Source organism: Nothobranchius furzeri, chromosome 7, assembly GCF_043380555.1.
Source record: "Nothobranchius furzeri strain GRZ-AD chromosome 7, NfurGRZ-RIMD1, whole genome shotgun sequence".
Classification (NCBI taxonomy): Eukaryota; Metazoa; Chordata; class Actinopteri; order Cyprinodontiformes; family Nothobranchiidae; genus Nothobranchius; species Nothobranchius furzeri.
Genome location: NC_091747.1, coordinates 55,112,437 through 55,927,436, shown reverse-complemented (window position 1 = coordinate 55,927,436; position 815,000 = coordinate 55,112,437). Strand labels below are relative to the sequence as shown.

At 41.4% G+C, this 815,000-nt stretch overlaps 9 protein-coding genes and 4 long non-coding RNA genes across 27 annotated transcripts in view; 4 read left to right on the top strand and 9 right to left on the bottom strand.

Annotated features, from left to right (window-relative positions):
* Positions 1-7,460: 7,460 nt before the first annotated feature.
* Positions 7,461-16,779, bottom strand: LOC139070679 (uncharacterized). Its single transcript, XR_011521164.1, has 2 exons — positions 13,039-16,779; positions 7,461-12,973 (listed from the first exon to the last, which is right to left on the bottom strand). It is a non-coding gene; the product is annotated as an uncharacterized lncRNA (long non-coding RNA).
* A 36,766-nt stretch (positions 16,780-53,545) lies between these two features.
* LOC139070623 (uncharacterized) lies at positions 53,546-57,904 on the bottom strand. The gene is made up of 3 exons (XR_011521107.1): positions 57,849-57,904; positions 57,709-57,771; positions 53,546-55,491 (listed from the first exon to the last, which is right to left on the bottom strand). It is a non-coding gene; the product is annotated as an uncharacterized lncRNA (long non-coding RNA).
* Positions 57,905-138,357: 80,453 nt separating this feature from the next.
* Positions 138,358-666,617, top strand: cntnap2a (contactin associated protein 2a). 4 transcript variants are annotated; one of them, XM_070553226.1, is made up of 27 exons: positions 138,358-139,015; positions 320,773-320,883; positions 350,894-351,087; positions 383,548-383,695; positions 395,743-395,795; positions 395,980-396,130; positions 396,328-396,512; positions 401,255-401,398; positions 404,306-404,567; positions 424,938-425,087; positions 445,691-445,853; positions 453,517-453,623; positions 457,800-457,919; positions 458,797-458,912; positions 461,052-461,136; positions 557,477-557,633; positions 572,941-573,068; positions 587,316-587,486; positions 604,956-605,174; positions 607,061-607,090; positions 609,636-609,872; positions 614,966-615,199; positions 619,808-619,941; positions 635,991-636,084; positions 660,513-660,797; positions 661,044-661,115; positions 663,793-666,617. In XM_070553226.1, exons 1-27 carry the CDS (start codon positions 138,919-138,921, stop codon positions 663,990-663,992), a joined length of 4,047 nt encoding a protein of 1,348 aa, XP_070409327.1. In that variant the 5' UTR covers positions 138,358-138,918; the 3' UTR covers positions 663,993-666,617. The 4 variants fall into 4 exon arrangements, with proteins under 4 accessions (XP_070409327.1, XP_070409326.1, XP_070409329.1 ...); XM_070553225.1 differs by having other exon boundaries at positions 404,303-404,567; XM_070553228.1 differs by lacking the exon at positions 607,061-607,090.
* Positions 666,618-680,776: 14,159 nt separating this feature from the next.
* On the bottom strand, positions 680,777-682,641 carry ptgdsb.1 (prostaglandin D2 synthase b, tandem duplicate 1). The gene is made up of 6 exons (XM_015955369.3): positions 682,481-682,641; positions 682,231-682,370; positions 682,077-682,156; positions 681,847-681,960; positions 681,157-681,258; positions 680,777-681,077 (listed from the first exon to the last, which is right to left on the bottom strand). The coding sequence occupies exons 1-6, from the start codon at positions 682,565-682,567 to the stop codon at positions 681,040-681,042; spliced, it is 561 nt and encodes a 186-aa protein (XP_015810855.1). The 5' UTR covers positions 682,568-682,641; the 3' UTR covers positions 680,777-681,039.
* A 710-nt stretch (positions 682,642-683,351) lies between these two features.
* Positions 683,352-687,576, bottom strand: c8g (complement component 8, gamma polypeptide). Its single transcript, XM_015955368.3, has 7 exons — positions 687,220-687,576; positions 686,243-686,388; positions 686,017-686,087; positions 685,416-685,523; positions 685,237-685,341; positions 685,116-685,151; positions 683,352-683,477 (listed from the first exon to the last, which is right to left on the bottom strand). Exons 1-7 carry the CDS (start codon positions 687,394-687,396, stop codon positions 683,458-683,460), a joined length of 663 nt encoding a protein of 220 aa, XP_015810854.3. The 5' UTR covers positions 687,397-687,576; the 3' UTR covers positions 683,352-683,457.
* A 4,023-nt stretch (positions 687,577-691,599) lies between these two features.
* On the bottom strand, positions 691,600-695,732 carry msrb2 (methionine sulfoxide reductase B2). Its single transcript, XM_015955367.3, has 5 exons — positions 695,328-695,732; positions 694,932-695,029; positions 694,609-694,685; positions 694,362-694,509; positions 691,600-692,022 (listed from the first exon to the last, which is right to left on the bottom strand). Exons 1-5 carry the CDS (start codon positions 695,428-695,430, stop codon positions 691,891-691,893), a joined length of 558 nt encoding a protein of 185 aa, XP_015810853.1. The 5' UTR covers positions 695,431-695,732; the 3' UTR covers positions 691,600-691,890.
* Positions 695,733-696,754: 1,022 nt separating this feature from the next.
* On the top strand, positions 696,755-697,673 carry LOC107382978 (uncharacterized). Its single transcript, XR_011521013.1, has 3 exons — positions 696,755-697,111; positions 697,199-697,310; positions 697,383-697,673. It is a non-coding gene; the product is annotated as an uncharacterized lncRNA (long non-coding RNA).
* Positions 697,674-700,870: 3,197 nt separating this feature from the next.
* Positions 700,871-709,531, bottom strand: armc3 (armadillo repeat containing 3). Of its 3 annotated transcripts, none has more exons than XM_015955354.3 (17): positions 709,391-709,531; positions 709,151-709,204; positions 708,896-709,013; positions 708,568-708,693; positions 708,326-708,394; positions 708,046-708,221; positions 707,741-707,935; positions 707,407-707,590; positions 707,171-707,323; positions 706,980-707,088; positions 704,867-705,116; positions 704,496-704,632; positions 704,158-704,326; positions 703,908-704,002; positions 702,915-703,082; positions 702,607-702,769; positions 700,871-701,482 (listed from the first exon to the last, which is right to left on the bottom strand). In XM_015955354.3, exons 2-17 carry the CDS (start codon positions 709,196-709,198, stop codon positions 701,279-701,281), a joined length of 2,364 nt encoding a protein of 787 aa, XP_015810840.3. In that variant the 5' UTR covers positions 709,199-709,204; positions 709,391-709,531; the 3' UTR covers positions 700,871-701,278. The 3 variants fall into 3 exon arrangements, with proteins under 3 accessions (XP_015810840.3, XP_015810841.3, XP_015810842.3); XM_015955355.3 differs by having other exon boundaries at positions 707,407-707,518; XM_015955356.3 differs by lacking the exon at positions 707,741-707,935 and having other exon boundaries at positions 707,407-707,518.
* On the top strand, positions 709,526-747,074 carry pip4k2aa (phosphatidylinositol-5-phosphate 4-kinase, type II, alpha a). 6 transcript variants are annotated; one of them, XM_054751933.2, is made up of 11 exons: positions 709,526-709,546; positions 730,943-731,040; positions 731,132-731,228; positions 731,587-731,739; positions 733,155-733,301; positions 733,512-733,550; positions 738,438-738,554; positions 741,995-742,108; positions 742,182-742,422; positions 742,573-742,676; positions 744,764-747,074. In XM_054751933.2, exons 2-11 carry the CDS (start codon positions 730,976-730,978, stop codon positions 744,842-744,844), a joined length of 1,158 nt encoding a protein of 385 aa, XP_054607908.1. In that variant the 5' UTR covers positions 709,526-709,546; positions 730,943-730,975; the 3' UTR covers positions 744,845-747,074. The 6 variants fall into 6 exon arrangements, with proteins under 6 accessions (XP_054607908.1, XP_054607907.1, XP_054607905.1 ...); XM_054751932.2 differs by lacking the exon at positions 709,526-709,546 and adding an exon at positions 709,719-711,130 and having other exon boundaries at positions 738,441-738,545; XM_054751930.2 differs by lacking the exon at positions 709,526-709,546 and adding an exon at positions 709,719-711,130 and having other exon boundaries at positions 738,441-738,554.
* A 1,344-nt stretch (positions 747,075-748,418) lies between these two features.
* Positions 748,419-757,216, bottom strand: spag6 (sperm associated antigen 6). The gene is given in 15 exon segments (XM_070553441.1): positions 748,419-748,507; positions 748,559-748,644; positions 748,646-748,680; positions 748,745-748,861; positions 748,935-748,951; positions 748,954-749,125; positions 749,193-749,280; positions 749,282-749,311; positions 749,313-749,323; positions 749,401-749,574; positions 750,727-750,780; positions 752,401-752,520; positions 752,811-752,898; positions 756,153-756,209; positions 757,146-757,216. Coding segments are annotated over 15 exon segments (1,209 nt in total).
* Positions 757,217-769,537: 12,321 nt separating this feature from the next.
* bmi1a (bmi1 polycomb ring finger oncogene 1a) lies at positions 769,538-779,809 on the bottom strand. The gene is made up of 19 exons (XM_070553440.1): positions 779,540-779,809; positions 778,896-779,007; positions 778,193-778,256; positions 778,091-778,125; positions 777,409-777,469; positions 777,286-777,342; positions 777,161-777,214; positions 776,862-776,917; positions 775,614-775,690; positions 775,368-775,556; positions 772,827-772,961; positions 772,614-772,710; positions 772,420-772,475; positions 772,051-772,098; positions 771,856-771,964; positions 771,514-771,553; positions 771,205-771,303; positions 770,977-771,057; positions 769,538-770,343 (listed from the first exon to the last, which is right to left on the bottom strand). Exons 1-19 carry the CDS (start codon positions 779,676-779,678, stop codon positions 769,984-769,986), a joined length of 1,869 nt encoding a protein of 622 aa, XP_070409541.1. The 5' UTR covers positions 779,679-779,809; the 3' UTR covers positions 769,538-769,983.
* Positions 779,810-794,368: 14,559 nt separating this feature from the next.
* Positions 794,369-796,740, top strand: LOC129167084 (uncharacterized). 2 transcript variants are annotated; one of them, XR_008565917.2, is made up of 3 exons: positions 794,369-794,586; positions 796,006-796,132; positions 796,630-796,740. It is a non-coding gene; the product is annotated as an uncharacterized lncRNA (long non-coding RNA). The 2 variants fall into 2 exon arrangements; XR_011521163.1 differs by having other exon boundaries at positions 794,369-796,132.
* An 8,742-nt stretch (positions 796,741-805,482) lies between these two features.
* The window catches only part of mllt10 (MLLT10 histone lysine methyltransferase DOT1L cofactor), a 55,765-nt gene continuing 46,247 nt past the window's right edge, over positions 805,483-815,000 (bottom strand). For 2 of the 4 annotated variants that reach the window (XM_015955347.3, XM_015955350.3), the window contains 10 exons: positions 814,890-815,000; positions 812,400-812,517; positions 809,831-809,906; positions 808,735-808,922; positions 807,832-807,978; positions 807,675-807,733; positions 807,307-807,581; positions 807,162-807,182; positions 806,056-806,146; positions 805,483-805,968 (listed from right to left, as the gene is read on the bottom strand). The exon at positions 814,890-815,000 is cut by the window's right edge and continues 50 nt beyond it. In XM_015955347.3, coding sequence (XP_015810833.3) covers positions 805,702-805,968; positions 806,056-806,146; positions 807,162-807,182; positions 807,307-807,581; positions 807,675-807,733; positions 807,832-807,978; positions 808,735-808,922; positions 809,831-809,906; positions 812,400-812,517; positions 814,890-815,000 — 1,353 coding nt within the window. In that variant the 3' untranslated portion in view covers positions 805,483-805,701. The remainder of the gene's footprint in view (positions 805,969-806,055; positions 806,147-807,161; positions 807,183-807,306; positions 807,582-807,674; positions 807,734-807,831; positions 807,979-808,734; positions 808,923-809,830; positions 809,907-812,399; positions 812,518-814,889) is intronic. The other 2 variants (XM_015955348.3, XM_015955349.3) reach the window with 2 other exon arrangements.

Sequence of the window (815,000 nt, the reverse complement as noted above, 5' to 3'; positions counted from 1 at the left end):
AAGCAGCAACATAACTAATATTCTAAAGGGAAGGAAAACTACAAACACCAGTGGGAAAAAACACACTCAAGACTAATAAAATGAAAACCTGAAACTACAAAGACTGCGGAGGGGTGACTGGGGAAGACTGAAGGAACACAGGACCTGGGAGAGATGATCTGGAGGGCTGTAGATCTGGGAACACATGAGGAAGACGTAGACAATGACACAAGAGGGCGCTAGGATACACAACAGAGAGCCTAGAGACGAATGGAGAACACTAGGAGACACAAGAGGGGAGACGCAGATGCAGACCATGACACCGGAATTTAATAGCCCTGCCATAGATCATCAGGAGCTTTGCCATACTGATGATATGCAGATTTTATTTCACTCCAGAACTTTTAAATGAGATCTTTTCATGTTATCATGCATCTTATCATGCAAGGATGAAATTTTATAAAGAACCAAATATTTCAGCTTTTTGTTAACAGTTATGACTTTTTACTTTAACAAAATTGCAAAGAGCAAAACCAATTAGATTAGTCATTCCACAAAGGTTGACAACCAACCGGTTGTCCTTAAAGAGCAAGTCACCCCCAAATAAACTTTTTTTAAGATAAACTATATAAATGCATGCCTAATCGTGCTGCAGACAAGTGTAGTCAATAGTTTAGCACTTTAGAGCATTTAGTAAAATTTTTAATTTTCTGCCTAAAACTGTCAGTGTTGTGCCGTTGTCAGGTAAAAACTCTGCACTGCATTTGAATTTAAATCTGCCATCTCGATTGGCTAAGAGGTACCTTAGAACGGTACCATATGATGTCACAATGTCATTGTGAGCCTGTGTATGTTTGTATTTGTTAGCAACTCCGCCCTCTCGATCTGAACAGCATTTGTTGCATTTTTCAAACAGGAAGTGGGAGCAGAGTAATACTCTGGTAGGGGGTGACTTGCTCTTTAATATGTACATTTAAAATGTAGTACATGTGATGGAATGGATCAGTGGTAATTTCATTGAGATATTTTCTTTTTCTTTGGTGACTAATTATTGTGGACTAAATTAAATGAAATTTTACATAATATACATCTATAAAGACTAAATTATGATGAATTTTGATCAACATTTTTGTTGATGAATATAAAACGAAAACCGACAGAAACAAAACTCCAATAAAAAACCGAGAACGATGGGAGGAACGGAAAAAAGAACCAATCAAACGTTCTCCGCATCTGCTTGGTGTTTCACACAAATGCCATTTTGTGGTTTCCTTGGAGAAGAAAAAAAGCTGTTTTAGCCCAGATTGCTACCTGAGATGAAAGCAGCATAATGTATTTCACCTGGCTTCTTTAAAGATGCAATTATTTTAAAAAGGGCAGCTAAAATGTAACAATCTTTGCAGAAGGATGTGAATTGCAAGACCAAATTAAACAAAAAACTAACTGCATAAAAAAAAGATAAAAAACCTCATACCTGGAAAAAGATTTAAAGGAAAAAGAACAAGTCACCCCCTACCAGAGTCTAACTCCACTACCAGTTCATCAATAAATGCTGTTTCCTGGCAGACCGAGAGGGCGGAGCTGCTAACAAATACACACACACACAGGCTCACGACAGCACTGTGACATCATAATGTACCAGTTTACATCATAGCATACCTCTTAGCCAATAGCGGTGGCTGATTTAAATTCAAATATAGTGCAGAGTTTTTACCTGACAACGGCACAACACTGCCAGTTTTAGGCAGAATATTTAAATTTTAACCAAGATGCACTGAAGTGCCAAATTACTGACAACACGTGTCTGCAGCACGATTAGACACTTGTTTATTTAGTTTATCAGCAAAAAAAAAAGTTTATTTGGGGGTGACTTGCTCTTTAAGAAGTGAATCTTTCCTTTCTTCTTCATTTCCAGCCTTCCCCTCTACGCAGAGTAATGCGATAATATAAAATCAAGATCTCTTGCTTTTCAATTATCTCTTTGTTCACCATGGTGGCCATTTCAGCTCCCTACTTTGTGTGGAAAATAACCTACATTCCTCAGAGCCTCTGAGTCAGGAGGCCAGCTCCTCACTTGCAGGAAAAAGCGAGGCAGAGAAGGGTCACAAATACTGGAGTTAGCCGCTTTAGCCGAGATGCCAATGCCCTGTAATTTTTCTCTCAAATTACTTCCTGCTTGCAGATATTGCAGGCAGAAATGATCGCTCGTGGGCACTTGGATTTTATTTTCTTGTCAAGGTCACACGCTGGTGAAGTGTTTGTCCCAAGTTCAATTTAATATTCCTTATCAGTGGATACGTGTCACGTCGTTCCTCCTCCCAGCACACGGCACAGAACCTGTTATTGTTGGAGATAATGAGACCCAAAAAGCCACACATTGGCTGACATGCAAATATTAACTCTCTCCCTCTCATGCACTTCTCTGCCTCTATAATATTCTCTATCATTAACTCCATTCCATCCTGTCTCTCTCCTACATGCTCTTTTATCCACCCTAATGTGCTTCTTCTTTGTCTCTCTTTCATTCCCTTTCATCTGCCTTAACCTTATGTTCCAGCTGCCTTTTTACTCCCTTCTGTATGTCTATTTCTTTTAGCTTAACTTCACTTAATTCAGCCCGTCTGCTCTTCTTTCTCATGCTCTGGGGGCTTGTACTCATGCAACATTTCATTTCATTTGTTGATTTCTTTTGTGATGGATTCAGAGTACAGCAAGCCAGTAACCGATGCCTGCTGCGAACTTTGCCGCCCCCAGACGGGGTCAGCTCGTTTGGTGTGACTAAAGTGTTGATGACCTTGCAGGAGGTGGGAGCATCAGAATTGGAGACTAAATGGGCCTTTTCTATCTGCCAACGATGATGACCCATCTTTAGGAATAAGAAACAATAAAAACATGCTTCTTCCCTTTTCATGTTTGGGGTGAAGTGGGACGTCTTGCAGTGCAAGTGTTTCCTTTTTTTGCAGGAAAATTCATTTTCCTTTTCTAAAAAAAGCATCATAGATTAAGCATTTTGCATTAAGTTACAATTAGGCTCCATTACTGCCAGCTTCGTTTGCAATTGCCAGATTAGGCAGAGATGCCCAAACAGCCTCTCCCCAATAAACTCCACCTGCAGGACAACCAGGGCGTTCCCTGGAAATATAATCCTTAAGCAGGGATAGTCAGCTCCCTTCTCCGAGGGTCGGTATCTGCTTTAACACACCTGAGTTTAACTCATTAACTGCCAATGACGACAAAAGTTGTCATTTTAAATCCAACCGTTCACAGCCATTTGATTTATTTTTTTTACTGTGTGGGTGTCGGAAAGAGCCCCCGCACTGTGAGAACATCCCAGCTCTAAAGCCGATCTTCATCCACATACGTCACAGGTCTCGTGATCAGGAAGCAGAAAATCCATGTGTTAGGAGATTGTTTTGGGCCACTGCTGTAAAAAAAGTGAGGGGCGAACCGGAAAAGCTTCTGCCAATCACAATTCAACAACGGACTATGAAAGAACGGATAAAGCTTGAAACGTGCCGATTCTTCCTGATGTAAGAGGTGAGTCTACTCTATGTTTTTTTAGTTTTCGCGTTGACATCATCCTAGCATGCAACGTTCTGTGATTCTTAAAAAAACTTTGAAAATGCTGAAAAACGCTGGCAGCAAAGGGTTTTTCTGATCATGAAACAGCTGGAAGTGAATGAGTTAATCAGCAGGCAATTAACTGGTTGCTTCTGCAACTCTTCCTCTGTCCGGTTGTTTTGATCATCAGTAAAAATTTGAATATATCCACAATAAATATCCACTTATCTCATAGCAAGTAGACCACTGTCCCCTTTACTCTAATCTTTTCATGTAGGCTCGTATCTACATCTGGTACCGGCATCAGCCATGGAGGATATAGCTTGGTTTATGCTTGACGAATTCACTTTCCGCGCGGTGATGCGGCTCGCGGTGATGCGGCTCGCGGCTGGAACGCGCTTCACAACTCGCAGTGTTTATGGTTCGTGCGGCTCGTCTCTGCGGTGAGCCAATATTCTCCCAAACTGTAGGGGGCAGCATGGAGCTCTACGGCAAGCATCAAACACTACACCATAGTAGAAGTAGAAATTACTGTTTACAACATGGTATTTCAGCATTTTTAACAGCGTTCTCATCTTTTCCGACAGTGCCAGCCATTTCTCTCCAAGAATTATTAACAACATGTTGATCACGGTGATCTCTGAGAGCTGAATCATACAAATGTCTGTATTTACCAACCTCTGCCGTACTAGTTCTTGCCGGTCCGCCATGTTTTTCCACGTCCGTCCGTCGGCGTGGTTAGACATTTTCCGAGGTGCGCGTTGCGGAAATTCTGGGCCGTGCGGAGGCGCGGAGGAGGGGCGTGGTTGTTAAAATGACGCAAAATGACGCAACTTTTCCGCGCGGACGCGTCAAGCATAAACCAACCTTATGGCAGATGAAGAACAGATGGACCAAGCACCAAGTTACCCACTCCAGCCATCTCAGCGTTGTCCAACACATTCACACCAAATTATTCTATTTTGCCTTTCAACCGATACCATGTTGGAATAAAAACATTTCTAGTAGGATGATCTTCTTTGCTCCCTTCCAAATAGACAAAATATGGCAATGACATCTGCAGTCTCCTTAGCTCTAAAGGCATTTCATCTGTTTCAACTTGGAGTGCACACATCAGGGAGGATCTCATTGCACCTAACTGGCAGGGAGTTGATGGTTGGCTTGGGTATATACAGCAGGTGAAACAGGTGAGTAGTATGAGCTTGATTACTGGGAGCAGGTGTGGCAGATGAGTCTAAGGAGAGCAGGCTGTGGTTGTCATGGTGATGAGGGTGGACCGGGCTGGAATATGACACATGGAATGAAGATTAACCGTTGAATCGACCGGTAGAATGCTGCATTAAATGTAATTTTACACCTGCCACCAGTTTTTAATTAAACTAAAAATAGTATTATTTGATTTATATTTGCAGTTGCAGATAGTTTTTTTAATTACCCTATCCAAATGGTCTAAATTTTCATTTTGTTGTGGTTGAAAATAATACTTACAGACTGAAGAGGATCAAGTGTAAATGTTTAATTCAGATTAATCAAAATTAGCTATGAATCAATAATTTCTTAGCACAGAATAATAATAATAATAAGTGGTTGGTTATGTGTGTTCCAAGTGCCAGGCCTTTAATATTTTTTAAGTGCATTATACTGGGAATGTGGTTGTTTAGCTACAGTTCTATACGCTCCCTCTTAAATTGCACCTGGCAAAATGAAACTATATAAAAGTCATTTCTGATGAGGTCAACCCATAAAGTTTTAAAGGTCTGGCTTGTTTGCTACACCACATGTTATTAATCACTCATGCCCTTCATTTTACCCATCTGTCCTAAGAGTCTTTCACCCCCTTGATGGCAACATTAGCAGATGCTACAGGGTTTAAAACATACATAGGGGTCTGTGGTAGAAGCTACTCAGCTAAAAAAAATATATATATATATTTCTACCAGTGCATTACTCAAATCTTCTTGGCATTGTGTGGTTCAAAGACATTCTCCGTTATCTAAGGAAAAAAAAGCTGGATGAGATGGAACTGACCTGCCAGAAAATGGCTGGAAGGGCTCATAAGGGAGTCGCTGTGGGCCCTGCCAAGCGCTGTGAGGGAAGCTGCAGATGGTGCTGGGTGATGCCACAAGGGAGAATGTTTCTGCACCCCCTGTGGTGCAAATAAACTGGGGCTTTGCACAAGGGAATGGGCAAACTTTCACAAGTTATTTTGGACACTTGCAAGGGAAATAGCTTTTGCACACAGCATGTGTCGAGGTCAGGACTGCATCTGATGTTGATTAGATGTTTGCACAAAAGCCTGCAAGAACTTCCTGTGGAAACATTGTGACAGACAGCACAACTACAGATCAAGTTGTTAAAAAATTTTTTTTCCACAGCTGAACAATACGGTGAATATTTGTCAGTGTGTCAAATGCTTCTGCTTTGGAGGTCAAGAAACTTGCTGATGGCACCGAATGTGCAAAAGAAAGGATCGGTAAAGTGCTGCACTATTGTGTGAGGTAACTCAATCGCTTACAGTTTTTCCATGTTGGAACAAGAACAGCACTCAGAGTGATTTACTGGGGAGAATAAAAAAATGTGTGGGCATCATCAAGAGCATGTGGAGTTAAATTTTCCGTTTTGAAGGCACACAGACCATCGAGGTAATCGTCGATAAGGACGTGAGGTTAACTCCAGGGCATCTCTGAAAGAAATGGCTCCATAATATGAGTGGAAGAGAAATTTTTGCTTCTTTGGAAATTATCTTGCTGCAAGGGGTGATGCATTTTGAGCAGGGAAATACATAAAAAAGAAAGCATCCAACTCTTCTCATTTAATTGACAATGAATCCCGTGTGCCCTTGATGACAATGTGGATTTATGGTGTTGCTATGAAACAGCTGTTTTTAGTCTGCAATATGTGTGGGCTTGATGCATCAACTGTCGGAAAAACAATGGATTTCTATTTGAGTTGGTGAGGTCAGTCCAAATCTATTTAAAATGTGTGGTGTTGGTCTCTCTTCCGTTAGACCAAGCACGGGTACGGAGTAGATGGAGTTAAACACCTTTTAAGTTGACAGAACGAGGAGACAAATGATCAGAAGTCCATTCACTGTTTCGCCGCTCATGAGGGGGAGAGTCTCTGCAGCAAGTCCCGCGACCTGCTCTTGCCAGATGCTTCGGACAGACTCTCGCCGTTCTGCTGAAAACGGCTGATTTTTATTGAAGATTACAGGAATGTTACATACGTAGTTTGCCATACACACACGTAATTCTGCCATCTGCACCTGCAGACGCACGTCAGCTAATAGCCTTGTTAATGAAAGACCAATTCATCCCAAGGACATGCAACCTTGAGATGATCAGGACACATCCTGCAACATCCTTTGCTAACAAAGACAGTTGTTCTTGTATTGAGGAACTGAAGGAAGGAACGCTTTCACTCCCTTATGCAGCTGTTCAGCTTGAGCAGAAAAGGCACAGAGAGGTCTTTGATATTATAACAAGATTCCATGAAAAGGCATATAATAATGTATTTATGATAATATATAAGGGGCAAAAGTGAGAGATACATATTTAATCATATAAAAGAGCTTATAATAATATATGAAAGAGCTTATATGAGAGATATATATTTTCAATCCCCCTTTTGAACTCTTTTAAGAGTTCAATAAAGATATAAGAAATCAAAACAATAACACCAAATTCCATCAAAAAGAATCCAATAAGCAAAGTTTTTTTTTTTTTTTTTTTTTAAATACCAATACAAACAACCAATCAGATTACATTTACTCATCTTTCTAGCAGTAAACTAATACAAAAAACATGATCATACTTTCAACTGAACATGTTACAACATGTATGGATCGCATGCAACTCCATATGAGGGCGAAAAACCCTAATTATCATATGTTTATAGGGAAAATTCCCCCATGTCCCCCCATTTGTCATATCTCAATTTTGGGGCGAACACCTGTTGGCATAGAGTGTGCATGCCTAGGACATCAATGATCAACAAAAAATAAAACAAAACAAACAAAAAAATCATAAAAATGAACTGGTGAAGGGATGGTTACATAAATCACTGAACATTCTCACACTCTAACAACATCTTCTTCATCATGAGAGTCATCACTATCATCAGAGAGTTCCCCTCCCAAATAGATGTTAGGATTGGCTAGTAACAAGGGCATCTGGATAATTGGGTCAGCAGGTGGAGGGTGTAAAATATTACCCTTGTAAAATAAATGAGGGTGTTAAATACAACCCTTGTAGAATGTTCATAGGGTGGTTACTTCTTCCCCCTGTTGAGGACCCTTCACTGGCTCCAGGCAGCTGCAGGGGGTGATGATGTCATGATTCTCGTCCTGCAGGATGTGGTGGCAGCTTGGCATGCTACTGTAGTCAGCTACTTCTCTTCCTGGTTTTTTGGATCCTTTCTCTGGTTAGGCAGATGTCAGCTGCTTCTCTTCCAGGTTAGGCTCCTCCCGTCCAGCCGGACAGCGTGTGACGTCCTCTCCGTGATCCTGTATGGCTCGGTCCACCTCGGTTCCGTCCACTTCCTTTTGGTGACTTTTAGCAGGACCCAGACGCCTGGCACCGAAGACGAAGCCTCTTCGTGTGTGTAGTTTTGGTCCAATGAAGGCTTTCTCGACTTGTGCAGTCCAATTGAGCTTTGGCAGATAGTTGGTAGGAAGATTCACACTCCGGCCGGACCAGAAGTTCCCCGGACCGATCGCCTAGGGATTAGAGGTTATGCACAAAAATGTCCTAGCTCTTACTGACCCTAGCCTCTGATACCTTCAACATCAGACACATACAGTTACGAACAGCAAGCGCAATTAAAGGTACAGTGACATCACGACATGGACACACAGACACACAAACACATACACATGCACATACACAGAGAGAGAGGGAGAGAGTAAGAATGTGTGTGGGAGAAAGAAATGAGTGGGATCCACTTCGCCACCAGCATCTCCACCTGTGTCACAGAGAAAAATTACAAAGAAATTAAAACACAAAGCAAACAACAATAATTCAATGAGTATAAATGATCAAACTAAAATATACAACCATGCATGGGTTTTATAACAGTTCCGGCAACACTGGAGAGGAAGCCTTGTATAATGAATTCTTAAGATGTCCTTCATCAATTAGAGGTTATAGCCAAATTGTTTCAGGATCCTGAATTTGAATTTGAATTGGTTAATTTACTCAGAATAGTCCAATGTCTTTGTTGATGTTTCTCAAGGCTCGGCCATGCCCATATAGATAAATAAACAAACAAACAAGACAAACGCAGTCAAACACACGGTCCATACACGTCTCTGTGCCCTCACACACCAAGCAAATGTCAGACTGAAGCGAAAGTGTGAAATACTTAACCTAACGCTAAATCAGTGGAAAGAAAAAATAAGACCTAAGGCGTGTAATCAAATTAATCCAACAAAACTTCCCATAACTGCCGTTCTAAACTCATGTTGCGGTGTGATCTCTCCAATTAAAAATTAGGACAACCACTTTTACTATCAATTCAACCAAATAGTTTCAGGTTGTCCCTTACCTAAACTACCTGTCTTTCTTACCTTCTTTCTTTCTTTCTTTCTTTCTTTTTTAGGAACACTACTCGCACCAGAAATCCTAAGAATTAATTCACTACTTAAGGTTAATTCATAAATAACGAAACTGCAGTTACAGGTTTGTTTGTGCATAGTATTGGTAATCAGCAGTTTTTTTTTCCTTATCTCCTCATCTAGAAGTGTTTCTGTGCTACTCCTCCATCTATAACACAAGTTAGTATCATCCTTAAAGCATCTGAAATTAAGCTGCATTGCTAAATCAATAACGTGATTTGTGCTAAGAGATACTCCCCTATCCTCTTCCTTTTTCCAGTGGCGCTGAATGACAGATTTTAGATCAATTTAACGTTTTATCACTATTACGTTTCATTTAATTAATTTTGCTTTTTCTATCTTATTTTTGTCTATTTATTTATTTATGTTATTTACTTATTTATCATGCCATCCTGTGATGATAATCTTAAAGACTTTTTAGCCAATTGTCGTCAAAAAGGCCAATTAAAAATATTATGTTAAAGATTTCACAAGATAAAAATGTGAACATAATTTTTATCGAATGAGGGGTACAATTATTCAATATTTTTGTGACATTATTTTCTACGTTAGAACTTACAGCTGATAGAAAAATATAGGATCAGCTAGGTTTGGCTAGATCTGTTGGGAAACTCAACGGAGCTGAAACAACACTGTTGTCTCGGATGAGATGTTCCATGAATTATTTAGTCAGCTGAATGCCAAATTATTCATTTAATGTTTATTTTTATGCAATGAATGGAATGGGATGGAACGTTACTATAAACTGTCCGGAAATTTGCGCATGTTTGCTCGAAGGAGAAAACTGTTGAAGCCTAAAGCGTTCTCCTAGACTTATAAATAGACACCGTTTCCTTAACTAATGAAGATAAGTGATGACGCCGATGAATGACTTTTTGAAAAGAAAATAAGGCTTTACTGCATGTCCGCTGCAGCTGAGAATCCTAAGACAATAAAGATTATATTGACGTCCAATGGTGAGTTGGGCTGAAATCCAGGTTACTAATCCTATTATTTATTTATTTATTGATATTATTATTATCTTTTTTTAGGCTAACTTTCTCAGTTAACTATGTTCTACAGTAGTTTAGTAAATTTTCCACAGTTCTGACATTTCATCAATTCAACTGGTTGTTGCCAAAAAGCCTTGTTCATTACCTGACTGCAGCAAGCACTCTTTTACTGGGTGTAACCATAGGAAACAGTCTCTTTTGAGCCTCTCTTTGTAAGTCCAGGATGACCACCGTCATTGATTAAAGTTCACATGTTAGCACACATGCTCCCCCTTTTGTACTTTGTTTCATCAGCAGCAGGGCAAATAAGTTTCTGCCTCTTTGTCCATCTTGTAGTGCTCCCCGTCTTGATGTTATGAGTCACAGTTTTTGGTGAGGGCTTCCAGGTTCTCTTTGTATAGAAGTCAGAGCCAAACATTCTTTGCAGCTGGTTGTGACAGGCCCACCCAGTAAAGTTCATGCCTCCACAATGCACAGCAAACGTTTTCCTTAAATATGTTGATTGAGTTGAAAGGACAGAACTTTCTCTTTTACAAATCAAAATCAACGAAGGTTTCTAATATTTAGTCAACTTTATTGACTCAAAGGTAAATCTAGACTATTTCCTATGCACAATTTTTCTGACTCGTCAAATCGGTTCTACACAGGTTTTAAACTTTAGGCACAATCTATCCCAAATGCAAGATCCCTCCTTTCATTTTTTATTTATCTATTTTATTTTGGGAAAATAACTACCAGTTTTTAACTCAAAACAGCCTAGTACAGTTTCTAGCCAGGTTACAGGAAATAATACTTAGTTTATCTATTTTTTCATTATTCAGCATCTCAAAATCCAGCCATTAACGTTAATGGTTCTTAAAGTTGAGGTAAGACAATTATTGGATTTTGTTTTATAGCAAGATTTAACAAATATTTTATTTCCTGACTGATTATTTGTTAATTTTATGGTTTTCATAAAGATGATCCTGAGAGGTTCAGAGCTGCTTTTCGCAGCACCCTGTGCTATTTTTAGACCACGGGACTCTTGTGTGTAAAAGTGGGTGGAGTCAGGTCCCCAGGCTGAAACTCCAGTCATTCTCACTAAATCTGTCCGAGAGGAAGGATCTCCTGAATACCCTAACCAGAAGCCTTAAGGTACGTCCAAAACACCGAAAAATATCCTTTCTAAAGTCACAAATTGCTTAAAACTGCATGTTACACAGGAAAACTGTGAGAGCGAGGGAGTCCAGCTGACTCCACGGCCCATAATCAGACAAAATACTTCCTTTATAACCACAACCATACAACTTTTGGATTTTAAAGGATTTTCTTGTCCTCACACTAACGATAAATTCTTTTTCTATTGTTTCCACAGTCTCTCGAACTAAATAACCGTCTAGTAAAAACATGGAACGCACCCTGTTTCTCAAGCAGCTGCTCCCTCTATTAAAAACTGAATCATTCAGAAGATCCAGCGAAAGCAGCTCATGCAAGAAGACACACATTCACTCATTCACAAGGCACAGAGACATTCTTTGTTTGTCACAGTCTCTTTTTATTATTATTATTTTTTTAAGGTAAGTCAGTTCGTCACTTATTTATTCTCTCTCTCTATATATATAATATTTTAAGCACAGAATTTATTTAACACTGCACTGGTTATTTTCAGAATTTAATGCTTACTATGCTTTTAAGCAGGCCTTATGTAACATTAGAGCAAATCCAATTGCAATTTTTTGAGAGCGCTCTGAGGAATAGTTTATATATTTATTTTCTGCAGATCTGTTTTGATTTTACTGTTTAGCAGCTATATGACTATATTTCTAAAATAAAGCTGTCATTTACATCCTTACTTGCGTTTCTTGGTGGTTTTTTCCCTTTTTTCATCTCCAGGTCACTTAACCCCCAGATCGGGGTCACTCACATGCTGCCCCACACACCAATGATTATCACGCTTCTACACTACATATGTATATATGTATACACATATACATACATACACACATACATATGCATATGTTACTTTAAAAACCTTTTATTTATTAACTTATGGTGTTCTGTTCAAAGACTGATCAGAACAGGGTTGCAGAATTTGAATTTTGCGTAGCTCCAAACATTAATTTTTAGCACTGCAGTGTAATTTACATATACGAGTTGCAACTTTTTAAAGCTCTTATTTAGCTTATTTATTTATTTTCTGGTACCGCATCAGGCCTTCACACACACACCCAGCGCTGTACACTCACACACACACACACACGGAGCTCCCAAAACTCTGCTCTGCATTCTGCACTCTCCTAGTGCTGCACTTTCAATCCAGAGCCGTAAGCAGCCTCTTGCTGCGCCTCACACACACAGGCTGAACTCAGCTTACACACACAGTGAAGCTTGTCTACAGCTGTGCCTTTTTTCTCTCGATTCTGCAGCCTTCACTTCCCAAATCTTTCTCCAGTTACCTCTACTGTTAACATCTACCCCTTTTTTCTTCATCGCCTCTTCCGCTGACTTTCTCAATAAAACCTTATTTCTCGTGGCTTCAACTGGGCTGCTTGTCATATTTAAACATTGCTCATTTTATGCAAAAACAGCCAAAAGCACGCAGAAATAGCCAAAAGCACTGCTCTCTTCACACAGAAGCAGTCAAAACATTTATCATCTTATGCAAAAACAGTTACCTCAGAACATTTTTCTCATCTCATGCAAAAGGTCCTTGACCTTAAAAATCCAGGGAGCTCTCTTTTAGCCTCCCCTTCCCTTAACACAAAAAACCAGGTCCTTGACCTTAAAATCCAGGGAGCTCTCTTTTAGCCTCCCCTTCCCTTAACACAAAAAAAACCAGGTCCTTGACCTTAAAATCCAGGGAGCTCTCTTTTAGCCTCCCCTTCCCTTAACACAAAAAACCAGGTCCTTGACCTGTGGACTTTTAGGGTTCCCACACCTATGGATCCAGCCAAGCTTTATATAACCTTGTTATATATTCTATCCGCTCGTCAGCAAATAGTGTGGTCAGCCACGACCTGGAAATGGAACTTTAGGGCTACTCTATTAGCCCTGGGTCACCATCCCTTCATCTGTACTATTTCCTTTTCTCATTTACTCATTAAACCATTAGAAAAATCCTCATTTCATTTCACCATTAAACCATTACAAAAAATCTCTTATTCTTTCTGCACTTGTCTCCACTTTCTTCTCCAACTATTATTTTAGGACCTCAGCTACTATGATTCTGGACACAAAGGCTTTGGATAAATCCAATGAGCAGATTTTAGATAATAGGCTCTGCTCACCTTGTTTTCCACCGCGGTGTTCTGTGCCAAGATCGTTCACTGGGTCGGTTGGTCAAATTGTCCTCCAAAAACTCCTTTTTCTTCAAAAAGAAAAAATCCTGTTCGTGACGCCAAATTTGTTGGTCTCTCTTCCGTTAGACCAAGCACGGGTACGGAGTAGATGGAGTTAAACACCTTTTAAGTTGACAGAACGAGGAGACAAATGATCAGAAGTCCATTCACTGTTTCGCCGCTCATGAGGGGGAGAGTCTCTGCAGCAAGTCCCGCGACCTGCTCTTGCCAGATGCTTCGGACAGACTCTCGCCGTTCTGCTGAAAACGGCTGATTTTTATTGAAGATTACAGGAATGTTACATACGTAGTTTGCCATACACACACGTAATTCTGCCATCTGCACCTGCAGACGCACGTCAGCTAATAGCCTTGTTAATGAAAGACCAATTCATCCCAAGGACATGCAACCTTGAGATGATCAGGACACATCCTGCAACATCCTTTGCTAACAAAGACAGTTGTTCTTGTATTGAGGAACTGAAGGAAGGAACGCTTTCACTCCCTTATGCAGCTGTTCAGCTTGAGCAGAAAAGGCACAGAGAGGTCTTTGATATTATAACAAGATTCCATGAAAAGGCATATAATAATGTATTTATGATAATATATAAGGGGCAAAAGTGAGAGATACATATTTAATCATATAAAAGAGCTTATAATAATATATGAAAGAGCTTATATGAGAGATATATATTTTCAGTGGGAAACTAGTTAAATCAATACATTTACAGGTGTGCCTGGTAGGATTGAATGCTTTGCAAGCCGTGCCAGGGGCAAAAAGAGCCCTGAATTGCTTGGATCAGCACGGAGGAGTCTGCTGCCACTGAAAGTGGCACAACAAGGCAGGAATTGGAGTCTTATTTCCTGATATGTATGTTTATGTATTTGGACATCTTGCCTCAGATTGGCTAAGAGCAACACATCTATCTCTGACTTGCAATGTGGATGTTTTATGTCCACAAATAACACAAGCCTGGGGGAGGTTCTGTGTGGTGGTGTCACTAATGCTAACGGTTAGCTTTTACTAGTCCGGACATTCTCTGTTGTTTCCTGGACACTAAAACACCGACAGCCTTCCCGTCGTGAGACAAGATGGGTGATTCCATGAATCACATGACATGACAGTGTGACGTAGGTCTGTCACGCTTTTCAAATCATAGATTTTCACCGTCTGTTTTCCATCAAAGCTAATGCAGAAGTGTTGGAGACAATTTTCATGTTCAGCCTGCAAGAAACACCCAGAGTGACTGATTCAAATCAGGAAAAAAAATATTAAAAAACATTTTTTCAGTCAACCACTACTATAATTTCAGCAGAATTTGTTTAGAAAAAATAAAAATATACCTAAAAATACCACAATCAAGCCTGTTTCGAGGATGCATGACAATACAGTGTCCCATCATCTTTGAAACGCAGTAGCTCTATCAGCTGATCACATTTTAAAAATATATTCCACGTTATATTGTGGCATCATCCAAATCCATTAGTGCAGGTTCTTTATGAAGGTCTCCTCACATCTCACTCATAGTTGCTCTTTTGTGTCATTTTTCTGTTGTTTTTCTCCTTTTCCCTACCTGCTGCATTCCTCTGGAACAGCATTGATCATTCCCTCCCTGGTCTGCCGTCTCGGGTTTCTCTGTTGTCTAAACTCACAGCCCAAAAGAAACTCTGACAATCAATCACTTTAATAAATGAACTTACTTTTCTCTGCTGCTAATCTTGTGGAAGATTTCTTTTCCTCTTTTTTAAAAAACATGTTTTTTATCATTTTGCCACACATCTACAATCAGCCAAGTTTGAATTTGGATGAAATGAAGAATCCACCTGAGCATGTGGCAGCTGATAAAGAAACTGTTTAATCCCCCCACATACATGTGTGACGTGAGGAAGTATGGGTTTTCTGTGCCAAAGGTCGTATTTGCCCGGCTGGGTCAGAGCTGGGTCACACAGCACCTTTCACCCACAGATTAAGACCTTTGCCGCCAGCAAGTCTGAAGGACTCCACAACATCCAACACCTGCATCTCCAGAGGAAGGACTTCTCACACAATTTAGTCATAATAAAAGAGTCTTACGCTTTCTTTGTTTATTAATGCTAAATAATCATTTTATCACTTTGCTCATTATAAATGTATTTTAATCAAATGAATGAGTATTATGCTTTGGGTAATCATAATGAACTATAATGAATCAGTATACTTAATTAAATAATGTTTTTGAAGATGTTTAGCGATGACCTTCACATTCGCTCACACAGGTCCCACTTCACAGTAACTCCAAACACATTTGCTCTGACGCACAACAAGTTTGCTTTGGGAAGAGAAGTGGTTTCAGTAAGTTAGTGAGAACGAGATTGAGAGGAAAGAGAGAAGAAGTGTGGAACGAACACCACGGGGAAAGGAGCCCTGCCGGCTTCCTATTCTCTCCCCCCCACCCCCCACACTCTATTTCTGTCAAGCCAGACAGAATAGCTGAAATGCAACCAGCTTACGCAGACTCGTCCAGAGTCTTTGATTTCTGAGTTAATTTAAACTTGAGAAAGCGCATCTGCCGAATGCTTCAGCAATGTGTACCGAGGTCAACTCTGGACTGGACCGTCGCACACCTTTGTCTCCTCTGCCAGCCAAGGTGTGACCTGGATGAACATCCTCCGAGGTCTGGGTCTGAAAGAGGGTCCTAAGTACGGTGAGGCAGAAACCAATCGATAGCGTTCGTTTGCTGGTTTTCTAATAAGAACTAAAGTTTAACTCAAAACATCATTTTTCACTCATATTCACCTTTTCTCTCCCTGAAGCAATCTCAGACACCTGCATGCACGCATTCATAATTCCATTATTCTCAAATCTTAGCACATCCAACACAAGGTCTATTTGTGCAAGCTTAAAATATCAACTGTTAAAGATTGTCCAACAAGGTTGCCACTGTTGATTGTTTCCTATGATTGTCATTTCAAATCGTTAGTTTAAATGGAAGAATTAAAACTCTTAAATTTCAAACTTGTCTTTTCATTGAACTGAAACACAGACAACCGGATATGATCGTCAGTTTATCGTTGAAAACAATCTTTGAGTCGTCTTATCTCTATAAATTTGGTAATTAATTTTGTTAAAATTAATATTCCAGATTATTATGTAGAATGGTTCATCGTTCATAAAAGAGCCATAAACCATTACGCTACATATGCGCACACACACACACACACACACACACACACACACACACACACACACACACACACACACACACACACACACACACACACACACACACACACACACACACACACACACACACACACACATACATACATACATACATACATATATATATATATATATATATATATACATATATACACACACATATATACACACACACACACACACATATATAGACACACACACACACACACACACACATATATATATGTGTATATATACACACATATATACACACACACACACACACACATATATATATATATATACACATATATACACATACACATATATTTTATATAAATATATATATATATATATATATATATTTATATATATATATAAATATATATATATATATATATATTTATATAATATATATATATATATATATATATATATATATATATATATTTATATATATATTATATATATATATATATATATATATATATATATATATATATATATATATATATATATATATATATAAGGAGAAAAAATAATTATGAACAAGTTCGTTTTTGGAGCAGTGAACTTAGTTCATAATTAAAAAAATTGAACTAAGTTCACTGTTCCAAAAACGAACTAGTTCAAAGTTCAGTTCATACTTTTTAATACGAACTAGTTTGTTTCTTAGTTCATAATTTAAAAAAAATTGAACTAAGAAACAAACTAGTTTGTATTAAAATGTATGAACTGAACTTTGAACTAGTTCTTTTTTTTAACGATCTTTCCCAACACTGTACCCAGCAACCACAACCAGCTCATCATCAACCTCATCCAAACCACCTGTCTCGCATGAACTCATCAGCTCCACTTCAACACTCTCTAAACCACCAGGACCAACACCAAGCCAGTGCTCAGCCTTCAAAATAGGATATAGTGTCTTTGTTTAGATGAAATTATTATTATTATTTTCTTTTCACTTTTTTATTCAATTACATTTAATTTTATTATTTTTTGTGTGGTTTGCACACTGCATACTATTGGAAGAGTGTGAACAGTAGTAGTGACTGTTCACATGCAATCAGAAGGGTGGCGGTAATGCGCTAAGTAGCTTGCATCAGCCGTTAAACGCTCAAAGAAGAAAAAGAAGAAAAAGAAAAAAAAAGAAGAAAAAGGAAAATAGAAAAAAAGAAAAAAAGAAAAAAAAAGAAAAAAAGAAGAGAAAAAGAAAGAAGAAGAAGAAGAAGAAGAAGAAGAAGCAGCAGCAGCAGCAGTAGCCAGTGCTCACGCAAGTAACTTCTCCAGCACTCCAACCTCTGCCTGTACCATAGATCCTGACCTCGTTTCTGGTCCTCGACCAACCCACGTGCCTGCTCCCTGCCTTGATTGTTTTCTCTGCCTCTGACCACCTGGATTCTCGACCTCAGCCCATTCTCTGGATTCGGCCTCCCGCCTGTCCCTTGTAGCATTCACGGATCTCTCTGGTTTTGACCCACGCTTCCTCCTGACCCTGCCTCGGCCTCGCCCACCTCTGGTAATGCCTAGTTGTGGTTTCCTTTTACTAAAGACATCAATAAGTGCCTTACTGTGTCATAGTGTCCTCACGGGTCCTCAAGTTCTGTTCACAACAGATCTACAAGAAGCCAACACAAGATCTGTACTTTCTGAACAAAATGTTGACTGTCAGTGTGACACGTTCTCTGTCACCTGAAATCAGATTGTGGGTTAAAGAGAGAAATCCATCTTCGGCTCGGAATGCTGCGGATTTGGTGGAGCTCTACTTGGCTGCACGTCGTGGACCAAAGACCTTTAGATTTAGCCCAGAACAGAAGCTCAATCCTTCACAGGGGTGGGAATCCCAGCAGAAATCTTAACTGACCATCGGGCACTTAAATGATTAGAGGCAATGAAAGACACGAACAGCCGTATTACAAGATGGTTCTTGTCCCTTCAACCACACCAGTTCAAGATCTTCAACATTCCAGGGAAGGAGAATGTGATGGCTGACTTTCTGTCTCGCTGGGGGCACAATGAGTCATCTGAAGGGGAGGGAAGTGTGAGGGATTAATCCCCTCATTAACAGTCATGTCTTCTGCTTCTGTTTAATCCTAAATTTTTTGGGTGTATTTTTACGTCAAATTAAGCTTGGTAATCTAGAAATTACTTTAACTTAAAGTTGATTTAGGCCCTGTCCACACGTAGCCGGGGATCTGCCAAAACGTAGATATTTTTCTACGTTTTGGCCTGTCATCCACACGAAAACGGAGTTTTTTCACACGAAAACGGATCTTTTTAAAAACTCCGGCCAAAGTGAAGATCTGTGTTTTCTCCGTTTTGGGTGTCTGCGTGTGGACAGACAAAACCGGAGTTTTAAGGTCCGCAACGTCACTTTCCGCGACAAAACATGCTGACATCACGTGTGCGACCTGTGTTTACATTAGCCGGCATCATGGACGCCTTCAGAGCTGCGCTCTGTCACTACCCGATCCATCGATTGTCCAAGCGCTTTCTGCTTGTTGGTTTTTGCAAGCGGAATTACTGCTTCTTGCGGAAGACCACAGACGAAGGACGAGGTTAAGAACGGGGGAAGTACTGCCACCTACAGGTCTGGCATGTCCATAACAACGTATTTATCCGGGTACGTGTGGACAGAGTTTTTTTTTTAAACGCGGTGGTGTGGATGCAAGTTTTTGGAGGGGCGGATATTCGTTTTTAAAAAAAAACCCGGCTACGTGTGGACTAGGCCTCAGTGGTGATCATCACTCCTTTCCTTCTGAGGTCAATTGTTTGTGTTGCCATGGAAGCGTGCCCATAGGCAGACCTGATCATTTCCTGGTGTGTTTAATCAGCTCTACCGAGGGAGAAACCAACTGACTGAAGAGAGAGGGAGGGGACAGGGTGCTAACCTGTATTTGTTAAGTGTAGTTGTTGTTTTGAGTTAAGTTAGGATGTAAATATGTAAATAGATTGTAATTTGTAGCTGAATGTTGTCCCTGCCCACTTCTTACTGGTTGGTCCTTAGGTAGCTTTAAAAGTCAGATTGGTTTGTCTCTAGAGGAGGTTGGTTGTTTGTAAAGGGGAATCCATGCCCCACTGTCATGGGATGTTTGCAACCAAAAAAGATAAAGTCAGAGCTCTGCAAAATCCTAGACTCTTCTTCTGGTGGCAACAGCTGGTAACATCCTGAGTAAATGACAAGGCAGAGGTTCTGTCTGAACCCAAAACCTTACAGTCAGAGCAAAGCGTCCCGACCGCAATCATGCCAATGAAATTCTCTCTCAATATCACAAGCCTGTTTTCACACCGTGAGTCCGAGGTAACAGCTCAGGTGTCAGTATCAGTGTAACTCTGACAGTGTCAAAAACTGGAAAGCAGAGAAGAAAAGCCGACAAAACCAAAAGAACAGCCTTTTAACATCTGTTCAAGAACCACTTATTTATGTAAAAATGATCAAGTAGCAGTGAGATGATTGTCACAGGCTTGTCTGCAGGAGTGAAATAAATCAGACCTGATGTGATAAAACAAATGCATTTTTGATCCGATTAGCTAAAATTCATTTTGCACTTTTTTGCTTGTTGTGGTTCAGACTTTTAAAAATCAATTTGGATTTAAGCTGGGAATGTGAAGCAGGCAGCCCGAAAAGGAAAAAACATGAAACAAAGTGAAAACCTTTATTTATTTTTTTGTTAAACAGCCACTTTGGTGTCTGTACAGCACAATAATTAAAGGTCAATGCGTCTGAGAGCCCATCAGTGGCAACAAACTTTAAAACAGATTCTGTTTTTCCAGTTCCGGTGCTCTTATTTTAATTTACTTTTATTCAGTTTCTGGCTTTTGTAGTTAAAATTTCATTATTTTACTGTTTTACAGTTTGAGAACGTCTTTCTGAGCTCATTTTACTTGTGTGCATTTAAAAATAACTTCTAGGGTCACATTGCTTATCAGAACTTCAATTATCACTACACAGTGGATCAGTTACAAGAAAAAAGCAACTCTTGCACAATCTTGCATTAAAAATAAACAATTTCTCATGGCTCCTCCTTGAACCGTCACCTTATCGTGGTGAAGGAGTTTGAGTGCCCTAATGATCCTAGGAGCTATGTTGTCTGGGGCACTTAGTGCCCCTGGTAGGGTCTCCCATGACAAATTGGTCTTAGGTGAAGGGTGAGACAAAGAACGGTTTAGAGGATCTTTCATGGTTACCTGGGGTCCCACCCTGGAGCCAGGCCTGGGGTTGGGGCCCATGTGCGAGTGCCTGGTGGCCGGGCTTTCGTCCATGGGGCCCGGCCGGGCCCAGCCCGAACCGGATACATGGGCTCATCCAACTGTGGACCCACCACCCGCAGGAGGAACATGAAGGGTCCGGTGCAGTGTGGCTGCCCCCGCGACCCAGACCCAGATAAGCGGAGGAAGACGAAGACACATTTTTCATGGATTATTAAACTGATGGGAGACACATCGCATTGACAAAACAATTTAAATTGATCAGAATTAAATGTGGGTTAAGCTGCTGAAAAGATGTTTTCTTCACTTCTGCACCCAAAGAAAATCAGAAGATTGCATCAAATGTTAACTTCAACCCCTCGTCCAAAACAAGCACAGTACAACGGGAGACAGTGGGAAGGAAAACTCCCTTTAAACTGGAAGAAACTTCCAACTCCACCAGAATCAAGATAGTCAGCATTTCCTGACGGGTTTTAGAGGACGGGGTGTTTATGAAGTACAGAAGAGATGCAGGGTGAATTTTTTACAGCTTGTGCATAACTGTTAAAGTTTTTGGTCCAAAACTCAGGCTTATCACGTCTTTTGGTTATCACGTCATCTACACAATGTATCATGGAATTCTGTCACCCCGCAGCAACAAAGAGAAAATGTAATGTAATAACTTTTTAACCTGAAATATGTCTCCATTCCCATGGCTTAAATCTTCAACAGGGTTACATTCACATACTTTAGTTTCCGATTCAGCAAATTGTAATTTGCAGGCTTTTTAGCTCAGCTTGGGAGGAAGTTCTGATTATGTGGGTTTAGTCCTGGACACCTACATTCTTCCTCTTGTTGAAGAACAGTTTAATTGACCTAAAATAGTGAGATGCTTCGTAAGACATTAGTCATTGAAAGGGAGGCTCCAGAAACAGACGAAGAACATGTAATGTTAATTTATTCTCTCAGTACTCCATTGCTAAGATGTTAAAGCTCTCATTCACTTGATATTTCAATACATTTGCTGAGGTTATTATGAATGAATGCGTTGTGAGTCGTTCTCTCTGGCAAAAAGAAAAGAAAAAAGTGCTGGCGCTCGTGTTTCAGGAAGTAAAAAGTTAGCCGGAGGGGGGGGGGGGGGGGGGGGGGGAAACAGCAGGATATGCAGTCTTACTCATTAAAATTCATGATATTCAGACATCTCATCGCTGATTGGATGAAAGCAACACAACTCTTCCACTGCATTCGTTCACTCTGCAGTTTATGTTCTTTCAAATAACACAAGCCTGAAGAAGTTCTGCCATGTTGTGGAATGGCTAATGCTAACAATTAGCCTTTCCCGGTCATGAACCAAGACGGGTGAGTCCGTGAATGTTCATTTAGAGTGTAACAAAAAAATTATGGCAGTATATCGCATTTTTTTCCTGCAATTTTATATTGATATTCAAAAGCACTGTATCGCATTTTTGAAATAATTGACATGCAAACATTTATGTATTTTCTTTTCTTGTGGTGCGATTGAAACACCAACCATTATTTGACAGCAATGTGCAATGGGTTTTGTTTCAGTCACTGAAATGTAAATCCCTCTGTTATGGTTCACATTGTTAAACATGTTACGAGTCCGTTTGGACTGTTTAACTGAATTTTCCTACAATAATTTGTCTAAAAAGATTGCTAATATCGTCTGGCTGAATGTATCGCAATATGTTGTGATATATCGTACCGTCTCCCCGTATCGTGATACGTATCGTTTTGCCAGAATTTCGCCAACACACACCCCTAGTGACAAGTAATAAAAGGTTTCTCAGTGAACCAGCTCTCTAAATTATTAATGACTCAAATACGATTACGCTTCAGATGTCAGAATATTTTGATTGGTCCCTTAGAAAACACACTACTCTATATGTTTCTGCGTCTCGCTCTCTCTCTCTTTCTCTCACACACATACACCAACACATTCTAACCCTTCATAACATCTTATTCCATTTATGTTTATGTTTATGTTTATGTATTTAGCAGACACTTTTGTTCTTCTTTTCCCCTACTTCACACTGGAAGCATCAGCGTTGCAGAACAGTTTACTCGTGACTTTAGCTGCAGTCCAGTGCCCCCACGTGCTCCTTGTCCATTTAAAATTAATGTACATAATTAAACAACAAGTTAAAATAAACTTTGATTCATTAAGCAGCAACAATAAAGGTCCCTTGTTAATGGCACTCCCAATATTTCACTTTTCCTTACTTAAGTTGGTCACAGTAAATTAACTCAAATGAGTTACAACAATATTTTTCAGGCAAAGCAGGATCACAATACTTAAAGGTATGTAGTATGAAACCAATTATGGAAGCATTATTGTAAGATTACAACATTTTCTTATCCTATCTTGAGATAACAAAGCTTGTTTCCAACAAGAAATTATTTCAAAATACAACCAACAAACATAGCAGACAGGCTGGTAACCGATTCATGCTGAAACTGTTGTCCATTTTGCTCGTCATTCCCATATCAAGGAAGCAACTTCCTTATTTCTGGAGCATTGAATCTTCCATTTCTGAGATACTGATATAAAACCAGCATGATCATACTAAATGAAATAGTTAACACACTACATCATGACAACAACAAAAAATTGACCAGGTTCAGTCATTTCCAGCTTCAGTTTAAAAGCCATTTATAGGAAATAAGTAGAAATTATTAAATTGAGAAAGTAAGTGTTAGGGCAGGCTAGAATTGGACACATCAAAACTAACACTTTATTGCATCTTAAGTGCAAAAGTGTAGTTTTTTATTTTAAGTATTTTATTAAAAATACATCTAGTAGATGTTTGACTTGCGAGACTGAAAGCACAGGTGCATCAAAGTGTTTGACGTTCCTGCAGATGTGTAAAAATGATAACAGAATTGGATAATGGAATGAAGCCTTTGCTATTCCTACACCTCCCTACAGCAGATGATCTCACTCGTACCAGGTACACATGAAGCTGGGTAAAAATGGATATTCTGCCACACTCATCTAGAAAAACTTGGATCCACACCATCTTATTTTCAACAAAAACACCCTGTGCATTGTGAAGCACATTCAAAGGCATGCCAAGCCTGTAGGTGGCAGTAGCTCCCCAAATCTATGGCATCTTTGCTGAAAACCATTAGTGGAATAATTCGGTGGTGGACAATAACGGTCCTTAAAATTGTCCCTCATCTGTGGTCTTCTAATTGGAGCGCTTGTAAAACACGTAAGCGACATCTCACGTGATGTCAGAGAGTCTTTGTCGCCAAACCTAAAACCCTGATTATTTGCGTCCACATTCAAATGCTGACAACGGAGAATCGGCAAATCTCCACTGTGGTCAGAGTTTTTGAAATAATCTATTGAACGATGCTGGGAGTAAATAAGCTGTTAGGTCGAACGGATTAAATGAGCTACATAGGAAATTGCATTACTGCAGTTGACTTTTATTTTGAAATTTAATGGATGTTTTACATTGAAACCATGTGTGATTTTGTGTCGCAAAAATAGAACCGAATCCCGTCTTTAGCGGCGTGGCGCTGCTTGCCGCTTCTGGGGCACACCTGAACATTTCCGTGCCGTGGCTGGATTGAATCACCCCCACAGACATGGATTCTATTTGAATCAGCAACATTCCACAACGCTGACCTCTACTTCACAAAGGAAGCATCAGAATCCATTTTAGTGTATAGGGGTGATCCAGAAGCGGCTCGCCACGCTGCTAAAGAAAGGACTGCGTTCTGTTTTTGTCACGTGCCACTTCTGGAACACAACAGTTTCTGCAGTTAACATAGGGCTAGACAGGAACGCACACACGCTTTCCGTGTAAAACCCCTGGTGATATCTATGCACATTACATCAATACAAGTGACCTAATGGCTTATTTACTACCAGCATCATTCCAGAAGTGCAACTGTGTGTTTTTCATGACTTTAATCCTTACATGACATCAAACTGCGATTTCTGTGAATCCCTTCTCTTTGGTTTAACGGCGGAAGACATGAACTCAAGGGATTTTGTGATCTTGCGAGCCCAACAAGGAGCACGTGGGGACACTGGACTGCAGCTAAAGTCACGAGTAAACTGTTCTGCTGCCGTTCTGCAACGCCGATGCTTCTGTTGCAAGCCCGAGCAACCAGTCAAGGCTTAGAAACAGTGGTCAGGGACAAGGGTCACACAAGGGTCAAGAGGACAGGAGTTCAGGACTTGCTGGTGAGGACAGAACTAGGCAAAGGGTCAAAAGACAAGCTGTCTTCTCTAGATCCACCCATGGACACACCCCTGGGCCCGCCCCTAACTCCACCTCTGGCGGGAAAAGAAGGAATGGCATGGAGTGAGGAGAGGTCCAGCTGGACCCAGGAGCTCTCAGGAATGCTGAAAGAAGATCTACAATTTGCTACCAATATGAAGATTTATGACCTGTGCTCTCATTCCAGGAGTGCAGCATGTAACTTTTGTGCCCTCATGTGAATACTGCATGTAGTGAAATGATACTAAATGTCTTATGTAGAGCTAAAAAAAGTGTATCTGGTAGATGACCCCTTGACCTAAACTGTCAGGAGAGAATGACTTGTGACTCTTGCATTGTTTAGAGCAGTCTCAGAAATGATATAAAAGGATGCAGCTCAGATCGAGCGAGGTTCTTCGAGAGAGGGCTTCAGGCTTCGTTCTTGGGGAGATTCTGAGAAGACGAGAGCTGGTGTAAACTGACTCTCATTTAATCATTTTGAACTAATTCCTCCGTGGGGGATAGTAGTTGTTTTTTACTTTACCCATTTTTGTATTTTGATTTTGTAATAAACCTTTTTTGAAAAAGAAACATAATCCTGATTCTTTCAGGTTTTCTCTAAAGCTTCACGTTTGGAGCCCTGGCCATAATTGCACAGAGGTAAGCATGTCGAAGATCGGTCTCTGAATTATCAGGACTTACTTTACAGTTTATAACAGAATAATATAAAGAAACCTTAAGATAAGGGAAGTTTTAACTTCTCTCCCCTTGCGAGTAACGAGTTGTCTTAAGGGTGATAAAAGCAAAATATTCGAGGTTATTTTGGCTCTGATTGCAGGTTGAAAAAGTCTCTAATCAGCTGGAAGGTTGGATTAATAAATAAATTGATAAACTTATGTTAGCCTGATCAACTAGCATAAATCATTTTATAGTTACCAACCTCCCACATAAGCTGTTAGGGGCGCAATTAATTCCGGGTAGCCCAAACAATTGCTGAGAGGCTTGGCTTGCCTCCAGACTTCTCTCTAGTATCTTAACCAAAAGGTAACGAGTTTAAAAGAAGTGTAGCACTCTGAGGCTGGCTATTCGTGCAAGTCATTTCACCTTTAAAATAAAAGACAAGATTCTAATTAGATAGTCCAAACCCGGGTCTGGTACGATTATACTCGTCGATACACCCCCGAACCCTGATGGATGCACCGTCTCATAAGTTCTAACGGAACTGGGTTTTAAAGGAACCGGTAAATGAGACGGGCACGCGACATGGCGCCCAACGTGGGGCTAATCGGCGAAGGTTTAAATATTAGATACCGGACTATTCGACGTAGAACTATGTCTTTTAGGCTGATAAAAGCTTACGCACAATGGACCTGATAAGCTTATAACCTTGGAGCGAAAACCGCACCAATTTCTCGAAAAGGAAGGAAATTTGGGAGAACGGACGATTAACTCAAAGAGGTATAAAGAAATCACGGCTTTCCGACGTAAGAAAAGCCAAGGATAAAAGCTAGGCAAAAAATAAAAAGGAATAAAGAGTAAGAATAAAGAATAAGACGTGAAAACGAATAAAAATAAAATAAATAATAAAAAAGAGAAACTTTCAACCAGCCATGGCAGATAGATCTTTAACGGTAAAACCGGAAAATGTTCTCCTTAATGTGAGATTTGTCACCGGAGAAATAGCGACATTTCAAGGTGAACCACAAAGCGTTTTGGCAGTATCCTGTAACCGGAGCTTTCAGAACGAGGCCGGAACGGCTCAAGCCGCAGCGGAGCGCTGTCCGAATGCTGAAACTCAAGTAAAGAATAATCATGTATTTCCGTTAGTGGGTGATTTGGTGATTCTAGCAGAACAACAAAATGATCCTGTTTTTAATCAGATAGCGTGGTGTTGTTGGGAAAATCCAGCGAAACTCCCCACGGGCGAGCAGTATGAGATCCTTCTGGGATTGCTTGAGCAAATACCAATTGGACCGGAACCTTTAGTTCTCACTCCATTTGGAGTCGGGCAGTACCGATGTGATCAGGGAGCGATGTACTCTGCTATGGCGGAGTTCGTGGTTCAACAGACTAATAGTAGAACAATTTACTTCTTATCTAGAAGCAAAAATGAGGCAATTCAAATGAGACAGGCGTTATGTAACCGACTGGGGATCACGGAGCTCCAAGCGGAAATGTACCGGAGACGAGCTGCAGTTGAAATGTCGGACTCCTGGGATGAAGCCCAATCGGTTCCGACCGCGCCCCCTTTGTATCCAGCGCTCCGCGGGGAATTCCCTGTGAGCCCCGGTTCCGAGAGCGGATTTCCTCCACCCCCACCGAACCCGCCTGACGCGGTTCGGCCGGCGCAGTGGAACCCGTTTCTACATGTACAAACCCCTTCTCAGGTGCCCATGAGAGGAGCGGAGAGACCGCCCACTGAACAGCATGTTGCTGCGTGGGACAAAGACGAGACTCAGAGACGGTCAGGGGCTGAAAGGACTCCAAACCCAATTCCTTTTCCCCCGTTAGAACCGCATAGTCCCGCGGCTCCTCCGAATCATGTTATGATAGGTCAAGAACCGGTGATAATTTTATCAGGCGAGAAAATAGATGCGGAGATCCGAGAAGAAGATGTGTTGATCTTTCTGAAAGATCCACAAAGTTCTGCCAGTACTACGTCCTCATTAAGTTCTCTGAGGAGACTTTTTAGGGGCAGAAAGCAGAAGTTCTTTGATTCCGCTGGTAGATCGTAATTACGAAGCTGGAGAAATTACTACTCTCTTAGACAAGCAATTAGGGAATCTGGAAGGTCGTGTCAGCGCTATTTCCATAATTAACGTAGACCCTCATAATCCCGACATCTCTTTTCACCAAGCTTGGGAGCGGGTGGTGTCAGAAGCCTTGGATTTAGGAGCGCGACGGCTAGTGTTTAAGCTTAATAACAAACCCCAGGTGTGTCGAATAACTGAAGCATATGGTGCAGGTTTGGTGATTTATTCCGAAGCCTCTAGCAGGCTAGGAGACATCCCGGTCGTAATTTTAGTGGATAAGTCAGCCTTGCCGCGAGTAGAGAAGAAAGTCAAACATTGGTTTGAGGCCAGAGACAGAAGCAGCGAGAGTGAGGCTGAATCGGAGGAAGAACAGGGTTCCCAACTGGTGGTGCGTGGCACACCCAAAGGGACGCTCAGGTCAGAATGCGAATCCCATCAAAAATGCAGCACTCGGATCCCTGGAGGCAAAACACCTGAAAAAGTGAGTTGGTTATCCCCAGTTACAGCCCATGAGCAAGGTGAGAACAGAGAAAATGTAGAGCAACAACCCCAGAGAGCAGAAAAAGGAGATGAGACAAATCCTATGGTTTATGGCATTAGAGGACTAAATAAGAAAAGCCGTCCAGTACAGATGAAATATTATGACCCTCAGGCACCTCCTAACATAGGCCCAGTTAGACCGGTTCCAGAACCAGGACGAGGCCAGTTTGCAATTAATACAGAGGGAGACCAGAATTATGCAGGAGAAGAAGCAGAAAATCCTTTTCCAGACTGGTACCCTGTAGATGGCTTCACGACTTCAGCAATTCAAGCAGCGAAAAGTAGGGAAGAAGTCATGTTGCAACCAGGATGGGGGCAACCTTTTAAGCATGCTTATTTAGGCCAAGGATATGATTTTTATCGAGGTGGATGTATGGCTAGAGATTCGGCAGTGAAAACTCACTGCTACTCGCCGTGCAGCCCCTCCCAACCTTTGGATGTAAACCGAAGCACTCCGCAGGGAGGACAGCTTAATCCAATGCCTAAAGAGAGAATCCTAGAACAGGAATATTCCCCATATTGGCAGACTGCTCAGGAACAGTCAAGAGTAAGCTTAGGACATTTTGATCATACCATTCTGCCACAAAGAGCATCGGGTGAGACAGACGCTGGGTATGTACAGCGGCTTCAGGATCGAGGTATGACGATTGAACAACTTTCAAGTCCAGAAATTTCTCAGGTTATAGCATTAAAGAACGATCTGCGGTTAACCCCAGGAGCCTCGTTGATGTCCCTGGCGGAGAGTTCTCCCAGAGGGATCGGTGAGGATTCTGGGGAACGACGGAGGAAAGCTTTAAGCTCTGAAATCAGTACAGGAAAAGTTACATTAGCTGGGTGTTTGGGAACGATCGCAGGGCTTTCCCAAGTACAGCAGGAAAAACTTTTAGCTGATCTGCCCGGGGGATTAGTGATGGCTGCGATGTGGCCTAATCTCTCTCCTGCAGAAAAAATCAGACAAGCGCAGGCGTGGGATCGCACAAGGGAATTTAAGCAGTCAAAAAACGAATTAGGACGGCAGGCCGGAAACAGATTGAAAGGTCAGATACCATCCCCTCTGCCCCCTCCACACCAACAGCAAGGGAGCCAATCAGTGAGTTCTCAACCGAGGCAACTCCCACCCAGAACAGAACCGAATCAGAACCAGAGAACCAGGGGCCAAATGGACCCAAATGCAAGGCCGTTTTTCATGGGACCCCCCGGCTGCCCTGTGGCTCGACCCAGGAGAGCGAATCCGGAGGAGTGGGCCCGGATGACCAGAGAACAGAAGGAGAAATTGATCCAATCAATCAAAGATTGGGACGCGAAATACCACAATCAGAGAAGACCGCCACCACAAAAGTAGAAATAATTGAGGCGCTCTCATCTCATACGCATTGGGATGGGGAGTGGCTTAAAGTAAAATACGAAAATACAAAATATATTTTAGATACCGGGGCATTAATATCAGTAAAGCGTGAAAATAATCCGATGGAACAAATAGGATACAAGAATGTGATACTCGCAGACGGCTCTGTACGTAACATGGCAGTTCATAAAGATGAACAGGGAATTCTTTACATAAAAGGTGCAGAAAACTTAATTAGTTTAAAGGATTTAGTTAAAATAACGAAAGACCCAGCGCTGCATGTGAGTTTTTTAGGTGAATTAGATATGGATAGTCTCATTAAAGAGCAACTGGAGAAGACTAGTTTGGACCCGCACAAACTCAGAGAAATAATCCAGAAAGGTAATTGGGCTACACACAAAAATGACTGTGGCAGAGTAAAAGAACAATGCATTATTAAAGGAGCGATGCCTGCCAGGGAAAAGCAGTATCCGATCAGAGAAGGAAGAGATGAGATCAGGTGTACTATCGCTGAGCTTAAAGAAAAAGGGATAATCGAAGAGAAAGATACATTATCCACCTGTCTTCCCATTCAAGCTGTTCCTAAACCTGATGGCACCTACAGACTGGTACACAATTTAAAAGGTTTAAATAGAGTGACTCCGCACGACGTGCGTAAAACTTTTGACCCATACATGCAGCTCCGAACCATGCCTATTAAAAAATATAAAACATGCATCGATTTGGCTAACGGTTTTTGGTCTGTACCTTTAGCGCAAGAAAGTCGAGCTAAAACTGGATTTACATTTGAAGGAAAGCATTTTCAATGGTGCGTTCTACCTATGGGATGGGTAAATGCGGCGAATAAATTTCAAAGTGTCGTACAGTCATATCTGGAAGGTTTACCTGTCGTTCAATATATTGATGACATATTTTTCACGCATGATTGTGAAAGCGAACACCTGAAAACTTTGGACGAGGTGGTGACCAGACTGACATATGCAGGATTCAAACTCAACTTGAAGAAAAGCCAGCTAGGACGCACAAAAGTCACGTTCCTAGGTTTTGAGGTGTCAGATTCAGTGTCGGTACCTTTCACCTATTTGCAAAACATAACACCCCCGCATGACTTACTGACACTGGAAGGTGTAATCGGACAGCTTCAGTACATTTCCAGCAACGTCCGTGATTTTCGAAACATCATTGATCCCATAATGTCACTTAAAAAAGGTCTCAGAACCAAAGTGGGTCAGAAACTGGTGACGCACAACCGCAAACTGAGCTCACAGGAGCGTGAGACTTACCAAGCAGTGATGGTTAAAATAGGTGCTAATCTAGTGAATCTTTCAAATAGAGAGCATCATGAACCGTTAGCTGTAAGAGTGATTGTAGGACAGGATTTCACAGAGTGTTTATTTCAGAACTATGACAGCAAGAGTCTGATAACATGTAAAGGCTATAAACTCGCACCAACAGAAACCCGTTACACGCCCAGCGAAAAGGTGCTGACCACCCTGATGAAACATAAAGATATGATGTTCGCTCTGGCCGGATCGCAAAAAATCATAATTCAATCTACTGATTATATGATTAAAGAACTTCGGAAAGATCTCCTCCCACAGGCGAGGGCCGTTTTACCCAGATGGGCAAAGTGGGAGATGTTATTGGCAAACCCGCAGATTCACGTGGAAGGAGAAACAAAACTTAAGCCTGACAGGAAAGAGGTTGTTAAAGCCATAAAACCAGAGGCAGTTTACTACACTGATGGATCTAAGAAAACAGCAGATGCAGACTTCTGTAAGTGGGGGTTTGTGAGACTGCTAAAGGACAGAAAATATCAACAAGCTGGACAGACTGTCGGATCCGCTCAAACTGCAGAATTGACGGCCGTTGTCATGGCGCTTGCTGACGCGTGTAAGCTGAAGCTCAAATCAGTAAGATTGGTCACAGACTCTAAATACGTTAAAGACGGGCTGGATGATCATTTAGCATTTTGGGAAGCTAAAGATTTCCAGAAAACTGATGGAGAAAGATTGGAACACGCTGACTTGTGGACTTTAGTATCGTGTTATAAGAAAAAATTACAGATTCAGGTGAAACATGTAAATAGCCATACAAATGGAAGAAGCGAAGATGAGATCGGAAACGCAGAAGTGGATGAATTAGTACAAGCTCGCGCTTTGTTTCTACCCACAGCGTTTTTACAGAACAGGAGCGCTGCAGCTGATGAAGAGCTGGTGACATTTGCGCATAAAAATTACGGACACGTAGGAGTATTACGGTTGCGTGAGATTTTCAAAAAAGAAAAGATTTCTGTACCAAAGCTGAAAGAACTGACAGCACGAGTAAAAGCGACGTGTGAGTCGTGTAAAGTAAAAGGAGGGGCTCAACCCGTGATTTATGACCATTTGCCCATCATGTGTGATGTGCCGGGGGTGCATTTCAGCACGGATGTTGGTGAATGTGCCTCTAGAGGAGTGAACGGACATAAGTTCTTTTTGGTAATCAAAGATAATGGACCAGGTGATCAGAGCAAGATAATACCGCTGAAACGTGTCACAGGAAATACGGTCAGCATGGCCTTATCTCTACACCTGCCCCTCACGTGTGAGTCACTCCGTTCGGATGGAGGACCTGAATTTAAGAATGACAAAGTTTCTTGTCTGCTTGAATCAAGAGGGATAAGACACATTTTTTCTATCCCATACGAGTCCCACACTAACGGAATAGCAGAAAGAGCAGTTAGGACGATAAAAAATCACATCCTGACTAACCTGAGCTCCCGATGGGATACACCGGAGGGAGTTTCAGAACTAAATGTGATCCTTAATATGACGAAACTGAAAAGAACTGAGAAAAAAACTAACCCGGAACACGTCTCTGTGTTACAGAAAGGTGAAAGAATTTGGGTCAAAAGAGGACCGGTTCGAAAAGGAGATTGCATTAAGCATAACGTAAGTGGTCCCTTCATAATAAAAGACGTAACTGGGAACGTGGTTTTAACTGACACTGGTTTGCGCGTTCACCCTCATCAAGTTATAAAATAACTCTGAAAAATAAAAGTAATTAATTGAAAATAAATAAATAAATAAATAAATAAATAATTTTTTTTTTTTTTTTTTTAAATTAATTACTTGATTAAAGGTCATGGCTGGGCCAAAATCTAGTGAAGAAATGACTTGTAAGATCCCAGGTGCTACGGGCCTCATTTTTGCTAACGAAGGGGAATTGTGTTAAAGATTGTAAAGTGGCTATGTTTCCGGGCTTCATAGAATCTGCAAATGCGTATCGTTACGCGCAATGGGGAGGCTTGAAGCCGGGCACATGCGTGATATGCAAATCTCTGTGCACCCTAATTAAATGGTCGGGGCTCCGGGAGCAGAAGCCCACTCACCTGGAGAGAGGAACAGACTTGCATACAGGTGCGGTGGAGCTGTCTGCTCCCATTAAAATATGTTTTTGCGGAACCTGCTTGAGGAATAATCCAGGCATCATCTCCTGGCAGGTCTGTGAATGCACCCACAGAGGTGAAATCAAAGATGGGTGCTGTTTCACGAAGAATGGTGTTTTGACTACCTGCTTACCGACAAGCCAGCCAAGTATGTTTTTTGTAGGAGAGCTGCTCAGGAATCCTAGCCTGGTGAAGCCGGTTAGAGATTTATGGGTGGAGGCTTATCCATTTGTGTTCAAGCTCAAGACCAGAGAAAAAGGACTGGAAGAGCTTCAGGCTCGGTTCAAATTTGAGTCTATTAAGAGCTTGATATTAGGACAACAATTTGGTACGCTGGCTGATGCATGGGAAACAGGTACACAGATTGGGGTAACTCAAGAGTATAAAGACGACAGATGGGGAACTTATCTGTCAGGGACTCTGGACTGGCATACAGGATTGTCTGTTCAGGAGCCCCCAGGGATGCGTAAGCGTGTTACATCATACCTGGTTGAGCTGAAGAGTCTTGGACCAGGGGCGGAGCGTAAGTTCATGCCTTATCAGTTAACTTTGATAGAGGTAATAGACCTGTCGGGTCGCGTTTGCAGCTCGGCTGTTAACATAGTGACCACCCGGAGAGGAGAGGCATATTGGCCTAAGATTTATGGGACTGCTCACACTAGAATGTCTCGTAGAAGGCTGGTCTCCAATCTGACTCTAACTAACTAGAGCAGGGCGCTTTCATTTCCTGCTGATTTTTATGCTTCTGTCTTACAGATGTTATCTACGCAGAAGCATAAGAGGGAAAGCAGCAGAAAACGAAAAGTGGTCAGGTATGCAACTCCGGCGGGAGTTGACCCCAAAGTTAAAAAGAGAAATGTAAATATTCCGAAAGGAAAGGATTGGATAATAAAATGGATTAAATGGGCCTTTTTTATCCTTTTCGAATTTAGCCTCATAGGATTAAGTATAGCGATTGCATATGGGGTACATGTATATCTCCGAACGTATCATGTGTCCTCGGTGACATACAACATAACTCACGGAGGACCACAACAATTAATAGGGAATTGGAATGTATCCAAAATTAAGCTGTTATGGCCCAAAGAAGATTTTACTGAGAATATAACCACCTGCATGATAGCAACACAGATTGGATTCAAGATTTGTAGTGTAACAGGGAACAAAACTGGCTGCCTGCGCTTGCCCTGTGGAGAAAATGGATTTGACCGGATCATGGCTACACCCTCCGTGACATCATTTTCTGCAGCAGAGCAGGAGGAGAAGAATGACACGGAGTGTGGTGAGACCGGCCCATGGGCGGAGTATATGGCAGTCTTAATGGATCAGACAGGATCCACAGAGCTTGATCGATCTTGTCAGATAATATTGAGGAAAAAGAAAATCTTAAATCAAACTTCAGGTGAAGTAGAGTTGTGGGTTTACAAATATTGCCTTAGAAATAATTTAGAATGGGGACACAACTTCACCACTTTCAAAGTGATAAAGATAGAAAGATGGTGGCCTCGTAGAATCGAATTTGGGTGTTTTCAGACCAAAGACAGTAGTTTAAGTTCCTGGCAAACAGGAAATATTACGGTATATGGTATTATGGTATAATAATCGGTATGATTTTGGCCTGTAAAAACAACAAGTGGCAGTTGACAGGAAGAAAGCTGTTAGGAGAAAGGAGAAAGGACCTGGTAGATCCAGATAAGATGGGAAGAGAGGTGTCAAGGTAGAGGGAGTATTAGCCCCCCTTCTTGTTGCTCCTGTTTAAGTGCAGGCCTCTCTGCACCGCGTGTCACTTGCTCCTTAACTGTCAGTCTGTAACTTGAAGTGAACCAATGGCTCATCAAACTCACCCTGAATCTGAGCTGATTGACGCTCTGAATCTGGAGGTATGTCAGGATTTTGTAACTATTTTATCCAGTTTGTCTTTAGGATGTTGTAGACATTTCATAACTGGTGTACACTTGTTGTGAGGATTATTGTTGTAAAACTATGCCTGCAGATAGGAATTGTAGTGTGGTTCTTCCTGCAGCTTCTGATGATTTATTTTCTCCTATAATTAAGAAGTGTTTATGCAGTAATGCAGTTACTTATTGCTTCATGGAATGAGTTATATATCTCATGTGGAACATATTTTATGTTCCTTCCAGATGGACTCGATTCGGCAGAATATCATAGAGGGATTAATCCCCTCCGCAGGTCCATCAACTGTTTTCTCTCTGAATGGCGCATACTATTTGTGCACTGTGAATCGCGGGAGGGATGGATTGCCTCAGACTAAGACAATCGGGCTCCAGTGTGAACATGCTACGATGAATAAACGCTGCGTGTCTTGCAGGTTTATTCAGTACATCCAGACCAAGTGGAAAAGGGATTCAAGCGGGAGACTGATCAGGAAGACGACATACTAATGTTGTGCTCCCCGGGAGTAGATGCCCTGCTTGAGCAGGCCCACGACGAGGAGCTGACAACGGCGCCCTCATCTGACGTGGCTGAAGAGGTTGTATCAGTAATGACGGCAGCTTCGACATGCGTCCCGTGTCCTGATGTGATACGTGAAATCCCTATGGCCTGTCTAAGTAGTGAGCCAGCAGGCATTCCTTCCCCTGTCCGAATTGCACCTGGGAGAGAAATGAGATGGAGGATTAAATCCCAGAAGGGGTGTTACTTTGTTTGTCAAGGCAAGATTATAGATTGCTTTCAGTTTATGAATATTTTGTCTGTAAAGACTGGATGGTTCGGCCCAGAAGTCTGTGACTCTTTTGGGACCGCACCTTTGTTGGATACGAAAAATCATGTTTTGGTTTTCAGCGCCAGCTTCCCACCTCAAATGATGGGATCGCTTCCGCGTGGAGAGGCTCCGGTGATGGATTTATCTTTATTCTTTCTGGGCGAAGATCCCACAGATGGGAGAAAGCAGTTTAAAGGTTATGTAACAACCCGCAAAGGGACCTTGTGCTTACCCGTAGCTGATGATGGCATTATGATGAGAATGAGGGTTGATGTGGAGGCCACAGTTAGGTGTCTGAGTGTTCAGCCGTTCCTGAGTGAGATGGATGCTAGATTTATGAAGGCTTGCATAGCTGCTCTATCTTTTTATGGTCCTTTGCCTCAGTTCGTCCTCATGGGGGATGTTGCAAGCCCGAGCAACCAGTCAAGGCTTAGAAACAGTGGTCAGGGACAAGGGTCACACAAGGGTCAAGAGGACAGGAGTTCAGGACTTGCTGGTGAGGACAGAACTAGGCAAAGGGTCAAAAGACAAGCTGTCTTCTCTAGATCCACCCATGGACACACCCCTGGGCCCGCCCCTAACTCCACCTCTGGCGGGAAAAGAAGGAATGGCATGGAGTGAGGAGAGGTCCAGCTGGACCCAGGAGCTCTCAGGAATGCTGAAAGAAGATCTACAATTTGCTACCAATATGAAGATTTATGACCTGTGCTCTCATTCCAGGAGTGCAGCATGTAACTTTTGTGCCCTCATGTGAATACTGCATGTAGTGAAATGATACTAAATGTCTTATGTAGAGCTAAAAAAAGTGTATCTGGTAGATGACCCCTTGACCTAAACTGTCAGGAGAGAATGACTTGTGACTCTTGCATTGTTTAGAGCAGTCTCAGAAATGATATAAAAGGATGCAGCTCAGATCGAGCGAGGTTCTTCGAGAGAGGGCTTCAGGCTTCGTTCTTGGGGAGATTCTGAGAAGACGAGAGCTGGTGTAAACTGACTCTCATTTAATCATTTTGAACTAATTCCTCCGTGGGGGATAGTAGTTGTTTTTTACTTTACCCATTTTTGTATTTTGATTTTGTAATAAACCTTTTTTGAAAAAGAAACATAATCCTGATTCTTTCAGGTTTTCTCTAAAGCTTCACGTTTGGAGCCCTGGCCATAATTGCACAGAGGTAAGCATGTCGAAGATCGGTCTCTGAATTATCAGGACTTACTTTACAGTTTATAACAGAATAATATAAAGAAACCTTAAGATAAGGGAAGTTTTAACTTCTCTCCCCTTGCGAGTAACGAGTTGTCTTAAGGGTGATAAAAGCAAAATATTCGAGGTTATTTTGGCTCTGATTGCAGGTTGAAAAAGTCTCTAATCAGCTGGAAGGTTGGATTAATAAATAAATTGATAAACTTATGTTAGCCTGATCAACTAGCATAAATCATTTTATAGTTACCAACCTCCCACATAAGCTGTTAGGGGCGCAATTAATTCCGGGTAGCCCAAACAATTGCTGAGAGGCTTGGCTTGCCTCCAGACTTCTCTCTAGTATCTTAACCAAAAGGTAACGAGTTTAAAAGAAGTGTAGCACTCTGAGGCTGGCTATTCGTGCAAGTCATTTCACCTTTAAAATAAAAGACAAGATTCTAATTAGATAGTCCAAACCCGGGTCTGGTACGATTATACTCGTCGATACACCCCCGAACCCTGATGGATGCACCGTCTCATAAGTTCTAACGGAACTGGGTTTTAAAGGAACCGGTAAATGAGACGGGCACGCGACACTTCCAGTGTGAAGTAGGGGGAAAAGAAGAACAAATTATCTTCTACTTTCTGGTGACTTTACAGTCTCACAGGGTACAGCTTTTATTCCATAGCACTGCAAACAGCAACGTTCCCACCGTTTTTCTTTCAGTTAGAAACAGAATTATGCAATAGTTTCCCGCTGTTGTCATAAAAATTGCTTCGTCTTTGATATCTGCCCTCATACTCACACCTCATGGACCAAAACCTCAGATTTCCACATAATCTGATTACCTTATCTTTAACCATCTGTTTTATTTTATTTTGTAGGATGAAACGTGTATAAAAAAACTAAAATATAAAAGTCATGATTAACACACTTCATTATTTGTTTATTGCTTATTGACTGTTTTTTTGCTGTGTCATCAATAAAGAGGAAATACATGTAAGATGAGTCTGCAGTTGCATAATGAGACGACCATTTAAGCAGCTCTGGTTCATCGTAGCTGTAAGTATTCTCCCTGTGTCCTTAATTCATTGTGACCTCAAGCGATAAATTGAACCTTTTAAGGCCTACAATGTTTGGGTTTGGGTCAAATGGAGACATAAATCTTCTTTATTTTTCCCACTCAAACAGTTAGACATCGGTGTTTACTTTTGGCATATAAAGGTAATGCGATACTTATGGATTTTTTGTTAGCTGAACTGAACTCTGTATTTGGTAATCGATTTTTCGCTGGCATTATGTTCTGTGCCCTTGTTAGTATAATATTGCACCCTCATTTCTCTCTCTCTCTCTCTCCCTCTGCACTTAAATGAGAGTAATTTTACAATAACCTTCACCTGAAATGCTGTTGTGTCGCTTTTTATATACACAGAAGAAATAAACCAATCTGCTTGAAGATTTTCCTGATGATTTGTTGTGTTTTATGGGCTTTAGAAGAATCAGTGAATCCATTAACCTTTTCTTTCAGTTTTTTTTAATAAATAACAGAAATGCAACTAAAACTTTGTTGCATTAAAGTTACTCATCTCTACATGTTCTAGAAGAGAATTTATCCTAAAGGAAACAAGACAACCTCAGGTAAAATCATACTTACATTTCAAAGAGTGCATCAGATGCTGTTTTGCTGTCTGTGATGTGATTTGTTAGAAGGAAAACTGTGAAAGAAAATGTCTGCAGCTGAAACTAAAAGCCATCGAGTAGACTGGCGTGTGGCTTTGCAGCAGAGAAGTTCTGTTTTGGGGCATTAGTCTTGTTTTTGAAATGCTGCCCACTGCAGCAGCATGAATAACTGTCAAGAGAAAGATGAAAACCTGCTGCAAATGTAATAAAAACAGGTTTGGGGTTTGTTTTTTTATTGCAATAATTACTTTTTATTGAGTCACATTATAAAATTAAATTGATTAAATCAAGTAACTGAAGGCTGATGATAAAGTACGAAACATAAGTCGTGGCACAAATTGTTTTTTACCTTGTAGAAATAATGTCCTGGGGCCTCATTTATCAAGCTTGCTTACGCACAAAACGGGGAAACTGCATAAGCAACTTTCCACACAAACTTTGGGATTTATGAAAGAAAACTTAGTTGAAAAATGTGGGCAACTTTAAGTTGACTAAAGACCTGGCTTACACACATTTTGGACATGGAGAGCACTTGCAGTGCTGCTGCTGAGAAGGATAAAATTATTCAATTCAATTTTATTTATATAGCACCAAATCACGACAAGAGTCGTCTCAAGGCACTTCACATAATAAACATTCCAATTCAGGTCAATTATGAAATCCTGCAGCATTATCACTTGTACCGCTTTGTTTTCACACAGAAAAAGACCCCCACACGCGTAGAATCCTTACTAAAACCGTACTTAAGCTCAGCAAAAAAAATGTACTCACTCCAAGTAGGTTTGTGATCTATTAAACATGGAGTACGCACAGCTGCACGCAATCTCCGCTTCATGAAATGGGAGACTAACGAGAATGTTTCTCAGCTGCTTTTTAGCCACGTCCCGCCCTCACCACGCCCACTTACTGCCATAAATAGTCAAATACTCATCAATAGGCAAAGTGCCTTGTGGATCTCATGCATATGCATAAGCCGGCTGTTGCAGCATTTCGATCACGACTGCAGATCAAGGAAGTGCTATTTCACAAGCAGAAATTGAGGTACCTGTGGGTGAGGTGGAGACATGAAAGGAAGTGCTTTTGCAAAACAAATAAGAGAAAATTCACAGAGTGGCACAGCGTTGCTGAAGCCATCAATGCTGAGTTCTTCGGAAAGTTCTGTGGCGGATATAAAAAAATGGTCCAATCAAGATTCGATCCCCAGACTCCCAGGTGAAAGTCACGCACGCTCACGAGTCACTCAAATGGCGATCTCCTTTGTCCAAGTAGCCAGGGTGCATGATCAATCGGGTCACAGTGACAGGACACACACACAGTCACAGACGCATGACATTCTGTCTCAATCCGTCCCCCTGCTGATATTCTGCATATTCTCCGTATTCTGCGCTTCAGGCTGTGTGTGTGTGTGTGTGTGTGTGTGTGTGTGTGTGTGTGTGTGTGTGTGTGTGTGTGTGTGTGTGTGTGTGTGAGTGTGCGTGTGGGGGCTCTTGTTCTGTGTACGTATGAAGCGGTACAACTGATAATGCTGCAGGATTTCATAATTGTGTCCTCAGCAGCAGCACGGCAGGTGCTCTCCATGTCCAACATGTGCGTAAGCCAGGTCCTTAGTCAACTTAAAATTGCACACATTTTTCCACTAAGTTTTGTTTCATAAATCCCAAAGTTTGAGTGGAAAGTTGCTTACGCAGTTTTCCAACCCCGTTTTGTGCGTAAGCAAGCTTGATAAATGAGGCCCCTGGTCCTTAGCCCAACAAACAGAGAACTTGGATTGGCCAGACACATAATTGTTCTGGCCAGTGGTAGACCTGCTGGAACTGCAACGGAGGGCAGCTAGACTGATTTCTAGGCTACTGGACCACATCTTAAGGCTTACATCTGTTGTTTTATTCAGAAAACACGATAAGAAATCTTTAAACTGCCAAGGTTTTCAAATCTATGCAAATTGTAAATATTCTTCATGACAAACTTTCAACATTTCAACGTAACAAAGTGATTATTTTAGAAATGCCAATCCCTGAGACAGACATTTCCTGACAAGCATCAGAAGCGTTGATGCCCATGATGAAGGCAGCTAACCTGCCAGCCGACACAGTTAATCAGAAATCTGTTTACCATGAAATGTGAGAAAACAACCCACACATCTGCTTTTGCAGACGAGGTTAGTATCAGTTTGGCTCAATGTGAACTTTATGGCCACAATGTCAACAGACACCGAGTCAGAGAACGTCAGACCGTAATAACAATGATAATTTAACAGCACGAGCTGCCATTTCAGGGAAAGTCATGAAACCAAGGTGACAAACCAAAATATATTTTATATGTGCCCAGAGTAAAACTAGGCAATACTTAAATAGATTAATGAGGACATATTGTCTAATTTAAGTGATATAGAGCAATGGATGTTTAAGATTATAGCTTCTAATGTTGTGTATTCCCCTAAAACAAAGTTTGTAGGATTTTTTAAAGCTGAAATTGCCTCATTTGTTACAATTTTCACCTCATTGTGTTGCAAATATTTAACAGGAAGGCTCAAAGGTAAAAGTTTCAGTCAGCATTGAAATCAAACACATCCTTATATTCTAATGTTCATATTCCATTTTTATGTACCACTATATTAAGTTATATTGACTTTACCAGCAGAACACCTACCTTGAAACTAAAACCGGACTCTAATGAGCTCATTGTTAGTAAGTAAGTAAGTAAAGTTTATTTATATAGCGCCTTTCACAGATATAAATCACAAAGCGCTGTACAACATGAGTAAAATCAGGGCAAATACCTCAAAACAATAAAAACATCATAAAAACAATAGCAGTGACAACGATAGTAACCAAAATCAGGAGTAAAAACAAAGTCAAGGTGTGAACAAGAACAAAGCCATCTTTTAGAATATTTAGCGGGGGAAAGCCTGGATGAAAAGGTGAGTTTTAAGATGTTTTTTGAAGACCTCTACAGATTTCAAGAGACAGAGATTTGAAGGCAGACTGTTCCAAAGTCTGGGGGCAATAGACTGAAAGGCCCTGTCCCCTTTGGTTTTTAGTCTGGTTCGAGGAACAGCCAGGAGGTTTTCAGATGTGGATCTAAGGTTCCGAGAGGTGGTGTGTGGGGACAAAAGCTCATATAAATAGCTTGGAGCCTGATTGTTAAGAGCTCTATAGGTCAGCATTAAAACTTTAAACTGTATTCTACTGTATATTCTACCGGGAGCCAGTGGAGGGACTGTAAAACTGGAGTGATGTGAGCTCATCTGCTGGATTTGGTTAGGAGTCTGGCTGCTGCATTTTGGATGGCTTGAAGGCGTGAGAGGGAGGTTTTGCTGAGACCAGTAAAAAGAGCGTTACAATAGTCTAAGCATGATGACACAAAGGCATGGATGATTTTTTCCATATCTGCTGTAGAAACCAGTTTACAGACTTTTGAAATGTTTCTCAGTTGAAAGAAACAAGAGCGGGAGATGGTTTTGACGTGTGAGTCTAATGTGATCCGCAACAGCCTTCAGCTAGCTGACAGTTTCCTTTTGTTCTACAAGAAGGAAGGATAAGAGAGACTCACGTTTAAGAGGCGTTTCCAGGCTTGACTGTCTTTGTCGGGAAAATAAATAAAAGATAAAAAAATCCTTTGAGCTCTTCGACCAGCACGACTCAGTCAATGAGAAAACAATTTCTATATTTGGTAGAATTGGTCAATTCAGCTGGATACACAATAATTTGGTTTGGAAGCATGAAATAGTGTTGATAGACACACTTAGACTTGGTTTAAGAAAGAATACACACAAGCAGTTTAGAAAGGGAATCAAGCACGTCTTGGTGACGACAGACGGGGAGAGATCCTTGTGGGATTTTAGGAGACAGGTGAGGATACCTCTGTGCCTTTTGCAGTTTTATTTTTTAAGACTGAAGTAGAGGACCTAACATTCAGGCCAAAAGCAATGAGTTTTGAGAACAAAACATAGTTATGCCATGTGCCGCTCCCAGGGACCTGTCTTGGTTGAAGCATTGAGTGGTTGCTTTGCTCGCAGTGAGAGATGAGTTCCGTGACAAATGGAGAGTTTATCAGTACAAGGAAAGTATCGATCCAGTGGGGAGGTCTAAAAATGTGTTTTTGACCTTCGAAGACCTGGAAACAAAAAGTCAAAAACTTTACACAACTTCACTCTCCTGAAGGAAGTCGACCAGTGTAGGAGGTTGCTACTAGCTGCCAGCAAAGAGCAACATAGATTTTTTTTTAAGATGAAACATTTTGGCCATCACTTAGACTTCCTTAGCTTTTCTGTCAGTACACGTGACTTACAGCTGCTGGTTTAATGGATTCTAGATAGTTGAGGTGAAACCGTAGCAAAAAAAAAAAAAGGCAAAAACAACTCAATAAAAACATCCTTCCATCTGTTGTCCTCTGCTTATCAGATGTTGGATCTCGAGGGTAGCTGCCTAAGCAGAGAGGCCAAGACTTTCCTCCCTCCAGTCACTGGGGCCAGCTCTCAGAGGGGAATCCTAAGGCAAACCCATGCCAGCTAAAGAACATGGTCCCTCTATCGCGTCCTGTGTCTTCCTTTAGGCCTCTTCGGGTTGGACGTGCCCAACCGGAAGAGGCCTCTGATTTAAGAGGAGCTATGTGGTCTTCTACCTGGCTGTGGATTTGGAGAAGGCATTAGATCGCATCCCTTGCGAGGCCCTTTGGAGGGTGCTTCAGGACTATGGGGTACCAAGCTCTCTTATACGGACTGTTGGGTCCCTGTATGACCGGTGCCAGAGCTTGGTCCGCGTTTCTGGCAGTAAGTCGGGTTCGTTTCCAGTGAGAGTCGGGCTCCACCGAGGCTGCCCTTTGACACCGAATCTGTTCATAGCTTTTATGGACAGGATTTTTAGGTGCAGCCACGGTGTTGAGGGGATCCATTGTGGTGCTGCATCTGCAGTGATGCCGATCTGTCATAGTGAAGAGAGAGCTGGGCCGGAAGGCAAATCTCTCGATGTGCCGGTCGATCTACATTCTTAGCCTCACCTATGGTCACGAGATTTGGACAGTGACCGAAAGAATAAGATTGTAGATAAAAGAAGCCAAAATGAGTTTTCTCCGCAGGGTGTCTGGTCTCTGCCTAAGAGATAGGATGAGAAGCTCATTCATCCGGGAGGGGCTCAGAGCAGATCTGCTGCTCCTCCACATTGAGAGGAGCCAGCTGAGATGGCTCAGGCATCTTAGGATGCCTCCTGGATGCCTCACTGGAGAGGTTTTCCAGGTACGTCCAACCGAGAGGATACCTAAAGGAAGACTCGGGACATGCTGGAGGGACTATGTCCTCGGCTGGCCAGGAAACGTCTTAGGATTCCCCAGGAGGAGCTGACTAAAGTCGCTGGAGAGAGGGAAGTCTGGGCCAACCCCGGATAAGAAAATGGATGGATAGTTTACTTATTTTACAATTTTCTGATGGCTAACAGTGTGCAGAAAGAAAATTACATCAAAAAGTTCAACTCCACAAGTTCAGCTAAAGTGAACGCCAACTCTACATATGAGAGTAAATCACTATTCTCCCTCTGCAGTTGAATCGTTTGCATGCTGCAGATATTAACTCCCTACAGATTTACACACAAAATCTTTTTTTTTTCTTCTTCCCATGGCTTTATAATTTATTTGGGGTTTGGCATTGCTGCAGGGCTCTAAACTTGATTTGCAACTTCAACATTGATCAAGAGGGAAATAAGTGGAAGATCGTTAGACAACTGGAGAAGATGAAAAAGAAAAGCAGAGAATGGTTCCTCTCCTCAGACTCAACATATAGAGAAAACTGAATCAATATGCAGGAATAAAAGGAGAAATATACAATTTCCAAGTGTAATTTTCAGAGTTGCGAGCTTGAAGCATTGCTACTGCATTTATCACTCTACCACTGGGTAGGTGCAAAGATGAGCAATCAGCTAAAAATAGTTTTTATTGACAGCAGATATTGAGGACTTTCTCACCACAGCTTCACGAGTTTTTTTCCACACACAGAGAAAAAGAATTTAACATTTCTGAAAACTAGCACCATCACACATGTGTGGCATATTGAGAGGACTCGAAAGATAACAGGTGCCATATTTGCATTTATCAGCTTTGAAATAACGAAAATAAAGATGGAAAGCAAAGAAAAAAGGGAGGAAAACAGAAATGAGAAGAGTTGATGATACTCAGCAGAGCGTGCGCGCGTGTGTGTGTGTGTGTGTGTGTGTGTGTGTGTGTGTGTGTGTGTGTGTGTGTGTGTGATTCCATGGATAATGATATTGGTTGGTGGTGGAAAGACTCCTTCGGAGCACACAGTTTCCTCACCCTGGAAACAAATTATGTCACAGGAAAACCTCTAATGCCAATCTTAATGAGATATCCTATCCTGCCAAATACCTTCGATATGAACTCATACCCTTCACCGCAGAGGAAGAAATCAGGGGGATATTTGTCTCTTAAGAAGTAATAATGCTGCCTGCAGGGGGGAAAAATGAAACTTCAAAGGCTACAATGACATGGAACCTGTACAAAAATATCACATGTTGAAAGTTATAAAATAGAAATACATATGGATGGATGGATGGATGGATGGATGGATGGATGGATGAATGGATGAATGGATGGATGGATGGATGGATGGATGGATGGATGGATGGATGGATGGATGGAGGGATGGATGGATGGATGGATAAGGTGTAAAGGACCTTGATTTTGGTAGCACTAATAGTTTTGTCTTCTGGTTTCTCGAATTTTCATCTAAACTATGTCATGGATTCTCTACGACTGGTAGAGGCAATCCTGGTTCTCGAGTGCTGTATCCAGGATGTTTTTGTTGTTTCCTTGGTCCAACACACCTGATTATAATCAAAAGGGGATTAAAAGGGATCAACAGAGCTTTAAAACCTGGTGAACAGGTAATTAAACCACTAACTTAGGTTTGCTGAAGCAGGGAAGCAACTGAAAAGTGCCCGATAGCAGCACTCTAGGACCATGATTGCCTACCCCTGCTCTACCAGCTGCACGCTGGAGTGTGAAATGCGAGTGAATGAATAATGGATTCTCAGGAACCCACTTCATAAGGTCTATTTGAATCAAATCTATTATGATGATGAAGTTTATTATTATTATCAATCTAAGAAGTTAGCCAAACATCTTCTCTTGACTCAATACGGGGAAGGCTGTTGTTGGTTTAGCGTCCAGGAAACAGCAATGAAGGTGTTGGCTAGCAAAAGCTAACATCAGCATTAGCAACTTCACCACACAGCAGAACTTCTTCTGGCTTGTGGTATATGTAGGGATTAAACATCAACATTGCAAACAGTCAATGATAGAGTAACGTTGCTGTTATGCAATCCGAGACAATCTGGGGGGGTCCAAGAATCCAACTTTCATACAAATGTTTAGAATGTCTGGTAACTAGACTTTAAAAAAATAACATATCATACTAGTAGTTATTAGTAAAAAAAAATAGTAGAAACTATGAATGGATAAAAACTGCCTGATGGAAAAAGAGTGGGGGGCATGTGCCTCCCTTGTCCCTCCTAAAATTACATCCATGGTTAGCTACAGTTCTAACAAGTAAACTCAATGGTTTGTTTGACTTTTGTTTCCAAGATTGCAATGCGAATTCATCTTAGCTGACCTGTTTGCAGTGGCTGTACTCTAGTAGATTCACATAAAAGCAATGGACTAGTTTTTTATTCCAACTGGATCCCTCCCTTCCTAAAGGACAATGGCCTATTCTAGGTGTAAGATGTGCATGAAGGGGTTATTTGACTTCAAAGCTGCATTTCAAGTATTGGAAAGGTGAAAGCTGAGACCTGTTTTAATTCATGGTGGTTTTAATCTTTTGACAAAGATGCAGTTTTTTTTACTCATCACTGAAACTATCGAACTTTGAACCTCACAGTCCTCATAAGAGTTCTCCTTATCCTTGAGATTTAAGTGAGCCTACTATCCCACGGGTTGAGGAGAACCTTCCCCAGCACTCATGTACATGTCTGAATTATCTGTCGTTATCAAAACAACTTGAAAGCCATAGGAAAGCTGACCTGACATTCTTTAATTTCCCAGCTGTCAAGACAAACTTAAGTACCCTGCAGGAACCATCATACGAGCACCTTGTGACATTCACCACTCCCCTGCGCAAACAAACTGGATTCAGTGTTTGAATCATCTGTTGAGCAGCTCATTAAGCTTTACAGAAGCTTGCTAATCACCTGTTCAGTAGCGGTTTTAGGCACGGGCAGACAGGGCAGTTGCCCGGGGCGGCATTTTTTCATGACACAAAAGGGGCGCACAAGCGCGGAGTAAAAAAAAAGAAAAAGGAAATCTGCGCCGCACCGAGGTTTTCTATTATCTGTCATATGACAGTGTCTGGATTGGAAACAGCAAGTTGGCGCCCCCTGCAGCTGCAGGCGCTCCTGCTGACTGAGAACGTTCACGTGCACCGTGTGTCTATGAAGAACAGGAAGGGGAGGGGTGCGGCGGGGGAATTCACCTCTGCGTCTTTCCCAAATGAAATGAGCGTGCAGGGGCTGAATCAACTGTATTAACATGGCTAAAGTCAATCACATCTTAACGTTCTTCCATATTTCATTCATAATATCATAAACACAGGCCTATCATTCTTTCAGGTTTCTCTGAATTGTGTGAAATGGCCGAATAAAAAAAGGAAAAACAAAACGATTTTGTGGTCACCCCCCATCAAGGCCAAATTGTTTAGTCCCGACTAAAGGAAACTTACTGAGTCAGGAGCCAAACAGAAGAGATGAACATAAAAAGGCTAAAACCACCAGGTGCCCCATTCAGGGGGAAAAAAAAGAGGAGAAAGATAAAGGTATGTAAGCTCTCATGATGCATGTTTTCAATTTTTTGAACCAGTTAACTGGGATTTTAACGGTTAAATTCGGTCAACTAATTGCTAACAGACCTAATAGGGCTGAAATATTGAAACGAATATTCAAATGGTTCGAAAAAAGTCCTTGAATCGTTTTTTACTGATTCAAACTAGGATTTGTTAAATGCTCCCTGCAGCCCGTGGCCTGCCTGAACAACAACAAACACATGTTGATCATGTTCACATAATAATAAATGAAACCACTCTACAAGCAGAAGAACACTCCCCAGTCACCACTAACTATCCTGTTTGTTTATTGCAGATGGCTGCACTGATTATTTTTTACATGATTTGTTCTGTAAAAGTTGGCATTTTTGGTAGTCAGTTTAAATTACAATTTCAGAGGCAATTCTAAAATATTATGAATCATGATAAAGATCTATTGGAGATCTACCCCAACTTTTGGACTGCTCTGCCAGTCACTGTGGCTCCAGCTGAGAGGAGCTTTTCAAAACTTGATCAAGTCATACCTGAGGTCACCTATGTTTCAGGGGCGGCTCACTAACCTGGCTCTGATTAGTATCAATCACTCAGTAGGGAAGCAGATTTCATGTGATGACATTATTGATGACGTTGCATCAAGGTTAGGTTTTAATTTTAGTTTGTGTTTTCTGTTCTAAGTGCAATGCTGTAGTGATTATCTTTAGTTTGTTATGTGTGAAATATTTTTGCTATTTAGAATATTTATTATCTATTATGCTCATATATTCTTAATATTTAGTTATTGTTTGTTTTTGTATATTTAATTCTATATATTTTGATACAGTATATAATGTATAGTGCTGTACATTCTGACAACTTCATAGTAATTAATGTAAATATGTGCAACTTAGAAAAATGAATGTTCAATAGTCGTTCTGATAAAACATGCCTTTTGTAGAAAACATGCGTGTGTTCATGCAGGTGGGGTGGTGTGGTGGTGGTGGTGGGGGGGGGCGGTTGGGGGGGGGGGGGGGGGCGCTCAAAGGGGGCCTCGCCCGGGGAGTAATTCAATGTAGAACCGCCACTGCACCTGTTGATTCAAATCAGGTGTTTTGAAACGGAATCAAGCAGGTTAGTGGATCGAGGACCAGAATTTCCCTAAACATCTAAAATACCAGAGTCAGACGGAAAGACAAACTTTTAAAATTGATGGCCAGTTGTGCTGCTGGGATGAAAAATGTTGGGTTGCTGTAAATGTATTTTTCTGAAGATAATTTGATGTTGATTGCTTTGACTTTGCGTGGTTATTTGAGTGGCATTTAGGTTGTTTAAGTGATTTAATTTGGCAAAGGTTTAAGATTGTGTTTCAAGCTGTGTGGTTTGATTGGTCGATTGTTCTTTTGCTGAGATGTTTGCTGTGTTGACAAAATGGCAATTATTTTTGACTTGTATGAATTTTTACATTATAGTGTCTTGGGAAAACATGGGACTTTACTTTGATTAATGGACATAGGGTCAGGGATGGGTTCTGAATTCGGTACTTTTTAAAGGTACCGACCGAATTCCATAGTACCGACCGAGCACCGATTCATGTCATTTCAAAAGGTGCCTCGTTTCAGTACCCGTCCTTCATAACGAGAACTTGTCAAGACAGCTGCGCATTCACAAGAGCGTTTTGTCGTCGGTCGCTGTGAGCCAGTTGTAAACAGAGCAGCATGTTAGAAAGAACGCACGCTAAAGCTTGGGTCCACTTCACTAAATGTGATGGGTAACTGGGTGATGATGAAACCAGCGACAACAATCTAAGTGAGACATCCTCATCTTAATCTGCTCCGGTACGTAAATAAAATGTTTAAGATAACGTTAGCTTGATATGTTAGCTTCCGTTGCGCTAATGGTGCGTTCGCTTTCTCCTTGGAACTCCAAATTTCCGACTAGAAGAACATGAACACGCTCTAAAGTTTGGCTTCACTTTACTAAATGCGACGGGTGAATGGGTGAAGATGAAACCAGTGACAACGATCTAAGTGTGAGGCATCATCGTTTTAATCTGCTCCAGCAGTTAAATAAACTGTTTAAGATAACGTTAGCTTGATATGTTAGCTTCCATTGCCACCGTTGTTATCAGCTAATGGTGCGTTCGCTTTCTCCTCGGAAATTCTAACTTCCCAGTAGGAAAAATCAAATGAAAAAATACGGCAAAAGGAATGAAGATACGCAGTAAATTTAGTTCACAGTAAAGATGTTTGCTTCAGTTTAATTATCAGCTTATAAAACTACACGGACGATGTTAAAATACAAACAGTTGAATGTTATTTATCGTGATATTTATCGAATCTTGTTATATATTAAGAAAAATATATATTTAATTATAAAAGAGAATTAAAGTAATAAACACTCAAAAGTATCGAAAATTGGTACCGTTAAGTACCGGTATCGATTCCCAGGTACCGGGAATTAGTACCGAATCGATTCAAATGTCAAAGGTACCCATCCCTACATACAGTACTTAAAATCACATGGCAAACTTTTCTAGTTTGGTTAAAAGTTCTTACCTTCATAAACTGACTGCATGACTATAAGGGTATCAAAACATTCTTACGTCTCAAAAATCAAATGCTAGAAGCAATGACTACATTGCTTAATAAGTGGAAACCAGTTTAAATGACTTTGGGGGATGGGAAATATCGACACCATCACACCACCTGTAACTATTGCTCATTGATGTTATTTAAGTAACAAATAGATTTTAACTTTAAACTAGAGCTTTAATCTCAGTGATTGTTGAATGAGAAACTTGACCATTTTCATATTCCACTCTGCTGCCCTCTGCTGAACAAAATACCACCCTTTACCTGCTTTATGGCTGTTAGCTGTAATGCTAGTGGTTAGCATTTTCAGTTTGCCCATTGTCAATAAACACAAGAAGAAGAAGAAGAAAGAAAAGTATTTTTTTGCTGGCATCATGGTGAATCCTTAAAGTAAAAGTAAGAGAGTAATGCATTTTGAAGCGAAGCAAAGAGCTAAAACTAGCATGGCTTACACTAGCTTGAGGGACCTAAAGGAGGCTTCAAAATCACGGACTGATGGCTTCGTTGCTACTGGGCTTGTTAGTAATATATTTTGTCCAACAGTGGGGATCTTTTTACTTTGTGGTTTATTTTAGGATTAGTTGGCTCATGTTAGTTGCTAGCGTTAGCTACAGCAGGCTGCTGCAGGGTTGTTTACAACAATTGTTATTCCACTTTCAACCAGAAGGGCGCAGGGGCGAGAAACTGCTCTGTGGTACTTTAATAGAGATGTTTTTATGTTGTTGTTCTTCCACGCCTATAGGGGGCAATATCTTAAACTGTTTGCATGTTGAGCCTAGTAGTAAACAAAATACATTTAACAAGAAGTATGTTTTGTGTTGAGTGAAACACAAGCATGGAGTGTTTTCCTGATCCAAAATCCCTTTTTAATGACAAAAGGATTTCACGCTTTTTGCATTAAATCCTGTATAAATGTAACACATGCTTGTCTTTCAGAGGACGAGATGCAAGAGAGTGTGTAGCTAGGACACAGGTTCACAATTCAGAAGTTTTTTGTTGAACCTGCATTATTTCTTTTTAAATGTCTAACTGTGTTAGCCCATGGTCCCAAGTTAATTGTTGCATGAAACATGTTGGAGCGTATTCTCAATATTTTCAAAACTACGAGGGAGCAGCTCTGTTATACTTAGTTACAAAGAACTTTTATGTAGCTTTTGATCGATTGTGCGTCTGGCAGCTCAGGTACACAAGTGACACTAAACTGGCACAACTAGTCCTTGAGTTTGCCCCTGCTGGTTCATTGCCATCTTTCATTGCTGTTACATTTCCAAGAAGAGCTAATGTAGTGCTGCTTTCAAAAGCTCTACATGGTAAGATGCATTAGAACAACTCTAGTCATCCCAAAGCTAAATGCTTGTACCAAAACCTTTGGATGATTGACTGGTAGGGTAGGTAGAACAGTAGGGTTGCATTTTCCTTTGAAATATCTGAGCTCATTAACACTTTAATGTCGTGGTTGTTGAAGTAAATCTATGAAGAGTTCACGGTAGGCTGTGTCACTCAGGTAAGCGCCTGTCAGCACACATTGTCCTATTTTGTTAATGAGCCGTTTTTAATTATAGCTCCACTGTTCGGCTTTATCCTGTGAGCAGTGGAGTAATCTAGATTTCCCCAAGAGACTGCATTGTGTATCTGGCAAGATTCACACACCATTTCATACAGGAGTCAAAGGTGAAGGCTGGTGTAATGCCTTTAAAGTTCAGATTTAAGTGAACTCCTTTACAGAATGAGAAAGATCTGACACGTGAAAGAAAACCTTTATCTGGGTTTTCCTGATTATTCTGTTACAGAGTAGAACACCACTTTGCTGGTGTTATCTTAGTCTACAGGATCTACAGGTGCTGGCCAGTAAATTAGAATATCATCAAAAGGTTGAAAATATTTCAGTAATTCCATTCAAAACGTGAAACTTGTACATTATATTCATGCAATGCACACAGACCAATGTATTTCCGATGTTTATTACGTTTAATTTTGATATTTATAGGTGACAACCAATGAAAACATCAAATCTGGTATCTCAGAAAATTAGAATATTCTAAAGGCCAATGAAAAAATGTTTGTTTCTCTAATGTTGGCCAACTGAAAAGAATGAACATGAAAAGAATGTGCATGTATAGCACTCAATACTTAGTCGGGGCTCCTTTTGCCTCAATAACTGCAGTAATGCGGCGTGGCATGGACTCGATCAGTCTGTGGCACTGCTCAGGTGTTATGAGAGCCCAGGTTGCTCTGATAGTCGTCTTCAGCTCCTCTGCATTGTTGGGTCTAGCGTATTGCATCCTCCGCTTCACAATACCCCATAGATTTTCTATGGGGTTAAGGTCAGGCGAGTTTGCTGGCCAATCAAGGACAGGGATACCATGGTCCTTGAACCAGGTGCTGGTGGTTTTGGCACTGTGTGCAGGTGCCAAGTCCTGTTGAAAGGTGAAGTCTGCATCCCCATAAAGTTGGTCAGCAGCAGGAAGCATGAAGTGCTCTAAAACTTCCTGGTAGACGGCTGCATTGACCCTGGACCTCAGGAAACAGAGTGGGCCAACACCGGCAGATGACATGGCACCCCACACCATCACTGACGGTGGAAACTTTACACTGGACCTCATGCAACGTGGATTCTGTGCTTCTCCGCTCTTCCTCCAGACTCTGGGTCCTTGATTTCCAAAGGAAATGCAGAACTTGCTTTCATCAGAAAACATAACTTTGGACCACTCAGCATCAGTCCAGTCCTTTTTGTCCTTGGCCCAGGCGAGACGCTTCTTGCGCTGTTTCTTGTTCAAGAGTGGCTTGACACACGGAATGCGACACCTGAATCCCATGTCTTTCATGAGTCTCCTCGTGGTGGTTCTTGAAGCGCTGACTCCAGCTGCAGTCCACTCTTTGTGGATCTCCCCCACATTTTTGAATGGGTTTGTCGTCACAATTCTCTGCAGGGTGCGGTTATCCCTAGAGCTTGTACACTTTTTTCTACCACATTTTTTCCGTCCCTTCGCCTGTCTGTTAATGTGCTTGGACACAGAGCTCTGCGAACAGCCAGCTTCTTTAGCAATCACCTTTTGTGTCTTGCCCTCCTTGTGCAAGGTGTCAATGATTGTCTTTTGGACAGCTGTTAAGTCAGAAGTCTTCCCCATGATTGTGGTGCCTTCAAAACAAGACTGAGGGACCTTTTAAAGGCCTTTGCAGGTGTTTTGAGTAAATCAGCTGATTAGAGTGGCAGCAGGTGTCTTCTATATTCAGCCTTTTCAGAATATTCTAATTTTTTGAGATACCAAATTTGGAGTTTTCATTAGTTGTCACTTATGAATATCAAATTTAAATGTAATGAACATTGGAAATACATTGGTCTGTGTGCATTGCATGAATATAATGTACAAGTTTCACGTTTTGAATGGAATTACTGAAATATTTTCAACCTTTTGATGATATTCTAATTTACTGGCCAGCACCTGTAGATATGACTAGCATCATATGAACATTTGCAAACCAAAATGCTTGTGCTCAGTGTGCACCCCGTGGCTGGAGAGGGAATCAGCAGACTGGTAATTAAAATTGACTCCGCTGTGAAAACACAATTTTAAAATAACTCCTTGACATGAAAAAACGTCTATTTTAAACCTTAATTGGGTTTGTGTGATGGCATTTCCCACTTGTTTTTTCCAAATCATGATTGTAACTCATTTAAATGGTAAATGGCCTATATTTGATATAGCGCCTTCCTGAGTCCTGGAACCCCCCAAGGTGCTTTACAACACAACCAGTCATTCACCCATTCACAACCACATTCACACACTGATGGTGATGAGCTACGATGCAGCCACAGCTGCCCTGGGGCGCACTGACAGAGGCGAGGCTGCCGAGCACAGGCGCCACCGGCCCCTCCGACCACCACCAGCAGGCAACGTGGGTTAAGTGTCTTGCCCAAGGACACAACGACAGCGACAGATTGAGCGGGGCTCGAACCTGCAACCTTCCGATTACGGGGCGAGCACTTAACTCCTGTGCCACCATCGCCCACAATTTAAAGGCATCATTTGGTCAGAATAGGTGGACATTATTGATCCCACAATGGGAGAATGTTACTTGTTACAGCAGCACAGGCACTTAAGAGACTAAAAGTAAAATAATAACAAAGGTACATGCATATACACATAGGCAGTAATCTTCTACCACAACTATGAATAAAAAAAGGTAAAACTTGGGTTCCAGAACCATGCAGCTTACTGTAAGGACACAGACCTGGTTCTGGTTTTTAGGTCCTTACGTGGACAAGCACCATCACTCATTGGTCATCTTCTCAGTCCTTAACTCAACTTTCTTTGTAAATCACGCCTTACAGGCAAAAAGATGCCACCAAGGCGCTACACTGACCAAGTCAAAAACATAAAACATTAAGTCCAGAAAATAAAAACATTATATCACAAGATACAGATAAAAATACAGTGAGTACACAGATTGCTATAAGTAAGACAATAAAACCAGTTAGAAAGGTTAAAAGACAGATCATAAAAGTAGGTTTTTAGCCTTGCTTTAAAAACCGCAACAGAGGTGGAGGCCCTAATGCTGAGAGGAAGCTTGTTCCAAAGCTTAGGACCTGCCACAGCAAAGGCCCTATCACCACGTGTCTTTAGGCGCGTTCTTGGGACCGAGAGGAGCATGAGGTTCTCCGAGCGGAGTGACCGTGCAGGGGTGTACGGTTGAAGCAGTGACACCAAGTAAGGAGGGGCCAAACCATTTAACGTTTTAAAAACCAGTAAAAGTATTTTAAAATGAATCCTTACATCAACGGGCAGCCAAGGAAGCGCAGCCAGGACAGGAGTAATGTGGTCATACTTGCGCCTGCCCTCTAAAAATCTGGCAGCAGCATTCTGCACCATTTGCAACCTGGCTGTTGAGCCCTTGCTCACACCGAATAAAACAGAGTTGCAGTAGTCCAATTGCACCGTAATAAAAGCATGGACTACCGTCTCAAGATCATGACGTGACAAAAATGGTTTGATCGTTGCCAACTGACGAAGGTGGAAAAAGGAGATCACTCCATTGTGCTTACACCACTAGCAGGTCCCTGAGGTCCAGTGACCAAAGCCTACTGATTGTGCAGCGCACCAGGTTAAAGACCAACGCTGGCAGATCATTTGCTGCTGTGGCTCCCAGACTCTGGACCTCTCTCCGCCTGAGTCTGAGGTCAGTGGACTCAGTGGACTCCTTTAAAAAGCTGCTGAAAACTTTAGTGATACTAAATCCAGGAATTGAGTGAGGAGTTTGGGGGTAGAAAGAATGTTGCCTGAGACAACTTCCTACCAGACCAGTAGGAAGATGAAGGAGAGGTCTTCAGGCCCCTGGTCAATCGTTCGTTCGCCATCCTTAAACCCTTAAAGGGTCCCCTGGTCTGCATTAAACAAACAGGATAAGTAAGACATCTTACTGCGAATAAGCTGTCCTTTTCCCCTTGGTTTCTTGTTTACACAATTAATTCTTATAAATACATGGTGTTAAACTAAATGTGCATAAACTGTACATTCAATACAAACCCATAATATTTTATAATATCAGTAAAGCTTTATCCAAACAAATGTACTGCTATATAAATACTACATAGCTTGAACAAAGTTAGTATCCCTCAATAATAGCAAACAATAAGTTAGCTTTGAGTTCATTTGTGGTATTTAAAAACAAGATCATGCTCAACTGTTTTAAACAGCATTCATCATATACATGGTATTGCATTTGCTACCAGCATGTTAACCACTATAATAATAATAATACATTTTATTTAAAAGCGCCTTTCAGGACACCCAAGGTCACTTGACAGAAAATACTTCATAAAATACAATAAAACAATAATAAAACCCAAACAAGAAAAAACAAAGAGAGAAACAGTTCAATAAAATCAGAGGTTGTAGGCAGATTTAAACATGTGTGTTTTGAGTTTTGTTTTGAAAAGGGTAAAACTGTCGATGTTCCTGATGTCTGGGGGAAGTGAGTTCCAGAGACGAGGAGCAGAGCGGCTGAAAGCTCTGCTCCCCATGGTGGCGAGACGGGCAGAATGAACCGCAAGATGGATGGAAGAAGAAGATCTGAGAGAACGGGAGGGGGTGTGAATACTTATAAGGTCTGAGATATATGGAGGAGAGAGGTTGTGGATAGCTTTGAAGGTATGGAGGAGAATTTTGAAGATGGACCTGAATTTCACTGGGAGCCAGTGAAGCTGTTGGAGAACCGGGGTGATGTGGTGAAAGGAAGGGGTTCTGGTGATAATACGGGCTGCTGAATTCTGAACCAGTTGCAGTTTATGAAGGAGTTTGTTGGGGAGACCATAAAGAAGTGAATTGCAATAGTCGAGACGGGAGGTGACGAGGCTGTGGACGAGAATGGCGGCAGTGTGAGGGGTCAGTGAGGGGCGAAGACGGTTTATGGAACGTAGATGGAAGTATGCTGACCGAATTATGTTATTAATGTGAGCTTGAAAAGAAAGTGAGCTGTCAAGAATGACACCCAGACTCTTGACGTGAGGGTAGGGGGAGACTATGGCGCTGTCAATAGTTAAACAAAAGCTGTCAGAATTTGAGATGGTGGATTTAGTGCCAACTAGAAGAAGTTCAGTTTTATTGCTGTTGAGTATGAGGAAATTAGAGGTGAACCATGATTTGATTTCAGAGAGGCAGAGTGTAAGGGAGGATGGTGGGAGAGTTGAGTTGGGCTTACTGGAAATGTAGAGCTAGGTGTCATCCGCAAAGCAGTGAAACTGGATATTGAATTTGCGGAAGATTTTGCCGATAGGGAGGAGATATACTATGAAGAGGAGGGGCCCCAGGACAGAGCCCTGGGGCACACCTGACTTGACTGGGGAGGGTTCTGAGGAAAAGGATTTTAACTGGATGAACTGAGTGCGGCCAGTAAGGTAAGATTGAAACCAGCGGAGGGGGTGTGAGTGATGCCTAAGGAAGAGAGTCTATTGAGGAGGATGGGATGAGAAATGGTGTCAAAGGCCGCACTCAGATCGAGGAGAATGAGAATAGAGATTAAACCAGAATCAGCAGCAATGAGTAGGTCGTTAGTGATCTTGATGAGAGCTGTTTCTGTGCTGTGGTGGGGACGGAAGCCAGACTGAAACTTTTCATAAAGGTTATTGCAGGTGAGATGGGAATGGAGCTGAGATGCAACAGTTTTCTCTAGGACTTTGGAAATGAAGGGAAGATGGGAAATGGGAAGGAGATTATTGAAATCATTGGGATCTGAACCAGGTTTTTTTTAGAATAGGGCTGACTGAAGAGGATTTGAATAGGGAGGGGACCGTACCAGAGGATAGTGAGGAATGAATAATGGCTGTTATAAAAGGGAGCAGGGAGGAAAGGCAGGATTTAACTAAAACTGTTGGAATAGGGTCTAGTTGAAAGGTGTAAGGTTTGGATTTGGTGATGTAATCTAATAGTTCTGAGGGATGGGGAAGTTTAAAGGAGGAGAACTGAATGGAGGGTTCAAATAAATCAGGAGAGGGAGGGGAGGAATGAGGTAAAGAGAGATGGATTCTATTGACCTTATTAAAAAACTGAAGGAGAGAGACTAACATGCTAGTTGCTAATATGACACAAACAAACACACTCACCAATTCCAGTTTCTGTATGGTGTAAGATGGCCCTGCAAGGCTCCAGCTCACAGATGTCGGTGTCTGAGTCAAGTAATATCTTGGTGAGTGTCAAACAAATGCATTTAAGATAAGAAAAGCTTTGGGTTTTATGTACTGACCTGCAACAGCTCTGTCACTTGGCTTTTCCCCCACATGTCTGCAGGGAGGAAGCCAGTGCTGGCTTTTGATCATGTGATCAACATCACATGACTTAGGCATGGTGCATTTAAAAGACAGAAGACTGTAGGAATTTACCAAAACCTGGTAAAACACTGGGCCACATATGGAACACACACTGAGTATTGCATTGATGTTATTGTGTACCAGGATATGCCAGTAGAACTTAAACTGAGGAGTTATAGACTTTTACTGCAGAGGGGATGAATGGCCTACGGTAATGTTCTGTTTTACATCTGGGATGTCTCAGTCTGCTTCTGAAGGAGCTGTCCATGGTCTTCACAGTGGAATGCAGTGGATTGGAGTTTTTTTTTTTTTTTTTGTAAGATGGTGGTCATCTTCCCCAATATACTCCTGTTACTCATCTCCTCAACTGAATCCAGTGGGCAACCCAGAACCAAGCTAGCTTTGTTAACCATCTTGTTCAGTCTCTTCCTGTCTTGGTCAGCGCTGCCTGCACTGCAACAGACCACAGCAGAGTGGATAACACATCCAACCAGAATTATAAAAGGATTTTAGCAAATGGGAATTAACTCCGAAGGACCTCAGCCTCCTCAGGAGGTGGAGGTGGCTGTGGCCTTTCTTCTACATAGCCTATGTGTTGTTGGACCAGTTCAGTTTACTATTGCACACCCAGATAATTAAAGTTATCCACCACCTCAATGTCTGATCCCTGGATGTTTAGCGGTGAGTGAGGGGGAGTGTTTCCCTGGAAGTCAATCACCATTTCCTTTGTTTTATTGGTGTTGAAGTGAAAGTGGTTACGCTCACACAAGGTAAGAAAGTCCATGATAACTGACCTGGGGCCTCATTTATCAAGCTTGCTTACGCACAAAACGGGGAAACTGCATAAGCAATTTTCCACACAAACTTTGAGATTTATGAAAGAAAACTCAGTGGAAAAATGTGCGCAACTTTAAGTTGACTAAGGACCTGGCTTACGCACATTTTGGACATGGAGAGCACCTGCAGTGCTGCTGCTGAGAAGGATACAATTATGAATTCTAGCAGCAATATCAGTTGTACTGCTTTGTGCGCACACAGGACAAGCCACCCCGCAGTCGGGCATGCATGCGCGCGCGCACACACGTGTACACACACACACACACACACACACACACACACACACACACACACACACACACACACACACACACACACACACACAGAGCCTGAAGCGCAGAATACGAAATGCAGAATTTCAGCAGGGGGACAGATTGAGTCAGAATGTCATGCGTCTGTGACAGTGTGTGTGTGTCCTGTCACCGTGACCCGATTGATCATGCACCCTGGCTATTTTGGCAAGGGAGATCTCCGTTTGGCTGACTGGTTAGCGCGTGTGACTTTCATCCGGGAGTCTGGGGATTGAATCCTGATCGGACCGTTTTTTATATCTGCCACAGATCTCTCTGAAGAATTCACAACATTGACGGCTTCAGCAATGCTGTGCCACTCTGTGGATTTTCTCTTATTTGCTTTGCAAAAGCACTTCCTTTCATTTCTTCACCTCACCCACAGGTACCTCAATTCCTGCTTCTGTGAAATTGCGCTTCCTTGATCTGCCTTGATCTACGGTCACCATCGTCATTGGCGGAGCACTGCAACAGCCGGCTTATGTATATGCATGAGACCTACAAGGCACTTTGCATTGACTATTTATGGCAGTAAGTGGGCGTGGTGAGGGCGGGATGTGACTAAAAAGCAGCTGAGAAATATTCTCGTTAGTCTCCGATTTATGAATCGAAGATTGCGTGCAGCTGTGCGTACCCCATGTTTGATAGATCACAAACCTACTTGGCGTAAGTACATTTTTTTTGCTGAGCTTAAGTACGGTTTTAGTAAGGATTCTACGCAATGGTTGATAAATGAGACCTCTGAACTCCAAGTCATTCCCCCAGACACACAGTTGACAATGGCTGAGTCATCAGAGAACTCCTGGAGGTGACAGCTGCTAGTGTAGATGAAGTCCAAGATGTAGAAGGTGAAAAGAAAGGGTGAGAACACCGTACCCTGTGGAGCTCCAGTATTGCACACAACCACCTCAGTTGTACAGTTGTGCAGCCACACGCACTGTGGCCTTTTGGGGAGGTAGTTGATGGTCTACGCAGTCAGATGTTTATCCTCTCCTGCACTCCTCATCTTCTGCTGCAGTAGACATGGCTGGATGGTGTTGAAGGCACTTGAGAAGTCAAAGAACATAATTCTCTCAGTGATTTTTTTGTATCTCTAGGTGTGTCACAGCCCGGTGCTGCAGGTAGATGAGCGTGTCCTCCACACCTATGTTTGGTTTATATACAAATTGCAGTGGGTCTATTTCCCACCACTGAACGTAGATGTGCGATGATGAGTCTCACCATAGTCTTCATCAGATGGGAGGCTATTAGTGATAAGTGACAGTGTGACCTACTGTCACAATCTCCTCCTGCCTCCCTGACTGTGTCACTCCCCTGCCCTTAATTAGTTTTCATTGTTCTCACCTGCCCCTTGTTAATCCGCCCATGTGTTCCTGATTGTTTCCCTGAGTATTTATACCTCCCGTCTTGTTTGAGTCTTTGTCGGATCATTGTTTGTTGTCAGCGTTGTTTTTTTTCTGTTGTTCCCGCTCTCCCATTAAAACTACTTTTATTTCATCCGTGCCTGCATTCCTGCCTCCTGATCTGCTCCACCACACATGGTCCGCCGCCGTCCACACCCGCAACGTGACACCTACATCTCGAAGACTTTTCTGAACTCAGTGTTTTTGGTCAGTTTTCTATCAGAAGCTAATGCAGGAAATAGGAGTAGAAAACTATTTTCATGTTCAGCCTGCATGTTAAACTCAGAGTGACTGGTCTTTTTCAAAAATAATAAGTAAAAACTGGTTTCTCTGTAAACCTAATCTTTAATAAGAGTGTTAAATAATTTTTTGATATATCAAAGACATTTTATGTGTCTTACTTGTGAGACTTGTGCGGTTTTATGGCCTTTAAATATGATACAATTTGACTTCAAGCCAAAAACAATAACTTGTTTTGACTAAATCTGAGGGGCGAGGCAGGTGTTTTCCTAACCGTTTATTAGCAAACCTAATGTAGGGGTTAAGCTTAGCTCTACAACCACATGCACACATTAAAGTGCACGCACAAAGCTCCCGTGGAAGGGCGGGTTGAACAGAGTGAAATTAGACAAAGGTTGGCTACTTTTAAAATCCCATCTGAGAGCCAGTCGAGCAGTCATGACATCAAATTAGCATTTACAGCGAGGAGCAATTACCAGGAGAAAAGCTAACTGCGCTCAGCGTTCTGCATCCGCACCTGCCTTTAAAACCTGAAAAGCAATCTTTTTCTGTCACACACAAAAAACCTGATGCACACACACACACACACACACACACACACACACACACACACCTTAACGTTTGTTCCATCCTTCTTTTGAGTCCTCCTTTCTCCCGATCAGATTCATGCATTTCTTTTTATTTATTATCACTTTCATTACATGCATGCTCAACATCTTGCTGTGACATCGGTTTTATGAGCTGGAAAGCACAGAGGGTAAAAAAAAAAGAGCAGGTAGAGGGAGGTGAAATGAGAGGAGTTAGAGTGAATGAGTGACAAATGAATAGATGTGAGAAAGAAATTCATTTAATGCATTAAACGCCACTAAGTCGAGGCTGCTCACACAACGTCTTTTTTTATTCCCTTACGCATGCGGGACAAAATGAGGTCACCCTCCCATAGACGCTAAGCCTCTGGAATTGTGCTTCATGCCCCTCGTTGCCTTTGTCTGTCCTCTGCTGAGACAGCACGCAGCTCTCCATGAAGGGATAGAGGAGTATTAAAAGTATTAAGAAAGAGCCAAGTGGGAAGTGATAAGAAATGAAAGTTTACATGAAGTTACTGTATGTTTGAGGAATTATTCGTGTAAAAGTGAGTGGATGAACATCTAAAACATAAGACGTTTATTTCTGGAACATCGTTTATTACTCTGAATGAAAATATATATATTTACGATGGTGTATTAGGGTCATTCAGGAAAAAAAGTGGAAGTGTTGAGACTAAATTAAAAAAAAAGTTTTGCTTCCAGAATGAAGTTGAAATTATTCCAACAATAAAAGTGCGGAAAGAGGGTATTGTAAAAATATTTTTTTAGATACCTTGTGAATGCTTAAATGTGTGGAACACTGAAAAACAATTTTTAATTTTTATTTATGATTATAATCAGTCACTCTATGGTCTCCTGCACCTATCTCCTGCATCAGCTTCTGATAGAAAAGACGATGAAACTCTAGGATTAGAAAATCCTCATAGATTTACTTCATGACTCACAACAGAGAAGGCTGTTGGTTTAGTTTTCAGTCAGCGAAGGCTCGGCTAGTAGAAGCTAACCATTAGCATTAGCAACTCAACCAGAAGCTCCTCCAGGCTTGTGTTATTTGTGGAGATGGAACATCCACGTTGCAAGTCAGTGGTAGAGTCACACTGCTCACATCCAATCCGAGGCAAGATTTCGGTCACTGCAAATGTATTGATTAAATAAGTGCTCCACATCGTTAAAGCTCCCATTCATTCATACGTTAGCTTTAAGGAATGCCTTGTGAGTTTTGTCAGTAGAATAAAAGCTCTGGTGCTCCGGTTTCAGGAAGTAGTAGTTAGCCGGAGGAGTGGGGGTGGAAAACGACAAGATTTGGAGTCTTTCTCATTACTATTCATGATATTCTGTTATCTTGCCTCTCATTGGCTAACAACAATGTGACTCCACTGACTTCATTTGGTCTGCAAACTTGGTATTAAATATCCACAAATAACACAAGCCTTAAGGAGTTCCGCCAGGTGGTGGAGTTGGTAATGCTAACAGTTAGCTTTTACGAGTGGGGACGTGCTCTGCTGTCTCCTGGATGCTAAATCAACAAAAGTCTTCCAAGATGGGTGAGTCCATAAATATTAATTTACAGTGTGACATAGATCTGTTCTTATTTAGTTTTTTATAACTATTAGTTAGCTTGCACTAGCCAAGACGTTCTCAGCTCTCTCTTGGACGCTAAGTCAACAACAGCCTAGCCCATCGTGAGCCAGGATGGGTGAGCTCATGAATGCTAATTGACCATGTGACATAAAGCTGTGTGGCTAATGTGGGATATAAAGATAAAAGACTATTTTTCATGTTCAGCCTGCATATGAAACTTGAAGTGACTGATTACATTAACAAATAAGAAATGGTTTATCGGTGAACTTACTCTTTAAAGTTGAGCCCAAACTAACAGTTTTGTTTTTTATTTGATTCTTTAATATTTCCGTCACAGGGAAAAAATGCTGGACGAAGAATCAAACTCATGATGCCAACTGCTGTTTATTTTATTGTTCTTTCTTGACACCAGAAGGATACTTTTGCAGCTGTTTCAACAATAATGAGCTCCTAATGTTTTCTTTTTTGTCGGGGCCAGATAACATGACTGGATCAGATCCTCCACAGACTCCTCCTATTAGCAACACACTTGATCTTATTGTGTTTACAAGGGCAAAATCTGATGCGTTTAGGTAATTTACATGCTGTTCACACCTTGAACCTTTGCATATGCATGAGCGTATTTCATGGTGTCAGCTCTCAATGAGCGCTCCCAGGCAAAGTTATGACTCGCCTTAATGAATGGCAATTGGTACATTTCAAATTTGAAGAAAATCACCAGTTTCCAGTGGAGTGCTCTGTAGGGTTCCTAGTGAACTTTTGACAGGAGAGATCCTCCTTGTTGTGAGGAGATTATTATGGTCTACCCTTAGAAAATAAATAAAAAATGCCTTCAGGTTTGAAGTACTTTTGTGTAGAAATGTTTAAACCATCACATCATCTAAAGTCTTCTTTCATTCACATCTAATAAAGCTAAGAAATTATTTTCATATACGTTCACACATTTTTTATATATATATGATCTCTTCACACCTGAAAGTGACATGCTTGTAACTTTTACACCTTTGCTTCATTGATATTCAGAAATTCATGAATATGCAAATTAGCCCCACATCACCTTTCTGCCACTTCCCAGCAGCAGATCGTCCCTCTGCATATACAAGCATGCCTGATCACAAATCTTCTTTCTGTAAGGCAGTGAAGGCACGACCTGCTCAACTCAGTGTCTGATTGGCTGACAGTCTTACCTTAACCTAACCAATCTCACTCATCACCCAGAACGCCGGCTCTTTTTTATTATTACTTTTTCAGCTCCGTGATATCGCTCACATGACTTCCTGTCAGCAGTTTTTACTGTGTGTGTGTGTGTGTGTGTGTGTGTGTGTGTGTGTGTGTGTGTGTGTGTGTGTGTGTGTGATATTCGTATCGTGAGGAGAGGTTTTGGACAGTTGTTGAAATATTTATATTGGTACAGGAAGTTGATGTAACCTTTATGTTCCCTTCCTTCTGTCTCCGCTCTCACATGGAAACAAAGCAACAAGTTGCAGCTTTTAGCTACAGCAAGCAACTTTGCAAACAGTTGATGGTGTTTTTGCACTATGGTTAGAAAAGAATGCTGCAGTTTTGTGTTTTGGGTGGCTCTGGGGCATTTTTCTTGAACTTATTTGCTTCCTTAATAAAAACAGGGCCCTGTAGCGACCATTCATCACCGTCAACAATGAGAATCAGCAAGTAGCTCAACATTGATGATTTTTTAATCAACAATGGGGGAAATGTTATTTCACATTAAAATGAATTAAAGTTTGAATTTGGTGCCAAGAGAATTATAGAAATGCAATCAAATGACTTTCTGCAAAGTAAAGTGTTGCAAAGTTCTACTGGGCAATGGTTATTTTTACCCTTTCTACAGAGGCATACAAAAGGATCTTCCAAATTATTACTGACTTCATCTTAATCAAAATGAGAGAAATTTTAACGGTATTGACCAAGATGATGATTATTGGAATTATCTCCATGTTTATAAATGCCACTTCACAGAAGTTCAGCCTTACATTTGTTTTTCATTGAAAAATACCCTGCAGAGGCAATCATCATCAGCGTTTATTCATGCTTTCATTATTGGACATCAAGCAGATGCTGATATTTGAGATAATTGACAGTTATAGCAAACGCTCTTGACCCCGTTAAAGCTGCAATGGCAAAATTAGAAAACAAAATGGCTTAAATGTATTTTTTATGCCTCTTAATTCATTCACCGCCATTGACGACTAAAGCCGTCATTTGCATTTTTTTACTGTATGGGCGTCAGAATGAGCCCCGCACCGAGAGAACAAACATCCCAACTCTAAAGCTGATCTTCATCCGCGTACGTCACACATCACGTGATCAGGAAGCAGAAAATCCATGTGTTAGGAGATCCTTTTGGGCCGCTTCTGTAAAAAAAAAGGTGAGGCGCGAACCGGAAAAGCTTCTGCTGATCACAATTAAACAACGGATTATGAAAGAATGGATAACGCTCAAAACGGGCGGATTCTTCCTGATGTAAGAGGTGAGTCTCCACTTTGTTTTGTTTGTTTTGGCGTCGACATCATCCTAGCGCGCAACGTTCTTTGACTCTTAAAAAATCTGTAAAAACGCTGGCAGAGAAGGGCCTGAAGGACCTTGATCCCTGATGGTGTTTGCTTCCAAAACCTAGCTAGTTTTGCAGATTAACTATAACAGCTTAAAAATGTATTTTTGTATGAGGATTCCATCACTTTAGAGTTTACTAAACTTTTGAAATTCAAGAAGTAGTTTACTAGTATTTATTTTTAAATATTCTCCCTCTAAAGTAGAGATCTGCCTTAAAAACCTCCTTTTCCTGCTAGCAGCTCATAATCTTGACAGCGTCAGTAATAACACTCCCCTGACCCCAGCCTGCCGCCCCTGCCCACCCAGATGTCACCACCGGTGACCTTTAAAACTCGCCATATGCCACATTGCAATTCAGGAGATTTACAACGTATGTCAAATCCAGTCTTGTCTCAACAGGGATTCAGTTCTACTCCTTGTCCAAAGCTCCAGTCATTTCCTATCTTCTTTCTCTGTCATCTCATCTTCCTGTGCTGTGCAGCTCGCCCATTATATCACAATCCACCCCTTCTTAAATTCCTCCAAGTCACCTCAGTGATGACAACAATAGAAAGGATCTGACAGGAACTGTATACCGTGCTTCAACCTTATATTCTAGCTTTGCTCTCTGTACTTAATAGGTGCTAAGCATTCTCTTCCCTGTGGCGACTTGGCTATCACTGCGCTGTTTCGGCTTCTCCGTCTCCTGGGACCTTGGTGGAGAAATGATCTTCCTGTCAGCAGCGAGGCAGCAGAATCACACCTTATCATTGAATGATTAATGAAAACTTAGGGCTACACCTCACCTCAGTGCACATTTAGCCTTATTTATCTTTTTTTGTTTCAATTTTAACATGATCCTGAACCCCGTTGTCGGCTCAGCATCCTGTTGACCGTTTAACTACCTTATTAGAACATCAGCAAATGAACAGAGCAACAGGACCAGCACTGTAAGTAAGGTAGAAGAGTAACACTCTGTTCATTAGAGGTAAACTAAACTCTTGCTCACAACTAACCTGGCCATGTTCAAGACCCTAACCCTAACCATAGCTGAGATTGGTGAGGAAATGAGAAAAAAACGTATTACAAGTGGTTATAGAAGCCGGTCTCCATTATTCACCAACTACTAGTTTACCCGTTTAATTATAGATTCACGAGGATAAATTCAACAAAGTTTATCTCTCACTAAATATGATATTTACCAAGAAATCACAGTGTGTGTGTGTGTGTGTGTGTGTGTGTGTGTGTGTGTGTGTGTGTGTGTGTGTGTGTGTGTGTGTGTGTGTGTCCATAGAGTCGTGGCAGATGGCTGCTTATACTGAGCCAGGATCCTCTGGAGGTTTCTTCCTGTTAAAAGGGAGTTTTCCTCTCCACTGTCGCTACATGCTTGCTTAGTATGAGGATTGCTGTAAAGCCACTGACACTAGTCAGTGACTTGATGCAATTTGCTGGGTTCCTTATAAAGGAAACTTTTTTTCTGATTGGCTTAATGAACTGACCTGTATTGGAATGTTTATTATGTGAAGTGCGACGACTCTTGTCATGATTTGGCGCTATACAGATAAACTTGAATTTAATTAATTTGAAGTTTGGTGAACTCCCATTTTACAAGAGACATGATCACAAAACTGATTATTTTATAACTGTTTTCTAGAGTGCCTTGTGTAGCAAGTATACTGAATGAGAGAAAAAGACATTTACATACATTTGCCAGTTTAGTTACTATACATGTAAATGTCAAAGGGTTAAAGGTCCTGAAGGTTTAAGAAAGTCTAAAGTCACATGACAGATTTTCTTCGCGGCATTTCTTGATATTGCTTATCTCCTTTATACAGGCCTGAGGGCATCTTATTTCCCATACGATTAGGTTAAGATGCCTGGAGACAGTCTCCGGTCTAACATACAGCATTTGTTTGTCTCCGTGAGAGTGGGTGCTCATGCCACTGGCGAGTTTAACAAAAGTCATTCACATACATCCAAGTTCCTTCCATTCACAGGAGGTGATGGTGTAAAACGCTGACTCTGCCCTCTCACCGAAATTGAATTTGAGATATAATACATTCCTGTTTTAATGCGAGCAGTGAATCACGTGCGAGCAACCAACAGGAACTCACATTGTCCTCTTTGTTCTCTTGCTGTGTTTTCCTGGGTAAGTGGGTGGGCTTCTGAATGGATTGAGAGGTTAAATGTGATTTTGTACACAAACATGTGTACACACTTGAATATTGAGCCTACACCATAGTTACCTCATTTCTTTTCTATAGTTTTAAGTCTTAAAACACACAGAAACAACGTCTTGCCTCTGTTGGATTTTGTCATAAATAAAAAAGAACATTCACCTCCAAGTGTGTGAAACTAAAACATTTCAGAAAAAAAACTTTTCAGTCAATTGAATTATTTTAATTATTGCTTTAGTGTTTTAATTCAATTTATAGTTCAATTTGTCTGCTGCAGTCTTAGCAAAAATAACCATAAAAAGCTATTCTTATTTATACTTAAAAAAATCATACTTATTTATCAGGAGTTACGTCTATGCCATGAATATGATTCATTTAAGTGGGTGAGGTTTTAACTGAGGGGGTGGAGAGGCAGTAGGTGGCCAGTCATTTTCCAGGAGGGACATTGGCCACCTCTGATCCTCCGTTAGGGATACCACTGAACCGATTTTAGGCTGTTTTTTTTTTCCGGCAAGCTTGAGTTAGTAATAGATCTGAAATTTGTGTTGAATGAGGTGAGAAAAGACAATTTTATTTATTACTATAATAGTGTTGTATAAATGCATAATAAAATAAATCAGATTTTTTTAGCTGCTATAATTAAAGTAGCCATTAAATAGGTCATAGTTGAAATTATTAGTAGGACATATCTCAGTTTCTGAAAGGTTAAAAAAAACTGTGAATGATTTTTTTTCTGATTTCCTTTTGAATCTTTTAAAGTAAAAAATGACCAGTGGGAACAGACATAAAAGCCTGCAAAGTCTGGATACTTTATTCACTTTGAAATAGTGTTTTGTTTACTAACTACAATAGACCTAAATATGATATATAATATAATATAATATAATATAATATAATATAATATAATATAATATAATATAATATAATGTAATGCAATATATTATAAAATATAATCATCTCGTATTTACACAAAATTTTAAAAAATACATAGTATTTTAAAATCCTATTTAAATGAAGCAATGCCTTGATCAACAATTCTATTATTGTACCGTTTCCTTGAGGAAAAAATAAGGAAAAATAAAAAAAGGAAACATAAATGCAAGTGATCAGAGAGCTACTTGAATGACCAGTCAGAGAATTCTCTAATCGACGGCCATTTTAATGTCCATTCAACATGCGCTATCAGCCGATGGAGGAAAAATAAAATCTAATTTGTGCTAACACACACACACACACACACACACACACACACACACACACACACACACACACACACACACACACGCTTGGAGGTACAATGCTCCTGCAGTATTTAAGGAATGAATACCAGCTTGGTATTAACGGTTAAGCAGTGGCTTCTCCAGCACCTTGTCTCCTGTGTAATCAGTCAAAATGACAACAGAGTTCAGAAATTTGTGCCAACCGTTTATCATAATTGCACTGAAAGAAAGGGGATGATATTAGAAAATAAATCAATAAGATACCTTTACACAAGTAGGGCTTTTCCACTTTAGAGTAATTTCTAATTATTTTAAAACAATATTAACCCCTTCAATCATAAATAAATAAATAAATAAATAAATAAATAACCAGACACACCCTACCAGAGCACCACAGCAGTTTGTTAAATGGTAAATGATATAGTGTGTTCTTGGGTTCTACAAACCCCTCACGGCACTTTACATAACAAATATTCAATCAAACACACACCCAATCACACACTGGTGATGAACTGCAATGGAGAAAGGTGCCATCAGTCCCTTTGACCATCACCAGCAGGCAGTTCTTGCCCAAAAACACAATGACTGCAGCAGATGGAGCTCAAAACTGCAACCCTCTGGTTACCAGGGGCACTTAATTCCTCTGCCACCTCAATTAAGTCAAAACACACATTTTTGTTGTGTTTAGTTTAAGTAGGCCTACCTGGCAACATTTGTTGCTAGGTCATATAAGCCCACATGCTATTGCCTCAATCTTAGACTCTCATTCACGTTTTTTCACTGGTGGTCTTTAGTATAGATGAATGCCTTGTGAGTCGTCAACGTCTTCCTCCGCTTATCCGGGTCCGGGTCGCGGGGGCAGCATCCCAAGTAGGGAGCTCCAGACCGTCCTCTCCCCGGCCACCTCCACCAGCTCCTCCGGCAGGACCCCAAGGCGTTCCCGGACCAGATTGGAGATGTAACCTCTCCAACGTATCCTGGTTCGACCCGGGGGCCTCCTGCCGGCAGGGCATGCCCGAAACACCTCCCCAGGGAGGCGTCCAGGAGGCATCCTGACCAGATGCCCAAACCACCTCAGCTGGCTCCTTTCGATCCGGAGGAGCAGCGGTTCTACTTCGAGTCCCTCCCGAATGTCCGAGCTCCTCACCCTATCTCTAAGGTTGAGCCCGGCCACCCTACGGAGGAAACTCATTTCGGCCGCTTGTATCCGCGATCTTGTTCTTTCGGTCATTACCCAAAGCTCATGACCATAGGTGAGGATTGGGATGTAGATCCACCAGTAAATTGAGAGCCTGGCTTTCTGGCTCAGCTCCCTCTTCACCACAACAGATCGGCTCAGCGTCCGTATCACTGCAGACGCCGAACCAATCCGCCTGTCGATCTCCCGATCCCTCCTACCCTCACTCGTGAACAAGACCCCGAGATACTTAAACTCCTCCACTTGAGGTAGGACCTCTCTCCCGACCCGGCGTTGGCAAGCCACCCTTTTCCGGTCGAGAACCATGGTCTCAGATTTGGAGGTGCTGATCCTCCTCCCAGCCACTTCACACTCAGCCTCGAACCTACCCAGCAAGAGCTGAAGGTCAGAGCTGGATGAAGCTAGGAGGACCACATCATCCGCAAAAAGCAGAGACGAGATTCTCCTGCCACCAAACTCGACACACTCCACACCACGGCTGCGCCTAGAAATTCTGTCCATAAAGGTAATGAACAGAACCGGTGACAAAGGGCAGCCCTGGCGGAGTCCAACCCTCACTGGGAACAGGTCCGACTTACTACCGGCTATGCGGACCAAACTCACGCTCCTCTGGTAAAGGGACTGAATGGCCCTTAACAGAAAGCCACCCACCCCATACTCCTACCTGGTGAGTCATTCTCTGTAAAAAAAAAAAATAAAAAATAATAATAATAAAAATAAAATCAAAAAATAAAAAGCTCTGGCACTCCTGTTTCAGGGAGTGGAAGTTAACTGAAGCAGTGGGGGCAGAAAATGGCAGGATTTGGAGTCTTACTGATGATATGCTGACATCACGCGTCTAACAGCAACGTAACTCTTCTGCTGCCTCCATTCATTTTGCAATTTGATGTTTTGTCTCCACTAATAACACAAGCCTGAAGGAGTTCTACCATGGCTAGCAGTTAGCTTATACTAGCTGAGATGTAATCTGCTTTCTTCAGGACACTTAATCATCAACAGATTCCCCCGTCATGAGCCAAGAGGAGTGAATCCATGAATGCCATTTAGGGGTTTTTCTGACCCGTGCATTTTCCTTTCTATCTCCTTCCTGCAGCTAATACAGGAAATAGGGGTAGAAGACTTTATTTTTTCTCAATCAGTCTGTGATCAATTGCATTTTAAAAAGCAGTCCTACCTGGAATCCATTCTCAATATGAACACAGCCACATAGACAAAGAGATGCAGGAAAAGTAAGTTGATTGGTTCATGAGGCAGAGAGTGAGTAAAGGTTCCTGCACAAAAGCATTTACAGTAACTTCTGTTTGTGTGTTTTTATGCTAAAAGGAGAACAATTTTACTTTTTTTTCCGTCTTCTGCGGCAGCCATAGATCCAGATGGCAGCTTGACTGATGGACGTTGTGCAAATTCTCAAGTCTCCGTTCTGTTCATCTGCATAGAGATGAGCCCACAGCACATGTAGGATACGAACTGTGTTTATGTACAGACTTCAGCTCCTGCCTGTTAAAATAAACACGACGATGGTGAAACCTCCGCAAATGTCAGCATATGCCGACAATCATTTGCTGCTGCTTTCATATTTAAATCCGCTCCTTTGTAATTTCCATCAGCATCATTTTCACAAATATAACCTCATGTTTTAAGTAACTCGTTTCCATGCATGCGTTGCATACTAGGGTAGATGACTGTAAACAACTGACTGGGAAACAAAACATTGGTGCCATCTTTGATAACTAGTTTCCACTTCCTACCAGACCCGGCGCCAGAGGACTTCACCTGGAGGGTCAGTGGGTTTTTCTGGGGTGGGGGGTGGGGGGGGGGGGGGCAGTAAACCGTGTTTTTATCAACCCCTTTGCATGTTTACAATCTGTCTGGTGGACGTTACATACATATACTTCCGGGTCAAATCGGCCGTTTACGTCACCAACTTGTTCTACATTACTAACTGAAAAGCTAAGATTCTTCATTGTTTAATTCCGATTATGTATGCCAATTAAAGATGCAATCAAAACTTAAGACAAAGTAACCAATTTTACTGAACCTCTTAGAAAAATACTTGCAACTCACCGTTCCTAGCTGCGCCTGCGCACCACAGAGTCACCATCTCAAAACAATCCTTACGTCCAGTTAATGTCCACCAATAAAGTACTTAGTCCACAAGTCTTCTTCCAAATCCTGCCCTGCAGCTTGATACCTTAGTAAATTCTTCTTTTTTGCACGTATTTCTCATAATGTTTACATCACAAATACTAGTTAGCATGAGGTTAGCATGCTACCTCTTGGCTGCGTGCTTCTTCTTCTTGGTAAACAATGACTTGGTGCGTTACCGCTACCAGCTGGTAAGAAGTGTAAACTAGGTCTTCTAAACAAAATTTAGAAAATCTAGAGTGTTTTCTTTCTAAAATGAGAACAGACAACCCTGTATTTAAGATGGTTCAAAAACAGTTTCAACTTTAAAATGCGTTTGAAAACATTTGAACCTTGACGCCGGGCCTGCTTCCTACCACTATCTCATAGCCTGGCAAGCTATTCCTATTCATGCAAAAATATATTTTCTAGCCCGCAATCAGCAGACACCCCTGAGGAGGCACGGAGGAGGAACAGAAGCGCTTGTAGCTGCAACTTCTGGCTGCACTTGCCTTTTTGATGATGCGTCATCCCTCTTTGTGCTAGCATTGTTTTTCTGTTTGCTAAACCAAGTTCTGATGTCCATTTTAGCAAGCTACTGTACCAAAGCGTCTTCTTCTACTGCAGCTAAAACTGTTGATTAGTAACCTAGAGCGCCCTCTGTTGATCGTCTTGAGCCAATACATTTGCATGAGGTGTTGTAATCAATCTGTCCTGGACAGGCCAGATCGGCAAATGGGCGGGCCGGGCCCGCCCAGGCCCTGCCTTGACGCCGGGCCTGCTTCCTACCACTATCTCATAGCCTGGCAAGCTATTCCTATTCATGCAAAAATATATTTTCTAGCCCGCAACCCATAGACAGATCTCAGTCGTGGGGGCAGAATCTATAGTTGTCTTTCAATTTCAATTTCTCTGCATGCAATTGGACAGTGCTACAACCACTCAGAGCCACGAACAACGTGACATTTTCTATGTCAGTCGGCGGGCAAGTCCACTGTCGGCTGTTCCCGAGCCACCATCTTTGTTCTTGTTTTGATATGCCACAGGTCTTCAGTTATCATAAAAAACAAACAAAATACAATAAAACACCTGCCCAAGTCTCTCTCTATAAGTGCTGTTAGTGGCCTACACTTAGGCGAGCCGATGGCAGGCCTGCAGAGGAAGCTTTTTTTGCTGCTGTTACGGTTTGTCTAGATTTCTAGGAAGACTCTCTTGTGTGTTTCCCCTAAAAACTAGGCCCTGGTGTCACGCTGGGCAGGAGGAGGTAGGACCCAAAACGTAGACGCCCAGAATGACTCGAGGCAAGAGCAGTTAAAAAAAGCTAAAATCCTTTTATTGAGGTGGCAACAAAAATAACTTACATGCAGGAAATCAAATCCAGAAAAGTGAAAGCCAAATAAATAAACAAATAAATAAATAAATAAAATAAGGCTCAATAATGAGCACAAAGACGGAACAAAACAACGCTGACTCACAACAATGGACTGACAAACACTGAGGGACAAGACAGGGTTTTTAAACACAGAGGGAGGTGATCAGAGAAACAGGTGACAGGTGTGAGTGAGACCTGGAGGGAAGGCAGGTGCATTCAATAAACTAAATGGGGAAAGAACTAAGCAGAACCTGGAGAACTGGAGGAGGCTGGGGACAGAGGGACACAGAACATGACACCTGGTTTATTTTTACTCAAAAACTGGTGAATAATGAGTTAAATGGTCTCATACCTCCATGTGACTAAGCGGGTGTATTTCATAATGAGAGAAACTCAAGAAGCATAAATCACCATTAGTCGTTCATCAGCGGAACACAGAGTTCCTTTTATTATTATTATAGACAATCATTTTCTACTTTTTCTGAAAACATTTTTTTTTATCTCGTCCCTCCTGTAATTCCTCGGCTCTGCTTTCCAGTGACTGTTCTCGTAAAAAATGTCACAGTTATCAGCAAAATCTACCCAACCTCCGTGTTTTCCTTCCTGGAAACGTACGAGAGGATTCACCGGCTTGGCCTTGCTGCTGTTGCAGGTAAAAGGTTGTCGGCCACATCTCAGACTCATCTGAGTGCACCTTCTGATGGGGTCGGTGTCTTTCACAGTAATGCTTTAGTTCTTTTGAAGCAGGGGCCCTTTGGAAAGGTTGTGGAAAATTTATTTCTTTAGCTTGTTGAATGGCCTCATTGAGATGTACAGATCAGCTCAGATAAGATGGATACGCTAATGGCTTGTCAGAAAGGCAAAGACAACAATATATTGCTGTCACCTTAAAATAATCTAATTTGAAACATTTCAAATGTTAGTTAAAAAAGGGATTCGTAAATTCAGTACTCAAAGGTCAGATTTCCTGATCAAGTCAAAGGTCAGGAACAGTTTGTGAAAAAACTGAATTAGTTTGCTTTCAACGTATAATCTGAAGACGAGGCACTGTTTGAATGCAACAGCTGGATTGTGAACCTAATCCGCTCAAGTATAGCAATCACACAGTCTAGAGTAAAACAGAAAAAGTCTGCCATCAATGAGCTGCCTAAACCCTCCGTGGTGCTGAGTAGAGACAACCACTGAACAAGGGGTGGTTTATGATGTTGGTCATCTGCTTCCAGGATGAACAGGCCCAGAAAAATGAACTCTGCCTATTGCTGCTTTTAATAAAGTGCATTTTGTTGTATCTACTTAATAAACTTGATTTTGGAAAGATTGGTAATGTGCTTGAGCAATTGTAATGTAATACAGTTAATTTCTGTTTCTACACAAAACCATTGAGCTATGTCAACATAACATTGTTGAATAAATTCAAAGAGTTTTGTCCCTCTGCTGATACCGTATTGCCCAACGTGATGAGCTGCCTGCCCAAACAAAGGCCAACGCGTATGTTCACTGGTCGTGTCCGAGTTGAGCTGCGCCTCGCCTGGAAAACAGACAAGAGCAGATGGAAGCAGCAGGGGGAGTGGCTGAAGCCAACATTTGAGTCGGACACAATTTCCTGCATGTGTAGCTCGGGGGTGACTATGGATGAAGACATCGCGTTAGCGTTCACTTGTTTAATTTTCAATTTTAATTCTGGTGCCTGTTAGCAGCTGAAACACATCCTCACGTGCTTGTGGTTATCATATACTGTATATGGAGATATGACTGTAATAATAAGTAAAGGTTATCAGCTGTAGGTTTAGTGTGCTCATAGGAAACGTGACAAAAGAACACAAAACACATTTCTCTTTATGGCCTACATTGCTGTCATCATCAACGTAACATGATTTACAGAATACATGTGACCAACTAACATTTCATGTTTTACCACCGGATGTTTGGATCAAAATATGAACCAATCAGATCTTAGATCAGGTGAAAGCCAGGCGTTTCCCGTCATCCTCTAGGTTTAGCAGCCGGTGGAGAGCAACTGCAGCGCCTTGCTCCAAAATCTGCGGCCGCCTTGATCTCACGAGGTTATCGTTGCCTACGTATGCATGACGTCAGAGCAAGTCGGCGTCAAGTCGGACACAAGTCTAACCGGCATGCACTGCTCGCCGATCACCGCTGCTCTAATCTGCGCAGAACTGGCTTATCTCGAAGACAGCCACTATCTGTGGGCAAGGTGCATTGTGGGTAGCCTGTTGATTATTTCTGTTTCGGTGAGTTTTCATGTGTTTATTTGGGGATTTACTACTAGGGTTGGGTTTTGTTGGATGTTGTAGTTAGTTGTTGGGTGTTATTTTTGGTTGGTGTTAATTTAGCGCCGTGAGTAAGGGTTCCATTCCGAGTAATGGGACCGTAGTGCCATTCAGCTGTTTCATAAAGTAGTCAGTGACTTCCTCAGGTGAGATGCTGCGCTACAGCTGAAATTCCAGCACCACACCTACACCCCCCATCCCCCACCCCCACCCCCAGGGGAAACATTGTAATCTCTGGTCTCAGTGTCCTTGCTCTTGCTGGGTGCTAGTTGTTAGCATTCTGCTCCACCCATTGCATTGGCATAGCAGTTGCCACAATATGTAATAGTATTGAGTAGAAGTACTTAACCTTTTTAAGTAATTTTAAAGCAACAAAGTCATGTACCAGCTAAGTAACAATGTTACAGAGAAATTACCTAACCATATCGTGTAGTTCTAAAGCAAAGAAGTAGCAGCTAAGTCAAGGGCGTCAGTTTGTTTTCAGAATTGCTGGGGACAATAACCATACACTTGAGTGGGGTTTAAAAATTGCTGGGGACAATAAAATAGGCTAGCACAGGGGTCGGCAACCGCGGCTCTGGAGTCGCATGCGGCTCTTCCATCCATCTGATGCGGCTCTCTGTGCTTGTAAAATAATGAATGGATATTTAAATAAAATGCTTTATATTTTACTGCATTAATCTTACATATGTATGCCAATTCTAAATGTAAAGATTGTCTGCGTAAACCTGAACAGGTCCAACCCGGTCTTACTGTGAGACCAGGTTGACGCGTCACGCTTGTGCGTAATCATAGGCGCTTCTGAGCTGCTTTCTGACCTTCCCCACCTACAAAGTTTAATTACAACAATCAAACGTGACAGAGCCTGGATTTGTATTCTGAACAGTCTAAACATGTTTTAAAAAGAAACGTATGACAAAAGTGGCACCTGCTCAGTAAAACCATCAACAGGGTGAAAAATACCAAAAATTGAAGGCAGAGACGGGCTACAACTTCTGGATCCACTTTATATAAATCGTTTTATTGATTATCATCTAATGAAAGATAACTTTGATGTACACGAGCGATCAGGCGCGTTGCAAGCTTTTCAAAAGTGTGGGGGATGTTGTCTGTGCCTAAAATAAGTTCATGTTATTCATCTTGTTAGTGTAATTTCCATAATAGCGGAGCAGGTGCGAATTTTAGACGCGCCACGCATGTCTCCGTTTTAAACATGTTTAAACTGTTCAGAATACAAATCCAGGCTCTGTCCCGTTAGATTGGTGTAACTAAAGTTTGTACTGAATGAAACTTTACATTAAAAAATGTTGAAGAGAAAAGGATCCGATTAAATCGTTTCCCCCTCATTTACAGTCATGGAGTACAGTGCAGTGCGCACGGCTCTGGGGTTAATCTAGTTTAGTTGTAACATTAATGTGTTACTGGACACGCTGGTCTGGTTGGTTAGACCAGTGTTTGAAGTGGAAAACACACACACACACACACACGCACACGCACACGCACGCACACGCACACGCACACGCACACGCACACACACGCACGCACACGCACACGCACACGCACACGCACACGCACACGCACACGCACACACACACACACACACACACACACACACACACACACACACACACACACACACCAATTAAAATAATGCTGATAGCAGGACTAGAAGCCAGGTGATGGTTTATGTATTTAAATGATGATCAGGCTGCTGTAAAATGTAATCTCCATCCACATCCAGACAGAATTATCCACTGTTCTTTCCCTATTTGCTCTGCTCTTGTCTGGGCTGACGTAGCTGACGGTGCGCGCAGAGTGCCTAACTAGCGGCTGATGCACATTTTACGCATTTGGAGAGGTGGGCTGGATGCTTTGCTTTTACTGGAAGATGGTCCACTTAACGCACGGGTGTAGACTACATATTAATGACAAATGAATGAAAATTAAATTGTGAGTTTTTACTTCATATTTTAGAAATAAAAATGACGGGGGAACACATTTATGACGTCTTTTTAAACAAAATTTTCTAGCGCGACCTGCCTGCTTCACTTAAGTCGCTGCTTATTAAGGTCCGTCCAAAATTACCGTGACCCACCCAAAAATGAAAACCTGGCGCCGTGCCTGTTATAAACCTCTGCAAAGTGTTGTTCTTCACTTTATCAAACTCAGACTTTGTACAGCTAATGTCAAGATGTAAAATTATGAATTCAGTCGAGCTCTTCCGTCCCTCCCTCTCCTGGAAACCCGACATCGGCTGTCGGGAGGTGAAGAAGGAGATGAAGCAAACAGAGTGAGTGCGACGTAAAGAAACCAGACTGGTGTGGAGGTGAGCAAAACAGCTTGAAAAGTGTGGGTGTTGAATCCCCCACGGGTGCGACGCCCATGCGAGCGACCGGTACCTGGCTGCTGTCACCTGTTGTGAGCAGCTCTCTGCTGTCTGAGGGTTGGCCCCGCCCACAACGCTGTGGCCGCTGTGGCTCCCAGTGTTTTCATTACTGTGGGAAATGGGTAATAATGGCTCTTTGATGGGAACAGGTTGTCGACCCCTGGTATAAGATCTGAGCTGGTAAAACAAAAATCCTCATCAGCAGACTTTTTTGAAAGTGGGGGGGACACAGCTGCCAATCACAAATTTTGCCGGGGACATGTCCCCGGCGTCCCCGGTTAATATGACGCCTATGAGCTAAGTAATGCAAGTAAGTTACATTTAGCCAAAACACTCATGTAAATCTAACTCAACAGTATTTTGTCCATACTAAGTAACCAAGTTTCTTACCAGTTACTTAAAGCACTTGTGTGGAACCACTTGACATAACATTTTTAAGTAAATCTGAGGTTTATTTTCTTTGAGGTGTAAAAGTAGGCTTTGAATTTGTGCAGCCTTGTTGCTTGGCTACGACGATCTCAACCTTAAAATGCCTACTTGCAAGGATGCTGCCTTTGGATTGGGACACAGCTGAGGTCTCTTAGCATTTCCATTCTTCACTCCAAAAGTCACTGAGCAAATGTCACACGCGAGATCAAACTGGACTGTGGCAAAAAGTACATTCTTTAATCTTTAAAAATTATTTTTAAATTTTAATTTAATCATAAACCAGGATAATAATCTATTATTATTGTGCAAGACAAACACATGCGGAGGAAAGTGGAAACAGTTCTAAACTAATGTTTGTTTAAACGGCTGACAATTTTCACATTAAAGTCATTTTAAAACAGCAGCAGTCCACTTTGAGTTTGGTTTTGCTGTTACTAGAAAGGCATTCTTATTAGTAATATTATTGTCATTAACAATAATAATAATAATAATAATAATAATAATAATATCGTTATTAATAATTTTTTGTTGTTATTTATTGTTATGTTTTATTATTATCAACCAGGAAAAACTTCTCCAAGGGAGTTCTAACCGAGGAGCAGTAAAGTTCAACACATAGTTGCAGCATAAATGCCAACATCAAAACAACAAAGATAATATAAAAAAAACAATTACAAATAATTGAGGCAATTACTGATGTTTTCAACGTGGTTTAAATCAGTCAGTCTACACTCTGTCTGCAGCTTTAAACAAAAGGAGCTGCAGACAGAGAGCAACAGCTGATCTTAAGCAGTTGGAGTCTGTGTGATTAAAGTGGGAATGTAAGGAGACGGTAATCTAAGCATAGCCTCGTAAATAAAAACATACCAACCTCCCTGCCTTCTAGTGGCCAATGGCGGATTCAGTCCAAATTCATCTCTGTTACTCCTATTGGAAGCCATTCAACAAGCACACCTTGCTCAGTCAAAATTTAAATCATCAGTGACTCTTTTTAAATTGAATAGCTTGTGATTGTAAATGTAATAAACAGAGGCGGTTTTACCATTAGGCATAAGTAGGCGGCCGCCTGGGGCCCCCTTGTGTTGGGGCCCCCCCTAGCCCTGACCGCCGGCACCCCTCTGTTAATGCCACAATATTCTTATTACCAACCTGTCGCCGCAGACGGGATTGGACATGCACACTTCTCATTACAATAATTCCTGAACCATTCAACATATCATTGAAATTCCAAAAGTGCTGAAAAGATTAAAAATGGGGCTTTCGTGCTTATACAATGCATTACGGTAGCCACCGGGATTCCCTGTCTTGAGCGCAACGAATCACAACACAGATTCAGAGACGTGCTGAGTTTGTCATCCAAAATGCTCCGTTTTATAACTTTTGAATGGCTTTCTAACGATCTATAGCATGAAGCAATCAGAGTTAGGGAAAATATCGCTGCGAGGGGAAATCCTGCTGTACAGCTTGATTGAAACAGAGCGCAGCGCCGCGGTGAAAGCGGATAATGGAACGGGGAAGCTAATTAGCATAAAATGCCAGCATGAAATTATGAAAATGCCTCAAAGAAAATCAACATGATCCATTAGGTGTCCCAGAAGGCTTATATCTGAAGACAGTGACTACGAAGAAGGACAGATCTCCAGTGAACCAGGATATGAACGTTTGTTCAGACTTTATATTTAATTTTTTTATTTGAACAACCCTCAACTATTTGCTAATTGTAAGATTCAGCTAGCCTAGTGAACTAGACCAAATTCTTGCTTTGCAAAGAATGGTCTAGGCATGCTCCATTGGAACCTCAGCAGCTCCTACCAGGACTCTGGCTAGCCAATCACAGCTCTCTAGAGGGGTTTCAAACACACAAAGAGCTGTGATTGGTCCATAATGGTGGGCCAGTCATAGTGCTCTATCTGCTTAGTGAACAAATCACAGAGCTTTATCCGCTTTGTGGGCCAATCAGGGCACTCTATATGCCTGGTGGGTGGGATGATGCAACAGAGTGAAACAAGAGTATGTCACATTCATTGTCCAGTGGAATGCGGAGATCATTTGAAAGACAACGGTAGAACCCGCCCCACAACCAAGAGCCGTCAATGGAGCATGGCCAGACTAAATAATACATTTATTTAGTCTGGCTTGCCAGGCTAAGATTCAGCTTCATTCCAGCATTATTTATCTTTTTACAATAAATAATTATTTTTGTTAAAACAAAAGTTTTTGGTATAGCAGTGCACGGTGTGCAAGAGAAGCACCCCATGGCAGTGTGAGGTGCGCTCTGCCTGCAGCTGGAAAGAAACTGCTTCAAGGTCTACCACATCAAATAAAAACGTCTGAAAGTTTAGAAAAAATAATGGTCTTAAAAACTGTTAAAAAAGATACAAAGGTTCAAACTTTTTCAAGAATAGATGCATTACAGTTCAAAGTTTAAATTGTTCATCCCAAATTGTTTGTCCAGTAATTTAGAAGTTCCTGTTCAGTAATAAATGTAAAAAATTCAAATTCGTTTTTTGCTTTTTTCACTTTTAAGCTGATTTTTTTAAAGGCTGTAATAGAAATAAATTCTAAATACAAACCATACACTGAAAGCTGAGGTTGTTCTGAAAAAAGGAGAAGAGTTACACACATGTTGTACTTTTTATTACAATTTTACAGCCATAAGATTTAAAAAATACCAGGCAGCCCTGTTATAATTATGGTCATAAGAGGGTTACTAAGACGGCGATGCACAAACTGGAAGTGACTGGTAGTCATTCCAATCCAGTTGGTGGCAGTAATGCACCAAATTGTTGTTTGCCAAGTGCCATAAGACCACAAATAATAATAAGAAGAGAGGCGGGAGCGTTCGTAACAAACCCGAAGCGATAGTCAAAACATGATGCATGAAATGAAGTTATCCTAGTGCTGGGGTCGGCAACCTGTTCCCATCAAAGAGCCATTATTACCCGTTTTCCACAGTAAAGAAAACACTGGGAGCCACAGCAGCCAGGGCGTTGTGGGCGGGGCCTACCCTCAGACAGCAGAGAGCTGCTTTAACCAATCACAACAGGTGACAGCAGCCAGTATCGGTCGCTCGTGTACGTCAAAGTTATCTTTCATAAGACGATAATCAATAAAATGCTTTATATAAAATGGATCCAGAAGTTGTAGCCCGTCTCTGCCTACAATATTTTGATATTTTTCACCCTGTTGGTGGTTTTACTGAGCAGGTGCCACTTTTGTCATATGTTTCTTTTTAAAACATGTTTAGACTGTTCAGAATACAAATCCAGGCTCTGTCACGTTTAATTGTAGTAATTAAACTTTGTAGGTGGGGAAGGTCAGAAAAGGATCCGATCAATTTGTTTTTCCCTCATTTACAGCGACGGAGATAACGGCGCAGTGCGCCTGGCTCTGGTGTTAATCAAGTTAAATTATACCTCCTTGCAACAATTTTCACAAGAAAACAGAACAGTTAAAAGCAGGGCTTGTGTTGACCGGACAGTTCCCGTATTTGACTATTTATTTTGACGGAGAAAGAATAGAAAGAATTACCCCGACGCATGCAGACGAACTGACATTTTATTCGTTACGCACATCGCAGATGTAGTTAAATCACTCGAGAAAAGATTCCCATCTGAACATCTGAGCTGGACACTCCTCAGCGCAGCTCACTGTCAGCGCGTACGTATAGTGCACAGCGAGCTGAAGATGTGGAGAGGGGCTTGGAGCGCCTTGCAGAACCAGAGCGCATGCAGGAAGATTCCTCCGACTGAAGCAAGAGTTTTCCAAACCCGGTCCCTCAGAGAGACTTGTCACTTAGAAAATGTTCCCTGATTATGAAACTTTTGGCTGAATAGCTCTTGTTCCTGTCTCCAATGTGGCGACACATCCAGGAGCCGTCTGAGGAGAATCCCAGAATCTCACATCCTCGTCAGCTCAGAAAGCGCCTATGATTACGCACAAGCGTGACCCGTCAACCCGGTCTCACAGTAAGACCGGGTTGGAACTGTTCAGGTTTACGCAGACAATCTTTACATTTAGAATTGGCATACAGATGTAAAATTAATGCAGTAAAATATGAAGCATTTTATTTAAATATCCATTCATTATTTTACAAGCACAGAGAGCCGCATCAGATGGATGGAAGAGCTGCATGCGGCTCCACAGCCGAGGGTTGCCGACCCCCGTCCTAGTGGCTCCAATAAGAGAAAGAAGCAGCTTGCTTCATAAAAGCTTTTATTTTCACTTCTGAAAGTGACGTCGTTTTTCGATGTAAACATCAAAAGGAAGCAGAAAGGAAAAACAATGGAAAATGTTTCAAGGGAGGAAAACATAGACCAAAATGGTAAATATAAAAAAAATAACTAAGGCTAAAGTACAGGAGCACCGACAGGAAAAAGAAATCAGAGCAAATATTGAAAGCGCTCAAAGAGAGGGAAATACAGGAAAAAAGAGGAGGACTAATAAAAAGGGAAAATAACTCATGTCAGAAGAGGGGAGAGTTTCGCAAATCCAGTTAAAGGTAAGATTGTCAAAAATTTAGTGTAAGGGGCCCCATGTCTGTGTTCGCCTTGGGCCCCCAAATCGCTAAATCTGCCCCTGGTAATAAAAGTCAAGCAACACATGCTATTTTGTAAACATATTAGTTAGCACGTAGCTTCTGGATTGAACCAGAAGGAACAGAAAATAACAAATTTACCTTGCAAAGATGAGATGATTAAATGTCCGTATTTAAAGAGCAAGTAATGTCTAAATTAACTTTTTTTGCTGATGAACTGTACAAATGAGTGTCTAATAGTGTTTTAAATGTGTGTATTCATTATTTTAGCATTTTGGTGCATTTTCTTTAAAAATTAAAATTTCTGCCTACATATCACAGTATAGCACCACCTTCAGCTTAAAACATAGTTTGAATCATTTTGAATACACTTTAGCCAATGGCTAAAGAGAAAGATACTACGTAAACCAGTAGAGTACTACGTAGCAGCTCTGTGTCAAAGTTATAAAAGCATCGAGAGTCTCGGCCACGCCTTGTGGCGAGTTGGGAGTTGGATATGCAAGCGAGTGTACGGTTAGCGGTAGTTCAGCATTAGCATATCCTAATCTTTAGCATAGCTTTTAGTGTTATACATACTTATTTAGTGTTAGCTTGGCTGTTTGATATTGTAGTTTAGTTAGTGTTTAGTTGTTAGTGTTATTAGGAAAGTAGTTCGGGTTTAGTGTTCCATGTCGTGTTAGTATGGTAAGAAGGTGTAGTGTAGGGTGTTCGGTGGCTCTGTGGGGTTGCACTCCTTTCCGCTGGACTTAGAAATTAGGCGCCAGTGATTGCGAGCAATCGGTGTACTGGAAAACAGTCAGCTCCCGCCTGGTGCTGTAGTTTGCAACCAGCATTTTGCCCACGATTCCTTCGCCAACATGATTGAGTTTGAACGGGGTTATTCTGCACGTCTCCGTTTGAAGAGGGAGGCCGTGCCCACTGTGGCTCTTCCATGATTTAGATGCAGCCCACCGACTCTGCTCCCCCACCATGGCGGGTTCACTTCATTTAGCTAATATCAGTCTGCACTGCCTTCGGGCTGATTTGTCAAGTTCACAAAATGTGGAACGGGATGTAAGGTTAGAATCAGCGGCGAATCGGAACAAATCTCGAAGCCCTGGCCGACAAAACGGTCCACATGACTATTACTGTCAGACTCGGAGAAAATTCGGGTTGTTTTTGTGTCAGTCGGTAATTCTGCAACAGTGGCTCTAACTAACGCAGCACTAGTTGACAGACAGCATTACAGCGTGACCCGGTTCTGTGAGGAATTCTGTTCAGGAGGTCACATTTCAGGCTCTCTTCACATCATATGCGACTGACTTTTACGTTTTAATAACGATCACACACTAGGAATGTTATAAAGTGCCTGTATAGGACAGTTTCTTTTGTATATTATCTATGACTTTATAAACTCAACAACAATGTGCTTCTATTTGTTTTCAGGCTAAATCTACCCAAGACATTAGCTGTCAGACTGATTTAGTAGTCTGCAAGAATGCACTTGTCCAGGCTGACGTGAAGCCTTACCGGCGTAGCAAAGGTGAATTATTTTTAATAATCTTCTATGTAAACATTTTATCATCACCTTCTAGTTTTAATTTGTTTTACAGATTATTGTTACATGTGATTTTATGCTCTTTTAAACATTTATAAATGTGCCGTTTCTTTGTTTTTTACATAGCCACCCAGTTTAGTGTTCCCAGCCTCAGCGTGTCTTGTGACACAGGGACCATGACGGAAATTCATCTTCCAGAAAGTCCCAGAGCAGCGTCCACACCCCTGAAAAGACCAAGATGTGAGGTGTCTGCTGTTTATTCCAGCTTCCACCTCAGTGACAGTGCAAGCTCAGTGAACTGTTCAAGGTAAAAAAAATGATAACATTTCAGAATTTTTAAGATATTAACAATTAAATAAGTATGTGATTACATCATGAAGGAGGCTACTGATTCTGGCCCTGTGACACTTGGTGGTGACGTGTGAGCTGATTCACCTGGTAAATAACTTTTACATTAAATATTTTGTTCTTTGCTATCAAAAGTAAATTAACTAATAACCTGCATTATTGCAGGACACTCAGCAAAATATGGACTCTACACCATGAGGCAGGCACACGTTAATACTCTATAAGAGCACATAAGGTGAGCAACGCCACATATTACTGTACACTGTCCTGGATTTGTTTTCTTTCTGCATCTCATCATTAGCCTGGCTGATCACCTGATAACTCTGTCATCTGGTTATGACAGCATGAGGATGTCCTCACACACCTGTAACCTATCAGCTCATCTGGCAGAATAGAGAGAGAAGAGACAACACCACATCTCCTGATCCTGGAAAACCATCAGCAATCCTTCGATGACTGAGAATCTCCATCAGCTGTCTCCTGTCTGCCTACAATTATTATAATAAATATTGTGTTTGACAAGTTTTTTGTGCTGCCAAATATCTCATTTAGATTCCAGTTTTTATATTTTAATGAATATTTATAAATTACAATAATTGAATTATCACATTGTTGCATGTTTAACTAGCTCTATTGTGATGAATTAAACTAGCACCTCACTGTTAAAAGCTCATTTTAATTTCAAGCATGTTTAAGTATTTATGGACATGAACAAAAACAGGAAATATATAAATTGAGATTTGTTTAATTAATATAACAAATAAGGGGGAAAGAGTCATTGAAAGGCACATTCTTCTGGAAGCTCCTGATCCTGACGACACCAGCAGAGGAGACCACCTGCAGACACCAGAGGATCACCTACGACCAAGAGAGCAGCTGGTATCAGTAAATAAATAATGAAATCAGGACAGTTTTAGTGGGCTGAACACATTACAGAATAATTTTCTCATGGGGTATTTTCATAACTTTCTGCAGCAGACTGTAACTTGAGCCCAGGGCTCCTGGAGAGCTGCTATCCAGCACGTTTCAGTGGTTTTCCTGCTTTAACAGGTTAGATTAGCTGTTAAGCAGCTCAGCTATTTGTTCCTGATTAAAACCAGGTGTGTTGAAGCAGATAAATCTCTAAAACATGCTGAATACTAGCTCTCTAGGGCCGTGGAGCCAAACCCTGCAGCTAATCTAATGCTATGGCTAACGGCTACTTACCATTCAGAGCTGGTTCTGTTGGGTCGGTTCCGGTAGTTTCAGGCAACTCACAAGCTCAAAACAATAAGGCTCAGGTCCGCTTGTCTCCTCCAAATAGACTTGGTTCCTTTCTTCTTGAGTGTCTGGGTAAGGAGGGGGAGAAACGTCCTCCACTTCTAAAGACTGCTCAGAGTGAAGGGAGCTAGCATCATCTCATTACCCATCGTCTTTGTCACTGCCGCGGCTCTGCCCCCTCGGTCCGCCAGGCAACGCCTACTAATGTTGCAGTTTTTAAAATTGATACGCGGGTGGAGAAGGACTCTGAGGCACACTTGACCCGCTCTTTAACTTCTTAGAACTGTAAAAGACTGAGATCCTTCACCAGCAAATCCCAAATTACTGCTGCAAAGAATATTTCATGTCTTGCTAAAGATCACTGCCACAAAATAAAGTTTGTATAAAACGCATTCCTGCTGATTACATGAGATGTGCCCAAACTCCTGTTTCCTAACATTAATAACAGTAGAGTTACTTGATATGCAAGACCTAAGTAACACTGATCCTTTCTGTCCATCAGATGTGAAAGCATGGCAAAACGGCCGTGAAACGTGCAACGTGACACTTAGCTGCCATTATGGTGGTAAAGTGTAACGTTTTGAATGCGTCTCAGAAGCGAAGGGATACTATCGTTACGTCTTGAGTGTATTTTTTTTTTACACACTACGCTTCAAAAACAAGCCAATCCCTGCACTTTGGGCCAGACAGAAAGTCAAAGAAGAAAGCACTGTAAAACTTTTAGAAGCTTTCAAAATAAAAGTCACGTGTAGATAACTGTACGTCGCATCCTTTGAAACTATTGTAACCAACATAAACAGGACAGAAATTAGACCACAGACTTTTTTGGGTACATGCAACAGTCGTTCTCCTTGCTTAATATTATGTGGACTTCTGAAATCACGCGTGGAGTTGTAATTCTCCCGTGATTTGGTGACTTTGCAGGACTGGCGGCGTGGAATGCTTTTGGTCCCATTGTGGGTAAAACGCCACTATTACGTTACACGCTGCTTTCACGTCCGATGGATTGAAGGGCTTATTGTCCTAAATGTTAAAGGTGTTATCTTCTAAAACACTTTAAAAAAGCACCAGCAGCCAAGGTCTGGAACTTTTCCTTTAATGAAAAATATTCATCTTATTCATTTAGTGTCTGGTGTCATTATACATGTTTAGAAGGTAAAATTAGATTTATGTTGTGACTTATTTGTGAGATCAATACCCAGCTAAAATATTTTAATACAGTTAATTTAGTTAAAGTTTTTTTATAATTATTTTTTACTTAAACTCATAATTCAACTTGTAAAACATAAACCTATACAAGACGTTCACTCAAGCTTCTGTAGACGTGTCATTGAACAGCAAAGAACGATACAAAGAGGACTTTGAAAGAGCAGTATTAGAATAAACTGGTCTGATCTCAAGTGAGAACATTTTTACTGTCCTTCTGTACATTTCCAGGGTGGATGGAGGTGTTAGGAAATCAAGTGTGTGCTAAGTCTGATCCTGTCATTGCAGCTGACAGCTGAAGGGGACTCTGAGAGAGGCTTTATGTCAGCTGTGGATCTGTTGTCTCAGGGAATTTTCCCCTAAAAGCTCTATAGGAAAGAAGGAGAAAGCTGAAGCCTGCAGTCTGATCGAAAATCTCCTTAATGCAGGCAGAAAAAAAGAACATCAATTGTTGTTTGATTTTACTTTAAGGTGTCTGGATTATGACAACAAAAGACGGCGAGCACCTGCTGCATATGAGATGGGAACGAAAGGAAAGACAAATTCAGCTCCAAATACATATGGCAGTGTTTGTCCTCGTTCCTTTGGTGCTTGCTTGATGGTGTCCTTGCTCCATATATCTGCAAACTTGACGGATCAGGTCCAGTTTGTTTATCACTTGTTCATGAAATGTTTGATGGTGTTTGTGCATATCGAGCCTCACTGGTGGGAGGTGTTGGAGGCTGGATGACAGATTGTCCAGACGATTGCTTTTAACAAGCTGTGGGGAAAGTAGGACAAAAATACTAATGTCTCGCCTCAGCGATCCATTCCACCTCAATGCCTATTATTTTCGGCTCTCTATAACCTATAAGTGGAGGTTCTGTCCCCTCGTATCTCACACAGTCCGATAGTTGGTTACCTCCACACACAGTGGCGTGGCAGAGCTGCGGGTTAGATAAGCAGCAGGCTGGATAAAGATGGAAACTGTCTGTTAGCTGATTTAATTTCTGTTCAAATGTGGAAGAAATGCAGTCTCTTCAGACATTACATTGACATTTTATTGTATTTGATTTTAATTTAACTTACAATACACCAGCAGACGTTTCTATGGTACAAATTCTTAATTCTGCTTAATTTCATCTTCAAAAATTCAACTGAATTTCATTGTAAAAATTTCATAAGCAAAAACCCTCTGGTGACGCATGCCAAAGCAATCGTCACTGGATCACGTTGACGCCTCATTGTTGTCATGTCATCAGAGAAGCGTGATTTGATATCATTACTTGTGACAATAACTTAGGCTTGTGTCCCCAGGAGGTCGCCTCAGTATCTGCTGAGTTTCTGATGCTGAATGTTGAGAGACAGCAGATTCACCAAGTTCCAAGTCAAGTTCCACTCCGTGATTACTGAGAACACCCCCCACCACCCTACCCCCAAAACCAAGCTACCAAAGCCTGGGTCAGCTCCAAAAGGGAGAGACACGCATGCATGGACGGAGATGTTAGCTCTCATACTTCTCCGTCTCCTGGGGAGTGTTGCAAAGCCATTCCCCACCAGGACAACAGAGGGCGAAGCACTGTTCTGAAGTATTCTGTCACGTATCGGTCCAAGATAGTGTGTTTATATTGTGTTTTTTGTATTTCAGAGACTTTTTAACACAACCAAATTTGTCTCTCATCCTCCTCCATCTTTTCATGCGCTCACCACCTCTAAACCCACGTTTCCTGTCATTTCCATCCACAAATAAAATACTTGCTGCGTATCTTTCACTCCTCCAGTCACCGGAGAATTAAACTTTTATGTTTTTTAGAGTGTTTTCGCGAGGTATTCTGCAAGCTTCTCCGTGTCTGCTGCTAGTTATCCTCGACTCTCTTTATGTTTTTGAGGACGCAATGGTGGCGGTGTAGACGACAGCAGTGCCCTGACCAATCACAAGCTTGCGTTCTCCGTCTTGATGGACGGATGATTAAAAAAGAGAGCTCGACTCTGTCCGTCCTTGCGGGGCTCTCCAACAGGCCCGCAAGGACGGATAATGGCGTTGCGTGTCTCGGCACTGACGCAGACGCAGAAGCATGACTCAGGCTTAACACACACACACACACGCACACGCACACACACACACACACACACACACACACACACTACTCACTTGCAGAAAAGATGGCTGCAATGGTATAAGATTACCGGCATAGCGCTCGCTCCTGGTGGCAGAGTTGAGTGGGAGGCTCAAGTGGCTCACCATTATGATCTCCTGGGCCTCTGGCACGGTTGTTCGTTTATGAAAACTTCTGAAGATAAGATCCAACCATTTCTGCTGATTAAACACGTCTTGAGGAAGACTGGACAGGGGTCTTGTTTTCCCTTTCAGACAAAAATACATTTTTGAGTACTAGGCGTTTTTTAAAGATGACATTCCTTGCTAGCTACAGAGACTGGTCATTAGTGTTTACAGTCCAGAGGAGGAGGGATCCAGACTGGAGACTCCCTGGATGGGAAGAAGCCAGATTTATTATTGTAACAACAATCCATGCTGGCTTTGCAGAAGCATCACAGCTGATGCAGGAAAATGAATACAAATGAATTGTCGCTACCTTTTTCTCAAAAACTTGCATCTAATTTATTGTCTGCAAAAACCTACTGATTCACAAAGTTAATGAGAAAGAAGCAGAAAAGTGGGGAGAAGAAATAAACTCTTTCCTGAAATAGGTGGATTGTGGGGAAAGCTGAAAACGTATTTTTTCAGATTTGTTCTACCTGGAAAGACAAGGAAATTAGATATTGACTGCTGAATAATCATTTCAACAAAAACATGCCAGCTTGGAACAAGCTGCCTTAAACCTGAACTAATGCACATGCAGAAAAGCGTAAATGCTTATAAGAAAACCTTAGAGGTGCGTGTTTTTCCCTGACATCTATAGAAGAACCATTTCATTAAAGAATATGCTAACTTTAGATCTGAAAACAACAAACGTCATGCTAATTTTTAGCAGATTAGGGTGGTGTGCAAAGATAGCATTAGATATAAAATCAGATAAAAGCTGCTCTTTTGAAAGCAAAGACTTATTTTCAACTTAATTATTTAGTGATTTACATTCCTCTGAGCTTTTCACTCTCTAAATGCCCTTTAATATTGAAAAGACTAAATATGATCACACAGTACAAGCTGTGTCGGGGCTTCAGCAAAGACACAAGTAGAGCCTTTTCGCACTAGCGGTAAAAAGAAATAAAAATAAAACAACTAAACATCCTTTATCAGGATGCCAATAAAAAGTGAAACCCACAGAGGAACTCATTGGAGTATTATTAAAAACCATAAATTGACCCGTAATTATCCTGCTCTTTGCAGAGCTCTTGACAATCTGCACATAGAAGTTGCTCATTGTGGAGGCAATCAGAGAAAAGATGTTCTGGGTGCCAAAACTGACAAAAATTCAATTTGTTGTTGCTGGAAGATTTACGGTAAAAAGTGAGGAGAGAGACAGCACGTCGATGCAAAATGTATTCATTTTAATGGAGGATTTATAGATAGTACAGCAGGTCAAGTGTTATCGCTTAAACCCTCCAGCTCTAGCAATTTGTCCAAATCTGTGGAGGTGAACTATTGACTTGTTGGGCTGATAATTAAATGAAATTGTTGATCAGGTAGAGGCTGAAACTGAAAAAGCTAAAAATAAATTGGAAACATGAAAAAATTAAGTATGAGGTGACCTGCATCTGTACCACCAAGAGGTGTTTGAGCGAAGTCAGGCTCCTACTTAAATTAGTTTAGGGATGTTGGCTCCTTTTGCAGTTCAGTGAGGTGCTAGCTTAATTTTCTGAATGCAACTTAGCTGTGAACAAATTGGACAAAACGTTTGTTTTACTGTTTGAAGAGAACATCTTATGACTATTTTCTTTATTATAACAGTTCTATGTTCTCCATAGCAGTAAAGTTTTTTGCACTAAATGGTTGCTGGTGGTCAAGGACGTAATTTTCACTTAAGAAGTGTGTGGGGGGGGGGCACGGGGGGGGTATCTTTACAGTATGTTCTAATGGGAAACAGGCTTCAACACAAACTGTTGTTTTCCACTTGGTCCTAGAGCTCAACCAGTGTCAATTTAATATAGCGTAATATTGTTTTTGGATGGTAAAAAGTGCAGGGGTCAAAACTTGACTTTGGAAAAAGTGGGGGGGACATGTCCCCCCCCCCCCCCCCAAATTACGTCCATGCTGGTGGTGGTCGGACGGAATGGTGGCACCGGTGTTCAGCAGTCGTGTTTCTGTCAGTTGTGGCTACATTGTATCTCATCATCACCAGTGTCTGAATGTGTGTGTGAATGGGATGACGCGCCATGGGGCTGTACAAATACAGGCCATTTACCATTGAAATCCCTCTCACAGAAAGTGATTTCAGCCGTCTTAGTCTTGACATTTTCAGTACCTTTGAAAATGAGCTGTTTCAGTGTTCTGTCACTTTAAGAAAACTGGAGCTGGCCACGCCCACCCATTACCTGCTCAGGCTGAGATGCTGAAATTGATGACTGACTAAAAACTGTTTCAGTCTAGGTCACACCTTCCTGCATCTACAGTAATTGAGAAAAACATTCTAACACAATAGAAATTAACAACATCATCAACTCATTGGGGGTAAGGAGGAGGGGTATTCATAGGTAGTTTCAGTTTGTTAAGCAACAATTGGCAGCTACAGTTTAGCAGCTAAACTCTCCAATATTCCAGTCAGAATTGACAAAGCACCTCGGCTGAGAAGCGAAACATCTTAAAGAAGCCAAAAAAGTCCAGCTGCCTTCATTTGAAAACTTTGGATTACTATGACCTGGATGACTGAGAACCTTCACCAGCATATTCTAATTTAGAAGTTTGTGACATCACAAACAGGGACTTTTTGAAACTGATCATTTTAGGCACAAAATTCCTGAAAACCACAAAATTCCTGAAAACCAAACTCTGACAGAAAATAGATGGATGGGTTTTTTCTTGTTAGGAGTGTTTATAGAGAAAGTAGAAACCCACAAAGTAGCATAAAATGAGGAAAAAGGTGAGTTTTGCATAATATTTCCACAATTACTTTTTTTTGCAGATTTCCCTCGTTTCCTACACTTTTCTTGTCAGCTCCTCCCAAAACCCTTTTATACATTTCTTTCTAGTCAGAAAGTGAGGGAAAGTTGCAGATTGTGACTGCATGAATATTTTGGATGGAAATTTGCTGCACAAACTTTTTAAACATGTTTAAACTTTTAGAAACACAGGAGCAAAGATCTCAGACTCAAGCCAAGAAAGTGACAACCCTTGTGAACATGTCAAGATGGCCCCCTAAAGTGTTGTCAAAAATTTCTGTCCAACACTGACTGCCCAGTTACCCTCATTTTACGTTCTCCCATGTCCCATATCACACACACACACACACACACACACACACACACACACACACACACACACACACACACACACACACACACACACACACACACACACACACACACACACACACACACACACACACACACTCCCTTGAATCTAGACATGCACTGATCTGCATATCAACACCAGAAAAAAAATGTGTGTGTGTGTGTGTGTGTGTGTGTGTGTGCTTGCTGTGTGTGCGTGTGTGTATGTGTGTGTGTGTGTGTGTGTGTGTGTGTGTGTGTGTGTGTGTGTGTGTGTGTGTGTGTGTGTGCGCACACATGGGATAAGATCAAAAGCACATGTGCCAAGACATGATAATCCTTCATTAACAAAACCGTAATCGTTCATGCTGGATTAAAATACTAGCAGTTTCCAAAAGTTGGAGCCCCATGATAGTTCCAGAGGCAGAACTGTTATTTATATGGATTAAATTTTTAAAACAAAATGTCAGAGCTGCAAACGTCGCTAAGATGATCACCAACTTCAAAGTTTGCTCCAAAAGATTTGATTACTTCATGAATGTGACATCACTAGTCACTCTGAGTTTCACATGCATGAAGACTGTATAAATAGTCTTCTACCCCTATTTCCTGAATTAGTCGCCGACAGGTAAAACACTCCGGTCAGGAAAACCCGCACAGATCTAGTCACAGTAAATTAGCATTCATGGATTCAGCCATCTTGGCTAAAGACAGGGGAGGCTCTTGTTGGTTTAGGAGACAGCAAAGCTTGTCTTGGCTAGTAGAAGCTAACAATTAGCATTAGCAACTTCACAACATGGCAGAATTGTGTTTTTTGTAGAGATAAAACATCAACGTTGTTGCAGAGTAAATGGAGGCACTAGATGAGTTAGCCAATTAAGGGCAAGTTGTCCAATATAATAAAAAAGACTCCAAATCCATTTTCTGCTAACCTCTCAGGCTAACTTCTACTTCCTGTAACAAGAGCATCAGAGGTTTCTTTCCCACAGAGAACTCACAAGGCATTCATTTCTACTAGAGCCCACATCAGATGTATTGAAATAACGAGCAAATGAGAACTTTAAAGAAGTCATGCCAACACACTTATTTGATTTGTAGTGGATCAAACAACTAATTGGATTTTTTTTTCTTCAAAATAATAGTAAAAATCCCATTAGTTGAAATTTTTTCCACATTTGACCCATCCCCTGGGGGGGGGGGGGGGGGGGCAGTGAGCTACAGACACAGCTGTGCATTAACTCTCCAATCAAACTGTTTAATGCTGAGTGTCGAGGGGGATGCATTTGGCATGACCCAACCGTGGCTGGACACTTGTACTAAAAGGCCACTGAGCCGGCGTGATTAGAACAGTATAGATTGGTCAGCCACTTATTTCACAATTTAAAAGCTAAACATGAAAATGTCTTTTTTTAATCTCCTAACAGAGTTTGCATTGACATGTCCAGAGTTATTACAAATAAATGTAATTATGATTGCTTTAAGGTCCTCTCTGCCTTCATCCTTGTCTGATTGCAAAAGAACAACTACTGAAGCACTCTGGGTCTTAATCTGCTTTCAGCCCACCTCGTTATCGAGGAAATGTCTTTCATGTAGCCTTAAAGGAACGTTTGTGAAACAGGTGGGTTTAACTGGAAAAAAGATGATTTCCTTTGCAGTCCTACATTTGGAATGATCTTTGAACAATCATTTGTTTTCATGAACAACTGCTTTAGAACCAAGGTCAAGTCATTCACTTCATTCTTTTCTGAAGTTTAAGACTGCATTTGCATCATACTTGATACCGTTTTTGCATATTCAGTATTATTCACAACATGAATTAGAACAAAAATCTAAGGTATGAATGTCACAGCTAATGTTTGAATTTGATTAAGAAAAAGTTTTTGAGGAAGTTGTTCATCCTCGTGCGTAGCCTGTGGCCATTACTAAATGAAACTAGTGGTTGGTGACAGTCCAGAGTGAAATGGAATAATCAGCAATTAATCATGAATACATTTGATTTAATTTTGCTTTATTTGAATTCTGGAACGATTTGGAATAATATTGGATGAGCGTTTCTTAAGTGCACATTTATTAAGGCGCCTAATTTTACTGTTTAAAATGCAAGAAACAAAATGCAAATTACGTGCAAACTTTGGCTTCATCAAAGGCAGTGAGGGATGAGCTGGATGTGTAATGTCTGCCCATCAACGCTGCACAACAGGTATAAAGTTATATCAATGCAGAGAGTAAAGTTATAATTGATCACTTATTTCCTGAGTTTTAGTTTTTACGTGTCGGGGCAGTCAGACATTTGCCAGAGGGGCTGCACAAAAATCCACAACACATTGATGAGTGATACAGCAGAGTTTACTAGTCAGCTCTCTAGTAATGAGTCTGTGAATAAATAGACGTTACACCTGAATACGACAGGGAATTCATAGAGAATAAAACTTTTAACAGTTGCTTCATCCCTTCAGAATACTGTTTTCTGCTCCCTTCTCAGTATTGCAAATACGCCTACATCCAAAATCCTGTTTTACTCCCTCACTGGCCAATTTATTAGATAAGCCTTTCTAGCAAAGTGTTTTTTTTTTACCATTGTTGCCTTCAGAATTGCCTTATTTCTTTCTATTATAGATTGAACAAAGTGTTGGAAACCAGGTGGTGCCAAAGTCCTCTAGGCCTGTGCAGACCAGCTAGGTGGAGTAAAGCTCTCTTCTTCAGCTGTAGCCTTATCCAAGAGAAGATCCTGGTAGCTAAAAAATCAAATCCATTTGTCTTTAACCACAGCAGACCTATTAGCTAAACATCGCCCATCACAAAATTCTTCAAGTGGTCTAATTATGAATAATCGGAACACTCAAAGCATCAATGTTGCTGAGCGAACGGAGGCAGTGGAAGAGTTGCATTGCTGTTAGCCAATCGGAGATGAGACACCCGAATATCATGGATGATAAGGAATAAGAGTCAAAATCCAGCTGTTTTCTGCCCCCCTCTCCTCCAGCTAACTTCTAGGTAGGCATTAATTTAAACTAGAGACCACAGCAAATTCATTGAAATAATGAGCGAATTAGTGTTTTATGGAAAGTCATTCTGTGTTTGCAGTCTAGATGTTACGTATCTTCTATAACTCTGTGGATAGAGCAGATTAAGCTAATAAAGGAGGCTGGGGCTGTTCTGCGGACAGCTCTGGAGCCTCTAGAGCCTCTAGAGCTGTCTGTCTGAATGAGGATGCTGCATAAAATAAAGGAGTGAATTACTTTTACCTAATAGCTGCCCACATCACAGCTGAGCTTCAGTTGGCAGGTTTTGGAGTCTTGTTTCCTGATATTTGGACATCTCGCCTTGGATTGGTTAACAACAGCATGACTCTACCACTGACTTGCAATGTGGACGTTTTACCTCCATAAATAACACAAGCCTGGAGGAGTTCCACTGTATGGGGAGGTTGCTAACAGTTAGCTTCTACTAGGTGAGACATTCTCTGCTGGTTAGTGGACGTTAAAACAACAACAGCCTTCCCCATTGTGAGTCCAGATGGGTGAGTCCATGAACGCTAATTCACAATGTGACATAGATCTGTCAGGCTTTTCATGTCCTAGAGTTTCACCGTCTGTTTTCCATCAGAAGCTAATGCAGGAGATAGATGTATGACACCATCGTCATGTTCAGCCTGCATGAAAAACTCAAAGTGACTGCTTTTAATTAGAAAAAGCATTCACCACACCACTGAGAATCATAAAGGAAAAGAGTTTGTCTTCATTCGGTTGCCTCTTCAGATCTTCTGCATGGCAGGTCACTAGACAAGAAGACCCTTACGGCCAAAAACAACGACTCTGTAGACATGCCAGGTATGTGAATGGATCTTGCAGGAAGAATCCCCAATTTGATGGGAATATGTGGGGAAAAAAAATAAATGAAAAAAATAATAATAAAAAATAAATAAACGGATATAAACCAGACCTGATGCTCTAGATCAGGGGTGCCCAATCCTGGTCCTGGAGGGCTGGCATCCAGCAGGTTTTGTGGTTTCTCTGCTCCAACACACTTGATTCAGTGGTTGAATCACCTGTGCAGCAGTCAATCAGGCTCTGAAGAAGCCTGTTAATCACCTGCTGATTGAATTCAGGTGTGTTGAAGAAGGGTTAAAACTGAAACCTGCTGGATACCGGCCCTCCAGGACCAGGATTGGGCACCCCTGCTCTAGATGTTCTTCTGTGCTCATGACCACCACTTACTGATGCAAGGACATGAATCACGAAATAAAATCCTTGCAACACTAATAACTACATAACCCTGCAAGCAGCAGTTTTATTTATCGGGTGATGACATCTGGATGATGTTAGTAGCAAAACATGCATTAAGTACATCAAAGTCAAAGTCAAGTCAAAGTCGTTTTATTGCCAATTCTACCACATGTGCAAGACATACAGAGAAATGAAATTGAGTTTCAGTACACACAATTCAGAGATCAGACATACATGGGCAAGACACATGACAAGAATTGGTGACTGGGGTCATTCGCAACAAGAGTCGCGTTACCTTAATAGATGAAAAGGGAATTACATGAGGATAAGTTGGGGGAGGGGGAAAAAAGGCATACCAGAGTTACTCCCGACAGGGCGTAGCTGTACTATGCAAAAAAACACCTCAAACATATAAGCACGAACATCAACATTCACAACATGAGACTCCGATAGGGAGGCGGGGGTGGGGGTGGGGGGTGGGGCACTGGGATCCTGTTTTCCCAGGGCCAGCAGCCATTTGTAGCGCTCAGCCAGCTGTGTCTGCAGGAGGGAGGGAGAAGCACAGGGCACATTGAGTTCCCGCAGATTAATGGCCTTGCTATGCAGAAGTCCACAATCTGAAGGCGGGGTGGGGTGGTGTGGGGGTGGGTGGTGGGGGTGGGGGTGGTGGGGGTGGGGGGGTGGGGGTGGGGGGTGGAGGGTAGGACGGGTTTCCACAGCATCTGTCTGCATTCCTTCCTTCGTGGGGGTTGTTGTTGGCAGTCCAAGGCTGCCTTGGCGTCAGATCAGGATAATAAGACTATGTTTGTGTCAGGCAAAGATAATTTTCCCCTCTGCCTTCAGTCTGTAACTGGTCATTCCAGTCCTTCAGTGAAGCCAATTCGGGTTATTAAACATCTCCACACCGTCCAGTGACCCTCTCCGAGATGACATCCAATTTGCGCACTAACACCAGTAACGCAGCTAAGACATTATCCAGCTTACGATTCACCTCGAGTAACGTCCCAGTCTGTGAGGTCTCCACCCGGACGGTGCTGTCCAAGGGTGCGGGTCGCCCTCCAATCGCTCCCATCTTCCCCATTTTCCGGAAAACCAGATATCCTCCCACTCCAATCAGAAGAAATCCAGTGATCATCAGGCCAAATATCCACATATCTTCGACGTCCTCAATGGACAGCTGAGAGAGACATACGACCTTCCACTCTTTCCAGGAATCGAGCATATATCCCGCTGCGTGTGTCCCATGAGGGCAAGTGGGAGCCCCCTCCTCTGTTCTCATCGTAGAAAAAATCTTATCAATCGTGTTGAATGACCAATTAATTAAATCCATTTCTGAAAAATAGGGATTTCCAGAAGAAATGCAGAGAAGCGCTCTGTAGGCAGACAGGACAAAAGAGCCTTGGGAAAAAAAGATAAGGGATCAAAGCAGAAGCGTCTGTGCTCTGTGAGTGCCAGGAGAAGAAGTAAAAAGATTTAAAATGCAACACCCCAGACCGTACATAGCAGAAGTATGAGTACAATAGTCCTGACTTCTAATTACGCTGCTTCCATGCAATGAATTGCAAAAATCAGCATCATCAGCTATTGAAGAGTTTATCCATGTGGATCAGCATTAGCACAAGCTGCACAATAAACCAGACAGCACCAAACAATCGGGCTTTTCCCTTACAGAACATGAACCAATGCAGATAAATTAGACAAAATTCAATGAACTTTAACAAGCTATTGAATGGTTGTCAATGTTATGCAACTGTGGTATGAATAAAAAAGGCAAAAGAACCAAGAACATCAGTGACTATTATTGGAAGTTGCAGTCTCAGGTGTCTCTTAGAACCTTTAGACTCCCCCGTAAAAAACGAATGAATTTGTCCAGCCCTCCTTTTTATATGAATTGAAATACAAAAGCAGTGTCATGCTTTTACTACAACGTGTAGACTTGATTCAACAGTCACGTTGCAGAAAGCTCAGTGGGGGCTCGTGTACAACAAGCTGAAGTTCTCATTAAATCAAAATGTGTCCCCGTGTTGCAGGAGAGCACTGCAAACCTAATTCTACAGAGAGTGTTTCTTTGGTGTCTATTAGCAGAAGAGGGGAAGCAATAATGAAAAAATGATGCTGTGTGTGTGTGTGTGGGGGGGGGGGGGGGGGGGAACAAAAGAATGCAAGTGAATATCACAAAAAAAGGCATTAGAGTGGAGAATGACAACAGATTATAGGAATGTGAGGATGATAAAAGAGGTGGGGGGATGACTTACTGACAGCTGATGCTTCCTCCTTGCTCAGCAGCCAAAAGTTTTCCTGCTCAAACTCTGATTCTGAGTTGATGAGGTCTTTGTGGCTTTATGCATGTAGAGGATTATTATTCACACCCTTCACTGGAAGTGAAAAAAGGCCAATAATGTTTTTGTGTGAGTTTGTTTGTTTCTGTTAGCAGAATATCTACAAGTCATTGGATGAATCTAAATAAAACTCTCAAAGTTATCATTTGATTCACTTTTGCAGTCGACACAATCGAATAAATTGTTCTAAATCTAACGACAAAATACATAACTCCATCTATTTTAGAAGATCTTAAAGTTCTACGCATGAATGGTTTCAGATGACATACATTACAGGCTGCTCAACTTTTCCTTTTATTGGCTAGAGAGTCCCAGAAATCTGTTTCCTTTTGTATCAGTGGCAGATTTTCACACAGACAATTCTCAGTTGAGCAACACAAATTCATACCTGTCATGATTTCACCTGCCCTTGATTCTCCTTTTCTTCCAAACTGCCATTAAACTGTGTGGAACCATAACAAGTTGAGACAAGCTGCTGAGGCTTAACTCATTAAGAGGAGCTTGATTTTGCAATTTGCCAAAAGGTTGGTGACAGCTGGAGGTGTGACAATCCCCCCCCCCCCCCCCCCCCCACACACACACACACCACCACCACATTTAGGTTTTCTTACTATCCCAAAGTCAAATTGGCGATTTTTGCTAACTATATAACAAATATTTATATCTATTTACATACACATTTAGCAAATATGCAGCACATTTAAAAATCATACAAAGATTTTCATTCATTTATGTTGTTGGTATTATAGCAGTTGTTATTTAAGGAGACATAGTTTGACTTTCTAAAACAGATACAGTAGTCCCATGGGCAATAAAAACATTTTGCACTAAATCCCTCCCAAATAAAGCGATTTCAGCTGTTTTATTTTTGACATTTTGCTTGCCTTACAGAGTGAGCCGTTGCAGGGCTGTGCCACTTTAAAAAAACAAGGTGGACCTGGCCACACCCACTCATCCCCACACTCAGGCTGCTATAAGCTGAGAAGCTCCAATATCTGGGAGGGTTTCAGAGGAGAGAAGCTGCACCTCCAGCAGCAACTCTCTCTTGCACATAAGAAGAGGTTCTACATAAATTTCCCAGTTGTGATGTCACAATCAGGAACTTTTTGAAACCTCTTGTTTCAGGCACATAATTCTTAAAACCAAATATTGACATAGAATGGATGAAAGGGTTTTTTCAAGTTTGGAGTGTTTAGAGAGGCTGTACAGACCAACATGGCAGTGAAAATGGATGTAAAAGGTGAGCATAATGCCCTCTTTAAATGCCTTTTCTGATTCACTTGTTTCCTCATGATCAGATTAAATCTATCGTTCTCACTGATGTATGCCTTCCTCCCTTTTGGAAAGTACAGAAAGAAAGAACATGACTCAGTGGCTTTTGTTAGAGCCTTTAGAAGAACTGAGCCGTTATAAATAACAGCATAGCTATGAAAAGAAGGCTTCAGTGAGAAGCAAATTTCTCTAAAATGTGACATTTTGCATTATAGAAACACAATTAAATCTTTTGAAAATGTTTCCAACTTATTTAGTGTGCATGATTTATGCATCAGCCATGTGCAGAAAGGTGAAACCAAAATGTTTTGTACAGGCAGACCATAATTAATGAAAACCATTTAGAGACCAGCAAAGTCTTGGGATCAAAGTTGATAACGCTCTTTTCAACCAACAAGGCCATGCATTTTGCAAAAATACTCTACCTGCCCATTTCAGAAGCAGTATGTACTCAGCAGCTCTCAGGAGAGGAGAGAAAATGGCACTTCCTGCTCTTTAAATAAGGGTTATATAATATTTTGGGTTCTGATGAGAATATGTACATCCACAACAGCGTCAGCTTGTCTGTGCTCTGCTTTCACACCTCTGTTAGCACAGATAACATGGAATAGAGATATATCTCATTTTAATTTGGCCCTGCACTGACCCAGTTGAGTCAATGATTAATTTATAATTACCTGGGAACAGGTCAGACCACCGGTATCAGCAAACTGAAGTGGGGCAGAGTCATCGCAGGGAGGTCGTTAATGGAAACTTATAAATATTTAAGTAAACTCCACATGTTCTCAAGCATGTAATGTAAAACTCTGCCACACGTTTCATTCATTCACAATTTCATACCTGGTGCCATTGCCCATCCAGTTTCACACATGACGGCACCATGGTGGAGAAAAAAAAAGAAACTTCCTTGTGAAACATTTTGCTTTCACACTTTGTTTGTCGGAGCAGATGTGCACGAGTCTTGAAAGAAGTCCCCCATAGCTGCGAGGTTTAAATGAAAAACAGATGCTTCCACTTGGAGACTGAATTAGGAAAATGTAAGATGTCAAACACAATGACAATGGGAAGCACATGTGTGTTTGTGCGCACACACACACACATGCACGCACGCACACACACACACACACACATTCCACTGTTGAGGCTTTTTTGGTTTTACTGTAAAGAACGTGTAATTGAATCCTTCTCGTAACTGTGCGGTTAAGCTATAAAATCCGCTTGGAATCATCCTTTTATACCATGAGTCTGAAACCCGAGGAGAAGTTAATTTGGATGAATGCCGCAGGTGGAAGGAAAGGTTTCAAGAGCAAATCAAGGTGAAAGCAAAGTTCATCTTAACGTCTTTCTCTTTTATCACTTTTCTTTTCAGGAGTAAAAGTTGTGCTCCCTCCATCTGCCCTTTAAATCAAATATTTATTTTCTATTGATGGATTTATTTGAATAAATAATAAACTAACAATTTTCCTTCCAAACAGAAAGGACAAATGCCAACAGTAGAACTCAATCAATGAGTTTGTCTCACCTGATTTTTATTTTCTCGAGACTTGAATTTAAGACCCCAAATTTAACCTAACAAAGACGCGAAGTTGTTTTTTTTTCTTTTTTTTTTCTCAAAATTTGAAAAATGAAAAAGAAAAGATTGAATCACAAAATGAGTCAAACCCCAAAATTGGATACTGAATAGAGTAGGAAAAAAAAAGTCAAACCTAATTATAAAATAGAGTTGGAAACTAAATGTGGAAGGCCTTTAGGCTAAACTAAGTATAAATATAACAAATAATAACCCAGAAGGGAGAATTCATCAAAATAGGGCTATTGAATGAGGCTATTTTACACGGCAGCATTCTTCTTAAGCAAACTAAAGGAACTTGAACAAATGGAATATTATAATGAAACTAACTAATAATTGAAGCTTTGGGGCTACTAAACAAACACACTGAGATCTACGCTATTTAATTAAACAAAACGAAGCTGGAAACTAGTTTAAACAGATGAACACATTCCCTACCAAGTTCCTAAGAACAAGCAACGTCATAATTTAATTGTGCCACAGAGTCATCTGGGGACAACAGCTCATATCTTGAGCCCTCTGAGTAACTGGCAGCCTTGTTGTTCAAAAGTGGTGATCACCACTCTACCTGTCATTAGAGGAATGCAGAGCAGCTGCACTGGCCGCATCCAGGAGGGAGGTTGGGTGGTGCTGTCTATGGTGCTGATTCAGGCGGAAACAGAAATGGGCGCTGTTCATGCTGTGGAGCAGAAAGGGTAAAGGGCAGCAAAAACAAGAGCTACCCTTTGTGCTGAACAGAACGGGTAATGTGCTGCAGAAACTGGCACTGTCCATGCTGCTGAGCAGAAACAACAAGTGCGGCAAAAGCGGGTGCGGCCCGTAGTGCAGAACAGAAAGGGTAACCCCAAAATTCCACTACCTCCGCTCCACCCCCGCCTTCCGCAGCCGCTCGCTTCCGAACACAATTTTTACTGGTACCCACTCTACAACGGCTCTGCTCCAGTGCGGAGACCTGAGGTGCGCAAACAGGCATGTGCGGGATTTTCGAGATCTCGCGATACAGTCCGAGCAATAGGGCCTGCACGGCTTTATTTTTTTTAAAGTCGACAGTCAAGTAATGAAAGTCGAGTCGACTTCGACTAGTCGTTGATGACGTCATACGCCGGAAGCGGCGGCCGGGGGGGGGGGGGGGGTTGTCGGTCGGTAGGTTCGCTGGAGTTTTTGACAATTAAAATTGCGCCCACATTTTCTAAGTTAACACATCTCTTTTAACAACGGTACTTTCTGCTTCCTACTTCAGCCCTCTCCCCCCTCCCCCTGCGCAGCAGCCGCAAACTCACTGATGTGCCTGCAGCCTTTCCTGCTGCTCTAAACATTAAAATAATTATTTCATTTTCTGTTCCTCACTTCTGATTACCTTCAGTGGTGTCTGTTTGTTGCAACCACCAGGTACAAAAACTAACTTGTTTTTATTTGACTATTTTTCTGTCCTGTCTCATCTCCTCTCAATCCTAAAGAAAAACTGCTACCTGGGTTCATATATATTCACCTCATGAGTTACCTTTGAACTGCAGTTCTAAAAGATCTACCGACCGCAAAAACAGCGGAGTGCCGCTGCTCGCCGGCCGACTACAACGGGACCGTTTTTGCTGCGGAGTTCATGCCGGAGCGGAGCGGAGTGGAGATAGTGGAATCTTGGGGGTGCGTCACCGGAGGATAACAGCTGATGCGCTTCACTCCGCAGCAGCGAAACGCATCAGGCACAAATAACAGACAGAAAACATGAAATGAAATGAGCCGACATGAACGATCGCGTGTTTAATTTGTTTTTGAGGTGGTGACACCTGATTTGGCGGTGCTCAGGACGCAATGTCTGGAGCGCACGTCAATTATCAGAGCATTGCATGTGCAAACTGGTTAAGATTAGGATGGGGGTGAGAGGAAGGTTAAATTGCAAGAGGGTAAAGGTCACAGTTTGGTTAAATGTCCGTTTTACCGCCGGTGTCAGTACCGCACAGCGCGTCGCCTCCGCCTCGATCCAGACGCGCAGGGGCTCAACACCTGCTGTCTTTTCCGAGGACTGCATCTTGTCAGTCATTATCACGTGACAGCGACTAGTTGATGACAGGCATAAAAAGTCACTACAGAGCCGTGAAGTCGACTAGTCGACTATTTCGTACAACCCCTACCGAGCAATAAACGCGGAAGTTAAATCCAAACACCCGTTGTGTGGGAGAAGCATCGAAAAGAACTGTTTAATCTGCCCATCATTTGTGTTGAGAGATCAGCAGTGTTTGGATCAACAAAGTGTGACTACTTTGATAGTGAAAACTGTATTTATGGCTTACTTTTGTGCATTTAAATTTCAGCCGCCATTGATAGTTGTTAAAAGTTGTTAAACCTGTGCATATGAAACAAAAAACGCTTTTTGTTTATCGATTTGTTGTGAAATAACGGAAGTTGTGCTTGCTCCCTTTCCTGTTTGGCGGTTGCGATTTCTGTCCATTGACTGCGTAGGTGCTCCGGCGTTCGGCAAAAATAGAATCGATCCTATTTTTGCCGGATGGCGGAATGCGCCGCACGGCCGCAATAGTGGAACAGCTCTGATTGACTACAATGGGACCGATTTTGCTGCGGAGTTCGTGCCGGAGCGGAGCGGAGGAAGTGGAATTTTGGGGTTAAGTGCAGAAAAACAGGTGCTGTCCGTGGTGCTGAACAGAAAAGCCAAGTGCTGCAGAAATGGGTGCTGTCTATGGTGCTGAACAGAAAGGGTAAAGTGCTTTGAAATTCAGAAAAAAGTCATATTTAGAGAAAAATGAAAGTCGTCTGATAAAAATGTATATATTTGTATATAGCAACCATAGTTATGTGTCTACTCAATATGAAGATTAGCCTGGAAAGCCATCCTATATATGTAAATATTTTGTCTGGTCATGACTCAGTCATAGGGGCAAAATCTATGGTTGTCTTTAAACCATCTCTGCACACAACTGGACAGTACCAGGATCAATCACAGCAATGTGCCACCCAAATTATGTTAATATACTTTTGCTGAGTCCCATCAGCAAAACAAACACATTATTTTCCAAATTAAAGAACTTAAGTACCTTTGTCTGCTCGAAGACAATCCCAAGTCTAAATATTTCTAAGTTGATGCTGAAGTCATTTTAAATGAGCACCTTTCCTAAGCCAATGCCATCTGTGTTGTTTTGCTCCATTATTTGCTGTTATTGGCCCAACCAACACTCAGCCACACCAGTGGAAGACCTGATGAGGCTACAATGGAGTGTGGCTAAATCAACAAAGTATTTTGCTACTGCTTCTGTTTGTCTACATTTCTAGGCTTTATAAAGATGGTGTTACGTCCCCGACAGGAGGTGTTAAAATGTGAAGGAGGGGGCAACATAAGAAATGCGACAGTGGAGTTAAAATGGATTTAATTGTTGTAAAAGGTTCTAAAAACAAGAGCAAACAGATGGAGAGCATTATTAAAATAATGCCAAACAAACGAAATCAAGACCAAAAGGTTAACATTTAAAGGGCAAATTTTCAACATTAAAACACCTGGTTAAAACTTTATTAAAAGTTTTACCAAAACAGAAGGAGCTTTAAAAAACACAAGTTGATAACAAAACCAACACACTACGAAAACACTGAGTGTTTTGAAATCCCAAAGTCAGTAAACTACGATGTTAACCTTAAAACAGAGTCAACCAAGACGACAAACAAAGATCCATGTGGATCACTCAGAGTTAAAACTATTAAAGTTAAAACTCATCAAAACGAAGGGGTTAAAACCAAAATGAGGCCTGGAGGACAGCAGAACCCCTGCACTGCTGCCTCCCAGACTGCTAAAGGCACAGCCTTTTTATCCCAGGTGTGGGGTTATCAACAGGATTCAGCGCAGCTGTGCTCCTCAGCAGCCTGGAAGAGAGGATGAGGAGGAGGGGCGGCGTCAGGCTTGATCACCAGGACTGAGTGATCTTGGCTCATGCATCCCACTGGCCAGGCTGGCAGCCGTAACAGATGGCTTTAGATATCCTTTCAACCAGCAATCATGTACTTTTTTGGGGTTAAAATGAAGATGTAAGGAGGTACTGTGACTTGTTCCTTCTGCAAAAAAAGCCATGTTGCTCTATGGTGTAGAAAAACATTTTACATAATACGTTTGAAACAGAGCGGGCATTAGAAGTTAATAAAGGCCCAGATACAAGAAAGGATAAATCTTAGCAAACACAACTCACAGAAACAAGCTTTGCCACCAATATGAAACCCATCCCTATCGTTTTTCCTCATTTTCTCATCACCTATTTCACATTTCTTTACTCTCTTCCAGTCTTCATCTCTAAAATGCATACAGCTTTATTTTCCTCCTGTATCTTCCATTGGCTGCCTTAATGATCTGGCAGCAGATCAAGTTGCTTAAGAGAAAAGTAGTCTACCTGTCTGTATGTGCATCAGTGTCTCTTTGCTGTTGTGTGTTAGAATGCCCAGCGGTGATTGCATCTTCGACTCGGATTGCCCACAACGTGTGCTTTCTTCTGATAGAGCTCCAGTCACCTGTAACAGCTGAAATGATATTTACTAATGGAGGTGTTTTGGGACAGGCAAGGCTCAGAGAGAAACACAACTATCGGACCAGAGATGAAGCCACACACCAAAGTGTGAAGTGCCACCAAAGAGCGGTGTGTGCGTGCGTGTGCGTGTGCGTGTGTGTGTGTGTGTGTGTGTGTGTGTGTGTGTGTGTGTGTGTGTGTGTGTGTGTGTGCGTGTGCGTGTGCGTGTGCGTGTGTGTGTGTGTGTGTGTGTGTGTGTGTGTGTGTGTGTGTGTGTGTGTGTGTGTGTGTGTGTGTGTTAGTGTGTGTGTGTGTCTGCTCTGTCTTCTCGATCCCCAGTGAGTCGTGGAGGATGACTGCTTATACTGAGCCGGGATCCTCTGGAGGTTTCCTCCTGTTAAAAGGGAGTTTTCCTCTCCACTGTCGCTTTATGCTTGCTTAGTATGAGGATTGCTGTATAGTCACTGACACTAGTCAGTGACTTGATGCAATTTGCTGGGTTCCTTATATAGGAAAAATTATTTCTGATTGGCTTAATTAACTGTCCTGAATTGGAATGTTTATTAAGTGAAGTGCCTTGAGACGACTCTTGTCGTGATTTGGCGCTATATAAATAAACTTGAATTGAATTGAACTGAACTTCATCCCATTTCCCCAATTTCAAAGCTTTGCTGCTTTTTTTGTGAAGATTTACATTTTGCTGAACGTATGTTGATTATTTTTTCACTTTGCAATGCTAAAAATCCATTGAGCTGGAAGGTTAATAATTTAACCAGAAAACATTTAAGGTCAGCTGAATGTGTGCAGCAGTTAAACTGAGTACATTGCTCTGAGAAACACAGGTTAAAAACAACATGTTTAAATTTGGATGGCTTCTTCCTGTAATAATTCCTCGCCCCGATCACTAATGCTACTTTCAGCTGAGAAATGAGTGTATTTCTTCTCATGGGAGATAATGGCAGCTTACAGACTCATCAGTTCAGCATAGTTGCTCTGAAAAGCATCACCACCTGCTATTAAATTGCTAGCATGTGACATCTGCAAACACATCTGGACTCACAAAGTGATGTGGTATCAGCAAAGCGTCACATGACATTCACCACCGCTGCTGACTCCAACCAAGTTAATGTGCTCTGAAATGAGAAGTCAACAACCTGAAAATCCAACATCGTGCACAGCAACTAAAGAAAACAGAATCTGAATAGGATGATTTTTTTTTACACGTTTTTAAACAGAAAAAGTGGGGAAAAATGAAAATCAGATGACTGATGTGTGGTTATCGGAAAATAGCTTTTGATGTAATTTTTAAATATTTGAAGGAGTGGTTGACTTGATTGATTTGCAGAGGTCTCTAGTAGGAATAACTGCTTTTTAAGTCGTACTATGGGGAGGAAATTTACCGCGGCACTATTTCTAGGAATTAGTAGTGACCCACAGCAACAACTGAGCTGTCACAGCAGGCTTTGGAGTATTTAGACTTACCTTTGAGGGTCAGTCAGTTTTAGTCAATTAAACCCTTTGTTTTTAGTTTTAGTAAATATTGAACAGAGTATTAGTCTTTAACTTTACAGGTTACACGTGTGATCAGCTACTGGAGTGAGTTTCACACCAACATCATTTGTTTTAGGGCTAAAGAAGACAGGACGCAATTTTAGCTTCCCCAGATTTTTCCAGTAGAACAATTACAGAGTGACATAATATTAATTTTTTTTTACTTTATTGATAATCACTATACTGTTATAATTAATGTATTAATGCAGATCAGTTAAATTTCATTATAGAAAATAAAGAAATAATAAAAAACATTCTTGTTTAATTAGGTTGTTATTTGAGTTATCAGACCTCCAACTTAGTGTTATTAAATGTATATTCTGGCAAAGTCCACCTACTTGAATGCAATAATAGTGTTGAGTTTTCACAGGCCTACAGAACTGATATAAATAACCCCGTTCTGCTCTCGAGCATCAGCAGTGATGCTCATGAACATTTAAATGGGTTTATGCTGTTGGCTTGAAAAGCAGGAATGTGACCTGTTATTAGAAACCAGGCATCAGAGACAATAACGTTGTCTTTAATAAATTCAGATAAAACCTGTTAAAAAGCCGTCCTTTCTTTCATTTATCTTCCCAAAATCGTGAGAAAAATGGGCGTGACTAAATAATTTAGTCATTGGCCGTGTTCGAGATGAGCCAGTTCTGCGCAGATTAGACCAGTGGTGATCGGCGAGCGGTGCATGCCGGTTAGATTCGTGTCCGACTTGACGCCGACTTGCTCTGACGTCATGCATACGTAGGCAACGATAACCTTGTGAGATCAAGGCGGCCGCAGATTTTGGAGCAAGGCACTGCAGTTGCTCTCCCTCGGCTGCAAAACCTAGGGGATGACGGGAAACGCCTGGCTCTCACCTGATCTAAGATCTGATTGGTTCACATTTTGATCCAAACATCCGGTGGTAGAACATGAAATGTTAGTTGGTCACATGTCTTCTGTAAATCATGTTATGTTGATGATGACAGCAATGTAGGCCATAAAGAGAAATGTGTTTTGTGTTCTTTTGTCACGTTTCCTATGAACACACTAAACCTACAGCTGATAACCTTTACTTATTATTACAGTCATATCTCCATATACAGTATATGATATCCACAAGCACGTGAGGATGTATTTCAGCTGCTAACAGGCACCTGAATTAAAACTGAAAATGAAACAAGTGTGAACGCTAACGCGATATCTTCATCCATCGTCACCCCCGAGCTACACATGCAGGAAATTGTGTCCGACTTAAACGCCGGCTTTCAGCCAATCCCCCTGCTGCTTCCGTCTGCTCTCGTCTGTTTTCCAGGCGAGGCGCAGCTCAACTCGAACACGGCCATTGTCATCATCGACTAAAACAATCCTGGGGCGACGGCTCAGTTAGCATCCAAGAGAGAGTGGAGCGTGTCTCTGCTAGTACAAGCTAACTGTTAGCATGAGCGACTCCACAACATGGCAGCACTCATTCAAGTTTATTTGTGGAAATAAAACATAAAATTTTCAGTGCAAAGAGAGTCACTGGTAAAGTCACACAGCTGTTAGCTAATCATACGCAAGATGCCAGAATATCAGGAAATAAGACTCAGATTCCTGCCATTTTCTGCTCACCTCTGCTACGGCTCACTTCTACTTCCTGAAATAGGACCACCAGAGCTTGCTCTCCCATAGGGATCAACTCTAATTACAGCATATGTAAGTGATTTCCATCTGTTTCTAGGTTGCACATGTTTACTCACAAAGTTCTGCTGACAAATACGGAACAAAACAGGACATTCCAAATATGCACTAGATGGGAAAAATAATAATTAAACATTCATGAGTTCTGGAAGTAAAGCAAAACATTTAACTGGCTATGATTGCATGGGTACATATAGGCCCAAGTTCCTCTGCAGCACACCCTTTCAGTGGAAGATGACTTTGAAATATTTTGTTTTCCCAGCTACTTTATTAATGCCCAGCTTTAGTCAGTTCAAATTCTCCATATCTCAGACCGGCGTGCCCTCTCACCTCCAGAGTAAATTAAACAGCTCTGTCTTTCTTCAGCCATGGTCACTTTTCGATTATCCTCACTCTCGGTGCTGAAATGAGTCACCGAGCTCCCCAACTGGAATTACTGGAGACAAGACATTACCATCATTGCTGGAAATATTACATTGTCATCGATTTAATGATAAAATGGCACATTGGCAAGGTGTTAGTGGGGGGTGCGAACGGTGATAATGATATTGAAAGGTGTGGTTTGAGGTGAGCTGGAGTTCAGGGTGCAAACGATAAGGGTGTCAGGTGTATTAATAACTGTAAATGTATGAATGTTATAGGTAGACTTTTATATCAGAATGTATGCATATTTAAAAATGTGAGATGGCTTGTTAAATGTTACTGTAATGAAGACTCGGGCACCTTTTCCATTTTTATGCAACTGAGTTATGTCACTGTTATCACGTCTAATAGTTACATCTACAGTTTCTGAATGGTTCTAGTTTAAATTCAAGCCAATAATATAACTATGTGTTTGAGAAGTAAAACTTTTTATAACTCATAGCTGCAGAACAGAATCAGGATATTTTTCTACTTAAAAACAAAACAAAAAAAAACATCTGCAATGTCCATCACCTTATTGCTATATTTTGACAGGTTCCCAGCTGTGGTAGGATGCATCAAGGCTATGGCTATGTTGTTTTTTTAAGCATAAACCTGCCTTCAATAATGACAAAAGGACTACAATTTTCAATTATTCATGCTGTATATGTCAATGTGGGTCAATGCATGAAGCACTGAGAACGATCCTCTAAGTCCTGGATGCATTATGTATTTGGTGGAATATTTTAGGGGGTGTGAAGAAGAGGTTTTGGCAGGAGGCAACATGAAGAGAGGGTGTGTGTGAATGAGTGTGCTTTTTCTGGTGGATGTTACAAGAAATAGTGACAGAAGGAGAGATGGATTGTGGACTCAATGTGTGCAGCGGCACAAGGGCAACAAGGATAGCTGTCCGCTTTAGAGGGAGCCTTCAGCCGGTCAGTTGTCATGGATTAGGGAGGCATGGTCTCCATTCAGCCGGTACTGAGCACAAGAACCCCTGAACAAAATGTGCACGTTCACACACAGACTTGCTTTCTCAGACTCCTACTATTTCAGAGAGAAGACAAAATGAAGAAAGGAAAAGTTATGAGTCCTTTTTTTAAATCTTTTATTTCATTCACAATGTATAAAATAAACACAAACATACATTAACATTTTGGGAACAAAAACATTTGAATGAAAATGAGCAGATAGAAGAAAAATCTTATGATTTCTGCCCCTTTTTACGAAATAAAATTATCCGCCAAACAAACACAGTACTTTTGAACTTGGCAGGGGAAAAGACGAAGGACTGCTGGAATGACAGGGGAGAGAAGGTAGTTCAATGAAGCCTGAGGTGCACATGCAGACTAGCGTTTACCTTTTAGGGAAAAGAGTACGGTTTTAAGGTAATCAGTGTATTCATAAAAGTAATAAAGGTAGAAAGACTGTTTGGTCAAAAACTGGGTTAAAGCTTTAGTCGCCTTTTTCTTTTTGAAAGAATTGCACAAATCTTTTCAATTCAAATAGTTCCCCTGACAACGAATAATATCAATGTTCGTGGAGAAATGAAGGGGCTTATGCTGCGTGAAACTCTAACATTTATCTATTGTTCTCTATGAAGTTAAAGTAATGCGGGACTTTATTTTGTTCATCTCAAAGCCCCAAGAAAAGGCAAACACTCACTCATGAGAGGTTTTACAAACTAGGATCAAGAAACTTGTGTGTGTGTGTGTGTGTGCGTGCATGTGTGCGTGTGTGTGTTTTTGTTTTGAGTTTCCCTCTGCAGGTGGGCGTGTCTGGAGGTGGCCAAGCTGCAGACTCATGTGGCAGGGGTGAGGTGGTGCTCACTCCTCACCCCTGCCACATCGACCCACGGGATAAACCATCAACCCTGCTCAATGGTCAACTTTCCTTGCGGGGTCACAACCACTAGGACAGTGGGAGGGTTATGTGGGTATGAGAAGTTTTTCATGTGTGTATAAAAGGTTTTTCATGTGTGTATGACACGTTTTTCATGTGTGTATGAGAGGTTTAACGTGTGTGTATGAGAGGTTTAAGGTGTGTGTATGAGAGGTTTTTAAGTGTGTATAAAAGGTTTTTCATGTGTGTATGAGAGGTTTAACGTGTGTGTATGAGAGGTTTACGGTGTGTGTATGAGAGGTTTTTAAGTGTGTAAGAGAAGTTTTTTTTATCTGTGTATGAGTGTTTTTTCTGTGTTTGAGTGAAAGGTTTTAATGTGTATTTGAGAGGTGATTTGTTCAGATGTGTGCATCCGTTTTTTGTATATAAATGAAAGTTTCTTTTGTCGTGATCTTGGTGTGAGTGTGCTCTGCTTGCATGGTTTTATGAATGTGATAGTGTTAACTGTGTAATAAACCCTTTTGTCAGAGTGTGCCATGTGTCTGTCACGAAATTACTGCTCAACACAACAGCTTTGACATGCAAAGGTCATTTAGAATATTGTCCCTGGTGACCCCTCATAAGTGTGAGCAAAATCAACATAAAATAACAAACGGAGGACAATAAATTGGACGCTGACACTGAAACAACATGGAAAACTCTCCAAGGGGTTGGAGGCAATCTGGTCCAAGTAAATAATTGGGTCATAGTCTCCTACATAAAACATAATTCCTAATGCGTTCCTGTGCGTCTTTCTTTTTGTCAGATGTTGATTTTCATTGATTCACACCCTACCTTAAGTTCTAAGTTAAAATATTCATTTTTCTTTTGTGTCAAGATTTTTGCTCCAGAAAAACAACATAGAAACACCTGGTTTCCCTTTTGTACACTTAAATAATAATAAAAATAAAACATTTAACGTTGCTCCATCCAAAGTTATGGTTTAGCCCCTTCCTTCATCTGTTGCTGACCTGACGGAGAGAAGTTCCTTTCAGTGAACCTTAGCACGGGTGACTGAGGGCTATCCTCAATCACATCTGATAGCAGTCAGCCGACTAATTCCATTTTGATTAGCCATCTCTTGGTGTCTCCGCCACACCTGCTCGGACACGCATCACCACGCCAGCCCCTCGTTAGGGGGAGAACATTCCATCATTAACGAGAGGCCCAATAACCACAGTGACCCGGCAACGCATTCCCAAAACATTCCATCACTCAGTAGAGCACGTGGATAAGACCATTCTATGGTGCGCACATTAATTACAAGAAGATGGGATTGGTTGAGTTCGGGGTCGTGTAGGCTCTCGAGATGATAAAGGATATGGCTAATGTGATCAGTCATTAGCATTTAGCAGATAGCAACTTTGATGAAACACGTTTTATTAGAATCCCACAGCAAGAGAAAGTGAAGTGAGTTGAATGAGGTCACTTTTATATGCAAAGTCATGTTAGACGAAATGAATTAGGGGAGATAATGGGCGGGAGAAAGTGAAAAGGGAAGGTGAAATCAAAAGCAAAGAAAACCTGAAAAAAAAAAACTTGTGGAAGGAGGGGAAGTTAATGAACAGATTCTCATTATTCCATTATGTGAGCGTACTGTGTCATTCTTCAGTGGTCCCTGGATCAAGCAGTTGTCATTCTTTTAATTGCACGGAAAATCACAATTGGTGTTTTCAGTTTCTTGGGCTCTACATGGAGACAAAGGCACATCATGTCCTGAAATTTCTTTTCCTGAAATCAAAAAGCCCACTTTTTGAGGCAGAATATGAAGTGACTCAGTGTCACGGCTGCCAGCCTGGGGAGTGAAAAGCAGGAGCAAAGATCACCCAGGTGTAGTGATCAGCCCTCCTCCTCCTCTCTTCCAGGCTGCTGAGGAGCACAGCTGAGCTGAATCCTCCTGATGAGCCACACCTAGGATAAAAAGGCTGTGCCTTCAGCAGTCTGGGAGACAGCAGTGCAGGGGTTCTGCTGTTCTCCATTCTTCGTTTTGTTTTAACCCGTTCGTTCGTTCGTTCGTTCGTTCGTTCGTTCGTTCGTTCGTTCGTTCGTTCGTTCGTTCGTTCGATCGATCGATCGTTCGTTCGTTCGATCGATCGATCGATCGATCAATCGATCCTTCGTTTTGATGAGTTTAACTTTTATAGTTGAAACTCTTGAGTGATCCTGTGGGATCTTGTGTTCGTTTGTTTTAAAGGTTAACTTCTTTTGTGGAATATGATTGACTTCAGTTTTAAACACCTTCGTTTCGGTTGAACTTTTAACTAAGTTTTAACCAGGTGTTTTAATAGTTGATCATTCGTCTTTAAACGTTAACCTGTTTGAGTTTGTGTGTGTTGCATTATCTTTATAATGCTCGTCGTCTGTTTTGCTCGTTTTTAGAACCTTTTGATCACAATAAAACCCTTTTAATATCCACTGTCCAGTTTTTATGTTATCCCCATCCTTCACATTTTACCATCTCATATCAGGGACGTAATACTCAGGCCTAGTCCACACGTAGCTGGGTTTTTAAAAAAAAAAACGAATATCTGCCCCTCCAACAACTTGCATCCACACCACCTCATTTAAAAAAAATAACTCTGTCCACACGTACCCGGATAAATACGTTGTTAATGACATGCCAGACCTGTAGGCGGCAGTACTTCCCCCGTTCTTAACCTCGTCCTTCGTCTGTGGTCTTCCGCAAGGAGCAGTAATTCCGCTTGCAAAAACAAACAAGCAGAAAGCGCTTGGACAATTGATAAAGCGAGCGCAGCTCTGAGGGCATCCATGCTGTCGGCTAGTGTAAACACAGGTCGCACACGTGATGTCAGCGTGTTTTTGTCGCGGAAAGTGACGTTGCGGACCTTAAAACTCCGGTTTTGTCTGTCCACACGCAGACACCCAAAATGGAGAAAACGCAGATCTTCACTTTGACCGGAGTTTTTAAAAACATCCGTTTTCGTGTGAAAAAACTCAGTTTTCGTGTGGATGACAGGCCAAAACGTAGAAAAATATCTACGTTTTGGCAGATCCCCGGCTACGTGTGGACAGGGCCTCAGTCTGATCTGCCACTATAAAGAAAACACAATCAAATATAGTCAGAAAACATGAATAAAACTGCTTCAATTTTATTCTAAGTTATGCAAATAGCATCCCATTGTCTTCCAGTTCTCATTGTTTTAACTTGTCTAATTAATAATGGCAGATTCAAAGCATTTCAGCCCAAACTTATATCCCGTGGCTTTGTTCCTGTCAGACGAGTGTGCAGTCTAATCTGGTTTTGTTGTGTATTTCGACTACGTTGGTGTGCTGGATAAGCTCATCTCTGTGCACGTACCTGTCCAAGCATTCCCTGCACCTGACTAATGGGAGGTTAAAAGCAGCTTGTGTGCTTCCAGAAAAGCCTCTCTCCTCAGTAAAACATCTTGTAACCAAAGATTAAAGAGGAATGCTGTCTTGCAAATCCATCATCATCCATGTTTTTTTTCTATTTCTTCCACAAAATCAAGACTATAAAAACATTTTGATCAGAGGTCAGAGTTTAAACATTCTGCTGATATATCACAACTCTGTGGCCTAGTGGGATGAGTCTCCGCCCTGGGACTGGGAGATAGGGGCTTAAATTGCTGTCGGGTCATACCAAAGCCTTCGAGAAAAACGGGACCCTATGCCTCCTTACCTGACACTCAGCATTAAGGGGTTGGATTGGGGAGTTAAACCACCAAATGGTTCCCGAGCGCAGCTGTGTCTGCAGCTCCCCCAGGAGATGGGTCAAATATGGAGAATAAATTTCACACAATCCAGTGTTTAACCCTTATACATATATATTAGGGCCCGACCGATATGCTTTTTTTGGGACCGATACCGATATAAAACTTTTAACAAAAGCAGATAGTCGATATAATGGCCGATAAATCTCATTCACAATAAAAAGAAGTAAAAATTTTCTTAAGCTTAAACCCTTCATTCTCTGCCTTTTTGATGCAAACTTATTTCTCTATTACACACCAAAGAACTGTCTCAGTAACTCACTAGGGTTTCCAAGTAATGCAAATAAGATTTATTTAGCAGATCTCAAAAACAACAGAACACACAGCATAAATCTAACATTCAAGTTTTTCCTTGTAAACTGTGGTTTCCACAAATACATTTTTACTTAAAGGAATATTCCACCACTCAGTAAAATTGTGTCTTGTTAAGATTCCCCAGAGTTAGACAAGTCAGAAAAAGCATGTCATATTGTATGTGGGTCAAATATCTTAATAGAGAAAAAACCATGACAATCCCTGCAGTGGCGCCTCCAAGTGGTAACACAAGGGGGTCAATGTCACCCCTGGGGAAATTACTGGCCAACCCACAAGTTAACTAAACTGTTATAAAAGTCAAAAACAATTAACTTTGAAACAATAACTAGATTATTTTTCTGAAATGTTTGTGCTTCTCGAGATTTGAGATAAATGTGTTAGATGCAATATTTTTTTCATTTAATGACAAATATTAAAGGAGTTTGCAAACACGGTTAAACCCAAGAACCAGTTTAGTGTGTCACCCCAAACTTTTCATCAACTCCATCTGGGCCCCCCCTACGGATTTTTTTCTGGGAGCGCCCCTGCACCCCTGTTTAAGATAAACGTATCAATTACGCGACCGATTTTAGAAAAGCCAAGCAAATGCACACAGGTTTGACAATATTGTCATTAATTACTTTTGATCTGCTTAATACAACATTTTGATGAAAACAATTTCTTCTAGTTAACACACAGGTAAATAACTACTTTGGGTTGATACAGTGATTACATTACAATAACAGGGACACAAATTAGTCTCATTAGATGGAAACCTTCTATTGCATCTCTGGCTTAAAAAATGTAAATGTCTCCAAATGTTTCATTACATAATTACATCTGAGGAGCAGATTTCACCACACAGGATTTATTCAGGGTGTGAAACAAACTAATTTTAGTTCTTCAGAGAGCAACACATATTGAGACTGTGACTGAGGGGGTGCAGGAGAGGTCCCTTGAATGAATTGATGTGTATCCTGATGACATATGGTACCAATCTCCATCACCGTGCTCTGACTCTTGCCTCCTTTCTAAATCTCCCTGCCTCTAACTAATTCTTTCAGGCTCATTTAGTTAATGAAGGCCATGAAATGTTTCAGGAACCAATTATGCTGTGGCATTATTAAAAGACCACCCTCGCTTGTAAACGCAGATTGCAGCTGATTCTCGTCCCTCAGAAATAAAGAACAACTTGTCTGATTTGAGCAGCTGCTGAAAAACGTTCAGAGTGACCCAAGAAAAATGTGACATCAGCACTCCTTCCTCTTTTTAACTGTTCTCTTGTGGATCCATGTTTCCTTTTATTATTATCTCACTTTAATAACGTCTTAGAAAACCGTGATTGACCTTGGCTGGGTTGAGTTTTCCTCTAGACAAGACGAGTCTGGATTATAATAGAATTCCTGGGTGTAGATACAATGCCCTACAGGGGCTGCAGGCTGGAACTCGTGATTAGTTAATTTAAGATTTAAGCAGAAACGAGAGTTGATTCTTAATCTAATACAGTGTTTCTCTTTTTGTGGGGTGCGTCCCACCCCGGGGGGAAGAGATTTGACCTGCCCCTTAATTAAGTGAATTTTTGGCTAGAAGCGGGTTTGGCCCTTAAATCCGTAATTTCAAAGATTCCATTGAAGGTGTTGGATGTGTTCTGTAGAGGTAAAAAAAACTTTGCACAGAAGTTTCCCTTCCACCACAGCCCAACAGTTCTGCACTGGGCTGAGATCCGGAGGCAGTGGAGGCCGTCAGACTCCTGTGAGTTTATGGCCATGTTCCAGAAACCAACTAGACATGATCTGAGCTTTGTGACCTGGTGCATTATCCTGCTGGTAGTGACATCAGAAGATGGGTCCGCTGTGGTCATAAACAATTGGAGATGGTGAGCAACAATAATGAAGTAGTCTCTGTTGTTTAAACCAAGTTCAACTGGTACTAAAGGATTTAAAACGTGCCATCCTGCAGATGTGTGGGATTATACCAACAAACAATAGAATAGAAAGAAGCCAAAATCCAAAGATTAGCCGTGTTTTCCAGTTTAGGAGTTCCAGGAAATACGATGGCTCGGCACTCTTAGCTGTTGTGTCTCCATACTTCAGGACTTTGCTAAGATGTCAGCATATGACCACTGCTTTGGGAGTGAGTGATGTCACTGATCAGTTTAGAAATAACAGCTTAAAAGCAACATCAGTATTACTTATTTCATTTCCCTTCCATTCCACTTTACCAGCAACTCCTCCAGTTTTACAAATGCTGGTAGTATATTTTATCATTGTTTTTCCCGTGTCCTGTCTGGCTGTGAAGCAAACAGAATTAATGTCTGAATGCTGGTGACAAGCCTTACAGATTTACTCTCAGGTGGAGCACCATAGCTTCTGCTTTTATGTCACGCCTGATACTTAAAACTTTTATTGTTTTTGGATGCTTTTTAATTCTGACCAGACACGGAGTCAGAGGTGAAAGAGAAAGGAAGAGACAAAAGGAAGAGGGGGTCCACAAAAATAAACCATCAATGATGAACAAGGGTCTGCTCCTAGACCTGCAGTAAAGGGACACACAACAATACAACAGGAGCAAGATATCACAGCATCAACCTGATGAGGAAATATAAAATCAATATTGTTTTACTGAACAATCACATGGTAATAAATCACAGTGCATTTAGTGCCAACCACAGCCTTAAGACGTGTGTTGAACGTGCCCAAGTCCATACTTATGAGTGCACCATGTGAGCACCTGTGTGTGTACATGCGCTTGTATATGTAAGGTTTCTCTATAGAAGCGTCCAATAGAGAGTGTGAGGGGCCACAGATCTGCCCCCAAAGATGTGTAGGAGATGGAGGGAGCTCCAAGCCCCAGAGATCCAGGAGCTGCCTCCAGAGCGCAGGGACCCCAGGGTAACAAGATAAGCCCCAGCCCCCTGCTGGTAGTTTTGACGACATGCCAATGTCCTTTCCTTTAGAGTTAAAAACAATAGTGTACTCCGTTGTTTCCTCAAATGGTCCGGAAAGTGTTTATTGAGCCAGCCTGATGAAATGGAGACAGATGTCGTGAAGGTCCAGTAAAATTACCTGGAAGTTGTGAAAGTGGAAAAAGGCCTAAGAACTCTGCAGTGTCCCTCGAAAGCCTAGAGAAAATACTGAATACTTGTAAAGGAAGGTTCAAGTGAAACTAAGAATAAACAAAATGATAATAGTCATATGAAGTCTGTTTCTCCTTGATCAGAATTGTACAAACTCTTCATTTTAACCTCAACACTGGAAATCCTTGTCTTCCTGCTCTTTTCAGTCAATCCCAGCACCTTGTTGGGTGCTTGAAGTTTTCTGCTTGCCTTTCTGTCTTTTCTTACATTTCCACCAACTCACTCTGCTGTGGTTACATAGAAACCAATCAAATGTAAAGCTATCTCTTTAATGAACACGTACTTTGACAAGTATTGTGCTGACATTTTCCTACGTTGGATCGGAAACAGGGTCAAACCATCTTGTTTTCTGTCTGCTACTCCGTGAGCATCTTGGCTCACACTTGCTGCACAAAGGCAGATGATGAAGCCAGGGATGACTAAGGGAATTCACTCCTCTAATCAACAAACTCCATGAGTTACACGGATTTGTTTAACACGCATAGTGATTTGTATCGTCGTGTTGTGATATTTATGAAGGGAGAAGAGCGACGGCAGATTCACACAAGTGCAGATGTTGATTCTCCTACTTTGAGTGCTATTTTGAGGATATGCAAATAATCCCGGGAACGATTGACACTGAAGGTCGTTAATTAACATAAGTCAATTCCTCTGTGCTTCTTTGGGGAGAGAAATACAGCATCATTCTGTCTTCTCTCGCAGCTGAGTGCAAATGAAAGGAAGGCTCATGCAATATACAACAAGGTTCAGAGTAGCAAGGAAACAATGTTTTTGTGTTGGAAATGCATAGATGTTAGGCATCTGGAGAGACTGGCTGCGTGGTGACTGTTGGATCACAACCTTGGTTTATGAATAATGCTTTGATTTTATTTTTATAAACAGACAGCTGATTGATTTTTTTTAAATATGAAAAGCCAACGTTGTGTTCTACAGAGGAGTGGCAGGTACATTGTGAACGCCGTGTCCTCCACAGGCGAAGTGTGCACTAATGTTAGAACCAAATCTAAAAAAAATCTCCACACACTCTCTGGAGAACAGTTACTGACAGTGTTCCCCATATTCCTGTACCCGTTCCAAGTGCAGAACTCCGGTTTGGAGGCTGCGGCTGTGATCAACATGCTGTCAGAGGAACTCTCGGGTGCTGTGTGTGTGTGTGTGTGTGTGTGTGTGTGTGTGTGTGTGTGTGTGTGTGTGTGTGTGTGTGTTTGTGTGTGTGTGTGTGTGTGTGTGTGTGTGTGTGTGTGTGGCAGACATTCATTAGAGGTGTACACTTGGAGGTTAGAATTAAAGCTCGCTGATGTGACCGGTGGAACTGTAAAGTACGATGACAGGGTCTCTTCTGAACAAAAGCCAGACCAGTTCCCAAAAGGTATTTGTTTATTCGTCTAGCTCTTTATTTTGATACATTCACTACCAGCCTCTGATTGTCACGAACTCCTCCAGCTGACTGCATTCCATTCATTCCTGCCACCAACGTGGCGACTGACGTCATCACGCCGACACTACTGAAGGAAGTGCCGGCGTTTCATTCATTGCTCAGTCATCGTTCTCACCAGACTTTGTATCGAGTCTCCAGGCTTATCAGCCCTCTAAACCCTCAAGCTAAACCCACAGGAAATAACCACGCCGGTTATCTCCGTCTCTCCGCGTCTGGGCAACAGAACTCTCAGTCACGCTTCAGATCTGCCAACGAACCTGACACTGATGAAGACGTTTGTTGGTGGTAGCTTGGAAATGCTTTTGGTTGTGGCAACACTTTACAATAAGTGTTCCTTTATTAATGTTACTTTGTGCAGTATTAATCATCAATTAACTATTTAATAAAATAGAAATAACTGCTTAATCATGTAATACATTACTTTGCAGACACCCCCTGGACCTTTGTCCTAACTTTAAAGGAGTAGAACACTTGTTTATCCAATACATTTGCAGGAATGAATGCCTTGTAAATCGTTCGGGGGGGGGGGGGACGATGACAATATACCGGTGCACCCTTTTTTTGACCCAAAAGTTTCCCACATCACAGTTGAGCTTCAGGCAGCAGGTGTTAGGGTATAATTTCCTGATATTTGGTCATCTTGCCTTGGATTTGATAACAGCAGCACGACTCTACCACTGACTTGCAACGTGGACGTTTTATCTCCACAAATGACACAATCCTGGAGGAGCTTCTGTTGTGTGGTGAAGTTGCTAATGCTAACAGTTAGCTTAAATTAGCCGAGACATCCGCTGCTGATTCCTGGACATTAAAAAAACAACCGCTTTTCCTGCTGCGGCTCAAGATGAGTAAGTCCATGAATGTTCAGTGACAGTGTGACGTAAACCTGTCAGACTTTTCAAATCCTAGATCTTCACTGTCTACTTTCTATCAGAAGCTAATGCAGGAGATAGTCGAGCCTGAAAAACTCAGCGTGACTGATTATAATCAGAAAATATTTTTTGAGTGCTCCAGCCTTCCAATCTTTTGTTCTAAGTGTCCATCGGCTGTGCAGCACCAATGTGTGAGTGTGTGAAACGCAGGGGCTAAATTCTCCATTTAACATTGTTTTTTTCTGTCAACCACACCTTTAAATACACTTAATAGTTAACAATATTGTGAACATGGATAAAGGGACCCTCTGTTTTTTAATACTTAATAATGTAACGTTTAATGAAGGGACCCTTACCGTAAAGCATTACAAACATTTTTCATCACTCATTCACACCGAGTGCAGAATGCAGTCGGGAATCTTTAGCCGCTTTTACAAAACAACGCCGTCAATTTGCCGCAACACTGAAGCGGCATATGGGAGCCTTAAGTCGTTTATGAGTGTTCAGACCGTGGAGGAAATGTTGCGCAATCGTGTCATTTTCACAAAAGATTACACAATGGCGGCATAAAGGGGGCAAGGGGGCGGTCTCTGCACTATCGCGGACTTCCGTTTATCTTGGACATAACTTGCATTTTATTAAGATTAACAAGCCGCTCCTAAAGGTGTCTGTCCTCCACAGTCCCCGTGCAGTCTCTGGTGATCTGACCTCCAGCTCTAACGGATTAAAGCTCCAGCAGCACTGCATTGCTCCAGATTATCATCTCAGCTGATTCTGTTTACAAAAGCGAAATTTAGGGCTTGTTTTACTTTGATTTTCAATATAGTTGCTGGCCGGAGCTCGGCAGTGACTCCCCACGTGGTCGTGACACCACCTTCTGTTTGCCGTTTGTAAGACTGAAAATGACTGCGATATTACTTCCAAGTGAAGTGGAACCAATGCCGCAAAATTTGCAGATCGCCATGCCGGCGTGGCACATCCATAAGACACACTGTTGTGGGCAAATTATGCAGATTTTCTGGCATCAAGTCCAATCGGAGCATCCACACAGGCTGCGATGCGTTGCATGTCTGCATGTGGAGCTCCCCAAAGCCTCTTTACGCTATCTATTTTTTCCAGTTGTCATGAATTTCATGAAACCGCATGAGCCAGACAGGAAGTGAGACATCTGTTTGTTTTTTTGTTTTCCTGAATTAAACTGGCAACGCTTCTGTGTTAATATTAATGACGGTATCAGTTCACAAGCTTTTATTCACCAGCTCCTAGCCATTTTCGTACTTTTTACTACAAGAACCTGCAAGAACAGTTCCAGGGACTTTCCACACAAGATCCACAGTTGGTGTGAATGGTAGTCCATCCTTAAGCTCTGCACTGCTTCAGGTCCAAAAGGCATGTAGTCCAGAGTATCCTCGCTGAACGTTCCCAATGCAGAGCTTCAGAAATGTTCCACTTGACGTCTTTTTTCCAGAAGCAGCATGAAGTTGTCATGAAGTTAAAGTAATTACATGATCCAGACGGGAAGTGAGATACTTTTTTTTAAATTTATTAATAATGACAGTATATCAGTTCAGTGCATGATAATTCCCGATATTTTTACAGGTATATTTTAAATACATGTTGCCAAATGTCTAAGGATTACTGGCACCAAAGAGTGTTGGGCAAGTTACTTCAAAACTGTAATGCATTATTTATTACTTGTTACCCTCATTTTAATGTAATTGATTACATTACAATATTACTGATTTTAAAATGTAAGGCATTGCACTACTTTTGCACTACTTTCAGTTACTTTCACCAAAACAACTTCAATAGGAATTAGGTCATGTGATGCTCAGTGAACTCAAGACACATCCAGAGGAAGGCGATGTGGTGTCTGAGCTAGGATTGCTGTTAAAAACAGTCAGATATAATAACAGTTCTTTATTAAATAAAAGCAACAACAATCTGTACTCTCAGCATGCTGCCATCTTAGATTAACTGAGCAGGATGTGAGGTGTTGGGGGCTCCAAGCCTATATTTGCCTTGGTCCCCAAATGCCTTGATACGGCCCTGGATGTGGGACTGACTTCTGGGGTGATCTGATTCTATCACATGTATAAATATTAAATGCTTATATATTATTGCTTTTCACTGGTAAAAATGTGCATTGGGGATAAATCTACCTACTTTTTTTTCTTTTCAAGCACTTTGTTTTGTTTTCTTGGTTTTATTTGAATAATTTCCGGCCCTTTCTCTCTCTAACCTTCCTGCATGCTGCATGTTTTCTCCGTCTTCCAGATAAACTGTTTCCTAGATTTCCTACTTTCTAACTAATCAGCCAAAGGGATCTACCGAACGCAAAAAAATAAAAAAAAAACTTAATATGAGCTGTGCTCCAACAGCAATGAGTTTAAATCACCGGGCGAGGGCACAGATTATGAACTCAGCTGAGGCAAAGCACGTCAGAAAAGTACAGAGAATATGGGCTGATATGAACGATCGCAAGTTAATTATTTTGTTTTGGTGGAGCGATTTTGTGAATATAACAGCGGCCGCGCGCAGGACGCATGCATTTGGAGTATTTGAGCCGTTACCGCTGCGTCTTCTCTGCTCATAGAATGCCCGCAAAGCGGAGTCCATAAATTACGTAATATATGTAGATACCAGATCTTTATTTTGGGCTTTCCGCAATTTTAATTTTTAGGAAACCCACATCTTGATTCTGGGTTTAAAAATGCGTTGTAATTACCACGTTACTGACAATTGTAGCGAGTAAATATTACCATTTTATTTCCCTGTAATGCCTTACATTACCACATTACAGCAAAAAGCAATGCAGTACAGTAATTAATTACTTTTGTACCACGTTACTCCCAACACTGGCACCAAATATTGGGAGATGAAATGCCGTTGGTGTCAATGGCAGACTGTCCAGAAGCTGTACATAACTGGGCGGCATTCTGTCCTTCCAAATTCAAATGGCTAGATTAAAAGAAGTAGACACCAATAATAGTCTACCTTATCCTGCCTATATCCATGGCTCCAAAAGACAGCGTCAACAGTGTTTATTGATTATGTGACATGAGACTGGATGAAACTGGAATTTTCTATGAACAAACTGAACTCTGAGATTCAATCCAATACTACAAACGCAGTCTGGATGGGACTTCCCAGAACAGGTGGACTCTGACTCAAAAGGCTAAAACCACCAGGGGCTTCTTGGAACTGAAGTTAGTGTCCTGATCAGACTGTGGTACTTTTTAGTTGACAAAGATTAAACTAAAATAAAAAAAAGCTCACTCTAGCAAAATGAAAAAATCCTGAATTTCAGTAAACGGTTGGTTTCATTTAACAGCTGTAAAGTTAAGAAAGCATTAAGAAAGAGACCAAGTAACCTTTTAAAGAATGCCAATGGCACATTCATGTAAAAGGTTTCAACAAAAATATTTTTAAATGAGAAATGGTGGATTTATAAGAGATTCAGACCAATCTTGAAAATGATTTAATGTGTGATCTAAAAGTCTGAGATTATCCAGAGATTATCTGTAGAGTGTTATTAAAACCATTCAGAGAATCTTGACACACACACACACACACACACACACACACACACACACACACACACACACACACACACACACACACACACACACACACACACACAATTCAATCAGGTATCCTGCAAAATTGGAACTGCAAATGTGACAGGAATCAAGCATGCTTTGAAATGTCAGATAAAAGTAGATTACTGTCAAGTATTTCCAGACCTTAGCATATTTCCTATTTCTTGTTGCTTCTTTCCCGTGCACGTATGAAAAGCAGGCACAAAGGAGTCATATACAGGAAACGCAAACAGGAAAACAAACAAATAAATAAAACTTTATCGCCTTGTTGTTTAATTTTATAGTCAAACCTGCGAGGAGTAACAAATTAGGCTTGATGCATGTTTTAATATAATTAAATAGCATTTCTAGACATGTTTGAACAAAACAAATAATTTATTCACCCTACATGAATTTCTGGGGTTCAAATCCTGCAGAAATGCATTTTTCCGAGATAAAAACTGGCGCTAGAATCACCATATTAGAGTAACTTTTCCAGGAGGTGCTGTTTAACTGGAGAAGCGCAGGTGTGTCTAATCACATTAATTACAGCTGAGTTCAGGTGTAGCAGTTAGAGTCTGGTACTGTCGATGCTGACTCACCGGCGTTGCTTATTGGAAAGCTAAGTGGAAGAGAGCCAGGCTTAATGTTATTAGTTACACCTGTGCTTCCTGTCGCGCGTCGGGTCAAATCGCTCTCTCTCTCTGGGAATCTTTGGTGCCAAGAGATGTTTGTTGGAAATGATCCGGAGGCACCGAACAGTACAGCCAAACAGAAACGGTGCATTTGTGTCATTGTAGGATTTAAAAATGATTCAGCTCTGGGAAAAGCAAGTTAAGTCTACGTATTTCTCCGTAGAAACGTTTACATGCCTCGTTCATTTCTCATGATTTTAATAACAATTGGATTGAAATGATTTTGTCTTGGAGGTGAGAAGCTCCTGCAGCGGATAAAACTGAGACAAGGACAAGTTTTTGATATCCTTTCAGATTCAGTATAGTGAATATAATATACAGAGCATTTATGTATAAAACATGGACTCTAGAAATACTCCATGGGCTTTTGATTACATATTTATATTATTTTATGATCAATCCAGTTAGATAACAGGAATTTTATTATTTCAGAAAATTTTATATTAGTATTTAAATAGATAATGCTTGATAATTATGGTCATTAAGGAATTATGGCTCAGTCCCAGTGAAGTGAAACTGAAACGCAGGAGCTCCATTCAAGTCCTGCAATAATCAGAACATGATCATTATTCAGAAAAATACCCCCCCCCCCCACCCTCCCCTTGCTTTTGTTTGTTCCCAGGCTTTTCCTCTGACGTCTTCTCTTTTCCACCGCTTATTTTTCAGTTCTTTCCCCCAATGTTCTCGTCACGCCATTTTAGTCTTTATTTGAGACTAATTAGATTGCTTGTCTGTAAAAAACAATAAATAAATAAATAAATAAAAATAAAAAGTGAGGCATGAATAACAAGGAACAAACATGATCAGTGCAAACTTGTCACTTAAAAGGAAATCCAGTAAGTAACCAATTGAAGTAAGAAAAAGACATTTTTTAAATACATAAGCAACGAGTTACAGAAAAATGTTTTTAAAAGACATAAATAAACGAATGTTTATAATGGATATAATAAAAAACATTTATTCAATCAAAATAAATGAGGACCTTTTATGCTAAATTCACCTTTTGCATCCTTTTGTGCTGCCATGTGCTGCCTCTATAAAAACTCTAAATCGGGGGGGGGGGGGGGGTCTGTTTTCGGTAAGTGTTTTGTTTTAAAATAAGCTGTTTCATAATTTGTGATGTCACAAACAGGGAAATTGGCACAGAACCACCTATCATGGAAGAGCGGCTGCTAGAGGAGCAGCCGCTCTTTTGTGAGCCCCTTTCGAATATTGGGGCTTCTCAGCTTATATCAGCGGGAGTGAGGAGTGTGCACGACCAGGTCCTGATTGTTTCCTAAAGAGCACTGAAATGGCTCATTCTGGAAGGTACTGAAAATAATAAAACAGCTAAAACAGGTTTATGTGAAAGGGAATTAGTGCAAAGAACCTCATTCACATGTTTGATATAGACAGTAGAATGAAAAAATAACTTTTGAATAAAAATCCCCTTTAAATAATTAGCTCATTTCTGATTTGGCTGAAGTCTCAGTCAGTATGAATTCATGGTTCATTCCACTTAATTACTTTGTTTTATTTGCTTGTTCTGCCTAAAACTGACAGTTTTAGGCAGAATATTTAAATTTTACTAAGATGCACTAAAGTGCCAAATTATCTACTGCATGTGTCTACAGCACACTTATGTATATAGTTTATCAGCAAAAAAAGTTGATTAGGGGTGACTTGAGCTTTAAAATATGTTTTTTTGCAGTGAAAGCTATTTAAAGAGCAAATCACTCTCAAATCAACTTTTTTTTGTTGATAAACTATAAATGAGTGTCTCATCGCTCTGTAGACACGTTCAGTCAATAATTTGGCACTTTAGTTAATCTTAGTTAAAATTTAAATAATCTGCCTAAAACTGTCAGCGATGCACCCTCGTCAGGCGAAAACTCCGCACTGCATTTGAATTTAAATCTGCCATCGCTATTGGCTAAGAGGTTTACTATGATGTTAGATGGTACATTATGATGTCACAATATCGTGAGTGTGTGTATTTGTTAGTGGCTCCGCTCTCTTAGTCTGCCAGGCAACAGCATTTGTTGCATTTTCAAACAGGAAGTGGGAGTTGAGTCAGAATCTGGCAGGGGGTGACTTGCTCTTTAAATATTTCATGTGAAATCCTATTCTCTGGGCTAAAGCGGGTGGAGCAGCATGGAAGTCACATGACTTTACATTATGGTGCCTATATGTGATCTAAAACTGGACACGGTGTTTAAAACGTATTATTCTGGATGGTCACGGAGGCCAAACGTGGAGCTTCACTGAAACCAACCCAGTCAAAGAACATTACACTTTACAGCACATCCCACTTTCCATTGTTTTTTATTGGTTTCATTCTTTGCTTTCAAATGACTAAAATAAGTCTTGTGCACCAAATAAAGTCGTTACTTTCTATGACTGTCACAGTAACTTAGTAATAGGAGTTTGTGATTAAATTCTAGTGAAGGGATTCTTGTTTTTACTTATTTTTACAACTCCCCCCCCACCCCCACCACCCCCACCCCGCAACACTCCCAGTGGCAGTAATTGTGTGAGCAAGGCTGCAACAAATGTTCTCTTCAACTTGCGCCAGCTTTTGCCAATTCTGGACTCTTCCTACACGTTTAGTACGTTTTCTTGCTCCGACACACCTGACTCAAACGCACGGGTCAGCGCTGAACCAAGCGCTGCTGATGTTTTATAATTGCCCATTTAATAGAATCAGGAGAGTTTAGAGCGTGGACATGTGCAAAGGCAAGAGAAAGGGCTGAGGATCAGGATTTTAAAAAATGCTGCTTCAGACATTTGACGTTATTTGTTCGGGCTTTTCTTTTTTTTTTCTCTCTCTCTTTTTTTCTGGGCCACCGCTGCTCTGATTCACTGAACCCAGTATAGGAGGAGAGCACAGATGCATGTCATCATGTGTTGTTTTCCACAATATAAATAACATTTTTTAACCCTCTGATTCATGAATTATGAAATCTTCAACTATGATTTTTTTAAACAATTTTTTTCATTCGTCTTTAGGTGTGAATGAAACAAATTTCAACAAATATTTTTTGTAAAATTTTATAATTTACAAATAATTTATTACATGTCCACCTCAGTGGACAGCGTGCATTCTGAGCATGAAATATGTTGGCTTGGCTTACTGAAGTCCAAATGGAGCGGCTCAAATGCAATAAAGTCTTCAACAGCTGTGCTTAATAGCAAAAATAAATAATTAACAATTTTGAGTACCTGTCCACTGTAGTGACCATTATGCATCAAAGGGTTAAAAATATCTTCATTGCACATAAGATAAATCACACTAAATGAAATTGCCTCTAACTTTTGCTTTTTCAGTCGCACCATGAGCATAAAAGTTTGACTTTACAAAACGTGGTATCTGAGGAGATTCATCAATGCCGTCATCAACCTTTTTGTTCAAAATTGACAGTCTGGCCCATCAGTCATCAGTGCCTTTTTACAAGCAGAACGACGGCTGTAAATTACAATGCATGACATACAGACAAACCCATTTAGAGTCCTTCTGGGAAAAGCACACTCACACAGCAAATAGCAGGATGAAGTGGGTGGATGTTGTAATCAGCTGACAGCAAAGGGAAAAAGTGGAGGATTGGAAACAAACACCGGTCACACTGCTGAAAAAGAGAATCAAGTGAAAAGAAATGTCATTCTTAACAGAACACCTGGGCTTGATTGGTTCAGGTAGCTGGGTCAATCATTTGTCAGATTTGAAAAATTTCCATCATTTTTGATGCATAACTTAAAAAATTGCCTCCATTAGAGGTCGACTGATAGTGATTTTTCAATTGCCAACACTGATATGTAGGAGACATGGTCAGCCGGTGTCCGATATGTATTGCCAATTGTTATAGGCTGATTTTCATGACCGACATCTAGATTTTTTTCCACCTGATTTTCATGATAAAATGTCACTCATAACATCAGTTGATGGACTAAATTTCAGAAGCTGAATCTGTTTTTGAACTCTGAAATTAATCATCTAATCTGCGACTGCATGGATTGAACACTGTTGAAGAGAGGGGCCGAGCTGTCAGCTGACTGCTACCTGGTGGTGAGTTGGCTGTGATGGTGGGAGAGGAAACCAGTAGAACTGCCAGGCTTAAACCTATTGTGAGGGTCCGCTGGGAACGTCTGGAAGAGTCTCCTGTCAGAAGGAGCTTCAATTTCCACCTTTGACAAAACCTCAGACACTTCCCGGGTAAAGCTGGGGACAACGAGCCCAGGTGGGCCATGATCCATGCCTCCATTGTCAAGGCGGCCAACCAGAGCTGCAGCCGCAGGGTCGTCGGCGCCTGTTGCGTATTCAAAAGTGTATTTGGGGTTTCTGAAGAGGAGCGTCTGTCAGATAGTTGAAACTCGGATTCAGGATGAGTAAGGTGGTTTTTGACCTGGCCTTGGAACACTGGAGCATCTCTATACCCTTTGGGTGGTCCTGGAGGATGTGTGGAAGTTTGTCCAACCAATCTACATGTGGACGGTGTTTGACTGCATCCCTCTGGGGAACCTGTGAAAGGTACTTAAGGAGTATGGGGTACCTGGCCCTCTGATCTGGGCTGTTGGGTCCCTGTATGACCGGTGTCAGACCTTTGTCCACAATTGTCAGCAGTAAGTCGAGCTCGTTGTAATACAAATGCATTACAGTTGTTTATGCAAACAGTCTAGCGATCCATGCTTTCGTTCTTTTTTAAACACAGAAACAGTTTTGTTTACCTGTTTGTAGCTACGGTTTCGCCGACAGCTGCTGGCTTCTTCAGGCTGACGCTGATGGTGGTGCGTCACTTCCTTCTCCGTTTATCTGCGGGCAGCAGAGGACGTTGTCGCCCTCTACTGCCCGCTCTCCCCTCTCCGACGATGCAGTCCCATGTGTGGTCCAGCGTGTAAACTCCGTCGTCCCTGTTCATGGTCCCACATCCACGTCTCCTTATCTCTATTGCTTCCTTGATCCATCTTTTGTATTTTTGTTGTTCAGTGGTTATGATCCGTGTGCTGTCCCAGTCCATTATATGGTTTTCTCTTAAGCAATGATCTGTTACGGCTGACTTTTTTATTGTACTTTCTGCTTCTTCTTTTGCTGCTCTTGTGTGTTTACGATTTGCCTCTTTCTCGCACTCCTTTCTGTGTTCTATTGTCCGTGTATTGAGTTGGCGTCCGGTTTCTCCTATGTATGTTTTATTGCATATTTTGCATGGGATTTCGTAGATGACTCCACATTTTTGTCCAGCTGATATTTTGTCTTTTGGGTGTACTAATCTGTTTCTAACTGTTGTGTATGGCTTTGTTGGTGTGTTTATGTTGTGTTTTTTCATTGTTGCTCTTATTTTTTCCGTTATGCCTCTGATGTATGGTAGGGTTATCACTGGTTTTGGTTCTTGTCTTTCTGGGTTTCTGGTTCTTTTTTTGGGTTGTTCTTTGCTTTCTGTTTTTGTTTGTTGTTTACTGCATCGTCGGAGAGGGGAGAGCGGGCAGTAGAGGGCGACAACGTCCTCTGCTGCCCGCAGATAAACGGAGAAGGAAGTGACGCGCCACCATCAGCGTCAGCCTGAAGAAGCCGGCAGCTGTCGGCGAAACCGTAGCTACAAACAGGTAAACAAAACTGTTTCTGTGTTTAAAAAAGAACGAAAGCATGGATTTACAAAGACACAGCAAGAACACACCTAAGAAGTCTAGCGATCTTTACATTGCTGTCACTTTAGCACTACACGGTGGTGGCTGTGGCTTGGGGTGGAATGGAGGACCACCAACTTGACGGTTGCTGGTTTAATCCCTCATTCCCTTACCACATATCTTCTTTTATTAAACAAAAGGAGGAAAAAGATATTTATGAGGAAGAAAACTATATTATTAGTGCCAGAAGCGCTCCAGGCTGCACAAATATTTAACTAGCTTTGCTGCTAGCTGCTGCAAATAACCAGACGGTGATATAAACAACCATGCAATGAAAGATCCCCATGTAAATATTTATTTAATGGCAAGAACCTGGAATGTTGGGTTGTGGTGAATGATAGCAGGCAGGCAGGCATAATCAAAGAAAATTTACTACGGAAATAATCTAAAAAATAAAATAAAATATAAGTTAGGGGTCCAGGAAAGGAAACAAATGCAAAGATAAGACTTATCTTATATTTTTCTAATGTTCAAAACACATAATCAAATATTTTCTAAAATCAAAGCCACAAAACGCTCATGTGGTGTCATGAATCAGACCCGTATCTGATGTTCAGCAGTCAAGTTTCCTTTCATCAGACTTTTACATCATTGGTGCGTGAAAGACTGCATCAATCTCCACGGGAAGAGGCAGGAAACAAATGTAAGCGAAAGGCAAAAATAAGCTTCCTTTTGCCACTTAATCAAATTTTGATGACAAAGAAAAATAACCACAGTGGCAATGAGTGACAAAGAATAAACTCATTTATTTTAATTTATCTTAACTCGTTTACTTACTCAAGAATGTTGCACATTGATGAGCATTTAAAATTAAAATCCTAGAGGCTGATTTCCTTTGCTGGTTTCTCTGGCAGATGGTACAATCCACATGCCCTAAGAAAGAAGCAAATTAAACAATAAACTCTATTTAGATAAAAATTTAACACAAAAAGCTTTCCAAACAGGAAAAGTTTCACATTGCACATCAATGTCAAAAAAAGCGAGTATAAATTATTATTGACTGAGTTGTACCAGCCATACTACACATGCAACCATCTTAATCACATGATTTTATGTTTAAACGTTTTCAAGTGAATTTGAAAAGTAATAAAGTTTCCACAATAGAAGCTGCTGGTAATCTGAAGGAGTCAGAGGAATGAAGCTAAGAATAAAACCAGACTTTTTTTTTTTTACAAAAACATTAGAACTAGAAGCTATTGGCTCTTTTATTTGGTCTTAAAAGTTAGATCACAATGCCTACAGAAACCCACTTTAAACATACACACTACATAAAACTCATCTTTTACATCTTTTTGTGCTGCAGTGTGAGTCTCTGTTGTCTCTATGAACACTCCAAACATGAAAAAAAAAACACAACAAAACAAAACTGTCCTGTTTCCTGTCAGTGTTTGGCTTTAGGAATTAAGTTTTTAACCAAGCCTCATTGCAAGACAGAGACGCTTTACTCCAAGCCCCACCCAAATAGCAGTCTGGGTGGCCAGATCCAGCTTATAATGGTACCTATATCAGTTGAATATCAAAGTAACGCTAGACAGTTTCCTGTTCCTCTGCCCTTGAAGGTGGAATTACAACTTTGGTAAACAGCCCTGTGGCAGCCTGCTGTAGTTAGCGCTAACAACCTAACACTAACATTAGCCAACTAGTAAAAAACTCCATACAGTTGGACAAAAATTATTATTACTTACAAGTCCAGTAGCAACAAAGCCAGGTCACCATCAGTCTGTGATTTTGTAGCCTCCTTTAGGCTGTTCCCATGTTCACTCTGGTTTTAGCTCCTTGCTTTACCTTCAAAGACATTACTCTCTTCCTTTTACCTCTAGGCTCCGCCATGATGACAACATGAAAGTAAACTTCTTTTTCTTCTTCTGCTTTTTATTGACAGTGGGCAAACTGAGAAGTGAACTGCATGCTTTTATATCAGCTAATAAAGTAAAAAGCTAATGGTGATACAGTAGATAAAGAGCTTCTGCTAGTGTTCCTACCAGAACCAGAAAAATGTTAAGTGCAGTTTCCAGTCAGCAGAGGGCAGCAGAGTGCTGTCCAATGTGAAGTTGGTAAAGTTTTTACCTAAAGAATTACTGAAACAACTTTGAAATTAATAGCTTTAAGTGTTAAAAACTATTTGGAGTAGTTGAAATCACGTTTTTTTTTAATTTAAACTAGATCTTTAACATTTGTTTCAGTGTTCGTTGAGTTAGAAACTTGACCCGTTTCATATCTGACACCAATCTACAAACCTCTGTGGACCAGAATCCACACCTAACAGTTTTGTGGAGTTGGTAGGTGCTCTATAGGGGGAGCTCTTTTCCTGCTTTTAGCCGTAGTAAGAAGAAGTTTGCGTTTTCTGTTGGCATCGTAGCAGAACCTGGAAGTAAATGTAAGAGAATAATGCTTTTGGAGGAGAAACAAAGAGCTAAAACTGGAGTGAACACCAGTGCAGCCTGCGCTAGTTTGAAGGAGCTAAAGGAGGCTACAAAATCATAGACTGATGTTGACCTAGCTTTGTTGCTGCTGGACTTGTAAGTAATAATAGTTTGTCCAACAGTGTGGGTCTTTTTACTTCATAGTTTATTTTAGTATTAGTTGGGTCACGTTAGTGTTAGCTACAGCAGGCTGCAGCAGGGTTGTTGTAATTCCACTTTTAACCAGTAGGACGGAGGAGCAGTAAACTGCTCTGTGTTACTTTGATTCATCCAATCTATAAAAGAACAATTTCTACTAGAATGACTCACCGTTTTGCATAAAACTTCTTTTTTAATTTATTTTTTCTCCCTTCCCCTTGAGGCATTTATATGTTTATGTTTTGTATCTCCCTTTGCGACCTATAAAATAAAACTGGCAGATTTTGACAAAGACTCAAACTAAACAGCTTCAGGGAATGCACATAAAACTGCAAAACTCTGTTGCTTGCTGCTAACACAGATTCCTCTCTGAGCATTTTATACTTGATCTGTCTATATGTGTCCCTGTGATGGACTGGCCACCTGTCCAGGGTGCCCCCCCCCCCCCCCCCCCCCCCCCATCTGTTGACCGCTGGAGATAGAAACCAGCTCCCGCAGCCCTAGTGGGGATGAAACGATTTAGAGAATGGATGGATGGATTTTAAACGTGTCGTCGCTCAAGATGGTTGAGATGGGCTTAACCAATAACACACAGGCAAGTGTGTTTCTCCATTTATGCTAGAAATCACAGGTGCAGCCAGACCATTTCCTGGTACTGGTGCAGAAATGTGAAGATAGATTTGGCCTTGAGGTGCTAAAAGTCATGGCCTAATGCCTCCTTTTGACGATTGTTAATAGAGTTGCTGTTCATATTGCTAAACCCTTTTATTACTAACATAAATCCAGCTGTAGCTGTTTTTATTGGGGCAACAGATTCATCTTTAAAGTCTTTTAAACGTCACAACTCAGCTAACCATTTTAGTTTAATTTATTAGAAGCTAAAATACAGAATAATGCATGTTGCAACAGATATATTTGATTTAATGTGTTTTTATTTTGTGAAATAAGAACAATCTAAAGTTTTGACCTATGAATCAGCAGAGTATTTTTTCACGATGTTCTATTTGCTGTCATCGTTTTTCTTTGCAGTGATAATGATCCCACATTGTGTTCTGGGCAAAGAGAAAAAAAACAGACAATGAGATGTGGCTATCAGTGACTCAATCTGAAGATTACTACTAAATTTTCTTCTTTTACTCATGTTGCAAAAATGGCAGCGTCACAAACGAGCCACGATTACTTTGGTGGAACTGAACAGATTAGTTGTGTGCAGCGGTGGTTTCCAGATTCTTTTGATTGATGTGCCCCCAGAGCCTCATCAGATGAGCTGAAGCACTTTTTTTGCCAGCAGCACCAAATGTTCCAGATAGATGCATGAGCAATTTTTCTTTCATCTGGTGGAATTATTAGTGCTAAATTGCTTTGGTTACGTTTGCATTTTGACACTGGCAAATATATCATATTGAGGTTTTTTCAGTTGTCACTTAATGCCTTTTTTTCTTAATATCCCCCTCAAACAGGGCAAACTAAATGTTTTCTCATCAGAATATTTCAGGTTTTAACTTTTCTAATTGTTTGAAAGGTGATGAGATAAAGCGAGAGAATGGGTGGAGAGAGAGAGAAAGACTTTAGAGCAGAAATGAGAATATGATGCAAGTGAATCTGAGATGTTGTAGTTTGTATGAATCATCATTATAAAGACGATTCATACAAACTACAACAATTTAAGACCAAAATGAAATCATGTAAAAACAAATAGGCCTTCTTTCCCATATTTCTATAATTAACACACAATTTTCTTTGTAGTGAAACAAAATGAAAGCTCCTGAGATCCTCCTCAACCACCTGGCTAAGAACCAGTTCCGGCACTGGTACTGAGGGTTTTTGTGTGTTCCATCCATGGATAAGATGTTTGTACTAAACTGATCAAAGGTGTGTTTTAGTGTTTTACAGCCAATAAAAAGCTAAATATTAAATTCAAATGTTGGGGGTGGGGGGTGGGGGGTTGGCGACTAATTATATTTGCAAGAAAATGCCAGAAGTAGGCTGTTTAGGGGAAAAAAGAGCTCAAACATTTTGCTCCTACACAAGCTGGTTTAGCTTTATTTATTTATTTATTATTGTTGTTTTTTTTTTACATTTTTGGAACCGATTACATTGGATTCAAAAATTAGACATTTTGTTAAATACTAAATTCAGTTTCATGTTTATTTCTGCAGCAGGAATTCAAAGAACATCCTTTAATCGTCTACAATAAATACACCTTTTATTGTGCTTTTAATTATAGTTTATTATTACAATTTATCCAATCCAATCAATTTTATTCATAAAGCACCTTAAACATTATGGAGGAATATGAAAAACTAGAATATTTTGCAAACGTTTATTTATGTCAGTTTTTTTTTACTTAAAACGTGAAACTGAAACTAATACAAGACATACTCATTCAATGAAAATCCAGATATTTCAGGCTTTTATATGTTAAATTTGTGATGAATATGTTTTACAGGGTATGAAACCCCCAAATTCAAAATCTCAAACAATTTGAGTATTTGTGAAAAGGTTCAGTCTTCTAGACTCCAAGTTTCACACTTCAGCTAATGCTGTCACAATGGCGGGCCAAGAGGAGGTTAGGACCCAAAGATGAAGAAAACCAGATGACGCTTAGGGAGCAATAACGTAAAAATCCTTTTATTTAATAAGTCCAAAAAGGCAGGGAGCCAAAACACAAAAATCAGAGTCCCAAAATTCAAAACCTAGAATCCAAAAATGAAGATCCAAATCACGTTGGGGTTGGGGGCAGGGGTGGGGGTGGGGGCGAGACAAAGGTGACAACAGACAATGATCCAACAACAGACAGAGATGCAGACAGGGTTATATACACTGGGGCATGATGGGAGGCAGATAGGCTGCAGGTGTGTGGGGAGAGAAACCAAGTGAAAGCAATTAACTAATCAGGGAGGAAACTAACATGACCTAAGAGTAAAAAACCTAAAGACAAGAAGAGCCAGCAAAATTAACTAATATTCTAAGGGGCAGGAAAACTACAAAAACCGGTGGGAAAACACACTGAAGAGACTAATAAAATGAAAAGCTGAACCTATAAAAAACTGCAGAGGGGTGACTGGAGGAGACTGAAGGAACACAGGACCTGGGAGGGAATATCTGGAGGACTGCAGACCAGGGGACACATGAGGAACACAAAGAGACACCTAAGGGGATCCTTAGAGGGGGATGGAGCACACAAGGAGACACATGAGGGAGATGCAGACGCAGACCATGACAAATGCATCCAGAAAATCTGCAGAGGGTTCCTGAGCCTTTAGATGGTCTTTCAGTCTACGGTAAGTTACTGAAATAATTGAACTTTTGCAAGATATTATATTCAGTTGCAGTTTCATCTGTATGTGTGACAGCATTTGCACTACTTAAAATACTTAACAGAGAACAAAACGCGTGAAACTGCCTTAATCATGGGTAAAAGCAGCAACACGGTAAGATTAAAAACTTAAAACAACTAAAATCAACAATCATACAGCATAAATCAGGAAAGAAACAGGATGAGAAAACACCTAAAACAGTCATTTATTAAATAGGTAAAAATAACACAATAATGAGCTAAAATAATAAATAAATAAATAAATAAATAAATAAACATCTCACATGGTGTTAAAGCCGAGATGATGAGAGCGTTTTCAGTGCTGATATAATTACAAGAACATTTTAGAAGCTGCTACAGCAAAAGCAAAACTGTCTGGTAAATGTATTCTCAACACTTCCATCTTCATAAAAGTTAAAAGATTTTAAGACCAAATCTACTTTTTCACGGAACAAAAGTAGTGAGAAAGAGGCTGGAAGATCCCAGGTAAACTGTGGCGTCATACTATGATTACCTTTAAGTTTTCATGAGTCAATTTTTCAGTTCTGAATCTTTTCTCGATCCATCCACTTTAAAACGTTTAAAACGTGTTCAAGTTCAAGAAGCAGGTTCCAAACTCAAAACTAAAGTACTGGAGAGTTTTGAATACATTATTTCAACATATTTTTAGTGTACTTTTTTTGTTGGGAGACTTTGCTGCGAGGGGGACAAGATAAGGTATAACACCACCTCCACAAGGGGGGTTGGGGGGTGGGGGTGGGGGTGGGGGGGGGGGGGGGGGGGGGGGGGCTCTGTGTGGCTGCGAGAAACGAGGAGACGTGCAGAGGGAGCAGGATAAGTTCAGCACCACGGACAGCGCATCGGAGCGCACGACAAGAGGGAGATCAATTCAGCGGCTCGGAGAGGCGCACCGTCACCGTCATGACTCCGTAGACTACCGGAACCACATACACCGACACACATGCACACGCACGCGCACGCATCCTCCAGTGGCAACTGCAAACTTGGTTCGTGGGTTCTGTTGTCGCCAATTAAGAAGCTGCAGAAGGGATGGGGTTTATTTCCGTTTTGAAGCATCGGCCAGCCTGTTTGGCGACGTGATCCTTACATCATCGAGAGAGAGAGAGAGAGAGCGAGAAAGAGAGAGAGAGAGAGCGAAATAGGGGGGAGAGGAGGAGCGGCAGAGTGAGAGTACTTGCACCAGGCTCCTCTCTGTCAGTCCTCAACAGCAAAGCGACGCTGACGGATCTTCTCTGGCGTTTTCGCCCCCCTCCTCCTCCAGCTCCGTAGTCCCTCTCCCTCGGTCTCCTGCACCCCCCCTCCCTTCACACACACTCACACGCACACACACACACGCAGCAGCCGTAAAGATGCGCCGTCCTGCACAGAGACCGACGTTGTTTTTGTCCATCGTATTTTGGATTTTCTGCCACGTCAGCGGGACGCGCGGAGCTCTGCCAACATCCCGTAAGTTGTTCCTATTCATCCTTAAAAGATGAGACACGCAGGCACGGGCGTGTTTCTGGTGCCAGGTGGCACAGAGGAGAGGTGGCTGGAAGCCTCTGAGTTAGATCTGCACGTGTTGGCTCGCCAGAACGTGAGATCCGGGGGTATTTTGGATGTTTTTTGTGGATGAGCTGGAGAACTCATTCACGTATCAGAGAGAGATCTGTTTGTTTTTTGCACAAAGTCAAATTTTGCTGAGAAACAAGTTCTCTGGAACAGTTTTCCAAGTTGGGAATATTTAGATGAACGTCACGATCTGGAAGTTTTAGCTCTGCACGATAAAGAGAAAAACGACGTGAAACTATCAAAAACAAGTCCTGATTATTTCCTCTTTATGTGTAATCAGCTGTTGCTTTTGCTGCCTAATTGCTTTATCATAACAGGTATTGATAACGTCCCTCGTGACAATATCGATCTCTGGTTCTGCTTTACTTGGATTATCCGCGCTCGGTACGGTGGTGCTGCTGACAGAGACGTAGCTGAAGGGTGCAGTGTGACCGATCCCCCGTGATCGGTAGTTCTTCCCTGGTGCAGGATGGATGTGTTCGGGTCGAGCGCCATTAATCATTCCATCTGACAGGCGACAACAGGGGAAGACGCCGCCGCGAGCGGGGTTCTGTGATTAGAGACAAAAACAAGAATACCCCCAAAAAATAATAATTTAAAGAGTGTTTACAACTGCCTTGTTTTCATATTCTCTTTAAATTAATGAAAAAGCCAGCCCATAAAAGGTGGAAAAGCAACTTTACTTAAGTTATTGTGGAAATGTGTGATAAATAAATAAAATGGCATCATGTATTGATATCATGTTTAGTTTGTAACTTAAGTGAAGGAATTAAAGGATTGTGTCTGACTGAGAGTGATGGAGTATCTAACAGCACGCCTCAGTGACTCTAAGTGAAACGTACCAGAGAAGAGACAGTGACATTTTGCCCAGTGGTCTGGGGCATGGATTAAAAAACGAGAAAAAGAGAAAACATTTCCAATCTAACTGGGACAGACATATTCCCACTGAGAAAGTCAAGGGGCTGGTTGACCTACTGGCTATGCAGAGTCCTTAGGAGCACCATGAAAGGTCAAAGAAAAGAGAAAAGTAAAATAAAATAACTTTTCTTCTTTGTGATTGCATGTATTAGTTCCTTTTATGCTAATTATTGGGGACTTTTTTGTGCAAAAGTTTAATCTAGAGCATTAGTCAGCTTTATGCTAAGTCTGTTAAGTCAGGTCATTTTCATTTATTCTGCAACACTTACAGCTGAGGGACACGGACTTTCAAATTTAACTGAAGAAGGGCTGAGTTGTTCAAAGAGGAGGGTCACAGAGTTGAAATACCTGGGTTGAAAAGATGTACAATGGGAGGATTTGAGGAAAGAAAAAAGTAGGGTGCAAACATTTAATGTCATTGTACGGCAAGTTATCAGAGAGTCTCGCTGGTTTTCACTGCCCTTTGAGTTGCTTTGGATCATAGAAGCCTTGTCAGTTTGGAGCATAAACAGGGATGGCGAAGGTTTAACGACAAGGTGTGAAGAGATCATGTTGAAAAAGACATTCTTGTTAGGAACCACACTGACAAAAGTGCCACACAGAACTTTTCTCACACCAAAGAAAAGAGGGGTTAAATTATGCTTTAGAAGTTGCAGTAGAGCATGCCGAGTGTTGCATGCAGGAAAATGTCAGATTTAAATTGTTATGAAGCTAAATTTGTCCCATTTACTATGAAGGATGACTTAAAGAGATGTGTATTGCATATAAATATGTGGATAGCACCCCCAAAATCTCTAGCTCTGTAGGTGTTCACTCTTGTTTTGAGCTTTGAGTGCTGCCAGGTGTTTGACAGTCAGGTGTAATGCTGATACCTGATTAGCAACCGATTAGCACCTGTCTATGCAGTAGAAGAACCAGCAGCACCCTGCTGTTTGACCTTCAGCGACTCCTGGTTGAGGAGTGGAGAAGGGTGACCAATAAGAAGGAGGAGCCTATTGGATCTTCTACATGCTACTGAGGGTCTGACAAATCAATAGTGTAAAACTCCTATCTAATCCAAATTTATAGCAGTTTTTACACAAGTCTGTCGACCAAAGTGCTGAACAGTTAAAAACATCCATCCATCAATCCGTCCATCAGTTTTCAGTCACTTATCCGGGGTCGGTCGTGGGAGTAGTAGTTTAAGCAGGGGGGCTCAGTCTTCCCTCTCCCCAGCCCCTCGGGTCAGCTCCACCGGAGGAATCGTTAGACGTTCAGCTAAGAGACATAGTCCCTCCAGCATGTCCTGGGTCTTCCTTTAGATCCCCTCCCGGTTGGAAGAACCTGAAAACCTCACCAGTGAGGCGTCCAGGAGACAACCTAGCCAGATGCCTGAGTCACCTCAACTGGCTCGTCTCTATGTGAAGGAGCAGCAGATCTACTCCGAGCCCCTCCCTGATGACCGAGCTTCTCACCCTATCTCTAAGGGAGAGCCCAGACACCCAGGGGAGAAAACTCATTTCAGCTGTTTGTATCTGTGATCTTGTTCTTTCAGTTACTAACCAAAGCTGGTGATTATATGTGAGGGTAGGAACGTAGGCCGACCAGTAAATCGAGAGCTGAGCCAGAAGGCGAAGCCCTCTCTTCACCACGACAGACCGGAAACAACACCCACATCACTGCAGATGAACACAAACAAAAAAACAAACAAAACCAAGCATAGATGAAAAATTAAAAAGTGTACAAAAAATAACATTCATACAATGAATCAATGTGAGGGTTTTTTCCTCATTACCATGGAAAACTGTAATCATATCCACCAAGCAACTGAAAATATCACTAAATAAAAGGAGGCAGTGCATTTTTTTGAGCGGCTACTCACAAATTTAGCTTTGTTGATCACTCCACAGATGCATTTTTTATTTTTTATTTTTTTTTACAAATGATCATTTGCTGTAAAGGTGACAAATATGGCTGTCTAACAATATAAAATACTGGAGACATATTTGTACTGGTGTCTTTAGAGGAAATAAATAAGTGACTGAAGTGATGTTTAATCATTTTTCACTAAAAAAAATGCTACTTGCAAATGTGTCGCATCAATATGTGAGGCAGTCATGTTAAAAATGCATACATGTGATTAAAAGCTAGAACATTCTAGTCTTAACACTGACCTCAGCTACAGCTAACATTAGCCTGAGCTACTGCTAACACTAACCAGAGCTACAGCCAACACTAACCTGAGCTACAGCTAACATTAGCCTGAGCTACTGCTAACACTAACCTGAACTACTGCTAACACTAACCTGAGCTACTGCTAACGCTAACCTGAGCTACTGCTAACACTAACCTGAGCTAATGCTAACACTAACCAGAGCTACTGCTAACAGTAACCTGAGCTACAGCTAACATTAGCCTGAGCTACTGCTAACACTAACCAGAGCTACAGCCAACACTAACCAGAGCTACAGCTAACATTAGCCTGAGCTACTGCTAACACTAACCTGAACTACTGCTAACACTAACCAGAGTTACAGCTAACACTAACCAGAGCTACAGCTAATACTAACCTGAGCTACTGCTAACACTAACCTGAGCTACTGCTAACACTAACCAGAGCTGCTGCTAACACTAACCTGAGCTACAGCTAACATTAGCCTGCGCTAATGCTAACACTAACCTGAGCTACTGCTAACACTAACCTGCGCTACTGCTAATACTAACCTGAGCTACAGCTAACTTTAACCTGAGCTACTGCTAACACTAACCTGAGCTACTGCTAACACTAACCTGAGCTACAGTTAACTTTAACCTGTACTAGAGCTAACATTAGCCTGAGCTAATGCTAACACTTACCTGCGCTACAGCTAACATTAACCTGTGCCACGGCTAACATTAGCCTGAGCTACTGCTAATGCTAACCTGAGCTACAGCTAACATTAGCCCGAGCTACTGCTAACACTAACCTGAGCTACAGCTAACATTATCCTGAGCTACTACTAATTCTAGCATGAGCTACTGCTAACACTGAGCTACAGCTAACATTAACCTGAGCTACTGGTAACACTAACTTGAGCTACAGCTAACATTTGCCTGAGCTACTACTAATTCTAGCGTGAGCTTCTGCTAACACTAGCTCGAGCTACCACTAAAACTAGCCTAAGTTACTGCCAACGCTTTTGTTGTACAAGAAGAAACAACAAAGAAGGATGTTAGAGCACCACTCACATTTCAGGATGTACAGGGAACATCCAGACGATATGAACACCAGACAGATCCATAACATGTGGGCCAACAAAGTTTTTTATGCCATACACAGTACAATACAATTTGCACACACCTTCTCAATCAATGTGTTTTCTTTATTTCATGACCATTTACATTGGTAGATTCTCACGAAGGCATCAAAACTATGAATGAACACTTGTAGAGTTTTTTACTTAACCAAAATAAATAAATAAATAAATAAATAAATAAAGTGAAGTAACTGAATACATGTTTTATATTCTATATTCTTCAAAATAGCCACCCTTTGCTCTGATTACTGCTTTACACACTCTTGGCATTCTCTTGATGAGCTTCAAGAGGTAGTCACCTGGAATGGTTGTCTAGCGGTCTTGAGGAGTACCCAGAGGTGTTTAGGACTTGTTGGCGCCTTTGTAAATGGTCATGGTCATGAAAATAAAGAAAACATGCTGAATGAGAAGGTGTGTCCAAACTGTTGGCCTGTACTGTAGATGCTCAGAACATCTCGAAACCCTTTCTAGGATACCTTTGCCTTAAAAAGTTCTTTGTCTTGTCAGATTGAGAAGCTACACAAACATATTAAAATCATTATTTTCTTGAGATTAGTTAGCTCTGAACATCCTTGCTCAGATTTGCAGTGAAGCGTCTCAGAACCGGGTTTAAAAACGGATCCGTTGCACCTCCCAGCTGGTGTAGACTCTAAGTCAATCCTGCCCTGGTGTGTGAAAAGTAAAGGATGTGCCTCCGAGTCAGTGTGTCAGTGACACTGCGAATGAGTAAATGGAGCGCCCCTTGTGTAATTTGGAATGAGATTAGCCTGTCCTCATCTCATTAAGCCTGCCAGGCCATTTGACATAAACATCAGTCTGGGTTCACCTTCAGGACCATGAGTTAGGGTCTCGGGTTCCTGGATTAAAACATTCGATCTTATATACAAAATTATCTGTAAAACATTTCTTTACCTGCTAAATTGACTTGCTTCCTTTCATCAAATAGTAATCCTCTTCAAATCCTTATCAGCGTTTTGTTTAGTAGATGTGTTTCTTACTGCTGACAAATCAATCAATTCAATTCAAACTCAAAAATACTTTATTAATCCCAGAGGGAAATTAGAGTTTCAGTGCACACAATTCTGAGATCAGACATACGGTACATACACACATGACAAGAATTGGTGACTGTGTTCATTCGCAACCCGAGTCACGCTACAGTAATAGATCAAGAGGGTTTATATGAGGATAAAGTCAGGGGGAGGGGAAAAAAAGGCACTTAAGAGTTACCCTCCACAGAGAGGGCAGCTTTGCTATGCAACAAAACGCCTCAGACAAATATGCACACAGAATTCAGACATTACACAACATAAGTGTCCACTAGGTGGGGAGGTAGGGTTGGGACTCTCCTCACATCAGTGCGTGCAGCCACATGGGGGCAGCGCTCATCACCTTCGTTTGGACAGGGGAGAGAGATAATGGGTTAGAGAGCACATTGACTCCTAGATATGGTTCCACGGCCTTCACCGGTCGCAGTCCCGCCCAGGCTGGGGTAGGGAGAAAGAGTTTCCATAGCGACGGCAGCGTTCGACATTTCTTCTGAGGGGGGAGTTTTCATTTCAGCCTCACAGGCTCCAAGGGCACCAGATTCAGATAAAAATTGTTTTGGGGACAGACAGAGATAATTTCCTCTCTGCCTTAGTGTTCTGTTGGTCTTCAACCCCTCTAGATCCAATAATGGCGTAATTAATCTATCCCAATCCGTGCTGAGCCGTCAACTCGCTCCTTGATGTATCCACCTTTTGTGCCAGAACCTGAATCTCAGCCAAAGTTCCAAGCTTACGACTCATCTCGACAATTATATGAGTTTGTGCGTTCACAAAACGATGCATCCCATCCCTGAGCTCCAGGATTGAGCCAATATTCCTCGAAAGCTCGTTAATTTTCCGCTCATGCCAAACAGCAGGAATCCCGACACCAAAACCACGAATATCCAAACATCTTCAGAATCCTCTACAGGCAGTTGAGAAAGGCATATCAGGTTCCACTTTTTCCAGGAGTCCATGATATGCCCAGCTGGCTCTGTCCCAGAGGGGCATCCGGGAGCCCCTTCTCCTATTTTCATCGTAGTAAATTTTTTGTCAGTCGCGTTGAGACCAACTGACCAGATCCATTTTTAATTATTTCCAGTTTTCAGAAAAAATGCAGAAAGCGCCGTGCACCCAAAGACAGACAAAGAGCCTTGGGGATAAGATAGGGAGGGAGAGGAGAAAAAAGCGTCTGTACTCTCTAAGAGCCGGAAGAAAAATCACTGTCATCATAACAGCACTGCCCTTTGAAGAAGATGCAAATCAAGTTTGTAAATGAGTAAAAATCCAACACATTAACAGGTAAACCTGTTACAGATCATGTGTCTGGTCTGGTGCATGCGTGCGTGTTGCTGAAAGGCCTCTCATTAGGGGGGTGATAATGATAGGATTACAGCAGGAGGAAGCAGACTGGTTTGGCTCAGATTAGTGCCTCGGTGTGTTGCTAAGTTTGGCTGTGTGTGCATGTGTGTTAGCATGTGTGTGTGTGTGCATGTTGGGTATGTGTGTAAGTCTCAATGGTTATCTAGAGCAGTGGTACTCAACCTTTTTTCACTGATGTACCCCCGTGAAATATTTTTTTCAGCCAAGTACCTCTAATCAGCGCAAAAACATTTTTGGTTGTATAAAACAAGACCTTAAATAGGTGCCTTCAGTGACTGATTTATTAAACTTTGAAACTGATAAACAAGTACAAAATTCAACCATTTGGGAAAAAAACTATTTTGAATATTTTAAATGTTAATATTCAATAACTAAATGTATTGGAAATATTTTTCATCACTAAAATGTGATTCTAATTAATTAATTGAAAACAGTCACCATAAAACTATTTAAAACCATAAGATTACCCATTGAAAAATCCATAAATGTGCAAAACACTGCACATTTTTTGTAGTATCTCTTGAACTATTTGGAAAAAATATATATATAACTAGAAATATTTAAAAATATATATATATCAAATACAGAAAAGAAATTATTAAGCTAATTATAATTAAAGATTTGTGCTCATAAAAAGCATATCAACATAAAGTGTTCTCTTTTGGGATCATAGTATATCTGTTCTCTAAAAGAAATCATCAACATAATTTTAAATAACAATTGCTGAAAACAAATGTAAATCTCAAAATATATTTTTAAAAATCAAAAAGAAGACTGAAATCTTAACATTACTGCACTGATCGGAGTGTTTTTACAGACCTTTTAGTGAGACACTTGGGCTTGTGCTTCACTGAGGATCTTTTTCATCCTTGGTGGCAGGGAGGCAACTGCTGTGATCAAGCTCTTTTTTAGACACAGTCTGCTTCTCTGATGTACCCCCTGGAGTTTCTTTACGTACCCCCAGGGGTACGCGTACCCCCATTTGAGAAAGGCTGATCTAGAGAAGTGAATCAGAGCTACAGAACAAGCTTTTAATTGCACTGCCGTATTTCTCCTCCTTACCTATCCAAACGGCTCTTCCTGCTTTACAAACATCTGTTGCCCCTTCACACTTTATTTCCAATGGGGGGCGGGCAGTTTTTACCTAGCTTTTGATTTTTGGATCTGTTTTTCCTCATCCTTTCATTTCAGCATAAAAAACCTGCACTTGGCATCATTTTGCTAACCTTAACCACCTCAGTGATTCATTTATGTCACACACACACACACACACACACACACGCACACACACACACACACACACACACACACACACACACACACACACACACACACACACACACTCCTCACACTCCTCACCCCCTGCTTGTTTTTATCCCTGTGTGTTTCCTGTTCATTTCCATCTTTCCTTTTCTTTTCTATTCATAATTTCTTCTCTGCTCAGTCTCTCATCCCACAGTCCATCCCTGACTCTCCTTGCTCCTGATTGCAAACATGCACAATCTCTTTCTTTCTTTCTTTCTTTCTTTCTTTCTTTCTTTCTTTCTTTCTTTCTTTCTTTCTTTCTTTCTTTCTTTTTTGGGTGGGGGAAAATGGTGCTAGTAGGTGTTTAATGTGATGCCTGTTCACAGAAACTTTCAAAACAACAACTGTGTACATTTTATTCATCAGCTGACATGGACTGCACCCAAACCAACACACCCAAATGGTATTCTCTTTCCATGCCATGAAATGATCAGATATCTTGTCTGTAATCATCTCATACATATTTTATGCCTTTAATACTGCAGGCCTTCCTACTGAGACAGAACAGCCCATCCTAGGCATGACTCAAATGTTCGATGATCCCAGATTTCCTAGATCTATGGAGAGAAGTTCACTTCAGTCTGACTGCAGTAATCTGTGTACTGGTGGAATGATTTTTACCACAGTTTTTCACAGCTGCAACATTATTTCTGTTTTCCTTTGTAATCCTCACACTGCTGGGCCTTGCCAGGCCTGTCCACCAGATGCATGAGCAGCGCACAACGTGATAGAAGCGTTTTACCTGCAAGCTCCCTTCCCAACAGGTGCATTTCAGATGCAAAACAGCAGTGAAAGCACTCCATTAAACTGGTCCTGGGCAGTCATGAAACAGAGAAGAGCAAGACCACGCATGATTTCGGCAGTTCACGCGATAACAAGCAAAGAGAAAAACGACAGCCTATATCTAGACGGGTCTATGGTTGATTTTGTCTTCAGTTTACCTTGGCCTATGAAGTTACACAGGTAATGACGTGTTTTTCTACAAGTTAAGCAGCTGGTTACTGGGCCTTTCCACTGGATATGTAAGCATCACATAATGTCTGTAATGCAGCCACTGTTGTTGTGGATGCATTTCCGCCAGCTGCAAAGCATCGCGTCTTGGAGTCAATCCCCTAAATTAACATTTCAAGTTTATTTGTCATGTGCTACACTTCCAGAACATGTCACTTTGCAAATTTTTCATTTTTAAAAATGATTTTCTTGAGCCAGTATGTGTTAAAATGACCCTCCGTGGTCAGAATACCACATTTGCAACTTCAGAGTGCCGGTCCGGTCTGTTGCACTTAGAAAAAAAAAGGAGGTGACATGCTTTGCAACGCAGTCTGCTTCCAGCATGTTTCCTGCATCTTTTAGATCAGAAACACAGCTGATTTGTTTGATTTAGTGATGAACCGCTCCTGTAGACACTAATGAAGACTGGAAGATAGTTCAGCTGCTAAAGGTGTTAAAAACACGACCGCACAGCAAGGAGATAAGCTTCCTTTTTGGTTCTACTTAATGAACGCTAAAAGCAAGCAAAACTGCCGAGTGTCCCTTTAAAGGTAAAGCGGAGGATGTTTCTGAATTTCAGGAAACAACCACCCTCTGTTCAAAAAAATGCACATGAGAAAGAACACCCAGTTATCCTCGTTACAAGTAGCTGCCGGCCTTGCGGCCAACTTCTTCTAGCAGTAATCTGAAATTAATTTCTCCAAATAGTACGCTGAACTTTAGCTCACCTGTCCAGCAGAAAACCGTCTGTTAGGAGCCCATTCTTTGCTTTGTGCACTCGCAGGAAGTGAAAACTACCCAGCAATGCACGAAAACGGCCTTGCACGAATGATTCACCAGAATGATTGATAGTTAAGCGGTTCAGACGATCCACCTGGAAGAAAAATATTTTTTGCTATACCTTTTAAGATCAGGCCAGACAGGAAATCAAACACTGTATAAAACTTTCAAAGTAAATGTCATGAGCAGATTTCCAGTTGTTTAACTAGTAAAAAAAATATTCCAACACCTGTGAAACACTCCCAGTGTCTGTTACTTTACGTAGCGTTTACTCATCCTGGGGAAATGGAGTAGAGTGGATTCAAATCACTCCCTCCTGGAGAATGTGCTCTTATTTCCCTGCTTGGAACACTCTCTCATCTGAGACCTCTGTACTTGACAGGCATCTTCAGACAACACTTTTAAGGAGTCCTTTTTTTTTGTTTCTCTGCCTACTTACGTCTTGATCTCTGGAGGAAAAAGTATGTATTGATCTTCTGATGGCCCGGTCCTTTTTAGCCTGCCTGGTTGTGTTTTGAATCAAATTGATGGAGTTTCTGCTTGGAGTATCAGACGGCTATTATACATCGTCCTTAGAAACGAGAAATAATACGACTCCTCAGTAAAAGGGTCCACCTTTGTTCAGAGCGACAACGTGACGTCTTTGATTTAACGTGTCTGTTTTCAAATAATAAGTGTTTTATTGTGGTAACACGTTTAGTTAAATACATGTGATTAATGACTCCAAGTGTAATTTTCAGTGGAAGACATACTTTGAGAAAGACTAAACTTCTGGATGAAGTTGTCAAACTGTCAAAATTACAAAAGAGTTTAATTTTGTTCCTGTATGGTAAAAAAATCCTATATGGTAAAAAAATATAGGATTTTTAATTCAAGCTGATAAAACTTAAAATAAATTCTTGGAAATGTCAAATCACCAGCAAAGTACACACACACACACACACACACACACACACACACACACACACACACACACACACACACACACACACACACACACACACACACACACACACACACACACAGTCCCATTGACTTCCATTATGTCAAAGCTCAAGATATTTTTGAAAGGTGAGGTTCACTGAAAGTTTTGTACCTGTTATGTTTGAAATAAGATCAGACACGCTGAGTTTTGCATGCAGGCTGAAGCTGAAAACAGTCTTACTCCATTAGCCACCAAAGAAAATAAACAGGGAAACACTGAAGTCAGTAAAAGCTGCACAGTTCTACATCACACTGTAAATTAGCATTCATGGGCTCACCAATTTTGGCTCACGACGGAGAAAGCCTGTTGCTGATTTAGCACCCAGGAGAGAGCAGAGCACATCTTGGCTAGTAGAAGCTTGTCGTTAGCATTAGTGACTCTACATAATGTCTGAACTCCTTCAGGCGTGTTATTTGTGGAAATAGAACTTCAACGTTGCAGAAAGAACAGAGGCAGTGGAAGAGTCGTGTTGCTGTTAGTCAATGAGAGGTGAGATGTTCAAATATCATGAATAATACTTATTAGGCTATTTTCTACCCTGCTCTCATCTAGCTAACTTCTACTTCCTGAAAGAGGAGCGCCTGAGCTTTTTTCCACAAAGAAACAGACAGACTGAACAACAGACTGAACAACAGGTACAACAGACTGAAGCTATTTGCTTTAATAATAATGTTTTAGACCCTCAACCTGTATTTTTCTTTTATTTTTCTCTATTTTACAAACGATCGATTTCACAATAACAGAAAGCAGGTAGTCCTGAAAATTACCAAAACACTTCATTTCAGCTTCACACTTGGAGTTATTTTCCTCAAAGAAAGTGAAATTCCTTCCTGGAAGTGGACCCTGCAGCGGGACTATCAATGTTTCTCCCTGGGAGACAGGCCACATTGATGCAAATGTACACTGACAAGTCATACAACATAATTCCCTTAACAATGTCAGTAGCAAAACACTAAACTCTCCTACACACACACACACACACACACACACACACACACACACACACACACACACACACACACCTTTCTCTTTTTCCCTCTCATGTTGCCCTACTCAGTGTCACGTCTGCAAGCACAGGTCTTTTCCACAGCTTTGACAGTTGCTGGCTCGAGATTCGTTAGTTGAAATATAAATTATGGTAGTAGGGAGGTTAGTGTGTTAACTCCATAATTCACCATCTGAAACTACAGGCACATTCGTGTGTGTGTGTGTGTGTGTGTGTGTGTGTGTGTGTGTGTGTGTGTGTGTGTGTGTGTCTGCAAATGGCAGAGGCAAGGAAGTCATTCTGGTGGAATGTGTTTTCATTAGAACTCAGAAGAACCTGTTCACCTCAACGGACGAGTGTCTCTGGGCTCGAGAGGGAGCTGGAAGAGAAGAGGGTGTTGGTGGTGGAAATCAGAAGTGAAAAGGATGAAGTTTGTCAAGAAAACCAGCGAGTATTTACTCTGACAACCTGTCATATTATAGTTATTATAATCTGTAGCTTCACCAAGGTGTAGTTGTGGCATTAAGCTTTTGTCTGCCAAAGTGAATCTTTTTGGGGTAAATAGATCTACTGACAAAAGTTAAAACACACAAATCAGGAAATAAACAGTATTCAGCTCCAAAACCTGGAGCTGGGCTTTATGTAAAGAGGTGGCTCCAACTTTCAGGAGTTGAACTTTTGCAACAGATTTGAATTTGGAAATTCACTCAAAGTCTTTTAAATAAACTTTTCAATCAGTAAAAAGCAGTTTTAATTGGAATGTGACTTTTCATCCTTTGGAACCAGAATCTACACACATGTTTCAGTTCTAAAACATGCTCTAAAAAAGCATCAGTTTTCATTTTGGTTTTAGTATGCAATGCTTCCTCTTGGTTGGGAATCTTTGTGTCAAGAGGAGAAATGTAACGCTCCTAGTAAAAATCTGCAGTGGTTTCTATAGTAAAAAGTACTGCTTTGTGATTCGCTCTCTTTGGAAAAAAAACTCTGGCGCTCCTGTTTAATGAAGTAGAAGGAGCGGCGTGCAGAAAACGGCAGGATTTGAAGTCTTCACTTCTGATTGGCTAACAGCCACACAACTCTTCCACTGCCTCCGTTTGCTCTTTACCTTTATGTTAATCTCTACAAATAACACAAGCCTGAAGGAATTCTGCCATGTTGTGGAGTTGCTAATGCTAATGTTAGCTTCTACTAGCCAAGACGTGCTCTGCTCTCTCCTGGACACTAAATCAACAACAGCCTTCCCTGTCATTAGCCAAGATGGGTGAGCTAATGCTAATGCTAATATACAGTGTGGCGTAGATCTGTGAAGCTTTTTCTGACCTGAGCCAATGCAGGAAATAGGGCTAGAAAATAATTTTCTTGTTTAGCCTGTATGGGAAACTCAGAGTGACAATCATGTTTAAAAAATAACAAGTAAATAATTTTTGTATTCATGTCTGTTGAGCTTTAAAAAATATATATTTCCAATAAAGTTATCAGCTGAGGCAGTATAGCTGCGAGTAAACCTGCAAGGCTTGTTTTCAGAACTTGGACATGAGTTCTGATTGCTTTACAGCCGGACAGGACAAGGGAGAAAAAAACTCACAAGTGAAAAACGGTGAACCGGCTCTTTAAGGATCTTGATATCTTTATCCTGAGGAACAGTTTAATGCCAGTCTGTGAAAGAGCTGAGATGACTTTTAATTTTTTTTTTCCAATTGCAAAAACATCTGATCATGACTAAATAAATAAGATCCTGGATAGCAGAGGCAGAAATAAGTTTTTTTATTAGGGGTAGCTGGGCTCAATTAGCATCTACTCTGAAGAGCTGAAAGTGAAGTCGCTGCTCCTCCTCATCAAATGCTACATAAGGTGGTTAGAAAATAGGATCAGAATTCCTCCTGATCACCTTCCTGGAAAGGTTTTCCAAGCACGTCCCAGTGGGAGGAGATCCCAGCGCAGACCCAGAACTCACTAAAGGGATTATTTATTTTCTCTGGTCTGAGAATGAGACTCTCAAAGGGGAGGCTGGGGAGTGCCTTCAGGGAGAGGTATGTCTGGGTTTCCCTCCCAGATCTGCTGCTTCAGCTCACCTTGTTGCAGTAAAATCAACTCTTGTCGCAATCTGAATGCATTTATTTTAAATTCATTGAAAAAATAAAACTTAGATGCCTTTATTAAGCTGCTGCTAATCCCAGAGCTCCCAGAATTCACACAAACCACACAGAGCTGAATCAGTGAATTCACAAAGTCACATTGCAGAATCAGCTGGGCGAAAACAGCCATGTTGTTAAGAGAGCTGATTGCTCTTTACAAACTGATTGGGTTTATTTGAAGATCCTCTGGTTTGATGCTCAGTGTTTACTTCAAACACAAACTCACTTTTCTCCAGCCAAGGTCATCCTGCCAATTACCTCTCACCATGTGAAAATCATAATTCCTCTAATTATTGTTTTGACCTTGGGGCTAATTTAGTTTTAGACTGTGAAAGTGAGAGCAAATATTTCTGTTTGCTGATTGCCCTAAAAAAAATCAAGTCATAAACTAATAATAAACCAGGTCAGTTCATTAAGCCAGTCAGTAAAAAGTTTCCTACCTAAGGAACCCAGCAAATTGCATCGAGTCACTGACTAGTGTCAGTCTTTACAGCGGTCCTCAGCAAGCACGTAGCGACAGTGGAGAGGAAAACTCCCTTTTAACAGGAAAAAACCTCCAGAGGATCCTGGCTCAGTATAAGCAGCCATCCACCACGACTCACTGGGGATCGAGAAGACAGAGCAGACACACGCACACACCCACGTGTCTACACACACACAAAACACATACATACCAAGTACTGTTTCCATGGCTTCATTGTGGTTTCTTAGTAGATATTCTGTTTAGTAAGACATACATTATATTCTTTAACTGAGTGAATCTATAACTAATTCAACAGCTGAACTAGTAGTAGCACATTCCAAAGTAACTCATTACAGGCTAATTTTCTACAGGTATCTAAATATTCATACATAAATCCTGAAAGGGAAAAACTCTGGATTACTGATTCTACCTTCTCATAAGTTGTTTGTCCGTCTTGCCGGGCTTTTCTACTGGCAGCGCAAGCGCCGCGTAACACCCATGAGATACAGTACACAGCAATTATTTGCTGTTATAGTTAGTAGGTGCGTTACATTTTGGATGCCTCCCAGAAGCGTGGGGACACATTGCACATGCTTTGAGTGAATTTGTTCAACTCTATGATTCCAAAACGCTCAGCAGTTCAGATCAGGCCAGACAGGAAGTCAAACACAACAGTAGTGTAAAACATCACAAACTTTCTAAATAAATGTCACATGCAGATTTCCGGTTGCTTAACTATAATTAAAAACAACACATGATATCTTGTGAAACATCCAGAGCCAAGACAAAAAGAACAGAATCCACAGACCTATTTGGATGGATGCAGCTTGTCATTGCGGGAACTACCGAAACCACGCACGGCGTTGCAATTCTCGCATGATTCTGTGATTTTGCAGGATCAGCTGCGTTGAATGCCTTCGCTGTTGCTTCATGTCTAAAACACTCCCGGTGGGACGCGAGCTCGTGGGTGAAACCCGTCCATAACATTACGCATCATTTACGCATCAAATTCAACTTTGGTCTTCAACAATAATTTGCATTGAGTGTGCCATCAGCTGAGACTCAAAGTCATCTCTTCCATTTAGTTTAATCTCTATGCAGCATCATTGACTCTGATGGACACGCGCCTGATGGGTAATGAATCTAGGGATTACTTTTGAAAAATCCACAGCACAACATCTGTTCAGCTGCTGGACTAGTGCTTGCAGGAGTGCATACTGCACAGCAGACAGCATCTGATTTCTGTTTTCCTCGAGTCTTCTTTTGTTCCCTCATGTCATACAGAGTGCACAGTTAGTAAAACGGTCAGAACGTGTTGGCGAGAGGGTTTCATGTGTGCATCTGCTTCGGACTTGGCCTAAGTCAAATATGCAGCCAGCAGCTCATGTGGAAAAAGGGCATTCTGCTCCAGCTAAGACAAATGTTGTTATTACTCTCAGCCTTTGCATTCAATTTGTTTTTAAGCCGCCCGAATACCCCGTTTACAGGCCTAGATTAAGTGAATTAATCTTGGGGCTACTTCCAATGAGGAAACCTCCCTTTTTTTTCTGCAGACTCAAAGGAAAAGCTCCGGCACAGAATGGGAATGCAGCCAGCTGGGGCAGGTGGGAAACGGAACGTGTTCCTGTGAGGGAAGAGAAATAGAAGGAAGTTGTGTGTGCACTCCTAGTTTATGTGTTTCAGTGTAATCAGTAGAGTAGAAAGTTAGAATCAACTATGCTGTACTTTCCTCTCACCGAGCAGTCATCTGAGCACGTCCAAACAGCTTACTCAGGGTGCTGCCGCTGCCGTGCACTGACTAAACGTAGCAGAGCAGGCTGGTGCGCCTGCAGCAAGAGAGCAAGACTTCACCCCAGCAGTGCTGTTCTGGCGACGCTTTGTCCAGAAAGTCGGTGACCGGGTTTGCAAAGCAGCTAAATTCAGTGCTCAGCTAGCAACAGACAGGGGAACAAACATGTTAGAGATTTCCGTTGACCCTGCTGTCTCAGTCTACCATTTTATATAAGATAAAATACATTTGTGGAATATTTGAAGCCTGCTCCAGGTTTGTGTTTCTGTGCTAACCTTTGTGTAGAAGCTGATTTTTGTGCAATCTGAGATCATTTCTGTGCAGTCATGATGGAGCGGAGAGAATTGAGGGTACAAGCGAGCCTGGTCCATTAGTTCTGGTCCAAGGCCCTGTTACTCAGAGCTGAAATTAGACTCACAAGGGTGACTACCTCCTTTCACACAGTCTTCTGGAGGTTTATGTGTGCAGCTTTTATTCTGGTGGTGTTTATTCTGGTGGTTATACATGTGGTGCTCACAATTATGAAAGTAAAAATGTAAGTGGAGATGTCAGACATTTTAATAAAGTATTTTTGGGAAAAAAATGAATAGATAACAAAATTAAACCAAGTGAATCAGTAGGCTGCATCATTGTGAGCTGATAGTGTGTGCATACTTCCTCAAGTCCAATAATCATACAGAAAAGAGCCCTGAGAGGCGTTCACAATGTTAGATTTAGAGAACACACTAATCCGTTATTTATATATTCAAAAATACTAAAATTTAAAGATTTGCTTCAACTATATATATATACAGCGACATTCATGATTAAAGTGCATAGGAAATTATTACCAAACAAACTATTAATGCTATTTATAAAACCAGATAACGCACATAATTTCAGATACAAACTTAACTTTAGGCATACATAATTTAGAACAACAAAGTCATTTTCTATTTCTGTTACGGGTGTAAAAGTTTGGAATGAGCTAAGTGGGGATCTAAAGCAAAGTTCCTCACTGCATAAGTTTAAAGAGAAGTATAAAAAAATTATACTAATTAATTACATGGAGGAGGAGGAAAAGTTGTAAGGGTGTTTCATTTGATTTGATTGTAATTGACTATTGTTGGTGAACTGGGAGCTGTTAATATTGGGGGTGGGGGTGAAACATAAAAAAATGTAAATTTTGTTTGTGTGATTGAGGATAAAACATGTTATAAGAAAATGGCTGACACTCAGTGTAGGGAAAATATATTTTTTTGTTTGTTTTATCTTTCTTGAAATTTTATTTGGGGGAGATGAAATAAGCTACCAGAGCTTCTTTCCCTTCCTGTTGAACATGTTCTACATATATGTGTATATATATATATATATATATATATATATATATATATATATATATATATATATATATATATATATATATATATATATATATATATATATGTATATATATATATATATATATATATGTATGTATATATATATATATATATATATATATATATATATATATATGTATGTATGTATGTATGTATGTATATATATATATGTATATATATATGTATGTATATATTTATATATACATATGTATATATATATATATATATATATATATATATATATATATATATATATATATATATATATATATATGTATGGGTTTCTTTTTGAATAATTTTTGAATACTTTAATGTGTCTATTGATTTACATGTTCAATAAAGAAATGAGAATAATAGTAATAATAATAATAAATACTTTCTAAGTGGTGATTAAAGTTCTGTTTTTCCACCTTTTACTATCCAGTACACATTTTTTCACTTATCTATGGGCAGGAGTACCAGGCCAGCATACTTAAATACAAACCCAGGCATTCATTACCGCAGAGATTTTCTCCAGCTCCTACAGGGAGATCCTATGTGTTCCCATACCAGAGAGGATATATAACCCCTCCGGTGAGTTCTAGGTCGGCCCCAGGGTGTCCTCCCAGCAGCACAAGCCAAAATAAATTTCAAAAGGGAGACAAGCAGTTGGCATCCTAATCAGATGCCCGAATCACCTCAGCTGTCTCGTTTCAATGCGAAACCTGTTTTCTCCCTTGAACTAGTCTTGCACAGTCACAGGTAGCCTCTGGTGTGCTTTGTTGCCGGCGGTAGACAGGACAACAGAACTGCTGATGAAATCAACTCACCAGCTAAGAAATAACAGCTGGAATAACTGGAGCTATCGACTAGAATAGATGCTTCATCACAAAAAAATCATTACATTTTTGATCATCTCGTGTTTTAGAATAGAAAATCTAACAATCTGGATTAATTGAACTGGAATACTATAATTATTTTGTCAGAGCAAGCCATTGATTCACTCTTCAGGAATAAATCTTGTTAATTCTGACCTTAAGCAAACAGGAAAGATGCCTCATTAATATTTGCAAGGTGAGTTTATTAATATGAATCTTCATTGAAAACCAAATTAATGATGTGAACAGTGAACTCACGGGTCAATCCATCCGCAGCTCAGTTGATTAATCTGGAATTTTCCTAATTCTCTCAATGAAGAGTTAAACATTGAATGTTTATCAAACATCAGAGAGCTTTAAGAAGTGCTAGCAGACTTATTTAGGAGTTTGTTTTAACGTTGTTGATTAACAAACGATCATCCCGTCTCCTGGCATCTCTCTACGTTGTACAGAGATGAAATACAGTAATGTATGTTGGCCAGCGTGCAGGGGATTAAAGCGTGGTTGATCACAGATCAGTTTAATCTGTGACCGTGGCGAGCAGAGTTGCTGACTTTGTAAATGGCACACAAACCGGCGTGCTTAAAAAGCAGACACCCAGACAGGAAACACCAAATCTGATTTATAGATTTATCCGCTCGGCCAGCAGCACCCTTCTGTGTTTATACATTTCAACAGGAGGAGTGAATCAAACGTTGGGGCATTTTTATTCACTGTAAACCCTAAAGTTCTAAATGATCAAATATATTGAGTAGATAAAACTCATAATTTAAAAAACTGTTTTTAGAACTCAAATGTGTTGAGCTTGTTCAACATTTTTCTTGTTTTAAGTACATAGAACTCAAACGTTTTAATTAATCTGAACTATTTCTTTTTTTAAGTAAACATAACTTAATTTTAATGAGTAATATTAACCAAAGAAAGATCGATTTATTATGTTATGTTTCTATATTATTCCATTCATCTTTACGTCAACCCTAAAGTGTGTCTGATGAACAGACTTTTATATTATTTTAAATATTTGTGGATTTACAAGAAAAACAACCACAAACTAGCAATTGTGTTGGATTTCAGGAACAATAAACAACTGGTGGGCGTGGTGCATTGTGGGTAGTCATATTTTCAGTTATTTTGCTCTATTTTGGGGTGTTTATGCATGTTTATTGTGGATGATTGTTGTTCTCAGTTATTATTTCGTTCAGTGTTGCAGATGTGATGTTACTTTTTGTATCATGTTGGCACCATAAGTGAGGAGGTTGGTCAAAGTAATGCTGTACGGCTGTGCTGTCCCATTGTTATTAATACTGTGGTTGTTCACACCAGATACTCTTGACTTGACTTTGAGTGTTCCACTTTTATTGGCTGTTAGCATCTAGGGGTGTGTGATTCATGATCTGGTGTTAATTACTGCCTTGACCAGCCTGCCACATTGTCACTTTTAAGTAAATTCAGCTTATTTGGGTTAGGGTTTAATAGGTCCATTTAGAGTTCGTATAAGTTATATTATTAAGTTAGTAAAAACATGTAATAAATTTCAATCAAAATGAAATATGCAAGTTTAGTGAAATAAAGCTTTGTAAGTTGCTTACGTGCTAAGTTATAGGTTGGATGTAGTTAAATGCTTTGATTTTATTCAGGTCATATTTTTTAAATTATGGTTAACTTATAGTTTTTAGATAAGTTAACTTAAAAATTATTAGGTAATCAGTTTCCTCATGAATTTTGAGTTCAGTGAACTTATTCGAGGTTACAGTGTACAGTTGAACTTTTGAGTTGATTGGATGAGCAATTTTAATTTAATAAACTTCAAATGTATGAGTAAAATTTATTAAGAAATTTTATTTATGAAAACTTAAAATTTTCAGTATCAAAACTCAAAAGAATTGAGGCAATTGATTGCCTCAAAATTTTTGAGTTCTGGGAACTTATTCGGGTTTACAGTGTACTAGTGGATGTTTCTGGGCAGTCTCAAAGTGGATAAATGTGTGCAGAATGTTGGATTTCATCTCCAGTGAATGTGCAGGCATGCACTTTTAGAGACTGTTAAAATGTGCGTGCATTGTGCAGCAGCGTTGTTTTCACTCAGGAGGGTTGGTCTGTTACTACACTGATTAACAGTGAGAGCAGAGCCAATGTGCGTTCTTCGAGGCAAACGGTGCAAAATGCCTTTAAAGCTCAGCGTGAGGTTTCAGTTTTTGGCAAAATATATATAGGTCATAATAATTTTTGCACAGACGAATTGGTCATTTGCCCTTTATCAGTCTATACTTAATGCACCTCTGGTACCTTTTTGTCATTTTGTAAATGAATGTTTATGATTATTAAAATCACCTCTACTTTTAGTGCTGGATGGATTTTAAGATAAAACAAAGCAGGTTATTTCCTTCAGGGCTTCCCTCGACTACCAACGCACATGTTGTGCTCGATGATTTTTTACAGTTTCCCATGAAATATTAGTTAAGTTTGGGAGTTACTAGCAGTTTGTTTTTCAGTCTTGTTTGTTAGGTTTCCTTTCCTGGTTTACATGTATAAGGGAGAGCATTTTCTCTTGTCCTGCTTTTTGTCACGATCTGCCCCTGCCTGCCTGACTGTGTTCCTTTCCTGCCATGATTGCCCTTATTGTTCTCACCTGTCCCTCGTTTACCTGCCCATGTTTCCCTAATTAGCCCTCTGTATTTAAACCACCTGTTTTGCCCCTGTCCTTTGTCAGTTCATTGTTGCTGTTTGTTGGTGTTCCTGTTCATCCCATCCTGCCATTAAACCATTTTACTTTTACTGAAGCCTGCATTTTTCCTCCTGCTCAGCTCAACCACACATGGTCCATCATCTCCACCTCCTACACCGTGACACTTTTCCTAAAATTCGTAAATTTAGTCTATAGGTATAACTTTAAAATCCTTCATTTTTCTTTAATTTTTCCTTTTTAATTTTTAGACATTGACCTTATTCAAAAGGGGGCTTGACCGGGATGCAAAAATTGGTTTTCTTACAAACCAAATCAAATGCGTGGACCTGCGCTATGCCGACAACCCCCTATACTTTATTTAACAAACAATGGAAAAGGATGGAGGAAAAGAGAACAAGGGCACTAGGAGTGTTGTGTGTAGTCAGCAGACTGAGTCAGCTACCTAATGGGCAGACAGAACACAGACTCTCCCTGAATGGGATCCAAAACCATTAGCAACTCGCACACTTCAAAGACTGGCAATGTGTGATCCTGTGAAACCATCCTCATGTGCCCTGGGTGTATGCTGCTGCTTTTGTCTGTGTGCGTGTTAATTTGTGCATTAGTTTAGGGAATGATGTCCTCTCATTGATCATCTTGCATTTTTGATTCAAATTATATTTTGTGTTTAGAATGTAGAACCTTCTGTTTCTCCATAGTTAAATGCTGAAACTGAACAGTAGTTTTTAAAAGGCTAAAGCTATCTATACATGATGATGGGTTTTTGTTAATCCAAACATCCTCAACTGCCCAACTAGAAAAAAGAAAAGAAAACATGGGTCAACACCTCCTCGTTTTCAGCAACAAATTACATTGCGTAAAGAGCACATTCATAGGCATGCCAGGCCTGTAGGTGGCGGTAGTTCCCCTAAAGTCATCCTGTGCTTGTGGTCTTCTACATAGACCATTACAGGTCGTACATGTGATGTCAGAGCATATTTGTCTTAGGCAGTTACCTTGTGAAACCTGAAAGCCTGCTTATTTATGTCTACCAGCAAATGACAATAGAGAATTTGCACGTCTCCATTGGTCAGAGTTTCTGAATGAATCATTTTTGGTTCCGTAAATCTTCACTTTTGTGTGGATGACAGACCAAACCGTAGAAAACATTGTTGTTTTGTAGGACATGTGTGTACAGTGTCTTAGATTGAACTGGACGTGCACTGGTTGCTTGGTTGAGAACATAGACTCACTCCCATTAAGAAAAGATGTGCTAGCTTGTCTTCTGTGTGGATATTCTCTGCTGCCTTGCAATTAGCAAAACATCTAAATGCTTCAAAACAATGTCAAAGTAAGGGAAATTGGCTACTAACGGAAAAAAAAAGGCTGGCAGCTCAGTAGAACCAGAAAGAAGGTAAAGGTGTGTGTCGAACTACTCAGTTACCACCACAGTGTGCTCACCCTCTAGATTACACGTGTCAGACACAAGGCCCGTGGGCCAGACGTGGCCCGCGAGAGATTCAAGTGTCTTAAAATAAGTCTATGCTGCTTCAAAGTGCGCATTGACTATAAACTACATTTCCCATAATGCATGGTGATTGTGTTCCCAGTGCAGTGACTCGCCACTAGGTCACAGCGTATCCACTTCCATGTTTAATTAATGCAACAAGTGAAAATAACTGCCCACATATCATCCCAAATGTCCAGAAAGACAAAGATTGACAGAAGGAAGGGTGTTTCAACAAAGATGGAACATGTTGATGCTTCAAGGAGAAGAACCGATATGTCTTTACAGTCATTAGCGTCCATGCTACTGGCATCAGCGTCTGCAGCGTTACCTCCTCTGCCTCGGACAAACTGAAAACACTCCTCTTACTCAGCGCCGAGTTAACTCAGCAATTAGCCAACTTTGAAGCCCAGAAATGGATTTTAACAGCTCGTAATGTTTGCTGCTGTCATAGAATGGGCACCGACCAACTTCTAGACCGATGATTTAACTCCAGTTTAGCGACACGCTCAGGTCACTTTGACTCTGTGGCTGCTGCAGCTTTTATCCCTGACACAACTGTGTGATCCACATGCTCTCCATGTCCAGCAGCATAAACCTGTGTGAGCAGCTGTTTCTCACAGATGAACTCCTTCCTCAGCTCAGAGCTCAACCCCACAGATGCAGGTCTGGCTGGAACAGGTGAGCATCATAGGAAATCAGAGTGGAGAAAACCGGGATTTAATTATTTTGCTTTTATTAGCCTTTTCTGCTAAAAGCATGAAAGTTAATGGGTGAGATATTACATTTTCATTGAAGAGAATTACCATTTTTATTTATATTGTTGGCCTATGAAAAAAGATTTCACCTACTTTAAAACAGGACAGATTACAGATAGAATAGAATAAAAATAAAAATAGAAAATCCATTAATTGTCCCTCAGTGGGGAAAGCTTGGTGTCACAGCAGCAATAACATTCATTACAGGAGCAACAAAGGAGAGTAAAAAACAATGAATAAACAAGAAAACATGAAATAGAAACACCTAAAAGATTCAAAAGATAAAATAAGAAGAAATGCTGAACATGCAGATTTTAAGGAATTAAACATTTAAACAAAATTAGGACATAAGTAATGAATATCACTTATGTGTGCTTTATTTAAAATCGACTTGTGCGTGTATAATTTGGTTATTTCACATTCAGTGTTGCTGCAAAAATAAGTTTGAAGAAGAAGAAGAAGAAGAGAATATCATTTCTGTAGCGCCTCTCAAGATAAAAATCACGAGGCGCTTCACAAAAACAAAAAATATAAAAAAAGAATTTAGAAAATTATTAGAAATACATTTAAAATGAGCAAAAAATAGACAATTGTGATTAAAAAATGTTAAGAAAGAGAGAGAGAGTGAATAGGAAAGAAGGAAATCAGTGGATCCTGAGGAAGGTGGAATAGGTGGGGAGAGCAGAATAAAGAGAGGGTGGTGAAGAAGGTCATACAAAAGCCAGCTTGAACAAGTGAGTCTTCAGCTGCTTTTTAAAGGAGAACACTGAGTCCACTGATCTCAGGCTCAGGGGGAGAGAGTTCCAGAGTCTGGGGGCCACAGCAGCAAATCATCTGTCACCTTTGACCTTTAGCCTGGTGCTGCACAACCAGTAGGCTTTGATCACTGGACCTCAGGGACCTGCTGGGGGTGTAGGTATTAAGAAGATCACCAATGTAAGATGGTGCTTGTCCATGTAAGGCCCTATAGACCAGAACCAGGATCTTGAAATGAACCCTGAAGTTTTCTGGCAGCCAGTGAAGCTGGAGGACAAGCGGGGCGATGCGGGTGTGTTTATTTCCAAATGAAAAAGTTCAACTGTTCATATCTGCAGATAAAGGAAAATGTGCACATTTGCCATCACTTTTTAAAAAGTATTGAGTTTGGCCCGCGACTTCGTCCCAGTTTTTCATTTTGGCTCAGTGTGAATTTGAGTTTGACCCCCCTGCTCTAGAGTGTACATGACACATTTATGGCTGGTGATCGCCACACGTTGCTTTTGGCCGAGTCCAGAAAAATCAGCTGAGAAGAAAAGCTCTTAAACACAGAATGTGATGCTCCTGCATGCGCCCTGAGGTCTGCTGACTGTTGCTCTGCATACCCACCATCAAATACAAATCACAGGGAGACTGGGCATGTGTGTTTGCCGGCCCCAAACTCAGGAATGCTGTTTTATTTACTGTATTTGAAGTCTGCGCTTATTGTACAGCACGTCAGTCAGCTCTCATGCAGTGTTTTAATGAGCTTTAGAAATAAACCAGTATGGTGCGGTATGATGACATCCAGAAACTCTAGAAAACGAGTCAATCACATCACTCATTATTCATGTTCTGAGTGTAATCTTCAAACACGTTGGTATGCAAATCTTCTACACATTAAACTATAAAGTTTCTTTTGAGCACCAGAAATGTTTATTTCATTTTTGTGCACAGAGACTGATTGTATTTTTAATTTTTTTTATCTGTCTTCAGTGTCCCCTTAGGGGCATCATACTGTGACAATAATGTATTATAACAGAAGACAAGAGCAGGACTATAAAATGCTAATTATTTTCTGCCTTTTACTGTTAGGAAAAACATATTTATCTTATTTAAACTCAGGGGGCATAATTAGATTGGTTTTAAATTATTACAGCGAAGCTGCGTCCCTACAAAAAGTCTCATTTTGGTTTCTAAAGAGCAACTCCGTTCAAGAACAAGTCACTTTCATCATGTTTTCAGCTGTTTTTGGTTTTGATACCTAACTATTATGCAGCTTAATGAAAAGTGCTACTAAGCAACCAACTCAAAGCAAATAGCTGGGATCAATTTTTGCTGAAAATGTTTGAGCTACTAGTTTTAAAGCAGCGTAAGAGCTGAGGTGCTCAACAAGAGCACTTCTAGATAACCCCAAACGAGCTGACGAGTTCAAGCTGTTCTACAGTTTCAAAGTTGAAAATGAAATGTTAGAAAATTATTTGCAAAACACATCCTTGGGAGTTTAGTGGTCACAGGAAGAGAGGACTTCTGGTGTTACTCCTCTACCGAGAACTTCCTGAGTGCTGATGGAGCATTTCCCCCTCCCTGAGCCAGATATTACGTGGACCTTTTTCCACTCCTTGAGAGCTGTGAACAAGGTTTATTTAATTGTAAATATCGATCTTGGGGAGTGGCATGCGCTAGCAAAACAGCTGCCCCCTGCAGATGGGAAAAATAGATCCAGTGAACATCTGATTGCCAATATTTTCTGCGTGATGAGACGTTGTTGCATTCAGAACGAAGAGCGCATGGAAAAATCTATGTGCAAACGTGTTTGATGCTTTAGCAGATAAAAGGAAGCGGCCGCAGCTTCTAATATTTCCCTTTGTGTTCTAATGTTCCACCTATCTTCTTTTCCACTTCCTTTCATTGACGTTCCTCATTGTGCTGGTTTGAACTCTGTACATTAAACATCAGGAACCCAGCCAGTGTGCCCGTGTCAACGTTGAAATGTGATTTTTATTGCATCGTTGTCATTACTCGTACCTGTGTAACCACTGATTTATTACCAGGGCTCATTATTAAGATAATAACCTCAGTCACGGTGAGTTGTTCCCTTTTAAATTCTTTCCAAATTAATTTTCCTTTTTGTAAGCAACCCACTCACCACTGCACAATGCAACCTTTCTAGTCTGCTTCCTCACCTGGGGCTAAATCCTTCTTTTCTGTTTTCCTTCAATTTACTTTAATGTAATTGGTTTTGAAAACACTCTTTGTTATCAAATTTGATGTGTTTTTGGTCTAAATGTTGTGAAAATAACTCTCACTCTTGGTAGACAGCTTACTGAATAGCCCCAGTTTAAAAAAAAAAGAAATTTTCTGTCCTGCAGGACTGATGAGCTAACGGCTAGTCTGCATTTAGACGAGCCCTGTGGACCGTTGCCATTAAAAGTCTCAACACTCAAAAATGTCATAGTTATGCAATAATATCTCATGAAACTGCAGTGTCCTAGTTTTTGTGTTTTTCTTATTTTGAATGTCTTGGTGTGTTTGGTTTGTTTTTGGGGGTGGGGTAGAAAGGTTTCTGTTGGAATTGACAAGTACAACCATGCTCTGCATCTGGAGATGCTTAAGCATGCATACACAGGCCATTTTTAAACATGAATAAAAAAAGTAGACTTCTTAAATTAAAGTTTAACTGTCAATTGATTTAAAGAAATATGACAAATACTAACTGAACCAATAGACAATAAGAAAACATACATAAAAATCTCTATTTGTAGAGGACATATTATGACTTTTTTCTTAAATTGTATTAATTCAATTGTCAATACCAAAAGTGTTCATGGAGTTTCTAGCACTAAAACCCCCTCAAAGTTATTTCAGTAGTTTAATTTTTAATTGACATTTTAGTACCTTCCAGAATGAGCCAAATCAGGGCTCTGTCACTGCTGGAGCTTGGCCACACCCACCCCTTTCCCACTCAGGTTAATGTAAGCCAAGAAGCTTCAATATCTCGGAGGTGCTTGGATTAGAGCTGCTGCTCCTTCAGCAGCAACTCTCGCCTCTGTCAGTGCGCCCAAGAGCAGCTGTGGCTACATTGTAGCCCATCACCACCAGTGTGTGAATGTGTGTGCGAATGGATGAATGATACGCTGTAGTGTAAAGCGCTTTGAGGTCCTTAGTCTGAGAGGCGCTATACAAGTGTGGGTCATTTATCATTTATCACTCTCTCTTGCACACAAGAAGTCGTTCTTTCTATGGAGCTAGAATTCAGACTATAATACATGTAACTTGTGTTTTGTAACTTGTAGCATGTTTTTACTTTCGGAACATTTGTTATGTAGCATGTAACTTTAGTTTTGTAACATAAATTCAGTGAACAAGTTAGAAATAACAACTCTCAAGACACACAACGCAGTGTCTCTGTTACAAAACTCAAGTCTACATGTAACAAAACATATAGTCCTAATTCTAGCTTCCTTGGCTTAGAACCAATGACAAGCTTGGTCTGACCAGCCGATCACGTGTCCCGGATACCCGTCTAATTATGGCAAAAGGGCAGAGTTTTGTTGTACTGCTTTTGTGTACAACAGTGTACTGTTATACACTCTTTACCAGTAGGTGGCGGTCATTTTTTGAGAAATTAATTGCATGTTATAAAACTAAAGGTACATTTTACAAAAAAAAAAAGTTGCATGCTACAAAACAAAAGTTACATTTACAAAACATGGTACAAGATATGTGTGTATAAATTCTACCTCCACACTTTTCTAATCTCCCCGTTTGTGATGTCAAACAGGGATTTGTTTTATTAACAGCTTGTTTCAGGTATGAAATTCCTGAACCCAAACACTGAAAGAAAACAGATGAACTATGTATATATATATATATATATATATATATATATATATATATATATATATATATATATATATATATATATATATATATATGTGTGTGTGTGTGTGTGTGTGTGTGTGTGTGTGTTTTGTTGTTGTTTTTTTTACGTTTGTAGTGCTTATCGAGACAGTAGAGACTCACATGGCGGCACAAAAGGTGAGTTTTTCTCTTCCTGGTAAAAAACGTAGCAACATTTAATGTGTTTTATGCATCAACTTCTGTTTAAGAGGAAAACAAAAGGTGCAGAAATGTGAGAAACAAGGGCGTAGGAACCGGGAGGGACGGGTGGGATGTGTCCCCTCCAATATTGGGCAAACGTGCATTTGCCCCCCCCCCCCCCAATAACATGGAGAAGAAAAAGATTGATTTTGAAATATTTGACTCGCGAGCTTTTATTTTGAAAGACACCGCGGACTTCTCTCCGACACAGCCCCTCCCCTCAGGTAGTTAGACGGCTGAGTGAAGCAGGACAGGAGTCCGAGCCGGGGCAGACACAGGTGTCGACAGACGGCAGCAGCTCAGCGAGTTCTTCTCATGGGCAAAAAAAGAAAGAAAGGAATTGTGAGTTGGTAATAATTTACTCCAAGAGTATAATTGTATTTCTGGTCAAACGCTAAAATGGCTGACTAACGTAAACATCTTGCTAGTAGCATTAAACATTAAACAACACTAGTAGTCAACAAAAAATGGCGAATTTTACAGTAACAGACAAAAACCATTTGACACAAAATAAATAAAAAAGTTGAATCTCCACATAAAAATGGAGTTTGTAAGTGTGTGATTGTTGCTTGTTTGTGACATTCATCACATTTCATTTTTAAACCTTATTCGTGTCACTTTTTTCATATAAGAGACCAGAGGAAGCTCAGCAGGAAATGATGAAGGTGAGACAGGCAGCTCCAGACCTGCTGAGGGTGAGACAGGCAGCTCCAGACCTGCTGAGGGTGAGACAGGCAGCGCCAGACCTGCTGAGGGTGAGACAGGCAGCTCCAGACCTGCTGAGGGTGAGACAGGCAGCGCCAGACCTGCTGAGGGTGAGACAGGCAGCGCCAGACCTGCTGAGGGTGAGACAGGGAGCACCAGACATGCTGAGGTGCAGGTAGGTGCTACAATGAAGTATGAGATTTTAGATGGTTGATGATGAGAGGAAGATTCGAGCATGATAACAAGTGAACACGACTAAATAATACTATAACAACCATGATCTTAATGTTGCACTAGTCCTCCAACAGTATTTTTACTCCTTATTCATGTCCACTGTTTTTATATTAGAGATCAGATGAAGTTCAGCAGGAACCTGCTGAGGGTGAGACAGTGAGAGCCAGACCTGCTGAGGGTGAGACAGTGAGAGCCAGACCTGCTGAGGGTGAGACAGGGAGAGCCAGACCTGCTGAGGGTGAGACAGGGAGAGCCAGACCTGCTGAGGTGCAGGTAGGTGCTACAGTGAAGAATGAAATGTTTTTAGTGGCTGATGAGAGGAAGATTTGAATGTAATAATAAGTGAACACAGTTAAATATATGTAATTCCATAACAAGTAGGGCTGGGCAGTATGGTTTAAGAATAAAATAAATGCTTCCTTAGAAATATTAGAAAAATAAGTGTTAAACTCTGCTTTCTGGTGCATTTAGACTGCAATTTTGGTCACTGTTTTTCTTTTGTCTATCTGAAAATTAACGTAGTTCCAGCTGTTGTGAGTGAATTATCAGGGTATCCGGGGGTCCTTAAAAAGTCTTAAAAAGTCTTAAATTTGCTTTTCCAAATTTAAGGCCTTAAAAATCCTTAAAAATGACAAATAATCCTTAAATACAGTTTCCAAAGGTCTTCAATTACCAAAGACCCAATAAACAAGATTATTTTATTTCAATTTTCATGAATTTCTAGTTAGTGTTCAGCATTTTTTGTGTATGATATTGGCATAAGCGGAACCGTACTCATTCAGTTGGTTGTGAAAGGGGGCTTTTTTTAGATGAGCACATTAGCTGGTTAAGCTAGTGGGAGATTGCGCCATGGGGACGTGCAACTTTTATGGTAACTGGATGGCTAATCCCACATTCGCAATAGCTGGAAATTATAGTTTCAATTTAATTTTTAAAAGTAGCTTAAATTTGGTCAAATTGGCCTTAAAAAAGGTCTTAAAAAGTCTTAAATTTGGCTCCCTTAAACCTGCAGATACCTTGATTATTTCTTTTTTCATTCTGTCAGAAACAAACAGATTTTTCTGATTGATGGTCAGCATTGTTGGCTGATGTAGTTTAAAATATTCTGATGAGTCAGATCAATTCAGACTGAATGTTCACAGCTTTAGTCTTGTATTAAATCTGTTTACACATCTCTACCCATATGAATAAGATAATATATCCTACATTCATATTATTAAATAAAATAAAACAGTACTGACACATAAACAGCTTTTTTATAATTAAAACGTCCACGTTGGCCGGTAATCACCTCGATCTGGCTAATGGGGAGCCTAAGTCTGCTCCCCTTCTGGCTGGCTCATGGCTCCCCGATCAAAAAAAAAACACAGAATGTTAGTGAACTGTAACTATAAAAGTTATTTTCTTGTCTTTCTGAGCTTTGCCTTACGCCCAGAGTCACATCTGTCAGGCTTTTCTAATCCTAGAGTTTCACCGTCTGTCAGATTTTCTATCAGAAGCTAATGCAGGAGATAGCGGTAGGAGACTATGTTCATGTTCAGCCTGCATGAAACACTCAGTGACACGTTAGAATCAGAAATAATCATTAAATGTATTTTTTTCAGTGAGGTTGACCCATATATTGACCTACAATAGATTTGTTAGATTTCCAAAATGTGTCCCCCCCAATATTAAACTCGTTCCTACGCCCTTGGTGAGAAACATTTAGGTTATTTGCCTGTGATACTGAATCTCAGCAGTGAGCATATGTTGTGCAGCAAGTGCCCATTTTTGACACTCATCCCTTTTCCATATTTTCCTTTTCCATAATCCATCTTTGATTTTTATCTGGTTTGCCTGGCTTGCTGCTATCTTGTCTCTTTGTACATCGTTTAAATCAATTTTAATCATTTCTGTCTTCATACAGTCACTGTTATCAGAGTTGTAAACCAAAAATCTTGTCAAAAACTTCAAAGTGTGTCTGAAGCTCTGAGCGCACAAAGGCCTGTGTAAACATATCACTGGTGCTTGATGTTGCTTTTGTCGGGTTTCTTTCTTCCGTCGGTGCTGGCCAGCACCGAAACACCGGCAGACTTACTAACTCTCTGTTTGATTTCACTTTTTTAAGTGACAGCCTCACTTTAAAGCTAACCACAGATATTTCTTGCATCTTTCTGTCTTGTATGTTTTTGTTCTTGAATTTTTGTGTTAATTTATTTATTTATTGGAAGTGCTGTGTTTAAACCTATGTGAACTGCTGCTGTAGCGCTCAGACTGCCAGACCAAGGCTGATGGATGGAAAGATACTTGTGTGTGTGTGTGTGTGTGTGTGTGTGTGTGGAGGGGGTGATAGGGAGAAACCAGTGCAGGGTGAGCCCTGATTGAAGCGTGGAGTAACATTAGGCCAAACCTTTCTTTTCTCCGGCTCTGTCTCCTTCGTTTTTCTTGGCATTCTGTCACTCACTGGATGCCTCTTCTGTCTCATCACTTAGATGCTGTCTCTGCGTCTTTCTCTCCATTCCTCTCACTCCAACGTTGCCTCTCTTTTGAGCTCACGGCAGTCTGTGCTCAAACAAATGCACATTTACTATTTTACATTGTAGCTCTCTGGTCGTGGTGGTAATCATAAAGAAGTGACGCGCATTTGAGATCTGTGCCTTGTGCTTTTGTAACCAGGCGTGTAAGATGTGCAATGTTGCAGATCTTGAGTTTGGACTTTTATTTGTTTTTTTATTTGTTTTTGAAGAAAGAAAATGAAAGCAAATGCAATTACTGCTTGTAGCTTCAGTGGTTTGTGTCTGATCTGAATGTTCATCCTGTTATTTACAAGCCATTTCTTTTTAGCTGTCATTTCCCTACTGAATGTAACCGAGACAAGTATATTTTTATCCCCATTTGAACACTGTTATTTCTCTTTAGCTCCGTTGCACCGACAATAGCTGACATCTTTTTAGATTGCAAGAAAATGGAAAAAAAAGTATCTATTTCTTTCCACACGTACTGGAATTGTGTTGTTTTTGTCAGTTCTCTTTTGTTTCATTTCATTTTGCAACAACGTGTTAAGAAATTATTAATATTTGTGCTACTGAGTTCTCAGTTAGAGGTTAATTTAAATGTTCTAACAAGGCAACATGCATTCATGAACATAATTGTGAATCATTTTTCTGAGTACAAAATATCCTTTCTGTATCTCTTTTGGGCCTTTGTTGAGCAGAATTAAGCAAATGCCACCTGAGATTGGCTCAGTGATGTTTATTTATTTATTTATTTATTTTGTTAGATGCTTTTAAGAGAATTGCTGGGGTATTCTTAACATTTTTCTTTTTTCTGTATGCGTGTATTTTTATGAAATGACCATATATGGACGCAGATTCTTGAGAATGACACGTTGAGAAATCAAAGGACACTGGCATATTAGGGTTACTTAGGATAAAAAGGTAGATAGTGATGTATGTACTAAAGAAATTCACTTTAAAAAAGGTTTGGAACACTGAAAAAACTTTTTTTTGTGATTTTATCTGATTATAATTGGTCACTCTGAGTTTTTCATGCAGGCTGAACATGAAAATTTTCCCACACCTTTCTCCTGCATTAGCTTTTGATCGAAAATAGAAAAATGTATTGATTTTCAACATTTTACTTTAATGCAGAAAATGTTATTTTAAATTTTTTGCATTTAAAATAATAGGTTTTAGCGTTCTTTTTTTGTTTTGTTTTTGGTAGCGATTAGCATTTTCAGTTCACCGATCATCAATAAAAATCACAAGGAGAAGAGAAAGCTGCCATTTGCTTGTTATTTTGTCATCATGGCAGAGCCAGAAAGTAAAAGTAAGAGAGTAATGTCTTTGGAGGTGAAGCAAAGAGCTAAAACCAGAGCGAACAGCCTAAGCTAGTTTGAGGGAGCTAAAGTAGGCTACAAAATCACGGACTGACAGTGACCTGGGTTTGTTGCTACTGGACTTGTAAGTAGTAATATTTTTTTGTCCAACTGTGTATATTTTTACTTTGTATTTTTTTTTAGAATTAGTTGCCCATTTTAGCATTAGCTCGTTGTTAGCGCTAGCTACAGCAGGATTGTTTATGGCAATTGTAATTCAACTTTCAACTAGTAGGGCGGAGGAGAGGGAAGCTGCTCACTGTTACCTGACAATGGAATTAAAAACCCAACAATTTAGTTTTTTTTTCCAAAACACAAAAGTACAAATTCTTTGTTTTACATGGTTCATACTATCACACCTCGAAGTAGATGAGAATCCATTTATGGCAGAAGGAGTCTGAAGTTTTAAACTTTAACAATAAGTTTGTTTCCTTTTCATGTGTTTGTCTATTTCTAAACTAACCCCACCCTCATTCTCTCCTATTCTGGAGAAAAGCATGTAATTTATTCATCCTGAAGAAAAAACCGTGCTTGTTTTCTGGGCGTTTTGGATCACTATCCATCTGTAGAGCTGGAGTCAACATGACTGAATTTGGTTAATCTGAGCAGACGTCAGAATTCCGCTGGCTCCTTCATTGTGCTGTCACATCATCAGTAGTGACAGCAAGTCACCGGAGGCCAGGAATAATTTAAATTTGACACATTACGAGACATCTTAACCTTTATTCTTGACTGTTTTCTTCCTGTTGAGCAGGAGCAGCTTTTTATACTTTAGTCTTTGTAAACACCAATGTCTCAGAGCTGGTTTGAATTTTCAAGATGTGTTTTTTGCTAAGTTTAGTTCATCTTCTTCTTCTTCTTTAGCTTTAGTTGTGTAAATGATGTGCATCTTGTGCAGAAGTATTTATTTTACCACAGTTTCTGCAGCCTGAGGATGACTTGTGTCACCTGCATTTAAGGCCCTTTGACTGAATGTTCTGGGATGCAGCTTTCAAATTCAAATGTCACACTTGGAATTGACTCCAAACCTTCCACATGTTTATTTAATGAAACAATAATGGAGGAATAGTCTTAAAGTACTCAGTGCATGAATTTTCATTTAAGCCCTAAGCCAGTTCTTCAAGTAAAGATGTTGTGTGTGTGTGTGTGTGTGTGTGTGTGTGTGTGAATCCATCCAATGGTTTCCCTCTAAAAAAAACATTAAAGTATTTACAAATGCTACATGTTATTCACACAGGAAAAGCATATTTTCAGAGTGTAGACGCTTTGAAGTAATCACTTTTGAAAACCAATTCCAGAGTGGAAAAATCTTGAAAATGTACAGCTTATTTAAAGCAACACTACATTTTCCATGTCTCCCTCCTACTGGTTGAAAGCAGAATTACAACTGTCATAAACAACTCTCCCACAGCTTGCTGTAGCTAGCACTAAGAATGAGCTAACTCTACCACAAGCTAAATGACACCAAATAAGCCACAAAGTAAAAACATTCACACTGTTGTTACTTCTAAGTCCAGTAGCAACAAAGCCAGGTCACCATCAGTCTGTGATTTTGTAGCCTCCGTTAGCTCCCTAACACTAGTGTAGGTCGTTGCACTGATGTTCACTCTGGTTTTAGCTCTTTGCTTCACCTCCAGAGTCTCTCTTACTTTTACTTCCAGGCCCCAACATGATTCCAACAAAAAATTTGACTTTTTCTTCTTTTTGTACTTTGTATTGATGGTTGACGAACTGAAAAAGCTAGCTGCTAGCCTTTATATTAGCTACCGGCACAGTAACAGCTAATGTAGCGCGGCAGGTTGAGAGCTCCCATTAGTGTTCCTATCCAAACCAACAAAATGTCAAGTGCCCTTTCTGGTCAGTATAGGGATACAGGGTGCTGTCCATTGTGAAGTTGATCGAGTTTTAGGCTCAAGAATCACTGAAACCAGTTTAAAAACAACAGCTTAAAGTGTTAAAAACTCTTTAATGTTTTAAGCAGCCAAAATGCAAACTTTTTAAATGGTGATGTCACAACTCGACCCGTAACCTAATCTTAACGTGTCAGAGACATCCTTGTCATCCTTTTCTTGTTGTGTTGAGCCAATGAGCATGTTTAATGCAAATCGACTAAATTGTTCCTGTTTTATGTATTTTTGTTTCTTTGTTACAACATGATAAACACACTTGGCATAACTACTACTGTGTTTTAGTATTTTTGGGTGTTATAATGTAGACATGTACAGAAATGACAACTAAAAGTAGAACATGTCTCGAGTGGAGGAGATCAAGTCTATTGGTGTCGTGTTTGTGAGCGGTGAACCCACTAATTGGGGCTTTGACTGGCATGTTGAAGCAAGTCCTGCTGGGTGGAGACTCCATAACCAACCCAGGACTTGTTGGAAGGATTGTGTATCTTTTCTGGCCTGGGAACATTTCACAATCCTCCAGGAGGAGCTGATCTGGGTTGGGGAGAGGGATGTCTAGAATTGCCTCCACGACCCAACGTTGGATTATTAATGGATGGATGTATGGATTGGCTTTGAATTTGTTTTTCCTGTACATTTTGATAAAAATCAGGAATTAAAAATAAAAAAGAACCAACATCTATGAAAAGAGATGAAAAAAAAAATCAAAATGCTCATTTTTCCATCAACAAATCACTACTGATAATTGGACCTTCCAACAATTTCCCAAATCCCAACAGCCAGAATCATCTGTGACAGATTGAAATACATTTCTACAAACCATCCTCGTCTTTCAGACTTCCCCTGAGCTCATTACAGTATATGGATCACACTGTGCCCCAGAAATTGTGAATCCCTTAAAGAGCATCAGAACATCCATCTGACTTAAGACAGTGATTGTAGTCTGCAGAGATGTGCCTCTTTTTCATGGCAGAGACATGCCTGCTGCTGCAGTTTGTTCTTCGAAGGTATTTGGACGTCAGTCACACTCACACAAAAATAGTCTAAATGAAGGTTTGGGTAAACTCAAGACACCTAATGGTGTATCGGGCCTGTATCTTCTTGCATGAACCATGTGCACATCTCTGTGCCTAATGTGGAGTAGGGAGTCCATATCTTACTGTAGTCTCTCCCAAGCTAAATGGATTGCTGTTGTTAACACTTCTCTGGTGTTGTCACAAGGCTCGTGTAACAGGGGGTCAGACACAGAGAGCAACACTTTTACTCCTGCTTTTTTTTTCTCTGACTCCCTCTCTTGCTTTCTACAACCATTTTAATATGATCTTTGAGTTACAGTTGTTATTTTGATCTTTTTGTCCCTGTTCTTTAAATCCGTTCATTTCAGGAGCTCTCAGACCATTACATGTATAAATACACTATCTGCTCATGTTCTTAGATGCAAAACAGTGCAGGTGGATTTCTGTTTGATGCAGTAAACAGAGTCCCCAGCATGACCCAGTGAACGAGAGGATTAAGCCCATCATCTGTATGCTGTTTGGATTTAAGGATGCACACACACACACACACACACACACACACACACACACACACACACACACACACACACACACACACACACACACACACACACACACACACACAGCCAGCTGTCATCCTCTCTCTACGCAGATTTAGTAGCCACAAAGATGAAAGTAGATGCACAAGGTCAGGCTTCAGCTCTCACTTTTCATAAACTATCATTTGATTTGGCGCGTAAACAAATATTGGTTTGAAAATGTGAATGGGGTCAAAGCAACATAATTGTGCTCAGTGTGGAAGTTTATAAAATTCAATTATTTGGAATTTTAAACTACAACCGTTGCCCAAAACGTTTTTTGTGTGATCTATGTTTGTTCATTGCTCTTTCATGAGTGATATGTCATCATTGTGTTTTGCCCTCATTCTGCAGACTTTTTGCAACACCACAATGCTTCCAATATTTAGCCTACACAGGGGTAAAAGTGGATATAACATAAAATGGGACAAAATGAGGTGTTTTGTGATGATGAGCTCAAAATTCAATTGAGAGGATTTTATGTCACAAGGTGAGGTTGTTGTTGGAGGTGCAGGTGCTGACTCCAGGATATAAGCAGGTAAACTCCAACATATTTCAACTAACAACCAAAAATACTCAGAGTAACACAGAAGAAAATGAAAAAGAGGAGGACCTAAACTGCAGGAACTTCTACTTTGAAGGAAGAAATTACAAAAGAGGGACTGGTAGGGTGACTACTCGTGAAAAACAGGTGTGCCTAATCACTCACAGCGGAGCTGAGAGAAAAAACAAAAACAAATGAACCAGAGGGACACATTTCACCTGCACAACCCTGGTGACAGTTATAATGAGTATTACTCAAATTAATTATTATTTGGAAACATGAAAGTGACAACTGAAGAACTTATCGGAATGGAAACATTATATGTGAAAGAAATGCTATTCATAAGATTGACCTTGCTAACGAAAATAACACATATAAATTATATAAAAGCTTTCATAGAACTTGTGAAATACTAAAAAATGCATCTTTTTTAAATGTGTGGTTTAGATTAGCTCTCAAGTACAAACTGTGCTCTTTTCTAAATGACAATTTCTTGTTTTCATACTCATCAACTAGTGTCGCAATGAGCAAATTTAATAAAAGTATCCTGTTCATAACATGAAACACAACTGGGTCACTCGTATTATGCTGTGTACTTTAGAAAAGTGTTAATATGGTATTAAAACCGTCATGTGTGAATCAGGACACGAGTGTCTGATTATGAAACATCTGTGCCACCAAGGCTTCAGCAAGTCCTTTCTTTGAATGATGATCAGGCACTTGTGTATTTCGTGTCACAGTGAAACACCTGATGTGACATCACAGGGTGGGCTGGCACACCCGCAGAGTTCTGTCACAAACTGGTGGCAAAAAACAGGAAGAAAATAGATAGTGGAAAATGAAGCATTTTACCTCGACTTGCAGCTGGAAACTGGAAATAAATCATATAGCATGAATATTTTAAGGGAAGCGTGTTTGTGGAAGGCAGTAGCTGTTTGGATTGAAGCTTCAGTGAAAACTAAAAATATCAAAATAATGAAGGACAGGATTGATGCAAGTGCAAATGCAATTAAAATGTACGAGTATAAATAACATATCATCAAAGTAAGGAAAACTGCAACCTTTTCCTTTAATGTGTTACGGCTGCCAGCCTGGCCAGTGGGATGCATGAGCCAACATCACCCAGCCCTGGTGATCAAGCCTGACACCGCCCCTCCTCCTCCTCCTCTCTTCCAGGCTGCTGAGGATCACAGCTGAGCTGAATTCTGCTGATGACCCGCACCTGGGATAAAAAGGCTGTGCCTTCAGCAGTCTGGGAGGCAGCAGTGCAGGGGTTCTGCTGTCCTCCAGGCCTCCGGTTGGTTGCAATCCCTTTGCTTGAGATGAGTTAACTTTAAGGTTTCAACGCTGAGTTAAGAGCTTTTAAAAGGGTCAAGCTCTTGATGATCCAGAGGGATCTTTTGATGTTGTTGGTATAAAGGTTAACTTGGTTTGATGCAATTTTATTGACTCCGGTTTTAAACACCTTCTGTGTTGGTAAAACTTTTTACAATAAGTTAACCAGGTGTTTTAAGTCAGTAGATTGTTCTAGACTTTTATCAATTATCAACTTGTGGATTTTAAAAACACCTGTTAAGCCGGGTGTACACTGTGCGGCTTTTTCACTTTTTTGAGCCGATTTTCCAGTCGTGCGAGAATCCACGACATCGGGGCGAGTTTTGCGCCGAGCGGTCGTGTAGTGTACAGGGGGTTACGAGAGGCGATTAACACCACGTGACCAGCCGCCGATCAGCAGTCGTGAGGTCGCAGGGACTTCTGGTGTGTTTAATATTTTGCTCGTCCCTCGTGAGGGTATCGCACTGTTGAAGCGGCGCTGCGAGCAGCTACGATTCAAAAACGTATCAGAACCGCTCACGGCGCATGCGCGCGCAATCCTGCATCAACGCCGGTCGCTCGCTATTTCCCTAATAACACACGCTGTTCGTTTTTGTTTCTACACGTTTTTTTTACTCACAAAGATTGTCAAGAAAGCTTGTTTGTCGTGTTCATGTCAAATTAAACTGATCACAAAACACAGATTCACTTTCTTTATTTCGTTTTCCTCATCCAACCCCCATAAATCCCTGTGTGTCCTCCTGCAGCACTCCCGAAGGACAACAGGCAAGACAAAAAAGTCTGACGTGTTGAGTAAAAACTGCTATTTTTAGCATATTTTTAGGGCCGACGTGTTGCTACCAGACGTACAGTGAGAGCAGTCGGGTCTCATGCGAGAACTGGGTCGTACAGTGTGAGCACCTGACTCGTGAGATCTGCTCTGCGAGGAAGTCGTACAGTTTGAGCTGAAGCTGAACGCTGCGAGTGAAAAATTCGCACAGTGTACGCCCGGCTTTAGGTGGAACTTTTAATAAGTTTTAACCAGGTGTTTTTGTAGTTGGTAATTGGTGTAATGTTGAACTTTGAGTTTCTTTTTTTTTGTTTTGCATTATCTTTATAATGCTTGCCATCTGATTGCTCTTGTTTTTAGAACCTTTAACAACAATTAAAACCACGTAACTCCACTGTTGCATTTCTAAAATTACCCCCTCCTTCACTTTTTAACATCTCCTGTCGGAGACTTAACAAACTCAAAATGGGTTACATTGAAAGAGCAATTACCAACATTAAAAACACCTGGTAAAAACTTATTGTAAAAGTTTTACCAACACAGAAGGTGTTTAAAACCGGAGTCAATAAAATTGCATCAAACCAAGTTAACCTTTATACCAACAACATCAAAAGACGAGGTCCCATTTGTTACGTCCCCAACAGGAGATGTTAAAATGTGAAGGAGGGGGTAACATAAGAAATGCGACAGTGGAGCTAAAATGGTTTTAATTGTTAGTTCTAAAAACAAGAGCAAACAGATGGTGAGCATTATAAAGACAATGCTAAACAAAACAAAAAAACTCAAAGTTCAACATTACACCAATTATCAACTATAAAAACACCTGGTTAAAACTTATTGTAAAAGTTTTACCAACACAGAAAGTGTTTAAAACTGGAGTCAATAAAATTGCATCAAACCAAGTTAACCTTTATACCAACAACATCAAAAGATCCCTCTGGATTATTAAAGAGCTTCACCCTTTTAAAAGTTCATAACTCAGAGTTAAGACCTTAAAAGTTAACTCATCTCAAACAAAGGGGTTGAAACCAAACCCCTACACCGCTGCCTCCCAGACTTCTTCATCTTCTTCATGTCTGTTTAAATGGCGGGTGGCAACCAACTTAAGGTGCATTACCGCCACCTACTGTGCAGGAGTGTGAGTCAGAGCGAGGAGAAAAAAAACTAAATTCTATTAAATACCTTAATTTTCCTAAGAAACTCTAGCACCAGTTTATGAATGGATTTATGACCATTCAACAACGTTCTCAAATCCCAAACACTATATCCTTTAGTCTTCAACCTATCTACAAATTCACCCCTAATTACAGTATACTTACTACAAAGACACAAAACATGTTCTACCGTTTCCTGTTCGTTCCCACAATCACAAAAACCTGTTGGATGTTTACCCAGCATATGCAAAGTGCTGTTTAATCCCGAATGTCCCAATCTCAATCTCATTATTATTGTTTGTTCCCTGCTATTTAACTCCTTAATCGTCATTTTACCTACTACTTTCTGTATATTAAATGTCTCCCCTTTTTATCCCTTTCCCACATGTCCTGCCATTCATTCATAACTCTATCCTTAATCAGTGACTTCACTTCGTTACTGCTAAAAGGGATCGGTTTCACTGCTTCTAACTTTACTGCTTGCTTAGCGTAATAATCTGCTAATTCATTGCCTTCTATCCCTCTGTGCGCCAGTACCCACATAAATCTTGTGTCAATCCCTAAGGCACACAACCTAAAAAGGCATTCAAATATTTCTAGAAAAATATCAACTCTATTTTCATTTGTTCTCGAATTAAGTGCCAACAAAACTGATAAAGAATTCGTACATATTATACAATTTCTAAATCTATTTTGCTCAATCCAATCCAAACTAAAATAAATTGCCAGCATTTCAACCGTAAAAACTGACATACCACCTGGAGTCCTAATTTTCTCCCCTTTACCTACCACCGGAATATAGAAAGAACAACCCGTCCTCCCACTCACAGAGTCCTTCGATCCATCTGTAAAGATTGGTATACAATTTCTATGAACACTATCTAACCTATCCTTCAAAATACTACTCCCAGACTTCTTCTTCTTCTTCTGTCGTTTAATGGCGGGTGGCAACCAACTTTCAGGTGCATTTCCGCCACCTACTGAATGGGAGTGTGAGTCGAATTGGGGAGTATCCTACTTAAAAAAAAAATAAAATAAAATAAATAAATAAATAAAATAACCTAAATTCTATCAAGTAATCCACTGTCCCTCAAAAATTCTATGACTAACTTATACACCACTAGTCCCCCATTTAACAGAATAGTCAACTCAAATTCCTTATATCCTTTAACTTTTAATTTTTCAACCAACAATTTCCTATTACCCACATATTTCCTACAAGCACATAATACATGTTCTACTGTTTCTCCTCCCAGACTGCTGAAGGCACAGCCTTTTTATCCCAGGTGTGGGTAATCAGCAGAATTCAGCTCAGCTGTGATCCTCAGCAGCCTGGAAGAGAGGAGGAGGAGGAGGGGCGGTGTCAGGCTTGATCACCAGGGCTGGGTGATGTTGGCTCATGCATCCCACTGGCCAGTCTGGCAGCTGTAACACCATGTCTTCTTGTTGTCTTTTTGTGGTAAATCTGTTTCAGTTAATGTTTTATTTTGATATGAAGCACCATTGGCCTTCTTGCCTTGGAAATGCAATTTAAATTTAAGTTTATTTCCAATAAACTTCAAATAACATTTTTTCTGTGTAAAAAAATTTAAGAAAACTCCTGAAATTATGTTATGGGTTTTGTTTTATGTGTGCCATCCCATGCTTCTAAGTGGCCCTCATCTGTATGCACCACATTTCCTGTTTAGTTACTTTGTAGCCTAGACTTGAACACCATGCATCTCTGAATTGAATCGACTTCAATGAACTTTTAGGACTTTCAGAGGCCAATTTAACCAACCTGCAAAAATCTGTGATTGCTTGGCGGTTCAGACTAAACACCAGTGGGGGTGTCCAGATCTTAGGACTCAGGAACTGTCTTGATCAACAAACAAAGACTCAAGTGGCTCAAATCAATAACGACCATCTCTGAGGGGCACTGTAGAATGGAAAACATGCAGATTCATTAATAACCTTGAGTTTGCACTTATCAACAACAAATGTGTTTTATTTCTTGCTGTTAAAACACTATATATATATATATGTATATATATATATGTATATATATATATGATAGATAGATAGATAGATAGATAGATAGATAGATAGATAGATAGATAGATAGATAGATAGATAGATATAGAGAGAGATATCTAGAGAGAGAGAGCAAGATCTATATATATATATATGTGTGTGTGTGTGTGTGTGTGTGTGTATATATTATATATATATATATATATATATATATATATAAAGTTAGATATAGATAGATAGATCTATAGATATATAGATATTGATCGATCGATAGATAGAATCTTTATATGTTCCACATGCCTCTGACCAATCAGCTGTGAAACATGGGGGGGGGGGGGGGGCTTTGACCAATCACAAGGAGGCCCATGGAGTCTTACCACTGCTTGCCTAGTCAAACTTAACCTTACAGCTATGTTCATGTTTGACCCAGTAATGTTAACATTTACTAATAAAATCTTACTTTACAAATCTTCAAGAATTACTGCCTATAATGTATTGCTTTAACAGGTGTAATGCATCCACCTTATTAATTTAGAGTCTTGAATCAGTAAGTTAAACTAATTCAAATATTCAAATTCAGTTATCCAAAGAGGCTTATTACATCTCAGACTCATCCATGTGTGTCCAGAGGTTTTATTCTTAATCCTGAGTCTATACTAATGGGGGTGTGAGAAAAGCAATTCAGGTTGAAAATACCTGCTTCTGTCAAGAAGATTAAAATAGAGACAGCAATGAATTCACTCGTTGCAAAGTTCCTACATTCGCATTGCAGCGTGAACATAGAAGTCATGAATCTTAATGCTTAATTTTACAGAGCGAGATTAAATGGATACTTAGCGACTTTTTCTTACTTAACATTGTTGTCTTGAGCCAGTATGTGCTCAAATGACCCTTTACAGAGATAATAAAAGGCCATCCAGCCCCTATCGACCCCCTGTGGCCAGAATATTCCATTTGCAACTTCAGACTGGCGGGCCGCTCTGGTTGAGCTGACATACCTGGTGCTGCAGTCTGATGCAAGCACGCTTCCTGCATGTTTTAGATTTTGAACACAGCTGATTTGGTTAATTTAATGATGAATCACTTCTGTAGACGCTAATGAAGGCTGGGAGACATTTGTTAAAAAGACACACAGCGAGGAGAGAGTTCAGCTGCCGGTTCTGCTGCTGCATAGTGTACTGGGAATGGACTTCTGAACACTTCTCCATCTTTCAAAATTACTTCGTCTTCGTCTTCGTCTTCCTCCGCTTATCCGGGTCCGGGTCGCGGGGGCAGCATCCCAATTAGGGAGCTCCAGGCCGTCCTCTCCCCGGCCTTGTCCACCAGCTCCTCCGGCAGGACCCCAAGGCGTTCCCGGACCAGATTGGAGATGTAACCTCTCCAACGTGTCCTGGGTCGACCCGGGGGCCTTCTGCCGGCAGGACATGCCCGAAACACCTCCCCGGGGAGGCGTCCAGGAGGCATCCTGACCAGATGCCCAAAATTACCAACTTAAAAAATATAAATAAAACTTTGGAAAGAGAACACTGACTAATGGTCATATAAGCAGTGTGCCAAAAATATACATATATTTTTGTTTGTCTTCTATTGAGAAGTTGGGAATAAACAGAGATGCAAGAAATCAATATAATGTTTTTTTCCTGTCCACATGTGAAGCAATTATAATTGATGTCTGAGATAAGCGGCATAAGTGAAGATGGGCATTTGCTCCCTAGCATAGTCAATGTTAGCCTGATAATGTGAATATTCAAAAATTAGAAAGAAATTAATTAATTTCTGCAGCCAAGTTTCTGTAAGGTAAAAAAATATAGTGAATCAAGGGAATAAATAACAGACCTAGACAACAATTATCTAATTTCACAATGTTACCGAACATATTGTTTAAATGCTTTAAAAAAGGCATAAAAGTGGCAGAGGAATCAAGTGCTTGCCCCAAAAGTGGAGGGTTGCTGGTTCAAGGCCCTCCTCTTCTGCTAATGGTGTCCAGCAGCTTCACCTCTGTCAGTGCGCCCTAGGGCAGTTGTAGCTACATCGAAGCTCATCACCACCAGTGTGTGAATGGCTGGTGGTGTTGTAAAACACCTTGGGAGGTGGTAGAACCCCAGGAGGTGCTATATAAATACATGACATTTACCATTTAACCATTAAAAAAAATTTTACATTGTAACACATTTTGAATTTAATTGGTTCCTACGATGGTTTTGCCATATCGAACATTGAGCTCTGGAAAGTGAAAACATGCAGGTTGGAACAACAGTAAGACAACATTAAGGTGTGCAAGAATATTTAATCACATTTTCCTCTTAGATAGTTGCAAAAATATTATGACATCCTCATAGAATATTCAGTGATGTAAATGAAGTATAAATTATTGAAATTATATGAAGAAAAATGTTACCTGTTGGGTATTTTTGGACTTTTTGGAACATTGCTCATGTTTGCAGATTTAGTTTGACAGTAAGAGCCGAGTCTTTTCCCTGTTATCTTCACAATCACTGAGTAGAAGCCACATCTTCCAAGATTGTCCGTCCTGCTGTGTTGAGCTTTAAAAAAATACTATGAAAATGTTGGACAGCACATCAATCAACCAATCAATCAATCAATCAATCAATCATCAATCAATCAATACTTTATTAATCCCAGAGGGAAATTAGAGTTTCAGTACAAACAATTCAGAGATCAGACATACATGGGCGAGACACATGACAAGAATTGGTGACTGTGGTCATTTGCAACCCTGAGTCGCGCTACCTTAATAGAGACAAGAGGGTTACATGAGGAATTGGTTCAGGTGGAGGGAAAAAAAGGCACTTCAGAGTTACTCTCCAGCAGGAGGGCAGAAGAAGAAGAAGAAAATATCATTTCTATAGCACCTCTCAAGATAAAAATCACGAGGCGCTTCTGCAAAAAAAAAAAAAAAAAAAAAAAAACACCTCAACAGAAATGCAACAGACTGGCACCCTGGAGGGCTAAGCCCAACCAGCCATTCCTCCCCATCCCCGCATATTTCTCTCCTCCTGCTCCTTCACATCATCACACAAACATGCACATAGGACCTTGGGGGGTGGACAAGTCAGGGAGTGCGGGTATGGACCCCATTTCCGCATTCCTGTGGCAACCTGCCTCCCAATTTTATTTGCACCTTAGACACTTCCACCAACCACATTCCACACAAACACACACTTAGGGGCTTGGGGTGAGCACATTCAACGGCACTTGGTAGGGAGATTTCTCAGCCTCCTCCCGAGTGCTGGTGCCTACTTCCAATTTTAAACTGCACTTAGACACCGAGGACTGTGGGTGCAAGTGGGGTGGTGCGGTAGCATCAGCTGGCATAGGCCAGACAATGCCCGCACTGCCCGCTCACCACAGCCATGGAATACACCTCATTAACACACAACACTATATTGGAGCAGGTGGAGGGAGACTAGGGGTCTTAGCACACCTCTGTTGTTGCTTGGCTTCCCGGGGCTGGAGGCTAGGAGGGAGGTCTGGCCATCCGGTTGGGATCTGGGGTGGTGGGTTGCTGTGCTCAGCGTTGGGCGGGGGAGCCTGCTCATCTGCACCCCAGCAGAAAGGGTCAAACTCTGGTAACCAGTGATGGTTGTACCCCATGTGCAGCAGTACCGGGATCAGAGTGAATAGGTTGTGTATGGGGAGCATGAGTGGGTGTCCGGCGTGCATTTTTGTAAGTCTTTGGTTGTATGTGCATGTGTGAGCATGAGGGAGGGAGTGTGTGACTGTGTTTGTGTATGACTGTATATGTCAGGTGGGGCCTTTGACTCCTCCCCTCTCCTGGGACTTCTTTTTATGATATAGATCTTTGTCTCCCCTCCCCCTGCCACACCTGGTGTGGGGTGTGGTGCCTTGGTCTACCTGAGTGTTCGTGGCTCCCGGGTCAGGGGGTTTAAGATTTTTGGCTTCTGCCTGATCAATCCCGGTGGCGGCCTGGTGGGGTCTGGATCCCTGGGCTCTGCTGGGTCCCCGGCAGGGGTGGTCGCCCCTGGGTCCCGGGTCGCTGGGTCCCGGGCTCGGACGGCTAGGGGGTGGGAGGCTGCGGGCGGGCCTGTGTGCTTGCCGCTGATATCTCCCAGGACTCTGTCAGCTGCTGGTTGTGGCCCCCCCGGGGCGATCCTCTGTGCTTCTCGAGGGGGGCGGGGGCCTTTCTGGTTGCAGTCTCCTTGGGGTTCCTGTGTTCTGGGGCAGCGCCTGGATCTCTGGGACTTGGAGCTCCCTCCGTCTCCTACACATCTGTTTCCCCCAGTGAGAGCAGCCTTCTACGGCGCTCATCGTCTGTACAGTCACAGGTGGGAGGGAGATCTTGGGATTATCAAAGAGTACATTGACTCCTGCAGATTGATGGGGGTAGTAGGTCGGGTTTTCACAGCATCTGTCTGCATTCCTTCTTGGGGTTTTATTTGCTCGCCACTCAAGGCTACCAGGGCGTCAGATTCAGATAACAAGAATTTGTTTGGGTCAGGCTGAGATAATTTTCCTCTCTGCCTTCAGTCTTTAAACTGATCATTCCCGTCCTTCAGTGAAGCCAATTTTGGGTTTTTAAACCTGTCCATACCGTCCGGTGACTCCCTCTGAGATGACATCCATTTTGCGCACTAATACCGGTATCGCAGCTAAAACATTGTCCAGCTTACGATTCACCTCGAGTAACGTCCCAGTCTGAGAAGTCTCCACACGGACGGTGCTTTCCGTGGGTGCGTGTCGGCCTCCAATCGCTCCCGTCTTCCTAAATTTCCAGAAAACCAGATATCCTCCCACTCCAATCAGGAGAAATCCAGTGATCATCTGGCCGAATATCCACACGTATTCGATATCCTCAATGGACAGCTGGCTGAGGCATATGATCATCCACTCCTTCCAGGAATCCAAAATATGCCCCACCGGATGTGTCCCATGTGGACATGTGGGAGCCCCCTGCTCCGTTCTCATTGTTGAAAAAATCTTGTCGATCACATTGAATGACCAGTTTATCGAATCCATGGTTAGTAAAAATAGATTTTTTCAGAAGAAATGCAGAGAAGTGCTCTGTGGGCAGACAGGACAAAGAGCCTTGGGAAAAAAAAAGATAAGGGAGCGAAAAGAGAAGCCTCTGGACTCCTCGAGTGTCTTGAAGAGAAAAGCCAATCAACAATTACTAAATGTATGTGCAACCCATCCCAAACAGATAAAGTTGCTCTGATGCGACATTAATTTTAGTGTTTCTTTTAATTAGCTGGAGATCTAAATAGGTTGGACATATAAACAAACAGTTTTATTTTTAACTAGCTGAATGCAAACTGCTGTGAATTTAGGAAACATTAAAATCAATAGTACGTGTATGGACTCCATGAACCAGCATTGACTTGTGTGGTTTTCCTGATATATAGTTTGCTCCAGCCATCTAAAACAACTTGTCTCAGTTGTGTGGACTTAGGCTGAATAAATGACTTCTGGCTCTGCTCTAATCCCCCACTGAGTGGACTGTGGAGATCAGGACTATGTTCAGACACAGATTGTTGCAGCTGTTTTCATTTGAGGAAATTCTTTGTCTGTCTGCTGTAATTTTAGTTTCAGACAGACATATCCTTGATGGTGAAAACTATATATATATATATATATATATATATATATATAGAGAGAGAGAGAGAGAGAGAGAGAGAGAGAGAGAGAGAGAGAGAGAGAGAGAGAGAGAGAGAGAGAGAGAGAGAGAGAGAGAGAGAGAGAGAATGTGAGAGAGATAGATCAGCTGTTTCCTGATCAGTAAAGCCCCACGCTGCCAGTGTTTTTCATCATTTTTACAGATTTTTTCAAGAGTCACAGAACGTTGCGCGCTAGGATGATAACGCCCAAACTACCAAAACAATGAGCAGACTCACCTCTTATATCAGGAAGAATCTGCACGTTTCGAGCGTCATCCGTTCTTTCATAATCCATTGTCCACTTGTGATCATCAGAAGCTATTCCACTTTGCGCCTCACTTATTTATTTTTTACAGCAGCGGCTTAAAAGGATCTCCTAACACATGGATTTTCTGCTTCCTGATAACATGATGTGTGATGTACGCGGATGAAGATCGACTTTAGAGCTGGGATGTTTGTTCACACGGTTCTCACGGTGCAGGGCCTTGTTCCGACGCCCACACTGTAAAAAAAAAAATGCAAATAACGACTTTTGTCGTCAATGGCATTTGAGTTAATATGACTAATATACTAAAAAGTTGCCTCCTCACTAGGGTGACCATATTTCCAATTGCAAACAAGAGGACAGGGGATCTGTGCCTATGACGTCACACTATGGCAACACCACACAAACCACGTTGGGACCCATTTTTTTGTAAGAACTAAATTAATAACAGATTCTGCCAATAAAAGGGCTCTAAAACAATTTATATGTAAATATTTTGCATATTTATTGCAAAATCTCATTTTTCTGCTTTAGTGTTGCAACAAGGTTTTATTAATAAGAAATTATTATACCTTTTGTTTTACTACAGCATCGGTAAGCTTCCTGTGCACAGATTATTAAGGATGCTTGTTTCTGCTGTGAGATTAGACGATAGGATCAATGAAAAAATAAGTTGTCACACACTCCATGGAAACTTCCATATAATCCACAAATAGTGGCTTTCAAATGGATTTGTTACTTTTTGCAAGTTTAGAAAAGCAGCAGATGAGACAGCATGTCTGATCATTTAGTTCTTCATCTGATAACATGTCAGTGATGTCTGAGGAGCTTTTATAAACACTGTATAACTAACACTCCTGGAGAGGGTAGGAATTACACAGAGGCTTCTGGGGAGCCCAGTTATGGGGTGGGGTTCTGTTTTGCCTTGGTCCCCAAAATGCCGAAACGGCCCTGGGTGTGTGACTGTGTTTTGAATGTGATCTGAATTGTATGAGATGTATAATTATTACATGTGTGTAACTTGTTGTTTTATGCAGGTAAAAATGTGTGGTGGAGATAAATCTACCTACATTTTACTTTTCAGCACTTTGTTTTGTTTTCTTGTTTTTATTTAACTATTTCCTGTCCCATCTGTCTCTCATCTTCCTGCATCTCCTCTAAACTCTCCAGAAAAACTGCTGCCTGGATTCTTACTTTTTCACCTCATCAGTTACTTTTGAGCAGATCAAAGGGATCTCCTGACCGCAAAGCGGAGTGCGCGTTTCGATGCTGCATCAGTGAGGTGAAATCACCGCAGCACAGGTGATGAGCTCCGCAGTAGCAGAGCACTTCAGGCACAAATAAGACAGAAAGTAGAGAACATGTGCGGACATAAAGTTAAAGTCCCATTAGTTGTCACACACACAGGCGTGTGTGTGCGAAATTTATTCTCCGCATTTGACCCATCCCCTGGGGGAGCGGTGAGCTGCAGACACAGCTGTGCTCGGGAACTATTTGGTGGTTTAACCCCCCAATCTAACCCCTTAATGCTGAGTGTCAAGCAGGGAGGCATTGGGTCCCATTTTTTCAAAGTCTTTGGTATGACCCGACCAGGAATCAAACCCCTGATCTCCCAGTCTCAGGGCGGACACTCTACCACTAGGCCACTGAGAAAGGTCATGTGTTAATTATAGTTTTTTGGTTGCGCCACTTTCAGAATTGACCGTGCGCTGGACGCAGCTGCCTGGAGCGCTGCGCACCAACGATCATCGCTCTGCCGCTCTCTGTGCTCTCTGCTCAAAAGAACCCCCGGTACGCTGAGAGTCCATGAATGATGTAATATATGTAGAAACCTTTTTTCTGGTTCTCCCTGGATGTGTAGGATATCCAGCTCCCCCATAATTCGATCCCTGCTCCTTGATGAAAAACTGGACATTTTCATCAATACAAGAACCCCCCCGGACGCCCCGGACAGAGAGTGAAAAGTGGACATGTCCGGGGAAAAGAGGACGTATGGCCACCCTACTCTTCACACAAATTTCAAGTCGTTTACTTCCTAAATACGCAACTGCATGAGTGATGCACGTTCCTGTGAGGGATGGCAGGATAGTTCTTTCCTTTTAAACACCGGTAGAGCTGTGTATGTGGTAATGAAAAAGCAACACCATGGCTCCAGAAGACTGCAAAACCAAAAATTTGCAACCACAATCATTCAGCTTGATTAATACAGCTATCTTGTCCGAGTTGCTACAGAGAACTCAAGTTATTAGGCAGTGTTTTTTTTAAGGGGGCAGACTAATGAATGGAGACTTAGGCAAGGCCTTAAGGGAAATCCAAAAGAGAAATAAGTTAGTTTATTAGGTGGCACATGAGATTTGTAGTGTTGAATGTAGTCTTTTTCAAACTGCAGACATGTTTACTTTCATGAGGCCAGGGCTGCCCACTTCTCCATTATTCAAGACGTAAAGCGAGGGGGGTTTGTGTTGCTTCCCTGCATTGTCCATTATCAATGAATATTAATACAGTGGAACTTCTTAAACTTCAAATGAAGTCCCATGCTGTAGTTCTTTTTTAAAACACAGAGCAGTTTTGTTTACCTGTTTTCCACTACAGCATGGAATTAGAGATACGACACAGCAAGAACACACCTAAGATGTTAAAATGAAGTCATTGTGATCTGCCCCAACGCCCAATCACATGGTCTGATCGTTGCACGACTATCACATCAGAGCGTGGGGTGAATATTTTACTGTTTATGTTCATGTTTATTTATTTAGCAGACACTTTTATCCAAAGCGACTAACCATTTGTCGCTTACTGTAATTGTTCCGTTCATCCACTCTGAACATGTCATACTCAGGCCTAGTCCACACATAGCCGGGTTTTTTTTTGAAAACGAATATCCGACCCTCCAAAAACTTGCATCCACACCACCGCGTTTTAAAAAAGAAACTCTGTCCACACGTACCCGGATAAATACGTTGTTAAGGACATGCCAGACCTGTAGGCGGCAGTACTTCCCCCGTTCTTAACCTCGTCCTTCGTCTGTGGTCTTCCGCGAGGAGCAGCAATTCCGCTTGCAAAAACAAACAAGCAAAAAGCGCTTGGACAATTGATGGATCGGGTAGTGACAGAGCGCAGCTCTGAAGGCTTCCATGATGCCGGCTAGTGTAAACACAGGTCGCACACGTGATGTCAGCATTTTTTGTCGCGGAAAGTGACGTTGCGGACCTTAAAACTCCGGTTTTGTCTGTCCACACGCAGACACCCAAAATGGAGAAAACGCAGATCTTCACTTTGGCCGGAGTTTTTAAAAAGATCCGTTTTCGTGTGAAAAAACTCCGTTTTCGTGTGGATGACAGGCCAAAACGTAGAAAAATATCTACGTTTTGGCAGATCCCCGGCTACGTGTGGACAGGGCCTCAGTCTCAGTACACAACTCTTGCTATTCTGTAATTTCATTCTGCTTTTCTACTTTACATACATCTGTTTCACCCACCTAGGTATTACAGCATCATACTCTCTCTCACTCCCTCTCTCTCTCTCTGATGAAGCCACAAGACCTGAGTCAGCGTTCCTTTCCCTCTGAGTGTACGTCTTCTGCTCTTATGCTGGTGCATGTCATGCAGCTGGATTGCTTACTGTAAGGCAATCTTACTGGTCAATAAGCAGCCCTGACTAATCATTTTTAAAGTGGTGTTTAACAGGAATGCCCCCATTTTTTTCTTCATTCATGCGTTGCCGTTATTGGTGACTATGCTTTTCTTGTTGTCTCTAGTCTTCATGTCCTCAGAGGCAGATTTTTCTCCTTATATTTCATTTAGACATGCACACAGACGAGTAATCTTTTTCAGCTTGTCCCATTGAGCACACAGATGCCACTGTTGCTGTTCAAGAGCACTTTGTAATTACTAGCCGCTTTTTTCAGTTAATGAATCTGAATACTGATCAGTGAAAGCAGCCCTTAAACACACTTGCAACACATTTTCGATTTTTCTGAGTAGTTAAAGAGAAATCTGTTCACAAAAATTATATTCAAACCTTTTACATACTGATGAAACAATGTAGATAAGCTTAACGCTAATCTCACTGAGGAAGCGGATTGAAATGTAGAGAATAGTGTGTTGCTTTAGATATGCTTTTGGGCTTTCTAATCACTTTTTTAGGTTTAGAGTCATTTTTATTCACCCTGCTTAAACCAATTTAGGTCTTTTTTTAAATGACACATTTGTTTGCATGTTTGATTTAAATGCACATAAAGGTTCTGGTAAAAAATAAATCTGAAATTTAAAGAGCAAGTCACCCCCTACAAGAAACTTACTTCACTCCCACTTCATGTTTGAAAAATCCAACAAATGCTGTTGCTTGGCAGACCGAGAGGGCGGAGCCGCTAACAAATACACACACAGGCTCACAACAGCATTGTGACATCATAATGTACCAGATGACATCATAGTATACCTCTTAGCCAATAGCGGTGGCAGATTTAAATTCAAATACAGTGCAGAATTTTTCCCTGACGACGGCGCAACACTGACAGTTTTAGGCAGAATATTTGAATTTTAACCAAGATGCACTGAACTGCCAAATTATTGACGACACGTGTCTGTAGCATGATTAGACACTCCCTTATATAGTTTATCAGCAAAAACAATGTGATTTGGGGGTGATTTGCTCTTCAAAAAATACCTTCATAAAATAAAAGTGCAAGTTCTCCTTGTTCCACCGCACATCTTTTATCTTTTTCTTTATGTGTGCAGACTAAACAAGCTGAGAGTTTTTATAACCTGTACAGATTATTATTATTATTTCGAAGTGCCTACCCACCCAAATAGGCTGCAATGAGTCTGCTCTTACATATCTGATGTGCACAAATCCTGCATAAAAATGAAGACCACAGGCAATTTGATTGAGATTTAATCACCATTCTAATAAAATCAAGAGCAGATGATTTAATACAGAGATGACAAGAGGCTGCGGACGTGCTTGTGTGCACAACGTGCTGCTATTTACCCTCCAAATAAATGATTCATTTGGTTGGTAACAAATGTTGAAATAACCTTTTTGACTTGTGTCCAGCGTGGAGACGCAGAGCAGAGTTCAAATGTCAACTGTCTGGCGCGAATGGCTCGAATCTCAGAGAGTAGGGAGCAAAAAGCCAAAAGGCTTTTGCATGAGAGATTTATTTTTTCTTTCTGAAAACTGTTTGAATTTTAAAAAGTGGTCGAATATGAAGAGGGGGAAAAAAAGAGATGTGCTATATCAGGAAAAGGGAAGCTGTGCTTTTTGTCTCTTTGAAATGATCACTCCTCTGTGATTAGTTCTTATTTTATTTATTTTGTATGTAATTACGCGTACGTGTTGTTGCCTTTTTATCTTTTCCCATTAACAGAATTGCCTTCAAACCTCAGTCTAAATGTCAGGCCACAGATTTAAAACGAAGTGAAAACACAATTAAAATAATGGGATGGACACTTTAACAAAAAGCAAATGTTCTCCTGCTTTCTTTGGTTTGTTGTAGCCCACAGTAACACGTTCAACTTCCCACACAGATCAGACCTTTAACCCCATTTTTTAACGTTTGCCAGTTGTCTGATTCTGTTGCTGCGAGGCGAGCTCTGGAATCAACTTCAGAATGATTGGAGCATTACATTTTAGTAAATAGTATTTAACATTATCTGGATTCCTTAGCTCAATTAGGAGCAGTCCAGTTATGCATTTAAAAAGTCCAAACTTAGTTGGACTTAGGCAATCATTTGGTTTGCTCTCAATGCATGTAAACCCTGGTTGCTTTACCATCCTGTTGCTCTTTTGTAGCTCCTTAAGGAATGGTCAGCAGCCTGCACTCAGGTTACAGAGAACACCTTGTTGTTGGAAAGCTGTCACTACTTTGTTGTCTTATACCATGAGAGCTGTCTATCAGACAGTTGTGCTTGTGGGTGATTATGTTTTAGGATTGAAAGAGCAGTTGGGTTTCTTTAAAGCTGACAGCACTGTAAGTGCAACAAATTCTTTCAAAGGTAGAAGTTTCTCCTCTATGTAACATAATAAAGGTTTGGCAATGAGATCTTGGCATCCATTTTACAGAGTTTTTATGTTAACATGGTAATATTTCTTGTGATCAGCTCAAGAAACTCACATCATACCACACCACACCATACCATACCGTACCATACCATACCATGCCGTACCGTACCATACCGTGCCGTACCATACCATACCGTGCCACACCATACCACACCACACCACGCCACACCATACCATACCTCACCACACCACATCATACCATACCATACCATACCATGCCACACCATACCATACCATACTACAACATACCATATCATACCATACCACGCCACACCATACCATACCATACTACAACATACCATACCATACCATGCCACACCATACCATACCATACCCCACCACACCACACCATACCATACCATGCCACACCATACCATACCATACCTCACCACACCACACCATACCATGCCACACCATACCATACCTCACCACACCACACCATACCATACCATACCATACCTCACCACACCACACCATACCATACCTCACCACACCACACCACACCACACCATACCATACCTCACCACACCACACCATACCATACCATACCATGCCACACCATAACACACCATGCCATACCATGCCATACCATACTATACCATACTACACCATACCATACCATACCATGCCACACCATACCATACCATACCTCACCATACCACACCATACCATACCATACCATACCTCACCACACCACACCATACCATACCATACCATACCATACCATACCATGCCACACCATAACACACCATACCATACCATACCATACCATACCATACCATACCATACCATACTATACCATACTACACTATACCATATCATATCATACCACACCACACCATATCATATCATACCATGCCACACCATAACACACCATACCATACCATACTATACCATACTACACTATACCATATCATATCATACCACACCACACCATACCATACCATACCATACCTCACCATACCACACCATACCATACCATACCATACCATACCATACTATACCATACTACACTATACCATATCATACCACACCACACCATACCATATCATACCATGCCACACCATACCATACCATACCATACCATACCATACCATACCATACCATACCATACCATACCTCACCATACCACACCATACCATACCATACCATACCATACCATACCATACCATACCATACCATACCATGCCACACCATAACACACCATACCATACCATACCATACCATACCATACTATACCATACTATACTATACTATACTACACCATACCATATCATACTTATTTGTAAAACACATTTAACCTCAGCGTGTCAGCTGAACAAAGCCCTCGTTAATCAGTGCGTAAAACGAAGATTCAAAAAGTAAAACTCCTAAAACCTGAGCATAAAAACAAGGCAGCATAACAAGGGAATAAAACACCCAAGACAAACCAAACAATTAAAAATAGAGTCTAGACACAAAATAGAAATGCAAGCAAAACACCCAATTGGAGAATTTCCCCTGCTGAAAGCCAAGTTGAAGAGATGTGACCCCCAACATTTTCTATTTTGTACCAAGTAAAATATTTAATCAGCCTTTTTGCTTTGTAATGCTTCAAACAGTTTCAGATACGATTTTGAATCGTATTATCAGTTGTGATTAGAGTGACAGGAATTATTTTTTTCTATTCAAAAAGCTACTACTACCAGTTTGAACTCTGAAGAAATCCAGTGAATTGAAAACATCAGCAGCTAGTTATTAGCTGTGATGGTGGAGCGTGTGCTTTGTGGGAGGTAGAGGGTGAGGAATAGACCAGAGCTTTGTTTACAGGTTTAGTGGAAGATCAGTTTGAAGATTGGGAATGAAAGACAGTACCGAAAAGGAGATGGGAAGGAATAGAAGGATTTAGAGCAAGCTCGGGGTTATGGAAGGCTGTGATAAAAGTTCATGTGGGAAAAGAAGCAACTGTAGGCTGGTTGACAGAGTGAAAAACATGTGAGACCTGTATTTACAAGAGGATAGTGGAGGGCATCTTTGAAGAGACAGAGACAGGTAAAGATGCCCAGAGCCACTGAAGTCTGCTCTTTTAATCCAGAGAGTGCTTTTACCTTTGGTCCTAAGTGATTTTCCTCTTTGTGCTTGTGTGTGTGTGTGTGTGTGTGTGTGTGTGTGTGTGTGTTTGTGTGTGTGTGTGTGTGTGTGTGTGTGTGTGTGTGTGTGTGTGTGTGTGTGTGTGTGTGTGTACGTTCTGAGTCGGGGCTATACGATTTTATGATACAAGAGTGTGGCTGACACGATTAGATGAACTTTGTATTTTCAGACACACGTTTGTTCTACATGTTTCCATTCCTTTCTAAATCATCCTCACAAATGATTATATGTTCTGTAGTAAATGGATAAGTCTTATATATTTCATACACAGCCTTTTTAAAGGCCTACTATGCAACTTTTTTTTTTCTTGAGCCGGTATGTGCTAAGATTACCCTGTACAGGGTTAATGTAATGTCAGTCAGACCCCCCACTGCCCTCTGTGGCTTGAATACCACACTTGCAACTTTGGAGTGCCGGCCTGGTCCCAGTTGGTGTTCCTAAAGTGGAGCTGACATGCCTGGAGCTGCAGTCTGCTTCCAGCACGTTTCCTGCATGTTTTAGATTGTGACTTAGTGATGAACCGATCCTGTAGAAACTAACGAAGGCCGAGGAGACATTTCAGCAGTTAGACTAAGGTGTTAAAAAGAGGAACACACAGCAAGGAGATAAGTTTCACTTTTGGTTTCACTAACAGAACACTAGGGGGTGCTAAAAGCAAGCCAAAGCTGCCTAGTTTCCCTTTAAATCCCATCAGCATCATACGTCAATGCTTTGTATGCCTTAAATATGTTTCTTCCATTATTTTCTGCTTTCAATTTCTTTGTGTCTTCATCACACTCTGGCAGTGGTTCACAAGCATTATTGTCTTCTGATCTGCAAAATGACCATGTCAAACACCCACAACCTCAAATTTTACTGGCTAAATTATTCAGGCTTTCCCGGAAAGTCAAATAAACAAAACTCTGGGATTTTCACCCCAGCTTTTGCATTTGTTGATAAAATAAACTTCTGTTAGGATTTGTTTCTCAGTTTCTTTTGGTTTCTTGTAAAACATCACAAGAGTAATGTTTCTTGGCTCACAGTAGGGTCCTGACCCCAACTTTGCGAACCACTTCTGCAGTATATCAGCAGCATGTTACAACCGAAATCCTACAACATGTGTCAACGATCACATCCCGGCAGCACCTCTGGACTAGACCGATATTGGCTTTTCTATTGCCAACACCGATATGTACTGCCAATTTTTATGGGCCAATTGTCATTTCCGCCTGATCTTCATGCTAAAATGTCACTAATAACATTGGTTGATGCACACAATTTTAAAAGCTCAATGAGTTTTTGATCTCTGAATTTAATCTACTGTTTCTGCACAACTCAGTGTTAAAGTCATACACCTCAATAAAGTTAATTTAGGGTATTTATTAGGCAGATGTTATTAGTAAATGTAAACAAAACATTTCAATTCAATTCTGCAACAGCACCGGGCTGCCCAAGGATGTGCCTGACTTTAAATCATCTTTACTAAGGAAAAATATCGGCCCGATATATCAGCCGACCAATACAGTATATCGGTCTACTCCTTCTCTGGATCACATCAGAATGAGACTATGAATAAAAAGATCTCATCACTCTAGTGAAGAGGATATATACTTGGTAGGGATCCAGCAAGGCCAGACCTACATCAAGTCTCAACAATCAATCCATGCTCCACCCCTGACATTGATTCTGTGTTACCATCACCATACACCGCCATTTCTTAGTCGTTCCGTGCAAGCTCAAAACAAATGTCATATTTTCACTCAACGATATGGATCACATGTATGTCACAATCAACATTATATGTTGGTACAATATAATTGTCGGCTGCATTTAGATGGTGCATTTAACAAAAACCCTGATAACGGCATCTTATGTTTAGTTTAGTTTAGACGATTACTAAAGTCTTTACCTCGGCATTGTCAGATATCTAGAGAAATCACATTTTTGTGACAAGCGCCTGCTTTCATGCTCATTAATCAAGTCAAAGGAAGGCTGTTGTAATCAGACAGGTGAAAGGTGGTCAGCAGCTTTTATCATCAGATTAAAGCAGCTGAGACATTCGATACGCTGCCATGCAATCTGAATAAATAGATCACTTGAACATCTTGCTCTTTTCTAGCACGGAGCAAAGTGGGGTCATGAGACGACAATACCTTCAATACAGACATTTCTCATTGAAACAATAGGTGAAAAGGTCTTGGCTACTGCCTCAGAAGTGATGAAAGGCTAATAAAAATGTAGATTTTTGCTTTTTCTGTGTTTACCTGTATCTGTATCAAAATTTTAGACTCAATTTAAAAAGAAATCTTTGCAATTGACAGTGCTTTTGCTATTTGGAAGCATGGAGTATTAGCAACAAAGGAAAATTGGATTTTACTCTTATACACCTGTTTTTGTCTCCCATTGCTTTAAAAATGTGATCATTTTCAAACAAAGCCATTTGGGCTTCTAAATAAATTCACCAGCAGTTGCTTAGCCATCGTAAAGAAGCAGGTAAATTACTAAATTATTATTCTTGGCGTTTTTGTTACAACAAACCGTTGGGTTGACAGCCAATTGCGGGACATGCTTGAATGATCTGGCTGAATGCATTAATCCTACCTGTTACAGTCAGTGCCAGAGCAGGAGTGTAAATCCGTTTAGGTAGAACAGTGAGAACACGTGGGGAATTTTTTTACTTAAACGGCAAGGAATCAATGAAACAGAGAAGATTAAAATACATTTTTCGTTTTAAGGCTGAATGAATGCATGAGACCCCACCCACCCATCCCTGTTCCCATCTCTAGTTGGCATCACTACATTCTATAATTTACCACATTTTAGTTGCCTTATTTATCTTCTGTTTGTCTATTTATTATTTCCTGAAGACCATAATTTATTGGAGCCAGGGATAACGTCAGTAAACAGCAACCGTGGCTCTCCCTCTTTGTCCTGATTGGGTTTGGGGCGCTGGGAGTTCAGCATCATTCACAAATCAGAGCGCAGCCGTACACAAGAGACAGAACCCCCTTTCAAGGCAATTAAATTTTAATGTCTGGGAATTTTTACAAATTGAAGAACAAGTGAAGCCAAAGTAAACAGCAGCACAAGAAGGGAATAGAATTAGGTTGAGCCGGCTCATAACAATAAAAAAGTACACCTATAGGTGATGTTTTGCTCTTTTGAAGCTGCGCTAAAACGTGCCGCAACGTCAAGAGGCTACAACACAAACATCTGGGATTTGGACAATAGGATGTTCTGGAGGTGTTATTTGCTAAATTGAATGATTTGTGTTTCTGGTTTGTTGGTTTGGTGATTTTCTGTCATACTCTCTGTTTTATTTGTATGTCTGTTTAGTTTTTGTCATGTTTCTGAGGAGCTGGTGTATATCTGTCACGCAACCTCCCTCTCAGCCGTCAACCTCCTCTAGGGAGGCACCGCAGAGCTGCCCAGACTCCATTACCCAACATCTGCAGCGCCAGGCTTCCGGTTCACGTCACCCGCCAAATCTATTTAAGGAAGTGCCGCACAACGCCGACTCACTCAGTCATCGTTCGAACCGAACCTAACCTAGAGTCCAAACCAGATTGTCTCAGATCACGAAGCCTGTTCAGATCAGACCAGCCAGATCTAAGAATCCTGCCTGTTCTTAGAGGCCAGCCTCAGACCAGGAGTCGCCATGTTCAGCTGTGTCACCATACAGCTGCGCACCCGGCTCCCAGATTAAACAGCGTGTCCGTTCAACCTGGCGTCAGTCACTCCGTGCTTGGGTTAAAAGCTACGCCACATCCAAACTCTCGCCCAGCTCGAGTCACCCCGTTACAATATCTCAGTGGTAATCTAATGCAGATCCTAAATTATCTCTACTCGGGCCCAGGCGGGACATTCAGCTGTCCTGTACGGAGGTGCTAGGATGTAACAGCAAGGTCAAAATACTTTTTGAAAGCAAAGATGTCAAAAAGGAAATGATGTTAGCTGGTATGAAGAAGAGGAGAAATAAAAACATTATTTACCTGAAAGTTTGCTTTATTGGTATTTTTAAACTCTCATTCTAGGTTTTCAATACATTTGCTGTGGTCTCTCATACAAATCAATGCCTTTTGAGTCGTTTTCTGTGGAAAAAAAAGCTCTGGTGCACCTGTTTCAGGAAGTTAGCCAAAGGAGTGGGGCAGGATTATTAGTCCTACTCATTAATATTCATGATATTCAGCCATCTCACCTCAGATTGACTAACAGCAATGCAACTCTTCCACTGCCTTGATGTTTCAAATGCTAACAGTTAACTTCTGCTGAAAGCAATGCAGCTTCCTCTGTCACGTGCCAAGATGAGTGAGTCCATTAATGCAGATTTCCAGTGTGACGTTGATCTGTGTTGCTTTTTCTGACTTGAGCGTATCCCCGTCGAATTTTTTCCTGCGGCTAACGGCGAAAATCGGGTTAGAAGACAGACAGTTTTTATGTTCAGTTTGCTTGTGCCACTCATGGCTGATTTTATTTCACAAATAACAATTAAAAACAGTTTGTTAGTGAACTTGGTTTTTATAACTTTACAGATTTAGGCTCTAATGAACAAATGCCTCAAAGGTGGAGCAAAAACTTGTGGGATTATTTAGATTCGTTTACTGATTTTCACCATGTTGCATTCATTTAACTCATTCGCTGCCAGCCATTTCCTGATCGGTAAAGCCCTTCGCTGCCAGCATTTCTCTCCGTTTTTACTGTTTTTGTAAGAGTCACAGAGCGTTGCGTGCTAGGATGATGTCGACACCAAAACAACCAAAACAAAGCGGAGACTCGCCTCTTACCTCAGGAAGAATCCGTGTGTTTGGAGCGTTATCCGTTCTTTCATAATCCGTTGTTGAATTGTGATCGGCAGAAGCTTTTCCGGTTTGCGCCTCACTTTTTTTACAGCAGCGGCCCAAAATGATCTAACACGTGGATTTTCTGCTTCCTGATCACGTGACGTGTGACGAACGCGGATGAAGATCAGCTTTAGAGCGGAGATGTTTTTTCTCGCGGTGCGGGGGCTCGTTCCGATGCCCACACAGTAAAAACATGCAAATGGCGACTTTAATCGTCATTGGCAGTGAATGAGTTAATACACAGTTATTGTAGTTATTTCAAGTTAATAGTTGAGTTGTTGAGAATGATGTTTTAATTAGGCTTTTATGCATGCATTAATTATTCGGCCAGCATTCCTAATTAGCAATATATTGTCACTGGCATACACCTTTGAAATATCAGATGTTTTTCTTTTTTTCTTTTTGCTTTTTTATTATGTTTGTAATAAAATGTCCTTCACAGCTAATGAACCCACATTTCCTCCCTTATGTCTATCATCACCCATCTGTCAGACGTGCAACTTAAAACTGCTTCATTCTTCTAAAGCAGGGTTTCTCAACCTTTTTCAGCTAAACGCCCCCCAAGTCATGCTGAAATCCCTTACTGCCCACCAATGTCCCATGCAGAGAAATGGAAAGTTTTTTGATACAAAAATCATAATAAAAAAAAAAACAATTCAGCCTTGAGCTTGAAATAGTTTCATACAAATACGTCATTAAAAAAAGTATCATAAAAAGTATTTTTAGCTATTAGCAACGAGATATCTTAGGAAGCTATAATCCTCGGTCCAGTAAATTCGAGCTTCGAGCAAACATACTGCTAATGCTATCTCTCTTAGAATGTCTCTCCTTAATTACCTGAGAATAGTTCAGTTCCTTTGAAGCTTTGTCTGGATGCATTTTGGACAAGTACTCCTTAAGCCAGGAGGGTTTCATTGCTTCGTTTCAAAAAAACTTGTTCACAAAGCAGGCACATGGGGAGTTGTGGATTCGTGGGTGAAGGAATAAATCCATACCGAAGGTAGTCCACATTGTACTGTCAATACTTCTTTTTATTCTGAGCCATTGTCTGTTATGAATGTCCTGTATCGCTATCGTCCACCATTAGTATCTCAGCGCCCCCTTCAGTGGCAAAAAACTTTCACCGCCCCCTTATATAGTCTGAACGCCCACTAGGGGGCGATACAGCCCCCGTTGAGAAACCCTGCTTTAAAGTAGAATGCTTTAGAATCTAAAGCATTCTACTTTTTCCTACTTGTTTGGTTTTATCCTGGATTCTCTAAACGGTAGCCACAGAGAGAGAACTGCCTACATGCAATGTTTAAATTTTCATTGAAATGTGGCTGTGACTGTATGTCAGTCAGAAACGCCAACATGCTTAGAGGTTATTTTCAGTCACTGACCATTTGAGTTAACGTTTGCAAATATAGCTGTAGGGAATTGTCCCCTGCTGTTGTAATGAGGATATTCCATCTAAAGGAAAGTGGGAAAAAAAATGCTTGCAGCAGACACAGAAGCACATTAAACACGTGAAAACCAGACTTCAGTGATGAAGGCATGAGCAGATTAGCACGTGTCCTTTTGCTTCAACTCAAATTTCTTTATTGTGAAGCATGCAAATTATGATTGGGATCACTGGGAAATGAAGGACCTTTGCCTAAATGTCACTAATTAGATTCAGTTAACAACATAAAGATGGGCCACATATTGAAATGATGCATTTCTATAAACACTGAATTGATTTGAAATGGCCTTTCAGCACCAAAAGCTATTCGGACTGTTGATACCTAAAATGTGAAGAGGAAGGTGGAATAAAAAGCAGCTCTCATTAAGACGCACAAAGCTATTAGTTAAATATTTTAAGTGCTAATAACCACTGCAAATTATTTTTAGACCTGTCTAAATGTCACTCACTTATTCCAGCTTCAACGGAATCAAATTGAAAGCATCTGGCAGAATGGAGTATCGCATACATGGATCTACGTGCACAAAACATGCCCCCATCCATTGTCATAGCCCACTTAATTCTGTCTTGATCATCAGGAGTTGATGCTTGTATTTCGCAGTTATTGTATTAGAGGCCAGAGCATCTTTGATTATTTGTCCATCACCGCATCACGTTGAGGTTGGTGTATGGTTGACGCGTCCGTGAGGTCCGCACGGCGAAATTGCGTCATTTTAACAACCACGCCCCTCCACCGCGTCTCCGCACGGCCCAAAATTTCCGCAACGCGCACCTAGGAAAATTTCTAACCACGCGGACAGTCGGACGCGGAAAAACATGGCGGACCGGCAAGAACTAGTATGGTAGAGGTTCGTAAATACAGACATTTGTATGATTCAGCTCTCAGAGATCACCGTGATCAACATGTTGTTAATAATTCTTGGAGAGAAATAACTCGCACTGTCGGAAAAGACGAGAACGCTGTTAAAAATGCTGAAAGGCCATGTTGTGAGCAGTCATTTTTACTTCTACTATGGTGTAGCGTTGGATGCATGCCGTAGAGCTCCATGCTGCCCCCTACAGTTTGGGAGAATATTGGCTCACCGAAGAGACAAGCCGCATGAACCATAAACGCTGTAAGTTGTGAAGCGCGTTCCATCCGCGAGCCGCATCACCAAGTGGAAAGTAAATGCGTCAAGCATAAACCAAACTTTAGGCGGGTTTCCACTGTCAGAACTTCAGGGTAAATTCTCGGAGGGGGACCTTGACCAGGAGGTACGATGTCCCGGTCCTCTCCGTTGTTGTGTCTACATTCAAATTCAGTTCTTTCAGGACTTTACACAGTCGTCAGAGAATCGCGAGTGACATCACTGATCAGCGCCTGAAAAGCATCCACACTTACATTATTAACACCAAAAGTGTTATTCTATCTAAATATGGCAAAATGTAATCCAGTCGTAGAACGAGAGCAGCTGTGTGATGTAAAATGTGGTGTTCAATGACCAGAAGAAGCTCCATTTTTACGGTATTCTGTGAATGAACTCATTGTGGGGGAATTCCGCCGTGTTTTGCGGTGTCCAGGAATTTAGTAATGGTAATTTTGTTGAATGTTTTCTTTTGCTTCCATTCTGCTTTAGAGGTAATTATTCCAGTTTTACTAATAGTTGCAACCGTTTACCAATGGTTGCCGGTTGTTTTGGACTACGTCTGCTGATGTAATTTCCTACTGGGTTACAACCAATCAGCGTGACTTAACTAAAAGTTCCGCTCAACTCCACCGGGCCATTTTGAGTACCTACCCCTGACCAGGTACTCAGAAAGTTCCTGAAAATGGCCCAGAAAAAAGGCCGTTTGACAGGCCCGGTCTAGTGGAGACACGGCCATGCCGTGAAGTTCTTGAAAATTTACCCTGAAGTTTACACGCTCTACTTTCAGAACTTGTCAAACTCCTTAATCCAGATCAAATCAGCCAATTGCAATTTGTTGAGATTCAGATCAAGAGTGAAACAAATAAGATCACAGATACAAGCATCTTGAATCATCTTCTTTTGTTCAGTACTTCAGAGGTAAGGTCAGTAGCTCATCTATGGGGAGTTTGGGAGCTCCTTTGCATCAAAAGGAGTCAGCTGAGGTGGTTCAGACGCCTGGTTAGGTTTTCGCCTATCTCTATGAAAACTGGTAGGCGGTGTGAATTTGACTGATAATGCAGTCTTGTAGTATAATACTAAATAGAGGCTATGGCTGTGGAAGACCCCACAGGAAAAAAAAAACAGTTCTGGCCGTTGCCTGCAGCAAAGCTAAAAAACAAACCATCTCTGAAAGGCATTGCTGATCTCATCTGCTTCAACATTCTCTGTTTCCAGTTATTATCTGCTCTTTAGGTTTGAATTCATTCTAAGCTTCATGATGAGGTCGTTGTCTCAGTGGGCATTGAGCTCTGTGTCCATGTACGGTTACTTTAGTCAGGTTTGTGTATATTGCTTCCATCGGCCTCACAGAAGATTTATGTGTACGTAGTGTTGTTGTCAAACTCTCAACTTGTGCTTCGAATTTCAATCGACTTTGACCTGACAGCCTTTGGCATTGCACAGATTTTCTCTGGACTGCAAGTAGCCAAGGGAACTAAATAATTACAGCCCGTGCATGTGTGTGCATGTGTGTGAAAACTGAGTGTGTCCTTAGAAATGTAGAGAAAATTTGAAAAATATCACCGAATAAGTGTGATTTGTGTCCATTTCATACCATAGACTTAACATAAGAATCTCTCTCTCTCTCTCTCTCTCTCTCTCTCTCTCTCTCTCTCTCTCTCTTCTCTCTCTCTCTCTCTCTCTCTCTCTCTCTCTCTCTCTCTCTCTCTCTCTCTCTCGTGTGTGTGTGTGTGTGGTCATCTGTCTGTGCCCAGAAGTTGTCAGCAGTGGTCTACAGAGGCATGTGACAGCATTACCCCTAGGGTTTTGTCCTGGCTGCCCCATTAGGCTGCCCAGATTCACAATTGCATGGTGCCATGCCAAAAACACAAATCCTCTCACCAGCCAATCAGACCCAACTAGTGATTAATGGTCCAAAATAACTTTGGCTTTACTGACTTTGTGTCAATGTGTTAAAGCTCATGGATCCAAACATTGCAGGATATCTGTCTGTATTTACTGGATAAAATAATGTAAAATACTTTAACATTGTCAGATCATGCAGGTTTTCTTTTCGGTTGTTGATGACTTCAAGCAAATCATTTTGATCGTAGACTTTCTTTGGAAATGTAAAGCCTGAAGTGAGTGCATTATTCTGTTTGCTCAGCAATTATTGAATATAAGTGTATAATGTGGCAAAATTGGAAAATAAAGATTTGATCATATAAGTGCATTGTTGTAATAAAGAAAAAATATCTGTTTCAACTTTTGGTTTAATTCTGTTTGTTCACAACAACAAATATTTCAGGGTTTTACATAGATCCAATTACATATCACAGTTTTGAACAAGTGTTTAAATCTAATTTTCAGCCGAGATGGAAAGCAGGTTGCATCAGATTTCCTCTGTGATTCAGCTCTCCATCCCGAGCATGTACAGTGCAGACGTGGAACTCCTTTAACAGCTGATCCAGAATCAGGCTGGATGGCCATCTGCCTTGGCCAGTGGCGGGTTGAGAGGATAGGAAAGAGAAACGAACATAAAAAACACTCAGCAAGGCATTTTAGAAAACTATTGCATAAACAATTGCATTAACATCATAATCAAGAGCAGACTGAGAAAAGATGATCTCTTCAGAAGTCTCTAACACTGGTATGTCTTTTAAATTATTAAATCTTTTTTGGGAGTTTACAAAGAGTTACTGAAGGTAAATATTACTCCATTTAGGGTTGACTCGAAAATATCTGGAGAATCTTTGAAGAAGGTGGTCCAAGACGCATCACTTTAAAGGACCACTAAAAAGTTTCCCCGCTTCTCCGTCCTGCTGGTTCAAAGTAGAGCTACAGCTGAAGTAAAAAACCCTGTCGCAGCCTGTTGTAGCTAGCGCTAACAATGAGCTAACACTAACACCAGCCACCTAATGCTAACCAAGCCATGAAGACAGAAATTATTATTTCATACAAGTCGAGTCACAGCATAGCCAGGTCACTATCGGTCAAGAATTTCAGCTGAACAGGTGTAGGCCACATCGATGTTCACTCTGTTCTGAGCTCTTTGTTCCACCTCCAAAGTCATCACTTTCATTTCCAGGTTCTGCCATGAACGTTCTTCATTTCTTCTTCTTGTACTTTTTATTGATGGTCAGCAAAATGAAAAGGCTAACTGCTAGCCTTTACATTAGCTAAAGGCAAAGTCAATGGCTAACAGCCGTAAAGCAGGTAGAGAGCTCCCCCTATTGAACCTACCCATTCCACAAAGCTGTTAAGTGCAGTTTCTGGTCGGCAGTGAGCTGTACAATCAGAACTTGGTCCATGTTCTACCTCAAGAATCATTTAAACCAGTTTAAAAGCAATAGCTTAAAGTGTCAAACTCATTGGTGTTGCTTTAAAAACAAGGAAAAGCCTGAAACTTACGTTAGGACATCAACATCAGTCCAAAGTTCCTGTTGGAGACCACCAGAGAAACTTAAAGGCTTCCTGAGAAAATCAAATCCACAATACATTACCTTTTGTTTTAATTAAGCTACAGAAGCTTTTTCTATTAATCATTCCAGGGTGATGTGCATTTTCACTCTCCTATAACTCTTTCTTTATGAACCATACCGTATCCCAGTTTATTACTTTCCCCGAAAGGCTCTCCTTTATTATACTGTCAGTTATGGGATGTATTTAAGATAATATTATAGCATTATGAAGCATTCTCTTCTTATAAATGCAGAGGAAATCTTTTTTTACTTTTACTGAACACACTGTTGCACATTGACCTCAACTTTTGTGTCACATCCAGAGCTGTTGCTTGGGAACAAGGCTGCTGAGTGAATGACTGACAAGTAGACTAATATAAAACTACAACTCTGTACAAGATCATTTTATTCGAAATGAGCATAGATGTGTATACGCTAGCTTTATTAGACTGCTTATACATACATTGAACAATGTGACAGGAAAACTAAATATTACATTTTGTACTAGCCTATACCCCATAAACACTTATATCCTGAAAAAAAAAACAGGAACAGTTTTTGCAATACGCCAACCTGAATAATAAACACGAGCGAGTCTTCTCTACCAAATGTGTTCCAGTGCTAAACTGGAGCCAGAGCTTACTAGCATCTCTTTTTGTTTCCTCCGCCAAAAGCATTAGCATTAGTACCAAAACAATTGCACAGTGCTTTATCAGCAACAACTCTTTGCTGGGCCTCCAGAAAGAACACTTTTTGTCAAGAATTGGTGACCAGCAAACATCGTTTTATTCTAAATCCCTGAGTTAGTTTCACTTTAGTTGTGTTTTAATCACCAATTACAGTTAAAGGGGTTAGAGTGTTGCTCAGATCAATCAGTCAGTGTTTCCAGCTGAATTAGTAAACGGAGGTTAGACATAAACAGTTCCAGCTTATAATAACTGCAGCTAGTGTTTTTAAAGCTTGGTCACGTGTAGCTGCTATTTGCAACAATGTTTACCAAATATGGATCAGAGATCTAGCCACGGCCCATTTGCAGCGGTGGAATCTAAAGGTTACTTTTGAACACTTTCTACACGCAATTGCGCAGTGCTAGGACCAATCAGAGCAACGAAGAAAATGACAAAATCATAGGAACAGGAATCCATCCACGGGGCAGTCCGCCATACACCATTGAAGAAGTAGAAGAAGACCACATCTAAATCATCCAAAGTTGATGCCATTCCTAAATCGCCGCCATCACTGTTATTTTTCTCTGTTGCAGTAAATTCATTGTCAAATTCACTGTAAAAAAAAAAGCTCTGCTCTAATGGTGCCAAGTATAAAAAGCTGTGATTGGCCCAGGCTCCTAGCCTGGCAAGACATCCTATATATGTATACATATAGTCCAGCCACAACCCATGGACATAGCCTGGCCATGGGGCGGAGCCTACGGTTGTCTTGTGAACCATCTCCATATGCAATTGGACAGTGCTAGAACCAATTAGAGCAACAAACAACGGAAATCAGCCAACGGGGCTGTCCACCATGCAGCGTTGAAAAAGTACCTCTACCTGCTCGTGTCTCAAAGAAAAGTCCAAGTCTAAGTCGTCCAAAGTTGGTGCCAAAGCTGATTCAAGTGAGTGCTGTTCAGGAGTCAACGCCATATTTGTAGTTCTTATCAGTCACAGCTCGGGTGCTAAGCCCACCCAACCTCTCCCTACAGAGCACTGTGATTGGCCAAGCTTAAACTTAGCCGAGGCAATGGTGGACCTGCTGAGGCTACATTGGAGCTTGGCTAGACCAACCCACAGAGCAAAATCCTCTGATACTGCTACGGTTTATCTAGATTTCTAGGCTATCAGACCAATCATTTAACAGCAAACAGAGTTTGTAAATTTGGCTGACAGTATTGAGACGTTTACTAGCCTAGAATCGTCATTCTAGCCGGTTGAGTGAACGCTGGCGCGTCTCGCTGCCGCTGCTCGCTGGCAAACAAACTTTTTGTATTTTTTTTTCTTCTTTTTCACCCTGGTCACATCCCTGTGTCGGTGAAAACTCATTTTCACCTACCTGCTCAGCTTGCGTTCTGGTTGCACATCACCACCTCCCTGCTCCACTCCATAATGTGGTCCAGCAGGATTTCTGTGTGCCTCGCACTGGCCTGGATCATCCTGTCGCTCATTCTTCTGTCCGTGGATGGCCTTCTCCAGTACTCGGCGGCGGAGCTCTTCAACCTCCGCTTTCGCTACTCCGGATCTCCACCACCAGCTCTGTGCCTCTTCCCCGACATCACCTTCCAGCCTCGCCGTCGGTATATCCATCGGGGGTCCCGGCGGAACCTCCATCTCGACGGCTCCAAAGGAATACCCTCCTTCTGGTCCACGACTAGCCGGCGGCTACCCAGGAATTCCTGCCGAGCTGCCGACTCCAGCGTGTTAGCCCGGCTGGCTAGTCGGACTAATGCTCCTGTCGCCAGGGACTTCCGCACTGCTAATTTTGGTCTTCTCAACATTCGCTCCCTCTCTGGTAAAGGACATCTCCTCCAAGATACCATCAGTGACCATAAGCTAGACTTTCTTTGTCTGAACGAAACATGGCAACAACCCAGCGATTTCTCACAACTCAATGACTGTACTCCTCCCGGATTTGTTTACCTCTCCAAACCCCGTGGGTCGGGCCGCGGCGGTGGTCTCGCGATACTGTATCGCGAGACTTGGAAGGTCCTTCCCGTAAACCTTCCTCCTCTCACCACTCTGGAATGCCTCGCCTGTCAACTCTCCGGCCCGACCCCCACAATAATTGTCACTGTTTATCGTCCCCCCAAGTTCAGCCCTGAGTTTTTAAATGAACTCTCTGCTCTTTTATCCCATCTGTCCGCCCTTTCCCCAAATGTAATTTTACTTGGTGATTTTAATATTCATATGGACAATATGGCCCTCCCCCTCAGCAAAGACTTCTCCTCATCTTTGGACAGCCTCAGTTTTCATCAAAATGCCAATTTTCCCACTCACATTAAAGGTCACACCCTGGATTTAATCTGCTGCTCCGGCCTGACCCCCTCCAACTGTACAGCTGACCCGCTCCCTTTCACGGACCACTTCCTCATCTCCTTTTCTGTTCCCCTCCGTCTCTCCATCATCAAGTCACCACGTATCATTTCTTTTCGTAATATTAAGGACATTGATCTAGCCTCCCTGTCCTCCAGTTTTGCCACCTTGACCCCTAATTTGTCCTCTACTCCCGATGATCTTGTCATTCAGTACAATAACGGTCTGGTTTCTATCCTTAATTCATTTGCTCCCATCAAATCCCGCTCTGTATATTTTACTCGGTCTGCTCCATGGTTCACCCCTGCCCTTCGCTCCTTGAAAGCTACCAACCGGAGGCTTGAAAGACTCTACAAGAAAACCGGTCTCACCATCCATAAAGACTTATATTCTGCTCAGATTTCTCTCTACAAGGACTCCATCTCCCATGCCAAATCTCAGTATTACTCCGGTCTCATCTCGTCCAACTCCAGCAACACTAAAACATTATTTTCCATCATGAACAGCATTTTTCAGCCTCCCGACTCCTTACCCATCCATCTTTACTCTTCAGAAACCTGTAACTCTCTCCTTCAGTTTTTTAATGAGAAGGTCAATAGAATCCATCTCTCTTTACCTCATTCCTCCCCTCCCTCTCCTGATTTATTTGAACCCACCATTCCGTTCTCCTCCTTTGAACTTCCCCATCCCTCAGAAATATTAGATTACATCACCAAATCCAAACCTTCCACCTGTCAACTGGACCCTATTCCAACTGTTTTAGTTAAATCCTGCCTTTCTTCTCTGCTCCCTTTTATAACAGCCATTATTCATTCCTCACTATCCTCTGGTACGGTCCCATCCCTATTCAAATCCGCTTCAGTCAGCCCTATTCTAAAAAAACCTGGTTTAGATCCCAATGATTTCAATAACCTCCGTCCCATTTCCCATCTTCCCTTCATTTCCAAAGTCCTTGAGAAAACTGTTGCATCTCAGCTCCATTCACATCTCACCCGCAATAACCTTTATGAACAGTTTCAGTCTGGCTTCCGTCCCCACCACAGCACAGAAACAGCTCTCATCAAGATCACTAACGACCTACTCATTGCTGCTGATTCTGGTTTAATCTCTATTCTTATTCTCCTCGATCTGAGTGCGGCCTTTGACACCATTTCTCATCCCATCCTCCTTAATAGACTCTATTCCTTAGGCATCACTCACACCCCCCTCCGCTGGTTTCAATCTTACCTTACTGGCCGCACTCAGTTCATCCAGTTAAAATCCTTTACCTCAGAACCCTCCCCAGTCAAGTCAGGTGTGCCCCAGGGCTCTGTCCTGGGGCCCCTCCTCTTCATAGTATATCTCCTCCCTATCGGCAAAATCTTCCGCAAATTCAATATCCAGTTTCACTGCTTTGCAGATGACACCCAGCTCTACATTTCCAGTAAGCCCAACTCAACTCTCCCACCATCCTCCCTTACACTCTGCCTCTCTGAAATCAAATCATGGTTCACCTCTAATTTCCTCAAACTCAACGGCAATAAAACTGAACTTCTTCTAGTTGGCACTAACTCCACCCTCTCAACATCTGACAGCTTTTCTTTAACTATTGACAGTGCCACAGTCTCCCCCTCACCTCATGTCAAGAGTCTGGGTGTCATTCTCGACAGCTCCCTTTCTTTTCAGGCTCACATTAATAACTTAATTCGGTCAGCATACTTCCATCTACGTTCCATAAACCGTCTTCGTCCCTCACTGACCCCTCACACTGCCGCCATTCTCGTCCACAGCCTCGTCACCTCCCGTCTCGACTATTGCAATTCACTTCTTTATGGTCTCCCCAACAAACTCCTTCATAAACTGCAACTGGTCCAGAATTCAGCAGCCCGTATTATCACCAGAACCCCTTCCTTTCACCACATCACGCCGGTTCTCCAGCAGCTCCACTGGCTCCCAGTTAAATTCAGGCCCATCTTCAAAATTCTCCTCCATACCTTCAAAGCAATCCACAACCTCTCTCCTCCATATATCTCAGACCTTATAAGTATTCACACCCCGTCCCGTTCACTCAGATCTTCTTCTTCCATCCATCTTGCGGTTCCTTCTGCCCGTCTCGCTACCATGGGGAGCAGAGCTTTCAGCCGCTCTGCTCCTCGACTCTGGAACTCACTTCCCCCAGACATCAGGAACATCGACAGTTTTACCCTTTTCCAATCAAAACTCAAAACACATATGTTTAAATCTGCCTACAACCTCTGATTTTATTGAAATGTTTCTCTCTGTTTTTTCTTCTTTGGGTTTTATTATTGTTTTATTGTATTTTATTACGTGTTTTGTGTAAAGTGACCTTGGGTGTCCTGAAAGGCGCTTTGAAATAAAATGTATTATTATTATTATTATTTATACATTTTCTTTGCATGTCGATCTAGGAATGCTCCGTTGGAACCTCCACAAGCCTGGCCAGGATTGCGGCTGACCAATCACAGCACGTTTATTTAGGAAAACAATGTATTGTTTATTTCTTTATGTTTTATGTTTATGTAGTGCTTCCACAATGAAGTGGCAGACTGCCCCGTTGACTGACATCCATAGCAGTCCAATCACAGTGCTATTTTGACATGGGCTTTTATTTGAGTTAAGAACAGATAGAGATACCGTACCATACCATACAATAGTTTATTTTTATAGCACGTTTAAAACGCAGCATGGGAGCTGCCCAAAGTGCTGCACAGGCTAAACCAAAACACAACCAATCCAAGCAACTAAAACAGAAGATAAAAATACCGATCAAAAGCAGATAAAACATGAGGATTACTAAGAACACAATAAAACACTAAAACGAGTCACTGTCTAAAAGCCACATCGTAGAAGTGGGTCTTTAAATGAGATTTAAAAACCGCCGGTGATGGAGCCTGCCGAACTATAATGGGTAACAAGTTCCACAGCTTTGGGGCAGCATGTTCAAATGCTGGTTCACCCTGTGATTTGTATCGCATCTGGGGCGTGCACAGCAGCAGGAGGTCAGCCGATATTTACGTTTCTGATGGAATATGGCAAACTGCCTATTTCACTGACATCTTTAGTGGTGACTCCGTGCATGTTTATTTCCTAAACTCAGAATCCAACACAAGGAAGATCAAATGTGTGCTGAAAGAGAGCCTCACCTGTGGTTCTGAGTTAGCTCTCTGGCTGTGGAAGACTAATCCAGTTCATAAGTTTTTTTAAGAGTCAGTTAAGATCTTGCTCATGCATTAGATCCTCACAATCCATTAAAATGATTCAATGATTACACGTTTTACACGTGGACAAACACATGTACAAGGTGCCCTCTCACAGATCTCCCTGGTATCAGATCCTCTACTGAGGCTGAAGTGTAAACGGTCCTGACGTGTGCCAAAGGCTGAGGAATACAAGGAACCGTGATGTCAGAATCAAATGTGTGAAAAATGAAACCTGAAGAATTTGAATAAAGTGCCAGCTCAGTTTGGAGTATACAGTGAAAATGTTCTGTCACATGTCTGGAGGCTACAGAGCATTTGAAACATTTAACTGTCTCCTTCAGAGCTTTCTCACTTATTACCACTAAGTGTCATGTTTCAGAACGATATTCTTCACTTTGCTGACAAAAAAAATCTATATCAGCTTACAAAGTTCATTTTGAAGCAGAAAAAACATAAACACAGTGGTTGCTTTGTTTTTACATTATTCAGTGTTCTCCTGTCACTTGTTTTGCTGCTTGAAGTGCTCAGTTTTCTCTGTGAGTTTGATCTTTCCATCTGTTACCTTAAATCTCAACAGTGTGCACGTCTGCAGAATAAATGTAATATCCGTTCAGCATGATGCCAAGATAGCTCCCTTCATGTTTTTACCACCTTTAATGTAAAAAGACTCCTCATTTAACCGGGCATAAACAATATTACATTCATTTTCCTGCCTCTGTGTGCAGCTTTTCGGTATTTACAGTATAATAAAGAAGATCCTTTTGGGGAAAGTAATAAACTGGGATATGGTATGATTAATAAAAAAAAAGATTTGTAAAGGTTCAAACTGATCTAGCGTTTAATAATTTGTTCCCTTTTCTGTCTCTATATAAAATAAAATACAGCATGCAATTAAAAACCTCAGAACCCTTTGAAACTTCAGTCTTGTAATATCTAAAAACTAAATGACAAAGAACACAAAGTCAGAGGTCAGATGGCACAGCTACTATAATAGTTCTGTGTTGATTTATTACTCATGTTTTCATCCCGTCTCTGGCAAATTCAGACATCATTCCTGGCATATTTGAAAAAGCAGAAATGTAGATTTCTTTCTTTTTTCTGATGATGTTCCACTTTTACAACGTCCCGTCCAGCTTGGCAGCCGGTCAAGGCGGTGACTCATTTAGCTGTTACCCTAACCATCGACTCCGTGCATTTTTTTTTTGTTTATTCTTGCATCCCACCCCATTGCTCCTCTCACTGGCTCATGCATTCTGTCTCATCGTCAGTGCAAAAGTGACCATTTGTTTTAACACTTTTTCTGCGACTGAATGTGAAAGTCCAACTGTGTTCCAGCATGTGAGTCACTGCTCATACATCTGAGAACAAAATGGAACAAAGATCTCCCACAGATAAAACAAATAACAGATAAAAAACAAATTTGTATATTAAAATATATTGATGGAGGGCTAGATCGATAGGCAGACTGGTGCTGCATCTGCAGCGATGCAGGTGTTGTACCGATCTGTCCTGCTCTCGATTTACTGGTCGATTTACAATCCTACCCTCACATATGGTCACGAGCTTTGGGTAGTGGCCAAAAGAAGGAGATTGTGGATACAAGCATCAGAAATTAGTTTTCTCTGCAGGGTGGCTGGGCTCTCCCTTAGAGGTAGGATGAGAAACTCGGTCATCTGGGAGGGGCTCGGAGTAGACCTGCTGCTCCTGCACATCGAGAGGAGCCAGTTGATGTGGCTCGGACATCTGGTCAGGATGCCTCATGGTGAGGTTTTCTGGGTGCATCCAACAGGGAGGAGCCTTAACCCTCCCACTGTCTTTATGGGTGACCCCGCGAGGAAAGTTGATCATTGAGCATGATTGTTGGTTTATTCTTTGAGGTCCACATGGCAGGGGTGAGGTGGTGCTCACTCCTCACCCCTGGCACTTGGACCCAAAGGATAAACGATCAACCCTGCTCAATGGTCAACTTTCCTCGTGGGGTCACACCCATTAGGACAATGGGAGGGTTAAAGGAAGACCCAGAGGGATTATGTCTCTCAGCTGACCAGGGAACACATCTTGGCCTACCATCCCCCTGCCACATTTGGTGTGGAGTTTGGTGCCTTGGTTTGCCTGAGTGTTCATGGCTCCCTGGTCAGGGGGTTTAAGATTTTTGGAGTCTGCCTGATCGATCCCAGTGGCTGTCTGGTGGGATATGAGTCCCTGGGCTCGATTGGGTCCCCGGCGGGGCCGGTTGCCCCTGGGTTCCGGCGCGCTGGGTTCCAGGCTCGACCGGCTAGGGGGTGGGAGGCTGCGGGCGGGCCTGTGGGCTTGCCGCTGATATCTCCCAGGACTCTGACGGCTGCTGGTTGTGACCCCCCGGGGCAATCCTCTGCGCCTCTCGAGGGGGGCGGGGGCCTTTTCTGGTTACGGTCTCCCTGGGGTTCCTGTGCTCTGGGGCAGCTCCTGGATCTCTGGGACTTGGAGCTCCCTCCATCTCCTACACATTTTTGGGGGGCAGATCTATGGCCCCTCACACTCTCTATTAGACGCTCTTAGAGAAACCTTACACATACAAGCGTGTGTACACACACAGGTGCTCACATGGTGCTCTCATAAGTATGGACTTGGGCATTTTCAACACATGTCTTAAGGCTGTGGTTGGCAATAAATGCATTGTGAGTTATTATCGTGATTGTTCAGTAAAACAATGTTGATTTAATATTTCCTCATCAGGTTGATGCAGTGATAGTTTGCTCCTGTTGTATTGCTGTGTGTCCCCCCTTATTTTTGTTTGTTTTTCTCTTTCTGCCAGTCTAGAAGCAGATTCTTGTTTCTCTTTCACCTCTGTCTCCATGTCTGGTTGGAATTACAAAGCATTCAAAAAACAATAGCAATAAAGTTTAAGTATCAGGCGTGACATTAAAAGCAGCAGCTTTGATGCTCCACCTGAGAATAAATCTGTAAGGCTTGTCACCAGCATTCCGACATTAACTCCGTTTGCTTCACCACCAGACAGGGCACGGGGAAAAAAAGTAATAAAAAATTAAATAAATAAAAATACAAAGAAAAAAACACATTAGCAAATGTGTTTTCTTCTGTTGTCTAAAATCAAATTAGAAAAGGAAGTTTAGATGTTTCTTTTTTTTTTCTGTGACCTTGCTTAAGAGCATTTTACTGAGTGGAGTAGTGCTTGAATGTTGAACAAATACAAATTTTGTTTTCCCAGTTAAAACCACTCCCACGACACAATTCTCAGGTGGAAAACCAAATCATCTGGCTTCAAGGAACACAAACAAAAGAGGAGAAGAGTCTAAAAAAGTGTAAATCTGACCCAACAACAACATAAACAATCTCTGCACCACTACATGAGAACATGAGAAATCTAGGCTCATCATGACCTTTTTTCTGTTTCCTTAGAGTCCAGTGTTAATGTTTGCCAGCAAATAGAATCCATTTCTTCTTCTAACAGCTTCTCTGAGGGTTTTAGGGCAAATAAGTTGTTTAGACAAAAAAATATCTCTTTGTGACTGAATTTGAATTCCGAACCGGATACATGGGCTCATCCAACTGCGTACCCACCACCCGCAGTAGGAACATGAAGGGTCCGGCGCAGTGTGGATAGGGTGGCAGACCGAGGCGGGAGCCTTGGCGGTCCGATCCCCGGACAAGGAAACTGGTTTTTGGGACATGGAACGTCACCTCGCTGGCGGGGAAGAAGCAGGAGCTTGTGGCAGAGGTTGAGCGGTACCGGCTAGATATAGTCGGATTCACTTCGACACACAGCATTGGCTCTGGAACCCAAGTCCTTGAGAGGGGTTGGACACTCTCCTTTGCTGGAGTTGCTCCGGGTGAGAGGTGGAGGGCTGGGGTTGGCTTTTTGTTAGCCCCAAGACTCTGCCTGGAGAGCCTGGGGTTTACCTCGGGAGACGAGAGGGTAGCTTCCCTGCGCCTTTGGGTCGGGGAATGGGTCCTGACTGTTGTTTGTGCTTATGCGCCAAATATCAGTTTAGAGTACCCACCCTTTTTGGAGTCCCTGGGACGAGTGCTAGATAGTGCTCCATCAGGGGACTCCATTGTCCTGCTGGGGGACTTCAATGCTCACGTGGGCAATGACAGCGTGACCTGGAGGGGTGTGATTGGGAAGAACGGCCCGCCTGATCTGAACTCAAGTGGTGTTTCGTTATTTGACTTCTGTGCAAGCTGCAGTTTGGCCATAATGAACTCCATGTTCGAACATAAGGATGCCCATCGGTACACTTGGTACCAGGGCAGCCTAGGTCGCAGGTCGATGATAGACTGTAGTCATATCATCTGACCTACGGCCGTATGTTTTGGACACCCGAGTGAAGAGAGGAGCGGAGCTGTCAACTGATCACCACCTGGTGGTGAGTTGGATCAGATGGCAGGGGAAGATGCTGCGTAGACCTGGCAGACCCAAACGCATAGTGATGGTCTGCTGGGAATGCCTGGCAGAAGAACCTGTCAAGACGGTCTTCAACTCCCACCTCCGGCAGAGCTTTGACCCCATCCCGAGAGCAGTGGGGGACATTGACTCCGAGTGGGCCTTGTTCCACTCTGCGATTGTTGAGGCGGCTGTTACTAGCTGTGGTTGCAAGGTGGCCGATGCCAGTCGTGGTGGCAACCCCCGCATCCGCTGGTGGTCACCAGAGGTTCGGGGAGCCGTCAGGCTGAAGAAGGAGGCCTGCAGGGCATGGCTGGTCTGTGGGTCCCCGGAGGCAGCAGACAGGTACCAGAAAGCCAAGCGGGGTGCAGCAGTGGCAGTTGCCGAGGCAAAATGTCGGGCTTGGGAGGAGTTTGGTGAGGCCATGGAGAAAGACTATCGATCAGTGCCAAAGAGGTTCTGGCAAATTGTTCGGCGCCTCAGGAGAGGAAGGTAGCAACTCGCTCACACTGTTTACAGTGGGGACGGGGAGCTGCTGACATCAACTGGGGCTATAGTCGGACGGTGGAAGGAATACTTTGAGGAGCTCCTCAATCCCACCAATGCGCATTTCGAGGAGGAACCAGAGCCGGGAGACCTGGGGATGGACTGTCCAATCTCGGGGGCAGAAATTGCTGAGGTACTCAAACAACTACACATCGGCGGAGCCCCGGGGGCGGATGAGATTTGTCCTGGGTATCTCAAGGCTATGGATGTTGTAGGGCTGTCGTGGTTGACACGTCTCTGCAACATTGCATGGTCATCGGGGGCAGTTCCTGTAGAGTGGCAGACCGGGGTGGTGGTCCCCATCTTTAAGAAGGGTGACATGAGGGTGTGTTCCAACTATAGGGGGATCACACTCCTCAGCCTCCCTGGAAAGGTCTACTCCAAGGTACTGGAGAGGAGGGTCCGATCGATAGTCGAATCTCAGATTGAGGAGGAGCAATATGGTTTTCGTCCTGGCTGTGGAACTGTGGACCAGCTCTATACCCTGGCAAGGGTGATGGAGGGGGCATGGGAGTTTGCCCAACCAATCCACATGTGTTTTGTGGATTTGGAGAAGGGTTATGACCATGTCCCCAGGGGCACCTTGTGGGGGACGCTTCAAGAGTATGGGGTGGGTGGCTTTCTGTTAAGGTGCATTCAGTCCCTTTACCAGAGGAGCGTGAGTTTGGTCCGCATAGCCGGTAGTAAGTCGGACCTGTTCCCGGTGAGGGTTGGACTCCACCAGGGCTGCTCTTTGTCACCGGTTCAGTTCATAACCTTTATGGAAGGAATTTCTAGGTGTAGCCGTGGTGTGGAGTGTGTCGAGTTTGGTGGCAGGAGAACCTCGCCTCTGCGTTTTGCGGACAATGTGGTCTTCCAAGCTTCATCCAGCTCTGACCTTCAGCTCTTGCTCTGTAGGTTCGCGGCAGAGTGTGAAGCGGCTGGGATAAGGATCAGCACCTCCAAATCTGAGACCATGGTTCTCGACCGGAAAAGGGTGGCTTGCCAACTCCGGGTCAGGGGAGAGGTGCTACCTCAAGTGGAGGAGTTTAAGTATCTGGGGGTCTTGTTCACGAGTGAGGGTAGGAGGGATCGGGAGATCGACAGGCGGATTGGCTTAGCGTCTGCAGTGATGCGGACGCTGAGCCGATCTGTCGTGGTGACGAAGGAGCTGAGCCAGAAAGCCAGGCTCTCAATTTACTGGTCGATCTACGTCCCAATCCTCACCTATGGTCATGAGCTTTGGGTAATGACCGAAAGAACGAGATTGCAGATACAAGCAGCCAAATTGAGTTTCCTCCGTAGGGTGGCCGTTCTCAGCCTTAGAGATAGGTTGAGGAGCTCGGACATTCGGGAGGGACTCGGAGTAGAACCGCTGCTCCTCTGGATTGAAAGGAGTCAGTTGAGGTGGTTTGGGCATCTGGTCAGGATGCCTCCTGGACGCTTCCCTGGGGAGGTGTTTCGGGCATGTCCTGTCGGCAGGAGGCCCCCCGGTCGACCCAGGGCACGTTGGAGATGTTAATCTCCAATCTGGCCCGGGAACGCCTTGAGGTCCTGCCAGAGGAGCTGGTGGAGGTGGCCGGGGAGAAGACGGTCTGGAGCTCACATGTTGGGATGCTGCCCCCGCGACCTGGACCCGGATAAGCGGAGGAAGACGACAAATTTGATTTTACAAGTTTTTATGTGACTAATTAAATTCTCTCATTTCTTATTAATGGTTCACCATTAAAGTTAACACCATGTTAATGTTACAGCTTATTATGCACTGAAGGAATGTGTCTTTTCACAGACGGTATCTTATTATTTACCATATATTACATTTTATTGTCCTAAAAGTATCTGAATTGAATAAATAAGGAAAAGTTTGTAAAGAGTAAATACAAACAAACTTGTATGGTGTTTCTAGGGGTGGGGACACAGGTGTTTTGGCCCCTGCTGAAATCTGTTGGGCCCTCTGTAGTGCCCCTGTCCTGTCACTGACCTGAGCTTTGTGCGATCATCACGGTTGATGTAGGGCTGGCCAATATGGCCTTGAATCATTCTCACAATATATTGAGGAGTTAACCTTTATTACTATAGATGGACAATAACTACATGATAGAGAGAGAGAGAGAGAGAGAGAGAGAGAGAGAGAGAGAGAGAGAGAGAGAGAGAGAGAGAGAGAGAGAGAGAGAGAGAGAGAGAGAGAGAGAGAGAGAGAGAGAGAGAGAGAGAGAGAGAGAGAGAGAGAGAGAGAGAGAGAGAGAGAGAGAGAGAGAGAGAGAGAGAGAGAGAGAGAGAGAGAGAGAGAGAGAGAGAGACCCCACCCCCATTAAAGGTGAACTGAGGCAGGACGCGACTATTTGTATGGTGGTAATTGATGTGTGATACTCAGTGGGAAACACTTTTTTAATTCCTCCATGTTAATGAACAATAAATCACACACACACACACACACACACACACACACACACACACACACACACACACACACACACACACACACACAGACATGCAAACAGACCTTATAGAAGACATAAATCAAAGACTAAGGGCCCTGCCATTGCCTTCCTTACTGCAGTGACATTATCACACCACCTTTTCCTCCCCCTGTTTCCCTTTCTTTGAGTTTCCTTCAATCATAGTCATTCCCTCTTTACTTTCAGCCCTATCCGGGTGCATATCTCTTTGCTCCACCCTTTTTTGGTTCAAATCAGCGTTGAGCGGAATTACAATATGCCATGTTGCTCAGTGCCCCCCCCCCCCCCCCCCCCCCACCCCGTCTGGCTTTCTCTCTTCCTCTCAATCCCGTTCAAGCCTTCACTGAACAACAGATGGTCAACTCATCACACTCACTGAAAAAGGGATGGAGAGATTGAGAGAATGCCGATGGAGGGAGGAGAGATAGAAAGTGGAGCAACCAAAAGAGTGTGTTAGTGAGAGCAAGCAAAAGGTATGCCAGCTTTTTAATGTCCGTGTGAATCAGAAAACTCACAATGCAATCAATTCCCTTACGTGGTGAGTGATTAGATCGTGAACGCACACACACACACACACACACACACACACTGCGGGCACACAGATATGTGTCTGAATCTCAGTGCACAGATTGTGTTCTTATCCCACCTGATGGCAGTGGGTCGGTTTATTATTTTAAGCATCATTTCCACGTGAATAACTAGCGAGATCCAGGAGCAGTGAGATGCAGGGACAGGAGGATGGGAAGTTGAGAGAAACATCAAGAAACAGAGTCGAAAGTTGAGGAAGAGGTGTGGTGGTGGGATGAGATGGAGGTGACACGAGGTGAATTACAGCAGCACCCATGGGGGAAACCAGGCCAAGCTTCTGTCGCTCTTGATTTTGTTGCTTAGCACGATTTCTGACTCCACACCTTCTCACCTCCTCCCTCCATTTCCCTTTAAATTGGCATTCATGGTCTATTGTGGTTACTACACGATTGAGCCACTACACCGGTGCAGGGATGAGAGGGGAGGAATGAGGGAATCTGGAGGGAGGAAAATCATTTGAGCAGGAGAGGAGTGGTTACCATCCTCGCGCTGAAGCATGACATCAGCAAGGCTTTAGTCCCAGATCTCATAGTTTAATTTCAGCAGCTTGAAGTGAAACAACAAGCAGTAATAAGATAATTATTAATTTCAAAAGGTTTGGAGATATGTTCGAGAAGGGAGGAGTAGATTTAGTCAAGGCTGCCAAGATTAGAGCTCCGGTAAATTAGAAGCTAAGCATAATGCTCATGGGCGACTGCGCTGCCGTCCACCCCCCTGGCACCTCTGCCAGGCTATCGCTTCTAGCTGTGCACCTCATTATAAAAGAGGTATTACTTTGAATGAAAAGAAAGCACAAATGGACCTGAAGTCATAACCTCAGCAAGAACTCTAACTCTGACTCAGCCGTGGGAAGGGCCAGAAGAAAGATGGCTTAATAGTGAAAAATATTATACTTTTAATTTATTCGAGGTAGGATAAAGGTTCTGAAGTGTAAAGCAACTCAACAAATTGTGAAATCTTTGTCTTGTTTAGAAGGGTTTGTGAGTGGTTTCATTGTCTTTGGACAGAGGGCAGTTTGGATTTTCTTCCATTGTGCATCTAAGACGATCTTTGGGGTCATTTTCTCAGATCTGCAACAAGTGATTCTGAAATGAGATGCTGAGACAAGAGAAAACAATATTCACCAAAACAAATTAAACCCCAAATATGTATTTAATTTATTTTTTTGTTTGCTGAGTAGGGTTACGTGGAGTATTAATGAGCAACTGAGCCTCTTGGTCGATTTGTAGTGGTTCCTTGCAGGTGACATCATCATATACCAACACATTCTCACTCCCAGCGAGTCAAAAACAAACGCTTGGTCAGCCACCCTCCGCTTCAGACCCCTGACGCCAAAAGTGCCCTTTTTCGTTACTTATGTGCGAAAAGGGGTTTTTCCCTTATTTGACTGCAGATCCCAATGCAGCGTTACACTGATGCGATGGGATGTCCGCAGCCAGGGCACCAAACAAGCTCATTGTACCTCACCTTAACCTTATCTTCTTATTTAACCTTCCCCTCACCCCTATCCTAACCTTAACCATCTTGCTAGCGAACACGTTAGTGATGTGTCGGTCACTCTAAGAGCCGGCTCTATGAAGTGAACGGCGGGAGCCGCCTCGTCATTGGTCGAGTTTGGACTGAGCCATCGCGAGGGGGAGGTTTCAACTACCACGGTGGAGGTTAAAAGTAGAGGGTATGTGTAACCTCCCCCTCGCCAGATGGTATGTTCTAACGTTCCCCTTGGGCGGCAAATACGAAATTCACAGTCAGAATGCACGGGAAACAGATGCTTGATCACAGTGAGAGTAACATTTTAGGTAGCAAGAGGGTTAAGGTTAGGATGAGGGTGAGGGGAAGGTTATAAATAGTGAAACGTGGTTTAGGAGCGGTTAAATGAGCTGGTTCGGTGCCACATCAGCAGATATCTCATCACGTCAGTTTTATGCTGCATTGGGATCTGCAGTTACAAAAGGGAAAAAACCCTTTTCGCACATAAGTAACGAAAAAGGGCACTTTTGGCGTCTGGGGTCTGACGTGGATGGCGGCTGACCAAGCGTTTTTTTTTGACGCGCTGGGAGTGAGAATGTGTTGCATTTACACATTTCATGAAGATTAAAGGATCTTTCCACTAAACATTTAAAGACCAATTTCACTTCTTTTTTCAACACATCTGCTGTGGTCTCTATTGTAAATGAATGCCTTGTGAGTCGATCTCTTTGGAGGGTAAGAAAATAAATAACCCCAGCGCTCCTACTTCAGGAACTAGAAGTGAGCCAGAGGAGAGGCGAGCAGAACACGGCAGGTGTTGGAGTCTTATTTCCTGATATTCAGACTCCTCGCCTCTGACTGGCTAACAGCAACGCGACTCTACTGCTAACTCAATGCAGGAAATAGGGCTAGAGGACTATTTTCACACTTAGCCTGCATGAGTGACTGATCATGTTTCATAAATAAGAAGAAAAGAAAATTTCCTTTTACAGTACTCTAATTACCAAGTACTTACATGGTAATTACATAGTAAATTAGAGTGTATTATTGGTGTAATTAAAGTGTGTAATTGTAATAAAGTGTAATTATTGTGTAAAGCAATATTTACTGGGAATGATTAAAAAAGAAAACTAGATTTGAACCTCAGTTACATGGTAATAACTGTTAAAGAACTCAGAAACAATAATACAGTTTAACTTACTAGGTAATTACCATGTACTTAATTAGTAATTATGGGACTGTGAAAGGAAGCAGTACCAACGAACTGGTTTTAAGCATTGCACAGCATCCACAAAGCATAGCACACAGCAATTAGTCGTCATTAGTATCAATGGGTGTTTTACATTTTGGACATAGGGAAGCATCCACCCACCACATGCAGGCGTCTAGTACATATTTTTACACGCTTTACTTCCAGAATGCGTCAAGCTCAGCAGTTCAGATCAGGCCAGACAGGAAGTTAACACAAAAGCAATTTAAAACATCTGGAAACTTTCAAAATAAAAGACACTTGCATCCAAAATGGAAGGAAAATGTGTCCAGTGGAAAGGCTGGAAAATAAATGATATATTTATTCATTATGACTGACTAGTTTGAACAAGCATACTAACATATTTATTTCATAATAACAGCCATGTGTTCATAAAGCATCCTTCAGAGCTTTATGATTCTGTTTAATCTTGATTTAGTTCAATTGTGAGAACTTCTTGTCAAAAGGCTCAAAAAACATAAAAATATTTAATTTTACAACGACAGCCCTACTGATGCTGAACCCGTACGTACGTTTCAGCGTTGGTTTTGTTGAAACACGATTTCAAAAGAAAACCGTGACGAATCATTCAACAGAACTGTTACTGACAATCGATTACATGAAATTACAATACTGCTAATGATGCATTAGAAATCATTGCTGGCTGCCTCTATTCAGGATCTATACTAATTAAACAAGATTAGTTATTGACAGAGCTCTGCTGTTGATGTGTTACAAAAAGCAGTTAAAGCAGGAGAGGACACCTCACATGTGTGTGTGACATCACGCTGTACATGTGGGTGTCTGCTTCCCTCCTGTCCTTTAAAAGTCTCTTTTTTAAAAATCAATCCTTCATGATTGACAGTTTGAAGTGAAAAAGGCCAGTTTTAATTTGCTGCATGGATACCCTGCTAAGCTCTCTTGGGGCCTCTTTGCTTACCACCTCCACTGCTAAAGCAACACCATCTGTAGCACATAAACGCAGACATATGCACTCTTACTGTACACACCCTCTAAGCACAGTTTGTTTCACACTTGAATTCAGACTCACTGACACATTTGTGCTTGCAAATGAGCATGTAAATGTGTGATTTCTTTTTTTTTTTTTCTTTTGAAAAACCCAGAGGTGGAGAAATTCCAGTGGTGCCGTGACAAGTACAGTGTTGCTTTTTAACCCTCTGGAGGCAGGCGTTGCAACGTTAAAACCTACCTACCTGGTTACTCCACATACGTATTTCATGAGCATTTTTTAACCCAGAAGTACCCCTGAAGGATTTAGTTGTTCGTCCTTTGATCAAAACTTATTTGGAGCCTGAGAGGGTTAAACACCTTTAATCACTTTGGAAGAATTTGCTCCACTTGGGAGCAGTGATGGGAATAACGCCGTTTAAAACAACGGTGTTACTTACGGTGTTCTTTTTTTGGGTATCGGAATAATCTAATTAATTACTTTTCCCACGGTTGAAACGCCGTTACCGTTACTGGGGATGGAAGGCTGTGCGTTACTATGTGCTTGTCGAACGTTGAGCAACCGTGTGAGGCTTTCTGACCGCCACACTTCAGCTGCAGCCAGGGAGAGAGAGAGGTGTCGGTAACGCACTTACAAACACAATGATGATTGGCCGGGTGGGCGGAGACCCTCACTGTCTCAGTCGCTGCCTGCTGTAGACACAACAGAGCAGTGATGGGAATAACGCAGTTTAAAATAACCGCGTTACTAAAACATATTTCTTTCAGTAACGAGCAAACTAATTAATTATACGGCCCGTGAAGAACGAGGAAGACGTGATGAATATCTTCGGCTGCAGGTGTGAATCTTAAACTATGCCCTTTTTAGCGTGACAGCGGGACGTCCTGAAAGTCCGCTCACCTGTTCACCGCTCAGACGTCCTGCTATTCTACCTTCCTAGATCATCCAGCTGTAACCCGTTTCTGATCATGTCTTTAGTCCCGCTGTAACGCTGATGCATCAGTCATGGAGCTCAGGTGTTATTAGAGCTACCTGTGTGTGTTTACCACCCAGCTTCAGCTCTTGTGTGTTTGGGTCTGACCCAAGTTAGTAAATGTAAGTAGTGATGTGTCAGTCGCGAACGAATCGGCTCTAAGAGCCGGCTCTTTGAAGTGAACGACGGGAGCCGGCTCGTCATTGGGAGCCGTCCCCTCCCCTCCCCCCTCTCCTCTTGCTTTGGTGAAAGCTACAGGCGATTGGTCAACATGTGTAACTGCGTGTCCAGACTGTCCACACACAGAGCCGTAGGGGCGGGGAAGAGGGACGATCAGACTCAGACACACAGCAGAGCACATGCGGGTGGAGGGAGACGAGAGGGAATGAGGAGGAGGAAAAAGGCGAGCGCGAGAGAGGAAAGTGCGACGAAGACGTTGAGAAAATGAGCGCCAGCAGTCAGAAAGTGGAGATTTCTTAAAGTGTTCAGTTATTAAATCCATAGAAATGATAACTATTTGATATATTGCAGTTTTCTTTTACATTAGTAAAACATTTTACTTATAGTTTTGCATCATTTTGGTTATAAATGGACTCTATGCAACAGAAAATCTGAGGAGCCACTTGGGAGCCTTGGTGACCTGAGCCAAAAGAACCAGCTCTCTAAAAAGAGCCAGAATTCCCATCACTAAATGTAAGTCCTCCATCAGGCTTGTGCCTCTTCTAGTGTCATTTTAAAGGATTTTATTTATTTATCTAACCGTTACTAGATTACCAGCAACAGAAATGCTACTAAAAACACACAATTATGTGAAGCTGGAAAAATTAGAATACTGTGCAAATTACATTCATTTCTGTAATTTAACTAAACTGAGAGACCATTCAAAGGCTCAGTAACCTTTACAGGTGTTTCTATTTGCAATTTTAAATTTTAGCTGATTGGGGTCTTGTTGAATATCACACAGTGACATTTTAATAGTCTAGATAAGTGTAATGTTCCTGTTAGTAGTTCCTCCAGTTAAGTGCTTATTTATTTAAATTATTCAGGTTTATTAAAAACATTTGGACATACATTTTATTATGTTCCAGTCATTAGTCATTTATATTTCACTATTTTAGTAATTTATTGTAAATTAAGTATGTTTAATTAAGAGGGGAACCCATTTTTCTTGCATCTTTTAATGAAAAAAGTAACTAAGTAGTTATTTTTCTTGGTAATTAGTTACTTTCATACTCTCGTAACTGGCTAAGCAAATGAGTTACTTTTTTGACAAAGTAATTAGTACCTATAACTAATTACTTTTTTAAAGTGATGTTCCCAACACTGCTTGGGAGTGAGCAAACTAAGACAAAAAGGCAATGAGGAATAATTGTTGGCTAAATAGGAAAAATTAACAACTGAAACTATCTTAGGAATAATAACAATTTACATAGGGCACAGTTCAGCTGAAAATAGACACAGATTGTCTTAAGAAACAGAAAGAATACTTGGATTCAGCCTTTAATGCGGGGCATGTGAAAGGCAGTGAGTGGCATCCGAGAGGAAAACTTTGAATGGAGTAAAAAGTTCAACCAGAACCAGGAAGAGAAGTTGTCCTACACCTGCTTTACCCTTTGAACAGCAGTTTCACCATTTGAGAGAGCACATTTTTGTCCCGTTGTCTCATTAAAGCACAAACTGAACCTAAAGTGGAACAAACAAATATAACTAACAAAAAATAATAATTGAAAGAAACTCCTGAATGAAAGTTCAATAGTATTACCTTACTTTATTCTTACATTTAAAATTATGTTGATGCTTTTTGTTAATACTATAACTAAGTGAAATACAACGGATGGATGGATGGACTATAACTTTAATTTAATGGTGCAATATGTGAGAATGAAGTAAGAATGACATCCTGTGGTCAGATTTGATTACTGCAGTCCATTTTAATGAGCAAAAGGTGAGTTTCTCACTGCCGCTGCGTGAGTTTCGTGGCTGTTACCAGTCACAGATCAGCACCAGAAGACTCTAGATGATAAGAAAGAAAATATGTAAGAAAACAATCTTTTTATATAGCGCCTCTCAAGTTAAAATTCACGAGGTGCTTCACAAGGAAAAAAAATGTAAAAAAAATTCTAACAAATGTTTAAAAATCACAATACTTGGAAAAATAAACAACTGTGATTAAAAATGTGAGGAAAAGGAAAGAAAATAAATAAGAAAGAGGTAATTGAAGGATTCTGGGAAAGGCAGAATTGGTAGAAAGAGCAAAATAAGGAGAGGGTGGTGACAAAGGTCACACTAAAACCAGCTTGAACAGGTGAGTTTTCAGCTGCTTTTTAAAGGAGACCACTGAGTCCGCTGACCTCAGGCTCAGGGAGAGTGAGGTCCAGAGTCTGGGGGCCACAGCAGCAAATGATCTGCCACCTTTGGTCTTTAGCCTGGTGCTGCACAGCGAAGACAAGTCATATGCAGTAAGTTGATAAGTAGAAAAATGCTCGGTCATATCCGGTGTTACAGTTAAAGGCTGATTTATACTTCTCTGTCAGCCTGAGTGTGGAATCAAGCACACACATCTGCAGAGATATTTCCTCTTCAGACTTCTCTCACCTAGGGAGTGTTGCAAAGCAATTCCAGGACAACAGAGTATCCTGCCACCATTATGGTCATGTATCCGGTCAGACGACCAATCCCAATACTCGCACTGTGCCTTACTGTCTGTGAAGAGCACTTGGAGGTAGTGTGCAGAGAGGCTTCGAGTGTCGCGGTGCTACTTTTTAAAAGAAAAAAACTTTATTAACAACTTTCGAACAAACAAACAAACAACTGTTTCAAATATATTGTTGCTTTGTCTAAAACATTCAGAGCATCAACTAATCATCCTAAAATTAACTGCATTCCTTTGAAAATACATATTTTCAGAAAAGGTACTTCAGCCTTTTCTCCTGCAGCAATTGTTTGTGGGTAACACTCTTCACCCAAGTCTTGGGTGAAGTGCAGGTCAAGGCTACAAAGGGGGCGTGGTCAACTTCTGCACTTGAGAAGTGGGACAGCATATTTAGTCAATAGCAAGTTCAGGAAATTGTTGAACTCTTTGTAGTACGGGGAAAAATACTGGACTGTGCGACTGGTGTGGTGTCGAGGAGAATGTTGAGCATGTTTTTATTAGTTGCGAGAGATTAGCGGTTCTGAGGACGTTGGGCAGTAGGGATATCAGCTTTGAAAGTCCTGTTAGTCAGTTGGGTCAAGTTGTTGGGAGACATACATTATTTTCTGTTTTTGGGAGTTATTGAACTGTGGAAAGGATATGAGACTTTTTATGTGTGAAATCTGAGTCAAGAGGAGGCAGTAGTGAAACCTTGGTGGATGCAAGATGTCGTAAAATGCCACCAAAGAAGAAGAGGAAGTAAATTGTTTAACAGGAAGTAGCTTGTGTAGTCTTAAAAACATGCGAATGAGATGTTTGTTTTAAAACAGTTTTCTTTGGAGAAACTGCTAGTGAGTGTCACTAAGTGAATCACACGTATAAGTGGTGAGTAACTAATCCAAGCATGTTTGTTGAGCCTTTTTTATTCAACAGTATGCTATTTAGCTGCTGCTGCTCTACGAAGCTCGAGCTAATAAGATACCTAGCATTGCTTAGGGTGTTATGTGTTGAATGGATGCGTTTGATTAACTGCTACATTATTTGTGCTCATTACATACCATCTAAAATGTTTATAGATATTTCTCTTTTTTTCATTTCCAACTAATTGCCAACAAGTAAATGTCTGACGCAGAAAAATAACACTAACTAAACAAAATCCTGACTTTGATCAAATGCATTCAGTTTATCAGAGCAGATGGGAACAGATCCTGTGTTATTCGTTCATTTTAAAACAACTTCATTTTAATTAGGAGTGTTGCCAATCCTAGAAACTGATCAGTTTCTAGTTCATCTCAACGGTAAAACATCTTCTATTGTTTTTGATGCAACCACCACCATAAATGATGCCTCCAATTTGAGCAGGTGCAGTTCCACTTTAGTCTTGTAAAGATCTAATTCTCGCGTAGGACCTTTTATAATTCATCAAGTAGAGCTCCTTTGCTGTTGACTAACGGCTCATTCAGCTGCTCACTTATTCCCCTCTGTGATACTTTTCTCTCATAATTACATTTCACGCACACCCTCTCTCTGCATCCTCATTGATACGACGTCCTCTCATTGCCTTCTCCCCATTTTCCTTCCCGTCTCAAAGGGACTCCAGGTGGCACCGTAGCATTTGAAAACAGTGCAACATCAGAACTACGGTGGTTGCAATGGCTCCCAGTTACTAAGTGGCACTGCAATAATACAGATGCATTGCAATGGTCAACATCATAGACGTTTTTATGGTGGGCTGGTTTGCGCTTAGAATTCGTGAGACGATGATGCAACAGAATGCCAAAGCAGCTGAAGATATTTTAATTATTAAAAGAATTAGAAGACCACAGAGAAGACTAATAAACTCTGCAAGAACTCTGCTGGGTCACGAAGAGAAAACCGTCTTAATCCCGGACCACAGTGTGGGAGAACACTAGAGAGGTGAGGCACTGCACGACATCTCGCTGTAGCAGGACATGCTAATGTCACAAACGCACCCCTGAAAAGCGTACGTCACAAACAGTCGACAGCTAACCAAAACAACAATGCTGAGAAGAGAGGAAAGCGCTGCCGTTAACACTTCTGTTATAAGGCTTTGAACCGAACTCCAAAAAGGATTGGTCCGCATGTTCCTACATGTAGCTTCCACTGTTGCTAATGTTGCTAATGTTCCTCTCATCATTAGTTGTTCGCAGGGCTTAAAAGCACTGTACGAAGACTGTTGGAGGTGGACTTTGCTCATGAAAGCACTCAATAAGCTGTCGCAGATTTGCAAACTACCCTCACGTTGACCTTTTTATTTCTGTATTTCTGCTCACGATGGCTGAAAAACTCCGTGTGGCCCGGGCTGTATTTCGAGCGTTGTTACACCATGAGTTGTGTACATTGTTTACATTCCGTCACTATCGGTTCTGTGTCGAAGGGCGGTAAAACGTTCGACATAAGCCAAGAGAAAAAAAACCTGGAGATGGATGGATATGTTTTTTTCTGGCTGCTTCACAAACATTTCTCTTCACTACAAGCTCCTAGCATATGTTCCCTTACTTTAATTATGTGTGTGTGCACCTCTGTGCAAAGAGTGATGATTGCAAGAGTATAAAAGAAAACATCTGAAGTCTGGAAGAAAATGAGAGAACAAGTGGCACAAACACACACACACACACACACACACACACACACACACACACACACACACACACACACACACACACACACACACACACACACACACACACACAGTGCACATCCACAAAGCTCTTTGAGACCAGGAGAGGCAAAGTGAATGGGGTAATTGCAGGCAGCTCTTAATTGGTTTAGGGAAGAGAACAGATGTGAGGACAGAAACTCAGGGTTGGAGAAATGCACACCAAAGATGAAAGGGAGAGAAATTAAGACGTAAAAAGATGAAGAGATACAGATGGATGGACTGGATCAAGACAGAAAGAAAGGCCTAGAGATTGAGAGATGATGGAGATAAAGGAGTTAGGAGGGTTATGAGTCCTCAGAGGGTAATCCCAGATGGCTGCTGAAGACTGTCGCATTGAAAGTGGGACAACCCGACTCGGTTTTGTACTTTTACTCTCCACTTCCCCGTAAACGTCCTTGTTTCCACCATTCCAGACTTCTTGTTTTGGTTTGTCACTTCCTCTCTGATGCTCTCTATTAGTTGTCCCCCTTGTAGTGATCTCACACACAGAGTTGCAGGTGTGTATGCTGTTTCTAACAGCGCTGCTGCTTCATTACCACAAAGCACAGGGGAGTCTTTGTATCCATTTGCAGAGGGCTTGCATCATGCCCCGGTTCCTCTAACCTACAGTCTGCAGCACCACATTCACAGCCGGAGGAAGGTCTTGATGAGCATTCCCTGGACTTAAACAACCTTAGGCTTTGGGAGGAATACTGTGTGTAATTGGTACAGTTAAAGCTGAGAAATTTACTGAAGTTATAATTATAATTTCCACATTATTATTTCCTTACTGGGGTGTTAACCCACGTGCGTTCTGGTCAAAAAGTGACTATTTTAGAAGTTTTAATTCATGTGATTCATATGAATTTGTTCACCCAAAGATTATGAATAAAAAAATAAATGAACTAAATCATCCTAATTATATTTTGGTTACATTTTTTTCACTTTTTGCATACCTGTTGTATCTCTGATCAAAAATGGCCAAACATTAATTCAATTCAATTCAGTTTATTTATAAAGCGTCAAATCACGACAAGAGTCGTCTCAAGGCACTTCACACAGTAAACATTCCAACACAGTCAGTTCATTAAGCTAATCAGTAAAATGTTTCCTACATAAGGAACCCAGCAGGTTGCATCGAGTCACTGTACTGCTTTGGTAAAGTTAAAGTAGCCATAGCTGAAATAGTTGAAAGGTTGTCCTGGCATTTCTCACCTGAGAAGGTCATCGTCGTTGTCTTCCTCCGCTTATCTGGGTCCGGGTTGCGTGAGCAGCATCCCAACTAGGGAGCTCCAGACCGTCCTCTCTCCGGCCACCTCCACCAGCTCCTCCGGCAGGACCCCAAGGCGTTCCCGGACCAGATAGGAGATGTAACCTCTCCAACGTGTCCTGGGTCGACCCGGGGGCCTCCTGCCGGCAGGACATGCCCGAAACACCTCCCCAGGGAGGCGTCCAGGAGGCATCCTGACCAGATGCCCAAACCACCTCAGCTGACTCCTTTCGATCTGGAGGAGCAGCAGTTCTACTCCGAGTCCCTCCCGAATGTCCGAGCTCCTCACCCTATAAGGCAAAGCCCGGCCACCCTACGGAGGAAAGTCATTTCGGCCCCTTGTATCCGCGATCTCGTTCTTTCGGTCATTACCCAAAGCTCATGACCATAGGTGAGGATTGGGACGTAGATCGACCGGTAAATCGAGAGCCTGGCTTTCTGGCTCAGCTCCCTCTTCACCACGACAGATCGGCTCAGCGTCCGCATCACTGCAGACGCTGAGCCGATCCTTCTGTCGATCTCCCGATCCCTCCTACCCTCACTCGTGAACAAGACCCTGAGATACTTAAAACTCCTCCACTTGAGGTAGGACCTCTGTCCTGACCCGGCGTTGGCAAGCCACCCTTTTCCGGTCAAGAAGGTAATACCCAGAATGTTTTGGGCCGGTTCCGACCACCCATGCTGCAGACAACTGCGGACCAGATCACGGACCAAAAACCAACCGTTCTAATTTGCTGAAGCAGAATCATTTTGAGTAGTTACAGCAAAATATCACTTTTCTTGTGTTTTCTCCTAAAAACAAACATTTTACTTTTCTGTTACAAGTTCAGCAGACTGGAAACATATTAAGCTGATGAGATTTCCTTTGGTTTCCTTTATAAAAGTCAGCTTTGTTGTTCTTTTTTTGACAGGAACACCATGTGGTCAAATACAAAATTCAACTCTTATCAGCGTTTTTTAAGACATTTCATTAAAACGTCCCCCTCTCCTGATTTAGAAACCTCTTTTTGCTATGAAAACATTTCAATACACTTTCTCATGTGGAAGCTCACATTAAGAGTGGAATGAGAAAAGCTTGTTGCTAAGGCATGAAGGCAAACAAAGGAGACGAGTTCAAGAGAACGTTATCTGATAAAGTGGAGCATAAAGCCTCGCAAAACTTGTGTGCCCTTTACAGGATTTTAAGTTAACTTCCATACCCATTGTATCAAGCAAAATGTACTAATCTGTTCAGATTTTCCCAAGAGCACAGAGGTCAAGATGAGAGAAACATCTAAGCTTAGCAGAGGGCTGAAATCAGGGCTGGAAAGCGTATCTGTGATGTACAACCTCAATCTAGAGAGAGTTCAGTACATCTAAGCAGAGAGGCCAAGGGAATATCAAAGTCTTTTGAAGTGTTAGTCGCTGCTGTAATTTTCCAGCAATTCAAACCATTAGGCCCTTTCGCTCTCATATCCGACTTGATAAAGGACTCCGACCCTCCTTCTCCAAATACAGCATAATACTTTCATCCAAACTATCCCTGCGTTACCACTGTTGTTGCACTAATGAAGGTAGCTTCAGTCAAGACGTGGGCTATTAAACTGACTGAATGGCACTGACTGTAAGCCCTGAGCTGGAAAAACAAAGAAACATAAATAGATTCACACTTTTTGTTGAAGAGCGAGTTCCTACTGACTAACTTTTCCAGCTGGGTTCTCAAACGTTCTAATCTTCATCCAATGTCTGGATTACTTCCAGTCATGTCTAGATCGGCAGGTTGGTTGGTTTAAAAGTTGGACTTTTGGTAAATAACAACAATGAATTAAAGACAAGTAAGCTTGTTCCAGCAGTCAAACTTTGAAATAACTGCCATACATAATTTAAACATGCCCTCATTGCCCAGAAACTCCCCAACTTCTCCTCAGTGCTCAGACACAAGTAAAGCAGCATTTACAGAGTATTTATGAACTATCTATGATTTATTCAGAAAGCCATAAAAGTGAAGTCTTACTATTGTACTGTGATATAATGTAGGCAATATGTCAATTTCATTTTTATTAATTTATTTTTTTTAGCTGAGCCTCCTCATTCCATATACCCCATGTAATCTGGATTAAGCGCCGTTCAGCATTAGCCAATAGTGTACCAAAAAGAAAAACATTATTTGAAGTCATGAAGAACAAAAGATGTTTGGACCTGCAAAATGGCAACTGGTGTTGAGCACCGTCTCGTTTCCACTGGCAATGTGAGTTTAAGGTTCTGGTGGTTGCAGATCCAGGGAAGATACCCAAGGGGTGGGGTGAATATTTGGTGGCCATGTTTGCTTTCAAATCCTAGCTTATTTGCAATTTTGACTTCAACAAATCGATCAATTGACCAACTATCAAATATTCTACACTGATATGAAAAGAAATGTTAGTTGGAAATCGTTTTTCGGGCATGTATAATGTGGAAGTTGTTCAGTAACAAAAAAAATATACTTTGGAATTTAATTCTGCAGTGTGAGTGTGGCTGACTTTAAAGTGACAATTTATACTTTTTACTAGTAATCTCTGGAAATATCCATCAAAATGTCATTGAAAATTAAATAAAAGGACACTTGGCAGTTTTGCTTGCTTTTAGCACCCCCTAGTGTCCGTTATTATTCTCTATGGTCAAACCGAAAGCAAAACCTATGTCCTCGCTGTATGTTCCTCTTTTTAACACCTTAATCAAAGTCCCAACAGAGCGACCCACCTGGTTGAAGTTGTGAATATGGTATTGTGGCCACAGAGGTTGGTAAGGGTCTGAGTGACATTTCATTAACCCTGTAAAAGGACATATTAGCACATACTGGCTCAAGCCAATCGTTTAAAATATGAAAAGTTGCAAAGTATGGCTTTAAATTATGCCCAGTTGTTGAAAAATATCGACAGCTTCGTAAAATCTAACCATAAAAATCAGGTCTAAGTCTCTTGGCGATGCCATATCATACCCAATGTTTTCTTCTACGGGAGCCCATGAGGACAAACATATTGTAAATGATTTGTAACAAGTGGTTACAAAACCTTTCGCCATATACAAACGTTGTTTTCCACATTTACCTCTTCACTTGTTGCCAGTGATGAAAGAGTCTGATGTGTTTGTCATGTTGCTAGAGGTTAAACGATCTGGCGAAGTACTCGTTCGAAAATTGCGCTACCAGGGATTTTTCACCGTAATGGCCATCCGTTGATGACGTCTTACTTGAACGCAAAAATACTGCTTGCTTGCAATGTTATAGATATATACTGCCCCCTATTGCCAGGAAAATAAACACACCGTCACTTTAAATGACTTTTACTAAAGAATTTTTTTGGCCAATGCTGGTATATATATATATATATAAAATGTCAAAAATCGCCTGACTGATATGTCGACCTACTTCTAATTACTGGGAGGCTGCGGGCGGGCCTGTGGGCTTGCCGCTGATATCTCCAGGGACTCTGCCGGCTGCTGGTTGTGGCCCCCCGGGGCGATCCTCTGTGCCTCTCGAGGGGGGCGGGGGCCTTTCTGGTTGCAGTCTCCTTGGGGTTCCTGCATTCCGGGACAACGCCTGGATCTCTGGGACTTGGAGCTCCCCCCGTCTCCTGCGCATCTTTGGGGGGCGGATCTGTGGTCCCTCACACTCTCTGTTGGATGCTCCTATAGAGAAACCTTAAATAAACAAGCGCGTGTACACACACAGGTGCTCACATGGTGCTCTCAAAAGTATGGGCTTGGGCACGTTCAACACATGTCTTAAGACTATGGGGGGCACTTAATGCATTGTGATTTATTATCGTGATTCTTCAGTTAAGCAATGTTGATTATATATATATATATAGTTTTTTTTTGTTTTTTTTTCATCAAGTTGACGCAGTGATAGGTAGATCTTGTTGTATTGTTGTTGTGTCCCTTTTTTTGTGTCCTTTTGTTTTTTTTTGTCTTTTTCTGCAGGTCTAGAAGCAGACTCTTGTTCATTGTTTATTTTTGTGGAACCCCCCCCCCCCCCCCCCCCTCCTCTCTCTCCACCTTTTCTCTTCCTTTCTCTTTCACCTCTGTCTCCGTGTCTGGTCGGAATTACAAAGCATTCAACAACAATAACAATAAAGTTTTAAGTATCAGGCGTGACATTAAAAGCAGACGCTTTGATGCTCCACCTGAGAATAAATCTGTAAGGCTTGTCACCAGCATTCAGACATCAATTCTGCTTGCTTCACAGCCAGACAGGGCACGGGAAAAAAAAAAATACTGCTTGCTTGCAATGTTATAGATATATACTGCCCCCTATTGCCAGGAAAATAAACACACCGTCACTTTAAATGAGTTTTACTAAAGAGTTTTTTTGGCCAATGCTTGTATATATATAAAATGTCAAAAATCGCCTGACTGATATGTCGACCTACTTCTAATTACTACTAATAATAATGTTCGGCAAAGAAAAAAAATCAGTTTTTCCTCAAATGCAAAGTTTTCATGAAAATTTTCAGTCCTTTTGTTTACTTTTAAACGTGTGCTTTTTGTGTCATTAAAAGTAGCAGTAGGAGGCTTTGAACAAGTTTTCTTTTAATTAAACTGAGCCTTGTGTAAAAACTGTAAAAGACTCATTAGGGCAACTATTTGAAAACTCCACTTTTGCAATCATTCTAAAAGCTACTGATGGTGTTTGGATTTTCTCTGAAGGAATGTTTGATGAAGATACCAATTAGTATTTCTTTACACAAACATTCACTGGGAAGCAGAAATGATACAAATACAGGTCAAATTCAAGTTCCACAGCATCTCACGGACTTCGTCTGATGGAAAGGCAATTAAGTTCTTTGATCATTTCACTGCTGTGCTGTGAAAGAAGACTGATGGCTTCTTTTCTTTGACATCAGCTGTGGCAGATCCAAGAGCGTATTTGTCAGTGAGAGACTGCAATAATGACTGTCTGCACCTCTAAGATCTGCCATACAAACTCTTCCATCAGATTGATTTTGTTCTGAAAGAAAAATGGAGGTCACTTGATAGTTTACTGGTTTGTTATGTTTGTCAAGAGATTTGGTCATGCATTGCATGGAAAGTCAATCTCGAAGTGCGTCTAGGGTGAATGAAATTCCACCGCTGGACTCCTCGTGCATTCGTACGCTTCCATTGATGAGTGGAGTTTCTGTAAATGGGATGGGTGGAGTCAAAAGGCAGGAAGAGTTCCTCTCACACTAACTTTGTTGTAACTGTAACTGAACTCAAACGTGACTTATCTGTAAGCCGTCTTCTTTCCCCCTGACCTCATTTGTATTTCTCTTTCCATCTGCCTTTTCTCTCTGTTTGTCTCCTCTGCCTTTTGTTTCTGACGAACTCTGTGGGTGTGCATGCATTACGTGTAATCCTGCTGAGCAACAATAGTTATAAGGGGGAAAAAAGACAGAAATGATGTGTTTATTGTTCTTTATCGTACACTTTGAAATATTTGCAACCATACAGTTGAGGTCAAAGGTTTTCAGGGTGACAGAATAGCTGGCATTTTAAAAAAAAAAAAACGTGTCACTTCAGTGTTTTTTTTTTCATCTGTTTTTTAGATGCTTTTGTGGTTGCTGCAACATTAAAGCTGCAATGGCAAGTCTGCAAAACAAGTCATCACTCCTGTTGGCTATTATTCCCAGGCCACGACCCCCTAATATGGGTAATCACATTGCCACGGAAAACAACAGATTACCAGTCATCATTTGTTACGTCCAAACGTCTTTTGTTGTCTGAAGTTTCAAATGGTGGTTTTCTTTTAGGGACTCTGGTCGTTTGTCCTAAAGTTAAAGTGGTAGCAGCCGGCTGTTTCTCCTTCTCTGATATTATTGAGCGGAGTCCTTCTCACACCAGTGGTGCTCTGTTGCTAAGTACTGATGAGATAGTCAACCGGATGGCCCAATCGTTGGTTTAGGGCCGAGCCGTGTTATTGGTGGAGGTTTTTAGACAAGGAGCACCACTTTTTTATTGTTGTTTGTAAACTCCACAATATACTTGTAGTTATAGTATGTTAGAAAGTTAAGAGGCATGAAATAAATGTTTTAAGCTAGCTTGTTTAGCAGATTTGACATTGCAGCTTTAATGTAAAAGCATTAGGTGTACTAAAAATGCTTATCTTAACGAGAATATTTTTAGGAGCCAATGTTTTATACATGCTTTTATGTAAAAAGTGAATATTTGCATTTCTGTTTCTTAAGCTAGACCAATATTGGTTATTCTATTGCAGATACCAATGCTGATATGTAGGAGACATGGTGAGCCAATGGCCGATATGTGCTGCAGATTTTTGGGACGATTTTTATGACTGATATCTCAACGTTTTCCACCTTATTTTCATGCTAAAAAATCACCAATACAATCAGTTGATGCACAAAATTTCTGAAGCTGAATCTGCTTTTGAACTCTGAATTAAACTAACTGTTGAATCTTAACGTTGGACGCTGCTCAGTTAATTTAGAGTATGCACATGTTATGAGTAAATGTAAAAATACATTGACATTAAATTCTGCAAAAGCACCAGGCTGCCCTAGGATGTGCCTGACTTTAAATCAGCTTAAGGGCAAATACTGGTTGATGGCATTGTATAAAAATGGGTAAATATCCAAAAGAGTTCAAATGGAAGCCAGCATATCGGCAAATATCGGTCCGATATATCAGCCAACCTAAATGTTGTTCTACCCTTATTATGTAACTCTGCAGTTCACCCTGACACACTATTAATCCGTATATAGGTCAAATCTAGAATGATAGTCCTCCATTCCCAATCATTAACTGGAACTTTTGGATTTGTTGAAGAATTTTTGTTTGTCTACTCAACCCTGGATGATTGATTGAATTCTCATTGGGATTGAAATCTGAATACTTCTTTGATGACAGCCCCATAGTGTTTGCGTTTAGTTTCCCAAGCCACTTGCATCTGACTTAATCCTTATGCTATGGTACTTCATCATGCTGGAAAACGCTCACCCGGACCTTCTCGGATGGTTGCGAGACACTTTTCTTGGAGGATGTTTATGTGTCAGCTGTCTTTGATGTTTTTGATGAAGGGAAGTGACTTATTTACTGTTCTACTTGACACCAGGTCTTTCTCCAAAGAACATATTTGCTTACACATGCTAGCTGCCAATTCTCAGCAAACTCTGCACAGCTAGTGCACCAATCCTATACCTTCAACTTTGGAAGAAACCCAGCTGGACTTTCTTGAGTTCTATGAACTGCTAGTGTACATTTGTTCACAAATCCAGTGTAAATGGGTTTCGTGGGATTTATTTCATTTTCACAGCAGTCACAAACTTTCTGGAGTGTATGCAAACTACCATGGAGGCTGAAAACTTTATAATAATTCATATTTGTGTGTAAGAATACAAACAACATGGAGTGTGAAATTCAGCTAAGCAAGAAAACTTGAAGAAGCTGAATGAGTGTAATCAAATGATGATGGACAAGGAAGGGATGAGGGCAGCCAAGTCCGAAGAAGGGAGCAGAGTGAACGAATCATCACCTCAAATTGATGTCATATCTACTTTGGCTGAAGAAACGCTGACAGCTGCGTGATGGACGCGGAACGCCGTTTACTGATAAGCTGAATATGATGAATATTAAAGAGGCTCCTAGTGTCTCGTCGTGCTCTTCCATTTGCTTATGTTGTTGTTCTCCTTCTCTGATGATACGCTCAATTAGCACTCAATTACCTACTTGGATTCCAGCGGGAGAGCAAAGTCTTGCAGCAGGACACTGGATCCATTCATTCACATTTTATGGGCAAGAAGCCATGCAAAATACAGCGTGGTTCATTTACCCACAGAGACACCCAGTGTTCGTTGCAACGGTGCATTTAAACTTTTTGAAATGATGAAGAAATAAGAGTCAATCTTTCTCATCAGGATGATGGGAAGATGCTAGTTAAAGATTTAAATTCTACCAGGTGTTTTGTTAAGAGAATTGACAGGACTGCCATGATGTATTTGTGCAAAGCAAAGCCAGTTAGCTAAAGAGACAAATGTGTTAGTCAGCAAGTAAGGACATGTATTTACGGTGGGGTGGGAAGGTTTGAGCAGCTTTGTTAATCATAATGACTTTCCTTTATAATTGTTGGTTATTATTAAAAAAAGTTGTTAAATATAGAGACACACACAGTGATGTGTGAGAAGTGAAATTAAGTTTATAGCATTTACAGTTTTATTTTTCATTTAAGCTGTAGTTTACAGACTTTAATAAACACTAAATACAAACCAGACACTGAAAGCTGAGGTTGTTCTGAAAAAAAGGAGCAGAGTTGTAAACATTTTGCACATTTATTACAATTTTAAAGCCATAAAACAAAAAAAGAACTGTTATATTTATGGTCATAAGAAGGTTAACCGTGATACATTTTCTGCCTCCCACAAAGAGATGGTAAAAGTGAATGTGAGCATAAATATATATGTTTTATTACTTTATTATGTATATTTTATTATTGACTATTACTCCAAAGTGTTCAAATGAAGGCAACTGGACTTCTTTGGTTTCTTCAGAACATTTCACTTCTCCTCTGAGGATCTTTGTTAATTCTAACTGGAATATGGGAGAGTCAAGCTTTTAAGCTGTAGCTGTCTGTTGTTATTTAACGAGCAGAAACTACTCTGAGTACCCCGCCTCTCCATCTCCTGATGAGTCGTTAGCCCCTTTTGTGAGGGAGTCGTTGTGTTGATTAGATGCAGAAAGGTGTGACCTAGACTGAAGCTGCTTAGGAATGAGATTCAAATCTGCATTAAAGGTACTGGAAAGGTGAAACCTAAGCCCCTCCCCTATTTAAAGTGGATTTTTTCACATTTGACATAGATAGCTTCTTTTACTCCTCTCCCCATCTATCTTCTCTGACCAGAATGTGTACTTTGTCATCTTCAATGGCATGTCCCTTGTCCTTCAGGTGTAAGTGGACTGCAGAGTGTTGACCTGAAGATGTGGCTCTCCTGTTTTCTAATTGTTGTTTAGTTTCCCCAATGTAAAGATCTGGACAGTCCTCACTACACTGGACTGCATAAACAACGCCACTGAGCTTCTGTTTGGGTGTATTGTCTTCTGGATGGTAAATGGTAAATGGCCTGTGTTTGATATAGCGCCTTCTAGAGTCCTGGAACCCCCCAAGGCGCTTTACAACACAATCAGTCATTCACCCATTCACACACACATTCACACACTGGTGGGGATGAGCTACAATGTAGCCACAGCTGCCCTGGGGTACACTGACAGAGGCAAGGCTGCCGAGCACAGGCGCCACCGGTCCCTCCGACCACCACCAGCAGGCAACGTGGGTTAAGTGTCTTGCCCAAGGACACAACGACAGCGACTGACTGAGCGGGGCTCGAACCTGCAACCTTCCAATTACGGGGCGAGCACTTAACTCATGTGCCGCTGTCCCGTTTACTGGGATGTTGTGTTTGGAGAAGATTCTTCTAAGTTTCTCTGAGCCTCCTGCCACGTATGGGATGATGGTGCCTTTGAACAAATGATGTTGTTGTGAGGTTGGTAGCAGAGCTCTTATGTTTAGTGGTAAGTTGAGTGAGATAATGGAATGGGATCAAGAATTTTCTACAGACAGGAAAAAGATCTCAGCTAACATAGCTGTAGATCACACTGGATAACTGTGGTTGCATTTATTTTACTACCTCTCTCTAGAGCTGTCTTTAGTAAGCACAAAGCCAGTTTGGTTATACACCTGTGCAATGACATTAAATTATCTTGAATCTTGATTCCTGTTAAATGTTCTTCCTGAATGAGTGACATTTTAAGGCTAAAATAACAAAACGAAAAATACAGACAGAAGGTCAACTTCTTCTATTTTAATGCATTGCATCACCACCTGGTATCAGAACAGGACTCAGTATTGGAAGATAATCAATAATCTAACAACTTGGACTCAGATCAGGGGCAAAAATGTGGTTTTGACATCTCTAGATATGTCAGCTTTAAAAACTAAAACAGTTGTTTATTAACTAACATTAACACTAACATTAATGACACTAACTGATATATTTTTATTATGTTGTTTGAACCCAAGGGTCTCATTATCAAATCAATCAATCAGATCAAATCAAAGATACTTTCATAATCCCAGAGGGAACTTAGAGTTTCAGTACACACAATTCAGAGATCAGACATACATACATACATACATACATACATACATACATACATACATACATTATCTGAATTTTCTAACTTGTTGGATTGTGAATCTGTTTAAAAGTTTTGCTCTATAAGTGCCCCTTTTTTTACTTTGAGCACCCGCCCCATCAAATGTCTCTGCACGGCCCTGGTATGTCTTAATATATCATATATTTAACTGACATTTTTCATCATAACTGATTCATAAAGAAAATAATGGAGATTAACAAGGCTGCCCAAAATGTAGAGCTACAAAAAACCTTGAAAGAGCTGATAATTGATTTTCATTATTTCATGCTCTTCATTGTAATGTATAAAAGGTAAGTTTCTTTTTTTGTTACAAAGTGACCTGTAGTAGAAACTCTGGAGAACAGAAATCTGTAAGAGTTCAAAACAGCTCTGTTAAGCAGAGCCCAAATAGATACTGGCCTAAACTTGCTTGTGTCTGGAGAACAAACATGACTGGAGTCTGGATGCAATGAGAACACACAATCAATTGTTTATTGGTATAGGTGAAGCTTAAATAGGAGAGCACATGGCATGGTCACATGACAAACACACCTGTGAGGAATGAACAATATTTGGGAGCACCATCATCAGTCACTGAGGCCTAGTCCACACGTAGCCGGGGTTTTTTTAAACGAATATCCGCCCCTCCAAAAACTTGCATCCACACCACCTTGTTTAAAAAAAAACTGTCCACACGTACTCGGATAAATACGTTGTTAAGGACATGCCAGACCTGTAGGTGGCAGTACTTCCCCCGTTCTTAACCTCGTCCTTTGTCTGTGGTCTTCCGCAAGGAGCAGTAATTCCGCTTGCAAAAACAAACAAGCAAAAAGCGCTTGGACAATTGATAAAGCGAGCGCAGCTCTGAGGGCATCCATGCTGTCGGCTAGTGTAAACACAGGTCGCACACGTGATGTCAGCATTTTTTCGTCGCGGAAAGTGACGTTGCGGACCTTAAAACTCCGGTTTTGTCCGTCCACATGCAGACACCCAAAACGGAGAAAACGCAGATCTTCACTTTGGCCGGAGTTTTTAAAAAGATCAGTTTTCATGTGAAAAAACTCAGTTTTCGTGTGGATGACAGGCCACAACGTAGAAAAATATCTACGTTTTGGCAGATCCCCGGCTACTTGTGGACAGGGCCTGAATCTGGTAACAAGCTCTACATGAGCAGTGATTCAAGAAGGTTAAGATAAAAGTGAAGGGTGCAAATCAAAGGAAGCGGTCCTTGCTGTGTAATATGAATGATGGCCCACAGTCTTGACACGTATTTATAAGGGGCAGATGGACGCAGCTGAGGCAGAGCAAATGTCAATTCTTAATCGATAACTCTGTTTAACACGCAATTGGAGATCAATGAGAGGGAGACGCCACACAGTCTGATGCATGCTCTCTGCTCTTGGTGCTCAATTCAAAGTTATTGTTCTGTTTTTCTCTTTAGTGCAGTTTTGCTGACACTTTGTGTTCCATTTTACATAAAGTCTCCAGTAATGACTTGCAATGTTTTTAAAAGCCTTTTTTTCCATTTTCAGTTTGATCTCTATCATAAAGCAGTAGAATAAATCTTTATTGTCACCAAAGGGGTTGCTGGTTTACAAGCAGTAGCTGACAGTGAGTCATGAGTCCTCTTTATTGGTATTGACACAATACATCAATAAAAATATGTAAGAAAAGCATGGCATGTTTGAAGATTTATTACATGCAAAGCAGTGGTGGCACAGGCTGGTTAAGCAGCAACATAGATTAGCAACCCTGTCAGAATGTGTTTTGCCACTTATAAATGCACGAATACACAAAGAGCGCTAAGTAAAAAGGCATTTTGTATGTGTGAGTGTGCATGTGTCTTATGCTGAGATGTTTAAGCACAGATTTTCTGTGGAGGGTGCTTATGTAGTGTGTCGGAGATAGCGGGAAAAGCAAAACACCGGCCTTAATATTGCTTCAAAATAGTATCATTAGCATAATTTTAATGGCAGCAATACCAGAAGCTTTACACAAGCAGCTGCAAAGAAAATCTTATTTTTTATAAGCAAAGATGTGAATAAAAACATTGGATGCTGTAGAACTGTTATAGAGAAAAACAGAAGTAAATAAAGGTGTAGCATACACATTACCTGCTGGTTTTCATGCCAGGGTTTTATGGTGAATACAATGATAGCGTTACACTCTTTTTTTAATTATGCATAGAAAACTAAAAGATCTTGTACAATTTGTAAGCACTCACAATTTGTGCTCAGTGACTCCCAGCTTCCACAAAATCACATTTTGGCTTTATTTTTGTAAAAGTTAGTGGGTTATAGCAATTCTTGTATTTTCAAGGGTCAGTTGGTTGTGGCAGCCGTCTCAAATTGAGTTGATTCCAAAAGCAATTTGGTTGCAGATCCACTGTTTATTTCCTGGTAGTTTATTTATCATCTATTCTGTGGTTTTATGAGAAACCTGACTAGACAGACGAATGACATTAAGACAGACACGGGCAAAAACATTGGTGCACACCTGTGGTTTCCATGCGATAACTGGTGAGACAACAGAAAGAGAAGCTACACTTGATCCTGTTTACGCAAAAGTTAGCATTGACACTGCAAAACATTAGAAATGTAGCCGTGAATACCGTGGACGGCACACCATTATTCAAACCAGGGTTAGGTTGTACACCACTAAGGTGGTGTTGGTCATCCTAGCAGACACAGCATGTCCAAGAGCTGCTTGCAAATCAAAAGAAGAGCAAAGTGTTGCACATTTTTAAAGTAATGCTACCAACATGTTTAGCTGTACTACTCAGTTCCACAGATGGATTACAAGTTGAATCTCACTGTAAAGCATTCTTACATCAGAGGCATAATCAACCAAACACGAATGGCCTTAATTTCCGTGCTTCTGAAAAACACTCCGCCAGTTTTTAGAAAGGCTTTTGATTAATTTTACCTCAAGACAAGAGCTCTACATAAATGCTAATTACCTAATCCAAACAGTTCAAATGAAGGCAGCTGATCTTCTTTGGTTTCTTGAAGACGCTTCACTTCTCATCCGAGGATATTTGTGAAGTCTGACTGGAGTATGAGAGAGCTGCCCTTATGAACTGTAGCTGTCTCTTTCTTTCTTAACAAGCTGAAACTACTTATGAACACCCCTCCTCCCTACCGATCGAAGAGCCATTGATGTCGTTGGGCCCTATTGTGTTACAATGGTTGTTTTGATTAGATGCAGGAGGGTGTGACCTAGACTGAAACTGAATTGGAATTAGGTTTAGAACGGAAATCTAGGTGCTGGAAAGCTGAAACATTTCCTGTTTGACAAAGATAGCTTCCTTTACTCCTCTCTCAACCATCTATCTTTATCCAGAACATGTCCTTCAGGTGTAAGTGGACTGAGATGAGATGTAAGGGTGGCTTTCCTGTGTGGTGCCATGCACCTGTTGTTTAGTTTCCCAAAGCTCCTTGGATGAGAAGCGAAACATCTTCAAGAAACCAAAAGCCCCATTCCCACCTGTACCGGGTCGGCCCGGGCCGGGTAGCATAGGTTGTTTACATATCTGGGTGGCCTGGAATTTTCCCGGGCCAACCAAGGCTCATTCTCGGCCCTCTTCCCGAGGGGTACTGCTTCAGGCCGACCAGGGCCAACACGCCCACTGCTGACAGCAAATTCACACCTTCCATTAGAGCAAGCCTCTGATTGGTGGGTAGAATCAGCCCATTCACACCTTCCATTAGAGCAAGCCTCTGATTGGTGGGTAGAATCAGCCCACATGGGCTTAAGGCAAGGATGTGTGGAATCAACCGGGCCAGGCTGGGGCCGACTGGGGCTACCCGGCCCGGGCCGACCCGGTACAGGTGGGAATGGGGCTAAAGAAGTCCAGTTGCCTTCAATTGAACCCCTTTGGATGGGCGACTGAGAACCATCACCAGCTGATTGTTAATTATCTAGTTTACCTGTCTGTCTTTTTCACCCTGAGGTTTCATCTCAGCTGTAAGTGACTGAACTCAAGTCTCGCACTGACAACGACACACAGATAACTTCCCTGTGACCTCATCATTTCCACACTCTCCTGGTTACAAAGCAGAAAGCATTCTTAAATCAGAATGTAAAAACATGTTTAAGCGTATTATACAGACAGCAGGGCAATGGCATGCACACACATGCATGCAGAAGAAAACACTTGTCCCTTACAAAAGGGTCAAAGTGCTTTGATGTTGAGTGTGGAAAAATCTTGACACCATGCCATGTGCTTCAATCACTGAGCCTCAGCAAATCGGCCTGTCAGCCTTGTGGGACATTCCTTTTGACAAATTATTTAAATAGCATCAAGTGCCTTTTCCGAAGCCCACTCAGAGGATAAGTTGATTTTGCAGATAGAGGCAGATTTATCACAGACAATGAAACGCCCTTGTTTTGCCACTTGGCGAGGCTTAATCTGAAGGCTTACATGCGAATGCAAGTCAAACTCAGGAGAAGAAAAGTACAAACACAAACGGCGTGTTTATTCAGTGAGCGATGTTTCAGTGAGAGGAAGTGGCAGGGCAGACTGACTTTTACTCATCGCCGACTCATAAATCAGAAACGCATGTTTATTCATATATCATTCAAGACAAATGAAAGTGCGTGCAGTTCTGTTTGCACGTCTTCATGGCAGTGCGCTCCACATCCAGTATCTGAGTTTTCCCACACATCCTCCAACTCTAGCACAGAATAGAAGGTTGCATGATTGCTTGGTTTTATTTAGGGATGAGCGAGTACACCACTATCTGTATCTGTATCTGTACTCGGAGTGGGCGTGGCCTAACCCGGAAGTGGGTGTAGTTTAACCGGAAGTGGGTGTGGTTTACATCAATACGTTATTTTAAGTCTGATCAGAAGTTGCTATGTGTGTTGTTTATTTGAAAACTATTTACAGAGCAGCCTCAGAGTTGAGATTAAATGTTTTTGATCACAATAGTAAAGAAGCTATTACAGAACAAGTTTTCAATAAAATCAGAACATTAATATTTAAGTGCATGAATTAAGAGAGAGAGATCTTTTCTATAGCGCCTCTCAAGATAAAAATCACGGGGTGCTTCACAAAAACAAAACATGTAAAATAGAAAAAAGAATTTAGAAAATGATTAAAATATATTTAAAATGAGCAAAAAATAGACAACTGTGATTAAAAATGTAAAGAAAGAGAGAGAGTGAATAGGAAAGAGGGAGTGGATCCTCCTCAGGAAGAGGAGAGAGAGGGGAAAAAGAACCCCGACTGGAGCGGAAGCAGTGACTGACGCAGCAGGAGCCGTTTTCAGCTCTGTCTTGTCAAATGCACAGCGTACGTTACGAAAAAAATAACTTTAAAGTAACTTTAAAAAGAAGCAAACTGAAGAAAACATAGGGAGTACTGAAGAAACGTGAACAGTGAAACAAGCACAGAGAGATCCGTTACTGTCTGTGTGTGTGCGTGGATGGACCGGACATGGACTGAGCAGAGCTCCCGGCTGCAGAGTTTTGTATGTAGGGAGGGGCGGGCTATCTATTTGACTGGCCAATCACCGAGCGTAAAGACAGTCAGTTACCCAATGAGGATTTTCCTTCAGCACGATTACAGATATTTACCAGTTTTACTCGTTCCATGCTCGTAATCGTCAAAAATGCTTTATCCGTACGAGTATCCGGCTCATCCCTAGTTTTACTCACATTCCCAGATGAAGTGGCTGTGCTCATCCTCTGCTGCTGAACGTTCCCAACATCATGAAGACATGATGAACCCCCGACACACTCATGCCGCTCATGTTATGGTTCCTCCACCAATCTACCCAGCTGTCATCAGCCCAGTCTGGATACAAACAGGGAATACTATTAATCGTCCTATCTGAATAGCGTTTGTACGCACGAACTAGGAATGAAACTTGTTTTAATGATTATTGTAGAACTGTAAGAGTAGGTCTACCAATTCAAAGTTAATACACCAATAAAACAGTTTGGTGATGATGCGATTTAAAGGATTTTGAAATGCCTAAAGGTGCAAAGACCCAAAGGCGCAGCGGTGTAGCACACGAGTGATTTAGAAGTTTCCAGAGAGGCCAAATTTGTACAGTTGAGGGAAAATATTCCTTAGGCCAGTTTTTCCAAATGCACAAGATAAGGAAATAAATGTAATGCAACTACTAGGATCTAACAGGTCGTCTGTATTTGCTTCTTAAAGTTGCAGTGCCAAATTTGGAAAATAGATTAGCTGAAAATGTTTTTTTCATGCCTCTGAACAACGCTCTAACATAGTAAGGCTAAATGAGATTTAAAGAAAAACAGTAATAATGAAGAGGTTCTCTTGCGCTTGTCTAAACACCTCTACCAATAAATAACACATTTCAGACCAAAAGCAACCGTTTGACCATCCGGATGTCGATCTGACCAAACTATGGGTCCTCCATTCACTGGTGTATTTAGCAACAGATCACCACTGGTGTGAGAGGTTCTCCACTCATTAATACCAGAGAAGGAGAAACAGCCGGCTGCTACTACTTCAGTTGTAGGAAAAGCTACCAGAGTCCCAAAAAGAAAAACACCAGTTGAAGTCGAAGACAACAAAACACGTTTGGACATAGAAAATGGAGACGGGTGTTCAGCACGTCTTCGGTTTCAGCAGAAGGGACTCAAGGAAGAAACCCAAAGGGAGGGATGAGTGTTCTGTGATTGTGTTAGCGTTAGCTTGTTTGCAGAGTTGTTATAACAGCTTTAAACTAGCTATCGCTAAGTCGGTTAACTAAAACTTTCTTCTAACTGTCCATGCATACCAGCTTTAAAACTAATTAAAGTAAAATGGTGAATTCTACTACTAGGCAGTTGTTAGCACTGTTGCCTCGCAGCAAGAAGGTTGCAGGTTCAAAACCTGGCTGCGGCCTTTCTGCGTGGAGTTGCATGTTCTCCCAATGAGTGCATGGGTTTCCCCCACAGATCACAACACGCTCTATTGGTTAACAATTTTATCTCGCTTTGGATTAAAGCGTCTGCTAAAAAAATAAACATAAAATATTAGTGGTATTTGGTACAACCGAGGAATGTCGCTGCTTTAATTTCAGTTTGTGTGGATACATTTCACACATTTTACCAGTTTTGAAAAACTGATAATGAGGCAAACCATTGCACAAATATCCTTTCAGTTTCATGGTTGGTGTTGATCCAGAGGCAATAAACAGAAGAAGACCAACAATGGAATAAACCTGCTTGGTGTAAAGTCTCATGTCACTCTGCCTTTTGGCTCGCATTTGACTGTGGCGATCGGACCTTCCATTTGCAATCATTTTATTCCTGTCACTAAACTTGGATGCTGCCATGGGAACACATTTACACAAAGACACCAGTATTATTGTACTTCCAGCATTTTTTATTTGCACGTTGCCATCTGTGTGGATGCTCACGAAGGAAACTCCAGCATTTGGTGCTGGACGGAGTCTTTAAATGATCAAAGTTCCTTTGATCAGACCATTTCCACAGATCAACCGTTTGCACTCATGAATGCATGCTGTGGGCCCAAATCACACACGGGCATGCGCTAAAAAAAGCTCCAACATTTTTCCGTTCAACTGTTGCTCTTACAGTCACACACACACACACTCACATCGGCTCACAGCTGTGCGTACAGCTTCTGACACATTTGATTTGACATTTCTTTTAACTGTTCTTGACGTAGCCTCTTTCCTATGTGGGCTCTGTATCCTCAGAAGTGAGAAACAACTTTCCCTTTTTTACACACTCCCATCTTGGGTGCCTCACTCCCTCCCTCATTACTCACTCCCCCACTAGACTGCCTGAGGTCCTTTTCATGCTACAATAGAGTGTGTGCATGTGAATGTGCGAATCTGTACATGCATGCAAGAAGAGCCACATTCACAGACACGTGTCTTACCGCCACTCGTAATCATCTGTTTTTGCTGCTCGAGGAAAATCTCCCTTTGTGTTTTCTCATGAGCTCCCATGAAGCTTACTTTTACCAAGCTAGTTATTGTTGCTAATAACCCATACTAGTGTGGACTTTGCATATAATAATGTAAGCATGCATGCAAGTGTGTCTAGGCATTTGCATTTTATCCAAAAATTGTAGATTTCATATTTAAAGATGGGCACACAAGAGGGAACGTTGATTCAAAGACTAGAAAGAGATTTGTGGAGAGACACTAAGTTGCGTTTCCACTGCAGGCATGGACGTAATTTTGGGGGGGGGGGGCAGGGGGCACATGTCCCCCCCACATTTTCCAAAGTCAAGTTTTGACCCCTGCACTTTTTACCATCCATAAACAATATTACGCTATATTAAATTGACACTGGTTGAGCTCTAGCACCAAGTGGAAAACAACCGTTTGTGTTGAAGCCTGTTTCCCATTAGAACATACTGTAAAGATACCCCCCCCCACTTCTAAAGTAAAAATTACATCCATGACTGCAGGAGATTTGAGAAATTTCTTGGAGAAGGGAAGGTGGCAGGGAAAATACTCTGGCCTTGTCCTTAGACATTGTGTCTGTATACAAAATCGTCTTTGCTTTGACATCTGCAGACCACAACCGTTTCAGCAGTGAGTGATGTCACCGATCAGCCCCAAAAGGTGTCCACGGATATTAGTACCATTACGTTTTGTGCTGTTAAATTTCGTAATAATTTAATCCATTTGGGGAGCAACTGATGTAAAAATTGGTGTTAAAGGAACCAGAAAAAGCTAAGTTTTTATAGGTGTTCTGTAGGGGACCACGAAGCAGCAAGACACGATGATGGGGGCATTTTTTGAAATTGGGAACGTAGAAGCAGCTATTATACAGTTGCGTGAAAGCTGCTTCTTTTTTTTTTTACTTCTGATTTCACTTCAACATCGACTCTTCAGATTTTACAAACACTGGTTGTTAGGGTTCGGGATAGCTTTTCCCAGTCGTAACCAACCAACATGAGTTATCTCAAGTCCCGCCCAGCGACTCTTCCAGGCCATTTCTGAGTTTCTACCCCAGTTCAGGTGCTCGGTTGATCCCAAAAATGGCCAGGAAAGTGATCCTTTCAGGCCATCCTGGTTAAAAGAAGACACGACGCATGCTCTGAACGTTTGGCAAAATTGACCGTAAGTTCTGACAGTAGAAACATGCTTACAGTTGGCGAGCAAAGTCGTCAGCGCTTCTAGAATTACCAAAAATTATAAGATGTTAACTTGAATCTGGATAAAAACCTTTTCTAAAAAAAAAACCACACATAGATTTTAAGTTCTAGTTAATTGCATTTAAACATTTTTGTATTTTTGACTTTTTAAATGGTAGATTTTGACAGAATAAATACTAATAAAAGTGAAAAATTCAAGTGCATTTGAACTGAGACAAGATATTGACTTTTTGAAGAACCCCCTATGCCTGGACTTCAGACGCTCTCTCTGGAAGTACAACTGGCTGATCCACGTGGCAGGAGTCCACAGGGCAGAGTCAGTTCACGCCAGACAGACTTCAGTTCTCAGCTTGTCTGAAAATACCTCATAATGCAGCCAGACCAAGCAGAGATGGATCCGCTGTCAATCCGGGATAAAGTGATGTCTTTTTCATGAGATAAAATGTAAACAATAGCTTTTGTGCAATACGTGACATTTTATAGAATTTAGTAAGAAAATCTGAATCTAGTTTATTTTAACGTGTGTATCTTAACTTTTTATCAGCTGATTTGTAATCTGAGTCAATATCAGCTAGGGTGTAAATCACTGTTAGCTTTTAAGCTTTGGGGGTCTTTTTTTACCCTATTTTTATCGAGGCCGAGGAAATTTTCTTTTTTAAACAAAAGAATTAAAGTACATGATGACCTGTGAACTGAGATGGAGACAACACAGAGAAAACAGACTGAGAAGTGACCCCGTCGTGACGTTTATAATTTCCATTCTTCCTTTTAAACCACCTCTCATGGTGTCTGCACTAAGCTGACAGGGATCAGGTGTAACTGGAGACTGGGAGACTGGCTTTCTCTCCATGGATAACACAAACTGATAAAATAATTCTGTGCTGTTTCTTTGTATTCAAGTTTACCATGACCAATTTCACTCATTTGCAGTGTTCTCTTATCAGCTGCGATGAAATGTGGTACAAAAAAGCTCTAGTGCTCTAAGCTCTAGCGCTCCTGTTTCAGGTAGTAGAAGTTAGCCGGAGGAGGTGGGACCAGAAAACTGAAGGATTTGGAGTCTTACGCATTATTATTCATGAAATTCAAGCATCTCACTTTTGATTGGCTAACAGCAATGCAACTCTACCACTGACTCTGTTCACTTTGCAACTTTGATGTTTTATCTCCACAAATAACACAAGCCTGAAGGAGTTGTTGTGGAGATGCTAATGCTAATTGTTAGCTTATACTAGCCGATACACGCTCTGCTCTCTCCTGGATGCCAAATCAACAACAGCCTTCCCTGGTTGCTAATTTTCAGCGTGATGGAGATCTGTGTGGCGTTTTCTGAGTGTTTCCTTGTTCAATTTATATTGATGGCTAATGCAGTAAATAAGTGTAGGAGACTATTTAGTCATGATCGTATTTCATAAAATAACAAGTAAAGAAATGTTTCTGGGTGAACATACGCTTTTGAAAACAGAAAATCTGTTTTGCAAATAATTTTTTTAATCTCAAATCCTCTCCATCTCTATTTTGTTGTCTGTTTATTTGTTTGTTACACGTCACCACTTTCTAACAGTTGTTTAAAATCTATGAGGCAACCGTCTTCAGGTTAAAGCCCCCCCCCCCCCCCCCCCCCCAACCATTCTGTATTACCACCATGACCATCTCTGAGGCACGTAGGAAAGTCAAGAGACATTTTCTTTTTATGTCAGTGAGTGCTTCTGGCCCTAGTTTGTCTTATTAATGCAGCAGAGGGGTCCCTATTAATGCTAAGACGTTATTGATTCTACCAGACCCTCTGGCTGCAGATGAATAGCTCTCACTTATTATCACAGCTCTAAAATGGGTCCTTACATATCTGTGACATTTCCACCACGGACGGCTGTAATTTCCAGAGCGACTCAACCCATCCCTCTCTCTTTTATTTTCACCCTCTTATCTTTTTTTTCATGTGTTCACGCTTCTTCCTACTTCCACCCTTGCCCTTTTCTGAGGTTCTGCTCTTAGCTACTTCCTGTTATCAGTCTCCCCTGGACCTTTCCTTCTGTCTTTTGATTTGTTATCTTTTGCCACTTTTTGCCTTTTTCTTGCATGTCATCTCCTTCCAGCCCGTTTTGAACATTTATGTATCTCTAATTAGCTTTTTTTCGGTTTAATGTTTGCTTCCCTCTCCATGCAGTCTTCCGTCTTTCGCTCATCTGCGGTTTTATCGGTAGCTTCTCTCAAACATGACCCCCGCCTCTCATTTTGGTCTGTTTTATTTATCTCTTTCAGTTTCTCCATCATCAGTCTTTCCCAGGCTCAATGTCTGTGTATTTCCCTCAGCAGCTCTTCTTTGTTTAGCACCCAGCAGACAAGGCCGCTGACAAAGGTGAGCGAGAGCATATTTAAAATGTCACCACCAAAGTGACAAAAGGTCATATGGAAAGTAAGAGACTCCCAGCACAATTTGGTCTGACTGCTAAACAGGCATTCCCGTGTTTTTGTGTGTGTGTGTGTGTGTGTTTTGTACGTAAAAGGGAGTTTATATCTTTGCATTTGTGTCTGTATCCATCAAAGAGTGTGCAAGGTTTCTGTGCTTTTATTTGACAGTGAGAATGTTATTGAGGGCTCTACGAGTGGATTACAACATGTTTGCATTTTTGCATGCAGTCAAACATTAGTCGCCTTTGTTGTCATGTTTACGCTCCTGGCATCATTAAACCTGAACACCGCCATAGGTGAGGCCTCAAGCTTCTGTCAGTCTGAATGTATGTCTGGAATAAACTTTGGCTCACTGCTACAGTAAGAACTTTGTGTTGCTAGATTGAGTCCCAAGGGCTTATAATGCATTGAGCATTAACCCTCTCAGGCTCAAAATAAGTTTTGATAAAAAGACGAACAAATAAGTCCTTCAAGGGTACTTCTGAGTTAAAAAATACTCATGAAATATGTATGTGGAGTAGCCAGGTGGGTAGATTTTAACTGTTGCAAATCTGCAACGCTTGCCTCCAGAGGGTTAAGATTCTTCCAAAACCTTACTTTCTGATTGGTCAAACACTGCGTTCAAAGTATTTAAAATTTCGAATTTATGTTCCGACCGGTCATGTCCTCCTGACCGGACCAGAGTGCTATTTAAACCACACAAGTTAGGATTATCTGATAAGAACCGGCTCTGGCCCCTGTTCCGGCCCTTGTGCTGAGGCTTTTATGGTAATTTTTTGGATCCTTAAGATTGGTGGAAGGGCCAAGGCTGATCAAAATTCACCATGATTGTCCTGAATTGTGAACGGGGCTCTAGAAATCCAAATAAAAACTCTAACTAAATGAGTGCTGCCACGTAGTGGCTGGTGGCAGTTAGGATCTTAGGTCCAACCTACTCTATTTGGAAGAATATACATATTTTATTAAATGAATAAAAAACTACACCTTTGAAATATGCATTCATCCATTTTCAGTCGGTTATCCGGGGTCGGGTCACAGGGGCAGCAGCCTAAGCAGAGAGGCCCAGATTTCCCTCTCCCCAGCAACTTGGGCCTGTTCCTCCGGGGGAATCCCAAGGTGTTCCCTGGTCAGCTGAGAGACATAGTTTCTCCAGCATGTTCTGGGTCTTCCTTTAGGTTTCCTCCCAGTTGGAAGTACCTGGAAAACCTCACCAGGGAGGCATCCTGACCAGATGCCCGAGCCACGTCAACTGGTTCCTTTCGACGTGGAGGAGCAGCAGATCTACTCTGAGCCCCTCCCGGATGACCAAGTGTCTCAACCTTTCTCTAAGTAAGAGCTCAGCCACTCTGCCGAGAAAACTCATTTTGGCTGCTTGCATCTGGGTTCTTGTTCTTTCGGTCACTACCCAAAGCTCGTGACCATAGGTGAGGGTAGGAACGTAGATCGACCAGTAAATCCTTCACCTTCCGGCTCAGCTCTCTCTTAACCACTACATACCAGTACAATACCCGCATCACTGCAGACGCAGCACCAATCCACCTATCGATCTCGCCCTCCATCTTTCCCACACTCGTCAACACGACCCTGAGACACTTGAATTCCTCCACTTGGGGCAGGACCTCATTCCTGACCTTGAGAAAGCATTCTACTCTTCTCCGATTCAAGACCATGGTCTCGGATTTAGAGGACATATATATATATATATATATATATATATATATATATATATATATATATATATATATATATATATACACACACATATCCCTGGGCTGTCACCTTACCATGGTGGAGGGGTTTGAGTGTCAATGATCCTAGGAGCAAGGTTGTCTGAGGCTTTATGCCTCTGGTAGGGTCACCCATGGCAAACAGGTCCTAGGTGAGAGAGCAGACAAAGAGCAGCCCAAAGATCTCTTATGATGAATTATATAAATAGAAACTGTGTTCCCTCGCCTGGGTGTGGGTCACCGGGGCCCCCTCTGAAGCCAGGCCTGGAGGTGGGGCACATTGGCGAGTGCCTGGTGGCCGGGCTTTCAACCGTGGCGCCCGGCCGGGCACAGCCCGAAGAGGAAATGTGGGTCTCCCTTCCCATGGGCTCACTACTCGTGGGAGGGGCCAAAGGGGTCAGGTGCAGTGTGTGACCGGTGGTAGTCGAGGGTGGGGACCTTGGCGGTTTGATCCTCAGCTACAGAAGCTGGCTCTTGGCACATGGAATGTCACTTCTCTGGTGGGGAAGGAGCCTGAGTTGGTGTGTGAGGTTGAGAGGTTCCGACTAGATAAAGTCGGACTCACCTCAACACACGTCTCTGACTCTGGAACCAGTTTCCTTGAGAGGGGGGTGGACTTTCTGCCACTCTGGAGTTGCTCCCACTGAGAGGCGCCGAGCAGGGGTGGGCATACTAGTTGCCCCCCATCTTGGTGCCTGTACGTTGGGGTATACCCCAGTGAATGAGAAGGTAGCCTCCCTCCGCCTATGTGTGGGGGGACGGGTTCTGACTGTGGTCTGTGCTTATGCACCAAACTACAGTTCAGACTACCCACCCTTTTTGGAGACCTTGGAGGGGGTGCTGGAGAGCGCTCCTTCCGGTGACTCCATCGTTCTGCTGGGGGACTTTAACGCTCACGTGGGCAACGACAGTGAGACCTGGAGAGGTGTGGTTGGGAGGAACAGCCCCCCCCCCCCCCCCCCCGATCTGAATTCAAGTGGTGTTTTGTTATTGGACTTCTGTGCCAGTCATGGATTGTCCATAATGAACACCATGTTCAGACATAAAGGTGTCCATATGTGCTCTTGGCACCAGGATACCTTAGGCCGCAGCTCGATGATGGACTTTGTTGTTGTTTCAACTGGCCTGCGGCCGCATGTCTTTGACACTCGGGTGAAAAGAGGTGCAGAGCTGTCAACTGACCACTACCTGGTGGTGAGTTGGCTCAGATGGTGGGGAGGATGCCGGTCAGACCAGGCAGATCCAAACGTATCGCGAGGGTTGGCTGGGAGCATCTGGCAGAGTTTTCAGTCAGAAGGCGCTTCAATTCCCACCTCCGACAGAACTTCCAAAATGTTCCAGGGAGGCGGGGGACATTGAGTCTGAATGGACCCCGTTCCATGCCTCCATTGTTGAGGCGGCCGACCGGAGCTGTGGTCGCAGGATCGTCGGTGCCTGTTGCGGTGGCAATCCCCGAACCCACTGGTGGACACTGGTGGTTAGGGATGCTGTCAAGCTGAAAAAAGAGTCCTATCAGGTCTTTTTTGTTGTGTGGGACTCCAGAGGCAGCTGGCAGGTACCGGCATTCCAAGCAGAACATGTGGCTCGGGTGGTTGCCGAGGGAAAATCTCGGGCATGGGTGGAGTCCGGAGAGACCATGGAGCAAGACTTCATGAAGCACAGTCATAGGCACGCCAAACCTGTAGGTGGCAGTAGTTACCCACATCTTTGGCATCTTTGCCAAAGAACATTCCTTGGATGTGGAATAACTAGATGGCGAACATTAACCATGCTTAATGGCATCTTGCTTCTGTGGTGTTCAGAGAACTTTCTTTGCAGGAAGTGATGTAGGGAAACCTAAAACCCCAGTTATTTACATCTATAAGAAAATGTCGTTAACACGCACATCCCCACTCTATTTAGAGTCTTTTAAAAAACTGTTTTTGATGCCGTGTGAAAGTATTAATCCCCCCCCCACAAAAACAGACGGGCTGTCGCTCTGTAATAGTGATAGTTTTGCTCTGAACAAAGAGCTGTTTTCTTGTGCTCACGTGTGGATTTAGCTGCCACAGGTAACCAAAACATTAAGATGTTGCTTTATAAAATTACCCACACTAAAAGAGGTGTCAATTCGTTGCTATTAGTGCCGACTTTCCCTTTCACCTGCAGTAAGAGACACTAATGAGTTGTGCTTGTTGTGTCAGCAAGTGCAGACAAATCAAATCAGAAGAAGAAGCACACGCTTGGCATTTTGTTTAGAGCGGCTTTCGTTTGAGAAGATTTCATTTACGTGTTCAAATTTGCAGAAGATTTCAATGTCACACTTCAAGCTCAGAGCAGATTAATCAAGCCTCGCCATCTTTATCTCCACCCAGCCTGAACATCAAATCATGCTGAAGTCACTGTTCCTCAGCAGGCAAAGATCTCTAAAAACATACAAATATACATCAAAACCTTGAAATAACCCCCACACCACCACTGAGCAGAATACTTGGACCTTTTTTTGTGTTTTAATGTTTTATTGTAAGGCTCCAGTGCCATAAATTTAAATGCCACACTAAAATCACAGTTTTCTAACACCATTATGCAGCTTATATAAATTTTTGCTGCCTTTTTCAGAATGAGCTGAGTGTGAAGTAAGCTCTTTTCTTGGACTCGGCTCTGAGCTTTTTGTTGTTGTCCCCTTCTGTCGTCTCTGCTGTCCCATGCTGTTGTAGCTTCTGCTTTCTCAGTAGTTGGCAGAGCTAGACCATCACTATGATAGATCACCACTATTACCACATGTTCTCCATTACTGGAGAACAGCAGGACTAGAGAACACATACACACAGATACCTGGGAGCTCTATGTGGCAGGACACCACAGCGACTTCCAATCGTCCAGTAAAACCACAAACCTTCACCAACGTCAGTTTACACTCAACTTTAACCTGATAAAGGTTTTCTTAATGTTCTGCTCATTTAGATTGGATCTATGATCTCCTTAGGGACTCTTGATCTTGACAAGTTCAATAATTTTCATAAAACAGCCTGAGAAACACTTTCAATGAACTCATAGCCAAGAAAATCTAATTATTTTCCTCAGTTAGAAACACCGGATCACAGATGTGTTGTCATTGTGCAAGATTATGCATGCATGAACAGACTTCAATAAAATTATTCATACGCAAAAACAAAAGTGTAAAACTTTACACAACCATGAGACAGTGTTAGTGTGTTCTGTCAGGAGACTATTTCCACGTTGCGATCGGCTGCATTTGTTTGTGGAGTTTTATGTTACTTTGAACGGCCAGCTCCAAAAGCTTGTTCTCAAAGGAAAGAGGATGACTGCAACAAAGGAAACAAAAACAGAAAGTGATGACAGGAAACCCCAAAGCCTCTGGTCGATACCCTCTACTCCAGTAAATCTAGTTTTAGCCACAGAGTCTTTCATGTGATTCCTATTTTACCAAAATAAATCTGGCTTCCAATCTGCTGTGTTTGGCTACTGTCAACAATAATGCCTTCCTTTTCTTGCATGTGATTGCCACCTTTAAAGGTGAAAGACAGATTTAGTTTTCATGTGATGCAATATTTATTTATTTATATTTTTTTGCCTTAGTTTCTCCTGTAATTTCTCACATTTCCTGTAAAAATCATAAATTGACATAGGAAGTTTTTGCTGTTGTTGTCCTTGTTTTGACAGGAAACTGCCTTTTACATTTTGAACATCCTAAGTGCAAAGATTTTCAGCTGAATTTTTCCAGAATACATAGCACAGGATTAGGGCTTCCCATCATGAGAAACAATCATTAGTGTCCGCTTGAACACAGCTGAAACCAAGACTATTTAAAACATTTATTCATTTAATAAATAAACACTAGCCTGGCAAGCCATCCTATATGTTTATGTTTATTTATTTGTCAGACGCTTTTATCCAAAGCAACTTACAATTTATAACCTATAGGGCACGTTGTGATCTGTGGGGGAAACCAGAGTACCCAGAGGAAACCTACGCATGCAGGGGGAGAACACGCAACTCCACGCAGAAAGGCCGCAGCTGAGTTTTGAACCTGCAACCTTCGTGCTGCGAGGCAACAGTGCTAACCACTGCGCCACCATATATGTTCGTATATATATATATATATATATATATATATATATATATATATATATATATATATATATATATACGAACATATATATATGATAGTGTTGCCACAGTTACCTTGAAATAGTAATCTGATTACTGACTACTGATTATTCCTTCCCAAAGTAACTTAGTTACTTTACAGATTCATTCATTTAAAAGTAATTAAGTTAGATTACACTTTACTTTATTAGTTACTTTCAGCATCTTCCAAAATCCCTTTCCACTGCCTTAACACATAAAAACTACAACAGGTTTTGCCAACACTCACTTTACTGCAAATGCTTTTTAACAGTAATGTCGACAACGTATCTTCTTACATTTTAACCCTTTGATGAATGAATTATGAACTCTTCAACCATGATTTTTTAAATAATTTTTTTAATTCGTCTTTAAGTGTGAATGAAATAAATTTCAACAAATATTTTTTGTAAAATTTTATGATTTACAAATAATTTATTACATGTCTACCTCAGTGGACAGCGTGCACTCTGAGCTTGAAATTGTTGGCTTGGCTTACTGAAGTCCAAATGGAGGGGCTCAAATGCAATAAAGTCTTCAACAGCTGTGCTTAATAGCAAAAACAAATAAATAACAATTTTGAGTACCTGTCCACTGTAGTCACCATTATGCATCAAAGGGTTAAGTTGAACTTAAACCTATTGCCTGACATAATGCATGTTTATATAAAAATAAAATAAAAACAGTCTTTCTTGACCTCACTTAAAATAAATAGTATTCATCAAAAATAAAACACACAGAGCCAGCACAGAGTGTACAACGAACCGTAAGATTTTCATCTTTAGCCGATACAAACTCAAAATACTTTATTATTATTTTTCCAGCTAGAAAACGCACCTCTCTCTCCTCCCACCATTGTTGATCATGCTGTAGTACAGGGGTCGGCAACCTTTTCCCATCAAAGAGCCATTATTACCCGTTTCCCACAGTAAACACTGGGAGCTGCAGCAGCCGCGGCGTTGTGGGCGGGGCCTACCCTAAGACAGCCGAGAGCTGCTTTAACCGACCACAACAGGTGATAGCAACCAATACCATTCACTCATGTACCTTAAAGTTATCTTTCAACAGAAGATAATAAATAACACAGTTTGTATAAAACTGACCCAGAACTTGTAGCCCGTCTGTGTTGACAGTACTTAGATATTTTTCACCCTGTTAGTGGTTTTAATGTTGAGCAGGTGACGCTTTTTGACGCGTCACACACGTCTCCTCTTTAAAACATTTTTAAACTGTTCAGAATACAAATCCAGGCTCTGTCTCGTTGGATTGTTGTAATTAAACTTTGTGCTGAAATAAACTTTACATGAAACATTGTTGAAAAGGTAAGAAAACGATCCGATCTATTTGTTTTTGCCTCATTTACAGAGATGGAGATAACAGCGTAGTGCGCGGCTGTGGTGTTAATCAAGTTTAATGTTCCTGTTTACAACAATCTTCACAAGAAGGCAAAACTGTTAAATGACAGGGTTCACGATGACTGGATATTTCCAGTGATTATTTGATCGTTTATTTTGACGGAGAAACCTCAAGGCTGCAGATGTGCTGATATTTTTATCGTTCCGCACATGGCGGAGGTAGCTACATCAATCAAGAAAAGATTCCTATCAGAAATCTGAGCTGGACACTGAGCTCCGTGCAGCTCGCTGTCAGCGCACGCGTAAGATGCTAACAACAAGCTGAAGATGTGTAGATCGGGGGCTTGGAGCACGTTGCAGAACCAGAGCCATGCGGGAAGGCTCCTCTCACTGAAGCGAGTGTTTTCCAAACCCTGTCTCTCAGAGAGACTTGTCACTTAAAAAATGTTCCCTGATTATGAAACTTTGGCTGAATAGCTCTTGTTCCCGCCTCCAACGTGGCGACGCATCCATGAGCCTGTCTGAGGAAAAGTCCAGAGTCTCATATCCTCCTCTTCAGCTCAGAAAGCTCCTATAGACATCTGATTACGCACAAGCAGGTGACCTGTCAACCGTTGGACTTGTTCAGTTTTACGCAGACTATTTTCACATTCAGAATTGGCATACAGATAAAAATGAATGCAGTAAAATAAAATATATTTTAATGAAATATTCATGAATTATTTTACAAGCAGAGAGCCGCATCATCAGATAGATGACAGAGCCGCATGCCACTCCAGAGTGCATTATGGGTAGCCAAGGGTAGTCTTTATTGTGCGTTTTGTTGGGATTTTATTGCAGGGTTGTGTTTGATGTTTTTAGTCGTTTATTCAGTAATGTGACTGTGCTTTTGTTGGTTTTAATTTTGCACCACGAGTGAGAGTTATATTCCAACAAATGGCATCGCGGTGCCGTTCCATTGTTTAGTGAAGCGGTGCAATGCTTCCCATATGCAAGGAAAGAGCGCGTTGATTGGTCAAATACGTTATGCAAAGCTGATCTTGGCTCCTCCTCTGCCATGTTTCATTTCTTTAACTCAGGACTTTCCTAAGCAGAACAAATTCAGAGTAAGGGATAAAGTAATGCAGAATGTCTTGGACAAGTAACTTTATTTGATTATTATTATGGAAATTGATTACTAGTATGGAAATAGTAACGCGTTAGATTAGTCGCTACCAAGAAATGATGTTATTTTAGAGTAACGTGTTACTGGCATCAGTGTTGACTACACAAACCCGTTCAGGCCTGAGGACCTTTTGCCCTCTGATACTGTGTGTCTAGATTTCTAAGCTAGGGGAGCACATCAGGGTGGCTGTGTCATGGCTGAATACATGTCATGGTCCCCTGAACATAAAAAGTGAAAAGGAGTCATTAAAATCATCCTCAGGGTTCACATTACCAAAGTTTACCATTTAATGTATATTTCTTTAAAAAGTGTTTTCTGTTTATGTAAAGCCCAGATCACATTGTAGATGAGAATTTATAGGATGGCCTCGACTCATAGACAGAGCTCAGTCAGGAGTGGAATCTACTGTTTTCTTTCAGACTATTTCTGCATGTGACTAATTCATCGCCACAGAAATCAGTCAATGAGGCAGTCCGACACTCGTTGTTGAAGAAGTAGATGACGAAGCACCTCTATCTGCTCATGTCCAAAAGGGAAGCCCAAGTCGTCCAAGTCAGATCATCCAAAGTAGATGCGATAGCTGTTTTAAGGCACACTTGGCAGTTTTGCTTGCTTTTAGCACCCCCCTAGTCTCCGTTATTAATTCACTGTGGTCAAACCAAAAGCAAAACCTATCTCCGTGGTGTTTGTTGGTCTTGTTAACACCTTAATTTAACAGCTGAAATGTCTCACAGCCTTCATTCATTCCTACATGAGTGATTCATCACTAAGTTAAACAAATCAGCTACGTTTATGATCTAAAACGTGCTGGAAACAGACTGCTGTGGTAGGTATGCAAGCTACATCTTTTCTAATTCCCAACAGAGCGGCCTGCCAGTCTAAAGTTGCAAATGCGATTTTCTGGCACAGAGGGCGGTGGGCGGCTGAGTGACATCTCATTAACCTTGTAAAGGGTCATTTTAGCACATACTGGCTCAAGAAAAGTATTAAAAAAAAAGAGCACTGTTTCTGAGCCGCCGCCCTCTTTGTTGTTTTACTCCATCTCAACTCTGCCATAATGATGCTAAGCCCACTAAGCTAACCTGTGCCCTCATGGAGGGGGCCATCGGCTTGAACACTGTTGCTAAACGCTTAATTATTCTCCCTCTCCTGTTAATAACATTTTACTTTCTTTGACATTGAATGTGCTACTACTAGTTTACCTGTTTAATTATAGATCCACTAGGATAAATACAATAAAATGTACGTCTCGCCAAATAGAATAATTACTAAGAAACCACAATGTAGCCATAGAAAAGTTACCTGGTATATATGCCGTGTGTGTGTGGGGTGTGTGTGTGTGTGTGTGTGTGTGTGTGTGTGTGTGTCTGCTCTGTCTTCTCGATCCCCAGTGAGTCGTGGAGGATGGCTGCTTATACTGAGCCAGGATCCTCTGGAGGTTTCTTCCTGTTAAAAGGGAGTTTTCCTCTCCACTGTCACTAAATGCTTGCTTAGTATGAGGATTGCTGTAAAGTCACTGACACAAGCCAGTGACTTGATGCAATTTGCTGGGTTCCTTTTATAGGAAACATTTTTTCTGATTGGCGTAATGAACTGACCTGTATTAGAATGCTTACTGCGTGAAGTGCCTTGAGACAACTCTTGTCGTGAGTTGGTGCTATATACATAAACTTGCATTGAATTGAATTGAACTAAGCGTCTCTCCACAAACATTCTGTGATTGGCTTGGCTGGGGCTACAACAGTGCTTGGCTAGACCAACCTGAACCTGCAGAGCAAATATGTTGCTGCTGCTACAGTTCGTCTAGACTTTTAGGCTAGAATCAATGACTGCCATAAAAACGCCCAACATCAGACTTCCGTTCAGAAAAACTGTCAGGAATCACGAGTGTTATTACAGTTGGTGCAACTTCAAACCGGTATCAAATCTAAACGATATGTAGCTTCAGAAGTAAAATAAATAAAAATGTGAAACTCAAATCATCAGAAGATTTAGATACTGTTGATCTAAACTAACCAAACCCAGATGGAGAGCTGGGCAAAGCTTTTAAACCAAACATTGATAAAAGTCAATAAGAGACAGAAAGCTGTGGGTGTTTCCTGTAAAACTGCTCCAGAGCATGCCCGAGGGTTGGAGTATACTAAAAGGGATTGTACTAAACCATTCATGTTGCTGGGGGAGTGGGGGGTGGCAGACATTTTGATTAAAAAAACATAAGCTGAAGCGTCTGAAACCCACCATAAATGCATCTGCAGCCACCGTCTTCTACAGTCAAATACAAATACAATGTGAGTCGCTTTTGTTCCTTTTAGCTCTGTGGAGAGATAAAAAGACAAAAGGGGACGAGGTGGAAAAAGCTGAGTGTTTGATTTCAGTAAAGAGTGACTGCTGCAACAAGAGGAAGAGTGTGTGGAGTCAGCATGTACTGCAAAGGAAAAGAAAAAAGGTGTGTGTTCGTGCTGAGTGTCAGAGGGTTCGTTTCTGCTGAACAACTGTGTAACTGTTGATTCATGACGGAGGAAGAAGATGTGAGCAACTTTTAACAGGTGGAGATGTTAAACTTTATTAAATCTGTAACGAGGCGCTGTAAGTGAGGGCTATTTGAGGACAGATGCTACATTATGCTAGCCTTTAAATCGAGACAAGCTGTAGCAAAGATTCAGGTTGATCTAGACCAGGGTTTCTCAACCTTTTTCAGCTAAACGCCAACACCCCCCCCCCCCCCCCCATCATGCTGAAACCCCTCACTGCCCACCAATGTCCCATGCAGAGAAACGGAAAGTTTTTTTTATACAAAAATCGTAAAAAAAAACAATTCTGCCTTGAGTTTGAAACATTTTCATACAAAAATGTCATAAAAAAAGTATCATATTGAAGTGTTTTTAGCTATTAGCAACAATATATTGTAGGAAGCTAATAATCATCGGTCCAGTAAATTCGAGCTTCGAGCAAACATACTGCTAATGCTACCTCTCTTAGTGCCTCTCTTTATTTACCTGAAAACAGTTCGGTTCATTTGAAGCTTTGTCTGAATGCATTTTGGACAAGTACTCCTTAAGCTGGGAGGGTTTCATTGCTTCGTTTGAAAAAACGTGTTCACAAAGCAGGCACATGGGGAGTTGTGGATTCGTGGGTGAAGGAATAAATCCATACCGAAGGTAGTCCACATTGTACTGTCAATACTTCTTTTTATTCTGAGCCATTGTCTGTTATGAATGTCCTGTATCGCTAGCGCCCACCATTAGCATCTCAGCGCCCCCTTCAGTGGCAAAAAACTTTAACCGCCCCCTTATATAGTCTGAATGCCCACTGGGGGGCGCTACAGACCCCGTTGAGAAACCCTGATCTAGACACCCAGCAGGTCTACCATCGGTTCGGCTAAGATAAGATAAGATAAGATAAGATAAGATAAGATGACCTTTATTAGTCCCACAAGTGGGAAATTTGTTTCGTTCACAGCCAAGTAAAAGCAAAGTAAAAGTAAAAGTTATGCAGCAGAGGGAGAAGAACACTAAAATACAATAAGATCGATCGCAATGAGATAAAATAAACTCAATACAATATAAAGCCTGATTTATACTTCTCCGTCAGCTCTGCAAGGGAGAGACACACACGTGTTGACATTAGTCTATTTACTATTGTGTTTACAATGTTTTAATGTATTTCAGGGACTTTTAACCATGTCCCTCATTCTCCTCCACCTCTGTATGCAATCGGCACCTCTAAACCCACGTTTCTCATCATTTCTGTCAACACTTGCAATGTTTCTTTGTACTTCTTCAGGCACGGGTGAATAAACGTTCATATGTTTAGACTTTTTCCGCAAGGCCTTCTTCAACCTGCCGCAAAATTCCTTTTGATCTTTTGAGGGAGGAGTGGTGCTGTTGACAAACTTAAAGGAAGCACCGTCTCCGTCACTTTCGACGGATAGTTAAAACGCTGGGCATGTCTCCATCAGCCTCTGTGAGCCCATCCGAGAGCCCTTGCGCCGACGCATAATGGTGTTGCGTGTAAAAGTTAGGCTGGGCCAATCACACATTTATTACGATGATGGAAGAACTGAGATGGAGCAAAACAAAAAAATAAATAAAATGGCGTCTGCTCCGTAACAGCATTCATTTGAAACTGCATTAAGATTAACTTTGGACAATTAGAAATACTTCTTCGGTTACTACTTTGACACGTCGTACTGCCCCGTTGACTGATTTCCGTTGCTTTGACCACTACAATTTGTTTGCTGCTCTGATTGATCCTAGCATTGTCCAATTGCATTCAGAGATGGTTGAAAGACGATCGTAAATTCCGCCCCTACGAGGTCTGTCTATGGGTCGTGGCCAGGCTATATATTTACACAGATTTGATGGCTTGTCAGGCTACTATTTTGCAGAACCAAGTTGCTAATTATGTCCCGTTGCGGTTAGAATCTGGTTTTGTGCGCAGTGCAGTCAAACTGTTACAGACATGTCTGTATTTCTACCTCTGTTAGGACACGTTACTGATAAGACACGCCCTGTTAAACTTCATTCTAAATGACTGTGCTTTCTGAATTTTTAAGAAATTAAATTTTGAATTTCCATATTCAAGTAATGTCAACTGGTTCCACTTAGCCTAGTTGGTTGAACGTATAAAGATATAAACATTTACTGTGAACATAACATGTTCAGTTCAAATGTGTCATTTTGTAGTGTACAGATATCCCATTTCAGCAGTCATCATCCTTGTCTTCCTCCGCTTATCCGGGTCCGGGTCGCGGGGGCAGCATCCCAACTAGGGAGCTCCAGACGTCCTCTCCCCGGCCTTGTCCACCAGCTCCTCCGGCAGGACCCCAAGGCGTTCCCGGACCAGATTGGAGATGTAACCTCTCCAACGTGTCCTGGGTCGACCCGGGGGCCTCCTGCCGGCAGGACATGCCCGAAACACCTCCCCAGGGAGGCGTCCAGGAGGCATCCTGACCAGATGCCCAAACCACCTCAACTGACTCCTTTCGATCCAGAGGAGCAGCGGTTCTACTCCGAGTCCCTCCCGAATGTCCGAGTTCAGCAGTGTCTAAGAAAAGCAGATAAAGACTGACCCTATCCGTCAGATTGATCATCAAAACTCAAACAAAATGTTAAAAAACACAAAAAAGATCCAATAGCTGTTTTGAAACGTCTGCTGCTTTGACACAGTGCCCTCTCAATTTTGAGACTCACCGGCCATTTGAACTAACAACTATTCCTGAATGCTGTACACTCATGCCTAATACCACTCTCTCCTCATCTGGATTCTGCACCACACTCATTCACTCTCCCACACACACACACACACATGTGCACACACTCAAAAATGCACAGAAACCCACACACAACCCTCGCACACACACACATACAGTCCCTCAAAGGGAGAGGGTCTTGCTTTCAGTCAACACTGGCTGTGCTCGCAAGTGCAGAGTCAACTGTTTTATCCACACTGCCAACGGGAACAGCTTTGCATCTTCTTCTGTCACACTGGCACAACAAGAGAAATTCACTAAAAAATACAAAGCCAGAGGGATGGAGGAGAGGGGGAGAAAGCACAGAAGCAGCAGCATAAGGCACAAAACAAAAAGAAAAAGATGTGGAGTTGGTAAAAGGAGAACTGTAGCTGGAACTGCACCTGACATTTCACGCTGTACTGTCTAATATCTTCTACTTCCTTCTGCCTTTTAATAACCCAGTTTCTTTGATGCACCATGAGGAGCGATGGGGACACAGAGATTAAGGGAGAAAATTGGAGGAATAAACCAAAAAGGAGTTCATGCCTTAAATCTCATGCTGCATGGTGGCACAGTGGTTAGCACTGTTGCCTCGCAGCATGAAGGTCGCAGGTGCGAAACTCGGCTGTGGCCTTTCTGCGTGGAGTTGCATGTTCTCCCCATGCATGCGTGGGTTTCCTCCGGGTTCTCCGGTTTCCCCCCACAGATCACAACATGCCCTATAGGTTATAAATTGTAAGTCGCTTTGGATAAAAACGTCTGCCAAATAAATAAACATAAACTTAAATCAACTGTTTTTATCTTTAGTAATAGTGTTTAGTCACTAATTTACATGTAACCAGTTGAAAATAGCAACTTTAACAGCTTCACTTTATCCATTCAGTTCCTGAACCCGCAGCTTCACTTTATAGTCAAACTAAAAATGTTTCTGAAGAATGTCCTGACCTAAGATAGGCACCAGCCCACCATGACCCTGCATGGATGAGCAGGTATAGAAAATGGATGGGTGGATGTCCTGATCCAGTCTCGTTGAACCAGGATCTTAATTGCAGTAACATCCATTCGTTGAAATAAAATGGGTATGGCGACACTTAGCAGTCAATTTCTGCTGTCAACCTCTGACTTAGGGTTTACATCAGCGGTGTCAGAGAGATCTGTTAGATTCACTTCATCCGTGTTTAAACTGCAACTGAATAATCTGTACAGCATGAAAAATAAGTCTTCCTTAACAGTTAACAAAATTTTTAATGTTGTTTGAAATCCCATTTATAAGTATTGTTCCCCATCTTTCTTTAATTTGTCTTTCTGACTACCAAAGCATGTCTAACAAAGAGTTAGTTTCACAGCTTAAAATTTCAACCACATTTATAAACGCTGTTCTTTATCTTCCTCCAACTTGGGTTTTAGATTACCAAAGCATGTCAGAGCATCACAAAGAGGTAGTTTTACAACTTAAAGAGCAAGTAACGCCTAAATTAACTTTTTTTTGCCGATGACCTGTATGGATGAGAGTCTAATGTTGCCGTACACACGTGTAATGATTTGTGTGGCTGTTTCGTGCAACGTACTCTAAATGTAATATTTCAGCCCAAAACCATAATTCTATCTCCATCTTCAGGTTAAAACTCTGCTCCACATTTATGTAGAACCAGCTGTGGCTGATGGATGAGCTGAAAAACGTGACGTTGTCAGCAAAGTACTACGTGGTTGCACCACACTGGTCTCCAGGTGAGGCAGCCGCACCTCCACCTGGCTCAGCCACTCACCTGCCGATATGACACGCTGGCTCTCTGAGCCGCTCGCCTCCTTGAAAAAAATGCCCTCCTCCCCTTTTCATCTAATGATCGTGTTTAACGGGCAGCGCAGTGGTTAGAGCTGTTGCCTTGCAGCGAGAAGGTCCTGGGTTCGATTCCCGGCCTGGGATCTTTCTGCATGGAGTTTGCATGTTCTCCCTGTGCATGCGTGGGTTCTCTCCGGGTGCTCCGGCTTCCTCCCACAGTCCAAAAACATGACTGTTAGGTTGATTGGTCTGTCTAAATTGTCCTTAGGTGGGTGTGTGTGTGTGTGTGTGTGTGTGTGTGTGTGTGTGTGTGTGTGTGTGTGTGTGTGTGTGGTTGTTTGTCCTGTGTGTCTCTGTGTTGCCCTGCGATGGACTGGCTCTCTGTCCAGGGTGTACCCCACTAACTTGCCCGTTGACCGGTGGCGCCAGTGCTTTGCAGCCTCGCCTCTGTCAGTGCACCCCAGGGCAGCTGTGGCTACATTGTAGTTCATCCCCACCAGTGTGTGAATGTGTGTGTGAATGGGTGAATGACTCATTGTGTTGTAAAGCACCTTGGGGGGTTCCAGGACTCTAGAAGGTGCTATATAAAATACAGGCCATTTAAATGCCTCACTATTTCTTTCACAATAAATATGGAGAGCAAAACAACCATATAAAGGTTTGTGAAAATATAGGCAGTAACTCATGAAGGCACTAATCTGATTTGTAACTGGTCCCACTCAAAAAGGCCAGAAATTCTGTAGAAGGAATCATTTTCCAAACTGAAGTTGTTCAAATATTCAATCAATCAATCAATCAATCAATCAATCAATCAATCAATCAATCAATCAATCAATCAATCAATCAATCACTGTTTCAAATATTACAGGTCCATAACCCAGAAACGTATGTTTCTCCAGATAATTATGTTTGTAACCAGCCTAAAAATATTCCCCTTTTGTTTTGAGTCTTAGGGATGAAAACTGATCTTACATTGGGACTCATTTGTGCCTGTTATCAAACCAGCAGGAAAAAGTAATAATGTAATATTTTTCTATTTAAAACAGATAAGTCAGGGATGTTAACTGCCCATAGAAAGTTGCATGTTTCGGGCTGCGTCACCGGAAGTGTTTGTTAGTGATAACAAACATATGTTTATGCAACACCATTTAAGGTAAACGTGTGTGGGTGAAAATGTATACGAACATTTACTTTGATCTTTATTCCTTTTTTTTTGTTTGTTGTTATTTGTGAGGATTTTTTGTCTCCGTGTACGCCCATACGTTAGTTCACATGCAGGAGCTGATGCATGCTGCAGTAATAGAAACTGTCCTGCAGCACAGACTGCTGTGTGCAGCCGGAAAGCTGTCATAAACAATCTGCTCCGGTGTCAGTTAAACAAGAAGCGTGGGAGAATTTGGTTCTCGGCAGGCTACAACCAACCCCACTCACACTCTAAATAGACAAACCCATCTGCCTAATGCACTGATATCAAAATGAGCAATGGATATCACATATGACACTGGAATACTTAGGAAACAGCAGGTTGGCGGCGACTTGAATGGCAGCAGCTGGGGACTCTGGGAGTCTTTGACATGATTTCAAACTGAAGTCAGCAAAATGTTTCACTTTGAAAACTGATTTCCCTTCTGGAAATTAGGTATTTATTTATTTATTTATTTATTTATTTATTTTTGTAGATTTGAATGATTTCACACATACATGTCATGGGGTTGATGTAATATGTGGAGGAAATGGAGGAAATGACTTCAGCTTAAATATGTTTTTGGCTTGTTTTATTTCCGCTTTGAACACATTTAGAACACGAACATGTTGCATCATTGCGATAAAAAAAGTATTTCCATAACTGAAAGTCTTAAAGCTCATTGTATGATTAAAGAAACGGTTGAACCTGCAGGGTAACTGCCAACAGACTATAGAAATGTGTAAAACTGAAGAAAAGGGAAGTTAGGCTTGCAAACACTGATCCACAGGAACAACGCTTGAAACTGATTACTGGGAAATGAGCTGTGATGCTGCAGCAACTGTGTACACAACTACTTTTTCCATGCATAATTAAATGCATTTTCTAAGTCAGACATCAGATTTACCTTGATGATCAGATGTCATTAAACATTTAGATGCATAGCTGAAGAAAATTGACTACGAACAACTTTCCATCCTGCCCTAGACGCTCGACTGTGTATGCTTTAATTAGATCTGAGAGCCGACCTTCCCTCTCGGATTTTTCCTCATCACTGATGATAAGATCTGAATCTTAAGCCTCGCTATATTACTTTATCATGCAATCTGCAGGCCCATGCATGAAAACAGCCAAAGTACCCAAAGTTGTAGCATAAGGTTTTAGGAATTTCCCACATTTTTATTGTCACAAAGTTTTCCGCCTCAGATGTTTTATTAACATTATGAACAATGATGAAATTTCAATTAACTTCCTGTTTGCTTTGAAAATGAATTAAATCTACTAAAACCAATTTCTACTGCATTTCACATGGAATGACCTGCTGACACTGTTTCAATGTGGGTGAAATTGTAGATAAAGAATTTTTGCTTGGCACTTTCAAGATGCATTGATGCCACCAAAGGGCATTACAGACATGCATAAAAAGAAAGTACATAAAATAATAAATACACAATAAAACAATAAAAAATAGCAACTATGTGAATCATTTTGCTGAGTAAACAGCCAACTGGCTGTTTTGCCGCCATGAAAGATTAGAGCACGTCTCAGCTAGAAGCTAACCATTAGCATTAGCAACTCCACAACAGGTCCGAACTCCTTCAAGTTTGTGATATTTGTGGAAATAAAACGTCACCGTTGTATTTTTCACCCAAGAAAGAAGAGTGAATGATGGCAGCGGAAGAGTCGCATTGCTGTTAGCCAAAATCAGAGATGAGATGTTCACATGTCATGAATATTAATGAGTAAGACTAAATCCTCATATGGCTAACTTCTACTTCCTAAAACAGGAAGTCAAGAGCTTTTTAAATGTAGGAAATATTTGTAATCATACTTCAGTAAACAATATGAAGGATATTGTATAAAAATACAACAGCAGCAGAAATTGTGAAAAACCTTTTTTATTTATTTATTTTTCTAAGTATTTGGTCAAGACTATACATGAGGGTTATGACATTATTGACAGAATTATAGCCATATGTGTCACATTTATTGAAAACATCATTTATAGCATTTGGGTCATGTTGAAGCTGTAAATAGTGTTTATTACTTCAGTGTGTCCACTAAGAACTCTTCCTGTTTAATATCAGCAAGCAGTTCCTCACTTAATTTTTCCATTAATCAACAGAGTCTCGCTCCAGTAGAACATGTAATAGCTTGATTTACAGCAAAAGTGGTAGCAGCTTAAAAATAAAAGCTTCAAAATTGAGTAAAATGGGTTCGATGTCAAGGCTCGACAATTGCAACAGTTACATTTGCCTTAAAAACTTGTGACATGGGAGTCATAAAAATCAGGTTTCTTACCCTCTTTGTAAATTGTTCAGTTTGTAAATTTTTCAGTTTTTTTCCCCACAATTGAAAAAAAGGCTGTCAATTTATTCCCATTTAAAATCAGTTATAGTAACCTGTGCTGATTTATTTTTAGATATCAAGTCTAAAAGTCGCAGCTGCTTTTTCTGTTGGTTATTGCTTTGGACGTACCAGTGCTTTGGCATCTCTTCTAATTAGACGTCTATTAAATGAAGTCCCTAAGTGAGGAAACTGTTTGGGTGCAACTGAGTGGATCTGTACTATCATGCTCTGTTCCCTTAAAGCTAAGGGATGTTCAAATGTCACCCTGTGAATTGACATTGATTTTGTATCTTGTAAGCAACAAGCTAACAAAGCGCATTTGCTTTCACTCAGCAGACTTTTGTTCATTATCATTACACAGCTTGACGTCTGCTAATCTGCCTTTTTCTCCTAATCTGATGTTCAAAAGTTGAAAGGGATTAGAACGCTTGTAAACACTTCTAATATCATTTTCCCTCCACAATACCCCTGAGGAAATCCTCTACAGAAGACTTGGGTGGTCCAAATATGGTCATTTATTGTACACATCATTGTAAAGTGTGAAAAAACGCACATGTTTAATAAATTACCAAATTTGTTTGATCAAGTCTTAAAGAGACTATAAGGAAGTTGGACAGCCAAAACGTGTATAGAAATAATAAATGTCTTCTTCATACATTCTCCTGTAATGCCCTGGTCCTGTAGAATGAGCCCTGGCATTTTTCCTGTGATTGCCTGTTTTTCTGTAAAATCACAGAAAAAAAGAGATGCTCGGGTCAAGCAGGCTGCTTCATGTGCATTCACACTCAGGCATAGCCCGTAGCATTTGCTATCCGTAGCTTTAGCAGCAGAGAGTGAGGTAGTGTGACTTTGTCGCTGTTCCTAATGCCTAGTGACAAACCTAGTTACATTTCTGAGGACCCTTAGCTACTTTCTGTAGAACTTTCTTCTAAATATTTCCTGCAAATTAGCAACAAAATAGCTATTTTCACTCCAAACCGTTCTTTGGATTGACATTGTTTCAGCTGTCCTCAAGGATATAAATGTTACAGATACCATGAATGTCACTGGTGCTTTAGCTCACCTAGTAAGGCGCTATATAAATAAACTTTACTTAATTACTTACTTACTAGTAGGGCTGCAACAACGAATCGATAAATTCGATGAAAATCGATTACTAAAAGCGTTGGCAACGAATTGCGTCATCGATTCGTTGTGTCGCACAACTCTTCCAAAAGCGCCCCCCCCCTTCCCGCCCGCCGTTGCGCGCAGACAGATCAGCGCGAGGGAGAGCCGGCAGTTGTTTGGAAGAGGAACATGGCAGAAGCAGCGAGAGTCAAAAAAGTAAAAGCTTTTTAAGTTTGGGAGCATTTTCAGTTAAATCAGGTGAAGACATTCGTTACCTGCAACGTTTAGGTCAGACTTAGCATTGCACGGGATGATGCAGCGTCTTAAACGCAAGCATGTCGGGATCATCAGCGAGGAAGGAGAGAACTCTGTGTCCGGGTAAATTAAAAACTTTTCAAAAGTGATTCATCCAAGTCCCGGATTATTACACAGGCTAGACATGCCCTAAACTCGTAAAAAAAGAGTCTAAAGTCGTGAGCGCGACGCTTATTAGATGAGCGGGGGGACTCGCGCTGCTGCGAACCGGTTCCGCCCAAGGCCGGATTAACTGGGCAATTGCCCAGGGCCCACAAACTCTAAAGGGCCCAGGGCACGAGCAAATTACTGTATCTATAATTTCCCGCTTTATGAGGACTATGGTGACCGTACGTTCCGTTTTCCCCGGACGTGTCCACTTTTCACTCTGTCCGGCGCGTCCGGACTGCGGGTTCTTGTATTGATGAAAATGTCCGGCTTTTCATCCAGGAGCAGGGATCGAATTATGGGGGAGCTGGATATCCTACACATCCAGGGGAACCGGAAAAAAGTTTTCTATATTATGTAGCGTTATGGATTTATGCTCTTTTATGAAAGAGAAACCATGCTACGTATTAATTCGGAATATTAATTTTAATAAATCAATAACAAAATTTTATATTGTTCAGAAGACTCAAAGGTTGTTTTCATCCATAAACTGCCGATATTATCTGAGTGTCTGTGTTTCAGTTCAATGAGGAAACAAGTTTGAAGGATTAAAAGTTTTAATTCTTCAAATTAAACTAATGATTTTGAAAATTGACAAACAGGAAATAACAATCACATTGGCAACTTTGTGGGACAATCTTTTAACAGTTTATATGCTGTTCTTGCTCAAATAGACCTTCTGGTGAATTTATGAAGATTGAGAATGTTGTGACATGAATGCGTGTGTGAGTCTGATTTTGCTTCAGGAAGAAACAGGTGTCTGAGTGAAGTGATGGTTTGGATAAACTTAGGTCTTATCAGAGAACTGCATCAAACGCTAAAACCGTGCTCTGTCTCACCGAACTCTTGTGGACCCTCTTTCGGATCCGGGCCGTGGAGGATGTTGTGGTTCATCCAGATGACACCGGCGGCTGACAGGAGACGTAGGTGTCGAACGGAACCGGTCCAGAGTTGCCCTCGGTACACGTGGATGGTAGAGCGTTTTATCGATGCGCTTTCTTAAGTTAATTCACTCAGAAATCAAAAGACTCGGTAATGAGTCTTCGTTAGAAGTCGCGATTCAGCTATTCTGCCTGGCTTGGCAGAAACAGCGTGAAAGGGGGGAAGAACGAGCCAACAGGCTCTGCCCCCCCTTTGGTTTTCAGGTCTGTTCTCTCCCGTTGTCCAACACGAACTGAATCATAAAACTGAAAACTTACCAAAAACCTCTCTTCTCAAAGCAAAACATGTGCGTCATCAAATGTGTCTGGAGTTTACTGTGGGCAGATGTGTGTGGGTGTGTGTGAATGTTTGTGTGCTTGAGTGTGAAGGTCAGTACCACACATTCAACATTATCTACTTAAGTGTGGATTCATTAATCCATTATAATTACCCCAAAGCATACTAGTCATTCATTTGATTAAACACATTTATAATGAGCAAAATGATAATGGTTATTTTAACATTAAAATCACGAAAAAGAAGTTTAAACTTTATGTTTTGACTTGGTCTGGGTACAACTCATGTAAACACATCTTCTGGTAGACTGCAGGTGGCAGATGTTATGGTTTCCTCCCAGACTCGCTGGCGTTCAGGTCTTAATCTGTGGGTGAAAGTTCTCAGCGACCCAGCTATGACCCAGCTGCGTCCAACACCACCATTGTGACAGAAAACCCATATTTCCTCACGTTACAATTATATCATTTTTGGACTCTTTTGAGCAGAGAGCGGCACAGCGCATTGTTGCGCAGCGATCCAGGCAGCTGCTTCCAGCGCACGGTCCATTCTCAAAGTGGCGCAACCAAAAAACTATAATTAGCACACGATCATTCATGTAGTCTGCACATGTTCTCTATTTTCTGTCTTATTTGTGCCTGCAGCGCTCTGCTACTGCGGAGCTCATCACCTGTGCTGTGGTGATGTCACCTCACGCAGCATCGAAAACGCGCTCTGCGCTTTGCGGTCAGGAGATCCCTTTGATCTGCTCAGAAGTAACTGATGAGGTGAACAAGTAAGAATCCAGGCAACAGTTTTTCTGGAGAATTAAGAGGAGATGCGGGAAGATGAGAGACAGACAGGACAGGAAAATAGTTCAATAAAAACAACAAAACAAAAAGTGTTGAAAAGTAAAATGTAGGTAGATTTATCTATACTACACGTTTTTACCTATAAAACAATAAGTTACACACATGTAATATTTATAAATTTGATACTATTCAGGTCACCTTCAACACTCAGTCACACACCCAGGGCCGTTTCAAGACATTTTGGGGGCCAAGGCAAAAGGCAGTAAAGGCTGTTTACTACTGCCTACTGTGCTCTGGTGTCCTTACGGTCCTCTGCCGAGTTCCCGACACGTTGAGCCCCTTTTCCCACTTCCATGATTACGGCTGTAAGCATCGCCTCTGATTCGTGAACATGCACCTCCATACACAACAGAGCCAACACACATTGTTTTGTAAGACTTACTTGTCCATAAGAAATGTGGCCAACTCTCCATCACTCTACATACGTCTGAGCATGCATGTTCTGAGATTGACATCTGTAAATTAAGAGAAGTCTCATACTATTGACTAATGCTGCTCCACTGCAGTCAAATTATCCATCCATCCATTGCCTGAACCCGCTTTGTCCACTTAGGGTTGCAGGGGGTCTAGTGCCTATTTCCAGCGGTCAATGGGCAATCAGGCAGGGTACACCCTGGACAGAGAGCCAGTCCATCCAGTCAAATTATATGTCTTATGATTAATATTTTCTAGGACTGCTGAATTAATTCTATTGCTTGATGTGTTTTAAAGCAAAACACACAAAGGCTTGTTCTAATATGAATCCAGGACACGTCGTGAAGATCCTTCCTGCTTCCTTCTCAGCAGGCTGATGGTCCTAAAACTCTCATCACAGGACATATTCTATGGCAGATGTTTATTACAAGGATGTGATCTGCATATTTTAGCACAGACACACAAAGATTCACATTAAAGGCTCAAGGAGAAACACAAACAGCAGATCAAAAGAACACTATTCCAAAGAAGATCATTTCTTGTCATGATCTTTCAAGCCAGTTGACATTCCCACTTCTGCAAGTCTGCATGTGGAGATTTATGACAATGGGGTGCTTACCTTTATGAAGAGTTGGGAAAGGAGATGGTCAGATTTAGAAAATGTAATTTACATTGAAAGAATGGAGAAAGCATGAAGCTGTCAGTTGCAAGGGCGTAGGAACCGGGGGGACGGGTGGGATGTGTCCCCTCGAATATTGGACAAACGCGCATTTGTCCCCCCCCCCCCAATAACATGGAGAAGAAAAAGATTGATTTTGAAATATTTGACTCGCGAGCTTTTATTTTGAAAGACACCACGGACTTCTCTCCGACACAGCCCCTCCCCTCAGGGAGACAGGCCGGCTGAGTGAAGCAGGAGTCGGAGCCGGGGCAGACACAGGTGTCGGAGACAGACGGCAGCAGCTCAGCGAGTTCTTCTCATGGGCAAAAAAATAAAGAAAGAAATTGTGAGTTGGTAATAATTTACTCCAAGAGTATAATTGTATTTCTGGTCAAACGCTAAAATGGCTGACTAGCGTAAACATCTTGCTAGTAGCATTAAACATTAAACAGCACTACTAGTCAACAAAAAATGGCGAATTTGACAGTAACAGACAAAAACCATTTGACACGAAATAAATAAAAAAGTAGAATCTCCACATAAAAATGGAGTTTGTAAGTGTGATTGTTGCTTGTTTGTTACGTTCTCATCACATTTCATTTTTAAACCTTATTCTCATGTCACTTTTTTCATATAAGAGACCAGAGGAAGTTCAGCAGGAAATGATGAAGAAGGTGAGACAGGCAGCTCCAGACCTGCTGAGGGTGAGACAGGGAGCACCAGACCTGCTGAGGGTGAGACAGGCAGCGCCAGACCTGCTGAGGGTGAGACAGGGAGAGCCAGACCTGCTGAGGTGCAGGTAGGTGCTACAGTGGAGTGAGATTTTAGATGGTTGATGATGAGAGGAAGATTCGAGCATGATAACAAGTGAACACGACTAAATAATACTATAACAACCATGATTTTAATGTTGCACTAGTCCTCCAACAGTATTTTTACTCCTTATTCATGTCCACTGTTTTTATATTAGAGATCAGATGAAGTTCAGCAGTAACCAGTTGAGGGTGAGACAGGGAGAGCCAGACCTGCTGAGGGTGAGACAGTGAGAGCCAGACCTGCTGAGGGTGAGACAGGGAGAGCCAGACCTGCTGAGGTGCAGGTAGGTGCTACAGTGAAGAATGAGATGGTTTTAGGTTGCTGATGAGAGGAAGATTTGAATGTAATAATAAGTGAACACAGTTAAATATATGTAATCCCATTACAAGTAGGGCTGGGCAGTACGGTTTAAGAATAAATTACATTCTGTACACGCTTCCTTAGATATATTAGAAAAATACGTGTTAAACTCTGCATTCTGGTGCATTTAGACTACAATTTTGGCCACTGTTTTTTCTGTTGTCCGTCTGAATAATAACGTAGTTCCAGCTGTTGTTGTGAGTGTCAGAAGCAAACAGATTTTTCTGATTGTTGGTCAGCATTGTTAGCTGATGTAGTTTAAAATCTTCTGATGAGAGTCAGATCAATTCAGACTGAATGTTCACAGCTTTAGTCTTGTATTAAATCTGTTTACACATCTCTACCCATATGAATAAGATAATATATCCTACATTCATATTATTAAATAAAATAAAACAGTACTGACACATAAACAGCTTTTTTATAATTAAAACATCCACGTTGGCCGGTAATCACCTCGATCTGGCTAATGGGGAGCCTAAGTCTGCTCCCCTTCTGGCTGGCTCATGGCTCCCCGATCAAAAAAAAAAACAACCAGAATGTTAGTGAACTGGGCTATAAAAGTTATTTTCTTGTCTTTCTGAGCTTTGCCTTACGCCCTGAGTCACATGTCAGGCTTTTCTAATCCTAGAGTTTCACCGTCTGTCAGATTTTCTATCAGAAGCTAATGCAGGAGATAGCGGTAGGAGACTATGTTCATGTTCAGCCTGCATGAAACACTCAGTGACACGTTAGAATCAGAAATAATCATTAAATGTATTTTTTTCAGTGAAGTTGACCTATATATTGACCTACAACAGATTTGTTAGATTTCCAAAATGTGTTCCCCCCCAATATTAAACTCGTTCCTACGCCCTTGGTCAGATGAACAAATTCTGATTTAGATGTGAGAGGACGCATGCTGCATTTCTTTTGGTTTTGGCATTCTGACATCGACCTTTTATGATTTATGACAGGAGCACAACAAAATATAATAGTAAAGAAATAATGTTATATAGGATGAAAATCCTCATGTGTCTTTGCAATCGTTCACTAGCCTCTAAACATTTTGTCCCATTCTTACCATGTGCTGATATTGCAGCTTCCATTGATCAGGTCTGGTTAGACAAAACTGTGAGTAGCAAAGAGTGGCTGCTGTACAGGCTTTACATGTTCATCAGGAAAAATAAACGTTGGAAATAAATAATGTTGAAGCTATTACTTTGTTTTTAACATTTTTGAATGAAAGGTCTAAGGCCACTTCAAGTAAGAACAGTAGGTAAAATTAATTCCTATAGCACTTATCAGAGAATTTTAAAAAATCACATGAATTCAATTCAATTCAAACTATTTCAGACAAGGGATATGTCCATAACAAGAATAAAATAAAAATAAAAGCATTCTAATTACAAACCATATAGGCAGTTGTTCCAATGTTTAAAAAGGACTGAGGAGTACCTCGTGTCACTGTAAGTTAAAGATGACAGCGCTCTACCAACAGCGTTAGCTGACAAACTCAGTCGGCAGATGAATTTATACATGAAGAGCCTCAGAAGCGCATGAAAAGTAGGGATGTTACTCACAACAAACATATGACTTGCAGAGGTCCATCTAGGGAGCTTCATGAGGAATCAGAATCAGAATCAGAAAACTTTATTGGTCCCCATGGGGCAATTAATTTGTAGCTTACCACACAGAATAACTCGCTCATAAAAACAACCAAGCAAACAATCCATTTATACAATCACACAATGTGTGTCACTAACAACCTGCCGAACACATCCTAAATGAAGGGTAGAGGATGAGCAGCAGCCCTCCAAAAATGGCACATGCTTAAGCTAAAAGCATCCTGATAAGCCACTTGCAGCTTCTTCATTACTACCTTACTATAGTTGCACCACAAGTGGGATGTATAGAAAGGAGTACAAAAGGAACGAAAGAGGGACACTTTAACAGGATCTGAGCACATGCCAAAGTTACGTGCCAGAGTGTTAGCCTGCATGTACAACTTACCGCATTGCCTCTTAATATCCTCGTCATCACAGAGGTCACTTCTTAAAATGTGCCCCAAATATTTTACTTTGCTTACCACTTCGAGGACCTGATTTGTTAAGTTAAAAGATGGAAAATTAAGCTTCAGGTCCCCTTTAGTAGCAGCAATCATAACACACTCTTTTTAGGGTTAAACAGGATGTCAAACATCAAAATTAAAACACGATTAAGAGACAAAAACAAGAATAATTTCAAACAAATGCATAACTATTAGAAAATACAAAATTCAAATAAAAAACCCAAAAGATTAAAACTATTTTAAATAACTGCTTGTTAAAAAAATACATTTTTTTTTCTGAGATTGTCATGCAGGCTAACCAAGGGAAAAGTCTCCTACGCCCAGGGGCGGATTTAGGACTGAAGAAGATCCGGCGCTTAACACACGCGCGCATGTGCACACACACACACACGTGACACCCACTAGACAACATCATATATATTACAAATCACAAATATTTTCAAATAAGACTCACAAACCTGAGTCAACACCAGTCTCATCAAAACTGGGGTTCTGTCGCTGTACTTTTGGTCTAAAAAAACGCCCTCATGTCCACAAAACAGATCGGTAGATTCTGACACAATTTGGTTTATACAGACACTAAAACTTGTGTTTGAAAAGCACAATCTGATCAAGGGTGTCAAAAACTGCAGAAGACAAACATAAGAACTACAGTAAAAGTGATGTAAAAGAAGGGTCAATTTTCAGCAGTTAGGACTTGTAGCTGACACAAACCTACCATAGACATCTCCAAAGGAAAACAACAGGTCAAGAGGAATTTCCTGTAGGTTTTGTAAAATGCATGAACCATCTATCTCACTGCCTACTTACTGATATGTGGGCATTTGCTGTTTGACAAATCTATCCATCCATCCATCTTCTGAAGCCGCTTTGTCCACGCAGGGTCGCGGGGTGGGGGTGGGGGGGCTGGTGCCCATCTCCAGCAGTCAATGGGAAATTAGGCGGGGTACACCCTGGACAGAGAGCCAGTCCATCGCAGGGCAACACAGAGACACACAGGACAAACAACCACACACACACACTCACACCTAAGGACAATTTAGACAGACCAATCAACCTAACAGTCATGTTTTTGGACTGTGGGAGGAAGCCGGAGCACCCGGAGAGAACCCACGCATGCGCAGGGAGAACATGCAAACTCCATGCAGAAAGATCCCAGGCCGGGAAGCAAACCCAGGACCTTCTCGCTGCAAGGCAACAGCTCTAACCACCGCGCCACTGCGCAGCCGTTAGACAAATCTGTCACTTAAATAGAAGAGTAGTTACTGTTTTCCTTGTGGTATAAAAATACCACACGGAATACTGAAAGAATCAAATGGAGTGTTGTGTCCCATAAAACTGGCAATATTTGATCTCAAGTGTTTTCCACAGCTAGATCAAACGTAATGCCTAAATCTAAATTAAACTTTGCATTGACTGACTTTTAACAACATGTAATAACAGAGCTTTTGTCCACAATACTAAGACCTCAGGTATTTATTGGACTTTTTTGATGTCTTCAAGGAACTCCTTGCACTTTTCTGCTGGTAATTTCTGTCATTTTTCAGATTTTCAGAGTTGACCAGTTAACTTAAAAAAATAACTTCAGTGTTAGAAAGATTGTTCAGACACAGTATCTACATATTAAACATTGTTAAAAAGCCGACTGGAATGTGGTTTCTTCCTGTTTTTCCCAATCATTTTTTTCTGTTCCGCACAAAGTTGAGCAGAGATTGCTGCTCTGGCGAAGTGCCGGATTTGACACATCGCCAAATGAGCTGTGTACTGGTTACTATTTATGAGCTACAGATGTGCTCCGGGATTAATCCATCTCATTTTCAAGAGTTTTAATGTATAGTCGGTCTGCTGTGCTTTGCCAAACATCCTCTTCTCTCCTTTCCCTCTTCTTCTCTCATACTTGGTGTTGTTTTTTTTCTACCACCACTCAGCAATAACTGTTGCTGCAATCTGACCCAGCCTTTCCCTCTGCACTACCACTGCAGCACTATCAATCACACACACACACACACACACACACACACACACACACACACACACACACACACACACACACACACACACACACACACACACACACACACACACACACACTCACACACACACACACACACACACTGAGCTATTCAGAGTGAAGACAAGGATGGCTCTGTAATAGACAGAAGATGTGACTGTCAATAAAGCTCACTCTTGTGCGTACTGGTGCAGATTACTCTTTAGAATTAAAATACTTAGAAACATCTAATGTGGAATAAAATATTTTCAGATTAAGATTATTCAATATTTAAGCTGTTGCTATAGATCTATAGCCTAGAAATCTAGACAATCCACAACAGTTGCAAAAGATTTTGCTCTGCAGGTCGGTCCAGCCACGCTTCATTGCAGCCTGAACAGGCCTAACATTGGCTCCACTACGTTTAGATTTAAGTTAACCAGCTCAGTGACCTGAGACTGGGAGATTGTGGGTTCAAATCAACATTCAGGTCATACCAAATACTTTAAAAATGAGACCCAATGCCTCCCCTTGACACTTAGCATTAAAAGTTTGATGGGGGAGGGGAGAGGGGGGTCAAATATTTCCCGAGTGCGACTGTGTCTGCAGCTCACTTTCACCCCAGGGTATGGGTCAAATGCAGAGAACAAATTTCATCACACACCAGTGTGTGTTTAGGCCAGGCCAATCACAGTGCTCTTTGTTTGTAGAGAGACGTTGGGTGGGGTTAGCACCATTCCAGCAGTGATTTATTTCAGTTTTACGAGGACGGCAGAGCTGGGACAATGAAAAACAACAACAATGGCAATGGCTCAGGAATGGTGGTTGTTTAAAATGAATTTGGCATCAATATTTCAGATTTGGGCTTTTCTTTAGCCCCTTTTACAAGACACCGTGTCAGCAAATCAAAGTAATATTACCTTAATGGTGCGTCTTATAAACGTGCCATGCTGGCATGGCGATGCACAAATTTAGCAGAATTCATTCTTCCTCACTTGGTAGAAATTGTGCCGCAACGCCGGACTTGTGAATGCATTTATTGCCTTGGTACAACAGAGGGAGGTGTCATGATCACATGGGGGGTTACTGCCGAGCTCCTGCCAGCAACTACATTGAAAATGGAAGCTAACACAAGTTGTAAGTTTTGCTTTTGAAAACAAAACCAGCTGACATTATAAACTAGAGTGATGCAGATCTCCAGGAGCTTCTCTCAGTTAGTGCAGGAGGTCAGATCACCAGAGACTTCACGGGGACTGTGGAGGACAGACACCTGTAGGAGTCGTCGTCGTCGTCTTCCTCCGCTTATCCGGGTCTGGGTCGCGGGGGCAGCATCCCATCTAGGAAGCTCTAGACCGTCCTCACCCCGGCCACCTCCACCAGCTCCTCCGGCAGGACCCCAAGGCGTTCCCGGACCAGATTGGAGATGTAACCTCTCCAACGTGTCCTGTGTCGACCTGGGAGCCCCCGAGATTGGACAGTCCAGATCTCCCGACTCTGGTTCCTCCTCGGAATGCACGTAGGTGGGATTGAGGAGCTCCTCAAAGTATTCATTTCACCGTCCGACTATAGCCCGAGTTGACGTCAGCAGCTCCCCGTCCCCACTGTAAACAGTGTGAGCGAGTTGCTACCTTCCTCTCCTGAGGCGCCGGACAGTTTGCCAGAACCTCTTTGGAGCCAATCGATAGTCTTTCTCCATGGCCTCACCAAACTCCTCCCAGGCCCGAGATTTTGCCTCGGCAACTGCCACTCCTGCACCCCGCTTGGCTATCCGGTACCTGTCTGCTGCCTCCGGAGACCCACAGACCAGCCACGCCCTGTAGGCCTCCTTCTTCAGCCTGATGGCTCCCCGAACCTCTGGTGTCCACCAGCGGGTACGGGGGTTGCCACCACGACTGGCACCGGCCACCTTGCGACCACAGCTAGCAACAGCCGCCTCAACAATCGCAGAGTGGAACAAGGCCCACTCGGCGTCAATGTCCCCCACTGCTCTCGGGTCGCGGTCAAAGCTCTGCCGGAGGTGGGAGTTGAAGACCGTCTTGACAGGTTCTTCTGCCAGGCGTTCCCAGCAGACCCTCCCTATGCGTTTGGGTCTGACAGGTCTACACGGCATCTTCCTCTGCCATCTGATCCAACTCACCACCAGGTGGTGATCAGTTGACAGCTCCGCTCCTCTCTTCACTCGGGTGTCCAAAACATACGGCCGCAGGTCAGATGACACTACTACAAAGTCTATTATCGACCTGCGACCTAGGCTGCCCTGGTACCAAGTGTACCGATGGGCATCCTTATGTTCGAACATGGTGTTCGTTATGGCCAAACTGCGGCTTGCACAGAAGTCCAATAACAAAACACCACTCGAGTTCAGATCAGGCGGGCCGTTCCTCTCAATCACACCCCTCCAGGTCATGCTGTCATTGTCCACGTGAGCATTAAAGTCCCCCCAGCAAGACAATGGAGTCCCCTGATGGAGCACTATCTAGCACTCGTCCCAGGGACTCCAAAAAGGATGGCTACTCTGAACTGATATTTGGCCCATAAGCACAAACAACAGTCAGGACCCGTTCCCCGACCTGTAGGAGCGACTTGTTAAAAGACGTAATGAGTGTGGCTTTGATCACAGTAAAGCAAGTTATGTCCAAGGTAAACAGAAATCATTGGCAGCGCAGAGACCGCCCCATACCTCTGTTATACCACCATCATGTCATCTTTTGTAAAACGGACACGATGACATTACAGCCAAAGTCTGACCACTTATAAATGATCTAAGAGTCCCCGATATCGCTTCAGCATTGCAACTAATTGATGGCAGTGTTGTGTAAAAATGGCTTTTGCGACATGAGCAGATAGAGGTACTTCTTCCTCTATTTCTTTGATGGTGCATGCTAGACCTCCCTGTGGACTGATCTCTGTTGTGTAGTGTTTGGTAAATTGAGTGCTTTCAGAGATCAATATATATATATACAGGTGCTGGCCAGTAAATTAGAATATCATCAAAAGGTTGAAAATATTTCAGTAATTCCATTCAAAACGTGAAACTTGTACATTATATTCATGCAATGCACACAGACCAATGTATTTCCGATGTTTATTACGTTTAATTTTGATATTTATAGGTGACAACCAATGAAAACATCAAATCTGGTATCTCAGAAAATTAGAATATTCTAAAGGCCAATGAAAAAATGTTTGTTTCTCTAATGTTGGCCAACTGAAAAGAATGAACATGAAAAGAATGTGCATGTATAGCACTCAATACTTAGTCGGGGCTCCTTTTGCCTCAATAACTGCAGTAATGCGGCGTGGCATGGACTCGATCAGTCTGTGGCACTGCTCAGGTGTTATGAGAGCCCAGGTTGCTCTGATAGTCGTCTTCAGCTCCTCTGCATTGTTGGGTCTAGCGTATTGCATCCTCCGCTTCACAATACCCCATAGATTTTCTATGGGGTTAAGGTCAGGCGAGTTTGCTGGCCAATCAAGGACAGGGATACCATGGTCCTTGAACCAGGTGCTGGTGGTTTTGGCACTGTGTGCAGGTGCCAAGTCCTGTTGAAAGGTGAAGTCTGCATCCCCATAAAGTTGGTCAGCAGCAGGAAGCATGAAGTGCTCTAAAACTTCCTGGTAGACGGCTGCATTGACCCTGGACCTCAGGAAACAGAGTGGGCCAACACCGGCAGATGACATGGCACCCCACACCATCACTGACGGTGGAAACTTTACACTGGACCTCATGCAACGTGGATTCTGTGCTTCTCCGCTCTTCCTCCAGACTCTGGGTCCTTGATTTCCAAAGGAAATGCAGAACTTGCTTTCATCAGAAAACATAACTTTGGACCACTCAGCATCAGTCCAGTCCTTTTTGTCCTTGGCCCAGGCGAGACGCTTCTTGCGCTGTTTCATGTTCAAGAGTGGCTTGACACACGGAATGCGACACCTGAATCCCATGTCTTTCATGAGTCTCCTCGTGGTGGTTCTTGAAGCGCTGACTCCAGCTGCAGTCCACTCTTTGTGGATCTCCCCCACATTTTTGAATGGGTTTGTCGTCACAATTCTCTGCAGGGTGCGGTTATCCCTAGAGCTTGTACACTTTTTTCTACCACATTTTTTCCGTCCCTTCGCCTGTCTGTTAATGTGCTTGGACACAGAGCTCTGCGAACAGCCAGCTTCTTTAGCAATCACCTTTTGTGTCTTGCCCTCCTTGTGCAAGGTGTCAATGATTGTCTTTTGGACAGCTGTTAAGTCAGAAGTCTTCCCCATGATTGTGGTGCCTTCAAAACAAGACTGAGGTACCTTTTAAAGGCCTTTGCAGGTGTTTTGAGTAAATCAGCTGATTAGAGTGGCAGCAGGTGTCTTCTATATTCAGCCTTTTCAGAATATTCTAATTTTTTGAGATACCAAATTTGGAGTTTTCATTAGTTGTCACTTATGAATATCAAATTTAAATGTAATGAACATTGGAAATACATTGGTCTGTGTGCATTGCATGAATATAATGTACAAGTTTCACGTTTTGAATGGAATTACTGAAATATTTTCAACCTTTTGATGATATTCTAATTTACTGGCCAGCACCTGTATATATATATATATATATATATATATATATATATATATATATATATATATATATATATATATATATATATATATATATATGTAAGGTTATGAAGTTCGGAATTTTCAGCTCCACACAGCTGCCCCTGTACACAGTAACACCCGTGTAACCTCTGCTTATGACCAATAAGCTGTGATACTCTGTCTAATTATAGAATATCAACCCTGCTTGGTCTTCACTGTGTTTACCAGAAGACTCTAGGGTTCTTGCTTTATCAAGGGATTGTACACACTTTTTTTATTCAGAAAACACGACAAGTTAACTAATTATTTACTGTGATGGATGGAACTAAATATGATGTATGAAACCTATGTGTGAATGCAGTGTTATTCAGAACTTCTGGAACTAGGAGAGCTGAGTTCTGGATGTAAAAGAATATGGTTTGTGTTAAGCTATGAAGTTGATTATTATCAAAAGCACATCAGACGCTATCTGTGTGTCTACTTCACCCATTATCGGAGACCCTCTTGGTGGATCCAAAGGTCAGAGAAGTCGGCTGACCTCTGGCACCGAAGGGCTGTAGAATACCGTGGCACCGACTCTTCAGTCCAGAGATGTATCGGGTCACAACAGATCGATGGAAACACGCGTCTGGGACTCTTTGAGTCGGATCAATACCAGCTCGTTCTGCAGCAACTGTTTGCTGTATCAGCTTCACAGGTGCAAAAAGGTTTTGGCAACGTGTCAAAAGTTTTGACGGTTAAAGAGGGTTTTGCTTCAGATGGCCGGTCTGAAGCTTTCTCTAGAACTGAGGAATCACCAGAGTCATCTGGTTTTAATGTTCTCATGTTATGATTTGTGTAGCCAACCAGAGGTTGACAAGTTTGAGGAACATTACCAAGAATCTCAGAAACACGCCTTCCTTGATACTGGACGCTATGATCTGGGGAAAAGGAATTTATTTGTCATGAGTTTAACTTAACTTTACTTCAGGGTTTCCCTTACATAGGCGTAGCCGTGGCGGCCCGCCACGGCTACAAGATCCCAAGTTTTATTTATTTATTTATTTTGCGCTGTTTCTCGAAGAAGCAGCAGGAACTACTATGTTGTCGCTTGTGATCACAGCCGGCGGGCAGCAAGAAGAAAGGAGCAGGCAGGGCAAGGTGAAGTTACAGCATAAGTTGCTGAGTTTAAAATTAGAAAGGTAGCAGTGGATATAATGCTTTTTGGTTTACATGTTTCAATAGCATTAAGATAAACGAGTGTTGACGATCTTGACAGGGTTTCCTCCAGTGCTTATTAGGCCAGATTTTCCTCCCCCCGCCAGGCTAATCATCACTTATTCATGTAAAATTTACTTATTTTTTCATGTCTGACTTTAACTGCATCTAATACTGTATTACGGCGTGAGTGCAACAGCGACAACTTAAAATCGATGCGTGAGCAGCGTGAGAGGTCGGTGTTTTCATCTGAACCCTTAAAACCTCCAGCAGGCTACGCTGCACTATTGACGTGTTAGCGTGCAACGCTAACAACTTAGCGACGTGACATGTCTCGGAGAAAACGTAAAAACACGTTGGACGCTTCTTCTGAAGCAGGAAAATAACGCTTCTTCTTAAGCAGAGCACGATGTCGCCTCGGCTCGTTCACGGCCGAGCCGGTACCGGACTGGGCTCGGGCTCGATAACTGACCCACCACAGCCACTGGGTCGTTGGAGCTGCCCCGTGACTGCCTGATGGAAAACCAACAGGTTTTATCAGACTGGGGACCCCCTGTATTTTACCGCTCCCTCCTGCAGTCTTCCCCTATTAACATTTAAAATGATTCTGTAAATTCCGTGTATCAATAGAAAAAATATCTGCCTCTGCCAGCTGCAGTAAATGTAGTTTTCAAATAATAAATAAGAGGTGCATTCATCTGTGTATCTCCTTCGATCCGCATTAGTGATATTCTCAGCACCAGAACAGTGAAGCAAAGAAAGATTCCTGAGATTGTTAGTAATTTTATTCATTAGGTGCATCTGACCTGTGCTATTTTTCTCTGAACTGAGATCAAATCAGTGCTTCTAAAGGTTGTCTCCAATCTGCACTGGAAAATTTTACTTTATTTAGAGATGTGTCATAATTTCTCCCCAAGCCCCCCCCCCCCCCCCCCCCCCCCCCCCGCCACAGCTGGAAAAATTCCTAGGGGAAACACTGTACTTTGTTCTTGTGTGAGTGCAAATGGTTATGACCTTGTCATATAAACATGCTGAAACATATTTCAATCACTGTAATCATAACATAATCAAACTTCAATCATTGAGCACAGACTAATGAAACATTTCACTATATTATAATTATTATAAGTAGCAATAAACAAACATTTCTTTAATGATTATCTAGCTTTTAAGTAGTAAAAGTTCATATTTGATTTAGGAAATAATTATTTGATTTAGCAACTAATCCGGGCTGCGAGTGTTCCTTACATGGAGGCATGAAGAATCCTGAAAGATTGGACCTTGAGGAGAGAACATTATTGATGACATTTTGTTATGTGTTCAGAGCTGCATGCTCTGAGTTCCAGCTGGTGGGATGAAGGCAGACTGATTTAAAGGGGACCCATGCAGTCTCGTGTCTCCTTTTTGACCAGATGTTGAATGGCCAAACTGTACCTAAAAACTGACCATTGCTGGATGTTAAAGTTACTATGAATATGTTGCATATTTTGTAGCTCTGATTGGTTCTAGCATTGTTCACTTGCATGCAGAAACGGTTTGAAAGGCAACAGTAAATTCTATGGGGTGTGACCAGAGTATATATTCACATATATAGGATCTACTACGTGTGTCTGCAGCATTTCCCGTTTTAGGAAGTATGGGTGCATAAACTTACCTGTTTGTGTGAAATATTTGGGTTTTCAGACGGGAAAACACAACTTTATTTTGTCGCCAGTTGCTCTAATGGTGGATATTTCAAAACACTAAGACTTGGAGTCAATAAACATGCCTTCTTTCTTTCTTTCATGCTCAAACTCAAATGTAATTTCATACCATTAAAGAAATAAATTGTAGTATTTTTAAGATTTCATGCAGCGGGTATTCAGATATTGATGGCATTGAAGTTAATCCCCACAAAGAGGCATTCATTACATCTGTGCATGTGCAATGAGTATTGCTTCAGAACATGGTTTGTTTAAAATAAATGGCTCGGATGTTGAGCCCAAATGGCTTAACAGAGGCTTTCATTTCATGCTTTTTCCATGTGAAAAATTCCAGGGAGATATTGCCATTTCTGGCGCAGTGGGCCTAATTTCACATAAAAAGAAAATTATCTCAGGACAATATTGTTGGCTAATGAGACACCGTGATGCAAATTAAGAAATGTCTCCATGTATTGAGGGGAGAATGTAGAAAAGCCAAAGTAGCAGCAATTGCAGTACGTCATTACAATATAGGGTTGTGTCTTTAATTATAATAAAACCAAATAATTTTCTCCTTAAAATCAAGCTGCTTCTTCCATTGTTATGTTCTTTTTCCTGATTGAAAAATTGCATCATTAATGATCAATCTTAGAAGTAATTATTTTGGATCACTTCGCTCGGTAAAGCTTGAAAAAAAAGGGGGGTTTCTCTCAGTACTTAAGAGAGTGTGTACATCTCGTTCTGTGGACATGTGTGTTTTTTATAATCTCATCTAGTGTATTACAATCTTTTATAATGGATAAATCACATAGATAACGGATAATGTTTGAACATTATTGTGGTTCTGCATTAAACTGGGATCAATCTGTGACCTGATCATGGAAAATACAATAAGCTCATCAAGTGAAACTAACAAAATCAATAGAGAGATTTATTTTGTTGGTTTGTTATTGGTACAAACAAATTGTAGCATGCACTTACTGCCAAGTCAGAGTGAAGTGTGAAATTTTGGCAGGAATTTGCTTTGGAAGTGGGTCAATTTGAACATTTTTAGCTCATCAATATGGTTCAAATGGATCCGGATCCAAAGTGGATTAGTAACAAATCTCCAGTCACCATAATTTCAATGCAGCTACTGTTTTCCAGAAAAAAAACCTTTAAATCACTACCAGTTTTCATTTGAGCACAAATTTTAAATAAACTTCTGCCAGACTTGATCCTCGGATGCATCAGAAGGGCAGCATCTTGCTGTTGGAGATATTTACCTTCATAACAAACTAGAACTCTTTAAAAAACAAGTCATGCTAAATTGACAGAGGTGTTGAGGTTTAAAAAATATTATTCATATGTGCTGCTTCAACCTTTTTTAGATACCAGGTGAGGTTCACTGAGAAACATAGGATATGTATTTTTTGTTACCATCGGCCACTCTGAGTTTCACATCTCTGTGTCCTGCATTATGCACAGATAAAGAAAATAGACAGGGAAACGCTCAGGTCAGAGAAAGCCAGTCAGATCCATGTCACACTGTAAATTTAGATTCATGGACTCACCCATCTTGGCTTGTGACTGGAGAAAGCTGTGTAGGTTTTTGCAGCCAGGAGAGAGCAGAGCACTTCTCGGCTAGTAGAAGCTAACTGTTAGCATTGGCAACTCCACGACATGGCAGAACTCCTTCAGGCTTGTGTTATTTTGGAGATAAAACATCAACGTTGCAGAGCAAATGAAGGCAGCAGAAGAGTCGTGTTGCTATTAGCCAATCAAAGGCAAGACATCCGCGTATCATGATAATTAAAATCCATCTGTTTTCTGTCAACTGCTGGACCAGCACACCAGTACCAAAACACAACATATACCAGTAATGCTGAGAATCAACTCTGCTGGTTTTTCCAGCAGGGCACTTCTTCGGCTTTCTTCTACTTCCTGAAACAGGAGCGCCAGAGCTTGTTTTCCACAAAGAATGACTCTCAAGGCATTTATTCCTACCATAGACCATATAATCTATTGAAACTGGGAGTGTAGACCTATTTTGGAGCTCTTTCTTCAAATTGAAGCTATGCAGGTACCCATACACAATAGAAAAGATAAACACTGATAACTTTTGCTCAAAAACAGGTTTAAAATGTCTGAAAATATCTCTGTTGCTCCTAAAAACAGCTAGTTTCTTTTTAGAACTCTCTGATGAATTATCAGACTTTGGTTTAATCATTACAATATAAAACAGAGGTTTGTGCTGTGTTGAAATCGTTACTGAAATTGTAAGCCTCTAATCTCACTCGTCGTCTGCCAAGCTGGTCAAACAAAAAATCAGTCAGTTCCAGTCAAGCAATCAACGCATAACGGACTACAAGGCAATTTAATCAAAATTTAACTGATTCTTTGAACTAAAAATGAAGATTTAAATGGCCGTATGTGGATTTTCCATTGTGATGATATTTGCTCAATATTTTAGGACCGGAAGGACGCAATCTGGTACAATGTCAAACCACTCACATGTCATCAGGGTAAACAACAGCTTCTGCGGTGACCTCCTGTCATGTGGAAAATGACTTGCTCCGTTTCTACCTCATGAGAAATATTCATGATTTCTCACACCTCCGCATTCACACTGTGTGCATTTTTTTAGTCAGGCTCTCCTGTTGAAACTTTATGACGAGAACACGGACTAAGAATAGACAAACAGCTGAATTATTTTGCTTAGGTGTCGTTGAGTGTTTTGATTTCTATAATTGTTATATGTTAGTGGAGCCAAGCTTATAGGTTGTCTTAATGTTATTTTTTCCTATTCTCCCATATCTTTTATTTATTTTCCAGGTTCTGTTATAATTTGAAGTTGTATTTTATGTTTATGTTTGGAATTGACCAGGCATTTTTCTAATCCTCTCCATTAGCTGCAAATACTAAAATCTAAGTAAAGCAAATATGACAGTTTGTTGTTATTCCTAAGCCAGGGATCGTGGGTTCAAACGCCATCCGTGGTGCCAAATTGTGATGAAAAATTTTCACCGAACCGATGAGGCACACATTAAAAGATAGAAATTTCCGTCTTTTGTGTTATTTAGACATAAAACACGTTGGGACTTACTCTATGAAGAGAATGAGCCAAGAACAAAAGCATACATACATCTTTATAGTCCAGCAGGACACACACACACACACACACACACACACACACACACACACACACACACACACACACACACACACACACACACACACACACACACACACACACACGTTTACCAAACAAAAGGAAGAACCTCTCACAATCCTGCCTAACCTATCCTTAAGCCTGATTATACTTCTCCGTCTGCGTCGGTGCAGAGACGTGCAACGCCATTATGCATCGGTGCAAGGGCTCTCCGATGGGCCTACAGAGGGTGACGGAGAAATGCCCAAATTTTTAAACATCTGTCGAAAGTGACAGAGACCGCAAGCTTGTGATTGGTCAGGATGCTGTTTCCTGTATATTCGTCACCAGCGTTGCTGTATCTCCGTTAAAAAGTAAGCAGATGTTTAGTGGCAGACCTAGAAGAGATTGAAAAACACATCGCGGAAAAGGTTCGAAAACATTAACATTTATTCACCAGTGAGTGAAGGAGTCCAAAATACGAACAAATGGGAGGAAACGATGGGGAAATGTGGGTTTAGAGGTGGCGACCGCACGGTGGCCGTGTTATAAAGTCTCTGACATATATAAACACATTAGTAAAAACACTATCGGGGACCGGGTACTTGAGTTTTATGGTGGCAGGATACCACAGAGCAGTGCCACGCCCTCTGTTGTCCTGGCGGGGAATTGCTTTGCAACCTTCTGCTGCCCGAACAGAAGTTAGAATGTGAAAACCTTTCCGACGTGTGCGTCTCTCCGTTGCGGAGCTCATGGAGAAGTATAAACCAGACTTTAGCTTCCCTTCTTTCCAGATACAACAGGGCAATATACACACGGCTGTATGAAAAAACCTTGGGTGGGAATTTCCATCTGCACATGAAGCGGTCCGCATTAAGAAAAATAATAAGCCATGATATGAAAACACTATATGACACTAAACTATACTAACACATAATTTAAAACCTAAGTCAACATATTTAACTTTTTTTGCAGAAGTTTTCCATAATCATCATTTTGTATTATTTCATCAAAAATCCTGGCTCCTGTAAGTGCTGCCAGGTGTTACCAACATGCACAACAATGCAAAATCACCATTGGCATGTCCCAGCTACTGCAGGGGGCTCAGCAACTCTCGGGTTTCCATTAGCTTGGCAGCCCATTGCACACACACACACATAAGAGCAAACGTGTTGTCACACACTGGCACACTCTCATCCCCCTGATTCCCATTAACCTGTGGAAGCTCCTTCTAGGCTGGAGGAGAGAACCCTAATTTGTCAACCTGCCACGGGTCTTTGAGCTGAAGGTCATTAGGAACTGGAGTTCACCTATAATTACTGCTGGACCACTCCCTCAGCATGGGTGAGCATGCATATTCTCGAAGCGTGTGCATTAATCTGAATGTAGGGCATGAACTTTATCTAAGTCTGTATTTTAGAAAACTTGGATAACGACACGCTGCAAAGAGATGCTAGCCAATAAATAAAATCTGTTCTCCATTCTCGCATCGTTTTCATCGCTCCTCAGAAGTTAGTTTATTTCGTGTTATAAAACGTTGTTTGGTGTAAGTCTTTAAATGTACACCTTTTTCACTGAGTGGAGAAAGTATGAAATGTCTTTCCTATTGCAGCTCAGGGTAAGTTGTCAACATTCAGGTGTAGTCTCATAATAGATGCTTGGAAAAAGTGGCATATTGTTGTAATTTACTCAAAAACGAATTTCCCAAACAGCCCAGACTCGTGAAAAGGCATATTAACAAAATACCAAGCTATAATAAACTGAATGACCCTACTGCACACTTTGTGTGCACAATATTAGTGATACTGAGCATGAGTTTTGTGAATGAGGCATTTCCTAAAATGCAGTAATTATTGAATAAACCCACTAATATTTTTGTGAAATCGTATGCCACCTTACAATGATGACTGTATTTAACTGTCATAAGCTCTGCAAAAGTGCAAAAGTTGTGGAAATTGTTGTTCACAGTGACTTTAAAAACAAAACCTGTTGATTCAGCTCAAAAACTGTTCTGCTAATTAATTACAGTACCCAACACAAGCCTGGGAAGGGTTAGGGTTGTGGAGTGTAAAATGCCCTACCTTTGTTTATGTTGCAGTAAAAGAGAAAAGGATCGAAAAGGAAAAAATACAATGTGTATAGAAAAGATAACTAGTCATCCTTATTATCCTGATGGACTTGTAGATCTTTTTACTAATATAACAAAGTGTTTTCCAGCTTATAACGCTTACAATTATGTCCATTTCCATATATTTCCTGTTTTATATTGTATTTATTCCACTAATGGGACAGTTTTACCTCCATTTGATTCGAGCACATCTTGGGAATTATGATTTATTGACTTATAGATAATTAAAACTATGACCCTTCTACATAACTGTGCCCCTTTTTCCTTTTCTACCATCTCCACTGTTAAAACTATTAAGACTAAGTTTTGTGTGGTACTGTATGGTACTTTGAGCATATACTCCAAAGAGCTCTACATCAGCAATCATTTCATTTTTTTATCTATTAGGGGTAATGGTGGTTATAATAGAGTGTAAGGCTGTAATAAGGTAGAGAAATACTCCATGTAATAAAAGCATGATATTGTTTGAATTTTATGGAAATGCTTGCCTATTCTCAACAGTCAATGAGTTTATTAGTTTTGTTTAGTTTTCTGGTTCTGTGCATGTTTCAGTGAGATATGGGAATTATGTGACTTTAGAGGTTGATCTTAGGTGTGTTCTTGCTGTGCGTTATTTCTAATTCCATGTTGTCGTTCTATTTTAAAACACAGAAACGGTTTTGTTACCTGTAATTGACGCTACAGTTTCGCCGATGGCTGCCGGCTTCTTCAGGCTGACGCTGATGGTGGCGCGTCACTTCCTTCTCCGTTTATCAGCGTCAGCCTGAAGAAGCCGGCAGCCATCGGCGAAACTGTAGCGTCAATTACAGGTAACAAAACCGTTTCTGTGTTTTAAAATAGAACGACAACATGGATTTAGAGGTTGATGTTCCAGTTGAAGAGCTCATAGAATAGCAGAAGTGTAGAGAAAATTCAGCAGTCACTAAATCTTTTGTTCTGCAGGTTGCTGGTGAAGGTTGTCAGTCATCCACGTCATGGTAATCCAAAAGGGTTCAAATGAAGGCAGCTGGACTTCTTTGGATTCATGAAGACGTTTTGCTTCTCATCCAAGGAGCTTTATCATTTCTGACTGGAATTTGGGAGAGTTAAACCTATAAGCTGTATCTGCCTGTTGTTATTTAATGAGCAGAAACTACTCTGGCTACCCCTTCTTTCTACCCCCTGATGAGTCATTAGCGTCTATACATAGGGAGTCGTGCATGCAGGAATGCAAACATGCTGCTTTACCAATCCAGTCTCATTGTGCACGTGTTTTCATGAATTTGTACAAATGAGATGAATTTTCCCATCAAAATTAGATTTTGTTAGTTTGCATTTGTGCAGAACTAATTTTGATTATGTATTTCTTAGGAGGTAGCCAAAGTTAACCATCATTTCTTAATACAAACATTTGATCAGATAACTTTAACTTTTTGTTGGGAATATTTGTGACAAAACACAGTTAGTGTCAAATTGTTTTGGTTGCATCAGTGAAATTTACCTAATATGTTTCTATTAAATGACAAATTAGGCACAATTTCAAAAATCAATGATCTTCTGGAAGAACGTTTCCTTTCAACATATTAAAGGATTCAAAATAAATGGAAAGTTGGTGAAAGCTGCAGCTTCCCTAAACGTTTTGCTCCTTCAACTCAAGGATACTTTATTGATGATGGAGGTATCTCAATCTGAAATCACAGTTTGAAACATGGTATCTTTATCATTGGGCCAGCATGGGCTCAACGTTTAGAATTGATCTGTGGCTTCAAAACTTTTAAAACACACGTGAGTCCGTCCACAAACAGGTACAAGTATAAATTCTCCTCCAATGTTTGTTTTGATAAAAATAAAATTCTGTTTTTGGCACCAAACTTGAACTTTCTGTTGTTAAAGGGTAAATGACTTTATAAAATACTTTTCTCACCTTATTTTTCCTTGTTAAGTATATAGCACTAAATTAAACAGTTTTTTAACAACTTTGTGTTTTACATTTGTTCAATTAGAAGCTGTGCCCGCGACAAATTACCTGAGCAGAGCTGTAGCTAATTAACACGGGTTCTTCGAAAAGGTTGCCCGAGGCCAAAACTGTTTTATGGGCAAACGTTTGGTCAAAGATTGTTTGTTGGAGAAAGTCCAGAATGGCTGGGAAGGTTTATTTTTTTTCCCAGAGCTGTGAAACTTTGTTGCTGTTGGAGTCACATCAGTTAAACAAACCTAACATCAGTCGCTGTTGCTTTCTCCCACAGGGGATCCTATTTAATGAGTAGAGTTCATGGTGTGCCAAAGTAAAAGTACTTAATTTGTTATTTCTACATTTCTCATGCACTTTCTTCTCCAAATATATCAAATAATAGTATTAAATACTTGTTTTTTTAAATACTTTGTTGAGCACCTTTAGCGTCAATCTCCCCAATAACCCAAAACATTATTCAATTTATTTGTCTGGTGTTATGATTTTACTCTAAGGTGATGGTTGAAGGCAGACCTTCAATAACCTAACCTTCAGCACATCCTACATTTTTTTCAATGAGAAGAATCTATGGCCAATAATAACTTTTGCTTTTTAACCTCATGTTGTTGCTGCACTGCAGGTAGTACTGGAGTGTTACACTAGGGGGCACAGTAGATAACTCAGAACAGATAGAGTCCCGAGTTAATGGGTAAAACCAAAACTAACATGGCACCATTAGAAGAGATCAGTAACTGGTTAATTTTGAGATCATAAGTGAACAAAAACCTGCAGCAGTGTCATAGACGGTAGGAAAGTCTTCTGAACCAGAGACGGAGTGACCATGGCGAGTGTGTCTTGCTCGTTTTGTCAAATCCGCCCACTGGCTACTCGTATATTGCAGCAGGCAAACACTCATTAATTTTGGGGGGAGTGCACAAACAATGCACCAGATGAACACAAGTAAAGTGAGGCAGCCATTTTAAACGTGTATGCATCGTTAAACCGCAGATAAATTTCCAGGCCTATGTCTGAAAATGGTGCCAAATGGCCTTTAAACTAATCTGTAATGATTTGATGAATCCTGGTGATGTCATTTTGGAATATGCCTGTGCGGTTAGGGTTGGAAAGCAATCTAACAATGTACAACCTTGGTAATTCTGTGCATTTAGGTAGTCAGCTGTGTACAATTCTGTGACCCTAACGCGTTCTTTTTTTAAGATGCAATGGCAAATCTGGAAAACAAGCTAACGTTTAAACTCAACGGTCACAGAACTCTCACCTCTCCCGTTGGCTATCATCCCTAGGCTACTTCCCCTGATATCAGAACGTGCATTGCCACTGTAAACGAGAAAGCACAAGTTGCAGTTTACAAATGTCTTTTGTTTTCAATGACTACTAAAGGTGATTTTCTTTTTGGAACTCTGGTAGTTTGTCCTAAAGTTGAAGTGGTAGCAGCCGGCTGTTTCTCCTTCTCTAATAAATTTGAGCGGAGAACCTCACACACCAATTTTTCATAGAGGCTGCACATGAAAACAGTCTCCTACACCTATCGACTTCTTTATCTTCTGATAGAAAATAGATGGTGAAATGCCAGGATTTAAAAATCCTCACACTGTGATGTCACTGTGAATTCACATTCATGACCTTGCCCATATTGACTCGTGCCTGCTCACAGGAAGGCTTTAAAGGTTTTTGCAGCGAGGAGAGAGAGAGAGGTGACTTTGTAACATCGCTGAATGCGTTCTGTTAGCCAAACAGAAGCGAGGTGTGTGCATATCTTCAACAATGAGCAATCCTTTCTGCATTAGAAAACATCTGCATCTCAGAAAAGAAGCGTCCTACATTTTCTTTAATGACTCATTGATTTACACTGACACATCTTCCAGTGAGGAAGCAGAGTCTGGGGACTTTGGGTTGGCCTCTCAGATCTTTGGTGCTGAGGTCACTGAGGTGGTTAAAAAGCTTCTCTGTGGCAAGGCTCCAGCGGCGGATGAGATCCGCCCGGAGTTCCTTAAGGCTCTGGATGTTGTGGGGCTGTGTTGGCTGACACGGCTCTACAATATCGCGTGGACATCGGGGGCAGTCCCACTGGACTGGCAGACCGGGGTGGTGGTCCCCTTATTTAAAAAGGGGGACCGCAGAGTGTGTTCCAACTACAGGGGGATCACACTCCTGAGCCTTCTTGGTAAGGTCTATTCAGGGGTTCTGGAGAGGAGGGTCCATCGGATTGTTGAACCTCAGACTCAGGAGGAGCAATGTGGTTTTCGTCCGGGCCGTGGAACACTGGACCAGCTCTATACCCTTAGGGGGATCCTGAAGAGTGCGTGAGAATTTGCCCAACCAGTCTACATGTGTTTTGTGGATTTGGAGAAGGCGTTTGACCGCGTCCCTCGGGGGGCCCTGAGGGGGGTACTCCGGAAGTATGGAGTACCAGGCCCTCTGATACGGGCTGTTAGGTCCCTGTATGACCGGTGTCAGAGCTTGGTCTGTATTGCCTGCAGTAAGTCTGGCTCATTCCCAGTGAGAGTTGGACTCCGCCAAGGCTGCCCTTTGTCACAGATTCTGTTCATAACCTTTATGGACAGGATTTCTAGGTGCAGCCAAGGTGTGGCGGGCATCTGTTTTGATGGCCTGAGGATCAGGCCTCTGCTTTTTGCAGATGATGTGGTCCTGTTGGCTTCATCAGAAAGTGATCTTCAGCGTACGCTGGAGCGGTTCACAGTCGAGTGTGAAGCAGCTGGGATGAGAATCAGCTCCTCTAAATCTGAGACCATGGTCTTGATTCGGAAAAAGGTAGAATGCCTTCTCTGGGTCAGGGATGAGGTCCTGCCCCAAGTGGAGGAGTTTAAGTATTTTGGGGTCTTGTTCACGAGTGAGGGAAAACTGGAGCGTGAGATCGATAGGTGGATTGGTGCTGCATCTGCAGTGATGCGGGCGTTGTAACGTTCTGTCGTGGTGAAGAGAGAGCTGAGTCAGAAGGCGAAGCTCTCGATTTACCGGTCGATCTACATTCCTACCCTCACCTATGGTCATGAGCTTTGGGTAGTGACAGAAAGTACGAGATCGCGGATACAAGCGGCCGAAATGAGTTTTCGCCGAAGAGTGGCTGGGCTCTCCCTTAGAGATAAGGTGAGAAGCTCGGCCATTCGGGAGGGGCTTGGAGTAGACCCGCTAATCCTCCATTTCGACAGGAGCCAGTTGAGGTGGCTCGGGCATCTGGTCAGGATGCCTCCTGGACGCCTCCCTGGTGAGGTTTTCTGGGCACGTCCAACCGGGAGGAGACCTAAAGGTAGACCCAGGACACGTTGGAGGGACTATGTCTCTCACCTGGCCAGGGAATGCCTTGAGATTCCCCCAGAGGAGCTGGCCCAAGTGGCTGGGGAGAGGGAAGTCTGGGCCTCTCGCCTTAGGCTACTGCCCCTGTGACCCAACTCCAGATAAGCGGATGAAAATGGATGGATGGATGATTTACACTAGAGATCACTGCAAATGTATTGGGAAAAAATGAGTAAACCACACCTTTAATTTCCACAAAATATGTATAGCTATACTATGTTGGAACGTTAAGAGACATGAAAAGTTTTGTAGATCTTCTATTGTATCTTTTAGTTCTGGGTTTACATCAAAGAGTAAATAAACAAAAAAATATTGTAAATATACACGTACATTTGTAGTTGTAAAGTTTATTGCTTGTATACTAATCCTGTTTGCATTATTCATTTTTTTACTCCTCTTGTAACTCATTAACAGTTTGAAATGGATCAGAACAAACATAAATCAGAAGTGTTCCTAGAAGCCGCCAGCTCATACCAGACTAATTAGTTTTCACACCAAGGCTGGGCTGTCTGCATATTTTATGCATGTTGCCACTCATCAGCTTTTTTCTCTAGGGCACATTAGACATAATGGACACCAACATGGGGCTCTCCTTTTAATGAAGTTAACTGGATTTAAAGATTTTTTTGCAAACAGGTGCATGTCACGAATGTCATTTTCATCTGTCACATTAGTACTTTTGTTTCTTTCTTTCTTTCTCGCCCACTTGACGTGTGCCTCATCTTTTACTGCCAGTCAGAACATATTGTTTCTCAGCATGCTAGGGTTTAGGGCTGACAAAGGGGTGGAGGGCAGTGAAGGGTGCGATATTATGGGCTGCACTTGCCAGCTTGGCAGCAAATCATCTTTATGAGCACGCAGAAGGGCAGTGAGAGGCTCCCTGTTTTTTTTCCCCCCTCTGCAACGTCTGTAGAGGAAACGAGTGAGGCTCGTCCAAAGTGCACCAGCAAGCCAGTAATTCACTGATTGCTCTGATTCAGTTCCACACTGCAGGCATCCACACAAAGCCTTCATTTTTGTCTTATTCTGTACTTCAAAGTACTTTTCCTGACTTTACTGGCTTCAACAGAAATGTGAAGCTGACATGATGGGAACCATATGTACTGCTCTGGTATAGAGCAGTGATTCCCAACTCCCTTCCCCGAGGGCCAGTATTCAGCATGTTGTGGAAGAAGAAGAAAATATCATTTCTATAGCGCCTCTCAAGATAAAAGTCACGAGGCGCTTCACAAAAACAAAAAGAATTTAGAAAATGGTTAAAAATATATTTAAATGAGCAAAACATAGACAATTGTGATTAAAAAAAAGTTAAGAAAGAGAGAGAGTGTAGTTGCTTCCCTAATCCAACACTTGATTCACCTGTTCAGCAGCTCATCAAGCTCTGCAGATGCCTGTTAATCACATGCTGATTAAAATCAGGTGTGTTGCAGCAGGGAAATGGTGAAACATGCTGGATACTGGCCCTCCGGGAAGGGAATTAGGGATTGGTGTAGAGAGTGGCTGGCAATACTTTACTGCAGAAAAATGGAGCATGATTCACCAACTGACCAAGATACACACACACACACACACACACACACACACACACACACACACACACACACACACACACACACACACACACACACACACACACACAAAACCAAATACAAATATTTGTGGTTTGTTGAATGTGATTGTCTTACTTCCATATTTATTATGTACAAGGGAACAATTTCACACATGGGATATCTTGATGCCTATTCAAAATGAAATGGGGGAAGTGTGTGTGTGCGTGCATACGTGCATGAGTGTGTGTGCGTGCGTGCGTGTGTGTGTGTGTGTGTGTTCTGCAGACTGAAATTCCTTGAATAGATAACAGTATTTTACTATTCCTATATGAGAGTTGAGTTTAATTATTGAATATTTCTGATCGCAGTCATAAGTGTAAATTCATAACTTTTATATAAATTACTGACTTTCAATAAATGTAATTTTTTTAACTTTTTCTGTTGAAGAAGGCGTAGCTTTTTCAACCAAACTGTCATCATGGTTTCACTTTGAATTAATTTAATCAAGACCTGCCGTTAATTGGAATCCAGTAGAATAACCGAGAGAAGATACTGATATTGATCATGCATCTATTTTAGTTTCTGTCAGTGATGGAGATGGAGCTGGTACGAGAGGCCCCCACTTAACGTCTAAGCCCTTCGGCTTTCTTCAGTGATGTCTTGTTAAGTTTTCGTCGAAAGAAAATGACATAGTTGTTATTGCCTCACTCTGTTATGTTCATAATAGGGTGCTGTCCATTTTTAGAAATAATGCATAATGATAAATGATCAGACGTTTACACTGTTTTATGTATACTTTTATGTTTCTTGTGCCCCTGATTGTAAATGTCGCTCAGCTCTTAGACCGTCTCTGTGCTACGCCCACCTGCAGGAACACATTCACAATGTTTTGCAGGTAGGATGCATCATAGCGGGACAGAGGGTCATGCTTCATGCTGCTTTGAACAGATCAGCCCTGGCTGAAATATCTCAAGTCAGACAAGTGTAACTGATCTGACCAGGGGTGTATTCCTCAGTGTACGTTTTGGGAAAACTCCGAAACGAGGTTATCTCTAGGTTGTCTCTTTCAGGAAGTGTGGTAAATTAACCTGCACTCTGTCAAGCTGACAGATTAATCAGATTTACCTTGACAAGGTGCAGATATCACTCCCTTTCATAATCCTTAAGAAAAACCTTCAAAAGGAGAGAAAATGATTTGTTTCTTTGTGCTGTCTTTTTTTCTTAAAGTGCTGTTAGGGTGATGCAACAGCCTTTTGCAGGTATAATGCTGCTTTGACCTTTTACAGTCAGTAATGCAGACCTATACTCGTTATCAGTTATACAGAAACAGCACAGTGTGAAGGAAAGGTAATAAAACAATAAACTGACTCATGCAGACATTCTTCTTCAGCATCTATTAAGGAAAATCCAGGCTGCATAAACAACAAAGCAGACTAATTTAAATAAAACAACAGTTTTCTTGCTGTTTACGTCATTTGTTTTATTTTTGTTTGTATTTAACACTTTAGTCCATGTATTTTGTTTGTTATTCAGAGTTGGCATATAAAAGTATCAGAATTTCGTCATTAGCTTAAACTGAAAGTAATTTTTAAGACGTTTCCTACTGGCTGAAAGCAGAATTACAGCTGTCGTGAACTGCCCTGCCTCAGGCTTTTCAGAAGTCATCACAAAGTGTATTTTGCATATTTTTATGAATGTATGAAAATTGGCCATTCAGAAACAGAAAAAAATAGGACTTTGCTACTTTTTCACATGGTTTGTACTCCTTGTGCTTTTCATTGAGGGTCATGCGAACTGAAAAAGCTCACTGCTAGCTTATATATGAGCTACAGCACAGTAAAGCTGTCAGTAGGTAGAGACCTCTCACTGGTGCCTGCCAGAACCACCAAAGCTGTTTAGTGCAGGTTCTGGTCAGCAGAGGGCAGCAGAGTAGTGATGTGTCGGTCACGAACGACTCGGCTCTAAGAGCCGGCTCTTTGAAGTGAACGACTGGTAGCCGGCTCGTCATTGGGAGCCGTCCCCTCCCCTCCCCCCTCCCCTCTTGCTTTGGTGAAAGCTACAGGCGATTGGTCAACATGTGTAACTGTGTGTCCAGACACACGGAGCAGTAGGGGCGGGGAAGAGGGAGGATTAGACTCAGACACACAGCAGAGCACATGCAGGTGGACGGAGACGAGAGGGAATGAGGAGGAGGAAAAAGGCGAGCGAGAGAGAGGAGAGTGCGACGAAGACGTTGAGAAAATGAGCGCCAGCAGTCGGAAAGTGGGGATTTCTTAAAGTGTTCAGTTATTAAATCCATAGAAATGATAAATATTTGATATATTGCATTTTTCTTTTACATTAGTAAATTATTTACATATAGTTTAGCATTATTTTGGTTATAAATGGACTCTATACAACAGAAAATCTGAGGAGCCACTTGGGAGCCGAAAGAGCCGGCTCGTTTTGGTGACCTGAGCCAAAAGAACCGACTCTCTAAAAAGAGCCGTAATTCCCATCACTACAGCAGAGTGCTGTCCCGTGTGAAGCTGCACAAGTTTCTGGCTCACGAATCACTGAAACGAGTTTGAAAGCAATAGCTGAACGTGTTAAATCCCTCTAGTGCTACTTTATTCAAACATACTCAGAAATGACTCACCTAATTAGATCAAAAACCTTTTTTAATTTCAGGGCTCTTGAAATGGATAAATTCAAATGTGTTTTCAAATGAAGGCAGAATATTCCATAGAACATGGGAAATTACTCAAACACTAAACATCTTAGGCTGGGGAGCAGTTATGAACACATTTAGAGACATTTACTATATTAACAGCCTTCTATTGATGTTTACTATGGCCTTGAGCCTAAACTCATGCATCTTTGTGTCCATGATAAATATCAGGCCAGTCGTTGTGTAGGTATTGACTCCTCACTGGTCAACTAATCAGCCCAAGGCCAAAGGAGTGAAGGAAAAAGCTTTAGTAAATATGTTCCTCTGTCCTAAATTTATGTACTCTTGAAATAAAATAAATAAATAAACAACCTGAAACATTGTTGGATTGCCACAACCCGGTGGTGAGCAAGGTTTTCCACATCCTAGATGAAGTAACATCTCCAGACCCATGGTTGTTTTTGATGCGTTGAGAACATCGCAATTATAAAAAACAACAAATGTCAGATTTGGAAACCCTTAACAGCACTCGACAGAGTAGAAAGTATTCACTACGCTTGAGACAGAGACACAAACCAGTTCACAAGAAAGTCATAATGTAGGGCACAAAGAAGACTCCTGGAACAGGAGAGGTCATCTAGGAAACTCAGTCATTCAGACGTGAGTTTCCCAGCTCCAAGGGAACCTCTGAGATCGGTCCAAAGGGAAGTAGAAAATAATTAGAATTTGCATGTTTTGCTCTTAAGGAGTGAAAAATGAACACGTGAAACTTTCTAGAGCTTATACAAATTTTAAGAGATTTTTTTAATGTGGTTAATTAATACAATAGGACCCCCTGCAACCAGTCAACGTCGCATGGACATGCAGATCATGTCTGGGTCTGTCGGTCCACACCACATCTGTAGGATGTCTAATCTAGGTCTTTGCACAGGGGACTGTTTCCACAATTGGAACTTCTGGGTCATTTTACCTGACCTTCAAGTCACGCTTGTCCTCGTCAGGCTAGCGAGAAAAGACCGTTTTCCGAACCATTCCATGAACCAGTGCAGTACCTGAACTGGGTACTAAGCAAAGGCCCAGTAGCATATTGGTTATAAATCAGTAGGAAATGACGTGGGCAGACATTGCCAAACAACCCCCATTTGTTAAGTGGAATGGAAGGAAAGAAAAACAAGAGGTGTTAACACTTAAGACGACTGTTCCTACTACGCCCCCACCCCCCCCCACCCCCCCCCCCCCCCACACACACACAACTATGTCACCACTTAGTGATCTTACAGAGCGCCGTTAAAAACACTTCTTCAGGTCATCAAACATCACTTTTTATGTTGCACATCTTTTTTTTAATGGTTCAGGCTAGGCTGAGTCATTAATAACGAGCTTATGTTATTTAAATGAAATAAATGTTCAGGGAAACAAATGCACATTTACACACCAGATGCAACCAATAAACCAATGTCATGGTTTCCAAGATTCCTACCAGTGAAAGTCGGCTGAACGTCACTAACTCTACCACCTGCTATCCCTTCCTAACTACATCAGAAACACCAGAGGAGTGCTGCATGGGGAGCATCCTGCCACCAAAGACCTCCCATATACTAGCTTGAGGATCCATGGATTACCCCTGACACACAGAATCAGTCATTGTGAGCACCCCTTTAATTACGCACATACATAATTGATGAACTTAAACAGAAAATCCACGAGGGTAGATGTTCTTTCTAACTGAATGTTAAAACACGGAAATGTTCACAAATACTAAAACCAAACAGAGAAATTAAGTTAAAACAAAACCTATAAATGTCGAAACTTGTTAAAAGTCATTCTTAAAAATTTAGGCATCTTTAGGTTTTAAAATATGTTGTTGATTAATTAAAAAAGAGGATTAGGGCCGCTGAAAAGAATAAAACAAAAGAAAAATAATTCTGGCAAGTTCTGAGATTAAAATCAGAATTCATTTTCTTTTCGGTGGCCCTGATCCTCTTTCTTAATGCATACATTCAGAATTTGCTGTTGTGTTTGATTTGAACTGACCCCTTCTCTCCACTGGATGTGAAAGTGTCGTGATACGGATGCGAAACTTTCCGCGCAGCAATCAGCCAGCATTTTAGTGGACGACTTCCTTTCCACCAAAGTGTAACATTTTGGATGCGTTCCAGAAGCAAAAGGACATTATCACTGCCTTCCGAGTCTTTCTCACATGCTACACTTCCAAATCACACTAAACTCCAGAGATTGGGCCAGACAGGAAGTCAAACGCTAAAGCAGTGTAAAACATCCAGAAACTTTCAAAAGACGTCACGTGCGGGTAAATAGCGTGCACTGGGGCAGCAGTAGCTCAGGTGGTAGAGCGGGTTGCCTCATGTTTGGAGGGTCATGGGTTCAATTCCAGCTCCAGCCAGGGGTACTCTGCTGTTGTGTCCTTAGGCAAGACACTTCACCCAACTTGCCTGTGTTGGTGGTGGTCAGAGGGGCCGACGGCGCCAAATGGCAGCCTCGCCTCTGTCAGACCGCTCCAGGGCGGCTGTGGCTACTAAGTAGCTTCACGTCCCTAGCAGTGTGTGAATGTGAGAGTGCGTGAAAGCATCTTTGAGCGTCCTAAACAAGCGCTGTATAAGTTCGATGTATTATCGATTCATTATTAAATGTCGGCCGTTTCCTGTTACAACCCCCATAGCTGATGTAAACAGAACAGAAAATAAACCACAGACCATTTTGAATGTGTCTTTCTCTTTGCTTGTTATTGTGTGTGCTTCTGAAATCACGCGTGTTGTTAAAATTCTCGCGTGATTTAGTGACTTTGCGTGACCAGCAACAGATTGCTTTCACTCCCGTTTCACGTGTGAAACGCTCGCGGGTAAAACCCCACCATTATGTTACGTGCCACTTTCACGTCTGGTGGAGAAGGAAGAGGTAAGATTCAGGATGTTGCTGTTCATAAAATAACGGTCCTTATCCAGCATCACACAGGTAAAAAATAGGCTTTTTGAAAGTTATGCAAAGCTAACGCACACATATTCAGTGGAAGTTCTCAGATTGTGTGGGGTATAAGTTTGTCAACAGCCATAAATAGTCTGCAATTTTATACAATATTCATAAAATATGGCCAGCAGTCATCAGCTCTTTACATCAGTTTTTTTTTTGCCTTTTCTGTATTTTCTTTGAATGGATGGTCAACTCTTTTTTTTAATCTTGAACCTTCTTGCTGGATTTTCTCACCCAAAACCTCTTTTTAGGTTACTTTAAAAGCCTAGTTGGATGCAGAATGGAAATGTGAGACATACTGGTGTGTGAGTCTTGATGTGGGGTTTATTCATCCAAAACATTTCTTGATGCCCTTGGCCTCCTCTCACACTTGCTCAGGGCACTAAACCAGTTGACAAAAATCTTTAAGAAGGAAAAACTTAATAGATAAAGGAAGTAACACATTAGAGAGAGCAGGATAGATAGAACATAGTAAATTACAATGAGAGAGTAGTTTAAACTGATAATGAACTTTTTGGCTTTAAGGATTAAGATGTTTTTTTAAAAGAAGCCTTTATTTTCATGGATTGGCCATTTTGACCCATAAAACCCCGATGCATTTCAGCATAAAAGCCTACCTTGGGGAGCACATTTCAACGAACCTTGGGTCCTTTTTTCCTGAGGTATTCAACCAATAGGAATGCTCACCCTTTAATGAAATCATCCATCACCAAGATTCGACCTCTCAAAAAATGGGACAACAAGATAGGACATCCTTTCTAGCTTAAAGTGGTGGTAAAGACATAGCATAAGAACCTCGCAATGAAAAAAATCACATAAAATAACTTGAATACTTGGAAAAACCCACTCATGCATGAAGAGAACATGCAAAATCAAAAAGGCTTTATTTAAACCCGCAACCTTGTTGCTGCCAGGCAAAAGTGCTACCAACTGCAGCCCTAATTGTGTGGTTATACAGTAATTTCCAGAATTGAAATTACACCACAGGAGCGATGGATGTCAGAAATGCACCATCTAGGGTTTATGTTGCTGTTTTTGGTTCAGACTTAAGTTGCTGGCAGTGGTATAAACAACCATCTGTGATGCAAATGAGAAAGGTCCTTTTTATGCCATAGAACATCTGTTAATTTGTGTTCTATACAGTCCCTCTCTGTGAAGCCCACCAGGGAGCTGCTGTCGGGCCATTCCAGGTGCACGACACAAGGTGTGAATGTAGCTGCCTGCTAATAAGCAAATGACTACTTAACTGGCTTGCCTGAGAAAAATTACCTAAAAAAACACATTTTTTGTTTTGTTGTTTTCCAACACGGATGCAAAATGGCCTCATTTTTTGAAACCGATCAGCTGAAAAGCTGCTAATTTCTAAACATTGAAAACATTGAGCTTTTAGCCACATCATATCTTAATGTCCAAAATAAATCACATAAAAATGTTATACCTTTAATCGCACTGATAAATCATTTGGGTCAGAAAAAGACACACAGATCTACGCCACACTGAATTAGCATTAATGCACTCACCCATCTGGGCTCACAGCGGGGAAGGCTGCTGATTTTGTGTCCAGGAGAGAGCAGAGCAGAATTTGGCTAGTAGAAGCTAACCAATAGCATTAGCATCTCTGGCTTGTGTTATTTGTAGAGGTAAAACATCAACGTAGCAGGGTGAATGGAGGCAGTGGAAGAGTCATGCTGCTGTTAGCCAATTAGAGGCAAGATATCTGAATTTCATGAATAATGATGAATGAGTCCAAATTCTGCACTTTTCTGCTTCCAGCTAACTTTCTCCAGCTATCCTCTACTTCCTGAAATGAGGAGCAGAACATTTTTCCCCCCAACATGGACGACGACTCACAAGAAATTAATTTATTCAAGAAAGTTAATCAAATGTATTTAAATAACGAGTTAATGAGAGCTTTAAGAAACATCTACTGGGAAGCCACAGTCAACTTAAAAAAGGACATCAACATCTGGAATAGATCTGACCAAAGATGGGACTCGAGTCTAAAGTGGGAGTTGAGCAACACTACACAGGGCAGCAACAGCTCAGGAGGTAGAGCAAGTTGTCCAGTAATCGGGGGTCGTAGGTTGGATCCCGGCAAGGAATGCTGCTGCTGTGTCCTTGCACAAGGCACCTTACCAACCTTGCCTGTGGTGGTCAGAGGGACCAGTGGCACCAGTGTTGGTGCATCCCAGGGCAGCTGTGGTTACATTGTAACTAGTCATCACCAGCGTGTAAATAATTCCATGGTTGTGTTGTAAAGCGCTTTAGGGCAGTGGTTCCTAACCTGGGGGTCCCGACCCCCACAAGGGGGCGCCAAAGCCTCTCAGTGGGTCGCCAGGACCTCTCCACTTTAAGGGGTTAAAACTTCATTTATTACTTGTTTATAGCCTACATTTTGCTCACTTTTTTTCATGGGTGAAAAGTTCACTGATATTAAGACAGGAAATAATTAGTACAGAAAAAGTAACGCACTTTTAAGAACATTTTGCTCAGCCCACTGTTTTATTTTCAAGTGTCAAAAGTTCATTAAAGATAGGACTGGTTGATTAATCACAGCCTTTACAGTAAATAATCTAGTATAAACAGTAATATACACATTTAAGTACATTTTGCTCAGTGTATTTTTTATGTGTCATGCGTTTATTGAAAGGAATGATTGATTTATCAGTGTTTACAAGAAACGATGTCTTCAGAAAAGTAATACAAACTGTCAAGCACATTGTGCTCTGTTTGGTTTTGTTAATGGCTTTGTTCTGTACTGGAGCCTACTATTACTGTTATCTATTGAATCAAAGCATATTAAAATGTGCTTGAACATTTTTATCATTTCTTAATAATGTTTGTACTGGAAGAGAGAATGGGGGGGGGGTCGTCAAAAATTTTACTGGTAAAAAAACGGGGTCCCTTGGGAAAAAGGTTGGGAACCACTGCTTTAGGGGGTTCTAGGACTCTAGCAGGCGCTATATCAAATACAGGCCGTTTATCATTTTACTTTTTAGATCGTTTTAGAGATACCAGCTGTCCCGGGTGACAAACGTTAGATACTTTTCTCCTCGAAAACATCCAATTCAATACATTCAAAGCATCTACCAGAGGAATCGAGCACAGCAGTTCCCTCTGCACATCCCCGCCAAAGAAAAACATCTTCAGATTAAATGTGATTTTTGGCTAAAATATCACGTGGCCCCACCTCAGACAAAGACGTGCACACAAGGAAGCCGTCACACTCAGCTGAAGCTTTAAGAAACCACATCTCTACTATTGGCACCTTTGACAGCTTTCACTGTGTTTGTGACATTGGTCAAGAAAAAGCCTCTAAATCCACCAACTTCAGTGTTGAGTGCTGCTGAAAGACCTGATCTGATGGCAAAGTCACTCTGTTGTCTCCAACATAAAAGAACAGTTATGTTCAGTTATGAATTTTCTCTAACAACTGAAAAAATTCCCTTTTTTTTTTACTTGCAGAAAACGGGCAGGCATCCATTGATTGGCCTCTTGTCTGTAACGTTTTTGTGCAGAAATCTGTTCGACTCGTCAAACGCTCCATCATGTTCTTTTGTTGCAGTTACAACACTTATTATCCTAGTTGTGGAGTTTTTTCATGTTTTGTGACATTCTGCATTTTGACATTTGATTTTACAGCTGCTTTGTGCTTTAATTGTCTCTAACACTGGATAGACATGTTGGTGATGTAAAGCTGTTTGAGTAAGCTGTCCACGGCTGCGGTTCCAGTTTCTGGCAGCCACCTGACACGTCTCCTGGTTGCTATTTTTCCCACATCCTAGTTATTTGCCTTCCTGTGCCTGAAAATGTCACCAGGAACGCCAAAGTAGACAGCCGGTTTCCTCTCGTTCTCATCTTCTGTCTACTTTTTTGTTTTTTTACTCCAGGCTATCCCTCTTCCTTTCTTGCTCTCTTCTCCTATCTGTCCCATCTCTCATATCCTTCTATCAGGCATATCGCCAGGGAAAAGGTTGGCATTTGCAGTTGGATACTGCAGCCCTTCGCTTTGCCCTAAAATACTTGAACACACAGAACCCTACTTTACACTTGAGACTGTCACATATCAATGCCTGTGATGTCTCACTTGAGTCTTGAGCACATATGGATTGCATTCATGAATGTTTTCTGCATATATTTCACTACTTTAGTGCTTTTCTCACAAAAAAAAAACAAGCAGTTTTCTTGTTTGCACATAACGCTGCATAATGCACACACTGCATGCATTTATGCAGGTGTGTTTATGGTCTATAACTTCACATACATTCATAATCTTTTCTTTTGTGTCCCACAGGGGTTCAGCATGTGGGCAGCAGCTGCTCCACTGGGATATATCAGTAAATAATTGATAGATATGTTTGCCGTCTCGCTGAAGGATTAATTAGTAGCAAAGAAAACACAGAAGCTGCTCTTTCTGTGACACACACAGTTTTACCTGTGTGGAAAAAACCTGCAATGCCTAATAATCATGGAAAAATTCACATGTATCTTTACTGGCAGGTCGCAAAATGGTAGAGCACAACATGAACAAAAAAAAGAGTTGGCAAGCAAAACTGTTTTTAATAAAGAGCTGAAAATGATTTGCTATATTCATATATTATAAACATATGTTTGTTTGCAGTTGTAGTACCTTAAGGTATGCTGCAAATGAATAAAAATGCTGATGTTATAGGTTTTTGTTGGTGCAGAGAGCAAAGGGTTAATTTGCAATTCTTTATAAATATGTAATTATGATAATGCTTCCTCACTACTTTTCTGCCTATCTCGGGGTCCTGTATTACCCTTTTCTCATTCATTTTGTCCTCCTGCTCTGTTTTTTGTTTAAATTTTCCAATTTTTTATGATATTTGAAATCATTGTATTTATAGATGCTTAATTCTCTCTTGCTTTTATGAAGCGCCTCATGATTTTTACCTCGAGAGGTGCTATATAAAAAAAATGTTTCTTCTTGGTCCGTGCTCTTCATTTAAGAATCAAAATTAGTTTGCTGAAGCATTTACATTGTAAACCATCCTCAGAATGTCCTATCAAAAATGGCAGAAACATCAAGGCTACAATTTTCAGTTTAATGAGATTTTATGCCCAATGCTTTTAAAATCCGGTGCAATATTAAATTATCTACATAAGGATTGTGTCGGGTTTTAGTTTAATGTAAAGCTTTTCTGAAGTTCTGCAGACATATTGAGAAAAAGCAAGTAAAATATATATAATTAATAAAACTCAAATGCAACATAACTAATGATGGAAATTTCCACAGACTGCACACACAAGAGTGCTATTAAAACAAGTTATTTGCTCTAAAATAAACTTGATCTCCCCAGGTAGCTTCTTCTGGAGTGGTGGTGCATGTCAAGATAGGCAGCTGTGTTTGCATCTGCATCACAGTGCACAGCTGGCTTTTGGATGATGGTGCAGTGTTATGGGAAGCAAAGATGCCATTTCTCTTAAAGTACAGCATCAAGGACAGATGGGTCCTCCTAATGATTATTTGGGTGAAGACTACCTCCAGTAGCCAACAGTAAAGCATCCTGTGAGGGCTTGCTTCTCAGCTATAGGACACAGTTTAGCAGAGGTGTGGACTCGAGTCACATGACTTGGACTCGAGTCAGACTTGAGTCATTATTTTAATGACTTTTGACTTGACTTGATAAAATCTATAAAGACTTACGACTTGACTCGAACTTGAACGCCAATCACTTGCGACTTGAATCAACTTGAATCTGTTAACTTGATGATGACTTGAGCATATTTGATATTTTAGAACAAAAGTGGCATGACATGGACAAAAATTATAGTAAGTACATTTTATTTATGTAGCACTCATCGCAGACATAGAATCACAAAGTGCTTCACATAGATCAAAACAAAATAAAACAAAGTCATAAAATCATGAACAGATTAACATCATAAAATCTAAATGCTCTCAAAACAGAATCAGATTAACATCAGAAAAAATAGTCTTTAAATTATAAAATTTCATAAACAGATGAAAGATTAAAAATTTGAGTTAAAAATAAGAAAATAAAAGGTTTAGTTAAAGGCAGCTTTAAATAAAATGGTCTTTAGCTGTTTTTTTTTTTGTGTCCAGACTGTCAACGGTGCGTAAGGATAAAGGAAGATCATTCCAGAGTCGGGGTGCCACAGTGTGGAAGGAGCGATCACCTCGACTTTTGTATCTAGTCTTTGGAACTTCTAGAAGGTTCTGGTGTGTGGACCTGAGGGCTCGGGTTGGAGCATAAGGCTTTAACAGTTCAGTAATATAGGGAGGAGCTTGACCATGTAGAGCATTGAAAGTTATAGTCAGGATTCTAAAATGAATTCTAAAGTTAACGGGTAACCAGTGCAGAGACATCAGAATAGGAGTGATGTGTGCTCTTCTGTTTGCTCCAGTTAGGAGCCTCGCTGCAGAGTTCTGGACCAACAGAAGGCGGTCAAGGGCTTTTTGTTAAAACTTGTGAAAAGCGTGTTACAGTAATCTAGACGGGAGGAAATAAAGGCATGGAGAACCATTTCAAGTTCATGTTTTGACAACAACCCTCGCAGTTTGGAGATATTTCTTAAATGATAAAAACAGTTTCGGACCAACGTTTTTGAGTGACCTTCAAGAGACATTGATCGGTCAAAAATAACACCCAAATTCCTTAAGTTTGTCTTTACGGCAGAGGATAAATGACCAAGTTTTAGACTAATCAGGGGAACCATGCTCTCAGGGGCAATGATCAGACATTCAGTCTTTTCAGAGTTTAACTGAAGGAAGTAATCTTCTAGCCAGGTGGTGATAGCTGATAGACACTCTAGTAATTCAGACAGTTTGTAGAACTCAGAATCCTTAAAGGAGCAGTACACCTGAATATCATCTGCCTATAGGTGATAAGAGACATTATGAAAAGGATCAAGTATCTGTCCAAGAGGGTGTATGTACAGCAGAAACAGGAGTGGACCCAAAACCGAGCCTTGGGGTACCCCACAGAACAGATCAGTAGAATCTGATTTGGTTTATACCGACACTGTAACTTCTGTTAGAAAGGTACAATATAACTTCTGTTAGAAAGGCACGAGCTAAACCAGTCTAGAACTGTTCCAGAGATCCCCACCAAGTAACGAAGTCTGTTAATGAAGGCGCTGTGATCAACAGTCTCAAAATATATCATTCTTTGTCCTGAGTCTGATCTTGTACTGCTAAATGCAGCAGCACTTTGTTTATAATCCAATTTAGTTGCACTTTCTGCTTGTTTGATCAAATAAACTAGCTGTAAGAACCTTTATTTCTGGAATTTATTTATTATCGTTGTCATCAAAGTGAAGTTGGACAGATGACCTGAATATGACTTAAATTCAAAATGAAGGACTTGGACTTGACTTGGACTTCCACATCATTGACTTTGGACTCGACATGGACTTGGTTGTCTTTGACTTGGATTTGACTCGAGACCTGACTGGAAAGACTTGTGACTTACTTGTGACTTGCAAGGCAGTGACTTGGTCACTCCTCTGCAGTTTAGCCTCAGAACACAGACATGAGAAAATGAGCTGTACCTAAATATCCTCTGATACCATTTCTCACAACCATCCATCAGCAGTTTGAAGAACAATGACTTTTACAGTATGATGGAGCATTGTGCCATGAGAAGCTGCTTGGAGAACATAACATCCTAATTTAGGGTCTCTGTACATTAAGAATCCTTAGTGGGTGGGAAAGCAAAACTCCATAAATTCTGACAAATACCAGGCATTGATTATGGAAGCAACAGAAGGACCAACAGTGCAAATATAGATTTTTTTGCATGAACTGCCAAATAAAAACATTGAAATTTATAAAATGTCTGAAAATATACTTTATTATCCATAGAAACACCTGAAAAAAGATCTAAAAACACTGGAACAACTAATTTTGAGGACATTCAGAACCTCTTGCCAGCACTTCAGACTATAATAACTACCAAGCAACACAACAATGATTATTAGACATTAATGAAGATGTTTTCCACACAACCCTAAATAACTGTTACATGAGGGCCAAAAGATGCTGCTGCAGCAAGACCGTCAATAATTGTCACATCTAACCATTATTTTGTTGTTTCGCATGTTAGCATCTTTTAAACATAAAGCTTAGTGACACAATTCTATTGACATGTTTATTGAAATAAATAAAATAAACAAATCAATAAATTCCTAAAAGTATAAAATGTCTATCAAATTTGGACGGCGGTGAATGCATGAACCTGCATGCTTCGGACTGCCACATCAGTGACTGTTAAACAAAAAAATAAACATGTAGAAATAATTAATTAGATCCAAGCAGCCTTGACAAAAGCTACAAAGAGGAAGATACACGAAAGAGAAAATTAAATGAAATTAAAACTAATTTTATGCAATCATGGTGTGTTAACAATGGGGAATGATGCTGCTGTTCACTGTGTAGCAAAATGTCAGACAATAAGTATATATATATATATATATATATATATGGTGCTTTGACAAAGTCCTTGTAAAAATTGATGGATTCATTAAGTAGCTGATGTCTTTAATGCACTTGTGCTATAGTGGAATTGGTGCAAGATGCACAATGGAGAGAAAAAAGGAATGTAATGAGTTACCTTGAAAACGTGGCCATTGGTATTGCAGCGCCGCCTCCGTAGGGGTTTCCGTAACGTGATTAGAGAGCATTAATCCTTAGTTTCAAGAGGCCTGCTTTATTTTCAGCTCTCTGTTTTACAAGGAGAACACGTCTTTTCACCAAAGCATCTTTTGGTGTGGACATAATCCATGCTGAGGTCGTCATTTTTCAAAAAAATTGATCTTTAAAACCGCTTAACATGCTGGTCCTCCCACCACACACACACACACACACACACACACACACACACACACACACACACACACACACACACACACACACACACACACACTAAGGTAAGAGGGCCCTGAGGAAATAAGTGGAGGCACTGCAAAATATTTTTCTTCACACCTCCATTTTTTATAAAATCCACTTGCTCTCCATTAAGTTCCTCTATCATTTCATTTATTTCTTCCCTTTCCTCGCCCTTATTTTATATGTGACCCGCAGTGCATGCTTATGCACAGCATACAGAAATCTTGGCTCTTAACCCGAAAAATACCAAGACCAGAGCTAAAGTTATATTATTCAGCTTGCACTTCTGTCAGTGAATGTGAAGCAACGTGCACATGAATGCATATTCTACTCATATACTCACTTCAGGGCCTCATTTATATTTGTACATAGGTTTAATTTTGCAGCATTTGTTCGTTCAACCAGTGCAGAAATGGCTAAAAAAAATACCAATTACTGGAGAATATTCTCACGTTGTAACAATAACTTCATTGCACAGAGGATTAAGATTTGGATTACTATTAAGAAGCAAGAGTTTCTCCCAACATTTCTGAGACTGCCTCCAAGTGGTAGCATACACTGTTTCTGTGTGCTTGTGCACCTCCAAACCAAACAGAATCTCTTGGAAGTCTTAGATGATACTGACGTTTGAGAGTGGATAAAACAGCATGGCAGATATGACATTTTGTGTGTCTCTAGGTGTGTGGATGAGTTTTATTGAACATTTTAAACAGGCAAGACCTTCTTTTCATTAAAAAAATGCTGAAGAACCCTTTCGGATATGCTCGAGCATGATGCAAAGATTTCCTGTGATTTCGCGGGTGAATGTTTCACAGCTGTAAAGGAGAGATAAGTTAGAGAATATCACTGGGTGGGCTGAAATGAGAGGAAACTGGTGACATCAAGAAGGTCTTAGCAGTTCGTACGACAAACAATGTCTGGTAGAAAAAAGAGAAGTCTGAATCTTCACACTGCCTATACACACAGCTTCAAAAATATTCCTTGTGTTTAGATGGAGATTCACAGATGGTAGTTTCTTGGTTTCTAGTACTTTAGAAATGGATAAATGTTGCACAGATTACATTACTTTTGACGTCCGTATGTTCGATTGCATCATTCAACCTTTTAAGTCCTGGTAGATGAAAAAGACTATCTAATATTTGGTATAGCTAACTGATGTCCATCTATTCTCCTCCTCACTTCATCAGTATGGTCACAGGGAGCTGGTGCCTAACTCCAGAGGTTATTGGGCCAGAGGCAATAGGAAACATGCTAGACAGGACGGCAGTCCAGACAGAAGCAAACGAGAGACAGCCGTGCCAACTCTCTCAAACCTAAGGGCGATTTCAAGTCTCCATTTAATTAACAAGCATGTTGTGGATCTGTGGGAGGATGCTGGAGCCCCTAGAGAAAACCCATGCACGGGAAGAGTATGCCAACTCTGTGCAGAAAGGTTGTAGTCAGGATTCAAACCCGTGACCTCGCTGCAACAGGGTTAGGGTTAAGGTAGACCTCACCCTCTGTCTTTCTATTTTCTTCTTTTCCACCAACAAGGATAAAATATGTTCAATGGCTTTCATCCTTTTGTACAGCGGGGCATGACTGATAACTAATGACTGGTTCTGTGTAGTCTGAAACACCATTCAGAGTTCCTCTTTGAGTGGTAACAAATGTACTAGGAGCGAGTGAGTGAGCGAGTGAGCGAGTGAGTGAGTGAGTGAGTGAGTGGGCTCAGGTTTATGAATGAGTGAAAGGGTTGGCCTTAAAAAACTGAGCTTTATTCATGTTTTATTTTTCAGATACGAGATTGTATTGCATTTGCATTTCTCATGAACCAGCCATGAAAATCTTCAAAGTTTTCTTTCCATTTACCAGGCTTCCTTGAACAATGTTTTCAGACTTAAAATGAAAGTTCAGATCTTTTCTTTGAAGTTTTGTGGAACGATAAACAACTAATGTCTTAACTAATGCCTTACTTTATATAGATCACACTTTAAACAAGTTCAGGTGGTGATTAGCTCATGGATTGATAAGCTAGCAGCTAGTCTGGCCTGGAGAATTTCCAGATCTCAGATCTGAAAAAGTTAAAAGCAGCTCAAGTAAATACTTTTTGTAAACTTTAACATTTTCATATTCCTTTAGATCCACAATGGCAACCTTTTCAAAATAAAAAAAATATTAATCAATTTCCCTCTGGGATTAATAAAGTATTTTTGAATTGAATTGAATTGAAAAGTACAATTGGTGCAACAAGTGGAGCAACTGCTAGTGACGGCTGCGGCTATTTTGCACAAATATTTCTACATAAATGTCTAATGATGCAAATCTAATATTGATCCAAAGGAATTAAATTGATCATTTGTATGAATCAATATAAAATTTGAGTTTTTTTTTTGTTTTTACAACAATTTAAAGGATCTGTAGTTTACATCTAACTTATGAACCATGAAATGTGAGATTCCATAGAAATATGAAATATCAGTCTGATGGATCTTTGACTATTTTAAGCAGAAGATCAGAACTTTTTATTGCAGGGATTAAGCGACACTTCGTATTAACTTCAAGGAAAGAGAGAGTCAGGTTTATAAAAGTTAAGAAATGTATTTCTACACAATTAAAACAAGACTAACTTTAACACTCTGTGTACTGGTGGACTAAGGTGGAATGAGGTGTGAGATGATGGTGTGTGTGTGTGTGTAATGTTGTTATCAGAACCAGCTGATCCGGAGAAGCATTGAGTTCTGAGTGGGAGTGAATGTTTCGCTCTAAACTTTAGGAGATTTATAACACACATGAAACGCCATCTGTCAGTCTACATACCCCAGGGGAAGCCTCCGTTAGATCCAGAATGTCTAGGTCCTCTTGGACCCGCCTTGGAACAGAAGCCAGTAGAAAAGCAGCGGTGCCGACCAAACTAGTCTTGGAATGCTTCCAGGTCACGACAGGTTCATTGGCGTCAGCGAGACCCTGAAGGGGTCGTGAGGTTCAGCCTTTATTCTGAAGGAATCGTTGCGGTCAGGTGTAACTTGCAACAGATTTTATCCAGCTTGTCGGGGTTCTTTTTGGCTGAAGAGGAAGTCCGGATGGCCGGTCCGAGACTTCTCTAGAACGCTTTGAACTAAAGAAAAGGTGGCGTGGGATAGTTTTTATAATTGTCATATTTTTGTTTACTGGCAAATCAGAATTTGACATGCAAAAGAGGGTTTATACAAACACCACCGATAACCACACCTTGCGCCAGAAACGAAGGTTCTGGTTGGATCAGACAAAAGGAAATGTGCCGTGTGACTTTAGCATTACGTGTCATTAGTGTCTAGTGCAGCTGTCCAGGATTATAATTACTTGTAAAACACTACTGATCACACGGTTATAATATCAAGTACTAACATTGTCATTTCACAGACTGATTGAACATTGGGCTCACATTATTATTGGTAATAGCAAACATTGTTTGATTATGTATTTATCAAGAGAGTTCTTCGTCTTCGTCTTGCGCTGTAACAGAGGTGAAGCAGTTCAGATGAGCAGCGTGCATGAAAGACCTTGGCCACTATCTCATGTAGATTAGCCTGTCAGAGACTTTATGTCTCTGCTCGAACAGACACAGCAGATCATGACCTTTAGGTCAAAAACAGAACATTCATGACTCTACAACAACATTGATCTTCTTTGGTCTTGGCTCCACTTTAACTAGTTGTTGGCTCGTCAATCCAGTCAGAAATAAACAGTTTTTTTCAAACTGAATTTTTGCAAAAATATCATCTACAACTGCTAAAATGCTGACTATTCTCAGCTGAATTCAGTTTATTCATGTTGGTTATTTTAATATACAAAAGCAATACTCAAATGTATATCATGTCCAACGTGAAGCTAGCTGAAAATATAGTCAATTCCATTGAGATTTCATTCAAATGTAAAGTGCATTACAAATAAAATCTATTACTATTATTATTATTAGTCAATTCCATTCACTCGTAAACTAAAGTATATTCTGTAGATTATAAAATGCTTAGTGGTAAATCAAGCATTCATAAGAGGACAAGCAGATTGCATCAAATTTTAGATCATCAGGTAAACTTCAGTAGAGCTGGCCTCAGAATGGTTGTTTAAAACAAGTTTGAAATAACGTATCACAATCTTTCCATGGAAATCCACTTCAGATCATTTAATGCTAACTTATGAGCTCCAGTGTTTAACCACCTAGAGGAATATAGGAATTTGCATCTAGATTCTGCTTGATTACACAGGAAAATTCATGTTTGGGGATTTTTTAAACACTCGACTGCATCGGTAGGCAGCAGTCTTTTGGTGCATTTCCAGGTTACTGATCATACTCGCAAGCTTCTTTGAGTCACCAGACATTTTAATAACTTTACATTTGAAGAAGAAAAAGTATCTCATTGTGGAAGAAAAATACAAATTGTGACCTAAGGTGCTTCTTTTGAAATATTAGATTTATGCATGACATTTTATTAGCTGAGGCTTTAAACCCGTGGGTTGGAACTTTTTTAAACTGATGTATTCTTTTGTTCTTCTCTCTTCCCACCTCTTCCACATGACTTGATTATTTTATTTCTTTTACTATTTTCCTTCCACCTCCTCTTCCCCACTTCCTGCCTTGTTCTACCCCACATTCATTTCTCTCTACCTTTGTATTCATCCACCCCCCACAGAGAAGTGTGATGAGGCTCTAGCCTCGCCTCTGCCTCACACGGCCTTCACCAGCTCATCTGTCTTCTCTAGTGGATATGCACCGGGATACGCCAAGCTCAACAGGAGAGGAGGTAGGCGCACACGTCTGCACACACAAATGCAGAAGAAAGAAAAGAAACACAGAGCAAATGTCCTTTTACTCTCACACAAATGGCCACTGTGCTGAGGATCTGGACACAGTTATTGTAAACACAAAAAAGTCTAATTTGCCTACATGCGCGTACATCCTTGTGAATGGTTTTGCAGACGACACACTGTTGGATAAATGGCCAGCTTTTCAAAGACTGACACTCTTCCCAGTGCTTCACAGCTGCTGTTACCTCTCTCTACCTCTGCTCGCTCTACCTCTGGCTTCCTTTGTCCCTCACTCCCGCCGTGTCATAGTTTTATTCATTATCTCAATGGCTCAGGCAGCGGCTCATTTCCACATCAGTCCACAGCTAAGAGAGATATGGACGGACAATTAGACCCCTTTATGTTTATACAATTAATAATTCATAGTTCTCCGTCTAATGGAGTCACCCCGCAGCCGAGGGGACTGAGCAGTGAACACTGTCCTGGCAAATAAAGGCGAAGTAATCTGGTGTGTTTAATCTCAGCCAATTGAATTATTGCTGTGAGAGAGGGCAGGTGTTAATTGAAAAATAAGTCCTATCGATCATAATGTATCAATGTAGATGTGATGGAATGAAGCTGAATGGACACGTCATGCTGTCCTTATCTCGCATCTTGTGTTTGAAAATTAGATAAATGGCAGGTCCCTCTATCACGTCATTTCATGAAGAATACAGAAAAATATTACGAAGTAACTTTCTACACTGAATTGATTTTAAAGTGCTTCTACTAGTCTATAAATCAGTCAATGGAATGGGGCCAAAATACATGCCGGATGTCATTTCCCACATGCCCAGCAGGCAGAGGTGTGGATCCGAGTCACATGACTTGGACTCGAGTCAGACTTAAGTCATTACTTTAATGACTTCTGACTTGACTTGATAAAATCTATAAAGACTTATGACTTGACTCGGACTTGAACGCCAATGACTTTTAAATTAAAAAATGAAAACATTCATGTGTTCATCAGCCTTTGCATGAATGTATATGCTGCACCTTCTGCACTGTAACTGCTCACCCTTTAACTTTGTTCTGAAATTAATTAGTGCATTTAATCTGATCTAAACTTATCTGTGTATTTTAATTGTGCTGTCATATTTGTGCTATTCTTGCTAATGGAAAGCACATTGAATTGCTTCTGTGGATGAAATGTGCTATACAAATAATGCTGCCCTGCCTTGTCGGATTAAAATTTAAATCCATGTAAAAACATTTCCTGAAATAAATATTGTTTCTAGAATAAAATGACAGAAATGAGGAAAATAAAAATCATTTGGAGGAAAATTTTGAATGCAAAGCCCGTGTTTTCCATTTTACAATACCTGAAGGTTCTGAGAGTAAACCATACAACAGAATATACTATTGAACAGTAGTTGCAGCGTTTTGGCTACTTCAGCTGTAACATTTCAATCCTTCAAAACTAAAGTCCCAAACATAAACACACGGACAATGAGATATGAAGCTTATAAAATAGAGTATTTATTTTTTTCTTGGTAAAACTCATCTCATTCTTAGAATAACCTCCTTTGAATTTGTGCTCTGGACAAAGTGATTCTTATTTTTGTTTATTCTTCAAAACAGGAGTTTAGTATGTTTTATTATTGGGGCAGCAGTGGCTCAGGTGGTAGAGCGGGTTGACTCATGATCAGAGGGTCATGGGTTCGATTCCAGCTCCTGCCAGGGGTATCCTGCTGTTGTGTTGGGCAAGACACTTCACCCAACTTGCCTGTGTTAGTGGTGGTCAGAGGGGCCAACGGCGCCAAATGGCAGCCTCGCCTCTGTCAGACCTCCCCAGGGCGGCTGTGGCTACAAGTAGCTTACCGTCACTAGCAGTGTGTGAATGTGAGAGTGTGTGAAAGCATCTTTGGGTGTCTAGAAAAGTGCTATATAAGTTCAATGCATTATTATTATTATTATTATTATTTCTGGAAATAATTAGATATTTTTTCTTAACACTTCCTCCCTTACTTTCCCCTTCTGTGTGACTCTAACACATGTTGTCTCTCCACTATATTCAGTATAAAAAATACATATGTGTACACATACTGTACAATCCCTTGCCTCTACCTTGCTGGTTACTGTGTTGCTTCAGTGTTTGCAGTGTATTGCCAAAGCCCATTCAGCTCTTTTCCTGCTTGCCCACCTGTCATTTTCACCCTCATCCCTGCAGTCCAGAGTATGACTATGTTCTTATATGCAATTCTACTCCAGTTTCCCAACGCTATAAAACAGGGGAGGCACAAAATCAATGAAATGCAATCAACAGTCCAACATGCTGCAGTGAAACTTACTTTTTTTTCCTCATGTTTTCCTTTTCTATGATCCACATCCAGCCAGACTGGCAGAGAGAACTAAACCACATTCAATCAGACTTAGTGTCAAATGTGCCACAATTGAAACGTGTGAATTAGGATATTCCTCGTTTGTCAGAGGAATGACAACTAACTTAAATTTTTGCCTTCCTTTAGCATGTAAAGTTTTATTCCTGCATAAAAAAATGTCACGTTTGTGAGGCAAGTCATCCAATGTGATAATTTCTTAGTGCAATAAAACAGAGGAAGCATAAAATCAGAGTAACATACCACTCATGTAGAGCTAAGCTCATTAAGCTGTTAATATTATAGGCTAACACAGGTGTTTGCCTCATACTCTGATTGTTCACTGGTCGATTTTTGAAGGAATTTTGGGCAATCTGAAAGCATTTCTGTCAAAAAAATATAAATATGTCCCTTACACATCATAAAGGGCTTCATGAATGGCCTCTGTTCAGAAAAAGAGTTTACATCCTACAAGTTTGATGGGCCAATTGCTAGTTTGGGTTTATCCTTGACAAACTGTATTCATGCCATTTTAAAATTGCTCCAATGTGCAAATATTCCTAGCAGAAACATCACTAGCATAGCATGTGGTACTTCACACCACACAGCCTCCCAACACGTAAGGAGCCCCAATGCATCAGAAACAAACGTTTGGTCACCCATCGTCACTTTTCGACGCTTCGGGTGTGAGAATGTGTTGATGTGCCCAGTGAGCCGTGGTGGATGGCTGCTTATACTGAGCCAGGATCCTCTGGAGGTTTCTTCCTTCTCCACTGTCGCTGCATGCTTGCTTAGTATGAGGATTGCTGTAAAGTCACCGACACTAGTCAGCGACTTGATGCAATTTGCTGGGTTCCTTAGATAGGAAACTTTTTACTGATTGGCTTAATGAATTGACCTGTATTGGAATGTTTACTATGTGAAGTGCCTTGAGACGACTCTTGTCGTGATTTGGCGCTTTATAAATAAACTTGAATTGAATTGAATGTGTTGGTGGTGGTCAGAGGGGCCGATGGAGCAAAATGGCCTCGCCTCTGTCAGACCGCCCCAGGGCGGCTGTGGCTACACTAGCTACCATCACCGGTAGTGTGTGAATGTCAGAATGCATGATTAACGGAAAGTGCTTTGGGCGTCTTGAAAAGTGCTATATAAATCCAAACCATTATTATTATTATTATTATTATTATTATTATTATTATTAGTAGTAGTAGTAGTAGTAGTAGTAGTAGTAGTGAACTAGTAGTAGCGCTTTAAAATGGATTCCGTAGTTAAGTGGTAACCAGTGTAGAGATTTTCTTGTTAAGACTCTAGCAGCAGCATTCTGAATAAGCTGCAGTGGATTCCCAGCGTTTTACGGAAGACCAGCCAAAAGACCACCGCAGTAGTCCAGCCTGCTGGAGATGAACGCATGAATAAGGTTCTCTAGGTCTTGTCTGGACCTCTGAGTCCAACACATTCTCACTCCCAGCGCGTCAAAAACAAACGCTTGGTCAGCCTCCCTCCACGTCAGACCCCTGACGCCAAAAGTGCCCTTTTTCGTTACTTATGTGCGAAAAAGGGTTTTTCCCTTATTTGACTGCAGATCCCAATGCAGCGTAAAACTGACGTGATGGGATGTCTGCAGCCAGGGCACCAAACAAGCTCATTGTACCTCACCTTAACCTTATCTTCTTATTTAACCTTCCCCTCACCCCTATCCTAACCTTAACCATCTTGCTAGCGAACACGTTAGTGATGTGTCGATTGCTCTAAAAGCCGGCTCTATGAAGTGAACGGCGGGAGCCGCCTCGTCATTGGTCGAGTTTGGACCGAGCCAACGCGAGGGGGAGGTTTCAACTACCAAGGTGGAGGTTAAAAGTAGAGGGTATTTGTAACCTCCCCCTCGCCAGATGGTATGTTCTAACGTTCCCCTTGGGCAGCAAATACGAAAATTCACAGTCAGAATGCATGGGAAACTGACGCTTGATCACAGTGGGAGTAACGTTTTAGGTAGCAAGTGAAGTGGAATAAAGGCTTCTAAAATGATGACGGACGACAGCGTCTTTATCTTGAACATTTAATGCTCATTTCATAACGTGAGCAACATCCAAACCTTTTAACGTCTCTTTTTTCTCTCGTCAAGTACAACACAATCAGCGAAGAAGAGTGCATTTCCTGAAGGTTCCCTTCAAAATAAAATACTTGCACAAAAACATTTTCAGTGCTAACAACAGGACTGTATGTCTTTAGTAACTAAATACTTAAATGACAAATAAGTCACAACACACTCCCGCCCGATGAACAGATGTTCATCAACAGTTAGCCATCCTTAACATACCTCTAAGGGATATAGTAACTGTACAGGTCTTCTCAAAATGGTACCTGTAGAACTGCAAACCTTACAGGAACGAATCAGTCCATCTCTGCCTGGAAAAACCTCTGTTATTCTACCCATTTTCCAGGTCTGTCTGGGTGTGTTGTCCTCTCCTATTAGAACAACATCTCCCACCTTTACTGTAGTGGGTGTTGTGGTCTCAGATGTGTGGGCTGATCTTAAGTCCATCAAATAGTCTCTGCGTCAGTGCTTCCAAAAGCCGTTCAAAAGTCTCTGGCGGTATTCCCATCTTCGTCCCAGCTCCTCTTTGTTGACAATGGGGGTGTGAGGCTGGGAAGACAGATTCTTTGGTGGTAGAGAAGTTAGTCGGTTTCCAACCAGGAAATGAGAAGGGGTTAGTGGCTGAGGTTCTAGAACATCATTATATACATAAGACAATGGTCTAGAGTTCAACACTGCTTCAACCTCTGTCAGCACAGTTGTTAGTTCCTCAAAGTGCAATGAGGCCCTCCCCAGCACTCTTTTCAAACATGTTTTTACAGATCTCACAAGCCTCTCCCAGAAGCCCCCCCACCAAGCTGCCCGCTCAGCAATGAACTTCCAGGTGATTCCTTTCTCGGTAAAGAACTTAGTGAGTTCTGAGCCTTTAATCACCTGCCACATCTCCTTCAAGTCCTTATCTGCCCTTTTAAATGTTTTAGCATTGTCAGAATACATGATCCTACATAGCCCTCTTCTATCAATAAGTCTTTTTAGGGCTAACAGGAAGTTTTCAGTGGTCTGATCTGATACCAACTCCAAGTGTACTGCCCTTGTTACAGCACAAGTGAACAATACAACGTAAGCCTTTGTCGGTTGACTCTTAGTTTTAACATACAAGGGTCCCGCAAAATCCACCCCAGTGACTTCAAATGCAGCTGATTCTGTTACTCTATCCTGAGGTAAAGGAGCAGTAGTCTGCTGCGCCGCTTTAACCTTTAGCTTCCTGCAAATAAAACATCCAGACACAATGCGTTTAACGAACTGTCTCCCTCTGAAGATCCAGTATTGCTCCCTCACTTGGATTAAAGTGTCTCTAACACCAGAATGCATCACCCTTTCATGACAAGAACGAACCAATAGCTCAGAATATTTATGACTGCTTGGTAGCACCCAGGGGTGCTGCTCTCTGAAGCTAAGATCAGAGTTCTGAAGTCTCCCTCCAACACATATCAGTCCCTCTTCATCCAAAAATGGTTTCAAATCCTTAATCTTAGAGTCTCTCTTCACATTCTGTTTCAGCTGTAACTGTAGGATTTCTGAGCTAAAGCTACTCTCCTGTGTCTGCTTCACCCAGTACCTTTCGGCAGCCCTGATCTCGTCCGCGGTCAACTCTCCTTTCAGTTTCTGACTGGATCGTGTGTTTGTCACAAATCTTTTAACCCATGCAGTTACTCTTAACACTGTCCTAAGTCGACTGTATTTTTCAATGTCAAACAGTGGTTCAACCTGCTCAGCATGTGTCAGTTGTACTACAACCTGGTGCTTAGTTTTAAGTTCACAGTTCACCTCAGATGACACATAGCTCTCATCCACCTGTTCTCTTTCATCGGCTGCTGGCAATGATTTAGGTCCACTCCACCACAGCTGACTGTCAATGAGGCTCTGGACATGCTGGCCTCTTGTCGGTAGGTCTGCAGGGTTGGTTTTGCCCATACAATGGGACCACAGCTCTGGATTTGTGAGCTCTTGTATCTCGGTCACTCTGTTGGCCACGAATGGTTTCCACCGCTGAGCAGAGCTCTGAATCCAGTGAAGCGTGATCATCGAGTCCGTCCACATGTGAAGCTGATTTCTTTCCAGATCAAATGCCTTTAGAAGACTGTGTCCCAATCTGGCTCCAATAAGTGCAACCATAAGTTCTAAACGAGGCAAAGTCATTTTTTTAATGGTGCAACTCGTGACTTGGAAGCAACAAAACGTGTCACGGTCTCTCCTTCTCTGTTTTTTCCTTTCACATAGGCCACAGCACTGTAAGCCTTTTCACTTGCATCACAGTAAAGCTGTAAGCTTACGTTCTGTGAATCTGGATGCTCAATGTGATGCCACCTAGGAATGACCACTAGGTGGAGCACTGGTAACTCAGCACACCACTGTTCCCATTTCTCCTTTAACTTAGGGGGTAGTTGTTCATCCCATTTAAGCCCACTTTCCCACATCTCTTGGAAAAGGCACTTGGCTCTGATGGTAAATGGTGTGAGAAAGCCAATGGGGTCAAATATGCGAGATGACGTCTGCAAAACACCTCGTTTTGTGTTTTCCTTCCCCTTTACAATGTCCATAAGTCCTCTTTGATCAAACACAAAGTCATCTGTTCCAGATCGCCAGACTAGTCCTAGGACCTTGAGTACATTTCCAATTAACTCACTTTCCACACCATGCTCTAGTCCATTCTCCTTCCACAAGGCTCTGAGCTCAGGGGAGTTTGTAACCCACTTGCACAAGTTCATCCCGGCTTGGGACAGAATGTCTTTTGCTTCTGTTGTCACACAATGGGCTTCTTGCACATTTGATACACTGGCAATAAAGTCATCAACGTATAAGGAGTCTCTCATGGTCTGCACTGTTTTTGTCTGCTTGGTTTCATATTGTTTGAGATGCTTTCGGATTGTGGCGGCAAGCAGGAATGGGCTAGGAGACACTCCAAATACAACTCTGTTCATTCTGAGAATACGCACCTCATCCTCACAGTCTTTGGTTGGGGGTCCATGGAGCCACAGGAATCGAACTGCATCCTTGTCTTTATCCGTCAGGGATATCTGCAAAAAGCCTTTGTGATGTCTGCAGTAAAGGCTATCTCATGCAATCTGAATTTAATCAGCACATCCAGCAGATTTGGGTTCAAATTGGGCCCAGTGTACAGACAGTCATTTAGGGATGGGGAATTTTCCTCATGTGATGATGCATCAAAAACCACTCTGAGTTTGGTTGTTGCCTTGTCTTCTCGCACAACAGCATGGTGTGGCATGTAATATTTGACTGAGTTCCCTGTCGACCATGTGTCCTCTGACAGATCCTCACAAATCCCTTGCTTCAGGTAGTCTTGTATCACATCGTTGTAACTGGTATACAAAGCGGCATCAATTCTCAGTTTTTTCTTTAGGCTTTCAAGACGTCTTTTGGCCACCTTTAAGTTGTCTGAGAGTTGAGTTCTGTCAGGTCGCCACGGTAACTCAACTTGGTAGCGTCCATTTTTGAAGGTCGTTGTCTGCTCGAAACTTTGCAAAACCTCTAAGTTTTCTGTGCTCTCTGCTGTGTCGTTAACTATGCCCAATGACTCCACTTCCCAGAATGCATGAAGTTGGTTTGAAATCTGAGTGTCTTCAGATAAGCTAATGTGCATACAAGTGGTATCTGTTACACTGGAGCTCGTCACTGGACCCTGGAGAGTCCATCCAAAAATGCTTTCAACAGCTACTAATGTCTTTGTGACTCTTTGAACATTGCCAAAAACAGCTTGCCAGTAGTAGTCAGCTCCTATTAAAACTTGCAGCTCTGCATCATTAGCACCTTCTAGTGGACAGTCTGCGAGCTGCAGCTCCCTTCTTTTCAGCTCTGCTTGAATCGGTCCACTTGGAACTTTAATCACAGCTGTGCATACCTGGGGGGTCTCTATTGCTTCAATCTCCAATTTTTGCTGACTGTTCCACACGTTCTCCAGCTCAAATCTCACAATGTTGCGCTTCTCTGTCACAGGAGTAGTGGATCCAAAAACATGGAGAGTTAGCATCTCTTGTCTGATAACTGGTAGTCCAAGGGCCCTAGCAACATCCTTGTGAATGAAGCTTCGCTGGCTGCCTCCATCCAAAAGACAGCGAGATATTTTTCGGTCTTTGGGGCCCACTGCCCATGCCTTGATGGTCTGAAGCAGTACGGTGTTCTGAGTTTTTATCCTTGATTGCGCAGGACTTGTTACTGAAGATAACACAGCATCTGTATGTACACTACTATTGCTGTTGTCGACCTCAGGCTTCACTTCAGATTGCTCACACACTGACTGATGGTGTCTACGTCTACATAAACCACATGAAATTTTTGTTCTGCAAAACTTTGCTATGTGTTTTGGACCTAAACACACATAACATCTTCCAAGTTTTCTCAGCTTTTCTTTACGTGCACTTACTGAATGTTCTGGGCAATTTTCAGGCTTGTGGTTACTGCTGTCACAAAACACGCAGGTCTGGGGCACAGTGTTTGCTGTGTGCAAGGCAGTAGCTGATGGGGTGCTCCACCTTCTAGGTTTAACATCAGAATCATAGAATGGTTTACCGCTCTGCTTTGGGGTAGCATCCTTAACATCATGTCCAGGTCTGGTTAGCTGTAGCGCCCTTTCTCTGCTTTGCACCTCATTCTGCAGAAACTCGATAAGCTCTGGAACCTTCCATTCACTGTTGGAGTCTGATCGCCTGGTGTAGGCTAAGGCTATATCCTCTGGGATGAGCTGCAGCAGCACTGGACATAGCAGGCAGCCATAGGTGTCACTGTGCACCCCCAAGGATTCCAAGCTACGAATCTGAATCTCACACTCATCATACAGGTGTCTCAAAGATGCCACATCAGATGATTTCTTTACTGGTGTCAGGTTTAATAATTTGGACATATGAGCACTAATCACAATGTCCTTTCTCCCAAATCGACTCTGGAGTAATTCTATTGCATCATCATAGTTGTCATCTGTCATGGTGAGTCCTGCAATAGTCCGTGCAGCTGCTCCAGTTAGGTAGGATCTCAAGTATGTGAACTTGTCTGTTTTACATAATCCATCATTTTTGTGAATAGCTACTTTGTACTGAGACCAAAATTCTTGCCACTGACTTATTTCACCATTGTACTGGGTTATCAGTAACTTGGGAAGTTTAACAGTTTGTCTTGACTGTGATGCAAATGAACCAGAACCCGCATCACTGACTCGCGCTCTTGTAGACTCACGTGACCTTTCAATTACTCCAGTAGTGCGAAACTTCCACGTCAGAAGGCGGTCCATATAATCCTGTGTGTTTGAAATCTCTGTCTCCAGTGCATCTGTAGGTGTCTCCTCTTCTATGCCCTTATCCAAATCTATTAAACTTTCCTCCTTGGAGATCAAAAGTGTCAGAAACTCACGTAGCTTGTCATTATCTGGTGTCTCCTTGCCCACCTCACTCTCCAGGCGGGATAACAGCTTTGTTACCGAGGTCCGTATTGTAGCACGTTTCTTCTTCATCCGCTCGAGCCGGTCCGTCATCTTGGCTGCTAGCAATAGCAGTTAGCACTTCACTCCGTTCTGAAATTTAGTGTAGTCTTACACTTCCCGGGTTTCGGCACCAAAAACTGAAGTGGAATAAAGGCTTCTAAAATGATGACGGACGACAGCGTCTTTATCTTGAACATTTAATGCTCATTTCATAACGTGAGCAACATCCAAACCTTTTAACGTCTCTTTTTTCTCTCGTCAAGTACAACACAATCAGCGAAGAAGAGTGCATTTCCTGAAGGTTCCCTTCAAAATAAAATACTTGCACAAAAACATTTTCAGTGCTAACAACAGGACTGTATGTCTTTAGTAACTAAATACTTAAATGACAAATAAGTCACAACAGCAAGAGGGTTAAGGTTAGGATGAGGGAGAGGGGACGATTATAAATAGTGAAACGTGGTTTAGGTGCGGTTAAATGAGCTGGTTCGGTGCCGCATCAGTGGATATCTAATCACGTCAGTTTTACGCTGCATTGGGATCTGCAGTTACAAAAGGGAAAAAACCCTTTTCGCACATAAGTAACGAAAAAGGGCACTTTTGGCATCTGGGGTCTGACGTGGAAGGTGGCTGACCAAGCGTTTGTTTCTGACGCTTAGGGTGTGAGAATGTGTTGCTGAGTCATGCTATTTGATGAAGATGATAAAACGCTGAACAGGTTACGGCCTTGATGTGAACATGAAGCTCAGGTCTGAATCAATTATGTCACCAAGGTTTCTCACCTGGGTCTTTGTCTTTACTCCTCTGGAGCCAAGTTGAGTGAAAGGGGGTGTTTTTATCAAATGATGGGGCACTGTTTAAGAGTGAACAGAATGTTTTTGCACACCGATTTGTAAAATTTCATCTCAGCATCTTATTAGACCGGTTCATGTTCAACAGCATGGTCTGTTGTTAGCTTTGCTTTGAGCTAGCTTGTTTCTCTTTTTTATTATTTCCATCCAGATTTGTGCATGGACTTTGACATGTTTCTGTCCTCCCTCCCGTTTCAGCTAATTTTCCCCTATAAATGTTTTTATGTCCAATAATTTAAAATTCTACCTCTCTTCTTCACATCTTTGGCGACTCAGAATCACCTTTTCATATTTTGATTTTCTCTCTCACCCTACTTTCTTCCAATAACCGTCGTCTGCCTCTCCTCCCCTCCTGCTCTTTCCCTATCCCTCTCTCATAGCTTTGACCCTTCCACCTCACATTATCACTCCCCCTTCTCTCCTTTCTCCCAAAAGTACACTCTCCCATCTCGTCACTGCAGCTTCTTTCTTCTGCTTGAAGTTCAAGACCCTTTAGAAATCTCAGTGGTGTCAGAAGGCAGGAAGAGAGGACCTAAGTTTCCCTGCAGCCTTTGGCCTAATTTGGAGGAAGAACTTAAGCAAAATAAATAAAAAAAAAAGCCAGAGAGCAGAAAAAAATGACTAAATCAGGTTAATGACCAAAAGAAAAGTGAGAGGTGGGACAGCAGAGCTGAGGGATGAATGGAAGATGAGTTCAGAGCGAGTGACGCTGGAGATCTTGGAGCTCTGTGAACTGATTAAACGAGAACAAAAGGAGAAAACAATAATTGAATATCCAAAGGCACACGGTGTGGGATGGTTGTATGGTCAACTATTCAGGGAAAGTTGTGTAACTGAAGGTTTTGTTCAGTGGTCTCGGGTGTTATGCTGCTGCACTCATTTGGTGATGTTTTATTTATTTATATAATAATTCAGACATTGAAAAGAAATAAAAGACTCAGAATGGATAAACTGTTTGTGGAAACGTGTGTACGTTCTGGTGAAACTGGAAAAAAATAGAACATGGTCAAAAAATTAATTTATGTCATTTCTTCTACTTCTGAAGTTTAACTAATCAATGAGAAGTATCAGATACTTCAAGCCTTTGCAATAATTGTGATGATTATAGCTTACAGATTATAAAATCCCCAAATTTAAAATTGCAGTCGATTAGAATATTGTGAAAAGGTTTGATATTCTAGGGAATATTCTAGTGTTGCACTTATCAGCTAATGAATCCATGAACCATGGTACACAGTCATTAGCTGTGGTTATGGTGGATGGGTACGTTTCCCATGAAGCCTTATGTTATGAAAGCCTCGGGACACATTGCTTTCACCCTTTTTTTAATGCGCTACTGTATGCTTCCAGAACACGTTAAAGAGCAAGTCACCCCCAAATCAACTTTTTTTTGCTGATAAACTAAATAAACGAGTGTCTAATCGTGCTGTAGACACGCATAGTCAATAATTTGGCACTTCAGTGCATCTTAGTTAAATTTCAAATTCTCTGCCTAAAACTGTCAGTGTTGCGCCGACGTCAGGTAAAAACTCTGCACTGTATTTGAATTTAAATCTGCCACCGCTATTGGCTAAGAGGTATGCTATGATGTAAACTGGTCCATTATGATGTCACAATGCCGTTGGGAGCCTGTTTGTGTGTGTGTGTGTGTGTGTGTGTGTGTGTGTGTGTGTGTGTGTGTGTGTGTGTGTGTGTGTGTGTGTTAGTGACTCCGCCCTCTCGGTCTGCCAGGCAACAGCATTTGTTGCACTTTTCAAACTTGAAGTGGGAGTGAAGTAAGTTTCTTCTAGGGGGTGACTTGCTCTTTAAAGTCTGCAGATCGGGCCATACAGGAAGCCAAACATGAAAGTGTGAAAGTGTAAAACATCTGGAAACTTTCAAAATAAGACACATGCAGGTTTCCAGTTGCCTGCTTAGTAAAAACATTTTTAAAAGATGCATCATTACCTGTAACTGTACCTGAAAGACTTGTTGGACACATGCTGCCATCTTCCTCACTGCCTGTTATCTCATGAGCTGCTGAAATCACGAGTTGTTTTGCAGTTCTCCCGTGATTTCATGACCTCGCGGGTAGGGTTGTCACGGTATGAAAATTTAACCTCACGGTTATTGTGACCAAAATTATCACGGTTTTCGGTATTATCGCGGTATTTTTTAAACGGTGTTGCATATGTTCAGAAAGCATTGATAGTCCTGTTCTACACAAACTGAAATAGTTCTGAAAAGGTTTAACAGTGTTTATTAAACCTAAAATAACACAAGCCTTAGCAAAAGTGCAACTTTTCACAAGTAAAGGAACAAATAGCTTATTTTTCTGGAACATGTTACAGTAGTCAGTGCAGGTTTAAATTATACAAATCCAAACATTCAAAACATAAACAATATGTAAACAAATCAAAGAAACACCACTTGTTTTCTCATATACTTGTTTTCTTCATTATCAAAATGAAAATCTAAAACTCCAGTCCACACTTGACTTGAGCACTGTACAAGTCAACCTTAAAAAATATGTATTTAAAATAAATATCCACTTTAAACAAATTACTAAAATAACTACTACACTATGTAATCAAATCCAAATGTTCAAGTATAAATGGCATTGAATAAGTAAACAAATCCATGACAAGGAACTAATTGTATATTTCTCTTCATCATCAACAAATAAGATGCTTCATCCAGCAACAGGGTGTCCGTGACACGGTTTAAATGCTGCCAGAGGACGCTGCGGCTGCAGTATATAGTGACTCGTTGCATTCTCCCTCAACCAAAAGTCCTCGCGTCATGCATTTAAGCTAAAATGCTAATGTTAACTTACCTTGCACCGGCTGTGGAGACGTGGGTGATCGTCACGCAGATGTGCCATGAGATTTGAAGTGTTGCTGCCTTCTGCAGACACTTGTTTCCTGCACGTTCTGCAAACGGGATAGCCGTCTTCTATTAACTGTCCCTCAGCATTTTTCAGAAATCCCAAATATGCCCATACTTCCGATTTAGTCTTCTTTGAGGGCTGATGGATGTCCTGGGCGCTGCCGTCGCCTCCTTCGGCCATTATTTCAGCTTCAAAGTTTTGGTGCCGTTGCAAACTAAACAGTGTGTGTGCGCGCAGCGGGAACTTCAGCTGAAGCGACGGTGGCTGGTAAGGGTCATCGCGCCGAAACCGCGGCCACGGTAAACCCACCGAGATAATATAGTTTTTTAAAAACTGGACGGTTATTTTTATTGTCAACTTTTTTACCGGGGTTTACCGCTATACCGGTTACCGTGACAACCCTACTCGCGGGATCAGCTGCTTGGGACACTTTTGCTGCCGTTTTGCGTCTGAAAGCTCCCAGTAGAACGGGACCTTACAGATAAAATGAGCTGCTTATGCATCCATTGAATTACTGAAATAAATAGAATTTAGTTCAGTATTAGCAGTAAAAATGCAACCACTAATTTGTTTACTACAGTTTTTTTCTCATTTCTTCTCTCTTGTTATGCTTTTCCTCAGAGTTCATCTCTATTTTCATTTCTCCTCAGCCACACCATTCTCTCTCCTTTCGTCTCCGCACTCTTTCCATCTTCCACTCCATCACACTCCATTTTAATAACCTTCCTCCTTTCTTTCCTCACAAATTTCACCATCAGTTGATTTTCTACCCTCACTCTCACCTTTACACATTAGTTCCAAAGTCCCTCTTTATTGCTTTTTATTCAAAGAAACAAAAATGTCAGGAAGACGGTGCTCTGATTGCTGCACCATTAACCCCACTCTCCCTCCCTTTGTAAAGTGTTGCTTTTCTCTCTCAGTCATCTTGAAAAAGTTGTTTGATGTCTCTTGCCGTCTGAGTCATCCATCGATAATGACGGTCGTTTTCTAATTAAATTACTCCGTCTCCATCCACTCCCTTTGCTCCATGACAGAAAGATGAAGCACTAACAGAGGGCCAACCAGCTGTTTTCTCTCTGTTCCCCTTTTCTCCAGCAGCCTCAAGTCTTAATTAATTATGATTTTAGAGTTTCTGTTAATAAGCTTGTGGTTATCAAAAGTGGTAACTTTCATAAACAAACTTGCACGTTCTTGTGGGATTGTATACACACATAAATGAATACCCAGTGGTATAAAAACCCTTTAAATAATGTTTTCATAACATTGTTAACACACACAAATATTCACACACTCCTTCCTAAGTTGTCAATGAATTTAGTTTCAAGGGTATAGTAAAATCTAGTTTATTAAATGGCAGCAAATTAGGAATTCTATGTATACATTTCAAATAAATATATTTATGCCCTTTGTTTTGCTGTTTTCTCTCAAAGAAATCCTGAAAAAATAAGAAGTGAATACCTTGATCCCATTTTCAAATAATAATAATTATGTATAAAAACTAGGGGTCAGAACTTAACACATAAATTATGACTTATAAATTTGAAAAACATTATGCCATACAATTTTACCCCTTAGTGTCCAAGCGCCCACGCGTCCCCAATTGGGGGCCAGAAAGGCATCACGATTTATGCCTCATGTACTAAAAAACGTCATCAACCTGCACCTCCAACAAAACTGCAGAGCCTGGGCTACAAAACCATATAAACCTTTCTTTTTACGTGCTCCAAACAAATAAAACTACAATTAAATGAATCATGACAAATCGCTCTTCATGAATAACAGAAAGGAAGAAAAAAATCTTATGTTCTACCGCTTTGTTCTGTTCTTGGTAGAAAGCAGGCAGGTAGTACTTTTATCCATACAAACTTTATTACAGCAGAAGGAACAGGCATTCATCTTGTAACCCACAGCAGAACTTCCCCTGAACTCTACACCACTCCCTCTCTCTCTCTCTCTCTCTCTCTCTCTCTCTCTCTCTCTCTCTCTCTCTCTCTCTCTCTCTCTCTCTCTCTTTACACACACACACACACACACACACACACACACACACACACACACACACACACACACACACACACACACACACACACACACACAAGCAGTCCTCTGCTGCCACCTAGTGTTCAGTACACAACATTTACAATTTTCTATGTCTATTCATACTTCATCATTAACACAAATGCTAATATTTACACATCCCACCAAATCTCACAATGGTTACCTTCATAATGAAGAAATCTACCCATCAACCTGTGGGTATGTCTTCTGTGCCTCACTAACATTAATTTTGATTAAATTGCTGAGAGCTTACACTTTTACAATTGAATTGTGATTAATCAAGATTAATTAATTACAAGGCCTTTAAAAAATTACCGTATTTTCCGGACTATAAGTCGCACTTTTTTTCATAGTCTGGCTGGTCCTGCGACTTATATACCAAAGTGACTTATATACCAAATCATGTAAGCTGTGCTGCTGCGGGCCGGCTTCTGCCCAGGAATTAGCTCCCCTGTCCTGCTGGGAGGGTTTCAAACACCGCCATCACCTGGTAGAGCTTGTGGCGAGTTGCTGCGGGCCGGGTGGCTCCGGCCCAGGAATCAGCTCCCCTGTCCCGCTGGGAGGGTTTCAAACACCGCCATCACCTGCTGCAACCTGTAGCTTGGTGCTGCGGGCCGACTCCGGCCCAGGAATGAGCTCTCCCCTCCCGCTGGTAGGGTTTGAAACACCGCCATCCTCTGCTGGAGACCGTGGCGCGCTGCTGTGCCCTGGTTGTTTATTCTGTATTGTTACCAGTACTTGTCTTGCAATGTGAAACGCTTGGCCTCAGATTTTGTAAGAAAAATAATGACATTTCCCCCCAAAATGTGATTTATAGTCCAGTGCCACTTCTATATGTTTTTTTTTTCTTCTTCATTATACATTTTATGGCTGGTGCGACTTATACTCTGGAAAATATGGTATATTATTTTAATCAAGTCGTACCCTTTATTGTTGTCTTTTATGAATGAATTGTGTAAGTAAAGGTAAGGTAAAGGACCCCAGGAAGAGTGGCTGTCAGGTTTTTGACAACTAATGGGGATGCAAGTAATAAACAAATAAACTCCTAATAAAAACAAAACGACTGAAATAATTATGCCTTATTTTTTTCTGCTGTTGTGTTGCCAGCATTCCGAAACAAATTATTGTAGGAAAGGAAAACTGCAAAAAGTGTTTCCACAGCATCACTAAAAGGAGATTGAATCCATATTAATGACATATCAAAATGCAGAGAAAGAAAATTACTGGCTTGGCAAAAACTTCTGGCAAAACTATTATTTTTATTTTTATTTTAATTACAGTTTTATTTCAGTTATTACCCTTTTCTGCACATCAGCAATGCAATATGGTGAAGGCATCACAATAAAGGGAGATGAACAAAGAAAAACTTGTTAAAACTATCTACTCTTCATGGTAGGTTTGCTTTTAAGGCACAATGTAGCCATTAGTGGATATGTGCTAAACAGGCTGCTGTGTTGTTATTTTTGAAAACATCTCTGATTCAAGTCCACAAAGAGGCACTAAAATGTCCACTTTGGAAGGTGTTAAAGATTTCTCAGTTTTTCTCTCTAAAACCTCCATTTGTGTGTGGGCAGAAGGTGCAAACACAGCAGAAATGCTCAGGTATGAAACATTGTGGATGGGACCTTACACGAGGCATGCTGTGAACTGAATGGCCCATGATATAACCTAAGCCTCATTGTTTACCTCATTGTCGGTATGCAACAGCATCAGATGCACTTTGCTTTGTTCTGCAAAAACAATCGGAATTCTTGATTTTAATGGCTGCAAGGAGGATAAATCCTTAGACAATTAGGGCATTTGGCTGATTTCTTAAGTCATTTGTCTCAGACATTTAGAACATTAAAGTATATCACTCTTGAAATTGGACAATAATGATAAAATGTTACCGTGTTTGAAACAGAGTATAAAAAACTTTCATTTTGAAAGCTATATGGAACAGATCAGTTCTGAGGGTTCTCCAGCTTCCAAGGGGAAAGCACACAGCAAACCACTTCACCATCTATTCTATCCAATCATCCATCGTGACTCCTTGCTTCCTCTTTTTTTCTATTCTGCCACTCTTATTCCCTTCCTCACTTCTATTTCTTCCTCATTTATGTGTTCTAGTGCAATTCCTATTTTATGAATATATTACCTTTCGGTGCAGTTAAAGCATCAGTAGTTTACTGTGAATCTTACAAACTTTTTTATTTTGTGCTAATTTCTTTCATCATATTTGCAATAAGGGCCAATGTAATAGAGTTTTATAAAACTAAAAAAATTTGAAAATTAAAATGGTCTCATATCTAAGAATATGAATTATTTAAACTGTGCAAAGTTTATTCCCATGAATCAGATGAAATATGATAGAAATAGTTTTTTGTTTTGTTTTTATTTGTTTACTTTTTATTACTTGTGGGGTTACAAATACGATCGATCACTGAGTTTCACGTGCAGGCTGACCGTGAAAATGCTCTACTACCCGTGTTTTCTGCATTAGCCGCCAACAGAGAGTGGATGCAGAAACGCTAATGGGCTCGACACACGGGAGGCGACAAACGACCGCGATCAGCGAAATTTGTCGCTGTCGCTTTTATTACCTGTCACACGGGAGGCGATCTGCGGTAGCGGCCAGCGGCAAAGCCGTCTACGCGTTCTGTTCCATGGCGAAATCGAAACTTCAGTTGTTTTGTTTGGCTGTGTCAGGTTGGAGGGAATTAAGGTTATTTAAGCGGTTCAGGGTTAATAAAGCGGTAGATATGATGTTTCACAAGGTGCTGCTAGAGTTATGTGAAATCTTACTTCTGAATTTACTATATAAAACATAATAATAATCAACTTCTCCTCCATATTTGCTCGGAGATGTGCGGAGCATCCTGTCCGCTCATTGGTCAGTGAATGAAACCTCCGTTGTTTGGTCCTTGTCCGAGCGACAGCGATGAAAAGTTGAAAATGTTTCAACTTTCTGGGATCGCGTCGCTGGGTCGTACGTGCACGACAAGTGCACGAGTGCAAACTTTCACACGCACGTTTTTCGCGTTTCGCTTAGTAGGAGAGAGACCCGCGATTATCGCTTTGTCGTGCATGTCTCATTGAAAATGAATGGAGGAGAGGCGATGTCGCCTCCCGTGTGTCGAGCCCATAAGGGTCGGAAAGCCACAAAGATGTTCGTCACACTAAATTTGCATTCATGGACTTTCCCTTCTTGGCTCACAAGCAGAAAGGCCGTTGTTGATTTAGTGTGCAGGAGAGAGCTCAATCTCGATGAACGGCTGTAAATATAAGATGGAAGAACCCTCCGCGCCATCACCCAGTGTATTTGTTTAATTTAGTGGTAAACCACTCCTGTAGAAACTAATGAAGGCTGGAGAGACATTTCAGCTGTTAGATGAAGATGTTGAAGAGCTGAACTGAAGCCCACCAGGAGGTTCCCACCACCGCCATCTTGGCCGTGTCACGGGTCTCGACACTCCCAGAAAATACAAAAATGGAGCTGAGCGTGAGGCTGTGAGTGTAGTGGCCATCAAATTCTGAGATAGCTACAAGCTAATTGGCCAAATTAAGCTAACGAATGTTGCCCGGCACTTTTAGCCATTAAACCACAGTTGAATGATTTTATTATCCTCTTCGTTCCAGGCTGAAATACTTTTGATGTGAGACCGATGAGGCAAGCTGCTTGAGCTAGCGCTGATGGCTCATCTGATACCTGTCAATAAACAGGACATGCCCCTAAGCTTTTATGATTTCATGCTTTAATTACATCTAAACAGATGTCATGATGGTAAACTTGACCGACTAAACCTAAAATGTGTTTTGCATCAGGCTGTAAACGTGTTTATTTCTGCTGTGAAGTGGACATTTTTCAGATGGAAGTCAATGGGAGCTTCCACCTGTCTGGAGCCAGCCCCTAGTGGATGAGGGGGGAATTGCAATGCTGTCACTTCTGTGTCAGCTTCACTTTTGGCAGGCAGCGTTTCCCCCTTGGTCTCAACCAGTAGAAGCTAACTGTTAGCATTAGCGCTTCCACAAGATGGTGGAACACATTCAGGCTTGTGCTACTTGTGGAGAACGAAGGCAATGGAAGAGTCACATTGCTTAATCATTGGTGAGATATTTATGTCATGAATATTATGAGTTAAGCAGATGTTTTGCTAACATTGAGTAAAGACCCTTTTAAAGATACACAAGTACACAATCCAAAGTATATTATCCAATAAAAGTGCTTCCAATATTAATTTTCCTTCAAAAAATAATAAAACTTGAGTGTTGTTTTAATTAAACATGGTTTTAGTCCCCATCTTTGGTAGTACCTGTACTCCCTCCTTTTATCTTATGATCTTCTGTCTCTCTGCCACTTGCTTTTCTCCTTTTCTGTGTGTCCTCTCAGAGGTGGTGTCTTGACCTTCTCTGCCTCCCTGATCTCTCACCTATCCTCCTCCTACTCCTCTTCTCCTCCCTGAGCATCTGTGTTTGTGACAGGCGAGAGAACAGTGACAGTCCCCCTGATGCTTCTTGACTCCCCTTTCTCCTTTTTTTTGGCTCATGCTGCTGTTCATCCACGCTGTCGCCTTCCTTTCCCTCCATACCAGGAGTTTTCACTTTAACATTATATATATATATATATATATATATATATATATATATATATATATATATATACATACATACATACATACATACATACATATATATATATATATATATATATATATGCTTCTCTTTTGTTGTTCTTGTGATAGTTTTCAGTTCTTTTAGCAACAAGAATTCTTCCCAAGTGCTTTCTGTCACATTTATGATCCTTTGAACTTGTTTATCTCCAAATCCTTTCAATCCAGCGTTTTCCTTTCTTATTCTCATCGGTACATTTTTGGTGACCCCATTAACCTCGCACCTCACAAGTTTTCAAGAGCTTTCTCCCTGTCCACCTGCTCTTTTCTAACCTTTGCTCTTTAGTTATATTTACTGCCCCTTTTAAGCTTTTTTCCTTAGACAAAAAAGGAAAGTCATCTTTTTGTCTTTTATATAAAATGGTTGAGCAATGATAATAGGAAAAGTAGTCCCCCTGTTTATTTTATTCTTTATCTTGTTGCATATGATGTCAGACATCGATGTTCTGACTTCTTTGTAGGGAAAAATAATAAGAAATTCCTTTTTTTTAAACAGACCTCCCAAACAAGCACTAAAAACAACAATGTATAAATATATTTTTAAAAGACATTCCAAACAAATGCACTACATGTGGTGGCTTAACTCATTTAGAAAATATGCTCAATAGTGACATAATTTGCTATAAATTGAAATAAGGTGAATTTCCTGCTCATGTTCTCTATTTAAGTAAGTTTTTACTTGTAGTTTTTACTGGTAATTTCTGTAAACATCAATCAAAATGTTATTGAAAATGTATTAAATGATGCAGTTGTTGAAAAATATTGGTGGCTTCGTAACATACAACCATAAAAATCCGCTCTAAAATACGTGGGAAGTATGTGGGCGATGACATATTAGATGCCATGTTTCCTTCTACGGGAGCCCGTGAGGACAAAATACATTTACAAAATTTCACCATACATAAACATTGTTGTTTTACACATTTACCTCTTCACTCTTTGCCAGTGATGAAAGGGAGTCTGATGTGCTTGTCATTTTCCTGAAGTTTGCGCTCCTCAGGGCGTTTTTGACCCTAATGGGCATTCATTGGTAAAGTCTTACTCCAACACAAAAATACAGCTTGCTTGCAAAGATTTAGGTATCGACTGCTCCCTATTGCCAGGAAAAATACACACAGTCACTTTGAAGGGACACTTTGCAACGTTCTCATATTTTTAAATAATTTCCTTTTCTTTACAGTTAATGAAAGGCCACCAAGTGTGTTGGGGCAGTCTGCTTCCAGCATAATTCCTGCATGTTTTAGATCATGAAGACAGTGTATTTGTTTAATTTAGTGGAAAACCACTCCTGTAGAAACTAGTGAAGGCTGGAGAGACATTTCAGCTGTTTGATTAAGATGTCAAAAAGACAAACGCACAGCTAGGTTTTGCTTTTGATTCTACAAATGGATGCTAGTGCTAAAAGCAAGCCAAAGCAGGGTAGTTCCCCTTTAAAATAACTGAATTTAAATTGAGTTACCACACCAGTCAGTATCTGTAACAGCAAAGATCAAATTTAGGCACCATAGCAAATATTTCATGTCAGCATTACCTAATTTAAGGCTGAAGGGTTTTAGGTGGTCTTTACATTGCTGGCTGTGTTTCATCCCACCTTCTCACATAGTTTAAAACCATAGAAAAAGCAACGTATAGCCAAGTTTGGTCAAGTGTAAAAGAGATTGTAATGAAAGATGGTGACTCTATGTGAGGGTGTTTCAGTCTATAGAATCATTGTTTCACCTATGAACACATGCAAACAATAAAAGTCTCAATCATGATGGTTTTTTTTTTTTTTTGTCCAATAAGCATTCAGAAGTTAAGCCTCAGCTCTTGAAAGAGCAGGTTCTCCAAGAAACTGTTAGTTTTAAAACATTAACAGTCCCTCTGAGTTTCAGATGCAGGCTGAATGTGAAAATAGTCTTCTACCCTTATTTCCTGCAGTAGCTGACAATAGAAAATAAACGGTAAAACACTCCGGTTAAAAAAGCCAGTCAATACCACATCACACTGTTAACTGATTTTTGCTTGCAACAGGGTTGTTGATTTTTGCAGCCAGGAGAGAGCAGAGCGTATTTCGGCTTGTAGAAGCTAACCTTTAGCATTAGCAACTTCACAACTTGGCTGAACTCTGTAAGGCTTGACTTATTTCTGGAAATAAATCATCACAGTTGCAAAGCGAATTGAGTCAGTGTGAAAATTGCATTGCTGTTAGCCAATCAGAGGCGAGATGTTCAAATATCAGGAAATACTGATGAATAAGACTGAAATCCTCCCGTGCTCTGCTGTCCTCTGCTCTGGTTGAATTCTACATCCTGAAACAGGAGCACAAGAGCTTTTTTTCCAACAGAGATCAACTCTCGAGGCAATCATTTACACTAGAAATCACAGCAAATGTATAGAAAACATGAGTGAACTTGGTCTTTGACAAAAGTGGCTTTCATTTTAATATCTGCAGTAGACAAAAAGTACTTTAACGTTGTCTCACGAAAACATAAAATATTAGCTTTAAAATGGCTCAAAGAGCCTTAGTGGTAGCAGCTGCATCTATTTTTGACCATTTTGCCATGAGACCATATACAAGAGTACACCATAGGCCCAAATTTTCAAACAACAGCAGTCATGCTCCCGTGGCAAGAAATTTCTGTCTGAAAACAAGAATCAGGAAGGAACAAGGTGCCACGAGAGGGGTGGAATCCGGTTCAAACCCGAATACGGATGGAAGGTTCTGGAATACTAAGTGGGTGAGGGAATCGGGTGTCTTGGTCTGGTGGAAAAGTCCAAGGACATCAAAACAGTAGACAACAGATGTGGAAAGTTTCCGACCCTAAAGAGAAAGGTGAAAGGGTTGAGATGTAGAACTTAGCAAAAGTAACACAAAGTGTGTTTGAAACATTTTACAGGTAGGACTCGAGTCTGTTTTTCTTTCACTGAGGTGTGATGTTTGGTTTGACTAAATGCTGACCTGGCATCAGTGCTGTGATTGTGGTCAGTGAAGCAGCAAAGTTCAGAAATGCTATCCCCACCGACAAGCAGCGAACATACGAGTGGCCTTGAACGGTGTGTGAAAACGTGCTAACTTCTTTCCTAGTGGCCTGTCCAGGCCGGCAGCAGGAAAGTGTACACTTAAGCAACTCTCACCAGAGGTGGGAGTCCGATAAAAAAAGAAAAAGGCAGTGTCAGCCAGGAATGTTTTCTCTCTGAGCATTCCAGGAGGTGAAACAGCGTTAAGATTTTACTGTCAGCTTTTTGTCGTGGCACAAAAACAAAGCACTCTTCCTGTATTTGTTGATTCTCTGTAATTGTTGGCTGATTTTTTTTTTACTAACACACTCCACGATTTGTCTCTTGATTTTCTCATTTTCTTCCATTACCCTCAGAACCACCCTCGACTTTTCCAATCTTTGCCATCTCTTTGCTTGAACACACTTGCAGACTAATTCTCGCACGACAGTGCTTCCGATGAGTTCAGTTTATCTGGATCTTCTCAGTTTTTAACTTTTGATCCTCTCCATCATTCTCTTTCCTGTTGCATGTCTTTTACAACCCATCTGTTCACATCTCATACCTGGCAGTGGAGTGCGATCATTAAATCTTTACCACTTTTTTGTCCTCACCTTGTTTCCAATCTGCTCGTTTCCTTTCTCTTGCTATCCATCCACTCTCACCTTACTGCCGTTCTTTCCAACACATCATCATCCTATCATTTTACAAAGTATCCCATTGCTTTGGTCAATGTCCACTTAGTTTGTGCTCTAAATCTTTATTTTCTGCTGTATGTTTGCTTATCACAAACTCCCTGTCCTTCCCAACCCCAATTCTTCAACCCACCCTGCATTTCCTTCCCTGCCCTTCCCTTTCTTGATAGTGTTTTATCCCCTCAAGGGAACCACTTTGCTGCATTGGGTTTTTGAGATATTGACGTTTCCACTGATACGAGCCTGGTTATCTGTCAGGTCCTGAGCCGGAGTGTAATGGCTCTGTAATTGGATAAGATAGTTTTATTTATTTATTTTTTGCTTCTTTTTCATTTTACAGACTATGACACTTTTTATTTTATCTCATGACTGTCATCTCCTGCCTCCCCCACAATGCTTCGTGCTCTTTTTGCACTCGCTTTTACTTTTTAGGCAGATTGATTCGGTTTTGTTTTTCTTTCCGAATTGATTTTCAAATCAAATTGACCTATTTTGTCCTTTAAAGAGGACATTATGTGCAGAACTCAGTTTTTGCATCATTTTGTCATGCGAGTCTCTCTTGCCTCTATAAACACTTGAAAGGAGGAGAAAAAAAGTCCATCCATTTTAAGTCAGTGTTTGGCGTTAGGAATTATGTGCCTAAAATGAGCCACTTTATAGTCCCTGTCTGTGATGTCGCAAATGGGTAAATTAGAATAGAACCATATTTCACTTGCAAGAAAGAGATGCAGCTGGAGGAGCAGCAGCTCTACTCTGAGCCCCTCCTGGATATTGGAATTTTTCAGGTAATATTAGCCTGAGTGGAGGGCGGGTGGGCGAGGCCAGCTTCAGCTTGTTTTCTTAAAGAGCAAGTCACCCCCAAATTAAAGTTTTTGATGACAAACAATATAAATGAGTGTCTAATCGTGCTGTAGACACCTGTAGTCAACAATTTAACACTTTAGTGCATTTTAGTTAAAATTTAAACATTATGCCTAAAACTGTCAGTGTTGTACCATTGTCAGGTAAAAACTGTGCACTACATTTGAATTTAAATCTGCCACCGCCATTGGCTCTGAGGTGCACAATGACGTTACCTGGTACATTATGATGTCACAATGTCGTTGTGAGCCTATTTCAACAGCATTTGTTGTATTTTTCAAACATGGAGTGGGAGTAAAGTTTCTTGTAGGGGATGACTTGCTCTTTAAGCCCTGTAAGGGCTCATTCTGGAAGGTACGGAAACTTTCAAGAATACAACTGCCAAAAGCATATTCTGACCATGGATTTATTATAATTTAAGAAAAAAAATAGTCACAATATGTCCCTTTAACCCAGCCTTTCTCTACCCACATCCTCAGTGCCCCCCTGTCCTGCATGCTTTCTATGTTGCCATTTCCAACAGCATTGTTTCTCTGCTGCCGCACACCTGACTTAAATGAATGATGAAAAGGCTTCTGCAACACTTGTGCAGAGACATGGAAAACATGCAGGACAGGGGGCACTGTGGACCAGGGTTGAGAAACACCGCTTTAACCTATCACTGACACATCTTCAGTAGTATATGAGGTCATTTAGCAAAGCATTCACCGATCCAGATTTGTCTTACACCAATTTAAAATGGTCTCCTAGGCTTTCTGGCCCTTCAACAGTCTTTCATTGGATTTTATTTCACATGTTTTGTGCCCAGTCATCTTTAGAGCAATTGCTTTGTTCATTTGTCGCTTAGCAAGCAACATTAACTCATTCAATTTTCTGATTTAGATGAAAAGAAGATTAGAAATACAAAGAACATATTATTTAACAGAAATATGAGCAAGCAAAACTTTAGTGAGTTTAAAGATATGTTGGCTGGCACCTCCTGGGGGGGGGGAAGTGTATAAGGAGAATAATGCCGATCGTGCATATCACAAGTTCATGGCAGTTATTTCTGACTGTTTTGATAAATGTTTTCCTTTGACTAGAGCTGCTAAAAAAGGTAAGCAAGCATTTGATAGGGAGTGGTATACATCTGCCTTGATGAAGCTATTAAAGAAAAAAATAAACTATATAAAAAGTATATTTCAAATCCTACTCCGATTAATCACGCTGCGTATAAATTAATCAGACATAAATACACTAATTCTATTAGATATGAAAAAAACTATTTTAGCAAGAAATTTTTTAATTGTTAAAATGATATAAAATCTACTTGGAAAGTTATTAATAGGATTCTTCAAAGAGACAGAGTTTCCTCAGAAATACCATCTGTCTTTGAAGGCGGTAAAGTTTCTATGAATAATCCTTTTGATATAGCTGAAAATTTTAATAATGTTTTGTAGGTATTGGGGAAAAACTAGCTAATGAAATTCCAAGTTGTGAGGGTAATCATTTGGATTTCATCAAAGGTTCATTCCCTATTATGTCATCCTTTAGACCCCTTGATCGGCAGGAATTAAGTGATGACATTGGCCAATTAAAAACATTGCAGCTGGGCTCGATAACATATCAGTATTTCTTATTAAGCAGGTCAAACGCTTTATTTTAGAACCAATCCTTTATATCTTTTCTTTGTCTCTTCAAACAGGTTTTGTACCAGATGAACAAAAAATTGCCAAAGTTGTCCCCGTGTTTAAAGCAGGAGATCCATCTAATTTTTCTAACTGTAGACCCATTTCTATTTTGTCATGCTTTTCAAAAATTCTGGGAAAAAAAAGTTTTTATTAGAACAATTAATCATTTAGATAGCAATGCAATTATTAATGATTACCAATATGGCTTTTGTAAAAATCACCCCACCTATATGGCTTTACTCAACCTGACCAACAAAATTTCAACTGCCCTGGAAAACAATGAATTCACTTGCAGTGTTTTTTTTAGACTTATCTAAAGCCTTCAACACTGTAAATCATAAAATACTTTTAGCTAAATTGCACAAATACAGTTTTAGACATACTACTCACAAACGGTTAACCAGAACCCAACATTTTTCAGCTAAAGCATGTTTTTCTAACAGAGCTAAGCTTGATTGTGGGGTACCACAGGGTTCTATTTTGGGTCCTCTGTTGTTCGTTATTTATATAATGATATATTTAATGTCCCTGTCACACTATCACCAATTAAGTTTGCAGATGACACAACTCTAGTGGTATCACATCCACATTTTGAAATATTGATTGAGAAGGTCAATTATGGATTAGCTGCCTATAACACATGGTTCAAATTGAATAAATTATCTTTAAATATCAGTAAATCTCATTTTATTATATTTAGTGGAAAAAAGCAAAACAATATAGGTGTAAATCAAATAAAAATTTAAGCTACTGAACCACCACAGGTTTCATTTGTCAAACTTTTGGTAGTTATTGTTGACGAGAAATTAAATTGGAAAATGCAAGTTGAATATGTTAGTAAAATAATCAGTAAATCAATTGGTATAATAAGGACAGTGAGCCCTCTTGTCTCTACAAAATGTCTTCAAACATTGTACTATAGTCTAGTGTATCTTGCATACTGTAACATGATCTGGCGTAGCACATTCCCTACTACTCTTAACAAAATTTTACTTCTTCAGAAAGGCTTCGTCAGAATAGCAACTAGATCTGAACTTAATGCATTTTCAGTTCCTTTGTTTCAGAGGCTAAATATACTGTCTATGAATTGAATATTCATCAAATTTGTGCCTTCATTTATATGATTTGTGGACAAATGATAAAATACCCAAACAGTTTAAAACTTTCTTTAGAGCTAATTCACTCTTTCGTTCACATAATACACTACAGTTGATGTGTCTTCATCCCCCGAAATATCTTTCTTGTCTAGGACAATTTTCCATCCGTTTTAGGGATTCAATTCTATGGAACCGTTTTTCTCATTTGGAAAGACGGTGTCCTTTTGTGGAAGTTTTTAAAAAGCAGCTAAAATCCATCTAATAAAGGGAGAGCATGTTTAGTAACTTTTTATTTTATCTAGTTGGTATATCCTGTTTTAAGGTATTTAATGGTCTTGTGATATTTTAAGTTAAATTTTTATGTACTAATCCACTTTTCGTTTGCTTGTTCATGCCTTTGTATTTTGCTGTTTTAAATCACTTAGTACTTGCAAATTTTATTTGATTAAGAACTATAGGTGGAGGCTTTATGTAAGCTGAATCAGGCTTTTTGCCTCCTCCTGCACTGTATTTTTTAATCTATTTGTTATTGTCATGTTCATGATGCATATTTTATTGTGCAAATAAATAAACATAAACATAAATATTCGCTGACAGCCGTTTCCTGATAAGTAAAGTCCTTCGCTGCCAGCGTTTCTCACCATCTTTGCTGCTTTTTTAAGTGTCACAGAACGTTGCGCGCTAGGTTGATGTCGACGCCAAAACAACCAAAACAAAGCGAAGACTCACCTCTTACATCAGGAAGAATCCGCGCGTTTCGAGCGTTATCCGTTCTTTCATAATCCGTTGCTGAATTGTGATCGGCAGAAGCTTTTCCGGTTTGCGCCTCACTTTTTTTACAGCAGCGGCCCAAAACAATCTCTAACACATTGATTTTCTGCTTCCTGATCACGTGACGTATGCGGATGAAGATCGGCTTTAGAGCTGAGTTGCTTGTTCTCGCGGTACAGGGGCTCGTTCCGATGCCCACACAGTAAAACAAATGCAAACGACGGCCATAGTCGTCATTGGCATTGAAGGAGTTAAAGTGTATTACCTCCACGGCCAAGTTCTTAACATCGTTTCCAAATAATGTTTTTATTTATCTTTTTAGGTATAAAACTTCTCATTCTCCACTTGTTCAGTTTGCCACCAAACATCTTTTAAAAAGAGTGAGCAGCTGTGAACATGACCAGTTCCCAGTCCTCCCACCTCAGTGCCTGCTGATAATCATGTTGCTGTCCCCCACTCAGCTAGTTTCTGTACGTTTTGCTCTTAAGTGTCCAGTGTGTGAGTTGTTTTTGTTTTTTTAACCCTGAATCAGTTTTGGGGAGCTTTGTGGATTCCACAGCTTGACTGCGCTGCTTGTAGCTAACATGCACTCTCATTTTTGAATTGACACGTGGAATCTGGGTCACTGGACTCCTTTCCCACCCTTTCATTCTCCCTTCTGTCTTGCGATTGCTTATTTTCTTTTGTTTCAGCACCATTTACCCTGAAGCTCAGTTAACCTGTAAGCTCTGGCAGAGTCAGGATTCACCTCAGGGAGACAACAGGAGTTGTGAATTGTGCGAGTTCTAGGCGACACACAAGAGTTTGTCTTGCTGTCACTATAAAGCTATCGCAGGTATACAGACTCCTGCAGAGTGGATTAGGAAACAAAATCAGCCTAAATCTTTCCCAGCAGTCGCCACTGGAAAATGTCACAGCAGGATTATTCTTTCATGTTTTCAGAGATGCTCCTTCACTTCAAAACAATGTTTTTCCCTTGGTATAACTTTATTTGTTACTTCAGCACATCTATGCTCTGAGATCACAACCTTTAGCTCAGAAAAATGTCAAAATATAATTGAAACTTTCCAAAAATGAACCGAGGAAGTAAAAATATTCAGAGACGATTTCTAAAATGTCATTTGTTATTGAATATAATATAAAAAATGTTTGTTTATTGTATTCCATTTTTATTAAAAATAGACTTAATCAGAACTCAGTATAACAGTCTTACAACCATGAATTACTCACCTTATGTTTATTAGGCAAAACAAGTAATCTATAGTAATAAAGTCAAAATGCATTCTGGCTGTAATGTTAAAAGTTCGCTGAGTTTGCCTCTGTTGTGACTACAACGATTTTACAGCAAATACATTTCTGGACACTGACCATCGACAGTAGGACAGACCATGCCTTTAGGACTATGTATTCTCTTTGTAAAGCATCATTATAGCAGTACCTTGCTGTGCCTTTGTTGTCCTGGACTGGAGAGCTTGTGTGACCTAAAGAGCATCTGTCCTCATTTCCTCTTTGCCAGTATTTATTTATTTAACCTGGGGGGGAAGCTATTGTACTGTAAAATAATATTTTGAGCAAATTAACTTTTGATGTGCCTCTCATTATAAAATGTTACTGACCCTGCAGGAGCTGGTGGATGGTCACCTTTGGACAGTGACCACTACCAGTGGCTGCAAGTGGACCTCGGTTCCCGAAAGCAGGTCAGCGCCATAGCAACTCAAGGTCGCTACAGCAGTTCTGACTGGACGACGCAGTACCGTCTCCTTTATAGTGATACAGGAAGGAATTGGAAGCCGTACAACCAAGATGGAAACATTTGGGTGAGTAAATCATAATTTATGGATGCAAGTTATGGCAACATGGTGACCAAAGTTCTCTGGGATGAAGATATTTTAACTGCATCCATCCATATGACACTTGTTAGAGTACAAATGGCCCCACATTCAGATCCTGGACAAGCCCCCACATGTTATCAGCTTATCAAAATTTCAAATCAAAAGATTGCATAGCATTTACCATAGTTTACAAATATCCCATTTCTTCTTATTTGTAAACATTGCTATTTAAAGCATGTTTAAAGCACTGCTTTTGTGCATTTGAATGTGGAACCTGACAATCCTTGCTACATATATAGTAGATTCAGAGATTGTGCTGTATAGTGGAAGACCATTGTGCTTACAAATTAGCTGAAAGGGCATGAATGTGTCTGTTCTGGTTTGTGCACCAAGTTAAAAAAGTGTCACATCTTCTAGTCCCATATGTATCTGAACCTTACTGAATCATTCAGTTCATTCATTCATGCATAATTTGAATCACTTAATTCTCACTAGAGTCATGGGGAGCTGGTGTTTATCTCCAGCAGTCATGGGGCGAGAGGCGGGGGACACCCTGATCAGGTCGCTTGTCCATCAAAGGAACACATAAGAGACGGACAAGCAGGCCCATACGCACTCACACCTAGTGGCAATTCAGTCTTCAATCAGTTTGACATGCATGATTATGGCCGATGGGAGGACACCAGAGCACGCAGAGAAAACATACTCACAGAGAGGACATGCAAACTCCACACAGATCCAGCAATTGTATGTGACCATTGTTGATTTTATAAGAAAATCCAATAAACATTGTTAGCTAGGTCTGTTAACTGGAATCACTGGATCTGTTCGGATATCTCCTTTTTCTTTGTGTCTGTATCTCATTTTGAGAGAAACAAGGTCTCAACAGTCAGTAAGCAAGAAAAGGAGATTGCTCTTTTTGTGGTGGGTGTTATAATATAGGCTGTATTCAGGGCAGCCTGAATGATTTCCCTACCTAAACCATCATCTTTTCAATACCCTAAACCTAATCTGCCGAAAACAGGAGAATATATTGATTTCTGGCTCAGAGGGGGAACAAACTTCGAATCTCCAAAGTAACAGTACAGTGTAAATCGTCTTCAAAACACAGGGCAATTAGCCTCTATAAGCTGATTTTCACCATTTTCATGACAATTTTACAAAAAGGTTTTTCACCTTGTTCCTCTGTGCAGAAATTGTTACCCAGAAGTTTTAAGTTTCCTGTGCTAAAATGGATATTTTTCACAAAACTGAACTTGGTCCAAATCCATTTGAAATACAGAATGAGTGTATTTTATTTAATGTGTCTTCTATAGGACATGGCAACCATTTTTCACTATTTTTCATCTTTTTGGTGCAGTGGGTTTCTTTTTCCAAATTCAGTATATTTTGCACATATCCAGGCATGAAAACCAATTTTTTTTTTGTCATGATCAGTTTTGTTGACTTTGCTTTTCCAAGAGAAGGCTTGCAATCCTGTTCAAAACATTTTATATACAGTATATCCATTAATATATATTCTAATTCATGCTCATTTTTACCACCACAACTGCATGGAACTCAAAAGTATTCAAAAATCAATCAATAAATAAGACATTATGAAATAAACATGAAGAAATACTAGACAATCTTGTCATCTGACAATGAAATTATGAAATAACAGAATGTTATGTAAAATCTAAGCTCAATATTATGAAATATTTTTCATTCTTCTTTTAAAATGTCTTTATTAATATAAAGTATTTTTTAGATATTCTGCTGTAAAGTCTTATGAAATAAATCTGCCATGGGAAAAACTAACATGAAATGAAAGCTGTCGTTGTTAAAAAGACGTAATAAAAAATGAATGAATTAAATAAAAATGGCTCAATATTAATTTGGATTATTATTAAAAATTACTTTTGAAAAATAATTTATATTAATAAAGACATTTTAAAAGAAGAATGAAAAATATTCATAATATTGAGCTTAGATTTTACATAACATTCTGTCATTTCATTGTCAGATTGCATAATTGTCTAGTATTTCTTCAAGTAGATATTTATTTCATAATGTCTTATTTATTTATGGAATTTTGAATACTTTTGTGTTACATACAACTGAGCTCATACAATGTTTGATACAGAAATCCACCAGAGTATGACCACGGGTGTCTGAGAACAGGTTGCAGTGACACGTTTGAATCCTCAACTGTTTACAATAAATTTACCTTTTCTCTCTGTTTGCTCCATCATAATTGCTTGGTGGTTATTATTCATTCTGAAGTGTTTTCCCTCTGCCATTAACCCTGATTCATTGATTCTAATATTTCTGCTAAAACTCTAAACCACATTAATCTCTCTGGAGCTTTTGCAACCACGGCTGACTCTTCTTCCTCCCCTATTTTGCCTAGATGCATGACACATATATTGCTTTTTAATTTATTGCTAGTGTGCAACAATAAAGCTTATGTAAACATACAGAGAGCCAATCATTTCAAGCTGGCCATATCCCATCCATAATCCATGTGGTAAGAAGAAAAAAGTTGATCTTGTCTCCGTTTCTGGTCTCAGTTTGAAGATATCAGCAATCAACCACACACACACACACACACACACACACACACACACACACTGGCACACATCTGCTCTCACTAAAGTGAGATGGTGATTAAGATCGCCCTCTACACAACTATAAACTTTTTTCTGTGAAGTGTGTCTCTGTGTGTGAGAGATGATAATATTGGAGCAATCAGTGCTATTGATCAAAGCGACTGGTGGAGCGCATAAACCAGCCTAATGTTTCTCCCACACACACATTGCCACCATCAGGCTCCACTTGAGCCCATTCAATCACGTTCGGCCCAATCCCATTCACCACTGAATGAGGCTCCCGCAGCCATCCCCAGAGAGAAAACCACCTGTCCTTCACTTGTATGCATGGAGGTTCTTTTCAGGAACCTTTTGCCACCAATCACGGCCTGCTGTTGCTTTTCTCTGATGACTTAACTCTTTCCGTACCAAACTGAGAGGACAGGTTTTCATCAATGCAAGGATGTCAATAACTAAACTATTTACTCTGAAGGAAGATTGGTAAAGATCTTAGTTATGCTGTTTTTACTAAAGAAAAAAGAAATTTCTGTTCAACAAAAATGTGCCTCCAATCAGTCACAATTCTGTCTATTCTGAATTTAACAGGGAATCACCGTAGTGAAGCTAAAGCAGGAGATGAAATCTCTCTTTAATTTTCATCAGAACTCTAGCTGCAGCATTTTGGATTAGCTGAAGACTTTTAAATACATCCTGTGAATTTCTAATTAGTAAAAAAATCACAGCAATTCAATCTTAAAGCAATAAATGCAGATTTTTTGCTTCACTCCTCCACAGGATGTTTATCCCTGATTCCAGCATAAGGCTGTTCAGTATTTTCTTTTTCAGAGGTTCTGGTCCAAAGATTACAAATTCAGTCTTGTTTGGATTCAACAGCAGAAAGTTTAGTCTAATCCAGATTTTTTTATGTCTTCAAGACGAGCCTGTAATCTAACTGGTTAGGTTCATCGGGGTTTATTGATAAATATAATTGAGTATCGTTGGCAGAACAGTGGAAGTTTATCCCATGCTGTCTGGTGATGTTTACCAATAAGTAAAAATTGTACAAATAAACTTAGAAAATTTTAAACTAAATGGTCCGAGCACTGAACCCTGTGGTACACCAAATGTAACCCCAGAGTGGGCAGAAGATTCCTCATTTACATGTAAGTCTGTCAGATGGATAGCGCTGTTCCTTTGATCCCTACAACATGTTTGAGCCTTTCTAAGAGAATATTGTGATGGACTGTCATAAACACCACTGAGATCTAACAAGACTACAACAGACATAAAATCATTGGCTGAGGCCATGAGCATATCTGAATCTTTCACTAATGCTCTTTGAGTGTGATAATAAGCTCTAAAACCTGACATCATTAGTATTTAGATGCTCACATATTTGATTAGCAACTATTTTCTCAAGGACTTTAGACAAGAATGGGAGATTAGATATTGGTCTAATTTATTAGATCATCTGGGTCAAGAGGTTTCTTCAATAGAGGTTTATTTACAGCAATCATAAAATCCTGTGGCATTTACTGAGCATAGATTGATCCTGTCTAAAAATGAGCTGTTTTTTATTAAATAAATAATTATCATAAAATATAAAACACTACTTTTTCACTGGAACAAAATAAGTAAGAAAGAAACAACACTTGTGACTAACTCGCTTATCTAACACATGATATTGAGGCTGTTACTTTATTTTGCAGAGTGTACTTGGCTCAAAATGTGCTGCAAAGAAATTCTGTTTAGATAATCGTTCTTTGTGCTCACAGACCTGCATAAAAATGTCCCTACAGCTGCTTCTCCTATGATGTTCATCAGACGCTGCCTTTCACAGGCTGCACAGCTTGCTTTCACCTTTTCCCACCTGGCAAATATCAGACTGCTTTAAGTAATTTTTCCCATTTAATATGGTCCATTAGGACTGGTGTCGATGAACATTGGAGGTCAGGATAGGAGAGATGTCAAAATGTGTTTGTGATGAATATTTAAGGATTGTAGACATGATGTGAAACTAAGAAAGTTAATCAGGTTAAAAATATAAAGAACTGTGTTTGAATATTGTTGGTACTCTCATCACAAATGCACTCTGAAGGGCATGTTTGGGGCAAGGGGCAGATTTGGACCAGCTTTGATGTAACTCTTCAGCAGTCACTATAAAATAAATGAGCACAGGGATAGAGCAGCGCTTATGTTGTGTATGTGATCTTTGCTCTTGGTCATGTTACATCAATTATTTAAAGAGTAAATGGATCACGGAGAGTTTTTTTTAAATAAAGTTTTCAATGTCGAGTTTCTAAGCCCATAAAGTAAAAATATACTGGCAAATACTAAGTGTGAATATATAGGGTTTGGTAAATTGAGTGCTTTAAGAGCTCAATAAATATATTACCTCTACTTATGACCAATAAGCTGTGATACTCTTTCTAAATATAGAATAGCACCCTGCCTGGTCTTTATTGTGTTTTAATCAGAAGATTCTAGGATTCTTTATTTATTAGGGGATTGTACACACTTCGTTTTGATTCAGAAAACAGTCAGGTTTATAAAAGTAAGAATTTATTTTAAAAACAATTAAAACATGACAAGTTCACTAAGCATTTACTGTGATGGATGGAACTAGATAGTCAGAACTAACATACCTAGGAGAGCTGAGTTCTGGGTGCAAAAGAATTTGGTTTGCTTTTAAGCCATGAGGTTGATTATTATCAAAACCACATCAGACCCTATCTCACTGTGTTCTACGTACCCAAGTGGAGATGCCCTTTTGGACCCAAGATGTCAGGGGAGGTCGGAGACCCCGGGTACCGAAGTCCTTAGATTGACTGCAGTATGACCAGGTCAGTCCAGAGTCTTCTCCAGGTAACAACAGTTGGAACTAGTTTGTTTCTCGGGAATAACTCTTAAGGAGTTGAACAAATCAGCTTGTTCTGCAGGAACTATTTTAGCTTCGCAGCGCACAAAAGGCTTTGACGACGTGTCAAAAGCTTTGGTGGTTAAAGAGTTGTTGCTCCAGGTGGCCGGTCTGGAGTTTTCTCTAGAACTCAGGGAAAACCCGAGTAATCTGGTTTTAATGTCCTCATGTTATGATTGTGTAGCCAACCAGAGGTTGAAAAGTTTGAGGATTATTACCAAGAATCTCAGAAACACGCCTTCTTTGATACCGGAGGCTCCGATCTGGGGTAAAGGCTATTTATGTGTCATGGGCTTAACTTTACCACACTTTGTTCTTGTTTGAGTGCAAATGGTTATGACCTTGTCAAGTAAACATACTGAAACATATATCATTGAGCACAGATTAATGAAACATTTCATTATTTTATAAATAGTATAAGTAGCAATAAACAAATGTTTATTTAATGATTATCTAGCTCAGTGGTTCCTAACCTGGGGGTCCCGTCCCCCACAAGGGGGCGCCAAAGCCTCTCAGTGGGTCGCCAGGACCTCTCCACTTTAAGGGGTTAAAACTTCATTTATTACTTGTTTATAGCCTACATTTTGCTCACTTTTTTTCATGGGTGAAAAGTTCACTGATATTAAGACAGGAAATAGTTAGTACAGAAAAAGTAACACACTTTTAAGAACATTTTGCTCAGCTCACTGTTTTATTTTAAAGTGTCAAAAGTTCATTAAAGATAGGACTGGTTGATTAATCACAGCCTTTACAGTAAATAATCTAGTATAAACAGTATTATACACATTTAAGTACATTTTGCTCAGTGTATTTTTTATGTGTCAAATGTTTATTGAAAGGAATGATTGATTTATCAGTGTTTACAAGAAACAATGTGTTCAGAAAAGTAATACAAACTGTCAAGCACATTATGCTCTGTTTGGTTTTGTTAATGACTTTGTTCTGTACTGGAGCCTACTACTACTGTTATCTATTGAATCAAAGCATATTAAAATGTGCTTGAATAATTTTATCATTTCTTAATACTGTTTGTACTGGAAGAGAGAATGGGAGGGGGTTGTCAAAAAAATTACTGGTAAAAAAAGGGGTCCCTGGGGAAAAAGGTTGGGAACCACTGATCTAGCTTATACATTTTAGAAGTTCATATTTAATTTTAAATCTTCTTTCTTCTGTGAAGCAAGGAGTCTTGGATAAAAGGGTGCTCTGTGAGGGACCTTGGAAAGAACAGGATGTCAACAAGCAGTGCAGGATCTTGTGGCTTGTTGGCAGATAGAACATAAAATCCACCTCATAGGACGGAATTAAGTCTGTAGATGATCGATGACCCATAGGCCAATCTGTTGGTGAAAACTGACCATTTGTGGACATTACAAATAAATCTTTGCATCCAACGGTATATTTAACTGATTAACGTAAGTGTTGTTGGAAATGACGCATGAAGACGTGTTTAAAAGATGGTATCAGAATAATTACCTAGCCATGTCAGTTATTTTACTGGGGAAATCCAGTATGTTATCATATTATCACAGTATAATGTGATTCATCAGTCACTTTGTGCATTACTACTTCAGTTAGATACAACTGGTGGTGAGTTTTATTAAAGGATATGGTGAGTGTGAAGTGGCAACATGGAGGTAACACACCAAACTCTCTAATGGGCTCGGCTCCTCCCATTGTGCTATATGCTGTATATCAACTGAACCTAATGATCAAATATGCCTGTGCAACCCTGCGTGGAAGTCTTATTGCCGGCTTGCAACTGTGCCCTTTGTATAAGAGCAAACACATTTGTGTGTGTGTTCTCGAGAGGGCAGAGCTGCTAGACTGTGGTTTGTCAGGTAAATGGATGGTGAAGTCTCTGTGTCTCAGTGGTGAAAACTAATTCAGTTTCACAATCTGCAGAGCATGTACTGATCAGTCAAGCACCTGGATTCAAACACCGGTGGACTGACTGCCTTCTCCCTTTCTCGCTCTCTGCATACCTCTGATAATTATTTCGCAAATTCTTATGTCAATGCCGCTGAGCAGCGAAACCAAAGGGACTGATATAATCAAACCTAGATTTAGGAAAACTAATGAGACATGGTATTAGGACAAGCAGTTCCCACAAACAGAGATTGATTCAATTTGATTGTGTGTGTTGATGTAAAGATTTGCTTGAAATTTCATTGGACGAAACTGATGGTAACTACTGAGGTATAAACGAATGACCCTTTAGCAAATCAAATCTATATCTCTGATTTGCAGCCTAACTTATAGGGCTTCTAGAACGTGTTTTTGTTTAACAAACTTTTCTTTGAGCGTCAATAGGCCTGTTTCTACTACCAGAACTTCAGGGTAATTTTACTGGAACTTTCTTGGCATGCATGTGTCTTCACCAAGCCAGCCAAACGGTTCATGTTACGTTATTAACTCCCTGAACAAGGGCAGGTACTCAAAATGTCCTGGTAGAGTTGTGGATTGGAACTTTTGTTAAACTAATGGGCCATTCCCATCTGTACCGGGTCGGCCCGGGCCGGGTAGCCCCGGTCGGCCCCAGCCTGGCCCAGTTGATTCCACACATGCTTGTCTAAAGCCCATGTGGGCTGATTCTACCCACCAATCAGAGGCTTGCTTTAATGGAAGGTGTGAATTTGCTGTCAGCAGTGGGTGTGGTGGCCCTGGTCGGCCTGAAGCAGACCCCCTCGAGAAGAGGGCCTTGGTTGGCCCGGAAAAATACCAGGCCACCCAGATATGTAAACAACCTACGCTACCCGGCCCGGGCCGACCCGGTACAGATGGGAATGGCCCATAATGCTGATTGGTTGTGACTCAATAGGAAATGATATCAGCAGACGTTGTCCAAAACAACCAGCATTAGTACAATTAGAAAAGTTGCTTGACCCAACAGCTAAGAGGACCAAGTCGATTTCCCCTTTCGAGAAATTCCCCTGAAGTTACGACGATGGAAACATGCCTTACGTCGCATTTTACATTTTGTCGAGGTTCAAAGTGGCCCAGGAGCCCTGATGAATGGCTCCACATGACAAAGCCCTACAATGGATGGGTGGTTTTCCCCGCCTGGTCAGTCAGGACATAATTGTTAAACAGGCTATTTGCTGATTGGTTGTTTTACCCCAGTGGCTCTATGGTACTGCCAGAAGCAAGAAACTCATGAAGCTACAAACGTTGCGCAACCATGTAGATCATACTCAGTGTAGCCAACTAAACATCTTCATAGCATGTTTGAACTGGAACATTAGCAGTAGCTTGGTCGTTCGGTGGTTGGTACACAGTTATGTGGAGCATTTCCACGAACAACATTTATACAGAAGATACGATGAAGCGTGTTGGTAAATAAAAATCCAACGATGCATTTTCATAGCTTTTCTCAGATTTAACTATTTCTCTATGGCCAACACAAAAAGACTGATTTGCAAAGGAAAGCTGGTCAGGGATGACAAGCTTTTTTATATGGCACATTAGACACCCCAACCTGCCTATATACAATAACCCCTACATACAGCCCCTTTAAAGGAAACACATTTTGACCATGTTATGATCACCGGTTTCGACCTGCTCCTGTTCCTGCTCCACTTCCCTGCAGAGAGGGGCAGCCCCTCCTCCGCTCCTGCTCCTCCTTCCCACCTTCCAGCTGCGCTCAATCCCTAATCAGCTTCTGAGTTTTTAAAAGGGCGCGCCCAGAAGAATCAAGAGGCAGAAAGAGTGGGGAATACCTAGAGAGTGGATGAAATCCAGACACATTTAGTTTTGAACCTATGTAATTTCATTGAGTTTGGTTTTACTCTGAGTTCTGTGGAACTTTTGGAGAGTGTGCTCAATAGAGGTAGGAAATAGGTTAGTTTGAACCTACTTCCTGTGTTTGCTCAGTGGAGCCTTTGTAGCGGTTAAGTTAACCTGTTGGTTGTGTGTGCTCAGTGGAGCATAAGTATTGCTTTTGGTGTATTGGCTCAAAAGCGCTTTGATTTAGTAATTATTACTGTTTTGTTTCCATTACCTTAACAGCCCTGTGCTCGCCCTTAGTTGGTTTGGACTTAATCAGTTTACTTTCTATTTTAACCCAAAAAGGGGAATAGCTGAATTTGTGGGTTTACTTTGACTTATTGGTTTAGTATATTAGTGGAGCTGAGCTCCAGCTTGCGTGTTCCCTCAAGTCCTTGTTTTTCCCTATTTAGGAGGTCACCTTTAGTTCTTGTATTTAACTGGCCTAGTAACTTTGCATGAGTTTGGTCATTTATTTGTTATAAAAACGTTTGCTTTTAAAAATCCTGACCCCGCGCCTTTTATTTTACGACGCCCTTCACCCATACCATCACCAGTCGTAACAGACCACAAAACTACTATATTTTGGGTCAGGTTCATGAAGTTGTTTGCGCAAAAATCCTTCTCAAAATATGAAATTTCAGCAGTTTTATGTTTGTTTATTTTTATGTTTATGTATTTAGCAGACACTTTTGTCCAAGGCAACTTATAAGTGATAATGAAGACAGCAGATTGCTCTTGAGGCTAACACCAAATAACTAATCAGTCAGTCCTAGGTGGCAGTGAGGCAGCATAATGAACCATAAAGGGAATTAAACAAGGAGAGGGGGACGGAGCACTGTTTGAATTTGAATTTGAATTGGATGCGTGCAACTAGCGGTAGCCAATGGAGTAGTTTTATTAACATTTCCATTACCTTCCAGAATGAGTCGCTTAAATAAAATGTCAGTTGTTGGCCAAACCGAATGCTCAGACTGCCATAAGCTTAGAAGCTCTGGGAGAGGTTTCTACGTTGAGTCACTGCTCTTCCAGCAGCAGCTTTATCCAACATGTGACATCACAAATGGAGACTTTTTGAAACGGCTTGTTTTAAGCACATAATTACTAAAATCGAAAACTGACGGAAAACAAATGGAGGGATTTTATTCACGTTTGGAGTATTTCTAAAGGCAGCAGAGACCCACCCGGCAGCACAAAAAGATGCAAAAGGTGAGTTTTGAATAATGTGTCCCCTTTAAGTTTTGGGAGTATTTTATACAGCAAAAGAAAACAAAATAACATTACCAAGCTCTGTCTTTACAACTTTAACATCCTCTGAGTCTTTGATCAAAAGAAGTCATTTAGTGGCTTATACTTTAATATTTATTGCTTTTGGCACATGTTGTTATTAAGAGGAGCTTAAAATTCATTGGAAGATCAAGTGGAATAATCAAAGATTTCTACAAAAAAATAAAAAAAAAACTATTAAAGCAAATGGCAGCTCAAAGCAACGAATTAAAATGTGTGCTGTGGAGACAAGAATGAAGCTTAGTGCTCAAGTTAAATAGTTTCTACATAAGATTTGATGTGTTGGGAAGAAGAAGATACAAAAAACTATTCTGAAATCTGGATTTTAATCAAAAGCAACGTAATAAAAAATACTCATATTTCCAGATCCCTATATTAATTAGCGACAGAGGCCAATCTATAAGAAATTTCATAGCTAATATATAAGTTAATCTTCTTATACCTCCTTGCAGCAGTGTTGGATGTGAAAAATATTTGATCTAATTAGGAAACAATTGGCAAAGCAGCAGTTATCATCAGTCTAATCAATTTTTAATGCCCTATTACAACCAGCAATCATAACATCTTCATAAAGTAAGGATAAAGTGGTATTTAAGACTAAATTAGCTCAAGTATTTAATGTCAACTCAGAAATAAATTGATGTGAAGATTATGTGGGTGCAAGATGAGGTAAAGCAACTAACTGAAAACAAGAACAGAATAATTAAGTCATGCTGTTTGCAAAGTTAAGTTGCATACCCTTCAACTTTTAGCATCACTAATTAATCTGTTATTACCTGAAGCAACATGGGCACGATTATTCCCTCTCATGCTTGGAGCCAAGCAAATACCACATCAGCTTTAAAATGATTGGTTTTCCACACAAAAGTAAATTAGTAAAAGTTTGTTCAATTTTTATTTCTATCTTTCAGGATTGAGAATTAAAATGTTTTATTGGATAGATTAAAGATATTTTTAAATTAAACCTAAAACCCAGGCTGGTCACTTCATTCCTCTGCCAAAGCTCACCCTCTTTTATACAAAGATTTTGTCATTCTGCACCACCCACGTCCATGCAACATGCATATAGCCATGCAGGCTCTAATTAGGCATCACATGTATTATTACAGGCAGCAGATTCACAGATCCTTCCACTGGATCAAGCTGGAACCATGTGCTGAATCTATCATTTCCCTTGTCCATGCTACTGCAGGCACTTCGGGGCATCAAATCTGAAATTCTCAAACTTTTCAGCTTCCAGCCTACAAATAACACTAGTAAAGACTTGTGACCCTGACTGCCACTGGCTGAAGTACAAGCATTATTAATTAGACCAGAGGTGCCCAATTATTTGATCTACTGCAGGGGTTCTCTGGGTCTTAGCTCTTCTGCCACCGCCACCCCATTGGCAGTTTTGTTAAACAAAACATGTTTGTTTGTTTTTTCACTATAAAGGGTTTCCCCAGTAGGGGTAAACATTGGGATTGTTACCATAAACGTTTGCTACTGAAATTTCATGGCATAGATGAAGGTAGCTCCCCTTGAGGCAATTTGAATCAGAACAGAAAAAGTATGTGTTGGCGGGTGGATGAATAAATGGACTTGGAATCTAGTTTATTAAATGGGTTTGATGGCTGCATTATTTATTAGTTCTGTTCAGAAATCCAGTTGATCCAGAATTGCATAAAAGATCAATTCTAGTAGCCAGTGTTACCTGAGTTCAGTGCTGCTGTCCAGTCAGCTGCTGCTGGAGACCAAAGGTGACAGATCATTTACTTCTGTGGCCCCCAGACTCTGGAGCTCTCTCCCCCGAGCCTGAGATCAGTGGACTCAGTGGTCTCCTTTAAAGCAGCTGAAAACTCACCCGACCTTCATTACCACTCTCTGCTCTTTCTACCAGTTCCTCGTATCCTGGATTTTGCTGATTTCCCTCTTTACTATTTGTTTCTCTTTCCCTCTCCTTACACTTTTTTTCATCATGTTTTTTCCTCATTTGAACTATATTTTTTAATCTATATTTTCTAAATATATATTTTTTAATTATTTATTTTATTTATTATTAAAATAGAAAAAAAACAATACTAACAAATAAAATGAGGTTTCTCAAACCAAGAAAATGAAAAGGGAACAGAAAGAAGAAAACTTATGTTATCTGCCCCTTTTTAACTAAAATGACATTTTTACACTGAAATAACAATAATTATGAATTAGCCTATAGTAATTGCTTGACTGGTTGGCTAACTTAACCCTTTGATGCATAATGGTCACTACAGTGGACAGGTACTCAAAATAGTTATTTATTTGTTTTTGCTATTAAGCACAGCTGTTGAAGACTTTGTTGCATGTGAGCCCCTCCATTTGGACTTCAGTAAGCCAAGCCAACATATTTCATGCTCAGAATGTACGCTGTCCACTGAGGTGGGCATGTAATAAATTATTTGTAAATTATAAAATTTTACAAAAAATATTTGTTGACATTTGTTTCATTCACACCCAAAGACGAATGAAAAAAATGTTTAAAAAAATCATGGTTGAAGATTTCATAATTCATGCATCAAAGGGTTAAGTTGAATTTGTAAAAAAGGAAGAAAAAATTCATAGTAATAATAATTCAAAAAGCTAAAGGATTTTTGCACATATACCTATTCATTATATATACATTAAAGTGCATCGCATGCCCATATGGTCGCACATACTTCATCTATGCATATACATATACATATAGACATACACACGTATTCACTACATATACACATAAACAAACATACATACGTATTTATACATACACACATGAATATACCTACACACATCTTCTATAGCTTTATTTATTTATTTATTTATTTATTTTTATATAATTGATTTGCACGTATATGATTCCAGTATTTCATTTTTAATTAGTTTTTTGAAAGTAAAAATCATTTTTGCATCCTTGATAATATTACCTAGCTTATTCAATAAGATATAAATAAACATATTTAAATGTTTATTTGTTGTGAAGTGCTTGTGATTATTATCTTGAGAGGTGCTATATCAAATATTGTTTTCTTTCTTTTCTTTTAGGATGAATTCATGCAGCATTAAAGTCTGAAATACTTTGACTAATTATAACAAAGAGAAGACATGACGACCATTTTTATGCCTTTTTTTTTTACATTCCTCTTAGTAGATTAGGAACGTTTCCTTTCTGCTATTTCCTTTAGTCCTTTGATATGTTTTATCATGTGAACTTCACATATGTGCAAAGTTAAAAGCATGAAACTGGAAGTCTATTGAAATGTCCTTGTTTTTATTCCAACAGCACTAGGGATGTCCGAAATGATCAGCCTGCCATTATTATTGGTCAATGGTGGCCTTAAAATAAAATATCGTATTGGAATTAGTTTACACTGGTGTGGAAATAAAGACTATACTGGTGTATTGGTATGTTGGATATCCAGAAAAATGCAGATATTGAGCATCCATAAGCAGTGCACAAAACGTTAATATTTTCTTTTGACATATTAGCTTCAGAAGCAGAACCATAAAGCATTTTGAACAGTGTCTGTGGCCATGAGCAGAGCTAGGAATGGAGATTTCACTGCATCGCTGTTAGTCCCTTGTGAGCTGAGAGGAGAGAAGGTGACAAATGTTCACACCCTGAGTAACAAGCTCTTAAAATTCCATTATTTCCCTCCTTGTGCATGTATGTGTGAATTTATAAGGGCTATACTAATGAGGGTGCAAAGCTGAAAGGTTTCCTGACTTTTGGTCTTGCACATTCTTTTTTTCCTGTCTATTCTTGCGATGGCTTTGCTCTAATTATTGATTCTGAAAGGGCGGTAGAGGAAGAAAGCATTAGTATGAAATGTTCTCAAATAGTCCTTCATTTTTCTCTCATAACGCAAAGAAAAGAATCCATTTCCTGCCACCACCAAGGCTTTGGTCACCCATTTTTGAGCAAAGTTAATGAGAGGCTGTGCTAACACGAGCTATAATGGGCACAAAGGAATGCAATAACTTACTGGCACCTAAAGAATGTTAGAAAGGTTCATTTTAATGTGCAGAAACACACAAAACCGAAAGTAAAAGTCTTAAAAAAAAAGCACACGGATATGAATTTTAAACATTAACAAGCAGTGAGCTCACCAATAGCAAACAAAATCATTCCAATAGCTACTGTCATTGAGATAAAACCGTTAATAAAGCTGATATTTCATTGCCTTACAGGTATTTGGTTAATTAGGCAATGCTATTGTAGAGGAAATTATGAGTAACGTGCTCGACACAGTGTTGAGTTCTACAGGTTGCATAAGTAAAAACAATAGATACAAGTGCTCCCATTCCAGTGCTTTCCATAGAAAATACTCCTCATGGCTCAGTTCTCACTCTCCGTCACCTGTGTGTCACCTTCCATACTTCTCCTCCTCCTCTCTGCCCCTCATCAAGTCAGCTGCTCCATCTCTGCTCTGAAGCCAGCTTCCTGAGATGTTGTTGCCTACATTGTTTAACTGCAACAGGGAGAGCCAGTACAGAGGAGTGAAATTTCTCACTTGGTGCTTTCTTGGAAAATAAGTCCAAAAAGTGTCTAAATTGGGCAGCAAAGCCTTTTAGCTGGCAACAATATACGCCAGTAGCCCTTTCTCTCCCACATGATTGTTTTGATTCAGTGCACGCCGGGAGAAGAGGAGCTGATGTCAGTCGTTGTGTCAGCAAGAGAGGGAGCGTGCGAAGACTAGCGCACTACAAGCACACACAATAAATGACAGAAATTGACATTAAAAAAAAGCCTGATAAATGTGGAAGCAGGCCGATATATGTACTTAAGTGGGCATCAATATGTCTGGGCATCTCCAATTATAGGCAATGTGCTGGTCACACTTTGCATCTATAGAGTGTTGTTTTCAATCACTATACATTTTTTCCTGAAGAGTTAGTCTGATTTGTCCTGCTAGCTGTGGCTTGAGAGCTTTAGCCAAACTGAAAGGGAACGGGTGTCATCTAGCTGCGAAAGATAGATTAGTGCATACGAAAGGGGTAATGGTGCATAGACTAGTCCTTTTTGTTCAGCACAAACGTGTATGGAGTTCCCACGTGGGTGTTGACCTGTACTGCACATGTTAACCTGAAACAGCAGCGGCTGTGTCCAAACTAAGGGGGTGCCGCTTTCAAAAGACCCGACTTACCTGGTCCACGTTGGCTGGTGTTGGAACCAGACATCAGGTCCTTCGTTGACCAGAAGGGCCGAAAGAGTAAAATTTGATGGTCTAAAGACAGGAATACACAGCGTGTATGCTTTTGAGATGATTTTGCCACTTTTTGCGACAGTCTGTGGTTTTGTGTTGTGCTTCGTGTATAATACAGGGGGTTACGGCAAGTGATTGACACCTCCTGATTGGCAGTCATGAAGCCAGAGCACAAAAATCCAAAGAAGAACGCTCGCACGACGCATGTGCCAACACGTCGCCCACAGGGGCGGCGTTAGGCCCGGCTACTTGGGCTGAAGCCCCGGATGTTTCATAGAAAGCCCCGGATCTAAATCGCGGAAGTAACATGCAGTACCAAAGTCCAACAGAGAGGGAGCAGCTGGCAGTAGTTTGTATACAGCCTGCCTGAGCCTCCACCACTGAAGAAGAAGTCCTTCAGCAGTCGACTTCTTCTACACTCTGTCTGAAACACATGAGTGAAGATGGACATAAGGACGTTTTTTAGACAAAAAGTACCACGACAGAACCCCAGCTTTGATGAGACTGGTGCTGACTCAGGTTTGTGAGTCATTTGAAAATATTTGTTGTGCTGCTGGTTTGCCTAAAGTTAGCTTACTATCAGGTAAAGTTGTCGGAGAAAGAAAGGGAATATTTACCATCATCTCACACTAACCACTAACAGGAACAATATTCTGCCCTGAAAATGCTTAATTTGTAGCTTCAGATTAAAAATTATGTGGTACAAGACAAATATGATGTTGATTAGTGCGTGTCACGTGTGTGTGCACGTGCGTGTGTTCGCGCGCGTGCGTGTGTGCGTGTGTTAAGCCCCGGATGTTCTTCAGTTCTTAATCCGCCCCTGGTCGCCCATGCAGTTCCTTGCCCACACATGTTATCTCTTCCACTTTTTATACTTTTATAAAGCTATACCCAAATACACAAATGCAACCTTTTTTTTCCTCACTTAGTTTTCACATCGTACCAAAAATGCACCGAACTGTGATATTAAAACAAAGGTAAGAACCAAACCAGGATTATATCATTCCAACTAGGGCTGCTCGATTATGGCAAAAATAATAATCACGATTTTTGTGACTGAAATTGAGATCACGATTATTTAGGACGATTTTTCAATTTATGATGATTTTATTTGTTTTTATTCAGTCATAAAACTGCTCAGGGCACAATTAGGACAAAAATAAGAAACAAGATGATCACTAAAATAACTCCTGATTCCCAGTATAAAAAGACCAATATACTTATAGCTCATAGTCTATGACCCAAGGGCTATAGACCTTGGTTTAACTCATTTAAGTCTAACCAGTACAGAACCAAATACCAATATCTTGCAAATACTGACAGCAAGAATTATACAGTGGCATTTATAACAAATAAATGCAAATAAATTGATGTTCACAAAATGTTGCATAACATTTATTGAGTCGTGTCAAGGTGCTGTAGGAGCACCGTGTCCTCAGAGAGGTTAGTTATTAGTTATCAGCGTGAGGAACTTATTTCTACCTTATTTATAAACTATTTATTTACAAGTCCATCAGTTAATGTAATAATTGTCCCAACCACAGCTGCACCCCCCACCCCCCAACCCGGTCTCACAGCAATCGGGCAAGCTGCACGTGTGTTTAGCGCGCTGCACGCGCACATTTAGCTGTTTTTAGCTGCTCAGGAGTCCGCAGGTGCGGTGTGTGTGTCACTCACTCTGGTTACTCCAACAAGGAGCCGGCTCCGAGAGCTGTCTTTAGCGACCGACACATCACTACATCATTCCCTTTCCTAATGTCGTGAAGAACGGTCCGGAGCTCAGGCGGAGTGTTTAGCTAACCTGCAGGAAATGTCGACGACCGTTATCCAGAAAGTAGCTAAGGGTTACCAGAGATGTTTCTGAGATGTTCGCTAGCTACTTTTAGGATTAAAAAGTCAAGAAGGGGGTCTGAAAAGCTGCTAGAAATAGCGTCAAAGTCGCTAAGTTGGCAACACTGTGGAGGAGCGCTTCATTTGCAACTCAGGGCAGCGCAAGCGGGAGGAGCAAATAATCGGCTTGTTTTGTTTTTTATAATCGTTCAAAACTCAGATCGTAATCGTGATTAAAATTCGATTAATTGAGCAGCCCTAATTCCAACCCTAGTGTACCAGATCAAGTCAAGGTTTTTAGTAGAGTATGGGTCCCCAGGTTCTGTAGAAGTCTGTCAGTTACCCATAGATTCAAATCAAGTCTGTTGGAGAAAAGAAACACCGATTCCCAACGATGGAGATGAGGCCCTAAAGTGGTACATGAAATATTCATTAGTTTTTAAGAAAAGCACAGCTTTACTTTTGTGGCTTTAAAGCTGAACATTGTGGGAACCACTGAGCTAAAACATGCAGGATAGTGTCCCTGTTGAGTACCAGGACTGGACACTGCTGGTGATATCTAAACTAAATTAACAGATGGTTACGGTCATTTAGGAAAAGAGGAGTTGGGACAGCTTTACAGTTACTAAGTTTAGGAGCTAATAAAACTTATAATAGAATATGGGGTAAATCCCTTAATGTATAACTACTATAGGTAATTTCAAACTGGTGTATTTCCTGGTGAATTGAAAGCAAAAGTCATCCTATTTCCATTTTTGGTTCTTTTTCAAACACAGAAAAGGTTTCTCTTTACCTTGCTGACGTTTCGTTTGCAGCTGCAAGCATCTTCAGCGCTGACGCTGATGGTGGCATCACTTCCTACTCCGTTTATCCGCGGGCAGCAGAGGACGTTGTCGCCCTTTGCTGCCCGCTCTCCCCTCTCCGATGATGCAGTCCCATGCGCGATCCAATGAGTAAACTCCATTGTCTCTGTTCATGGTCCCACATCCACGTCTCCTTATCTCTGTAGCTTCCTTTATCCATCAGCGTCAGCTCTGAAGATTTTTGCAGCCGCAAACGAAACCGTCAGCAAGGTAAAGAAAAACCTTATCTGTGTATAAAAATGGACCAAAAATGGAATTAGAAGACAAACACAGCAAGAACGTACAAAAGATGTTAAAAGTCATCCTATATGGAGACGAACACCAACTCCAATTACAATTGGCTAATGGCTAATCTTGTGGTTTTCCTCAGGTTTCAAAAACTTGAGCGTATATATATATATATATATATATATATATATATATATATATATATATATATCACGCATAAGTGAAATTCCTCAAAATAAGCTGGTTAAAATGAATTATTACTGCAGTTTTCCCTGTTTTGTTGGCACAGTAAGGACATGAAGCCACACAAACATAGAAGTCACTCATAGGCTTTTGCAGAAACACACTTCTCTATGGCCCTTCTGTTTTGTCCCGTTCACTTGTCAGAATAAAACAAAAGAACACACCAGGCCAAACTGATTTCCCCTGCCTCGTCTGTGAAAACACACACAAATGGGCCCCGAGTCTGAGCTAGTCTTAACAAAGGGTCCAGCGGCAACAAGCAAGTGCCAGAAAATAGCTTTCACTTGTTGTTGCTTGGTATCTGGGGATCTGTCCACTGGCCTGTCCCTGGCCATCAAAACAGACACACACATAAAAAAAACCTACTCATACGCTGGCAGACGCTTAACAACACACACAAAGACTCTCGGACAGAAAGGACTGAAGCACATCCCGGAAATGAAAGACGCTCAGCCAGGGAGAATAATTAAACGAGTAGCGAGTTGAAATGAGGAATCGCGGTTGAGCATTCAAATAATGGATGTAAAAGTGTGTGTGTGTGTGTGTGTGTGTGTGTGTGTGTGTGTGTGTGTGTGTGTGTGTGTGTGTGTGTGTGTGTGTGTGTGTGTGTGTGTGTGTGTGCGCGCGCGCGCGCGTGTGTGTCTTGTTGACATGATGAGTGATGTCTGTGTGTGTGAGACGGAGCAGACCACTGGGGTCCTTGTTGACCAGCTGTAGGAAAGTGATTGTCTTGTTCTCTGTTGAATGACAGCAGCCGCGGCGTTCCACGACAACCAGCAGTGACACTGACCCACTCTGAGATTCCCTCGTTATTTTTGTTTTCCAAGTTCAGATTTCCCTCGTTCTCCAGCGATCTCATGAAAGTTGTTTGGTTTTTTCATAACAAGTTTTCTATATATATTTACAACTGATTGTTATTTTTATTGGAGCACGTTTATTCTTGCATAGAATATCTAATTTTTGGTTAAATCTATATGACACAAATTCACTGAGGGATCTTTGCATTTATAATTCTCCCATATACAGAATAAAATCTGCCTCTGGCACTTTGCTGCCTTTGTTTCTATGACGTCAGTTCTAGATTAGGGCCCTTTCACACAAGACCCTGCTACTCTCTTTATAACTTGCATAAAACAAAGTAAAAACGTTTTGGAAGTTTGTCAAAGGATTTGTTTTTGATTTTGAATGTTTAGACTCCTTGATCAGCATTTGCACCGCAAAACTCTAAGATCTCCAAACTGACGCAGTCGCTTCAGTTTTGTTGGCTTCACAACCATGATTTGAGCATTCCATTCCATTGCATCCCAAAACTTCTGGATGTGGTTGACATCCACAAAAATAGTCAACGATGAACAAGAGTCTGCTTCTAGACCTGCAGAAAGATAAAAACAACACACAACAATACAACAAGACCAAGCTATCAGTGTGTCAACCTGCTGAGGAATTATGAAATCAACATTGTTTTACTGAACAATCACAGTGCATTCAGTGCCAACCACAGCCTTAAGACATGTGTTGAAAATGCCCAAGTCCATACGTATGAGAGCACCATGTGAGCACCTGTGTGTGTACATGCGCTTGTATATGTAAGGTTTCTCTATAGGAGCGCCCAATAGAGAATGTGAGGGGCCACAGATCCCCCCCCCCCCCCCCCCCCCCCCCCCAAAGATGCGTAGGAGATGGAGGGAGCTCAAAGTCCCAGAGATCCAGGAGCTGCCCCAGAGTGCAGGAACCCCAGGGAGACTGAAACCAGAAAAGCCCTATCCCCCTCTCGAGAGGCGCAGAGGATTGCCTCGGGGGTCCACAACCAGCAGCCGGCAGAATCTCGGGAGATATCAGCGGCAAGCCCACAGGCCCGCCTGCAGCTTCCCATCCCCAAGCCGGCCAAGCCCGGAACCCAGCCACCCCGGACCCAGGGGTGACCAGACCCGCCGGGGACCCAACCGAGCCCAGGGACTCAGATCCCACCAGGCAGCCACCGGGATTAATCAGGCAGATGCCAAAAATCTTAAGCCCCCCTGACACAGGAGAACACTCAGGCAGACCAAGGCACCACACTCACACCAAATGTGGCAGGGGGAGGGCAGGCGATGACGTGTAGCAGCACAAGAAGTCCCAGGAGAGGGGAGGAGTCCAAGACCCCACCTGACATATACAGCCGTACACAAACACAGTCACACACTCCCTCCCTCATGCTCACACATACACATACAACCTAAGACTTACAAAAATGAACTCTAGACATCCACTCATACTCCCCACACACACCCTATGTGTGTATGTATGTATGTATGTCTGATCTCAGAAATTTGTGTACTGAAACTCTAATTTCCCTCTGGGATTTTTTTTATTTGGCTTTTAATGCAGGTTGACTTGAGCATCTTAATAGATTTAACAGTTTTTATTATAGATTGTGACGGGTGTGTGCTCATCTTATTTTAGGTTTTTATTGTTGATTAGTTTTACCTTGTACAGCGCTTTGGGTGTAGCTTTGCTGCTGTAAATGCGCTCTATAAATAAAATTGACCTTGACCTTGACCTTGGGATTAATAAAGTATTATTGAATTGAATTGAATTATATTCACTCTGGTCCTGGTACTGCTGCACAAAGGGTACAACCATCACCGGTTCCCAGAGTTGGCGCCTTTCCGCTGGGGTGATGGTGAGCAATGATATATTAATAAATCCTACATGGTTTTTCAGAGGGACCCACATGATTTGACCCAAACATGAGCCTGTTAAAATCTATGTGGGCAAAACCGGTTTGGACCCATACGGTTTGCTCATATTTAATCCATATGGGGCCCATTCATATGCTGGCTAACCCTAAATATCCTTGAAGTCTGGTACAAACCTAAAATTATTGTCCTATTACATGCCCGAGGACCTTACAAAATACCCTACGAGGATTATCGTGCAATAATTTTCATAGCGTATCACAGCAAGTTCCTCATGTTATGTAAATGAAGTATAAACCTCTCTGTTATTGATTGAATAAATAAATTGCTATAACTCCTCCCTTCTCTATTGGTATTTGTGGGTTCCACTTTATAAGGGGGTCCTGGGAGATGCATATGAAAGTTGGGTACAGACCAGCAACCCTCTGGTTGGTGGTAAGCAGCCAAAGCTGTCCCAAAATGTACAAAAAGTAGAGACATGTAAACCCACAGACTCTTACCCCACCCTAATCTGTCCAAACTAAATGCAGTTACACCTACATTCCAATTACTCAATGGTTTGCTGGTTAATGATTTGACTTCGGTGTTGGGGGAATTACATGGTTGACTTGTCAGACTTTTGCAAGGTGTTTAGCATCTGAGGCACTTTCCTCCTCCTCCTCCTCCTCCTCCTCCCTTCTTCTCTCCCCTCCCCTGCCTTCTCCTCTCTCGCCCCACTCTGCATAGTAATGTCTTTGAATTGAGCTGTTCATTCAGCCAAGCAGAGATAAGTGCAGAGTAGCAGGATGAACACAATAGAGAAAATAAAAAATTGCCAGGCTGTAGGAGAGTGGTGGAGCTTTTAGGTGGAGACAAAAAATGTATTTGTTCTCTTTCTCTTTGCCTTGCTTTCTCTCTTATGATTTGACAAGGGCAAGGAAAAAAAGTCGTTGGACAAAATGAAACCATCCAAATAAAGTCAGACAAACCTTCTGAAAATATTCAGTATTCACAGTTTTTATTCCAGTTATTTTTTTATTTGCAGCTATGAAGTGAGTTCAACTGCAATATCAGGTTTTAACACCTCAGAATTGCTCAAATGGAAAGGTGGTATTCACGTGAATAGGTCTCTGCATATAAATGCCAGCTTTTGGGCACATACATATTAAAAGTAATGCCTTTTATGATTCTTAACATTAGCAGGAAGCACAGAAATCTACAGCAAACAGACGTGCACAGGATGATGAAAAAAGATAGGATAGAAAAGGGAGAGATAAATGACTTAAGCAGTGCTATGTTCCTCGGCCACTGGAGAAATATCTGTGCAATTTTGAGAGACCACTCAAACAAATTTACCTTCTTTTAGATTGTATTTTGATCTCCTGATATTTAGTTTAAAGTTATGTTAAATTGTACATTTTGCCTCTCTCGGTTTTTCCCTGCCCGCTAATTAGAGAGACTGTGGTTCTATTCCCATATCCTCCTGTCTGCTTGTTAGGCTCCTTGGGCAAACCCAAAATTGCCTCTAAGATATCATCAGATTGTGACTGCATGCTTTACCAAACTCTGTAGAAATATGTGTGGGGATTAGAAAACGTGTGGTAAAAAGTATTCAATGGCTAACAAGGCAAGAGCAACGCAAAGTGTGTATTAGGAACTCATTCACACTGGATGACAACCCTGTTACATAATAAGAATCATTATGGATGTAGCGGGCTCTCTATTGTGAGAGAGCGTGATAGCTTGATGGTTCTGAGCATGCAAAAAAAAATAACATATTTAACTGGGGCCTATGTGCAGGTGTGGTTGCACATCTATTATACAGGTCCTTCAAAAAAATTGCATATTGTGATCAAGTTCATTATTTTCTGTTATGTACTGATAAACATTACACTTTCATATATATATATATATATATATATATATATATATATATATATATATATATATATATATATATATTAGATTCATTACACACAACAGAAGTAGTTGAGGCCTTTTATTGTTTCTAATATTGATGATTTTGGCATACAGCTAATGAAAATCCAAAATTCCAATTTCAAATAATTTGCATATCATGAAAAGGTTCTCTAAACGAGCTATTAACCTAATCATCTGAATCAACTAATTAACTCTAAACACCTGCAAAAGATTCCTGAGGCTTTTAAAAACTCCCAGCCTGGTTCATTACTCAAAACCACAATCATGGGTAAGACTGCCGACCTGACTGCTGTCCAGAAGGCCATCGTTGACACCCTCAAGCAAGAGGGTAAGACACAGAAAGAAATTTCTGAACGAATAGGCTGTTTCCCGAGTGCTGTATCAAGGCACCTCAGTGGGAAGGAAAAAGTGTGGCAGAAAACGCTGCATAACGAGAAGAGGTGACCGGACCCTGAGGAAGATTGTGAAGAAGGACCGATGCCAGACCTTGGGGGACCTGCGGAAGGAGTGGACTGAGTCTGGAGTAGAAACATCCAGAGCCACCGTGTACAGGCGTATGCAGGAAATGGGCTACAGGTGCCACATTCCCCAGGTCAAGCCACTTTTGAACCAGAAACAGCGGCAGAAGCGCCTGACCTGGGCTACAGAAAAGCAGCACTGGACTGTTGCTCAGTGGCCCAAAGTACTTTTTTCCGATGAAAGCAAATGTTGCATGTCATCCGGAAATCAAGATGCCAGAGTCTGGAGGAAGACTGGGCAGAGGGAAATGCCAAAATGCCTGAAGTCCAGTGTCAAGTACCCACAGTCAGTGATGGTCTGGGGTGCCATGTCAGCTGCTGGTGTTGGTCCACTGTGTTTTATCAAGGGCAGGGTCAATGCAGCTAGCTATCAGGAGATTTTGGAGCACTTCATGCTTCTATCTGATGAAAAGCTTTATGGAGATGAAGATTTCATTTTTCAGCACGACCTGGCACCTGCTCACAGTGCCAAAACCACTGGTAAATGGTTTACTGACCATGGTGTTACTGTGCTCAATTGGCCTGCCAACTCTCCTGACCTGAACCCCAGAGAGAATCTGTGGGATATTGTGAAGAGAAAGTTGAGAGACGCAAGACCCAACACTCTGGATGAGCTTAAGGCCGCTATCGAAACATCCTGGGCCTCCATAACACCTCAGCAGTGCCACCGGCTGATTGCCTCCATGCCACGCCGCATTGAAGCAGTAATTTCTGCAAAAGGATTCCGGACCAAGTATTGAGTGCATAACTGAACATAATTATTTGAAGGTTGACTTTTTTGCATTAAAAACACTTTTATTTTATTGGTCGGATGAAATATGCAAATTTTTTTAGATAGGAATTTTGGGTTTCCATGAGCTGTACGCCAAAATCATCAATATTAGAAACAATAAAAGGCTTGAGCTACTTCAGTTGTGTGTAATGAATCTAATATATATGAAAGTCTAATGTTTATCAGTACATTACAGAAAATAATGAACTTTTTCACAATATGCTAATTTTTTTATAAGGACCTGTATGGGTCTCACACATACCAGAGTTGGTTGGTCATCACCATTTTAGGCATGGCGGACCATGGTTAGGTTAGCTATCATACCAATAGGGTCACACTCGTGTGCTAATGTAAACTTTTAGGGAGTGGCAATGACATTTGTAGGAACTTGGCTTTTACCTGAAGCCCAAAAGTTGAACCCAGAACGAACACCCAATGCCCTAGTGGCTGGTTCCAGGACAGGTTTAAAGCTCCACTCCTTCTAAATTCAGAAAACAGCACATGCACTTGCTTTTCATGACAGGGTTTCACTTCTCATCCAAGAAAATGTTTCAATTCAAATAGAAAAATGCAGTGAACCATTTTAAAACTGTTAAAACTTTGTTAATGGGAACTTTCTGGGGAATAGATTCAACGCTGATTAAATGTGACATTTTTAATCTCAGGAAATATTGACATGTTGCTGAAAATTAATTAAATGATGGCCAGTTAAAAAAATCTTTGCAGCTTTGTAAAATAAAACAATGAAAACCGGATATAAAATACATGAACCCTGGTCTAAGTCTCTGGGCGGCGCCATATTAGACATGTTTCCCTCTACAGGAGCCCGTGAGGACAAAACACATTTACTGATTTGTAACAAGTGGTTAGAAAACTTTAGTCATTTATAAACACATTTACCTCTTTGCTCATTGCCAGTAATGAAAGAGCGTCTGATGTGCTTGTCATTTAGCTGGAGGTTGTGCTCTTTGACCCTAATGGCTATCCGTTGGTAAGGTCGTACTCAAACACAAAAATACTGCTTGCTTGCAATGTTTTAGGTATGTACTGCCCCCTATTGACAGGGAAAATGCACATTGTTACTTTAGGAGCATAATGAAGGTGCAGGGGACCATCTGAAGAAATAGAAAATAGAACAAAAAAAAAACATCTTCTGCAAGTATTAAGAGTGACACAATCCAACCATGTTCTTTTAGATGATGGAGAACCAAGCAGGGTCCTAATTCTGTACAAATGGAACCTATATTATAGGCTGTCAGGCTGTTGGAAGTTCAAAAGTCCTCTTTTTAATTGAGTAAGTTTGACATGTTAATTTAATGATAACATAGCAGCTATGCTGGATGTGTTTTATATGCAGTTATTAGGTAAATCTTTGGGGAGATCAGAAAGGTTCCCATTACAGGAACACCTTTTTTCTATGCCAGGAAACCAACCTGAGTATTGGTAAACAGGAAATCATTATCATTATCTTTTTTCTCCAAATAGGCATGATTGCCACACGACCAGCAGGCACCCTATATTTACTACAAAAGTCATTTTTCACCGCCTGTGGCATTCATACCGTTCCCAGTGAGCGTTGCAGCCCTCTTCTAAAACAGCATACTAGCACTGAGTAAGTCACTTAACCCAGATCTCCAGGATGTGGGCACCTGCAGAGAGTAGAAGCAGCAGTTAGTGTTCTGAAAGGCTCCGTGATGACTCATGTGGAGCTGTGTAAATCTGAAGCAGGGTGCTAATAAAACACAGTTTGTGTTTTCACTTAACCTTTCACGGGCAGAAAGCGAAAAGAGATTAAAAAATGAAAGAGGAACAATGGAAGTTCTGTGGCTTTGAGCTCACTGTGAACTCTTGACCATCTCCTTCTTTGCAGATAACATATCTTCAGGGGTACGTTCTCGGGTCGCTGAAGAGGCAGGTCAAAGCCGTGTTGGAGATTTTTTTTTTTGTCTCTCTCCCCACTGTCACACTCATCCTCTGCCCTTCCCACTCCACTTCTTATCAGGCATAACACATGGCCACCTAGTGGATTTCTCTCTCCTCTAGTTGCCTACTATGCTATTAATGATTCTTCCCCCTGATGGCTTACACCAACTGCTCTGTACATAAGTGCGTAGACGAATAGCTCAGGGAGCGAGCTGTGGTGTGCACGTTTATTTCACAGCGGAGGGAAAAGAACAGAAGTGAAAATAGTTCAGGGATTGAGTTGAGGTGGATTACTGGAAAGAGAGAGGTCTCTCGTCAGGCCAAATGAAGACCCAGAGCAAAAAGGGCAGAAATTAAACAATTGCCTTTTTCTTTAATGTGCCACATTCTGTGGCCATTTCCACTGTGTTAAAGCAGACGAGAAACATTTGGATACATAGGATTTGAATACATCACATGTTCATTTGCTACTCTATAGCCACCGCTAAAAAACAAAACAAAAAACAAATAAATAAATAAAACTGATCCAAAGTCATATAAATCACAATGCAAGATTGAATATGCTGTCAGGAGATTCACTGCAGTGGCCCGTCACTGAGATCGGGCATCCAATCCACTTACAGCAACGGAGCAGAAAACAACACACAAAAACAACTCATGCTGTCAGGCTGCTGTGATGGATGTAAAATGGTCCGGACATGTCCAAATCATTAATTTTATACGAGGATTGGACATTGCCATCATGATGTCATCCTTTGGTTGGTATGTTTCACTTTAAAGGAGCTTTGCTTGTCTGATATTTGACATTTAAGATTTTAGAGTTAGGGCTGGACTTTATTTGCTTTTTGCGTTGACGCAGGCAGCAGGCCCAGCATGTAGTACTGGAGTGTTCTGCTAGGGGGCACAGTAGAGTACACCAGAAAAAGAGCAGTGTTTGTGGGGTACAGCCAAAACAAACATGGCGTCAGTAGAAGAGCTCAGTAACTATGTTGAGATCAACAGAAAAAAGAATGCAGCGTATTGTAGATGGTATGAAAAACCTCTAAAACAGAGACAGAGTGACCATGGTGAATGTGTCTCACTCATTTTGTCAACTCCACCTACTGGTTACTTGTATATTGCAGTGTGCGAAGGCGTGGAGGACATGCATTAACGATGCATCATTAAACAGGAAGTATATTCTGGCCCTTAGAGATGGCATAATTCAGAAAGAAAAGAACTGAGGGTGTTGCTCTTTAATTTTTGAGGTTGGGATTAATCTTGATCAATGTGTTCATTTTAAAGCAGAAACCTGGAAATTTTTTTTTATCAGAGAGCACCATCTAGAGGCAGAAACATGTATTGCACTGGAAGCCTCTCTCTCTACTTCTGTGACTGCGGCTGGAAGCAACACCATGTTTTTAAGACTCGTCCGTAAGAAAAGTCAACAACTCTGCATCAGTTTAGGTACGTTCTGAAAAGCTTGTGCTCGCTCTGTGATTGGTCTGTACATAAGCAAATGTCTGATGCTATTGGCTAATGCTGAGCGTCACTCAAGTGAAATTGCATTGATCTCTATGGGATGGGGGGGGGGGGGGGATGGGGTCGTGGAGACATATTTCCTGCATAACAGTACAGGTCAAGACCATCACTTTCCCGAATTCCTGAAATATCGTGCACAACTCCTGAAAGGAGTGAAACTCTAGATCGCTGCTTTAATGTTGGGTGAAAAAGGAGGGAATTATTTTTGGGAAATCAACCATAACTTCTAACTAAACAAAAGGTCCCTGAAATGCAATTTTAAACAGTTTAACTGTAAATTATTTATAGGCCAATTTTCTAGAAATCACAGCAGTCAAGAGAAGAAACAGAAAATCTGGTGAACCAAATGAGGTGATGTCTGCGCATCTGTCTTTAAGAAAGAGTGTCACTTTATGTAAGCCCCTGTAGTGAAGAGTTATCCGACCAAACATAAACTCTCTCCCTCTAAAACCAGAAGCCTTCTATGTTGAGTTTGGTTATAAAATGGAGTTGGACCTACAGGTTCGTTTCAGCAATCTAAAAAGGACGTAACATACTTGAAAAGGCACTGTTCTGTAAAATGCAGCACTGTTGCTCATGAAAACCCCTGGGTTGTGTCAAAATGCACGCTCTCTTTCCAGGAACTGAATGCACTTGAGACCAAATGTCTCATGTTCATTCAGACATGTCAGTGTGTTCATGATTTATTTTGTATCAAGGTCAACTTAACTTGGACAACGACTGAGGAAGACGATCCTGTTGCCAAAGTATTTTCATTTGTGTGAGTCCAAGTTGGGTTGTTTGACCATATGTTATAGCTTGTGTCACAATGACTTACTGTAGGTACGGTTTATAAACACTGGGGTTAAAATAACAGTCAACCATCTGCCTGAAGGAAAGCAGGTGAATCGGTCGAATGGCTGGGGTGTGTCATTGGCCATTTCTCAACACCCAACTACACAAACAAAGCAGAAAGTCCATTTTCCCAACTACTGGTGGACGGAGGCGGCATTTTGAACAGAACTGTACTCCGTTATGTAATGGCAATGAGTGTTGTGTAATGCTACGGTTAAAACAATGACCTGAAATAAATATTTTGATAGTGGGTCAGCTAATTAGCATTTTGTGGTATCTTGAAGTGTCCGAAAGAACAAACACAAATAGCTAACTTTACTGGTTGTCCACAATTATCTACAATAACAGAAAACGTCATATTTCTTAATTTGGGCAAGGCAAGGCAGCTTTATTTGTATAGCACCTTACAGCTGTATAAAACTGACTAAGGTGCTTCGCAGAAATGAAAACGTTAAACAATACACAACATAAAAATGCATAAAAACTAAAGCTTACCATTTATTTACACTCAATTAGTTGTATTTTTAATATAAAAACCATGCAGTTATTAACTTTCTCCTCTGCCATTTCCATTCAAGGTGTAACAGTTTGTGGCACTTTGCATTATGGGATACCTTACCAGCCCATGTCTGCAGCAGGATGTGCCAACCCGTCCTCAATACAGTCGGCAGAACAAAAACACACCCAGGAACTTTGAGTGAACTTGCCATGAGATTAGAAAAGTACTTGATGACATTACAAAAGTACACAAATTTAGATGAGTACCCATACTGAGAAACGGCCATTATGATCTGATGTTGCACCAGCTGGTGTAGATGGCCTCCTCAGAAAGATTTTTAAGATTATTAAATGAAATATTACAATGAAATTAAGCCCATTAATTTACTAACACTTAAAGTTTGGGTCTGTAGAAACATGCATACTAAAAGTGCAGCAATGTGTATGAGAGTTTAAAGGCCATTCAAGATGTTTTGCAAAACATTTAAAACATAGATTCAGTCTGAACCAGAAAGCCAATAATAAAACAGATTCCTGATTTTGTACCAATGTGAAACCCAACCTTGGTCATCTGAAGTTAAAAGCATTTGTAGTATTTTAAATCCTCCAGTTTTGATATCGGAATGTAAAGTTAGATTTCTGTTTTAAAAGGCTTGATAGAGTGAGCGTGGTAATACCATCAGATTATTTTACCTTAAGGCAAAATATGATTAATAAAATCCAACCAGGAAAAACATACCATGTGTTTAAATGGACAAACCCACACCAATGAAAGAGCCTTATAATTCCATGTGGCAGTTGGCTACATCGTCTTACCTCCCTAAAGAGTAACAGAGCCAAGCAAGTCATCTTTGTCAGCCTTTCTGAGTCACTTATGTTTCTCCACCTGGTCTTTGGGGGCTGCTCTGTTTTAGTTGCCTGTCGCCCTCCTCGCCTCTGCTGTCTGTCACTGTCACTGTTAGTCCCGCCAACGAAACCCTCACTGCTGTTTTAGCTAAAAAAAAAAAAAAGCAAAATGGTTGTACGTTGTAATCATTAATTCATTCAACTGTTTCATAGCAAGTCAACGTAAAACACCACCCCACGCCATTGGCTCCGTCTGCGCATGACGTCTAGAAGCCACTGTGAAACATGCAAGCCGAGATTTTTACTTAATGAATTGAATCAAACACGCAGTCACTAATAACAGAGAGAAAATTCCTGCTGCTTCTGATGGCTTGTCCGTTGTTGAATAAACTAAGTTCACCCACTGAGCAGCAGTCGCTCTAAGCACTCATGTTTCTATTTAGATACAATTACAAATCTGAACTGTTTATGAAAACACAATTCATTTACCATGTTCATGAAAACGTATGGACTTCGTGCACGGCTATGCCTGCTAATACATTGTTTTATGTGATTTTCTTGACATAATGAATTGACAGTTCTGTTGTCTCGGCATAATGATTTGTCTTTATATCCTAAAATTAAAGATTTGTTATCAGGAAATTATAAAATGGTTATGGTGCACAATTAAGTATTTCTCATATCATACCTGGTTTTATTATTTATTGTCATTTGGGGTGAATATATCGATATATTGAAATATCACGATATTTTGGTTTATGATACTGAATCGAAAACGGTAAATATCAATTTTTTTTTAGTTGATGGTTTACATGCAAAGATGTCCTGTATTTCTTTTGTATGGCGCACTTCAAACTCTTAGTGCTAGGTGGCAGCAGTATTCACCTCCTTTATTCTGGAGAGACGAGACATTGAGATAACACTGGAAGCGTCTGAGTTTTCCAATTAAACCAGCCTTTAAAACTGCAAATATAGCATCTGGCTTTTAGTATTGTGATATGCCGTATTGTCTACCATGCATTGTGATATGTATTATATTGCCAGATTCTTGCAAGAACACCTCTACTGTCATCACTATGAAACTTAGAGATGGTCTAAAACAATAATACCAATAACCAATGATGGCTATTCCTCAAAGTGGTATTTTCAGCTTAAATCAATTGATCACAATGCCCAGGCTGCGTTTTTTGAAGATTCAATCATTACGTTGAATTTTTATCCTGAAGTGTTCCATAGTTTTCATAAGAAGACAAACTTTCTTCATCAAAATAAATACATTAGTTGAGCAATTAACATTGAAATATAAGCGTAGATATGTTGAGATAACAAGATAATTCCAGATAATAACAAAAGAACAGATTTTCTAAGCTGTTCTCATCTTAGACTTGGTAGAAATTAGCTATGAACTGGTAAATCAGTAAAATTACCAATTTATGGATTTCTTTGGTAAAGCCTGACTTTTTAAAATGTGGGTTCATGGAATTAGACTTTAGCTTTTGGGGCTAAATGGAGAAAAATCAAGTAATTATTGACAGCTTTATTGAATCATTTAAAAAATTACAAATATTAAAAAAAATTTTATTGTACTCCATTGTAGCCTAATACAAGTTAATTGCTTTTTCTGTTTTAAGATTTCTCCCATAAAGCTCCCAACTGCTTTGATTTCTTGTATTTCTAACCCCGTTTTGTCTAGTAATGTGTTATTGTTTGGAGACTGGGGTTTCTGGCTCTTTGCTGCTAATATGACCAGATCATTCCTTTGGGACTCAGAAATCAGCCTAAATATAATTTAATAGGAACAGGGAGTTACTTACACAAACTGTTGATGTGATTTGCTCCTAATGTCTTCTGCTGTTAGGCTGCAACTGGTCTATTAGCTTCAGATTCATTCTAATTAATCAGTATTTTTCATGAGTGTGTGTGTGTCTTACCGGCAGTGACAGGAGCAGATTCTCTAGGTCTTTGCCCTAAAGCTGGTTCTGGTTTTTGTGCGGTTATATTGTCTTAGTGATGCACGGCTGTTTGTCTTCACAGGCATTCTCTGGAAACTCCAACTCGGAAAGTGCAGTTCGCCATGATCTGCAGCAGGGAGTCGTGGCTCGCTTCCTGAGGCTCATCCCGCTGGCCTGGAGTGAGGAGGGCCGCATTGGTCTGCGCATAGAAGTTTATGGATGCTCCTACTGTAAGAGAACAAACATGCATTTTCACTTAACTCTGCTCACATGCGAACACAAAAATCTCAATTCGTTGAAACGTTCCCTTCCTTTCTAAGACGTGCATAATCTAGGGAACCGACTCTCGCTGCCTCCTTTACGCTCATCCTATTAAAGACTGCCAAATTGATTTTGATAACAATTTCAATTAAGCCTCTGCATAAATTACCCTTATAAGTGGCACACATACATCTTTCACTCCAGAGATGTGATTACACACTGTGTGTGTGTGTGTGTGGGGGGGGGGGGGGTGCACAAGGGCGTGCATTGTATTCTAGTCAGTCCTCTCAGCCTCATTGATAACGTTTCCTTTGTTTCATTTCCTTCCCTTGTCAAAAGAAGCAAGCCAGTGACGATAAAGAAGACAAGCCAGGCTGCACATTGCTCACAAACGCCGACCCGTACTAATACACACAAAAGCACACAAAGCAGTTTATGCGCAAAGACAGCCATTCTCCCTAAGGTTCAAATCCTCACCTTGAAAATAACAGACATCTATCATACAGTATGTGGAGTTTCTATGTTGTTGACTGGAGAGGGAATTCAGACTAGAGACTGCGAACACGCTCAGAGGTTTTCATAATTCATCATCAATATTTTCCTTTCCAAACCCAACATAAAAATGTTATTACATACTCAGCAACATATATTTTTCAAGTTTAGCAAAAGAAATGCATCAGCAATCAATGGCGTCAAGGAGCAGGCTGTCAGGCACCAGTGGTTTTGTTAATCGTAAACAAAGTTTGGAGGGCCTCTGAGGCATACTGGCCTGAAACTGCACACTGTGTGGACTCAGAGTCTGAAATGGCAAAATATATATATATAAATAATAGAGCAGGAAAAAGTACGAAAACCGATACAAAAAGTACAAAACAGAACACTCCTATTTGGTTTATGATGCATTATTTATTAGTTAGAGAAGATGCTTATGTAAAGTAACGCTGAGATGTTTCCTGCTCTTCACCCTACTGGTTGAAAGTGGAATTACAACTGTGATAAACATCCCTGCAGCAGTGCTGACGGCAAGCTAACTCTAACATGAGCCAACTGAAACTGAAATTAACCCCAGAGTAAAAAGAGCCACACTGTTGGACAAAACTATGTAGAAGTCCAGTAGCAGCAAAGCCAGGTCACCATCAGTTCATGATTTTGTAACCTCCTTGTAAACATTGACTCTGGTTATAGCTTTTTGCTTCACCTCCAAAGACATTACTCTCTTACTTTTACTTCAAGGCTCTCTTTACATTCTTCTTGTGCTTTTTATTGACAACCGGCATACTGAAAATGCTAACTGCTAGCATTACAGCTAACAACTGTAAAGAGCGCCCCCTAGAACACCCACCCGCTCCACAAAACTATCGAGTGCAGGCTCTGGTTAGCAGAGGACTGCAGAGAGGTGTCAAATATGAAACGTGTCAAGTTTTTAACCCAACAATCACTGAGATCAATGTTTAAGCTCTAGATTAAAGTTAAAAAAACGTTTTAATGTTACTTTAATTGAACCGTTTATTGGCTTATAACATTATAGGATATATAATAATTTAATATATAACTGATTGGCAATAATTAAAACTAGGGCTTCTTGGATAATCGATCTGAAGGCAAACACCGGATATGTTCTGATACAGCAGGTTTTAGAAGCCTAGGGAGCAGGTAGAGGTCTTAGAAATAGGAAAACAGAATACTTGTGGTGTCAAAGGGATTAGATCTGTTATAAAGAGCACAGGCAGCTCTGCCTCTTGAGCGGTATGAGGAGGAGAAGCTAGGTAGTGTTGCTACCTGCTTGTTAAATACATAAAATCTTACATTGCCAAATGTCTTTTTTCTTCAAACTTAAATCATCCCATCTGATAATTGACACAGAACTATCAAAAGCTGTTTGGTATGGGCATAAATTAGATTGTTTTCTTCTTATGCTGAACACATAGAAATCTGTCTATCCGTGCAGAAAGTAGATATAAATACATCATTATTAACATCCAGATGTCAAAAAGCTTATTTTAGGCAAGCCAGATGAATGATGACACTTTTCTTCAGTTTAATGGGTCTCGTGTCATGCTACTATTTGAAAAAATAAATAAATTAAAATAAAATAAAAAATACCCATCTGCTTCTAGTCCCAAATGAGCTCAGAGTTTGTGTTTCTGCCAGATATGACTGCTGCCCACCACACCTTGACATCTGTTAGGTGGAACACATAATAAATACACAATCAGGTAAACACATGTTTACTATTCAAACTTCAGAGACAACAGAAAAAGGAGAGACACGCAACTCCTCACACACATGCACACACCCCCTCTGGTCAGATGCATCATATTTCAGAGGTGTCTGTCAGCTGTGTGTGGAAGCCTGCAGTGCTTTCTCATGATTACCCTGCCACTGCTCCTTTCCTCAGCATTCAGTCAGAAAATGAGAACACATACATTTGTCTGTTCGTCTACCCATCCCTCACGCCCCGACTCCTCAGCTTTCTCAAAATCAGCCCCTCGTAAATGGTTTTTTTTTGTCTTTATTTCTTCCTGTGTGAGAGATGAAAGAAAAGAGAAGTACAGTGTCGGGATACGATAAACACGAGTGGATGAAAGCACAAAGGAGAAGTAGTGGGAGGAGAAGGAGGCAGATAAATATAGATGTTTAGTTCCTAGCATAACTGCTAAATATGTTGGCTGGAGATGGTAATTCTGGGTTTTGTAAATGTATGATAATTAAATGCAACGCCATATTATGACTCATCCAACTGTGCGCATGTACATCCATGTGTCTGTGCCAAAGCTTGGGACCAAAAAGGAGTCTTGATCCACCGTGCTGTGGAATTTACACGCTGATTTTTATTTGATTAATGTACAAAATCAATCATTTCAAGGAGCCGAGACATAGTAGACGCATGATGTGAGGCAAAAGGGGAGCAAAAATGCCCTTTTTATACAAACACAAATACTTTCGTACATTAATTAATTCAAAAGTAATCAAGTACAGCTGACTAACCTGTGCCATTACTCAAAACACGATGTCAGGTCATTTAACTAGCAGAATTTTGTTAGTGCAGGAAACTTAAATAGATTTTGTTTTGGGGTTGCATTTATTTTTAGAGCAGGTCTGTAGACGGACATTTCTAGCTTTATTAGGTATATGTAGACTTTCAGACACAGAGGTGCGCCAAGGTTGTGTTCAAAATGCCCTCTTGCTTGTTACATCCTGCTCATGATACGGTAATGCAAACTGAGGATAGGGAGACAGGTGTTTTGCCTTTTTTACACAGCTTGAAAGCAATAGTATAATCATAATTTTGGCGTTCCAAAATAAACTATGGCTTAGATCTGTTGGAAATCACCATTGAATCTGAAGTGATGGACGTAGTTTTGTAGATTTTAGCTGAGAAAATGTAATTAAAGTAACACTAGACTTTTTTTAAGCTAGAGATTTAAATTGATCTATTTGACCAGTTTCCTATTTGCCACCACTCTAGAGGCCTTTGCTGATCAAAAAACGCATTTGACAGTTTTGTGGGGTGGGTAGGTGCTCTAAAGGGGGAACTCTCTACCTGCTTTATAGCTGTTAGCTGCAATGCTAGTGGTTACCATTTTCAGTACACAATTGGAGTGATTGAATCCTCATTCTTTTCTTTTTTTAACAAGTGAGTTAACTTTAGTTTTTGCTAGCTTGCTAGCTGCTAGCTTATTGGCTAGTCAACCAATATGCTGCTGTAGAAAAAAGAGGCCAGGAAAATAAAAGTTGGTTCCAAATGGTTAAGCACATTTTCTGTCTTCTAATAAAGACAGGGATTTGCTGTGCTATCTGTAACGGGTGGAACTAATGGGCCATTCCCATCTGTACCGGGTCGTCCCGGGCCGGGTAGCCCCAGTCGGCCCCAGCCTGGCCCGGTTGATTCCACACATCCTTGCCTTAAGCCCATGTGGGCTGATTCTACCCACCAATCAGAGGCTTGCTCTAATGGAAGGTGTGAATTTGCTGTCAGCAGTGGGTGTGTTGGCCCTGGTCGGCCTGAAGCAGACCCCCTCGAGAAGAGGGCTGAGAATGAGCCTTGGTTGGCCCGGAAAACTACCAGGTCACCCAGATATGTAAACAACCTACGCTACCCGGCCCGGGCCGACCCGGTACAGATGGGAGTGGCCCATTAAGGACCCTTGACGACACCAAGACACAGTAAGGCGCTTTAAAAGTCTTTATTAGCCAAGAGCTAAGACGTGGCGTTACCCGTAAAGGGCGAGGCTGGAGACAGTCGGTGAACAGGCGAGGGTCATGGAGGCAAGCAGAGTTCTTGGCAAGGGTCAGCTGTGGAAACAAGGTCAGGAGGCTATGATCAGGCAGGATGAAAACGGCTGGAAGATTTACTGGCGTGAGCGTTCAATAATCTGGCACTGAATGGTTGTATGGCTGGTTCTTAAGTAGCAGGGGAAGCAGTTGTGTGTGATGAGCTGAGGAGTCAGGAGCAGGTGAAGTGGATGAAGCTGATGAGATGCAGGCTGGGGTTGCTGTGGAAACAGGGTTTGGCTGGGACTTGATGTGAGAGGACCAGGTGTGAGGCATGAAGGCTGATGAGATGAATAATGGTGCATGGAGGTCAGGGCATGGCAGGATCATGACACTAGCCTCCAGTGAGACATTGTTGGACTGAAGAAATTTTGGTTAAATTACAAAGATGGTGTCGGCTCAGGAATGGTGCTTGCTTGAAACGGCTTTGGCATCAACTTTTGATGATTTAGATTTGAACCTTACTATCAGACTCGAGCAGATAGAGGTACTTTATTTGAATATGGATGCATTTGCTTCTTCTTTTACTTTGATGGTGTAAGGAAGACTCCCCTGTTGACTGATTTGTGCAGCAATGAATATGTCACGTTGTTTGTGGCTCTGATTGGTCTTGGTGCAGTTTAAAAAACAACAGTATATTCTGCCCCTACGACTGAGTTCTATCTATGGGTCATGGCCAGACTATATAGGACAGCTTGCCCGGCTAACAATTTATGTCACGGATTTACGTCAATGCAACAGGAAATGTTCTTGAAATAATAAAATACTGTTTCTTTATTTTCTAATCTGAGCAATATGCTTCCAAATCGTTTAACCAAAATTTGGATGAACAATTTCACAAATGCAGACCTTGTGTCTCCTAATTAAGAGCACTTTTCTAATCCAACTAAGCTAAAAGTCATGTTCTGTCATACACACTGTTATAAGATTGTGTCCAAGATGTTTGCAACCTAGGCCCAATTAGTGATCAGATTTTTATCTTTCAGATTTGCTTCTCTACTTTATAACATAACCAATTCACATGTTTACCCATGTCTGTGATAATCTTTTTACTTCCTCATTGTAATATATGTGCTTATTTAAGTGTGGACTACAGCTGCACTCACATCACAACCTCCAATACTAACATTTTGAATTAACATTACCCACAAGGAGGTTTCATATTACTGTTTAAAACTGGTTTGGGGACGTTTAGTGTGAGCACAGCTAACAAAGTATTACCACAGTATCTATTGTTGCTAACCCTAACCCTGAGACACTGTCTTAATTGGTATTTTTAAAATAAAATTGGTCACTCTAAATTTAAACATCAAGACTGAACACGAAAATGGTCTTCTATCCCTATTTCTTGCATTAGCCGCTGAAAGAACATAGACGGAGAAAAGTTCTGGTCAAAAAAGCCACTCGGGTCTCTGTCACACTGTAAACTAGCAAACATGGACTCACGCACCTTGATTTACGGCTGGGGAAGGCTGTGTTTATTTAGTGTCCCGGAGTGAGCAGAGTGCTTCTCCTGCTAGTAGAAGCTAACCATTAGCAGCAGTGATGGGAGTAACGCCGTTTAAATATAACGGCGTTACTAACGGCGTTCTTTTTTGGTTAACGGAATAATCTAATTAATTACTTTTCCCACTTTTGCAACGCCGTTACCGTTACTGGGGACGGAAGGTTGTGCGTTACTATGTGCTTGTCGAATGTTGAGCATCAGTGTGAGGCTTTCTGACCGCCACACTTCAGCTGCAGCCAGGGAGAGAGAGAGGTGTCGGTAACGCACTTACAAACACGATGATGATCGGCCGGGTGGGCGGAGACCCTCACTGTCTCAGTCGCTGCCACTGTAGACACAACAGAGCAGTGATGGGAATAACGCTGTTTCAAATAACCACGTTAATTAAAACATATTTCTTTCTGTAATGAGCAAACTAATTACCGTCTTCTTTTAACAAAACGATTGTTTCTGTTACTGATCAGGACATGCGTGCGTTAAGCAGCGCGGTGTGTTGAAGCTGTCATCAGCTGATCAGGAGCTAAAGAGGTAGATGTTTTCATCCAAGCGCATCACGGCCCGTGAAGAACGAGGAAGACGTGATGAATATCTACGGCTGCAGCGGGTCTGCAGCCGTGCCCTTCTTAGCGTGACAGCGGGACGTCCCGAAGGTCCGCTCACCTGTTCACCGCTCAGACGTCCTGATCTTCTGCCTTCCTAGATCATCCAGCTGTAACCTGTTTCTGATCATGTCTTCAGTCCCGCTGTAACGCTGATGCATCAGTCTCAGACGTCATGGAGCTCAGGTGTTATTAGAACTACTTGTGTGTGTTCACCACCCAGCTTCAGTTCTTCTGTGGTTGGGTCTGACCCAAGTTGTGCCTCTTCTAGTGTCATTTTAAAGGATTTTATTTATTTATTTAACCGTTACTAGATTAGCAGCAACAGAAATGCTACTAAAAACACACAATTATGTAAAGCTGGAAAAATTAGAATACTGTCCAAAATTACAATCATTTCTGTAAATTAACTAGACTGAGAGACCATTTAAAGGCTCGGTAACCTTTACAGGTGTTTCTATTTGCAATTTTAAATTTTAGCTGATTGGGGTCTTGGTGAATATCACACAGTGACCTTTTAATAGTCTAGATTAGTGTAATGTTCCTGTTAGTAGTTCCTCCTGTTAAGTGCTTATTTATTTAAATTATTCAGGTTTATAAAAAACATTTAGACATACATTTTATTATGTTGCAGTCAATAGTCATTTATATTTCACTATTGTAGTAATTCTTCCATGCTTTAATGAAAAAAGTAACTAAGTAGTTATTTTTCTTGGTAATTAGTTACTTTTATAATCTTGTAACTCAGTTAGTAACTGAGTTACTTTTTGACAAAGTAATCAGTAACTATAACTAATTACTTTTTAAAGTAACGTTCCCAACACTGATTAGCAGTAGCAACCCCACAACCCGGCAGAACTCATTCAGGCTTGTGTTATTTCTGAAGATAAGGCATCAACATTGCAAAGCAAACGTAGTCACTGTAACCCCTTCTTTCCACCTCAGGTGAAAGCATCACAAAACGTACGCAGCAATTAGTCACCGTTAAAGTGGCGTTAGAGTGCCTTTCCACCGGCAGCAAAGTGTAATGTTTTGGACGTGCCCCAGAAGTGAGAGGACGCCATCATTACATTTTGAGTCTATTTTTTACTTGTTGTGCTACCAAAACACATCAAACTCCATATTTAAGTTTGTGCCAGACAGGAAGTTAAACACAAAAGCAGTTTAAAACACCCAGACATTTTCAAAATAAAAGTCACATGCCATTAAATCTAACCAATGTAAACAGCACAGAAAATAAACCAGACCTTTTTTAATACATGCAGCACTCTTTCTCCTTGCTTATTATTGTGTGTGGACTTCTGAAGGCATGCCTGACGTTGCAATTCCTCCCTTGGTTTTGTTAAATCACGAGATCAGCTGCGTGGAACGCTTTCGCTCTCGCTCTGCGTCCAAAATGCTCCCGGTTGGGAATGAGCTTGTTAGGAAAAGGCTGCTATTATGTTACACGACTGCTTTCATGACTGGTGGATCAGAGGAGAAAAGTCTGAATATCTTGATTAATAATGAGTAAGATTCATAACCCTGCCCACTTCTCTGGTTAACTTCTACTTCCTGAAAGAGAATGACTCACTAAACATGTATTCATGCCAGAGATCACAGCAAATGTATTGATGAAAAACAAGTGTGCGTTAATGTGTGTGTGTGTGTGTGTGTGAGTGTGAGTGTGAGTGTGAGTGTGAGTGTGTGTGTGTGTGTGTGTGTGTGTGTGTGTGTGTGTGTGTGTGTGTGTGTGTGTGTGTGTGTGTGTGTGTGTGTGTGTGTGTGTGTGTGTGTGTGTGTGTGTGTGTGTGTGCGTGCTCTGTCTTCTCTATCCCCAGTGAGTCGTGGAGGATGGCTGCTTATAATGAGCCAGGATCCTCTGGAGGCTTCTTCCTGTTAAAAGGGAGTTTTCCTCTCCACTGTCGCTATATGCTTGCTTAGTATGAGGATTGCTGTAAAGTCACTGACAATAGTCAGTGACTTGATGCAATTTGCTGGGTTCCTGATAGCATGAACTGGCCTGGATTGGAATGTTTATTATGTAAAGTGCTTTGAGATGACTCTTGTCGTGATTTGGCGCTATATAAATAAAATTGAATTGAATTGAATAATGTAGATTGAGCATTTTTAGCTTAATCAAAAAATTGTTTAGAGCAATCTCAGTAAATTATTCTTCACTTCATGTGATTAACGTTTATTACTTTACATGTAACCCTCCCACTGTCCTAATGGGTGTGACCCCACGAGGAAAGTTGACCATTGAGCAGGAATGATGGTTTATCCCTTGAGGTCCACATGGCAGGGGTGAGGTGGTGCTCACTCCTCACCCCTGCTACGTGGACCTCAAGGGATAAACCATCATTCCTGCTCAGTGGTCAACTTTCCTCGCGGGGTCACCCAAAAAGACAGTGGGAGGGTTAAGACATAAAAAAAACATTATGTTCTTTTCAATAAGTGTGAAAATCTCTGAAAACTGTGATGTTAGTTTTAGTTTCAATGCATTGTGGTGTATTTTGATTGATCTAGTGTATTACGATACATTGTGTTCATATTACCGTGGCACACATTTCTAGAGCTCCGTATGATCGTCGAGAAATTCAAATAAAATTCAAAAAAGGTTAAAGGCGTTTTCTTGATTGGATTTTGAACACGGCATGATGAAAACAATAAAACAGCTGCAACTGAAAACATGTCCTTATTACATGTAAGTAGCTTAAATATTCATCAACTTTAGTCAAATAAATGTGATTTTTCTTTCCTCATAGATATAACATGACATTTTGTGGGCGGCCTGCTTTTGTTGTTGAAGTCCTTTAATTTGCTTCACATACAGGCTCACACTTGTTTCCATGGACACACTTTAACTTCATAACTACTAAATGCCAGTTAACTACAGCCTTGACCCACCTCACAGTAAAACAGGTGGCCTGTCTGTGTAGGATGGCTTTACACCGGCAGATGAGTTTGCAGATTATTAACAAGATTTCACTTTGATGCATTTACATTCATTTATAGTCATTCATAATTTGTTTTCTTTATGCTGTCAAGTGTGTCCCTGGTTTTGGTGTGTGTAATAAACATTGGATTTGAGTCAAATTAAACAATATCAATTATTTTTATTTATTAATATTGGAAACTCCGTTTTGCTTGCTTAGATGTGTTCTAGAAGCATTGGAACATTGAAACCCTAACCCCTGACCCCTAACCCTACCCCTGTCTGCATGAAAAAAGTATAAAAGAAAGCAAAAAATAAAGGTTTTGAAGAGGTACTAAAGAAAAGAAAGTTTGAGTGTGAACTGAAGCAACAAACAATATGAGGAGACAGGATTTTTATTATTTACTGGGAGATCTTCATCACAACAGGCATGCTTGGCATATTCTCACATTTCATATCAGTAAAACATCAAAAGCACTTTAGACTGAGAAACAGCATGACTGTGCATTAAATCTTTCTCAAGCAGCATTATAGTATCCTACACTCTAAAATTTCCAACAACACACACACACACACACACACACACACACACACACACACACACACACAATGGTTCTCTGCAGTTACACGAAAACTCTAAATGACAACAGAAAGTTTGAGGGGGTGCCTCAAGCCCTCCACTTTATTACTTCTCTACAGACTTCAACATCAGTTCTTCTCATTTCTGCATTCAGCTGTTTGCAACAGTCTATGGTAAATGTGCAGGCCCTAAGAACATACACATGGGATCATGCTTATTAAGCTTTCTGTTGTTTTGATGTGTCCTTGTGAAGTTGGTATCCTGAGCTATGACTGTTTGCGACTAACATACACACAGAACTGTAAGAAAATATGCTAATTTTCAGTAGTAAACACACTGAACTGGTGCGTGCAAAACGTTTTCATCAGATCACATGGTGCATACGATAGAACTGCAAAAACCTTACGACACTTGATGTCTTGCAATTTTACTTGTAATAATTTGTTGTAGTCCACCCCTTTTATTCCAAAATGTAGTTCTCCTGAATGTCTATCATAGTTTGCATTTCTTACACATAGAACTACTGAGAAGCAATTGAGGGCTTTTGATATGAGTGGTTTGCCATGCGAGCAACTACTATTCTGTAGTACCAACACGCAACCACAGGGTGATCTGTACCTGAAACAAAAGTAGTACAAGATGATCTGTAGTGACAGAAAAAACACAACCAGCACAACAATGGCTGACATACAGTAGTAGTGGTGTTTTGCACAGTCTGTAGCTCTTTATCAGTCTTTGAATCTGGAAAAGGTCCTGGGCAATGAGACCGTGAGGCAGCAGGCGAAAAACAGTGGAGCAACCAGTAATGCCAGCCACTAGCCAATCAGTGATCGACACTCTTCTCTATTCATATTTTCTCCTTGAGTCAGTATGCTGCTACTACCACTGCAGTCTTCTTCAGAGCTCGCCACCATGGTGAGCTCTGAAGAAGACTGCAGTAGCAGTCGAAACGTCAGCAAAGTAAGGTAAAACAACTATTTTCTGTGTTTATAAAAAAAGAACCTAGTAATGCACAAAGTTTGAGCATTGACTAGTTGCAGGCAACACAACAACGATGTTTTCAAACTCATGCTAGGTGTTTGAGAACCCTTGCAAATGTTTCAAGACTTGTTGGAACACCCTGTTTTTATTCAATAAACAGTTTCTCACCAACAGTCAAAAGCCAGTAAGAAACTAACTTTAACTTTAGGATGGTCATAATACTTCTTACTGTAACACTGCTACATTATCCAATAACTACCCAAGTTGCTTGAATGCCACAAATTTGAAAAACCATAGGTGTCAATGTTTTCCTTATGCTATACACTCATCGGTATTTTCCAAACTAATGAAATTCTCTCTTGCACTTCAAGTTTCCATAGCAATCTTACAAAAGCCCATGGTTGCTTCATACCCTGGGCCCTTTACTGGCACGAGTCTCTAAATCGTGTTAGAATGCAGACCTGCTAATGGCTAAGACTGGGCATCAGACGAGCATGGCCAGTCCTGACCTGATCTAAATTCTTGCCAAGTTAGCCACACCTGTACAGGAAAGAATATGATAATAAACCACATCAACTCAGCTGTAAAAGTTGTTTTTGCTCAAATTCCTTGTTGATCCATCATGTAAATGGGATCCCACTACCTTCCTAGGCTTCAACTACATCCTGCAACAGTCATTTACAATCTGGTGGCGTTTTAAATAACATAGAGGCATATGAAGCTAACCCAGACACCAATAACTGAATGATCTCCTTTACAGTATTATCTCCTTGTTGGAAATAAAACACCCTCTTATCAACAAATTATTGTGATGCTCGTAGCTGTATCATATTTTGTGTTGGTTTGAGTTTCATGCGAAAAACTAACTAAAAGCATAACTTTGTAGGGTCTGTGGAATAGAATTAGCCTCATAAATGTTTTTAAAGTGTTTTACAATCTTTGATCTGATAATGCATTGAGGTAATCAGTGATTTGTACATCATATTTTTTTTTAATTTACACCCACTATGCCTTACACTTCTTGGCTGTAAGAGTGCACATTTCAATTATGTTCTATACCTCATTATTCTGTGTCTTTATTCGAACATATTTTGTAATTACGACCCGCAGTCTATTTCATTTTCTCTAACCATGTGCTTGCTGCTGATCTCTTGCAGGGGCCGACGTTATCAACTTTGACGGGCAGGGTGTAATCTCATACCGATTCAAGGTACAAGTACTTTTCAGGTGTCCTTCCAACACTTTCTGTATAGAAAATACAAATGTCATAATCATCACGTAAAGTTTCATAATCCATGACACAAGAACAGAATTTTGTGGAAAGATTTCTGTAAAAAGTTGGCCACCTATGACGTGAAAAACCTTGAGAATTTTTGTTTCCAACATTTCTCCAGGTTAAGAAGATGAAGATCATCAAGGACGTTATTGCACTGAGGTTTAAGACATCAGAAAGTGAGGGTGTCATTCTCCACGGGGAGGGTCAGCAGGGAGACTACATCACCCTGGAACTTCGAAAGGCTAAGCTACTGCTGCAGATAAACCTGGGTGAGCAGCAAATGTGTCATTCATTCAAACAAAGTCATTCAAAAGCACTAATTGATCTCCTGCTGAGTGCGCAAAACAGAGTTTCACATGATTTGGTATATTTATGATCTGTTTACCAGACACATGCAAATGTTTGACTTGCTTTACTCTGTCCTTGGTGCCATTTCGTAACTCATATTTTAAAACGTGTGCTACAGGCAGTAACCAGTATGGCTCCATCCTGGGTCACACTTCTGTAACCACCGGCAGTCTCTTGGATGACAACCACTGGCACTCAGTGATGATTGAGCGCTACCGTCGCAATGTCAACTTCACCTTGAATGGACACACTCAGCACTTCCGAACCAATGGAGAGTTTGATCATCTGGATTTAGACTATGAGGTAAGGAGTAAAGTATATTGAGCATTAAGCAACAAAGCTCACGGGTACCAAATAACAATCTCTGCTAAACAATGAAGAGACGAACAAGCCTTGTAAACTTAACCACCTGAAGTATTTCAGTGTCGATGCTCAGCAGCTGATAGGAATATATGAGTCGAATTGTGCTAAGCATTTTGCCTTTGTACCAAAATGATTTTAGGCTCTATTCTAAAATATGAGGTGGTTAATTCATCTGTTTCAGCTTTGCATGTTGCATATTGTAAAAAAAAAAAAAAAAAAAGAAATTTGCTCAGCCTGAAAATGCTTCAGGAAGCCAACTCCACATGGGCCCACCACCTGCTGGGAAGAGTCACAGTCTAGTGATTATGAAACTGAGAAAGCAAGGATGGGGTCCCAGCATCATAAACTGGCATTTGGCATGGAGAGTGAGTTTCCACCTCAGGTGGAAGAGTTTATGTATCTTGGTGTCTCATTCACACATAGCATGGAATGAGAGATGGACCAAAAACTAGTAGAGCTGTGTTTTCTGTAAGGAGGACTTTGAAGAAGTTGAGCTGATCTAGATCCCAACCCCCAACTATGTGCAGAAGATGTGGATCAGGACTGAAAGGATAACATCCTGGATACAAGCAGCTGAAAAGGGATTCTTCAGTAGGATGGATCTTTAAGGTTTCAGCTTTAGCGAGAAGGTGAGGAGTCTCAGAGTAGAGCCTTTTCTTCTCCACATTAAAATAAGTTCACTGAGGTGGGTAGGATGTTACCTTTCTGGTCACATGCCACTAGGACAAGATCTTGAGGACCTCCATAACTGGAGTTTAGATAAATGAAGAACATGGATGCATATGTTACTTTATGTAAGACATTATACGGGAAAATAGTGGATACAAGTGGCCGAAATGAGTTTTCTCCTTAGGGTGTCTGGGCTCTCCTATAGAGATAGGGTGAGAAGCGCGGCCATTTGGGAGGGGCTTAAAGTAGATCTGCTGCTCCTACACATTGAGAGGAGCCAGTTGAGGTGGCTCGGGCATGTGGTTAGGATGCTTCCTGGACACCTACCTGGTGAGGTTTTCTGGGCACGTCCAACTGGGAGGAGACTAAAGGAAGACCCAGGACACGCTGGAGGGACTATGATTCTCTGCTGGCCAGGGAATGCCTTGGGATTTCCCTGGAGGAGCTGGCCCAGGTTGCTGGGGAGAGGGAAGTCCAAGCATCTCTGCTTAGGCTGCTGCCCCCGCGACCCGACTCCAGATAAGCAGACGAAAATGGATGGATTGATATGTGGAAAAGAAAATTTGAAATCTTATTATTTTACTTTGATGTGACGTGTTAGACAATCAAAGGATAGTCTACTTAAATGCTAAGTTGGTCCAGTCACTGATTGCTGCATGCAAGGCCACCCAATGAAAAACTCTGCTTGCATGTGCACATCTGTGGAAGACTGTTCAAGGTTCCCCAGTCCCATAATGCTGAATAAAACCTAAGTAGGTCTGAAAAATGAATTAAACACTGTGATTTTATTGGTTTTCCTCATACAGTGGATATCAAAAGCTCTCTCATAAAAAAAAAAATAAATAAAAGACAATTTATGTATTCATGTTGTAAAAATCAAACGTGTGCAGCCTGCTCGAACTAGCTTCTGGCTTTAGTTTTACTGATATTTGGAAGTTTCGTATTCATACTTTCAAATCTGAAAAGAGAGTTGAAGCTTCAGGCTGTACCAGTGATTTGTGCACAACAGTGTGACTGTTAATGTGAACCGTTTGCAGACAAATCTAGATGCTCACAAATAGCCGGGGGCTCAAACACGATTATCCAATTATCTCAAAAGCCGTGCACATTTAGTACGTCTCTGTCCTTGTGATGCCCCGATCCAGCACCTCTGCTGGCTTCATCACTGTTCTGATGTGCACCAGCATTCAAACGACTCATCACTGATAGTCTGTGCAGTACTCTGATACCACACAGGAAATTAGGTATTGGCATCTCAGCGCGCTGACTTAATTATGTCATCCAGTTTTGGAATGCAACAAATTTAACCCTCTGATGCATGAATTTGACCCTCTGATGCATGAATTATGAGATGATTTTTTAAACCATGATTTTTTAAACCATGATTTTTTAAACAATTTTTTTCATTCATCTTTAGGTGTGAATTAAACAAATTTCAACAAATATTTTTTGTAACATTTTGTTAATTTACAAATACTTTATTACATGTCCACCTCAGTGGACAGCGTGCATTCTGAACATGAAATATGTTGGCTTGCCTTACTGAAGTCCAAATGGAGAGGCTCACATGCAATAAAGTCTTCAACAGCTGTGCTTAATAGCAAAAATAAATAACTAACAATTTTGAGTACCTGTCCACTGTAGTGACCATTATGCATTAAAGGGTTAAAGAGCAAGTCACTTCAAATCAACAATTTTTTGCTGATAAACTATATAAATGAGTGTCCAATTGTGCTGTAGAAAAATGTAGTCAATAATTCGGCACTTTAGTGCATCTTAGTTAAAATTTAAATATTCTGCCTAAAACTGTCAGTGTTGCACCGTCGTCAGCTAAAAACTCAGCACTGCGTTTCAATTTAAATCTGCCATCGCTATTGGCTAAGAGGTACACTATGATGTTAGATGGTAGATTATGATGTCACAATGTTGTGAGTGTGTGTATTTGTTAGCGGCTCCGCCCTCTCGGTCTGCTAGGCAACAGCATTTGTTGCATTTTTCAATCAGGAAGTGGGAGTTGAGTAAGACTCTGGTAGGGGGTGACTTGCTCTTTAAATGATGATTCCAAAAACAGGAAATTGATCATGCGTTGCATATTGGTATCAGTGTGTTCAATAAGTTTATAAGTGCATTTGTTTGTTTTTTGTTGTGTTTGTATTGATATGCTTGCGTTTAACTGTGAATTTTGCTGACATGGCTGATCTATTCCAGTGTTAAGTGGGATGCTGAGAAATGGGGCAGGACAAAGCACAGTCCAATTAAAACTGAAGCTGTTGAATTAAAGGATCTTCGGGGAAATCTATACGACTGGGTGTACTCTACCAGGAGGGTGTATGTGTGAGGAGAGAGAGGCGTTTGTGTCGTGATCCTAAATGCATCCAGATTAAATCTCTTTACAAGCAGCAAAACAGTCACCAGCTTTTAGTCGTGTGTGTTCCATTTAGTCCAACCTCTCCATCTTCCTTCATTTTTAATCATCTTCAGCTTCCATTTAGGCTTGTAGACTAAATATCCTGGTGCAATAAAGTCCACCCTTAGCAGTATCTACCGAGACTATCAGAAGTCACCAAAGACACATACACACAATGCTAACATTGACAAAAACGCACACACTGACAGAACACCCGTCGACTATTACCTTTGCTTCCTTCAGGGTGAGAGCTGTGTGTAAAGAGGACGAGAAATGAACATGTGTACAACCGTAGAGGAAAATGAAACACGGATTATATTTTCATTAGTCCTGTATCCTTTGGCTCTTCCCACCAGATGCATGTTTATTATTCCCGACGTTCCCATTTTGGTGTTTTTCTCATCTTATTTGTTCCTCACTAACCATCATCTTCTTGATTTGATGCTTTGCTTTATTGCTGCTATGATCACATTTGTACGGTATTTTATCTGTTGTGCACAAACATGGTGTCGATTATTTGGAGTCATTAAAAACATATGTTTGTAGTTGAGCTCTGTAACTGCCTGCAAAATAAAGTGAATGCAGGTCTGGAAAGGAGTTTGTGTGTCTAGGATTTTTTTAAACAAAAAAGTTAAACAACAAAAGAAGCAGAGGTGTGGCCACAGGCATTTAGAGTTAGAAATCTGCACGCTAAACTCAGCACTTTAATTACGTTGTATGTTTTTATTGGTCAAAAGTTAGCCTAGATAGTCTGTTTGCAGATGATATGATGTTGTTTTTTGGCTGTCGAGACAAAAATGTAAACAAGGACACATAAACATATAATGAAGGCAAATAAAGAGTTGCACACCTCTCGTATTCAACAGTTATTAAAAAATCTCATTTTGAAGGTTGTATTAGCATTTATGGTCCAATCTGAGGCTTAAAGCCAGGGTTTGCGTGTGGGCCTTATGAGAGAGGTCTGAAGGACATCTGCTTTCTGATTGGTCTGTTTGATTTGATCTCACCATCCAATCAGATAGCATTTTAAACATAGGAACAGCTTGCCACAGTTATGTGGTGTAATATTGTGCTTTTTATTTTGGGAGGGGACTAAATTTGGTGCCCCCCTCTGAATGGCGCCCTAGGGGGTTGCCTGGGTTGCTTGTAGGACAAACCGCCACTGCCCAAATCGGATCTCTTTACAAATTAAGTTTTTCCAAAAACTGATCAACATGCACAGAAACTTCATCTCAAAATTTAGCCCAGCCAATTATTTATCTACGCTAACCCAAATAACTATATAATTTAACATTCTGGTTCAAGAGATGCACTTTTTAAAAATGTATTTTATTTAACCTTTATTCATCCACGTGAGTCGATTGAAAACTCATTCTCACTTACAACGATGATCTGGCCAAGAAGCAGTTGGGCAGAGTTTTTTCTTAAACTCATCATTTAAAGCACAACAAAATAGCTACAGATGTTAAAAGCTGCTATTTCTATACCAGAACAATCCTAAAACAAACACTTAAAGTGAGAATTGGTCTGTTCTGGGACTATAGAAACTCTTTAATAAACAAGTTCACTCTGTAAACGTTTCTCTCCTTGTTGCTTGTCTCTCTAGCTGAGCTTTGGGGGGATGCCGTACAGTGGGAAGCCAGTGGGAGGCGGGAAAAAAAACTTCAAGGGCTGCATGGAGAGCATCAACTACAACGGAGACAACATTACAGACCTGGCCCGCCGGAAGAAGCTCGACACCTCCAGCTTTGTAAGACTTAGCAAAGTGTCTTTGCAATGCATACCTATATGAGTTCTGCAATTTGTAAAGCTGGCTGAATACATAATTCCTAAAACACTGACATAAAATGGATGGACATCTTATTTCTGTGTTTGGAGTGTTTAAACAGGCAGTAGATACTCACAGGTAGGAACTTGTGGCCAAATAAAATACATTTGAAATATATGTAACCCCAAATCAACTTTTTGCAAAAGTTGTCTTTCAGATTTTAAGTGCAAAGATTTTGCAAGAACCGTATCGCGATAGGAACCCGATAATTTTCCACATATAAAGTGAGTTTAAATTATCTTCTTGGCAATCACACAAACTGTCCTCCAGGAATCTTTACTTTGTCCTCATGTCCTCTGTTTTACTACCACAATTTCTGTAAACTGCCTTTTCCACATCACGTTAAGCACTAAGGAAATGGCTGCTTAGATGCGCTTGGCTATGTTCTCATAGCCTTCCTTGGTATTTTGAGTACCCATCTTATTTTTGTCAGGGAATTTTCCAGCTTTTGTATGTGTCAGCTGATTGCTGAAACAAGATTTTTGAAAGTCGGTGATATGATGGTGAACAGGCCATGTCCTGAAAAAGTTATTCAAAGTTTCATGGACAACAATTTCTTTACAGCTGTCGTATATTGAGATTTGGTCAAATGTGTTTCTGTAACCATTAATTATCAAGGCACAGATGCTTTTATCACCTGAAAGCTGCCAACGCAGCAGGGATATGCTGTTGAAGTGAAAAGGAGTAAGTTCCCAAAACGTGACAATGGAATTGTGTTCCAACAGTCACACTTTCAGATTTAATTCAAGAGATTCTTAAAATATCTGTCTGAGCTGGTAATCATGCTTCCTAATCTTTAGCTGTTTTTGATCATCAGCAGCTCTGATTGTCACTTTGCTCACTTGTGTCTTTGGACAATAAGCTGTTTTAATTATTTCAAACAGGCTAGATGGGCTTGTGTATGTAGATCTGCTCAGTATGACTGGGTATTTGACATGCCATCTACACAAAAGCTACAACAAAATAGATTATTTCAAAAACTTGGACCAAAGTGGAGGTTTTCAAATTATCCGTTGTCAGCATTCGTTTGTACCATCACTACCTACTAAAAAGTCCCTAAATGTCACTAGAAAACTGCTCTGATTTGACATGTGCAATCTGTCTTTACACAACCAATGTTCTGTGTAGAAGACCACAAGAGAAGGACGACGTTAAAAATGGTTGCTGTCCACCACCTAGTTATTCTACGTCCAAGCAATGTTTTTCAGCAAAGAAGCCAAATATTTTGGGAGCTACGGCCATCTACAGGCTTGACATGGCTATGAACGTTGTTCAGAGTAGACTGGATGTTTTCACTGAAGACGAGGTGGTGTGGGCCCAAGTTGTTTGTTTTTTTCTCTCAAACTAACAGAAAAATGGCTACCGGTACACATGTGCACGGCCTTGGACTCTCACCCAGAAAAGTACACTCCCACTGATGACCGTATTAGTATTGAATTAAAAAACATCTATTTTACTCAAGAAACTGGGGCAGCAGTAGCTCAGGAGGTAGAGCAGGTTGTCCAGGAATCAGAAGGTTGCAGGTTCGATACCAGCTCCCAAAAGAGAACGCTGTTGTTGTGTCCTTTGGCAAGACACCTTACTCTCCTTGCCCGGTGGTGGTCAGAGGGACTGGTGGTGCCAGTGTATGGCAGGCTTCGCCCCAGCTCCAGCTGTGGCTACATTGTAGCTCATCATTACCAGCATGTAAATGGGTGAATGACTGACTGTGTTGTAAAGTGCCTTGGGGGGTTGTCGAACCCTATGAAACCACTATACAAATACAATTAATTATCATTAAATGCACGAGACAATAATTAAACCCCAAAGAAAGTCCTGCTTCTTGACAATTTGCCTAATTTCTTCAAGTCTCTGTTTAATTGATTAAAATGGAGGCATTAATCAAGCCCATTACCTCCATACAGCTAGTTCTCCATGACACACACAGCTGTTTATTTCTAATCAAAACAGGGCCCATTTTCTAATTTGAAAACACGCACAAGACATCAGTAGCTTGAGTGGCAGTTCAATGATAACTATTTAAAAAAGGCTCGGTTCAAATAAATTATAAAATTCTATAATGGTTTGTTTTCCTTCGTAGAACAAAACTCGAGCAGGGTTAAGCCTGATTCATGCTTCTCCGTCAGCTCCGCAAGGGACAGACACGCACGGATTGACGGAAGCGTTTTGCTCTCATACTTCTCCGTCTCCTGGAGAGTGTTGCAAAGCAATTCCTCGCCAGGACAACAGAGGGCGTAGCGCTGTTCTGTGGTATCCTGTCATGTATCGGTCCAAGATAGTGTGTTTATATTGTGTTTTTTTATATATAAGAGACTTTTTAACAGAAAAATTTGTCTCTCATCCTCCTCCACCTCTTCATGCACTCGCCACCTCTAAACCCACGTTTCCTGTCATTTCCGTCCACAAATAAAATGCTTGCTGCATATCTTTTCACTCCTCCAGTCACGGGGGAATTAAACGTTCAGATTTTAGAGTTTTTTCGCGGGGTATTCTTCAAGCTGCTCCGTGTCTGCCGCTAGTTATCCTCGGCTCTCTTTATGTTTGTGAGGGCGCAATGGCGGCGATGTAGACAACAGCGGCGTCCTGACCAATCACAAGCTTGCGTTGTCCATCTCGACTGACGGATGTTTAGAAAAGAGAGCTCGATTCCGTTCGTCCTTGCGTAGCTCTCCAGCAGGTCCGCAAGGACGTTGCGTGTCTCCGCACTGACGCAGACGGAGAAGCATGAATCAGGCTTTAGGGTTATCATACAATCACATAGACGGGAGCTTTCTCACCGACGACTATTTGTTAATTTGTTTTTTCATATGTACATTTGTGTCCCAGCAGCGTAACCTGTCCTTCACCTGCGTGGAAGCACACACCTTCCCAGTCTTTTTCAACACCACAAGCTTCTTGCAGCTGCCAGGTCGAGCCAATCACGACACTGCATCTGTCAGCTTCCAGTTTCGGACGTGGAATCCCGACGGCCTTCTCCTGTTCAGTAACCTGGACGATGGAACTCTGGAGGTCTCCCTCGATGACGGCAGGATTACCGTTCATATAAATGTGTCAAAAGCAGGCAGAAACTACCTGGTGGATTTGTTATCAGGTGAGACTGACACAGATTAGGCTCTTTTCTTTCGAGAAGCTACGCTGCATTAGGTTTTAATCAAACTCCATTGCTGTTAATGTTCACACATCACTGATATAATCACCAGCAAACAAGAAGTTCCATCAAAGCTAAATAATCTCATATCCTATTAAGTATTAATACAAATTTCCACTGGGACTTGAAAAATAATTATTCTACTGAATTTATTCAAGGAAAAAGACTTATTTTGCACATCGAGATGTTTGTCTGTGTCATTAATTTCCTTTCATATATGAAATTTGTTATTGGCACAACATCACTATAATAATGATGAAAATAAAAAGTAATTCTCAGTACCAAAAATCCTATTTCTATACACAGATGGAATTTTGACTTTATTTGAAGCTTTATTTATTTTATCTAGAATGTTCTTAAAAGAATCAGTTTAGCTTTTGTAGTGAAATGATTCTATCAAAACAATATTTTTACTTAATCTAATTTCTCTACACTCTACAGGTCAACACTAGGTGCGATTTTAGGACTGGAGGTTTAGAGGTTCTGAGGATATACTGTAGAAATATGACAGGTCCCTCTGTTTAACATAAAAATTAGGGATGAGCAAGTACACCACTATCTGTATCTGTATCTGTTCAACCATCTAAATTATCTGTATCTGTACTCGGAGTGGGCGTGGCCTAACCCGGAAGTGGGTGTGGTTTACATTAATACGTTATTTTAAGTCTGATCAGAAGTTGCTATGTGTATTGTTTATTTGAAAACTATTTACAGAGCAGTCTCAGAGTTGAGATTAAATGTTTTTGATCACCATTACACCATTACAGAACAAGTTTCCAATAAAATCAGAACATTAATATTTCAGTGCATGAATTAAGAGAGAGAGAGAAGAAAAGATCTTTTCTATAGCGCCTCTCAAGATAAAAATCACGGGGCGCTTCACAAAAACAAAACATGTAAAATAGAAAAAAGAATTTAGAAAATGATTAAAATATATTTTAATTGAGCAAAAAATAGACAATTGTGATTAAAAATGTAAAGAAAGAGAGAGTGTGAATAGGAAAGAGGGAGTGGATCCTGAGGAAGAGAGAGAGAGAGGGAAAAACAACCCGACCGAAGCAGAGGCAGTGACTGACGCAGCACGAGCCGTTTTCAGCTCTGTCTTGTCAAATGCACCACGTACGTTACGAAAAAAGTAACTTTAAATAACTTTAAAGTAACTTTAAAAAGAAGCAAACCGAAGAAAACATAGGGAGTACTGAAGAAACGTGAACAGTGAAGCAGGGACAGAGAGATCCGTTACTGTCTGTATGTGTGCGTGGATGGACTGGACGCGGACTGAGCCGTCAGCTCCCGGCTGCAGTTTTGTGTGTAGGGAGGGGTGGGTGCTCTATTTGACTGGCCAATCACAGAGCGTGAAGACAGTCAGTTACCCAATGAGGATTTTCCTTCAGCACGATTACAGATACTTACGAGTTTTACTCGTGTCATGCACGTACTTGTCAAAAATGCTTTATCCGTACCCTAATAAAAATGGTCTTCTACCCCTGTTTGCTGCATTAACCACCTGAAAGAAAACAGATGGGGAAATGCTCGGTCCAGAAGAACCCACACAGATCTACGTCACACTGACAACTAGCATTCGTGGACTCACCCATCCTGTCTCTGGAACAGGAAAGATTGTTGTTGATTTAGCATCCAGGAGAGAGCAGAGCTCGTCTCGGCTAGCAGAAGCTAACTGTTAGCATTGGCAACACCAAGACATGGCAGGACTCCTTCAGGCTTGTGTTGTTTGTGGAGATAAAACAATAACATTGTAGAGCTAACGGAGGCAACGGAAGAGTCGTATTGCTGCTAGCCAATCAGAGGCGAGATGTCCAAATATCATGAATATTAATAAACAAGCCTCCAAATGTTACCATTTTCTTTCTCTCACTCCTTTTTCTCACAAGAAACTAATTTCTAGTTCCTGAACCAGGAGCGCCAGAGCTTTTTGTCCACAGAAAGACTCACGAGGCATTAGTTTATACTAGATACCACAGCAAATGAATGAGTGAATCAGAGCTTTCAAAACTAAAATAAATCTATAAAGAAGCAGAATGCAGTCGCATTCCCCCAGCCTGCTGTCTCGTTCTTTGGACTCTTTCCCTCCCGTTCTTTCCCACCTACCATGATGCGTTTCTTATATACACTCATTTATTCTGTCCACTGCTGTTATAATAGGCCATTATGCCCAGAGGTAGGGGTTGTTACAGAGTTACCCTCTAGGCTAATTGGGCCTGAGTCTATGATTACATCAGTATTACTTGAATACACACAACCATTCTGCTTGCACACACTTCTCTTTATTCTGTTATTAGCGTCTCTTAAAACGCCACGCTGGCTCTGTCTTTAGTAACACAGTGGGAACTCAGCAGACTTGTGATACAATGCCCAGTCCCCTTCATGGCAGATGTTCTGCAGAGGAAAAACATGTTTGATCAGCTCAGTATTTGCATCACATAAATGCGTTAGGTTATTTACCTTTATGCACTTTGATTTGGTTGCATATGAAAAAATGCATTAAAAAATCTGAATCTGTTCTGATTTTGCCAGAGGGGATTATTTGTTAATGAACCTTTTTTGGCAAATGTGGCTCAGATATATATTTGTTTATATAATTACACAACTATGCATTAAATAGAGTATAACTTGCGGCGCCGCATACCAACAGGCAAGGCAGGCTCCCAGGCCACAAGTAGGCCAATGAGAGCCAACGAAGTTGAAGTCAGAACTAAATTATTAATCTGACTTGAAAATGTGACATCACACAGCACCGTTGGGCTCTCACACTCCCTGATGCTGTCTAAAAACGTCTGCCAATAACACATTTCTGACCGAAAGCAACCATTGGACCACCTAGTGGTTGGTCTCGCCCACTTCCCTGGGTTCTTTAGCAACAGAATGCCACTGATGTGAGATGTTCACCGCTCAATAAATTCAGAGAAGGAGGTACAGCCGACTGCAAGCACTTAACTCTAGTACAAACTCCCAGAGTCCCAAAACCTAGCTGGTTCTGTAGATTTTCTATAGCAGCTTTAAGCTTGAGAGTGGTATAAACACAACCTTCCCCGGCTTCCCTCACACACCCAAATTCACTTCACCACGCTGTTTCATTCTCACACTAAATTATCAACACAGAAAGACATGCTCAATAATGTATCTCGTTTTTTTAATTAATGTGCTGACACGCTTGTTATGTGTTATGAGAAAGGGGTTGATGTAGGTCTGGCTCAAAGAGATAATTTAGGAGCTATTTCACGCGTTACTGCAATATAATAGAACATTGTTCTCTAATTTACAGTTTGTCATTTAAAATCTTTCTTTTCTTTTCTTTTTCTTAGAAAAAGGGAATTAACATTGCAGGGAAAGAAAAGTGAGTGGATTAGGGGAAGAGGTGTGGTGGATGTAAACCTTAGTATGATATTTACATTTGGGCCCAAAGTGATGTCAAAAACTAGAGTAAATACATGTGAGAGCACCATGTGAGCACCTGTGTGCATACACACGCATGCGTGTAAGATGGTGACTAAGGCCTAGTCCACACATAGCCGGGTTTTTTTAAAAACGAATATCCGCCCCTCCAAAAACTTGCATCCACACCACCTCGTTTTAAAAAAACTGTCCACACGTACCCGGATAAATACGTTGTTAAGGACATGACAGACCTGTAGGTGGCAGTACTTCCCCCGTTCTTAACCTCGTCCTTCGTCTGTGGTCTTCCGCAAGGAGCAGTAATTCCGCTTGCAAAAACAAACAAGCAAAAAGCGCTTGGACAATTGATAAAGCGAGCGCAGCTCTGAGGGCATCCATGCTTTCGGCTAGTGTAAACACAGGTCGCACACGTGATGTCAGCATTTTTTTGTCGCGGAAAGTGACGTTGCGGACCTTAAAACTCCGGTTTTGTCCGTCCACACGCAGACACCCAAAACGGAGAAAACGCAGATCTTCACTTTGGCCGGAGTTTTTAAAAAGATCCATTTCCGTGTGAAAAAACTCCGTTTTTGTGTGTATGACAGGCCAAAACGTAGAAAAATATCTACGTTTTGGCAGATCCCCGGCTACGTGTGGACAGGGCCTTAAGGGCCGGTCTAATGACACAGAGACACACAAGTGCAGCGAAGGTCCGGTAAAATTACACAGAAGTTTAGATCGTGGAAACGGGCCTTATGCCTTTTTTTTTACCTTGTCTTCCACCACCCCAGCAGAAAAAAGCTAAATTAAATAAGGAGTCGAGATAACACTCTAGATGAGACATGCAGGTGACTGTGTACTTTTCTTGATCGGTTTGAGTTGATGAGATTTATATATATTTTCTCTATAATTTTCTTCAGCTCTCCATCTTCTTTTTTTGTAGCATCTATCATAATTTATCTGTTAGAAATGTTCTAAAGTCCAGCCAAATCCACGTCTTCACATCCACACAGCAGAGACGAAGCATATTTCAGCGCGGCAAATTATGAATCAAATCCATCTAAACTCTCTGCCATGAAATGATCTAATCAGCAACATTCAGTGAAAAGGACTTTTTTTATCTAACGCACAATAAAACCTTTTGGTGTCGGTTTTTGAGTGTGATGAAGATGCCTTCCGCTGATCGTCCTCTTGATTAATAATCAAATTATTGGGAAATATCATTGTTTCCATGGCAACAGAGCTCACAGTTTCCAGTGCAATGGACCAGGAAATCTAATTTTCTGAGAGGTTTTGATGCAGCAAAGTGAGGAAATGTATTTTTGCACTCCTGAGTGTCAATCAAAACACAACATGTTGCTGGTTGTGAATAATCCTAATGGAGTAAAGACTTTGTAACGACTTCAAAAGGAGATGACGGTATGAGTTAGCTGTGACGTGTGTGGTGTATCAGCTTTTTGATCAATTAAAGCAGCTGTCAGGAGCAACAAGAATAATCAGCTAAAATCTGACACGAGGCACATTTCTTAAGGTCTTGCAGCAAGAGATAGATTACCACTCCTACACAGCTCTCAACTTCATGTTCTCACTTTGATTCCTTTTTCTTTGTCATGTAGTCTAATTATAATGTTTACATGCTCCGTCTGGGTTTCAGTAGTTTTATAAAACAGATGTATGCTAATTATTTGTTTAATTTTGCTCATCGGTAATAAATGACGATTATTCATTATTTACTACGTTTGTGCCGTTGCACAACCATGGTTATGTGTCAGATTTCTGTCAGAGACCAGCTGCTTCGCCATGCGGGAGTTGCAGGCAACACGGACCTTTCATTCTGTTTTTTTCTTCTTCTTTTTTTCTCACCTCATTCGAAGCTGAAATGTTTTCCAGGGTTAAATCTGCACGTGCGCAGGATTGTCCCTGCATGCTTGTCTTCACACCAATCGCCTCGGCCTGAAGTAAAGCGATCAGTTTGAGTTGCATGATTCCTATCAGTCACACTTGAGGCCACTTCCACAGTCTGAACAGGAAGCACATGGCATTGAAATAATGAAAATGCCTCAGGGCAAAGATTTAGGGCAAAACGCACACTACAAATACCCAGATTACAATGTCATATTGTTTCTTTCCCCTCTGAGTATGAGGGGTTGTTCCTGTTCATGTGGATTTGTAATGTGTGTGTGTGTGTGTGTGTGTGTGTGTGTGTGTGTGTGTGTGTGTGTGTGTGTGTGTGTGTGTGTGTGTGTGTGTGTGTGTGTGTGAAAGCAAGGCTTAATATGACATATTCAGAGGCTTTGTGTGCTCAGCATACTGCTATCTGTGAAGTTGTGCAGAGCTCTTGGAATTGCCTTAGAGGCCCTAAAACTTAGGAGTTGAGGAGATATGTGTGTGTGTGTGTGTGTGGGGGGGGGGGGGGGGGGGGGAGAGAATTCATGGATCCTCAAGGGTCCCATAAATTTATGGCAGACAAAATTCAATTTTGGTACATACACAGGATCAATATGTAACTGAAACAAGGAGAGGAGAGAAGGAGAGAGAGAGAGAGAGAGAGAGAGAGAGAGAGAGAGAGAGAGAGAGAGAGAGAGAGAGAGAGAGAGAGAGAGAGAGAGAGAGAGAGAGAGAGAGAGAGAGAGAGAGAGAGAGAGAGAGAGAGAGAGAGAGAGAGAGAGAGAGAGAGAGAGAGAGAGAGAGAGAGAGAGAGAGAGAGAGAGAGAGAGAGAGAGAGAGAGAGAGAGAGAGAGAGAGAGAGAGAGAAACGATGGGAAGAGAGGAGTGAAATGTTCAGAAAGGAGCAGGATAGCAAATTCAGGAAGGAATAATCCCCACATTCTAACAGAGAGAGAGAGAGAGAGAGAGAGAGAGAGAGAGAGAGAGAGAGAGAGAGAGAGAGAGGGAGAGAGGGAGAGAGAGAGGGGGGGGGGGGGGAAACGATGGGAAGAGAGGAGTGAAATGTTCAGAAAGGAGCAGGATAGCAAATTCAGGAAGGAATAATCCCCACATTCTAACAGGTCTGTCCAAAGTGCAGCCCTACTTGCATTTCTTGAATGGTCTTTTGTAGATTGACGCTTAGTACCTATTGAATTTATTAAACACTTTATTAATATGTGTTAGGTCTTTATAGAGCAGTAAACCTTTCTATGATTGTTTTAGATGAACTCAGATAGCACCTTTCTAACAGAAGCTTCAGTTGCATAAATAAATCATGTCAGATAATACTGATCTGTTTTGTGGGGTACCCCAAGGCTCTGCTTTGGGTCCACTCCTGATGTTACTATCGCATACTGCCTTTCAGAGTCAGAGGACTCCAAAGCAATTCACACTACATAATTCATCCATTCACACATATATTTACACACTGATGGTGATGAGCTACAATGTAGCTACAGCTGCACTGGGGCACATTGACAGAGGCGAGGCTGCTGAGGACAGGTGCCTCCAGTCCCTCCAAACGGCCAAGGTGGGTGGAGTGTCTTGCCCGAGGACACGACTGCAGAATGCTCGGCTGGTAGCCTGGATTCCTACAACCTTCAGGTTGTTCACGAATACAGCTGTTAGGGTTAGGGTCTACTGCAGATCTTCAGCAGAATGATTAAAAAATATATTTTCTTTGATCAAGGGGATCAACTTAATTGAAATGCTGTTGTGGGAAGACGAAGTGAACAAGTTCCTTCATGACGATGGAAGTGACTAATAATCTTACAGGATTTTTTTTTCATGTTACTCATAATAAAGATAATTCTGCCAGTTGGATAATACATGTAAGCTAAACCAAACTTTTCACCCACAATTTCATTTGGACTTCATTTTTACCTAATTTCGTGAAATTATCTGTTCAGTTATTTGGTACAAATTATTCTAGAGTGGATTCATTCTGAACTTTGCGAAGATGGATTCAGTTGTTTTATTGTGTCCTGGTTAATAAAACCCTAACATTGAAAAAAGTGCTTGCGTTGAATCACAATTGTGATTCATGCCCTTCACTTAAAAAATGCTAAATCAAAAATGCTTTGTCAAAAGTAGATTTTTTTAAAAAAAATTAAGGTTGGCTTTGAATATTGTTAGGGAACACAATAAAAATAGGTTAGTACTTACAGTTTATCTTAGAAAGTTTAATCCATCCATCCACCCATCCATTTTCATTCACTTATCCGGGGTCAAGTCACACGGGCAGCAACCTAAACAGAGAGGCCCAGACTTCCCTCTCTCCAGCTCCTCCGGGGGAATTCCAAAGCGTTCCCCGGCCAGTCAAGAAACACAGTTCCTCCAGCGTGACCTGGGTCTTTCTTTAGTTTTTCTTCCAGTTGGACGTGCCCAGAAAACCTAACCAGGGAGGCGTCCAGGAGGCATCCTAACCAGATGCCCGAGCCACCTCGATTGCTTCTCTCGATGTGGAGGAGCAGCGGGTCTACTCCGAGCCCCTTTCCGGATGACTGAACTTCTCACCCTATCTCTAAGGACAGCCCAGTCACCCTGCGAAGAAAACTCATTTTGGCCACTTGTATCCGTGATCTCATTCTTTTGGTCACTACCCAAAGCTTGTGACCATAGATGAGGGTAGGAATGAAGATCAATCGGTAAATCGAGAGCTTCACCTTCCAGCTCAGCTCTCTCTTCACCAAGACAGACCAGAACAACACCTGCATCAATGCAGAAAGTATATAAAATAGTATAAAATAGGACCTAATTTCTGTGTTTTTTGACTTTGTATTAAAATAAGAAACCTGCTGTGATTCTCTGGATCTGTCCTTATTTTTAATGAAGAGCTGGAGATAAGACTCAGACTCATGCAGCTCTTTCCTGAGGGTTTCCCTGTATTTTTTTTTACACTGTTGTAGGAACGCCTCCTCCCAAGTGTTCCCTCTGTAAACCGGAGCTGCCTGCTCTGCCTCTTGTACAAGAAGCATGAAAGCTAATCATTTCCCTGCTGCTCTTTCAAACCTATTTAAATGCCCAGTCTGTAATTATTCCACATACCAGAAAGCAGTCTGTCAACGTCCTGCTCCAACTCTTTCATTTTTTATTTTTAGAGCAGCTGTCAGATCCTTGTAGATTCCAGCTGTGCTGTGGTTTGTTTTCATTAGCTGTCAGTCAGATGCTCCTCACTGAAATGTAAATGTGAATCACACAGAGGCTGAAAACAGTTACATATTTTTCGACAAGCTGAAAAGTATTACCCAATTAAAAAGAATAAATGAATATTATTCAAATTCATCTCGAGAACCGAGATAAACATCCGACATGTTTCTTTCTTGCATTTCTTGACCAGCCATTCTCTCGTCTCTCTGGGTTTGTGGTCCATCCTTAGCATTCCTCACATCCACCCTCTGCTCCACCACCATGTGTCTCAGAGCTCTAAGCTCATATCCCAGATATCATCCCCAGTCTGTCTGTTCATCTGTAAACTTTGTTCAGCGCCTCCACACTCTCCTGCTGCACATGTTTCAGGCAGAGCAGCACAACCAGCATCAGAGCGCTGTTGGTAGAAGCTCACAGCACGACCTTACAACCTCATGTTCATTGTACTAATATTCTGTAGGAAAAGTAAAGAAAGTTTGGAATCACTTGGAAATTATCTTGTTTTCCATGGAAAGATACTAACTAGGAATCTGGCGTGCAACCATTAAAGCCATACTGTGCAACTTTTTCATTTGCCAGAATATCACAATTGCAACATCAGAGTGCCACGCCGCTCCCTGTTAGACTTATTAAAGTGGAGCTGACCTGCCATCACCGGAGTCTGCTTCCAGCACATTTCCTGCATGTTTTAGATCATGAACACAAGTAGATTTGTTTGATTTCGGGATGAACCACTTCTGTAGAAACTAATGAAGGTTGATGGGCTCGACACACGGGAGGCGACATCGCCTCTCCTCCATTCATTTTCAATGAGACATGCGCGACAAAGCAATAATCGCGGGTCTCCCTCCTACCAAGCGAAATGCGAAAAACGTGCGTGTGAAAGTTTGCACTCGTGCACGTGTCGTGCACGGACGACCCAGCGACGCGATCCCAGAAAGTTGAAACATTTTCAACTTTTCATCGCTGTCGCTCGGGCGAGGACCAATCAACGGAGGTTTCATTCACTGACCAATGAGCGGGCAGGATGCTCCGCACTTCTCCGAGCAAACATGGGGGAGAAGTTGATTATTATTTTGTTTTATAGTAAAATCAGAAGTAAGATTTCACATAACTCTAGCAGCACCTTGTGAAACATCATATCTACCGCTTTATTAACTCTGAACCGCTTAAATAACCTTAATTCCCTCCAACCTGACACAGCCAATCAAAACAACGGAAGTTTCGATTTTGCCATGGAACAGAACGCGTAGACGGCTTTGCCGCTGGCCGCTGCCACGGATCGCTTCCCGTGTGACAGGTCATAAAAGCGACAGCGACAAATTTCGCTGATCGCGGTCGTTTGTCGCCTCCCGTGTGTCGAGCCCATAAGGAGACATTTCAGCTGTTAGATTAAGGTGTTAAAAAAGATGAACGGACAATGGAGATGAGCTTAACTTTTGGTTTTACTAAAGAACACTAGGAGGTGCTAAAAGCAAGCCAAAACTGCTGGTATCCCTTTTAAAGAGAACACGTTATGACTTTTTTTCTTTAAGTATTTTGGTTTTATAGTCGATGCCAGTTCTTTTCACAGAATCCCTCTCACATCCCCGTGACTTTTAAAGTTTTATTCTTGACATTTTCTGTACCTTCCAGAATGAGCTGTTTCAGAGCTCTGTCATTTTAAGAAAACAAGCTGGAGCTGGCCACACCCTCTCAATACCCGTCAGGCTGCTTTTTGCTAAGAAGTTCCGATATCTGAGATGGGTTTGGAGTAGAGCTGCTGCTCCTCCAGCAGCTCTCTCTTGCACATGAAAAGTTGTTTTACTCTATTTTTCCCGTTTGTGACATCACAAATGGGGAGATTTTGTAATGACTTGTTTTAATAACCTAATTCCTTAAACTAAACACTGTTAGTTGGACAGATTTTTTTCATATTATGAGTGTTTAAAGAGGTAATAGAGACCCACATGGCAGCAGAAAGAATGCAAAAGGTGAGTTTTGTGTAATGCATCACCATTAAAATCCGCATGGAAATGACCAATGTTGTCTAGAACTTTATATTCTTAAAAAATAATAATAATAAAAAACACTTTGGGCAGCATATCCAGCCTGACAGACCTTTCGGCTTTCAGCTGTCAAATGTTCTAGGTAATCTGATGAGATTTCACCCTGTGCTTCTTGGATTGTCTCCTACTAAATGGGTTGGTTTGATGGAGCCATCTAGTCGCATTGCTCCCATGACAACGCAAAAGGTTCACATCAAGATATTTGGGCTTTCCACTCCATGACAGTCAGAATTCTCTCTGAGCGCTCATCCAGGTATCTAGCTATTAATAGGGAGTGCAACAACGTCACAGAAATGTTTTTATTAAATTTCAAATGATCATTAGGTCTTATAAAGGGATTGGTTTGAATTAACAATCATAAAAAAAGAAGATGGATACAAGTTTTGTAAAATGTTTGTGTTTTGCTTTGGAAACCAGCAGAAAGAAGTCATGTGATCCCAAACCTTTGAACAGTGGTATAAAAGCACAGGTATCATCTTTGGAGATGCCCCGTGGACTGGCGCTGCTTATTGGAGCTGCCGTAGTGGCCTGCATCGCCCTCACATTTTATTATGCTGTTTTACAAAATTAGACATATGTATGGTATGGCATGATAGTTAAAATATAAACATAATAAAATTTAACTACTTTAAATAATAAAATCCCAACAGGTAGGCTAAAAAGTTCAATAGTTATCCTCGTGTTCTGTTTTCAGTAATATGCTGCTTGTTGCAACTGTAAGCTGCACCAAAAAACGGCCATAATTTCTTGCCCTTCGTTGATTCCAGCTGAGTTTGGAGAATGAGGAACCCATCCAAAATGGTGGCAAGGCTGCTACGCTCTCAAGCACCCAATGGGGCATCTACGTATTCATGTCTATGTACACAACAACTGAAAAACCACTGACTCACACTGAAAAGGATCTAAATATTAGTGTGAATACACATTCTGACAATATTTACAAATGATCTCTGATCACAGCTAATTTTAACGGTCAATGTTCTCATTTTCTCTGGACAATCGGGGGTGACAATCTAAAACCGTTATCCAAATATTTTTTATGTACTTTCTGAACATAATTTCATAACGCAGGAAATTGACGCATTTCCCTCAAATGGAAAAATCTGCAGTGTCACCGTTTGGATTTCTTTCCCTGCTGCAGCTCTGATCAGCAATTATGTAAACCTTGCACCCAGGTAGGAATGTTAATTTTTTGCTGAGTTTGCTGCACTTGGGGCTGCAAGAGTCAGCGCAACCCTGGAATAAGTTAAGAAGAAAGGAAAAAAAAGTTTACTTGGAGCAGCGTTTCACATGGGGGCTTTGAAACTGACAGGAGCACCAACCCGTAGATAAAGAGAGATGCAACAGATCCATTTCACCTGTCTGCACAGCGGCTGGCAGCTCACACTTTGAGTCCTGCTATGAAGAGCTGGCTCCAGCTGTTTGGTCATAAATTAAAACTAATATATCCCGAGGAGGAATGTTTATCGGAAATTGTGTTCCTCTACAGCTTGTGTGTCACATTCGGGACTGTCATGTTTCTTTTTGGTGTAGTAACCTGCAGGGTTGTACTTAGAAGCCATGGAGTGTAACCTTGGTGTTTTTGGATAAAACACTTCCTTCCTTTTGTGTTTTAATAGCCAGTCACTCAAAACAGACCTCAGTTTCTTATCGGTCCTGTCTTTTAAAACCAGAGTACTGGTCAATATTTTGACTTATTGTCAAGAAAATCGTCAAACAGACATTGTAAAGCATCCAGTGACCATACATACCATGCATATATCATCTATGTGAGGTGTAATGCTTTAGCAGTGATTTATATTGATCTGTCTGAACGTGTTGCAGTGAATATGATGCTTCTGCAGCATTGATAAACTCACCATTCATTTTGAATGGTGGAGAGATCAGAGGGATGGGAGGATGTGCAAGTACATGTATCTGTTTCACATGGCACTGAAGAGAATAAAGAAAGAAATCAGATGGAGTACAATGATTATATGGGAGCAGTGTACAGTCAGAATGAGAGAGGTTAGTCGAGGTTATCAAGTTGCAGTGTACAACTTGATAACTCTGTTGGTAACATAGATCGGAACTATGATCTTGGCTTCTGTCATTTGTGTTCATAACTTTTCAAGTACAGCAGCAAAGCCATTATTAACAATATTGTTGCAATTTCCTGTTTTTCAAAACTAAAAGCTGCCTTCATGCTGGATGGAATCCTTTATTCAGTCTAGAAAATCAACCAGAATGAGATCTTAAGGTTAGATGCCTTGGCTATGAAGGGCTCTCCATGAGATTTTGACCTCTGGAGATTTATGTTCAATATGAACAAAACCTCTATAAAAAGGTGATGATTTATCATCATGTTTGCACAGAAACAGGGGTATGGTTTTGTCCCTAAGGTCCACTGAGGGTACTTTTTGGTACTCATAATTTGAGTCATTTCAAGAGCAGCCTTGTTCCATGGAGGCCAAAAAAATTGGTACCTTAACATTTGACAAGTTAATGCAACTCTTCAGGTAGCAGACCGTCATTCATGTTTTCAGATTTCACTGCATAGAAATAAAACATTTAAGGCCAGCAAGCATGCACACATCGTGCTTGATGTATATTTAATCCTTTGAACATCTTAGGTGTGTTCATGCTGTGTCTTGTTTCTAATTCCATGCTATCGTTCTTTTTTAAAACACAGAAACGGTTTCGTTACCTGTTTTTTCGCTACGTTTGGCCTGCGGCTGCAGACTTCCTCAGACTGACGCTGATGGTGGCGCGTCACTTCCTTCTCAATTTATCCGCGGGCAGCAGAGGACGTTTCCGCCCTCTGCTGCCCGCTCTCCTCTCTCCCGACGATGCAGTCCCATGTGCGGTCCAACGTGTAAACTCCATCGTCCCTGTTCATGGTCCCACATCCACGTCTCCTTATCTCGATTGCTTCTTTAATCCATCTTTTATATTTTTATTGTTCTGTGTTTATGATCCTTGTGCTGTCCCAGCCCATTATATGATTTTCTCGTATGCAGTGATCTGTTACGGCTGAATTCTTTATTGTGCTTTCTGCTTCTTGTTTTGTTGCTCTCGTGTGTTTTCGACTTGCCTGTTTCTCGCACTCCTTTCTATGTTCTATTGTTCGTATGTTGAGTTGGCGTCCGGTTTCTCCTATGTATGTTTTATTGCAGAGTTTGCATGGGATTTCGTAAATGACTCCACATTTAAGCCCAGCTGATATCTTGTCTTTTGGGTGTACTAGTCTGTTTCTAACTGTTGTGTATGGTTTTGTTGGTGTGTTTATGTAGGAATATTTAATCCTACTCGGGTCAGATGTCCAAATTGTACCCTGCAGTGGAAACAACTTCTTCTGTATTCTTATGAGATCTAGTTAGTGTCAGAAAGCTTGGTAGCACCATGACCATATAAATTAGAATTTTGCTGCATGTAGATGACATCCCAGGTTAGTTGAGCTATAACCGGCAACTGGAAGCGATCTTCGCCACATTTCTCTGCGTGCATCTGACATGTAACACCATCAAACAGTACAGTATGCACCAATTGTACTGTTATGCAGTGTTGTCATCCTTTTATCAGCCATTGTGTATATCCTTCTTTCACTCCATCTGCCTCTCTCCCACCAGCATTTGTTTACTATTACTGTGTTGCTGCAGGCCAACCAGAAGAAAGCCAACCCAAAGAGTGCTTTTTGCCACCTACTGCAGTGTAGTGGAATGCATTTCATTCCATCCATCAATCCATTTTCAGCTGCTCGTCCAGAGTTGGGTCGCGGAGGCAGCAGCCTAAGCCAAGAAGCTCAGACTTCCCTCTCCCCAGCTGGTTGGGCCAGCTCCTTCAGGGAATCCTAAAGCGTTCCCTGACCAGCTGTGAGACATAGTCTCTCCAGCGTGTCTTGGGTCTTCCCTTGGGTCTCCTCCCTATTGGACGTGTCCAGAAAACCTCACCAGGTGGTCATCCAGGAGGCATCCTAACCAGATACCCAAGCCACATCAACTGGCTTCTCTTGACGTGGAGGAGCAGTGATTTTACTCTGAGCCCCTCCCGGATGACTGAGCTTCTCACCCTATCTCTAACCCCCAAATTCCATTACTTCTGCTCCGCTCTGGCACGAACTCTGCAGCAAAATCGGTCCCGTTGTAGTCAATCAGAGCTATTCCACTACTGAGGCCGTGCTGCGGCAGTGCGGCGCAGTGCGCCGCCCTCTATTCCGGCGTCCGGCCAAAATAGAATCGATCCTATTTTTGCCGGGATGCCGGATCACCTCCGCAGTCAATGGACAGGAATCACAACCGTCCAACAGGAAAGGGAGCAAGCACAGCTTCCGTTATTTCACAATAAATCGATAAACAAAAAGCGTTTTTGTTTCATATGCACAGATTTAACAAATTTTAACAACTATCAATGACGGCTGAACTTTAAATGCACAAAAGTAAGCCATAAATACAGTTTCTACTATCAAAGTAGTCACCCTTTGTTGATCCAAACACTGCTGATCTCTCAACACAAATGATGGGCAGATAAAACAGTTCATTTCTATGCTTCTCCCACACAACGGGTGTTTGGATCTAACTTCCGCGTTTATTGCTCGGACTGTATCGCAAGATCTCGAAAATCCTGCGCATGCTTGTTTGCACACCTCAGGTCTCCGCACCAGAGCAGAGCCGTTGTAGAGCGGGTACCAGTAAAAATTGAGTTCGGAAGTGAGCGGCTGCAGAAGGCGGGGGCGGAGTGGAGCGGAGGTAGTGGAATTTGGGGGTTAGAGAGAGCCCAGCCACCCTGCAGAGGAAACTCATTTTGGACTCTTGTATCCCCGATCTCGTTCTTTCTGTCACTACCCAAAGCTTGTGATGATAGGTGAGGGTAGGAACATAGATTGACCGGTAAATCGAGAGCTTTGCCTCCCGGCTCAGCTCTCTCTTCACCACAACAGATCAACGACCGCAAGACCATGGTTTCGGATTTAGATGAGCTGATTCTCACTTAATGCACTTAATTATTCGATATTATTTAATAACTGACATGTGAAATCAGATAATGGCTCCCATTCTAGTTAAGGTATTAGTTCAATTTTTGCTTAGCTCATGTTAGATTGCTTGTAAACCTACCATATGCTGTGCTAGCTTAGTGTTATTTTCTGTTGTATTCTGTCATGGTGCTATTGTCATCATATGCTGTGGGCTCATGGGAAGAGGGCATACTGAGAGTTATGGATCACAAAATTTTTACTTGAGTGACCAAGTGCATAGTCACACCATGGTTGTCCTTAACTGGTTCGCCAGATGCGCTGCAGTCCAGCAATGTTCAAATTGGTCTTTTTGGAGTGGAGCTAGGTCTTAATCTAGTGTGAAAGGGCCCAAATGAAAAATCATATGAACTGTGTTTTTACATAACCAGCTTTGCCCCGAATGGTCACACACGCAGCAAGTGTCCATTTTAACCATTATTTTCTTCAGTCACAGTACACACACACACACCCAGACACCCTGCTGAGGAAGGTTGATTAGTGCAGGCACCCTAATGAGATGAAAGCATGGGTCATCAAATGCATTCAGGGTAGAAATTAATACCAAGAAAGTGTTCATCGTTTGCACTGAAGATTTATAAAGATATTGCAACAATAGCTTAAAGAAGGCTGGATGCTTGCTGAATTGCTCTTACACATTAGGTTCAAATGTATTGACACAAGCAGCATGTCGAGTTATGTGTATTGACTCGCAAGCAGATCCACTCTGCCGAGACTGATTTGCAGATGACCGTACCTTGAACTTTGCTGCAGTGTACTCACTAGTGATGCATTACAGCCAGTGAAGCAGTGGATTAAACCCAATTGAGAAATATATGTACTGTACCAAATGGGCTCAAATGGAGATAAGTATTGAAACACTTAGCAAGAAAATAGGTGGAAGCGTTAAAAGCACTGACATAGATAGAGAAATAAAGACAAAGGTACAGCGACACAGGCAAGGATGGAAGAATGAATGGAGCTTGGTGTCAGTAAGCGGTGATGTATAGACAAGAGGGTGATGGGAGTGAGCTGGCTTCTTTTTCAGCTCCAGTAGTAATGCACCTCTCCAAAACATCGCTCATATTTAATGGACAGCTACAAGGGAAGGGAGGAAAAAGGGAACACATAACTTGCATCCACCAAACACACACACACACACACACACACACACACACACAGGCAGAGAAAGAAACATATCACATTCAAAGCCTCTAGACTAGAAGGTCCCATCGGCTAGAAGGAAATGGCAGCAAAAAGAGGGAGAAAACTAAAGAGAATGAAGAATTGAGGGTCATTAGTGCATATGCAACTAAGAGAATGAGTGAAGAGTCTGAAGTCAGAGGGACCAGACACACAAGAGTCTTTGTTGATGGAAAAGATACTGCATCAAAAAGGAGTTAAAGAAAAACACACATACCATACCCTTACATAATATACCATACCATATCATTAAATAATATACCATACCATACCCTTACATAATATACCATACCATATCATTAAATAATATACCATACCATATCATTTGTAATAGTGGGTAAATGTAGTGCTTTAAGAGCGTAATATATTACCTCTACGTATGACCAATAAGCTGTGATACTCTATATAAATACACAATATCAACCTGCTTGGTCTTTGGATGTCTAATCAGAAGATTCTAGGATTCTTTGTTATTCAGGGATTGTAGAACACTTCATCTTGATTCAAGGAAAGAGTCAGGTTTATAAAAAGTAACAATTTATTTTCCAAACAATTAAAACATGACAACTAATATTTACTGTGATGGGTGGATCTAGGTGGATGAAATGTGATGTATGGTGCCTATGTGTGAATATGATGTTATCAGAACTAGGGGTTGTATGAACTAGTCGACTAGCCAACTAGTCGACCTCACTGCTCTGTAGTGACTTTTTATGCTTGTCATCGACTAGTCGCTGTCACGTGGTAATGACCGGCAAGATGCAGTCGTCGGAAAAGACAGCAGGTGACAAGCTCCTGCGTATCGGGAGGCAAGCGCTGTGCCAGAGCGTCGGTACTGACACCCGCCGTAAAATGGACATTTGACCAAATTGTGACCTTTACCCTCTTGCAATTTAACCTTCCCCCCACCCCTATCCTAACCTTAACCTGCTTGTGCATGCAAAGCTCTGATTATTGAGGCGCTCCAGACATCTGCGTCCTGAGCACGGCCACAATAACGTTATCAAATCAGGTGTCGGCACCTCAAAAACAAATTTTACACGCAATCGTTCATGCCAGCTCATTTCCTTTTATGTTTTCTGTCTTTTATTTGTGCCTGATGCGTTTCACTGCTGTGGAGCGGAGCACATCACCTGTTTCGTCCTCCGGTGACGCACCTCGCCGGTGCGGCCGGCGCGCACCCCGCTGTTTTTGTGGTCGGTAGATCTTTTAGAACTGCAGTTGAAAGGTAACTCATAAGGTGAATATATATGAAGCCAGGTAGCAGTTTTTCTTTAGGATTGAGAGGAGATGCAGGAAGATAATAAACAGGCAGGACAGAAAAATAGTCAAATAAAAACAAGTTCGTTTTTGTACCTGGTGGTTGCAACAAACAGACACCATTGAAGGTCATCAGAAGTGAGGAACAGAAAATGAAATAATTTTTTTAATGTTTAGAGCAGCAGGAACTCTGAGAGGCTGCAGGTGCATCAGTGAGTTTGCGGCGGCTGCGCAGGGGGAGGGGGGAGAGGGCTGAAGCAGAAACTACCGTTGTTAAAAGAAATGTGTTTAACTTAGAAAATGTGGGCGCAATTTTAATTGTCAAAAAAAAAACTCCTGCCGCTTCAGGTGTATGACGTCATCAACGACTAGTCAAAGTCGACTCGATTTTCATTACTTGACAGTCGACTTTAAAAATAATTAAGTCATGCAACCCCTAATCAGAACTTTTGTATCTAGAAGAGCTGAGTTCTGGGTGCAAAGGGAAGAAATTGGTTTGCATTAAGCTATGGAGTTGATTATTATCGAAAAGCAACAGACGCTATCTGTCATGTCTACACACCCCAAGTGGAGACTCTCTTTTGGATCCAAGATGTCAGGGGGTCGTGTGGCCCCAAAGTAACGAAGTCCGTAGATTAACCGCAGTACGACCAGGTCAGTCCAGAGTCGTCTCCAGGTCATGGCAGGTGGATGGAACCATTGCGTCTAGGCGGACTCGGAGTTGGAACCATATAAGCATTGTTCTGCAGGAACCGTTTGCTGTGTCAGCGGTAGGCAGCTTTTAGCAGGGTTTTGGCAGCTTGCCAAAAATGCTCAGGGTCAAAAGGTGTCACTGTGGACGGCCGTTCTGAAGGGCTCTCTAGAACTGATTGTTAAATCATGGGCAGCTGGAATGCGACTACTGAATCACCTCAGTGATTCTGTTTTAATATTCTCATATTATGATTTACTTTGCCAATCGGAGCGTGCCATGTTAAGGGATATTACCAAGAAAACCTCAGACATCACGACTTCTTGAGATACCGGACGCTCTGATGTGGGGTAAAGAAATATCTATGTGTCATGAGTTTAACTTTAATTTGTCATTGTGTCTGAGTGCGGGTGACGATTGCCTTGCCATATCAAACATTACTGATTACCATATGTATGTATCATTCAATGTAATAATTCCTTTCATACTTTCAGTAATTCAAGCACAGATCAATCAACCTTATTGATTTAAGCACAGATTAATAAAACATTATTATTCATATCACATTTGTTGATTTCATTTTATGAAAACGTCCACTTTATTGAGAGAGTGGGCACTTCTGCAGTGTCATCAGAGAAGGCTTTGTTTGGGAACACAGGCTGACAATGTGTTCCTCCTGAAATGTCAACAAGGTTGCAGTATCCTTCTGGGCTTTAGGAAGATAGAGTGTAAAATCCACCTTAGAGGATGGGACGCATGTCTGCAGATGACCGGTGGCATATAGGTCAATCTGTAGGTGAAAACTGACCATTTCTGGACATTACCACACCATACCATTATATAATATACCATGCCATACCATACCACACCACACCACTCCATCAAATACCATACCAGACCACTAATTACCATACCATTCTATGCCGTACCATTACATAATATACCATACCATACCATTACATAATATATCATACCATGCCATTACATAATATACCATGCCATACATTACATAATACACCATACCATACCATTACACATTATACCATACCATACCATATCATACCATACCACACCAAATGCCATACCAGACCACACAATACCATATCAGACCATGCCATTACATACCACACCACACCACTCCATCAAATACCATACCAGACCACTAATTACCATACCATTCTATGCCGTACCATTACATAATATACCATACCATGCCATACCACACCACACCACACCATCAAATACCATACCAGACCACTAATTACCATACCATACCATGCTGTACCATTACATAATATACCATACCATTACATAATATATCATACCATGCCATTGCATAATATACCATACCATACCATTACATAATACACCGTACCATACCATTACACATTATACCATACCATACCACACCATCAAATGCCATACCAGACCACACAATACCATATCAGACCATACCATTACATACCACACCACACCACAGCATAGCATACAATACTATACCATTCTGTAAGGATTTCAATTTTCTATCTTTGTTTATTGTCACAAGAAAGCTAAAATGACTATTGTGCTGTGTTCATTTCAAATTACTGATGGTGTTTAAACATTTCTAAAATTATCTTTATTATTCTTTCAATTTCATATTCCCATATCTTCAGGTTCTGGTCTCAATGATGGCCAGTGGCACGCTTTACGTTTGGTAGCTAAGGAGAGCTTTGCCATGCTGACAGTTGACGGTGACGAAATGTCCGCCGTTCGTTCCACCTCGCCTCTCAGCATCACCACGGGAGGAACCTATCACTTAGGAGGTAAGGGTCAACTCAATACTATCACAGCACATCTGACATCTATTGATTTTTTTTTGTCTTTCATTGTTGTTCCATTGCAACCCTCATCAGAGGGCAAACAGAAAACAAAAATTTGTAAAACAATCTGAATAAAAACAGAAATTGCAGGTTTGCACATCATTCAGCTGTTGCTAGAAGTGTCGTAAAATGTCAAAAGCTTAGTTTTGCAGAGATTTCTGTGCAGGGCATGATTAAAATGCTTTATTTATGCGTTCATTTTTTTTACTAAACATATTCAGCACACCTAATTTAAAAGTAAAACCTTTTTAAAGTGACAATGTGTAGTTTTTACCATTAATCACTGGAAATATCCATCAAAATGTTATTGAAAAAGAATTTAATGATGCCCATATGTTGAAAAATATTGGTGGCTTTATAACATAAGCATAAACATCAGGCCTACGTCTTTGGGCGACACCATATTAGATGCAATGTTTCCTTCTACAGGAGCCCGTGAGGACAAAACTCTTACTGGTTTGTAACAAATGGTTACACGGTTTAGCCATTCACAAATGTTGTTTTACTCATTTACCTCTTCGCTTGTTGCCACTGATTAAAGGGAGTCTGATGTGTGTCATTTTGTTGGTGGTTGAACAATTTAACGAAGTACTCGCCATCTATTGTAAGGTCTTACTTGAACACAGAAATACTGCTTGCTTGCAATGATTTTGGTATGTACTGCCCCCCCCCCCAACAAGGAAAATACACACAGTCACTTTAAAAGCACTAGTATGTCCCTTGAGTTATCGGCCCCCCAATGGAGGATCCACAGGTGGCAAGTGATAATTTAGTGTGTTTTTGTTTGTATTTTCCTATAAACTTCACTTTTTAATGTTCCCCAGTTAGAGCCAAATGTGTACATTTTTTAAACCCTTAAAAAGTCTACCAATTTATGTTTATTTGTGTGTATGAAGGACATATACATTTTAAATATTTTAACATTTCTGAGTCTACTCGTAGATCCCTTTTGGCATTTTAGGCATACTGATGTGTTTGGGTGGATAATGTGTTCAGTGAGTGTGGATCCCTGTGGCAAAAGCTCTAAAACTACAACCCCACCAAACACAGATCTACACAGCGATGACAGAGGCAGCATCCTTAATCCGTCTGAATTAGAAATCTGCCAGGTTAACGATGCCAGACACCGTTATCTGTCTGCTAAACGACGTGTGTGCAGGAGGGTCTGTATGAAATTACAGTAACTGAGAGAGATAGTCTGGCTCTGATTGCTCCATCATGCCTCCGTCTCCTCTCTGATAGAGCGCAGTCTCCTCAATCAAGAAAAACCATTTCCTCAGGCCAGTCAATACGGATCAGAGCACTTTACACACACACATCAAGGTTCTTTTACACTGTTGTCTGTTTTAATTCACTGCTCACTGGCATTTGGTAAATCCCTCGGCTCTCATGTCTTTGCACTGTTTTTTTCCATGTTTATAAATACTTTCTTTAAATGCTTTAATACATAAAACTCTTCATTTCTTTCATTTTCTTTAATCAAAGGGGTCATTGAACAATTCAATTTAGTCCTTTATAGCTATCCATTTTTAAGGTGGGGTCTAGTATCTCTCTCCATTCGTCTGCCTTCTCCAGTCTACCCTCTTCTATTTCCTCTTCCCTCCTCTCCAGCCACCGTTTTGATCGGATTGTTGATTTTAGAAAGGAGAGCTGTACATCAATACAGCCTGGGAAGAGAGGATCTTTGTAATGGCTTGACTCTTTCAAGGAGGGCAGAGAAGAAAGATGGATTAAACAGTGAGACTGAAAAGTGACTCAGTTTTACTCTAGAGAGATTGGAACCCGTAGTATATTTAATATATATGAATTTCTTGTTTATTATGGAAATAGTACAAGACTGAAAGTGACAAATATTCACTCACACATAAAACATTGTTGAATTTTGGAGAAATATCAACTTAGTTTGAATTATTCCAGTTAAATTTTCCCCCTGCAGACAGAGGTATCATGTGGGCTGAATCATCAGCAGCTGTGACTGGGTTCTACTTGTTAATTTTACATGGCATAATAAATGCTGAAGAGCTGGGAGCTTGGTGGTAAACACAAGCCTGGAGGCTGCAGGGGATACAAAACTGTTGATCATTACTATGTACAGAACTACAAAGTGATGTTTAGGCTACAGAAAAACAGTCTAGAGGGAAGTTTTAGGAAGATATTTCCACAAATGTGTTTACCTGTAATGAATGAATGACAAACTGTCTCACATTGTTATATGAAAAAGTGGGTTTCAGTGGAAAAGGTAGCCTGGCAAGCCGCCCTTTATAGTCTGGCCATGATCCATAGACAGAGGTAAGTTGTTGGGGCGGACAGCGCTAGGACCTAGGACCAATCAGACCATTGAACAAGGACTCATTGTAATGAAAATTGGTCAACATGGTGTGATGCCAAAGCTGTTCAAACATGCACCGTTCTTGAGCCACCGCCATCTTTGTTGTTTTGATTCGTCACATTCTGCCACTGTTGTAAAAACATAAACAAGCTGTGCCCTGACTGTGGTTCCACCAGATAATTTTCTCAGGGGTGGTCAGATGGGGCCAGAGAAAACTTTGGGGTGGCCCACCACAGACAGTTCTGCCTGTAGCGATGTGTAGGGTTCGGTAAATTGAGTGCTTTCAGAGCTATATGTATATATTACCTCTACTTTTGACCAATAAGCTGTGATACTAGCTATGAAGTTCATTATTATCAAACGCACATCAGATGCTATCTCTGTGTCTACTTCACCCGTTTTCGGAGACCCTCTTGGTGGATCCGAAGGTCAGAGAGGTCGGCTGACCTCTGGCACCGAAGGGCTGTAGAATACCATGACACTGACTCTTTAGTCCAGAGATGTCTCGGGTCACGACAGATGGATGGAACCGCGCGTCTGGGACTCTTAAAGGAGTCGGAACAATATCAACTCGTTCTGCAGGAACTGTTTGCTTTATCAGCTTTGCAGGTGCAAAAAGGTTTTGAAGACGTGTCAAAAGCTTTGATGGTTAAAGAGGGTTTTGCTTCAGATGGCCGGTCTGAAGCTTTCTCAAGAACTGAGGAATCACCAGAGTCATCACGTTACTTCTCCAAAAAAAAAGAAAAAGAAAAGAAATGACAATAATAAGATTAAAGTAATGTAATAATAAAAATGAGTGAGATAAAAATTATAAATATGATAATAATAACTGACATTTATTGAGCAACAACAACCATAATTCAGCAAGAGGAAAAATACCCAGAACTAAAGACAGAACTATACAAAACTCCCAGTAATCTTAATAAGTCAATGTATAATGATCAAAACAGAGATTTAAATACTATAACTTGTGCAATGACATTACATTTTCATTCACATCTATCAGATACACTAGCTCACATATGGTCATTATGGTAGTATGACATTGACATCATCTTCTTAACGTACATTTTTTTAAATGATTTAACAGTGTTACATGCCCTGATTCCAGTGTCCAAGTTATTCCATAATTTGACTCCTACTGTTGTGCAACTCCGACTTCTAACATTTGTTCTTACTTTCTCTGACAAATTGTCCTTCTCCCCTTAGTTCACACTGAGTTTCTTTGACCTGGAAGAGCTTCTAAATTCAATCTGGAAATATTTTATTTTGTACTTTATAGAGTACTTGTGCTGTTCGTAGTTTGACCAGGTCTGTAAATTTAAGTATTTGTAGTTTTATAAACAGGGTGACAGGTTGGTGCATGGTAATCAGAGTTGATAATTACTCTTATTGCTCTTTTCTGTAGTAAAACTATGGGTTTTATGTGAGATTTGTGTTTCCTCAGAACTCCAGACAGTACTTCATATGAGGAAGAACTAATGATTGGTATAAGAGTAATAATGATTTTCCATTTAGAATATGTTTAGATTTATTTAAGACTGCAATAATTGTAGACATCTTAGTTTTAACATTTTCTATGTGCGGCTTCCAGCTCAGCCTTTGGTGTAATGTGACACCCAAGAATTTAATTTCACTTACTCTTTCTATTTCTACCCCATTTATTATTAATTTAGGAAGATTGTTTTGTTTTTGTTTTCCAAATATAATGTATTTAGTTTTACTTAGATTTAATGTTAATTTGTTACTGTCAAACCAGGTCTTTAGTATTTTTAGCTCACTTCCAACCATATTCAATAGTTGTTCTATGTCTTTCCCTGGGATATACATATTGGTATCATCTGCAAAGAGAATGTAGTTCAATTGATTGGTTACTTTATTGATGTCATTTATGTTAAGTGTGAATAACTTGGGTCCTAACACTGAACCTTGAGGTACCCCACAGTACACTTGTTTTGTTGGTGATTTTACATTTTGGATTTCTGTGAATTGTTTTCTTCCTGTTAAGTAGCTTTTTAACCAGTTATATGCTGTTCCTCTTACGCCATATTTATATAATTTGGTTATCAGGATATTGTGATCTATTGTATCAAAGGCTTTCTCAACATTTAAATAAATTCCTATTGTATTATTTTTATAATCAATCACTTTAGTTATTTCCTCTACCATGCTAATTGTTGCCCTTGCCGTTGATCTTTTTGTTCTGAATCCATACTGATGCTCACTTAGTAAATTATTTTTTTAATTGAAATCATCCAATCTGCTCACAAATACAATATTTTCTCTGTTATTTTGGAGAACTGAGACAATAGAGAGATTGGCCTGTAGTTGGATGACTGTTTTTTATCACCTGATTTAAATATTGGTATAACTTTCACAACTTTCATTTTACTGGGGAAAATACCTGTTTTAAATGATTGATTACAAATGAATGCAAACGGTTTTGCAATACATTCTATTATACTTTTATTAACGACATGCCAAAACCCTCAGAGTCTTTTGATCTGTTGTCTTTACTTTTTTTTTTACTGTGGAAATGACTTCTTTTTCCTCAGTGTCCTTAATAAACATGGTATTTATATTAGCAGTTATGTGTTTAGTGACATCAGTTTCACCCATGGGTTTTCCTATCTCATTAGCTAGATTGGTCCCGATATTTACAAAATAATCCTTTAGGGCGTTAGCAATTTCTCCATGTTCATTTATAGGAATTCCATTTTCACTTGTCACTTGCTATCATTATTAATAATATTTTTTTATATTTTTCATGTTCCTTGGGTATTATTTTTGTTCAGTTGTAGTAATCTGTCATAATATTCCTTTTCACTAGTTCTAATTATAGTTGTTTGTTTGTTTTTATATGATTTGTATCTGTTTTCTTCCTCTTTTGTTCTTGTTTTCATGAATAGTTTTTATAGTGTATTCTTCTTTTTACAGGCATTTTGTAGCCCCTTTGTCATCCATGGCTTATTACGGGGCAATGGATGGCAAGCTTCAATGTCTGTGTTAGATATAGCTATTCCTTTATTAGTAAGGAAGGTCATCACCTGGTTCTCCAGAGAGTTCATGTCCATGTCAGTGTGCACCTCGCCTTCCTGCTGTGTAACTGCGCTGGCGTAAAACCAGGGCTTGATCTCCAATCCGCTGATGATGACATCATTCATGCGGGTGTACTGCTCGAGTTCTGTTATACGGCCTTCCAGACTTATAATCCTCCTGTCTTTCTCCTCATTTAGATGTTTAAGCTCTTTAATTTCTCCTACGAGATCCACGATCATCTTTTGCTGCTTAGCAACTGTAGATAGCTCTTCTGACATGAAGTCTAATGCTTTCTTTATCTCCTCTATTTCTTCTTTGTTTTTAGGTGGCATTTTTACTTATAGTTGCTACTGTGCTGCTTCGTGTTCACGAGCCGGCCGATCCACACGCCTCCACTGTTGTTTCCAGGCCCTTCTCCGATCGTTGTATCTACTCGTCACCGACCGTAGAATCCACCTGACGACAACGCTGTTTCCAGGCACAGTAGAGCCTTTAGTAGCTCTGGTGGAACTTCGCCGGGTTCAGCGTTGGGCCGGTGGAACCGCGCCGGGTTCGGCGTTGGGCCAGGTAGTTGAAACCGCGCCGGGTTTGGTATTGGGCCGGGCTGGTGTAGCCACGACGGGTTCGGAATTGGGCCGGGCTGGTGTAGCTGTGCCAGGTTCGGCGTTGGGCCAGGCCGGACCGGTGGAACCGCGCCGGGTTCAGCTTTGGGCCGGGCCAGTGTAGCCGCGCCGGGTTGTCCTTTCACTCAACTTTGGCACCCTGTAAGGGGGAACACACCAGAGTGGGAAACATTCTTCCTGTCAATATGAGCTGGAAGTGTTACAGATGGTGACTCTTACCCCAAAATTCCACTCCGCTCCGCTGCCGCTCGCTTCCGAACTCAAATTATACTATACTCGCTCTACAATGGCTCTGCTCCGGTGCAGAGACCTGAGGTGTGAAATAGGCATGCGTGGGATTTTCGAGATCTTGCGATACTGTCCGAGCAATAAATGCGGAAGTTAAATCCAAACACCCGTTGTGTGGGAGAAGCATCGAAATGAACTGTTTAATCTGCCTATTTGTGTTGAGAGATCAGCAGTGTTTGGATCAACAAAGGGTGACTACTTTGATAGTGGAAACTGTATTTATGGCTTATTTTTGTGCATTTAAAGTTCAACCGCCATTGATAGTTATTAAAAGTTGTTAAACCTGTGCATATGAAACAAAAAACGCTTTTTATTTATCGATTTATTGTGAAATAATGGAAGTTGTGTTTGCTCCCTTTCCTGTTGGGTGGTTGTGATTTCTGTCCATTGACTGCGGAGGTGCTCCGGCGTTCGGCAAAAATAGAATCGATCCTATTTTTGCCGGATGGCGGAACGGAGGGCGGCGCACTGCGCCGCACGTCCGCAGTAGTGGAACAGCTCTGATTGACTACAACGGGACCGTTTTTGCTGCGGAGTTTGTGCCGGAGCCGAGCGGAGATAGTGGAATTTTGGGGTTACTAATGTCCACAGCAGATGACCATTTAAATCTATGTAAAGAACAGTGGAATGTGTGTAGGTGAGACTAGATTCCATTGAATGGCTTTAAATTTTCTTTATTTCTTTACAATTTTGTGTATAAATTTCACTCTACTGATTGCCAGCATTGTGCAAGTTTAATGGCTTCTGTATTTTTAGTAACTTAAGCCTTGTTAACATAACTTAATAAATCTGTCCTCGATCTGTCTAAACCTGTTCTTATGTGGGTTCGTTTAAGTATTTGTTCCTGTTAAGTCAATGGTGTCGAATCCTGGTTTTCGAGGGCAACCATCTTGCATAATTTAAAGGTTTCTCTGCTTCTTAACACCTGATTTTAATCAGTGGGTGATTAACAGGCTTCCGCTGGGCTTGATAACATGCTGAACAGGCAAATCAACCATTGAATCAGGTTGTTTTGGAGAAAGAAAACAACTAAAACATGCTGGATAGTGGCTCTAGAGGACGAGGGTTGGACACCGCTGTTCTGAACTAAATGTGTCATGAATGTCATGAAACACACACACTCACATGCACCTTGAAAGAGCATATTGGGAGTATTAGAAACACTTATCTGAGGCTAATTAACATTTTAGAACAAAAGGACGAAAAACATGAGTGTATAAAAGATAGTTTAGCCTTCGGCTTGCCCTCATTTATTCTCTCTGATCACCCAACTTGATGAGTCAAAGAGGCACCGCAAATTAAGCTGTCCTGCAGCCCCCAAACGGCATTTCATCAGCACTTTCTGTGAGATGGTTCTTTCAGTGTGCCACAATTAGCACTGACGTTGCAGTGTCATGAATAGACCATGTTCTTTTATACACATGACAAGACCTGAGATAATTGCTCTGAGTAAATTATGTAGATTCAGTCATGCTGGTAGCCATCTGTCTCTTTACTGGAAATAGTTGTTGATGATAGACCATGGAATAAATCGTAGAATGAAAGAAAACTTGTGAGGCAGATTTGTCAAGGTTTTGCTCCTCTAGTAAAGATGTGTGTGTATATATGTATGTATATATATATATATATATATATATATATATATATATATATATATATATAGATAGATAGATAGATAGATAGATAGATAGATATAGATAGATATAGATATAGATAGATAGATAGATAGATAGATAGATAGATAGATAGATAGATAGATAGATAGATAGATGATAGATAGATAGATAGATAGATAGATATCTATCTATATATATATATATATATATATATATATATATATATATATATATCTTTTGCCTATTTTTAAAACTACTTATTGCCTGAGAACAGAGTTAAAGGGATACTTTGCAACTTTTTCACAATTTTAAATAATTTTCTTGAGCCAGTATGTGCTAAAATGACCCTTTACACGGGGTTGAAGAAAAGTGATTCAGACCCCTACCGCCCTCTGTGGCCAGAATACCACACTTGCAACTTCAGAGTTACCTAGCGCTCCATTTTGGACTTAGTAAAGTGGAACTGCTCATGTAAAAACAAACTAATAAAGGCGGAGGAGACATTTAAGCAGTTGAATTAAGATGTTAAAAAGACAAATGCACAGCGAGATAAGTTTCATTTTCTATTTAACCACAAAGAAAAAGCAATGGACACTAAGGGGTGCTAAAAGCAAGCAAAACTCCCAAGTGTGCCTTTAAATTATCACCCGACAGTTGGTAAGGATCACAGGAGATAGTTTAAGCTGGTTTTGTGTCTTTTTCCTGACTCTTTGAAGCACCACCCACCTGTCCAGGTTAAAGTCTAGGTAAACTCTAGAAATAGGCACCAACTCCCAGCAACTCTGACTGAGAAGATGCTGATATAAAAAAACAAAGGGGTGGGTGGATGCTTCAATAAATAGCAAACTGATTATGTCTTTGTTCCTAAAACCAGCCATTTATTTAACCTAGAAATCTAGACAAACTGTAGCAGTAGCAAAAGGTTTTGCTCTGCAGGTCAGTCTATCCATGCTCCATTGTAGCCTCAGCAGGTCTACCACTGGGCCGAACAGTTTTGTGTCTAGCCATTCACAGTGCTCAGTGTTTGTAAAGAGACATTGGGCAGGCTCTGCACTAGAGCTGTTATGAGGAAAAACTACAAAGATGGTGGCAGCTCAGGAACGCCACTTGTTTGAAATAACTTTGACATAAAGTTTGGATGATTTAAACTTGAGCTTTTCTTAGAGACATGAGCAGACAGAGGTACTTGAGTCATTCATTTCAAAAGAGGGCGTATTTGCTTCTTCTTCTTCAGTGTATGGTAGACTGCCCTATTAACTGATTTATGTAGTGATGAATATGTCGTGTTGTTCATGGCTCTGAGTGGTCCTAGCGCTGTTCAGTAATGTGTGCAGAGAGTTTGGAAGACAACTGTAGATTCTATCCAACGACTGAGCTCAATCTATCAGCTGTGGCCAGACTAATTACATATATAGGGGGCTTGCCAGGATACCATTTCCTTGCATTTACTGCAAAACTAGACACCCCCACAGGCGACATTCATAATTTATAAACTGTTGCAAATTTGCAAGACTCAGTAAATCTTACAAACATTCATGAAAAACTTATTTCCAGGTTTTATGGCTTTCCCTGGTTTCTTATACTCAGTTTTGTCATCTAATATTATGGTGGGAACGCTTATAAAATAGTTAAGAAAACAAGCCCCAATGACTTAGTAGGACGGCATGAAAATGTTTTATTTTCCCAGTAATTTAGGTTTGTCAGCTGCATGGTGGCACTTTTGCATTGCACCTAGCTGCAGTCTTTTTGTGTAGAGCTTGTACATTCTCCACATGCATGGGTCCATTTCCTCCATACGCCAAGTTCCTCCTATAAGCCAAAAACATACAAGTTTGGTTAACAGGCATTGCTAAACTGTCACTAGGTGTGTGTGAATGGATGCCTGTCATGCCGGTTACTTCATGTGTCCCTGTGATGAACTGGAGTTAGGTACCAGCTCCTGGGACAGGTGGTTACGTCTCGTCTCGTCTCGTCTTCCTCCGCTTATCCGGGTCCGGGTCGCGGGGGCAGCATCCCAACTAGGGAGCTCCAGGCCGTCCTCTCCCCGGCCTTGTCCACCAGCTCCTCCGGCAGGACCCCAAGGCGTTCCCGGACCAGATTGGAGATGTAACTTCTCCAACGTGTCCTGGGTCGACCCGGGGGCCTTCTGCCGGCAGGACATGCCCGAAACACCTCCCCAGGGAGGCGTCCAGGAGGCATCCTGACCAGATGCCCAAACCACCTCAACTGGCTCCTTTCGATCCGGAGGAGCAGCGGTTCTACTCCGAGTCCCTCCCGAATGTCCGAGCTCCTCACCCTATCTCTAAGGCTGAGCCCGGCCACCCTACGGAGGAAACTCATTTCGGCCGCTTGTATCCGCGATCTCGTTCTTTCGGTCATTACCCAAAGCTCATGACCATAGGTGAGGATTGGGACGTAGATCGACCGGTAAATCGAGAGCCTGGCTTTCTGGCTCAGCTCCCTCTTCACCACGACAGATCGGCTCAGCATCCGCATCACTGCAGACGCCGAACCAATCCGCCTGTCGATCTCCCGATCCCTCCTACCCTCACTCGTGAACAAGACCCCGAGATACTTAAACTCCTCCACTTGAGGTAGGACCTCTCCCCCGACCCGGAGGTGGCAAGCCACCCTTTTCCGGTCGAGAACCATGGTCTCAGATTTGGAGGTGCTGATCCTCATCCCAGCCGCTTCACATTCGGCCGCGAACCTACCCAGCAAGAGCTGAAGGTCAGGTGGTTACATAAGACAAATAAGATTTTTATCTGCCATTCTTTCTTTTTTCAATCAGTTAGAAAAAGAAAAAAAGAAAATGGGAATCGGCATCATGAGTGCATGTTCTTTGTTGTAATTATTCCCTCTAAATGTTTATAAAGCATGGCTGAATGGCACTATATTAGAAGTGAATGTGTAGCTCTACTGCTCCTCAGATGCAGGAACATATACATTCCCTGCCTGAGAAAAGGTCTAAAACAAAGTGTTTTTTTGACCTTTACAGTTTGATATCATGTGTTTTATAAGCTTTGTGTTGCACCATGGTGATGAATACTTTCTGAGAAAGCACATGAGATGTGACAAAAGAGCATTAAGTCAGATAATCTAAAAGTTCTAAATAGAAAAAAAACTAGAAGGTTCAAAGAGTCTGCATGAACAGGACCTAAGGTGATATTCTAACATTTATGTATTTACTGTAGAACTAAGAGAACAAAGTGAGCACTTGATAAAGTTCAGAGTAAAAGTTACAACATACAAAATGCATATGCAACCTTCTCAGTTTTCTGGTTTATATTTGATGACATATTTCTTGATACATTGATGTTACATTGAAGAAAAACAAAAACTATCTTAAAACTAAAATCATTTTGATATGTTATTGCACAGATAAGCTGTAACTCCCGGAGCTCTATAGTCCAGTCAGTGCAACTTATATATGTTTTTTCTTCTTCATTATACATTTTATGGCTGGTGCGACTTATGCTCCGGAGTGACTTATAGTCCAGAAAATAAGGTACGTTAAAAATATTGAAAACTTGCTCAAAGCAAATATATATTTTCATTAAGGAAATAACATAAACTTACTAAAAAAAATAAAGGAAATAACTTAAAAAATTACCGATTTAATACTTTCTTAGTCACAGAAATATCGTTTTCATGAAAAAACGCTGCAAACCTCCACGCAAACTTTGTGTGAGCTTCAGGTCGCTGGTGTTCCACAGAGTTAGCTCTGGTTCTAGCTAAGTAGCTACCTCCATTAGCTTAGCTCCCACCTCTGCGTTAGCTTTGGGTTAGCTTCAGGTTAGTTTGTAGCTACGTTAGCTTCAGTTCAACCGGGTGTCGTCATTTGATCCCAGCCTTACAGCCCCACCCTCAGCTCCACCTCTCTTCCCGTTTGTGGAGTTGTCTGGGCTTGACGGAACCTGTGACACGGTCAAAATAGCGGTGGTGGCCACCTCCCATTTTAACTCAAAAATGTATTATTGGAGTCTATGGAAACCCATTGTCCATATATATGTATGCCGATGGTTGACCTGAAGAAATTATTAATATAAAGGTAGAAGTAGTGTCTCTGCAATGGAAATACATTTTTCCAAAATAATTATGTGACTGGCCTTCTCGTGTTTTATTTATGACGTTTATGCTCTTATACTCACCTTAAAGTGACGGTGTGTATTTTTCCTGGCAATAAGGTTCAGCAGAAACTTAAATCATTGCAAGCAAGCAGCATGTTTTGTTGGAGTAAGACCTCACCAAGGGATGCCCATTAGAGTCAAAAAGCCCTGGGGAGTGCAAACCTTTGCAAAATAACAAGCACATCAGACTCCCTTTCATCACTGGCAACAAATGAAGAGGTAAATGTGTAAAACGGCTACATTTAAGAATGATGAAAGTTTTGGAATTGTTTGTTACAAATCAGTAAATGCATTTTGTCCCCATGGGCACCCGTAGAAGAAAACATGGCATCTAATATGGCTTAGACCTGATCCCACGTATTTTAGACCAGATTAGATGGTTATATGTTACAAAGCCGCCAATATTTTTCAACAACTGGGCATCATTTAATTCATTTTCAACAACATTTTGATGGATATTTCCAGAAACGAATGGTAAAAATTACACATTGTCTCTTTAACTTAAAGCATAAATTCAGATTTTTTTCTCAGACAACATCACCACATATTTATCATATGTTGTTGCCTTATTTGTTCCCGATTAATCAAAGTTACTCCAACGCTTTGGCTTGCTGCCCCATCCTCTCTGCTTCACTCTCCTTTGAGCATTTTTAGGAGCAGCCTCTTGAATCCAAAGCTTATTTTACGGCAAGTAGTTTCTTACTCCTGAAGTTATGCTCGGAGAAATTAGTAAGAAAATTCGCATAACATCCACAAATTAAATATCTCAAGAATTGAAGGACTGAAAATACCCAAATTCAAAAAAATGATATATAAATAGTGCACTTAATTTTATTTTTTTTGTTCATTTCTTTTCCCACTGTTTTTTTCCTTAGAATTTATGAACTTTAGAATTGTTTACTTAGCTGATTTTGAACTTATTTTATTTATAAATTATTTTATTCAGCATTTTCCCTTTTTTGTTGATTTCGGTTTGATTAATATCCGTTGATTTGTACACACGGTGAGCATTTCTGATTCAATATGCAAATAAAAACATCCCTATCCACTCTAAATATTTTCTAAATGTCTTGTTTAAAATGGCATAAAATAGCTGATGTAAAATGAATACATTGGATTTTATTTTCAATGTGTCTGTATAAAACTCTTTTCATCTTGAGACTTTTTACTGTTCAGTGAAAAAGTGCGAACCGTCACCTTGTCGTGGTGGAGGAGTTTTGAGTGCCCTGATGATCCTAGGAGCTATGTTGTCTGGGGCACTTTGTGCCCCTGGTAGGGTCTCCCATGACAAATTGGTCTTAGGTGAAGGGTGAGACAAAGAACGGTTCATAGGATCTTTCATGGATGTAAATTCAAAGAGTCGGAGTACCCGGCCCGGAGGGTTACCGGGGTCTCACCCTGGAGCCAGGCCTGGGGTTGGGGCCCGTGAGCAAGCGCCTGGTGGCCGGACTTTCGCCCATGGGGCCCAGCCGGGCCCAGCCCATACCGGATACATGGGCTCATCCACCTGTGGACCCACCACCCGCAGGATGAACATGAGGGGTCCGGTGCAGTGTGGATTGGGTGGCAGACTGAGGCGAGAGCCTTGGCGGTCCGATCCCCGGACAAGGAAACTGGTTTTTGGGACATGGAACGTCACCTCGCTGGCGGGGAAGGAGCAGGAGCTTGTGGCAGAGGTTAAGCGGTACCGGCTAGATATAGTCGGACTCAACTCTACACATAGCATTGGCTCTGGAACCCAAGTCCTTGAGAGGGGGTGGACAGTCTCCTTTGCTGGAGTTGCTCGGGGTGAGAGGCGGAGGGCTGGGGTTGGCGTTTTGTTAGCCCCAAGACTCTCTGTGTGTTGGGGTTTACCCTGAGGGATGAGAGGGTAGCTTCCCTGCGCCTTCGGGTCGGGGAACGGGTCCTGACTGTTGTTTGAGCTTATGTGCCAAATGTCAGTTGAGAGTACCCACCCTTTTTGGAGTCCCTGGGACGAGTGCTAGATAGTGCTCCATCAGGGGACTCTATTATTCTTCTGGGGGACTTCAATGCTCACGTGGGCAATGACAGCTTGACCTGGAGGGGTGTGATTGGGAGGAACGGCCCGCCTGATCTGAACTCAAGTGGTGTTTCGTTATTGGACTTCTGTGCAAGCCGCAGTTTGGCCATAACGAACACCATGTTTGAATATTAGTATGCCCATTGGTACACTTGGTACCAGGGCAGCCTAGGTCGCAGGTCGATGATAGACTTTGTAGTCGTATCATCTGACCTGTGACCGTATGTTTTGGACACCCGAGTGAAGAGAGGAGCGGAGCTGTCAACTGATCACCACCTGGTGGTGAGTTGGATCAGATGGCAGGGGAAGATGCTGCGTAGACCTGGTAGACCCAAACGGATAGTGAGGGTCTGCTGGGAACGCCTGGTAGAAGAACCTGTCAAGATGGTCTTCAACTCCCACCTCCGGCAGAGCTTTGACCGCGTCCCGAGAGCAGTGGGGGACATTGACTCCGAGTGGGCCTTGTTCCACTCTGCGATTGTTGAGGCGGCTGTTGCTAGCTGTGGTCGCAAGGTGGCCAGTGCCAGTTGTGGTGGAAACCCCCGCATCCGCTGGTGGTCACCAGAGGTTCGGGGAGCCGTCAGGCTGAAAAGGAGGCCTACAGGGCGTGGCTGGTCTGTGGGTCTCCGGAGGCAGCAGACAGGTACCGGATAGCCAAGCGGGGTGCAGCAGTGGCAGTTGCCGAGGCAAAATCTCGGGCATGGGAAGAGTTTGGTGAGGCCATGGAGAAAGACTATTGATCGGCTCCAAAGAGGTTCTGGCAAACTGTCGGGCACCTCTGGAGAGGAAGGCAGCAACTCGCTCACACTGTTTACAGTGGGGGTGGGAAGCTGCTGACGTCAACTGGGGCTATAGTCGGATAGTGGAAGGAATACTTTGAGGAGCTCCTCAATCCCACCTTTGCGCATTCCGAGGAGGAACCAGAGCCGGGAGACCTGGGGATGGACTGTCCAATCTCGGTGGCAGAAGTTGCAGAGGTAGTCACACAACTACGCAGCAGTGGAGCCCCGGGGGCGGAGCCCCGGGGGCGGACGAGATTTGTCCTGGGTATCTCAAGGCTATGGATGTTGTAGGGTTGTCATGGTTGACACGTCTCTGCAACATTGCATGGTCATCGGGGGCAGTTCCAGTGGAGTGACAGACCGGGGTGGTGGTCCCCATCTTTAAGAAGGGTGACCGGAGGGTGTGTTCTACCTATAGGTGGATCACACTCCTCAGCCTCCCTATAAAGGTCTACTCCAAGGTACTGGAAAGGAGGGTCTGATCGATAGTTGAATCTCACATTGAGGAGGAGCAATGTGGTTTTCGTCCTGGCTGTGGAACTGTGGACCAGCTCTATACCCTTGCAAGGGTGATGGAGGGAACATGGGAGTTTGCTCAACCAATCCACATGTTTTTGTGGATTTGGAGAAGCCTTATGACCAGGGGCACCCTGTGGGGGACGCTCCAGGAGTATGGGGTGGGTGGCTTTCTGTTAAGGGCCATTCAGTCCCTTTACCAGAGGAGCGTGAGTTTGGTCCGCATAGCCGGTAGTAAGTCGGACCTGTTCCCGGTGAGGGTTGGTGTCAGAACTATTGTTCATGTTTTTAATTATCATGTTTTATGCCTTTATTACAATTAAAGATTGTTTCATTTATGCCTTTATTACAATTAAAGATTGTTTGATTTCCCATATTTAATGCTCAATGATTTTATCATTTGTGTTGCTGTATTGTAAAATTCCCTCATGAGTTTTAAGAGTGTTAAAACCTGGCTTAATGTGGCCCAAGGACGACCTGAGAAGATCCGCTGTCCTATCAATTGCTGACTCATTGTGTGATAAGACACTGAAAGTTCTTTGTGTAATTATGAATGCTCTTTGTTTTAAACTTTGCAGGACTGAGAGCTGTGCTTTCCCCCCTCCCTTCAGAATCAGCTCTCAGGCATGTAACTAGGGAACTCCCGATTGTAATAAATATGGGTGCTCGGATTTCAGAAGGCAGAATGGTTTAGGGAAGCATCAGTCCAGTGGAGGCTGGGTTGGTGTGACTTTATTCCATTCTCCTCGAGCTTAAACAGAATTCTGACCTTTGTGTCTCTTTCCTGTGTTGTGTTGTGTTGTGTTGTGTTATATGGTGTCATAGGTGCATATACCTGACAGTTGGACTCCACCAGGGCTGCCCTTTGTCACCGGTTCATTTCATTACCTTTATGGACAGAATTTCTAGGCGCAGCCGTGGTGTGTAGTGTGTTGAGTTTGGTGGCAGGAGAATCTCGTCTCTGCTTTTTGCGGATGATGTGGTCCTCCTAGCTTCATCCAGCTCTGACCTTCAGCTCTTGCTGGGTAGGTTTGCGGCCGAGTGTGAAGCGGCTGGGATGAGGATCAGCACCTCCAAATCTGAGACCATGGTTCTTGACCGGAAAAGGGTGGCTTGCCAACTCCGGGTCGGGGGAGAGGTCCTACCTCAAGTGGAGAAGTTTAAGTATCTTGGGGTCTTGTTCACGAGTGAGGGTAGGAGGGATCGGGAGGCCGATAGGCAGATTGATTCGCCGTCTGCAGTGATGCGGACGCTGTGCCAATCTGTCGTGGTGAAGAGGGAGCTGAGCCAGAAAGCCAGGCTCTCGATTTACCGGTCGATCTACGTCCCAATCCTCAACAATGGTCATGAGCTTTGGGTAATGACCGAAAGAACAAGATCGCGGATACAAGCGGCCGAAATGAGTTTCCTCCGTAGGGTGGCTGGGCTCAGCCTTAAGGTTGGTTTATGCTTGACGCGTCCGCGAGGTCCGCACGGCTCCGCGCGGAAAAGTGGTGTCATTTTGCGTCATTTTAACAACCACGCCCCTCCACCGCACCTCTGCATGGCCCAAAATTTCCGCAAAGCGCACCTCGGAAATTTTCTAACCACACGGACGGTCGGACGCAGAAAAACATGGTAGACCAGCAAGAACTAGTATGGCAGAGGTTCGTAAATACAGACATTTGTATGATTCAGCTCTCAAAGATCACCGTGATCAATATGTTGTTAATAATTCTTGGAGAGAAATAGCTCGCACTGTCGGAAAAGAAGAGGACACTGTTAAAAATGCTGGAATGCCATGTTGTAAACAGTAATTTCTACTTCTACTATGGTGTAGTGATGGATGCATGCCGTAGAGCTCCATGCTGCCCCGTTCAGTTTGGGAGAGTATTGGCTCACTGCAGAGACAAGCCGCATGATCCATAAACGCTGCGAGTTGTGAAGCGTGTTCCAGCCGCAAGCCGCATCACCAAGCGGAAAGTGAATGCGTCAAGCATAAACCAAGCTTTAGTGATAGGGTGAGGAGCTCGGACAGTCGGGAGGGACTCGGAGTAGAACCACTGCTCCTCCGGATCGAAAGGAGTCAGTTGAGGTGGTTTGGGCATCTGGTCAGGATGTCTCCTGGACGCCTCCCTGGGGAGGTGTTTCGGGCATGTCCTGCCGGCAGGAGGCCCCCGGGTTGACCCAGGACACGTTGGAGAGGTTACATCTCCAATCTGGTCCGGGAACGCCTTGGGATCCTGCCGGAAGAGCTGGTGGAGGTGGCCGGGGAGAGGACGGTCTGGAGCTCCCTAGTTGGGATGCTGCCCCCGCGACCCTGACACGGATAAGCGGAGGAAGACGATGACGATGACGACGACAAAAAAGTACGAAGCATTTTGTAGCAGTTGGACAATAAAATGTGTGAAATTTCAGAATCCTGTTGTTTTTAGGAACTGTCCTTTGTCTCTTCTAAAAATATCTATAGAAATTCATTCTAAAAAGGGTTGTTGTGATTCAAATCAGAGTATTTTCACACATTTCCTTTTTGCCTCCTTTGAAAGCGTTAATCTGAATTCATTGCGGCCTGAGTTCTGCCAAGGGAAATGTAGTTTTGGTGTTGTAAGAGAAGCTCTCTGAGCACAACAGGGAGGCTGTGATAGAGCGCCAGAAGGACTATGAGGGATTGTTGTTGATTTGAATGCAGAAGCAAGTTCTGCTTTGTGCATATAACCCACAACAAAATAATGTTATGCCCATTTTAGCAGTTATTTTAGCTGTTAATGCATTTACCAAAATATGCGCAGGTGTTTATTCATAGCACTTTTCAAGGCACTCAAAGTGCTTTCCGTAATTCACACACACACGTTCACACTGCCGATGATGGCCCCCTGAGGCATTCTGACAGAGGCCCCTCTGACCGCCACCAACATCGACAAGTAGGGTGATGTATCTTACCTGAGGACACAGCAGCAGAATGGGATTGATCTCACAATCTCCGATCTCTGGTCAACCTGCTTCTCCTGAGCCTTTGCACCATCCTTCCTTCAGTCCCAATGTTTAGCAGCTTCAAAGTACCAATTACTGTATGAGGCTGATGCAAATGCATGTAGTTCTCTCTTGTATCCATCGTGGTGAATAATGACTGATAAAAAGTAAATATAAAGAGTGGTGAAACATTCAAATGTATTTATCTTTCAAATAAGGTGGGGGTAGTAGCATTATTTGGGTTCATGTAACAACGAATTAGAAGTATTTGGATTACTGATGTTTCTGGGCTAGGAAATGACATTTTACCAGAGGCGTTTCTGTGTTGAACCGATCAACCAGAAGTGTATGTCAGTCTTTAAAGCAGTAAACTGGGTTTTCTCAGAGGGCACCATCTAAAGGTGGAAAGATGTATTGCACCATAACCCTCTCCCCCTATGTAAACTGTTATGACTGAAAGCAACGCCTTGTCCATAAGAAATGTCTCCAACCCTGCATTAGTCACAAACGTGCATTCATGCTCTGTGATTGACATCGCTAATTGCTTATAAAGAGTGGGGGTCAATTCAAGTTGCATGGGGTTCTATGGGATGGGGTGAGCTTAGCAAAAAAAATTACTTGTTGCTTACTTTATATCACAGTACATGGTCAGATTATCATCTTTACAGATTTAAAAAAAAATCATACAAAATTCCTGAAAATAGGGAAAAATCTGAATGCTGCTTTAATAAAGAACTAAATGATGTTTCTCAGTCGTTGGCATATAAAAGTAATTTGACCAATCATGACACATACTGTAAAAGTTTATACCTCTTTTGAACAATGGGATTATTAGTTTCTAAATCAACATGCTCAGTTGTGAAATATATTGTATTGCTTTTTATGTCTGTTTGGATTGATGTGAAAATTTAGTTAGAAATGTTGCAAAAAATATAAAAGGGGGGAAACATTCAGGTATTCGCTTGGATAAACAAGCAGATCAACAAGCCTCTCCCTGTTTACTGCCATGGCCTGTAACAATGTAAATCCACCCATGGGTCCATGCATTGCTCTTCTCGTTGTGCCAAATTTTCAGGATCACGTTCTTTGTATTCATAAGATTTCTGCAGGATGCAAAATGCTGCCAGCCAGCTGTAGTTTACACTGGTCACATCTTCCCCCTCCATCTCTCTCTCTCTCTCTCTCTCTCTCTTTTTCTTCCTTTTCTCTAACTGTTGGTTTCCTTTCTTTTGGAAAAAGAGACAGCAGCCAGGTGTGGCAGGAGAAGAGACAGATGGCAAGGCAAACAGGAGAGACTTTTTTAGGGACCAAATGAAAATTTGGAAGATGTGATTGACGGGATGAATACCGCAAGCACTTTACTGTTGCACTGTTTTATTAGCTTTGTGTCAACCAGCCTCGTACACATTCATCATGTCTGCATACACACACACACACACACACACACACACACACACACAGAGAGTGCATATGGCCCCTAAAATAAGGCCTCGTTGCTCTGGCCTTGAGGCTGATGGGTCGGCTGGAGACTATGACTGTTCATAACATCACGATGATGGAGATGTCACTGAGCTCCGGTGTTTTATGACTTCCCTTTGTGCTTGTGGTGGAAGATGAATTCTGGGCTCTCGTCTCCACCTGTACTCTCACTCAGTTCAGTGCAGATGATTAATTTGCACATGTAGAATTCACACCGGCTATCACATATTTGCAGGCTTTTCAGTGTCAAACATTGTTTTATGTTGCACATACAAATAAAACACAGTAAGCACACAGCTAGCCTTGTTCCTGATCCAGTCAAGGTCCAAAGGGCTTTCTGGATGGGCCATTGACTCCTGTATCGTATAAAGGTGGTGTATACAGCATAGTGAGAAGTGTGTGTCCTCTTGGAGTCGTATGCATTAATGCTAACAGGCTTCGTGAACACTCTAAAGCTAAAAGAATGATGAAGGTTTGTGGTGGTAAACAAAACAACCAAAATTATCTGTTGTTGTTTTTCACAGATGATGGATTTACCTCAACAACGGGTCCCCTGCTCCTGACACGTTCAAAGATGTAGATCACAATAATCCCCTGTGTTCTTCCCACTATTTCACTTTGTCATTCAAAGAAGAAACCATGTACTCGTGTGTTTATGTTCCTTCAAACACCTTTCTGGCAGGAATGAAGAATGTCTGTACACAACGTTGTTTCGTCATATTGTGCTTTTTGTGCACTTTTCTGTCGATTCCAGGTTACTTCCTGCAGACGCCGTTCCCTCCATCCAAGAGGTCATTTCAAGGCTGCATGCAGGCGATCTTAGTGGATGACCAACCTGCTGATCTGCACGCGGTGGAAAAGGGCACCGTGGGAGCGTTTGAGAATGTCAGCCTGGACATGTGTGCAATAATAGACAGGTGAGAATGCTGCAGATGCATGTGTCCCCATGATTTCAGAAAGGGGGGAGTGGGAAAACAGTGGTGCCATAAATCTGATTGTTTTAAATGGGCAAGACATAAAGTAAACAAGACTGTTATGTAATGTCTTTGAATTCTTATCCTGAGACTTATTACTCAGCTCTTTGTTGTCTGTGCAACCTCAGATGAATTATATTTTGTCTCGTTTCAATGTGTTTGTCACACTGATAAATGCATAGGATTTATGGGGTGGCTTTGTGGACTGTAAATGCAACATTATTTCCATTTGAGACTGAAAGCGCAGAGGAGGTTTCCCAATTTAGAAAACACTCTTGCAATCTCATCAGGCATCAAAAAATAAGCCCCACAGTTCACTGTTTCGTCGGCCAGAAGAACTTGGCACGGGCTGGAGGATCCACACACCATGTCGTGATGTTGGCACACGGGCTGCATGTATTAAAAATTGTTGACATTTCAATTTATTTCCTTGTCATGGACTAGACAAACACATTCGGATGGATTTCCAGGGATAGGAATGATCCTTGCTGTGAGCTCAGCTGGAGATTTTTTTTTCTCGAAGCAGTAAAAAAATTCCTATCTTAAAATTTGATTGTCTTTTTGTTGTGGAGCTAAAAATAGGTTTGTGAATCGGATTCATCAGTATACCCGACAGATGGAGGGAGACACTACTGGCTGTTTTAGATCAATCACTGGTTGGGTGTACTCTAGAGTTAGAGCTGGGGTCCGTGGCATGATGTCATCAAGGAGAGGAGGAGGTGATATAGAAATTTGATTGTCATTTCATTTCTTTATTTATTTAATAGGGACAGTGCATATTAATGAACTTCAACTATAAATTGCATCAGTAAATATGCCAGATTGTAGCACCAGTGCTAATTTACATCTGCAGTCCCTAGGCAGGTAATAAAAGCAGAAAAAGAAAGTTAAGTATTATATTTAAAACTAGGAAACTAGGAAAAACAGAGAGAAAAACACACAACACACCATTGTGAGGACAAATTACTGATGGATACAGGTTTGGTTTTCCTTCAACCATTGTTTAAGTTTGAATTTGAAGGAACTGTATGATTGTGAGTCTCTTACACTAAGTGGTAGACTATTCCAATATTTAGTCCCCTTAACAGATAGTGTGGTCTTGCCAAAAGCAGTGTGCCTGTAAGGCACCTCACAGTCTCCTCTATCTGTAGCCCTGGTCGACATTCCACTGATTGACCGGGATTTAATAAAATCTGTCAGGGGGAAAGGGGCAAGTCCATGTAAAACCTTAAAAACTTGGCAAGCATTCTTGAAGGTAACAAAGTTACTAAAATTAAGAAGTCTGTATTTATCTAAAATAAAGCAGTGGTGGAAACTAAATGATTTTTCATCAAGGATTTTTATGGCTTTTTTAAAAGGGATTGTATGAGTTTGAGTGTTGCACCAGCAGCAAATGACCAGGAGGTTGTACAGTATTCCATGCGAGACAAAATCATAGAATGTAAAAATAACTTTGCAGCATAGAGCGACTAAAAAGGTCTAACTTGTTTAAAAATTTGTACATTAAAATTGACAGGTTTTTTTTGTTGTTGTTGTTGTTTAATGTGATTTTTAAAAGTTAAGGTTGGGTCCAAAGATAACCCAAGATATTTGAATTCTTCAACAATGTCAAGTTCTACCCCTTCAAGAAAGATGTTTGATTTTTTTTTGGCTAGCTCCATCCCCTCCTCCCCTACTGGAATTGGTGTAGCATTAGGAGGGCCAATGCGGCTACATGTTTTTGATATGTCCCTGCTCATACACATTTGATTCTACTGCTGATTTATCCTCTCCAACCCTGAGATGAACCTTTATTTTTTAGTAAAATCTGCAGTTTTCAAGCAAGGAAATGTCTAAAACTGGCAGAAGTGCAATACTTACAATGCTAGCCTTGCTTATGATATAACGGACTAAAGCCCGAGCCACAAAGTGATTTTTGGTTGTCGTAAAGGACTGCTGCAGGTCGTACAGTGAAGATGCTAGAGAGGTGGTAAGATTTTGGGGAGTCAAACTGCTCGACTTGTTCTAGTAGGACATGATAACGTCACCAGTGTACTCACCAAAAAGCATACATCACTAAAAGCCAACAGGTGTCCAACGAAAAGAGAAGAAAGGGCCACTCTTACCACGTATGTTGCTAAACTCTAAACCAAATTCCAAATAACAAACTAACAAACGAATATTGGCCTGATCCCGGAGCTCAGAGATGGATTGCACCTTGCTGTGAATTCAGACTCACATAATTGTCGAGATGAATCGCAAGCTTTGAACTTTGGCTGAGATTCATTCATTGGCACAAAAGATGGATGCCATCAAGGAGAGAGTGGACGAGTCGGCACGGATTGGGATAGATTAATGTCCATTATTGGGATTTTGAGAGGTTGAGGACCAACAAACTGTAAGACAGAGAGGAAATTATCTGTCTGGCCTCAAAACAATTTCTAATCGGAATCTGGCACCCTTGAGCCTGCAAGGCTCCAACGAAAACTCCCCCCTCAGAAGATATGTGGAATGTGCTGTCGCTATGGCAACTCAACTCTGTCTCCTTTCCCAGCCTGGGCAGGACTGCGGGAAGGCTGCTGAAACGTCCCAGGGTCACTGCAACCCTCCAACCCTCAATGCTCCTCCCCCATCCACACTGAGGTGACATGCGCTGTTTATCGTGGCTGCAGGAACTGAAGTGGGGATAGTCCCAACCCACCACCCCACCTAGCGGACACTTATGTTGTGTTGTCTGAAGTCTGTTGCAAATCTGTCTGAGGTGGGGGTTTTTTGCAGAGCAAAGCTGCCCTCCCGGTAGGAGGGTGGCTCTGAAGTGCCTTTTTTCCCTACACCTTAACCAATCCTCATGTAACCCTCTTATCTCTGTTAAGGTAGCGGGACTCAGGGTTGCGAATGACCACAGTCACCAATTCTTGTCATGTGTCTTGCCCATGTATGTCTGATCTCTGAATTGTGTGTACTGAAACTAATTTACCTCTGGTATTAATAAAGTTTCTTTGATTTGATTGATTTGATTGAAACGCTTTGTTTGCCCCAATACCTCACACTGTCACTCAGCACTCTTGGACTCACCCATCTTCACTCAAGACGGGGAAGGCTGTTTTTGGTTTAGCATCCAGGAAACAGCAGAGAACGTCTCGGCTAGTGGAAGCTAACTGTTAGCATTAGCAACTTCACCACACGGCAGAAGCTCCACCAGGCTTGTGTTATTTGTGGAGATAAAACATCCATGTTGCAAGTCAGTGGTAGAGTTGCATTGCTGTAATCCAATCCAGGGCAAGATGTCCAAATATCAGGAAATAAGAGTCCAAAACCAGCTGTTTGAAGCTCAGCTGTGATGTGGGTCACTGCTACTTCCTGGAAATGGTGCACCAGTGTTTTTCCCACCCCCGATTACGACTTAAGAGGATTTTGTTCCTACTTGAGACCACCACAAATGCATTGATTAAACAACTGTTCCACACGTTTAACCCTCCCACTGTCTTCATGGGTGACCCCGCGAGGAAAGTTGACCATCGAGCAGGACTGATGGTTTATCCCTTGAAGTCCACGTGGCAGGGGTGAAGTGGTGCTCCAGTGGGAGGGTTAACAAATTTCTGTACTTTTTGTTTCCAAATGTAATCCTGTGAAAGTGTTACATTTTAGATCAGAGGTAAAGTTGCTACCTATTAAAGTAAAACAAGCCTGTAGCATGTTGCTAATGTTCTAGAAGAGCAGTAAAGTGATAATCTCATTTGAATTTAGAGCTCTAAGCATCATGTTATCGTTTTTATTGCATTATTTACTTTTGCAAAACTATGTTTCAGTATAGATGGATTTTAGTTTTGAAGATTTCAGTGCTGCTGACTTGTTTACTGCAGGTTAACTACAGTCAAACTTGTGAATAACCCAAAAAGTCCAGTTTCCTCTCCAGCTTGCTGCTTTGTGCCCTGCTGTTTCATCAAATGTTGTGTACTAACACTGCAATACTTCAGGTGGGCCTTGTTCCGCCATGGAAGATGAATGGATGCAGTGTTACCATCTACCTAATCAGAATGTCTTTGAAGGTGGTTCAATAGCCCTGTCTGACCTCCTTTTGATCAATGCCGTTCCGCTCTGGGATTCTGTTTAGGCTCAGATGTTGGGAGGAAAAATATATACTCAGAATCTCAAACGCCGCTTTATGCATGCACACAGAGCAATGTCTGTGCGATTTTCCACAATATCTCTATAACGGAGATACAGCAACACAAGCAGTGGCACATAAAACCTTACACACTCTACATGTGCTGCAATCTTGCCATAGATTTTCTTCTTTCTCACACAAAGCCCTGAGCAGTCGATTTGGTTCAGTGCCCCCAGCCGGCTAAGAATAATGTCTTTTGAGCTTGTCAGGGCTTGTCAATTGCAACCCATTGTGTGAGCACAATCGCATTTTATCTCGACGTCTTTGCCCAGTGAAGCTGCAGCGTGTTGTGTAAAGCAGGGACGCTGTGGTTGTTTACTGCCGCTTATAGCCTCTTACAGGATCCGTTGTGTACATGTGGGGGGAGGAAAGCCCCAAGATTTGTATTTCAGATTCTCAGTTAAAGAACACTTTTCTACAGTGATCATCACAGATTGAATGCCTCTGTGCTATTTAACTGACCAATTCCCAACAAGCATGCAGAAGTTTACATTTTCAAAGGAACCCCGCAGCTTTTAGGAGTCTGTGTTTGTTTTCCTTCTATTTTCCCTTTTCCCCTTGTTACTTTGACTCATTTAAAAGCAGACCTATTTAATCTAATTACACAACTAGTGCATGGAGATATTTGCACCCGTACTTGAGAAACGCATCCATGGTGTCTTGGTTTTATCCGTGCAACAATACTTATTTCTTGACAAACATGATTAAAACCCGTTTATGGTCAGGTTGATTTTGCTTCATACTTTGGTGACAGCAAAGTATGATTTCTTAATGAATGAATGCATCTGTATTTCATCAGCTAATTACCGTTTTGAGGATTTATTTTATTTGGAAACCTTGAAACCATTCTATATATGTGGATATATGGTCTGGCCCCAACCCATCTACAGCTCTAGGTCATGGGGCGGGATCTATGGTCGTCTTTCAAACACTGTGACGTTCTTACCGCCACAGATGTCCTTCAACAGGGCGCTCCACCATACACTTTTGAAAAAGACTCAAATCCTTTTTCTAAACAAGACTTAAGTACTTCTATCTACTCTTGACTCAAAGAAAAGCCAAAGTCTAAATAATCCAAAGTTGATGCCAAATCCATTTCGGACTAGCCGTAGCCATCTTAGTTTTACTCAGTGGCATCTTAGTTTTACTCAGTGGCGGCAACATCCCACCCACCAAACCGAAAGAGCACTGTGATTGGACCGCTAAGGACGTCAGTCCACAGGCAGTCCGCCATAGGAGTCACTTCTAAGTCACTTCTGCATCATGGTGTCCCTGGAAGAACGAAAAAATGAATGCAAGTCAATGCGCTTTGCCTTACGCCCTGGATCACACACGTGTTGTACTGCAACGTAAATGAAAAGTAATGATGGGTGTTTCCACCACGCCAGTCACGTACTTTGAGAGTTATCAGCTTGTAAAAGTTCGTAATTAGCATGACTACAAACTAGAAATCGGCACGTCACATATGTGACGTCACCACATAATCGCCTCTCCCCTAGCGTAGCTGCTACTTACCAAATGACCAGATTTATAGTGGTTCTTTCCTCCTGTGGGAAGTTTGCTGAACTTACAGCCATTTTCCCTCAGTTTTCTCCGTGTGTGGTTTGATGTTGTCACTTTCGTGAAGCGCATTTGTAGTCTTGGACTCATTTTCCACACAAAACCTAAAATACCGTGTGTGTGCGCACCCCCACCCCACCCCCGTTCAAAAATAAGCGCGCTCTCTGTATCAAAATGTGTCTTTGAAATTCACGGACATCAAATGTGAAATCCATGACACGAAACAAGCGGAATTAGAAAATAGCGTTTTTAGCCCTGTTGACTTGCATTCATTTTTTCGTCCGTCCGGGGACCTGTGATGCGGAAGTGACTTAGACTCACATATACTGTCAAAGAAGATGCAACATGTCACTCACCAATTAGATGGAGCACTGTGACTGGACCAGAACCGGAATGCTGGCACTGCGAAGGTTCCAGTGGAGCATGACTAGACCGACATTCATTGCTACATCATTTTGCCTTGGCAACTGACGGTCTAGATTCTAGGCTAATGAACATTAACGCTACAGTATGCAGCAAAATCCAAAAAGCAAGCAACTTTTTTTATGTTTATGTTTATTTATTTGGCAGACGCTTTTATCCAAAGCGACTTACAATTCATAACCTATAGGGCATGTTGCGATCTGTGGGGGAAACCGGAGTCCCCGGAGGAAACCCACGCATGCATGGGGAGAACACGCAACCCCACGCAGAAAGACCGCAGCCGAGTTCCGAACCTGCAACCTTCGTGCTGTGAGGCAACAGTGCTAACAACTGTGCCACCTTTTTTAACACAATAAGTAAATATATATTTTTATGTAATTTTTATTCGATTACTTGTCAAATCATTGACTTAATTTTCTGGTCTTCTATTAAAATTGCATTATCCTCTAAGTGCAAATAGGTATTTTGGGTGCCCACAAGGTCAGATAAATATTAACACACTATAATGAAAATGCACAACCCCCATGCTCGTTTGCTGGTGTCCTTCAGTCTATTCAGAAAAACATCTGTAAAATAAGACGTTTAACATAACACTAAGACCCTGATTCATCAAAGGATTCCTGTGTCTATTATAAATGCAGTTTTTGCACAAACTTCTACAAAAATAAACTTGAATCTCACTCGGCACCGCCAACAAAACGGTGCATCTCTGGACTGGTCTTAGATTGCCTACATTTAAACGAGTATTGTGCATGTTTTTAGCGGTCAACCCACCATGTTTATGGGAGTTCCTGCTGTAGCAAAAGGCCTTTTATTCTCAAAGAAGCCACTGTATGCAACCTGTAGTTAGCATGAAACATTTACTGTCTCCTGAGGGCTGGATGTATTTGCATCATGGTGGGGCAGGAAAGGAATAAGTCATGTGCACCATTAGTTAACCTTCATTAAAAGAGCAGGCATGTAGAAAAAGTCCAATTCATCATCTCTTTCAATGCCAAGTAACCAACACTGCTGCATGTAGAGAAATACACACACACCGTACACCCTGTTGTCCAGGATTAAAATAAAGACCGTTTTCCTGCTTTGTTGATATTTATTTATTTATTTATTTATTTATTTTGGGGGGTCTGCTTTTTCTTAAAAAGTGCTTCCCTGAATATGATTCTTCCCTGAGGAAGAGGGCCATTATATTTTTCCGTTTCTTTGTCTCCTGGAGGCTGCATTTGCGACAGAAGTCCGTCTTTAGTTTGTGCACAGTGCTGAAATGACCTGCTGGTTTCCACCAGCATATGATTAGCACTGTTTCCTTTGTAAATGTGACACGTAGACTAAGCAGACAGTGGAAGCAACTGATGTGCAACATAAACACATTCTTGGTTACTCTTTCTGTTGAAGTAGATAGCTAAAAAGTTGCTGGGTTTGGTGTTTTTGGAACTTTTTGCTCTTTTGTTTCTAAGCCTATCCAAATGTCTCCAGGTGTATGCCCAATCATTGTGAACATGGAGGCCGGTGTAAACAGACGTGGGACAGCTTCAGTTGTACCTGTGATGGAACGGGATACAGTGGAGCCACCTGCTACACTTGTAAGTACCCGACTATATAAGAAATCTCGTGTTTTATGTTTTATTTCTTTTCGCGTCACAAACGTCAGTATAATCTTTTCCCAGTGTGCGCCTGTGCTCATGACTCGGCTTGTCTCTGTTTGACTTTCAATGATTAAGCCGCTTTGCAGTTCTCAGCGCAGAGACAGATGAACTTTTGAAGTCCTCCGATGCCGAGCTTGTCCAACAGCACTGTGCTTTGTTCTCATCAGAGAGAAGAAGGAAAAAGGAAAAGCAGCAGTGCACAAGGAGAACAGAGTCGGAGCTTTCTTCAGCCTTTATTCTTAAAAGGGGCATTTTTCTTCCAATAAGCTACAAACTTTGAAAAAAGATTAATAAAATAGTTGAAATGAATGCCTTAGATATTTAATAGATATAGAAAATAGGGAAATAATAATGAAAGATCCTTAAAAAACAACATAAATGTTGAGAGAGGTTCCTTTGTCCGTCCTACTGCTCTGCATTTGCGGTCAAATATCTGCACACCATCTTGAAAGGAAATTAGCTTTGCTAGAAATTTATAAATCAGAATTTAAGGAGCAAGTTCACTGATAAACAATTTTTTACTTGTTGTTTTTGAAAACTCATTCTCATGAGTTTCAAATGCAGGCTAAATGTGAAAAAATTCTTCTAGCCCTTTTTCTGCATTAGCCGCTGATAAAAATTAGACGGCTTGGATTAGAAAAGCTTGCAGATCTGAACATTAGCATTCATGTACTCGTTCATCCTGTCTCGTGACGGGAAGGCTGTTGTTGATTTAGCATTCAGGAGAGAGCACAGCTTGTCCCGGCTAGTTGAAGCAAACCGTTAGCATTAGCAGTTTCACTACACAGCAGAACACCTTCAGACTTGTGTTATTTCTGGAGATAAAACATCAGTGTTGTAAAACAAACTGAGTCAGTGGTTGAGACACGTTGCTGTCAGCCATTCAGAGTTCAAGATGTTCAAATATCAGGAAGACTCCAAATCCTGCCGTGTTCTACTCTCCTATCCTCCGGCTAACTTCTACTTCCTGAAACAGGACCACTCTCGTATTTGAAAAACAACAACAAAAACGAGTGTATTTGAGTTAACGTTTGAATAGTGACTGCAGTTGAAGAGACGCTGTGTAGTTTTTACCATTAATTTTTGGAAATATCCATCGAAATATTGTTGAAAATGAATTAAATGATGCCCAGTTGTTGAAAAGTATTGGCGGCTTTGTAACATACAACCATAAAAATCTGGTCTAAAATACATGGGAGTGGGTCTAAGTCTCTGGGCGACGCCATATTAGATGCCATGTATCCTTCTACGGGAGCCCATGAAGACAAAATACAATTGCTGATTTGTAAGAAATGGTTACAAACATTCGTCATTTTTAAATGTTGTTTTACACGTTTACCTCTTCACTTGTTGCCAGTGATGAAAGGGAGTCTGACATGCTCGTTATTTTGCTATACTTTGCACTCCCCAGTTATTTTGACCCTAATGGGCATCCATTGGAAGGGTCTTACTCCAGCACAAAAATACAGCTTGCTTGCAACAATTTAGGTATCTACTGCCCCCTATCGCCAGAAAAAATATGCACTGTCATTTTAAAAGACTAATAAATAAGTGAACAAAGGTTTTATTTCTACCCTTTTTTTACATAAAATATATAAAGAAGTGATTTATTAAAACAGCTCAAGGCTTAGTGGTGAAAAGGCGGTCTAGTTTGAAATTACAAAGTTATTTGTCAAATTTGTTGTCCAGCCAGCAACATGTGGGTAGGCAGAATGGATGAGTAATTATCTTCCTTTCTTTCAGAGGAACCACTCAGACATGGGTGTCTGAACAGTAGCCCTGGCAGAGCTGGTTACTGGCCAGTACATGGCTGTGGGTGGATCATTCGTGGCTGTGAAACAGGACGTTGCTTCAAAATGTCATGTATTCAGAGCTGTCCTGGAAAAATAGGAAAGAAATAAGCCTGGAAGGAGAGAAAAGCTCTAAAGTGCATTTCTGATTTGAGAGTGGTTCAAAATCTTCGGAGATCTCGGAGTTCTTTCTTGTTAAACTGACAGAGCATTGATTGAAGCAAAAAAAAGAGCATAGCACCGACCTCCACATGAGGCATAGAGGAGTTCCAGTCAGAGAAGGTTGGATGTCAGTCACAGGTTGTTGTTTTGAAGCTAAATTTAAAGCGTGCTTGATTTTCATTAGCTTTTTTATTAAAGTACTGTTTATTTTTGCTTTTTATTTTTTCCACTTAGATCTTTTTGCATGAAAGCTAAATCAGAAAAAAAAGTCAATGATTTAAAAATTCTAACTTTAAATGCACAATTTGATAGTGTGTGCAACTGCATTATAAACCAGTTAAAACACATGCATTAGATTTTTTTGTAACCCTAGAAGGTGGCATTATGTGGCAACTAGAGCTGCCAAACTGTTTTAAACAGTTCAAGCAATGCAAAACAAACTTTTTCAGGACAATTATTTCATAATTGTTTGAATATTCTGAAAGTTAGAACTTGAGGTTGAAAATTTTAAGCAAATCTAAATAAAGTTATAATGAACCACATTTTAGCATTTCTTTTATGTTTTTTTATGTTTTATTTACTTAGTAATTACTATAATTACTATTTTGGCAGAAGAGTTAAGGGCCGGCCCTGTAACCAGAAGTTTGCATCCCTCTCAGTCCTTTCTTTTTGTTCTTGAGCAAGACACCTCTCCCTCCTTCATGGGATAAGAAGAAGCTGCAGAGTGTTGTGTGCTCTGCTGATAAGGACCTGTACACCTCCAGGACATGGGGGCATGCAGGTCGGGCCACAGCTGACCCGTCCCACTCTGGACACCGCCTTTTTGACTGGCTCTCATCGGACCTGAACCTCTCGCCGTAAGAAGTTGCATCCCTTCTGCAGCTAAACTCATGAAGGACAAACGTAGAACTGCCCACATAGCTTTGTTCCAGTCACCCGACCCTGTGTTGTGTTGGCACATGAACTGTTCTGCTCTGATCAGTACCTACACTGTATCATTTGTATTAGCCATTTCTCTCATTTTTGCCTCCATTATTATTATATTTTGCTTATTTTGTATTTTTGCTTATCTCTTATTTTTTAACCAAGTACCACAGCAATTTCCCAATGTTGGGGTTTCTCACACATACGGCAATAAAACCCTGATTCTGGTGATGGTCACAGGGATTAGTGCCCCGTGTCAAACGCTGTAAAGATACAGGCCATTCATCGTTTAGCGTTAAATCTAATGGCTGATTTATCAAAAAACACATCTTCTTTTGCATTTCTTTATACACTGTATGTCAAACTTCCCCTATCCCTTTCCGGCACTTCAGCTACCACACTGTTAAAACCTTTGACAGACCATTTCAAACTAGACAACAACAACCCCGAAGAGTTTGTCCATTCTTGTGAGATAGCACAGCAGGACCACTTCTGGTCCTCTCAGCAAGAAACTAAATCTCTAAACTCCTGGATGAACAGAAGGATATCCCTGACATAAACATCAATAATCCAGTTGTCAGGAGCGATAATGAAAGAGGAAATGGGGATGGAAGGAGAGACAAATGGGCCACAATGAAACGACACAATAATGAAGACAAAAACAAAGTTTTTAATTCTTTGTTAAGCTCTGAGGAGTCACAAATATTTCACCTTAACTGCTTTCTGGCTTAAGTTAAACTGTTCCTTATGTGCCGTTTTATCCTTTGTGTTGATGAACGCAAACTTGGCATCAATATGTTGTCAGATTGATTGTCACGGTGAGTGGAAGCAGACGATGCTTCTTAAGAGCACCAAAAGGAACCGATAGACTTTGTTTACACTAAAGGGAGAGGGGGTATGCTACTGTAGATGCATCCTGGAAAACTCCTTGTTGGTGATTCTTTCAGCCATAACACAGCCTTATGTGGGAAATGCATGTAAAAACACACATAACTAGCTAAAATTCACATTTTGCTGATAAGTTTGGAGTTCTCTGGAAGTCTCTGTGCTGTTTGAAATCATTATTACTAAGTTGTTTTCCTATATTAGTGTATTTAATTTTGAAACACTTTGACAGTGTCACAAAAAGATATTGTGCATTTTGATCATTTAGGGAATCTAAAATGTAATTGAACCTTTTTTTTTATTGGTAACCTTTAACCTAAGCTCGTGTGTTCTTGTTTTTTGCTTTCCGTAGCCATCTTTGAACCCTCCTGTGAAGCCTATAAGCATCTGGGTCGCTCTTCTGACACTTACTGGATTGACCCTGATGGTAGTGGACCTCTTGGCCCCTTCAAAGTGAACTGCAACATGACAGGTGGGCTTTTGTGGCGTCTTCTGTCTTTCTGCAGGTGTGTGTGAGAGTGTGTGCGATAACTTGTCTCGCTCCTTCTGGTCCCAGTGACCTGTGAAGGAAGAAAGCTCTGCAGCCTTTCTTACTCTTAACCCAGAACAGCATAAGGCTTAACCCGCTACCTGGGGTTTCCACGGCAACACATGCAGTCACTGGCATTTAAGGAGCAGTACACACTGAAGCTTGAAAACATACACACACAGAGAGAGAGAGAGAGAGAGAGAGAGAGAGAGAGAGAGAGAGAGAGAGAGAGAGAGAGAGAGAGAGAGAGAGAGAGAGAGAGAGAGAGAGAGAGAGAGAGAGAGAGAGAGAGAGAGAGAGAGAGAGAGAGAGAGAGAGAGAGAGAGAGAGAGAGAGAGAGAGAGAGAGAGAGAGAGAGAGAGAGAGAGAGAGAGAGAGAGAGAGAGAGAGAGAGAGAGAGAGATCTCCAAGTGCTCTGACACGCTTAATGACATTTTTGAGATACACATACACACACAGACACACACACACAGGCACACACACACACACACTAATAGATAGTGTAGTAATATTAGAGCATGCAGGCAGAGCAAAGGCAAGACTTTTGATGAAATGTCATTGCACCCCATTGGCTAGCCCCTTAGTCACGCTAAAAAGCACAGTTACACACACGCCTTTGGAATCTGGAAATGTTAAGAGTTTCTTTTTCTCACACACATTTTGCACACCTGGGATGAAAAAACTCACACATTCACTAAAGGCAGAATAAAATTAACAGGAAAAGGTCTGAGTGACGGTTTCAGACTTGAGCCAGACAAGTCTCTCTTTACCTCTCAAACCTCTGAGCAGCAACTTATTACATGTTTTTGTGTTTTCGTAGAAGACAAAGTGTGGATGATGGTTATGAACAACCTGCCACCCAAAACCTTAATTACTGGCTCTAGCAGAGAGAAACGCACTGTCCTGCAGGTCAACTACAGTGCTTCTATGGACCAGGTAACACACACACACACACACACACACAAATGCAAACCATAAAGGTAAAGTATATATCCGATCTTGATGAGGGTGAAAAGTGATTGGATTCAGATCTCAAGCATGCACGAAGACTCTTTGTTTAAATGGCAGCCCATTCTCGCTGCTTGTTGTATACAGGCTGGGTGATTGCCTAGAAATCCCAACAAACCATAGCAGCAGCAAAAGATCTTGCTCTGCAGGTCAGTGTAGCAACATTCCGATGTAGCCTCAGCAGGTCTGCAGTGGCCCGCCAGGTCAGTCATGGCGCTCTGTTCGTGCTTGGTACCAGCAGAACTGTGACGGAGCATGAGAACAACGGCGGCGGCTCAGGAAATGTCCTCATTTGAAACGGCTTTGGCATCAACTTTGAACGATTCAGATTTGGGCTTTTCTTTGAGACATGAGCAGACGGAGCTACTTCTTTGTCCTTTTTGACAGCGTATAGTGGACCTCCCCACTCCGTTGCTATGAATATGTCGCGTTGTTTGTTGTTTGAAAGACAACCATAGAGCACAGTTACACACACGCCTTTGAAATCTGGACCCATAGATCCAGACCACGACCCATAGCTCAGTTGTAGATCACCTGCAACTGAGCTATGGGTCGTGGTCAGACTACATATTTCACTGATCACCATTACTGTAACAACCCCTGTAAATGACCTCTTTATGGAGCACACCAATGTATGTCAACACAATCCCAAGGAAAAGGTACTGGCTTCTGCCGCTGCCCATCAGTCTGGAAATTGCACAACACGGGAGAGACACCTCTTCAGGTCAAGACTCTGCAGTCCACTTACACCTGAATGGCAAGCAGTATACTTCTGAATATGAAAAAGTACACATTCTGGACAAATATACTGTAGACAGTTTCAGAGAGGAGTAAAGGAAGCTGTCTATGTCAAACAGAAAAAAACAACATTAAATAGAGGAGGTGGGCTCAGGTTTCACCTTTCCAGCACCTACAACGCAGCTCTGAACCTAATTCCCTAACAATTTCAGTCTAGGTAACATAATCAATACAATGACTCCCACACAATAGAGGCTAACGACCAAACGACTCCTCGGGGTACAGAGCAGGGGTTTTCAGAGGTAGTTTCTGCTCGTTGCCCAACAATAGACAGCTACAGCTTATAAACTCGACCCTCCCATATTCCAGTCAGAATTGCCAAAAGCTCCCCTTCATCGCTGAAGTGCACTTAAAGAGCAAGTCACCCCCTACAAGAAACTTACTTCACTCCCACTTCATGTTTGAAAAATGCAACAAATGCTGTTGCTTGGCAGACCGAGAGGGCGGAGCCGCTAACAAATACACACACACACAGGCTCACAATGGCATTATGACATCATAATATACCAGATGACATCATAGCATACCTCTTAGCCAATAGCGGTGGCAGATTTAAATTCAAATACAGTGCAGAATTTTTCCCTGACGACGGCGCAACACTGCCAGTTTTAGGCAGAATATTTAAATTTTAACTAAGATGCACTGAAGTGCCAAATTATTGACAACACGTGTCTGCAGCACGATTAGACACTCCTTTATATAGTTTATCAGCAAAAAAAAAGTGATTTGGGGGTGACTTGCTCTTTAAATCAGAATCCGCTGCACATCAAATTGGTCTTTAGTCCTACAAAAATGCCCCATGATAAACTAACCTCATGAGTATTTAACCTCATCCCTGTATGACTTGTCTGCTGTGCTTCTTCTAACTGCAGCTCAGGCCTTCTGAATCTTCTCTCCCACATTCAGGAGTCGATACCTTAATCTTTCTGCTGAGTGGTTATAGATTGCACTTGTCACTCTCAGTCAAAAGCAAACTGCGGGTGGACTTTACATGTTTCAACATCCCCGTGTGGAGCGACGGCATCTACAAGACAGCTGTGTTCTAGTAGATGACACGTTTTGAGTGTCAAATCCTTACTGTGATTATTATGCTCCCTCATTATTTGTATGGCTGACTTGTTCCATTTCTCAGTTGCTAAAAGTCACCGGAAGCAGAATGAAGATGTTTTCTTTTCATTTTGCTGCTTGATCATTTGTTCTTACACAAAACCGACGTGCCTGGTTGAATAAGATAAAGTTGAAATAGACCTCCCTGGCTGTGTGTTCCAGGTGACAGCCATCACCACCAGTGCAGAACACTGTGAACAGCAAATTGCCTACAGTTGTCGCATGTCTCGGCTGCTCAACACTCCAGGTAGGGGCGAAGATGCCATCTTTATTCTACACACGCTGCATGAGACATGGCATGGATGGAATGTTTGGGTTTCTGCCACATAGAGCTTGATAGGAACTTAATTAAACCGCAAAACAACATTTCCTCATGTCAGGATGTTTGAGTCGTGAGTGAATGAGCACAACTATTTAAGTTACTTTCATTAGGGGGTCACGAAAGGCCATAATATTCCAGATATTACATTACTCCATCATCTTTAAAGTGCTTTGCTGTTTAACGACATCCACCAAATTTAAAGAAGCATCTGCATTGGTGAGTTTTTCATTTTAAAGTAATTTTAAGGCTGTACTTAAAGAGCAAGTCACCCCCAAATAAACTTTTTTTTGCTGATAAACTAAATAAACGAGTGTCTAATCGTGCTGCAGACACGTGTCGTCAATAATTTGGCACTTCAGTGCATCTTAGTTAAATTTTAAATATTCTGCCTAAAACTGGCAGTGTTGTGCCGTTGTCAGGTAGAAACTCTGCACTGTATTTTAATTTAAATCTGCCACCGCTATTGGCTAAGAAGTATGCTGTGATGTAAACTGGTACATTATGATGTCACAATGCTGTCGTGAGCCTGAGTGTGTGTGTATTTGTTAGCGGCTCCGCCCTCTTGGTCTGCCTGGCAACAGCATTTGTTGCATTTTTCAAACATGAAGTGGGAGTGGAGTTAGACTCTGGTAGGGGGTGTCTTGCTCTTTAGACATGTTGGATACATATAAAAAAATAGATGTCGTGGGGCTGTGTTGGCTGAAGTGGCTCTGCAATATCACATGGACATCAGGGGCAGTTCCGTTGGATACTAAGACCGGGGTAGTGGACCCCCTATTTAAGAAAGGGGACCACAGGATGTATTCCAACTACAGGTGGAACACACTCGTAAACCTCTATGGTAAGGTCTATTCAGGGACTCTGGAGAGGAGGGTCTACCAGATAGTGAGACCTCAGATTCAGGAGGAACTATGTGATTTACATCCTGGCCGTGGGAATCTGGACCAACTCTATACCCTTAGCAGGGTTTGTTTTGTCAAGGTTGTTTTGTGGACTTGGAGCAGGTGTCATTCAACCGTGTTCCTCTGGGAGATCTGTGGAGGGTGCTCCAGGATTATGGGGTGTAAAGCCACCTCGTATGGACTGTACGACGGGTGTCATCGCTTGGTCTGCATTGCCAGGACTAAGTCGGACTCATTTCTGGTGAGAGTCTGTCTCTGCTAAGGCTAACCTCTGTTACCAATCTTTGAGCATAGGTTCAAATTTGTATCAGAATACTGAAGCATGTGGTTAAAAAATGTCTAAACACATAATTTCCACTTTCAATAAATTATTACATTGCTGTCCTTTTTGAGGATCAGCACCTCCAAATCTGAGACCCTGGTTCTCGACCGGAAAAGGGTGGTTTGCCAACTCCGGGTTGGGAGAGAGGTCTTCCCCCAAGTGGAGGAGTTTAAGTGTCCCGGGGTCTTGTTTATGAGCGAGGGAAGGAGGGAGCGGGAGATTGATAACTGGATTGGGGCAACATCTGTAGTGATGCGGACGCTGAACCGATCTGTCGTGGTGAAGAGGGAGATGAACCAGAAAGCCAAGCTCTCAATTTACCGGTCAATCCACGTCCCAATCCTCACCTGTGGTCATGAGCGTTGGGTGATGATCGAAAGAACGAGATTGCGGATACAATCAGTCGAATGAGTTTCCTTCACAGGGTGGTCGGGTTCAGCCTTAGGGATGAAGAACCCAGACATCCGGGAGGGACTCGGAGTGGAGCCGCTGCTCCTCCGCATTGAAAGGAGCAAGTTGAGGTGGTTCGGGCATCTGGTCAGGATGCCTCCTGGATGCCTCCCTCGGGAGGTGTTTTGGGCATGTCCTGCCAACAGGAGGCCCCCGGGTCGACCCAGGACTACCTGGAGGAAATACATCTCTAGGTTGTCCAGGAAACACCTGGGTGTTCCTGCTGAGGAGCTGACGGGCATGGCCGGGGAGAGGATTGCCTGGGAGGCCCTATTGGGATGATGCCCCTGCAACCCGGACCCAGATAAGCAGAGGAAGGTGAGGTGAGGCTATCCTTTTGTTTCTAAAATGTAAAAATTCTAACATCATCAGTTTTGACCACGAGATTTACTTCAGTGTCCCCATCCATCAGTTTTATGAAACCATTTTTTTGATGAAAATGTGGCTGAATTTAACACCTGGAAAGGAGATGCACCCAGAACGAATCATCCTAAATGGATTAAAATGGATTACCTTTGTTTGCAAGGGATTTTCTGACGAGTTAATTTGACTGTAATGTGCTTGGTTTTGACCAAAGAGTGTGGTTGTGCCAATTTGATTTGTTAAACTGGTTTGTGAAACGAGCTAGAATTCCCTTTTATCAGATGAATTAGCTATAACTTGGTTCAGTCGGCTAAAAACAGCTGTGTGTGTGCGTGTGTGTGTGTGTGTGTGTGTGTGTGTGTGTGTGTGTGTGTGTGTGTGTGTGTGTGTGTGTGTGTGTGTGTGTGTGTGTGTGTGTGTGTGTGTGTGTGTGTGTGTGTGTGTGTGTGTGTGCGCGTGCTTGATATTACTCACAATAAGACTAACAATCTTACCGTCATCATCAGATCCACTTCTTGTTTTGCATTTTTTCTTGGCCAATATCCACTCAACTTGCGCGCACACACACACACACAAACACACACACACACACACACACACACACACACACACAAGCTCTTGCATGTGTGCATGACCACTATGACCTACCTTAGGGAGTGACTTCCTAAAGACCAAACATTCCTAGCTATTAAACTGAGTGCAAGAAGACAAAAGCTGCGTTTCCAGTATAGAAGTGAGGGAGAAAGTGACCGAGATACACGATGGCTTGGTCCTCTCAGCCGTTGTGTTTTCATACAAAAATTGGTCCTTTCAAGACTTTGCTAAGACTTCAACATATAACGTCTTTGGCGGAGAGTGACATCACTGATCACTGCCAAAAGGCATTTCAGACATATTAATAACACTAAAAGTTTCTATCTTCCAAAGTATTACATAAGTTAATACAGTGAGGGGATATAGAGAACAGATGCATGGCGTAAAAGGCAACATTCATATGACCAGAATAAGTGCCATATTTTATGTTTTTGTAAATTATGCAAATACCTGTTGCTGGTCTACATCTACCAATGTAATTTCCTACTGAGTTATAACCAGTCAGCATGAGTTAATCACATGTCCCTCTCAGTGACTCTTCTAGACCTTTCAGAGTACACGCCCCAGTTCAGGTACTCTGTTGGTTCCTGAAAAGGCCTGGAAAATGGTCCTTTAGGGCCGGCTCTATGAATATGCCGAAAAGATCGGGTAAAATTATCTGGAAGTTCCAATAGTGGAAAAGGGCATATAGAGAATGCACAAGATAAAGGAAAAGTAGATTTGGTACTTGGTTGTGTGTAAGTAGGCCTTTTTTGGTAAGTTCCAATCAAATCCCATCAACCTTTATTTATAAAACACCTTACATGCCTGAAACATTCAATTCAATTCAAGTTTATTTATATAGCGCCAAATCACGACGAGAGTCGTCTCAAGGCACTTCACATAGTAAACATTCTAATACAGGTCTGTACATTAAGCCAATCAGAAAAAAGTTTCCTATATAAGGAACCTAGCAGGTTGCATCAAAGGCAATTTACAACAATCCTCATACTAAACAAGCATTTAGAGATAGTGGGGAGGAAAACTCCATTTTAACAGGAAGAAACCTCCAGAGGATCCTGGCTCAGTACAAGCAGCCATCTGCCGTGACTCACTGGGAATCAAGAAGACAGAGCAGACACACACCAACACCAACCCACCCACACACACACAGCCACGCACACTACATATATACCCAGTAATGTTTCTATGGTTACATTGTGATTTCTTAGTAAATATTCTATTAGGTGAGCGATAAACTTTATTGTATTTATCCTAGTGAATCTATAATCAAATGGGTAAACTAGTAGTAGCACATCCAACGTCAAGGAAAGCAACAAGTTATTATCAGGAGAGGGACAATGTTTAAGTGGTTAGCAACAGTGTTCAAGCCGATGGCCCCCTCCGTGAGGCCACCACAGCTCAGCAGAACATCATTGCAGCTTCTTCTGGGGAGAAAAACACTTAGAGAAACATAAAGTTAACAGCTGAAATTGCAGAAAATAATACAGTTAAAGAGGAGATTGTAGAAGAAAGTAGTCGTGTGTGAAAAGTGGTCAGTGTATCCTCCAGCAGTCTAAGCCTATAGCAGCATAACTACAGAGATAACTCTGGATAACCTAGCCTTTTAGATGGATGCATGTTGGAGGCAGGGCGAGGGAGAGTCGTCTTTACCGACTGTACACTCCACCTCCTTCTACTCCCCCACTTGTCCAGATCTAGGCTAACATCAGATTTTAACGATAGGCCCTATCAAATAAAAATGTTTTAAGCCTAGTCTTAAAAGTAGACAAGGTGTCTGCCTCACGGACTAAACACGCCACCAAAGTGCTGTACAATTAAAATAGAACAGATTAAACCAGAGGGACAATTAAAAACCAACTATATAAACATAAGAGCATGTAACGATCAGCAACAGCTAGCCCACTAAAACCAGATCATGAAAATAGGTCTTCCATCGGTCCAGTGACCGATAACCCTCCATTTTGGAGGGACATTTAGCTTGAGCTTGTTTTGGGGGTTGCGGGGTTAAATAAGCTTCAGTCAGTGAGAAAATAACTTTTGACCATGGGCCTTTTTATTTTAATAGAAGGTTCCTGCAAGGATAATATAAGTGGTTGGTGCTTGTGCATACGGTTGTGTCCATAGTCTTTGATTGACTGAGAATAAATAAAGTGAAAGGTGGTAAGTAATAGCTGGGTATTAGTGCAGCAGACCAAAACTTTGCAATTAACTTCCACGGCTCTGAGAGATGGCACCTACATCTACAACCATAGTGTGTATGCAAACACACATACATACCCACACTCTGTTAGTATGCCTCCTTTTTCTCCCCATCCTGAGAGTAAAACCACTGTGAAAACACACTCTTTCCACCTCACACAGGCACACACGGACCTTCATTAACTAGTTCGCTCCTAATTCACTACATCGAAAGTTAGGGAAATCCAATTACTAGTCCAGACTGACAGAGAAAGGAGAAGCAAAGAAAATCATTTACCTAAAAATATGCTTCACAAATTACCTGTCAGCTTTCATCAAATGAGTCTGTCAACTGCTTTTCCAGTGTGAACCACAAACACACACGTCCACACATGGCTGTGCACACTCGCCGCTCTTACACTTGCAGTTCCTTTCCATCCAGATCTCATCTATTAGACCAGGGACTGGCATTTTGAAGTCAAACGAACCATTAAATTACAATTAGATTCTGCCACCAGTGACACCACTAATTTAAAACTCGGGCAGTAATTGTTCTAATTGTCTGACCCTCTAGTCGCCTTTGTCACCTAATCTGTGGTTTTATTATGTTTTCTGTCACTTTTCTCTCATAAACACATCCGCCATCAGCTTCTGTCTGGCATTCGCTGATTCACAGAGCAGGAACATGAAATAACCAGAGAGGCCGATGGGTGCCGATGACCACACACACACTCTAAAGAAGAAGGTGCAACATCACTGCTCCCCGTATTCTAAAGCTGGCACATCTATCTATTCACTCTTGTCTTTGCACTCTCCCCCATTAACCATCTCAGGTTGTCTTTTTGCCTTTTCTCATTCAGATTTTTCTCTTTTTTTCATCTAACATTTTCCTATTTTCCCCAATTTTATTACTTGGTCTGACAAAATGTCTGTTATTGTTTAATAAGAGAAAATTAGGGGAGAATTAGTGTAAACTGTTTGTTCTCCTCATCAGAGCTTTTTCACTAATGAATAAATGAACGAGCTCTGAAGATAAATGAGTCGGTCTTCTGTAAAATGATTCTTAGATGAAGATACGATCTTTCTAGAAAACCATTTGAAAATGTGAAGCGGTGCAGTAAACCTGTAAGAACTGCGCTTGTAGGCGATCATCCATCGGATTTTTTTGCAAAGCAAAGATTTTTTCTTCATTTTTGATGAATTGTGCCACCACATGACCTTCCCACCCACGTCGATCCTAAGGTTTTACTTCATCAAAAATGATTTTTATGTCCTTCAGAGAATTCCAGCTCTGCCCTGGGGTCTCCTTCCAGTTGGAGAATCCTAGAAGATGCAGGCAACCAGGACTTTTTAGGCAGATGTGTGAGCCGCCTTGTTTTAAAGCAACACTTATTGGCTTGACACACGGGAGGCGGCAAACAACGAAATTTGCCGCTGTTGCTTTTATTACCTGACACACGGGGGGCGACCCGCGGCAGCAGCCAGCGGCAAAGCCGTTGACGAATCTTCCGTTATTTTGATTGGCTGTGTCAGGTTGGAGGGAATTAAGGTAATTTAAGCGGTTCAGAGTTTAAAAAGTGGTAGATATGATGTTTCACAAGGTGCTGCTAGAGTTATGTGAAATCTTAAGGTTGGTTTATGCTTGACGCGTCCGCGAGGTCCGCACGGCTCCGCGCGGAAAAGTAGCGTCATTTTGCATCATTTTAACAACCACGCCCCTCCACCGCGTCTCCGCACGGCCCAAGATTTCCGCAACGCGCACCTCGGAAAATTTCTAACCACGCGGACGGTCGGACGCGGAAAAACATGGCGGACCGGCACGGCAGAGGTTCGTAAATACAGACATTTGTATGATTCAGCTCTCAGAGATCACCGTGATCAACATGTTGTTAATAATTCTTGGAGAGAAATAGCTCGCACCGTCGGAAAAGACGAGGACGCTGTTAAAAATGCTGAAATACCATGTTGTAAACAGTGATTTCTACTTCTACTGTGGTGTAGTGTTGGATGCATGCTGTAGAGCTCCATGCTGCCCCCTACAGTTTGGGAGAATATTGGCTCACCGCAGAGACGAGCCGCACAAACCATAAACGCTGCGAGTTGTGAAGCGCGTTCCAGCCGCGAGCCGCATCACCGCGCGGAAAGTGAATGCGTCAAGCATAAACCAAGCTTTACTTCTGATTTTACTATATAAAAAAAATACAAGAACGGTTCATCCAATATTACAAACCAGGAGAGGGCTTCTCTCTGTCTAGCAGGACATGCTTCAATTTATCACACGGTTTGGACCTTACATTAAGAACACAGTCACAGAAGGAGAAACGGAGTTCATGTCTGCTTGGAGATGTACAGAGTAGGGGTTGTATGAACTAGTCGACTAGTCAACCTCACTGCTCTGTAGTGACTTTTTATGCCTGTCATCGACTAGTCGCTGTCACGTGATAATGACCGGTAAGATGCAGTCCTCGGAAAAGACAGCAGGTGACGAGCTCCTGTGCGTCGGGAGGCAACGCGCTGTGCCAGAGCATCGGTACCGACACCCGCCGTAAAACGGACATTTAACAAAATTGTGACCTTTACCCTCTTGCAATTTAACCTTCCCCTCACCCCCATCCTAACCTTAACCAGCTTGCGCATGCAAAGCTCTGGTTGTTGACGCGCTCCAGACATCTGCGTCCTGAGCACGGCCACAGTAACGTTATCAAATTAGGTGTCGCCACCTCAAAAACTAATTTAACATGCGGTCGTTCATGTCGGCTCATTTCCTTTTATGTTTTCTGTCTTTTATTTGTGCCTGATGCTTTTCGCTGCTGTGGAGCGGGACGCATCACCTTGTCATCCGGTGACGCACCGATCACTGATGCGGCCGGCAAGCAGTGAGCACTCCGCTGTTTTTGCGGTCGGGAGATCTTTTAGAACTGCAGTTCAAAGGTAACTCATAAGGTGAATATATATGAACCCAGGTAGCAGTTTCTCTTTAGGACTGAGAGGAGATGCAGGAAGATAATAAACAGGCAGGACAGAAAAATAGTCAAATAAAAACAAGTTAGTTTTTGTACCTGGTGGTTGCAACAAACAGACACCACTGAAGGTAATCAGCAGTGAGGAACAGAAAATGAAATAATTATTTTAATGTTTAGAGCAGCAGGAACTCAGAGAGGCTGCAGGCGCATCAGTGAGTTTGCGGCCGCTGCGCAGGGGGAGGGGGGAGAGGGCTGAAGCAGGAACTACCGTTGTTAAAAGAAATGCGCCCACATTTTCAAAGTTAAACACAATTTTTATTGTCAAAAACTCCAGCGAACCAACCGACTATTTTTGTGATTATTTAACATAATGCAACATACAGGAATGTTAGAAACTGTCTAGAAACATTAGAAAAAGTCGAATTTCTGGACTTTAAAAACAGTTTTCCATTTTGAGTTTTTATTGTGCAAGCACAATGTATTAGTCTGTGTTGCACATCTTCAAAATCATGTAGCACATTTTTTGCTTTAATTATTCACAGCCTTTTTTTGAGTGACATCATTATCTAATCGCACATGTTGTGCAATTATCTAAAGCTTGTGAGGATGTGCTTTGCAAAATTAAAACACCGTTCATGCAAAACTTTTCCTGACGTAACTCTGCACTTCCTCGGGTTCGCAACCAAGCACCTACCAAAGGTGAAGCAGATTAGAGCATAGCTGTCAAGAAAATTAAAGAACACACACACCTGCATTTGTGTTGTGTTTATGAGATACGGGAGCACAACACCCACCCACACACACTCATCAAGGGTTTGTTAACTTGTGTCTTTAGTTCGTAGGCTTTCCCTGAAGTGACTGATAGGAACATTTAAAGCATACAGAGTACTGAGGAACAAACTTTTCCATCACATAAATGAGCTTATTTATTCAGTGAACTGTGGTTCAGAGACTGAAGTATAAAATACGTGCATCACTCACAGTCAACACTGATCCTCTGACATTTTCTGCTTCCACAACAAAGAAAATCTTTCCGCAAGCTGACAGCAAAAAAACAGCATTGTTCCAAAATTCGATTATTTCAGGAATTTACTTATATTTTGGTATATAATGGTGAATTATTATAGCATTTATTGGCTATGAATGTATTAAAGAATACGAAAGAAGAAAAGAGGATGAGTCAGCCGTTGTAAAGAAGAGGAAAGTAAAAAGTGAGAAAAATGTCAGGATTTTTCACATAAATAACAAAATGACTTCTATAACCAGCTACAACTACAGACCATAATACTTCATTATACTCTGTAGTTGCAGAGTTTACTATGTGTTTTTATTTGATCACTGGATTTTAATATTTATATGCTCCAATTAATTGAACATAGCTCACAGTCTAAGCCGCATCTCCACTGGAGGCTGTGGAAACAATTTGACCTGGGCAAATCACAGCTGGTGAATTCTAATGTCACGTCGTCCACGAACCAACTTAGCACCGGGTTGGAGATTGGCCCTGGGTGTGTGTGAAACTAACAAGGAGAGAATCGGGAATACAGGAGGAGTTGAGAAAAGTAATGAGGGTGACTAGCAAGAAGAGATGAGTGTGGTTCGGTCTATAAGGCTCCGTTTGATGCCATCATCCAGCTGCTTCAACCAATCCACTGTCATCTGGACAAAGCAGGCAGCACTGTGAGGGTCGTGTTCTTTGATGTCTCCAGTGCATTTAATACAATCCAGCCTGAAGTACTTTGTCAGAAACTCCAGAAGACACAAGTGGGGGCCTCAACTATCGCCTGGATTAAAGACTACCTGACAAACAGACCACAGTTTGTGAGGTTGAAGAACTGCACATCAAACCAGGCGATCAGTCACATTGGAGCACCACAGGGGACTGTACTCTCACCATTCCTTTTCACCCTGTACACCTCAGACTTCCAGTACAAATCAGAGACCTGTCATTTACAGAAATACTCAGATGTCTCTGCAGTTGTGGGGTGTATCAGAGATGGACAGGAAGCTGAGTACAGAGAGCTGTTGGAGCGCTTTGTGGCATGGTGTGGAAGCAATCGTCTGACCTTGAACGTGAACAAAACAAAGGAGATGATTTTAGACTTCAGAAGAAACAGGGTGGAGTCAAACACTGTTTCCATCATGGGAGAAGTGCAGGTGGTTGAGGAATACAAATACCTTGGAGTCCACCTGGACAACAGACAGGAGAAAGAACAGCCAAGCTGTCTACAAGAAGGGACACAGCAGACTGCACTTCTTGAGGAAGCTTATGTCCTTCAATGTCTGTAGCAAGATGCTGCAGATCTTCTACAAGTCTGTTGTTGAGAGTGTAATCTCTTCAGCCATCGTCTGTTGGGGTAGTAGCATCAGAATCAGGGAGCTGAAAAGGCTCAACAGCCTAATAAAAAAGGCTGGTTCTGTTCTGGGGACGACTGTGGAACCGCTGGAGGAGATAATGAAAAGAAGGATTCTCCAGAGAATCAAGAAAATGATGGACAACCCTGAGCATTCTCTTCACAAGACTGTCCGACAACAGAAGAGTGTCTTCAGTCAGAGGCTTCTTCAGTTTCGCTGCAACACTGACCGCTACTGGAGATCCTTCCTGCCAACAGCCATTGTAATATACAACAACTCTTTGACGACTTGATTATTATTATTATTCTGAGCTACTACAGCAATCAATTTCCCTCTGGGATTAATAAAGTATTTTTGAATTGAATTTAATTGAATTCTTCGATAGCTCTGGTCTTGATTATTGCTTCACAAGTAATAGTCAAGTCAACCACCGTCAGCTTTCCCTGTGCTAAACCTGAATGTCTCATTTCTTCAGGTTTGGTCATCTCCTTTACTTTTTTTATTATTTTAACTCATTTGTTGTTTTAAATGTTTATTAACCTTTAGAAATGCAGCAGCATGATTTAGTAGCTTGTTTATCTTTTTCCCTGATTTTTGCCCATCTCATTCTTATATCTGAAGTTGAAGGGAAACTAGTTTTCGCTTGCTTTAAGCATCCTCTAGTCGGTTTTAACTCACTTTTTGTGAAACTTAGAGAGAAACTTGTTTTCTTACCGTTGTCTTTTTAACACCTGCTGAAATGTCTCCTCAGCCTTCCTTAACATCTACAGGAACGGTTCATCACTACATCAAACAAATCAACTGTGTTCACGATTTAAAGCATGCAGGAAATGTGCAGCAAGCAGACTGCAATGCTGGCATGGCATGGCTGCTCCACATTATTAAGACTAAAGTGGAAGCTAACAGTGACCAAAGTGGCAACTCTGAAGTTGCAAGTGCGATATTCTGGCCACAGAGAGCGTTGGGGGACTGCGTGACATGTCATTAACCCTGGAAAGGGTCATTTTAGCACATGGCTCAAGAAAATTATTTAAAACCATGAAACGTATGCAGAGTATGGCTTTACAACAGTGAAGCAAGAACAAATACTTATGCTGTTTTGGAAAATATGCCGTCGTTATGCTGAAGGCTCCTCCCTTGTGTGGTCTTGATGCCATCACACGTTCTAATATTTTGTGTGACAGTTTACTGCCATTACTCAACAGTGGCCGCATCTTTTATTGCCGTTGTTTAAGAGTATGTCACTATTAACGTACCTTTACATTTTATCTTTTATACCATCCCATTTTATTAGCCTATTGTGCCCCATGTAGAGCTTTGTCTTTCATTACTCAACTAATGTTCTGGTTACAGTGTCATTAATTTGTGAAGGAACCTCAGGCCAGGAGCAAAGAAAGGGCTGAGAGGGAACAAGAGCTAATATACTGAAAAGACAAGAGAAAGGAGAAGTATTACGCAGGTCCTCAGGCATATCTCTTGCTGTTCCAGACTCCCATTGCGCCCACTCCTTTCCTTTTCTTACACCCCGTAGACGAGCTGCTAATTAACATTAAATTATTGTCTCCAACTTCCCCCTGCTTAAAATGCAGCGCTGAAAATCTGCATCTCTTCAAGGCTGCCGCAGCTTTGTGGTCCCCGACTATTATGAGTGAGGGCAGGTTAACTCGAGGAGTTCATGCAATTAATAAAAGGCACTCGAGTTCGGCATTTTAAGCTGGCCTCCGTGTAGCAATTCATCAGCTGTCAGGGGTCTTCAAGCAGGAGACACTCGAAGGCGTCAGCAGGCGAGTCTGAGAAGTGAACTTTTTTGCAGCAGACAGACAGACTGTTGAAGAAATCGAGTAACAAAGTGATCCGTCACAGAGGAGCCCAAATCATTTGCATTACATAAGGTGCACTAGCTGCTTCCCGTAGCCTTGGCAATGCGTCGTTGCCTCGGATAATGCCGTCATATGTTGTGTTGACAGAGCCGTGGGTCTTACCTCACCTCATGTCTGTCTACGTGAGCGGCGTACTTACAGCTTACAGTCACACACACACGCCGGTGTCAAAGAAAAGTAGTGTAACACTTTACAGTACATTAAGCCAGGGCATTAGTGTTTTGGAATAACAAACTCTTTTTTTCCCCCTTTTATATTCTTGGCTATACTTCCTTTTTATTTCCTTTTCTTTTACTCTCAATGTACTTGTCAATTGCGCTCATTCAGTCTCTGAATCACACAAACTCAAAGGAGGCTCTGAGTAATTGGTCTTTTTTCGTACTGAAGATGTCTTCTAGCTTAAAAATGTCTAACTGTAGATCTGTGAGATATTTGTCTGAATGAATGGTTAAATCTTGTTCTCTCGCTCCCTCTCTGCACTTGAGTGGTGTTAATTATTGGCCAGGGTGTAAGACTTTTACACATGCTGCTGGTTTGCAGTTAGCCAGTAAAGAGGTGATTGTAACCTTTCCTACAGTTGGAAAGAAAGAAAATCTCTTTTGAAGTGACAGTGTGTAATTTTTCTGACGATAGGGGGCAGTAGATACCTAAATTGTTGCAAGCAAGCAGTGTGTTTTGTTGGAGTAAGACCTTACCAACGGATGCCTATTAGGGTCAAAAAGCCCTGGGGAGTGCAAGCTTTAGCAAATTAATGAGCACATCAGACTCCCTTTCATCACTGGCAACAACTGAAGAGGTAAATGTGTAAAACAACATTTAAGAACGGTGGCAGTTTTGTAACTGCTTGTTACAAATCAGTAAATGCATTTTGTCCTCATGGGCTCCCATAAAAGGAAACATGGCATCCAATATGGCATCGCACAGAGACTTAGGGTGTTTCTCTATGCCAAGGAACCCCACCGTGATGTCTTGGCCCCGCCCTGGTTGCCTAGGAGAAACGTCATCAGGAACCGCCCACACGTGTTCCACTGTTAATGTATTACCAAGGCGTGTGTTCTCTGTTAGTTAGCCGTTTAGCTAGCTGAGCAAGGGTACATGGGAGGTGTCTTACAGCCTAGCTTTGGTCAAAAATTACACAGAATGCACCGCAATATTTTCAAAAGAATGGCGGATCAGAAGCCGGCAGCTACTTCTGGGGCAAATTTCAAGTTTAAAAGTAAGTCAACTAATTTAAAATGTTTATTTTTTTAGATCCAAAGAAGTCATCTATGGTTAGTTAGTTGCTTAGTACAGGGCTGCCAACTCTCACGCACTGAGCATGAGACGCATGCATTTGACCCTCCTCACACGCTCTCACGCCACACCTCCAATCTCTCATGCTAAACCAAGCCCCCACAATGCGGGTGAAAATTTGAGGCCAACGCGGAAGTGACAAAAATTGCAGTTCCACCCTCATCCGCTGGGGGCTGGTGTCAGAAGCGAGCAAATCCTCATTGACTCCCATGTTAAAAATACCAATTTCACAGCAGAAATAAACATGTTTACAGCCTGGTTCCAACACATGTTTTTCGTTTAAATGATCTAGTTTACACTCATGACAACTCTGAGGGGGGTGAATTTTTTTCTCACTCTTCTGTTTAAGTGCATTAAAAGCCTAAAATTCTGTATAACTAATGAGCATCAGACCCACGTGACCACAGAGCTAGCTCAGTGGAAAGGCCTCAGTAGAGCCTCGGTCTGGCCTGGAAACTGTTCCGGGATTTTGAGTCTCTGTGTTTGTGTATTCTTTTTGGGATATTTTTTGTGCAATTGTTGGATAAAATGACTTGCTGTGGCATTAATTGCACTAATAGAGCGTCCAAGGAGTCTCCACTTCATTTTTTTTCGGTAAGTAATATTATATTTATGTATTTTAGGTCACTGCCGAGCTGAGCTTAGATTTTAACATGTACTGTTTAACCATGAAATTTAAATGTAATAGGGTAAAACCCAGTGCATTTAACATAATGCTGCACTTTAGAAAATGGGTTGAAATATAACATGTTGGTGGAGCTGGGTTCCGACTATCGGCTTGTGGAGCTCTCGGGAGACTTCTGTTTTCCACCCGGTTCTCGTCTCCCCACAGCTCGGCGCATCTCTGTCTGATCGCGGCTTCTGTCTGCTGCGCGGGCTGTCGGCTTGTGGAGCTCTCGGGATGGAAACCTTTCCACCCGGTTCTCCCCAGCGGCAGCTCTGCACATCTCAGATCGCAGCAGCGCTTGTCTGCTGTGTGGCAGCCAGCTTGTGGAGCTCTCGGAGACCTCTGTGTTCCACCCGGTTTTACCCAGCGGTCAGCCCGGCGTATCTCTGACTCAGAAGCTCTGGTGCTGTGCACAGTTAACTCCGGTTGTAGCTAGGTTGCTACCTCCGTTAGCTTAGCTCCCACCTCCACGTTAGCTTTGGGTTAGCTTCAGGTTAGCTTGTAGCTAGTTCGACCGCGTGTCGTCAGTTGATCCCACCCTTAGCCCCACCTCTCTTCCCTTTTGTGGAATTGTCTGGGCTTCACGCAACCTGTGACACGGTCAAAATGGTGGTGGTGTCCACCTCCCATTTGGCCTCAAAAACGTTTTATTGGAGCCTATGGAAACCCATTGTCCAATATTTACATATGGATGTGCTAAACCAGCGCCTGCGCTCCCCAAATGCGCATCACGCGCAGTGTGTAGGGCTTATGAAAATACCCAGATTATATTAATTACAACATTAGCTACTGAACAACATGCACACAAACAACACTTAAGTAAACAGTTTAACTGGTGGTTTAGTACTGCATTGTCACTGATCAGGTTTTGTCTGTGTTGTGGGGCAACTTCTTGTTTGATCAGCTTTTTACAGAGATTTTTCACTTTTATACTTTCACAGTTTATATTATGGATTAAGTACAACAGCTAATTAGAAACATGGCTCTACCATCATGCCTTCTATTATGTGTAATAGGCTTTAAGGACAGGATTTCTAGGTGCAGCCAACATGTTGAGGGGATCGGATTTGGTTGCCTAAAGATCGGGTCTGCCTTTTGCATTTGAGGTGGTGCTGTTGGCTTCATCAGAACGTGATGTCCGACTTTTGCTGGAGCGGTTTGCAGCCGAGTGTTAAACAGCTGGGATGAGGATCAGCTCCTGTAAATCCGAGACCATGGTCTTGAGTTGGAAAATAGTAGAATGCCTTCATCGGGTCAGGGATGAGGTCCTGCTCCCAAGTGGAGGAGTATCTCGGGGTCTTGTTCACGAGTGAGGGAAAGCTGGAGAGCAAGATCGACAGGCGGATTGGTGCTGCGATGCGGGCGTTGTACCGATCTGTCGTGGTGAGGAGAGAGCTGAGCTGGAAGGCAACGCTCTCAATTTACCGATCGATCTACGTTCCTACCCTCACCCACGGACACGGGCTTTGGGTAGTGACCGAAAGAACGAGATCACGGACAATCGGCTGAAATGAGTTTTCTCTGCAGGGTGTCTGGGCTCTACCTTGGAGATAAGGTGAGAAGCTCTGTCGTCAAGGAGGGGCTCCGAGTAAATCCGCTGCTCCTCCACATTGAGAGGAGCCAGTTGTGGCTCAGGCATCTCGTTAGGAAACCTCCTGGGCGCCTCCCTAGTCAGGTCTTTCAGGCACATCCAAGCAGGGAACACCTTGGGATTCGATAATGGATGAATGTTTTCTTTTTTCGTGGTAGCTGAGAACTTCTTTATTAATAAAACTTCTTTTTGAATAAGTACTCCCTGCATCTTTCACTTGTTTGACAGGCTGCTGAAAACAGCCTTTTAAATGGATAAAAATGTAATAAATGCTGCCCCACTTAGCCCTCTGCAATTTGTTCCAATCACTGTTCAGTGTGTGGTTAATTACACACGTTTCCATGCTGGGTTTGTGATTAAGTGGTTAATTGAAATTGGTGGCCATTCTGTGTTAAAGGGTGCCGAAAGAAAACAATAAATGACATTTGTTCTTCTTTGTAGAGGAAGTTATTATGTATTATCTAAATGTTACATTTAAAGCCCTCCAGTAAAAATGCTGGGGTGCAACTGACACTCTAAATTCATTAGATGTCCTACATTACATGTTATAGTAGTTTCCTTAGACGTGCAAGCAAAAGGTAAAGAGGTGAAGTATGAAGTCAATCATACTGGAAGCATTTTAAGGTAATGATTACGTATAATTGGAAGATGTTTGTATTCTCTGAATAAACACTTCATGAGTCTGAAATGGAAAATGTTGCAAAGAGCTGACATCAAATGCTTTTTTATGTTTCTGAGCATGATTCAGAGCATTCAAGCAATTGTTTTCTACCTTTTGCTCTTTTTAGCCCAATTAGACATCAGTCAACCCAAAGTGGCTACAAGGGAGCTCATTATCCATACACAGAAGGCAATACCCATGCAGCACATAGAACTGTGATCATTTTTCGAATGGTTTTTCTCGCCACTATTGTTTGCATTACAATCCAGCATGAGACACTGAACTTGCTAATAGACCCATACTGAAGTAAAAGCTTTCCATGTGGGTTATAGGAAATAAGATGTTGTGGGTTTTTTTTTTTTTTTTTTTGCCTGCAGGTGATGTACTCAGGGTCGCGCAAAACGGCGTCTAAAAGTAGAGACGAAATGTTCAAATAACAAAGACTTTCTGAGTGAAAGAAGCCAAATGGAAGCCCTGCACTCATGTCCAGCACTCTGACAGATGTATCTTTCATAAACAAGTACCAAATGTACACTTACACACATGCACACACACACACACACACACACACACACACACACACACACACACACAAGGAGGTAGAAAATATAAAAATACAAGCAATAAAACAAAACTACATTAGCTGATTGCACATGTCCATCCAAAAAATGTACTTTTAGTATGTTTTCTGCAACATTTGTTCTTCAATGTCCTTCTCCATCTTAGATAATTCCCGTTTTGTCCATCTTCTGTCTGAGGACTGCGATCTCTAGGCATCACATGTACAAATATACTATACTGACGTAAATCAGAAACCCTGTATTATTTACCTGGTATTCATAGAAGAATGGACAGCTTTGCACATATAAAATTATTTCAACACGAGTGTGAGTTTAGGTGTTTACTTTCTACTGAGACACTTAAGTCTAACTCTGTGCCTGTCTCCGACTCCTCTCGATATGATCTTGGACTGTTGGGCATCTACTACCTCAGCTCACACCACTGGGCCAGTCAGGATGTTTTAACCCTCCCACTGTCTTCATGGGTGACCCCGCCAGGAAAGTTGACCATTGAGCAGGATTGATGGTTTATCCCTTGAGGTCCATGTGGCAGGGGTGAGGTGGTGCTCACTCCTCACCCCTGCCACGTGGACCCAAGGGATAAACCATCAACCCTGCTCAATGGTCAACTTTCCTCGCGGGGTCAGACCCATTAGGACAGAGGGAGGGTTAAAGGTGTGGTTCACTGAAAAAATATGTTTTCTGATTATCAATCACTCTGAGTTTTTCATGTAGACTAAAAATGAAAATAGTCTCCTACACCTATTTCTGCATTAACTTCTGATAGATAATAGACGATAAAACTCTAAATGATATCCTCACAGATCTACGTCACAGTGTTAATGAGCATTCATGGACTCACTCATCTTGACTCACGACAGGGAAGGCTGTTGTTTTATTCATTCATTTAATTTATTTATTTATTTATAGAACGCCTTTCTGCTGCCAACCAAGGCAGCCCAAAGGGCTGAACACAGCAGTGTAAAAATAAGCATTAAAATAATAAGGAGTAAAAAGTACTACACATGAACTCATGTTAAGTACCAAAGCAATAAAAGCATAGATAAAATCTTAGTATAGCTAAAAACTACATGCTAACAAAGACTAAAGACCAGGCACATCAGTTAAACTGATTTGTATGGCGTCAGAGGCGTGCCACAACCCGTGCACGCGGATTGGGTCCACATCGCCCGTGTGAACGGGACTCGCGAGTGAAAATATACATAGCGAGAGGTCATTTGTGCACTGAGAGGGAGCAAACTGTGTCTGTGAGCGCACAAGGAGGTGCACAAGTGACAAACCTGCATGCGCGCGTTGCCAACGAGCACACGGCAGAGGAAAACGTGCGCGCGCGGCAGCCTCTCTGCGCGCTCGGCAGCCTCTCTGCGCACTCGGTTTCTGACTCTGCTCGCTCGGCTGTAAGGGGTTTTGGCACTCTGGAGGCGTGGCCTGTGGCAGATCTTCTCTGTCCTCTGATTGGTTAGTTTACTCCGCACTTTACCCTCTACCTATCTATATAAAAAAATCTGATATTCAGTAGTTGCTGTCATAGCTCAGCTGGGAGAGCGGGTGACTCTCCCCCTGGAGGATCCAGGTTTGAGTCCGGGCAAGGAAAATAGAGTAGATGTTGTGTTATTTTTTCCTAATTCCTGTGATATTATTTTACAGTTGTGACCGTTCAACTGTCATTAAACATCTGAATGTTTGCTGGGCAGTGTTTTAAAAAGTGCACATAAGCTAGATGGTTTTAACCATATAAAATTGTATTTTTTGTGATACTGGAAAAATACATACTGAAATAAAACTACTGATTGAAAACTTTATGACTGTGGTTGTACAATATATGACTCACTAATACAATGCGAAGGCCCTTAGAGTGGGTCTTCCAGAGAGAGAGAGAGAGAGAGAGAGACAGAGAGAGAATTTGTATTCTGTCAAAGTTGTAATATTACTTCAGCCACTCTTGAGAGGAGACTCCAGGTAAAAATAGACTTGTGGGTGTAGGTATGTTCAAGTTTAAAAAGTTCTTGCCTCATTAATGTATTGTTTATTTTTTTCAGCATTTAATTGACAAATTATCCTTTCAAATAATTAATTGATGAGTTACATAATTGTCCATTTAGAATTGTTGAATGGACTGAGTCAAGTTTGGTGCACTTTATATATTTCAAAACATGATTTTTTTTTATTTTAATGATGCATATAAATAATTTAAATGTTAATTTAATGAAATATTTCTATTTTTTCATTACCTCACCCTTGTTTTGACAAAATCGAGACCTTTCTGGATAATATCATGGAGAAACTATTTGTTCACAGTACTTGGCTCAGTGAGGATCTGTATACCAAAGGAGGAGATACTCAAAAATCTGTCTGCAGATTGTTACAACCCAGACTGGAAGTGGTGGGCTGTAATAAGAAAGGAGACCAAACAGAGGAGTGGGGGGTTCAACAACTGATTTATTTAATAAGTAGTAAGGATTTACTAAAGGAAGTTAGTGAACAGAAAATGGCCAGTGAGGACTCTCCACCACACAGGAGAGACCCAGTGAAAGCAGAAAAACAGTAGGCTTTATAGGCAGCACCACACCCTGAGCCCAGGTGCCTCCAAGGCTGCTTAACGAGCTGCCTACAACAGAAGAAAAACACAATTAAACACAAATGAAAACCCAATGAGACGGTGGGGGCATCACAACACGTTCAGGACTACCCAAACACCAGTAATTCTTGACTGCACTGATCTGAGGTGTCAATGGCCATATTCCCCTCTCTTCCAGAGTCATATATTTTCCTCAAGTTCATCTGCACTCTGAAGAGGCTCATTTGGATTGTGCCACATAGGCCAGTGACCTTTGTCTCAGCACTGTATGCTGGAACTACCAGTGACCAACCTGGGAATCTGGGAACTAGAGATGGTCATCATGGTAGACAGGGGTTTCTTCATTGATGACATTGTGCCCTGCAAAGTGTACAAGCCAGTTTTCCTTTCTGGCAAACCTCAAATGTCTGCATGTGAAGTTATAGAAACAGAAGCCATAACATGTCTGAGAGTGCATGTGGAGCGCTCCATTCATCTGGTCCAAGAACACAAGCTTTTTGATTGTTATTCCCCTCCTTGCATTTGTAAACAATCGGCTATATGCTGTGGTTTTTCTCCTTACCAACTTTTAAAATAGCCCACTAGTGAAGGCCTGGGCAAAGAAGCCTGATGTCTGAGAACCTCAACATATGTACGGCAACCACACTGTATATTTACACACTTTCTTAAAGAAGCTGCATATCAAGCTTTCATTCAGATGACCTTCAACAGTGCTGCACCCTGCTGAGGGACATCCGAGTAATACCTTGAGATGGCCATTTTCTGTTCACTAACTTGCTTTAGTAAATCCTTACATTGGTTAAATAAATCAGTTGTTGAACTGATTTGAGGAGTGAGCACCACCTCACTCCTGCCACGTGGACCTCAAGGGATAAACCATCAATCCTGCTCAATGGTCAACTTTCCTGGCGGGGTCACCCATGAAGACAGTGGGAGGGTTAAATAAAAAATTTTTTGATTATTTTTTACCTTATTAACTGCCAGCCGTTTCCTGGTCAGAAAAGCCATTCGCTGCCAACGTTTTTCAGCATTTTCACTTTTTTAAGAGTCATAGAACTTTGCACGCTAGGATGATGTCAACGCCAAAACTAACAAAACAAAGAGTAGACTCACCTCTTACATCAGGAGGAATCCTTGCCTTATGAGCATTATCCGTTCTTTCATAATCCGTTGTCAAATTGTAATCGGCAGAAGCTTTTCCAGTACACGCCTCGCCTTTTTTTACAGCAGCGGCCCAAAAAGATCTTCAAACACATGGATTTTCTGCTTACTTGTTCCCTGTCACACACACACAAACACACACACACAGACACAAGCAAATAGACAACATACCATATGGCTTCTGCCTGGTGAAATAATGGTAAAATGGTAAATGGCCTGTATTTGATATAGCACCTTCTAGAGCAGGGGTGTCAAACTCAAACTCACAAGGGGCCAAAATGAAACTCTGGGACGGAGTCGAGGGCCAAACTTAATATTTTTTGAAAAAGTGACGGCAAATTTGCACATTTTCTTTATCAACATGTATGCAATTTTGAACCTTTAAATTTGGAAACAAACATATTTCTGCATTAACACTGAATGTGGAATAACCAAATTACACACGAGCAAGTCAGTTTTAAATAAAAGGCATCAGTGGTATTCATTACTTGTAGTATAATCAGCATTTTTTAAATCTATTCAGGATTTATGTTTTGTTTATTCATTTTTCTTATTTTTTATTCTCCTTTTTTTCTCCTGTAATAAGTGTCATCGCTGCTGTGACGTCTAGCTTTCCCCACTGAGGAACAGTAAAGGGATTTTCTATTCTATTCATCTATCTGAAGCCTTTCCACTTCCTGTTTACTGTAGGTTAAATCTTTTCTCACGGGTCAACAACAAAATAAAAATATCATTTTATCTTAAATGAAAATGCAACATCTCACCTGTTAACTTTCATGTTGTGGAGCAGAAAAAGAGCATAAAACCAACATATTTAAAGCTCAGTTTGCTCCACTGGTTTACTGTGATGCTCACCTGTTCCAGCCAGATACCTGCATCATGGGGTTGATCTGAGCTGAGGAGGAGACTCCTGTTGTTTTGTTCATCTTCATCATAATAATGACAACATTAGATGACAACAGGTGCTCACATAGGTTTGTGCTGATGAACATGTCTGAGCAGCTTGACCACGTTGTTGTGTGTCTGGGAGGAAACACAACCACAGAGTCGTGCTGGTTTGAGCGTGTCGCTGCTCGCTGGAGTTATATCAGCTCTGTCTGGAAGTTAGTTTGAAAACTTTCTCTTTAAGTCGTGAACACATTACTGAGCGGCTAGAATCTCAGTTTCTGGGCTTCAACGTCAGAAAACAGCTGAGTGAACTCGGCGCTGAGTGAGAGGAGTGTAGTTCGTCCGAGACAGCGGAGCTGCAGAAACCCAACTACCTCTGACTGCCTCGGCGCTGAAAAAACACAAAGGAGGGGGCGCGTCTGCTCCACGCTGGCGCCACAAAGCATCATGGGAGTTGAAGTCTTTGCGGTAAAATCGGCCAGCGGGCCAGTTTTAATATATTTTTGATATCTATCTCGCGGGCCACATAAAAATGCTCCGCGGACCGCATCTGGCCCGCGGGCCTTGACTCTGACATATGTGTTCTAGAGTCATGGAACCCCTCAAGGCGCTTTACAACAAAATCAGTCATTCACCCATTCACACACTGGTGGGGATGAGCTACGATGTAGCCACAGCTGCCCTGGGGCGCACTGACAGAGGCCAGGCTGCCGAGCACTGGCGCCACCGGTCCCTCCGACCACCACCAGCAGGCAACGTGGGTTAAGTGTCTTCCCGAGGACACAACGACAGCGACAGACTGAGCGGGGCTCGAACCTGCAACCTTCCGATTACGGGGCGAGCACTTAACTCCTGTGCCACCGTCGCAAATGGAAAACTAGAAACGGCTCGCTTGAGGAGCAATTATTACATATTACTCATTTGTGACGAGCTGTGAGGATCATCCCACTTTCTGAAGCCTTCAACACTCTGTTCTCCATTTGTCCTCCCCAAGGTTACTAGTGATGACAAATGCCAGGAAGATCAGAGTGATCAAACATAACATTTTTGATGACAGATGACACAATAAGAGGATTTTTAGTCACCTTAGAAAACTCTCAACGCATTCCCAAATGCATGCTGCTGCTTTGCTGCTTTTTCCTCACATTCATCTCTAACATCAATCCTAAAGTGAGTTTAGGGTCATTATTCATTATGCGTCAGGGCTGTTTACTGGTGTGAATATGTGACGATCACTGGAGGCAGTTTTTAACTCGGCTCTCGGATTACAGCAGGATATTAGGGCACAGAGAGATTAGACCAACTGGAAAAACAACAGGGGGAAAAAAAAGGGGAAATATCACTCAGCGCTGCTAATGAAGCAACATGGGGAGGGAGGATGATTATCTAACCTGACCTTGAGGGGGTTTGAAATTAACCTGGAGAAAGTTGGACTAAATTTACAAGTTTTGTTTTAGTTATTAAGAAGAAAGAAGGAAGAGTTTGTGCTTGCATTCCCGAATGGCTTGTTTGTTTTTAAAAATATAGTCAGAGACTTATTTCTTGTCTGCAGTGGTGTTTACTTAAATGTGTCGAAGTGCATTACGTTGTGTAAATGACACATCTCCGTAGCGCAATTTTTGTCTCATCTTTCATACGAGGAGAAAAAACAAACTGATGAATATTCAGGTTTGCCTTATCGAATGTTGACGTATGACATTCTCTTGTAATTACCCAGCACCCGTTTTCCGTGTGTGTGTGTGTGTGTGTGTGTGTGTGTGTGTGTGTGTGTGTGTGTGTGTGTGTGTGTGTGTGTGTGTGTGTGTGTGTGTGTGTGTGTGTGTGTGTGTGTGTGTCAGTTGTACATTTGGCCTTTGATTCCTGAGAGCTCAAACACGACTCCCTGCTGGTTGTCAAAAATCAACAACACTGCCTTAATATCTGCCATAGATATGGTCTTTTACTTAATTTTTTTCACTGAGAAGATGGGAAAATCTAATTGTTTTGCATCTAGGCTGCATTTATACAAGAACGTAAGAGGAAAATTGTAAATATTATCATCCATTTCCTCAAAAAGATAAAAAATATAAATTTTTTTAAGGTTGTCGTAGTCTTCCTCCGCTTATCTGGGTCCGGGTCGCTGGGCCAGCATCCCAACTAGGGAGCTCCAGACCATCCTCTCCCCGGCCATGGTCTCAGATTTGGAGGTGCTGATCCTCCTCCCAGCCGCTTCACACTCGGCCGTGAACCTACCCAGCAAGAGCTGAAGGTCAGAGCTGGATGAAGCTAGGAGGACCACATCATCCACAAAAAGCAGAGATGAAATTCTCCTGCCACCAAAATCGACACACTCCACACCACGACTGCGCCTAGAAATTCTGTCCATAAAGGTAATGAACAGAACCGGTGACAAAGGGCAGCCCTGGCGGAGTCCAACCCTCACCGGGAACAGGTCCGACTTACTACCGGCTATGCGGACAAAACTCACGCTCCTCTGGTAAAGGGACTGAATGGCCCTTAACAAAAGGCCACCCACCCCATACTCCTGGAGCATCCCCCACAGGGTGCCCCTGGGGTCACGGTCATAAGCCTTCTCCAAATCCACAAAACGCATGTGGATTGGTTGGGCAAACTCCCATGCCCCCTCCATCACCCTTGCAAGGGTAAAGAGCTGGTCCACAGTTCCACGGCCAGGACGAAAATCACATTGCTCCTCCTCAATCTGAGATTCAACTATCAATCGGACCCTCCCCTCCAGTACCTTGGAGTAGACCTTTCCAGGGAGGCAGAGGAGTGTGATCCCCTTATAGTTGGAACACACCCTCCGGTCACCCTTCTTAAAGATGGGGACCACCACCCCGGTCTGCCACTCCACAGGATTTGCCCCCGATTACCACGCAGTGTTGCAGAGACGTGTCAACCACAGCAGCCCTACCACATCAATAGCCTTGAGATACCCAGGACGAATCTCATCCGCCCCCGGAGTTCCGCCACTGTGTAGTTGTTTGACTACCTCAGCAACTTCTGCCTCAGAGATTGGACAGTCCTGGCTCTGGCTCCTCCTCAGAATGCGCCTAGGTAGGATTGAGGAGCTCCTCAGTGTATTCCTTCCACCGCCCGACTATAGCCCCAGTTGACGTCAGCAGCTCCCCATCCCCACTGTAAACAGTATGAGCGAGTTGCTGCCTCCCTCTCCTGAGGCGCCGGACAGTTTGCCAGAACCTCTTTGGTGCCGATCGATAGTCTTTCTCCATGGCCTCACCAAACTCCTCCCATGCCCGAGATTTTGCCTTGGCAACTGCCACTGCTGCACCCCGCTTGGCTATCCGGTACCCGTCTGCTGCCTCCGGAGACCCACAGACCAACCACACCCTGTAGGCCTCCTTCTTCAGCCTGACAGCTCCCCGAACCTCTGGTGTCCACCAGCTGGTTCGGGGGTTGCCACTTCGACTGGCACCAGCCACCTTGCGACCACAGCTAGCATCAACCGCCTCGACAATCGCAGAGTGGAACAAGGCCCACTCGTAGTCGATGTCCCCCACTGCTCTCAGGTCGCAGTCAAAGCTCTGCCGGAGGTGGGAGTTGCAGACCATCTTGACTGGTTCTTCTGCCAGGCGTTCCCAGCAGACCCTCACTATGCGTTTGGGTCTGCCAGGTCTTCGCAGCATCTTCCCCTGCCATCTGATCCAACTCACCACCAGGTGGTGATCAGTTGACAGCTCTGCTCCTCTCTTTACTCGGGTGTCCAAAACATACGGCCGCAGGTCAGATGATACGACTACAAAGTCTATCATTTTTTAAGGTTCGATACATGAAATTCTTGATTTTGTGTAGCTGTTAGCAATAGTTTTAGTTTCATTACTTTATTTAACTGAAAATTTTGGTTTTTCAGATGATACATTTCTAGGATTTCAGTTTTCATAGCACATATTACATAACTATAAATTTGTTTTAACCCTCTCAGGCTCAAAATAAGTTTTGATAAAAGGGCAAACAACTAAGTCCTTCGGGGGTACTTCTGAGTTAAAAAATGCTCATGAAATAAGTCTGTGGAGTAACCAGGTAGGTAGGTTTTAACGTTGCAAATCTGCAACGCCTGCCTCCAGAGGGTTAATAATGAGATGATGCTGTTTTTTGGCTTTAAACAAGTTAAAATTTTAATCTAAAGCCAATGATATCCATCATAACCCACTGGAGGACCATTTGTAGATTAAACTATATTTAGACCAATCTTGTTCATATCACTTGCCTTGGCCAATTCTAGAAATAACATTAGAGGATTCGTCTTGGTCTCCAACCATGTAAGCCTAAACTGTAAGTGTTACAGAGGCACAGATCTTTTTACATATACCTGTTAGCCTTTGCTAAACGTAAGAGGTGAGTGATGATGGGGTTTCACACTGTGTGTGTGTGTATGTGTGTGTGTGTGTGTGTGTGTGTGTGTGTGTGTGTGTGTGTGTGTGTGTGTGTGTGTGTGTGTGTGTGTGTGTGTGTGTGTGTGTGTGTGTGTGTGTGTGTGTGTGTACTGTTACCAAAACGTTGTACTCGTGGATGAATCTTTGAGAAATATTTCATTGGTAGAACAAATTATCAACTTGATCACTACAACTAACTCAACTCAACCTATTGACAGAGTTAATAGAATAGAATTGAATTGAATAGAGGGAGTGCAGAATTATTAGGCAAGTTGTATTTTTGAGGAATAATTTTATTATTGAACAACAACCATGTTGACGAACCATTGCAAGGGGAGGGGTGCTGTCGGCAATACCAAGCAGGCCACTTTACTTGCCAAGCCAATGGGATTTCCCGGGAACACCCGGTGGCCAGTCGCTCGTGTGTGGTTTATGCTGTGTTGCTGCACATCACAAACTGTAAGAACAAATCTGGTATGTTGCTGTTGTGTCCTCGGGCAAGACACTTAACCCATATTGCCTGCTGGTGGTGGTCAGAGGGACCAGTGGCGCCAGTGTTCGGCAGCCTGGCCTCTGTCAGTGCATCCCAGGGCAGCTGGGGCTACATTGTAGCTCATCTCCACCAGTGTGTGAATGTGTGTGTGAATGGGTGAATGACTGATTGTGTTGTGAAGCGCCCTGGAGGGCTGTAGAACCCTATACAAATACATGCCATTTACCATTTACTAGAGACAGGTATACCATACCATACCATGTTTATTTATATAGCACATTTAAAAACAGCATGGCAGCTGACCAAAGTGCTGTACAGTAAAAAGGACAAACCCCAAGATAAAAACAGATAAAAGTCATATAGGAGGTAAGAGGTAAAATCTAAAAAATTGTAAAAGAAACATAAAACAATAAAATACAGAGCCAGAATTAAATGTAAAAACACTAAAAACTAGATCATTGAATAAAAGCTAAATGATAGAAGAAGGCCTTCAGTACCGACTTAAATCGACCCAGTTCTGGGGCCTGTCGAACACTAAGGGGGAGAGCATTCCAGAGTTTTGGAGCAGTGAACGCAAAGGCCCGCTCTCCACGAAATGTATACCTCATTTTCGGGACACACAAAAGCAAATGATCTGCAGATCTCAGGTTTCTGGTTGGAGCGTAAGGCTTTATCAGTTCTGAAAGGTATCTTGGTTTCCTTCCTAGACCTGTTACCTTTGTGAACAAACTCTAAAGAGTCAGAGCAAAAATCACTTCAATTTAGGTTTATTATCGTAAAAAGAAAGACAATTAATACAAATTAAGCCTTAACGTATTGTTATGAACCAACAAAATGACAAGTTCTACAACAAATGCTACATTTCTGCTCTAACTGGTGTCTTTAATGTGTACGACTCACTCCAACAAAATGAAAACTACAGGGAGTGCAGAATTATTAGGCAAGTTGTATTTTTGAGGAATAATTTTATTATTGAACAACAACCATGTTCTCAATGAACCCAAAAGACTCAATATCAAAGCTGAATGTTTTTGGAAGTAGTTTTTAGTTTGTTTTTAGTTGTAGCTATTTTAGGGGGATATCTGTGTGTGCAGGTGACTATTATTGTGCATAATTATTAGGCAACTTAACAACAAACAAATATATACCCATTTCAATTATTTATTTTTACCAGTGAAACCAATATAACATCTCCACATTCCCAAATATACATTTCTGACATTCAAAAACAACACAAAAACAAATCAGCGACCAATATAGCCACCTTTCTTTGCAAGGACACTCAAAAGCCTGCCATCCATGGAGTCTGTCAGTGTTTTGATCTGTTCACCATCAACATTGCGTGCAGCAGCAACCACAGCCTCCCAGACGCTGTTCAGAGAGGTGTACTGTTTTCCCTCCTTGTAAATCTCGCATTTGATGATGGACCACAGGTTCTCAATGGGGTTCAGATCAGGTGAACAGGGAGGCCATGTCGTTAGTTATTCTTCTTTTATACCCTTTCTTGCCAGCCACGCTGTGGAGTACTTGGACGCGTGTGATGGAGCATTGTCCTGCATGAAAATCATGTTTTTCTTGCAGGATGCAGACTTCTTCCTGTACCACTGCTTGAAGAAGGTGTCTTCCAGAAACTGGCAGTAGGACTGGGAGTTGAGCTTGACTCCATCCTCAACCCGAAAAGGCCCCACAAGCTCATCTTTGATGATACCAGCCCAAACCAGTACTCCACCTCCACCTTGCTGGCGTCTGAGTCGGACTGGAGCTCTCTGCCCTTTACCAATCCAGCCACGGGCCCATCCGTCTGGCCCATCAAGACTCACTCTCATTTCATCAGTCCATAAAACCTTAGAAAAATCAGTCTTGAGACATTTCTTGGCCCAGTCTTGACGTTTCAGCTTGTGTGTCTTGTTCAGTGGTGGTCGTCTTTCAGCCTTTCTTACTTTGGCTATGTTTCTGAGTATTGCACACCTTGTGCTTTTGGGCACTCCAGTGATGTTGCAGCTCTGAAATATGGCCAAACTGGTGGCAAGTGGCATCTTGGCAGCTGCACGCTTGACTTTTCTCAGTCCATGGGCAGTTATTTTGCGCCTTGGTTTGTCCACACGCTTCTTGCGACCCTGTTGACTATTTTGAATGAAACGCTTGATTGTTCGATGATCACGCTTCAGAAGCTTTGCAATTTTAAGACTGCTGCGTCCCTCTGCAAGATTTCTCACTATTTTTGACTTTTCTGAGCCTGTCAAGTCCTTCTTTTGACCCATTTAGCCAAAGGAAAGGAAGTTGCCTAATAATTCTGCACTCCCTGTAAATGTTTTAACACGTTTTACATTGCTGGGTAAAAATATCATTATATTCACCAAACATATCTTTTGTTTATTTTTGTCTCATTTTGATGTTTGTGTAAAGACCCAGAAGCACAGACTGAATAATGAGTTTTGAGTGAAATGAAGTTTACTTTGAAGCTATGTAGGATGAAAGTGTGCTGCTACACTTTCTTCTCATCATTCCACTTTCTGTTTTCTCTAACAAATTCTAATTCTTGAAGTCCCTTTAACGTTTGCCGGTCGTTTTCTTAATAACAAACCTCAAAAACAAAGTGTGTATGCTTCAATTTTATGGGTCAAATTTAAACCCATCCTGCCTGACATCAATTTGAATCCTATTTTTTCAGTTTATTATTATTATTTTAACCAAACAGAGGAAGAAATAGCTTTTTTTCTAAAACACAATCTAAAGGACTAAAATGGTTCATATTCAACTCTTCAAAAGTTATTCAACGTTTTTTTCCATGAGGTGTTTTGAAACCAGATTTTACACAGAATGCGCTTTAATAATTCCACACCCTGGGAGACATTATGCGAAAGTCTTTTGAGATTGAATCCAGACAGCAAGGTATCGCAAAATTTAGTCCGCACTCCCACGAGGAGTCGGAGTCGAATTAGGATCAAAGAACATCCGTAAAGTTATGCAACTAATACGAAACCTGGGCATTAGCTTTGTAGTTGGGCAGACATGTTTGGCATCGTAAATTCCAGGATGGGAAAATACGTTTTCGTGTTTTTCTCTGTTCTTACCCCACACAATAGTTTTATTACGTGAGAACAACATGGAGGAAAGGAGAGAAGAGCGGAGAAAGGGAGCTGGATGGACGCTGTGATACTCATTAGCCCATTAGAGCGAGTCACAGCTGGACACCCACCACCATCTGCAGCATGTTTCCTCTCTAAACAGAATGGATCAACCACATCGGGCATCCCACGTGCAAAAACTTCAGACCTGCTTCCTTACACACACACACACACACACACACACACACACATGCTCCATGAACCCTTTTGCCCCAACAAGTTCTTAATTTTCCAGCTGTATAGGCAAGTGGCAGTGGGCAGTTTGTCCCCCTGACGAGGGTCACCAACCCAGAGGAGAGAGAGCTCTGTTTCTCTCCCTCGAGTGACTCTGGCGCGTTCAGCGAGATAAACACTAGAAGAGGGGGAGCGGAGGGAGAGGTGAGTAAAGGAAGACAGTGGGAGGGAGGAGGAAATGAAGTGGAGATGGGTAGGACCAGGGGACGGCGGCACAAAGAGTGAGGAAATGAGACAGAGTGATGAGGAGAGGGAGGTGGAGCGGAAGGATGAAGCCGGGTCAGGCTGGCAGCTTGAACGAACGGCGTAGGTGAAGATGAAGGCAGGGGATCGGGGGAAGCCTTGTGAACCACAGCATGATGGATCACGATGTTAGCGGATAAGACGGGCGTTGAGAGGAGGCGTGCTCGGCTTGTCAGAGGCGGCTTTTGTCAGAAAGAAAAATACGAGCACACATAGTCACACGAACGAAGATGTACATGTGAGACAGGAGAAAGACGGGGGCGAGGAGGGCCATGGTTGCACGGTCCCTTCTGATTTATGAAGCTGTGCGAACAGCTATTTAAATGTCTTAAATGATAAAGGAAATCCACAACTCCAACCTTTCTCTCATGGAGATGCTCTTCATCGCTCAAAATACTCTACATGCAGTTTCACTTATTCTGGTTTCTGTTCTATTCACCAACACACACATCTATAAATGTAAACACACACTTCAATTCAGCAACTTTATCTTAGCTTTGGGTTGGCTACAACAATATATTCACCTAGAGGAGTGAGTCCTGGATTGGGCTAGCCTGGCAAGCCAGACTAAATAAATGTATTATTTAGTCTGGCCACACTCCATTGACAGCTCTCAGTTGTGGGGCAGGTTCTACCGTTGTCTTTCAAATGATCTCTGCATTCTACTGGACAATGAATGTGACATACTCTTGTTTCACTCTGTTGCATCATCCCACCCACCAGGCATATAGAGTGCCCTGATTGGCCCACAAAGCGAATAAAGCTCTGTGATTTGTTCACTAAGCAGATAGAGCACTATGATTGGCCCACCATTATGGACTAATCACAGCTCTTTATGTGTTTGAAACCCCTCTAGAGAGCTGTGATTGGCTAGCCAGAGTCCTGGTAGGAGCTGCTGAGGTTCCAATGGAGCATGCCTAGACCAAACTTTGCAAAGCAAGAATTTGGTCTAGTTCACTAGGCTAGGATTGGGCTGCAACAATGAATTAATAAATATAAAAACATTCTACATTAAAGTAACCATTAGTGTTTTTTTAATTAGTCAAGCTTTATTTACCAGTCTGTTTGTTTTTAACAAGCACTTAGCAACAGTGGGAACCAAAAACTCCTCTTTTCTGGGGAAAAACTCTGGTCACAAGAGTGCTATACTAAACTAAGAAACGGACAGTGAATAAAATCTAAGGATAAAGTCCCATTAGTCATCACACACGGGTGAAATAACATCTATGCTTTTTGACCCTTTCCCGTGAGGAGAGGGGGCCGAGCTCGGGAATTGTTTAGTGGTTTAACCCCCCCCCCCCCCCCCCCCCCCCAATCCAACTCCTTAAAGCTGAGTGTCAAGCAGGTTTGGGTCCCACTGTTAAAGGGACATTATGGAAGTTTGACAGCCAAAACATGTATAGAAATAATAAATGTCTTCTTCATACATTCTCCTGCAATGCCCTGGTCCTGTAGAATGAGCCCTGGCATTTTTACTGTGATTGCCTGTTTTTCTGTAAAATCACAGAAAAAGAGAGCTGCTCGGGTCGAGCAGGCTGCTTCATGCGCGTTCACGCTCACGCATCGCCCGTAGCATTCGCTATCCGTAGCTTTAGTCTTTGTCGCTGTTCCTAACGCCTAGTGACAAAGCTAGCTACATTTCTGAGGACCCTTAGCTACTTTCTGTAGAACTTTCTTCTAGATATTTCCTGCAAATTAGCAACAAAATAGCCATTTTTGCTCCCAACCGTTCTTTGGTTTGACGTTGTTTCAGGTGTCATCAAGGATATAAAAGTTACAGATACTGTGAATGTTACTAGAGTGTAGCTCACCTAGTAAGATGTCGGACTCCCATGCAGAAGACCTGGGTTCAATTCTGGGTGTGAACATAGTTTGTTTAGAGTTTATTTTTTACATTAATGGTTTTTTTTTTTACAGTAAGACGCCCAAATTTTTATTTGAGACTCACCGAACGGCATTGAATTCACAGATAAAAAAGATGTGGGTTCAACTTTCATTTTGGAACAATTTTTCAAGCAAGGGAAGGGAATGATCTGAGCATGCAGGAGGACTGACCCATCTTAAACCTTTGTCGGCTGTGCTGAAGAGAAAGGTACAGAACCAAATTATGTAATTAATTAGCTGCGCGTTCTCCTGTACTCCGTCCTCCGGGCCACACACACACACACACACACACACACACGGGACTGTGTCAGCTGTTATTTTCGTCGAGTGTGCACGTACAGCATGTGTGCCTCGTGCACGAGCCTACTATTGAAGCTGCCATTACGCTTTTGGCCTGAGGGGGCAATCGCGAGCATGAAAATTCAGAAGTCCGTAAAGTCCTTTTAAGGACTTTGGTATGACCCAACAGGGTTTGATCCCCGGTCTTCCAGTCCCAGGGCAGACACTCTGGTAAATCAGCACATTATCAGAAATGATCTTTCACACAGTGAGTTCAACAATAATGGCCTGAAACCTGAAACTTGTCTCGCTTTGCAAGAGATACTAAGATTTACTTGGATTTACAACATTTTAAAAATAAAGAATAAAATATTGTGTAAAACAAGGATTCCTCACACCCTTCCACGAGGACCGGTGTCCAGCATGTTTTACTGGGTTCCTGCTTCAACGCATCTACCATATTTTCAGAAGTAGAAGTCGCTCCGGAGTATAAGTCGCACCAACCATAAAATGGATAACGAAGAAGAAAAAAAAATGTCACATTTTGGGGGGAAATTTTATTATTTTTCTTACAAAATCTGAGACCAAGCGTTTCACATTGCAAGACAAGTACCGGTGCACAGAATAAACAACCAGGGCGCAGCAGCGCGCCACGGTCTGCAGCAGAGGATGGCGGTGAAGAGGAGCTGAAACCTGGACCTGAGCCGGCCCGCATAAGTCGCTCCGGAGTACAAGTCACAGGACTAGCCTGACTACGAAAAAAAGTGTGACTTACAGTCCGGAAAATGCTGCAATTTTAATCCATTAATGGGCTTCTGCGGAACTTCAAGAGCTGCTGAAAAGGTGAATCAAGTGTGTTGGAGCAGGGAAACAACTAAAACATGCTGGATTCTGTTCCTCGGGGAAGGGAGCTGGGGATCACTGGTGTAAAGAGACTCTCATATTAGGGCAGGATAGGGTAGTCCAACATTTTATGGTGTTTACATTCATGAAGCTTTTAAAAAGTTTTACAAAAATTGGATGAAGTAAAATAAATACATCATAACGAATGCGTCCTGGTTTTTAGGAGGCCTTTTGTAGTGAACCAAGCCAATAATCAACCATGGAGCAAATACTGGAGCGTGCACAAACATCTGTCCCCCTTGAATTTTGGGCTGTACAACACACTCCTGCCCTACCAACTCTGTCAAAATATTTTCTGCCTGGTTCAACATGTTGAATTGGGTCTTTCAGTGACACAGATGTGTCTGAATGGTTGATCGCCAAAGCTAAACGGAGCCAAACTGAGAGAAACACTATATCAACACTTCACACCCACTTTCCTCTCATTTGTCATCTATCTTTCCAAAGCTCAGGTGGAAAAAAACAACAATGTCTTATTGATGACACAATGTCTTAGCTTAGCTTTGAAAATATGAGGATCTTTTGTTTTTGGTTCTTTTTACCTGTAGAGATTAGAATTATGCAAATCAACGATATTTCTTTCTGAATCTGATGGTTGGAGGCAGCTTTTCTGAGCCCAGACTAATCCCATCTAATTACAGAAGCAAACAGTTTGATATATTTCTAAGCCCTCCGTTACCTTTGTTGGTGCGTGCTCCATTCATGCACAGGGTCCAGCTGAGTCATTAGTGTCTGATATCCTAATTAGTTCCTCACAAAGTAGACCACAAAGGTTTGAAATTCAAGTTATTACATGTGTTTGCAAACACAATTAAGAGAAGCAATTCGGTGAGCGTCATCCAAGCACATTTGTTCAGGCTCACAAATCAAAGAGCCCCCTGTAGTCGCCTCAATTCATGTAAAGCATGTCTAAATGTTTCACTCTGTCCAGACTCAGGTAGTCACAGCAGCTGCTGATGCGGTGTCCAGAAACACACACAAATCACCAAAATACTCATTAAAGCATCATTTGTCTAAACAACTGAGATATGTATTACTTTTTGATCAACCTCAAACGATATAAGGTGATTCTTGACTTTATATTATATAAGCAGCTTTAGAGAAAACCTTAAGATCACAACTTAATGCCTGTCATCACAGACCAACTTCACTGGTTTCTTTTAACCTGGTCGTTGTAAATTTGGGACATTCACAGTTGAAATGACTCGGGCAACACAAAACAAGGAACAGTTGGGGTTTGTGTTCGCCCAAACTTGGCTCAGTGTTGAGACTAAAAGGGGAAACTGGCAGTTGATTCACTGATGTTTGTTACGGTAGATGGTAAATAGTAAATGGTAAATGGCCTGTATTTGATATAGCACCTTCTAGAGTCCTGGAACCCCTCAAGGCGCTTTACAACACAACCAGTCATTCACCCATTCACACACTGATGGTGATGAGCTACGATGTAGCCACAGCTGCCCTGGGGCGCACTGACAGAGGCGAGGCTGTCGAGCACTGGCGCCACCGGTCCCTCCGACCACCACCAGCAGGCAACTTGGGTTCAGTGTCTTGCCCAAGGACACAATGACAGCGACAGACTGAGCAGGGCTCGAACCTGCAACCTTCTGATTATGGGGCGAGCACTTAACTCCTGTGCCACCGTCGCACCGTCATGGTGGCGTCAACGAACCAGGCACGGAGAAAAACCGAGGAAAAATGGCCGTAAGTTCAGCAAACTTCTAATCCTTCCTCCAGGAGGAAAGAACCACCATAAATCAGACCATGTGGTAAGTACAAGCTACACTAGGGGTGAGGAAATTATGTGGTGAGGTCATTAATGTAACGTACTGATGTCATGCTAATTACAAACTTTTACAAGCTGATAAATCTCAAAGTACGTGGCAGGTGTGGTTGAAACATCCATTTTCGTTTAAATTGCGGTACAACATGTGCGATCCGGGGCGTAAGGCAAACAGATTAGAAAATAGCTCTTTTGGCTTTTCGTTGGCTTGCGTTCAATGTTTTGTTCTTCCGGGGAACCATGAGCCGACCGGAAAGAGAGGAGATTCCCTAATCCTAGACGCTAAAACAACAGCCTTCTCCTTGTGAGTCAAGATGGGTGAGTCCATGAAGGATAAGTGACATTGTGACATAAATCTGTCAGTCTTTTCAAATCCTAGAGTTTCACCACCGAGACAGATGTAGCAGAGTGACAGATTATAATCAGAAAATATCATTAAAAATGGGTTTTCAGTGTTCCGCATCTTTAATCAGGGTGTCCGCGGGGTTTTAAAAAGTATTAAAAAGTGATAAATAAAAATAGTCAAATTTAAGGCCATTAAAAGTGTTAAATTTGGTCTCAGAGGTATTATTTTTTCCAAATTAGGTATTATTTTTTTCAGACTATCAGATGTCGTATTCTGAACATCGACATAGAAATATATTCCGAATGAAATGTTTTGAACGATCATAAAAACAAAACAAGCCGATTATTTGCTCCTCCCACTTGCGCTGCCTTGAGTTGCAAATGAAGCGCTCCTCACAGTCTTGCCAAGTTAACTTGGCGACTTTGACGCTATTTCTAGCAGCTTCTCAGACCCCTTCTTGACTTTTTAAATCTTAAAAGTACCTAGCGAACACCTCAGAAACATCTCTGGTAACCCTTAGCTACTTTCTGGATAACTGTCGTCGACATTTCCTGCAGGTTAGCTAAACACTCCGCCTGCGCTCCGGACCGTTCTTCACAACATTAAGAAAGGGAATGATGTAGTGATGTGTCTGTCGGTCGCTACAGAAACGGCTCTCGGAGCCGGCTTCTTGTTGGAGTAACCAGAGTGAGTGACACACACACCGCACCTGCGGACTCCTGAGCCGCTAAAAACGGCTAAATGTGCGCGTGCGGCGTGCTAAACACACGTGCAGCTTGCCCAGATTGCTGTGAGACCGGGTTGGGGGGTGGGGGGTGCAGCTGTGGTTGGGACAGTTATTACATTAACTGATGGACCTGTAAATAAATAGTTTATAAATAAGGTAGAAATAAGTTCCTCACGCTGATAAATAATAACTAACCTCTCTGAGGACATGGTGCTAGTGCACTCTCCTACAGCACCTTGACACGACTCAATAAATGTTATGCAACACTTAGTGAACAGCAATTTGCATGTATTTGTTATAAATGCCACTGTATAATTCTTGCTGTCAGTATTTGCAAGATATTGGTATTTGGGTCTGTACTGGTTAAACTTAAATGAGTTAAACCAAGGTCTATAGTAGGGCTGCTCAATTAATCGAATTTTAATCACGATTACGATCTGAGTTTTGAACGATTATAAAAAACAAAACAAGCCGATTATTTGCTCCTCCCGCCTGCGCTGCCCCGAGTTGCAAATTAAGCGCTCCTCCTACAGTGTTGCCAACTTTGTGACTTTGACGCTATTTCTATCAGCTTCTCAGACCCCCTTCTTGACTTTTTAAATCTTAAAAGTACCTAACGAACACCTCAGAAACATCTCTGGTAACCCTTAGCTACTTTCTGGATAACTGTCGTCGACATTTCCTGCAGGTTAGCTAAACACTCCGCCTGCGCTCCGGACCGTTCTTCAGGACATTAGGAAAGGGAATGATGTAGTGACGTGTCGGTCTCTAAAAAAACGACTCTCATGGCCAGAGTAACCAGAGTGAGTGACACACACCGCACCTGCGGACTCCTGAGCCGCTACAAACGGCTAAATGTGCGCGTGCGGCGCACTAAACACACGTGCAGCTTGCCCCGATTGCTGTGAGACCGGGTTGGGGGGTGGGGGGTGCAGCTGTGGTTGGGACAATTATTGCATTAACTGATGGACGACTTGTAAATAAATAGTTTATAAATAAGGTAGAAATACGTTCCTCACGCTGATAAATAATAACTAATCTCTCTGAGGACACGGTGCTAGTGCATGCTCCTACAGCATCTTGACACGACTTCAATAAATGTTATGCAACATTTTGTGAACATCAATTTATTTGCATTTATTTGTTATAAATGCCAATATATAATTCTTGCTGTCAGTATTTGCAAGATATTGGTATTTGGGTCTGTACTGGTTAGACTTAAATGAGTTAAACCAAGACTATAAGCTATAAGTATGTTGGTCTTTTTATACTGGGAATCAGGAGTTATTTTAGTGATCATCTTGTTTCTTATTTTTGTCCTGATTGTGCCCTGAGCAATTTTATGACTGAATAAAAACAAATTAAATCAACATAAATAGAAAAATCGTCCTAAATAATCGTGATCTCAATTTCAGTCACCATAATCGTGATTATTATTTTTGCCATAATCGAGCAGCACTAGTCTATAGCCCTTGGGTCATAGACTATGAGCTATAAGTATATTGGTATTTTTATACTGGGAATCAGGAGTTATTTTAGTGATCATCTTGTTTCTTGTTTATTTTTGCCCTGATTGTGCCCTGAGCAGTTTTATGACTGAATAAAAATAAAAAAATGAAAATCAACATAAATTGAAAAATCGTCTTAAATAATCGAGATCTCAATTTCAGTCACAATAATCGTGATTATTGTTTTTGCCATAATCGAGCAGCCCTACTTTAGCATATCCAGTCACAAAATGATGACATCATATTCAGTGGTCGTTGTGCATCATTTCAGGCCTCGTGGTCAACTGTCTGAACCGCTGAACAGAAGTGCCTGGCTTATTTTCTAAGCAAAATAAATATGTGCAATACGTTGTCAACATCAGTGAGTCTCTAAGTCTATTCTTTTTGTATGTTATATATGTTAAAATATGTGTAAATAGGTCGCTGATTAACACTTGCAATTTAGTGTTGTGATGGTTTTAAAAAAATTCTGAAGGTAGTAAAAAAAAGTATTAAAACGTAGCAAATTTTACTTAAGGATTGCTGTATATACCCTGTTAATGCATCTGGCTTGTTTGGCTTATGTAAAGAAACATTTTGAGCACTAAATAGTTTCCTCAAGAGCACCAGCGAAAGGTCTAATGCTTCTGAGATATCAGACACCAGAAAGTTTCTTTTCATGTGCAAAACTTTCCCATGCACACTCAATTATTTTTGTTTCTTTTCACTTCCCTCGGCGTCCTTTAAGAGGCTCACAAACTCTGTGATCCTAGGTGAACAGCAAAACATCTCTCTTAGCAGAGATGAAAATATTCCTCTGCAGTTTTTAACTAATTTTTCTACTATTCATCCATGCCTCATTGTCTATGTCATCTCTGTATTCCTGGAACCCAAGCCTCAAAACTGTGATGCAGGAAAGCCCAGAGGTTATTTTCTTTAAACCCCATTCTTTCAGTTGCATCAGCTGAATAAAGTGAGCAGGGACCTCCAGCTCCTCACTGAGTGAGTGCATTTGGTACTTTTCGGGACCTCTGAAGTGGAAAATAGCTCACCATCACAGCACTAAGAAATATTACAGCCAGAGACTTTGGGACGTCTTAGCCGTCCAACAAAATGAAGCCACGAGTTTTTTATTGTCCTTTGTTGTCAGCAAAATTACAGGCTTAGACGAGACACTGCAGCAGGACTTGATATTGTCTCGAAGCTTTCACCCAGTGTAGAAGGTGGTGCGGTTGCATGTTTGAGTGAGTGAGTGTGTTCTTATAAGCAGTCAACCAAAAACAGGAGCAACGGGAAAATTCAAACCTTCAGAGGAGAGAATGGATAGAAGGAATACTTAATAAAATGCAAAAACAGAGAAACAAGGGACGAAAAGGCATGAAAGGCGGTGCAGATCGTGTTATTGAAGCCCTCTAATGATATCTCCTGCTGTGCTCTTCTGCAGGTTACAGGGAGGCTGCTGATGCTTCCACATGACTTCTCCTGACAGCCTCTTACAAGGCAGTTATGAAATTATCATAATCCGTTTTCAGGGTGCGCTGGAAGACTCGTGCCATGTGGTGGGCTGTAAACCGAGATTAGATTCAAAGAGTGATATAAAGGCACCTCTGTGCATGTAAATGTAGACGAGATTTAAGCACGGTGCCGTTTTCTGGGCCTTTAAAGGATATGACATATCATTGTGTGGCCTTGAAAAGACTCCAGACGACGGCTAAACCTTTGTCTCTTTTTTACTTGGAGTCACGTTAGATTTACTAGAAGGTTCTCCAAAATAAATGCATTTCATGTTAGTAAAAAATAAAAAGCTCAACACTAAATGAGAAAGTTTATTCTCCATATTCTCAAAATTAAGGCCATATACAAAGAAGTCCTTGCTATGTTTTGGCTTCGCTTGCTTATTAGTAGGTTTGTATTCAAATGCAAATCTGAAAGGAAGCAGCCCCTGAAATGAGAAACAGGAAATGAGACTGTGTGTGTGTGTGTGTGTGTGTGTGTGTGTGTGTGTGTGTGTGTGTGTGTGTGTGTGTGTGTGTGTGTGTGTGCGCGCGCGTGTGCGTGTGTGTGTGTGTGTGTGTGTGTGCACTTCAGCAAGTGTGCATGCCTAATGTAGGAGTCCCTCGGAGTTTATCTGTTTGAGGATGCGCTCACAGGGTCTCTGTTACCAGTGAAAGGGTACTTCTCGTTCGTGGCTCCCAGCTTGCCTTGGGCCATCCTGCGGTGGTTAAATCTGTGTATCATCTGTCGTTTAGCCCTCTATCCCTGTGGCTCTGAAAGTCCTGCTGCCTCCTCAGTGCTTGCTGCTCCACAGTGTTTACAGTACAATAACCCAGGCAGGCTGACACGATCACATAATGTAGCGTGACTACTGCGAGCAACCGTGTGATTCCCCCCTTATTGTTCGGCCATCCTGTGTGTGAGCTTTAAATCCTCACTCAACATCAGGCTTTTATTGTTGTCTTTTTTCTTTTCCACCCTATGGCTGTTTTCTGCTGAACAGCCTGTCAGTTTTTCCAAGTAAAGTTAGGGAATGAAGTAACCGGTTTGAGGAAAGTACACTTTTAAAAAGAAATGGTTTATCTTGTTTCCATTATGGTCACACATTGCAAATAAATTTCAGTTAAAGCAGAAATCGGAAGTTATTTCCTCACAGGGAATCATCTAGAGGCGGAATAAATGCACTGCACCTTAAGCCCCTCCCCTGACTTCCCTTGGTACAACTAGAAGTGACGCCTCTCATTTGTGATTGAAACGGCATCAACTTTGGACTATGTAGACTTGGGCTTGTCTTTGAGCCACGAGCAGATAGAGGTACTCGAGTATTTTATTTCAAAAAAGGACGGTGTATGGCGGGCTGCCCCATTGACTGATTTCTTGTCACTGTGAATGTGTCACGTTGTTCATTGCCCTGATTGGTCATAGCCCTGTCCAGTTGTGTGAAGAGACGGTTTAAAAGACAATAGTGGATTTCGCCCCTACGACTGACCTCTGTCTATGGGTCAACATGCATAGGATTAGCCTAGAATCTAGATCATTAGTTTGCCAAAGCTAAATGATCGGTCTAACCAAGCTCCATTGGAACCAAAGCAGCCTGGTCCTACCACAGCGCTCTGTTTGGTGTGTGGGATGTTGCATCTCCTACAACAGTGTTTGGCGTACTGCCTCATTACTGACATCCTTAGCATGTTAGTGAGCGAATCTAAGAAGGTGACAGCTCCATGGCTGTATCTGTTTGGTGGGCCAGTCACAGCCCTTTATTGGTTTGGTGGATGTTACTGAGAAAACAAAGATGGTAACGGCTCATTTAAAACAACTTTGGCATTAACGTTAGACTATTTTGACTGCATTGTTGCCTAACATCTGTAGCGGTGAGAATGTCACATTGTTTGTTATCCAGTAGCATGCGGAGACAGTTTAAAAGACAACTGCAGATCCCGCCCTACAACTGAAACCATTGGCAGACTATGTACTCACATATATAGGATGGCTTTGCAGGCTAATGTGATGTAAGACATTTATCAGAAATGACTGAAGTTTAGCTGACCAGCATCTTACTTTTCCCCCAAACAACTTGACTGAAAGTTCTCATTTTTCTTCGAAGGAGCGATAGCTTAACTGCACAGTCTGCCGTTAGAGAGTTGTGATGAATTGTAAAAGTCAGTGATTTGAAATATGGCTCCTTCGCTTACCCTCTCTCCCGCTCTCTCTTTTATCTCCCATGGTGGTTAGCTGGAGTTGCTGCTGGGGTTTGGTTTCTGAGCTAGGAAGGAGGATGACGACGAGCAGACAATCATGGCCCCTTTGTAACCCCCCAAGGCCCCATGCCTCATCTCAATAAGCCCCTGCCTACCTCCAGTGTCAGAACTGTGTGTGTGTGTGTGTGTGTGTGTGTGTGTGTGTGTGCGTGCGTGTGTGTGTGTGTGTTTGGGGGAGTGAATCCTGCTGTCTGTGAAGGTTCTCAGTCATCCAGGTCATTATAGTCTAAGGAGCTTTGAAAGAAAAGCGTCTGGACTTCTTTGAGTTGCTTGAAGACGTTTCACCTCTCATCCGAGAGGCTTCTTCAGTTCTAAGGTCAAATGGTAGAGTCCCAGATTTAAACCCAGTGGGAGTTTCCCCCCAAAGAGGGAACAAAAGACCCCCTGATGATCTTCTACATAAACACATGAGCCAAGGTGTGAGGGTGGGTGTGGGTCCTATTCAGCCAGAGTTTCGGGTGAGCTCATTGTGAAACCTGGCCCCACCCTATCATGTGAATTCCTGAGGTCAGATGGCCCAGGATATGCGTGGGCGTTGAGGCATCTGGGAAGGCATCTCAAAACTGGATTATAGATGGCAGACAGTTGGTGTCGTAAACCACCGCCTCTGTTCAAGGATGGTTGCTCACAGTGGACATAAATGGCTTCCTTTACTCCTCTTTCAAACCATCTGTCCTCTCTGTCCAAAATGTGAACGTTAGCGTCCTCGAAAGAGTGACCTTTGTCCTTTAGATGCAAATGAACTGCTGAGTCCTGTCCCGTGGAGGTGGCTCTTGTTTGGTTTCTCCGATGTAGAGGTCTGGGCATTCCTCGCTGCACTGTACAGCATACACCACAATGTTCAGTTTGTGTTTAGGAGTTTTGTCTTTCGGGTGAACCAGTTTCTGCCTGAGTGTGTTGCTGGGCCTGAAGTACACTGGTATGTTGTGTTTGGAGAAAACCCTCCTAAGTTTCTCTGATACACCGGCTACTAGGGCTGTAGCGAAGCCTCGACGAAGTCGACGGCTCGATTCTAAAAATTTGTCGACGTCAGATCCGGAAGTCGACGCACCGCGCCCACTTGTTGCATCCCCAGGAGTTTGTAAATAGAGGAGGAATCTGCCTGTTTTTCCTCTAGTTCGCCCTCTTCTCCGCCTTCACTAACATCTCCGCCAAATACCGAAGACCCGGAACAACGTCCGTCCACTACTAGATTATTTTCCTGTTTTGCCCCTTCGTCTCCCGGCAACGGACAACAACTTCCGGGGTCAGATGTGCGCTGCTCCGTCTCTGTCGCAGATGTAGAAAATCACCGGGAGCGCTTCTCCCTTCATTAAGGAGCTTCTTTCAGACATGAGGAGAGCTGTTTTGGTGGTAGCAGTCTCTCCTCCGTGCTGGTCTGTTTGCTGCTGGGTGTTTTTGGTTTATTTAAACTTGGTAACTTGAACTTAATGTTGGTAAAGCTACTGTTAGCATCTTCGCTAACAGCTTCTTGCGTTGGGATAAGCTGTTACGTTTTGGTTTAGAGTTCATCTTTTTTGTGGTGTAGATCTCCCTTTTATTACATTTAGAGTGTTGTGGGTTTTCGGTTTAGTTAAAAATGTAAGACCACTCGCCTCACGCACATAAGTGACCAAAACAAAGCAGCATGGAGACACTCCATCTTCTACCACCTCTCAGGCAGCAGCCTGCACTCCCAGGTTCTACACGTCACCAGAAAACCAACACAATAAAAGCAGTGTTATACAAAATGGAAGGCCTGTAGTGTTTATTCTCTTACAGTAAGAATTTATCAATTTTTTTGAGGAATTTATTTGAGATTTTCTGGTTTTTGTTAATTGTGCAATAGAAAAATAATCATTAGATTAATTTTCTAAATAGTCATTAGAATAGTCGACTATTCGATAAAATAATCGTCAGAATAATCGTTTTAAAAATAATCGTTTACCCCCAGCCCTACCGGCTACATAGGGGATGACAAGGTTGTTGCGTCTGTCTTTCTTATCCTCCCTCGTTGGTGTCTGGTCTTCTTTTCTGTGCATCTTTGCTGACTTTATAAACGCCCAATTAGGATAGCCACATGTTTTAAGTGATTCCTTTATATGTGTGTGTTCCTTCTTTTTCCCTTCCGGCTTAGAGGGAACATGTTCTGCCTGGTGGTGTAGGGTCTTGATTACTCCTGCTATAAAACGGATTTCAGCCAATAGAGTGAGAGGTTATATTTCAAACTTCCATCTGTGTTGCTCGTGTAGAATGAAACATTGAAGTTATGATTGAAACTGAATCAAGAGTTCCAGCTTGGCGATAAAATGACCGTAAAATAGAAAAAGATCAGGAATGAAAGAGGGGGAGTGGGAATGTTTTAAAGAAAATGGGGTAAAACCTTTATTGCGGTTGGGTTGGGGCTTTCTGCGAAGCCTTAGACTTTCTCTTCAGCAGCACAGAGGAGCAGAGAGAAAAACGAAGTTATAGAGGTCAAAAACAAGAGGAACGCATGCAGGAAATAGACAGGCAAAAACTCTTTGAAGTTTTACTGTTTTGTCAGAAATTCTCCTCCCCACTCTCAGCTCAGTTGTCAGCTGAATTCACGCGGCCTTGTTGGAGTGCAGATAATAAAAAGAAGTTGTTATAGGACTTCTGCTGTGTGTTGCTGTGCCTTGTTAGAAACAAATCTGCCGTATTCAGCTCCCAGACCCCTCAAGTGTGATTTAAAGTCAACGTTTCTTCTTTCTTCTATCACGCCCTCAGTCCAATTACCACAGCCCTCGCTCTCTCTCCCTCTCTCTCTCTCTGTTCACTGTTTACTGCCCTGAAGGTCATGACAGTCCATCACCTTCGCATTCCACTGTTCAGTATCTTACAAAACGCTCCACTAAATGTATGTGAATTAAAATTTATCTCATTTTGCGGCTGAGTAATGTGTGTGTGTGTGTGTGTGTGTGTGTGTGTGTGTGTGTGTGTGTGTGTGTGTGTGTGTGTGTGTGTGTGTGTGTGTGTGTGTGTGTGTCGAGCCTCTAGTTTACTACAATGTTTATGTTGAGATAAAATAAAGCTTAAGGGCTTAAGCTAACTGCTTGCTAGCCACAGTTCTTACAGTAATGGGTTGTTTGTTTCACCCTGAGACAGACCCATGTGCTTCATCAACACATTGACGGCTCCAGTTATTTATTCCTATTGTGGTATTTTAGTTTGGGCAGCAGTAGCTCTGGAGGAAGAGTGGGTTGTTTGGTAATCACAGGGTTGTAGGATTGGGGCTTAAAGGACTCTAGAAGGTGCCATATCAAACAATGGCCATTTACCATTTTACCATTTTCCAACAAGTCTATTTTGCCTTGGGCCCCCAAATGCCTTGAAACAGCCCTGGGTGTGGGACTGACTTTTGAAGGTTATCTGAATAACATTTTTTCCACTTTGAGAATGTTACAGTGGCCATGAGCAAGTCAGTTTAGGGCTTCCAGGCGAGCTCATCACTCTTTTGGGGGTGCCAGGCTCCCCTTAGCTCCACCGTAATTCAAACCCTGACTAGATTTAGCATTAGCTGATTTAGTATTCATGCGTGAAAAAATATGTAGGGCTAGACAATGTAAAACATAAGCATATTGATGTAAAAAATATGATGTTGATCGATATGGATAATTATTGAGAATTTTTTTTAAGAAACTGTAGAAAATATATCTGTGTGACCTTGGCCATTTTATGCTATTCCTTAATTAACTACTTTCAATAAGGAAAAGACAAAAACTGACGTAAATTCAATGTTTTAATTAAACATCTGTATTTTACTAAGACTGAAAGATTTCAGGAAAAAATGGAATTGCATAGGAGAAATTAATGTTTCAGTTCAAATCATGATTTTCTTCAAACCAAGTCTCAGCTACATCACATTACTCACAATAGTCAGTGATATTTACAGACATGACGGGAAATGACTTCATACCATCCCGTTTTCACTCGTTTCATCACTTTCCTGTAGTGATGTTTATTTTTTTCATCCACTTTTTTGTCCTGGAAGGGGAAGAAAAAACTGGAAAATGAACAAATGTGCAGCTCTGCCAGCTGAAGGACTGGCCTCAGCTCCCATAACAAATTTAGCAACAAACTTGTAAAAGTGTTGGCGAGCGCCTGGTGGCTGGACTTTCACCCATGGAGCCCGGCCGGGCACAGCCCGAAGAGGAAATGTGGGTCCCCCTTCCCATGGGCTCACCACTCGTGGGAGGGGCCAAAGGGGTTGGGTGCAGTGTGTGCACCCTTTTTGAAGACCTTGGAGGGGGTGCTGGAAAGCGCTCCTTCCGTTGACTCCCTTGTTCTGCTGGGGGACTTTAACGCTCACGTGGGCAACGACAGTGAGACCTGGAGAGGTGTGGTTGGGAGGAACCAGGTTTTCTAGCCCCCTGATCTGAATTCGAGTGGTGTTTTGTTATTGGACTTCTGTGCCAGTCATGGATTGTCCATAATGAACAGTGTCCATATGTGCTCTTGGCACCAGGATACCTTAGGCCGCAGCTCGATGATCGACTTTGTTGTTGTTTCATCTGACCTGCGGCCGCATGTCTTGGACACTCGGGTGAAGAGAGGGGCAGAGCTGTCAACTGACCACTACCTGGTGGTGAGTTGGCTCAGATGGTGGGGGAGGATGCCGGTCAGACCAGGCAGGCCCAAACGTATCGCAAGGGTCTGCTGGGAACATCTGGCAGAGACTCCTGTCAGAAGGAGCTTCAATTCCTCCGACAGAACTTCCAAAATGTTCCAGGGGAGGCGGGGGACATTGAGTCTGTGCGCTACCAACACTATCTATAGTGGGGATGGTGTGCTGCTGACCTCTACTCAGGACGTTGTGGATCGATGGGCAGAATACTTCGAAGACCTCCTCAATCCCACCGGCACGTCTTCCAGTGAGGAAGAAGAGTCTAGGGACTTTGGGTTGGCCTCTCAAATTTCTAGTGCTGAGGTCACTGAGGTGGTTAAAAAGCTCCTCTGTGGCAAGACTCCAGGGGTGGATGAGATCCGCCCGGAGTTCCTTAAGGCTCTGGATGTTGTGGTCTGTGTTGGCTGACACGGCTCTGCAATATCGCGTGGACATCGGGGGCAGTCCCACTGGACTGGCAGACCGGGGTGGTGGTCCCCTTATTTAAAAATGGGGACCACAGGATGTGTTCCAACTACAGGGGGACCACACTCCTGAGCCTGCCTGGTAAGTTCTATTCAGCGGTTCTGGAGAGGAGGGTCCATCGGATTGTTGAACCTCAGATTCAGGAGGAGCAATGTGGTTTCCGTCCTGGCCGTGGAACACTGGACCAGCTCTATACCCTTAGGGGGATCCTGGAGGGTGCGTGGGAATTTGCCCAACCAGTCTGCATGTGTTTTGTGGATTTGGAGAAGGCGTTTGACCGTGTCCCTCGGGGATGGGGGGGGGGGGGGGGGGGGGGGGGCTGGGCTGTGGGGGGTACTCCGGGAGTATGGGGTACCAGGCTCTCTGATACGGGCTGTTGGGTCCCTGTATGACCGGTGTCAGAGCTTGGTCTGTATTGCCTGCAGTAATTCGGGCTCGTTCCCAGTGAGAGTTGGACTCCGCCAAGGCTGCCCTTTGTCACCGTTTCTGTTCATAACCTTTATGGACAGGATTTCTAGGAGCAGCCATGGTGTGGAGGGCATCCATTTTGGTGGCCTGAGGATCAGGTCTCTGCTTTTTGCAGATGATGTGGTCCTGTTGGCTTCATCAGAATGTGATCTTCAGCTTTTGCTGGAGCGGTTCACAGCCGAGTGTGAAACAGCTGGGATGAGAATCAGCTCCTCTAAATCCAAGACCATGGTCTTGATTTGGAAAAGGGTAGAATGACTTCTCTGGGTCAGGGATGAGGTCCTGCCTCAAGTGGAGGAGTTTAAGTATCTCGGGGTCTTGTTCACGAGTGAGGGAAAACTGGAGCATGAGATCGATAGGTGGATTGGTGCTGCATCTGCAGTGATGCGGGCGCTGTACCGGTCTGTCGTGGTGAAGAGAGAGCTGAGTCAGAAGGCAAAGCTCTCGATTTACCGGCCGATCTACGTTCCTACCCTCACCTATGGTCATGAGCTTTGGGTAGTGACAGAAAGAACGAGATCGCGGGTTCAATCGGCCGAAATGAGTTTTCTCCGAAGAGTGGCTGGGCTCTCCCTTAGAGATAGGGTGAGAAGTGCGGTCATTCGGGAGGGGCTCGAAGTAGACCCGCTGCTCCTCCACATTGAGAGGAGCCAGTTGAGGTGGCTCGGACATCTGGTCAGGATGCCTCCTGGACGCCACCCTGGTGAGGTTTTCTGGGCACGTCCAACCGGGAGCAGACCTAAAGGTAGACCCAGGACACGGTGGAGGGACTATGTATCTCACCTGGCCAGGGAACGCCTTGGGATTCCCCCAGAGGAGCTGGCCCAAGTGGCTGGGGAGAGGGAAGTCTGAGCCTCTCGCCTTAGGCTACTGCCCCCGCGACCCGACTCTAAATAAGCGGATGAAAATGGATGGATGGATGGATGGATGGAACTTTTAAAAGCCTAATTATTCTTTTGGGACAATTTCCTCTGCCTCTCCATGCTGCAATGTGTTTAAGTCACATGCTGCCTGTTTAGGTAAGAGAGGGGAGGGCCTGGTGATGGAGTGTGCCTGGATCTCATTGTAACTTTGACCTGCTTTTATGTGTGTTAATATTAACTAGCTGTGGCAGCCATCTATAATTGGATTAACTTCAAAAGTTAGATGTCCATCCAGTGATTTCTTTCTAGGTTTTTTAAAATCCATCCTGTGCTTCATGAGACTTTTTTTTTAAACACAGAGGTGCAAAAACAGTATGGCGTGCATTTTACATTTCATGCAGCAGAACGAGCAGGCTTTCGTTCAAAAAGAGCAGGGAGTAGAAGGACGTAGTATTAAAATAACAAGGAAAACAAAAGGAAAGTGGTGAACAAAGGGAATGCAAGAAAGCACACAAAGAAAATTGAAAACTACGTAGCGGAAAGTTGAGAGTATACATGTACACACCAAGGAGCCTGTTCTGCAGACTGGAAGTGTGTTCCGTCCTGACAACATGCAGTCGGATGGCTTTTTAAAAGGAAAACATGAGACCGCTGAAAAGCCGGTTGTTCGAGCACACCCATTTTAGTATAGTAGAGTTTAAAAATGGCTGCTAACCAGGGCAACACCTCTGCAACATTCTCTGGATAAACATAACTCCAATCCCACCTATTCCTGGACTGAAGATGTCCTAACTAGAAAGAGGTCAAGGAAAGATCAGTTGATGTGGAAAACCTCATTAGCTGGACAAGGCGATGTAGCTCAAGAGAACACAACCATTAACACTTCTAAGTTGTTTTTTCTCACACATTCTGAATAAAACGTCAGTTTTTTTTCCTCCACCAGGTAAGATCTGGCTGCTATAATTTGAGTCTGTGTAGGTGTGTTGCTCTTGGCTGCTAATTACCATCCAATCTTAACAATCATAGAGTGAGTAGCTGGATGTGTTAAAGCACGCATTTCCATATGCATACACAAAGATAGCCACACGAACCTAAAGAGAAGTTCACAGTGACCAAAACAAACCTAACTAGGAAATATGTCCCCTTCGCATCTATGGAGCTGCATGAACTAGGTAGGTAAGCATCTCACTGATTTAATTGTTGCTGGTCCATCCAACATTATTCAGGGAGATTGCTTAGAACTCGAGTTTGTCACCAAAGATTTAGTAAAGTCTTTATTACTGACTCCAGCTCTGCCAGAAACAGCAAATCTGTCTTCTTCCAGAGCTTTAGGCATTTTTGACAATGTCCAGAATCTCATGTTCCATTAAGTCAGCAAAACAAACTGGTAGAAAGATTGGGCCGAGTTTCACTAAACTCTAAATAAATAAACTCCACCTTCTGATTCATCAGTTTTCCGACCTCTGGAAGTTAATTAGAGAATTTGATGTTTCACGTGACTTCACATGGATTAAAATAGCTTCATGGATAAATTGCCTTAGTTGTTGATATTGTTCTGATGTTGGTAATGTTTTTTTTCTGCCAACATTATTGCATGAATGTGTTCCCCTGAGAGTGGCACTAACTTATAAAATCAAGCATCTCAAGTTATTTGTTTCTATAGGAATGTGTCGTTTGCATTAAAAGTGATCTAGAACAAGGCTTGAGACCCTCTGTTACAAATCCTCTTGTGCATTAATCATCCCTAAATAGTTATTTAAATGAAAGTGTTGCTCAGATCTTCTAAAACCAAAATGTGTGTCAACAATCATTATCTTACCTGGTGCAAACACCTGGGTGGGTTGTTCATAAGTGGTTTACCTACTGATCGAAGGGTTTGAGCAATCTGATATCAAAAATGAGCTTTTTGTAACCCTATATACCACCCTGTGTATTTTACAGTACATGTTTGTTTTTCTGGGTTATTTGTGGCACTAATTAGCAGTCGAGTACATGTAACACTTCTTGTTCAGTGTGTAACACGTCTAGGTACATTTCTAGGGAGGTGTATTGGTGAAATTTTAGCGATACGATACATATCAGGATACAGGGTAGACGATACGATATATCACGATACATTGCGATACATTCAGCTAGACGATATAAGCAATTTTTTTAGACTTAATTTATTGTAGGAAAATTCAATAGAGTCCAAACTGATGCGTAACATGTTTAACATCAGGTATATGAACCATGATAGAGGGATTTACATTCCAATGGTAAAAACAAAACCCATTGCACGCTGCTGCCAACTAGCGGTCAGAGTTTGAATTTCACCAAAAGAAAACAATACACAAATGTCTGCATGTAAGTTCTTCCAAAAATTCGATAGACAGCTTTTGAATATCGATATAGTAAATATATTGTGATATCGAACTTTTCTCAGATCCCTATATATTACCATAATAATTTTGCTAGAATGAACACGCCTTCACAATAAACGCGTAAGTGACATGTTACGTCCGCAAAATGTAGTGTGCAGTGATTTGCCGCTGTTATTAGTGAATGGGTACATTTCCACCGTCCGTGAAGCTTCACGTTTTGGAAGCATCCCATGAGCATAGGCACGCGTTGCTTATGCTCTAAATCTATGTTTTACGCTCTCTGTTTCCAGAACGCGTACAACTCTGTAGTTCAGTTTGTACCAGACAGGAAGTCAAACATGAGAGCAGTGTAAAACATCCAAAAACCTACAATAGTCACTTGCAGGTTTCTGTGAGGCAGCCGTAGTTAAGGCAAACAGAACAGAAAATAAACTACAGACCTTTTTCGATACATGCTGCCATTTTTCTTTGTGTTTTATTGCATGAACTACCGAAATCACATGTGGTCTTGCAATTCTCCAGTGATTTTGTGACCTCACGTGACCTGCTGCGTGGAACGTTTTCACCCGCTTCCGGTGAGAAGGGAGCTCACGGGTAAAATATTAGCTTTGCTTATTACCAAAACAAAATGAAAGGATGGTTTTACACTTATAACTAGCTGTTTTACAGAAGACATTTATTTTAATATTCCTATTGTAATATCAGTTTGCACTTCCAGTAGTGTTGAACACTGCCACTGTCAGCCTTGAAGTCGGTCTCACAACTCTCTGCGTGTTGTTGTGCCTGCATACATTCATGCACTTGATTAAAGGATGCTAGACAGTGATATTTCATTAGCAACTCCGCTCGCTAGGCTAAAAGGGTTCTGCATACCGAACACGACCCAACACCATAATTTACATTGAAATGATGTCTCAGGAAGGACCTCCGAGAGTTATGATGGTGATTCTGCCATTTGGGAATGTCAGAGCTTCAGGACACGACAGAGCTTCAGTTTCGGAGCCAATGATCGTGTTCTTGCATTAGGTCATTCCCAACCACTCATCTCATATTTCCCTTAAGGGTCCTCAGAAATCATTTTTTCATTTAGTTGCAAGCACCTTGATGCATCACCATAATCCACCAAATGAGGGATGTATATATCACACAGGGGAGACGCTGAGGGTGGTTCTAAACTGGTAATATCATAAAACCGTGACTAGAGAGTGAATATGTCTGATGTTCCTCTAACGTTCAAGGTACAGGATCACAGATGGTGATGAACATAAATCAACGATTCGGGATGCACCCTGAATTACATTAAATTGCTGTTTAGTGAAAAAGTAAATGTCCAGAGTGACAACTCTACATACATTTGATTACAACATTAAAAATTTAAATATTTTCTAAATAAAAAAGCAAGAGAAACTTATTGAGAGATTAAGTGAAAATAAAAAAGAAATTTAATTACATATTTATATTTATTTAAACGTTTGATTCTAAATATCCTGTATCTTTTATAATAAATCTAAAGAAACTTTTGTTTCTCTACGGTTAAAACTCAACTTAAGCTGCCTCACTTCCTTTTCCACAAAGAAAGCAGGAATCAACACAGGAATAATAAAACCAGCTTAGATATGCAGATGCATTAATGGAGCACGTCTACTGATGATGAAGGTACAATTCTTGATTTTTCCATCTGGATGCTTTAAGGACAGCCACTTGTATCCAAAGCGGCTTACAAATGAAGTGGTTCAATGTGGATTTGGGACAACAATCTTTAAGTTGTCACCTTCAGTTACTTCTGTACATATAGAAAATTGTGTTCATTATGATATTAAAACCATCAGATTTACTTGTACATCACTGAAATATTGATGTTGGTTTGGAATTGCAGTTATAAAAGAAGACATATTATGAGTTATTTTCTTAAGTTATAAAGTTCTATAGTCATTGTGAAACATGTTGATGAAGTTCTTTGCACTAAATCTCTTCATAAAAAGCAATTCCAGCTGGTTTTTTAACAGTTTTTTTTCAGTACCTTCCAAAATGAACTGTTAATCTGTCAAAAAACTGGAGCTAGCCAGGCCCACCCATTCTCTGCTCTGGCTGCTGTAAGCTGAGAAGCTCCGATCTCCGGCAGGGGCTCGGAGTACAGGCCCTTCTTCTCCAGCAGCTCTCTCTTACACACAAGAGGTGCTTTTGGATTTGTCTCATATAGGCAAATAAATCCTTAAACCAAACTGACAGGAAACAGATGGACGGGTTTTGTTTCTAATCTTTAGAGGCAGCAGCAACTTACTTGGCAGCACAAACGATGCAATAGTTGACTTTTGCTTAATATGTCCTCTTTAATGAAACTAAATTGATACAAATTAAGTTTTAGTAACCAGAAATAATAAGAACCCTATAATATGTCCCTAAAAAGCAAAAAACTAAAGTTTTTCCTGGGAAATGTAAATGTTTATATCTAATAATAGGATTAGGGTTGTTTTTTTTATCATTATTAATAAATAATAATAATAATAATAATAATAATAATAATAATAATAATAATAGTAATAATAAAGCACTGTTTTTTTATGTATTTTCTTTCATAAGATGTATAGATTAAATTCGACTGATGATGTTAGATTCGTTCATGTTTATAATCAAGTAATGTATTATAATATATAGAACTGATAGTACAGTATGTAGAAAAAGTTGTTTTTATTTGATTAATCTCCACATTTTACTACTTTTTGGACAGCATTCTTGATTGACATTGGGAATAAAGTTTGAGTTATGATCCTGAACTAGTGAAAACTGGAGACCTGTTGCTGGAAACAAACCAGAACATTTTGTGCTATGAACTGCTTAAAAGTAACAAAAGAGAACATGTCAGCTGGAGTATGAAAACAAACCTCATAAAATCCTTATACCAGCTCAACAAGGTCTTATAAGAAAATATAAACATCTTGCTGCATTATTTTTTTTTGTTTCTTTGTTTGTCTGCTCTTGTCTGTGCTTTCCTGATGTTATTCTTGTAACACGCGTGTTTGCACTGTCAGTCATTGTAGCATGTGACTGACAGCTGCTTATCGATTCATGCTCCACGAGGCTGATATCTGCGACCCCAGGCGGAGACAATCCCCCAGCTGCAAACACAACGAAACCGGTTTTGCTTTTAACTCCTTGTGGCGGTGCAGTTTAGAGCTAAAGAGGTGTTAAAGGCTGTTGTTAAAGTTCGTTTAGCCTAATGTTTGCAGCATTTCCTTGTTGTCTCTACATTAACTGATAAATGTTTTGTGTCTTGTGAAGCGCGTGCAGCATCAGAGCATGTGAGTAAGCATCGTCCCTCCGGGGAAGGTCGGGGACATTAGTAAGATCGGTAAAGCAGACTTGTTAATTTTATTAACTGTCTTCCTGATTACATCTTGCCCTGGGGTTTGCTGCCTCCATTACCCAGGTCAAAGCGTGATTATGCCAGAATAGATTACAGCTCGATTTTCCTCACTCAGAAATCACTGCAGAGGAGCTTGGACACTTTAAGGTGAACACGTTCACTAGATAATAAATTCTTTGTGAACTTTCGGAGGGGGAAGCATTGGTGTGCAGCACAGCTAAAGGATTAGCCTTTTATCTGGACACATTTTGATGTTTTTTTGTTGTTGTTTGTTGATAAGGCCCAGACTTTTGTCCTGCGGCAGAAGTAAAGGTTCCTCAGCTGGCAGTTTAAAGGTTCTAACCTTTTTTCATTTTTTTTTTTCAAAAGAAGCAATCAAAGACTAGCTACAGCATCCGAATGATTCAAGTTTAAATCGGCAAAAAGGTTCTGCTTGTTATCTCCAGTGTGTATTCGCTAATTTTATTAAATCGATTCTTTTAAAAGTGTGTGTTATTAGTGGAATGGGGAGTTCCGCCTGCGGCGCTATCTCATTCAGGCGCTGGCCAACATGCCCCTTGTTAAAAATGAACAATCCCCCACCGATGACGGTCTATATTGACGAAAACGTTGAACTTTAGATTGATGGGACCTGTCAGACATGCATGTTCTGAGCCGGTGGGGATATCCCCCTTCTTGAAATTTAGATGGACGTATATAGGTGACATTTCCAAGCTCAATATTCAATTATGGATGAGGCCTTCTCTCCGAACGCCTTCAGTGAGGGCTGACGACTGTCAGCCAGCTCCAATAAACGATGAAGGCCCGTCTTTGAGTGATTGACGTGCATTCATCATCTGTGCTTCTTCTGCTGCAAAACATGGCAAACAAACGTCCAGCTCGGGCTCTCATTAACTTAAATTCTTTCACACACACACACACACACACACACACACACACACACACACACACACACACACACACACACACACACACACACACACACACACACCTAAAACCATAGACAATATTCAGTTCCTGCAGCTTATGCGATTTAAAATTTAAACACTGAAACTCACATTTTCTTACTGCTTCGACATTTATTTCATCTGATAAATGTAATCCCCCTTTAAACTAGAATCATTTATTTATTACTGGCTCCCACATAAAAAATGCATAATGTTTGGTTAATGTGTTTTAGAGCGATGTATGGCAAGCCAAATGAGCATTTATTCTGAAATCAGGATATCAGCCAGAATTGTCATGAACATGTAAGCCATTTCTGTCCACTAGTTAACTAGTTAGACATGTTTGTGTCAACTAGTTAAATATCGAGGGTGAAAATGTGCCCACTAGTTAACTAGTGACAGCAGAAATGTGCACTAGTTAACTAGTGAACACATTTAGGCTTCAGTAGTTAACTAGTTGACACAAAAACTGCTCACTAGTTAACTAGTAAAAGCAGAAATGCATAGCAGTCAGCTACTTGAAGGTATTTGTCTCACTAGTTAACTAGTGAGGGTCAAAATGTGCACACTAGTTAACTTGTGGTAGACATAAATGCGCACTAGTTAACTAGTGAACATATTTTGGCTTCACTAGTTAACTAGTTGACACATAAATGGCTCACTAGTTAACTAGTAAAGACCAAAATGCATACCAGTCAGCTAGTTGAAGGTTTTTGTGTCTCACTAGTTAACTAGTGATGGCCAAAATGTGCACACTAGTTAACTTGTGGTAGACATAAATGTGCACTAGTTAACTAGTGAACACATTTTGGCTTCACTAGTTAACTAGTTGTCACATAAATGGCTCACTAGTTAACTAGTAAAGGCCAAAGTGCATACCAGTCAGCTAGTTGAAGGTTTTTTGTGTCTCACTAGTTAACTATTGATGGCCAAAATGTGCACACTAGTTAACTAGTGAAGGCTTAACTCCTAACTAGTTAACTAGTTGGAGTAGGTCAGTGCCACTAGTTAACTAGTGAACCATTAATGGCTCACTAGCTAGCTAGTTGATGGCAGCAGGCTCACTAGTTACCTAGTTGATGCATCCATTGTCCAAACTAGTTAACTAGTGAGGACATAAATGTATACTAGTAAACTAGTTCAAGTCTACATTCACACTAGCTAGCTAGTTGCGCAGAATTCTAATTAGGAGGCGGAGAATTTCTCAAATTAAGACTCTCTATTGGCTCCCTGTGTCAAAATAAAATATGACAACCAATCACAGTGCGGAATTTCGTAAAATCCCACCCCAAACATTTGCATGCGGCACACAAGTTAACATGCTGGCCAGAGGAACCTCAGCTAGTGAACTAGTAGTGGCTTCAGTGTGACACTTACATGTAAACTTGTGAAGGCAGAACTGCTCACTAGTTAACTAGAGAGGGTACAAATGTCCACTAGTTAACTAGTGAGGTGCAAAATAAGTGTCACTAGTTCACTAGTGGGCCCCAAATCGCCCACAAGTTAACTAGTAAGGTGCGGATATGCTCACTAGTTAACTAGTGAGGTGCAGATTTGCTCACTAGTTAACTAGTGCGCCCTAAAGCACCCACTAGTTAACTAGTAAGGTGCAAAAAAGCATCACTAGTTAACTAGTAAGGTGCAGATATGCTCACTAGTTAACTAGTGGGCCCCAAAATGTCAACAAGTTAACTAGTAGGGTGCGGATTTGCTCACTTGTTAACTAGTGAGGCACAGATATGCTCACTAGTTAACTAGTGATGTGCGGATTTGCTCACTAGTTAACTAGTGAGGTGCAGATTTGCTCACTAGTTAACTAGTGTGCCCTAAAGCACCCACTAGTTAACTAGTAAGGTGCAAAAAAGCATCACTAGTTAACTTGTAAAGTGCAGATATGCTCACTAGTTAACTAGTGGGCCCCAAAACGCCAACTAGTTAACTAGTAGGGTGCGGATTTGCTCACTAGTTAACTAGTGAGGCACAGATATGCTCACTAGTTAACTAGTGAAGTGCGGATTTGCTTACTAGCTAACTAGTGAGGCGCGGATTTGCTCACTAGTTAACTAGTGAGGTGCGGATTTGCTCACTAGTTAACTAGTGAGGTGCGGATTTGCTCACTAGTTAACTAGTGAGGTGCGGATTTGCTCACTAGTTAACTAGTGAGGTGCAGATATGCTCACTAGTTAACTAGTTAGGTGCAGATATGCTCACTAGTTAACTAGTGCGCACAAGACGCACACTAGTTGCTGTTTTTGGAGCAATCTAGTTTACTTGTTATGTAAAAATGTGTTCTTACTAGTTAACTAGTGACAAATTTACCTTCACTAGTTAACTAGTTGACATATTTGGCCTTTCTAGTTCACTTGTAATGGGACAGGAAGCACTCACTAGTTAACTAGTGAGCATATCTGCATTATAATTTTTTCTCACTAGCTTATAGAGGGCAAACTGAGCCTTACATGTTAAGTAGTGAACACAAAACACTGTCACTAGTTAACTAGCTGCAGAAAAATGCCCCTAAAACTAGTAAATTTGTGGAATTTGAATAAATACACACTTGGCTGGCATTCTGTGTAACATGTTAACTAGTTCGACCGCTGCACTGCTCACTAGTTAGCTAGTGAGCAAATCCGGCCTTTACATGCAAATGAAGAAATGCAGAACAGCTATGTGATTGGTCCATGTAGGACTGAGAAACAGAGAAAGTATGGCGGACTCTGTTCAGGCTGTTCTAAGAGAAAATTTGATAAACTAAGATCGTTTGAGCACATAAATATGTTTTGACGATATTTGTAGCGAGAAAGTTGTGGTGTATTGCTGTAATCTTTGTTCAGTTAACGTGTGCAGTCTTTAGTTTTCAGTTATTAGTCTGAAAAAGCCTGGAGGCGGAAGGCAGCGGCAGACAGCATGTCTGTTTCTGTTGACAGGAAAGTGCAGAAACTCTGCAGAAATCTCCGTCAGATATATTGTTTCACATTTGTACGGAAGCGACAAGTTTATAATAATAAAAAAGGCTCTATTTTACATACGTTGCTGTAAAGCCTGCCAGCACTCATAGTGTTTTAAAGGTATGAATTTGCGAGGAGATGTAGCACCTAGTGCTGGTGGTCTAGTGACTAACGCGTTCGCCTACAATGGTGAAGGTCGCGGGTTCGATACTGGATCATACACTTTAGTTTTGTACATTATTTCACTTCTTTTCTTTTGCATAATTTTTGTATTTATGTCAACAAGAAACAAAATACGTAACGGATTAGTGGGCAGAGTTTTACACACACACACACACACACACACACACACACACACACACACACACACACACACACACACACACAAAACATGTAAACAAGTATTTTATGAGTAAGAATCTGATTACTGCCGACAGTCGATATTTAAGCATGTGTGTCCCCCTTCCTCAATCCATCCTCGCAAAATAAAATCATCGGCACAGCACAGCAGGCTTTCTCTTGATCCAGAACTAGCACTTCGAAATTGATCATGTCCGCGGCCATCTGCTGCACAATCAGCTGCTCGCATCGCGGGAAACATTGAAAACAGCTTCATGAACTGAGACACAACAGGGTTAACATCGACAAAAAAATCCACAAATAAATCTAAATAATTAATGCCATTTCCGTCTTTTTCGTTGAAATATACAAATAGCAGATCATAAATCTAGAGCAGAAAAAGCTGCTGCAGGAAGCAGGGTCTGTAGTTATTCATGCACCAATTCATCAATGTGATTATTGATCAAGATCAGGTAAACTGATATTAATGTTGCAACATTTCATTTGATCATCTGAATGATACCACACAACTGAATGACCTGTTGAGTCTCTGCATATTCAGGTATTTACTACGGAAAACAAACAACAGCAGGCAGCAGCAGGACTCCCCATGTTATTTCTCGGGTCGCTGGCCCGCGGTCGTCGGGGCCGCTGCAGTCAGCTCTTAGCCGGGAAGCCCTCGTTCGGCTGCGTGGGCTGCTTCACCGTGGACCAGCTCCCAGCAGCCGCTGGTCGGGAGAAACGCTCTGGCTGCAGCTCCGATCAGACCCTACCAACACCTCGCCACAGACAGCACCGCATTAAAAGCCCACAATTACGACCCGCTCCCCAAAGTTACAGTTCTCAAGCACTGATGAACACATACATAACCCACAACAGCTATGAAATGTGTGTTATTTACGGCAAAAAGGAGATATTTTTCAAGCCGACGTGCCAATGTTAACCGCAGTTGGCTTGGAAATGTGCTGATTTTATTATTTTTGTCAATTAAAATCCCCCTTGTTTGCTCTTACGTTTTACGAAAACGCAATATTAATTAAAGCACGCTTTAGTGATCAGCATGTAAAGCAAAGAAGAAATGTGAACATTTCAACCCATTTCGAACCAACCAGTAATATGATTTCTTAATACGGTGCAGCGGCAGCATTTAAAAACCAAAATATAGTTTTTACTCTCCAAAAAAAGGAGAAGACAGTCACGGTGCAGCAACCCATTTTAGTCCATTAATCTCCACAATAAATATCCAGACAGAGAATTTCTACGGCCTCGCTGTAAACTCCAATGTCACCCAGGACCAGTCTTAAAGAGACAACGCGCTTAAAGGGAAAGTGTGTAGATTTCTGGCAATAGGGGGTAGTAAATACCAAAGTCACTGCAAACAAGCTGTATTTTTTGTTCAAGTGAGGACCTTACTAACTAATGCTCATAAAGCCAACAAAACTCTCTGGACTCTAGCTGTAACTCTCAAATTAGGATATGAGATTAATGACTCAGGTTCACGCTCCAATACATTAATTGTTTGAGAAATGCATCTTTTTATGTTGAGTGCCATCCGCCAAATAACACACGAGAAAAGGAAGAAGAAGAGTGTTGTTGCACAGTTTTCAAAGGAGTCAAAAACCACCAGCAAAACCATAAATACAGCTAAATAAACATAAAATCCAACATGGCGTCCTCCAGAGAGTCGGACCCTCGCCTGTGTATTTTATTACTATGAAGGGTACATGAACTGATTAGGAACACAATGTCATAGGGTCAAAGGTCAAGGTTGTGTGAGGTCATATATATATCAAAAATTGCCTGAACGGGTTGAATGATTTTGACCAAATCAGAGGTGATAGCTCCCTATCAAAGGTAGATAAACTGATCAGGTCACAACCTCATAGGGTCAAAGGTAAAGGTCGTGTGAGGCCGTATATATGAAAAATTGTTTTTTGTGTGCAATATCTTCTGAACAGGTTGAAATACTTTGACCAAATCGCAGGTGAGAACTCCCTATCTAAGGTAAATAAACTCATGAGGTACAAAACCTCATAGGGTCAAAGGTCAAGGTTGTGTGAGGCCGTATATATGAAAATTTGGCTTTTGTGTGCAATATCTCCTGAACGGGTTGAAGGATTTTGACAAAATCAGAAGTCATAACTCCCTATCAAAGGTAAATAAACTCATCACATACACAAGTTCATAGGGTCAGAGGTCAGTGTCATGAGAGGTAATATATATGACCAGTCAGGCATATCTCGCGACGCTCTGCATCGATTTCCAGGGCTTTCTTGTTTCTACAGAGTTTATGTAGGGTGCTGCTGGTTTGGGGTGTTATGTCAGCAGGCAGAGTTTAGGAGTCTGACAGCTGTGGGGAAGAAACTGTTTCGGGACCTGGTAGTCTTAGTCCATAGGCTCCTGTAGCGCTTCCCAGAGGGCAGGAGGGTGAAGAGTCCATTCGATGGGTGACTGGAGTCTGATGGTTTTCCCTGCCCTTTTCAGACACCAAGAAAAAAGGAGAGTAACTTTATTTTGTTTGTGTGATTTTATTTTGTTGTGTGACTACTGGTTGCAGTTCCCTGTTCAATTGATTGCTGTTCCCTGTTAAATTTAAAAAAGAAAAAAGTCTAAAGTTTTGTTTTGACTGGAGAGAACTAAAAAAGGTTACACTGTCTTCTGGTACTAGCTCAAAATAACAAGTGGTGCTTGCTGCAGAACCACAAAGGCGGAGCTGCACCAGAAGGTGGAGCTGCACCAGAGTCAGCCCCGCCCATTCCAGAATCAGCCCCGCCCATTCCATTAGAGTCAGTCTAATTCCTTCCAGTTGTCAGACTTGATAGCATTCTGGAACCAAAGAGGGTGTTGTAGCTAAAAAATGCGAGATTGAGGACGGAGTTGAGAAGTTAATTGAACAGTTTTGTAAAGGTTCCATATAATTAAAAATCTAACTTTTGGAACTTTTAATCATGTTATATTGTCATTTCCTCATAAGAAACACGCCAAAGCCATTTTTAGCCTCATTCATGCATTTTCCTCCCATCTCAGCTTCAATTTGGTCTCCTCCCCCGAAGCGGGTCTGGTCTTGGTTCTCAAATCTGGATATTCTGTGAATTTTCTGACAAATTATTTCTGAAATGACTTCTACTGAGACACCGCCAATAAACCATACATCCCATCTCAGAGACACACTGGGCAGCACAATTACATGTAACGCCACTTGATTTATAACAGATGTGGTGGTGTAGTGGTTATGGAGTCAGGTTGACATGCTGTTTCGCCTCCCAGTAGTGTAAGTTTTAGGTAGTTTACAACCTCTTTTCTTCATTTCTAGCTACACTTGCCAGTACTATGTTTACAACAATTTACTGGTATACCGTTTAACATATAATGTGTTTATTTATTTATTTATTCGTTTATTTAGCCAGTGTGAGTCCATTTGTGAGCAGAGTTTCAACTAAAATGCTGTTTAGGAACGACCAAATTCAAAGAACTTTTAGCGACATAAATATTTTGCTGAAAAGAAACATTACAACTAAAATATAAACAAATTGAATGTGGCTAAATAGACTGCTGATGACCCCACCGAGAATCGAACCAGCATCAGCTGAGGGGAAAGCAAAAACCAACTCAGACGATTTTACCACTAGACTACCAGAGGCCGTTCAATAGACTGAAGTGCTGTTGTACACCACTATTATTAGACCAGCTGTAGGCAGATATTCGCTAAAAGAAACCTTTTCATTTCGAGATATATTCAGTCTTTGTCATGTAGCAAGTTATATTTATCTTGTTTAATTGGAGTATAGAACATAGCATTAACGACTGTAAACTAGTAACAGCCGTAATTCATGTGGGTCAGGTCAGTTTGCGATAAAGTTGAAAACAAAAACGGAAGTCAGTGGGCTAGGCTGAGTTTGCGTGAATGGGCGGGGTGCAGCTCCGCCTTTGTGGTTTTGCAGCCAGCACCCTCTCCAAAATAACCACAGTTTTTTCCATCAGTGTCATTTGATCTATTTCTTGGGAAGATGGATGGATGGATGGATGGATATATATATATCAATAATTATTTTTAATATAGCCTTTTTCAATACCAAACTTTCAATACCAAACAAAAATGAACTACAATAAAATTACTGGCTCACTAAATTCCAATTCTCCTCAATGGGACTTGAACTCGACAAATGATCTCCCTTACACGACACCAAACGAGGTGCTTTACTTGATTTGGGAGGGGGGAATAAAAGCAGTAAAACAATAAAACTTTGAACATTACAACACAAAGAGAAAATAAATAATGTTACAGCAATTGCGGAATGCCATCTGCGGGATTCGAACCCGCCGCAACGACCAACCAGTAGGTGTCAAACCATGACTAATGAGTGCAAGCCTTGGCGCTCAGGGACACCCATCAGATTGTGAGGCCACAGCACATACGTTTTAGACTGGGTGGGATTCTTATACCCAACAGGAGTCTTCTGCCCGCCTTCTCATTAGAATATGCATAATTTGTGTTTCAGGCACTAGTTAACTAGTGAGCTGCTTCACTGCCACACATGTAAACTGGTGAAATTTCATTTGTTCCACTAGTTAACTAGTGGACAAAAATGGTCAGCTTGTATGTGTTTTTAGATGCAACTAGTTAACTAGTGAGCAAATCCGCACCTCACTAGTTAACTAGTGAGGTGCAGATATGCTCACTAGTTAACTAGTGAGGTACTAGTGAGCAAATCTGCACCTCACTAGTTAACTAGTGAGCAAATCCGCACCTCACTAGTTAACTAGTGAGCAAATCTGCACCTCACTAGTTAACTAGTGAGCAAATCCGCACCTCACTAGTTAACTAGTGAGCAAATCCGCACCTTACTAGTTAACTAGTGAGCATATCTGCGCCTCACTAGTTAACTAGTAAGCAAATCCGCACGTCACTAGTTAACTAGTGAGCATATCTGCGCCTCACTAGTTAACTAGTGAGCAAATCCGCACCCTACTAGTTAACTAGTTGGCGTTTTGGGGCCCACTAGTTAACTAGTGAGCATATCTGCACCTTACTAGTTAACTAGTGATGCTTTTTTGCACCTTACTAGTTAACTAGTGGGCGCTTAAGGGTGCACTAGTTAACTAGTGAGCAAATCTGCACCTCACTAGTTAACTAGTGAGCATATCCACACCTTACTAGTTAACTTGTGGGCGTTTTGGGGCCCACTAGTGAACTAGTGACACTTATTTTGCACCTCACTAGTTAACTAGTGGACATTTGTACCCTCTCTAGTTAACTAGTGAGCAGTTCCGCCTTCACAAGTTTACATGTAAGTGTCACACTGAAGCCACTACTAGTTTACTAGCTGAGGTTCCTCTGGCCAGCATGTTAACTTGTGTGCCGCATGCAAATGTTTGGGGTGGGATTTTGCAAAATTCCGCACTGTGATTGGTTGTCATATTTTATTTTAACATAGTGAGCCAATAGAAAGCCTCAATTTGAGAAATTCTCTGCCTCGTAATTAGAATTCTGTGCAACTAGCTAGCTAGTGTGAATGTAGGCTTGAACTAGTTTACTAGTATACATTTATGTCCTCACTAGTTAACTAGTTTGGACAATGGATGCATCAACTAGGTAACTAGTGAGCCTGCTACAATCAACTAGCTAGCTAGTGAGTCATTAATGGTTCACTAGTTAACTAGTGGCACTGCCCTACTCCAACTACTTAACTAGTTAGGAGTTTTGCCTTCACTAGTGAACATGTGGACACTTTGAACTGTCACTAGTTAACTAGTGAGACACAAAAACCTTCAACTAGCTGACTGGTATGCATTTTAGCCCTTACTAGTTAACTAGTGAGCCATTTTTGTGTCACCTAGTTAACTAGGAAGCCAAAATGTGTTCACTAGTCAACTAGTGGGCATTTCTTCTGTCACTAGTTAACTGGTGTGCACATTTTGGCCATCACTAGTTAACTAGTGAGACACAAAAACCTTCAACTAGCTGACTGGTATGCATTTTGGCCTTTACTAGTTAACTAGTGAGCCATTTTGTGTCACCTAGTTAACTAGTGAAGCCAAAATGTGTTCACTAGTTAACTAGTGAACATTTCCGTCTCCCACTAGTTAACTGGTGGGCTCATTTTGACCCTGACTAGTTAACTAGTGAGACACAAATACCTTCAACTAGCTGACTGGTATGCATTTTGGCCTTTACTAGTTAACTAATGAGCCATTTTTGTGTCAACTAGTTAACTAGTGAAGGTCAAAATGTGTTCACTAGTTAACTAGCGTGTACAGTTTGACCCTCACTAGTTAACTAGTTGACCTGTTGACAAGATATCAGAATTAATGCTCAAGCAGCTGGCCAAATTGGGCAAAGTTAACAAGTGGGATTTTTACATTCAGTAGTCAGCTAGTACGAGTTTTTGTACCTTACTAGTTGACTAGTAAAAACTAAATGTGTTTTAACTAGTTAACTAGTGGACATTGATCTGTCCACTAGTTAACTAGTGAACACACTGAGCAATACTAGTTAACTAGTAAGATATGAAACATTTTAACTAGTTAACTAGAGAGAATTTAGGCCTTACTAGTTAACTAGTTGACATTTAGGCTGTCACTATTTAACTAGTTGACACAAACATGGCTAACTAGTTAACTAGTGGACAGAAATGGCTTACATGTTCATGACAATTCTGGCTGATATCCTGATATCAGAATAAATGCTCATTTGGCTTGCCATAGCGAGCCGAACTTTATACGTCCACACTTCTGTTGATCGCAGACGACATCCTGATAACAGAAACTCTTTACATGTTATTTATCAGCTGCAGTGTTTATTGTTGTCAAGCACAAAGTAAACAGCAAGCTTGACAATTTTGCCTAATAAACGAGGTCCATTACAGGGCTGTGTGTGAAGAGCATTTGCAAAGGAGCTAATTAATCCTCCTGAAACTGGGAAACGATATTTGTTTTCTGGTTTACGTTAAAATATACATAAATCCCAGCTGATTTGAGCTTGCAGCCCTAAAATATTAGTAACAAATCCTGTGGTGTACACAATTTATTTGACTTCATTTAGACATTAGATGTCACACAAAAAGATTGTTGCAATGGTGTTTCTGTCGGATGTTGACGGCGCCTGTTTAGAGAAATAGTCTCTATAGAGCTCATGAGGTAACAGCTGATCCAAATATGGCTAATGTGTATTACTGCAGTCATAACTAGGGCCTTTACTCATTGTTTTAACGCTGTGTTTCTGTTGGGAATGAATGTCATGTGAGTCATTTTCTGTTGAAAAGAAAGCTCTGGCGCTCCTGTTTCAGGAAGTGGAAGTTTACCAGAGAAATGAGGCAGAAAATCACAGGATTTGGAGTCTTACTTATTTATATATGATATGCAAACATCTTGCATCTGATTGGTTAACAGCAATGCAACTCTTCCACTGCCTCTGTTTGCTCTTCTTTCTTGGGTAAAAAATGCAACGTTAATGTTAAGTCTCCACAAACAACACAAGCCTGAGGGACTTCTGCCGAAGCTTCACAGCAGTTCACACAATCAATGTTTTCTAAACCTTTAAATGACCATTTCTTTCACCTTCCACTCTTTAAATGCAGAATAAATTCCTGCTGGACTCCATCACTCAGTGCAATGAAGAAACCCATCAGCAAGTATTCCCGTTACTCCCATTAACCCGTCACACATCTGACTAACTCATACTGTCTTTTTCCTATGATACCAGTGGTGACTCATTCCTTTTATAGCTTGCCTGATTGGTACAGAAACCATTTCTTTCTCCCCATGGCTTCGTCTTTCTTGAGTCTGTTGTAATATTGCATGCTGGGAATAGTTTTTCTGAGACCAAGTAGACAATACCATCTTCCAAGTACTGGAAGTATTAGATTTTTCAACATCAAACATATTAATGGTAGTATAAAAAAGGCATGTTGATGTAAAGATACTATAGGAACTGCATGACTAAATAATAGTAGAACAAAATATTAAAATGCAGTTAGGCCCTAAACACTGGAATTTTTAGTAAATGCAGCATAAGATTCAAAAAAAGAAAATGATCTTGAAATTGTCGCAAACCTCTAACAAATGTGATGTTTGGTTGTTTTTTACATTTTGGGTAAAAAGTGACTTTTGACATTTTATTCTTCCATAATTCTTTCTTCTATTCAATGACATTTTCTAGTGATTAAACATGTTTAATAATCACAATCAAACAAATTCAGCACTATGACGTATGAACTCTGACCTCATTAGAAGTGACAACACCCATATGCGCAAAATTTCCATCTCCCATCTCAAAAATTACTCCATTTCATAACCCACCATCATCCTGTAAATGTCATTGTGTGAGCCTTCACAGAAGTGTCTGCTAGCACATCCTATGAAATCTCCACAGATCATTTAGACTCCACATAGTTTCAGGCTGAAATATCCGAACCAGAGCTCCGTGCTGCCCTCCCAACCAACAAAACAGACGTGGAAGTTGGACAGAGAGCTGAAAAGTTCTCTAATTATGGAACATGGCACATCATTACGAGTCTGTAATGAGCTTCCTGAAGCCAGGTGCAAGCTCACCTGTCAGCTATCTCATTACTAAAACGGTCAACATGTTTACTGGATCGTCGTGGGCAGGCTATTAGGGAATGATGGGCAGGTGGGCAAGGCTTATCATACTGCTAAAAGTTAAATGCATCTTCACTTTGTTTAAAAAAAGTAATTTAGCTGATTTTTCTAATTCTGCGTGACCAATTAAATATTGTTAAAAATAATAAATGCAAATAATTTAAAATAATACATGCATTTTTTTATGTTACCTAATGTTCAATCCAAGTCATTGTTATCTGTGAACCATAGTTAACTACATCTCATTCTTTTTGGAGACCCATGAATGTATTGTTAGGTATTTATGACAAGCCTCCATTTGAATGGAGATGGGATTCCAGAAGTTTCCTGCTGTACCAGGTTTCTGTTTATTAATATGCAGATTTATGCAGCAAAGTCTACCAGAACCTATCAGGATACTTGCAGTATGATTCTGAGATGCTGAGTTCATCAGAGCTTCTCACATTCTCACATCAACATGACAACATTAAAGTAAATGGCCCATATGGAGTACCATAAAGTCACTGTCACGCTGAGTCACACGTCAGTGTTTTCAGATAGTTTAGTAATAGAGTATATATACTCACCAGTAGGGTTGGGCATCGTTTGATTTTGAACGATTCCGATTCCAATTCCTCGTTTCGTTTCCTGTTCCTGTCGATTCCTGATTCCGGTTCTCTCAAGACATGACATGTTGTACATGAGCCAGCTAACCACAGGTCCTACTTGATGAAATAATCTTAACTTCAACACAGATTTTTATTCTATGAACAACTACATCACCTTCATTTAGACAAAAACATGTTTCGGAGAAAAAAAGAAAAAGACTTGCAGCACAACCAGTGTGTTTGTTTCTGACCACAACCAAAGTCTGGAAGAAGCCTCTGGGATGAGAGGCTAAATGTCTCCAACATATCCAGAAACGTCCAGCTGTTTTCAGCTAAAACTCTCAGGATGATCATGTCCAGGATGACTGAGAACTACACCTCCATGCTGCAGCAGCATTCAGTCAGAACAGAAAGTGAAACTTAAATGTAGCTGCTGTCAGTAACAGTCTAACCGATTTTAAACATTAAAACTCTCAACCAGGCCCGGCCCAAACAAAATTGGAGCCCTAGGCAAGATTATAGGTGGCGCCCCCTTACGCTGCAGTAAATTCCACTGCGACTGTACATACTCACAAGAAACCACATAGCTTTGTCTTAGATGTTCTTTTTATTTAAAAAAGCCATTTGCACATTCAGAATATGTAGAAATGTAAACATTTTGAACTGAATATATAAAATAAAATGAACTAAACTAAAAGCATTAGATTTACATATTACAAAATTAAAAGTGAAAAATTATAAATACCATAAAAATAAGGAAGATTTCAATATTACAAAAATAAAAGTAAAAATTATAAATACTGTAAAAATAAGGAAGATTTCAATATTACAAAAATAAAAGTAAAAATTATAAATACCATAAAAATAAGGAACACAAAATAAAGCATTAAAGAAACCAGTATCCAGAAAGAATTACAAAACAAAACAAGTTAGGATTTCAATAAAAATTCACCCAAAAGATGATTAACAATGTCCTCTAGTGGTGTTTTTTGGTACTGTGTTATCAATGACACTACACCACATGTCCTGAACCTAACATAACCTGCTACAGATTTACTCTCCTGGGTTTTTTGCAGCAAAGTCACCAATAACATCCTCAAATGACAACTGATTTGAGACCACATTTATGCTTATAATGGCAAGTCCACTGAGACGTTCTTGCATCATAGTAGATCTCAAATGAGTTTTAATCATTTTGAGGTTAGAGAAGCTTCTTTCAGCTGCAGCCACTGTAACAGGACGGGTGGCAGAGATTCTCAAAGCCTTTAGTCCTCCCCTAGTCAGTTTCTACTCTCTTTTAGAAAAGATGTTACAGCAGAAGCAGTGCACGCTATCATCTTTTTTAGAATACATAAGCCAGCTTCTTCTGACATTTTCTCCATTGACTAAGAGTCTGTTAAAAATGTCATGTTGACACCTTCGTCCATCTTTTTGTTTAGGGAATGTGAAGCTATTTTCAATTTGAAATGGACCTCTGTGAACCAACTTTGTGCGTACCTTATCTGTTAGAGGAGATGGCCAGTCAGCAGGGTCTATTGGAGAAGCAGAAGATGTGCTTGATGTTGCTGCATCACTGCTGAGGTGTGCTGCTGAGGTGGAGCCAACAGGAGGAGTGCATGATGCTGCTGCTACATCACTGCTTAATTGTTCGGCTGAGGTAGAGGCGATAGGAGGATTTGCAGGGGAGGGACATGGAAACTTCAGCAGAGCATCTGAAGACAGAAGAGGAGTATATGACACCAAGCTAAATATCAATACATGATTTCAAGAATAAAATAAATTTCTGGAAAAAATAATAATAATACAGAAATATATGCACAATGCAGTGTTCATGAAAACATTTGAGCTAAACTGGCAGCAGACATAGATGAGTCTCATGCAAAACATTTTTGAACCACGTAGGACAATGTTCTCACGTGCTGCTGATCTGTATCTGTTTAACAGTGGGTTTTCCATTGACCTCGGACATTGACATACTATAACTTTTTTGCAACAATAATCTGTTGCAGTAATTTAAAGAAGAAAACCATCAATGAGAATTTTTGCATAATACAAATAATTTTCTACTATGAGGTTTAAAAAAATCACTCATAAAAATATAAAACAGACAGAATTGTAAAGAAACTATCAGAAAGTTACCAAGGACCATCATATAACATTTAGGCGTTATTATGAAACACTGAATTCTCAGAACACAAAACATCAGAAAATATTCCAAAGCTAAAATAATCCTAGGTTGCTGTAATGTGTTGCTGCTGCTCTGTTATCGACGCGTTGTTTGTTTGACTGAATGTTTACAGTCTGGGAGCCAGATATGCAGCTTATACCAGCTGTTTAACAACTTTAATAAACCATTGTTAAGAGCTAATATATTTGTGTCTCATGCTTTAGTGCTACACAAATGTTACAATATTAAGAAAATAGCTTCGTTTGTCCTAAAGCAGCCCCAGAGTGCTAACTAATAACGTCATGAAATCAACATTTAATTTCAATATTTTACACCTTACCTCTGTCTTTGTAGCGTTTTTCCTCCTCTTCTTTTCTTTTTTTCCTCCCCTGGGCTCCAGATAATTTAGGCTGTTTAGACATGATGAACTAGCTGACTCATCAAAACAACCGTTCTCGTAGCAGGTAAAGACGGGGAGGGGGGCGAAGTGGGCGCGACGCGCGGCGCCACATAGTGACGTATCATTAATCATTTTTAAATGCACACTGTGCTACTTAATAAACTTTGCTAAGAAGGTATTATGTTGTGGGCTTGATATTTTAATCTTAAGACACATTAATATCAACTTGCTTTACAAACGTTACGTAACCATATTTATTTATTTAATTATTTTGTGGCGCCAGGGCGCCCCCTGGCTGGCTGGCGCCCCTAGCGCTTACCTATAATGCCTATAGGACGGGCCGGCCCTGCTCTCAACAGAAATAGTTCAGACAGGAAAATAAAATGTTCACAGCTCTGTGTGTGATTTATTGTTATTATTATTATAATTATTTATTGTGGCAGAAGCTGGTGTGGTCCACCACAGAGAAAGCTGCTCCAGCATGATGATTTTTAATTTTCCTACAGGTTATTGTTCAGACTTCTGACCAGTGATGGGAATAACGCCGTTTAAAATAACGGTGTTACTAAAGGCGTTCTTTTTTTGGGTAACAGAGTAATCTAATTCATTACTTTTCCCACTGTTGCAACGCTACTGGGGACGGAAGGTTGTGCGTTACTATTGTGGCAAGGTGGAAGAATGAGGGCCCGGAAGGGATTCGATCCCCAGACTCCCGGGTGAGGGTCACGAGCCCTTACCAGTCAGCCAAAGGGCCATCCTCTTGGCCAAGTAGCCAGGGCGCATGATCATTTGGGACTCTGTGACACGATGCTCACACTGCCACACTATGTGCTTGTGAATGTTGAGCAACAGTGTGAGGCTTTCTGACCGCCACTCTTCAGCTGCAGCCAGGGAGAGAGAGGTGTCGGTAACGCACTTACAAACACGATGATGATTGGCCGGGTGGGCGGAGACCCTCACTGTCTCAGTCGCTGCCTGCTGTAGACCCAACAGAGCAGTGATGGGAATAACGCCGTTTAAAATAACCACGTTAATAATTTTTTTTTTTCAGTAAGTAGCAATCTGATTAATAACGTCTTCTATTAGCAAAACATTGTTTCTGTTACTGATAAGAAAATGCATGCGTCAAGCAGAACAAGGAAGACGTGATGAATAGTCTAAGCCCTTCTTAGCGTGACAGCGAGACGTCTCGAAGGTCCGCTCACCTGTTCACCGCTCAGACGTCCTGATCTTCTACCTTCCTAGATCATCCAGCTGTAACCTGTTTCTGATCATGTCTTTAGTCCCGCTGTAACGCTGATGCATCAGTCTCAGACGTCATGGAGCTCAGGTGTTATTAGAGCTACCTGTGTGTGTTCACCACCCAGCTTCAGCTCTTGTGTGTTTGGGTCTGACCCAAGTTAGTAAATGTAAGTCCTCCATCAGATTTGTGCCTCTTCTAGTGTCATTTTAAAGGCTTTTTATTTGTTTTTTTATTTATTTGTTTAACTGTTACTAGATCACCAGCAACAGAAATGCTGCTAAAAACACATTTATGTGAAGCTGGAAAAATTAAAATACTGTTCAAATTTACATTTATTTCTGTAATTTAAACTAGACTGAGAGACCGTTTAAAGGCTCGGGAACCTTTACAGGTGTTTCTATTTACAATTTTAAATTTTGACTGATTGAGGTCTTGTTAAATATCACACGGTGACACTTTAATAGTCTAGATTAGTGTAATGATCCTGTTAGTAGTTCCTCCAGTTAAGTGCTTATTTATTTAAATTATTCAGGTTTATAAAAAACATTTAGACATACATTTTATTATGTTCCAGTCATTAGTCATTTATATTTCACTATTGTAGTAATTTATAGTAAATTAAGTATGTTTAATTAACCCATTTTTCTTGCATTCTTTATGAAAAAAGTATTTTTCTTGCTACTTTTATAATCTTTTAACTGTAAGAAACTGAGTTACTTTCTTGACAAAGTAATTAGTAACTATAACTAAATACTTTTTTAAAGTAACTTTCCCAACACTGCTTCTGACGCTCGCTCACACACACACACACACACACACACACACACACACACACACACACACACACACACACACACACACACACACACACACACACACAGTGTTGGTAAGCGGCTGCGTCTGACTGCTGACGCTCCGTGTGTGTTTTTATTTCTGCAGTGAGACAAACTCACCTCACACTGTCCAGAGTTTGTTCTTTAAAGCTTCCATTAAATCCACCGTGTTGACGTATTTTAACAAGTTTCCTCTACAGGAGTTAAAGTTTACATTACAGAGTAAAAAATCGGCAGACGCGTTTGTTTACATTTAGCCGCTGCGCGCCGGGTGGGGGGAGGGGGGGACTCGGTGCTGCACACAGACAGCTGGTGTGATCAGCTCTGAAAATTGTTGATCACAATTTGCAGATCACGTTTATTTTTCACAGAGATCAGCCGCAGATTCCTCTTCCGGTTGGCATTCTAGGAATCAAAACTAGGAATCGAAATTAAACACTTTAAAGATTACGGGAAAAACTAACAGTTGGAACCAGTTCCAATCGATGCTCGATGCCCAACCCTACACCAGACACCTGCTTGCAAACACAAATTGGTAATCAGCCAATTGCGTGGCTGCAACTGAGTGTGTTTACTCATCTGGTTGTGATGAAATACTTTAAACGAGGTGCGGTTGTTGGTACCAGGTGACCCCAGCTGAATATTTCAGAAACCGCTGATCTTTGGGGATTTTCACCTGCAACCATCTCTGTGGTTTACAGAGAAGCTTTGATAAGGTTTGTTCATGTCAGAGGCAAGGCAGCACGTTCCATAGACAGAAGCTATTCTGTGTGTTTTCTAGTAGCAAGAACAGCTAGAACATAAAACATTTAAATCAATGTGACAACATAAAACTGCAGATTTTAAAATTACAGTTAAATACACAAATAAAATTAGATGTAAGAATAAGATTAAAGGCTAAGTTAAAGGCAGAGCAGTTGCAGTGCAGAAGGTGCAGCGTAAGAAACATTCATTCAGAGGATGATGAATACATGAATTTTTTTCTATTTTGATGTAAAAGTTACTAGAGCTGAGGCACATTGGAGGTCATGAGGAAGCTGATTCCATCTGTGTGCAGCATAGCAGCTAAACGCAGCTTCACCCTGTTTGGTTCTGACCCGGGTTTTCTGCAGCTGACTGCTTCCTAAGGATCTCAGAGCCCTGCAGGGCGTTTATACAGGAAGGAGATCCAACATGTATTCTGGCCCCATGCCATTGAATGATTTTTAAACTATAAGTAGTATTAAACAACGAGCTGCTGTTTTGTCTTTCCTGATTCTTTCCTAGTCCATACAACCAACCCAGATTGCTCCAATCATGGGCCCCTTCTGTTTTAGGTGCATAGGACAATGTAGCGGTACTATTAGGGCGGGGCGGCTGGCGTTTAACAACACAGTCCACTGAAGTTTGAACGGACATCAAAACAGTGTTGGGCCAGGCTGAAGAAATGAAAAACCCCATATATAGAAATGGTACCCATTTACACTGAACCCCATCTGCTAAGTGAGAGTCTAAACTGCAAATGAAGCCCTCTCCTGAAATTGCAGACCTACAGGTGCTGGCCAGTAAATTAGAATATCATCAAAAGGTTGAAAATATTTCAGTAATTCCATTCAAAACGTGAAACTTGTACATTATATTCATGCAATGCACACAGACCAATGTATTTCCGATGTTTATTACGTTTAATTTTGATATTTATAGGTGACAACCAATGAAAACATCAAATCTGGTATCTCAGAAAATTAGAATATTCTAAAGGCCAATGAAAAAATGTTTGTTTCTCTAATGTTGGCCAACTGAAAAGAATGAACATGAAAAGAATGTGCATGTATAGCACTCAATACTTAGTCGGGGCTCCTTTTGCCTCAATAACTGCAGTAATGCGGCGTGGCATGGACTCGATCAGTCTGTGGCACTGCTCAGGTGTTATGAGAGCCCAGGTTGCTCTGATAGTCGTCTTCAGCTCCTCTGCATTGTTGGGTCTAGCGTATTGCATCCTCCGCTTCACAATACCCCATAGATTTTCTATGGGGTTAAGGTCAGGCGAGTTTGCTGGCCAATCAAGGACAGGGATACCATGGTCCTTGAACCAGGTGCTGGTGGTTTTGGCACTGTGTGCAGGTGCCAAGTCCTGTTGAAAGGTGAAGTCTGCATCCCCATAAAGTTGGTCAGCAGCAGGAAGCATGAAGTGCTCTAAAACTTCCTGGTAGACGGCTGCATTGACCCTGGACCTCAGGAAACAGAGTGGGCCAACACCGGCAGATGACATGGCACCCCACACCATCACTGACGGTGGAAACTTTACACTGGACCTCATGCAACGTGGATTCTGTGCTTCTCCGCTCTTCCTCCAGACTCTGGGTCCTTGATTTCCAAAGGAAATGCAGAACTTGCTTTCATCAGAAAACATAACTTTGGACCACTCAGCATCAGTCCAGTCCTTTTTGTCCTTGGCCCAGGCGAGACGCTTCTTGCGCTGTTTCATGTTCAAGAGTGGCTTGACACACGGAATGCGACACCTGAATCCCATGTCTTTCATGAGTCTCCTCGTGGTGGTTCTTGAAGTGCTGACTCCAGCTGCAGTCCACTCTTTGTGGATCTCCCCCACATTTTTGAATGGGTTTGTCGTCACAATTCTCTGCAGGGTGCGGTTATCCCTAGAGCTTGTACACTTTTTTCTACCACATTTTTTCCGTCCCTTCGCCTGTCTGTTAATGTGCTTGGACACAGAGCTCTGCGAACAGCCAGCTTCTTTAGCAATCACCTTTTGTGTCTTGCCCTCCTTGTGCAAGGTGTCAATGATTGTCTTTTGGACAGCTGTTAAGTCAGAAGTCTTCCCCATGATTGTGGTGCCTTCAAAACAAGACTGAGGGACCTTTTAAAGGCCTTTGCAGGTGTTTTGAGTAAATCAGCTGATTAGAGTGGCAGCAGGTGTCTTCTATATTCAGCCTTTTCAGAATATTCTAATTTTTTGAGATACCAAATTTGGAGTTTTCATTAGTTGTCACTTATGAATATCAAATTTAAATGTAATGAACATTGGAAATACATTAGTCTGTGTGCATTGCATGAATATAATGTACAAGTTTCACGTTTTGAATGGAATTACTGAAATATTTTCAACCTTTTGATGATATTCTAATTTACTGGCCATTACCTGTATACCGGTCCATACCGGCCAACGAGGACCCACCCCAACCCATCCCGAGCCCCCACAATGGAACCGAGCTATTTGTACCAACTGAGTCTGATTAAAATATCACAACTCACTTGACTATTGTTGCTGACCATCTCCATCTCTCATAATCCGTCTTCTGTTGGTTTCTCTCAGCACGATAAGGCAACATGTCACAAAGCTCAGACCATCTCAAACTGGTTTAAAATGACGATGAGTTCATTGGACTCCAACATCCCCCACCAGATTCGGTTCAGTCCAGAATCTTTGGAATGTGGTTGACCAGAAAATTCAATTAATATTTTCAAGTAAATTGAAAAATAACTTTCAGAAGTGGTTTGAAAACATTAATTCAGCCAACTCTTTCTCTAATTTTACTGCCAATTGGTGTTATGTTTGGTATGAAAAGCATTAAGCTTGGTTTATGCTTGACGCATTCACTTTCCGCTTGGTGATGCGACTCGTGGATGGAACGCGCTTCACAACTCGCAGCATTTATGGTTCATGCGGCTTGTCTCTGCGGTGAGCCAATATCCTCCCAAACTGAACGGGGCAGCATGGAGCTCTACGGCATGCATCCAACACTACACCATAGTAGAAGAAGAAATTACTCTTGTTTACAACATGGCATTCTAGCATTTTTAACAGTGTCCTCGTCTTTTCCGACAGTGCGAGCTATTTCTCTCCAAGAATTATTAACAATCAGGGTGATCTCTGAGAGCTGAATCATACAAATGTCTGTATTTACGAACCTCTGCCATACTAGTTCTTGCCAGTCCGCCATGTTTTTCCACGTCCGACCGTCCGCGTGGTTAGAAAATTTGCTAGGTGCGCGTTGCGGAAACTTTGGGCCGTGCGGAGGCGCGGTGGAGGGGCGTGGTTGTTAAAATTACGCAAAATGACGCAAATTTTCCGCGCGGAGCCGTGTGGACCTCGCGGACGCGTCAAGCATAAACCAACCTTAAGCCACCTATACATGCAGGTCGGGAACACAGCTAAATGCTAAATATGTGCTACAATCTTGTACAATAGTTAGTTTTCACAATTGTTTTAGTTGATTGGTGGATTGGGTAATTGCACGTTCACCTTTTTATTTCTGAAAGAAAGCCACTGGCTTTTCAGAGGGGCGCTGTCTTATTGAGGAGTTCTTTTTTTTGGGATGCCCACTTTGTGGTTTTGTCTTTGACCTCACCAGTCCCACAAAATCTGGGGGTGAAGTTTGGGAAAGATTTCAGGGCTGACATCAAAGGAGACTGCCACTGTGAACACCAGCTTTCAGCCTTCTTACGGCACACACAAACTATGTCACAAAACCTGTGCATGCAGTGCTATCAGACGCCAGTCACACACCTGACAGGCTGTACTTTAAAGCATTGGAAATTTTTAAAGGACATCACAAACGGGTCATTAAAGGAAGGAAACAACTAACTGAAATATCTCTGACTCTTTTTGGGGTTTACATCAAGAAACCAATGAAATGTAAAAGCTCCTTCTGTCCTTTAAAGTCATACGTATTTTAGAAGTCAGCTTTGATGAGATTAAAGTGTTGTGTCTGGGCATTTTGACAGACTCTAAGAAAAAACTGTGATTTTTGTAATGTAAGATACTTTAGAGTGACAACCCATATGCTCTGCTTCCTTTGAAACCACAGCTATGGGGGAGATGAAAGACGTGTGGAATTACAGAGTTCGAACATTTCTGCTTTACCCCAGAGTGAGATGATAAGGAGCAAAGAAAAGTATGTAAGATAAATATATAACCAATGAAAGAAGAGGGGGCAAAGTCTGCACTCAGTGGCAGTTTGAGTCAACCTTTAGAGAAATCAATAACCTCAACTAAGGTCGAGACAGTGGGACACCGAAGGGGAGAGAATAGAAGGAAGGGGAGTGGGGGAATACCAAAGCGGAGAAAAGAGAAAGCGTCTGAAAACAGAGATTGAGTGTATAAGAGAGGTAGAATAAGATAAAGAAGGTTGCCCGCTCTTTGTACACTCTAGAAAACCTCCTGGGTTAGTGGCCGAGCTGCTGAGGTCAGCCTCTTCTCCTGTGAATCAGCTGCAAACAAAGAACATGATATGACCAGAGGCGAGGAGAAGAATGTATCAGTGAAAGGAAAGTCCGGGGTTATTAGTTCTCCTTTGAAATACAACCAGGATAGCTTTAAACATGTCCACACTGTCAACAAAGCATCAGTGCTTCTTTTCGTAAAGCTGTAAGAATTTCTCAAGGTTGGTGCGATGATGAAATCCACCAAACATGATATTCCTCACTAACAGAACTGTGACACAGACTTGAGGCTTGCAGTGCTGGAATATTTGGTAACACTTTACAATAAGGGTTCCTTTATTGAAGGTGCAGTTTACTCATTTATTCAATACTTTTACAGTGTTCTCTAGTGTAAATCAGTGCCTTATGGGTCATAAAAAAGCTATGATGCTCCTGTTCTGAGAGACAGCGGTTTGCTGGTGCAGAGGTGGGCTGAAAGCAGCGGGATTGCACATTATTACTGTAGCGTTATGGATTTATGCTCTTTTATGAAAGAGAAACCATGCTACGTATTAATTCGGAATATTAATTTTAATAAATCAATAACCAAATTTTATATTGTTCAGAAGACTCAAAGGTTGTTTTCATCCATAAACTGCCGATAATATCTGAGTGTCTGTGTTTCAGTTCAATGAGGAAACCAGTTTGACGTTTAAAAGTTTTAATTCTTCAAATTAAACTAATGATTTTGAAATTGACAAACAGGAAATACAATCAACATTGATAACTTTGTGGGACAATCTTTTTAACAGTTGATATGCTGTTAATGCTCAAATAGACCTTCTGTAGGTGAATGAAGGTTGAGAGTGATATGATGTGATTATGGATGCGTGTGGGTGCCAAGTGTAGTGAGAATTGAACATGAGATGAGATGAATGCATGTGTGCATCTGATTTTGCTTCAGGAAGAAACAGGTGTCTGAGTGAAGTGATGGTTTGAATAAACTTAGGCTTTTAGTTGGAAAAGATGCATCAAAACGCTATCTGTCGTGTTTTGCCTCACCGAAAATCGGACCCTCTGTTGGACCCGGGACGTCACCTTAGGATGTTTCATCCAGGGCACCTTGGCTGGCAAAGAAGACAAAGATGCGCTGCGAACCGGTCAAGAGTTGTCCTCGGTACACGTTGATGGTAAAGCGTTTTGTCGACGCGCTTTCTTAAGTTAATTCACTCAGAAATCAAAAGACTCGGTAATGAGTCTGCGTTAGAAGTTGCGATTCAGCTATTCTGCCTGGCTTGGCAGAAACAGCGTGAAAGGGGGGGAGAAACGAGCCAGCCGGCTCTGCCCCCCTTTCGGTTTTCAGGTCCACACTCTTTCGTTGTCCAACACGAACTGACTCAAAAGACTGAAAACTTACCAAAAACCTTTCTCTTCTCAAAGCAAAACATGTGCGTCATCAAATGTGTCTGGATTTTACTGTGGGAAGGTGTGTGTGAATGTTTGTGTGCTTGAGTGTGAAGGTCAGTACCAAACATTCAACATTATTTAAGAATGGATTCATTAAACCATTATAATTACCCCAAAGCTAAATAGTCATTCATTTGATTAATCACATTTATAATGAGCAAAATGATAATGGTTGCTTTAACATTAAAATCAAGAAAAAGAAGTTTAAACTTTATGTTTTGACTTGGTCTGGGTACAACTCATGTAAACACATCTTCTGGTAGACTGCAGGTGGCAGATGTTATGGTTTCCTCCCAGACTCGCTGGCGTTCAGGTCTTAATCTGTGGGTGAAAGTTCTCAGCGGCCCAGCTTTGACACAGCTGAGTCCAACACCACCATTGTGACAGAAAACCCATATTTCCTCACGTTACATTACTAATGATATACACACACCTAGCTTCTGATTGGACATGTTCAGCCATGTTGCTAAGTTGCTATCACCAACACACTCTCCGCTCTCTCCTCACTGCAAAAACTTTAAAAAAGCCCTCCTGTGAGCAGACTCAAGCCAAGATGGGTGAGGCCATGAATGCAAATTCCCGGTGTGACGTCACAATGTCAGGATCTTCTAATCCTATCATTTCACCAGCTATTTTCTATCAGAAGCTAATGCAGGAGATAGGTGTAGAAGACCGTTTTATGTTCAGCCTGAATGAAAAACTTGACTATAACCCGATTATCATCAGGAATCATCAGGAGTTTTTCAATTAACCACACCTTTAATGTTGCTTAGTGCATTACAAAGCATTAATAAACTAACTAACCCTAACTCCTTAATCATATTATGTAGTGCATTACTAAGCAGACAACTCCCCCTGGACCTTTGTCCTAAGCTTAAGGACGCCTAATAGAATACTGGGAACATTAATAAAGGAACTTTTGTCTATTAATCCTTAATAAGGCACTAAGTAACATTAATTAAGGGACCCTTATTATAAAGTGTTACTGAACAATCATTTGATATTCCATCTGGAAGTTTTCATGAGGCAGACAGCATTAGACAGAAGCAGGGATAAACCTCCAGCAGGTGTTTATGAAAAGCATTCACACCAATAAGTGCAAAGTAAACCAACAAACACTAACAGGAATCAACCCTCCTTGATGATTGTTGACAACCAGTTTTCTTTTTTCACCTAAATAGTTTTACCCAGCATGTGACTGGATAGCGGTGTTGTTTGAATATGCCACTCGAGATGAGACGCACGCAGAGGAAGTGGAAATAAAGCAGCAGTTGTTTGGGTTACAGCACAACTAAACTATGAAAGAGAAAATGAGGGAAAAATGTCTAATTATATAAAAAAATAACATTTTTTAAGGGAAAAAGCCTGAAATCTATCATGTGTCTGACAACAAAATGCTGCAATGATGAACAGAGCAACCAGTTGTCAGCAGGATGCATGTCCCCTTTATGAGGAATACAAAGCCAAAATCCAGAAAGAGCCTCGTTAACTGATAGACACAAGAGGGAATTTCTCTTTTTTTTCACAGCAGCATGAGAGATTTTCAGAATTATTTTGTGGGTGTGTGCATGCTTTCCTTGTGTGTTGGAGTGTGTGGGTGCATACACACAAGTGAATTCTTTGTGTGCAGACAAGTGCCTGAACTAGAATGTGCAAGGATTAGTTCAGAGGTAATTAATTTTGCGTGTGCCTGGCCATGGGATTTACGGAGACTCCTTTTTAGGCAATCTGCAATTCCCAAAACACAGAAAGGTTTATGGAAAAAGAATAGAACAACGTTTCTGAATGCAGCGCGGACCCAGCTTGTGATGCCGTCTTTTAGTTTTACTCACTGCTAACAAACGCTATTTCATCTTTGTGCTTTGCATAATCCTAATCCGCTTTAAGGTTTTGTTTACCAGGAAAACATGTCAGCCAAATGTTTTTATTCCTGTGAGTCCTGGTGAAGATGTTCTAAAATAATTCCTCTATCAAGGAAATGTTTTCCTTTGAAGAGGCGGTATTTGTGACTATGTTTGCTTTGGCACCGTCTAAATGCTGAACGGCCTTTTTCCCGGCAGTTTCAGGAATTTTCTGAGTACCTATCAGGGGTAGGTACTCCGAACGGCCTGTTGGAGTAGCTGATTGGTTGTAACTCACCATAGGAAATGACATCAGCAGACGCTGTCCAAAACAACCAGCTTGAGTAAAATTAGAAGCAAAAGAAGCTAAGCAATGATCACGCTTAAAATGTAACTTCCGACACCGGAAAACACAAAGAAATCCCCCCACAATGACTTAATTAACAGAGCTTTACCTTCACCTTCTCAGTGGCCTAGGGGAGTGCCCGCCCTGGGACTGTGAGGTCGGGTCATTCCAAAGACTTTGATAATGGGACCTAATGCCTGCCTGCTTGAACCTCAGCTTTAAGGGGTTGGATTGGGGGTTAAACCACCAAATAGTTCCCGATCACGGCCACTGCTGCAGCTCACCGCTCCCCACGTGAATGGATCAAATGATGAGATGTAATTTCACCAGTGTGTGATGATGACTATAGGACTGTAAAGAATCAACACTTCTTCTGGTCATTGAACACCATGTTTTACATCACACCGCTGCTCCCGTCCTCTGAATGGATTAAATTATGACAGACTTCAACAGAATAAATGCTTTTAATGTTATTAATGTTACTGTGGACACTGTTTGGTGCTGATGAGTGACATCACTCACTGCCAAAGCCGTCGAGATATGCTGAAGTCTGTGCAAAATTCTAAAAGAGCTGAATTTGAATGGAGACACAACAGCTGAGACGACTGGGACATCGTGTCTTCCAGTCAATTTCCCCGTCCCACGTTCTGGACTTTTGGATGATGATTATGTTACACTTTGCATATTTGCCAGCAGGTGCTCTATAACTACAACAATATCAAAGTCATATTTCTAGTCATTGGACTCCATATGTAGAGGGGCCTTTTCATTGTCATCATGTCTTTATATGTGCGTTTATGTTTATGTTTAAATATTTTTCCTCTTTTCTTCAGAGTTCCAACATCTTCTGTTGGCTCACCAGACTTTGACTTCAGGGCATGGAATTCATTAATTTAAGATTGATTACAAATTTTAAATCCAATTCCAACTGAATGACATTCACAAACAACACAAACTAAAATATTACATTGATTGTTAGAGATTTAATAATTCAATATTATAAAAATACAAATCTTGTGCATCAGAATTTTTGCAATAATTCACCAAATACCTCTGTATTTATTTCTAATTCATCAAATGTTTTTGCTTATTTTTTACCATTTTGTCGGATGAACACTGTTTTGTTTGCACTGATAATAATATGCAGATCCTGTTGATGCATGTGTTGATCAGTTATTGTCATAAAAAAATGATAGAGTTGTAAAGGGGGCACACTATGCAAAACTCATCTTTTGCATCCTTTTGTACTGAAAAAAATTATTGGTTTTTGGTCTAAAATGAGCCATTTCATAAAGTTCCTGTTTGTGACATCGCAAATTTGCATGGAACCACGCCTCACCTGTCAACGCTGGAGCAGCTCTACTCCCAGCCCCTCCCTGATATCTGAACTCCTCACTTCATAGCAGTCAATCAGGGGATGAGTGGGCGTGGCCAGCTCCAGCTTTAAAGTGGCAGAGCCCTGAAATGGCTTATTCTGGAAGGTACTGAAAATGTCCAAAGTATAACTGGTGAACTAGCTTATGTGAGAGGGATTTAGTGCAAAAACCTTCACCAACATGGTTTGCACAAACCATTGAACTCAGTGTTTAGATGGTTAATCCTTAGTGAGTATCAGCCTGTGTCCGCGGGTTCAAAAATAAGAAAAGAAGTCCATTCTTAGGATTTTCCTTGTCCCGGATGACTGAGGATCTACAGTAACAACGATATCCATCTCAAACTGCGAACTCACAGATGTTTCAGATTCCTTCTGCTTCATAACGTTTCCATAGGGAACATGTTGGGTTTCTGCTTGAAGGAGCAAAGTGAAAATGTCACATCTAGATGAAGGTGAATAATTATCAGATTGACACTTGAGATTTTTCTTCATTACGTTCTGATCTGGTGCTGAAACCTCAGCACAGCAGATGCTATTTAAGCCCCTTTTACCGTTTTTTATGTATTCAACAGTTTCTATTTAATGAGCTGATGTTAAAACTACTAGAGGGACACTTTATCTAGAACTACTGAATCTTCCTGCCTAAGCTGTCAGTTCTCTCACATCTCCCTCAGCTTCAGATATAACAATATATCCCTCAGGGACTGTGAGGCTTTGCTTGTTTTCACTCTCTCACCCATAATCCCTCAAAACATCTCTGTCACTAACAATCCTTCACTCCTTCCTGCCTCATCTGACAAGCACTCTTCACACAAGTCTTCCCTCGCTTTTTTGTTTTTCCTGTTCTCTCCTCTTCTCGTCCTTCCATTTGCTAAACTCCCTGCAAAGCAGCCAGCTACTGATTTACTCTTTGTCTGCCTCTCTCTCTCTCTCTCTCTCTCTCTCTCTCTCTCTCTCTCTCTCTCTCTCTCTCTCTCTCTCTCTCTCTCTCTCTCTCTCTCTCTCTCTCTCTCTCTCTCTCTCTCTCTCTCTCTCGCTCGCCTCTGCAGAGTTGTTTATGACCCGTTCCTCCTCCTCTGTAATTATGAGTGTTGCTCACTGTTTCCTCCATCTATATGACGGATATGCAGGAGGATGGATTGTGCGAGGTAAAAAGCGTAGTGCAAAACGAGTGAGGATTATTCTTTTTTGCGGATGGGACAATTTTTTTCATGACACATCTGTCCATCGGCCTTGACCTGAGGGGACACCACACTAAATATGACATATAGTGTCAAACGCATGGACGCACACACATGCTAATTGAGATTACCCCAGGTAATAATGATTATGGTTGTTTATAGGCTTCAACCTACACTTTAGTCTGCTGCCACGGCTGCTGGGGGGTGTGCACACATTAAGTTAAGTACTCAGAAAGTTGCAGGGCAAGCAAGCTGGTTATTCTGCCCTTTATCAAGCAGACAAGCCAATTAGAGTCACAACTATTGATATGAATTTGGCCTTCCTCCTCTTCGCTGCTCATTCCAATGTGTTTTTTATTTAATAGATGATCCTCTCTGTGATGACCTGTTAAGAGTTGTTGATGGGAGGCATTGCAGAAGTGAGCAAAGGGGGCTCATCATGTGAACTGTCAGGGAGGTGGTGGAAGCGTTTGAAATAACTCATTATCCTTCTCTGATCTGTCTGCTGTGTGTTCGTGCTTGGGCAACAGAGCTATCAGCATGCACGGCCTGCACAGCAGTAAAGTCATGCTGTTCTCTATATTCCACCAGAAGAAGAAGAATTTCAGAGCTGCAAAAAATTTTGTTGTAAAGTTAGTTTGCTGCAGCTTGGAAGACTATGGAGTTTGGGAATGCTCCAAAAGTGTTGCCATTGGTCATATATCTGCATATTTCTGCCTTGTCTAAGAAATGTCAGCTTCTTTCTGAAACTATGCTGCAGTTGTGAGTACAACTCTTTTATAAGATGTGTTTGCTTCATACTCAATGCATACATCTGTAAAATAACCAAGACTGTGTTAAAGCGGCAGTTACCCATGATGAGTAAATGTAAATCTTGCTTGCAGATGTTGGTTTCCGCTTCAGTCACCATGACACAAAACATTTTTGTAGTAGGAATTTGCCACAATATCATCGTTAAAATAATTTCTCACAGTCAATTTTCCCCCGCCAAGAAATTTATGGAATATTTGTGTGTGTGTGTGTATATATATATATATATACATATAGTTATTTTTACTGTTATTATTTATTTACTTTCCTTCTTTTTTCTTTTTTAAATCTGTTATAACTTTCTGTCTCTGCCACCTTATTTGTTATCGGTTGTGTTGTAGGAGGACCTGCTCGAAAACGAGATGTTACATCTCAAGCAGTTTATCCTCCTGAAAAACATAAGTTAAATAAATAAATAAATATTTATAGTAGAAACATGTTTATTATTTATCCTTCTATGTTTTTCAAAGCTCAATCATGTAAAATGAAAGAACTCACAAATCAGAGGCTTAGAAACGTGTCTGTATGCTTTGTAGCTCTTTGCAAACAAACAAGAAATCCAGCCCATGTTTCAAATAGAGCTTTGGATATGGATCTGGGCGGGGGGGGGGGGTGCAATTAACAGAGATTAAAGGGCAGATTATAGTGGGACTAATGAAAACATAAAGAGATTAGATTCCAGGAAAGAGTCATGGAGACATGAGATAGATGGACAGATATAGAGCACAGAATGAGAGAAAGGCCACTGAGACCAACTGATACAAGAATGCAAGGAAAATGTGTGCAAGTCTGATATGAGAGAGAGAGAGGGACAAAGGTAAAGAGCAGCCTGATAAAGCAAGAGATCCAACAGTGTAAAGAGAAGGTAGATGGGCATATCAGGTGAAGAGATAAAAAGGAGGCTTCTGAGACCTGAAGATAGAAGAGAGCAAGGGGAGCAGCAAGGAAAGTGAGAGAGGCCTAAATATTTGAGAGCACTAGAGAAGAGGAAAGTTGTTGTAGTGCTGTGAGGGTTGGGGGGGGGGGTGTCAGACTAATTTGATGGATAGATGGTCAGGAATAGGCGAAGGATTGAGACAAAAGAAAGTGACAAGGGATTGAGGCGAAGTCACTGAGACGTATTAGAGGGAGCAGGAAGGGGAATAGACACACATGCACTTCTTGAGATAAAGAAATGAAGGGAGACAAAGAGAGAGGTGCACAGACGCCCCCTCTTTCTCACTCACACAAACTCACACTGCATTCATTATCTGTTCTCAAGAGACATCCTGGGGCAGCTAATGTGCCTCCCTGCGGCCTCTCCACAAAACGCAGAGATGTAAAGAGGATAGGAGGCTAACATGTGGAGAGAGGAGACATCAGGATCTCTCCACAGCAAACGGAAACACAAACAAACGACACCAACAAAGAATTAAAACCGACGTCATGCCGACAAGGACAAATTGATCCATGCCTTCATGTGTAAAACCATCCAGACTGAACAAACATGTCCGATTCTTGTCCCAAAGCAATGTGAGCAAAACAGGGGCCTTTTGTTTGTGTTGGATCTCATGGTTGTTTATTTCATTTTATTTATTTAGTTTCTAAAGTTAAGGTTTGGCTCTGTGTGCATCAAACATGCATTTACCTTTTGTTAATACCAGTGGCCCACCGTGCTTGTTAGAGAGTACAAGAATATTGATTCCTGTTCACACCCTGCAGAGATCCATGTAGTTTGCAGAATACTGGAGTTGTCTCATCCTTTAACTTGAGCAATTTTGACTTTTTACACACTCAGCATTTGTTTTCTGAGACTTTTGTCAGTCAGAGGTTTGCAGAGCAATAACTGGCCACTTACCAGGAAACCCAGACTCAAAAACAGAGTTTAATCTACACCAAATGTGGTCTGGCTATCTCCTTTGAGTTATGAACACTTGTAACAGAAGCTATACGTCTTGTGAACTCATGCACTGTTGCTTTATTGCGACAGCTATCGCACAAAAGGAAATAAATGGATCTGATTCAAAAATGCAGTGTATTGATGGAAATTCCTGACCATTATTAATTGCACTTCTCTGCTGAATCTAAAGATAAATACGGTCTTACCTCTCGGTATAGTTAATTTTATACGGTTGTCTTTATGTTTGTTCTCCTTTTTTAAATACTATTCTTTCAGTTTGTGTTTTAACTTGAAGCCAAGAAAGTTCTGTTCTGCACATTTATGACAGTCTCTTATGTGTGCAGTACTCCGTGTATTTGAGGCAATCAGTTGCCTTTTTTATGTGTGTATTGTATTGTGCTTTGAGTAGATGAAGTCAGTGTTTGTGATATTTATTTTACTTTTAAACTGTTTGAGCCCCATCTTGAAAAGGTTGGAGGAGGGTGAAACATAAGGAAGCGTTTGTAAAGGTAGAGTAAGCAATAAGTTTTGTTTATGGGGGGTGGCGGTTGTTAATAACAAACTTAGGCTATTTTCTAAACTAAATCATCTAAACTAACACTAAAAGTGACCCCAATGGTAGAAAAAACTGTGAGCTTGCAACTAAGATGGATTAACAAAATGTACTACATCAACTAAAGGATGACACTTCTGAAACACTAAAAACTGTAAATGGCCTGTATTTGATATATTGCCTTCTAGAGTCCTGGTACCCCCCAAGGTGCTTGACAACACAATCAGTCATTCACCCATCCACACACATTCACATGCTGGTGGGGATGAGCTACGATTTAGCCACAGCTGCCCTGGGGCGCACTGACAGAGGATAGGGTTAGTGCTGCTGAGCACTGGTGCTACCGGTCCCTCCGAACACCACCAGCAAGCAAGGGGGGTTAAGTGTCTTGCCCAAGGACACGGTAGCCACGTTTACATGCGCACATTTAATCGGACTGAACGCCCAATAAGATCAAAAATTCTGTGTGTAAACATGTCAATCAGAATGTTCTGATCCGATTCGGCCCGATCGGAATGAAATTTCAATCCGATTGAGAGAGGTGGTTTTGTCCGATCCTCATTCCGATTGACGTGCATGTACACATCCATTCGGATTGATGGAGTAAAATAATGTCCACTGCACATATGTGCAACAGCTAGCTAGCCTCCCCGTCATCATTTAGACTGCCTGACTGAAAAAATGATGGCCTAATTAACGAGCGACGCCTTTTCAATTTGATGGCAAGAGTCCTTGTTTCAGTACTATCTAATCTAGAACTTGCATTTTGTGGAAGTTAAAATCGGATTATTGCACAAATCGTTCGACAAACATGTCCAAGTCTGTGCTGGAAACACACAGCTTCATTACGGGATTTGCAGCATGGATCCCCGTTTCTGTGAACGCAGCAGCTGTTTCTGCAGCAGGTGGATGGAGACATGCTTGTAAAGAAGACAGGGTAACATCAGTTACTCAGACCTGGCTTGAGTTTAAGGAGGCTGATGTTAAGTAGAAAAACATCCCCAGTTAAATATTTTGGGTGACCATCTGTGTAAAAAACACATTAACGCAGATGACATGAGATGCAGTTTGTTTATTAACACAGGATGAACACTGGCTTCCAGACTTCCTGAACGTCTCCTGTTATTTAGTTTGAACCATTTTTCTCAAAAGATTTAGCTGATTGACCCCCTCCCCACCCCCCACCCCATGCAGTGCTGCGCCCAGCCATCACTTCAAACTCGCGGAGCAGCTGATCAAAAGGTAGAGACAAGGGCATAAAACTGCAGTTATTTACTGAAGAAAACTTAACTTCTATGAGCAAAATAAAATCATTAAAATTATTAAATGAATCAGGAAAGCAGGAAGATTTGTTTACTTTTTCCTGTTGTTACATTTTTAATTTTGTTTCATGACGTTTTACAATTTTTTTTCATTCCGGGAAAGACAACTCTGTGCATGCGCAACCTATTTAATCTGATTGAATAATTGGTGCATATAACCTCACGGCATGATCGGATCATTTCAGCTAGTGTGCATGTAAACAGAGATTCGGGAGTTCCGATCAACCAAGATTTGAATCGGATTGGGGAAATTTGGCGCTGTTCCTGTGTGTTGATGTTGGGGAGCAGGAGGTGGCGCTGTCCATGGTGCTGATATTAAAGAGCAGGACGAGGCGTTACTCTGTGTTGATGTTGGGGAGCAGGAGGTGGCGCTGTCCGTGGTGCTGATATTGGGGAGCAGGAAGAGGCGCTATCCATGGTGCTGATCAGCTGCTGTAACAAAAGCCATGACAACAGAAGCTAAGAAAGTCTATGATTTTATGTTGATTATGATTTTAAAGTTACCTTAATAGTTTGGATGAAATGAACTTTAAGTCCCGCTAAATGAGAGAGTTTTAGTTAAGAGAACTAAAAACTTTAAATGGTGATAAATAAAATGATTAGAATTGACCCGATGATTTTATTTTTAAAAATAATTTAATAAAGGAAACTTGCTTTATTGCCTCAAAATTGTTTCATTTTTTACTTAATGAAGCTTTCTGATTGTTTATTTTCAGAAAAACAAAGTTCACATCTTATAAGACTGAGCTAAACTTTAGTCTGACTGAAGCAAATTCCAAATACTTACCTCATTTGTGCACAGTTTATTAAAACATTATTTTATATGTTAACTGATCATCTTGGTAAAATTACTAGAATTTCCTACTGGAGTTGACTTCTGAATACAAAAAAAGTTCTATAGTCTGCTGTTGATGGAGACTTAAGCTTAAATGCTGCATATTTTAAACTTTAACCTGTCTAAAGATTTAGAAACAGTGGCAAAATAATTGCATCAAATATTGAGCATTATTTTAAACTTTGATTCCTGTCATATGGCACAGATATCCAAATAAACCTGTAATTTAGAAGCACCTTTTACATGTAGCCTATTAGAATTTTATCATGTCTTATATTTGCCACAATGTGAGTTGGGGGGAGGTTAGGACCCAAGATCAAGTGGTGCTCGCTGCAGAACCACAAAGGTGGAGCTGCACCAGAAGGTGGAGCTGCACCAGGGTCAGCCCCGCCCATTCCAGAGTCAGCCCCGTCCATTCCATCAGAGTCAGTACAATTCCTTCCAGTTGTCAGACTCGATAGCATTCTGGAACCAAAGAGGGTTTTATAGCTAAAAAATACAAGATTGAGGACGGAGGTGAGAAGTTAACTGAACAGTTTTTGTAAAGGTTCCATATAATTAAAAATCTAACTTTTGGAACTTTTTATCATGTTATATTGTCATTTCCTCATAAGAAACACGCCAAAGCCATTTTTGGCCTCATTCATGCATTTTCCTCCCATCTCAGCTTCAATTTGGTCTCCTCCCCTGAAGTGGGTCTGGTCTTGGTTCTCAAATCTGGATATTCTGTGAATTTTCTGACAAATTATTTCTGAAATGACTTCTACTGAGACACCGCCAATAAACCATACATCCCATCTCCAAAGACACACTAGATAGGACAATTACATGTAACGCCACTTACTTCATATCAGATGTGGTGGGGTAGAGGCTATGGAGGCAGGTTTGCATGCAGTTTTGCGCAGGTTCGACTCCCAGTGGCAGAAATCTTAGGTAGATTACAACTCCTTTTCTTAATTTCTAGCTACACTTGCCAGTACTGTTTACAACAATTTACTGGTATACCGTTTACAATATAATGACTAATGTGTTTATTTATTTATTCGTTTATTTAGCCATTGTGAGTCCATTTGTGAGCAGAGTTTCAACTAAAATGCTGTTTAGGAACGACCAAATTCAAAGAACTTTTAGAGACATAAATATTTTGCTGAAAATAAACATTACAACTAAAATATAAACGAATTCAATGTTTCAGCTGGCTAAATAGATTGATGCCGACCTCACCGAGAATCGAACCAGCATCTGCTGAGGGGGAAGCAAAATTTGCTTCAGATGATCTTACCACTGGACTACCAGAGGACATATGACAATCACCCATGCTGTTGCACCACATTATTGTTAGAGCGGCTGTGGGCAGATATCTGCTAAAAGAAATCGTTTCATTTCAAGATGTATTCAGGCTTTGTCATGTAGCAAGTTATATTTATCTTGTTTAATTGGAGCATAGAACATAGCATTAACATTTGTAAAGTAGTAACAGCCATAATTCATGTGGGTCAGGTTAGTTTGCGATGAAGTTGGAAAACAAAAACGGAAGTCAGTGGGCTAGGCTGAGTTTGCGTGAATGGGCGGGGCTGACCCTGGTGCAGCTCCACCTTATGGTGCAGCTCCGCCTTTGTGGTTCTGCAGCGAGCACCCTCTCCCCAAGATGCAGACCCAGGATGACACAAGGCAGGAGTAGTGAAAATGTAAAAAAAAATCCTTTATTTTGGGGTAAATCCAAAAGGGCTGGAGGCCAAAAACAAAAAATCCAAGAATCAAACCTGGGAATATCCAAAAACACAAGAGACCTAGGGAAATTCCTAATACCTAGAGAGGGGGCGAGACCACGCTGACACGAACAATGGACCACCAACCACAATGAGATGCAGACAGGGTTATATACACAAGGGCTGGGTGATTAGGGAATTGTGCACAGGTGAGACCAATAAACAGATGAGGAGCACAACGGAGCAGGGGAGGAAACAGACCTAAAAATAGGGAAGGGAGCAAAATGAACTAGAGGGAGAAAACAGATTAGATAAAACACTTAACAGAAGACTAATTATAAAAGGTGTCTAAGGAAAAACGTACGGGAAACCTAGAGAGCCTGGAGGGGGTTGGGGACACACAGGGACGCTGAAACCTGAGGGGAACACCTAAGGGGAAAAAACCTGGAGTGGCCTGGGGAACACAAGGAGGCACATGAGGAGGGATGCAGACAAGAAGACACATGAGGAACACAAGGAGACACATAAGGGAAACCTAGAGAGGGATGGAGAACACAAGGAGACTCATGAGGGAGACGCAGGATGCAGACCATGACAATATTCTTTGCAGGCCGAACCATATAATGGGTTAAAAAGCCACAGCTGTGCAGAGGCCATGGCAACAAGAGCTTCTTATGAAATCCGGGCTTTATAAACACAGATGAACATAAGGAGCAGATGTGCAATTAAAAATCTAGACCAGCTGGGACAAAGGAACAGGAAAACAGAACTGATCCTACAAAATAAAACAGGAAGCAAAGTGACAGTGAAAAAAAGATATGGTAAATAGCAATAAAAATGGAAGAACTACATCTAACCACAGTCTAACATGAAATCACAAACACGCTGCTCTGTTCATTCATTATTTATATCCGGCCATCTTTGTTTTTCTGTCTCCAAGAAGGAACTTTTGGTTTTATTCCTAATAAAGGTTTTCTACCAAATGAGTCCAATATAGCAGGAATGCCAGCAGCAATCAGCTTTGGGTGAATTTCAAGCTGTTTGGAAGCTCAGTGTTACTTTCAAGCACTTGCTAAGGAGAAATTAAATCCTAGAAATACGTTAAAGTGAAGGTGATGTCAGACCAAAGATAGAAATTTAATGTGACAAGAACATTTTTTTCAGTTATCAGGCAAAGCGTACCGTTTTGGATCAGATTGCTCCATGAAAAATGGCTGTTTCTGAGAAGCCCCTTATCACTCAAACAACAAAATCTTTTATTTTTCCTTCACATTGCTGTCTCTGTTTTCCTTCCTGTCATTATTCTTGTCATCCCTGTCCTCCTGCATCTGTTCCTCTATGCATCTTCCCTTCTGCTGCTCTATCTGTCTTTACTTGGTAGAGTCTTACCTGGAAAAGAAACAGAGCAGACATGATGAAGATGTAAACATTACCCTCCCAGATAAGAGAGCAGAGATAAATAGGTGAACGTGGCTGTGGGTGGGGAGTGTGCGCGTGGTTTGTGTATTGCTTAAGTAACAAATAGATCACAACAAGTACTGCTGTGTGGCTGTCCCTGAAGACAGAGGAGGAACACAACCACAGGCCTTATCAATCTGTCACGGCTGCTTTTTCCTCTCCTATGACATTATGCATGTGGGGGGATTTGGCAATGAAAAAGGAAAGAGAGGGTGAAGATGGATGTAGAGCGTTAGGACTATAAAGATGGGACAAACACGATCAGAAGATCAGATAAACAAACCACTTCAGCAATTATCAGTGTGAGAAGATCACAGAAGTAAGCATCGGAGTTCAGACGGTGGGCAAAACATTTAAATTGTATCTGTGGATGTTTTTTACTCCTTTTTATTTTAAAAAAATCTGTTTTCCTTTCATGTATTTTCCTCCATTACCAAATCGCTGCTCATTTATGTGATGTATAGTTCTGTTGCATTAGACAGATTCTCTCTAAACACCGAACCAGTGATTACTGTGTTTCTGGATTTTAAATCTACATAACACACACACACACACACACACACACACACACACACACACACACACACACACACACACACACACACACACACACACACACACACACACACACACAAAAGTAAATGTTTCTATCCATATTAGGACTTTGTATTGACTTCCATTCATGTTAGTAACCACATTTATGCCTAACCTCAACCCTAACCCGTGTATTCCTGAACCCTAACTGTAAAACTTAATGTACATCTTACCACTTAACCTCACTCCTACGCCTAAAGCAGGGGGTCCACCGTATTAGGACCGGGTTTTGGTCCTAATACGGTCAATCTGTCTTCAGAAGATTAGTGAATAAGACAGTTTTGGTCCTAAATAGGATAGTTTAACAAGTACACACACACACACACACACACACACACACACACACACACACACCTTATAATAACCACCAGAATACACCCACCCACTGCAGCATCTCGGCTTTGCCCTCTCCTTGTCGATCCTTGTCTGAACTCCCTGCCAGAGTGATTCGATCTCTTTTTCCTCGCATCTTCATCCATCCATGCTGTTGGGCCCTCATCTTTTTCCCCCCTTGACTCTCATCTTTTCTTTTTTTACTCACCACTCATGAGTTGTTTGTTTTGGCAGAATGAACCAAAATCGCTCAAGAGACTTCAACTGGCACAGTGTGTAGTTCCCATTCCACCTGATGCCCTGCTGTTATTCCTGTAGCGCTTCTCCTCCCATCTCCTCATCTCTTCTTCCCCCTCAGAAAAACAAGTTAGGAGAATGGTCATGCTCTCATGTTTGCATTAGTGTGCTTACTTTTGTTATTTTCTCCTGAAGTGCCTAAAATGCTCACAAAGTGAAAGGCCAGGTTTTATACTTCTACCCAGCTCCACAACACATAGGAGCCATTTCAAACCGTGTGAATTTAGCGAGTAACTCTGTTGTTGCCATGGATTTTCTTCACACAAATGGACAATAAAGTTGGCAGTCTTAGACATATTTATTTGGCAGAAGAAGGCAAATGATCAACACTAGTGCATGCAGCATGCTTCCAGTTTCTCAACAAGAACTTGGCATTAGACACTAGAAATTAGAACAGTTCATAGAAGGTGGTCACCATATGGCGGTAACTTTTAGTGCGGCTGGTGTTTTGGTGTCTCCAGCCTCAGCAGCATCACTGCTTGTAATGAGAAAAGGAGACTGATTAGTAATGCCCCACAGATGTGCCAATCTAGCTCTTGGCACTTATCCCTGGGCCACTGATCAGTTCTCCCCATACAGCTGAGCAGAAGAACACTTTCTGCAAAATCCATGTCCAAGCACTGTCTTTTGGCAGAGCTCCTCTGAGTCTTTTGTTCTGATGGCAACACAGAGAGATCTGCACAGGGCAAGCACCTTTTCCCCAGCATTATGTGCATCTTTTCTATGTTTTGCCCTAGCCCAGGTGGTGTGCAACATCCGGAACCTTCCGCCTGTCCCACCACACATTTCTTCACAGTTGCATGGGGGGCACTGTGCCTTAGTAAATCAAATGCCAAGGCAAGCCACTGCAGATGCTCTGAAAGGCTGTCTCTGTGGATTACGCCATCATTCATGAGGCAGCCTATGCGTAATGCAGCATATAGTCCGTAAAGCCTGAAAAAGCCAATATACACTTGTAAGAATGGGTAAGTTAGTCTTTTCTTTGAGATGATCCCTTTTTTAAAGGGGGATGTTGTGAAGTACTTCTCAGTAGATTGTGTTTTACCTGGAGAAGACCGCAGTCTGCGCACTCTCAATTTGGAGAATCACAGGGGAATCCAAACAGGCAAGCCAAGCCATTCAAAACTTGAACAAGGTGTTTTAACCTAAAACAACCAGAACCTCGAAAACCTTTTAGTGGTGAATGTGGAGGGAGGAGCTACAGCATGTTTAAGACCCCTGCAGACTTCAATATGCGATTTTAAATTTAGCCTCTTACTATTTCAAAGTGCTCTATTAAGTACAGTTTTAAAGCTTTTGCTCTGCTACTATGAAGAAATTATGCATTATAATTTATTTTCATTGCACATTCTTATTTATCAACCAAGGCAATGATTCTAATGAGTCTGATTGGTTTAATGTAAAGCAAACATTAAACAATCTGGTTTATTAAAATGATATAGAAGATTAATAAACTGAAAGCCTGATTCTTAGAAGCAAAAAATCCCAAGTTTTTTGGTCAGAGACCACCATCTAGAGACCAAACAAATGTACAGCACCTTAAGTGTCTCCCTACTTCTGGGATTATGGCTAGAAGCAACGTCTCTCATTCGTTAAAGCACACTTCTAGCCAGAAAACAGATCTAAAACTCCTTTTTCTCAGTATCATTCTCTCTCAAGGTATTTTAAAGACATTCTTGTCCATAAGACATATCGCCAACTCTGAATCAGTCTAGAAACTTCTGCAAACGTGCGCGCGCCCTGTGATTGACATCTACAATTGGCTAATGCTGAGTGACGCTCAATTCAAATTGCATGGGGCTCTACAGGATGGGGGGATGGGCTTAGCAAAAACAGTGGACAAATTTAATACATTATATCAGAGTACAGGGTAAGGCATAATGGACAAACCGACTGTGCCATCACCCATACGTTTCTGAAGAGTTGAACTGAAGCCTAATGGGCGAATCCTACCATCGCCAAACTTGTCATGTCATGCGTCTTGTCACACCCGGGAAATACACAAATGGAGCTGAGAGCAGAGCTGTGAGGGTGGGAGCAGATGACTGACACCCAACAAACAGAGACAATGTAGCTATGAGCTAACCAAAGCTTACAGAGGTGGGCAGGCGTTTTTAGAAAGAAAACTGCGGTTGAGCGATGGTACAATTGGTAAACAGCCTGTATTTTAATGGAGCTATGATGATGAGCTATGATGTAGCCACAGCTGCCCTGGGGCGCACTGACAGAGGCAAGGCCTGCCAAACACTGGTGCAACCAGCCCCTCTGACCACCTCAAGCAGGCAAGGCGGGTTTAGTGTCTTGCCCAAGGACACAACTGCAGCATTTTCTAGTCTGAGCCAGGATCGAACCTGCAACATGTCCCTACTAGACTTGACAGAACTTGAAATATTTTTTGAACGAGGCTGTAAACTTGTCTATTTCTGCTGTCAAGTTGGCATTTTTAACATGGGAGTCAATGGGAGCTTGCTTCTTTCTGGAGCCAGCCCCTAGTGGATGAGAGGGGTACTGCAACTTTTGGCAGGTGGAGTTTGCCTGCTGGATCATTTTTACCGATCTCTAAAAAAATCATACATAAATCCTGAAAGAGGGAAAACTCCAGATTGCAGCTTTAAATGAGCTCATTGTCTTTTTGCATTTTAATATTTTACCACAATCATATCTGGCATGTAATTACAATTAAACCATAGTAAATACACTAAAAAGCAACAGCATGAATACAAAAAGTAAGAGCATCTTGATGTCCCTGGAAGCAAAGCTTTTAGTCCTGCAGATGATGGGATGGCTGAAAAGAGACAAATCTAATTCACTTTATGACAAAAATACAATCATGGGTCATTTCTGAGGTCAAACACACACTTTAACTCACAATATACAGCACACACACACTTTTGTGGCATCTTACAGAAGTTTTGCTTTGTACAATCTGATAATAAAATACGCCAATCCTCTCGATTCACTTGTGCTTTATCAAGAGTCTGCTTCATCCTGTCCTGAAAAACAGCATCTCGAGAGATTTCATTGGCTCTGATAGAATTTGACAAATTGATATTGACAATGCGGTTTATTTTATAGGAATAAATTGGGAAGCATAATATTGTTTCATTCTCTGTGACTGTGATATATTGCCAGCCACCAATATGTTTACTGTTATCTCTCTGTGTGGTTGCCGTGCCGTGCTAGAATACATTATTCAAGACAAAGAAAACAATATTACATTTCTTATTGAAGGGCAGCTTTCTTCACCTTTTATCCATTTATTAAAACTCACACAAGAACACACATAAACCAGCATGTAGAGGAATTGAGTTTGAACATAAAACAAATATATTCTGTTTTCAGTAAAGTCTACGTTTTTGTCACGTGTTTTAAAGGGATACTATGCAACTTTTTGATATTTTTTAATCATTTTCGAGAGCCAGTTTGTGCATTTGCAACTTCAGACTGCCGTTCCAGTCTGTTTGACTCAAAATGGAGCTGACATACCTGGTGATGCAGTCTGCTTCCATTATGTTTTCTGCATGATGTAGATCATGAGCACAGCTGATTTGTTTAATTTTGTGATGAATCGCTCCTGTAAACACTAAGGAAGGCTGGGGAGACGTTTCAGCTGACAAATTAAATTGTAAAAAATACAAATGAGAAGATAAGTTTTGCTTTTAGTTCTTCTAAACTGACACTAGGGGGTGCTAAAGGCAAGCCAAAGCTACCTAGTTTCCCTTTAAACTTCTTTAAGGGGTGTAATAGGTAAAGTGGTTGTCAGCCAGACATTAGCAGATGCTGATCTTCAAAATGAGCTCACAGGTTTGCTTACGTTTGTTTGCTTTTCAGATGGGACCCCGTACACATGGTGGGTTGGAAGAGGCAGCGAGAAGCATTTCTACTGGGGAGGCTCGGGGCCTGGCATCCAGAAATGTGCCTGTGGCATCGAGCGAAACTGCACCGATCCCAAATACGACTGCAACTGCGATGCGGATGCCAAACAATGGTAAGTCAGTTTGTAACCTTTCTGTTTGGCAGCGACTCAAACAAACTACTTCAACACAGTTTCAGCTGCGTTGGACAGGACTGGCAGAAGAACAAAACCTGCTCTAGAAAAGGAGAAAAGCTGCCTGGTAGAAAAATACCACTTCTGTCTAGTTTCCAAATACAAGAAATCAAAACTACTTTAAAAATAATGTATGTTCTTGGTGTTTAATTTACCACTTTTGCTAAAATCTATATTGCTCGAATCAAATTAGTATAGTCTTTTTAAAACAACTAAGATTAATATATGTTGAGGTAAAATAAACTTTTATTCAGCAAACTCCAGAACAAGGAAAATAGTTTTCAGTCATTTACCAAATTCATTTGTTTGCAAGCAGACCGTAAAAGGAAAAAAATCTAGAATTTGATTCAAACACAAATTGACAAATACATTTTCAGGTTTGCTGATCAATACTTAGTGGTAAGCAGGAGTGTTGATTGGTGTACTTTCCAAACAGTTTCAGGGCAAATGGTGTGTAAGATGACTTATAGTTAAAGGGATACTGTGCTACTTTTCTTTAAATAATTTTCTTGAGCCAGTATGTTTAAATGTCACTCTGACCCCCCAATAGTCCTCTGTGGCCAGAATACCACACTTGCAACTTTAGAGTGCTCGGTCCCTTTTGAACTTAATAAAGTGGAGAGGACATGCCTGGCCCTGCAGTCTGCTTCCGGACCATTTTCTGCATGCTTTAGATCATGAACACAGCTTATTTGTTTAATTTAGTGATGGACCACTCTTGCAGACACTAATGAAGACTGAGGATACATTTCTTTATCCTTTATCCATTCTTTGTATGGACAAGATTGTGAGAACGGTTCATAGAGCTCTTAAAATATTGTGCTCAGTTAAAGATGAAATCCTATCTAGAAAAAGAAGAGATTCAATGCAGTGTCTTTGCGGTAATTTATAGAACATTATGCTTATATAGCTATGATTCATGTAAAAGTGTAATAATACAATATTAAGCTGCATAATTCAGCAGAACTGTTATGAGCTGCTTGGATCGATGCAGGTTGGAGTTCAGTAATGTTTGTGCTCCGGGTAAGAAATTGACTCATAGTCTGCTTGTTCTACCTTTAATGGAGTGGAACATCTGCCTGAGGGCAGCGGGTCAAACAGCTGAGAACTCGGGTGGGAGGTGTCCTGGATGTTTTGTTCCCTGCTGAAGCAAATGGAGTTGTTCTAGGCCTTCAGCAAGCAGAAAGCAGCAGTGGCTCGCTATACCGCTGTAAAGATCCTCAGGATCTGTCTGCTCCCGTACAGCTATGTACCACACAGTGGTGCAGTGAACCATTACAGCCTCAAAGGAAGAGTGGTACACGTTTATCAGTGGAATACTTCTTGCTTCTACAGAGAATCCTATGGAAGTTAAGTATCTACTAAGTCTTTTTGAGAGCTGGTTTGATGTTTTTGGTCCTGGAAAGGTCAACCGGCAGAAAATGTCAACAAATTTGACATTCTTACCCGTTCCATGAAGGGTCATGTAGTTGAAAGTAAGATTTGCTTTGAGCTTTCTACAGTCTGGAAATTTTGTTTTTGCAGTATTTCAATTCAGGTTGGTCACTAAGAGCTAAAAAGCATGTTTCCAAACATCTGTATCTAGAATCAGCACTACTTGTGGAGTGCTTGAATTGAGTTTCAGGTAGTTTGACCTTATAGCTAGTTATATAATGTGAGTCTACTGCTTCAGAGAGGACAAATAGCACCTTCTTAGGGTTCTACAACCCCCCAAGGCACTTTACAACACAATCAGTCATTCACCCACTGGTGGGGATGAGCTACGATGTAGCCACAGCGGCCTTGGAGCACACTGACAGAGGCAAAGACTGCCAAACACTGGCACCACCGGGGTCCCTCCAACCACCACCAGCAGGCAAGGCAAGTTAAGTGTCTTGCCCAAGGACACAACAGCAGCATTCTCTGGTGGGAGCTGGGATCGAACCTGTAACCTTCTGATTAACAGAGAGCCCGCTCTACCTCCTGAGCTACAGCTGACTCTGACTGTTTCTTAACTCATTAGAGATTCTCAAGTCGTGTTTGACTTGTCTACAAAAGCACATTGAACCTTCTTTGGTTATTAATAATGAAACTTTAGGCGCGTTTTCACTACTGGAACATCTGAGAAGTTCTACTGGACCTTTGCGGCATGCGCATGTCTTTATTCCACCAGTCCAGTCTGAAAGAGCTATTTTCCAGGTAATGTCCAGAACCAACGGAGTACCTGAACTAAGGTATGTACTCAGAAAGGCCCGTTAGAATCTCTGAGCTTCAAAGTAGTTGCGATATGCTGATGTCTTAGTCCCAAAAGGGCTCATTTTGAATGGAGACACAACGGCTGAGAAGACCAACCCATCATATCTCCTGGTCACTTTTCTCCCTCCCAGAAATTTACCAAAACTCCTGTAGAGGAATTCCGGCCACTAATGTAGAAGCTATGCAACTAATGTCTGTTACTTATCATTGAACCAATGTAGAACAAAATAGACCATTCTGCCGTGGACATTCATTTCTACAGTCTGTGCACCGTGGGCTGGTGTAAAGAAACTTGGTCTGACTAACCTGACTGAAATAGTTGAGTACAATATTGAATAGAGATATGGTTGATTTTGTTTCCAGGCACTTTGGAAAATACAAATATGAGGTTTGCTTGTTCAAGTCTTCAGCAATAAATCCAAATCTTTCAAGGACAGAGTTCTGTTTTTTCCTGCAGTGTTACACAAGAGATCCATTCCAATAGTAGCGTCTGGTGGGATGTAAACAGCTGTGTTAATGATCTGTACCAGTGGTTCCCAAACTTATTTAGCCGCGCACCCCCTTCTATGTCCCGACCATGTCGACGCACCCCCCCCCCCCCCACACACACACACACACACACACACACACACATCACGGCATGGCTATATATAGATAGATAGATAGATAGATAGATAGATAGATAGATAGATAGATAGATAGATAGATAGATAGATAGATAGATAGATAGATAGATAGATAGATAGATAGATAGATAGATAGATATAGATATCAGACGTCAAGCTAAACAAACAGGGTTAAAAAAATATGATCGACCTTTTTCCCCATCACTTTCATTTTTTAAATAGTAACTAATAAGCATTCGATACCATTACAATTTCCTTTGATTTAATTTTAAATAAATATTTAGAGTGCCCAGGTAGCACATAAACAATGAAATTTAACAGTTTTCTTAAAGTAGGAACGTTTAATCTGTGCGGCCAGAGCGCTCTCCTTCCTTCTGCTCTGCGTAAACCTGAACTGGCCACCTACTGGTGCGTAATCAAATGTCTATAGGGGAAAAGGAAAAAGCTTTAGCCATGAGGCTCACTTTTGCCTCAGACCGACTTATTGCTGTTTTATGGTGTGGCTGAATCTGCGATCCGCTGCCACGCGGACTGGAATAACAAATGCTGCAGGTTCGAGATGGCAGGTTCGGAGTCACTGGCTGGAGCGGACCGACTTTAATACATCATCCCAAAATAGAAGCTAATATCTTAATTTGACCTGGAATGAAAAATGTTGTTATAAAACCTCTTAAAAGTTTTTATCACAGAGGAGGCAGAGCTCATTTCTGCCTTCAGTCTGACGGTATCAGTCTGGCGCGCCGGAGTTTGCGCAGCGTGCACTTATTGAATCTGTGTGTGTGTGTGTGTGCGCGCGCGCGCGGCACAGCTCCACGAAGCTTGGTTTATGCTTGACGCATTCACTTTCCGCTTGGTGATGCGTCTCGCGGATGGAACGCGCTTCACAACTTGCAGCGTTTAAGTCACTGTGTCTCGTTAATGGTGCTATTTAAACCAATGTTGTAAAATGACTTCTGCCCAGCCCAGATGTGCTCACTTGTGCACCCGTGAGCCGTGGTTGCGGAACGCGTCTGACCTCCGACAGACGCACTCTAAACTTCAGATCTTCAGCGCGTGTGAGGTTTACAATGTCAGAACACCTGCATGAGACAGGTGTTAATTACAATCTGCCAGAATGACTCACCACCTTCAGATTTCTCCAACACCGTTAAAAATGATAAAATATGGAACATATCGGCGTGCGCAGGCCAGAGTGCTGAAGCTCGGCGCATTGTTATTATGAGGTTAGGGCACATGTGGAGGACACACACACACACACACACACACACACACACACAAGTAAAATATACTTGTTTTCAATTACATTTATTGGGCCCACTTACTTTTTCTTTGGCCCACCCACAAATGAGTTTTCTGGCTACGCTAATGGTGACACCTGACAGACTTCTCTGAGCTCCGCAGCCATTACACTTTTCATCTCGCGCACCCCCTAGCGGCAGCTCGCGCACCCCCGGGGGTGCGCGCACCACACTTTGGGAATCCCTGATCTGTACTATCTCTCTGGACAGCTTTAAACAGACATAAAGCTGGAGAACAGGCTGTGTGGGCCTCTGTTGGTTTTGGATCACTAGTTGTACACTTAAATATAGAGACCACAGCCTGCGCTTATACCTTGGTTTTGCATGTGTTTTGTGGCAGGAATGTGAATCAGTATTCAGAATGTGATGAACTGTCAGTTATTTTCACGGCACAGCAGTGCCATGTTTGTCTATTGTCCAGATCTGTCATCTGTTAAAAACAAAACGTCACGAAAAGTTGAATCAGCCAACAGTGACCAGAAACAATTGAACAGATCAAATCTGGTAATCAGATTACAATTGAAGAATGACAAATGTTTACGTTGTTTTGCTCTAAAGGATGAAGAAGAAAAAAAGTAGCATTAGGGGACATTGCTTTTTCCTAACATTTATGGAGTTTGCTGCTGGTACTTAACCTAGTGAACTAGACCAAATTCTTGCTTTGCAAAGTTTGGTCTAGCAACGCTCCACTGGAACCTCTGCAGCCCCAACAGCATTCTGGCTGGCCAATCACAGCTCTCTAGAGGGGTTTCAAACACATAAAGAGCTATGATTGGTCCATAATGGTGGGCCAATCATAGTGCTCTGTCTGCTTAGTGAACAAATTACAGAGCTTTATCCGCTTTGTAGGCCAATCAGGGCACTCTATATGCCTGGTGGGTGGGATGATGCAACAGAGCGAAACAAGAGTATGTCACATTCATTCTCCAGTGGAATGTGGAGATCATTTGAAAGACAACGGTAGAACCTGCCCCACAACCGAGAGCCGTCAATGGAGCGTTGCCAGACTAAAAAATACATTTATTTAGTCTGGCTTGCCAGGCTAGCTGGTACTTTGTTTTAGTCCAGATACATATAAGGACCTTTGTTGTTCGGGTTAAGGTCAGAGCAAAAGACAACGGGGTTTCTTTCCCTTTTAAGGACAAATGTCCCCACGATTATGTAAATTAGTGCAATGCAAAACAGTGCCATCTTCGAATGGCTCTTGTTGGTAGACAACCATTATATATATATATTTTTTATTTATTTATTTTTTTTGGGATAAAGCTTTTCCAAGTCAGCCACTCAAAAGCACTTCACACCAAAATTTAGCCATCGAAGCAAGGCTGTCGCACAATTGGCATCATCGGTCCCTTTGACCTTAACCAAGAGCCAAAGAGGGTAGAATGCCAAGCTCAAAGACAAAACGACTAACATTTTCAACTGGCAACTCACCTGTTACAGGGCAAACTCCTACCCTACTGTGTTCTCCAAACAAAATGTACCAATCAGCATTTTAAAAATTAGGGCAGACATGTCAGGGAAAGTCATTTGTTATGTCTTCCAACATTTTTTTGTGTGGTTTGTGAACTTGTGGAAAGTTCTTGTTGCTGTTTTACATGATATAATATTACAGTAGACAGAACTATATATCTGGGTGATAAAGGTATTTGTTGCAAAGCAACTAGTTTACTTTGTGATCAGAGGTTAAAAATGAGCCTTTAATGAGTGCAAATGGTGTGAAAAATAACTGGGCAAAGAAACCCTTCTGCAGTTCTTGGATTAACCATGGCCTGAAAAATTATTACATTTTAGAAAACCGCAAAGTGTCGTTGGATATGGGCTTTGCAGAATGTAACAGTTAAATGTTTATTAAGAACTTATCTTCGGGGTGGTTTTGATCAACCTGACAAGTGTCTATCTTTTATTCCCTGTTGTTAAAGTGATGTAAAATCTACAAATATCCCATTGTGTGTCATACATTGGGTTGTATTTTAAAAACCTCTGAAGAACGTGTTGTCTGAAACAACGCAAATGGTGTTGTTTCTGTAATAATCTGTTTACATATATTTGTAGCAAAGAGTTTAACAAAGATGTGGAATGTGATGAGGTCTACTGTCACAATCAGTAACGCGTTAACTTTGTAACCAACTGTACTGCATTGCTTTGCTAGCTGAATGGATTTCCCTTTTAAACCAATTGCATCATTTTTTAAACTGCGCCTCTGTGTGAAAGCTGCATGTTTATGAGTAATGGCTTATCACAGAGATCTTATTTGTCCCCCTCCCGTCTCTGAAACAACAATACTGCTCATAATTCATATGCACTATCTTGTTTTCCCTGCAACTATTGTATGTGTTAATGGCTTGTTGTTTGACAGAGTGAGTTTGTGATATATTACCCTCATAACCATTACACATTTTTTTATAGCTCATAACCAGGGTGTGCACCGTAATAATAAAGTGTGCAAACACGGCCATTCATGAGGTTTTAAAGTTTCATTTCAAATTTTATTTAAAAAACAAAAATGTCCAATTGAGATGTGTGATAAATTCGGGAGAGGGTCCCATTGAAATATAATGGAATACCTTGAAAGCTTACTTAGAAACGCTCTTCTTGAAGAAAACTTAAAGTTCATGTACATTTAGTGAGATTACTGTGAAAAAGAGAAGGTACTAGGTCATATTTAATAGGAATTATACTCTTTATTTTCTTTTCTGCAGAACATTTTATTATATAAAGTTAATCTGAAATACATTTAGACTCAAGTTAGGACTTGGAATCAGTTCATATTTTTGATTTTAATTTAAAATTACAAAAGGCTTGGGACTCATCTCGTATTTAAACCAGAGTGTCTGTTGGCTTATAATTAAATATGCATGACTTTTTCAAGCATACATAATAATATTATTAACTGTGAAATGCAACATCTGCAGTCCTTTTTGTGATCAGTTTCAGCGTTAGGCATCTTTATTTGTATAGCACATGCGCTTTCCATGAGCAAGAATAGCACAAACATTAAAATAATAATTACGTAAAAAAGAATTTTGATCAAATCAAATAAACTAATTCATTTCAGATTTAAGAATAATAAAAAAAGACATTGTTGAAAGAAGAGCAGTTGCAATGCAGGAGGTGCAGCATAAGTAACAGTCATTCAAAGGCTGATGAATACATGAAAGTTTAACATTTTGATTTAACAGTTACTAGAGCTGGGGAACATTTGAGGTCATGAGGAAGCTGATTCCATCTGTGGGCGGCATAGTAGCTAAAAGCAGCTTAATCCTGTTTGGTTGTGACCTGGGGTTCTACAGCTGACTGCTTCCAGGATCTCAGAGCCCTGTTGGGCGTATATACAGAAAGGAGATCCAACTTGTATTTGGGTCCAATGACACTGAGTGATTTATAAACTAGTAGAAGCATTTAGAAATTGATTCTGTAGTTTATTGGTGGCCAGTGTAGATATTTAAGAACAGGAGTGATGTGTTTGGTGCTCTTGGTTCTTGATAAGACTTTTTTTTTGTTTTCAATTTTGATGAAAAGTTGCTAGAGAAGGGATGAGATTTGCATAAGTTGTACTTATTTTTATGTAAAGAAAAATGCCCCCATTTAAGCTGCTTTCATACATTTCTTCTGTTATTTTTGTATCATTTGGTAATTAAAAAGAAAATTGGTCAAAAAACTTTTTAGGACTCAAAAGTCAAAGCCTAGGACTCAGACCTGTCAAGCAACTTGTAAGTCTTGGTAGTTGATTTGACTTATGACCTGTACATCTTTTATTTCAGGACTTAAGTAGAAAAACTTGAGACTCATTTGTGACTTGCAAAACAACGATTTGGTCCAACATTTGCCAGACATTGTGCAAAAATTTTTCATTTAGTTTTTGTCTTCATTTATGTGTCCATGTGAGCAAGCTCGTTTACAACTTGGCATAAAAATTAAGACGATATTTATACAAAGAGATGTCAATGACCATCTTAGAAGACTGTTGATTAATTATACAAATGTAAACTCACAAAGGAAACTCAGATGTTGGTAAAGGAGCTGATCAACCAAGGAACACAAACCTTGTATGGCCACAGTAGAGAAAAATATGTTTTTTATTGCATGGCAAGTCATACATGTTCTCCTGCATGTTAGGCATACATGTTCTGCCATAGAAATCAATAGATGTTTTGACTAGAGTCTCAGAGGATTCACTACAAGAAGCAAACAGCAGGATGGATGGGTTGTACTTCAGTGAAACATGCTGATGTAAAAATAAACTTGCATCAAAATGATGGTGAGAGGAATGACTGGAGAAAATAGGCTAAATAACTCAAAATACCAAGTCATCTGTAGAAAATGGGACTACTCTGAGCGTCCATGTCACCAGTGCAACAACGACACTAACATTTACTGATTTTTTTCAGCTGACTGACTCAAGGGTCACTGTGGAGGTGCGCTGCATCATCCTCGGTCCCATATTCGGCCAGATGTAACAAAGGTCACTAAACAGCATGATTTAATTCAACAAGACAAGAGTAGCAAATATTTGCATATTTAGCCAAACCAAGCAAATAGTGAACAAACTGAGTTTCCTGAATGTAACGTCCAAAAGGGTCAATTTTCACCTATACAGGTCCTTCTCAAAAATTAGCATATGGTGATAAAGTTCATTATTTTCTGTAATGTACTGATGACCATTAGACTTTCATATATATTAGATTCATTACACACAACTGAAGTGCAATGTGGTTTTCATCCTTGCCGTGGAACTGTGGACCAGCTCTATACCCTTGCAAGGGTGATGGAGGGGGTATGGGAGTTTGCCCAACCAATCCACATGTGTTTTGTGGATTTGGAGAAGGCTTATGACCATGTCCCCAGGGGCACCCTGTGGGGGACGCTCCAGGAGTATGGGGTGGGTGGCTTTCTGTTATTGGCCATTCAGTCCCTTTACCAGAGGAGCGTGAGTTTGGTCCACATAGCCGGTAGTAAGTCTGAGCACCTCAAATCAAGGTGCCAGAGTCTGGAGGAAGACTGGGCAGAGGGAAATGCCAAAATGTCTGAAGTCCAGTGTCAAGTACCCACGGTCAGTGATGGTCTGGGGTGCCATGTCAGCTGCTGGTGTTGGTCCACTGTGTTTTATCAAGGGCAGGGTCAGTGCAGCTAGCTATCAGGAGATTTTGGAGCACTTCATGCTTCCATCTGCTGAAAAGCTTTATGGAGATGAAGATTTCATTTTTCTGCACGACGTGGCACCTGCTCACAGTGCCAAAACCACTGGTAAATGGTTTACTGACCATGGTATTACTGTGCTCAATTGGCCTGCCAACTCTCCTGACCTGAACCCCGTAGAGAATCTGTGGGATATTGTGAAGAGAAAGTTGAGAGACGCAAGACCCAACACTCTGGATGAGCTTAAGGCCGCTATCGAAACATCCTGGGCCTCCATAACACCTCAGCAGTGAGACAGGCTGATTGCCTCCATGCCACGCCGCATTGAAGCAGTCATTTCTGCAAAAGGATTCCCGACCAAGTATTGAGTGCATAACTGAACATAATTATTTGAAGGTTAACTTTTTTGTATTAAAAACACTTTTCTTTTATTGGTCGGATGAAATATGCTAATTTTTTAGATAGGAATTTTGAGTTTTCATGAGCTGTACGCCAAAATCATCAATATTAGAAACAATAAAAGGCTTGAACTACTTCAGTTGTGTGTAATGAATCTAATATATATGAAAGTCTAATGTTTATCAATACGTTACATACAACAATGAACTTTATCACTATATGCTAATTTTTTGAGAAGGACCTGTATATCACAAATCACTATGTGTTTGATTTAACAATTTAATTGTTGTTTACACTCATACACATTAAAATAGGATACTCATTAAGGTTAAAATGCACTTCACATAGGAGTTTTAAAGATTCTTATTCACAGTGTTAAAAACATCTCGGTATGTTGGTAAATACTCAGAAACATGTCAAATTTTGATTGGCCAAACTTGGCCAGAAATCCTAACAAAGTAGTTTAATAAAACAAGACTTACTTCCCTCGAACCGGCCAATTCAGGAAAGAAGCATTTTTGAAACCATCTTCTCCTTTGACCTCCTGTCAAAGCCTCTCTGCAATGCTGTGGCTGATACCAGACAACCGGCTCTTCTAAGAGCCAAGAAAACATCAACCTTTGATGCAAATAAGCATTCCAGCTTCCTGTCTTCACCTCGAGGGATCTCAGACTGGACGGTTCCTATCGGAACTGTAAAGAATGAGTCGTTTACATCCTACTTTTTGAACCATAAAATGTGAGATTCCATAGAAATATCAAATATCAATCTGATGGATCTTTGACTATTTTAACCAGAAGATCAGAACTTTTTATTGTAGGGATTAAGCAAAACTTTGTATTAACTCCAAGGAAAGGGAGGGAGTCAGGTTTAAAATGGTTAAGACATTTATTTCTAACAATTTAAACAAGACTAACTTTAACACTCTGTGTACTGATGGACTAAGGTGGAGTGAGACGTGATGAATGATGGTGTGTGTGTGTGTTATTCAGAACCAGCAGATCCGGAAAAGCAGTTAGTTCTGAGTGGGAGTGAATGTTTCGCTCTAAGCTTTAGTGGGAGATTTATCACACACATGAAACGCCATCTGTCGGTCTATGCACCCAGGGGAAGCCTCTGTTAATAGCGAGGTCCTCGTGGTCCCTCTTTGATACCGAAGCCAGTAGAAAAGCAGCGATGCCGACCAAACTAGTCTTGGAATGCTTCCAGGTCACAACAGGTTATCACTGGCGTCTCCAAGACCCTGAAGGCGTCGTGAGGTTCAGCTTTTATTCTGAAGGAATCGTTGCGGTCAGTTGTAACTTGCAACAGATTTTATCCAGCTTGTCTGAGGTTCTTTTGGCTGAAGAGGGAGTCCGGATGGCCTGTCCGAGACTTCTCTAGAATACTTTGAACTAAAGAAAAGGTGGCGTGGGATAGTTTTTATAATTGTCATATTTTGGTTTACTGGCGAATCAGAATTTGACATGCAAAAGAGGGTTTATACAAACACCACAGAACCATGCCTAGCACCAGAAACAAATGTTCTGATTGGATCAGACAAAAGGAAATGTGTCGTGTGACTTTAGCATTACGTGTCTTTAGTGTCTAGTGCAACTTGTAAAATACTACTGATCGCAGGATTATAAAATCAAGTAATAACATTGTCATTTCACAGAATGATTGAACATTGGGCTCACATTATTATTGGTAATTAACAAACTTGTTGATTATATATTTATCAAAATAGTTCTTGTCTTCGCTTGGTAACAGAGGTGAACCATTTCAGATGAGCAGAGGGCATGAAAGACCTTGGCCACTATCTCATGTAGATTAGCCTGTCAGAGGCTTTATGTCTCTGCTCAAGCAGACGCAGCAGATCATGACCTTTAGGTCATAAATAGGACATTGATGACGCTACAGAACTGTCTACGTTTTCCTGATATCAGAGGTTCACTCCACCGGCAGTGACTCGCAAGACCTCCCGGATCGAACAAGAACCTCCACACCAAGGGTGCGTAGACTTGGCCTGACAGATTGCGTCTGATGCTGTTTTCAGATAACCAACTCTAGTTTATAACAAACAACAAACTCTTTTACACCCAGAGTTCACAATTTCTCTCAGATGCAAAGAACGGTTGCTACAACATCTAGCTTCCATCACAACACCTCACATCCACCACACCACATCTCATTATTCATGTCTCGACATGTATAAATTGTCAGTTTAGGAAAAAGAATTAATTTCATTTTATAATCTATATACTTACTCTGTCTGAATTCATACGAAGTGTGTTTATGGCCCCCTGAAGAAGCAAAGAACCCTAGAATTTTCTGATTAAACATTCAAAGATCAATCTGATTGATATTTCACATTTATATGGACCCATCACATCTTCTTGGTCATAATTAATATGTTTTAATTGCTACATGAAATTGTCAAATGCATCTGCTAAATTCAAAATCAGAATCAGAATGGTTTTATTCCCATACTGTACTGTATGTGCAAGAATCACAACGTTAGGAAATTGCTGTGGTACTTGGTGCAAGAAAAATAATGTAAGCAAAAATTTCTGTTAGGAATAAGTACATTAAAATGATGTTAATATAGGGAGTCAATAATTAGATAAGCAGCTACTATACTATACAAGTCAGCGTAGGTGCTGGTCAGAGTGGGTCGGTTCAGGGTCAGGTGACTGAAACAAAGCAACTGGAGTAAGGAGTTCTACGATCGACATTCATGAGTCCGACCGCACACAGAAGAAACTGTTTTGTGGTGAGAGGTTTTGGTCGAATGGAGCCTCCTGTCAGGTGGGAGTGAGTCAAAGAGACTGTGTACAGGGTGAGATGGGTCAGCTGTGATTCGACCTGCATGCCTCAAAGTCCTAGAGGTGTACAGGCCCTGTAGAAAGGGGAGTTTGCAGCCAATGACCTTCTCAGCAGAGCATATGACACGATGCAGCATCTTCTTGTCTCTGATGGTTGCTCGAGCATACCACACGGTGACTGAAGAAGTGAGGATGGACTTGATGATTACGGTGTAGAACCGCCTCATAGACTGTACTGGCAGGTTGAATTTCTTCAGCTGCCTCAGTAAGTACATCCTCTACTGGGCCTTTTTTTATAATGGAGGTGATGGTGGGCTCCCACTGGAGGTCCTGAGTGATGGTGGTGCCCAGGAAGCAACCCTAAAGAGTTTTTAACACTTTAAGTTATTGCTTTCAAACTGGTTTCAGTGGTTTCTTTAGTCAAAAACCTGAGCAGCTTCACATTGGACAGCACTCCGTAGCCCTCTGCTGGCCAGAAACTGCACTAAACAATTTTGGTGGTTCACTTAGAAACACTAGTGGGAGGTCTCTACCCACTTTAGGACTTTACTGTGTCTGTACCTCATATGAAGGCTAGCAGTTAGCTTTTTCAGTTTCAGTGTTGCTGTTTATAATTTTGTTGTAAGGCTCTTTTTTTTTACAATGACAAACTTAAAGTAGGACAGCTAGGATGAAAACAGAATACGTCAATAAAGTTTAAATGCATTTAGCTAGTGATATGGGTGATGCTGTTGTCTTGCTGTTACTGGATCCATCTGCAGACATGGTCAACCATGGCATCCTTCTGGACCGACTGCAGCACTGGGTGGGGGATCACTTGGCCTACCCTCCAATGGCTCCGCTCTTACCTTCAGGGCAGGAGCTTCTGTAATAGGATAGGTGAAGCCTCATCTTCTATGGTGAAACTACACTGGGGCATGCCACAGGGCTCTGTCTTTGGGCCCCTTTGGTTTGCGATATATATATTTCCTACCCTTGGGGCTTCTCCTTTTTTGGCATGGTGTGAAATTCCATTTTTACAACAATGGTTGCTACATCTATCTTCTACTCCAGCGGGGAGCTGGTGGATCTGTCTCTCCACTTCTGGACTGTCTAAGAGATGTTAGATCCTGGATGGTTTCTAACTTTTTACTCCTGAATGACACAAAAACTGAAGTCGTAATTTTCAGCCCCAGTAGATTAGATTGCTCTGGCCCTGGCTCTGACGTTGACTATGGCCCTTTGACGCCACTTGAAACGAAAGTTGTCAGCAATCTGGGGATAAAAATCGACTCCATCCTTAAGTTTGAGACAGAAATTAATATGGTTCTGCGGTCTTGTTTTTTTTTTTATGAGTCAACTTTCTAGGATCAAGCCCCTGTTGTGTAGGGCACACTTGAACTCTGTTATCCAGGCATTTGTCCTATCCTGACTGGACTACTGCAATGCCTTCTATGCCAGTCTGAGTCAGACTTGCGGCACACATCACTCTGGTGCTGGAGGATCTACACTGGCTCCAAGTGCAGTACAGAGCCAAATATACGATCCTCTTACTTGTGTACAGGCCCTTTCAAGGCACTGCTCCCTCTTATCTGTCAGCATTGCTGCACAGACATGTCCCATTTCTGTGTTTTTGCTCGGCTGAGCGAGAGCTCTTGGTGGCCCCCCGCTCCAAATACAGATCGAGGGGGGATTGTGCGTTCTCAGTTCTGGCTCCAGTGCTATGGAACAAGTTGCCTTTAGAGTTAGGCAGGCACCATCACTTTTGGTGACTAATTTTTATGTGATGGCATTTCAGCAAGGATCACAACACTGCCTTGATCTTTTAGCTTTTTATTGTTTTGTCATTGAACCTGTTTTTCAGATTAGATCATTCAACTTTTTCTTAATGTTTTATGGTTGTTTTATTTTTTCTTTTGTTTAATTTGATCCAAGACATTTTATTTGTTCTTATTGTGTGTTTTGTGGTTGTGTCCAGCACCTTGGTCTGTTGATAAGGTCATGGAAGGTGCTTTTTAAATAGATAAATGAATAAAATCTAATTAAAATCTAGTCACTGAAGAATTTTTTTGATTTTAACTCGAGAGAAGTTTCTAAATTTTTAGCCTTAAACGGCATACACAACAAAAGCAGTAGACACAGAAGTCACCATCACCTGCTATTCTACAACAAATCATGGGGAGTTGTCAAAATTCTGACAGATAATATTTTTGGTGAGCAGGGAAAGCTCCTGGTTTGTAGTTGGTGCTGTCAGTTATAATACTGTCTTTATCACTTTTTAAAAATGTTTTCCTTTTCTCCTGCTGCTGAGAAACGAAGGAAAGCATCAATAAGTCTTTCAGCATGTTCAAATACACCTGATTTAGATAGATTCTGGTATAGTGTAGACATACAGTTACCCTGACCAATATTCTACTTTATCCTGTATTTAACTCTAATACTAACACAAAAATGAGCAGTTGTCTTCTCTTCAGCTTAAGCCTCATCTTTATTTCATGTGTAAAATGAGTATTTTCCACCACAGAACCAGCCAGGTGTTGAAGATATTTAGTGTTGGCTCTGCCAGTAATTGTGTTGGACAGAAATCTCAAATTAAATCTTGTTTGTTTATTTTAGAAATTGAAGTTTTAATGAAAGTGAGCAGGAGACACAAAATGCAAAAGCATTTCTGAAAAGAAAAGAGCAAATTGAACATGTTCAAAGCTATGAAAATGAGATGAAACTGCTTGTAAATGGATTTTATTTTATTTTTCTCTTTTTGCAGGAGAGAAGATTCTGGTCTCTTGACATATAAAGAACACCTGCCGGTCAGCCAGGTTGCCGTTGGTGACACAAACAGACTGGGCTCGGAGGCTAAACTCACTGTTGGGCCTCTCCGTTGCTATGGAGACAGTAAGTCATGTGTCACTTGTACTCATGTACTCTGCTGTAGGGCAAAGGGCAGCTTCTGGTATGGAAAACAATGAAGGTTTACATAAATAAGACATTAAACTGTAGAGAGATTTTAATTTGTGAGATGCCAAATGGTAAAATTTTCATTTGTGACGAACGTTTTCAGAAAAATCGGATGGTCCGATTTGTTGCTTTTGGTCCTAGACGTGTTATTGTCTAAGGTTTTTAGACAAAAACAAGAGAACCACCTAATTGCTTTTTTGTTTTATCTACACAATATATTTAAGTTAAAGTCCCATTAGCTGTCACCCCGTGGTGTGTGGTGAAATTTGTTCTCCACAAGTTTTGACCCATCTCATAGGGGAGCGGTGAGCTGCAGACACGACCTCGCTCAGGAACGATTTGGTGGTTTAACCCCCAAATGAAACCCACTGAGTGTTAAACTTGAGGCATTGGTTCCCATTTTTGAAGTCTTTGTTAAGACCCAACCGTGGATTTGAACCTATGATCTCTCAGTCTCAGGCAGGGCACTCCTACCACTAGGCCACTGAGCTGGTATCTATAGCTATACTATGTTAGAATGTTGTTAAGAGGCATGAAAAAATGTTTTAAGCTAATTACTTTTCCAAATTTACCATTGTAGCTTTAACTAATTCAAACATACATTATTAATCCCAGAGGAAAATCAAGTAAATCAAATGTGCACTAACAAGACAATGTAAAAAATAAATGTTTGCAGTAGACAACAAAACCTAAAAACACTCATGAGACATCGAAGCATCTAGAAAAAGTAGATTTTTCTTTGATTAAACTCCTGAATCACTGAGAAAATATTTACAAGTTGTGTACAGCTCAAGCTTTACATTTCAGAGTATATGCTGAATAAATATACTTTGGCATAAAATTAACTGTAGTTTACTTACATCATGGGTATAGTAGGTCTGTACTAATGATTATTTAGGTTTTAATCTTCAATCTTAGAATACATATTTTTGCTGTTTTGATTATTTTTAATGTTTTTTCTTGACACTTTGTTTGTTTGTTTGTTTTCTTTCAACATTTCAACTTCATTTTACAAATAGGAAACAAACAAAACCTAACTTTGCATTTTTGTGGTCTGATTCACCGTCGTATAGAGCACATTGTTATTAGGGCTGTTACTCTTTAGATCAGAACAGGAAAAGGACTTGGAAGAGAAACTGAGATGAATTAGCATGCCCTCATTGTTATTAGTAATTTCTTATAATGAACTTTGGAGAAAATTCCACTAGATAGGAAAAAAAAAAACGAGTGTGAACGTGTGAGTGTGAGATTAGCCACTGGGGTAAAGGCGACCTTTGAATGAGGAATGAGGTCTGCAGTTACAGTGGCCTAATTGAGAAGCTGTGTGTGTTTGCGTGTGCGTGTGTGTGTGTGCGTGCGTGCGTGCGTGTGTGTGTGTGTGTGTGTGTGTGTGTGTGTGTGTGTGTGTGTGTGTGTGTGTGTGTGTGTGTGTTAATGACCTTCTCCAAGTCATCTGCAGTGAGAGGCAGTTTCATTTTCAAACTATTCCTCAGCTGGCTGGAGTGACTGTAACCTTTGTGAAGTTCACATCAAAGGTTGAATGAAGGGAGCACCTCCAGCCTCTGTAATGCAACTCTTGGTCCCCCGTTTTACATTACAACAGTCAGACTGGGAGCACAGGTGGGTTTTGTGCTTTGCTGATGTGGGAAATATCAAGAACGTTGTAATCCAGCAGGGTTTTTAAACAGCTGTCTATCACAGAAGAGGAAATAAGTGTGCATTTTATTTTAAAAAAACAGACATTTTTGCATGCTTTAGTCATCAAAACTTCCTGGTAATTTTACTTTCTTACCTTCGTGGAACATGTCTCCATTTTCTGGGCCATTTCTGGAATTGACGGAGTACCTGAAGTTAAAGTCCCATAGTACTCGCACATACTGGTGTATGGTGAAAATTGTCCTCCGCAATTGACCCCTTTCCCGTGGGGAGCGCGAGCTGCAGACACGACTACGCTCGGGAACTTTTTGGTGGTTTAACTGGGGTACGTACCCGAAATGGCCCGGTAGAGTCATTGGTAAGGACTTGTGGTGCAAATGAAATTGACAGGCGTCACCAAACAACTGGCGTTTGTAAAATTGGAAGAATTTCTGATGAGGCGTAATGGAAGAAAAAGAAAAAAAAACAATGTTGATGCAGCTTTTAAAACCTCCATTTCTGAACTCCCAACACCGTAAAATGGTGTGGAATTCAACCCCATTAAACCATAATTTATGCTGTATCTTACAAGTGTTACAGAATCAATAATAACACATTTATAAACCATTTATAAGGGAAGCCTTTGTTAAAGAGGGGCCAATCATTTCTTTTCAGGTGTTTACTTGTTCATATAGTTCCTATCTTGCTGCAGAAAGTATCAAAAAAAAATTCATATGTTTAATATAGAGGTGTGACTTGATTAAAAATCAATCTAATTAATTAGATTCTTAGTAATTAATTAATCTTCATAAATCGTATGTATTTCTAATTTTTTTATAAAAAAAATTTTGGTGAGGGTTAGGGTGAGAGACAGAAGCCATACCCACACTTTAATGAGTATATTTCTGGAACCACAAGGACTGTTTGATTACTTTGGTCTAATTATAAAAGTAACTGTTGCAGCAGTTTAGATCATAAACCCCACATCCTGAGTGGAGGCAGCACCCATAAAAGGCTTTTTTTCATTTATTTAGTTTATTATGGGATGGTCTTCTCAGTTAATATTTAAGCTTTCTGTTTGTTCACCAGAATTTAAAAATAAACTGTTTTCTTTCTTGATTTTTGTTTTTTTCAGTAAAGAGAAAACTCAAATCAGTATAGTTCTGAAGGACTTTCAGCTCTTTTCATCCAGGCACATCATTTTGTTCCGTTCAATCAAGTCATACATTAGAAAAGACATGCACAGTAGTTTGATCCTTCTTGTTTCTCCTTTGTTCTGGTCTTGTACTCAGTGTCTATACTCTCCTCTCAGTGGGAATTTGGGTGCGCTGGAAGACACTCACAGATCCTGCAGAGCTGTGGTATTGATCACTTCCCATACAGTTCTTAAGCTTCACAATTACCACCAATCTTCATGGAGGCAAAATATTTAAGACCGAACAACCAAGAGGAAAGTCTTTTCAGCTGCTGCGGTGATTTTTTTCTCTCCATAAGCCGCAGTTGTGTCAATCCTAATTGAAGATCACAAACTTTTATGCTTGTGGGCTTCTAAAGATTTATGCCATCATCCTGCCTCACAAAGCAAAGCTGTGAACATCTTGTCTGCTTGTGCTCTTTGAGTAGCAGAGCACCACATTTTTTTGCTAGCTTCAAAGGTGACCTGATGCGTTCTTTGCTTGATGACTATCAGGTTTTCAACGTTGCAGAGCGAACGGAGGCAGTGGAAGAGTTATGTTGCTGTTAGCCAATCAGAAGCAAGATGTTGGAAAATCGTAAATAATAAAGATAAGGCTCCAAATGCTGTCATCTTCCATGGAGAAGAAAAACAAACATGAATCTTTAGGGCCATCTAGGCTCGGTCCTTAAAATAATGCTTCATAAAGAAATCTATCGACTGCTCATTTTTCATTCTTAAGGGGATAATAGAATGAAGCTATGCCTCCAGTGAGACGGTGCTAGATTTCAAAACACAAAGAAATATAGCTTGGAATTTCATAGATATAGCTCCGTGGTTAATTTTTCACCCATTTCTGTCTTTATCCATCCATGTGTCTATTCATTCAGCAGAGAGGAAGTGGCCTGGTTCTGTCAAGGGTGCTGAACATGACAGACCACCTGCCCCCTCCATTCTCCCTTGGTGTCATAGTGATTATGGTCCCCCATCTTCAACAACCCGGTGCCTCTCTTCCTAATGTCCCTTCATCATGGAGCTGCCAACATACAAACAAACCATGATGTAATGACCCGTGACATCACATCTGTTTGTGTCTATGAGTCGACCATGTAGTCACGTCGCTAACATGGTTACTAAAGATGGATTTTGTGTCCCTCTTGTGTAGTCGGATTCTCTTAGGCCTAGTCCCCACGTAGCCGGGGTTTTTTTTTTATTGAATATCTGCCCCTCCAAAAACTTGCATCCACATCACCTCGTTAAAAAAAAAAACTCTGTCCACACGTACTCGGATAAATACGTTGTTAAGGACATGCCAGACCTGTAGGCGGCAGTACTTCCCCCGTTCTTAACCTCGTCTTTCGTCTATGGTCTTCCGCAAGGAGCAGTAATTCCGCTTGCAAAAACAAACAAGCAGAAAGCGCTTGGACAATTGATAAAGCGAGTGCAGCTCTGAGGGCATCCATGCTGTCGGCTAGTGTAAACACAGGTCGCACACGTGATGTCAGCATTTTTTTTTGTCACGGAAAGTGACGTTGCGGACCTTAAAACTCCGATTTTGTCTGTCCACACGCAGATACCCAAAACGGAGAAAACGCAGATCTTCACTTTGGCCGGAGTTTTTAAAAAGATCCGTTTTCGTGTGAAAAAACTCCGTTTTCGTGTGGATGACAGGCCAAAACGTAGAAAAATATCTACGTTTTGGCAGATCCCCGGCTACGTGTGGGCAGGGCCTTATTCTTCTCTTATTCCTTGAGCACATGAGAGATAAAAGAGCGATCTTCTTTTAGACTGACTAAAGTGACTTACTAAGTGAACAAAGTTGAAAATGAAGATGACTTTAGGTTTTTTTTTATTACTCATAGTGCTGGCCACGACACCAGAACTTACAGCATATATTATGCATTGGCCCATTAAGGAATATTAAATGTATATTAAAATTTCACACGTGAATGGGTACTCCTGATATGATTGATGCTTTTCATACAGTGCATGGAGCTCCGTCTCAATAAGAGCAATGACGATTGGCTGCCACATAATGGGTTTTCATATGCAAATGACTAATGTCTTGAGCAGTCAGGGAAAGTTTTAGTAAGGTGTTCTGTGTGTGTGTGTGTGTGTGTGTGTGTGTGTGTGTGTGTGTGTGTGTGTGTGTGTGTGTGTGTGTGTGTGTGTGTGTGTGTGTGTGTGTGTGTGTGTGTGTGTGTGTGTGTGTGTGTGTGTGTGTGTGTGTGTGTGTGTGTGTGTACGTGCCTCTGCATTAATGAAGCCCATTTCCATGGCTAGTTTAACAGCAGCCTCTACAGTCACAGGCAGATGAAGAGAAATTAGTTCCATTTTATTGATGTTAAAAGGGTTTGGACATTTTAATTGATGGGAATGAAAATAAAAGATAGCAAATGAAGCAAAGCAGCATACAGATATTCTGCCATTATGATGTCACGGACCTGCTTTCAGACATGCCCAGCCTGGTGAATGGCCTCAAATGAAAGCTTACATGGGATCACTTCTAATAGTTCAGAGCTAATTAACTGCCTTGTATTCATTTGAGTCTCTGTAACTGAGACCATTCCACCAACATGAACCTACTGTAGCTGCTCGTGTGTGTTTTGAATTTTTTATGAATTGGCAATAAACAGGCGCTATATTGCCTCACAGGGGCCATTGATGGAAGTTTTGATATATGGCCACTTTGTTTGACGTTTGAGTCTTCTACCTGTGCTTTGGTGGAGTTTTAATGGAAGTGGTCAAAATGTCTGTCCTGGAAGAAGGCAAAAGAAGTCTAAGCTTGAGACATCCTAACTGTCTTTATGGGTGACCCTGCGAGGAAAGTTGACCATTGAGCAGTATTGATGGTTTATCCCTTGAGGTCCACGTGGCAGGAGGGCTATACTGCCCAAACCAAAAAAAAAAGGTCACACACTCTAAAATTTTGTTGGACCGCCTTTAGCTTTGATTACGACACATTCACTGTGGCATTGTTTCGATAAGCTTCTGCAATGTCACCAGATTTATTTCCATCCAGCGTTGCATTAATGTTTCACCAACATCTTGCACTGATGGTGGAGTCTGACTGCTCCATAAAGCCTTCTCCAGCACAACCCAAAGATTCTCAATGGGGTTAAGGTTTGGACTCTGTGGTGGACAATCCATCTGTGAAAATGGTGTCTCATGCTCCTTGAGCCACTCATTCACTATGTGAGCCCAATGAATCCTGGCATTGTCATCTTGGAATATGCTCATGCCGTCAAGGAAGATGGAATAATCTGGTCATTCAGTATATTCAGGTGGTCAGCTGACCTCTTTCTTGGAGCACATTCTCTTTCTGAACCTAGACCTGACCAACTGCAGCAAGCCCAGCTCATAGCACTGCTCCCACAGGCTTGTAGGCATTAGGCATGATGGGTGCATCACTTCATCTGCCTCTCTTCTTACCCTGATGCGCCATCACTCTGGAACAGGGTCCACCTGGATTCATCAGACCACTTTATAACAATGTGTTGGACAGTTCTTTGTTTTTCCACATGGTTGTTTGAATGAGAAGCAACCCAATGCACCAGTTTAGGTTAAATAACTGATTTTCAGCTGAAAAATAATCACCCATGCAGTAATTACACAATAGGAGGCTAGTACCTATTTGCTTAGTTGAATCTAGGTGACGGTTATTTTTGTGGCGTATTAACACTTAGAGGATGTGCAATCCAACATTTCACAAGTGCAACTTTGCAGCAACCAAATGAATGAAAAACATTTTCTATTTCAACTTTTTAAAGAATCATTTTTTTCTTAAAAGTTTTCACTTGTTCAGTTTAATATTGTCTATTCTAACTTTAATCATTTGTACTCAATTTTAAAGATTTTCTAAATGATCTACTCAAAACTTAGAAGCACAAATTCAAGTGCAAGTCATTGATCAAATTTACAATGCTCCCTTTTTTAAATTAACTCTGCAACACAACTATATCAAAAATATATTTAAATAATTTCGTCTAAAATACTTCAATACAAAATGAATAAATGACATTGTTGGGTGCCTCAGTCTCCATTTTTATGTACATGTTATACCAATTTATCCACTCCAGGCTCCTCTCCAGCCCAAGCTCTAACTCATCTTCCTTTTTTTTTCTTTCAAATTATGACTTGGGAGTCTGTTTTAACAAGAGACTGTCATTCCAGATTCATGTAACTCTTGACTGTCCCATTAATAACTTGTAGAGAGTTACGAGCCGTCTGTCTTTTCCTTAATCAAAAAAATTCTGGTTTATAACTTTAATATCAGCACTTGATTAAAGTGATTTATCTCCGTCATTAATCACTTTACTGCTAAACCTTGTTTATTATATTGGATCATGAATGAAAAACTGACGTGCTCTCATTACATTCGCTGTACGAAGAAGGAATAACTGTTGTGGTATAGATCAGAGCTATCCTCGTGTTAATCTTGTAACCGTAGTCAGTAATGACCCTAGAAATCCCATGAACACACAGAAATAGTCTTATCTGACATTAAATAAGAACGTTTCGTCATCAGACTAATTTTGTTTATTGACGTTGACAAGTAAAGCTTCATTTCCTGATGTTTTATCGTTTTGTTATTCATTCTGGCCTTATTTACATATCTAATGATGCTTGATTGTCCTTAACTCTTTTAAGTACCCAATGTATTCATAGAAAATTATTTTTATTATCTAGTGTCAAATTTTCTCCTTTTTTCATAGAATTCCTTTGTTTGTGCCGTGAAGCCTCTGAGGCTTTAGTGCTAAAAATGTCTGACAAGCAACTTAATTACACAGAGAGATTGATAAAGGTCTCGAATGACAGACGCAAACTAATTACCCGAATATTCAAATGCTACATTTACCCTGCATATACTATGCCTAGACCATAAAACGACAGGCCACAGATGCCTCAATTACACAAATGAGATGAAAACCAAGTCTCAATGGAAATTAAAAAGTGATTGAGGAAGAAGTACACGCTTGATGTGCTAGCCTTCAACTCTTTGCAAGAACCGTCTATAAGTTTGTGTTTTTGAACTATCATGTTTGAGCCATGCCCTCAGGGGCACGGTGTGTAGATGAGACTAATCTGAGCCCTCAGTCGAAAACTCTCCCCAACAACTTTTACTCGAAGTACGTGGGATGGAAGAATAATAAGGCAGAAAACAGTTTATTAGATGTCTTGATGTGTACGTTGTCCAATAAAACTTGGTGCTTGTAACTTATGACCAGACTAATACACAAAAATATATCGCCGTCTTTTTGTTTCATTCTTGTTTAATGTGAGTACTATTATACTCTACTTTGCTTGTCATTTTTTTGTTTGTTTGGAAATGTCCACTTTTATGACCTGCAGCAATGCTGACAGTCATCCTCACCATCTTTTGCATTTGGCACATGACCCATCTGGTCAACAGACAGATGAATCACCCACTTTGCTTGGAGGTCCAGATGTCGCCTCTAAAGGTATCTTATCATGTTGTCCTCCATGGTTCACTGGGTTTGGGTTTAGTCTTTTTAAACCAACAACTGTTTTCAGTGTTTGGTGGAAGTGTTTCCACTGATTAGTCTAAGAAAATATGGAAGGTAGAATAGTGAAATATTTTTAACCCTGAAAAGCCCCTTTGGGGACAGGAAGTGTGAACAAGCAAAGTTTTAAATAAACGCTTACTGTGGAACATCCATGTTCACATGTAGAACTCAGTTGCTTCTGATAAATAGATCAATTAAAATCTGTCTAGTGCACTTTAACAAACTGTGGCCTGAATTTCTGGGTTATAATCAGAGTTTTTGGCACATCCATTTGAATCATAACATTTCCCATTGTTCACTGCCCAGTGGTGCAACAAGGTTGTCAAGGGCCCCCAAGCAAAAGGCACTGTTTTCTGGCAAAGACTAGGTGTTGGCGACATGATTATCCAATGGAGATTCTTCGAGCCAAGGGGTGGTACAGATGAGGTAATGTGTGGCAGAACAGTTGGGAGAGAGGAGGAAGGAAACGTTGGGTTTAGGGTTAGACATCTTTTCAAGTTTGCCGGCCCTCAGAGGCCCCCTTGTGGCCAAGCAATTGCCTGTGCTGCCTGTTGGTAAGCGGTGCCTTTGGTACTGCCAACCAAACATCACCTATGTGCTATTTTGTGATTATCTCACAACATAACTGAGGTGTAATACAGGAAACCAACCTACTTCTGTGCAAACTGATGCTAAGGCAACAAGCATCTTGTTTTCAAAGACCTGTTTTGTTTGGAGTGTGCCTTTAGCCTGGCCATACGACATCTACTTTGTTTAAAGTATTTGCTCGTTAAGAGAAGGAACAAAACCCAAGAAGTATTCTACTGCCCCCACAAAGAGAGGGCAGATATGTCAGAAAAGGTTGAATTCAGGTGCTTCTTGGAGGTTTTTGTCAGGAAACAATTGAAATATCACTCTAGACATTGTTGCGGTCTAGTCTAGCTTTCTAGTTTGTTTTTTAGTCTTTTTTTATTCGTAAGCAGTCTGTTGTTGTATGTTTGAATCGGTTATCCTAGCAGCAAAGTTTTAAGGAAGTTTCCTAATTCCCGTGTGGCCATCTGTTGGTTCTTGCATCCATGAAGTGTTTCACACAGTTGTTGAATGGAAGGTTTGGATATGTTAGAATAAATATTTTTAACGGCGGAATATTTTTATCGATGTAAAAAGAAAATAATACATCTCTTGCGGTATTGTGTACCTTTAATGCATGATGATGCTAAAAACTCACAACCACAGTAGTAAGAGCCACAGACAAACTAGAATTTTCCCAGTCAAGCCATTAGTGTTCGTAAGGGAGCATCAACGATTCCAAGGAGATCGATGCTCAATGATGAAAAGTTATGTTTTACCTTGAAAAACAATGTAAGAGAAGTGGTTTGTCTAATTATTTCAAAACCTTCTCAACAGTATTTCTTGTTCATTGTTTGTATGCACTCTACTTTTTCTACTGTTTCATAAAAAAACCTGTTTTATGAAGCAGGCTGGTTCTGTGTCCAACTGAATATACGTCGAACTATAGGAAGTATTTTAAATCTAGCTGGTATTTGTTTTTCAAGATGTTTGAAACATTTGTTTGGTCAACATTTCAATATGGACGTGATGAATGGGCCATGGTGCCTGGCCAAACAGTTACATCTGTGACTCTGGCAGAAGCGCAATCAGAGAGGTTCATCACTTGGCTTCTCAGTTATTCCTCTAACACCGTTTTCTGTCCAAGACTGGGTCTCTGTCAGCCCACTAATTCTCTATTCTCCTTCGCTTTTCAAATCATGGATCTCTTTGGAGCAGTTTTGCTCTCCTCCCACTTGCCTTTATTTCTCTCTCGTCCTTTTCCTCCCCCTCCTTGAAAAACAAGCCTCACCTCCAATCTGTTTGCAAGCGTCCTTCTTGCTTTTGTGTCTTTGTCAGCGTTTTTTTTTCTCTCCCGCTTGAAACTTCTTTGTTCCTTTTCACTGAATGCAAATAACCGTCAGAGTGCATGACATACTTTCAACTTTGCTCTGTATTTGTGTGCATTTTGATGACAATTCTCATGTGTAGATGCATCCATATGTTCCGCTCTACTCTTTTTTTTTATTTTCTTAAAATGTGATCACGTTCTTATTCTTAGAAACTCAGGTTTCTCCCACCATGTGATCCTCTTTGATTTATTCCTTCAGTGATGGAACAACACAGCGTATGCGTCATTCTTTGCTTTGATGCCCTCTGCAGACGCCCTCATGTTAGGTCCTGAATTAGCTCCGTTTAGCAATTGGCTGTGCCTTCAGTATAGAAATAGTTTAACTTCAAACACATTTATCAAACAGACAGCATCAGTAGGCTGTTGTCTGTGTGTGTGTGTGTGTGTTGGTGTGTGTTTGTGCGTGCTTGGCTGCTATCTGCCCTTGCCCCTGGTGAAACGGATGTGCAACAAGACGGAGAGAGGAGGAGCTGAAACGCTGTCATTGGAGGATGTTTATCGCGTAGAACCAGGAGACACACAAACTCAGCTGGATACCTGTCTCACACACATGAAACACATCTGAATGCTCTTGCACACATTACCGGCTATAAGCCCACTTAAAAAGCAACAGATCTGCACTGTAATGATAAGAAAACACATTAGTTGGCTGTTGAACAGAAACCTGGCTTTAATTCTAGTAAAGGAAAATATGACATTTGCCAAAGCCTTTGTTTTGTTTTAGCTGTGGGGGTTTTGGGGGGGGGGGGTTCTTTATTAAGTTGAGAACCTTGTGGGTTTAAGTCCTGTTAGCTTCGACTTTGTATTTTAAATTGTCCCAAAACTCATTGATTCACGGACAATTAATGTATTCATTAGTAGAAGCAATGGCAAAACAAACCATTACTTCACACTCCTCCACCAAGTACATAAATGTTTTCAGGTGATTCAGACCCTTTTCTTTCTGGATGAAACCCCTTCTTATGTGTAAAAATCAGCCAGAATTTGGATTGTCATAGCTGCGTCTTGGCGAGATCTTCAGGTATGTTTTTAAGGGCTCTGATTTACGTTTACTAGAATGCAATTGATAAACAACACTGTAGTGAGGTTGTGGCGGCTTTCCAAGTATCAGGTTTCTAAAAGGGGCACGGTGGCAGTGGTAGCAGGATTTGGAGCCCGTGCACTGTCAGCCATGGATGTATGTTCTGAGACTGATGGTATTATTGGTTTTCACAACGTTTCATTATTTTTGGGACAGTCCTGGTGCTTGCTGCTTGACCTTCATCATAAATGCAGTGGAAAAGTAGCCTGGCATGCCATCCTGCGTATGTAAATATATAGTCTGATCATGACCCATCGGCAAAGCTCAGTTATGGGGTAGAGTCTGCAGTTTTCTATAAAACCGTCTCTGCACACAACTGGACAGCACTGGGACCAATCAGAGCAACAAACAACGTGAAACATTCATAGCAACAAAAATTAGTGAACAGCAGAGGTGTGGACTCGAGTCAGATGACTTGGACTCAAGTCAGACTTGAGTCATTGGTTAATGACTTCTGACTTGACTTGATAAAATCTATAAAGACTTACAACTTGACTCGGACTTTAATGCCAATGACTTGCGAATTGAATCGACTTGCATCTGTTGACTTGATGATGACTTGTGCATATTTGGTATTTTAGCACAAAAGTGGCCTGACATGGACAAAAATCATAAATCGTTCTTGGTTCTGTGTCTGATCTTGTTCTGCTAAATGCAGCAGCACTTTGTTTATAATCAGTTTCAGTTGCACTTTCTGCGTGTTTGAGCAAAAAATGAAGCTTTAAGAAGCTTTATTTCTGGAAATTATTTATTATCATTGTCAATAAATTGAAGTTGGACAGATGACTTGAATATGACTTGGAAATTCAAAGTTAAGGACTCAAACTTGACTTGGACTTCCAGATCATTGACTTTGGACTTGACTTGGACTTGGTTGTCTTTGACTTGGACTTGATTTGAGACTGGAAAGACTTGTGATTTACTTGTGACTTGCAAAGCAGTGACTTGGTCACACCTCTGTTCAATTAACTGACCCACACCTCTGACCTCCCATCCATCCATCACATCTGGTGAACAGTTCAGTCCATCCTAAACCATCGAAGAAGAAGAAGAAGAAGAAGAAGAAGAAGAAGAAGAAGAAATCTTTTTATACGGCCTCTCAAGATAAAAACCATAAAAATCACAAGGCGCTTCACAAAAACAAAAAATGTCAAAATATAAAAAAGAATTTAGAAAATGTTTACAAATATATTTTTATAAGTACCTCTATCTGCTCATGTCTCAAAGAAAGGTCTAAATCATCCGAAGATGCCAAACCCATTTCCAACAAGTACCATTCTTAAGCAGCTCTGCCATCTTAGCGCTGTGCTACAATGATGCTAAGCCCACCTAATGTATCTCTACAAACATGGAGCACTGTGATTGCCCCAGCCTAAACTTAGCCAAGCCAATGGTAGACATGCTGATGCTACAAGGAGCACGCATGGCTAGACCAATCTGCAGAGATAAATCTTTGCTACTGCTACAGTTTGTCTAGATTTCTAGGATAACAAAAGTGGGTTTTGGGGGGTAAAGTTCAGTTTCATGGAAAGAAGATGAAATAATTTATCGATATAGCAAAAGCTTCTCAAAAACAATGAGACAAACAATTTTGTGATTATATAAAAATAAAACCGTTTAAACAAATCAAACCATGCATCACCTGGCTACTGTTGCCCTGTGATTAATGGGTTACCTGTCTAATGGGCCATTCCCATCTGTACCGGGTCGGCCCGGGCCGGGTAGCCCCAGTCGGCCCCAGCCTGGCCCGGTTGATTCCACACATCCTTGCCTTAAGCCCATGTGGGCTGATTCTACCCACCAATCAGAGGCTTGCTCTAATGGAAGGTGTGAATTTGCTGTCAGCAGTGGGCGTGTTGGCCCTGGTCGGCCTGAAGCAGACCCCCTCGAGAAGAGGGCTGAGAATGAGCCTTGGTTGGCCCGGAAAAATACCAGGCCACCCAGATATGTAAACAACCTACGCTGCCCGACCCGGGCCGACCCGGTACAGATGGGAATGGCCCATTTGGTGTACCTCACCTCTTGTCCAGCGACTGCTGCAGATGGACACCAGCTCCCCTTCCGGAGCAGCACTTAGAGAGAATGATAGCTAAAGCTATTATGTGGGCACTTAAAGAACATCGTGACACACAAACGGAGGCTTACCACAAATACCACAGTCTTATAAGTGGTGACGCCAGGTAGTCGTCCTTGGAGAAGCGGGTCTAAATGATCTCACTAGTTTTCACTTTTCCTCTTCTTATCCTTCTCATCTTCCCATAGGCGCTTCTTTCATTTCCCTTATTTTTGACTTGCCTTTCCATCCACTATTAAATATTCAATCATCATGCCCGTCTCTCCTCAACATGTTGCTTTACGCTTTTCCCTAAAACTCTTCGTCTTCACTGAGTGATGGGGGTTAAGGCAGGGGGAAGAGGAGGAAGCAGAGGAGTCTCTCCATCAACCACACTCTGATAGTTCATCAGGAGCCGCTTAGCGAGCTGCTACTTTGTCTTCATTAGCTGTCCCTGATGTCCATACCCTCTGACGTCATCAGTGAAGTTTTTTTTATAAAAGAACTGAAACCTTTCGTCAGTCTTTCATTGTTGTTTTGTGATGAAAATAAATATTATCTGCTTTTTTCTATTAGGTGTTAAAGTTGTAGGACATTGCTTGTTTTGTCAGGTCGCCTATATGGAGACAGAATAATGTTGAGATAAATTTAACAACTGAGATCATTTCTGAGACTTTTGGATCAACAGGAAGGAGACGATGTGTCATCTAGAACAGCCTGGTGGCTCTTGAATGTTAAATCTATTCAAATCTGAACATTTTATTTCTTTTACAGATAACTACTGGAATGCGGCGTCATTCACAACCCCGTCATCCTACCTGCATTTCCCCACCTTTCAAGGTGAAACCAGCGCTGACATCTCCTTTTATTTCAAGACGAGCGCTCCCTATGGTGTCTTTCTGGAAAATCTGGGCAACACTGACTTCATCCGCCTGGAGCTCAAATGTAAGACGCCCCTGAGTGCCTCTGTAGCTGCATAAGCGTCCCTCCTGTGCTTGTGCGTGTGCGTGTGTGTGTGTGTGTGTGTGTGTGTGTGTGTGTGTGTGTGTGTGTGTGTGTGTGTGCGTGTGCGTGTGCGTGTGCGTGTGTGTGTGTGTGTGTGTGTGTGTGTGTGTGTGTGTGTGCGTGTGCGTGTGCGTGTGTGTGTGTGTGTGTGTGTGTGTGTGTGTGCGTGTGCGTGCGTGTGTGTGTGTGTGTGTGTGTGTGTGTGTGCGTGTTCCTCCTTCCATAAGTCTAACCTTTATCTATCATGTATTGGTCTGAGGGTATTGAGTGCACTCTATCACACACATGCATGCGCCCAGTGGCCTAAAAGCTGATGCAGGCAGGCAACAGGAACTCCCATTTGCCTTCCTGATTATAGCACACGCTTTGTGTGATTGCACGGCAAAGCAATCATTTATTTAAGGTAATTGGTGTGCACAATAATTATGTCCATTATGAACCTCTGTTTAACCAAATCTCCCATTTTCAGGGATGACATAACACAAGTCCTTGTTCATATATATACACACACACACACACACACCTCCATTTTCATTTTTTCCTTTCTGAAACACATTTATTTTTTTGTTAATAGGGGCATTTTAATCTCTAGGGAAAAAAATCTCAACCTTTTCCATCACAGCAGACACACAGTACACCCACACACACTGAGTGATGCAGAGCTGACAGTGAACAAAGTAAATCTCTTAGTATTTCAGTGTTCACTCAGTACATCTGAGTGTGAATCATCTACAGTTATACATCTTACGTTTTTTTCCCACAAAAATCACTTGAGATTAAAGGAGAAATCTGTAAGAATTCTACAGTGAAATAAACACCAAACGGTGTAATATCTCTATCATGTTGGAAGGAAGGCCACACTGAAATACATTTAACTCTCAGCCGGCCGGGAAATTTTCTCCTTTAAAAAAAAAACATAACAAAAACAAAAGTGGGACGTAGCTACTGTTTACATTTATCACATCGTCTCCACCTTCATCATCCAAACACACCTCCAACCACAAATCTTCAGCTGAAAACTCCAGTTCCGATCATCCTCCGCTCTGAACCAAAGCCAGTAAACAGGAGCGACCCAGAAGTAAGAACTAAGAAGCCATGACATCTTCTTGTTTTACTCTAATGTTGGTGAAATTTTACTTAATACGTGTTTTTAGTAAGTGCTCCCTAATTGCAACACCCAAGAGTGCAAGCATCAAATACAAAAATGTATTTATCTACTTATCAGCTTACTGTGTATGACTCGTCTTCACTTGTCATCTAGAAACTACTGGCACTAACCCGTAATCACGGAGCAGTACTGAGAAAGTCATGTTCTGCTTTAGAAATTAGCTGTAGTAACCTAATTCGACCACAGGATGGCATCCTTACTATATTCTTACATATTGCACCATAAAGCCTGGACCACACAGTCAGTGTGTTTACATGCAGCCAGTAACCCTTTAAAACCCGAATATTCACAATAACCCGGTTCCGCAGGTCCATGTAAACACCGCCAAAAACCCGGATATGCTCATAACCGGGTTTTTAAAAACCCGGTTACTACACCTGGGGTAACCCTTTTCTAACCCGAATGTTTGGTCGTGTAAACGCATACCGGGATATCCCCATCAAAGCGTGTGTTCTGCGCATGCTCTGTTCGCAAGGAATCTTGGTCTTTTGAGCAGCGAGACGTCTTGTATGCGCCAGAACTCCGGAAGTAAACAACAAGTTGGGAGCAAAATGGCGAGTCGCGGCACAGCACCACACTTTTGGAGTGACGAGGAAACTAAAGCACAAACAAACGCGGTCGCTATCTCTTCCGAACTGGGAAACATGTTGTTGTTTTCACGGATACCGGAACAAGAAGAACCGGAAATGATGCACATTGCGTCTGGATGTAGTCCATACGTCTTGACGCTACCCCAACGTCCGCATTTAAATCGGGTTATGCAAGTTAGGGGTAACTCTTTCTATTTATGCTTGTAAACGGGTTATTCTGATCAACTCAGAAACCCGAATACCGACCTTAACCTGATCATAACCCGGATATTGGCTGCATGTAAACGTAGTCAGTGTGTTTTTCAGCTCTCGCACAGGACTGTTCATATCACACTGTGAGAAGTCTAGGTAGGTGTTACACTAGCATCCAAGAATTCAGTGAGCCAAAGCCGTCTCACTCTAGCAAGACGAGCTAACGTCACCAGCAGTACCCCCCCTCCCCCGGAAAGCATACATCACAAATAGCTGACAGCTAACTAAAACAGCAAGGTTGAAAACAGAAAAAAAGCGCTGCTGCTAACATTTCTGTCATTAGGCTCCGAACCCAACTCCATGGTCCACATGTTCCTGCATGTAGCGTCCACTGTTGCTATTGCTGCTAATGCTACTCCCCCATCACTAGCTGTTCCCTGGGTTTCATTAGTCAAGAATCGTAGGATTTCAAGCAGTGCTGAAAGATGGCTGGACTTTGGTCACGACGGTGCTCGATAAGCTGTCACAGAGCTGGTTACACTGGACAGCCACAGACTTGCAAATCACCTTCACGTTCACCGCTTTTGTCACGATTTTGTTCATGACGAGAGATTTATCCAGGGCAGCCAAAAAAGACACAGTCTGGTCCGGGCATTACGTTAAAAAAAAGAAAAGATTCTGAAACTGTTTTATTTCTGTGATTGTAACAACTCCTGTTTTAAGTTTTTCAGTCCATGTGGTTGAAAATCAAAATTTTATGCATGCATTTTGAGTCTGAAGCCTTTGCAGTATTGACATTGTGCATGTTAATATTTCAGTATCATCACATTGTTCATGCATTGTGCAGCTCTGGTCCAGTTTTCTATGTAGTGCAATAAAGATTCTGCTTCTGATAAATCAAAAGTGCAACTGTGTCAAACTCCCATCTGAACTGTTAAAATGAAGACCTGCTTTGAAAAACAGAAAACATGCAAGAGATTATCCTAATTTCTCCAAATATCTCAGAAAATTGGGTGAAAGTACTTTAAAGGTAAAAACATTTTCCAGAAAGGGTAATATTTGTCTTAATAACACTTTAACAAATAAGTTGACTGATCTGTGTTAAATATAACAGCCGCACAAATGCCAGGACTCGTATTTTACAGCAGAACGAGGTAATTACTACACAAATCTACAAACTTCAGTTGTTTGTTGTCACCAATCAGGTTAAAATTTCACTAAAGTTTATTTATTTAATTAGACCTTCAAAAATGTGTCAAACAGGCACTGAAACGAGAATAACAATTAAAACTCAGTAAACTCTTTAAAAGCCAAAGAAATTGACAGATTTCTGTTTTTAATTCTATTTTTGAGACTTCTGTTTGACATGTCGCACAGCAGGTTCCTGAAATCTGCCCCACTGGCTCGAATTAAATGACCTGCTCCTGCAGTTTAGCTCATTCTGTCTAGAGTTTTAAAATCTCTTCAAATTAATCACGCAGCTGAATTGTGAAAGAGATTCCGGGCGCGGCTGCGCGGTTAATTGCATCTCGTTGGGATTCCGTGGGGATTTTTGAAGGATTTGGGTCAGAGTTCCTTTCTGACCAGATCCAGGTGGCTGGACTGCCACATTGTATCTGACTACAGTCAGGTGATGGAGGATCTGGAGGATACTGACTGAATTAGGCAAGCAGATGTAGAGCCTGAAGCTTTTTTAGTGAATGTTAGGTGAGCTTTTAGCACAAAGATCTTCAAAAGCTTTATAATTTCTGCTCAAATTCCCTCTTAAAGTCAAACGTCATGTGCAGAAAACAGCAGTTCTATATGCTGATGCTATTGTGTGCATGCAAATAGTGTAAGAAAAGCTACAGGGCTTTGGTGTTTGTCTTCAAAACCTGTACATCGAAGACAAAGACGGTATTTAGGCAGCTGCAGCTGTAATGTGTTTTGTGTGCGTGTGTGCGTGCGTGCGTGCGTGTGTGCGTGTGTGTGTGTGTGTGTGTGTGTGTGTGTGTGTGTGTGTGTGTGTGTGTGTGTGTGTGTGTGCGGAGCATCTCCCGAGGCTTTTCAAAATGCCCCCACATCGATTTCTTCCCTCCTCTCCTTTGCTATCATCTTGCGTTTTCCCCCGCGGCACACGTTTAGACACAGTCGCAAAACGACTCGTCTGCACGCGCGCGCACTTAAACACACACGTTAATCTCTGCCCTCTTGCTGGTGCAAAGCTCTATCTGCTGCAACCCAGCGAGGGCATGAAATGACAGCATTAAACTAGGATAGCACGCCTTTGCCCTTGCAGGGGCTCAGAGCACTGAAACACACTCGCTGATACACTCACAAAACATTGCAACAGGAAAAAAAAAAAGAAACGAAACTTTTTTTCTCACCTCAACAGACACAAAGTCATATTTTTCTTTTAATCGTTTTAGTAACGGATAGATTTGAGGTTGGATTAGAGAGGAAGCGCTGAAGGCTCATTTAGAACTGTCTGAGCTGGGTGGGGAACAGGTCTGAGGACAAATGGGACGATCCCTGACAGCAAAGACGCTTAACATCTCCGCAGCTCGAGGGAAAGTGGGCCCCTTGTGCTGGGGCTTGATTCCTAGAGTCAGTCTTACCCAGAGGTTATATCTAAGGCACGTGTCCAGCTGAGACCTCCTCCTGAAGATCTCGGCTCAGAAAATGAGTCATCCTGTCCTTCTAAAGTGAAACCAAACACTAGGACATCTAATGAACTCCATATAGTGCTTCTGCTGTTAGGTTCACTGCCACAAATTTTTGAATTATCCCTCTATCTCAGTTAAAAAGCTAATGCACAGAGTAGCCGTTATTTACTTTTGAAATACAATCAGACACTGAGTTTCACATTCAGGTTGTAGGTGAAAAATAGCCTCCTACCCCGATTTCCTGCATTAGCCGCCGAAATAGAATAGACAGGGAAACGCTGGGGTCAGAAAAAGCCACACACATCTACGTCACACTGTGATTTCGCGTTCATGGACTCACCCTTCTTGGCTCGCGACGGGGAAGGCCGTTGTTGATTTTTGCAGCCAAGAGAGAGCAGAGCACGTCTGGGCTAGTAGACGCTAACTGTTAGCATTAGCAAAAAATGGCAGAACTTCTTCAGGGCTGTGTTATTTGTGGAGAGATCAAATATCAACACCGCAGATCAAATGGAGGGAGTGGACGATTTTTTTACCCAATCAGAGGCAATACGAATGATTAAAACTCAAAATCCTGCCGTTTTTTGCCCTCACTCCCCTGGGTCATTTCTACTTCCTGAAACAGGGGCATTAGAGTTTCTTTTTCCACAGCAAACAACTTACGAGACATTCATTCATACTAAAGACCACAGCAAATGTATTGAAAATAACAAGTGAATGAGAGCTTCAAACTATCAGCTATATTTATTGCCATTTTTAAGTATTTCAATGGCTCATTTTATTGCTTTCTCTAGTACTCACCCAGGATGGGGTGTTTTACTTGAGGTAGGGGTGAATGATGCATATATACATACATACATACATATCCATATCCATATCCATATATATATATATATATATATATATATATATATATATATATATATATATATATATATATATATATATATATATATATATATATATATATATATATGTACAGACAGTATGTTGTATTTAAATCGGAAAAGAAAAACACTCAATCTTGCTAATCATCGAGTTAGTAGTTTCTAGCATGGGTTTCGTTCAGTGCACTGGGTGGAATCCGGACACGGACTTGCATAAGAGTCTGAAAATATGATGGCCTTGTGCCACAATACCACCTTTACGGCACTGTGAAAAAAGAAACAAGCATTTAAAACAAAAAAATAAAAGACAAATACTGTGATGTATTTTAGCTAATCATTTTTTAACAATAAACAATTATAACTGATGCTGTAAGGAACTGGAACATATTCAAATAAGGTTTAGTTTTGATTGTGATGCATGCATGCACACAAAACGCCCATGACTGTATCCCTGCAGTCTTGACAATTAATTTAAATCTGTCTTATTTAGATTTTTGAAAGTCTCAAATCAGGAGTGGGGAACCCTGGTCCTCAAGGGCCGGTATCCTGCATGTCTTAGCTCCAACACTTCTGATTCAGTGGTTGGTTCACCTGCTCGGCAGCTCATCGGGCTCTGCAGAAGCCTGTTAATCACCTGCTGATTGAAATCAGGTGTGTTGAAGCAGGGTTGAAACTAAAATATGCTGGATGGTGGCCCTCGATGGACCAGGGTTCCCCACCCCGTCTTAAATGATTCACAAGCATTTTCAGGTAAAACAATTAAACATTAGTTCTCACATAAAGATGAAAAAGTAAAATTTTAAATGATAAACGATATTTTTAGCTATTGCTAAACTCATCTACCTGGTTGTTCCAGTTAAGTTCTAGTCTTCTCTGCTTTAAACACAAATCTGGATCATTTGCTTGCTTTTTTGCCAATGAGCATTAAAAAATTGCATTTCATGTGCCACTGCGAAGTCAAGTAATATCTGTCTTTTTGAAAGTTTACATTTTGCTTCAACAGAAGCAGTAATTCCTTAAAGAATTTGATCTGCTCCAGATGCCCCGAGAGTATAAAGCATCAAGCTAAAGGCTAACAAAAGAAATGAAGCAAACAAAAAAGAATTAGAAAGAATAACAGGAAGGAGATGGGAGAGATATCACAGCCAGACGTCTGAGAATAGATGAACAGCAAAACTGAACTTCACATTAGACATCAGGCAGGCACCCACATCCACTCCCACACGAGCAGTGATCTTTGTTACACAAAGACATTCGCAGCCTCCTTCCCTATTTCTCACCGTTCGGTTGTGCTGTGCTGCCGCATAATTTAAAACTTGGCTATTTCAGCCGACGTATGAAAAGACCAATACAAAACCAAATATCGAAAATAAAGAGGACATATGAGGGGGGGGGGGAGGGTTCTTCTCAATAAGATGGAAGTCTGTTCACACACACCGGCGCTAAATTGCAATCACACACACACATTTACCTTATGACATCTTTTTCGGCTGTGCTAATAAATGAGGTGTGCTCCGTGCTCTTCGGGGATTTGACTTTTCATTTTTGCCTGTGGAAAGAAACTTGTGGAGCATACATCTTGCTTTGCACCGATTTGAAAACAACACACACACACACACACACACACACACACACACACAAAGACAATGTTTAGTTGAATAAGAATGGGTGGCTGAAGCTTTGTTTTCATGGTGTTATTGTGATGTGTGATCGACTTTGTTCGGCATTAGGAAAACAACCAGTCTCTCTCCTCCCTACCTTGTCGAGACCTTGTCGTAAACAGACATCATTAATTCTGCGTACTAAAAGTTGTCGGTGTGCTCGTGTTGTGTTGAGTATGTCTGTTTGCAGGAGTGGGTTTGGTGTTGAGATGAAAATTGTGTTTTTGTTTGAATAAATGTGAAAAACTATTTACCCCTTAGGGATTTTTCTGATTATACCTTAATTGCTTCTGATCAGCAAACAAATTTCAATATCAGACAAGGTTAACCTGAGTAAATGCATTATACACTAACAAAAACTAATTACCCATTAGTTAATTGGCAAATAACTGATTAAGCTAATTATTGGAGTTCAGCTTCACTAGTCACACCCAGACCAGATTACTACAACATCTTTAGAGGTAAGAAATCACTTGCACTGAATTTTAAAGACAACATGTATGGCGCATTATGGGGGCCAAAATTAAGACTACTGCCCAGCAGCAGGAGGCTGTATAAGTTCCTAAGCAAACTACCAATCTGATTAATGATAAGCTGGCGCCGGTAACTGAGAGGCTGGCGCTGCTTACTGAGAAGTAGCACCTTTACCGGCGTCACTAATAGATATGCTAGGGACTAGCAGTCCTCGGCTAGTCATTGACTGGATCTCACACTCCCTCTGCTATCTATTAGCATGGATAGGCTAGCGTTAGCCTGGACAGGCTGGTGTTAGCATTGGAGAGGCTAGCCATTAGCGTGCCTAGGCTGGCCTCTAGCTGACTAGTGACTCTCCGAGACATACTAATGGCTAGCCTCTCCGATGCTAACGCCAGCCTATCCATGCTAATGGTCCATCGAGGAGGTAGGAAATCCTAAATAAAATAAATGTATTATTTAGTCTGGCCACGCTCCATTGACGGCTCTCGGTTGTGGGGCGGGTTCTACCGTTGTCTTTCAAATGATCTCCGCATGCTACTGGACAATGAATGTGACGTACTCTTGTTTCACTCTGTTGCATCATCCCACCCACCAGGCATATAGAGTGCCCTGACTGGCCCACAAAGCGGATAAAGCTCTGTGATTTGTTCACTAAGCAGATAGAGCACAATGATTGGCCCACCGTTTTGGACCAATCACAGCTCTGTATGTGTTTGAAACCCCTCTAGAGAGCTGTGATTGGCTAGCCAGAGTCCTGGTAGGAGCTGCGGAGGTTCCAATGGAGCTAGACCAAACTTTGCAAAGCAAGAATTTGGTCTAGTTCACTAGGCTACCATACTCGGATACTGGGTTCAAATTACAGGAGAGCAACTTGGTTCTCCTTAAAGGTTGTCAGGCTCCCCTGATGCCCTTAACTTACACACCCAGAAGGAGCACAAAAAGATCCAGTTTCTCTATATTATATTATTTATATGGACTCAGCGTAGCGGGGATCCTTTTGAGCAGAGCAGCAGGCAGACCGCTGATTCTTCATGAACTCCAGCTGCGTTCTGCACACAGCCACAGTAACATTTTCTAAGTTTCTAAGTGGCGTCACCAAAATAACACACAGTCGTTCGTGTCCGTTCATTGTCTCTCTGGTAAGTTCTGTCTGTATTTGAGCATGACGTGTGGACGCGCTCGCGCTGCCCCCGCTGCAGCGCTCGTCACTGGCGCAGCCGGGCAGCGTGGCGCACACTCCGCTTTTTTTGTGGTCAATAGATCAATTTAATCTGCTAGTTAAAAAGTTACTTGTGAGGTGAAAAAGAAGGAAGCAGGCAGGAGTTTTTCTGGAGGACTGGGAGATGCAGGAAGATCAGAGACAGACGGGACAGGAAGATAGGAAAATAAAAACCAAGAAAGCAAAACAAAGTTTTTAAAAAATAAAATGTAGGTAGATGTGTCCCACTACACCTTTGTACCTGTATAAAGCAATAATGTGTCAGCATGTAGTATTGGTATAGTTGATACAATTCAGATCATCTTCAAAACTCCGTCCCATGTCCAGGGACGTATCTAAGCATTTTGGGGGCCGAGGCAAAATAGACCCCTGCCAAGTATTTTAAGTTGAAGTGCCATCTGTTGTTATATTAGACTTTTTATATTTGCAATAAAGTCCAAAAGTGAAGAATTTATGTAATTTATTACTTCATTGTTCAAGCTACCTCACAGAAGTGATCTGTTGTTAAAAATTTAAATAAAAAGGTAATTAAATAAAAAAAATAAGGAACATTCTGGAACTGTTTCTTCCTTTTCTTTTTTTTAATGTATCGAAAGTATCGGATCGGGACTTGGTATCGGCAGATTCTCAAAATCAAATGACTCGGACTCGAGGGCAAAAAAACCTGATCGGGACATCCCTACTGGCCAGTGCCAATCACCAAGCTCTGTTGGTTTGGTGAGCCAGATGAATGTCTGACCTTTGACCTTAAACAGGTCATTGCTGGAAAACATGAGTTTTAGCAAAGATTAGTGGAACAAAACTCCAGAGTGATGCAAGAGACATATTACTAGTTAGATCCTAACCCTAATCAACAAATCTAGCAATAGCCTCAGCAGGTCTACCATTGGCCTTAACAGTTCTGTTTTGTAGGGCGGGCTAAGCACCAGACCTGCAATGAAGAAAAACAACAAAGATGGTGTCGACTCAGAAACGGCACTTGTTTGAAACGGCTTTGGCATAAACTCAATTTGAACTCACTCAACAACTTAGACTTGGTCTTTTTTTTGAGACCTGAGCAGATAGAGATACTTACATCCTTTACTTAGAAAGAGGATGCATTACATGGTGAGACAGTTTGAAAGACAACCGTAGTGTCTGCCTCACAACTGTCTGAACTATATATTTATGTTATTTTAAGGCTTTTCAGGTTAGAGTAGCGTTGAGACAGCGATTCAATGTTATCGTGTCATGATTTTATAGTTTTTGTTGTTGTGTTTTATCTTCTTATTGTTTTTTTCTTTTTGTTTAATTGATCCTGCCTGTTCAGCACTTTGGTCAGCTCTCACGTTGTGCTATAGAAATAAAGTTGGTATGGTAAAGTTTTTAAATTCAAGGATCCTTTATTTTTTCTTCATAGGACCAGATTGTTTCCAGAGTTTTTTGGGTTATTTTTTTTATTTTCATTTTGAATTTATTCCAATTACCTTTGTTTGATGTTAACATTCTTTTGCTGTTCTTAAACATTTAAATGCAAAAATAAGCCTGAAGATAAGAAATCTTTAAGGGGACAAATATTTTTCCGCAGTACTGTAAATCGATAATAATAACCAGGTGCTGGTGGAAGTACATCAGCTCCTTATTAAAATGGCAGTCACATTAAATATTTAAATGCATACACTTTAAAGACTCCTGGAATATTAAAAACTCACTGCTCCACCCTTAGTGTGGCGCATGAATCTGTCTTGTGCGTTAACGCACTCGCCGTTTTCCGGATTTACGCATGTAGTGACTTTTATTAAACCAAAATAAAAGGAAAAGGGTCAGAGGGTGTAGGAGAGAAGTCAGCTGGAGAATCATTAAGCCCAGATCTCCTTAACCCTTTTATGCATGAATTATGAACTCTTCAACCATGATTTTTTTAACAATTTTTTTCATTCGTCTTTAGGTGTGAATGAAAGAAATTTCAACAAATATTTTTTGTAAAATTTTATAATTTACAAATAATTTATTACATGTCCACCTCAGTGGACAGCGTGCATTCTGAGCATGAAATATGTTGGCTTGGCTTACTGAAGTCCAAATGGAGGGGCTCACATGCAATAAAGTCTTCAACAGCTGTGCTTAATAGCAAAAATAAATAACTAACAATTTTGAGTACCTGTCCACTGTAGTGACCATTATGCATCAAAGGGCTAATGCTTCGTGAATAGTCTTAATTTAGAAAAAAGTGCTGATAAAACATGTTTTAGAGCTCCATAAATAATCATAATACTGTTCAAAAACATACTATCAGCCCGTGTTTCTGTTTTTGTTTTCCTTAAACAAGCAACAGATCATCATTAAACTTTTTTTTCTCGCAACTTTAGTTAGAGAAAGATAAAAAAGAGACCGCTTTTTTATTCCTGGCATCTTCTGGCAGCCAGCCTGTGACTATAAGGAGCTTTGTCTATAATAAAGAAAAGGGAGAGAGAAGGTAAGCAGGTGGAGGAAGGAAGGTCTCTTGTTGCTGTGGCAGCAGATGAGTCCAGAAGTGACTGTTACGCCCTCATCCTGCAGGATTTCAGCTAGCAAAGCTGACGGTGACACAGATTTAACATAAAAATATACATATAATTTATCTCAACATGAGAAATGTGTGTTGTGTGAGAAATAAATAATTAAATATGTTTGATTATTTGGATCTATGTGTGTATGAAATAACAACCTTCAGAATAGTTAGCTTAACCTGCTGATATTATCGGCTGTAAGCCGTGGTTAGAGACAGTGGACCGCATCTGCACACCGAGGTGCAGTCGCTAAAGTCCCTAATTACCTCGTCGCTGAAGACGTTTGGTTAATCGGGCATTTTTGTGCTGGTCGCTCCAGACACTAGCTAGCTAATACTAGCCCGTCCTTTCGTGACATAACATAACATAACGCTACAAGGGTGAATTTAAAAGGGAGGTATCAGGATTTTTCATATCATGCATTCAAAAACACCAAAGAGAGACAAGACACCAAAAGAGCCGGAGAGGTGATGAGGAGTATCAGAGAGACAGACGGGAGACACACAGACAGTTAACTCCATTTCACAAGCAGCACTTGTCACACGACAGCAGAAACCCGACAACGATGGAGATTTGATTTTGGTGTCAGAGAGATGCGAACATCTGATTTATTCCTTCTCATTGAGGCTTTTTTTCTCTTTTTGAACAAAATATAAATTTCAGAATGATTGAGCAGAAGTACTCTGATTAATCTTTAATAATTTTTTATTTGATACTATCATAAAATCTCTATTTATGCTGATTTTTTTTTTTTGAAATAACTCATAAATCCTGCTGATTATTTGGGCGTTGTGAACTGGGATAAAGCCTCAAAGCCCATTTTAATATTAAACGTCTTAAAGTTAATAGAACGGTGGTAAATTAGCATCAGAACAGTGTTGATACATAGTAGTTAATGGAGATTATCTTTACAGAAAAGACAATCTGATAAAGAGAGTATTTAAAAATAATTTTTACATATTTATGTGACTTGATTAACTGTCAGATGCACTATTTTCTCCCACAGAAACAAAATTGACATGTTAACTTTTGTCTGTTTAGTCATGAGATGTTGTGCAACACTGCTGGAAACAGAGTCTGTAGAAAAATAATAAATTCTCCGTTCCTGCAACAGTTGAGGCATTGCTCTCAGTTTCACAGAAAATACATAAAATCATTAAGAATGAGTCGTGCACAACCTGAAATGATGATTTTGTTTGATATCAAATGAAATTTGCTTATCTTTGGTAATTACAGTTGAAATTTTAAATACATGTAAAAATTGTATCTGTGTATTATTCTTTTCGATATCAGGGTTTTTGTATTTTCATCTGTAAGGTGTTTTCATGTATGATTTCATATTTCATATTTATACACCTTGAAATTGCTAAAAGATTTGACAAAAAAATCTTGATCCTTTAAAACCCTTACTTGCAGAATGTTGGAGTAGATTTTTGGTCATGTAAGAAATGATGATCCTAAGTGCATCCCTAAGTGTCGATATGTGAGGGTTGTTCCATGCTAGTTTCCTTTATTGTGACATCACAGGCTCATACAAGCTAATTATTCCTGAAACCAAAATCTTACTTATTAACAACAGTTTATGTACATTTATAGACCCTTAAAGGTGCAATAAGTAATAGTTTGTTTCTATTATGTTGAAAGGGTTACACTGAATCACATTTCCTTCTCAGCCAGCAATGGGGGTTGCCAGGTTTTCTCATTAACAGCAGAAGAGGGATGTAATCTTTGTTTACAATTGGTCCTGAATACCTCCCTACTTCCTGGTTAAAGAGCCAATCATTAGTGAGCCTGCTGGGTTGTCTTAAACACAAAAACTGCACTGGCATTTGTAATTTGACACCATACAGCAAAACACAGCAACGTTGTGGAAAGAATGCTAGCCATGCGACTGTCTAGGAGTCAATGGATGTTTCTCAATGCTAAGGAACTTTGCCTTGATGTCTTGGCCCCGCCCCGGTTGCCTAGGAGATATGTCATCAGGAACCGCCAAGACGTGTTCCAATGTACTAAAGTAGTCGTTTAGCTAGCTGAGCAAGGATACACGAGAGGTGCCTTGTAGCCTAGCCTTGGTCAAAAATTACCCAGAATACACCGCGGTAATTTCAAAAGGATGGTGGATCAGAAGCCGCCAGCTACATCTGGTTATGTTTTTTAGATCAAAAGAAGTTATCTATGGTTGGTTAGTTGCTTAGTAGTTGCAGCTTCGGTGGCTAGCAGGTAGTAACTCGCTCATATATTTAGTTAAATAAATATCTACACAATTTAAAAAGTAAAAGGCTCGTTATATATTTATATTGACTCTACATCGAGAGGAGCCAGTTGAGGTGGCTCAGGCATCTGGTCTGGATGCCTCCCTGGTGAGGTTTTCTGGGCACATCCAACCGGGAGGAGGCCTAAAGGTAGACCCAGGACACGTTGGAGGGACTATGTCTCTCACCTGGTCAGGGAACGCCTTGGGATTTCCCCAGAGGAGCTGGCCCGAGTGGCTGGGGAGAGGGAAGTCTGGGCCTATCGACTTGGGCTGCTGCCCCCACGACCCAACTCCGGAAAAGCGGATGAAAATGGATGGATGGATGGATGCATAATACGTATAAAGTATAATGTTATCTCCCATGTCACGTGACGTTATGTGACCGCCGTGGAAGCCGCTGTCACGTGTTTCAAGTCTGTTCCATTTAACAGTTTTCTTCGACCAAGAAAAGACAGTGTCCTCGTAAGCAAGGCGCCTGGCCTCGCAAGACATCACCTCACAAGGCCAGGCGCCTTGACATTGAGAAACACTCAATGCATCCTCCACCCTAGAACTCCCTCCCACCTCTGAACAACAGTGATCGAGAATGTGAACTGATGCTGCGCCTCTCTCTGAAGATACCGCCCAAAATATCAGTAACATTCTTACCATTGAAATGTTTCTGTCTATGAAGCGCTGCTGGAAAGACGCGAATCTACTATTCTAGAAATCAACTGGGGCCTGCACAAATTCTTTCTGAGGGTCATTAATGGCCCCCAGGCTGCACTTTGGACAAATATAAACACAAAATATTGTCTCAACAACTACCCAATATTAAAACTGGAGCAGCCTTTAAGATGAGAGGAGAGATGCCAAAGACACAAAAATAAACATCTAGTCATGCCTATAAACAAAAACACTCACATTGCAAATCTGATGGTTAAATGAAGAAGAAAGCTGCACAGAAAGAAAACACAAAGTCAGAGTAACACGAGTAAACAGAAGAAACGCAAAAATCAAGACGCGAAACTTTCTGTAGAGTCGAAGCAAGGTCAAAGCCTAGAAGAATGGCTGCTTGATAAAAGACACCATTAGAAGAAAGGGATATGAAAAGGAGGAAAGGGCCTGACATATTGACTAGACCAAACAAAAGAAGAAAGCTTATTTCCCTATTGACTACAACATAAAATAATCCACTGAAATACTGAGGCAAATGAAGCCATAATGAACCAGTTAAATGTGGAGCCATGCATCATCAGTTTGGCTGCAGCACACTGGTGCCAGTGGCAACAACATGGCACCCAAATGCAAAGGAATGCATCAGAGCAATATTCCAAATGTGTGGGGAAATTTCATATTAATTATCCTCTGAAAGGAAAATCATTTAACAAGCATCAAAAATAAGCTATTTAATTGTTGCTACAGCAGGAACTGAAAGGGAAAACTTAAAAGCTGTTAGATTAGACCCTTTACACACCAGTGTTGATTTGGACAAAAACTTTAATTCAGTTTTAGTTTTTTGACTAAAATAATTTTTTATTTTAGTCACAATTTGCTCGTCCAGTTTACATTTATTTTAGTCGACAAAAAAATACATTTTTAATCTGATCTAATAATGTTCTACTTCTGTAGAGGAAATGTTAACTAGTCCTACTTTGTAATTGTGCCTCTTATTATTCATGAAATAACAAATAAGTATATTGTGCAGTACTATTTGTAAACATAACAGGAAATGACATCATACCATCAAAACATTTAAAGGTGTAACTCTAATAATGCGAGGAAGTAAATAAAAATAACTAGTGGCCATGAATGTTTTTGTTCTCACAAAAACTTTGCTACCAAACCGAACGCTGATCCTATCGGTCATAGCAGCACCATGAAAATGATTAAACAACCAAACGTGCGTGCCGTTCCGGTTTGGTTTGGTTCGGCTCACTCTGCTCGCCGCTACGACCGTAACACTTTTATCACCAGAGGAAACCCCGGATGCGTACTCGCCAAGCAAATACATTTCAGATCGTCACATTTAATGTTTTTTCTTCCCAGCCGCGGACATTTTCTCCTTTTAGGCATGCATTTTTCAGCTTTTACTGGTAGCTCGTCCACGGTTCCATTTGCTGATCGTTAACTTTTTTCCATTCTCATCTTTTCTGTTTTCTGGTTGAGTTTTTGTTTTCATCTTTTATCCGTCAACGAAAACGTCACTCAAGGTCCGCCATTATTTAATCTTTAATAGAAGTACAAATTTAAGGTTTTGTTTCTTTTCCATTCACAAAAATGTATTCGTCATGAAAAGAAAAATTAAAATATTTCTTCAACAAAATCAACACTTGTAAGGGTTTAATTTGCATCTATTTAATGAACCATAAGACATGAGATTCCATAGTAAATATGAAATCAATCTTATGGATCTTTGGGTACTTTTAACCAGAAGATTGGAACTTTTCATTGCAGGGATTATGTAACAACTTCGTATTAACTGAGAGACAACAGAAGAGAGTCACCGTTAAAACGTTTAAGAAGATTTATTTCTAAACAATTTTAAACAAGACTAACTCTAAGTTCTAAGTGAATGGATGGATCTTAGTGTGAATGAGATGTGAGATGAATGGTGTATGTGTGAGTGATGTCATCAGAACTCTCATATCCGGAGAAGCAAGTCTGAGTGATGTTTTGCTCTTAAGCTATGATCGGAGTTTCATAAACACATAAGACGCCATGTTGTCGCTCCACACATACCCTTCTGGATGAGACCTCCGTACAGAACCAGAATGCCAGGTCCTTGGACCCACCTTTCGGTACCGGAGCCGATGAAACAGTGTCAGCAGTATGACAGACTAGTCTTTGGATTGTCTCCAGGTAAAAAGCGACAGTTGGTTGACAGCATCAGATGGACCTGGAGGGTCAGTGAGTTCAGCTTTTATTCTGAAAGGAACCGTTGCTTGGTTGGTAAAATGCAACAGATTTTATCCAGCTTGTTGGTTCTTTGCTTAAAAAGGAAGTCCGGGTGGCCGGTCCGATACTTCTCTTAGAATGCGGTGAACTGAACTAAGATGGCGTGGGAACTGGTTTTATTAATCTGGATGTTTTGATTTACGGTCGAATCAAAGTTGGACAGATTTATAAACACCACAGAGACTGTGCCACGCTTCAGAAAGGAAGGTTCTGATTGGATGAGTAAAAGCAATGTGTCGTGTGACATTAAGTGTAATCAAGATGTCTAGTGCAGCTATGTCCCCCACCTAGTTATTCCACGTCCAAGGAAAGTCTTTCGTTAAACATGCCAAAGACATTGACGGTTCTAGATCGTGGGGTGGGTTCTACCGTTGTCTTTCAAATGACGATCTCCGCTTGCTACTGGACAGCCAACAACGTGATGTACTCACTGCAATGGAATTGATGTAAAGGCTGTTTTAAAGGAGCTGTTGCCATCTTGTTCCACTCCGTCCTAACCCTAACCCGCCAAACCAGTAGAGTGGCTTGATTTGCCCACAAAGCTGATAGAGCGTTGTGGTTGGCCCACCAGAATGCTGCTAGGGGCTGCGGAGGTTGCAATGGAGCATTCCTAGACCAAACTTTGCAAAGCAAGAATTTGGTCTAGTACTCTAGACTGGAAAATTTGGGGAACTACTGCCACCCACAGGCTTGGCAGGCCTATGAATGTGTTCACTGTGCACTGCATTTTGGGCTGATGCAGACCCGTTGTTTCTTAGATGGGTGAGGGAGGATATTCAGTTTAACACAAACCTGTGACGTGTGTAAATTGCCTTTGAATACAGACGTAACATCTGATTTTCCTCTTTCTGTAGCTCCTAAGGTGGTCTCCTTCTCATTTGACGTTGGAAATGGACCTGTGGAGTTAACAGTGCATTCAGCCACGCCCCTCAATGATGACCAGTGGCATCGGGTCATGGCTGAGCGGAACATCAAGGAAGCGGTCCTCCAGCTGGACCAAACTCATCGGACGTCTCACCTCGCTCCTGCACAAGGACACACGCGGCTAGAGCTGTTCAGTCAGCTCTACGTGGGTACGATCCACACACACACACACACACACACACACACACACACACCAAAAACCATGTGTGGAAAGCAAACTTAATAATTCTGCCCTCAAATCCAGACAACCACAATGGGATTGTTTATGATTGAAGATGTGCAAGCTTTAAGAAGCTTCTGTCAAGCTTAGCGACAGCCACTGCTAATTAAGTTAATGCCCACACACACACACACACACACACACACACACACACACACACACACACACACACACACACGGAGGTCTTTTATTTAATGGTTTGCACATATGGTGACATTCTTGGACAGTCACACATATAAGTGATCAAAGTTCAAATACATTTTAAACTAACTTCCTTTTAGTTTCTATTTTTCTTATAGACTTTAATACTTTAATCAGCATTTAATTTCCTGTCGATTAACACCAGTTATCAGAGGCACCGTGTCTTTAGATTGCATCAAAGTTAGCCGTCGTCTTGACCATAGCCTGCACACCGCCCCGAGCTGATCTCAAGATTAAAGGACATAATTTCTAAGTGCTTCCTTCCTTATGATTTGACTTCTTGTTCATTTTTCCTTTGTGCTGAGCTGTTGGTGCTCAGCGGTCCAAACTCCAGGGCTAAAAGAGTTTCGGGGATTTGCGGATAGCTGAGAAAGTGCTGAGGCCAGCCGCGGTCTTCCTGCTATCTCGGAATACGTTCTGCCCAAAAGAGATTGTTGCAAATTCCAATCAGCCTTCCCAGTGTGATAGCTCTACCGACACCCCTGATCCGGGTTTGTTATATAACCCCGTCCTCTCGTGACTTTGGATGATTGGAACATGTTCACCTTATCGCGAACTTCTCACAGTGTATTTGTGCGAAATGAAAGCAACGGAATGAGGCGAGGAGAAGATTTGTCTTTGTGGAACTTGTGGATTTAAAACCAGGAATGTATTAACTTCCCGAATGTGGAGCTTTAGCCCTTCCTTCACTCGTCTGTGTTTATCCTGGCGGTTGAATGTCAGGGTTCACTATTCCGTCTGATGTTTTTTTTTTTTCAGAGTAAGCAAGCGAAGGATTGTGTGTAACCACGACCACAGAGGTGACGGCACCCTTCTCAGATCCGCTCTCTAATCTCTGCTTAATCCTGAGCGGAGCGTTGCCTTGAGAAGTTACAGCACAGGAAGTGACCCAAACGCTCACAGGAAGGGGTCCACGTTTGACCTCTAGATAGAGATCGTTTTGTGTTTGATTGTGAGATTTGGAAAGAGCAGAGAATGCCCTGCAGGCAACAAGATTTACTACTTTGTACCTTGAAAGGAAGCATTTAGCACCACTGTGGTTTTTATTCATTTTACTTTTTAAAGATGAAAGAAAAATATCAAGAGCAAAAAGAATGCAGCTTTTCTTTGTTTGAACTATCCCTTGAAGGTATCAAATGATTTATTGTACAAAGACATGAAAGTATGAGGCTTTATTTTGTCCACCCCCGTCGTATGTTTTTCTCTGTATCATCTCCTTCTCTTCCTCTTAATCAATAGGCTCCTTGTCAAGCGTTTGATTGCTTTAGTGTTTACCGCACGGTGGCTCATTTGCTCTAATGGCTTTCAAAGTAAATGCTGCACCGTCAGCCTGTCGCCGTTTTCTTCACACTGTTAACTTTTAACTCTGATTCACTTCATACATGCAGAAAACATCTCACCATGCTGCATTAGTTTTATGTTACCATCTGGGTTTTTACTTCTTAATTAATTCTCACCTTCATGTGTACGTTGCTTTTGCCCCTTATTTTTGCTGATTTCTTTCATATTCTGGTTGTTTTGTGCATTACCTTTTGTTGTTTTTCTTGCTTCTGTCTTCATGGATTGGACTCTTGCATGTGGCTGCTCATTGCATGTGTGTGATACCTGTCGCAGGAAAACCAGCATCTCTCACCTGCCAAGACAGTAGGTAACATTTATTCAGCTCAGCCAGTGGTGCTAGAAAAAGTGTTTTAAAGCAAAATTCTGGCTTTGCTTCCTATAGAGGTGGGAAAAAAACGTACCACACCTCAAGCCCTTCTCCCTACGTCTGTGATTACGGCTTGTGGCCAACAGACATACATATACATCTATATATATATATATATATATATATATATATATATATATATATATATATATATATATATATATATATATATATATATATGTGTGTGTGTGTGTGTGTGTGTGTGTGTGTATATATATACACATATATATATATATGTATGTGTATATATATATATATATATATATATATATATATATATATATATATATATATATATATATATATGTGTATATATATATATATATATATATATATATATATATACACATATATATTTAGTTGTATTTCATTTTCAAATTAATTTTCATTATTTTTCTTAAGCACAATTTTTTATAACCATCAAAAAATTTAATAAACCTATTCAATCCGCAAAAGAGCACAAAGGCCCAAACCATGATTAATTTATCACCATGCTTTACAGCTGCAGTTACACTTAGGTCTTTTTTTCTATTTTGCTAGCTACTGATAAGTGCAATTGTAACCAAAAGCAGCAGCTAATAGACTTTTATCCATACAGTAGCTTCCGGATGCTAATAAGCACTAGCTATGCTAACATAATGATACAGTCTTCAATTAATATAAATGTTGTTTAACTCACCTGATCAAAGTAAAATCATATTAAAAGAGTTAGTAGGAGAAATTATAAAGTAATTAAACACTTTTTTTGTTAAATGAACATCCTCCAGTGATCAGGCTTACTGTGTGTCACATCTAAAATGTTCCTGGTGGAAACATGCTCTTTTGTCTGAATATGCTTTACAGCACAGAAAGTTTTGAGATCACACACATTCTACTTTGTTAAAAGCAACAAAGCTGTGAATTATCCATCCAGAATACCTCGCTTTTGAAGACATTTTCAAGTATTTTCACTGATTCGTTCAAAGTTTCTTCATGCACTAGATTAAGTGGCACTGTAGCAGCAAAAAGGAACGTTTGAGCTTTTCATCAGCTCTTTTACTCTGGTATTTATGGGGGCCACTCCTGAATCATTGAATGTTTTAATTAAATGTTTCAGACAATTTGGAGGATTTTCAAAAGTATTTCTCAGAACATATGCAGCCTTAACTTTTTACTAATCATCCGAAAAAGCTGCAAATATCCTGGCATGAGTTAGACAGAAAACATAGAGCACCAAGCTCTGGTTTCCTGGTTTCAAACCAAAGTTTTTTCATTGAACTCAGTTTTTAAAACTTTGTTTTTGATGTGATAAATGACTGAAGGTGTTTCACAAGTTTGATCATTAAAATTACAGCTGCTTGCTAACGCTGCTTAAAATATTCCCTTTAATATAATTTTCAACATTTCCTGTAGATGTTTGTGACTTCCAAACTTTAGTCACTCTCCATCAAGCTCCATCTCTGGGTTATGGGGAAGCAGTGTGCACCTGTGCATCAGTATGTGTTGATGTGTACACGCGCCTGCCTGGGTCTCTGTAGGCTTCGGAGCCTGCTGTCTGTTTAATCAGAGACTGATTTAGCCCTGGGTAAACAGGTGGCAGAAACCTCCAGCCAATCAGCGCTACAAAATAGATTAATTAAGAGGTCTGCTGAGTCTAATTCTTTAAGAGACCAGGAAGTGGAGAAAGCAGGTGAAAACCCACCTGCATCCTTATTTGTGACTAATGCATTGACTGGAGAGGGTTGGTGTGAGTAGGTGTTATTGTGTTGCTCCTGTTTAACTCTTCCTGCTTCATTTTTAAGTATAAAAAAACAGAACAAGAGTATGTTCTTGAATGAGCCCTTTCCTTAAATCCAACGGATCCCATTTAGAAGTTTTAATGACTAAAATTCCCCTTGGCTTTTTGTTAAACGTGTGTGCATATTTGCACGTCTGAAAGTATTCAAATTCATACCTGTAGGTGTGCGTTTATGAGTGTGTTTATTGCTTTTGCCATTTAAGGTGCAAATTCATCTATTTAACGCCCCTACCTTGTCAGAGTTAATGGGTAGTTGGACTATAATGGTGCAAGGCCCGAATGACAATGGGAGCACTTTGGAAAAATGGCTGTCGGCACCCCGAGGCTCAGCATTAATGTTTATATTGACTCATTGAAATCAGGTGCTTTGTGTGTGGCGTGCTTTAAATGTGTTTGTTTGTTGTATGTAGCTTACGTGCATCCATTAGTATGTGTATTTGTTGCAAAATGTTCATTAAGAAAGCCGTGTTCATTAGGCTGCTCTAATTAGCGAAGAAATCAAACGAGTTGAAGGTTGTTTCAAGAACGGTGTTGCAGCCTGAACGATTAGCATAACATCAGCGGCTTCCTCGGGGCATTAGGATATTAACGTTTCCAAAACTGATTAAAACACAGACTCTTGTGTTCTGAATCACTTCTGCACCCCTGAACCCTTTTTTCTCCAAACTTTAAATCTCCTAATCCATGTTTTTGGCGCTCCTCAGGTGCTGCTGGGGGTCAGAGAGGTTTTCTGGGTTGCATCAGAGCGCTGCGAATGAACGGCGTCACCCTCGACCTGGAGGAAAGGGCCAAGGTCACGCCAGGGGTCAAGCCTGGCTGCCAGGGCCACTGCACCAGTTTTGGGATGTACTGCAGGAACGGAGGGAAGTGTGTGGAGAGGTATAATGGATATTTATGCGACTGTACCACCACTGCCTTCAACGGCCCGTTCTGCACCGCAGGTGAGACCCCCTTTTTTATGCTCCTCCTCTTCAGAAGCCTTTATTTAAAAACAAGTTAGATTTTCCTAATGTGAGATTCAAGCTCATTTTATGGAAGCTTTGTTTCACCTTTTGCTCCAAAATCAGAATTTTCTTTGTCAAACTACAAAAAGGGAAGACTTTTGTTGGTTTTTGCAGCTATGAGGAAGAGAAGTGAGCTTCTCAGCAATAATAAGCTTAGCAACTCCACAACATGGCATAGCTCATCCAGGTTTGTGTTATTATTGGAGATAAAACATCAGTTTTGCTGAGCAAATGGAGTCAGCAGTGGAATCACACTGCTGTTGGCCGATCAGATGTGAGATGTCTGAATATCATGAATAATAATGAGTAAAACTCGGAATACTGCCCCCACTCCTCCAGATAACTTCTAGTTCCTGAAACAAAGACTCACAAGTCATCTTTTACACTAGAGACCAATGCAAATGTGTTGAAAAGACAAGTGAATAAGAGCTTTAAAGTAACACTAAGCAGTTTCCTGCTGCTCTGCCCTACTGATCTAAAGTGGAATTACAACTGTTAGCTAGCGCTAGCAATGAGCTAACACTAGCATGAGCCAACTGATACTAAAACAAACTAAGATCCACACTGTTGGACAACAAATGTTATTCACAAGTCCAGGAGCAACAAAGCCAGGTCACCATCAGTCAGTGAGTTTGTAGCCTTCTTTAGCTTCCTCAAACAAGTGTAGGCCGTGCTGATGATCACTCTGGTTTTTTAGCTCTTTGCTTCATCTCCAAATAGGTTACTCCTTCACTTTTTCTTCCATGCTCCACCAGAAAAACAAACTTCATATTTTTCTTCTTCTTGTGCTTTTTTTGATCTGTGAACTAAAGATGCTAACCACTAGCACAATAGTTAACAGTCGTAAAGCAGGTAAAGAGCTCCCCCTCTAGGACACCTACCCCACTCCACAAAACTATCAAGTGTGGGTTTTGGTCAGTAGAGGGCTGCAGAGAGGTGACAAATAGGAAACTGGTCAAGTTTCTAACTCATAAATCACTGAGATCAACGTTAAAGCTCTAGCTTAAAGTTTAAAAAACTATTTAGTGCTACTTTAAACACTTTGCATCTTATCATTTAACTCTTTTCAATCAACAAAATTGTAAGCAATAGATTACTTCTGGAGTGGTTTCAATGCCTTTTTTCTGATTGCCCTCACTTCCTCTTCAGTTTGCAGCCGTCTGTGTTCAAAGAATTTGGACTTGTGATAAAAAGCATCGATTGAGAGCGATATAGTGCTTACACACCAATTCTATCCAGACTTCACGGTGCGCTAGCTGAATGCTGATTTTTTGCATAAGCAGGGAATCAAACTTAAAAAAAAGGTCAGAACATGTTTATAAAGTAAAAATGATTTCAGCGACAAGTGGAAAGCTCTGGGTTTGTTTTTCTTTTCTTTTATTATTTTTTGGGAAGATCACAGATAGAAAACATCACACTCCCACTCTGCTCTATTGCATATTGCTAAAACATCGTGTTTGTTTCATTGGGATTCATTAGATACTCTATTAAAGTTTGACTTCCCAGAACAAGTTTTCATAAAATTCTCTGGGGGAGAGGAGCAGCGCCGTTGTCAGAGGCGTTCTGCAAGCTCCCAGTCAGAGACTTGATCTCCAACACGTGAATTAATTTGTTTCCTAAAGTTGAATGGTGTTTTTTTTATTTTATTTCTTCCCTCAGCACTCATGGCAGCGGGGGTGACAAGATGACAGAAAAGCAGTGTGTGTGTGTGTTTGTGTGATATGCTGGCATAAGACACGGAAAGACCTCCTCTGAATTCTGTCAGAACCAATCAAGTATTTCAAGATTTAAAGAAAGGAGATTAGGTGCTGTCTGTGAGAGAGTGATGCGTTTGTGTGCATGTGGAGGCTGGATGGAGGGAGTCAAGAAAAAGGCAAAGAGCACACCCTTGTGTTTGTTTTGTGCAGAACATTAAAACTCTTGTTTTTCCCTCTGTGCTCATATCTCTGTATTATTTCTGTCCGTCTCTCTTTTTTGTGTCTTTCCTCTCCTTCTCCCTCTTTAATCTATTGTATTTTTTCCCCTTTTACTCCCAACGAGTGAAAAATGCATGAAGTCAGGTATAATTGCATCGTGCATTTCCATTGTCTCCATATTTACACGCTGCTCAGAGGACCCTCCAGTGTCGTTATCATATACTCTCATTCTTCGGCTTCTCTGCCCTTGAGGGTCGCATGCACAGACGTAAATGAAACACTCATGCACTCACATCGCACGTTCATATTAGCTGAATGGACTTGGACAGATTTATCTTTGGAAGATTCGCACTCTGTCGTGAAAATACATAGTTTCTCATCCTTGCTGTTTCTGAAGCTGCGAGTGTGTTTTGGTTTTCTCCCAGCGGACCAACGACGGAGGCGGGTTGGGCGTGAGTCTTTACAAAAGGCTGATCATTTGGACTGATTGGATTTTTAAAGAGTAGGTTCACTGGGGAACCTTTTGTACTTGTTAATTTTTAAATACGATCAGTCACTCTGAGTTTCAAATGCTGAATGTCAAAATGGCCGCCAAAAGAAAACAGACGGGGAAACGCGTGATCTACATCATGCCGTCACTCTGCATTCATGGACTCACCCATCTTGGCTCACGACGGGGGAGCCTGTTGTTGGTTTAGCATCCAGGAAACAGCAGAGCACATCTCGGCTAGTAGAAGCTAACTGTTAGCATTAGTGACAGAACTCCTTCAGGCTTGTTATTTGTGAGGACATCAATGTTGCAGAGCGAACACAGGCAGTAGAACAGTCGTGTTGCTGTTAGCCAATCAAAGGCAAAATGCTTGTATATCATGAATATTATTATGCAAGTCCCCCAATCCTCCTGTTTTGTGCCCCCACTCCCCCGATTAACTTCTATTTCCTGAAACAGGGGTGCTAGAGCTCTTTTCCCACAGAGAATGACCTACGAGGTCTTCATTCATACTAGAGCTGCTGCAAATGTGATGAAAATAAACACGTGAATGTCTCAAACCATCAGAAAAAACGCTCTATGTTCTGATCAAACAAATAACTGCAGTTATATAATTTAATATTAGCATGATAAGAGTGATCTGTAAAAGATTTAAATGAGAAACATTGACCTTTTTTTCATTCTTATTTCGGTTAGACTCTTTTGAGGTGGGTTTGATCAATTGTTCTTCAGATTTCAAAGTTTTGTTTGGACTTTGGCTGCTTTTCAGCTCCCTGTCTGTCCTTGGTCCTGAACAGAACATCAAATTGTGCAATTTTTGCTAAAAAAAATGAGGAAAGTGGACAGTTAGGTACAGAGGAAGTACCTGGCTGAAAAAACCCCACATAAACGGATAAATGGCTTCTGGACCTGAAAGATGCTCCATCCATGAAGCCATTGCCTCGCTGGGCAACCATGTGGAGATGCAAAACTGCAAGAAAATATGTATGTTTTCAGTTGGAATTGCACAGAATTTGTGCAAATGATACTTTTGCAACCATTTTTATAGTTGTATTTATCATATAAGGTATGTGATCAAATTCCTGAAACATTTTAACAGCTATGCAAATTATTGGTCCATATTTATTTATTATTTTGAATCCACCTCTCGCACTTTCGTACTCACACAAACCAAAGGCTCCCAGACATGGAGACTCTTTTGAAAAAAAATTTGCTGCAGAATTTTTTTTACGTTTTCTAAATTCTAGCAAGATGAGTGCCAGCCTCCATGATTCCCACATCTGAGAACCCCTCAGAACTCATGACCATCATTTGCAGTTGTCGCCAACAATTACTGGTTTAGTTCATCTTTAGGGCAGGTCTCAGCAAATATATTAAAAAATACAACCTTTCTGTTTGTCTCAAACAGTTTTATTGTTAGCATTTGTTCTCAAATTCATCTGAAATAAATTTAAATGGCAATGATCTCTAAATTCTATTTCATCCCTGGAGTTTAGGAGTCTTTTATGCCTGGATGGTTCATAGGTCGTAGGTAAGTAGTGAGTGTGAGGACTGGACAGTAAATATATAGGAATATAGTGTTGCTCATGACAAATTCAAAAGATTTTTTTAATCAGGGATGGGTTTTCTTTTTTGGAGAGGAAAGATTTACAAAAGCGCCTTGTGCGTTGTTGAGTCTGTAGGAAAAGATGCTACTCAGATGGAAATGCTGCACGCTTTCTAAAGCAATCATCGCTTCATTCTGGAGACAAGACACTGAAAAGTCCATGTTGAGTTCAATGAAGAGGCTGTGAACGGAAGACCCCTCCTTAGAAAACAAACTTACAAGTAGAGCTCTTTGAAATCTTCGTCACTCAAAAGCAGTCGATGAAATGCTTTTCTCCTGACTTGTGATGATCTAAATACAGGCAAGGTTCTGTCTGCAAAGAAAGAGGAGCAGCCGGAGAACTTGCCCATTTTCTATTAATAAGGCTCCTATTAAATTTAAGTAATGTACCATGAAGAATTTATCAGCTCGGGTCTGGTGGGAGACAGGCGTGCAGTGAAGCTTTCTAAAATTTTTATAAATGTGTTCGGCTGCAATTCTACCGTTTATAAAAGCTAAGGCAAACATGTCAAGGCATAGTTACAGAAAAACACACAAATCTCTGAAATAATGCAGTTGTTCTTTTTAATTTTCTGCACTTTTTCTGCAGAAACACAGGTGCAGCATCACTGGTGTATGTTATAGGTTGGAAATGAGGTTTCTTCTTTTCAACATTTGATTACGAGAATCAAAAAGCACCCTTGGAATGGCTGAAATATGCAGTATTCTTTGTTAATGTACTGTTAAAAGGTTTATTGTTTGGTTTCAGATGCTGGAGAGCAGCAATTTAACACCCACTTTACTGCACCTTCTCAACACACTCCTATTGATGCTCATTCCCCTCAGGCTAAATATTATGTTTACCTCGTTGTGTCTTTGCGTGCATGAGTTTGTGAGTGGCTCCCCACGGTTCGGTAATGATGAAAGGTGCCTTTCTCTTTAGACTTTTTGTGCCACGGTTTCTAAGCATGTACAAAGATTTACTGGTTGAATTTGCATTGGATTGTATCACACATGGTTAATTTTCATGTTTTTCCAGATGTTGGGGGTTTCTTTGAGGCCGGAACAATGGTCAAGTACAACTTCATGCCTGAACCAGTTCCAGGAGCCAGTAAGGACTCAAAAGCATTGCCACAACAACTGATGCAAAATGAAGTTAATTTAACAAAGGAGGAGGTGGCCTTCAGCTTCAGCACATCCAGCGCACCGGCCATTCTCATGTACGTGAGCTCCAAGGCGCAGGACTACCTAGCTGTGGTGTTGAGACACAACGGTAAGATCCACTGATGTTGTTTGGGAGATCTGGAAGCTTTAGTTTCATTTCTGAGTAAAGAATGAAACACTTTGACAAATTGGTGACTAATGACAAATTAGATCTCCTGCGTTGGGCGGGAGTACCTGCTCATCATTACCCCAGCAGAACAAGGCTTGTTTTGGTGTCGGGGAATAGTTGTGCCCTCTGTGCATCAGTACCTGGACCAAAGTGAGAAGGATGTGTATGGGGAGCGTGAGTGTGTGTTTGACGTACATTCTTGTAAGTCTTTAGGTCATATGTGTTTGCGTGTGACTGTATATGTCAGGTGGGGTCTTGGACTCCTCCCCTCTCCTGGGACGACTCATGGTGCTACAACGTCTTTGCCTACCCCTCCACCTGCCACTTTATTCTGCCTGTGGGTGGTGCCTCGGTCTGCCTGCATATCCGCAGCTCCCGTGTTTTTTATCAACCCCTCCCCCCCTTTACTTCTGTCTCAATGTCCGTTGGGAATTAAAACAACTAAAAATGTTTCTAATAAAGTTTTGGTATCAGGCATGGAAGAGGCTATAATGCTCCATCTGTGAGAGTAAAACTGTAAGGCTTGTCTTCGGCATTCAGACATCAATTCTTATCACTTCACAGCCGGACAGGAAGCGCGCGGGGGGGTGGGGGGATTAGTGACTAAATACAATGTAAAATGACATTATTTATGACAGGTGAGAACATTGGGAATTATCTGATGGTTTCCACCTGAGGCTGCCACATATATAAAACTTCTGCACAAACAAACGCACTCATTTTCATATTTTCTATTCTACTATAAGCTGTTAATGATTAACTAAAACCAGCTTCTTACTGGGCTCCCACTGCTGGTAAACGGTATTTTCTTGGGGGAGTTTCCAAAATGTCTTAAAATGTTTGCGAAGGTTCTCGATTTGTGCACATAAGTAGCAAATCCTTGTTACAAAGCTGCTAGAATTTTGAATATGCTCAAAAAATCTGTGAGAAATTTTCTCTTAAGATAGTTGCAAAGGTTTTGCAGGTCAGAAACCCTTCTTAAATTCCTCTCACTTGCTTTTTATTGTAGTTTCCAAGTTTTAGAAAGTGTGGGAAAAAATGAGAGAGAACAAAGTGGAAACAAAATTAAGACACTTTGGTACTAAATTGCATAAAAACAATTTTATATTAGTCTTACAATCTGTTTCATATTACATCCCCATATAATCCAGTCATATACAAAACTTCTCACAAAAGTCTTGTACATGCAAACTATTCGTTGTTGTTGTTGTCTTCCTCCGCTCATCCGGGTCCGGGTCGCGGGGGCAGCATCCCAACTAGGGAGCTCCAGACCGTCCTCTCCCCGGCCACCTCAACCAGCTCCTCCGGCAGGACCCCAAGGCGTTCCCGGACCAGATTGGAGATGTAACCTCTCCAACGTGTCCTGGGTCGACCCGGGGGCCTCCTGCCGGCAGGACATGCCCGAAACACCTCCCCAGGGAGGCGCCCAGGAGGCATCCTGACCAGATGCCCAAACCACCTCAACTGACTCCTTTCGATCCGGAGGAGCAGCGATTCTACTCCGAGTCCCTCCCGAATGTCCAAGCTCCTCAACCTATCTCTAAGGCTGAGCCCGGCCACCCTACGGAGGAAATTCATTTCGGCCGCTTGTATCTGCAATCTTGTTCTTTTGGTCATTACCCAAAGCTCATGACCATAGGTGAGGATTGGGACGTAGATCGACCGGTAAATCGAAAGCCTGGCTCTCTGGCTCAGCTCTCTCTTCACCACGACAGATCGGCTCAGCGTCCACATCACTGCAGACACCGAACCAATCCGCCTGTCGATCTCCCGATCCCTCCTACGCACACTCGTGAACAAGACCCCAAGATACTTAAACTCCTCCACTTGTGTTAGGACTTCTCTCCCGACCCGGAGTTGGCAAGCCACCCTTTTCCGGTCGAGAACCATGGTCTCAGATTTGGAGGTGCTGATCCTCATCCCAGCCGCTTCACACTCGGCCGCGAACCTACCCAGCAAGAGCTGAAGGTCAGAGCTGGATGAAGCTAGGAGGACCACATCATCCGCAAAAAGCAGAGACGAGATTCTCCTGCCACCAAACTCAACACACTACACACCACGGCTGCGCCTAGAAATTCTGTCCATAAAGGTAATGAACAGAACCGGTGACAAAGGGCAGCCCTGGTGGAGTCCAACCCTCACCGGGAACAGGTCCGACTTACTACCGGCTATGCGGACCAAACTCGCGCTCCTCTGGTAAAGGGACTGATTGGCCCTTAACAGAAAGCCACCCACCTCCTGGAGTGTTTCCCACAGGGTGCCCCTGGGGACACGGTCATAAGCCTTCTCCAAATCCACAAAACACATGTGGATTGGTTGGGCAAACTCCCATGCCCCCTCCATCACCCTTGCAAGGGTATAGAGCTGGTACACAGTTCCACGGCAAGGACGAAAACCACATTGCTCCTCCTCAATCCGAGATTCAACTATCGATCGGACCCTCCTCTCCAGTACCTTGGAGTAGGCCTTTCCAGGGAGGCTGAGGAGTGTGATCCCCCTATAGTTGGAACACACCCTAAGGCCACCCTTTTTAAAGATGGGGACCACCACCCCGGTCTGCCACTCCCTAGGAACTGCCCCCGATGACCATGCAATGTTGCATAGACGTGTCAACTACGACAGCCCTACAACATCCATAGTCTTGAGATACCCAGGACAAATCTCATCTGCCCCCGGTGCTTCGCCGCTGCGTAGTTGTTTGACTACCTCAGCAACTTCTGCCCCCAAGATTGGAGAGTCCATGCCCAGGTCTCCCGGCTCTGGTTCCTCCTCAGAATGCGCGTAGGTGGGATTGAGGAGTTCCTCAAAGTATTCCTTCCACCGTCCGACTATAGCCCCAGTTGACGTCAGCAGCTCCCCATCCCCACTGTACACAGTGTGAGCGAGTTGCTGCCTCCCTCTCCTGAGGCGCCGGACAGTTTGCCAGAACCTCTTTGGAGCCGATCGATAGTCTTTCTCCATGGCCTCACCAAACTCCTCCCATGCTCGAGATTTTGCCTCGGCAACTGCAACTCCTGCACCCTGCTTGGCTATTTGGTACCTGTCTGATGCCTCCGGAGACCCACAGACCAGCCACACCCTGTAGGCTTCCTTCTTTAGCCTGACGGCTCCCTGAACCTCTGGTGTCCACCAGTGGGTACGGGGGTTACCACCACGACTGGCACCGGCCACCTTGCGACCACAGCTAGCAACAGCTGCCTCAACAATCGCAGAGTGGAACAAGGCCCACTCGGAGTCAATGTCCCCCACTGCTCTCGGGACGCGGTCAAAGCTCTGCCGGAGGTGGGATTTGAAGACCGTCTTGACAGGTTCTTCTGCCAGGTGTTCCCAGCAGACCCTCACTATGCGTTTGGGTCTGCCAGGTCTACGCGGCATCTTCCCCTGCCATCTGATCCAACTCACCACCAGGTGGTGATCAGTTGACAGCTCCGCTCCTCTCTTCACTCGGGTGTCTAAAACTTACGGCCGTAGGTCAGATGATACGACTACAAAGTCTATCATCGACCTGCGACCTAGGCTGCCCTGGTACCAAGTGTACCGATGGGCATCCTTATGTTCGAACATGGTGTTCGTTATTGCCAACCTGCAGCTTGCACAGAAGTCCAATAACGAAACGCCACTTGAGTTCAGATCAGGCGGGCCGTTCCTCCCAATCACACCCCTCCAGGTCATGCTGTCATTGCCCACGTGAGCATTGAAGTCTGCAAACTAGTCTGAATGTTAAATAAAGTGATGTATTCACTGCTATGGAAATTTGTCCACAGGACAGTCCACCATACATCAACAAAGAAGAAGAAGCAAATGCATCCCTGTTCAAATTGAAGGACTTAAGTGCTTCTATCTGTTCGTGTCTTAAAGAAAGTCTAAGTCATCCAAAGTTGACGCCAAAGCTGTTTCAAATGAGTGCTGTTCCAGAGCCGACACCATCTTTGTTTTTGTTCCTGGTCGCAGCTCTGGTGCAAAGTTCGCCCAGTAGCTCTCAACAAACACTGAACTGTGATTGGCTGAACCTAAAATTGTCGGGACCAATGGTAGACTTGCTTAGTACAATGGAGCATGGCTAGGCCAACCAATTCTTTGTTACTGACAGATTTCTAGGCTACTAAAATATCTGAACAGTGGCCAAATACAGAGTGGGTAGGCAATGTTAAAGTCAAAGTTAAAGTCCAATAGTCATCATCACACACTGGTGAAATTCATCTCCGCATTTGACCCATCCCCATGGAGGGAAGCGGCGAGCTGCAGCGATGGCTGTGCTCGGGAACTATTTGGTGGTTTAATCCCCCTATCCAACCCCCTTAAAAGCTGAGTGTTATGCAGGGAGGCATTGGGTCCCATTTTTAGTCTTTGGTTTGACCCGACCAGGAATTGAACCCCGATTTCCCAACCCCAGGGCGGACACTCTACCACTAGGCCACTGAGCTGGTTAATGAATGAGAAAGAGAGCATAAGACCTATAGATGATGTAGACTTTGGAAAAATAGTTGTTTATTTATTTATTTTTGTTATTTTTATCATCTTAATTTTGAATTTTCTGTGTCACTTCAGGTTCCCTGCAGGTCCGATACAACCTAGGTGGGCTAAAGGAGCCATTTGCTATAGATGTTGACCAGCGGAACTTGGCTAATGGACAACCACACAGCATTAACATGTCACGACACAACAGGAGCATCATCATCCAGGTGCAAACCCAACACACTCACGCATACTCAGAAACATTCTCCTACTTAAGGTTTTAGTCTGTAATCCAAACAAATGTTTAACTTTGCAGATTATCACATAGTGACGTAAAAATACACAAAGAAGCTCTCTGCACTATCTCCCCAGTCCAGCCACTCTTAAAATTGATCGTTTGCAATACATCAGCATGTCCTGCTCTCTCCTCAACTTGTCCTTTTCCACTTTTAATCTACTTTCAGTGGAGGACCTAAGTATAGTAACAGACAATGCATCGATCTGTGTGTGTTTACATAAGAGCTATTGTGTGAGCGTGCCTACAATCCATTACTGCTTCGTGCAGATATTGAGTTTGTTTGTGTGGGGTCCATTTGGAAGTTCTGGGTCATGCAAGTTTTATGCTTTTGTGGATCTAAAGTATTTATGTTTTTGTTGTTTGTTTTTGTGTTTTTAAGTGTTGCAAACTATTACTGAGCCCTTTCGGATACTCAAATGTATCTGTAGTTTATAGTAGTAATAGTACACAATAAATCTAACAATCGCAAGGCAAAAATTCTAAACAAGACCATAAAATCTCTGGTTACATTTTAGTTGCAATTTTTTACTCTAAATTCTGATTTTTTTTGTTTGTTTTTGCATCATTCAAATAGCCTGGCAAGTCGTGCTATTTGTTTAAATGTAAAGTCTGGCCACGATCCATAGACGAGACTTTGTCATAGAGGCAAAATTTATGGTTGTCTTTCAAACTGTCTCTGCACACAACTGGACAGCACTAGCACCAATCAGAGCCACCGTCATCTTTGTTGTTTTGCTCCATCACAGCTCCGCCCAGCATCTCCACAGATTTAGAGGGCTGTGATTGGCCTGGTCTAAATTTAGCCGAGCCAGTGGGAGTCCTGCTGAGGCTACAATGGAGCGTGACTAGACCAACTCGCAGAGACAAGCCTACAGCTATAGTTTGTCTAGATTTCTGGACTAACATTCAAATTGTTCCAAGCTCCAAATCATAGATAGTTTTACCTTCTTCTGTAAATGTTAAGACACATCTTTTCAATCATTGACCTCTTAAGGGTCTGCAAAGCATCCATAATCGGAATGAGCACACAGCTCTCAGGACCATATTTTAAGATTTGGATGATGTTCTGTGACAGTAGGGAGGTGTCCATCAATAGATAAAGTATCCTGATGAAATTATACAGCACTGGGAGGATTAAGTTCTTTTCTACACAAGGTTTAACATTTGTCAACTAGGGCTGCAACTAACGACTATTTTAATAGTCGACTAGTCACCGACTATTGAAACGATTAGTTGACTAATCATATAATTAATTAATTTTTCTTAAATTTAGCATGAGATTGCTTTAATTATGTGAAAAATGATAATAAACACAAGAAAGATGGGTACTTCAATGGAAAATGCATGTTTTATTGAACTTTGCTGCTGAAAGGCCAATTCATACTAAAGTAAATAAAATTGCCCTGTCTAACACCAATTAGGTACAGTGCTCAGTCAGTATAGACATAAATGCATAAATAGAATTAAAATACTTTTGTCAGGCACAGTTGGGCATAACTTTAAATATCTCTTTTAAAAAAGCAAAAATACGTTTAAAAAATGTACATCCAAAACAAAACGTATTGGCTTTCGTGTTATTTAAATCTTACAGAGGTGAGTCAGACTCTGTTTCGTTCAGCTGTTCGACGTGCTTTCTCATTAAGTGTTCATGCATCACCGAAGTGCTGCCGTGATACGCAAGGACTGCTTCACAAATAATGCAGGTAATCTTTTTATTCGCCGAATCCAGGCTAGAATGCTCCCAAACTTTTGATGTTTTGGTACGCGTAGCTGCTGTGTTGGACGCCGACATTTCTGCTAGTTGGCGCTCAGCAGGGAAGCTATTGCGCGTGTGTGAATGTGTGTGTGAATGGATGATTGATACTGTAGTGTAAAGCGCTTTGGAGTCCTTAATCTGAGAGGCGCTATACAAGTGTGGGTCATTTATCATTTAATGAAGTGAGATGTCTCACACGGTCAGAAAAAACACGTCTGGCGACAACGTCGACAGTGAAATTCACTGTTGACTATTTCTAGTGTCGATATTTGTTGACAACGTCGACTAATCGTTGCAGCCCAACTGTCAACAATCCAATTTATATGGCAAACTATAAGAAATACAGGTAAATGCCTTCCAAAACCTTCTGGATTTTATGTTTATGTTTATGTATTTAGCAGACGCTTTTGTCTAAAGCAACTTACAAGTGATAATCGGCATGTTGCCCTTGAGGCTAACAACAACAATAACAACAACTTGACATCAATCATGGAGAGGAGGGAACAAAGGAGTGGACGGTAGAGATGGGGACGGATGCAGGGAAGGTGCTAGTTTAGAAGATGCTCTCTGAAGAGCAGGGTCTTCAGGAGTTTCTTGAAAATTGAAAAGGAAGCCGCTGTCCTGGTAGTGCTTGGAAGGTCATTCCACATTTGTGGAACGATGCATGAGAAGAGTCTGGATTGTCGTGAGTGTGGAGTAGGCACTGCTAGCCGACGATCCTGTGATGACCGGAGCGGCCGGGCCAAGATGTAAGCCTTTGCAAGAGGATTCAGGTAGATGGGAGCTGTACCATCTCGGACTTTGTATGCTAGTGTTAACAATTTGAATTTGATGCGTGCTGCTAGCGGTAGCCAGTGGAGCTCAGTGAACAGAGGGGTGACGTGTGCTCTTTTTGGCTGATTGAAGACCAGATGCGCCACTGCGTTCTGGACCATTTGAAGAGGTCTCACAAGGGCATTGCAGTAATCGAGGCGGGAGATGACAGTAGATTGCACCAGGAGCTGGGTGGCATGTTTTGTTAGGTATGGTCTGATCTTTCGTATGTTATACAGCGCAAAGCGGCATGAACGAGCAACAGAGGCAACATGATCTTTAAAGGTCAGGTGTTCATCAATCACAACACCCAGATTTCGAACTGCCTTTGAAGGAGCCAGAGATAGGAAGTCATTTTGGATTGAGATATTGTGCTGTATGGATGGTTTTGCTGGGAGGACAAGTAGTTCAGTTTTAGAGAGGTTGAGTTGGAGATGGTGGGATTTCATCCATTTTTATATATCAGAGAGACAGTTTGATATTCGTGCAGAGACAGTGTAGACGTTCGGTGGAAATGACAGATAAAGCTGGGTGTCATCTGCATAGCAGTGGTAGGAGAAGCCATGTGATCGAAACAGGGAAGTCTGGGCCTCTCAACTTAGGCTGCTGCCCCCACGACCCGACTCCAGATAAGCAGAAGAAAGTGGATGGAAATGGATGGATGAGAGGTCAGAGGTGTGGGTCAGTTGATTGAACAGAGGTGTGACCAAGTCACTGCTTTGCAAGTCACAAGTAAGTCACAAGTCTTTCCAGTCAAGTCTCGAGTCAAGTCCAAGTCAAAGACAGCCAAGTCCAAGTCGAGTCCAAAGTCAATGATGTGGAAGTCCAACTCATTCCAAGTTCTTAACTTTGAATTTTCAAGTCACAATCAAGTCATCTGTCCAAATTCTATTTAATGACAATGATAATAAATACATTCCAGAAATAAAGCTTCTTAAAACTTCATTTATTCACTCATACAAGCAGAAACTGAAACTGATTATAAACAAAGTGCTGCTGCATTCAGCAGACCAAGATCTAACCCAGAATGAAGAATGATTTATGATTTTTGTCCATGTCGTGTCACTTTTGTGCTAAAACATCAAATACGCTAAAGTCATCATCAAGTCAACAGATCCAAGTCGATTCAAGTCGTAATTCATTGGCGTTCAAGTCCGAGTCAAGTCGTAAGTCTTAATAAATGTTATCAAGTCAAGTCAGAAGTCATTAAAATAATGACTCGAGTCTGACTCGAGTCCAAGTCATGTGACTTGAGTCCACACCTCTGTAATTGAATGGCTTTATGTTGAACAAGTTCCTCATTTTAAAAGTGAAAACAAACACGGATTATTGGAAATGTGCACAAGAAAGGACATATCCAAGTTTACTACTGTTTGCAGCAACACTGCACAAATTTAAAGGTTTTTGGGTGAGAGGCCAGTCTTCTCATAGAGACTCCCAAGAAACTGAACAAAGTGATCAAATAAAGGCTGGAGGCCGTTCTTTGGTCCTTGTCGTAATGATAACAGAAAGTTACAAAAGCAGCTAAGCATAAAAGACAGCATTGGATGCCCTCTATGCTGATCAAACACTGGAGCATCTTCAGCCGAAGGCTACTCGGCTCCAATATTAATGAACTGCACCAGAGGTCCTTTTTGTTCTCATTAATAATCTTTTACAGCGGATAAGTCATCAAGTAAATACACACATCAGGAATGCCTTAACTCTTTATTCATATCCTTCCGTCTTCCACATCTTATCCAAGTCAGAGTCACAGAAGAAGACCAGTGACACTTCAGCTCTACCTGGGGAATCCCAAGTTGTTCCCAAGTTAGACACCAACAAACAAAACACATGAAGTCTTCTGCTTAAGGCACAGACTCATTCCCAACCCAACCTTGTTACTGTCAACAACCATCGCTTTGGAGGAGCTCATGTTCATACCTAGCTGATTTTAGCTTCAAACAGCCTGTTGCTTTGGGAGAGCTGGGACCAGTACATCGGTGGGCCCCATATGGAACATTTATGAGCAAACCATAAGGCTTCCACCAGGTTTCAGTGGTGGCCCCATAAGGGGTTTGCCCATGTACAGCTTTTAATGGGCCCTACATGGATTTTCAGAGGGACCCAGACTGTGGAGTTACCTTGAAAACCACGGACAAAACCTGTAGGGACCCATACCGTTTATCCATACTGGGCCTGCCTATGTATACTTGCTGAAACATTGTAAAATTTCACTTTTAATGAAACTAACGGTTTATTAGATGGAAATAATGGATGAAAATTAAAATGAAACCATTGATTAACTTTTTTTATTAATAGCAATAAATTTTAATATGACTATTAATCTTAAAATTTACGCTTCTCAGCCCAACTACCTCATTTCTCCACCAGAGGACAGAAGACAGTACAGCTGTTTTAGTAAAGTACTAGTTATAAATAGATTAATTAGATGTTGTAATAAAAAGCTATTTGTAAAAAACAATAATACCTCAGCAGGGCGTTCAGATGTGTGCAGAATGAATGTACAGTTTCTCCTTTAAAAGCTGTATTAAAAAAGATAAATAATCAAATTTTTATTCTGTCGGGCACAACACTGTTTTTTTTTTTTGTTTTGTTTTGTTTTGTTTTACATCTGCCAGCTGCTAGAGGGCACTGTTGCGCAGTGTAAAATGGCGGACTTGACAAGTCAAACAGCTGATTCTGAGCCCAGAAGATGTTCCAACATTACTGTTGTAAAATAAATGTATTAGTAGAAATTAGTCCTTATCCTGTACAATTTGTCTCTGAACATGGTGCTGGAACATGTCAGCAGTGAACCAACATCCCAGGGGCTGGAAAAGCACTGTAGTCCTGTTGTTGCAATACCACCTGTGACCACCAGAGGTCGCCAGAGTGTTCGCCAGTGTCAGCGTTCCATATTCAACCTTTAAACTATCACCCGCTTTGTTCTCACACACACACATGCACATTTATGTTTTTGGAAAATAGTAGTTTTTGGTTTACAATGCAATCATTTATTGTCCCTTCATGAATAATACAATTAAAACTTTTGTTTTTCAAGAGCACAAATTTTCATCTTGTATCTTTCCATTAGTAATGTTTATCTTTGATGTTTTATTCATGTTTTGTACCCATGAGCTCCGTGTTTCTAGGGTTCATCCACATTCATTCTAGATTTCAAGCTGTGCTTTTGTTGTCATCTTAACTAAAACTTGAGTATATCCGTTGAAACCGTTTTTACTGTGGATAAATGTTTTTCTACTCTTCTGCGGATGCGTTTTCCTCTATTTTGGTTTCTTCAAACTTAGAATAAGCTGTCGAGGCAGAGGCATTGCTCACAATAATTCATCTTTTCTGAGAATTTCAAACAAAAAAGCTGGCTTAGTTTGACTTTATGTGAAAAATGGAAATTCTACATCCCTTGCTTCAAATCTCATTACCTTAATTGGAGCTGCTGACCTCTGGTAGCTTTCTGAGAATTAGTAAGCATAGAGGTTCACTTTTTCCAGCCTGCTCAGTAATTTCAGCACATTTGCAGGAAGTTAAATGAATACTTTTAATGTAGAAATTTGGTTTTCGAGTCCGTGAAAGATGTCATTGTATAAAAATGTAGTCTTTTGAAATGAAACGTGGAGCCCTTAAAAGGTGATTATTATCTTTGGAGTTGTGGTTTTGAATATTAGCCTCCCTTCCTCTCAGATTTTGTGGGAGGAAGAGGTTTTAAAAAATCAACATACTTTTAGTAACATGTAATTCTTGCACCTCTTTTTACTACATAATCCTCAGATGTCTGTGTGTAATCCTGCATGTAGACTTTCTCAGAATTTCATCACCTGTAAATACTGCAGTGAAACATTCAAACTCCAAAAGCCAAAACAACTAAATTCAGTCAATAACCAGATACTGATCACTTCACTTATTAAAAATAATATCCTATATCTTTCCCTGGCTGCAGCTTAAGTGCATCTAAAATGATTCGTTCTACATTTAAGGACATTTTTACGTTAAAGAGTAAAAGGAATTAGGACAACTCCAGAGGGCATGGTGGTGGTTCGGTTTAAAAAACAATAAACATTAGCAAAAATGAATTAAAAATAAGCTGTGTGTAAGAGATCCAGAGGAAGAAAACAGATGAAGTTTCTAGATAAGAAGTTGAAAGTAGAGCCAGAAGGTGCACGAACTAAGATAGCTTTCATGAGTAAAACCTTTTTTATGTTTTGCTGCCTTGGGGAATTTTTCAAGGTACAAACATGTGAGTAATATCCTGAAGTAAGCAGACATTTATGCTGCAGCGAGATGCTTTTGACCATGAAAAAGGCAAAAATCACTGATTTGTCCACTTAATAATAAAATACAATAACAAGAGATGCTGTGTTTGGATGAACAACATCATGAGAAACATTAAGGACATTTTGAACAATTGTTAGCTTGTCTGTCTGCCAGGTAGGTGGCTTTGCATCATCTTGTTTTCTTGTGTGTAGGGTTCCTCAGGGGTCAGTACTTGGCCCAATTTTGTTTTTCTTATATTTGTTGCCACTTGGGTAAAATTTTTAGATGTGGGTGTTTTTATCCATTTTTATGCAGATGACACCCAGGTTTACATGACCTGTAAACATTGCCACCCACTTTCCTTAGATCCTTTGTTGAAAAGCCTTGATGAGGTTAGAGTATGGATATCTTCTACTTGTCTTCATTTCAAAAACAGGAAGACTGATGTGATGCTTTTAGGTCCTGGTCCCTGAGGTCAGCAGATCAGCTTCAGGTTCTGAGGAAGAAGCAGAAACTCAGGGGTGACTGGGCTTTGTTAGTTGAAGCTATGGATGGAACACTGAGGAATGCTCTACCATGGCAGAAGTAGCTGGGGAAAGGGAAGTCTGGGCCTCTTTGCTCAGGTTACTGACCCTGCAACCCAACTCTGCAGACAAAACTGGATGGATGGATGGATGGATGGATGGATGGATGGATGGAAAAGATATCACCAAACCAAATAAAAAGGGAAAAAATATCCTGAACACTGTTTTTTAATTGATGTTTTTCACCATAAAGTTCAAACAGTCACTGCGATGTTTTGCATGATACATACATGCCTAAAGGTGAAAATCAACTTTAGACTGTTGAAGTATAAAAGTTATAACTAATAATATTGGGGTAAATTTGCCATATTCCTAAGTTTTACCTAAAACTATTTTAATCTGAAGGGACAGATGTGACTCAGAGACAAAGTAGAATAGATCTGTCGAAGGTCTTCACAGTAGACCTGGTCCAATGTTCTGGGGTCTTTAAAGAGCAGCAGTCTGTGAATCTGCAGGAGTTTATTGCAGTTGAGACAAATCATTGACACATTCAGACAAGCAACTGCATGTGTCACTGATACAAGCGGAAACAGAGTCGGATATTTTAATTGATTTACGTGTGAACACAAATACCTGCAGAAGTAAACCTGCAGAATGCAGCAAAGTTCTGTTTTCAAGGCAGTCTGCAAAGTCTTATAAGTTTAGCTCGCTATCAAAGGAGCGCCAAGCAGAGGTGAAAATGAGTTCCCATCTCCCCCATCTCTGAGATGAAAGTGAGGACTCCCTTCAGGCTACGAACATCTGATCCATGTGCTTCCTCCTTTCCTCTCCTCTCCTCTCCTCTCCTCTGCGTTCTCTACCACTTTCTGCTGTTAATTCAGTGGCGTGAACAGCCGGTCCTAACCAGAAGTTTACAGAAGAGGATTAGAGGCTCTGAAAAGAAAAAAAAGATTTAAAAGTCTTGACATTTTATTTAAATTCTGAGACAGATCTTGGAATTCTGACTTTAATCTCAGAAGTCAGAATTCTGAGGGGAAAAGTCTTTGATTAAATTTGGAATTCTGAATTCTAAGATCAAAGTCAAATTAATTGAAGAATTCTGAGGGGAAGAATCAAAATTCTGAGAAAAAAAGTTAAGATTTTGATGTAAAAAGTTAGAATTCTGAAAAAAGTCATAATTTTGAGATTAATGTCAGCATTGTCCCTAATCCTCTTCTGTAGAAACTAGCATTCATAGTAAGTAAGTACATTTTATTTATATAGCACTCGTCACAGACATTGAACCTCAAAGTGCTTCACATAGATCAAAACAAAATAAAACAAAGTCACAAAATCATAAACAGATTAACATAATAAAATCTAAATGCTCTCAAAACAGAATCAGATTAACGTCAGAAAAAATAAAATCACAAAATTATTAATTTTTCATTAACAGATGAAAGATTAAAAATTTGAGTTAAAAATAAGAAAATAAAAGGTTTAGGTAAAAGCAGCTTTAAATGAAAGGGTCTTTAGTTGTTTTTTAAAAGTGTCCAGACTGTCCATGGTGCGTAAGGATAAAGGAAGATCATTCCAGAGTCGGGGTGCAACAGTCTGGAAGGAGCGATCACCTCGACTTTTGTATCTGGTCTTTGGAACTTCTAGGAGGTTCTGGTGTGTGGACCTGAGGGCTCGGGTTGGAGCATAAAGCTTTTACAGTTCAGTAATATAGGGAGGAGCTTGACCATGTAGAGCATTGAAAGTTCTAGTCAGGATTCTAAAATTGACTCTAAAGTTAACGGGTAACCAGTGCAGAGACATCAGAATAGGAGTGATGTGTGCTTTTTGTTAAAACATGTGAAGAGTGTGTTACAGTGATCTAGATGGCAGGAGATAAAGGCATGGAGAACCATTTCAAGTTCATGTTTTGACAACAACCTTTGCAGTTTGGAGATATTTCTTAAATGATAAAAACAGTTTCGGACCAACGTTTTTGAGTGACCTTCAAGAGACATTGATCGGTCAAAAATAACACCCAAATTCCTTAAATTTGTCTTGACGGCAGAGGATAAATGACCAAGTTTTAGACTAATCAGGGGAACCATGCTCTCAGAGGCAATGATAACATTCAGTCTTTTCAGAGTTTGAAGGAAGTTTTCTTCTAGCCAGCTGGTGATAGCTGATAGGCACTCTAGTAATTCAGACAGTTTGTAGAACTCAGAATCCTTAAAGGAGCAGTACACCTGAATATCATCTGCATATAGGTGATAAGAAACATTATGAAAATAATCAAAGAGGGTGTATGCACAGCAGAAACAGGAGTGGACCCAAAACAGAGCCTTGGGGTACCCCACAGAACAGATCAGTAGAATCTGACATGATTTGGTTTATACAGACACTGTAACTTCTAGTCTAGAACAGTTCCAGAGATCCCCACTGAGTCACCAAGTCTGTTAATTAAGGTGCTGTGATCAAGAGTGTCAAAAGCTGCAGAGAGATCTAACAATACTAACACTGAACACTGTGAACTCCCCGTTGTCTGCAGCCATCATGATCACCGGAAACTTTAAGCAAAACTGTTTCTGTTGAATGCTTTTTCCGAAAACCAGACTGGAATTCGTCAAAGCTGTTGTGTAGTTCCAGAAAAGTAATCAGCTGTTCTGCCACATCCTTTTCCAATATTTTAGAGATAGAGGGTCATTTAGAAATGGGTCTGTAATTTTTAGGCTGAGATGAGTCCAAACTTGGTTTTTTTAAGGATAGGTTCAATAACTGCATGTTTGAAAACAGATGATACAGAGCCATATTGTAGGGATAAATTAATAAAATCTACAATGCATGGACCTATTTGGTCAAACATCTTGATTAACAATGTAGTAGGAATGAAATCAGCAGGGCATGAGGTTGGTTTAATGTATTTCTGAATGAGGCAAATGTACTGGAAATCTACAGGAGTAAAGACAGACCATGATTGAGAGGGAGGGGGTTGGATGGGGGGGTAGGAAGTAGATGGGGGTGAAAAACTTGCCCTGATATTTCTGATTTTATTTTCAAAGAATTCTAGAAAGTTGTTACAGTCAGACTTTGAGTAAACTGGCGTAAGAGGGGCGTGAGGTGAAACAATCTGGTTTATGGTGTCAAGCAGGACTTTAGAGTTATTTTTGTTTACAGCAATCAGCTGAGCAAAGTAAGTGGCCCTGGAAGTTTTCACCATCTCATTCAGAGATGCTATCAGTTCTTTAAAGTACAGCCTGGGACTTTCTAATCTAGCTGACTTCCAACGCCTCTCGGCTCTACGGCATGTCCTTCTGAGACTGTAAATGTTTTTGATTAATCCAGGGACGTTTTCTCTTGCTAGAAAAAGTTTTCTGCTTAACAGGAGCTACTTTATCTAAGATACTGCAGCATTGTTTATGCAAAGACTGGATGAATAAGCTTGGATCGTCACCCTGAACTGAGCTGCTGTAAAATAATCTAGAAAATCCATCCACCGCTGACTGATTAATGATACGTCTCTTTGATTTTAGGTTGTGAGGGACAGATTCAACATTGGATAGGACATTAAAGAAAATGCAGCTGTGGTCACTCACATGAACTTCTTCAACATGTAAATGATTGATGTTTAGTCCCAAAGAGAAAACAAGATCTAGAGTGTGGCCCATTTTGTATGTGGGGCCTGAAACGTGCTGCTCTAAGTTAAAAGACTCCATAATAGACATGAACAGTAAACCGTTTACTCAAGGGGATGATTGACATTTCTTTGCTCTTGCTTGTTCAGTGTTAAATCTGTGAATATATTTTAAATATAAGCAGAAGAATTAAGTCCTACCTCAAGTGGAGGAGTTTAAGTATCTCGGGGTCTTGTTCACGAGTGAGGGTAGGAGGGATCGGGAGATCGACAGGCGGATTGGTTCGGCGTCTGCAGTGATGCGGACGCTGAGCCGATCTGTCGTGGTGAAGAGGGAGCTGAGCCAGAAAGCCAGGCTCTCGATGTACCGGTCGATCTACGTCCCAATCTTCACCTATGGTCATGAGCTTTGGGTAATGACCGAAAGAACGAGATTGCGGATACAAGCGGCTGAAATGAGTTTCCTCCGTAGGGTGGCCGGGCTCAGCCTTAGAGATAGGGTGAGGAGCTCGAACATACGGGAGGGACTCGGGGTAAAACCACTGCTCCTCCGGATTGAAAGGAGTCAGTTGAGGTGGTTTGGGCATCTGGTCAGGATGCCTCCTGGACGCCTTACTGGGGAGGTGTTTCGGGCATGTCCTGCTGGCAGGAGGCCCCCGGGTCGACCCAGGACACGTTGGAGAGGTTACATCTTCAATCTGGTCCGGGAACGCCTTGGGGTCCTGCCGGAGGAGCTGGTGGAGGTGGCCGGAGAGAGGACGGTCTGGAGCTCCCTAGTTGGGATGCTGCCCCCGCGACCAGGATAAGCGGAGGAAGACGACGACGACAGAAGAATTAAGGTGCTGGAAAAGTAGGACACACTGAAGGTGTAGTGTATACAGCTCATTGGCTAAATTAGTTTTTCTAAACCACGTTTGGTGAAATACATTTCACTGTTTGGTAATTCTCTCTTTGTCTAACCCCTAATTGTTTTGCTTGCAATAACTTTATGCCACATAAGAGGCATTAACGCGAGAGGAGTGTGTTTTCTAAATGATGCAGTGAAAAGGGAGTGGATCACCGTAATTGCGGGTGCAACTGACAGAATTTGGTCAAATGAGGTTCCTTCTGCATGGTCCGTCTTCCTCTGCGGACCTTTGTGAGGTTTCAAGATTCGAAAACGACCCTCCCCGTGACTGCGCAGCCAATTTGATTTCCCAGATAAAAGTAAATAAGCCGAGCGCAATTTAATTGTGTCCCATTATCCCACCCTTCAGTCACAGCGGAAAACAAAACCCACACAACGCTCCGGTGGGACCAGGCTTTTGGAGGGAATCAAATTAGGATGTGCTTTGTGTGTCTGTGTGTGAGAGAGGCAGAGGGATTCAGCAGTAGGCCTTTTCAGTACGGGAGGACGTCACTGGTTGAAAACCTGTAAACAAGAGCAACAACACACTCACTCGGGCCTTTGGTGACAGTCCAGTGCTGCTCACAGCCAGCAGGAAGTGACAGCTTTTCAGCCACATTTCCAGTAAAACACACAGTAACAAAAGTCTTCTTTCCTTTTCTTTTTGTTGCTCGAGCGTTCGCCCGCTTCTTTGCTTGTCTGCAGGCGGTGGGCATGCTCAGATACAGTTCTCCTGTGGGCGCGGAGCAGGAAAGAAGAAAAGATGATCTTTTATTCCAGCAATGCAGAGAAACCAATTTGTGAGGTTGAAATTATTCCCATCAATAGCACCAGCTGCAGCCTTCAAGCTAATTAGAAACTTCATTGGTACAGCAATAACAAGTTAATTATGTTGCAGGGATATTAAAGTCGCCCATTCCCTCCTTCCATCACCTTAGCTACTCTCACATTCTCGTGGAGATTTGTGGGCTTGCTGTTTGTTCCCAGAAAACAGCTTGAAACTCTAAATAAACTTTGGAAATTTTCTATTTATCAATTTCTATTAATCAATTTCCCTCTGGGATTAATAATAAAGTATTTTTGAATTTGAATCGAATTGAATTTGGGTAATTCTCAGCAACCATTATGTGAAGTAGCAGCTCAAAATCTACAAAACTGACTGATTTAAAGCTTTTTTTGTGGGTTTGCTGATTAGCTGAGGAGACCAATGTTGATGTGACGGACAAAAAAATTGCACAAATCCAGCCAGCATATGGGCCCCATATGGAATATATATGAGCAAACAGTATGAGTACCAATAGGTTTTGTCTGTGGTTTCCATGGTGGCCCCACTGGAGTTTCCCCAAATAAATTTTAATGGACCCATGTATGAGTCAAACCATCTAGGTTCCCCTGAAAGCCCATGTAGGGCTCTTTAAAATCTATATGGGGAATCCTCTGTGGGTCCACCATGAAAGCTGGGTCAAAACCTGTTTGTACCCATAGCATTAGCCCCTGTAGTTTTCATATGGGGCCCACCTGCTATTTACTTTTTATTTAAAACACATTGAAAGAGATCATCTTTATTCCTTTAACAAACATTTGTGTCCTGATGTCTCTTCCAGGAGGACATTAGCTCATGCTTTCACAGGGGGTCTCTTAAAAGTGCAGAAATGATTCTGAAGACATTTGATGTAAAATCAACAGAGCATCTGTGAGGAATTCTGGATCAGAACGTAGAACAGCGTCTCCACCACAAAACGCTAAATGTCTTTGTAATGGAATAAGCCATTGTTGTTCCCTCCAGCCGAATATCAGAGTCTTTTTGGTCTCCATGCCAAAGCGATCAGACGCTATTTTTCATGGCACATGGTGGCTCGGCAGTGTGCCTAACTAATAGAGGTGCTGTAAAAAATCCATTCACGTCTGAATCGGGATTCTTATTTATAAAGATTCTGAATCGATTCCAAGAACTCAAATATTTGGCATGTTACAGGTTTGAGATGCACTTTTTTGATCTTTGTTAGGAGAGTCAGTACTCCGTTTACTTTTGTGGTCCCATAAACTGAGATGATTTATGTTTGAATCTGCTGATAAGAGGGCACTTGAATGTAATTTTTTCCATACTCAGAAATTTGAGATATTCTCTTATTTATTTTCTAAGTTGATAAATGAGTACTCAGGATTACTAATGTAACTTGTTTCTACACATACTTGAAAAGTATTTGACCGTATTACTTTCAAAGCTACTGTTGGGTAACTACAGATTTGTTCTATTTTACAAGGTAAGCAAAAATAAATGTTGCCTTTTGGTCAAAAAATTGTTTCTGTTTACAGTTTTAGAATCACTTTATTTTACATTGTAAATTTGCATTTTTGGAGCATGACCAGTTTAAAGTCGGGTAAAAATGTCCCTTAGCTTTAACTAACTTGTACAACAAATTAGTTAATCCTGGAGCTGACACTCTTTGTTAATACTGATTGTGAATCGATTTAAATCGAGAATCGATTCTGAATCGAATCGGCACCCCGAGAATCGGAATCAAATCAAATCGTGAGTTGCTCTAAGATTCACATTCCTACTAACTAATGTATTTTATGGGCGAGAATTTGTTTTTGTTTTGTTTTAATTAATTCCCTGCATCAAATCATGGCATTTTCACTGTGCACCAGCTTCTTTTTTGCCAAAAATTGCAGGGTGACTTGAGCACAAAGAGACACATTCCCCCCCCCCCCCCCCCCCCCCAAGCGCCACGCTGCCTTTTGTAGTTTTTGCACAAAGGGGCTAAAATGTTTAGTGCTGACCGTTTAAGCATTTCATGACCTGAAAATAACCACGTGGACCATTTCTAGCTTACATATTAATGCTGTAATACGAAAAGTCCCCAGCTGGCCTTAATGCATATTTGTGAATGAGTTTAAAATAGCAGGCGCATTCGTCTTTTCCTAATGCTTTTCTATCCGTGTTTAAGGGGACATGTAGTGCAAAATTCTAATTTTGCATGATTTTTGCAGCCATGTGGGTCTTTATTGCTTCTATAAACAAAAGTAAAACAAAATGTCCCTCTGCTTTATGTCAGTGTTTAGTTTTATTAAATAGGTGCCTTAAAGCATTTCTAAAAGTTCCCATTTGTGATGTCACAAATGGAAATTCAAAGGAGAAGGAAATTCAATTAATATGTTATATGAACTTTCATCACATCTATCAAGGATTTGAACTCTAACAGGAATTGAATTGAGAATACACAGAAGATAGGAGATGATCTTAGCACTATTTGTTTAGGGATAAAGAGTTTGGTTAAACAAATGATTAAGTTATAGTAGTTTGTTTTTGTAAAATTTGCAAAGTTATCATATCTTTAGTGGTTCTGGAATCGTTATTTTCTGTTTGATCTATTTCTCTAATTTTTCTTAAGATGTTTGTCTTTTAAAACATTCCTAAAAGATGTGGTGTATTGTTTTTAACTCTTTCATAGAATGAGCCTTTATTGTGGTCTATGCTGATATTCTTAATAACTCTTTGGAAGGGTAAACTGCATTCATGATGTTGAAGCTTTTGGTTGTATAGGAAGTTGGTAAATAGTTGTAAATTCTCAATAGATTGTTATCAAATTTTAATGTATAATATTTTAGTTAAATCTAATAAGCAACAGGGTTTCTTTTAGGGTGATTCTAATTGTGTGGTTATTGTATTTCTTGTCAGTAATCGGGGTGCCTGTATTATAAAGGGTGACGAGCAGTGGTGTTGCATTGTGTAATCTGCTGCATTCAACTCAGAGGTATTAAAATTGTGTTTTCTGCTAAAACCTTTAGCAACTTCTCATAAATATCTGTCAAATCGACCATAAAAGAGGATGTTCCCTCAGCCTTCAGTGACCACTAGAGGGAGCCATTGAGCTTAATTATAAACTTGCTTTTTCTGCTGAATGTGCTGCTGATGCAGGACCTTTTAAATCTCTGTGCTCAGTACTTTCAGACTCTCAGATGTACATACTAATAAAGCAACCCCCCGCCACCTCTCTGTGTGTGTGTGTGTGTGTGTGTGTGTGTGTGTGTGTGTGTGTGTGTGTGTGTGTGTGTGTGTGTGTGTGTGTGTGTGTGTGTGTGTGTGTGTGTGTGTGTGTGTGTGTGTGTGTGTGTGTGTGTGTGTGTGTCCTCGTAGCTGGACCATTATCCTCCAGTCAGCTACAGCCTCCCAGAAGACTCGGACACACAGTTTGACCTGGTCAAGACGCTGTTCTTAGGAAAAGTCTTCGGTAAGTGTACGGTTAATCAGAACTCAGACATGTGAATTATTAATTATTACAATTACTGTGTTATATAAATTAACTGAATGTAATGCATTTAATTTGAATTAGGCACATATATGTAGTGTCCCTCTCTTAATTTTTGTTTTGAAACCCCCTCAGAGATATTTTAGATTTTAAATAAGTTTTACACACATTTATTTTCAGTAAAATTAAAATGTAAATGTTTTTAATTAGCTCATTTTTCAAGTTTAGAATTGAAACTGTAAATCCTATTCAGTCCGCTAGAGGGCAGTAGAAGGCTGCAGGAATATTTTGGTGCTGCCTCTCCTACTTTTTATAATTATTGCACCCACTTAGTGTGTGTGTGTGTGTGTGTGTGGGGGGGGGGGGGTTATCTACATTTTCAAAAGTAACTGAAAAGCAGAAAAGGAAATGTGGCGTTTTTTTGCCCTGACAACAAATGTGTAATTTATCTGCAACACCATGAAAAAACATTTGACTTTTGAACCTTTTTTTAATTTGACTTTTTTTTTTTACATGTAAACAAATGTCAAAAGAAGAAAAATACTGATGACAGGAAGATGTGACAAAAGCTGGAAGTGTTGTGAGGAAAGGCTGTGATACAGCTGAGCTATCAGATCCTTTGTTTCTGGAATAAAGACGCCCTGTGCTTGTTAAAATACACACACACACACACACACACACACACACACACACACACACACACACACACACACAGACACTTTGATCACAGTGACATCCCCTCTGTCCCTCTACAGTCTGTTCTGTGGGTCTGTGTGGAGTTTCTGGTTTCCGATAATGCAACTCCATTCAGTCACACACCAACATCTTCTCTAAAGTTTGAGTTTTCGTTTTGTTTTGATTTAAAAAACGACCTGTAAGGTTAGACCATGCCCTTTTGTGTCAGTTCTGGTGCAAATTTCCACCCTGTTTTTGCACATCTGTGTCTGCTCCACCTGTACAGATGTGAAGTCGACACTCATAGGGATCTAGAAAAATGTTGCATAAAAATGTTTGTTAAATGACTAAATCGTCATAAAAATGCTACACACCTGACTTTAATTACACTGCAGTTTAGTCAAACTTCTGCACCAAAATGCACACGTTTAGGGCAGGTAGAAGACATCAGGTTTCCTGCTAGACTCGTCCCAAATTTGGATCATGGACGTGTTTTATTTTTATAATTTCAGTTTATTTGCTTATTTAAGCTAGCATAACTAGCATTTCCAACTCACTCATGTCTCTAACCTTCTGTTGAACAAAAGTAGTAAATAAAACCCAATAAATAATGTTTATCAGAAAGATTTCACTGAAGTGGTATTCATCATCATCATCAACTTTATTATCAGACTCAAAGTGCACATTAAAAAGAAACAATAAAAACAAGTAAAAACGATACAAAAGATTATAAAAGACATGCATACCAGAGTCTCCACGTGGATGACTGGTAACGCACTGCACTAAAATGGGGATCAACCAGCATCTGCACAAGTCTGTTCTTAGAGTTCTTCAATCGCAGGATAAACCTGTACATCAAACTCCTCATTATGGCTTGGAAGGTCCTGGCATGAACATTACAAAATAAAAGACTTGCACTACAGGACTGAGGCTTCCCTAGCAGAGTCCTAAATGCATCGTTGTGCGCTACTTTAAGCTTATGCAAGTGGGCTTTCCTATACTTACACCACAAAGGTGCAGTATACAAAGGTGTGCAGTAGGTTCTAAAAAGGTGGATTTTCATCTTATCAGAACACGTGTGGAATTTCCTGACCAAAATATTGGCTTGGGCATACAACATTGCCGGTAAATGTCGTCATCGTCACAGAGCTGATCTATGAAGATTTGACCCAAATATTTAGCTTTGCCACTGACACTTATCTTCTTGTCGACCAAGTAGAAGTCTGGGAAACAAAGCGACAAATTAGCACAACACTCTTTTTTGTATTAAACTAGGGGCGACGGTGGCACAGGAGTTAAAGAGCAAGTCACCCCCTACCAGATTCTTACTCAACTCCCACTTCATGTTTGAAAAATGCAACAAATGCTGTTGCCAGGCAGACCAAGAGGGCGAAGCTGCTAACAAATATACACACACACAGGCTCACAACAGCATTGTGACATCATAATGTACCAGTTTACATCATAGTATACCTCTTAGCTAATAGCAGTGGCAGATTTAAATTAGAATACAGTGCAGAGTTTTTACCTGACAACGGCACAACATGGCCAGTTTTAGGCAGAATATTTAAATTTTAACTAAGATGTACTAAAGTGCCAAATTATTGACGACACATCTGTAGCAAGATTAGACACTCGTTTATTTAGTTTATCAGCAAAAAAAGTTTATTTGGGGGTGACTTGCTCTTTAAGTGCTCGCCTCGTGATCAGAAGGTTGCAGGTTTCAATTCAATTCAATTCAATTCAAAAATACTTTATTAATCCCAGAGGGAAATTGATTGCTGTAGTAGCTCAGAATAATAATAATAATCAAGTCGTCAAAGAGTTATTGTATATTACAATGGCTGTTGGCAGGAAGGATCTCCAGTAGCGGTCAGTGTTGCAGCCAAACTGAAGAAGCCTCTGACTGAAGACACTCTTCCGTTGTCGGACAGTCTTGTGAAGAGAATGCTCAGGGTTGTCCATAATTTTCTTGATTCTCTGGAGAATCCTTCTTTGCATTATCTCCTCCAGTGGTTCCACAGTCGTCCCCAGAACAGAACCAGCCTTTTTTATTAGGCTGTTGAGCCTTTTCAGGTCCCTGCTTCTGATGCTGCTACCCCAACAGACGATGGCTGAAGAGATTACACTCTCAACAACAGACTTGTAGAAGATCTGCAGCATCTTGCTACAGACATTGAAGGACCTAAGCGTCCTCAAGAAGTGCAGTCTGCTGTGTCCCTTCTTGTAAACGGCTTGACTGTTCAGTCTGTTGTCCATGTGAACTCCAAGGTATTTGTAATCCTCAACCACCTCCACTTCTTCTCCCATGATGGAAACAGTGTTTGACTCCACCCTGTTTCGTCTGAAGTCTAAAATCATCTCCTTTGTTTTGTTCACGTTCAAGGTCAGATGATTGTTTCCACACCATGCCACAAAGCGCTCCACCAGCTCTCTGTACTCAGCTTCCTGTCCATCTCTGATACACCCGACAACTGCAGAGTCATCTGAGTATTTCTGTAAATGACAGGTCTCTGATTTGTACTGGAAGTCTGAGGTGTACAGGGTGAAAAGGAATGGTGAGAGTACAGTCCCCTGTGGTGCTCCAATGTTACTGATTGCCTGGTTTGATGTGCAGTTCTTCAGCCTCACAAACTGTGGTCTGTTTGTCAGGTAGTCTTTAATCCAGGCAATAGTTGAGGCCCCCACCTGTGTCTTCTGGAGTTTCTGGCAAAGTACATCAGGCTGAATTGTGTTAAATGCACTGGAGAAATCAAAGAACATGACCCTGACAGTGCTGCCTGCTTTGTCCAGATGACAGTGGATTGGTTGAAGCAGCTGGATGATGGCATCTTCAACTCCAACTCCATGGCGATAAGCAAACTGCAGCGGGTCCTGATATGTTCTAGTTTGCTTATTCAGGTGGACCAACAGGAGTCTCTCCAGGACCTTCATGATGTGGGATGTCAGGGCAACCGGTCTGTAGTCATCATTGACTGATGGGCGAGTTTTCTTTGGAACTGGAACAAGGCAGGATGTCTTCCACAGGACTGGAACCTTCTTCTGGGCCAGGCTGAGGTTGAAGAGGTGCTGCAGAATCCCACAGAGCTGCTCTGCACAAGCCTTCAGTACTCTGGGGCTGACACCATCTGGACCTGCAGCCTTGTTCCTGTTCAGTCTCTCCAGCTGCCTCTTCACCTGACTTCTAGAGACAGATAGGTGGGAGGGGGAGGTAACTGGGGCAGCAGCATCTCCTGACTTGGTTGAAGACAGATTAATAGAACCAGATGAGTCCATGACTGTGTTAGAAGACAAAAGAGCTGGCATGTGACAGGAAAATGTTGGATCAGAGGAGGATGGGATGTCTGATTGGCTGGGGACAGGCGAGGAGGATGCTGGGTTTGTTCCTGAACTAAACCTATTGAAGAACTTGTTCAGTTCATTGGCTGTGTCCAGGCTGCCATCTGTGCAATCCTTCCTCTGCTTGAAGCCTGTGATCTTCTTCATCCCTGACCAGACATCTCTGATATTGTTCCTCTGTAGTTCTCCAGCTTCTTCCTGTAGGCCTCCTTGCTGTCTCTGATCTTGATCTTCAGTTGCTTCTGTATACTCCTCAATAATTCCCTGTCTCCCTCCTTGAAGGCTCTTTTTTTCTCATTTAGCAGATTCTTCAGTTCACTGGTGATCCAGGGTTTGTTATTAGCGAAGCATCTCACTGTTCTGGTGGGTATGATGTTGTCCACACAGAAGTTTATATAGTCAGTGACACATCCAGTCATGGCATTGATGTCCTCTTCATATCCTTGACAGAGAGTCATCCAATCTGTGGTCTCAAAACAACTCTGCAGGGCTTTTTCAGCGTCCTGTGACCATTTTCTAACAGTTTTTCTTGTCACAGGTTGCCTCTGAACAAGTGGTTTGTATTCCGAGCAGAGAAAAACAAGATTGTGATCTGATTGTCCCAGAGGAGGTCTTGTTTTGGACATGTATGCATTCTTTACATTTGCATAACACAAATCCAATGTCTTGTTTTCTCTGGTGGAACAGCTGACAAACTGTTGAAATGTTGGAAGTGAAGCAGAGAGCGAGGCATGATTAAAATCACCAGATATAGCCACAAATGCATTGGGGTGCTGGGTTTGTAGCTTAGCGACAACGGAACTGATGGCATCACATGCATTTTCAGCAATGGCTGAAGGTGGAATATAAACGGTTGCCAAGACAACACTGGTGAACTCTCTTGGCAAATAATATGGGCGACAACTTACTGCCAAGAGTTCAACATCTGGGCTGCAAAGACGACATTTCACTGAAACATGACCTGGATGGCACCATCTATTGTTGACAAGCACTGCCACTCCACCTCCTTTTCTTTTCCGGCTCCTCTTCAGATCTCTGTCTGCACGTACAGTCAGGAATCCTGGCATAGAGACGCTGGAATCGGGGATATGGTCCTGCAGCCACGTCTCACTGAAACACATAACACTGCACTGCCTATACTCTGGCTGAGTCCTTGAAAGGGCTTGGAGTTCATCCATCTTGTTGGCCAGTGATCTCACATTGCCCATTATGATCGATGGAAGAGATGGTTTGAATTTCCTCTTTCTCTGTCTCCGTTTTGCTCCCGCTCTGCACCCTCGCTTCTTGCGTTTTAGCTCATTTGGGATTTGTGGCTTCAGTTGAGGTATTATTTCAGCCTTCCCAATGTTAATCAGCTGCTCCCGATTGTAAACCAGCTTGTTGCCATGGTTACGCATCATAACAAATGCTCAAAAAGTGAAAAAAGTAAAAAATAGCAGTAAAAATCCTCCAAGCTTCACAGCACCAGAAACAGAAAAGTAAAATGTCCAACAGAATACTGTTTTTCTTGAGAAACTAGAAGAACAAATGTCCAAGAAATGGCAAAACTTACATACAGTCAACAGAGCTACTCCAACATGCAGCCACCCAGAGCAGCGCAGTTCCGAAAAAAAAAAAAAAAAAGGTAGGTTTGAGCCCCACTCAGTCTGTCGCTGTCGTTGTGTCCTTGGGCAAGACACTTAACCCACGTTGCCTGCTGGTGGTGGTCGGAGGGACCGGTGGCGCCAGTGCTCGGCAGCCTTGCCTCTGTCAGTGCGCCCCAGAGCAGCTGTGGCTACATCGTAGCTACATCAGTGTGTGAATGTGTGTGTGAATGGGTGAATGACTGATTGTGTTGTAAAGCACCTTGAGGGGTTCCAGGACTCTAGAAGGTGCTATATCAAATACAGGCCATTTACCATTAAACTGCACATCATACTTCAGCCCATATTCAGAGCATGTGTTTAGCAGCTGCTGAAAACCAGCACTGGTGGGCGAAATGATGGCCAAGTCATCAGCATACATGAGATGATTAATCAGATTGTTACCAGTCCCACATCCAGTTTTACATTTCTTGAGTTGATTTGGCAAATCGTAAAGGTTGAACAGAGCAGGTGACGGTAGCCCTCCCTGATGCACCCCGCCTCATTTGACTTGCATCGTCTGATTAGAATACCAGTATGCTAAAATCCTCACAATGCTATCAGGGACACCTCTTTCACTTCATTTACAAAAAACTTAGTGGTTGACCCGATCAAATGCCTTAGATGCATCAATAAACCCCATCATCACTGAGGAGTTATGTCTCAAATAAAGATGAGATGCTTCCTTCGGGCCATAGATACACAGATCTGTTCCCAGCTTGGATGTAAAACCTAACTGGTGGTGCTAAGGCTATTGGCCTGCCATCCAGGCTCCGAACCTTACCAGTGTTGTTTTTAATGGCAGGCACTAATGTAACAGACAGTAAAGAGTCAGGCAGCAGACCATGGGTCATGAACCCAGAGAAGCAAAGGGCCAGGAGTACAGCAGTCCTGGAGCTTGCTAACTTCAGATGTTCTGCTGAGATGTTATCTGAGCCTGTTGCCTTGTTGTTAGACAAGTGTGCTATGGCTTGTCGCACCTCACAAGGAGTGATAATCGCTGCTTCCCTGCTAGTAACATTTCCTACCTTGTATGGCTCACCTTTGACACAGTTATACAAGTCAAAGTAGTGTTGTCTCCACAACTCTGCTATATTATCAGCCCCAGAGACTCCCTCTATGGCACTGGGCAGTGCAGTATTGGTCCTGTTCAGTGTCCTCGCCTCATTGCAGAAGCCCCTCACATTATTAGATAAAAGCTTTTCAGCCACAGAGTCTGTTCTCAAGTTCTGTTCATGTTTTACAATGTAGCGAATGGCATATTTATACCTCGCTCTGGTAAGTTTTTTATATCCCAGGATTGGCCGTGATGTGCTAGCTTAGCTTCTGCTTGATGTGTCGCCACATACTTGTTCCATCCTGGCTTGATGTTTTTAGCCTTCACACTTGTAAGGTGTGGGCTACTGCAGTCATAAATAGCATCAATAATACCTCCATACTAGGGCTGCAACTAACGACTATTTTAATAGTCGACTAGTCACTGACTATTGAAACGATGCCACACCCCCAGCTATCCATCCTTTCACAATCCCTGAAGTCAGATCCACGGTAGACTCCCCAGCTCCGTGGAAACGGTCATTAACAGAATTCAGCTATCCCAGGTCCTGTCTAGACAAGAATGTTTCCTGAAGGCAAAGCGCATCACATTTCTCCAGCAAGCCATCCACAACCAGACGCCGAGCTCTGCCTGCAGCAGTTTGTCCAACACACAGACCACGACAGTTGTAGGAGATAACCTGCATTAATGAGACGCTGCAGATGCTACTCCAGTGGACTCCACTGCAGCCTGTTTCACTGTGATGTCGGCAGGCCCTATCGTCTTCCTTGGCTCATAGTATCACCGCACCAGCAATCCTTCGGGCCACAGCTCCGGGTTGTACACCTCAGAAACATCCTCGCGTTCCACACTGACTTTAAAAGAGCTAAATCTGGTGTTCCCGGTTACAATACGCTCACAGCGAACATCACGGCAAGGTTTCTCTTTAAGATAATTACTAAGTGTGTCAGCGTCAAGATCAGGAAGGAATTTGGTGGCTAAGACATGAACAAGCTTGGTCCGAACTGCTCGTATTTTACGTTGCGCATCGGTGCCATAAATTAACTCTGGTCTCCTGCGTGCAGCTTTATTGGTGCGTTGCTTTAAACGTGCAGCATTGCTCTCACCTCTCTTACTCCAACCTTTTTTAACCATCTCACTCCATGTAGGAGAAGTAAGAGGAGCGACAGTACCTTCTGCTTTATCATTCTCGGCAGCAGACCCAACACCCCCCGGGCAACCGTCTTTTTTCGTTGTGTCAATGAGCGGCTCCAAGCTCTTAACCTGGAAACCTGACAACTCTCTGGAGGTTTCTCCAATTGTAGCAACGTCAGCCGTGTGTGCACCAGAGCTGGGCAACCCCCCGGCTGATGCTGACGTGTCCATACTGAGCTGTCCCCCTCCATAGGGCAAAATATGTTGTTCCATCAAAGCAACTCTGTGATCAGTGGTGGAAATGACACCACGCAGATCCTCACCGACATCAGCTTAGAGTTTAGCTGCCTGTCCAAGAGCGCAGATCTTTCTCTGCAGCCATTCCATCCTGCACAGAAAACCAGAGATGTCCAAGCTGTTGAATGTCACCGGCGGCAGCTCATCCAGGAAGTGGGAGACAAAAAGTGGTATGTCCTCACCACTCTCATTCAATACTTTCAAACAGCTTTTGATGTTATTTACGCTTTTTTTGGTTACCCTTAAAGGCCACGTAGCGTTGCTTTGTTAGGACATAGCTCAAACCGCACTTTCCTTGAAGATTCAATCCACTGAGAGTTTAAATGATTTGAAGCAAGAAGAACAAGCTCATCCTGGCACATTGTCTTTATCTTGATAGATAAGAAATTGAGAAACTCATCCTGCACGATGAGCTTGCCGTCGACAGTCTTATAAAGTTACTGTTTCATGCGAGACCGAATAGAACTCAGAGCAGATGCACCTTGCTCGGCCATCTTGATCATGAAAGGCACAAAGTGTCCTTTAGTAATCTCCTCGTTGTGCAGTGTGTGTGTGTGTGTGTGTGTGTGTGTGTGTGTGTGTGTGTGTGTGTGTGTGTGTGTGTGTGTGTGTGTGTGTGTGTGTGTGTGTGTGTGTGTGTGTGTGTGTGTGTGTGTACGTGATGGTAACTTAAAGTCTTTTATCAATGATTGTAGATATCTTTGCTTGACCTCTCAGGAAGTAAGTCAGTGCGTTTCCTTGTGTTGAGCCACTGAATCATGTCGTGTGACTCACCTTGCATTTGGAAGCTAATAGCACATCCCTGTAACGGAAAAGGCTCAAAGCTAAGTTAGAATGGCCTCTAGAGGTGGAAACGTGCATAATTTTGAATAGGCATTCACTGACTGAATGTTTATATGTATGGGCCCAGATCTCTGTATCTTGATCAAGCCCCCACAATGCGGGTGAAAAATTGAGTTCAACGCGGAAGTGACAAAAATTGCAGTTCCACCCTCATCCACTGGGGGCTGATTTCAGAAGCGAGCAAATCCTCATTGACTCACATGTTAAAAATACCAATTTCACAGCAGAAATAAACTTGTTTACAGCCTGGTACCAAAACATGTTTTTTGTTTAAATGATCTAGTTTACACTCATGACAACTCTGAGGGGGGGGGGGGGGGGGGGGTGAATTTTTTTCTCACTCTTCTGTTTATGTGTATTAAAAGCCTAAAATTCTGTATAATCAATGAGCATCAGACCCACGTGACCACAGAGCTCAGTAGAGCCTCGGTCTGGCTTGGAAACTGTTCGGTCATTTTCAGTCTCTCAACTTAGACCATTAGTTGTAGCGTTTGTGCGTTCTTTTTTGGATATTATTTGTGCAATTGTTGGATAAAATGACTTGCTGTGGCATTAATTGCACTAATAGAGCGTCCAAGGAGTCTCCACTTCATTTTTTTCGGTAAGTAAAATTATATTTATGTATTTTAGGTCACTGCCGAGCTGAGCTTAGATTTTAACATGTACTGTTTAACCATGAAATTTAAATGTAATAGGGTAAAACCCAGTGCATTTAACATAAGGCTGCACTTTAGAAAATGGGTTGAAATATAACATGTTGGTGGAGCTGGGTTCCGACTATCGGCCTGTGGAGCTCTCGGGAGACCGATGTTTTCCACCCGTTCTCCCCTCCCCGCAGCTCGGCGCATCTCTGTCTGATCGCGGCTCCTGTCTGTTGCGTGGGCTGCCGGCTTGTGGAGCTCTGGGATGGAAACCTTTCCACCCGGTTCACCCCAGCAGCAGCTCTGCGCATCTCAGATCACAGCGGCGCTTGTCTGCTCTGTGGCTGCCGACTTGTGGAGCTTTCGGGAGACCTCTGTGTTCCAACCGGTTTTACCCAGTGGTCAGCCCGGCGTATCTCTGACTCAGAAGCTCTGGTGTTGTTCACAAACTCCGGTTGTAGCTAGGTTGCTACCTCCATTAGCTTAGCTCCCACCTCCGCGTTAGCTTTGGGTTAGCTTCAGGTTAGCTTGTAGCTAGTTCGACCGGGTGTCGTCAGTTGATCCCAGCCTTACAGCCCCACCCTCAGCTCCACCTCTCTTCCCTTTTGTGGAATTGTCTGGGCTTGACGGAACCTGTGACACGGTCAAAATGGCGGTGGTGGCCACCTCCCATTTTAGCTTAAAAACGTATTATTGGAGCTTATGGAAACCCATTGTCCAATATTTATATGTCGATGATCTTGATGATACAGGTGGAAGGGGATGTATTAAATCACTCCCACACTTCCTCCCAGTAGGGGCTGCAGACACTGGCTAACACAAAAACGGCGATGACTCCGTCACATTAATTGATATCGGAGTCTTTTTGGTCTCCGTTCAGAGATGTTGCAAAAGTCGCTATTATTTTCAAGATTTGACTGAAACAACCAAAACTCCTAACATTATCTTAGTTTCCTATTCCACCAAGCAGTGGTAGAGCAAGAATTTTTGTGAATGTGGAGCCACAAAGGGGCCACAATGCTTATAGAAGAGCCAAGTATTATTCCAACATCCCCACATAAGAAATTCCTGTTTGGCTCATTAGCACCATCAGTTTTTATGAGCCAGACTTAAAATTGCATCAACAATAATCTGATCATTGTGCAAAAAGGACAGATGAGTGACAGGACAAGGGCACTTCAGGGGGCCAATCAGATGTCAGCAGAGGTCAGTGCCCTTATGGTTTGAAAGTGTCTTGCCCAAGGACACGACTGCGACAGATGGGATGCGAACCTCCAACCCTCCGGTTTTAAGGCTAGGGCTGTAGCGAAGCCTCGATGACGTAGACGGCTCGATTCTAAAAATTCGTCGACGTCAGATCCGGTAGTCGACGCACCACGCCCACTTGTTGCATCACCAGGAGTTTGTAAATAGAGGAGGGATCTGCCTTTTTTTCCTCTAGCTCGCCCTCTTCTCCGCCTTCACTAACATCTCCACCAAATTCCAAAGACCCGGAACAATGTCCGTCCGCTACTAGATTCCTTTCCTGTTTTGCCCGCCTTCGTCTCCCAGCAACGGACAACAAATTCCGGGTCAGATGCTCTGCTTCGTCTCTACCGCAGATGTAGAAAATCACCAGGAGCGTTTCTCCCTTCATAAAGGAGCTTCTTTCAGACATTAGGAGAGCTGTTTTGGTGGTAGCAGTCTCTCGTTCGTGCTGGTCTGTTTGCTGGGTGTTTTTGATTAATTTAAACTTGGTAACTTGAACTTAACGTTGGTAAAGCTACTGTTAGCATTTTCGCTAACAGCTTCTTGCGTTTGGATAAGCTGTTACGTTTTGGTTTAGAGTTCATTTTTGTGTTGTGCAGATCTCCCTTTTATTACATTTAGAGTGTTGTGGGTTTTCGGTTTAGTTTAAAATATCACCTTGAGTTTGGTTTAACTGCCAGTTTAGAGTTTGGACCTTTAGAGATCCTTATTTTGGTCCAGAACCCAGTAATCCTTGCCCAGCGGGACGTCCCTAGTTATTCATACTTTGTTTTAATTCACCACAGGCAGAATTAGTTTTATTATTCCCAACCTGTGGATGGAAAGATTGTGACTGTGGGTGACGGTGGCACAGGAGTTAAGCGCTCGCCCCGTAATCGGAAGGTTGCTGGTTCGAGCCCCGCTCAGTCTGTCGCCGTCGTTGTGTCCTTGGGCAAGACACTTAACCCACGTTGCCTGCTGGTGGTGGTCGGAGGGACCGGTGGCGCCAGTGCTCGGCAGCCTCGCCTCTGTCAGTGCGCCCCAGGGCAGCTGTGGCTACATTGTAGCTCATCCCCACCAGCGTGTGAATGTGTGTGTGAATGGGTGAATGACTGATTGTGTTGTAAAGCGCCTTGGGGGGTTCCAGGACTCTAGAAGGCGCTATATCAAATACAGGCCATTTACCATTTACCATTTATGTTTTTTTGTAGTTGTAAATAAACCTGATCATCATTTTAACTTTTAAATCTCATGTTATTGTCCCTTCCTTTTTGCACACGAGCCAAACTCCCCAGGAAGAGTCGTAACACCACTCGCCTCACGCACATAAGTGACCAAAACAAGCAGCATGGAGACACTCCGTCTCCAACCACCTCTCAGGCAGCAGCCTGCACTCCCAAGTTCTACACGTCACCAGAACATAACCAACCGCAACACAATGAAAGCAGTGTTATACAAAATGGAAGGCCTGTAGTGTTTATTCTCTTACAGTAACAATTTATCAATTTTTTGAGGAATTTATTAGAGATTTTTTTGGTTTTTATTAACTGTGCAATAGAAAAATAATCATTAGATTAATTGTCTAAATAGTCATTAGAGTAGTCGACTATTCGATAAAATAATCGTCAGAATAATCGTTTTAAAAATAATCGTTTACCCCCAGTCCTATATAAGGCGAGTACTTTTTGTGGATTTGAAGGCGGCTGTGGCCGCTCCATGATTCACCATAACTTTGTAAATAGCTGGACAATCCCGTTTAGCTTAGGTCAGGGGTGTCCAATCCTGTACCTGGAGTGCCATTACCTTTCATGTTTTTGTTGTTTCCCTGCTCCAACACACTTAATTCAGTGATTGAATCACCTGTTCAGCAGCTCATCAAGTTCTGCAGAAGTCTGTCACGTGCTGATTGAAATCAAGTGTGTTGAAGCAGGAAACAACTAAAACATGCTGGATTCCGGTCCTCCAGGACCAGGATTGGGCACCCGGGTTTAGGTACCTCCACAAACACACGTGCACCCTGTAATTGACCTCTGTAGGTAAGCAGATAATAGTAGTTAAGCTATAGGCTAATGTTAAGTGACAGTTATTTCAAATTGCATGGGGCTCTTCGGGACGAAGGGTGGTCCTAGTTTTGACGTATTGCCTACATTATGTCACAGAACATGGTAATACCATTTTTATGGATTTCTCAAAACGTACACATAATTCCTGAATGGAGGGAAAACTCCGGAGTGAGATGTTTAGGCAAAAGCAAGTCAAAGTTATATATCTCCATCACATTCTTCAAACAATTAAATGTAATATTGACATATATTACTTTTTAAACTGTGAATGTGTTAAAAATTTCAAGTAACTTTCCGGCACCTAAACAGTTAAAGAAGGAAGCAGAATAATCTGATGAAGTCACATTTCAGTCTAGAGGTTTTAGTTCTCTTAGCTTCAGTCAATGACCCCTGATGGTTTTCTGAAGCATGTTAGGATTGTTTTTGATCTGTTTCCTCCCTCTAAAGCAGCTTGACTTTGTTCTGACCTTTGCATTTGCAACATTCTGAGTCCTATTAAAGCCCCGATGAGCTGAAATCACAGTGATCTGTATCCGTTTCCAAACATCATTCCTCTTATAAGAATTTTTATCACAACTAAAATCTCAGTGTCCTTTTAAATCTTGACAGGCGTGTGTGTGCACATGATGCTGTGTGTGAGAAAGGATGACATCATGCTGCCGTTGTTATGAGTTTGACATCAGACTGAGGGACTCCTGATCCGTGTCAGCCAGAATCCAGGTTTTTTCCAGCCACTTGTGTCAGAGTGGGGAGGTGGGACTGCACTGCAGAGAAAGAGGGAGGGACGAAGGGAAAGAAACACACACACACATACACACACACACACACACACACACACACAGACACAGATCTGCTTGTGTGTGTGTTCCTGTACCATAAGATCCTCATATCAGAGGGGAAGAGCGTGTGACGAAGGGGTTCACCTCACAAAAGGCAGGTAATTCTTTAAGCATGTCCTAATTTGTGTTAATGTGTGTGTGTGTGTGTGTGTGTGTGTGTGTGTGTGTGTGCGTGCGTGCGTGCGTGCGTGTGTGGGCAAGAGGTTTCATTTGGTGAGAGGAATGTGACCGGTTTACTCATATTTGTGATTTATGCTGCTTTTTGACTCTCATGGGTGTGTTTTTTTTTTTTTGTTAAAGACCTCCTGATAAATTACACATACTGCAGGAAAATGCTACGAATCCCTGGTGTGTGTGTGTGTGTGTGTGTGTGTGTGTGTGTGTGTGTGTGTGTGTGTGTGTGTGTGTGTGTGTGTGTGTGTGTGTGTGTGTGTGTGTGTGTGTGTGTGTGTGTGTGTGTGTGTGTGTGTGTGTGTGTGTGTGTGTGTGTGTCAGATTTAAGCCATTCTAGGGAGTGTGATATTTATTTGCCTGTTTGACTATGGCGTGGTTTGTCTTGGCATCTGTGCAACTTTAACATCCTGATTATGGAGGAAGCTGGGGGGTTGCACCTGTAATTTTCGTGCACTTGTGTGTTTGTGTGTGTGTGTGTGTGTGTGTGCATGCTCTAGTGTACAAATGCCTTGACTAAAATGAATGTTTTGTCCGTATTTTCATCTTTTAAAGGCAAAGTTCTCATTTGAAGTTGCATTTCTTTGACGTAGGCTTTTTGATCAGCCTCACGTTGGAGAAATCTCATTGCACAGATTCAATTCAGTTCAATTCAATTCAAGTTTATTTATATAGCGCCAAATCACGACAAGAGTCGTCTCAAGGCACTTCACATAATGATGAGATGAGTGTATAACTAGTGTGACTTGGACTAGTTACCCATCGCTTCTGTTGTCTTGAAACAAATTTAATCTCAAAGTAATTCATGTCAACTACATTTTATACACTTTTAGATGCAGTATTTTTTATAATAGTGTGTTATTTTAGCTACAAAGCTAGCAATTCTAGCACTTGTGGTTGGAATTTCATAATACGTCTATCAGAATGACCATCAAAGTGGAATTTGTTGTCAATGTTAATGCAATAAACAATCATGATATTTTTTAGATTAGAGTTTGTAACTGGCAACATTGTGATAGCTGTTAGCTCTTCTTAGTTATCATTAATAATCTTTGTTTCTCCAAACTAGGGTCATTCACAGAGCTATGAGATATTAATTAAATCCCAAATTCAAAATATATCAGTTAAGATCATGTTTTAACCATATACTGCATATATAATAGATGAACCCTCATAAGAAAACTGTGCTTGAGTGACTTCTACCCTCCGCCCTCTATGCTGTAACCTATTTAAAGTAAAGCCAAGGCTGAGGCCTTTCCTGGAGTATGTAGAGTTCAAACTGCTAACGCTAGCATCAATGAGTCCTCTGGTTCCTGTTAATCAAAAGGACACGCCCCAAAGTATTCATAATTTCAAGCTCTTATTACATTAAAAGAGATGAGTTACAACAAACTCAACCCCCTCAGAGTTGTCATGATGGTAAACTTGATCTATGAAACCTAAAATGTTTTTTGAACCAGGCTGTAAACACGTTTATTTCTGCTGTGAAGCTGGCATTTTTAACATGAGAGTCAATGGGAGCTTGCTCTTCACTGAAGCAAACCCCTAGTGGATGAGGGGGGAACTGCAAGTTTTGCAACTTACTGGCTTCACATTTGGCAGGCGGAGTGTCCCCCTTGCTTTTTACAATCAAAGAATAAATTTTAGTTTGCAACAAACGTTAGTTAAAAAGATTTTGTTTATCATTATTTTTTCTCAAACACATCAAGAAGATTTTATTTACACCATGAAATAAAAATATCAAAGCCACTTTTTGCCTTTTTTGCGTTTTTTCATCTACAATAAAAATAAATTTTCTGTCACACTCTTTTTTCCCTTTGAATCTCTTGACAGAGCGTGTGTGTGTGTGTGTGTGTGTGTGTGTGTGTGTGTGTGTGTGTGTGTGTGTGTGTGTGTGTGTGTGTGTGTGTGTGTGTGTGTGTGTGTGTGTGTGTGTGTGTGTGTGTGTGTGTGTGTGTGTGTGTGTGTGTGTAAATCTGCCCCTCTGGTGTGAGGGGGGTGGGTTGGATGGACCCATATTGATATTCTGTTCACGCCTCTCAGATGCATCATACTTTCATCGCCACAACCCTCTTTCCTCTTGTCCCCACCCCTCAATCATCTCCCTTTTGTTGCCATGGAAACAGCGTTTGATCCCTCTCTCACACAGCCTTCTTGTCACCCCCATTTCTATTCAAATCTTTTGTCACACACACTCACACACACACTGGATCGTCCCTCTTCATTGTTTTTGTTCCATCACCTTTCCACCAGGAGACACACCATTCCTCCAAGCAAGGGTGCTTCTTTTATCCATCCATCCATCGATTTTCATCCGCTTATCCGGAGTCGGGTCACGGGGGCAGTAGCCTAAGGCGAGAGGCCCAGACTTCTCTCTCCCCAGCCACTTGGGCCAGCTCCTCCGGGGTAATCCCAAGGCATTCCGTGGCCAGGTGAGAGACATAGTCCCTCCACTGTGTCCTGGGTCTACCTTTAGGTCTCCTCCTGGTTGGACATGCCCAGAAAATCTCACCAGGGAGGCATCCTGGAGGCATCCTGACCAGATGCCCGAGCCACCTCAACTGGCTCCTCTCTATGTGGAGGAGCAGCGGGTCTACTCCGAGCCCCTCCCTAATGACCAAGCTTCTCACCCTATCTTTAAGGGAGAGCCCAGCCACTCTTCGGAGAAAACTCATTTCGGCCGCTTGTATCCGCGATCTCGTTCTTTCGGTCACTACCCAAAGCTCGTGACCATAGGTGAGGGTAGGAACGTAGATCGACCGGTAAATCGAGAGCTTCGCCTTCTGACTCAGCTCTCTCTTCATGACGACAGACCAGTACAACGCACGCATCACTGCAGATGCAGCACCAATCCGCCTATCGATCTCACGCTCCAGTTTTCCCTCACTCGAGAACAAGACCCCGACTGTGTCTCTCCCCTGCCCTTGATTAGTTTTTATTTATCTCACCTGCCCCTTGTTAACCTGCTCATGTGTTCCTGATTTTCCCCTGTGTATTTATACCTCCCTTCTTGCTTGAGTCTTTGTCGGATCATTGTTTGTTGTCAGCGTTGTTTTGTTCCATCGTTCCCGCTCTGCCATTAAAACCATTTGTACTTTATCCGAGCCTGCATTTTTGCCTCCTGGTCAGCTCCTCCACACACGGTCCGCCGCCACCCACTCCTCAACGTGACAGAATGATCCGACCAACCTGGATCTGTGGTGAACTCTCAATATCTGCCTGGAGGATTACCCTTTTTTTTTTTTTTTTTTTGCTTTTTCTCCATTTAGCGGAGGGAGATTCCAACTCGAGGGGTTTCGGCGCATCCTACCTGTTTCTGGGGTGGTCGGACCCACTGAGGGGGTTTCGGCGCATCCTATTTGTTCCCGGGGTGGTCAAACCCATTCTCCTCTCCTGCTTTCGGCCCCGTCCTGTTTTTTCCCAACGGAAGCGGCAGATCCTGGAGCTTGAATGGAGTTACACCCCCTACGCACACCAACATTCTCCGGGGTGGTAGGGCTGGTCTCCCCGCTCCTTCTTCTGCTTCCCTGCACCCAAGCCTCTGCCTGTGACCCAGCATATAGTGATGTGCACCTGCTCAGACCATTTGTCGAGTACCTGCTGCCGAGCTGGGTTTCCTCGCGTCGCTCTAGCAGTTCATCCTCTTCCTGGTCCACGCCTGCGGGGCCTATGCCTGCAGGTCCTCCATGCTGCTGCCTCTTCAGAGTTCCGCCGCTGCAGCCTCTTCAGGGTCCCACGCCTGCTGCTGCAGCCTCTTCAGGATCCCACGCCTGCTGCTGCAGCCTCTTCAGGATCCCACGCCTGCTGCTGCAGTCTCTACAGGGTCCCACGCCTGCTGCTGCAGTCTCTACGGGGTCCCATGCCTGCTGCTGCAGTCTCTACTGGGTCCCATGCCTGCTGCTGCAGTCTCTACAGGGTCCCACGCCTGCTGCTGCAGTCCCTACAGGGTCTCACGCCGGCTGCTGCAGTTCCAGTTCCCGAGTTCGAGTCCAAGTGTTCCAGTTTCCGAGTGTTCCTATTCCCCAGTGTCCTGTTGAGTTCCAGTGTCCCGCGCCTGCTGCTGTCGAGGTCCAGTGTCCTGCTGTCGAGTTCCAGTGTCCCGCGCCTACTGCTGTCGAGTTCCAGAGTCCAAGTTCCCAAGTTCCTGTTTCCAAGTTCCCAAGTGTTCCAGTTCCGAGTGTTTCCCAGTGTCCTACTGTCGAGTTCCAGTGTCCCGCGCCTGCTGCTGTTGAGTTCCAGTGTTCCAAGTCCGAGTGTTCCAGTTCCTGTTCCAAGTCCGAGTGTTCCGGTTCCTGTTCCAAGTCCGAGTGTTCCGGTTCCTGTTCTGAGTGTCCCAGTTCCAAGTCCGAGTGTTCCAGTTCCAAGTCCAAGTGTTCCAGTTCCAAGTCCGAGTGTTCCAGTTCCGAGTGTTCCAGTTCTGAGTGTTCCAGTTCCGAGTGTTCCAGTTCTGAGTGTTCCAGTTCCGAGTCCGAGTGTTCCAGTTCCAAGTGTTCCAAGTCTCAGTGTTCCAGTTCCAGAGTCCAAGTGTTCCTGTTTCCCGAGTCGACGTCTCAAGTGTTCCGGTTCCCAAGTGCAAGTGTCCCGAGTCTCCAGTGTTATGTGGCTTTTGTGGGCATCTGGTATCCGCCCCTTAAGGGGGGTACTGTCACAATCTGCTCCTGCCTCCCTGACTGTGTCTCTCCCCTGCCCTTGATTAGTTTTTATTTGTCTCACCTGCCCCTTGTTAACCTGCCCATGAGTTCCTGATTTTCCCCTGTGTATTTATACCTCCCTTCTTGTATCAGTCTTTGTCGGATCATTGTTTGTTGTCAGCGTTGTTTTGTTCTGTCGTTCCCGCTCTGCCATTAAAACTACTTTTACTTCACCCGTGCCTGCATTCCTGCCTCCTGATCTGCTCCACCACACATGGTCCGCCATCATCCACACCCTCAACGTGACAGTACCGCTCCAGCGAAAGCTGAAGATCACGTTCTGATGATGCCAACAGGACCACATCATCTGCAAAAAGCAGAGACCTGATCCTCAGGCTTCCTTTATTAAAACCTAATTTATACAAACCTCCCCACCCTTAGCATCGCCTTTTTGAATTATTTATGTGACATTGCCACATCAGTGACACACCCACAGAGGGAGCAGAACCTTACGCCATCTCGTGCTGTTTTTGAGGTTTGTGTTTGTTTTGTTGTGATGGCTCTCGTATAAAAAAGATTTATAAATCACAAGATGCTTACATTTCATAAATACAGGTTGGACCTTTATGGATTTGTTTGTTTTCAGATTATAACTAGCGTGTGTTGAAGAGCGGTTGACTTGTGTGTGTTTTATTGATCAGTCTGAGAACCTCTTAAGACCCCTTCAGGGCGAACAATAAAAGGGATTACCAGCATTGAGTCTGTTTCTGTGGTCTCTGGCTCTGATGAGGTTGAATTAGCCGTTGATGTTTGTGCATTTTGTTGATTACATCTTTGGAAATTTACAAGAGAGCAGATTTCATTAGCACTTTATAGTGGTGGGTTTATCTAATGTGGTTGTTTTCTGGTGAATGTAGTAAGTCTTGGCTCTGGACCAGCGTTGTGCCATTACAGAAGTAGTGATCGAGTCAGAAAAAGCCGCACAGATCTACGCCACTCTGTAAATTAGCATTTGTGAACTCACACACATTGGCTCGAGACTGTGGAAGGCTGTGTTGATTTAGCATCCAGGAGCGAGCAGAGCTAGTAGAAGCTAGCAGAAGCTAACCATTAGCATTAGAAACTCCACAACCTGGCGGAACACGTACAAGCTTGTGTTATTTGTGGAGATAAAACATCATAGTTTGTTTGTTTTTACCCAAGAATGAAGAGTGAATGTAGGCAGAGTTGTTTTGCTGTTAGCCTATCAGAGGCAAGATGTTCGCATATCATGAAACAGGAACGCCAGAGCAGAACGACACACAAAACGACTCACAAAGCATTCATTCATACCAGAGACCAGAGATTTATTGAAATAATTAATGTAAGGCAACTTTAAAGCTGGGATAAAGCTACTTGCAAGATTTATTTTATTATCAAGCAGTTATCACATTATAGTTCATGCTGCAAGATTTCAGAAGTGACTGGATGACAATCAGCAGGTCCAAAACAGCCTACTCCAGGTCGAGGAAGTGGTTCTTCCTCAGGGGAGGAGCTTAAATTTCTCCAAGTCTAAATTCATAATAGAAGGTAGTGGAAGATATACATTTGGCTCAGGGTACTGTCTAGTACCGTCTACTGAATCACTCTTTAATGTAATGTCATGCTTTTTTTTTTTTGCACTTCTGTTAGAGCCCTTGAGGTATGACATCACCACAACTAGTGCAAAATAACTAGATAGCTACTGTGCTAAATTATTTAGGTCCAGAAATAAAATCAATTGGACAATTACAGATCCTACATTAACAGAAATGGCTGCAACAAGCTAGTTACAAGCAGCTGCAAAGTAAATGTGTTGGCTTAGCAACGCCTGATTGTGCAATTTATTTATTTATTGTTCTTTTGTGCAATAAACGCAGCCTTTTTTGTTCTCACAAACTGTGGTTTTTGTGAGTTGCATGCAGGGCTTAATAAACATCCAATTCCTTCTGTAGGACAATTTTGCTCTGTGCGCTGAATAAGGCAGTGTATGCAAAACAGCCTGTTCTACCCCCAGAGGAGAGCCTATTAGTATTCACACACAGACCTCTGCAGAGATCAACACATGTTCAGGCAAACGAGACACACACACACACTCACACACACACACGCACACGACTCATCAATAATGTGCCCACTGTGATGCTGTTGTCTTTCCTCTCATGTTTATGCAAATCCATCTGCACATGGATATTACTGTTTTTAAGATTTGACAGGCTATGTTTCTCTCTGTTCCTATTGGGTCTAACTAAAAGTAATATCAGCATTACACACTAAAGATAAAACAATACGTTAAACAGATTGATAATTTCTACTATGAGTCCAGACACAAGGGTGAGGGGTACACAAACTGGGTAAATGTCGTCAGGAGTTCGAGTCACACAAAGAAAATGCGTCCTTCCTAGCAGTAATCAGTAGTGTACAAAACACACGTCCACGTTGGACTCATCTAAATGGAAGAAATAGTTTGGAAATAGAATTAGACCGTGTCCAGATACCCAAAATCCCATCATCCAGCATAACTGGATTCGATGACATGCAAGCTCATAGAAAATGAACAGCTGTCTTATTCATCGTCCCTTCATCCTGACTTTAGGTTGTCCAAACACGTTCTTCTGGGTGTGGTGCCGGTCATGCAGACAGCTGAGCTGCCTCCACTGACACGCGTTTTATTTGTTTGTGCATCAGAGTTGGTTCTTTGACGTGCCTTGTGATTTTTATGTTGAGAGGCGCTAAATATAAGGCCATTCTTCTTCTTTGGGAATCTGGAGGTTTGTGTCATAACTTGTTTGTATTTGTTAGTTTTGCAGTCAAGTCACTTTCTGTCAAGTCCAAGTCCTCTGTGTTCAAGTTCATGTCAAGTCCAAGTCACATAAGATCAGTCAATATCAAGTCACTAGGTCCTACAAGACACAAGCAGATAGCGATAACAGTGGTTCAGACATTTTTCTCACAGATAAATAAAAACATACATACAAATACATGTTTGCAAACAGGAGCGGGTGTGTGATGACGAGAACATTGAGCTGCTGGTGGTAAGCTGTCGTCCCTACTACCTCCCGAGGGAGATCTCCCACATAATTGTAACTGTTGTTTATATCCCACCGTCGGCCAACGGCAAGCGAGCTATAGAGACAGTTTCTAAAGTGACACGTAAGTTACAAAGCTCTTCCCCGGATGCACTGTTCATTATTACAGGGGATTTTAATCACTGTTCTCTCTCCTCTACGCTCCCGTCCTTCAGACAAATGGTTAAATGTCCCACGCGGGGGAAGCGGATCATTGACCTATTTTATACGAGCATTAAGGATAGTTTTTACTCGTCAGCCCTACCCCCACTTGGTAATTCTGATCACAATCGTGTACTATTGCGGTCCAGGTATACACCCGCTGTACAGAAACGGCCGGTTACGTTTAGGGCGATACGCGTGTGGACGGAGGAGGCGTGTGAAACCCTGAGGGGATGCTTCGAATGTACAGACTGGTCTGTTTTTACTGAAGGATGTGACTGTGATGATGTTGATGACATTGCAGACAAAGTGACTTGCTATGTTAATTTCTGTACTGATTTGGTGCTGCCTTGTAAACAAGTTAAGGTTTTTGCTAATAATAAACCATGGGTGACCAGAGAGGTTAAGGCAGCAATTAACAGGAAAAAGCTTGCTTTTTATAGTGGGGGGCCCAATGCATATTAAGGTGGCACAAAGGGAGCTTCAAACGCTGATCCGACGAAGTAAACAGCAATATAAAGATACGATTGAAACCTCTATTGATGGCTCTAATTCTAAGTATCTTTGGGACAGGATGAAAACCATGGCTGGTTTTGGGGGTGAGACAGGTTTACACAGCACCGGGATGGATGTGAATGAGATGAACCAGTTTTTTGCCAGATTTGATGTGCGTGCTTTTACACATGAACACAACAAACTTAAATCGGCACTTGCCTCAGATCAGGTTGAGAACGCATGCCCAGAGATCAGCTTTAGGGTTGAAGATGTCCAGCAGCAGTTTAGTCAGCTAAAGCCTAACAAGGCAGCAGGCCCTGATGGTGTCCATCCATGCACCCTTAAAGTTTGTGCAGAGCAGCTTGCAGCTGTCTTTCACTACAGTTTCATGTTGTCCTTGTCTGCTGCTAAAATACCTGTAATGTGGAAAACTTCTTGTCTTGTGGCGATCCCTAAGAAAACAGGTGTCAGCTGTACGTTGTCCAATCTTAGGCCTATTGCATTGACATCACACCTAATGAAATGTTTTGAGAGACGTCCTTAAATGCCTAAGAGAAAAGGTTGTTTCCTTCCGAGATCCTCTTCACTTTGCATATAGGAAGGGTGTGAGTGTGGATGATGCCCTTCTGTATCTGCTGGACATTATTTATAAACACCTTGAAAAAGCCAGTAGTTCAGTGCGACTTATGTTCTTTGATTTTTCTAGTGCTTTTAATACCATTCAGCCTCATATTTTAGGATATAAGTTATTGAATTTTAAGCTGCACAATTCCACCACTACCTGGATTTTAGACTATCTCTTAAACAGGCCTCAGTTTGTGAGGGTTGGGGGTTAGTGCTCGGACTTGATTTTTACAAACTCTGGTGCACCACAGGGGACGGTTTCATCTCCTTTTTTATTTACATTGTACACAGCTGACTATAGGCACAGTTTACCATCTTGTCACTTACAGAAGTTCTCTGTTGACACTGCCCTACTGGGCCTGATCTCCCGGGGTGATGATCTGGCTTACAGGGAGGAAGTTAAGTCCTTTGTTAGATGGTGTGATGTAAATTTTCTACAACTCAATGTTGGCAAAACACACAAGAGCTAGTTATTGATTTTAGAAAGAAAAAACAAACATTCTCTCCCGTGGTCATCAAAGGCCAACCTGTAGAAATTGTGGAGACATATAAATATCTAGGAGTGTACCTCGACGATAAGTTAACTGGAGAAAGAATAGCGAGGCTGTTGTTAAAAAGGCTCAGTTCAGACTGTTTTTTCTTAGGAAGCTAAGATCCGTTGATATAAGTAGGAGGCTCTTGAATGTGTTTTATCAGGGGATTATGGCCAGTGTGTTGTTTTATGCTGTGTTGTGTTGAGGCAGGAGCCTCACTGCTGAGGACAAAAACAGGATCAACAAAATGATCAAGAAATCAGGCTCGGTGGTTGGGCAAGGCTTGGACTCATTTGACATGATCATCAACAATAGGATGAAGAGTAAACTTAAGATAGTTATGTCTCTGAAGGATCACCCCCTTCATCAGGTTTTTAAGGATATCAGGAGATCTTTTAGTGGGCGAATGTTAATGCCCTGTTGTTCCACTGCACGTTTTAGGAACTCTATTATTCCTGCCATGTGCGTTTTTACAACGAGCATTTTGTATGATTGTATATTTGATATTTCTATCATGGTTGTGGCTTATAGCAGTGTCCAGTGAATTTTTTGTTGCATGTGTGTGCATGTTGTTGTTGTTGTTTTTACATGTCCAAGGCAATTCAATTTCCCCCTTGGGGATTAATAAAGACAACCTTGAACCTTGAACCTTGCCTTGTTTGTTTTATGGAAGGGTTTTTTCCACGCATTCCATGTATTTTTTTCATAGGGTGTTTAAACCTTAGTTGGTGCCTTTGAAGGTGTGTCTGCCAGTAGCCCTTTTGGTGCTCTGTTTGTTTCAGATAAGCTCTTTTTTTATGTATGGGTGTGTTTGGTTGAGAACTGCCTTCTCTTTTATTTCCCTCCTTTCCTAAACATCAAATTATTGGGCGTTGTTCCACACACTAACATCATTACTGGCTTCACATATTAAGTAATACAAACTTGAATCGATTAGGGTGAATCTTTTCTCCATGTCTGTCTCTGCACAGAAACGGGACATATAGACCCCGTCCTCATTGAGCGCCACAACACCCCCGGTTTCGTTGGGTGTCTGTCACGGGTGCAGTTCAACGGAGTTGCTCCCCTCAAGTCTGCTCTGAGGAAAGCCGCACAATCTCAGGCAACTCCAACAGACGGCCAGGCCGACAAACATCCTGTGGCCTCGTCTCTTGTGTCTCACCAGGGCAAACTGGTGGAGTCCAACTGTGGGGCGTCACCTCTCACCATCCCAACGATGTCTGCTGCCACAGATCCCTGGCATCTGGGCAACCCAAGTGGGTACTCACAGGGATTTGGCAGGTGTTCATATAGACGCTGCCTTTTTAGAAAATTGGAGACCAGATTAATTAAAATCATGAGTTGTTGGTTTTCGTTTTGTTTTCCTGCAACATTTTAAATAAAAATACACCATTCTGTCCTTGACAGAGTACTTTTAAATTTTATCAACACAAATACATTTGAGTTCAAAAAAATAAGTGTGTTTATTTATTTTTCTTTTGTTTTATTCTGTCTGCTGTCAGATGCAAAGTCTCCCTCCAATGAGGAGAGGGTCATTCCAGATGGAGTCAACAGGGATTCAGCAATCATCGGAGGTAGGAAACCATTAAGAAATATAAACTTGTAATGCTGAAACACCTGTCTTACCCAAGTCAAAGGTTAAAACAAAAATTAGTATCCTGATGACTTAAAAACTACTTTAAACTTTTGACACTAATACAAAACTTTCTGCCTCTACTTAGGCTCCACCTACAAATTATATAAACAATGTTTACAAAAAGTAAAATGGTCTATTACACTCGATACTTACTACTCAAAGATCACATTTAAAAACATCATTAGCATTTAATTCAATGCTCTGGATAGCCTTTAACCTTCTTGACAGGTATAGATATCATTGCATCATCTGCATATATGTGCTTGGTAATTCAGTTCCGGTCACTGAAGGCCACGGCACTAATTTTTTCCATTTCCTCAAGTTCTTCCAAAGCCTCCTAAATTATTCCAACCAGTGAAACATAGAAAACATGCAGGTAGTCCTCGAGGACAAGGATTGAATAACCTGATGTTAGGCAGATTCTTAATTTACAAGGCATAAAAGGGTGTGTCCAAGTGTTGATCCTTGAGGTACTCCAAATGTGCACAGCTGATTTAAAGGCCCAATGTGTGATATTTCATCTTATAAGTTATCAAATTTCTTGTATCACATTCTCAAATTTGTTTTTTTAATGATAATTCAAACAAGCATTTATTCTAAGCATTATTATTAGCTTTATATTTTAATATTTTAGACAAAAGAAGCAGACCGGTGCTCCATATGGCATGCGCCATCTTAAAATACAGTGACCTTTTAGGGACATACAACATATTAAGCTTCGCATTTGATGTTTGCGTTTTTAAATGATGTAACCTCAAAGAAACAGCAGGGGGCAGAAGTGCGCCTTGTAAGCATGCAGTCTGACAAAGTAACTAAGAAGAAGAAGAAACTAGCCACACCGTACTTCTAGCGATGGAGGATCACACATATTCTACAAGCAAACTTGAGAAACGGGATAGTTTGTCTCATCCAAGTAAAAGAAAAAGGATTTTGAAAAGTGAACAAGACCGGCGTCATGAGAAAACCAGAGTAAATATAGGAGTTGCCTTCCCAAGATGGAGAGACCTCATGTTACAAAAGGGATTCAGTAGACACGCTGAGCAGCTCTGCCTCTTCCTCTTGTGCGTGGGACGTTGCGGCTGGTTTGAGCAAATTCGGCTCCTTCATCTTGGGATGCTTGCCCTGCTTCTGTCGCATGTCTAACACCTCTGCCTCTCTGTGCGCTGGCACACGTCTGTCCTCTCCCTCTTCCTCGCCCTCTTCCTCTCCCTCGTCCTCTGTCTGTCTCCACTGATGAACCATCGGATGATATCTGACTCTGTTTACGGAGAGAAAACAATTACAGACTACACTACCTTGTATATTTCCAAAATGGCAAATAGAAATATAACATTTCTCAAATAAAATGAACAAAATATTGTCATTTTTTGTAGTCAGAAGTCATCACTAACTAGCTGCCGTTTGCTATTAGCAAACATAACTGACATAAAAAAGTTTTTCTTATTCAAAACCTATTTAGATTAAATTAATAAAATAAGTTAGATGAAAACAACTAACCTGTTCGCTGACTTGAAAGCTGGAATTAGATGATGACATGCTGCCGTTTACAGCAACACGATTTTGTATCGTATTTGTTATATTTGTTAATAAAGTTTTAAATAATGATAAAAAAAACCTTTTTGATCCTCGGGGGCTCCAATAGCTGCAATACCGACTCTAAACTGCGTGGTGCTAAAGAGTCGGATCTTTTTACTATGATTTCTGTGAATTTCACACACGGGGCCTTTAATCAATACCATATAATCAGGAATGAAACTAAAAATGTTCATTTTGATCTAACCACTGAACACTTAAAAATACACAAGGAAGCCATGTTGGATTTCAGACACAAGAAAACGTACACTTTAAAGTTGAATAGGCCATTTATGGTGTAAATATGACAAATTATAAAGTTTTTGCTCTCCATAATTATGTTTATGTTAGGTACCAGTCAATCCCCCTCTACAAGATACACCTCTGTTTTATACTTCTTGGCTTTGGTTTAGGGTTTAAAGAAGCAATTTTCATGTTGAGAGGGTTTTTTTAATTAAATTAAAAATGTTTGTATGTGCTAAGAAACCAAAAAAAAACAAGCTTTAGAGTTTTAGGATGCAAATTCAATGAACATTTTCATGTATTTTATTATTCTTTAGTGCAGAATGAGACGAAAAGAAACCGTGAACTGCATGTCATTACTGTAACCATCAGCATATATCTACATTAAGGGTGGGACTCGATTAAAAAGATTAATCTAATTAATTACATGCTGTGTGATCAATTAATCTTGATTAATCGCATTTTAATTATTCAAGAAATCTTTCCCCAAAGCATTTTTTATCAAAAATAATGAGGCAGGTAATCAAGCCATAGATTTGGGCTTTATTTTTGTAAACTCAAGCTGTTTAAATATCTAATAAAATGCTTTAAAATTGTATTTCAAAAACAAATTACAAATACAAATGCTGGATACACACACACACACACACACACAAATATTAGTTTACATTTTTAACACAAATATTAGTTTACATTTTTTAAATCATACTGATTCAGCAAATCAGTTTTTCTAATTTATGTGTTTAACTAATGATGCACAGTTGCAGGTTTGATCTATTGGTGGTACATGTGTCCTTCAGGTATTATTGCTGTGGTGATCTTCACCATCCTGTGTACGCTGGCGTTTCTGATCCGCTACATGTTCCGCCACAAAGGCACCTACCACACCAATGAGGCTAAGGGCAGCGGGGAGTCCGCCACAGAGCCGGCGGACACGGCCATCATCGGCACGGACAACCCAGAAACCATTGATGAGTCAAAGAAAGAGTGGTTCATTTAACAGCTGATGGTGGAACTCCGAGACAGGAAGCTGTTTGTGAGACAGTATCAGTTGCCACAGACGGAGGAGGTTTAATCAAACGACCGTTCACTGGAGATACTGAGAACTGATTAATCAACAGGACTTCAAACTCGTTGAGAAGGTGGGATGCAAGGCGGAGGGGCTGTTCCTTTGTTTATTTGTTTTTATATCCAGAGTGTCCGAAAAATACGGAGAAAGAGACTCATTTAGTGGAGCACAGCTGTAAAGAACTCAATGTACATACTAACCAGCTTATCCTTCTTTGTATCGTGCTCGGGAGTTTTCAGGAGTCCTTTGAATACTGTGTACGACAAATAATTACACTTACTGAATGGTGTGATAGCAAAGATTTATTCCTTGTTTGAGTTTGATTTTATATTTAACAAAAATTATTCTATCTAAAAAAATGATCAACATGCCAAACCCTTTTTTTAATGTTTTATTTTACTTTTAAACTGTGGTTGCACCAGTCTGTCAACACTCACGTCCTCTGAATGATGCACATCTTATATATTGTGGTAACATAGATTTAAATATGAATGCCAAAAGTCTTTTTTTTTTTGTAAATACAATATTTTGTGTTAATTCATTTTTGTTCCTTAAGATTTATTTAAAGCCTGAACACAAATGAGAAATATATCTATTTTACTGTTCATTATAAAGTATATATACATATATAAATATAAGTGATATACAAAGTTGTATGTTTAGGTTTCATGACATTAAATTGTATGAGACATTTCCTCTCTGTTTTAGTGCAAAGAGGTGTTTGCCGACGGTTAGTTGAGCTCATCATCACGGCAGCTTTCTTTAAATCCAGAATGAGTAAAACTCAACAGGATATTCTAGCCTTGAGCCAAATTTAGCCTGTTGCCATATACCCCAGAGTTGTATAAGTGGAAAAAATCATTTTGCAGCCAGCCCAGCCCTTCTAATCTGGCAGCATTCTGTTAGCTTTAGCTTAGCATAAACAATGTAAGTAAATGGTAACAGCTAGCATTTTGTGTGGAAAAAGCCATGAAAATGATTCGATAATTCTCCTAATTTGGTGACGTCAAAATCAAATCGACTGACAAAGGCAATAACAGAAATCGATTTAGACTTGGGACAACGTTACGACAAAGCACCGCTGTATTATTGAGGAATTTTCATGAATTTTTCACATGAAATGCTAGCTGTTACCATTCACTCACATTGTTTATGCTAAGCTAAAGCTAAAAGACTACTGCCAGATTAGGTGAATGACAAGGATGGTTACAAACTAATTGCAGTGCAAACAGTGATATCAAACGTGATTTTCTTTGTTTTGGTTTAATGGTGGATGTCATACACAAACCATGACCTTTAAAGTCTGAATAAATTATGTGATCTCCTGAGTCCAGGGAGGAGGATGGTGGAGATGCCGCTCTGCATCTGAGACTCCTCCCGTATGGATTTGCTCGCCGCAAAGCACGCAAGTAAACCGTCCCACGGATGCCTCCAGTGTGGACCCAGCATAACTCTGGGGAAAATGGCGACAAACTAAATTTTACTTAGGGGTGGAAGATTTATTTAAAGGTTTCTCTCAGACAGTGAGTGGTCAGATTATTTATTTTGTTGAATCTTACCTCTTTTTTTTTTTTTTTTTTTGCATTAAATGTTTATCTTTGAATAGTGTTTTGTTTTTGGGTTTTGTTGTGTTTCTTTTTTTGCATATCCAGCGTGTGCATGCATCAGTGTGTAGATGACACACTGGTTTGAACAAGTGCCAGAGGAGGCAGCTTTTACACATGAAATCGAACCATTGCTTTAGGAGTTTCATTGATGAATTAAGTCGAATGAAGCAGCATGAATCCAACAAACGAACACGCTAGATCTCAGAACTCCTGGGTTGAGGTTAGGATGATAATTGGCTTAAGGATCCACTGTGCCTTGGAGGTGTTGAGCCATATCGCCTTTCCCACGCTGCTTGATTCAAAACCCCCACCACTAAAACTTGACTGCTGCGAGAAATCTTTTCAGGAATTCTTTTGCAAATGGTGCTTTTTAAAATTTCTGTCTTAAACTTTGGTTTCAGAATAAGCTGGCGGGGGAAACAAACATCTATTCTTCCTTCAATCATCAGAAGGCTTGGGAAAATTAGCATTTATTTCATAAAGCATGGGTGGAAATTGATGGTGGCATCAGAGTGGCACAACGTTCAAATGCTGTTTTTATTTTCCTTTCACTTATGTTTACTTGTTTATTTTACAGTTGAACTCAACTGCCAAGTCAATATTTAATGTTTTTGTGATTTGGTTTTTAATGTCGGGTCAAAGATCTCCCACTCACTTGAATTATTTTGTCACTGTCATCCTCATAGATGTGTTAATCAGAGACGTCAGGGCAGCTGCCGAGCTCAGCCTGCTCTCTGCTGGGGCTTCAAAGAAAACGTATTATGTCCAATCGCTCACTCCTGTTCCTTTTTTTTTCTAATTTTGCTCCTCAGACTTTGTTGAAACATGCACAAATACCCTTGAAATGTGATTTGAACAAGTGGATCACCAGTGCTGACAGACTAGACCGTGACGTTTGTTTAGATTTCCGTTTCTATTTAGTTCAATAAAGAGTGTTTGATCAATAATATCTGTGGTGTGTCCTCGAGTTTTACATCCATCCATCTGTCCATTCATCCATCCATCTGTCCATTCATCCATCCATCTGACAATCTTCCATTCAACCAGCCAACTATTCATGCATTCATCTGTTTATTTATCCACCAGTTCTTCTATTCATCTATTCATCCATCCATGCATCGATTTATTCATCTATTCATCCATCTAACAATTGTCCATTCATGCAACCGTTCATTGATTCATCTATTTATTTATTCATTCATCCATCAATACTTACATCTATCTGTCCATTCATCCATCCATTTAAAAATCATCCATCCATCTGACAATCTTCCATCCAACCAGCCAACTGTTCATGCATTCACCAGTTCTTCTATTCATCTATTCATCCATCCATTCATCCATTTATTCATCTATTCATCCATCTAAAAATCATCCATTCATGCAACCATTCATTGATTCATCTATTTACTTATTCATTCATCCATCAATACTTACATCTATCCATCCATCCATCCAACAATTCATCAGTTCATCTATTTGTTCATCAATTCTTCCATCCATCCAACAATTCATCTATTCATTCATCCATCTATTTATTCATCCATCCAATAAACCATTCATCCATCTAACAATAGTCAATCCATCCAACATTTATCAATTCATCTATTTGTTCATTCATCAATAGTTCCATCCATCAAACAATTAATCCATTCATCCATCTATTTATTCATCCATCCATTAAACCATTCTAACAATCTAACAATCATCCATCCAATCACCCATTCATTCATCCATCAATACTTCCATGCATCCAGCAATTAATCCATTCTTTAATCTATTAATTAATCCATCCATCCATCAATCCAACCATTCATCTATAAATCTATTTATTCATCAATTCTCCCATCCAGGAAACATTTATATATTCATCCATGCATCCATCCATTCATCAATTAATTTATTTAATCATCCATCAGTTCTTCCATCTATCCACCTAACCATTCATCCATCCAATTATTCATCCATCCAGCCATCCATCTAACCATTCATCTATTTGTTCGTCCATCAATTCTTCCATCCATCAAACCTTTCATTCATCCATTCATCTAACAATCATCCATCTGTCCATTCATTCAGTCATTCATATGTCCAGGAGGGAAGTCCAGGCATCCCGCTCCATTTTATTATCACTCAAGATCAAGACAACTAGAGGCAAGACTCACTCCAAACCCAACAGCATCGCATCGGTTTCTGATCAAGAACCAAGGTCTGAGATTTAGAGGACCTGACTCTCATCACACCTCTTTTCAGAGAAAAACTAAAGATTTTAGGGGGTTCTGACACATTTTGGGGGTGCTACCTGGCAGGGCCAGTGATATTAATAAATAGAAGAAATGACTGACTGAATAAAACATTTCTAAACATGTTCTGAGGAGTTTTTCAACAGCATTGTGATCCTATTCAAATTAAAAGGTGCAGTCAGATTAATAAGCTAATAATTTGCTGATTTGATTTTCAACCTGATTTATCCAGTTTTAGAAAATGACACAGAAGCAAATTATGAAGAGCAGAAAAACTCCCAAGAGAGAAAGTCTGAATGTAGGACAGTCACAGAGAAAATCATGTTTCATACTGAAAAAGTAACCCATATTATTTCAGCCTGAAACAGTTTTACTGTCCTATTTTTTTTAATGAGCAATCGTCTTGATCGACAGGTTGTAGACTGCCCCCTTGTGGAGAGGCAGTGCTTCACGTGTCAAGAACAAAGAATAATTTGGACCTTTCAAGCTTGAACATCTTAATAATACCTGTTGTAGAAAGCTCTTTGAACAACCTCCCATTGGAGAAATAGAGATTAATCCAGACTAAACAATAAAGCTAAGAGCATCTTAGGTGTGTTCTTGCTGTGTCGTATTTCTAACTCCATGCTGCAGTTCTTTCTTAAAACACAGAACAGTTTTGTTACCTGTTTTCCCGCTACGTTTCATCCGCGAAAGTTGATCACGGTGATCTTTGAGAACTGAATCATACAAATGTCTGTATTTGCAAACTCTGCCATAACTAGTTCATGCCAGTCCGCCATGTTTTTCCGTGTTCGACCGTCCACGTGGTTAGAAAATATCTGGTGCGTGGTGCGGAAAGTTTGGGCCGTGCGGAGGCCAGGTGGTGGGGCGTGGTTGTTAAAATGACGCAATTTTGCTGCTCGGAGCCGTGCGAACCTCGCGGACGCGTCAAGCATAAACCAGCCATTAATCTCCGCTGTGGAACGGTGTTCTTGTCTCTCCTCCGTGTTATCGTTTTTTCACAAATATTCTCGTTATTATTTCAACACTACTTGTTTCTATTAATCCTCCCTCTCACTGTCAGCGGGGCAATCAGACACACCTGATCGGGTCACGCCCCCTTTTTTAAAGATGCGCTCGCCACAGAGGAAATGACGTATGGACATAGGCGTCATTTTAGCCGGGGACATGTCCCCGGCAAAATTTGTGATTGGCAACTGTGTCCTCCCCACTTTCAAAAACGCCTGCTGATGAGGATTTTTGTTTTACCAGCTCAGATCTTATACCAGGGATCGGCAACCTGTTCCCATCAAAGAGCCATTATTACCCATTTCCCACGGTAATTTTGGACGGACCTTAATAAGCAGTGACTTAAGTGAAGCAGGCGGGTCGCGCTAGAAAATTTAGTTTAAAAAGACGTCATAAATGTGTTCCCCCGTCCTTTTTATTTATAAAATATGAAGTAAAAACTCACAATTTAATTTTCATTCATTTGTCATTAATATGTAGTCTACACCCGTGCGTTAAGTGGACCATCTAGCCCACCTCTCCAAATGCGTAAAATGTGCATCAGCCGCTAGTTAGGCGCGCCGCGCGCACCATCAGCTGATCAGCCCAGACAAGAGCAGAGCAAATAGAGAAAGAATAGAGGATAATTGTGTCTGGATGTGGATGGAGATTACATTTTACAGCAGCCTGATCATCATTTAAATATGTAAACCATCACCTGTCTTCTAATCCACGCTATCAGCATTATTTTAATTGGTGTGTGTGTGTGTGTGTGTCTGCTCCACATAAACTTTGTGCGTAATCAAATGTCTCTACGCGTCATGCGTCTCCATATTAGAGACGGGAACAAGCGCTGTTCAGCCAAAGTTTCATAATTTCATAAAAAGAACATTTTTCCAAGTGACACATCCCTCAGAGAGACCGGGTTTCCAGACTGTTTCAGTGGGAGGAAATCTCATCGCATGCGCCGTGGTTCTGCACTGCGCTGCGAACCCCAGATCTTCAGCTCACTGTGCACCGTGGGCGCTCCAAGCCGCGCTGAACACAGTGTCCAGTATAAAGCTCTGATGTTCTGATGGGAATATTTTACCTCCGTGATGTGCGTTAACGATTAAAATGTCAGCTCATCCATGCGCATCAGTGTGCGTCGGGGTAATTCTTTCAAACCAAGCAACATCCTTGAGTTCATCTGTCAAAATAAACAGTCAAATAGAAATATATGTAACCTGCCGTTTAACTGTTTTGCCTTCCTGTGAAGATTGTTGCAAAGAGAAACAATTAAACTTGATTAACCCCAGAGCGCATGCGGGAAGGTTCCTCCCACTGAAGCGAGGGTTTTCCAAACCCTGACTCTCAGAGAGACTTATCACTTAGAAAATGTTCCCTGATTATGAAACTTTGGCTGAATAGTGCTTGTTCCTGTCTCCAATGTGGCGACACATCCAGGAGCCGTCTGAGGAGAATCCCAGAATCTCACATTGTCTTCAGCTCATAAAGTGCCTTTATGATTACGCACAAGCGTGACGCGTCAATCCGGTCTCACAGTAAGACCAGGTTGGACCTGTTCAGGTTTACGCAGACAATCTTTACATTTAGAATTAGCATACAGATGTAAAATTAATGCAGTAAAATATAAAGCATTTTATTTAAATATCCATTCATTATTTTACAAGCACAGAGAGCCGCATCAGATGGATGGAATAGCCGCATGCGGCTCCAGAGCCGCTGATTGCCGACCCCTGTGCTAGCCTACTTTATTGTCCCCAGCAATTTTTAAACCCCACTCAAGTGTATGGTTATTGTCCCCAGCAATTCTGAAAACAAACTGACGCCCTTGCGTATGGAAGCAGGTAAGACAAAAATCAAATTTAATTACCTGAACTGTCAAACTGCCACAAGCTGGGCGTTCCTTAAAAACAAATAAAAGCCTTCAGTATTTGAGCTCCTCTGCACTAGCAGATTAGCCTAGCCTTTTCCGTTCTGCTGCCTGCATTTATTGAGTTAGTGAGACCATAAAACAAGAAATAATCCCAGCTGAAAGGTGCAGAAACAAGTCGGGTATCTTTAAATTACGCTTACAGATCGTGTTAGGAAGAGCATCAGTTGCATAAACTCAGATTCTTACTGCCAATTCAGATGTTTTTGTTTCATTAAAAACCATTAAAACATTTGAAACCTTTAATTTAAAACAATGAACTAAAGTTGAAGTAGAAATAAGCTCTGGCGCCCTCAAGTGGCAGAACAAGAAAACACAAGTAAATTCATGTCATTGCTCAGGATTTACCCAAATCACAGAAACCAGCAATCATACCCACAGGTGGGCTTTTTATTGTACTTCGTCACAAATAACTGGATTATTCCTTCATACGAGATGGTTATAAATAATTTCTGCTGCTTTTATATTCAAGATAAATTAAATAGTAAAATAAAGATTTCTCTTCTGATGCTCTGGTTTCATCCATTTAAACGTTTAAATGTTTTAATTATTAAATTCGAAATTCAGTCTTTATGAACTGAAACTGTTTGTTTTAAATGTAAATTCATTTGAAATTAAATTGGGAATGTTCCCTTGTTAACAGTCACCACTTACAGTTTATGTAAAAATAAACTCAGAAAAGTTTAAACAGCTCTTGTGTGTTTGTGCCTCTAAATGACTGCAACTCGCATTTTTCTTAACCCTCCCGCAGTTTCCAAGGTATCAAACTGACTCCACAGACACAGAGGGGCCAAGGGCCTCCCTGACCCCAAATGCACAGAATAAGTGCTGGGCGCTGCGTGTGCTCGCGACTGTCAGGAGAAGGGTCTGCAGACCCCGCGAGGAATGAATCTGCGCCCTTGCCAGAGAGAGAGATATTTCTGTTTGTTTACTATAAATAACTATATCTGTAGATAATGTGCATTACAGTGAAAAGGATTCTGAAATATTGTTTAAAGAGGGACTGCACCCCTTCAGAAAATGTAATGCCACCCCTGGTCGATTTGAAAAATGCTATGAAAGTGGGCGTTGCCAGGAGGCACAGAGTAGCATGGCCAAGTGTGAGGAATTTCCATCCTGGGAGGAAGGGGGAGTGGGAGGAGACTGTACCCATAATGGGGAAAATGTTTTAGCCCCAGTCAATAATAAATTTTAAATGTAGTAGCCACAGCTCAACCCGCAGGGGGCAGCACTAAGGCGTTATTTGACCTAGATTCTAGATTTAATCGAGTTTACACGAACATGTCAAAAATGCACTGAAACAGATTCAGGGGCGGTTCTAGACCAAATTTTCCAGGGGGGCCACAGTGGGGCCAGTATTTTTTCATGGGGGCGCAAGACAAAAAAGGGGAAAAATTAGGGCAATATCAAAATTCTTTTTTGTCTCCGCCATATGACTAATTTTGTGCTTGTGCACAATTCTGCCAAAGGAAATTCCTGGTACTGTGAAACTACTCACTTTTTTGTTCTCTTCTTTTTCATATCTATCTTTACTATATTTTGGGGATCAAATTTATCAAAAATTTTCCTTTACTTTTTCATCTATGATCTTTTACAGCTGTATTTTACTAAAATAAGATTCAAATAAATTCATAAGTAAAGACAATGAACAAGTAAGGGCTTGGCACTCTGTATTTCCACACAGGTATAGGTTATATTTCTGCATGGTTCGTTGTGGACCTCAAGGCACTTATTGCAGGCTCCGAGCTGCTGCACTGCATTCTTTTCTCCTGTAGCTTTGTGGTAGTTCTAAACCTTCTGCAGATGTACAGTTTTCTCCTGTGCGTTGGGTCGCCACAGATGATGCACCCTGCTGGGTCACTAAGGGATTTAACAGTCTTTGTGTGGGCATACTTTGTTGGGAACTTTATCTTCTCCTTGGCAGGGTCTATGTCTCTCAGCTGATCCAACTGCTCACAGATGGGTTCTTGAGATTGGAGGTATACAAGTAGCCTGTCAAACCGGTTCTTATGAGTAACAGCATGCTTTGGGTCAGCAGCATGGGTAAGCCAGTCTTTCTTCAGAGACTCCGGTAATTTGCTTTCAATAGACTTTATTACTAACAGGTTCTTTATTGCATCTACTTTATTTAGTTCGTTCAGATCATAGAGGGCCTTTTCAACTGCTTGGATTAGCTTGATTATTCTTCTTGGCTGGTTACTACGAACAGCAGGGATAGCTTGTAGCTCTTGGATGATCTCGACGGCAATGGTGGCTTGATTCCCGTAACGGTTCTCGAGGACTCTGAAGATCTCATCTGTTGATGGGTATGTAGATAGACGCAGATCTCTGGCAATTCTCTCGTCGAGGCTATCAAGCAGTTGGAACTTCTTCACCTCCATAGACCCGGTCGGTTCGCCTTGTCTTTGAAGAGCCTCCCATTCCTTTCTCCAGCGGTAGAACTCCCGCTGGTTACCAGTGAACTTTGGTGGAGCTGTGGCTTTCAGTTTTATGGCTGCAACAGGGGCTGTGCTGTGGAGAGTGACCGGTGCTTGGATGGAGTCGGATGATGCCCGATCCTTGCTGAAGACTAGGCTGAGGTCGTGGTAGACCGGTGGCACAGACGACAGGTCTATCCTTTCTGCTGGAGGAGCGGCGGGGCTGCGGAGAGTGGGTGAGGCTGAGCGGAGGCAGGTCTGTGAGCATCTGGAGCTCCATTCCTCAACTCTGTTAGTCTCCCAGTTCACGTGGGGGTTATGGAGGGAGAGCCAGGAGTGTCCCAGGGCCAGAGGTGACCGAGGAGAGGGAAACACATAAAAAGCCAAAGCCTCCGTGTGGTTATCTGACACTCGTAACTGCAACGGGATGGTCAGGTGAGTAATGGTTGACAGGTTCCGGTCGTCCAAGGAAGACAGAGAGCGGAGTAGGGAGCCGATTGGTTGGGATCTTCCATCTCTTTACTAAGTCCGGGTCCAACAAGGACTGCTCACAACCAGAGTCAACAAGCGCTTCTATATGAAACTGCTCGGAGTTAAAAAGCACAACACGCTGAAGTACACAGCGGGAGCTCGCAGAGGAAGAGTTACTGTCCACCAGTAGTCCTGTCTTTACTGGTGGGCTCTGCCTTTTAACAGAGCCGGACAGGCCCTAGCAAAGTGTCCTGGCTCCCCACAATATAAACACAGACCTGACCTGATCCGATGTGACCTCTCCTCCCGGCTGAGGCGTGTCCTTCCATGGGTTCCTCCATGGTGGTGGGCTCCGCGGAGGGCCGAGTGCCCGACACATGGTGACGGTCCAATGTGGGGAAGGTTCTGGTACCGCAGCTCATGCTGGCGTTTGTCAATAGAAATGGCCAGGCGGATGAGTTCCTCCAGCGACTGGGGTTCTGGGCACAGCGCCAACTGGTTCCAAACTCGGTCGTTGAGGGACTCCGTGAAGGCAGCGAGGAGGGCTTCCTCATTCCAGGATGACCGAGCCGCCAGGGTTCTAAACTCCACAGACATGCCAGCAACAGCTCTCCGCCCCTGCGATAAACTCCACAGTCTTTTACTGATGTCCTTAACAGACTCAGTACTGCCAAAAGTTCATTTAAAATCAGTCAAAAAGTCCTCCAGAGGTCCCGACAGAAAAGTAGCACAGTGACTCTTTGCCTCAGCCCATCTTAGGGCTCTCCCACAAAGTAATCCTACCATGTATGAGATCTTGACTGAGTCCGAAGAAAAGCCTCCTGGTGAGCCCTCGAAAGCAAGCCGACATTGTAGCAGAAAACTGTAACAGTCCTCAAACTCACCACTGAATGTCGGTGATGGAGGTGAGGAGGCTGGACAGAAATAGGTGACTTCTGGGGTGGCTGCTCCTGCCGAACCTGGGAACTGCAGGAGGAACGGGGCCGGCGAGCGAAGGCTCAGTAGCGGGGGCCTGGGGCTGCGGTTGGGACAGTCTGAGTTGTACCTGTCGGTGTCGAGATGTGTTCTCCTCCTCCTCTTATAGCTGGACCCGCTGATTGTTGATGAGCTGCAGCTGGAGCCTCCCTCTCCTGAAACACAGCAGCTCTAAGATGGAACAAAAATGAGAGGAGCACTCACCCCGGCACATGACACCAGGCTGGGAGTTTTTAAAAGCCTCAGGAATCTTTTGCAGGTGTTTAGAGTTAATAAGTTGATTCAGATGATTAGGTTAATAACTCGTTTAGAGAACCTTTTCATGATACGCTAATTTTTTTAGATAAGAATTTTGGGTTTTCATGAGCTGTATGCCAAAATCATCAATATTAGAAACAATAAAATGCTTGAACTACTTCAGTTGTGTGTAATGAATCTAATATATATGAAAGTCTAATGTTTATCAGTACATTACAGACAATAGTGAACTTTATCACAATCTGCAAATTTTTTTAGAAGGACCTGTACAGGATTGCTTGGCAGGCTAATGTTGGACCTTTGTTTGCAGAAAATCGTGAATTGAACCGAAATCGCAATTTCTGCTAGAAAAATAGCGATTCAATCTCTTCCTAAAATCGTTCAGCCCTAGTTCATCTATAGTGAAAAATAAGCAGTGTGAGTAAAATAATGAGGTGTCTACTGATGGTATGAATGTATTATTTTACAAAAGGTTTACGTATACAAGTTTATATGAGTTTATCTTATATATGAGGGAGTGTAAAAACACTAACCTAAATTTAAATATGAAAACTGTTAATTAAAGCAAAAAATTTAAAAATTTAAATACAAAATGGCCCACAGCTCACTAACTATAAACAAACTAAACTACAAATGACAAACTAAAGATCTACAATCTAGATCAATTACTACATTTCAAACATTCACAGTTAAGGAGATCACCGGATTCGGTCTGTCTCTCCCAGAATTGCCCTGATGTAGTCGCCCCATCGGGTGCTGGAGAACGTCACAGCATAGCCGCCATATTGGGTGGGTTTCCTCACTCTCCAAACCCAGCTGGAGTCAACCCAGAGTGAGCCTGTTTTCTTGTGCAGCAACACTTAGAAAGCTGTGTTTACATGAAACACAGCAAATCTTTGCCAGTAGAGATATTTTAGGATACCAGTAGTACTTTTAGGGTTTAGCTATGCTTGTACTAGCCATTAGCTTGTCAATCTCTTTTCCCCATAGAGGGTCAAAGGTTTCAGCAGGAATCAGACGATAGGCTGGGGACACCCTAGGCCCGTCTCCAGTCTATTATAGGGACACATAACTAATAACTAACTAGGGACAATTTCTAGTCTCCAATGAACCTAATGTTCATGTTTTTGGTGTGTGGGGGGAACCCGAGCACCGGGAGTAAACCCACGTATGCATGGGGAGAACATGCTAACTCCAAGCAAGAAGGATTCAGTTCAGATTTGAACCTGTAACCTTTTCCAGCCAAGGAACAGTGCTATCCACTGTTCCACCATGCAACCCCGCTTTTTTCCTAGCTTATTTTCTGGGTTTCGTTAGATTTGGGGTAGGAGATTTGAAGGCCAGTGGATTGTTGGATTAGTCCTTCTTTTTCCACCTCTGGGGTTTTCTCAGTCCCAGAAAATGTCTCATTCTTTTCCAGACGGAAGATTTTTGTTTTGTCTCCGTGTTTTCAGAAATTGTTGCAGTGGATTCTGCATCTGGGCTGTTTGGAGGTAACGCTCGGCGAGCAAGCTTTCTTTTAGGAGGTCCAAATCCATCCCTGTCTGTCAGCTCGGCGATGAGATCGTGGTTCAGTTGGACCTGATTTTGGAGCTGAGTTTCTATTTGTTTAACATCAGCTTTCAAACATTCCTCTTTGTCGGAGGACGTTTTTGTAATAAAAGCGATTTCCTGATGAAAAGCACTGTTTTCATCTCTTAAACTGTAAATTTCTGCCTCCGCTTTAAGCCATGTTTGATAATGAGCAGCTCTCTCCTGGTGAAGAGACTTCTCTAAAGCTTCTGCTTGTTGTTTTAACTCAACAACCTTACACTCGGAGATATTTTTGAGCTCCTGGTAAGACGCCTGAATCTTCTCTAGATCTGCAAGGAGTTGCTCTTCCTTCTGCTGAGAACTTTTTTGCAGGTCTGAGAAAGTCTGATAGAGTTCCTCTTTCTCGTTTCCCAGCTGGAAAATAAGTTGCTGTTTCTGCTCCATTTTCTCTGTGAGGACCTGGATTTCTCTGCTTGCCTTTTCTTGCTGAGAAGACGCAGTCTTTTGACTTGCAGACAAATCTCGTTCATATTTCAGGCTCATGTCCTGAATCTGGCTTTTAAGCTTGTTAAGTTCTTCCTGTAGACTCTGGCTTTTCTCCTTCTCCATCTGAAGCTCAGATAAAAGCTTCTCTTGGTTGGTAATGTGAGAAACCTTTAACTCTTCGTAATCCTGCTGAAGAGCCTTTTTCTTGTGTCTTTTAATGGTGCTTTGCACCTGAGAAGCGATTTTGGTTGCGCTGAGAGTCTCTGCATTGCTGTATTTTTGCAGTCGTTCCAGCTCTCTCTTGGTCTCTTTGCCCTTATTGATGTACAGTTCTTTAAGACACTTTTGTCTTTCCAAATTCGCCTTAGTTTGGTCGAGCTCTTGCTCCAGTTGAGAAGCTCTTTGGTTTTCGTGAGACCATTTAGCTCTCTCGGTGTTTAAAAGAGCATTCAGCCTGTGGACTTCGTTCAGAAGTGTAACTTGGTCCATGGAAGCCTGTTGGGCAGTCGCCGTGGTTTTCTGTTGTGCCATTGGATTCATGGTTTATAGAAACGCAGCAATAATACTGACTGTAAAACACACTTGGTAAAACGCTACAAAGAAACAAAGTGTTGAAGACAGGAGAACGAATTCTCTGCTGAGAGCAAGTCACTACGTCTCGGAATGGTAGCTGAGTGTGGTGTAGTCTGTGATGACGTCACAAAGCGATGTAATCAAAGCTGCAACGTAACCACGTTCTAGAGCGTCACTTGCGTGCATGCAGTATCAGGACTAGCCAGCGTCAGCGTCAGCGTCAGCTTCTTTCAGCCACCCTACAGCAGCTACAGGAACAGTCTTATTATGTAAATGCACAAATCTCTGTGGTCAACAAAATTGTTATGCCCAAGGTCAGAGGTGGAAAGTAACGAATTATATTTACTCACGTTATTCTAATTGAGAAGTTTTTTGTGCATTTATACTTTTTTAGTCGTTTTGAAAATCTGTACTTTTAGTTTTACTTGAGTATTTTATAAAAAATAATTGTAAGTCGCTACATTTGAAATCATATCCGTTACTGAGTAAAAATAAATTGTAGACTTAATTAATTAAAAATATTGCATGTGTCGGAGCAGAAAGAGACACCTGCACGAGCGCCACGTCTAAACAGGGGGGGGGGTACACTTGATAATGAGAACAGCAATTTTTACCGCAGTTTAGCTCAAAAACATCAGTTCTGTCCTTGTGATCCACTCGCTGTTTACCTCCTCTCCTGTGGGGTTGGAACCCGCACCTTCGCGCACCGGTGGGACGTCATCAGAATTCAGCTCGGTTCGGTAACCAGACTCGGTTCCGTGTCTGAGATGTGTTTCCCTACCGCTCCGCACGGCAGCGTCAAAATAACGTTTAGCGCTCATAACAAGCGGATTCTCAGCGCTTTGCTCATAAAACAGAAGACCTGCATGCCTCTGTGAGTTAAAACTGTTCAAGTGTAAACATTGTGCTCCATCCCTGTGTTTGAACTCAGAAGTTGCTTCTTGATGCCACAGATATGTGATGATTTAGCTTGTTTCTTTATTTTACTCCAGAATAAGAGATTAAAGTATAAAAGCAGTTCAGTGTAGTTAAATTAGTCATTCAAATGATTCTAACATGCTGCTGCTGTGTGTGTGTGTGTGTGTGTGTGTGTGTGTGTGTGTGTGTGTGTGTGTGTGTGTGTGTGTGTGTGTGTGTGTGTGTGTGTGTGTGTGTGTGTGTGTGTGTGTGTTACACATATAGGACTGCATGAGACAGCATGGTTTCATCAAATCCATAAATCTTATTTCTTGGTTGAAGTTATGGCGAACAAAAATAACTTCTATTTAAATAATGACGTCTCAATAGTGTCTACGATAATGTTTTACCTTATATTGAACCTATCTTTGGTCTGGGAGGTGTAACATAGCATGATACAAGCCTTTTAAAACATGATAAAGTGCTACAAGAGGACATAAAGGCATGAAGTTAAAGTTCATGTTTGGAGACCAACCTTCACAGTTTGGAGGCTCACGCTGGTGAGAGACATCGTTAGTTCTAGTAACACCTGGGCTCCCAAGGCCTGTTCTGACAGGATGGACGTTACGGGACCCTTAATGATTCCAGTTGGATGATTGGAGGATTATTTAGGATTGGAATGAACAAACTCATTTCAGTGGTGAAGGGTTAAATGAGTGAGTGAACCCACTACCAAGGATGAACTCTGCTAACTTTAAATGTCAGAGAGGAGCTCTAGGATGGACACGGATAAAGGAACTGTAATGTAGAGGTAAAGTAGGGCAGGGCCATCGTTAGCAGCTGTCTTACGGTCCATTTGAAATCTTTGAATTTCATTTAGCTTGTTATGTTATGTGACATGTTAGAGCACAGTCTCATGTTACTTTTGTCATGAAAACATTGAGATACCTCACATCCTGATGACATCTAAAAAAGTGTGTTTTTTCTCAACATAAAGAATAATTTTAATCACAAGTGAAACCTACAACCCTAGAAAAGCTCGTCCGATCATTGTGCACATTCCTGTTCTCACTGATTGGATAGAAATCCCCCCATCAAACTGTGTGTGTGTGTGTGTGTGTGTGTGTGTGTGTGTGTGTGTGTGTGTGTGTGTGTGTGTGTGTGTGTGTGTGTGTGTGTGTGTGTCGTCCTTATGCTGACAAAAATGTAACGAAGTAACTTTTACCTTGAGTACATTTTATTTACGATACTTTCTACTTTTACTTGAGTAAAAATTTAGGCAAGTACTTTTACTCGTACTTGAGTAAAAAATTATCAATGTATTGGTACTCGTACTTAAGTAGGAAATTTTAGTATTCTTTCCACCTCTGGTTATTCTTTAAATAAAATACTTAAAGATGATAGTTTTATTAAAATTACAGATCTTTAATTTGGTGGCCTTTAGAAAAATAAAAGTTATTTACATGTTTACTTTTAAATTGAACATTGAAAATAAGTACAAAGACAGAAAATTTAAATTAAAACACACCAAAGTAAGATTTTACTTAGTAATTAGTCACCTTTTGTCTGTTTGTTCATTACCTCTCACCTGGATTATGCAAACGCCCTCTTAGCTGGTGCTCCGGTCTCTGCCCTGAACCGGCTGCAGGTCGTCCAGAACGCTGCTGCCAGGTTCTTGACAAATACGCACCGACATAGCCACATTACCCCTTTCCTTACCTGGCACATCTTCACTGGTTCCCTGTCATTTTCCGAGTAAAGTTTAATTATTGACTTTTGTATTTAAAGCACTCGACGACCTGGCACCTGCCTATCTCTCTGACCTGCTCACTCCCTATGTACCCACGCACACGTTGAGGTCAACTGACCTGCTGCTTTGCACGCCCCAGATGCGATACAAATCACAGGGTGAACCAGCATTTGTACACGCTGCCCCAAAGCCGTGGAACTCGTTACCCATTATAGTTTGGCAGGCTCCATCATTGGCGGTTTTTAAATCCCTTTTAAAGACCCACTTCGATGATATTCCTCATGTTTTATCTGCTTTTGATCGGTATTTTTATCTTCTGTTTTAGTTGATTAGATTGGTTGTGTTTTGGGTTAGCCTGTGCAGCACTTTGGGCAGCTGCGTTTTAAATGTGCTATATAAATAAACTGTGGTATGGTTTTATTTTAATGATCTGAGACATCCTACCATATATGTTCTGTTTTGTTTCAAAGTGATTCTGCTGGTAGTTGTTGTGCATCATTTGTTGTTTTTTAGTTCAAAAGTGGCAGACCAAACCTTCCAGAGATGTGATTTAACTACAAAAGACTCTGAACACGGATGTGTTGTTTTAATCATTTACTTGGTATAGAGTTCACTCATTAAAAGACAAAAATTGTTACATAAAAATCAAACAAAATGCTTTTTATTGTGCTGCTCTGATGCCACTGGTAATACTCTCAGCTGAACTAGGATCATCTAGTCTTTGGTGTGGGTTAGAGTTAAATGCTTGACATTCATTGTCCTGGTCCTGTGCTGCAGCAGATGTCACAACAAGGAGTGGAGAGGTTTCTCCACGCTGATGAACAGATGAATGACAGGGTGGTTTAGGGAGCGGGGGTTGCTTCGATCTCAGGGCACTCCGCTGTGAAAAGAAAACACCAGTAAAATTGACTAAAGCACTGATTCTGGTTAAAAGAAGAGTGTGAATGCTGATGACGTACCATTCTTTGGGAGGACGATGATGTTTTCAGGCTGGATGCCGGCGGTCTGGGAATACTGAATGAACTTCTGCTGCAGGTCAGCGGTGGTCTCAGGGGTTCGGCCTGCAAGCACAAAGCTCTTTAAGCTATTGCTTTCAAACTGGTTTCAGTGGTTCTTTAAGTCATAAACTTGAGCAACTTTATATTGGACAGAACTCTGCTGCCCTCTGCTGACCAGAAACTGCACTTAACAGTTTTTGTTCTGGTAGGAACACTAGTGGGAGGTCTCTACCTACTTCACAGCTTTAGCAGTAAGCTTTTTTCAGTTTGCCGATCATCAATAAAAAGCACAAGAAGAAGAAGTGAGCTTTTTACGTTTGCATCGTGACAGAACCTGGAAGCAAAAGGTAGGGAGTAATGTCTTTGGAGGCAAAGCAAAAAGTGAGACCTACACTAGGTTGAAGAAGCTAAAGGAGGCTACGAAATCACGGACTAATGGTGACCTGGCTTTGTTGCTTCTGGACTTGTAAGTAATATTTTTTGTCCAACGGTGTAGATCTTCTTACTTTGTGGCTTATTTAGTATTTTTGGCTCATGTTAGTGTTAGCTCTAGCTACAGCAGGCTTGTTTACAAGTGTGAGGGGAGGCAAAAGTGTTACTTTAAATTCTCAATCCGTTTTTTCTCATTCAGATTTGGTGGACACAACTTACTGTACAGCTTGACGAGGACGTCAGACACTCCCTCCTGTGTCTTGATGGTGTGGGACAGAGCGTAGTTGTCGTACACAACATCAACGATGCTCATGTCATTGTCATTGTTCCACGCTAAGGGGGGAAAGGAGCGGTTTGTGAGTAAACCAGTGTGGTTCTAGGGTGTGTGTGTGTGTGTGTGTGTGTGTGTGTGTGTGTGTGTGTGTGTGTGTGTGTGTGTGGCCACTCACTCTTGCTGTGGAAGACGAAGCGTCCAGGAGTTTCTGTCTTATTGGCCAGGTGAGCCATTCTCCAACAAGTCCCATCAGCGCTGTACAGCACGAGAAAAATTGTGTTTGTGACTCTTAAATCTGAATGCTGCTTTGTTTCAGACTCATCACTTACTTCAGGGTGGCGTAAGACAAGTGCAGATCTCCTTGCTCAGTTGGGACGAACATGACAGTTCCAACCTTCATGGAATCCTTTTGAGTCACAAACCACTCAGCGTTGGTAGCAAAGCCAACCAAGTACCACTTGCCTGCAATCTAAAGGTAAACACAAAGAGCTTAATCAACAGAATGGTTCCTGCAATCCAAAAAAGTACGTGCATTAGCATAACGTTTGACTTATTGCGTAGCTGCGGAACAAATCTCACCTTCTCCAGGCTGAAGTCCTGCACAGGTGTGACAGCTGCACACACAGACAGCACACAGGTCAGCACGATCAGCACCGTGGTCCTCATTGCTTCTCAGCTTCAGCACTTCTTTCACACAGAGAGATCAGGAGTGTGGAGGATTTGCAGTCCGTTGGTTGCCTTATATGCTTCTGCAGCATCCTCCTCCCTCCTCCTGTCTCCACCCCCTGCTGCTGCTGTTGCTGCTCCTGGTACTGACTTGGACATTACAAAAACTTCCAAAGGAATGCAAATTACTGCAGTTACACAACTGGCACATGTGGATGAAAAAAATATCAAGAATTGAGCTTTTATTTTTTACAGCTCAGGAATGACTAAACTAAGCAGAACATCTGCTAGGTAAAAGCAGAATGTCTCCCCATAGCCAAAAACGAGCTGCGAACAAAGAACCAATAGAAAATTCTGCATAAAATGATTTTAGAATGCTTATAATTTCATAAAAGTTTTGAAAGTATGAGGAAAATGTGTAACGGGGACTAGGTGGTTTTTGTTTCATGGATTTAAACGGAATTTAACAAATTATGTGAGCTTTGTGCAGATGTTCGCCGAATCAGAGTTGCTTTTGTAAGTAGAGCAGGCAGGAACTGACTTGCAATCAGCTGGTTGCATAACACACACACTCACACACACATATAAATTACCAAATGTGTGCCGGGTGGAACGAGGAGCAGCACACTGGAGTGGGCATACTTGGAACCTCGTTTCACAACCAAATCCAAACCTGGCCTTTATTATCTCCAGCTCCAACATCAAGCCGTGTTTTTAACGCCTATTTGCATGCCAGAAGCACAAAGTCAAACTACGAAACCCAAAGTATCTGACAGTAAATTAATTTTTTTTCCATGGTATTTTTATTTTTAGCTTGATCCTAGTAAGTTCCTGTTTTAAGGCGGAGGTTCAGTCAGCTCCGTCGACTGGCTGGGGAGCGCTCCTCCTCTTCAGCAAGTGGGAACACAGTCTGTGAAACAAAAAGTGACATGAAATCACGTAGAAGACGTGCAGATGTTCTCCACGTGCTGTGAACGTTGGATAACATGTTGAATAAGCAGATTTTTTTTTGTTTCATGAGTTGAGCGGTACACACACAAGGCTGCTAGAGAAATCACAATATCATCATCAATCATCAATAGCGCAAGAATATCAACGGCACGTTTAATCAATCTGATCTTTTTACTCTTTAGTTTGCTTCTTAGTGCAAATATCAAGGTTTTACCAATTAATTCTGGGTTATCGGGAATTTTGCCAACAATTAGCAGCATGCTCCTGCAGTGAAAATATTATTTGCTGCTTCTGACCGAGCAGAGTTCATGAAGTGATGACAAAGTCTTTCTTGGTAAAGGTTTTTCCGTTTTTTCTTACGTCATTAGAAGTTATCAGAACAGAGAATGTCAGACCAGGGCCTGTTCCAGGGAATGATTAAATCATTGCTCCTGAGCTTCATAGAAGGTTATTCAAAACATTCTAAATAATCCTGTTGTTTTTTTGCAGATGTTGAAGTGGTGAGGCACTGCTCTGAGCAGAAATTTTGTAAAAAAAAAAACCAAAAAGGTTTTTTTTACACAATTTTGATGGAAAAAGTACCAAACTTTGAAAAAAAGAATTTGATTTTGGGGTAAACAACAGCGATCCTCTTTGGCATTAACTAGAAAAATCCCGAAATTGAATGAAAATAATTTGTCTTGACACAAAAACATTCTGAGCCTTTTCTTCTACAACTCCAAAAGCCTTTAGGAAAATTTTCATTTTGTTTTCTAAAATGCTGATGATAATATTTAAAAAAAATACTCTTTTTAAGTTTTATATTAAACAAGTTGTGCAAGATAGTGGAAATTTCTGGAAGGGCAGCGGGGGTGGGGGGGGGGGGTAAAATGGCTCTGTCCTTTGAGCCGTTGTGTGTCCTAACATAATTGGCCCCATACTTTTCGGACTTTGCTAAGATGTCAGTGTGTCACCACTACTTCACCAGCGAGTGACTAAGTGCGCCGTGATTTAATCCATTCAGGGGACGGGGAGACTGGCTGTGTGACATTAAAATGACCAGAAAAGGAATCATTTTTTCCATTACAAATGACGGTGCTTTGGGGGATTTCTAACGCATTTTTCAGCATTGGGCGGTTAGAAACAGCAGTTTTAAAACTGCTTCTTTTCTTTTCCTTTCATTCTGCTTCACCAGCAACTCTTCCAATATAACGAATGTCGGTTGTTTGACCACGTCTGCCGATGTCACTTCCTACTGCGTTCCAACCAACCAATCAGCACAAGTTAACCACAAGTCCCACCCAGCAACAAACCCCAGTAGTTCAGGTCCTCAGTTAGTCCCTGAAATGGCCTGGAAAGTGGTCCTGTTGGGCCAGCTCAGTAAAATGGAGACGTGTGCATGCCACAAACATCCGGTAAAAATACCTGGAGAGTCCGATAGTGGAATCGGGTCTAAACGTACTGATCATTGCTGGATCAGAAAGCTGGACTGTCTTTGAAAACATATAAAAAGGCTCATGTTGAGCAGGAATCCCAGTGAAGGCATCACATTTGAACAAGGATGCATCTTGTGTTTGGATTTTAGGTGTTATTTTGCATAATCATTATTGCAACTTACTGATTATATGGTCCTGGTCCACATTGCCACAGTGACCTATAGAGATGGGGACAATTAATAATATAATATTACCTTAAAGTGAAACATGATGTATATTTAGTGTCTCTTTTCATGCTCTTACTGTACGTGGGGAAAGGGAATAGGTAGGCCAGCCCCAAACTGTGTTTCTCAGCAAGCTGTTCAAATTTGGCCAGGACTGGTTCCGATAGGTTGTCCACGGACCTGCCTGCAAGCCATCATAGCAACATTTATAGGTGTGGTATGTCGTTGTCACTGGAAACGTGCAGCTAATGAACCTACTGTAGAGCTTTGCTGTGATTCTGCCCTGTTTCTGGTAGTACAGGACTGCATAGCCGGTGTAGTCCGTTTCTCCAATCACGATGTCGGTGTTGAGCTCAGGACGAGCTCCTGTTGGGAATAACAAAGAGCTGAGTGGACAAACCTGCTAGCCTGGCAAGCCAGACTAAATAAATGTATTATTTAGTCTGGCAACGCTCCATTGACGGCTCTCGGTTGTGGGGCGGGTTCTACCGTTGTCTTTCAAATGATCGCATTCCACTGGACAATGAATGTGACATACTCTTGTTTCACTCTGTTGCGTCATCCCACCCACCAGGCATATAGAGTGCCCTGATTGGCCCACAAAGCGGATGAAGCTCTGTGATTTGTTCACTAAGCAGATAGAGCACTATGATTGGTCCACCATTATGGACCAATCACAGCTCTTTATGTGTTTGAAACCCCTCTAGAGAGCTGTGATTGGTTAGCCAGAGTCCTGGTAGGAGCTGCAGAGGTTCCAATGGAGCGTTCCTAGACCAAACTTTGCAAAGCACGAATTTGGTCTAGTTCACTAGGCTACAAACCTGCATGCTCAGCCAAATGCTAAACAAAAAGAGCTGACCTTTAAGTGTCAGCTTTCCCGGAGTTGAGGTTAGATGATAGACCTGTAAAATCTCCCAGCACTGATGATTACTGGAAAAAGGAGAAAATTTAAGAAATGACTTGTATTATTATCACCACTCCAAAGCCAAGTCAGATGAACTCAAGATCTCGAAGTGGCACAAGGGGAAAGCTGATGGGTGTTACTGTTCTTCTTGTTTTGGAGGTAAAACGAAAACAGGACTTACTGTCGGGTTTTTGTACTAACAGACAGGGTTTGGTCAGAGTCAGAGGGACCTGTGAGGGTTATGACAGTTGGCTCCACACTGGTTCCTCGTGTGATCAGGTAGGAGCACTTTGAAGCAGCGTTAAGGAGGTACCACGTTCCTGTCATCTGCAACAGAGAATTCTCATATAATTCTTTCTGGTGGCACTGATCTGTTTCTGATGCTGTATTTTACATTGCCTCCATGTGGCCTCAACTCAAAAGACACAGTTTCACGAACACAAAATCCCCCTCGCTGATTTAAGGCTGATAGTGACCCGGTATGGGTAACAACCAGGAAAAAAGGAAAACTAGCTTTCCAAGTAACTTTTAGCTGAACACTTTTAGGTCAGGTGTTTTCAAATGTGAACAATAATTGTCTCTTATTGAAGATTTTTAAGTAATTTGTTGTTAAATTTTACACTTTCTACACTTGTTTTTAAATTTGAGGTATAAAATAGGTAAAAACACAATCTGTATCAGAGTGCAAAGGTCAGACAACAGCACACAGATCTGTTTGCAGTGGTCTAGATGAAATCAGCATGCAGGACAAAGTTCGTTGTCTAATTCAATCAAAATGAGCTCCTTCATCATAAACAAGCTGAATGTGTTCACTTTTGTCCTAATAAACTCACAAATGAGTTAATTTATGCTGATGGAGTTTATTCGTGGGGTTTGGACAAATCTGGAGAAATCTGTTGGTTTTTGGTCCGCTACACATCTCTGCATGTTGGACAGAAAGGGGGACGAATATTTTGAATGTCCTTGATGTTATGGTTTTTGGGCAGTAACCCACTGGACAGATCTGAAACAATCCACTTTTATGGAATGTGTGCACCACACTTCATTTAGCAACACGATTTTTAATTCTAGGCGCAATGAGAGCATTGTCAAACAAATCAAACGTTCTGATCTCCAGAAACGTTCCAGAAACAGCTTTTTCCTTCCCCAGTCTCTTACCCGATGTATGTCTATATTCTGAGGAGGTGGAGTCGAGTCCAACGGGTTATCCTTTGGCTTCGTCGGAGGTCGCCTTTGAGGTTTTGGTCGACTTCTGGCCCCTCCTATAGCCTCAGCTGGAACCCAGAGACTCAGCAACGCCAACACTACAAGCACGCATCGACACACTCCCATCATCCTGACTGAAGAGTCTTGTCTTTAAGCTAGATAACTCTACTTCCTTCAGGTTCAGATCTTTTTCGTGAAATTCACTTTTCAGAGTCTCCACCTCTGAATGTTTTTGCTGGCTGCTGTGTAGTATCTGCTTTACTCAATCTGCACAGTCCCATATGAAATGCAGAGGACAGGAGAGAGACTGTGTTAAACATTAATATGGTTCATTGGTAAAGATGGGGCCCTTCTGAAGGGCTGTGTTCCATTTCTGTACAACAGGGGGCAGTAAAAGCTTCCCATCTGTTTGTGTAGTACAGAATTGCTCTGCAATACATTTCTGTGTAGAGGTCATAAACAATAATTTTGTTTTTAGATTGAAAAAATATATTAGTTCTGGTTGGATTGACAAGCTAATGGCTAGTCTGATCCCTCACCTATCCAGTCCGGTCGGAATTCATCTCAATTTTGATAAACAGAGGTCATTAAAGGTCATTAAAGAGGCGATCTACAACACTGTTCATAAACTTTCCACATTTGGATTACTTCTTTAGGTGAAAGAGTAATGACCAGGCAAGATGTGAGGAATCAAGATTTCAAGATGAGAATACAATAAAATTTGCCTAGAAACCTAGACAAACCAAAGCAATAGAAAAAGATTTAGTTCTGCAGGTTAATATAGTTACGCTCTACTGTAATATTAGCTGTTCCACCATTGGCTTGGTTAAGTTTAGCCCAGGCCAGTCACAGCCCTCTGTTTGTAAAGAAACGATGCGGATCATACACACACACACACACACACACACACACACACACACACACACACACAGGGGTGGATTAAGGACTGAAGAACATCCGGGGCTTAACACACGCACACACACGTGACACGCACTAGTCAACATCATATTTGTCTTGTACCACATCATTTTTAATCTGAAGCTACATATTAAGCATATTCATGGCAGAGTATTGTTCCTGTTAGTATTTAGTGTGAGATGATAGTAAATATTCCCTTTCTTTCTCCAACAACTTTACCTGATAGTAAGCTAACTTTAGGCAAACCAGCAGCACAACAAATATTTTCAAATAAGACTCACAAACCTGAGTCAACACCAGTCTCATCAAAGCTGGGGTTCTGTCGCCGTACTTTTGGTCTAAAAAACGTCCTTATGTCCATCTTCACTCATGCGTTTCAGGCAGACTGCAGAAGAAGCCAGCTGCTGAAGGGCTTCTTCTGCAGTGGTGGAGGCTCAGGCAGGCTGTATACAAACTACTGCCAGCTGCTCCCTCTCTGTTGGACTTTGGTACTGCATGTTACTTCCACGATTTAGATCCGGGGCTTTTCATAAAACATCCGGGGCTTGAGCCCAAGTAGCCGGGCCTAACGCCGCCCCTGCACACACACACACATATATATATATATATATATATATATATATATATATATATATATATATATATATCCAATCCAATCCAATCCAATCCAGTTTATTTATAAAGCACTTTACAAGACCCAGCACAGGAACAAAGTGCTGTACAGAAAGTACATTAAAACAATTGACTAGAAAGAAAACAGCAAAGATAAATAAAACACATGATACATAAAATTAAACTAGCCCTATATTAAAAATAAAAACTTGATAAAACTTGATAAAACCGCATTTGAATCACCTAAAACAGCTAAAATAAAATAAAAATTAGAAACCAACATCTCACAAGGTATTAAAAGCCAGGGTAAAGAGGTGTGTTTTCAGGAGTGCCTTAAAAGCAGATAAGGAACTGGCCTGTCTTATCTCTAAAGGAAGTTCGTTCCACAGTTTTGGGGCTGCAACAGCAAAAGCACGATCTCCTCTAAATTTACGCTCAGTCCTGGGTACAATCAGGAGCAGCTGATCAGCAGACCTGAGAGAGCGGGAGGGAGTGTAAGGCTGTATCAGATCAGAGAGATAAGAGGGGGCAAGGCCATGAAGACCTTTAAAAGCAAATAAAAGAATTTTAAAATGAATCCTAAAAGAAATGGGCAGCCAGTGAAGTGAAGCTAAAACAGGGGAAATGTGCTCAAACTTTCGAGTGCCAGTTAAAAGACGAGCTGCGGCATTTTGCACTCTCTGTAGCTGACTAATACATGATGCACTGACCCCAATGTAGAGTGCGTTACAGTAATCCAGCCGAGTGGTTACAAAGGCGTGGATCACTGTCTCAAAGTGCTGCCGTGAAAGAATTGGCTTTATTTTTGCCAGCTGCCTGAGGTGAAAGAAGCCAGATTTTACCACCGCCTTAATCTGATGTTCAAACTTCAGATCACAGTCCACTTTGACCCCCAAGTTGGTGACAGTTGGTTTAACAAACTGGGCCAAGGAATCTACAAACACATTGGGTGTCTCAGTAGGACTACCAAAAATCATCACCTCAGTCTTTTTATCATTGAATTTTTAAAAATTCACAGACATCCAAGCCTTTATGTCGTCAAGACACTGTAGTAATGGCTGTATGAGGTTTCTGCCTTTTTTCTTTAGAGGGACATAGATCTGACAGTCGTCAGCATACAAGTGGAAGGCAATGCCATGCTTTCTCAATATAGAACCGAGAGGAAGAAGATACAAAGAGAAGAGGAGGGGGCCTAGAACTGAGCCCTGCGGGACACCACACAAGAGCGGAGCGGAGGACGACACATAGTCACCGAGACTGACACAAAAAGTTCGCCCCGCCAAATAGGACCTGAACCACTCCAGAGCTGTGCCGCTAATGCCCACCCAGTGCTCTAAACGAGAGAATAAAACAGCATGATCCACAGTATCAAAAGCAGCTGTCAAATCTAAAAGCACAAGAACAACACAGTCCCCAGCATCAGTAGCTAAGTATATGTCATTAAAAACTTTTAAAAGGGCTGATTCAGTGCTGTGAAAGGGTTTAAAACCAGATTGGAAAACCTCTAATACATTTTGCTTTTCCAGGAAGGCCAATATTTGGCTATGAACTACCTTTTCAAGAATTTTAGAAAGAAACGGTAGTTTGGAGATAGGCCTGTAATTCGCAAGATCCTGCGGATCAAGAGCAGGTTTTTTAATCAGGGGTTTGACTACTGCATGTTTAAAATCTTTAGGGACAACGCCTGACCTCAGACTATGGTTTACCAGCTCAAGAACCAGAGGACCAACTGTAGGTATCACCTCTTTTAAAAGTCGAGGAGGAACAGCATAATTTGGAGACCCTGCAGGCTTAAGATGACCAACAGTCTCCTGTAGAGATGACAGAGTCACAGGCTCAAACCTGTCAAAGACAGCAGAGCAGGAAACAACGACTGAGGGGTCATGAGCACAAGGACAGATTTGAGCCCTTGTGGAGGAGACCTTCTCAATAAAGAAGAGTAACAAATTTTCACATGCTTCTAATGAGGGCTCAATAGAGTCAGCATATGGTGCACTAAGAACAGAGTTAATAGTTTTGAATAACACACGCGGGTTGTGGCAGTTAGACAAAATAATGTCCGAAAAGTGTTTTCTTTTGGCCTCTTTCACAGTTCTTTGATATTGACGCCAACAGTCCTTCAGCATCTGAAATGACACCTGTAGTTTGTCCTTTTTCCATTTGCGTTCAGCTCGACGGCAGTCGCGTCTGACAGCTCGGGTCATTTCGTTCAGCCATATGTGTGTGTGTGTGTGTGTATAATATACATATATATATATATGTATATACATGTATATATATATATATATATATATATATATATATATACATGTATATATATATATATATATATATATATATATATATATATATATATATGTATATACATGTATATATATATATATATATATGTATATACATGTATATACATATATATATATATATATATATATATATATATATATATATATATATATATATATATAAGTGTTGTTCCTGGGCTGCCAACATCTTTGTTGTTTTTCTCTGCCCTGTTGACCAATAACTGTTGCTATGAATACCTGACATTGTTTATCTCTGATTGGTTCAAGCGCTGTCCAATTGTGTGCCAAAAAATTTGAAAGACAACAGTAGAATCCGCCTCACGACCGATCTCTCTCTGTGTGGGTTGTGGCCAGACTATATTTTCACATATACGGGATGGCGCCCCAGCCCACAATACATTGAAAGTTAAAGCAGAACTTGATCTTAAGCTATCTGGATTTTCTTGCAAAGAAAAGTCTACAAGGTTATAATATTTAAAGCAAAAAAAGACACGAAACGTGACTGAGAACTTTTTATGAAAATAATGGCTCAATGAGCAGATCCCAGCAAGACGCATTCTTTCTAATGACATTATACAGTCATACTCAACAAATATTAGTAAAAACACCAAAAACATGAAGAGTTGGATCTGTGTGTGGTTCAACTTAACTAAACCTGTCTCTACTGTTATTAGCTTCCAGTGTTTTCTGAGACCATTTAGGGACACGTTACTGTCAAAATCATTTAACAAACATGTTCAGATCATGAATGCAGAATGAAGGATCCAGTAAAACCAATCATTTAAGTCCATCACTTCCGCTCATCCTCGTCGACTTTGTTGTTTTCTCTTGGTTTAAATTTGAGTGCCGCACTGTTGATGCAGAAGCGCTGGCCCATTGGGTCTGGGCCGTCATCAAACACGTGACCCAGGTGGGCATCACACTGTGTGACAAATACACAACAGCAGAAGAAATTTAGACCACGGCTTTCCTTAATAAATCACACAACACAATGTTTTTTTAATGATGTCATTATTGTTTACAAATGTACTAAATTAAAATAGGATTTTAAAACTGATTTCTTGCATTTTTGCTGACACACTGAAAAATAAGTCATCTCCAGTCACTGCATTTTATTAATGTTGAAATAATATTGAAATAACTAAAATACTAGAATAAATATTAGAATTTTTACCTATCACATATCAGTTTACACAAAATCCGTTAGGTCCTGTGCTTCACACATTCTTCCACATCCCTTAACACCGAGTGCTGAAGAACTCATTCGGCCCAATTCCAATATTGTAACCTGGGTAATTTGACTGGACCTTTGCATCATGTGTGCGTCTCCATTTCACCAGCCCGACTCAACAGGACCACCTTCTGTGCCATTTCAGGGACCAACCATGTCACGTTGCAGGTTAGGAGGAGGTTAGGACCCAAGGTGCAGACAACACCAGATGGCACGAGGCGGGAGCGGTTGAAAAAGTAAAATCCTTTATTTAGGAATATAACCAAAAATCCAAAGGGAAGGAGGCCAAAACCTAATAACTAAACTCAGACAAAAACCAAAAGCTCACTTACTGAGCAGAGACCTAGAGACTAGTAGGGAGGGACAAAACAACGCTGACATAAATGGTAAATGGCCTGTATTTGATATAGCGCCTTCTAGAGTCCTGGAACCCCCCAAGGCGCTTTACAACACAATCAGTCATTCACCCATTCACACACTGGTGGGGATGAGCTACAATGTAGCCACAGCTGCCCTGGAGCGCACTGACAGAGGCGAGGCTGCCTAGCACTGGCGCCACCGGTCCCTCCGACCACCACCAGCAGGCAACGTGGGTTAAGTGTCTTGCCCAAGGACACAACGACAGCGACAGACTGAGTGGGGCTCGAACCTGCAACCTTCCGATTACGGGGCGAGCGCTTAACTCCTGTGCCACCGTCGCCACATAAGACAATGAACCAACAAACACAGAGTGACAAGACAGGGCTTAACGAGACTGGGAAGATGAGAGGGAGATGAATTGCAGGTGTGTGGGGAGAGGGACCAGGTGAACACAATTACTAACTCAGGGAAGAAACTAACATGACCTAAGAGTGAACCTAAAAACAGAAAAGTAACCACATAGCTAAAATTCTAAAGGGAAGGAGAACTACAAAAACCGGTGGGACAAAACATATTAAAGAGACTAATAGAAATGAAAAGTTGAAACTATAAACACTGCAGAGGGATGACTGGAGAAGACTAAAGGAACACAGGAGACACATAAATGAGATGCAGACAAAGGACAAATGAGGGCGCTATGAAACACAAAAGGAGAACCTGGAGTGGGAACTGGAGGGGCTGGGGAACAAAGGGACACAGAACACGACAAACCAACTACACCAACTGGGGTTTGTACTCAGAAATGTCCCGATAGAGCCGCTGGATGGGACTTGTGGTTAACTTGTGCGGATTAGGCATTAGACATTAGACATCGACAAACAACCGGTGTTTGTAAAATAGGAAAAATTGCTCGGGAAACAGAATGGAAGAAAAAGAAAATTGACAGCACTGATGCTGCTTTAAAATCACCGTTTTTAAACTTAAAATGCCGAACAAATGCAGCAGAAATCCCTCCACATGCTGTAATTTACACTGCTTTATGTTCTCCTAAAGAGCACTGTAAAAAAAAATAGCTATTTATCTGTTCATTGAACACCTCTTTTCACGTCACAAAACCACTCTCCTGGGATGGCTTAAATTACAGTGTGCTTTGACAAAATAAAATTTTTTAATGTCATTCATGTCCGTTCATTGCTGGAACCGTCGCAATTTTCCAATGTTTTAGCAAAGTCCTGAAAGGGCTCATTTTGTATGGAGACACATTGGCTGAGAGGACCGAGCCATCGTATTTTTCCCGTCTCAGAAACTTCCCAGTGCTCTTATATTGGAAACACAGCTTGTTTTTAGGCCATAAGGAATCTTGTCATTAAATTTGTTGTTTCTCCCGTTCATCTGACCTCATTGCAACAGATAACTTCACTTGTGGGATCCCAACTTGTTGGACTCCCACTTAATTATGAAGAATTTAATATTTAAACAACATTTTAACTCAAGTTTCAAGTATTCAATTTAATTTTGTGCAGAAATTTCCAAATGCTGCTTCACCAAAATGTGTGCAGGTACTGGTACTTTTGGTCGGAGTCATCGTACTACATGGCCATACCTAGCTAGACGACACAACAAATGTACTTTACTGAATAATCCTTTGTATAGCAGGAAAAAAAACTCACATTTTTACAAAGGACCTCTGTCCCTGCACTTCCCAGGCTGTTGTCAGGGCGACGAATGATAGAGGTATGGCTTTCATCTCGCTCCCATGTCCCATGAGCCTCTTTGAACGCCGGCCACCCTGTCCCTGAGTCGTACTTAGCCTCTGAACTGGGATGTGAAGAGACAACACACATCCATTCAGTACAGCTGTAGCCACACTTTATTTTTTAAGTAATATCTTTGTGCCGGTTGGATCCAAACGGATACCTGAAGAGTGGAACGTCACAGCCGACACAGTGGTACATCCCCACTTCAAAATGGTTCAGGTAGATCCCACTGAAAGGCTGAAAATACCCACAAAAGTTTAGACAGATGCAAACCCAGAAGAGGTGTGTGTTGCTAAATATATACAGACAGAACTGGGCCTCGGGTTCATTGTCTTATCGTTTCTGTGCTTTTAAACGTGACACTTTGATCGTATTTCTTTACTGGCAGCACTAAAAGCTTGTAGCTATACTGACACAAAATAGCTGATCAAAGTCCACCTGTAAGGACGGTTCATGGCAGATCAGGCTGTTACATTCGCTCACCTCCTCAGTTCCCTTCTCTCTGGTGACTACAAACTGCTCTGGGGTCAGTTTCTTCTGCCAGTCTGTGGTCTGGTCATAACGTGTTAGAGACTGCAGACCTGCACAAAGCAGAGCAGAACACAAATCATGATTAAGGCAGTATTCATCATTACAGCATCGTCTTTAGTAGTTTGAGCATAAAACTAAATAAGGATTACACCTGGAGGTAAATTAGTGGAAAAAACTTTAAAGTAACAGGGGGGAAAAACGAATTGTTTGCAATTCTGTGAGATTTTAAGACAAATATGTAACAAAGCGAATTAAAAGGCAAAAAATTGAATAAGAACTCAACATCCAGACAGAGTCAAGTGCACCAGGGGAGCAGCTGCAGCAATGGGACATACATGGTCGGTCTACCTTTAGATGTGGAAAAAGGACGGATGATCTTCCTCGGTTTCACCGCCGATCTGACTGCTGCGTGGCCAGAAATGACGAGGAAACGTCCGACGAACCGAGACATGTTTGTTCCCGCGGTGTCAGGTGGCAAGAGTCGTGCGCTCCCGACGCCGCGCGAGGGTGGCGAGCAGACGTCTATCGCAAGCTGATCGCAAGCCTTGATCACAATTCGCCCACTTTTGAGCACGTTTGGTTATTGAACAGTGTCTTAATCGCCGTCTTTAAACTTAAAACGCCGATAAAAGCGGCGAAAATCCCTTGAATCAATTTCCCTCTGGGATTAATAAAGTATGTTTAAATTGAATTTGAATTCAGAACGCCATATTGCACACCGTCTTCATGTAGTCTTTCAGAGCGCCGTAAAAAACGACGTTTTATCTAGTCATTGAACGCCAAACTGCAGGCACTTTTAGCGCGTACTCAGAACGGCGTAAAAGACGGCATTTTTGACAGCACACATGGACGTAATTTTGGGGGGGACAGGGGGGACGTGTCTCCCACCCCCACCCCCCACCCACCCTCCCCAAAGTCAAGTTTTGATCCCTGCACTTTTTACCATCCAAAAACAATATTACTTTATATTAAATTGACACTGGTTGAGCTCTAGGACCAAGCAGAAAACAACCATTTGTGTTGAAGCCTGTTTCCCATTAGAACATACTGGCTTAAATTCACCAAAATGACCTCATATATAGGGATTGTTGCATTAGCTCATGTTAAACATGATTTTATTACTGCTATTTGCATTGATATTAATAAAATGAAGACACTGACACAATCTGTCCCTATTAAATAAACAATAATAAAACATGGACTGATGTGATCAGACTTGTATCAGTTGGATGTATTCACCACTAGGGGGCACCCAGACGTAAGCCAAAAGCCACAGGAGGATTTTTCAAAGTGTGTTTTATTTGTTAGGAATGTAAAATGACTTTCATCATATTTAAATTTTCTGATTATATGTAAAAGTAATTAAAAAACGAGTAAAATGCTTAATGGAATGAACCTGTTATTTACATATCTGATATTTTCAGAAATTCAAGATAAAAGATTGTTTCATTGCACAGGTGTACAACAAAGTTGTCTTTGCGCTCACTAAAGACAGCTCATAAGGATGTAGTAAACTATAAGAACAATTTAAAACCCAGACCGAGAGCCCTTGAGACAGATTCCCTGAGTTGTAACTGCCTTCTGTAATTGTGTAAATATGTCTGTGTAGCTAAAACAAATGAAAATGAGGTTTTTAATCTCAGTGGGAACTTCCTGGTTAAATAAAGAATAAATAAACAAGGCTAAAACTGAAATCATGCATGCACAGACACACACACACACACACACACACACACACACACGCACGCACGCACGCACACACACACACACACACACACACACACACACACACACACAGTCAGTTAAGGTGCACAGATATGCCTACACCCTTGGACAGACCCAGGAGTGTGGTGGAGAACTTCTGATCCCAGCTTCCATCTGACTGAAGGTGCAAGGTCGATGAACAGTTCCAGGTAAAAAAAAAAAAAACTCCTGATATTCTAACAGAAAAACCTGTTGCTCCGTCTCCGCTCTGCTCTCCAGTCTTTCTCATCTTCTCTAGAAGCTCCTCCCACAACAATGTGATGTTGTGTATCATTTGTTTTCAGGCTAAACTAACCCAAGAACTCTGCTGTCAGACTGACTGTGGCAGCTACAAAATGGTCCAGGCTACCTACCATGACGCTTTGCAGGTGTGGTAAAAGTGATTTTTTTTTTCATTGTGTAATCTTCATTACAACCTTTTGAGTTTTAACATCATCTATATTTTTGTTTTATAGCAAAGTGTGCTGCTGCTGTGAGCTTGGAGCTAGATTACATCATGACATCACAGAGGAGCTACTGATTCTCGTCCAATAACACTTGGTGGTGATGTGTGAGCTGATTCACCTGGTAAATAACTTTTACATAAATATTTTCTCTTTGGTAACAAAGTGAATTAACTAATAACTTGCATTCCTGTAGGACACTCAGCGAAATATGGACGCTACACCATGAGGCAGGCACACGTGGAGATTATATAGGAACATATATGGTGAGCAACAGAACACATTATTATTGATATTATTGTTCACTGTCCTGGATGTCTTTCTGCATCTCTTCATTAGCCTGGCTGACCACCACTGCAGGACACCTGACAACTCCTGTCATCTGGCTATGAGGGCAGAGTGAAGAGCTAGTCTGGCTGCACTCAGACTAGCCGTTAGCACATCAGTCCAGTCCAGTTTACCACAATATCTATATCGTCAAACAAAGCACAATATGTGATGAATATGTTTTTTTATATTAGATTGTCTGATTACAGAGTTTCCTGTCATACTCATATCTGTGCACCTTAAACTGACTGTGTTTGCAAAAGGTGTGTGTGTGTGTGTGTGTGTGTGTGTGTGTGTGTGTGTGTGTGTGTGTGTGAGTGTGTGTGTGTGACATCAATTTTAGCCTTGTTGATTTATTCTTTATTTAACTGGGAAGGTCCTATTGAGATTAAAAACCTCTTTTTCAAGAGAGTGCTGGGCAAGAGGCTGAAAAAATTACAGTTACATTTGTTTTAGCTACACAGACATGTTATTTACACAATTACAGAAGGCAGTTACAACCAAGCCCCCACAATGCGGCTCAAAAATTGAAGCAATCCCGGAAGTACTAAAACTTGCAGTTCCACCCTCATCCGCTAGGGGCTGATGTCAGAAGCGAGCAAATCCTCATTGACTCCCATGTTAAAAATACCAATTTCACAGCAGAAATAAACATGTTTACAGCCTGGTTCCAAAACATGTTTTTGGTTTAAATTATCTAGTTTACACTCACAACAACTCTGAGGGGGGTGAATATTTTCTCACTCTTCTGTTTAAGTGTATTAAAAGCCTAAAATTCTGTATAATTAATGAGCATCTGACCCATGTGACCGCTGCCTCAGACCCACGTGACCACAGAGCTAGCTCCGGGGAAAGGCCTCAGTCTGAGCCTCGGCCTCGCCTGAAACCTGTTCGGTCATTTTCAGTCTCTCAACTTAGACCATTAGTTGTAGCATTTGTGCGTTCTTTTTTGGATATTTTTTGTGCAATTGTTGGACAAAATGACTTGCTGTGGCATTAATTGCACTAATAGAGCGTCCAAGGAGTCTCCACTTCATTTTTTTCGGTAAGTAAAATTATATTTATGTATTTTAGGTCACTGCCGAGCTGAGCTTAGATCTTAACATGTACTGTTTAACCATGAAATTTAAATATAATAGGGTAATACCCAGTGCATTTAACACAATGCTGCACTTTAGAAAATGGGTTGAAATATAACATGTTGGTGGAGCTGGGTTCCGACTATCGGCTTGTGGAGCTCTTGGGAGACCGATGTTTTCCACCCGTTTCTCCCCTCCCCGCAGCTCGGCGCATCTCTGTCTGATCGCGGCTCCTGTCTGCTGCGCGGGCTGCCAGCTTGTGGAGCTCTGGGATGGAAACCTTTCCACCCGGTTCTCCCCAGCGGCAGCTCTGCACATCTCAGATCGCAGCGGCGCTTGTCTGCTGTGCGGCTGCCGGCTTGTGGAGCTTTCGGGAGACCTCTGTGTTCCACCCGGTTTTACCCAGCGGTCAGCCCGGCGTATCTCTGACTCAGAAGCTCTGGTGTTGTGCACAGTTAACTCCGGTTGTAGCTAGGTTGCTACCTCCGTTAGCTTAGCTCCCACCTCCGCGTTAGCTTTGGGTTAGCTTCAGGTTAGCTTGTAGCTAGTTTGACTGGGTGTCGTCAGTTGATCCCAGCCTTACAGCCCCACCCTCAGCTCCACCTCTCTTCCCTTTTGTGGAATTGTCTGGGCTTGACGGAACCTGTGACACGGTCAAAATGGCGGTGGTGGCCACCTCCCATTTGGCCTCAAAAACGTGTTATTGGAGTTTATGAAAACCCATTGTCCAATATTTATATGTCGACGGTTACAACACAGGGAATCTGTCTCAAGGGCTTTCAGTCTGGGTTTTAAATTTTCCTTATTTTTTACTACATCCTTATGAGCTGACTTTAGTGAGCGCAAAGACAACTTTGTTGTACACCTGTGCAATGAAACAATCTTTTATCTTGAATTTCTGAAATTATCAGATATGTAAATAACAGGTTCAATCCATTAGGTATTTTATTCGTTTTTTATTTACTTTTACTTATAATCAGAAACTTTAAATTTGATGAAAGTAATTTTAGATTCCTAACAAATAAAAACACACTTTGCCCCCCCCTTCCCCCCCCCCCCCCCCCCCCCCCGTGGCTTTTGGCTTACGTCTGGGTGCCCCCTAGTGGTGAATACATCCCACTGATACAAGTCTGATCACATCAGTCCGTGTTTTATTATTGTTTATTTAATAGGGACAGATCGTGTCAGTGTCTTCATTTTATTAATATCAATGCAAACAGCAGTAATAAAATCATGTTTAACATGAGCTAATGCAACAATCACTATATATGAGGTCATTTTGGTGAATTTAAGCATAAAATTAGCCTGGCAAGCCGGACTAAATAAATGTATTATTTAGTCCAAAATTGATGTAAAAGCTGTTTCAAACGAGCTGTCGCCATCTTGTTTCACTCTATTGCATCATCCCACCCACCAGGCATATAGTGCCCTGATTGGCCCACAAAGCGAATTAAGCTCTGTGATTTGTTCACTAAGCAGATAGAGCACTATGATTGGCCCACCATTATGGACCAATCACAGGTCTTTATGTGTTTGAACCCCTCTAGAGAGCTGTGATTGGCCAGCCAGAATGCTGTCGGGGATTGAAGAGGTTCCAGTGGAGCAGTCCTAGACCAAACTTTGCAAAGCAAGAATTTGGTCTAGTTCACTAGACTAGCATAAAATAGCATCTGCAGGAAACCAGGAAATAGCATCTAGGATGAACTAGTACTGTCTGTATTTTCTCATCGTGGATTGGGAAATCAAACTTTAAAATAAGTGGCTGCGAAAACTTTGGGGAGTGGCCTGCAAAACGCCGTCTTTTACGCCGTCAGGAAAGTCATAGAACGCCGTAAAAGACGGTGTTTTGTGCTGTCAAAAACGTCATCTTTTACACCGTTCTGAGGACGAGCTAGAAGTGCCTGCAGTTCGGTGTTCAATGTGGCATTCAATGACTAGAAAAAATGTCATTTTTTATGGCGCTCTGAAAGACTACATAAAGACGGCGTGCAATACTGCATTCAGAAGGGATTTCCTCCGCTTTTTTCTGTGTTTTAAGTTTAAAGATAGGGATTAATATGCCGTTAAATAACCAAACGTGCCCAAAAGTGGGCGAATTGTAATCCCAATAAGGCTTGCGATAGAGCGGCGCTTCGGCACCACAAGTGACCTATAGAATAGGATAACAAGGGCGCTGAATGAAGGCGGTCCCCGTTTCGCGGCGCTTCGGCGGCCGGTGTGTCCCAGGCGTCATGCTGCAGCGGATCCACGCTGGGCAAAAACCAAACCTCCACCTAAATAGGTCAAAGGTGTCACCGTTTTTTATTGTTGGGAAAGGAGCAAAGTGCAATCTGTCATGAATAGAAAAGAAAACCAAGGAGGGAATTCGTCAGAACACGTGTGCCCCTCGAGACTAGAATAAATCATGAGTCCGTTTGCTGAAGTTTATTTAATAAATCAGTTTCACATAAAATGGTCAAATTTGACTAGAACACATCAGCTGGGTTCAATCCCAACTATTGTCAATGAGAAATAATTTAAAGAACCTTTTAGTCTATCTAACCCAACAGATAATAAATATGTGTTCAAATGTTTCATGCAACAATCAGACTTTTTCCTCCTTTGGCTTGTGCATGCAAATAACTTATTCTTTGGTTTAAAGCTCAAACATGTATCTCACACACAAACTGTAGTAAACTCAAACAGCCTATATAGTCTGATACTGCAGAGCAGCTAGGGTATCAACTCCCAGCAGGGCACCAGGCTGGTGCATCAGGTCTACTATGTAGTGGCACGGCTGGGATGGGCTCCGGTTGGTGGGATTCTCCCTGAACAGGACCACTTCATTCCAGGCCCGGTTGTACTCGCCCCTAACAAGGGAGCAGCTCATTTCGATGCAGTCAGCAAGATACTGAAAAGATCCAGAAAACAGGATGAGAAGTGGATAGTTTAGAGAAAACTATGTTTTAAAGGTGCAATAAGTAAGAATTTTACTGTGAAATTATCACAAAGCAGTCTAATGTCTCAATATTGTCAGAAGGAAGGTTAAGTTGAAACAGATTTCCTTCTTAGCCGGTGGGTAGTTGTCAGTTTGTCTTCATTTAAAAAGGCCAAATTAAATAGAAGCATTTTATTTGCATGTTTCCTTTCAGCAGGGAGCGATTCAGACACAAAACAGGAGCAAAAGTGTTAAACACAGCTGATCCCGTGAGGTCACAAAAACACGGGGAGATTGCAACATCACGAGTGATTTCAGAAGTCCATACAATGACAAGCTAGGAGAAAGACAGCTGCATTTATCCAAAACGTCTGTGGTTTATTTTCTGTTCCATTTACATCAGCTTTGAGGAAATTAGGTAGTGACTTTTATTTTAAAAGTTTACAGATGTTTAACACTAATTTCCTGTTTGACTTACAGTCTGACCCGATTTAAACTGCAGAGTTTTACATGTTTTGGAAGCGTAGTGCGTAAATAGACTTGAAACATAATGATAACGTCTCTTCGCTTCTGGGACGCGTCCGAAGCGTTACACTTGGCTGCAGATGGAAAGGAAACAGATCACGGCGGCTAATTGTCTCAAAGTACATTTCACAACCGTTCCACTAAGATTTTATGTCTGGTGGAAAAGAGGCTTAAGAAACCACAACACATTTTTGTTTTTCTCTAACATCGGGTAAAGAAGGCTAAAGGCTAACGATGAGCTGACAATGCTAGCAGTGTATTAAAAACAATAATGACTCTAAAAATGTCTCAAGCTACTTTTTCAGTAACCAACAACTTAATATTACAGTGAAATTTGTTTATTTCATGTGTATGACTCGTCTTCACTCGTTGTCTAGAATCTTCTGTTGCTGGGACTGGTATCTGGCAACAGTTGCTCAGAGCAGACTTGTTTGTTTTGATGCATGGACTGCAGTACCCACATTTGACCAGAAGATGTCATTCTTACTTCATGCACCTTTACATACAGAAAACGTTTTGAAATGTAGTTTTCTACTAAGAAAAGGGCTAATCTAATCAAAGTGGGGGAATACCTTGAACAGCAGAGCTCTGTGGCAGTAGAAGCCCTTGTTGATCGAACCGATGGGAATAACATTAGACTTCAGCAGAACCTTTAGCTCGCTGAGATGCAGCTCCCATGGGAATTCATGCAGCTTTTCCATTCCCACCGCACCGCCCATGGCATCACTCACCACCCTGACGATCACAGAGAAAACCCATCATGTGGAGAAGTGTTTGCTTTGCATCTCTGGGCTGTATCTCTGCTTCCGCTTTTCAGCATCATTTAGTTTCTGAGCAACTTTTTGTCTACTTGTGACAAAGATATCTGCTTGTTTCTCACCTGGCTAGAGCTGAATACTGCTCTTTATCGTCCTTCAGGGGGAAGATGGATTCTTTGGCTTTTTTAACTAGCATCTGAAGAGAAACGTCATCAATCATGCCCTGTGGTTTCACCACTGTGGACTCAAAGTGGGGCTCATCTGTGTGTTTAACCTTCTCTTTCTTCTTCCTGAGACAGATCAGAAGAGCTTTCTGTGAAGACAAGATAGCTGATTCATGTTGGAACTAGATAAACAGATCCCAGCAGAGTTTCCTTTGCTGTTCTGTGTGGAGTGTCATATTGTAAAGATGCATTTTCACTCCCTTCTCTGTGTTTATCAGCTTGTTGTTACGAAGAAAAACAAAGTAAAAAATGGATTACGTAATATTCTTAATTTGTTAATGCGACCTAAAAGGGGGCGTAAAGAGACGGACCCTATGGGTGCTGCTCTCCTCGGTGATGCAGACAGGATGGACGCAGCTTTTAAATAACAAAATAGTGTTTTGTACATTAACAGGTTTCATAGGCAATTATTAACGGTTTGTGGTGCCTCTTCATTTTATTGAGTATCTTTGTTTTGTGTCTGTTTATAATTCAAGTGTAAGACAGATCAGAAGGCCAGAAGTCTGAGCACAAAGGGGCTGAGTGGTTTGGCATCTTAAAAAGGGGGATTGTTTACCCGGTGAGGCCAAGCTGTTGGGGGAAGGAAACGAGAAGGGAGATGGAGAAAAAGAAACTAATTAAGGAGAAAGTCGAGCACTGGATTGGAGCAGACGGGGGGAGGGCAAAAGTGATTTCACAGCCACAAAACTCGTTCCAACTCTTCTGTTTTCTCAGAAAAAAATTCTACAAAAGTGGCTTGCTTCAGTTTAACGGTTTGGGAAAACTAAAATGAGAATCCGTTAAGAGCTAAACTGATCTTGTTGTATATCTGATAAGCTACAACGAAAAATGTCAATTTGGTCAAAAGTTTCCTTTAATTTGTGAAAAAATGTTGTGTTGTTGGATTCGTACTCCGCTGCACTGTCAGCAAAGATGATGGGCCGATGATAGTTGACTGGCTGCTTAAACAGTTCCTCTAGAGTCGGAATCATCTGACCAGAGCAAGCCTGTGAGACACACACACACACACACACACACACTCGTGAATCATACAGTGCCATCATCATTGACTTTCTCCCTGCATATTTAAATGAAGTAAATTGTCGTTATCCAAGAGATCACTGATTTTAGTTTCTGCTTAAACAACGATGGACCAACAAACCTTCCCAGCATCGTAGAATCCACCAGTAATCATATCAGTGGGAGATAAATGACCCATCAGGCTGTATTTAACAGATAAGTTGCAGTTGAGCAGGCTGATCATGGCCAGCTCGCTGAAACGGTTTCTGTGATTTTCTGAATGTTTGATTTCCTCAAGCATTTCCAGAGCTCTAAGAGACAGAAACACAAAAATTACATAAGAACTCATTTATTGTCTTTTGCTGCCATCTGCTGGCAACTTTATAAATTACATTTTAACAATTTTCTTTTCATTGATTATTGTTTTTTTCACAAGCGCTCCATCACAACAATTCAGCATTATTTTTGTTGTAATTGTACCCAATTCTGCACATTTCCACTGAAGAGGGCTTATCGCTGGCCAACACATTCACAGCCAAGCATGCATTGTGCAGCACGTCCTTGTCTTTAGTTTGTAGCAAATTCACCAACAGCTGCAGACCCCCAGCTTGCCGAAACTAGGACAAGAGCGATAGTTGGGTTACTCTGGGACAACTTAGCACATACTGTTTGGCAATTCTTTAAATATCTGTGTTTTAGGTCATTGTTTTTTTGTGTCACATTCTGAGTTAGAAATGTAGCAACATTCAAAATACCAGACAGTTTATTTGATACAAAACATCAGATGTTGTAATATTTTGGTGGCTACACAAACATGAGAATGTTGCAGCCATCACTAAACAAACACCAACCTGTGTCCTGGCTTCTTTATCGCAGGCCAGGACTGTCACACACTGCATCGAGTTGACCAGGACCTGAGGATCTTTGGACTTCAGCGGTTCAACCAAAGCCTCCATGCCTTTGTGTGACAAGATGCTGGATCGAATGACCACCTCTCCTGCCATGAGGCAAAGTGTGGCAGCAGAACTGGCCACCGTCTTTGAACAGCTTCCATTCAGCAGCCGGACAAGGATCTTATGCCCCCCTGCCGTATACACCGCACTGGAAGATACCGTCTTATATTTAATGAATATTATTGAAATGAAAACGTACTTCTATGTTAAAACCTGCATTTGTATGAACATGCATTTGAAGATGTCTTCTTTTAGGTCACCTCCCAGTTGGACATGTCCGGAAACCTTGCCAAGAAGGCATCCAGGAGGCATCCTAACTAGATGCCTGAGCCACCTCAACCGGCTCCTCTTGAGCAGCGGATCTACTCCGAGCCCCTCCTGGATGACCGAGCTTCTCACCCTATCTCTAAAGGGAGAGCCCAGACACCCTACAGAGAAAAATCCTTTCAGCCGCTTGTATCTGTGATCGCATTCTTTTGGTCACTACCCAAAGCTCGTAACCGTAGGTGAGTGTAGGAACGTAGGTCGCACGGTAAATCGAGACCTCTCTCTTCACCATGACAGATCAGTACAACGCCCGCATCACTGCAGGCGCAGCATCACTCCGCCTATCGATCTCCCGCTCCATCTTTCCCTCACTCATGATCATCACCCCTTACCTGGATGAGGCAATCTACCCTTTTTTTTTCTAGCAAAACTAAGTTTTTGTTTCTGATAAACAGAAAAACATTTGATTTATGGGCAGTTTTTGTAACAGTTTGGTGGTTAACAGTACACACAAGCTACAAGAATTGCAATAAACCTTTCATCTGCAACTCCTCATGTGTGCCTCAGGGTTCGATTCTAGGGCCACTCCTATTCTCGATTTACTTATTGCCATTGGGGATGATTCTGACAAACCTTGGAATAAGTTATCACCTTTACGCGGACGATTGCCAGATTTATCTGGCTTTAAGTAAACCTGACTCAACACGCCTCCGTGTCGACTGTATTACTGCAGTTAAAGGCTGGCTGTCGGAGAACTGCCTTTGCCTGAACGAAAACAAGACCGACGCCATTCTTTTAAATCCAATAAATCCAGAGCATGCACCTGGTGACTACCCTCTACTGTTTTTAAATCTTAAATCCTGTGTGTCCAGTCTGGGAGTGAAACTTGACTCTGATCTGTTAATGAGTTCACAAATTAACTCTACAGTCCGGTCCTGCTTTTTTCAACTACGTTGCATCTCGTGCTTAAAGTCGATAGTCGAACGACCTCAGCTGGAGTCTGTTGTTCACGCCTTTGTACCCACACATTTAGACTATGCCAACTCACTACTTGTTGGTGTCAGTGTCTCAGCAATCGAGCGTCTACAGAGAGTGCAAAATGCGGCGGCTAGGTTCCTGACAAACACCTCGCGACAATGTCACATTTCACCCGTCCTTGCACGCTTGCACTGGCTGCCTGTTAAATACCGCATCCAATTTAAGGTTTTGACCTTTGTCTGCAACATTCTGAATGGTCAAGCCCCGGCTTATCTTTCAGAACTGATAAAGCCTTATGCTCCAACCAGAAACCTGAGATCTGCAGATCATTTGCTTTTGTGTGTCCCGAAAATGAGGTATAAATCTTGTGGCGAATGGGCCTTTGCGTTCACTGCTCCTAAACTCTGGAATGCTGTCCCCCTTAGTGTTGGAAAGGCCCCAGAACTGGGCCGATTTAAGTCGGTACTGAAGGCCTTCTTCTATCATTTAGCTTTTATTCAATGATCTAGTTTTTTGTGTTTTTACGTTTTATTCTGGCTCTGTATTTTATTGTTGTACGTTTCTTTTACAATTTTTTAGATTTTACCTCTTACCTCCTATATGACTTATCTGTTTTATCTTGGGGTTTGGCCTTTTTACTGTACAGCACTTTGGTCAGCTGTCATGCTGTTTTTAAATGTGCTATATAGATAAACATGGTATGGTAACTGATTTGCAGCTCACATTGGAAGAGGTGGAGGTAAGAAGTGGCCAGTGTGTGACTCACAAGGCATTGGGCTGGTTGTTAACTGTGAGACTAGAGAGAGCCTGGGATGCAGCTTCTCTTAGTGCAAGGTTCTCACTGCTCAGCAACTCCACCATTGCAGGAATACAACCTGAAGAGCAAACACAAATCGTTTCACTCATTCAGTTTGCTGCAGTGAGTGTGTCGGTGCTGCTGTGACTCTGTGACTGTACCCAAGTCTCTGAAGCTGTCTCTGCTGGATGGATGGAGCCCCATGGCGGCCACAGCCTGACAGACTAATGCTTTCACGCTGGTGTTCTCCACAGACAGAAGCCCCACTAAAACCTTCTCCACATCCTGCTCGTGGAGGACTTTTCGGCTCTCAGCTTCACGTAAACACAAATAACACAAACAAATGAAAAAATGCACATTAAATCCCCAAAAGACAGCTGTGTGTGTGTGAACTTACAGCTCTGAGCCACCCTGGTGAGGCATTTAATTGTAATGCACTTGATTTCTGGAGTGTTGGGAGTGAGGATGAACTCCAGCAGCCTGGCCAGTCCTCCGTTACTGTGAATTAGCTGAACAGTCTCACTGTCACTCAAACAGTTAGCCATTACTTGTAAAGCTTCAGCATGTAAGTCAGTAAGTTTCTGTGGGAAAATAAATAAATAAATGGCCAAGAGTGCAGGAGAAAAACCTAAAGGGTCTGAAAATATCGCCTCCATCTTTTTTCCATGATTTTTGTTTTTTTACAACTAATGAAGAACATCTCATTGATGCATCTCTTCCCGTGCACTAACCGTGTTTTTAAGGATATCCATCAGCTTTTCAAACCCATGCTCATTCCTGAAGGTACTGCGTGTATCCTTATCAGTAGTGACACTCTGCAGCGTATTTAAAGCCAGATGCTGAATGACAGGGAAGTCGGACTTCAGCAGCTCCAAAAGTGGAGGAATCCCACCTAACGTATGTACCGCCTGGCGGCTTTTGTAGTCCTTTGTTCATCAAAACCACATAGGTTAGAAAAGGTTTACAAAACAAAAGAGCTGATGAGTGTTTAATGTGTTTAAAGGAAGAAGCAACACACTGTAGGGCTCTGAGTCACCTGAACCAAGTTGAAGATGACCTGTAGTGAGTTCTTCTTGACATCTGGGTCTGAGCTGGATAGGAGCACAATTAGAGGTGGCAGGCCGTTGTTCTCAAAGATCTGAGCCTTGCCTACGAAATCCACTGACAGAGTGGTGAGGCACAGTGTTGCATACTCGTGGATCACTGTATCCTCTATAACAGAATAAAATGCATTTACATAGTCAAATTAATAAGTATATTTCATATTAGGATTGTATTGCTTTTGTAAATAAATTAGTGTCCACAATGAAGATTACCATCAAGTGTGAGTTTTTCTATAACTGATGGAATGATATTTAGTTTTTTTAATACACTGCTTACATCTCCTGTCAAAGAAAGCAGAAGTTAAAGCAAGGCAGTGCATAACATCATTCATTCTGTTAAATCAATAAAACGCACAATCTACTTATCTAACTGAATCAGTGTCCCAGAATTAGAGTGTAAATGACAAATGTTTCTTAAATAAATCAACAGTTGGATGTAGGTTTTAAAGACACACCATTGGTAGCCATGATGCCCAGGGCTGTGAAGGCATTGCCTCTGATCACTCTGTTGTTGTGATTTATGAGCCTGCAGAGGGGCTCCAAGGCCCCAAGCCCCAGCAGAGAAACCTTATTCTCATCTCCTAACAACAGAGGGCGACAGTGAACAGAGGACAAACTCGTCTCAGTTTGGTGACACACAAACTAAAATGTCATCACAAGGTAGTCTGGAAAGGTAATTTTGAATTAAAAGTTTAAAAGTATGTACATGTAAATGAGATTTCTGTTCAGTGTAAATAAGATCACAACAAAGAATGTATGTGTATTAGGTGGAGTTTACTGTACCTTTCTCTGCAAAGGTGCGGATTGCTTCACATGCTTTCACTATTATGTCCTCCTCTGGGGAGTTTAACAGCGACACTGCCGTTGCTTGGGTTTTAACCTCCACAGAAAATGGCTCAAACTGAGTCACGTGAGGGGGAATTGTTAAAATGTAGTAATAAAGGACATGCAGTCAAAATCTAGCCACATATTTCGCATTCGTTTCAGATGCTATTAGCTTCATCAAAGATTGAATATGTTAAACATTTGTAAAATTACCGTTTCCTTGCATGGAGTTTCACTCTCCTTTCTTGACGTTTTCCCCATTTTATTCTACAATATATGGGACAACATTTTTTACAATGTATAGATATTTAATAACTGCTTATTTCTTGTATGAAATTATAATTTCACACGCTATAGCTTGTAATAAGCTAGTAAGCTCCCAAGCTACTGCTACCGCTTAGTGCTAGCGCTGCCCATTAGCTTAAAATAATCTCATAATATTCATATAAGTACCTCAAATGTTTAAGGCGACTTATCCTTTCTGGCCAGTCTAAAGGAATCTATTTTAAGCGTTAAAACGTTTCCACTCGTGGACAAGAAGCAGACCGTCTTCAGTTTGTGAAAAAGGAAGTTGACAATGGGTTGCTAGGCAACGCATACCTCCGTGGGGTAAGTTATTCGTTTATTTTAGATGTTTAAAATAGTATCTGCCGGTGTAAATGTGCATTTCATCGGGTAAAACTTGCTATTTATAAGTTTATAAGTAACTTTACAAGTTTAAAAAACAAGCAAACGGTAGGGAAATGTCCAAATATGGTCATATTGACAAAACAATTAGATTTTGAACAAATTATTCAAAGGTTGGTGACTGCAAGCAACAGGGACATTACATAACTAACAGTCCTAATGTGCTGCTGTGAAGAATGACGCATAAAACAAATGAGCGCAACAGCATCAGCACATCGAGGCCTCCTGCTTTTAGAAAGGTACTGACACAGCAGTGCTGATGGAAACAGCGTAGTATGCACCAGAAAACCAAATGACCTCTAAGGACAATACAATGGGATGTTATTACTCTGGTTCCTGGAAGGAGCCTCATCTCAAGAAGCAGGTCTACATCTATCAAAACATAGGATAAAATAAAACAAGTCTTCCTCGTGGAGGGATCCGTAGAATGTTGATTATTTCCTGTATTAACACATAATCCTAATGTAGTGATCTTTTAAGAGAGGATGTGAAAAAGCAGCGTGGTTGAAGCAGGTCAGTGGAGGAGGGGGAGAGCTGCAGCAAATCAGCGCAGCAGACATTATTGTAGGGCTCGTGCTGTCACCTCCCATCCGTCGAGCTGTCAGTTGACAGCAGCACGCATGAACATCAGTGCAGCCGAGTTGGAGTTGACCACCCGTTGACATTACGTCGTACTATCTGCTTCTGTTCGGTGTTGTTCTTTAATCAAACGGGGCAAGGACATGACAGGATACACCCTTGTCAGCTGGTCGGACTAGCCACGAACGCGTAGGAGGACTGAGCAGCTGGCTAATAGCAACAGTTAGCTTGCAAGCTAACGGGAGCGGTGGTGTTGAGCGGAGTCTGGTTCTGTTTGCTGCCGTCATATGGCGAACCAAGGTCGGCGCTACTGTAGCCGTTTGTCCGCGGCGATTGGTTAGACATTGATCAACATTAATTTGTCGGTTTAGTGTTTTACTTTAACGGTAAATTGTAATTCGTTTCTCATTTGTCACAAAGATCAACGCATTTTACATTTAGTTTGCTATTTTTTTATTTACTACATTTATCGCCGATGTTCGCTATCTAGCGTGCTACTCGGCTATGCTAACGCCAGCTCACTGAAAGCTCCAGACCAGTCGAGGGAGGAAGAGTGTTGATGTGGGCTGGGGAAGAGCGCAGGACTGTGTTAGGTCAATGAGAACAGCGCGGTTAGCTTCAGAACATCATCGTCCAACATTGTTACTTCGCTTAACCAAGCTACGTGGGTTAATCGGTCACTTTGATGTTGGAGCTGGCCAGATGAATAGTGTTAATGGTTTTGAATTGTGAGCAGAAGACGCTGTTAACACCGTCAACGCACAGACTGCAGCAGTTTGCTTAAATATGGCTTCGGCGGGCGGCATTGCCGCAGTTATTGCGAGCAAAACGAAGACGAAGAAAAAACACTTCGTTGCCCAGAAAGTGAAGCTCTTCCGTGCCAGTGACCCTCTGCTCAGCGTGCTCATGTGGGGAGTCAATCACTCGGTGAGTCAGACAGTAATGCCTGTATGATGATGCACACGTATCACTTTAACCATTTTGATGCCCCACATTAAATATAATTTACTGTCAAAACTTTGAGTCTTTGTGTTGTTGCAGCTGCACGTGAAATGGGAGAGGCTGCAAGAGTGCTGGCTTTGAATAATGAACTTCTATAGTTAAAACAACTAGTGTGTGTGTGTGTGTGTGTGTGTGTGTGTGTGTGTGTGTGATTTCCTGACTGTTGTGCTTAGAAGTGTTTATGGCTTAGTGTCATGAGAGAGCAGAGCATTCTATGCAAGCCTTATCTGTGTTTTCCTTCTCTTCCTTTGCTAAATATCTACTCAGTATTTTGTCTCTGAAGACCTGACGATGCACACGTTTTTGGCATCGAGTTCCAGTTTGAAATATTTCAGTTAGAATTTGTTACACACAGCATTGTCTGAAAGACTGGAGTTTAGTTTCAAATTAAAAATCCAACTTTATATTAGTAAATGAAGTTTTGGATGTCCGTTTTTATTATCTGAGTTGATAACATTGCAGTGCACTGGATCAGACCAGAATGCAAGTAATTCACACTTTTAAGCATTTTGGGGAACCACTTACTTAAGAGGCAGTCTGTAGTTTTTACTATTAATCTCTGGAAATATCCATCGCAACATTGTTGAAAATTAATAAAATTATGTCCAATTGTCGAAAAATATTGGCGAGTCGTTACAAATAACCATAAAAATTGGGTCTAAAGTACATAGGGTGCGGGTCTAGCATCTTTGGGGACACCATATTAGACGCCATGTTCTATTCTGGCCGGTTCGGGGTCCTGCGCCTGCTGATAACTAAATGATTGGCTGAACATACGACTTACGGAAGTTACGTTACCATGTTCAAAACATTTAGGCAGTGAGAAAGACAAATTTAACAACAAAACTGCTAAACCCTTTCCAAAACAAAGAATGGAATCGAAAAAGGTGCAATATATTTTGGCCGAGCAGTATTGCAGGGCCCCGAGCAGATGCGGAAAGTACAGCGCCAGGAAACTACAATCGGCATTGCATTCTCTCAATGGAATTGATGGAAGGACCATCAAAGTCTGACGAGTCACGCCGAGGTTGCATGCTTTCTTCTCCATAGGTAACATTTACCACAATGTATTTTTTTAACTAGCAACAGTCACGGCGATATGGTGTAAAACTACCCTGAAATGTATGTACTGCCCCTTGTCATCAGGAAACTACACACTGCAGCTAAAAAATTGCTTCTTGTTGCTTATATATTGTTACTAGAAGTGCTAAAGCACTGCAACAACTGTGCAGGTGCAGCATCAGCTGTGCTTAAAAGCAGTTCTACCAGTGAAACATTTAACCGATACTTTTATTGTTTTACAAAGAAATGGATGGAATCTAAGGGATGTCTGCTGACTCGTCTGTGCAGTCTTTGTGAAATTCCCTAAAACAGTAACCTGATTGTTTCACAGTGTTTTTAATCTAAAGGGCACACAAAAAACACCAATAACTTATAGAAATGTGTGATTAACAGAGTTGAAGTTGAGTTTCCAGTTGGTGTTCATTTCGAATTTTCAAAAATGGGGTGACTGTTCATTCTACAAATGCAGGGTTTCCCCCGGAAAATGAGTTGAGCCTAACGGATTCGGCCATCGGGGGGGTGGGGGGCCTCGCGCGCTCCGTCCCGCAGCGCTCCTCCGTGAGAGTGGGGGTGGCGCTGCTGTTTCTCACCAGTATCAGCTGCTGGAGGGCTCAAGTTTTGTTGCGCTGTTCATGTGAGTGGACACGGTAGGGTCTGGGAGAGGGGCGGGGCATGATGCTTAGCCTGGCAGGTGGCCAAGCAAAGCCTGGCGGGCCACCAGGCTTATAAAGCGCTGGGGGAAACCCTGAAATGGTTCAGTTGGCTTGTTCAGCACGTGATGTTAACCTTAGAAGCAAAACATCTACTTCTGAAATAATATATTTACTAATACAAATTGATATTTGTTGGTTCAAATCCATTTTTTTGAGAGGACACTAAGGACACTATTTACTTTTAAACCTCGCTTTGATGCAGGCGGCAGGCTGCGTCTTGCTCACAAATGACGTTTACACATCAGCGTCAGTTCGGTCCCTTCCAGGACCAGAATTTGGTTTCTCACTAATGTCAGATTTGCAATTCTTTTTTTCAGACCTTCTCCCCAGCGGTCAGACTGGGACCGAGGCAACACTATTTGTCCGGCAAAAAATTACGCCTACCGCCTCCGATCTGCGAGAAGAATGAGCCAGCGGGAGGTTTCTCGCATGCGCGATTCATTTTCATGCAGGATGCTGTTGAGTAAACTTCTGTCTGTAGCACGGACCTGCCGTTACAGAGCTGCCGTTACGGAGCTGCCGATCAGTGGATAGAGTGCAGGATATGTAGGGTACAAACATGGCGTCTAATATAGAAGAGATCAGCAGCTGATTAATTTTGAGATCACAACATAAAAACAGACTGCAGCTGTATCGTAGATTAGAGGTGCTCAAAAAAATCGATTTAAGTCTGAATCGGGATTTTTATTTATAAAGATTCAGAATCGATTCACAAAGGTTCAGAATCGATTCCAAGAACTAAAATGTTTGGCATGTTAGGTTTGAGATGCACTTTTATGATCTTTGTTAGGAGAATCAGTACTTCGTTTACTCTTGTGGTCCCATAAACTGAGATGATTTGTGTCTGAATCTGCTGATGAGAGGGCACTTGAATGTAATTTTTCCATACTCAGAAATTTGAGATATTCTCATATTTATTTTCTAAGTTGATAAATGAGTACTCAGGATTACTCATGTAACTTGTTTCTACACATACTTGAAAAGTATTTGACCGTATTACTTTCAAAGCTACTGTTGGGTAACTACAGATTTGTTATATTTTACAAGGTAAGCAAAAATAAATGTTGCCTTTTGGTCAAAAGATTGTTTCTGTTTACAGTTTTAGAATCACTTTATTTTACATTGTAAATTTGCATTTTTGGAGCATGACCAGTTTAAAGTCAGATAAAAATGTCCCTTAGCTTTAACTAACTTGTACAACAAAGTAGTTAATCCTGGAGCTGACACTCTTTGTTAATACTGATTGTGATTCGATTTAAATTGAGAATCGAGAATTGATTCTGAATCGAATCGGCACCCCAAGAATAGGAATCGGAATCGAATCAAATCGTGAGTTGCTCTAAGATTCACATCCCTATGGTAGACCTCTAAACCAGGCACGGCGTGTCAGTAGTTAGTAGTTCACTTGTTTGGTAACTCCCCTACTGGTTAGTTGCGTGTTGCAACTTGCGACCACATTACGTTAATTTCACAGGACGCACACAAACAACATTTCAAACAAACAAAAAAAAAAAAAAAAAACATTTCAAACAAACGCTAATTATGCAAGGCAGCCATGATAAACAGGCTCATACTCAATTAAGAGCAAGTATATTGTTAGCTTAAGTCATCCAGGGGATAGTAAACACAACAGGACCTTATTTTTGGCTCTAAAACATAAAAATAAGTCATTTCTGGAATTTCATTTATAGGCCGACATTAAGAATATTTATGGATAAGACACTGTTCAGAATTTAAATGTATTAGGTCACAGGCTTGTAGTTTCTGTCACTTTTGACAGATAGTTAAATAATTGGGCATGTCCCCATCATCCTCTGCGACACCCTCGAAGAGCCTTTGCGCCGACTCATAATGGCGTTGGGTAGCGACGTACTCACGCAGACGGAGAAGTATAAATCAGGTTTTTGAATAATAATGTCGGCAAATTTAAATGAACCTTCAGCAAGGGTTAAAATTAAGCAAGAATTTAGGGACTACACATATTTTGCAGATTCTTTCATGTTTACCACTTATATTACAGGAAATTCTTACATGTTTATTTTTTAGAGGAAAATGTGTTGGCATAAACCTCCCGTAGTAGCAGTGGGGTTTTGGTGGTGTGTTAAGGTTGCATGTAGGTTTGGATTACACATCCTCTAAATAGCCTGACGAATGTAAAGCCAAGAGTGCTAAATATCCAAAGGTGTAATTCAGTCTGTAGTTGGATTACTGTCCACCTGGTCGTGGTGTTAAGACTGCAGGTCAAAGTCAGGTTCACAACAGGTTTACCATCAAGCAGCTTTATTCATTATTCATTCATTCTGTCCTAATTATGGAAAACATTAGAGATTGTTACATTTGAATCTCAAATTTGACACGCCCCAACTCAGATAGCGTTTTGTTGATGGAACACCTCTTTAAATTGTTTTCATATTGTCAGCAGCTCTCTCTAAATGTTGGATTTAAAGGTTACTGTAATAATTTCATTTCTAGAGTAGTATTTGTATAGCCTGCAAGCCATCCTATATAAATTATAAATGATAAATGACCCGCACTTGTAGAGCGCCTCTCAGAGTAAGGACTCCAGAGCGCTTTACACTACAGTGTATCATTCATCCATTCACACACATTCATATACTGATGATGATGAGCTACAGTGTAGCCACAGCTGCTAAATATATAAATATTTAGCCTGGCCAACAGCCATTGAAACCACCCGGCCGTGGGGTGGAATCTGCAGTTTTCTTTCAAACTGTCTCCGCACGCAATTGGACAGCGCTAGGACAAATCAGAGCTACAAACATCCTGATGAAATCACCGCTATTGATGTCAGCTAATGGGGCAGTCCTCCATATAGCATCAAAGAAGAAGCAAATGCATCCTTTTTCTAAATAAGTACTTGAGTACCTAATTGTACTCATGTCTCAAAGAAAGGTTCAAGGTCCAAATCGTTAAAGGTTCATTCCAAAGTCATTTTAAACGAGCGCCGTTCGTGATCTGACGCCATCTTTGTAGTTTTTCTCTAACAGCTCTAGTGTGTAACCCACCTAACAAACAAAAAGCTCTGTGATTGGCAAGAAACAAAACTGTTCAGGCCAATGGTAGACCTGCTAAGGCTACGTTGGAGCACAGCTAGACCGACCTGCGGAGAAAACTGTTTTACTACTGCAACGGTCGGTCAAGATGTGATGACTAGTATTTTTATCCATCAATGAACAAGTTCCACAGAAAAACTAGGAAATAAATTTCAACATTGTCTCAAAAGGGGCAGAGGTTAAAGTGACGATGTGTATTTTTCCTGGCAAAAGGGGGCAGTACGTACCTAAATCATTGCAAGCAAAGGATATTTTTGTGTTCGATTAAGACCTTACCAACAGAAATCAAATCAGTAAATGCATTTTTTCGTCACGGGCTCCCGTAGAAAGAAACATGGCATCCAATATTGCATCGCCCAGAGACTGCTTCCATGTATTTTAGACCCAATTTTTATGGTTACCGTAAATCCTCTAATATTAGCCTGTATTCAATTAACGGCCGGGTATCACATTTTGGTCGGAGTCGGCGGAGGTGGCCGTTTTTTTTATTGTGGCCGGGTGGAATGTGGTAACAAGCAAGTACCACAGGGGGGCGGTTGTGTCATCCGTCTCACTTTTGATTTGCCAGTGATAGACCGCGAGGGTAACTTTAACCATGGCAGGTGCGGAGACAAAGAGGAGGCGAAAATTTGATATCAAGTTCAAAGAGAATGTGCTGATTGTGCTGCAGAACACTCTGGGGAGCAATAGCAGGGGTTGTATGAACTAGTCGACTAGTGGACTTCACCGCTCTATAGTGACTTTTTATGCCTGTCATCGACTAGTCGCTGTCACGTGATAATGACCGGCAAGATGCAGTCATCGGAAAAGACAGCAGCCTGCTGTTAGCAGGTGACAAGCTCCTGCGCTCGGGGGGGGCAACGCGCTCTGCCAGAGCGTCGGTACTGACACCCGCCGTAAAACTGACATTTAACCAAATTGTTACGTTTACCCTCTTGCAATTTAACATTTCCCTCACCCCCATCCTAACCTTAACCAGCTTGTGCATGCAAAGCTCTTATTGTTGACGCGCTCTAGACATCTGCGTCCTGAGCACGGCCACAATAACATTATCAAATTAGGTGTTGCCACCTCAAAAACAAATTTAGCACGCGATCGTTCATGTCGGCTCATTTCATTTTATGTTTTCTGTCTTTTATTTTTGCCTGATGCGTTTTGCTGCTGTGGAGCGGGGCGCATCACCTTGTCCTCCGGTGATGCACCGATGTGGTCGGCGAGCAGCGCGCACTCCTCTGTTTTTGCGGTCGGTCGATCTTTTAGAACTGCAGTTCAAAGGTAACTCATAAGGTGAATATATATGAACCCAGGTAGCAGTTTTTCTTTAGGATTGAGAGGAGATGCAGGAAGATAATAAACAGGCAGGACATAAAAATAGTCAAATAAAAACAAGTTAGTTTTTGTACCTGGTGGTTGCAACAAACAGACACCATTGAAGGTAATCAGCAGTGAGGAACAGAAAATGAAATAATTATTTTAATGTTTAGAGCAGCAGAAACACTGAGAGGCTGCAGGCGCATCAGTGAGTTTGCGGTCGCTGCGCAGGGGGAGGGGGGAGAGGGCTGAAGCAGAAACTACCGTTGTTAAAAGAAATGCGCCCACATTTTCAAACAAAAAGCTCTGTGATTGGCAAGAAACAAAACTGTTCAGGCCAATGGTAGACCTGCTAAGGCTACGTTGGAGCACAGCTAGACCGACCTGCGGAGAAAACTGTTTTACTACTGCAACGGTCGGTCAAGATGTGATGACTAGTATTTTTATCCATCAATGAACAAGTTCCACAGAAAAACTAGGAAATAAATTTCAACATTGTCTCAAAAGGGGCAGAGGTTAAAGTGACGATGTGTATTTTTCCTGGCAAAAGGGGGCAGTACGTACCTAAATCATTGCAAGCAAAGGATATTTTTGTGTTCGATTAAGACCTTACCAACAGAAATCAAATCAGTAAATGCATTTTTTCGTCACGGGCTCCCGTAGAAAGAAACATGGCATCCAATATTGCATCGCCCAGAGACTGCTTCCATGTATTTTAGACCCAATTTTTATGGTTACCGTAAATCCTCTAATATTAGCCTGTATTCAATTAACGGCCGGGTATCACATTTTGGTCGGAGTCGGCGGAGGTGGCCGTTTTTTTTATTGTGGCCGGGTGGAATGTGGTAACAAGCAAGTACCACAGGGGGGCGGTTGTGTCATCCGTCTCACTTTTGATTTGCCAGTGATAGACCGCGAGGGTAACTTTAACCATGGCAGGTGCGGAGACAAAGAGGAGGCGAAAATTTGATATCAAGTTCAAAGAGAATGTGCTGATTGTGCTGCAGAACACTCTGGGGAGCAATAGCAGGGGTTGTATGAACTAGTCGACTAGTGGACTTCACCGCTCTATAGTGACTTTTTATGCCTGTCATCGACTAGTCGCTGTCACGTGATAATGACCGGCAAGATGCAGTCATCGGAAAAGACAGCAGCCTGCTGTTAGCAGGTGACAAGCTCCTGCGCTCGGGGGGGGCAACGCGCTCTGCCAGAGCGTCGGTACTGACACCCGCCGTAAAACTGACATTTAACCAAATTGTTACGTTTACCCTCTTGCAATTTAACATTTCCCTCACCCCCATCCTAACCTTAACCAGCTTGTGCATGCAAAGCTCTTATTGTTGACGCGCTCTAGACATCTGCGTCCTGAGCACGGCCACAATAACATTATCAAATTAGGTGTTGCCACCTCAAAAACAAATTTAGCACGCGATCGTTCATGTCGGCTCATTTCATTTTATGTTTTCTGTCTTTTATTTTTGCCTGATGCGTTTTGCTGCTGTGGAGCGGGGCGCATCACCTTGTCCTCCGGTGATGCACCGATGTGGTCGGCGAGCAGCGCGCACTCCTCTGTTTTTGCGGTCGGTCGATCTTTTAGAACTGCAGTTCAAAGGTAACTCATAAGGTGAATATATATGAACCCAGGTAGCAGTTTTTCTTTAGGATTGAGAGGAGATGCAGGAAGATAATAAACAGGCAGGACATAAAAATAGTCAAATAAAAACAAGTTAGTTTTTGTACCTGGTGGTTGCAACAAACAGACACCATTGAAGGTAATCAGCAGTGAGGAACAGAAAATGAAATAATTATTTTAATGTTTAGAGCAGCAGAAACACTGAGAGGCTGCAGGCGCATCAGTGAGTTTGCGGTCGCTGCGCAGGGGGAGGGGGGAGAGGGCTGAAGCAGAAACTACCGTTGTTAAAAGAAATGCGCCCACATTTTCAAAGTTAAACACAATTTTAATTGTCAAAAACTCCAGCAAACCATTAGTTAATTTTGCTCAAATTGAAATTGAGGCCTGCCTCTAATTCTGGCCCTCCTTACAATTAAGGCCTGGAGCTTGATGAGCTTGAGTCAAATACAGGCCCGGGCCTGTATTAGAGGATTTACAGTATGTTATTTTCAAAAACCGGGCATCATTTAATTCATTTTCAACAACATTTCGATGGATAATTCCAGAGAATAACAATACAAACTACACATTGTGTCTTTAAATTGAGTTGCTACACCAGGGCTGGAATGCTGTCTGAAAACATTAATGTAGGGTTACTTAATGCATGAAACAGATTGCAAAAGTGACCTCAGATTGTAAATGGCATGCCTCTACAGTGAAATGAAGGTGAGGCCTTAGAATGCAATCTGATTGCAGAGGCGACAGACCACAGGTTATCTACCCCATAACCTATATGGTCTGTCAGCCAAACGTATGAACATTTCCTGAAGCTAGAATTATCACTCAATGGTAATATACCTGCTTTGGGTTTGACAGAAGAGCCAGTCAAGGGAAGCATATGTTTATTATGTGTTTGGAATGAGTTTTGAGACCCTTTCAAGTTCCTCCCCAAAATGCACTCAGGAACTTACAATAACAAATAAAAACCCAATGTGAAGAGCTTTGCAACCATAGACTGTTTAGACTTTTCAAAGCTTTAGGTCATCTTGATTATTTTGTTTAAAACTTGGCCGGATTCCATCAGTGACCAGTAAGATTTATAGGTTTTATTTAGAGTACAAACTGGGTTTAAAGAAGCTCTGTAATTTGTTGACCCTTTAGATCAGATGGTGTCATGATGACACTTCATTGTGTAATCTAGGAATAAAGAGCCTTGTTCAGACAGTGGTCTGTGCATGCGAGTTTCTTTGTGAGAGAGCATATGACGCCTCACTGGAGATTGTGCCAAAAAGCCCACGAGTAACGCTCAGACTTTGTTTTTTGCTTTGCCTTTAGAAAGAATTGTTTGAAGGAGGAAGTCAGTTTAGTCCATTCTGAGACGAGACAAGGGTTTCTGTCAACGCTGTACTGCAACACATGGTTAAAATGACCTTATTTTACAGAAAAACAATATTTTTCCTCTAATTTTAATAGTTTAAATGCTTTGTGGGCATCCTCAAACTTTTAAAGGGGTTGAGGAATTCATGAAGCTGTGGTTTTATAGAAATTAATTAGGTTTAAAGCTTTTTTGGAAGCCGCTTAAGCTTGGTTGGCATAAACCTATAATGCAAGATAATTTATAATGTCAGTTAAATCAATCAAAATCTCTCTCTTCATTAAAGTCCAATTAATATAGTGTCTTACATAATTAATGTTGATATGTTGGGTTTAGATAGCAGTTATATGTTTCTGCTTTGTTTGAATTTCAGGATGGAGTTTAATAGCTGTTCAGCAATGGGCTCGACACACGGGAGGCGACATCGCCTCTCCTCCATTCATTTTCAATGAGACATGGGCGACAAAGCGATAATCGCGGGTCTCCCTCCTACTAAGAAATTTCGTGCTCGTGCACATCGTGCACAGGCGACCCAGCGACGCGATCCCAGAAAGTTGAAATGTTTTCAACTTTTCATCGCTGTCGCGCAGATGAAGACCAATCAACGGAGGTTTCATTTACTGACCAGTGAGCGGACAGGATGCGCCGTACATCTCTGAGCAAACATGGAGGAGAAGTCGATACTAGCTGTGATGGATTTCCCAGAACTGTACAATATTTCTACCAAAGATTATAGAGAAATTCACAAAAAGGCCACATAACTCTAGCAGCACCTTGGGACACATCATATCGACCGCTCTTTTTAAACTCTGAACCGCTTAAATTACCTTAATTCCCTCCAACCTGACACAGCCAATCAAAACAACGGAAGATTCTATTTCGCCATGGAACAGAACGCGTCGACGGCTTTGCCGCTGGCCGCTGCCACGTGTCTCCTCCCGTGTGTCAAGTAATAAATGCGACAGCGACGAATTTCGCTGATCGCGGTAGTTTGCCGCCTCCCATGTATCGAGCCCATAAGAGATTGAGAGTTCACTTTAGAGTACTTTTGGAGTATAAAAGCCTTTCTAAGTCTAGGACCATGTGTTTTTGATTGCATATTTTTTTGTGACGTGAGAAAACAAACTACTTATTACCACATTTCCTAATATTCAAAACAAAATGCTAGTTTTTTAGTTTGGTTTGAGTTTAAAGAGGTTCTTCACTGAGAAACCATTTTTATGTATTATTTTTAAAACAATCGGTCACTCTGAGTTTAACATGCAGGCTGAATATGAAAATTGGGCCCTATATTTCCTGCATTAGTTTCTGATATAGGATATATGATGAAATGGTAGGATTTGAAAAGTCTGACAGTTCTGCGTCACACTGTCACTTTACATTCATGGACTGGCTCCTGTTGACTCACGATGGGGAAGGCTATTGTGTTAGCACCAGGATACAGCAGAGAACGTCTGGACTAGAAGCCAAATGTTGGCATTAGCAACTCCACCACATGGCAGAACTCCTTCAGACTTGTGTTATTTATGGAGATAAAACATTGACATTGCATGTCAATGGTACAGTATTAAAATGATTAGTGCAGGACCTCTTTAATGTCAGAGAGGAATTGCCATCTTGATTCACACCGATTACGGAGCGGATTTGGTCTGGTTTCCACACGGCTTCCGGGCGGAGCGCCATCCACGCCGACTGCCATTTGTGAGCTGAACGTCTCCAGAAATCCGTTCCTGCGAGAGCATCATGGGAATTCCTGCCTATCAACTGTTTTGCCAGTGACACGATTTCCAAAGGTTATAAACCTAAATAGCTAATTTGTTGTGTCTGAATTTCATTTCTTTGAGTTTACCTTTGTTTTGTTCTTAATTGTCCAGTTTTATTGCAGCGCCACTAGTGAACTATTTTGAGGAGTCATTGATCATCCTGCCAGCACCTATTTTTGGTTCATTCTGTCTGTAAGGCTCGTTGTATTACTCTCTTTTGTTCTTTTTTCTTTTCTGCACTCTTGCCTTCTTCCTTACTCAGAATAGCTCTGTCTGCTTCTGAGTTACATAAGAGGGGGAGTCTATAAATATCTGCAGGAGTGACCTGCAGCTAATACGTGTGATGGTTATGGGTGAAGACAACAGAAGAGCTGCCACCTTACATCCTGGAACCTTAAGGCAACGAAAGAAATGGGAAGATGTGAAAGTATCTTGTGGATTTGTTTCAGTTTGCACAAGCAAAAAAGCTATTTTTAAGTCTTTCTGTTCCTGATGTTTTGTTTTCTCACTTATTCTTTAGTCAGTCATGATGCTACATCACCCAGAAGCATTCAAAACAAAAGTTATGACAGCACCTGTCAGTGTTTCATGTAACGGTTGAGTGTAGCCAACATTAGCTGTGTTAGCACAAGCTGACTCTCACTGATGCACATTAACGTCGTCCCCTGACACACGTTCATCACGCCTGCAGTGATGCATAGCAACACAGATGTAGTTCCTTTGAGAAAATGGTGAACACTAGAGAGTAAAGTTGGTCTCATGGCTAATTTATAACGACTCCATCAAGTTGGTTCTAAAATCTACTCATTTAAACTTAAACGTATGTTGCCATCTGACGTCAGAAATGTAACAATTCATAAGTTTTCCATTCAGTGAGGAATGGCGAGGATTGTGCGGTTTTTTTGTCTTTAAAAAAACATTTAAACCGGAATTACACTGATTTATATATAAGCAAAACTTGTATTGTTCCATTTAAATAGATTTTTATCAGGTTCTGTTAAATATCAACAAATCTGCAAACTGTAACTGATCTGAACGAGGAGTAGACCCATATATCGGGACAATATTTGACATTTATTGTAGCCTTCACCAATATACCTCCTTAGTAAAGCTGATTTAAAGTCAGGCACATCCCCGGTCACCCCATTGCTGCAGAATTTATTGTAATGAATGTTTACATTCCTGAGTAACATCTGCTTTAATAAATGCTCCAAAAAATTCCAACTAAAAATTGTTTTATATCAGTTTTGAATATCTAATACTTGGTAATTTTACCCATTTGTTTGATTAACTTTAGTTAGGTGTCTGATTTTAACACTGAGCAAAGGACAAAATTAAGGTTTAAGGAGATAATGTGTAGTTTTTACCATTGATCTCTAAAATTATCCATCTAAAAGTTGTTCAAAATGAATAAAATTATGTCCAGTTGTTGAAAAATATTGGTGGCTTCGTTACATATAACCATAAAAATCAGGTCTAAAGTACACAAGGTGCAGGTCTTGCGTCTTTAAGGGACGCTATGTTTTCTTTAAATGATTGACTGAACGTACGACTTACGGAAGTTCCGTTACCACGGTCAAAAACATTTAGGCAGTAAGAAACACACATTTAATAACAAAACTGCTGAACTCCTTCCAAAACATATGTGGAACAACAGAATCAAAAAAGAGATTAAATATATTTTGGCCGAGCGGTATTGCCGTAGTATGATATCATCTGCAGGCGCAGATCCCCAAGCAGATTAAAAACGTAAAGTGCCATAAAACTACAATTGGCATCGCATTCTCTCTGTGAATTAATTAATGAATTATCAGAGACTGAGGAGTCACGGCGGGGTCGCATGCTTTCTTCTTCACGGGTAACATTTACCGTAAGGTTTTTTTAAACTAGCGACAGTTGCAGCGATATGGTGTAAAACTACCCTGAAAAGTAAGTGTGTGTGTGTGTGTGTGTGTGTGTGTGTGTGTGTGTGTGTGTGTGTGTGTGTGTGTGTGTGTGTGTGTGTGTGTGTGTGTGTGTGTGTGTGTGTGTGTGTGTGTGTGTGTGTGTGTGTGTGCGTGTGTGCGCACGCGCGTGTGTGTGTGTACTGCCCCCTGTCATCAGGAAACCACACTGCAACTTTAACGGCTGGTTAAATTCAGAGTTCAAAAACTGATTCAGCTTCAGAAATGTTGTGCATCAACTGATGGTACTGGTGACATTTTAGCCCAATAAGGTGGAAAGCACCTAGATAATGACCGCACAAATCAGCCATTGCCTGACCTTGACCTTTACTTATCAGCATCAGTATCGGCAATAGAAAAACCAATATCAGTCGACCTCCAACCTGAACACAGTAAGTTTTGAAAATGTTAGAAAAGTCATACGGTAATTTTAAGTTTTATTCAGCTAATGATTCTCCTTACTCAGAATAATCATCAAAAACAGTTTTATATCCATCTACAATACAAAGTTCAAGGGTAGGCTATTTAGATTTAGATATATATCACATTGCATTGTGTGTTCTACTTGTTCCTGGTGGCTTTGCAGCATTTCTGCTTATCTTAAAGTATGGAACATTTGACCTTTTATTGTACAATTGGTTTCAATTCATCTTTTGTTTCAACATAGGCTGGGCAAGCACTCAACAAGAATGTCACATAAATGTGTAACTGTAAAGAAAAATTCAATGGAAGTTAAATTTAGTTAAATATTAGAAGTTTACTTCAGAAAGCCTAAACATCATACATTAAATGATGTTTATTCAGCCGTAACTTCATGCTTTATTGAAGTCTTCCGAGCTCCAAAACTCATTTCGGCCGCTTGTATCTGCAATCTCATTGTTTAGGTCACTCCAAAGCTGGTGACCATGGGTGAGGGTAGGAACGTAGATCAACCGGTAAATTGAGAGCTTTCCTTCCGGCTCAGCTCTCTCTTCACCACGACAGACCGGTACAACGCCCGCGTCACTGCAGATGCAGCACCAGTCTGCCTATTAATCTCATGCTCGATGTTCTCCTCACTCGTGAACAAGACTCAGAGATACTTAAACTCCTCCTCTTGAGTCAGGACCTCGTCCCTGACCTGAAAAAGACATTATACTCTTTTACAAATCAGGTAGCTCTACGTTTCCGTACAAATGTTCATAAAATCTTTCATCATCCCAATTTTAGATGACAAAATTTTCTGAATATGGCAAAAAATTATATTAATGATCTGATTGATTTAATATTTAGCTTTTTTACATTTCTTAACAGCCAAAAGAACACCACAGAGTACATCCTTGATTATTATTTATGGTCAATTTTAGGATAAACAAAGGTTATGATTTCTGCTTTAACCAATATGTGGCACTGCTGTCCACTTGGGAAAATAAATGTGGTTACCCATTTCTATAGCAGTCCTTCTTTTAACTAAAATCCTGACCATTCTGTTCACACCGTTGAACTGCTTTGGCAAGTCTCCATTTCATCACAGTTACTCATCTAAAAACTAGGTCCTCCTTTGGTTTGGCTGGAGTTTCCCAACAAGACCATTGGTCACACTAAACAGCATTTGATTATTTTTCTTTTTACTGTTTTCCTTTGAGTGGTTTCGAGTTAATGGCAATGGGGCCACATATCTAAAATATTATGCTAAGTGGTCTATACACTTTAGTCGAGCTGCTTCCAGTGCGCCTGTCTTGTTTTTATAATTTGATAGAAGTAACTTCCTGTTTCGTTATTTATCTTCCTGGAACAGATCATCTTTGTATGTAGCATGTTTGGTTTGCAGTTTTAGTTGCTAAATGTGATCTAGAGAATAGCATAAGGGAATACTTGATTAGCTCCAGCACGGTTCAAGATTGAGGTTGAGCGCTGAGCAGTATGCATCGTTTTCTTACAGCAACTAGAGAGTCGGGCTTCTTAATGAGATCAGGAAGACCACACTTGTCAAATCAGCTTTCTACTCTTTAGTCGACCCAAATATGTTCATATTAGGAGAATCTGAGGAGCACAGATCTGACATTTACATTTTTCACTGTTGAGTATTTGGTAAAGAGCATTTCGAGCTAAGTCAAACCCACATAGCACATTCTGATAATGAGAAGCTAAAATATGATGGTCACAGCTTTCTTGTTGATTACATTTCTCAGCCCGATGGCTTGAGTCGTCCTGCATTTCACGGTAACTGTAGAAAAGCCATTTCTCCTCGCTAACATTTTCATTGCCATTCTGTGCCATTAGTGCGCTGTCATCTGTTGAAAGCGAGTCAAGTCATTGTTCAGAAAAAACAAGATTACGCCACGCTGCTGACAGAGCACGCCGTTTCTCACCGATTTCCTGTCCAGTGGAGCAACAGCACACGCTTGCTTCACTCTGGGCCGGAAAACCAGCCTTCGTCACCATGGAGATGAGAAGGAAGTGGTGGTGTGAAATGTGTCTGCAAGTCTGATAGCTGCAGGAGGATGAGCGAAGTCACGTATGTGTCAGAGAAAGCTGAAAATTAGCTGCTGTTTTTTTTTTTTAGAACTCTGCACTCGTTTAGTCTTGTCTTTAAGGTGCTGGATTATGTTAGAGGTGGAGAGAAAGTCCATTTAAGTTTTTTTTAAGTGGGGAAAAAATTTAAACTTCCCTTTCAGGTCAATTTTTTTATCATCTTTATTTATGAGTATTTCAAGAGTGTCGGTAACAGACGTGAATAAACGTGTGTCGTCGGCCACTGCCTTTGCTCATGTGTGAAACACAGCCTTGTTGACTAGGACATCGCCCTACTGAGCACCAAGGATTCATCTGTTTTATAACACCAGTGTGACGTAAGTGCCTGTCACACCAGTGTTCTAAAACGTCCTCGGATACGGCGTCCGTACACGCCGTTGCTCTGCTGTCTTCAATAGTCTTCTGTTTTTGATCTGCACAAATTCTGCACTTGGATGCTTTCTTTTCGCTTTTGCTAACAAGATTAAAAGAGGATATTTACAGGAGACGTATGTTCAGTTTGAGAAGTTGCTAAAATATGACTGGGCAGCATGTAGGTTTGCAAAGCTGGATCTTGTAAAAATGGACCTTAATGGTGCATATTTATTAGTAATTCGACTATTTTTTGTTGTTCACACCTTAACTGATGAGACAGCTTGCTGGTTACGTGCTGCCAGCTCCTGTCCTGGAGTTTTGTTTATAGGTGTCTGTGTTTTTGGCAGTTGGCCAATTCAATCTGGAGCCCACAAAGAAAATCCAGCCAACTTTTGCATGAACACACGAGGATATGAACATTTCTTACAGAGAAAAAATAACAACAAATGTGCCGCTCTTCCTCCTCCCTTGATTAAAAATCATTCAAGAAAACCTGTGTGTGCAGGTGTTTTCTAGAAGACAGATTCATGAGCCTTTTTTGTTTAAAGGTGTGGAACACCAAAAACCATATTTTAAATTATTTCTGATTATAATCGGTCACTGAATGAAAATGGTCTTCTACACCTATCCCCTGATTTAGCTTCTGATAGAAAATAGACGGTGAAACTCTAGGATTAGAAAGTCTGACCGATCTACGTCACACCGTCACTCAACATTCATGGACTCACCCATCTTGGCTCATGACGGGGAAGGCTGTTGTTGGTTTAGCGTCCAAGAAACGACAGTAGAAGCTAACCACTAGCATTAGCAACTTCACCACAGCGGAAGCTCCTCCAAGCTCATGTTATTTGTAGAGATGAAACATCAACATTGCAAAGCAAAGAGTCAGTGTTGGTCTCGTTGCTGTTGTCCAATCAGAGTGGAGATATCCAAATATCAGGAAGTACGAATCCAAATCCTGTCGTCTGAAGCTCAGCTCTGATGTGGCGATCTTCTAGTTCCTGAGACAGATGCACTGGAGCTTTTTTTTTCACCACAATACGACTTACAAGGCATTCATTCCTACAAGACACCACTGCTAATGTATTGATTAAACGAGTGAACCACACCTTTAATTCTCTCGGTAGACTCTCAAGCCTCTGTGTCACCCTTTGGTTGGCTTGGCTAGGTGGTTTAAAATATATGGTTGTTTTTATTAAATATTATTCGTTTATTACACAAGCTGGGTCAAAAAAAAGTTTGATATGTTAAATAAGTTGTCTGCATGGTTGTTTTTTGATTTGTTTCAAAAACGTAATGTTTGTGCACTCTGCCAGATGTCCATGCAGTCACTTTGTGACCTTTTGAGCTAACCCAACCTACTTTTACAGCTAGATGGTAATAAAAATGTAATAATACAGCAGCTTCAGATACAAGGTTTGTGGTTTTATTCTACGATTCTGTTCCACATTTTGTTTAGTTGTGTAGAAGAGATTTGTTTTAGATTACACGTGGGGATTGAATGGTTAAAGGGACTTTACGGAGTTTTGAATTTTTAGGGTTAGGTTAGCTCGCGATTGCCCCCTCAGGCCAAAAGCGTAACGGCAACTTCAATAGTAAGCTTGTGCACGAGGCGCGCATGCTGTACGTGCACACTCCTTAACGAAAATAACAGCTGAGACAGTCCCGTGTGTGTGTTTGTGTGTTTGTGGCCCAGAGGACAGGAGAGCACGCAGCTAATTAATTAATTAATTTGGTTCTGTACCTTTCTCTTCAGCACAGCCGACAAAGGTTTATGATGGGTCAGTCCTCCTGCATGCTCAGATCATTCCCTTCCCTTGCTTGAAAAATTGCTCCAAAATGAAAGTTGAACCCACATCTTTTTTATCTGTGAATTCAATGCCGTTCGGCAAGTCTCAAATAAAAATTTGGGCATCTTACTGTAAAATAAATATACCATTAATGTAAAAAATAAACTCTAAATAAATTATGTTCACATCCAGAATCGAACCCGGGTCTTCCTCACGGGAGACCGCCGTCTCACTGGGTGAGCTATAGCATCAGTGACATCTTTTGTATCTGTAATATTTATATCCGTGATGACAGCTGAAACAACGTTAAGATCGGTTCGGAGCGAAAATGGCTATGTTGTTGCTAATTTGCAGGAAATATCTAGAAGAAAGTAGCTAAGGGTCCTCAGAAATGTAGCTAGGTTCATCACTAGGCGTTAGGAACAGCGACAAAGTCGCTGAGTTGGCACTACCTCACTCTCTACTGCTAAAGCTACGGCTAGCAAATGCTACGGGCTATGCCCGAGCGTGAACGCGCATGAAGCAGCCTGCTCGACCCGAGCAGCTCTCTTTTTCTGTGATTTTACAGAAAAACAGGCAATCACAGTAAAAATACCAGGGCTCATTCTACAGGACCAGGGCATTGCAGGAGAATGTATGAAGAAGAAATTTATTATTTCTATACATGTTTTGGCTGTCAAACTTCCATAATGCCCCTTTAACTCAAACATTTAAGGTAATGAGTGGTGGATCATGACAGGCAGGAAAATAAATATATTGATTAATGAAATTGGTTAATTGAGGTGTTATAAATATCTGAGATAACTGCTGAGATTGTGCGTTTATTAAAGATTTGATCTGTAATGTGGACTGGGCTGAAGAAGACATTAGTCAGTGTTGTTTCTGCCAATAAAATCTAGAAAATTAGACCGTCTTCAGTGCGTCATTGAAGAGACGTGCTTGGTGAAATGTGAGGTTATTAATAGAGACACCTGACAGCATCCTTTCTTGCAAGCATCAACAAATAAACATGCACACAGACAAGCACACACATCATATGGTTATCAAGCTGTGCCTGCTGTCATAACAAATGTCAGTTCTACGTAACGCGATGATGTGAAGCTCGTCCGGCTCCCAAGTGGACATTCCTGCACTGTAGAGCCCTTTGGTTATTTACTGTGCATGGTTTTTAAGTTCCTTACAGTTGAGTCACTATAGAGACAATCATTGATTGTGGGCACTTTGTTGGCACGATGGGTACCCATGAATAAATGACAAATGGATGCGATTGATTTATGAAATTAAAGCTCACATTAAACTTGCACACTCCTCTGCTTTTCTTTCAGCCTTTGTGACATTAAGTACGAGGCATTTCAAGCTCCTGTTGTAAGAAACGCATCTTTATTCCAACTTTGCTGCAGTCATGGCTCCAGTTAGTCGTAGGCTGATAAATCGGGTGCACTGTGTGATTTATTTTTTATTTTTGTCTATTTTTCACTCGTTCAACAATTTTGGAGGTCGGGTTTTGCGGAGCGTAGTGAACAGGGGGTTACGAGAAGTGATTAACATGTCGGTCATGACCAGCAACCGTGCGGTCGCACAAAAAAAACAGTTCCAGATGGAGTTGACTACGACGACGGAGAAAGTCACACCGTGTACTGCCGTCTAATTGGTGAATGTCTTTGGAATGTTTGATGTGGTCTTGCTGATCATCTGCTACACAGTCATACATAAATCTAGTTCTATGGCTCCTCCATGAGAGTTTCCCAGATCTTGAATGCCTTTGAGAGCCGTAACAACTATTTGGTCCAAAAACTGAAAACAAATCTTTGAATCATCAGAGCAGTCTGAACTCAAAGCTTGTATCTCAGATTAATTATGTTTGGATCTTTCTGGTATTCATCAAGAAAAGCGTCATTCTCCTTGTGAGTTCCTCCATTTATTGAAATAATTATCTTTATTAATTGTTCTACATCAGTGCCAGATGTGTTCAAGTATCAGATTTCTTACTATAGAAATGGTCGTTATTCATGCAAGGCATTTTGTGCAGGACCGCATAAATTATAGGAAATGAGAACGGCTGCTTGACCAGAACCAGGTCATGCCCAGTTTTCATTTTAGAATCATGTGCACGACGACCGGGTGGTCATGTGATCGAGTACAAAAGTTAAACTTTACAGCAGCCTGTAAAAAAAAGAATAAACTTTATTGATGTTGTCGTTTCTTGGCCATTTGTTTTCTTCACAGATAAATGAGTTGAGCCATGTTCAGATTCCCATCATGCTCATGCCAGACGACTTTAAGGCCTACTCTAAGATTAAAGTGGACAACCACCTCTTTAACAAGTAAGGACAGAAACCATCACATGACCCATTTAGTTTGTGTCTCCTGATGTATCATTGTTTTTTTGTTTTGTTTTTTGTTTAATGTAAACAGGGAGAACATGCCCAGCCATTTCAAGTTTAAGGAGTACTGTCCTCTCGTGTTTCGAAACCTCAGGGAGAGGTTCGGCATTGACGATCAGGACTTCTCGGTATAAAGGGAGTCTGTTCTCTTCACGTGCACCCCTCCATTTCTTTTATGGCATCTGAACCATTCAGAATCCTAGTTAGTTGGGATTATATAGTCACGGGTCTTTACAGACATTGTATAATGTTTAGTGTTTATTAGCTTTAGCCAGGTGGTGTTACAAGTGCTGAGCTAGCACTAAAAAAAGCTTCACTGTCCTCATTGTACTGTTTCTTACTTTAGTTTGAACCAGTTGTTGGGATTTTTATACCCCTCAGATGATTGTTGGTGGTGGTGGGACTTAATCGAGGACAAAGCTAACTCAGGAGTGCACCATCTTTACTATGTTTTTCAACCATTTCTACCTTGTTGCCTGCTTGTAGAACTCCCTGACACGTAGCGCCCCCTTGAACAGCGAAGCCCAAGGACGCAGCGGGGCGCGCTTTCATACCTCCTACGACAAGCGCTACGTCATCAAGACCATCAGCAGCGAGGACGTGGCCGAGATGCATAATATTTTAAAGAAATACCATCAGGTACGAAGCAGAAAATGAATGAAAATACAGGAAGATTGATAAACACAAGCATTAATTTTAATGCAGAATTTGCAGCGCTTCATATTGGCTTACATTCATGGAGGGCATGCACGCTCTCACACACACACACACGCACTCTCTTGTGCACGTTTAGGAAGCTATGAAAGAGTTGAGTGATGGGGTATTCTATCAGATTATCCATATTTGGACTCAGCCAGCTGTTTCCAACGTTGTCTATATGATCCATGTGCGGCTCTTGTACGTACACGTGTCGGGGTGCTTCTAAAGATCCATTCAGTTATTCAATAAAACCCTTTTCACAGGGTATCCGCGGGTCCTTAACCCTTTGATGCATAATGGTCACTACAGTGGACAGGTACTCAAAATTGTTATTTATTTGTTTTTGATATTAAGCACAGCTGTTGAAGACTTTATTGCATTTGAGCCCCTCCATTTGGACTTCAGTATGTCAAGCCAACATATTTCATGCTCAGAGTGCACGCTGTCCACTGAGGTGGACATGTAATAAATTATTTGTAAATTATAAAATTTTGCAAAAAATATTTGTTGAAATTTGTTTCATTCACACCTAAAGACGAATGAAATTTTTTTTAAAAAAAATCATGGTTCAAGATTTCATAATTCATGCATCAAAGGGTTAAAAAGTCTTAAAAAGTCTTAAATTTGCTTTTCCAAATTTAAGGCCTTAAAAATCCTTAAAAATGACAAATAATCCTTAAATACAGTTTCCAAAGGTCTTAAATTACCAAAGACCCAATAAACAAGATTCTTTTATTTTTGTCAAATTTTTGTGAATTTCTAGTTGGTGTTCAGCATTTTTTGTGTGCGATATTGGCGTAAGCGGAACCGTACATGTTCAGTTGGTTGTGAAAGGGGACTATTTTTAGATGAGCACATTAGCTGGTTATGCTAGTGGGAGCTTGCGCCATGGGGAAGTGCAAGTTTAATAGTAACTGGATGGCTAATCCCACGTTCGCGACATGGTTAGCACCGGTTCCAGGCAATAGCTGGAAATTATAGCTTAAATTTAATTTTAAAAATAACTTCAATTTGGTCAAAGTGGCCTCAAAAAAGGTCTCAAAAAGTCTTACATTTGGCTCCCTTAAACCTGCAGATACCCTGTTTCAGAACATTTGTTTATAAATAAACAAGCTACCAGATCAGAGGAGCTTGTTAATAAACTTTAAATGTTGTCGCTCTACAGACTTCCTTTCTAGGAGAGCCCCAAAGACCTTTGTGTCCATTTATCACTTCAGAGTTGGTCACTGAACAAAACTCATGAAGGGCTTCCTGCTGTGTTTTCTTCTTGATGCCTTAGCTCCTTGTGCAGACTGCAAGCCCCCAGCAGGACAACGAAAGGACCATAAATTTGTATTCTTCCCTCTCTTTGGTAGTTCATTGTGGAGTGCCATGGCAACACACTGCTGCCTCAGTTTCTGGGGATGTACCGTCTCACAGTGGACGGAGACGAGACCTACATGATTGTAACGCGCAACGTCTTCTCTCACCGCCTTTCTGTCTACAAAAAATATGATCTGAAGGTAGGAGGGGGCAAAGCGAATACAGGAGGACAAACGGCTTTACTGTAGATGTCATGGTTACATGGTTAGATGTTGTTGACTTTTTTTTTTATCCCCCTTTGGTCTCCAGGTGTAGGATCATTCCATGTAGACATGTTTTACAAAGCTCAACCTTTACTTTCCAGACTTTTTAGCACAAGTTTTTTGAATTGTTGTTTTTGTCTGTTCCAGGGTTCCACTGTGGCGAGAGAGGCCAGCGACAAGGAGAAGGTACAGTCACCCGCCGGGAGCCGCTGCTGTTCTTACCGACACATTTCTACGTCTTCACAGGATCAACCTTTACAAAATAAACAAAACACTGTTAGTAAGCACAAGAAAAGGTCAGGGTTTAGGATTACAGATGATTAAAGAGTCAAACTTGCATCTGTGTTTTATCTAAAATGCAAAAAGTCAACAGGGGAAAAGCGTCTCTTGAATGTTTTACATAAAACTCATCTGAATGGTTCCGATTTTTATGTTTTGGAAGAAAAGGAAACAAGTCCAGAGTCATTGTGCTCATTTGAACAGCCGCTTACGCTTTAATCAGTGTTTTTTAAGCATAATTGGCATTCAGAATCTCATTTAACACATGCGCTAAATTTGGGGTGAATGTTTTAAAATGGGTCAAATCCAGACTTGTACCAACAACGATTATTCTGATTGAGCTGCTTTTTAATTAAAAAAGTCACGTGGACGGTTAGAGAATGAGTTTGGAAATAACCCGAGTTCCCAGCACACTGTCACCACCCAAACGCACAAAACGCAACTGCAGAGTTTTTTTTTTTTTTTTTGTTTCCTTTGGGTGGAAATGACTGTAACAAACATCCATCCTCCTCAGTTACGACCTGCCTCATCCCTCCATCCTCCTCCAGCCACTGCATGCTGCTTGTGCCTCTTTAATTTGCTTCATCTCTTCTAACCTGGCTTCTGCAGCTCCATTAGTCCCCCTGCTTGCTGTCTGTGTGAGAGACGGAGCGATGTGAGTGCTTGAGTTTTTGCCCAGTCCCATGTCGTCTTGATGGAATTGTTCTATGTATGATCTAATGTGGTTGAAATGTGTATCTAACTGGGGTGTGTGTTGTGTACTTATGAGAAAAAAAATGTGCGTTATTAATGATAAAAGATGCTTCTAAAGATTATCGGTTCATTCTGAGAATGGACGGTGTCAGACATTGCAAACAGGTCCAATTTCAGCATGATTCTTTGAACTGTGATGATTTTATCAGATTTTTTTTGATAATCCACAGTATTTACTTTATTCTTATGAATTTTACATTAGCTATTCACAGTTTTAGTCGTTTCAACTTTCCACCAAGTTTTACTAAAGCTGAGTTGTCGGGCACTAAGCAGCGAGGCGTGGAAGACTGCAGGGAATCTCCGAGCTAAATTTAGCCCTCTGCAGATGAAGGAATAGGAAAACAAAACATTAGGACTGGGAGTAAAAGCGAAACCAGCTGAGGATTTAATGCTTGTGAGCCCTCTAAAGACCCCTTTGTTGTTTTTTATGAACTCTGAAACTGATGAAAATGAAAGATGATGGTCCAAAACTTCAGAGATTTTAAATGCAACAGTTGTCATATTCCTTCAGTCTTAGTTGGGTTTTTAGGTCGATATTCTTCCTCACTGGTTATGAACTACAGTTCATGATCTCACATAGTCGCAGAAAGGGTTAAACACCTCAGTTATTAATATGTAGCGCTGCACAATATTAGGAAAACACGCGTCTAGGTGAGCTAGGTAAAGAAGGTGTTGAACGCCGAAAACCCATTTTTAAGTATTATTTCTGATTGTAATCTGTCATTCTGAGTTTTTCATGCATTCTGAACATGCAAATAGTCTCCTACACCCATCTCCTGCATCGGCGTCTCATAAAAAAATAGACGGTGAAATTCTAGGATTTGAAAAGCCCGACAGATGTACGTCACTTAACATTCGTGGACTCGCCCAACTTAACTCGCAACGGGAGAGAGGATGTTGTTGGGTTAGCGTCCAGGAAACATCTCAGTGGGTAGCGGCTTACTGTTAGCTTTAGCGTCTCCACCACACAGCAGAACTCCCAAGCTTGAGTTAATTGTGGCGATGAAACCTCAACATTGCAGAACAGAGTCAGTTGTAGAGACATATTGCTATTATCCAATCAGAGGAGAGATGTCTAAATATCAGGAAGTAAGACTTCAAATCCTGCCTTGTTAAGCTCACCGCTGACGTGACGTTCTGCTAGTTCCTGAAACAAGCGCATCTGAGCTTTCTTCCCCCGAGTCCGACTTGCATTCATTCCTACTAAAGACCACTGCAAACGTATAAATGAGTGTCCCACACCTTTAATAGGGATGCATGATATAGCTGTCAACATCCGTATCGGCCAATTATAGTAATTTTTTTATCGTATCAGTCCGATATGTGTTTCAGGAGGAGGGGGGGAGTGGCCATGAGGTATTTGTTTGGTCATGTGACAGCGATGTGGAGGTAGAGCAGAGATGGTGTCAAAAGTGTAGATCGTAAATATTGGTTATCGGCGGCCCTAATTTCCATATCGGTGAACATATCTAGAACAGTGAGGTTCCATCTGATTATAGCAGTCATGTCATGCTGTCATTTTGACAGTGATACTGATCAGTAGAAATGAATACATTCATGAACATGTATATTCTTCAGCAACCTATGCTACCACTGTGCCACTGGCAAAGTGCTGTCTGAGTTGACTTATACTTTTAAAAAGAATGAATTTTCACTGTAGAAAAGGGTCTGGAGGTGGACTGTATTTGAATAATGCCATCATCACATGGTGAGTAATTGTTTTATTCTGGTACCAGCTGGGTTTATGCTCAAGCATCAATCATTTTACCAGATTCCTGGCCAAAATGTGCTTTGTTCATTTTAAATCCATGTAGCCTTTAATGACTTGTGTCTAACTAAACATGACATAGGCTGTTGTTGGAGTAAACGATCCCCGAACGTGTTTCTGATGAGTCATGTTTATGATACAGCCTTGTAATAATGTCAGTGCTTTATTCTTCTGAATTCGATGCTCTGGTCGGGTCTCGGTCAGAAGGACTAGAGGTTTTTCCCACACATGAGCTGCACACGCTTCGGCTTTGTTTTCAGACCTAAAAGCTAGTTCAATGGCTAAAAGTCCGTTTGAAACCCTAGTGAACATGCACCATAGTGCCCAGCCCGTCCATTTTGAGACGGTAGCACTCTGATATTTTATCTTCAATACATCACGTTGCCTTTAAGGGCTAAACGGACACATTCCCACCCAACACTAGTGTCCAGAAGGTCCAGATCCTGTGTGTGTGTGTGTGTGTGTGTGTGTGTGTGTGTGTGTGTGTGTGTGTGTGTGTGTGTGTGTGTGTGTGTGTGTGTGTGTGTGTGTGTGTGTGTGTGTGTGTGTGTGTTCAGAAAGCAGCAGCTACACACACAAACAAGCACAGCAGGGTCCTCCCTCTACTGCATGGCCCTCGTCCCTTCATGCATGCATCTGCATGACACATAAATATTTTTTTGCATTCTTCCTAACACGTGCTGATGTGTAGAAACACCAGCGTCGTTCTGTTGCACGTTCCCAACATGTTGTTTTCTGCTCCTATAAAGCACGGCATGTAACTCCTCTTTTCAGAAGACACTTTGGGATTTCTCATAGCTGCTGTCTCGGGTTTTGGCTGTCGTTTCTGTGCAGATCTAGAAGCCAAGCAAATAACTGGTGGTTTGATGCATTTTTCTTTTATTTGACTAAAAAATCTGCTTTTTCACCGCTCCTTGATAAGCCAGACGCTGTTTTTTAGCAGTACTTTTTGCGGTTAGGCACAGAAATGCTGTCCTTGACATGTGAACAGTGATCCGCTCCCTACTGGACTCGTGTTTGTTTTATGACCTGCAACCAATTTAATTCACGATCTGGTCCTTTCTGTCCTCTCTGCAGATGAGGGCGCTTGGTTCTAATATTGTGAAGCGAATGAGTGTGCAGCCTTGGTATTTTTGTCTCCCTTTCATTAGAAACGCTAGAACTTTAGATGTAGCTCACCTGCTCAGGGTTGTAGAAAATAAATGGACTTAGTGGTTTCCTTGCTTGTCTGAGGCTGAGATCCTTCCCCTTTAGAGATTCACCACCACTGTGGCAACTTTACGGCAGGAAAGAGAATAATTATGAAAAACATCACTCAGAGCACCTTTTAATAAAGTATGTATAGTCTTGCATATAAGCCCTCCCCGTGCACTTTGAATTGAGCACCGCTCAGCATTAGCTTACGTACAGATGTGGAGCATGCACACACGTTGGTGGGCGCACCTAGACTGATTCAGAGTTGGTGACATTTCTTATTAACATATGTTTAAAAATCGTGAAAAACAACATAACAAAAATAATTGCAAATGTTTTAATTGTCCGGATAGAGATGCACATTTACAAGCGAGAGGCATTGCTTCCAGCAAAAATCACAGACGTATGGGAGCTTAAAGGGGCCACATCATGGAAAATCCACTGTTTGGAGCTTTTTACTTTTTAATATTATTTCCTCATGAAAAAAACTCAAACGCGTTTTTGGCTGCATTCATGCATGTTCCTGTCTCAGCTGCATATTTTGAGTTTTACTTTGAAAATCCTGTAAAGCCTCAGTGGAAACTAGTCTCGCCATGAGGCGCAGCTAGCTGCCCTATGGGAAACTAAGAGTTTTATTTCCAAGTTGAAATTTAGGCTGATGAAAATAACTCGTCTTTAAGATAAATCACATCTCAATAGTGCCAACGGTGATATTTAATATTGGCCTACATTTGCTTCCAATGGTTTAAAATGACATGATATTGAACCTTTAAGGTGCAGTACATTGTTTCACCTCTAGATGGTGTCCTCTGAGAAAAAACTTCTGATATCTGCTTTAATTTTCAACATTGGAATTATTTTATAGTTTAAAATCGTGCCAAAGAGCAAACTTACACATGTATTTACACAAAATCAGGCTGTTATACTTGATGATCGATTTATCGCCCTTTCCTAACCCTTCTTTAAAAAAAAGGCAGGGAAAAAAGATTTATGCTCTGTTACTTTTGCTACACTTTGCCTTCCAACTTCCTTCCTCTTTCCTTTCTTCTCTCCTCTCCCTTACTCCCCCCTTTTTCTAGCAGCCTCCCCCATCAGAGGATGTGCCCCCGCGGCCCAAATCTGGTAACGTTCAGCAAAGGCTGCAAACTCTGCGGATTGCCACGCGCTTTTACTGCGCCATGAAACACGTAAGAGATGTAAGAGAACCAGGGCTCATATCAGGCATGATCTATTAAAAACACTCTTCATTTTATTGCAACATACACAGATTTCTCTTTATTTTGCTTATTTATTTTTTGCAAATCAACTTTTTTTGTTTCCACGTTTTCTCCAGAAACTGTTTTGCACACATTTCATTCATTTCCAGTCACCTATTTGCTCAGGTTATCAGTTAAAGGGGTTTATTTATTTATTTGTTTTTTTTTTTGGAGCAGCATTATGATCTGTCTTTTCTGTTTTTACGAACAGTAGTGTTATAAATGCTGCCATCACTGTTGATTCTGCACTTTTGTAGGTGTCTAAAAGGACGTGAACACAATTAAAACATGTATCTGTGAGTTGTTGTGAAACTGACCTGCTATGAAGGGTGTTTCATCTTCCTGCCTCAGATAAATACTTCTGTTTTTCTGTTTTGAATCAGTGAAGTACATCATTTGTTGTTCTAATCAGCAGAGATGGAGACTTCTGTTCACTCTGCCTCATGATGCTTCTTTTCCGTCACATTTTAAGTCTCATCTTCCAGTCATAGTTAAACATCCCATATTTACTGAGAACTGGAGGTCTATGTCTCTGTATACATGTGCTCAAGTCTGTTTGGTGGGTTTGTGCAAAGATCTGTTCTTGGTGTGTGTGTGTGAGTGAGTGTGTGTCCCGTCTGAGCTGAAGTTGTGTTGCCGCTCTCCTCCCGCTGCCATAGAAACATTGTAGCTAAACTGCAGCTGTTGCCCTGTTACCTCATTTCCTGCTCTTTGTTTATCCCCTCAGCGCTTCAGAACCAGGTCCCCGTCCCCTCCTACATAGCATCTCTGTCCCTTATAGGCTGCAGGCCCTCCTGCAGCAGCATCGTTAAATAGAAATCCAACTTCATGGACGTTAAGTCTGTTCCTCACTGGGTTTGGTACGGAAGCCTTTTGCCGTGCGATGAAATAAAAATACGGGAGCAGAATCTTGCAATAATGAGAACATTTCTTGTTAAAATGTGATAAGATTTTCTCTTTAACAAGAAACTCTCATAACGACATACAAACACAGTTTTAATGAGAATCTTTCACTTAATATATTTAATCTCAATACGGTTAAACTGGATTCTTTTGTGGCGTTCTACATAGAATGAACGAGGTAGTTATCCCAGTTCTTGGTGTTTGACATTTAGGAGGTGCAGCAGCAGCGTATGGAGGAAAACCGCCAAACAGCAGAGCTTAAATCAACAAAATACACTCACTAGCGGTAAAATCCACCATTTCTGCCACAAACACAGCGTTGACAAGGCAACATACCAGTAGCTTTTCGTGCCGATAGGTTGCGTTTAAGTTAAAGTGGGGGACACCTTGATCAAAGACAAAAAGGCATCTTGTCCCTCTGTTCCTTAGTAACGACATTCAAACATGCTGCAAGACTTGACAGTTATAAACGCGTATTACATTCATGTTATTACATGACATTTTCTTAGTAAAATGTAGGGATGGGTACCTTTGACATTTGAATCGATTCGGTACGAATTCCCGGTACCTAGGAATCGATACCGGTACTTAACAGTACCGATTTGATACTTTTGAGTGTTTATTATTTTAATTCTCTTTTATAATTAAATATATATTTTTGTCAATATATAACAATATTTGATAAATATCACGATAAATAACATTCAACTGTTTGTATTTTAACATCGTCCGTGTAGTTTTATAAGCTGATAATTAAACTGAAGCAAACATCTTTACTGTGAACTAAATTTACTGTGTATCTTCATTCCTTTTGCCGTCTTTTTTCATTTGATTTTTCCTACTGGGAAGTTAGAATTTCCAAGGAGAAAGCGAACACACCATTAGCTGACAACAATGGAAGCTAACATATCAAGCTAACGTTATCTTAAACAGTTTATTTAACTGCTGGAGCAGATTTAAACGATGATGCCTCACACTTAGATTGTTGTCACTGGTTTCATCTTCACCCAATCACCCGTTGCATTTAGTAAAGTGAAGCCAAATTTAGAGCGCGTTTATGTTCTTCTAGTCGGAAATTCTGAGTTTCGAGGAGAAAGCGAACGCACCATTAGTGAAACAGAAGCTAACATATCAAGCTAACGTTATCTTAAACATTTTATTTGCCTACCGGAGCAGATTAAGATGAGGATGTCTCATTTAGATCGTTGTCGCTGGTTTCATCATCACCCAGTTACCCATCACATTTAGAGAAGTGGACCCAAGCTTTAGCGTGCGTTCTTTCTACCATGCTGCTCTGTTTACAACTGGCTCGCAGTGAGCGATAACATAACGCTCTTGCGCATGCGCAGCTGTCTTGGCAAGTTCTCGTTATGAAGGACGGGTACCGAAACGAGGCACCGTTTGAAATGACGTGAATCGGTGCTCGGTCGGTACTATGGAATTCGGTCTGTACCTTAAAAAGTACCGAATTCGGTACCCATCGCTAGAATTGTCGTTATGACAGTTTCTTGTTCAAAGTAGATTTATATCATGTTTATATCATTACTGCAATACTCCTCTGTTTTTTCCCTCACCGACGGTCATGGGCTTCCATAATTTTGACTGTGGCTGATTAGGCCTCACTGATGTGTTGCATTGATTATGAACATAATGGAAAAACAAACTTTACAATTTATTTTTTTTCATGAGTCAAAGTTGGAGTTAACACAGCTGCATGTAAAGCAAACAAATCACTTCCCACGTCAGACCAATTCAAAGTGATTTTTAAATTTTTACACATTTTCTCTAAATTTTGTTTCCCAAAAAGTTTCTAACCAGTGAAAATCTAGTGAGGTACAGGCTTTAGCTTTGTAGACTAAATATTTAAAAAGTGATTTTGTAGATTTATAAAACAAAGCTTTAACCTCAGTGGTGCTACATAGAACAGATACAGCACTATTAGTCAGACATTTTCAGCTGCTTTAGTGGGTTTCTGGTGTTTTGTCACAATAGTGTATGAATCTATTTCATGCATTGCTTACATTCATATTTAATGTGCCGCAATGACCCCCCAGAAATGAAACCATTTGGTAATGAGTGTCCTGTTGCATCAGATGGACTTCTACTCTGTGAGCTTGTAACCAAATCTGCTGTAGTTAGCAAAGATGTCAAACCAGCAGTGTTTTCCTAGATTTCCTGTATCAGACAGACTAATCCAAGTAAATACCCACAGATCCTTCTGTGTACATCAGGTGTTTCAACAGGTAGAAGGATTTACACCCACACACACACTTATTAACCCCACCACACCTCAATAAACCACACAATATTCAAAACTTTGGCCAGTCTTTAGATGTTTCTACTACTCTGATGCTTCTGTTCCATTTAGACTCAAGTCTGGAGGTTTTCTGTGTGCCTCCCGTCTCTGCAGGGGTTTCTTGTTGTTGGGGCGTTTTTATTATTTTTTATAGCAGCTAATGTCTGATGCTAATGAACAGGCCAAGGAGCTGCCCACATACAAGGACAACGACTTCATCAATGATGGGCAGAAGATTCACATCGATGGGGAGAACAAAAAAATGTTTCTGGAGAAACTGAGGAAAGATGTGGAGGTGAGTATTAGAAAATGGGAGTTTTATGTGGATGTGCTCTCGGTTGTCACACCACCTCTCTCCCTTCCTTCAGTTCCTGGCTCAGCTGAAGCTCATGGATTACAGCCTGCTGGTGGGGATCCACGACGTGGAGCGGGCCGAGCAGGAAGAGGTGGAGAGTGAGGACAACGAGGTGGAGGAGGAGGGTGAAAGCGACGGAGGAGGAATCGGAACACCGCCCGACAGTCCCAGCAACACCCTGGACAGCAACAAGCCTCTGTGCCCCGGAGAGTTTGATCCATCCATCGATGTCTACGCCATCAAAAGCAACGAAGGTGAGTGGTTTTCTCCACAGAAACCCAGGGTGGCTAGCTCCCCCTGGTGGATCCTGTTTGCATCACATATGGCAAAATAGGCTCCTTTTTCCACTTTGTGTTGCTTTTCACTTCCAATGATCCTCTCAGAGTGTTTGTTTCCAACTACAGGTGCTCCCAGGAAGGAGGTGTACTTCATGGCTATTATAGACATCCTGCAGCATTATGACGCCAAGAAGAAAGCTGCCCACGCCGCCAAAACTGTCAAACACGGGGTAGGTTGCTGAACACGGGTCCTGTAAGTGCAAAGAATATTTTACACTAAAACTTAAAGAGCAAATTGCAGGTTAGACTGCCATGAACCAATGTTTAGAGAAACATAATAGAAACTCATTTTAAACATTTTTTACACAAACAAATTATTTAGGCTTTTAGTCATTTTTGTGAGAATGGTTTATTTTGCCAAATCAAGTGATGTCACCTGAGGAAGTCCTGTTTGCTTAATCCAGAGAAAAATCTGGACTCTAATGCGGCTCTGACACAGAGGAAACTAAATGTTTATAATTCTGCTTCTGATGGACCAAAACCACAAAGTTATGAGTTTGCTGCACGCCCCAGAGAGCAGAGACAAACCAGAGGGATTGTGGAGAACAGCAGGTGTCTGAGTTAACCATGTTAGCTTAAACTCGTGCGCTAACATCACAATATTTTACAGATTACTATCGTGTACCAGATAATTAAAATTGTATCGATCAGTCAATATTAATACTGATGAGCGTCTGTGAGCGGTCTCATACTCGTTAATATTTGCTCACGTAACGTAGTTTAGTGCTTAGAGAGAGGGATTGAGTGATCTGGTTCTGGAGCTCATGCGGGCTTCTGTGAGCTGGATCCAACCCAGAACCCACCGAGCCAGTCCAGCTGGTATTTTTAAAAGCTGCGCATCCTCTCCTGGTAGTCCAGACGGCAGTTCTGATCCGGTTCCAGCTCAGAAACCAGCTGGCCCGCTGAGCTGCGCGTCTGTTCTGGTGATCGGAGCTCCAGAAATCCACATTTAGCTTTTTAAACCCCGCCACGGGTATCTGGAGCCCAGCGCGGACCTCCTTGACCCGGTACCGACTGATGTGGGCTACAGAAGTCCGTCTTTTCAGCTGCACAAAACCCCCTCAGACACTGAGATAGAGGCGTTGTTTCCCTTATCTGGAAACCCGGGGACGCGATGGCCAGACAGGCTGGAGTCGGTACAGCCTTCACCCACTATAGTTTATCCAGTGGCGGCGCCAGGGGGCGCTATGGCTACCCTTGGATTAGTCATAGCACCCCCAAGTAAATATTAGATTATAATTTTTACAATTTAATTTTAATTTAACGTGTGGATGTGATACTATTTAACATACAAAACAAAATTAATCAGTTAATTATCATATAGATAGTAAAAACTTAAACAGGAAATTGATGTTAACCTTTGACCTCATTTTCCACCTTCGAACGAGTGAAAGGTAGAGCTAGTGGTAAAATGGATCATTTTTGTTGCCCAAATTTCCACGAGTTCAGTCAGAAACGAATGAATCTTTGGAAGTGATCTCAGACCCACAAAAACCTACGGATCTGGATGAAGAGAGTCAACCCTCAACCGCTGCAGCAGTCCAGGGTTTTGCTGCTGGAAATGCTAACACTAACGTTAGCTAACCTTGCAACACCATAGGTGGTTTTCTGTGTGGCTGTATGTGTTTATGATTTCATGGAAAAGTCAGCGATTGTTCATATGTTTATGATGTATATTAATGATTGTTTCAGGTGTTGCTGAGGTTTTGTGCACGCATGTGTATCTGCTAGTGTTGAAGGTGTTTTAGAGAATAGGTACGCATGACCACTTCCTTCATAGCACCTGCAGAAAAACATTTCTGGAGCTGCCACTGAGTTCATCAACATGAACACAATCCTACTCTAGTAAACACACACTGACTGGATCACATGACCTCTCTACCCTAAAACTAGCCAATCTCCACACTGAGCTGAGGCAGCGCCGAGCTTCCGACTCCCGTTGGTTACGTCAGAGTTCACATTTAGAAAAAAGCTTAGCTGAGAAAGGTCTCTTTTTACTAGAAAACTCTCCTGTTATGTATTTTAAAATGAAATTTCCACAATAAGCTTTTTAAATAGTATTTTGACAGCATTTTATATGAATTAGAAAAAAATTACCTGCAATTTGCTTTTTAAATTCTTATAGTGAATCTGCTGATTCTAACCTTCAGAGTGGCCCACGAGTCGGTGTGTTCTGCAGATGTAAAGTTGGTTTTCTGAAGGTAAAATGTGACTCCTGCTGCTGCTAACCCCTGGTGAATGTTTGTGTGCACTGCAGGCCGGAGCAGAGATCTCCACGGTGAACCCAGAGCAATACTCCAAGAGATTTTATGACTTCATCACCACTATCCTGTCATAGCCTCCAGGAGCAGCAAAGGGAGAAAATAGGAGGCCTCTCTTTTTTTTTTGGCTCTCCTTCCTTCGGTGGGGTGCAGCATGCTGCAGCTTAACAAAACCCAGTTTGTTTACATTTAAACCTCCTCTGTTAAAAGCGAGTGTCCTAGTCTTCATGTTGTTTTTATTGTTATTTTTCCATCACCTGCATGTTTTTATCCTGATTGTGACGTTCAGTGGGAGGGCGGGATTTTTGTCCAGAGGAAAGTTCCTCATGAGGAAGCAGTCTTCCAGTAGGCCAAAAACCAAACCCATTCCGCTTTGAGCTTCTCCTCCATCTCGTTTACTTGCGTTCAAAGCTTCTGGGTCATTCTGTCGCCGCTCTTCTCGTTATGTATCGTTTGTTTACACCTCGTTGGGTCTGTCTCGTTTGTGATTTGGAACGCTAAAGGGAAGGGAGTGGTAAAAAGAGATGGATTTGAGTTCACGGCCTTGGTGGTAAGCACTCTGAAAGTGTGTGTGTTCCCAGCGGTCACACAGCTCAACAGCACCTTATGAGTAAAAGCAAAACAGTCGCACTTTCGCTTTGTGGTTTGGATCCATTATTCTGTTACACGCGCTAGAGCCTGACCTCAAATCCCGCCTTCACTTCTTAAATGGATCTCAGCAGGGCTTTTCTAAGTGTTCTGTTCCTTTGTGGTGTTGTAGGAGTGGTTTTTAAATTTCCTTAAGGGCCAGCCATCAGTGAGTTCACACAGAAGGACGTTTACCTCCAACATCGTACCAGCACACACCCAGCGACGACCAAGGGTGTGTGTGTGTCAGTGTTCGCCAGTTGTAAACAGGAAGGAGGGAGGCTGGTTTAATTCATTAACACCAAACACTTCGGGCTCTAACTGTGTTTGTGACTTTGGTATTCACTTGTGTTATTTTACATTTTTTAAAATTATTTTCAGGTGTTTGAATTTGGTGATTTTATGACTTGTTTGTTTTTCTTTTTTGTATATTTTGCACAGGAGGAAAGTACCCAGATGTTACGATAATGACCCCAATTAGTTGATACCGTCTTAAGGGAAATGCAATATACGTGTGTGTGAGAAGTGTGTGTGTGTGACGTGTGTTTCACCTTTAACCGATTAAGAAGAAGCAGGTCAAGTCGTCCTTTCTCTAAACTTATTTCTTACATGCAAAAAGCTTCTGTCACATAATATTTACATTTATATTTTTACATTGAGTCTCAGTCTCGTGGTATTTAAAGAAAAATGACAAAAAAAAGGAAATTGAGCTATTAATGGTGCTGTGGTAACGAAGAATGATTTTTACAACATAGCTGTTCAAAGGTGTAAAATATAAAAGATGCATGTGAGCGGACCCAGGTTCCTTTCCTGTCTCCACTATGTGTTTGTGGTCTACGTGCCCCGCCCTCTCACTTTAACCACAGGTGTGTGTTTCAGTGGTAAATAGTCATGCTTTAAATAACTGTTTTTCATTATATACACTGTGCAAGATGTGTGCCTTTATACTCCAAATTATTTAATTTTATATTTTGTAATCTTTTTTTAAACAAATGTAAAGTTTTTTTAATGTTAGGGCGTTTACGTTTTTGTTTTCTCAGCACTTCAGTGTTCGTTCAATAAAACCCTTCCATGATTGTTTTCTAACCAACAAACATTAGTTTACCTAATTAGGTGTGTGTGTGTGTGCGCGCGTGTGTGTGTTGTACTCCTTGCTTTGTTTTTGGCATCCTTTGAAACAAACCTGCTGTCACCATAAACTTTGCCAGAAGCGGCGGTCTAGACTTCTTCCATGAGCTTAAGAACATTGTTTGGTATTGTGTGTCTTTGTTTAAAGTAAATGTCCATTTTTTTTCTTCCTCCTCCTTTGTGGTAAAACGGAGTGAGCTGTGCAGTGCTTGTATGTGGGTTAGGGTTAGAGGGTGGAGCATCCTCTGCAGGTGTGGGAGGGCTTTGTTTTTAATTGAAGCTTTGCGGATAAAATATCCCAAATGGATTCAAACTGTGTTGAATGAGCACATGGAAAATCTTATTTCCACCTGCAGAGTCTGATGCTTTCACCTGGGCATTGTTCAAAACACGGTGTGTGCGCGCGCATCAGTTTGACAGCTGGGTGTTCTTCAGTGGCAGAGAGGTGAAAAATGAAATAACTGTTTATTGTACTCCACATTTAATGATAATACCAGTGCACTGCATTCACTCCAACCTGTTTAATTAAAGCACTTGTTCTGCTTAACTGTACTTTGACTCATTCTTCATATTTACATAGAAATAGAAAGTAGCGCCGTCGTTCTGTATACTATGTTTACACATTAAACTTACTAATTTTTTAAAAAATTAAGAACGCATTGTCGTTTCTCCCTCATAATGAAGCGTTTTAATAAATTAAAATTGTAACGAAGAATAAAATGCTAAAACGTCTGGCGGAAGGATATGGCAGACAAAGCAGCTAGGTTATGATAATGTTCAACAGCTCGCGCCACCGGTAGGCTTTAACTGCTTACTGGGTAAAACAGCTGCAAATTTTTTACAATCGTTTGAATATATGTTTATATTGCTTTATTAGAACATAATGCCTTCTACAAAAACGTAACCCATTAGGTGTATTTATTTAGCTTTTAAGGTTGGTTTTTAGCTCATCTACGAGTTAATATTTCATACTTAAGACTATTTTGTTTATTTTTGCTAACTTTTCGTTTACGTTCATTTCTGCCCTTTACCTCCTTGTAGACATGCAAATAGTCAAGTTTGGACATTATTAAAATAAAACACGGCTAAAGTTAATAAATGCTGCGTCATTAATGTAAGTGATGGAAGTGTATCCTTCCGCCAGATGCGAATCTTGTTCTCGGATCGAATAGAACGAGGTTTATTACTGAAAAGAACAAATTTAAACTCAATATTGGTTTAACAGTTTGTTTAAAACTGGATTTATATTTTACACAAACGGAAAAAATAGCCTTAAAAATGTTTTGTATTTTTACTGAGAGGTTAATAGCTGCGGCAGCTGCAGACACGCCGATCTCCGCGCTCTCCCCTACGAAGGGGCCGAAGCTTCTTCCCCTGCCCGAGTACAATGTGGAGAGCGAGCAGACAATAAACAAAGAGCCACTCGCCATGTTTAAGCTGCAGCTGCTACACGCACGCTCACAGCGGAGCTGCAGTGCGCAGCGGCCGCCAGAGGGCAGACCGAGCGCTGCAGAGCCGGAGACTTTAATATTTTCTAAACACTGAAAACGCCTCAAAGCAGGTAACCGAATGGAAAACGATCTAATTTTAAAGATTTGGCCACAATTCATCCGAACAGCCAAGTTATACATGAAAGTGAGCAGAATCAATACCCCCTGCTGCTTTGACAATGAACTTGACCTTTGACCTTTTGTATAGTGGGGGGGGGGCTACATTAGGAAGTAGCTAATTACTACAAATAGCAACATTGTATGTAAATGTTTTCATGTGTCAATGCCTTTTAAATCTACTGTGGATTATCAGAAATGCAGATGACATCCATTTAGATTTAAACAGCTTTTATTTTGAAAATTAACAAGTTTTAAGACACTGGATTTATTACTATTACTATTATATTTAATGGATAGAGTGCACTGAAGAGTAGAGTTGTCCAGGTCGGTGGGTGTGTATGGCCTGTGAGTAACCACTGCTAGTCCCATTAAGTTCTGAGATTTAGCACATTTAAATGACCAGACTTCTCTAAAAGCAGCCCTCACCTTCAGGGAAGCAGCTGGTGATGGTGTTGATGTGCTTCTGCAGCTCAGAGTCAGGCTCCGCCTCCCTCTCCAGTCCTCCACTGGTCAAACACCCGACGGGCCTTGCTGTCGTGAGGCAGCACCTTGTGGAACCAGGAGAGGTTTAACACAGATCTAAGCACACATCGATCATCATGTTTGACTCACCTTGCTGAGCTGGCAGAGGACGTGTTTGAGGATGCTGGTGCGAGCGTCGTAGAGAAGTGGCTCCAGGCTCTGCGGGGAGGTGGACTTCTGCAGGATCCCCTTCAGGACCTTCTTACTCTGAAAGGCATCATTACTCTCATTACTCCTTTCACTGCTTCCACTGATGCTTCGACTCCATCCTGTCTCTTACTTTGGCCTGCAGATCCATGAGCTGCCAGCATCCATGTAGAGCTCAAGGAGCCGGGGTAGCAAGTTGGCCGTTGCCACCGCCTTGGCATGCTCTGGGGTGTGAGAGCCTATCTGACCAATTGACCAGACTGTAGCTGCCTTCATGTGCTGCTCAGACTCCTCAGACAGACACAGAGCCAGCTGTGGCACCCCCTGCAGGACTGGAGACACTGCTCAGGCTGATCCACAGAGCCAAGAGTATCCAACAGGGAGGTGCGGCCATCTTAGAGAGGATGACAGCCATGGCGAGGGTCTCACTCACATATCCCAGCATCACGATCCCCGGCAGCCGCAGTTTTCCGTGGAATTACCACGGCTCCTAGCCCACCCCAGTTCAGTCACCTGGGAAAGCTGGAACCACACACACCTGTGTTACAGAGGCTGTGTATTTACAAAATTATCAATTTCTATAAGTTAATGGCGAGTACCTCCAGTGCGAGTTTCGCCACCTCCATCAACAGAGTGGCGACATCCTTCCTGACGTACTCGTCCGGATCTCTGAGGGAGAGCAGAGCAGCAGGGAAGACCTCAGCTTCCAGAACCATCTCAGACAGGCTCACGGAGTGTTTGCTGATGTGGCTGAGGGCCGGAAACGCCTGCCTCTGGAGACACACACAAACATTTTCACACATCAGATTTTAACACTGCATTAAAATTTAAAGTTGCAATTTTATTTAATGTAGCTGCAAAAATCTGCCTCAACTTAAAAAACAAAATTTGGGGATTAGACTTTATTCACAGGCAAAAATCTAAATTTTATGTTTCTTTATGAAACTTAACTGCATCATATCTGAAGATTTTTTTAATGTTTCAATCTTTTAAATCTAACTTATGTAAAATAAAAACTGTTAAAGGTTTGATTTTCTTAAATTTGGAGCTCCAATAATATGTTTCTGGCCACTGCAAGACAAAGTACTGCTGTTCTTTTCAGCTTCATCTGCTCAGAAAAGCAGGAAACAATTTTCAATGTCATTTATGTGCCTGGGATTTTTTCCAAATTGTTTTATTTGTATTGAACACTCATACATTTAATAGAAATGTTTTGGGAACTTGTCATTTGATCCCAACTCAAAGCCGTTTCCAGGAAGATAAATTTTCCACAGATATCACTGATCTTAATTTTAAGTAATGAAATCAAATCAATATTGTAAAAACAAATTAATTCTGTCAACTTTTGATTATTTTTTCCCATTAATTTCCTTTTCACAGATTATAAGTTTGAAGTCTGTACTACAACGCACACAGGGTCATTATTGCCCAAACAGGAGTCGTGGAAGTACATTAAATCAGATTTATTATAGCACAAGAAAAGTTAGAATGATGCAAAGAAAAACAAATCACCAGCCGCTAGCAGGCTACAACCCTGCAGTTGGAGACATCACAGCAGGGCCAGACCAAGCAGAACACATTTCTGAAGCCCATCTCCAACTGGTAGAACACAAAATGGAACCACCACACACTGATATGCATATCACACACTCACACACACACACACACACACACACCTCTCTCCCACACCGTCGCTGAGCTTGTCCCAAATTGCGTGCTGTGACGTCATCTCCTTAAGGATCTATAGGGCTGGGTAGCTGCGCCTTTTAATCCGGGACACAACCCAGAAACCACGGCAAAGCAGCAACCCTCGTGATTGATGAATGCTAGACCTCTCCCGCAATAAGTAAAAAATGAATAAATAAAAACATCAGAACGCCATAAAGACGCAAACATGCATGAGAGCAACAAAACAACAAACACACCGCCGACGCCGTGCTCAACTCTTCACTCCCAGAGAGCTGATGCTTCTTCAGGGTCTGCAAGCCCAACATTAAACATTAAAAACCGAATGATGAGAACCCGGAAACACCTGCACCTCCCCATTCAAACCCGCCTTCCTCACCGAGCCGACACAAAATGAACGACTCTCTCGTTTCAGCACGCAGAACAAACTTTTGTGCACTCTCATTGGCCCCGGAGTTAATCACCCAAACCCGCTGCAGCCGCGCCAACATTATGATACACCAGGGCCAGCAATCCACATCCGCGTTTACCTTTTAGCCCATACGTTCTGAATGAACCAACACTTTCTGAAGACATTTACATAATTTAGATCATGCAAAATAACGTTTTTAAAGAACAGTTTGAAAAGCTGCAGAGCAATCATTTCTGCACCTTCCAAAGGCTTTATTTCATAAAACAAAAACGCAACTGAACAGGATAAAAAAACAAACATTTGTGTCATACATTTGCTGTGGTTTTATATAGATAATGATTATTATTATAGAACTGCGGTTTTTTTCTGTGTGGTTTTCTCAGCTTATGTTTTGCTTACAATAGGAAGTCTGTTACTTTGTAATTTATTGTATTTAATCTCTCCTGTTATATTTATATACTTTATTGCAATAATATTATTTATTTTAATAAAGGAGGTTTAGTGAAAGGGAATTGCTTTTAAAACATGTGTTCTACAGATTTTTCCTTTAAAAAATTTAATTCTGCAGAAATCAATATTTGAAGTGAATAAAAGTGAATTAATTAAAAATGTTGTCAGATAAATAATAAAAACATGTTTTTAATCAGTTGAAGTCTCTTGAGTGACCTGATGAACACCCAGGAACAACATTTGTAAAACCCATCATGAGAAAACTTGCTTTTTTCCACTTACAGTTAAAATGACTTAAAGAGCAAGTCACCCCCAAATCACTTTTTTTTTTTTTTTTTTTTTTTTTTTTTTTTTTTTTTTGCTGATAAACTCTATAAAGCAGTGTCTAATCGTGCTACGGACACGTGTAGTCAATAATTTGGCAGTTCGGTGCATCTTGGTTATAAAATTCAAATTTTCTGCCTAAAACTGTCAGTGTTGCGCCGTCGTCAGGGAAAAATTCTGCACTGTATTTGAATTTAAATCTGCCACCACTATTGGCTAAGAGGTATGCTATTATGTCATCTGGTACATTATGATGTCACAATGCCATTGTGAGTCTGTGTGTGTATTTGCTAGCGGCTCTTCCCTCTCGGTCTGCCAAGCAACAGCATTTGTTGCATAAAAGTGGAAGACGTTTCCTGATTTAAGTAAAAGTATTAAAGTATGTATTTTAAAATACAACTCAATGTAAAACATACATTTATTCAACTAACATTTAGCTAAATCTTGAAGTATTTTTACTTGAGGTGCTTTTTAGAAAATGCAGTGGATTAGAAAGCACAGATGTTTCCTTTAAAATGTAAAGTAAGTAGGTCTCAAGACAATTGCTTATACAGAAAGTGTGTTCTTCAGGATAATATTCCATTACTGGATCCCATCCAGAGGGCACCTGACCCCTAAGGGGGGCCCAGCACCCTCCGATCTTCATGTTCCTTTATAGTGTCTTTTTAAAGATGTGAAATATGAGACAAAAGCTGACATAAATAATTCCGAAGGATGAGATGCGTACGGATTTGGAGCCCAGAGAGAGAACCAGCTGAGCCAGGATGCCCTCCAACACCACAGCCTCAGCCAGGCTCTCTGGTGTTGGTCGGCCAGCCCGATGAGAGCCAGAACTGCAGCCTGGATGCTGGTGACGTCATCAGCATCAGGGGACGCAGCAGGGTTATCACAGGAGAGAGGGGAGAGAAGAGATTATTATTATTATTATTATTATTATTATTGTTGTTGTTTTTATTGTTATTGTCATTATTATTATTATTGTTATTATTATTGTTGTTGTTGTTGTTGTTGTTGTTATTATTATTGTTGTTATTATTGTTATTATTATTATTTTAGTTTATCTGCATTTATGAGGATTTCTGTGTTTTGTGGTCTGCTAGCCAGAGCAGCAACACTGTTGCTTCTCAAAGCCTGTACAGATGATTGAGTTAAGGTGGCTCGTTTCTTCTGCAGGTGAACGGCTGGAGTCTCACCTGGGAGCATTTGCCGCGAGCTCATTGTGATCCTGGTTTAAAAATAAAAATGAGACAAATTTAAAGTCGCTTTATCCACTCAAACTAATCTGTTCCGGGTTTCCAGGCAGTTTCTGAAGCGCATTCTTTAAAAAAAACGTCGAGTTGTTGGACGTTGCCATGACAACCTCCGGGAAGCAGAGCGTTTGCGAATCATCAACAAAGACTGTTTATTATAAAGAAGAGCGCTCGCTCTGGCTCAGTTTTCTCTGAGTTCATGGTTTTGCTGCTTTTGCTCAGAGTGAGACCGCCGATGCACATCTCTGCTCTGCATCTCTTTTGTTCCCAAGAAAAAAGTGGACGTGTCGCGCGCTCTGGTGACGTCTATATTAGCAGATTCAAATGAAAACAGAAGTGAGAAACTGAAATAGTTTGGCCGAAATAACAGGCGTGGGTGAGCGGAGCTGGAACTTTCCAGAAGATAACATTACTTTCTTGACTTTTATGCCCACTTCTACAACCACAGACTCACCAAGTCCTGCTGAAACAAGCATGGGCCAGAAACGTCGCTGACCTCTGACACCAAGTCATTTACTCGTGTGTGTCCATTTGTTTTATTTTTATTATTCATATTTTATTAAAACCATGTGAGACAAACAATATGGCTTTGTATGGGCTAAAGCAATTTTTTAAATGTAATTTATTCATTTGTTTATTTATTAATTAATTTTATAATTTTTAACTGGATGTGTAATTGACCGTCCATATTGTAAAATCGAGTGGGGGTTGCAGGGACAAAAATGTTGTCCTCCTCGTCAGAACCTTCCAGTAATCACAGAGTCCCAGGGTTTTAATCAACAACAACAACAACCTTTATTTATAACGTTAATATTAAAAACCACACAAGCCTAAAACCGACAACCCTCCCTTTAAAACCCGTGTTCAATTCAATTAAATTCAAAAATACTTTATTAATCCCAGAGGGGAATTGATTGCTGTAGTAGCTCAGAATAATAATAATAATCAAGTCGTCAAAGAGTTGTTGTATATTACAATGGCTGTTGGCAGGAAGGATCTCCAGTAGCGGTCAGTGTTACAGCCAAACTGAAGAAGCCTCTGACTGAAGACACTCTTCCGTTGTCGAACAGTCTTGTGAAGAGAATGCTCAGGGTTGTCCATCATTTTCTTGATTCTCTGGAGAATCCTTCTTTGCATGATCTCCTCCAGTGGTTCCACAGTCGTCCCCAGAACAGAACCAGCCTTTTTTATTAGGCTGTTGAGCCTTTTCAGGTCCCTGCTTCTGATGCTACTACCCCAACAGACGATGGCTGAAGAGATTACACTCTCAACAACAGACTTGTAGAAGATCTGCAGCATCTTGCTACAGACACTGAAGGACCTAAGCGTCCTCAAGAAGTGCAGTCTGCTGTGTCTTGTAAACGGCTTGGCTGTTCAGTCTGTTGTCCAGGTGAACTCCAAGGTATTTGTGTTCCTCAACCACCTCCACTTCTTCTCCCATGATGGAAACAGTGTTTAACTCCACCCTGTTTCTTCTGAAGTCTAAAAGCATCTCCTTTGTTTTGTTCAAGCAAGGTCAGATGATTGTTTCCACACCATGCCACAAAGCGCTCCACCAGCTCTCTGTACTCAGCTTCCTGTCCATCTCTGATACACCTGACAACTGCAGAGTCATCTGAGTATTTCTGTAGATGACAGGTCTCCGATTTGTACTGGAAGTCTGAGGTGTACAGGGTGAAAAGGAATGGAGAGAGTACAGTCCCCTGTGGTGCTCCAATGTGACTGATGGCCTGGTTTGATGTGCAGTTCTTCAACCTCACAAACTGTGGTCTGTTTGTCAGGTATATGTAACGAACAAACTGTGAAATTCACAGTAATTAACCGGCAGCAATTGACAAGTAAGTTTATTGTAAAAATAATTACAGTGTTGTAGCTGTAGAACAGAACACAGTAACTAACATTTACTGTATGTACTATTACAGTATTATTTATTTACTGTAAAATATAACACAGTAAATATCATGTACTGGTTTTTATATTACAGTATCATTGTTGTAACTGTAAAATTAAATAACAAGCCAACTGTGAAATTCACAGTAATTAACCGGCAGCAATTGACAAGTAAGTTATTGTAAAAAAAAATACAGTATTGTAGCTGTAGAACTGAACACTGTAATTAACACTTACTGTATGTGTTATGGCAGTGACTTACTGTAAAATTAAAGAGTAAATATTGTGTATCACTGTATATATTACAGTAACGTGATTGTAACTATGAAAATTAAATAACAAACACACTGTAAAATTCACAGTAATAAACCAGTAAGTTATTGTAAAAAAAAATACAGTATTGTAACTAAAGAACTGAACACAGTAACTAACAATTACTGTATGTTTTGTTATAGTATACATTATTTTAACTTCAAAATCTAACACAGTACATTTTATATATTACTGTTTATATTACAGTAATATTGGGATAACTGCAAAATTAATTGTAACTACACACAGTGCTTTACTGTTTATGTAAAAGTACTGTTATTGTAACCGTACTTCAAAACACTGCATGAATTTCCCTTTTTACAGTAGGATTACTGCAATTATAAATTAACTAATTTTGCTACCATGTTTCACTGTAAAATAAATTTAATTTTTCAATTGCTGCGCTTGTGATTACACCATTGGTGTTTTAACTATAAATGAAAAAACAGTAAATTCCAAGTTTAGTATTTTTGGCTAAAAATAGTACTTTAACTGTATAGTAAAAATTGCATTACTGTCTTTTAAAGTTAAAATATTGCAGGTGTTCTTTTGATTTATGTTATGCTGTATCTTACTAAATAAATTAGGACAACAAAAGTTACATTTGCCCATTTATTTCTATAACAATGGATATAAATATCCACAGATAACATTGGCAAAAAAGTATAATCATCATTAAGTTCTTAGAACATGTTGTACACACATTACAATATAACTAGCCATAGCCATATATATAAAAACAGGCAATAACATGTCAACATTTTTGTATACATGCTGTGAACATTTACATTTGTGTATTCAAAGAACACAAAAACTACTTAAAACAATGGATAGAAGTATCCAGATAAATAATGATACATGATCACCATCGTGTTTCTAGAACATGTTGTGAACATATTGCAATATTACGAACCTCATTAACCTTAAAACAGTCAAAACAGTGGCATTGACATGTCAACAAAAAAACACTATTTTTCCATATAACGCAATGTAAAAAAAATGTGTACTCTAGGTACAGACTTCTTGCCTCTTAGGGTCCCTCACCCAGTCCATCAGTTCTGTAGGGCTGCTCCACAGCAACATCCTGAAAATAAAACAATCACAATAAAAAACTCAGCTAATTAAGACAGATGAAGAGGGAATGTGAAGTCAATGGAAGTCAAGGAGCGCAACACAAATGAATATTCCACGTATCCCAGCCATCTGTGGTCCAGACATGGACATTTTCTTGGACCAAATGATTACATTTAAGGGAAGGTCAACCCTGAAGCTGTTCAAGCCAAAAAATATATCTGACAAATATGGTTAAAAAGCATTTGTGTTTAGTGTGGCCAGTATAAAAATTAAAAAATAAGTGTGTTTGTGTGTGTGTGTGTGTGTGCACATAGCTTTTGGATGGATTCTTACTTTCTTATTGTTCATAATGCCCTAGGTTTGTGTTCCATTGATGCATTTGTGTGTACATCTTACATCTTCTGTTGGCTGTTCCTGGTTCAGTTTGCTGATTCAGACAGCTTGTTTGTGAAAAGTTACATTCTGAGAGAGAGAGAGATTGGGCCTTACAGCCATTTTAAACTGCTAATATTTCATTAGTTTGTTGTTGAATGTTACTATTTTAATATACTGCACAACTACATAGTCAGGTAACAGCAAAAAAAAAAAAAAGAAGAGTTCACTGACCTGAATGGATATAGCAAATTGAACTGAATTGCAATAATCGGTTCTAAATCTTGAGAATCTTAATCAAATCGACTCTTGAAATTTGAATCGATAGCCAACTCTATTCGGCACCCATCCTTAATCCCTGTGTGAAAATAAAAATCTTTTCCCCAAGAATTTCTCCTTGCATGGTTCATTTAATTTAAGGTTCATCTTGACCTGGAATGCTGTTCAACAAATTATTGACAATAAACGATATTATTGTCGACATTATCAAGACCAAAATAACCACTAATGTAATGTAAAAAGCCGTAGCATTTGGCTTTGCAATAAGGTTCGCCATTCTCCTCACGAGGCTCACTTGTGGCTCCGCTTCCTCCCAGAGACACAAAGATCCTCAATGTCTCTGACAGGATGCTTCACTCCCTTCATTTTGTCCTGCTAAGTCACTAATGCGCCCAGGTGCAAACGCCTATGTTAAAACAAGAAAATATTTAAGTAAAATAAAATACCACAATGGTGTGCGCCACAGGGAAACAAAGATGAGGCTTCTTTATAACACTATAAACGTGTTTATAACAACCGTTGTGACGTACACTCGACCAGATACAAAATTAAACAATAAGTAGGAAGAATATAAATTTCTCTTCCATCAAACATCTATGCACTGTGCTTCCATTTAAAATATCCATGATTGGGCTTCTTTTTTGTTCGCAATTCAATCGGTGCATGATTATGTTCAGGGTATCTGCAGGTTTAAGGGAGCCAAATTTAAGACTTTAAGACCTTTTTTAAGGCCACTTTGACCAAATTTAAGCTATTTTTAAAATTAAATTTAAGCTATTATTTCCAGCTATTGCTTGGAACCGGTGCTAACCACGTCGCGAACGTGGGATTAGCCATCCAGTTACCATTAAACTTGCACTTCCCCATGGCGCAAGCTCCCACTAGCTTAACCAGCTAATGTGCTCATCTAAAAATAGCCCCCTTTCACAACCAGCTGAATGTGTACGGTTCCGCTTACGCCAATATCATACACAAAAAATGCTGAACACCAACTAGAAATTCACGAACATTTTTATAGAAATAAAATAATCTTGTTTATTGGGTCTTTGGTAATTTAAGACCTTTGGAAACTGTATTTAAGGATTATTTGTCATTTTTAAGGATTTTCAAGGCCTTAAATTTGGAAAAGCAAATTTAAGACTTTTTAAGGACCCGCGGATACCCTGTATGTTGCTCAGAGACACATCTGCGAATGTATCGTCTATCGTCAGTTATTGGACTGACAATTGGAGGTTGGAAAAATTATACAAATCGCCCAACCCCGTTACAAGTGTAGCATGCCATTAACTGTAGTGATGAGTGAAGATGAAGTTTCTTTGCATAAAGTAGCCAGGGGTGCCAAGGAATGTTGCACATTCCATTTCTCTGGCCAGCTTTTCCTCATTTCAGCGTTTTTCTTTGTTTTTGTAGTTCCAAATCCAAGACTATGATCTGTTACAAACGCACATAGCCTACAGCATGAGCCCTCTGGTCACATCCAAGCATTAGGTCATAGATTGTGAGAATAATTCTAATAATATAGCCAGTAGGGATGTGGATCTTACAACAACTCATGATTAAAGTCTATTCCAATTTTTGACAAAAACATCTGGCTTTTAACTTTTATTAGCTGATGATAAAGTATCTCTTACGCACAAGTTATTAAATTGTGCGCACGAGAAAATTACTGGTACGCACAATATTTTTGTTGCTCATGTCCCCTAATGGGCTCCATATGTTTAGGCTACTTTTGACAAATAAAGACCAAACCCATCTTCATAGATGTAGTGACCAGTATCAGAACCTCACCTTAAGCTAGCTGTTTTGCCAGTCAAATGCAGAGAAGGCGTTCATGAATGAAACGATGCGTGGATTTATATCCGTTGTCTTTCTCTTCACAGTTCTGCCAGTTTTTCTGCTCGTCTGGACCTTGGCTGTGCACTTGATGGAATATGGATTGATCCTGGCAAGGAACCTAATAGAAATGAAAATATAGGTTAATATAACTTATGGACAGTTTGGTGAGCACATCATCATAACAAAAGTCCTCTCAGAACAGATCAAAAAGCTTATAGAAATCAACTTGAAAGGATAAGAAATTTAAAGCTGCTATCTTTAATCTGCAAAATAAGTAATCTAACAGATTTTTTCATGCCTATTAACATTTTAACACAACATTCTTAGAAATATTTTGTGGAGATTAAAGAAAAACATAAATAATTAAGTGGTTCTTTTGTCTAAACTTCAGCCAAAAACATGGATTGGTCCAAAACCAATGATTAAACAATCCCACCCGACAAACAGACTTCTGCATGTACGTGGCTCCATGACTCATTATGCCTGTAGCACATTTTGCAGCAGAACATCACCGCACTTCCTCAGTGGGGCATGGCCTAGGACTGCTACTTGATGGGAGGGGTGAGAGTTCTGAGTGAGTAAGCTAGTTTATTTTGCAGATTACGAATAGCAGCTTTAGAGTCAAGGTGCAGCTAAAACATAGAAATGATTTCGGCGCCGATTGGATATTTAGACTTACAGCGTTTATTGTCCTGAATGAACATATTTGTATGAGCAAATGATTTTAGTTATTGTCCGACTGTTCTAATTTTAAATTACTATTCTTTCAGCACTATGAAGAGTTCTAAGATTTTTCTAAATATTTGTAAATAAACTTGAATTTAATTGTAGCTCAAAGTTAAGTTAGAATGTTATTAGCAATACCTCTGAACGAATTCCAGTGTTGTGACTGCTTCCACCTGATATTCTATGTTGAATACATAGAAACTGGCAAACAGGACAGCCAAGGCAGTTGTAAAATCCGGTATGGGATTACAACTCTGCCCTCTATGGATAGCATCCACTTGTTCGCAGACCACATAGTGTCTCCTGCAATAATCAAATATAAAACAACAATTGAATTACAAATAAGTAATGTCTGATACATAGTTCACATCAGACACAGAAGTGATGCTAAGCATCGTGGAACAAAGAGCGCTTCTATTCGGCGCCCTTGTTGACTTATGGTGTCGTTCACAGCAGCTGCGAAGCACTGGGAAGGCTCACGCCATGTGGCAATTGTTTTGGCGTGTGCTCTATTTTTTATGAAAGGGAGCTGCATCAGTTCTGACAGGAAGTCAAAGACAGAAGAGGCAGGCCATGAAATTTAACAAAATAAAGCTAGTTTTCAAACAAAACACAGATTGATAAATGCAATCATATTTGTTTATCTAAACAGACTAGAGATGAAAATTAAACACACCCATTCCCGCAGTGTAGGCTGAACTATGGGGAGGGGGAGAACCTGTTTTGCTTAGATAAACAAATACGTTTAATTCAAAGATAAATATATACAGTAGCATTGTTTCATACCAAAAACACCAAGTTATTTACGAACCCAATTTTAAAGGAATTGGTCTAATTACACAAGAGCTGAGCAGGACCGGCGCAGTTTCCGAAGATATAAAAATAGGTAGGGTGTGCGCACGCGCACACACAGAACAGCAAAGACACGCAGGGGTGTGTTTAAACAGGAAAAGAGCAGTAAATGGGGGCTAGTACCTGCTAAACATAGAGTTAAAAAAAGAAATGCAACAGCTGAGCAGAAGCGCTTGTTGATTGCGAAGGAAAACTTTGCGCCTGATGTGAACAGAGGAAAAGCAGGCAGCGCACGAATTTCGTGAGCGATCTGCTTCGCAAACCCTCTTTCCTGGCAAAGTGTTGCAGTGGCTGAGTGGGCAGGAGGTTGGCTGGGGATGATCATTGTCTCATCCCCAACCAACCAAGTCAGTGTTGGAATGTTCTCCCTGGGCACTGCAGTAATGACACTTCCTCACTAGTCTTAATGTCAACTTAAGATTTATTTTTCTCTATATCTGCTTTTACTAAATGACAGTTTTACCAAGTGCGATGAGCCTTGGGGTGCTTGGGAGGACGAACTGTTCCTCTGCATCGGCAGGAGTTGTTGTAACCTGATGAATTGAGATGAACAAAATGCACAATTAAACTTTTTACAAAAAAAATAAATAAAAACACAGTAAACTGTGTTTAACACAGCTTAACAGACTCCTTTTTAAGTTTTACAATTGGCAAATGTAGAAGACAGTCCCTGGTATATGCACTGAGGCTCAGAGAGAACAGGACAAAACGCAAAATGCAACTAGGGATGCTTTGATCACATTCTTTTGCTCTCGATCTAATACTCCAGCAAAGCATTAGAATAAGAAATAAAAAGGAAAAACACATGTAAGTTGTCTTTTAATTAGGCCCGGGCAGCAAAGCGCTGCAAAGGCCTCTTGGATTTCTAGTGTTTATTAAGGATTCGACCCACGGTAGGCGACATGCAGGAGCGGTCAGCGGCAAAAGATAGCAACGTGCTCTGTTCCAGTACTTATTGCAAATTTTCCATTGTTTCGATTGACCGTCAATTTGGAGGGAATTTAAAGCAGTTCGTGGTTAAAAGGCAGCAGTTATGAAATCTCGCAAGGTTTTGCTCAAGTTAAGTCAAAAAACAATCAATTTATTTGCTAGTTTTACAAATTCAAGCCAAGCAACTTTTTACCTCTTACCGCTTACCTCTGGCAGATTTTTTTTACTCAAAACTAGAAAATCTGGATCATAAAATGAGTGTTTTTACTTTTTTAGAAATCAGTTTTTGCAGTGCAGTCTTTTCCATATGTAGTTCATTATGCAATAAAGTGTGCACCCCTCAAATTTGCAGGTCAAAGCATGTCCTTGCGTTTGCTATGGACTCTGTACATATGCGTTTGAAGAGCAATTACTGTTGAAAAAGCAGAAGGACAATTTGCATATAGCCACAGTGAAATCTAATGTTAGCGACATTGCTGTGCATTTTAACATGTCGAATAAATGCGGGAGTTGACACAGTTTTGAATTTACAAACAGTACACGTGTAAGACATTTTGAACCAGAACGGCAGTTTACTCAAACTTTTCCTTCCTCAAATATCGGTGACTAGTCTTATGAGCAAGCAATGTTAGACTAAAAGTCAGTAAAGAGAAAGGGCACTTACATGCAATGCTCCACGCATCTACGTCGAGAAAACAGTCTTCGTTGTCCTGCAGCAGACTGGAGAACGTTGCGAATCCCTTTATTCCTGCAGCTGAAGTTCTTTCCTCCAGTTCTTTATCTTTCTTGCAGCTGTTCGGTTAGAACCGGTTAGAACACCGCCAAAGACTGCCGCGCAATTGTCGGCTGGACCAATGAGCGGCGCAGCGGCGTTCTTACGGCGCTGGCTACAGCTGGAACCGCTCACTGATGGTGATCACGTGAGCCAGGTGCTTTCCCGGGCATGAGCGCATGAATACTGGGACTCGAGATGAATTACCAGTAAAAATACACCATTTATAAATAACACAATAACTGCATGTTAGTCATCACCTACATCGCAAAATGCAGTTAATATCATTATCTATCCGATCTGACCGTTTTCCTGAATAGTTAATGAGTTGTTCTGTGGAAAGCAGAAGAAAAAGTAGTTCCTAGTAACTGGGTTTAATACAAAGACTGTAGAAAAAATGATAATTGGTACGGTATAATTCAGAAAACTAATTCTGAGACTTGGTGGAAGAAGTAAAATGCAATCAACTGAAATATAATTAAAATGTTAATAGGTTAAAATGCTGTGAATGATAGTTTAAAGTATTAATAATTTGTATTTCTGTACATATCTGTGTGGTGCCATTTAAAATCAAACATAATTTTTGCAGCAATTAAGATAAACTAGCAGAAGGTAAAAATAGGTGGTTCATTTTTCTAAGTAATATTTTCACCATGATTATTCATACATTTATAAATGTTAAAGTTTCCAACTAAATATTAATATTACAAGCCAAATATTTAATTTAGACTTAAAAGTTTATTTTACAAATTAAATAATTAGGTCACACCAACATATTTAGTTTGTAATCTGAATATTTAACTTGGAGCAAAACATTTACTTTACAAACTAGCTGCTATGACTCAATATCCACATTGTGGGACATAAGGATTATTCTATTCTATTCTACACAAATTTCAGCCTCATAGGTCAAATAGTTTTAATGTTATTCATTTTCCCACCATTTTCTAAATTCAAATTTCAAATAAATACATTTTGGCTGCCACGCAGCAACCTTTGACCCCAGACTCAGGTCAGATGATCCCCAGGGGTTGCTTTAGAATGATCTTATCGATCAATCAGTATTTAGAAAGCTCCTTACAGGCATGAAACATGCCACCAAAGTGCTGTACAATAAAAATAAAAACATATAAAACCAGTAAAAAAGTTTAGCAGACCCCTAGAGGTCCCATCATAACTTCACCGAGATATGCGGGTAAAGTCCGTTTGATAAGCAACATACTCAGATTTCATGTTTATATCTCAACGCGTGAGTTGTGTTGAGTTGTTAGACAAAAGCAGGCCAAAAGGCCACTCTGATTGCTGACCTCTGTGACTTTTGACACTTCCCAAGGTGCTGTGAGTCTAAAAATTTGCACAGTGTATGGCTCGAGCACCACAATCTAGACATTAACATTTCAGCTCCTTAGGTCAAAAAGTTTGGGAGTTATTCATTTTCCCTCCATTTTGTCATTTAAAATTTCAATCAACTGCTTTTTGGCCACTATGTAGCCACCTTTGACCCCACGGACTCAAAACTCGTGTCAGATGATCCCCAGGGGTCGCTTTACAATAATCTTATGGAATAATAACCCTTATCCTAGTGGTTAGTTTAATTGGCCATTTGAAATCCAGAAAATCAGAAGATCTCAAGCCTTTGGCCTTTCAGACCTTCTGGGTTAGAAAAAATGTATGGACACAACATAATTCTAAAAGTTGCTTGGGTTTGAAAATTAAATATGTTGTTCAGAGGCCCGAGACGAGCGTGTAGATGTGTGTTCGGTCCCAACCGGGCTCCTACTTCCTGAAAGGCGGGGCTTCTAACAACCACATTTCGGGTTCCAAGTGCCGCCATTTCCATAGGAATAAACCAAATTGTTTGAAACGTTGCCTGTTGGCTTGTGAAGAGGCCTCTATCAATTGGAGATGGGAATTGAAGCTCTTTTTGACAGGAGACTCTGCCAGGCGTTCCCAGCATACTCTTGCGATACGTTTGGGCCTGCCTGTCTGACTGGCATCCTCCCCCACCATCTGAGCCAACTCACCACCAGGTAGTGGTCAGTTGACAGCTCCGCCCATCTCTTCACCCGAGTGTCCAAGACATGTGGCTGCAGGTCAGATGAAACAACAACAAAGTCGATCATCGAGCTGAGGCCTAAGGTATCGTGGTGCCAAGAGCACATATGGACACCTTTATGTTTGAACATGGTGTTCATAATGGACAATCCATGACTGGCACAGAAGTCCAATAACAAAACACCACTCAAATTCAGATCGGGGGGGGGGCTTCCTCCCAACCACACCTCTCCAGGTCTCACTGTTGTTGCCCACGTGAGCATTAAAGTCCCCTAGCAGAATGAGGGAGTCACCGGAAGGAGCGCTCTCCAGCACCCCCTCCAAGGTCTCCAAAAAGGGTGGGTAGTCTGCAGTTTGGTGCATAAGCACAGACCACAGTCAGAACCTGTCCCTCCACACGTAGGCGGAGGGAGGCTACCCTCTCATTCACCGGGGTAAACTCCAACGTACAGGCACCAAGATGGGGGCAACTAGTATGCCCTGCATACCCCTGCTCGGCGCCTCTCAGTGGGAGCAACTCCAGAGTGGTAGAGTGTCCAACCCCTCTCAAGCAAACTGGTTCCAGAGCCAGAACCATGCGTTGAGGTGAGGCCGACTATATCTAGTTGGAATCTCTCAACCTCACACACCAGCTCAGGCTCCTTCCCCACCAGAGAGGCGTCATTCCATGTGCCAAGAGCCAGCTTCTGTAGCTGAGGATCAGACCACCAAGGTCCCCCACCCTCGACTACCACCTGTCACACACTGCACCTGACCCCTTTGGCCCCTCCCACGAGTGGTGAGCCCATGGGAAGGGGGACCCATGTTTCCTCTTCGGGCTGTGCCCGGCCGGGCTCGCCAATGTACCCCACCTCTAGGCCTGGCTCCAGAGGGGGGCCCCAGTGACCCACGTCCGAGCAAGGGAACACAGTTTCCATTGAAATTATTCATCATAAGAGGTCTTCAGGCTTCTCTTTCATCCCTCACCTAGAAACTGTTTGCCATGGATGACCCTACCAGAGGCATAAAGCCTCAGACAACTTAGCTCCTATATCATTGGGAGACTCAAACCCCTCCACCACCGTAAGGTGGCAGCCCAGGGAGAGGCTATACCCATTGGTTATATATGATGTTACTGCAAATCTTTACAGTAATGCACTGGTTGCTATAATTACTTAAAAATACATTGTACAATTAAAACAATTACTGTGAATTTTTACAGTATCATGTTGCTTGATGTGATTTCCCGAAGTACACGATATCACTCTGAAATTACCTTTGGTTGTAGTTTTACACAGTACGTGACAGTACGTTACTGTGACATTTTACAGCTGGTTGAGGTTTCTATAGTGCACAATATGTAACTGAATTTCAACAGTATACTGTAATGGTTACTGTGAGCTTTTAAAGTACTTTACATGTTATTACAACAATAAATAATATGTTGCTTTAAAATGGTAAATGGTAAATGGCCTGTATTTGATATAGCGCCTTCTAGAGTCCTGGAACCCCCCAAGGCGCTTTACAACACAATCAGTCATTCACCCATTCACACACACATTCACACACTGGTGGGGATGAGCCACAATGTAGCCACAGCTGCCCTGGGGCGCACTGACAGAGGCGAGGCTGCCGAGCACTGGCGCCACCGGTCCCTCCGACCACCACCAGCAGGCAATGTGGGTTAAGTGTCTTGCCCAAGGACACAACGACGGCGACAGACTGAGCGGGTCTCGAACCTGCGACCTTCCGATTGCGAGGCGAGCACTTAACTCCTGTGCCACCATCGCCCCCAATATATTATTGTGAATTTCTACAGTACTGTAATAGGTACTGCAATTCCCTATGGTACACATGTTACTGTTATATTATTATTGTGAATTTCTGCAGTATGTTTTTATCCAGTACACAATAAGTCATTGTGAAATTTCTCACCACTGTAAAATCTTGTTTTGTTTTTTACAGTAGTGATAATATTACTGTGACTTACTACAGTAGAACTTGGTATGCTGTGAATTTATAAAGTATTGCATGTATTACCATAATTTATGCAGTAATTTTACACTACTGTTAATTTTTGCATTTTTCCTTACAGTAGTAATTATATTACTGTGAATTACAACAGTAGAACTCGGTCTGCTGTGAATTTCTACAGTATTGCATTCATTACTATAACTTATGCAATTATTTCACACCACTGTAATTTCTTTCTCTGTTTTTTACAGTAGTGATGATATTACAGTGACTTACTACAGTAGAACTTGATCTGCTGTGAATTTATACAGTATTGTATTTATTACAATGATTTATACAATTATTTCACATCACTGTAAAGTCTTGTTTTGTTTTTTTACAGTAGTGATGATAGTACTGTGACTTACTACAGTAGAACTTGGTATGCTGTGAATTTTCAAAGTATTGCATGTATTACCATAATTTATGCAGTAATTTCACACTACTGTAATTTCTTTCTCTGTTTTTGACAGTAGTGAATATGTTACTGTGAATTACAACAGTAGAACTTGGTCTGCTGTGAATTTCTACAGTATTGCATTCATTACTATAACTTATGCAATTATTTCACACCACTGTAATTTCTTTCTCTGTTTTTTACAGTAGTGGTGATATTACAGTGACTTACTACAGTAGACCTTGATCTGCCGTGAATTTATACAGTATTGTATTTATTACAGTGATTTATACAATTATTTCCCATTACTGTAAAGTCCTGTTTTGTTTTTTACAGTAGTGATGATATTACTGTGACTTACTACAGTAGAACTTGGTATGCTGTGAATTTTTAAAGTATTGCATGTATTACCATAATTTATGCAGTATTTTCACTCTACTGTAAAATTTTGCTTTGTTTCTTACAGTAGTGATTATATTACTGTGACTTACTACAGTAGAACTTGGTCTGCTGTGAAGTTTTACAGTATAGCATTTATTACTGTGATTTATACAGTATTGCAACAGTTACTGTCAATTATACAGTATTTTACTTTAAATACATTCACAGTGAGTTACTTTACAGAAACAAAGTAAATTACTGTGTAATTCACAGTCATTTTTTACAGTCTTTAATCCAGGCGATCGTTGAGAGCCCCACCCGTGTCTTCAGGAGTTTCTGGCAAAGTACATCAGGCTGGATTGTGTTAAATGCACTGGAGAAATCAAAGAACATGACCCTCACAGTGCTGCCTACTTTGTCTAGATGACAGTGGGTTGGTTGAAGCAGCTGGATGATGGCATCTTCAACTCCAACTCCATGGCGATAAGCAAACTGCAGCGGGTCCTGACATGTTCTAGTTTGCTTATTCAGGTGGACCAACAGGAGTCTCTCCAGGACCTTCATGATGTGGGATGTCAGGGCAACCGGTCTGCAGTCATCATTGACTGATGGGCGAGTTTTCTTTGGAACTGGAACAAGGCAGGATGTCTTCCACAGGACTGGAACCTTCTCCTGGGCCAGGCTGAGGTTGAAGAGGTGCTGCAGAATCCCACAGAGCTGCTCTGCACAGGCCTTTAAGTGGACATGTCCAGGGAAAAGAGGATGTATGGTCACCCTAGTTTAATATAAAGCGCGAGATTACAGATACAGTATTTTGCTCGTGCCCTTGCTGCCCTGGGCCCTTTAGAGTTCATGGACCCCTAGGCAATTGCCCAGTTGCCCGTATGGTTAATCCGGCCTTGCTCACAACCCATTTTAAGCTCCACTGTCCTCATCGCTGCAATCATTGCCTGCACACCAGGGCTGCATGCCCTGCCCCACATCGCATCACAACATAAATATATAGTAGGCTATACTGGATGCAATTTTGCTTATTTTTCTTTTAGTTGCTTTCTCTCTCTGACCTGCAGAGAAAGATAATCTAAAAATGAATAAATAATAAAACTTTTTTTTTACTACTGGACTTTCATAACTGAAATGGAAGAAACAATCAACAGAAGTGTTTTAGTATAAAATGTGACTTGGTTACCCAGGTTCTAACCATATTTATATTGTTAAAAAAATCATATATATATATATATTGGCTATATAACACATAAGTAAAAAAATTTCATGCTTTCTTAAATGTTAAACAAAATATATTTAAAAAAACTAAAGTTTTGAAACCATGTAACTATAAGTGACATAGTAGGCTATTCTGATGCGTTTAGTCTCTGTTGATCTTCTCTGGAGGACGTTTATCTAATTTAATCCCTTGAGACTCAAGTTTTTGTTTGATGTGATTTTTATTTTCACTTTTATCTGGGATTACAGCACCTCACAAACATAAAATGACAAACTGTTTAAGAACAACTGGTAATTCAGAACTGTATAGGCCTATGAAATAGAACAATAGATTAAAAATAAGGACATGGGGCTAAACTGAATAAAATCACCTAGTGCAGAGAAGCCAAAGTTCAAATATTTGTTTTAATATGCTGCTTAAATAATTTAATCTAATAACTAAAGAAATACGTTTTTAAAGTGACAGCATAGAAATACAAGAAAAAACTGGTCAAAAAATGCTCAGAGTGCTTAATATGTTTTTGCATCACAATCGAAAACATCATTTTATTTAAAGATGTTTTTTGTTCTTGTAAAAACAGATTATTATTTTTTCAGGGGATTAAACCAATAACAACTCGATAAAATAGCAGAAAATCTACATTTTTTAAATCCATGATGTTGCCTTTCTTTCATTACAAATTAAACCGGATCCTTCTGTTCTCCATCACATCCTGTTCAGTCTTGATTCAGGTTGCCGCAAAGAAAGAAATACAAATAACACGCATGAACATTTTTATGTCGTTTAAAGCATAATAATACATAATTAAACAAGAGAAAACAGTAAATCTGATGTTATACCTTCAGTAGATCCTATGTGTTGTTTTGTTTTACGGTTTAAACGCATATGCGGTGAACTTTAAAGGCTTAACAAGCGAAACAAAAACCAATATTTACATTATTCTGAATAAAAAGTGATATATGAAAGGGAGATGTTCACATTCATGTACTTTTCCACAGTTCCTTTCTTTTCCGGGTAGTTTTTGCGCATCAAACCGCATTTTGTTATTTCGCTCTGTTCAGACCTGCACTCCTAATTTCTGTGCAAAAAGGACATCTGGCGCTGCTGTGCGCCGTCTGGCCTTTTCACAGATTCCTTTATTCGGGGTTTTTGTTCGTGCACGAGCACCAGATAAACAAAAACGCACTAAAATAAGCAGTTTTATCCATAAGTGTAAAATGTTTTATTTAGATGTTTTTACTGTGCAACAGCAACAATACAGAAAGTTGTTCATACGTACAAATACAGAAAACAGACACATCAAAACATCTGCGATAACAGCAGGAGCTCCAGTCCTTCTCTCCAAACAGAAAGGAAAGACAAAAATAGAGAATAACGTAATCGCTGATTAAATATGCATTTTGTCTTTATTTACACGCAGAATCTGAATCCACTGCAGCTACAGTTTAACCTCGCGCGCTTTTCTGGTTCTGTACAAACTTCTGATGCTCCGACTGAACACTTTCCAACTTATTATTATTATTATTTTTTTTTTTTGCATTTAGTGGGCCGAACACGCGCAGCCCTCGTTCAGAACAGAACGTTTTCACCGTGATGAGCATGCATGTTTCATCTGTGCTTCAAAACATCCCAGAAGACATGGAATAATCGTGTAAGACACTTTTGAACTCCAAAGAAGCAAAAATCTAAGAATTCCCCTTCAGTCATTTCTGTAAAACAAAGATGCAGCTTTTAAAAAAACAGGTGAACAACGTTTGTTTCCCTGGTATCTCCTTTCAGAATAAAACTTCCTTGAGCATTTTATTGTGAAAACCTCTGGCTCCGCTACGTTTAAAACTTACAAATGATGCCAGAATGTTAGAACAGCGACTGGAGAAAGAGAGAACGTGGTCTACACAGTGGAACTACGTTGGCATGAACAGCCTTGCAGTTGAGCGGTAGTCTGGTGTCGGCTCCGGGGCGCCGCGTCATCCGGAAGAGGTCGCCGAGCCGTTCAGAGAGACTTTCCGGGGTTTTCCGCCACTTCCGCCGGTGCTGCTGAACTGGTTAAAGGGCCGGTTCGGGGTCTGAGCGGCGGCTGCAGCGGTTCCGTTCACGTTGTTGGGACCGTGAGGGAGCTGAGGGTGCGGGGACCGGGCGGGCGTGCCGGGGCTCGGCAGCGAGGAGGAGGTGGACGGAGCCCCGGCGGGACTTCCGGCTTTGTCGCTGGCCGAGTCGCTCTCTGGGCCGGATCGGCTCGCGCTGTTCTGTCCCTCCTGCTGCGCGTGGCTCACCTTCATCTTCTTACAGTTGGGTCGAACCCGGTACTTCAAAGGCAGCGGTCCGTTCTGTGGAGAGATCAGCTAAAATAAGATTCGGTCCACCTTAAAAAAAAAACTTAAAACACGTACAACTAAATAGTCCCTTTCAAAATAAGAGTATTGTAAATCAATTTAGCTGACCAGTTAGCTTTCTACAGACAAACACTTCCAAAACAGAAACTACCTCCAGGCTATGACTAATTTCTGCTCATTTTGAAAAGAATACATTTATTTTCAACATGTGTTTTTAGCTTCATCAAACTAAGACCCAAATTGCTCGAAATCATTGATTTTTACAGAACACCTGACCTACAACTGGCTGAAATAAACCACAACACAAGAACACTTAATTGTACTTGTCCATCTGGTTTGTATAATACTTACGGACTGACCACTAAGCTGGAGAGCACCACTCCACATAAGACAGGAAGCTAAAATTTACTTAAATTTGCTTCAATCTGCAAGAAACCTTTTTTGTAACTAATTAAAATATTAATAACTAGCCTATTTTTTATCTGCAACTTGAAAACTTCAGAATGAGCTTAATTATTTAAAATATGTTCAGTCAGCAGTAATAATAAATGAAGCATTTGGTAATACAGAAATGCTTTAAATATATTGAACAATTAATATAAACACATAATATCTGAGTGCTCATACCCTTCTCCAAGTGTAGATATAAGCTATGTCCATTAATGTGTAGTAATCTTTAAGAGGCTCGTCTTCATACATGACTTCAACCTGGACAGAAAATTATTTTTATTAATTATAAATAATGCAAATATGTTTCTGAACTTAAACATAATGTAAAATCCACAAGGCTGCAGTTATTTTATGTATATTAAAACATGTTATTAATAAATAAAATAAAGAGTGTAAAACAAAGACCTGGTAAGTGTTTGGGATGTCCATTTTGCTGCGTAGAAACTTCCTCAGATGCATGACTGTCATGGCTGCTGGACACTGGAGGTACCGCTTGTTAGTCACCTAAAAATGAAATTAATTAAAAACTTCTAAATTCACTTGGTAGAAAATCTTATTTTTTTAATCAAGTCCACCTTAAAAGAATGTGTTTGCAGATTTTATTTTAACATGAAAACAAAAAATTAAAGTCTTTTATTTTCTAGTTTTAACTGGATAAAATAAAGTAAAAATCAGCTGCAGATAATAGTCTGTGACCATGTCACCATCTAATACCTGATCTCTTGACTGCTTGTCTTCTATTCCACCTCCCAATCTGCACAGAATAAAAAGGGAAATATTCATTTGAACCACACAGAACCATCATCTAGAACACAAATGTGAATTCTGAATTTAGATTTACTAAAATAAAACAAAAGATTTCTCTGCAGGTTGGATGTCACACGGGTCCATAAACACTTCAGCTCTGTCTTTAGTTATATCAAGGCTGTCCGTCTTTTTTAACAGACAGTAAATATTTAACATACAAACTGATGCAACACATGACCACTCCAAACCAATCAGCAATCAAGCTTCACTGCAGAGTCTCCAAACATTTGAATAAAAACAAAATCTCACCTGCTCTGATCGAAGAACTCGATGGAGAGGCTGATGATCTCATCGTCTGTTATGATTCTCTTGTCTTCGTCCGCCACCTCCCCTCGGTCCTCGTGGGAGCCGTTGGAAGCTTCAGGAGGAGAGAGACGCAAGACGGTGACTTTACAGAAACGGGAGATTAAGATTATTAATCTCAGTCTGAGTTTTCTGACTCACCATCTACAGGATGCTCCGCATAAAAGTCTCTCCTCCTCTTCATTTCATCTGAGGACAATCAGAGTTCAGCTGTTCATTTCTCATCAACAGAGTCAAACCTCATTTTAAGTTTCTTATAATAATGTGACAGTGTCACAATAAAAAGTTCAGCAATGAGGAGTGTTCGTACAATAACCCGATGTAATACGCTCTTCTCTTACGTAGATTTGCAGCTTTTGCTAAATAACCCAACACAAACCTAAATATTAAGATATTTGGGAACATTTCATTTCATTAAACTAAATATTTTCATTTTTTTATGGTTTGTGGTCAAATTAATGCAGTTTTATGAAGCTGATCTGAAAGAAGAATAAAACTAAATATTCTTACTTTTGAAGAGACCAGGGACTAGTTTGTACACAATGTCTTGTAAAGTTTTGTCAGACCTAAAAGGAAGAGGAGAAACTTGTGTTGTCAAAACTGGCATTTCCATCTATAAAACACGCATTTTGTAAGATATAAAGAGATATAGATTTACTTTAAAAATACATTATTTATATTTTATAAAGAATTCAAGGTCTCACCTGATGTTGAGCAGGGGCTTGGTTTTATGCACTTGCACATCACAGATGGGGCAGTATTTACTGGATTCCAGATAACGCACAATGCACATTTTGCAGACTGCAAAGAAATATTTATGTTAGAAAACTTGCAGACCGCTGAACAGAATTCTTATATACTAAAAGGACAAATCTCTTCAGCAGACGTTGGTGATGAGATAAAGAAACGATGCTCACATGAGTGGAGGCATTCGATGATGGTGGTTGCATCTATGAAGTATCCTCCACACAGGACGCAGATGAGGTGAGGATTCAGCTCCGTGATCTTTATCCTGGTGGTCCGATGCATGATGGGAGGAATAAACAACAATCCTGCACGCGGAGGAAAGGAAACCAGTGAGGGGGACCATTCGGACCAGTTAAAGCGGTCCAATCTCTTATTAATAATGATATTATGCTACTTGAAGCCTCCTCTTCACTTTAAAGCAGCATCGTTTATTATAAAGAGCTGCTGAAATATAAAAGGGTCAATCAGAGGTGAGAACTGATCCCAGATCAGCCAAAAATCCGCTAAATGCGTTAAATTAGCGGATTAAATGGAAAACAGCGGCCGCGGTGGGGAAATAGCCTTTATTCTGGGTTCTCATCGCGTCAGGTGTGCTAGTCACATTGGGGGGAAACCTGATCGTTCCTATGGCAACAACCCCCCTCGTTTTTTTTCGTTTTTTTTTTTAGCTTTTAGCACATGGCTGGCGGTCAGTGACCAGAACGAGACAGGATGTCTAACCCACAACATCAAGTCTGCCGGTGAGCAGAGCGGGAGTAGTCGCTCCGTGACGCGCGCGCAGGCACGCAGCCGCTGCACCGCCTGGCAGCACGGCTGCCATTTTGTGGAGGAGAGAGCGAAAACGGGCTGCAGGCGGGAGGGGGGGCACGAGAAGCCTCGACTCCACGGGAGCTCCCCGATCATGCACACAACACCTATCCGGACACGAGCTCTGCTGACGTGCTTTGGCTCGATCCGGGTTGTTGTTGTTGGTTTTTTGTTGTTTTTTTAGCGTCTGCGCGATTATCCACACGCAGGCTGCAGCGACTGCGCTCAAGTTGGCGCAAGCTGGAGCACACACTGCTGTTGATTCGGCTCCTTGTTATGATTTTAGTTGTAATAGTAGCAGCTGAACAAACTGGCGCGCGCCACGACAGCCTCCATTTCAGCTTTGTGCAAAAAATAAAAAAGGAATAAAACGGAGATAAACATGAACGATTTGCGCCTCATTTACCACATTAAGAGATTTTCCTTTAGGGAAATATTCCGAATGAATCGGAAAACTCTTCTGGTTCGGAGGCGAGTCCTGGATGATGACCCAGAACCCGAACAGAACCCGGATCAAAGACCGCTCCGGATCATGATGGATCATCTATGTGCATCATGTTGCCTGTTGCGCCATTAATCGAACCGCTGGTGTTAGGAGAACTGCTCCATCTCTCTCTGCACTTTCTAAAAGTCAATCTAAAAAAAAAAATAAAAATATAAACTAAAAATATAATCCTGGTAGGAACGAACGTCCTCCACCGGAACAGAACCAAAGGAGCAGGCTTAAGATCTCAGACAAGAGCTGAGAGGAACCGAAATAAATCCGGAATTTGGGTTTAAAAACAAAATAAACACCAGCAAGTTCTGACAGCTGCAGCGAATTCAGTCAACTCTGAATTAAATCATCCTTAGCCCTAGAGTCACCTTTGCCTCGGCTGTCTATCCGTTAATCACAGGTAAATATAAACAAACACCCGGACTGCGTAAATCCACTATTTAACTCACACCGTCACCAAAGTCCATCCTGAAAACGAGAACTTTACACTAAAAACAGCCAAAACATTAGCTCAATCGTGCAAGACCAAGACCAAACACCAAAAACATTAAAACCAACCATGCAGATAAACACAACAACAAACAAACAAACAAACGTCCAGCTGGTGACAAATAAAGTGGATTTAGCGGAATGAACCGTTTCGCTGCTTTTTGACACAGCCGTCTCTTTGTGCCGAACCCCATGCACGCGCCACAGTCTTACTTTTATTTATAATTCCTCAAAGACAAAACAACTTTCTCCCTCATCAGAACCACAAACAGAACCATAAACCGTCCCTCCGTCTGATTTTTAATGATCCAGTCTTCACCAAGCAGCCGTCGAAGCACATTTATCCACAAATTAATCACTCTGCCTCCGCGTCACCTTCAGCGGGAGTGACCCAAGTTAAGTTAATAAATCATTTCTGGGATCAGATTCACCAAATGGTAAAACAGGACCCGGATCAGGACACCCGAACCTTCCCGAATCTATAATCTGACGGGTCTGGGTGGGAATCCGGGCTCGTGGGGCGCGTTTGGAGCACTTGCTGCTGGTAACATCTCAGCCCACCCAGCCCTGCTCGCTTCAGATCCTCCACTTTACATAAATCCAAACGACGCAATCCGAACCAGAGCCGCGATCCGTCCACACACACGCCGACCTGCCCAACGCAGAATGCGTCTGCGTGCGTTTTTGCGTATTGAGCCTGTATATGCGAGCGGAGAGCGTGTTTTGCTCACACGTACAAACAAAAAGTAGTGCGCAGACACCACGGACTAGACGGACGGAGCTCCACGTCGCTGCAGCCGCGGCTGAAAAAGCTCCACATCAACCGCTGGATCCGCGCGAAGCCCGGGCACGAAAACACGGAGCCCCGAACGCCGCCTTCGGCCGCTGCGAGTGGGAGAGGGGAACGAACGAGACCTACCTGGAGGTTTGGCGGGGATTCGGGGCGTCTGGGAGCGAGGAGACAATGAAAGTTGGGAGGCGATCAGCAGAAAATGAATAGGAGCCGAGCCGCCATCTTGAACCAGGCTGCAGACGCTGTCAGAGGCGGAGAGAGAGAGGGAGGGAGGGGGAGAGGGAGAGGGAGAGAGAGAGAGAGCGAGCGCAATTCAGATGTGCAGAGAAAAACTCCTCGCTTCCACGCAGCTCTCGCGCCGCGCGCGCGCACCGATCCGTGGCTCCAAAAGCTCGCGGCTTGGAGAGTCTTCCTCCTTGGCACCGAGAAGTTTATCTCCAAAGTACCCGCTTAGCGAAACGCAGCCGTGTGTGGCTCATGTGCGTGAACGTGTGCATGTGTGTGTGTGCGTGCGCTCCGTGGAAACTGACACCGTCCCCAAAATGGCTTATAGTTCGACCGCCCCGCTTTGGTCACGTGGTCTCTTTGCTTAAGGGTGCCTTGGAATTACCGTCGGTCCACGCGCTGTTATTCAAAAATAGCAATAGTTGGATCAAACGTTCTTAAGTCTGTCCGAAATAACAAATACAGAGACGTGTGTGCGCGAGTGGGTATTATTAGCGGAACTTGACCACTTTGCGCATAAATAGCACCACTCTGGATCGTTAAAGGCGCTTAGTTAAACATTACTGTCGATGCATTTTTTTTCTGGACAAAATGTGACGCAGGATTTAAAATAACACGCTTTGCGCCACATCAGCGTTATAAAACAAGGCGGACACTAACCCAGAGGCTCTGGTGTTTAAAAATAAACACCGGCTCGTGTCGGTTCCACCATCAGAAGAAGCCTCGGTGCCCATTACCGCGGGAGGCAGCTGCCTTTTCTAATCTCTGCGCTTTTCAGACCCACGCACTTGATACGTGACAAATGGCGATGGTGTCAAACCTTTGTCACGGGCTGTCCTGACATCTAAAGGGTGGAAAAATACTGCGCCACAACATTCCCTCTTGATGAATTGAGGTCTTTATCCTGCGCGGAGCCAGCAGCGCCAAGTCGGATCCGAGGCGCATCTCGGGTGTTTCTGGAGCTTTGAAGTTTCGGGAGATGGATGAAAGAGTTTCCAGGACGGGAAGGCAACGAGATTCCAAGTTCACCATAATAGCAATAATATTAAGGCTTTCTGCTAAAAGAGACAGTTGCGCCAAAACCGCTGCTTGTTGCGACAAAAAAATAAAATATAAACTGCAGGAAATACTTTTTGTTTCCAAAACATGCCGATTTATTAATCTGATGTTCAAAAAGATCAGGAAGAGTTTCAAATTCTGATTCAAAACAACTTTATTCAAATACAAATAATAGAATAACAGTTGCGCATGTGAGCACGTTGTGCCAATTTATTGAGAAAAAACAGGAAATGCGTCATCAGCTTGAAAAAAGTATATCATTAATATCAGTCCAACTAACAACATAAACTGGGATTTGGTTGCTAAAGGAACCAGGTGGAGGTGATGGAACTTCACATCTGACTGGCTTTCTCCACACTCTTGGCTGCGTCCTTCAGCTTCCCCACCAGATCCTAAAGATCAAATCAAATAAACATAAATTATTTTATTCTATTTAGAAATGAGCGTGTTTCCGGGTTATTTAAGGTCAACCCCTTTCTAAACACCCCTTTTTTTATCTTTGATTGCATCTGAATTCAAGCCGTTGCACTTTTTTTTGTGCAACAGATTCTTACAAGACTTTCTGGAATTCGTTTAAAATTTGCCACAATCAAGTCAATAAATCGACCTTTGCATTTAAACCCTGTGATTTTTACCTGCAGCTGCTCCATCGTGCAGGTGAAGTCGATGTCTTCAGACGTTCCCTTGTTCTGATGGAGGAACAGACGTGTCATTTTGGCACATTTGTGCATCATATAAACAAGGGACAAAGGAAAGTTACCTCGGTGTTTAGCGATATGGAGTAAAAAGGCTCATTGACTTTATCGATCTGTCTGTTCTGATGGAGAAAAACAACATTTTAAACGTTGCTACCAGAAATAATCCACTACTTGAGCAGATTTACCTTCATGTTGTACTGCAGGCGCCATGACACGTCAGTAATCTGAGCTGGACGTCTTCCTATGCTAGAGAGAAAATAAACACATTTTATCCTCTGCAAGAAGGGGTTTGGGTGATGCATAAATGTTCTTTTATATTGTTAAATGTTTGAAAACGCATCTTTAGAGCAATTTGTGGAAATAAACGCTTTATTTTAGATTAATGAACTCATTTTGAAGTCCACATTTGTCTTTCTTTTTGGTGCTAGCAACAACTGATGCAGATCAAAGTGCTTTTATTTTGAAATCTTAACAGGGATATGACATAAAACATATAAATTATATTAACACAGCAAATAAATTTCATAATAAAATAAAAGGCGAGTCTCTGTTTATAAGGTTAGGAGCAGCAAAACCAAGATCCCTTCGACAATTTAATTTAATCTAGATTTTAGAATGACGGTCTGCTTGATCTTTGTTCCCGTTTAGACGTTTTAAAAACTTCAAAATCTGAAACTCCCGAAGAGGTCTGATCTCTGATGAGTTTGAGACAACTGATCCAAGCAGGACAGGAAGTGATACAACCACGACGAACGTCTGCATTAGTCTGGATTACACCTTTTCACCACAGAAAGAGTCAAACAAAAATCAAAGCCTCTTAATAATTTGGTGTGAGAAACTAGTCAGCTGATGGCTCTACATCCTTACCTGGCTAACAGACCCTCCAGTTCTTTTTTATGTTTCTGTAAAACAAAATAAAACATTTCTTTAGTCACAACAAAAACAAACAAAATCAATATGACCTCGTACCTGATACGTGTTGTAGAATAGTTCTATCCTTTCCGGGCTGAACGTGAGCTCCTCAAGGCTGGAGCTGCAGGAAGAAACGGCCATAGAGTTCATTTATTTTACTCAAAATACCAGATCAAACTAACTTTTGTTTGATCAGCGTGAGAACAACCAACTTCATTCAATAAAGGCAGAAAAAAGACCTTTTAGGAGAGCCAAAGCACAAAGAATCAACGTTGGTTTATTTAAGACATGACAGGTGTTTGTGGTTATACATCATCAGAAAGGTCACCATGAAGGTCATTAATTTGACATCTGAATATTAAATTGGAAGCATCGTGTATTGAATCATTTGACAAACTAAACCTTAAAACTGTTAAAATAATAACCTTTAGAGATCCTTTCAAAATAATCTATAACTGGTGTATTTAAGCAGCTCATTGATTCTCTAATTCTGTTACACTAAAACGGACAATAAAGCGCTTTTCTATTCTAGTGTCTATTTGATTGGGTTTCATTTTCATTAAATACTCCACATGACTATGAACATCCACTATTTAAATAAGCACTTGATTTTATTGTTTTACACCAGAATTTTGCATGTTGACTTTCTTGACCTCTTCAAAGATTTAGTAACTAGGCTGGTTTTTTCAGCGTTTACTGGTCCACAACTCCATGTTGGACCTCCACCAGGTGCTGGGGGTCAGCTGGTGACCTCACCTACCTTACAGCTGATTTGTCTGCGTTCTGCTTGACCCCCTCCAGGATGAAGGTGGTCGCTGCAGTGTGGATCTGCTTCAGCTGGACTCTGTCGATGCTCTTCAGCTCGGGCTGATCTACAAACACACACACACAGGCTCAGTCAGAGGACGGAGGCCACCGCAGACTGGCTCGGTGGTTCGGGATCTCCAGATTGACGCGCAGAATGGAAATCAATGATGATTTGCATGTGAATGCGTCCCTCAGCTGCACCAGCCCTGGTGGGTGGGAGGTGTGGGGGGTCCTTTTGTTTATTTCTCTGGTGAATATTTCACTTTCTAAATATAATTCTGACACAAGCATGAGCTGAAACGGTGAAGCAGCAGCACGCGCCTGCAGAGCCGCAGCTCCTGAATGCATGATCAGATCTCACAAGGTATTTGTGATATGCTGGCCGCGGGATTATCTAATCGCTGCTGGATTAAAGGCGTGTAACAAGAAATAAAGGGGTTGGGATCGCTTTATGTGAGATTTAGAGCCGAACAATAGCCAAAAAGTGCAAGCATCGCTGCAGATTTGGTCATATAAAGAGGGAGAGAAACCGGAAGCAAGCAGCAGTGGCGGCGATGGAGACAAAAGCGGCGGCGGCGGAGAGACGCAGCGACTCACCGAGGACTGTAGCGTCTCCCTGGGAGGAGACCAGACTCCGGAAACACACCTCCACCAGCTCCTGGAAGCTCCTTTGGTCCACCGAGGACGGACAAGCGAGGAGACGCATTCCCCTCTGAACGGACTCACTCAACTCCATTTTGCAAAGGGGGCGATACGTGACATCACGCCACGTGACTGATCAGCTGATCCAGCGCATGCAGGATGAGAGGGTAGAGCGAGGAGGCACAGAGAGAAATAACCACCCAATGATTAGGGAGAAAGTCTGCTTTTTATGTTAGATGGAGCGCGTGCCGCTTCTTTTATACGCTAACATAGCAATCAGACCAAAGCAATCGAAACAGCAAGTCTGGATCCAGATCCCTGTCGTCAGCATTTCTTTTTGATGAAGATGAAGGTGGATGATTACAGGAGTGAAGTCACAAAGCATTGGAATTAAAAATCTGGATTATTTCACCAAACACCGACATCTGAACTCCCCCAATTTCCAGTATCGCGTTATTAAAGAAACCTTGAGCGGGGTTTCTTGTTAAATTGGGTCTGAAAACACTAGCTTTTGCCATTTTGACCACATTCTGCAAATAAACGCTCAAAATAAAAACATTTTATTAGGAATGTCCTGGAACCGGACCCTGAACTGATCAGGAGGAACAGAGATTAAAAATTAAACATCAGATGGGTTTGAAATTTTGATTTCTGTTTCAATTTTTAGACAAAAACATTTGTTGATGAATCAAACAGAAATAAAAATCTTAATTAAAACCGGTCCAAATGACAGTCCTAAGTCAGCCATATGTCAGAAAGGCTGTATTATAAATATATATTTAGGCTTTTTCTGGTTTTGATGTGAACACTCATGTTGATTTTTATTAAATTGATTCCTGATTTTTGTCTTAAAATTTTTATTTAATTTATGTCTTTTGGCTGATGCACTGCCAGAGACCTTTTCTAAAATTCTCGTTTAAGAGATATTTTTAATTATCTCCTTTATTGAGACAATTTTGATTTAAAGAATTCTTGCAAACGTCATCTTTGCAGGGATGATGACATTTTTGACTCAAAGCTGTCGATGAGGTGCAGTTCTTTCAATATTTTATTTTGTTTTCGTTTGAGGGATGTCCTGTCGGAATCTCCTCATATCCTTACAATAACTTCCTCCTTTTGGGTACATATCTGCAGCAGGGTGTTGCCAGATGCTTTTTCAACCTATAAATTGTTTATCTTTCCACATTAATTCGTCTTTATTCTGGGTTTATTGTGATCTCCGGTGTGGTTTAAACTCCAGTAAGAGGAGGAATTGAATTGTTTCTATTGTGAATTGATTCTCTAAATTATTTTCATCACTAATGATGAGCTGCAGCTTAAGTGAGGCTGTTGGATTTAAAGGACTTCATGAGGCTGACCTCTGACTCTTGTCCATTTTAATTCCTACTTGTGACACATATTCACTCTCTTTGCTCTTTCCCTCATTCCATGACACATCTCTGATGAAAAAAGTCATTTTAATTCACTTTTCCCTGCATAAAAATAACTACGTTTGCAAAACCACCAGAAAACTGAAGATATTTGCATCTTAACTTTTTATAAAATGTTAAAACGAGTTCATGCTGATTTTCCTTCATTTATAACTAATTTAACCTATAGATAAAATCAGCCTGATTTCATCTGAACAAAACCTGATATGTCATGTAAACATCAATAAAGCAACCTTTAACCTGAAAAATTCCAAAAATGGTGAAAACTTGGCATTTCATTAAAAAAGTGATTATTAGATTCAAATTGTTTCTGCAGATAATTAAATAAATAAATTCTATTTTCTTTATTTAATTAAACTGCTCATTTGTAATTATTGAAACCATTTTTATTCAGGCCAACACAGTTGAATATTTGGGTGAAGCATCATTTAACAAAAGGAGGAAGCAACATAAAGAACGTGTTGGTGATGCACTTCCTGTTAATTTAAAAGAGCTTTTTGCTGATGGGATTTTCATTTTGTTGTGAAACAAAAATTATTACTAAACACCTAACAGTAGATTTCTGTTGGATCAAAGATGGATTCATCATAAAACGCATTTGTCAACTGATTAGTCTGTGACTTTTTAAAATATTAATAACTAAGCAGTTCAAATTTTTATTGTTTTTATACATATATTCTAGTGGGGAAATTGCACAATGTTTTCCTGTTTGAAAAACAATCCTGCTCTCTTAAATAAAATGCTCTATTTCATGAAAATATGTTGCAGGTTTTTATTCATGCCATTAGTCAGTTTTCATTGAAGATTTTACTCCAGATTTTGAAAAAGAGATGAAAAAACCCACCTAAATATATTCTCACTTTCTCAGAAAAAATGCTGCTTAAGCAGCAACCAAATGATACACAAACGTGTCTGCAGACAAAAATTAGAAACCGGCTTCAACGTTTCTTATGGGAAAAAAGGAATTTACAGCAAGATTTTTTCATCATTTAGCAAAATACGTCCTTCACGGGCATCCGTGAATCATGTCTGTCCAGTCATTCTTTCCTGAACCATTCGCTAAAACCTCTTTGTATAAATTAAGCCTCATTTAGCTAAAACATTTCCCCTGTTGTATTTATGATCCATATCAAAACGGCCTCCATAATTAAAATTCAATCAGACAATGAAAAGCATGAAACCACTGCAGCACCCGGCCCAGGGGTCAGGACCTTGGCAAGGCTCCGGGAGGAGAATAACGCAGTTCCTCATGCTTTTATTTTGAAATAAAAGTGCTAACCAGTCCTAAAAGGTAAAAAAAAAAAGGGGGGGGGGGAAGTGTTGATATTTTACTTGCTTCACTTTGAGATTAGAATAATCGATTTGCATTTAGGAGATAATTTGCATTTTTTTAACCAGATGAGGTAAAAAATAAATAAATAAAAGCTCTGCTGGGTAAAGTTGGGGGAGTGGGGGTTCTATAGAGTCACTCTGCCCCCTGTTGGAAATAAAACAACCTCCTCACCCCTCCTCTCTGCTGCTCTGACTCTCATCGTTGTTGCGGTTGTGGCGCCGCCGCAGCGCGCAGATCATTTCTGCGCGTGATTGATCGGTTCCAGTAGTGAAGATGCCCTGCAGAAACACACATATCTGTAATTAACGTCTCCCTCATGAGCGCCTCTTTAACTGGGTTACACATAGAGCTAATTTAATTACTGCCACTCGCAGATTCTCCTCTGATTGGATCATCTGGACGTATAATCCACCAAAAACAAGGACTTTTGATCATCTCTCTCTTTCTCTCAAATCACCACTGAGGTCAGCAGTAGGTCAGTATCTTCAGGACACTCCGGCAGCGCGCGCGACCATGTGCACGCGACTCTAATCAAAGATACGCTTCAAGTTACCTTAAGCCACTTATATTCTTTTATTTGTAATATATAATATGATGTGGAGGTCTGGAAGAACAAAGAGCACGCGCACACACAGCCGCGCGTACCCTCTCTGCCGCTGGGTGGCAGTGGTGGGGTTTCTCTCTCATCGGAGGGGAACAAAGAAGGGAGGAATGGAAGCGGTGAGGGGGTGTGTGCGTGCGTGCGTGTGCGTGTGAGCGCACACACGTCATGTATCCAACAATGTGTGTGTGTGTGTGTGTGTGTGTGTGTGTGTGTGTGTGTGTGTGTGTGGTGTGTGTGGTGTGTGTGTGTATGGAGATCTGAATTGGTCTGCCTAGGGTCACCACGTCCAGAACCGGAACCACCAACAGTTGAGTCACCGGTCGTCTCCTAATAGGTCTCCTAATAGTAACAGATGCACGTGTGATTAGAGCTGTGTGTGTGTGTGTGTGTGTGTGTGTGTGTGTGTGTGTGTGTGTGTGTGTGTGTGTGTGTGTGTGTGTGTGTGTGTGTGTGTGAGGATGAGACACTTACATACACCTGTCTGTAAGTAACTATGCTTTTCATCAATATTAATATACCTGTAATATAGCTATATGTAGCCTACTGGTAAAATTAAAAATGAATTTAAAAAAGAAGCGCTCTAATTTTTTTTAAAGCACACAAAAAGGGCAACTAATTTTAAAATGAAAACATTAAAAAATGTAAACAATAAGCATATGAATTTTCTAAACAACACGATTTTTAAATTATTATTATTATTATTATTATTATTATTATTATTAGTAGTAGTAGTAGTAGTAGTAGTAGTAGTAGTAGTAGTAGTAGTAGTAGTCCCTCGTCTGCTTTTAATTTGAAATGTAATTTTTATCTTTTAGCATTTACGTTTAAAGTATGTGAAGCTAAACATTTCCTGCTATGAAACCTGTGATATCTATATTAGCCTGCTTGATGCTACGTGTTATTTGCTGTTTTATCCGTTGAGCTGCTGAGAAGCCGCCGGGGAGGGGGCAGCTGTTCCTCCTCCTGTGTCCGGTGAAAAGCAGCTTCCTGCGGGCTGCAGCTGTTGCCGTGGCCGCTGTCGGAGCTCTGTTTCCGCCCTCCTCGGGCTTGTCTCTCCGGCAGCTCCGCGGCTACGAGCTAACACCTCCACAAGCTAATAGCTCAAATAGTGGTTCGCCGCTTTAACGATTGTTTTAACGTTCATTGACGTTTTTAGTCTAAATAAAATACGACCTTGTTGTATTTTTTTAAACTATTCGCGGGTTCTCCTCGCGGAGCAACCGCCATGTTTACCCGCTGTAGACTGACCGGGGATCATCTTAGCAGGCTGCCTCGGTCCGCTCCTACAAGCTCTTTTTAAAACTACAAAAGCTTTAAATTCGTAGTAATAAAACGCGCCTTAATCCAAAATAAGCTTTTCCAGACTTGCTTTATGGATTTTAAATAACAAAAAGCTGTTTGTTTAACTTATTTGCTGCTTGTTTGCAAATCTTAGCACATTTTTCTCCAAATGACCCAATAAAAGTAGATTTGGAAGTGTGTGATAATGTTTAAACATGCAGAGACTTATTTTAGCGGATCAACAAACCAGCATCAGACCCAGTGAGGTCTGGATCAAAGAAAACTAAGTGAATAATTGAACTTTGTGGTTTAACAGGTTATGATCTTGTTAGAAAATCCTGAGGGTTTCCCTCAGCAGGCATCCCCTCCGCTCCCACAGGCTGGTTGTTTAGTAGGCTACACATTTATCCTAATAATAGGACTTAATAAAATTTTTATGGCTTCTATTTCTGATCTGTCTTTGCGGGTTTCTCTTTGTGTTTGGTCCAAGAAAAATAAAAGTAGAGGGTGTTTTTTTTTAAAGTTTTAACCTCTTTGTGGGAAACACATAAAGCCAAGGTTGGACTGATATGTCTCTGTTAGATAACAGGGGAACATCAGGGGCTTGTGAACGTGTTGGGAAAATATTTTGCAGTGAAATTTTTGTGATGCTCCCATTCATCTAAATATAATTCCAGGTTTGCAAGGATCTGTGTGGATTATTTCACTAAAGATCTCTCTGGAAACAAGCAACATTTGTGAGGAGGATCGATTTTTCAGTTTTGTGAAAACGGGGAAACCTGCAGCTGATTAAACTTTGCACACAAAAAAAGAATACCTTATCGTTTCTTTGTGAGACACAGATGAGCAGCCTTGCAAACAAGAGGCAGGAATGACCACAGCTCACTCAAATTAAAATGCATTCCAATCAGGCAGGGCAAAAGATGGCCCTGAGGCTTTTCAGTTCCCTCATGCAGGGGGTCTTATCTGAGGATCAACTTTCAGGCAAGCCTTTCATACAGAAGGACATCAAGACCAGCCTCTGTCGATTACAACTCAGGAGGAAATAGAATTATTAGAGAATTCCAAAACAATGGACAACCAATTACAAACATTTACTGCTCTGTTTCTTTTATTTTTTTTATGGATTTTTCTTTGTAAATGCACAGTTAATTGGATATCTCAGATGCATTGTTTATGTGATGTAAATTGTTGCTGATGTGCGCAGAAATGCAAGCCCCCCATGGGTTTGTGTGGCCTGAATACAGCGCTGGACACAAAAGGAGCACGGCACAAAAAAAAAAAAAAAAGAAAAGAAAAGTGCCAGTCTCCACCTGACTCAGAGCCTATTCCAGTGTGAGAAAGGAGGCAGAGATGTGTGTGAGAGACACTCAAAGGTGTGTAAAGCGAGGACATCCATTCACCGTCATGATTAGCAGCTATTATCAACAGCTACAACTGATCAGCAGTCAGACTAAATTATTCTGCTGTGAATCGACTGCAGCAGGCAGTTGACCGATGACTGTTTCCTTTACTCTCACCACTAACTCTGTCTGATATCATTTCCTACCTTTTCTTTCATGCCCCTCATTGATTAGCTCCTGAGCTTTTAGCTTTCTTCACCAGTGATGCATTTCCTGCTGCATATTTCCTATTTCTGCAACCAGATCAATATTTTTGTGCATCTTTTTTTTCTGCAAAAACACACTTCATGTGCACGACTTTATGCGTGTAGTTTTTAGGCCAGGACAGTCCAAGCAGCAGTCTGATCCATACTAATGTTCATTGATAGGGAAATCAATGGTGCATTGATCCAAGACTTGGCTCCGAGAGGGGAGGGAAGGAAAAGGGGGAGGAAGTGTGAAGAGTGGCGGAGGAGCGACAGAAAGAGGAGCAGCAAAGGACGGAAAGGATTAAGCTGAAGAATAAAAAAAGAGGAAAAAACAGGAGGAAAAGAAAGGAGGCCTCTGTGTGCAGATCTGACTCCAGCCGTATACGGTGGCTGCTGTTAGGGGTGGTATGTGTGAACAACCTGTCGTGGCCTACTGTTCTATCCTTTCTCTTGTTCCCTCACAGAACTGCACTTGAGTGTGGAAGAACAAGCCTCAAATGGAACCCGAGAAGAGAGAAATAAAAGGAGGAGGAGAAACAAGAGAAGAGAGGAGGAGGGAGAAAATCAATTTTCCCAGACAGAGGCAGGCTGGTCTAATGGAGGTCTGAAAGAGGAAGAGGAGGAGAAGACATATTTTCCTCTGATTACCTCCTGCAGCCTCTCTGACAAACCTTCAAAGCTCGCTCATCCGACCTTTCGTTGAAGTCTAGTTTGCTCTCAGCACCAATCAGGCGAAGAGAGGGACAAAAAACTCAATATGATGCAAACAAGCTTTGCGACCATAAAGGAAACCAAACATTCCAGAAAATGTACAGAATGTCACGAGAATAAATGAACATTTTCCACATTTTAAAGGTGCATCAATTTGTTTCTTTTGAGGTGAATCTTTTACTGAACTTATGTGACCAGCTGTTGCATCTCCATGATGGAAGATGAGCCAATTAAAAAGATGAAGGCTTTCGGTAGTCTGAGAGGAACAAAGTATAAAAGAAGGAAATTTGTCTCTGCGAAATGTGGAGGCATATCTGAAGCACCCATGGATCCATGACCAGGTTGTAATTTCCATTTTCCAGCAAAGGTCTTTTATTATTTATGGTTAGTAACCCCGGCTCCCACTGGATGTGTAAGCATGCATAACGTCCATCCATCCATCCATCCTTCCATCCATCCATCCATCCATCCATCCATCCATCCATCCATCCATCCATCCATCCATCCATCCATCCATTTTCATCCGCTTATCTGGAGTCGGGTCACAGGGGCAGTAGCCTAAGTCGAGAGCCCCAGACTTTCCTCTCCCCAGCCACTTGGGCCAGCTCCTCTCGGGGAATCCCAAGGCGTTCCCTGGCCAGGTGAGAGACATAGTCCCTCCACCGTGTCCTGGGTCTACCTCTAGGTCTCCTCCCGGTTGGACGTGCCCGGAAAACCTCACCAGGGAGGCGTCCAGGAGGCATCCTGACCAGATGCCAGAGCCACCTCAACTGGCTCCTCTCAATGTGGAGGAGCAGCGGGTCTACTCCGAGCCCCTCCCGAATGACCGAGCTTCTCACCCTATCTCTAAGGGAGAGCCCAGCCACTCTTCGTAGAAAACTCATTTCGGCCGCTTGTATCCGCGATCTCGTACTTTCGGTCACTACCTATAGCTCATGACCATAGGTGAGGGTAGGAACATAGATCGACCGGTAAATCGAGAGCTTTGCCTTCTGACTCAGTTCTCTCTTCACCATGACAGACCAGTACAACGCCCGCATCACTGCAGATGCAACACCAATCCACCTATCGATCTCACGCTCCAGTTTTCCCTCACTCGTGAACAAGACCCCAAGACACTTAATCTCCACCACTTGGGGCAGGACCTCCTCCCTGACCCGAAGAAGGCATTCTACCCTTTTCTGAATCAAGACCATGGTCTCAGATTTAGAGGAGCTGATTTTCACCCCAGCTGCTTCACACTCGGCTGCAAACCGCTCCAGCGAAAGCTGAAGATCACGTTCTGATGTGTGCGTAATGTAATAGACAAATCTTACCCGCAAGCTCCCGTCCCACAGGAGCATTTCAAACGGTAGCAAAAGCATTCCACACAACAGGTCTTGCCAAGTCAGGAAATGATCGGAAAATTGCAACACCAATTGCCAAAATCGGAACGTGGTTTCGCACCAAAATTGCGAAACCACGAGTGGTTTCGGCAGTTCACCTGCTAACCAGCAAAGAGAAAAACGATAGCATTTATCCTAAAAGGTCTGCGGTTTATTTTCTGTTCTGTTTACTTCGTCTACGGAGGTTTCACAGGTAATGACATAACAATGTACTTTTGCGCATGACTTTCATTTTCCAGATTACACACTGTTGGGCTTTGACTTCCTGTCTGACCCAATCTGAACTGCTGAGCTTGAACTGACAGCTATGCTTCTGCATAACGAGTAAAAAGTAGACTGCAACTGTAACTCTAATGGAGCGACGCCTCCCTACAATCATCTGGGACGTGTCCAAAACACGATGCTTTGCAGCTGGTGGAAATGTCACCATCGACCATGACTGGACCTTTCCACCAGTCGCGTAAGCATCGCGCAACATTCTCTAAATGTAGTTCACAGCAGTTAGCTTCAGTAATAGTGGATGGGTGCATTTCCACTGGCTGCGAAGCATTACGTTTCTGAAGCTCCCCGGATGCGTAGGGTCGTGTTGCTTATGTTTCAATCCATTTTTTACGCTCTACGCTTCCAGAACACATCTAGTGCAGCAGTTATTGTTTGAAATTGAGTCAACCTGCAGTCCATTTGTGACCCCTCCTTTCTGTGAAAGTGGCATGTAACGAAATAGAGATGTTCTACCCGCAAGCTCTCTTCCAACCGGAAGTGAATCTGCCACAAAACAGGAGCGAAATCTGTGTTTGATCTGTGTTTGATTGCGAAATCACGGGAGAATTGCAACGCCATGCGTGATTTCGGAAGTTCACACAATAACAAGTAAGAAGACAGCTGCATGTATTCAGCTGTCTGTGATTTATTTTCTGTTTGGCTTACATTTAGGGATGCACCGATACTAGTTTTGGTAAAAGTTAACTGATACCAGTGCAGCTGCCTGAAAGTGGCTTCACTGTAACTTGTAATTTCTCTTCACCTAATATTTTAGTTTTGTGATCATTTCTATTAATATATTTTATTTTTATCTACCTCACAGTCTTTTTCTGTTGAAAGCAGAGAAGAAAATAAAAGCTTTATTCCAATTCATCAAATTTTTTTGTGTGGTAGAATTATCGGTATCGGTAATCGGTATCGGCAAGTACTCAGATCCAAGTATCGGTATCGTATCGGTTTGGAAAAAGGTGGTATCTTTGCATCCATACTTTCATTGGCTATGGGAGTTTTACAGAAAACATGCGTTTATTTGCACATGACTTTTATTTTGAAAGTTTCTGTATGTTTTACACTGTGTTTGACGATCTGTCTGGCCCAATCTGATCTATCCGAGTTTGACGTGTTATGGAATGTATGGTAGGGTTATCACTGGTTTTGGTTCTGGTTTCCTGGTTCTTTGTTTGGTTTGTCTTTGCTTAATGTTGTTTTCTGTATTTGTCCTTGTTTTATTGCCCATGCCGGGTATCTGTATAAGTTTTTAATGTAAGTTGTATGTGTTTGTCTTCTTTGCCTGTAGGACTTGGCCCATTTGCCTGTTATCATTTTGGCTTGGTGATATAGTGACTATATCACCGATATCATCGAATACAAGAAAAAATAAGAACAGCAATGAAAAAACAAAACATTATCCCTCCAACTAAACCCTACATGACAGTTAGAAATAAAAGTGTACATCCAAAAGACACAAAAGCATAAAAATGTGGAGTCATTTATGAAAACAAATGCAAACTCTAAAAGAAAACATACATAGGAGAAACAGGACGCCAACTCAATACATGAATAATGGAACACAAAAATAATGTGTTATATATATATATATATATATGTGTGTGTGTGTAATATTTATTTGAACTAAGTTCACTGTTCCAAAAACCAACTAGTTTGTTTTTGGAACAGTGAACTTAGTTCAAAATTTTTTAAAATATGAACTAAGAAATGAACTTGTTTGTTTTAAAATGTATGAACTGAACTTTGAACTAGTTCGTTTTTTAAACGAGCTTTCCCAACCTTGCCAAAGACACACAAGAGTAGCCCAACAAGGAACAGTTAACAAAATAATGAAATCAGCTGTAACAGGCCACTGCTCAAGAGAAAATCATGGACAGGGACAGCTCACGGATCATAACAACAGAACAACAAAAGTACAGAAGATGGACAAATTAGGCAATGGAGACAAGGAGACGTGGATCCTGGACCCTGAATAAGAATGAAGGAATTTTCTCTGTGGATGTGATGATCTGCAGGGAAGGTGCGATCAGTAGAGGGCGACATCGTCTCCTACTGCCCGCGGATAAACAGCGGAAGTGGCCTTCAACACAGAAGAGAAGCTCTGATGATGGCGACTGTGTCACGCCGAAACCATCAGCAAGCAAGGCAAGAAAAACAGAAACTTTGCTACTTTGTGTATACGATAAGAACAGAAAAGCTATGGAATTAGAAGAGAAATGCAGAAAGAACATAAGGAATGTCAAAAAATTACTTACAATTCCAGCTGCAACAAAGCCAGGTCACCATCAGTCCATGATTTTGTAGCCTCCTTTAGCTCCCCGAAACTAGTATAGGCTGTGCCAACGTTCACTCTGGTTTTAGCTCTTTGCTTCACCTCCAAAGACATTACTCTCTTACTTTTACTTCTTATGTTTTCTGATGCTAACAGAAAAAAACGTTTGCTTTTTATTGACGATTGGCCAGTGTTGGGAACGTTACTTTAAAAAAGTAATTAGTTATAGTTACTGATTACTTTGTCAAAAAGTAACTCAGTTACTGAGTTACAAGATTATAAAAGTAACTAAATACCAACAAAAATAACTACTTAGTTACTTTTTTCATTAAAGCATGCAAGTATTACTACAATAGTGAAATATAAATGACTAATGACTGGAACATGATAAAATGTATGACCAAATGTTTTTTATAAACCTGAATAATTTAAATAAATAAATAAGCACTTAACAGGAGGAACTACAAAACAATTAATAATAAACAATTACCCCTCGAGGATGATTAAAGTTTTTTTGAATTGAATTTGAATTTGAATTGAAATGACAGAAATGAATGTAATTTTGCACAGCATTTTAATTTTTCCAGCTTCACATAATTGTGTGTTTTTAGCAGCATTTCTGTTGCTGGTAATCTAGTAACGGTTAAATAAAGAAATAAAATCCTTTAAAATGACACTAGAGGCACAAGCCTGATGGAGGACTTACATTTACTAACTTGGGTCAGACCCAACCACACAAGAGCTGAAGCTGGGTGGTAAACACACACAAGTAGTTCTAATAACACCTGAGCTCCATGACGTCTGAGACTGATGCATCAGCGTTACAGCGGGACTAAAGACATGATCAGAAACAGGTTACAGCTGGATGATCTAGGAAGGCAGAAGATCGTGACGTCTGAGCGGTGAACAGGTGAGCGGACCTTCGGGACGTCCCGCTGTCACGTTAAGAAGGGCACGGCTGCAGATCCACACCTGCAGCCGTAGATATTCATCATGTCTTCCTCGTTCTTCACGGGCCGTGATGCGCTTGGATGAAAACATCTACCTCTTTAGCTCCTGATCAGCTGATGACAGCTTCGACACACCGCGCTGCTTAACGCACGCATTTCCTTATCAGTAACAGAAACAATTGTTTTGTTAAAAGAAGACGGTAATTAATTAGTTTGCTCGTTACAGAAAGAAATATTTTTTTTAGTAACGCGGTTATTTTAAACGGCGTTATTCCCATCACTGCTCTGTTGGGTCTACAGCAGGCAGCGACTGAGACAGTGAGGGTCTCCGCCCACCCGGCCAATCATCATCGTGTTTGTAAGCGACACCTCTCTCTCCTTGGCTGCAGCTGAAGTGTGGCGGTCAGAAAGCCTCACACTGATGCTCAATGTTCGACAAGCACATAGTAACGCACAACCTTCCGTCCCCAGCAGGGGCAGATTTAGGACTGAAGAAGATCCGGGGCTTAACACACACACACACACACACACACACACACACACACACACACACACACGCACATGCACACGCACACGCACACGCACACACACACACACACACACACACACACACACACACGTGACACGCACTAGCCAACATCATATATATTTGTCTTGTACCACATAATTTTTAATCTGAAGCTACATATTAAGCATATTCAGGGCAGAGTATTGTTCCTGTTAGTGTTTAGTGTGAGATGATAGTAAATATTCCCTTTCTTCCTCCAACAACTTTACCTGATAAGCTAACTTTAGGCAAACCAGCAGCACAACAAATATTTTCAAATAAGACTCACAAACCTGAGTCAACATCAGTCTCATCAAAGTTGGGGTTCTGTCGCCGTACTTTTGGTCTAAAAAACGTCTTTATGTCCATCTTCACTCATGCGTTTCAGGCAGAGAGTGTAGAAGAAGCCGGCTGCTGAAGGGTTTCTTCTTCAGTGGTGGAGGCTGAGGCAGGCTGTATACAAACTACTGCCAGCTGCTCCCTCTCTGTTGGACTTTGGTACTGCATGTTACTTCCACGATTTAGATCCGGGGCTTTTCATAAAACATTCGGGGCTTGAGCCCAAGTAGCCGGGCCTAACGCCGCCCCTGGTCCCCAGTAACATAACGGCGTTGCAACAGTGGGAAGAGTAATTAATTCGATTATTCCGTTACCTAAAACAGAACGCCGTTAGTAATGCCGTTATATTTAAACGGCGTTACTCCCAACACTGCGATTGGCGAACTGAAAAAGCTACCTGCTAGCATAGCAGCTAAGAGCCGTAAAGGAGGCAAAGAGCTCCCACTAAAGACCACCAACAATCACTCAACTCAACAACCACGAAGATCAAAGAGATCTTAGCTTAACTATTTAGTGTTACTTTAAACTCCCAACACAGAAAAATGTGGCAAAAGTCCCCCAACAACGTTGTTATTCAGTGTTTTGAGGTCTCAAAGAGCACTGTAAAAACCAAAGGTACTTCTGGACTAAACGCTTTTTACGTCACAAAGCAGCTCTCCCTGTCCCCTGAATGGATTAAATTACGGCGTAATTTGACAGAATAAAACTGTTATCAATGTCCGTGGATGCCTTTTGGCGCTGATCAGTGACGTCACTCACTCCTGAAGCAGTCGCGATTTGCTAACGTCTTAGCAAAGTCCTGAAAGGGTTAATTTTTTAGACACAACAACCAAAAGCCCTGAGTCATCGCATCTCCTGGTCACTTTTTAGAGGAAAGACGGCTCATGTTGTTGGTTCAGTCCCCAATGAGTCTGGACCTCAACCCCATTGATGAACTTTTGGATAGCTTTGCATAATGTTCAGATTTTCCCATCATAAATGTAAGATTGTGGTAAAAATGAATGCAAACAAACCCTGAGATTGCAGAATGCATGTCCAAATCAAAAGCAAAGATGCTCCAATGAAAGATTAGTGTGTGTGACCTTTTTGTTGGCGGTGGTGGCTGTGTGTTATTCTGCCTGCACAGAAAGATGGTTTTTAAGACCGTAGAAACCAAACTAGAACAAAAGAAACATGGGCGATGCTTCAAAAATCCTTCCCCCCAGCAGCCGCCTTGTGTTTCCCTTTGTCACTTTCTCAAAGCTATTAAAGTTGTGTACGTTCAATTACACGTTAAAAACGCACTTCAATTAACTTTCCCTTCTCTCCAACACTCACTCCACAAATAAAGTGTTTATTTCCCAAGAAGAGGAAGCAGGTTAAAGAGCTCAGGAAAGGCTTTGAAAAGCTATTACACGCTGCTGAAGGGGAGCTTGTAACAGTCTGTCTGTTTCTGTTTTCCTGTCGCTCGCTCCCCGTCTCCGAGGCTCTTTGTGCTTCCTGTCTCTCGGCCCCGCGAGGTGAAAGTGGCTTCCATGGTAACGACACACTCTGTTTATGCTGCGACATCTCACTTCATCACAAGCTGTTGATGGCTTTGATTTGCATGTGTGGCTGCGTGTCAGCGTGTTGGTTAGCCCCGCCATCTCTGAGAAATAACTCACGCAAACACACACCGTACAGGTGTCTGCGTAAAACTGCAATCCATTTGATGTGTAGCATCCTTTTGGGCCTTTGATTCTTTCTAAAAAGACGCTTTTCATTTGTGAAATCAAAAGTGTTTGACAAAGCATCTGCATACTTTAAATCAATCACATATGCTCCAGAAATGAGTTTATTTCTGCGTTTGTCGTGCTACCTGTCATGTAATTTATTAAGAACATCTCCATGAAAGAAGAACTTTTCAGATTAACAAAAGTAAATTCAATCACTTCCTTGTTCTGTGAGCAGATCCTGCACAAATTAGCTGCAGAAACAGTGATTATGACTCCTTTTCACTAAAACCAGTCGCCCCCAATTAGTTGAGTTGAGGAGGCTGGGAGAGGAGGAGGTGCAGGAGTTGGGGGGAGGTTTAAGGAGGGAGGGAGGGAGGGGAGGACTTGGCAAGCTAGACCCCCTGCAGGGCGGAAAGGGGGGGAGAAATGGATTCCATACCAGGAAATCCATTAGACCAGGGAACGGCGTGGAGCTGGCAGCCCAGAGTGGTGGCCATGTTTTTAAAAATTCCTCATTAGGCGTAATTTCTAAATTACAATCAGCATGGGCAGAATGAGAAGGCGAGGATCTGACCAGCTCATCAGGATAATCAGGGTAATAGCATGATCGGGTGCGAGCGGGTGTTGGAGCAGAGAGAGAGCCAGATGAAAAGCAAAAAGAGTAGACGAGGACTGGGGGAGGGGGGGGGGGGATTTTAATGCTGCTGCTGGACAGTTGTTTTTCTGTTTTTGCTTTTTACTGATTTTTTTTTTACAACTAACTGATCTGGATAATTGCTGTGCAGCGTGGGGCCGGGTGACTAAAGCAACAAGCTAATGGAAAGCAGGAGTCTCGCTCCTCTCTGTTGACAGACCGAGATGGGGAGACGCCGGTGAAAGTGAAGCAAAAGAGCAGAAAAGAATGACAGGAACAACAGCGGAGGGAGCTTCAGAGACCTTTGTGAGGTAGAGAAAGAGGTGGGGAAACGGCAGGAACGGGGGAGGGAGGGAGGAGGAGAAGAGGTTAATTTGCACATATTAGAGAGGGCAGGATTTTTCATTAAAAAGAGATTGAAGTTGATATATGCCTGTGCGCTACTGACACACTGTACACTCTGATTGTGTTAAGTCCTTGACAGAACAAAGGATTGCCCCCCTCGCTCTCCGTCTCTCCTTCATCCATCTCCAGCAGCCATTGCTGGAGCTCCTGCAGAATTCTGCAGCTCTATTGAGCCACGTGACGGTGAATGGAGGCAGTGTGATATCACCCCAGGACCCCCCTTTTGAAGCATATGCATACCTTCTCTGCTATGAAAATTGATCCGGAAGAGAAAGACCTTCACACGGATTAATGCATCATCTTGTTTGTGTTTGGTGAATGTGGCGGTCAAAGGCCTACGGATGGCTACGGAACAGATTGGCTCGGTTCCCAAACAGGCTGCACAAACGGCCTCTTTTAGTGTTTGTTTCCATCACTTGTGATTAATTTCTTATTTAAAGGGGCTGCATAATGGAAAATCCACATTGTTATTTCCTCATGAAAACAAACAAACCTGTTTTGGCTGCGGTCATGCATTTTCCTGTTTCAGCTGCACATTTTCTGCTTTATTTTGAAAATCCTGTAAAGTGTCAATGGAAGCAAGATGCGTCAGGTGTCCTGCTCCTCTCTCAGAAGCTAGTGTCTGATCTGAAACCTGCCGCCTTTGGTCACTATGATACGTGTCTATAGCGACTATAGCTTTGTAGGATTCAGACTAGATAGTGGTTAAAGTGCCAGGCCGGTTACTTTAACCTGGACTACCAAGGCCAGTACAACAACAGGCTGGCCGTATGCCTGATTTACACTTCTCCGTGAGCTCCGCAACGGAGAGACGCACACGGAGTGTCGGAAAGGTTATCACATTCGACCTTCTGTTCAGGCAGCGGAGCTATTCCCCGCCAGGACAGCAGAGGGCGTAGTGCTGCTCTGTGGTATCCTGCCACCATAACACTCATGTACCAATAGTGTGTTTACTAATGTGTTTATATATTTCAGAGTCTTCATGACACGGAAAAATGTGTCCATTCTTCTCCACCTCTTCATGCGGTCATCATCTCTAAACCTACATTTCCCGTCGTTTCTGTCAACGGTTGCTCCGTATTTTGTACTCCTTCACTCACGGGTGAATAAATGTTCAAATTTTTTGACTTTTGGATGTTTTTATATATTTCTTAAAGAGCAAGTCACCCCCAAATCAACTTTTTTCCCCTGATAAACTAAATAAACGAGTGTCTAATCGTGCTGCAGACACGTGTAGTCAATAATTTGGCACTTCAGTGAATCTTAGTTAAAATTTAAATATTCTGCCTAAAACTGTCAGTGTTGTGCCATTGTCAGGTAAAAACTCTGCACTGTATTTGAATTTAAACCTGCCACCGCTATTGGCTAAGAGGTATGCTATGATGTAAACTGGTACATTATGATGTCACAATGCTGTGGTGAGCCTGTGTGTGTATTTGTTAGCGGCTCCGCCCTCTCGGTCTGCCAGGCAACAGCATTTGTTGCATTTTTTGAACATGAAGTGGGAGTGGAGTTAGACTCTGGTAGGGGGTGACTTGCTCTTTAAATAAATATTTGATGCATAATTTCACTTATTGAATTGTCGTTTTTCTTTGACAGGTGTCTACCTACAGGCCTTCTGACTCTGGTTTTCACACTTCCACATAACTATTCTAGACAAAGAGATAGTGTATCAGGGGGACCTACCTGGTGAAAATAAATACATTTTTATAGAAATTAACCGGCCTGGTGGTCTGGAGCCTCCCGTCCTTTGAGCTGGTGTTCGGGTGAGCTGCTCCGTGGAGCGCCTGAGGCGATCTCATACCTGCCACAGACAACAAAAGCAATCCAAACAGTTCCTGTGTTTTTCTGATCTGTCGTAGGAACACAAGCGACTGTTGGAAATCTCCTCTTAGTTTTTTATTTTTTTATTTTGCTGTCATCTTTCTTTTATCTCTGTTTTCCTCAGGCCACATCTGTCATTCCAGAGTGGAGGGTTATACATGATCTTTGACCTCAGTTAGCACCGCCCCTGAGACTTGTTTCACCCACACACGCACACGCGCACGCACTCACACACACACACACGTGGCATTTCTCTCTGACCTTCTTCTCTAACTAACGGCGTTCTCTGAGCTCTAACTGTCACATTTAAGTGTCTAACACCGACTCGTATCGGATTTTAATCTTAAACCCCAAAATCAAGTCTGTATTTACAAACCGCTTAAAAAATGGGGACCTCACCGATCAAAAATATCCAACAGACCTCACTAATGCAGCCATGCAAGAATACAAACGCACACACAGAGCAGGAGATATTGATTGGTGATAGACAGAGCCAGACTGACCTGATAAGGAGGCCATATTTGATGTTTGTTCTAGCTGCAGTGAGGCAGGGAGAGATTAAATCACAATGAGCCCACTCCGTCCTTGGCTTCGTCCCCACTCGAGGCTTTGCAGGAGTTTAAGGGTCGAGCTTAAACAATGACGGGTGAGGGATTGTGGACAAGGGGCGCCAGGCCTGCTTAAATTCACCGTGGTATAGAGGCCATTGATTATTGCAGTCTGTAATGTTATTCCAGAGTGTGTGTGCATGTGTGTGTGCAGTTCAAGGTTTTCAGCCATTCAAGCTTGTAGATGCACAACAACAACAACAACAACACAGGCAGGTCTTTGTTTTCGCCGGGCGATGTTATAAGCTGATTGACAGGCATCGATACGTTCACAACGGCGGCGTGTTGGTGCCTCGTTCTCGCACAGAGAACTCATTCACACCTTCGGATTCAGTCTTTTTAAACATTATGTTCCAATAATAAAAAAACAATCATGCAAACGTTTATGAGAAGCATTTGTATGTCTAATGAAGTCATGTACGGTCATGTTTCAGGTGCCAGAAGCAATTTTAAAAGTGCTGCTTGGGAAAAAAATCTAAATGAACTAAAAGCAACGATTTGAGCTGTGTGAATGCATGGCGGTGAATGTTCAAGAACGCAAATTACCAGCATCGACTTTGCAATGAGTTCAAACTGTTTACAATTAAGTATTTCAGCAGCTATTTTTGGTGCATACTCAACTTTTAAACACTGACATTCTTCTTGAGCAGTCGACTTGTGTGACGTAACAATGCATGAACAAAACTTTCATTTTAACAACAGGAAACAAGACTATACAGCTCTATAACGTACAAATCGTGTATAAAAGCCGTGAAAGGTTCCCTGCTGTTGATTTCCTGCAACCAAATGCACTTACACCTCCTGCGTCGGGCTGCGCTCTGACCTTCGAGTCCCCTTTACATATGACCAGAACCAGGTCCCGGACTCAAATCCCCCCCCCCCCCCCCCCAGTCAAAAAAAGCAGCATGTGTACATATGAAAGGCTGTATATGTTGGCCAGTGCAAACGCCGTCTCGAGGGCTGGGAGATTATGGCGACAAAAGGTGCACCTGGTGCTTTAGATTGAGTTTCTCTCCTCCCTTTTCCTCCCTTTATCCCTCTGTCATCCCCCCCTCTCCTCGTCTCCTCTGGCCTTTTCCAGCGTTACCCTGGGACATTTAAAAGATTAGACCTCAGCTTTTATAATTGTTCCACTAATGCATGTTAACAGTTTGGACCGGTGGAAAACACTACAGCCCAACATGAGGAAGTAGCTCCCAGAGATGGGTTTGTAGTTGTGTTAGACTCTTATACGATTATGGATTTATTATTGAGCCTTGTTTCTGTGTTACTGTGATCTAATGGGGTTTTTGTGTGCTGCCATTAATAAATATGTTGAGTAATTTGAGTGTTCTTGACCCTACGATGCAACTCGATTCAAGAAACTGCAGAAAACCTTCTTATTCTTTTTATCACAGTCTTTTACAATCAAATCCTTTAACTGTGAAAGCTTCAGTTGAAAATGAAGAAAAGTTTCACATCATTTATAGAGATTTACTGATGATTTGACCAGGGTAGGTTCTAGACAACGTTAGGGTTGGGGTTAGTCCCGCTCTGTTAGAGAGGCATATTTGTAAGGAAACCTTAAAATATTGTTTTTAGATTTTTCCAATTTTAGAAACAACAATTCAATGAAAGTTACTGTAGATACAACAGGTTTTCAGCAAGTTTCAAAAATAGTTATTTTGCAAAAAATACTTTTATATCTTAGTTATTTATCTCAGTGACAACACGTATTTGTCGCAGCGTCTGTTTTCAACGTCAAATAAATGAATTCCCATGCCTTGGTTCCATAGCTTGTGTTTGGCTAAATTATCACAAAGAAATCCAAAATAATTCACGCTTAGGCTCCGCCCTCAGCAGGGAGTCACAGAAGGTGTTGTCAGGGTGGCACTGGCCCGCCCTGGACACCTTTTAGAACCGCCCCTGGATGCGACATTTTTCTTTAAATGTCCTGGGTAGAAATTTCAAAGCACACTTGTTGTTTTTAGGAACAAATCAATAAATGAATGCGCCGCGTAAAGGTTGATGTCTAAGGAAGGTGCTGACATTTTTCCTTAGGCTTTTGACGAGAACCCACGTTATCATAAGATTACATTTTCAGGTGTAATTTTGGACTCATGTCTTCTTTTCACAAAAAGAAAAAGCAGCTTTTCTGCACTGATGTTAAACAAAACTTCTTGATTTTTGGGTTTTGCTCGAGTCAAAATAATCATACATAACAGGAAGTAAAGGGGTGTGGCTCAGGGAAGAGTTAAATTGATGAGGAAAGAAAGATGTTTCTTTAGATTTTTTTGAAAATAACTGAGACATATCTAATAAGAACAAAAACTATTTTACTTCAGATTATTGTGAAATGTGAGTGCAGGATCAGAAAAAGGATGTTTGTGGTAAATACTGATGAATATTATCTCCTGGGGAGAAAGAAAAGTCGACATGAGTCGGGTTAAATTGACCTCACAAACCAAGTTCTGGTTTTTATTTCCACTAATTCAGACGTCGGGTCTGCAGCTGTTTCAGTACAAGCAGGCCGAGCTCGCTGTTCACCTCTTTAAAGAGCAAGAACGTGAACACAGGCAAGCAGACAGATGTGTTTCCCAAGAAAAATACATGGCACATGTGGAAAGCCTCGGCAGTTTTATTGGCATTGTATTTCAAACAATTATTGCAGCTGAAACAACACGAAACACACAACTCTCTGCAGCCGTCACACGTCCTACGGCCCATTGCTTCTGCTGCATATTCAGGAGTGTGTGTGTGTGGAAATGAAAGAGAGGGAGGTGGGTGATGCTTACAGAAGCACGCACACGCACACGCACACGCACACACACACACACACACACTGGAGTGAGGGTTTCCAGTCTGCATAATAAATGAGGTTTTCTGATAGGTGGAGGAACAGGGGCGGGAGTCTCTCTCGCACACACACACGCATGCACACACGCATGCACGCACGCACGCACACACACACGCACACACTGGCCTGTACCATTCTGCAGCGGCTCGGGTCCATACCATTTAGCAGCTGTTGCTGCTGGACAAATCCCAGCTCTCTTTACTTGCCCGTTGTTCTCTAATTTATCCTGATTGCAGGCTGTTTGTCCAACTTCTGCTGCTCCGATTTCAACATCTCGTCTCGAGGGGGAGCTTTTCTTTACCATCAAATCCTGCGTCCTTGAGCAAGTTACTCAGAGCCCCGTGAAAGCAGCTTTACACCTAGCAAAAATCACATTTCTCACCCATCAACAATGACAATATAAGGATTAATTAATGATGCACCTCAGTTGGACTCCATCGTTCTTTATGTAATTATCATATATGGCACATGAAATTCCCTCGGCCTGCCATCACCGTCCAGAGAAGGCACCAAAGACCCCCGCCACCACCTCCACCCCTCACATAGCGGACCATTTGAAAGTAATTATCAGTAATGATCTGCTGGTGACTGATCTATTTTTACCTGATGATCAAACCAGATCTCATCTCAGATCTATATCCCGTGACATTCATTATAATCCTGCGAGATTACATCCATCTCTGCCAGCACCACCTGTCCTCCTAATGGTGTTTCATTCCTCACCCACAGCCCTTTCACACTCACAAGAAAATACAGGAAGTGGAAATAAAGGATGATTTTCAATTTTATTTTTAGTCCAGGTATTTTATGGGACTTTTTTTAAGTACAGGCCTATTTATTTTTTATTATTTCTCAGGTTTCGTGACAAATCTCCACATCTATGTGAATTATAAAAAATGTGCTCAGTTTGTTAGAATAAAATAGTCCTGAAGTAAAAATAACAGATCAACTTTACAACAAACAGAAAAGAGCTGCACCCAGCACATTCCTGTAGGGGCTAGCCAGTGGGCGAAGGTCTAAAGGTCAAGACACAACAAAAATAAACAACTGCGCGTCCCTTAATGGTCTGATAGGTAATTATTAATGGCTGTAAAAGATAATAAAACCATAATTTACCAAATAATTTTGAGTGGAATTTGTAAATGCAAATAAGTGCAGTGTGGGGTGCAAATCTTTGAGCGAGCTATTGTGACATTTGTGCGAAATTGCGCCTGAGAAGCCGCGAATGGAGGCGGTGTGAGCGGAGCTGCATTTCCCTCCTCAGAGGGGGAAAAGCAGCGCGCAGAAAACCACTAAATCACTTTTCTTTTCACCGCTCACTTTTATGCTCGGCTGAAGCCAAACGCTTCGTCTGTTTTCATTACTTTCATTTATAATTTTTTGCGGTTTTCGGAGCTCCTAGATGCTCGGCTGGCGAGAGCCTGGAAGCAGCGGCGCGAGAGGCTGAGTGGCCGCGCGGCTGCTCACTCGGCTCGGCAGGAGAGTGGCTCGCGAGCCGCTGAATCTCCGGGTCTCGCGCTAAACTCCTCCTCCACACACACACACACACACACACACACACACACACACACACACACACACACACACACACACACACACACACACACACACACGTACGTACGTACGTACGTACGTATATATATATATATATATATATATATATATATATATATATATATATATATATATATATATATATATATATATATATATATATATATATATATATATAACATTTATTAGCCTTTTTATATTTTTTCTTCAATAATTGAAAATAATTTTTGAAATTTCAAACCTCAACTCTTTTAAAAACATATTACTAAACCATAAATACAATCCTATATTATTATTATTATTAAATTATTTTGTTGTCACAAGTTAGTATATGAGGCCATTACAGGATTAAATCCGAATGTCTATTTATAGATAATATTATGTGTTTATTTTAATTGTTTGAAAAAAGATCAATCATAACATAAACAGCACCACAGGTCGTTTTATATAAACAAAAAAAAAATATCGGAGAAGACATATTTTACATTATAACTAAAACAGAATATTTTTTCATCATGGTAAGAGGTTGTGTTTGAGCTCCAAGCAAATCAAGCTGTCTGACGTAAAAAAATGGGATTCTGCTGCTTTGCATTGCCCATACAGGACACACACACACACACACACACACACACACACACACACACAATACTCTGGGAATCTCCTTAGCTGCACCCTTCCTCGTCCCCTGCACTGACAGCCTTAAACACCTCGGCCTGCCGGATCTGGTTCCACTCGGCACCGGATCAGGGCCCCTGGCAGCTGACTGCCAGTTCCTGGCCAGGATTAAGCCGCTTAATGGCAGCTACTCTGTGATGATTTACACTGCATTACTGTACACACCAGCGACTGCTCTGCTAATGGTTTATTGCACCAGAGCTCCTCTCTCTCTTCAGCTTTATTGCTGTCCCTCTCCATGGGTGAGGCCTAATTAAATCATTGAATCAACAAACATATGTAGGAACCTGTGCAGGAATTACAGGTGGTGAACTTTTGATTGTGGCTTGGATTCAGCTGCTTGGCTGTAACGAGTGTGGAGAAAACACACAGTGATTTTTACTAACATGCACAGATTAAAACAGCTTCAACTCAAGCTAAGACTGCAAAATTCTTTTCTAAAATAACCAATTCGTTACCCCAAATTGTCAGAATTGTTTTCTCTGCTGAGAATTCCTCATCGACTGAAGCCTCAATGTGCAGAAATCTGTCTGATTATCCAGGTTTACCCCTCCTGCTATCTGCTAGGTCCCATCAGGCACCTGGAGGGACAGCACAGGGGGGTCCTCCATCAGCTGTTAGGCCCTCCCACCCCTTAGGGTCTCTAAAGAGAGAGGGAGAAAAGGAGAGTGTGATCGATGGACACAGCAGTTCTGCCCAGAGTGTGTGTGTGCGTGTGTGTGTGTGAGAGAGAGAGAGAGAGAGAGAGAGAGAGAGAGAGAGAGAGAGAGAGGAGAAGGGAGTCAGTTCTGTGGTGGAAGGTCCCGAGTGGGGGAGGCAGGAGGAGGTGAGGAGTGATGGGGGGTTTGCTGTTTAAACAGCTCAGCTTTGATTGACAGGGCTGAGGAAGGGAGAGAGAGAGAGGGGGGGGGGGGGGCAAGTGTTTGGGTAAAGAGAGGAGAATGGGGGAGGGAGAGAGGGAGGTAGGCAGAAAACTCCAAGTTATTTGTGAAAGTGAGCCTTTAATTACCAGAACATGGATGTAGCATGATGGAGCCTCCACCACACACACACACACACACACACACCTTTAAACCATCCTGCTGCTGCATAAAAAGGGTTACACTCATGTAGCTAACGTGTAACTGTTCTTTAAAACAGCTCAGAATGATTTTATTTTGCAGAAAGTTCAAACAGCTGAGCTGTTCGTTAATAAACTGGAAACAATCTGATGAGAGCTCTGACTTTTCCCCAAATAAACGATTAAATTCCAAAGATTTAGTATTTTCAGAGGAAAAATTTAACCTTTTTCTTTAACAGAAAAAATCCAACATAGAATAAATAATAAACTACTAAATAAATGTTAAACTACTAAATTTCAAAATATTAGTGATGTCAAGAGTCTCTTTGGCTCGGTTACCAAACTACCATTCAGTATGAATAACTTCAATTATAAAAACATCTACATTGTGTGCTTTTGAAAATATTTGTTACAAATTGAGTTTTACTTTGAAAAGCAGGTAAAATCAGTGTTTTTATGCTTAAATACAACAACAGACACTTCCAGCTATATTTCTTAATCCGAGTGTTTATTTTTTTATTTTAAATACGTCAGATTCCCTCTCCCACAATATTTTCCACTTGTACAAAAAGGACCCAAACAAACAAATTAGACCATGGTGCCCAGATTATAAAACCATCAACAGACTGGTGCAAAACTTCAAAAAGGAAAAGAAACACAAAGTCCCTGCACATAGAAAAATAAATTAATACTTTTGTGTGCCCAGTCTTTGTCTGGTCCTAAAGCGTCTGTTCACACCAGCACGGCCACTCACGATCACCTATGTACACCAATCAGAACGCTGTATGTACACTTACCGAGGTAAAAACGGTGCCCTCCCCCACACATATACACAGCCCCGCCCAATCAGCCTACTGTTAAATAGCTCAGAGCTTCTGAACACGATTAGAAAGGATTTACAGCAAAGTTAGACCGAGTGAGGGAAAACAAAGGAACAGTCCACAGTAGTACAAAATGAAGCTGAATCGCTTTTAAACTAGAGCCCATCTCATCCCCGTTAGACATGCGCTTCAGATAAATAAAAAACTGTTTCAGAGTTTTATTATGAAAAAGAGACAGCAAGTCCAGCCTGACGGCAGGGTGTTTGTCTGGAGTTATGCAGCTAAGCCCCGCCTCCTTCCCCCTCCTCCGTTTGGCCTCAGGCACTTTGGGTTCGGACCCTGATTGGCCGGTCCAGACTGTGGTGGGTTATAAGCGGCCGCTGCGGTCGGCCTTTTAGGTCCTGTTGTCGAGGTAGGTGCAGCGGGGTGGGGGCGGCCCCTCCGGTATCTGGCCCGGGAAGAGACAGCGAGAGAAAGAACAAGGCTTCTGCGGTGACCGTATGGGGCTTGCTTCATTGACGAAGGGGACACACACACACGCACACGCACACACGTGTAGAACTTTTTCACAATCCTGACCCAAAACTCCCCTGGGGGGGCCGCTGTGAGACGGCTGTCAAACGCACATCTGCTTGTGTTCAGTGCTGTTCCACAGAACTGGATGCTTGTTTGTTTTTAAATAGATTTATTTATCCATTCATGTACTGCTGTTGCGTTTTTATTGTCTGTTTGCAGCTCGGGTTCAGCTGAGGCCCCTGAGAGAGAAGCAACGGAGAGCAGAACGACGACACAAACCAGGGACTTGATCATCTCAACTAAAGAGGAACTCAAACATAAAACATCAGCACGATGACCAAAAAAAAAGCAGAACTAGACTTAAAACATAATAAAAAAATATCTGGGTAGTTGACTTAAACACACAACACACACCAGTGCTACATGATGACACTAGTAAACAGTTACTGACAAGAACATTAAATAAAATATGGAACAGAAGCAGCCCAAAAGTTAAAAACAAACTAAGTTAGTTTGGAATAAATAGTACAAACAGGATTTAGGGTTGTAACCAGGAAATGCTGCAAAAACAGCCCCAGCTGGCTCAAATAGTGGCTGTAAAACATCAATTCTTATATTCTCAGATTTTTTGCACGTGTGGAAAGAAGGATCCAGCAGAAAGATGGACTTCTCTCCAGCCGATGATCTGAAGTTGACCAACAGGCTGATAGAAAAGCTCTGTATAATTATTTTAGTGAAAAAAAAAATCAAAATCAATAAACAAACGAGCCTGCTCGGTCATGTCTTCTCCTGGCCCATGACGCCCACGGCTTTCTCGGCGAGCCGAGGCTTCTGCGCTCCTGGGCCGAGCGTGTCGGTGTGTGCGTGCTGCAGCGACAGGAAGGGGTTGGCTGTGATGGTGCCTTGGCTCTGAGCAGCGGGCAGCAGGTTGTTGATGGGCAGCTGAGAGGAGGGGAGCTGGGTGGAGGAGGAGAGGGACTGAAGCTGATGGAGGTCCTGATGCTGCTGCATCAGCCGGTAGAACAACGCCTGCTGCTGCTGGTCCTGCGTGGGAAAGGGAGAAGTAGTTAATGAACACAGCGGTTCGGAGGTGTGTGTGTGTGTGTGTGTGTGTGTGTGTGTGTGCTGTACCGCTGAGGGCTGCGAGGACAGCAGCTGCTGGAGCTGCTGCTGCTGCAGGAGGAGTCTCTGCTGCTCAGACAGCAGGCCCAGTTGTGTGGTGCTGATGAGACAGAAAAACGTTCAGGATGAGTAACACAAACATCAACAGAAGAGGACAAGAAAACGAGTGGAAAAACAAAAATGGACCTCATAAACGAAGGTTTAGTAGGTGAAAAGATTATTAAATAAACTCCAATATCACAAAACATTATTCCTTATACCATTACTAAATACTCTAGTAAAGATCCATATATAATACACTTGATCACACATGATAATGAAGGGTCTTCCTTTATCTAAACTCTTCTTCTGCTGCCACTCCTGCAGCGGTTATCGCCATAGCAACACCTAATGTTTAAGAAGGGCAGCAAGAAGCTTTGAATAGGGCCAGACAATAAAAATTTTAGCCTATCAGCTAGCTTCAATACTAGAGTCGCTCCGCATTGGACCAATCATGTGGCTGGAATGGAGATGCACACATGGTAAAGTAGTAGCCGGACCGCTAACAGCTAATGCTAATGCAACTGTAGCCTCTTACTTTAGGTAACGTCAGAGAAAATGAGCGCCCTGAAAGAAAATAAATATGGCGGACACGGCGAATGACATGACAGATGTCAATGGCCTGAACAATTCAGCTGTGTGGACACATTTTTGCTATTTATAGTCCGGAAAAAAGAAAAAACAAAGCGGCGTGTGCCACAAATTATATCGTTTGTTTCATCTCCTGAACCAGCGCCACCTGCTGGAGCAGCAGCTGAGGAGGAGATATAAAATATCAGGGCTGAAATCATTTAGAACCCCCTAAAACGCCCTAAACTAAAATCAGTGATGAGTTTCTAAAGGCTGTTTCAGCAGATCGTGAAACTGGTATCATGTAATTAGAGCTTCAATGATTTTACAATGGAACACGGCCCAACCTATTGATGAAGCAATGCACACACACATGCACACACACACACACGCGCACACACACATATACACGCACACATGCTCATTGTTATTCTGATTTCCAGAAATGACCATAAACTATGTGCACGGTCCCGCTCAGCATCGGAGGTTCTGCAGACCCGTCTCACCTGTTCTTACTAGCTGCTGAGCTAGAATCCAACATGGCAGCAAAAAGAGATAAAAGGAGAAGACAAAGGTTTATGAACTTCAGTTCTGCTTCTGATGACTTCTGCACTGGAAATAGAAGAATTGTGAGATAGGCTGATTGGTTACCTGCTACTGACGGGCGCCGCTCCTGTAGAATGCGTGTGAGGGCTGGCGGTGCCCGCTGGAGTCTGGATCACGCCGTTCAACGCTCCAACGATCCCCCCTATTCCCAGAGTGTTCCCCGCCCCCAGAGCTCCTATCAGCCCCGCCACGCCACCCAGACCAGCCGCCGTGGCAACGCCGTTAAGCGCCGGCTGAGGCGGACTCTGGGAGACAGAGGGAGAGGCGGAGAGCGAAGAGGTGGAGCCGCTGCTGCTGTGACCGCCACATGATGCCGTGTCCTGAAGAGAATCATGACAGACGTTTGCTTCAGTGAATCTTAACTATTGAAGCGAGTCATGAGTCGGTGATGAGGTGGGAAACGGAGTCCTCACCTGAGCTGCTACAGGTAAAGAAGAGTCTGAACCTCCAGGCTGGGCTCCCTTTACATCTGCTGCACAGAAACAGCTCGTGTTTAAACTCCTCTGAAGTAAAAGTGGAAGCTTCAAACCTTTTTTGCACCTCGAGATCTGAACTTGTTGGCGTGCTTACCGGAGGAGACGGTGGAGGTGAAAGGCACGGACAACTGAGCGCTGAGAAGCTGGAGCCTCTCCTTCTTCATGGTGAGAGTGTTGATCTGCTCCTCCAGCCTCCTGTTCTCCTCCTGCAGCTGGTGGAGACTCTTCAACATCCCCACAACTGATGGAGGTCAGAAACACATCCCATTTTCACACGTTTACTATAAAAGTTAGCTACAGGACGCGCTTATTCACTAGTGAGGAGACTAAATGGTAAATGGCCTGTATTTGATATAGCGCCTTCTAGAGTCCTGGAACACCCCAAAGCGCTTTACAACACAATCAGTCATTCACCCATTCACACACCCATTCACACACACATTCACACACAGATGGTGATGAGCTACGATGTAGCCACAGCGCCATCGGTCCCTCCAACCACCACCAGCAGGCAACATGGGTTAAGTGTCTTGCCCAAGGACACAGCGACAGACTGAGCGGGGCTCGAACCTGCAACCTTCCGATTACGGGGCGAGCACTTAACTCCTGTGCCACCATCACCCACAAATCTACACTAATCATCCATCAGCTCCGCCTCCACACACCTTCTGTCCAAGCATCCTCTGAAATATTCCACAGGGAGGTCAAAGGTCAGCATAAGCTGCCACTGCCCCCCAGTGCTCACTCAGATTTAGTCCAGAGCTCAAGGACAAGATGAGACACGAGGGAGGACATTTCAGTCAGCCTGATCCAGCTGAAGGACGGCCTTTCTAACAACTGGGCAGCCGTCGCTTCATTTTTCATTTTGGATTCATTGATCCCAGAAGGGATGTCGAGATAAGCGGATGATGGATAGATATTGGCAGGTGGAACAATGACGGATAAAACCACTGAAAGAGAAAAAGCCAGGTGGCACGGCCAGGAAGTGTCCACTCACCGTCTCCCTGCGCTCCGTGCTGCAGCAGGAAGCTCTGCCCCTCGTTCCACTGCCTCTCCAGGAGCTGCTCGATGCTGGTGGCCACCGGGGGCAGCGTCTCGCCGCCTCCGCCTCCGCCTCCGAGCACCCCCAACCCCGGCAACGACCCTGAGGAGTCATAGCGGATCTGCAGGCCACCAATGGGCGAGCTGAACGGAGGGGGAGAGAGAGAGGGATGGAGAGGTCAATAGGGAGATTAACGACCCAACATAAATGTCAGACAAACATAGACACTGCTGGCTATAAAACTACATCAATTTGTTGTTACAGTGGCCGCTAATGAAAAGGGGCCAGGCTTTCTGTCTGCGTGTGAGAGCCGGAGGACAGCGAGGAGAGGGAGGGAGAAACGGGACGCGGAGAGACAGCGAGGGGAGTGCAACGTCCTGATGCGATAAATCCTGGTGGTTGAGACAATCTGTTGGGTGTGAAAGAGGAGAGACGAGGGACATCAGGAGCGGAGAGGGGACGTGAATAAAGGCTTTTAAAGTCAACAACATGGCTGCCCGAGGATTAAACGGTTCCTAAAGAGGAGGATTTTAGCCTTAAAATATATAAACTAGTATCAAGGATGGCCGAGCCACATTCAGTATAAAATATCATTATTTATTAAACTAATTTGACCAATAAATAACTTACCAACCTTGTCTAAAGGAATCACACGCTCCAAAAAAGTAGAAGACAAACAAAAATGTTTCTGATCAATGCTCCCATCCTGGAGAATCCATGCAAATATTCCCAAGTGAAGCCGAAACTCAAGACTTAAACTAGATCAGGAGAGAAGAGAGTCCAACTGGACCTGAAGGATGGCTACCTCCTACAGAACCAGCCTGGGTTGGTCAGGAGAGAGAAAATCGCCTGTAGGGGCAAACGCCGCCAACGAGGGAATGTGAGTGTGTGTGTGTGTGTGTGTGTGTGTGAGGAGAGAGAGGAAGAGAGCGGAGCCGAGGGGCCGGCGAGGGGAAAGGCAGGAGAAAAGGGGGGATGAGGGGGCAGTGAGGAATGTAAATGATGAGGGAGGGGTGGGAGGGCATCGGAGAGTGAGAGAGTGTGTATTCACCGCGGGGTGGTCTTGGGAGAAGCTCTGATGGAGAAGCCTTGAGATCCGCCGCTGCTGCTGTCTCCCACATCCTGATCTGCACACGCACGCACGCACGCACGCACACGCACACACGCACACACACACACACACACACACACACACACACACACACACACACACACACACACACACACACACACACACACACACACAAAGAAAACAGTGAAACGTCTGACATCAAAGCCACTTTGTGCATTAAAATGTTTGCAGGACGTCATTTTGTCTCAATTCTGATGAAGAAAAACAAAAACATTCATTCATGATATTTTTAATGCAGAAAAATGTGTTCAGTCCCTCCTTTTGTTCCGAGTCCATTCTGACATCACGCGACCATCTTCAACATGAAAAGCACAGAACAAGATTTCCTTCGCCTAACCTCCTGAGACCCCGTGTCTGGCCTCTGGCACTTTAACTTAAACCTTTTTCATTATTTAGAGAGACTTGATATTTACCAAGATAATGTGTTTCAGAAATTTGTCAACATTTTTATTTAAATTTATTTTCATCCAAGTAATATTTGATCCCGTTTATGAGAATCGACTAAAAAGCTAGAATTGTGTTTTCTTTTAAATCACAGAAAATACAAATTCGAGTCTCAGGAGGTTAAACAGGAAAACCTTTTCTAAATCAATAGGAATTTTATTTGTTTTGCTGAGAAAATGAATTTTAGAGGAAAATCTGTGGACGATCAGAAACACCAGATTCTGTCTGATCTAGTTGGTTGTTGAACACTTTTCTCTCAGTGAGGATGTAAAACTCCGGTTTATTTTAGTTTGGGGACCTTCTCCTGGTTCCGGCTGATAGAAACTAAAGTATTCTGATGCGTTCTCTCTCATCAGAAGCTAAATGTTCTGTAATCCAACTTCAGAACCGGTTTTTTAATCTCACACACGAGCCTCCATTCAGACGGCTTCTCCCTCTCGCTCTCTCCTCCCTCTGGGCCCCTGGCCAGATGCTTCTTTTCATTTTCCTCGCTGAGAGTAATGAATCACACATGTACACACACTTTTTACATTTATGCACTCACACAAACTCCCCTCTACTTAAGACGGTCACCCCCCCACCAGGTCACTACTTCATTTCCTTCATTTTTCCAATTCCTTTTAATTTTCCTGCCGTAACCCTTTCCGTCCCGACACCTCCCTCTAGTCACTCGAAAGCAACGAGCAACGGCTGCCAAAATAAACATGCTACATGCAAACACACACACACACACCTCGCACGACCCCCAGCAGCCGCCAAACTAAACTTCTGAATCCTCTACAAACGCTCCACATGACCGCAGCTGCAGCCATGATCGGGTTAAATCGAAGAATCAATAAAACATGGCCAACATAAAGATGCGCAGCTTTAAGTTAAATTCCCAGGCGGGATAACCCTAAACACGATTTTATGCTAATGGACAAATTATTTAGGTGATGAAAAATTATACTGGATGTCAGATTTTTAAAGCAGAAAAAAATCCTCCATTTTTCCAGTTACACCATCAAGTGCAAAGATAAACAATAAAACAGAACTTTCTCCTAAAACAATACATATAATATATAATGTAGGTTTATATATTTTATACATAATAATTTTAACATTTATCCAGATTATTTTTTTCACTTTTTAAGGAAAATCTGACTAAATGAGTCTGTTTCAGATCTGAATCGGTCTTAAAATCCAGAATTGGTGCAGCTCTAGAGAATAAATGAGATATAAAATGTAGCTTTTACCATTAGAAAATGTATTTTATGTTTAACACAAAACTTTAAAATAATTAGCAAAAATTTCCAGTGTTCCACAAACCGAAAACTGAAATAATTTTTATTTACTTTAACAAAATGCACATTAGGATTAAACACAGTCACACACGCTCACACACACATACCCCTGTGGCCCCATCACAGAGCCTGATTAGTGACCTGACCTGCAGGTCAGAGTGGATCTGGCTCTGATGACTGCTGACTGACAGCAGGAACCACTTCCTCCTCTTCCCTCTTTATTCCCTCTCTTCTCGGCTCTCTGGCCAACCAGATGTCTTCTATCAGGAAGCTAAAGTCACTCCTTACTCTCTCATCAGCTACTCCGTACCAGACACACACACACACACACAGAAACTTTCTTGCCACCTATCATGAGTCCCTGACAGTCTGTTCTGCTTCTTCTAACACACTGAACTAGACACACACACACACACACACACACACACACACACACACACACACACACACACACACACACACACACACACACACACACACACACACACACACACACACACACACACACACAGTTAAACACTGAACGAACAAGCCAGAAGGATGTGACAGAGCTGTGTAAGCATGGTGGGAGGAGCTTATGACCATCATTGACCCCTGACCCTTCTGCGGGATCAAGGGGCGTGACCCATCCATTATCTTCTTCTCTTATTCTTTACACACACACACACACACACACACACACACACACACACACACACACACACACACACACACACACACACACACACACACACACACACACACACAAAACTAGGTTGTACCTGCTGGTGTGGCCTCAGACTGAGCGATGAGAGCCGCCATAGAGGAGTTGGGGTTCAGCCTGTTGCCGAACATGTGTGGAGGGCCCAAGTTGAACGCTGAGCCCGGCAGGGCACCCACCTGAGGACGGAACACACACACACACACACACACACGTGCCACATCTTACTATGGATTTTATTCACTTGTTTAAGTCAGAGAAGAGCATTGTAATTTTACAGTTTATAATTTAATTATTTGTATTGTTAAATAATAAAAAGTGTGTAAATTCTGACCAGAACTAAACCAAACTTACACCCCGCCATGCATGGCACAAAATCATAGATTTGAGAAATTACCTGTGACACGATTAATCTAAATTACGTAACTATCTACAAGTTTACTACACAAACACAAAAGCATTTTCATCAGGCTCAGTAATGGAAGAAAAGCGTCAACAGCTATTTTTAAACACATGAAAGCTGAAGCTTCGCAGAGAACGCCTCAAAAAAGGAGAGAAAGATTTTTAGGTTTAGAATGATTTCCCAATTAAAACCCAGATATGAAGCTGGGACACTTCACCGTCATTTCCATGTGAAATAAATAAATAAATAAATAAATAAATAAATAAATAAATAAATAAATAAATAAATAAATAAATAAGCAAGCACACAATGAAGCAGCAGCTCATTACTGGGTTGCACACATGAGGCTCCGACTGCCTCGGCGCCCCGACAGTACGCTGACATGCTGACAAAGTGTTTCTGATGCATAGAGTTTAATCCAATTAAGGCATTTCCCAAATAAGGGCCACGGTGTGAGGGGTGGGTGGGGGCGGAGCATCAGGAGGGGGAATCCGCTCCATCTACAGGAACAAAATGGCTGACTGACTCTGCGGAAAACAGATGAAACTTCCATGACTCTGCACTCTCCTCTGACACATGTAGACCTCTACGAGCGTTCATGGTCACCTTAATGTCAGAAACGTTCGATCAACATCACAAATACTATTTGTTTTTTAAATGCTGCTAACCGCAAGTAAAAAGATCCAACAACAACAATAAAAATGTTAAAAGTAATTAAAGAACATGGATAAAATTTTAAATCAAATATTCACCTGAACTTTAAAGGATTTCATTTTATTTTGAAAAGCAGAATGCGTGTCATGGAGCGCTAAAATAAAACACTAGAACAAGTGGAAATAAGAAATAATAAAATACTGAAAATAAATGACAATTTTTATGCACGTGCACACGTGTACACACATGCACGCGCGCGCACACACACACACTCCATCTCTCCATCCCTACTGTTGAGCTTGTCAGATGTGGTTACATCACAGGACAACAGGACGGGGCAAAGATAGAAATGGATGTGGACGAACGGGAGGCAGGTCAAGGGTGAGGGAAAGAGTGTGTGAGAAAAATAAAAGAGCGGTGGAGACAAATGAAGATGGCGTTCTGGGAGGTTACAAACCATTAAACACCACGGTCAGCTGAGGAGGAGGAGGATGAATTTTATTCTGTTCCTTTAAAACAGAGCAGCTCAGGTTTGACCCGATGACCTGAAAACTAGACGTTAGCTTACATAAGACGCTGGAAAACGCGCCAGAAATGATTAAAGTGTCCAAGAGGAAGAGTGGAAATCTTACTCTTAAATAATTCAATCACACTGGTGAACAGCAGCTTTTATACATGAGGTTCGTCGTTTTCCACAAATATTTCTAACGTTTCATCTTATGCAGCCTTGATTTTAGACACTTGAGCTTGTGGAGGATAAAAGATCTGGTCAAAGTGTGTGTGTGTGTGTGCGAGTGTGTGTGTTTTATCTGCTCTTCACATTAAGATATATTAAATAGAACAGGGTGTGCATTCTGCTACAACACACAGCCTTGGTTTGGTGGTTTTCTTTACCCTGGTGCCTGAATGATTTTTCCCTGTAGGATGATTGAATTTTTATCTGTTTACACCCCAAAAGTACGCATTAATTAGCAGCCAGGCATCCCATAATATTATAACCTTGTTCTCGAGGGTTAACAGAACTTAACGGCACATTTGGAGAACACCATCGAAGATTTTTTTGTTTTGTTCCTCCAATAAATCGAGGCAGACCCTCCACAGGTGCACCCAGAATTCAGCTATAGATGCACAAGGTCAGCACGCGCTCTCTCTCACACACACACACACACACACACACACACACACACACACACACACACACACACACACACACACACACACACACACACACACTCATTTCACAGATAATTAACCAGCAGAGGATTAATAATGGAGCTGAAGAAGATGTTTAATTGCTGAGCTTTAGTTTATTTGTATTCACACGTTTTATCTGCTCTCGAGTTTGGAGATGTGAGAGACGGGGTTCGCCGAATGAAGGCAGACACAAAAGAGAGAGAGAGAGTGAGAAAGAGAGAGAGAGAGAGAGAGAGAGAGAGAGAGAGAGAGAGAGAGATGGAGTGTGTTGCAGTGGTCAGGTGGCTTGTTGGGACTCACGTGTGCGGAGGCCGTGCTGCTGAGAGGTGCGGTGGCTGTGAACGGAGAGGGAGGGGCCAGGGAAGGTGTGGGCTGCTGTTGCTGTGACAACTCGGAACTTGCCCCGCCCAT

Bases quoted from the DNA above. Each gene is read 5' to 3' on its own strand.
- cntnap2a (XM_070553225.1), top strand. From the start codon at position 138,919: ATGCGCCGTCCTGCACAGAGACCGACGTTGTTTTTGTCCATCGTATTT. The intron at 425,088-445,690 runs GTAAGGGTCAAC...TGTCGATTCCAG, and splicing joins AGGAACCTATCACTTAGGAG to GTTACTTCCTGCAGACGCCG. The intron at 660,798-661,043 runs GTGGGTACTCAC...GTCTGCTGTCAG, and splicing joins CTGGCATCTGGGCAACCCAA to ATGCAAAGTCTCCCTCCAAT.
- ptgdsb.1 (XM_015955369.3), bottom strand. From the start codon at position 682,567: ATGAGGACCACGGTGCTGATCGTGCTGACCTGTGTGCTGTCTGTGTGT. The intron at 682,371-682,480 runs GTGAGATTTGTT...GTTTACCTTTAG, and splicing joins AGGACTTCAGCCTGGAGAAG to ATTGCAGGCAAGTGGTACTT. The intron at 681,961-682,076 runs GTGAGTGGCCAC...TTCCCCCCTTAG, and splicing joins CTTCGTCTTCCACAGCAAGA to CGTGGAACAATGACAATGAC.
- c8g (XM_015955368.3), bottom strand. From the start codon at position 687,396: ATGATGGGAGTGTGTCGATGCGTGCTTGTAGTGTTGGCGTTGCTGAGT. The intron at 686,389-687,219 runs GTAAGAGACTGG...TCTCTGTTGCAG, and splicing joins AGAATATAGACATACATCGG to ATGACAGGAACGTGGTACCT. The intron at 683,478-685,115 runs GTAAGTTGCAAT...TTTGTTTCACAG, and splicing joins GGACCAGGACCATATAATCA to ACTGTGTTCCCACTTGCTGA.
- msrb2 (XM_015955367.3), bottom strand. From the start codon at position 695,430: ATGTCTCGGTTCGTCGGACGTTTCCTCGTCATTTCTGGCCACGCAGCA. The intron at 695,030-695,327 runs GTAGACCGACCA...TGCTTTGTGCAG, and splicing joins TCCTTTTTCCACATCTAAAG to GTCTGCAGTCTCTAACACGT. The intron at 692,023-694,361 runs GTGAGTTTTTTT...TTTGTCACACAG, and splicing joins CAGAGGTCCTTTGTAAAAAT to TGTGATGCCCACCTGGGTCA.
- armc3 (XM_015955354.3), bottom strand. From the start codon at position 709,198: ATGGGGAAAACGTCAAGAAAGGAGAGTGAAACTCCATGCAAGGAAACG. The intron at 704,633-704,866 runs GTTGGTGTTTGT...CTCTTGTCCTAG, and splicing joins ATAAAGAAGCCAGGACACAG to TTTCGGCAAGCTGGGGGTCT. The intron at 703,083-703,907 runs GTACGAATCCAA...GATCTGTCTCAG, and splicing joins TTTGCTGACAGTGCAGCGGA to GAAGAAGAAAGAGAAGGTTA.
- pip4k2aa (XM_015955362.3), top strand. From the start codon at position 710,990: ATGGCTTCGGCGGGCGGCATTGCCGCAGTTATTGCGAGCAAAACGAAG. The intron at 731,041-731,131 runs GTAAGGACAGAA...TAATGTAAACAG, and splicing joins GACAACCACCTCTTTAACAA to GGAGAACATGCCCAGCCATT. The intron at 742,109-742,181 runs GTGAGTATTAGA...CCCTTCCTTCAG, and splicing joins AACTGAGGAAAGATGTGGAG to TTCCTGGCTCAGCTGAAGCT.
- bmi1a (XM_070553440.1), bottom strand. From the start codon at position 779,678: ATGGAGTTGAGTGAGTCCGTTCAGAGGGGAATGCGTCTCCTCGCTTGT. The intron at 778,126-778,192 runs GTACGAGGTCAT...TTTGTTTTACAG, and splicing joins TATTCTACAACACGTATCAG to AAACATAAAAAAGAACTGGA. The intron at 771,304-771,513 runs GTATTAGATGGT...TTTCATTTTTAG, and splicing joins ACAAGCAGTCAAGAGATCAG to GTGACTAACAAGCGGTACCT.